The sequence below is a fragment of the Anabrus simplex genome, chromosome 3 (genome assembly GCF_040414725.1).
Source record: "Anabrus simplex isolate iqAnaSimp1 chromosome 3, ASM4041472v1, whole genome shotgun sequence".
NCBI classification, from domain to species: Eukaryota; Metazoa; Arthropoda; class Insecta; order Orthoptera; family Tettigoniidae; genus Anabrus; species Anabrus simplex.
Window position 1 is genome coordinate 223394525 of NC_090267.1, and position 998928 is coordinate 224393452.

Below are 998928 nucleotides of genomic sequence, written 5' to 3' on the forward strand. Positions count from 1 at the left end.
ATCCATGGCAGCTCTGGAGTTCTCCATCTCCTTTGCTGATAAGGTTGCAAAAGTGCGGATCATGCCAGAGTCTCTTGTACAGAACATCAGTACAGATAATGCATTGAAAAATCAGTCACCAACAACAACTCACATGTAATGAAACTGATGATTAAAGGAATGTAGCAAAAAAATCGAGGATATCAAAATGTGCGTTATTGCAGACGTTACCTGGGAAGGACCCTTCCCATGAACGTTCAGCTGGGAAGTCCTCCCTCGCCAGGGTGGGAGGAATGACTTCCCCTAATAGGGCTGGAAATCCAACTTTTCTACCAAAGCCCAGACCAGCCAGGAGGAGAAGGGGAAGCCCCAGAGCTGCCCTAAGAAATAGGAGAAGCAGCACTCTCCAACCCAGTCAGGGGTCAAAGGATCCCCAAAGAAGACCGGCAAGCCATCTGCCGGTTCTCCTCCAAAGAAGACTGAAACGGTGGGCAAGGGCGAGAGGCCCCAATGGCCTCTTGCTCGATCACTTTCAGGAGAACCCAGTTCTCCCAAGAAGGTTCACTGTTCCATATCGGCTAGATCACCATCTGCGGAGTGCTCGCTCGCAGTGTCTTCTTCTGCTGAGGGGATGGAGACTGAACCACTAATTGTTGTGGATGATAATGACAAAAAGGACAACAAGGAAGGCGGAAATTCGCAGGTAGTTGATCAAAAGGGGCAAATAATTGTCCTAATTGTAACACTACCAGTCCACACGATGGCACTATTGCAGTGGAACTCGTTTGAGACCTGGATACGACACGGCTATGAGAGGATATAGTCTTTATTCTAAAGACAGAGTAGCTGTAGATGGCGCTGCGACTGGGGACGTTTATACCCTAGTTCGCTCCGACATCTTCAGCGACGAAGTACCGCTCTGTACTCAGCTAGATGCAGTTGCAGTTCGCACTCTGTTGTCAGTAATGACAGTAGTGTGCAATGTGTATATACCACCGGACTACAATCTTCAAATGCATGCACTACAAGATTTGATCGCTCAGTTCCCTCCTTTTCTCATACTGGGAGACGTGAACACCCGTCTTCCTGTACTAGGGCGAGGATGCTTGAGCGGTTGATCAACCAGTTCAATCTTAGCGTTCTAAACACAGGGGAACCGAAATATTTCAGCAGCGCACATTCTCACACCTGAAAGTTACTTTGTGCAACCGTGCGCTAGTTCCCGCACTATTCACCACTTCCCGATAATTCTATCTCTCTTGAATCAAAAATAGTCCGAAGTACCCAAGCGCTGGTTACTTCGGCAGGCAAATTGGCCAGAATTTTCCAAACGTCCTGTGATGGCCAATGGCATGCTGGAGTGTGTTGACTACCACGTTTCTTCCATTACTACTGGAATTCTGGCTGTTGCCGAGGAAACAATTCCTTCCTCATCCGGCATACCTCGCCAGAAAGAGGTCCCATGGTGGACCAACAAAATTGCAGCAGCTATACGTGATCGCCGGAATCCTATGATGGCCAATAAGCTACGTGTGAAAAGTACGTGCCCTCCATAACAGCACATACTTCGTCATCACAAGTGTGGTCAAAACTCTGCCGTATTGTCGGAGTACAGAATGTGCCCAAGGTCAGCAGAATCACCATTAATGGAGACATAGTTACGATTCCATTAGTCATTGCAGACCACATCGCATCACATTTTGAAGATACGTCCAGCTCTGGGAGAAGACTCTACATTTCTACCAATTAAGCGCGAAGCATGAGCTGACCATTTCTCTTTCACCTCTAGTGCTTTGCATCCCTATAACGTGTCTTTCACGGAGTGTTAGTTGTGGAGTGCACTCGCGCTATCCAGAGATTTGGCTCCTGAACAGGACAAAATCCACAATCAAATGCTTAAGCGCTTGGGTGACAGAGGTCTCGGGGATATCCTCACCCTATTCAACAGGATATGGAGTGAGGGTGTGTTTCCATCTCAATGGCGTGAGGGAATTGTGACACCAATTCCCAAGCCAGGTAATGATCCAAAACTTCTGGAGAGCTATAGGCCAATTAGCCCTGCTTTTTCAAGTCTGAGTAGGGAATGCATTTTCTCAATATTACGTTCAGGAAAATGGAGTACCTCAGGGATCGGTACAGTGTCACGCCATTCGCAATCGCCAGAAACGGCATAGTTGCCGCTGCTGGGCCCGCAGTCATTCCATCGCTGCATGTAGACTATTTAGCTCTACAATACAGCTCTGGAAGGATTGCGTTTACTGAGAGACAGCTGCAGCAAGCTATTAACCGAGACGAAAGAAGGACCCTGCAACATGGTTTTCAATTTTTAGTGGCGAAAACCTCAGTTGTACACTTCTGTTGAAGTCGGCTTGTGCATCATGAACCAGAGCTCTGCTTGTGAAACAGTGTCTTACCAGTGGTAGACACCTTCAGATTCCTGGGTCTACATTTTGATAAGACTAACGTGGCAGCCCCGCATCCGTCTGTTGAAGGTTTCCTGCATGAAGAGACATAACACGCTTAAGTTTCTCAGCGGCACTTCGTGGGGGGTTGACTGTGCGGTGCTGCTATGTTTTAACACGGCAACGGTCCTCCCCCAAATTGACTATGGAAGCGCAGCTTACGGCTCAGCAACAAAATCCACGCTGAGCCTTTTAGACAGTACTCACGATAGTGGAGTTAGGCTGTCAATGGCAGCTTTCCGTACTAGTCTCATTCCCAGCCTACTCGCCGAAGGGGGAGTATCACATTTATGGATAAGGAGGCAGCAGTTACTCCTCACGCTGCGAAAATTCATGAAATGCCGCTACATCCAAACTATCAATGCATCTTTAATACCCAGTACCACCAAAGGTACCAAGACAGGCCAAATGTCACACGGCCAGTTGGGTTTCGAATTGATAGCTTGTGACGTGATTTAAATAGATATTGGTGGTTGTCTTGAACAAACTTTTAGCGAGGTACCTCTGTGGTTAGTTCCGCGACCAGAAATACGTTTAGATCTATTCCATGGACACAAGGTGAACACGGATTCCTCCGTTTACTGGAGTTATTTCCATGACTGTTCACCAATATTCAGCTGTGAGACGTATCTTCACGGATGGTTCTACAATTGGAGAAAATGCCAGTTGCCTTTTCGTCACTGATGATATGAGCACGAAGATCTCGCTTCCTAGTATATGTAGCGTGTATACTGCACAGCTTTATGCCACCTTAGAAACTCTGCAATTTGCACTGGGTAACGAAAGAAACCACTTTCTTATGTGCACCGACCCATTAAGTTCTCTACAGTCTATTAAAACCTGTTTCTCGCAACACCCACTGGTGCAGCAGATTCATGACCTTCTAGCCAGGTTAAGTGATGCTGGCACCAGAATCACTTTCGCATGGCTTCCAACCTACGTTGGGATTGCGGAAAACAAACTTGCGGATAAAGCTGCAAAGGAAGTGGTACTTTAACCACCAAGACTTGTTAATGTACCTGCTAAAGATATTTATTCTCAGCTACATCGAACCCTCTTGGCGTCCTGGGAATCTGAGTGGCTAGATATCCGAACTACCAACAAGCTGAGAGCAATTAGGAAGACCCGTGAGGCGGTCCTCTTTCCGGCCTTCACGGAGAGAGGCCATAGTATTGTGTAGGCAGAGGATAGGTCATGGACGATCTACGACTCTTATCTCCTAAAGAGGAAGACCTCCTAGTGTGTTCTTGTGGTGCCGATTTCACTATGGCCCACATCCCCACAGAGTGCACCGATCTCTCTGACCTAAGACGGAGCCTCGGCCTGCAGGAAACACTCGAACGCATACTAGCCGATGACGTGACTAATGCTGATCTCATCCGCTTTATGTGCAACAGTGGACTAATCAAGGTATGTAAATTACAAGTGTCCTGTTACTCAGGGAACATATGTTCCCTTTCATTTGTTAGTAATTTTTCGGCCTAATTCAATAATTTTTGTTTTGTGTTTTTTCCAAATTCCTTCATTGAATAAATTATTTTATTTTAAAGTTCTTTTCCACTAATTTGTACAGAGAGGGTGATTACCTAGTTGCATTTCCTCTCAAAAAATCACCACCACCAGCAGAAATATGGTCCAATTGTAACCCCAGTTGAGAGTTGAGTTTCTAAAGACATTAGATTTGATAAAATGGCTCATTTTATGGTATCACAAGAAAAGAGAACAAGATGTACAGTGTGGAAATTGCACACGACCCGAAAATGCATGAAATATCACGTGGCTAAGCACGAGAAGCGTTTTCTTAATTTCCACTCACAGAAATAAGTTCTATGATATTTACTATATGATTTAAATATATTGCATTGCAGCTCAGACATAAGAACCTTTGTGTAAAGTGTGAATATTTATATATTGTTCGGTGTAACCTTTCTGACCTGTATCAGTAAATATACCAACTATGTACTTATTATGCCCAATGGTGCATTTGTCCACCATAATGTATTTTCAAGATGACAACTGGGATGCATGAAATTTGGATTATTTACTTTATATTTCGTCTACAGGAACATTTAAGTTTCAACCGTTTTGTTAACAAAAAAAAGTTCTGGGCATTATTGGGATAAGCCAGTGTACTGCTGTCCACGATTGTAAAACGGGAATAATTCCACCTGATATGTAGTGCTTATTGAAAGTACAATGTATTTATGCATAAAAATGAACTATTTGCAATACTGGTTTCGATCTGTATCGATCATTCTCAACTGCATTATAAAGAAGAGATAACAACATGTACAAATCATTGAACAATACTTAGTTTAAGAATGTCATTAAAAAGCCTCTAGGGGAGTGCAACTGTGAGGTTGCATCCGGGAGATAGTGGGTTCGAGCCCCACTGTCGGCAGCCCTGAAGATGGTTTTCCGTGGTTTCCCATTTTCACAGCAGGCTGTACCTTAATTAAGGCCATGGCCACTTCCTTCCCACTCCTAGCCCTTTCCTCTCCCATCGTTGCCATAAGACCTATCTGTGTCGGTGCAATGTAAAACCTATAGCAAAAAAGCCTGGTGAACATATTAATGACAAGTTAAAATCAATAAAATTTGAATTGTATCCATAGGTCCCTTATAGCGCCCATTATACCTGTTGTAGTTCTATCTTCTTCACAAGGTGCACTTAAAAGTCCTCGTGTATTGCTATTTGAACACTTTGTATCTGATGTGACACTTATTCCGGTGAGGTGTAGGCTTGTCAAATATGGTGGTGAGGTATGTTGCTTTTTGTGCTGGCAGGGCTGTCTTAAAGTCAAAATGAGTTAAGCTGGCAATGACTAATCTTCAAATTTGCTTGTGGAGATTAATGTCAATGTTCTTTCAGTAAAAGTTTTCTTGTTGTTTATTGTACATTTGGAGTAGGTGAAATCATCTATGGGATAGTAGTTGTAGATTCAGTTGGAAAGGCTAGAATGCTGTTGCCCTGCTTGAAGCAAACTGTCACAGCCGCTACTGCAAACAGTGTATTTTTAACCATAAATACATTGTACTTTTAATAAGCAGTATTGATTAGGTGGAATTATTCCCCATTTTACAATTTTGAACTTTATCGACACGGACAAGAAAATAATAAAACTATTACTGCTGTTCCACAATAAGCATTTAAAGACTCTCTAAACACAATATTTCAGAATGGTTCACAGTACTTATACAGTGCATGCATCGTGTAACATAATATTTCAGAATGGTTCACAGTACTTATACAGAGCATGCATCGTGCAACAGCACCGGAATTTGAAGTGGAACGTAGGACATAGCCACTGTTCAAGTTAAGCTACTTTCTCTTTGGTCAGCTGTACATATGCAACAGCCCCTTCAGTAACCTTAACAATGTTATCTCCGTACAAGCCATGATGGCCTTTGGATGGGTGGAAGGTAAAGGCTTCCACTACCCATAACGTTGGCACATGGTGAGGTAGAGTGGTTAGCTCTATGCCTTTGTCCCCAGGAATTAACCGGGTACTCATTTTTGGTGTAGGCTGAGTGAACCTCAGGGCCATGTGCACCTCAGAAGTGGAAATCTTACGTCTTAATTTTTTATACTTCCTCATCGGGAATCAAACCTACATCCTTCTGGGTGAACCAAGCGCACCTTTACTGCCTCTGACAGAGAGCCCCTTTCAGTAACCTTAGCTATCTGAATATAGAGCTGCTCTGTTCTCGATTCATTGCACATTTATGTATTTGCAATGGTATTTTAAAGATAAAAATTTCATAATGTTCAGTATCGAACTGTATCACAAACTGAACAAAGAAATTAAAAACTCAAATCTTAGGGTACCATATACTTTAAGGCCACTACGTTCGGGCCCTGACCTAACTTTAGGCTAAGAATTATTTTGGCTGATGATGCTTACGACAGATAAGCGAAACATGTCCCAACTAACAACACCCGTTGTAATGTTTATATCCTAAATATAAGTACTGGAAAAGTAGTGTAAAATTATTATTTCTTTAATGTTTATAATTTGATGTCCAATACGGTCTACACTGAGATTTATTATATTACGTGTAATATCCTCCTCTGCGAACCATGTGACCTTGCCGCGGTGGGGAGGCTTGCGTGTCCCAATGATGCAGATAGCCGAGCCGCAGGTGCAACCATATCGGATGGGTATCTGTTGAGAGACCAGACTAACGAATGGTTCATCGAAAGGGGGGTAGCACCCTTTTGGTAGTTGCAAGGGCGACAGCCTAGATGATTGACTGATACGGCCTTGTAATAATACTCAACATGGCTTAGCTGTGTTGATACTGCTAGATGGCTGAAAGCAACGGGAAACTACAGCAGTAACTACCTTCCGAGGACATGCAGCTCTCTCTGTATGAATGATGTACTGATGATGGCTTCCTCCCGGGTAAAATATTCCGGAGGTAAACTAGTCCCCCATTCGGATCTCCGGGTGGGGACTACACGAGAGGGGGCGATCATCAGGAAGATGGATACTGACATTCTGCGAGTCGGAGCGTGGAATGTTAGAAGTTTGAATCGTTGTGGTAGGTTAGAGAATCTGAAAAGGGAGATGGATAGGCTAAAGTTAGATGTAGTTGGTATAAGTGAAGTACGTTGGCAGGAAGAACAGGATTTTTGGTCAGGAGACTACAGAATTATCAACACGAAATCAAACAGGGGAAATGCAGGAGTTGGTTTAATAATGAATAAGAAAATAGGGCAGCGGGTAAGCTACTACGACCAGCATAGTGAAAGAATTATTGTCGTCAAGATAGACACCAAACCAATGCCCACCACAATAGTGCAGGTCTATATGCCTACTAGTTCAGCAGATGATGAAGAAATTGAAAGAACATATGAGGAGATAGAAGATTTAATACAATATGTAAAAGGTGATGAGAATCTAATTGTGATGGGAGACTGGAATGCAGTGGTAGGCCAAGGAAGAGAAGGTCGTACGGTAGGAGAATTTGGATTGGGACAAAGGAACGAAAGAGGAAGTCGGCTGGTTGAATTCTGCACTGATCATAAATTAGTCCTTGCCAATACTTGGTTCAAACACCACAAACGACGGCTGTATACGTGGACGAGACCTGGAGACACTGGAAGGTATCAAATAGACTTCATTATGATTAGGCAGAGATTCAGAAACCAGGTGTTGGATTGCAAAACTTTCCCAGGAGCAGACGTGGACTCTGACCACAACTTGTTGGTCATGAAATGCCATCTGAAGTTGAAGAAATTGAAGAAAGGAAAGAATGCAAAAAGATGGGATCTAGACAAGTTGAAAGAAAAGAGTGTGAGGGATTGTTTCAAAGAACATGTTGCTAAAGGACTAAATAAAAAGGCTGAAGGAAACACTATAGAGGAAGAGTGGAGAGTCATGAAAAATGAAGTCAGTAGGGCTGCTGAAGAAATGTTAGGAAGGAAGAAAAGATCAACTAAGAATCAGTGGATAACTCAGGAGATACTACACCTGATTGATGAATGACGAAAATACAAGAACGCTAGAAATGAAGAGGGCAGAAAAGTATACAGGCGATTAAAGAATCAAGTGGATAGAAAGTGCAAGGTAGCTAAGGAAGAATGGCTGAAGGAGAAGTGCAAGGATGTCGAAGGCTGTATGGTCCTTGGAAAGGTAGATGCTGTATACAGGAAAATCAAGGAAACCTTTGGAGAAAGGAAATCTAGGTGCATGAATATTAAAGAGCTCAGATGGAAAGCCACCTCTAGGGAAAGAAGACAAAGCAGAAAGATGGCAGGAGCATATCCAACAGTTGTATCAAGGTAAAGATGTAGATAATTTGGTTCTGGAACATGAAGAGGCTGTTGATGCTGATGAAATGGGAGACCCAATTTTGAGGTCAGAGTTTGACAGAGCTGTGAGTGACCTAAATAGGAACAAGGCACCTGGAATTGATGATATTCCCTCTGAATTACTGACTGCCTTAGGAGAAACCAGCATGGCAAGGTTATTTCATTTAGTGTGCAAGATGTACGAGACAGGAGAAGTCCCATCCGATTTTCGGCAGAATGTTGTTATACCTATTCCCAAGAAAGCCGGTGCTGACAGGTGTGAAAACTACCGCACCATTAGTTTAGTATCTCATGCCTGCAAAATTTTAACACGTATTATTTACAGAAGAATGGAAAACAAGTTGAAGCTGAGTTGGGAGAAGATCAATTTGGCTTCAGAAGAAATGTAGGAACATGTGAAGCAATCCTGACTTTACGTCTGATCTTAGAGGATCGAATCAAGAAGGACAAACCCACGTACATGGTATTCGTAGATCTAGAAAAGACATTCGATAATGTTGATTGGACCAAGCTATTTATGATTCTGAAGATGATAGGGATCAGACACCGAGAACGAAGAATTATCTACAATCTGTATAAAAATCAGTCTGCAGTGATAAGAATCGAGGGCTTTGAAAAAGAAGCAGCAATCCAGAAAGGAGTGAGGCAAGGCTGCAGTTTGTCCCCTCTCCTTTTCAATGTTTACATAGAACAGGCAGTAAAGGAAATCAAAGAGAAATTTGGAAAGGGAATCACAGTCCAAGGAGAGGAAATCAAAACCTTGAGATTTTCCGATGATATTGTTATTTTATCTGAGACTGCAGAAGATCTCGAGAAGTTGCTGAATGGTATGGATGAAATCTTGGGTAAGGAGTACAAGATGAAAATAAATAAGTCCAAAACAAAAGTAATGGAGTGCAGTCGAACGAAGGCAGGTGATGTAGGAAATATTAGATTAGGAAATGAAGTCTTAAAGGAAGTAGATGAATATTGTTACTTGGGTAGTAAAATAACTAACGATGGCAGAAGTAAGGAGGACATGAAATGCAGACTAGCACAAGCAAGGAAGAGCTTTCTTAAGAAAAGAAATTTGCTCACTTCAAACATTGATATCGGAATTAGAAAGATGTTTTTGAAGACTTTCGTGTGGAGCGTGGCATTGTATGGAAGTGAAACATGGACGATAACTAGCTCAGAAAGAAAGAGAATACAAACTTTTGAAATGTGGTGTTACAGAAGAATGCTGAAGGTGAGATGGATAGATCGAATCACGAATGAAGAGATACTGAATCGAATTGGTGAGAGGAGATTGATTTGTCTAAATTTGACGAGAAGAAGAGATAGAATGATAGGACACCCAGGACTTGTTCAGTTTGTTTTTGAAGGAAGTGTAGGTGGTAAGAACGGTAGGGGTAGACCAAGGTATGAATATGACAAGCAGATTAGAGCAGATGTAGGATGCAATAGTTACGTAGAAATGAAAAGGTTAGCACAGGATAGGGTGGCATGGAGAGCTGCATCAAACCAGTCTATGGACTGATGACTCAAACAACAACACGTGTAATATAATGGACATGCTTCACGTAAACAAAAAATCAGAAGACTGTGGAGTAAAATCAGGGAAAATTTGAGAGTAACAGTTTTCTCCACAAAGTATTCCTCACGGACACTCTGAAGGCTTGCCTTCTTGTTATAAGCAAGGCCAATTAAAAATCACTCAAAATAATTTAGAATGTAAAAATAGAATGACGTGTACAATGAAACACACAAAAATTGGCTGGCAAAAAATACAACCTGTGACTAAGTTTGGTGAATGAAGTCAGAACAGGCGATCCGGCAACACTGGCGACACACAACGCTGTACCTGCGTAGCAGAAGGTTACGACCACCTGCTCCCAACGTTGTTTAGTTGAGCATCGTGTGTGTGCCGTGTAAGACCTGCTTGACACAGTGCATGTTTAATGCGTTGGTTCTGAACTGCGAACTGGAACATGAACGACCAAAAGATTAATGTACAGTTTTGTTTTAAGCTTGGCAAGACACCGAAAGAAACGCATGCTATGCTGGTACATGTTTATGAAGATCAAGCACTGTCCTTGAAGTGTGTGTACGAGTGATTCACCCCTTTTTAAGGCCGGGAAAGTGTTTGACAACTCCCGTAGTGTCAGTGACAAAAACACTGAGAAGGTGAGGACATTAATCACGAACGATCAGCGATTAACTGTGCGCATGATAATAGATGAACTGCAGATTAACCGTGATCCGTGCGACAAATCGTTACCCAGAAGTTAGGGAAGAGGAAAACGTGTTCTCGTCTTGTGCCACATCACTTGACTGACGATTAGAAGCAGGCACGTTTAGAGGCTTCACAGGATTTTGTCGAAACGGCGGATGCGACACCAAATTTCTTGAACTGTATTGTCACTGAGGATGAAATCTGGTTTCTCAGGTACAACACTGAACCAAAACGGCAAAGCATGGAATGGCGTTCTCCGGGATCCCCTTGTTGGAAAAAGGTCAGAGCCAAAAATTCACGCATCAAAACAATGCTCATCACCTTTTCCAAATAGTCAAGGCATTATCTACAAGGAATTTCTACCCAAGGGAACGACGTTGAATGCTACACGGTACAATGAAATTTTTCCGTTTCATGAAATGTCTACGCAGGGTACGACCCCAGTACGCACAACAAGGTTCAGGGTTTTTTTTTTTTTTGTCCATGACAACGCTCGCCCACACAGCCAATATCGTCAAACAGTTCATGCAAAAAAAAAAAAAAAAGGGTGGTGCAACTTGAACATCCCCCATACTGACCAGATCTCAATCCTCCAGATTTCTTCCTATTCCAACTCAAACTCGCTTTGAAAGGAAAGAGATTTGAAGATATTCCTGACATCCAACAAAACGTGACGAGGCTTTTGAACACCATCCCAAAGGAAGCATTCTTGCAAAGTTTGCAGGACATGCATTGCCGATCTCAGCAGTGTACAGTTATGGGAGGGGACTATTTCAAAGGACAGTAAGGTCACTGTCGTGCATTTTTCATCTATGTTGATAGTACAGGACTATTCACTGAACTTTATTGTCACAGGTTGTATTTTTATACATTCTTGAAATGCAGGAATATTCGTAAATTGTGGACAGCCGGTGGCCGAAGAGAAGATACTTTGAATCCTACCACCTGCACAATACGTTCATCCCACATCAAACAAGAGTACCAATTTTAAGACTGTCATCTTCTGTGGCAGCTGATTTTTGTGTGGTCGAGTGTAAATTCAAGGAAATAATTACAAGATATTCCAACTTATTCAAAAAAGAATCTTCAAGAGTATCACTAAAATGATCACCTTGAAGTAAATTGTTATTCATATCTATCATGAGAGAGTAAAATGTTGGAAGTGGAATAATTGAGAGGGAAAGAGGGAACTGCAGCACAGTTAATGAAAGAATTCAACTGTTTAAACCAAATTATCTCCCATGTGACTGCATTTGCTTCATTTCATATTTCTACTGCTTGAGAGAAGTAACTGTGTCAGATTTTGCCTAAATTGGAAAACTGCTGATATGTTTCCTTAGTTCAATTAACCCTCCTGAGCAGAGAGCATTTATAAATCCAGCCTTCATTTAATGTGGGAGGAGCTTTCAATGGGCATTTAAAGGCTAGTATACCTGTGCACCAAACCGTTTTATAATACCATATGTCTGTTAATTTCCAACCTATTTTGATTCTATTACATATAGTGTGTTAAGTCTCATCGTTGAAGTGAGGTAATTTGCATATGGATTAAAGTTTGTCTAAAGATATGAAAAAAAGGGGCGTGACAATGGTACAATTTTTCGAGAAGGAAGAACTAAAATTTAGTTTCTGTACCATTTCCATCAACATGAAGAGGACTAAGGTAATATATATCTCATTTTCATTGACTGGAATCACTTCCCTTACCCAGGATCAAAATAACATTCCTTGGGACTTCATGTAACGCTAAGTGTAGTGATTTATTTCCGTTACACTCAGCTGGATGAGTTCATGTGAAAAAGAAATATTTGGAAGACTTTACTGGTTGCATGATATTTAGAGCTAAACCTTGGTGTGAAAAGACCTTACAAAATGTTTATTTCTTACGTATTTATCTATGTCGACCCTGTAAAAAATACACTAACACATCTAGCACGAACAGTGTCAGGAACAACAGTCTCTTCTGTATCATTTCAGCCTCATCATGGTCTAATTCGGCATTAACAACAGCGTTGTCATCAGAATTATCACTATAGTCCTCATAATCATTAAAACAATAGTTTAACATGCCTTGTACAACATCGCCACAAAAATTATCATTGTTTACCGACGCCATTGTGAGAAAAGTACGGAGCAAATAGTCGATCGATAGATACATGAAACAAAAAAATGAAGCTCTATCTAGATTGCTGTGAAAAGACCTCCGACATAGTTCAAAAGTAACTCACAAGATGGAACGATAATATAGATGCAGTGCAATGTGTGTCTGACACATCACTCCATAGCAGCAGGCTGGTACTGCATGACGTGTACTACATGTCGCTCCTCACTGTCGGGTTAAGAGTTGTCTAAATTCTCATCACTTTGAGGATCTAAAGAGTTCTTTCTTGTTTTAGTTACAAGTTCTACAATCACTGGATTAAAATTTGAAGAAACAATTAACTAATCAGGTCAGGAAGCATCATGTAAAAAAAAAAAATACTGGGAGAATTTGCAGGTATATTTTTAGATAAACCATCACTAAAATGATCAGCTTGAAGTAAATTGTTATTCATATCTATCATGAGAGAGTACAATGTTGGAAGTGGAATAATTGAGAGAGAAGGAGGGAACTGCAGCCTTCATAGTATCTTAGGCAGTTATCAGGGAATTAATAACAAAGCCATCTAATTACTGCTCAATGGACTTTGGCAATGCATTAGAATAAAACAGGGGATCACTGACCACAGTATACACTTACAACTTAAAATAATTGCATTCAAACTACAGTAAACATACAAAATTCTAAATATGATCTAGAGAAAAACATAGGTACACAGTAGGCAGTCTGCCTGGAAGTAGTCGATGCAGTGAACTTAACTATACACCGAGTACAACAAAGTAACCAGCATATGTGTTAGTTCTATCCCAGCCCATTTACCTTAAGTTTTACGATTTTAGCAATCTATCAACCTTTTACCACATTTTTTTTACATATAAAATTATTTCCAACCTTCCACTACCCAAGAACATGCTCAAATTTTATGGCTGTCAAAGTATTTATATCGCACTCTACGAGTTTGAAGATCTGCATCATACCTACCCACCACTGACTCAGATAACCAAGAAGTAGAGGAATTCTATGCGAGCCTAAGACAACATGGCAGTCCTCAAAGCCCAAAGGAATCATGATGTTTCCAGGGGACTTCAATTAGAAGGTTGGGAGCACTGTAACAAGACCACTTGTCAAACACAATGGGGTGCAACAGGTTCAGAACACGCAACGAGCAAGGCAACAGACAAATTCAGTTTGCGATTGACAATAACAAATCCATAATGAGTACAAGTTCAAACATCACCTCTATACCAATGACATCCTTGTCGACAAAAAACAGAGAACCTCCTGCCCGCAACACCAAAACCAGACCAGGTGCTGAATGCTGAACTTATCAGACTTCTCTGCTCTTACTTCAAAATGAAGCTGAGTAAACCAGCTACCACAGTAAAAACCACGAGGATTGTTTCTCTAGAACCAACTGTCTTCCAAAAGCTCTTCTAGAAAGTGTCCTACCACACCCCAAGAGAACTGAGAAAGTTTGGAAAAGAGTGGAAAACTGGACTGTGTAAATAGCTAATAATATTTCAAAACCGAACAGTACAGTGGAACGACAACACAGGATGACGTAAGATCTTGGCGACTCAACATCTGACTTTTGGTCACAGACACTGAGCAACAAGAATGGATAATGCTAGAAGCAAACAGGTACATCAAACTTGCTTGTAGAAGTGACAAGAACAAACACATCAACAGGCTGTGTGCAGAGCTGGAGAGGAATACAAGTGAAAATCACTCCAAAGTGAAATATCTGACTTGAGAGTTCAATGCGCCAAAACACAGGTCATGAGGGCCAAACAAGGTAATGTCATCATGGACACGAAAGACAGTGGGAGTACTGCATAAGGTTTTTCCATGAAAATCCATGCAAGGAGACCAGGTTGAAGACCAAAAATCACCAATCCTCGAAGAAGTGGAACATGCAGTGAACTTAAATCAGAAAGCACCAGGCTTTGATGGAATTACCAACTGAAGTACTGGGCACTGAAATCCTCCACAACCTGTTTCTGAACATCTGGAAACTGGCCAGAGCAGTGGTGTCACTCAATCTTCAGGCCACTGTTCAAGTAGGGCTCCCCATTTAACTGCAAAAAGAACTATCGCACAACAGCCCTCATCTCCCATGCCAGCAGTCATGCTCATGGTACTGAACAAGAGGCTTGACCTTCCTTCTCCCACAAATACCAGACAAATATATGGGATTCGCATGTGAGCAGATCCTTAATGTTAGGAAGAATGTGGCAAGTTAAAAGAGGGACATCGAATACGAATCTTCCAGTCTTCAATGTACGAAATGAATCCATCAGTCGAATATATAATTCTAACTTCCTTAAAAGATGAAATACACTTGCATCAATGTCAATGATTTAATAATAGTTGTATTTTTAAGTATAATTGTACGATTTTACCTCAAAGAGAAACAAAAACATCTTAATGAAACTCGAAACATATTTCTTTCACTTTATGGGTAAAAAATTGCGAACACTGCTGATACTAAGAATTTTTCCACATACGTAATAAGTCTTTGGGCTCATCTGATGAGCCCAACATAGCACACTGCGGCGAAAAGCTGGCAACCAGGAATGAGTTAACTGGAAAATTTATAATGTCCAATAACGGACCAACTATATTGGTATTACAAATTTACTCATTCGGAACAAATATTCCAGGTTCCCTATGGGAATCAACATCTGTATCATCACAAGTGGAATGTTCCAAGCTGTCAGTGGAGTGATGGCGTGGAATGACTTCAGCAGACTAATAAGTTTGAGTGGTGTCTTTAAAAGTAGGAAAGCTCACAATATGAAGATTAAGTTAGAATTCAAGAGGAGAAATTGGGACAAATATTTGTTTATAGCAGAGGTGCACACGCTGGGCATTCCGTCCCCCTGGTGCCCAGTACTGTAAGTGGGCGGGCTGGCAGATGAGCCCAACATATGCTATCCAACCACAGCGAATTGTGGCTATGTCACAGGCCGTGACATTTGGGTGACGTTCTGCCAGTCACTCTCCATCACTGCTGTGATACCCGACATTGAAATGGAGGCAGAAAATCATGAAAGACGGCAGAAATCCATGTAATTTTCAATTTATGTTGTAAGAAATAAGTAGGTTCATTGCAGTTAATGTATATTGACCGGATACAATAGAGAGTTAGGGCTACGACCTCATATTTTCATAATGTACGCAATGAATTACAATGTTTACTATTACATTTTAAGAGGTGCTTCGGAAACAGTTCTAATACGGAATTAAGGTGAATAAGCTGTGGTTTGTGGTTGTTTGGGTTTAAATTATCTGATAAACTCACCAGCTTACTGGGAATAAAATCAATGGGGTTATTTATTTGAAGGCATACTTGTACATCTATCCAGCAGATACATTTACGTTGTTGTATACTTTAATCTTGAATAGTAAACATCGCTGTCCTCACTCATGATGAAATTTCCTCTTGCCATTTAGAGGCTAGCCATTATCACCGGACGCTTCATTAAATTTTAAATACTATTTTCAGAAATTCAGTGAATAGAGAAAGTCGGCACAACACCGTGCAAAATCAGTGCTGCATTAATTATATTACTTGTTTTTTAATGAATAACAGGAATTTTAAATCGTAGCTTGCACACTAAATCCCGTACCTTTTTAGATTATAACACAAAATTTATAACTTGTCAGTTTTCATTTAATGAATAAATATAAGAAAATAAAACTGACTTTTTATATTGAGAGCAGTATAAACCAAACCAGAATAACTTTAAAAGGTCAGTTTTTGTTGCAATTGTAGTTTTATTTTAAATAATGTTTCTCAATCAGCACTTAGCTGAGTAGTGGAGGAGAGCTTCATAATCACAATCGAACATCAATGCTCCCTCACTTTCTTGCTGTGTGTGTTCGCTCACTTGCTTCACTGCGAAGTATGCTTGCTACATAAACTGCCCGCATTTAGCCCGGCCGCACTGGGCTGGCCTCAACAGGCTCCCAGCTGAGTACCTCTGGTTTATAGGAAGGGGAGTTAGGGATTGGAATAACTTGCCAAAGGAGATGTTCAATAAATTTCTAATTTCTTTGCAATGATTTAGGAAAAGGCTAGGAAAACATAAGGAATCTGCCAGCTGGGTGGCTGCCCTAAATGCAGATCAGTAGTGATTGATAGCAGTTGTTTTTCCAAGGAATTTTGACTTAATGTCTTCTCATTGTCATACTTGGGAAAGGATAACCAAGGAACCTCTATAAATTACCTATGCAGTGACCAGATAGTGAACAATGTGGAGCAGAGGAAAATACATTGTCTATTAGAAAATAAGAATTGTACAGAGGATTTTTTGTTGATATCTGAGAACTCCAAATATATTAATGAAATCAAGACGCCTGCCCAATCCTCTGCAGTTGGGAGTAGGTTTACAACTTCAACTACCTATCTTGTTGAGGGTATCGACATTATTTTCCTATTTATATTCCAATTATTTTGTTACTTATTTGTAATTTTAGGAATATGAACTATTCTCCAGGCCACCTTTTGAGCAGACTAAAGCGGAAGCGAGTGTATAGACCAGGGGATGGCGCGGGTGACAGGGGCAGCGCCTACGGTGTTGTCACACGGTAGGCGAGGGGGCAAGGGACGGGTGCGCTACTCAGCGAATTTTGGCAATGGTGCAGTCAGTGCGGAGCTGCCATACTTACTCAGTGGATGTCCTGAACACGTGGGTGCAGTTCCAATCATAGTCTATGTAAAACAGCAGTGAGAGAATTTTATCAGTGTGCTTCACTTTTACAAAAACAGTGTATGTGCCTATTGTGTGATAATTCATAATTCTTGTAGTCTCTTGTACGTTTGTAGGTTTCTTCTTACTCGTTATTGGATATTATTGTGGAATGGATACGAACAAAAATTCACCAGACTGTTATCAGTTGAAAAAGAAACTCAAGAGTTTTACGTCCAGGGAGAGAAATATGATTCTGTTTATAAGCATTTCCGAGCGAATAGTATTGACAGCGGGATTTGTTTAACTCGTGTGCTGACCCCGGCTTTGATTCCGACTTGGGTGTGCAGCCACTCGATAGTGACACAGATTAATTACTAAGGCACAAGGTAAGCTGACGGTGAAACCTCCTGCATAATAATAATAATAATAATATATAATAATATTTTATAAAAATATATTTGTAATAATTAATTTATTGAAATTCTGCTGGACAAAGCGGAGGTGGGACTGGTTTTCGCCTGGATCCCCAACTTCATCTGTCAGTTTCAAGTTAATTCCAGTACGAGTATACAATCCTAACTTCTCTCGCTTATTCATAAATCACCCGTGGGTAGCAGCTCATTTCAATCAGGAATCAGGCCATATATTCAGATAATAATATGAATAATGAAATATTATATATATATATATATATATATATATATATATATATTGATAATAATAATAATTTAATGACTAATGCTTACTGTATATGTCGAAAGAATTGGTTCACAATGCTTTAAGCGCGAAATTGTAGTTAGTACATTAAAATTGTGAAAGCCTCCGTGGCTAAGGTGGCAGCACGTTGGCCTCTCAACGCTGGGTTCCGTGGTTCAAATCCCGGTCACTCCATGTGAGATTTGTGCTGGACAAAGTGGAGGCAGGACAGGTTTTTCTCCGGGTACTCCAGTTTTTCCTGTCATCTTTCATTCTAGCATCTCTCCAGTATCATTTAATTTCATCTGTCAGTCATTAATCAATACCCCAGAGGAGTGAGACAGGCTTCTGCAGCCGGCTCAATTCCTATCCTCATCGCAAGATGGGGCTTCATTTATTCCATCCCTGATCCGGTCATTGACTGGAAAAAAAGATTGTAGGTTTTCACATTTAAAATGTAATTTTTTGGCCTCCCCCGGTATGCACTAGCCAGCGTCTTGGTAGGTGTGCTAGGTACCAACTGATGAGTCCAGCCTAGCACACGAGGGTGAAACGCTGGCAACCAGGAATGAGTTAGCTGGAAAATTTATAATGTCCAATAACGGACCATTTATATTGGTATTATAAATTTACTCATTCGGAACAAATATTTCAGATTCCCTATGGGAATCAACATCTATATCAATTGAAAATGTAAGCCGTTAAAAAACTATGGGATTCTAACACGCATACGTTAATGTGTTCATTATTTTAAATTCATTCGAGGTTCAATCTGTGAGCTGTGCTGTATTATAGTGGTGGAGTACAACTTTGAATCACGCGCTGGCTCATTTGGCAACCACGGCGAGAGTGACGAGACAGTGACGTCACTTCCACTTTAGTCTGCTCAAAAGGTGGTCCGGAGAATAGGGATGGTATCTTGTAATGAAGTTGTCAGACCAGGCCAATCATCTACCGAATTGAAAGTAGGTTTGTAATTAGTTTTATCTATAATCTACTTATTCTGTTGGGGTTAAGGTGGTTATTTTGGAGTTTACATTCTGATTATTATATTACTGATCAGTAATATGATTGACATTTGTGATTCTCAGGAGCATGAACCAGAGGTAGAATCTTGCATTTTAAATAGGGGATGCTTTTCGTCAAGGAACAGACCAAACAGTTTATACTAGCAACAATGACTTTTTTGACCCCCCATTTGCAGAGCCAAAGGTAAGTATTTTCCATATTTAGACATATTCTAAACTACATGACAAGTGATCTGTGAAAAGTATATGCACCTCACATTCACAACATTTATGTTTTAGTTCAATCATTTCATGAATTAATTTGTATTTAGACTAATAAATATGAAACATTTTGCATCCATCATAATATTAGGTCTATCTTTTGTCAGTTGTGTTTCTAGGCATATGAACCACATCTTGATGCGATTTTAGATGGTGATAATATTCATGTAGAAGGAAATGATAGTTCAAAGGACATAGCTGCAGGTCGTTGCAAAAATGAAGCTGTGAAACCTTCCTATCTATCTATCTATCTATCTATCTAAGAGTTTTATCTGTACACTGACTGAGCGAATGTCATGGGATAGTGGAGCAATGATGCGCAGGTGTGTTGTCTGCGCACCACACGCCCCCTGTGCCAGCGACAGTTGTATACGAGACCTTGTGAGCAGTGGTTGTGCATGTGACAGGTGTAACATGGAACGTCGTCGTGAGCTGACACCGAACGGGATATGGTGGTCGGTGGCCTACGGATGGGAAGTGCGATTTCAGAAGTGGTGCGGGAATTCAGATTCACACGATCAACCCTGTCCAGGGTGTATCGTGAATGGTTGAATGCGGGTGTCACCGTCCACAACAGACGAACGACCGGCCGTCCAGCCACCCTCGATGACCATGACATCCGAGACGGATTGTCAATAGTGACAGACGGGCAACCGTGCAACAAATCACGGCTCAATTCAACACAGGCCGTGCTAGACACGTCTACCAGTGGACAATCCGTAGGAACATGGGTTCTATGGGGTATGGGAGCCGGCACCACACACGGTTGCCACTGTTAACCCAACGACATTAGGCACAACGATGCGTATTTTTCGCTGGTCACCAAGGATGGACACTGGAACAATGGCGTAATGTGATAGGCTCGGACAAATCAAGATTTCAACTGCACCATGCCGATGGCAGGCACTGTGTGACGCAGACCACATGAAGCGATGGATCCCGCCTGCCTCGAAGGTGTGGTCCAGGGCGCTGGTGTCTGTTATGGTCTGGGGTGCATTTTCCTAGTATGGAATTGGTCCCTAGTTGTTCTGGAAGACACTTTGAATGGTACGCGGTATGTTGAGCTGCTCGGAGACCATCTCCACCCGTTTTTGGCCTTCCATGGCCACCCAGGAGCCCTGATATGAACCCTATGTATCATGAGAAAACAGCTGAAGATAATTTAATGAAAATCAGTATGTAAAGTCCAGTAGTAAGTCGCTACAATCTAGGCCATAAATAATATTATTCACGCCAAGAGAAATGGTAGTTTAGGGGAAGGCCTAAAATTTAATTCTGAAATATGTATGTTATTAGTCCTATCTTAATGAAAATTGGAATGCAAAAAATCTTACGCTGAAAGAAATGGTAGTTTAGGAGAAAGCCTAAAATTGAATTCTCAAACATGTATGTTATCAGTGGTCCTATCTTAATGAAAATCAGTACGAAAAGTCAGGGAATAAGTTGCTATAATCTAGGCCATAAATAATTTTATTCACGCTGAGTGAATTAGTAGCGTAGGGGAAGGCCTAAAATTTTATTCTCAAATATTTGTGTTATTAGTGGTCCTATATATATGTTATATAGTATTAAATTTCCGATCATTTATGTCTTATACAATTTTACCGTACCAGCTATGATAAGAGGTATTCATTAATTTTGATTTGTGTTGCTAAGTCCATATCAGTGACGAGTCACGAGAAAATGGGTAAACAGAATTTAATGAAAATTGGTATACAAAGTCAGGAAATAAGGAATTACAGTCTACGCTATAAATAATTTCATAAGACGCCCTAATATCACAGAGTCAAAAGAAAACTAAACGTGAAGGCCTACAATACAGAAAGCTCCTAACACTGATCAATAATATTACACTGACCGTTGTTTGTTGTGATGTGCTTTGCGCGTCTGTTACAAGTCATCTTCGATAGATGGGATTACTGCTGTATACCGAGTTTTTTTATTTGCCATACGTCACACTGACACAGATAGGTCTTATGGCGACGATGGGATAGGAAAAGGGCTAGAAGTGGAAAAGAAGTGGCCCCAGCTTTATGGTACAGCCCCAGCATTTGCCTGGTATGAAAATGTGAGACCACGGAAAACCATCTTCAGGGCTGTCGACAGTGGGGTTCGAACCACTACCTCCCAGATGCAAGCTCACAGCTGCGCGCCCCTAACTGCACAGCCAACTGACCTGGTCGAGCTGAGTGTAACAGCCTGCCTGAATATTGGCGGGAAGTGGATGAGTTGAACAACTTTCTTCTTTAGCATGCCATTCCCCTGGTTCATAAATTTTCTGATACTACTGGTACGTAACACACTAGTTCATCATAGCATTCGAGCTATTGAATTCCTACTCGGGCACTGACTGGAATGAACAGTGTGCATATTTAACGGAATAATGGCAGAGGAGTGTTCACGGCTGTCTGCGGTCTGGTCATTCCAGCGCTGGAACTTTGGACGGCTAGATCGGCACCGTAGTACTGTTCATTGAAAGTGAGAAAATGTGCAGTTTTTCATTTGATCAAGTATTTTATATAACATTACTTTTAATTACTACATTCCTACTGACGTTTTTGTAATGGCCTAAGTTAAGTTGACTTCAGTTAGGAAAACGACGAAGAAAGTCTTTCTGAGGATTCCGTAGCGAAGCCTGGGTACATCAGCTAGTACAGAGCTAATATTTGATATTTTTGACAGCTGGTGTACCAATACAAGAGTGGTATATCATGTAAAACTAATGGTGTTACCACAAAATGTTGGGTAAACTTTACAACATTCAGAAATAATGTTGGTTATCTATTTTAATGTACTGTTAATCTGTACAGGCCTAATAAAATAGGTATTTTATTAGTGTAACTTTTAAGTCTTAAAAAAGACAATTCAACACAACAATGCCGGTTTTATGGAAAGTGTCAACTTAATAAACCAACTATTGTTTTACAGGTATACATCCCTTCGACATGTAGAGAAGACCGTCATAATGATGAGCCAGACAGGTTTAATGACAAACAGCCCACTTTCATTTTTGATGGCAATGATGAAAATATAGACAAAGATAAAAATAACCAAACTCCCTCTACTAGTATTACCTGTGAAGAGACAGATGATGTTCAGAAATTTCCCGAAGGTTAGCAACACAGGGGACCAGAAAGTAGTTTTAAGAGTTGTTTTATAGTTTACAACATATTTTATAATTTTGAAATATGTGTTATTTTACACAAAATTAATGTTATGAAATAATTTTGTTTAGGACATTCTTCTTGGAAAAGGAAAAGGCCTGAAAAGTGGGGGAAAATGTTAGGAAGGTCAAGAGAAATAGAGGACATAAGTACACTGGAGTTCCAGGGAAAGTTCAGACAGAAAGAAAATGAAGCTGTCATGCATGGACAAATGTTGCCTCCAGTGCAGCACAAAAATACCTCAAAGAGAATGAGAAAATTTCATTAACAATTTTTGGAAGACTGGGGATATTACGCGCAAGCGCAACTGTGTATGTATACACTAGCTGGGATAAAGAAAACGAGCTGGAAAATGTCTCTCCTGACAAAAGAGGCACGCGCGCACACGCTCTCTATTGAAAGTCACTACTTGCGGTCTCAAACCACCAGGCAATATCTAGATGAATCACTGAGCATTGCCAAAATGTACAGGTTGTATAAAAGTAAGTGCTTATCAGAAAACCACCCATACACCAAAAGTATTTAATAAATACTGATCTAGGATTCTTCACTCCAAAGAAAGACATGTGTAGAGTGCAAAGTGTATAAAAATAAGAGAAAGAAAAGGCATCAGAAATGTATGAAACCCATTTGAGACAAATCTATCTAGAGGAGAAAAAAGTAGATGTAGGAAAAGCCCTGCAAGGTATTTCCAGTAACTTTCTGCTACTAACAATAATGACGAGCAAACCTAACATTCTGATTAAAACTGTATAGTAAAAGTGTAACCCAATAATTTAATTACCAGTAAATAATATTATAAGCACCTATGTTACAGCCTGTAAGGAAACAATATGAGAAAAAATTATGTTGGTAATCATGTAAGTACTACGGTCGTCTCATGAGAAATCTCGTGGTTACGGTGTAAGGGTTGCGAGGGGTAAGCATGGCTGCCGCGCAAGTTTCAAGGCCTGAAAATAAACATCTGTTCCGTCCAAGATAATTCTTGCAAAACGAGGTCCTGTTCTGAAGCTTTACATTGATAGTACTTTAGTTACACATTTACTGTAAGTACTGCACATGAACAAGTTAATAGTGAACATGCATCTCTATCAGAGAGTTCTCATTGTCAGTCACAATGAATGTTTGTAGCTTAGAGTGTAGGATCTGTTACTCCTGCCGTACTACAACCTGCTGAGATTTCTCGCGAGACGCAGGCAATAGTATGGCTGTGAGGAATGTATACGTTCTAAACTGTTGTAAGTCCTAAAAAATTATTGTAATGCTTTTAGAAAATGCATTAAATATTAAATCTGAACAGTAAAAAAAGCCAAAATGCATTCATTTAAAAATCTCAAGTTCATAGTTTAAAAATTGAATTTTATACAGAAACATCAAAACCTTTGTTCCTGAAAAATCAACCATTTGGAGTTACTACACTTTTAGAATTCGGGGTGCAATAAGCATGTTAACAGCATCTGGTGAGGATTCCTGTAATTCTTTCAACATCTTGAAACCTCTTACGACTTATTTACTCAACTCTCTGATACTTAGAAATACGATATTGTGTGGCACAGTGCAGTCTGAATGAAAGTGAATTATTAGATCAGACATTAACAGCACCACACCAGACTGAACTGGGGAAAGTGAGAGTGCACGCATAACATATGGAACGGGAGTCCGCAAGACAAAGTAACAGATGATGAAACATTCGAAAATACACAACCTCTTTCTCTTAACTAATCGCCCTGCGATTTGTGCTAAATGCATTTTTGTACTACTGTTTCCAGTTCTTCCACTCAAAGTTCCCCAGGCAACGATCACCCTAGTTTTCACTGCATTGTGAAACAACCCATGCAAATACCAGAACGTTACTTTCACGGTATATCAAATATGGCCAGGTCCCTTTTCCATTAGTAAACATGAGGTGAATATAAATTCAATGAATGTAAACCACACTTTTGAGACTACCATACACATTTGAAAATAATCTGAGCTAAACTGTTGTAACAGTGAATTTTTTTAAATATCTCTGCATTTTCTTAGGGCTCCCACTGGATCACCTCCAACCACTGGGTAAAGCGGCACTCATGAGAGGTTACGGAATTCTTATTTGCACAAACTGAAGAAAAAGTGAGAAACCAGCAAGCAAGCCGACTATGTTCAAGTTCCAAAGGTGTTCTCCCAACTTCTTTCCCTTCTGCACTTTTTAAATTTCTAGCAACAATTCTAGAACTTTGGCAACAGCAATGCTCTTTCCATTATGGCGTGGCTAAAACAGTACTGAATAAATATAGTTGAGGACAAAACATGACGACCTCAGTTCCTAGAAGCGAGCTGGAAGCCAGCTGTAAATCCCACCCTGCACCCTGCTGAGTTAATGAGCTCTAAGTGATCCTTGTTTGTTTTGGAGAGGCTGCCAAACCACTTTCTTCCTCACTCTTTGTAGCATTTACCCTTTCTTCGTGTAGAGTGCAGTAGCCGATTTGGCATCTATGGCTACAGCAGAGGTAGTAAATCCTATTAGTCGCTAATAGACACCGAGCTGCCGCTGGAAAGTAGTGGTGTGAGGCGAGGTCCTTATGATTTGTCCCCAACTATAATTAAATTGAAGCTCACACCACCATGTAATACGTCCAAAATACTGTAGTGTTCACATTGCAAACACCTGTAACCAAAGAAAAGGCAGGCAAACACGCCACTTTCCAGCTTGGCCACGGCTCGTCATCAATGATCACAATAATAGAACTTATTAAAGCCACACTGACCACAACAAAAATACTAAGCAACAACAAGGAGAAAGGCAATCAATAAGAACGAGACTTCCAGCTATACGGCAGCTAATATTGAGCAGTGGTACCACACTAATGTAAACACTATTTTATTCGTAATAGTAACTGATCAGAAATTTTCATTCACTGAGAACTTCTAGTTATACACATACTTGCCAATTTTAAAAAATTTCTTTGGCATAATAAAATCTTGAATGAACACACTATGCCATATCGTGAAAATAACTAGTATGATAAATTAAACCAACTCTTACACAAAACATACCACTGTCTGGCTCAATCACATAAATACACACTTAACAATAAAAGTGCTTTAACAAATGATCACAATAATTGAACTTATTCAAGCCACACCAACCACAACAAACATACTATGCAACAAAAGGGAGAAAGGCCACCAACAAGAACGAGACTTCCAGCCTCACAGCAGCTAGTAAGAAACACATTCAGCCATTGAAGCAACATCCTAAAATGGCACGAGTTTCAAAATGTAAAATCAAGAGGAATAATTAAATCATCAAGTAACAAGGAATCACGAGTCTCACAGGTCTTGATGACACAAATATGAATAAAAGTCCCACTCAGCATTCAGAAACTAGACAATTAATACGTTCACATGGGGATTGAGATCAATTTGAATACACTTACTGTATTGAATACGATCCCCAGTTATATGCCGTAGGCTATTTAAGTATCGTATTGAATCCGCCAGGCAACATCGATGTATACAAACGATGCAGAATAGTAGTAAAATCATTATCACCTCTTAGAATTTAAAAACAAATGCAGTAGAAACCCAGAAGATAACTTTCAGTTTTGAAAGTATATGTGGTATTCTAAACGTAATTGGTGCAATAGATGGAACGCACATTCCAATTTTACCCCCAACAGAAGGTTATTACGATTTTGTTAATCGCAAGGACTGGCCGTCTCATGATATGATTGCAGTTGCTGATCATTTATGCAAGTAAATATATTTACTGGCTTATTATATTTGTTATTTTGACAGAACTTTGATGATGATTTCATCAGAACAAACATGGAGTGTGTGCGCAGTAGTTTTCAATACGATCTCAGTACGATCCGTGTTTACATGTAACTCAATTCAAACCGAGTACGATACGATCCCGGATTTTACCGTATTGACCTTGAGACTCAATCCGAACCGAGTCCCTGTTTACATGACGTTTTCAATACGGGAAGTGTACTCAGATTGATCTGAATCCTGCATGTAAACGTACTAAATGAACATAACTGTACTACTTCCCGAGTACATATACACACATATCAACAGGTTTTTTATTTCTTTTGAAAACACCACAGGTAAAGCAGGCTATCACAAACAACAGCTGAAGCTCGACAAATTCCTCTCTCCTCTTAACTAATACTACTTAGGAATATACAAAAATTAAACTCAAGAAAATATGAACTGGGCATATCAGCAACAATCCCAGAGATAAAGTACACAATTCTTACCTCATATTACATGTAGGAGTAACAGTGCAGGAGATATAGTACAGAATTATAACTCATACCTCATATTACATGTAGGAGAGAGAGATTTTCAATGTCATGCTGGGGACCCATCAATCCTGGCCCCTAAATAGTATCTTTACTTTTATAGTAAAACACCAAGAACACTGAAGAAATTTTACCCAAGTCCCCTGCTGAAGGAATTGCTGCTATTTGCTGAAATTATTCTATGCAGCATCACTCCCATAATTAAATACAGATACTTACCTAAATATATACAATTATCAACAACAGCACAATAAGAAAAAATGGTGATGACCTAATCCCTTTGTTGTAAATAAACCATCAGTAGAAAAATATATTCACTCCCCTTTGACACTTTGATCCACACATCCTCACTTAAGGATTTCTTTCAGCAGTTGGTAGCACAGTCTTCCGTGCTGGTCAAGGACAATTAAGTTGCACTGTGAACTGTTAACGCAGTATGTTTCTGAAGGAGAAATGTTCTCCCTGCTTTGTACCAATGATATTTATTCACTCGAAAAACAAAATCTGCATGCAACATTTAAAAACAGCCCCTTCCCTCCCCCCACCACAAGCTATCAAAACAAAACATTTCTAAATACAATGTCATGCTTGTAGAAACACCTAACAATTACAATGTGAGGTTTGACACAAAAAGTTGTAAATACTAACATTTCTTGAATACCAATTTAATTTCCAAAGCACAACTCTGCTGACAAGACAGTTATAATATTAAAATAACATTTCACTAACATACTTCATGGCAAATTTTATGGATATATTTGTAACGAGTTCATAACCACTTTACAGTTCTATTCCTTAATTTGCATAGTAAGCAAAAACTTTGCTTTTATAAAGAATAACCAAGCAGTTTCATTATCTTAGCATATTAGAAGAAAAGCTAACAGAATATAAAATGACACTGAACAAATTCCACGAGTATACTGAATGAAACCATCAGTTACTTCAACTAATTTAAGCTAGTATATATATATAATATATATATATTTATTGCTGAAATTTATTTATTAAAAGAAAATGGCACTTGAACATGCTATACTATTACAAATCTAACTTGACAACCTTGGCCTGGATGGACGAAAACACTCACATTCATAAACTCTACGTTTAAAACCTAGTCAGCATTTAGTGATTCTCAACTAATTTCTGAATGATGGTTACAAGAAAACTGCAGATCTTACAAGGGTATGTATACAACATTCAAGTAAAGCACTACAACCTCCTTTAATCTCTAAACGGCTTATCTGCTTAATTACTTTGTTCAAACAATAATCTTCAATTCTGCTAAAGTAAATATCATAAGTCACGTGAATATAATTATAAAATACCCCAAACTGAAATATATTCAAAAGAAAGAGACATGAATGTCATGTAGAAACTACCTGTAGAACATTCAAATAGCACAAACAATCACACTTAACTGGCGTAACTTAACTTCGTCAAGAGCACTATACCAATTATATCAGTCCATCTTTAGTAGAACAAGTTTTACCTACGTTAACTTTACAAGAACTGAGTTTATTGAAAGCATGATTGAAACTGCGTTATTGGTAGCTACCTAATATTCAACATTTTATCCACAACAAAGCCTGAACTTTTTAAACCATGTAGTGCTTTGAATACACTACAAATGAAGAACCAGTTTGGTTGATCATCCACTCCTGTTTCATTAGCACAACTACACTTTAAATATTCTGGAATGTCCTGTGCTAGCTGTACAATAATGAATTCAACTATTACATTTATTCAGTTCAGCAGCAGTTTGTTTATATAACGAAGCAACAAACTGAAACTGTATATCAAATAAGTGCTCGAAGTAAGCAAACACCACACTCGGCACAATAGAAGCAATTTACCCTTACAGCAAAGCGTTAATTATAAACATTGCATAAAGGTGCATCATTCAGAAATATAGCAAATATAACCTATAACTAATATCATAGATCATGACACATTAGAGGGCTTCTTTACTTAGCCAAGCTACAACTGAAGTGCTGGTATAAAACAAAGTCAGTTCTAGAATAGAAACCAGCAAATGTGTAAAATAAATCCTATAATGTAATGTACACATACATGTTTAGTCTTATTACCAAAGTTCACCATCCTTCTCCTTTGCAGGGACTTCTATGATGCGAGGTTTGTCGATTATCCGTGCAGTGCGATTTCCCTTTTCTACAATACCAATAATCCATGCCTGATATCCTTCCTGCTTCTCTATATCCTTGCAATAAGCTGCAGCCTGCTCTCTAGGTAAGCAAATAAGCAAGCCACCAGACGTTTCGGGAGAATGTCCCTGAAGTAACTGGAACATATTACCACAAGCTTTAGCGACAGCTGCCATTTTAGCAATGACAGGCAAATTGTGAATCACAAATGATACTTCATTTTTCTGATGTCGAGCCAAATTTTGAGCATGTCCCAATAAACCAAAACCTGTAACATCAGTAGCCCCATGAGCATTATACTTGTGCATTAAGCGTGCAGCTATTCTGTTCAACCTTGCCATGGAATCCATCGACCGCTGATATGCCTTTCGAACATCATCTTCAGACACAACCAATTTAATTCTATTCCAGCGCTCAGGTTGTTCAAGCCACTGGTGAGCATTGACAGCGACCTGAGTACCCAATGGTTTAGTAAGAACCAAGACATCACCCACTACAGCATTATCGGGCACAATGTATTCATTAGGTTGGCAAACTGTTGAAGCAACACCTCCAATGGTACACCAAGGATTAACCACAGTTTGCCCTCCTGTCACCGTGGTACCAGCCTCCCACGCTGAATCTTTGAATCCTCTCATAATCAGTGGCACAACTACATCCCTCTCTTTCTCTGTCATCTTCGTAGAAACACCCAAAAGCATTAACATGTTATCACATTCTGTAACACCCATAGCATACAAGTCACTTAGCACATTTGCACAAGCTATTTTACCCATCATGTAAGGGTCATCCACGATAGGATAAAAGAAGTCGGTAGTTTGAACTAAACAAAGACCGCCATGCCGCAGTGGTGTCACGGAGGAATCCATTCCGATACCAATTCGAGGAATATGCATATGCATGAAATGAGCATGTTCATCCTGTGCATTGTTATCATCTTGCTGAAGTCCCTCAAGGAGTTTCCAGAGAACCTCCTGAGGGGCTTTACACCCTCATCCTTTTAAGTCAGCAAAACGCGTGAGTCGGAAAGTAGCGTCCAACTCATGTGCTACAGGATCGAACGGCCTTCTCAACGCAAATGCATTTGGATTACCTCCTAACTCCAGCTGGGCAACAGACAAAGCCTCTTGTGAAACTGTTGTTGCTTGAAGCTCAGCCATGGTGAATTGATACGAAGAAAAATTCGTCAAAATGATAAAGACACTTCCAAACTAACACAGACGCTCAATGCTTCCAACCTCTCAGCAGCACACAAAATGGCGATCTATTGTTCCAAGCGCTTGTTCGGCGGGATTATAAGGGAGTGTTCTATTTCGCTTGCTGGCAACGAACGATCCCAGCAGTACAAGGCGGCTATAATCAAGGAAGCTGTGAGTAGCTTCCTTTCTTGTCTTTCCTTACAAGTAATTGCACTAGAACAAAAGGAAACGATGTATTAATTTACTTAAATAACTAAATATTAATTTTGTTTGAATAATTTCAATTTATATTACACTATTTCTGCCCATATTTGCAATAAAGTAATTCAATTCTATCACGGTCCCCTGTATAATTTCTGATTAAAGGCAAGTACAGTACTGCACGCCACAAAATCTTTGGATGCATGAAATACTACGTATAGGAATAACAGCAAACGTCAGGAAAATTATCATTGAGTAGATTCCGAAGGGAAATGGTTAAGGATATTCCGATCCTATAATGAATTAGTTTCATTTTACAGTTATTGAAAACACTGCGAGGAAAAGGAATTGGAACTTAAGCGTATGCTGATAATGTTAAAGATATTCTACTGACGGAAAAATAACATTCCACGGGGTAAATGCATTTTTACATGGTAAGGAATGATAGATTTTATTTGCAGTATTTATATGAAAACTAATGTTTGAAGTATATTCAGTTGTAACGAATTTAAATTTAAAGTTGATGAAGTTCCCAGGTCCTCTTCAGTGTTTTAGTCTTATTTTAAAAAGTTTTCCGAAGAGTAGCTCCAGAATTATATCCTCGATGGATCAGGAACTACGGTCACGGACTGAGACATTCACTTGGAATTTAAAAGAAATCAAATGTGAATTGTAAAAATTGTGGAGTAAACTGTAAGAACTATAGAATGGGATGCCTAGAATTATTATTATTATTATTATTATTATTATTATTATTATTATTATTATTATTATTATTATTATTATTATTATTATTATTATTATTTCAACAAGAATTGGAGGAGAGGCCTACAGCATAAATTTTTGCAAGAAGAAAGAAATAGGGTATAACTTATAGTCTACCATGAGAGCTTGCCTACAAAATCAAGGCACTTTTTCTATCTGCTTGCTGAGCAGAGCGGCTCTGACAGTACAGCGCTGCCTTTTAAGTACCTGTTAGCGGGTTCGATCCTGGGTCAGCCCTGTGGTATATGAAGCTGCTAGAATACGTCGGCGTTGAGTCGATAGATTTTACTAGCATGGAAAAGAATTTCTCAAAGAAAAAATTTTGGCAACCCGGCGTCTCTGAAAACCTTAAAAGTAATTGATAGACCGTAAAACATACATAGACCTACATAAGGACGTACCCGGGATCTGTATGGGGGAGAGGGGGAATTTTTTGAAAATATATTTTTATTAGCCATCATGAGAAAATATTAAATATTGAGAGGGCTAATTGTAAACTCACATGGTTATGTGAAAAGTATACTGAAAGCCAAAAATGAGACAAATGGAGGATCAAGAGGTATTTATTCATAAACTTCTAAGATCCATGGAATCTATGCAATCTACTATAGATCATATGTAGCAATACCGGTATACCGGTATGGAAACTTTACTTACAGAAAAATTCAAGAAATAATAGCGTTAGAAATGGACAAAATCACCCGCCCCTCAGGACAAACAGACATTGCCAATTACCTACAAGAAATTGGATGCCCCGAGAATACAGGAAAACCATAAGCAGATGCCGAGAAGAATATTGTCAGAGCCACCAGCTGCAACTACCCGTAGGAGTTCCTTAACTATCAGCAATCCGGGATAACCTCAAATGCTGACACAATCGCACCACAAACTTTGGTGACAGAAACAGAAGATACAGGTATCCAATCTGTTGAAAGGGATGCTCAGCAGCCCACAGCTATGGGACTTAAGCGTAGACAAAACAGTCAATATCCAGAACAAGAATTGCAATAAAAAGTCAGAAGTTCACCAGACTTCCAAAGAGTTACTGCGGCAGTCGGCGTAGTAAGAGAGGAGGATATAGAAGAGGTAGTTGTACAACCCGGTGAAGGGGTAGCCCATTGGGACAAAGTCATATACGCACATATGGACAATACAATCAACATACAGTCCATCAGTTGCAATCAAGACTCAGAAGACCACCAGATGCCCAAAAAGGTACTGCAACAGTTGGAGCACTGAGAGCAGCAAAAAGGAAATGTATGGTTATATGTGGGTCACCTTAGCAGCGAAACAACTGTGGCTGACATCAATATCTAAAGGAGAATGGTATTGATGAAGTCACCGAATATACCATGTTGACCACCCAAGGATCAAACAAAGCCTTTAAGATAGGAATTCCCATCAGGTTTAAGGAGAGAATATTCAGCCCTTATTTTTGGCCAGAAGATGTGACTTTTCGCTCCTTTCGTATCCAAGATAACAATTAAGTAAAAGGTTCCACCTGATCGATACTTTTTTATTATTTAGCCTTTGGCTAAATTTTATGTCATAAAAAACTTACAGCACATGTTTCGATTGCTTAGCAATCATCATCAGCTGTTTCGCTTAAAGCTTAGGTGAAAAAGCATAAAACATTTCAAAATTAAAATGTGTTAGTAAGGGACGCTTTCGAATCCAACAGCAGTGAAATTACATGCCTCCTGTGGAACATCAAAGGCCTTAAGTCACTTATGCGCACTCCTGAGATATCCGTATTAGTTCAAGATTTAATCCTTATGACTGAAATTTTCCTCCTGAAACCAGCCAACATTAAGGGCTATTATTCGGTTCACTCAATGTCAATGATAGGACATCAAGGCAGACTGTCAGGAGGAGTATCCTGCTTCTACAAGCTGTCTATGGGTCAAATAGGAAGTGAATACACAAATTTCAACATCGTGATTGTCACTTTTAAACACTTTGCTGTAATTGGAATGTATATAAGACCCAATGTTTCTGCAGAAGTTGTCATAGAAACCATTTTTCATGCTTTACAAAAAGTGAGTAACAACATGCCAATACTACTAACAGGTGAATTTATTGCCATCTGGACAAACCCGACAGTAAGGCTCTAGCTGTTTTTGAAGCCCTTGATGAAGAAGGATTTTCCCTGGTCAACCGAGAACAACTCCCAACATACGTAGCTTACTTAATAGCTTACTTAATATTATACAGAGGCAATGAATTTCATATACTACAACAGAAACACATTTGGTTAGTGATCAGAAAGCACATTCCAATACATACTAGTTTCAAAATAGATGACTTGGAAATCATTGACATTAAGCAACAATGGGCCCCACGACACATCAACACAGTATTATTGGAAGAGTCACTAGACAAAAATGCAATAACCTCATATCTATCTAGAGGGAATATAGATAGGGCCTTAGACCTACTAGAAAATACCTTACTTAACTCAGCTGGAAGGATGCGTCCGAAAAGAATAAGCAAGCCCTGGTTTGACAAGGATTGTTACACCCGAAGGAAAGTAGCCTTGGAGAAACTCTACAGATGGAGAGAACACAAACAGAAATAACACTGGAAGAATATTGAGAAGAAAGGAGGAAATACAAGGAAATAATCAGAAAGAAGCAACAAGACTTCATTGTAAAGCAAGAGCTGGAGACAATAGCAGTCACAGAATCAAAACCGTATAGAATACTTGAACCCTAGAACGAAAGTGATTCCCACTATACCGATGAAAATATGGGAGGAGCATTTTCAAGTATATATCAAAGGACCCAAATGACCGACATACAGACTTGAACCACATATCAGGATCCACTCGTGCCAATCACAGTGGAAGAAGTATGGAATGCATTTCAAAGATGTAAACAAGGAAAAGCACCAGGTCCAGACAACCTCACAAATGAGCTTCTAAAAGAATCTATTTCTCTAACTGTAGTTATATGGACAGCAATATTCAATGAATGCATCGTACAGAGGTAAATCCCCAGGAGGTGGAGGGAACCTACTATCCAGGTGCTATATAAAGGAAAAGGGCCAAAGGACTCGCCAGATTCTTATCGTGGGATAGCCCTCTACCACAAGCCATGATGTACATATCAGAAGAACAATATGGACTTACTGCCGGTAGATCAACAATCCAAGCAATTGAGAGGGTACTTGGCATCATATGGGATGCTACAAGCGTAACTGGTGGCTTCGTTTATGCAGTCTACGTGGATTATACTAAAACGTCCGATGGAGTTAACAGAACAATTCTAATTAGGAAACTATCTGATATCTTAGGACCTGGGAATCCACTATTGCAATTATTGGAAGATATACTAAGTTTTAACTGGCTTACGGTTAGCGATAAAGTAGGCCAGTCTGGACTTATAACCCAAACTAATGGCGTAGTCCAAGGGGACCCTCTCAGCCCAATGCTTTTTAATCTGTTGACCCATGATGTCATCAGTGAGGTGTCCGACTCGTTGGCTGAACGGTCAGCGTACTGGCCTTCGGTTCAGAGAGTCCCGGGTTCGATTCCTGGCCGGGTCGGGGATTTTAACCTTAATTGGTTAATTCCAATGGCACGGGGGATGGGTGTATGTGATGTCTTCATCATCATTTCATCCTCATCACGACGCGCAGGTCGCCTACAGGTGTCAAATAGAAAGACCTGCACCTGGCGAGCCAAACCCGTCCTGGGATATCCCGGCACTAAAAGCCATACGACATTTCATTTTTTCATCAGTGAGGTGGTCTCAGAAGATATTGCAATGTTCCTGTACACTGATGACATGATATTGCTATCAAAAAACAGAAAATCCCTGCAGCAAGGACTCAATAAGCTACACGAATGGTCTCTGAGAAACGATCTAGTGATAAATACCAGCAAAACAAAAGTTATGAAATTTAGGTGAGGAGGAAATATATCCACAGAAGATGTCTTCAAATGCGGCAATAACAAACTAGAGCTGGTAAACTCGTATCGTTATTTAGGCTTATCCTTGCAAGTAACCGGGAAGATATTTATTAATCACATAGAGGAACGATGGACTACAGCGATCAAATCCATATTTGATATAAAGACCATTGAGAAACTATCAGTAAGGACAGCCCTCATTCTCTTCAACATTAAGATAGCACCAATAGCTTGCTATGCTATCAGCAAAATATGGATGCACCTCACTATGGCCAACCTTAGGAGACTGGAAGCTGTGAAAGCTACCTACTTGAAAAGAGCATTACGGCTACACAGAACAGTTCGGACACGGTTAGTGTATAAACTGGTAGACACGGACTTTTTCATTAGGGTGATAATGATAAGTAATAATCTAGAATCCACTCCAGCATATGAGGCCCATATCAAACAAAGACAGCAAAAGCTTGCAGCAATAGATCCAGAATTCTACAAAACACCTGCAATGAACACAGATGAATGGAAAGAGCCCAACTTTGAACTCCGACATGTCTTCGCGCGAACTGCAGCGCAAGGCTTTCACCACAGAATCTGTCACCAACAAGGTTACCATCATGCTTCAACCCAGTGTTCCTGTACGCTCTGCAGCTTGCATTGTCCACAGTACCACTTGATTGATTGCAAGGAGAGGATATATTCCCTGAACTTCTAAGCAAATGATAAAAACTTTCAAGGGACCTTGTAATCATTCTTAGTTAAAAGTACACAGTGTGTTTAATAAATCTATATTAGCAATTATTATTATTTTTTTATTTTTTTCCCCTCACAATGTTTTACACAACTGAGGAGCATGCTTGAAATTATTTAGCTGATGATTTTGCTTTCTTCTCTTCCCAAAATCTCTTCTCACTGAAATTCTTCTCACGTTCTTCTGTCCAAGTTTCATTAGTTCTAGCTTTTGGCTCTGTGAAACAATGATTAATAACCAGTGTTCTGAAAGCAGATTGATTCTTCACAGTTTCCTGATTGATGTTGATTTCCTGAAGATCTGGTTCTATTTCATTTAGCCAGTTGTTCTTGACTTTCAGCACAAGGGCAAGATTTAGAATTCTTTTGGTCAGTCTATCATTGTTCATTCTGAGAATGTGATTATTATTATTCTTTCTTTCTTTCTTTCTTTCTTTCTTTCTTTCTTTCTTTCTTTCTTTCTTTCTTTCTTTCTTTCTTCGTTATGCCCATTCAAAGAGCGCATTTGAACTTGTTCATTAGCCTGATGGTTTTTGCCTTCTTATCCTCCCAAAATCTCTTCATAAATGCACTGTGTTGCATCTTGCATTCGGTGAACCACTTCCTACCAATTTTCTTTTTAGATTTATCCATGAATTTGTGCTTGGCTACTATTATGCTAAAAGCTCCATGATGATCTGTGATGTCGCCCATGATGTTCATTTCTTGGAGGTCGGCGTTAGTTTCTTCTAGCCAGTTTATTTTCACCTTCTTTGAGTTCATTACTTTAAATAATCTTTTGGTGAGTCTGTTGCTGTCCATTCTACAGATATGGCCATAGAATTTCAGGCATCTCTTGCATACGGCATCAGTGAACCTGTCAGTAAATGAGTAGAGTCCGCTGTTCTCCTCTTAATCCACATTCCATTTTCTCTCATGGGACCAAAAATTTTCCAGAGAATTTTCTTATCTTGTTTTTCAATTTCTATAATTTTAGAGTGACCTTCAAGGGATACAGTTTCTGAGGGTATAAAGCTTTCGGCAAAACAACTGTTTTTGTAATGTTATAATTTTGCATTATGCAATATGACTCTCTTGTTGTAGTAATTCCACATTAGTCTGTACACCTTGGCTCTTTCTATGTTTGCCCTACTGTCTAGACCCAATGGTAGTATGATTTCTCCAAGGTATTTGAAGGAAGACACCTGTGAAATTGCATCGTTTTTTATCTCTAGAGGAGTTTCTTTGCTATGTTGATATAGATTTTCCATGAACTGGGTTTTTTCGTACAATATCTGGAGGCCTGCCTTTGATGCTATATTGTGTAATCTCTGTACAGAATATCTGGTTTAATCTGTGGTCTTAGTAATGATTGCTAGGTCATCAGCAAAGGCTAAACATTTCACCTTGACTTTGCTTCCCAAGTTTCCGATGCTCACACCTTTGACATCCCTTTCCCATTCTCTAATAACTTTGTCTACAACTTAAACAGAATAGGGGAGATGCAGTCACCTTGATGAACACCCATACATATTTCTAAAGGCTCAGAAATTTCCCCAAGGAATTTCACTCCAGAAGTCGTATTCATGAAAGTTTGCTGGATTAGTTCTCTGGTCCTCCTGTCCACTCTGAGTTTTCTTGTTTTTCAATTTCTATAATTTTAGAGTGACCTTCAAGGGATACAGTTTCTGAGGGTATAAAGCTTTCGGCAAAACAACTGTTTTTGTAATGTTATAATTTTGCATTATGCAATATGACTCTCTTGTTGTAGTAATTCCACATTAGTCTGTACACCTTGGCTCTTTCTATGTTTGCCCTACTGTCTAGACCCGTCTAGGCCTAGAACCATGGGAAATTGTTGATAAAACTGAGGTAATTGAAGGAATAGGTGACCATAAGGCTGTAATAATGGATGTAGGACTGGTACCAAAAAGGCTTAATAAGAGGGTCACACAAGACAAGAAATTATACAGAAAAACTAAAGTTGATGAATTTGGGACTTACCTTAAATCACAATTCAGTTGTTGGATAAGTGAAGGGAGTAATGTGGATACACTTTGGGCTAAATTTAAAGGAATCATTTAGGAAGGAGAGAAGAGATTTGTACCTATTAAGAAGGGTAAAATGACCTCAGACCCTGTTTATTACACAAGGGAAATAAGAAAATTAAAAAGAAAATGTAGAATAGTAAACAGGAAAATCAAAGAGGATAGGGAGAATAGAGAAACTAAAAAACAGCTAATGAGGGAACTGAATACAGTGAAAAAGGAAGCAAAAGAGAATTATATGAATGGCATTCTTCAAGAGGGTAATGACCACAAAGGGAAATGGAAAAAGCTGTATTCATATATCAGGAATCAAAAAGGACAAGGAATCCAAATTCCTACAATGGTGGGAGAAGGGGGTGAACACTATTTAACAGATACTGTGAAAGCAAACCTCTTCAGTAGGGAATTCAGAGATTCAGTAGAAGATTGTCAGGACTTGGAAACCATAACAGAAGATAGAGAGGGAGAGACACACAGGGAAACAAGAAGCTTCTCATTCACAAATGAAGATATTTGCAGAGAAATCCAACTGCTTCAGCAAGGAAAAGCAGCAGGAAGTGATCAAATTACTTGGGGAGGTATTAAAGACAATGGGGTGGTATATAGTGCCTTATTATTTAAAATTTCTCTTTGACTATGTCATAAATAATAGTGTAATACCAAAGGAATGGAAGGAATCTATAATAATACCAATTTATAAAGGAAAGGGTGATAAAAGGAAACCAGAGAACTACAGACCAATCAGCCTGACCAGTATAGTTTGTAAAATACTGGAGAGTTTAATATCAAAGTACATCAGAGGGATATGTGATGATAAAAATTAGTTCATGAGGAGCCAGTATGGATTTAGAAAGAAATTTTCTTGTGAGGCACAACTGGTGGGATTTCAGCAGGACATATCAGATCAGTTGGATTCAGGAGGCCAGTTAGTTTGCATAGCCATAGATCTTTCCAAAGCCTTTGATAGAGTGGAACATGGAATATTATTAAAGAAATTGGAGGGAATAGGATTGGACGTAAGGATTATACGTTGGATAAGAACATTTCTAAATTCAAGGGTTCAGAAAGTCAAAGTAGGAAATAATATATCACTGGAAGAGAAAGTTTGGAAGGGAATTGCACAGGGTAGGATAATCGGTCCGTTATTTTTCTTAATATACGCAAATGATTTAGGGAACAATATAACATCGAAAATAAGATTGTATGCAGATGACATAATTGTTTATAGGGAAATAAATAACATTGAGGATTGCTCAGAATTACAAAGGGACCTTGAGAGTATCCAAGAATGGGTTGAAGAAAATAATATGAAGATTAATGGAGGCAAATCAACTGTTACAACATTTACAAACAGGAGCTTTAAAACTGAATTTGAATATACTTTGGATGAGGTAGTTATCCCTAAAGATGGCAAGTGCAAATACTTAGGTGTGAGATTTGAAAGTAATTTGCACTGGAAGGGTCATGTTGATGACATTGTTGGGAAAGCATACAGATCGTTACATGTCATAATGAGGCTACTTAAAGGATGCAACAAAGAATTAAAAGAAAAAAGTTACTTAAGTATGGTTCGTCCATTATTGGAATATGCAAACAGTGTTTGGGATCCTCACCAAGAATACCTAATAAAAGAACTAGATGGTGTGCAGAGGAAAGCAGCAAGGTTTGTAACAGGGGATTTCAGGAGAAAGAGTAGTGTATCAGAAATGTTAAAGGAACTTGGTTGGGAAACTTTAAGTAAGAGAAGGGAGAAAACTAGACTTATAGGATTATATAGAGCCTATACAGGAGAAGAAGCATGGAGAGATATCCGTGAAAGGCTTCAGTTGGAAAATAATTATATTGGTAGAACTGACCACAAGTACAAAATTAGAAGGAATTTTAGCAGAAGCGATTGGGGTAAATTTTCATTCATTGGGAAGGGCGTGAAGGAGAGGAACAGTTTACCAGGGGTAGTGTTTGATCCTTTTCCAAAATCTGTACAGATATTCAAGAAGAGAATAAACAACAACAGAGAAAATAAATGAAATGTTAGAGGGCATTCGACCAGTGCAGGATATTGTAAATAAAAAATGTGTGTGATTAAATTAATTCCATCCCCTTGTCTATGGAGTTTGGACAGCCCAAGTAGGGGACTGCCTGGAGGGGTGAAGTACAGTGGGGACTTCGAGGGCCCTGGGACTGCTATGGTAGCTGTGAAGGCCCTTCAGAAACTCTGAAAAGTGGTGGCAAAAGGGGCTCTGGTTAAGACGCAGCAGGTCGTTATGCTACTTAGGTTCCAAAATGATAAAATATAAATATGTAAATAAATTCAATGTTAATTTTAATCTTATACCAGTTGTATATTATTATTAGAAGTAATTTCACATACTGTATATGAGTTGTCTATGTTTGTAAGATATTATATAAGTAGAATTTTGTAAACAATATAAATTTATTAAGGATGATTATTAGCGTAAATTGTATAATATTGTATTCTAGGAAAATTTTCTTCATCTCTTGTTAATTTAAAATTTAGTGCTTGTCAATAATGTATTTTAGTGTACCATTTGCCACCGAGGTAGACACCTCATTTGCAAATAAAGAGATTTTGATTTTGATTTGATTTGGTAGTATGATTTCTCCAAGGTATTTGAAGGAGGACACCTGTGAAATTGTGCTATTTTTGATCTCTAGAGGAGTTTCTTTGCTATGTTGATATAGATTTTCCATGAACTGGGTTTTCTCGTTCAATATCTGAAGGCCTGCCTTTGATGCTATATTGTGTAATCTCTGTACGGAATATCTGGTTTAATCTGTGGTCTTAGTAATGATTGCTAGGTCATCAGCAAAGGCTAAACATTTCACCTTGAATTTGATTCCCAAGTTTCCGATGCTCACACCTTTGACATCCCTTTCCCATTCTCTAATAACTTTGTCTAGAACTTAAACAGAATAGGGGAGATGCAGTCACCTTGATGAACACCCATACATATTTCTAAAGGCTCAGAAATTTCCCCAAGGAATTTCACTCTAGAAGTCGTATCCATGAGAGTTTGCTGGATTAGTTCTCTGGTCCTCCTGTCCACTCTGAGTTCTTCTAGAGTATCAAAAAATGGTCTGTTGATCCACAGAATCATACACCTTCTTAAAGTCCACAAAAGTAACGATTATGCTGGTAGTTTGACGGATCCTTAATATAGTCTTCAAATTCCATATTTGTTCAGCACATGATCGACCTTTCCTGAAACCCATTTGGTACTCACCGATCAGGTGATCTGTCTGTTTTTCTAAACGGTTTAAGAGAGCTTTAGAAAGAATTTTGTATGTGAACGGTAGTAAGGATATGCCTCTGTAGTTGTTTGGATCTTCCTTGTCGCCTTTTTTGTGCAATGGGTGTATTGATGTGCACTTCCAATCCTGCGGGATCGTTTCATTTTCCCAGATTTCTACTAGGATTGCATGAATTCTACTAGGATTGCATGAATTCTACTTACGAGGTCATCTCCTACTTTCCACATCTCCACGGTGATGCCGTCCTCTCCAGGGGCTTTATTATTTTTAAGCGATCGGATGATCTCTGCTGTTTCCTGCATTGTCGGGGGTTATGAATCAGGGTTCAGCATGGGCTTTTCGAAGTTCACTTTTTCATTTGGGGGATCACAGTTGAAGAGGTCTCGGGAATAGTCAGCTAGAATTGCGCAGTTCTCTTTGGTGCTCATTTCTAATGTTCCATCTGCTCAGTGGTTGATAACTGGATAAATTCTCATGGAAGGTTTTCTAGAAATTTCTAGGGTTGTTTTTGAGGAATTCTTGCTCGATTTCTATGAGTCTGTTTTTTGTCATACGCTCGTTTCTCCTGGCGGATTATTTTTGAGGTAATTTTCTGCACCGTTAAGAAGGCCTCACATTTTTCAGTTGTTTGATGTGCATTCCACTGATTCCACGCTTTCATCCGATCATCAATGGCTTTATCACAGGTCGTGTTCCACCATCTATGTTTTCGTTTCCTCGGAGGCCATCCTAACTTCAGGTCTGATGTTTGAAGTGTTTTACATAGGTCTGGCCACCTTTGGGATCTTGCTCTCGCATGTCTTGTAAGAAAGTGCTGATGTTCTGTTTAAGGCGTTCTGGGTCAACTCTTTGAGATCTATTGTGTTTAGGTCTCTATCGGTTGGGTTGGAATCTCACTTTGATTTGTGTTAGATGGTGGTCTGAGTCTACAACTCTCCTCCATACTCTGACATTTTGGATCTCGTACAGATTTTTTCTGGAGATTTCAACCTGATCAATCTAGAATTCCCCTAATGAAATCAATATCATCTATAACCCACAGGAAAGTAACTCGCCATGTTTTATGTTCGATCTAGAAAATATCCTAAATAGTAGTTCAGGACATACTTCAATAAAACTTGAAAATACAAATATAGACTTACTCTCAACATTCAGAAACTGAACTTTGTATGACAATTTAATAACAAATTATGGCTATATAACATGTAATAATAAATACCCAGCTAGAGTATAGAAAACAACCTCCACATTAATTGATCACATACTGGTCACAAACAGTAGTCAAAAATGTAATGTATTCAATATAACAAATAACTTAAGTGATCACTACTTACTGGTATGTGAAATTTCTAGTGAAAAATCAGTTTCAGAAGTATCAATAATCAAAGATAGTAGCAAGCAATTTGTAAATTATAACAAAATAAATCAGCATATCCTACAAAATAAATTTAACTGTGAGGAAATGGACATAAACACCTATTATAATAAATTTATTGAGTATATTAGCAAGGGAATAGAAACCAGCTTAATTTCAATAAAAAGAAAGAATCCCAAAGACATTCCCTTAAAATCTTTGGTTACCCAAGAATTACTAACACTTATTCACATCAGAAACTCACTATTTTCAATAACTAAAGTAAAACTTCCCTCTGCAAACACCTGACCTTGAAAAGACGTTAGTTTTGTTTACTGAATTGGAGTTATGTTCCATTTCCACATCCCTATTATTGGTTCAAAAGGAAATCTTAGTATTATGTTTCTTGAAGATGTTAGTAATGATGTAGACGTCTTCATTGAAAGTGAAGGTGGAATACATGGCAGGCCTTAGATTTTGCTTGAAAATGGGAAACCACGGAAAACCATCTTCAGGGCTGCCAACAGTGGGGCTCGAACTCACTATCTACCGATTACTTGATACTAGCCGCACTTAAGCGACTGCAGCTATCGAGCTCGGTACATGAATTGTATCAGTGTGTGTATATTGTTGTATTTTTTTTTTTTTTTTTTGTCCCCTTGCTCAGTTTATGTGATAGGCTGATGATGACACTAAAAAATGTGTCAAAACCGGTACCACAATAAACATGTTCTAACATAATCCTGTGCAACAGAATTGTATTGTATTGAAGGTGGAACCCTTAAGTTCAATTTACCTTTGTGATTCTCAGTTCAATACGGAACACCTATGAAATTTTAACTTTGAAATGTAAGAGGTAAAGTGATGAGTGTTATCCAGGACCTCATGCAAAGATCACTTAACCTTGTAGAGAACTGGTGTTGGGAAGAACAACTCACAGTCAACCCGAGCAAGATAACACTGGTCCCTTTCACAAGAAGGAAGAAATTAGAGGGTATGAGAACACTGAAGCTCTTTGAGGAAGAAATCTATATGGAAGAACAGGTGTTACACTTAGGTGTAATATTAGACAAGAAGTTAACCTGGAATCCACATGTAGAAAGAAACATACCAAGCTCGATAGCTGCAGTCGCTTAAATGCGGCCAGTATCCAGTATTCGGGAGATAGTAGGTTCGAACCCCACTGTCGGCAGCCCTGAAAATGGTTTTCCGTGGTTTCCCATTTTCACACCAGGCAAATGTTGGGGCTGTACCTTAATTAAGGCCACGGCCGCTTCCTTCCCTTTCCTAGCCCTTTCCCATCCCATCATCGCCATAAGACCTATCTGTGTCGGTGCGACGTAAAGCAACTAGCAAAAAAAAAAGAAAGAAACATAACCCAGGCTAAGAACCTATTGTATGCATGCAAGAGGGCAGTCGTGACAACATGGGGTCTAAAGCCGGCAGTGGTAATGTGGATATATACAATGATTATTAGACCACTGATGACCTATGCAGCAATCATTTGGTGGATGAAAGCAAGTCAAGGAAAGTCAGTAGCAGACTAAATAGCCTTCAGAGACTGGCATGCATAGCCATAACTGGGGCAATGAAAACTATGCTGACAGAAGCCTTGAACACTCTACTAGATCTCCCTCCATTAAGTAATTTTATAGAGGGACAGGCTAGAATGAGCTCATATCGGTTGGAGCAAAATGGATGCTGGAAGGCTCAAAGGCCCAATCTTGGTCACTGTAAAATTAACAGAGTAATAACAAGGGAAGTTTTACACATGCCAACTGATTATATGATTCCAAAGTACAAGTATCTTTGAGAAACCATTTGAGACCCAGATAACTAAGGACGACTGGGACATTAACAAATGGAAAACTGATAGGGAAGATATTGTGTGGTGGACAGATGGCTCAAGGACTGAGGAAGGAACAGGAGGAGGGATCCACGGGGAAAGACCTGAGAGATCAATCCAAATGAGCATAGGCAGACACACTACAGTATTCCAAAGCTGAGGTGTTAGCCATCATTACATGCCTTGAAGAAAACTTGAAAATGAACTACAGAGATAAGAACATTTTCATATTTACAGATAGCCAAGCAGCCATTAAGGCACTTGAAGCTCTCTGGGTGACATCCAAAATTGTTTGGTATTGTCATACACTTCTCCTGAAGCTCTCAGAGTACAATGTTGTTAAAATAATATTGGTACCTGGGCATGCAGGCATAGAAGGTAATGAAAAAGCAGATAAACTGGCAAGAAAATAGTCAGAAACACAAGTTGTGCGCCCAGAACCTGTATGTGGGATCCTTTATAGAGAAGCCCGTCTCTACATAAGCAAATGGGTACAAAAGAAACAAAAGGAAAATTGGAAAAATGCTCCAGTATGCAGGCTTGCAAAAGAACTAATAAAAAGCCCAAACAAGAAGCATACTAAGGAACTGTTGGCACTCAGCAGAGAAAATATAAGATGGGTAGTAGGAGTGCTGAATGGACACTGCCATCTTAAAGGGCAACTACATAGAATTGGAGTAATAAGACACAATAGCATGTAGGAAATGCAACGATGCAGAAGAATCAGCTGAACACATACTCTTTGAATGTGAGGCACTGGGAAGAATTAGAATCTCCACACTGGGATTACCTGGTGAAGAGAGAAGAAACATCCCGGAAGACCCAATAAGGTGGACCTGCAACTTTTTGAAGGGAGCAGGTATAACTAGATGGGGATGAAGGAAAACACATGGTAGCAAAAGATCTTTGAGGTCAATGCTCAAAGGAACTTTGTAAAGAGACCCTGTGAATAAAGAAAAAGAAGAAGAAGAAGAATAGGAAGAAGAAGAAGAAGAAGAAGAGGAAGAGGAAGAAGAAGAAGAAGAAGAAGAAGAAGAAGAAGAAGAAGAAGAAGAAGAAGAAGAAGAAGAAGAAGAAGAAGAAGAAGAAGAAGAAGAAGAAGAAAAATTATACCTATGCCAATGACTTGGTCTTAATGGCAGACTGTGCTGAAAGCCTGCAATCAAATATCTTGGAGCTTGAAAGTAGGTGGAGTAAAAGTGTAAATTAGCCTTTCCAAGACTAAAGTGATGTCAGTAGGGAAAAAACCTAAGAGAATTGAATACTTGTCCAACCCTTGTCCCGTTTCCCTACGGGGTCGGGTATGAGGTGAGATGAATTTGTCGTGGCGGTTTTTTATGACCGGATGCCCTTCCTGTTGTCAACCTCATCAGAGGAGTTAATGAGAGATGAAATGAATGACGTGATATATGATAGTAGGGAGAGGGTGAAACCCGGTGCCGGCACATAGCCTACTCCTGTCGAATAGCACCAAGGGGTCTGCTCAAGGCTTAACGTCCCCATCCGACGGACGAATCACCATCAACAGCGTCATATGCCCTCACTCCATATGAGCACTGCGGAGAGGTTTGGAATTTAATCCAGGCTTTTGGCACGCAATCTAGTGATTAGAAATTGTATACCACCACCTCCCCTACCCTGCCGGCCAACATTCTGATGGTGAAATTTTTTCGACCAACGGGACTCGAACCGGCTAACCTCGGTGTTAGACCGTTTTAGACTTCAGCGCCTTAACGATCATGGCCACCAGGCGGGCTAGAATTGAATGTCAGGTTGAAAATACAAAATTGGAACAGGTACTCTAGATTATTTCAAGAATTTATGATATGTATTCTCTCAGGTTGGCTGTATAGTAAGCAAAATTGAATCAAGGTACAACAAAGCTAGAACAGTGAGCTCGCAGTTGTGATTAACAGTATTTTGTAAGAAAGAAGTCAGCCCCTGGATGAAACTATCTTTACACCGGTCTGTTTTCAGACCTAATTTACTGTAAGAGAGTGAAAGTTGGGTGGGATCAGGATAACTTATTCATAAGTAGGAAGTAACAGACATAAAAGTAGCAAGAATTATTGCTGGTACAAACAGGTGGGAACAATGGCAGCAGGGTACTTGGAATAAGTAGATATATGCTTAAGTCAGGAATGAACTTGATGGATGAAGTGCTATGCATAAACTGGCTTTGGTGTCAGGGTCATGTGAGGAAAATGGAGGTTGGACTCTGTCATGGAGGGTAAAAGAAGTAGAGGGAGCCCAAGATGATGATGGTTACTGTATGCTCAGTTTCTATTAATTTAAAGATAAGAGGTATGGAGCCAAATGAGGCCACAGAGCTGGTTACAAACAGAGGATTATGGAGGCATTTAGTAAATTCACAGAGCCTTGCAGACTGGATGCTGAAAGGCATAATGGTCTATAATGAGGATGTTTGTATGTGTAAATGTGATTTAATTACTATTAATGAGACTATGGAGCAGATATGTGGAAAACTGGGAGTGAGATTTGTAGATTTTAATGGTTGAGTAGGTGTAGGGATCTGTGTTCTGATGGCCTTCACTTGAACCACATGGGTATGTAAGTTACAAGTTTGGGAGCTTGTTTAGAAGGGTTATAGGGAGGAACATTTAGAAAAACAGAGTTGACCGGGGAGCAGTGATGAGAGGATGACATAAAGTTAAAACTGTCATGGCATAGAAGTAAAGAAATTAATAGATATAAGTAATTTACCACATATTGTATGAAGAGTTGAATGATGACTGATAAGTGATATTATCGATGTGGAAAATTTCTCCCGGAACTGAAGTGTTTCTTTAAAAAAAAGAATCTTAAGAAGAATATACACAGTTCAAAAAAATTAGGGGAACATGTTTTTGAATGTATTTCATGCTCCACAAAACAATACCTCACACCCAGGTATATTACCAACTAAACCTTTATTCTTTACCATTGAAGTATACAAAAGATCATCAATGGATTCGCGTTCATTTCCAGAACACAAACGGAAATGTCCAAATAAGGGCAAAAAACAAAGTGATAACAGTCCTCCAGGGTGGATTTTTATCACAGTTGGAGAGCTTCAGTGTAGTGTATGTTCTCCATAAGCATTTATCACAGCTTGGCACCTACGTTATAAGTCGACGGAGGTCACGTTGCCCACGAACACTTCTGCCAAGCCTTTCTCACACATGCTCGGGGGAATTAAGGTTGGGACTCACTGCTGGCCATTCCATCTCTTGAATGTCCAGTTCTCGCAAGATAGCTCTGGTGATGTGTGCTACATGAGCCCTGGCATTGTTGTGCATGAGTACGAATTCAGGGCCAACACTCTATGCAGCAACCAACACATGCTGTAGCAGTATCTGCTTGATGTACCCTGCAGTGGTAAGATTACCATGGATGATGACAAGATCCGTACGGTCATCAGTACTGATGCTACCCCACACTATCACAGAACCTTGTCCGAATCGGTCGCCTTCCTGGACAACACTTGGAATGTACTGCTCACCACAGCGTCTCTATACAGGTTGACATCCTCATGCTGTGTCAGGGGAAATCTGGACTCGTCTGTGAACAACACAGGTCTCCATTGGCGAAGTTGCCAATTGACGTGGGTAAGGGCAAACAGAAAGCGAGGTGCGCGATGTTGCTGCATTAAGCAGGGCACTACAAGAGGACATCTGGGTCGTAAGGACCTCTTAACCTGTTCCTTACTGTCTGGTCAGCCACCGTGACTGCAGTGACCCTCCTGAGGTCTTGTTGCAGTTCTCTGGCAGTTGCTGAACAATGCCGCAATGCACAGATGGTCAGATATCAGTCATCCTGTGGCGTTGTCATGCATCCACGACCTTGTCCAACCCTCCTTGTGAACTGGCCTGTCTTATTGTAGCGATTCCACAAGCATTGAATAACTGATGGAGAAATATTGAGATCCACAGCAACATGACGAAAAGTCCATCCTTCCTGAATCAAAGTGACGGCCCTTGCGACTTGAACCTCTTTAAGATGTCTCATGGGATGTGCTGGTTTACGTACAACATGCTCAGATGGCTGCAGTAGTCTGTGTACCTCACAACGACAAACAGACGCACTGCTATTCACTTTGTTTTGAGGGGTCACCTGACAGTTTAATGCATGGCTACGCTTACAGATGGAGTATAACTTTGATTTGAAATACCCTGAGTAGCTAAGGTCTCAAGGTATGCTGTACGACCATTGAAACCCCATCTACCAAATTAACGTTCACATACCAGACGTTACAAAACATGTTCCCCTAATTTTTTTGAACTGTGTATTTGTATTGGTCTATCTTTTCAATACAATGTTGTTACAAGCCACGTAAAACTAAATGGTATGTACACTCATAAAACTAGTTGAACTGGGATTTTTTAACCCTTTATGGGTCATCTTCAGCTAATATGCATGAAAGAAAGACATCTTAAAATTCCGAAGTGAAATTGGGGATAAAGAAACATGATTGACGGAATAGTTTAGTGTTGAAACATTAACTCTTTTCTGTTCCTAATGCTCCAGAGTGATGGAATTTTATGACTCACCTGCTTTGCTGAACACTGAAAAGCACTCATTACACATGCGGTCATTAGAAGTGTGTTGACAGAAGTATTGAAGGGTCTTGTAAAACCACACTGCATTGCCATGACTCAGCAAGCTCTCAGCATCTTATTGTGAGTATTTCACCAGCAGACCTAGTTTATAAACACCATAATCCGGTTAGGGATTATTCATGTTCGAACTCATGCCATGTCTTCTAATGGTGGAGTAGTGTTGAAAGTTTTGAAAGAATGCAGAATTGTTGATGTGTTAGAAATTAGTGGAGATAGTGAACTTTCTAGTAGAGATTCAGATATTGTGATGAATGTAGTAGTGATAACGATTCTGAGAATCATTAAAATCGTGAAAAAATATTGTGTGAAGAACAAGAGGCAGGGCTACAGGGAAGTGTTACTAGTGATATCTGGAGTCACGATAATCATTCTGAGGACTGAAAATGCGGAAAAACACTACTGGTCCTAATCATAATTTTACCTTCCAGAAGTTCAGAAAAATATTTTTTCAATTATTTTTATGGGATGGGAATTTTATGAGTTTGTAGTAAAGGAGATAAATATTCATACTGAATATTCCCAAAGTAAACTGGCATTGTTGATACTACCTGGCATATGGTAGGAGTTCTAATCTATATGGGTTTAATTGCTTTACCTAAAATTGACGATTACTTTCTAGGAGACTTTAACGTGTGTCCGTTTGTAAGGCAGGCAATGACACTGAAATGGTTTAGGAAACTTGGGCAATATTTAGATTCAAAGTTAGGGTGAGAACAAATATTTATGCACTGATGATCTTGAAACAAAATGCAAAAGACATTGCATTTACATCTTTATTCGTTTGACTTCTATATTGTTTACTTTAAAGGGTGGCATTTATGCTGCAGTGACTATTGGGATTTATCACATCTACATGTCCAAATATTTTTGTGTGTGATTTGATAGAATGTGACGATGTTCTTTCAAGAATGAAACATGTCATTCTATTTTAATTAAGGTTGTTTTTTCAAGTATAATTCTGTTACCATGTGTTTTCTTTTTCAGGTAGTTTATAAATTAATATATTCAAAATTAGTTTCAGCAGACTGAAGAGCCTAGAAGTTATAAATTAAACTTCTGTTATGTTACAAAGAGACACCAAAGTTGAAAGCTAAGAAGACAGCTGCAATTTATAAGATTTCTGAGGTTGTATTAAAGGCAATGGGTTGGTATATAGTCGATATCTGAAGTACTTATCTGATTACTGTTTGCGTGAAGGAGCTATACGAAATGAATGTAGAGTTGCAGTGGCGTGTGAGGCTATTTGTAGGTAAATGGGGAACAGGTCATTTCTTGTAAGTGCCATAAAACATATTATTATTATTATTATTATTATTATTATTATTATTATTATTATTATTATTATTATTATTATAATAGATTTGGGTTCTGGAATAGGGACCAGATTTCTTTTCACCCCATGGGATCCCAACACTGTAGTCTTGAACCCCATTGACATTCAATTTCTTCTAGGGCTTATTATTATTATTAGTGAAACATGATCATTCCAGATGTTATTTTTCTTCTTTTGGAGAAATGTCGCTTTAGTAGAATAAAACACAACATGGTAAATTTTTAAATAAAAATGAATGTGTGCATAAAAATTACATCATTGTGTGCTAGTTAATTAACTTACACAATTGTAGTAGCTCTTCTAGATTTCTTGCCGTATACAATATATCCACTATAGTGTACTGTCATGAGCCCCTGTTCATGTTCACTGATCACTTCACTTTTCTCCTCCAATCTATGCATTTTATGTTTCCAAATCTCTATTATTGTATGTCGTTTCTAACATAAACATTCTAACAAAAACATTTAGAAAGCACTACACTGATTCACATTTATTCACCTTACTCCAAGTCCGGCATCAACACAAGCACAACTGAGTGACTCAGAAACATTGCATATTGCGAGAGGTTTGAAACAATACCTGCTAGTTTACAATGCAGTGGGGTCAGTAACATTTCTCCCTTTACAAACACTGAAGTGGAAGAATTTCGGGATGTCTATGTGTTTTGATTGGTTAACAGATGGTTTGGGTTAGTGGCTCTTATGGTAGAAACTTTCATTTTACCAAAAATAATGCCTTCTTTTGCTGTCAGGATGCAGCAAATTGTACTGAAAATTAATGTGTGAATTAAATTGCAGTCACATTGATATAACAATTAATTTTATGCAAATATTAATTTCATTATGGATGATATTCATGTAAATGGTAGCTAAAAATATTCTATAGGGAATAGCTTGGTTCCAAAAATGATTTTCTATTTTAGACATAGGACTGTAACCGTAATAGTTCTAATTATAATAATTATTACTGTTAGCTAAAAGAAATTTTTTTTATCAAACATACCCAACAGTTCTCTCCTGCTCTATTCTCCTTTCCTGTTTTAAAAACTTTTATGTTACCTTGCTTTAAAAACGAACTTCTTTCTGAAGATGCATCAGCAATTTTTTTTTCAATGGAAATGATGGCTAAATTTGACACACATTCCTTCTTTTGAGTGTTTCTTGTGTAGGTCTCTTTATTCTTTTCAATATAGAAAAAGATTGTTCCATAGATGCACTAGAAGCAGGAATCACAGAAATCAAACAGTTAAGTTTATATAATTGAGGAAAACCATCTTCCTCAAGGTCTGTTTGTTTCAGAAATGAAAGTTTCCAATGAACCACCTGGTATTAGAGTACATGTCCTTAATATAGAAACTATGAATTGTATTATCTTTAGTTAATTTAACATCTGTGGTCCTTTTACAAAAGTTAATTGTATTATGAAGTCTTGTCATAGAGTTAAATTTAAAGTGCCTTTATAGAAATCTTTGTATACATTTTTCTGTCTTATATGTTGGGCTATTTTGGAAATTCACTATAGATCTGATGGCATATTTCTCTTGTGAATTTTTGGTAATGCTTGTAAAACAGGTAGACCTGGGTTCATATTTATTGAACAGTTGGTATCTTTAGGGTCAAGTAAAAAGCTTAAGCTATTAAACGTTTTTTTAAAGTTTATTCTGTATTATATTGGTTGGATCTTCATGACCAATCTGAAAGTACCATTAGCTAGAAATTCAATTCTTTTTTGGCAATGTACTCTTGCTTATCCATTAAAACTATAGTGTTACATTTATTTGCCTTTGCCACAATTATATTATTTTTTATTTTTTCATTAAGCTTTTTGATGTTACTATTTATTAATAAAGCTTTCTTATAATTATACTCTAGGGGCCGATGACCTTCGATGTTAGGCCCCTTAAAACAACAAACATCATCATCACCATAATTATACTCTATTATTTTAGAAAGTTTTCTTACAAGCTTCATGTCTTTCTGTGTCTTGTTCAGCTACTGCTATTTGTAAATAACTTGTTCTCTCTCAGCTGTTAATTTAACAATTTATTTCTTGTGGTTACTTACTTTAGGCCTCCTCTCTCTAGAATATCTGTTTGTTTCTAATTAAACGTTACATTATTAAAATTTTTAACGCGAGGGTAAAACATGAGTCCAACTTTAATATGTTCTTTAAATTGCCTCTTATTATCAATATTAATATTGTCATTAATAAGGGACTCGAATCAAACTTTCTATCTAAGGTTTCTTGTTTTTTTCTTTAAAATAAAGAACATTGAATGATGTACATGTACAAAACATATATGATTAAATGATGTATATTAAATAGTTTTTTTAATAGAATTGACTAGGCAGAGTGGACTCATTATCTCTTGTTTCTTCAATGCAGTAAGATTGTCAGAGGAGGTAGCAGGTAGGGACCCTTTTCGGAGGCAGTCCTACCCAGGGAGTGGCGCCCGTGCCTACATGTGTCCCAGAGCACACTGACCCGGTGTGTAACATCTGGTAAGGGTCCCAGCTCAGAGTTACGAGTGAAGAACTCAACGACTTTTACAGTGGAGAAGGCGAAGTTCGGTACGGTGGAGATGGCGGAAGAGGCAGTCCTGTATTCAGGGATTAGCATGAGTACAACCTGCTGCCTTGTAGGTTGAGGTGACTGGACACCAAAGGCTAAGGGAGAAAACCCTGAAAGAAAATCTCCATCTGTGTTAGGCTCAGCAGGTCAACAGAGGGATTACTGAAGAAGGTGTTTTCAAGAATAATACGAGCCTCGGATGAAGGAATTCACGACAATGATATCAGTTTGGTGCAAATGATGGTTTACAGCCCGAAGTTACACCAGCTACCCAAACCAAACGAAGACAAAGTATCAGAGTAGGAACATTAAATATCCTGACATTGACAAACAAAACTGAAGAGGTGGTTGACCTCATGGAAAGGAGGAAACTTCTGATCATGGGCCTGAGTGAAACAAAGTGGAAGAAAACTGGGAAAATGAATATCAGATTGGACTATAGTCTTTACTGGTTGGATTTTTAATACATAAAGGCATAGATGCTTGTAGTGAAGTTGAGTTTATTAGTGAAAAGATAATTAAGTTATCTGTGAACTTAGGAGGGAAAAAGTACAATGTGATACAAGTCTATGCTCTACAGGAAGGATGCTCAAAAGAGGAAAAGGCCAACTTCCTTAATAACTTGGAAGAACACACTGAGTATGACAATTTAATTGTAATGGGTGATTTTAATTCACAAGTTGGCTCACAATGAACAGGATATGAATCCACATTGGGCCCTCATGGAATGGGAAACAGAAATGAAGAGGGAGAATATATGCTGGATCTGTGCATGAGAAACAACATGATAGTGAGTAACACTTGGATTTAAGAAAAGGGACTCCCATAAAATCACAAGAAATAGTTGGGATGATAAAATAGGCCAGTAATAGATTATATTCTGATAGATCAAAATGTATGGGGAAATGTTAATGATGTCAAGGTCATTCCAAGTGAAGACCTTGGTGAAGACCATAGGCTGTTGGTTGCTGTTATTGCAGAGAAAAGACCTCCCACAGTCTGTAACAAAAGAGTCCCAATAATAAAAACTTGCCGACTAACCGAGCCAAGTGTAAAGGAAGAATTCAGGGAAGGTGTCTGCAGGTTGTTGCTGAGAGAAGAACTAAAATTGGTAGATGAAGAATAGGATACTGTAAAGAAGGTTGTGGTTGGTACAGCAGAGAAAGTATGTGGACGACCGAGCCAAATAAGAAAACCTAAAGAAACTGCCTGGTGGAATGATGATATTAAAAAGGCTATCAATGACAGAAACCATGCAAGAAGATCCTTATATCAAGCAAGAACATGGGGAGATCAACATGAAATAGAGGAGAAGCTGTCACTTTACAGAAAGAAAAAAAATTACAGGTCAAACAGTTGGTTGTAGCTGAAAAGCAGAAATGCAAGGAAGATCTGGCTACCAAAATAATGCAGGATGGAAATAAAAAACTGTTATAAAGTATTGTTAAGAATAGAAGAACTCAATTTGAGTCTACCCAATCTGTAGAACTTCCTAATAGTGAGATGACTAGGGATAAGACCAAAATATTACAGGAGTTCCAGAGGCACTTTGAAAATTTGTTGAACTGTTATGAAACTGTCACTCCATTAGCTGACAAACCTTATGATTTTGGCAGCACAAATACCACTAGTCTGACATGGTTGGAAGTAGAGACAGCAATATCTAAGCTGAAAAACAACACGTCAACTGGATCAGATGAATTAAGTGTTGAGATGATTAAAGCACTAGGAGAGGTTGGACAACAGTGGATGTACAGGGAACTAAATAGAATCTGGAAAGAGAATGTAATACCCAATGACTGGAAGCAAGGAGTCATCATCCCATTGTTGAAAAAAGGCGATAGAAAGAAATGTACCAACTACAGAGGTATAACTCTGCTATCACATGGCCTCAAAATCTACGAATCCATCCTTGAGAGCAGGATTAGAAAATATGTTGAACCTACACTTTTTTAAAGACTGGAATGTACTGTCAGGGAAACTACTCTTATTCTCAGTCTGTTTATTGATTTTAAGAAGCTCAAGAAATTTAAGTTTTCCCAAGTGCTGAAATCCTTCTGCAAGTTGGTGTGCAACGTTGTCTATTACTTCATTGTATAAGCGCCGATAGCTTGCTTTTGCATCCAGAACATCTTTTTTTCTTCTTTTTAATACATTAAAATTATCACTAGCTGTTCCCAAAAGGTGTCAAACTTAAGCCTCAGTTTGAATTAATCTACTTTGTACAATCAGTACTTAATATCCATTGACTTCTTTTGTCATCATCATCATCATCCTAAACCATCTCCAGTTTCCCGGGTGTGGTATATGAGCCTCCTCCATCTCATCCTGTCCTTGTACCATTCTTCCTCCACCAACTTGTCCCAATCATGACCTCTCAATAGTACATCGGTCTTAACTAAATCTATCCATTTCCTTCGTGGCCTTCCCATGGGTCGTCTTCCTTCTACCTTTCTGTCAAATTCCTTCCTTGCAGTTCTGTTTACTGGCATCCTCTTCATGTGACCAAACCACTTCAGTCTTGATATCTGAATCTTATTTAGGAGAGAATTGTCTATTCCTACTTCTCTAATTTTCTCATTCCTAATCTTGTCTTTCCTGGTTTTCTGTATCATAGTGCGTAGGAATTTTATTTCAGCTGCTGAAGTTTGGAATTATCTCTATTGGTCAGTGTTGTGGTTTCGAGACTGTATGTAAGAATTGGTGTATAATAGGACTTGTACAATGTCATTTTTGTTTTCATCGGTATTTGCTCATCCCACAGCAGGTGTCTTATCTGGTGGTAAAATTGTGTTGCCTTATTGATTCGATTGTTCACCTCATGTTTTGCTAGGTTGTCATTTGATATAACACTACCCAAGTATTTGAAAACTGGAACGCTGTCCAGTTGGGCTTCATTTAACATGACTATTGGTTCTGCTCCTTCCCCATTCACTTTCATCACCACCGTCTTGGTCTTGCTGATGTTTAAACCATATTTCTTAAACTCCACATTCCAGCTTTGTATTCTCTCTCCCAATTCCTCTTCTGAGTCACTCCAGATCACAACATCATCTGCAAATGTGAAGGCTTTGATATCTCCATGTTCTTTCCTTTTAATAGATTTCATTACTACATCCATTACAATAATAAATAGTACCCCAAATAAAGCATTGGTGATATATCAAATCTTGTTAAAAATTGTTAGCAGAAATCTGAAATTAAAATCTTGAAGCATAGCTAGATATCCTCGAGTTGTGATGAATGATCCACAATGGTTTGAAACAAACTCTCTAAATTCTCTCGATATTTGTAAACTCTTTGTACTGTCCAAGAATTATGGTTCCATCTAGTGGGAGAAACTTTTGGCATTTTTTTTGGTTAATTTTGTGAAACAGGAGTGCTGCTCTCTAGGGCTGCTGTATTTGAACATATATTATTATTCACTTTATGCTATGGGTTCTTATTTTCATGAGGAGTCAAATTTATATCATATCATTTTCTCCTTCTTACAGATAAGGATTGATCTACATTATCTTTGGCAGACTTAGTCATTTCACTACCATCGTTAACTAATAGAAATTGGACATGCTTTTTCAATCATCATTGCAAGCAAAGTAAGGGCACATTATTCTTCCTTTTAATACTCCATCGACAAGGACTTGGAAGTGCATTAAGACACAAGTGATGTGGTAGTTATAAAGCTGAAGGTGAATGCAATTTTAACACATCACATACACACACGTATACTGACCAACAGTGCACTAATTCACATGTGATTTTTAGATTTGAAATTTTAATTGGAAGATTTTAGACACGCTATGGATGTTAAATTGTATTTAGAATCCTAATGTTATAGTTTTTAGATAATTTTGTGTAGATAGAAATGATGTTATCTTAATAGGTTCTGAATTGCTAAGTGATCTTAAATTATGAGCTGAAGAAGAGAATGTATGTTCTCAAAACATGCACTCATGTGTTAATATAGACAATAAGTAAATATTGTACTTGCTAATTACTGACAAGGGAGATCCAAAGAAAAAAGCTCTCCTGTTTGGTAACAGTCAATATGGACCAAGAGTGAATAATATGGTCAAAATTATAGATTCTGTTCATTCTATGTGCACAATGATGCACAAAGAAAGTGTGTGAGTATTTTTCTAGTACTCTGGTTTGCAATACGCTTATTTCTCCTGGCATTACTGAAGCACAGTCATATGTATGTACCACAAGTTTGTTTGGACCTACGTCATATTCAGCAAGATATTTAAAAACATGCTCCGACAATGCTGCAACCATTTAATTTTCACTGACATTAGCAAATCCTAAGAATCACTTTTCGATGTTCCCATTTTCTGTCACATATCTCAGCATTGTTGAAATCTGTGATTTATTTGCAGTGTCTGTTGTTTCATCAAGTAGAATAGCATCAAAAGGTGTATTGGGAATTTCACGCCTTAATTCATCGAACATTACTTTTGCAACAGAATTAATTAGGTCATTCTGATTTCTGTTGGACATTCCAATGAAAGTAGTTGTGGTTTACAAATGATTTGCACATCTCACATCATATACAGAAATCAAATAGAGTAGCTTGATGTAATTTCTTTGGTTCAAAGAACTCTTGCTTTCATCTTGCCCTCTGAATGCTAATTCCTGCTTTGCTAACAAAAAAAACAAAAACAAAAAAAAGTGGCGTTAATCAGATGCTCCAGTATTCGTCTATTCTTTTTCACATTTTTCTGAAAAAAGAAACCCAGCTTTTTTTATTGTAAACCTATTCTTCATGGTGAATCTGTTCATCTAGCTCAGTATTCATTTTTGAAAGACCAAGTGTCTTTAAAGCTGTGATAACATGAAGATGACTTGAATTTTTTCATGACGTCCACTAAGCTTTACGGAAATTATTTTTATCACTGAAACCTGAGCCATTCTAAACTCCTTTTTCTGTAAGAAACAATAAACATGACCAGCAACCAATTTATCACTTAATAAACACCCCTTTAGCCATATCACAGAATTATTGTAATAACTAGTTTGAAAATGTCTAGTGTAGGATTTTGTTTTAGTTCTTAGGTCTGTAAGCTGAGGAAAAGGTTTACAATCTAAAAAAAGTACTGTGTTATTGTCAAAAAAATCAAGCTAACTGAACGCTCTTGACTTCAGCTGACCTATAACACAACATTCGCCTTGGTTCACCTCATAGTGCTAGAGATTGGAAGATGAGGAAGAGGCAAGACCAACCTGTTCCACCGCCAGTATTTCAACAGGTCTAATAAAAAATAATAATAACCGTATGGCTTCAGCTACCATGTGCAGACATTTCAATTTGACGCCATCTGGCTGTCTCCTCATCAATTTCGATGTTCCGTCTAGATGCCAGACTGAGTAAACCGAAACTATCTTGGGTGTACATGTCGACATCGTACGACATGGAGTGTCGAATGGACTTTTCTCCGCCCTTCAAAAATCCGACTACCTCTGCGGGGTTTGAACCTACTATCTTGGGATCCAGAGGCCGACACTCTACCACTGATCCACAGAGGCAGGTCTAATTAAGTCCATGAAAGTGAAAATCTTTTGTATTTTTAAAGATCTTTGAGAACTTAAAAAAAAAACCACCTGCTGAGCTCAATTACTTTCCAAATTACCACAACATAAGTAAATAAGCATAAGGAAACAACATACACTACACTTCCAATACTCTGGGGGATGGAACAGGCAACCTCTACAGCTTCCAGCATTTGAGTAACCACATGTCCACTTGGGCTGACTGACTCCTTCCAGACTCACTCCACATGCCTCAAGCATTGCCAGACGGCAGGAACCCAAAGGCAAAGACATAATTCAATTTTATACTGCAATGAGTCTGCAAATTATAGCTTATTTTGTTTTCGAATACTGCAGAATAAAATATATTGTCAGTTGGAAGCAAAGCAGGGAACAGCCTATTCCCTCTCTTCCATAGAGGAACTGCCACTTGAGAGTTGCTACAGTAGCACCAATATACAAGGTAAAGGGTGATAAATATAAGCAGATAATTACAGGCCAGTCAGCTTGACTTATGTTGCCTGTAAGCTCTGGGAAAGCATTCTTTCTATTATATTCGACACATTTGCAAAATTACTAACTGGTTTGATAGAAGGCAGTTCAGTTTAGGAAAAGTTATTCTAGTAAGGCTCAAGTAGCAGGATTCCAGAAAGATATAGCAGATATTTTAAATTCAGGAGGTCAAATGGGCTATATAGTTCAAGGCTATTCAAGGCTTATGGTACGGTAGATCATGAGGGGCTCCTGATGAAAATGAGGGCTGTTGGACTAGACAAAAAGAGTACTTGAATGGGTGGCTGAATTTCTAGAGGCCAGAACTCAGAGAATTAGAGTAGGTGAAGCATGATTTGATCCTGTGATGATTAAGAGAGGGGTTCCACAAGGCAGTATTCTTCGACATGTTTTATATAAGTGATATGGAAGGATTTTTGCATATGATGTTGTACTATATAGAGTAATAAATAAGTTACATGATTGTGAGCGACCGCATAAAGATGGACTGCAGACAATAGTATGATGATAAACAGGGTGAAAAATCAGGTTGTTTCACCAAGAGGAAAAGCCTTCTCAATTTCAATTACTGTGTTGATGGAGTAAAAGTGCCTTATGAGGATAACTGTAAGTACCTATGTATGTGTTTCTCAACCACAGTGGAGTTTGAACCCCCAATCTCCTGAATGCAAGCTGACAGCTGCATGACCCAAACCATGCAGCCACTCACTCCGTCTGAGGTATTATTATTACTATTATTCTGCACGAATGGGTCACTTAGGATCACGCGGGATGAACATTTGTTGAGCTATCCTCCTTGCCCAGTAATTCTTCCCATCTTCCTCTAATCCCCTTGTGTAAACAATTTTCCTGATTACATTTCTATCCTGCAGATTTGGTGATCCTAATTCACTGAGGTCTTTCTTTCTATACCATTTTGATCTTGTATGTTTAATTTACAAAAATTTGTGTATTCGATAAGTAAGTCTGGTGTTATTCATTCTTTCCAAATGGCTTAAAAACTGAATTTGTTGCAGTCTCATTGTATCAGTAAGTTTAGATATTTTTAAATATATTTCTAAGTTGGGTTTGGGATAATGTATTCCATTTTTAATTCTTAGCTCTAAGATTTTCTCATGATTTTCCTTTCTTTAATCTCTAATTGTTCTTTAAATTTTTATGATGTAAATTGAGTGTTTCTGAAGCATAAAGAGCTTCAGGGGTGATCACCATTAAGTAATGACAAATTTTACTGTTCCAGGATAAGCAATTTTTGTCATAAACTTTCTTTGTGTGTTGAAGAGCAATTTCCATTTTCTGAATTCTTGAAGCAACTGATTTATTTTCATTTCCATTTTTAGTGATCCATTCACCTAAGTACTTAAATTCCTGTACTCTTGCAATTTTATTCATATCAATTGTAAGTAGAGGTGGAGCATTTTTGATATTTGTCATAAATTTAGTTTTTTCATATGAGATTTTAAGTCTTATTTTTGCTGCTTGCTCTTCCAGTATAGCAATCAGTTTCTGCGCATCAGAGATGTCTTTGGCAATTGGTGCCATATCATCAGCAAACGCTAGACAGTCTATGTCAATACCCTTAATTTTTCTTCCTAGTTAGTGACATGGTGCACTCGCTTTTCCCCACACTCTGACAACATTTTCAAAACCACAATTAAACAGTAAAGGAGAGAGCCCATCGCTTTAATGTACACTTGTATTTATTTCAAACTTATCACTACGTCCACCCATAAAGTTTACTATAGCTTTCGTTTCAGTCAGTGTATCATAATATTTCTTGTTTTTTGGTCAAGTCGAAATTCTGTTAAAACATTAAGTATGAGATGCAATAATAATAATAATAATAATAATAATAATAATAATAATAATAATAATAATAATAATAATAATAATAATAATATGTTGTTGTTCGCAGCTACAACTGGAACACAAAACAGAGATAGTTCTTCTGACCAGGAAAAGGATCGAAACTCTTGTACCAATGACTGTTGGAGAGTTAGTGATTGAAACATCTGCAAGCACAAAATATCTAGCAGTGACACTTGACTCCAAGCTCACATTCTGGAATCATATTCAGAGAGCGACAGACAAGGCAGTAAAATACATGACTGCACTTAGCAGACTAATGGGAAATGTTAAAGGTCCGAAATCCAGTAAACGACGTCTTTTCATGTCGACGGTTCAGTCAGTTCTCCTATATGGCTCTGAAATCTGGGCTGAATCCTTGAGATTTGCTTGGTATCGGAGAAGGATAACTGCCGTACAACGGAGAGAGGCTTTACGTACTGCATGTGCATACCGCACGGTTTCCGTACCTGCAATCCTCACGGTGGCAGCAATAGCCCCAATAGACCTACTTGCATTGGAGCAACATGAAATCTGACGTATACCCAAGGAGAGCTGGGAAAGAAATGTGCAAAGAAGCGTGCCTTCAGTCAACGGATGAGGCGATGGCAACTCAGATGGGAAAGTGACCCTCGAGGCAAATGGACCAAGCGACTGATACCACGCTTGGATATCTGGGTTGAAAGGGCCCATGGTGAATTAAATTACTATCTCACGCAGCTTCTAACAGGACATGGATATTTCCGGAAATTCCTGCATAAAGTGGGCAGAGCGAGTGACGCAGCATGCATATACTGTGATTGTATGCGACCATTGGACGATTCAGAGAAGATGTGTGGAAACTGAACTAGGAGAATTGACAACAGATAATATTATTTCAGTGATGCTGCGAAACCACGAATCCTGGGATCGCATGGCAGTGCATGTGGAGGACGTCCTTCGTCAGAAGAAGAAGGATTTGGAAGCATACGAACGTTCTTTAAGGAGAAATGAAGAAAGAAGGTGTCTGAAAGACAAAGCACGATATCACCCTGAAGTAATGCAAGAGCGGTTCCGGGGTGATGACACACATCGTGGGAAAAGGATGTGTGGTTTTTAGTGGGTAAGAATCCCATACACTTGTGGAGTGTGGATCCTTCACAAGTGTCTTTTGAAGATTTTCTACAATCCCTCGTTAAAAAAATTATTATTATTATTATTATTATTATTATTATTATTATTATTATTATTATTATTATTATTATTATTATTATTATTATTATGGAACTGTGTAAATAGGATTTTATTAATTTTAATTTTGGAAAAGGTTGTTCCATTACAAAACTGTTACAGGCAAAGTCGAAAATAACAATATCTGTGTACACCGCGGGAATGCTAGAAACCAAAGTATAGATTTCTATGGCTTGTAGATTTGCTAGTTCTCTGATTGTTGATTTCAGATTTATCTGCTTCTGAACAGCAAATCTGAAACTTTGAATTTCATGAACAAAATTTTCTGTCGAATCTTCTTCACAGTTTGAAAATAAATGACCTGCTTTCCTATGAAAATCTTTGTCTAATGCAGACGACAGATACTGAAGTGTAAGTAAAATAAACAGTTCACTTAGTTTTTCCATTGCTTTGAACCTAACTTGGATCTGGATAATAATGATGTCTAGGGTGTTACTGAATACACCTACCTGATAATGTCTTTCTGGGTCTGTTAGACATTCATCTAGCACCTACTCATCAAACTGACTTTTTACTTTCCAAAGTGTAACTTAAACGATTTTCAGTTTGTCGAATACTAATTACAACACCTTTAACACTACAACATACCTGTTAAAATTTACACTGTTAAACAAAGAATTATTTTTTCATTCTTGAAAAAACATAATCAGATTCTATCAAATCACACATTTTTTCCCTTTTAATTGATGAAATTTTTTTAGAAATGTAAAAATTTTTTGTTTAAATTCAATAATATTTGAAATTTTGAACTTATCTTAATTAAGTGCTCCAGTAGTAATGCCCTTTTTTTTTGCTAATCCAAATAAGAGTGCGAGGTGGTGTAAGGTTCTGTCATTGGCGTGTGGTCAGCTGGCTAGTTTGGCGGTAACTTTCTGTTATATCATGGTCCAGTAACGTCACCACCTACTTTGAATTCTACTTTTATCATCATCATCATCATCATCATCATCATCATGTATTTTAATTGCTTTGGGAATAATATACGGGTTGTTTATTCAGTATTTAATAGGCTGGCTACTTTACCAGTAATTTTCCATTAGATCATTTTTCGGTGCCATAACGCCATTCGTGGAAGTGTACTTGTTATTATTATATATAATTCACAATTTTACAATTGGGTTTATGAGCTGCTTCGGTACAGTGTACATGGAAAATGTACTATTTAGTACATATGCACATATGCTTCATACATACTGTATATACAGGGTCTTTTTTATGGCTTGTTCCGTGTGTCAGAGGAACACGCACGGAAGGTGATAGCGAGGCCAGGTGACTCATTTGCCGAGAGATATATTGCTTCATGACCGGCTAAGGTGATCTACTGCAGTACGTTAGCGATAACCATTGCTTCACAGCAATAGTTCAGTTCATCTGCAGTATTGGTAGCATGTTCAATGTGTTCACTTTAAAATAGCATAGTTTCTGTAGGAATACTAATCGTGTGTTTAACGAGTGATGTATACATTAGAACAGCGTGTATTCATTGTGTTGTGCTATGCGAAGCATTTTTCTTATACAGAATGCAACTTTCGATTCATTCACAAATTTCCTGGCATCCTCCCTCCCCATAGGAGTACGGTATGTAAATTAACAAAGAAGTTCCGCACCACCGGGTCCATTCTTAACAAGAAATCATGCAGGAGACGAAACGTTTTAACAGAGAAAAAGTTTGATGAAAAAGGAGCTCTCTTGGAAAGAACTCCAAAAAATCCCTGTCGCGTTTCGCCGTACAAGCTAATGTGTCATTATCTTCTGCCCACAAAGAAACAAAACTGTTAAAAGTGAAATAAAGAAAATGCGACAGCACATACTGCTAATCGGTCTATGGAGTTTCGAAGATTGTGTGGTTAATTATCCCCCTAGATCTCCTGATTTAAATCCCTGTGATTATTACTTGTGGGGGATGCTGAAGGGAAAAGTGTATGTGAACAACCCTCACACAAGAGAAGAACTACAAGAGAACATTACACAAGGAATTTTGAACATCAAACAGACTGAGATTCGCCGAGTGTCTGCAAACATATTTACAAGGTATCAGGCATGTATGACAGCTGAAGGACAATATTTTGAACATCAAATGTAATGCAGGTAGGTTTTAGACTAATAGTTTCACTAGAAATGGATTTCTATAAGTGTGAATTGCCATGAGTAGTGGGGAGGAAAAGTGCGCATTATACCAGCTGGCGACCGAGTGTCATTGCGCTAGCCACGCCATGCTCTGAGTGGTGCTGTGGAACCGGCTAAGAAAAAGACCCTGTACTGACATTATTGACAAATAAATTTGACAGATATTTATAGGATATTTACTTTACATAAATAGTAAAAATTATTAGTGGATGATTTTCATTAGTCCTCTGTATATGGTGGATGGTTCATGCCAATAAATTTCCTTTTTATACGGCAAGTGGCCAGGATTGCTGCCTTTTGTAATTCTCTGTAAGTGAGAGGGTGGAAAGTAAGTGATTCAATGCTCCTGTGTAGTGCCTTTGGTATAATACCATTACATCCAATTACTACTGTAATGATGATAACATTGTTGAGTTTCCACATAGTTTTTATTTCTGCGGCCAGATCTGTGTACTTGGAAATCTTCTCTGTATGTACTGATTGGAGGTTGTGAGGATTAGGGCAGATTATGTCAATTATGAAGCATATTTTCTTGTTTTTATCTACAAAAGTTATATCTGATCTATTGCAGGTAATAGTTTTATCAGTGATGATACTTCTGTCCCAGTAAAGCTTGTAATTTTCACTTTCCAAGACTGATTGGGGTTTGTACTTCCAATACGCTGTAGTGCAATGGATTAGGTTATTTTGTCAAGCTAATTTCTGGTGAATGATTTTTGCAATTTGGACATGTCTGTACTTGTAGTCTGTATTTGCCATTAATCAACAACCTGAAGTTATGTGCTGGATGGTTTCTGGTGATGTATTACATAATCGGCACTGATCTGAATAGACAGACAGATCATGCAGTACATGCTTTCTGAAGTTCCAATTGGCTGATCTAACTCATTTGGGTACCGTCCATGAAGAGGTTTCTTTTTCCATAGAACAATCTTTTCCTCATTTGTGGAGACTGAAATTGTAAGTGAAGCCGGGGTGCTTAAATTGAGGGGTGTAAAACCGTTATCTGCTACAACCATTACACTATGTAAGGCAGAGGTTTCTGATTTATGTTTGAAGTAGCACTTTAGTTATGAAATTTGATCACTATGTAATTTCTCAAGGTCCATCAGTCTGTGACCACCATCAGAGCTAGGCACAGTGAGTCTTTCTGAAGCTGATTTTGGATGATGCACGTGGTGTTTTGTCAGTAACACATTCACCTTTGTTTGAAGATCCTTCAACTCAGTTGTAGTCCACTTTTTGACTTCAAATGAGTATGTGAGAACAGATGTAGCAAACATGTTGATGGCCTTAACGATGCTTTTTCCTGTGAGCTTAGAACGCATGATTCGTCTTACTCGTTCAATATGTTGTTGTTGCTGCTGTTGTTGTTGTTGTTGTTTATTTAGGGAGTAAATGTAAGTTAATGGTTTGATGAAATAAAAGTATGAAACAATTAAAGAGCATCTTGTAAGACATTATTTTTAGTGATAATTCATAAATAATAACTTACTAAACAATCCAGAGTGCCTAAGTCGCTTTGTAATACTACAGAAAAGAATATTCTAACCCATGTTCCTGACATTTAATTCAGACTAACATCCTGAGGGATAAGTGCTAATGCAAAAAGTGTGAAACAGTTCTATAAAGTGTGTTCCAGATGGGTCCCTCGCCTTTTGACGGAAAATCAGAAGTTGAGACCTTTGGAGGTCTGTCAGAGGCTTACAGCAAGGTTTACGAAAGAAGGTGATGCATTTTTTAGTCAGATCGTCACCTGCGATGAAACGTGTGTCCACCACTACACTCCCGAATCCAAACAAGCCAGTAAGGAGTGGCAGAGAAAAGGGGAGACAGCCCCAGTGAAAGCCAAGACTCGACGTCAGCTGGCAAGGTTCTATCAACCGTTTTTTTCGACTGGCAAGGCATTTTTCTCATTGATTTTTTGCATGAGCGATACACAATCAATGCTGCTTACTACTGCGAGCTGTTGAACAAGGTGAGGGATGTATATCACCGCAGAAGACGAGACCAACCGATTCAACAGGTGATCCTCCTCCATGACAATGCCAAGCCCCATACTGCAGCTCTAACGGTCTCCAAACAATAGGAAATGCACTGGACTCAACTTGATGGTCCTCCTTACAGACCGGACCTATCACCTATGATTTCCATTTGTTTGGACCACTTAAAGAAGCTCTAGGAGGGCAACAGTTTGAAGATGACGAGGGCGTGGAAGAATTCGTGAGCAATTGGTTCCTGATGCAACCAGCTTCATTTTACGATGCTGCGATAAAAAAACCTTCCTTCTCCCTGGGAAAAATGAATTTATAAAGTGGGAAAATATATGGAAAAATTAATTGTAATTGGCTTTTGTTTTTCATTAAATGAAATTAAAAACAAACCCTGTTTATATTTATAATACCAATAAATTGGTCCGTTATTCAGTAGCCATGCATCTTGGTAGGTGTGCTATTTACCAACTGATGAGCCCAACTTAGCACACTGGGCGAAATGCTGGCAACCAGGAATGAGTTAGCTGGAAAATTTATAATGTCCAATAACGGACCAATTATATTGGTACATACCACTTAGAAATTAACAAACAATGTTAGGTTTTGGTCCACCCAATTAATACACATCACTTTGCAAGTGGAAACTATTTAATACCAAAACATATTAAATATATATTGGGACATATTTAGTCTTTATTTGAGACTTCATCAGCCATAAAATCAAGTGGCAGATTATAAAACTTATTGTTTAGAAAGTGAAAAAAAAAAATGGAGAACCTAATGCCCTTTTAAGGACTATTTGAGATACGCCAAAAAAAATATATATATATACATTATTTACACAAAATTGTCCTCACTTCTTCCAAAAACTTTTGTTTTCTTCAATGTAAAAATTGAAATATAACCTGAAATATGACATGCCAGCCATAGCGTCCCGTACGGAATACAGTGTCTATTGTTGCTATCTGTTGTCCCAAAATATATATAATATGTTTTTATATGAAATAATTTTCACTTGTAAAGTGATGTGTATTGATTGGGTGGACCAACATTGTTTGTTGACCTAACATTTTCTTAGTTTTAACTGTATCTATACGGATCTATACAATGAAGTTCGTAAATTGTACTACATACCACTTAATCGAGCAGTGGAATAACCTTTCCTAAACCCAAACTGCCTTCTATTGAACCAGTTATTAATTTTGCAAACATGTCTAATATAATCAGAAAGAATGCCTTCCTAAGGCTTACATGCAATGCATGTCAAACTTACTAACCTGTAATTTTCAGCTTTATCTCTATCACCCTTTTCTTTATACTCAGGGGCTATTATAGCAATTCTACATTCATTTGGTATAGCTCCTTCATGCAAAATATAATCAAATAAATACTTCAGATATGGTACTATATCCCAACCTATTGTCTTTGGTATATTCCCAGAAATCTTATCAATTCCACCTGCTTTTCTAGTTTTCAACTTCTGTATCTTATTGTAATTGTCAATGTTATCATATGTCATTTTTAATACTTCTTTAGCATTAGTCACCGCCTCTACCTGGACATTATCGTTGCAACCAACAATCTTTACATACTGCTGACTGAATACTTCTGCTTTTTGAAGATCCTCGCATACACACTCCCCTTGTTCATTAATGATTCCTGGAATGTCCTTCTTGGAACCTGTTTCTGCCTTAAAGTACCTATACATACTCTTCCATTTTTCACTAAAATTTGTATGACTGCCAATTATGCTTCCCATCATGTTATCCTTAGCTGACTTCTTTGCTAGATTCAATTTCTTAGTTAGTTCCTTTAATTTCTCCTTACTTCCACAGCCATTTCTAACTCTATTTCTTTCCAGTCTGCATCTCTTTCTTAGTCTCTTTATTTCTCTATTATAATTAGGTGGGTCTTCACCATTCCTTACCTACCTATTTTCACATTCCTCAACAATTGCTTAAAACCCATCCCAGAGTCTGTTTACACTTTTATTTACCATTTTCCACCGATAATATTTACTTTTTAAAAACTCCCTCATGCCTGCTTTATCAGCCATATGGTACTGCCTAATAGTCCTACTTTTAGGACCGTCGTTTCTATCACATTTATTTTTAACTACTACAAAAACAGCTTCATGATCGCTAATACCATCTATTACTTCGGTTTCTTTGTAGAGCTCATCTGGTTTTACCAGCACTATGTCCAGGATATTTTTCCCTCTAGTTAGTTCCATCACTTTCTGAATCAGCTGTCCTTTCTGTATTAGCTTATTTGCCATTTGTTGGTCATGCTTCCTGTCGTTCGCATTATCTTTCCAATTATATTTGGTAAGTTCAGATCTCCTGCTACAATCACATTCTTTTCCATGTCATTTCCCACATAGCTGATTATTTTATCAAATAATTCTGAATCAGCGTCAGTGCTACCCTTTCCCGGTCTGTACACTCCAAAGACATCAAGTTGCCTATTATCTTTAGAAATGAGCCTTACACCTAGAATTTCATGTTTGTCATCTTTAATTTTTTTGTAGCTTACAAATTCCTCTTTCACCAGAATGAATACTCCTCCTCGCACCATTCCTATCCTATCTCTACGATACACACTTCAGCTCTGTGAGAAAATTTCTGCATCCATTATATCATTTCTCAGCCATGATTCAACTCCTATTACAATATCTGGTAAGTATATATCTATTAAGTTACTTAATCCTATTCCTTTCTTCACAATACTTCTACAGTTTGACACTAACATTTTTATGTCATACCTGCTTGACTTCCAGATCCCTGTACCCTTATCACCGCTCCCTAGGCCACCCCATTTCCCTGAATGTACCGACCTCTTACCCTTCCACACAAATTTCCTAACTAATACATACCACTGCGGTTTAAGTGAATACAATTCTGAAGTGAATGCAGTGAATACAGGACTAAATACAATGATACACAGAGAAATCTCCATACCAATGAGCACAATAGATTTCAATGAAGAAATACAAATAATAAAGCAATTCACAAAAGAAAACAACCACTCTCCTGACACAGTAGATAAACTATTAAATACAAAGTGTGTTTTTTAAGTAAGGTCCATTTTGTTGTAGACACTAGTAGTTTGCGCGCATACACAACGAGCATGTGCGTCGTGTACTGGCATGCCTCGGGAACAACTGTGCTCAGTTTCAGCTCTGTAGCTAACCTGTATGGTTCTGTTCTGTGCTTTCAAAATGTTTAAGACTATCAACTCGCCCGCCGCGTGTGAGGTTCGGTCAGTGATACGGTTTTTGTCAGCAAGGAACCTGTCTGCTGCAGAAATTCATCGACAGATTTGTGAAGTGTACGTGATACTGTTATGAGTGAAAGCAAAGTGCATAAGTGGGTACGACAATTCAAAGCTGGCCGTGACAACGTCCATGATGAGGACCGCTCTGGTCGCCCTTCTTTGGTTACAGACGATTTGGTGGCTTCAGTTGAAGCGAAGATTCGTGAGAACAGACGCTTCACAATAACAGGTCTCTCAAATGAGTTTCCTGACGTGTTGAGATCAGTGCTTTACAACATTGTTTCTGAACACCTAAAGTTTAGGAAATTGTGCTCCCATTGGGTTCCGAAACTCCTAACAGAGGACCACAAAAACCAAAGATTTGAGTGTGCGATGAAGTTCTTGACTCGTTATGATGAAGAAGGTGACGGCTTCTTGAGTCAGATCGTAACTGGAGACGAAACATTGGTTTCGCATATCACGCCCGAATCAAAGCAACAGAGCATGGAATGGAGACTCACACGCTCGCCTGTAAAGGTGAAGGCCAAACAGACTCTGTCCCAGCTCAAAATCATGGCATCGGTGTTTTGGGATAGGCATGGTGTTTTGTTGGTCGACTTCATGCAACGAGGAACCACTATCAATGCAGAAGCATACTGCCAAACCCTGAGAAAGCTACGCAGAGTGATTCAAAACAAAAGACGCGGCATGCTGACAAAGGGAATTGTCCTTCTCCATGACAATGCAAGACCTCATACTGCAGGTCAGACCCGCGATTTATTTGACAGTTTTGGCTGGGAAGTTTTAGACCACCCACCCTACAGTCCTGATCTTGCGCCGAGTGATTACCATCTGTTCCTCCACCTCAAACATCACCTCAGTGGCAACCATTACAATGATGACGACGACGTAAAAACGGCAGTGAACTCTTGATTATCGGAGCAGGCGGCAAGTTTCTATGAAGAGGGTATTTTAAAATTGGTTAAGAGGTATGATAAGTGTTTGAACAAACTTGGCAACTATGTCAAAAAATAGAGTGAAGTATGTACTTTCTGAAAATAAATTTACTTTTTTGAAATAACCTTTCGTTGTGTACTTATTTTCAAATAGACCTTACTTAAAAAACACGCCTTGTAACAAGCCAAACAAAATGTAATTTCCACACCAGATACAAAGAACACAAAAATGCATTTAGAAACAATTGACATTCAGCCTTTGGAGAGCACGTATGCAACAACTTGTACCATTTCACAGACATCATCAGAGGTTTAAAAATTTTACAAACAAAATAAAAGCTATATATTGAGCGTTACGGAAGCTATCAAATTTACATCACTAGAAAAGCTAACCACGCTAACAACAACAACAGCAACAAGCAATAACAACAACAACATGCATTTAAAGTATCCCTTCCCCCCCCCCACACACAATATTCGCACTACTTAATTCATTTATGACCAACGTTTTACATTCGTGCTTAATGAATTCCACAGGAGGTTACTGTGACTTAAGTGTCTGGAATATGGGTTAGGACACTCTTATCCGTAGTTAATTCTCTGAATTTAAGCAACATCTTAGCCACTCTAGATATTTTAGTAGGTTATTATTTATTACTAAAAAAGTAATGTCTTACAATTATTCATTTTGACTTTCCTCAGCTGGAAATTGTCCCTGAGGACAAAGTATACAGAAAACAAGATACATTTTAAAAGTAATTATGAGGACTTGATTACATGATTGTTTGATTAGTACATGTGACATATGTTGTATCATTAAAAAGTTTTGGAGATATGGTTCTTCAGAACCTGGATTGAGTATTTCATGGAAATCAATGCAACTTCTCTTATTGATGCCTGATCAAGGTTAAAGGGTTTGCAGAACTTGACGAAAGAAAGAGGAGTGGTTCCTCTAATGTCATCCATTAATCCAATGACTTTGATATTATCGAACTGCTATTCTTGTTGACAGAATGGGACGGTTGGTTCATATGTGGTTTTTTCCCCTCATGAACCTCATTGGGTTGTTTCAGACATTTCAAGCCTTATCATAGGATTTATTAAAAAGCCCTTCAGTGGTCTTTGAAGACTATCATGCCAATTTGATGGGTGCTGCCTTTAACAGAGAGACCATGAACTTCCTCAAAGACTGTAAAGCCTAAGTCCCTTAACGCTTGAGCAATGACCGATCATATTTTATGAAGCCTTGGATTTCGTAGAGCTTCTACATGCGAGCAGTAACTGAGGACGTGAGCAATCGTTTCAACCTCGTTGTGGCAGCGCCAACTACTGTTAAGTGTCTGTAACATTCCCCCAAAAGTCTACATGCTACTTCATTTACCTTTGTCGTCAACTTCTGCATCGCTGCCATACTACCAATACCTCACACTGCTGCCTGTCATATTACTGAATGCTGCATGCTTCTGCCTTTTCACTCACCGCGTCATCATCACATCATGGATATGTCATCTTCTGCCAACTCTCTCGTATATTTTCGTATGTCTCCAGAACCTTCACATGCCCTATATATACTGAGACTTTACGTCCTTTCCTCAGTTCAGTCTTGACTGTGGTCTGTGTGGAGAGCTCAACATCTTGTCATGCCACGTGCTGGTCACGCCTTATTATCATCCTGTACCCAGGACTTTTTATTTGGAGACACTTGGTGAGTGAAGACATTTTATTATTTGCTGGGACTAGTTTTCTATAACCCTTCAGGATTTGGTGCTTCTCGCGTCTATTCAAGCCACCACATTCTCATAAATTTGTGCATTTGGTGCGAGTTGCTAAGCTAGATTAGTGCATATAGCTAGTTTTGGAATGAAATCATTATGTTGTCTGACTGTTGGAACATTTTGTGCAACATTCCCCATCAGTGCATTACAGACTCTTTCATTATGTGGTGATAGTTTTCTAAATATTCTTCCTTTTTACTTTGCTTGGCCAGATCCCATTTCCCATCCCTGCCTGTGATCTCCCTTACCTTCCCCGGTATAGGGTTCTTCTCCTTTTTAGGTGCTTTATATTGTGTAATTGTACTCAGGTATCTCATTTTATCTGAAATGTGTTTATTGTAATCAAAGTTTTGTGGCCAGTTCAAGTTACTGATATTTCATACCTTTCTCAAGTCTTATGGAGATGACTGTTAAAGACTCAAGGTCGGGTGTTTTGTTGCAACAGGTTCCTCATTGAGTTCTACCAAAATATGATCCATTGCAAGATTGTATAATGCTAGAGATAAAAGGTGATCCCTGCAAAATGCCTCTTCTATGTGGCAATTTCATACTTTTATTTCATCAGAATCATTAACTTACATTTACTCTGTAAATAATAATAATAATAATAATAATAATAATAATAATAATAATAATAATAATAATAATAATAACAACAACAACACAGTGAATAGAAATGAGAGAAGTGAGAGCACTTCGACTCACTTCCCATTACGGCAATTAAAATACTAGTGGCTATGATGCGGAGAGTTGCCACTGCAGAGCATCAATCTCTTTGGATGCATAGGTGGAGTTGTTTATACCGTATACAGGCATATTTACTTGTTGTCATGTGAGCGATTATTGAGTATATTAACTATATTTGAGAATTTTTTTTTTTTGCTATTTGCTTTACGTCGCACCGACACAGATATGTCTTATGGCGACGAATATTTGAGAATATCATGAGTGTGAAATTGCCATTGTGCTTTGTGCTGGAATGTCGATCTGGTTACAGGTCAGGTAAAGGTAAACATTTCTTCTCACCACGTGAAAATGAGGAGCATTTCTCTAAGTGGACTAGAGTAATCTCAAGAAAAGACATGCTGCTTACCCATGTCTAGGATTTGTGAGTGTCTCTTTTTGGAAGATCTCATTATAAATGTAGACTTGTTTAATGTTAATGGGGAATAGTTGAAATTCTGAGAATAAGGTGGATGTTAAAGCCAGGATCTGTCCCACACATTTTTCCAAACTTGCCGTCCTATTAAAGGAAGTCCATGAAAATTTGAAAACTTCCACTGGGACGAGAGTTATTTGAAGAACACGTTGGCAATAACAATATTAACAGCAATAGCTTAGAATGTAATTAACTCAGGATTTCAAGAAAGTTTCCATGCTCTTTATCTCTAGGGTGGTTTAAAAAATTGTGTGAATCTGCATACCCTAGAACAGGGATGGCGAACCTTTTCCAACTAGTGTGCCACTTTAAGTCTGGTTTATTATTCTCAAATGTTGACTGTGCCACTTGTTATTTTCCTTTATAGAATGGCTACAACCCACAACCCCCCACCCCCGCGCGACTTCCTTTCCAAATTCCCAATTATGTTTCATAATATGTTATTTATTTATTTATTTATTTATTTATTTATTTATTTATTTATTTATTTATTTATTTATTTATTTATTTATTAGATATATATCTTGTAAATACATTTGATGGCATGTTCCATGGTCGTATTTTGCAAATATTGCAAAAAATACTTTTTTTAAATATGTAAGTTTTGAGAATACATATTATTATTTGCAAATAAATAAATAATAAGCTCCCATTGTAACACACTTCATCATTAAATATTATTGCCGGGCGAGTTGGCCGACCAGTTAGGAGCACGCAGCTGTGAGCTTGCAACTGGGGGATAGTGGGTTCGAGCCCCACTGTCGGCAGCCCTGAAGATGGTTTTCCGTGGTTTCCTCTTTTCACACCAGGCAAATGCTGGGGCTGTATCTCAGTTAAGGCAATGGTGGTTTCCTTCTCACTCGTAAGCCTTTTCTCTCCCATCGGCGCCATAAGACCTATCTGTGCCGGTGCGACGTAAAACAAATTGTAGAAAGATAATTATTATTAGATATAAAAATAAAAAATACTAATATTGCCAATGGACTTCACTTCCTCCATTATCTTTCCATGTTGTAGTTCGTATGCTCAACAATTTACTACCTCATCACATTTCCGCAAGGAAATCAGAAGAAAGCTATCCTTGCTTGTAAGGTCACATCCATGCTTTCATCAAAACATACTGCATACATCCTGAGAGTTATCCAAATTAGCTTTCAGTAATTGTTCCCAAACTTCTTCACTCATTCTTATTATTCTATCATTGACAGCAGTTCTTCAGCTGGCTGGCATTCCTTTCATTCTGTTAATTATTTGTTGTTTGTTAGGAAAGTTTTCAAATAATGTGTCGGACATCAATAAGGAAGTTTATTTCAAGAACTCACCGTCAGAAAGTGGTTCCCCATGCATGCTGTACTATGCAGTGAGACAGATGGAAACAGCCGTACTTATTTCCCTGACTGAAAAGATGATACAAAAGAACTAGTTTGTTTTGTGTAATGTTCAATATTTTGTGACACGAACCCTCTTCTTTTATCATTTGGCACGGAACAAACATTTGAATGATTAGTCTTGAAATGGTGCTTTACATTAAATGTGAGGGGTACAATTGTTTTCAAACATAGGCAACACATCTTTCTGTCAGTGTGAATTCCCTTGTCCACTGCTTTTGAAAAATCCAGTCATTACCTTTGTTAAGTTTCTGTTCTTTTCGGCACCAAAAACATGTTTGCGAGGTCCGTATACAAAACCACCAGAAAACGACATTGTTATCTCACTTGACTTTCGGAACTATCAGTGTAGCAGTGTTGCCATATTCCACGTCCGGATGGAACTAGTATTTAGATTTTTGATATTTATTTCTTACACGTGAAACACTGTACGATATGTATTTTCTGTAGTACAATATATATATATATAAAACTTTATTATGTTCATGTGGCGTGCCACCGAAATCGTGTTCGCGTGTCACCTAGTGACACGCGTGGCATAGGTTTGCCATCCCTGCCCTAGAAGAACTGAAACAAAATACTCACCATGAATAATAATAATAATAATAATAATAATAATAATAATAATAATAATAATAATAATAATAATAATAATAATAATAATAATAATAATAATAATAATAATAAATTTATTATTTATAATTTATTATTATTATTATTTGTTTAATAGTGTGATTTTAAATAGATAAGTTATTGTGTTATAATTAGTGTTTGACAGTCTGAAAACATTAACTGATTTGTCACTGAATAGTATTGTTTCCTTCTTAACAAACTTTTCAAACACACTTGCCCTCAAATTTTATTACAGAATCAGAACCCCACTGTTTTGCAAGTGTGGTGGCAAACAAAATTTTGTCTTGCAAATTATTTCTGTAATTTGAAAGTGTATCAGTATCAGTATCATTACAAAGATGAGTAGATGACTGGGAATGATGAAATAATACAACTCAACATTGTGTAATGACTAGAGCCCGGATGTTTAGGCTGTAATAGGTTAGAATGCAAACATACTAATGCAAATAACAAGTACACTCTATCCAGACAACACAGTTCTGCTATGACATTTGCATAAATATTAGGGACCCGGCTTATCAGAATCCCTATTATTCTTGTTACTCTCGCTACGGTACAAGAAAGCGGGTAGACGACACTTCCTACCAGATGAGTTAGTTTGCATTCTAATCTATTGTCGCCTAAACATTCAGGCTCTAGTAATGACAATGTGTTGTTGTAATACTCTCAGTGTATCATACAAATTGTTTATGTAAGTTTGTGTTCTTAATTAATGTTTGTGGAATAATTTATACTGAAATGTGGATGTAAACACATATTTAAAATTTTAGTAGTAAATTTCAGAGGAATAAACCTCAACATTTTTCAAGCTCGCCAAATCGGTAGACACCTCTGCACTTTACCAACCTCAAAGTGGGGTGGGTTCCTCACTAGTTTAGTTTGGTTTTATTCTTTTGTATTTCAAAGATATCTTTTAATTTACTGGTAGAATTTTTGCTTGCATCATGCTATTTCAACAGTCAAATAAACAGTCTATCATTCAGGACACTATAGGTTTATGTAATAATTCAAAACAGGTAAGTTTCTGCATTTTTATTTTGATTGCTTGAATACTGTTGATGTTACATAAAAGCTCTGTACATTGAGAAAGATACATAAATACAATGAAAAATAAATATCTAAGGATACACATGATAACATCAGATGTGGGAAATGCAGTAGCAGAAGAAGAAGATACACATGACAACACACAAAACTTTTAACAACAAACAGATGATTTAATACATCACCCATTACGAATTATGGTGGTAGAGTAAAATATTGAGAAAATAAAGTACATTGAAGCCTTAAGGAGTGTCAAGGACTTAACCATTTTTTTTAGAAAATGTTTTGAAGGAGAAATATGTTAGTTATTAAATGTTTGTACAATTGGTTTCCGTTATCTAGTCTAATTTGCTAACAAATATTATGTGTAATAAAGATTGTGATATAATTAGTTAACTGAACACAATATTGATCTTAAAATGGGATTATTCTACTTTCTGAAGATACCAACATCAATACACCTTTCTCTGAACTAGAACAAAAATAACATGAATTGTCACATTGAAAAGGAGAAATAGTGTCACACAAAAACACAGGTGCCTGAAGCAAGGGAGAATGCCTCTTTTATAATTCTCTTCTACATATTTATCCATTATGACATCAGAGGTGAAGTTTTTAACAATAAGCATTCTTTTAATAGAGGAAGCGATGGAAAGGAACAAATGAGTGACAAATGTAGAGATAGGAACATGAATGGGAACTCATAATATTTAAACACAATTACAGGTCAGTACAAGGAGCATAGAAAGAGAAGACAAGGAAAAACATGAAAACACGGAAGGACAAGGACAATCTCCATATCTTCGTGTTCTGCTGTCTTGAAGTAGATTGTATTTCTCCACATCAAACCCAGTTCTTCTACATTAATTTCTTCTCAGGAGCTGGCAAACTCATTTCTGCTTTTCAGCTTCATCAGGGATAGGAAACAAGAGTGTATGTCTCAAGAAGCCCAGAAATTTCTCAAAGTCTTCTTGATGAGACACGTCTCGTGTGACTCTCAAGAATACCAAGTACGCTTCTGACGTCATGTGTTACAATGAGAGTGGTAACACGTTGTGACATTGCAGTCAACCAAACTATTCAGGAGGCAGTTTGTCCTTCTGTTTATAACAAACACGAATGTAATATTTATCGCAGGCACTAATGGCTATCAAAAGAAAATAATTAGTCTTGGAGTATTTCACAGAAGTACCAGAAAATAAAGTGCATTACAATATGTATTTGTTTCCAATGTATTAATTTCAATTTGCCCACGCCACATGAAGAGCCAAGGCAATCAAGCTTCTGTTAGTACCTTAAACTATGGTATGTTTCATTATTCCTTATTATTCCTTTTTTTTGTTTAATAAGTAGTTATAACTGTACAGTTAAAAATAAAGTTGTCTTTAAAGAAGGAGAAAGCATAATATAAAGGAATAACACCACTCAAATTCTGTTTAATCAAGAATAATATTTTGTCTCCAAATGGAGACTGGGTTTTGTTTATTTCTTTTTGCTAATAATAATAATAATAATAATAATAATAATAATAATAATAATAATAATAATAATAATAATAATAATAATAATAATAATAATGTTATTGGCTTTCTGTCCCACTAGCTACAGTACATTTACATTTTCGGAGATGCAGAGGTGCCAGAATTTTGCCCCACATGAGTTCTTTCAAGTGCCAGTAAATCTACCGACATGAGGCTGACGTATTTGAGCACCTTGAAAAACCACCAGACTGAGTCAGAATCAAATCTACCAAATCAGGGTCAGTGCCACTCAGCCCAGCTCTTTTTGTAAATAAACAGTTATGTTAAAGAAGATCAAATATACAGTCCTCTGGTGGCAAAAATTCTAAAAGGGTGTTGTGAATGAGTTATGATAGTTGAAACAAAAACATGATTCTTCTTCTTACTTTCTTGGACTTTGCACAGCGCTACACCCTGTCACTATTTTGTTCTTTGAATACATATCTTGTATTTGTATTACTGGTAGATGGAAGTCGACTCATAACTGCTTTTTGAAATGGGAAGTTACTCACTTTGACTCGAGAGACATTATGACATTCTCAAGATTTTGGTAGCTGGCCTCAAGAATCTCGAGCGATATGAATTCCCATCCCTAAACATCAACACTCATTGAGAAACCATCTTGACAGATCTTCAGACTTGATGTAGGAAGTGAAGGATTAGAACATTATATACACTGAGCTCGATACCTGCAGTCACTTAAGTGCGACCAGTATCCAGTATTCGGGAGATAGTGGGTTCGAACCCCACTGTCGGCAGCCTGAAGATGGTTTTCTGTGGTTTCCCATTTTCAAACCAAGTAAATACTAGGGCTGTCCCTTAATTAAGGCCACAGATGCTTCTTTCCCACTCCTAGCCCTTTCCTGTCCATCATCGCCATAAGACCTATATGTGTCAGTGCGACGTAAAGCACCTTGCAAAAAAGAGGAAGGAAAAAAAGAACATTTTTTATATATATATGTTTTATTTGATTTGTCACTTGTGTTTTCTTTTTCATTACTTTGGGGTTCCTCTTCTACCAATCTATTTGTCCTATATTCCTAGTCTTTTACCATTCTTTATCATTTTGCCCCTTCTCTTTTCCTGTGTTTATCCAGCTTTCTTCTAAACTTACATTTCCCCACATCAGGACTGAGGATTTGTCAAGATGGTGCCTCAATGATTATTGATGAAGCCAGGAGGCAGATATGACACTGTTGAGATCTGAGAAGAAATGGATGTAGAACTGGGATTGATTAGAAGAGAAACTGTCTACTTCCAGATGGCAGTATATGATAATGTGGAGATTGTTCTTGTCTTTTCATGTTTCTGTGCTTGTCCTTGTCTCTCCTTTGTGTGTTCCCTCTTTCCTCATTGACCTGTCATTGAGATTATCATTTTCACAATCCTTTCTATATTTTTATGATGGAAGCTGATTTAACACTCAGCCTATAACATACCATACTTGTGCTGAAGATCACTGTATGAAATTCTGTTGTCAGCACAATTTACCTTGAGGTTATAGCCCGCCTAGTGGCTGTGATCATTAAGGCATCAAGTCTTTAAGCTTCTGACACCATGGCTAGCAGTTTGAGTCCCACTGTTGGAAAAAAATCACCATGAGAATGTTAGCCTGCAGGGTAGAAGAGGTGGTGATATACAATTTTTCATCACTAGATTGTGTGCCTAAAGCGTGGGTTCTGCAATGTTTATATGGAGTGAAAGCATATGATGCTGTTGATGGTAATTCACCCACTGGATGGGGACATTAAGCCTTGAGCAGACCCCTTGGTGTTCTTCGACAGGAGTAGGCTATGTGCCAGCAGCAGGTTCCATCCTCTCCCTACCTCATCATCACTCTACCTCCAGATGCAGAGATTGCCCAGAAGCGTTAAATAGAAAGACCTGCACCAGGCCTCTTCAGAGGCCACCTGCAATCAATTATCAACCTGGAGGTTTGGAGTACAGTTACTCCTGACAATGAAAGGGAAACATTCTTTTCCAACTATATCAGATACATAAAAATGATGACAAGTGACATCTATTTTCCTTTAATGATCATCTCCATCTTTGAGAAGATGTGATAACATTTTATGCTTATCCTCTTTTATTTATGACAGCATAATATTATGGCATGTACTATTTGTACCTCTGTTCCTCACCTCACAATGCTGAAAATCTTATCTTTATTTTAAATTATGTTGACATTAAATGTTGTTAAAGAGAACTTTCCATTTTGAAATTTATGCAGATCATCTAACTGAATCTGCTAATCTATATTATTCTGGTTAGACCAGTGCTTCTATAAATCCATATAAAGAATGAGCAAAACAAGCCTTTCCAAGAAATAGACTGTTAAGATATTTTGTACACACATTTCTGAAGAGCTGTTATAGAGCTTTGAAAAAATTGTAGCTAGTTTATTAGATACATCCTTAAAACTCATCATTGTCTCCCAAAGGCAATGATCCTACTATCTTGAACTTACCAGTGGAGTGAGTTCCTCAAGGTTCTCAGCTTGCTCCCTTACTTTTTACTCTCTACATAAATGATATCAAAAAAATACTATCAGCAACTGCTGCAAAAAAAGCTGTATTTAACTGGAAGAATAATCTACCTTCAGCCACCAATGACAGGGTCCAGGAACATGAGGTCGGAATGATTCAAATTTTTTCACATACAGTATATCCCTTACAGACAACAGACGAATTAATGACAATTCTCAGTAAAAAGGGAGGAGTTAATACACTGGATCAGTAGAGGGAAAAATTATTCTGTTTAAAGGAGAATGATGAGATGGCTGTTAGCCATTTTCTTTGCACTACTGGATATTGCTTCTGGGAATGTGCAGTACATAAGAATTCAGAATTGGTTTTGTTTGTGGACAATGGAATTTTTTAATTGAAGTTAATTGTCCACCTGATTGTTTAAAACTCCAGAAGGATTTACATCATCTGTAAAAGTACTGTACACAAAATGGGTCAAAATTTAAACAATGACAAATATAAAATAATATTTTTTTAAAACAAAAAGAACATATTCAGTTATCATCTCTCATTTAATGAACATATTGGACATGATTGATGATTGATTGTATAGCCTTAGTACAGTCATTACATCTGCACAACACTGTGAATTTATGGATAAACTTTCAATTTTTTAATTGTTCCACTCCTTAATGAACTGCTCATAACTTCCTAGAAAAAATAAACTTCCACATTCCAGACAGGCACACAATATTTAATCATACACTGTCCACAAACTGGCACAGAACTAAGTATGTATTCATGAGCCAATTTAAAAAATGCCAAGTAGCACAGTGGATGGTGTATTTACCTGCTAATTGTGAAATTTAAGAAATCACTTACACAATCTCTGTTCTTGATTTACTCTTTCCTGTGCTTGCTTGTACTATAACCCATATGATATTTGCTAATTTTACCTTGTGGTTTTTTGTTAATTAATTAATTAATTAATTAAATAAATAAATAAATAAATAAATAAATAAATAAATAAATAAATAAATAAATAAATAAATAAATAAATAAATAAAGAAACAAACAAACAAACAAACAAACAAACGAATGAATGAATGAATGAATGAATGAATGAATGAATACATACATAAATACATACATAAATAAATACATAAATAAATAAATAAATAATCAGGCATTAGGTACAGTAAACATATAGAATAATAAAAGTGAATCTCACTTTCCTATATTCCTAAATTTTTGGTGTTATACTAGGGTTTATTTCACTCTATTTTGATGCCTTATTGAACTAGTCTTGTTAGATAGTAACTCTAAATTAATTTTGGAACCTTCTGTTAAAATATCACACAATTGATTTTTCTATGTCTTAACGATTGTAAAATAAGAAACAAATAAACATCAATATCCAACTCAGTTCAGTAATTACCTGCAAGCATTAATGAGAAATATTGATGGGCTTTATATCAGAACTTACTTAAATCAACATGTGAGAAATTGTAAACAAAACTGTCCAAATAATGTTAAACTGGCTGGTACTTGAATAAATCCATTTATAATATAAGTAATGTGAATGTTTATGGCAAAGGCTTGAATAACAGCATCCAGGGGAAATTAATTGTTCTAATAAGCTCCATTTATTAATCATTTTTCAAATTAAAGAGTCAAGGTGTTTCATTGAGAACACTTAACACTGCAACAGCCACATATATTTATTAGAGCATGCAGCATTCCACATTACAGAACCAATAACCAATTTTGTTCCCCCTTTTTAAATAACTGTTAGGTTCTTCAGTCTGGAAAAAGTAATTTTGAATAAATACATTTATAAACTATCTGAAAAAGAAAACATATATGGTAACTACTTAACACATAAGGACATGTTTCATTCTTGAAAGAACATCATCTGGTTTTATCAAATCACACTCAAAGATATTTAGAAATGTATAAACATTTATGTTCATTCCTATTTAAATCCATAAAACCTTGAATTTTGGAACTTATCTTAATGAAGTTCTTACCTACTGCCCTCCACTCTAGCATGGAATGCAAATTGTAATACTATTATTCTGTCATTGGCATGGTTCCAGCTGGCTACTCAGTCCATTGACCTTCTACCAGGTTTAAATAACTCTGTTATTATATGTTTTCTTTTTAGATAGTTAATAAATTTATTTATTCAAGATTAGTTGTGGCAAAGTGTAGAACCTTACAGTTATAAATTAACTGAGTCAGAACTGAAAAGAAATGGCTTTAAATATCACAAACTATTTGTTACATTAACTACATCTATATAAGTTATGAAAGTTTTTTGAGAAAACAGGTTATGTAGTATATGCTATTTCTATAAGCACTGCTCCATAGCAAGCCAATTTAAACTTAATAGACATAATGGATTAAAAATCTGTATTCTTTTGTTACCAATTATTTACTAGGCAATCAATCATACAATAAGAGAACATCAAATATCAGTTCTGAAGAAAGGAGAATAAACACACTTTTGAATCACCTTGTTCAATGCCAAAAAGTTTTGGTGTTATATATAATGAGACGGAAAACACTTTAGACGGAAAAGTATTATTGATCCCTTAATAGGCAAATTTTCTTATGAATGTATACAAAAATAAAATAAAATAAAATAAAAAGATGGTACTATCTTAGATATATGTCAAGATTTCATGAAAATAACTAAAATTAAACAAGTTCAAAAGCATATAATTCCAAATGTTATTTCATTAAACTTATCTGATAAACATTGCTATTGATAAATACTGTATTAATATATGATAGGATGCAACATATCTGGCTCCTTGGCTGAATGATCTGCATTCTTCTTTCTTGTCTTTTTCTGATTTGATGAGGATCAGCACTTGATATGGATTTGGCTCAATTTGACAGCCTTTCTGACATCAACCCTATCTTTAGGGAGCATTCCCTATTATATGTTTCTGTGGTGGTTGGTAGTGTAGTGTTGTATACAGATGAAGAGAAGTGTATTAAAATCTTGGTGGCAATAGCATAGATATTTGAATGGGACTCCAACAATCAAAGCCCTATAATTGTACCATATGAACATATCTTAACATTAGTATTATATTAGAATAAGGCATTCTTGTTTAATTAGTTTTTAGTAATGTTTCATTATGTACAATCACTATTAAGCAGGTTCACCAACAGCTGATGATGACTTATTTACAGGTCGAAACCGGTACTGTTTTAATGTATATAATTCTAAAAATTTTGTAAAATAAAGTATTGATTAGGTGGAAAACTCATCATTCATACTTGTGTCCGTATCATTACTCTGAGTTATTTATTTCATTTACATCATAGGCCATTAAATTTGTTCTTCATAGCTATTCTAAATCAGTTGTAAATTTGGGGGTAAATTTTCAGGTGTTGCGGTCTTCAGTAGAAATATATTTAATCAAATAATCTTTAATTACTCTGTCTTTATTTTAATTTTTGTGTTTCTTATTTTTATTTAACAAGTTTCTGGATCACTGTATCTTCTAAATTAATTTACTCAGTTTGCTAGATTATGGGATCTTGTAGGCTGAGTAAGGAATTTCAGCAGCAGCGGCAATTGGGGGGGTAGGGGGCGAGGGGGGCAATCTACTTTATGGAGAAAGCATTACATATTTATTCCATTTTAGCTGACTGAAACTAGGAATTAGAGGAATTATTAAAACAAGCAATTTGTACAAGCACTGTTGTCTTGTAACCTAATTCTTTCCTTTATTTTCTTTAGTTGAACTGATTTGTGTAGCGCCACACCAAGTAGTGGAGACTTTGCATGTGCTGTGAGGAAGTGTAGCAGGTTGGTTTTTTTTTTTTTGCCAAGGTCATGGGCACTTAGGTAGGATTCACCCGCTTGCCATGCACATTTATCAGTCAGTCAGTCAGTCAGTCAGTCTATTTATTGTGTTACCATTTTGTAGGGTTTTTTTTTTTCAGTTTTGATGTATATATATATCCCCTTCTCCTGCAAACACCTCTCCCCTCTGCTTTATCCCAAAAACCCAGGTACTTTTTGTTGCCTGTACATTTTTTGCCCCCCACTTCTTATTCCCAATCGGCGGTACTGGTATCAAGCCTTGTCATATCTGTCTTTCTATATTCTTATAAATGTGTAAATATGGTAATATCATTTGTATTTGTCCCAGGTACCTTGGGAAGGCAAGAGAATTTAGACTTAGGACCTAAGGTGCTGAAGGTTTATTGCTCTCCTGGGAGCATGATACTGGTCCTTAGGGCAGTCTCGTGCTTATAGTTGTTTGCTGGAGGATAGGTAAGTATGGCAATCGTGGTGTGTCATGCTGTGATCTGATATTTCCTGGTATGAAGGTGTTATTTATGCCTTTTTATTTTCTGTATCAGTAGGTCAGATTTTAGCTTTGTGCCTTTTTATTTTCTGTATCAGTAGGTCAGATTTTAGCTTGTGCACTTTAGTACTAATACATATATAAATACGTAAATATGTTTCTTGGTAAATGAATTACGTTCTTTAAATTACAGGTGATGTGAAGTTTGCTATTGTTTTCTTTAATATATATGGATTTTCATTTGGATATGCTACTTGACAGTTAATTCAATATGATCTTCTGGTTGGTATTCAGGCTTAAATTGGACTTTCTTGTTTATGGTGATAACACCATTACATAATGTGACTTTTATCAGTACTAAATTTTTAAGGTAATGTACATGGTGACATGAAGTGGATAGTGACTTACTAACATCCATTTTGCGCCTATTGTCCTTCGACTAGTCATGCGAGCAATGTTGCAAGCTAACGTAATAAAGTGTAACTGTGACCCTAGTTTAGACTTGCTTGCAACATTCAAACTTTAACCTTCCATTTATTGTTAATTTTTTCTGGAAATTAAGAATGCACCTAAGGTTGGTAACTTCAAGTTTGTTAATAATATTTAACGGGGATATGGTCTAGTTTAGTAATTTTCCCTAAAATTGTAAGTTTTCATATGTGTAATACTTCAGTTGGTAACAAAGGTCTAGTTAGGGTAATCTGATTTATCTGGAGGATGTTTTCTGCTGACCTGTCATACCTGTTATGTTTGAATGGTTTGGAAGTAAACTGCGTGTAAATGTACTTTTGTGAATTGTAATGTGTTTGTATGATATCCCCATGGGTAACTATGTTTCTTAGTAAATGAATTACTTTCTTTAAATTACAGGTGATGTGAAGTTTGCTATTGTTTTCTTTAATATTGAGGTACATTTTAAGATGGGTATTGTAAAATTGTAATATGGATCAATGGGTAAACTTTGGATCTCTTTTCTTAATTTTGGTCTTCTTTCCTTTCTAAATTTTACTTACCCCAGGGATTGCTGGATTCCTCAGTGAGAAAAGTTCTCTGGAGCTAGATGCCAGTAAAGTTTAACTCTTCTTGGACATGTATATAAACTAGTTACTACAAGTTCTAAATATTAAGTTTTTAAGATGAACACTACAGTTATATTTTAGTAGAAAGTATTAACAATTGACCTCTCTTCAAGCCTCATTATTCCTAACACCGTTTCTTCGTCTTCTAAACTTTTCATGTAGTAGTTTTGTCTTGTGTGGAGATTTTCTTCTGTTGCTTGTGTATTATGTTCTAGCTTGCTGCAGTTACTACGCCATCCTGGACGATACATCACTGTCTCAGTTTCCAGTCAGTTCACTAGATGGGTGAGCTGGGTTCAAAATTACTAGACTGCCATGGTTGGACTGTAAGGCAGTTCTATGTGGTGTTGACAGTGAGTGGTGTCAACGGCTGTGCATCAGTGTCAGCAAAACCAGAGGTCAAGATGGAATACTTTGATGCACAAAGGACGTTTCAGTCGAGAACGGCATCAAATCCTCAGTGTTATGTCGTGTGTTTATTCCATGCGACATTAAAAAAAATTGAGCTCTGGCTTAATTTGAAGTTTGGGAGAGTGCGGCATGTGCTGCAAGTGTTTCTATGTTTGAACTACTTCAAATAAATTCTGGATCATTTAAAATTGTATTCAATTTTATCATCAGAATTTGTGGGAAACACTGTACTACACACGTAAATTTTTCTGGGACTTGCACAAGAGATAAGCTTCGAAAATTGTCCACGGATAAGATAATCAATGTCAAATTTGAATTCCATTGACTTAAATAAAATCAAAAAGTAACTCCTGTGCGGTCATTGGTCATTAACTTTGCTGTGCTGTTTCCTATTTAACAACCTAGTGTGGGCTACCTTAGGGAAACGCATTGCAGGGTAGATTCATTCTGTCTTCAGGATCATGTAGAGTGGACGTGTTGTCTGCGAGCTCTGACTTGCTTGGGGTAAGCAAATCTTAAATTTCCTAAGGTTATTTAATTTAACTTGATTTTAGATCGTAATTTGTCAGAGGAGTTTACCCGTCGATTTTACTAACATGAATCAAAACAAATTCATGTTGGTGTAAAGGTGTTTTACATCCATCCTCACGTTTGCATGAGGCAAGCTTTCTAACAGTTTTTGTACCTTAAAATTAAATTGCTCACGAAGCTTGACCTCAGTAAATATGTTTCATTTTAAATTGTTTTCCTAAAACTGTATTTTTATTCAGTGAGGTGGTCGCTTCATAATTTCAACTTGTAATTTCCTTTGAATATCAACCCACTCTGCGCAAAGGACCTATTTGCTTTCACATTGTAACTTCTGTTTTATTTGATGTTTACAGTAATTCAAAAGGAATTTTCTTTCCGGCAAGATAATTGTAAGACTGCAACTTAATTACACCAGGGTTTGTATTTCTGTTTTGCGTTCATGCTAGTGTTCTTTAATTCCTTTTCTTTGGTATCTTTTCTATAATAAATAAGTATTAACTAAGTTATTCTTTATTCAAAGTTTCGGGCACAAAAGTCCTATGATCCATAACCTTATGTTTCCACATCACTGGCCTTAGTTGTGATGTATTTTATGTGCTTTATTTTGAATTTATAATATGGTTTTAATTATTGTAAATTTGTTTTTATGTTTCAAATGGAAATGCAAGCAAAAAGCGCTCTACAAAAACTAAGAAATATAGCTGAAATGGGAGGATATATGAAGAAGGACACCAAAGACAACATTCTGAACGCAGTGGGTACTATAACAGAATATATAAAAGCATTAGAGGAAAAAGTGAAGCCAGGAAATAGTGTGGACATTTTCGAAGCAAACACAACAGTAGAGGTTAGAAAACATCGCATTGACTTGGAAGAAGAAGAAGGGGACGAAAGCTGCAGCGTGAGACAGGTGGTGCCATCTATAGATGCAACAACAGAAACACGAGGGGAAGACAACCAGGCAAAGGTGCCAACTACTGGAGAGAGCAGCAATCCGGATGGTATAGATATAGAGGGTATAGATCGTTCCCAGAAAACATTCAGGGAAACAAATAACATGAGGACATCTCTCGACCGCATAAATGAAAGTGTAACTGAGAATCAGAATAGTACACCATCTGCCGATGACGAGGAAAACCACCAAGGAAGAATACAACATGCAGCAAATCCCACATTCCCAATAACACAAGGCAAGAAACATAATAACGCTATAGTCAAGCAGACGACAATAAATGTCGAGACAGTAAATGAGAAATTAGAAAACATAATGGAATTCCTGGAAAACAAGCTAGATCAAATAATTGAGCAAAAAATTAACCAAAGACTAAAAAGCAAAACTACAACAGAAATAAACCACATGGTCAGGACAGCACAAAATGCATTTGATGAAACAAGCACCAGTACATGCGAAGAAAAGAATCAAAATCGCCAGAGAGACACAATAAGGGAAACGAGAAATGAATGGAATAACATATCACCCATAACCAATCAAAGACAAAAGGATGACGGTGAACTAGAAGCGGCAGAAAAAATGGCTGTACGTAGGTCGGCTTAAACAGAGCACCACTGCAACAAATATAAGAAAATTCTTGGAAAGGAATGGCATTATAGGACACATAGAGTGTGAAGAACTTCATACACTGGGAGACAGAAAAGCTTTTAAGGTCGGTTTCCTATACATCTATCTGGAAGATGCACAGAGCGTGAATTTCTGGCCATAGGGAATAAAAGTCAGAAGATTTTGCTTTCGGAGATATGATAGGAGACCGGAGGAAGAACGAGGGGTGGAACTTCAGTAAACATCTCACCCAATTGCCAAAGAAGAAGGAATCTCAGTCAAGCACGGAAATAAGTGTATTATTATGGAATATAGAGGGAATAAGAAATGCAATACCCCACATATCACAGAAGACAATAGACGACACAGATGTTATGATACTGACAGAGATATTCCTCACGGAACCTATGGACTTGCAAGGCTACTTATGGTATACACACGCTAGCGACCCCGACGGAAGGAAGACCAGCAGGAGGAGTCACAATCTTCATAAAAGGGAAACTGGGAGATATCAAGTGAATCATCACGGAGGAAAACATGGTCACAATAATCACATCAGAAATTACGATAATAGGAATTTACATTCAGCCAAATACACCTATAGAAAACATAATGGATAAAATATCTATAGCCATAGAACAAACGAAAACAGAAAGGAACGTAATAATTGCCGGAGATTTTAACTGCAGGATAGACAAAGAAAATACCAAAACTTGCATCCTTCTTGAGACACTGGAAGAAGAAGGCTTCAGAATAGCAAACAAAAAAGAAACACCAACCTACTTTGCACAGAACGGTCATAGCACCATCGACCTATTGTTTTTTAGAGGAGTACAACTACCATTATGTAACCAAGAAGGCCTATGGAACTCATCGGCAGCACCAATAAGGAAACACATACCTATAATGACACGCCTACGTATGGAAATCCAACAAAAGAGGAAGGAAGCAAAAACGCCAAGTATATATACCAGAAACATCCAGTGGGAAACGATAGAAGAAAGCAAGGAAAACATTGGGAAAGCAAGAAACCTAATAGAAGAAGAAAGACTAGAAGAAGCCCTAGAAACAGCTACCGAAGTAATAACAAAAGCTATAACAGTAAAGGAAAGAAGACATGCACAAGCTTGGTTTGACCAAGAGTGTTACAAGGAAAGAAAAGCAACTCTAAAGGCCCTGAATGCAGCAAAATTATACAGATGCCCAGACGACCTAACAGCATATGCAGAGAAAAGGAAAAAATATAAAGAAGTAATAAAAAAGAAAAAAGAAGAATATACAGAGAAACAAGGAAGGAAACAAGCCGAGGAAACAAAATCAGAACCCATACATAGCGCTGAAAAAGAAGACGTCAATCGCAACAGGAGAAATTCATGTGGAGAAGTGGGAACATCATTTTTCGAACATACTGAATAAGGAAGGGCTGAAGGAAGCATATGACATAGAAACAGCAGAACCCACACATGCTCTGGAGCCAATGACAACGTATGAAATTAGGAAAGCAATACAAGGAGGGAGAAAAAATAATCCGCAGGACCAGACAAAATTTACATGGAACACTTAAAAGACTCACTTGACGAGATGGAAGAACTGTGGAAAGACCTAATGAACAAATGTATACAGACTGGGAAAATACCAGAGGGATGGAACACAGCGACTCTAAAGATACTGTTCAAAGGAAAAGGGAGCAGAACATCACTAGACTCATTTAGAGGAGTACCACTAGAAAATGCATCCTTTAAAGTTTTCACAAAGATATTAAAGGAAAGATTACTAGAAGTCTTCAGTGGGTACATTCCAGAAAATCAATTCGGGAACATAATCCGAATAAACAACAACGTAGAAATTTCTGAAGACATAATACAGACGAACGGAGTTATTCAAGGGGATCCCATGAGTCCCACACTTTTCAACATTTATACAGCAGATGTGAACCGCATAGTAGACGAAGGATCAAAAGCAGAGCTGATCCTATACGCAGATGACATGCTGATCGGAGCTAAAGAAAAGGAGGAGGTGCAAAGGGTAGTCCACAGACTAGAAACCTTGGGGGAGGAAAACAGCCTACAGATAAATGAAGAAAAGACAGTACAAATGACCTTCAGAAAAAGTGGGAAATCATCGCCCAAAGACAACATAACATTACACCAAAAGCCACTACAAAAGGTACGAAATTGCAAATATTTGGAAATAACATTACAGACAATGGTGGCGTCCTTTGGTATACATATTCAAGAAAGAACGGCAGCAGCAATCAGAGCCTCATACAGCATCCAAAACATTTCAAACCTATCAATCAGCACGGCGATGAGACTTTTCAAGACGACAGTAGCGCCAGTGATAACATATGGAATTGAGATCGTGTGGGAAAAGCTGAAGATCGGAGACCTGATGAGAATAGAAAGAATAAAAGCAATGTTCATGAAGAGGATTACCCGAGTTGGAAAGACAGCGCCATCCCGGATGGTATACGAAATGATGCGGGAGACATATTTAATAGAATATATTTATTTATCACCTACAGGATGTCCCAATTACAGATGATGTAATAGAAAAATTAAATAAAAAATTAAATTAAATAAAAAATAAATTAAATAATATACACACAAATTTCATAGAAGACATACGATCACAATTCTACCTACAATCAACGGAAGCAAGCAGGGCACTAGTGAACATCAGGGAAAGGAAGAAAAGTGAAATTGACCTAGACTTCTACACCTCACCAGCGATGACGGACGATAGATGGACTAGAGAGTGCAACACACAGCGCCACGTGATAACACGACTCTTCATACATGGGTTTCACCACAAGATATGCGTAAACCAGAAGTTCCATGAGCCAGACGAAGATTGTAAGTGCACTCTGTGTGGGCAGAAGTGTAGAAGATACCACATCATAACTTGCACGAAAAGAACCAGGACAATTACAGACTATAGCAAAGACTGAAATGTGAAATTTATTTAATGCTCAAACTTGAGTATACATTTCTCTATTAAATTAAATTAAAATTTTCTTTCTTTTATAATTTTTATGTTAATGCACTCAATAGCAGTTACAATTTCCTCTACTGTAATACTGTTTTAGAGTGCCATTGACCGTAAGTGTTGAGGAAGTTTTTATTTACATATGCATTATCAAATATCTCTGATCCATAATAAGTTAACAATAAGCAATGTTAATGTCTAGTAATGCCCATTAGTCCAACTCGTTGGCTGAATGGTCAGCTGGCCTTCGGTTCAGAGGGCCCCTGGTTCGATTCCTGGCTGGGTCGGGGATTTTTAATCGCTTCTGATTAATTCTTCTGGCTTGGGGACTGGGTGTTTGTGTCCATCCCAATACTCACCTCTTCATATTCAGACAACATACCACACTACCAACCATCACAGAAACACACAATAGTAATTACATCCCTCCATATAGGGTTGGCGCCAGGAAGAGCAACCGGCCGTAAAACAGGGCCAGATCCACATATGCGACGCAGTTCGCACCTGCGACCTCACCGGTGTGGAAAAAGCGGTAGGAAAAGAAAGAAGAAGAAGAATAAGAATGTCCAGTAATGGCCATTATTTACTCTAGCAATTTCCTCTTTTCTGATGGTTCATGCATAACACATAAAAGAAAGAATTTGAAAATATTAACTTTTTTGCCTCATAATTGCATTAATTGTATTAATTAATTGCACAGCATAAGGGTTAAATCACAAAGTGTATTATGGCTTAGTGTATGTTTACTACTACTAATGTGTTAACTCAGGATTTCAAGAAAGTTTCCATGCTCTTTATATCTAGGATGGTTTAAAAAATTGTGTATGGAAGATGAATCTACACACCCTATAAGAAGTGAAACAAAATACTCACCATGAATAATAATAATAATAATAATAATAATAATAAAACTACGTAGCGAATAGAAATGAGAGAAGTGAGAGCACTTCGACTCGCTTTCCATTACAGCAATGGAGAAACTAGTGGCTACAATACAGAGAGTTGCCACTGCAGCGCAACAATCTCTTTAGATGCATAGGTGGCATTATTTATTCTGGATGCGGGCCTATTTATTGTTGTCACACGAGCGATCATAGAGTATATTAACTATATTTGGGAATATCATGAGCGTGCAATTGCCATTGTGCTTTGTGCTGGAATGTCAATCTGGTTACAGGTCAGTTAACCCTTTCAGACCGTGTACGCACAATTGTGCGGGTTTGTATTTTATTTATGTCTGAGCTTATTCTTGGCGCTAGACCGGACTGCAGTGCTTGTGCGGGACACGTAGCATGTACTTCAGCTGTTTTTATTTAGTATTTGACTACCAGGGGGAAGGAAGAAGAGTTTAAAAATACAGTTCATTAGCAATATGGCGGGAAGCAGTAATGCCTAAAGTAAGTATTTATTTATTGCATGCATATTAATCTAGAAGCTTTACTGAATATCAGAATATAATCTATGAAGTGGGTAGATTGTGTAGAAAACGTAAATTGTGAACTTTCAACATCGTACGTAATACCATGAGGTTTTGAATGTTGATACGCACATATGTGCGGGCTAGGTTTCCTTATAGCCAATGCATGCAGGAGTGCTGGGTGCTGTCGCAAAAAGGACTGAGAAAGAAATCTCGTACTCTACATGAGAAATGTAATGTATAAGATTTTAACTGTTTAAAATCATTCCACACAGTAAAATAAAACATTTGATCATGTACATGTGCATATTCACATGTACTGAGTTGAATTTTTTAATTTTTAATTTTTTGCAAGTAGTGAATGAAGTCCTGACACGCACAATTGTGTGGGTTCTGTTTTTCAGCCGATAGTTCTTATTTTGTAAAATAAACTGTAAAAACATGTATTTGAGAGCATTTTAGTAAGTCTGTGACGTTTTGACACCTCCAGATTTCTTTCAGGTCTGACGACAAGCTGCTGCTGCCAAAAGGGCAGTAATAGCAAAACTCCTCCTCAATGTAGAAAATGTAATGTTTACTTGTGTTTGAACGAAGATTTAATTGTTTTAAATTATTCCCCACTGCAAAATAGAACATTTGATCACGTACATATGTATATTCACATGCTTTGGGGTAATTTTTATTTTTTGTAAGTAGTGAAGTAAGTCCTGACACGCACAATTGTGCGGGTGCTTTTTTTCAGAGCATTTAAGAGCATTTAAGAGCATTTTAGTCAGTTTTTGACGTACAAACAAAAATTCACACCGCCAGTTTTCTTTTAGGTCTGAAAGGGTTAAGGGTAAACATTTCTTCTCACCACCTGAAAATGAGGAGAATTTCTCTAAGTGAACTGGAGTAATCTCAAGAAAAGACACGCTGCTTACCCATTTCTAGGATTTGCAAGTGTCCCTTTTTGGAAGATCTCATTATATAGGAAGACTCATTTATTTTAATGGGGAATAGTTGAAATTCTGAGAATAAGGTGTGTGTCAAAGCCAGGATCTGTCCCGCACATTTTTCCAAACTTGCTGTACTATTTAAGCAAGTCCCTGAAAATTTGAAAACTCCCATTGGAATGAGAGTTATTCGAAGAACATGTTGGTAATGACAATATTAACAGCAATAGCTTAGAATGTAATTAACTCAATTTGCCATCTACATCTAAAATACTTAGTAGGGACAATAATGTAGAAATAAAAGAACCTGATCTCAGTTTGCCATGTACATCTGGAGTAGATGATAGTGACATCTTTGCTTCTAGAATTATTCAAAATTTGAAAAAAAAATTATAAACTTTGGAAAAAAAAAAAAAAAAAAAAAAAGCTCCATGCAGAGCTATATTTAAGCAGATTGACACTAAGGTCAATGTCTTAAGGAGTAAGCCAGCTGCAAGAGAAGTGAGGGTACTCTCTATCCACCAATCTCAACCCTTTAATGAGCAATAAGGTCCAACCACAACAAAAAGAAGAATCTTGAGAAGTCCCTTCGTCTGGCTTACACAACAGCAGGCAGCCCTATTTGACTTAATTTTAATCACCACAAGGCAATGAAAAAAAAAAAAAAAAATCAGACAACTGACCATTTCAACAGCATCTCATGAAACTACAGTAGAATTTTTATCCGAAAATGAACATTACAAAAAGTGACAATCAAGTTAATGAAGTTTTTCTAGGTTACACAACATGTTGGACATTATAGACTGAGCAATTAATGCTAGCCCAATTTCCTTATAAGTAACATTGGATTGAACTAGTATATAATTTAAACTTTTTAAAGTGTGACAATTATGTCAAAAATGTTTTTACAAGATGTACAGTACGTGTAAGCACAACTTTTTAGACAGAGCAATTCATGTTAGCCTAACTACAGTATTTTAAGTATTCCTATTGTAAATAAAGCCTAGGATCCTAGCAAACAATTTTGATCTTAGATATTAGGAACAGTTGCGAAACATGTCCTGCTTAAGACATAGTAATGATGTAACATTATTTATGTAAATAAATAAAAAGTATGGAGCCTCCGTGGGTCAGGCAGCAGCGTGCCAGCCTCTCACCGCTGGGTTCCGGGGTTCAAATCCCAGTCACTCCATGTGAGATTTGTGCTGGACAAAGTGGAGGCGGGACAGGTTTTTCTTTGGGTACTCCAGTTTTCCCTGTCATATTTCATTCCAGCAACACTCTCCAATATCATTTCATTTCATCTGTCATTCATTAATCATTGCCCAGAGGAGTGCGACAGGCTTCAGCACCTGGCACAATTCCCATCCTCGCTGCTAGATGGGGGCTTCATTCATTCCATTCCTGACCCAGTTGAATGACTGGAAACAGGCTGTGGATTTTCAATATAAAGTATAAAATGTATTTAAAAGGTGGACACTCAAGAAACATTCTTTCAGAAAGGTATATGTTGTTCAATATGGAGCCAACAATGAGATTTATAACTTGTAATAGTTAGACCATGTGAAGTTGGGGTGGGCAGCTAGTAATAAAAATAATTTTTAATAAATACTGTATTAAAATTATTAATAGAAAGGCAGTTGTTGATGCTAATAATAATGAAATTAAACCTTGAGTGCTATCGTTATGTGAATTTACTGTGGTTCTGAGTAGACCTACATTATTCGAGATATTACATTTGTGCTCAGTTATTTGGAGATCCATTTATTGTATGGAATAGGACAGTGTAGCTGCAAATCCAACAGATTAATTATATGATTTGAGTACATTTATGATATTCTGATGCAAGAGTTTGTACACTCAGTACATTATTTATGATGGTTAATTTTGACAAGCACTCAGGCAGATAACTGCTGTATAAAGGTGGGCATAATCAACCTTATGATCCTGACTGGATAGGCAGAAGAAGTGGTAAACTTTATGGAGAAAGAGGTTATAGAGATGATGGGGTTGAGTGAAGTTAAACAGAAGGGAAAAGGAAAGAATACAGTGAGGAAAAGATATACACTATACTGGAGTGGTGGCCAAGAGGCAAGAGGAGTGGGCCTGATAATTTTAAAACAGCTGGAGGAGTATGTGGATATGGTAGAGTACATCAGTGACAGGGTAATGAAAATTAGACTGAAAATGAGGAAAAAAAAGTGAAGGACTTCATACAAGTGTATGACCACAGATGGGGAACAAAGATGAGAATACTGAGGAATTCCTGGAGAAACTAGAAAAGGAAACAACTGATGTGGAAGTGATTATAATGGAAGCCTAAAATGCACAGGTGGGAAAAGAAACACAAGGAAAGGAAGAAGTAACTGGACCATATGGATATGGGAAAAGGAATGAAGAAGGGGGGAAACTAGTTGAGTTATATTAGAGGAATGGAATGATTGTGAGCAACACATGATTTCAGAAGAAAAACATCAGGAACATTACCAGATATGGTTGGGGTGACAGAAGAATAAAATCAGTAATTTATTACTTTCTGGTGGAAAGGACAAATTGCCGACAATTGATGGATGTAACAGCTTTACTAGGAGAAGCATTCGATGGAGATCATAGAGTTGTGACAGTAAAAATAAGATAGGAGAAAATGGAAAAATTAAAAGAGATAACAGATAGTAAAATAAAAGTGTGGAAATTAAAATATAAAATGTCGGAAGAGTTTCTGAAGAAACTGAAATGACAAATTCCAGTTACTGAAGTAGAAAATGTGGAAGGTGAATGGTTCAACCTCAAAAGAGCAGAGAGGGCCTGTGGTACAATATTCGATGAGAGTGAATGAAAAGGAGACACCGTGGTGGAATGAGAAGATGAGAGAAACAGAGAAGGGAAAGAAGAAAGCCTGGCAAGAATGGAACAGATAAAAAAGAAGAAAGCAAAAGTAAGTATCTTGATAATAAAAGGAAATGTAAGAAATTGATGATGGAAAAAAAAAGAAAAATAGGGAAGGATTTACACAAAAGATGGAAACAGATGAGCTGGCATAAAAGATTACTGTATGGAGTTATATGAAGTGATAACACAGAAAGAGTTTACACAAATCTGATGTAAGGGGAATGTGGAAAGTTGATAACACATCCAGAAGAAATGAAAAGGAAACTGGGCCTAGACAGGGGTTATGGACAAAATTGTAAAGGAGACAAAGGAAGCATATGGGAATAGGGAATTAAGGTTATTACTACTTGCAGATGATACTGCGGTCTGGGGAATGGACAGCAAAGAAGTACAAGAACAAATTGATGCAAACAATAGCATTAAACTTGATGCAATAAACAAGAAGAGGACATATAAGTCTCTGGTAAGACCCAAACTAGAGTATGGTTCCAGTGTATGGGATCCTCATCAGGATTATTTGATTCAAGAACTGGAAGAAATCCAAAGAAAAGCAGCTCAATTTGTTCTGGGTGATTTCTGACAAAAGATTACCTAGTGTTACAAAAATGTTGCGGGCTGGGAAGACTTGGGAGAAAGGAGATGAGCTGCTCGACTAAGTGGTATTTCATTGTTTTAACTTTTGACAATTTAGCTTTCAACATTAATCCTTGTATTTTCTGCCATGTGTTTTATATTTCAACTAGTCATAGTTTAACATTTGTCTTGTAGGTGCTATCATGTGTTATATATTGCTATTCGATAAGTTGCATTTTGCTCAATTGATTTGTTGGCTGATGATGACGCGCAATGAGCGTCGAAACTAGTACCAACCTTCTCTAGATGTTATGTGATATATATTCACATCAATAAACATTCATGGTATTGAAAAGGTGGACCTTTAACATTTTCATTTTACTGTAAGTGGTATGTGATATAGATGTTGATTCCCATAGGGAACCTGAAATATTTGTCCTGAATGAGTAAATTTATAATACCAATATAACTGGTTCGTTATTGGACATTATAAATTTTCCAGCTAACACATTCCTGGTTGCCAGCATTTCACCCAAGTGTGCTAAGTTGGGCTCATCAGTTGGTAAATAGCATACCCACGAAGACGTATGGCTAGTGCATACCGTGGAGGCCACTGCATAGACTACTTGGAGCCACCGGCAGTGCCAATGCACTATGAGAGACTTTGTCTCATTACCAAAAATTGATGCCTGCCTGGCCATCACATAATATAGATGTTGATTCCCACAGGGAACCTGAAATATTTGTCCCAAATGAGTAAATTTATAATATCAATATAAATGGTCCGTTATTGGACATTATAAATTTTCTAGCTAACTCATTCCCGGTTGCCAGCATTTTGCCCCAGTGTGCTAAGATGAGCTCATAAGTTGGTAAATAGCACACCTACCAAGACGCATTGCTAGTGCATACCGTGGAGGCCAACTGATGAGCCCAACTTAGCACACTAGGGCGAAATGCTGGCAACCGGGAATGAGTTAGCTGGATAATTTATAATGTCCAATAATGGACCATTTATATTGGTATTATTCCATTGTGTCCATTTAAAGGAGTCTGATATCTACACATCTTGAAGAGGATGGTCTATTGTTGATAGATCTGGGATGAACACACTGTAATACTGCAAGTTGGTTTTCCTAGAAACAGTGGTAATTCTTAATGCACCCTTGGCTTCAGAGCATCCTGAATAGCCTCTATATGCTTATCAAATTTATGCATGCCTTGGATATCTATCTTGTAACCTAGACATTCTATGGAAGGTGACATGAAAACACGTTTCTTTCAATTTCGAAAAAGACCATGATGTTCCACCTGGTTCAGTTGCTTGAAGAGCAGAATGTAGTTCTTCAAACCCATGTTAATTGAAATTATAATGTAATTGTAGAAATTGAAGGGTTGGATGCAAGAACCAGGCAGCTCCATTTCTGCTAACATTTCAGGAGCAACAAAAAAACTGTATAAAATAATTATGAATGATGGTATAAATAATTATTTCTGTCAGTACATTAATTATGACCTCCTTGATACATTTAGTCTGTATTGTAGCAGAATTTTCCATTTTCTTGTCTTTTATACCAATAAATTAATTTTTGAGTCACCTGGTTCTTGCATAGAAAATGTTTAATTCAATGACTGTGTTTTTACTTACCAAAAACTGTATTTTTGCAAGATAAATGACAGTATTTCAATAGGCATAGAATCTCAAGGATAATATAAAATAGTATTTCAATATGCAAACACTTCATAACATGTCACAGAAATTTTAAGAACCTTGAATATTAAATGTATCCACTATTACAGTATGACAGATGAGGTGTTCACATTATTTTCTCTTGATTGGCTGGTTACCGAGTTCGATAGCTGCAGTCGCTTAAGTGCGGCCAGTATCCAGTAATCGGGAGATAATGGGTTTAAATCCCACTGTCGGCAGCTCTGAAGATGGTTTTCCGTGGTTTCCCATTTTCACACCAGGCAAATGCTGGGGCTGTACCTTAATTAAGGCCATGGCCGCTTCCTTCCCATTCCTAGGCCTTTCCTATCCCATCATCGCCATAAGACCTATCTGTGTCAGTGCGACGTAAAGCAAAATAGCAGTGATTGGCTGGTTATATTGTCAGTGGGAGGTACATAGCGTTCGGCCAGTGCCATTACATTCCGAAATTTTGCTTCCTTGATACAGTTTCTGACTTGCGTGAGGAAACCTTCGGGTACTGTTCTTTTTCAAGAGAGGAAACTCTTGTAGAGAAAAACCTGATGCATTCATTGAACATTTAACAGTTCCACGAAATTCTTCACTATGAATAAACAACCGATATTTTGAAATGGAGAACTTCTCTTTACCTACACCACTAACATTATTCTTGAAGGATTCTTCAAAAGTACCTTTATAGTCTAGTAAGCTGTCTCTCTCAATTTGTTTGACAACAAATTTTGAGCTTGACTCTCTTATGAGGCTCACATAGTCATTAGGAGCATACAGTCTTTCTCTCTTCCGTTTTTCTTTTTCCTACTATTCCGAAGCTTCGGTCACATGGAAGAAAGCTGTGACCAGGCTCTGGAAAGCGTTGTATTATTGTAGTTAAGCCTAAATGTCCATGATACACTAGTGTACAGCAGAACTGAATGAATATCTGATTCTTGTTTTGGGCACTGCAATTATCGCAAAAGAGATAAAGTGTTTTCACACCAGGAGTAAGAGTGCTCTTCAAGAAATCATGAAAACAGGATACAACTTTGATAGGTGCCTTCCTTCCAAACAATTTCGTCAAATAGGTAAAAATAACTTTTTCCCTTTTTTTGCAGAATGTATACAGAATGAATATAGCCATAGCTGCCATTTGTAAAATACATCTTGGGAAGGTATCATAGGTAGTGGGAAATGTTGTTGAAAATCAAAAGCCGAAGTATCTACAGTTTTGGAAAGCTGTGTTGTTTCCTTCAAATCACTGTAGAAGGAGTCTGCTGTAGCCTTATGTAATTCACTCTGCCTTATCAAGTCCCTTTTTCCTTCTTTACAGGATGCTACTTTCAATAAATTCTCTATTATTTCATCACATCTCTGGCAGGTGTCTGTTCTAGGACGTCCAAAATTCACATACAATTTTTCAAGAAAATCTTCCTGTAGCTGTCATATGATACTACTGATTTTAAGGAACACTCTTCAGCATTCCTGCTGGTTGAAAGATTAGGTTCCACTGTGCCATTTGAATGGTTTTGATCCTTATCAATAAACAAGCGGTACATCTTGCTGATACTCAATTCTGAAGAGAGGTAGTATCTATTTTGATTATCATTTCGGCCATAATGTGATGAACGACGTGGAAAGCTCATTATGTGCTTCTTTATGCTTTCAATACACTCTTCTGACAAATTAGCTCTACTGTCATGGCGACCTCTATTGTCTTTTGGCACGGTAACATTGTCAGTCAAGAATTTACAAATTCTTTCCACTCTACTGCAGGTAATACCATGCAAAGATACAAATGAACTTTTGCAGACCCTGTTTTCATTTGCTCCATCCCTGATTTGATATAGGTGCTTATGTGACCTCGGAATTCCACCACCAGATTTTACACGGCGTCGCTGCACATCCTTTATGGATATGAGGCCACTAAGGTAACAGTCTTGCTTTTCTTTATCGCCCAGTTCGTTGATGTGATAGATAAGTCTTGATTTTTCTTCTGTATTAAATTTATTGAAGCATTTATGAATACACTTACACAGTTGACCTGTTACTCTAGTTGCTACTGTCTTGTTTGATGTATTTACGTAAGTTTCCCCTTTCGCACTTTTTTAATTTGTTGATATTTCGCTTCCAGTTCTCAGGTCGGCGAATTTTACATTTACCTTTGGTCATACCTATACCAACGTGCGATGGAATATCACTAGATTCATTTGGAACAAACACTGGAATGTTGTCATCACCATGCATAACCTCACTTCTAGAATTGTCTATCTGAATATAAGTCATCACTGTCAGAAACATATTCATCACTTGAACTTTCACACGGTGACGATATATCACTCATGTTTGTATTGTTAGAACACTATAATACTGTTAAAAAAATATACACAGAACAATAGCAGTAATAACTAACGAAGAGGTGAATTCCTCAAGGCAGTATTATTGGACCTTTATGTTTCCTTATATATATAAATGAGTTGAGTAAGGGAGTGGAATCAGAGGTAAGGCTTTTTGCAGATGATGTTATTCTCTACAGAGTAATAAATAAGTTACAAAATTGTGAGCAACTGCAAAATGACCTCGATAATGTTGTGAGATGGACAGTAGGCAATGGTATGACGATAAACGGGGTTAAAAGTCAGGTTGTGAGTTTCACAAATAGGAAAAGTCCTCTCAGTTTTAATTACTACGTTGATGGGGTGAAAGTTCCTTTTGGGGATCATTGTAAGTAGGTATCTGGGTGTTAATATAAGGAAAGATCTTCATTGGGGTAATCACATAAATAGGATTGTAAATAAAGGATACAGATCTCTGCACATGCTTATGAGGGTGTTTAGGGGTTGTAGTAAGGATGTAAAGAAGAGGGCTTATAAGTCTCTGGTAAGACCCCAACTAGAGTATGGTTCCAGTGTATGGGACCCTCACCAGGATTACTTGATTCAAGAACTGGAAAAAATCCAAAGAAAAGCAGCTCGATTTGTTCTGGGTGATTTCTGACAAAAGAGTAGCATTACAAAAATGTTGCAAAGTTTGGGCTGGGAAGAAATGGGAGAAAGGAGACGAGCTGCTTGACTGAGTGGTATGTTTATGAACATTAAAATAAGAATAATAGTTAACACCACCTTTCCAATACTTAACTTTCCTTATATTTAGGAAATAAACATTACAACAGGCGTTGTAAGATGGGACATGTTTCGCTTAACTGTCGTAAGCATCATCAGCCGAAAATAAATCTTAGCCTAAAGTTAGGTCAGGGCCCCGAACCTAGTGTCCTTAAAATATATAGTACCCTAAGAAACAACATTTACATTTAGAAAATAAAATAGGCTTAAAACTAGTGTGAAAAAAACATAAATAGTACAACATGGCTAAGAGAAAAACACACATCGTGTTGAAACAGAGGATAAAAACAGAAAGTAAAATACAGAGCTGGTAAAACATAAGGTACAACACAGAGCTGGCAGTGTAATAATCAAACTCTTAGCTGCCAGTCAGTTAATAAGAATGTTCATCATGACAAAAAAATGATAATTATATTCTTTTGAATGAAGAAATAATTAAATCACACTCTTGTATAGATACATGAGATGGGCAAGAGAAATCACATATTGTAGCAGACATGGAGTAGTAACATTTCAAACAGGAATTGATCACGCCTGAAGCTGCTTCATTTTTACTGGGAGTTCAAGATCGAAATGGAAAAAATAAGATGCCAAGTATGTGAACTGAAATCTGAAAAATGGAAAATGGGAAAAGATGTACTCGGGCCTTGAAAATAGGGTGTTCAAAATGGGAGTCTAAGATAGCTTACCTCTTATGTTGGATGAGCGTTGATCAGAGACATTAGCCGTTCGAGGGGGTCTGTTAAACGTATGCCCGTTGCTGCATGTGTTGTATCTGTGTGCTTGCTGAGGCGGAGAGTAAGTTGGGATAGGAAGGGTAGGCGCAACAATGAGAGTGCTGGAAGCTGGCGGCGGAGTTGTATTATGGGGAAGGGATAAGGTAGAATCTGTTATGATGACCGGAGGGGTATTTAAAGGTTTATAATTGAAGATTTTTGTGAAATTGTTATGATTTATATTAAAATTAGTGAGTAACTTGGGGACTTGTTCAATTAATGGGCTGTTGTTCTCTGGGACATCATTCAAATTATTATTATTATTAAAATGTTGATCCAAGAAAATGTATGTATTTTCCAATCCAGTCATTAAGCTGCTTTTATTTACATATTTTATAATGTGGAGGTCCTGATCAATTGTAGAACAATTGTGGCCGGAATCCCTCATGTGGTTGCTCATGGCAGAGTACTTTTATGCTTCAAGGCATTATAATGTTCCAAGTATCTAGTTCTAAAACTGTGGCCAGTTTGTCCGATATAAGAAAATTCACACTGGGGGCATTTGGGTCTGTAAATACCAGAGTTTGAAAATTTGTCCTGAGAAGTATTTACCAAGTTGGAATTAAAGAATATATTCCGATTAGTGTTGTGGGTTCGGTAGGCAATTCTGATGTTATGCTTCTTAAAAGGGTTAGTAATGCTGTATATGGCGGGGTTATTGAAGGTGAAGGTGGCAATGTTTCTTCTTTTGGGCTTATCTGGAATTAAATTTGTAGTATTTTTTTATTTTATTTTACCAACTAGCAAGATACCCGTGCTTCGCTACGGTATTATATTGAAATTTATAATTGAATGTTTATTGTTTTATATATAATCCACCGAAATTCGCGATCTGACTGGTTATCTGAGAGAATCCGCCAAAATTCACGATCTGACTCGTTTTCTAATAGATTACGGCAAGTTTCCTCCCATTTTTCAATCTTTCTTTCCAGCAATCGATTTCGTACTTCCCGGGCTAGGTCCAGGTATTCCACCCGGTCAGTTGGGTCCCTAAATCTTTGCCATCTTTTCCTATAAGAATTTTTAATATGGATCAAATCCTTGAGGAGATCCGGCGTGGTGTCCTCTTGGGTGCCTTGGCGGTACTGAACCCGCGGCTGGACTGCATTCTTAGTCATTACCCGTCCAGGACCCGTTTCCAGCGTGGTGTGCACATTTGACGACGGTCTAGAACATTATTATTACTATTATTATTATTATTATTATTATTATAGATGTTCTGGACCCCATAGCAAGATGCAAGACCGCTACTTGGCAATAAATTACTGTACATCTGCTGCCACTGTAATTTTTAACAATGTGACCAGCACCATTGTCGCGCGTAGCCAAGTGTGCAGGATTTCTGGTGATACGAATGACATATTCCGTGGATTGTTAACCTTATTATAGAGGTGAACAATTGGACGGTCAATCTCATTCCTATCATTTATTTCAAAGGTGTTTAAATTTTTATTTATATGCCAAGAGAATGTACTGTAATCTAAGAACGTTCTCCGAAGAGAAAGATGGCTCTTGAAAACGAACCCAGGAAAGATAAAAAATGATCAGTTTATGATCAGAATAAGTACATCGGAAATCTACAGCCTGTTTCCAGTCATTCGACAGGGTCAGGAATGGAATGAATAAAGCCCCCATCTGGTGGCGGCAATAGGAATTGTGCCGGCTGCCGAAGCCTGTCGCACTCATCTGCGGCAATGGATAATGAATGACAAATGAAATGAAATGATATTGGACAGTGTTGCTGGAATGAATGATGACAGGGAAAACCGGAGTATCCGGAGAAAACCCTGTCCCGCCTCCGTTTTGTCCAACACGAATGTCTCATGCAGTGACCGGGATTTGAACCACATAACCCAGCTGTGAGAGGCAGGCGCGCTGCCACCTGAGCAACGGAGGCTCCTTATAGGTACATTATGAACAGTAAAATCAACTATTCTCATCTCCTTTTACACCCCACCGCCGTTAAGTTTATTTACCCCCCCCCCCACTCACACACACACACACACAAAAAAAAAAAATAACAGAAAGGCATGTTTCTTTATGTTTAAAGGAGATTCCAAACACCAATGTTCACGTCTATTACCTTCAGCTTTGAGATATAAGTATCCCCATAAAAATAATTCACTTTTTTCACTTCCTTTCACACTCCCCCCCCCCCAATTGAATTTTCCGGAAAAAACCTTGTTTCTTTAATAGTAAAGGATCTTCTAAATACCAATTATCACGACTCTAACTTCCTCAGTTTTTGATTTGTGTGACCTCATGAAAGGAATTCAACTCCTTTTCAATCCCGCCCCCCCAAGAAGATTTCACCCCCCCCCTCCCAAATGCTTTTTCTTTGTTTCTAAAGGAGATCCAAATACCAATTTTCACGTCTGTAACAACTTTAGTTTTTATTAGACGTAAGTATTCTCATACAATTAAGTCAATTCATTTTTCAATTCTTTAACCCCCCCCCCCCTTCATTGGATTTTTCGAGAATACGTGTTTCTTTACTTTAAAGCAGAATCCAAATATCAAATTTCACGTCTGTAACATCTTCATTTTTGAGATATCAGTAGCTTAATTAAAATAATGGCATTCTACCCATTATTCACAAAAAATACATATTTCTTTATTTTTAAAGGATGTTTTAAATACCAATTTTTACATCTGTAAACTTTTCAAGTTTTAAGATGTAGATACACTCATTTTAAAAATTCACCCTCCTTTTCACCCCCATATTTGGATTTTCCAAAAACAAAAAAATACCCTGTTTCTTTATTTTTAAAGTAGATCCCAAATACCAATTTTCAGGTCTGTAATATCTTCAGGTTCTGAAATAAAAGTAGCCTCATTAAAAGCATTCAACCCATTTTTCACCCTTTTCCACCCTTATTACTGTATAAGGATTTTCCGAAAACAAAAAGGTACGTGTATCTTTATTTCTGAGGGAGATTCTAAATACCAGTTTTTACATCTATAATCTTTAAAAGTTTTGAGATATAGATACACTCATTTTAAAAATTCACCCCTTTCCCCCCCCCCCATTAATTGGATTTTCCAAAAACAAAAATATACGTGTTTCTTTATTTTTAAAGGAGATCCCAAACACCAATTTTCAGGTCTGTAATATCTTCAGTTTCTGAGATATAAGTATCCTCTTGAAAGGCATTCAACCCGTTTTTCCCCCGTTTTCAACCCTCCTAATGGGATTTTTCGAAAACAAAAAAATACGTGTTCCTTTATTTTTAATGAAGATTCTAAACACCAATTTTTACATCTGTAAACTTTCAAAGTTTTGAGATATAGATACACTCATTTTAAAAATTCACCCCCCTTTTCACCCTCCCATTAATTGGATTTTCCAAAAATAAAAAATCTGTGTTTCTTTATTTTTAGAAGAGATCAAAAGTACAAATTTTCAGGTCTGTAATATGTTCATTCTCTGAGATATAAGTACCGGTATCATGATTAAAGGCATTCAACCCCTTTATCACCCTTTTTCAGCCCTCCTATTGGAATTTTCTGAAAACAAAAAAATACGTGTTTCCTTATTTTTAAAGACGATTCTAAATACTAATTTTTACATCTGTAAACTATTAAAGTTTTGAGATACAGATACAATCATTTTAAAATTTCACCCCCCTTTTCACCCCCTTAGCGATGGAATATCCAAAAATCCTCTCTTAGCGAGTACCTACATCTTAATATGAATGTATCTCCAAAATTTCATTTCAGTATGTTCAGTAGTTTTGGCTCGGCGATGATGAATCAGTCAGTCAGTCAGTCAGTCAGGACAAGTTATTTTATATGTATAGATAATCTTATTTATCAGGTTAGGTTTATAGCCATTAAGTTTCCAATAATGAATCAATTACATAAAATTAGAATTATGAATTTACTCATTCGGGACAAATATTTCAAGTTCTCTATGGGAATCAAAATCTGTATCATAAGTGGTATGTTCCAAGCTGTCAGTGGAGAGATACATAGAATGACATTAGTAGATCAATAAGATGAATAAAATTGGAATTCAAAAGGGCACATTGGGGAAAATATTCATTTATAAGAACGGGAGTTAGGCATTGGATTAATTTGTAAGGGAAATGTTCGATAAATTTTGAAGTTATTTGAAATCATTTACGAAAAAAATAGATAAACAATTGATAGGAAGTCTGCCACCTGGATGACAGCCCTAAAAGCAGATCAGTTATGTATGAATATGGAATGGGTTCAATCCACTGGTCCTTCTAAAACTGTGATTGACTGGCAACAGCTAAATTTCACTGCTTGGATACATTCTTCAAACCTCGATGGACTCCATGAAAGCCCCCAACAATGGAATATTCCAGCCGCATAATGTAACATGTTATCATGTGAATGTTTTGACCACCTTGTTTGATAAGCATATATAGAATGTGGTGCGAGGTCCATTCATGCTTGGATATCCAGCACTTAGAAATATTTGGGAACTGAGAGCAGTTATGCAGACAGCGTACGTCAACATTTCTCCAAATGTCTTCCATCCATTTGTAGAATCAATGCATCATAAATGCTGAATAACACTAAGCTGTGAGTATCTATCCACTTTTGGCACTGGAGAGTATTCAGAGACAATGAAAAATATGATTTTTATAGCAAGATATATTGTATTGCATATTTTATTAACATATACGGTAGTCCATTTAAGTTTTCAACACGATTTGTGATACTGAATTTCTTGTAAATGATATACAGGAATGGTTGTGGCTATTAACATACTAATCATTCAAAAAGAAAATATATATATTGAGCTTTGACACAGGTCAAAAAGGAAAAGAAATTCAACACAATATACTGTAATTTTAGGCTAATAGAAAGCACTGCTCATGTCTGGTCAGTCATACAATTGTTATAAAGGAACTCTGTACAAAAAAAAATACGGTACATAAATAAATATGCAAGACTAGTATATACTTTAAGCTGCATTTACACTAGCGAAACTCCCTCGCGAAAGTCGCTTGGGCAAAACTTACTTGCTTCGAATGAAATTTCGCACTACCCAAAACAGAGCGCAATTCAAGGCGAAAAATAGCGCGAGTGGGGCGAGCCGCCTTCGACGAGCCTGAAAGCTTCAGTTCTGGTTTTGCAGCCAACATGGAAACTTGTTTTGTCTCCCCAGCCGCTACAATATTTCATCATCTTATAGTAGATTAGTGTCATAAAAGTGCCATAAAGTTGAAATAAATTTCAGTTTTTGTAAGAAATTGAAGTGTTGCGTTTTTCGTGTCGGTCAGTGTTTCTTTACAATGACCCAAGAATGCTTCAAAATAGGTACCGGTAGGTTCAAAAAAGTAATGAAATGACACGATTTTGCATTATAAACCAACAGTAATTGCTTACCTGATCCAGTGACTCTGTTCTTATTTTTTTTCAATCTTTCGCTTCGATATGATCCCAGTAGCGCTTTCATCTTCCCTTTCACTGTAAAATAGGAAAGTTTAGTTTAGAACTAATTTCCTTCCATGCATCTTCTCTTATTGCGATTGAAATATTTTTTGTTTTTCGGATTCCATATAAAATCTCGATTTTTCTAGAGCTCGATGAGCTGCAAGCAGTGTTTTTTATTTATCCCTCGCGCAACTATGGGGACCACGTTTACACTGACCAAAATTTGATGAGCGAAACCGTTTGATGTGCGGACAAAAACGGACTGAGCTCCGGCTCGCAGCGAGACCCCTCACTCTGCAATTACTCAGGGGTGAGGGAGCGTCTACACTAGGCTCAATTCCCTCACAAAATAATTTCGCGAGGGAATTGCGCTTAGTGTAAGCGCATCTTAAGACTTCCAATCTGTAATGTAGTTAGTAAGCTACTAAAGGAACTATAGCTATATGGAAATTTCTGAGATTGTTGATGTGTTTTGGACCAATAAATTAAGTAAAATGAAAGAGAATGCAACCATCTCATATATGTAAATCACTGGCAGAATTTTAAAATACATATATTTCAAAATGCACTTACTGTGATTTATAGTACTATTGCAGATATAGAATATTTTCAAATTCATATTTCAGGTGCAAAAGTCCTTTTCAATAATTGCAATATATTTATAAATATATTGGAGCATTGGAGCATAATATGTGCATTCCATGTGTACTAATGTTTTAGAAATTTCAAAGATGAAAAGGTATACTGCAGTCTTTACCTTACAATAATTCTTGCTTACAACTTACTCTTCATATAGGTTTGAAATTCTCTTGGGGATGGAATATTTGATAACTGTTCATTATTAAGCTTTTGCGTATGAAAAAAAATGCTCAAAGTGGTTCTTAGTTATGACTATTTTTAACTAATTTTAAAAGCTCTAGAAAATGTTCAACTCAAATTACTTTCTCAATCTGAGTTTAGAAATTACTTTGTAACTGACATTTTGAACAGTAAATTACAGTTAGTTTTATGAGTCTATTATAATGTTTTCTACAATACAGTTTCGCATTCAAGTATTCTTCTTCTCTTAGCATGTATCCCGCAATGGTACAAAGTCTGTTTATCTGGTTGCTGATTGCCACTTCTTCCTGTTGAGGGCATCTTTGGAGTCTAGGCCTGTCACTTGTATGTCCTCCCTGGTTCTGTCCAGATACGTTTTCCTTGGGTGGCCATGAGGTCAATTTCCCCCCTCTAGAACACAGTGGAGAGCTATTTTTTAAATCATATTTTTTTTGCTTTTAGTGAAATGTCCACATCACCTGAGCTATGTTTTATGCATTTTATCTTTAATTGCTACCACTTTGATATGCTTTCTTAGATGATAATTCTTGATATGGTCAAGCCTTGCAACACCCAAGGGCCAACATAGCATTTTCATCTCCATTAGATTGCGGACTTGCTCATGCTTTGTTGTGGCTTGCTAGCACTCTGAGCCATACAGAGCCACTGGGCAAATCATAGAGTTGTAAACTTTCCCTTCCAGATGGTTAGGTACTTTCTTGTCACACAGCACTTGATGCCATTTTAGCAGCATAACTCTTACTCAAGCATCCATGAGCAGCTCACCATCCGAAGTTTTAATTAACCAAGGTATTTAAATTGTATAGTTTTTGCAAGGTTATGCCTTCTATGTTGATGGTATCATCGGTCCTTGCAGAGCATTGCAAATGCTCCAATTTTTGGTGTTCAGTCAGAGGCCATTCACGCTTAAACGATCTTTCCAGCCCACAGTCTGGTTCTTTATAGTCTGAAGTTTTTGATCAACAAGAAATACATCATCAACTTAATTGGAAAAGTAGGCGAAGTTCCAACTGAACAATGCACCACACTTGCGATGTTGTAGTAGAGGAACTAAATATATCACACATAGGCTTCTGGGCAGATGAGTACGTACGGTACCCTGTCGAACATTTTTCCTAGGTCCAGGTGTATGGATTGATTCTTTTCCCTATGTTTTTCTACAAGTAGATTGGCTGTGTGAAATTGCATCTATTGTGCATGTCTTTTGACAATTCTGCACTGATTAGGGGACATTTGGATGATGATGTATCTACTGTACTGTAAAAAATCTTAAACATATGAAATTATGGCAGATAACCTTTATTCATAATTATAATTCTTTGATGCCCTTCGATCTGTTGCCTACCATTCCAAAATTATCTATCACTATTATTTATTAACACATTATCCATTCTTAATTTGATGCTTGGTAAGTTGGTTTAAATTAATTTGGGTTCCAATTTATGATGGATATCCAATCACAAAAACCAAAATTTTCTCTAATTCTAATGTAATTGAAATTTTTTTAAATGCAATTGACAGGACAAAAGAATTCTTACTGTGTAAAAGTCAAGAAATGAAACAATATTCAGCTTATGATCCAACTTGAATCTCTATTGCCATAGCATCAATTTCTGTACCAAACCCAGAGATTAGATAAACAAACTTAAAAGGTAAAGAAGTAAGAAAAGACAGAAGAATCTAAAATGCTGTAATTTAACAAAAGGTTTAAATTATTTTTATATCTTGGTTTGTAGTATTAGTTAAAGTCTAAACTTAATTAGTTTAATATTCCATACAAGTATACAAGGTGTTAACCAGAATCCAAGAAGTTGTGCTCCCTCGACTCTACAATATCATATCCAAATAACAGAAACTTTCACTTATTGGCCACTGAAAAAGAATCTTTAAGAATCATAACATCATATTGAATACACAAGTTATTTATCAAGTTTTTCAAGCAAAAGCAGAGCATCTGCTCACGTTAATCATGATGGCAATCAAATAATAATAATGATGATGATGATGATAACAATTGTATGGTCTCAGTAACTGCATGTAGCCAATTTCATTTGATGCCATTTAGGCTGCCTGCATGCTAATTTTGATGTTCCATTAAACCACATCTCTGTTGGGTAATATATGGCTGAGGTTTTATTTATTCTGTCATGCCAACACCACATGTATCACCAGAGATCTTTTACATGCTGACATCGTATGTCATGGAGTGTTAATGGACTTCCTCTCACCCTTCAAAAATCTAACAATCTCTGTTGGACTTGAATCCACCTATGGCAATCAAATGTCAAATGTGAAGTCTATATCACCTTCAAGTTGAAAGTTGTGACTAGTCAACATAATACTGCAGAAATATTATGTTGTATGAACAAACCTGCATATTGAACTACGGTACCCCTGATAATTACATTCTTATCTTCATTCAATAAAAAAAGAAGAGAAACTCTTCACAGTAAGTACATGGCTCTAACTATTTAAAATTAAATGATAAATACACCTGACATCTATCAGGAAACAAGGAATAGTATTTCAAATATAAAATGACTATCAGAAAGGAGAAGAGTGATAATAGAATCTACTTAAATTGTGGAAGTCTCACTTAGAAGGTAGTTTTATTCTAAATTGGGATTTCCAGGAAATGATAACTGCTTGGGTGAAATATACACTTAAGAGTGGCAAATGCTACAAAACAACAATGCATGGCAGAGGACTATGATGAAAACAACCAATCAGAAAGCATCTAAGAAGTTGGTGGATACAATGACCTTATGTTTCATACTGTCATAATTTTTAAGATGAGAGCATCTTTTGATGTTATGAACTGTAACAGAATCATGAAATACCGGTACCGATAAAGAAATATTTCAAATATAATTAGTAGCATGTAAAAATATTGTCATCAAAAGATTTTCTTTTGTATGCTTGAGTATAATAAGCTCTTTATGTGATTAGAAGATGGGATATTTGCCAAGTGAGAATCTATGAAAGTTGAAAATACTCATTTGTCAGCAGTTTTTCATGCATACCTTATCACTTCATTACCATCACATGTAACAGTTATACTTACACAGCTATATTTGAAACAACTACAGCATAATCTACTAATCTTTTCAGCACTGTATTACTGAGACAACTGTTAAAGTAAATACCTACAAATTTCCAGTTATCTAAAATATATACTATCAATAATATTCTTCTATAAAAAAAATAACAATTTGATAAAACAGGCTGATAAAACACTAGCCCAGGCAAAGTCTTAAAGCCAACACACATAATGACACCAATGTTTCAGATATATTACATTGAGAACACAAGGCAAAATCACAAGTTTTAAAATCTGAACAAACATCACACAGAAGAGCCAGACTGGGAGAGAATACTCACTACACTCATACACAAAACTGTATTGCTTTGAGGTGAAAAGGAATGTCACGCAGGAATCACACTGTAGTTTCCTTAAAAATCCGCACTGGAGAGTCCGAATGCTTGATATGAATGTAGCGTGTAATCGTGGTAGTATCCAGCATATCTTGAGCAGTGATAAGAGCGGAAGAAAAGTCATTTCTACTCCATGTTTCTGAGCACGAACCTGGGACAATCATTTATATAAGGAAAACATGTTCAAGACAACATTTAGTACTACAATGTTAGACATTAAGAAAGGTTGGATTTACATATCAAATCTTTCAGTTATTCTGGTCAGAAATAATTTGAATGTCAACTCTGCAAAAATATGTAATACAATTTCTAATCTTTTGAGAATATTAATCAGTATAAAATTATGTAAAATCCTTCAAAATCTTACGACTCTCTTGTAGCTGATCTTGAAAGAATTTTCTAAATTCAGAAAAAGTAGATTGTGTCATGAAACTGTCATTAAGATTAATAAAGAAAACCTTTTATGAAACAGACACTTGATATGTACCTTAACAAACAAAATCAAAGAAAGTCAATGGCTGAAAACGAGTACAAGATCGATAATGACAAGAGGAAACTTAATGTTCAACATTTTAAGATTCCTGTGATGCACCTGAGGCATATTTAGTTAAAGATGACATGAAACTTACAGGTAGCTCTTTGCCGACTACAAGCAGAATTCTGATGAAATGTGAATGACATAAATCTCATAGAATTTATTACATTGAAAGGATACATCAGAAGTGTAACAATATACACTGCCTCGAAAAAATAAATTGAAGCACCCAGAAGGGGAGGAGGAAACAAAATGAAACTTCACGTGTTGAGAGGGTATGTGATGTTATTTCTGTGATAACAAAATCTAGTCAAATTTACAAAGAACTTGGCAGTATGAGCCCACTTATCAGTATGACACACCACCTCTGGCCTGGATGCACGCACTGATTCAGTTGGGAAGGATGTCATAAAGTTGTTATATCCTTTCCTGAGGCAAGACGGGCTACAAAACTGGTCCTTGATATCCTGGATACTGGCGCTGGGACCAAGTTGACATCCAAGCTGGCCCTATACATGTTCTATCGGGGACAGATCAGGAGATCTTGCTGGCCATGGGAGTACCTTGACATCATGCAGACAATTCATAGAGACATGCCATGTATGGACAAGCATAGTCCTGTTGAGAACACCATGATACTGTAGCATTAGAGGTAACACATGAGAACTTTAGGATGTCCGTGACATACCGTTGTGCAGTCAGAGTGCCCTCAATCACTACCAGCCATGATCTGAAGTCATACCCGATGGCTCCCCACACCATGACACCAGGAGTAACACCGCTGTGCCTCTCCAAAACATTGGAAGTGTGGGACCTCTCCCCAGGCTGCCACCATACTTGCAGACGATGGTCATCTGGGGTGGTGCAGAACCGTGATTCATCACTGAGCACAATGTGATGCCATTCATCAGCAATCGATGCTCTCTGGTCATGGCACCACTCAAAAAGCAGCCATTTGTGTTGTGGTGTTAATGGCAGCCTATGGCAGGGAGTCCTTTACTTGTTCTCAGATGCGAAGGGGTTACGATGTGCTTGGTACACAACACAGCGTTGTTTTTTTTTTTGCTTTACATCGCAATGACACAGATAGGTCTTATGAAGATGATGGGACAGGAAAGGCCTAGGAATGGGAAGGAAGCGGCCGTGGCCTTATTTAAGGTACCAGTCCCAGCATTTGCCTGGTGTGAAAATGGGAAACCATTGAAAACCATTTTCAGGGCTGCCGACAGTGGGGTTCGAACCCACTATCTCCTGGATGCAACCTCACAGCTGTGCACTCCTAACCACACGGCCCACTCGCCCGGTCAACACAGCACTCCTCCCTTGTGGAGGTCAGACGTTGTCGACCGGAACCTTGACGACGAGTATCCCTGCCCTAACTTTCCCATGCAGTCCAACATTGGGCCACTGTCACATCTGAATGCCTTGAAAATCTGGATATTACACGATTCACCCAGACAGCCAAATGGAGATCCACAATGAGGTCCCTTCCAAACTCTGTCAGATGCTGATAATGCTGTCTCACATGAGTACACAGCATTTCCATGTCCTTCAGAATGATCACTCAACATCTGACGCCATTCACGCTTCTTATATACCCTACCACGCAATCACTAACACTAATGCAATCTGGTGGCTGTTCTAGCTGTCAGAGAGAATTGCAACTCTAATCATTTACATACCTGCTGATGGTGTGTATGTGTACGAGGTTACATTGACATCCAACCATTTCTTCAGGGTGCTTCAGTATTTTTGTCAGGCAGTGTAGGCTATCTAAACTAGGAGCTAGGATCGGGAATAGGAATGGAAGCTAAAAGTGACTCAGTAAAGGCCTAGCAAGTTGTCACAAGTATCTGGAGCGATGCTGCCTGCAGTGCATTCCACAGATCCGGGAAGATGTGTGGCAAGGGATCTCTTGAGAGAACACAGTGATTGAGTTAGTCCCATAGTAGCTCAATTGCGATCTAGCCCAGGATATTAGGGAGCCTGGGAAGTACTTGGAAGTCTTCCAATCAAAGTCCAACATTTCTAGCCATTTGACATGTCACATCACCTTTACTAGAAGATCTCATCTGCCATGGGGAAGATAATTGCATTTATGCATGAATGTGATCTGTAAGAATAGTTTCATAATCAAATTGGTTGATAGATCCTTACATTGATGAGTGGTCCCAGAGAATGCCACAAAAAGAATCCCTAGACCTCAATGCTGCCACCACCTGCCTGTGCTTTTCCAGCGTGAAGAGGCATGAACAGCGTCAGATGTTGAGTAATCACTCTTAAGGACACGGAAATGCTGTGTACTCGTGTGAGTCAGCATGATTAGCATCTGACAGAGTTTGGAAGGGACTTCTTTGTGGGTCCCCATTTGCTGGAGAAAGTTCTTTGTGAGAATCATTGCAAGTACCTAGGTGTCAATATAAGGAAAGATCTTCATTGGGGTAATCACATTAATATGATTATAAATATAGAGTACAGATCTCTGCACGTGGTTATGAGGGTGTTTAAGGGCTGTAGTAAGAATGTAAAGGAGAGGGCATATAAGTCTCTGGTAAGACCCCAACTAGAGTATGGTTCCAGTGTATGGGACCCTCACCAGGATTACTTGATTCGAGAACTGGAAAAAATCCAAAGAAAAGCAACTTGATTTGTTCTTGGAGATTTCTGACAAAAGAGTAGTGTTATAAAAATGTTGCAAAGTTTGGGCTGGAAAGACTTGGGAGAAAGGAGATGAGCTACTCGACTAAGCAGTATGTGATGATTGGTATTATTGGTATTATAAGCGGTATGTTCTGAGCTGTCAGTGGAGAGATGGCATGGAACTATGTTAGTAGACGAATAAGTTTGAGTGGTGTCTTTAAAAGTAGGAAAAGTCACAATATGAAGATAATGTTGGAATTCAAGAGGACAAATTGAGGCAAATATTAGTTGATAGGAAGGGAAGTTAGGGATTGGATTAACTTCTTCTTCTCATTATTATTATTATTATTATTATTATTATTATTATTATTATTCTTTCCTAGCATTTATCTCATCATTTAAGGTCCATTGTTTTACTTTGTCTCCTCCATCTGACTTTTATCTTCAAGGTCCTCAGGACAGACAACATGCTGCATCCTTGACCTTTCACACGGTTGACAATCTTCTGGATTGAGCTGAAGAGCTGTTTTAGTCATCAAATAGTTGTTGCTGCTCATAACATGGCCATAGTTCAAACTCCCCCATTTTTTTCTTTTTCAAAATTAATGCTACATCAGGTTTTGACACACAGACTTCCTTGTCACATGGTCACAGAAGGTCACTCCATGTGTCCACCGAAGTATCTTCATCTCCATAATATGGGAGACCTGCTCATGTTTCCTCATTATCAGGCAACAATCAGTTCCATAGAGGGTTACTAACAGCACCACAGTATTACAAAAGTTTCACCTGAAGATACTCAGGCTTCTAATCATTGAGGACATCGGTGACCTGTCTTCACTCCCGTCCGAGCATGAGATATGGCATCATTATTTGATATGACCAGTGACCCAAGTGATCCTTTTCAAACCCCGACTATTCTGGGTTCGAGGGCCATACTGCAAATTTTGAATGCTGAGCTGCACTCTGTACTCGGTAAGTATGTCTTTCCAATTTTGCACCTGGTGCTTGCATGCAAGGTGGGTGTGTTGATAAAATACCATTTCATAGAAAATTAAGAGCATCCATGAAAACATTGATTATACATCAGTTATAGATGTATTCATGCAGAGGATAGACAGGAGGAGCAAAAGAGTTGAATTCAGATGAATGCTGACAGTGATTTTAAAAGGTGGTGGGTGATTGTTGTGTGCCATACTGGAGTGATACATTTTATGTCATGATAAATATGTTCACGAATTAGTAACTTAGTGTTATATATTCAAAATGTTTGCATATAACATCCTAATATATAACCTTCTTTCACATCTCAGTATATTTAACTCAAAAATAAGCTGATGCTCAATATTTTCAGTGTACCTCACCAAATTCAAACCTAAGCAGGTTGTCAGAGCAGAAAGAGAAAAATGGTTGAATGAATGGAGTGATAAACTAAATGAAAATGTAGATGGCAACAGAAAAATGTTGTTTGCAATGATGAAGAATAGGAGGAGGGACAAAGAACAAACTAATTATCTGACTAGTGATAGTGGGTATCTCATTACAGATGACGGAGAGATCAAAGAAGAATGGAATAATTATTTTGATAAGCTGTTAAATGTGAATGATATCACAAACATTCCATTAGATAGATTAGTTAATGATGGAAGGATGGAAGGCACTATAACAGATCTGACATGGACTGATATAGAATACGCATGGAAATACATCAAAACAGGAAAATCTCCAGGCATTGATGAAGTGTGTGGTGAAATGATCAGGTCTATGGGTGATGTAGGAAAGCAGATGTATAGGCTTTATCACAAGATATGGAAGGATGGGCAGGTACCAGCAGATTGTAAAAAAGGTATCATCATTCTACTCTTTAAGAAAGGTTCCAATTACAGAGGAATTTCTTTAACTTCCCAAGTGAGAAAGCTGTATGAAAGGTTTTTGGGAAGGAAAATAAGACCATTGATAGAATTAAAGTTATCAGAGGAACAATACAGATTCCGGAAAGGCAGATCAACAGTTGATCTAATATTTGGACTGCATCAGCTAATGAAGAAGTATTATGAACATAATAAGGTCCTTTGGCTGGCCTTCCTGGATATCAAAAAGGCCTTTGATGCTGTAAGCAGGGACAAAGTCTGGGAAGTGCTGAGAAACAGTGGAATCAATAATAAAACGAACTGAGAATTTATATGAAGACATCAGTAGTCATGTCAAAACACCATCAGGAATGACAGAACCCTTTATAATAACTACGCGCCTACGACAAGGTGGAGTTCTGTCACCTCTTCTCTTCATTACTGTGATGAATGAGATTCAACAAGAAGTATGCCAAAATGTTGATGACAACAAAATGAAAGTCATGCTATTTGCTGATGACATCTGTATATGGGGAGATTCCAAGGACGAACTTCAGGATCAGATCAATGCATGGACAGTAACAGCTAAAGGGTATGGCCTAAGATTCAGGAATAAAGTAAAGTGTTGGTTATGCCGAGAAATGGTCAACCCGAAGGTTACATTGAAATAGAGGGTAAACAACTCAAGATGTCCAACAAATTCAAATATCTAGGAAGCATGATATCAGCAACAGGCTCCACTGAAGAGGAACTTACCAGCAGGATTCAAGCTGGAGGAACATTCTATAGAGTTGTCCGAGACCTAATATGGAACCCAAACGTACCATTGAAATGCAAGTGAGCAATTTATCTGACTTGTTACGTGCCAATTTTGACATATGGGAGTGAGACTTGGACCATGAGGAAAAAGGATGAAGCAAGGATTCAGGCAGCTGAAATGAGATTCATCCGAGTGATGGTTGGCAAAAAAAAACAAGATAAAATTCGTAATGAGAACATCAGGAACATGGCCCAGGTTAGCAGAATGCAGGATAACATAACTCTGCGTAGACTCAAATGGTATGGACACATGCGAAGGATGGATCCTGATCGCATACCCAGAAAAATATATGATCTGCAATTAAAATATTCAAGACCAAGAGGACGGTCAAGAATGTGATACACAGACATGGTGAAAAACAACATTCAGCAACAAGGAGGGCACTGGGACAACAATGAAGAAGGAGAAAAGTGCAAAGACAGAAGTTGGTGGAGAGGCTTCATTCGCCGACCCATCGTATAGATGGAACGATGTGGGATATGTATGTACCTCACAAAACTCCAAGGTGTTAACTACTAACAGCCTGTTAGCTGAAAATAATGTTTTTGGTTTGAGAACATTGCTGCTGATTCATCATAGATATAAACTGTTCTGTTTTTATGTCCAACAATATGGCTGATGATTTAGGACGAGCTAAAATGTTAAGTTTTAATGTACACCAGTTACATAGGGGTTGGTGATCCCATTGCCTGACTCTCTAGGGCAGGGCCACTTAAACCTTCTTGTATGCAGGGTCAAATTTATGAAAAGGGTAGTTCATGGGCCACAGACTAGTATATCTTCTTCTTCTTCTTCTTCATCATCATCATCATCATCATTATTATCTTCTTCTTCTTCTTCTTCTTCTTCTTCTTCTTCTTCTTCTTCTTCTCGCTATTAGTAAACATGTGAAAACTTTGTTTCTTTTAGTCCTAGCGATTAGTGATGTGATAACTAATCCAATTTTCTAAATTAAGTAAATATATGCATGCAGTAAATACCAAGTGAGAAGTATGGAACTGGTTTTTTGAAGATAACAAAGTACTGATGTCCGATTTATGTTCAGTGGTGCTGACTAGTAACACATCTTGGAGAATGTTTGCTCACATATGTAAGTTGAAGAAAACGTGGCGATCAAACGCTAGGTTTTGTTCTTCAGAGGTGGATACTTTTCTTCTGGCAACAACTTATAGAACTTAAGAAGATCCTTAGGATCAAAGACCCCCTTCACTGTGTCATCACATTTCAAGTTGAGTACTTCTAACTGTAATTCATCCGGTGCTTTGTCAGCTTCAAAGGTAAATGGTGAAGAAAACAAAGAACTTTCTGTATCCATTTGTACAAAATCAGCAAATTAGGATGCAAACTGGTTTTCAATGCCCTGAATTGCTACTATGAAAGAACCATTCTTGAAAGGTATGTCAGGATATTGGTTTTGTACGTCATTCACTGTTAGAAAATGTATCCAGTTTCTGGAAAAATTTTGTCTCCTGAATAATCTCAATTGAAATGATTTTACTGCACTGTAGGCAACATTGATTAGCTTATCTTTCCCCTGCAACACAGTATTCAAGGTGTTAAAATGTTTTGTCATATCGGTAAGGGATGCTAGGCAGGATAGCTAATTGGGTTCACTTTACGAATCACACGGCTTTCCTTTCTCTTCAAGAAATTGCCGGATTTCCTGTTGAAGTGCAAAAAATCATGCCAATATGTATCTGCGGCACAGCCATCTTACTTTAACGTGATTAATTATGTCACCATATTAACCACTGATTTCATCCAAGAACGTTTTAAAACTTTGGTGTGTCAAGACACTACTTTGAATGACATTGATTAATTTTCTGACAGTCTGCATAACTCCAGTGAGATTGAATACCTTTGAGCAAAATACTTCTTGGTGTATAGTGCAATGAAGTTTATGTACCAATACCTTCATTTTTTGAAGTGTCGGATGGTTGTCTAGTTGTATTTCCTCTTAAATCAATAATTAACACCACCCCTGTGCCCCCCAAAGGTGCTACTTTTTCCTTTATTAGTTCTGCCATTCCTGAATGAATTCCTGACATACATGGTGCACCGTCTGTAGTTACACTGCAGAGTTTACCACTCAAGTCCAACACAATGAACACATTTTACTACCTCCTCAAACAAGTCAGTCCCTTTTGCGGTACTCCTATAAGCTCTTCAGCTATAGTGAAATCAATATTTACACCTCTAACAAATATCAAAAGTTGAGCAGTGTAGCTTATTTCAGCACTCTTCATCACACGCAATGGAAAAATATTCAAACTCCTTGCCTTTTTTAACAGGCTGCTGCAGAACACTTGATGCTAATTTTATCACGTGTCTAACAACAGTATATCTCGAGAGAGAAATTGAATTAAAATGTCTGTTTTATTAGGACACAATAATTCTCTAACTACTACCAACATTTCTTAACAAATTTGCCCTCCGCAAAAGCTTTTCAGTGCTCTGAAATTAGTTTTGAAATATCCTAACTTACTTTAGCACATGGTTTTATTTCACACCTCCAGCTTCTACTAAAGTTTGCTGTTGTTTTTTGATTTTAGCAGATAATTCTTTAGCTTCAGTAATACGTTCATGGTCAATAAGTTTATCAAAATCGTGAGAATGTTTCATTTAATAATGTTGTTTAATATTGTACTCTTTCATAACTGCTATGACCACTGTATATCACACAAATCATTTTACTTCCATGTCCTTTAAGAAAATAGTTTACTGAACTCGATAGCTGCAGTCACTTAAGTGCAGCCAGTATCCAGTATTCGGGAGAAATTGGGTTCGAACCCCACTGTCGGCAGCCCTGAAGATGGTTTACCGTGGTTTCCCATTTTCACACCAGGCAAATGCTGGGGATGTACCTCAATTAAGGCCATGGCTGCTTCCTTCCCACTCCTAGCCCTTTCCTGTCCCAACGTTGTCATATGACCTTTTTGTGTCGGTGCGACGTAAAGCAACTTGTAAAAAAAAAAATAATATATCCCAACCAAGATTCATTAAACCTCCTACACTTGCTATCAACTATGTGCCATTTCAAAAGCATTTTACACTTTTAGGAAAAATTACGCAGTGCATATTACCAGATTTCAAAGAAAACAGATCGACAAAGATCTGAGAAAGCAGGGTGAAAAACCGAAGGATATAGGCATGAGTAACATAACAGTACTGAGAGGAGAATGGCCTGAGTGCTACAGTATTTCTTAAAATATGTGCTTGGGCAGAGACAGGGTGTTCTAACAATAAAGTTTCCTCACCGCTTACCTCCACTATCGTACGTTCCTCGAAGCAGAGTTTCATAAACAATAATATTGTAACTATTAAAAGTTTTTACCCAAAACCAAGTAAATAGTTGCAGCTCCTATGTGCTGTCTGTATGAACAATATTACCAGATATTGAACTACAAAATACTATAAATGTATGATAGTATTTTTGGTTTTAAACCCTAAATACTTCCGAGGGCCACTTAAAAGCCCTCAGTAAGCCAGATGTGGCCCAAGGGCTGTAGTTTGGCTGGTCCTGTTCTAGGGGTGTCTCCAACAGCCATTTTCTTTCTCTCTGACTGGAAAAGTCTAGCAAGGGATTCCCAGGATAAGGAGTCACCCCCATCAAGTACCAATGGCCTCATACGAGGATGAATGAGTGGCTTGGGGGAGAGGGAAGAGAAATCTCCCTTAAAAGCAGATGAACTGAATAATGATGCAGAAGGCAAAGGGAAATCACTGCATTACAGATCCACTGGGTATCCCAAATAACAGCAGTTATAACAACAGCAGAACAATGAAAAAGCATGCTCTAGCAAATCAATCCAGATGTAAAATGGTCCCCCATTCAGATCTCCAGGTAGGGACTGTTCAAGATTTTGCCCCGAGAGAAAGCCCACCAAACAAAGGAGGAGTATCAGAACATGGAATGTCCATATGCTGCAACAGTGTGGTAAGCTCGAAAACCTTAAACTGGAAATGACCAAAATGAGACTGGACATACTTGGTATATGTGAAACTACATGGCCTGCCATTGGCGACTTCTGGAGTGAAGACTACTGGATTATCCACAATGGAACTATGGAGGGCAAGCCTAGCCATGGGGAGTTGGAGTGGTGCTGAACAAGGAGATGGAATAGAGAGTGAAGGAGTACGTGCAGTATAGTGCAGAAACAACACTAGTTAAGCTAGGTATCAAATCTAATGAAACTGTGATTGTAAAAACATATATGCCAAAATAAAACTAGGAGAACAAGGAGGTGAAAGCGATGTACGCTGAGCTAGACGAGGCCATAAAAGAAATCAAAGGTGATGTGAACTTATTTATCTTGAAGGAATGGAATGCTGTCATAAGAGAGAGAGCTGATGGGAATGTGGTGGGCCCTTTCGAGCATGGAGACCTTTATCTGGTGTGTTAATGTGTACGTTATCACTTTTGATATTTCAGCACATAACTAAATGGCAGTTTTCATTTCTATTAGAGCATAGTAGGATAAAATAATAATAATAATAATAATAATAATAATAATAATAATAATAATAATAATAATAATAATAATAATCTGTCTATGCATTTAGCTTTGTTGTGTAATCCTTAAGTAGTTCTTCTGAATTTCAAATTTTAATTGGAATTTTCATTTCTATTTGCAGGTAGTAGTAATCTATTGTAATTAGGATACATCTGAATGCAGTTTAAAATTATTGCAGAATAAGTGTGTAGCAGGAGAAATACCTATCTATCGAGAAACTTAGCTCTTACTAGAATTCTATTATTGTAATTAGGGTAGGCTTAACTGCAGTTTGGAATTGTGTAATTCTTGTGTATTTCTTTTGATATTCAGTAATTAATTGCAGTTTTATTCTGTCAGACATTATAGGATAAATATAAAATAAAAAATATAATAATATAATAGGCCTACACCTAATGAAATAAGAAAATCACATTCACGTGGGGTTTTGAGGATGATGAGAGAAAGACTAACTGAAATGTATGGTCAATGAAAACACACCCATTCACTACGTATGAAGGAATACTAGGCTAAAAGAAAAAGCCAAAAATGTTGATTCTGCGTGGTCCTAAGAGACCCATTCGCGATAAAGAAGAATACACCTAAGTAGTATTGTAGTATAGTTAGTATATTAATTAGGAGCTGCCTGACTGAGGTGGTAGAGGCACACTCAGTTTACGCAGAAGGATTGGGTTCCATTCCCCATCAGAAAATTGAGAAATTTAAGAAACAAGATTTTTACTTCCGGAGATGCACATGGCTCTGAGGTTCACTCAGCCTACCCAACCAAGTGCTGAGGTTACAGATAGTGGAATCCTTTACTTTCCACCCCTCCAGGGGCCTTCATGGCCTGTATGGAAATGATTGACTAGTATACTAATTACCTTATTGTTGTGTGATCATTGTTTAATATCCTCCTAGACAATATTTCTTTCCTTTGATTATTTCTTTGCACAGAATAAGTTTGCTGAATTTTCATTACATGTAAAGAAGAGTAAAGAATGGCTAAAGAATGCAGGTGTAGGAACTATGAGTGTGACCAGGCATGAAGGAGTATGAGGGAGGAGTTGGAAAGATTAAGGGAGATAATTGGGATTCTCTCGGAGGACAGGAAAGAAGGTATTTATTTATTAATTATAGCCTTGTTTTGTATGGCATGGCTCAGGCTATAGAGCCTGCTATTATGCCCAACCATAATACACTGTTTAATTTGTGTTGAATTCTACGACATACTAAAGTTAAAGACTTATCAACTAAACGGGAAAGCTTATCATCTAGTTCCTACGGTTAATATTTACATGAAGAAAGTAACTTAAATTATCTTGGATATGTTCTATAGATTATGTTCTTATATGTAAGTGATGTTTGTAACACCTTCTTTTGAACAGCTGAGTACTAGGAATGTCTGTAATTTCTAATTTATCATAGCCATAAGACCCACCTGTGTCGGTGTGACGTAAAGCCACTAGCAAAAAAAAAATTCAGCCGGCAGGGAATTCCACAGGTGGATAGTAGTGGGGATGAATGGATCACTGTAACTAGTAGTGTGATGGGTAGGGAAACTTAGCGGGGAGTTAGTTAATGACCTTGTTTGGTGACTATTTCTGGATGATAGGTACTGAAGTTCATCTCTCAAGTAAACCGGTGTTTCGCTCCGTAGAACACTATGAATAATTGACACAGAGTGCAGCTTTCATCTCTCCTCTAAATATAGCCAAGATAACTGATTGAGGTAGGGGGAAATATGGCAATGTCTCAGTTTATTGAAGATAAAGCAGATGTATGCATTGTATGCATGCTGTAATTTGGTACTGAATGTGCTGTTTAACCTTCTTTGATTCAAACCCAAAAAGCACAATACCCTGCTTTAAAAATACCAAAGAAACCTGAAAATGCTACATATCTCAGCTGAAGATGCCCTTAACAGAGATTGCTTCTGCAAGAAAATATTGACGAACGGGCTAAACTGAGATGAGCAACCGAAGAGAAGACACATGCCCATTGGACAGAGGAGCGTAAGCAGGCCCATTCACAAACAATGAAGGAAATTTGGGCTCTAAAGAAGGCCAAGTTCAGTGTCAAATGCAACAAGACTTAACGTGGTCCTTGATGATTTCATAATTCGGGCACCTATCAGCTGCTACATGTGGATTGCAACACCACTTACGTGGGTCAGACCGGGAGAAATTTCATCACGATACCAAGAACATTTGAAGGCCAAGAAATATAATAGATATTCAGCAATGAGTGACCACATAACAAATTTCGGTCATGCATTTACAAACATAAATACTGACCTCAGCATCATGAAAACTTTAAATACAGTTTATTTGTTGAATGTGTACAAAGAAATATTCATATATCTGGATCAGAGGAATAATCCCACGGGGAACATAAATGAATTATCAGATAAAATTAACATCTTATACGAAGAACTAATCAAGGTTAAACATAAAAATGAACACCAACCATAGCGCGATGTTTACTCAGATTTCCTAGCTTGTTTTCTCTGCCTTTGACATGCCCTCCCACCTCCTCTCTTTCAATACCCTAACAGACACAGTTCAAACTCAATTATTTCCGAGTTCACATTTTTCGTCAAGCCCAACAACAGAGGAAGTAAGTACTTTAATCTCATCCACTATGTAGTTTGTTCAATATTTTTGGACCTCTCAAACTTACACCTAGTTTTTCTCATTGCCTTACAGACACTGTCGAATGAAGGGCCTACGGCCAATTTTATTATCAATTCATTTTGACTTCAAATCAAGAAATAACTCACCCTTTAAACATATTAAAAATCTTATGGAGTGTTTTCCCAACAATAATTTTAAGAAGCTATTTATATGGGCATTCAACATGTTAAACACAGAAGAAATTTAATCAACAATATGGCTATTCTCACCACTAATGTAAACCTCACATCACACTTAGTAGGCCCTACCTTAATGCAATCAACAGACTTCAAGTCCTGAATCAAGAGTTTTATGGATTCACAAATATTAATTATTTTTAATGAAAAACTAACATATTTCAACTACAAGAGGATTAGAACTTCTACTTTAATGTTCATAATTTATGATCCAGTTTTAAATTTTATATTTTTATCTCATGACTAGCAAATGTACTTGTGTTTTGCTAAGGTATTCCACATTGTATATGGATTTCTCAGTAAATTACTGTAAAGGCAGTGAGTAAGATAAAAATTAAATTGCATGCCTCTTCGTGCCATCCTAGAAACAAAACTGGAAGGTCAGAATACGTTGTTTCTGATAAAAGGTAGGCATTGAGGAAGTTTTGAGGATTATGGAAGGCAAGCATAATTGGGAGTCATAGAAACTTTAGTGAAAAATGGAAGAGTATGTATAGGTACTTTAAGGCAGAAACAGATTCCAAGAAGGACATTCCATGAATCATTAATGAACATGAGGAGTGTGTATGCGAGGATCTTCAAAAGGCAGAAGTATTCAGTCACTAGTATGTAAAGATTGTTGGTTACAAGGATAATGTCCAGATAGAGAAAGTGACTAATACTAAAGAAGTATTAAAATTTACCTACGATAACAGCGACACGTACAGTAAGATACAAATGTTGGAAACTAGAAAAGCAGCTGGAATTGATAAGATTTCTAGGGATATTCTAAAGACAATGGGTTGGGATATAAAACCACATCTGAAATATTATTTGATTATTGTTTGCATGAATGAGCTATACCAAATGAATGTAGAGTTGCTATAGTAGCCCCTGTGTATAAAGAAAAGGGTGATAGACATTAAGCTGACAATTACAGGCCGGTCAGTTTGACATGCATTGTATGTAAGCTTTGGGAAAGCATTCCTTCTGATTATATTAGACATGTTTGCAAAATTAATAACTGGTTTGATAGAAGGCAGTTTGTGTTTAGGAAAGGTTATTCCACTCAAGCTCAACTTGTAGGATTCCAGCAAGTTATAACAGATATCCTGGATTCAGGAGGTCAAATGGACTGTATAGCGATTGACCTATCTAAGGCATTTGATAGGGTAGATCATGGGAGACTACTGGCAAAAATTAGTGCAATTGGACTAGACAAAAGAATGACTGAATGGGAGGATATATTTCTAGAGAAAAGGAACTCAGAGAATTAGAGTAGGCAAAGCCTTATCTGTCCCTGTAATAATTAAGTGGTGAATTCCTCAAGGCAGTATTATTGAATCTTTAGGTTTTCTTATATATATCAATGATATGTGTAAAGAAGTGGAATCAGAGATAAGGCCTTTTGCAGATGATGTTATTCTGTACAGAGAAATAAATAAGTTACAAGATTGTGAGCAACTGCAAAATGTCCTCGATAAGGTTGTGAGATGGACAGTAGTGAGGTAGTGAGTTTCACAAATAAGAAAATTCCTCTCAGTTTTAATTACTGCATTGATGGGGTGAAAGTTCCTTTTGGGGATCATTGTAATTACCTGGTTTTAACTGTGTTAATATAAGGAAAGGTTTTCATTGTGGTAATCACATAAATATGTTTGTAAATAAAGTGTACAGATCTCTGCACATGGTTATGAGGGTATTTAGGGGTTGTAGTAAGGATGTAAATGAGAGGGCATATAAGTCTCTGGTAAGAATCCAACTAGAGTATGGTTCCAGCGTATTGGACCCTCACAAGGATTACTTGATTCAAGAAATGGAAAAAAATTCAAAGAAAAGGAGCTCGATTTGTTCTGGGTGATTTCCAACAAAAGAGTAGCATTAAGAAAATGTTGCAATGTTTGGGCTGGGAAGACTTGGGAGAAAGGAGAATAGCTGATCGACTAAGTGATTTGTGTGAAAGATGTTGATTCCCATACAGAATCTGAAATTTACTCATTCGGAACAAATATTTCAGGTTCCCTACGGAAATCAACACTAGCCATGCGTCTTGGTGGGTGTGCTATTTACCAACTGATGAGCCCGACTTAGCACACTGGAGTGAAACTCTGGCAACCAGGAATGAGTTAGCTGGAAAACTTATAATGTCCAGTAACGATCCAACTATATTGGTATTATAAGTGGTATGTTCCGAGCTGTCAGTGGAGAGATGGTGTGGAATGACATCAGTAGACGAATAAGTTTGAGTGGTGTCTTTAAAAGTAGGAAAGATCACAATATGAAGATAAAGCTAGAATTCAATATGACAAATTGGGGTAAATATTTGTTTATGGGAAGGGGAGTTAGGGATTGGAATAACTTACCAAGTGAGATGTTCAATAAATTTCCAATTTTTTGAAATCATTTAAGAAAGGGCTAGGAAAACAACAGATAGGGAATCTGCCACCTGGGCAACTGCCCTAAATGCAGATCAGTAGTGAATGACTGATAGATTGATTGATAGAATTTTACCTCCAAATTGTCCCCATGAACTTAAGATTTATATTACTTAACATTATATAGCAGAACTTTGAAGCAAAAACAGGTCAGACAATTGATAATAATTAACAATAATTGGCAAATTATAAATTCAGACATATTTAGTGACAAACATTTGTACTAATAGGCATGTTGATCTATACTACATACAACTGCAAGCTTATGTACTGTATTTAATGGATATATAATGGACAAATACAAACATGGATTTATTTTCATTCATTTTAAGTTTTCTTTCACAATACATAGATTAAAAACATGCTTATTCTCATTATTTAACCTACATACAGAAACACAAGAATCTCTCACAACATCAATGTAAGACAAGCCATGCACAGGTTCCAAAATACAAATACCTACAGGTATGTGTTTATTTTGCCAGATTTACGATACTGCTATTCATAACTAAGTTCAAAGGATCCGCACATGACAATTTTACATTACAGAAAAATGACTTTTAACAGTACGAATTTCAATGAAAGGATACGGTATCAACAGGATTAGAGTGGAGAGAAATCTCCAATGAACATAAGTTGCAGCATGTGACTGTTTGAAATCTTTTAAGGCACGTCTTTACTTAGTTAAAATAAAGTGTGTTATCTAAACCTGGACATTGGCAACCTAGTCAGTGCCCCCAACTAGGACAGAGGCCACTGATCAGGCATCCAGAGGTTACTTATGATAGAATAATCACTTCCTTTCTGCTTCTCCTGCAGCCAACAGCACGTTGTAAGTGCTGACCATGCCCAAAATTCAGAAATATCATGGAATCCAGTGTTTCAACAAGACTGTACCATTGGCCTTCATTTAGTTATATAATACTTGAATTAAAAATAAACTTGTCACACTTCTCGATACCAATATATTTTTTCTGTACACTTATATAAAATGCATAAAATACATTTAATGAGGAGCACAAATGATTTACATGAAATTATTATTGTATGATAACAATTTATAAATACAGAGACCAAATTTACATAATATTCCTGAAAAATACAATAACAAAATATCCAATGCAAGTTTTATTTGCACAGAAAATATCTCCTAAATTAAAAAGATGTTATGCTATATTTAAATAAATGAAAAGTAGATTAATTAAACACAAACTATACACACTTCAGAAAGAACATTTACAGTGCCAAATCACCAAAAATATTTCAGTCAAGTAAAACATGGACTTAATTGTATATTGATATCTTCAAGTAAGAACTGTTTAGATAAACATGATGAAGTAAGAAAATACACATCATCATTCTTAATGTAGTCTGAGAGATATTACTGTCCATAAGACCCATGTGTAAATGAATTTTGCCTAAGATCATTTTATCAGTTATTTCCTAAACACATGTTGGAAAATTATGGCACCATTTTAACCCTATGCGGGCATAAGCGTTTTACATCTGTGCGCAGACTGAAAATATGGCAAATTAAAACTTATCCAGAATTATCAAACACTAGCTATAAACATACAGTACATATGTATGTAATATTAATTACTTACCGGGTACCTTGAATTTTGGATGTATTCAATCGCAGAGGTCCACAGGATATTATCGATTTTTTTGCGGCACCATGTTAACGCAAAAAAGGCATAAGGGTCATTCCGCAAATAAGTTATTATGCCAATCAAAGTGCTTAGTGTTGAAGATGATCAGTCTTTGATTCTACACCTTTTAATTTGAGGTGTTGCCTGTTGTTTTTATTTCTTTCACTGAATTATCCGTAGGATATTATCGATTTTTTTTGCGTCAGCATGTTAACACAAAAAAAAAAAAAAAAAAAGCATAAGGGTCATTCCACAAATAAGTTATTATGCCAATCAAAGTGCTTAGTGTTGAAGATGATCAGTCTTTGATTCTACATCTTCTAATTGGAGGTGTTACCTGTTGTTTCTATTTGTTTTCCTGAATTACTGTTTCCTGGTGAATTATGTCAAAATTTTGGTATTTAAAAAAAATTGTGATATGTACTGTGTAGGCTCAGTTGTCATGTCAAAATATGAATGTAAAATTGGTCCTTGATTAATATTATATATAAAAATGGTACTTGTAGGTCCTGGGTCCAAGTTACTCACGTCAGTCTTTTCGTCAGCTTTTTTGTTCTCCGCGGCACTTGAGTCACTCTTGCACTGAGAAAACTCACTACTTGAATTTCTGTCATCACACTCTTCAAATGAAAAGTCGCTTTCATCTACATCCGTAGTGTCCAAAACCAAAGCACTCTCTTCCTCACTGACTCTCTTCTTACTAACCATGTTGCAAAATAGCTATATAGATCACAAAAAGTCAGTCCCAAAACTCGCAATTCACGCCTGACTGTATATGATAGCCTCTCACAGCTTGTAAAATGCTAGCAGAGAGAGAACACAACTCTATTTGAGGATTCCCTTTCAGCCTACCTGTAAGTGTTTACTATGTGCACCAGTGACGCTGGATCTCTGAGCATTTAATACATTAAATTCTGCTCGTGGGCAACCTGTTACAGGATTTAATATATGAAATTTTGCCCTCTAACAGTTAAGAGAAGATGGATGAAGCTGGGCATATAAACTGGCCTTGGTGGTGCGGTCATGCGGGTTGAATGGAGGAGGATAGGTTACCTAGGAGATTAACAGACTCTGCCATGGAGGATAAGGGAAGTGGAAGGAGATGAAGACGGCAATGGTTAGACTCAGTTTTTAATGATTTCATGATAAGAGGTGTTAATCTAAGAGAGGCCACAAGAGCTAGTTGCAAATGAAGGATTGTGAAGGCACTTTAGTCAATTCCCAGAGACTTGCAGACTGAATGTTAAAACATGTAACAGTCTGTAATGAAGATGTATGATGAGCATGTCTTTCATGATTCTCATTTTTTTCATACATCTACAGTAATTACAGTAAAGTAATTTATATAATAAAAAAAGGACATCATTTTAATCAGATTCCACTTGAAATAATCATAGTATTCAATGGGGATTGTTAAACAATTTTCAAGATATTGTTCCATATTTCATTAGACAGATGTTGTCAAATCACCATCAGTATTGTGAAAGCAACACATCCTAGTCAAGGGCTCAGAAAGTCAGGACTATATAGTCTGAGCCACACAGGTCAGTTGCTGTTTTGATTTATTTTAAGGAATAGGACACACTTGATCAATAACTCTGTTAATATACTGTATAAGGTAAATAAACGTCTAGATAAAGGGATTTAAAGAGATGCAAAACAGATTGTGTGAGCAGTGTGTGTTCAGTTTGTCAGGGAGCAATGGTCAGAGATCTGGCCAAATATTCAAATCTCCAGCAGTTACCCCCAATGTAATATGCTAAGGAAAAAATATAAGGGAGACCCCAGGAACAACTATCATAGATAATACCACACCATTGCTGTTCAATAAAGATGAGGAAGATGCAGAACATTTGCAGGTAATGAAAGTAAGAAGAGTTGAGGAAGTAGTTGAGGTGAGTGCTACCACTAGGGAAGGATGCCCAGGAGAGCAACATCAAGTGAAAGGGATTAATGTGATTCTACCTCAGTCATCAGAGACAGCAATATGAGAAAGCACAGAGTATTCAGGAATAGCTCATGAAGAAACCAATGAGCTCGTCGGTAGGAGTCACTTGGATGAACGAGGAGAGGAATTACTGGAGAAGCTGAATGTTGGAGCACTATCAGGATGAACTGAAGGAGGGCAAGCTAAACAACTACAAATAAGAATGTCAGGTAGGATAAGGAAATGACCAGTATTACTAGAGCAGGATTTTTAAGGTAAAAGGTAACAATAGTAATGATCTAAAGGGAGAGCTAAATTTGTTCCACCAGAATGTTCAATCTTTAAGAAATAATATTCCAAGTATGGAGGTTCTGTTGGCAGATAATCTACAAGGTTATGATGTTTTATGTTTAACTGAGCATTGGTTGGTAGAAGATGAGATTTCAAACTTTGTATTAGAAAGTTATGGTCTTGCAGGTAAGTTTTGTAGAAGGAAAATGAAGTGTGGACGTTCATGTATATATGTAAATAATAATCTCAAATGTACGCAGTTGGATAAATTTGACTAACTGAATGCAGAGGAGCATTTCGAGGCTAGCTTTGCTGAAGTCGTGGATTATAAGTTAATACTTATATGCATTTATAGAAATCCTTCTAGTAATGTTGAAACTTTTTATAATAATATTGTATGTATGTTGGGTATTCAGCCCAAAGGCTGGTTTGATCCTCCACAGTTCTGCCAACAGCTGTCATGGATAACCTAGGCGTCACTGAAGAAGCATACTAGGGAAAAGAGGAGTAAAATTATTTTAGATGAGCTACAGAATAAGAACAAGAATGTAATAATCATGTGCGACTTTAATGTAGATTTTTTAGTGAATAATTCTGGGCAAGATAAGCAAAGGCTAGAAATATTGCTTTCCTTGTATGGTCAAAAGGCAGTTGTAAATCAACCAACTAGAATAGTAGGTCAAGTTGTACTGAATGAGAAAAAGTGGAATTATGAAATAGAAGTTTATTACTTTACAAATAAAAAGTCTAATATAATCCTCCTTTTCAATACAAAACAACCATCTATATTAGATGGGGCGATATCTATACATGTTTCAGCCTATCTAAAGACCATCCTCAGTAGAAGCTCAAGTATTACATTTTTTGCACACAAATAAAAACACTGATGAAGTGTGTGGAATTAAAATACAATGATCATGATTGACATATTAAAAACATGTTGAGGTAAAAAAATCCTCTTTTCTAAAAACTTGTTTGGTTGACATAAAACTTGCTAATCCTTTTAAAAAATGGAACACTGTGTTGTGCAGCGTAGTGAGACCATCAATAAAGGGAGTAATAAGTGTGCACGTATCAACAGTGACATGAGACCGACAAGGTCATACCATTTGAGACAACAGCCTTTTAGCGAACGATGCACACTTATTATTCCCTTTATTGACGGTCTCACTACGCTGCACAAAACAGTGTTCCATTTTTTAAAAGGATTAGCAAGTTTTATGTCAACCAAACAAGTTTTTAGCCGAGAGGATTTTTCTACCTCAACATGTTTTTAATATGTCCATCATGATCATTGTATTTTAATTCCACACACTTCATCAGTGTTTTAATTTGTTTGCAAACATGTAATATTTGAGCTTCTACTGAGGATGGCCTTTAGAAAGGCTGAAGCAAGTATAGATATTGTCCCATCTAATATAGATGGTTGTTTTGTACTGAAAAGGAGGATTGTATAAGACTTTTTATTTGTAAAGTGATAACCATCAATATGGAATGAGATTTATAACATGCAATAGAAGTTTATGTTACAGGTTTTTCAGATCATTTTGCTCAAATTGTGCATGTAAATTTTAGGGTAATACAAAACCATAATTTAAAATAACAATGCCATTTATAGGGAAACTAGAATGAGTAACAAGGAAAATATTTCATATTTTAACCAGTCATTGGCCAAGGAAACTTGGGAAAGTGTATTTAGAAATAAATCAACTAATGAAGCCTTCAGTGAGGTTTTTGGTTTATTCAGCTACTATCATGAAGTGGCAATATCAGTCAAAAGAATAATGGTAAAGAATTACAGGAATGGGTGGATTACAACAGGAATTAGACATTCAAGTAGACATTTACGATTTTTAAGCAAATGTGTGAAAGGGAGTAATACTTCATCTGAATTGAAGGATTCTTCTTCTTCTTCTTCTTCTTCGTTTAGGCATACGATGGACCATGTGGTTCTTAACTCTGGTGAGCTCTTTCTTCCTCTTAGCCCAGTATTCCTTCATTCTAGCGCTATGGATGTCTTTTCTTTCTTGAGTCCATTTCACTCCTACTCCTGGATGCAGTGATTTAGTTGTTAGTGACTGGAGAGAGTCAGATGTCTTGACTAACTTTCTGAATTTATCTCGGTTGTAAATGTCAATGTGATCAATGTTTAGGTATTGTAGGCTTACAACCTTGATAGTTAAACACTACGTTACCTTTGGGTAACCCCACTAAACATTTTCATAACTCTGGAAACATGGAGCAAACGACTAATTGGAACTGAAGGATTATTATAAGAAATATAAGAACATATATTGAGAAGTTTTGAAGGCTGCCAAAAGATTGAGATTGCATAATGAGAATGAGCTAAAAAGTTCTAAAAACAGGTCTAAATGTATGTGGAACATTATAAAAAGGAGGGAAAAGTACTCTAGTTCAAAAAAAAAATTACTCGTACAAATTGGGGAAGGAAGTCAGTGATCCAGACAAAGTGGATCTGAAAAGCATATCCTTACTGAATGACATGAAAGGGTGGGTGGGTTGGTTGGTTGGGGAGTGGGGGGCGGGGGAGTCATCAAGGAGTCGAAATGCCCATGGTCATCACTAGTGGTTCTGGTGAAGATGAATAGCGACGAGCTTCGCTTCTGTGTTGATTACCGCACATGGAATGATGTCACCAAGTACTGCTACCCATTACCCCCAGACAGACGATATCCTGGACATGTTATCTGGAGCCAAGTGGTTTTCAACCTTGGACCTCAAGTCAGGATACTGGCCAATGCACTAAATTCGGAAGACAAGAAGACAGCATTCTCTACCGGCTAACGGTTGTACCAGGTTACGGTATGCCCTTTGGCCTCTGTAACATTCCGACAATCTTCAAGCGGTTAATGGAGTCAAGTCTGATAGAGCTAATGTATGATGCCTGCCCCGTGTATCTGGAAAACATCATCATGTGAAGTGGAGCGCACCCTCAGGTAGCACATCGAAAACCTCTGGACAAATTTCCGAGACTTTGAGGGCGCTCACCTGAAGCTGAATCCTAGAAAATGTCAGGTATTCCGAAAAGAGGAGCGCTACCTGAGCCACATCATGTTGTCGGAAGGAGTAGCCACAGATCCCGAGAAGTTAAAAGCTGTCAGGGACTGGTCGGTACCAAGAGATAAATGGTAACTCAGGAGCTTCTTTGGCCTTTGCACCTACTCTCGTTGGTTTATAGCCAGCTATGCCAGCATCTGAAAGCCACTCACATGATTCACCAAGGAGAGAAGGCTGTTCCAACAATGGTTGTCAGAGGTAAAGACTGCCTTCTATACACTGAAGGAGTCTCTGTGCACAGCACTCATCCTGGGATATCCAGCCTGGAGAAGTTCATTGTGGACATCGATGCCAGTGACATGGGGATTGGTAGGATGCTGTCGCAGGTGCAGGACATCCAGGAGAAGCTGATTGCATAATGCAGTAAAACGCTGTCCAAAGGCAAACGGAACTACTGTGTGACGCATTGGGAACTACTAGTCATCGTGAAGACCTTGAAGTATTTCCACAAGTATCTGTAGGAGCAGCCATTCCATCTGCACGATATTCTGTTTTGACATGGCTTCTGAGCTTCTGTTTTAGCACCACTGCTATTCAATTTGTACATTCATGATTTACCAACCACAACATCCACTAAGTTCATATATCCTGATGACATCGCGCTGGTAGCACAGAGTAATAACTTTGAAGATGGTGAACAAATTCTTATGGAGGACTTCCAGAAGATGTCAACTTTCTTTAAGACCTGGAGATTGATCCCCAGCACAACAAAAACTGAAGTCTCTTGTTTCCATCTAGCGAATCGTGCTGCAAACTACAAACTAAGAGTTCTGCTCAATGGACGAAAGCTGAGGTACAATCCTTTTCCAAAATATCTTGGAGTCACTTTAGATAGAACTCTGAACTTCAAAGACCACATCACTAAGCTTTCTCATAAAGTCGCCGCAAGAAACAACATACTGCATAAGCTCTGTGGTACCTCCTGGGGAGCCTCTGCTGATTGTCTACGTTTAACTGGCATCAGCCTTGTCTACTTGGCTCCTGAGTACTGTCTGGTTGGAAAGTGTACATGTGAAGAAGGTAGACACAAAATTGAACGATGCAATGCGTTGCATCAGGGGCAAAAGATTCACATGGGTCGACGCCCCAAACAAATAGCATTTAAAAAAAATATGCATTGCATTACTGGTACTATCAAATCAACTCCATGTCACTGGTTACCTGTGCTGAGTCACATGCCTCCACTTCACTTAAGGCGGAAGCAAGTTCTACTAAGGGAAGCTAAGAAAATCTTTGCACCACCATCTTTGCCACTGCACTAAGAATTCTGTCATCTGTCACTGCAGCAACTGCAATCAGGAAGACCAGCAAGTGTCACTGCAGGGCAACTCATTGCAGATGGATTTGACTTAAATTAAAGCTGGAAGCATGAGTGGTCAACAAAAACATTGGGGACAAGTGTCCACCATCTTGATCCCACAAAGAAGCCAAACGGTTTTGACCTACCGAGGAACCTCTGGTGCCGTATGAACAGGTTAAGGACTGGACATGGTAGTTGCAATTATTTCAGGTACAAGAGGGGTTGGATCAGTTCACCAATGTGTGATTGTAACCTGGAAGAACAGACGATTGAGCACCTGGTCCAACGCTGTCCTCTTCATTCATACCCTGACACTCCTGACGATTTGTTCGCTCTCATACCCGGTTTAACTGAATGGCTGAGAAGGATGGACTTTAAAGTTTGATTTTGTCTTGTATATATATTGTATAAAATCACCATATGATTAAATAAATAAATGAGCTTCTGTATCCTAGAAGGGCAGACAGTCCGCTGGACACAACACCTCCAAGAAAACGACTTTGCCGAACACTGTCAAGGAAGGAGACACTGCAATGCCGATGCTCTGTCCAAAAGGCCGTGCTCCGAGAACTGTGCACACTACCAGAAGGTGGAGAGACAGGCAAGTTCCATGGACGTCCAGGCAGTGAGGTCTGCTGCCCCTGAAGGCTGGGATTGAGCCGCCCTAAGGAGGGAACAGCTGAAGGATAATGACATTGGGCAGGTTCTATGGGAAGTCGAATCAGGACAGCAACCGAAATGGAAGGACATCACCAAATGCAGCCAACCTACAAGCCATACTGGGCCCAGTGGACATCTCTGAAGGAAAGTGATAGGGTGCTAACACACGTGCAGAAGTCGACTGATGGCAAAAAGAGGATTGCGCAGCCAGAATCCCCAGAAGCACGAGGAAAGAAATGTGCTTGGTGCCGTAAAAGATAGTGTAACCATGCAGTGCAGGTGAGAAGTGGAGTGAGGGCATGCTTTATCCAGTTTTATTTGTCTGATTATACTGATATCCTCTTTTGATAACGAAGAATGTCCCTTCAAAGCCTTTATTCTCATCTATGGGAGTTTCGGGGGAGAGGGGTCAAGGCTTAATGGCAGATTATAATTAATCTGACCAACTGGAAAGACAACATAAGTTGGTGAATAAGCAGGTGAAATTTAATTAATAATAATAATAATAATAATAATAATAATAATAATAATAATAATAATACCGGAGGTACGCCTTCTCTGTGCATTTGAAGTGAGCACCTTGTAGAAGGCTATCTGTGTTATCAATCTGAAACTATGTATTAGAAGAAGTTGGGCCTTTAATCTTCAGATTCTCTACTATCGACTTATGTGCCCCCTCTGGTGAGAGGACAGACGATTACTTTTCAAGGAAAAATTCTATCCTATTTATTTATTAACTTAATATCTGCAGAACTGTTCCGAATTTCAATGGATAAAGCCAGAATAGCCATGTTGATCGCCAATGTCCAAGGCGGACAGGCACGCTAAGAAGAAGAGTTTGTAGATTGGTTTTTCTTTTGTGCTGAAGTTGTCAGCACCACTACGGTTTCCTCCTTCCTTAAATTATTAGCCAATCAGAAATTTTTGTATATATTTTTGTAGCCAATTAAAATTGGGGGTATGTACAGGCATTCTGCCTAGAGATTCTGGAACTTTCCCCTTTGCTATAAAATCTGGGAGCTTTTGGGCCACGTTTTCTTCTTCATCGCTCCAGTCCAGAGTGCATACAGTGTTCGTGGAGGCAGGGGCATTCTTGCCCGTCGTCGGAAGGCCCACCAGCTCAAGGTAATGGCAGACATCATTTAAATATGTGATAGCTCCAGAAAGTTAACTTGAGGGGAAGGTTTCAAAATTCCTTCTTAATGTAAATTTCTAACGTTTAATATAACTGTTTAAATGTAAATTTTCAGGCTAATCTAAGGACTCTATTCAAATCCCTGCTGGGAAAGATGTAACTTAGGGAATAAAGAGTGTTCACCCTCTATTAATTCTCATTCAACTTGGTATGGGGGTGACTATGGTTGTCTAAAACTCTAAATTTTTCACCCTGTTTTGGAACTTTATATTTTTCCATCTAGTCACCCTCTGTTGCATAGGCTTAGCCTCTGCAATTTAGTGACATAAGCCCATTTATGATTTTAAGTGTTTTTCAAAGTGTGTTTCAAAAGGAGTGCAAGTGTTTTGCCTCCTAGCATTTTGTTCATGGCCGATCATCTTAAACCTTTTCTTTTGTACATTTAGGACATTTAGAATAGGCACTCATTGCCCTGGTTTAAATTGTTGTTATTCATAGATAAGTGTGGATCAGACTGTCGAGAAGAAATTACAGTAAATACTGCTTTTGAAGTTAAATAGTGTCAGATTTGGATAAGAAACATGTGCCTTTGAGAGGCTGGACTGTTGTAAATTGTGGAGCTCAGTCTCCTAGTGTGTAACTGAGTGGAGCAACAACGCTCTTTGAAATGATGTACCTTTAGAGCTACCATGCTCAGTCATTTGTAAACTCTTGAATCGTGAACCTTCTCCATTTTTTGACTTTAAGTCATTGTTGTGGTCAGAGCTGATGAGCTCATCGTTCTTCCATTATACTCTTATTTGTTGTTGTTCATTCAGATCATTTGCCAAATTTCAAAGTAAAAAAAAAAAAAAAAGGAAAGAAATGAAATTTCAAATTTTAGTGTTTTAAATTATACTTTGATCTTTTCTCCGTCCACCCATTCATACCCGCACCTTCTTACACCTCTGCAATTCACGATATTCCTGTAATAATAAAATAAAAAAGAACTTTCACTGTATCCTTTTGAAAAGGTCTCATGGTCAGAGGAAGGGAGAAACATTTCAAATGTCCAAATATTGTAAGACATTATTTCAACACCTTTCAAGCTCTCAAAGTTCAGTTACCATTCTGAGCAAATACCTATATGAAAAATAAATGTTCCTGTGTGTCCTCTACAGTATTTATAACTCAAATTTTTTTTTTCCAATATTGAAAGTTACTCTTTGTTGTGAGGTAATTAGTAATTAAGGGAATACTACATAATAAATAATCTAATTAAAGGACAACAGGATACCAAAATAGGGAGCAATAGTTGTCATTCATTTGTTCATTTCCATTACTTATATTCACCTGTTGTGCTCATTTTCTCCTGAATTTATCCTGTTTTCTTAGCTTTTTATCATCTGTACTCCCTCAATGGGTGTTGAAGCCCGCCCTCAAGATGAAGCTGGGAGGCAGAAATTAGCTCCTTGTGAACTGAGAATATATGGATATAGAACAACTGGGATTGATAAGGAGAGATGAGAGATCCCATCTTTGTGAAGAAGGCAGTTTATGAAAATGTGGAGACTGTACATGTCCTTTTGCATTTTCATGTTTTCCTTATGTCCCCTTTCTACACTGACCTGCCATTGTGTTCATCCTGTCATGTGTTCTTTTTCTTGTTCCCATTTCTCTGTATATGACTTGATTAGTTAATTGTTTGTTCCTTTCCATAACTTATACTGACCCAATGGGATCCTGTTCTCTTTGTGTGTTTGTCCTGTGTTTCTAGTCTTTTCTCATCTGTGTTCACCTGTATCTTTTGTCTCTTCCCTTTCCTGTTTTTATCCAAATTTTTAATCTGCACTTTCCACATCAAAACACTATCATTGGTCCTCAATGAGTATTGATGCTCAAGCTCCTGATGAAGCTGGGAAATAGATACAAACAAACTTACTAGTAGTAGAGAAGATATGGATAGAGACAAGGCCATACCAGGATTTCATTTTGGTAGATTAGGATTTTTTGGGGGCTTCCTAAAAACAAAAACTATAGGAGCAAATAAAAACATTATATTTTAAGTTATAAAATACGTTTTATCCAATGAAAAAGTTTTCAAACATTTTACAACTCAATGGTAAGGTCAATTAATTCATAGCTGTATAGTGGGTGCTATACCGCATGCGTAAAATGAAATTCAAAAAGTTCTGTCATATGTTTGAATATGGTAACCAAAATTCACTTTCATGATAATTATTAAAAATGTTCACAGGTTTGATACATTTCAGAAAAAAATCTTTCAGCGGCTTGACAACATGAAAATATTTCTATATGTTCACTAAAAATGGATTATTTAAATTAACAAAAGATCATCTGAGTATTATACTTTTTATTTAATAGTCACCCCTGTTTACATATTAGAGTTCTATGTGGATTTCATTACTTTACAAATTACATCTATAAAGTTATGAATTAAAAAACACTCCATATAATTCCATTTGTTTATCACTTTTAGAATATTCTGAATTTTGCTAAGTTAAGCCTGCTTTACAAAGGTGAAAAATGAGAGTATCCTCCTAATTCAATACATTATATATTCCATCATTAGACAGAGTAAACAAATTCAAACATGTTTCGGCTCGTTTGAGCCATCTTCAGTGAAAAATGAGGGGGGGTTGAAATAATTTACATAATATAAGTTAAAACATGCCAAAAAAACATAATGAAGGAGCAAATGAAAAAACAAACAAAAGAGAGCCTAGATGGAAACAAAATTAGCACAAATATACAATATTTACATTAATATGCGGAGCAAAAAACAACTCACTGCGACAAAATTCAGTGAAACAGGTGTTAATTTAAAATAATAATTGAAACTAAAAACTGTGTTAACCTAAGAAACAAAGGAATGAAAAACAAATGACACAGATGGAAATGAACAATAGTAGCACATGGTGAGGTTGTGGACTTCATAGTTTACAAAATATTGGTTTTGTACCAATAACAAAACAGGTTGAAATCACTGTCGAAAATTTCACTGAAGATGTTACAAAACCAATATTTTGTAAACTATGAGGTCCACAACCTCACCATGTGCTATTATTTTTCATTTCCATCTGTATCATTTGTTTTTCATTCCTTTGTTTCTTAGGTTAATACAGTTTTCAATTATTATTTTAAATTAACACCTGTTTCACTGAATTTTGTCGCTGTGAGTTGTTTTTTGCTACGCATATTGATGTAAATATTGTATATTTGTGCTAATTTTGTTTCCGTCTAGGCTCTCTTTTGTTTGTTTTTTCAGTTGCTCCTTCATTATGTTTTTTGGCATTTTTTTAACTTATATTATGAAAATTATTTCAACCCCCCCTCATTTTTCACTGAAGATGGCTCAAACAAACCGAAACATGTTTGAATTTGTTTACTCCGTCTAATGATGAAATATATGATGTATTGAATTAGGAGGATACTCTCATTTTTCACCTTTGTAAAGTGAAAACCGTCAATACGGAATGATTCTAATATCTTGTAATGTAAAAGTCAAGCCTAAGTATCTTTCAATGATTAAGTCTATTATCATTTATTTATTTGTATTTTGATATTATTAATGATATAGGGGACCAATTCACGTTTATATCATTATCACTTCATTCTTCAAGTCTGTCCACACAAAGTAATTTTATAAAGATGTAGATGAAGATTTTTAATTTTTTGCTGTAAGTACCTACCTAATGTTGCTTTTTGACATAGTTTTGTAAGGGATATATTCATACCTTCCTTTGAAATGTTAATATAAATAAATACATACATTTCAAATGGGAAAGAACTATACTTTTACTCCTATAGATAAAACAACAGTAAGATAGGGTTAATGTTTCATATACATTTAAAAAAAGTATTTTACAGCATTTCAGACCAAAGACCTGAGAACTTACACAAGATGTGTGATCGTGATGAGTATTTAACATCCAAATCTTTACTTGTCTTGCCCTGAATATCAACAACACATGCCTGCTTCATAAATTTTATCTATAATTCATGTCTTGCCTTAACTTAGTAGATTTTGACTGATGATGGTCTCTAGCAAGACTGAAACTAGTTTCATCAAATATATGTAACCTTTTTAAGGTTACAACAAATAGTATTGAATAGGTCGAAACCTTTAGCTCTCGATTTACATCATCATCACAAGTCGTTCCACCCTTTACTGAGCATCATGATCCCACTAACTATGCTTCTCCATCCTGGACAGTTTTCAGCTCTTCTTAAGGTATGCTGAAGAGGAAAACCAATGTGCTTCTTAGTTTGGTCAATCCATCTGCACACTGTCCTTCCGCATGGTTTTATAACTTCCACCTTCCCTTGCATGATGCACTTCTCAATATATTCTCCAGCTGTTCTCGTGATGCGTCTGAAATGATCTTCTGATTGACACAGGAAGAAATATTTAAAAAAACAACAACAATAATTCCAATGGCGAGCGTCAAACTCACTCACGACCAACGGTGTGACACACTTGAGTGCAACCAACAACAGGTTGATATGCTTTCCCATGATGTAACATACATCTTTATATGTAGTGGACTCTACAGGCTCACCTTTAATGAGGGTGTCAATGGTTTGAAATAGCATTTTTAATATCTCACCCTGATGGTGGTCGGGTGTTTTTACACAAAAGTGAGAATGCGCTATTCCTGATATTGATAATATCTAACTGCTTTCTCTTATTGGTAAAAAAAAAAAAAAAAAAAAAAGATGGCATCTAATATAGACTCCAAACAGTAATACCAGTAGCGGTAATTTATTTTGTTGTAATGTGGGGGTTACACATCCCTTCAATTGTTTTAGATTTTAAGAGATGCCAGGGTGTCAGAATTGAATCCTGCAGGAGATCTTTAATGTACTGGAAGCTGATGACACAGAGTTATTACATTTAAGGATGCTGGGACGTGAGTATGGCACACAACACCTTTGAGTATATTCATTGCAAAATTATATTTCATGTACTTCTGTTTGCCAGAGGGGTATGAAAATCACAAATTAATAATAATAATAATAATAATAATAATAATGTTTTTTTTACAGGTTTTGGTACACTTTTCTCAGAAAATACTTAGAGGTCTGATTTTTTTTTTAGTTTGGTGGTGAAAACCATGTTGTTTTATAAAATAAATTTAGACAAAGTATTTATCAAAACCTTGATTTTAATATTTCCAAACAGCAAAGGCTTTGTACTTTCTCTTCTTCTTCTTCTTCTTCTTCTTCTTCTTTCCACTCTTTTTCCCAATTACCTGGGGTTGGCACTATGTATGGATGCAGATCAGTTTTATGGCTGGATGCCTTTCCTAATGCCAACCCTGTATGGAGGGATGTAACTACTGCATGTTCCTGTAGTGGTTTGTGGTGTAATGGGTTGTATGTAAACGAAGACGTGTACTAAGACAAACACAGTCAGTCAGTCCATGAGCCAGAGAAGTTCATTAACAAATTTTAAATTTTCAGCCCAACTGGGAATCTAACATGGGGCCCTCTGAAGCAAAGGTCACTATGTTGACTATTCAGCCACGGAGTTGGACAAAACACTTAGCACTTTATGAAGCAAGGAAAAAAAGTTTGTTGATATTTTAGCAGCTAAGTCACTTATTATCAGAATAGTAACACACTCATTTTGTCAAATTGCGTGTTTTTGACACATTAGGAAAAAAAAAAAAAAAAAAATGGAGGGTCTTTGAACAAAACTAAGTAATGTACATGGACCTAACTTGCAAAATATATAAGTTACTTAAAATGAGTTAATTTTCAAACACTCTGTACAAAATTAGGTACCATTACCTTAGATTTCTCATTATTATTTTGCTTAGAAGGAATTACTCATTGTATGTTGTAATTTTGATAATCCTCAGGCAAATGGAAGTACATGAAATATAATTTTGAAATATATGTAGTAACAATGTAAAATATGCCATGCTCAGGTCCCACTATCCTTCAACATCCTAAAATGTCATCAAGCTTAACTGTGATTGAATCCATGATCGTGATAACAGTGGATAATAACAAGCATTCACTGTATAGGTCCGTAATTCTAGAAAATTGATACTTACGCCTCATCTGAGTGAAATAAAAAAACCATTCCAACAACTTCAATTGCAAGGGAGAAGGCCTGTACTTAAACAAAACCTAGCTCGAAGTACTTAAAGAAATAGGAAGTAGCCCAACTAAAAGATTACACAATGGTCATTTGAATGTAATTCTCCAAGCTGAAGCCTGGATAGCTACAAATGGGAATATCCTTGAATGCAGTCAATCTGTCAGTTAGTCAGTCTAGAACCAGCATGAAATCATGATCACTGTTTCTGTGGCAGTCATAACAAGCATGTTCTTGATGCTCTTCTTCCAATTCAATTTATTTTGGGCTGCTTTTTTCGGTTGTTCCATCGTTGACCTCAGACACGTGGCCTTTGCTTCTACTCGGGTGATCCACATGTTCTTCGGAGTACTGCATAGAATAGTTTTGAAAATCGGGTTTCCTCATCCTCCAGATGTGTCCAAACCAACGAAGTTGCAACTCTCTAATTTTATACTTGATGTATGGTTGATTAGAACATGCCTATCTAATCACAGAGTTCCACCAACAGTCTATAAGCAAGCTGCATATAATTCTATGTAAACATCTATTGTGATGATGAAAATGTTTTCTGTCCAGCCATATCATCATCATTATAATACTGATGAAGTTCACACTAACATTTCTTATTGTTTCTTTATACTTATATACAAATGATCACAGACAGGAAGCTAGGAAGGGGAACAGAAACATATCCAGAGGAAAAATTTGTCTCCAAGCAAGTGCAAGTGAAGGTAGCAACAAAACGAAGACAAGGACTAACCTGTGTTTTTTTTCATTTTTCATCATGGTTCCACAATTTTCTTGTAAGGAATACTTGTAACAAAAAATTTAAAATAACAATATGATTGCACAAATCATACAGAACTAAAGTAGACTTAACTGAATACATTGGAGACAATACAGGACACTTCGCAAGATATTGAGGGACAGTAATGTGAGCACTACCTAACAGTATGGCTGGAACATGAGCATTAGTTGACAAAGTCTGTATTATTATTTATTCATATGGAGTAAGTTATTAAGAGTGTGAGTCATTTATATTTCCTCTTGACACAACTGGGAAGATATGTGCAGTGTTTGGCTGCAAAATTAGGGAGTGTAGAAGAAATTGCAGTCTATTTTCTTTTCCCTTTGTAAGAAAAAATGTGTTAAGTAGAGATTGTGTTTATATACATATTCTTCCAACAATAGAGATATTTTCATAATACTTCTGAGGTATATGACTCAATATTTTAACTGCCTTAATATATATAATGCTTATTTTGTAGTACAATAGTTAAAATTCAATACTGATGTGTTATAGGTATGAATAATGAGTTTTGAAATGTCAGAGAATTGACCTGAAGTGTACAAGAAAGAAGGGGAATTATATTTAAATAATATCTATAAAACCTTAAAATCTTTCAGATTATTTGCAAGTTGTTGACTAAGAAATCCCAGACTGTACAGTCAAAGGTAGCAGTGTGTAGGGAAATTCTCACTCAATTTTGTGTAAATGCTCCCTAACACATACTGTAACTAATTATAATATTTTCATGCTTTTTCTTCTTTTATTCCACCTTTCTGAGACTAAATTTATATATATTCTTTCTAAATGTAGGCTTCAAGTTTAAAGGAAAATAGCCCAGGTCATAAATGTTAATTCACTGAACTATGTGTGTAAGAAATATGCCATGCAGTTTATTGATAAGTGCCTTAATGTGATCATACATTTTTTTAAATGAGTAAAAGAAGGGTGACCCACACATGTTCAGACACAAATAATACTAAGGCAAGAAATGTAATGCATGATTAATGATCAAGCCTTTTCACAGTAGTGCTTTTCATCTCCTGAATATATCATCACTGCTGGGACAAAACCTCGTTTGTGAAATATTTTAGCTTAGAACTTTGGCCAGTAAGGTTCTGTCATCTAATGTGCAAAATTTTGTGAATATTGTCAAGGCATTCTTGCTCTTCATAATGTATGTGCTGTGGGTCAGTTATGTCTCCAAAAATATTATCACATAGGAGGTTTTGTCCCGGCAACGACGATATGTTTTATTTCAGATTTTAAATAATTCTCCTTTCTTCCTAGCATCTGTCCCATTACACATAGCGCACATCATCCCTAATATTATCCATCCACCTCTTTAGTGGTCTACCACAGTGTCGACATATTCTACGATCAAGTTGGAGTGCTATTTTTGACTACAGAATCGTCGTCTCTCTGATAACATGACTGTACCACCATAGTTGGGCATCTCTTGCTTTCTCCACAAATGGGGCTACATCAAGCTTTTGACTTACGCTGTCATCTGTTGCATAGTCACAGCGAGTCAGTCCAAGGGACCATCACAGCACTTCCATCGCCATCAAGTGAAGAACCTGTCCCTGTTCTCTCATCAAAGGTTAGTATTCCATCCCATAGAGAGCTAGTGAGTGCACCATGGTTTTATAAATGTTTGCCTCCAGATATTCAGGCATCTTCATGTCTTCACTTGAGCCATGCTGAACTGACTCTCATCCAGGTGTCCAGGATGGAACAGGTCAAGGATATTAGAGATTCAAGGTATTTGAACTTTAAGGTTGTCTTCAAATCATGGTTGTTGATGTTGATGATGTTAAAGTAAGTGTTTATTTTAATATTATTTAATTACTAGCATGTACCTGCAGCGTGCCCAAGTTAATTTACCTAACTGTTACATATTTTTAAACAATTTATTTTAAAGCAATATATATATTTTTTAACACACATCATTTTTACATACAGTAAATTGCATGAAATACATAATTTTATTTTAAATATAATATTGTTACTTTCAATACTTAAGATACCAGGTTGGTGGATTGTACAAATAATATTAAAACAATATAAAAGACCATATTATATACTTAAAAAACCTAAGTTTTCCTTATAGAGGTTCAAGATAAACTATACAGTTGAATCTGACTTATATGTATATCAACGGAAAGAGAAAAAACTACTTGTAACTCAGAATTACTTAGAAATCAGACTTACACAACACATCACATATTTACTGAAAAACCAATGGAATAGACCTACATGTGTAAATCCTTGCAAATAATAAAAACATTAAGACAGAAAATACTATTTTGAACTTTGTCCAGCCTTAAAGAAATCAGATAGTTTGGCTTGTTTCACTTTTCTTGCATTAGGAGTATAAACCTCCTTTTGCAAACTTAGTGATGAATTCAAAGCATTTTTACTATAACTTTTCACACTGATGTAATGCCTACACACATCGATTGCACTTAACACTTCACTCAGTTCAGGTGTTTCAAGATTCAAGTTGTTATCTCCATCTCCATCACTGTCACTATCGCTTGTAACTGGTCCATCATCACCGCGTTGTTGGCATACATTAGCAATAATCTCTTCATCCGGTAGTTCTCCACATACAGCCAGATTATCATCGAAATGCACAACAGTATCGAATTCTCCACTCACTGGTAGCGTTACCTCATTGCCAGACAAAACTTCGTCCCCATAATCATCATTAGAGGCAGCCTCTTCTAGTAGGACACCAGCTTTGTGGAAACAGTTGCTGATTGTGGAGGATGACACCTGCTTCTAGGCAGCCGAAATAAAATCCATGGCTTGTAGCAAATTAATGGACAGAGGTTCATTTCCTGCATCACTCAGTGTTATTAAAAGTTGAACCAGCATTTTTCCATAATGCACTTTGAAATTTGCAATGATGCCCAAATCAAGCAGTTGTAGAACACTGGTACAGTTAGGAGGGAAAAATTCCACTCGGACATTCTCCAGAATGATTTGAGGTGGATGTGCTGCACATCGATCCATATGATAAAGGATCTTCTTCTGTTTCTTTTCATTATAATGTCCAGTTTTTCAACCACTGTTCCATTAGAAGCATAATCATCCAATAATTTCTGTTGGATTCATATTCCGTAGGTTTTGTTTTTGCACCCTTAAAACACCTCGGATTCTTCGATTTTCCTATCACAAGTGGAGGAAGTTTGTCAGATCCATCTACATTGGTGGCAAGAAGTACTGTTACATAAATTTTACTTTTCATCTCTTTGTGGCATGAGTCACCTTTTTCGGCTTATGTTTTACTAGGAAGGAGATTGTAGAATAGGCCGGTCTCATCACAATTGTAGATGTTTGTAGGCTGATAATCGTTTACGATACCCGGCAGAACCTCTTCTTTCCAGTGTTGCACCACAACGTCGTCCACAGCTTTTGAGTCACCGCAAATTGTTCTGTGATTCCATAACGATCTTTAAATCCTTGCAACCATCCTGATGAAGCCTTGAAATCAGCAGTGATACTCATCATTTTAACTAAATCTGTTGCCTTTGCCTTCAGCACGTCGCCACTAATTGGTAGAGCTGCAGCCCGCTTTTGCTGGAACCATGTGAAAAGTGCTTTCTCCAAATCTACGTACCTTCCTTCTTGCTGACAGCTGTGCTTTGCTAATTTTGTACCCAGTTTTAAGAACTCATCCAAAATAGCATTTCTTCTACTGATGACTGTACATAGCGTGGTATAAAGAATCCCTAAGTCTGAAGCAATTTCAGTTTTTGTTTTTTGTTTTGTGTGGATTAGCGACCACTTCTCGTATAAATTTTACTTTTTCATCTAGGGTATAACTTTTCCTTTTTCCGTTCTCCATGGCTAATCAAAAGCAACTGAATGACAAAACTACTGTTCAACAGTAAACACCAGATACCGGCACCATGGACATTTTATTTCTCCATTGTTCCCACGAAAAAATTCTCATGTTCAAACAAATTTACTGTATTTTCTTTTGTTTCCGCACCAAAACCACTCACTTTGCTTGTAATGTATCTTAATCTTTGGTGGCATTGTGAAGGTAAAAAACGACGAAGGTAGAGGATGAGGAGCGAGAGAGAGAGAGAGAGAGAGTGAAGGGGTCTCGCTCGGTTGGCCTTTGTTAAGCCGCCAGTAAGTAAGGGTCAACAATGTCACTCGGCGAAACTTTGTGTCCTGTTTCAGCATCGAAACCCGACCGCTCTACTTCTGCCTACGCCAACAAAGAGGAAACTCCATAAATACAGTAGTTTCTTTGAAAAAAGCACGTGTTCATTACAATTATGCGAAACTCAGTTATATTTCACTGACAATACGTATAACAGCGAATTACATATACAAAAATTACATATAAATAAGGTTTAATTAACACGCTTTTAAATTACATTTTGCTGGGACCTAAAGAAAATTATGTACAAATGTGAATTACGCAGAATAGAGTTACATATAAAGCAGGTTCAACTGTATTACGTGTTCTTCCATTTGGAGTTAAGATGTATAGAATGTTTGCCTTTCCAACTCTCAAACAACCCATGCTGGCAATGGGAGAAGCACCGTTTCCGAAGATGGAGTCCTGCAACTTTCAGCTATTGTCTTTGTGCCTTGTTGATGTATATAGGAATACTCAAATGAACGGGGAACTGCACTGACATCTAAATATCCGAAGAGATGATTTGAACTTAAGGAATGAATACTACTTCACCCCTGGAATGTCTAGTCATGACAATGGCTTCAATAATATTCGGCACCAGTTTCTTGACTGACAGTCATATTCCTTTCCAGAGGGAAGGAGGATTCATTTTCCTGAGAAGGATAATCGGCGCCACTATCGTCCACTCCAAGATATTCAAGGGTACTCCATTTGACTCAAAATTGCTCAAAAGCTCTGTCGTGTAGTTGATAGCCTCATCTATTTTACACGTCATGTTGATAGACTTGTAAATTTGTAGAACACAGGGTTATTCTTGTAAATATTGCTTGTTGATGATGGTGACAGCTTCATTTCTTGGAGCAAGAATTGCTCTTTGACACAGCCATGAGTGATCGGTGAAATGCTGTCTCCACGTATGTTAAAAATTTCAGATCCCTGTGTGCCATAGATTTGGCTAAGCATTGTACTCATATGGTGTACACACCCGGATATCACGGACTGAACGAATATGGCTTCCTATGCCATGGACTTAAAAATGACACCTTGACTGATGTATAAATTACTATTCCCTGTTTATTATTGTTAACTAAATTATGTACTATATGTTCTCTCTAAATAAAATATTAGATTGAGTTATTTGAAAAGTCCGACTCGTTCGCTGAATGGTCAGCGCACTGGCCTTCGGTTCAGAGGATCCTGAGTTTGATTCCTGACTGGGTAGGGGATTTTAATCGCTTCTGATTAATTCTTCTGGCTTGGGGACCGGGTATATTTGTCTGTCCCAACACTATCCTCATATTCAGACAACATACCACACTACCAACCACCACAGAAACACGCAATAGTGATTACATCCCTCCATATAGGGTTGGCATCAGCAAGGGCACCCGGCCGTAAAGCAGGGCCAAATCCACATGTGCGACACAGTTCGCACCCGCAACCCCACAGGTGTGGGACAAAGTGGTAGCAAAAGAAGAATTGAGTTATTTGAAAGAAAATACAGTTCATTTTAAGGGAATGAAATGAATATTGGGTAAATATGAAATAAAGAAATACATAAAGAAAGAGATTAACAGTAATATATGCAATCAATGAAAGCAGGTCTTTACCTGTAAAAAGATTCATCTAAGATTATGCCTACATTAAATATTTCAGATCTCTACATGCTGCAGATTTGGCTGGGCATCACACACATACAAACAGACAACCGCTTTCAGATATTATGAACTGAATGTGACTCCTCATGTTGGGGACTGCAAATGGCTTCCTAAACCATGGACTTAAAATGGCTCCCTAAGCCATGGACTTAAAATGGCTCCTCGACTTTTATTACTCATCTTATATACGTTGCCCACTGACAGTCAATCTATGCATTTAATCCTGGAGATGTCCGGCTCCATGGCTAAATGGTTAGCATGGTGGCCTTTGGTCACAGGGGTCCCGGATTCGATTCCTGGCAGATTCAGGAATTTTAACCATCATTGGTTAATTTCTCTGGCAAGGGGGCTAGGTGTATGTGTTGTCTTCATCATCATTTCATCCTCGTCACGATGCGCAGGTCGCCTACGGGAGTCAAATAGAAAGACCTGCACCTGGGGAGCCAAACATGTCCTCCGACACTCCTGGCACTAAAAGCCATACTCCATTTCATTTCATCCTAGAGACAGTACATTGGATTATCATATCCCAACATAAATATGCAGCTGGCTTTTCATTCATAATTCCCCAACAAACGCGAAAATTAACAATCTGTCTTTAAGGTGCATATGAACCCACTTCCATCTACCTATGCTAAAAATTTCAGATCTCTGCATGCTGTAGATTTGGCTTGGCAAAATAAAAAAAAATAAAACACACACACATTATTATAGATTCACTGAAATAGGCTTTCATTGCTTTTGTACTTTGATATCTGTTATTGTCTAATTACATCATGGCTGACTGATGGATGTAGAAAGAGTTTTGCTTTTCCTTTTTATGTACTTAAGCTTCAAATAAAAAGTTTAAATACTTTTAATAATTCAATAGGTGTTGGGTCAAGTAACACTAGACCTCTAAACATGGTTAACTTCAATTCTTTATTATTGGAGATTTTAGAAGAAGAAGAAGAAGTAACACTAGACCTCTAAACATGGTTAACTTCAATTCTTTATTATTGAAGAAGAAGAAGAAGAAGAAGAAGAAGAAGAAGAAGAAGAAGAAGAAGAAGAAGAAGAAGAAGAAGAAGAAGAAGAAGAAGAAGAAGAAGGTGATGATGATTTAAGTGCTGGCTTTCTGACCCCCAACTTGGCAGGTTTGATCCTGGCTCAGTCCGGTGGTATTTGAAGGTGCTCAAATACATCAGCCTTGTGTAGGTACTAGCACGTAAAAGAACTCTTGTGGGACTAAATTCTGGCACCTCAGCATCTCCAAAAACCATAAAAGCAGTTAGTGGGATGTAAACAAATACCTTTATTATTGTTGTTAAGGGTGAGTTGACAAAACCTGATAAGTTACCAGAAACGAAAACTATGGAGCAAGTAAGTGAATACAATAAACAGAACTATTCACAAATGGCAATTCTAAAGCACTATTAATACTTCCCCAGTATTTGCCTGGTGTGAAAATGGGAAACCATAGAAAACCATCTTCAGGGCTGCCGACAGTGGAGTTCGAACCCACTATCTCCCGGATGCAAGCTCACAGCTGTGCACCTCTAACCACATGGCCAACTCGCCTAGTATTATTAATACTAACTACAAATATGATGGAGGAAACCTTGACATAAGTAATGAAGTTCATGTCAGCCCGAGATGTTTAGCTTGAACTACGTAGAATATACAAAGGTGTAACAGAAGATAAAATATTCAATCTAGGCATGCAATTCTTTACATATAAATTCAATGTTAATGATGACATTGCAAATCATTTGTCCAAACTAAAGAACATTTTGAATAACCTGAACTTAGAGACGACAGAAGGTGATAAAATTTAAAAAAATTGACCATTTTTACTGATAATTCAAAATCATTACTGGATATTGTTCTTATCAGTAAACAATTGGACACTTTACAACAGGAACACTTTTCATTCTAGTCAAGTTGGCTGTAAATGTCAAAAAGTGAGCGAACTATAGACAATTTGACAGGTCAGCTGTGTGCTCATGAGAGAGCTCTGGTAGGTAAAGCTTCTTCTATCAGCAAGTCATTAGATTCACAAGAGGCACTAATATCTAAAGGTGAAAATAGGCCTATATTTGCCTGTCATTACTATCACAACCAAGGGCACGTAATTAGAAATGGTTTGAAGTGGAAGAAAGATGGTCAGCCACCAAGGTAAAGTCTGGAAAAAAAAAAAAAAAAAAAATCTACTAATAATTTGATTTTATTTGCTACTAATAAGGACGTATTTTCAGGGGAGTGCAATATCTAAATTTGGTTCATGGAAAACGGCACCAAAAATCACATTTGTAACAACAAATGTCTCTTTATGCAAGTGAATGAGATTTTAGGACTGCACAAAGTTATGACGGCAAATGAAGACTTTTTTTTTGCTATTTCTTTAACGTTGCACTAACACATTGAAGGTTTTCGGCGACGGAAGGGTGGGAGATTGGGAAGGTAGTGGCCGTGGCCTTCATTAAGGTACAGCCCCAGCATTTGCCTGGTGTGAAAATGGGAAACCATGGAAAACCATTTTCATGGCTGCCGACAGTGGGGTTCGAACCCACTATCTCCCGAATGCAAGCTCACAGATACGCGACCCTAACCGCACAGCCACTTGCTCGGTCAAATGAAGACAGTGTTCCTGCTGTGGGATATGGTAACGTAAAGTTTAAGGTACACTATGATGATGACGATGATGATAATGATGATAGAGATATAGCCAAGAAGACAGGTTCGAGAATCTCCATAGAAAAAACAAAATTTATTACAAACAACAAGAATGCTCCAAAATGTTTGGCAATGGATATTGGTCCAGTGGAAAAAGTAACGAAATTCAAATACCTGGGAGAAATAATTCAAGAAAATGGCTCAGACAAATCTGCAGCAGAAGAAAGGGTACACCAGATGGAAAGAGCAGATGGTATCACAAAGAATGTTTATAACACAAAGTGTCTATCTATAAATCTTAAAATAAAACACTACACTACAGTGGTGAAACTGGAATGCCTAGATGCAAGTGAATGCCTGGTACTAAACTATAGATTAGATAAACTTGAGGTACTAGAAAGGAGAAGTATGGAAATTAAGATCTAATGATGAAATATACAGGAACATAGAAAACATAACAGAAACCATAAGAAAAAGGAGATTGCATATTTTCGGACATATTTACAGAATGGATGATTCCGGATTAACAAATAGGATTTTCAAGTACCTTTGGGACTAAAAGGCAACAACTAGATGGATTCAAGAAGTAAAGAAAGATTTAGAAAGAAATAATACAAGGGACGAAGAAACTTTGGACAAAGAGAATTTTAGAAAGAGGGTAGCGAGTATGCAAGGACTCCCAAGAAGATTTAATAAGAAACCTGGTGCGAAGTAGTCCGAGGACAGAAAGAAACAAAATAATGAAAGGAAGAAAGAATATTGGAAGGAATGGAAGAGAAAACAACAAAGTATGAAGAACTGAACTGAAATTGGCACGTGGTCCTTATATGTGGTGTGCCTGGTATGCATAAGAATTTATTTTCAGTATTTTCTCAGGAAAAGAATCAAACCAGTAAGTTTATTTCAATTACGGAAAGATGCAAATTTTTAATTGATGGTCAAACAATAGCTACCGGCAAGCATTTCCATCATAGTGGTTTATGTAAGTTGAATGTTATATATAACTTAATTGATAAAAACGAGTCTGTTAATGCAGTGCATGATAGCAGTAGTACTATGCAACTTTTTCATGAGACACTTGCTCACCAAAACAAGCATCATGTTAAATAACTTATCAAATGTGAAATGGGTATTTAAGTTCTGATAGATTTGGAGTTACGCAAAGGTTGTATTTACAGCAAATCATATAAATTAAAATATGGAACTAGAGAAAGTGCAACTGTTTCTGGACACCTCGTTCCAGCGGATGTCGTTTGTCCATTTGAGTGTTCACTGTCATGATTCCACTATTATGTTCTTTTTAAAGGCGACTTTACTCGCTATAGATACATTTACTTCATTAAAAAAACTTGTGAAGTGCATGATAAGTTTGTTCCAATTTGTTGGATTGTAGATGAGCAGATCATACAGTTAAAAGCATTCCATTTCGACAACACACAAGAGAAAAATACTGTATGTTAGATAGACTTTTAACTATGCCTTACTGTAGCAAATTAAATGGCTTCATAGAAAAAGACAATAGAACAGTTGTTGAAACTGCTAGACGATGTTACACACACATGGTAGTCTTCCACAACGGTATTTACGGCCAGAGATAATAATACTGCTGTGTATATTTCCAAATAGATCAGGAAAATCAGGTACTCCCGATAAAACTCCATTCAAGATGTGGTTTGATAGAAAAGCTAGTATTATACACTAACGATTATAGGTAGCAAATGCCATGTTCACATTCCTAAGCAAGGAAGGACAAAGATGGATAAAAAGTCTGTCACTGGGCGAGTTGGCCATGCGGTTAGGAGCACGCAGCTATGAGCTCACATCCGAGAGATAGTGGGATTGAACCCCACTGTCGGCAGCCCTGAAGATGGTTTTCCGTAGTTTCCCATTTTCACACCAGGCAAATGCTGGGGCTGTACCTTAATTAAGGCAACGGCCATGGCCACTTCCTTCCTATTCCTACGCCTTTCCTGTCCCATCATCGCCATAAGACTTATCTGTGTCGGTGCGAAGTAAAGCAACTAGCAAAAAAAAAAAAAAAAAAAAAAAAAAAAAGTCTGTCAAGGGAATATTGGTTGGCTATGAGCATTCGATTCGACCTCCAGAACACTATGAGGGGTATGTATCATTTGTAATACCAAAGATGCCGGGACTCCTGAAAGCTATGATGAAGCTACAAGCTCAAAGCTCTCCAGAGAATGGAAAAATGCTATAGATGCAGAGATGAAAGCATTAAGAGAAAACAAGACTTGAAGCCTTGGGTGTTTACCTAAAGGAATGAAGACGTTGCCATGTAAGTGGGTGTACAGGATAAAACAAAATCCTTATGGTTCGATTGCATATTACAAAGCACGTCTTGTAGTGAAACATTTTTCTCAAGAAAAGCATGATAATTATGATGTCTTTAGAACCCCTGCTATGAAAGGAACCATTTGTACTTTACCCAACATTGGCAACAAGTGAGAAAATGTTATTGGCATAATTCTTAAATGGAGATCTCCGTGAGATAGACAAAATTTATATGCGACAACGCGAGGGCTATGATGACGGAAGTGGTCAAGTAAGCAGATTGAAAAATCTTTGTATGGTTTAATCAATGGTGTCATATAGCTCATATGTGTGCTTCTACAATTGTAGGGGGATAACCTCGGTTACCCTCTTCAATTGAAGATCCTCTGCGTGGTGAGCGGGACTGATAGCTCCTTTCTTGCGATGCCGAATGAAGCCCTTTTGGGTAACCATTCGGTATACAAGGAGGAGGAAGCTAAAGCACCACCCAACCCTAAGGTGTAACGCGACCCATGCTGATGGGGTGCATGGCACATGGGAGATGTGTCTTGAACGGAGCCTTCGAGATACTTGGCGCCCTCTCGAAGTAAGTAGCCTTACCCGGGTATGTGGGGCTCTGCCTGGGTGGACATTATATTTCCCTAGCTACTTGTAGGACCTACATGAGTACTGTAGCCACCCAAGAACCGGAGAGCTCCTCTGGGGCCTCCGAGAGAAACACTAGTTCAACAATAACCGATGGGGACCCTTCGGAGATACCCTTGGATAGTACGACCTCGACAGTAAGAGAGCTCACTCTGGAGGTGGGCAATCTTCTGGTCCAGAAGAAGAAGAAAAAACAGCGTTCCGGCGCTGAGAAGAGGAGGTATAAGAAGGCTTTAAAGGCCTGGGAGCAGGCCAAAGAAGGCTTAACTTCTGGAGCTGACAGGCCTTCTACTGCCACGACAGCGACAACAGTGGGGGGGATCCGATGGGCACAAAAGGCGGGACCCTGAAAAGGGCTCTGCTTCTAGGGCACAGAGGACTCCACCCACCAACATGCCAGTAGGAAAATGATTTCTGTCGGGGACAACCCCAGAAGAAGATCGGCAGGCCCACAAAAAACCCAAGGTGGAGTATGCCAGGATAGCTAAAGCTGGGATCAGGATGGCCATAGTGCCAGTAGGATATCCTGACCAGCAGCTAACTGAGAAACAGGTGGAATCTGTGGAGGAGGCTATCACCAGTCTGATAGATGAGCTTCTGGAGCAGGGGACCATTAAGCCTCAGTTCCTGGATTGCTATCTGTCGAGAGGTGTGGCCATCATTATCGCAGAGAACAACGAGACTGTAGCATGGCTTTCTAGCCTTGTTACAGACATGCAACCGTGGGAAGGAGCCAGGCTCACAATTGTGGGCAAGGATAAACTCCTTTCCTATAAGAGAGTCATGGTCTGGATACCAGGACAACCAAAGGACAACAATGTCCTTTTGGGAAGAATGGCACGCCAGAACCATGGCTTAAATCCCAACAGCTGGAGAGTGTACGACCACAAGGTGGAGAAGAGAGGTGTCCGAATTGTGGTCAGCATGGACTCCAGAGATGTGGAAAAAGTGGTGGGGAAGAAGATCTTCTGCTTGGTGCATGTTGCTACCTTCACCCTGGTGGAGGGCAAACGTGACAAGGAGGGGACCAATCCCACCACAGACAACACTGAGACCAACAAGGGTGAAGAGCGGGAGCCTGGGCAGGAGCCGGGGCCAGCCAAGCCTCAGGATTCATCGCGGGAGACAGAGCTGCACGTTCCGGAGACCGCATAAGGTAAAGTATTGCATGAAAGTAAGGAATGATTACTTTCATACAAGCAAACATACAACATTGTATAGCGGCCTCTAGGGTACTTATAAGAAGTATTCAGAAAGGCAGGTTTTCGGTCGCCCTGATACAAGAACCCTGGCTTAGACAGGGGCATATCATGGGACTAAAATGTGCAGGCTTCACTCTATTCAGTGGCGTGGCAGAGAAGCAGCCTAGAGCATGCATACTAGTTAAGGATCATAACGCTTGGGCTATACCGGGCTTCATTACTGGAGACCTTGTAGCATTTCTAGTGAGATATGAAGAGGGCGGACAGCCAAGAGATCTGGTTGTCTGTTCGGCATATTTCCCAGGAGACTCTGAATCTCCACCCCTGCCGGAGGAGTTCAAGAGACTGGTGATATACTTTAGGAGACAAGGACTTAACCTCATAGTAGGTTGTGACGCCAATGCTCATCATAGTATTTGGGGAAGTAAATACACAAACCGAAGAGGAGAGCATTTCATAGAATATCTATGTACAACTGATGTTGAGATAATGAACATAGGTGATACCCCTACCTTCATCAATAATAGGAGTGAGGGGATCGTAGATCTTACCCTGGGTTCCATGGGAATCATACAGGAATTTAAAGACTGGAAAGTTTCGTTGGAGCCTTCCTTGTCAGATCATAGACACATTGTGTTTCATATAGAGGGCTCCTTTGAGATCCCATCTTACAGAAACCCTAGACGAACCAATTGGATGTCTTTTAGGGAGGACGTGAGGAGGGGACTGGAAGGAGGACCCTCAATATAATTAAGAACAAAGAGGAGCTGGAGCTCAGTGTGAGCTTTCTCACACAGACACTAGCTACCTCTTATGAATTAAACTGCCCAGTCATTAAGGCAAAAAGAGTAACAGGAAGCTTCAAGTGGAACAGTTATCTTGAACACCTGAGGAGAAACACACGAAGGCTCTGGAATAAATACAGGGAACTTCAGGATCAAGAAAGTCTAGATTCTTCTAAAGAATCACAAAGAAAGTACAAGTCAGAAGTCAAAAAGGCTTCTAAGAAATCTTGGAGAGAGTTTTGTGACTCCATCAAGAGTCAACATGAAGCGGCAAGGCTTCATAGAATTCTAACCTTGGATGGAAGGGCAAGGCTGGGCTCATTGGAGTCACCTTCGGGTGGATATACGTCCAAAAACGGGGAGACCCTGAGCTTATTGCTTGATGCCCACTTTCCAGGTTCAGTAGTCACAAATAGTGAAGTAGAATCGAGCGGATCCTTCAGACCCGATAGAAGTGGCTGGAAGGAAGCTGCAGAGATTGTTCCCCCAAGAAGGGTGAAGTGGGCATTAGAATCTTTTGCCCCTCATAAAAGCCCAGGAATGGATGGGATCTTCCCAGCACTTCTCCAGGAAGCGGGCGCGGTCCTTATACCATACCTGGTCAGAATTTTTAGAGCCTGTCTCACTATGGGGTACGTGTACTCCTTGTGGCTTCAGGTGAAGGTAGTGTATATACCTAAACCTGGAAGGTCTTCATATACTAGACCTAACGATTATAGACCCATTAGTCTAACGTCTTTTCTTCTTAAGACTTTGGAAAGACTGGTGGATAGACATATCCTCATCAACATGCATACCAACCCGGGAAGTCGGTTGAGACGGCACTACACCAGCTAGTTTCTAGGCTGGAGAATGCCTTGGATCAGCAACAACTTGCTATGGTGGTTTTCTTAGATATAGAAGGGGCCTTTAATTACACATCTTTGGGCTCCATAGAACTTAGTCTAGAGAGAAGAGGAGTGAGCAGGATGCTCATAAAATGGATTATGGCCTTACTGCAGGGCTGTCAAGTTCTGTTTACCCTCAACGCAGTAATGTTGAGAGTTAATATAGACAGGGGGTGTCCACAGGGAGGAGTATTATCACCAACATTATGGTGTCTGGTAGTGGATGAACTACTTACCAGGTTAAATGTTGGAGGAATTTACGCCCAAGGCTATGCAGATGACATTACCCTGATGGCAGTGGGAAATTTCCCCAGTACGGTTTCGGAGCTCGTACAGAGCTCCCTACGTAGGGTGGACAGATGGTGCCATGACACGGACTTGTCGGTTGATCCCGACAAGACGGAGCTCGTGGTATTTACCAGGAGGAGGAGGCTAGACGGACTGTCAGACCCTTTCCTATTTGGGAAAAAATTAGTTAAGACAACCTCAGTTAAGTACCTAGGGGTAATCCTTGAGGCAAGACTGAGTTGGAAGAAACATATAGACCATAAGGTGGATAAGGCTCGCAAGATTATGTGGGCCTGTCGCAGGGCCGTCGGAAAGACTTGGGGCCTAGGACCTAAGGTGGTCCAGTGGCTCTATATTTCTATTGTACGGCCCACGATCACCTTCGCATCTTTAGTCTGGTGGCCAGGTTCGGAAAGTAAAACTGTGACCACCAAGTTAAACAGTGTCCAAAGACTTGTGTGTCTAGGAATAACAGGGGCACTGGATACTAAAACATTATGTGCAATGGAGACCATCCTAGGTCTTCCCCCCTTACATTTATATGTTAAGGAAATAGTGGGAATGAGTGCTTACCGCCACTGGTCACTCGGAGGATGGTCCTTCAAGAATCCGAATAGAGGACATGCCTCTATTCTTACAAGGCTTCAACAGACCTGCCCTACGACAATGATGATCGGGGACCTGATGAAGCCTAGTTTTAATCTGAATTATAAGTTCACAGTGGTGATACCCACAAGGGAGGAGTGGGCTGCGGATGCTGGAGCCCGTCTTAGGTCTGGGGGCTGTACATGGTACACAGATGGCTCACGGACAGAGACGGGTACAGGCGCCGGGGTCTGGGGGCCTAAGACAAGGCTCTCCCTTCCCATGGGTAAATATGCTACTGTTTTCCAGGCCGAAGTATATGCAATATTGACCTGTGCTGTATATATATGGAACATGCCTGGACATAGAAGATGCATCACCATTTGCAGTGATAGCCAGGCAGCGTTAAAAGCACTATGCACAGTTAGAACAATATCAAAAATGGTATGGGAATGCCAAAGGATGTTAGATCAGCTGTGTGAACTTAGCTCAGTTACCCTATTATGGGTTCCTGGGCACACAGGTATCAGTGGAAATGAAGAAGCTGACAAACTAGCGAAACAAGGCTCAAAAGGTCCTTTCATGTCCCAATGGACAAACCAGTCTCATTTAGACATTTGGAAGAGGTTAACCATAGCAAGGCAGGCATGTGAACTTATCAAAGGGCCTAGTCAAAGTTATAAAAAGGTCCTGATAAATTTGAATAGGACCAGAATGCGAATGGTAGTTGGACTGTTGACAGGCCACAATACCTTACAGAGACACCTACACATCATGAAAATCAGTCAGGATCCGATGTGTAGAAAATGCGGTAGGGAGGAAGAGACCTCCGCGCATGTGTTGTGTCAGTGCGAGGCTCTTGCAAGCACTAGACATCAATATCTTGGCTCACATTTCGTGAGCCTGGAAGACATCAGGAATGCCAACATCCGGACACTGATATCCTTTATAGGAGCACAAGGGCTGGACTAGGCAAATCCGTTTAAGGGACACAAAGGATCTTCACAGACCTACGTGTGGAGCCCTGCAAAGGCAGGGCTCACCCATTCTTTATCTATAGCTCATGAGATTAAATCATGTGGAACCCTATTAAAGACTTTCTCTAGGTCCAAGAATCCCATACGTAGAGTCTTTCCCTTTTCTCTGTGTTTCTCCAACGTCAAATGTGTGGTGTGGATTGCATCTGTGCCACAGCCCTTGATAAACCTGCATTGGCAAGGAGATATAGAAACTATTGCCTAAGCCAAATATCCAGCATCTGTTCAAAGATTTTCATGGTGTGACTAAGGAGATGTATTGGTCTGTAGCTGTTGCATTCAGCGACATCTCCTTTTACCTTCCAGAGCACAGCTGTGCTGGAGGTTCATACATTTGGAGGCTTATTGATGGTTACCATTCTGTTGAACAGGGTAACAAGAAATTCTGCTCAATCTCGTAGTATTTTCCAAATTTCTGTGGGCACATCACCTGGGACCAGTTGCTTTTGCTTTTCCATTCTTCATCATGTTGACGGCCACCATCACTTCTTCTGATGTTATCTGTGGCACTAGCCTATGGGTGGGCTGAAGGCTTAATAGTAACGGAGTGGGAATTCTTGGTTGCAGATGCTATCATATGACTAAGACTTGCCAGGTAATTAATTATTCTTTCATGTATCCATAATTACTTCAGCAGCTCTGAAGTTAATATCTTAGTAACACTTTCAACTTGCTTTACGTTGCACTGACACAGATAGGTCTTATGACGACGATGGGACAGGGAAGGGCAGGAGGGGGACGGAAGCGACTATGGCCTTAATTAAGATACAGTCTCACCATTTACCTCTTGTGAAAATGGGAATAATCTTTTGGACAAAACCTGGCTCATTTGAGTAGTTATGTTAACATTCAGAATAGGTGACAATGGAGTTCAGAAATAAAAATAAAAGTGTCTCACTGCATGACTTAAAAGTGGGTGTTTGGTGAGCAGTCAGAGCTTTAAGAAGTGCTGGGCCAATTTTATTTCATAAAACTGCTACTTTTCTAATGTATGCTGACTATATTCTTGCATCCCTAAAGGCACTTACTGAAGAAGAAGAAACACATGGTCAACAGCTCACACTGCTTGCACTGAATTATAAGTAATTGCATTTGGAGCCCCACTAGTGCGTCTGGATGTTGTGAAAGGTGTTATTCATAGGGCCAGCCATGCTGCAATAGCACAGTCTGGCCCAGTGAGGAAAGCAATGATGAATCACCTCACTCCTCATCTTGCCTCATATGCCTCATTTTGGTGCCACCATTGGTTTTTGCAGTTTCCCTATAACCGCTTAACTTTTAGTGGTGCTATTTGGGGAGCCAAAAAGCCTCTGGGCTGATGATCTATGCACTTGGGAGTCAGGTTTTCGACTCTCAGATATACGGAACAATTTAGGTTTTTGCAAACACCTGAAGAAACCCTGTTATAAATTACTGTACAGGCTCATAGTACATTAAATATTTTTTTAGTATGAATCAAATATACATAGAAAAAGGTAAAAAATTACCAAATAAATCCATTTCATGGTTAATAATGTTTCTTGTGCCATATTCCTCAAAAATCTGGTGCTGGGCACAGCATTTTATTACAGCTTTTGCACTGATAAATGGTCCTCCTGGTTAATTTTTGGGCTGATTTTTTGGTGTCTGTTACCCTGAGGTTGCAAACTATTATCATTGAAATGAAGGAACTGTAGGACTGCTTTATAGTGATTACAAAATTTGAGGCAAGAAAATATAGGAGTGTGGATCAGTAGACCACTATTCTTATTCATCTATAGTATGTTTGTTTACATGACCCATTAGCATACCAATTCCTGAAAAGAAAGTTTTGTTCTCAAGCTGAGGAAGGAATTGCTGGATAATTATTTCCACGAACTGAACGTGACACATGACACATTTTTTTCACATCTTTGCAGAGGGTGGTTGTAATTTTTGGTCACTATCCTTTGTTCCTTCACCCTTGATTACAACAATTTTGGGAAGGAAGTCATCAACTTCTTCATCCATATAGGCAAAAGCAGAACCCTCACTTTCATCATTCTTGAACATCTTGAACACTTCCTCACCATTTGGTACTACCAATATAAATGGTCCGTTATTGGACATTATAAATTTTCCATCTAACTCATTCCTGGTTGCCAGCGTTTCGCTCTTGTGTGCTAGGTACCAACTGATGAGCCCAACCTAGCACATGAGGGCGAAACGCTGGCAACCAGGAATGAGTTAGCTGGAAAATTTATAATGTCCAATAACGGACCATTTATATTGGTATTATAAATTTACTCATTCAGGACAAATATTTTGGATTCCCTATGGGAATCAACATCTATATCATCTAGCCATGTTCATCAGCTAACAGTTGATTCCCGATAACAGTAGACATTATTCACAAATAGAAACCAAGTTAAGAGCAATCACTGTGAGGATATGAAGAAGCACAACTGTAATGTGGCCAATACATGGCATACTGAATCAGTGCTTAAATAAGCAAAGATATGACACTTGTAAGTTCGACACGCAGTATATTGCGTTGTAACCAAAGAGCCACTTACTGCGAGATAAAACATACTATGCAGTGACTCTCATTACACAGATGCCTTTAATGAGGTATTCCATGGCCATACAATCAGCTGCTGTTTGTTGTCCAACAGATCACCAATGTGACATATCTTTGGTGGTATAGGAAAGGTATATGAAGGATATTTTTGTGAGTTGGAAGAACTTGAAAAACAAAATCCACTAAGTGACAATGTTCATTAGGAGAGATGAAATGTGGGGTATGTTTCAAAACTTGATTTAAAATGTCAAATCTTCGCAAAGGGAAGAGGGCGAACACTACCAGCATCTTTTATACAGTACGCTAATGAACTACATAATATTTACATCATTTACATTTTCACTGACATTTACATAATACATAATTATTGTAAGTAATTATTGCCAATTACTGTGCAGCTGTTGGACAAACTTTGCAGCAAGTTACTATCTGCAGCACACTGTGTTTCCTCACAAATGTCCAGTATATATCATGTCTCTCTTTTCATTAGCTCCTTCTGTCCACACTATTCTGTCACTATGTTTAAATTTGTGCATTATGTTCCTATCCTTCTTTCTAGCCTGATGGATGAATATGCTTGAATGTACCATTTCAATGCTCAATGCTATATGAACTTAATATAACACACTGTACTAATACCATCAACATTATTACTGTAATGTGTTGGAGAGTTAATGTGAAAAACAAGGAAGAAAAAAGAAGTGATGTAATTGTACAAAATTTCAACTCCAAGTCAAGTCAGTTTTTGTATTTATGTCCATATTAACGGCAAGTTATAGGTTAGGTATTCGTTTTGTATTGTCAGTATCACGTATTACATTGTAGGAATACTGTGTGTATTTGTTGATATATGGGAGTCATTGTTTGGATGTTGTAAGAACTCTGTATTAAACTGGTGGCATTCTGTATCTGAAAGCAGGCAATCTTGGTAAAACAAGGAAACTAAATAACGAGAGAGAGTGCAAGATGTTGTTTTGCCCAAAAATGACGTGTGTCTCCTGACAGTTTCAATGCGTCAGTGCACCAGACTTGTGTGTCACAATTTAAAACGGCTTGCCACATGTGATAAATATGGAAGATTGGGATTAGCTAGTACAGAGAAAATCATGCGACTTGTAGAAGTCTATTTTATGGCTGGTTTGTTGGAAGAGAGGTCTTGTTGGGGTTGAGTTGTGGAAGTATTGAGAACGGGTTGTCCTGCTTGAAGCGTGCGTTGTTCAGCCATATTGTATGCCGGTGTCTGACCGTTGGAGATTGATCTCGTCTATGGATGTCCGGTAGGGACGCACTGCAGGGTTAGAGATCATTATATGATATCTACACTAAATGTTATATGGTACCCTATGAAGTGCTATGCCAATGCACTTGGCGTAACACAAAGCGAGTATGATTTCAATATAAAACACGGAACCAAGAAACTGTCACCTAAGTTATTGGAGAGTATGGCCGAGGTATGGTGGCATTTAATATCAACCTCCAACTACAATCAATCAACCACTACAGATCAATTCAATATGGTGTAGCGAGTTATACTGCATAGGTTTGTGATCCCATTATTCAGACTAGCCAGATTACATACAAATTCCAGATAAAGTTTTGTGTATATATGTACTGTGTTTTTTTTTTCAAGTTGCTTTACGTCGCACTGACACAGATAGGTCTTACGGCGGCGATGGACAGGAAAGGGCTAGGAGTGGGAAGGAAGCGGCTGTGGCCTTAATTAAGGTACAGCCCCAGCATTTTCCTGGTGTGAAAATGGGAAACCATAGAAAACCATTGACAGGGCTGCCGACAGTGGGATTCGAACCCACTATCTCCCGAATACTGGATACTGGCCGCAATTAAGCGACTGCAGCTATCGAGCTCGGTACTACTGTGAGTTCGGTGTGTGACCAAGGACGGAGAAAGTCCGAATATAGTGTTGATAGAAATGGTTGTCGTATAAGCTCGTTTATTACGCTTGATATTATGACATGTAAATTCTGTGTGGGTTGAGAATAAGAAGAGATAAACAGTGTATGTCACATGTTGAAATTTATGTTATGCGATATTGAGGTGGTATGCCATATGTTGTATTAATATGGTCAGATTTTTCATGTTTATTTCCTGCATTGTCATTTGATATCTGTTGTAAAGAATAGTGAGGTGGTTAAGATGTACATATATTTATATATTTTAATGGACAGTGTGTCATTTTAAAAGAATATAACCTAGTCAGTACATCCTAATGCCTTTACTTTTGAGTTCAACAAATCATTAGGTTAGATCAGCAAGTTGGGATATCATCAGCCTATGACCCCACCCTGAATATAATTTATTCTCATGCTTATTTTATATTGTGTATCACCAAGTACACTGACGCCCAATCAGTTTTCTTTTTGATATTTTGCTTTACGTCGCACCGACACAGATAGGTCTTATGGCGACAATAGGATAGGCCTAGGAGTGGGAAGGAAGCGGCCGTAGCCTTAATTAAGGTACAGCCCCAACATTTGCCTGGCGTGAAAATGGGAAACCACGGAAAACCACCTTCAGGGCTGCCGACAGTGGGGTTCGAACCCACTATCTCCCGGTTGCAAGCTCACAGCTGCGCGACCCTAACTGCACAGCCAACTCACCCGGTCAGTTTTCTTTTGATAGTTGTGTTCCAGAACAGTGAAGTCCAGTGGGGAGTCCAGAAAGTAGTAGATGCTACTTGGGTGCTACAGCAGTTTAGTTTATATAATGATGATAATCATAATAAAAAATAATGGATGTATGAGCATTACCCTGTGTAGTGCAAGTTTTAAGTGGATGTTTTAAGTTTGAGTCCTAGTTAGCTTGTGATCATGCTGTGGAGCTTGTGTTTGGTTGGTACAAGTACAGTGATATGCACACACATAAGCAAAAGCTTGAAATGGTCAAGAATCAAACATTATCTGTATTCATACTAAATTCATAATGTTTTCATACCCGAACAGCAGTAACAAACTGTCAAAAGGAAAACAAGATGTGAGTAACATATTTTCCACAATGTAGTGTTGCCACATCATCACTGGAGTTTCAAAAACTTTTTTACTCCATTTTTGTGGCTCAAGCGGCAGCACGCCAGCCTTTCACTGCTGGGTTCCGTGGTTCAAATCCCGGTCACTCCATGTGAGATTTTTGCTGGACAAAGTGGAGGCGGGACAGATTTTTCTCTGGGTACTCCAGTTTTCCCTGTCATCTTTCATTCCAGCAACACTCTCCAATATCATTTCCTTTCATCTGACATTCATTAATCATTGCCCCAGAGAAGTGCGACAGGCTTCGGCAGCTGGCACAATTCCTATCCTCACCACTAGATGGGGGCTTCATTCATTCCATTCCTGACCCGGTCGAATGACTGGAAACAGGCTGTTGATTTTAATTTTCATTCATAACGTATACATCTCGAGCAGGAAATATAAGTTTAATTACTTGGCTGTCTTTATAAGGTATTCAATAAATGCAGCACTCAGGACCATCAACACGTCTACTATCATGGAACTACCATATAGAACATTACATTTATTAATTTAAAAAATCAGTTTTTTCACACTCAACCATTCACACTCAACCATAAAATGCAACCATTATTTTGATTCACAGGACCTCTAAGTAGAAAATATACAATGTTACTTACAACCAATCTTATCAACAATATGGATGTAGCCAATATAAAGATTATTGGTCAAAATCTTACCAAATGGTATTCAAGACTTTAATATTCGAAATTTCAGTTAATCATTATTTCTTTACTCTCAAAGTAGCATAAAGCTTTGAGTAAGATAATTTGTAATTAATCAATCATTTCTATATTTGCGGGTTTATGAATGTTAAAATGAAATTTTATCCTCATTCTCCTTTTTATTTTACAAAGCCTGTCTGGTTCCGATTTGTAAATAACTGAGCATTTGCAAAGAATTTCATATTTAACTAAAGAGTTCAATCCCTCCTCTTACACGATCCTTCATCACAAATACACAGAGATGAACATGGTGGAAAAAAGAAGGTTAATGTTATTGTTTTTTTATGTCCCTCTAACTACTTTGAATGGTTTTTGGATAAGCTGAGGTGTTGGAATTTTGTCCCTCACGAGTTATTTTACTTGCCAGTAAATCTATCGACATGAGGCTGACGTATTGAAGCACCTTCAAATACCTATGGATTGAGCGAGGATCGAACCTGCAAACTTGGGTCAGAAGACCAGCGCCTCAACCGTCTGAGCCATTCAGCATCGCTGAATAATAAAGAAGAATTCTTACAAACTTGATGTTAAATGAAACTTGTTTACACCAGTCACTACGTAAAATATATATATATATATATATCAACTTGAATCAAATTATATTTATAATTTAAAAAATTCTACACAATCACTAAAACAGAACTGCTCTTTACTCAAAATATATTACAACATAGCATTATAACCTAGTCTTGTGCAGACATACAAAGCTGCACCTTGATGATTCCAACTATGTTCATAATATTACTGTTTTTACAAATCAAAGGTCTATGGTACTTACAAAAGAGCTATGAAAATGCCATTCTTCACTCAAAATGTGGAACACTGCAACTTCCATACCATAAAGTCACGTCAAACTATAGCACTGTTTCAAACAATGCAATTTTTACTAATATTTACCTACAAACACTTTTTTTGTACTTATTGACAGTACAAACAATGCAATTTTTACTAATATTTACCTACAAGCACTTTTTTTGTACTCACTGACAGTTAGTCATACGAGGAGATTTTATCCTCCATTAACATACATTGCCTGACAAAAAAACTGAAGCATCCAGAAGGAATGGTTGGATGTCAATGTAACCTCATACGCATAAACACAATTGGAGGGTATGTAAATGATTAAGAATTGTAATTCTCTGTGACAGGTAGAACGGCCACCAGAGCGCATTAATATTGTTTGTGTTTAGTGTTGTTACCAGGCCTATTAAGGTATATAATAGTGTCAGATGTTGAGTGTTCACTGTAAAGGGCATGGAAGTACTGCGTACTTGTGTGAGACACCATCATCAGCACCTGCCAAGAGTTTGGAAGGGGTCTCATTGTGGATCTTCATTTGACTGGCTGGTCGATTTGTGCAATATCAACATTTGTGGGGCATTCGGATGTGACAGTGGCCCGATGTTGGACTGCATGGGAACGAGAGGGCAGGCATACTTGTCAAGGTTCTGGTCGACCACGTCTGACCACCATAAGGGAGGATCGTCGTATTGTGCACCAAACACATCGTAAGCCATTCACAACTGCGCCTGCCATCTGAGAACAAGTAACGGGCTCCCTGCAGCATTTTGTGTCATCCCACACTATTGCTCGGAGACTAGCAGTAGCTGGACTAGGGAATTACCATCCCGTGCGTAGGTTGCCGTTAACACCACAACACAAACTGCTGCGTTTGCAGTGGTGCCATGACCGGGAAGCATGGACTGTTGATGAACAGTGTTGAATTGTGTTCAGTGATGAATCGTGGTTCTGCACTACCCTGGATGACCATCTTCTGAGAGTATGGCGGCAAATTTTTCCAATGTTTCGGGGAGGGAGAGCAATGTTACTCTTGGCGGCATGGTGTATGACTTCAGGTCATGGCTGGTAGTGATTGAGGAAACTCTGATCGTACAACATTATGTCAAGAACATCCTGATTCTGTGTCCTCATGTGTTACCTCTCATGTGACAGTGTCTCTTTGAACTACATGTAAGAGAAAAAAATGATACTGTTCCACATTTCAACACACTTTTACAAACAACTTTACATTATTGATACATAACAGAAAGAAATTTATTTTACCAGAAAATGTTTCAGTTCTCTTGAACTATCTTCAGCTGGCTGATACTTAAATTGACAAAAGACATTCTAAAAATTACTAGAAAAATGATACATAAATGGATGATGTGTTATGAAAAATAAAAAAGTACATTAAACAGCAGCGTGATGATTTAAAAAATCCACTTATGTGTCTAAGTATTAAATACAAATTTCATTATTATTATAAAATATTTTTATGATGCAACAATTATAAATCCTCTTGTTGTGACTCTTGTTTTTAATACACACTGTGTTGTTACTTGAATAAAAGTGGAGTTATCTTATTACAGTCTTATTATATTAAAAAGGATTGTTAATGCTCAGTTGTTAAGGTGGACTGACATGTAATTGATGTTGTGGAAACTCCTCTTGTTATTGCTGGTATTTAACATAGGACAGAGCTTACATGGATAATCAAATACAGAACAATCTCTTGTCAGCTTGAATTCTGTTGTTCCATTGCACATCGGTCCACTTTAACAACAGAGCATCAACAATCCTTTTTAATATAATAAGACTGTAGCAAGATAACCCAACTTTTATTCGAGTATCAACACAGTGTGTATTAAAAACATGAATCACAACAAGATGATTTATCTTAAAAACAATATTTTATAACAATGAAATGTGTATTTAATACTTAGACACATAAGTGGATTTTTAAATTATCAAGCCGTTTTTAAATGTACTTTTAATTTTTCATAACTAATCATCCGTTTATGTATCATTTTTCTAGTCATTTTTAGAATGTCTTTTGTCAATTTAACTATCAGCCAGCCAGATGGTTCAAGAGGACTGAAGCATATCGTGGCAAAATAAATGTATGTCCATTATGTATCAATAAGGTAAATTTGTTTGTAAAATTGTACTGAAAATTGGAATATCATCATTTTTTCTCTTATGAGTATTTGTAAGTCAATGTGGAAAAATCATCATGAGGTTTATTGTCTCTATGAACTGTCTGTGTGATGCTGAGGTGCTCCCATGGCCAGCAAGATCTACAGATCTGATCCTGATAAAACATGTGTAGGACCAGCTTGAATGTCAACTCAGTCCCAGTATCCAGGACGTAAGGACCATTTACAAGAGTTGTGGCCCAACTTGCCTCAGGAGAAGATACAATGGCTTTATGACACCCTTCCCAATCGAATCAGTGCAACATCATTAATGGGCTCATACTGCCAAGTTCTTTGTAAATTTGACTTGATTTTGTAATCAGTAAAATACCAACACACATCCTCTCAACATGTGAAGTTTCATTTTGTTTCCTCCTCTCCTTTTGAGTGTTTCAATTTTTTTTTTTTTGTCAGGCAGTGTATATAATAACCAAAAGAAAAATGGGGCATTGATACAACCCACAGACATTCATTCATCTATTTCCCTACATTTTCAACATTACTTTTAAAAACTTGTAGTAAAAATATAGAAATATTTGTGGTAACCATCTAGCACCATTAACAACAAAACAACTTTATTTTCCAACACAGTCTCACAATATTCAGTTCTCTTTCTAAACTAGTATGAACAATAAATTCCTTTATGAACAGTGAAAACATTAAGTACAAGGATATTAATATCTTTTATCACACATCTCTTGAATCATAAAGAGAAAATGTTAACGACTTTTGTATGGTTGTAATTCTAGAAATTACAAAATTATTTCTATAAATGACTTCAATAATGATCTGTCCACATATTACTATAGTTCAGTGAGCAGTCCCAGCTAAACTAACCTATGACCAATTAAACCTATATCAGAAGTGATATTAAAATTCTGAGATAAGTTGAATGAATAATTTGTCATATAAAGAGCCCCAGCTTTGTTATTTATACCGGTAATGGACAAGATTATGAAGAAAGCAAAAATACACCTATGAAGGAAAGAAAATGAATGTAATGCTGTTTACTGCTGATATTATGATCTGGGGAAAGGATGAGTCTGAGGTACAGGAACAGTCAGATGTAATAACTGGAAAGACCCGACAACGGGGAATGAAAATCAGTGCAAAGAACCATGATAATAACAAGAGGAAAGAGAGAAGTAAGGAGTGGAATAAAAATTGGAGGCAGAGGTCTAGAAGTAGTAGAGCACATAGGGAGTGAACTAATGGTACATGGTAGACTGAATGTGGATATCAGCAAAATACAGAGTGCACACTAAGTCCGTATAGCCCTACTCATTATTTTTTATTTCTATTGTCAGATATCCAATGTTATCGATTTTGACTGTTGACAGCAGTTGTTCCACAATATTGAAAGAATAGCTGATACAAGTGATTATACGATTGAGGAATGTTTGCTGGCCGCTGTGTGGATTCATGAGCGTAAAATTAGTGGCAAATCAATTAAAAATGTGAGGGACAATTTTGTTGCGTGGTTTGTGAAAGCAGTACCAACAAAGAAGACGTTGTTAGCGTGGGGAAAAGAAAGCCTTTTTAAAAGGCAGTGTTTGCAACACTCCGAGAAGTGGAAGATCATCCACGAGACTTGAACTTTGTGCCGATGTGAAGAAAATCTATCAAACATTTTCCAGTCAAATCCATACGGAAATGTGCATCAGAGTTGGGAATACTGGAATCAACCACGAGGAAACACACCAAAGTGAATTTGAAAAAAGAGGTGTTGGCGTCCCGTGAGTGTCAATGAATTATTAGATAATGATTTGGAGAGACGTATTAAAGCTTGTGGTCGGATGCTGCAACAATTCCAAACAATGGCTCAGAAGGCAAAAGTCATGTTCACTGATGTATGTGCAATTTATTGCAGCTTCTGCAGTTGCAAGGTTTAATTTTGGGGAAAAGAACATCCACATTTTTTTCAAGAAATTTAGCAAAATTCACCTCACGTCATGAACTGGGCCGGAATGACACAAAAGCATCTGTTTGGCCCATACTTTTTTGATCGTTCTGTTAATCAGAACGGTTAGTTCCAGATGATTAATGACTGGCATATCCTGCAACTGCAAAATGCAGGAATCTTAGACGTTGATTGGTTTCAACACGATGGGGCACTGGCTCACTTCGCAGTGGCTGTTCGACAATGTCTGAACGCAGTATTTGGGAATCGCTGGATCGGTTGAGGATCCGACAATGATCCAGCTTCTCTTCTATGGCTACCAAGGAGCCCTGACATAACAACACCCGATAACACACTCTGGGGTTACATTAAGGAACAGGTGAGGAGGTATGTTGGAATTGATTATCTGAAAAATGCGGTGCATGAAGCTTTCCAGACAGTGACCCCAAGGATGTTGCTTAATATGAGTATCAGAACGTGGCAGCATATTCAGCTGTGCAGAGACCGTGGAGGGACACATACGGATGTTTCAGATTTCTAAGATGCAAGATGTAAGTAGAAAAATATAAATAAATAATGAGTATATGTACTTTTCTATCATGCAGTTTGAGTTGAATTTAATTTAATATACGGGTATACAGACTTTGTGCACACCCTGTACAAATGGGAAGTGCTCTCTACCACACTGCAAGAAACCTGTAGTGGAATGAAGATATACCCATCAAGGCTAAGGAAATAATGTACATTTCATCCCTGAATCAATGTACTGGGCAGAGACTTTGCCCTATGGCAGAAAGATATGAAAACTGAAATGAAGTTTCTGAGGTGCATGGTTCATAAGACAAAAAGGGTCATCGTTTAAAATGAGGACATGAGGAACGCAATTAACGTAGATAACTTGAATGATAACCCCAACAACCTGGACCCAGTTTTGGGAAGCAAGGCTCTGCCTGTCACAAGTCAGGACAAAGGACAAGAGATAGAGGAGTAATGCCTTTAAAAAACCTTGATCCAGTTGGCCCGGCTGGTAGCACCTTGTAAGGGCCCCTTGCCAGGGATACAGGTGAAATCTGGTCAACAGACTTGAAGGCAGAAGAGGAATCTCACTCCCAATGGCTGAGAGTGTGGAAGAACCTAGTGGAGTAAACCATGAAAAACAATCCTTGTAGCATCTGTTTGTTAGGGGTGGCTACAGGGAGCGTCTGTTCCCAACGTCAAGGGCAACCTCAGTTATGTGCAGAAGGCAACATGAAACCACTGCACTACTTAAACCCAAGTTAAGCAACCATGATGATGTCACAGCAAGATATATCGTTTACTGATCATGAGGCACAGAACCCAAGATCCGGCAGGGGAAGGATCAAGGCTTTCAGGTTGTCGTTAAGCAAAATCCTCACATAAACGAGTCAATGAAAATTGGAACATTGAATGTGAGAATGCTGCTGGAAGCAGGAAAAATGGAAGAAGCTAAAATTGTCATGAATGAAAGAGAAGTAGATATTCTGGGTCTGTGTGAAACAAGATGGCCAGGAAATGGTGATTTCTACAGCAATGACTTTAGAATGATCTACAGTGGTAGTACAAGTGGAGGCAGTAATGGAGTAGGACTGCTAACTAGATGTAACTGGGCAGGAAATGTGATGAACACCTATCACGTTAATGAGAGGGTTCTAATTACAACAATCAAAACACATTCCAGGAATCTGGTTATTGTTCAAGTGTATTTTCCAACATCAAATAGCTCAAATGAAGAAATAGAAGAAATATATGAGAACATTGATGAAATATGGAATCTAACAAAGGAATCAGATAATATCATAATTATGGGAGATTTAAATGCTATTCTTGGAATGCAACCAGACCGAGAAGGAATTGGGAAGTTTGGTCTAGGTGTCAGGAACAAACGAGGAGAGAGGTTACTAGATCTCTGCGGTCAGAACAATATGATTGTGACAAACACGTTACTTGATGTTCCATTATGCAGGAGATACACTTGGAAAGCCGCAGGTAACATTACCTGTTATCAAAATGACTATATCCTAGTAAAGAGAAGATATTGCAATCAAGTCAAAACAAGTCACAGCTATCCTGAGGCAGAGATTGACAAAGACCATTGCCAAGTCATGGCCAAATGCAGAATCCAAATGAAAAGAGTCAATCACCAAAAAGCGAAACCTTTAGATTTAGCCAAATTAAAAGATCATCAAACTATTTATGTTTATGTAAAAAAAAAAAATTGTAAATGAAGAATTGAAATGGGATACTATAAAAGAAGGTTTGCCAGGTGTAGCTCATGAAACACTGGCAACAAGAAGATTGGAACCAAAAAATCCATGGATTACCAGAGAAATATTGGATCTAATAGTGAAGAGAAATCAGTACAGGAGAGGGAACATGACAGAAAGTCAAGAATAATACAGGAAAGTCAAAAATCAAATTACAACTGTGTGCAGAAGAGCAAAAGAAGCGTGGATTGTTGAGGTAATGGAGAATACCAGAATAGATATAGTTGAAGGAAGGACGGACAGAGTATATAGAAGTATTAAACCGGAAACCTAAAGTGAAAAGCTCTGTAGTAAGGGATAAAAATGGGAAAATATTAATAGATAACGATGAAATCATTAAATGGTGGAAGGAATATCTTGAACAACTGCATGAAAGAGGATTTGTGCTGAATGATCTAAGGTGTATTAAACCAGAACATGAAGTAGAGGAAGATGATAAAGGTCCTACAATAACAAGGAGGGAGTTTGAATCAGCACTTCAGCGATTACATGAAAATAAAGCCTACCAGTCCAGTTAACATACCTGGAGAACTGGTTAAAAATATGGGAGACAAATTGAAATAACTTCTATTTGCCATGATATGCAGATGCTATGATGAAGGTGAAATTCCAGAAGACTTCATCAAAAGCAAAACAGTTATGATACCAAAGAAGGAAAGTAGTGCAGAATGTTCCGATCACAGAACCATAACTCTGCTCTCTCATACATTCAAAATACTACTATCAATAATAAAAAACAGGAAAAATAACCAATTTACAAATCGATCAGGACCAGTTTGGCTTTAGGACAGGGATTGGAACAAGAGAAGCCATCTTAGCTCTCTGAACAATATTAGAAAGGAGGTTGGAGATGAATAGAACACCTTTCAAGCGTTTATAGATATTGAAAAGGCTTTTGATAACGTGAGCTGGGAGAAACTGGTCAAAATTCTTAAAGCTATGGGTTCAGACTGGAAAGACAGGAGGCTGATATTGCGACTCTATGAAGGACAGATCATGATGGTAGATCATTTGTAAAGATATCGGAGGAAGTATCCAGACAGCAAAAATCAGGAAAGGTGTACGGCAGGGCTGCTCTCTGCCACCATACCTTTTTAATGTATTCATTGAAGAAGCCATAAATAAGTTTAAGGCAAATACCAAAGGAGTAAACGTAAATGGGCATCATATCCAATGCATTTGATTTGCAGATGACATAGCAATTGTAGCAGACTCAGAGAGAGAGAGTTGTCTAAGATGTTCAATGTACTGTCATCAGCATTGTCAGATTCACGCTTAAACATTAGTGTCAAGAAGACCAAGATATTAGTTGTGAGTAAACATCCTGAACGAATTCACACCAACATTGAACTGAATGACAAGATAGTGGAAGAAGTCACCACTTTCCCTTATCCAGGAAGCCTGATCACAAATGAAAACAGGTCCAGCAAAGAGATCAAAAGGTGAAGAGCACTTGCCAAACAGGTGTTTAGTAATAAGAGAAGTCTTTTATCTAAGATGAAATTCCAAAAAATTCAAATATATTAGATCCACCTATTCAATACACTTCTGCCATTTATTAAATGGTCTTTTTATAAGTTACATAGTTGTTTAAAATACCTTGGACATGTTTCGACCTAGCTTAGAGGTCATCATCAGAAAAATAACAAAGAAAAAAGAATACAAAAAAAACAGTGATACATAAAAATCTGATATAAAATACAGTCAAGAAATGCAATGGGAGTTTATGTTAAAATGTAAACAGCTTCAATATTAAAAATATATTCAACAAGTACAATGGAAACTGTTAAAAACGTACATGGATTCAAACTTGGACAAAGTAAGTTGTGAGTGTGGGTCCAACCGTATTTAGTACAGTATTAGTTGGCTGGAGGAAATATTTAAAGAATAGTGAAGACAGATGTTGTTCTAATCTGTCATGTTTCTGGAAAACAGAGTGAAGTTTTTAAAAGCTCTGTTGTATTGCATCACAGTGAACAAAATTATAGCCAGGATCTGAAAATGGAAATAAAAAGCCGAGTATGAGAACGAAAAATTAGGTAAAGGTTAAAGATAGTATAAGGAGTCGCAAAATATTACTCAAGTCCTCTTTCCTCCAACCCTATGTTTGTGTAAATCAGGTAGGGTCAGTGTTAACCTCCACACTGACTGGCATGGCAACCGTTCCGATGTTGCGTTGGGTGGGAGAAACAGTGGGTGAGGGAAGGGAGAGTGAGTTGAGATTATAGATGGGATTTAATCTTTTTGGTTATATATAGGATATTTAGATCTTTATCTATGGTGGAGAATGAGTGATTGTGATCTTTCATGTGTTCACTCATAGTGGAAAATCTTTTGTATTTAGCTGCATTAACATGTTCTTTGTAGCGGATATGAAAGTTTCTCCCAGTTTGTCCGATATATTGCACTAGTTACAAGTCAATTTGTAGACTCCTGATTGCAAATGTTTGTCAGATTTGTTAAGTGTGTTTGTGTTATAGAAAAGTTTAGAAGTAGTGTTGTTGTTTCTAAAGGCGACATTGAGGTTCTGTTTTTTAAACATGTTTGACGTTTCGTATATGTTATTGCTGTTGAAAGTGAAGGTGACAAAATCAGTATCCTCTTTCTTTTGTTTTTTAAGTGTGGTGGCTTTATTTTTTTATCTTATTGAGAATTCTGTCAACGAAATTGCTGTTAAACCCTCTAAGGTGTGTTAAAGTATGGATGGTGTTAATTTCTTTCTTATGAGCTTTCTTGGACATGGGAATGTTCAAGGCTCTATTTATCATGCTATAAAAAGAGGCCTTTTTGTGGGAGTCAGGGTGCAGTGAATCTTGTCTGATCATGTTGGCTGTCTTGGGTGGGTTTTCTGAAGATTTCAAATTTTGGATGGTTGTCGCTTCTTCTAATTTTAAGATGTAGAAAATTTAAGGATCTATCTGTTTCAAATTCAACTGTGAATTTTATGTAGGGGTCACAAGTATTTAGCTTATTGAGGAGGGTAGTACTGTCAGTGATACGTTGATCAATAATGTTGAAAATGTCACCTACGTATCTCGACCAATATACCTGGTAAATTAATGAGTATCTTGGTTTTTTCAGATTGTCTATATAAATTTCTGCCAAAATTCCAGAAACAGGGGATTCCATAGGGAGTCCTTTCTGCAGATAAATTGTGTTATTAAATGTAAAATAATGATTCTGTCTGTTAGGTCATCAGCCCAGAGGCTGGTTGGATCCTCAAATAACACCACCAAAGGCTATACAGTTATAGGAAAACAGCAAAAACCAATGGCAGGGCCCAAATGAGGTGTACTAGGCCAGATGAGGAGTGAGGTAGTTTGCCATTGCTTTCCTCACTGGACCAGAATGTGCCACTGCAGCACGACTGATCCTATGAGCAACACCTTTCATAACACTCAGACACTATTTGTGCTCCAAATGTCATTACTCAGCACCACCCATACCCCAGCAGCTTCCATATGGTCACAGCCATGGATCAGACTGGGACTTCAGTGGAAGCTACACTTCGCTCTGGCTTGTGCCAAGAGACGGATACAAAAATAATGATTATTAACAATGAACTTCAGAATATGTAAAAATTATATTTCAAGTTTACTTAAAAGTTTATGTTTGTTTAAGTTGTCTTTAACTATTACTCTAATATTGTAATATAAGTTTGAACAGAACAATTTAGAGTTTTAACACCAATAAAATTTGAATGCATATAGTCAGTACATTTGACCTTGAAGATCAATACTATTGAACTGACACACAATGTGTTAAAAGAATAATTTAAGCTATACCAAGTTTAACAAGACACAAGATTGAACCCAGTATGTGAAGATGATAAATTCTGAACGCATACAAACCTCATTTCCTTCTTTAGGTTGTTTTTAATTGTGATATTGACCCAAGTTAGTGAACTTGTAGAAATATGATATATTTTTTATAAATATATATTTTAACATATAGTCTTTAGAGGCTAGTGCTAAAAATGTTGATGTATTTTGTATTTTAATTGTCAGTTTTTCATGAATTTCATGCAGCTGATGATGGCGCCAAAGTAACGCCAAAACTAGTCCTGCTTAATAAATTTAATATGTTGTAGTAAATTCAGACAACATTGTTTCGTATTGAATAGGTGGAACCCCTAAAAACTTTGTAAGTTTTTGTGTGCAGCGATACTCACGAACTTTCACCACCCTTTGCAAAGAGATCAAATCAAAATGACCAGTACAGCTCACCCGCGGGATAATTCTGGTCCACGACCGTGCAAGGAATACAACAAATACAGTCAAGGAGCTTCTGCAGACATTCAAATGGGAGGTCCTCAGTCACCCTCGATACAGTCCGGACCTGTCTCCCTGTGATTATGCCATTTTTGTTGAGCTAAAAAGGGCTCCGAGAGGCAAACGATTCATCTTAGATAACTATATCAAGCAGTACGTTTGGAACTGGTTCACTATGCAGCCCCAGGACTTTTACAAGACGGCCATTTATCGCCTTGTATCACCGTGGGACAAGTGCCTTGACAGTGCTGGGCAATCTTTTTAAAATAACGGTAAAAGTTTTCATTTAATAGCCTCCGGCTTATTTCTTTTTGAATGGCCCTCATATATTTTTATTTGATGTAAATACTATTATTTCATGTAAAAATCCCAAGATATATTGTCAATTTCTGAGTCTTTAATCTTGAATGAGAAAAACTGCCTTTAGTATCCAACTAAAGTGAAACTATAAGAAAAGATACAACAGAGAAAACATTTGGTACATAAACTGACCAACAAAATGCTGTGTATCCTGTTTTTACAAGAATCAAGAAACAAAAATGTCACGTAGGGATGTTACAATTTATGCAGGGTTGACGTATACACAACAACATATGAGAGAGTTAAGAGATGCCTATTTTTGTACATATAGTTTATTACTAATTTTTTTATTAAGCTCCCTCTTCCTACTATTTGTCACTATGTTAATCCTTTCTGCAAGTTCCTATTCTCACTCCTAGGCATCTATCTTTATCTTATATTTGTACATCTCTTTGTTCTTTTACATCACATTAAATGTAGATATTGATAAGCAATATATGTATAATAATGATTTTTTCATTTTGTAATTTCCGAAGCCATCTCTTTTCAGTTTTGACTCAGTTAATTTCTATTATGTTCTTCAGTCTGCCGAAACTAATTTTGATTACTAAATTTATAAACTACCTGAAAAAGAAAACATATGGTAACAGTATCATACTTGAAAAAGAAACTAACCTCATGGCACTACAGCCCTTGAAGGGTCTTGGCCTACCAAGCTACCGCTGCTCAGCGCTAAGGCCTGCAGATTTTGAGGTCAGCACGACGAATCCTCTCGGCCATTATTCTAGGCTTTTTAGAACGGGACCGCTATTTCACCGCCAGGCAGCTCCTCAATTCTAATCACGTAGGCTGAGTGGACCTCGAACCAGCCCTCAGATCCAGGTAAAAATCCCTGACCTGGCCGGGAATCGAAGCCGGGGCCTCCAGGTAAGAGGCAGGCATGCTACCACTACACCATGGGGCCGCCTTGAAAAAGAAACAAGTTAATTAAAGTTCACAGTTAAATTAATTAAGTTGTTTCTTTTTAAAGTATAATACTGTTACCAAATGTTTTCTTTTTCAGATAGTTTATACATTTATTTATTGATCAAAATTCGTTTTGGCACACTAAAGAATCTGACAGTTATAATTTCTTTTTTTCCATCAATCTGTTCCAATGGATCCATATAGCATTTGATTTTCTTTTATGTACTTCAAAATTATATGTTCTGAAAGCTTTCACCTGCACCATTCGACTATGGTGTCACGAAATATTAATAATACTATGTGACTAACACTTCATTACCTCTTGATGATTTTAGGAGACTCCACAGTGCCAGAATTTTATTCTGTGATGATGGACACAGGAGGCTGGTACGTAACCAGTTACATCACATCATCTACAAAGGAGATATGTAGTTGGAAAAATTCAAATCAAGAGACAACAATGATTCATTCTGCCACTGACTATAGATTTCTTTTCCTTTGAATAATTCTTTTTTATACGAGGAAGATCTATATCTCTACCTGCTTTCGTTTCCTGTTTACTGCATACATCATCATGCAATGCTGTCGATGATGGAACTTTTTCAGATAAAGAAAAATCCAAATTGTTTGTTTTCGATATTCCCTTCATATATAGGCAACATGGATTTTTATTGAATGAATCTGGCATGCTTTGAATATGAGATATATGATCACAAAGTGCTTGAGCTAAGTTATCCTTTTCACTGGACAGATGTGGTGTTAATGATATATTTTCTGAACTAGCAATGGTTTTACCTTCTTCACTTTCAGCATCATTTACTGTTAATACAGTCAGTACATGATAGCTGGAATTATCATTGGAGGCAAGAGGTAATTGTTTTCCAAGGATTTTATCAGAACATGTCATGACAGTAGGAGCAAAACTAAGATTTGTTGAAATGGCAGTAGATGGCACCACAGTACTATTTTGTTGACATATGGTAAAAGTATTATCAGTTGAATCATTAATTACAGACATATTATTACTATGAACATCACTGTTTGAACAGTTCTTTTGAACATAATTTTCAACTTCCTCAAACCAGTCTTCATCTGATGAACTATGATGGCTTTGTAAACGAGGTGACATCTCCAATCCGCAGCTGGAGACAAGACGTACTCGGCTATGAGAATTAAGGTTCCGCAGTGCAGATGATGGCACAGTTTTCCGTCTCCACGAGTCACTAAAACATCTACATGTTCGTACACCAGGATCTGTAGATTCACTTGCAGATACCACATTAGAAACTGGAAATGTTTGCATTAGTGAAGGAGATGGGACCTTCCTTGCAGAATCTTCCAGGAGCTGGCAACTCGAAGAGTGCTTTGCTTTCACTAGCGAATGACACACTTCCTCGCCTTGTGGGAATATGAAAGGATTAGATTTTGTCCTTCTGTTCTTACTATATGCATCATGCTCATAGTTTATAAATGCACGATCATCCTCAACAAGTTGTACTTCAGCTATAGATGGATGATTAAAAACAGAATCAACAATTTCCTGATTTGATGTTAAAAACTCCAAAATATTCACAACAGGAGATGTTTCATTTGCTTCATTTTCAACAGCAGTCAGTAACTTTTCTATCCTAACATCTTTTACAGAATCCCGTCTGCATTTGTCTAATTCAATTTCTCCAAAGTCACGCTGAACTCTTGCTGGGGTGGGAGATGAGGAAGGGGTCTCCATGCTTTCTGGAGTGTATGGTTCATGCAACAAAGAAGCATGAGGAGGTGCTAGGAAATAATCAGAAGTACTGTTGGTACAGCTTTCCAAAAGGTTTGTGTTCAAAGATAAGGTTAGTGGTGGAGATTCTGTTACAAATACACTAGCCACAGTTGTTTTCAAGCTCTTGCAAGACCAGCAGGGAGGTATACGTGCAGCACAAACATGTCCAAAGCACAGTGGAGAGTCATCACTACCATATGCACAACATGAAACTGTACCTGCATCAGCAATCAATTCCATCTTTAGGTAAACTGGCTGCAACAGAACACACAAATCTTTAATATCAGGTGATACTCTATAAAACGTGATTATTTTTCCTTTTGTTTTCAAATCTACAACATAAAAAAAAAGGAAGTTCATACTAATATCAAATATTCTCTATCAATTCACATCTCTAACACAATATCAAAATAAATGATCACAATTTAACATATTGTATTACATATACAATATAAGTCATTAAGACTCTGCAGGTTTTCAGAAAACAGCAGGATGGTAACCAATAATAATAATAATAATAATAATAATAATAATAATAATAATAATAATAATAATAATAATAATAATAATAATAATAATGATGATGATGATGATGATGATGATACTCTTCAACTGTGTTCTTGAAAAAATCATCAGAACCTGGCGGGTGAGATTACAGGAAACCAACTACAGTCCATTGAGAATAGGAACCAAATCCAAGGGGATTGCAACAGACTGCTTAACATTTGCCAATGATATTGCTGTTCTCTCAAATGACATAGTACCGCTAGAGCTCAAGTTGAAATTTTGAAGGAAATTGCCGAACAAACTGGTTTGCAGATATTGTTTGAGAAAACATAAGTAATGACGAACATCAAAGAGGCTCCACCAAAACTCCATACAAAATACGCGGACATCACTCGAGCAGACAAATTCAAATACCTGGGTGAGATCATCATGAAAAATGGACTGGACAAAGAAGTACTTCAGGAGCGAGTACGCAAACTGGAAATAGCCTACCAAACATCCCGCACAATCTACAACAAAAATGCCTTTCCCAAAACACCAAGATACGTCACTATGAAACAGTTCTGAAGCCCGTAGTTCTATATGCAGCCGAAACCCTGTCTCTAAATGCCAACAAAGGACTCCTTGAAGAACTGGAGAAAAGAGAACGCAAAATTGTAAGAGGAATCTTGGGATCAAAGTACAGAAATGGAATCCCTCAAAAGAGATCCAACAAGGAAGTCTACAGCAAAATAGAGAAAATTACCGACACAATCAGAAAAAGACGGGCATGATTTTACGGTCATCTGAAAAGAATGGACAGAAGAAAGTTAACTAAAGAAATCTTTCAATTTTTTGATTCAAACCCCAAAACCACAATTCCCTGGTTTAGAAATACCAAAGAAGACCTGCAAATGCAACATATCTCAGCTGAAGACGCCCTTAACAGAGATCTCTTCCGGAAGAAAATATTGACGAACGGGCTAAACCGAGACGAGCAACCGAAGAGAAGACACGGTACCCCTTGGACAGAGGAGCGTAAGCAGGCCCACTCACAAAGAATGAGGGAAATTTGGGCTCTAAAGAAGGCCAAGTTCAGTGTCAAATGCAACAAGACTTAACGTGGTCCTTGATGGCCCCAGCGAATTATATATAATAATAATAATAATAATAATAATAATAATAATAATAATAATAATAATAATAATAATTATTATTTGCTTTACGTCGCACCGACACAGATAGGTCTTATGGTGACAATAGGACAGGAAGGGCCTGGGAATGGGAAGGAAGCGGCCATGCCCTTAATTAAGGTACAGCCCCAGCACTTGCCTGGTGTGAAAATGGGAAACCACGGAAAACCATCTTCAGGGCTGCCAACAGTGGGGTTCGAACCCACTATCTCCCGGATGCGAGATCACAGCTGCACCCCCGCTTAAATGCACGCCCAACTTGCCCGGTCCACTAAATACTTTTATGGTATTTGGAGATGCTGAGGTGCCGGAATTTAGTCCCGCAGGAGTTTTTTATGTGCCAGTAAATCTATTGACACGAGACTGACGTATCTGAGCACCTTCAAATACCACCAGACTGAACCAGGATCGAACCTGCCAAGTTGGGGTCAGAAGGCCAGTGCCTCAACCGTCTGAGCCACTCAGCTCAGCAACAATGGGTTTGATGATAAGTGTTCAGTGAGGAAGCAACGTTCCAGGTTTCCGGTGTTGTCAATCAGCACAACAAGCATATTTGAGGCTTAGAAAATCCACACGTAAGAGTGGACCATGTTCGTTACTCTCCAAAAGTCACCGTGTTTCGTGCAGTTAAGTCCAGTAAAGTGCTTGGAACTTCTTTCTTTGGTGAGAAAATTGTAAATGGTAGGTAATAACCTACTTGGACAGGTTGGAAAGTTAGTTAATGCCACCACAACTGCAGGAAGATGATGCGGAGAGTGATTTACAAGATATTAGAATCATTCTATATTGAATGTTTTAACTTCACAAAGGAAAAATTAAGTGTATCCTCCTAATTCAATACATCATATAATTCCATCATTAGAAGGAATAATCAAATTCAAACATGTTTTGACTAGTTTGAACCATCTTCAGTGAAAAGGGGGGAGGGGGGGTTAAAGTAATTTACATAATACAAGCTAAAAATGTGCCAAAAAATATAATGAAGGAACAAATGAAAAAACAAAAGAGAGACATGACGGAAATAAAAACAGCACAATATAATATTTACATCATTCAAAATCTTCACGAAAAATCTTAACAATCAGGCTTGGAGAAGAAATAGACTCCCAGATACCAGAAAATCAATTCGGATTCCGAAAGGGAAGAAGTACACTACATGCCGTAAAATACCTAATAGAACAAGTCCAAGATACATTGAGGCATCCAGGAAAGAAATATTTTGTAGTCTTCGTAGACTATCGTAAGGCTTTTGACCTTGTTGATAGAGCAACACTCGTTTGAAACTCAATTAACTAATAGGGGTTAAACATCCGATAGCAATCATAATCTCGAATATCCTCATATAACTATGTCCAAATATCAGACAACATAACCCTATCCAAAAACGTAACCCAAACAAATAGAGTCCTACAAGGTGACCCAATCAGCCCAATTTTATTCAACATCATGACAGCAGACATCACAGAAATAATCACAGATACCTCAGCATTGCTTATACTTTACGCAGATGATATGGCAATAGGCTCAGAAAACGGAAGAGTGGAAGCAAGCAAAATACGAGCTACGGCACGTAATTACACGTTACGCCACTCATGGATTTCACCACAGATTCTGCCAAACAAAAAACTTCCACCACCCGAATGAAGACTGTATATGTAACCTGTGCAATGACCGTTGTGAAAGATACCATGCACAAAACTGCAAAATGAGGACAATCTCAATAATAAGAATGGCATTAGCATAGTTGACCATCTGTACAAAAACTGTTTTTGCACATTGTGCGCTTTTCATTTAATAATAATAATAATAATATTTACATCATCATATGGAGCAATAAACAACTCGCTGCAATAAAATTCAGTGAAAACAGGGTTGTTTTCTTTTTTTTTGCTAGTTGCTTTACGTCGCACCGACACAGATAGGTCTTATGAGGACGATGGGACAGGGAAGGGCTAGGAGTGGGAAGTAAGCATCCGTGGCCTTAATTATGGTACAGCCCCAGCATTTGCCTGGTGTGAAAATGGGAAACCATGGAAAACCATTTTCAGGGCTGCCGACAGTGGGATTCGAACCTACTATCTCCCGAATACTGGATACTGGCCGCACTTAAGCGACTGCAGCTACCGAGCTCGGTAAAACAGGGGTTAATACAAAACATAACTGAATCTACAAACTGTGTTAACCTAAGAGGGTAAGAAATGAAAACAAATCATACAGATGAAAACGAACAATAAGTGCACATAGCGAGGTTGCGGATCTCTTAGTCTAAAAATTTTTTTGGTGTTATAACAATTCAAAACAGGGTGAAATCACTGTGTCAAAAAATTCAGGCCGAAAGTCTGCCTTTGTAGAAACACCATCACATCAAATGGCTAGGAGGGGAGCGGGATCAAAAAAGTTTGAGAAACCAATCCTGAGATAACGTGCAGGTGAATTGCATGTGACAAGTGATGGAAAAATGCCAATGAAATTTGAAAGTTTAGAAGAGCAGCATTCTCAATTTCTTCTCAGTCTAGTGACCCCGTTCTCGATTATTGTTTCACAATGTTGGCTGGTTTGTTTGTGTTATTCTAAAAGGTTGGGAGGGCCGCGACAAAAGCTGAGAAGTTGTGTTAGAGAAGATGGCAGATGCATGGTAAACTCTAAGTGATCATAGTGGAAACCGTCAATGAAGTTCCAATCTGTAATGGAAAAAATGAGGTTGTGTGAGAAACTTGGGCTGATAAGTAAAACTGTAAAATGGGTGTGAAGAAAGCTTTCAACTTACGGTGTTTAAAAGGTGGTTTTCCTCTCGAAACGGTCTAGCCTTCTCAAAGTTAACGGTCCCGTTTGTACGATCAAGACTATTGTTGGCTCAGCTGTGTTTGCAAGGATAGAAGGAGCGGAGCAGGAAGGAGTGGTGCATGGCTGGTGGGGTCACTAACAAACTTAATCTTACTTTGTTAAAGAAACAAAACACACTTGACAAAAAAATGGAATTCTGTTTCAAAAACAACACTTAGCAAACATAACACCTCAAACAACATAAAGCCAAATGATTTTCACCAACCTGTAATAAACATAAGTAAAATCAATCTTAATCCGATGATCTTGATGTGATGAGCAAGGGACCTAAACATAATTGGGGTAATCCTTCTAACCCTGATAATTTAATTTCCACCATAGCTGAATCGGTATTGGCCATTAATAAATTTCCCATAAACATACAAGAAGAGGTCCAATAAGAAGTCATACGCAAGCTATCTTTTATCCTAAATAAACAACAAACCATTAAAGCCAATACAGAACACATAGCTAAAGTAAACAAACTAAAGAAAAAAGTCAAACACAATGACTTAATAATAACAAAAGCTGACAAAGGGAACGCTACCGTTATCATGGACAAAAGTGACTGTATTAATAAAGCACATACGTTTTTTGCAGAGACCAACTTCATAACCTCTAAAAAAGATCCAACTAATAAAATACAAAGAGACCTCACAACCATCATTAAGGACGATTCGTTTTTTTAATGACCTTGAAAATCCAAAATGATTATTATGAATCCGAAGCTTCCCACAGCAAAAGCGCTACCCAAGAAAACATAAAGCTGACATCCCCATAAGACCCAGTATCAATTTCAGAAATAGTCTCACCTATGAGGTATCTGGTTCATTCACAAATTCCTCAAGTCACACTATCATTTTCAAGCCAATACATCAGTAAAGAATTCTATAGAGTTTTGCAATAAAATTAAACACTTTAATTTATCCAAACACCACACTCTTCACTCATTTGATATTACTAACACGTATGCTACTGTACCTGTTAATAATAATAATAATGGCGTATGGCCTCCGGAGAGGCCTGGTGCAGGTCTTTTCCTAGTAGACGGCCTATTAGGCGACCTGCATGTCTGTGAAAATGAGGGCCCTACCTAGGATGATTTCTAATGTTGAATATGCCACACACGCCCAGCCCCCGAGCCATTGGAATTAACCAATTAAGGTTAAAATCCCCGACCCGGCCAGGAATGAACTTGGGACCCTCTAAACCAAAGGCCAGTATGCTGACCATTCAGCCAACGAGTCGGACAATGTACCCGTTAACAGCACCATACAATTGATCAAGAACAATCCTTCCAAGTTTAGCAATTTAAGTACAGGTGAAATAGATTAATTTATTTGGATTCTGAAGTTAACATTGAATAACAACTTTCAATAATGTTATTTACCAACAGACAGGTCTTCCCATGGGGTCACCAGCTTCAGGAATCCTTGCGGATATTTACACCGATCATTTAGAACATTCTCACATCATTGGTAATATTAATGGTATTCAATACTGGACTTGTTTTGTAGATGTCACGTTTGTTATTTTAAGACTCCTACATTACTAACAGCAACACAGTACTTGAATTACTCAACTTCACTGACCCACATATAAAATTCACCATAGAGTCAGAAAACAATAATGTCCTTAATTACCTGCACTTACTCATTATGCGCAACAGCAACACCACCACCACCACCACCACCACTTTATCCTTTAATATATACAGGAAACCCACCCACACCATCAATACCATCCAACAAACCTCTGTGCACCCAGACATACATAAGAAAGAAGCTTACAGTAGGATGGTCCTCAGAGCATTAACTGTTCCATTATCTCACAAGAATTACAAAAAGAAAGAAATTAGTACTATTCATAATATTGCAGAACACAACGGTTTCAATAGAACCTTCATCAACAGAATCATTAATAGATATAAGAGCAGGCCCATGACTACCCTAGAAAAATATTCCACTCCTAAAGAAAAGTTTTCCAAATTCACTTTCAAAAATAGTAGCATTTACCAAATTTCTAATATTTAAAAAAACACAAAATCAAAATAGCATTTAGAACCTCCCACACCAACTCCTAACTCATTTTCAATCCACACACTGTCAACAATAACAATAATAACATTAATAATAGATATTTGAACTCCAGAGTTTATAAATTATAATGCCAATCCTATGATTCTCGCTATATAGGTCAAACAGGCCGCAATTTTGTCATAAGATACGCCGAACATTGCAACGCTCTCAAATATAATCCTTTTTCAGCTATGAGTGAACATCATAAAGCATCCAGCCACGAATACACTTCAACAGATAAAGATCTTAAGATCTTGTATTATGAGCAAAAAGGCACTTTGCTCAATGTTCTCGAGCATCCAAATCGATTTAGATCAGTTTTTGAACCCCTTTCTCAGTTTAAATGAAATCAACGAAAACAAGAACTTTCTACTTGACACATTCATCCCATATATTTGTCAGAACTTCCATAACATAAACAAACCCTGCCTCCATCTCTCCAACTCACCACCACACTCCACCAGCCCTGCATCACCCCTTCCCCCTCCACTCCTTCCATCCTCACAAACACAGCTGAGCCAACAATAGTCTCGATTGTATGAATGCGACCGTTAACTTTGAGAAGGCCAGGCCATTTTGAGAGGAAAACCACCTTTTAAACACCGTAAGTTGAAAGCTTTCTTCACACCCATTTTACACTTTTTACTTATCAGCCCAAGTTTCTCACACAACTTTAATTTTTCCATTACAGATTGGAACTTCATTGACAGTTTCAACTATGGTCACTTACAGTTTACCATGCATCTGTTTTCTTCTCTAACACAGCTTCTCAGTTTTCGTTGCGGCCCTCCTGACCTTTTAAAATAATGCAAATAAACCAGCCAACATTGTGAAACAATAATCGAGAACGGAGCTGCTAGACTGAGAAGAAATTGAGAATGCTGCTGTTCTAAACTTTTATATTTCATCGGCGTTTTTCCATCACTTGTCACATGCATTTCACCTGCATGTTATCTCAGGATTGGTTTCTCAAACTTTTTTGATCCCGCTCCCCTCCTAGCCATTCGATGTGATGGTGTTTCTACAAAAGCAGACTTTCGGCCTGAAATTTTGACACAGTGATTTCATCCTGTTTTGAATTGTTATAAAACCAAAGAAAATTTTTAGACTAAGAGATCTGCAACCTTGCTATGTGCGCTTATTGTTGGTTTTCATCTGTATGATTTGTTTTAATTTCTTTTCTTCTTAGGTTAAAACAGTCTTTAGATTCAAGTATGAATTGTATTAACCCCTGTTTTTAACTGAATTTTAACACAGCAAGTTGTTTATTGTTCCATATTGTCCCCGTTAAAATTGGCGATATTGTGAATATTTTCAACAAGTGGAAAGTAAAAGTTTTATTGTCTGCTTGGAACTGCAGTGTGTCATTTGGGGAGTAGTGGCGAGCTAAGAACGAGTTTTCTTCGTCGTTCAGAGGGGTGATACATGGCCAGGACTGTGCCAAGGTCAGAGTAAACCACGTGACTACCGCCGCACGCGCGCAACTCACATTCTGGATCTGGAATAGTCTGAGCCAATTAAATGAGACCATCAGCCAATTACCGTTCTCGTTGAAGATCACACCTCCCAGGCCAATAAGATAAAAAGGCCTTGTTTCGAGTAAATCGCTCTCTCTGAATATCCTTCGCTGTGAATATTCTTCGCTGTGCTGCTGTGTGGGACACTACGTTATCGGACCACGTGGAGAAATAATTTCCAGTTCAAGTCGACGCCCGTTCGGCCAGAATTTAGCGAGATAATTAGTGAATTCTTATGGAATAAAACACGCCTTAAGAACCAAGTTAAGTGTGACTGTGTAGACGAGCTATTAATATTCGACGTGTGCTTGTGCAAATACTTAATCTTGTCATCTCAGTTACAGCTTGTGACCGGAATTCTACGGAAGTCGTCTTAGAAGTTGAACACCTCAAGATGGATAATTCCACAACCACCGACAACAGAACTTCATCGAGGGACACCTACTACAGAGCCTCCATGGAGCTGTAAAATGTGAGGCATATCTGGTAATTGGAAGGAGGCTGACTGGAGGAAAATGCTGGAATAATTGACTGTCGACGGGAATCGAACTCCATCTAAAACTTGAGTACCTTTTTAATTTAATTTATCTGTCTTACCTTTTGTACAACTAGAGGTCTTTCTTCTTTAAGTCGTAGATCTATTAGTTGTAGTTAGAAATATTTCATTTTTCCACTTCTTAAGGTGTCGTGGTAGACTAGGTACGTGTGAATGAAATTTTGAATCTATTAGAGTAGACATGTAGGTTGTCTTTGAATGATTTCCCATGCTTAGGAGCTTTATACTTAATAATCACTGACCACACGATAAATCTACTTTCCTTGTAATGTTGAAAGTTACTGGACTGAAATTTGTGTGTACATTTTGAGTGAATAGGGTCGAACCTAGCGTCTTTCAAGATCACTTGTTGTATTATGATGAAGTCATCTAATCTTACGATATTCCACGAGGATCAGTAGATGTAATAATCACTTAAATAATAATAATATTGACTAAAGATCGGGTAAAACAGAATTAAACGCTCGTGAGCCATAAATTTACAGTAGAGTCCTTATATGTGAGATTGAATGTGCTCTGTTCATGAAGGGTCTGGAATATGACCAATCCTGAGGGATATTTGTTGTATAATTGAGCAATTGATGATTTAATGATGATATCTGACTTATTCTTGTGTATTGGGAGCGCAAGATAGATTATCATTATTAGAGCACGTGTTGCAAGTGTATTTCACAGGTAGGGAATAAAAATAATACGATTAAGGCTCACGCTCGTGATAGTTTCAACCTGTAGCCCAAACGATGGTAGTGCTTATGGATTTTACTAGAATCTTCCATTATAATTTCAAGAGTTAGATGAACTTACATTGATATGTGAAATGTGTTTCTACCAAGTGATACCCATGACTTCGATCACTAGTCACCATTAATGAAGGATAATTTCAGTACACAGATTAATTTTGCTAGATATTACGCGACCTGACCAATCGTAAAAATCATGAATAAACTTGCCAAAACAGGATTCGATGTAAATAATGTACATAAAAGACGTGTTTCCTAGTGTGAATGTGTGTGTGTATGTAAATATGTATATTTCTCTTGTATCATGTTGGTTCCATTTAATTTGATCTGGTCGTGCACTTGCTGCGACGCAGATTACACTCATCGTTGTGTGTTGCCTTAAGAAGTAATTTTCATGCCCTTAAGGGAAAGTTTGGTCAACTTAAGTCGAGGAAGACTAGAAAAGGATTTATTTTCTTCATTAGCGAGATTTAAAAGGAAAGATCATCTCGTTATCTTACGAAGGCACTCGATTTGTAAATAAAATTTATTTAACTAGCTCACACGTGGGTAACGTAAATTTCTGACACATTTATAGTTGAACTTGAAATATTTTAAGATTAATTTGAATGGAAATGCAATACAAAGATCAGAAGTAGAAGTCCGTTAGCCACATGATTACTTTGAGTTATGGTGAAACCAAGTCATTAATAATTAATTGAAAATAATTATTCTGGAATGCTAATGACGATCATTAGGTAAATGATGCAGTGGAAAATTAATAAGAACACGATCGTGTGACAGTGAAACATAGGTTAATTAAATGATGAGAAATTAATAATAATAATAATAATCAGAATAATAATTAATTAATTTTGAGAATTTTGGAAATCAATTTTCATTTTCTACTGAAGCTCATGTTGGTGTCATTGACTAATATTAAATACTGTAAATGATAAATTCAGTTGAGTACATCTTAAAACCACGTGTTGAGACTACTCTGAATTGGTAAAGCTTTGAACACATTTATTGTAAAACCCTCGTTAGCAAGACAGTTGTTAATGATTTTATGAACCTCTGTGTTAATTTATTTAAATTCTTTCAATCAAATATTTTGATTTGGAAAGGCAAGAGGCCTAATTTTTCTTTGGTTTTCATTACAGCACAGTAAGGCTGGAGATTAAGAGCACGTGTCACTCTAAATAAGGAGGAAGAAAATCAATATTATGGAAGTTCTATGTAAAAACAAAAAAAATATCAGTAAGAATATTTTCATTTATTGTTTGCTTATGTGAATAAATGTCAGAGTGTTGTTTTAACATTTCTTTTTATCCTGCTTGGTCATCAATCCTTGACATCCCTTAAATGCCTCTAGAAAGTGATAGCCAACGATCGAACGGTCCACCTCGGGATCACTCGCTCGCTGGCTGGGCTTAGCTCGGGAAAAATGGGGGCAATATGATGATGTAAATATTATATTGTGCTGTTTTTATTTCCGTCATGTGTCTCGTTTGTTTTTTCATTTGTTCTGCATTATATTTTATGGCACATTTTTAGCTTGTATTATGTAAATTACTTTAACCCCCCCCCCCCCCTCCTTTTCACTGAAGGTAGCTCAAATGAGTAGAAACATGTTTGAATTTGAATGTGATGTACTGAATTAGGAGGATACACTTAATTTTTCCTTTGTAAACTGGATAGTGATGTCATTTTCCAACAAGATGGAGCACTGCTGTGTGTGTATCTTAATGATACTGCACCTAATTGTTGTATCAGATGCACTTCAAATGAAGACTTAAGTCTCATGTTATGGCACCCAACATCACCTGGTATGACTCCATGTAACTTCTTCCTGTGAGGTTTTGTTACAGATCATGTCTATGTCCCCCTTGGTCACATGACTTACCAGCGCTTTGACAAAGGATAATTACAACAGTGGTGACCTCAATATGTTACAGCGTGTGTGGCAGGAATTTGGTTGTATGACTGAAACCTCTCCACAGTATTCATGATATTTATTACATGTAATGACTGATATCTGTCGAGTTACCAATGATGCACATATCAAACATTTGTGAGATAAGGTAAAGAGTCTTATAGTTCCTCTGTGTGTTGACGTAGTTTCACTCCTTACCACTGTTATGGTTTTTTGTTCTTCTGAACTGCAAAACTCCAGAGGGACTTAATTTACCCTGTAATTAGTAATTTAGTTACTTAACAGTATTTCTGATACAATGAGATTTTAGGCAGAATGAAGAAAGGAGGAAGTACTGGCCATTGTGAAAACAAGAAAGCTCCAATAGTTTGTTCACATTATAAGGAACTAAAACAGATACCGCTACTGCAGTCCATTGTGCAAGGAAAGGTAACAGGAAAGAGAAGAGTTCGGAGGAGAAGGATCTCTTGCTAAAAAATAAGAGAACCTGGAAATCAAAAACAACCACACAGCTATTCTGAGCAGCAGTCCACAGGAAATACTTATCTTTGATGGTTGCCAACATCCAGAATGGATATCGAACAGAAGGGATAGAAGAAATTCTACTTGTACTAGATATATAGTTACAAAACAGGAAGTATTGGACTATTTTACACATGGGGCAGAAAGGAAATGAACTGTAGCTAGTCCAATGAATGTAAATGTAACAATAGGCCTAGACATTATTTCAAAAACCTTAAAGATAATCCATGTTAAAATAGCCCATTTTCACAACTGACTTATGTGTAAAATATAAAATCTAAGTTGGTGTTTAAGCACTTTTAATGTGATTCACATGTTGGTTTTTGAGCGTTCTGTTCTGAAATTAAATAATTAATTTTTTAAAAATGTCTCTTCAACTGATATTGTAACCAATTCCATTATTTATCCGACAATTCAGGGTTCAGTCATGTGTAAGAAAAATATATGTCCAAGTTAATTTGAGTACTGTGACGTGTCATCTTCCTGTCCTTATTATTCCAAGAATATACATGCAATACCTGGTAGTTGATTACACCACATGTAGACAGCAATTGCTACTTGCATTCTATCAATATCTGCCAACTTCATGCAGTCAAATCTTGTTTCTGGCTATATCTGATTTTTTTATGGGTCAATAAAAAGCTCTATCATTTTTCTGACACAGGGTGAAGAGATGGTCTGGTGTCAGAAATGTTTCCTGTTCTTTAAGCTGTTGTAAGCCAGAGTTACAGTGTTATCACAAACATCCTAAAATGAGATTGAATCCACCATCTTTGGAACAGAAGGACGACTAACTGATTATGTCACTGAGGTCCACTTTAGCATAGATAGCATACATAGGAAATGTTAAGGGAGTCAAATAGAAAGACCTGCACCTGGCGAGCCGAACCCATTCTGGGATATCCCGGCACTAAAAGCGATACGACATTTCATTTCATACGAAATGTCTTAGTTCTAAATTCATTACCATCTCAAGCAGCTGACTAGTTTAGCACATATCTACAGCCACTCATTGCCGATATCATTACTTACACAAATAGGTATTAAACACAATCTGAGGAATTTATACGTTATTATGTAACTGCCCGCCTGGCGGCCATGATCGTTACGGCATCAAGTCTGTATGGTCTGATACTGTATTTAGCCGGTTCGAATCCCTTTGGTCAAACAAATTTCACCATCAGAATGTTGGCCAGCTGAGTAGGAGAGGTGGTGGTATACAATTTGTAATCATTAGATTGTGTGCCAAAAGCTCGGATTCAGTTCCAAACCTCTCCACAGTATTCATATATAGAGTGAGGTGATTTGTCTGTCAGATGAGGACGTTAAGCCTTGAACAGACCTCACGGTACTATTTGCCAGTAAGAGGCTATGTAGTGGCACCAGGTTTCACCTGTTCCCTTCCTACTACCACATATCATGTCATTCATTTCATCTCTTTAACTCCTCTGATGAGGTTGATGTATGGAATGGCATTCGGTCATTAAAAACTCACTACAGAGATTTATCTCACTTCATATCTGACCCCGTAGAGAAACGGAATAAGGGCTGGACCTCCGTCCGTCCATCCATCCATCCATCCATACATACATACATTACATTCTGTACCCATATATTTTGGCATTAAATACAAGAGCGTAGAGTCAGCGTGGGAATATAATATTTACTCTACGCTAGTGGAATGAAATGGGCTGTTTGAGGAAGGTCAGGTACTTGCAACCTTGAATTAGTCAGCCAGCATTGGAGTTCTGAGCAAGAGAAGTGCTGGAGACTAAATAGTGGTTCCAATTCGTGATGAGCTATCACATGAGGGCGTGGTTGGTGACATGCCAGCTCAAGGCTAACAAGACCGATGGATGTTTCCAACTGTGATAGATTTTACTTAATTTATTTAGGAATGAATTGAGGGTTGTTTTATTTTTTTCAGTCCGTCATTATCGCTGATATCAGGTGTATGTGCAGGAGAAGTGTGTATAAATTATATCGAACCATGTGGTGTGAAGTCATGAGTGTTGGAATAAAATTTGAGACACTTAAAGCAATTTTTCTCCATATCAAGAAATGCTCAATTTTGTCATTTTGTGATCTTCAAATGTTGTGTTCATTTAAATAAATATTGAGCATTTGATTTCTTTGTGTCATTTGGCACTTTTTCTTCCAAAGCCACCAACTTAAAAATGCCTCCAATTTCATTTGTTGCTGCTCATGAACATACCCACCCCTGGACTGGGTAGCGGGTTATTCGAAAGCAATACATACACACACATTGATATGTAACTTACCCCCATACTTAATAAAGTGAAAGTACAGTTTGTAGGTTCGATTAATTTAAATATTTCGGTAGGCTTGGCACACTAATATACAACAGCACCTTCTGGCCTGATGGAAAAGCAACACAAAGCTATATGGCTCCTTATTTCCCTGGTACACCTCTTCAGTGATGCCTCAGCTTTCTGTGATTACCTGATGGAGGAACTCTTGGGGATCCAATCGCCTTCGCAATGAGGGCTCTAGATGTGCTACATAGCCATTAATGACCGGACACCCCCTAAACAGAAAGTAGATTTCTTTTTTACAATATGCTTTGTGTCGCACCGACACAGATAGGTCTTTTGGTAACAATGGGACAGGAAAAGGATAGGAGTGGGAAAGAAGTGGCCATGGCCTTAATTAAGGTGCAACCCCAGCATTTGCCTGGTGTTAAAACGGGAAACCCCGGAAAGCCATCTTCAGGGCTGCTGACAGTGGAGTTCGAACCCATTATCCCCTGAATACTGAATACTGGTTGCACTTAAGCGACTGCAGCTATCAAGTTTGGTGGAAAGTAGACTGATCCCATTTGTTACTCAAGCATTTTGTGAACCTATACATGGCCAGGAGTACTTGGTAGAAATGTTTATTAGCTACAACAGTCAAAATGGATGTACAATGAAAACTCAGTAAAAATGAAAGGAGGCATGATTATTGGTGTCCACCAATTTGCTCATTCCATCTGTGAGATATCTGGAAAGTTTCAGGAATCACGTTTAACAGTGAGTGGTGTAGTGGTAAAATGGAAATACCAGGGAGTTGTAAAACCCCAACTTCAAGCAGGGAACCCGAAACAATTAACAGATAGTGAACAATGATATATGGTGACGTTAAAATATCAAACTTTGTCAGAAGCCATGGCCAGAGACTTCAACTGGCATCAGGAAGAGATGCCAGTACTTGTATCAATTGTTGGCAGGTAAATGCACTCGGATTATCTGGACAGCTGCAACACACAAGTCAACGATCACTAAATCAAACGCTCGCCGCCAATTATAGTGGTACAAAATACGTCGCCTGTAGACTCAAGAACAATGCAAAAGCATCATATGGTATGATGAAACACACCATACATGTTGGCAGTCTGATGGATGTGTATGGACCTGGTGAATGCTAGACGAGCAATACTTACCAGAGTCCATTGTTTTCACTATGAAATATGACAGACAAGGCATTATGGTATGGGCCTCTTTTATGTGGTCTGATTTTGGTCCACTGGTTTTCGTTAATCAAATCATGAATCAACTTCTTCTTCTTCATGTGCCATGTCCTAGCAGAACAGTGGAGATTAGTAACATGATCTGTTGTTTGTTCATAGCTGTTCTGAATAGAGTAAGCTTTGTCACCCCAAACAATTGACTCAAGTTGCCGAGCCACAATGTCCTACTTTGCCCTGGACCACATTTTCCATTGATTTCCTCTTCAATTATTATTTATAGAAGGTGGTATTTATGTAAGCCGGCCCCGTGGTGTAGGGGTAGCGTGCCTGCCTCCTACCCGGAGGCCCCGGGTTCGATTCCCGGCCAGGCCAGGGATTTTTACCTGGACCTGAGGGCTGGTTCGAGGTCCACCCAGCCTATGTGATTAGAATTGAGGAGCTCGTCGCCATAAGACCTATCTATTTGTGTCGGTGCAACATAAAGCCACTAACAAAAAAGAATTGAGGAGCTAACTGAAGGTGAGATAGCGGCCCCGGTCTAGAAAGCCAAGAATAATGGCCGAGAGGATTCGTTGCACTGACCACACAACACCTCGTAATCTGTAGGCCTTCGGGCTGAGCAGTGGTCACTTGGTAGGCCAAGGCCCTTCAAGGGCTGTGGTGCCATGGGGTTTGGTTTGATTTTGGTATTTACAGTTCCACATCATATGACCAAGATATCCTAGCTTCTTTGTCTTGATGGTATTGAGAATTTCTGGTTTTTTGTTAATACGGTGCAGAACTTCTATATTGGTCATTTTAGCTGTCCAAAATATCTTCAGCATCCTTCGGTACGTTCACATTTCAAATGCTTGCAATCTCTTGCACATGGTCTTAGTTAGTGCCCATGCCTCACAGCCGTACAGTACGATGCTGAAATTGTAGCACCGGAATAGTAGTGTCTGTAGTGTAATGAATACCAAAGCCTACTGGCAGTATTGGACAATTCTATGCTATACACTCTGTGGCAACAATTTGGAATGGGCCCTTTTCATTTTCAACATGACAACGCACCCATTCACAATGCAAAAGCTATAATCGACTGGTTTACAAAAAAGGTTATGAACCTCTGTAGCTTACCAGGCAAAACAGAAAGCCTTTCAATATTCAGGCCTAAAGTTAAAGATAGCCAAATTACGCAAAGAAGTCGATTTCCTAAAACAATGTATATCACTTAACTTGACACCTAATTTTCTAAAAAGCAATAAAAGGAATCATCGGATTTCACCCCAAACCATCAAAACTCAAAACAAAACAACAAAATTTGGTTGAGAGACGAAATTAAATTCTTGTATAGGAAGAAATCTTTTTTTGAATCAGAAATTATATGACGCTCACCTTGCAGCGACTAAACTACTTTCAAACCCACAATGGACACTTTTCTATCACCAAGTAGAAAATAAATTATTCCACGAACCAGCCAAGAAACAATCAAATTTGGAGAAAAAACTCAACAGGCTAAAAAACTCCCAACTACATAACAATCAAACTAGGAACTCCAACAGAAACACGTTCGATTGTAAGCAGTTTCATCCACCTGTCGTAAATCTATCAAATACACCCTTAAGCGAAACTGAACACTAAACTTTAGCCAAAGGATCGAAACACAACTGGCCCAATTTGAACAACCTCAACATAGCCACCACTATGATAACAGAATCAGAATCAGAACTAGCCATAAGCAAAAAGCCGGAAGATACGCAAAATGAAGTTAGAACCGATGTTGAAAGGAAACTGATCAACATCTTCTCCAATTTAACCAACCCCATGAATGATCTCAATAATAAAGAAAAAATAGCTGAACGAAAGCACATACACGCCCTCAAAAATAAAATCAAAGACAACGAACTCATCGTAACCAAAGCTGACAAAGGCAATGCTACAGTAATCATGGACAAAAAAGAATACATTAATAAAACAAAAAACGTTTTCACAGACAGGTCCTTTTCTATAATCAAAAAAGGCCCCATCCAAAAATTTCAAAGACTACTTAAACAAACTCTTAAAAACACTTCATTTTTATTCAATGAACAGGAAAAATCCAAACTCATACGTATGAACCCAGGTCTCCCCACTGCTAAAGCTCTTCCCAAATTACACAAAGCTGGCGTTCCCATTCACCCAATTATCAACTATAGAGCAAGCCCCTTATACAAAATATCACAATTCATCCAAAGTTTCTTAAGAAAAAATTATCAACTTTTATCCAAAAAGTCTATTAAAAACACATCAGAGCTAGTAGAAAAACTAAACAAGTTCAGTATGCAACCTGATTACTCGATCCACTCTTTCGATATTGTAAATATGTACCCTAGCATACAAGTATCAAAATTAATTCTGATAATTAAAAACAATTTAAACAAAAACAGCTACTTAAGCAAAATAGAGATACAAGATTTTATCACAGTATTAAAACTAATTGTCAACAATAACTTTTTCACTTTCGACAATGTCATATACCAACAGGATGGTTTGGCAATGGGATCACCGGCCTCAGGCATCTTGGCAGAAATATACCTAGATTTCCTCGAATACACCAAAATTGACAATGAATTTGAAAACATTCACTTCTGGGCCAGACATGTTGACGATGTTTTCGCAATCATAGACGAAAAATCAATTAACGCTTCCACCACCCTCCTAAGACTCAACAATATTGATCCTCATATCAAATTCACACTAGAATCTGAATCAAATCAAAAAATTAACTTTCTAGATTTAACTATCACTTTCAGTTATAAAATATTCAGAAAACCTACTCAAACAGCCTCCACCATTTGCCAAGATTCAGTACACCCCCAATCCCACAAACGAGCTACATACAATAACCTAGTTCATGAGCTTTTAGCATACCGATGTCCAAGAAAGATCTAAAGAATGAACTTAACACTATCCGCGGTATTGCAAAATTCAACGGCTTCATCAATAATTTTATAGAAAGGATAATCAATAAACACAAACATAGCCCTAAAACTACCCTCAAAAAAGAAATAACTAAACCTCCAACATTTTCCACCTTCACGTTCAACAATGACATTTACAAGTTAACCAATATCTTAAAGAAACAAGGCATTAAAATAGCTTTCAAAACCAACAGTAAAATCATGAACGTTTTACAGAATACTTCACATATCAACAAGACCAGCAGTTTTTTAAAATCAGGAGTTTATAGAATCAAATGCAATACCTGTGAAAAATCCTACATCGGGCAAACTGGAAGAAACTTCAATATAAGATACCATGAGCACACTAATGCAATAAAATACAATAAGTTTTCAGCTATCGGCCAACACATGCAAGATTATAACCATAATTTTTTACCCATATCGAACAGGACATGGACATCCTTGAATTAGCAAATAAGGGTCCTTTACTCAACATAATGCAAAATTACTACATACACCTGGACCAATATTTTAACGCCAATTACAATCTTAATGAAATCTCAGAGAGACCCAACATACTTTACGATTTATTTATCACTTTTCTCAGAAACAATAATTCAGCCAACCAGAACTCTATCCTAAGTTTAATTAAAGGTACTTTTCCCGAAACAATTACCCTTTCTCCTGCACCCTTCAGCTTCGCCTTAAATCCCCCCTTCAGAACTCCTCACCCCCCACCCCATCCCCTCTCAAGCCACCTCCAATCTATACCCAAACTGCATGCGCTTGACCTCCTCCCCGCCCATATTTCCCCTTCCGCCATCAGTCGCACACTATCAGCTAAGCTACACACACTACAGCACGAGGTAAGTGTCCATTCACTTTGTAGTACTCTTTTCCTTTTCTGCGCACTTTGCTTTTTACTGGCTTTTCTCAATTTTAATAGGTCCAATTTGTTTTCCGCTATAAACTGAGAATTCCACCAATTAATATCACCACACGCAGTGTCTACTTTCTTCTCAACAAGAATTCTGCTTCACATTCTGCACAACAATCAACCATGCAACCCATCAACACAGCTTGGTTACTCAATACACCGACTGCCAAATTCTCCGCTTAAGCTGATACAGTGTTTAGTCGACTCTTCTTCCAGAGAGTACCAACTACACATTTCATTACTCAGACACTGTACATACCTGTATATTTTTATATACGAGGCGTTCAGAAGCCAAGCCGACTAACTCCAAAATTTTGACAAGTGCAAGTAATAACATGGTTGGGTAGCATCACTGAATATTTGTCTGTGGCAAAAACAACTAACTCCACAGTTAAATGTTTCGCCACCAGAATGCGCTATCTGCTTTGGCAACGGAACATTTTACCAGTGGTTTCAGTGGCCAAAGTGATTACTCCACAGCAGGCGAACACATCCAGACCGATCTCCATGACAAAAAAGAAGGATGTAATAGACCTCTTGAAGTTTATACCTCCTATTCATCACCACTACTACAAAAACTTGAAGACTGCAAGAGATGAAACTGTCAGTGATGACGACTGCATCACATATGCAGAATAGAGGCAATGAATAACGTATTTGTATTTTAGGCACTTTTTATGTGTATTTTAAGTACTACTTAATGACTTACTATAATACTAGTGCATTGTTCATGTAAAAGAGTTTTGTTTGTGAATATTTGTTTAATAAAATGACTTATATACAAACCACTCAGAATACTGTGTCAAAACTTTCAGTTGGCAATGTAACTAACTCCATAGAAAGTAGTTTTTTTAGGGGAGACAGAGACATTGAAATGTTTTTATATATTTATAAAGTGCTGAATACATAATCTTAATTGCAAGAATATAAATGAGTGTATTGTAAATATGCTGAAAAATAAATTGAGTTTTTTACAGATCAATAACTTCAACTGTTTGTACTGAACATTTGCATTTGATGAAGTTAGTCGGCTTGGCTTCTAAACGCCTCATATATGTGTCTGTTTACTTTGTGTTCGTTCTTATTGCCATAGCACACAGTCCACAACCGTTATGTATCACCAGGACCTACTGAATTCCATGATTTTAACAACACAGAGCACCTTATTTGTAGCTGCCTCTGTGGATCAGCGGTAGAGTGTCGGCCTCCAGATCCCTAGATAGCGGGTTCAAACCCAGCAGAGGTAGTCGGATTTTTGAAGGGCGGAAAAAAGTCCATTCAACACTCTGTGTCATACGATATTGGCATATAAAAGATCTCTGGTGACACATTTGGTGTTTACCCAACAAAATTCATTAAATCTCAGCCATAGACGCCCAAGAGAGTTTTGGTTTATTCGGTTTGCCATCTAGTGGGGGCCTAACGTAAAACGGAACGTCGAAATTGATGAGCAGACAACCAGATGGCGTCAAATTGAAATGTCTGTATACAGTAGCTGAGGCCATATGATTATTATTATTATTATTATTATTATTATTATTATTATTATTATTATTATTACCTTATTTGTACTTTTGTTCCAGAATTCTTAGCATGTATAATGTACTTGTATGAATTACTACTCACCTACATCACACGTAATATTTAATTTTCATTTGCAACATTTCAACCACACTTCATATTGTAAAATTATATTTTTCATAAGACTCTTACTGCTAGAAAACATGTTTTAGGGTTTCGCCATATATTTTGTGTATGTTTTAATATTGCTGATGATGACCCCGAGTAGGGCTGAAACTAGCCCCATGTAATATAAATATTGTAAATACAACTTAGTATGAATAGGTGGAAAACTCTACTGTGCATTATTTATATGGTTTTCAAAAATGAGAGTGAACGAAAATGAATGGCTGGCCTAAAACCCTGATTTAAACTCAACTGAGCATGTCTGAGATGAGTTACCATTACCACCAGACCAGACTGTCCCGAAACTGCAACAGAAATGTTTGCCATGTTGGAAGCGGAATGGAAGAAAGTACTTGCAGACATTTACCGAAACTTAGTGGAAAGCTTTCTTAGAAGGGTAAAGTCTGTGATAACACCAAGGGGCAAACCCAACATCACAGGAGCTTGAGATAAGCCAATACCTACGGGTGTCCGGTCATTAATAGTAATGTGTTTACATACATACATACATACATACATGTGACCGATGGAATTTATTGTGCAACTAGCATATGTACCCATTCTTTGCACGGGAATTGGTAATCGATTTCATGATTCATTCATGAATTTATGTGAAGTTACACGTCTGTACTCAAATGTTTAAGACGGCATGTTAAACTGATTATTTATTTATTTAGCGTATGATGAATACAATATTATTTACAATATATACATCTACCATCTCAAGCTCGTAACTAAAGTTCCATGTCAAAATTTAATAGCCAGAGAAGAGCTTCGTTTGAGACACAGTTTAAGTCCTCAATAGAGCCTCTGTAACTACGCAAAGGACACTCAAATGCAAGGTGTTCCACTGTCTGTTCCCCTTGTCCGCAGTCACATTGCGGTGATGTCTTCCATCCCCATTTGAAGAGAGTGGCTCCACATCTACCTTGGCCGGTCCTAATTCGATTTAGCATCCTCCACTGCCGTCTGGGAAGAGAAAAACCATCTGGGCACTTGCATGGGTTCTCAATGATGTGGTGATGTGGTAATGCGGATTGCTGTTGCCATTGTTCTTTCCAGGCGTCCGATACATTAAAGGAGGTGTCCTGTAAATTCATTGCAGTACGCCAAGAAGGGTGTCTGGATTTCAGTCGTTTAGCTGGGGAAGCTGCTATGTCAGAATGAATAGGAAGGTGAGGATTGTTTTCAATTTTCTTCCACAAGTTAAGCAGTGACTGTGATCTTCTTAGGGATGGAGGTGGTATGTGGCTTAGGGTGGGAAGCCAGTGTGTGTTAGTTGGTCGGATGCATCCTGTAATGATACGCATTGCTTGGTTCAGCTGGGTGTCTACTAATCCAGTGTGAGCACTGTTAAGCCAGGTAGAGCAGCAATATTCAGCGACGGAATAAGAGAGTGCAAGAGCAGTGGATCTCAGGACTTGGGCATTAGCACCCCAGGATGTACCTGCCAGCTTTTGGAGGATGTTGTTAAACTGATATTCTTATATGAAAGTACATGGCAGTAACGTGAAGTACGATAAAGCTGAACAAAGTGGAGGCAGAATGAGGACGATCACAGAGTTAAGTGAACGGTACAGTTCCTGGTCCGAAGTTGAGCATAAATCTCCCTATTTCTTGGTTACATATTGTTGTTAATCTGAAACCGGGAGTGACGCTGTGGCTGAAGACTCATGAAATCAATCGTTGACGATAACCTCTCTTATTACCTGTTCTATCGAAAAGAGTAAAATGGCTCTTTAATTAAATGCTTTAACCCAACTTCAAATGACATAACAGCCTGTAAAACAGTCCATCACTTGTTATCCTCCTATCAAAAAGGTGCACATAAGAAATAAGTTTTTAGAAATTGATTTCCATTAAGGCCGGTAGTTTCCCATTAAGGTTGGTCATGCATGTTTGTGGTAGGGTAAAATCACTGTTTCACTTTCTTATAAACCCCCAAATCAATCCAGGATTTAGAAATAATATTGGCCCTAAAACCTACCCACAGGCAGGGCAGGTGGATTCTAAATATAAAGTTTGGTAGATATATATCCAATATTATCCCAGTTATAAGAACTCAACAAACGGACAACAGACAAACACACCAAGGATAAAAAATATGCAATGTTCATTATTACACCTGAAACGGATAACTGTAAACAAATTTCACCAAAATATTTAATGTACAGACACACAATCGTTACGATTTAATTTATATAGAAGATAAGGAATCTGCTCCACATACAACACCTTTTGGACTATGTCCACTGGACTTGGCCTGTAAAACCATCCATTAATGATATCTCCTTTATTCCTATCAAAAAGGTGCATGTGAGAAAAAGTTTTAGAAATGGATTTCCATCAAGGTCAGTCGATTCCCATCCAGGTTGATCTGGTATATTTTGTGGGAGAGTAAAATCACTGTTTTGGTTTCCTATACACCCCCAGTTCACTCTGGGAAATTGAAATGCTATGGACCATAAAACCTACCTTTGGACAGGGATGCTAAATATGAAGTTTGGTTAAAATATTTCCAGTAGTTTTGCAGTTACAAGAAATATGCTTTACACACACCCGCTTTTAAGCTAAGTCCGCTCGAACTTACACTGAAAAATGGTCTGTTAATGATATCTCCCTTATTAATCTTCGTATCAAAATGATGCACAAGAGAAAAATTTGTTAACAACGAAGCCATCCTTTCAGTGTCAACTTAGTCAAATGAGACAAAAAGCTTTCCAGTCTGTCAAAAACACAACAATTTCAATATAAATTATAACACTGTAAACATACCTGCAAAACATACACACAGAAAGTTTTTGTCTTACTAGAAAGATGTTTTAGAAATTGATTTCCATTAAGGCAAGTAGATTTCCAGTAAGTTTGGTTGTGTATGTTTTGTGGGAGTACAAAATCATGGTTTCGTATAAACCCCTCAGTAATTCAGGGATTTAAAAACAATATTGGCCCTAAAACCTGCCCAAGGACAGGTGGATTCTAAATATGAAGTTTGGTACAAATATATTCAGTAGTTTTCAAATTATAAGAACTCAGACAAACTGACACCAAGGCTAAAAAATATGCAACAGTCATTATTACACTGAAACGGATAACTGAACAAAAATTGCCAAAATAGTCAATGTACAGACACACGGTCATTATGATTTTATTTATATAGATAAGGAATCTGCTCCACATACAACACCTTTCGGGCTATGTCCACTGGACTTGGCCTGTAAAACCGTCCGTTAATGATACCTCCTTATTCCCATCAAAAAGGTGCACGTGAGAAAAAATTTTAGAAATGGATTTTATCAAGATCAGTCGATTCCCATCCAGGCTGATTTGGTACATTTTGTGGGAGAGTAAAATCACTGTTTCAGTTTCCTATAAACCCTAAGCCCACTCCAGGAATTTTAAATACTATGGACCTTAAAACCTACCTTTGGACAGGGGGATGCTGAATAGTAGTTTTGCAGTTATTAGAAATATGCTTTACATGCATTCGCTTTTAGAATAAGTTTGCTAAAACTTACTCAAAAAAGTGCCGTCAGAGATGATATCTGCCTTATTAATCCTCATATCGAAATGATGCCCTTAAAAAAAGTTTAATAATTGATTTCCATTAAGGCAGGTAGATTTTCATTAAGTTTGGATGTATATATTTTGTGGGAGTGCAAAATCACTGTTTCATATAAAGCCCCAGTCGATTCATGGATTTAAAAACAATATTGACCCTAAAACCTACCCAAGTTATAAGAACTCAGACAGACAGACAGACAGACAGACAGACAGACAGACAGACAGACAGACAGACAGACAGACAGACAGACAGACAGACAGACAGACACCAAAGCTAAAAAATATGTAGATGGTCATTATTATACCTGAAATGGATAACGGAAAGAAAATTTTGCCAAAACAGTCAATGTACAGACACATGGTTGTTATGATTTTATTTATATAGATGAAATACCCCAATGGGATATGGTTTAATTAAAGAATTCGCAATGAGTAATTAATAAAGAAATACTTGATACAAGTATGAGGGGGGTGAAAAAAAGCCCTATTTGTCTACCAATGTTGTCAAAAGAAGCAAGGATATATGATAAAGAACAAAATGTTGGTTTCTACTGAGACTAAAATAATATCACAAACCTTCTGTTCTCATTTCAATATCCAGAAATTATTCGCCACAATTTGTTGAGAAAAGCAAAACTATTGCACTTAGCCAGGCTCAGTGGCTCAGACGATTGAGGCGCTGGCCTTCTGACCCCAATTTGGCAGTTTCGATCCTGGCCCAGTCCGGTGGTATTTGAAGGTGATCAAATACGTCAGCCTCGTGTTGGTACATTTACTGATACATAAAAGAACTCCTGCGGGACTAACTTATGGCACCTCTGCGTCTCCAAAAACTGTAAAAGTAGTTAGTGGGACGTAAAGCAAATAACATTAAAAACTATTGCACCAAATTCCACAGTAATAACAGAAATGAATGCATGGTCTAAGTTACTCAATTAAGATGTCAGAGAGTAATGAGAATTACATTTTACTAAAGGGTCAAATAATTGGAATCAAATAAAAAGAACAAATAAAGGGTTCAACAAAAACACTCAGCCTTTTCAAATTTTATTTTTTACCTTACAAAACTGCCTTCGAACAAAGGTAGTTCCATAGGATTCAGTATACTCACTAACAGAAATTTTATAAGAGCTATAGAAAATTGTACTCAAATATTTGGACTGAGATGGTGATTTCTGATTTGGAAGAATTTTTTCAGCCTTGTCACCAAAGTCTCATCACTAAGACAGGATAGTAAGCCGGATCTCGGCCAAAAAAACAAAAACAAATCCCTTGTATGGCACCTCAATCTCCTAGTCAAAGACCATAAAACACAACAGATTCCAAGCGATATTCAACTTTGTAGAAATTTATTTTGGGTTCATACTCTTCTTTTCTCGGTGCACCTCTGTATCCTGTTCATTTCCCAACTCAAATCTTATTGTGGGATCTACAAATAATTACACATTGCTTTGTATTAGGAGGATAGAATATCATGTCAATCCTCTGAGTTGATCCATTCACAGCAAGGCAGGAAATTTCCTCATCTACTATCCAGCCCTTTTCCTCAGGGCATCAGCTATCTTTGACCTTACAATGTGAGACGTGAGTTCTGAAGGAGCCATGTCTGCACCGGGTACTGTCTAAGGACCGACCAGGAATGGCTCAAATTGCAGCAACATTTGCATTCATCTTTTAACATGTCACTTACTCTGAAATAGATAACCCATTCTTGTTAGATATCCACTTGCACTTGTTAGTCTTGCACACCATGCTGTACATTGCTACTCCCTTACTTTTTTCAGACATAGATTTCTAAGTATGAAACCCACAGTTACGCAGTCCTTCCTGGAATTTGATGACAGATGACTGTCATTTCTAATGGTGGAGGAAAGATAAGGCGATAACATGAAGTTTTTAATTCATCTTTCAATACTGTAACTGCATTTATGCGCGCATTATCAGCTATCATTAAATTAAATTTAGCCCTACGACTTTTCTCCCTGAATATAAATATGCTGTTGGGAATTTCAACTGGTAAGAGGAGCATCTCTTCAACAGAACTTTGAATACTCTTGTCTATATCCTTTAAAAAAGCTGTGGTAACTGGTGCAACAAAGCAATTTGTAAGGGGTATATTAGTTTCGGCTGTACTGGTTAACGACTAGTTTCTGATCCGGATGTAGCATTGGTATTGATGTCAGGTTTTCAAGGTTTTCCCAAAGTGTTGATATAATCCTTTCTAGGACAAAATGACTTCATCGTTAAATATTACTCCCAAATACAGTTGAACCTGACTTATACGTATATCAAGGGGAAGAGAAAAAACTACTTGTAACTCAGAATTACTTAGAAATCAGACTTAAGCAATACATCACATACTTACTGAAAAACCAATGGAATAGACCTACATGTGTAAATCCTTGCAAATAATAAATACATTAAGACAGAAAATATTATTTTGAACTTGGCCCGGCCTTAAAGAAATCAGATAGTTTGGCTTGTTTCACTTTTCTTGCATTAAGAATATAAACCTACTTTAGCAAACTTGGTAATGCATTCAAAGCATTTTCACTTCAACTTTTCGCACTGATGGAATGCCTACACACTTCGATTGCACTTTAACATTTCACTCAGTTCAGGTGTTTCAAGATTCAAGTCGTTATCTCCATCTCCAATGTCACTATCGCTTGTAGCTGGTCCATCACCGCCGCGTTGATGGCATACATCAGCAATAATCTCTTCATCCTGTAGTTCTCCACATACAGCCAGATTGTCATCGAAATGCACAAAAGTATCGAATTCTATTTTTTTACACCCACCGTTAGCTCATTACCAGACAAAACTCCGTCCCCATAATCACATCATAATTAGAGGCAGCCTCTTCTCGTAAGACACCAGTTTTGCAGGAACGGTTGCTGATTGTGGAGGATGACACCTGCTTCCAGGCAGCCGAAATAAAGTTCATGGCTTGTAGCAAATTAATGGAGAGAGGTTCATTTCCTGCATCACTCAGTGTTATTAAAAGTTGAACCAGCATTTTTCTATAATGTACTTTGAAATTTGCAATGATGCCCAAATCAAGCAGTTGTGGAACGCTGGTACAGTTAGGAGGGAAAAATTCCATTCGGATATTCTCCAGAACGATTTGAGGTGGATGTACTGCACATCGATCCATAAAATGAAGAATCTTCTTCTGTTTCTTTTTCATTATAATGTCCAGTTTTTCAACCACTGTTCCATTGGATTCAATTTCCTTAGGTTTTATTATCGCACCCTTAAAACACCTCGGATTCTTCGATTTTCTTATCACAAGTGGAGGAAGTTTGTCAGATCAACCTGCATTGGTGGCGAGAAGTACTGTTACATGAATTTTATTTTTCTTCCCTCCGTGGCATGAGTCACCTTTTTCAGCTAATGTCTTATTAGGAAGGAGATTGTAGAATAGGCCGGTCTCATCACAGTTGTAGATGTTTGGTGGCTGATAATCGCTTACGATACCCGGCAGAACCTCCTCCTTCCAGTGTTGCACCGTGACGTCTGCAGATTTTGAATCACCGCAAATTGTTCACCCTGTAATTCCATGACGATCTTTAAATCCTTGCAACCATCCCGATGAAGCCTTGAAAACAGCAGTGATACTCATCATTTTAGCTAAATCTATCGCCTTTGCCTTCAGCATGTCTGCACTAATTGGTAGAGCTGCAGCCTGCTTTTGCTGGAACCATGTGAAAAGTGCTTTCTCCAAATCTACGTACCATCCTTCTTGCTGACGGCTGCGCTTTGCTGATTTTGAACCCAGTTTTAAGAACTCATCCAAAATAGCGTTTCTTTTACTGATGACTGTACAGAGCGTGGTATAAGCAATGCCTAAGCCTGAAGCGATTTCAGTTTTCGTTTTGTGTGGATTAGCGTCCACTTCTCGTATAACTTTTCCCTTTTCTGTTCTCCATGGCTAAACAAAAGCAACTACCGTTCAACAGTAAACATCAGTACCAGCATCATGGACATTTTATTCTCCATTGTTCCCACGAAAGAAATTATCCTATTCAAACAAATTTACTGTATTTTCTTTTGTTTACGCACCGAAACCACCCATTTTGCTTACAATGTACCTTAATCTTTGGTGGCGTGTTAAAAACGACAAAGGTAGAGGAGGAGCGAAGGGGGCTCGTCTTTGTTAAGCCGCCTGTAAGTAAGGGTCAACAATGTCACTCGGCGAAACTCTCTGTTCTGATTCAGCACCGAAACCCGATCGCTCTATTTCCACCTACGCCGACAAAGAGGGAACTTCGTAAATACAGTAGTTTCTTTTTAAAAAGCACATTCTCATTACAATTATGCAAAACTCAGTTATATTTCACTGGCACTTAATATGTATAACAGCGAATTACGTATAAACGGATTACGTATAAATAAGATTTAATTAACACGCTTTTAAATTATATTTTGCCGGGACCTAAAGGAAATTACGTACAAATACGAATTACGTAGAACAGAGTTACATATAAAGCAGGTTTAACTGTATTTAACAGTATCTTCAGTTCCCTTTGCCTTTATACAAAACTAGCTGAGGTATCTGTGTTTCACTGTGGAATTCTACATTGTATGCAGATGAAGTAGTGTACACGTTGTACAGTGGCATGTTCTAAACCCCATCTACCCCGGCACTGCTGGGGTAAAGAACTTTCTATTAATATTTTCTAATTATCCCTTAGAACGCTTGTTATAATATAATTATTAAATTCATGTAGTAATGGTCCACCTTTCAATACTATAATATGTAATATTCTAAATTACATTAATTAATTAGGGACTAGTTTCACCCGGGGCTGGCCATCTTCAGCCTTAATGTAAAACATCTAATAACTACACAAATGTACATGCACAAAATTGACATTAAAAAATGAAACAAATATACACAAATTGACATTAAAAAACTGGGATGAAATTACGATTAAATTTTAAAATAAACTAGGTTCTAACTTCTTGAGTATGCTCATCATTGAGAATATTTCAATTATTCATTTACCTGTATATAGACAGAACATATAATCATTAATAATTCAATAGTAAATGGGAACTGGTAAAAGTTGATCTCTTAGTTCATCACCAAATCTATTTGAGTGGTGTTAGTCATATGCAAGCCATTGGACACCGCTGTAAATAACCATTAGTTGAGAGAGAACTGTTAGATGATGTTTCATCATCAATCAAGGTAATAAAATGAGATGCTCTCGTGGTGCTTGTTAAATCATGCTGAAATGTTGTTGGACATTGTCAGGACGGCACATGAAGATGTGGTTAATACAGATACATTGTGTCTGGTATAAAATTTGCAATTCATTGCAGTGCCCATGAAGTTAACCTGAATAAATTAGATAAAATTAAATTAATGAATTGAATGAGAGAATGTGTTAGATGGCATAGGTTATATGACACTTACCTCTCAATACAGCTTGAGGTGTGTGGCCTATTGTTGTGTGTGCTTCAGACTAACTATTGTGAAATTCAAATGAAAAGGTTGGAGAGGGGAGAGGGAAGGTCCGAAGGAGAGGGGGGAGGGGAAGGGGGAATTAAGGTGGGGCTGTTGAGGAAAGGTGCTGTGAATATTATGAAAAACTGAATTATGACTTGTTGGTTTGACGTTACTGAAAATGGGCCAGTTTTTCATAATATTCACAGCACCTTTCCACAACAGCCATCCTTTTTCCCACATCCTTCAGCCCCGTCTTAATTCCCCCTTCCCCCTACCCCACCCCTTCCCCTACCCCCTCTCCTTCAGGACCTTCCCCCTCCCCTCTCCATCCTTTTCATTTGAATTTCACAATAGTTAGTCTGAAGCACACACAACAATAGGCCACACACCTCAAGCTGTATTGAGAGGTAAGTGTCATATAACCTATGCCATCTAACACATTCTCTCATTCAATTCATTAATTTAATTTTATCTAATTTATTCAGGTTAACTTCATGGGCACTGCAATGAATTGCAAATTTTATACCAGACACAATGTATCTGTATTAACCACATCTTCATGTGCTGTCCTGACAATGTCCAACAACATTTCAGCATGATTTAACAAGCACCACGAGAGCATCTCATTTTATTACCTTGATTGATGATGAAACATCATCTAACAGTTCTCTCTCAACTAATGGTTATTTACAGCGGTGTCCAATGGCTGGCATATGACTAATACCACTCAAATAGATTTGGTGATGAACTAAGAGATCAACTTTTACCAATTCCCATTTACTATTGAATTATTAATGATTAGATGTTCTGTGTATATACAGGTAAATGAATAATTGAAATATTCTCAATGATGAGCATACTCAAGAAGTTAGAACCTAATTTATTTTTAAAATTTAATCATAATTTCATCTCAGTTTTTTAATGTCAATTTGTATATATTTGTTTCATTTGTTTTATGTCAATTGTGTGCATGTACATTTGTTTAGTTATTAGATGTTTTACATTAAGGCTGAAGATGGCCAGCCCCGGACGAAACTAGTCCCTAATTAATTAATGTAATTTAGAATATTACATATTATAGTATTGAAAGGTGGACCATTACTACATTAATTTAATAATTATATTGTACTTTCAATTCAATACGGATCAGAACCATGAAGTTTATAACCTACGCTTTTTATAATGTTTAAAAAATTGCGAACGTCTAAGCCAAGCCAAGTACAGCTGTCTCGACAATCCACTCGCACTACTGCAGTTCAGCTTCTCCAGCAAGCTGGGCTTCCTTGCTGCCGCAAAAGAGAGTTACCCCAGCAAAATTTAAGGTCGCTTGGGTGACGCATACACTCGAAGCTTCCTTGTCCTGGGAGAGAGGTGGAGCTGTAGGCCCTTCCCCGACGGCAATTTACGGTGACAGGCCAGCTAGCTTACAGTAGGTAAGGTAATGTTAATTTTAATACTTGACACTCGAAGTCTTCAGTGCCACACACTAGAGACTGCAAGAAAAATATCAACATCTTAACAGTATAGCCACTTGCACATCGTCTTGCTAATGAAAATAGAGCCAGTATATGAAATCAATTGCAATACAGAAGAATATATTTTAGTCTTGGGTTTCGGCATCTATACAGTTTTTTTGAGCAATTCATTGATGGCACGTGTAGAGTATGTGTTGCGATAGCCGCAGAAAAATATTTAGGTTGCCCAGCATGAACAGAGAGTTAAACGTGAAGTGAAAGAATTTTGTATTTGGTTGTCTGTGATGGTGGTATATAGTGAATTTTTGTAGTGTTCCTCTTGGGTTATAGGGGAAAGTTTCACGAGTTCTGTGGCATTATTCATGAATGTAACGTGTGTAATACATAATGGCAAATATTTTCCCTTGTTTGTCGTTGATGCACGTACACTCAGTATGCGAGTGAAACTATAAAACTTCAGCGATGGTAAAATACCAGTTAAATTTTGCTGATTAGTTTAGATTAGGCTTTTTAAGTAAAAAAACAAACAGCCCTAGTGTATTTTTGTAAAAACCATGACTGTGCTATCACGAAGCGTCACAGGATAAAACTGTAAGTACACTGTCTAAAATCTGCTATAGATTAAGTTATGATGATGTTGTCACTGCCATGGCTATCAATTTGGAAGTATGTGCGACATGTGGTTGAAAAGATTCTTGAAAGATCTTTCTCAGGTAGACCTTTCCATGAAAAACGCAGCCTTATAAAATGGTAATGTTGACTTTAGAGAGTGTAGTGGGACTACGATCGTTTATATTTTTTTTTTTTAAATTTGCAGCTGGGGTACTGAATATGTTCACAGCATGCCACTGACGTTGTAAGATTTTATTTAATTGCATATCTCTTAGCATTACCTGAGAAACATGAGAGGGAAATTGCCATACATCATTTCTCATATCAAGATCAGTTTGGGAAATGTTAATTGTAATGGCAGACCCACTTGCCTACTGCCAGTCATAATGGAGTTGGGCAGTTTTCGTTATAAGACAGACATTCACTCTCTACCTGCCTTTTTATATCCTAAGAATGTGGTTTTTCAAAATTTTTAAAGGATCTGCCAATGGACAGAAAACCAATATGACAGCAAAATTAATGCAATAAAGCAGTTTTTTTATTACTTGTTACCTGTGCTTTCACAGCTCATAATTGTATACATGATACAGGCTTTTTGGGCTTATGTCTGAAGACATGGAGCAAAGTTCTCTGCAAAACATAAGAATTTCACCTATTTTCTCGACACAGAATGAGCCCACAGAGCCTATATATCATTTCTTTTTAATACCTGTCTAAGGACAACATAGAAGGAAAAATTATTAAAGATTAATATTAATGTTTTATTATTGGAATAAATATGGGATAATTGGCCCATGTATACAGTGTAAAACTAGTCATGGGCTGTCTGAGACGAGGTCTCGACCTCGAGACTAGCACAGGCACTATTTCTCGCGAGAAATTTCGAGAGATCTCGAAAGCGTTGTTCCCGCATTGTGCGACGAGCAACGTGTCGTAGGCCTACAGATAGTCGGAGCTGAATGTTGTTTGTGCCAAGTATGCGAATAGCCAACCACGGGCCTTCTCCATTTCGTAAATACATGTCAACAAGCGAATAGGGCGCTCATTTCTACCGAGGTCTATTTTGACGCAGTATAACGTCATTATAAAGGACACGCATTTTGGCACTTGATTCACTGGTAGGTACACGAATGAGTGGTTTAAGTACAGAAACTGACGGCTACTGTAGGTACACGTATCTGGATACTAGAGGTGTGCATTATTCGAACTCGAGAAGAGGCAAGATGCGCCTTGCTGCATATGTAACCACCATTACGCATAAGTGGAGTGTGTAATCTAAAATGCTTCAGTTTGCTCTAGTTCTTTCGATAGGTCGGTCTACATCGTTATCAGACCCCACATGCAATAACATATGACCACTGCTTGTGTTTACCGATATTTTGGTGGGGAAGGAAATAATTCCTAACAATGTTATAGTGTGTTCGCGCCATAATTAGGTACTTCGATATATGACGGTGTAATGCGAAACTGTGTCTAATTGTACGCGACAACGTGAAGACGATGTACGAAACGTAACGTAAGTCGTGCATGTCTGTTATTTTGAAGAGATGTCACATAGCACAGCCTGCTGTGTTTCTTGTTCAAAAGAAGTAAAATGCGTCGGCAGAAATACTTCTGGGATGATCCGGCACTTACAAACGCATAATATCAATGAAGAGGAATCATCACACAACATCTCCGGGCCGGTCTGAATCACAAGAAGCTGCCCTGCCGACAACGATTGTGAGGCATCCAAATAGGTTTGCATCCTAATAACAGTTGTTAACAAATTATACGGGTTATTCACCTGAAGTAACTCTTGAACAGTTTAAGATACTGGCATTCTGTCTTCACTTTCGTTAATGGTATTAAGAAGCTCATAGTTCAACATGCAGTGTTTATCTAGGCTTTTGACAAAATTTATCGTCACACACGTTTCTATATGAGAACTGCTGATGATAACTATCAAGCTTACACTCGTAGTTACTGGGACGTCGCACAGCTCGCAGCACACGAGAATCGGTCTCGAGAGCGTCGCCCATCGCCCCTGCTGAAAGAATTGGATCAAATTTGGGCATTTTAGATTACATGTTCCACTCATGTGTAATGGGGGTTGCATATGTCATAGGTTATGTACCAAAACACATCTTCCCCGTCTCAAGTTTGAATAATGCACGCCTCTAGTATCCAGTACGTACGTGTACATCCTATCTACAGTTATTCACAAATTATGCAGGGTTATTTAGCTAAGATGTCCAACCCAAATATGTCGTAAACAGTTTAAGATACTGACATTCTGTTTTCACTTTTGTTAAGAGTATTAAGGGGTTCATAGTTGAACATGCAGTACTTTTCCAGGCTTTTGACAAAATGTATTGGCTCACACGTTTTCATATGAGAACGTTATTTCACGCAATAACTGCCAATGATATACTATAAAGTTTACAGTCGTAGTTACTGGTACGTCGCACAGCTTGCACTATAGGAGGATCAGTCTCGAGACTCTCGCGAGAGTCTCGAGCGAGGGCGTTGCCCATCACTATGTAAAACAGTTACCTAAAGTACAATATGTTTCTGAGACATATCACTAAGATTTGTCATAACAACTTGGAGAAGGTTAAGAATGGCTGCAGCTGAGGAGAGTTAAAATGATGTCTGTTATATTAGAGCAGTATCTTAGAGTGAATCTCTATGCTGTGACAGCTGGCTGAGTGCGCTTTTGTTTTTGTTTCGTCATTTGCTTAATCTATTAAAGTTTCTTGCCAATCAAAGGCAATCAAAATAACATAGACTCACATGCAACGCTAGAGTACTGTTCTCAAATTGAAGTGGAGTCAGTTGTATAAGGTTTGTACTTGGTTACTGCAGAAAGTGCAGAAAAGATGAGAGACTGAATGGGTGCTTTGAATCACATATGAATGTGTGTAACAGTTCTTGAATTAAATGGTACAGCTCCCACCATTTTGTGGTTTATTTTATTCATTCAAAGTAAGGGCAACACAGTCCAACCCTCGAAAGTATGCACCAAAACAGAAACATTATTTTATCGGAAATTATTAGTTATGAAGAAAATTCAAATAAACATTTTTCTGGCAAACTGAATTTTAAATACACACGCTCTGCTCCAATGTTTAATAGGACTAACTATTCAGGTGGCTTATTCACTTTTAAGGGTCCCAGACGTACATTTTTCTCTGACCTGCTTAACATTTTCTTTCGGTATATGGCCCGCTTAAGAGACAGTATGATAGTAAAACAGAGTAAAGCATATTTTTCTGAAATACTGTTAGAATTACAAAGGAAGTGCTTAGAAACTTTTTTCTTTGAAACAGAATTTTAAGTACACGTGCTGACTCCATTACTTAATAATAGGACTAACAATTTAATCAGGGTGGACATTTTTCTATGACTTGCTTTACATTTTATTTCCCTGCAGGGCCCCCTTAAGATACACTGTAATGGTAAGTAGCCTGTATGTTCCAGTCATATGCTTGCCAAATTTGAGCTCCATCAGTCAAGTTTTTACGCATAGAAACACAGACAGGCAAACATACAAACTTGGAGATTTATTACTCCTGCCATTTTTACCATAAATCATAGTTCTCGTGGGAACCCTCTGATATTCCAGGATGATACATAGCCTATGTTACCCAGAATTATATTATCTTTCAAAGAGTGAATAAAGTTTACAATTGGTTTGGTAGTTTATGAGATCAGCTGTTACACATAAACTCTCACTCTCCTGGTGCTACAGCCTATGAAGGACCCCAGGCTCTCCAATAGCAGTAGCCCACTCCTTTGGGTCCAGAGCTCTCTTTCTCCAGCCCTGGATCCCTAAAATCTCCAGATCTATCGAGACGTCCAGCCGCATTTTCCTTGGTCTCCCCCAACTTCGTTGCATGACAGGACGTTGGTTGAGGAACTTCTTTGTTGCTCGGTTCTGGTCCATCCTTACGATGTGCCCGAGATACCATAGTCTCCTTTTTTTGGGGCCTCTACGACTATCTTCAGGTCACCGTACAGGGCGTAGGCTTCTTTGTTGGTCCTGATGTGTCATTCTCCTCTATCGTGAACTGTGCCGAAGATCTCCCTCAAGATTTTTCTCTCCCACGTCTCGCATGCATACAGCACCACTGGACAGATAACAACCCAGTATACAGTGAGTTTCAATCTTCTGGAGAGCACTGCAGTCTTCAGTAACTTCTGCAAGGCAAAGTAACACCTGTTCTCAGCTCCCACCCTTGCCTTTATCTTCTCGCTGACCTTGCAGTCCTCAGTCATGGCAGCTCGCAGGTACTTAAACTGCGCCATTCTCTCGTAGGTGTCACCTGCATATTCCAGGCCTCTCATGCCATGAAATCTTGCTGTCTCGAATATTCCCCATGTAATTGATTTTGTCCTGGCTGATCTGCAAGCCCAGATGTTGATCACTTGATCATGCGCTGCAGAGCTTTTGTCAGGCAGTTTGCATTTCTCCCAAGCAGGATTACCGGATATGTTTTATTTGGGTTAGTAATGAGAAAATATTCACCTGCCTATTGCATTAAATTTTTGAGACCTTCATTCATTTTTAAAAATTGCAATATGGAAGTTTTAAACTGGGGAATGATAATACATTTCGACAATTCGAGAATGTCAGCATACAGATGACATATGGAAAAATTTAAGTTGTTTTAGATGTGATTTAAATATAAACTAAAATAACTGGGGCTAGGATACTGCCTTGTGGGATTCGTTTTTTTAACACTCCAGTGAGATTTACACTCGTTAAAAATGACAACACGTTGCCTGCGGTTTCTGAGATAAGAAGAACTGGAGGACCATCTGGTTAAAAGGCATGGCTTGTCGTTTTGTCAAAAGAATACCTAAATTTATCGTATCGAAAGCACTACTGAAGTCAACAAGGATAAAGATCGTAAATTGTCTTCGATCCATGGCTTATCCTATGTCATCTGTAATCTTCAGTAAGGCTTTTCCGTATTATGTCTTATTAAAACCAAACTGAAGGAGAACAAGAACGTTATGTTTGCTCAAGTATCCCACCAGCTGTTGGTGAATCCATTTTTTGAGGACTTTAGACAATGTTGCAATAACTGAAACAGATTGGTAGTTAGATGGGTGTGCATGCAGTAACTAAAAATGTGTGCAATGATTTAGAGTATTGCATCTATGAAATGATTTACGTGAGAAATATCATCACTGCCTCTGGTATCTGAACTGATCAAAGATGTGGATTTCTTTACTTCATGCTGGGTAATAGTATGAAATGTGAAAAGTAGACGATGTGGTATTTTTTGTTTTAGTATTTCAGTGACTGAGTTGTGTTTTTTTTCTTTTTTTTTTTTTTTCTAGGGGCTTTACGTCGCACCAACTCAGATAGGTCTTATGGCGACGATGGGATGGGAAAGGCCTAGGAGTTGGAAGGAAGCGGCCGTGGCCTTAATTAAGGTACAGCCCCAGCATTTGCCTGGTGTGAAAATGGGAAACCACGGAAAACCATCTTCAGGGCTGCCGATAGTGGGATTCGAACCTACTATCTCCCGGATGCAAGCTCACAGCCGCGCGCCTCTACGCGCACGGCCAACTCGCCCGGTGAGTTGTGTTTTGTTATGGGATCTGGGTGTACTCTATCAGTAAAGAAAAACAAATTTAGCTCATCTGATGAAATGTTTGGTTCAGAGGGTTTGTTGTTCAATTTTCCAATGCCAACTGAATGCAATAGATGCCAGATGAATTCAAATTGCCTGCAAGCTGTTGAAAGTAAGCCAATTTTTTTAGCTTGATTCATTTTATTTCTTTGGACATGGCACTATTCAGAATTGTCTGATGAGGTGTTATGTCAGTGTTGCTGACACGATGCTTCTTGAAGAGCCATCGTTGATCTAATTACATCAGTTAAATAAGATGCTGGTTTATCAAGTACTTTAGCTTTGCGTACTGGGGTGTGCTTTTTGCAAAGTCTGTGTAAAGGGAAGTTAAGTTGTTTGACTGAAGAGTCAAGGTCATTTATAAATACAATTCCATGCCACGGGATGGCATAGGCATCTTGTAGGAGGAATTGCCTTCTCCAGTTGAATAGCATCAAGTGGTCTCTCAAGACTTAACGTCCCTATCCTCAGGATTAATCACCACCAACAATGCCGTATGTCCTCAATCCATCTGAGCACTACACGTAGAGGTTTGGAATTGAATCCAAGCTTTTGCCATACAATCTAGTGATTAAAAATTTTATACCACCACCTCTTCTACTTTGTCAGCCAAAATTCTGAAGGTTTTTTTTTTTTCCGACCAACAGGACTTGAACCGGCTAATTATGTTGTCAGACCATACAGACTTGATGCCTTAATGGTCATGGCTACCAGGCAGGCAATATAATGCCTTTTCTGACTCATCCTTATAGTTGAGCAATTGTGATCCTATCGCTTAGTTACATCTCCTGACTATACCCCTTCATTTCAGCCAATCTTCTGCTTCTCTGATAGAGGTCTGTAGAGGTATTCTGGTAAAACATTTAATCTAGTCCAACCATCTAATTGCTGTTCTACCTCTGGTCTGCTTTCAGTCATCTTTCCTTGGACAACTAGTTTCTCAAGACCAGTTCCATTACAGTGAATCACATGCCTAAATTATTGTAAAATGCAACACGGGCAATTTGTGAATAGCCTGTGCTGAATATCTAGTTAAAAATTAGAGATGATAGCTCTCTGGCTGTCCAAGTAATATGTAACATTTGGCGTCAGCTCCACATTTCAAAGGCATCTATCTGATTTATATCTGATGGCTTCATTGTCCACGATTCAACACCGTGCAGAAAAATGCCGAACACTAGTATTTCCATAAGTTGTTTGAGTGTTTCGTAATCTGTTTATCAGACCATATCTTCACAAGGCTTACCACTGTGTTTTGGGCAATTGCTATATACCATCTACTAGTAATAAAATTAAATAATATTTAGCTATTTAAATTTTTCAAAAAGGTCAGCTGAATCAGTCAGAGCTGAAAAGAATTGAGTCAGTTTTCACAACTTTACAGGAGAGAGAGAAAAAATTTCCCTACTCGAAGAGAACTTAATAAACACTATATGTTAATGCTTATATTGTGAAGCAGCTACTCATGTTATATTTTTGCTAATGGAAGGTCAAAGTTAATTTAATAAACCATTTTTAAAATAAATTTTGAAAAAGTGACAAAATGCCTTTCAGTTCCATAGTAAGTTTAATATGGTGTAATCCATAATGACTATGTTACATGATATTTTGTCTAAAAATGTATTTATAATAAAAAACACCTATATCCTGTACCAAAAAATTTACACCACAATTCATGGCATGGAAGATTGTAAGAATTCCCTTCCATATGCCGTATCTGGCCACTTCAAAATACTCCCATAGAGATCTAGTCCGTCAGGTTGAATATATTGTAGGATTTTTCCAGTGTCCTGAAACTTATTGAAGTTTATGGATACTTATCCTGATACGCATTGTACGGTTGATTATGGTTTTCCCAGGAAGAATGTTTGCGTGACTGGGGAGTCTATGTAGATAGATGCTGTCAATATGGATCATAATAAATTTTTTATTGTATGATAATCTGTCAACTGTTTTAATTTTATTCTTGAATACACCAAAATTTATGTTACAAGGTAAATATAAATGCCCACATTCAGAAAACCTGTGAGGGATTGGTTGAAACTGTCGATGCCAGTCAAACTTATACACACTCTGACGATGCGTGTTTTTTATTTTGGCAAGGGCACCCGACCGAAAATTAGTTTAGATGTTTCACAATTTGTGGAACATAGCATGTTATGTAGTGGTTTAAAACGGAACACATCACATTAGCACCATTTTGCATGTTGCCCTCATGATAAAGATATACTACAGGGTGTCTGGTTTTCAGATCATGTACGTTAAATAAATTAACCCACAACTGATGCAGGTAAAATATTTCCTGTACTGGAATGCTGGGCAAAGGCAGATTCTTCGTAAAATCAAATGCTATGGTAGCCATGTTCTCATTATTTTGGCAGATTCCTGTAAACATCTATAAAATTTGTGGCTCCTATGGCCAACATTAAGTAAAGAATAGGGCGCTGAAAGGCAGCAAGTCAGAGATTTAATGCTTTCCCCCTCCGATTGTACAACACACAGCAGTGATTTCTAGTATAAAGAGAAGACTCTCTTCATTCTTTCTTATGCCATTTGAAGGTCCTTGGTTCAAAACTTCAGAATACTGAATGTTTAAACAATGTGCTATTTTTGTTCTAGCCTATTCAATTAACTTATCTGTGCATGACCAATTTATTTTGACAATTTTAATTAATTACATTCATTCAGTTACTTACTTATTTTTTATTAATTCCATAAAGGACACCTGAGCCATGGTTCATACAGGTGCAATACGTGTCAGATATATAAGTACAGTTCTTACAATCTGCTTTACGTCACACCAACACAAATAGGTCTTATGGCAACGATGGGATAGGAGAGGGCTAGGAGTGCGAAGGAAGCGGCCATGGACTTAAGGTACAGACCCAGCTTTTGCCTGGTGTGAAAATGGGGAAAAAAAGTATGGTAGCAGAATTAACAGGTGTCGGAGCATCTTAAGTACACTGATGTTTTACAAGAGAATAAAACAGAAAGTTAGTTTTACTCATTATAGAGAAGCAATACCTTTACTGCATACAAGTTGTAGCATTTTGAGAACATTGTCCCTTGATGGCCAAAAGGGCCATTTTGTTAATTTTCCAGAAGAAGCAAAAGAACATGTCTTAAAATGTTGTTTTATCTTCAGGTAAATAATGATAGCTTGTATAAAGCATACAACTCTTCTGTTTATGTTGATACTCATTTTTTTATCATTACTGGTTGTAACAAAAACAATTCTAAAATATATATTAAAACTGCGACGTTCGCCCTTTTGCCAGTAAGCCCCCATATCGGAATTAATATTTTGGCCCTTTATTGGGAAACATTAGAGCCTCCGTGACTCAGGCAGCAGCACGCCGGCCTCTCACCGCTGGGTTCCGTAGTTCAAATCCCGGTCACTCCATGTGAGATTTGTGCTGGACAAAGTGGAGGCGGGACAGGTTTTTCTCCAGGCACTCCAGTTTTCCCTGTCATATTTCATTCCAGCAACACTCTCCAATGCCATTTCTTTCATCTGTCATTCATTAATCACTGCCCCACAGGAGTGCGACAGGCTTCAGCAGCTGGCACAATTCCTGTCCTTGCCGCTAGACGGGGCTTCATTCATTCCATTCCTGACCCGGTCGAATGACTGGAAACAGGTTGTGGATTTTCAATTGGGAAACATTACTTGACGTTGGCCCTTTTGGCAGTAATTATTTGGATGTAAATTTTGCTGTGTTGAATCTCAATCTCAAGTAATTATTATTGAAATAAATAAAATTATGCACAAATAACATGGAAATTGGGTATCATATCACATCAACATTGTTATAATATTTAATCGGCAAAAAGTAATCTTACAGAAAAGCAGAAAAATACAAACAATACTACTTCAAAACATAATGCCAGAATGCGCATTTCATAGTCCTAATTATGAGTCTTCCAATAACTCAACTTTGCAAAAAATGTAACATTGGCTCGTTTGGTTATCCTCCATTTACTTTTGTGAATAGCACGTTTACATTTCTGTACACAAAAGAAACAACAATTTCCAATCAGAATTCCCCTTCATCTGTTTCTCACAGTGTATCTGGTACATTAGGCATAGGTTTTACTGAGGCACTGCATTATGGCAAGGTGGAATAACAGCAAATGTTCACAAGTTATGCAAATCCTTGTACTTCGCTGGAAATATTGGAAGTTACTTAGGAGATCTTAGAAAATGAAATCTGCCTTACATCCCTGAACAATTTCTTAGTTCCATCTGGTCTTATCAAGCTAAATTGATCATTTTGTGGTCCTGATAACAATTTCTCCAATTCTGTCAGTAGGCGCTTCCTCCACTGTTCAAGACCAGATATACAGGATCAACAATATTCCACTATCTACAAATGGCTGATGTTGTGGTTCTACAGACATACTCTTCTTAATGCTATACTTAAGGGCTCGGACATGATTTATTCACAGCCTGCACAAGGTTTAAAATCACTGCTTGCAAGTTTTCTGTTATTTTAAAATCAAGAAAAAGACTTTAGCGAACTTCCATGCAGACTTACTCATAATATAAAATAATTATTGAGAAACTAAAGAAAGCCTATCTCTTCAAATATGACTAAGCCTAAATAGAATTTACAAAGTAATATAACTTCAAACTGTACATAACTGTACACAGTAACATCTAAAACATACAAATAAAAAATGAAAATAACTTAACCTCACAAGGTTCTTAGATAGCTTGGCCTGAAAGCAAGGCACATATAATCGTCGAAGAGAAATCCCAGCTTGAGATTGTGTTATTAACAGTTGTTACAAACATGAATATTACAAACAAAACATGGTAAACTCTACCTCCATCTGATGCGGAAGCATAATAAGAGTACATACATGATGTTACATTGTAAAGGACATTATCTGTACGCCTAATTGTAACAACAGTCCAAATAAGGATATAATGTACTGTATTTTTGTTCATAAAACAGACTAAATGTATGGTCAAGATAAGATGTTGGTCCTTATGATGGTAATGTCTGGAAAACATTTGCCCTTGACTCAGACTTTAATTTTGTATTTGTTGGCTTACTGTGTGACTGAAACATCTGTCTTTTTGTCAGAATGCACATTTCATAGTGCTAAATACGAGTCTCCCAATCTCAACTTTGCAGAAAATGTTACGTTGGCCCTTTTGGTTATCAAGGAACAATATATTCACAACATTTAATGTAAATGTTTTATAAGTTTGTGTTTAAAAACAGGAAATGAAGCAGCCTGTCAGATACATTATTTTAATTTGGGTAAACTTTAAAGTCTTAAGTAACACTTGTTCTGATCCTGTTGATCTTATTGTAACAATAAGTGATTGCCTAACTTTTTAGACAAATAAAAGTCTAAATCAAACAATCAACACCTCATTAGTTGGTACCACTGTTTTTCAAATTTGTAAAACCAAGTATTATGTAATTATGCATAATTGTTTATGCATGGTTAAATCTAATTTATTATATAATGAGTATGTAAATTAGATTTGAAACTCCATAATTCACATTTAACAATTGTAGTAAGGGGCCCCATTTGGATCTCCTGCACTGTGGCTTCTGAGAACCTAGCTATGCCACTGGCAGGAGGTAATATTATTGTTCTATTAGTGGTTTCTTTCGTATTTATATTCAGTATCGAAGGTTTTTTTTTTTTTTTTGCTAGTGGCTTTACGTCGCACCAATACAGATAGGTCTTATGGCAACAATAGGATAGGAAAGGCCTAAGAGTTGGAAGGAAGCGACCATGGCCTTATTTAAGGTACAGCCCCAGCATTTGCCTGGTGTAAAAATGGGAAACCACAGAAAAACATTTTCAGGGCTGCCGACAGAGGGATTCGAACCCACTATCTCCTGGATGCAAGCTCAAGGCCGCACGCCACTAATCGCACGGCCAACTTGCCTGGTGTATCAAAGTTTTTTTTTTTTTTTTTTGCTAGGGGCTTTACGTCGCACCGACACAGATAGGTCTTATGGCGACGATGGGATAGGAAAGGTCTAGGAGTTGGAAGGAAGCGGCCGTGGCCTTAATTAAGGTACAGCCCCAGCATTTGCCTGGTGTGAAAATGGAAAACCACGGAAAACCATTTTCAGGGCTGCCGATAGCGGGATTCGAACCTACTATCTCCCGGATGCAAGCTCACAGCCGCGCGCCTCTACGCGCACGGCCTATCAAAGTTTTATGACATAGACTTCCTATAGTAAGCTAGCAGCTTACCGTTTCTATTATTGGTACGATGAAAATAAAAGGAAGCAGATAAAAGGAAGAAACACAAATACAATATGATTATCTGACACCTGTCTGAAGTAGTTTCTTTTTAATGTGATTACTCATTAACAGCTAAACTAGGAATATTTCAGAGAAAAGAAAATAACTCACACATTGCCAAATTTATCAATCAATCACTACTGATGTGCATTTAAGGCAGTCACCTAGGACACAGATTCCTTATCTGTTGTTTTCCTAGCCTTTTCTTAAATGATTTCAAAGAAATTGGACATTTATTGAACATCTCCCTTGGTAAGTTGATCCAATCCCTACCTCCCCTTTCTGAAAATGATTATTTGTCCCAATTTGACCTCTTGAATTCAAATTTTATCTTCATATTGTGATCTTTCCTACTTTTAAAGACACCGCTCAAACTTACTTGTCTACTAATGTCATTCCACGCCATCTCTCCACTGACAGCTTGAAACATACCACTTATAAAAATTAAAAGTTTAGTATAATAGTTCCATCTTTTTAATACAAAATTTATGTTACATTACAAATGAAACATTTATTTGGAACTAGTTTCGACCTAAGGTCAAGGTCATCATCAGCCAACAACACAAATTGCACAACATACTGAATAGTCCATAAACAATGTACATATATTGCAGAAACATTGTGGTTTGATGCTGTAAAGTTGAAGATGAAACAGTCACAATGGAGATAAAAGTTTTAAATTATGCATAAATTGCATTAAAGTAAGGCACTTAGCTGCCGTTGAAGGATGATTCAATTTGATCAATCTGGATGCCGAAGATTCATGAAAATTTGTGTATCCTTCGCTACAAAGTTCTGACAGCTGTAAGTTATCATATGGTAGCAGTGGCATTTAAAAAAAAATTTATGAACATTTGTAATGCGACCCATATTACATAAATTTTGTATTGAAAAGGTGGAACTATTAAACTAAACTTTTAATTTTATATGTAATCACAGTTCAATACGGATAATTCTGCATGAAGTTTATTTTCTTTAAACATCCTGCTTAGTCGAGCTGCTTGCCTCCTTTCTCCCAAGTCTTCCCAGCCAAACTTTGCAACATTTTGTAATGCTACTCTTGTCGTAAATCACCCAGAACAAATTGAGCTGCTTTTCATTAGATTTTTTCCAGTTCTCGAATCAAGTAATCCTGGTGATGGTCCCATACACTAGAACCATACTCTAATTGGGGTCTTCCCAGAGACTTATATGCCCTCTTCTTTACATCCTTACTACAACCCCTAAACACCCTCATAACCATGTGCAGAGGACTTCCCCTTTATTTACAATCCCATTTTTGTGATTACCCCTATAAAGATTTTTCCTTACATTAACACCTAGGTAATTACAATGATCCCCAAAAGGAACTTTTACCCCATCAACGCAGTGATTAAAACTGAGAGGACTTTTCCTGTTTGTGAAACTCGCAACCTGACTTTTAACCCTGTTTATCATCATACCATTGCGTACTGCCCATCTCACAACATTATTGATGTCATTTTGCAGTTGCTCCCAATCTTGTAACTTAGTTATTGCTAAAGACCGGATTATATGCATTTGCATGTTGCACATGCATTTGCATATTAAGCCCCTTTCCACTGGTTATTGCATATTTTAACTAAAAACTGGCGATGGTGCATATTTTAGGGCTATACACTCGAGCCTCAGATTTTGCTCGTTTTGGAAGTTTTCATGTATCAAACAGACATAAAATCATGTCTGCTATATCATACTGTATACTTTGGAACAAGAAAACACTCAAGTTGAACAGTTCTGACACACAATAAGTTCTTATTTATAGACCAAATCATCCTGTCTTCAGCTCTATTGTTAGAACTGATCTCCAAATCATTATATATAAGATAAAAATAAAATAAATTTTATGTAAATATTTCACGAAATGTAATCCCTATATCCATGCTGTCATTTACATCATGCTGGAAGGCGTGCTTACGTGCAAGAATCCTAAAAAACACTTGTCAGGGAAATAAAACTGCCTAGAAATAATTTCTATCAAGAATATACCTGCATAATTTACACGCCAACACTGACACTTCCAGAAATATTCTACTTTTTCTTCATTCTGACACTGAAGAGGATTCTGTAATAAACATTTTGAAAATCTACTATATGTGATAGAGAATTTTAAAAGTAACACAAACAAACAGCTCTAAAGGGAAATAGAAAATAACTGAAGTTTACAATATGTCTGCTCAGAGAAGTACAAAATAGCTAAATGAAAGATCACTAAGGAACTTTTCATTAAGTACACAATGATACCAATGAAGATGAAGAGAGGATTAAATGTAAATTATGCAAGTAACTAGGCTTTTTGCACAGCCTGAAAAATACTGAGAAAGATCAAGAAGTTCAGGAGAGAAGTACCTTGTTCCGTGAACCATATGAAATGCCAGGTACACAGGCTGCATGTTAAAGTGAAGAAAGAACAGTACATGAAGGACAAATTTCTGCAATTGAATTTTGGAATAAAAACAATTGAATAGGAACATGATCTATTTTCTTCCATGTTACAATAAATGACATATTACGTGATGAGTAGTTTTTACTTGATATATTCATTGAAAAAATACAACCACACAAGCATATTAGAATATCTAATTATACATATTATGCACATGTAGATCCCTTTTATAAACATCTTCAAAAACCTACAGGATATAGAAAGATGTCAGATTCTTCCTTCTGATAATATTTTGTACAAATAATGTATCCTTCAATTACTGTAAATTAAAGATTCTTGAGATACTTTAAAGGAGCATGAACTTATCTAAAAACTATAAAGGAGCATGCTATTATTGTAAAAAAGAAAGCAATCTTATTATCCTTTCTCATAGTATACAACATCGCAGTTCGTTTCATGGTTGTGTCATTTCTTTAAGGTGGCAAATTATGGAGTTGTGGCTCTGGATTGACATCTCCCAAACCTCACCTTGTCAAATGGATGACATAACTGTGAAAGGTACTATATAAGAGCGTTGTCTTATTTATAAAACAATTTTTGATACAGAATAAACATTTTTCTTTTTTTAACTTATGGACTGTAGGTATTATGCTATACAGTAAATGTTCTGACATGACTTAATTCGCATTTTCATTTATAAAAAACATCCAGCACACACGTGTATTTAAATCTGCTCATAAGAATTTCCTAACATCTTAAGAGTGCATCATTGGCCAAGTGTCCGGCTCCATGGATAAATGGTTAGTGTGTTGGCCTTTAGTCACAGGGGTCCCGGGTTCGATTCCCGGCAGGGTTGGGAATTTTAACCATCATTGGTTAATTTCCCTGGCACGGAGGCTGGATGTATGTGTTGTCTTCATCATAATTTTATCCTCATCACGACACGCAGGTTGCCTACAGGCATTAAATCAAAAGACCTGCACCTGGTGAGCCAAACCCGTCTTGGGATCTCCCAGCACTAAAAGCTATATGCCATTTTTTTATTGGCCAAGTACTCCCCAATGTTCTATCCACTTCTCGTTCTAAGCTCCCATTTCATAACAATTTCTTCTTCTATAAGAAGTCTCAAATTCTTCACTCTATACTATTTCTATCAGTCAAATTTCTTCACACTGGGTAGTCAGAATATCATCGGGGTATTCCAGCTAACCCTAAGAAGGGTTAGTCTTGCATTTAAGGAAACAATGAATGGAAAAGTACATGTATACCTGTAAGAAAATATTAAAAAAAGATTTTTTTGAATTCTGCACCACACTGCAATACTCATGAAAGTTCAATGGTAGCTGACTTAAAATGTCTCAGACAGCTGTACCTACAGCAAATGTGCAATTTCAGCTCCTTTAATGTTTCACAAAGTCACATGTTGAAAGATCCTGTCTGTAAGCAGAGTACTACAGGGTTTCCTTGCTTGAATTCTGCTAGAGTTTCCACGGTTATTTTAGCTGTATGGTACTTATGATTACCTGCTATAACAATGTGTAACAGTGCAATACATTGCAATACACTGTACTGAATGGGTGGAAGTCAAAGTTTTATTGTTTTCTCCTTTTAACAGACTTTCAATACGGAAAAAAATTAGGATAGTGTCTTGCAACAATGCTTATTGTCGCCTACTTGGAACAAATGTCAACACACTGCACAATTAAGTTGACTGTCTGACCATCATCATCATCATCATTTTACAGTTCCAGTTTCATAGGTACAGTCAGTGAGCTTCTTACAGTGTCTTAGTGAGATACGTTCTGTTGTTAAAGATGTCCGTCAGTGTCCTTCCCTGGTCTGCAACGTCCATCTTTACGATGTCCATCCAGTGGGATCATCTTTCCACCATCTATTTCTCTGCCACATGTCTCTTCAAGTTAACATAAGCTGTCCTTGTTGGCTCCATCCTCATTACATGGCCAAACCACCTCAATCTGGACATCTGACCTAATTTAACAATGATGTCTCAACAGCTTCCCTTCTAACCATGTCATTCCTTAACTTGTCCAATTTTGCTTTTTGAATTGTGGACCTACCTTGACGAGTCCTACGTTTCAATACCATAGGTTAAGACTAGTATGAAGTATCGATTCAACATCATCACCTTTGATTTTGTTGGTACTTTGGGATCCCAGAGGAGTGTTCGTACTTGCTGGTAAAAATGAGAGGTCTTCTGCATTTTAATTGCCACCTCCTTTGAGGGTAGTGTATCTCAAGATGTTACACTGTTGAGGTATGGAAAGTTTTCCACACTTTCCACTGGATGGTTTCCTAGGATGACGTTTGCTGGCCGTCTCTCCCTGTTTATTGCCACCAGTACTGTTTTCGGTTCGTTTATCTTGAGACTGAACTCCTGGAACTTAACATACCATTCATTGAGTCTCAACTGTACTTGTTCCTCAGTTTCTTCCCATATCATAACGTCATCAGCAAAAGCCATTGCTTTTACAGTTTACCAGAGGTTTTCTTGATGTTCTTTATTATGTCATTCATGATGGTGATAAACAATTATGGGGATAGTGCACTGCCTTGCTGGACTGCACTTTCAGTCTGGAACCAGGCTGAATGTCCATCACCCAATCATGACCAGCTAGTACAGTGCTTGTACAGCATCTGAACTTCCCTCACCAGTCCCTTCGGCACATTACTTTTTCTAAGGCATTCCTGTATATTCTCTCTTGCAATGTTGTCATATGCCTTCTCAATATCAAGGCAGATCTTTGCCTTTTTCCCAATATTTCTCCATGTTCAGTGAAAACAATGAGTATATGTTCTAGGATGTTGAAAAGTAACACTAGCTTCCCTACAGAAATAGTGTTCTTGGCCCATTTTGGGAGAAGATACCCCAGGCATTTACATAATCCCTGATTCATAATAATGGCATTAGGTTTTACCGGTAGCAATGATGCATAACAAAAAATACATTGTATCTCCCATATGATAATGCAATGAATGAGTGAATCCAGTCTCTACCCTTATGTTTCACTGCCACATTCAGAACCTTGAGAACCTATGTGCATAAAATGTGAGATTCATGAGTTTGTGAATAATAGTCTGGACTAAAATTCACATCTGAGGCCACATCATGAGGCATGATCTTGTTGGATCTTAGCAGCTGTTTTTGGTATTATTATGGGATACCATGGTCCAGGACTCGAATCATCTCTGCATTTCTAGCCCATTTTTCCAGCAAATTAATGTATTACCACATATTAGAGACATATGGCAATATATTTTGTGCTGTCACACTTTCAGCAGTCAAAAACCTCACAATACTATCAAATTTCTCATTTGGAGTCTTCACTATGAACTGGACTAGTACGTAACACATACCAACTCTGAAGCCATTGTGACTTTGTGTTGCAAAAATGTACAGAGCACAAGAACAGGAGTTATTGCACCATTCACACAGACTGCCATATCTCTGAATAGAAGGCATTAGATTCGGGGGAAGGTGAGCTCACTTCCATTTCACTTGTCCTTATATACAGCTCACAAAAAAAATATCAAACTTTTGGTCAGCTGTAACGCTTTGTATGCCTTTATTTTGCAGATGTAGATTATTCAGGACCAAAACATATTTATTTATTTCTACAGAAACCAAAAATTACATTCACGTTTATTCTTGATTGTCCCAGACAGACATAGTGGTCCAAAACCAAAAGTCACTGCACTTGAATGCAACTAAAAACAAACTGAAACTTACCCTTAACACTTTTCAGTACTCTGTGTTCCCACCTCTGGCTTGTAACACAGAAGCACACCAGTGTGGCATGCTTCTGATAAGCCTCCAGATTGCATTCTGGGGGATGGTTCCCTATTCTTCCAATAATGCTGCTGTCAGCTCCTGGATGGTGCAGTGTTGCTGTTGGTGATTCTAGATATGCCTACCAAGTTGTTCCCACAGATGCTCGATACAATTGAGGTCAGGGCTACATGCGGGCCTGTCCATTACTTGAATACCAGCAGCTGCAAGGATGACTCTGCTGGCCTTAGCAGAATGTGCAGTGGCTCCATGATGCACTATTGAGAAATGTTGCCCAATATTAACTGCAATCAGTAGTACATGGTTCTCCCAAATCTCCTCAATGTAGGGCACAGCTGTCAATCACCCCTGAATGACTACGAGGTCACTTTTATGGTTCAAAGAAATTCCTCCCCAAACCATCACTGATCTGCCACTGTAAGCGACTGTTTGTTGCACGTTGCAAGCCAAATTTCGTTCTCCTTACGTCGCCAGACTCGAATATGACCATGTGACCCAGAAATCTAGAATCGGTAAAGAATACTGGAGTCCAGTGTTGTGGCTGCCAGTTGACATGCTGTTGTGCAAACTGCAGACGGCATCTTCAGTGATGAGGGGTCAACCGGCGTACTTTAAGTGGTCTGCGGGAATTAAACTGACCTTCCCCTAGTCTATTGCAGACTGTCTGTGTACTAACGACCGTCCCATGTGCATTAACCACTCAATGTGGAGTGCCGTACACTGCACGCAGACTCCGCAACGCTCTCTGTCGTGGAATGACATACATTGCATGCATAGAGCAGCTTCTGCTTTGTGCTTCTATCCAGCGAATAGTTCTTGAACTATTACAAATGTAATAAGATATATCTATAGACGAAACATCGATCTTTCATTTGATGCCTGTACCTATTGAGTTCTTATCGATTACATATGATATATCGCATCTGAAATTCCAACAAGTTCTGTTATTGACATCATGGCAGCTAAACAGTTTCTTGTGATCACGAATTAGAAAATTAAGGATGTTTTACCGAATGATGATATAGAAAGTTTAGTTTCATTAAAAAAGGACTAGGATATAGAATTTGAGAGTGAAAGTAGTGATCGTGACATTGATGTTGCTTTTGATACACAGCGAAATGTCTGCCGTAATGTTATTGATGGTGTGTTTGTGTGAGAAAACATGGATAATTACACAGAACAAAGGGAAATGTTTACGGCAGATTATGGGTCTCAGAATGCTTCAAAGAACTGCTTATATCCTGTGTGAAAATTTTCAGTTGTTTTCTACAGTCTATTTCGTAAAGATTATAGTAGAATAGGCAGTTGTTTATGCTCAACATTACATGTGGTCACACAGTATGTTATTTCCGTTCTGATTGAGGGTAAATGAATGTGTACCGGTTACTGTGAAGGAAATGTATGTAGTTTATGCATCGTGTATGTTAATGAGCATAGTATAGAAACCTGTACTGAGATCTTATTACTAAAATAAACTTAAAAAAAGGGTTCTAGCTACTTGGTTCAGCCATTACTCTTATTCGATTTGAAAGCATCAGAAGATTCCTCCACTTCACTGACCTTAGGTAATTCCAGCAAATTATGCTGTTTGTGTGTTTATGCATTAATAAAACTGAACATTTTTGAAAAATTCATTGAACCACTTGCCATTTACGCCCGATTAACTGAAAGCCTGCACTCATAGTACGCTTGAAGCTACAGTCCTCCCGCAGCACAGGGTAGCCAGGTAGCAAAAGTCGTCCCATGCTGAGAGGTTAATTAGCTCACTTCGAAGGTTCCTGGCTGTACTGCGGCAATTTTGGAGGGCCTGTAAACAAAGAAATTGGTCCTCAGCTGGCATTGTTTTCCGTTTTCTCCCTGACTCAGGTCGCCATTTGACATTGTGTAGCTCTTGATATCGCTGCCACAACCTGCAGAAGACTGGTTGAGACACTCCGAGCCGCTGTGCCCCGTAACTCTGAATGCATTCTTCCTGTACGAGGGTTACTGCATGCATAACCTGTTCTGATAGTAAATGCCTTTCCATGTCTTGTGTTCTATCCTGCATGTGCCTGCTTACTAATACGACAGCTCACACAGCACTGACAGACCATGCAGTACATCATGAACCACTCCTGTTTGCGGTGTGGTCACAAAGATAACTGCTATGACTGGAGGGTTATGTACTTGACTTCGATATTCCACCACATTAATGTCACCAAGTGATAAACAAAACAACGCCGCAGAACACCATGAATGCGAAACAGGATGTGTGTACGCTAGTTCATACCAAAGTTGTGATACATATTTTTTGTGAGCAGTGTACAAAGAAGAGCCAGAAAATAAATATTTATTCACAGAGTTTTATTACGAGGTGCAATAAGTTGAGATCTTGCATCTTTTATACTACAACCTCAAATTTTTATTGTACAAGCTACCACCAGCCATCCCGTTACCTACATCTTGGCGAATGTTCCTCTGTGATGATCTTCAAACCATTTCTAGTTGAAACCACCCTGAAAAAACATAATTTGAAAAAAAAAAAAAAAAGTTAAGAGCATAATGAATTCTAGCACAATGTTTATTGTTCCCAACTAATTCTTCTAATCTAATAGTCGTAACAGCTAACACTTCCTATTTATTTCATTGATTGTTACGTGATCCAGTGATAAAATATCTATCTTCAGTCTCAAGAATGCAGGTTCAAATCCACGAGAGGAAAGGGTATTTTTGAAGGGTATAAATAGGCCATTTGGCACACCATGTCTCACAAATCAGCATGTAAAAGAATCTACTGACAGATTCAGTATTTATCCAATAAAAGTAACTAAACTTGGCAGTATGTTACCTAACAGAGGTCCAGTTTCCTTGCAATCTGGTGGAGTAAATCATAATGTGGAAAATGACCTGCAGGAAGCCTAATTGACATCAAACCTAGAAGCCTGCACATGGTAGCTGAAGCCATACTACTACTACTAGTGCTACTACTACTACTACTACTACTATAATAATAATAATAATAATAATAATAATAATAATAATAATGAGTTGCATGCACTGTGATATTCTTTCATTCTCACTTCTAACATTCATTACATAGTGATTTATTTTTAGTGTATGTCAAAATGCGCATTAGAAAGCTACAATAAAACTGATTAACATCAATTTTATATTATTAACAATCTCATATCTAGTGAGTTTATTATTTGCTGTTGGTGTCATTAACAAAAAGTCTAATCAGTCTCCTGATACATCCTGACACTATGTAACAATGACTGATACAGTTTGAACAGTAGTACAAAAATCACAATGGGGAGAAAGTATTTTACCGCATTTGAATAAAGTTCCAGTGCAAGTTCCATGGTTGGATCCAATTCTCTTCTTTGGGAGCTTTTGCCTAACATATTCAGGAATGACCAAAGTTCATGTTGAATCTGCAGTCCTCCAAGGAAGAGAAGCATTTGCCATTGAGGAAATTTTACAAGGAATTTTGGTTGTAATAGTACTAATAATAGTCAGAAGGGGCAATGCTCGGAAATAGGGTGGATGGGGTAACATATCCCAGTCGAAATTCCACAACGTCTAATGGGTCTCAACTAATGTATGTGGTTTAGCGTTGTCGTAATGGACGATGACTCCTTCAATGTTAACCGACTCAGGTCTTTTCTCTTATACGCCAACTGAGTCGCTCTAACTGTGAACAATATTTTTTCGAAATTGATGGTCTCATCAGTGGAAAGAAATTCAGAGTGCAAAATTATTTTCCAGTTCCACCAAATGCACAGTAAATGGAAACATGCTGCACCAAATTATGGTCACCCAGTTCATGTAAAACTCATATACAGTACCACACAGATTTAGGTAACCAAGCTTTTATACATGCCTGGCTACTCCAGCACAAGATACGTTCAGTGCCAATGCCATCTCCCACATTATCATCCAGAAATTTCTAGCAATTAACTCCTTTATTCTTTCTATGTGTAACAACACAGGCCAAACTGTGCGTGGTTTGCCTTTTACGGAGAAATTCCAAGGAGAACTGGTCATCTTGCGCATTGGGCAGTACGTATCTCAGCTTTTCAATTTGAAGCTTGTCACATTCGTGGCACCAAATACGTTGTTGCTGATAGTCTCAGTAGGATGTTTTACCCTGGCAGTCCTGATCAGAACCTGCTGATCCCTCTCCTGAACAAGTTTCGGCCTTTGCTAATGTGGTTCTCACTAATTCCCCTTTCCTTTTCAGAGATATTGCTAAACATCAAGAAGAGGATGCTGAATTAAAGGCTATTATTGACAGGATTAAGTCTGGTGAACATGTCAAACCTTATGTCCTTAAGAATGGTGTTCTGTGTTGTCCTGCTCGTAGTCGCAGAGACCCCAAAATTGTTGTTCCGACTAATTTGGTTCCTGCTCTTTTTAAATATTTCCATGAATCCCCTGTCGGTGGACATCTCGGTGTGTTCAAAACTAAGAGAGAAAATCTGTAAACATTTCATTTGGAAATCCATGGATGGTGAAATCCGCACCTTGGTCAAATCTTGTAAAACCTGTAATATTAGTAAACCTGCTCCTAATACCTGCCTAGGTCTGCTGTCATCTGAGCAAGTTTGTCACCCGATGGAGAGATTGTTTATAGATTTCATTGCTCCTTTTCCGAGATTACGGACTGGCCATCGTTTCATACTTGTGTGTGTTGATGCTTTCTTGCGTTTTACGTGGCTGTTCCCGCCTTGTATGGCTAATGCTAATACTACTATTTCTTGCTTGAAACAGATCTTTGCTTCATTTGTACCCTCTCAATTTTTGGTGAGTGACAACGCCAAAGCGTTTACCTCTGAACGATTCTGCAATTTCTGTTTCGATCTTTCAATTTCCCATGTAACTACTACTCCTTATTACCCAAGGCCTAATTATGCTGAAAGAGTCAACTGAAATCTTAGATCTGCTCTTATTGCTTACCATTCTGCGGACCACTCTAAGTGGGATTCCTCACTTAATTGGTTACACTAGCCAACATGATTTTGCGGTAAAATAGAAAATATGTAATTCTTATGGAAATCGCTCCCCTGATTCCGAAAATGATGCTATTTTTTTCCTATCACGTCTAGTTTTGATGCAATTCGGTGTTTTAGTATCTGCATGAATTTGTAAGATGTAATGTTGAGAGATGTTCTCGCGCAACATTTTTTAGAATACAGTTATGTGATTTGATTTGTTATTGCTTGCAATTTATTATAGATTTATTGCTGTCTAAATTTTAATTTTGTAGTTGGGGTTTCCTGGTAAATTTTATACGGATGTTTCAAATCTTCTATGTCAATTGGGAGAGAAAGAGTATGATCCTAGTAACTGGCATATTTTTATTGACTCTTCCAAAAGAAGTTTAAAGGCTGTTTTGCTTCATAATACAAATGTTCTGGCATCCGTACCATTTGCACACTCCACAAAAATGTCTGAAACATACGAGAGCTTAAAGTTGGTGCTTGAAAAAATTAAATATCACGAGCATGGGTGGCAAATTTGCGGTGATTTGAAGATCATTGGATTGTTGCTGGGAAAACAAAGAGGATATACAAAATTTCCCTGTTTCCTACACGAATGGGATAGCAGGGCACGGGATAAACATTGGGATACAGTGAATTGGCCAGAAAGGAAACAACTACAACCAGGATCCAAAAATGTCTTCAATGCAAGTCTTATTGACCGTGAAAAAGTTCTACTTCCACCCTTGTACATCAAATTAGGATTGATTGATTGATGAAACAGTATGTCAAGGCATTAGATAAAAGTAGCCTATGCTTCCAATATTTATCCACTAAATTTCCCTCATTATCAGATGCAAAAATCAAAGAAGGCGTATTTGATGGATCACAGATTCGTAAACTGATGAAGGATAAAAATTTCACAGACACGATGACCAAAATTGAGAAAGTGGCATGGAACGCATTCAAAGATGTAGTGATTAAATTCCTTGGCAACATTAAGGACCCTCAATACAAAGAAATTGTAAGGAAAATGTTGGTAAAGTTTAAAGGAACTCTGTTGTAATATGAGCCTTAAGCTTCATTTCTTAGCTTCGCATCTGGATTATTACCCTCCAAATTTAGGAGCTGTCAGTGAAGAACAAGGCAAAAGGTTTCACCAGGATCTCAAAGATGCAGAACGACACTATCAGGGACTTTGGGGTGTGAATATGATGGCCGATTACTGTTGGTTGATTGCACGAGACGACCCTTCTAGAGGTCATTCAAGAACTTCAAAAACCCGGAAATTCCACGGAAAACGGAAAAAGACGGAGGTGTGAATCTAACCAGCACATAATGTAAGTAACAAAACTATGTATGTTTAACCATGTAATTTTTATTCAAGGTACGATTATATTAATTTAAAAGCAACTGTACGGCCGAAACTAAATAGGTGCTTTATGGTTCAGTTTCACGAATTTCAATATACATTAAAAATATAATACAAACCATCTACTTGCTTACAAAGCAGAATTTATGTGTATTTAATGCATGTAAAATATGATTATGTTTTGAAAGCTAAAATTTACATTAATATATCAAATTTAATCAATACTAAGTATCAACAATTTTACGTAAGAACAAAATAACATTTTGTAAAATTGCCACTAAACCAGATGTGATATGCCAAAACTAATTTTTTTCTCGAATTCTGCATTAAGAAATTCATAAAACCCACCTATTTTCGTTATTACCGCACAAGAAAAGATTTTTCTTGCAGGCTAGCATTATCATTTGCTTTCAATACTGCCGTTCATGAAAGTCATAAGAAAACTCCTGCTTCATTGATGCTAGCGTTCACCCCCAATTCTCCACTCTCTAATCTGTGGTCCATTAATGATCTTCTACCTGATGTCGCAAATCCAGAAACGATCTGTGATGCTTGGCACCGTGCACGTAAAAATTTGAAAGTTTATTATGCTAAAGTTCAACGTAATTATAATCATGGGCGAAGACCTCACAATCTGTCTGTGGGTGACCAGGTTTATGTAAAGACTCATACTATGAGCAGTGCTGCAGACCATGTCATTAGTAAGTTGGCCCACAAATTTCGAGGTCCCTGCACAATTTTGAAATTTTTAACCCCTGTGTTATTGTTAGTCAGCGATCCTGAAAAGATGATGATCAGTCGAGTCCATTTGTTGCAAGTTAAGATCCCCTAGTTATGAGATAATACTTTAGAAACCATTCAGTTACTTTACGGAAACTTAGTTATAAGCAAATTTTGGGGTAAATATCCGGTCGGATACATTGACAATTTTATAGGTTATTTCAGATTTTAATTGTAATAAAGAGGGTCATTTGAGACCATGTTAGGTATAATTTAGTATCTCTTTTAGGTAAGGTTAGGATTTTCATTCATTTTCATAACAAGGGATCACTTGTAAAATTTTCTGCTATCAAGGTAAACTCCTGTAAACTTCTTTTATTTTATTTAGTTTCCTATATTTGGTAAATTCTTAAACATGCTTGCCGGGGGGGGTCTTGCAGTTCCCAAAGATATTTGGTGCGAGTTTATCCTCCTCGCACAGAATTTTAACAGTTCCTCTTATTTAGTAATAAGTTGGCAAGAAAAACAGAAAACCCACCCTTCAGCCTACGTTTCTCTAAAGACTCTTCTGCATAGCAGAGCTATGGTTTTTCCTGTATAACTTCCTTTTCTGCTGCAGATTGATCTTTGTTCCAGTGATCACTATAACCTGGTCCATCCAGGGAACCTGCCATGCCTGTTGCAAGGGGCACTATGAATTCCTGACCAGTTTGCATCCAACCTGGGAGTGAAGTGACCCGAAGTTCCTGGTGGTGGCAGTTACCCAGTATTGTGCCATGCCTTACTGCTTGTTCAATATGAGTTCACTACATGAGTGAACTAAATGAAGCTTCATTGGAGACCCTGGTGGGACTAAAAAGAGATAGCGTGTTGGCAGGTGGCCGATGTCAGTAATCCTGTGGACAGCAATACCTGTGGTCAAGCTTAGGAAATTCTGCTTCAAAAGATATTCTTAGTAAGAGTAGCATCTAGATGTGGGTGATATGTGTTGGTAACAGTGTGTTTTCACAGATTTCGGACCTCCAGTTAAAACCTCCATTTGATTTAACATGTTTATTGTGTTTTTTTGTTGTGAAATTCATTTATGTAGAAATATTAATTTTCAGGACTCACAAGAAAGACAATTATATTTATTTAGTCATTATGAGTGTTGGAAGAAAGACATTGATTTTGGTATTGGAGATCTCCAGTAGTGTGCTTGTTGTAACTAACCTTTTGTATCACCCTGTATTTACTACGTGGAGGCTTCGACCACGAAATTGCTGCGTTTCGTTATCAAAACCTCTAGAATGTGTTGCTCATGTACCCATATAAGGTAATGTATTTTTATTGGTTGGAATAACAACAATTTTCATTGACGAAAATTTCGGGTCGAAGTGTACGAAGCTTCCCTGATTGGCTGTTTGCGTGTTTCTCTATTTCCAAACTTTGGCTTCTTGGTAGGAGCAGGGCTCTTATCGCGTCTTTGGTTTTTGTACGTCCTCACGGTCGGACGCACCTTGAGGGTGGTCCAGTCAGCGGCTCCAGTCTCCTCAGGGTAAGCGTGCTTCCTTTTCTTGAAATTTTAATTAACGTGTACATTTATTTGCTTTAGAGTTTACCTTAGACTCGGTTTTCGCTGTTTTGTTTTGTAATGCCTTAGCTTGTCAGCTGGGCATATCCCTTCTTTTGGAGGCAATTCCCTTTTATTAACATTTTCAATTGTGTAATGTAAAATTTAATTTTCCATCTGGGTTGCCTCCCATAGTCCAGTATCAAATTAGTGTACGCCTGTTGAGCTATGCGTCTCTCGCTGATGCGTATTAGGAGAGGACAGCAACTCTAAAGGCCTCTGCATTAAATTTTAAATTCCGTTGTCATTTTCTTTGTAAACCATTGGTAATAATCTGTAAAGCTCTTTTTCTATTTGCCTTGTAAGATTGTTGTAATTATGTTTATATACCCTGTTAAATTTTCCTTGTGAATTTCATTGCCGAAGTTATGCTCACCTTAAATGTAATCATAATATTTTATATCAATTTTGATTTTCTGAAGAATCATCGATAGGAACCTTGCGGTTCGATCCATCTTGTTTCTTTATTGATCATGTTTATTTTATAATATATTGCTGTTATCCAACTATGTTTCAATTTCTTGTTTTGTTAGTAAATATAAATTGAAGGGTAAACGTTGTCATGTCTTTTTCCCTACGTCACGTAAAATCAAGTCTTTCTTAGGGTTCCTGGCCCGCTTCCTATATCCTTTCTCTAGTTGTCATGTTGGTAATCCTGCATATCTTTGTTTCTAGCCATGTGTATGTTTTTGAAATTTGAGATGTTTTTATTGGTGTGTTATCGGCTGACGTATGTCCCCTCAAGTTTGTTATTTTGATTATTACATTGTCTTGTATGTGCTAAATTATGTGACCAGCTCCTAAGGGGCGGGGTAATTAAGAGAGTAAGGGTAGGAGTAAACACTGTGAAGAAATTTCAAAATAAATGACTCCTTTTAGAGTTATGGAACAAAAACAAAGAGGAATGCACAACCACTGTAAATTCTATTCAGACATATTTCTCTCGCCTGAAAGTTTCAATTTCATGTAAGAAAAATCCTACGATGATCATCTGTGGAATTGAGGATAGTTTTCTCAAGAGTGAGTTAACAGATCAACCATGGAACAAAATCGAGCTGTTAAATGAGATGGGTGAGAAGAAATTAAGATTTGTTTCATGCAGAAGTTACAGTGTGCCATAGCTGAAATCAGCCCTGCCATTTTCCAGTCCTTGAAAAACTCTGAAAAGCTTTTCATATGATACTACAGATGCAGCTTCAAAGAATATGTACAGGTAATAATATTATACTGAGGCCTGTATTGATGGATATGACTTCTTTTACAAAAATAAAAGTTTTAATCCCCCTTAATCACTACATTAATTTGAGGTAATTAGTATTAACTCATTCAAAAATTATTTTGGACTAGTTTTGATCATCTTCAGCAAACCAAATAAGATAAAAAGCACAATAAAGATTTAAACATAGCTATCTAAAAGCATAACAGTGAAAAGTCCAATTAAAAAAGTCAAATCAGACTGTAAAAGTCCTATAAGACAAGAATACAATGAGTAAGAGAATATGTACAAACAATGGGTTAATGATTCTAAAAGTTACGTATATACCTAGTCCATAATATTATATGCTGGCTAAAAATCTTGATGTCTAACTAAAATAAAGTGACAGCCACACTTTGACTTAAAACAGTCCACTGAACATCTGGACTGTTGTTTTCTGATTAACTTTCAAGATGGCACAGTTCGGTGTCAGTAGTAAAATAGTCGATAGTAAAATATGCCTAACGGTCTGGTTCGTTTGTGCCGATGTGATTACAGTACTCTTAAGTTTGACAGTGTGCGAGATACAGTTTGGGAAAGAGTCCTAGTGATTGATAAATGCAGTTTATCTGGCTCTCAACAGCTCAAGGTACTTGGTGGCGCCACACTGAAGTGAAAGGTGCACCCACGCATAAGGGAGGCCAGCTCGTCTGCAGGTATCTAGCCAAGTACTAGCCGTCCTAAAGTTAGCACACTCTGGAGATGTCTAACACGCTCTGGAGATGTACAACTGAACCCAGGACCTAACCAAAGCAATCAAGGTATGACATTTTTCTATCAAAATGTGAGGAGTATGCGTAATTCGCTTGCTGACTTAAATGTTGGTCTAAGTGAAGGGAACTATGACTGTATTTATATCAGCAAAAGTTGGCTTAACAAAACAGTAGCTGATACTGAAATATTAACGGACAGTTACATTGTATTTCATACGAACAGAAATTCCATGCACACTTCATAACTGGATGGGGGGTGTTTTACTGGCTGTGAAGCCTGACCTTGGACCAGTGTCGAAGCCTGAGCTTGCTGGGAATTGGGAGTGTCAAGTAGTGAAAGTCAACCCTCAACCCGGTCGTGCTGTCTTCATTGTGTGCTGCTACCTACCTCCAGATGAAGTGAACGACCAGCTTAAGAACCTACATCAAACATTGGGAAACATTACATCTGTTCTCAAATCACGGGACACTGTCATTGTGTGTGGTGATTTCAACTTGAGCCAATTAGCTTGGAAAACTGATGAATCATCAAAAGTACAACATTATCAAACAGAGAAGCGAGGAGGTAATCTTATTTCTAGAAATTATTAATGAATTCAATCTCAGTCAGATTTGTGATTTCCCTACTAGGAATGATAAGTTTCTAGACTTAATTTTAGTCCCAAACAAATTACTGGGGAGTGGAGAGTGTGTCAAAACTGAAAATGTAATTCACTCTGATCACCAAGCCATTGAGAAATCTTCCTGCCTATGCAAAGGACATTTTGCTTTAAACTGCAAAACAAAGTCATATTTGCATGGAAGAAAACTGATTTTTCTTTAATGAGGGACCTTTTATCCCTGTGCTCCTGGGATATCATAAAAGAATCCCACTCTGTAGATGAAGCTATGAGCACTTTTTATGACTTACTATATGCAGTCATAAAAGACAGCGTACCATTTCGAAAAATGAACGTCAGAAAATATACATCTTGGTACGACTCAGAACTAATCCAGAAACTGAAGGAAAAAGAAAGGGCAAGAAGGAAATACAAAAGATCAGGCCAAGAGTGCAACTATGTGCAGTTTTTCATATTACAAGGTGAATGTAAAAAACTGCAGCGTGTTAAGTACAGGGACTATGTTAGGTCAGTAGAAGATGATGTCATCACACGCCCTAAGCACTTTTGGAATTTCATTAATAATAAAACAAAAATCTTCACATCTGCCTCCCACTATGCTAATAAACGGAACAGAAATCCATAAGAATGATAAAATTCTAAACACATTTGAGCAAACTTACGTGAAGTACCATTCTCCTTCTGAGCCCTGGAATGCAACGTTTTCTCCCCCATTTTCAATACATCCAGTGTCTGTTCAAACTTCTGTGACAGAAGTGACAGGGATCCTGTCGTCAGTAGATATCAACAAATCATGTGGGCCTGACGAGATACCTGGCATCGTCCTCCGTGAATGTGCTTCCCAACCGGCAATTCCACTATGTGAAATTATAAATGAATCATTTAAGTGTAGGGGTTTTCCAGCCGAGTGGAAAAAGTGTTACGTGTAAGGTCAGGTGTAATTCGATAATTATAGACCAGTAGAGCACTTTTATCAAAGGTGACTGAGAAAGTCATATATAATCATCTGTATCACTCTTTGAGTCAGTATATAGACCCATTACAGCAAGGATCTGTTTAAGGCAGATCGACTGTTACCAATATGGCAGTTTATTTATCTTCAATTTCAGATGCATTGGACAAAGGTAAACAGGTTGATGTGATATATGCTAATTTCTCCAAATTTATAAAAATTCTTGGAATGAATACGCTGGCAACGAACAAAAATGTGCGGACGCGATGCAACTAAATGCTTGAAGAGTGAAGTGGACTGTCTGGCTATACTGGGGTCAATTCCACTTCTTGTTCCAAGCAGGCGAACAAGGCAGAAATGCACATTCCACCTGTCCAAATGTAGGACGGTTGCACATGAAAATTCTTGGTTCATGCAAGCCCTTAGGACCATAAATCAGCAGGAAGGGTCACTCAGGTGGCAAACATTTTTATCTTGGCTAAAAGAAAAGCAATGTCCAAGAAAAAATATAAAACAATACAAGCACACTTCTATAATTGAAAAGTTGTACTTAAAATTGGAAATGAAGTCACTGCCAAATATGTCAAATTATAATCATCATAAAATATCCTTCAGACATACTGTACTTGCCTATTGCCAGTACTACAAAAGATTTTAAAGACATTACTAACTGATTAAGTTTTGTACCATCTATGCAGCCATGGACACTTAAACCAAGAGCAAAATGTTCTACACCTCGGAAGCCAACTGAAGATGCTGTTCTTGAAGTAGTTGGATAGATTCAACAAATTTCCTCAATGAAAATGTAGCTATATTAATATCCTGTCCAACAGCTTATAAACATATTCAGCCAGCTTTTCTAATGTTTATTTCATCTTAGACACACCTAAGTGGAATTACGTGTTTTAAATAATTTTTAATAACTGACGATGGAACTTAGAGTCTGAAAACTATTTCTGAACCAAAAATTGTGTGTTGATACAACTGTCAAATGTTTAAATAATAAAACCAAATGTGTCATCAAGGGTTGTCCTCAGGGTTCAAGCTACAGTCCTGGAGTTTTGAACATCTATGATGATCTCCTGAAATTGCCTCTGCTGATTGGATGTGATGCAACTGCTTACGCTGATTATGCCGTTCTTTTAATCGAAGCTGACAAACTACTGGAACCCAATGCATGAGAAAACTCAACCCTGGATATATTCTATAACTGGGGTTATAACAACAAAGTTCAATTTAACACAACTAAAACCAAAGCTACATTTGTGACGAGAAGCAAGAAAGTGAAAAATCCAAAAAATAATGATGAATGGTCAAAGATAGGGTTCAGAAGTTGATGAAATGTCATCTTTTTTTCTGAGACAACACAGAGAATGCTGATATGATAAAAATTAGTTTCGCCTCAAGGTGCATTAAAATAGCTTACTTTTATTTTTCATTTTTTACAAAGAGGGAGAGAGAGGAAGTACGGCTGTGGTGGCTACAGCTCATACAAACAGGGAGGTCTGATCTAAAGATCCAAAGCATTTTATTGTCTATTGGTCATTTTTGAGGAAATTTTCATTCTTTTGTAGCATTTATTTCCTCTTTATCTGTCAGAATGGATTTTGCCAACGTTGTAGAAAAACCGATGCTGTAATTCCTCAGCTATGTGGTGATGTTACCTCTTCATTGCTTCATCCTGACCTTGATCCAATTACACAAGCCACTGCAGGATTTCCCATTGCTTCAATCCAACTGTGCTATCATTGCGTAGTGAATGGCAGTTGGTACTCTGTTTCTGATGAGCGAAGAAATGTAAAAATGCCGAAAGTCAAAGTAAAGGAAGTTTTCTGCGACAATTGGTGTCTCAATTTGGAGACAATGTACTTTCCACTGATGGAAGTATATTATTTTGTAAGTTGTGCGATATTAAAGTATTGATTAGGTGGAAATCTCATTCTTCATACTTGCATTAAAATAAGTGCAGAAGAATGTTTTACTGTGCAGCAGCATATCAGAAATGATAAACACACAAAGGCTCCTATATGAGCAGAAGATTGGAAGACATTCCAATTACTTCTTAGTCGAAGTACTGGAGTGTCTTCCAAAGAGTCATAATTTTATGCAGATCTTTGTTAAGCTTTAGTTAGTGCTAATATCACACTAGCAAAAATCAATAATCCTGCATTGTGTAATTTTTTGCAACAGTATACAGGGCAGAATATTCCAAATGAAACTACTTTTTCAAACTCTTACTAAAATTCTGTTGTTGTAATTAGGATAGGCTTAATTGCAGTTTGGAACTGTGTAGTTCTTGTGTATTACTTTCGATATTCAGTAATTAACAGCAGTTTTTATCCTGTTAGGGGTTGTAGGATAAAAAATAGAGTACGACTAAGTAGTATTGCAGTGTAGTCGTATATTAATTACCTTATTGTTGTGTGATCTTTGAGTACTATCCCAGACAATATATCCCTCCGTTCATTTAATTTTTGCAAATCTTTTATTTTTATTTTTATTTTTTCCATAAAGAATGGCTAAGGAGCGCGAGTGTACGAACTGTGGGGTGTGGCGAGGCATTAAGGGGTATGAGGGAGGAGTTGGAGAGTTTGAGGGAGATAATTAGGATTCTCACAGAAGACAGGAAGGAAGATAGGACTCCCTCAAACCATGTACAGGTTACAGTAGGTGTACAAGAGGGAGGGGAAGGAAAGGGGGGAGTTGTAGAAGACAGGTGGTCTAATGTTCTAAGGGGAAGGAGATTGCAGGCTAAGGGCTCTATTCAGGATCAGAATTCAGGACAGGTGTCTGTGCGAAATCAGTACAAGTCACTCCAGGTAGAACAACAGAGGGAAGATGAGGGACAGGGAACTGTTGCTGAGATATGTGGAAGTAGGAGGAAGGGAAAAGGTAGGAAAGGGAAATGTAGAGTAGAGGATAGGAAAAGACAGGTGGAACAGGGTCATGGGAAGGAGAAAAGGGAGGAGGAAGTAGCTTCTGCAGCTATCAGGAAAGATAGGGCTGACCAGGAGGGGAGGGGATCAAATGAGGTGGGTAGGGTTGAGGCTCCGGTCATGGGGGATTCCATTGTTGGACACGTGGAGGAAAGGGAACCAGAGTAGAATGTTATCCAGGAATTAGGTTGAGGCAAATGTTGAGGAAAGTAGAAGAGAGGGAGGAGGGGAAGGAGAAGGTGGTAGTGTTTCACGTTGGTACGAACAATGTAAGGCAACCTGATATAAGTACCAACATAGTTGGAGATGTGTGGGATCTGGTAAATGGACCACGGGTGAAGTTTAAGAAAGCGGAGATTGTTATTAGTGGAATACTGTGTAGGAGGGATACTGACTGTGTTACGAGCTCAACTTCGCCTACCTTATGGCTGCTTCTCCGTCTTGATTTAGTGCACACTATATTGCGCTGCTCTATGAACCTTCTGCTTGCTATGCTGTCTCACCACTGCTTCATCTGCTACACCGCCACGCGCAATCTCCGTGACGTCACCTAGTTCTAGTGTGTTCTCGAGCTCGCTTCACTCCGTGTATATATACTCGCCGCTTTCTCCTGTCCGGCGATCAGGTGTGACTTGGTGTTGTAATCGGCAGTGGGAGCTCAAGCCCTGCACCGGCTGGTCCGAGTGCATTTGGACTTTACTTGGTTCTCCGTTACGTGTTGGGTGAGCAGACTTTTACTGTAATTATTTACCATTCATTTTAATTTCGCCCTCTCATTCATCATATGGGCTTGAATAACGCTTCGATATTGAACTATCGTCCCTTCAGGACACAGCGAAGTTTCACAGTGCCAAATTATTGACTTTGACTTTATGATGGAAATATGAAGGAGGAAGCGTGCTGGGCTTCAAGTTTTGAACAGTTGTACTGGAACCTTTTCTCTCGTTTGGAGCGGACATCGTACCCTGGTCAATCCCCTTTCCCTGCTTGAATCTCTTTCCCGATTTTTCCTTCTTTTCGTCTACCTTTCGTACCTCTAGTAACATATTAATAAATTTGTAGCTTGGTGCTCTGCTAAAATTTTTACACTTCATCTGGCGTGTGCCTTTCGATTATTCTGGTGTCTACTTGCTTTAAAAAGAAAAAAGGTGTGCCTTAGTTTTAGGGGGATAGCCTGTTCTTTTATTACGTGCCTTTGTGAGCACTGGAAAAATTCCTTTTAACTAATGTTAATTTTCTTGTTCCTGTTTCCATAATTCCTTGCTACTTTTGTGGCATTCGCGTGAACATTGGTATAAAATTTTATTCTGGTTTCGTGCTTGGCCCCCCCCCCCAAGCTCTATTGTGGTTTGGTGATTACCCCTTTAAGATATGTACACTAAACAAAAAAAAAAACAAAAAAAAAAGGAGAGAAAACCTGTTGATAATTTGTACAATTTCCCACTTTAATGGTGTATCAAATGGTCGAAGTTCTCATTCTTATAGTGTAAACAATTGTTATTTCTTGGAGTTGTTTTAATAGATGTGTTCATTTTTTGAAACCTGTGCTTGTGGGAGTTTTCTTGGGTGTTCTCCTTCCCCCCCCCCCCTTTTCCATGTGTCCCTTCCGCGATAGTTCCTCTGGGGAAAGGCCCCATAATTGAAATCACCACTTGATTTGGGATGTGATCACTGCTATCTGGTTATTCTAGACACGACATTTAAATATTGGTGTTACCTCACTTTACGCCCTTCCCTGCGCATTGCTCTGGTGAGTCCTCTTCCCCCCCGCACCGGCAAGTATTTCTTGAGTCCCTTTGCTTACTTTACGTCAAACTTGGTCGGTTTATGCTTAGTGATTGCTGCAAGCACTTGAAAGTATATATCTGTTTAAATGTGTCAACGCTCACCGTAACAAAATGGTAGCAGAGTACTTCCTATTTTGACTGCTTCATTCCTTTGTGTGCTTTCATTCATGACTTGTTTTTCCGATAATTTCCCTTTAGGGGATGACTCTTCCGTACTATCTTCTCCGCTAACACCAAATTTATCATTACCTAACCCTCCTGTACCGAATCTAATTTCTTTTTCGTCTACCCCATCTTCTCCTTCCCTATATCCGTCTTCCTCAACCCATACACCTCATTTGCAATCCGATGATACTAAACCTTCCGTTTTACTACATCACATGGCCCCGTCGCCCCCTCCTTATTCTCAACCCCCAGTACCTACTACCCCCTCTGTTGATAATGCACTTAATGTACAAATCATTACGCAATCGTTATTACAAGTTCCCCAATTATCCGCAACAGATCCCCGAAATCTTACCATTTGGCTGTTTTCAGTTCGTAAGTTCTTAAATATAAAAGTTGCCTCCTTTCCCCAATTAATTGGTCTCTTATCCACCAAAACTACGGGTTTTTTCTCCACCTTTTGGTTGGATAATATGTCGAATTTTTCAAATTGGTATGAATTGAGACATGCGATACACAATTATTTCTTGCCCCTAGAAGTCCGTTACAAACTAAGTACAGAGTTCATCAGACGCCACCAGCTACCCAATGAACCTGCGCACGACTATTTGGACTCTATCATCACTTACAGTGACGTTTTGAATGTTTCATATAATACTTCCGAACTGATATCTATTATTCAGTTTTATGCCGCTCCATCATTCCGCATGCTTTTTAATGTTCTTACCCCCCCGTTTCCCTTTTTCAACTCTACAATCTTGCTCAACAACATATGATACATTCTCTAGGGGATCGTTCCTACTATGCTTCCGTCTCTCCCCCACCGATCCCTGCTCCTCCTTTACGTTCTTCTTTGTCTGCCGTACCTACCCTTAGTGTCCGTCCTCCTATAACCTGTTATCGTTGTAAATTACCGGGCCATATTGCCCATCAATGTACTAATTTGCCTTCGGGAAACGCCTTCCACCCGCGTCCTTAGGCAGTAGGCGTTCACATAGGGAAATCTGCCTCATTCCTCCCAGCTTACCTCCATATCCCCATCTTCCCAATCCCTTCATAATTCTATTTCTCTCTCACCCCCGAGTTGTCATGTTATGCTCACAGTTAATAACCTTCCTTCTGTTGCGCTCCTAGATTCTGGGGCGACAGTGTCACTCATTAGTTCCCGATTTTATAGCGATTTACTTCACAATAATCCTCATCTGCAATATCTTCCATCTCCCCTTCGATGTCTTTCAGTCTCTAATCAACCCTTAAAAATTTTGGGTAGTATCTTGTTACATATTAAACTCCAGCACCTTTCTTGGCCTTTCACTTTTCAGATTGTGGAGGACTTGTCCTTCCCGGTTATCTTAGGTTATGATTTCTTTTCACATACTGGTCTTCTTCTTGACTCTGCCCAGTCCAAAGTTTCTTTTTCCTTTTCACACAAGTCTGTTCCGTTGATTAATATCTCTGATTTTCCCTCTCGTTCACATTCTCTACTTCCTGCTATTAACTCTATTCATTCTAACCAGGTTCAAGCTTTGCTCACTGAGTTCTCTGACGTTATTACCCCTAATTTGGGCACGGTTAAGAATTTTTTTGCACATATTGATCTAGTGGATTCTACTTCTGTCCGTTCTTCTCCCTATTTTCTTAGCCCTCCTCGGATGAACACTTTAAATCAATTGATTCAAACAATGCTTAAAGATAATACTATTATTCCATCATCTTCCGATTATGCTTCACCTGCCTTTGTGGTCGCCAAGCCTGATGGTTCTGCGAGATTTATTGTAGATTATAGGAAGCTTAATGAGAAAATCGTCTATGACGCCTATCCGATGCCTAAATTAAATTCGGCATTCCAACATTTTTCCGGTTCCAAATTTTTTTCAATTTTCGACCTCAATTCTGCTTACAATCAACTTCCCTTAGATGACCTCAGTTCTCGGTATACGGCATTCATTACTCCTACTGGGCTCTATCAATTTAAAAAAGTTCCCTTTGGCCTTAATCTTGGCTCCCAAATAATGCAGCGCTTTGTTGACTCCCTTTTTGCTGACATTAAGTATAAGTATCTTTTTCCTTTTGTTGATGATATCTTAGTTTTTTCTCCGGATTTTGACTCACATTTGTCTCATGTACGCGAAGTCCTTACTCGTCTTCGCAATGTCGGCCTCACCGTTAATCCTTCTAAAGTTTTGATCGCCCAAACTTCGATTAAATTTCTTGGCCACATATTGAGTTCTGATGGCATTGCTGTTGATCCTGATCGTGTCTCTGCCATTAATAAGATACCCCCTCCTACGAACTTGAAACATTTACGTTTCTTTTTGGGAATGGTTGGCTTCTATGCCAAATACATCCCTAATTTTTCATCTATTGCTGATCCATTGAATAAACTCAAAAGAAAAGGGGTCAAATTTCACTGGTCCCCTCAGCAACAAATGGCCTTTGATCTTCTTAAATCGAAACTATCTCATGCTCCCCTCTTACAAATTCCTGATTTTAATTTTACCTTTGAATTATCTACCGATGCCTCAGACATTGCCATTGGTGCTGTCCTTCAACAAACTATTAATGACCGTACGCTCCCCGCAGCCTACTTTAGTCGCCTGTTATCCCCTGCTGAACAAAAGTATTCTACTTACGAAAAGGAAGCCCTGGCTCTTATTCTCTCAATAGAACACTTTTCTGAATATCTCGACCATCGCGAGTTTATTGTCCGCACTGATAACCAGGCCCTTTCTTGGCTCTTACATAATGCCCCCAAAATTGGTCGTACTGGTCGGTGGTTACTCCGCCTGTCTCGTTTCAAGTTCTCTTTAAAATTCGTTTCCGGTTATAATAACTCTGTCGCTGATGCTCTTTCTCGTCTCTTTGATGACCACCAGCTTCAACCTTCCGAACTTGATTCCCTTCCTATTAACTCTGTTATTTCCGTCTCTTCCTTAACTAACTTTCCCCTCTCTTTTCAATCTTGCTTGCACCATCAACAGCATGACCCTTACTGTCAACAAATCTCCCAAGAAATTACTTCTCCTGATTATTCTGGCCCTTTTCGGGTCCACCACCAACTCCTCCTTTTTAAACCTACTCCTAAGGCTACTCCTCGTCTGGTTCTTCCTTCCACTCTCCGGTCTATGGTATTTCAATATTTTCATGATTCGCCTATCGGCGGCCACTTTGGGAGAGCTAAGACCTACGCTCGCCTTGCATCCCAATTTTTTTGGCCGCAGATGCGTAAAGACATTTTTTCGTGGGTTCGATCTTGCCCTTCTTGTCAGAAACATAAACTGTTAAATCACCTTCCTTACGGCTCCTATGCCGCTTCTCCCGCCACTTACTCGTCTGAAAAGTATTACATTGACATTGTTGGGCCTATTGTTAAATCCTCTAAGTCCAATTCATACATCTTTACTCTGTTAGATGGGTTTTCTAAATTTCTTATTGTTCGTCCTTTGAGAAATATCTCTTCACAAATTGTTATTAATCTTTTGTTCAATTACATTTTTCCTATCACTGGCCTCCCTAAAGTTCTCATTTCTGATAATGCTTCGATTTTTACCTCTAGACAGTTCTATAATTTTTGTTTTTCTCTTGGCATAAAAAAGGTTTGTACTTCCCCCTATCATCCTCAGGCAAATACCGTCGAACGCTACCACCGTAACCTTAAAACATTTCTATCTATTTTTCACTCCCATAACCAGAAATCATGGGATACCGAACTCCCTTCTTTTGTGCTCGTCCTCAACTCTACCATCAATTCTTCTACTGGTTGTACACCGGCTAAATTCTTTCTTGGCCGTGAGTTGAATACCCCCCTTGCCCTTACGTGGGATCTCCCCTCGCTTTTGGATACACCCTCCGATTGTCTTAATCACTCCCAATTGTATTCCGCTTATCAAAAGCTCCTTCAGGCCAGTAAAGTTCATAAAAATCTGTGTAATTCTCGTGCCTTACCTTCTAAATTTAAATTGTTTGATTTAGTTCTTCTTAAAAATCATCCATTTAGCTCTGCACCTCAGAATATTTCGGCTAAACTCTCCCCTCGTTGGCTGGGTCCCTTTCGTATTCTTTCTTTTCCCTCGCCCAATACTGTTCAGCTTCAGTCTGTGGAATCCCCTACTGATCTCTGAAAGGCTCATTTTTCTCGACTAAAGCCCTTCCATACCTAATCCCTACGTTCCCCTTTTTTTTCTGTGGGGCGGGAGAGGGGTATTGATCGGTTCTTTTATTCCTTTTGTATTTTCTTGGTTTTACGATATTAATTTGCTGTCCATTACTCTCCTTCCTTCATATTTCTTAATAAAATTTTTTTTTTTTTTTTTTTCCCCTTGTCTCTGCTCACCCAGCTCTTCTCCCACTGCCGAAAATTTCATGCCTGATCCTCCCCCTCTTTTAACTAAGTTTTGTCTTGTTATCCCTTTGGGGTATATTATTGATAAATATTGGAACATTTTTTTTTACTGTCATACTGTTATGCAGAGCACTAGATAATTTGGTTTGATCATTTAAATCATCCTGTTTGTTTTCTTGCTCTCTCCTTTCCCCCCGTCCTTTTCCCCCTTATTCTCCTCTTATTTTCTTTGGTGACTTATTCTCTTTATTTCTTCTTTCCTATGATGCTGCATCTTCCTGTCTGGCCCTGAGACCGCGCTTCCTTCAGACTTCGTGGGACCTGGTGCTTCTACTGTCTTCATGTTTTCGTCGGTTCTGCCTTTTTGCCTGTCATCGTTTTCGCCGCAGTTGGACCTCCGCCACTCTTCATCTTCGTCCGTATTGCTTTGGACCACCGGTACTGCTTTCACCATCTTCTGCTCTCATTTGCCGTCTCGTCAACTTTGGACACCAATCCTTCGGATTTCTCCTGGTGGTGGGAGTATGTTACGAGCTCAACTTCGCCTACCTTATGGCTGCTTCTCCGTCTTGATTTAGTGCACACTATATTGCGCTGCTCTATGAACCTTCTGCTTGCTATGCTGTCTCACCACTGCTTCATCTGCTACACCGCCACGCGCAATCTCCGTGACGTCACCTAGTTCTAGTGTGTTCTCGAACTCGCTTCGCTCCGTGTATATATACTCGCCGCTTTCTCCTGTCCGGCGATCAAGTGTGACTTGGTGTTGTAATCGGCAGTGGGAGCTCAAGCCCTGCACCGGCTGGTCCGAGTGCATTTGGACTTTACTTGGTTCTCCGTTACGTGTTGGGTGAGCAGACTTTTACTGTAATTATTTACCATTCATTTTAATTTCGCCCTCTCATTCATCATATGGGCTTGAATAACGCTTCGATATTGAACTATCGTCCCTTCAGGACACAGCGAAGTTTCACGGTGCCAAATTATTGACTTTGACTTTATGATGGAAATATGAAGGAGGAAGCGTGCTGGGCTTCAATTTTTGAACAGTTGTACTGGAACCTTTTCTCTCGTTTGGAGCGGACATCGTACCCTGGTCAATCCCCTTTCCCTGCTTGAATCTCTTTCCCGATTTTTCCTTCTTTTCGTCTACCTTTCGTACCTCTAGTAACATATTAATAAATTTGTAGCTTGGTGCTCTGCTAAAATTTTTACACTTCATCTGGCGTGTGCCTTTCGATTATTCTGGTGTCTACTTGCTTTAAAAAGAAAAAAGGTGTGCCTTAGTTTTAGGGGGATAGCCTGTTCTTTTATTACGTGCCTTTGTGAGCACTGGAAAAATTCCTTTTAACTAATGTTAATTTTCTTGTTCCTGTTTCCATAATTCCTTGCTACTTTTGTGGCATTCGCGTGAACATTGGTATAAAATTTTATTCTGGTTTCGTGCTTGCCCCCCCCCCCCCCCCCCCAAAGCTCTATTGTGGTTTCGTGATTACCCCTTTAAGATACGTACACTAAACAAAAAAAAAACAAAAAAAAAAAAAAGGAGAGAAAACCTGTTGATAATTTGTACAATTTCCCACTTTAATGGTGTATCAAATGGTCGAAGTTCTCATTCTTATAGTGTAAACAATTGTTATTTCTTGGAGTTGTTTTAATAGATGTGTTCATTTTTTGAAACCTGTGCTTGTGGGAGTTTTCTTGGGTGTTCTCCTTCCCCCCCCCCCCCCTTTTCCATGTGTCCCTTCCGCGATAGTTCCTCTGGGGAAAGGCCCCATAATTGAAATCACCACTTGATTTGGGATGTGATCACTGCTATCTGGTTATTCTAGACAAGACATTTAAATATTGGTGTTACCTCACTTTACGCCCTTCCCTGCGCATTGCTCTGCTGAGTCCTCTTCCCCCCCGCACCGGCAAGTATTTCTTGAGTCCCTTTGCTTACTTTACGTCGAACTTGGTCGGTTTATGCTTAGTGATTGCTGCAAGCACTTGAAAGTACATATCTGTTTAAATGTGTCAACGCTCACCGTAACAACTGGAAGGTGATTGGGGATTTAAATGAGTGGAGTGGGTATGTGGGAAACTGGGAGTGAAATTTCTAGATCCAAATGGGTGGGTAGGAGATAGGGATCTGCACTCAGATGGCCTTCACTTAAACGCAGCAAATTTGTTTGGAAGGGTAATAGGGAAGTACATTCAGGGAAACGGGGTGACCTAGGGAGCGGTGATAAGGGAACAGGGAACTGGAAATCAAGTAGGGATGACATAAAATTGTTAGTGTTGAACTGTAGAAGTATTGTAAAGAAAGGAATAGAATTAAGTAATTTAATAGATATATATTTACCAGATATTGTAATAGGAGTTGAATCATGGCTGAGAAATGATATAATGGATGCAGAAATATTCTCACGGCACTGGAGTGTGTTACAAGTCATTAATCTCATATTTGGTCCGTATTGACGACAGTGATTACATATAATTTTTAAAAAAATTTGTTTAATGTGAACCTAGTCAATACTTATGGAGAGTGTATCGTAGAGATAGAATAGGAATGGTGGGAGGGGAGTGTTCATTCTGGTGAAAGAAGAATTTGTAAGCTATGAAAAATTTAAAGATGAGACACATGAAATTCTAGGTGTAAGGCTCATTTCTAAAGATAATAGGCAACTTGATATATTTGGAGTGTACAGACCAGGAAAGGGTAGCACTGACACGGATTCAGAATTATTTGATAGGATAGTCGGCTATGTGGGATACGACATGGAAAGAAATGTGATTGTAGCGGGAGATCTGAATTTGCCAGATGTCAATTGGGAAGGAAATGCGAACGACAGGAAGCATGACCAACAAATGGCAAATAAGATAATATGGGAAGGACAGCTGATTCAGAAAGTGATGGAACCAACCAGAGGGAAAAATATCCTGGATGTGGTGCTGATAAAACCAGATGAGCTCTATAGGGAAACTGAAGTAATAGATGGCGTTAGTGATCATGAAGCTGTTTTCGTCGTTGTTAAAAATAAATGTGATAGAAAGGAAGGTCTTAAAAGTAGGACTATTAGGCAGTACCATATGGCAGATAAAGTAGGCATGAGGCAGTTTCTAAAAAGTAACTATGATCGGTGGAAAACAGGTTTGTACCTTTAAGGGTGGTAAGGAATGGTAAAGACCCACCTTATTATAATAGAGAAATAAAGAGACTAACAAGGAGCTGCAGACTGGAAAGAAATAGAGTTAGAAATGACTGTGGAAGTAAGGAGAAATTGAAGGAAATTACTAGAAAATTGAATCTAGCAAAGAAGGCAGCTAAGGATAACATGATGGCAAGCATAATTGGCAGTCATACAAATTTGAGTGAAAAATGGAACGGTATGTATAGGTATTTTAAGGTAGGAACAGGTTCCAAGAAGGACATTCCAGGAATAATTAACGGGCTGACATGGGAAAGCACATAAGTCCAAATCAGCAGTTTTACAGGAGAAGCACAAAACTGTTTCAAAGGTCTTGTTCGAATGATTTATTCAAAAAACTGTTTCAAAGTCCTTGTTCGAATGATTTATTCATTATAACAATAATACAAAAACCATTGTTAAGTTTGAGAACTCACCAAAACCATTGTAAAGTTCAGAAACATGAAAAAAATACAACAGATTCCATAAACAATTTGAATTATAAGCAAATGTTGTGATAAAATTCGTTGTACTATTCATCTAAGTAATCCACCTTTGAAAGAAAGTCCTTCTTGGCCTCATTGATTGTTGGAGTACTCTGGATTGGTGGAAGATCTCGAAGATTAGTAACATCATTACGGGATGAAATTGCAACTTCGGAAATTCTTTCTTGAAAACCCTGCTGAAAAATCTGTAACTCATTTGACATTCAGGATGCTTTATTTGATCATCCCTATAGATCCTGTGGACATTAAGGTCTGGGCTCAAGTAAAGCTGAGACGATTGATGCCTAGAATAATGGTCCTCTTCCGCTGGAAAAGACTGAACATGGGCTTTGATGAGATTCCTATCTTCATCAGTATATTTGAATTTACGGGCATTTGAGCGTGGATTTCGCCCACTTGTGGCCTTCCAGACTAACTGCCCTTATTTTTTCTTACTTATTAGACGACCCAGGTGATTGTCTGATATCCCCAAGACACCACAGAATACCTTCCTGCAAACTTTAACATGACCTGCAAAGGTTGGTAATCTATAAGCCACAGTTACCTGACGATCGCGAGTAGTTGGTGAGTTACCCTCTTGTTCAGTTGTTGAAACCCTATCTCTACTTCTCTGAGTAGGGATTAAACTCATCAGTCCCATGAGAAAGTTAGTGCGCGCTGAGTAATCCTCTTTCCAGAAATTGTTATGCTATGTTTTAGCTCCTTGAAGCAGGTCCTCATTCGGTGTACACTTGTTGCCAGGCCTTTTGCAATTGGGCTGAAAAGACTGAAAACACTGCTATAGACTATCACACCAGTTGAAACGATAAAACATGTAAACATAACCTTCAAAACTCATCGAGTACTTACCTTTTGAAATGGATGAGGCTGATACGACGGGTTTGGTTGCATTTTCAGTTGGGTATTTATCACAAGAAACCCTCCACTACTATTAAAAAACCCACAAATTTGGCACTGTTAGCTAATAAACAACTCTGCAACGCCATACATTATTATAACACAAAGCGATGAAAACCACTCCCGCCTAAGACAGACAAGGATCAATGGACATATGTGCTTCTCTATGCCAAGGCGTCTGGACTTACAACTGATACCATCTAGCGACCTTCAGAGGAGCTGAACTAAACGAGGGACGGTATTCCGGGTTTCTCCATGCCATCAGCATTGCTTCGTACTTGCATATCCGCGGAAAAGAAAAAAAAGTGATTTTTGGACTTAAGTGCTTTCCCTTGTCAGCCCCTCAAATAATGAACAAGGGGAGTGTGTATGTGAGGATCTTCAAAAGGCAGAAGTATTCAGTCAGCAGTATGTAAAGATTGTTGGTTACAAGGATAATGTCGAGATAGAGGAGGAGACTAAGGCCAAAGAAGTATTAAAATTTACATATGATAACAATGACATTTACAATAAGATACAAAATTTGAAAACTAGAAAAGTGGCTGGAATTGATCAGATTTGTGGGGATATACTAAAGACAATGGGTTGGGATATAGTACCATATCTGAAGTACTTATTTGATTATTGTTTGGTCGGAGGAGCTATACCAGATGAATGAAGAGTTGCTATTGTAGCCCCTGTGTATAAAGGACAGGGTGATAGACATAAAGCTGAAAATTACAGGCCAGTCAGTTTGACATGCATTGAATGTAAGCTTTGGGAAGGCATTCTTTCTGATTATATTAGACGTGTTTGTGAAATTAATAACAGGTTCGATAGAAGGCAGTTCGGTTTTAGGAAAGGTTATTCCACTGAAGCTCAACTTGTAGGATTCCAGCAAGATATAGCAGATATCTTGGATTCTGGAGGTCAAATGGACTGTATTGCGATTGACCTGTCTAAAGCATTTGATAGGGTGGATCATGGGAGACTACTGGCAAAAATGAGTGCAATTGGACTAGACAAAAGAGTGACTGAATGGGTTGTGATATTTCTAGAAAATAGATCTCAGAGAATTAGAGTAGGTGAAGCTTTATCTGACCCTGTAATAATTAAGAGGGGAATTCCTCAAGGCAGTATTATCGGACCTTTATGTTTTCTTATATATATATATAAATTACATGAGTAAAGGAGTGGAAACGGAGGTAAGGCTTTTTGCGGAGGATGTTATTCTCTATAGAGTGATAAATAAGTTACAAGATTGCGAGCAACTGCACCGTGACCTCGAAAATGTTGTGAGATGGACGGCAGGCAATGGTATGATGATAAACGGGGTTAAAAGTCAGGTTGTGAGTTTCCCAAATAGGAAAAGTCCTCTCAGTTTTAATTACTGCGTTGATGGGGTGAAAGTTCCTTTTGGGGATCATTGTAAGTATCTAGGTGTTAATATAAGGAAAGATCTTCATTGGGGTAATCACATAAATGGGATTGTAAATAAAGGGTACAGATCTCTGCACATGGTTATGAGGGTGTTTAGGGGTTGTAGTAAGGATGTAAAGGAGAGGGCATATAAGTCTCTGGTAAGACCCCAACTAGAGTATGGTTCCAGTGTATGGGACCCTCACCAGGATTACCTGATTCAGGAACTGGAAAAAATCCAAAGAAAAGCAGCTTGATTTGTTCTGGGTGATTTCCGACAAAAGAGTAGCGTTACAAAGATGTTGCGAAGTTTGGGCTGCGAAGAATTGAGAGAAAGAAGACCCACTCGGCTAAGTGGTATGTTCCGAGCTAGCGGAGAGATGGCGTGGAGTGACATTAGTAGACGAATAAGTTTGAGTGGCATTTATAAAAGTAGGAAAGATCAGAATATGAAGATAAAGTTGGTATTCAAGAGGACAAACTGGGGCAAATATTCATTTATAGTAAGGGGAGTTAGGGATTGGAATTACTTACCAAGGGAGATGTTCAATAAATTTCCAATTTCTCTGAAATCATTTAGGAAAATGCTAGAAAAACAAAAGATAGGGAATCTGCCACCTGGGCGACTGCCCTAAATGCAGATCAGTATTGATTGATTGATTGAACTGTTAAGTTGGAAGACTGTTGCAAAAATACAATAGAAAGAATTTGTAACTCTGGGGGGAATAGAAATATTTTCATTTCTATAAATGAGACGAGTGATCAAGAGGGACATTCTACTGCAAATGTTCTTATAGGTACACCGGAAACGGATAAGACTTCTAAAATATTTCTTCTTATAACAGAAGTGCTTGAGAACGTGAACCATCAGTCCATATGCAAACTGTCTGATTAAAACATGTTTATTTTATGGCCACAGGGCATAAAATTTGACAATATTTTACTATTCCTAACCGATACTGTGCCATATATAGTGAAGGCAGGTACAGCGATTAAATTCATTTTACTCAGAAATGGTTCATATAACATGCCTGACCACGCCCTTCATAAAGTGTATGAACTAGTGCGTTGCACAATTTCTAAAAGTTGAAAACTCATGTGAAATATTAAAAAAGGGTTTTTGAAATCTCCTTTCGTGATAAGGACTTTTTGTGAAAGTGCACTTGACAGCCACCAGAGCCTACATTAACGCACTAGGGTACTTAGCAATGCATGTACCTATTATTCTAACAATTTTGATGTAGTGAAATCAGCGACCGACATTTCAGCCAGGGAAATTGCTACGACTTGCTGGTTAATTCTGACTTGAAGGGAAGTTTGGCACACATAAATGCTTGACAAACATCTGACTTTTATGGCCCATTTTAACAGACTGAAACCAAAGCAAGCAAATTTTACAAGGTTTGCTCGTAGGACATAGTGGGGACTCAATTCAGAGGTTCTTCGAGCAATCTATTATGGAGTCTTAATACCATTGATTTTATAGTGTGCCTCTTCATTCTGCTCCACACTGGAAAAGAAATGAGCTCAAGATAAATTAAAGCTACTTCAAAGAGGATTTGCTCTTCGAATTTCTCGTGCCTACCGCACTACATCCAGCAACACTGCACTTGTTATTGCAGGAAATGAACAGTTATTTTTAACTGCAATTGATAAGGCAGAGCTGGCAATATTCAAGAGAAATAGAATATCGCCAGTGCCAATTTTCAAGATCACTATGAAGAAAAAGTGCAATTTTCTTCAATCTGGACTTCCTAACATCTTTAAGAAACCTGTCAGCCATAGCTGCTAATGCTCTCATGACACCATCATCTATACAGATGGCTCTTGCATATGTGGTAATGATGAATGACCATGTCGGATGTTCCTTTATTGTATATGGTAACAACACTAAAATATTTTCAGCACAGTACAAGCTCTCCTCATTCTGTTAAGTTTTGCATGCTGAACTTTGCACCAATAGAGTGGTGTAAAGATAACAACAAAAATGTAAAGTTATACAGTGATTCACAGGCAGCGCTGAACTCAATAAGTAATAAATACAATGTGATAGTACATATATCACACCCTCGCACTGTATGTAGAAGTTAGAGATATTATTGTCAGTATTCGATTTTATTATTATTATTATTATTATTATTATTATTATTATTATTATTATTATTATTATCATCATCATCAGTATTTCATTTGTATATTTTGCCATTAATCTTTGTAAGCTGGAAGGTAACCATATATGTAGTATGAGTAATTTGTTTTGCATGAGTGGGAAAACATTGCTATCTTGAACTCTGGTAATTCGTATGACTCATGCGGGCATCCCAGTGTCTGATGAGATGCGTTTGTTGATGTTGTTGTACTAGGAAAGTTCTATGAGTCACGTATATATCTCAGTCTGATGAGAGGAGCTTATTATTGTACTAGGAAAGTCCTATGACTCATGTGATATACCCCAGCGTTTGTTTATGTCTTGGGAGCATGAAGAAGTTCAGGGCATGGTCTTGACTAGAGGATCACTCATGATTGGCTGGCAAGGACCAATCCAGACGTATTATGTGAGAGGAAGGGCAATGGTGATGCCTATCAAGGTTGATCAAACGGCAGGAACCTCACACGGTACGGACAAGAAGGAGTACTGACACACTGTACGAGAAGGAAGTAGTACGGACAGACTCTACGAGAAGGAAGTAGTGCTGATATACGGTATTCGAGGGACACGGCTACAATGGACTGGACTTCAAACGTTCGTGGAACGTTGTCTTGTTATGTTCGTGGAAAGTGGCTGATCAACAAATTGCGGAGGGCGTACGCATTACATGTTGTAGTACTTGTGGAGGTCTGGCATTATATGTTGAGGATCAACAGGCGTGTGTTGCTCAAATGTATATATCTTTACAACAAGTGTTAAAATATGTGAATACAGTATTGCAAGGTACAGTATATGTGTGATGTGATAATCGGCAAGTAGTATTGATACAGAGACAGTGAAGGGTACTTATCTACATATACGTATATTGTTCATCGGACTATCTACAAATGGTAGTTTAGTTCTCCCTTTCGTTTTCCCACTTTTTCATTGTTGTTGTTGTAAATATGGAGTCTTCCAGCAATATTTTATGTGTGTATTATATGTATAATGTTGTGTGTTGATGAGGTGCTGATGCACGGATTTTGTTAAGAATACAGTTAGCTGTTTTAGAATCAGTGGAGTTATTGATGAACCTAAGTGCAGTTCCCACCTATTTAGTCGTTTTCAGGAGGTTAGGTAAGGCCTGCAGCAGATGTACCAGTACGCAGCATTATGTACACGCCCTGGGATATAAAGTTTATCATGCTCTATCAAAATTTGAGGGATCCATTCTGGTGAACTCTGGCGCCCATACTACGGACGTTTCGATCAAATTTTAGTAAGTTTTTATATATTTTTATTTATATTTTATGATATTCAAGAAATTATTTATTGGTAGTCATCGACCATTACAACAATATGAACCCAATAGTTGCTGACATGAGATCAAAACAAGTCAGCAAGGCTTCCACGCATATCTACTGGGTTCGTGGACACTCAGGGACAACTATAAACAGAAAAGCAGACTTGCTAGCAAAAGAAGCTGCAAAATCTACAATGGAAGTCGCATACAAGAGAGCTCCAATATGATACCTGAAGAGAAAGATTAAGGAACACACAAATCTTCCGTTAAATAACATCTGAACCGCAACATTGGAAGGATCCGCTACGAGAGAAATATTCTTTCTCAAGATCCAGCATCAACTTCAGTGCAAATTACTAGTATCGAACTTTGTGCTTACTTAATTCTTATCTGGCCATGGTATATTTAAGTCATATTTCAAGTTATTTAAGATTGATGTTCCAGATGATTATTCATACTTTTGTGTATCCCCTTGATCTGTACATCTGCTGCCTTTTTATTGTCCTGTATTTAGAAGAGCAAGACATACTTTAGATTGACACCTGAACTATTGTGACAATGAACTGGGAAAACCTCCATATCATATATTCAAAAAACCAAATTGCTATTCTTATTTTCTAACACTCATTCACCACATTTTTAATCTTTCACTACTATGTTTTATCTCTGATGAATCTTACCTAATTATTTTTTTTACAATTTGCTTTACATCACACTGATAAATATAGATCATAAAGTGACGATGGAATAGGAGTCGGAAGAAAGTGGCCATGGTCTTCATTAAGGTACAGCCCCATGTTTTGCCTGGTATAAAAATGGGAAACCATCTTCAGGGCTGCCAACAGTAGGTTTCGAATCCACTATCTCCTGAATGCAAGCTCATAGCTGCATGAGCCTAACTACATGGCCAACATGCTCGATCTTTCTTACCTAATTGTTAACTACAACCCAAAAGCAGGTTTTTTCTTGTATGGAAATTCAACAACAACAACAACAACAACAACAACAACAACAATGACGACGACGACAACAACGACAACAACAACAACAATAATAATAATAATAATAAATCATGAAAATGAAAATCCACAGCCGGTTTCCAGTCATTCGACTGGTTCAGGATCGGGATTAATGAAACCCCCATCTAGCGGCGAGGACAGGAATTGTGCCAACTGCCGAAGCCTGACGCACTCCTCTGGGGCAATGATAAATGACTGACAGATGAAATGAAATTACATTGGAGAGTGTTGCTGGAATGAAAGATGACAGGGAAAACTGGAGTACCCGGAGAAAAACCTGTCCCGCCTCCACTTTGTCCAGCACAAATCTCACATGGAGTGACCGGGATTTTAACCATGGAACCCAGCGGTGAGAGGCCGGCGCACTGCCGCCCAAGCCATGGAGGCCCTAATAATAATAATAATAATAATAATAATAATAATAATAATAATAATAATAATAATAATAATAATAATAATAATAATAATAATAATAATTGGCATATATGATTTTTACAATTCTTGCCTGTTTCCTATCATGGAGAGCCAAGCCTGATGAAAATATTGACATATAACAGAACATTACAAATAATTTTTCAACAGGCCTAAAATAAATAAACATTAATATCTGGGGGGTATTTTTCATAGAGAGAAATTGCAAAAATAACATGCATTTTTAGTACTCTGTGTACTCTGTGTTTCTGTTCTGTAGCTGCAATTTGTTCTGTTCTGAGTATTGTATAGCAAAATAGTTTTTATGGCTTTGATAGGGGCAAATATATCAATATTTTTCTATAAATTAAATTATTCTTAATGGCCTTATTCTGCTATACAACATAGCTGTATTATTTCATTTTAGTTTTAAATTCAAGCTAATATCTTAATTCTACGAGGATATTTCATTTGCCAAAGTAATGACAAATTTTGCAAAAATGAAATGTGAGAGAAAGTCCCTTATAGATGCGGTATATCCCCCTGTGGGCGGGGGCGGTAGAATAACACCCACGGTACCCCTGCCTGTTGTAGAAAGAGGCAACTAACAGGGGCTCCTGAGGCTCTGAACTTTGGAGCGGGGGTTGGCGACTACGGGGCTTTTAGCTAAGTCCTTACCGAGCTCGATAGCTGCAGTCGCTTAAGTGCGGCCAGTATCCAGTATTCGGGAGATAGTAGGTTCGAACCCCACTGTCGGCAGCCCTGAAAATGGTTTTCCGTGGTTTCCCATTTTCACACCAGGCAAATGCTGGGGCTGTACCTTAATTAAGGCCACGGCCGCTTCCTTCCCACTCCTAGCCCTTTCCTGTCCCATCGTCGCCGTAAGACCTATCTGTGTCCGTGCGACGTAAAAAAAAAAAAAAAAAAAGCCAAGTCCTTGCATTGTTTCCACTTACTTGTGCCAGGCTCCTCACTTTTATCTATCCTATCTGACCTCCCTTGGTCAACTCTTGTTCTTTTCTGAACCCGACCGTATTACAGCACTCAAGATATAGGGAGTCTTTCATGTTGACGCCCTTCGTGGCCCTTGTCGTTCTTTGGCCGATACCTTCGTCTTTCGAAGTGTTAGATCCTTTCCATTTTTCCTCCCTGATTAGTGTTATATAGAAGATGGTTGCCTAGTTGAACTTCCTCTTAAAATAATAATCACCACCACCAGATGAGGTGCATACTGAGAGTAAAGTAACTTACTTTTCCACTCCTAAAAAACTCCTGCCGCATAGGAGACACCAAATTTTTGGGAATGTAGGTCAATGTGCTTCCTCCTGGCTTGTAAGTATCTCAGACATTTTTGCTGTGGAGTAGACTGTTTCAAAGCCAGACAGGTCCTTCTTACCTGTGGAACCTATGCTGGACACTGTCTACTTGCCAGGATTCATTCCAGCCTTCAACAGGACGTCCAGTTCTGTTGTAGGCTACTGCCAATGTTAAAATGGCAAATAATCTTCATTACTCTAAGCTGTAGGGTTTTGTGTCTTAAGCACACATCCTTTGGGAAACATTATCAAATCAAGCCGTTGAATGATACACTGGAATTCTGTGTTTTCCTATGTAAACTATGACAGGTTTTGTAGAGAAATAAAAGAGAAAAGTATGTTGTATTTGGACCATTTTGAAGAGAAAGAGAAAATGTGTTGCATTTGGACACGTAACTCAGGCTAAATTGTAAAGGATTATCATTATTGTTTGGGGATATTTTGGAACATTGTGAACACGTCGTGACTTGGACTTTCGGAACAGGGGGTGCCTGCCCTTGTCGATTCTAGAAGCATATTCATAGTTTCGTAGGATGGAAAGTCCTCGATAAATATTTTGGTTGGAGAAAATAACAGGGGTTTTGACTGGTGGATCTGGGTGGCAAGAGGTAAGCTTCTGTGGCCTGATTCGTTACTTGGAGATCAGACCAAAGTCAGCTTCTGCCTTCTTAAGAGCGCGAGGCAAGATTTCATGGTCTTTTTTGTTTCTCGTCAGTCCAAGGATCAGACGCACTTCGGTGATCCTCCCACCCAGGATGGCCTGTCTTGGGGTAAGCGCTGTTGGTTTCATTTACATTTTAATTTATATGTAATATTTGCTTGTATTTTCACATAGGAGTTTACCCCTACCACCCTGACTCGCCCCTCTATTATTAAGATGCCTTAGCTTCTGTTATGTATAATTTTAATATCACATGGTTCCTATTACCTTTGATTGTTGCATTTTATATGTTACATTTGTTAAAGTATCTTTTGGTTAGCCTCTTTGACTTAAGGGAATAGCCCTTGGTAAATTGCTCCTGAACTTGTATGTTTGGCCTATGTTAGCTTGAATTTTGAATTGATAAATTTTGTTTGTAATGTCTATTTTGAGAAAAATATTAACAGATTAAGGAATCACCGTTTTCTTGAAATCCTTGACCTACATATCCTCATGGCCCTAGGTAAGGTTCTCGCGCCTGCTCCACATCCTTTCTTATAGTCGTCACGTTGTCCAAACTGATGTTCGTTTGTTTATTTTTTGATGCAGTTTATCTGGTGTTTTGGCTTGACTTAAAGGTGTCCAAATCTCGTGTAATTTAAGAGTTTTTCAATTATTATTATTATTATTATTATTATTATTATTATTATTATTATTCGCCATGTGTTATGTAACCTGAAGCCCCGGTTACATAAACATTTTGCCAAAAGTAGCCCACCAAGCTAATTTCTGAGTATGAGAAATAGACCTATCAAACACATCACATGCTTTGAATGAAAGAAGATTGAGATACCGAATAAGAAATGTCAAGGTGTGAAAGTAACAGCTATAGAAAAATTTGCTCACCAATCATTTAAATGAATATGTATAAACTAAACAAGAAAATATTTATAAACTATATATTTTTGGAAACTAGATAAAGTACATTTGAATATTGATCAATACAAAAATGTAAACATTTCTATAAAAGACTGTAATGGATGGTTCATGGTGTGGGTTACTGTAGTCACGTCCTAGTTCGTAAACCATGGGCAACGGCTGAGAGGTCTAGTAAGTGGTCCTGAGAGTCGGGATACCAGTTGCTACGGAATAGGAGTGGGCATCTCGGACATATTCTGAATCATGGCACTCATTGTGCTCAGGCGGCTAGGACTATGCAATCCATCATGGTCCCCAACCTGTTAGAAGAGAGATCCTCACTTGGACGACGTATGTGTAAGTAAGGGTAGCATCCTGCTTCATGAGTACTGAATTCCCACTACCATTTAACAGGCGAAGGACTCCTTGGAAACAACGGGCAAACGAAATGGGATTCGATAGGGAGCTATAAAAACTAATGGGGTTTATGGAAGAAAGAAAGTAGAACTGGCTGAATCAGTAAAGAGGATGCACCTGGATGTGTTAGCAGTTAATGATCTTCGGCTAAGAGGAGATAACAAGAAAGAAATTATAAAGTGTAACTGACGGGCATTAAAAAGGGAACGGCAGAGTGTGGGGTAGGACTGTTCATCAGGAATACTACTGCACGCAACATCCTTTCTGTTAGGCACATAAATGAGTGAATGATGTGGGTAGATTTAGCTGTTGGGAGGAATTAGGACGAGAATTGTCTCAGTGTATTCACCATGTGAGGGTGCAGATGAGGATGAAGTTGACAAGTTTTATGAAGCATTGAGTGACATTGTAATCAGGGTCAACAGCAAGGACAGAATAGTGTTAAAGGGCAATTTCAATGTGAGAGTTGGAAATCGAACTGAAGGATACGAAAGGGTGATTGGTAAATGTGTGAAGATTAGAAGCTAATAGAACTGGGAAGGGTTTGCTGGACTTCTGTGCTAGTGTGGGATTAGCAGTTACAAATATATTCTTCAAGCATAAGGCTATTCACCGCTACTCATGGGCACCAGATCCACAATAGACTATATCATAACCGATTTTGAATTCAGGAAATCTGTCAGGAATGTGAGGGTATTCCGGGGATTTTTTGATGATACAAACCACTATCTGATATGCAGTGAACTAAGTATCTCTAGGCCTGGGATGGAGAAAGTGAAATGTGTTCGTAGACTGATAAGGGTAGAAAGTCTCCAGAAGGAGGAAATTAGACAAAAGTACATGGATATGATTAGTGAAAAGTTCCAAACAGAGGACAGTAAGCAGGTTCAGGATATAGAAAGAGAATAGGTGGCATACAGGGATAATATAGTAGAAACAGCAATGGAATGTCTAGAAACAACTGTGTGTAAAGATGGGAAAAAGCAAACATCTTGGTGGAATGATAAAGTGAGAGCAGCTTGTAAACGTAAAAAGAAGGCATATCAGAAATGGCTCCAAACATGGACTAATGCTGACAGAGAATTGTATGTAGAGGAAAGAAACAGTGTGAAACAAATAGTTATTGAATCCAAGAGGAATTTGTGGGAAGATTTTGGTAATAAGTTGGAAAGGCTAGGTCAAGCAGCAAGGAAACCTTTCTGGACAGTAATAATCTTAGGAAGGGAGGGGTACATCAGACAAACTCATAATAAATCCCAGGGAATCACTTGAGAGGTGGAAGGAATATTCTGAAAATCTTCAACATAAAACGGTATCTTCCTTGTGAGGTCACCAACAACTGAGCTCATGGGGAGGAGGACAATAATGTTGCTAAGATTACACTTGAAGAAGAGGAAAGGACGGTAAATAAAATCCACTGTCATAAAGCAGCAGGAATATATTAAATTAGACCTCAAATGGTGAAGTATAGTGGAAAGCCAGGGATAAAACGGCTCCATAGAGTAATAAGATTAGCATGGAATGTTAGTAAGGTACAGTCGGATTGGACAAAAGCAGTACTTGCACCTATCTATAAGCAAGGGAACAGGAAGGATTGCAACAACTATCGAGGTATCTCATTGATTAGCATACCAGGCAAAGTATTTACTGGCATCTTGGAAGGGAGGGTGCGATCAGTCGTTGAGAGGAAGTTGGATGAAAACCAGTGTGGTTTCAGACCACAGAGAGGCTGTCAGGATCAGATTTTCAGTATGCGCCAGGTAACTGAAAAATGCTACGAGATGAATAGGCAGTTGTGTTTATGTTTTGTAGATCTAGAGAAAGCATATGACAGGGTACCGAGGGAAAAGTTGTTCGCCATACTGGGGAACTATGGAATTAAAGGTAGATTATTAAAATCAATCAGAGGCATTTATGTTGACAATTGGGCTGCAGTGAGTATTGACAACAGAATGAGTTCTTGGTTCAATGATGATATAGATGTTGATTCCCATAGGGAACCTGAAATATTTGTCCGAATGAGTAAATGATGAGCCCAACTTAGCACACTGGGGTGAAACGTTGGCAACCAGGAATGAGTTAGCTGGAAAATTTATAATGTCCAATAACTGACCATTTATATTGGTATTCTTGGTTCAAGGTATTTACATGGGTTAGACAAGGTTGTAATCTTTCACCTTTACTGTTCATAGTTCACATGGATCATCTGCTGAGAGGTATTTAGTGGCAGAGAAGGATTCAGTTAGGTGAAAATGTAGTAAGCAGTCTGGCCTATGGTGGCGAATTGGTCTTATGGCAGATTGTGCCAAAAGCCTCACATACTCACTCACACACTCCGTAGGCTTCTGAGGGACGTGAAGTTCCCGTGCCGGTCTCACAATCCTCTTCCATCCTTTTCGATTTTGAGCCTGCTCTTCCCAGTTATCAATTCAGAGGGTCCGGCATACCTTGTTGATCTTCTTCTTCCAGGTGCTTTGGGGTCTTCTTGAAGGTCTTTTCCCATTAAGAGATCCCCTGTATAGATCTATTGGTGCTCTGTTATCCTGCATCCTCAGTACATGTCCAGCCCAGTGCAGTCTGTTGGATTCTATCACACCCATTATAGTGTGTTGTTGAGAGAGGGTGTAAATCTGATAATCAGATCTTTTCTGCCAGCTTTGAGAGATAGGATCGAACCATGTGCCGAAAGCCAGCAGTCTAATATCTTGGAGCTTGAAAATAGGTGCAATGAGTATGGCATGAAAATTAACCTTTCTAAGACTAAACTGATGTCAGTAGGTAAGAAATCCAACAGAATTGAATATCAGATTGGGAACAGGTAGCTGGAACAGGTAGAAAATTTCAAGTATTCAGGATGTGTGTTCTTCCAGAATGGTAGTATAGTAAGTGAGATGATTCAAGGTGCAGTAAAGCTAATGCAGTGAGCTCACAGTTGCGATCAACAGTATTCTGTAAGAACGAAGTCAGCTCCCAGACTAACCTTTATTTACATTGGTGTGTTTTCAGATCAACTTTGCTTTAGGGGAGTGAAAGCTGGGTGGACTTAGGATATCTTATTCATAAGCTAGAAGTAACAGACATGAAAGTAGCAAGAAAGATTGCTGCACAAACAGGTGAGAACAATGACAGGAGGGTGCTCGAAATGAGGAAATAAAGGCTAAGTTAGGAATGAACTTGAAGGATGAAGCTGTACGCATAAACCGGCTTCGGTGGTGGGGTCATGTGAGCCGAATGGAGGAGGATAGGTTACCTAGGAAAATAATGGACTCTGTTATGGAGAGTGTAGAGGGAGACCAAGACAATGATAGTTAGACTCGGTTTCGAACGATTTAATGATAAGAGGTATAGAACTAACACAGGCCATAGAACCAGTTTCAAACAGAGAATTGTGGTGGCAATTAGCAAATTACAGAAGTTTGCAGACTGAAAGGCATTACAGTCTATAATGAAGATGTATGTATGTATGTATGTATGTATGTATGTATGTATGTATGTATGTATGTATGTATGTATGTATGTATGTATGTATGCATGTATGTATGTATGTATGTATGTATGTATAACTGTAATGGAGAGGCAGTGCATCTGTTAAATTCTGGAAGTTGTAAAATGAACTTTGATCTTGTTGGCCATGCTTGCAAGACCCAGTGATTTTTTGAAAGGTTCAGATAAGGCTCTAAATCTGGCTCTTCCCTCTTCTCTTCTTAATGCTTTCACATTATGTATTGGATACTGTATTTTTGACACCCAAGCTATATGACTGGTGTCTACTGGCATGAAACGCCATTCAGAGGCTCATGTGTTTGGACTGTTGTCAATCATGCATGCCTCATGGTTTGCGAGCTAATCTGTTTTCCCTGTCTAGTTAGTGTAATATCCTGCTTCTTTCCTAACAGGAATTCACACTGTTGTTTATGCCATATTTCCCATTTTGGGTCCTTGGGCCCCATTTTTGGATGTTACCTCTCTGTTTTTGTTAATTCTATAGTTATTATGCCACTTGTAATTTATTGTGCTGGCCGTTTCCCATTTTATGCCTGTTATGTAATTAATTTGTTAAGACTGTGTGAAAATATTAATATGATATTTGTGATGCTCTCCAGGAAACCATACCTTAAGTCAGAAAAACTCACTTTTTGGTTTATATATTTATTTTGGTAGTAGGTAAATTTGTGGTAATTTTTGTGAAAACCAGAAGTCTCTAGCTTAAGAACTGGTCACTTTATGTAACTATGAAGTTGTAATACAGAATTTATTGAATTTAGAGAAAATCAGTTGGAAAATGGGGTATAGTATTCTGAAAATACTTTTAAAGATTTATGAAAATGCATAAAATGGATGTAGTTCAGCATAAAACTTAACACCTTTTATCCTGGATAAAGAAATATCAGCTTTGCATTTTAAAATAATTTTCAGTAATATTTAGGAGTTTAATTCTCTAGAAATGAAATATGTGAATATGTTTAAAATTTGAAAAAAAAAAAAAATTAAAAAAAAAAAGTGACATGGGAAGTGTTAGTCTTGCAACACTTATATACACAAACTTTCAGTCTTAAAATGTACAAAGAAGATTAGTATACAATAATTATGATAATAGTAGTAATGTTAATAATAATAATAATAATAATAATAATAATAATAATAATAATAATAATAATAATAATAATAATAATAATAATAATACCCGTGTGGGGATTTACCGGTTACCTCCATCGGGCGCGTCCCATTGGAATTGGGGAAGCTCGCTGGCTCTGCCGCCAGCAGAGTCAGAGGGTAGTACGGAAATAAAATACCACCGTGAAAAAAAAACTGGTCCCTTGCCAGGGTTACGGCGAAGACTGGTAAATGACCAGAAGCCAGAAAAGAATCTTGAGGCAACCTCTAGGGCTAACAACCCTAGTTGTAAAAGGATGGGTACCCGTCCAAAGCAAAGTCAAGTCAAAAAGCATGATGGCACAACATTTCAAGAAACATACCCCAGGGGGTAAATCTTTGGATAAATCCCTCGTCGTGAACACCACGGCGCACGAGTCTCGTTCGGATTCTGGGGGAGACTCGACATCATGCAAGAGACAACACAATAGAGAATTGGGAAAAATTATCCACCTTTTCAATACAATGCATTACGTGAGGGTTTTACATTTAAAATATCTCGGTGCACCCCGAAGAGTCAAAAACTCAGGCCAAAATCTAAAACCTTTCTAGCAACTTTCAACATAAATTCACTTACACAAACTGGCAAGCTGAAAACCCTTACCAACGCTCTTCACGAAAATCAGATATCCATAATGGCCCTACAGGAAGCAAGGTACCCAGATGAAGAGATTTTTGAATCCGAAGGCTACCGATTTTTCAAGAGCAAAGCGCAAAGAGGAATCCTCAATGGAGCTGTGATGCTTGGAACCGCGTTTGCTGTTAGAACCATGATCCTTAAATCGGTTGCAAATTTCGAACCTGTGAATGACAGATTGTCTATACTCACAATTAAATGCGCAAACAAAACCTACGCCCTAGTTAACGCACATGCTCCTACAAACGATAAGAACAAGACTGATCCAGACGAAGTTGATAATTTCTGGGACCTACTGGATGAAAAATTAAACAAAATCCCCAAACACCATATCAAGCTTCTTTTGGGTGACTTCAATGCTCAACTAGGTCGTGAACAGAAGTACAAGGAAGTTATAGGAAATTACCCTGCTCACAAAAGAACCAATCCCAATGGCAAAAGACTGGTGTCCATTTGCGAAAATCACAACCTGCAGGTCATGTCGACCCACTTTCGCCATCTACCCAGAAAGCAAATGACTTGGCGTTCTCCCGTCCAAGCTCTTGGAGAGTTCCAAATTGATCATGTTGCAATCTCCAGGAGAAACAGCCCTGAGATTATGAATGTCAAGGTAAAGAAAGGCATCAATGTGGCCTCAGATCATTATATGTCTCTTATCAAATTCAAACCAATTCCCGCAAACACAAGGAAGACAAACAAACAGATCACACGCTTCGACAACGATAAACTTCGGCAAAGGGTCGAGGAGTTCCAGGAGAAGGCTACACCAAATGACTGTGACTTTAACAATGCCAAAAGACTCCTTGTTGAGGCCGCCAAAGACGTTGCAGAAATCAAGAGAAGCAAAAAGCATGCCTGGTGGAATGGTACCTGCGAATCAGTCCTCCAAGAAAGACTCAATGCGTGGAAACAGTACTACTCTACGAAATCAGAAAATGATTGGGAAACCTACAAAACCCAACGTGCCCAAGCAGCTAGGGTGTTCAGAACTGAGAAACGTAAATACGAAAAATCTCTCATTGAAAAGATAGAACAAAACTTTAGGAAGGATGAAAACAGAGAGTACTACAGAGCCTTCAAACGCAAACTCACTGGCTATAAACCACCATCTCTATGCTTTGAGCGAAAGGACGGCACACTGGCGACGTCAAATGAAGAAAATTGCAGCAGTCTGGCAGATTACTTCGAGAATTTACTTAATTGCTCTAAACCGCAAAGCGCCATTGAGACCAAGGAACCCTTACTCAGGTACCCAGATTCCAGACCACCCGACAGAGATGAGATCAAGAGCCATATTGCCCGTCTCAAAAATAACAAAGCGCCGGGGGAAGACTCAGTAGTAGCAGAACTATGGAAATATGCCCCAGAGGAATCACTTGATATCTTGCAAAAGCAAATGGAAGAAATTTGGAGGAGACCCTACCCGAAGATTGGAAAATAGCTTTGATCCATCCATTACACAAAAAAGGCAACATGAAGAACATCAACAACTACAGAGGAATATCTTTGCTACCCGTAACTTACAAAATTCTATCACTTGCCATCCTGGAGCGTTTCGAAGCACAAGTCGAACATCAAATAGGTGAATACCAAGGAGGGTTCAGAAAAGGTCGCTCAACAGCTGAACAGATCCAAAATCTCAAAACGATCATCAGATATTGTACACTAAGGTCCAAGCAGTATGTGTCTGTCTTTGTGGACTTTAAGAAAGCGTACGACTCCATTGACCGGGAAGTCCTGCTAAACATCTTAAATGAATTTGGAGTTGATTTGAAACTGCTGGCATTAATTAGAGCCACCCTGACCGATACAAAATCCAAGGTGAAGTTCCACGGATGTCTCTCGCATTCCTTTGACATCAAAACAGGAGTCCGACAAGGTGATGGGCTATCCCCGATACTCTTCAACTGTGTTCTTGAAAAGATCATCAGAACCTGGCGGGTGAGATTACAGGAAACCAACTACAGTCCATTGAGAATAGGAACAAAATCCAAGGGGATCGCAACAGACTGCTTAGCATTTGCCGATGATATTGCTGTTCTCTCAAACGACATAGAAACCGCTAGAGCTCAAGTTGAAATTTTAAAGGAAGTTGCCGAACAAACTGGTTTGCAGATATCGTTTGAGAAAACAGAAGCAATGACTAACATCAAAGAGGCTCCACCAAAACTCCATACAAAATACGGGGACATCACCCGAGTAGACAAATTCAAATACCTGGGTGAGATCATCATGAAAAATGGACTGGACAAAGAAGCACTTCAGGAGCGAGTACGCAAACTGGAAATAGCCTACCAAACATCCCGCACAATCTACAACAAAAAATGCCTTTCCCAAAACACCCAGATACATCACTATGAAACAGTTCTGAAGCCAGTAGTTCTATATGCAGCCGAAACCCTGTCTCTAAATGCCAACAAAGGACTCCTTGAAGAACTGGAGAAAAGAGAACGCAAAATTGTGAGAGGAATCTTGGGATCCATCAAGAGATCCAACAAGGAAGTCTACAGCAAAATAGAGAAAATTACCAACACAATCAGAAAAAGACGGGCACGATTTTACGGTCATCTGAAAAGAATGGATGGAAGAAAGTTAACTAAAGAAATCTTTCACTTTTTTGATTCAAACCCCAAAACTACAATTCCCTGGTTTAGAAATACCAAAGAAGACCTGCAAATGCTACATATCTCAGCTGAAGACGCCCTTAACAGAGATCTCTTCCGCAAGAAAATATTGACGAACGGGCTAAACCGAGATGAGCAACCGAAGAGAAGACACGGTGCCCCTTGAACAGAGGAGTGTAAGCAGGCCCACTCACAAAGAATGAGGGAAATTTGGGCTCTAAAAAAGGCCAAGTTCAGTGTCAAATGTAACAAGACTTAACGTGGTCCTTGATGGCCCCAGCGAATTATATATATATATATATAATAATAATAATAATGATGATGAATACTTCAAAAGATCATTCTGAAACTATACACAGTCATTATCCAATTAAGGATTCACATTACTAATCTGTCTGAATTATTGCTTCATTTTTCTGGAATGTTCTTAATTACGTATGTCTTTGCCTTTTGCACACACAATCCATCTCGCTACTTGGCCCAGGTTCAATGGCAATGATGTCGCCCGGCTGTGGGCACTACATATCCAGTGTTTCTCCAGAGCAGTTCTCTTGAATGTTGTTGAATCGATATTTTGTCCTTTCTGCAGTCATGCCTTTTACTTCCAACTCTCAGGTAGGTTCTGAGGGAGATTATCTGCCTCACAAATCTTCACAACTACAGCTGGACATTCCAAATTTTGCTGAGAAATAATGACCCGGGGCATATCCTTTTTTCACAGTAAATTGACTGAGACATGTGAGCTGAGAAACATTTTTCCTATCATGAGCAGTGAACTATGTTGCTGGTCATACATATTTACTAACAGCTCACCAGTTTCTTTTCCGATGATGGCAGCATTGTTAAGTTTTGAGTGCTATATTCAATGAACGAAACATCTTTCAGAGAAGAAGTACATGTCATGTGGTACTTTCTTTTCATACGACCAAAAGTCCAATTACAAGAAAATTGACCCACTGGGAGAATTTTTAAAATTTGTAACAACTGGCTTTACGTCACACCAAAACAGACAAGTCTTATGGTGATAATGGGATGAGAAAGGGCTAGGAGTAGGAAGGAAGCAGCCGTGGCCTCAATTAAGTTACAGCCCCAGCATTTGCCTGGTATGAAAATAGGAAATCACGGGAAACTATCTTCAGGGCCGCCGACAGTGGGGTTCGAACCCACTATCTTCCAAATACAAGCTCAGAGCTGTGCGCCCATAACTTTGTGGCCAACTCTCTAGGTGAAATTATTATTTGTTCATGTAAACCTAACATAACTCGCCATCTGATAATGTTATTTTTATTTTGTGTGATGCAGTTACCATCCTGAAGAAACAAATCACAGCACTATGACGGGGCCCCTGTGCAGGCAATCCACCTTAGTTGAAATTATCTGTTATAAAATATGCAGCCCAGTAAATTGAGGCTATAATTGTAACACATTTTGGTACAAGAAGACAATATAGGAACCTCATTGAAGAAACCATACCTTAAGTCGCCAATGTTAAATTCCCATTACAACTTAAGGTATGATGGTTTTGTTAGAAAGCATAGGATGTTTCCAAGGTTATTATGAAGAGTTTTCCGTATGGTGACATCACTGTCATCGCTTTCACCACGTAGTTCAAGGATCAAGATAACAGGCGGTGTTCAAATCTGAAAATCAATATTTCTTGCCCTTTCCACCTTTTTCTTTCGTAGCATAAAATTTTGCTCAGTGACTTAAGGTATGGTTTCCTATTTGTCATTTCTTGCTTCCTGCAATTGAATACACAGGTGTTGGTAAATTAGTGCTGGAACTGTTTAGTGCTATCCAAGTTGTCGTCCCGCTTGCCTTTACCTCCCTGCTTGTACGCCTGCCAGCTCAATGTTCCCCTGGGCCCATTTGCTCTCTCACCAAGTGGTTTGTGAACCTCTGCCACCTAGCTTGCACAGCAGCGAGCCACAAATCTGCCGGTCTTGGGTTAAACCGTGCTAACCTACGCTTCTTAGATCACCAAATTACACTATGCTGCGAAGGGCAGTTATGCTGGATACTAACAGGTGGTCATAACAATATGAATTGACTATGTATAGTTTATTGATAACTTACAATCATCGGGCGCCCTCATTTCTCATAAGAAACTGCAACAAACATACATACATATTTGGTCTTGTACTGGTCCTGAAGCACAGTCCCTTCTAGGACTGCAGCAAAAGTTCCTTCATCTTAGTACCGTTCAGGTTCAAGACTCGAGTGATGTTAAGTCTTGATATACTGGGTGGTCCACCAACCCCTTGTGATCTAGTTTTATGCATCCTGCTACTTTTACTACAATTCTGAAATACATCAGTCCCTCTCCCTAAACTGGGGTAATATAACGAGATGTCTGGTTAAAGGGTAGAAAACAGCAGGAATAATGAGTGTCACTATTAATTAATTATGGGTACCTTACAATAGATGGTGCACACACATACCATAGGCTGAGAACTGCCTGGAGCATTTCAAGCTCCACACTACCTCACAAGGCAAGGGTGCGGTGAGAGATGTAACAGCAGAGAGTGCTCGGAGGTTCAAATCCCACGCGAGTATTTTTTTGGGGATGTGGTAAGGTTGTATACTTGATAGTTTCCACAGACTGATTTGTCTATTTGGCCCTGTGAAGGGCCGTATGTATCGTGGCACAGGTATGGAGATGTGTTGGACAAGGGCGAGTCTGTGGTTAGTACAGAGGCAACCAATTAGCTATGTCGTACATATTCCAACCTTCATAGACCACAGGTAGAGCAAAATGTGCCTGATTGGAATGATAAAAACATCCGAAGGCAGGTTATGTAGCTACATGAATTCCCCTCCTTTGAGGCAAGTCACAACACGACACAAAGCTTATTCACTGCCTCGTGATGTATTCCAGCAATGGCTATGTGGATTTCATCTATGGAGAAGTTACATAGAAAGCATACTGGGCACAACGTCTGTATCAAGAATGCTATACAGATAGACGACAACTGACAGGCATGACATTTGGGAGTGCGGAAAGATGTCTGTGGGCTACTGCAACCCCGGGAAGGGCATGGCCTGTTCGAGATCATCCCATGACGTCTACTCACAATGAAGAGTTTGTCTTGGACGCTATCTGGCATAATCCTCACACTAGTACACGGGCCATTGCACAGGAAATGAACATCAGCCGGGCATCTGTTATGCAGATATTGTATACGCAGTGGTTTCACCCCTAGCATCTGCAGTTACAGCAGGAGCTCCATGGTCATGATTTCAAAGCCCTTGTTGCCTTCTGTCAATAGACCTTACAGCATGAGGACACTGATCATTCCTTTATTTACAGACGAAACGCAGTTCCACAATAATGGAACGGTTAATCACCATAATATGCATTACTGGAGCGTGGATAATCCCCATTGGGTACAAAAGGAAGCTTTTCATATACAGTGGGGCGTGAACGTACGGTGAGCTATCATGGGTAATCATCGCACTGGTCCCCAATTTCTTTGAACCTTGTCCAAGATGAACTGCCACCATTCTTGGAACATGTGCCACTCCTTGACCACTGCAGAATGTGGTTTCAACATGACGTAATTTTGCCATATGTGACAGTGTTCATTTGAGACCATCTCCATGTGACATACTGTGATAAATGAATAGGAAGAGGAGGACCTGCCCCTGGCCTGTCAGACTGCCCGATCTTATACCGCTGGATTTTTTTACGTGGGGCCATTTAAAACAACTGGTGTATGCATAGAAGCTGGCCAATCTTGGTCACCTTAGAAAGCTCTTCACCAAGGCATGCCAATCCGTTACGCCGCAATGTGCCAGATGGTCCTTATAACATCGCGCACAGCTCTGTATCAACCATGGAGGTCATCAATTCGAGCTGGTGCTGCGTTAAATGACGTAGGTAACTGAAATCCTGTCATATGTTTCCAAGCCTCTTCCAACCCAGCTGTATATTGAACGTTATAAATTTCATGCTCTATACTATATGCCACCATACCAATGACCTTTCTCAGGGCCAAATAAATCTGCCTGTGAGAACTATTAAGTATGCAACCTTGCTACATCCCAGGCAACTGCCTATATTGAAAAAGTACTTGCGTGGGATTTGAAAATCCTAATCCTTGAACACTGTTAGTTTTCAGATCTCCGACTATGCCCCTGCCAAGTGAGCTATTGCGAGGCTTTAAATACACCGGCCAGTTCCCAGCTTGTACAATATCTGTTCTTGGTCTCTGTGTGTGTGTGCATCTCCTGTTTTAAGGTACATGTTCTTATCTGTGCTAGTTTTATGGATTCATTCGGGGTACTCGTAATGAATCAATAGTGGTGTTTGATGCAAGTGCGATAACAGGTATAACTTGAAATCAATATTCTCTCACGCATGGGTAACTAATGCAGATATCAAGCTTGAATAATTATTATTATTTAACGATTATTATAATTATTATTATTACTGTTAAGTGAGTTGTTGTTTAGTAGAGTTATGGTGTAGCAAGTATATATCCAGGGCTGACATGCAATATTTGCAGTCTCCATATTGAAATACACAGTCATCTGTTTTCAACTGTGTTTCAAAGTTGTAACCTCCATATTGAAGTTCTGGCAGTTGTTTTTAATAATGGCAGCTTTGTTGATATTCTCAAAGTGAAGTGTTTTGATACTGTAATTAAGGTTATGTGTGTGTTAATTTGTGAACAGATGTGAATAAAATTAATTGTACCAACTGACAGCATCTCGTGTGCATCTGTGTGGATACGTAATGCTCACAACTGCTGCTGTTTTCTAGCCTGTAACCACACACCTCGTTATATTACCCTGGTTTAGGGAGAGGGACCGAGGCATTGCAGAATTGAGATAACATGTCAGGTTGCATAAAACTAGATTGCAAGGGGTGGGTAAACCACCCAGTATACTGTAAATTACTAATTACATAAAATATATGGCAAAATCAGAGAAAGTGAAGAATTTCTATAGATCAAGTTCTTGGCCATTTGTTTTTCCATTACAGAATAAGAGACACTCAGATTATCAAATATTACCTTGTGATCACCCATGCAAGTGCTTTTTCCCATAATGCCATATTCCACACTGCTTGGTTCACCAATCTGAAATCACAAGAATAACAACAAATAATATGTTAAAACATAAATTGCAGCTAAAAGAAAAACAAGGGTACAGGTGTGATACTATGGGTCACAAACATAGTAACAAGTAAAGGTACTTGCAGACTTTTTGTACCACTGATTATTATTTTTGAGCAGGCCTATTTGACAGGTTCTTTCAAGTAATTAGACATTTTTCCCTTTGAAAGCTATTACTGCAGTAAAATTTTCTTGCGGGAACCAAAAATATAATGCTAGATTAGGAGAAAACTATAGTTTTTCACTGAAAAAATCTGAAAAGAATTTAACAAAATACTGTACAGGTAGTACAAATGCTAGCAGATACAAAGCCCATTTCTCATGATACTTCTTTGAAATAGTCAGAGCCAATATACATAACGACCTTAGTGACATATATACATACATACTGTAACAGTCATCCTGGTCCAAGCTAAAGTCCTCGCACTTCAAACATGAATTCTGTGCTGTGCGCTGGCTCAACAGCATGCTGTTTGTATGTGATATGGAGCGAGTGACGTCACAGCTAACCTTCCTTGTGGCTGAGAGATTGCATCAGCCAGAGAACATTTGAAATTTTCTACGCTCAATAACTTTTTTCAGACAAAGAATTCGATTATGGGAATAACATCACCATGTTGCCCGATTTCTTATCTCCAATTCTACCAAGTTGGATGTGCATCCAACGTAAATCCAGGGAGATATTCAATGTAATACAATTGCTGTTCTCTTCAAGGTTTGAGGATAAAAGGAGGACCATTTCTCAAGGCAGAACACAGTGTCTTCTGTACCACGGTCGAACCTGGTTGGTCGGTTTGTGGAAATCGCGATGTCATGCTATGTGATAGTCTTATTTCGTCGAGTTCCGGACTATAACTCTGTAGTGTCGAGTGCGGACTTATAAAATTTTCCTCATCTTGTGAGTGATAGAATTCTGCTCCAACTACGAGCGATATAAACTGTGCTTCATCAAACTCTAATATTTTTCAAGTGATTGTTTATTCTGAATGAATGTCTAGGACTCGTGATTATTCTTTCCAAGTGCTCATAATTCAAAGTTAACGTTGTGAAAAGTAATAGGATTTTGAACACTGTTTACCCCTTACTGAGTGATTGAATATTTTGAGAAATTTAATTTATATAACCGTGCAATAAAACTTACAATTTCTCGAGTGGCAAACATTTACAAGTAATTGAATACAGAATTAACTTATACTTTGTGAGTACGTCACCTAACTTACAGTTTCCGTGTATAGATGATTCTTGAAAACTGTGTAAATATTCTTGTAGATGATAGACTGTAGACTGTGTATTTGAACTGTGCATTTTCAACTCTACGAACATTCGAACTAAGGACTGTTGATAAATGGTCAATTTCATTTTATTTTTTCATTAACATGCATGAACAAGATTGACTTCACGAGTGAAAGATTCTTATTTCATTTCAATCCAAGTACAGTAGAATTCCATTAGTCCGGCATCCAACAGTCCGGCACCATTCCAGGATTTTTTAAATGTTATTATCTCTTAATAATGATCTCTCGTGAACAACTTGATGCATTATTTGTCGAAACCAATTTATTATTATTTTATTATTTCAAAGTTAATAGTGCAAATGTATCTGATACAATCCATTTGTTATGCATTGACTTACTTAAATATCTCTACAGTATCTCTGTAAATATTCAGCCTAGAAGGCTGTATGCTATACTGAGTACTGGAAAGCCAACCATATGATAAAAAAAAAAGGATTTCAAAAATTGAATGTATGGGCCACGTTCAAAAACGGATGGGAACATGCCTTCAAAAATTGAAGCGGACAGAAGGAAAAGAGAAGTTGTAGATGGAAAGACTCTAAATGTTAAAGGAAGACTTACAGATAAAAACATCGATGAACTCCAGCATTATTATGAAATGGCAAAAAGAAACAAACATTTGAAAAGAGGAATGTTATTAAACTAATGATTCTGCTGACCAACATTTTACTGCTAAACGCCGTGTTCCAGCTGTTTTCGCTGTACGTCTTAACCCATATCGTAGTAAGAGGTACCGCCTGATAGTCCGACATTTTCGGTTATCCGGCACCGGGCCGGTCCCGAATGTGCCAGACTATCGGACTTCTACTGTAATTACATTTAAACTTTGTTAAGACTTAGAAACATTTCATGTGGAATAACTTCAGATTATGCCACGTATCATAAACTATAAGTGGCTATTTATTAAGTTGACTTTATTGACATTCGACGACACAAGTTTCAAGTGGCTATATATACATTTCATGAGTTTAATTTCATTAACATTCAACTCAGCTTGTTTAATTTCCAAGTGTTAAAAGTAATGTGCGTGTTCGATTTTATTGACATTCGGCCGCATAAAATTCATTTCAAGTGATTAATGATAGAACATGGGATAGATTTCAGTGACATTCTACCGTGTGATAATTCTTCAATTATACAGTTCTTATGTGTTATAAACCTTGTTATAAAACATTACTATATCTTTTTCTCGTCTGTGCAGATGCCGCCTTCCACATTAATACATCCAAGGCTTAACTGTGTGTGTTCACGTTTATCATTTACAGGACCTGTTTCGACACCCTTACTTCTACACTGCCTAGATCTTCTAGACCGGGCGAGTTGGCCGTGCGCGTAGAGGCGCGCGGCTGTGAGCTTGCATCCGGGAGATAGTAGGTTCGAATCCCACTATCGGCAGCCCTGAAAATGGTTTTCCGTGGTTTCCCATTTTCACACCAGGCAAATGCTGGGGCTGTACCTTAATTAAGGCCACGGCCGCTTCCTTCCACCTCCTAGGCCTTTCCTGTCCCATCGTCGCCATAAGACCTATCTGTGTCGGTGCGACGTAAAGCCCGTAGCAAAAAAAAAAAAAAAAAAAAAAAAAAAAAAAAAAAAAAAAAAGATCTTCTAGACATCGTATGGATCTTCTAGAAATTCTAGATCTTCAAGAAGTTCCATCGAGGGAGGAATCGTGGCTCCATGGTGCAGAGAGGAGAGGAGCAGCCAGATTTCAAGGACATCACCAACCCTAGGACGAGGAAAGAACACTTCCCAGTATTTCTTCTGTACAGAGGTGATATGAAATTTGAACATTTATTAATAAATTCAGTCTTTTTGAATCGAACTTTATTTCAATAACCTTCTCTCCCTCTGTAAGCACTCCAGTTCAGTACTATACACACCCTGCGTTGAACCTTATGCTCTGCTAGCCCAAGTACAGCATTTACTCTTACAATACATTAGACTGATCAAACAAAGTTAAGCATATACCAGATCCTGCTTTGCTGAGGAAGCACTGATAATGCATTATTTAATGTGATACTCAGAATAGTAAGTACAATGAAAATGTACACTTCTCGGTAACTTTGGATCCAGGATGAAAAGAAAAACACTCAGTATGTGACTAAACCTAACAAATTAAGGAACCTTCTCAGGTAGAACATCATAAATTAAGGACAATTTTCAATTCAGTCCAGATCCCAAGATTGCAGATTCAAACCCGGCAGAGATAGTTGGATCACTAAAGGGTTGGAAAAACCCACCAGACACTCCATGTCATACAATGTTGGTTATGTAAAAGATTTCTGGTGACACATTTGGATTTTACCCGACAAAATTAATTAAATCTTGGCCGTAGATGCCAAAGAGAAAAACATCGAAAATTGGCGAGCAGAAGGCCAAATGGCATCAAATTAAAATGTCTGCACACTTTAACCGAGGCCATTTGATTATTATTATTTGTCAGTAACGAGTAAGTCCTCCATGAACCCTGAGACACTCTTGAATGTGATGGGGCATGCTCGGTACCAAACCATTCAGCATTTCTCGAGGCAAACAGTCCCACTCCTTGAAGGCCTGATAGTTGGGAATCGCTCTTTTAAGATAGGTCCACAAATTCTATGCAGTTCATGTCCGGAGAAGACACCGGTCCCTCCATTATGTGGGTCTCATGCCCCTCCAGGTATTCATTCACAGCTGATGCACAATGTGGATGAGAGTTCTTTCTTCCCCTAGGATCTAACGTCACACGAGTGCATAGATGGATTTTAGCAATGGAACGATAAGAAAGGGTTAGGACTGGGAAGGTACTGGCCATGGCCTTAATTAAGGTACATTCCCAGCATTTGCCTAGTGCAGGAATGGTAAAAATGCCTTGCGCCAGATGACGTTACCGCCATCTAACTTTCTACGACAACATTCTAGCATGTTCTTTATGTTTTGTGTGCACCCATGTGTTTTTACTTCTCCTTTCTTCCCCTCTCTCCTACAAGATATAAATTCAGCTGCTTTAGCATACTCCTTGAGACGGACTATAGACCTGTTGGAGAAAGGGAGACCAAGCTCAATAGCTGCAGTCACTTATGTGCGGCCAGTAGCCAGTACATGTCCAATTCTCATTTTGGTCCATATTGAAATGTATGTTAAGACAAAGAATGTTACAAGTGTTTATTAATTTCCACCTATTCAATACAAAGCGAGTTCTTGTGATTAGGAATTATATCTTGTCATATTAATTGCGGGGACATGTTTTGCCCATTATATGGGCATCATCGGCCTTAATCTCATACCTGTAGGATAAAAATCAGCATCCTAATGGTTCTTAATCAAAGTTTTGAAGAGAAAAGTACATATCATAAATTTGAGGATATTTCTTGTAGGTACTTCTTTAACATTTATGTACTAAAATACATCTAAAATATGAAAGAGTAGGATGACTGTTGTTACAACACTCTTACAATAAAATATTTTTTTTTAACTTTACAATCAGTCCTTATTTATAACTTTTAAGAATGTCCATGGCTAAAACTGTTATATCAAGTTGCATGTTATAAGTTATATATGAACACTTTTTTGGTGTGTTGAATGGAACCTGTTTAAAGCCGCCCCATACTGGTTGAGGGTGTAAAATGTTAATTAAAACAAGAACAGCTTAATCTTTAGATAATGAAGTAGAAATGTGTTTTAAATCATTCCTAGTGGACGTTAAGTTAAGAGTGTAAAGCTGTTGGGCTGTTGAAGTTGTTAAGGTTGTTAATCCAACATCTCGTATGATAAGATAAATCAACAGTCTTCTAAATGTTTGTTGTAGAAGTGAGGAAGGGTTCTCGACTGTGTGTAGCCATATTTATCTTAGCTTGAAGATGTGACTGCGGCTTCTTATATTGATAGTCGAAAGTGAACGCTCAGGTCTGATGTAGATTAGAGCTTGGATGTTGACTTTTACTATTGAGGAATGTGTGGTGTATTGTCTGTAATGAGAGGGGAGTAAAATACTTAGGAATAAAATTAAAGAAAGGAAGAGTTTAAAGAAAAACATTGTGTGTATATTCACTTACCCCTTTGACTATTATCATGTTGATCAGTTGTGTGTATATTCACTTAACCCTTTGACTGTTATGATGTTGATCAGTTGCTATGCTAGTGTTGGAATGACTGACACTTGCACTTCTAGTGTTGTATTGATGTGAGATTGGGGGACGGGGGTGTGGTGGATGGGAGGGGATAAGCGGGGTGTTATGTTTATGTGCCGTTGGTTGCGGGAGGCTTGTGGGGGCGGACAAGGAGGGAGTCATGTTTATTAAAGTAGTAGGGGTCCTTGACGATGATGATTTAAGATTGTTAAGAATGTTGTTTTGTTTTAAATTTAGCGTTTGCAATAATTTGGGTAAAATCTCGTACAAGGGATTTTTGACTTCAATTATTTCATTGAAGTTTAGATGTTTGTTGTAGTATTGGTCTAGTTCTAGTTCATTCATCAATTTCCCTTTACCTACTCTTTTAATTATTGTAAGATTCTGTTCTTTAGTTGTGAACTGATGTCCTGTCTCCTTCATATGGGAACTCATAGCTGAAAATTTGTTGTGCCTGTTGACATTATAGTGCTCCAAGTACCCTGTGTAAAAATTCCAGCCTGTTTGCCCGATATATGAGACGTCACACTGTGTGCATTTGACCCTGCATATGCATGAGCCTGAGTAAATGTTACTGTTTGAATTGACTGTTATGATTGAAAAATAATTTCTGGTTAGTGTTTGTTGTCCTAAATGCTATACTAGTGTTTTTATGGGGTTAGAGACCTGGTAAATACCTGGATTGTTACATTACAGGGTGACTTGAAGGTTAGAAAGAAAATGTAGTTTTGTACTTCTGAGCTTGTGCCTCAGCAGAGGAGATGGAGCTCAAAGGCTAGAGCAGTGCAGACCCCTCAGGGAAAGAGAAGGAGTCCACCAGCCTGAGCTTCACAGGCCCCTCAGCATGGAAAACGGATCTCGTCAGCCAGAACTTTAAACGAGCTAGGGACTCCAACATGAGGAAAAGTCGCAGGAACAGAGACTAACAGAACAGCCACGAGTAGATCATTTAATTCCTAGAGATAATGAACAGTTGTATGCTATCTGTGCGGAGGGAGATAGAGGAAGATAAACTAACGTACACTAATCTGCTACAGCATAGAATTGTAACGAGAGAGAATCAAACACTAATTAACGTAGGCCATATCAAATACCTGAAGCACTAAAAGGGGAGGTACAGAGACAGGTAGATAAAATGCTAGAAGATGAGATAATCACACCTAGTCCCAGACCTTGGGGTGCCCCTTTATTAATCATTCCAAATAATACGGACGCTTCTGGAAAGCAGAAATACAGGATTTGTATCGACTATAGGAAAATAAATTACTTAACGATAGTATCAGTCTATCCTATACCATTAATAACAGAATTATTGGACGCCCTCAGGAAAAGCATGCTACTTTTCCACTATGGATTTAGCGTCAGGGTATCACCAGGTTCTAGTGAGACCGGAAGACCGTGAGAAGATGACATTTTCACCATTAGGTCGACACACTGAGTATATACGAATGCCTATGGGTTTAAAAGATGTGCCCAGCACTTTCGTGAGATTAATGAACACAGCTATGTCAGGCTTAATAGGTGTGAAATGCCTTATTTATCTTAATGATCTTTTAATTTTCTCAAATTCGGTGTAACACCACAACCAGAAGCTCAGGGAGGTGTTTCAAAGACGCAGGGAACATAATCTGAAATTACAGCCAGATAAGTGTGAATTTCTGTACACAGAAGTAGCAATCCTAGGTCATGTTGTGACCACAGATGGTGTGAAACCAGATGAACGAGAAGTGGAGGCAGTAAAGAATTTTCCAAGACCTACCACTACCAAACAACTCAAAGGACTTTTGGGATAAAGTGGGTATTACCATAGATTCATACCTGAATATATAAGATTGTGAAGCCCTTGTATGAGTTCTTGAAAAGTAATATTCCATATCTATGGACAGAAAAACAAGAGACGGCTTTCTGTGCATTAAAACAGAAACTGGCGGAACAGCCCTTATTACAATACCCAGATTTCACAAAACTGTTCGTCCTAAGCACGGATGCAAGCGGTGAGGCTCTTCAAACAGTGCTCTCACAGGGAGAGTTATGGAAAGACTTGACCATAGCATACACAAGTAGGATGTTAAATAAAGTGGAGAAGAATTACCTGTAACAGAAATGGAGCTCTTAGCTACTGATGTGTAGCACAATAGCGCTTACACATAATAATAATAATAATAATAATAATAATAATAATAATAATAACAGAAATACACAGAATAAAAACAAAATTAACACCATATTCGAGGTGCAAAAACTTTAAGTTACAGGTCTACCAAACGACAACTACGGAAGGACATGGAAGGCGAAGGAACCCTACTAGGCCATGAGATCGTGTCTCGTTGTGGGGAGAGAAAGGATCTTGACAATCATTCTCAACTAATCTATTAATTATTTACAAAATCAAATAAAACAAAACAAACAAATGCCAGAGTAAACAACAATTAAAAACACTTAAATAAATAATCCTATAAAGCAAAAACCACAAACTGATCAAGCTCTTCAGATAATAGGAGATAACACTTTAACAAAGAATTGGACACAGAAAGAAGGGAGGCAACTTCAGTGGAAATAACAAAATTTTCATGTGACGTACAATATCGCTATTCAAGAAAGAAAGCTACATTTACATTTAGTTACAAAATACTGAGGCTGAAATGAGAATTGCCTCTGAAAACAAAGATGCTATGACTGTCTGTCGAGGCACAGTCATTCAGAAAACCAAAATTGGTGAATGTGAATGTATAGGGGGAAACGCCGATTCCCAAAACAAAAATTTACTTTAGCACGGGAAGTTACATTAAATGAGAAAAGGCTGAAACACAAGAAAGAATTTATATTAAATCAAACACAAGAATATAGCGCTTATCGTGAGGTTGGTATGTCCACATGGCGGAATGGACCTCAGGCACGTCTGCTCGCTAAATGTATTACAAAACTATTTAAAATAGTCTTATTTGAATTTGTCTATACACTTATTAATGAAAGAAAACGATTTATTCATCCATATATGTTTTGAACTAACCACTGATGAAGAGAATGGTTGACTTCCCGAAACATGTATGGTTAAATAAATAGTTTTCTTTCATTATTCAAATAAGACTATTTTAAATAGTTCTGTAATACATTCAGACTAGTCATTATGGATCAAACAACCATATTAACCTACCATGGTTTATCTGCTCGCTAAGTTGCTCAAAGGTGAAAGACCCACAAGCAAGGAATGCTCTCATGGATGAGCCCAAAAACCGGAAATCGTGCGATCACGAGTGATCAATGAGGACATGGAATTTCCCGGTACCTTCACATTCACCAATTAAAAGATTTAATACACCGACCAATGGGTATACACTTCCTTACATCAGCAAAGTTCTAGAGAGTTTGATTGCGACATATAGAAATTTCCTAACTAAAAATCCACACGTGGCAGTACAAGCTGCCTCTAAAGTTTATGTCTTTCAAGCATTTAAGTACATGATTACACAATTGTCCATACGTATTTGTTTTCTACAATAAATCCAAAATCATATTTTAAGCAGGATAGTAAACATTAACTCCATGGTCAATCTTATACACATAATTTCTTCAAGTTACATAAATAATTTATAGAGTTCACATTCCCAAATCAAATAACACTGTCCTTGACATCTTGATATACAGAAAATAAAATGATAATAATAATAATAATAATAATAATAATAATAATAATTTTATCTTCCACCAAACAAATTCCGAAATTTCTTTTAGTCCTCATCCAAAACGATAATTTTAAATATTTCACTCAATTTTTCAAGGCAAAACAAAATAAACAGATTTTACAAAACCAAATGAAGACGATGACTTGTCCTTTTCTGTTTAAACTTCTGTAACAGTTTGGGGAGTGAAATATTTCAGACCATACTTATTTGGTAGACACTTTACAGTCAGCATGGATCAAAAACCACTAAAGTGGGTATTTAATGTCCAAGATCCATCTTCGAGATTAATAAGATTCAAACTGAAATTGGCAGCATAGGATTTCACTATTGTGTATAAGACAGACAAGACTAAATAAGAACGCAGATGCGTTGAGCAGAATCTCCATGGTGCCTGTGAAGGCAGTGAGGGTAGTACATTCTGAAGGGCAGGAGGCCTCAACTACAGGTGAACGGGAAAGAAATTCTAGCCAGAATGACCTCGAGGATGCATAAGCAGAGAGGTTATTAAGTGCGAACCGAACTCAGGACCCCAACTCCATAAATGCTGAGTCACAGGAAGCTGAGGGCGAGGAACAGGAAAGTTCCCGTAGTAGTACCTTGACCCCAACTTGAAAGGTTACCTCATGTTGTGTGTTCTATCATACCTTTCCTTTTCTTTATTACCTATGAGGGTTTTCCGAGCTATCTCGGAGCAAGGTCAGGACCTCACTGAGGCAAAAAAACTGACCATTTTACAGAAAGCACATTTTTCTCAGAGCATGACCAGGACGTTAAGCCCATCTTGTCGGAAGAACAAAATAGTAGGCCCAGCTGTTAAAGCCCCCAGGGTCATTAGAGATAATCCGAGTACGGCATTCAAGAAAGTAGCGATGAACGGTTTGACCTCTAGCGGTAACCGATAATTCCAACTGTTTCATATTCACATTTCAGAATCAGCTATCTAAGTATCTGATAGCCAGCCCAATACCTGATCAAGAGGCAGATATTATAGCCAAGACATTTTTGATGAACGTAATCAGAATTTTTTGTATACCCAGTAATATATTAACTGATATGGGCAGTAATTTTATGAGTCAATCTTTCAAGAAGCTGTGTGGGATTTTAAGAATAGAGAAAGTGCATACTTGCAATCCAATGGAAGTATAGAGCGAGCACACCGTACATTGGTAGAGTATCTCCGGCACTATATATATGCAGACCAAAATGATTGGGACGAGTATCTCCCTACCGCCACGTTTGTGTACAACACCACCCGACATAGTAACACCGGATTTATACCTTATGAGCTAATTTTTTAGACGTAAGGCAAATATCCCTGGTATATTACAGCGAAAACCAGAGATGACCTACAATTACCAGAGTGTAGTCGAAAATTTAATACAAAGACTACAAGAGAACCACAAGATAGCTCAGAAAACCTTCATAAGTGATAAAGAGGAAGAAAAAGAAAGGTATGATAGAACACAACATAAGGTAACCTTTCAAGTTGAGGACAGGGTACTACTAAGGGATTTTTATTTAATCGTGTCAGAAATATGCATTATACTTACAATTATACAGGACAATAATAAATCTGGTACTATAATCATTAATCATTTCTGATGATGGCAGGTAATGATGTGATTTATGCTCTATATAAATACAAAATTAATTAAATGTGGTGTGACCAATAAGCGGCTAATTTACATGCTACCTTGGTAGCGTCGATCACATTCTGGAGAGAGCAAGTAGTTGGACACAAGTCACAAACAAGAAGATGGCTCATAGTCTGTTCTTGACCACATTCACATAGAGTGGAGTCACAAACAAAACCCCACTTTCTCATGTTGGTCTTTGTTCTTCCAACTCCTGAACGCAACCTGTTGAGCGTCTTCCATACTGACCAGCTTTCCTCGTGGCCTGGAGGAAGTCTTTCGGAAGGCGTCATCCATCCTGCAAGGTGTCTGGATCTGGAACACCATGAATTCACTCTGAAGTTTGATGGTGATTCTGTGAGGCTTTCAGTTGTATGGAGAAAGCCTTTTCTTGATTTGAGCCATTGGGTTGCTGGATGGTACCCATATAAAGTATGGGATGTCAGGTTCAGTGCTTTAGATTTCTCCAGTCTGGATGCACACTCACGGCGAATATCTGGAGGTGGGATACCTGCTAGACAATAAACTTTATCAAGTGGTGTAGATCTCAAACATCCTGTAATGAGTCTGCAGGTTTCATTTAAGGAGACATCCACTTGATTAGTATGACTAGATCTACACCAGACAGGGCAGGCATATTCTGCTGCTGAATAACAGAGGGCTATTGCTGATGTTCTTAAAAGCAGAGGATGCGTTCCCCAGGTTGAACCCGATAATTTCCTGATAATGTTGTTCCTTGCAAATACCTTCCTTTTGGTATTCAGACAGTGCGTTCTATAGGTTAGTGCTCGGTCAAGAGTTACTCCTAGATATTTGGGAGTGAAGCAATGTTCTAATATTTGATCTTCCCAAATCACTTGCAATTTTCTCGCTGTCTGTCGATTTTTTAGGTGAAAGGCAGAGACTTGTGTTTTTGATGGGTTTGGTTTTAGTTGGTTCTCTTCTCTTAGAATTTGTAGAGCATGGGAGAGCTTCTCTTCAGCTAGTTCAAACGTTTCCTCTTGAGCTGCCAGAGCGACATCGTCTGCATAAATAAAGCTCTTTGTCCCTTGTGGGCGAGGCTGATCATTGGTGTAGATGTTGAAAAGTATAGGTGCTAGCACACTCTCTTGTGGAAGGCCATTCTTTAAGTTCCTCCATCTACTCCTCTGGCCTTGGAATTCAACAAAAAACCTTCTGTTCTATAGAAAGCACTCAATCATTTGGGTGAGTTTATAGTCCTTAGTTATACTGTGCACTTAACGAAGGAGTATATGGTGATTAAATGTATCGTAGGCTGATGTCAAGTCAACAAAAACTACTCCAGTGACTTTGTTGTTTTCATAGCCGTCTTCTATATGTTGTGCGAGGTGCAGTACAACTTTTCCCTGGTCGAAAGCCAGCTTGTTCTGGTATGAGTAATGGGTCTATCACTTCAGATAGTCTGTCCAGAATCATTCTTTCTAAGATTTTGTGTAAATGGCACAACAAAGAGATTGGTCGGTAGTTCTTCGGACTGCTATAACTCTTGCTTTTCTCCACAGTTTAGGAATTTTGCAATATTTGGTGCAGTTGTTGAATAAGTCCAAGAGCCATTGCTTACTGACAGGACCAAATCTTTTGAGTTGCTCAATGCAAATGTCATCAAGGCCTGCCGTCTTGCCATTTTTGCATTTATTCAACGCTCTATGTAGATCTTCCATAGCAAACCGGCTAGAGAGAATGCTGTTTTCCTGATTAGTCAGCTTTTCTTCTTTTTTGTTTTGATCCTCTCCCAGCTTTATTTGATTTGCCGCTCTCTACGAGCTGACTAGCTACTTGATTTTCAGAAACGTTGCTATGTACTTAGGTCTTAGTTGTATCATTACTGAGGTGCCTAGGCAACCTCCAAGCATTGTACCTGTTTCTTCCCATATCCAGCTCTTCCATTAATTTAATCCATTGGTTAGGTTTGGATTCTGAAATGGCGGAAATAACATGCTGTCTGCTGCAGATAGTTTCGTCACTGAAAGGATCTTTTTTGAAGAGGTCTTGATATTCTTTCAGGAAAGTGGATGTTTCAGAGGTAAGACCTCGAATGTAACTGGTCCTACATCGTCTAGGAATAGCTTTTCTGGAGCAATACTGGACAACTTCCAAGAACTCTTCATATGCCTCTGGAATGGGATCAATTGTTGTAATCCTCTCATCAAGTATTGTGATGAATTTTTGCCAGTCTGCCTTCTTGAAACTGTACCTTCACCTGAAGTGCACGGTGTGTGGCCGGATTGCTGGTACCAACTGACACATAATTGGGCGGTGTTGTGTGTTAGGAATCGGTGTACAAATTGATTTTATGCTTTGATTAGCTAATTTCTCGCTCACAAAAATAAGATCAGGGTTGTATTCACGTTGCCATCAACCACTATTAAAAGATGGAGGAAGTTTATTTTCATGGATCAAGGACAGTCGACGCAGTTCTGCCCACTCTAGTATGGCATTTCCATTTGAATCATCTTGAGAGTAGCCCCAAACAGTGCTATGACTATTGAAATCACCAACAATAACAGATGGTTTCCGACTGCTGAAATTAGCAGGAGGATGAAACCCTGAGACTTGGAAGATCTAAGAAACTTGAAACACCCTACAGAGATCCTTCCAAGACAGAGCAAGTTGACAGTGTAAACTGTATGTAAAGAGTTAATAAAAAGGATAAGATAATTAAGGTACATAAAAACCGGCTAAAACTGTATGTAAGCTAGACCGCATAGCTGTGAACGAATGGTTCTTGTTTAAACCATGGTAGAACAGCACCCCCATCTACCCCAATGGTTTTCTCGAAGAAGCGATGACTGCTGGTAGAGTTACTATGAAATACTTAGCCAAGCCATATACTAAATTTAGGGGTGTAAAGAAATTGACCCAGTATTAAAAGAGCCTAGCGAAATCGGTATGCAGAGCGCAGATGCCACGACTGGACGGTACCCGTCAATAAAGGTCATGAGAGGTGAGGGCATGACCTAGTTGTACTCTTGCAATCAAGGGGTCATTGCAAACCCCTAACGCAGAGAGCACTAACGCTAGCCAACAATTCCATATTAAGACAAATATAGTGAGACCGTACGTTACAATACATACTTAAAGGCAATCTTAGGCACAATGTAGTAGAAGACATAACTACCCCGTAATAGACACTATAATTCTGTAACAGCATGTAAGATATATTTACAAGGAAGAGTACAGACATTCCGAATGAATGAACGACCTTTCCGGATAACAATGAATAAAGGATAAGGTAGACAACAGCTGTGTTTGTAAACAAACCTTGAATGAGATAAGACAGTGAAGGGTAACATATTATATGAGCGTACCAGAGTGTGTGACTAAACCCGTTAGCTTTCCATGTCTCAGTTGATGAGATGAGTATTTTCACTCTAATGGGCAAAGCCCAGTAAGAAAAGGAATTCTGCCACTACCATACCGGTCCGACCTGTGAAACACTTGTCATTAGTATCACAGGCAGTGGAACATATTGTTGCCAACCTTTGAAGTTTAGAATTTATGTACTGAACCCGCGGCCGGACTACATTCGTAGTCATTACCCGGCCAGGACCCGTTTCCAGCACGGTCCGCACATTTGGACGACGGTCCGCAATATTATTATTATTATTATTATTATTATTATTATTATTATTATTATTATAGATGTTCTGGACCCCACAGCAAGATGCAAGACTGCTACTTGGCGGTAAATTACATATCTGCTGCCACTGTCATTGTTGACAATGCGACCAGCACCATTGTCGCGCGTAGGCAAGTGTGCGGGATTTCTGGCAATACGAATGACATACTTCCGTGCATTATTGACCTTATTATAGAGGTGAACAATTTGACGGGCAATCTCATTCCTATCGTTTATTTCAAATGCGTATAAATTTTTATTTATATGCCAGGAGAATCTACTGTAATCTAAGAACGTTCTTCGAAGGAAAAGATGGCTCTTGAAAACGAACCCAGGAAAGATTAAAAATGACCAGTTTATGATCAGAATAATCTACAGCCTGTTTCCAGTCATTCGACAGGGTCAGGAATGGAATGAATAAAGACCCCATCTAGCGGCGACAATAGGAACTGTGCCAGCTGCCGAAACACTCCTCTGGGGTGATGATCAATGAATGACAAATGAAATGAAATATTGGACAGTGTTGCTGGAATGAATGATGACAGCGAAAACCGGAGTATCCGGAGAAAAACCTGTTCCGCCTCCGTTTTGTGCAGCACGAATGTCACATGAAGTGACCGGGATTTGAACCATGGAACCCAGCTGTGAGAGGCCGGCGCGCTGCCGCCTGATCAACGGAGGCTCCTTATAAGTACATTATGAACAGTAAAATCAATTCGTTTCACGTCCTTTTACACCCCACTACCGTTAAGTTTATTTACCCCCCTCCCAAAACAAAAAGTTAAAAGAAGGCGTGTTTCTTTATGTTTAAAGGAGATTCCAAACACCAATGTTCACATCTATTACCTTCAATTTTGAGATATAAGTATCCCCATAAAATAATTCACTTTTTTCACTTCCTTTCACACTCCCCCTCCCCCACTAAATTTTCCGGCAAAATGTACTTGTTCCTTTAATAGTATAGGATCTTCTAAATACCAATTATCACGACTCTAACTTCTTCTGTTTTTGATGTATGTGTCCTCATGAAAGGAATTCAACTCCTTTTCACTCCCGCCCCCCAAGATGGTTTCCCCCCAAAAACGCATTTTTCTTTGTTTTTAAAGGAGATACAAATACCAATTTTCACGTCTGTAACAACTTGAGTTTTTATTAGATGTATGTATTCTCATACAATTAAGTTAATTAATTTTTCAATTCTTTTAGAACCCCCCCCCACCCTTCATTGGATTTTCCGAAAATACATGTTTCTTTACTTTTAAAGCAGATTCCAAATATCAAATTTCACGTCTGTAACATCTTCATTTTTGAGATATCAGTAACCTAATTAAAAGAATTCAACACCATTTTCAGTCACTTTTACCCCTCCACCCAAGTGGTATTTCCGAAAACTAAAAATACATGTTTCTTCATTTTTAATAGAGATTTAAAAAAGGCCATTTTTCACTTCTGTAACATGAGATATACTGTAGAAATTCTCATTTTAAAATTGCACCCCTTTTTTAGTTCCCCTTAAGTGGAGTTTCAAAAAACAAATCACCTATGTTTCTTTACATTTACAGGAGATTCCAAATACCCACTTTTTACATCTGTAACATTTTACGTTTCTCAGATATTCTGTAGATATAGTCTTTCAAAAAATTCACCCCAATGTGTCCCTCCTGTTTAACCGCCATTAATTGGATTTTCCAAAAACAAAAAAATACATGTTTCTTTATTTTTAAAGGAGATCCCATATACAAATTTTCAGTTCTGTAATATCTTCAGTTTCTGAGATATAATTATGTATCCTCATTAAAGGCATTCAACCAATTATTCACCCTTTTACACCCCTCTTATTGGGATTTAGAGAAAACAAAAAAATACGTGTTCCTTTATTCCTAAAGGAGATTCTAAATACCAATTTTTACATCTGTAAACTTTTAAAGTTTTAAGATGTAGACACACTCATTTTAAAAATTCACCCCCCCCCCCTTTATTTGGATTTTATAAAAATGAAAAAAATAACTGTTTCTTTATTTTTAAAGTAGATCCCAAATACCGATTTTCAAGTCTGTAATATCTTCAATTTCTGAGATATAAGTACCGCTATCCTGAATAAAGCCATTCAACCCCTTTTTCACCCCTCCTGTTGGGATTTTCTGAAAACAAAAAAATACGTGTTTCCTTATTTTTAAAAAAGATTCTATATACCAATTTTTACATCTGTAAACGTTTTAAGTTCTGAGATATAGATACACTCATTTTAAAATTTCACCCCCCTTTTCACCCCCTTAGCGACGGAATATACAAAAATCCTCTCTTAGGAAGCACCTACATCTTAATATGAATATATCTCCAAAATTTCATGTCTTTATGTCCAGTAGTTTTGGCTTGGCGATGATGAATCAGTCAGTCAGTCAGGACAAGTTATTTTATATATATAGATAAAAGTAAAGATAGGTGCTTGTATATAGGACTCTATTGGACAAGAGGTTTGTCTTATAGAGTTTTGGTATCAATCAATTACTACTGATCTGCATGATTGATTGGTACCAAAACTCCAATGCATATTAAAAAAAAAAAGTTTACTGAAATGATTTCTTTTAAATGCAACAACTAATGATGGGAATTATGGGTGATTGGAATGTCTCAGTGCATGATCCACACCTGAAGATATGGATTCTTCAGCCCATATTATTTTAAGTCCCAAGGGCTCTTAACTTGGTTGCGTAGGTTGGCGACCACAGGGCCCTCAGTGAGTCCTGGCATTTCTTACACTTACTTGTGGCAGCTCCTCACTTCCATCTATCCCATATGACCTCCCTTGGTCAACTCTTGTTCTTTTCTGACCCCGACGGTATTAGAACACTTCAGATGTAGGGAGTCTTTCATTTTCATGCCCTTTGTGGCCCCTGTCTTTCTTTGGCCGATACCTTCATTTTTCGAAGTGTCGGATCCCTTCCATATTTTCCTCTCTGATCAGTGTTATGAAGAGAATGATTATCTAGTTGTACTTCCTCTTAAAACAATAATCAGCACCACTCATATTATTTTAAAATTTTCTTTTATTATATAGATGTTGACTCAGTTAGGAGTACTAATGTTACATTCTGATGATGATGATGATGATGATGATGATGATAATGATGATTGTTGTTTAAAGGGGCCTAACATAGAGGTCATTGGCCCCTAATGGTACGAAATGAGACGAAATGGAATGACAAATTAAAAGTCTAAAATTCTCCACTGACCAGAATTCAAAGCATGAGAACGAAGAATGAATGGATGGATATGAATTTAAAACAATCAGTGGATGCGAGCCACAATGCCTTACATTCACATAAACTGACGTGACACAATAGTATTACTGACCAAGGGACTACTGCTATAGCATAACAATGAAACGATGATGCTTGCAGTCTAAAGGGGGTTCAAAATCCAGGTTATCGGCCCCTCATAACAGTACTGATCGCTAGGATACTAGAACCATGGTATTTGTCATGTTGCGGTACTAATCAAAAGTAGCAGAGACTCGCGGTATTCCACACATTATGGTACTACTCACAGGTTATGAAATTCGACATATAATGTTTATCTCACTTTGCGGCGCCATTTACAGGCAACGCAAACCTATGGGGTTCATCACATAAGAGTACTAACCACAGAGACCTTCCACTATCCCGTGGTGTTCCTCATATAGTGGGTACTAATCATAGACAAGGCAGAACCATGGTAGCTATCATCCCAGGGTCCTGCTCATATGGTGGTACTAATCACAGGTACTGCAAAAGCCGACTGCACGGTGCACCTGTATGCTACTAATCACAAACCTATTTGGTACCTAATATAGTGGTACTATGCGCAAGTAAAAGCGACCCATGATGTTCTCCGCGTGGTGGTACTAATCATAAGTAGTTTCATGGGTCCAAGACAATCATCCCTTGGTCGCCCCTTTTAGTCACCTCTTACGACAGGCAGGGGGTACCTGGGTGTTCTCTTCATCTGCGTCCCCCACCCACAGGGGGTAGTGTGTTTGGTCCGCGAGAGGTATTTTATTTCCCTCAAGTCCGCCGGCAAGCCGGTTAGGACCCCCCTATTCGCCACCTGGGACGTGCCACGTGGGAGTATCACCTCTCCCCCTGCTACGCCAGCATAGTAGGTTCGTGGAATGTTACATTCTAACCACTTGATCGTTTGTTATTTTTCGAAATCCGATACTACATGAAACTGTATGCTTAAATCCATTCTGAAAAAATTTAGTATCACTCCTCTGTGACAAACGTTCCAGTTTTCTTCTTCAAACAGCGTCACCTAACCGTATATGTATCATAAAAAAGTATTTCAAGCGCTCGTAGAGATGGGAACAGCCTTTCCGAAATTTAAGTGAACGCAAGAAAATATAAACTATCCTCTGAATCTGTGATGTACTCTGCCATTATCTTGGGTGTATCCCATTCTTAATTAATTTCAGTATATAACATTAAAAAATAAGCAATATTTTATTTCAGCCTTTATCTCTAAGAAGTTAACAACTGCTATCGGCCATGTTATTTACGCATTTATTATGAAAACATATTATCCTCTTTCATTTCAATTTTTTTTTTTTTTTTTTTTAGAGAACAGCAGTCGATGGGCATTACTAATCGACTCTGACAACGCCTTCGAATAATACCAATATAATGGTCCGTTATTGCACATTATAAATTTTCCAGCTAACTCATTCTTGGTTGCCAGCGTTTCACCCCAGTGTGTTAAGTTGGGCTCATCAGTTGGTAAATAGCACACCTACTAAGAAGCATGGCTAGTGCACATCACAGAGGCCACTGCATTGGCTACTTGGAACCACCGGCAGTGCCAATGCACTATGAGAGACTTTGTCTCATTTCCAAAAATTGATGCCTGCCTAACAATCAACTTAGCACACTGGGGCGAAACGCTGGCAACCAAGAATGAGTTAACTGGAAAATTTATAATGTCCAATAATGGGCTATTATATTGGTATTATAAACTATATCATTGCCTTCGAATGTCGACGAGAGAGCTTGGAAGTGTACATAGCGATTTTGTGGCAAACGTTTCAGTTTTCTTATTCAAACAGCGTCACTTAACCTAACTTAACCGTACTATATGCATCATGAAAATAATATTTTCAGCCATGAGTTTGCATATGAAAGAAACAGGACATCATTTCACTACTATAGATCAAGACCTCACAATTATTAAAAAAGTAGGTGAAGGGAAATCAATGAATGAATTAGAGAACATCTATATATTTTTAGACCAATATTATAACAAAAATCTAAACCTCAATGATATAACTGAAGTAAAAAAAACCATTATATGAAATATTGCCAAAATTATCGCAATCACTAAATTTAAAACAAAACAACATTCTAAATAATCTTAAATCATCATCTTTCAGGATCCCTACTACTTTAAAAATCACAACTTCTACCCTGTCCGCCCCCACAAACACACCGCAACCAATAACACATAAACTTAATGCTCCGCCTAACCCCCCCCCCCCCCCTCTTCCACCACACCTGCCACCCCTAATCTCACATCGATATAACACCAGAAGCGAAAGTGCCAGTTATTTCAATGCTACCATAGCAAATGATCACAGTCGAAAAGATAAATGGAATTACATACATTTTTCTTTAACTCACCTTTACTTTAACCAATTAACATCACAATTGACAAAGGGGTAAGTGAATTTACACACATCGTTTTTTCTTTGAACTGACCTTTCCTTCAATTTCATTCCTTAATACTTGACTCTCCTCTTGTTACAGACATTAAACCACATTTCCCTTTCGACTCTCTATATAAGAAGCCACAGTCGTACCTTCTAGCCAATATAAATACAGCTACTTACCATCGAGCACTCTTCTTCGCCCCTACAACATACTTTAAGAAGACTGCAGACTTATCTCAACACACAAGATTAACAACAAACTAGCAACTTTAAAATTTATTTAAACTCTACTTGGAGTAATCAATAACACTTTTCTTCATTATTATTCTAAACATTAAGCTGTTTAAGATCAAAGCTTTTTTCTTATGCCCTCAACCAAAACAGGGCACCTTTTAACAAGTTTCAATTCAACACAGCAATAATTGTGTTCTTATAGAACTACTAATATGCAACTTGTTACCACATTTTTAGACAAGGGCATTCATAAAAGTATATATATTAGGACTGTTTGTAAGTCTTTATAAAGGCTTGATTATAAGAATATTTTAACTACTGTCATCCCACTCGCTCATTTTTTGACGCATGTACCTACATCATCATCCTCACATTTATTATTTGTAATTTTCCTTAAAAAACTACAATTAAGAGCAATCAGGATCCGGATTTATTATCTTTCAGGTTTGAGATTAAGGCTGAAGATGCCCTTTAAAAAAAAAAAAAGCGTAACATGTCCCTATAATTTACTTAATAAGTTTTAATTCTTAATTAAAATTACTCTTCATGTATTGAATAGGTGGAATTTAATAAACATTAATATTTCTTTGACTTTAATTGACTTCGAATGTCGATGAGAGCGCTCGCTAGTGGACATGGCGAGGAAACGATACCGAAGATGATCGATCGCATGCAATATAATCGCTGGGTGAATAAATGTCGGTAACAGAAAAAAATTGCGCACGATTAATTGTTCGTAATAACGGATGTGTCAGTGATAGGGCTCTCGCTGTAATCGAAGGATAATACACAGTTCAATATAGGAATTTTGAAGGGATAGACAAAAACTGTCATTATAACGGCGTTCTCATTATATACCGTAATCGTTATAGCGGACTTCTACTGTATTTCCTTTCATACACCTAGATTTGACCCTGGAAAATTATACAGCCAAACATACTTGAAATGGTCTATTTAATGGAATTTGGTCTATGGCCTTCAAACCTCAGATGTTCCTTCACTATCAACAACAAAATTTATCTTTGAAAAGGTGATCTTTATACCATACTTTTGGACTTCCCTGTGTTTCAACTTATTCTCACCTTGACCCTTTCAAGATTTTCCAGTAAATGAAATATTTACAACTTTAACTGAAATCTGCATACTTGTACAGGGTGGCAATGCAGATTCTGTGTTGTCTGAAAGCTCTACTGTTTCAATACCAGTCAGTGTTTATTCTGTGCTCCTTTTCATATTCCTATTATTCCTATGTTTCAGTATATACTTACTTTTGTATTGAGATGATGTTCAGAATACTGATGATTTCTGTCCTTTTAATATGTTCTTTCTAGTATGATTTTCAGCATGTTGAATATTTCAGCAAGAGGTAAGTTTGTGAGTAGCTTAGTTATGCCAAATCTGTGCTCAATGTGTGGGAATTCAATCCCTTTAATTTTCTATACTATGTCCTTTATGTTCTTTATGCGTGTCTTCGTGTTAAATTCATATTTTGGCTGTTTTCTCTGCCCATAACTTGGCTACTTTACGCTAGGCAGAGGAATATGTGTGCAGTTGATGACTGGACATATTGGTTTGTCTTGTATAAGTAATTAGGCTTGGGCAATTAGAGTAGAGGAGCAAGAAAAAGTTCGTTTAGATTTCAGGTGTTCAGTAGTGCTCTGATACAGTTCATATGGATAAGATTTCAGTTCTTTGATATAATTCTTTGAAATGTACTACCCTAATTTTATCATTGTGTCAGTGCAGTGGAAGAAAGTATGGACCTTTGCATGTAAATTCTAGGAATGAAGGACAAAACCATAATTAATCTACAATAATTAACTACACATAGTTAAAATCCAAAGACCCAGCTGGGTATTGGTCCTGGAATCATGTGGACTTAAGACTGGAATGCTGACCATTCAGCCAATGATTCAGACTTCATGGGTACCTAAGTGTTTTATTGTTTCCATGATATATAGTATTTTGTGGTGTTCTTGATATATGATAGAACACATGTTCAAGAACAAGTATTTAACACATTGGAGACCGAGCACAAGTATGTATCGGGGTGGGGTAACAGCACAGACTGACCATGCTCTAGGCTAACTCGGGCCCGTGTATTTATTACATTGTCAACACAGCCAGAATGAGAATTGGATGGAAACCACTTAGTAGAACTTTTATAACAGCTATACCGTGTGCTCGTGTCCTCTGTCGTTGTTTTCTTGAACTTATAGAAGCTTATTTTTGCATGCGTTCGCTTCTACACTCCATGCTTCTAGCTGCTCAAGGTGCGTGCTTTCCGAGTTTTGTTTACATCCTGCGAAGTGTTTAGACTGTGATTTGTTTCTGCTATCATGAGTAGATAATTGAATGAGAGTAGAATTGTAGAGATGTTAGAAGAGATTTTTGATGACAGTGGTACAGAAGAAGAGGTAGATGATTCAGACCTAGACCCTGATTTCAAACGTCATGTTAGTGATGAAGATATTTATAACCTGTTTTATCATATTCTACCCAAGTTCGATTTTGCACTTTCTAGTTTCTTTTGCTAATGTTTCATGACCTTCATATGACTGGAGATTTATTCAGAAATAAATTAGAAATGTAGTTTTCTTTATTTTAGAAAGAAGTGATGCAAGCAATGATAGTTCAAAGGCAGGGAATAATTCACATTCGTCGGGTACTTCTGGTGATTTGGACGCACTTGCAAAGTCTGTGCAGATGAAGGAAAAGCAGAAAATGGGAAAGTAACGAGAAAAGAGACATGCTGGTGGTGTCCAATGTGTTCTTTAGCACTCTGTATCCCTGAACATTTCAAAGTATTCCACACTCAAGCTCATATGTGTAAGACTTTTGTCAGACTTTTTGTTGTTGTTGCAAAAGGCACACCATTGGAAATTGTGTAATGTGAAAAGTATTCAATAGATCTTAATACAACTTTTTAATCTGTAGAATAGACACTTAATTTTTTGATGATATAAATGTGTTACAATTGCAACTAATCTACTATTTTCTACAATTTTGTAAAAACCTTCAAAATATGGTGGTCTGCCTGCCCATATGCAACCTTACGACATGGTCTCTAATGTGTTAACTATGGTACTTTTCTAGTATTTATATTGATGCTTTCATGGCTCATAGTGATGGACATGAAAATCTTTTGGGATTTTGGTGTCTTTTCTTTCACATAGTAAAATCCCATCAAAAGGTTATGAAGTCTACTTATCATCAATAGTCATAGAAATGAACCAGTCAGGGTGAATTAAAATCTTCAATATCGAAATTCACAAAGTTTTGATGATTACAAATACAAGGAATCATATCGAATTCACTACCGTACCATCTTTTAAGGATGAATGAATTACCATACTGGTGTTCATTCAGTCATTTCAACCATCTCCATTGTACATCATTACCTTCAGCCTCCTAGAACACTTTAAAAGTTATCCAAGAAAGGTAATTCATTCACTGTTAGAAGATAGCAGAGATATCAATATCATTTCCTTGTATTAGTTATCACTAGGGCTTGGAAATTGAGGAAAAGCCTTTTTTTTTTTTTTTTGTGTCCAAAGATGAGTCCCACCTTATTATACATTCACTCTGGGTCATTGTAAGCCAGAATATGGTGGGTTTTATTTGTTATTGTTTTTCATTTATCAGCATTTTTTGTCTTATACACCCTTTTTTAGATCTTAACGGCTTTGTTTATAACTTCACCTTCTTTCAACTTTATTTGTAGTGTCCATTCTCAATTCGATTCATCATTAGTTCATTCATCATCTCTTAAACATCCTTCCTGTAGTAAGAGAGAAAATGAAATGAAACAAGTAACTAACGCTTGAAAAAACCAGGGTATCAATTTATGTGCAAGATAAGTGAAATATTGAAAGGAGAAAATTTCTATGTGAATGTTTTTGAAGAGGAAGATCTCACTTGCTTCAAGCATGAACCCTTAACAGCCATTAACGTTGATTAAAGTTTCTCGGTGTTCCGCAATGTGCTGTCTGAAAACTGGCGATCCTTTAAACCTAAGGCTGCTATTAGTCGTGGGCGACTAGCGGCGCAACTGGTTGCTCTGGCGAGTCATGAACCATTGGATCAAATGGGACATACTAGATGCAGGCGACTAGTGGCACAACTGAGCAATTAGTCGCCGATCATCATCTGAGCCGGCAACTGCTCTGGCAACTCGTAGTTGTTCTAATGCATGACAGGGCATTGCAGTAAATGTAACCTATTAGGTGTGGGCGACTAGTAGCGCAACTAGTCGCGCTAGTAGTTCATCAAGAAATGCTTTAAATCAAGAGTGCTATTCACAAGAACATTATCAAGAGTTTAATGGACAATTCAAATATTTTTTATTGATCATATGACTTATAATTTTAACAAAATTTGCTAAGATTGTATTTTAAATGTCGTACTATATATCAATGTTTTTTTAATGGGTCTTGCCAATTTTAATAATATCTATTTTGTATTATGATATATTAATGTTAATTTATTATAGCTGATTATGTCCCTTAGGGGACGAAACATGTAGTAATATAATAAATTATAAATTGTATTGAATAGGCGGACCACTTGTTTATAATATTGAAGTTTACCTTAAATATTCACTATTCGCTGTACCTGCGCGCACATATGGAACATCACTCGAGCTTGCGTTCTCCACCCACATATTTCATTAGCTTGTTGGTGGAAGAATGAATATTTTACTTGTTCATGTGCATTGCCATATTGTGATAGTTCTTTTAATGGAGATGGAAACATCAAATAAACTAGCACAACAAATGAAGGAGACGACAAAAGACTATTTGAAAGTCGAATAATGATCGAGTAAGTGGCTGTGTGGTTTGGATCACGTAACTATCTGCTTGCATTCGGGAGACAGTGGGTTCGACCCCACTGTCGGCAGCCCCGAAGATGGTTTTCCGTGGTTTCAGATTTTCACACCAGGCAAATGCTGGGGCTGTACCTTAATTAAGGTCACAGTTGCTACCTTCCCACGCCTAGCCTTTTCCTATACTATCATTGCCATAAGACCTATCTGTGCCGGTGCGACGTAAAGCAGACTATATAGATGTTGTTTCTCATCGGGAACCTGAAATATTTGTCCCGAATGAGTAAACTTATAATACCAATATAAATGGTCTGTTATTGGACATGCAGATTGTTAAGTACTGAAGAATTAATTTTTGAGGTTGAAAGAAAACTGGCCATTTGAGATTCCAGCATTGAAACTTATGCAGACAAATTCTTTGAAGAGCATTTGAAAGAACTTCATTCATTCGAAGAAAAACCCCTGGGCAAGAAGAGTGTTCTAGGTCATTTTTATACTACTTGTACTATTCAATGTAGAAATATGTACCAATAAAAATTCTATATCATTTAAATTTGCACCATTGTTTCTTTGTCTTGCTATATTAGCGATTTATAGCTGAATTATAGCTCAGATGGATTGGGTAAATTGAAGAGCAAATAACGTTTTGTATGGCAAACTACCTCACTCCTCATCTTGCCTAGTACGCCTCATTTTAGTGCTGCCATTGGTTTTTGAGGTTTCCTCATAACCGCATAACCTTTGGTGGTGCTATTTGAGGATCCAACCAGCCTCTGGGCTGATGACCTAACAGACATACCTTAAATATTATTGACACAAGGTTATTTCAGTATTTTATAAGAGAGAATACTTAACTTTAATTAAAGTTCTTTAATAAACGTAAGTTGCCTGTTTTTACCTGCTTTATTTACTACTAGTTGCTAGTATTACTAGTTACTGAAATTATTTTCATCGCAAAGTAAATACATATATATATATAGAAATAATTTTATATTAATTCATGTTTCTAATGAATTTGGATCACATTTTTACATGCTTTTTTCCCAGATTTAAGTCCTTTTTTAGGCAATTTATAGGTCTTCAACTTCCAAGCCCTACCTTTTGCTATGTAATGGATGTCAACAATGAAGAATGGAAGTTGTAAGTACAAACATACAAACACATGACACATTTTTTTCCATTACACTATTGGGAGGAAAGGTTGAGGTCGGGAATCCAACCTGGATCTTCTAGTTTACACAGCTATTCTAAGCTAATACACTAGCTTCCATTCTTCATTTCTTTACTGGCGTTGGTACTTCATTGCAACTCACATTTTGGCAAAAAGTGCTCCATCATGCTATGAGACTATTTTGCAAGTTGAATTTATTTTGGCAGTGAAATTGTTCACACGTTATAGTCTGAACATGTACATACAGAAGCTCAGAAGTATGGAAGTGGTTGACCCCACCAAGCTCAGAGGTTCTACATTCATGCTGACTGATCTAAGTGATTGTGCCTTCTTTCTCCACTACTGCTGTTGGCTTAGGTACTTCTGTGCAACAAGCAAAGGTACAATGAATTCCCATAATGGCCACAAACTGCTGTTTTGTTGTTGTTGTTGTTGTTTAGAGTCATCACTCCATAGACTGGTTTGATACAACACTCCATGCCACCCTATCCTGTGCTAGCTAACTTTTCATTTCTATGTTAAATATTACATCTTACATCTACTCTAATCTGTTTGTCACATTCATGCTTTAGGCTATTCCTACTGTTCTTACCACCTACCTACACTTGCCTCAAAAACTAAATGAACAAGTTCTGGGTGTTTCAAGATGTGTCCTATCACCGTATCTCTTCTTCTTGTCAAATTACGCCAAACCATTCTCCTCTCACTAAATCGATTCAGTATTTCTTCATTTGTGATCTGAACTACCCATCTCACCTTCAGCAGTCTTCTGTAACATGCCATTTCAAAAGCTTCTATTCTCCTTTCTGCACTAGCCATTGTCAGTGTTTCAATTCCAAACAATGCCATGCTTTACACAAACATTTTCAAAAATATCTTTCTAATACAAATATCTCTGCTTGATGTGAGCAGTACAGTGTACAGTTAAGTGACTCACAAACTAAATTATAGCAAGGGAAATTGAACAGACAAGTGTGTATGAATATAAATCACGCATGGAAGATATTAAGCTTGGGAGAAAGAACACACAACAGGAGAAACACAATGACAGATTAGTGTGGTTGGAGGGAGCAACAAAATATAAGACAAGAATAAGAAAACTAACTCCAAACAAACTGAAGGAACTAGGATTGATGACACAGCAGTCAATCTACAAAAGTGACAGTGTTTGAATAAGTGGAGTTCATCCTATCCTCTATCCTAGCTTCCAATCTCTGATGATTTAAATTCATAAAATTAGTTTAGTTAACCAGAATTCCCAGTTGTCAACAATGCTTGTTCAAATAAAATATAAAACAAAGAGAGAACTTATAGCCACAAAACTGAAATATATACTGAAATGATTGCATTTTGTTTTGTTTAATTGAGTTCTTATTTATTAATGACATGAGTACAATACTTACATTACTGACTAGAGATTTTGCAGTACTGCTGAGGACAACACGATCACACCATGAGGGGCATCGTGTTTTCATGTAGCGGTCCGCTCCCTTCTCATTTTCCTCATATGGGTAACTCGGAGGGAAAGTTATTGAAAATTCAAACAGTCGACCATCAAATGGCTCCAGTTCCCGGTCATACTCCTTCAACTGTAAGCAGACTCTCAATCAAAGATGAATTCATGTTAAAAATTACACTCACATGACGAGTTTCACAACTGCATAATGACTAGATATTACAGAGCAGATTAATTACAAGAAAACAGTGCACCATAATTTATGCGTTAAAGACACTACAGATATTCCTTAATGTAAATAATGCTTATGGTCAATAAATATTTTTCCTATATTTTTATGCACATTAAAATGGCCACATGAAAAGATTATTAGTAATGGATTTACTCTAAGAATGGAATACAAATATATTGCTTCCTCCAACAGTCAACAATGAAGAATTAATACAAAAATTAGGAATGAGTTTCAGACTACATAATATTTGTACGAAGGTAATCCCAAAAATAAGGTCTCCTATTATTTTATAAACACAGAACTCTGTTTGTGTGGCTGTTGGTCACAATATTGTGAAGAGTGTTTCCCACGCTCGCATATAAACATGTGCACGCCGCACTGAGGCACTCTGTCTTGGCTTGACAGCCGTTGAGAATGGAGCTCACGTTGGATGTTACCGCCAAGTGTGAAGTGCGCGCAGTTATTTGGTTTTTGAATGCAAAAGGTACTGAACAGATTGAAATCCATCACCAATTGATGGAAGTGTATGGTGAGTCGTGCATGAATGTAAAAAAAATGTTCGTAAGTGGTGGAGAGAGTTTGCAGCCAGTCGGACTGAAATTCACGACGAACAAAGGAGTGGGAGACTGTCAATTTCTGTCGAGACAGTCGTGAAGGTTGAGCAAATCATTGTGAAGATCGGCAAATCACTCCGGATGACCTCTGCACTTTGGTTCCTGAGGTTTCCCGAAGCATTGCTCACAGAATTTTAAAGGAAAAGTTGAAATACCAGAAGATGTGCACAAGATGGGTGCCACGCATGCTGACTACAGACTATATGCGGCAACGAGTTGATTCTTCCTGCGCATTTCTTCAACGCTTTGCAGCCGAACAGGACAACTGTTTGGACTCAATTGTCATGGGTGACAAAACCTGGTCATTTCACTTTACACCTGAGACCAAGCGACAATCATCTCAGTGGCGTCATCCCTCTTCGCCAAAGCCGCGGAAATTCAAGCAAACACAGTCTGCCGGTAAAGTAATGACAACTGTGTTTTGGGATCGAAAAGGTAGGTATTATTGGTCGACTTTATGCCCGCTAGGACCATTAATGCTGACAGGTACTGTGAGAAAAAACTCAGACGGGCAATTCAGAACCAGAGAAGAGGAATGTTGAGCAAGGGCGTAAACATTCTCCATGACAACGCACGCCTGCACGTCGCCCGGCAAACCCTTGCTTTCCTGCAACAGTTTCAGTGGAACATCACCACCCACCCACCCTATAGTCCCCCCGACTTGGCGCCCAGTGACAATCACTTGTTCCCTAAGTTGAGAGAACATTTGGCTCGAAAGCGATTCAGCACCTACGACGAGGTGAAAGATGAGGTTCACAACTTCCTGAACAGCATGGCGGCAAGCTGGTATGACATGGGCATAGAAAAACTGTCACAGCATCTATAAAAATGGATCAACCAACCTGTAGAAAAATAGCTAAATGTTCAAGCTATGAAATGATGAAAACCATTGTAGAAATAAACAGGTCTATGTATTTATAAAATAATAGGAGACATTTATTTTTGGAATTACCTTCGAATGCACTGAAACCTACATCCAAATGAAGAATCCAGATGTTGCCTAAAACAGTTAATTTTGATATCCAAGAACTAACTGCATCTTTCTCTTGTGTTGCCTTTCCTATTGGAACTGATTAATGCTCCTGGCCAGAGTGGAGGATTTGGATTTAAATTCCAAGGCAGTGACATATTCAGCTCTATCTTCTTATTAGGGAGTTAAGTGCAAGTCATGATCACAATTGCATTCAAGCTGCAAATAAAGTGGACGGCATCGACATTCAGATTACAAACGTGCACACAATATGTGCCATCATAAATTATATTGCTGCCAGTTATATAGGGTGTAACAATAAGATATGGCCGAACTTTCAGGACACTTTCCTTACATGTAGAGAAGAAAATACGTTATATGGACAATTGTCTGGAAACTCTTTACTTCTATGTCAGAATTCCTTTTCTGCAACTCTACATAATATATTAATTACAGGAAACACAGGAAGAGAATGTACCAGCATACATATGAAACTACTCCTTGCATGAAATGTTCAAATATTTCTAACATGGAAATAAAGCGTTTCCGGGTCAATGTCCACATAAGAAATTTTCTTCTTCTGCGTGAGAGTAATGTATCCTGAAAATTTGGCTGTACCTATTATTCCACGTTATCACATGTTCACATTGAGTTTGAAAGATTTGTTTTAGCTGCTCTTGGTAAAAGATTACGAGGCAGCACATGTACAAGAAGTATACAATCCAAGATAAAGACAGATCAGAGTAGGATGACTTCATAAATACTTGCTGCATGCAATCTTCCCAATCACACTGCTTTTCAATGTCAAATATCCACTCAGGTGGTGTCTGAAACCTCTCTAATCTGACAAAGTCATATCCAGCTAATGTCCAGGGATATTTAACAAAGTACATGAAGTACAGGATTGTGTATTATACACATCAGGAAGGTTTGGATGTTAAAGAAAAGTTATATTTCTTTTCTGAGCTCATTTTACCTGAAATCTGAAAAATAAGTGTGAATTATGGGTCTCTGATCCAATGTAACATGTTGGATGCCAAGTGCGGTCATATGGGGTCATGTTGGTCTTCAAATCTGAGATGGCAGGCGTGATACCAAATGGCTGCACAGCAGAATTTTGTGCGATATGCTGTTGAAGATCAGGTGTGACATCTACGCGCATTACTTTCGTACTACGTGAAGAGCAAAGTAAATGGTCCATTCCAGCTATGTCTTTCACAGTGTTCCTTCAAAACCAATGAATGGCCAGTGGTCATTCTCACAAGTGTAAGTGAACCAAACACTTTTTTTGAAAAAATATCTCAAGCCATCTCTTTTCAGTTTTAACTCCGTCCATTTATAACTGTTAGGTTCTTCACCCTTCTGAAACTAATTCTGAATAAATAAATTTATGAAATACTTGTAAAAAAAACTTAATTCAGCAGACTGAAGAACGTAACAGTTATCAAATAAAAAAAAAACCACACAGTTTATTTCTTGTTTATGTGCAAATTTTATCATTCTATTTGTATAGTTGTGCAAAACTATAAAGAAAAGTAATATTCTCAGTGGAAATGGTAAGTGACTTGTCAAGAAGAGAATTAGTGATGTGGATATTCATGAATTACTAATGGATTCTGATGGAGAGGAAGATTTATGTGTTGATGACAGTGAACATAATGCTAGTGATTCCAGTAGAGTATGGTGGATGGATCGAGTGAAGCAGATGACTAAGGTAGCACTGAAAAAAGTGATGTTATAGGTGGTGCAAATTGTGTAGACAATCATGTGGACAATAATGACTAGGGTCCTTGTGTAGGGGCACATAAAGATATTCCAGTTACAAGCCACGAGCTTATAATCCTTCAAATTAAGATATCTTCAGCTACAACACATGGATTTTACTGCCTGTTCCTAAAAGATAAAGTTCTTGATTTGATGGTACTACAAACTAATCTGAATGCAACTCATACACTAGCGTCTAAGCAGATTAAGTGGTCTAGTCATCTGAAGGAGTGGTCTGATACTACAAAGCAGAAAATGAAAGTTTTTTTAGGTCTGAGATTGTGGATGGATTTCTTATGAATGCCTTCATTATCACAATACTGGAGCCAGTTTTTTGTAGAATGCAAATTGTGTAGCTGGTAAGGCAATGCCAAGAAATCATTTTTAGTTACTACTTTGATTCTAGCAGTTTGGTCCCAACGATTCTCTTGCTGGAAAGTTGCACAGGATCCAACCACACACACGCATAAGAAATTCACGAGTGTGAAAACCTCGTAGTTGATGAATCAATGATTCCCTAGTGGAGTCACTTATCATTTCAGCAATTTATGCCTTGTAAGGCCCTGAGGTATGGTGTTAAAGAATATAAACTGTATGATGACCTACAAAACAAGAGTATATGCTGGTAAAGGTACATTCAATGATAAGAATCCACTAAGCATGGCTACTCAAGTTGTAATGGAACTTATTGACGCATATCTGGACAGTGGTTGCTTTCCCTGCACCAGCAATTACTACTAATCAATTGAGTTAGCTGAGGTGCTACTGGGCTGGAAGACACATTTTATTGGTGAGGTTAGGAAAAATGAAAAAAATTCACCAAACGACATTGTACATGCAAAGCTAAAGAAAGGAGAAAGCATTGCAATCAAGAATGGAAATGGATTAATTGTGATGAAGTGGAGAGATCAGCGGGGCATGCTGATTTTGTCAACCAAATATTCTAATGATGTAGTTGCTACGGCAAGAAGAATAGAAAATACGAAGATGTGATGGAACCAAAGACAATAAAACATACAACAAAATGAAAGGAGGAAGAGATATTGCAGACACACTTTTCTCACATCACCCTGCAATGAGAAAAACCAACAGATTGTGCCACAAAGTTGCAGATGATGATCTTTTTGGTACTGTTGTTGTAAATGCACAGCTTCTGTACAATAAAACGCAGACTAATGGTCATTGAAAAACATCTCTTGCTGAACATGATGGCAAGCATAATAGGCAGTCGTAAAACTTCAGTGTAAAATGGAAGAGTATGTATAGGTACTTCAAGGCAGAAACAGTTTCCAAGGAGGATGTTCCAGGAATCATTAATGGACAAGGTGATTGTGCGTGCGAATAACTTCAGAAGGCAGAAGTATTCAGTCAGCAGTATGTAAAGATTGTTGGTTAAAGAGATAACTTCCAGACATAGGAGGTGACTAATATTGAAGTAGTAATGAAATTTACCTATGACAACATTGATATTTACAATAACATACAGAAGTCAAAAATTTTTTTTTTTTTTTTTTTTTTTTTTTTGCTAGTGGCTTTACGTTGCACCAACACAGCAAGGTCTTATGGCGACGATGGGACAGGAATGGGCTAGGAGTTGGAAGGAAATGGCCATGGCCTTAATTAAAGTACAGCTCCAGCATTTGCCTGGCGTGAAAATGGGAAACCACAGAAAACCATCTTCAAGGCTGCCAACAGTGGGATTCGAACCCACTATCTCCTGGATGCAAGCTCACAGCTACACAGTCCTAATCACATGGCCAAGTTAAAAGAAAAACCTAGAAAAGCAACTGGAATTGATAAGATTTCCGGGGATATACTAAATGGGTTGGGATATAGTACTATATCTGAAGTACTTATTTGACTATTGTTTGCATGAAGGAGCTATACCAAATGAATGGAGAATTGCTATAGTAGACCCTGTGTATAAAGGAAGGGGTGATAGACAAAGTTGAAAATTACAGGCCAGTCAGTTTGACATGCATTGTATGTGAGCTTTGGGAAAGCATTCTTTCTGATTACGTTAGATATGTTTGCAAAATTAATATCTGGTTCGATAAAAAGCAGTTTGGGTTTAGGAAAGGTTATTCCACTTAAGCTAAACTTGTACGATTCCAGCAAGATATAGCAGTATCTTGGATTCAGGAGGTCAAATGGACTGTATTGTGATTGACCTATCTAAGGCATATGATACGGTAAATTATGGGAGAATACTGGAAAAATGAGGGCTATCGAACTATACAAAGCTTTATCTGATCCTGTAATCATTAAGAGGGGAATTCCTCAAGGCAGTATTATTGGACCTTTAATGTTTTCTTTTATATATGTAAATGACATGAGTAAAGAACTGGAATCAGAGATAAGGTTTTTTGTGGATGATATTATTTTGTATAGAGTAATACATAAGTTACAAGATTGTGAGCAACTGCAAAAAGACCTCTACAATATTGTGAGATAACAGCAGGCAAAGGTAAGATGATAAACAGAGTTCAAAGTCAGGTTGTGAGTTTCACTAATAAGAAAAGTCCTCTCAGTTTTAATTGCTGCGTTGATGGGGTTTAAGTTCCTTATGGTGATCACTTCAAGTACCTAGATGTTAGTACAAGGAAAGATCTTCATTGGGTAATAACATAAATGGGATTGTAAATAACGGGTACAGATCTCCGCACATGATTATGAGGGTACTTAGGGGTTGTAGTAAGGATGTAAAGGAGAGGGCACATAAGTCTCTGGTAAAATCCCAATGTGTTACACTATGTTGAAATAGAGGGCTAGTTCTACAAAGTGATTTCTAATGGATTCAATCACAAACTTAATAAGTTGAGGACATATAATTAGAGAGGCACGTGAAAAGGTCATCAACAGAATAATAATTGTTATGATGAGTGTTTAATAATAAACAGTAAAAATCATGAAAGTTAGTAACCATGTAAATATATTTATAACAGACGTGTATTTCAGTTATGTGTTTGTGTGGGTTATATGCATTGAGTGTCATGCACATATGATGTCACATTTGCTATGTGAATATTGTTGAGGGACATCTGGACTTCATGTGTTCTGCCACGGTGGAATGCTCAGATCAGCGTCAAACCTAGGAATTTCTAATAGTGAAAAGAATATTTTTGTGCTTCATTATGATGATGTAATTTACTCAGTGCTCAAGTGATAAATTCTTAGGAAAGTAAAGCATTAGTAGAAAAGAGAATCATATTATATTCTATTGAAAGGAAAAGCCAATGAAATAAAAGAAATATGTGTAAAATTAAAAAGATTGTGAGAAACAAAACAAAACTGAGGATAGAAATTTCAGTTCACTGATGAATTGTTGTGTCAAGTTCAGTTTGTGGGGATAAGTATAATTGATAGTGTTATAATAATCAATTATTAAACTGGTAATAAACTGATAGGACAATAAAATGAAATGAGTAAGAAAAATAAAAGGACACAGAATTAGATAATAATGTTATGCTTTTATGTCCCACTAACTACTTTTTATATTTTTGGAGATGCCGAGGTGCCAGAATTTTGTCCTGCAGGAGTTCTTTTATGTACCAGTAATTCTACCGACACAAGGCTGATGTATTTGAGCACCTTCAAATACCACCCGAGTGAGCCAGAATTTGAGGATTAAAGGACAATTATTAGTCTAATAATCAGAAGATTAAATTTCAAATTAGGTAATGACTAATTAATGAAGTCAAATAAATATTAAAATTTATTTATTCCACCTATTCAATACATAAATAGAGATTTTAATTAAGAAATTAAATCTTGAATAAAATTATAGGGACATATTTCGCCCTTTAATTAAGGGCATCTTCAGCCTTAATCTCAATCTGAAAGGTAATTAATCAGGTACCTGATTGTATTTAAATTACATATGAATGTGAGGATGATGTTGGAAATGTGCTTCAAATGGTGAGCAAATGGTTAACAATAGTTATGATATTCTTAAAATGAAGCCCTAATAAAGTCTTAAATACAAACAGTCGTAAATTTATACACTTTCTTGAATGTCCTTGTTTAAAAATTGGTAACAAATTGTACACTGGTAATTTTATAAGAACGTAAATTGTTACGTTAAACCTTGTAAAGTGGCTCCCTGTGGAGGTTGAGGGCGTTACAATAATGATAAAAGAAAAAACATTTAGTTGATAATTCCAAATGGAGTATTAATATATATATAAAAGCTAGTAAAGAGACGTTACTGTTGTTCACTTCAAGTGAAGTTTACAAAACAAACAAAAAAGTTACATTGAAACAAGTAAAGTGGGGCCTTGTGATGGTTGAGGGTGTTAGATAAAATTATCGGGATTTGAACAGTTCAAGTGTCAGAATAATGATGAAGAATGTAGTTAATACCTCCGAGTGGAGTTTGAACACAATTTTAAGAAATTAGTAAAGAGACGTTTCTGCTGCTTAGATCAAGTGTTTATAATAATATAAAAATGGTTAGACTGTTGTAACTCTCGTGTGAAGAGATAAAACTGTAGTCTTCTAAAAGCACAAGTGAAGAAGAGTGCTACAATCGCTCCTTCCATCTAATATTTAACACAGCTGCTTACCATCAAGCATTCTTCTGCCATGAGCCAAAGTTCACAGGTCTCATGGTTGAGACCATGGCTGATGAATGTGAGGATTGTACGAGTTTTTAAGGACACCTTCCGAGACTTTTGTGTGTCAAAATAACAGTGCAAAACAGTAAAATAAGGCTCGTAACTCTGGATGGTTAGGTTAGGGTCTCTCCATCGAATCCTCCCCTGTTATGGTAACATTTCTTAGGCAGGATTCCAGGTTATCAGATGATGTGAATAGCCCTGGAGGTAACTCATCTAGGGGAACAAGGAGGTGACCTCAAGATAGGTTTGTGTTCATGCCCACGTCTCCCCAAATGGTGAAAGGTTCGACCCATACGGGTCCATTTTTTCGAACAATTCAGGTCTGTGTCAAAGTACACAGGATGCTGTTCGACCCTATTTAGTGACCGTTCCTTCCATCAAAATGGTAGGATGGTCATGGTACGATTTGTATTTTTATTTTTCAGGTTTTTTTGCTGTTGTTTCTGTTTATTGTCGTTGTATTTTGAAATCTATGTGAGATCATAAACATTGCACAAGTTAATAAATTGCTTCTTTGTGCATTTCAAAATGAAATAGTTCCATTACATTTTTCTTGCAGATAGTCAGTTCTGCCCATGGTAAGCAATCATATCATTTCCCCATCTTAATGTGGAGTCTTTCCCTTCAGTTGTTATGGATGAGCCCTCACCCCTATTTAAATTTGCATGACCCATTCACCCCTGTAGTATAACTTGAGCGCTATTTGATTACAGACTTTTAAAGATGAACCAAACACCCCTGATATAAATGCTAGTCTGGGACTCAGGTGTGGCCAGGTGCAGTAGGTGGGCCAGAACTTAAATAGTAATTTTCAGTGGCTACATGCCACTTGACATACAAAAGATTACACAAATTTGTTAAGGGGGTCAGAGAAAGGTAAAGTATGATTATTTTTTGTTTCTTCTTCTTCAAATATATCCACAACAAACAAACGTTTCTATAACAGGAACTTTATCATTTCCTTCACCTAAAATGCATAAATGGGCAGGGGGGAGGAGGGACTCCTGCACACAAATTCTAGAACTTAAAGAAAAGTCAAATATCAATGTCAAATAGTCCTTAGAAGCGAAATAGAATAATTTTAAATCCCAAATAATGGTTTTGTCTGTCCTTGGATATCCTTATTTTATAGAGTACACAATCAATTGCTTTCAGGCTAACAAAATTTAAAACTGTCATTGCATTTGTTTTCAATGCAACTGAGAATTCTTGTCATAAGGAGTATCATGGATTACAGACAAATTACTATTTCTATTTTAAATGTAACTCACCCAGTGGCCATCATTTCCAATAAATACTGACTGGTGGTCAGCATGGCTGAACTCTTTCTTCCCAAGAGATAGAATGATCTGAAACACCACCATAATATACTCTCATATTTTGCCTAACACAATATAACACACTCAAATGCATGCTGGTCACATTCTCTTTCGGCCCAAAATATTGATAATCATCAAACACTGCACTATAATAGACACCTCCTGGAAGGAAGAGAAACTATTAAAGAATGTGGCATTAAACATCCAAAGAATATCCCTTGAGATGATGCCTGAAACAGGTGTGAATGACCACTAATGCAAGAAAGCACTTACTGCCCAATAACTTATGCACGAGATCATGTGATTATTAACAAGAAATTTTAATTAGTCTTCTCCGCTCAGAAAAGGAAACACTTCAGGCTGAGCTTTTCAGTTACAACAACTGAATGTCCCTGCTTTAGCCTTGGAAAATAACTTTTTGGTTCAGTTGAATTGGAAATTAAGCGTTGTAAGGGGCAATCCTAAGACAAGTCATATGCTTATGTTGACAACATTCAATAATGCCCAAAATGATGTTGAAAGATCCTTGTTCCCTGTTGACCATCATGATCAAAGACTAAATCTGAAAAGACTTTGAAAGCTATTTGTGCATTTCAGTATACAAAGGGCACTAGGGAAGTTTTGCAATATGCAAAATCGGTTGGCTGGACACCCCTGTTATGGTGAGGGATGAAAAGAGGGGTGGAAACCGGTCTAGAAAATAGCAAGGCAGACCTTCACACCATTTGTTACCAAGCAGTGGGATTGAAAGCAAGATGTCAGTGTGGTCTAAAGGTGAATATCGCGCAATTATCAGCTACAATTTTACTCGTGGATTAACTATTGACCAGTACCTGGAGGAAATAACTCCTGTGCTGGGGAAAGACTGTCCACATCAGACAACAATTTTCTGCTGGTATAAAGAGTTCCAGAGGGGAAATTTTGGGGTTGAAGACGATCCTTGTTCTGGGCGACCGTCTGAATCAGTGACTGAGGAAAACATTGAAGCTGTGAGGAAAATGTTGCAGCAAGAGAGGCGGTTGACATATCGGCAGGTAGAAGAGACCCTCCACATCCCTGCACCAGCTATTCATTCAATTCCACATGACCATCTCCATGTTAGAAAGGTTTGTTCCATTTGGGTGCCCCATTTACTTTCAGAGGAACAAAGGGTACATCGAGTGGAATGGTGCCGAGAAATGCTAAAACAGTTTGAAAATAGGACTTTGCGCAATGTCAATAGCATCGTTACAGGTGACGAAACTTGGCTTTTTATTACGATGTCCCAACAAAATCCCAGAACAAGGTGTGGCTGTTTGAAGATAAGGATGATTGCAGTATCCTTCACTAAACGGGGCATCCTGACTCGGGTTGTGCTAGAAACACAAAGGACAGTTACTGCGAAGTGGTACGGTGAGACTTGTCTGCCTCAGGTCATCTAGGCTCTCAAGCAGCTTCGTCCAAGGTCACGGCTCAACACTTGGCTCTTGCACCACGACAATGCTCCAGCACATCGTGCTAATGTAACAATGGATTTTCAGGGTTGACTGTGTTTGATCACCCTCCGTACAGTCCTGATCTTGCCCCATGTGACTTCGCACTTTTCCAGACTAAATCTGGAAGTGAAGATGAAGCTGAAAGGGCGACGTTTTGTATCCGACGAGGAGCTTCTGGCAGCATGGTATCAAGAGTATGCAAATATAACCGAAGAAAAGTGGCAGAGTTGGTTCAGTGACTGGTTTCGACGTATGGACAAGTGTATTGAGTGTGGTAGAAATTATTTTGAAAAAGTCTAAAGCGTTCACTCACATTGCAAAACTTTCCTAGTGCCCTTCATATTTCAATGCTCTAACATGCAGTTTTTTCAAAACTGGCACTGTAAACTGATTATCATCATTATTGTTTTAACATATCGTTTTGGGCTCTTAGGACCATGGTTAACACCTGATCTCGATACAAAATGCAGTTCATTGCTCTTCGGACATTTTTCACTAGGTCATCTTCATTTTCCAGAAGATCCTTTAATTTATGTTCCCAGGTCCTGAATTGCCTCCTTTCTTAAAGCAGTGTCTCAAAAACACCAGCCAGATACTTCACCACAGTTGTCCATAGAGTGGTCCATTGCCAAGTCATGAGAGATCACAAATTCTTCAAGATATTCTGGCGTTGGGCATTTGAGACAAATGACCATACATAAGATGCTTCCTAGATAGAAGCTTTTCAAATTTAGAGTACAGTTTCTGCATATGACCTGAGGTGATACTCACCCTCACAATTTTGACATGGGCCCAGGATCTTTCTTAGGAATTTCCTCCCTTTCATTTGGATTTTCTCTTTCTCACTGTGGTGAGCGAGGGCCAAACATTCAGCAGCATATCAGGCTTCAGGACATACTATTATGATGTAGTGCAGTACTTGGCCTCCCATGAGATCGATCTGGACTGATGTGGATTTCAAGAGGTGAAAAACTGTTTCCGTGCATTTGGCCAAGTATTTCAGAGCTTCTTTCTCTGATGCATTAAAAGGAAAGGCTCTCTCCAAGATGCTTCAAAATGCAAAATTTGATTTTCCCATATCTGGTATCTAGAAATGAAATGAAATGAAATGAAATGAAATGAAATGGCATATGGCTTTTAGTGCCGGGAGTGTCCGAGGACATGTTCGGCTCGCCAGATGCAGGTCTTTTTATTTGACTCCCGTAGGCGACCTGCGCGTCGTGATGAAGATGAAATGATGATGAAGACGACACATACGCCCAGCCCCCGTGCCAGCGAAATTAACCAATTATGGTTAAAATTCCCGACCCTGCCGGGAATCGAACCCGGGACCCCTGTGGCCAAAGACCAGCACGCTAACCATTTAGCCATGGAGCCGGACTATCTAGAAATGATATGGTATTATGATGGTCTGACATTATTACTGCAGTTTTTTTTCAAAAGATATTTGGAAACCTACAGCTTCAGCTACGTCTTGTAATGCTTTAACCTGGAGGTAGGCAATGTTGACGTCATCTGCCATTAGGACTAAATCATCTGTGATGGAGGATCCTAAGAGCTAACAATGACAAGTGAGGTGGTCACACAGGTGCTCAAATGACTTCAAGGTTATGGAATTAGGGGCCAACGAATTACTTGAAGTCTTGGTTGTGCTCTTCAGGTCGATGTCTGACATTTCTAGTTGCATGACATGTTGCATTGTCTTACTGAAATGGCTACTAGCAGAGAAAAACTACTACATTCTGGCATTCTCTCTGACTGGATGCGCCATTTTCCAGACTTACAGGCACCTCCCTACTCGCTCTGAGCTGAACAAGCCTAGGCCTGGTCACTCATTGATTAGAGGCTTGCTTTGCCTCCTACTGCTGGCTGGAGATGTCCACTTAAATCCTGGTCCCTCCTCTTGTGAAACGAAAACAAAAAATATTCCGCCCTGAGCACTCATATAACAGAGTCCAATCATTCCTTCACCTCCATAGAGCAGGACTTAAAAATACTTTATTTTTATAACAAGGGAAATTTACTCAATGTTTTAGAAAACATCTTTATTAATATAGACCAAAAATGCAATCCTACTTACAATTTAAATGAAATTTCAGAAACTGTGAACGTAATTTTCGAGGCATTACTCAACAATTCTTATTTGGACAAGCCTTGTAACAAGCCTCCATGTAGTCACTTCCTGCCTATTGGTTCCAGCCTTCCCCTACTCTCCCCTCATACCAGCTTCCATCACACACGGCCTCCCTAGTTCACCTCCTGTCAACCATAAAACATCTATATATGCTGAGCTAGCCATTCTTGGGTAGGCAGGAACATAAGTAATCAGATGTGTCGCATTTTATTTTCATTTCATTCTTTTGTATTATAAGATGCTTCAAAACCTTGACTACTTTTAACGCTAATAATAGCCATCAATCTCGTTCTAGGGCACTCTACTGCACATTCCATGTATGAAATCACGATCAGATATTCTGCCTACTTTATTTTATCAAGAATTGTTAACATCATCACAAGATGAACTCAATACCATTTTACCGGAACCCTCACTCATGTTTAACTTACGTTTAACAATTATCTTCATTCTACTGGAAATAAACATTGTGCTCTATATCACCAAGTTTCTACCGACGAATCGGCAAACTGTATGTCAACACAGCATCATCACATTAAGAAGGACTCTATCACCAATTTTATTGAACCATCTCATGTATCAATATTTTAATTTTCACTTTTAACAGTATTCAAGAGTTGTGCTTAGAACATTCCAGCTCATTCTTCAACATTTTAACCGACACATTTGGCAGTCCGAATTATTTTTAATGTGTTTTTGTCCTTGTCCTTTGTTCTTAATCTTAAAACTTTTCAGCTGATGATGTCTACAAGATAGATGAAACATGTTCCATTATTTTTTAAATGTTATTTAAATAATTAAATAAACATTTTTTTTATAAGTATTGTAAAGGTGGAACACTTGACCATACCTTTTAAGTATACGTTGTAATATCCACTGAAGTATTTTACTTGATCGTCTGACAAGACAAGGAACCAAAGGTACATCAAACAATCTGTGACTGCTATCCAAGAGTATACCAACCAGATGTCTTGCTTCTGGATAAGCAGTGTACAGCCGACGGTTTCCATTTTGGAATACGCAGGGATAGCTTGGGTGAAGTAGCATCTGTTGCAAATTTGCAGCATAGGTCAATAGTATACGTTGGCACTTCAGATGTAAAGGCGGCACACCAGGTTCAAATAATAAATAATGTTATTGGCTTTACGTCCTACTAACTACTTTTACAGTTTTTGGAGACGCCAAAGTGCCGGAATTTAGTCCTCCAGGAGATCCTTAACATGCCAGTAAACCTACAGACATGAGGCTGGCGTATTTGAGCATCTTCAAATACCACAGGACTGAGCCAGGATCGAACCTGCCAAGTTGGGGTCAGAAGGCCAGCGCTTCAGGCTAGCAACGGGACTTACATGGAATGCTCCAGCTGACAAATTAATTCTGCTGTGATGGATGCTCTTCAATTTTGCAAGGATGCTTTGCCTTATTGATCCATATGTTGCACTGCCGTAGTCTAACCTGGATAAAATATGCGCCCTGTACAATCGTAGGACCACTGTGTGGTCTGCCTCCCAAGTAATAGTGCTAAGAGACATTTTTTTTACAATTGGCTTTACGTTGCAGCACTGACACTGATAGGTCTTATGGCGACGATGGGATAGGAAAGAGCTAGGAGTGGGAAGGAAGCAGTCATGGCCTTAATTAAGGTACAGCCCCAGCATTTGTCTGGTGTGAAAATGGGAAACCACGAAAAACCATCTTCAGGGCTGCTGACAGCGGGGTTCGAACCCATTATATCCCGGATGCAAGCTCAAGGCTGCACGCTGCTATCTGCACGGCCAACTCGCCTGCTGCTAAGAAACTTCAAAATATTCAGTTTCTTTGCACATTTGGCCTTTAAATGATGCATGTATGGCTCCCACAATAATGTACTATCGAAAAGGAGCCCAAGAAAGCGGTAAGTTGGAGGTGAAGAGTGTGCTTCTGGCAGAAGTGAACAACAGAGGACTTTGCAGTTGAAAACTGAAAGCTATATTCTAAGGTCTACTGTCCCACTCTCCTAATAGCTTGCTGTAATTGTCACTCTGTGACTGCTGTACTTTGTGAGCTATAATGCAGAGCAAAATTGTCTGCATATAGTAACTGTATTACTGCTGAACCAGCAGCAGTGACAATTACAATTACAAGAAATGAAAATCATTGCGAATCTGTATTGAAAGTAGTCTTATGATAAATGTAAGAAATTTATTTCTTTTCCACCTACTCTGTAACTTCCTACATACTTGGGGATTTTTTTCAGGCTTAAGGAGAACAATTACTATTCCCTCTCGCCACTGTGACAGAAACTCGCCCTATATCCAGATTCGGTTGAACACCCCAAGAAGATATAAGACGCTATTCTCAACGAAGTGTTTCAATATCAGGTTATGGACATTATCTGGTCCAGGTACCTGATATGGTTTGGAAGTTTTTTAATGTATTCAATTTTGTAGTAGATTTTAGATCAATTTTAACCAGGTACCTGATATGGTTTGAGGTAATGATACGGCTGATTATGCCCCATAGTAAAGGGTGAAACATGTACCAACTCTTATTTTAATGAGTATTTAACACTAACTTTAACATATTGAGCTGTATTGAATAGGTGGAAAAGAAATAAATTTCTTACATTTATCATAAAAATACCGTTGATGGCAATCGCAAACAGAGTGGCACTGAGAACCGATCCCTGTGGGACTCTATTTTCCTGACATATTGTGAATATGCCCTCCCTACTCAGACATGGAATAGACAAAGAGACAAAAAATTTGCAATAACTGGCACGTTTCCTCGGAAATTCCACTGATGCAGGACTGAAAGGATGCCATATTGCCATGTGGTGTCATAGGACATTTCTAAATCAAAGAAAAAAACCACTACCTGCTGTTTGCAGAGAAATGCATCTTGGAGAGAACTCTCCAGGAGTACCAAGTGGTCAGGGGTAGAGCGGGCAGCTCGAAAACCACATTGGTACTCAGACAAAAGTCCTCTTTTTTCCAAACTCCGCACAAGTTGATGATTCACCATCCTCTCAAATAGTTCATACAGACAGTTACTGAGGCAAATAGGTCTGTAACTTCCTACACACTTGGAATTTTTTTCAGGCTTAAGGAGAGGAACTACTATTCCCTCTCGCCATTGTGACAGAAACTCGCCCTATATCCAGATTCGGTTGAACACCCCAAGACGATATAAGACGCTATCCTCAATGAGGTGTTTCAACATCAGGTTATGGACATTATCTGGTCCACGAGCCGTGTACTTGCAAAGTGCCAAGGCGCTGCAGAGTTTCCACGCCATAAAGTTCATGTTATAATTCTCTCAGGCTTGATTGGCAAAACTCAGATGATGGTATTCTTCCCCCCACGTCAATTGCCTTGTGTACTGTGACATTTCACATTACGCCATTCTGTCATCATTTAGTTTATTTACAGTTTTCTAGTTCATTCCTTATTGTTTTGACAACCACTGCAACTTTTTTATATTTCTTACATTTAAGTGTAGTTATATACAATTTTCTATTCATAATTCTTTTCCCCAATCCATAAAATCTTAGTTACTGTTTTAGCTCCACCTTCTCCACTGGGTATATAACTGGCATTGCACTCTCTTCCTTCGTCACACATTCTCAAGAAGCTGGCCTTGCCAGCGCTTTACATCACTCGTCCTCAAGACGCTGGCTTGCCAGTGCTCTTCATTACTCATCCCTAACACACGGGCTGTGTTAGCAGCCTCTACCTGTTAACTTCAAGCTGGCTTTGAGCACTCTGCTCGCCGTCCAGCTGCACACATCCACCACGCAAATAATGGCTGAAACTTCCTCTTCTTCAAAGCCGTGTTCGGCAGCTCCCGCACATCATGTGCAGCAACTTGGTGATTAGGAAGACACCTCTACATTAAATCAGCCTGTTACCTTGTGTAACAAGTGGTTCTTAACCACCACTCTTTTTCAACTATGGCCGATTAAATTTTTATGCCGCTTTTATCTCCATCATGGGCGGATGTTTTATTTCAACCATCTACAAGATTTTTGCTGATTCACATGGACTGCTACCTGAAAATCTCAATACACTCTTCAAGATCCTGGGTGGTTTTCTTTTAATTAATTCAGCATTATGCTGTTCGCTAGAAGAAGAGAGTCAAGGTAAGTAATCAAATTCCATAACCCGGTATTTTTTAAAGTCAATTTTCTGGCATCTGAACTTCCAAATACTTTCATTTTTTAATTTTTTTTAATGCTTACAATCTGCTTCACGTTGCACCAACACAGATAGGTCTTATGGCAATGATGTGACATGAAACGGCTAGGACTGGGAAGGAAGTGGCCATGGGCTTAATTAAGGTACAGCCCCAGCATTTGCCTGGTGTGAACATGGGAAAACACTGAAAACCATCTTCAGGGCAGCCGACAGTGAGATTCGAACCCACTATCTCCCGGATGCAAGCTTACAGCTGTGCGTTTTCATTCATTACCATAACTAGCACTATAATGATTAATTCAAGAAACCTTAATGCAATACTATCTAAACAATAATCATGCTCTGCAAGATTTCTCACTTCAGGCACTACAAAGTAAAATTTTGGACTAATAAGTCTTAACTCCTTTTTTTGTGTCAATGCTTATACATTCAATCTAAATATCAATTGTGTTCTGCAAGATTTCTCACATCAAGCTGTACAAAGTAATATTTTGGATTAATGAGTCTTACAACACTTTTTCTCCATATCATTGTTTATGTATTTAAGAACTATTTAATCAATAATTGTATTTTGTAAGATTTTTCACTTCAAGTATCACAAAGTAAATTTCAGTTCAGCGAGCTTCTCTCTTCAATATAAATTTTTATATATTTTGAAACTTATCTAGTCATGAATTAATTTTCACTTGTTAAATTGTTGGCTTCTTTTTCAATTGTTAAATTTGAGAATATTTATCATAGTATGTCTTGGTAGTAGAATATATATAGGAAAATCTATTGAATTTCTTCCATTTCCATTTTCATTTTCTCCTATGTTTCCATCCTGTCTAGCTGCCAACTATTCTAACTCATGTATCAGTAAGCCTTTACCACTGCCACATCTATTCCATCTTTTGGAAACAGATAATTCCAATCTCGGACTTTATCACAGTTTTTCTCATTTATTCCCAGAAGTTTCTCTCCTTGCCCCGGAGGGAATCGAAAGTTAAAGACTTCAATGGCAGACCACCTTGGGCAGACTGTAGGAGTTTGTTTCCAGCCATGCCCAGAAACATCCTCCCCGAACGCAATCCACTCCAATCCGGGGCCTCTGTAGCTGAACCAAGCAGCCAAGGCAATACCCACCAAGCCACAGCAGATATAGTCTGATGTTGGACAATGCCCAATACGGGCTGACTGAAGCAATGAGCACTAGGACTTCCTTCCTCAAATCACTCACAATAGCATGTACCCCATAGCGTTTACAGAGTGGTAAGGATAAATAAAAAAAACAAATAGAAAACAAATAATAATAATATGTCTTTCTGACATTTGGCTATGTGGGGACCTGCGTTGTCAGGTGGCTACTACTGCATGGGTACATGCCACTCCCACTCAACTGGATTCTTGGGATACCGTTGGGCTCTAGAGCATAGTTGCACATGTAAGAGGTCCATCCCCAAGCAACACGCACATCAAGAATTTTGAATTGGTCTACAACCAAATATTTTAAAAAATAAAGAGGGGACTGATGGCCACAACATGGCCCTTTCAATTGCCTTCTATGACAGGCAGGGATTACCCATGGATGTATTCAATCTCCTCTCATCCAGAGGGGTACAATACAAGGTACAAAAGCCACAATCCAGGTCCGCGCCTAGGTTGCCCCTTTTTGTCGCCTCTTACGACAGGCAGGGGATACTGTGGGTGTATTCATCTCCCTCCCCCACGGGGGTTCTAGATTTCATTCGCCCCAGGGAAGACAATCAGTATGTATGGATAGACACCAACTGCAAGGACGGAACTACAACCAAACAAGTTGAGAGTACCTTCCTCATGGATGAGTGGTTCATGGGAATGCCATGAAAACTTTTTCCAGCCATAAAGCAACCACCATCAACTGGTGTTGTCTTCTAGTAATTGTTGCAAGGTGTTTGTTCTCTTTCTGCTCTTTTACCTACCTTACATGCCTATGTTTTCAGTATGATGAAAAAAAAAAGAAGGCAACCCTTTGCCATTCAGTGAAGGTCCAATTCTGATACTGATGTGCAAAATGTAGCCTTTTTTTGCTGACTGGCCGTCATCAATATAAGTGCTGAGACTATTTGTCTGCTTCAGAGCATAGTTTGCTGAACTGTTATTTTAAGCATACCTGTCGTAGCACCTGGTGTATCTTGACGGTGAGCTGCTCCAATAGTGCCATGTGTCCACTCATAATAAACCTTTACCATAACTGCATGTGAAAAATTCACAAACTGCACTGTTTTGAAAATACAGCAGAACCTTGTCTATCCAGACCAACTGGAACTGAATGTCTTCTGGATAAATAATAATCTAGTTGGAAATTTAGGGAATAATATTGAATGAATACAGTACTGAAATCAAAATGATATATTGTACACTTTAAACACTTACCTCTTACTTTCACATTAACAAATTATAAAAACATTTCAGGCATGCAAACACTAATAATGTACATTTCTAAAGTAAGTTTCTTCCTAGCCAAATTTTTATATGGATGTTTGTGTGCAGCACCATTGCACAGGTGTTTCTCTAACATGAGTTCAGCTGAAGTTGTTTTCATCTAGTGTTTCAAATAAACCACCACTCTGTATAGCTGAGAAGTCTCTGTATGAGACAGAATCTCTTCTGGTTCTGAGCCAGCCTCGTTTTCAGATCTATCACCACAGTCGACATTATCTGCAGATAAACAAGTGGCAACAATCCGTCATCATGCTAATGCCAGCAATAAGCAATATGACTATCAGCAAAAAAAACCTTTATTTGTTAAGAAAGAAAAGTACGGTATTACACTTTGTGCAAAATCTTCATGGAATTATAAACATCTGGGTTTTTCTTGATTTTCCCATCAGCAGATGAGGGAATTTATGTCTCCTAGGTGCCTTACTTGAAGCCATCACTGTAATCTGCCCTTTATGCCTTTTGTAGCCTTTTGTTGAGCAGTCTAATTTAAGAGCTAACATCTTATTGGCTAGCAACCACATTCACTACCCAAAGTAACCCCTGAAGTAGTCACTGTCAACCGACATATTTCATGACAAGCTTTCCATCTTTCTCGACGAGCTAGAAAAAAGACTACAGAGTGGCTAACATGGCTGCCACAGCGCTCAGGGTGGTACCAAGGTGAAATAGCAAAGCCATAGTTTAGTGCCATCCATATATTTTGTTCTGCTTACAGTCCGCTACTTTTAATAGATTAGATCTAATGAATGTCTACGGCATCCTATTGCATAAATAGTAGAGAAAACACAAAGGATATATAATATTTCAAATATGATTTTTCTTTCTACTAAAGTACACAGTTTTTAGCGATTAGCAGAATTACTTTGGCTATGTAGCTCAATCCAGCATGTGTATTGTAGGCCTACATTCATTTTCTTGTAGGAACTGACCGAACAGCCAAACACAATAAACGGTATCCTGCCTGGCTGAGGGGCTCAGACGGTAAAACCCAAGTTGGCATATTAGGTATTTGAAGATGCTCAAATACATCACCCTTGTGTCAGTAGATTTACCAGCCTGTCAAGGAACTCTGACGGGGCAAAACCCCGGCACCTAAGCTTCTCCGAAAACCGTACAAAGTAGTTGGTAGGACAAAAAAACAATATTTATTATTAAATGGTAACCTACAGAACATTGTTCCTTGGCATTTTGAAAATAAATGTATAGAGAGCAACCATTATACAAGATGCTTATTGTCCAACGTCACACCTACAATGTTTTGAATTTTCTAGTCACCTCATCCCCTCTGCTAACGATACAGTATAATATGAGGACTTTCAGTCTTACATCACTACTACTACCGAGTTGGCTAAGTGATTTGCAGCATATAGCTCTTAGCTTGCATTCAGGATATAGTGAGTTCGAATCCCACTGTTGACATCGCTGATGGCTTGTTTTATGTGGTTCCTGTTTTCACACCAGACAAATATGGGGGCTGCTGTGCCTTAATTATGGCCACTGCCACTTCCTTCGCAATCCTAGCCTTGTCCAATCCTATCGTAGTGATAAGATGTGTTTGAGCGGGTGCAACATAAGGCAAATAAAAAGATAGGTATTACAAGAATCTTCATTCAAAAATATTGGAAGCGAATTATTCAGTAAAGTATGCAATTTAAAATCATTAACACAAGAAGGACCATCCGCTTTATAAATCATTATTTTAAATTGTTTATCCTACAACTTCTTGTTCTGATTATTATTATTTATTATTATTATTTATTATTATTATTATTATTATTATTATTATTAGTTTTTTGTTCCACTAACTACTTTCTCAGATACGCTGACATGCCAGAATGTTGTCCTGCAGGAGTTCTTTTACGTGCTAGTAAATCTACTGCCATGAGGCTGACAGATTTGAGCACCTTCAAATACCACCAGACTGAGCCAGGATCAAACCTGCCAAGTTGCTTAGTGTCCGGCTCCTTGGCTGAATGATCAGCGTACTGGCCTTGGGTTCAGAGGGCCTCGGATTTGACCGGGTTGAGGATTTTAGCTGGGTAGTCAATAGCTAATTCCTCTGGTTCGAAAACTGGATAACCTCCTTCTTCTACACACACCAGAATATAACTACAAACCACCACAGACACATGCATACATCACCCCACCTTGGGTTGGCATCAGAAAGGGCACCCAGCCGTAAAATTAGGCTGAAGCCATACAAGATGCCAAATCCAGATAACTGGAAAGAGACCAAGAATTATTATTATTATTATTATTATTATTATTATTATTATTATTATTATTCACATGAATATTTTTCAATGTTATTTTGTTCAAGGTTTTATGTTCTATATTTTCATTCTCTGTAAGTAGGGTTAAATATGCTTAAAGGCAATGTATTCTGATTTCTTTTGTAATCACTGGAAATGTATTACTTTAAAAAAAATACAATATGTAAGTAGGTAGCCTGTACTGTATCTTGTATTTTTAAGCAGATATTATGCATCTTTGAGTGCTATCCTAATTAAGAAACCTGTGAAACTGTATTATTCCCACAAACTCTGTACTTGCTTCATCACCACACCCACTTGATCTGATCACTTAGAATATGGCGGACACAGCGTTCAAGTAGATTCAAACATGGCGGTCCAATGACCACTCTATAGTCCTCCTTCTAGCTCGCTGATCTTTCTAACCAACCCTGTCTAGCCATGAAATTAGGAACCCCATTAGGCAGTTTTGTGTTTAAATTACCACCTTTTGTAGTAAAACCAGGCCCAAATTTGGAATGCAGCAATGTTAACAAAATCACTGCTAGATAGAAATTGACAGGCGAGGCAAATCTGGCTCCATCCAGGTAACTTTTACAAAGTCGACACGCAATGTGCACGCATATTCAGTAGGAGATTGATCTCTGGTACATAAATTTTATAACAAAATACGACAGTATTACAATATTTTCAAACCAGATAAGCCAGAAATCCATTTCAATGAGGAACGGATAAATGAGGTTCTACTGTACTGCCAGCGTAGGTCCAAATGCCAATAATTATCTCTTTTAGAAACTTGGATCAATCTTCCTTTTATCCATGACAGGAACAAGTGTTATGTGTATAGATAGCCTACAAAACACCTTCTAAACCCAACACACCAGCTCATGACACATGATGTACTTCATGGGCTATGTGCTGCCAACATAATTTAGGAGTTGCATGCGTTGGCCGATGGCTGAAAACTTGTTGTATTTTATTGCGTTAGTGTGCTCGTGGTATCTGATATTGAAGTTTCTACCGGTTTGCCCGATGTAGGTTTTTCCATGATTATATAATTTTTACAACACTAAGCCCCCTTTTATACTTTGTTCCAAACCTCTTATGTATATTCCTTGTATATTTATTAGCTATTACTCACCTGTCCCATACTAACATCTCTTTTCATTTACCACATTCACTTGTTATTCCATAATAATCTTACTGTTAAAATTAACATGTTCTTAGGATTTCGTCAAGAGTGATCTTTGCTTTGATGTGGCTGATGATGACCCCTAGATGGGTCGAAACTAGTTCCATGTAATTTTAAAATATTTTGAATATATTTTGTATTGAATAGGTGGAAACCTTTACTGTGTTGTTACTCATATGTTATTCTCAGTTCAATACGGACCAACAACATGAAATTTATAACCCTTAATATATATTAATTGAAGAACGCAGAAATATAAAACTGTAAATAAAGCGGCGAGATAAGAAGAAAGATAGCAAGAAAGGCTTATATTGCATCTTCAAATCGGCAAGGGATAACTATTGATACAGTTGTCAAGAAGGAAATATTTAGGATATCGGAAATAGCTAAATTAACATATAAAAATAGCAATTGTAACACAAATATCTGAAACAAAGGCAGACATTTTGGTAGTCTACAAGCGTTATTAGGATTAAAGTTAAAACAATGGACTTGATATTGAAGTTACCATGTTATAAGGCTATGGAATCCGTATCATGGTGCAATTAACTTCATCTGTATTTATTTCTGTTGCATTTGCACAAGACATGGCTTTCACGATGTTCTAAGACGACGATGGCTCGATGTCCGGAGGAGACTGACCTGAGGTGACTGCGAAGGAACCTTACCTTTCCCAAAGCATCCTAATGACCAGCAAGAGGATGTAATTGCCCAAACTACAGATGTCCTGGAGCATCTAATGCAATCCTGATGGAGCGTATTGTACCAGGAAAGCCTAGGTCCTGGTCCATATCAATCGAAAGAAACGTTATTCCAGCATAAAAGATCCGACCGACGTACGAACATCTAAGTAAAGAATGTTCCAGTATGTGCAAGACTCTACGAGTGCACTAGGCGGAGTCAAGTGACGTCACCTGTCGCTTGAAGCTCACCTCCCCTAGAGATATTTCTCGAAAAGAATTTTCTTTTGCCAGCTTTTCAACGCCTCAACCAATTTCAACGGGACAAACGCTGAATCGTAGCGGACATCATAAAAGTTAATCCCTGTGAATTTCGAATTAATTCATCCCATGGTTGTTGAGTTATAATAATTTAAAGTCTAAAAGAAATTACGCACTCACGGTCACATAGCCAAGAGATACTACCCCTCCCAGCGCTGGTATATATATGTCAAGGCTAACCAGCAGAGCAGGGCAGTACAAGGACGAGTATACAGCAGATGTGTGTGAGTGAGACAGAGGAGAGACCGACCCGCATACAGTATGTTCGCGCAGTCACGGTGAAAGTACTTGCCGTCGCATTTCCGGAACACAAAGTTATATCGCCGACAGAATTATAAAAGACGTCGCACTGTATTTAGTACATCGCATCGCGACTACAGTCTAATTCTAAAGACATTTGAGAATATAATACGAGTGAACTTATTGAAGTGCAAATACCAAATATTTAACGTTCACAGAATATATCATTACGTGTAGACTTAGGTTACTTCACATGATATTGAACTTCTACAGAAACTAATGTGTAGAATCACCAGAACTCATTTCTTTTCGAGTATTGAACTGTATTTCTTTATTCACGCCATATTAGTATACGACTTACAGTAGTAATCTGGGTGAATACTAAGAACTTTTTCTGAGGTAATACGACGTTATAATAACAAGATAAGCAGAAAATAATCCTTAGTGACTTAATGACTGTGTTCAAAGACTGTGATTATAGACTATGATTTGCCTTTTCAAGTGTGAACTGTGTAATTATGGACGTTTCAGTAACGACTTTAAATAGTATTTCATACAGGAAGGACTGTGATTCTTCATTTAACGTCTTGAAGTTCAATTACGCCATAAATTGTGTTCAACAGTAAATGACAGTGTCAGTGATAACTACTCGCACTAAGTGAATTTTTCGTGTGCGAAAAATCACCTTAACAAGCTGCAATTCTACATGATCCAGTTCCAGCCGTCATCACCTCATCAGTAACGTCAACATGGTGTGTTAAGGGAACATCGCCGATCCTGATTCTCCACGGAACATTCCAGATGTCCATCCTTCGACATTTGTAGCAACAATTCTTTCAGTAAGTGAGTAGTAACAAACTGACTAAAATTTTCTCATTAATTTTGAACAGTGGAAACTTCAGTGCCGCGTGTGAACAAATATTTCAGAGTTCTCTTAATTTCTCAGAAGTGATTAATTTAATTTCAAATTTCATTTTCATATCTCATAGAAAGACTTTAGGCTTTTCAAGTGTGCTATATATCAAGGTTTACAAACTGAAAACTGAAAACTTTTAACAGAAATTTAATTTCTCATATCAATTTGCAATTACAAGTGTGTGCTCATATTTAGAAAGACTTTAGGTGGAAATTCAATACCTCATATTCTCACATATGAAAGACTTTGGAATCAGCGATATTCATTTAATTCTCATGAACAGAATTCAGGAAGATTATGTTCAAACTTTTAATTTCAATGCCAGATTTGAGTCCAATAATCATATTGCAGGGTGAAGAATTAATAAATTGTTTAAAAAAAATTTCTTAACCATCTATTATTCGCTCTGCGAGTCTATCCTACTCTGTATCGGCTCCAAAACCAAGTTCCACTCCCTGAGGTCCTACTCATGCCCTTTACCCAAAAACTTTTCCTGGTACAGTATGGAAGAAGATAAGTCTTCTTTATTAGCGCAGTAAGTTTTAAAAAAATCTTGCAGATCTCAATAATATCTTTAATTTATAGGTGAATAAATGGTGAGGCATTGTGATCGTCAAATGAGCTCAGATATGTTAGATTATCACGAATTAATGATATATTTGTGTCAAAATGCAGGGATAATAGGTAGTCATCTGTATAACAGAACCAATCCTCAGCTAGGATATGTATGAATTGAATAACATGTAAGTGCTATCGCAGTGACATTTAATCAAATGATGAGGTTATTATATATGAATTATGAGATCTATAATGATATAATAGTTAAGATAAGTGAGTAAGGGTTAATATCTTGTAATATGGAGATCGTACAGTGCCGTATAAGATCAGAATTGGATTCTATGAGGATATGAGAGTAATATGAAGTGAAACAGAGATTGATTGAGAAGAAATGGATTAAGGTAAATGATGGTTAGAGAATTCTGTGTGTCAAGTTAAGATATATATGAAAGTTATATGCAAGTGAAAGAAGAAATATGATATTAAGATGTGAAGAAAGTGATATATGAATATTGAATGAATATGAAGAAGAATAATGAATGTGATATGCATTGTTTTGTCGATAAGGATGGAAATAATTTGTTATGAAGATAAAAATAAGAAGGTTGACGCAATCCAGCATCAGTAATGTACTTGATACCATGATATGTGATAGTTAATAGGTATTCCATATCCAACATGTATGAAAACATATTATGAAGTTTATAAGGAGTTAAGCACTAGTAAATCATCGAGATAATTCATTAGAGGGAAAGTTAAGTAGGATATTGATCAGAAATGAACCCTTATCTCTACCATAAGATGATTATTTGCTGAACAAGGACATGGCATTTATTTAATCCTATGCACAAGTATGATAAGTTGACATATAGTTCCAGAAGGTAATGATTGATAGAGTCTTCATGAATAATACTCTATACCTATATTAATAAATAACAGTATGCGAAGTGTTAGAATTTAATTAACTACCTGACGATAGATTTCATCAGACACATTATATAATTAAACTAATTTGTAAGATTTATGAGATGAATGATATCAATTTGAGCTGATAAATGATAGTAGATATTAATATAGAAAATAGCGCATAATGTGGTTGACTTAATACTTATCTTTTCCCCGATGCATCCGTGAAGCAGAATACCTGAATAATACATTTTATTCTCATCCTAAATAACCAAATAACTAAAAGAAGATATAATTACAAGAAGAAAAGTAATTGATGCTGAAATGTATTATTTCCCAAGAAGATTTGTAAATAATTTTAAGAAACTTTAACTGAAGTTAGGGACATTTGCCTTCACAGATAACTAATGATACAAGGATAACGGTGTGATTTCATTTACATGAGTTGAGCCTTACAGAATCATTCCAATTTTCTATTGTACATAATTATTATTATTTCAACTTAATCAAAGATCTTTAATGCAAGGATGGAAGTTAATTAATATGAATTTTCAATGAAGATAATAATTCTTTTCAAAAATATTTCATTCTTTTTCCTTAATATTCTAGATTTTGAATAAATAGATGTAATAAAAAGATGTATAATGCGGTCAAATAGTACATGTTGTGCTGTCATTCCAGGAGTGAGTTACCGAATGTTCTATTTTACTCTAGGCATATTAGATGGAGCAGCGTAAACCAAATCTCTCTTGGGAGTCTATGGCTGAGCTTTCATGATTTTTGTCAGGTAAACACCAAATGTGTCATCAAAGAACTTTTACATGCTGATATTATACAACATGGAGTGTCGAATGGACTTATTCCACACTTAAAAAAATGACTACATATGCCGGGTTGAACCTGCAATCTTGGGATCTGGAGGCCTGATTCAGGTCTTTCGAGTTGATGCTGTACAGCGTCCTGCGTGTCTGTGATGATGAGACCCTACCTAGAATGAATTCGAATGATGAAGACGGCACGAACACCCAGCTCCCAAGCCAGAAGAATGAACTAATTAATGAAAGTTAAAATCCCTGACCTTGCCGGTAATCGAACCTGGGACTCCTTGGACCAAAGGCCAGCATGCTAATCATTTAGCCATAGCCATAGGTCTAAAATCTCGCAACATAGCATATTTCAACATTATGCATTAATAAAGAAGTATGAAACAATTAATTCTTTGGCCAAATTTTATTAGGTTAAAGCAAAAATATATCTTATTCCTAAGTTTTACCTGTTTTTAAAAATGTTATTTTCAGTGATGTTTGCAAAATAAAACCATGAAACATTCAATTGAATGGTTTACCTAAACGAAGTGAAATGAGGGGGTTTCATGATTATTTTAAAACAAAATAACACTGGCACACTAGACAGTAAAAAGAAATAACTAAGACCTTAATTGAAATGCTAGTACCTTAACTGACATGCTAGTCTGAAAAGGTTTGCCATCCATGGTATATACTGTATATGATGTTAGAAATCAATGTTTGCAAGTTACACACAACCAGTTTTCAACTGCTATGACTGAGTGGAAAATTAATAAAATATCAATGAATATTAGTACTTAATGTCATCATGTTCATCTCTGTTCCATGCAGTGGCATAGTCTGCTATGTGGCTCTAATGCCTCCATTTATTTTGGTTGTGGATCATCTCAAGGTTGTAAACTTAATCATATCATTGTGTATTGTACCAGGCTATGATTGCCTATGTCACCAATAGGGAACATGCATGATCCGGGGTTTTAATTAAAAATATGCTAATCTGATTCAAAATTGCATGCAGAATTCAAAAATGTGATCAGAATGTACAAATAATAACTCCAAACATGATAAAAATCTACGAAAATGTCACGTCACGCAAGTACGCGATCTCATTGGCCTGACGTCATCGTACAGGTTGACTGAATTAGGAGACGAAATAACACATAGTGTGCTGTGAGAAGCACGATACACTTCGCGTATTTCTACTTTACGTTAGTGTCTAGTATGGTTAAATTCGAGGTCTATACATTGGATAATAATCTGAGTGGTATATTTTAGACTTAAAATGAATCCTGCGCAGACAATGAGGCAGAAAACTTATAAATGGTGTAGAGTTCCGATGTGCAATAGCACATCGCATACCATACCAAACAAATTGTATAAACGTTCGAAAGACGCTAAAACTAGAGAGAAATGGATTTTGGCGAGCTGGAGAAATGCTGGTGATATATCGGAAAAGTCTACAGTTTATTTTTTGAAGATTTTCACGTAAGATGAATTTGTTTGAATTTTCAAATCACTTTTCCATGTCAGCTGTTCTAGTGGTAAAACTTTAAATTTTAATGTATGATGCTTTATTTAAATGCTTCAATTACATCTTGGAATATGAAAGTAATAAACACCGGGCGAGTTGGCCGTGCGTGTAGAGGCGCGCGGCTGTGAGCTTGCATCCGGGAGATAGTAGGTTCGAATCCCACTATCGGCAGCCCTGAAGATGGTTTTCCGTGGTTTCCCATTTTCACGCCAGGCAAATGCTGGGGCTGTACCTTAATTAAGGCCACGGCCGCTTCCTTCCAACTCCTAGGCCTTTCCTATCCCATCGTCGCCATAAGACCTATCTGTGTCTGTGCGACGTAAAGCCCGTAGCAAAAAAAAAAGTAATAAACAGTGCATTAAATAATGCTGATTATTAAAGTATTCTCCAAACCTAACCTATGTTTTGTGTGATCCATGTCAAGATAATAAATCAAAGGGGTTATGAACCATTTTGACAGCTCTAATTCTACCAATATATCTTGGCATGGGACAGTTATGTATGTCTTTATTGAAGAGCTTAATTGGTAAAGAAATTTAGGCTATATCTAAATAGGCTACTCTACAATGTAACAAAGAATAGGCGTGTACACCATGAAAGGAAACGACGTGAATTTAACAAATGTATAACTCTACACAAAACCAATGCTTGTCTGTTGGGGTCTTATAAGTTAACAATGCTCAATTATAATAATTATCATAATATTAATGAAATAAATAACATAATTGCACACAGGTGCAAATAGTGATGTAGGTGTTTAAAATATTATCCAACTTAGCCTAAGTTTTAGGTTATACAAGCCAAGTCAATAAACGGAAGGGTAAAAATACCGCGCGAGTTGGCCGTGCGGTTAGGAGCGCGCAGCTGTGAGCTCGCATCTGGGAGATAGTGGGTTTTGAACCCCACTGCCGGCAGCCCTGAAGATGGTTTTCCGTAGTTTCCCATTTTCACACCAGGCAAATGCTGAGGCTGTACCTAAGGCCACGGCCGCTTTGTTCCCATTCCTAGGCCTTTCCTGTCCCATCGTTGCCATAAGACCTATATGTGACGGTGTGACGTAAAGCAAACAGAAAAAAAAAGTAAAAGTCACAGCACCCAAAGTCATTCCTGTATTGAGCGACTAAAATGTCACCAGGACACTTTTCTTTCCTGATATGCTCAGCTTGTTAAAAGCCAAATGTAATTAATGTTACTGGCTTCACGCCCCGCTAACTACTTCTACGATTTTCGGAGACGCCGATGTGCAGGAATTTAGTCCTGCAGGAGTTATTTTACGTGCCAGTAAATCTACCGACACGAGGCTGACGTATTTGACCACCTTCAACTACCACCGGACTGAACCAGGATCGAACCTGCCAAGTTGGGGTCAGAAGGCCAGCACCTCAACAGTCTGAACCACTCAGCCCGACTTGTGAAAACTAGATGAAGTCATATTTATCTTTATCATGTGTAACTTTTTCCCTCCACAAAGATATTTAATTCTCTTTCATGGGCCCCGGAAGTGGGTAGGCCAGTTGTCCCAACCATAAATAGATATTTTTTTGGGAATGATAGATTATAGCCCTATAGTACTATGATCTTTCTTTCTTTCCTTCTTTCTTTCTTTCTTTTTAATCAGTTTATCCTTCAGGGTTGGTTTTCTCTCCGACTCAGCGAGGGATTTCACCTCTACCACTTCAAGGGCAGTGTCCTGGAACGTGAGACTTTGAGTATGGTGATGCAACTGGTGAGGAGGGCCATTACCTCGCCCAGGCGGCCTCACCTGTTATGCTCAACAGGGGCCTTGTTGGAGGATGGGAGGATCGGAAGGGATAGACAAGGAAGAGGGAAGGAAACGGCCGTGGCCTTAGGTGCCTGGAGGAGAAGTAGGAAAATACGAAAAACCACTTCGAGGATGGCTGAGGTGGGATTCGAAACCCTTCTACTCAGTTGACCTCCCGAGGCTGAGTAGACCCCGTTCCAGCCCTCGTACTATTTGTTTTCAACTTTCATGGCAGAGCCGGGAATCGAAACCGGGCCTCCGGGAGTGGCACACATTAACCACTACACCACAGAAGCGGACTAGTACTATAATGCTACATATATGTTTATGTTAGTGCTGAAATCCGATTTCTTACTTTACTAATGCTGAAAGCCCGAAAATGTAATGTTATTCTTTAATAGGGGAATCAGTCTAGAAGGAAATGTTGAAAGTGATGTGATATCTATCCAGGTTCGTTGTTATCCTAATACTATGGGTTACAGTACATTGCACGTATATAAAAGACGCCACTTACAAACTTGCTTGTTATCCGCGAATTTCTGCGGCCACAAAAGTCACTATTTTTCAAGAATGATGACATTTACACATGATAGATTGTCTGATTGTGCTGTTTTGAACCTTTCTTCTGTCATTTTGAAGTTATTCGCGATCATGAATAATAAACAATCGGATTTTAGCAACGGCTGATGCACAACGGCTGGTTGAGCTCCATGCGGTACTGGATCGTGACGTCACAGCGCGCCGCTTACGTCAGAGGCCGTTTCACTCGCCTTGCGGAAAGGCACTATTAAATATTTTTTTAATGGTAGAAAACAAGGCAACATACCACAATGTAATACGTTTACGTACTATTTCATTGGTGTACTTTTCAAAAAAAATATTTTTGAAAATGATGCATGTTCCCAATTGGGTCTTTTCTCCTATGACTTCCAGCATGTAGCCCATCTTTTCATTCTGTATGCTACTGCTCAAGCACACATCCAAATCACTGTAGTTGACATTTGAGCAATTTCTTCTCGAACAGCATATTGCCAAATGACTTTCTTGTACCTATGTCAGAGATAAAATAGTCAGACGTACGTAACAATATCAGAGATGCCAACTGGCAATTATTTATTTAATCTCCAAAGTGCTGTGAACTCTATTTTAGCATAAGGTATGCAACCAATATCGCACTGGAAGGGGTGGGGCAGCGCTGCAGATTTTTTTTTTTTTTTTTTTTAATCTCACTAAATTAGACATAATTGAAAAATCAACAAACAACATCCAGTTCAACCAGTTGTTACAAATTCAAAGACTGGCATATACACAGTGCATGATTCTCACCTGCTAGAGTAACAGATGATCTGCAATACGGTATATATCTAAGTGTAGGTTAAAGGGTAATGTTTTGAGTTGAGTACTGTAGCTGCCCCATTAGCAGCTTGTAGATACTGTTCAGTAAAACCACACTGGTGACATACTTTTTCTTTTGAAATCATGTGCATCCTCTGCACTAACAGAGCACTTAACAGCTGTGTGTTCATATTAGCATGAAATTCATTCTTGTTCGGTCTCACCAAACTAAAAACTCTTTCCACTGGAGAACTTCTATGAGTTACGTGATGAATAACCCTTAGTAGCTTACTTCGTGAGGGGTACTTCCTTATTCCTGAAGCATTTGTGATCTTACAAGTAATAAATCTCATTGTAGACCGTATTGGACATCAGATTATGACGGAAAGATAAGTATTGGAAAAGGTGGTGTTAACTCTTATTCTTGTTTTAATGTTCACAGCATCTGTGATCTTCAATATTTCAAACCAAATTCCGTCGGCCTTTTCATCCTTGTCAAAAGGGAATCCACCAAACTGAAAATGACTAAACTCTGTTTCTAAATATTCAATTCCTTTTGATGATAGAATTTTAGGAAACCGTCACTCATAAATTCTATAGATAAAAAAATTCTTGGATTTCGTCTGGAAAACATCAACGTCAGCATCTTCGAGAAACTTATCCCTAATTGGCCACTTGTTAACAATGTTCTGTGCTCCACAAAGGATTAGGACTCATGGTGAGCACGAGGTCTCGGGGGGTACCAGGCAGGTATGGATAAATGAGCGTGTATAATACAGGCTAGACTCAGAGAGAGAAAGTAACCGTTATAAAATAACATCCACACCCACCCATTTATTTATTTACAATAAAAACACACAAATGTGGAAAAAGAAACATTACAATTCCAGTGTACATTATTGCATTTGTAACTGTACAATTTCCTAACCCCATGTGAAGTGTTGGTTATATCTGGACAAGGTTTTATAATGATACTACTCATGACATCAGATACTAAGGCACCTTTATTGCCCATATTGGCAAGCACGCACCACTACAAAACCATTTTATTTCAACAACAGAGAGCAACTGTCTGTCCCAACAGTGAAACAATCTACGATTAAAAAAAAAAAAAAAAAAACAATAAAAACGTGGTAACAACTTCGACATAATAAAAATATAACATAACTAGTATAGTTTAATATCCTTGGAGAATTTCTGAAATTTCTCTCTTAGCAACACCATTGTAAACAGATCAGCTATATTCTCAAAAGAAGGAATATACTTAAACCTGATAATTCCTTTTCGAACAAGCACTTTACAAGTATGAAACATAATATCTATATGCTTTGACTTATCACTCACATCAGTATTAACACTTAACTTTATAGCTGAAGCATTTCCAGAACAAATTTCACATGGGGTAGCAATCATATTATCCTGCCCTAATTGAATGAAAACATCCTGAAGCCGCAGGAGTTCCCTGGTTGCTTTGCCATACTTATATATTCAGCTTCCATTGTGGATCGAGCAACACAAGATTGTTTCCTGCTATACCATGATATGGGAATTCCTGAAAGAATAACTGGATATCCACATTTCTAGCGTACTCATTTTTCGTCTGTTGTGCAACATCCAATTCTTCAATTTCATCATATCCTGGGTCTATAGTTTCCCCACAAGTGACACTGCTTAACCTTCCCAGTGCTATCGCCTCGCTACAAAACGATTCGGATCCCAGCTCAAGTGCTATCGTCTCGCAGTGAGGCGATTCGTAAAATCGATATAACAACTCATAAAATCGGTATAACAATCGATTTTACGAATATTCTCGCTGCAAAATGAAATTCTCTATCTGGTAGGCCGTGCAAGTTCGTCTTTGTTTGGGGAAGGAAAGCAGTAAGCGGCGATCTTTTCAGCTGTGAACTGGTCTTTGTTTACGTCTACTCAAACTGTCCAATTGCTTTGAGCTTTTGAAGATCGTTTGCTGGCCAATTTGTGATAATTGTGTGCCTGATTTACTCTATTTTAATTGATTTATTTTAGTTTAGTGATTACTAGCTGATGTACCCATGCTTCGCTACGGAATTCAAAATTTTTACAGAATTCTAGGTTAGGTAGTGTAAACATTGTGAGCAAGATTATATTAAGTTCCATAGCTCTTAACGTTGCCCTAGAAACACGACGGGGAAGTCACCAACGTCTTTTCTCATATGGAGACTGAGTTAAGGAATTTTCATTGTAATGGTAGGCCAGCTTGCCTACCATCAGTCACAATCAGGTTGGGGAGTTTTTATTATAATGGCAGACACTCACTCTCTGCCTGCCTTTATAGATTCTCAGAAACTCTCTTAGTGGTTTTCCCAACTGAAATGAACATGGGTCATTACATTGACGTCAGTAGGAATGGCGCGATTCAAAGCAATGCTTTCATATGAAATACTCGATCAAATGAAAAAACACACATTTTCTCACTTTTAACGAACAGTACTATGCTGCCGAACTAACAGTCCAAAGCTACAGAGCGGGAATGACCAAAACGCAGACATCCGTGATCCATGAACAATCTTAGTCCTTTTTTCGGCGGGGGGGGATTCGAATAGTGGATAGTCCCAGGGCAAAAAGTATGCTCGTTTACTTATCTGTTTCCTGGGAGTACCCGATGAGTCGGAAAATCTCAATTCACTACACTGGCGGGGGAAATGGTGGTGGTGGTGATTATTGTTTTAAGAGGAAGTACAACTAGGCAACCATCCTCTATATAACACTAATCAGAGAGAAAAATGGAAGGGAACCGATACTTCGAAAAATGAAGATATCGGATAAAGAAAGGCAGGGGCCACGAAGGGTGTGAAAATGAAAGACTCCCTAGCCCTCGCTAACCTAATAGCGTCGGGGTCGGAAAAGAACAAGAGTTGACCAAGAGAGGTCGGATAGGACAGATGAAAGTGAGGAGCCCGGCACAAGTAAGTGGAAGCAATGCCAGGACTCAGCTGAGGGCCCCGTGGTCGCCAACCCACGCTCCAAAGTTCAGAGCCCCTGGGACTGGCGGGGGAAAGAACTATCTGACGTGGAGGCAATTTTTCCTCCAAGCCAGAGAAGAAACCACATCTTCGCTGCTAATTTGGAATAAAACAAATGTAGATTTAATAAAAGTGAAGAGGAAGAAGCTTTTCTTAAGAAACGGCTCATTTCAGGGTTGAATTTTGAGTTATTTAGTGAATTGTGGTACTATAATTTGGAATAGGCCTAAATTGTAATTCTAGACCACTTCATACTACTACTGGCCGACCCCGTGGTGTAGGGGTAGCGTGCCTGCCTCTTATCCGGAGGCCCCGGGTTTGATTCCCGGCCAGGTCAGGGATCTTTACCTGAACCTAAGGGCTGGTTCGAGGTCCACTCAGCCTATGTGATTAGAACTGAGGAGCTATTTGACGAAGAACATAGGTATTTAAAAATTAAATTTTAGGTGCCTTCCTGTAAACTACCATTTCACCCAGGGTGAGTAACATTGTTTATAGCTTAAACTGTAGTTTCTTATTCCCCGACTCTATATACCGATTTTCATTAAATTCTGTTTACCCGTTTTCTCGTGGCTCGGCGTTGATATGGACTTAGCTACAAAAATCCAAATTCATGAATATCTGTGATGTTATAGCCGGTACGGTAAAAATGCATAAGACGTAAATGATCAGAAATTTAATTCTATATCACTTTAGTTATGTAGTATTTATCGATATTACCACTAATAATATAAATATTTGAGAATTGAATTTTAGGCCTTTCCCTAAACTACCATTTCACTCAGGGTGAATAAAATGATTTACAGCCTAGATTATAGCGGCTTACCCCCCGACTTTACATACCGAATTTATTACATTCTCTTCAGCTGTTTCCTCGTGATGCGTGTACAGACAGACAGACAGACAGACAGACAGACAGACAGACAGACAGACAGACAGACAGACAGACAGACAGACAGACAGACAGACAGACAGACAGACAGACAGACAGACAGAAATTATGGAAAAGTAAAAACTGCATTTTCTTGTTATTGTGGACAGGATCGATACAGAAATACCATTCTTTTCAAATTCTGAGCAATGTACAGAAAAGCTCTTATTTTATATATATAGATATAATATAAACATGAGTGAACTAAGTGGTTCAAGTGCAATTTCGTCCTATGGAAAAGTACTACATAACAAAAGTTATAGGGAATACAATTTCCGATCATTTATGTTTTATTCAGTTTTACCGTACCAACTATGATAAGAGTGGCATTTCAGAACCGGAAGACAATTAATAATGTGAAGGCCTACAATATCGAAAGCACGTAACATTGATCAACAATAACATTACACTGGCCGTTGTTTGTTGTCATGTTCATTGCCTCTCATGCTGACATTCAACTCCGATAGATGGGATTACTACTGCGTACCGAGTATAATAGCCTAACTGAATATTGGCGGGAAATTGCTGAGGAGTTAGATAACTTTCTTCTTTAGCATGCTATTCCTCTGATGCATACATTTTCTGATAATGCTGGTACGTAACACACTGGCTCATCATAGTATTCATTGAAGTATCTATTATTATATGTCATTGTGCTTGTAATGAAATTTGGCATATTTTGCATATCTTAGAATTTAATTTCAGATAATTTAGTCCTTGTGACCAACCTCAAAAATTGGAATATCTTTTGATTAGATTTTTTAAATATGACTAATCATCCATTATACTTTTACTGGATACTTGTAAGTAAAACATCCTACAATTATCTTATTCTCTAATTCTCCCTGAACAAATTGATATATAATATGCCATATATAGTTACAAATTTGTATTTATTGCAATTTTTTTTAAATGTATCTGCACGCTGCCTTAAGAATGCTCAGCACTTAAGAGTGAGACTATCAGCACTTGGAGGGTTAAGAAAGGAACATATTCTCTCTCTCCACTGCATGCCATTATTTTTAGTAAGAATAGGATAGTACTCCATCATTACACTAGCGTTGTTTCCTACGTTTCACACTTTTCTTCTCTCATTGCTTAATGTCTCTTTAACCTCACAATTCAACATTTATTGTCTCTGTACTTCTGGGCCCATAACCTGCCAGTTATATATGGACAAGGTTTTATAAGTATAATTTACTACTCATGACATCAGATATACTAAAACACCTTTATTGCCCACACTGGAAATCACACACTGCTACACAATCATTTTATTTCATTAACAGAGAGCAACTGTCTGTCCCAACAGTAAAACAATCTGCGATTTTAAAAAGCATGGTACCAACTTTGGCAAAATAAAAATATAACATAACCTAAACTTAATATACAAACCACATTATATGCACAAAATTATATTTAAAAAAAAAATCCAGATATCAACATAAAGAAGTCAATTTAAGCCAAATTAGAGGTTATATATCTATTTATATGTTATCAGCATTATTTATTTCCTTGCAAGAACACCATATGTATTTATTAATGTATTATAAGGATTATTTAGTTCATTGCAAGAACACTATGTCAAACTGATGACATTCTGTGGCACCAAAAGTTGGGAATTTTTGCTAATCAAGAGAGCTAAATATTAAAAAAAATTATGTAAGAAGTTGCTTTGTCGAACATGATACATATCATATATATATGATATAGATGTTGATTCCCATAGGGAACTTAAAATATTTGTCCTGAATGAGTAAATTTATAATACCAATATAATGGTCCGTTATTGGACATTATAAATTATAATGATACATATCACCGAACAGTTTTCAGGGCATCAGTATGCCAATGTTTAGAGTCAACATGTGACATGAATGCAATGTAGTGATTAGCTCGGACAGAGAAAAGATGTGAGAGTAGGAATGATAGCTGGTGGGAGAACAATGTGATTTGAAAAGTTTATTTAAAGGCTGGTTTGCCAGAAGTTTTCCTATTTGAATTGTGTGATTGTCTTGTCCTTTTCAATTGTGGTCTTGTCTATTTGTGTCTTCGAGAATTGTGGCTCGACTCTTGACTTTCGGCTGGGCCATCCAACTGATTTCAGCATTACTGCACATCTATGGAAGTCTGCTGTAAAGTGCTAAGCTATAATATTTAGCTTCATACTGTAAGTATGTATTAACTGTGTTCTCAGACTATGAACTAGCTTGATATGTTATTGGCAAGGCATAAGGGTATCTAAACTCAACTTCGAGTATGTAACAGCGTACAGTACTCATTAGAACAAGTTCATCCAGACATTGGGAAAAGTACGCTATCAGTGCTCTGTGCATCCTCTCAATGAGATGGTTTCAATCCTGTATGCTGTAGCAGGTTATGTGGCAGTGGTTTGTGATCCTGCATTTCTCACGAGTCAGATTGTATATAGACTCACAAGCTAAGGAGAAGGTATCTCATTGTGTAAATATGTACAGTGGAATTTAGCATGTCAAGAGAAGGAGAAAATCCTAAGGTAATATTTTCCAACAAGGTCATCGTACCAGCTAATTTAATTCATTGGGTATGTTGTGTAAAATCAGTGGTTATTTTGTATAATGAGGGAAGAGTGTGCTTCAGATGATGTTATAGGTTAGGAAGGTGGACAGTGTTGGCATGTGTTATGAATATATATGTGATCAGTGGTTATTCTGTATGTTGTCATATGTTATGAAGGTGCATGTTATTTTTATGCTAATGGCATATAGATGTGGTTAATTTGAAAGTATATTTATATACCATAATTCTCTGTGTGTCATTTGAAGAGACAGTATAACCTAGCCAGTATATCCTCATATCTTTTCAGCTCAACAAGTCACCAGGTTAGATTAGCAAGTCAGGATATCGTCAACCTATGACCCACTCTGGTCTCGTGCTATGTTTATATTGTGTACTATCAAGTACAAAGATGTTTATTCTGCGCTGTCCAGATGGCCTGTCTTTGAGCGCGATCTAGTGGAGTAACGATGTTACATAGTCTGACACTTCTTTTCCAAATAAGAACTAGAGGCAAGATGTCCTGATCAGGTGACCACCATTTTAAAACAAAGGGGTCACCAAAGAACTTTTACCAAACAGTCAACACAGCAATTTTTTTCATTATAACCTAAGAATATCATTTGTGCTTATTATCCTATGTTTTTTCATCTTAGTTTATTCTTTATACAGCTGAAGATGACCACTAAATGGTCGAAACATGTTCTGTAAGCATTAATATATATTCAATTTTGCCTGAGGCAAAAAATAAAGTATCGATTAGGTGGTTTTTTATATTAACTTCTTGATTATACTCATCGATACGGTCATGAAATGGATGACTTGTAACACGCTACTCTTTTGTCGGAAATCACCCAGATAAAATTGAGCTGCCCATGTGCAGAAATCTGTTTCCTTCATTTACAATCCCATTTATGTGATTACCCAAATTAAGAGCTTTCCTTACATTAATACCTAGGTACTTACAGTGATCCCCATAAGGAACGTTCACCCCATCAACACATTAATTAAAACTGAGAAGATTTTTCCTCTTTGTGAAACTCACAACCTGACTCTTAACCCCATTTATCATCATACCATTGCCTGCTGTCCATCTCACAACATTATCTAGGTCATTTTGCAGTTGCTCACTATCTTGTAATTTATTATTACTATATAGTATAACATCACCTGCAAAAAGCCTTCTCTGATCCCACTTCTTTATTCATATAATTTATATATATAAGAAAGCAAAGGTCCAATTGTTGTACTCATTTTGGCCAATAATCTCCCACGATCCACCCTATCAAATGCCTTAGACAGGTCAATCACTATACAGTCCATTTGACCTACTAAATCCAGGATATATGGTATTTCTTGCTTTTTTTTTTTTTTTTTTTTTTTTTTGCTAGGGGCTTAACGTCGCACCGACACAGATAGGTCTTATGGCGACGATGGGATAGGAAAGGCCTAGGAGTTGGAAGGAAGCGGCCGTGGCCTTAATTAAGGTACAGCCCCAGCATTTGCCTGGTGTGAAAATGGGAAACCACGGAAAACCATCTTCACGGCTGCCGACAGTGGGATTCGAACCTACTATCTCTCGGATGCAAGCTCACAGCCGCGCGCCTCTATGTGCATGGCCAACTCGCCCGGTCTATTTCTTGCTAGAATCCTACAAGTTGAGCTTCAGTGGAATAACCTTTCATAAACCCGAACTCCCTTCTATCAGACCAGTTATTCATTTTGCAAACATTTCTAACATAATCAGAAAGAATGCTTCCCCACAGCTTACCTGCAACACATGTCAAACTTACTGGCCTGTAATTTTCAGCTTTAAGTCTATCACCCCTTCCTTTATACACAGGGTCTACTATAGCAACTCTCCATTCATTTGGTATAGCCCCTTCATGCAAACAATAATCCAGTAAGTACTTCAGATATGGTACTATATCCCATTGTCTTTAGTATATCCCCAGAAATTGTATCAATTCCAGCCGCTTTTCTATTTTTATTTTTATTTTTTTCCTTTTGGATCTTACTGTAAATGTCATTGTTGTCATAGGTAAATTTTAATACTTCTTTAGCATTAGTCACCTCCTCTATCTGGACATTATCGTTGTAACCAACAATCGTTACATACTGCTGACTGAATACTTCTGCCTTCTGAAGATCCTCACATACACACTCTCGTTGTTCATTAATGATTCCTGGAATGTCCTTCTTGGAACCTGTCTCTGCCTTAAAGTACCTATACATAGCCTTCCATTTTTCACTAAAATTTGTATGACTGCCAGTTATGCTTGTCATCATGGTATCCTTACCTGACTTCCTTGGTATATTCAATTTCCTAGTAAATTCCTCAATTTCTCCTTACTTCCACAGCCAATTCTAACTCTATTTCTTTCCAGTCTGCACCTCCTTCTTAGTCTCTTTATTTTTCTGTTATAATAAGGTGGGACTTTATCATTCCTTACCACCTTTAAGGGTACAAACCTGTTTTCACATTCCTCAACAATTGCTTAAAACCCATCCCAGAGGCCGTTTACATTTTTACTGTTTTCCACCAATCATAGTTACTTCTGACACAGCAATGGCGCTCTTCAAATCGAAAATTGTTCCAATACTTATGTATGGGACTGAAATTATATGGACACACCTGAATGAAAAGAACTTAGCAACACTGGAAAGAGTTAAAGCAACATACATCAAAAGAGCAATCGGAGTGGCAAAAACAACAAGATCCAGATTAGTCTACCTTCTTGCGCGGGAAACTTTCCTCATAGAGGATTTAAGGACAATGTACCCCCTACTTAACACAACGGTATCAGAGAACCTACTAAGGACACTAATAAGGAAAAGAGAAGAAGTACCCACGGAATTCTATGGAACTGGGGCCATGATTGATCGTACATGGGACAGCAGCAAATTTTGAGACGAGGCACGTGTTTACAAGACTTGCCGTACATGGATTCCACCATGTCATCTGCGAAAACACAACATACCACGAACCGTCAAAGTCATGCAAGTGTACATTATGTGGACAGTTATGTGAACGATATCACTTAGAACTCTGCAACAAGAGGACTAGATCATTCAGAGACTATGCGTCCAATGGTGCAAGTGTTAAATTGTTATAACACCCTTCACTAATGTATGGCTATTTTGCTGCAATAAATGTTTTATTTATAGTTACTTTTTACTCCCTTATGCCTGCTCCTTCAGCCATATGGTACTGCCTAATAGTCCTACATTTAAGATCTTCCTTTCTATCACATTTATTTTTAACTTTGATAAAAACAGCTTCATGATCACTAATAGTATCTATTACTTTGGTTTCTCTACAGAGCTCATCTGGTTTTACCAGCACCACATTCAGGATATTCTTCCCTCTAGTTGGTTCTATCACTTTCTGAATCAGCTGTCCTTACCATATTAACTTATTTGCCATTTTAGGTCATGCTTCATGTCGTTCGCATTACCTTCCCAATTGAAATTTGGTAAATTCAGATCTACAAGTAACAACTCTCATTATTGTTCCGTATTGAAGATGACGTTAGGCATAGATATCAAGGATAATTTAATTAAAAACCACCTATTCAATACTTTCCACGTTTAATGTGGTCATTATCTACATGATTTTATATAGACTTATTTAGGTCAGGTACATGTTTCACCCATTATTTTGGGCATCTTCAGCCTGTATACAACCTTTAGGTCAAGGTTTGGGATCTTTTTAACCAATATAAACATACCAATATATACAATATATACAAACATTAATGAATTCTTAAGACGGGTAACATAAGTTAATACAGTTAAGTTTTATGGCCTTCTTATTTTTTTAGTGACACAATAATTTCGTACACCTCTTCCTTTGTGAATGGGTCAGTAACATCTTGGTATGATCCTGTTATCGCAGTCTCAGTATTGATGTCCTCATCAACATTTAGTTGGTCGTGAGAGAGGTTCAGCAACTAACCTCGGTATCAGCAAGTTGGGTACGTCACCCCTGATACCAGCTGGGCCGTCAGAGGATGCCGCAGTCTCGTCTCGACATACCGGCAGCAGAAGCAACAGACACCTCGTCAGAAGCTGTTGAATAAGTCTACAAATATCACACCTGTTGTGCATGTCACGTGCAACCCAAAGTTCTGCTAGTCCTTCCAGTATGGACACTGTACAAGAGATCCTTAACCAACTCAACTCAGAAGAAGAGATATCTCAGGCAAATCTTGATGTGATTTCCACGGCCATTCAAGCCATGTCAGACCGCTTCCGTGATTTGGAGGCCAAGATGGATTCCTTTTTAGAAGAGGATTGACAAGACGACGACGGAGGTACGGAAGAACAGGACCTTCTTCCTCAACAACAAGTCATCCCATGGAGACGCCTCCAGCCGGCCACAAACAACAAGGGCCTCCCAACTCCACCTGACGCCAAGGTCTACCAGATCACACTCGCGTTACGGGATCAACTCGCCCTCATCCCTACCGGATCTTCTCATGTATCCATTTCTATAATTCCACTGCTTTGCATTTTCCTAGGCTTTAATGCTACAAACAGGTCCTTGATGGTATCTTTCACGATTTTTATCGCTACCTTTTCCACATGTTCATTGTGTTTTAATGATAGCAGTTTTTTTGTATTCCTTCCTGATGACGACATATTGCCTTATTGTCTCAATGCTCTTTTGTTCCTTGCTGCATGCATGGCCTTAATAGTGCTCTTTCTCTTCTTATAGCAATATCTAACCATATTCGCGATCTTCTCTTCCGCTTATACACAAGTGCTGATTTGATTGTCTTCTCCAGGGATAGTGCAGCTGCATGCATGTCATTATTCTTTGTTATTTTCAAGTTCCTTCCGTTCTTTGGTTTGTTGTTTGAGTACATTTTTATTTATCTGTCTTGAGGGTTTGGCATCTGCATAATTCTCTCCCATCTCTATTCTTGGGACATTAAATTGTGTCAAGACAGGGCAGTGTTTCCTTATCATCGCCTCTTCTGTAGTGAAACACACGGAGTAATTTATTAGCTTAATGTTTTGACCTTTGAAAAATATTAAGTCTATAGTAGTACTCCCTGTATATGTAAAGTAGTTCTATCTTCAAAGTTGTTAACAAGTTTGAAGCCTTCCTCGGTCATCATTCCCAGGAGCCCTTTCACTCTATGAATGTTGTTGTCAAGTCTGCAGTTTACGTCTGTGGCAAGTATTATGTCTCTGCCCGGAGCTATTTGCGTTATGGAGGACATGATGATTGCTATTACTTCTTCACTGGGTGTTAGTGGCCCTGCGTATAATGCTAGCACGGAGATCCATTTAAAGTTTATCATCATTGTATCCTGTTCTTGGTGTGTACTTAAAATTTTACCTAGTCTTCGTTTGTAGTAGCATGAAATACCGTGCATTGGTCTCCCTCTTGGTCCCGTTGCTGGTATATGTTGCGCATAGAAGTGATTTAGTTCTATGGGTTTGGTAAATAGAGTCTCTAGTAGTATGAGAATATCATGTGATTGTAGAAGGTTATTGTTTGTCAATTCTATGGTGCACTTTAGACCTTCTACGTTCCATAGCCAGATACAAAGAAGGTTAGGCTGGGACTTTGACTCCTGTTTCTCGGGAGCGTAAAAAAGGTATCGTCTCACGACGACGCCTTTAGGCCACCTAGTACAATGAATAATTTTGGGAAAAGAGTACCGACCATACTAATTGTAGGCATAGCTGTGTATGAATGGGTGAGTGAACTAACTGCCTGAGCGACTCTTTCTGTATGTTTCTCACCAGCAAATGACAGAGTCACTTTATCTTTTTTGTCTTCTTGTTGCAGATACGTACGGGATACAAATTTAATAATTTTTCTACGTTTCAGTCTTCTTCTGATGCCTCGTAGTAGTGTTTTCTTTATAATGGCAGTTTGTTTCAAGTGGAAGGTCACCACTAGTTTATTTCATGTGTGAATTTAAATTTGTTTTTCATGTTTGTGGGTTACTGTAGTCACGTCCTAGTTCGTGAACCATGGGCAACGGCTGAGTGGCTTAGTAAGTGGTCCTGAGAGTCAGGATACCAGTTGTTATGGAATGGGAGTGTGCATCTCGGACATATTCTGAGTCGTGGCCCTCATTGTGCTCAGGCAGCTAGGACTATACAATCCACCGGTGGTCCATAACCTGTTAGAGGAGAGATCCTCACTTGGACTATGTGCAAGTAGGGTAGCATCCTGCTTCATGAATCGACCGAGCTCAGAACAGTTTAAGCAAGCCTCGGACCTATGGGAGTAATGGAGTCCCACTCCTATTTGACAGGCGAGGGACTCCTTGGAAACAACTTGGCAAACGAAATGGAATTAGATGGGGAGCTATCAATATTAATGGGGCTTATGGAAGAAAGAAAGTAGAACTGGCTGAGTCAGCAAAGAGGATGCATCTGGATGTGCTAGGAGTAAGTGATATTCGGGTAAGGGGAGATAACGAGGAAGAGATAGGAGATTATAAAGTGTACTTGACGGGTGTTAGAAAGAAAAGGGCAGAGTCTGGGGTAGGGCTCTTTATCAGGAATACCATTGCATGGAACATAGTTTCTGTTAGGCACGTAAATGAGCGAATGATGTGGGTAGATTTGTCAGTTGGAGGAATTAGGACTAGAATTGTGTCCGTGTATTCACCATGTGAGGGTGCAGATGAGGATGAAGTTGACAAGTTTTATGAAGCATTGAGTGACATCGTGCTCAGGGTCAACAGCAAGGATAGAATAGTGCTAATGGGCGATTTCAATGCGAGAGTTGGATAAGAACTGAAGGATACGAAAGGGTGATTGGTAAATGTGGGGAAGATATGGTAGCTTATGGGAATGGGAAGCGTTTGCTGGACTTCTGTGCTAGTATGGGTTTAGCAGTTACGAATACATTCTTCAAGCATAAGGCTATTCACCGCTACACATGGGAGGCTAGGGCTACCAGATCCATAATAGACTATATTTTAACAGACTTCGAATCCAGGAAATCTGTTAGGAATGTACAAGTTTTCCGGGGATTTTTCGATGATAAAGACCACTATCTGATCTGTAGTGAACTATGTATCTCCAGGCCTAAGGTAGAGAAAGTGAAATCTGTCTGCAAATGAATAAGGGTAGAAAATCACCAGGACGAGGAAATTAGACAGAAGTACATGGATATGATTAGTGAGAAGTTTGGAACAGTAGACAGTAAGCAGGTTCAGGATATAGAAAGTGAATGGGTGGCATACAGGAATGCTGTAGTAGAAACAGCAAGGGAATGCCTAGGAACAACTGTGTGTAAAGATGGGAAAAGGCGAACATCTTGGTGGAATGATGAAGTGAGAGCAGCCTGTAAACGTAAAAAGAAGGCTTATCAGAAATGGCTCCAAACAAGGGCCGAGGCAGACAGGGAGTTGTATGTAGATGAAAGAAACAGAGCGAAACAAATAGTTGTTGAATCCAAAAAGAAGTCATGGGAATATTTTGGTAACAACCTGGAAAGGTTAGGTCAAGCAGCAAGGAAACCTTTCCGGACAGTAATAAAGAATCTTAGGAAGGGAGGGAAAAAGGAAATGAACAGTGTTTTGAGTAATTCAGGTGAACTCATAATAGGTCCCAGGGAATCACTGGAGAGGTGGAGGGAATATTTTGAACATCTTCTCAATGTAAAAGGAAATCATCCTGGTGGTGTTGTGAACAGCCAAACTCATGGGGAGGAGGAAAATGATGTTGGTGAAATTATGCTTGAGGAAGTGGAAAGGATAAATAAACTCCATTGTCATAAGGCAGCACGAATAGATGAAATTAGACCTGAAATGGTGAAGTATAGTGGGAAGGCAGGGATGAAATGGCTTCATAGAGTAGTAAAATTAGCATGGAGTGTTGGTAAGGTACCTTCAGATTGTGCAAAAGCAGTAATTGCACCTATCTATAAGCAAAGGAACAGGAAGGATTGCAACAACTATCGAGGTATCTCACTAATTAGTATACCAGGCAAAGTATTCACTGGCATCTTGGAAGGGAGGGTGCAATCAGTCGTTGAGAGGAAGCTGGATGAAAACCAGTGTGGTTTCAGACCACAGAGAGGCTGTCAGGATCAGATTTTCAGTATGCGCCAGGTAACTGAAAAATGCTACGAGAGGAATAGGCAGTTGTGTTTATGTTTCGTAGATCTAGAGAACGCATATGACAGGGTACCGAGGGAAAAGATGTTCGCCATACTGGGGGACTATGGAATTACAGGCAGATTATTAAAAGCAATCAAAGGCATTTATGTTGACAATTGGGCTTCAGTGAGAATTGATGGTAGAATGAGTTCTTGGTTCAGGGTACTTACAAGGGTTAGACAAGGCTGTAATCTTTCACCTTTGCTCTTTGTAGTTTACATGGATCATCTGCTGAAAGGTATAAATTGGCAGGGAGGGATTCAGGTAGGTGGAAATGTAGTAAGCAGTCTGGCCTATGCTGACGACTTGGTCTTAATGGCAGATTGTGCCGAAAGCCTACAGTCTAATATCGTGGAACTTGAAAATAGGTGCAATGAGTATGGTATGAAAATTAGCCTCTCAAAGACTAAATTGATGTCAGTAGGTAAGAAATTCAACAGAAATGAATGTCAGATTGGTGATACAAAGCTAGAACAGGTCGATAATTTCAAGTATTTAGGTTGTGTGTTCTCCCAGGATGGTAATATAGTAAGTGAGATTGAATCAAGGTGTCGTAAAGCTAATGCAGTGAGCTCACAGCTGCGATCAACAGTATTCTGTAAGAAGGAAGTCAGCTCCCAGACGAAACTATCTTTACATCGGTCTGTTTTCAGACCAACTTTGCTTTATGGGAGCGAAAGCTGGGTGGACTCAGGATATCTTATTCATAAGTTAGAAGTAACAAACATGAAAGTAGCAAGAATGATTGCTGGTACAAACAGGTGGGAGCAATGGCAGGAGGGTACTTGGAATGAGGAGAAAAAGGCTAATTTAGGAATTAACGCTATGGATGAAGCTGTACGCATAAACCGGCTTCGGTGGTGGGGTCATGTGAGGCGAATGGAGAAGGATAGGTTACCTAGGAGAATAATGGACTCTGCTATGGAGGGTAAGAGAAGTAGAGGTAGACCAAGACGACGATGGTTAGACTCGGTTTCTAACGATTTAAAGATAAGAGATATAGAACTAAATGAGGCTACAACACTAGTTGCATATCGAGGATTCTGGCGACGTTTAGTAAATTCACAGAGGCTTGCAGACTGAACGCTGAAAGGCATAACAGTCTATAATGATAATGTATGTATGTATGTTTCATATAGAACAATTGTACAGGTTCTAGTGACCACAGAACCTACCCAGTGATCATAAATTGCGATATACCACAGAAGTGCAAGCCGTGTTACTATAATCATACACAAACTCATTCTGCTGTTTGGGGGAGTGTTAAAATTGGACACCCTCATGACGTAAAACAGTGAGTAATTAAGTACAAGTGAGTGATTACCCTACTGCGAGACATTCTAGAATGACCGACATGAGAGTATGATACCATGGTGATAGCTGCCAATCAGGAAACGTGGTGCCATGGAGAGGATATTGCCCTTACTAGGTGATCTTGAAACAAACCTGCATTAATTTCGAAGCTTATCGAATTTGTGGTGGCTTTCCACAATACTTAGAGAAAGAATACTGAGAGCTGAATGAGATTCATACATCCTACTTGCACTGAAATAATATATGTTCTAATGGACAAATGTATCCACGAAGACTTACTCATAATGCTGTCAGTTGTGTACACTACTTTATTTACAACTTATTTACACATATTCACACGCAAACTAATAAACTACCATTATAAACAAAACATTACTACGAAGCATCAGAAGCAGACTACAGCAGATACATGTCAACTACCAACCCAACAAAACCAATTCACAAACTTGACTTTGAATACTCAGCTAACATGGCTTCAACACAAATCTCATCAAAGCTACTCGACCCACCCTACAGACTGCCTCTTTATATACCCACATTGCCTGGCCAGATTTCAAGAAAGATGTGACATAACATGTTTTTCTTGTAAATTCGAGAGTCTCCAATAGCCTATTTATAATGTAAAGAATTCTCTATACAATTCTAGTTGCACCTTGTATTGTTCTGGACATATTACAGTGTAATGCACAATACTGCAGTGGACACTATACATCAAATGTAATAATAAATTATATACTATTAATTACATGTTCTCAGATTAAATAAACTCAATATATACAGCAGATGTTTAGTGACATAACCTCACAAATAATACAATTGCAAGTACAATAACAGGTATAACTTCAAAACAATATTCTCTCACCCATGGATAACTAATGCAGATATCAAGCTGCTATTACAACAACAACAACAACAACAACAACAACAACAACAACAACAACAACAACAACAACAACAACAACAACAACAACAACAATCATCATCATCATCATCATCCAAATCAATATTTTCATTATTTACTCATGTGTTAAAGAATATTGCTTGCAAGTTATATTAGTCTATTACACTTGCATCAATATCCCCCCTATAACTTGAAACATTTTCAACAGTCTATCACACGCGTCGACTTTGCCTTGGTCGTAGATTGTATCTTCTCTCTTCCTCAAAGTCGCTGGATGTGCTCTCCTCCTCTTAACCAGATTGTGCTGTGTCAGGGGTCGGTGTTGTCTCACTGCTAGCCTCTTCCTCGATGATAGTCGATGTGTTCTCATGATGACCAGATTGTGCTGTGTCATTAGCAGCCTCTACTGCAGGTGGACCAGTCGCAGTACCAGGCTTACTCTGTATATGCAGCGGTTGGTTGACTCGCCACAACTCTGATGCGTGGACCTTGACAGGAGGGTTGGTCTTTAGTAAGTAGACCCCATGACCCAGCTGCTTATCCACCTCAACGGGACCAACCCACTTAGGTGCAAGACCTGCATGAAACCTTCCAATCTTATTGCTGACTGGGTGGTTACATCACAGTACTTGGATATTTAGAAATTTCATGGTCCATATTAAAGTGGTATTACAATAATTGAAATTAATTAATAGGGGTCCTCCTATTCAATACACAGACATTTATTAATGTGAATCAATCACATGTCATTCACATGAGATACTAGTTTCGGCACTAAACTTGTGCCATCATCAGCTACCGAGTCAAATTAGGCAAACACAATAACTAGAAACAACTTTAAAACACACTGTAATACCTACTTGGATTAATATTAAATAAAATATGGTACATGATAATATTGCACTTCAGTATAAAATCCTTTTAAAATGACGATGACTCCATTGTTTTGTACATTTGGTAGTTTGTCCAGCTTGTATATGTCTTTAGTTCTTAGATCTTGTTAAAATTACGCTGCAGAGTTTAAAAGGCTATGGTCACTTCCTAACCACTCCTAGTCCTTTCCTTTCCCATTGTCGCCAGACGACTTATCTGTGTCGGTGCAATGTAAAGCAACTTGCAAAAAAGAAAAGTAACTGTTAGCATATGGTTTTCAATGACCTACCCTTTAAACAGGAGCTGTGATAAGTTAAAATGCTGTATCTGAGGTTATTAATTTAAATTCTTCCCATTGGAAAGAAAAGAAACCAAAAAGAAAAGGATTTACAAACTGTGTAGTCTGTATGCATAGTTGGCCTCCTAAAGGCATCTGAGTATTTAAATTAATCTAACGTTTGTAAATTTTACACCCGAGTGAATACTGAAGTTGAGTTGGGTTGGATTTTATCCCATTTTCCTTTTATTTATTTGATTTTTTAAATTTGTAGTTATCGTTGTGTGTCCTCGCTTGGGAGCTTCGCAACCCGCTCCCGCATGGAAGCTACTCGATGCTACGGGGTGTAGACAGCAGTGCGCTGACGTAATTGTGTGACGTCAGCCAGCGCGTATATATTGGGGCGACGTCTTCACCGCTCCAGGCATTCAGCTGTGTCCAACGATCAGACTACACCGTATGTCATGCTTGGAGGTACCCTCTTAAAAACGTGTACTGAACAGGTGGGCTAACTCTGGTCAGGAGGTTTTACCTCAGGACTCTGCGCCTCAAGATACCCGCCTCCCGTGTCACTGACATACACCTACCTAGCATTCTGCTAACACGAACTTGTTCCAAGTTGCCTTCAAGATTCTCAAACTACAGATAGCCATCTGCTATTGAGAACTTTCACTTCTTTGGACACCCTATCTCATCAATATAGATTTCGTTGTACATATAAATTAAAATTGGATATATGTATATATTTCTTTCGACAAACTGTCACTTAACTTATGTGTTATCTAGCGTGCACCACATTCCAAGAAGCAAGTCTCAATTCCTTTCATTTTGTACATACTGTAGAATAGACTACAAACTAATAAACTTTTATGTTGTGTTTTGTACATAGTGTTTCCTGTATAAAACACAACTTATGGCGACGAGGAAAAGTTCGGAACACCATCATTAACAACATATGATGACGAGAAAAATTCAGAACTTCATCATTCATGACAGTGCCACATTAGGTTCCCTCAGCTCACTAGGACGCAATTACATCGCCAACACTTCCGGCATTTGTGCCATGACATATCTTCCAGTCCTACGAATTTCATGAGTTATTCCCAGTGTGTGCACCCAGTCGACCAGATAGCTTCGGGCATCGAACATCAGGCAACATTTCACATCAAGGCCACAGCACTTGTTTTCTCCAGTGAGTTCCTTCTCTGCCCAGACACTCCTCCTGCACTCGCTGAAGGTCACGCTTACAGCTCTTTCTACTACACCCTGTTTGACAAAGTTGTGCCAATTGTGTCATATGTATTATATGCAAGCATGGCGAATACAGAACAATTAGGCGCTATACTGCAGGCTTTGCAGCAACAGCAATTTATGCAACAGCAGAAATCAGCATTGATTACAGCCCTTCAGGCTCTCTCTACATTCCCACAGAACACTGCTGTTCCTGCATTTACTGCCTTTGACCCCGAGAAAGTGGTTCGTATATTTTGCTCGCCTACAAAATCACTTCATCTGTCACACCATTACTGACGAGAAGGGCCAACGAGCTCTCTTCCTCAGTTCTGTAGGAAATGCAACCTGCGAATTACTACAGAAATTAATCCCAGAAGAACAGATATCACAAGTTCCTTTCGCTCATTTCCTAGCTCACCTTAATGAGCACTATTCTAAGGATCCCCACATTGTAGCAGATCGCTATAATTTTTTTTAGTGCCAAATGAAACCGCAGCAGACTCACACACAATGGATTGTGGAATTATGTGGTCTCGCCAAGTGCTGCAAGTTTCTCTGTTCTAAGGATGGTTGTGGCACGCCCTACACTGATTCGCTCATTCGGGACATGATCATTCTCCATATGCCACAAGACAAAGTCTGTTTTGACGGTGTCAAAAGCAGTAACCCTTCTTTAGAAGAAGTACAGCGTATTGCCACAGTCTATGAAATGACTACTATAACTCCAGCTGAGATAGTTTCCAAATATGAAGTGCTCAGGTGTCTCAAACGACCAGTCAGAATTCTGCTCCTTCGAGCCGTCAGGTCAGTTCGCTTGCTTCAAAGCGTTCCCGCCAGGTTCATTCTCGCTCTTCTCCAAAGACACGCATCCAGAAGCAAGCTCCTCAGCTCTTGCCTTATTGCAGAGGATGTTTTAAGCATCACGAATGCCGTGAGTGCCGCTTCTTCAAGTCCACCTGTGATCGCTGCCATAAAATAGGGCATATCAAGACTGTCTATCAGAGTAAGTCCCGCCCTGACCGTCCTCCTTCCACGAAGAAAACTCCTCAGAAGACACGACAGGACATGGAAGTTGAACAAATCAATCTCATTCTACCTACAATCAACACTCAAACTGAAACAGACGTTTATCCGATTCCCCGTCTTGAAGACTTATTTTGCCGTTTAGCCGGTGGACAGTTCTTCTCTAAAGCGGACCTGAAAGAAGCTTATCTCCAGCTACTCTTAGATGAAGAATCTAAACAGTGCCACACGCTGAATACCCCTCTTGGTCTGCTCCAGCTCCAGCGCCTACCTTTCAGTGTATCTTCCTCCGCTGCGAATTTCCAGCGATATTTAGAGCAACTTACAGCCTCCATTCCCGGTTGTGCTAATTACCTTGATGACATTATTGTGACACAAAAAGATCATCACGATCAACTGAATAATCTACGCCTGCTTCTCACTAAATTGAAAGAAAATGGCTTGCGTGCTAATCTTGCTAAGTGCACCTTCTTTCAATCTCAAGTTCAATACCTGCGTCATATCATTGATAAACATGGCATCCGGCCCAGCAAACAGAACGTCTCTGCCATTACCAACATGCGCGCAGCGCAGAATATCAAGCAACTACAATCCTTCATCGGAAAAGCTAACTACTATAGCAAGTTCATTCCGCGCTTTGCTTCGGTAGCAGGTCTTGAATGCCATACGCAAAAAAGGTGCTAAATTTCATTGGTCTCAGCAATGTCAGCATGCCTGGCAGACCATCAACAAGGCCCTTGTCCAAGCTGTCAAGCTTATTCATTTTCAGCCCGGTAAGCTACTCACTGTTGTATGTGTCCTCCGCGCCTACAATCTCCGCAGCCCGCCCGACACATGGATGTTTCCAGAGACCACGAGGCAGACTACATTGCACTGACGTGATCGTCGGTGACGTCAGCCAGCACTATAAAAGGAGCAATGTTTTTCGTCTCTCCAGGACTCCTACAGTGTCCAACGACCAGACTACACCCCAAGTCAGACACGGAGGTACCCTCTTAAAAATGTGTTCTGAACAGGTGGACTGATTCCTGGCCGTGAGGTTTCACCTCTGGACATTGCCTCACTCATCCTGCATCCTATGGCCACGTCGAGCACCCATCCAAGCATTCTGCTTCTCACTCAAGTCCCCTACAGTGCTCCGACTCCAATCATAGCATTCTGCTATATATGAACACTAGATGCAAGTTCCTTGCAAGTTATACGCCTCCTGTTAGCATTCTGCTAATACGAACTCTCTCTACAAGTTCCACTTGTTATTATACATGACCGATAGTTTTCGACTATCAAGAACATTCTCTCGTTTGAACAGACTGTTTCATCAAGACAAGACTGAATGTATATAAGAATCCCAATTCTTACGTATGTAAATATCCTTCAGGCCCTCAGCCTACTACCTTATATTAACATTAAACGTGTGCAACTCACCAAGCTTCAAGGTAAGTTTCATTCTATTTCATCTACATATTGTATAAATGTGTTGAAGCAATAAACCTTTATGTTGTGCCTTGTATACCGAGTTCCTTGTATACAACACAACAAAATTGGTGACGAGGATGACGTTACGCGCAGACACGCCAACAAAATTGGCGATGAGGAAAAGTTACAAGTGTGTTCCGCCAATACAACAATATTGGGGACGAGGAAAATTCACATGTAGGCACTGCCAATATCAACAAAATTGACGATGAGGCAACGTTACGCGCAGACACGCCAACAATATTGACGACAAGCACACGTTCCAAGTGGTTACGCCTTATCAACAAAATAGCTACGGGACACAAATTAGCCACGCCAACACTCTGCTCACATTTGGTATTTGCAGTGCCCTTTCTCCCAGTGTCCGCCCCGTTCGAACTGAGGACATCCGGCCAACATTTCACAGCTGGCAAGCAGCACTGGTTCTCCACTGCATTCTCGCAGCGCTCTCTCTTTCTCTCTCACTCACAGGCGATCGTTGAAGGTCAAGCTTCCACCTGGTCTCCCTACACGCTGTCTTGCAAATTGTGCTTCCTGTCTCATCAGTCAACATGGTTAATACCGAGCAATTGGCAGCTATATTACAGGCTTTACAGCAGCAACAACAGCAATTCATGCAACAGCAGCAGTCCGCATTGCTTACAGCCATACAGGCTCTCTCTTCCTCCGCACAAAACACCACCGTTCCTCCATTTTCTGCCTTCGACCCAGAGAAAGAAGAATGGTCAGTGTATTTTGCTCGACTTCAACAGCATTTTATCTGCCCCTCCATTATGAACGAGAAGCGCCAACAAGCTCTTTTTCTCAGTTCTGTAGAAAATACTACCTGCGAATTACTGCAGAAATTAAGCCCCGAAGAACAAATCTCGGAAGTTCCTTTCGCACTGCTCCTAGCTCACTTAAATGCACAATATGCAAAGGATCCTCACATCGTAGAAGCTCGCTACAAGTTCTTTCAGGGTAGAATGAAGCCGCACCAGATTCACACAGAATAGTTTGTGGAACTACGTGGTCTCGCCAAGCATCGCAAATTTACCTGTTCTAAGGATGGTTGTAGCACACCCTACTCTGATTCACTCATTCGGGACATGGTTATTCTCCATACTCCCCAAGACAAAGTTCGTTTCGATGCTGTCAAGAGTAGTAACCCTTCTTTGGAAGAAGTCCAGCGTCCTGCCACAGTCTACGAGATGACTCCCAAGACTGCAGCTGAAATAGCTACCAAACATGAATTCGCTCACGTATCTCATACGGCCCGCTCGTCGTAGTTAAAAAAGCTAATGGCAATATCCGCATTTGTGGTGATTTTCGCTCTACAATCAACTCACAGATTGAAACTGATGTTTTCCCGATTCCCCGTTCTGAAGACTTATTTCGCCGTTTAGCCAGTGGACAGTTCTTCTCTAAAGTGGATCTCAAAGAAGCTTATCTCCAGCTACTTTTAGACGAAGAATCCAAGCAGTGCCTCACACGAAATACCCCTCTTGGACTTCTCCAGCTCCAGCGCCTAACTTTCGGTGTCTCTTCCTCCGCTGCAATTTTCCAGCGCTATTTAGCACAGCTTACCGCCTCCTTTCCTGGTTGTGCTAATTACCTTGATGACATTCTTGTGACCGGCAAAGATCATCAAGAACACCTGAATAATCTGCGCCTACTCCTCACCAAATTGAAAGAAAATGGCCTACGTGCTAATCTCGCTAAGTGCACATTCTTTCAACCTCAAGTTCACTACCTAGGTCTTATCCTTGATAAGACTGGCATTCGACCTAGCGAACAGAACGTCTCTGCCATTATCAACATACCCGCACCGCAGAACATCAAACAGCTCCAATCCTTCATAGGAAAAGCGAACTATTATAACAAGTTCATTCAATGCTTCGCTTCAGTAGCAGCTCCTCTGAACATCTTACGCAAGAAAGGTGCTAAATTTCATTGGTCTCAGCAATGTCAACATGCCTGGCAGACTATAAACAGGGCTCTTGTCCATGCTGTCAAGCTTACTCATTTTCAGCCCGGTAAGCTCTTCACTCTCGCCATGGACGCATCTGATTATGGACTCGGCGCCGTTCTCTCCCAGAAGGATCGTCACGGACGGGAACGTTCTATAGCCTTCACTTCCAAGACACACAACGAGCATCAACGTCACTACTCTCAGATCGAGAAAGAAGCTTTATTACAAGTAATGGTTGGAGTCAAATAAATTCTCTTATATTATTATAAAGAAGCTTTAGCTATTATATTTGGTATTCACAGTTTCAACGAGTATCTCTATGGCAACCATTTCCTCATAATTACTGATCACAAGCCTCTTGTTCACTTATTCCATCCTGGTAATAAGATCCCTGAACATTCTCTAAGGAAACTTCAAAGATGGTCCATATTTCTTTCTGACTACGCCTATCAGATTGCCTATCGTAGCACATCCGAACATTGTAATGCTGATGCTCTCTTTCGCTTACCTGTAGGTCCTGATACTACTTTCGATTCTCAAGAATCTGAATGTCTTCAGATAGACACAGAACTTGAAAACGCAGTCTCCAGTTTTCCCATTAACGCTACTTGCATCGCCAAAGCGACTGATAAGGATAGTACACTAGCTACAGTTCGTACTTATATCCGCAACGGTTGGCCTCTTCAAACCAAGCTTCCTACCAGTCTTGCACCTTATTGTCGTCTTCAGCATCATCTCACGACTCGTGCCGTAGTTATCCTATTAGAAACAGGCACCCTATTGCGAGTGGTTATCCCACTTAGTCTCCGCAAACAAGTTCTCGGCTTGTTACATGAAGGTCATTGGGGAATATCACGCACCAAGCAACTCGCCCGTCAACACTGCTATTGGCCCGGTATTGACGCCGATATCGAGAAACTCATCCGCCACTGTGACCCGTGTCAGGTACATCAGAACGCACCGTCATCTGACCTCGCTTCATGACCTCCTGCTACTTCTCCTTGGGAAAGAATACACATAGACTTCGCTGGACCTTTTCTCAACTCTATGTGGCTCATAGTGATAGATTCTCTATCCAACTTTCCTTACGTCATAGAAATGCATTCTACTACTACAGAAGCTACCATTCGCGCATTTCAGAAGATTTTCACTACTGAAGGTTTACCTCAAGTGCTCATTTCAGACAATGGACCCCAATTTACTGCCACTAACTTCCAGAACTTCTGTACTCATAATGGCATTCGGCATATTCTGGCTCAGCCTTTTCACCCTAAATCTAATGGTGAAGCTGAATGTTTTGTACAAACTTTCAAGAAAAACATGAAGAAAGCTGTATCTTCAGGTTTAACTAAGGACCAAGCATTGTTACAACTCCTAGGAAGATATGGGACTATGCCTGGTACCGACAACCTCACTCCAGCTCACAAGCTCCATGGAAGCCCTCATCGAACTTTGCTCTCTTTGTTGCAGCCTCTTCTTGCCAAGCCGCAGCGCTCGCAACCGAAGTTCAACACCGCCGACAAAGTATATGTCCGGACTCTCAAGTCCAATCCTCCATGGATACCTGGTATCATCTGCCGTACCTTGGGCCATCGTCTCTACGACATCCAGACTGCCGAGGAACGCATCTGCCGCCACCAGGACCAGATACGCCTCCGCTGTCGTCCATCTCCTTCTGTTGATTCCCTTGCGACACCTCAAAAATCCATTGCAGACCGAGCTCTGGACTATTTAATCAACATGGGTTCTTTTCTGGATGATTCTACGCTCCTTCGCCCAGACCAGGCTCCGGACACCACAACAGACACGGCTGACTCTCCAGCCCAGCATCGCTGCCGCCGCCAGCGCCATCGCTGTGTTGTGTGTGTCCTCTGCGCCCACAATCTCCGCAGCCCGCCCGACACATGGATGTTTCCAGAGACCACGAGGCAGACTACAGTGTGCTGACGTGATCGTCGGTGACGTCAGCCAGCGCTATAAAAGGAGCAATGTTTCTCATCTCTCCACGACTCCTACAGTGTCCAACGACCAGACTACACCCCAAGTCAGACACGGAGGTACCCTCTTAAAAATGTGTTCTGAACAGGTGGACTTATTCCTGGCCGTGGGGTTTCACCTCTGGACATTGCCTCACTCATCCTGCATCCTGTGGCCACGTCGAGCACCCATCCAAGCATTCTGCTTCTCACTCAAGTCCCCTACAGTGCTCCGACTCCAATCATAGCATTCTGCTATATATGAACACTAGATGCAAGTTCCTTGCAAGTTGTACGCCTCCTGTTAGCATTCTGCTAATACGAACTCTCTCTACAAGTTCCTCTACAAGTTATTATACATGTCCGATAGTTTTCGGCTATCAAGAACATTCTCTTGTTTGAACAGACTGTCTCATCAAGACAAGATTGAATGTATATAGGAATCCCAATTCTTACGTATGTAAATATCCTTCAGGCCCTCAGCCTACTACCTTATATTAACATTAAACATGTGCAACTCAACAAGCTTCAAGGAAAGTTTCATTCTATTTCATGTACATATTGTATAAATGTGTTGAAGCAATAAACTTTTATGTTGTGCCTTGTATACCAAGTTCCTTGTATACAACACTCACTCTAGCCACAGATGCCTCTGATTATGGACTCGGCACCGTTCTCTCCCAGAAGGATCACAACGGACAAGAACGTCCTATAGCCTTTGCTTCCAACACACTCAATGAACACCAACGTCACTACTCTCAGATAGAGAAAGAAGCCTTAGCTATTATCTTTGGCATTCGCTACTTCAATGAATATCTGTATGGTAACCATTTCCCTATCATCACTGATCACAAGCCTCTTGTTCACTTATTCCATCCTGGAAGTAAGATCCCTGAACATTCTCTCCGGAAACTTCAGAGAGGGTCAATATTTCTCTCTGACTATTGCTATCAGATTGCTTATTGTAGCACATCCCAGCATTATAATGCTGATGCTCTCTCTCGCCTACCTGCTGGTCCTGACACTACTTTCGATACTCAAGTTCCTGTATGTCCTCAGTTAGACATAGAACTTGAAGACACAGTCTCCAGTTTTCCGATTGACGCCACTTGCATCGCTAAAGAATAGTACACTAGCTACCATTCGTACTTATATCCGCAATGGTTGGCCGCTTCAGCATAAAGTTCCTATCAGCCTTGCCCCTTATCATCATCTTCAGCATTGTCTCACAGTTCGTGCCAGAGTAATCCTATTAGAAACAGGCACAAAATTCCGAGTGGTCAAACCACTTAGTCTGCGCCAGCAACTTCTCAACTTGTTACATGAAGGTCATTGGGGAATATCCCACACCAAGCAACTCACCCATCAACACTGTTATTGGCCTGGTATTGATGCTGACATCGAGAAACTCATCCGCCACTATGACCCTTGTCAAGTACATCAGAACGCACTGTCGTCTGACCTCGCTCCATGGCCTCCCGCTAATTCTCCATGGGAAAGAGTGCACATAGATTTTGCAGGACCCTTTCTCAACTCTATGTGGCTCGTCGTGATAGACTCTCTATCTAATTTCCATTATGTCGTGGAAATGCATTCTACAACTACGGAAGCTACAATTCGAGCACTTCAGAAGATTTTCACTACTGAAGGTTTACCTCAAGTATTAATTTCCGATAATGGACCTCAATTTACTGCCACTAAATTCCTGGACTTTCGCACCCATAATGGTATTAGGCATATTTTGGCACCTCCTTTTCATCCACAATCCAATGGTGAAGCTGAACGTTTTGTCCAGACTTTCAAGAAAAACATGAAGAAAGCTGTACCTTCGGGTTTAACCAAGGATCAAGCATTATTACAACTCCTAGGAAGATATAGGATTATGCCTGCTACCGACAACCTCACTCCAGCTCACAAGCTCCATGGATGCCCTCATCAAACTTTGCTTTCTTTGTTGCAGCCTCTTCCTGCCCAACTGCATCGCTCACAACCAAAGTTCAACGCTGCAGAAAAAGTATATGTCCAGACTTTCAAGTCCAATCCGCCCTGGATACCTGGTGTCATCTGCCGTACCTTGGGACGTTGTCCCTACGACATCCAGATCACCAAAAAATGCATCTGCCGCCACCAGGACCAGATCCGCCTCCACTATCGTCCATCTCCCAATGTTGACTCCCTTATCTCACCTCAGAAATCCATTGCAAAAAGAGCTCTGGACTATTTAATCACAATGGTTTCTCTTCAGGACGATTCTACCCCCCACTGCCCGGATCAGACTACAGACACCACAACAAGCACGGCCGACACTTCAGCCCAGCATTGCTGCCGCCGTTTCACGCCGTACCGGCGCAATTAGTAGGGGAGGATGTTATGCGTCCTTGCCTGGGAGCTCCACAACCCGCCCCCACATGGAAGCTACTCGATGCTATGAGGTGTGGACAGCAGTGCGCTGACATAATTGTGTGATGTCAGCCAGCGTGTATATATTGGGGCGACGTCTTCCCCGCTGCAGGCATTCAGCTGTGTCCAGCGATCAGACTACACCATATGTCAGGCATGGGGTACCCTATTAAAAACGTGTATTGAACAGGTGGACTAACTCTGGTCGGGAAGTTTCACCTCAGGACTCTGTGCTTCAAGATACCCGCCTCCTGTGTCACTGACATACACCTACCTAGCATTCTGCTAACACGAACTTGTTCCAAGTTCCCTTCAAGATTCTCAAACTACAGATAGCCATCTGCTATCGAGAACTTTCACTTGTTTTTAAATGGTATTAAATTTTGGTCCTTAAGTGTGACGGTGAGTGTTATTGTAGTTGAAATGCTCTATCCTTTAACTCTTTTCACCCTCTGTTATGGTCATTGACATATTGGTTTATCCCAGATTCCATCGTTTCCCTATTCTGTGTTTGTGTTTTTATCAAGGCCTTCCCTAAGTAGATGGCGTGATTTTGCGCTGGGATTGCCTCTTTTCTCTTTGGTGGTTGTCCTAGCAATTGAAGACCTAAGTTGTGGTGTTGGGCCGCCAGTTGTTCGATTTCCCCTTTCTTCGATTGTTGGTATGCCACAGTAATACAGACATATTTTCTAGTATCACTTGCATTTTGTTCTGATACACTTACATTTGTATTCCGAAACTTATTTTCAGTTCTGTTGCCATGGTCACCAATGATGTATCCAGAAGGATGCACACAAAATGATGTCAGTTGTGTACACTATTTTATTTACAAGCTATTTACAGATACTCACACACAAACTAATAAACTGCGATTATAAACAAAATACTACCATGAAGAATCCGAAGAAGACTGCAACAGATGCATGTCAACTACCAACCCAACAAAACCAATTCACATACTTGACTTCAAATACTCGGCTAACACGACTTGAACACAAATCTCATCAAAGCAACTCGATCCACTCTCAAGACTGCCTCTTTATATACATACTAGAAGGATTTGACATAACATTTTTTCTCGTAAATTCAAGAGTCTCCAATAGCCTATTTACAATGTAAAGAATTCTCTATACAATTCTAGTTGCACAATGCATTGTTCTGGACTTATTATAGTGTAATGCACAATATTGCAGTGGATTATACATAATATATACAAGTAATAACATATACTATTAATTACGTGTTCTTACATTAAATAAACTCATAGTAATATATATAGCAGATGTTTCATGACATAACCTCACAAATAATACGATCGTGATTTATACCAAATAAGTCCGGATATAACTACGTAAATAATAATAATAATAATAATAATAATAATAATAATAATAATAATTATTATTATTATTATTATTATTATTATTATTATTATTATTATTATTATTTGCATTATTATTATTTACATTATTTACCCATGGGTTAAAAAATATTGTGTCCAAGTTATATTACACTTGAATCAACATCGGCATTGGCATTGGTTTTTGAGTGTCCAATGAAATGATTAACATTAAAATTCCTTATAAAAATAATCTACAACTTTACGTCAGCATTAGGTTAAATATCGAAAGTAATTCTACTATACTACTACATTCAATGTTGGCTGGAGTCTATGAGAAAAGTTTGATTCATAAATGCTATTCTCTTCACGAAAGAATGTAAAGTTACTCCACTGGAAATGTTCAAGTTTATTTCTAAATATGATTCATCTTTACTAAAGAATTAAAAACCACTCTATTACTTGTACACTGATTAAAGTCAAAGTTCATCAGAAGTGGAAATAATTAAACCTTGAGAAAAGTTATAACAGTTATAGCACACGAGGATGTGAGTACAAGTTTGACTCTCTATAGAAAAAGCACAAGTTTCATTAGTAAAATTTACAATTTCAAAATAAAGTTCATTCACAACAATACAAGTCCGTTGTCAACTCTTACTCGTGAAAGGTATAATTTCCAAAGTAAAATTTGTTCGTGAAAAACACAAGTTCGTCGTCACAGGTGATATTCACTGTTCACTTTGAAGTTGACGTCTTACTTCATTTGGGCAGTTTTTTGTTCTCTGACAATCGCGACGTTTCACCCAGTGAGTCAGCGTAGCCGATCTTCCGGTGATCACTGAGGTACCTATGGCTCGAGCAGCTGGCTTTTATACTTTCAATGTGCTTGAGTCATCATATGAACAAAATTTTTATTACCTGGAATATCCCTGCTAACCCTGGATGGATCTTAATAAAACTGACATGTGGAGATGTTTAAAATGCGTTATATAACGTGCCATTGTTTCCGAATTGATATCTCAATTGGTTTAGAAAACAGCAAATTTCTTGCATGGAAGTTTCCAGATCATGTGACGCAACCTGTCCTTGATCCCGTGCTGGCTATGCGATGAAGGCATTGTTGTGGCGGGGAGATGTTTAAAATGCGTTATATAACGTGCCATTGTTTCTGAATTGATATCTCAATTGGTTTAGAAAACAGCAAATTTCTTGCATGGAAGTTTCCAGATCGTGTGACGCAACCTGTCCTTGATCCCGTGCTGGCTATGCGATGAAGGCATTGTTGTGGCGGGTTGACTACTTGCTCCTGCGAGACTTTGTTATTATTAGCACTGAAAGTACATTTGCTAATAGCTTATAAATTATTCACGATGTATTTTATTTAAGAAATACTTGATGTTCAGTCAATCCCGGTACAATATATGGTTACTAATACTCAAGTTTAATGTCTATCTGTTTACTGACCTGACTAGAATCATCTCTGTATTGCAGTTTGGTGTTGTCAGAGTTCTTGTTACTCTGCACCCGCACAGGTTTCAGATCATCAGTTAATTTCTAAAACAGAAAGAAACAAAGTATTTACACAATTTCTTCCAGCAGGATGCCAGGAATATCCTTATGACATAAACCAGGTCCAAGTTGTCTTCTATATTCCTTATGTTGGTATGACATGTAAATTTATGACTAAGGCCCCATTCACAATGCAAACGTAACTGTAAATTTAACGACGTAACGTAACCGTAAAGTTAACGTAAAATTTGTGGTATTCACAATGGAGGAACGTAACATTAACATAAAGAGTACACAGCAGCCAATCAAAACACTGCCATGTTATATAGCATGGAAGTCGGGTTTTGGACTATCTCGCAGTTTTATATTTCAATACCTTGATGGAATCAAACAACATGGTAGCGGATTTCATATTACTTCAAAGATCTATTGCTTTGCTCCTGGGAAAAGGCGATCTAAACAACGGTGCAAAAAATGGGTTCACCCCTTGAATCAAAGAAGGTTACCTCAGTGCGATTTTGGTAATCTAATGTAAGAAATGACCCCCAATCAGTTCGTTTTGGACATGTGGATGAGACCTGAACTGTTTGTCTTTCTTACGATTTACTTCCTCTTTTCTAATAAAAGAGAAATGTAAAGTCTCCTTTACCGACATCTATGCCCCTATCTATCACACCCCGATGAGATGTTGGGATCTATTTGTTTGGATGATATCGTTTTCGTAAACTAGTAGTCAGTATAATGTTAAGAAATATACAGGAACACTGTTTTATTTATGACAGGGTTTGTCTCTTGTCCGTCCGCCAGCACTGCGAGCTTGTCTCCCGCCATTAACCATCAGATTTCATTGCTACAGGATATTTATTTCCATCTATAATTTTTCGGTACAGCGTCTTTGTAATTCTTTCTCCAAAGATTGTTTTGAAAGGGAATTACAAGTGTTTAGTCGAAAGTCATTATATCGTGTACAAAATACAATGTTTACCTCTGCTCTGATTGGCTGGTTCTTAAAGTTAACGTAAAATTAACCGCAAGAGCTTGGAGTTTGCAATCCCTTAATTTTACAGACTCGCAGTTAAGTTTACGTCGGCGCATTGTGAATGGTTCCATTAGATAAGATGGCTGCTAACTTCTGAGTTAACGTTAATTTTAAGTTTACGTTACATTACGTTTGCATTGTGAATGAGGCTTAAATCATAAATCTCATTCAGATAAACCAACTTCAACTCTTATATAAAATGGAGAACATAATGAAATATGAAAGTTAGCAAAATTATCACCAATCATTTTATGTATTATGTCCTCACAACATTATCTTCATGTAATATTCACTAGCTGGGCCGAGTGGCTCAGTCCGGTGGTATTTGAAGGTGCTCAAATACGTCAGCCTTGTGTCTATAGATTTACTGGCACATAAAAGAACTCTAGTGGGACTGAATTCCGGCACCTCAGCTTCTCCAAAAACTGTAAAATTAATTACCGAGTTGTAAAGCCTATAAAATTATTATTATTATTATTATTATTTATTATTATTCACTAGTACAATCTTGACTTTTTTGTGTGTGTGAAATCATGAAATTCAGTTGCTAGTAGTTGTTTAATTTTTTTTTGCTACTTGTTTTACGTCGCACCGACACAGATAGGTCTTCAAAATATGTTTTCGTACAAGAATATGATTTGTGGAGACATCCAGCTGTTTTTAATTATTCTGATTGGTGCAATGTGCTATATGTAAAACAAATGATATTACGTACAATTATTCTGTTTAAAAAGCAAGTCTGCACTTGTTGAACATTAGATAACAAATCAAATTGCTATGCTTTATGTCTTATTGGATGACATTAGTTAGTTTAAATTGTTCAGTCTTTAATGTCCAATGAGCGTGTTATTCTGGTTGATTGGGTGCGTGATCTTGGATGGCCGATTTCGTGCTCTCATTGGAATGTTCTCGAACTTGGATGTCACCTTGGGACTTAACTTTTGTAGGCGTGTTTATGAGATATTATATGATCCATTGGAGTGTTACTTGTGATGCTTAAAAATTGTGGAGTAACATGCTGTCTGTCACTATGGAGGTTCGAAGCGGGGACTTCTCAAAGTCGTTAACAACAAAATGTTGTCATCTTGTTGCTTCAATTTAATGGATGATGTTAGTTGATTGAAAGTCTGTAATGAGAAAAAATGTATGTCTTAGTTGTGGAGTATGTGTGAACTGGGGTATAAAATGGGGAATCGAGCTGGCTCTTACTCACCCCCTCGCCTCTCTTGTGGCTGGCTTGCTCTGGTGACACTTTCTGTTCGACTGGCTGTAGCTAACTCTGGGCGTCTCGTGTTGTACCTGTGTGTGGTACGCGGAGGGGGATGCATAGGGAAAGGGTGGGCGGACAATGTATTAGTTGTTCTCGGAGGAGGTTTTTTTTTCTGTGGGCTTTCATGGGTTTTTTTCTGTGGGCTTTTATGAGTAGTGAATTGTTAAAGTTTTGAAAGGTGCTTTCTTTTATTTTTAATAATTGTGGGATTTGATCATATAAAGGATGTGGTTGAAACATGTCCCGCTAAGACATTAATAATGTAAAGTTTTTTATGTAAATAAAAACCATATTGTATTGAAAAGGTGAAAACATGAAAAAATTTATTCGGAAAGGTAAATGTTGTTCAATATGGATCCAAGATGAGATGTATAACTTGTAAATCTTTCCTTGTCACCAAACTGTATCATAGGCAGATGTCAAGTCATCAAATACTGCAATGGTCATCTTCTTGTCTTGAAACCTGTTCTCAATATGGCTGGTGAGCGCCAATATTTGATCACAGTAGCTTCGTTCTGGTCGGAATCCAGCTTGTTCAATTGGTATGTGTTGGAAGGCTGTAGTTGAGATTCTGTTATAGATCATTCTTTCAATTAGCTTGTAGCAAATGCTTAAGAGTGTGATAGGACGATAATCCTCTGGACAGTTTCCACATTTCCCAGGCTTTAGAATGGCAACTATTTTAGTTCTCTTGAGCAGGCATGAAAATCTACCAGTTCATAAGATGCCATTAAAGAATTTAACCAACCAGTCTAGAGTTCTAGGACGATAATGATTTAAGAACTCTGGATATATTCCATCTAGTCCAGCTGCTTTGCCTGGTTTAATTTCTTTCAGAGCTGTTGAGATTTCTGCAATAGTGAATTCTCCCGAGAAATGGAAGGGTGTGTTAGCCAGGGATAGTCTGTTTCTTAGCTCCTTTTTGAGTTTTTTACTTTCATTTTTATTGACATTATCTGGTCTCTTACAATTCTATTGGCTACATCTCCTGGAGTTACTTCTGAACTCTTATTAATATATCTAAGAGTGCTACTTGCAAGCTTTCTCAGAAGAGTCCATACTTTTCTACTTGAATGTTTGAAATTCATACTTGTCATCATTGAATTCCATTTCTCTTTTCTGGAATAATCTAAGCAGTGCAATAGTTCGTTGGCAGTTTCAGTTCTATTGCTAACTTGGTGTGTGTTTGAGTCATCAGTCCATAGACTGGTTTGATGCAGCCCTCCATACCACCCTATCCTATGCTAACCTTTTCATTTCTACGTAACTATTGCATCCTACATCTGCTCTAATCTGTTTGTCATATTCATATCTTGGTCTACCCCTACCGTTCTTACCACCTACACTTCCTTCAAAAACCAACTGAACAAGTCCTGGGTGTCTTAAGATGTGTCCTATCATTCTATCTCTTCTTCTCGTCAAATTTAGCCAAATCGATCTCCTCTCACCAATTCGATTCAGTATCTCTTCATTCGTGATTCGATCTATCCATCTCACCTTCAGCATTCTTCTGTAACACCACATTTCAAAAGCTTCTATTCTCTTTCTTTCTGAGCTAGTTATCGTCCATGTTTCACTTCCATACAATGCCACGCTCCACACAAAAGTCTTCAAAAACATCTTTCTAATTCCGATATCAATGTTTGAAGTGAGCAAATTTCTTTTCTTCTTGGTATTCTTCATATAACTCATCACATCATCTATTCTAACGAAGGATACACTGTATTTGTGGTTCCCACGATAATTTGCTAACAAAAAGGAGACCAAGGAATCGATATGTGTTCAGTGTTGGAAAAATGATGTCCACCAAATAAAGCACAGAATGAAGAAGAATTTCTGGCAGAAGTAGATAACAGAGGTCTTGTTCATTGAGAACTGGAAGCCATGTTCTAATGTCCACTGATCCCCTCTCCTGATAGCTTGCTGTAATTGTCACTTTGTAACTGCCATATTAAGTGAGCTATAATGTAACACAAAATCATCCACGTATAGCAGCAGTATCATTGCTGAACACACAGCAGCAACAATCCGATTTACGGCAATCGCAAACAGTGAGACACTTAGAACGGAATCCCAAGAGATTCTACAGTATTTTCGTAAACATGTTATCGTGAATATGCTCTCCCTTTTCGGGCATGGAACAGATGGAAGGACAAAAATTTTGCAATAAACACTGGCAAGTTACCTCGGAATTTCCACTGAAGTAGGGTTCAAAGGATGCCATATGCTATGTGGTGTCAGAGGCTTTATTCAAATCAAAGGAAATAAACACCAAGTGCTGTTTTAGGAGAAAAGCCACCTGGATTGAATTCTTCAGGCATATCAGGTGGTCAGTTGTAGATCAAGCAGCTTGAAAGCCACACTGGTACTCTGACAATAATCCTTTTTCCTCCAGACATCATACAAGTCATCAATTCACCATTCTCTCTAACAGTTTATACACACAATTTGCAACATATCAGTATGTAGTTTCCCGCAAACTCAGGATCACTGTCAGGCTTGAGGAGAGGAATTATTATTCCCTCTCGCCACCAAGATGTAAACTCACCCTCTAACCAGATTCAGTTGAACACTGCTTGAAAACAACATAGGCTATCTTTGCTTAGGTGTTTCAACATCTAGTTTATCGATGTTATTTGGTCATGGAGTTGTGTCTTTGCAAAGTACCAAGGTCCTAGGATGATATGTAGGACTGAAGTTCCTCAGTTCAAGCGGAACGTGAAGCCTTGCCTCAACGTGCCAAGAAGAGGAGAGGAGTTGACAACTCCTAGGACCTACATGTACACTGAAATCCACCTTTCGACGTGCTAGTATAATCCCAAGCTATGAAGACTATGCCACCAATGGCACTCAGATTATTTTTCAGTGCCGCATTTCACTACAAATAAAATACCTATCAAGATTTTAAGGTGTTCATTAAGCTTTATCATACCAAAGCTCAACTTTACAGCAAGTGGCTCAACTTATGTACCAAGATAATGTAAGACTATTATGCCGCCAATGCGTAGCAATCCTCATATACTTTATATAAACTATTTTAAATATGCATTGTTATACGAATTTTACCCGTGTGTGCATATTGTTGCTATATGTGAATTCATTCTTTTGCTTGATTTTACGAAAGGTTGATGATGACATTGAAAATATGTCAAAACCGATACCTTCATAATGATAAAAATGTTGTAGTATAACTTGAGTGCAACAGTTTTATATGTACTGAAAAGGTGGAATTCCTTATATTAAAATTACTTATGTGGTTCTGAGATTTGTTTCTTGAATAGAGACCATACTCACCACAAACTGCTTAATCAGTTGGTGCAAATCAGTATCATGCCTGCCATAACCACTACAGTTCTAATGTAAGAGAGCCATAGCGTGGACTCTTGCTTGTTTCTGTTAGGTTATACGTGGCGAGCCACTTTGTAACCAGAACACTACTTCCGTCTCCATCCAAGGATGGAAGTGAATCCTCAACATCACCTCATCACCGGATGAGGTTCTGCAAGGCCTCCGAGATGCTTTCCGGTGGTGGGGCTCCTCCTACAAGGGGATCGCACTGGCTTCGGTGCAGATGCTTCACCTAGTGTTGACACATGCCCTTTGGGTGGAGGGAATGATTTCTGCTGCATAGGAGGGGTAAGGGAGTGCCTGCGAAGGCTTCCCATCTCTCTCATCTCCCGTTTTTGTTTCAGCAGTTTAGGAGAAACATTCCCAGCCCTGATTGACAATGCTGCTTTTGCCAGATTAGAAGAGCTTTAGCCAACCCCTTAGCGGAAGGAGATATTTGGCCTTCCCCCCCTGCTGTGCCAGCTTAGTTGCCTTTGCCAACACAGACTTCTTCGTGGCCAAAGGTGGAGTTGGACTGTTGGACTTTTACTCTGCAGCGTTGCTTACTGGAATCAATCAATCAATCAATCAATCAATCAATCAATCAATCAATCAATCAATCAATCAATCAATCAATCAATCAATCAATCAATCAATCAATACTGATCTGCATTTAGGGCAGTCGCCCAGGTGGCAGATTCCCTATCTGTTGCTTTCCTAGCCTTTTCCTAAATGATTTCAAAGAAATTGGAAATTTATTGAACATCTCCCTTGGTAAGTTATTCCAATCCCTAACTCCCCTTCCTATAAATGAATATTTGCCCCAGTTTGTCCTCTTGAATTCCAACTTTATCTTCATATTGTGATCTTTCCTACTTTTATAAACGCCACTCCAACTTATTCGTCTACTAATGTCATTCCACGCCATCTCTCCGCTGACAGCTCGGAACATACCACACTACCGACTGAGCCTCCTTCATAGTCCACCAATACTCATCAACAATTACCTCTCAGCGACACATCAGATAACTTCCACTTCATACAATACAACTTTCAACAACACGTCGGAACCCAGCGCACATCGGCACAAATATGGCGTGCCACTACGGCTCCTCTTCGCAGTCAGAATGAGAAGATGCCTCACCCCAGATTTAACGTTCTGACTCTGCAGTTGCCGTATACATTCTAATCTCTCCACAGCAGTTCACAATACAAGCAACTCTATTCTATCTCACCAGACCAGTAAAGAACAATAACTTCATCCCGAAGTCCGCCATACTTTATTCCACGGAGCAATATCAATTTGTCTCACCGGCATTTCACACCGATGTCTTCACATCACATTCGATGCTACAGAAGTCAACTAAAAGAATAAGCGAAAGTTTCAACCCGCAACATTTTCCTAATTAGCAATTACCCACTAATAACTGTCACCATTGTTGCCATTCAAACGCACCGAATACCCATGAATCTCCATCCACACTGACCAGTCTCCGTACCGATCTCGGCGCTGCAACTGGAAAACTTTTAGCTTGATGCCTATAAAACCTCATTTAGCTATGAAATATTTCCCTACCCCCGGTGATTTTAACTAAAATAAACTGCTCTACATATTTCTGAAATGTCAATGCTAATTCCTTCTTCCAACCTCTAAAACATCAGGACGCACTTGGTACTAAAATTTTTTTATCCTTGCACACCAGCTGCTCTTGTGTAATTAAGTATATAATTGTAAATTCTCAACTATTCAATTAGATAATGTAATTACTATATAGTTACCAACTATTGACATTAGTTTTTATTACAAACATTTACGCTGAATGTTATAATGTAAATATTTTTAAAACTTTATCTCAACTGTTCAATTGAACAATGTAAATACTGTATAGTTACCAAACTTTGGCATTAATTTTTGGTTACAAACTTTGACGCCGAACACTACACCTTTTCTCCCTTAATTGTTATAATGTAAATATTTTTAAACTTTTTATTTTCCTATGATTGCGTCAACTGTTTCTCCAGAGCACCACTGCCGAACTCTACTATGTTAATTTTAGGCATTGGTGCTGACTTTTCATCTATAAACCTATATGTTCAACCATCACTTTTGTACAACTATTTCCCATACTTAATTTTTGTAATTGTATTAATAATATGTATTAATTTGTACATGTCAACTACTAACCAGTTACCTGATTTTTTACCTTGAGGTGATATTTTGACTGATGATGCCCTCAATGAAGGGCGAAACATGTCTCAAGTGGAATCAATAATAAATTCCTCATTTATAAAATTTATATGTATTGAATAGGTGGAAAAAACAAACCTTTTAGCATCCTACATACCACTTAGTCAAGCAGCTCTTCTTCTTTCTCTCAATTCTTCCCAACCCAAACATTGCAACATTTTTGTAACGCTACTTTTTTGTCGGAAATCACCCAGAACAAATCGAGCTGCTTTTCTTTGGATTTTTTCCAGTTCTTGAATCAGGTAATCCTGGTGAGGGTCCCATACACTGGAATTATTTATCACTCTATAGAGAATAACATCATCCGCAAAAAGCCTTACCTCCGATTCCACTCCTTTACTCATATCATTTATATATATATAAGAAAACATAAAGGTCCAATAATACTGCCTTGAGGAATTCCCCTCTTAATTATTACAGGGTCAGATAAAGCTTTGCCTACTCTAATTCTCTGAGATCTATTTTCTAGAAATATAGCAATCCATTCAGTCACTCTTTTGTCTAGTCCAATTGCACTCATTTTTGCCAGTAGTCTCCCATGATCCACCCTATCAAATACTTTAGACAGGTCAATCGCGATACGGTCCATTTGACCTCCTGAATCCAAGATATCTGCTATATCTTGCTGGAATCCTACAAGTTGAGCTTCAGTGGAATAACCCTTCCTAAAACCGAATTGCCTTCTATCGAACCAGTTATTAATTTCACAAACATGTCTAATATAATCAGAAAGAATGCCTTCCCAAAGCTTACATACAATGCATGTCAAACTTACTGGCCTGTAATTTTCAGCTTTATGTCTATCACCCTTTCCTTTATACACCGGGGCTACAATAGCAACTCTCCATTCATCTGGTATAGCTCCTCCGACCAAACAAAAATCAAATAAGTACTTCAGATATGGTACTATATCCCAACCCATTGTCTTTAGTATATCCCCAGAAATCTAATCAATTCCAGCCGCTTTTCTAGTTTTCAACTTTTGTATCTTATTGTAAATGTCTTTGTTATCATACGTAAATTTTAATACTTCTTTGGCCTTAGTCTCCTCCTCTATCTCAACATCATCCTTGTAACCAACAACATACTGCTGACTGAATACTTCTGCCTTTTGAAGATCATCACATACACACTCCCCTTGTTCATTAATTATTCCTGGAATGTCCTTCTTGGAACCTGTTTCTGCCTTAAAATACCTATACATACCCTTCCATTTTTCACTAAAATTCGTATGACTGCCAATTATGCTTGCCATCATGTTATCCTTAGCTGCCTTCTTTGCTAGATTCAATTTTCTAGTAAGTTCCTTCAATTTCTCCTTACTTCCACAGCCATTTCTAACTCTATTTCTTTCCAGTCTGCACCTCCTTATTAGTCTCTTTATTTCTCTATTATAATAAGGTGGGTCTTTACCATTCCTTACCTCCCTTAAAGGTACAAACCTGTTTTCGCATTCCTCAACAATTTCTTTAAACCCATCCCAGAGTCTGTTCACATTTTTATTTACCGTTTTCCACCGATCATAGTTACTTTTTGGAAACTGCCTCATGCCTACTTTATCAGCCATATGGTACTGCCTAACAGTCCTACTTTTAAGACCTTCCTTTCTATCACATTTATTTTTAACTACCACAAAAACAGCTTCATGATCACTAATACCATCTATTACTTCAGTTTTCCTATAGAGCTCATCTGGTTTTATCAGCACCACATCCAGGATATTTTTCCCTCTGGTTGGTTCCATCACTTTCTGAATCAGCTGTCCTTCCCATATTAACTTATTTGCCATTTGTTGGTCATGCTTCCTGTCGTTCGCATTTCCTTCCCAATTGACATCTGGCAAATTCAGATCTCCCGCTACAATCACATTTCTTTCCATGTCGTTTCATACATAGCCGACTATCCTATCAAATAATTCCGAATCCGCGTCAGTGCTACCCTTTCCCGATCTGTACACTCCAAATATATCAAGTTGCCTATTATCTTTAGAAATGAGCCTTACACCTAGAATTTCATGTGTCTCATCTTTAACTTTTTCGTAGCTTACAAATTCTTCTTTCACCAGAATGAACACTCCCCCTCCCACCCTTCCTATCCTATCTCTACGATACACACTCCAGTGCCGTGAGAAAATTTCTGCATCCATTATATCATTTCTCAGCCATGATTCAACTCCTATTACAATATCTGGTAAATATATATCTATTAAATTACTTAATTCTATTCCTTTCTTTACAATACTTCTACAGTTCAACACTAACAATTTTATGTCATCCCTACTTGATTTCCAGTTCCCTGTTCCCTTATCAAAGCTCCCTAGGCCATCCCGTTTCCCTGAATGTACCTCCCTATTACCCTTCCAAACAAATTTCCTAACTCATACGTACCACTGCGGTTTAAATGAAGGCCATCTCAGCGCAGATCCCTATCTCCTACCCACCCATTAGGATCTAGAAATTTCACTCCCAGTTTCCCACATACCCACTCCATCTTGGGCACAGCGATTTTAGCACTGTTCTGCGCCTTAAACTTTATTTCCACAAGTACCACAGGTAGATTTGTTTGAACAATGAGATACTATGTATCCATACCGTTGGTATTGTATCACCGCATCAAAGATGGAATATACAGCCTCATGTTGTAATGATAGGTTGTTACCCTGACTTTGTTAACACTTACAATTTGAAGGAGATAATGAAGGCATCGGTGGCAACGTCTTGGAATACAATTAAAGAAATGACTAAGTAGTCACTGGACTAGCTCACAAAATAGCATTACATTGCATTACAATTTCAACTCTGAGTGAATGCACTCAAGACAAAACAAAGTTCGAAATGAATTACACTACAAGAACACAACCAAATAAGAAAATCAAACTTACCTTGCATTGACCCGACCAGAGAGATAATTCAATACAACGCAGAAAAGGCAGAACCCTCCAGAGAGCAAATTAAGTCTAATACCACAATGTGAAAGAATGTCAACGTGATACTGAACTAATCTACTTGAATTAAACCAACTTTACTAAATAACATCTCATTTTTATTTCCTTAGAACACATATATATATTCAATCAAGGATATGACATATTACACGGATACAGGATGCTTAGTGCACACGAGGTTGAAAACTAGAATAATTGATGTGGAATGACAGGCCTGATTAATGTATAGTTTAGGGACATTATCAATTACAGATACCAAGCTCACACCGAATGGTATTGAATATAATCTAAAATCATACTGAGTTTATACAGTAGAAGTCCATTATAGCAAGAATTCATAACAGCAAAAAATACACATACAAATTGGTATGAAACGACAATCAGTTTGTTCAAAACTTGCGTTTTTGCAGATGATATACACACTATGGCTTACTCGTTTGTTATTCTTCAAAATCTGATACTACATGACAGTACTGTATATGTTTAATTTCATTCTGAAAAAATTACAGTATCACTCCAGAGGCCTCTCTGGCAAACGTTTCGGCTTTCTTCTTCAAAACAGTGTCATCTAACCTAACCGTATATACATCATGAAAACATTTCAAATGCATATAGAGAAATTATGAACACCTTACTACGAATTTACATGAGAATATTCCAAAATTTAGCTAGATGCAAGAAAATATAAACTATCCTCTGAAATCATGTCATTGTTTTCCGGGCTTGTAGGCTGTGGTCCAGGAGCGAGTGAACGTCCCGACGTTTCACCGAAGACTGCGTTCGGCATTGTCAAGGGTTCCGATCGACTTCGATAGCAGCGAAGCTCTCAGTGGAATGAAGTGCTGTTGTAATTCCACCTTTTTATATAGTGCAGAATACAGTACGCTGCTTGCCTATTGGCCACCATGGTGGGGGGGTGGTCACTGATTGGCTGTTCTTCGGCCAATGGTTGAAGCATAAGGGAGCCCGGTGTGCATTGACCTGCCTTGGCGGAGACAGGCAGCTGGTCACCCATTGCTTTCTTCTGGTCTGCTACGGCTATCGTGTCCTTCAGAATTTAGAGCTTTCAAGACTGGAAACCAGGCTTTGTTTACCCGTTCAGATTCCTCCTTACGGTTGAAGCTGTTGGTGTGCTTCAGGATTTCAATGGCTTCCGTCTGTAGCCGGGCGTGGTAAGACACAGTAGTTGATAGTACTTCGGTGTTGCTGTACTGTATGTCATGGCCTGCTAGCAGCGAGTGTTCAGCAACTGATGATCTATCTGTCTGTCCCAGCCGGCTATGTCTGTTTTGCTCCTTCAGTCGTGTGGCGATGCTGCATTTGGTAGTGCCTATGTATACCTGGCCACAGCTGCATGGGATCTTGTAGACACCTGCTGTGGAGAGAGGACGGCGCTTGTCATTGGCAGACCTAAGCAGTTCCTGGATTTTCTTTGACGGCCTGTATATGGTTTTAACCCCCTGGGACTCCAGTAGCCTCCCTATTCTGTCAGTTACTTTCTCGATATATAGCAGAAAGGCTTTAGCTGCCATCTCTGCCAAGGCAGGTCAATGTACACCGGGCTCCCTAACGCTTCGATGATGATGATGATGATTGTTGTTTAAAGGGGCCTAACATCTAGGTCATCGGCCCCTAATGGTACGAAATGAGACGAAATGGAATGACATATTAAAAATCTAAAATTCTCCACTGACCAGAATTCAAAAACATGAGAACGAAGAATGAATGGATGGACATGAATTTAAAACAATCAGTGGTTGCGACCCGCAATGTCTCACATTCACATAAACAGACGTGACAATATCGTATTACTGACCAAGGGTCTACTGCTATAGCATAATACGGAATTGATTATGCCTGCAGTCAAAAGGGGGTCCTAAATCGCAGTTATCTGCCCCTCATAAAGGTACTGATCGCTATCAAAATAGAACCATGGTATTTGTTCTGTTGCGGTACTAATCAAAAGTAGCAGAGACTTGCGGCATTCCACACATTATTGTACTACTCAGAGCTTATGAAATTCGACATAATACAGACCTATGCTTTTCTCACTTTGCGGCGCCATTTACAGGCAACGCAAACCTATGGTGTTCATCACATAAGAGTACTAACCACAGGGACCTCTCCCTATCCCGTGGTGTTCCTCATATAGTGAGTACTAATCATAGGCAAGGCAGAACCATGGTAGCTATCATCCCATGGTCCTGTTCATATGGTGGTACTAATCACAGGTACTGCAAAAGCCGACCGCGCGGTGCTCCTGTGTGCTACTGATCACAAACCAATTTCGTACCTAATGTAGTGGTACTACGCACAAGTAAAAGCAACCCTTGGTGTTCTCCGCGTGGTGGTACTAATCACAAGTAATTTCATGGTTCTAAGACAATCAACCCTTGGTCGCCCCTTTTAGTCGCCTCTCACGACAGGCAGGGGATACCGTGGGTGTATTATTCGTCAGCCTTCCCCACCCACAGGGGGTGTGTGTTTGGTCCGCGAGAGGTATTTTATTTCCCTCAAGTCCGCCGGCAAGCCGGTTAGGACCCCCCTATCCGCCATCTGGGACGCGCCACGTGGGAGTATCACCTCTCCCCCTGCTACGCCTGCGTAGCAGGTTCGTGGCCCTAACGCTTCAACCATTGGCCGAAGAACAGCCAATCAGCGACCGCCCCCCCACCATGGCGGCCAAAAGGCGAGCAGCGTACCGTATCCTGCACTATATAAAGAGGTTGAATTACAACAGCACTTCATTCCACTGAGAACTTCACTGCTATCGAAGTCAGTCGGAAGTCAGTCAAATAAGCCCCAGTATCAATATCTTCCTCTCTCAAGACTTATGATAAGAAGATCCATTTTAGTTTTGAACATACTTTAAGTTAAATAGAACAGAACTGCCAAGTTAAAACACAGTTAATTTAAATGTATATTTTCAATCTTGACCAGCCTACAATTAACAATTAGTTCAAAAATCTCTACTTGTTGTTAACAACACATCCTGACATCAGTTACGGTACGTCAAGAACATGATATGATATAGGGGTCAAATGAACCTCGGTAGGAAATATCCTCTTTATCCAAGACTTATGATAGAGAAAGATGATCCATTTTAGTTTTGGACATATTTTCAAATTATATAGAATAGGACTGACAAAATATTTTTAATGTGTTAAAACACCATTAACTTATGTTACCCACAGTTATGTTTAGTTCACATTTTTAAAATTACTATTCTGGCATGTTAGTCTTAAGAGATCATTAATGTTTGTATATATTGTATATATTGGTTAAAACAAGGTCCCAAACCTTGGCGTAAAGGTTGTCTACAGGCTGAAGATGCCCAAAATAATGGATGAAACATGCACCTGACCTAATAAGTCTACATAAATTCATGTAGAATCAAACCACATTAAACGTGGAAAGTACTGAATAGGTGTTTTTTTATTAAATTATCCTTGAAATCTTATCCCTAACCCTTGACAATGCCGAATGCAGTCTTTGGTGAAATGTCGGGACATTCACTCGCACCTGGACCACGGCTACAAGCCCGGAAAACGCTGACATTATTTGTAACGCCGGCCGTGAAAGCCTCAATTGCTATATACTCTGAAATCAATGATGTACTCTGTCATATCTTGAGATGAATCACGTTCTTACTTAATCTATATATATATGGTAGATGTTGATTCGCATAGGGAATGTCCAATAATGGACCATTTATATTGGTACTATATATATATATATATATATATATCCTGACTGACTGATTCATCACCCATTCAAAGTAATAAACTTCATGGTTAGGTTCCGTATTGAGTTAAGACTATACTTAAAATAAATACAAAGTTTTAATGTTCCACCTTCTCAATACTAAAAATCATTTGATGTTAACAAACACATTACAATGATATTAATAGGCACTAGTTTCGGTCTACTGTGGACCATCATCAGCCTAGCCAAAGTATAAAAGAAAAAGACATAGTCATAAAATAATGTGGAGAAATGAGAGAAGATCTAGAAGGATGGGATGGTGGTGGAATGACATACAAAAGTGAAAACCGTATACACGAATTATGATAAAAGTAACAAAGATGCGTTAACATTGACAAATAAAATCCTCGTGAGGTCACATAAAATCTCCTGATGAGAAAGTCTTTGGATCTTACCATCACTAGACAACAGGAATCTTCAACCTACAAAATTTACAGAAAACCTACCCAATCGGCCGTCACAATCCGACAAGATTCAGCTCATCCCCTCCCTCACAAAAAAGCAACCTATAACAGTCTTGTACATAGAGCATTCAACGTACCCATGAATAAGAAAGATTTTCATACCGAATTGAATACTATCCACCACATTGCCAGATTCAATGGCTTCAATAGCCATTTTATAGAAAATATCATCAACAAACATAAATTTCGCCCCAAGACCACACTTAAAAAAGAACCATCTAAACATGACTCTTTTTCCACTTTAACTTACGTCAATGGAATTCACAAGATCACCAATGTTTTAAAGAAAAAAAGTATGAAAATAGCCTTTAAAACCAACAACAACAACACATACATCTTACATAACACATCAGATAATAATAAAATAAATAGGTACACAAAATCAGGTGTCTAGAGGCTTAAATGTAACACACGTTCTAATATTTCTTATGTGGAGCAGACCGGTAGGAGCTTTAACACTAGATTTTTGGAACATTTCAATGCAGTCAGATATAACAAATTCTCAGCCATCGGCCAACACATGGTCGACTATAACCACATATTCACGAATATCGAAACCAGACATGGACATTCTCGAAATAGCTAAGAAAGGACCTCTACTCAATGTAATTGAGAATTTTTACATTCATTTGGATCAATACTTTAATGCCAACTACAATCTTAACGAAATAATGGAGAAACCCAATATTTTATTAGACCTTTTCATTACTTATTACAGGAAAAACAAATCGGTTGTTCAAAACTCTTTCTTTAAGTCAATTAAGGGTCCCCTGCCAACACAAACACCATCACTTCCCCTCTCGCCCACCCCGCCTTGAACCATTTCCCATCCCTCCCACCTTCCACCACTTACGTCACTCTTCCCCTCCGTATTTCCCCTCTCCTCTCTCTTGCTGATCGACTCCGCGCGACGCTCACTCCGCCAGTTGCATTCAATACAGCAAGTTTGTTCTACATAGCGCAAGGCGAGTCATCGTTAGTTTGTTTCTTTCCCTTGCTCGTTCTCTATTTGATTTCTCGCGTTAATTCTAACTTCTTTTCCCCAGGTTCATTGGGTTCCGATTGAATTGAGACTACTTCTGTTTAACACAGCAAGTTTTTCATTCCACCACTGAACATGTCCAACTCTGTCAACTTTTAATATTATGCTGGTCTCAACGGACAATTTTCCCTCTACGATATTGTGGAACTCACATCTAGAACTTTCCAGAAACATAGGACTTCGCATATACCAGATATAACTTTAATTGTGCCAACACAGGAGTAACCATCAACCAAAGACTTTCTCATCAGGAGATTTTATGTGACCTCACAAGGATTTCATTTGTCAATGTTAACGCATCTTTGTTACTTTTATCATAATTTGTGTATACGGTTTACACTTTTGTATGTCATTCCACCACCATCCCATCCTTCTAGATCCTCTCTCATTTCTCCACATTACTTTATTTTATGACTATGTCTTTTGCTTTTATACTTTGGCTAGGCTGATGATGGTCCACAGTGGACCGAAACTAGTACCTATTAATATCATTGTAATGTTTTTGTAAACATCAAATGATTTTTAGTACTGAGAAGGTGGAACATTAAAACTTTGTATTTATTTTAAGATTCATCACCGCCGAGCCAAAACTACTGGACATAACGAAATGAAATTTTGGGGACACATTTATATTACAATGTAGGTGCTCGCTAAGGGAGGATTTTTGGATATTCCGTCACTAAGGGGGCGATAAGGAGGGTGAATTTTTAAAATCTCAAAACTTTAAAAGTTTACAGACGTAAAAATTAGTATTTAGAATCTCCTTTAAAAATAAAGCAACACATATCTTTTTGTTTTTGGAAAATCCCACTAGGAGGGGTGAAAAAGGGTGAAAAAAGGGTTGAATGCCTTTAATGAGGATACTTATATCTCAGAAACTGAAGATATTAAAGTCCTGATAATTGGTATTTGGAATCTCCTTTAAAAATAAAAAATAAAATATTTTTTTGTTTTCGGAAAATCCAATTAATGGGGTTAAACAGGAGTGACAAATGGGGTGAATTTTTTGACAGATTATATCTACAGTATATCTCAGAAACGTAAAATGTTACAAAGGTAAAAATTGCTATTTGGAATCTCCCGTAAAAGTAAAGAAACACAGGTGATTTGTTTCCGGAAACTCCACTTATGGGTAACTAAAATGGGGGTGAAATTTTAAAACGAGCATGTCTACAGTATATTTCAAAAACTGAACATGTTGCAGAATTGAAAAATGGTATATTTTAAAAATCTCTTAAAATAAAGAAACAATTTTTTTGTTTCCAGAAAAAACACTTGGGTGGGGGTAACACTGACTGAAAATGCAGTTGCATTCTTTTTATTAGAATACTAATATCTCAGTAACTGAAGATGTTACAGACGTGAAATTTGGTATATGGAATCTCTTTTAAAAATAAAGAAATACGTTTTTGTTTTTGTTTTTGGAAATCCACTTGAAGGGGGTGGGGGGTAGAATTGAAAAATTATTTGAATTATTTGTATGAAGTTACTATTATCTCAAAAACAAAAGATGTTTCAGATGTGAAAATTGGTATTAGGAATCTGCTTTAAAAGTAAAGAAACACGTATTCCTTTGATTTGGGAAAATCCAATGAAGAGGGTGGGGGGTTGAAGGATTTGAAAAATGAATTGAATTGTATGAGGATACTTACATCTAATACAAACTAAAGTTGTTACAGACGTGAAAAATGGTATTTGGATCTCCTTTAAAAACAAAGAAAAACACATTTTTGGGGGAAAGTCCTCTCGGGGGACGGGGGTGTAAAGGAGTTGAATTCCTTTTATGAGGACACACAACTCAAAAAATGAAGATGTTACAGTCGTGATTTTTGGTATTTAGAAGATCCTTTACTAATAAAGAAACAAGTACTTTTCTGGAAAGAGGATAACACATTTTTGTAATAAATGCGTAAATGACATGGCCGAGAAACGGTTGTTAACTCGTTGGAAATAAAGGCTGAAGCATATGATCACCTAATTTTAATGTTACATACTGAAACTAGCATGATAACCGTGCTTCGCTACGGTATTATACTGAAATTTATAATTCAGTGTTTAACATTTTATATATAATCCACCAAAATTCGCGATCTGACAGGAAAGTTCCTCCAATTTTTCAATCTTTCTTTCCCGCAATCGATTTCATACTTCCCGGGCTAGCTCCAGGTATTCCACCCGGTCAGTTTGGTCCTCAAGTCTTTGCCATCATTTCCTATAAGCATTTTAAATATGGATCAAATCCTTGAGGAGATCTGGCGTGGTGTCGTCTTAACTGCATATGTACCATGAAAACATATATCAAGTGCCAGTAGAAAAGTGATAACCTTCTCCCTATAAATTTACATGATAATAGCCTTTCCAAAATTTAACCTGACGTGAGAAAATATAAACTAACCTCTAAAATCAACTATTCACTCTGCCATATCTTTAGGTGTATCCCATTCTTATTTAACTGCAGTATTCAGCATTAAAATTAAGTGATTGTTTACTTCAGCCTTTCTTAACGAGTTAACTACTGCTAACGGACGTGTTATTTATGCACTTATTACGAAAACATATTCTCCTATTTGATTTCCATTTTTCTTTATGGAACAGTAGTCGACAGGTATCACTAATCAACTCCGACATCGCCTTCGAATACCAATATAAATGGTCTGTTACTGGACATTATAATTTTCCAGCTAACTCATTCCTGGTTGCCAGCGTTTCGCCCCAGTATGCTAAGTTGGACTCATCAGTTGGTACATAGCACACTCACAAAGATGCATGGCTAGTGCATACCGTGGAGGCCACTGTGTGGGTGATTTGGAGCCACCGGCAGTGCCAATGTACTATGCACTATGAAAGACTTTGTCTCATTACCAAAAATTCTGGGCATGAGATGAATGTTGATGAGAGCGCTTGCTAGTGGACATAGTGAGAAATGATACCGAAGATGATCCATCGCATTTAATATAACGGCTTGGTGCATAAATATTGGTAAAAATTGCTCATAATAACGGATGAGTCAGTTATAAGGCTCTTGCTGCAACAAAGGATAATATACAGTTTAATATAGGAATTCTGAAGAAAAAAAGAATGTGAGATTACAAAGTTATGATTCAAATTAGCATACCAGTGCTCCAGGAAATTAAAAACCATTAATATTAAAATAATAACCTAAGGTAAGTAGTTGCAGATAAATCCAATTCGTAAGCATAGTGAGTTTCATTATGAGCAATAAGTATGAGAAAGGAAATCTCATCAAACAGGAAATCGCCCACTGAAATTAAAGAAAGAAAATAAAATAACTAAAATCTGCAGCAAAGGATTAATAAGGAAATAAAAATAAATGTAATCAAAATATGATCAATATCAACAGAAAGACGCAAATAGTTTAGATACAGTAATTACATTCAACTCCGATAATAAAACAACATAGTTCGGAATTACTCGGTGAGGGATGGAATAGACAAAAATTCAATTAAGGAATGCTTAGCCAAGTACAACTTCTCAAATGGTATCAAACTTGCTATTGTATTCAATCAGGATCCCAATAAGCAAAGGAGGCATTACCCTCCGCCATGTTAGGTTTTAAAGATAAAATCATCAGAAAGGCAGAACTGACCATGGAAAACCACATGTACTGAATATGGTAGTCATACCAAGCATATCTCATATTAAAGTAGAACTTACAATTTTCAAGATTAGAAGAATTCACCAGAAATAAGTTACCACATAATTGTTTCGTAGACGTTGACCCACAGGAGTAAAATCCATATAAAAAATAATTGCTAAAACCTAAATACTGCTGCCATTATAAAAAATCGAAGATCTGTAACAGCTCACTTATCCAGGATCAGGAATGACCCAACATTCTTCCCATGGACCAAGACTAGGATCAAGAAGCATTGTCACTTTGAAATACATCCTGCTTGTATCACGAGCAATAAGCATCTGAATATTGGCAATTATCGCAGTCAACGGCAAGAATCAAATCACGTGACCGCAAAAGCACCTAGTTCACCGAATGGCTAAAGAGTGCATTACCATACAATAAAAGAAATACACTATATTATGGAAGAGCTATCAGTCTAGAAAAGTAGAAGTAACTTAAGACTCACAAGGAGCGGAAATTACAATATCATAGCAGAAGCTACAGAATGCAATTAGGCAAATAATTAATTAATTAATTAATTAATTAATTAATGGTGATACAAATTTCAAATTACGTCTAAAGCAACCAAAACAATAATAAATAAGATGGGAGTGTAATGAGACTAGGCTTAGTCACGTTATACTGTAGTCTTCGCTGCTGAATTTTGTGCATAGTGTGCTTGATGCATGTCATGCCACAGTTCTTCACATCCTCCACCATTTGATAGTCAATGTTCAAAATCATGGCGTGGTGAAAGATCACTTTGCGAACCAGATTTAGAGATCTTGCGCTCTTCCACTTTGATGGGAAGATTGTCAAAGTGGTTGCACTTGCACAACCACTTAGCTAGAGCTGTGATAAGTATCAACAACAAACTACCACAAACTACCACTGTGCATCTTCTTAATGTCTTCAAGTTCGAAGCCTTCCCCATCAGTCCTGGTAACAACCAGAAACCTAGCGAAGCTGGATTCCAAACTTTCAAGCTGTGCTTGTGCCCAGGGGTTTGTTCCAGGAAGGAATCAAATGCTAAAGACTTAGTTGGTAGACCACCCTCAACAGGCTTAGTACGTTTGGCATCATTTCCAAAAAATATCCTCCCCAAATGCCACCCACTCCAATCATGGGCAGCCTCGGTAGCACCCACGGCAATACCTGCCTAGCTTTGAAGGTATTGACCAGGGTCCAATGTTTAATGATGCATATATAGTCATGTACCACATAGCGTATATAGAGAGGTTCCTGCTCAGACATTCAGCTGTGCGGGGACTTGTGTTTCCATGTGAACACTATTGCTGAGGTATATGATGGTCCCAACCAACTGGTTGTGGATACTATGTAGGCTTTTGGGAGTAGGGGTCACACATGGAAGAGGTCCTTCCCCAAGCAGCATGCACATTCAATTTTTAATCGGTCTATAACAAACCCTTCAGAGGCGATCGATGGCCACAGGACCCTTTTAGTTGCCTTCTCCGATAGACAGGGATTACCTGTGAATGTATTCACAACCTTCACCCCACAGGGTGTACAATTCAAATCCAACTGCACGATTTTGTGCCGCGCCTAGGTTGCCTTGTACGACAGGCAGGGGATACCGTGGGCGTATTCTTTACCCTTCCCCACATGGAATTGGCAAGGTTTAAGCATCTCTCTCTCTCTCTCTCTCTCTTATGGTCATATACCGTATTGCCTGTTCATGTGGGAAAGTTTATATCAGTATCACCAAACATAGCACTAACATCATGCTGAAAGAATGTAAGCATCATACTTGTGTCATCCAACCAGAAGTATGAGGGCGAATCAAAAAGTAAGTTATGGCCATTTATGAAACCACCTACATATAGGCAACATGGCTATGACAACACACAATGTAAGTTCACTTTTCCACTTAGTCCCCAAGGGACTGTAAATATTTCTCGGAACGGTCAATCAACTTTTCGATTCTGGATGTGTAGAAATCACCTTGGCGCTATGTAACCATCTGGAGACAGCTGCTTTCACCTCCTCATCGTTTTGGAATCGTCGTCCACCGAGATCTCTTTTTCAACTTACCGAACACATGATAATCGCATGGTGCTAAGTCTGGACTGTATGGAGAATGTTACCATACCTCCCACTTGAATTCGCTGCACCAGTTCGGACGTTTGGCGGGCCGTGTGAGGTATTCCATTATCGTGCAACAAAATCACACCGGCGCTCAACTTTCCCTACCGCTTTTCTTTAATTGCCTTATACAAATGATTCAACGTTTGACAATACGAAGCCGAGTTGATTGTCGTGCCTTTCGGCATAAATTCCACGTGCACCACACTCTCCATGTCAAAGAACACTGTCGCCATTACCTTTTCCTGCTGAAGGTTGGTTGGCCTTCTTTTGTGGTGTGATGTGGTGTGCACCTATTTCATCGATGTTATCTTTGTTTCAGGGTGGACCCAAGTTTCATCCCTGGGATGATTCGTTGCCCTCCACAGAATACCATTGGAAAAATGCCAGTGACAATTGGAAATGTTGTCCCTTGTGAACATCGGCGAGCAGATATGGGACCTATCTTTGACACAGTTTATGAAATCCAAGGTGCCGGTGAACAATGGAGAACACACTGCCATATGACATGTTCAGCATGCTGGCAATTTCCTGCAGTGTTATGCGCCGTTGCTCTCTAATGATCCCATCCACATGGTCAACATTTGCAATGTACTGGATGTTGCAGGCCTGCCTTTGCGATATTCGTCCGTGAGATCCTTGCGTCGAGCGTCAAATTGCCTACACCACTTTATAATACCTGGGCTAGAAATTGCACACTCACCATATACAGCAGTGATTTCACGATGAATGTTCGTTTAGCCCACAGAAATCTGATCATTGCACGCACATCCAATTTGGAGTGAACATCCAATTGACCCTAGCCCGCTCTGCAAACACAACACGACGGGATACTACACCAAGCTTCCTATCGGACATGTCAGCAGTTACTGTAGCTTGCTCTGCATTGGCCAAAGTCACGACACGCAGCGTGCTCTTGCGGCGAGATAGTGTAGCATATTTTTTTGATTCGCCCTCATATCTGCAGTGGCAAAGCAGGCTCTTTCTTTGCTCAATCATGAAGTGAAATTTGAGGAAACCACGGTTCTGGCTACCACTTGTCAGTATCATGTTCATCTCTACCGAGAAGTGTGGATGTGGAGATGAGCATGACAACAGTTAGAGAAGGAAAGAAGAGGGTGGCCTACAGTTTAGCAGAGTTTGATGAGCACTGCTTGCTAACCGATAATAGAAGAATGAAAGCACTGGGTTACACAATGCTGGTCTTGGAAACAGCAATCTGAGAGAAAAAATTTGATGGTGATCCCACCAACTAGCCTTCTCACATCAATGTGGTCTTACAATCCTGAATCAAAGCTTGTCAGTTGACATCAATCATGAAAGCCTGCACCAGTATAGTGTTGCTTGAATTTCTATGGCGGGTTCACTGCCTTCCGTGTCAAACAGCTCCTCAGTTGAAGCCACAAGGCTGACTGAATTTTGTTCCAGCACTCACTTAGGGATTACAATCCTTGGACAGGCCAAGAATTGAATTTAGTACCTCCAGGTAAGAGGCAAACAGGTTACCCCTATATAACGAGGCTGGTCTAATACAGTACTGTAGTTTATACATTTTGAATGGCAATATTTTCATAAAACCCCATATATGGTATTCAGATGCTGGCAATCTACTGTATAATCTGTGAAACTCAGAAGTAACACCTCATTAAATGCTAAAAATACAGGCTGATCATTGGATATCATCAGAACTTTTTGCATAACCTCAGAGAAGTGAAGTCAAAATATAATATTTTCAATTAATGTTTACATTTACATATCACATTTACAAAGGAAACATATAGGCCTAGAGGGGATATGAAACTGTTTGTGGATGACATAGTGATCTGGGGAGTCAACAATACAGAAGTGCAAATTCAACTAGATGCTTTAAATGACAATAGTAAAAAAATATGGTATGAAAAATCAGAGTGGAGAAGAGTAAAACGGTGGTGATGACAAGGGAAGAAAGAGAAGAAAGTATCAGGGGACAAAACCTTGAGGTTTTGCTTCAAATATTTGGGGAAATAAAATAATACAAGATACAAGGTTGGATAAGGAGATCAGCAGAAGGGTACAAGTGGGAAATACGTTCTACCAGAATGTAAGGAACTTGGTGTAGAACAAAGAAGTTCCTATGAAATATAAAGAGATACTGTACAAGATGTACTATACACCTACATACACATATGCATCAGAAACTTGGAAATTGCCAGTATGAGATGAGAGTAAAATTCAGGCCAGTAAGATGAAATTCCTGAGGAATATGGTAGGGAAGACAGGGAGAGGCAGAGTAGGAAATGTTGTGGTCAGGAAAGAAATAAGGGTATAAAAACTGAGTGATAGGATGGAGAAGAATAAATTGAGATGATTTGGACATGTTATGAGGATGAAGGAGAGAAGGATACCAAAACAAGTGTTGGAGGCTAAGATAGAGAGAAAGAGGGCAAGAGGGATGCCCTGCAAGATGGATAGACTCTTGTCAAGAACAGTATATGAAAAAGATGACTGGAATGGAATACAATTACTGAAGGGGAGTGGTGGAATGAGAGGCAACGGTGCAGAAGTACCACCAACACCACGACCTGGCAGATGCTGGACAAGGGGAAATAACGATGATGATGATGATGATGATGATGATGATTCACGTTGTTGCGAGGATCTCCTGGTTAAAAAATCTGAGAACCCAGACATCAAAAGCAACCACAGAGCAATGAGAAACTTTCAACAGGAAAAACACAGCTACAAGGCTTGTCAACAACCAAAGAAGAAGAAGAAGAAGAAGAAGAAGAAGAAGAAGAAGAAGAAGAAGAAGAAGAAGAAGAAGAAGAAGAAGAAGAAGCATTACATTAGTATCTGTTTAGGTTAACTGATTGTTCCTTTCCAATACCTGAATCAGCTAATAAATTAGGTACCTTACACATTACAACATAAAAATAAAATATAGCCATAGTTGCATAACAATTACCAACATTGAAAGCCTTCATTCCATCCATGCAGTAAAGTTTCTTTACTTTTATAACAAAGTATACTAACTTTGATCACTCCTTGAGTGTCGGTTCGAAAATTGAAGTCTCCAAAGACGAAGAATGGAACAGGTCCATATTCATCATTATGAAATCTGAAATGTTAGAAATAAAGGATTAGAGATGATGTAACGTGCTTATCAGATTAAAAGCTGTAACGATAAGATTACAAAAAAATAAATACTGATAACTGATTAATTTTGAACGAAAATAACCCCTTTATATCTATATATGGTAAATCAAATTTAATTTTGTCTGTACAATTTAAATTTTTGCATCATGGATTAGGTATACAAAAAAGAACATATATGCTGTTCAATTTTTATCTATCTGTTTGTTTGTTTGTTTGTTTGTTTGTTTTGATATCACAGGAAAATGGCTGAACACAATTTCTCGAAACTCTGTATTTAGGTTTAGGGATAGACAGGTAGTGCATCAGGCTGTATCTTATTTAATTAATATACAGTGGCGTAAGGGGGCCAAAACAGCGGGAATTATCGAATTTCTCCGCTTGTATCACCTGTATCAAAAAAATGTACCTGCCAATAGCTTGACAGAATTTGAGATTGCTTTTAAGGCAAAATTTTGGAACAGTGAGATTCAAGGGAGGGCTAAAGATAGAATCAATTTTGGTCAAAATAAAGCTCAGGCAAGTGAGGGACTGTTCGGTATTTCTTCGAAAATGTATTGCTTATTCAGAACTTAGATCATAACCTGTCTGAATGGGACCTACTAAGAATAATGTTACAACATTTTTCGGAGGAAGATAGATTGGCTGCATGTATGCAAAAAGTGGAGACCATTAAGCAAATGGAACAATTGTTAGAATGGTTTGATTCCTTGGGTTCTGTAGGAATGAATGACAGTCACGACAAAATTGCCAGAATGGAGGACAAACAGCCACAAAATCAGGAAAAATGGGGAAAACAGAACTGAAAATAAGCCTTTTTTCTGTTCTCTGAAGATAACTGTGCCCTCCTTTTTGATTCGTAGACGACATACTGAGATACAACTTGTCATGAAGACATCCTTCCAAACAAAACAATCAAACTGCTTCAGATTTCTACAGGTACCACGGGCACAATTCAACCATTAAATAAATTCTCCTTCTGGAAGTGGAAAGTTTTTTACCGCCAATTAACAGAAATTTATAATGTGAAATTCTAACTTCTCGTAAGAACCTCCATGCTCAGGGAGCAGAGCACTGGCTTCTCACCACCGGATTCCATGGTTCAAACTCCGGTCACTCCATGTGGAGTGGGACAGGTTTTTCTCTGAGTAGTCCGGCTTTCCTTGTCATCTTTCATTCAAACAACACTCTCCAATATCATTTCATTTCGTCTGTCAGTCATTAATCACTGCACCAATGGAATGCGACAGGCTTTGGCAGCCTGCACGATTTCTATCCTTGCCGCTAGATGGGAGCTTCATTCATTCCATTCCTGACCCAGTGAAGGACTGAATACAGGCTGAAGATTTTCATTTTCTTGCTTGCTTGTTCTTTTAAGGGGCCTAAAATCTGTTACGGAGTATTGTGGATGTGCAGAGGTGAAAGAAGGTGCTGGGGCGAACAGGTCTCAAAATACGAAATTAAAATTAAGATAAAATTTAACAAGGTTATATTTTCTTTTCAAGATCAATAAATAACAATTATAACAGGTACTCAGTAGCCTAGCAAGAGTTCGAGAGAGTACAATTACAGTGTTACAGGATTTGGGCTCCAAGAGCCAGACACACAATTCTTGAGCTATAAGCCCAACCTTACGATATACAAGATTCAACAAAGAGGCAGAAGACCCCAATCATGCCCAGGAGCTCTTGCTCCCAATTACACAGTAAAGCCTCCTCGAGGCACGCAGAAACAAATTTTAAGAAAGAGCGACCCGCTCTTAAGTTCAAGCCTATCAAAGGCCACACCAAACTCCACTTTCAAGTTGACCTCCAAACACAAATAACACAGGGGTAAAAATACCCAACCTACCGAGGCCTATTCAGTGAAGAAACAGGACAATTACGTGGCCTCCAAACTACCAACTTGAGAGGAGGCGAAACAGCACTCCTATTATACTTTACTAAAACCTACTTGGCACTAGGCCGCTAATGCAAGGGCTAATCCCATACTAAAGAGGTGACTTATATAAGAAAACGATTTACATTACATTAGAAGGAAAGAAACGGTTGTGAAAATAAGTTCACCTCAAAGCAATATGAGTGGGAGCTCGAGAGGGTTAAGCACTCTCTATCCCAAATTGTAGTTTAAAAAGATAGAATTGATACCAAGTGTCTTTACATTTTAGAGGAAAGTTACATGGTCAAAGGCTTCGGACCTGCCCCGAGAGTTAAACTGCTGAGCTAGCAAGAAAAGAAGTTATTAAAAGGCCATTACCTGGTGGTTGAACTGCTGCCCGAAGAACGAGGCGCTTCCCGCCCCCTGCTACATAATTTACACAATGATAGATGTTACTGAAGTGGCGCGGAGACCCGAAAATCAGCAGTTCATATACCCTCGTGGAAAGTTTGAGGCGTTTCAGGAATGAGAACACCCGCCCATAAGCCTTTTATTGGATAATGGCAAAAACTACTACACTAAACAAAGAAGAAACACCTTATTGGTGGAAAATTAATTACTGAAATTCCTTATTGGTCAAATTCAAAACTGGCAGAAAGAAAGGGTTAATATTGCCAACTTAAACAATGACTGAAAGAAATTTAACAAAGAACAAACTTATGAACCCAAAATTTCTCCAAAAACACAGTTCTTTCACTTCGCACTAGGGTGCACAATTGTAGTTCTTCAGTAGTGTCCTCTAGAAGAGAATGTTCACACTTCTTACTACAGGCAAAACAAAAATACATCGAAAACGACCCAGTTCAGAAAATTCAAAATTTACAAGTAGGGACATCTTCTGAGAAACTTGAGAATTAACACTGTAGATAAAGTTCAGGCTTCCTCCAGTAGAGGAGTTTCAACTGGCGCAAAGTTTGAATTAGCGGCGTGGAGGTGTACCACCCGGTACAGACCTCCCCCCCCCAAAAGTCCCTCCAAGGGGTAACACAGAAGAACATAACCTTTTGTTTTAAAACAAGGTCCAAGTTATGCTGTAGAAATAGAAATTAATTGCAAAAGGATTCACAAACAAGTTTTCTTAAAATGATTGGATCCAGTTTCAAAATTTCTTTGTAGTAACTTTTGAAGGAATGTATTTATGCTTGTAGAACTTGAATTCAGAAGGAAAAACTTTTAATACTTGAAAGTGAAGGAAAATTTTCTAAGTCCACCAAGTATTGCAGTAAAATCCAAAAAATGTAATAATTGTTGATATGAAATGTCCATGTAGCTGATTAAGTATATCAGTTGCAGATGACTTTGACGGCCAGACCAGCCGCCACTGCTTGAGTCCGGAGGAGGCCGCTCGGACCCCTCAAGTACCCTGAGATACTGCTTGCCCGCACTATGAGAGGAGTACTGGAGTTGAAGCACAACGCGCCCGCGGCGAACATACAGGTCGCGGGCAAGTTGCAGGTTGTGCGCCGCACATCAGCCTTGGCCGGGAGGACTCCGGCTCGCCGTACCCTGGTTGGCCTCACTGGAGAGGGGCGGGCCCATACCCCACCTCGGTGGTGGTACGGCGCCGCGCTGCTGCGGGGGCACTGAATCATTAAAGCTCGGCGGCAGAATTTTGTTGGACCATAATTATTTTAGGGTACAGTCTTTGTGGCGAGGTTGAGGGGCCAGCGGCGTGGAGATATTTATTTCAATCCAATAAGCCAGAGTTTTATGTTAGCAGGAGACGGGAGCATGGTAATGGCCATGGCAAGGACAGGATGGCAGTTTAACGGTTCGGGGAAGGTTTTACAAAAATGATTACATACAAGGAAACAGATTCCAAGGGCAGAAGGCCTTAAAAGTGAAAACCCCTCAAAAAAAAAAAAAAAATTCATATTTCTTTCAAAATTATATGAAGCAAGTTAGCACAGAAATTACACCGGTTTCACCTATGGCAGGTGAACCCTAAAGATCCTCTCGGTGGCTGGATTGCTTAGCAACAAGGTAACGGGTGTAAGGAAATCGAGAATAATACACGGCCCATGAAATCTGGGGGCAAGCTTGCCCGCGGGAACAAAATTTTTGACCATCACTTGGTCACCTACCTTCAAATTGGTTGGTCTCCATCCACGATCATATCTTTCCCTAACCTTTTCATGAGACACTTTAAGATTGGCTTTAGCCTTCTTCCAAAGATCTTTAATATTATCTGGATCTATTGTCTCGGGTAGAATGTCACTCAGAGACCAGAGGTTAGAGAGCGGCGTGTTGGGAACAAACTTGAACATCAAAGAAGCTGGAGTAAACTTATGAGATTCATGAACCGCCGAATTCAAAGCAAAAGCTAACCAATGCAGGGACGTGTCCCACCTAGAATGATCTTCATGATGATAGGCAATAAGGGCCGACCTGAGATTACGACTGACTCTTTCGGCAAGAGATGGTTGGGGATAATAAGCAGAAGTAGTCACATGACATATGGACAGATCGAAACAGAATTTACGAAATAGATTAGATGTGAAAGCCTTGGCATTGTCAGACACAATATATTGACACGGACCAAAAGAAGCAAAGATTGAATTTAAACAAGTAATGGTGGACTGAGCGGTAGCCAGCTTAGTCGGGAATAACCAGGAAAATCTTGTAAAAGCATCCACACATACAAAGATGAATTTGTTGGCATTTCCCTTTGACTGGGGGAAGGGTCCTACATAATCAATATACAGGCGTTCCATTGGGCGCGACGCTTGATGAGAAGACAAAAGGCCTACCTTGGTGGACATGGTTGGTTTACTAAGCAAACAAGATTTACAAGCCTTTACTAGTTCACGGATTTCACCGTCCATACCTTTCCAAATAAACATTTCACGAATCTTTTCACGGGTTTTAAAGATGCCTAAATGCCCCCCGAGTGGGGTCTCATGATAGTACTTGAAGATCATTGGTACAAGAACAGCTGGAGCTACAACTTTCATCATCTTATCATGCCTCGAAGGGCAACATAAAACACCATTCCTCAGTACATAAGGGACAACATGTTCCCCAGAAGAAAGGATTTCCATGATCGGAGCCAGCGTTGGATCTTCACGTTGATATTTCTCAAGGTCCCTAAAGAGCATGGGGGCATCTGTTAAGATGGCATTAACCTCAGATAGCATGGACTCGGGAGGTGATGAACTGTCGACCGTTTCATGGGTCTCAACGTCGTTGGAAAACATACGGCTGAGTCCATCTGCGACAACATTATCAGTGCCTCTGATATGCCTAACGTCAAATTGGAATGCCGAAATTCGGATAGCCCAACGGGCTATACGACCAGTACGACGCGGCCTACCTAAGACCCAGCTTAAGGCTTGATTATCCGTCTCCAGGTCGAATTTGACATGTTCCAGATAGAGACGGAACTTTTCTAAGGCAAATAAGACTGCCAAACCTTCAAGCTCATAGATGGAATACTTGGCTTCTTGAGCCGATAGAGTCCTAGATGCATAGGCGATGGGTCGCCTCCCTAGTTCAGTCTCTTGAAGAAGGACTGCAGCTACCGCCGACGACGACGCGTCGGTTTGGACGATGAATTTCTTCGAGAAATCTGGCATAGCAAGGACAGGGGCATTACAGAGAGCTAATTTCAGGTCTTCAAAAACGGCTTGTTGCGAAGGTCCCCACTCGAATTTTATGCCTTTCCTACGAAGAAGGTTCAAGGGCGCCGCTCTATTAGCGAAGTTAGGAATACATTTCCTGAAGAAATTCACCATACCAATGAACCTGGCGATACCTTTGATGTCCTTGGGAGGTTTAAAATCACGGATGGCCTGTGTTCTAGAATGATCGACTGCAACACCATCAGGCGACACAATATGCGCTAGGAATGACATGGAGGGCTTAGCGAAGGCAACCTTGGACAACTTCACAATTAACCCAGCCTTACGAAGGCGATTGAGAACTTCTCACAGATGATCTAGATGTTCTTCGAAAGTCTCCGAAAATGTAGGATGTTAAAAGGTTTTTTTTTTTTCACCTATTCAATACATATAAATTTTATAAATTAGGAATTTATTGTAGATTCCACTTGAGACATGTTTCGCCCTTCATTGAGGGCATCATCAGTCAAAATATCACCTCAAGGTAAAAAATCAGGTAACTGGTTAGTAGTAGACATGTACAAATTATTACATATTATTAACAACATATAAAAATTAAGTATGGGAAAAAATTTGCACAAAAGTGATGGTTGAACATGTAGGTTTAGATGAAAAGTCAGCACCAATGCCTAAAAATAACAAAGTAGAGTTCTGCAGTGGTGCTCTGGAGAAACAGTTGACGCAATCATATGAAAATAAAAAGTTTAAAAAATATTTACAATAAAACAATTAAGGGAGAAAAGGTGTAGTGTTTGGCATCAATGTTAGTAACCAAAAATTGATGTCAAAGGTTGGTAACTATACAGTATTTACATAGTTCAATTGAACAGTTGAGATAAAGTTTTTTAAAAATATTTACATTTAACATTCAGCGTAAATGTTTGTAATAAAAACTAATGTTAATGATTGGTAACTATATAGTAATTACATTATCTAATTGAAAGTTGGGAATTTACAATTATATACATATTTACACAAGAGCAGCTGGTGCGCAAGGATAAAAAATTTTAGTACCAAGTGCGTCCTGATGTTTTAGAGGTTGGAAGAAAGAATTAGCATTGACATTTCAGAAATATGTAGAGCAGATTATTTTAGTTAAAAATCACCGGGGGTAGGGGAAATTTTTATAGCCAAATGAGGTTTTATAGGCATCAAGCTGAAAGTTTTCCAGTTGAAGCGCCGAGATCGGGACGGAGACTGGTCAGTGTGGCTGGAGATTCATGGGTAATCCGTGCGTTTGAACGACAACAATGGTGACAGTTAAAGTGGGTAATTGCTAATTAGGAAAAATGTTGTGGGTTGAAACTTCTGCTTATTCTTTTAGTTGACTTCTGTAGCATCGATTGTGATGTGGAGACATCGGTGTGAAATGCCGGTGAGACAAAATGATATTGTTCCGTGGAATAAAATAAGGCGGACTACGGGATGAAGTTGTTGGTCTTTACTGGTCTGGTGAGATAGAATAGAGTTGCTTGTGTTGTGGACTGCTGTGGAGAGATTAGAAAGTATACGGCAACTGCAGAGTCAGAGCGTTAAAGCTGAGGTGAGGTATCTTCATATTCTGACTGCGAAGAGGAGCCAAGGGAACCAAACCAAGCACATCACACCACAATAAGAACAATGATACTACATCCATTATTTCAAACAACACCCCTACTACCATCAATTTGTCTGACACCACCTTCTCTGACATAGGAATGAACCTCCTAAACAGAGGCCTTAAACACAATTGGCCTAACCCCAATACTATCGATGACCTAACCACCACTATTGCAGAAGTAGAATCCAACATTAGTAAACAGATCACCACAGAGAAACAAAATGACATCAGACACGAAATAAAAAAGAAACTGCCCTCCCTAGTTAATGAGTTAAAAACCAACAAAAACAGTACCCTCTCAAAACAAATCCATGCCTTAAAGACCAAAATAAACACCAATAACGTTATAGTAACAAAAGCCGACAAAGGTAACACAACTGTACTCATGAACAAACAGGACTACATAAAAAAAACTGAAGAATTCTTCTCCGACACAACCTACACCACCATCAACAAGGATCCTATACCAAAAGTACAACGCAACTTGAAAACCCTTCTCAAAAATTCAACTTTCCTCTTAAATGACCATGAAATCTTTAAACTAGTCAACATGAATCCAACTTTACCCACAGCCAAGTCCTTACCCAAAACCCACAAAAAAGACATCCCCATCCGACCAATTATCAACAGTAGAGGCAGTCCAACATACAAAACTTCAAGATTTCTACACTACTTTCTCAAAAAACACTACAAATTCAACAACAAATACCCCATTAAGAACTCAATTGACCTATGTCAAACCCTGAATAAATTTACACTGCAACCAAACCACATTCTATGTTCCTTTGACATCACTAACATGTATCCGAACATCCCAGTTCTCGAAACCATCAACATCATAAAAAACAACCTCTCCAAACACAGTGGACTAAGCAAAATAGAAATTGATGAGTTCATTAAAATATTAACCTTTGTATTGAACAATAATTACTTCACGTTCAACAACAAGATTTACCATCAAAATGGCTTAGCTATGGGAGACCCTATTTCTGGCATTCTAGCGAACATCTATATGGACAACTTAGAACACAATAAAATTATAAACTCCATCGATGGTATTCATCTTTGGCTCCGCTATGTCGACGACACACTAGTAATCATCGATAAACAGTGCAACAACAGCGACAACATCCTCACATTCCTAAACACTTTAGACAACAACATAAAATTCACAAAAGAAGATGAGGACAATGGCTCCATCAATTTTTTAGACATCAACATCACACGAATGGACAACGCTTTTGAGTTTCAAATACACAGAAAACCCTCCTTCACCCCACTAACAATAAACAATAATTCCTTACACCCAAACTCCCATAAACAAGCCCCTTACTACAGTTTAATATACAGAGCTTTAAAAATCCCCCTTTCACCTACCAATCTGAAAAAAGAACTTGATTACATAACAGATATTGCCAAGTTCAATGGCTTCAACACCAACATGATCAACAAAATCATCAACAAAGTAAAACTAAAATTAACAACAAATCTTTCCCCAATAAAACCCAATAAACACAAATACGCAACTTTCACATACACTAATCCAGTTATCCACCAGATAGCCAACCCCCTAAAAAAGCACGAAGTCAACATTGCTTTCAAAACGCAGAACACGAACCAGAACATATTTTTCAACCAGAACTCTATCAACCCAAGAAGAAACCTCTACGCGGGCTCAGGTATTTACAGACTCACCTGTTCACAATGCAACTCCTCGTACATCGGACAAACTGGCCGAAGCTTCCAAACCCGTTATTTAGAACACTACAATGCCCAAAAACATAATAAATTTTCCGCAATGAGCACCCACATGAGGGACACTGGCCACCACTTCACCACAATAGAACAAGACTTAACAATCCTAAAAAAAGTCGAGAAGGGCAAACTAATGACTGAGTTTGAGAACCTATACATCTATCTAGACCAACACTTCAACAAGGATAAAAACCTCAACGAGATAATAGATTTAAAAAACCCCCTTTATGAACAAATTCCCACCTTACTACAAAAAATAAATTTTCAAGGCAACAACTTGTCTAAAATCTTCAATACCACATTAACTAACTCACCCAGCACGTCGACAATTACCCCCCTACCCCCCACCTCCCCCTTTCCGACCAATTCCCCCACACACAACGACAGCAAGCCCACACGTCCTCCCACCCAAGCACCCCCCCCTCCACCACGACCCCACCGATACAACACGAGAAATAAGAACCACTCGACCTTCAAAAACAATACAACACCCAACACAAGCAAATAACATTCATCACATTAACTAAAGGCATCAATATTATCCGCATAACTTTCGGTTCCTTATCCCCCCCCCTCTTTTTATAAACCAACACTACATCAACCTGCACTCCCAATACACAACTAGCTCGCCCCTCCACTCTACCTTCCTCCATTCTGACAGCTCACCTTTGCGCATGACTCCGCCCATGCCCCTCCCCCCCAAAGCTATCCACTCCTCCCGCCGCCATTGCTAACCGCATGTGCGTATTACCGACTGAGCCGCCTCCTTAGTTCACCAAACTCATCAACAATCACCTCTCAGCGACACATCAGGTACGTAACATAACATTCACTCTTCATTACTTACCATAAACCTTTCTTACACACAAACTAATACTATTAACGTCTCAATTACAGATAACTTCCACTTCTTACAATACAACTTTCAACAACTCGCCGGAACCCAGTGCACATCGGCACAAATATGGTGGGCCACTACGGCTCCTCTTCGCAGTCAGAATATGAAGATACCTCACCTCAGCTTTAACGCTCTGACTCTGCAGTTGCCGTATACTTTCTAATCTCTCCACAGCAGTCCACAACACAAGCAACTCTATTCTATCTCACCAGACCAGTAAAGACCAACAACTTCATCCCGTAGTCCGCCTTATTTTATTCCACGGAACAATATCATTTTGTCTCACCGGCATTTCACACCGATGTCTCCACATCACAATCGATGCTACAGAAGTCAACTAAAAGAATAAGCAGAAGTTTCAACCCACAACATTTTTCCTAATTAGCAATTACCCACTTTAACTGTCACCATTATTGTCGTTCAAACGCACGGATTACCCATGAATCTCCAGCCACACTGACCAGTCTCCGTCCCGATCTCGGCGCTTCAACTGGAAAACTTTCAGCTTGATGCCTATAAAACCTCATTTGGCTATAAAAATTTCCCCTACCCCCGGTGATTTTTAACTAAAATAATCTGCTCTACATATTTCTGAAATGTCAATGCTAATTCTTTCTTCCAACCTCTAAAACATCAGGACGCACTTGGTACTAAAATTTTTTATCCTTGCGCACCAGCTGCTCTTGTGTAAATATGTATATAATTGTAAATTCCCAACTTTCAATTAGATAATGTAATTACTATATAGTTACCAATCATTAACATTAGTTTTTATTACAAACATTTACGCTGAATGTTAAATGTAAATATTTTTAAAAAACTTTATCTCAACTGTTCAATTGAACTATGTAAATACTGTATAGTTACCAACCTTTGACATCAATTTTTGGTTACTAACATTGATGCCAAACACTACACCTTTTCTCCCTTAATTGTTTTATTGTAAATATTTTTTAAACTTTTTATTTTCATATGATTGCGTCAACTGTTTCTCCAGAGCACCACTGCAGAACTCTACTTTGTTATTTTTAGGCATTGGTGCTGACTTTTCATCTAAACCTACATGTTCAACCATCACTTTTGTGCAAATTTTTTCCCATACTTAATTTTTATATGTTGTTAATAATATGTAATAATTTGTACATGTCTACTACTAACCAGTTACCTGATTTTTTACCTTGAGGTGATATTTTGACTGATGATGCCCTCAATGAAGGGCGAAACATGTCCTCAAGTGGAATCTACAATAAATTCCTAATTTATAAAATTTATATGTATTGAATAGGTGAAAAAAACAAACCTTTTAACATCCTACATTCAGTATCTTCAATACGGATAACAATGATTTTTATCACTTGCAGTCTCCGAAAATACGACATCATCAAGATAGTGGTTCAAGTACTCAAATTTGATGTCGGAGAAGACCCTATCTAGTAGCCTCGTAAGCACAGCTGCTCCGGTGGGGAGCACGAAAGGCACGCGGTTGTATACATACAGATTCCAATCCGTGGCAAACGCTGTAAGATGTTTAGACTCTTCAGCTAGAGGAATTTGATTATAGGCTTGATTCAGGTCCAAGATGGTGAAGAACTTAGCTTTGCGAAACCATGAAAAACAAGAATGAAGGTCAGGAAGGGGCACAGATTGTAACACCACCTTCCGATTGAGAGCCCTATAATCAATGACAGGCCTGAAGCCACCTTGGGGTCTCGGGACTAGAAAAATAGGTGAAGAATACGCTGACTTAGAGGGCCGAATAATACCATCCTTTAACATTTGATCAATGATTTCTTTCAGAGCCTTCATTTTAGGTGGAGATAGCTTATAAGGTGGAAAACGGACAGGAATCGAATCCGTGACCTCAATTTTGTATTCGATCAGGTCAGTAACACCAAGAGTATCATAGAACACCTCTGGAAACGACTGACACAGCTTACAAAAACTATCAGCCTGCTCCTCAGGTAGATGTCTAAGGTCTAACAACATCTCATCCTGGGTAGGCGAAATAGATGAACATGATGCAGAATTACATTTCAATACGGGGATTTTATAATTAGACGCAAATTTGAAAGTGCACGACCTACTCTGAAGATCGAGCACAAGACCAGTGTGAGAAATGAAGTCAGCTCCCAATATGATGGGGCAAGACAAGTGCTTGGCCACAAACAATTTAACTTTCCAAGTAAATTTTAAAATATGAATTTTACCATATAAGGAACCTAAAATTTCTAATGGAGAAGAATTAGCCAAAACATATTGAACAGAAGATGAGCAATAGTCAGGAAGTTTACAAATAGATTTCAATTTCGAATACCATTCAGCCGAAATGATAGAACAAACACTGCCAGAGTCTAATAGACCTGTTACAGGCTCATTATTTAATTCAATTTTGAGGAAGGGCACAGGTGCGGGGGGATCCGCCGCAATCCTAAGACATTCTCTGGGGCATTCAAAAGATAAATTTGAAGACTGAGTCTTCCCTGAATTTTTGACCTGTTTACCAGGGGCTGAGCCTCGGAAAGATGGATTAGTCGACTCAGCCGAAGCCACTAGTCACTTTTGATTGTTGTTGGAAGGTGCACCAGAAGTTGAGCAGGAGGGGGTGCTATTCAAATTTGGGCAATACTTGGCGATATGTGAGAAAGCGCCACATTTAAAACAGCCTCGAGATGACCCTGCTCCATTTCTTGTCCCACTAGACTTGATTGATGGGCACTTGTTCCGAAGATGGTCAGGCGACCCACAAGCGTAACATTTACGGAGTGTGGTGGGTCGGAGAGGTGGAGGCCGAAAACTACTAGAGGTTGGAGGGGGTTCTTTCACGACACGCAAGGTATCGGCGTATCTAACTCCTTCCGCTGAGACGGCCATAGCCTCAAGCTCGGCGAAGGTTTGCGGACGTGACGTAAAACACAAGTATGATCTGTAAGGTGGTGAAATACCTTCTACAATAGCCTGAACAATTTGATCTCCAGGAAAATGAAGAGCAAACACCCTGGTATAGAACTTAATATCTTGGATGAAATCTGCCAAGTTTTCATCCAACCGCCGTACACGATAATAGTATTTCTGAGTAAGTGAGGACCTTGCCCTAGCCGGAATGAAGTTAGCTAGCAAGTGGGCGTGGAAGTCTTCAATAGATGATTGTTCGGCAATGGCTCTTACTATTTTGTCTGAGAGAACACCAATTGCATAGGGATAAATTATCTGCAAAATTTGACACGGTGAAAGAGAAAACACAAGAGGATGGTCCTGAAACTCAACTAAAAACTGTAAAAATGCAATTACGTCACTGGTAGAGTTAACCGAAAACTTAGAGATACCTCTAAGCAACATTGCTAATGGATGCGGCAAACTACTGAATCCTGGTGACATAGTAGGTAGAGGTTTAAGTGGTGAAGAAGCTAATTCAGAACGTGCATTGTTCAACGAGGTACGACGCTCAGATTCGTTGTCTAATGGGGCAGAGATTTGTTGAGCTCCAACAGTTTTCCTAGGGACTTCTCCCTTAGGAGACTCTTCCTCGCTACCTACATTCGCCGTAGAGGGTTGATCAGTTTTGGGAGGAACTTCCCCAGTTAACAATTGGGTCACCTTACTAGACAATTCGGAAAGATAATCAAGAATAACACTAGCTTCCTTCCTTTGAATGTCATTCAACTTCAGAGACAATAGATCGTTAACTCTATTAGAAAAATGAAATAACCTTGCTTGCACACGTTTAATTTGATTAGGAGAAGGGTCATTTTCTTCAAAACAACTAACTACAGATGCTAGCTCAGTAGTATTATCATTGATCGTGGAGAGAGCGTCGTCAATTTCTTTCTCTCCCAAAGTCGGGATTGTAATAGGCAAATCAAGGGAATCTTTTAGTTTATTGGAGCCGACTGCAACCGTGCCTCCAGATTGAACGTTTCTAAGAGATAGTTCATAGATTAATTCCTCTTTACGCAAATAGAAAGGATGAAGAACCTCGCGAGGGCCGGACATGATGACAGAACAATTTTGAAAAAGGAAAAATCAAAAAATTCCAGCAACTGAGAAAATTGTTCGAGTTCAAAAGCAAAGCAATGTTTAGCCGTCAAAAGGGGATAAATTGAGACCCATTCAACCACGCTGTGCTACCACTTGTTATGGAGTATTGTGGATGTGCAGAGGTGATAGAAGGTGCTGGGGCGAACAGGTCTCAAAATACGAAATTAAAATTAAGATAAAATTTAACAAGGTTATATTTTCTTTTCAAGATCAATAAATAACAATTATAACAGGTACTCAGTAGCCTAGCAAGAGTTCGAGAGAGTACAATTACAGTGTTACAGGATTTGGGCTCCAAGAGCCAGACACACAATTCTTGAGCTATAAGCCCAACCTTACGATATACAAGATTCAACAAAGAGGCAGAAGACCCCAATCATGCCCAGGAGCTCTTGCTCCCAATTACACAGTAAAGCCTCCTCGAGGCACGCAGAAACAAATTTTAAGAAAGAGCGACCCGCTCTTAAGTTCAAGCCTATCAAAGGCCACACCAAACTCCACTTTCAAGTTGACCTCCAAACACAAATAACACAGGGGTAGAAATACCCAAACTACCGAGGCCTATTCAGTGAAGAAACAGGACAATTACGTGGCCTCCAAAATACCAACTTGAGAGGAGGCGAAACAGCACTCCTATTATACTTTACTAAAACCTACTTGGCACTAGGCCGCTAATGCAAGGGCTAATCCCATACTAAAGAGGTGACTTATATAAGAAAACGATTTACATTACATTAGAAGGGAAGAAACGGTTGTGAAAATAAGTTCACCTCAAAGCAATATGAGTGGGAGCTCGAGAGGGTTAAGCACTCTCTATCCCAAATTGTAGTTTAAAAAGATAGAATTGATACCAAGTGTCTTTACATTTTAGAGGAAAGTTACATGGTCAAAGGCTTCGGACCTGCCCCGAGAGTTAAACTGCTGAGCTAGCAAGAAAAGAAGTTATTAAGGCCATTACCTGGTGGTTGAACTGCTGCCCGAAGAACGAGGCGCTTCCCGCCCCCTGCTACATAATTTACACAATGATAGATGTTACTGAAGTGGCGTGGAGACCCGAAAATCAGCAGTTTATATACCCTCGTGGAAAGTTCGAGGCGTTTCAGGAATGAGAACACCCGCCCACAAGCCTTTTATTGGATAATGGCAAAAACTACTACACTAAACGAAGAAGAAACACCTTATTGGTGGAAAATTAATTACAGAAATTCCTTATTGGTCAAATTCAAAACTGGCAGAAAGAAAGGGTTAATATTGCCAACTTAAACAATGACTGAAAGAAATTTAACAAAGAACAAACTTATGAACCCAAAATTTCTCCAAAAACACAGTTCTTTCACTTCGCACTAGGGTGCACAATTGTAGTTCTTCAGTAGTGTCCTCTAGAAGAGAATGTTCACACTTCTTACTACAGGCAAAACAAAAATACATCGAAAACAACCCAGTTCAGAAACTTCAAAATTTACAAGTAGGGACATCTTCTGAGAAACTTGAGAATTAACACTGTAGATAAAGTTCAGGCTTCCTCCAGTAGAGGAGTTTCAACTGGCGCAAAGTTTGAATTAGCGGCGTGGAGGTGTACCACCCGGTACAACATCGAATGTCATCGGCTCCGATTTTCATTTTCTAACTTCTCATAATGATGTTAAAGTTGAGGTTTACCACAGAAACACAATCACTGGGTGAGTTGGCCGTACGGTTAGGAGCGCACAGCTGTGAGCTTGCATCTGGGAGATGGTGGGTTCGAGCCCCACTGTTGGCAGCCCTGAAGATAGTTTCCGTGGTTTTCCATTTTCACACCAGGCATATGCTGGGGCTCTACCTTAATTAAGGCCATGGCAGCTTCCTTCCCACTCCTAGCCCTTTCCTATCCCATCATCGCCATAAGACCTATCTGAGTCGGTGCGATGTAAAACCAATAGCAAAAAGAGAAAAGAAACACAATCCTTAAATTGAAGTCCTTCATACTTTTTCAGTTTTCATTTCCATGATTTCGGGATATGATAAAATATTCATGGTTTGCAATGAATTACACAAGAGAGTGACTTCCCAAGGTCATAGTGCGTACTAAATATTGTTTGGAGAAGAAGAAAGAAACGTGTGAAAAACAGTGCAACAATGAAGTTCCAATTTGTTGTGCTATGTGTACAAAAAACTTGTATTAACATCATGTAATTTATATCAGTCATTTCTGCTATACTTTTGTAACTGAGGAGTGAGCGAAACAATACAGCTTCAGAGCGGGTCGAGAGACTGGATGCATATACGTCGTCCTCCCACATCACAACTCCAAGCAGGCTCAGGGATATCCAGCTGCACCACCAGTCATGCCTGCATACCAGAATTTGAGGTTTTTGGAGCTTTGCAGGTAAATCAGGAGGCCAATCCTCCACAAGCTATCCTCTTACAGTACAATTGCATTTAAAAAATTCAAGGTAGGTTTCAACCTGTCTTACCGGATACTTCCCTCGTAAGTCATAACTACTAACACTAGTCTAATTAACAAACGTCTTGACAAACTAGATAAAGTACACAACCAAATCATAAATCTGGATACAAATTCCTGGAATACTTTTAAACCAAATGCAAGCTAGTACATTAGTGATTTATTTTTCAAATTTCCATTTTAATATTGTTAATTTAATTACCAAAAAATTGTGTCATAATATATGATCTCACGATGTGTAACTCTGTCTCCTGCAAATGTGTGTTATAGTGCTTTATGCAGGTAGAGTAAAGATGATCGTCAGATTGATAGTGAATAACCGAGCCCGATAGCTGCAGTCGCTTAAGTGCGGCCAGTATCCAGTATTCAGAAGATAGTGGGTTCGAGCCCCACTGTCGGCAGCCCTGAAGATGGTTTTCCGTGGTTTCCCATTTTCCCACCAGTTAAAAGCTGGGGCTGTACCTTAAAGAAGGCCACGGCCGCTTCCTTCCTGCTTCTAGCCCTTTCCTGTCCCATTGCCGCCATAAGACCTGTGTTGGTATGGCGTAAAGCAACTTGCAAAAAAAAAGTGAATAACTATAATATGTAATCATTTTTCCTCACTGTACAAAGAAATCTGTAATTTTGTTCATCCATGATGATGAAAGTCAGTTAATTTTCGATGTATGTCAGATTTATTTTAGTACATTTCAAGTATTAAGACTATGAATCACATTGTTGAATCCGTATTGACGGTTGAACTTCTTACAAAATTGTACAAAACTATTTTGATCCCCCTAGTCAATACTATATATTCTTACGTCCAATTAAGATGAAAGTTCCCACATAAATAGACATGTTTCGACCCGGCATTGGTTCATCCTCACTAAAACATGTATGATGCATTAAAAACATTGTAAAAAGGCAAAATGAAATGTTAGTTAAAATGTTTTTTTAAAGCATGATGAAAGTTAGAAAACTGAAATATTGATTGTTAAAACAGTCTTGAGCCGGAAGTCTATCTGTTTCAATGTTTTTTGTTGTCCTTTGGTGTGCTTCAACTGGTATCTGTATACTGTTGGCTTAGTTTTTGTGTTCCGACCTGGGCTGATGTACATAAGCATTACTGAAGTTGAACTGTCTGATTTTAGTCTGTAAAAAGGATAAAACAAATCAAATTAAGGTTGAAAAGTGACGAATAACAGGAACAACATTTAGATTAAATTATGAAGAACAAAAATTAACTTACGTTACGTGGCCCGCTTGTATAGCAGCGTTAACGAAGAAATGTGATGAGGTTGGTGGGAGTAGTTAATACAAATGGTGAAGTGGCTGTTAAGAAGAATCCTTGGACGGGCTGCTCTCCAACATGAAGAACTACTGACTTTGGTGTACGAGTGTGAAACAGTAGTGAACTCAGGACCACTGACATATGTATCAGAAGATCCTGGAGACTTACAACCATTAACCCCAGCGATGTTCCTTCGAGAAACTTCCGCGGTGGGGGTTCCTGATCCTTAACAAGTTACACGTTTGTATACTGCATTAAAACGTTATATTGAAACTTGTATACTTATTAAAATCTTGCTAAAACACATGTATAAAGTTTTCTTTTTATGGGGTCATTAGACACAATGGTTGTTGTATAATAAATAAATTCTATTTATAAAAATAAAGTAGGATGTTATGTATCTTTATATGTATGAAATTTATTATGTACGGTACTTGCTCTTTTAGTGATTTAGGCTGATGATGACATTTGTATATGTTGAAACCAGTCCCTTAAATAAATAAATGTTGTAGATAACATCTTGTACAACTTACATTTGTATTGAAAAGATGGAACTTTACTGGAATCTTAACTTGTGATCTCAGTGCAATACAGAACCAAAATGAAGTTTATATCTTTGAATAACGAAGCTTACCAAGCAAAATCCAAAGCCCTTTGTTACAGGAGCCTACAAATGAAAATTGCAAAATTGGGCAAGGACATTAATTTTTTGAAACAGTGTGTAATACATAATTTAACACCTAACTTTCTTAAAGAAAATTTTAAAAAACCTCACCAGAATTCAATTCAGCATTCAAGAATTCAAATTAAAGTTAGTAGAGAATCTGGATCAGGAATGAAATTAAATTCTTGTACAAGAAAAAAAAATCTTTCCTAAATAACCAACTTTATGAGGCACACCTTGAGGCAGCGCACCTACTCACAAAAGCCCAATGGGACATTTTCCTTGACCAAGTCAGCAATAAATTATTTGAAGTATTAGCCCAGAAACAGCTTACACTTGATAATAAGCTCGACATATTTGAAAATAATGCGGAGGTTAACAGGGCCACTATAGAAACAACTGACAATCACAACCAATTAGACAGCCTAATTGAACACTTTCACCCTCCGGTCATAAATTTTTCAAAAACAATGTTAACAGAATTACGTATATCATAGAATTTTCTGCCGGCCTATGTAATTGGCGCTGGCAACTTCCGACTGGATATTTAAAGGCCGACCTGATAGGCTTTGGCAATTTAAAGGGCTGTTCTTCACACTGCCACGTGGCTCCAAGAGGGTTGAAAGAAATGAAGGTAATAAGGAATAAAATCATCATCACATAAAATTTATTAAATGTAAAGGGAACCAACCACACAATCAAACATCACAGAAGAGGAAAATCAGCTTTAAAAAACACGTCATTTTTATTCACAGAGCACGAAAAAACAAAATTAACCAGTATGAACCCTGGTCTGCCCATTGCAAAAGCTTTGCCCAAGATCCACAAGGTCGGCGTCCCCATACGCCCCATCATTAATTATAGACCTAGTCTACTTTATAAATTAATGCAATTTATCCAGAAATTTCTCAGAAAGAATTATAATTTCCTGTCTAATAAATAGGTAAAAATACCATCGAACTGACCAAAAAACTAGATAGTTTTGAAACACAACATTTACATTCTTTTCATTCGTTCAATATAACATGTGTATCCTAGTATCACACAAAAAACTTTTTCCTATCATTCAAAACAACCTAAATACATATAGTAGTCTCAGCAAGATTGAGATCCAAGATTTTATGGTAATTTTAAAATTGGTAGTCAACAATAACTTTCTCCTTTAATAATTGTATATACCAATAAGATGGTTTGGCTATGGTGTCACCGGCCTCCGGGATATTGGCTGAAATATATATTAATTTTTTGGAGTACATGACAATCTATAACAATATTATTTTCATGAACATAAAATTCTGGGCTAGGTATGTATATGATACCCTTGTTATCCTTGATAAAAGAATTACTGACGCAGTTACCACGCTTAATAATTTAAATAACATTGATTCTCAGATCAAATTCACTTTAGAATCTGAATCTAATAAAATTATAAATTTTCTGTATATCATGATAAATGGACTCCCTTCCTCAATAGAATATAAAATTTATAGAAAGCAAACACAGACAGCCACTACCATTAGGAAAGATTCTTCACATCCCAAAGCACTTAAATGTGCCACCTGTAATAGCATGGTAGATCGAGCATTCAGAATACCGTTAACTAAAGAAAATTTAAATAAGGAATTGAACACTATTTGTTCCGTTGCTAAATACAATGGATACGATAAAGCATTCATAGAGTTAATCATTAATAAACACAAATACTGTTTAAATTCAACGTTAACTAAAGAAAGAACAAACCCTACTAATTATCCAACCCTCACTTTTAGTGAAGATGATGTTTATAGTACTGAAAACATTCTTAGCAAACACAATACCAAAATCGCACACCGAACCGAAAACAGAAACATGGAAATCGTATATAACACCAGTTCAGTAAATAAAACTGATGTCTGTTTGACATCGGGCGTCTACCGATTCCAATGTAATAACTGTGATTCCTTGTACATTGGGCAGGCCGGGAGGAACTTTAAAATCAGATATTTGGAGCATGTAAACGCCATCAAATATAATAGACATTCGGCGGTTGGACAGCATATTCAAGACTCAAAACACAGCTTCAGCAACATAAACCAAGACATAGAAATTCTCAAGAACATAAACAAAAGCTCCGTTCTCGATGTTACAGAAAACAGCTTCATCCACTTGGACCAGTTCTCTAATCCTAATTTAAATCTCAACGAAATCTCAGGAAAAAACATCCTCTTTGACTTTTTAATTAACGTCTTTACGTGTGTCAATCTTTCAAATAGACGTTCAGTTTTCCACACTATACATAACACCCTATCACGATACAAGCCCCCATTACAACGCCTTCCAGACCCACCGTAAGCACTGCCCCTTCCATCCCACTATCCTTCCCCATTCCCCTCCTCTCCTGCTCAACTGCTTTAATACGGCCCACACTTCAGTCCGCACCTCCTCTCTACAGGATAAACTTCACAGCATGCTGATCAAGGTGAGCCTTATACATCACAATCACACCTGTCGCTAGCTCGTCTAAGCCCATTATACTCGCATATTAATTAATTTTTTTCTTGTTTCTCTCCAGACTTCAAATAAACTTCCTTACTAGACTGAGAAATCTTAGCCTACAGACACCACACCACCTAATTACGTCCAAGAAAAGAACAGAAGAATTTACTTATTATACAACAACCATCGTTTTTTATGACACCACACAAAGGAAACTTTATACATGTGTTTTATCAAGTTTTTAATAAGTATACCAGTTCCAAGAAAACATTTTAATGCAGTATACAAATGTGTAACTTATTAAGGATCATCACATGATCAACGTGTTGGAAATTACAGTACATTCCTCGATTTAATTGTGTGGCATAGGACCAATAGGTGTTTTAAAGAACACGAAAAAATATTTTACTAAAGTTATCAACTATAATTGTGAAAATGACACAAGGTGTTATGTGTCCTTGTATATAAAGCACGATAGGTTTAACATATACTTGCTCTGTGCACATTATTTTAATTCAACATTCAATATGTGAAACTTCTCAAGACTTTCACACAATCAACGAGTTACAAACTACATCACAAGATTTGATTGCACGGCATAGGACTATTGTGTGTTTCAAAACACGCCAAATTCATAATTTGAATGAAACTGTTAATTCTATTTTTGTAAATGAAGCATGATATTATGTATCGTTATATGTATGAAATTTATTATGTACTTGCTGTTTTAGTGATTTAGACTGGTGATGACATTTGTGTATGTCTAAACCGGTCCCAAAAATAAATAAATGTTGTAGATAACATCTTGTACAAATTATATTTGTATTGAAAAGGTAGAACTTTACTGGAATCTTAACTTGTGATCTCAGTTCAATACAGAACCATGATGAAGTTTATATCTTTAAACAATTCCATCTTATAAATTTACTCGTGTCATAGTCTCTTGTGCTTCTTCCAGATGACGTAAATGTAGTGTTGATTGTTGTACTTGGTGATTTCGACTGATTTCATTCTGTTTTGAATTGTTATAAAACCAAAATTTTGTAGACTAAGAGGTCTGCAACTTAGCCATATGCATTTATCATTCGTTTCCATCTGTATCATTAGTTTTCATTTCTTTTCTTCTTAGGTTAACACAGTTTTAGATTCAATTATGTTTTGTACTAATCCATGTTTTCACTTAATTTTATCGCAGCGAGTTATTTATTGCTCCATATGACGATGTAAATATTGCATATTGTGCTGTTTTAATTTCTCTCATGTCTTTCTTTTGTTTTTTTATTTGTTCCTTCATTATGTTTTTTGGCACATTTTTAGCTTGTATTATGTAAATTACTTCAACCCCCTTTTTTCCCTGAAGATGGCTCACACGTGTCTAAACATGTTTGAATACAGATACTAAAAATGAAATTTTTGACACTAGATGTTTGAATTTGACTACTCCATCTAATTATGAATTTATGTAAAGTATTGAAAGCAGAATACACTTTATTTTACCTTTGTAAAGTAACATTTTGATTATTGAAATTGTGCAGAAATTCTGTATGTTGTAGTGTCTAATTGTGTGTCTTAATGCTTGAAGGACATGAACTTTTGAGGCAGTTTGTACTGCCACATGTAGATTTTAGTAAGGAAATGTCTATGTTTCGCAATCGAAACATCGAGAACCTTGCTGATGTAATGAGATGCATACTGATTGGTCAGTATATTAACTTTTTTAATTGGTTAATATGGCGGTCTGGGGAAATTCAATGTCCTCATTGATCTCCTGTGATCGCATTATTTCCAGTTTTGGGCTCCTCGTGAGAGCGAGGCAACATTCTGCGTCTTTGAATACTTGACCGACCTAGCGAGCAGACGTGCTCGGAGTCTGCCCCGTCTGGGGTTACCGGCCTCTCACGGTAAGCGCTATATTCTTGTGGTTGATCTAATATAAATTCCTCCTTCTGTGTTGGCCTTTGTTTGATTTAAGTAACTTCCGTGGTAATGTAACTTTTAATTTTGCGTATCAGAGTTTCTCTGTACACTTCCATATTCACCAATTTTGGTTTTCTGAGTGACTGTGCCTTGACAGGCAGTTATAGCATCTTTGTTTTCGGAGGCAATTACTGTATAACCCTTGTCCAGTATTCTGTCACTAATGTAGATTTTTCTTTCCTTTTCCTGTTTTAAGTGTTATTTAATCTCTGTGCCTTTACATATATTCATCTACTAGATTTCTTGTTTTTTATTTTATTCATCTGGTTTGTATTTTACTTTTCTTTTGTTAATACATTTGAGCTCGAGGGTAAGCGTGTGGTGCCTTTCTTTCCCCACAACAAGACATGATCTCATGGCCTAGTAGGGTTCCTTCCACGTTCCACATCCATCCGTAGTTGTCGTTTTGTAGACCTGTAAGTTAAAGTTTTCCCATCTCGAACAAGGTGTTAATTTTGTTTTTATTCCGTGTTATTTCTGTTTTCATTTATTTCCTTATTATCATACTATGTTCGCACAGAAGTGCTACAATATTGAGAAAGAAAGTGCAAAAATGTTTTCCTTTTCCTGAAAATAAACATAATCGAGAACTATAATATCAACAATAAACCATTTTTAATACTTTATATCACCCTTATCAGTTGTTTATTCTATGTAGTCAACATGCAGAAAATTTCTTGCCGTTATTTGCCATACAGCAATAGATATACGCAAATTTTAAAATGCATGCATTTCCATTAAAAATGGCCTGGCACTTTACAGTAGTACAGTGGAGGTAGAGCACTGGCCCTCTTCCAGCTGATGGCCAAAAGCTGATCAGATTGGCTCCTGGCTCTAAGAGGGTTAAATGTAGCTTAATGTTTTCTTTATTTTGAATTTAATCTATTCAAGGATTATTAATCTCTCTTCTGGTTTCACTCTGTCAAAAGAAACTGACATTGGTACGATCACATGTTAACCCTTTCAGACCGTGTACGCACAACTGTGCGGGTTCGTATTTTATTTATGTCTGAGCTTATTTGACCTTTTCTTGGTGCTAGACTGGCCTGCAGTGCTTGTGCAGAACATGTAGCATGTACTTCAGCCATTTTTATTTAGTGCTTGACCATCAGGGAGCAGGAAGAAGAGTTTAAAAATACAGTTCATCGGCAAGATGGCGGGAAGCAGTAATGCCTAAAGTAAGTATTTATTTATTTATTTATTTATTTATTTATTTATTTATTTATTTATTTATTTATTTATTTATTTATTTATTTATTTATTTATTTATTTATTGCATTCGTATTAATCTAGAAGCTTTACTGAATATCAGAATATAATCAATGAAGTGTGTAAATTGTTCAGCGAACGTAAATTGTGAACTTACAACATCGTACGTAATACCATGAGGTTTTGAATGTTGATACGCACAATTGTGCGGGCTAGGTTTCCCTACAGGCAATGCATGCAGGAGGCTGGGTGCTGCCACCAAAAAGACTGTGAAAGCAGAACTCGTACCCTACGTGAGAAATGTAATGTGTAACATTTTAATTGTTTAAAAAAATGTTACTTTTTTATTTTTTGTAAGTAGTGAATTAAGTCCTGACACACACAATTGTTCGGGTGGGGGTTTTTTTTTTTTTCAGAGGTTAATTTTTATTTTGTAGAATAAACTAAAGATATAATTATGTATTTAAGAGCATTTTAGTTAGTTTTTGACATACAAACAAAAATTCACACCGCCAGTTTTCTTTCAGGTCTGAAAGGGTTAAACTGTATAAAAGAAACTTGTATACACCGGATTTCTCGTCCAAAGTAATTATTTTATAGAATTATATTTGGAAATACATGACATATCATATCTGCAGTGTGCTCGCGATCAGTAAGAAGTAAGAAGATCTCATTCCCTCTGGGCAAATATAATGAGGCCTGGGAGTATCTGTGGAGGTTATGGACAATCATAAACAGCCATTTTTCAACCTGTCCTATGCATGCTCATTGCGGTTCATGTCCGATGCATTAGCTGACCAATTCATACGGTTAACACCAGCCCCTCTCATCAAATGACATATTTGGCTTGTTCACAAACCATGTTTACTATAGTAACAAGCGTCACAAAACAATTAAATATAAGATAATATATGTCTTTCATTACCAGAAAGGTTTATGTATTTATTTATTTATTTATTCATTCATTAATGTCTTTCTGTACATGGTGGGGGTCAGGCTATGAAGCCTGCTATTGTGCCAAACCATATAATTGTACACCTGTGTAAACAGAACATTATAACTACTTAAAATTAAAAATAAGTTTAATATCATTTAAAATGAACTTGAAATGTAATTTAACTGAAATGTTAAGTATCATCATTTGTTTTTAACATTTAAAAATGAATTTATAATATTTACTGTACCGGGTGGTACACCTCCACGCCGCTAATTTAAATGCGCGCCAGTTAAAACTCCTCTGCTGGAGGAAGTCTGAACTTTATTGACGTTATTAATTTTCTACCTTCTCAGAAGATGTCACTACCTGTAAATTTTGGAGTTTTAGAACTGTGTCACTTTTGATGTGTTTTTGTTTCGCTTGAAGTAAGAAGTGTGAACTTTCTCTTCTAGAGGACACTACTGAAGATCTACAATAGTGCAACCTAGTGCGGAGTCAAAGAACTATTTTTTTGGAGAAAATTTAATTTCAAGAGTTTGTTCTTTGTTAAATTTCTTTCTGTCATTGTTTAAGTTGGCAATATTTACCCCTTTCTTCCCCTTGTTATGAATGTATCCAATCCCGAATTTCTTCTATTAATTTCTGACCAATCTGGTGTATCTTCCCCCAACTTGAATCTGTTGCGGGGTCCTACCCAATAAAGAGTTTGTGGGAGGGTGTTTTCTTTCCCCTAACGCCTAGAACCTTCCGCGAGAGGATATAAACTGCTGATTTTCGGGTCTCCGGGCCACTTGTGTTCCATCTTTCAGTGTGTTAAGTACATAGCAGGGGGCGGGAAGCGCCTCTTTCTTCGGCAGCGGTCAACAACAAGGTAATGGCCGATTAATAACTTCTTTCTTTGCTAGCTCAGCAGTTTAACTTTCGGGGCGGGTTCTAAGCGTTCAACCATGTAACCTTTTCCTAAAATGTAACTACTCTTTTCATATATTCTCTTTTAAAACGACATATCGGGATAGAGAGTGCTTAACCCTCTCGAGCTCCCACTCACATTGTCTTGAGGTGAACTTATTTTTCTCAACCAATTCTTCCGTAATGTAATGTAAATTGCTATCAAGTCACCTCTGTAGTATGGGATTAGCCCTTGTATTAACGGCCTAGTGCCAAGTAGGTCTTAAGCAAAGTGTATTAGGAGTGCAAGTTCGCCTCCTCTCAAATTGTATTTTAGAGGTCATGTATTAATCTTCTTGTTATTTAACAGACCTCAGTAGGTTGGGTATTTTGCCCCTGTGTATATGTCCTTTGAGGACGGCTTAAAGGTGGAGTTCGGAGTGGCCTATGATAGGCTTGTATTTTAGGGGGAAGTTGCCCTTTTTGAAAATTGTGTTTCTGCCTCAAGGAGGCTTTTGGATGTAATCGGAAGCAGATGTTTCTGGCATGTTTGGGGGTTTTCGGCCCCTTTGTTGTATTTGTAAGGTTGGGCTCATTGCTCAAGAATTATGTGTCTGACTTTTGAAGCCCCAAATGGGGTACCTATGTAAATGTATTTGTCAATCGTGTTTCGGCTACTAAGTACCTGTTCTATTTGTTGTTACCTAATTTTGAAACGAAAATATAACCTTGTTAAATTTTAAAATTAATTTCACTTTAGTAGCTTGAGACCCATTCACCACCCAGCACCTTCTTTCATGCATAACTACCACCAAAACACGGTAACAAGTGGTAGCAGAGCGTGGTTGAATGGGTCTCAATTTAGCCCCTTTTGACGGCTAAATATTGTTTGTTCCGAACTCTAACCATTTTCTCAGTTGCTGGAATTTTTTGACCTTTTCAAAATTGGTCTGTCATCATGCCCGGCCCTCGCGATGTTCTCCTTCTTAACTATTTGCGCAAGGAGGAGTTGATCTATGAATTAACTATCAGAAATGTGCAATCTGGAGGCACGGTTGCAATAGACACTAACAAGCTTAGAGAGTCCCTGGATTTGCCCATTTCCATCCCCAATTTGGGAGAGAAAGAAATTGACGATTCTCTTTCCACGATCACGGAGAATGTTACTGGGCTAGCTTCTGTCGTTAGTTTTTTTGATGAAAATGATCCGTCTCCGAATCAAATTAAGCGTGTGCAAGGCAGGCTATATCATTTTTCGAATAGGGTTAACGATCTGTTGTCTCTAAAACTGAATGATGTTCAGAGGAAGGAAGCTAGTACGCTCCTGGAAAATATTTCCGAATTATCTAGTAAGGTCACTCAATTGTTAACTGGGGAAGTTCCTCCCAAATCTGATCAGCCCACCATAGTGAATGTAGGTAGCGAGGAAGAACCTGCTAAGGGAGAAGTAAATAGGAAAACCATCGCTGCTCAAACTATCTCTGCCCCATTGGACAACGAGTCTGAACGCCGTGCATCGCTGAGTAACATCCGTTCTGAATTAACTTCCTTACCATTGAAACCTTTACCTACTATGTCACCCGGGTTTAGCAGCTTGCCTCATCCATTGGCAATGTTGCTCAGAGGTATCTCTAAGTTTTCCGTTAATACCACCAGTGATGTAATTTCATTTTTAAGATTTCTAGTGGAATTTCAGGATCATGCCCTTGTTTTTTCTCTTTCTCCATGTCAAATCTTGCAAATTATCTATCCGTATGCTATTGGTATTCTCTCTGATAAAATCGTAAGAGCCATTGCCGAGCAATCATCTATTGAGGATTTCCATGCCCACTTGCTAGCTAACTTCATCCCGGCTAGGGCCAGGTCCTCCCTTATTCAGAAGTACTATTATCGTGTACAGCGCTTGGATGAAAACTTGGCTGATTTCATACAGGACATTAAGTTTTATACTAGGGTGTTTGCCCTTCATTTTCCTGAAGATCAGATTGTACAGGCTATTGTAGAGGGAATTTCACCCCCCTATAGGTCATATTTGTGTTTCGCGGCGTGCCCGCAAACCTTCTCTGAACTTGAAGCATTGGCCGTCTCAGCGGAAGGAGTTAGATACGCCGATTCTTTGCGTGTCGCGAAAGAACCCCCGCCTTCCTTTAGTAACACTCGGCCTCCACCTCGCCGACCAGTCAATCCCCGTAAATGTTATGCTTGCGGGTCGCCTGACCATCTGCGCAACAAGTGTCCGCTGATCAAGTCAAGTGGGACAAGGAATGGAGCCGGGTCATCACAAGGCTGTTTTAAATGTGGGGCTTTCTCACATATTGCCAAGAATTGTCCCAACTCAAATAGCACCCCCTCCTGCTCAACTTCTGGTGCAAATTCCACCTATGCCAATAATAAAAAGTGACTAGTGGCTCCGGCTGAGTCGACTAATCCATCTTCCCGAGACTCAGCCCCTAGTAAACAGGTTGTAAATGCAGAGAACGATCAGCCTTCAAATTCATCTTTTGAATGCCCTAAAGAATGTCTTAGGATTGCGGCGGATACCCCCGCACCTGTTCCTTTTCTTAAGATTGAGTTAAATAACGAGCCTATAACAGCTCTCTTAGATTCAGGGAGTGTTTGTTCGATTATTTCGGCCGAATGGTATTCTAAATTAAAATCGGTTTGTAAACTTCCTGACTATGTCTCTTCTCCTGTTCAATACATTTCGGCTAATTCATCTCCATTAGAAATTCTAGGTTCCTTACTGGTCAAGATTCGTATTTTTAAGTTTACATGGAAAATTAAATTGTTTGTGGCCAAGCAATTGTCTTGCCCCATTATATTGGGAGCTGACTTTATTTCTCACACTGGTCTTGTGCTCGATCTCCAGTCTAGGTCGTGCACATTCAAATTTGCTTCTAGTTGTAAAATACCACTATTAAAGTGTAATTCTGTGTCATGTTCTTCTATTTCGCCTACCCAGGATGAGATGTTGTTAGACCTTAGACATCTACCTGAGGAGCAGGCTGATAGTATTCGCAAACTGTGTCAGTCGTTTCCCGAGGTGTTCTCTGATACTCTTGGTGTTACTGACCTTATTGAATACAAAATTGAGGTCACGGATTCGATTCCTGTTCGGTTTCCACCGTATAGGCTATCTCCACCTAAAATGAAGGCTCTGAAAGAAATTATCGATCAGATGTTGAAGGATGGTATTATTAGGCCCTCTAAGTCGGCGTATTCATCGCCTATTTTTCTAGTCCCGAAACCCCAAGGAGGCTTCAGGCCTGTCATTGATTACAGGGCTCTCAATCGGAAGGTGGTGTTGCAATCTGTGCCCCTTCCGGACCTTCATTCTTGTTTTTCATGGTTTCGTAAGGCCAAGTTCTTCACCATCTTGGACTTAAATCAGGCCTATAATCAAATTCCCCTTGCCGAAGAGTCTAAACACCTTACAGCGTTTGCCACGGACTGGAATTTATATGAATACAACCGCGTGCCTTTCGGGCTCCCTACGGGAGCAGCTGTGCTCACTAGGCTACTAGATAGGGTCTTCTCCGACATCAAATTCGAATACTTATATCACTACTTAGATGATGTCGTCGTATTTTCAGAGACTTTTGAAGAACATCTAGATCATCTGCGAGAAGTTCTCGATCGCCTTCGTAAGGCTAGGTTAACCGTTAAGTTGTCCAAGGTCGCCTTTGCTAAGCCCTCTATGTCATTCCTAGGGCATATTGTGTCACCCGATGGTGTAGCAGTCGATCATTCTAGAACACAGGCCATCCGTGATTTTAAACCTCCCAAGGACATCAAAGGTATCGCCAGGTTCATTGGTATGGTGAATTTCTTCAGAAAGTTCATTCCTAACTTTGCTAATAGAGCGGCGCCCTTAAACCTTCTTCGTAGGAAAGGCATCAAATTCGAGTGGGGACCTTCTCAACAAGCCGCTTTTGAAGATCTGAAATTAGCTCTCTGTAATGCCCCTGTCCTTGCTATGCCTGATTTCTCAAAGAAATTCATCGTCCAAACGGACGCGTCATCGTCAGCTGTAGCTGCAGTCCTTCTTCAAGAGACTGAACTAGGGAGGCGACCCATCGCCTATGCATCTAGGACTCTATCGGCTCAAGAAGCCAAGTATTCCATCTATGAGCTCGAAGGGTTGGCAGTCTTATTTGCCTTAGAAAAGTTCCGTCTCTATCTGGAACATGTCAAATTCGACCTGGAAACAGATAATCAAGCCCTAAGATGGGTCTTAGGTAGGCCGCGTCGTACTGGTCGTATAGCCCGCTGGGCTATTCGTATTTCCGCCTTCCAGTTTGATGTTAGACATATCAGAGGTACCGAAAATGTTGTTGCTGATGGACTCAGCCGTATGTTTCATAACGACGTCGAGACCCACGAACCGGTCGATAGTTCATCACCTTCCGAGTCCATACTATCTGGTGTTAATGCCATCTTAACAGATGCTCCCATGCTTTTTAGGGATATTGAGAAATACCAACGTGAAGATCCGACGCTGGCTCCGATAATGGAAACCCTTTCTTCTGGGGAACATGCTGTCCCTTATGTTCTGAGGAATGGTGTTCTATGTTGCCCTTCGAGGCATGATAAGTTGATGAAAGTTGTTGTTCCAGCGGTTCTTGTACCTATGATCTTCAAGTATTATCATGAGACCCCATTAGGAGGGCATCTTGGAATCTTTAAAACCCGTGAAAAGATTCGTGAAATGTTCATCTGGAAAGGTATGGACGGCGAAATTCGTGAACTTGTAAAAGCTTGTAAATCTTGCTTGCTCAGTAAACCAACCATGTCCACCAAGGTAGGCCTCTTGTCTTCGCATCAAGCATCGCGCCCCATGGAACGCCTGTATATTGATTATGTAGGACCCTTCCCCCAGTCGAAGGGAAATGCCAACAAATTCATCTTTGTATGTGTAGATGGTTTTACAAGATTTTCGTGGTTATTTCCGACTAAGCTGGCTACCGCTCAGTCTACAATTACTTGCTTAAATTCTATTTTTGCTTCTTTTGGTCCGTGCCAATATATTGTATCTGATAATGCTAAGGCTTTTACATCTAATCTTTTTCGTAAATTCTGTTTTGACTTGTCCATCTCTCATGTAACGACTTCTGCTTATTACCCTCAACCATCCCTGGCTGAACGGGTTAACCGTAATCTCAGGTCCGCACTTATTGCCTATCATCATGAAGATCATTCCAGGTGGGACACGTCCCTGCATTGGATAGCTTTTGCTTTGAATTCGGCGGTTCATGAATCTCACAAGTTTACTCCAGCTTCTTTGATGTTTAAGTTTGTTCCCAACACGCCGCTCTCTAACCTCTGGTCTCTGAATGACATTCTACCCGAGACAATAGATCCGGATAACATTAAAGATCTTTGGAAGAAGGCTAAAGCTAATCTTAAAGTATCTCATGAAAAGGTTAGGGAAAGGTATGATCGTGGACGGAGACCCACCCCTTTAAAGGTAGGTGACCAAGTAATGGTCAAAAATTTTGTTCCCGCGGGCAAGCTTGCCCCCAGATTTCATGGGCCTTGTATAATTCTCGATTTCCTCACCCCGGTTACGTTGTTATTAAGCAATCCAGCCACCGAGAGGATATTTAGGGTTCACCTGTCACAGGTGAAACCAGTGTAAATTTTGTGTCAACTTGCTTCATATAATTTGAAAGGAATATGAAGGTTATATTTTTTTTTGAGTTCAACTTTTAAGGCTTTCTGCCCCTTCTATAATATTTTGTCTTATATGTAAGCCTCTTGTAAAACCTTCCCCGATCCGTTAAACTGCCATTCTGTCCTTGCCTCGGCCATTACCACGCTCCCGTCTCCTGCTCCACCTTACACTGTGGCTTAACTTATGCCATGGATATTTGCACGCCGCTGGCCCCTCAACCTCTCCACAAGCCTGTACCCTCAAAGAAGATGATAGTCCAACACAATTCTGCCGCCAAGCTTTAATGTTTCAGTGCCCCCGCAGCCGCGCGTCGCCGTGCAGCTATTGGAGCAGAGGACGGGCCCCCTCGGCCCCAGCGAGGACGACGTGTGCACGGCGAGCCGGAGCTCTCCTCCCGGCCAAGGCTGATGTGCGGCGCACGACCTGCTACTTGCCCGCAGCCTGTATATGTTCACCGCGGGCGCGGCGTGCTTCAACACCTCTGCTCCCCTCATAGTGCGGGCGAGCGGTATCTCAGGGTACTTGAGGGGTCCGAGCGGCCTCCTTTGGACGCAAGCTGCAACGGCCGGTCTGGCCATCCAACTTAGCCTACATCAACTACATGGACAGTCACTATAAGAGATGACTACACTTGGGAATTCAACAACAAATTTGGTGGACATTGCAAAATTTTTCATCACCTTTTAAAAGATTATCTTCAGAAATTCGCCTTCTACAAACATAAATACCTTACGTTACCAATTACAACAAAAATTTTGGAACTGAATTAAGAAATTTCTCAAATACTTCTGCAATTTATTTTAATATCAACATCAAAACTTGGACCTTATTTTCAAACAAAAGTTTATGTTCTTCTGTGTTACCCCTTGGAGGAACTTTTGGGGGGGGAGGTCTGTACCGGGTGGTACACCTCCACGCCGCTAATTTAAATGCGCGCCAGTTAAAACTCCTCTGCTGGAGGAAGTCTGAACTTTATTGACGTTATTAATTTTCTACCTTCTCAGAAGATGTCACTACCTGTAAATTTTGGAGTTTTAGAACTGTGTCACTTTTGATGTGTTTTTGTTTCGCTTGAAGTAAGAAGTGTGAACTTTCTCTTCTAGAGGACACTACTGAAGATCTACAATAGTGCAACCTAGTGCGGAGTCAAAGAACTATTTTTTTGGAGAAAATTTAATTTCAAGAGTTTGTTCTTTGTTAAATTTCTTTCTGTCATTGTTTAAGTTGGCAATATTTACCCCTTTCTTCCCCTTGTTATGAATGTATCCAATCCCGAATTTCTTCTATTAATTTCTGACCAATCTGGTGTATCTTCCCCCAACTTGAATCTGTTGCGGGGTCCTACCCAATAAAGAGTTTGTGGGAGGGTGTTTTCTTTCCCCTAACGCCTAGAACCTTCCGCCAGAGGATATAAACTGCTGATTTTCGGGTCTCCGGGCCACTTGTGTTCCATCTTTCAGTGTGTTAAGTACATAGCAGGGGGCGGGAAGCGCCTCTTTCTTCGGCAGCGGTCAACAACAAGGTAATGGCCGATTAATAACTTCTTTCTTTGCTAGCTCAGCAGTTTAACTTTCGGGGCGGGTTCTAAGCGTTCAACAATGTAACCTTTTCCTAAAATGTAACTACTCTTTTCATATATTCTCTTTTAAAACGACATATCGGGATAGAGAGTGCTTAACCCTCTCGAGCTCCCACTCACATTGTCTTGAGGTGAACTTATTTTTCTCAACCAATTCTTCCGTAATGTAATGTAAATTGCTATCAAGTCACCTCTGTAGTATGGGATTAGCCCTTGTATTAACGGCCTAGTGCCAAGTAGGTCTTAAGCAAAGTGTATTAGGAGTGCAAGTTCGCCTCCTCTCAAATTGTATTTTAGAGGTCATGTATTAATCTTCTTGTTATTTAACAGACCTCAGTAGGTTGGGTATTTTGCCCCTGTGTATATGTCCTTTGAGGACGGCTTAAAGGTGGAGTTCGGAGTGGCCTATGATAGGCTTGTATTTTAGGGGGAAGTTGCCCTTTTTGAAAATTGTGTTTCTGCCTCAAGGAGGCTTTTGGATGTAATCGGAAGCAGATGTTTCTGGCATGTTTGGGGGTTTTCGGCCCCTTTGTTGTATTTGTAAGGTTGGGCTCATTGCTCAAGAATTATGTGTCTGACTTCTGAAGCCCCAAATGGGGTACCTATGTAAATGTATTTGTCAATCGTGTTTCGGCTACTAAGTACCTGTTCTATTTGTTGTTACCTAATTTTGAAAAGAAAATATAACCTTGTTAAATTTTAAAATTAATTTCACTTTAGTAGCTTGAGACCCATTCACCACCCAGCACCTTCTTTCATGCATAACTACCACCAAAACACGGTAACATTTACTATTATTAAAACTGTTCCGAGGTATCTGTGGAACAGCAGAGGTGAAAGAAGGTGCTGGTGGGAAGAGGTCTCAACTTACGAAATTAAAGTTAATTTAAAACTTTAACAAAGGTTATATTTTCTTTTCAAGATAAATAAATAACAGAATATAACAGGTACCAAGTAGCAGATCAACAAATTAAGAAAGTACAATTACAGTTGTTACTGGATTTGGGCTTCGAGCCCCAGACTCACAATCCTTGAGCTATAAGCCCAACTTTACCTATATACAAGGTTCAACAAAGGGGCAGAAAACCTCCAAAATGCCAAGGAGCACTTGCTCCCAATTACCCAGTAAAGCCTCCTCGAGGCACACAGAAAATCCACTTTTAAGAAAGAGCAAACCCGCTCTCAAAGATCAAGCCTATACAAAGGCCACACCAAACTCCACCTTCAATCTGCCCTCCAGGCACACAAGAACAGGGGTAATAATACCCAATCTACTGAGGCCTATTCAGTAAAGAAACAGGTCAATTACATGGCCCAAAATTCTGAGTTGAATGGAGGCGTAACTTGCACTCCTAATACCTTTTTAAAACCTATTTGGCACTAGGCCGCTAATGCAAGGGCTAATCCCATACTACGGAGGTGACACGATTAGAAAACTTATTTACATTACGAAGGGAGACAACAAAGGAAATGAAAACGTTGTCACCTCAGAACAATATGAGTGGGAGCTTGAGAGGGTTAGGCACTCTCTATCCCAATTTATAGTTAAAAAGCAAAAATTTTACCAAATGTCTATTGCATTTTAAGGATAGGTTACATGAGAAAAGTTTCGAACCTGCCCCGAGGGTTAAACTGCTGAGCTAGCAAGAAATGAAGTTATTAAACGGCCATTACCTTGTGGATGAACTGCTGCCCGAAGAAAGAGGCGCTTCCCGCCCCCTGCTACATAATCACACTAGGAGAGATGTTACTGAAGTGGCCCCGAGACCTAAAAATCAGCAGTTTATATACCCTCGTGGAAAATTCGAGACGTTTCATGAATGATAACAACCCGTCCACAAAATTTTATTGGGTAACAGCAAAAACTAATACACCAGACGAAGAAGAAACACCTTATTGGTGGAAAATTAATTACAGAAATTCTTCATTGGTCCAATTCAAAACTGGCGGAAAGAGAAGGGTTATGCTGCCAACCCAAACAATGACTGAAAGAAATTTAACAAAGAACAAACTTATGAATAGCAAATTTCTTCAAAGAAAAGTTCCTTCACTTCGCACTAGGGTGCACAATTGTAATTCTTAAGTAGTGCCATCTAGAAGAGAATGTTCACACTTCTTACTACAGAGAAAACAAAAACAAATCGAAACCGACATAGTTCAGAGCACTTCAAAATTTACAGTAAAGACATCTTCTGAGAAACCTTACAATTAATGTGGTTGTTAAAGTTCAGGCTTTCTCCATTAGAGGAGTTTCAACTGGCACAATGTTTGAATTAGCGGCGTGGTGGTGTACCGCCCGGTACAAAAACTATACCTCGAAAATTGTCAATTTTACTAATCTTACATTTACATGTTATTCATTTGACTTAATGTAACATTTGGGGGTACTTCTTAGCGAAAATTATTCTGAATGTAGGTAAAATTTCCAGCACATTCTTCTGAATACCTTTAGGTTGCTTATGTCTCTAATTTCAGCCGGGAGGGAATTCTAGGAACGTATGGTCCTCGGTACAAATGAGTTGTTATACATACTACTGTGGTGAGTGGGGATGGACAACAGGGATCGTACTGATGACCTTGCGGGTGTTTTACCTGAGGGAGAGAGGTAGCTGAAATCTATTCTCAGGTAGTCTGGTTTACCTGTTCACAGTATTTTGTGCAGAAGAGAAACAGCATGGTACCTACATCTATCACATAATCTTAACCAGGACGGCTGATGGAGGAATGGGCTGATGTGGGAATGGAGCGGAACATTTAGAATGATCACATTCAATTTTACAAAGTATACATTTATTATTCACCTATTCAATACCTACAATACCACGTTTTGTGGTTACATAATCATAAAAGATTAAAAAGTTGTGGACATGTTTTGCCCTTCTTATTGGGCATCATCAGCACTTTAGTTAATCTTAAAATGAACAATTTTTTTAAGAATGATTACATTATTGATTATGAAAAATTGAGATGAGATATGTTGTGATATTAATTTTTTTTCTTTCAATCAGTAGTTAAGAAATTTGACATGGGAAGTGCGAGCACATGATAAAATTATTGTAGTATATTTTACAATATTGTCTAAAAAATTATTTGTAATAAGAAGTTTTTAAGATCGGCATGTGTCTGGAACTGAAATGGATCCTTTTCTTGGTAAAAGTCAGTAATATTTGCCACGGAAGCTGCTAAGTAGATCAGAGGATGAATTTTGTTTTAAATAATACGTTCCAACTGTTGAATTTAGGTTAAGAAGAAACGAATGGTGTTTCTTCGTTGAGTTGATTTAAGATACACTCTGGCATAATCATTGAAATGGAGTATAAGTTGAAGATTTATCTGTGTTTGAAAGTTGTGTTGATTTTCACATATAACTGTAGTCTTCCAGATGTTGTAGGAATCTTGACGGAATAGAATGTTGTTAAATCAAATGCGGTGTGAGTATCTATCTTGTTTTGTTAGCAGCGTTTTACAAAGTATACATTTATTATTCACCTATTCAATACCTACAATACCACGTTTTGTGGTTACATAATCATAAAAGATTAAAAAGTTGTGGACATGTTTCGTCCTCCTTATTGGGCATCATCGGAACTTTAGTTAATCTTAAAATAAACAACATTTCAAATAAGAAGGGCGAAACATGTCCACAACTTTTTAATCTTTTATGATTATGTAACCACAAAACGTGGTATTGTAGGTATTGAATAGGTGAATAATAAATGTATACTTTGTAAAATTGAATGTGATCACTGTTGTCAATATGGACCAAAAAATGAGATTAATGACTTGTAACATTTAGAATGAATTGAATGCAGGCACTATGCGCCCGTTAAAGTTTAAAACCAAGTGAATAACTTATGTTATTATAGACTACATCACCATAATCAAATATTGGTAGTATTAGTCCTTGAATGAGCGGTTTCCTGGTTTTGACAGGAAGAAAGTCCCTCAGTTTGTGCAGTTAGTGTAATGAACCGAATACATGTTGACAAATTTTTGTTACGTGCTCTGACCAACTTAAATACTTATCGAAAATTATTCCACGGTTCTTAACGGAGTCTTTCAGTTTATAGGTGTTTCACTGATCTTGATAACCGGTATATTGATACTTCTAACTTGGCATGTGCTTTTTTAGATCCTATTATGATGGCTTGCGATTTTAATGGGTTTACCTCAGGCAGTGGCTACTAGTCCATTCGTTAATGTTAAATAGATCTTCGTTTAATTTCATGGTTGCTTCTTGTATGTCATTGGTATGAATATACAATTGGATGTCGTCTGCGTATAAGTGATATTTACAGTTCATCAGTTGTTCTGATAGGTCATTCATGTATAGGGAGAACAGAAGCTGTGATAACACCCCACCCTGTGCTACCCCCATCTCAGTATTTAGCCATCTAGACATATTGTTTCCCACTGACACACATATTTACGTCCACTGAGATAGGAACGTACCCAGCATAATACATTATTAGAAAATTTCATCATTTCTAATTTGGCTACTAAAATGTCTTTGTCTACGCAGTCAAATGCCTTTTTAAGGTCAAGAAGACTTAGAATTGTCATTTGTCTGTTATCCATTGCTAGCTGAATGTCGTTAGTTACTTTTACTAATGCTGTGTTGGTACTGTAATTCGATCTAAACCCTGATTGATATCTGTTGAGTAAGTTATGATGTAAGAGATAGTCTGTCATTTGTTTGTGTACTAGTTTTTGTAGTACTTTTCCTACTATAGGGAGGATACTAACAGGCCGGTAATCGTCAAGGGTTATAGGGGTACTATTTTTTGGCAAGGGTCTGATGATGGCATTTTTTCAGTTCTCAGGAAAGATTCCCGTCATAAGAGAGGTTATAATAATGTGCGTTATTGTAGGAAGGGACAGGTTTATTCCGTTGTGTCCAGTAGACACTGATTTTATGTCACTGAGGGCGTTCTTTACATCACCTGGAGTCACATGAGAGAAGTAGAATGTTTCTCCACCATGAAGATATTCTGTCAATAGTGGCTCTCTTGGTACTTCCGTTCGTCTGGACGTTTCTTGAGCTAAAATAATTATTCAGATCGTCCAAAGGTACATTACAGTTACTATCCTTTGTCTTTGTTTTATTTAGACCCATATTACAGAGAGTTTTCCATACAACAGCAGAGTCATGTGTATTTAAAACTTCGTACGAGTAGCGTATTTTAGCGTTTCTTATCATCTGCGTTGTTTTATTTCAAAGTCTTTTATAATTCTCAAAATTTTCCTGTGCTGGATATTTCACATAGTAGCTATAGGCTACGTCTCTGTCTTTCATTTGATCACGAATTTCTTGACTGAGCCAAGGGTTAGAGGGTCGCTTTACTCAAGCAGTATGTAATGGGGCATGTCTGTCGTATGAAGTTAAGAGAAGTTTGTTAAAATGAGATACTTTGTCGTCAATGTCCTTTATATACTGAACTGTGTGCCATGGTGTGCTCAGAGCATCCTCAATGAGAGCTTCTTCATTCAAATTTTTTAAATCTCTGTATGTGATTATCTTAGGCTTGTATTTTGGACACTTCAAAGAGTACGCAGCGTAAATCATATCATGGCGGGAAAGACCTGGCACAGGAATCTGTCCATGTGACAATATACAGTCTTTATTGTTTACAACGATTAGGTCAAGGAGTGTGTGCGAGGTTGCAACATGGTGTGTGGGCTGTAAGGGCAGAATTGTCATATTAATGGATTCAAACATGCAAGTTAGTCGCCTAGTTTCAGTAGTTGAATTTGTCAGGTCAGTGTTAAAATCTCCCATTAAAACCATGTTTCATACCTGGATATTAAATCCTGTAGGGCTTCCTCTAGATCCGTTGTGTTTCCGGTCTTCAGTGGGCGATACACTACACCGACTAAACACTTCGTACCACGAATTTCAATTTCTACGAACAAGAACTCTGGTCTGTGAGAGTATTCACTTGGCGATTTGAATATTACCTTGTATTTCAAATCGTCACATATGAATATTCCAACTCTGCCTCCAGGCTTTCCTTCTCTATCGCTCCTAATTGACATGTATCCACTCGTTTTTACCAGTGCTGAAGGGATAGACTGACGCAGCCATGACTCTGAAATCATTATAGCATGCAGATTACAAGTTGAAAATATTTTGGAGAATTCTGAGAAATATGGGACAATTCTCTGTGTATTGACATGTGCTATTTGTAGGGAAGTAGGGTAGGGAGCAAGAATGTCTGAGACAGTTAACGGTATTCTTCGAGGGGGTTGGCATGATGGGGTAATGCCCTGCCTGGGACAGTGGTGAAAGGAGGCTGAAATTAGAGACATTTGTTTTCTGGTTGTTTAATGCTGCCAACTTCAACGTTAAATTATGACAACTGATAGTAAGAAGTACCTACTACAACTATAAGATTAGCACCTAAATCAACACTACAATAATGTGGAAAATTAACTTAAGTGAACTAAAATAACTATGGCGGTCCTTATATTGCAGAGTGTCTGCTCATGGCTAGTGAATACTGTTCAAATCTGAACGATTAGTAATGGCTATTTTTCGGTTCCCATGTTTTACATATATGATCCCATCTCTAGACCAAACGTTCTGGATGGTTAATTTTGTGACTGCATCCTGAAGAAGTCGGAGTCTTGCTGGAGTAAGGTCCTCGCGGATGGTTTTATTCGAGCTCTAAGTTTCTTTTTGTTGGTGAACATAGCGTTTTTCTTACGGTAGGATACAAACTTGACAACTATAGGTCGCGGATGCCCATTCTGGTTTTTCCCAACCCTGTGACAATGTCATCCACGGAAAGACTGACCCCAATTTCTTTTGCAATGTCTAGAACTAAGTTGTCAGTGTTCTCGGCCGCAGTTTCCAGTGAACACACGTAGGCACTGCCTTCTTTGATATTGTTCCAAGCAATCAGTTTTATCCTGCAGTTCAGTTTTTAGATCACTGATTGTTTTGTTCCGCTCCTCCAGAGCCCTCCTAAGTTCTTTAATTACACTCGTATTAAAATTAATAGTCTCCTTTCTGTGAGCTTGCATCCGGGAGATAGTAGGTTCGAATCCTACTGTCGGCAGCCCTGAAGATGGTTTTCCGTGGTTTCCCATTTTCACACCAGGCAAATGCTGGGGCTGTACCATAATTAAGGCCACGGCCGCTTCCTTCCAACTCCTAGGCCTATCCTATCCCATCGTCGCAATAAGACCTATCTGTGTCGGTGCGACGTAAAGCCCGTAGCAAAAAAAAATAGTCTCCTTTAATTGATCAACAACTGACTTTGTTACCTGGTCCTGGATAAGGTTGGCAAGCGTACCAAGTGTCTCCTTGCTGCTCAGCGCTTTTTGTACGGCCTGCTTAACTATGGCTTCCATTGGCACTTGCTTCACCTTGCGTGGCATTATTAATTTATTGAATTTTTGCCTTACGCTTTCACCAATCACTTCACTAACACTCACTCGGAACTACTGCACTGGTAGAGATAGTGTGATACACTCTGAGCTGCCACACTATGAAAATTCACCTGATAAATTCACGTTTGCCACGAGCCTCGTATTTTGCATCAATGCACTGTCCGCCATGTTACTTTAGGTTCAGGTACTTTAGGTTGATGGACTTTATTCCGTTTATCACCGGAATTTGTTTTACTAAAAACAGTGTTGAATACTACTGAATAGCTGACTTGTAATACAATAAAACAGGGACATCTTCCAATTTGAATTGTCATATGAATAGCCAAAGTTGTATGAGAGAACTCTAATAAAAATGTAGGTAGTTTTTACATATGAGAGAGAGAGAGTGGAGGGTGGGGGTAGGTAGGTTTAGGATGCAATGAAATAAAATTACAAAATGTTTATTGTACCACAGAGAAACAAAACCTGGAAATGTAAACTTTTACAAACTCAAATGGTTCTCTTCCAATATCTAATGCAAATAAAGAGAAATAAATGAAAAGGTTTTTAAGTGAAGGTTGTCCCTTCTCCACTTTGCCTTAGTAACATGTATGGCTTCCTCTGGCACTGCTCAGGTCTCCAAGATCTGCGGCGTGCTTGCGATTAGTAAGAAGGAAGAAGGTCCCATTCCCTCTGGGCAAATTTAATGAGGCCTGGGAGTGTCTGAGGAGGTTATGGACAATCATAAACAACCGTTTTTCAACCTGTCCCGTGTATGCCCAATGCAGTTCATGTCCGGTGCATTAGCTGGCTAATTCATACGGTTAACACAACCGCCTCTCATCAAATTCCTCACTGATGTACCTCAATAAGGAGAGCATTGTCGTCAATGAAAATGAACCCAGCACACATTCATCCCTAAAGGGTTGTACAAATGCTTGAAGAATTTCATTGTATACTGCTGGACAGTTAACATTCCTCAAATTAGTACCAAAGGTGTATGACAGTCATGCATAAGCCCAGCCCAAAATATTACACCACCACCTCCAAATGCATGAAACTCTTGAAGATTCTGAAACTTCCCACACCACAGCATTTATGTCTCTACAGCCTTTATTGTTGTGTATCTGGTCTAAGTGATATCTAAAGTGATATCTGTGTTTCATCAGCAAACATAACATTACATCATTCATCATTCATTAATATGCTGGCCGGCCCTTCTCCTTTCATCATGACGACGATGATTCTATGCTGGAACATGTTGAATATGTCAAAATGACTATGCAGCCCATTGCATATACTGTAGTTTGTGCAAATACAAGGAACCCACTTGTCCTCAAGAAGTCATCACAATTGTTAATAATAATGTGTAGTTATTGATGATGTTTATAGAAAACCAATAATAGGAAAGGGGTGATGTCACTGATCTCTATACATGGATCGCTGATGGCAGATCTCCGCTGCAGGAGAAAGTACGCCAAGTTGACCGCGCGGTTCGCCATGTTGGCGTACCCAACCTAGAACTCTCCTTATGGGGAAGCAATGATAATATAGTCAATTTTAAGTCGCAATTAATGGCGCATTGGAATAATTAAAAATATAGAGACATGTTCACTCAAAGCCTAAGGACATTGGGATCACTGACACGTCATTCCGAGGTCACTATATCTCCGAGATAGCAATAAACATGAGTGTATAATAACGGCCGACAAATATTAACTTAGATGCTGAATACATGCAATTAGCGATCGGTAACGCAATACGAGTGAAAACCAGTTTCTGGAAGCATTGCTGTAAATTGTATACATGTATGCCACGAAATTATGCATTCTTAAAATAATGTACCTATAAACGTAGCTCACTATACAGGCCTAGATTCGACATATCGTAATCGGTGCTTGATAATGAATTTCTGTTTCCTGTTTCCATGAAATAACGCGCATATTATCAAATTAAGATATCATTGAAGCAAATGTACACATTTATAAAACCAGCAAATATTCAAAACTTGTCAATATATCACATTACCTGCAGCTTAATTTACTATTACAGACCTCTTTAATTAAATTCAGCTAGCAAAGCGATATTGATAGTCATCATCAGAAATATGTAACACCAGTTAAAAGAGTCCCAAATACCACGAATAGTATAATGGGATAGCCCCAAACACCCACCACACTTCCCTTCTCCCACCACTCCAGTGTCTGAAACCCATAATTATTACTTATATAAATAAGGTCTAGAATTCCTCCAGACTTCATTTTCTAAAATTGTTATAAGGTCACGTCAATTATTTCATCGAAACTGTCAGTTTAATTATGAGATATTAAAAAAATATAAGTAAATCTTTACTTGCAGTTAACGTTCAGTAAAACTGAAAACAGTTGGCTGTACATCACTTCTAAGGTGTACAGTTTGTCCATGTCTAATAATAATAATAATAATAATAATAATAATAATAATAATAATAATAATAATAATAATGTTATTTGTTTTACGTCCCACTAACTACTTTTTAAGGTCTTCGGAGACGCCGAGGTGCCGGAATTTAGTCCCGCAGGAGTTCTTTTACGTGCCAGTAAATCTACCGACACGGGGCTGTCGTATTTGAGCACCTTCAAATACCACCGGACTGAGCCAGGATCGAACCTGCCAAGTTGGGGTTAGAAGGCCAGCGCCTTAACCGTCTGAGCCACTCAGCCCGGCTTGTCCATTTCTATCAAAACAGTCTTCCTTTAAGTGATCCGAGCAGAGAACAGCTGTTTTAGAAGGCTCCCAGTTCTCCCGCCTGATACTCCTAATCGATGATCTTAGATGTTCGGGTCTCGAGAAAGGAAACCTACAAAAATTAATTGCCATTTTTCTCCCGGAATATGCGAAATAAGATTCAACAAACCTAAAACTCAAAACACTACCCTAGGAAGATTCTTATGTACAGTATAAAACTCCCCGATGAAATGATTTCTCCTTCTGCTGATCGGTTCTGTTTGTACATCCATAAGCTGAACACTGCGGTATGTTAATACCCCGTAGAATGTTTCTTCATTCATATTTCAGATAAACACATACATATTTCAATTGAATCTTGTAATCCACAAGTATACTACGAAGCAACGAACCTAGATTCGTAAAATACACTACTATTTACTTTGCAATAACACAGCACAGAACACTCGTGGAACTACAATCAAGAGGCCTGGCGTCACTGAACTAAGCATAAACAAAGCAAGCGCGCTCCTCGTGGTCTATTGCACCCTGCGCTCGCTGCCATCTTAGTACGCCAGTCATCTTCTATTCGGCTTACTGCTACCCAAGCTACCAGCCATCCAGGTATAGAGATCAGTGGGTGATGTACTTATGTGTTTAATTAACACTCAAAGTATCGTGGCAACGAACATATAACAACATGAATAATTATCAGAGAGATAACATTAGAAGTCTTCAAAACATAAACAAAGTTCAAGGAGTTTATATATATATTAATGCTAGAGTCCGCCACAAATATTATTGGATTTAACGTCCCAATAACTACTCTTATGGTTTTCAAGAGACGCCAAGGTGCCAAAATTTAGTCTCGCGGGGGTTCTTTTACATGCCAGTAAATCTACTGACACGAGGCTGATGTATTTGAACACCTTCAAATACCACCGGACTGAGTCAGGAGCTAACCTGCCAAGTTGGGGTCAGAAGGCCAACGCCTCAACCGTTTGAGCCACTCAGCCTGACTCGTAATTGTTGAGCAGACATAGTTGGTTTACTCATTAAAAACTATTTAAAATAGCATTCTGGTTAGATTTGCCTTGTCAATACACTTTCTGTAAATGAACTTTATTTAAACATCATACATGTTTTTAGAACAAAAACTTTCTCTTCATCAGCGATCACACAAACTTATTTCAACTGTTAAAGCCTAACTTTAAACATAGTAGATTTTATATAATTGCAACTTCAATGAATAAAAACAATGTAATAAATCTTTATTTGTTTAGCCTAAATTTAAAGAACTATTATATCACAATTTATAATATCAATGAATACATGGTTATTAATGGTGCATTAAGAAACTACTATAATATTCCATAATGGATTTTCATCTGTACTTTTTTCATTTAAACTTGAATCAAAATTATCTTTCTGTGCAAGATACATTTCTAAATTTTCCAAAATGTTCATGAATTGACCATTTTGTACCGAATGTATTAATTCAATTCACTATTAATGTTTGTGAATTTAATTTTTTTTTACTGTATGTTCTCCCATTGCTGAATATCGCTTATGTTTAACAGCATTAACATGTTCCTTATATAGCCAAACTTCTTCCTGATTTTCAAAAGTACTGTTGCTTACATGTTTGACATGTCAATTTGTAAATACCTGACTTATTATAAATACTTTTATTCTCAATTTTATTTGAATCAAAGAAAGGCTGAGAACAAAATATTAATAATGAAGGCCGAAAAACTCTCAAGCACTCCAACATTCCAGAACAAAGAAAAACCTAACAAGGAATAAGGTCCATTGACGCAGTGGATAAGCCATACTACTCTGTGACTAAGGAAAAATAAATTTAAAGACTGAAAGAAAGGTTGATGAATTTAGAAAGTAGGAAAACTTAATTACTCAGAGACAAAATAGAAAAGGGAAATGAGGGTACACACTCGTGCATCCTTATATTCTACAAAATCCCTGATAGGGGTGATCATATTTAAGTCGTAAGACTGCCTAGAAAACCTACTTTTTATGTTTAAGTCAAAGGAGAGAGCCCTACATTAAAGTTAAAGTAACAGCAGGTCGACCTAACCTTTATATTCTAAGGGGGAATGCTAGAACTTCAAAATAACAAATAAACAATTGATTAGGTCACCAAACCTCCAAACACAAACATTCTCAATAATTAGTTACAGTACCCAACACAAGGTAGCACTAGAAAATTTCTGCTAGGGATATCTGGTCCCTAACTTCTAGGTTTTAGCAAGTTTGATCTGTTTCTGGTAACCACACGGAATAGTGGGAATTCAAACTCAAAATCAGCTTAACACTTGTCACAGATATTATAAATTGTGATATAATAGTTCTTTAAATTTAGGCTAAACAAATGAAGAATGGTACATTGTTTTTATTAACTGATGATGTAATTACATAGAATCTCTGTTTTAAGTTCGACTTTACAGTTGAAATACGTTTGTATTATTGCTGAGGAAAAGAATGTTTATTATTTTCGAAACATGTATAATGGATAAATAAGGTTCATTAACAGAAAGTATACTCACAAGGCAGATTTAACCAGATTATTTCAAATAGTTTTTAATGAGTTCATGCAAATCAACACAGGAATAAACAACACCTATTATGGTTAAATTCATTAACATCTACTCTGTGCTGTTATGCGGTATACCGATCTTGATGTGGTGTTGTTACCTTCAGTCGATCATCCCTCAGACTGCCAGTCACATCATTGGCCTTGAGCCCTTATTAAAGTACTCATTTTATTGCTGTACTATCATTTATTGAGAGTATAGTGAACATTCATTTTATTAAGTCTCGGTAACTTGGAGTGATCAGAGCGTACGTTTCACAATTCGATAGGAAGTATGGCGCTAGTGGTCTATTGTCTGCAAGCTAAATTAAGGAAGAAGGGTTGCTACCTGAAACGTGCAAGACCTTCATGTACATGCTTCAGAACAAGGGAACGATGGAAGACAATTGCATAGGCCAAAGGACTACATTTCGGAAGCCAAACACGAGGCTAAAATGTCATACAAGATGAGTTTAAAGTAAACATAGGTGATGCAATGATTTGAACCAATGGAAAGGTAGCATCATTTCAATGTTGGCAAGACACTGACTAAAACGAGAGACGTGCCCTGAACAAGCATAAGCAACGGCTGTGGGGGCAAATTAATAAAAGTGACCAGCGTGTGGGTTAGCTGTCAATTTTTACGAGAGTCTTCGAGGAGTGTTGTCTATTTGCACGGAAAGGAAGAAGAGAGATACATTTATCCGTTTACCGTGTGTGCGCGGAGAGTTAAAATATGGTATTAGAAAATTATGCCATGTGCTAGGACAACTTAAGATTCAACTCAAATGCTCAGACTTTGATACTTAAATACTTCAGTGTAAATGAGCTCTGTATCAGTTCTCATAGGCATGGGGAAATATAAGGACAACATCAGCACATATAGATTGTTCCATGGGCACTAATGGTTCAGGCGGAGATGAACTTGTAGCAAATTTTAACAGTTAGACAGAGCATAAAGTTAAGTGGGACAGACTGCATTATAAATTAACATTTGACCTGCTTAGCCTATTCAAATTTCATAGCTGGGTGAGACTGCTTTACTTTCAAGGGATACAAACATAGCAAAGTAGAAGTATTTCCCGTCCAGTTGTAGGACTAAATGTTGTCTGTAGAGTTACCAGATAACAATGGTGCAGCATAGAGTGAGAGGGGAAGAAAAACAGTTTCCAATGTCAGATAAACAGTGAGGTGTGTCGCGCTGATGAATAAAAGCAGGTTTCTTGGTCATAGGTAACCATGGGCAGGAGTATTCAATTGTAAAATTCCCTGACCCAGTTTTTTTTTTTTTTTTTTTTTTTTTTGCTAGCTGCTTTATATCGCACCGACACGGTTAGGTCTTGTGGTGACGATGGGACAGGGAAGGGCTAGGAGTGGGAAGGAGGCGGACGTGGCCTTAATTAAGGTACAGCCCCAGCATTTGCCTGGTGTGAAAATGGGAAACCACGGAAAACCATTTTCAGGGCTGCCGACAGTGGGGTTTGAACCTACTATCTCCCGAATACTGGATACTGGCCGCACTTAAGCGACTGCAGCTATCGAGCTCGGTGATGACCCAGTACTAATCAGCAAATGGATGGTGTGTCGTAGCAACATTCCACAGGCAAAACATAAGCAGAAGGTTTTCTTCACCAAGGAGGGAGATGTATGGTGTGTTCCTGTTCATTTCTGAAGACATCATGGTGACAATGGATCATCACTAAAAAGAATGGGAGACGGCTGGTCGATGGCGCTCATGGCAGAACCTTTGAAATAAGATGAGTAACAGCTTTTCTATGAAATAATGAGTGTGAACACATGTTTTAATGTAGCCCAGGGGATAGGTTAGGTTTTGTTATGTAAATTTATTAGGCTTAGCGTATTTTGTTCTATCAGACTATGTCCTAAGTTTCAGAAAGATATAGGATAGATTTGAAATTTATATGTAAATATTGTGAAGTACATGTTTGACTATATGCATGAAGTCACAGTTTGCCACTTTTATTATAATTGCATAACTGAGTGGTTAGCATTATTTACGAGAATTTTTTTCTTTCTGTTTAATCAGTGTTTCGTACTTTCTTTTCCTGAAGTAGAGATGCAAGGAATGTCTTGGGTTAACTGTAACTTTAAAAGGATTAAAATTCAATTCAATAAAGGATAGGTTTATTTAGATGACAGGTTTTCAAAGGGTATCTCTACATGCAATCACACTTTCCAGGTAATTTGCTGAAGTATAAGAGTGTGTGAATGCTGGTAGTATTGTGACCCACGCTTCTGTTTAGTGTCATCTTTATGTTTGTTTGTGTGTAAATAAATGAATTATTTTTGTGGTGTCAAGTGCACATTGTCATAAGTGTTGGAAATGTATTGGTGGGTTATTCGTTCTGCCACTGCGATCTCAAATTCCAAGTTCAAATTGTCAAATTGTAGGAGTTTGGGTATCTTTAAAATTTCATTACTATTATTATTATTATTATTATTATTATTATTATTATTATGGTGTTTTCCTCGAGTTGGAAGTATAAGTTATTTCATTAACTTTGGTTTTCATGAACGAAGCATGTCAAATTTGAAAAAAATGTCAGCTTCTACCCGTGTATCACAACAGAGTAGGGCATTTTGTTTAAAGTTAAATTTAACGAACGCGGGTGCGTTTCTGTTTATAACCAGCGCTGCATGGTTTTAAAACTTGAAATACAGGATGGTGTCATCTATTTTACATCTTGTTTAGCTAACTTTTGGACATGGGATTATTGTGGGATGTAGATAAAGGGGACATGTTTTCCTCATTTAAAGCCTGAATCTTGTCATTGTTGTGTAACATGCCTTGGGTAGATTTGTGAGCAGCAGATGATTAAGGGTTTGATCCCGCATTTGGATTTTGCTACATTATTATTCTTTTTGGGATCCTGAGTCTCCATTTTTATGTTATTGCACCGTGTGATAGGCGAGGATGATTGTGTGTGTACTTATTGAGAAGGGGTGTGAGGCGGCCTATCATTTATTGTGATCTTTGTTCCATGTTATCACGGTATTTTGTTGCAGACAGGTTTGATATTGCAATGTGTATACTTTTGAGTAGTCCCTTATGCTATGACAGTGCTGTGGATATGTGTGCCAGATATTTCTTTTGTTTTAGAGACTGATGTTGAATTTTAGTTCAAGTGAAAGTCCACTCTACATTTTTAAAAATTGTGCGTCTTGTAATTTATTCCAACAACCCTCGTTGAATTATGTTTGAGCTCTAAGGACCACTATGGTGCTATCTGTGTCAATCATTCTATTCCAGGAACCAACGTTGCATAGGTGATGCACTGGTTTTTTAAGTGTAAATTAACTATTCTGATACCTTTCCATTGAGATTGCAGGAGGGAGATCTGCTTGAATGTGGCATGCTTTTGTCATGGGGATGGAAAATATGACAACTGTATATTTGTTGCGTTTACTGTGATTTATGGCGTGTGGCCCGATCCACAGTTGAGATTGCTGTCTTGTTTGTTGCTTGTTCTCAAGTTGTAAATTGGTAGGATATGTTACCACTCAGTGTATATTTTTGTGTACAGCTGGACTAAGTTATTTTCTCCCCAGTCACATTAGAACATGTATAAGGTTAGGGACACCACTGTGATGGTAGTGTGCAGGTAAGGGAATACTCATCTGAAGTGGAAAGAAAAAGCAAACCAACCACGCACGTGGTGCGGGCGCGCTAGCCAAATCGTCTCTTAAGAAATGTTGAAGTTCACAAACTGTTGCTTGCGTAAATGTTAAGTACATGTGTCGGTGTACGATTGCTTATCTGTAAATGTATATTTCCTCAAGATTAACTCTATGAAAGATTGAGACAACCTTTGAATCATGTAAATTTTTGTCACACTTTGATTTTGAGTGGTCTATTTTCATTTTCCTTCTTTATTTTAATAAACATGTTTTCCTCAAAATTGGTGTCATGCCTCGACTTGTATCATTTATAGCTATTAGTTGATCTCGTCTTGTCCATATTAGATGTAAAACAAAACAAAACAAAACAAAACAAAACAAAATAAAATAAAATAAAATAAAATAAAATAAAAATCTCTTCATTTGCAAATGAGGTGTCTACCTCGGTGGCAAATGGTACACTAAAATACATTATTGTCAAGCACTAAATATTAAATTAACAAGAGAAGAAAATTTTCCTATAATACAATTTACGCTAACAATTTTTTCTATTAAACACACAGCTCACCCTTAATAAATTTATATTGTTTACAAAATTCTACTTATAATATATCCTGTACTACTTACAAATATAGTCAACTGATACACAGTATGTGGAATTACTTCAAATGATACTGTACAACTGGTATAAGATTAAAATTTACATTGCAATTATTTACTTTTTTTCTTTTTTCTTTACCCATTCTGGAACCTAAGTAGCATAACGACCTGCTGCGTCTTAACCAGAGCCCCTTTTGCCACCACTTTTCAAAGTTCCTGAAGGGCCTTCACAACTACCACAGCGGTCCCAGGGCCCTCGAAGTCCCCACTGTACTTCACCCCTACAGGCAGTCCCCTACTTCGGCTGTCCAAACTCCATAGACCAGGGGATGGAATTAATTTATTCACACACATTTTTTATTTACAATAACCTCACTGTTAGAATGCCCTCTAACATTTCATTTATTTTCTTGTTTATTCTCTTCTTGAATATCTGTACAGATTTTGGAAAAGGATCAAACACTACCCCTGGTAAACTGTTCCACTCCTTCACACCCTTCCCAATATATGAAAATTTACCCCAATCGCTTCTGCTAAAATTCTTTCTAATTTTGTATTTGTGGTCAGTCCTGCCGATATAATTATTTTCCAACTGAAGCCTCTCAGGGATATCTCCCCATGCTGCTTCTCCTGTATAGGCTCTATATAATCCTATAAGTCTAGTTTTCTCCCTTCTCTTACTTAAAGTTTCCCACCTTAGTTCCTTTAACATTTCTGATACACTACTCTTTCTCCTGTAATCCCCTGTTACAAATCTTGCTGCTTTCATCTGCACACTATTTCTTTTATTACGTATTCTTGGTGAGGATCCCGAACACTGTTTGCATATTTCAATAATGGACGAACCATACTTAGGTAACTTTTCTCTTTTAATTCTTTGTTTCATCCTTTAAGTAGCCTCATTATGACATGTAACGATCTGTATGCTTTCCCAACAATGTCATCAACATGACCCTTCCAGTGCAAATTACTTTCAAATCTTACACCTAAGTATTTGCACTTGCCATCTTTTGGGATAACTACCCCATCCAAAGTATATTCAAATTCAGTTTTAAAACTCCAGTTCGCAAATGTTGTAACAGTTGATTTGCCTCCATTAACCTTCATGTTATTCTCTTCAACCCATTGTTGGATACTCTGAAGGTCCCTTTGTAATTCTGAACAATCTTCAATGGTATTTATTTCCCTATAAACAATTATGTCATCTGCATACAATCTTATTTTTTATGTTATATTATTCCCTAAATCATTTACGTATATTAAGAAAAGTAACGGACAGATTATACTTCCCTGTGCAATTCCCTTCCAAACTTTCTCTTCCTGCGATACATTATTTCCTACTTTGACTTTCTGAACCCTTGAATTTAGAAATGTTTTTATCCAACGTGTAACCCTTACGTCCAATCCTATTCCCTCCAATTTCTTTAATAATATTCCATGTTCCACTCTATCAAAGGCTTTGGAAAGATCTATGGCTATGCAATCTAACTGGCCTCCTGAATCCAATTGGTCTGATATGTCCTGCTGAAATCCCACCAGTTGTGCCTCACAAGAAAATTTCTTTCTAAATCCATACTGGCTCCTCATGAACCAATTTTTATCATCACATATCCCTCTGATGTACTTTGATATTAAACTCTCCAGTATTTTACAAACTATACTGGTCAGGCTGATTGGTCTGTAGTTCTCTGGTGTCCTTTTATCACCCTTTCCTTTATAAATTGGTATTATTATAGATTCCTTCCATTCCTTTGGTATTACACTATTATTTATGACATAGTCAAAGAGAAATTTTAAATAAGGCACTATGTACCACCCCATTGCCTTTAACACCTCCCCAGTAATTTGATCACTTCTTGCTGCTTCTCCTTGCTGGAGCAGTTGGATTTCTCTGGAAATATCTTCATTTGTGAATGAGAAGCTTCTTGTTTCCCTCTGTGTCTCTCCCTCTCTATCTTCTGTTTTGGTTTCCAACTCCTGACAATCATCTACTGAATCTCTGAATTCCCTACTAAAGAGGTTTGCTTTCTCAGTATCTGTTAAGTAGTGTTCACCCCCTTCTCCCACCATTGTAGGAATTTGGATTCCTTTTCCTTTTTGATTCCTGATATATGAATACAGCTTTTTCCATTTCCCTTTGTGGTCATTAAGCTCTTGAAGAATGCCATTCATATAATTCTCTTTTGCTTCCTTTTTCACTCTATTCAGTTCCCTCATTAGCTGTTTTCTACTTTCTCTACTCTCCCTACCTTCTTTGATTTTCCTGTTTACTATTCTACATTTTCTTTTTAATTTTCTTATTTCCCTTGTATAATAAACAGGGTCTGAGGTCATTTTACCCTTCTTAACAGGTACAAATCTCTTCTCTCCTTCCCAAATGATTCCTTTGAATTTAGCCCAAAGTGTATCCACATTACTCCTTCACTTATCCAACAACTGAATTGTGATTTAAGGTAAGTCCCAAATTCATCAACTTTAGTTTTTCTGTACAATTTCTTGTCTTCTGTGACCCTCTTATTAAGCCTTTTTGGTACCAGTCCCACATCCATTATTACAGCCTTATGGTCATCTATTGCTTCAATTACCTCAGTTTTATCAACAATTTCCCATGGTTTAACCAAGAATACATCTAGTAAGTTATTGAGACGAGTTGGTTCTTGTACTACTTGTGTAAATCCTCCCTTCCAAATTAACTTATTTGCCAGTTTCTGTTCATGGGCTTCACTTGTAGCTCCATTCCATTCAACTTATGGCAAGTTTAGATCTCCCCCAATTATTACCACATCATTATTATTGTTTTTATGAGTATAATCTATTATTTTCTCAAATATTTCCATGACTCTTTCCTTTCTTCCAGGCCTGTATGTTCCTATAATTCCCACCTCCTTCATATTATCACAAATTAATTTTATCCCTAATATTTCACCCCTTTCATCGGTAAACCATTCATGTGAACAATAAGTTTCCTTCACCAGAATAAACACCCCCCTCCCTTTTTATCTTCTCGGTCTCTACGATAGACTGTGTACCCTTCTGGAAATACTTCTCTATTACCCACCCCTTCTCTCAACCACGATTCCACTCCTATCGCCACATCAGTCTCATAAGATTTCATCAATGTACCGAATTTTAATTGTTTATTTACTACATTTTGACAGTTTACCAAGAGCAATCTCAGACCCCCTTCCTCCCTAAAACTTGACTGTTGCAATTGGGTAACTGGAAATTCCTTACTTTCCTGAGTTTCATTTTCTAGTTGGCTGAGGCAGTTTGAAGTACAGCTGGTTCTTTCTACTAGTTTTCCTGGTCAGTATTATAACTCAAGGGAGTTGCCTTTTTTACAGTACATATCCTAAGATTAATAAAATCTAGAACAATATTTGCTATCTTTCGTTTACCTGAATTGTTTAGATGAAGGCCATGCTTTGTCTAACAGTGTCTCTCGAAACTGCTACTATCAATTACCTGTGTATTACGAAAATGTTTACAAATTTTAACCATATCTGTATTAACTTTGTCCACTTCAATGTTCACACACGAGTCTCTAATCAAATCATGCCTGTGGGGCACGTTCACTACAAAGATGTAAAGATGTATGTTCCCCATCAAATCCAGGGTGTAATTTTAACTTATTTTCATAGTTTGAGTTGTTCGAAGTGAGCACACCTGGGAGCAGCTGATTAGTCTGGGGCAGATTACCTTGATGGTAGAAAAAGGGGACAGTCTCACAGTTGCTTATCCACATTTTTGGTTTTTGATACTGCACTTTGGGTAACCCCTGCTGCTTATGTATGACCACCCAGAATCAGTAAAATTGAGAAATATGCATTGCACATGAAACAAACACTAGCTGAAGTCTGTATTGCACTGTATACACTACAACCAGTCTTGAAATGATATAGTTCACCCCAGGTTCAACACAGAACATAGGCAGTGACATCTGCTGTGTGGTAAACAAGCAACTGAACTACTTGTGTGTATACAGTGCTCTCTACCACTTACAACAGGACTACATATACCTTACCATATAACGTGCTTAATCCCACAGTATTCCAAATATTTTTCAAGGTGTATACATCTCCAAAGGGTAAGATAGAAATTATTACATACATGTAATACTGTTTAAGTATTAATATTACAAGTAAAATTTGGTTATAATAACAAGGGTACTTGCCTTTCCAATGTGTGTTCCAGAGCACGCCGTCTGTTCTTACAGTAAACTGAGGGGAACTGTAACGAAGAATCAACAAGAAAAAGTGTCAGAAGCAACACTAAATCAAGATTTTAAAAAGTAACTGAAAGGAACATTACTCTACTTTTCTATAAATGATAATCACATTTGACGATTAGAACATTAAGTCTTCAAGTACACATAAAAAATATTTCCAAGTATAAAAAATTGGACATTATTATAATTATAAGGTGCAAGAACTTTGATGTATTCGAATAATGCAAATATTATGATGTACACTCAACTGCACAAAATTTGGCTGGTAGCTGGAGTAGATAAATGTGCCACATTACAGATGCACCAATCAAGGTAAACCTGTATAGTACTAACAATCAAAATGAAGCATTCATAGTATCTGGTTTGTAGACAAATACGAGATCTATGCCGCCGGGCTGTGGTGACCCCATCACCCAGTGGGAAACCACTGTAATCAGCCACCCGAGTATTGGCAGGAAAACCATACCGATTTGAGGTAGGAGGAAATGCCTGCCCTCAACTCTGAACACCTAGGGAGATGCTGACAGCAGCACTAAAATGCTTGGCGACAGGCTATGTGACAAGCCGGCCATATAAACCATCTCATGGAATGATGCCTTTCGGATTAGTACAAAGGCTAGGGCGTTCCCTCTAGGCGACGCATGTTGGCCAGGCCGGGTCAGCATGAGAAGTATGCAAGGGTTACCGTCGCACAGGCAGCAATGGCTAAACAAGCTAGCACATACAACCAGTCTTGCTTCACAAAACGTCGGCACTAAATCTAGGCAGTACAGCGAACTGTCAAAGGCTCTCGAAAGGAGACAGATCGATGCCTGTGTGGTGCAGGAAATGCAATGGGGTGAACAGAAGTCGTACGACATCTGATCCAGGTACAAGCCGATATAAAATTGCACCTGTGGAACAACCAGTGGCGTTGGTACTGTTGGGTCAGCAAAATTTGACAGCTGTATCTCTGATGTGCAGCAGTATGATGACCATCTGATGAAGATTATGTACACTGCAGATGGAGGAAAAGTACACTTTTTCAGCAAAAACGCCCTACTGACATGTTTGCCTGGAGCAACAAAGTATGCCTTTTGGGAGATGCTTGAAGAGATGACAGCCAAAGTACCCCTAGAAGACTACCTCATTATCATTGGTGATCTGAACAGACATGTCGGTCACAGCCCACGTTGGACATGGTTTCGGGGAAAAGAATGATGATGCCCAACAAATCCTCGATTATGCAGAAGCCCATGACCCAGTCATCACAAACACCTGCTTCAAAAAGCATAATTCACATTTAATTACATATTACAGCGGCACAAGGGCAACACAGATCGATGCCTGTGCGGTGCAGGAAATGGAATGGAGTGAACAGAAGTCGTACGACATCTGATGCGGGTACACGCTGATATACAATTGCATCTGTGGAACACCAGTGGCGTTGGTACTGTTGGGTCAGCAAAGTTTGACAGCTGTATCTCCTTGTAAGGTGCCAAGACCTAAGACATGTTCAAAACAAAGGTTTTACCATATGACACTGTCACGACGCAACAATGACCGGTCATCTGCAAGTTGCGTATCAAATCGCCGAATCCCAAACACACTTTTTATACAGGACCAGTGAGAATCAAATGGTGGCGCTTCAAGGAAAAAGATGCCGATGTCGTCACACGAATAACATTACCACCGATTACTATAGTCGAAGAGAGTTGGATCAAACTAAAGGAGGCTGCTCATGACACCGCATGTACTGTTCTTGGATCAACAAAACCAGGACAGCAAAATATTGACAAAAATACATGGCTCTGGAGTTATGTCGGAAATGCAGTATGAGAGTAGAAACGGCTTTACCATGAGTTTCTTGCCGACAAGACACCGTCTCGTTGGAATGCCTACAAGATAGCATGTAGTGATGTGAAGAAGATCATAGCTACAGCAAAAACAGCACATTGTCCAAATCTTTATGGAAAACTAGACATGCGTGCAGGCAAGCAGGAATTGTACTGACTCACCAATGCGAGGCATCGCAAACACAAGACATCCAAAGCTTCTATGGCATCAATGATGAAACAGGAAACTTATTGGTTGATTGGAAACAGGCAAGAGAGCGCTGGCATAGCTACTTTAAGAAGATCTCAACTGAGGAATTTCCCCATCCATTAATCCCAGTCACTGCTGCTGTGGAAGGACCTGTCAGAGATATTTGTGACCTGTGTTAGAACAGTCATCAAGAAAGGATGGAGAAATTAGTGTTCTAAAATTTATTGTAGTATACTTTTTATTTAATTCGGAAACATCAAGAGAGGACGGAGAAATTTATTTGTGTTCTAAACTTTATTGTAATATTATTATGAAGAAGTTTTGATCTAGGAAGAATGTAAAATTTTACTTGGACTTGTGTTTGTTTGATGTTTGAACAAATTGTGTATTTTGTAATATGGTGAAACCATGTGCAGTACCTAAATTTTGTGACAAAGTGTAGGACACGTGGAATTTCTAGGAGTATTTTTCTTGTCGTTTCCTGTCCTTTGCTGGCTCATCAGAAGGATGTTTCTCCAACAGCTTTCTGATAGATCAGAATAGCGACCTCTCCTATTCGTGAAAATTATGTCTGAATTGTAGCGAGCTTTCCTGAATGGCTTTTTGGGTGTTTCTCAATTTCCGACCTTTGGCTCCTTGGTGGGAACAGGATTCTTGTCTGCGTCTTTGGTTTTTGAATGGCCTAGGAGCCAGACGAACTCGGGTGTCGTCCCATCAGCGGGCTCCAGCCACCTAGGGGTAAGCATGTTTCCTCTTCTCGAACTTTAAATTGAAATTGATATTTCTTTTTGGCCGTGAGTTTACCTTAAACCTTGGCATATGCCACCTTTTTGTAATTCATTAGCTCTACAGCTAGGCATATCCTTTTGATTCTGGAGGCAATTCCCTTTTCTTTTAATTAACATATTTGGTTGTTTACATGTAAAACTAATTTTCCTCCGATACTGCCTCCCGTAAATCTGTTCCAATTTCATGCATGCAAGTTGGAGCTATACATCTTTCACTGAAGTATTTTAGGAAAGGCAGCAACTCCAAAGGCCTCTGCATTAAGTTTTAAATTCTCGTTTTTTTCATTTTCCTTGTAAATCAAATTGAAAAGTGTTTTCATTATCTTTAATGTAACCTTAAAAGATTACCGTCTGTAATTAGGATACTGCCGGTTACGTTTCATCATGCACTTGTGTGAAGAGTTTTGTGTTTTCAGGTTAAATACGCCTTTGAAGAAAAGAAAGGTAGAAATGTTTTTTAGTAATTGATGTGCAGCAGCACAGATTCCCGTAATGTTCAATTTGTGTTTCCTGAAAAGTCATGGATATGAACCTCATAGTTCATTTACATTATTCTTTGTTACATCTCTATTGCCCATGTTACCTTTGTTTTAATTCACTGTTCTGTTTTCATGTTACGCCTTCTTTTAATTTGTCAGTAAATGTGGACTGAAGGGTAACTGCATTCATGTTTCTTTCCCTGCAACGTCAAGTAATACTCCATCTTCTTAGTTATCATGTTGGTAATTATGTTTGTTTTATATCTAGCAACGTGTGTTTCCGAAACTTTGATGGTTATAACTGTTGTCTCGCCATTTGATACATTTCCCTTTATCCTTATCATTATTGATTTAAATGTGTTCTTTTGATTAATGTTGCCTCTCTTGGGGCGATATTCTGGTAGCAGAGCGTGGCTGTATAAGCAAGAGACGGCGACGGCGGTAACCCTTAACTAACCTAAATATTTGTACAGTTCCTTACTGTCAACATGTCTTGTGTTGTTCCTAATCCTTTTCATTTGAGAAAGGAAGAATTAATTTAGGAACTCTGAATTCGTAAATTAAATTCTGCAGGAAATGTGAGGGATGACACGAACTTATTAAAACAATCTCTTAATTTGCCAATAATTGTTCCTGTGCTAACTATAGATGAATTGTGCGCATCTTTAGCGGTGGTTAGAGATAAATTATCAAAATTTAATGCAATTCTCGTGTCCTTTAGTTCTTCTGAACCATCACATGGTCAATTAACACTTGTGAAAGTCCAAGTGAAAGTCCAACTACAACATTATATGGATGGAATTTGGGATTTGTTGTCTCTCAGTTTACCAGTAGATGAGCGACAGGAGTGTGAATACTGAACACGATTTTCTGGCATATTTGATAAAATTGTAGGCTTGCCTGAAGGTAATGAGTTGCTTAATTCAAGTTCTGATCCCTTCCGAATCACGTGAAAGTGTTACTCCAATTGCCATATCTACTGCTTCTCAAACTTGCACTGTGGTCGCTTGTGATAATGTTGTCCTGGAACCTAATGTGGGTAATGTTCCCCAGGGATCTTCTTCTGCTCCCTTTTCAAGTGCTTTGGTGCCTGTAAGTAATTCATGTCATGGGTCTCCTACACATGTTGGTATGTCTTCTAGTTTTTTTATGGCACATGGTAACCTACTGTGCCTCAGTGTCAGCCTACTGTTGCAACACAATCTGTTTCTCATGCGATGATACAAAAATATCCCCCAGTCCAAGTGCCACCTGTACCAAGTGTTCTTTTAGGTTGTGTAACCCCTAAACAAGTGCTCAATGCTCCAGTAGTTTCTCAAATTTGTGAGAATGTCTTGCAATTGAGAATATCTGCGCCTGTTTCAATGCAGTCTAACGCTAATCTTAACCTCACTTTCAGAACTCCATTCTTTTCTCAAGGGTGTTTGAATCAAGGTAACTATACTGCTGTAATTACTTCTCAGGACCACTCTAGTCCTTCCCAGGTACCTCCTACACCTGCCTTCTCCCAGATATTTTCAAATTTATCTCACCCATTGACTGCTGTATTTAAGGGAGTGTCAAAGTTTACTGCCAAGTCTCTAGATGAGCTTATTCTTTTCCTTCGATTTTTAATTGAATTTAAGGATCAGGCTATTGTACAATTTAAGTAGCGATCACTTTTTCCAAGTCTTATATCCGCTTGTATCTGGAAGCTCTTTCTGAGCATATCGTTAGAGCCATTTCTGAAAGATGGACAGTGGATTAGTTTCATGCACATGTACTTGAATTCTTTATTCCTTTTCATGCCTTGTCTTTGTTGGTGCAGAAACATTATTTCAGTGCAGCATTTGAAAGAATCGTTGTCTGAGTATATTCAGGATTTTAAGTTCTATGCTAGAATTTTTATTCGAGGTTATAAATTTCATTATTGGTTTCATACTGAATTAAGATTACATATAATATACAAAGTTTATTCCACCTACTCAATTGAGAATTGAGAATTTTTATGCTCAACTAATCCGAGTCTCAAATGCTTGTCAGCATTGTTGAGGGTCTTGCCCCTAATTACACTAGCCAACATGATTTTGCGTTAAAATAGAAAATATGTAATTCTTATGGAATTCGCTGCCCTGATTCCGAAAATGATGCTCTTTTTTTTCTATCACGTCTAGTTTTGATGCAATTCAGTGTTTTAGTATCTGCATGAATTCGTAAGATGTAACGTTGAGAGATGTTCTCGCGGAACATTTTTTTTTTTTTTAGAATACAATTATGTGATTTGATTTGTTATTGTTTGCATTTTATTATAGGTTTATTGCTGTCTAAATTTTCATTTTGTAGTTGCCTCGTAAATTCATAACAAACTCCCCCAGATACGCAATAGACCGCGAGGTATGTAGGATTAAAGATAAGACAGTTGAGCATTTGTCTTTCATCTTAGACCACTTGAATAAACAGACGTGCAATGTTTATGATGGACTGATAAAACAGTTTCCTTGCAAAGATAACAGTCCAAAAGTATTATACTCATGAAGATGAACAAGTATTTTGTACGGATGTTTCAAATCTTCTACGTCAATTGGGAGAGAGGAGTATGATCTTAGTAACTGGCATGTTTTTATTGACTCTTCCAAAAGAAGTTTAAAGGCTGTTTAGCTTCATAATACAAATGTTCTGGCATCCGTACTACTTGCACACTCCACAAAAATGTCTGAAACATACGAGACCTTAAAGTTGGTGCTTGAGAAAATTAAATATCACGAGCATGGGTGGCAAATTTGCAGTGATTTGAAGATCATTGGATTGTTGCTGGGACAACAAAAAGGCTATTCAAAATTTCCCTCTTTCCTATGCGAATGGGATAAACATTGGGATACAGTGAATTGGCCAGAAAGGAAACAACTACAACCAGGATCCAAAAATGTCTTGAATGTAAGTCTTAATGACCGTGAAAAAAATTCTACTTCCACCCTTGCACATCAAATTAGGATTGATGAAACAGTATGTCAAGGCATTAGATAAAAGTAGTCTATGCTTCCAATATTTATCCACTAAATTTCCCTCATTATCAGATGCAAAAATCAAGGAAGGCATATCTGATGGACCACAGATTCGTAAACTGATGAAGGAAAAAAAATTCACGAACACGGTGACCAAAATTGAGAAAGAGGCATGGAACACATTCAAAGATGTAGTGACTAAATTCTTTGGCAACATTAAGGACCCTCAATACAAAGAAATTGTAAGGAAAATGTAGGTTAAGTTTAAGGAACTCAGTTGTAATATGAGCCTTAAGCTTCATTTCTTAGCTTCGCATCTGGATTATTTCCCTCCAAATTTAGGAGCTCTCAGTGAAGAACAAGGTGAAAGGTTTCACCAGGATAAAGATGCAGAACGTCGCTATCAGGGACGTTGGGATGTGAATCTGATGGCCGATTACTGTTGGTCGACTGAACGAGACGACCCTTCTAGAGATCATTCAGGAAATTCCAAAGAAAAGGGGAAAAGACGGAGGTGTGAATCTAACCTGCACATAATGCAAGTAAAAAAATGATGTATGTTTAACCATGTAATTTTTATTCAATGTACGGTTATATTAATTTAAAAGCAACTGTACAGCCAAAACTAAATAGACGCTTTATGCTTCAGTTTCATGAATTTCAATATACATTAAAAATATAATACAAACCATCTACTTGCTTACAAAGCAGCATTTAGGTGTATTTAATGCATGCAAAATATGATTACGTTTTGCAAGCTGAAATTTACATTAATACATCAAATTTAATCAATACTAAGTATCAACAATTTTACGTAAGAACAAAATAACATTTAGTAAAATTGCCACTAAACCAGATGTGATATGCCAAAACTAACTTTTTTCTCGAATTCTGTGTTAAGAAATTAATAAAACCCACCTATTTTCATTTTTACCGCACAAAGAGGTTTTTTTTGCAGGCTAGTGTTATCGGTCGTATCTTGCTTTCACCACGACCAGCAACCTTTGCTCAATTGGAAGCTATCACTATTTCTGCCGAAGGTATTAGATGTAGGATGCTAAAAGGTTAGTTTTTTCCACCTATTCAATACATATAAATTTTATAAATTAGGAATTTATTGTTGATTCCACTTGAGACATGTTTCGCCCTTCATTGAGGGCATCATCAGTCAAAATATCACCTCAAGGTAAAAAATCAGGTAACTGGTTAGTAGTTGACATGTACAAATTAATACATATTATTAATACAATTACAAAAATTTAGTATGGGAAATAGATGCACAAAAGTGATGGTTGAACATATAGGTTTATAGATGAAAAGTCAGCACCAATGCCTAAAATTAACATAGTAGAGTCCGGCAGTGGTGCTCTGGAGAAACAGTTGACGCAATCATAGGAAAATAAAAAGTTTAAAAATATTTACATTATAACAATTAAGGGAGAAAAGGTGTAGTGTTCGGCGTCAATGTTTGTAACCAAAAATTGTCAAAGGTTGGTAACTATACAGTATTTACATTGTTCAATTGAACAGTTGAGATAAAGTTTTAAAAATATTTACATTATAACATTCAGCGTAAATGTTTGTAATAAAAACTAATGTCAATAGTTGGTAACTATATAGTAATTACATTATCTAATTGAATAGTTGAGAATTTACAATTATATACATAATTACACAAGAGCAGCTGGTGTGCAAGGATAAAAATTTATTTCAGTACCAAGTGCGTCCTGATGTTTTAGAGGTTGGAAGAAGGAATTAGTATTGACATTTCAGAAATATGTAGAGCAGTTTATTTTAGTTAAAATCACCGGGGGTAGGGAAATATTTCATAGCCAAATGAGGTTTTATAGGCATCAAGCTGGAAGTTTTTCAGTTGCAGCGCCGAGGTCGGTACGGAGACTGGTCAGTGTGGATGGAGATTCATGGGTATTCCGTGCGTTTGAACGGCAACAATGGTGACAGTTATTAGTGGGTAATTGCTAGTTATATGGGTAATTGCTAATTAGGAAAATGTTGCGGGTTGAAACTTTCGCTTATTATTTCAGTTGACTTCTGTAGCATCGAATGTGATGTGAAGACATCGGTGTGAAATGCCGGTGAGACAATTTGATATTGTTCCGTGGAATAAAGTATGGCGGACTTCGGGATGAAGTTATTGTTCTTTTCTGGTTTGGTGAGATAGAATAGAGTTGCTTGTGTTGTGAACTGCTGTGGAGAGATTAGAATGTATACGGCAACTGTAGAGTCAGAGCGTTAAAGTTGGGGTGAGGCATCTTCTCATTCTGACTGCGAAGAGGAGCCGTAGTGGCACGCCATATTTGTGCCGATGTGCGCTGGGTTCCAGCGTGTTGTTGAAAGTTGTATTGTATGAAGTGGAAGTTATCTGTAATTGAGATGTTAATAGTATTAGTTAGTGTGTAAGAAAGGTTTATGGTAAGTAATGAAGAGTGAATGTTATGTTACATACCTCATGTGTCGCTGAGAGGCAATTGAAGGTGAGTATTGGTGGACTAAGGAGGAGGCTCAGTCGGTAATATGCACATGCGGTTACATGACTACATCAAAAAAACTGAAGAATTCTTTTCCGACACAACCTACACCACCATCAACAAGGATCCTATACCAAAAGTACAACGCAACTTGAAAACCCTTCTCAAAAATTCAACTTTCCTCTTAAATGACCATGAAATCTTTAAACTAGTCAACATGAATCTAACTTTACCCACAGCCAAGTCCTTACCCAAAACCCACAAAAAAGACATCCCCATCCGACCAATCATCAACAGTAGAGGCAGTCCAACATACAAAACTTCAAGATTTCTACACTACTTTCTCAAAAAACACTACAAATTCAACAACAAAAACCCCATTAAGAACTCAATTGACCTATGTCAAACCCTGAATAAATTTACACTGCAACCAAACCACATTCTATGTTCCTTTGACATCACCAACATGTATCCGAACATCCCAGTTCTCAAAACCATCAACATCATAAAAAACAACCTCTCCAAACACAGTGGACTAAGCAAAATAGAAATTGATGAGTTCATTAAAATATTAACTTTTATTTTGAACAATAATTACTTCACGTTCAACAACAAGATTTACCATCAAAAGGGCTTAGCTATGGGAGACCCTATTTCTGGCATTCTAGCGAACATCTATATGGACAACTTAGAACACAATAAAATTATAAATTCCATCAATGGTATTCATCTTTGGCTCCGCTATGTCGACGACACACTAGTAATCATCGATAAACAGTGCAACAACAGCGACAACATCCTCACATTCCTAAACACTTTAGACAACAACATAAAATTCACAAAAGAAGATGAGGACAACGGCTCCATCAATTTTTTAGACATCAACATCACACGAATGGACAACGCATTTGAGTTTTGAATACACAGAAAACCCTCCTTCACTCCACTAACAATAAACAATAATTCCTTACACCCAAACTCCCATAAACAAGCCCCTTACTACAGTTTAATATACAGAGCTTTAAAAATTCCCCTTTCACCTACCAATCTGAAAAAAGAACTGGATTACATAACAGATATTGCCAAGTTCAATGGCTTCAACACCAACATGATCAACAAGATCATCAACAAAGTAAAACTAAAATTAACAACTAATCTTTCCCCAACAAAACCCAATAAACACAAATACGCAACTTTCACATACAATAATCCAGTCATCCACCAGATAGCCAACCCCCTAAAAAAGCACGAAGTCAACATTGCTTTGAAAACGTAGAACACGAACCAGAACATATTTTTCAACCAGAACTCTGTCAACCCAAGAAGAAACCACTACGCGGGCTCAGGTATTTACAGACTCACCTGTTCACAATGCAACTCCTCGTACATCGGACAAACTGGCCGAAGCTTCCAAACCTGTTATTTAGAACACTACAATGCCCAAAAACATAATAAATTTTCCGCAATGAGCACCCACATGAGGGACACTGGCCACCACTTCACCACAATAGAACAAGACTTAACAATCCTAAAAAAAGTCGAGAAAGGCAAACTAATGACTGAGTTTGAGAACCTATACATCTATCTAGACCAACACTTCAACAAAGATAAAAACCTCAACGAGATAATAGATTTAAAACACCCCCTTTATGAACAAATTCCCACCTTACTACAAAAAATAAATTTTCAAGGCAACAACTTGTCTAAAATCTCCAATACCACATTAACTAACTCACCCAGCACGTCGACAATTACCCCCCTACCCCCCACCTCCCCCTTTCCGACCAATTCCCCCACACACAACGACAGCAAGCCCACACATCCTCCCACCCAAGCACCTCCCCCTCCACCACGACCCCACCGATACAACACGAGAAATAATAACCACTCGACCTTCAAAAACAATACAACACCCAACACAAGCAAATAACATTCATCACATTAACAAATGGGCATCAATATTATCTGCGTAACTTTCGGTTCCTTATCCCCTCCCCCCCCCCTCTTTTTATAAACCAACACTACATCAACCTGCACTCCCAATACACAACAAGCTCGCCCCTCCACTCTACCTTCCTCTATTCTGACAGCTCACCTTTGCGCATGACTCCGCCCATGCCCCTCCCCCCCAAAGCTCTCCACCCCTCCCGCCGCCATTGCTAACCGCATGTGTGTATTACCGACTGAGCCTCCTTCTTAGTCCACCAATACTCATCTTCAATTGCCTCTCAGCGACACAGCAGGTATGTAACATAACATTCACTCTTCATTACTTACCATAAACCTTTCTTACACACTAACTAATACTATTAACATCTCAATTACAGATAACTTCCACTTCATACAATACAACTTTCAACAACACGCCGGAACCCAGTGCACATCGGCACAAATATGGCGTGCCACTACGGCTCCTCTTCGCAGTCAGAATGAGAAGATGCCTCACCCCAACTTTAACGCTCTGACTCTACAGTTGCCGTATACATTCTAATCTCTCCACAGCAGTTCACAACACAAGCAACTCTATTCTATCTCACCAAACCAGAAAAGAACAATAACTTCATCCCGAAGTCCGCCATACTTTATTCCACGGAACAATATCAATTTGTCTCACCGGCATTTCACACCGATGTCTTCACATCACATTCGATGCTACAGAAGTCAACTGAAATAATAAGCGAAAGTTTCAACCCGCAACATTTTCCTAATTAGCAATTACCCATATAACTAGCAATTACCCACTAATAACTGTCACCATTGTCGCCGTTCAAACGCACGGAATACCCATGAATCTCCATCCACACTGACCAGTCTCCGTACCGACCTCGGCGCTGCAACTGAAAAACTTCCAGCTTGATGCCTATAAAACCTCATTTGGCTATGAAATATTTCCCTACCCCCGGTGATTTTAACTAAAATAAACTGCTCTACATATTTCTGAAATGTCAATACTAATTCCTTCTTCCAACCTCTAAAACATCAGGACGCACTTGGTACTGAAATAAATTTTTATCCTTGCACACCAGCTGCTCTTGTGTAATTATGTATATAATTGTAAATTCTCAACTATTCAATTAGATAATGTAATTACTATATAGTTACCAACTATTGACATTAGTTTTTATTACAAACATTTACGCTGAATGTTATAATGTAAATATTTTTAAAACTTTATCTCAACTGTTCAATTGAACAATGTAAATACTGTATAGTTACCAACCTTTGACAATTTTTGGTTACAAACATTGACGCCGAACACTACACCTTTTCTCCCTTAATTGTTATAATGTAAATATTTTTAAACTTTTTATTTTCCTATGATTGCGTCAACTGTTTCTCCAGAGCACCACTGCCGGACTCTACTATGTTAATTTTAGGCATTGGTGCTGACTTTTCATCTATAAACCTATATGTTCAACCATCACTTTTGTACATCTATTTCCCATACTAAATTTTTGTAATTGTATTAATAATATGTATTAATTTGTACATGTCAATTACTAACCAGTTACCTGATTTTTTACCTTGAGGTGATATTTTGACTGATGATGCCCTCAATGAAGGGCGAAACATGTCTCAAGTGGAATCAACAATAAATTCCTAATTTATAAAATTTATATGTATTGAATAGGTGGAAAAAACTAACCTTTTAGCATCCTACATTCAGTATCTTCAATACGGTATTAGATGTGCCGACCAGCTACGCATTGTGTTAGCTCCCTCTCGTATGAGCATGTCTTTTCCACAGGTTACTAAAACCGCACCTTCTCTTTCTTCAAAGCCATGTAATTCTCGTGCATGTTTTAGCTGTGGCTCCACTGAACATTTCCAGCGGAATCGTCCTCAGATTATGCCCTTAGGCAATTCAAAACCTGACGTGGGTTGTTCCACTGAATATATCCAGAGGAATTGTCCTAAGATTGAGCCCTTAACCAATTCAAAACCTGATGTGTGTAGAGTCTCTTCCACCAATAATTCTTGTTGATTCTGTGGGTCAAATAAGCACTTCTCTAGACAGTGCCCTCACAATTTTTCCAGGTCTGGGCATTCTGTCAATGGTAATTCTAGATGACTAACCACCGATTCTTGTGGTAAACCTCAAACTGTAACTTCATGTTTTGTCTGTTGTAACTGCATACTAAAGGATGATTCACCAAATTCTGTGGCTGATAGTAGGTCCCAGTCTGAACCTAGTGTCAATTTCCTACAATCTTGCAGCATTTCTGCTATCCCTCCTTGTAAATTACCGTACATATGCTTAGAGGTAAATAATGAAACTGTCTCTGGATTGATAGATTCAGGAAGTAGCGTCACGATGAGGGAGATCTGGTATAACTCAATGAAAACTATTTGCAAGTTCCTTCCATTGAAATTTGTATCTTTAACCTGCCATACTGCTAATTCTAACTCTTTAAGTATAATAGGATCTCTAGATGTCAAGATCAGAATCCGTGATTTCACGTGGAAAATGGCAGTGCTACTTGGGAAAATTAATCTTCTTCTGTCATTTTGGGTGCAAATTTCATTGCCAAAACTGGTTAGATTTTAGACCTTCAGTTCTGAGACCTGAGCAGAGTCCATTTTTAATGAATGTTTACTGTATGATGTGGAATGTTGTGGTAGAATATTTTATTCATATTCCATTTACCTACCTAGCCTGTATGGTGTAGATGATTATTGTGGAATGTTTTGTTTGTATTCCCTTTGTCTACTTAATTAACTACTACAGTAGAAGTCCGTTATAGCGAGAATTCATAACAGCGAAAAATTTACTCGCTATAATGGATTGTCGTTATATCCGATTTTTGTATAAAAGTCGAGAAACCCTTCATGCACTTTAAAGTCAGTATGAAACGGCAATCAGTTTGTTCAAAACTTGCGTTTCCGCAGATGATATCCACACTACAACTTACTTGTTTTCTATTTTTCATAATCCGATACTATGTGAAAGTGTATGTTTAATTTCATTCTGAAAAAAATATAGTTCCGTATTCCTCCGAATCCAAGATTAACCCCACTTTTTCCTTCAAAAAATTTAAATCACGCTCAAAAAGAAGTTTGTAAAATCATAGAAGCCTACGCATTTTTAGACGCCGGACATTGACTTCGTCACGCCCAATTTCTCTTTTTTTTTTTTTTTTTTTGCGGCTGCAGAATTATTCTTTATTTCCGCGGGTTTAAGGACCATTAACTTAACATGGGCATAATACCGAAGAGAACTCGTTGAAAATTTTCCGGCAATACCTATTCCATGCGTCTCTACAATACAACGAACCATCAGGAAATTATTCTTGCTGTCTATAAAACTGTTACTTTTATGCAGCGTCAGATATAACCGGCTACCGCTACACGCACGTCTCGATTGTCGGGTGCGACCAAATTAAACGGCTAGCGATGTATAGGCCTAATCGCGAACGTTGAAAGTCAACGAACGAGTTTATTGCTCCACGGTATGGCCAACCACCCTTGCGTTTTTCGTGCACATACCTCACAATTTCATCATCGACTTCTTTAAAGCGTCCTTGTTGCAGACCACTGAATGCATTTTTTGTACAGTACCGGTACGTATTTTTTTTTCATTTTTTTGTCTTCAGGCTAACGCCAAATATTGGCTTTAGTTAGGCCTATGCCGTATTTTCTTGCGGTTGCACAATTATTCTACATTTCCGAGCGTTTAATAAACATAAACTTGGCATCATAATATCGACTAGAACCTGTTGAAAATTTGCCGGCAATACCTTTTCCACGTATCTTTACAATACGACTATCCATCACGAAAATATTCCTGCTGTCTATAAACCTTAATTTTACTAAGCGTCAAGTGCAAATAGACGCGTTATGACTCTGTCACTGAGTAGCCATGGCGTTTCTAAGAATTCGAAGGGTCGCATGTTTTGATGCCATTCTGCAGATTTGAGAAACACACAGGCACTGTAGACTGTACACTGTACAACCGGTAGCGATGTGTAGTAAAGAGGCGGTTGTTTATTGTCAATAAGTACTGTGCACGTGTGAAAAGAAGCAGCGTGGTTACCGCGGTAGTTGCCAGTGGTATCCATTAACTTACTGTTAGGCCGCGAATGCAACAACTCTTGAGTTTTCGCATGAGATTCTGAGAAAAAAAAGTCTTGGAGTCGGAGAAATACGGTATCACTGCAGAGATTTCTGTGGCAAACACCTGAGCTTTTTTCTTCAAACAGCGTCACCTAACCTAACCGTATATGTAGCCTATCATGAAAACATATTTGAAACGCATGTAGAGAAATAATCTCCTGTACATGTAAATAGCCGTAACTAGACGCGAGAAGATATGGAATCAGTGCCCCCATTCACAATGCAAACGTAACGTAACGTAACGTAAACTTAAAATTAACGTTAACTTAGAAGTTAGCGGCCATCTTATCTAATGGATCCATTCACAATGCGCCGACGTAAACTTAACTGCGAGTCCGTAAAATTAAGGGATTGCAAACTCCAAGCTCTTGCGGTTAATTTTACGTTAACTTTAAGAACCAGCCAATCAGAGCAGAGGTAAACATTGTGTGTTGTGCACGATATAATGACTTCTTTCGACGGAACAGTTGTAATTCTCTTTCAAAATAATCTTTGTGTATAGGCTATGTATGATAGAAGGAAAAAGAATTACAAATACGCTGTACCGAAAAATAATAGGTGGAAATTAATATCCTGTAGTAATGAAATCTGACAATAAATGGCGGGAGACAAGCTCGCAGCGCTGGCAAACGGACGAGCGAATATCCCTGTCATAAATAAAACAGTGTCCCTGTATATTTCTTAACATTATGACGGACTACTAGTTTACGAAAACGATATCATCCAAACAAATAGATCCAAATATCGCATCGGGGTGTGATAGATAGGGTCATAGATGTCGGTAAAGGAGACCTTTTACATTTCTTTTCATTACAAAAGTGGAAGCAAATCGTAAGAAAGGCAAACAGTTCAGGTTTCATCCGCATGTCCAAAACGAACTGATGAGGGTCATTTCTTACAGTAGATTACCGAAATCGCCCTGAGATAACCTTCTTTGATTCAAGGGATGAACCCATTTTCTGCACTGTTGTTTAGATCGCCTTTTCAGGTACCGTAGGCCTACACAGCTCCCAGGAGCAAAGCAATAGATGTTTGAAGTAATATGGATTCCGCTACCACGTTGTTTGATTCCATCGAGTTATTGAAATATAAAACTGCGAGATAACCCAAAACCTGACTTCCGTACTAAATAACATGGCAGTGTTTTGATTGGCTGCTGTGTACTCTTTACGTTAATGTTACGTTCCTCCATTGAGAATACCAAAAATTTTACGTTAATTTTACGGTTACGTTACGTCGTTAAGTTTACGGTTACGTTTGCATTGTGAATGGGGCCTAATGTACTCTACCATATCTTGAGGTGTATGACAAAATACAGTAGAGACAATACACGACACTTACGGATTTCGCCTTGCTAAAATGGGAGACAATTCGACGGTGGCGCTCCTAGTGACTTGACCTGAACAAATCGCGCTAAATTCAAATATCAATGGAAATGTATATACGGAAGTGGATAAATAAATCACGTGTAGAAATAAAGTGGTATTGAGATATTAACTTCGAAGTTACTAAAGCAATTCTGGATAAATGAATGAAGAATTATTTAAAAGGTTATTATTCAAAGACTGAAATTAGACACATAAACAAGATATGAAATGGGCTGCTGTGAAATGGCTTGATCTTTCATTTATGCGTTACTTTTTTAGCTTTAGCATTCCTGCCTGAGCTTTTACGGTTGGATTTGTCTTTTTTTCTTATTTAAAAAACATTGTATGATCACATTAAGACACTTGTCAATAAAAATATCGGCACATTCCTTACATGCATGATGCAATGAATTAACATTTAAAAGCTGGAGAATTTTCCTCCTAACATAAAGCCTACTAACAGAAAGAAAAACTATAAAATTCCGGCTTTAATCTGAGAAGATGGATTAAAGAAAGAAATGTATGAAAATGTTGTCGATAGTGATGCTTTGAGTAATATTTACGTACAATCAGAGTAATAATGTAACATACCCTTGGCTGTATAGTCGAGGATTTTTAAAGTCGCTGGCCTGGAAATGATCTGAACAGATCTTATAATTCTTATATAAGCGTAACGTCCTTTCTTTCTTGTACATCTTATCCAAATAACTTCTGTGAATTTCAAAACCCAGAGATCACACCTACAACACATCGGTATTGAAGGTTAACTGCTGCACTATACAATAAAATATGCGTATTACATTTTATGCCAGTTAAAATATGGGTCGAGCAGGTCAGATAATTATGAAGTACTATAAAAATCTCTGTCACTGGAAGAATATATATGCAAACACAATATTACTTACATGTTCTTGTCACGAGGGAACCTGAAGAACGACCGCGCATTTTTCTATACTTCGTAATTACTGCAGCTAAACACAGCACATACCGTTCCCCTCATGTTGAGAGGAGATATCAAGGAATGACACACGCTACTATTTAATTATGTCAGCTCACTGAAAACGCATAAATAACACCAAAAACTTCACACAAAAATACACGTGCTCTTATGAGAGTATCAGTACCGTTCAGGTCTATCCGCTAGAGTGAGATATCTCGCTCAGTGTCGCGTATTGTCTCGACTGTATTTGGTATGACGTTCTTACGTCATTTCCGTATATAGCGTTAAAATTACGATATCGTTTATTCTGTCTTTAATTTTACGAGTTAACAACTGCTATCGGCCACGTTATTTACGCATTTATTACGAAAACGTGTTTTTCTCTTTCATTTCGAATTTTATTTAGAGAACAGCAGTCGATGGGTATTACTAATCAACTCCAACATCGCCTTTGAATGTCAACGAGAGAGCTCGCAAATGCACAAAGTGAGAAAACTATACCGTACCGAAGATAATCGATCGCATTTTGTTGCAAACGTTTCAGTTTTCTTATTCAAACAGCATTACGTATCCTAACTTAACCGTACTAAACGTATGATGAAAACACATTTCAAGCGCCGGTAGAAAAATTATACCTTTTCTCGCTATAAATTTTCATAATAGCCTTTCCGTAATTTAACCAGACGCGACAAAATACAAACTAACGTATGAAATCAATTAAGCACTCTGCCATATCTCGAGGTGAATCCCATTCTTACTTAATTGCAGTATTTAGCCTCAAAATTAAGCGGTCGTTTAGTCAGCCTTAATTTTTAACGAGTTAACAACCGTTATCGGACACGTTATTTATGCATTTATTACGAAAATATGTTCTCTTTTATTTCGAATTTTCTTTACGGGACAGCTGTCGATGGACATTACTAATCGACTCCGACATCGCCTTCGAGTGCCGACGAGAGAAATCGCTAGTGCACATAGCGAGGAAACGATGCCGAAGGTAATCGATCGCATGCAATATCATCGCTGGGGTGCATAAATATCGGTAACGGAAAAAATCGGGTGCGCGTAATCGCTCGTATTAACGGATGCGCCAGTGATAGGGTTCTCGCTGTAACCGAAGGACGATACACAGTTTAATATAGGAATTTTGAAGGGACAGAAAAACGTCGTCGCTATAACGGAGTTCTCGTTATATGACGTACTCGCTATAGCGGACATCTACTGTAGATTGTAAATTATTGTTCTGTGATATCGGTGACATTCCAGAAAGGTTGTGACGCAGACTTTTGGAACAGGGTGTGTTGTCCCCTGTCGATTCTAGAAGCATATCCTTTCTAATTCTGGAAGATGGAAATTTTACAATTAGTGTCTGCCTATGTTCTACCTTTCTTTCCACATTCATTATGCCTAAGCAATAATGAGGTCAATTAATACATAATCGGGATCCCGATGTGTCAAGCTCTTGAGGGTGAGCTAATGGCTGATGCCGAATATATAGGACAAAACTTGTACCAATTACGAGAATAATAACGCATGAGTTCTAAGCTTAAGATATAACATATCTATTGAGTAGGTGGACTATTTTAAAATAAACTGAATATTTTAATATTATATTGAACTTCAGTATGGATCAATAATGAAATTTATTACTTGTAAGTGGTATATTCCGAGCTGTCAGTGGAGAGATATCGTAGAACAACATTAGTAGACAAGTAAGTTTGAGTGGTGTCCTTGAAAGTAGGGAAGATCACAATATAAAGTTAGGCTTAAAGAGGACAAATTGGGGCAAATATTTGTTTATATTGTAGGAAGGGGAGTTAGGGATTGGAATAACTTATCAGGGGAGATGTTCAATAAATTTCCAATTTCTTCACAATCATTCAAGAAAAAGCTAGGAAAACAACAGATAAGGGATCTGCCACCTGGACGACTGCCTTAAATGCAGATCATGATTGATTGATTGATTGATTGATTGATTTTGATTCGTCTGTTAGAGTGCTGTTTCTGATTCATTTGCAAATTTCCTGGCACCCTCCGACCTCATCGGAATACAGTACATAATCTAGTGAAAAACTTATACACCACCGGGTCCATTCTTAAAAAGAAAACATGCAGGAGACGAACTGTTTTAACAGAGGAAAAGCTTGATGATATAGGAGCTCTATTGGAATAAACTCCAACAAAATCTCTGTTGCATCTCACTGTACAAGCCAATGTGTCATAATATTCTGCCCACAAAGCAACAATACTGTTTGAAGCCTAACCGTACAAAACCACTACTGCCCAACATTTAAGAGGATCTGAAAGTTTCCCTAATGTGCAGTACTGTAACTGGTTGCTTTACTGGAGTGCAGAAAAACTCCACCAGCTGTATGTCCGTCCACTTCATAATGGAAAAATAGGAGTTTGGTGCACAATAACTGCTTGCAGAATTATATGGCCTATATTTATCCATGAAGCAATAAATGCTGTCCGATATATAGACCTCATTTTCAGGTCATTCTTTCAAGAGCAGACTGAAGACAAAAGAAGTAATGGTTACTTCATGCAAGGTAATGCGACAGCACACACTGCTGATTGGTCTATTGAGATAATACAGGAAGTTTTCGAAGATTGTGTGGTTAATTGTGCAACGGTTCAAATCCCGTTACAAGGTTATATTTGTATTATTATTATTATTATTATTATTATTATTATTATTTTATCTGTGACATTATTATTGGCAATGGTTGGCTAAAGTTGTGTGTGAATGGTGCTCCGGTAAATGCGAGTTATTTTATAAAGAGAATGTAAGTTCAGTGACTAGAACCTGGACCCACAGATTCTGTAAGGCTTCGGCCACAGTGCAGGCGGCGAGCGGAGCGTTGCGTTGTGTGGCGGCAAAGATGAGACTCAAACCTGCGTTAGCAAATGCATGTGGCCATAGTGCCAGCGGCGCGTCATTTTGGAGGGGAAGTTGGCTCAAGGACAACGCTGCCTGCCGCCAGCCGCTCACTCCTGTTTGAGATTTCAGCGGCGCCGCTCGCAATGACTGTTCGTGAGTTAACAGGAGAGGAGATGAAAGTGTTAATTTCTGAAGTTCAAACCTGAACTTTCCTATGGAACGACAGAGAGAACAACTTCGAAAACCTAACAGCGACAAGGGAAGCCTGGAAAGAGATTGGAACGATCTTAAATGTACGAGATAAATTCAGTTAAAAATCAATCACGGTTATGGACATAAACAATATTGCCTTTAACGCATCATATAATAATAATAATAATAATAATAATAATAATAATAATAATAATAATAATAATAATAATATTATTTTACGTCCTATTGTTATTGTTTAATTAATATTATTATTATTTGTGATATATTGCCAATATGGAAACTTCTGTTCGTCATTACATCTGACTTTTATGGGTCTCTGAAAGTTGGTGAATTGCTTCTGCAGTTGCGCTTTACGTTTTAGAAAGAAGTCAAAAGTTTGAATGGACATAGAAGTATATTTGAAAAATCTTAGCAGGAAATCAATTCAGTTCTCTATATAAATGATAAAATTCCGCATGCATTTCACATTATTTTTTTTACCTACTAGATGATTACGAAATTCTCTCCTAGTCCTGCGTCGAATTCTTCAGTTCAGATTTTAAAAATTCTAAAAGCAGAGACAAACGAGAAACCTTTGAAACTGCCATTATCTAATCACCTCGTGCAGGGGAGACACCGCGCCGCTTACTGACTCTCGCTAGATGTCCACACAGGCGCTCTCTCCTCCCCACTCTTCAACTTTTCGACAGCGGCAACGCTCCGCTCGCCGCCTGCACTGTGGCCGAAGCCTAAGTGTTATGGATGCTATGGAACTATAAATATTGGAACTAATCCTCTCTAAGAGTTACAAATGTGATCATTATTGTAAGGGTTAAGGCCAAGTGTATGGAAACAAAAGCATCAAGGTAGTTTAATGTGCTTTTGAAGGGTCGCGACACTTTTATATATTGTCTTTGGTTTCGATTCAATATATAGAGTCAAGGTAACTTGAACGTGTGGTACCAGGGTCAAAACACACTACTCACATCACATCACTTGCCTATCGGTTAATATTACATTAAGGAATAGATATTAGTACCTGTGCGAAGTGTGGGAAAGCAGTACCTAGGCAGGACATAGCATCTAAAATTGAGTGTAACACCTACAGGTGTGAACCTTAATGATCAACTAAAATTGAGTGTAACACCTACAGGTGTGAACCTTAATGATCAAGATGGAATATTTGTGTAACACCTACAGGTGTGAACCTTAATGATCAACTAAAATTGAGTGTAACACCTACAGGTGTGAACCTTAATGATCAAGATGGAATATTTGAAGTCCCAGGATCAGACATGGAGGTGTGACCAGTGCAACTCACAGCAGCGTAGGAGCATGCAAGAAGAAGCACAGTCACTTGCGTCGGCACCATCAGTTGGGGACAATTATAAAATGCTGTGAATTTTAACCGAAGAAAACAGCTAGTGAAATAGAAAAACAGTTAGGCAAGTCCACTGATGTGTGTCATGAAAGGCTGGACGAGCATAAACAAATTCTAGAAAATCAGCAGGCAATAATTGAAGGGTTGGTTGGAAGAAGGGCGTAACTCAAATTACGGCCCTTATCCATAAAATGACTCTATATGCACTCTGGTGGTGTCTGCAGGAACCAGTGAAAGCGGCTTTACGCTAGCTCCCATAGATGGCAGTGGAGAGTCATTTCTCATACATTGCTGAGTTGCGGCTGTCTTCCAGATCGCGGCTGTCTTGGGCAAGACGGGTGTAGGTAATCACAATGGCTGCTGTGTCACTACACGCAAGTTCCGATGAAAGTGAATGCAACTGTTCTGCCGAAGGAAATAGTAGTGAAAATTATTTATATGATAAGAAAACGAAGAACAAGGGTAGAAAACGAAAACGTTTTAAGAAATTGTGAAAGAAAGAGATCATTAAGCACCGACAAAATTCTGGGAGAGCATATACAAGTACTTCAGGAAAAATGGTGAGTATAATAGCCTACCTGTTAATATTGCACTGGCGAATGAATTGAGGGTACTACTAATGCAGGCTTATACTGTAATATACCGTACATTAGATCTAGGTAGGCACTTAAATACTATGTCTAACTAATATTTTCCTGCAGGTTAACAAGAAAACATTTAAACCTGTTGAACAATGCTGCATGAAGAGATGCTATGAGATGTCTGCTGAAGACCTGGAAGTCCTTCATGGAGGTTTTGGGGAAGTGGAAGCAAAGAACAACAGGATACACTTCTTATGGGATACATGGAGAAGAGGAACATCAAGCAATGTCGAACGAGTGTAACAACAAAGAATCGAGATTCTTGGGCAGGTGGTGGTGGTGATTATTGTTTTAAGAGGAAGTACAACTGGGCAACCATCCTCTATATAACACTAATCAGAGGGAAAATATGGAAGGGGTCCGACACTTTGAAAAATGAAGATATCGGCCATAGGAAGACAAGGGCCACGAAGGGCATGAAAATGAAAGACTCCCTAGCCCTTGCAAACCTAATAGCGTTGGGGTCTGAAAAGAAGAAGAGTTGACCAAGGGAGGTCGGATAGGATAGATGAAAGTGAGGAGCCTGGCACAAGTAAGTGGAAGCAATGCCAGGACTCAGCTGAGGGCCCCGTGGTTGCCAACCCACGCTCCAAATTTGAGAGCCCCTGAGGACCTGTTCTTGGGCATACAGTATCAAAACTAATAAGGGTATTAATCTTGTAAGTCCTTTATTCCATCACTGTTTTTCATATCTGATAAACATCTCAGAACTGTGCAAGGTAAAATGAAGGTGGGGGGTATCATAATGAAAGACATGAGGGGTACACATGCCAACAGGCCTCACAAGATTCCAGATAATGTATATGATATGATATTGGAACACCTAAACCTCATACCTAGTATTACTTCACATTATACAGGTTCTTAGAGGAAATATTTTGATAATCCGTATCTAACTGTAAAATTGCTTTTCCAGTCATTTCAGCAATATTATTTTGAAAAAACTAAGACTTTTGTGCTGAATGCAAAATTTAGATAAGGACCAAAATGACCCATGTAAGAATGACTTCACAAAAAGAGATTTGAGACCTATAAATGCATCAAAACTACAATAATGAATGAATGTAAAACAGGTCCATCATTATTAGTGTGTGAATTTGATTATGCACAAAATTTGCCTCTGCCTAAACTAACTGTAACATCACAGTCTTACAAGCGTTTGATTTGGATGTACATATTTAACATTCATTGTCATAATGACTCCAATAGTGCTTTTTACTGGTTTATTGAACACACTTCAAAGAAAGATCCCAACACAGTTGCATCATTTGTTTATCACTTTCTGGCTAGCTACATGGAAAACCAAAGTATAACGAAGTTGGTATTCTTTCCAGATTCATGCGGTAGGCAAAATAAAAATAAGACATTTGTAAAATTTTGCTCCTGGCTTGCATGTAAGTCCCAGGTAGAGGTTGAACATATATTTCCTGTGCGGGGTCAATGTGACAGAAATTTTGGACTTTATGGTTCACTCCTTAAATGTGTTGAAGAAATACATACGGTAGTGCAGATGGCTATGTAATAGATGGTTCAGACATAATACAAGATTGGGATTCCTACCTAACACCTCTCACATTTCCCATGCCAAAAGCAAAAGGCTTCAGTTTTTCTATCCAAAAATATTGTATTATTATGTTTTATGCGAATGGAAACATCACAGCTTCAACAACATACAATAAAATAGGTAGCTCTGATTTCATTCTTTTAAAATCCACGGTATTGGTTATCAAGAGTGAACCAGTTCTTCGAAGGGTAAAGATAGTGGGTATAAAACCTGCGAAAGTTCAAGATGTGCAAGAGCTCCTGAAATACGTGAATGATAATGCAAAATGTTGGTTTCATAACATTTTTAAGGAATTCGACACCCATAGTATGGTATCTACAAATGATTCAGCAGACAGTGATGAGTGACTGCTGACCTAGAATGTTGTTGTAGGCAGGTTTAACAAATATATCTGCCACGAATATTTCATGTTTGTGAATATTTAATCTATTTCTTGCATTGCAGGTTTCTAGTAAACATAATGTACATATGTTTTATAAAAATGCTTGTCATCTTAGTAAGTATTATGAAGTATTGTACCTCCATAAGAAATACTGTACATACAGTCAATTTGCAAATTTGGTTTTTTTCAACGACCTTCTATGGAAGAAGGACGTAATTAAAAAAATCTTAAGGCTCTGGTCTTGTGAGTTATTGAAACATTGCCCATAAAACTCACTGTAATCATATGAGGAAGTGTATCTCTAAGACATGCGTGAATATTGTTACATTCCAGTAACAGATAAAAGGTATAGGTAGTTTTCGTTGATTATCTCAAAACTAAGATTTTTTAATTACGCCCTTCTTCCACCCAACCATTCAATTAACAGACAGCAAAATGTTATTGATAACTTATTATCTGAAAACAATCGGCTTGCAAAAGCATTCAGTGAACTTAAAATCAAGTGCGATGACGAGCAATATTCTAGGATTAACACACTTGAGATATACAGTGTTCCGGAAGTACCGAATGAAAATGTCTGTCAGACTGTCTTCAGTGTCGCCAAGGCGCTAGATGTAGAAATAAAAGACGATATGATTGATGCATGTCATAGGCTGAAAAAAGTTAATAATCGTCCAACTCATGGCATTATTGTAAAATTTGTTAGAGCTGTTACAAGGAACAGATCTTACAATCTTAGAAAAACGTAAGATCAAAAGGAATTTGTCCACAACTCATCTTGGTCTTTCCGTCCCGAGTCCCATATATATTAATCAGTCTTTAGCTCTTAATAGGTGAATTTTATTTGCTAAAGCTAAACAATTGCAACGTGATAGGGAATATAAGTATCTGTGGGTGAACAGGTGTGGCAAAATTTTGATGAGAAAGACTGATGGAAGTCAAGTGTATGCTATTCGTTGTGAGGGAGATTTGGATAAATTGTAATTTTTTCATCGTAATGTTGTTAACTTTGATTTTTCATGAGCCATGATACTGAGTTTTTCATTTATTATAAAAATGAAAGAAGACTTACAACTAAGGTTGATATATTTATCCAAAATCTCCTCTGCTTTTCATAAGATATTGTACTGACTGAGACTTCCTTCTATCAAATAGCATATATCAGGGCCTCTCAGGGTGCATGCACTGCGCACGGTGCAAAAGAAGACTTCTCTTGGTTGCCCAGAGTGCAGACCCCCACTCCTCGATTTGGAGCAATAGCACTGTCTCTCTCTTTCCCCACACCTGTCTCGCTCGCTCCCCCGTCTCGCTCTTCCTCACTTGCTACGTAGCGCTCCAAATCCGAGCTGAGTTAAGCCTAGCTTAGCCGAGTAGCCCAGAGACAAAGCGTTGGTCCGAGCCGAGTGGAACCGATGCACAGTGCACAGAGCTCTTGCGCCTCGATTTGCACATGCGAGATTTTGGGCGTTTGAGAGGCCCTGGCATATACGATAATGAATTATTTGACAGTAGATACACTGCCGAGCAAAAAAAAAACAAACTCAACTCTTCAGAATTTTCAAAGATAGTGATTTATTTTATTAAAATCAATAACTAACTTGTGTGGATTGCTGTTATCTTTATCACTATCATTTAACACACTACTAATGAAATATCCAGAGCAATTTTCATTGAGAGAAATGAGATTTTACAGCAAATTATTCACAAGGATGCAGAAACTGCTAAAATCACCCTTGTGTGTATCAAAATTTAATAGTGTTCAAGGACAGTCAATTTTAATTTCCTTTCACTCAAAAGTTACGGTTATTATTGCACTGCATTTCTGCACTATAACATACGCTTTCAGAAAGGTGTGTTGCCACCTCTGGTGCGAATCACAGCTTCCATCCTTTGAGGCATACTCCTGATGAGTGCCGCAATGTCCCCTTGAGGAATGAGCTCCCATTCTTCTTGAAGGACTTCCTGCAGCTCCTGCATAGTCTCTGGACAATGACTACGTACCTCTCTTCCCAAAACGTCCCATAGATGCTCATTCGGGTTGAGATCCAGACTGCGTGCAGGCCATTGCATCTGTTGGATCCCTACTTCCTCAAGGTACTGAAGGACACATCTTGCAACATGAGGGCGCGCATTGTCCTGCATCAGCACAAAATTGTCACCAATGAAAGGTGCAAAAGGCACAACATGTTCTTCAAGGATTTCTTCAATGTAGCGACAGGCCATAAGTGACCTGCTTTTCACGACGATGAGTTCTGTTTGAGCAGCCAAGGATATGCCTCCCCACACCATTACAGAACCACCATTGAAAGGTATCTATGAAAAGAAGTTGCATTGAGAATACCGTTCTCCTCGTCTCCTCCACACACTTTCTTGTCCATGTGGGAATCTGAGGCAAAACCGAGATTCATCCACGAAGAGAACTGTCCCACACTGTTCATCAACCCAATCTCGATGATCTCTCACGAAACGTAAGCGATTCTGTTGATGCTGACGTGTAAGATCTGGGCCATTACCAGGTCTTCTGGAGTAGAGTTGAGCATCACGTAACCTCCTCCTCACTGTCTACTCACTGACATTCACACCTCATACCTGTTCAAGCCTACTTCTGGCTTGAACCGTAGTACTATGCCAGTCACGCAGAATTTGTAGCCGCAAGAACTGGTCATCCCTCGCAGAAGTTGACCTTCTCCTACCATATCCTGGCCTGCGAGTGTATGAAACCATTTCCCGATACCTCTGAATAGTACGTGAAATGGTTGATGGAGCGCAGTGTAACAACGCAGCCATGTAACGCAAGCTGCGTCCATCCTCTACTAACACTACTGCCCTGGCGGCATCTTCTGAGCTCAGCGGCATCTTCACCCAGTAGCGCTCTGCTGTAAGTAGCGTTAGTGCTGTCTAATAGTGATTAGAAAGTCAGAGAATTTACTCCAACACACTTGGAGGTAGCAATGAAGGTATGGAATAAAAGATGTGCATTCTTGTGATAGGCGGTAACTTTCACCTGCAGAGCACTGTACCTTTGGGATGGTCTATTGTTCGCTATTATTGCCTATTGTTGGGTTAATTCCATTCAACAATCTTTGATAACATTTCCTAAGATCCAGTACATAGTAAAAAGTTTCATAGGAGTGTACGAGGAATGTTAGAATTTATATTTTATCACAGTTTCTCAAATATCTTGAGGTGTTGCATGTTTTTTGCTCGGCAGTGTATTTAGTGCTCAGATATGACAGAGATCCTTTAGTAACCGGTAAGGAGCGAGGTGGGGGAGTTTTGATTGCCATCAAAAATAGTTTTAAGGCGAAACTATTATCCAAGTACTCTAAACAGCATTGTAAATCACTTACTATTTGCATCTCTGTAGTGACCAAGTCCTTGCCTTAACATCATATCTGGAGATTGGTTTTGAGAAGAAATTTTAAAATGTTTCTGTCTTCCTTGATCTGTCAGCGGCCTATGATACTGTCTGGAGAGAGGGTCTCCTCCTGAAGCTCATCAAGATTGTACCTTGTCTTTAGGTGATTACTCTCATTGATAATGTATTGAGGAATCGATTATTCCAGGTATTCTCTGAAAATTCCAGGAGTAGATTTCACAAATTGAATAATGGCTTACCGCAGGGTTCAGTCTTAGCCCCTATACTGTTCAATTTGTACATCCATGATATCCCAGAAACTACAGCTCGGAAATTCATTTATGCCGACAATATAAACCTAACAGTACAGAGATCTACTTTCAAGGAGGCTGAGGATATACTGTCTGAAGATCTATGGGTGATGGATGAATACTTCAGGAAGTGGAGACTTCAGCCAAGTCCTTCGAAGACGGAAGTAGCCGCGTTCCATCTCAACAACTTAGAGGCTCCTTATCAACCTAGGATACGTTTTTTTGTTGTTTTTTTTTTGCTAGGGGCTTTACGTCGCACCGACACCGATAGGTCTTATGGCGATAGGATACGGTTCAGGAATCAACTTTTGAAATACAATAGTACACCAAAATACCTAGGTGTAACATTAGACAGACCACTGACATACAGAAGTCACATAGAAAAAACAGTCGCCAAACTTAAGACTCGGAATAACCTGCTGAGCAAGTTTGCTGGAACTTCATGGGGAGCTGACGCCAATACTTTGCGAACTACCGCCTTGGCCATGGTGTATTCTACAGCTGAGTATTGTGCCGGAATATGGTTAAATAGCTCTCACTGCAATCTAATTGATATCCAACTTCGCCAGGCTATGCGTATTGTATCCGGCACGCTGTACTCAACTCCAGTGCAATGGTTACCTGTCCTTTGCAACATCTCTCCCCCTCATATAAAGAGACAACAAGCACTTAATAGCTTATGGTGCAGAATAGTGAAGAATGAGGCCCTTCCTATACACCAGGATATAAAGCAGCACACTACAACTAGGCTGAAATCAAGAAAACCAGCGTGGAAGACAGCTTTGGACCTCTCATGTCTTCAAATCAAATCAAAATCTCTTTATTTGCAAATGAGGTGTCTACCTCGGTGGCAAATGGTACACTAAAATACATTGTCAAGCACTAAATATTAAATTAACAAGAGAAGAAAATTTTTCCTATAATACAATATTATACAATTTACGCTAACAATGTTTTCTATTAAACACACAGCTCATCCTTAATAAATTTATATTGTTTACAAAATTCTACTTATAATATCTCCTGTACTACTTCGGTTCAATCCCAGGAATGCCTGGAGAGAAGAGTGGAGGATGTCATCACCCAGTGGCTTATGTGATATCTCCGACCCCAGCATGAAACTGGCTGGCTTTAGTCTGCCCCGTGCTGTTTGGTCAACCCTGAACAGGATCCGATGTTGTGTCGGTAGGACTAGCGCAGCCTTACATCTGTGGGGATGGGTAGATTGTCCCTGCTGTGACTGTGGTGCTCGAGTGCAGTCTATCAAGCACATAGTTCAAGAGTGCCCCCTACGTGCATTTCCTGGCTCTGTGGAGGAATTTTTTGAAGTAACACCAGAAGTGATTACATGGATAAAAAATTTGGACATTAAAATATAAAAGTGAAGTCCTGATGCTGTCACCAACTTGTATATTTGTATATTTTGTATTATATTCATATATTTTGATTGTCATGTACACATCATATGCTAATAATAATAATAATAATAATAATAATAATAATAATAATAATAATAATAATAATAGGAAGTTATTTATAAAAGTTGTTAACATTACTCCAGCATTATCTTTAATAGTTTATCAGGACTACTTTGGTTATTTAGAAAGTACTGACAATCTTATGATATCTGACTGCGTTATCGTGGGTGATTTCAATCTTCCTGAAATTAATGGTACTGGTTATTAATTTACAGAAGGAACTGTGACTGGAAAAAGATTGGGTCAACTGATATCATATTTAGGTTAAACGACGTACAATAATATTCTTAATTACAATTCTAGGACACTGGATCTTGTACTGGCCAATTTCATAGTTGACGTGAAACATGAGGAATTTGCTCTTGAGTCTGAAGATTTACATCATCCACCCCACTCTGTTTATCATTACCTCCAGTAAAGAGGGGTTCATTACGAAAAAATACAAATTGAGAATACTATGATTTCAAGAAAGCAAATTTTCTACAACTGGATTACGAGTTAAGAGATATTGATTGGAACCCGTTGTATATGTATCAGAATGAGAATGAGGCTGTAGATTTCCTTTACTTGTCAATACACAGATGCTTCGATAATTGCATACCTAAGGGCCAAGTCATTAAAAAATAAAAATTTTCAGTCTGGTTTAATCACAATATCGTTCAGATAATCAAAAAGAAAAAGAAGTGTGCCAAAACGAAGAAATTCTCCAGGTACTATGACAAACGATTCAAACAGCTCAGATCTGAATTGAAAGTAAAAATAAATTCCGCATATCGAGATTATATCATTAAATTAGAGGTTACTTTAAAATGTCATATTACACACTTCTGGAGGCACATTAAAAATAAGCGACTCGCGAGATCAAGAGGAACTTCGTTTGAGTATAATGGTGAGAGCTATGAGGGCGGTAATGTTGTTCATGGCTTTGCTCAATATTTTTCATCAGTTTATGTCAGATCAGACTTTAATTATATATTGGATAATTTGGCTTTGGATAACATTCCTGTATTTCCCCTCTGTTGATATATTACATTTCAGTAAGATATCTGATGAAGAGGTGAAAAAGGCTATCAATGGTAAACTAAAGCCTAAAAGATCGAGTGGTCCTGTTAGCATACCTCCATATATAATTAGGGCTTGTGCTAATTTATTGGCTAATCAATTAACTTTCATTTCTAATCTTTCTATTCACACTTCATCCTTTCCTGAGAAATGGAAAGTCGCTAAATTCACACCCATTTTTAAGACAGACACTTTTGTAACGATATCTAATTATCGTCCAGTATGCATTATCAACGCTGTAGCTAAACATATATTGCACCATAAGATTTATAACCATGTTAAGATTGCTCCATCTGAATTTCAACATGGATTTGTACCCAACAGGTAAGTTATCACCAATCTTTTGGGCTATACTCAAAATCTGTATGGTCCATTAATATCAATGGAAAGTCTGATGTTGTTTATATGGATTTCAAAAAAGCATTTGATAAAGTTGACCATAGAATTTTAATTATAAAAATGTATTTAGTTTTTGTAAACAGTTGTTGCAGTTAATGTGTTCATATTTAAAAAATCGACAGCAGTTTGTTTAACAATGGAATTTCAAATAATTTTATCAATCCTTCTGGTGTTCTGCAAGGTTCAAATCTTGGACTTCTCTTGTTTATAATTCTAATTAATGATTTACCAGACAATATTTGCCACTCTAACTGTTTACTTTTTGCTGATGATTTGAAACTTTAGAAATACATTAGTGACCACCAAGACCGGGACGAGTTGCAAAAGGATATTAATAATGTCATTTCTTGGTGTGATATTAATAATTTGTCTTTGAATGTTAGTAAACGAAAATACACGACATTTACCAGGAGGAAGGAATTTGAAGTCTCAGCCTATCATATACAGGGGGAAAAATTGGATGGGGTTTTAACGTTTAAGGACCTTGGAATAATTTTTGACGGTAAGCTAACATTCAACAGTCATATCAATACAATCACAAAGAATACTAACCGAATGCTAGGATTTTTTATAAGAACTTTGAGACCATTTACCCAGCACTCTGTACTGAATAAATTATATATTACCTTAGTACGGAGCATACTGGAATATTCTGTAATAATTTGGAGCCTGTATACAAAGCAACAGGTGAATGCTATTGAAATTGTACAAAACAAGTTCCTACGTTATCTTTATTTCAAAACTTTTAATACCTTTTGCCCTTTCGACACATCAACCCAGTTATTAAGGAATATATTTCAATTTCCTTCACTGAAAAACAGACGGTCCCTAATTTCTATACAAATACTAAGAAAAATTGTAATAGGACGATTTGATTCCTTGGACCTGTTAAAACGCATTTCATTCCATGTTCCGCAGACAAGATCACGTCAGCATCAATTATTTCACGTTCAAAGGTCAGAAACATTGCATCATTCAAATTCACCTTTCGGAAAAAAGGCAACGCTTTATAACACTGTAACAAAAGAGGTCTATGTATTCATCGAATTGGATAATGAATTAAATAAGAAACTAGAAGCCTGCCTTTACAATTAGTAAATTTTTGATAATTCCTTCTTTCTGGTATTCATCATATTTCCCAGTGTACTCATTCGAATTTTAAGTTTCTTTGTTTTTTGTATTGTCTTTTGCTTTGTATTACCATGCAATTTCTTAGTGAATTTTTCATTTCTTTCAAATTGTAAATGACATCACATATAATGTTAATTTTGTTCTATTTTGTTTTATTTTAACTTTGTTTTTGTTAAACCTTAACTACATACATACATACAGACTGTAACTGAATGTCAAGAAGGTACTTAATTGGGTGTAAAATCTGTGTACTTTCAAACAAACAAACAAACAAACAAACAAACAAACAAATAAATTATTGTATCTGTATTATTATTATTATTATTATTATTATTATTATTATTATTATTATTATTATTATTATTATTATTATTATTATTATTATTATTATTATTATTATTTAATTCAATTCTGTAATCTGATTTTGCTATGTATGTGTATATATGTATGTGTAGATTAACATTAAATGCATTAAATGTAAGAGTTGCTGCATAATATCAGATACAGATGTATTGTGTGAAATAACTGCGGACATTGCAACATTGTGCAATACTGCTACCGTAACTGTCGAGTCATCGCTCTGTCATTGAGTGCATTTAGCGATGAGCTCATTTTTAGGATATACCTACAGCCACCTTAGGCGTTTTCACAACAACCTGAAACAGGTTGAGTTGGGTGGGCGTGAAATCATTACTATTTTTGGAGAATGCGTAAGTGTGTCAACTAATGGCTATATAAGCTAGCTGTATATTATAGCGTCAGTCATATGGATGGAGAGACTTGCCAAGGAGTGTTGTGGTGAGATGGTAGTGAGGAGTCATTTGGATGAAGGAGTTGAATGGAGAGACTTGTCATGAAGTCAGTGGAAGACCGAGCCTTGCCATACAGAGTACTACTGAGATGGTAGTAGTCAGTCAGGGAGATGGATAAGCAACAGTCACATGGGTACTTAGTAGTCAGTCACCATATGGATTAAATGTTCAGAGTGTGTCTCATATATCTGATCGGTCGAGTTTTTGTGTCGGTGCGGTGACTGCTAAATATTGAGTTGTCGCAATTCAGAGTAACAGTTATCAGTGAATTACTTGTAAAGTTGATTGTGAAGTGTGAATCTAATTTCAAGCCATGCTATATCTTGTCAGTGAAACAAAAAGACGACATCACCAAATTAGGCTTGAGATACCTACAGGATAACAATTCAAAGGAAAACGTCGTAATACCACTCAAAGTGTTGAAGGTACTGTTCGTGAACTAGCGAGGGATAAATTTCTTGTACAATTTTTAAATGTCCGGTCAATAGGATTTCAAATTTAATGCCTAGTTTCTTTCAGTTGTAATGTCATTTTATATTCTCATCTGTTATATCAGAGCAAGTCTTACTATTTTTTGACACACCGTAATTTAAATAATAAATTTTGTTCTATATCAAATTAATTTATTGTTTTATTTCAATGGTAGAATTAGATAACCTCAAATTTAATGGGGAAACCGAACGCCAATATCCTTTTCCCAGAACCTGTATCGTATGTTGTCTAAGTAAGCTTATTACGCCACATCCTAGAGATATTCAAGACTCTCATTCTATTATTGTTGCACTGAGTTGTAGCTGGCGCCCATCAAATATTATATGTGTACGTAATCAGGTAAAGACTAAGTGTGAGTACATCGTCCGATGATTATTTTATTTAATTAATATTTCATGAATAATATTTTAATTTTTTTCATTATAATTCAGATTTATATTTTATACAAGTGAGGGGTAGTTGCAAAGTTCCTGCTAGATCTCCTGATTTAAATCCCTATGATTATTACCTGTGGGGGATACTGAAGGGAAAAGTGTATGTGAATAACCCTCACACAAGAAAAACCAAAAAGAGAACACTGTACAAGTTATTTCGAACATCACACGAGCCAAGATTCGTTGATTATCTGCAAACCTGTTTACAAGGTGTCAGGCATGTTCAACAGCTGAGGGACAACATTTTGAGAATCAAATATAATGCAAGGTTTTAGACAAATAGTTTTACTAGAAATAGCTTTCTATAAATGTGCATAGCCACGATGTAGTGGAGAGGAAAGATGCACGGTTATACTAGCTAGCGACTGAGTGTCACTGCGTCAGTCATAACGTACTCCGAGTGGTGCTGCGACCAAAGATAGAAAAAAGACCTGATATAAATACATATATTAGTACATGTTTTGGTCTAGGTGACAGTGGAGGATTACTAAAATCATAATTTATCTCACTTGTTAATAATATCAAATCACAACTCAGTGACAAGTTTACACAATGTAAGCAATTTGTGCATATGTGCGCATGATTTAAAGTGATTTGACAGAATCACAGGATATTCTTGTAGAACAAAACATATCATTCTTTGTTATTAGTGTGTGTTATTTTATAGGTATAGTGTAAATATGTGTTATAAATTAGTATTTCCACCAAAAGCTTTAATGTTACATTAACTGAGCAGGTGAAAAGTATGGCTTCCTTCTTAACAAATGATAAAGTAGAAGGCATTACACACACAACAAGGATTGCTGAAATTTAGTTCAAGTATGCAGGATTATCAATGGGCAACCAGTAGAATAATAGCTCAGTCTGTAAAACAGATGAATAGTGTCAGATACTGTACTTGTATTTGAGGTTTGAATCCCAGTCTTTATCATGTTTGTGTGTTCAATGTTGTTGTTATGTTTGGCATTATTAGCCGTTGTAAGATGCCATAAAACAGTCCGCCAACTGACACCTAACAGAATAAGAATATCTCACTGTAGTGCATTAACGACTGCTGATAATATTTTTACAGCAGCTGAAACATATATTTTCACGAGGAAACCGAACCACCCAGCAAGTTCGTGTGGTAACTCGTATAAAGGCCTTTTGTTTCGCTTGCTGCTTGAAGTCTGCAAGGTGGTGGTGGTGACTTTTGTTTTAAAAGGAAGTACAACGGGGTAATCATCCTCTCTGAACAAATTAATGGAAAAGAAATTGAAAATGTAAAACAAAATTATTTATTCAACAAAGGAATTTGGAAACACAGTACAAAATAAAACAAAAAACTATTATAGAATTAGGCCGAAAAGGTTACTAACAAATCAAAAGGGAAAGTACGTTTCCTGAGTAACAGTACACTTGTAATTTATATACCCTTGATAAGTCAGCTGTCGCATATAAAGCGGATGAGGAGATCAGCAGCAGTCGCGTCATCGGCTAGTATGCATTCGAGTGTTTCCTGCAGGCCGAGGCTCCGTCTTAGGCCAGAGAGATCGGCGCACTCTGTGAGGATATGGGCCAAGGTGAAGTTGGCACCACAAGAACACACTGGGGGGTATTCCCTCTTTAGGAGATAAGAGTGCGTAGATCGTAAATGACCTATCCTCAGCCTGCACAATGCTATGGCCAATCTCCGTGAAAGTTGGAAAGAGGACCACCACACGGTAGTTGTCTTCTTAATTGCTCTCAGCTTGTTGGGAGTTCGGATATCTAGCCATTCCGATTCCCAGGACGCCAAGATGGTTCGACGTAGCTGAGAACAAATATCCTTAGCAGGTACATTGACTGGTCTTGGAGGTAAAAGTACAGCTTCCTTTGCAGCTTCATCTGCAAGTTCGTTTCCCGCAATCCCAACATGGCTTGGAAGCCACGCGAAAGTGATTCTGGAGCCGGCATCCCTTAACCTGGCTAGAAGGTCATGTATCTGCTGTACCAGTGGGTGTTGCGAGAAACAGATTTCAATAGACCACAAAGAGCTTAACGAATTGGTCCACATAAGAAAGTGGCTTCTTTCGTCACGCAGTGCAAACTGCAGAGCCTCTAAGATGGCGTAAAGCTCTGCAGTATACACGCTACATACTTTAGGAAGCAAGATCTTCGTGCTTATATCATCAATGACGAAAGAGCAAACAACATTATCTCCGATTTTAGAACCATCTGTGAAGATATGTCTCGCAACCGGATATTGGTGAACGAAGTCCTAGAAATACCTCCGATAAACGGAGGAATCCGTGTTCACCCTGGGTCCACGGAGCAGATATAGACATATATCCGGTCGCGAAAGCAACCACGGAGGTACCTCACTAAGAGTTTGTTCAAGACAACCACTGATATCAATATTCAAATCATGACACAAGCTATCAAACCGAAACCCAACCGGCCGTGTGGCATTCGGCCGGTCTTGGCACCGCTGGTGGTATTCAGTATGATAGATGCATTGATAGCTTGGATGTAGTGGCATTTCACGAATTTTTGCAGCGTACGTGAGGAGTAACTGGTGCCTCCTTATCCGTAAAGGTGGAACTCCCGCTTCAGCGAGTAGGCTGGGAATGGGGCTAGTCTGGAAAGCACCCATTGCCAGCCTTACTCCACTATGGTGAATACTGTCTAAAAGGCTCAGCGTAGATTTTGATGCTGAGCCATAAGCCGCACTTCCATAGTCAATTCGGGAGAGGACCGTCGCCATGTAAAATCGTAGCAGTACCACTCGTTCAGCCCCCCACGAAGTGCCGCTGAGAAACTTAAGCATGTTAAGTCTCTTCATGCAGGCAACCTTTAACTGACGGATGTAGGGCTGCCACATTAGTCTCTTATCAAAATGGAGACCCAGGAATCTGCAGGTGTCAACCACTGGTAAGACACTGTTTCGCAAGTGGAGCTCTGGTTCGGAATACACGGCCGACGTCGACAGAAGTGTACAACTAAGGTTTTCCCTGCTGAAAATCGAAAACCATGTTGCAGGGCCCATCTGTCGACTCGGTTAATAGCTTGCTGTAGCTGTCTCTCAGCAAACGCCACCCTTCTGGAGCTGTAATGTAGAGCTAAGTCGTCTACATACAGCGATGGAATGACTGCGGGCCCAGCAGCAGCAACTATGCCATTGATGGCGATTGCGAACAGCGTGACACTCAGTACAGATCCCTGAGGTACTCCATTTTCCTGAACATAATATTGAGAAAATGCATTCCCTACTCGGACTTGAAAGAGACGGAGGGACATGAAGTTCTCAATAAACGTTGGCAAATTTCCCCGAAATCCCCACTGGTGTAGAGTGGAGAGAATACCATATTGCCAGATAGTGTCGTAAGCTTTCTCCAGGTCAAAAAATACGGCGAATAGGTGTTCCTTCAGGAGAAAGGCCTCCTGAATGGCGCTCTCCAGTCTGACCAGATGATCAGAGACAGACCGATGAGAGCGAAAACCACACTGGTAGTTAGACAAGAGACCCTCCTTTTCCACGGCCCACACAAGACGCCAGTTAACCATCCTTTCAAATAGCTTACAGAGGCCATTTGTAAGGCATATTGGCCTACAGTATAACTATCCAGAAATTTTGGATCTTTACCTGGCTTGGGAATTGGTATCACAATTCCCTCGCGCTAGTGAGATGGAAACACTCCCTCACTCCATATTCTGTTGAATAGGGTGAGGATATCCTTGAGACATCTGTCACTCAAATGCTTAAGCATTTGATTATGGATTTTGTCCGGTCCAGGAAACGTATCTCTGCATAGCGCGAGTGCACTCCGCAACGGGCACATTGTAAGGATGCGAACACTAGAGGCAAAAGAGCAATGGTGTGCCTCAGCTTCACGCTTAATTGGAAGAAATTCAGAGTCGTATCTCCTAGAGCTGGACGTATCTGCAAAATGTGATGCGATGTGGTCGGCAATGACTGAAGGAATCGTAACTATCTCCATTAATGGAGATTCCGGGTATTGGGAGCACATTCTGTACTCCGACAATACGGCAGAGTTTTGTCCACACTTGTGATGACGGAGTATGTGCCGTGATGGATGACACATACTTTTCCCACGTAGCTTTCTTACTTTCTCAAATCAAAAAAACGGGCCCTCGCGCACAGATGCTCAAATGTGATATGAATGGCCATAGTAGGATTCTGAAGATAATGCTTAAAAGCCCATCGGCGATCACGTATGGCTGCTGCAATTTCATCCGTCCACCATGGGACCTGTTTCTGGCGACGAATACCGGACGAGGAAGAAATTGTTTCCTCTGCAGCAGCCAAAATTCCAGTAGTAATGGAAGAAATGTGCTTGTCAACAGACTCCAGCATATCATCGGCCATCACTGTGCATTTCAAAAATTCTGGCCAACTTGCCCGCCGAAGTAACCAGTGCTTGGGTTTTTCGGGCTGTCTTTGATTCAAGAGAGATAAAATTATTAGGAAGTGGTCACTATCACAGAGGTCGTTGTGTACTTGCCACTGTAGCAGGAGAACTAGCGCACGGCTGTACAAAGGGACATCCAGGTGTGAGAATGTGTGCTGCTGAAATATGTCAGTTCCCCTGTATTATGTGCTATAGATGTTGATTCCCATAGGGAACCTGCAATATTTGTCCCGAATGAGTAAATTTATAATACCAATATAAATTGTGCGTTATAGGACATTATAAATTTTCCAGCTAACTCATTCCTGGTTGCCAGCGTTTCACCCCCATGTGCTAAGCTGGGCTCATCAGTTAGTACTTAGCACACCCACCAAGACGCATGGCTAGTGCAAACCGTGGAGGCCACTGTGTAGGGTACTTGGAGCAGCCAGCAGTGCCAATGCACTATGAGAGACTGTCTCCTTACCAAAAATTGATGCCTGCTTGGCCATCGGATGCTATAGATGTTGATTCCCATATGGAACATGAAATATTTGTCCCGAATGAGTAAATTGATAATACCAGTATAAATGGTCCATTATTGAACACGGTAGGTACTAGCCTTGCGGCTTGGTGGGTGTGCTATTTACCAACTGATGAGCCAGCTTAGCACATGGGGGCGAAACGCTGGCAACCAGAAATGAGTTAGCTGGAAAATTTATATTCTCCAATAATGGACCATTTATATTGGTATCCGCTGTATTAAGCATGCAAAGATCAAACAGGTTTATCAATCGCTCGAGCATCCTCCCCCTAGCACAGGAAGACGGAGAAGCCTAGAGTGTATTACGGGCATTCATGTCTCCCAGCATGAGGAACGGAGGAGGTAACTGAGTGGTTAAATCGTGTATATCATGGATTTCAAGATCGTAGTCCGGTGGAAAGTACACATTGCACACTGTTGTCATTACTGGCAATGGAGCACAAACTGCAACTACATCTAGCTGAGTACGGAGCGGAACTTCATTGCTGAAGATGTCGGAGCGAACTAAGGTACAAATGCCCTCAGTCGCCACGCCATCCACAGCTACTCAGTCTTTAGAATAAAGACAATATCCTCTCATAGTCGTGTCATGTCCACGTCTCAAACGAGATTCCTGTAGACAGACTATGGAGGCTGCAGGGACGGTTATAAGTTGACGTATGTCAGCTAGTCGACTGTGAGAACTATTACAGTTCCACTGCAATAATGCTATTGTGTGGATTGGTAGCGTAACAAAATTTGGACAACTACTTGTCCTTCTTTCCGTAAACTACCTGCCATTTTCTGCCTCTTTTGTAGTTTTATAATTTTTCATCGTCACCATCCACGACAATGAGTGCTTCGGTCTCCACTGTCTCCTCAGCTGAGGGTGTCTTAGAGACTGAACACTCCATAGATGGTGAACTCTCAGATTTGGAGCGGTGAGCCATCCTTCTGGGAGAACTGAGTTCCCCAGAAAGGGATCGGAGCAGGGGCCAACCGGGCCTCTCACTGTTGCCCATTGTTTCCTTAATCTTCGAAGGAGAGCCAGCAGATGTATTGCCGCTCTTCTTATGGGAACCTGTGACCCCCAGTGGGGTTGGTGAAGAAGCCTTCTCCTACTCTTTTGGGGGAGTGCTGGCACTTCCCCCCCCTATTTGGGGAAGTCTTTTCCCCCGCCGTGGTAGGGGAGGACTTCCCAGCAGAATGTTGGCAATGACACTCTTGGTTTCCCAGAAGGTAAGAGAACTTCTTGGGAGCATCTGTACTTGTCGTGGCAACACTTTTTCTTGGCTCGTTGATGGAGCTTGTCTTTCTAAACTAGCTATTGCAGGATTGAAGCTTTGTGGTGTGATCTGTACATTTGCAACCTTTTCAGCAAAGGAGAAAGAGAGCTCTGGAGCAACCATAGTTTTAAACTTTCTCCGGGCATCTGGATTTTTGTCTTCTGGATCTTCTTCTCCTCCCTGAACGTTGGGCATTCTTTGGATATTGGAGCATCTTCTAATGACAGAGGCATATATCTTTTCCTTTTCGCACTTTACTAGATGCAGTTTTTTGGAGGGTGCCACCCTCTTTTGAATTAGAAAAATCAAAATCGAAACCCATGCATTCTCCCAAGAGTACCCGGGATATAAAAGGTCGACCTACTGCAGAGCCCTGATGTACCAAAGGCAAGGCTATATACTCCAGAGGGGGTCCCAGTAGCCATGCATCACGTTGCCACGACCCGAAACTTGTGACTGGGGGAGGATAAAATCTCCATACTAACCTATTCTACCCAAGGCAGAGGGGGTGGCTTGACAGGAAGAGGAATAAAATTTAAGAAGGTGAGAATAGAAGGGTACAAATATTTACAAAAACTAAAGAGCACAGACACCTCTCAGGCAACTCGGGGAGACACCTTGTTAGTCTGGCCCTATACCGAGGCCAATCCAGCAGGGTAACCCTGAACTGGCACAGCCCTCGGGATCAACAAGCAAACAAGCCCCAACACCGACATCAAGGTCATGGTGTCCCTAGAGGGGGTGCCACATGAGAGTGAGGGTTTCAGTAACCAGCGACACTTCCGCCCACCCACTCAACAAGGTAAGTGGAAATAATCATCGATTCAACTAATGTACCACAGTTGCCCGTGCTCAAAAATTGTGACTTCTAGCAGATCCTACAGACTTGGATGGGCATTTGGTATTAGTCTGCTATCCTACTCTTTGGCCAAATAGCTGAATTACACAAATGGTAACATTTGAACAAATAATTGCCGGTCTCAACATTTAAATCAGAATTCTTACTGCTTAGACCATGTAGCTTCTCAACTGGTTGATTAATTTCAAATCAAACATTCTACCACAGGAAAAAAAAAGAAAAGAAAAAATGCCTAGGCAGAACTGGAAAAAAAAAGTAACCTTTTTGATAGAATCCATTTCTATACTAACGTTAAGTTCCATTAACTATTACTATAGAACATTAATAAACCTGATAAAATACAAACCGATTCCATGGCAATGAAGTTAGAAGCATCATGAAAAAGATGAATGTTGATAAGGTCAAAAACAGTTCCACTGAGACTCCATCTTGTACGAAGAAACCCCTTCCGAGACCATTTGCACTGCAGAGAAAAGATTTATCACACTTACAATTCTTATTATCCTATCCCTTTAAAACTACCCAAATTTTACACCAAAAATTACACTAACAGATCACAAAGGAAACTATAGTGGAAGTAACTGAGATTCAAAAAACTTGGCATAACAAGAAAAACAACACAATTTTCTTTTTTTTTTTTTTTTTTGCTAGGGGCTTTACGTCGCGCCGACACAGATAGGTCTTATGGCGACGATGGGATTGGAAAGGCCTAGGAGTTGGAAGGAAGCGGCCGTGGCCTTAATTAAGGTACAGCCCCAGCATTTGCCTGGTGTGAAAATGGGAAACCACGGAAAACCATTTTCAGGGCTGCCGATAGTGGGATTCGAACCTACTATCTCCCGGATGCGAGCTCACAGCCGCGCGCCTCTACGCGCACGGCCAACTCGCCCGGTAAACAACACAATAGTTGCATGTTTAAGTATAATTAAAGTCACAGACGACAGCACATAAAAATTAAGTAAAATATGAGAGCAAGTTTTCAGTTCATGACACATAAAAATTGGACAATATGTGGATATACAAGCTTGAAAAGAAACAAAACTGTTAGTGAATAAATCTAAGCTAATTTAAAAAAAATCTATGTTATGAAAACTAAATCCAAAAAAATGTCAGTCCTAAATTATCTTCATTGCAATCACCCACTCTCCTTAATTCATTATAGAAAGATTTTAAGATCCTTGTACTAGAAATGCTGTTGACATACAAAAATATAGAATATAATGGAAAGAAGCAATCATGTGGTGAAACAAGTCATGTACATCAAGATAGGAATATGAACCTTGATTCTTCTTTCTGTTGTTCTTGCTTCCCACAATGACCTGTCCTTATATTTATCCTATTAGTGTGTTCCTGTCATGTTCTAACATATCAAATATGGAATATTATGTACTAAGACAACAATATTCTCAAATTTACATTCTACTGCACAAAATAATTCTGTAATTTACATTTTTTACTTAAGAAAAGAGCAATTAATGAAAACAAGCATTGTTTTTTTTAAATTTACTAACAAAAACCTACACTAATGCAAATATGACATTAACAATACCACATTCAACACCAGAAGCTGACTAATAGTAATTAAACTATTATCAAGATTATTATACAGTTACCTTCCAATTAAAGTTAATAAATCTGTTAATTGTACTCCTAATGAAACCTACCTCAGGAAAGAAATCTTGAGGAAACTTTGATTTCTCCTTTGTACTGACAGCTTCTATATTTCCAGAATGAACTTCTTTCCCTTTGACAGGAATGAAGCTTAGAGCTGGAAAAACAGAAAAGCCTTCACTAGTCACATATTTGTGAATATTTCTGAAATATGAAATACAGTTTATGAATTTTTATAATTAAAGAAAAGAAACTGGAATATACTTACCACCAAAATCCCATATCAGAACATCTGATACAGATTCATGAATGAAGTAAAAATTGCCCAGTGCCTGAAAACAACATCATTATATTAGAGAAATTCATGATGAAATGGAACACAGAAATAACATGCCATCTGCCAAGAGCCAGATTTATAGTGCTGCCACCTCTAAAGTCCCAGAAGTGCCATCACATTATTTTCTCAATGTTTATGTTGAGGTAGAGTTAACAAAACATTCACATGTCAATCCAGTCACCATTTACTAGGCATCTTAGGTTCTTAGATGGACATCTTCAAAATAATAACATCCTACAATATCCAAAATATTTACATTAAGAAAAGTCATTGCTACCTAGTGAAATTCAAGCTTGCATACCCTAAAATGTGGTCCTTGCCTAAGTATTCAATGAATCAGAAAGTTCACCCACTGGGTACATCAGGGAATGGATGGCAATCTTTGGGTAACATATGGTAGATAAAAACTTAATTTAGAAAATGAATTAATACTCAATTTTAATGGCATGTAACTCACAAATGCTTAAATGTGTTCTTTCCAAAACTGATACAAAGGTATGATCTGAAATCTGGTTTTGCATTTAGGTAGAGAAAATATTACTTTCGAGTGACTGACTGGTCCATCAACCACTCAATGACCTCTATTGAGTTTCAAGGAAGTTGCATTAGAATGAGGGTAAGAGAAGATATCAAGTCCTTTTCTGCAATCTTAAAAATGCTCTATGAACTATTATAACCTTTTGCCATCCATTCCCTGATGTCAGACATTGACACAGTGGGCATCATATAACAGGAAATTAGCTGAAATATTAATGTATTCTAAAAGAAAAGGCATTGTGATGATAATTTATTTGACATCTGGCAATGTAAGACTTTGTGACACGAAAGAACATTTTTCTATTAACACAGCGACTGACGCCGCAATCTTAAACTGTGATTTGACTTATTTCCTTTTACTCTTTTGCAGAGCATAGGGCTTCGACAAAGCAGCGCCAGCGTATCCTGAGCCAGAGTCTTGAGTTCTCCAAAGGTCTTCCCTTCTTGTTTTTTTCATGTCCTGTTTCAAGCCAAATGTCATCGTCTTAGGATCCGTCTGGCTGCTTTTCTTAGCTTCTTTAATAAGTTTTAAGCGACTGCGAGTTATTAGCCCACAATCACCGAGTGACAGGTGGGACTGCCACCTTTAAGCCTTGACACTTGCTCCCATCTCAGATGTTACAGGTGGAAAGGCTGCCATTTACTGCATCCTTAATTGTGATATGGTTATTCCGCCATATATTCAGTCACCAGAGCCTCGTCTGTGATAACAGGGAGCACCATGGGAACGTGAGATTGACTTTTGCAATTAGAGAGGTTATTTTTTGCGCATCCAACTTCCTTTCACCCCATTCTTAAACTGTACAAGTTGTAATTTAACTCACGGATGGTTAGATGATGTCATCAGAATATAATCTGGAGAGACCTAAGTTATTTAATCAAAGGGTAAAAGTCAGAAGAACTTTGGACTGATTTAAATTGTATTAAATGCCAAATGACGTATGGGTAATTCTCAGAACATCAGACTAATGTGAGAGGAACAGGTATGTGAGGCAATACTGCAAGAGGATACCTTAACAATACATCTTTGGACCACAGCTCTCTTATTATGTCTGCTTTTAGTTGAGTGAAGTCGTGTTTGTTCACTGACTACTATCAATGCTTATTGATGCGGCAGATTGCTATTGTTGGAGAGGCCATCGTAGCAAGAATTAGATGACTGTGTGTCCATGGACTATTGAAAGGAAATGGCTACTAGTACACGTTATGTAAATTGTACTCTCATCAAGTAAGTTAATGTGATTTCTACACGTATCTAAGTTTTTCTGCAAGTGATTGTGGTAATATTATTAAAGCATGTGAAGTGTTCATATTCTTTAGAACAATGATACATTTATTGATATCAATACAATGCATATGTTTCGTGCTATTGAGTTACATGAAGAAGTGTGCACATTATTAACTCTATTTTCTCTGAGATTTCAGGTTCAGCATAGACAATGGAGAATAATAAAACTGTAGAAGCCATGATGTGTATAATACAAGGTTAAAGAGCCTGGTTGGGGCAACGATGAGAGCAACTTGATATGGAAATTATAATGTAATATACCCAATTCCACTCAGACGAGGAGGGAGCAGACAATGATAAGTGGATATTTTCCCCTAACTGCTATTTATTAATACATGTACTGACCCAGTATACACCTTTTCTTTTTAATTTTATTATTTCTGTAATTCATTAAAGTAAGGCTAGGATTTGTTTATGTGTATAAGACGAGTAGCTTGAGGGAATAAATAGAGTCTTCAACTAAGGATCATATTACATGTAGCACATATCATATCTGTCAATTTTTTCTGTATGTGTGTTATGCTGAAATGATTTGAGTAATGTCCTCAGAGCCAAGTATAATAATGTCAAGGATATTTAAATTTTAGACCAGCTGTTGCAATGATATCGAGTTTGGATTTATGAGGGTTAAATTTCTTCTCATGACTACAGATATTGGTTTGCATATACTAAACTAGATGAACATACATGAGTGAATCTGTGAGAGTCTTCAAAATAAACAGAATGCAGACAGTGTCAGAATTGAAGTCTTCTTGATGTGTAACTTGAATACATGCTGGTAAATTATTAGCTAGACTGGCTTATTAGAAAGTGGAATGTAGAACGCAGCCCTCGCAATGTAACTTACAGATGTGGGAAGCAACAGATATACGTTCATGAAATATGATGGATAATAAAGTCTTTAAATGAGTAAATAATTGTACTGTAAGTCATGGAGTCAAAATTATACTAAGATATAATTGGATATGAATAATGAATATGAGGATAATTATATAGGAAAGACCATTAAGTGAATCTGTATTGGGAATTTTAGAGGGATTAATGATATTCTTCGTGAGTGGTATCCCAGGTTGTGTGTAAACTGTGTGTGTGTATAAATATATGCAACATACTTGAAATGAATCATGCGGATAGTTTGCCAGGATACGTTTATACGTCCTCGAAAGGGATTTGTTTTTTTCAAGGTATGAGATAGTGAAGATCATCTAAATGAGATCCAATTATAATGTATGGATGTTGTTAAGTGATGTCTTCTGAATTATGAGAGACCGTGAATCCCTTGAGACTGATTTCTGTAAGGCAAGAGCACAATTCACCTGTTAATTTAATGACCTGTAGTATGCACACTCAAGGAGTATAATCAGAGTTTTACTTTTCTTGTTGATGCAGTGGGATTTCCAAGTAGTTATTTGTAGTCCATCTTGTTCTCTTTCCAGGTGTATACCTGATATGTGTCCAAGTTTGTTTGGGACTTATTTTATTGTAGTATTTCAGGGGTGACAATAGAGCAGAGCACATCTTGGATTATTCTTTTATTTGAGTCATTTGATATGTTTTTTTGTTCACAGGATCTGCAAAGTTGCAATTTTCATGTGGAGTAGAATTATTTGTGTTTCATAAAGGTCACGTAATTATAACGGATCCCTGAAGTCTTTGCCATGATGTTATCATTTTTAAACTGGCCTACTGTCGAGGTAACAATGTATAGCACATCTGATTCATTGTTTGAATATCCCAGTGTCACGTCATGTATTAACGATCACCCTCACTGTAATTGACAATATTTTGACAGTTTATTATTGAAAATCAACAACCTGTTTCCAGTCATTCAACCATGTCAGGAACGGAATGAATGAAACCCCAATCTAATGGTAAGGATGAAAACTGTGCCAGCTGCTGAAGCCTAATGGTTTATTATTATTTTGGTAAAATAAATCTTTCCATATATGTCAGTGGGGAGTTGTCATTCGACTTGTAGCTAGTAGCTTATCCTTTTCTATACATGCCATCCCATCATGTAAGTGAAGATGCACCTAGTCATCCAGATGAACTATCATCCCTTTGAAATGACCATCAGGTACCCTACCCTTAAGCAAGTTGGCACGATATGAAAAATATCTTCATACAGGTGAACTATAACTTGCCATGTAAAAAGGGGAAGTACCGAAAGCAAACATTTTACAGGTACTTCTTGCTTTGAGGCTAGAGGCTACTCGGTCGCAGAAGAATGGCCCGTCTCATTCTCTTATGAGCACAGAAATTATTGTGTTTTTTTTTACGAATGCTTTACGTCGTACCGACACAGGCAGGTCTTATGGCGATGATGGGACAGGAAAGGGCTAGGAGTGGGAAGGAAAAAGCCATGGCCTTAAGGTACAGCCCCAGCATCTGCCTGGTGTAAAAATGGAAAACCACCTTCAGGGCTGCCGACAGTGGGGTTCGAACCCACTATCTCCCGAATACTGGATACTGGCCGCACTTAAACGACTGCAGCTATTGAGCTTGGTAATTATTGGTTTAATAGATGACAGCAGTGAAAGTGTTGTATCAGGAAGCAATATTTTCAGGAGCGATTTGGACAGTGACTATGCAAAAGTGGCAGGCAGTGCAGATAAAGAAGAAACTGCTTCAGCTGTAATAATTTTGTCCACTGTTCAATGGTTGTGGCGAGAGGTAGATTTTGTCATTAGCACACACAAAATATACCCTTCACAGATGTGCCAGGTACCAAAAAGCATTTTAAGTCTGTATTAGATACTTCTCTGCTGCTTTTTGATGACAGTCTAATTGTTCAAGAGACAAATAGATATGCAGCAGAATAAATACTTGGCAACCCCTTGCAACGAAGGCTGCATGGAAGGAATTGGGAGCCCATGATAGTGGAGGAAATGTGTATCGTTCGGGCTTCTAATGTTGATAGGGATAATGCAAAAACCCACAAGAGCTATTTCACCAAGCATGGATTTTTAGAAACCCCTATACTGTATTTCCTCAAACCATAGCAAGGGACAGGTTTGAACTCATTTTCCGATATTTCCTTTTTTTTTTTTTTTTTTTTCAAGTTTTACATGGAATACATATACGGGGTCTAAAAAGCTTTTTAAAATTCAGGCTTTTCTGGAAATTACACATGAAAATTTTCAAACTGCCTATATCCCCAAAGACAATATTTCTGTGGATGAGGACCGCTTACACTGTGGAAAGGCAGACTACTTTAATAATAATAATAATAATAATAATAATAATAATAATAATAATAATAATAATAATCAAAGGATACTCAGGACGATCATAAACAAGAAACTTCAGGTGGATGGACAGTGGAGATTGTTGCCGATTGAGATTATCTATCGGGAAAGTAAGTCCATCACAGACACGATGAGAAAAAGAAGAATTGCCTTTTTTTGTCATATATTTCGACTAAGTGATAACAAGTTTTAAAACAATTATTTAATTACTTTTGGAATAGTAAATCAAAAAACAATTGGTTTAAAGGAGTTAAAAGTGATTTGGAGAAGTTGAATATTACCATGCAAACCATAGAAAACAGAGGCGAGAAAAGTATTTTGAAGAATAAATGCATCAGGCTTCCTCTGACCACTGTACAGAGGAAACAATATGTTATAACGGATGCGGAGAGGGCAGCCAGGTCAACCAGACTCAAGACTTTTTGGGAGAAGAAAAGGAAGACAAATTTGTTGTAGTCTGATTTAAGTGCTCCAATGTGGGCGTAAACTCTGTAAATAATAAATAATAAATAATAATAATAATAATAATAATAATAATAATAATAATAATAATAATAATAATAATAATAATAATAATAATAATAATAATAATAATATTCACTCAAGATGGCGGCTGGAGGAGACACGCACAAGCTTAGTGCTGCTGCAGTTTGTGTTGTTTGTGTGGTAATAATCAGAGTTGTTGCGCTTTACGGTTCTCTGCACGGGTCTATTCGAGTTAAGGAATCGGTGTGTGCAAGTGAAAAAGTGAGTCCTCCTTTTGCATGGCTACTAGCAGAGAGGAACTACTACATTCCGGCGTTCTCTCTGACTGGATGCGCCATTTTCCAGACGTATAGGCGCCTCCCTACTAGCTCGGAGCCGAACAAGCCTAGGCCTGGTCGCTCAGCGATTAGGGGCTTGCTTTGCCTCCTACTACTGGCTGGAGATGTCCACTTAAACCCCGGTCCCACCACTTGTGAAATGAAAACAGACATAAACATCTATTGTCAGAATGTGCAAAGACTAAACAATAAGTTGTCTGATTGTGAACTATCCCTGCCAGACTTAAGAGAAGTTGACGTGATTGGACTTACTGAAACATGGCTCTCTTGGGCTAGTGACAGTGAACTACCACTCAGTGCTAATTACAGCATATTCCGTCGTGATCGTGCTACTCTAGGTGGTGGAGTGTTGCTAGCAGTGAACAGTGCTTTACCATGTAAACGAAGGACAGATCTCGAACGGAACTGTGAGTTAGTGTGGGTGGAGCTACTCTTTCCTCGACGCCCTGTACTTGTGGGATGTTACTACAGACCACCAAATAGCCAATTCAGTGACCTTGAGCAGTGCCTGGACTCAGTCATTGCAGCTCTCTCTCATGGTGAAGTAATTTTAATGGGCGACTTTAACTTGTCTATAAAATGGCCTTCTCCAACTACCGGACTGTCAGCTAACAACTGTGACACATACTTTATAGACAGTTTTATTAATGGCCTCGGACTGAAACAGTTTAATATGTACCCAACCCGTGGACCCAACACCCTGGACTTCATACTCTCCTCCTTAGAACTTAAGACAATAACCCCAGGCAGAAACCTTTTCCTGTGCGACCACCAGTCCCTCGATGCTACATTCCTCCTTCCACACCCCTCCTCAAAGCCTCACAGCAGGACATCCTACCGCCCTACCTACATCTGGCGCCGTGCCGACTGGCCTGCAATGTGTCGTGCCCTGGAATGCCTTCCCTGGAGTCTGCTCGAAATAGCTGATATCGAATCGGCTCTTGACCTGCTGTACGACTGGCTGAAAGCTACAATTAAAGACTTCGTACCTGCACAACGGGATACTACTAGCAAACATCAACACTGGATATCACAAGAGACCAGACTGATATTATTTAATAAGAAGAGAGCTTGGCGCCTGCGGAAAGACTTCCCTAACCCACACACTCACAATACCTTCGTTAAAATCCGCCGCCACGCGAGGTTTATGGTCAGAAGAGACTACAAAACACACGTAGACACTGTCACTGAAAACGTCCGCAGCAATCCCAAGCGCTACTGGAGTCTCATCAACACACGGAGAAGGACGGAGCGGATTCCTGTCAGCGTGAACCACGATACAACAGCAGATGGCGCCGATCGCAATGAACTGTTCAACAGGTATTTCTTCTCCAACTTCTCCCCTCCCTTACAAAACCAACCGCTCCCTCCCGTTGGTACAGCTTCAAACAGAACACTATCAAGCATAACTACCACACCAAGTGAAGTTCATAACCTTCTTCAAACTCTTCGTACCAACAAAGCTACCGGTGCCGACACTATAGGTCCTCTTTTCCTAAAAAATACTGCCAGCACTCTTTGCGTCCCTCTCTCTAAATTATTTAACAGATGTTTTGCCGCGGGCTATTTTCCTATTACCTGGAAACAGGCAAATATTGTTCCACTTCTCAAATCAGGCAACAAATTTAATGTTTCATCTTACCGACCAATCTCTATTCTCCCCACACTATCCTTTATCTTTGAAAAAATTATACACCAGCGTCTCCTCGCATTCACTTTGCCGTATATCTCAACCAAGCAGCATGGTTTTCTACCAGGTGGCTCTTGTCTAACAAACCTGGCCACTCTGCATAGCTTTGCATCACACGCCATTGCAGCTAAATCATAACTGGATATCTGCTACGTAGACATTTCGAAAGCTTTCGATTCTGTTGACCATATTCTGTTGCTCCATAAACTCTCCGAACGATTTAATGTCCATTGCAGTCTACTGACCCTTCTTGCTGGCTTCCTACATAACCGTTGGCAGAGAGTGGTAATATCAGGCACTTCATCCTCATGGTTACCAGTCACCTCCGGTGTCCCACAAGGCAGTACTCTTGGCCCCTTGCTGTTTTCTTTGTTTATGGACGATCTGCCGTCCGAACTCAACGAAACAGCGAATACCCTACTCTTTGCTGATGACTGCAAGATATTTAGGGAGATCAGGAATCCAGCAGATGCAGCTCTGCTACAGTCATCGCTTAATGCCCTCTCGAACTGGTGCCGTACTTGGAAACTTATCCCCAATCCACAAAAATGCAGCCACATGACCATAACACTGCGTAAATCTCCTCTACCGACATCATATTACCTACTCGACAAGCCCATCACCGTGGTTACGCAACAGCGTGACCTAGGTGTAATATTCGATACAAAATTACAATTTAAGACCCATATAGAAACACATACAAGCAAGGCTATGAAATTACTAGGCATTCTCTATCGCTTCACAGAAATTTCTGACCCCGTTGCTCTTCGCCACTTCTTCCTCACGATCGTTCAACCTCTCTTAAACCACTGCTCTCCGATTTGGACAACAGTCACCCCCTCCAATACCAAGCAGTTAGACAGAGCAGTGTCCTTCTTTGCTGCAATTGTAAGGAACAGAAACCCCAAGCTCAGAAATCTGTCTACGCAGCAGATATTAATGGCAATTAATGTGTCACCGCTGCAGATCAGGCGACAGGTAGCTGACCTGAGTTTCCTCCACGAGATCTTAAATGGACATTTCCGCTCTGAACATCTTGTTTCTCTCTTCTCTCTCCGCGTTCCTTCCCACTCTACTAGAACCAAAGACCTTCTCCACATTCCCCACACTCAGCACTCAATACTTCAACGATCTTTCCTAATCCGCCTCCCAACACTCTTTAACAATATTAATAGGAGACAAGAGCTTGATATAGCATCAAATAAAAGTGTATTCGAGAGGTGTGTAAATAGTATCTTAAAGATAAGTTGATGTGAAGGGATTATACCGCCATCTTGACCCATGACGACTTGGCTGTGAACATGGACATTCTCATGGTTTTCGATTTGGACAGTTATTAGTAGGATGTGTACCTGATCTTGTTATATTTTGTTATGTTTGTTATATTTTATTATGAAAGTTTACGTTTGTTAAATAGTCTGTTGACAGTGCAAGTGAAATTTGCTCAGTGTAGCTGTATCTTGTGTTAGCAATAATGAAGAGAATAGCGACTGTGGTGCTACGGAGACTAATATTAATACTAATTATAATAATAACCTAAACAAAATTAAACGTGAGGAATCCAGTAGAGGTATGGGAAACAAATTTAATCACAGTGAAATAACTTTAAGTATTTTTCACCTAAATATCTGTACCTTAAGAAAAAAATATCTAGAACTAAATGCATTCTTAAGGGATTATAATTTTCATATACTCTGTAATAATGAACATTGGTTGGATAAGAGAGCAGTGGAATTTATTCAGCTTAATGGTTTTATTCTAGCTGATGCCTTTTGTCAAACCAATCGGGCTGGACGTTGTGCTGTATTTCTATCCTTTGACTTGGTATATGAAGTTAATGGTGTGTTGAATCTCACTGTGAACCAGTAGCTATTTTGCTTGCTGAATTTAACCTAGTCCTGGTAGCCTTTTACCATTCTCCTTCCGGCAATATAAATATCTTTCTTGAAAATATGGAAGCATTACTTGATGAGATATTAAAATCTGGCCTAAAATATAAGTAATAATCTGTGGGGACCTTAATGTAGATATTTTTCTTATACAGAAAGTCGCATGGTTTGTAATCTTCTAAAATGTTATGGATTATATAATACTGTCAATGAACCAACATGTGGCCAGTCTTGCTTAGACAATATCTTCACTGATTTTAGCCCTCAATGTTTTCAAGTAAGAGTTGTTAATCCTTGTCTATCTGATCATGCTGGGATAATATTTAATGTACTTCAACCTGATAAAACAAAGGAAAATTCAAACTTGCTAATCTTGATCAATATTACAAAAATTACAACAGAATATCGAAGTAAACTTAAGAGTTATTCAGTGTATGTGTTTTCAGAAAACTGGTCTTAAGAACAATATTCAGTTCTAGAATATTGTAATATGTTTTTCACTGTCATTATTGAAGCGCTTAACTATTATCGCACCCTTATATGAACTAAGAAATCTACTGATCATCAGAAAACTAAACATCAGATAAAATGGTATACTGCTGAACAAGAAGTTATGCTATTCTACACTGTACCAGAAACTGTTTTAGCCAGGAACATTATTTTAAAGTTGCCGGAATATTTAGAAAAGGACGGTAGTAATATGTGTTCATGTGCTTGATATCATATGTGAGCTTGATACAAAGTTCCTCGTGGCAAGCAGGACACGTCAGGAGCGATGAACCTGCGGGTGACGTCAGTGCCACATATTGTATGCCTTTCTCTCGAATGTACTAGAATAAAAATTAGTAACTTTTTAACTGATGAAGATACAGGAATGAGACATACCTCATCATGTAGCTAGTGTTCTGAAGGCAAACATATGTTAATCTCAACAAATTCTATCAAGGCGTTCAAGAGATATCAAGTGACAAAGAAACCACATTTCTTCTCGTGACGTGGCGAGTAACCTTGGCCTTACGGAATAAAAGACATGGTCCAGGCCGAAGCAAACCAGTTCAAATTCTTTGCTCACAGCTGGCTCGTCAGTCATGCTGCTTGCGACAAATGAAGTCGAACACAGTGTTTATTCTAAGAGAACGTCGTGATACTTGTATAATTTTCGACAGAAAGTTGACACTTAGTTTATGTGAACACCAGTGAGTAATCAGTAGACTTTCTTGAGAAACTGTTGGACTTTCAATTCGTCAGGGACATTTGAACTTAGGAAATTAATGTGTTTATTTTTATTTTTTTGCTATTGGCTTTACGTCGCACCGACACAGATAGGTCTTATGGTGACAATGGGACAGGAAAGGGATAGGACTGGAAAGGAAGCAACCATGGCCTTAATTAAGGTACAGCCCCAGCATTTTCCTGGTGTGAAAATGGGAAACCACAGAAAACCATCTTCAGGGCTGCCGACAGTGGGGTTCGAACCCACTATCTCCCGAATACTGGATACTGGCCGCACTTAAGCGAATTAATGTGTTTATAACATTGAAGTTACAAGACTTGTACTATTTCGCCAGTATTTGAACTTATAAAATATCTCAATTTCCGTGTGAATAACTTTGACAAACTTGAAGCTAGCACGACTACTTTAAATTTAATGGTCATGAAATGTTTCAACTTAGAACATCATGAGTGTAGGTTCGCAACACGTTAACTATTTTGAATATTATCAAAGTCTAAAACCACTTTACCTTGTGCATAAAGACTGTTTCCTAATTTTTGTAACAGACTGTACCATCTGAAAACAATTTGTGAGAATAGTCTAAAAGTCTAAAACCACTTTACCTTGTGCATAAAGACTGTTTCCTAATTTTTGTAACAGACTGTACCATCTGAAAACAATTTGTGTGAATAGACTGTCTAACGAACTGTAAATATACCGTAATACATTACGCATACTTTGTAATTCAGTGACATAGGATTCGTACACGAATACATGAGGAACTGTGATAGTGAGAAGGAACATTACGATATATTACGAGAGAGAGCTATTTATTTATTTATTTATTTACTCTGAAAGTGAGTCATGATAAACTGTGCTTTGAATGAGAGCTATTTCTGTCAATACGAACGGTGTGCAGCGAGTGTAAAGATGAACTATGCATAGAAATGTGTTTTTCATTTTCCAATTATTTTGACTTACGAAAAGAAACAGTGCTTCGACATATTTCTCGTCTAGTGAATGGTGATTATTTCTGAAGCAGTTATAATCAGTTCTAACACCACATATCAAATTGTGCTTCTTTCAACATAGGACACTATCAGCGGCCTAGTCAGATGGACTTTCTTGTGTTAAAGCCACTCTTTACAATGTGCGAAAAATGAAAGTATCCTCCAAATCAATACATCATATATTCCGTCATTAGACGGAGTAAACAAGATCAATTTCATTAATCAAGCATTTTTTCAAAAAACGTAAGTCTTGCCCTAATTTGGCGACCTTTATTTTGAGATTGCAATAAAGGTTAGCTTTCTTCTTTGCCTGGATGGCATTTCCATTACAAGATATTAGAATCATTCCGTATTGACGGTTTTCACTTTACAATGTGCGAAAAATGAAAGTATCCTCCAAATCAATACATCATATATTCCGTCATTAGACGGAGTAAACAAGATCAACGGAATATATGATGTATTGATTTGGAGGATACTTTCATTTTTCGCACATTGTAAAGTGAAAACCGTCAATACGGAATGATTCTAATATCTTGTAATTAAAGCCACTCTTTTATTAACACGAGAAATCCTGACCCAAGACAACGCAGATCGACGGAGAACGACGTAGATCGACGGAGACTGATGCAGATAAACGCAAAGCGTGGACTTGGTACTGCGAGGGACAGTTCCAGGGATGTGGTACTATAGAACATAGTGGTGTTTGCTGTTAGCTGAGTTCCAGATTGCTGCTTGCAGTGCAGTATTCAACAGTTCAAGCTTAACAAGACTTAATTTAGGTGATATAAGTGTCTTTTCATTCAGAAACATAATTCTGCTTTCAACAGAACTCTTATAGACAATGTCATCGCTGACAAAGAACTTTAATTCAATTCAAAAGCTCACTTACTTGATATTTTGATGAACAATTATTAGCAGATTGCGAACTTTAAAAATTAACATTTTACAATACTTAAAAATCCAGACAGACTTTTGGAAGACAGTGTGCTCTCGTAATATCGTATGCTTTCACTTGTTGGAACTTTAGAATTTCAATTCAGTGCTTTATTTATAGTGAAGGCGTACAATAAACTCTTAATTTGCAATACTTATATAAAGTGTATAATAAGTTACGTAAAATACGACAATACTTAGAACTTTCTACCGAAAGATCAAATTTAATTTCAAGAGTTTTATATATGAGAATTTTATGAGAAGATATTATAAAATTTACTTTGTTTAATTTACATTGAAAACATACTCTGAAATCACAAATGATAATAGAAAGGACTTTAGGGTTTCGTTAAAGTGGATAACTTACTTTCAACATGCTTTGTTGTTTTACATTAAGAAAATCATGATGGGCATAACGGGTTGAAAAGAACATTATTCATTTGGATTTTTACATGACCAACGTAATTTTAAAAAAAATATTTTGTTGTAGGAATTGGAACATATTCTCCAATGAATATCTTTGATCATTACAATTCAGCGATATAATAGGGTAACTTTCCATAGATTGAATAAATGGAAGAAAGTTATGATATCTATTATTTTGCCTTGTGATCCTCCCTGTCTGTACCCTCTCCTAAGGACTAGGCACCCCTTAGAAAGATCTCATGCTCCTTGAAATCAATTTTTCCTGGTACAATACACTACATAAAATCCAGAACACGTTAAATACAAAAAAGGCATATGTGTGCATACATAAAAAACATAAAGTGGCACTTAAATAATCTAAAATTTCTGCAAATCTTAATTTTATACAGAATTCTAAGAATTTGTGTAAAGCAGCTTGGACAGTAATTAAGGGTGTCACATCATCTAACGCAAAACCTGTGGCTATAAATGACCCTAATTTGTTTAATAACTACTTCATCCATTCAGCTGAAGATATCTGTTCTAAATTTCAACAATCAAATAGTATGGCTACTGAAAATCTGACAACTTCAATTTTTTTTTTGCTAGTTGCTTTACGTCGCACCAACACAGATTGGTCTTATGGCGACAATGGGATAGGAAAGGCTTAGGAGTTGGAAGGAAGCGGCCATGGTCTTAAGGTAAAGCCCCAGCATTTGCCTGGTGTGCAAATGGGAAACCATGGAAAACCACCTTCAGGGCTGCCGACAGTGGGATTTGAACCTACTATCTCCCGGGTGCAAGCTCACAGCCGGGCGCCCCTAACCGTACGGCCAACTCGCCCGGTAACTTTAATTTCAAAATGACCACATGTAACTTACATTTTAAATAGAGAATCGTTAAGTGTGAAGAAGTGTAAAAAGTTGTTAATAATATGAAATATTCAAACAGCAAGGATCACTACAGTTTTACCACTAATATTTTTAAATCACTCATTTTTATCTCTATTCCTCTGACAACATGAATGAATGTCTTCAAACTGGTTACTTTCCAGAGCAACTAAAAATTTCTAGAGTAGTTCCAGTGTACAAAAAAGGTGATAGGTCAGAATGTAGCAACTATCCTTCAGTGTCTGTTGTTCCTATTCTCTAGTATTTGCTAGTACAAATTTATGAATACTTTGTTTCTAATAAATATTTGTCAAAATCTCAGTGTGGCTTTATACCAGGAAAATACACAATAAATGCACTGGACGATATTATTAGTTATATACTGCAATGAGTAATTTTGAGGAAGGAAATTATGTTAAGGTTTTCCTATGTGACATTTGAGGGCCTTTGATTGTGTACCACATGATATTCTACTTGGCATTTCTGGAAAAGAACTTTGGTCCCTTTCTCTTTCTGATCATGATGAAATAAAATGGCGTATGGCTTTTAGTGCCAGAAGTGTCCGAGGACATGTTCAGCTCACCAGGTGCAGGTCTTTTGAATTGACATCCATAGGCGACCTGCGCATTGTGATGAGGATGAAATGATGATGAAGATAACACATACACCCAGCCCCCGTGCCAGTAAAATTAACCAAAGATGGTTCCCGACCCTGCCAGGAATCGAACCCAGGATCCCTGTGACCAAAGGCCAGCACATTAACCATTTAGCCATGGACCCAGACTCTGATCATGATAAATGACTTAGATGAGAATGAACAAACAAAATACTGTCGTATATGCAGATGACTCTAATTTTCTGAGATCATGTAAAAATCTCGATGAACTATTGTTATTGTCTGAACTCACATTTGAGGAAGCTAAATCATAGTTTAAAATAGATGGTTTTCTCCTTAATGAAGGGAAAACTCAGAACCTAATTTTTAAGACAGAAAATTAAGAGAATGAATTAAAGTATGTTAAAGTTCTTGGATTACATCTTGACACAAAGATGACATGGGAATACCACATTAACCATACTTGTGTTAGGCTATCCCGAGCAGTATACTGTAACGAGCTCTTACCTGTTTGACTTTGTACGGCCAGCCGTTGCCCCGCACACCGCCTGACTCACTCAACATACTGCTACATCCTGAACTGCTATTTGTTATTACTCATGGCTTAAGTCACTTGCCATGTCACTGTGTGTATTGTTTCTCAAAGTTTATCGTGCTTCAAGAACCTTCCTTTGCCCTATAAATTCTTCACCCCGACTGCTCGGTCTTCAGTCCAGCACCAACACTGAGTGAGGTTGGCGGGTCATCTTACCCGCTTCCAGTTTCGTCACTGAGAAATTCTGCAACTGCTTCAACAATATTGGGTGAGCAACAGAGTATTATGATTTTGTCACTTTGCCCTGCGGACTTTATTATTCCGCACAGCTCTACACTATGTTCCTTTTCTTTTACAAGAATGTGCAGCTCATATGTACAAGTATTTAACTTCAGTACTTCTCTTGACTAGTTAAATAAACTAAGAAAATGTGTCTCCAGTTGAGGCTTGAGTTATGAAAAGTGGGCCTGGACTTCAGTTTAAATGAACCATTTGGCAAATGAGCTTTTGAAAACAGTGGCACTTCATCTAGTTATTTACGAAAAATTCCCGGTGTTGTGATTCCGGCCCTTCCTTCTCCGACCTTCCCTGTTGCAGACCTACTCACCTAATTCTTCTGAAACTATGTTTCCCTTTTTTTGTAGGCTAAGTCTTGGAAAGTCACACGATCTTTGATTATTGTTATTGTAAAAACCATTTAAAGCGGTCTAGGACTCTGTATATGATATCTTGTTGTAACTACGCCTTTTCTCTCTAAGTTTATCCATCGCAATGATGTCATTTCTGTTTACATCTTGTTGTACCTTAGTGTAGAAATTTGTAAGATACTAAGTTCAGTTTTGGTAGGGTTTCAAGTAGAAAGAATACACACATTTTGTTAAAAATTACACCTATTGTTTCTTGTACTAACCACGGATACCTTACTGTTCCCAGCCTGCTTCCAATTCCATTGTCGTTTGTCATCCCTTTGGTTGTTTGCAGTCGGCTACATGTAAAACACGTTATTTATGAAAACGTTACAAATTAGTATACGAGTGACGCACACCAATTTCACTGTGTAAATGTGACAATACTTACTCCGTCATCTGAAGCATGTAGTGACTAAAGCATGTGTGTGTTCTGCATATTTTGCATTCTTTTCAGAGTAGGCCTATTTTTGGTATGGTGCTATTTTTTTCAGCAGCGAAGTACTGTTCGTTAAAAGTGAAAAAATGTGTGGTTTTTCATTTGATTGAATATTTCATGTGAAATCATTTATTTTACTCGTGCCATTACGACTGAAGTCATTGTAATGACCTATGTTCATTTCAGTTGGGAAAACCACTAAGACAGTCTTTCTGTGGATGTAAAACGGCAGGTGGAGAGTGAGTGTCTGTCATTATAATACAATTCCCCAACTTGATTGTGACTGATGGTAGGCATAAGCTACAATTCTGTATACAATGTAGAATTCCATAGCGAAGCATGGGTACATCAGCTAGTATGACTATAAATACCTGGAACTTGGGTTTGCTGTGCTGAATGTTGGATATAATGAGAAGCCCAAGTGCGTCTCATGTGGTAACGTTCTATCTAACAAGTGTATGATGTAGTGATTTAAAGAAGGGAAGAAAATGTGATTTGGACTCGCAAGACTGTGGGGAATTTTATATAAGTCATGTATTAATTTGGTATGATCATGTATTTATTTATTTATTGGTTTGTTTGTTTGTTTGTTTATATTTTCTATGTAGGAATATTTGGAATTGTTTATGACACTGCTTCAAGATTGTTTGCTTGTTGTAAAAAATTAATCTTAAAAAAACGTTTAGAGATATTTGAGATATTTGTGGGACATACTGTAGTACACATGCTAGATTGGGTTAGATGCTTCCAGGAGTTTCCGGTTGCATCATATTGCATCAATTTCAAAATTTCTGGATGCTACTCGATGTTCCTTATCAGCACTTATTGCTGGGCCCTGGTTGGTCATAATAAACTAGTTATGAATGGCGGATGAAGGAAAATAACGGATGCTCATTGGTTATTTTACGATTTCCTAAATTCCGGAGAGGAGCTCTTCGCTAGAGCCAAGCTCTTCCGAGGCGTCTTTTAATTTTGACCACTGAAGGGAGAGGTTGCCTTCTCGAGGTGATGGGTCTACTTGGCCCCTCCAACAGGCAAGCACTGTGCTGTTTCATCTTTCTGGTAGTTACCTCCAAATGTAATGTTCCGTTTTATTTCTTTTTGCCGGAGCTTACCCGTTTTTCCTTCAGTCGCCAAATTTTCTTAATATGGCTTAGCCTTTACGGCAATTCATGTCATATTTATTAAGAGACAGTTCCCATTTCTTTTTCTTTCGTAAATTGTGTGTTCTACACCTCTCGATGTAATTATAAACTGTAAATTTCCCTTTTGGGGCTGTCTCATAGTTCTGAATCATCTTGGAGTATTCACATTTAGGACAGGCACACTTTCTCAGAAATGTTTTTGAGGGGGCTGCCTCCTAAAGGTGCTCTGCGCTAAGATTATCATTTTAAAAGTTGTATTTTCTTCCTGAAAAGAGCCGTTTCTTAAAAAGAGCTTCTTTCTCCTCACTTTTATTAAATTCTACATTCATTTTATTCCAAATTATCAATGAAGAGCGGGGGGAGTTCTCCTCTGGCTTGGAGGAAAAAAATGCCTCCAAGTCAGATAGATTTTTCCGCCGCAAGTGTAGTGAATTGAGATTTTTGACTCATCGGGTACTCCTAGGAAATAGATTAGTAAAAGGTCATACATTTTGCCCTGGGATTCTCCACTGTTCGACCTCCTCCCCCACTTCCGAAAAGACAGAGTGTTCACGGATCACGGCTACTTGGCCCCTCCAACAGGTAAGCACTTTGCTTTTTCATCTTTCTGGTAGTTACCTTCAAATGTAGTGTTCCGTTTTATTTCTTTTTGCCAGAGCTTACCCGTTTTTCCTTCAGTCGCCAAATTTTCTTAATATGGCTTAGCCTTTACGGCAATTCAGCGACAGTGCGCACATAGGAGATATTTTAAAGTTGCAAAAGAAAGCTATTCACACAATTGCCGGCATTCCCCTTTACACTCACTGTAAACCATTATTTATTGAGCTGCCTGTCTTCACAGCAATTATCAATTTATATGTATATAATCTTCTGATATATACGAAGAGTAAGCCCAGTGATGATTTACCGATCTAACAGTCCAAAGTTCCAGAGCTGGACGTAATATACACAGATTTTTCCAAAGCCTGTCCTTGATTATTCAAAACGGCATACGCATATTGTATAAATTTTAATAGATTAGTCGTAGTTGATCTACCTGGCATAAAACCATGCTGATTGATATGTATACCGGCCCTCACATGATTAAATAAACGCGTGTGCATTATTTGCTCAAATACTTTAGTCGGTGCACACGAAATACAAACAGGGCGATAGTTTTCAATATTTTTACTGTCCCCACATTTAAAAACTGGACACACTTTCGCTATCTTCCATACTTTTGGAAAGGTTTGCGTTTTTACCACAATGTTATATAAAGCTCGTAAGGGGAAATCCAACACATTCGAACATGCTTTCAGTACGTACGGCGGTATTCCATCAACACCACATGACCTTTTAGGTTTTAATTTTTTAAAAGCTAACATATATTCCTTTTCGTCCACTAATTCTAAAGATAACGAAAAATTAACATATACTTCAGATGAATCAGGAATATCATAGGTTGGTGGATGTTTCGAATATACCGATCTAAAAAAGGTTGCAAAGCCACCAGCTATACTTTTATTATTATTATTATTATTATTATTATTATTATTATTATTATTATTATTATTATTATTATTAAGTAAGTAAGATATTGTTAAATTTCATGCCCTGTTGCAGGCCCTCCTTGGTATTTCTTTTGCATTTCATATAGCTCCAGAACTGATTAATATCACTTTTGATATTCTCTTCAAGTCTAGAAATATAATTCTTATACGCTTTACTGATCATATGTTTCATTTCTCTCCTTAACTGGTTAAACATTACCCTACTATACTCTGAATGTTTCCTTCACTTTCTGTGGATTTCCTTCAGTTTCACGTTATTTATTATGTCTTTAGTAAACTATGGAGGATATTTTTTCTTTGTGTGAAACTTCTTCATTGGTACCGTTTCACAAAATACAGAGTGTACCTGAGCATAAAAATACTCAACAGCCTGGTCAGCATCTGTAAATTCTACAATCCTAGACCAATCCATTCGCTCGAACATTTTATACATTTGAAAGAAATTAGCCCTTCTAAAGTCAAATAACTCTTTAGGTTGTTCAGGTTGTTGTGAAACATGGCTACGCTCTCTGTTTTATAGTAGCGTGACTGCAATTGCAGGATGATAACTATCCTCCTTAATTAAGGGGCACTCATCTCTATATACTGTTAATGTGTTAACATTCGTAATAATAAGATCAAGTGTATTTCCATTAGCATTAAGAATATTATTGATCAAGTGCAACTGATAAGTGACAAACTCAGCTAAGGATCTATATGCAGGTCCAAGATTTACAAGATTACTTTGCTCACCAGAAATGGCAAATTAAAGTCACCAGCTATAATAAGATCTAAATTGGAAAGGTTCTTATTAACTTGAAGTCCAAATATGCTTCCAATTTGGTTGCAGGTGTAAAATACACTGACATTATTACATAACTGTGACCATTAACTATAATTTTTACACAAACTGCTTCAGTATCATCAAAATCTAACATTATTTGTCTTGATACTATAGAACCTTAAACAGCTATTAACGCACCTCCTCCTTTCTTTGTACCTCCACAATCTTTTCTATACACATTAAAATCCCTACTAAACAGTTCGCTGTTAGCAACATGAGATTATAACCATGTTTCCGTAATCAACAGAATATCATATTCTGATTCACTATTGTTAACATAACACTCCAAAATTTTAGTGTTTAACCCTCTTACATTCTGGTAGTAAATATTAATTGCATTAAAAATCATTTTTCTCAAAACACATAAGTTACACAGTCTCATTTAATCCATTCACATCGTCCAGGGTTTTTAGATTAAACACCTGCCAATCACCCTCTCTTTTTCGGAGTTTAATGTTACCTCCATGATCTACCCACAGAACATAATTTCTCTCCTTAATTTTTCGAGCTTGGCTAAAGACCTTTCTTCATAGGGATGTCAAACTGTGGTTTATACACACCGTCTCATACTCAGAAAATCTGAAATGAGACGCATTTAAATGCCTTTTAACCTTGCATTCTTTAATGAGTTCATTCTTGACACTACGGTGTACAAACTTCACTACAATGGCACCTGAAGCTTGATGCAATTGTCTCTTCAACCTATGACATGCATCAATCGATTCATTCTTGATCTCCACATTTAATACTTGACCTACATGCTTAACAATTTCATAAACATCCTCATTAACTCGTTCAGGTATGCCTAAAATTTCAACCGTGTTACGACGACCATACTGATCAAGTTCATCTAACTGTATTTGTGTGTCTTTTAGTTGCTTCTTAAGATTTAAATTTTCTTCTTCTCTCAATTTTTCCATTTTCTCCATGCACGGATTTATTACTTCCGACTGTTTTTTTAATGAATGTTGCATTCTCATCCAATTTTTATGTGAGCTAACTCCAAACTTTTGCCTAACTCTCGCTCAGCCTCTATACTTGATTTCTTAACCTCTGCAATTTCTTTCTACAACTAAAGTAAGAGCTGATAGATGTCACCAATAGATGGTGCTGTTGCTAGTTCCAAGCCATGTACACTATTTCATCTTTCCTTTTCACAACGAGCACACCTCCAAACTTGATTTTCAGATTTTAAGAAATTTAATTCAACGTCTCCTATATTAACACATTTGCAATGGAACCAACCTTGACAGTTACTGCACTGAATCTTAGAATTTATATCTTGCCTAGAAACAACCTTCTGACATGCTACACAAGAGCTCATGGTGGCGAAGAATGGTATCACGATTGATATAAAAATTGATTGTGTAAGTTGACGGTAACTGCTCTTCACTACTCTTTGGAAATATGTTCAAGGTGGTAGCACTTCACCTCAATGTTTACATTAACAGATTCTTCCTCAAATAACTTAAACTTGACTCGTAATACATCACTAATTAAGATCTAATAAAAATGTAATACGTACATCAATTCTTCAAACCTTAGTAATCCAGAGGCACACGGTTTCACTTCATTATTCAAACTACGTACAACCAAAATCACAAGATATTCAGGAGCACTACTGTCACACATCCACTACTCAGCCATTACGGACACATGTTTATTATTATTATTATTATTATTATTATTATTATTATTATTATTATTATTATTATTATTATTAATTATTATTATCATGTCTCATTACATAATTTGTGTTTGTGTGTAACGAGGTTACATAAAGGTAGCAGGTATTATTATTATTATTATTATTATTATTGCTTGTAGACGTATTATTCCGACTACAGCTACATATGAAACCATCAAAATCAAAACAACATCTCCTTATGATCATAAGCGATGATTTTCATACTGATCCATATTGAAATACAAATTACAAATAGGAAAGCAAAAAGCTAAAAATGGTTCCACCTATTCAATACTTCTATTAATATTAATATAAGGACTATTTTAAGTTGAAACTAGTTTCAGTCTTCCCATGAGATCATCTTCAGCCAAAAGTTATTAAGTACACTTGACAAGTCATGACATAGAAACAATGAACGTTAAAAATAGGTTGTACACAAAATTAAAATTAACAGTCATAGTTGGTATACATTGTCAGATTAAATTATGCAGTTATCACATACAGTCCTGCTGAAACATGAAGTGACACTTCCTGAAATTGTAGTGCAGATTCACAGGAAAATTTGCATTGTAATACATGGCTAGCTCATTTTAAAATGGAATCAAATTTACGTCACAGTTCTAGTAAAACATTACATGAAGTTACATTTCCTTAGGCTTGTGGTTTTAAATACTATAACACAGAGGCATTCGGGTGATTCATCATAAAAACATAGCTTATGGAATTAGGTTGTGCTTAATTATGCGGGTAAGTCAAATATAAACAAGCCTTTTTGATTTTGGCGCCTGTTTGGTGTGCATGTTGTTTGAGGCCATTAAGAGCACGCAAGCAGGGGTCTCTGGGAGGGGCGTCATAGCTCGGAATGTTTCGTCCATACTGTATTCAGTCACGATGAATGAGAGAGATGTACACCCACGTGTCACGCAATGCATCATCATCAAATTTCTTGTCCGAAAAAAAAGTTAAAGCTGCTGAAATTCGTCGCCGGTTACAAGCACAGTTTGGGGACAGAACCCTCTCATGGGTCCAGGTGAAGTACTGGTGTAATGAGTTCCAGGATGGACATGAGAGAGTTAAAAACATGCCACATCCACACCACCCACGCACCAGCATCACAGTGCAGAATACTGCGGCTGTTCGAGAGCTTACTGAAGATGATAGGTGAACAACTCTGCTTCAGATCAGCCATGGGAGTGTTCCAACAATCATCCGGAAGAACCAGGAATTCCAAAAGGTGTCCGCTTGTTGGGTCCCGAGGCTGCTGACTAAAGAGCAGATGGCTGCACAGCTTGCAATAACTCGTGAGCTTCTGACAAGGCATGAGGCGGAAGGTGACACCTTTCTGAGATGAATCGTCGTTTGTGATGAGACCTAGGTCTACCATTACACTCCCACGTCAAAGAGGACCTGTATGGAGTGGTGAAGGCATGGTGAGAGACCACCGGTGAAAGCCAAGACGCAGTTCTTTGCAGGCAAGGACTTGGCCACGGTCTTCTGGGAGTGCCGGTACAGCTGGATGATTTTCTCGAGGAACATCGGACCAATCTTCTTCGCTAGGTTTGTGTTGCCTACAGGTTAAAAAGGTGCAGCATCTCAATCAGATTTGTACTGCTCCTTCATGTCAACGTCAGACTCCACACTGCAAGACTAACCCAGCAAACAAATGCACTGGACTGTCCTGCCACACCCACCCTATAGTCCAGACTTGTCACCGTGTGATTTCCACGTTTGGGTTGCTGAAGGGTGCCGCTCTGGCATGTTAGGATATTTTAAGTTGTATATAGTTTTATCACTGTAGTAAGCTCGTTTAGTTTAAATGGAGCATAATCACAACCAACCAACGGGGAGGTGAAAGTCTGTGCGCAATTGGCTTTAGACACGGTCGGCTACCTTCTTTGAAAATGGGATGAAGAAACTGCCATCCAGTGGCAAAAGTGTATAGATAAGACAGGGACTTACGTCAAAAAGTATGAACAATATGAAATGTATGTAATTTTAATAAATAAAATTGTTACAACAAAAGGGTTATTTATATTTGACTTGCCCACCACGGTTTCCATCATGGCACTGGCACCACACCATGGGCTTCACAACTATGGATAAATCCATAACTTTGATCCAAATTGGAAAACAAACTTCACTTGAATTTTCTACACAACAAGTCAACCCTAATGGAACGCTATATAGTTCCATTCTACTCTTAATTAAGCCAGTCTAATCCCATAAGCTTTGTTTTTATGATGAATCATCTGTGTGCCTCTGTATTATAGTATTTAAAACCACAAGCCTAAGGAATTGTGGCCTTATTTAATTTTTTACAAGAACTGTCATGTAAATTTGATTCCATTTTTAAATGAGCTAGCCATGTTTTAGGATGCAAATTTTCCTGTGAATCTGCACAAGTTCAGGAAGTGTCATTTCACGTTTCAGCAGGACTGTTATGCAATTTTAATCCGACTATGTACACTAAGACTGTTAATTTTAATTTCATGTACAACCTATTTTTAACATTCACTGTTTCTATGTCATGACTTGTCAAGTGTACATTATAACTTTTGGCTGGCAAGTGTACATAATACCTTTTGGCTGAAGATGATCGCATGGGAAGATTGAAACTTGTCTCAACTTAATGTAGTCCTTATTATATTAATACAAGTATTGAATAGGTGGAACTATTTTTAGCTTTTTGCTTTCCTATTTGTAATCTCCTTACCACACAAGGCAGTGAAGCTGACAAACTGACTTCTACTTCTGCAATGCACTCTCTGAACTTCACGTATCGAAGAAAATACTCACGGAGTGTTTTGGGAGACAAGAGAAATTTAGTTTTAGCACCATATCAAGTATTCCTATAAACTGTAAAACATGGCTGACCACATACTATTGGAGAGCAGCAAAACTGATGGTAAATACTGCACTTGGTGAAAAGTACTCAAAACAAATGTGAAGCACTAGCATCTCACAACATGCCCCAAGTCCTGGATGATAAGATGAAAGAAGCAGTCACAGTTATTGATTTAATCAAATCCAGGCCTCTAAATTCCAGATTATTTAATAACGAGATGGTTCCGAGAGTGTTAGAAAAATCTGAGAGAGGTGGATATTATGGAGGATAAAACCAATGACAGGGTTAGTTGCAGAAGGATGGTGAAAAGCTATCAGGGTTTCATGGTGGAGACAGAATCCAGAAGACAGAGAGGCCCTTTACTAGAAGAGCAGAAGAAAACACTGATCGATGGGCTCAAGAGGTGTTGGCAGGATGTCAAAGCTGGCAGACAAACAAAACACCGATATTGAAAATGAGATTGGTTAACATGCAGTCCACAGAGGCTCAATTCGAAAAACAAGAAACAAAAATAATGTTATTAGCTTTATGTCCCCACTAACTACTTTTATGGTTTTCAAAGACGCCAAGGTACCAGAATTTAGTCTCGCAGAAGTTTTTTTACATGCCAGTAAATCTACCAACACAAGGCTGACGTATTTGAGCCCCTTCAAATATCACCGGACTGAGCCAGGATCGAATCTGCCAAGTTGGTATCAGAATCAAAATCAAAATCTCTTTATTTGCAAATGAGGTGTCTACCTCGGTGGCAAATGGTACACTAAAATACATTATTGTCAAGCACTAAATATTAAATTAAGAGAAGAAAATTCTCCTATAATACACTATTATACAATTTACGCTAACAATTTTTTCTATTAAACACACAGCTCATCCTTAATAAATTTATATTGCTTACAAAATTCTACTTATAATATCTCCTGTACTACTTAAGAATATAGTCAACTGATATACAGTATGTGGAATTACTTCAAATGATACTATACAACTGGTATAAGATTAAACTTTACATTGGATTTATTTACTTTTTTTTTTTTTTTAACCCATTCTGGAACCTAAGTAGCATAACGACCTGCTGCGTCTGAATATTGGTGGCAAAAGGGGCTCTGGTTAAGAGTTCCTGAAGGGCCTTCACAGCTACCATAGCGGTCCCAGGGCCCTCGAAGTCCCCATTGTACTTCACCCCTACAGGCAGTCCCCTACTTTGGCTGTCCAACTCCTTAGACCAGGGGATGGAATTAATTTATTCACACACATTTTTTATTTATATTAACCTGCACTGGTCGAATGCCCTCTAACATTTAATTTATTTTTTCTGTTGCTGTTTATTCTCTTCTTGAATATCTGTACAGATTTTGGAAAAGGATCAAACACTACCCCTGGTAAACTGTTCCACTCCTTCACACCCTTCCCAATGAATGAAAATTTACCCCAATCGCTTCTGCTAAAATTCCTTCTAATTTTATATTTGTGGTCAGTCCTGCCGATATAATTATTTTCCAACTGAAGCCTCTCACGGATATCTCCCCATGCTTCTTCTCTTGTATAGGCTCTATATAATCCTATAAGTCTAGTTTTCTCCCTTCTCTTAAAGTTTCTCACCTTAGTTCCTTTAACATTTCTGATACACTACTCTTTCTCCTGAAATCGCCTGTTACAAATCTTGCTGCTTTCCTCTGCACACTATCTAGTTCTTTTATTAGGTATTCTTGGTGAGGATCCCAAACACTGTTTGCATATTCCAATAATGGACAAACCATACTTAAGTAACTTTTATCTTTTAATTCTTTACTGCATCCTTTAAGTAGCCTCATTATGACGTGTAACGATCTGTATGCTTTCCCAACAATGTCATCAACAAGACCCTTCCAGTGCAAATTACTTTCAAATCTCACACCTAAGTACTTGCACTTGCCATCTTTTGGGATAACTACCTCATCCAAAGTATATTCAAATTCAGTTTTAAAGCTCCTGTTTGTAAAAGTTGTAACAGTTGATTTGCCTCCATTAACCTTCATATTATTTTCTTCAGCCCATTGTTGGATACTTTCAAGGTCCCTTTGTAATTCTGAACAATCCTCAATGTAATTTATTTCCCTATAAACAATTATGTCATCTGCATACAATCTTATTTTTGATGTTATATTGTTCCCTAAATCATTTGCGTATATTAAGAAAAGTAACTGACTACCCTGTGCAATTCCCTTCCAAACTTTCTCTTCCTGCGATACATTATTTCCTACTTTGACTTTCTGAACCCTTGAATTTAGAAATGTTTTTATCCAACATGGACCTGATACAAATAGGTGGGAACAATGGTAGAAGGGTAATCAAAATGAGAAGATAAAGGCTAAGTTAGGAATGAACTATATGGACGAAGCTGTACGAATAAACCAGCTTCAGTAGTGGGGTCATGTGAAACGAATGGTTGTAATGGTAGTGATGGTGGTGGTGATTTTTGTTTTATGAGGAAGTACAACTAGGTAATCATCCTCTCTGAACAAATTTTTGGAAAAAGAATTTAAAATAAAACAAAATTATTTATTTAACTAAGGAATTTCAAAGCAAAGTACAAAATAAAACAAAACAAAAGTACTGAATTAAACTGAGAGGATCACTAACGAATCAACAGAGAATATAAGTATCCTGAGTAACAGAACACTTGCAATTTTCATACCCTTGATTAATCCACTGTCGCACATAAAGTGGATGACGCGATCAGCACTATTCAAGTCATCTGCTAAAATACGTTTGAGTGTTTCCTGCAGGCTGAGGCTCCATCTTGGGCCAGAGAGATCGCCACACTCTGTGAGGATGTGGGCCACAGTGAAGTCAGCACCACAAGAGCAATGGTTGGTGGGGGGGGCTTCCCTCTTCAGTAGATAAGAGTGCATAGATCCTCAGCCTACACAATACTATGGCCTCTCTCCGTGAAGGCCGGAAAGAGGACCGCGACACGGTAGTTGTTTTCTTACTTACTCTAAGCTTGTTGGGAGTTTGGATAGTAAGCCACTCCGATTCCCAGGACGCCAAGATGGTTTGACGTAGATGAGAACAAATATCTTGGGAACACGGAAGGAGCCTCCCCAAAGAGTGCCAGATAAGGCATTGGGGCGTTCCCTGGGCAACGGTGGTACACTGGCTGATTCTTCCACGAAGGCGCTACTACACAGCAACAAGCAGATGATAGCAAGTATTATGTCCATTAACAGTCCTTTTCAGGACCAACCAGTACACATGTCGATCAGACTTGGTAATCTCCGGATTTGTCACTTAAATATCGAAGCAATATCACCACCAAAGAGTCAGTATCTATCTCATCTTATGCTGGAGAACAACATGGATTTGATAGCACTACAGGAAACTTGCACACCAGTGACAGTGAAGATCTCTTCAGAAGAGGAAAAATAGGTGGTTACAATCTTGCTGGGGCAATCAATGAAGAATGTTATGGGATTGCAATTTACATCAGATCCCAGTTAACTGTTTTTAAAGTTATTTATGAAGACAGCTCAACAGATATCTTTGTCCTGGCAGTGGAAATCTCGGGCATTATTGTTGTGAATGTCTATAAACCATCAGAAGTCAGTTGGTCGAGCCGTTCATTAAGAATTTTTGATCACCCTGTTTTGTATAGCGATGATTTCAATAGTCACAGCCCAGCATGGGGACACAAATTCAAAGATGACGATGGGTCTAACCTAAATAGCTGGAATGAAGCAAACTCCCTACAACTTGTCCACAATGCTAAACATCCTGGAACATTCCATTCTGGCAGATGGCAAAAGGATTATTCTCCTGGCCTGTGCATAGTGTCACAGTCAACTCCTGAGAATCAACACATGGTACAAGAAAAGGTCATCAGATTCTTTCCTCACAGTCAACACGGACCAGTTATTATTCACTATCTATGGCACTGAGATCCCCTATTTGCTATTTGCTTTATGTCGCACCGACACAGATAGGTCTTACGGCGGCAATGGGATAGGAAAGGTTCAGGAATGGGAAGGAAGCGGCCGTGGCCTTAATTAAAGTACAGCCCCAGCATTTGCCTGGTGTGAAAATGGGAAACCACGGAAAACCATCTTCAGGGCTGCCGACAGTGGGGTTCAAACCCACTACCTCCTGATTACTGGATAATGACCGCACTTAAGCGACTGCAGCTATCGAGCTCGGTACTGAGATCACCTTGTGTCTTCAGTACCATAACCTCATTGGAATTTTCGACTAGCAAAGTGGGATAAATTTGCAAAAGGGCTTGATAACACTGTACAGTGGATACCACCAGTTCCTGAAAATTACAGTAGATGTGTCAACTCCATAAAAGCTAATGCTACGAAGTTCATTCCCCGAGAATATCGTAAGACGTATATACCAAGATGGTCAGAAGAATGTAATCATCTCTACACCAAATATCAGAACTCTCCTAATAAAATGACGGTTGATGAGTTGCTAAGGGCTCTAAATAAATCTAAGAGAGATAAGTGGCACAGAACTACAGCAGAGATGGACTTCACACACTCAAGTCGTAAAGCCTGGAACCTCATAAGAAAGCTTGGTAGTGACCCTAACATGAAACGCAGAAGTGTGCCAATAACCCCAAACACCATTGCCTCCAGACTGACACAAATCTCTAGATCAAAGATGGATAAGGTACGCGCAAGGAGTGTGAAGCAACTAAGAACGAGACGATCACAGTTGACATCCCATCCAGAACATTCCTGTGACTTCAGTACTGAAGAACTGGACAAGGCTCTATCCAAGATAAAGATAAATAAAGCTGCTGGTCTGGATGAAATCCATCCTGATTCTGAAGGCCATAGGCCCTGATACAAAACATTGGCTAGTCAATTTCTTCAATGAAATTCTACGAACTGGTAAATTACCTAAGTTGTTAAAACAAGCCAAAGTAATTGCAATCTTGAAACCAGGAAAGAAAGGAACTGATGCTTCACATTATCAACCAATTTCACTCCTTAGCGTAATCTACAAAATACTCGAAAGAATGATACTTAACCGTGTCCAGGAAGCAATAGAAAGAGTCATCCCAGTTGAGCAAGGAGGTTTCAGAAAGAATCACAGTTGTTGTGATCAAGTGTTAACACTGACAACACAGATTGAAGCAGGATTCCAGAAAAGACTGAAGGCTGCTGCAGCTTTTGTCGACCTTACATCAGCCTAAGACACGGTCTGGAGAGAGGGACTGTTCTTAAAGTTTGTTCAAGTCATCCCTTGTCAGAAGCTAGCATGCTTACTAAACAACATGTTATCCAACTGTCGACTTGCTGTATTTCTGAACGGTGAAAGAAGCAGGTGGAGATCTCTATACAAAGATTTACCTCAAGGGTCAGTATTATCTCCCATTCTATTCAATCTTTACACCCATGGCTAAATGGTTAGCGTGCTGGCCTTTGGTCCCAGGGGTCCTGGGTTCGATTCCCAGCAGGGTTGGGAATTTTAACCTTAATTGGTTAATTTCACTGGCACGGAAGCAGGGTGTATGTGTCATCTTCATCATCATTTCATCCTCATCCGGATACGCAGGTTGCCTACGGGAGTCATATCAGAAGACCTGCATCTGCCGAGCCGAACTTGTCCTCGGACACTCCCGGCACTAAAAGCCATACGCCATTTCATTTTATCCATGGCCTGCCAAGAACAACATCAAAGAAGATACAGTTTGCAGACGATCTAGCTTTAATTACTCAGAGTACGGATTTGGCACACTGTGAAGATGTACTTACAGAGGACCTAGCTACCATGTGTGACTATTTTCACAAATGGAGACTCCAGCCAAATCCTAGTAAAACGGAAGTAACAGCATTCCACTTGCATAACATGGAGGCTAATTGGAAGCTACATGTGGTTTTTAACGGAACAAAAGTCTCCCACAACTTCTTCCCAAATTATCTGGGTGTCACACTGGACTGATCCTTGTCGTTCAAGCAGCATTGCGTAAATCTGTCAAAGAAGCTGAGTACAAGAGTAAATCTGCTGCATAAACTAGTAGGCAGAATTGGGGTGCAGATGCAAACACTCTTCGCACTGCTTCACTTTCCCTAGCATACTCGGCTGGTGAGTACTGTGCTCCTGTGTGGGAAAACAGCGTACATTCGAGCAAGACTGACGCACAACTCAATGAAACCATGGGAGTTGTTACTGGTACAGTGAGGTCCACACCTACTGCCTGTTTTAGCAAACATTGCTCCTCCAGATCTGAAGTGAAAAGCAGCGAAAGTACAGTTGCTCAAGAAGACCTTAGCAAATAGGGACTCGCTCTTTTTCAATGCCTTACAAGAACCACCTGTGATGAGGTTAAAATCCTGGAACCCACTCTGGGACTGATCTACACTTCCATGAAAAATTCAGTGTAACAGCAGAATGGAGACTGTGATGGGAACAATGTCCACCCACCAACGCCTTCTGATTAAAGACCCAACAAAGATCTTCCTCGACATGAGTGGTCAAAACTCAACCACTTGAGAACAGGCCACGGCAGATGCCGATATATGATGAAAAAGTGGGGATATTGTGAAAGTGCTGCGTGTGAGTGTGGTGCTGAGAAGCAGACATTACTTAATGTTGTTGAGAGCTGTCCACTGTCAGCATTTAAGGAGGGTTTACAGGCTCTGCATGAAATGACACCAAGTGCAGTGGACTGGTTGTCGATGTTGGACATTCTAGTTTCTTCTATATTTTAATTTATATGTTCATTGTATATTTTTACACATTATGCCTGTAAATGCTTTACAGTAATAATAATAATAATAATAATAATAAAAAATATCTTAATCAGGTACATTCATAGGTCTTGAGGTAAAAGTACCACTTCCTTTGCAGCTTCAAATGCAAGTTGATTTCCTGTAGTCCCAACATGGCTTGGAAGCCATGCGCAAGTGATTCTGGTGCCAGAATAACATAACTTGGCTAGAAGATCTTGAATTTGCTGCACCAGTGGGTGTTGCAAGAACCTGGTTTTAATACACTGCAGAGAACTTAACGAGTCAGTACACATGAGAAAATGGTTTCTTTCATCACCCAGTGCAAACTGCAGAGATGACGTAAAGCTCCATAGTATACACACTACATATACTAGGAAGCGAGATCTTCATGCTTATATCATTGGCGATGAAAGAGCAACCAACATTTTCTCCGATCTTAGAACCATCCATGAAGATATGTCTCGCCGCTGGATACTGGCGAACAAAGTTCTGGAAATACCTCCGATAAACGGAGGAATGAGTGTTCACCTTAGGTCCACGAAGTTGATCTAGCTGAATTTCCGGTCGCGGAAATAACCACAGAGGTGCCTCACAAAACTTCCGCTCAAGCTATCAATTCAAATCCCGGCTGGCTGTGTGGCATTCGGCCGGTCTTGGTAGTACCTCTAGTGGTATTGCTTGGGTAGTAAGGATACATTTATTGCCTGGATGTAGCGGTGTTTCATGAATTTTGGCAGTGTACATGAGGAGTAACTGCTGCCTTCGTATTCGTAAAGATGGAACTTCTGCTTCAGGCAGTAGACTGGGAATGGGGCTAGGACAGAAAGCTCACATTGCCAAACTGACTCCACTATTGTGAACACTGTCTAAAAGGCTGAGCATAGATATTGATGCTGAACCATACGCCACACTATAGACCATTTGGGAGAGGACTGTTGACATGCAGAAACATACCACCACTGCACGGTCAGCCCTCATGAAGTGCCGCTGAGAAACTTAAGCACGTTAAGTCTCTTCATGCAGGCAACCTTCAGCTGATGGATGTGGGGCTGCCACATTAGTCTCTTATCAAAATGGATACCACTGGTAAGACAATGTTCCGCAAGCGAAGCTCTGGTTGAGGATGCACAAGCTGACATCAAAAGAAGTGAATAACTGAAGTTTTCGTCGCTGAAAACCAAAAACCATTTTGCAGGGCCCATTTGTCGAATCTGTTAATAGCTTGCTTTCCATCCTTCCTCCCATCGCTGGGACCAATCCCCCATCACTTGGACCAATCCCAGATTTTTTGAGCAGTGTCAGTAATTTTCGAATTATTATAAAATTATGCGCCTTTCCGCATTCTATCAATAAATCAATGACTAGGTATGGCTGGTTGATAATAGTTCTAAAAACCACTACCGGAAGGCAGTATGTGGCACGGTAGTCGACCAAGGTCTACATACAGTAGACCTTTTGGCTGATGAGGAAGCGTTACATTCTCTACTGGTAGAAATTGATAGTCGTAGTCACAAGCAAGTAACCTTAACCTCAAAAGTGGCACACCAGTGAATCTACGCGGGACAGGACCTGGGTAGCTGTCCCACAGCAAACACCACACTTCCGAAGCTGTAACATAGAGCTTAATCGTCTACATACAGCAATGAAACAACTGTGGGCCCAACAGCGGCAACTATGCCATCGAAGGTGATTACAAACAGTGTGACACTCAGTACAGATCCCTGTGGTACTCCATTTACTTGAACGAAATACTGAGAACGTGCATGCCCTACTCAAACTCGAAAGAGCTGGTGGGACATGAATTTCTCAATAAACATTGGCAAATTTCCCCGAAATCCCCACTACTTTAGTGTGAAGGGAATAATGGACTCTTATCGAGGGTAAGAGAAGTAGAGGGAGACCAAAACGATGATGGTTAGAACTAAACGAAACCACAGAACTAGTTACAAACTAAGTCACTGTCTTGAGGATATAACGTAACGCTTGAAAATTCTTATTATCTGTTGACACACACTCTCTCTCTCTCTCTCTCTCTCTCTCTCAACCGTTATGCCTTTCAGCGTTCAGTCTGCAAGCCCCTGTGAATTTACTAAACTTTATCACAATCTTCTATTTGCAATTAGCACTGTGGCTCATTCTATACCTCTTATCTTTAAATCATTAGATACTGAGTCTAACCATAGTCTCCCACTTTATACCTTTCAACAGATGATCCATGTAAACTACGAACAGCAAAGGTGAAAGATTACAGCCCTTTCTAACCCCTGTCAGTATCCTGAACAAAGAATTCATTCTACCATCAATTCTCACTGCAGCCCAATTGTCAACATAAATGACTTTGATTGATTTTAATAATCAACCCTTAATCCCATAGTCGCCTAGCACGGCAAACACCTTTCCCTCGGAACCCAGTTATATGTTTTCTCCAGATCTAAGAAACATAAGCATAACTGTCTATTCCTCCTGTTGCATTTTTCAATTACCTGGCGCATACTGAAAATCTGATTCTGACAGCCCGTCTGTGGTCTGAAACCACACTGGTTTTAATCCAACTTCCTCTCAACCACTGCGCACCCTTCCTTGAATACTTTGCCTAGTATAATAATCAATGAGATACCTCGATAGTTGTTGCACTCTTTCCTGTTCCCTTGCTTATAGATAGGTGCAATTACTGCTTTTGTCCCATCTGAAGGTATCTTACCAACACTCCATGCAAACTTCATTACTCTATAAAGTCACTTCATCCATGCCTTCCAACTATACCTCACCATTTCAGGTCTAATTTCATCTATTCCTGCTGTTTTATGACAATGGAGTTTATTTACCACCTTTTCCACTTCCTCGAGCGTAATTTCACCAACATAATTTTCTTCCTCCCCATGAGCTTGGTTGTTCGCGACACCACCAGGATGATTTCCTTTTACATTAAGATGTTTAAAATATTCCCTCCACCTCTCCAGTGATTCCCTGGGATCTATTATGAGTTCACATGAATTACCCAAAACACTGTTCATTTCCCTTTTTCCTCCCTTCCTAAGATTCTTTATTACTGTCCAGAAAGATTTCCCTGCCCCTGCTGCTTGACCTAGCCTTTCCAGGTTATTACCAAAATCCTCCCACGACTTCTTTTTGGATTCAGCAACGGTTTGTTTCACTCTGTTTCTTTCATCTACATACAATTCCCTGTCTGCATCAGCCCTTGTTTGGAGCCATTTCCGATAAGCCTTCTTTTTACGTTTACAAGCTGCTCTCACTTCATCATTCCACCAAGATGTTCACTTTTTCCAGTCTTTACACACAGTTGTTCCTATGCATTCCCTTGCTGTTTCTACTACAGCATCCCTGTATGCCACCCATTCATTCTCTTTCTACATCCTGAACCTGCTTACTGTCCACTGTTCAGAACTTCTCACTTATCCTATCCACGTACTTCCGTCTAATTTCCTCGACCTGGAGATTTTCTATCCTAGAGATACTTAGTTCACTACAGATCAGATAGTGGTCTGTATCATTGAAAAATCCTTGTACAACCCATACATTCCTGAGAGATTTCCTGAATTTGAAGTTGGTTAAGATATAGTCTATTATGGATCTGGTACCCCCTACCCTCCCATATGTAGCGGTGAATAGCCTTATGCTTGAAGAATGTATTCGTAACTGCTAAACCCATACTAGCACAGAAGTCCAGCAAACACTTCCCATTCCTATTAGCTCCCATATCTTCCCCACATTTACCAATTACCCTTTCCTATCCTTCAGTTCTATTTCCAACTCTCGCATTGAAACTGCCCATTAGCACTATCTTATCATTACTGTTGACCCTGACAGCGTCACTCAATGCTTCATAAAACTTGTCAACTTCATATCTCTTCCTCATTATCTTCCCTTATCCGAATAGCATTTACTCCTAGCCCCATTAATATTGATAGCTCCCCATCGAATTCCATTTCGTTCGCCAAGTTGCTTCCAAGGAGTCCGTCGCCTGTCAAATGGGAGTGGGACTCCGTTACTCCCATAGGTCTAAGGGTTGCTTAAAATGTTCTGAGCTTGGTAAATTCGTGAATCAGAATGCTACCCTACTTACACATAGTTCAAGTGAGGATCTCTCCTCTAACGGGCAGGGATCACCAGTGGATTGTATTGCCTTAGCCGCCTAAGCATAAGGAGGGCCATGACTGAGAATATGTCCAAGATTTCCATTCCCATTCCGCAGCAACTGGTATCCCAAATCTCAGGACCACTTACTAGGCCACTCAGCCATTGCCCATGATTCACGAACTAGGAGGTGACTACAGTAACCCACACCATGAAAATATTGCAATAAATATAAAACACTGTCTTGAAGATCTATAAATGACTTGTTCAATAAATATCAGATCAGAACTATTTTCAAGTATTTTTGTTACAAGTATGGCCAATTAGTTTTTTAAGTGTTTTAAAATCTTATGGCTGATGATGGCCTAAAATCAATATGCTGAAACTAGTAACACGATTAAAATAAATTTGAGTACTAATTTTATATTGTACTGATTAGGTGGATTACTTCATCTGTCTACAATAACTGTATACATTTTGCAAAACAAAGGCCCTGCATGGTCAGCACAATTTACAATCATGTTATGTTCTATGATAAGTGGCGTAAATAAAGCCTCGGCATTTGTCGCTGGATTTACTTCTTTATTTTTACATGAAAAGTTCAGTTTCTGGTTCTGTTCTACACACTGGACACTCTTCTTAAGTTTTTTCGTTTGCACATGTTTGGAGTATATCACACTTCTTGCCATGCGCCACTCAAAATCACCCCTACGGATAGTATAAAACGTGAAAGTTGGCCCCTTCCTCAACTCACTCAAACATGGAAAATTCTTCCTTATAAACACTTTTAAACACTACATCATATTTTTGTGACATTTTGGTCAAAAAATAAATAGGACATACAACCAAGAAGCTTTACTATGTGACGTTGACTCTCAACACTAGCACTTACCCAGGTCTTGCCCCGCGTAGATTCTATGGTTTGCCCCCTTTGAGGTTAAGGTTACTTGCTTGTGACGACGACTATCAATTTCTACTAGTAGAGAATGTAACGCTTCCTCATCAGCCAAAAGGTCTACTGTATACAGACCTTGGTCGACTACCCTGCCCCATACTGCCTTCCAGTAGTGGTTTTTAGTACTATTATCAACCAGCCATACCTAGTCATTGATTTATTGATAAAATGCGAAAAGGCGCGTAATTTTATAATAATTCAAAAATTACTGACACTGCTCAAAAAATCGGGGACGGGTCCCAACGATGGGAGGAAGGATGAAAAATTGGGAGTGCCCTGCTTAAGTCGGGAGAGTTGGCACATCTGGTACTGTCTGTAGATGACTATGACACCTGCATGGAACTAGCAAATCAGATGCTGTCAAGAAACACCCATCTTGTTGCCACACTAAGGAAGAACCAAAGAAAAAAAAAATAATAATTTTAAAGCCCCTTGTAGGGGTCGATTACAACACAGCCAAAATTGGAGGTGTTTCAGACCAGATCCTACTGCACTGCCATCAGAAAACCAGTCAGGTGGTATCACAAAGTTGTTGAGGAACTGCTTCTGGGAACAGCTGTTTTTAATTCTTGGCTTGCTTACAAAAGTAACGCAGGAGCAAACAGCAATCGACCTAAGCTATGGAATGTCCATAACCACATTCAAAGAAAGCCTTGCTCACGCTCACGCACTCATGAGGCTTCGGGACGAAGTCATCATGCCTATAAAAGTGACTTAATCCTATCTGAATCAGACACCTTTAAGGGAGAAAGAAAGAATAAAACAAGACTCTGGAGGTCTGCAAAGTTTACTATAAAAGTGTTATGGAAACAGAAGGTCGTAAAAAGGCAAAGAATTTTAAGGAGGTGGCAACATTCTGTGAACAGTATCCCAATAAGCACTTCTTAGGTAAATAAGTTTCAAAACATTTGATAGGTAATTTGTAGAAGATCTTTCAAAGATCTCTCTTATAGTCTAGATTATTTTCTTTCTTGTATGTGCATTATTCATATTCTTTATGATTTCCCATAATAATTGTTTCCGAAGAACTTTTTTTGGAATAAATATGCGGTATAACATTCTGCTTCACTATTAACACATTCATGCCCGTATCCAAGTTATTGCCTATAGCGCGTGTCCATGCTCTGGACCATATCTGACTTAGTCCGGATAAGCACAACCTTTAATTGTAGCTGCTCCTATGCAGCTGTGGTTTATTTTTGTCACAAATATGTGTGACAGAGATTAGGGTAATACCCTTATGAATACTTCTACCTGCTTCTCTCACCAGAAACCGCATGGTCTTGGGGATTTTCCCTTCCAATGCATTTCTTATTCCGATTCTGAACGAAGGCTAGTGCTTGCCATGCTAGCTGCGTAGTTGGTTTGTGATTGCACGGGCGTGTATATAGTCATGTTCTGAAGTGTAACTAAGGCGCTTAGGGATAATGAAAGAGTTGACAAAATTGCCAGCATCCTATTCAATGAAGACTCAGGTGATGAACTAGTTCCTGAACCAAGCGAAAATGAGTGATGACAGTGAAGAAGATCCTCCTGGACACGTGACAGAAAGCACAGTATCTGAAGGTGTACCATTAGCTAGCACATCTTCCAGAGATACTAGAGGACTTCTTTAAGATATGAGCAAAATTATGTTTCCATATCTTGTTCAGTCTAGAAATTGTGAAAATTATTCGTTTTTGTTTGCTGTGCCACTAACAGCTGGAATAGCTGGACCAGCCATTTAAATAGCCCGCTCAGATAATGGGCGTGAATCTGTTAAGTCCATTAGGTATATACAGTAAATATTTATAATTGTGTAAATAGAAAGGTCATTAGCTATCACAAATACAAAAATCTGAAGACTTTTGTAATTTTCCACCCATAAATTATGCATATTATTTTCTTCTATTTCAGGCCATAAAAATGAATACATTTTATATTATATTGTGTAGGTTTGAAATAAAATATCTTGCACTGTCCTGTATTTTATTTGATTTGTCAGATATTACTTTGGTTATTGCTATATAAAATAGTATGGCCAACCCGACTGGACTGGCACATGTACATTCATATGATGTAATTCTAGAAGTGTTGTGCAATATCATGCCAACTCCATAGGGCGATTGTATTGAGTCAATGACATGGTTCAAAGTATCTCTTGCTGTCATTGCCCAACTGGACCAGCAGAAATCTTTACAATTGCCGACGGTGTCAGTCCAGTCAGACCCCCTTGGCAACTGACATGTTAAAAGGGCACTGCCACCTTCACAATGATATTCTTACTGTGGGTTAGGGTTTCAACATCCCAATATCTGGATTTTCTTAAGGTTTCGTAAGTATGGAATGAATATCTCTGAAGATTTTCAAAGATCTCTTTTGCAGTCTAGATTCCTTTCATTCTTTTATGTGTCTTAAAGTAAATTACTTAGTGGGACATAAAACCAATAACATAATAACTATACAGCCAAATTTAATTCATTTGAACATTTTTAATTCAAAATTGTGAATAATTTAAACTCTAATTGCAGTACCTTGATATTCCTACACAACGCAACATTAAAAATTCTTCCGTAATTAAACTATTTTTTGGATAATTTGGAGTAATATCCAATGACATTGGGCAGTGAAATTATGAAATTCAGCTCATGATACCAGTATATTTTGGGTTAGAGTGCTGAGATAAGAAAGGTTTCAAAAGAATTTAGGTTAGTGAAGCTTGTTTGTTAAATTCTTTTCCTGTCCCAGGCACTTATTTTCATTGTGCCCTGTACTTCAGTCCCTATAGTCTACCTACAGCCACAGATGAAGTTACCGTAGAAGTTTTAAAAGGGTGCCTATTTTGTACAGTGCTGTAAGAAATTACAGTGGGTACAGTACATCACAGGCATCAATGATCTTTATTACTTTCTTTCTTCTTCTTTATTCGTGTCAGAAGTATCAACTTATAGATATTTAACAAAAAGCAACATCTACATTTCTACTATACAAATATACAAGTCTATTATACAATCACAGATAGAGCAACAATATTCAAGAGCTAGATGATGCTTGCCCAGTATTGGGCGACGTCAATAGCGTTGGGGGAGGCTGCAATCAAGTCTTTCATTACTGAACTGTGTCAACAATGTACTGTATTTGTCTAAACTGACTCAAGTACAATACAAACAACTGACTGTTGCTGAGAAAGTGACAGCAATCTGCAAGATGGAAAAGGAATTTTAAAAAGTGTGAAATAGCAAGAGACTTCAGAATCCCGCAGAATATGCTGCCTACTGTACTGAAAAATAAACAAATCTTGAACAGTGGAACTAAGAATATAAATGCCTGTTTTAATGAAAATGCTTTTAAAAATGTCAAACTTGTCTGATTGGAAATATTTCATAATTTTATTTATTTTTGTTAGTCCCTTCAGTTTCAAATTAGGCCTAATCAATTTTGACTGTATAATTAAGGCTACTTGGCTTCCCAAGATACACTACTGCTCTCTTTATAAAAGATACTCAAAACACTGGAGGCACCAATTCAATATACTTGCGTTAGATCCTGAGGTACAACATATCATCTGAAATCTTAATTTCTTGCAACTTCTTATATACCTGGTACAATTAATATTTCCAGCCATTAGGAGGATAATCTCCAGAATAATGTATACAAAGGTAGCATGCAGTCCATACCTTTACAGATTGTGTTACTGCAGCCTCCCCTTCAGAAGAATTACCAATCTGAGGATGGTTTAGTTTTCTCTATTCATGATCATCATCATCATTTCCCATTATCCAGCTGTAGCCGGGTAGGTGCAAATATGGTTCCTCTTCACTTTCTTCGGTCTTTCCACCACTCCTCCTCCAACAATGTGTCCTAGTCCAAGTTTCTTTCTCTAATACTGCGTTGGATTGTGTCCTTCCATTTCAATTGTGGTTGTCTGCGGCCTCTCCTTCCTTGCATTTGCATTTCCATCACTTTTTATGCCACTCTTTCATCACTCATTCGCTTTATGTGCCCAAACCATCATAATCGGCTCTTCTCTATTCTATCATTCATTTTTTCCACTCCAATTACTTCCTGGATTTTCTCATTTGTTATTTTGTCTCTTCTACTCTTCTGTATCATACTTCTCAAGAACTGCATTTCAGCTGCCTGTATTTGACTCTCATCCTACTTTGTCATTGTCCAAGTTTCTGCTCCGTAAGTTATGGGTACGTAATACATCTTGCACATAGTTTCCTTTGCTTCCATTCGCACATCTTTGTCCCATAAGATGTTTCTTACACTATGATAGAAACAACTTCCAGCTTGAATCCTCTTACTAATTTCTGCATCCAGTTGAGCATTCTCCATTAATTCACTCCCCAGGTATTTGAACATCTCCACTATTTCCACCTTCCCCTTCTTTTTCCCCCTCTCGTCATAACAAGAGTTTAACTCTTTTCTACACTTATTTTCACTCCACATTCAAACTTCCCATTCACCACATCCAACTGTTCTTGAACATTCATGTCGTCTTCTCCCCAGATCACAATATCATCTGCAAACAACAACATGTTCATTTCTCTTTTTCCATACGCCGCTTTTGCTGTTTTCATGATGTCATACATTACTATTGTAAACAGGATTGGTGATACAACACTTCCCTGTCTCAGCCCCCTAGTAATGTTGAACCAACTTGTCCTGCCAACTTGTGTATGCATGCAACTACAACATTCCTTGTACAATGCCATGATCATTTTTATTAATCCCTGTCCAATTCCTTTTTGCATCAGATTGTCCCAAACTTTAGTCTTGGGGATACTGTCATATGCCTGTTCAATGTCAATGAATGTCATCACCATACCATTCCCATACTCCCATTGCTTTTCCATTAGTTTAGTTTTCTCTACTGACAGTAAAAAATATGACATACAGAATTTCAGTATTGTATTTACAGTATAGAGAAATTAGTAAATAGCTATTTTCTTTATAATTACACAACTTCTAAGCGTATGAGTTAATGCAGTACTTACAGTAAAATTCTCTGCAGAAGAATAATCTTCATCAAGAAATACCCGTATTTTATCAAATAATCGCAGCTCCTCACTTGACATCAACAGTCTGGAACAAATAACATTTAGTGCCAAAAGGATGCATAATTTATATTGAAAAACATATTGAATGTCAAATAGGAGAGTACACTAGAGTCCTGTTGATCCGAACCCCGTTAACCTGAAAGTCCGGTTAATCCGAACTGAAAAATTTAATATATTTTTTAAAATTCTCCTTATTGAAATGAATGAAGATTTACTTGCATTTTATTAGTCATATTTTACTAAAATAATTTAATGTAAACATAATTACACACCATAAACCATCAATCACTGGTTGTTTACCTTTACAAAGTCTGTTAGTTTCTTTTGCCATAGTGATTGGAACCTACTTGAAGATGCAGTGTTAAACCATACTGAACTAGTCGCTGTCGGATAGGCGAGAACAGCGCTCTACTGTACATTCCACATTACGTTATCACGTTCAAATATTCCACCTAACTTCTCAACAAGAAATGTCAACATACCAATAAGACGGCTTTAACATCCGCTCGCTGGATTTCTTACACATTGTTGTTGTCCTACTGGAATGAACATTGCAATTCATCATCAAGCCTTCACGACATAACAGAATATTATATGTTCACACAGCACAAAAAAAGGAAGAATTTTAACGCAAAGCTTTTACTGAATCATCCCATGTGGACAATTTAATGTCAATGGTATTCTCAAGTGCTGTACTCAGAAAAGTTCTGAATTCTTCATCATTTTAAATGACATATTCGGTCCTCCGAATTATTTTAATGTGTTACTTTGTCCTTGACATTGTAGCTTTTTCTCAAAGGTTTTTATGGCTGATGATGTCTACAAGTTAGACGAAACATGTCCCGATATATTTAAAAATTTATGTAAATAATTAGTTAATAAAGAATCTTGGTATTGTAAAGGTGGAACATTTGACTCAACCTTCCAACGTGGCACAATAGGTTGTGTACATCCATATACATCCCTCAGCTCCGTTATGAAGAAGACCGACCTTGATAAACTGCTAGTCTATGACCGAGCAGAGTGGAGAAGAATAACCCACATCAGCGGCCCTGCATCCTTAATTACGAGTACGTAGTTAATCTTGCTTACTTTCTTATTTGCTCTATGGCACTAGAGCCCTCTGAGGGCTTCGGCCTCCAAGATTACAGATTTACAGTTGATCTTCAGTACGTCTCTGCCATCTCCTCACTCCAATAGCTCTCAAGTTTGCATACACATTATGTAGCCATGTCACATGTGGCGGGCCTCTCATTCATCTACCACCATAATGCCCCATTAGAGCATTGTTTGGATATGTTTCTCCTTCCATCCATTGCATATGCCCTTTTTCCAATGTCAGGTTCTTCGTAGAAGCCCCTTATTTCTTCATCAGTTATAATCCTCTTAGTCTCTCCTTTCACTGGGACAAATATCTTCAACACTTTCCTTTTCCAGATAGTCAGTTTCTTCTCTGTAGCCTCAGTCAGTACCATTGCCCCACTGCTACATTAGGACTGATATCATTGTTTTATGGAGAGTCTGTTTTAATTTCTTGCTTAGATTTTTTTACTTCTGAGGAGAGAGTACAATTCTCTGCATGATCCATTGGTAGTTTTAATGCCACTTGTTATATCTGCCACCACTTTGTTGTCTGATGTTACAACCGAGCAAAGACATATGAAGCTGTCTACAGCTTCAGAGGTATACTCTCCAACATGGAGACTCTCCGTTTCTTCTTGTCCTTTCAGTTACCATGCACTTAAGATTTTGGATTGATCTCTACACCAAAGACTCTGACAGCTGTTTCAAACTCACTGAAGGTTAATTTAAAGGCTTCTATACTTCTGGCAGTAATCATAACATCATCTGCATAGGCCAGGATTTGTACAAGTCTACTGTATATATTGCCTCCTGATTTATGGTTATCACTCTTACTGCTCTCTCCAGCAATGCTAAGTTAAATAGATGATGATAATGTTTGTTGTTTAAAGGGGCCTAACATCTAGGTCATCAGTCCCTAATGCCACAAAATGAGACAAAATGTAAGGACAATTAAGCATCCTTAATCCTCCACTGACCAGAATTCAAAATGTGAGGACGAAGAATGAATGGATGGATATGAAGTTGAAACAATCAATGGATCCAACCCGCAATGCCCCACATTCCCAGAAACTAGCGTTAAACAATAGTATTACTGACCAAGGGACTGCTTCTAAAGCATAATATTGAATTGATGATGCTTGTAGTCTAAACGGGTCCAAAATCCAGGGCATCGGCCCCTCACAATGGTACTTATCGCTAAGAAAGTAGAACTACGGTATTTGTCATGTTGCGGTACTAATCAAAAGTAGCGTAGACTCACGGTATTCCACAAATTATGGTACTACTCACAGGTAATGTAATGCACACATGTAACACAGACATATGGTATTCCACAAATTATGGTACTACTCACAGGTAATGTAATGCGCACATGTAACACAGACATATGGTGTTTCGCACATTGTGTCGCTATTTACAGGCAATGCAAACCTATGGTGTTCTTCACGTAAGTGGACTAACCACAGGGACCTGCACTATCCCGTGGTGTTCCTCACATAGTGGGTACTAATCAAAGGCAAGGCAGACCCACGATGTCGCTCATATAGTGGTACGAATCACAGGTACTGTAAAATGCATCCTGCGAACACACTGTCGCTATGAATCACAAACCTATTGTGTACCTAACATAGTACTACGTGCAAGTAAAAGCGACTCATGGTGTTCCCTGCATGGTGGTACTAATTACAAGTAGTATCATGGTTCTAATTTGATCATCCCTTGGTCGCCCCTTTTAGTCACCTCTTATGACAGGCAGGGGATACCGTGGATGTATTCTTCATCTGCGTCCCCCCACCCACAGGGGGTCAAGTTTAAATAAAGCTGGAGATAATGAGTTCCTTTACTTTAGACCTTCCTCCATTGAAAATGACCTAGACAGAAATCCTTACACCTTGATTGACTTCTGCTATTCTCCTGGGTCATTTTAGTTCCTTTTAATAGCTTCTGTGAGAAATCATAACTCTGAACTGTTTCCCAGAATGCTGATCTCTTTATTCTCTCATAGGCCTACAATCCCCTAGGACTCTTTCTGCCCTTCTACTTACTCTCTTAGTTATAGCAATAGAGAGTATTTTGTACACAACTCAGCAGAGATATGCCTCAGTAGTTTTTGCATTGTACATGTTACTCCTCCTTATGTATGGGGCATATGGTAGCTAGTGTACAATTTTCCTTGGTTTCCCAAACCACTCTAATGATCTCATGTATCCTCCTTGCTAGTATTTCACATCCATCCTTTATCATTTCTGCCATCATATGGCCCTTAACAAGAGCTTTATTATTCTTAAGTTGTTTGATTATTTCTTTTATTTCATTAATTGAAGGTAACAGTGTATCTTCTGCATCGTCTTCTCCTACCAGATCCTGTTGTCAATCTTCTGCTCTAGCTGCTTCACTACTCCTTTATTTATTAACTGCTTGCAGACAGCAAACCTTCAAATTGTTGCACCCATGTTTCTAGGATTTTCTCCTTTCCTATAACCATAACTGTCTCTCTCATCTTTCAGCATATCCACTTTTGGTTGGTAACTATTTTTGTTTGCCCTACACTATGGGAGAATTTTCACTCCTCTTTGCTTTCAAAGTCATTCTGAAGTTAATCAACTCTTTTCCTTTCTTCTACCACTTTCTAAATTTCTTACCAAGGTTTCTGCTATTCTTCTCTTTTCTTGTGGTTCCTGGTGTCGGTTACTGTATTCAAATTCTAGCGAACCAAATGCAATGGCTAAGTGGCCTACTAAGTGGTCCTGAGAGTCAGCATACTAGAAACTATGGAATAGGAGTCAGCATCTCTGACATATTCTGAGCAGGCGTTTAGGACTACACAATCCACCGTGGTCCCTAACCCATCAGAGGAGAGATTCTCACTGGATCTATGTGTAAGTAGGGTAGTGTCCTACTTCACAGAATTTTCACCAGAGGCGGCTTTTCAGGTGAAGTACGTGAAGTGCCACTTCACCATTTATTTTTACCAGAATGATTTTTTTTTTAAATTATTTTTCTTATGACATTTGTTGGTTTTACGTTACACAGCGCTCCGGTCTGTATACATGTTTGGTCACGTGCTGGACCCTCCGCCAGTCACAGGTATGACCTACAAGTACAAAACAACCAAAAACAACACGTAGTTCCTAAATCTGTCGCTCGAAACCGAACGGGTTATAGCTCTTCACCATACTTTACAGCCACTAGCCGCCATTGATTTTCAGCGAGCAGACTCAGAATGTTTTTAGCAAGCCTCAGACCTATGGCAGTAACGGAGTCCCACTTCCATTTGACAGGCGACGGACTCCTTGAAAACAACTCTGAAAACGAAAGGAATTCGGTGGCCGGTTATTAATGACAATGGAGCTTATGGAGGAAAGAAAGTAGAACTGGCTGAGCCAGCAAAGAGGATGTGTCTGGATGTGTTAGGAGTTAACGATATTTGGATAAGGGTAGATAACAAGGAAGGGATAGGAGATTATAAAGTATTCTTAACAGGTGCTAAAAAGAGAAGGGCACAGTGTGAGGTAGGACTGTTTATCAGGAATACTACTGCACACAACATGTTTCTGTTAGGAACATAAATAAGCGAATGATGTGGGTGGATTTGGCAGGTGCAGGAATTAGGACAAGAACTGTCTCAGTGTATTCACCATGTGAGGGTACAGACGAGGATGAAGTTGTCAAGTTTAATGATGCACTGAGTGGCATCGTAGTCAGGATCAAAAGCATGGATAGGATAGTTCTAATGGGCGATTTCAATGCGAGAGTCAGAAACAGAACTGAAGGTTATGAAAAGGTGATGGGTAAATGTAGGGAAGATATAGAAGCTAATAGGAATGGGAAGCATTTGCTGGACTTCTGTGCTAGTATGGGATTAACAGTTATGTATACACTCTCCAAGCATAAGGCTATTCACTACTACATATGGGAGGATAGGGGCACCACATCCATAATAGATTATATATCAAGTGACTTTGAATTCAGGAAATCTGTTAGGAATGTACAGATATTCCAGGGATTTCTTTATGATACAGACCACTATCTGATCTGTAGTAACTAAGTATCTCTAAGCCTAGAATACAGAAAGTGAGATCTGTCTGCAGATGAATAAGGGTAGAAAATTTCCAGGAAGAGGAAATTGGACAGAAGTATATGGAAATAATTAATGAAAAGTTCTAAACAATAGACAGTAAGAAGGCTCAGGATATGGAAAGAGAATGGGTGACATACAGGGATGCTGTAGTCTAAATGGCAATGGAATGCCCGGGAACAACTGTGTGTAAAGAGAGGAAAAAGCAAACATCTTGGTGGAATATGAAGTGAGGGCAGCTTGTAAATGTAAAAAGAGGGTGTATCAGAAATGGCCCCCAACAAGAACTGATGCAGACAGGGAGTTGTCCATAGATGAAAGAAACAGAGTGAAACAAATAATTGTTGAATCCAAGAAGAAGTCGTGGGAAAATATCGGTCATAACCAGGAAAGGCTACGTCAAATGGCTGGGAAATCTTTTTGGATAGAAATGAAGTATCTTAGAAAGGGAGGGGGGAAAAGAAATGAATAGTGTTTTGAGTAAATCAGGTGAACTCATATAAGCCCAGGGAATCACTGGACAGGTGGAAGGAATATTTTGAAAATCTTCAATACAGTAGAAAATTTTCTGGTGACATTGCAAATAACTGATCTGTGAACAACTGCAAGCTTGCTGCATTAGCTTTGCAGCACCTTGATTCAATCTCACTTTTACTACCATCCTGGGAGAATACACATCCTAAAACTTGAAACGATCTACCTGTTCCAACCTTGTATTCCCAACCTGACATTCAATTCTCTTGGGTTTCATACCTACTTACATCACTTTAGACTGGAGAAGGCTGATTTTCATATCATAATCATTGCACCTATTTTCAAGTACCAAGATATTAGACTGCAATTTGACCTTAAGATGGAACACTGCCCAGGGAGATTAAATACACTAGCAGATGTCTTAAGCAGGAATCCCAATCCGGAGGAAGTAACCATTAACCTTGGCTTCACCTACATACGAACAAGAAAGTGGACACTTAGGATGATTACCCATGCTTTTGATATAGCTCGCACCAACAGCTGGTTGGAATATAAAAGGGATGCCGAAGTACTTGGTGTACCAGGAAAGAACATTCTGGACCTAGTTCACTTCAGGCAACACATTGGTGAATCTTTGATCCTCTCACAAAAAGTGCAGCCTAAAGAAAAGATGGATATTTGAAATGATTTACTCTTAATGTGCCTACACAAGTGCCAATGAAGAACGTGATGTACCAGAAGTGAAGAGACACAAGCAAGCTGAGCAGCATCCAATCAACAAAGTACGTTTGGATCAAATTAACCACGTGCCAGGGTTTAATGACAAAAAATTTGCATCAAGATGCAAGGCTTCAGAATGCAACAACAGAACGCAATTCTTGTGCCTAAAATGTCAAGTCACCTTTGGATAAAGAGAGAACGCAATTGCTTCCAGAGTTATCATACTCCATACATCTTGTCACGTTGGTGACGAGTTTTAGCTCTCCCTAACCATATTTTGAATCTGCATTCATGCAATAGAAATTAGTGTCATTCAGAAATTATTTCCGCCTTGTATTCTACTAGTACTTTCTACGTGGTCTTGCCCACTTTATTTATTTGATACCATCTTCGTCATTGTCACCATGGGATTATATTACTTTAATGTTTACTCTTGGTCTGGTAAAATTACGTGCCCTAAGTTGTAGTGGCTTCTTGTGGGCGAGTCTATGACTCTCTCTTTCCGTGTGGTGGGGCCATGCTGCTTGTTGGCGTGAGTCACCATGCTTAAGTAAACACTGGAGTATGATGGAGGCAAGACGTGTTTCGTCCTCACTTCACTTTCCGATCTACCACATGGATACTGGATAATAGTGTTTCTGCATAAGGATTTAGTCCTTAGTGCTCCTTAATCAGACTCAGGGAACGTCTTTCTTTTAATTATGAATGTAGTCATTTCAAGTATATTTCTTTTACGTGAGTAATGGATACTAGCATACTTCTGCAAACTCCAACAATGCAAGAAAGTCTCTTCTCATTTCTGTCTTGGATCTGGTTCTTGCTACGTGAAGAAGTATGAGTTGAAAATCCTTCGTCTTGAGTATCGTCGTGGGTCTCGGATTTATTATGTCGTCCTGTTTTATTTCGTTACCTTAGGTTTTTCTAAGTTGGGTTTCCAAAATGTACCTAGTTATACATCCAAACCGTTTGGTAAAAAGAAAGTGTGCTTAATTAGAAGCAATTTATTAATTTTATTGAGTAACTATGAAACCTCTCTGTGTATTATTTTAAAACTACGTGAGATTTCACTTGGGTGCCAGTCCCTTGATTCGTTTTAATTTCTTGTTCACCTCTGTTTCTGCTTATTTTATTTTGTCCGTGTATTTGTGATTCTTCCTTTTAACCTACATATTTTTCTTATTGGAGCCGTGTTGTTTTGGTCTTTGTTTCACGGTTGCCAAGGTCTCTTGGCGTGTTTACTTCTCCATGGTAACTGGTGCCGGTTGTGATAGTGACTGTTTGATGTTGTTTGGTGAAGTTGAGATTCTTTTAAGGATGTGTGTGGATATTGTTCCGCTTCTTGGGGATTTTTAATTTAGTTATACTTGCTTAAATGTAATTTTATTTATCCCCCCCCCCCCCACCTTTTAATACTTATATTTTTCTGGCCTTCTGCCGGGTTATGTCTGCTATTTTCTCATCCGAGGCAAGTACTGGGGCTGTGTGAAATCTCCGTGGTAATCAACCGAGGTGTTTTCTGAGTAATGAAAATGTTTATAAGTTAAAGGAATATTGTGAAAAGAAATATTTCTGGAAGACACGATGCATGAAACATGTTAAAAATTTCACACGAAGTTTGGTTGTTTTGAAGTTATGCAAAAGTATCATTTAAATTTATTATTCTGTCCGGACGGTACATTAAGGTTTTATCACTACATTTTATTTTGTAACCCAGTTCGGGTGGTTTTAATTTTGGACATTTTCCCTGATAATGATGGCTTAAATTTCTTTTATTTTTAAATAATAAATACGTAAGTTATGTTCATAATTAAAATTTGTTCTCTTTATTGTAGACTAGAAATTTACTGCCGTACCAATACTTAATTTGGTTCATGGTCTCTGGGTAATTGATTGTTGTAACTAAGGTAGCGGTAAGTGTTTGATGGTGTTTTTTTCCTGTCACCTTAATTTCTTGCCAATGTTTAACTTCTGCTGCTGACAGTCGGTAAGGCGGTAGAATCTGTAGAGGAAGAAAGTTTCTCATTCTTCAGGCACTGTTTCTCCAGATAACCAGAAGGCAATCCTAGGCCGTTTTTCAGAAATTTTCTTTTGTGATAGATTTTTAGTAATATTATTTTGGTATATTCTTATTCAGAATCTTTAGTATATTGTTTTGGAACTTATTTTATGACTAATTTACATACTATTTACTTGGATAGATTGAATAAAGCTGTATAAATAATATTAACTGAGCCTTGTACTCTGCAACCTTCGAGTCATAACATACATTACAATGCACATTAAAAATCTCAAAAACTGCTCGACCTAGGTGTTCCAAGCTCAGATATACGGTAATTAATCACAAGGTTTCATTTAGCAAGTGTAACAAATTTTAGAATTTTTAAATGATTAGATAAAGAGCGTGACTGAAACAGTTAAAGTAAACACTCTGTGGTCTGACTGCAGCTAATATCTGGCACATTATGGGACGATGTTGTGTGTTAGGAATAGGAAGGCAGACAGATTTAACACACTGATGGGCAATCCGCTCACTCACAAAAATTAAGTCTGGATTATATCCACATTTTCACCTTCCACTGTTGAAAGATAAAGGAAGTTTTTTTTAATCATGAATGCGGGACAGTTGGTGTGATTCTGCCTGATACGTAACAGCTTCTCCATTCTCATTATCATTTGGATAACCTCATATAATGCTGTGGCTGTTGAAATCACCCACGAAGATGGATACTTTCTGCAAATTCAGATTATCAGGTTGTCTGAATGAAAAGCTTACCTTTGGGGGTTTATAAATGGAAAAAATTATAAAAAGAGTACCTACTCAATTCTATCGCAATAATTTCTATGTCATTTCCATATGTGATGGAGGTTGCAATAATCCTGATATCTGGTTTAGTGAAGATGGCACTTCCATATTAGCCACGAGGACGTTCGACTGCCAATCTCATTCCAGGGATTTTAGGACATCGTTGAGTAACATCCCTATGAGTTTCTTGTATACATAAAACATCACAATTATCTTTTAGGCATATTTCATGTAAAAGATCTTCTTTACAAGAAGACAGTCCTTCAATGTTAAGAGAAATAATTGTTAAATTGGACTCTGATAAGAGCATCTCCTTACTAGAATGAATCATTTCAGATCGTACTTTAATGATGCTTCTTGATATCTGTACTTACAGGCCGAGAGTCAATCAGTCAGTGTTGGGCTCCATGGTGGAGCCAGTGTTGGTACTGGACTCAGGGTCAGAGTTGGACTCCGTGGTGAAGTCAGTGAGTGAGTGAGTTACTGAGTGAGTGAGTGAGTCAGAGCCCAATTTAACAATTATTTCTCTTAACAATGAAGGACTGTCTTCTTGTAAAGATCTTTTACATGAAATATGCCTAAAACATAACTGTGATGTTCATGTCATCACTAAACTCTCTATAATTGACAAGTTTACACAACGTAAACAATACCGTACATATATAAGCATGTTTTAAGTGATTTGATAGATCTGAGGATGTTCTTGTAGAACGAAATATGTCATTCTTTGTATAATAGTGTGTATTTTTACGTGTATGTTTATAGCACTATAATTTATATTGTAATTGCACTGTATTTGACAGACTGAAAAAGTTTGTTACATTTAACTAAGTTGACACTGAAAAGTATGGCTTCATTTTCAACAAATTACACCAAAATAAAATTGCATCAAGAATAATAGACTAATAGATGAGTCCTTGGCACTTGAGCACAAGGAGGGCTACAAAGATCAGAACTGCTTACAAGGTTATTTAATCATTGCTCATGGCCCACAAAATGTAGAACATGTATCAGGAACTATCGTTTTAAGAAAAGGATAAGACAAAGCAGCATATTACTATCACTTACCGAACAAAGTATTCTACATGCTTCATGCTTTTCTCATAATTTTTTCCACCAACTTCTTGACAATGTAAAGCCACAAATTTTGGTTCGAGTCTGGTCACGGTCTGGAAAATTATAAGATCAGAAACTATTAATTTCAGAATGTAGGCCTAAAACTTTAAAATATACACAGCAGTGTAATAATATACTGAAAAATTATATTAATAAGAAATAAATTTTTACAAGATATAACACTAAAGTGATATGTTCAACTGGCTACAAAGACATGGAAAAGAGTGTAATGTTAATATCAGGAAAGACATTCTGTAAATCTTAACACCTTCCAACAAACCAATTAAAAATGTACAATAGATGTATTATGTAAATTGTTTTGATGGCCCGTATTGTAGAGATTATAATCTTTTGGGTTTTTGCTGTGTCAAAGTACACAAAGAGGAATTCTTTACATTCGTTGTTAGAGAAGTCTTCCTCCTGGACAGACGTGATTTCTCTTTTGAAGACAAGAATCAAAGTCTTTGTTAAATGTAAAGAATTTCTCCTCGTTTCCTCTGACACAGCAAAAACCTATATCAAGTCTATCAATACATGTATTGGTTGCTGAAAAAGGATATGCAATTCTTTGTCTCTGCCTCTAGAACTATCACCTCAACCGCATAGAACAAGCCTAGTTAAAAATTAAAAGGTTATGACAGGGGACGAGTTGTTGTAACAATTTCAAGTTTATCCTCAGAGATCATCATATACAACTGGGAATGTTACTGCAGGTAAGTGGAGGAAATTGACAAGGAATACTAGAGAAAAGATGGAATCATGGAAGATGCAGTTAATGAGATGATTGTCAATATGAAAGATCCAATCCTGAAAGAGATTCGGTCTTGATAACTATTGTAACAATGCTAGGGAAAGAAGTTACCATTATTTTTCCAGACACGAACATTCATAATGATAATGCCTGCTTTAATTGCTTCCTGATGGAAATTTTTCTCAGTTTATATTCTGTTCCCATTGCTAGTTACAGATGTAAAACTCTTAAGTGAAATTTTTGTTCTACAGTAGATAGCATTGCCTGAAGCATGCCAAACTTTGTTTACTCTTCCTGCACCAATTCACTCAGCTTTTACAGCTAGCAACAAAATGTGTGCATTGTAGATATAATGTACCTTTAAAATTCAGGTTATGAACATAACATTCAGTGATTCATGCTAATGATCTTGTTCCATGATCACTTCACTATTACAATTGTTGCAAGTGTAATGGATTAGTATAACTTGGTAACAATTCTCTAAACTCATGGGTAAATAGTTAAAATATCGAGCTTGGTTAGTAGGTATAATAATAATAATAATAATAATAATAATAATAATAATAATAATAATAATAATAATAATAATAATAATAATAATAATAATAATAATAATGTTATGAAGTGTGGCTATGAATTTGTTTACTTCTATTATTATTATTATTACTATTATTATTATTATTATTATTATTATTATTATTTTTATTTGTGTGTTGTTGTACGATCTTTCTTGTGCAATAAAACATGTGAGGTTATGTCACAACACATCTGCTGTATGTATATTAATATGACTTTATTTAATGTAAGAACATGTAATAGGGAACATGCATCATTTTCAAATTTTTTTTTTTTTTTAAAGTACACCAATGAAATAGTACATAAACGTATTACAGTGAGGTAAGTTGCCTTGTTTCCTACCATTAAAAAAAGTTCAAAAGTGCTTTTCCGCAAGGCGAGTGAAACGGCCTCTGACGTAAGCGGCGCGCTGTGACGTCACGATCCAGTACCGCATGCAGCTCTACCAGCCATTGTGCATCAGCCTTTACTAAAAGCCGATTGTTTATCATTCGTAATCGCGAATAACTACAATATGACAGAAGAAAGGTTCAAAAGAGCACAGTCAGACAATCTATCATGTGTAGATGTCATCATTCTTGAAAAATAGTGACTTTTGTGGCCGCAGAAATTCGCGGATAAAAAGCAAGTTTGTAAGTGGCATCTTTTATATACGTGCAATGTATTGTAACTCATAGTATTAGGATAACAACGAACCTGGATAGAAATCACATCACTTTCAACATTTCCTTCTAGACCGATTCCCATATTAAAGAATAACATTACATTTTCGGGCTTTCAACATTAGTAAAGTAAGAAATCGGATTTCAGCACTAACATAAACATATAGGCAGCATTATAGTACTAGTCCGCCTCTGTGGTGTAGTGGTTAATGTGATTAGCTGCCACCCCGGAGGCCCGGTTTCGATTCCCGGCTCTGCCATATTAGTTGAAAACAAATAGTACGAGGGATGGATCGGTGTCTACTCAGCCTCGGGAGGTCAACTGAGTAGAGGGGTTTCGAATCCCACCTCAGCCATCCTTGAAGTGGTTTCTCGTATTTTCCCACTTTTCCTCCAGGCACCTAAGGCCACGGCCGTTTCCTTCCCTCTTCCTTGTCTATCCCTTCCGATCTTCCCATCCTCCAACAAGGCCCCTGTTGAGCATAGCAGGTGAGGTCGCCTGGGCGAGGTAATGACCCTCCTCACCAGTTGTATCATCATACCCTAAGTCTCACACTCCAGGACACTGCCCTTGAAGTGGTAGAGGTGAAATCCCTCGCTGAGTGCGAGGGAAAAACCAAACCTGAAGGATAAACAGATTAAGAAAGAAAGAAAGATCATAGTACTATAGGTCTATAATCTATCATTCGCGAAAAAATATATATTTATGGTTGGGGCAACTGGTCTACCCACTTCCAGGGCCCATGAAAGAGAAACATTAAATATCTTGGTGGAGGGAAAAAGTTAAACATGATAAAGATAAAGATAAATATGACTTCATCTAGTTTTCACAAGTTGGGCTGAGTGGTTCAGACGGTTGAGGTGCTGGCCTTCTGACTCCAACTTGGCAGGTTCGATCCTGGTTCAGTCCGGTGGTAGTTGAAGGTGCTCAAATATGTCAGCCTCATGTCTGTAGATTTACTGGCACGTAAAAGAACTCCTGCAGGACTAAATTCCAGCACATCGGCGTCTCCGAAAACGTAGAAGTAGTTAGCGGGCGTAATGCCAATAACATTAATTACATTTGGCTTTTCACAAGCTAAGCATATCACGCAAGAAAAGTGTTTTGGTGACATTTTAGTCATTCAATACAGGAATGTCTTTGGGTACTGTGACTTTTACCTTTTTTTTTTTTTTTTCTTTTTGCATTGCACAGTCACATATAGGTCTTATGGTGATGATGGGACAGGAAAGGCCTAGGAATGGGAAGGAAGTGACCGTGGCCTTAATTAAGGTACAGCCCCAGCATTTGCCTGGTGTGAAAATGGAAAACTACGGACAACCATCTTCAGGGCTTCGAACCCACTATCTCCCGGATGCGAGCTCACAGCTGCGTGCTCCTAACCGCATGGCCAACTCGCCCGGTATTTTTATCCTTCGGTTTATTGACTTGGCTTGTATACCCTAAAACTTAGGCTAAGTTGGATAATATTTTAAACACCAACATCACTATTTTCACCTGTGTGCAATTATGTTATTTATTTCAGTAATATTATGATGATTATTATAATTGAGCAATGTTAACTTATAAGACCCCAACAGACAAGCATTGGTTTTGTGTAGATATATATATTTGTAAATTCACGTTGTTTTCTTTCATGACGTACACACCAATTTTTTGTTATTATAGAGTATTTAGCAATAGCCTAAATTTCTTTACAAATGTGAGCTCCTCAATAAAGACATAAATAACTGTCGCATGCCAAAATAAATTGGTATAATTAGAGCTGTCAATATGGTTCATAACCCCTTTGGTTAATTACCTAGACATGGATCACCCAAAACATAGGTTAGGTTTGGAGAATACTTTAATAGTCAGCATTAATTAATGCACTGTTGATTACTTTCATATTCCAAGATGTAAATGAAGCATTTAACTAAAGCATCATACATTAAAATTCAAAGTGTTACTACTAGAACAGCTGACATGGAAAAGTGATTGAAAATTCAAACAAATTCAACTTACGTTAAAATGATCTTTAAAAAAATAAACTGTAGAGTTTTCCGATATATCACCAGCATTTCTCCGGCTCGCCAAAATCCATTTCTCCCTAGTTTTAGCATCTTTGGAACATTTATAAACAATTTGTTTGGGATGGTATGCGATGTGCTATTGCTCATCGGAACTAGACACCATTTATAAGTTTTCTGCCTCACTGTCTGTGAAGGATTCATTTTAAGTCTAAAATATACCACTCAGATTATTACCCAATGTATAGACTTTGAATTTAACCAAACCAGACACTAATAAAAAGTAGAAATACGCAAAGTGTATCCTGCTTCTCACAGCACACTATGTGTTATTTCGTCTGCTAATTCAGTCAACCTGTACGATGATGTCAGACCAATGAGATTGCGTACTTGCGTGATGTGACATTTTCGTTCTTTAATTTAGATTTTTGATGATGATGATGATGATGATGATGATGCTTGTTGTTTTAATGGGCCTAACATCGAAGGTCATCGGCCCCAATTTAGATTTTAATCATGTTTGGAGTTATTATTTATACATTCTCATCACATTTTTTTAATTCTGCATGAAATTTTGAATCAGATCAGCATATTTTTAATTAAAACCCTGGATCATGCATGTTCCCTATTAATAGTATATAATTTTCATATTACCTGCAAATATGATGTATAAATCTAATGTAATGTTGTGCAACACAGGGTAATAGTCTAGAACAACACATCTTTGTCACAAGATTTATACAGAACATTCTATTCATTTGTACATAGGTTAGTGGAGACTCGAGAAGATTCGAGGTAAACATGTTGGGTCATACTTTTCTAGAAGCCTGGCCAGGCAGGGTATATAAAGAGACAGTCATACGTAGTGGAGTTGAGTTGTTAGAGAGAGTTGCTAGTGAAAGTCGTCAGTAGGTGTGTGAACTTATGTTGTGAATTTATTGTGTTGGTAATTGGTTGACATGCAAATGTGGCAGTCTTCTTCTTTTTCTTCTTCTTCATCTTCTTCTTGGCGTCAGTTCATGAGGCAGTTTATTAGTGTGTGTGTATAATGTGTGTATAATTTTTAAATAAAATAGTGTACACAATTGACAGCATCCCGTGTGTATGTCTTTGTGAATATGATAACTGACAATTGTGTGTGACAGGACGTGAGAATTTTCGGTAGTGAATAAGAGTGTGAGTGGAAATCAGAACAAAATGCAAGTGATACTGGAAAATGTATCTGTAAAACAACTTCAAGACAAACTCACAAAAAGAAATTTTCCGACAAACAGCAATAAGAAATCATTGAAGACACGGCTACGAGAAGACCTCATGTTTATGTTTATAAAGACCTATGTTTATAAGCAATGATGGGTTCATTGCTTATAAACATATTATCAATCGACGCAAATCTATGATTAACAGAACGACAACTACAAGAAGAAAGCACACGCAAGATACGGACAATTAAACTCGCCAAGTCATGGACTCCATTATATCATATCATCATTCACGAACACTAGCACTAACTGATATACTTCATAGTCACAAGATTATACCAAGAAAGAAGAAGATATATGCAAGTCATAAACATTTACATATGTTTTTAGTGCATTTTAATGTGTTTGTATAACCGATTAGCTCTTAAGTTTAGGTTAAGTTTTTATACTTATTTATTATTTATTCCTGACTTACATTTGTGGCGAAAAAACTTAAACCTCAATATCACCGGACTGAGCCAGGATCGAACCTGCCAAGTTGGGGTCAGAAGGCCAGCGCCTCAACCGTCTGAGCCACTCAGCCCGACAACATAATAATACTACCTAAAAGGAAACCAATGGGAGAATTCCATCATCTGCACAATGATTTGGACAAAGACCCCCAGAAGTTCTTTAATTATTATCAGATGCGTCCAGAAACGTTTCACTATATTTTGAATGCAATAGAGCCCAAAACAGCCAAAACGTCAAACTTCAGAGAGGAAATAACACCTCAGGAACGTTTAACTGTGACTCTAAGGTAAGTGACATGAATAGTTATTAAAAAATGTTGATATTTATTTTTTATTTTATACTTATATTTGTTTTTTAAATTTATATTTATTAAAGAATCGAAGATTGAATTAAGTATGAAATTTAATTTATCAGTGTAACTTACAAAAATGCCTTTGCTGGCGGGACCTAGTGTTTACAGTGCACTAAGTCTTCTGGTATGGGCTAGAGCAATATTGTTACTTTCATTGGTCTGTCTCAGCTTTAGCCTTGGCTTTGACAATATGAAAGTGACTGAGGTATGAGTGATGCTAGTAATGCCATTCCTTATGCAGCCAGTCCCTGCTATGAATGGTGTAAAAATGTTGCTCATAGGTTCAACTGGTGCATACATTTCAGTGGGCTTGACAGACTGATATGTAATAGCAACTTCTGGCTCAGTTAGGAAAGCAACGGAAAACTACCTAGCTCCTCATTTCCCTAGTATGCCTCTTCAGTGATGCCTAGGCCATCTATGACAGCTGATGGCAGAGGTTTTGAAGATTCAACCAGTCTCCGGGCTGATGACTAAACATACAACATAAAAAACGGAAAGAAAAAAGAAAAAAAGTAAAAAGGGTTAAACAGAAATATAAAACCTTTACATCAAATTTGAAAAGTCTCTAACTGTTGTTTTCAACTATACCCTCTTTTTGGTTTTTTGTAACTTCGCAATACATATCACTTTAAACACTAACACAAAGTCTGTTATGATGCACCGGAAAAGTTGTCAAACAATTGTCGTAAGCCCACATCTACGGAGCCGGATCTGGATCCCACTTGGAGAGTGTCATTGGGTGAGCTTGTTTCAGGTGTTGGTTCAATGAATGTAGTGAAAGCAGACTGCTATTCAGCCGGTGTCATCGGATTATTGTTACCATTATTCATCTAAAAGTATCGTGGTACTGGAGTGAAAACTCGACCAATTGGGAGGGAAAAGAGATGGCGGCACAGCCCTACCAGAGCAAAATGTCACGAACTGCCACAGCTTGAAATACCACAGGACCGACCTTGATAGCTGCAGTAGCTTAAGTGCGGCCAGTATCCAGTATTCGGGATATAGTGGGTTCGAACCCCACTGTCGGCAACCCTGAAGATGGTTTTCCATGGTTTCCCATTTTCACACCAGGCTGTACCTTAATTAAGGCTATGGCTGCTTCCTTTCCACTCCTAGCCCATTCCTGTCCCATCATCGCAATAAGACCTATCTGTGTTGCTGCAACATAAAGCAACTTGCAAAACAAAAAACAAAACACAGGAATGAGCAAGGATCAAATCTGTCAAGTTGGACTGAGAAGGCCAGCGCTCTATAGTCTGAGCTACACAGTCCAGCAAAATAAATAAATAAATAAATGAATAAATAAATAAATAAATAAATAAATAAATAAATAAATAAATAAATAAATAAATAAATAAATAAATAAATAAATAAATAAATAAATAAATAAATAAATAAATAAATAAATAAATAAATAAATAAATAAATAAATAAATAAATAAATAAATAAGAAAGAAAGAAAGAAAGAAAGAAAGAAAGAAAGAAAGAAAGAAAGAAAGAAAGAAACAGACAGACAGACAGACAGACAGACAGACAGACAGACAGATAGATAGTACTTTCCATTATCAACACCCACTTCCTCTGCAACATTCGACCATAGTTTGAGTTGTATACCTCGAGAATGATAGCGTTTATCATTCATATTCCATAGTGGTGTTCTTTCACAAACCGCACTTATCAACTTTTCACTATCTACATCCCTGACAAATGTAGTAATGATAAAAATAATGTTGCATATGACGACGACAGAAAACTGGATGCATGCACATACCATGGAGTACAGGCGACTACACGCGGCAAATCCCACTCGAAAGGGATGCATCGCTTGTCACTTGTTATCGCCTATAAATGCGTGAGTCGGCCGCTCGAGATCGCTTGCAGTGGACGCGGTTCCACTACAATCTTTGTTTTGGTATCAGTCGCTAGCACGCACACAGTCGCCTGATTTCATAATCGCGCGTAGTCGCTTCCATTGGACGAGCAGCCTAAGTGTGACTACTTCAAACTGTGGAGATTTCGAACTGTGATGTGTGTTTCAAAATCATAAATGTTTCAGACTGTGCTTTAATTCATTTGAAAGCCGTAATTATATCTAAGTGTGATCATTGTATTGAAGTTACGCAATAAGACTGTGATTCAAAGTGCACGTAACAGACAGTGATTCAAAGTTCATGTAATAGACTGTGGTACAAAATGCAATTCTGAGTACTGTTTACCAGTGACTTGCTAGTTTTCACTTGACCAGAAAGTACTATTTTTTAACACTCACAATCATGGTATGTGGTACGAAGTGGGAGATGGTACATGGATCGACGTGGAAAATGGAACGTGGTACAACGTGGGATATGGTACGTGGTACAACGTAGTGCTGACAACATCGATCGAGTTCCAGATGCTATTCATAGAACCGCATTCACCATTTCCAGCGTCAATCAATCAATACTGATCTGCATTTAGGGCAGTCGCCCAGGTGGCAGATTCCCTATCTGTTGTTTTCCTAGATTTTTCCTAAATGATTTCAAAGAAATTGGAAATTTATTGAACATCTGCCTTGGTAAGTTATTCCAATCCCTAACTTCCCATCCTATAAATGAATATTTGCCCCAATTTTTCCTCTTGAATTCCAACTTTATCTTCATATTGTGATCTTTCCTACTTTTATAAACACCACTCAAACTTATTCGTCTACTAATGTCATTCCATGCCATCTCTCCGCTGACAGCTCGGAACATACCACTTAATCGAGCAGCTCTTCTTTCTCTCAATTCTTCCCAGTCCAAACTTTGCAACATATTCGTAACGCTACTCTTTTGTCGGAAATCACCTAGAACAAATCGAGCTGCTTTTCTTTGGATTTTTTCCAGTTCTTGAATCAGGTAATCCTGGTAAGGGTCCCATACACTAGAACCATACTCAAGTTGGGGTCCTACCAGAGACTTACATGCCCTCTCCTTTACATCCTTACTACAACCCCTGAACACCCTCATAACCATGTGCAGAGAGATCTGTACCCTTTATTTACAATCCCATTTATTTGATTACCCCAATGAAGATCTTTCCTTATATAAACACCTAGATACTTACAATGATCCCCAAAAGGAATTTTCACCCCATCAACACAGTAATTAAAACTGAGAGGACTTTTCCTATTTGTGAAACTCACAACCTGACTTTTAACCCTGTTTATCAACATACCATTGCCTGCTGTCCATCTTACAACATTTTCGAGGTCACGTTGCAGTTGCTCACAATCTTGTAACTAATTTATTACTCTGTACAGGATAACATCATCTGCAAGCAGCCTTATCTCTGATTCCACTTATTTACACGTATCATTGATATCTATAAGAAATCATAAAGCTCCAATAATACTGCCCTGAGGAATTCCCCTCTTAATTATTACAGGGTCAGATAAAGCTTCGCCTGCTCTAATTCTCTCAGTTCTATTTTCTAGAAATATAGCAACCCATTCAGTCACTCTTTTGTCTAGTCCAATTGCACTCATTTTTGCCAGTAGTCTCCCATGATCCTCCCTATCAAATGCTTTAGACAGGTCAATCGTGATACAGTCCATTTGACCTCCTGAATCCAAGATATCTGCTATATCTTGCTGGAATCCTACAAGTTGAGCTTCAGTGGAGTAACCTTTCCTAAAACCGAACTGCCTTCTATCGAACCAGTTATTAATTTCACAAACATGTCTAATATAATCAAAAAGAATGCCTTCCCAAAGCATACAATGCATGGCAAACTTACTGGCCTGTAATTTTCAGCTTTATGTCTATCACCCTTTCATTTATACACAGGGGCTACTCTAGCAACTCTCCATTCATCAGGTATAGCTCCTCCAACCAAACAATAATCAAATAAGTACTTCAGATATGGTACTATATCCCAACCCATTGTCTTTAGTATATCCCCAGAAATCTTATCAATTCCAGCTGCTTTTCTTGTTTTCAAATTTTGTATCTTATTGTAAACTAGCTGATGTACCCGTGCTTCGCTACAGGATTCTCAGAAAGACTGACTTTGTGGCTTTCGTAACTGAAGTCAACAAAGGTCATTACAAAAACATCTAGGATATTAGCGACTAAAATCAAGCAAATTTTAAAAAATACTACTCGGTACGCAGCAGTAATCCTATCTATCGGAGATAAGTGGCAACAGAAGACACAAAGTACATTACAACAAGCAATGGTCAATGTAATGTTATTGTTGATCAATTTTATGAGCTTTCTATATTGTTAGCCTTCGCATTTAGTTTTCTTTCAACTCTGTGATATTAGGGTGTCTTATAAAATTATGTATAGCGTAGACTGCAGTTCCTTATTCTCAGAATTTTCATACCGATTTTCATTCAATTCTGTTTACCCATTTTCTCTTGATTCGGCACCGACATGGATTTAGTAACAAAAAAAAAAATTCATGAATATCTCTGTGATCATAGCCTGTACGGTAACAATATATGACATACATGATTGGAAATTTAATACTATATAACTTTAGTTATGTAGTATTTATCGATACAACCGCTAATAACATAAATATTTGAGAATTAAATTTTAGCCCATCCCCTAAACTACCATTTCCCTCACCGTGAATAAAAAAATTTTGGCCTAGATTATAGCGAATTATTCCCCGAATTCGCATAACAATTTTTATTAAGATATGACCACTAATTAACATAAATATTTGAGAATTATTATTTTAGGCCTTCCCCTAAACTACCATTTTTCTCAGCGTAAATACAATTATTTATAGCCTAGATTATAGCTAATTATTCCTGACATTGCCTACTGATTGTCATTAAAATATGACCATTAACACCTAAATATTTGATAATTAGATTTTAGGCATTCCCCTAAACTACCATTTCACTCAGTGTGAATAAAATTATTTATAGCCTAGATTGTAGCGAGCTATTTCCCGAATTTGCATACCGATTTTCACTAAATTCTCTTCAGCCATTTTCTCGTGATGCGTGTACAGACAGACAGACAGACAGACAGACAGACAGACAGACAGACAGACAGAAATAATGGAAAAAAATAAAGTACAGTTCCTTGTTACTGTGGACACGACTGATACAGAAATACCATCCTTTTTAAATTCTGAGCAATGTACAGACAAAACTCTTATTTTATATATATAGATGTCATTGTTATCATATGAAAATTTTAATACTTCTTTACCCTTAGTCTCCTCCTCTATCTGGATATTATCCTTGTAACCAACAATCTTTACATACTGCTGACTGAATACTTCTGCCTTTTTGAGATCCTCACATACACACTCCGCTTGTTCATTAATTATTCCTGGAATGTCCTTCTTGGAACCTGTTTCTACCTTAAAATACCTATATACATACCCTTCCATTTTTCACTAAAATTTGTATGACTGCCAATTATGCTTGCCATCATATTATCCTTAGCTGCCTTCTTTGCTAGATTCAATTTTCTAGTAAGTTCCTTCAATTTCTCCTTACTTCCACAGCCATTTCTAACTCTATTTCTTTCCAGTCTGCACCTCCTTCTTAGTCTCTTTATTTCTCTATTATAATAAGGTGGGTCTTTACCATTCCTTACCACCCTTAAACGTACAAACCTGTTTTCGCATTCCTCAACAATTTCTTTAAACCCATCCCAGAGTCTGTTTACATTTTTATTTACTGTTTTCCACCGATCATACTTTTTAGAAACTGCCTCATGCCTCCTGCTTTATCAGCCATATGGTACTGCCTAATAGTCCTACTTTTAAGACCTTCCTTTCTATCACATTTATTTTTAACTACCACAAAAACAGCTTCATGATCATTAATACCATCTATTACTTCAGTTTCTCTATAGAGCTCATCTGATTTTATCAGCACCACATCCAGGATATTTTTCCCTCTGGTTGGTTCCATCACTTTCTGAATCAGCTGTCCTTCCCACATTAACTTATTTGCCATTTGCTGGTCATGCTTCCTGTCATTCGCATTTCCTTCCCAATTGACATCTGGTAAATTCAGATCTCCTGCTACAATCACATTTGTTTCCTACATAGCTGATTATCTTATCAAATAATTCTGAATCCGTGTCAGTGCTACCCTTTCCCGGTCTGTACGCTCCAAATATATCAAGCTGCCTATTATCTTTAGAAATGAGCCTTACACCTAGAATTTCATGTGTCTCATCTTTAACTTTTTCGTAGCTTACAAATTCTTCTTTCACCAGAATGAATATCCCCCCTCCCACCATTCCTATCCTATCTCTACGATGCACACTCCAGTTCCATGAGAAAATTTCTGCATCCATTATATCATTTCTCGGCCATGATTCAACTCCTATTACAATATCTGGTAAATATATATCTATTAAATTACTAATATCTATTGCTTTCTTTACAATACTTCTACAGTTGAACACTAACAATTTTATGTCATCCCTACTTGATTTCCAGTTCCCTGTTCCCTTATCACCGCTCCCTAGGCCACCCCGTTTCCCTGAATGTACCTCCCTATTACCCTTCCAAACAAATTTCTTAACTTATACGTACCACTGCGGTTTAAGTGAAGGCCATCTGAGCGCAGATCCCTATCTCTTACCACCCATCTGTACATTGCTCAGAATTTGAAAAAAATGGCATTTCTGTATCGTTCATGTCCACAGTCACAAGGAAACGCACTTTTTTCTTTTCCGTCATTTCTGTCTGTCTGTCTGTCTGTCTGTCTGTCTGTCTGTCTGTACACGCATCACTTGAAAAAGGCTGAAGAGAATTTAATGAAAATCGGTATGTAAAGTCGGGGGATAAGCCACTACAATCTAGGCTATAATTCATTTTATTCACGCTGAGTGAAATGGTAGTTAAGGGGAAGGCCTAAAATTCAATTCTCAAATATTTATATTTTAAGTGGTCCTGTCGATAAATACTACATAACTAAAGTTACATAGAATTAAATTTCCGATCATTTATGTCTTATACAATTTTACCATACCGGGCGTGATAACACTGATATTCATGAATTTCGATTTTTGTTGCTAAGTCACATCAACGCCGAGCCACGAGAAAATGGGTGAACAGAATTTAGTGAAAATCGGTATATAGAGTCGGGCAAGAAAGAACTGTAGTCTAAGCTATAAACAATTTTACTGAACCTGGGTGAAATGGTAGTTTAGGGGTGGGCACCTAAAATTTAATTTTTAAATACCTTTGTTATTTTTCCTATAGAAAAGTACTACATAACAAAAGTTATAGAGAATACAATTTCCGATCATTTATGTTTTATTCAGTTTTACCATACCGACTGTGATGAGAGCAGTATTTCAGAGGCGGAAGAAAACTAAATGCGAAGGCCTACAATATGGAAAGCGCATAACACTGATCAACAATAACATTACATTGACCATTGTTTGTTGTGATGTTCTTTGCCTCTTATCGTGCTCTCAACTCTGATAGATGGGATTACTGTTGTGTACCGAGTATAACAGCCTGACTCAATATTGGCGGGAAAGAGCTGGGGAGTTGAAAAACTGTTTTCTTTACCATACATTGTCTGATACTGCTGGTACGTAACAGACTGGTTCATCAGTATTCCAGCTATTCACTCCCTAATCTGACGCGCTGTTTTGAATGAGCAGTGTGCAGATTTGGCAGAGGCTCGCTTAGTAATAGTAGTACAACCTGGTCTAGAATTACAATTTAAGCCTATTCCAAATTACAGCACTACAATTCATTAATAATTCAAAATTCAACCCTGAAAAGAGATGTTACTTAAGAAAAGCGTCTTCCTCTTCACTTTTATTAAATTCTACATTCATTTTGTTTGAAATTAGCAGTGAAGAGGGGTTTTCTCCTCTGGCTTGGAGGAAAAATTTGCCTCTAAGTCAGATAGATTTTTCTGCCACCAGTGTAGTGAAATGAGATTTTCCGACTCATTGGGCACTCCTAGGAAAGAGATTAGTAAAAGGGCATGGATTTGTCCTCCTGGGATACCCTGCTATTCGACCCCCCCCCTCCCCCGTACGAAAAAAGACGAAGAGTGTTCACGGATCAAGGCTGTGAGGCTTGGCCATTCTAGCTCTGGAACTTTGGACTGTTAAATCGGCAGCGTAGTACTGTTCGTTAAAAGTGAGAAAATGTGTTGTTTTTCATTTGATCAAGTATTTCATATTGTTTTTAATCGTGCCATTCATACTGACGTCATTGTAATGACCTATGTTCATTTCACTTGGGAAAACCACTAAGGCAGTCTTTCTGAGAATGTAAAAAGCAGGTGGAGAGTGAGTGTCTGCCAGTATAATGAAAAATCCCCAACCTGATTATGACAGAGTAGGCAAGCAGAACTACCATCACAATGAAAATTCTCTAACCCAGTCTTCATATGAGAAAAGACGTTTGGCGACTTCACCATCGGGTTTCTAGGGTAACGTTGCTATGCAATATAATACAATCTTTCTCACAAGGTGTACACTACTTAACATAGAATTCTGTATACAATATAGAATTCCATAGCAAAGCACGGGTACATCAGCTAGTTAGGATCTAGAAATTTCACTCCCAGTTTCCCGCATACCCACTCCATAGTCTAATTTAAATCCCCAATCACCCTCCAGTCAGTATCCCTCCTACACCGTATTCCACTAATAACAATCTCCGCTTTCTTAAACTTCATCCGTGCTGCATTTACCTGATCCCACACATCTCCAACTATGTTGGTACTTATATCAGCTTGCCTTACGTTGTTGGTACCAACGTGAAACACTACCACCTTCTCCTTCCCCTACTCCCTCTCTTCTACTTTCCTCAACATCTGCCTCAACCTAATTCCTGGATAATATTCTACCCTGGTTCCCTTTCCTCCACACACTTTCCCCACGCGTCTAACGAAGGAATCCCCCATGACCAGAGCCTCAACCCTACCCACTTCATTTGATCCCTTCCCCTCCTGGTCAGCCCTATCTTTCCTGATAGCTGCAGAAGCTACTTCCTCCTCCCTTTTCTCCTTCCCATGACCCTGTTCCACCTGTCTATTCCTACCATCTAGTCTACATTTCCCTTTCCTACCTTTTCCCTTCCTCCTACTTCCACACATCTCAGCAACAGTTCCCTGTCCCTCATCATCGCTTTGTTGTTCTACCGGGAGTGACTCGTACCGATTTCGCATAGACACCTGTCCTGAATTCTGATCCTGAATAGAGCCCTTAGCCTGCAATCTCCTTCCCCTTTAGAACATTAGACCACCTGCCTTCTACAACTCCCTCCTTTCCTTCCCCTCCCTTTTGTACACCTACTGTAACTTGTACATTGTTTGAGGGAGTCATAAACATTCAGGTGATATGAGTGCATTTAGCATTAAACTTTCAAACTATTAAAAGCAGTGATTATTTTGAAACCATTTATAGCACTAGAACTTACTGAAGAGGCACTTCATTATTTTCAAGTCATTCTTTTCAAGTGCTACTTTAACTACAAGTGTTAATCTAATTACAGGTGCTGATTTACTTTCAAGTGACAATTAATTTCAAGTGATAATTCATTTAATGTGATAATTTAAACAGACTGTAGGTGCTTTAAAGTAATTTCACCTTAGAGTTATTCAAATAATATTGTGATCTGCATAACTTAGAAAAGACTGTAGGCATTATCAGTGGATGATTTAAAAGGACTGTTGGTCTTACATGAGAATAATCTATCAAGACTATAAGTGCTTATTCCAGAAAATTATAGAGACTCATGAAACAAAATTTCATTTATTGCAAGAATTTTCAGAACTCAAATTTAGATTGAAGTATTCAAGAATAAACTTGACAGAAGATATTTCCAATTAATTTCTCAGTTTCAATGAGAGATAATAAGGAAGTTATTTATGTGCTTAGTCATTTGAATAAATTTTAATTTTGCAAAATAACATCTATTATTTCGCTCTGCAAATTCCTTTCTCTGTACCGACTCCTAAGAATCGATCACTACCTGAGACCTTTCTCATGATCCTTATCCCAACAACTTTTTTGGTACAATACCTAGGGCCACTAGAATACGAGACACTGTTTTATCACTTGACTCTTGGGAAACAAATGTAGACTGGTTCTTGTCACTGTCATAATCAGATGCAATATGTTCCACATTGTCTTCACTTTCATTTTCTTCACCTGGAGAATAAAATTTTTTTGACTCATGCTGATTCAGGGTGTTCAAGAGGTAGTGATGTACAATCTATAACCTCTCCCACCCAAATGGCAACCTTTCCTTCACGTGGTGAACTTGTCCACAGACAAGGCTCTGGCGACCAAGTCACGATGGGATAACCGTTACATTGAGTACAGAGGAAATTCTGTACTACAGCCAGTCCATGGGCTGAGAAATAGCATCCCCGTCAATGGTCATACTTCCTTCAGGCTAGCAAGCCGTCGGAAGGACATTTCGTTGCTTTCAAGTTTTGCAAGAGAAAGAAAAACTGGACGGACTATAAAGATGACGAACCTGGCAAAGAAAAGGACAAAGATTGGAAGAAGAAAAATATTTTTAGATGTGCTACCTAGAGTGTACAAGGTATGTCACATAAAGGTGACCAACTGGATGACATTATCGGAAAAATTCTCCGTTCACCCATTCTTATCATATCAGTGAGGTCAGGTGATAAACAAATACGACCAGTGATCTTTGACCTACTATGGGAGTGAACTGGATTCTGTTGGCTGTGACGTGTTATTGCGTCCAAGGTCGGTTCCCGCCATCAGGGCTAGCTGGTACGGACGTATTTTTGTAACAAACCGTTTTGATTGTTTAACGACAGGCAATTCTAATTACTGCTAGATTCTGTTTATGTTACAGAAAAATTAGCCCATTTAAATAATTCAATAATATATCCTATTGAGTAGTAATCAACCATATCATGAGATATCCCTTTGCAAATGGGAACCCCCAATTCTAGAGAAAATTCCCTTTGCGAGTGTGAAATCCCATGTGGTGTTGTTTGGGTCGTCAGTCCATACGCTGGTGTGATACAGCTCTCGATGCCACCCTATCCTGTGCTAACAATGCCGGCTGGCGCATAAGGTCACAGGGTCACGTGGCTTCCCTTCTGGTTCTATAATGATCTGCAGAAGATAGTCAATAAAATTACAAACAAGGTATGCTACTATTACTGGGAGACTTCAATGGTAGAGTTGGTATTGAGAAAATTCAGAATAACATAGGAATTCATGGAGAAACAACCCATAATGGAAAAATTTCACCGTGTTCAACCAGTTAAAGATCATAACACAATGTTCCCCACAAGGACAGCCACAAGTACACGTGGTCTGCATAAAATAAGAAATCAATTATTGATTATAGAATTTGTAATGGTAAATTGGTAGATTTAGTCATGGATACAAGAAACTATTGAGGCCCTGAATTGGAAACTGACTACTATCTATTACTAGCACTTATTCATCTGAGGCCTAGAAGGTATAAAAGAAAGAAAGAAAGAAACAAACAACACAAGAAATCAAAACAAGGTTAACCTATTAAGAGACCCCAGTATAAAATGGCTGTACCAGAACAGACTTAATAATCTTACAGAGATGACACCAGTTAGTGACAAAGTGGAAATGGAGTGGTCTAATTTGTGTTCAATTTTAAAGCAGTGTGCTTTTAGAGCTTGGGGGAGAGTAGAGAAAAAATGGTGGAGAAAAAAGGGTTTAAGAATCTGGGATGAAGAAATTGAAAAGGTTATTTCAGACAAAGGAAGCCTCCATTGCTCAGGCGGCAGCACACTGGCCTCTTGCCACTGGGTTCCGTGGTTAAAATCCCAGACACTCCATGTGAGATTTGTGCTGGACTAAGTGCAGGCGGGACCTGTTTTTCTCCGGGTACTCCAGTTTCCTCTGTCATCTTTCATTCCAGCAACATTCTCCAATATCATTTCATCTGTTATTCATTAATCATTGCCCCAGAGAAGCGTGACAGAATTCGGCAACCGGCACAATTCCTATCTTCACCACTGGATGGGGGCTTCATTCATACCATTCCTGACCCGGTCAAATGACTGGAAACAGCCTGGGGATTTTTGTCAACTAGTAAATTAGAAGATAATGTAGAGTATCACCACAAGAGAGCAACAACAAAAATGGAAGTGCGGAAAAAGCACAGAAAGAGTTGGGAAAATTTTGTTTCACACCTGGAGACTGATATAACAAGACCACAGCCACAGACCTATAAAATACTCAAGAAAATGAATAATGATGCAAAAGAAAACACACACATTAATGCAATACCTCTAACATGGTGGCTCATTTATTTTTGGAACATTTGGAGGGTTTCAAATATTGTACCATTTCTTCTGCCAACATCACTTAACAAGTCTTTGGAAACCATTACACTCAAAGAACTGGAGCTAGTACTCAAAAAACTTAGAAATGGAAAAGCGTCTGGGGAAGACTCAATAAATGCAGAATTATTCAAGTACTCCAGTGACATCTTCAAGCAAAGATTTCTCAGTTTCATCAATTTGAATTGGCATTTCAGACTACCAGTGAATTGGCAAAAAGCTATAGTTATTCCTCTTCATAAGAAGGGCAGTGTGAAAGATTGTGGAAATTAAAGAGGGATAAGTATACTCAACTCAGGTTACAAAATTTACTCTAATATTGTCAAAGAAAAATTATTCAGGCATTATGAAAATGTGATTGGAAATGAACAAAATGCATTTCAAAAGGGACGCTCATGTGCTGATTCTTATTTTACCTTGAAAATGTTAGTAGAAAAATGCAGGGAATTGAACTTGGAAACTCACATAGCATTTGTTGATTTTACGTAAGCCTTTGACCTAGTTAACAGGAACAGACTTCTTAATATCGTAGCAGAAGATAATGTCCCACAACAGTTAATAGATAACACATACACGTACAGTGACAACCTTATCGCAGTAAAGTTAGGAAATCATCAGACGGAGTGGGAACTAATCAGCAGAGGTTGACTTTCTCCTTTGTTGTTCATAATCTATACGAACAACATAATGCAGGAATGGAGGCATGAAAAGCATGGATCAATCCCAGTCAGCAGATATATCTCACATCTAGACGTCATTCTCTTTGCTGATGATGTTGCACTGCTAGCATCATCAGAAGATGATCTTCAGTGGTCAGTATTTAATTTCCAGAAAGTCTCTTCAAAATTTGACATGATAATTTCACCAGAAAAGAGCAAAATAATGGCCTTTAGGGGGAAGGACCCTATCCCCAGTAAGATGTTTAGATAACATTTTGGAAAGAGTAAATATATTCAATTATCTGGGATACAATTTATTTTATCAAGGGGAAATTGATATCTCTGCAAAAATAACCAAGTTTACCAGAACAACAGAAATTATAAATCACATTATGAAGCCATCTCTTGTCCAAAAACACACTTGCTTACATCTTGAAAACACTTTAGCCAGACCAACCCTCTGCTACGGCACTGAGGCATGTACAATACAAACTCAAGACATTTCCAGAATTACAGCACGAGAAGTGATGTTCATGCGCAGAACAGCAAGCTATACAAAATGGGACCGTAAAAGAAATGAAGATGTGCTTAAGGGACTGAATGTGAAACCAGTAATCAATTACACCCATGATTATCAAAAAACTGGAAACGTCACGTTCAAACGATGGAATCTAGAAGACTGCCAAAGGAGATCCTACGCTACCAACCAAGAGGACAAAGAACTATAGGATGTCCAGTGAAGCGATGGAAAGAAAATGCAAGACCGTAATGGGCCACATGGCCCAATACTTGGAAGGATGATGATGATGATAATGATGATGATGTAGATTCACTGTATACACATCAAATAATGAACAATGTGTAAACAAACTATTTTTTCTGTAAAACTAGCTGATGTACCCGTGCTCCGCTACAGGATTCTCAGAAAGAATGACTTTGTGCATTTCCTAACTAAAGTTATGGTGTACCCACAATTTGTGATGTTAATGATATAGATGTTGATTCCCATACTGAACCTGAAATATTTGTCCCGAATGAGTAAATTATGTGACGAGCGGGATCACTTTTTTTCAACATAAATACATACCTGAGCATATACTTCTCCATAAGCAATATCCCATGGGTGCCAGCCTTCATACGTATGGCTTGAAGACGACAGTTGATAATAATAATAATAATAATAATAATAATAATAATAATAATAATAATAATAATAATAATAATAACTTTAATAGGTAATGAGACTCTAAATACTCCCAGAGGTGGGGTGATGGAACACTAACCATTAAGTACACACTAACTTGGAAATTAAGGATCGTTAATAAGAATTTCTAAAATAACCAATTAAATACCATTTATTAGTGTTACCGGGGATTCGTGGATCACAGAGGTGAAAAAAGGTGTGGGCTTGAATGGGTCTATCTATGATATAAAAATTCATATTAAACTTTAAAATAAAGGTTATATTTCTTTTCAGAAAATCAAACTTAACAATATTCTTCACTTAGTGAAAACAACAGTGTATCATGTACAATGACAATGTTGATATAAGAACAGAAAACCCCAGAATAGGGAACTGAACACCTTTGGGCTTCAAGCCCCTAATTTACAAATTTACAATGACGCCAATGTAGCGCTTACTTCGACACAAGGTTCCAGAGCACTTTGCTCCAACCGTTACAATTTACAGCCTTCCAGAGGCACCCCTCAATATTACAGTAATATTAGCAATCTCAGAAAAGAGCTTACATGCTCTATAACTTGAACCAAGGAGGCTGAGCTTCCAATTTCTTACAGCCTACTCGAGGCAACATTACACATAAAATCTTACAATTTCTGGCCTCTCTAGGCCCAAACTAAAATTTACTATTTTTGTACAAAGCGGTATCTATGACCCAAACTAGTGAGCCTTCGTGGAAAAGACGAACAGGTTAAATTACTGGCCCAATCACAAAATGTATGGAGGCTTTACACTTGCACTCCTACAAAACTAGGTATAAAACCCTAATTGGGCTCGCGGCCCGATGATACAAAGGCTAATCCCAAGCTACTGAGGTGACTAGAATGAAAGGTTAATTTAATGCATTACAGGAAAAGAAACAGTAACAAAATCGTAGTCACCTCAAGATGAATTGAAGGGGCACTCGAGAGGGTAACGCACTCTCGATGCCAGATTTACAGTTTAAGACTTTATGAAATGTTACATGAAAAGGAAGAAGTTTACATTTTAGAAATCAAACGGTTCCATAGTTAAACCTTAGAACCTTCCCCTCGAGCAAGTTGCGGAGATAGCTACAGAGATATAAAACCAGTGGTCATTACCAGGGCTGATGTTCAGCCTGCCGAAGAATTAGGCACCCCGCCTCCTGTCCTAACACACACACTCAGTACCTCGATGACGAATAAGACAAAGTAGATCGGAAAAGCCGCAACTAATATACCTGAGGGGACGGTTCGAGAAGGCTCTGGACTAAATCCAGATACACCCTCTAATTTTTATCGGATAGTTTAAAAGTTACAAGAAGCCTATTACTGCCAGCAAAATAATTACAGAAAATCAATCAATCAATCAATCAATATTGATCTGCATTTAGAGCAGTCCCCCAGGTGGCAGATTCCCTATCTGTTGCTTTCCCAGCCTTATCCTAAATGATTTCAAAGAAATTGGAAATTTATTGAACGTCTCCCTTGGTAAGTTATTCCAATCAATAACTCCCCTTCCTATAAATGAATATTTGCCCCAGTTTGTCCTCTTGAATTCCAACTTTATCTTCATATTGTGATCTTTCCTACTTTTATAAACACCACTCAAACTTATTCGTCTACTAATGTCATTCTATGCCATCTCTCCGCTGACAGCTCGAAACATACCATGTAGTCAAGCAGCTTTTCTTCTTTCTCTCAATTCTTCCCAACCCAAACTTTGCAACATTTTTGTAAAGCTACTCTTTTGTCGGAAATCACCCAGAACAAATTGAGCTGCTTTTCTTTGGATTTTTCCCAGTTCTTGAATCAGGTAATGCTGGTGAGAGTCCCATACACTGGAACCATACTCTAGTTGGGGTCTTACCAGAGACTTATATGCACTCTCCTTTACATCCTTACTACAACCCCTAAACACCCTCATAACCATGTGCAGAGATGTACCCTTTATTTACAATCCCATTTATGTGATTACCCCAATGAAGATCTTTCCTTATATTAACACCTAGATACTTACAATGATCCCCGAAAGGAACCTTCACCCATCAATGCAGTAATTAAAACTGAGAGGACTTTTCCTATTTGTGAAACTCACAACCTGACTTTTAACCCCGTTTATCAACATACCATTGCCTGCTGTCCATCTCACAACATTTTCGAGGTCACGTTGCAGTTGCTCACAATCTTGTAACTTATTTATCACTCTATAGAGAATAACATCATCTGCAAAAAGCCTTACCGCCGATTCCACACCTTTACTCATATCATTTATTTATATAAGGAAACACAAAGGTCCGATAATACTGCCATGAGGAATTCCCCTCTTAATTATTACAGGGTCAGATAAAGCTTCACCTACTCTAATTCTCTGAGATCTATTTTCTAGAAATATAGCAACCCATTCTGTCACTCTTTTGTCTAGACCAATTGCACTCAATTTTGCCAGTAGTCTCCCATGATCCACCCTATCAAATGCTTTAGACAGGTCAATCGCGATACAGTCCATTTGACCTCCAGAATCCAAGATATCTGCTATATCTTGCTGAAATCCTACAGGTTGAGCTTCAGTGGAATAAACTTTCCTAAAACCGAATTGCCTTCTATCGAACCAATTACTAATTTCACAAACATGTTTAACATAATCAGAAAGAATGCCTTCCCAAAGCTTACATACAATGCACATCAAACTTACTGGCCTGTAATTTTCAGCTTTATGTCCATCACCCTTTCCTTTATACACAGGGGCTACTATAGCAACTCTCCATTCATCTGGTATAGCTCCTCTGACCAAACAATAATCGAATAAGTACTTCAGATATGGTATTATATCCCAACCCATTGTCTTTAGTATATCTCCAGAAATCTGATCAATTCCAGCTGCTTTTCTAGTCTTAAACTTTCGTATCTTATTGTAAAAGTCATTTTTATCATATGTAAATAATATTACTTCTTTGGCCTTAGTCTCCTCCTCTATCTCAACATTATCCTTGTAACCATCAATCTTTACATACTGCTGACTGAATACTTCTACCTTTTGAAGATCCTCATAAACACACTCCCCTTGTTCATTAATTATTCCTGGAATGTCCTTCTTGGAACCTGTTTCTGCCTTAAAATACCTATGCAAACCCTTCCTTTTTTTCACTAAAATTTGTATGACTCCCAATTATGCTTGCCATCATATTATCCTTAGCTGCCTTCAATTTCTCCTTACTTCCACAGCCATTCTATTTCTTTCCAGTCTGCACCTCCTTCTTAGTCTCTTTATTTCTCTATTATAATAAGGTGGGTCTTTACCATTCCTTACCACCCTTAAAGGTAAAAACTTGTTTTTGCATTCCTCAACAATTTCTTTAAACCCATCCCAGAGTCTGTTTACATTTTTATTTACCGTTTTCCACCGATCATATTTACTATTTAGAAACTGCCTCATGCCTGCTTTATCAGCCATATGGTACTGCCTAATAGTCCTACTTTTAAGACCTTCCTTTCCATCACATTTATTTTTAACTACCACAAAAACAGCTTCACGATCACTAATACCATCTATTACTTCAGTTTCCCTATAGAGCTCATCTGGTTTTATCAGCACCACATCCAGGATATTTTTCCCTCGGGTTGGTTCCATCACTTTCTGAATCAGCTGTACTTCCCATATTAACTTATTTGCCATTTGTTGGTCATGCTTCCTGTCGTTCGCATTTCCTTCCCAATTGACATCTGGCAAATTCAGATCTCCTGCTACAATCACATTTCTTTCCATGTCGTTTCCCACATAGCTAACTATCCTATCAAATAATTTCAAATCCGCGTCAGTGCTACCCTTTCCCGATCTGTACACTCCAAATATATCAAGTTGCCTATTATCTTTAGAAATGAACCTTACACCTAGAATTTCACGTGTCTCATCTTTAACTTTTTCGTAGCTTACAAATTCTTCTTTCACGAGAATGAACACTGCCCCTCCCACCATTCCTATCCTATCTCTACGATACACACTCCAGTGCCGTGAGAAAATTTCTGCATCCATTATATCAATTCTCAGCCATGATTCAACTCCTATTACAATATCTGGTAAATATATATCTATTAAATTACTTAATTCTGTTCTTTTCTTTACAATACCTCTACAGTTCAACACTAACAATTTTATGTCATCCCTACTTGATTTCCAGTTCCCTGTTCCCTTACCACCGCTCCCTAGGCCATCCCGTTGCCCTGAATGTACCTCCCTATTACCCCTCCAAACAAATATCCTAACTTATACGTACCACTGCGATTTAAATGAATGCCATCTGAGCGCAGATCCCTATCTCCTACCCACCCATTAGGATCTAGAAATTTCACTCCCAGTTTCCCACATACCCACCCCATAGTCTCATTTAAATCCCCAATCACCCTCCAGTCAGTATCCCTCCTACACAGTATTCCACTAATAACAATCTCCGCTTTCTTAAACTTCACCTGTGCTGCATTTACCTGATCCCACACATCTCCAACTATGTTGGTACTTATATCAGCTTGCCTTACGTTGTTGGTACCAACGTGAAACACTACCACCTTCTCTTTCCCCTCCTCCCTCTCTTCTACTTTCCTCAACATCTGCCTCAACCTAATTCCTGGATAACATTCTACCCTGGTTCCCTTTCCTCCACACACTTCCCCCACGTGTCTAACGATGGAATCCCCCATGACCAGAGCCTCAACCCTCCCCACCTCATTTGATCCCCTCCCCTCCTGGTCAGCCCTATCTTTCCTGATAGCTGCAGAAGCTACTTTCTCCTCCCTTTTCTCCTTCCCATGGTCCTGTTCCACCTGTCTTTTCCTATCCTCTACTCTACATTTCCCTTTCCTACCTTTTCCCTTCCTCTTACTTCCACACATCTCTCCAACAGTTCCCTGTCCCTCATCTTCCCTCTGTTGTTCTACCTGGAGTGACTCGTACCGATTTCTCACAGACACCTGTCCTGAATTCTGATCCTGAATAGAGCCCTTAGCCTGCAATCTCCTTCCCCTTAGAACATTAGACCACTTGTCTTCTACAACTCACCCCTTTCCTTCCCCTCCCTCTTTTACACCTGCTGTAACCTGTACATTTTTTGAGGGAGTCCTATCTTCCTTCCTGTCTTCTGTGAGAATCCTAATTATCTCCCTCAAACTTTCCAACTCCTCCCTCATACCTGTCAATGCCTCATCACACCCACAGTTCGTACACTTGCGCTCCTTAGCCATTCTTTACGGGGAAAAAATTAAATTAAAAATAAAATAACTTACTTGCAAAAAATAAATGAAGGGAGGGATATACTGTCTGGGATAGTACTCAAAGATCACACTACAATTAGGTAATTAATATACGACTACACTACAATACTACTTAGTCATGCTCTATTTTTTATCCTACAACCCCTAACAGGATAAAAACTGTGTTAATTACTGAATATCGAAAGTAATACACAAGAACTACACAATTCCAAACTGCAATTAAGCCTATGCTAAATTACAACAACAGTATTTTAGTTTCTATGGATACTTCTACTACACCAGTACTACACAAATATTTTACAATAATAAAATAAGCACACTAAATTCTAATAGGATATTACTTGTATACTACTGTACAGTACACTACAGTAATTTTTAAACTACTTTCAGACGTGTCCTAATTATGATATCGGTACCGTATGTCACTACTAAGCACAACAGAAATGAAATTTGCAAGAACTACTGTACTCAAAGATTACCAACGAAGCTAAATGCTTAGACAAATTATTATTAGTATTACGGTCTAATAGATACACACGAAAGATAACACACAAATATAGCAGGCAAGGTACGGCACTATCTAAATGTACTGTATCTATACTACAATGTATCTACACTACACTGCGTTTGGTAAAATGCTTAAGTATCAAAAGGATTGCCGTACATGAAGAAAAACACGAATATAACTGGCAAGATACTATCTAATATATTATACCTTATCTTCACTACAATTTTACTGAAATGTGGTTATGTGATTATTACAGCTGGTGGATTACTATTATTTTCCCTACTCCACGGGACGGAGAATAAAAGTGTCCTTAATTAGGCCTAATGAAGAATACGAGGTTTCTCTACAAGAATAATTTCTCAAATATTTCTATCAAAACTATTCCTACTACTCCAGGGACTTGAACTGCAATTACTGGGATATATGAACTTTATTACCAACAAAGTTAAACACGTATACAGACTAATATTAGTACTAATTTGTCCTACTATGCTATAATAGAAATACACACAAATTTATCAGGCAAGATACTATCTAATATACTGTATCTGAAATACGGTTATGTGATCTTTACAGATGGTGGATTACTAATATTTTCCCTACTCCGCGGGATGGAGAATAAAAGTGTCCTTAAATGTTGAAAAATATGAGGTGGTTTACAATAATTTCTCAAAAGTATTTCTGTCTAAACTACGCAGTTATTGGAATGTAGGAACTTGATTATTACTAACCGCTCATAAATACTGAAATGTCGAGGGTGTGAAATATAAATTACGGATACTTTAACTACCTACTCAGAACTACAAATGATGGGAATACAATTTTTTTTTTTTTTCTAGTTGCTTTACGTCGCACCGACTCACATAGGTCTTAGGGCGACGATGGGACAAGGAATGGCTAGGAGTGGGAAGGAATCGGCCGTGGCCTTAATTAAGGTACAGTCCCAGCATTTGCCTGGTGTGAAAATGGGAAACTACGGAAAACCATTTTCAGGGCTGCCGATAGTGGGGTTCGAACCTACTATATCCCGAACACTGGACACTGGCCGCAATTAAGTGACTGCAGCTATCGAGCTCGGTATGGGAATACAAGAATCAGCTGATTTTTATTTATATTTCCTTGATACACTATACCCTTTGTTCACACTGTAGACAACAATGCCAATATTTGAATAAGAAGAGCGACAATAATCAATAACAATTACGACTGTTAACTATTTCGCCAGTGAAATACTGTCTATTCTGTTGAAATCCTTTCTTTAAACAAAATTTAAAACAGTATTGCGTTATTAAAATAAGTTATTACCTTCGTGATAGATGTGACCGTTGAACTGCTATTTGAAACACCCTGTCAAATGCCTACACTAATAGATCATCAATCAATACTGATCTGCATTTAGGGCAGTCGCCCAGGTGGCAGATTCCCTATCTGTTGCTTTCCTAGCCTTTTCCGAAATGATTTCAAAGAAATTGGAAATTTATTGAACATCTCCCTTGGTAAGTTATTCCAATCCCTAACTCCCCTTCCTATAAATGAATATTTGCCCCAGTTTGTCTTCTTGAATTCCAACTTTATCTTCATATTGTGATCTTTCCTACTTTTATAAACGCCTTTCAAACTTATTCGTCTACTAATGTCATTCCACGCCATCTCTCCGCTGACAGCTCGGAACATACCACTTATTGAAATAATAACATTAAGTTATTTATTAGACCACCTAATCAATACAAAATCGTCTTGGATGATTTACATAAATTTGTTAGCTAATAGTGGGACATGTTTCGCCTTCTCTGAAGGCATCATCAGCCATAGTCTTAACCTTAAATTAAAAATAAGCGTCTAAATAACATGTAGTGATGAAATGAATTTTAAAATCTTGAAGAGATTTGAAGTAAAATAACATTAAAAATAACAATGATGGTTTGAAAATACAATGTGATGAGATACAATAGTGGAAGTATTAACAAAATTAACCTTAGAAGGCTGCTAAAATAAGTACAATGGAATAAAACAACAGATTGTTATACAACAAGTAGTAAGATTGCATAAAAGTAAAGTTGATAGTAATGGCGGTTATAATTAGACGATGGCGAAAAATCTTATGTAATCAAAGTAAAGAGGAGAGAGTAAAAGTCAAAGTTAGTCGAGAGATCCGAAGTTCATTATGATCTCTCGACTAACTTTGACTTTTACTCTCTCCTCTTTACTTTGATTACATAAGATTTTTCGCCATCGTCTAATTATAACCGCCATTACTATCAACTTTACTTTTATGCAATCTTACTACTTGTTGTATAACAATCTGTTGTTTTATTCCATTGTACTTATTTTAGCAGCCTTCTAAGGTTAATTTTGTTAATACTTCCACTATTGTATCTCATCACATTGTATTTTCAAACCATCATTGTTATTTTTAATGTTATTTTACTTCAAATCTCTTCAAGATTTTAAAATTCATTTCATCACTACATGTTATTTAGACGCTTATTTTTAATTTAAGGTTAAGACTATGGCTGATGATGCCTTCAGAGAAGGCGAAACATGTCCCACTATTAGCTAACAAATTTATGTAAATCATCCAAGACGATTTTGTATTGATTAGGTGGTCTAATAAATAACTTAATGTTATTATTTCAATCTACATCATCAATACGGACCAAAAATGATATTTATTACATGTAACATACCACTTAGTCGAGCAGCTCTTCTTCTTTCTCTCAATTCTTCCCAACCCAAACATTGCAACATTTTTGTAATGCTACTCTTTTGTCGGAAATAACTCAGAACAAATCGAGCTGCTTTTCTTTGGATTTTTTCCAGTTCTTGAATCAGGTAATCCTGGTGAGGGTCCCATACACCGGAACCATACTCTAGTTGGGGTATTACCAGAGACTTATATGCCCTCTCCTTTACATCCTTACTACAACCCCTAAACACCCTCATAACCATGTGCAGAGATCGGTACCCTTTATTTACAATTCCATGTGATTACCCCAATGAAGATCTTTCCTTATATTAACACCTAGATACTTACAATGATCCCCAAAAGGAACATTCACCCCATCAACGCAGTAATTAAAACTGAGAGGACTTTTCCTATTTGTGAAACTCACAACCTGACTTTTAACCCCGTTTCTCAACATACCATTGCCTGCTGTCCATCTCACAACATTTCCGAGATCACGTTGCAGTTGCTCACAATCTTGTAACTTATTTATCACTCTATAGAGCATAACATCATCCGCAAAAAGCCTTACCTCCGATTCCACTCCTTTACTCATATCATTTATATATATAAGAAAACATAAAGGTCCGATAACACTGCCCTGAGGAACTCCCCTCTCAACTATTACAGGGTCAGACAAAACTTCGCCTACTCTAACTCTCTGAGATCTATTTTCTAGAAATATAGCAACCCATTCGGTCACTCTTTTGTCTAGTCCAATTGCACTCATTTTTGCCAGTAGTCTCCCATGATCCACCCTATCAAATGCTTTAGACAGGTCAATCGCGATACAGTCCATTTGACCTCCAGAATCCAAGATATCTGCTATATCTTGCTGGAATCCTACAAGTTGAGCTTCAGTGGAATAATCTTTCCTAAAACCGAATTGCCTTCTATCGAACCAGTTATTAATTTCACAAACATGTCTAATATAATCAGAAAGAATGCCTTCCCAAAGCTTACATACAATGCATGTCAAACTTACTGGCCTGTAATTTTCAGCTTTATGTTTATCACGCTTTCCTTTATACACAGGGGCTACTATAGCAACTCTCCATTCATCTGGTATAGCTCCTCCGACCAAATAATAATCAAATAAGTACTTCAGATATGGTACTATATCCCAACCCATTGTCTTTAGTATATCCCCAGAAATCTGATCAATTCCAGCCGCTTTTCTAGTTTTCAACTTTTGTATCTTATTGTAAATATCATTTTTATCATATGTAAATTTTATTACTTCTTTGGCCTTAGTCTCCTCCTCTATCTCGACATTATCCTTGAAACCAACAATCTTTACATACTGCTGACTGAATACTTCTGCCTTTTGAAGATCTTCACATACACACTCCCCTTGTTCATTAATTATTCTGGAATGTCCTTCGTGGAACCTGTTTCTGCCTTAAAATACCTATACATACCCTCCCATTTTTCACTAAAATTTGTATGACTGCCAATTATGCTTGCCATCATGTTATCCTTAGCTGCCTTCTTTGCTTGATTCAATTTTCTAGTAAGTTCCTTCAATTTCTCCTTACTTCCACAGCCATTTCTAACTCTATTTCTTTCCAGTCTGCACCTCCTTCTTAGTCTCTTTATTTCTCTATTATAATAAGGTGGGTCCTTACCATTCCTTACCACCCTTAAAGGTACAAACCTGTTTTCGCATTCCTCAACAATTTCTTTAAACCCATCCCAGAGTCTGTTTACATTTTTATTTACTGTTTCCCACCGATCATAGTTACTTTCTAGAAACTGCCTCATGCCTGCTTTATCAGCCATATGGTACTGCCTAACAGTCCTACTTTTAAGACCTTCCTTTCTATCACATTTATTTTTAACTACCACAAAAACAGCTTCATGATCACTAATACCATCTATTACCTCAGTTTCCCTATAGAGCTCATCTGGTTTTATCAACACCACATCCAGGATATTTGTCCCTCGGGTTGGTTTCATCACTTTCTGAATCAGCTGTCCTTCCCATATTAACTTATTTGCCATTTGTTGGTCATGCTTCCTGTCGTTCGCATTTCCTTCCCAATTGACATCTGGTAAATTCAGATCTCCCGCTACAATCACATTTCTTTCCATATCGTTTCCCACATAGCTGACTATCCTATCAAATAATTCCGAATCCGCGTCAGTGCTACCCTTTCCCGATCTGTACACTCCAAATATATCAAGTTGCCTATTATCTTTAGAAATGAGCCTTACACCTAGAATTTCATGTGTCTCATCTTTAACTTTTTCGTAGCTTACAAATTCTTCTTTCACCAGAATGAACACTCCCCCTCCCACCATTCCTATCCTATCTCTACGATACACACTCCAGTGCCGTGAGAAAATTTCTGCATCCATTATATCATTTCTCAGCCATGATTCAACTCCTATTACAATATCTGGTAAATATATATCTATTAAATTACTTAATTCTATTTCTTTCTTTACAATACTTCTACAGTTCAACACTAACAATTTTATGTCATCCCTACTTGATTTCTAGTTCCCTGTTCCCTTATCACCGCTCCCTAGGCCACCCCGTTTCCCTGAATGTACCTCCCTATGACCCTTCCAAACAAATTTCCTAACTTACATGTACCACTGTGGTTTAAATGAAGGCCATCTGAGCGCAGATCCCTATCTCCTACCCACCCATTAGGATCTAGAAATTTCACTCCCAGTTTCCCACATACCCACTCCATAGTCTCATTTAAATCCCCAATCACCCTCCAGTCAGTATCCCTCCTACACAGTATTCCACTAATAACAATCTCCGCTTTCTTAAACTTCACCCGTGCTGCATTTACCAGATCCCACGCATCTCCAACTATGTTGGTACTTATATCAGCTTGCCTTACGTTGTTGGTACCAACGTGAAACACTACCACCTTCTCTTTCCCCTCCTCGCTCTCTTCTACTTTCCTCAACATCTGCCTCAACCTAATTCCTGGATAACATTCTACCCTGGTTCCTTTTCCTCCACACACTTTCCCCACGTGTCTAACGATGGAATCCCCCACGACCAGAGCCTCAACCCTCCCCACCTCATCTGATCCCCTCCCCTCCTGGTCAGCCCTATCTTCTCTCACTGCTGCAGAAGCTACTTCCTCCTCCCTTTTGTCCTTCCTATGACCCTGTTCCACCTGTCTTTTCCTATCCTCTACTCTACATTTCCCTTTCCTACCTTTTCCCTTCCTCCTACTTCCACGCATCTCAGCAACAGTTCCCTGTCCCTCATCTTCCCTCTGTTGTTCTACCTGGAGTGACTCGTATCGATTTCGCACAGACACCTGTCCTGAATTCTGATCCTAAATAGAGCCCTTAGCCTGCAATCTCCTTCCCCTTATAACATTAGACCACCTGTCTTCTACAACTCCTCCCTTTCCTTCTCCTCCCTCTTGTACACCTACTGTAACCTGTACATTGTTTGAGGGAGTTCTATCTTCCTTCCTGTCTTCTGTGAGAATCCTAATTATCTCCCTCAAACTTTCTAACTCCTCCCGCTGCCGAAGTTACGACTCTTTTTAATATCCCATCTTTGTAAGTACCGTATTTTTTATCAACAAACCTATTGATATTTTAATAATACTATTAAAAAGAATACTTATTTCACGCAGACCTAAATTACCGGTTGTAATCCAACGAACGCCTACGGAACTACTCAGTGTGAAAACTGTAAAAAAATGCCACTAATCGCAGATTACTACAAATAAACACTAAACACAATTATTTGTGGAGCTAAATGTATCACACACACACACAAAATTTGGTTAATTTCTACAATTATTAACTACTTTATCACTGAGATAACACAGAGCTCTTGGAACAGACAACCACTTGCTAGCGCATCCAACAATTTCCCACTGGCCAGAGTCAAAGCTGGCGGGACGAGAAGGAAGTGTTGCAAACCTTGAAATATCAAAATAAATGAAAGATAATTTAGTTGAGAAAACATATTTTTTTTAAACAGTTTTGTAAGGACATCTGTGGAGAAAAGTTCAAACTTCTTGCTGTACACCAAAACAAAAACAAAACAAAACAAAACAAAACAAAACAAAGAAAACCAGTCAGTTTAGGAAACTCTAAAATAACAAATTTCTCAGTTATTCAGTAGCGACCTCTCCTGAACAACGTCTCAACTTCATGCACTAGCTGTTTCAAGATTTGAATGAGAGATAGCGTTCCTTAAGGCGCTTCTTTTAAATGTGCGGAGTTGAGGTGTACCTTCTGGTACAATTAGGATGAAAAACGTGATGGCGCATATACGAGCTCTGAACTTACGGAGCAAAAGAAAAACTGAATGAAATAAAATTTAATAAACTGAACTGTTGCACGGAGACTTGCAGTAATTTATGCCATTAGCTCACCATTTGTAGACTCTGTTATCTGGACACGATCTATGAAGCAGCTGATGTTTGATGGACCTCTCGTGCTGGCATCGTCATCTCTCATTGTAGGTACCAGTCCTATTTCTGATTCGTGCATAGCTCACTAATTGAACAATGACCGGGCGAGTTAGCCATGTGGTCAGGGGCACGTGCCTGTGAGCTTGAATCCGGGAGATAGTGGGTTCGAATCCCACTGTCGGCAACCCTGAAGATGGTTTTCCGCGGTTTCCCATTTTCACACCAGGCAAATGCTGGGGCTGTACCTTAATTAAGGTCACGTCTGCTTCCTTCCAACTCCTAGCCCCTTTCTATCCCATCATCGCCATGAGACCTATCTGTGTCGGTGCGACGTAAAGCACTAGGAAAAAAAATTGAACAATGACTTTCCTGACTTTAACACTTCCTACAGTACTCCTTACATAAAATTTTAATGAGCCTTTAATAGTAAAACCACCTTGGGTTTCATTCATAGAGAGAATACACTTGTATTCTCTTGTATTACAGAATTGTAGCGTAACTAAATACATGACAAAATTTCTCCTGTCCTATACCAGTCAAAACCGGTCTTCGTTGACTTTAACTTTCGTCATTGAGATAGCCAGGTCACAATGAGAGTAATTTTGAGTAGTGCTCTACCCAGATGTGAAGTGAACTCAGTTAAAATCTTCAGCAGGTAAGACCTACTCCGATGTAAAGACGTTCTCCGTTGTAATGATATAATAGATTAGAGTTGCTCGATAGAATTGCCCTCTCCAGCTCTTGTCGTTAATGTATATAGGGTTCAAAATCTCCTTCCATATACCATATCACATGGTCCAGTAAGATCTGATGTACTATCCCTTCTCCTATCCATCTTGTATATCCATCATCTTGTTCCATAACGTCCATTCACATAGCTTGAACTTTCCTGGGCAATCAAAGTGTCATGTAGTGAACTTCGAGAAGTAGGCGTTAACAAGGCTTTAACTGTCTTTTCAGAGTATGGAAGGGGTAAGGACTCTAGCAAGCTTGATGATGTCTTTTTCCTGGTAAAGGGCTAAAATTAGCATGGTGAGTCCAGGCCCCTGACCTTGGCTACTGGAAATTTACTCCAAGCTATTAATACGAGTAATGTTGTAATACGTTACTCAAGAAGCCGTTTGTTCAGAATACATTATAGCCGTGATACAAAGAAATGAAATAATGATGTGAAAAGGATGACTAAAAACCCTACATATAAACATAATAATTAAAAATGACTCACCACTAACTAAATATATACATTTTTCCAATTAATTACACAGTTCGATAATTTTGTACATGCTGTGATGTTCCAAACATCACAAAGTCAACAATGGTCATTACTAATTCATCAGTAGGAATGTAGCAATTAAAAGCATTGCTATCATATAAAATGCTCGATCAAATGAAAAACCGCATATTTTCCCACTTTTAACAAACAGTACTTGGTTAATTATTAAGGGTTATGAACTTCATATTGTTGGTCCATATTGAACTGAGATAACATATAAATAACGCACAGTAGAGTTTTCCACCTATTCAATACTAAGTTGTATTTACAGTATTTACATTACATACGACCAGTTTCAACCCCATTCGGGGTCATCATCAGCCATATTAAAACATACACAAAATAAATGGTGAAATCCTAAAACATGTTTTCTAGCAGTAAGAGTCTTATGAAAAATATAATGCTACAATATGAAGTGTGGTTGAAATGTTGCAAATGAAAATGAAATATTACGTGTGATGTAGGTGAGTAATAATTAATACAAGTACATTATACATGCTAAGAATTCTGGAACAAAAGTACAAATAAGGTGCTCCTGTGTTGTTAAAATTTATAGACTGTGGAATTCAGTAGGTCCTGGTGATACATAACAGTTGTGGAACGAGCGGTATGGCAATAATAATGAATACAAAGTAAACTGACACATATATAAGAATACACAGGTATGTACAATGTCTGAGTAACAAAATGTGTAGTTGATACTCTCTGGAAGAAGAGTCGACTAAACACTGTATCAGCTTAAGCGGATAATTTGGCAGTTGGTGTACTGAGTACCGTAACCAATCCGTATTGATGGGCTGCATGGTTGATTGTTGTGCAGAATGTGAAGTCTTTGAATTCTTGTTGAAAAGAAAGTAGACACTGCGCGTGATGATATTAATTGGTGGAATTCTCAGTTCATAGCGGAAAACAAATAGGATCTATTAAAATTGAGAAAAGCCAGTAAAAAGCAAAGTGCATAACACAAAGTGACTGGACACATACCTCACGCTGTGGTATGCATAGCTTAGCTGGCTTCAGAAATCATTTTACAGAAAGGATAATCAATATACACAAACATAGCCCTAAAACTACCCTCAAAAAAGAAATAACTAAACCTCTAACACTTTCCACCTTCATGTTCAACAATGATATTTACAAGTTAACCAATATCTTCAAGAAACAAGGTGTTAAAATAGCTTTCAAAACCAACAATCAAAATATGAACGTTTTACACAATACTTCGCATATCAACAAGACCAGCAGTTTTTTAAAATCAGGAGTTTACAGGATCAAATGCAATACCTGTGAAAAATCCTACATCAGGCAAACCAGAAGAGACTTCAATATAAGATACCATGAGCACACTAACACAATAAAATACAATAAGTTTTCAGCTATCGGCCAACATATGCTGCAAGATTATAACCATAATTTTACACATATCGAAGAGGACATGGACATCCTTGAATTAGCAAATAAGGGTCCTTTACTCAACATAATGGAAAATTACTACATACACCTAGACCAATATTTGAACGCCAATAACAATCTTAATGAAATCTCAGAGAAACCCAACATACTTTACGATTTATTTATTACTTTTCTCAGAAACAATAATTCAGTCAACCAGAACTCTATCCTAAGTTTAATTAAAGGTACTTTTCTGAAACAATTACCCTTTCTCCTGCACCCTTCAGTTTCGCCTTAAATCCTCCATTCCAACACCCTCCCCCCACCCCATCCCCTCCCAAACCACCACCACTCTACCCAACCCAGATGCACCTGCTCCCCTGCCCGCCCATATTTCCCCTTCCGCCATCAGTCGCACACTATCAGCTAAGCTACTATCAGTTAAGCTACACACAAACCACAGCGCGAGGTAAGTGTCCATTCATTTTGTGGTAATCTTTTCCTTTGCCGCGCACTTTGCTTTTTACTAGCTTTTCTCAATTTTAATAGGTCCAATTTGTTTTCTGCTATGAACTGAGAATTCCTCCAATTAATATCAACACGTGCAGTATCTACTTTCTTCTCAACAAGAATTCGAAAAACTTCACATTCTGCACAATCAACCATGCAGCCATCAACATGGCTTGGTTACTCAATACACCAACTGCCAAATTATCCGCTTAAGCTGATACAGTGTTTAGTCGACTCTTCTTCCAAAGAGTACCAACTACACATTTCATTACTCAGACATTGTACATACCTGTATATTTTTATATATGCGTCAGTTTATTTTGCGTTCATTCTTATTGCCATAGCTCTCAGTCCATAACCGTTATGTATCACCAGGACCTTCTGAATTCTACGAGTCTATAAATTTTAACAACACAGAGCACCTTATTTGTACTTTTGTTCCAGAATTCTTAGCATGTATAATGTACTTGTATTATTACTCACCTACATCACATGCAATATTTCATTTTCATTTGCAACATTTCAACCGCACTTCATATTGTAAAATTATATTTTTCATAAGACTCTTACTGCTAGACAACACGTTTTAGGATCTCACTATTTATTTTGTGTATGTTTTAATATGGCTGATGATGACCCCGAATAGGGTTGAAACTAGTCCCATGTAATGTAAATACTGTAAATACAACTTAGTATTGAATAGGTGGAAAACTCTACTGTGCAGTACTAAGGTGTCGATCTAACAGTCCAAAGTTCCAGAGTTGGAAAGATCAAGCTGCAGATTGCCATGAACACTCCTCTGCTATAATTCCATTAAATATGCACACTGCTCATTCCAATCAGTGCCTCAGAGTAGGCATTGAATAGCTCGAATGCTATTATGAACCGTGTGTTACGTACCAGTAGTATCAGAAAATTGATGAAGCAGAGGAATGGCATGCTAAAGAAGAAAGTTATCTAACTCCCCACCTACTTCCCATCAATATTCAGGCAGGCTGTTTCACTCTGTATGAATGGGTGAGTTGGTTAGGGGCACGCAGCTGTGAGCTTGGATCTGGGAGATGGTGGATTCGAACCCTACTGTCGGCAGTCCTGGAGATGGTATTCCTTGGTTTTCCATTTTCACACCAGGCAAGTGCTGCACCTTATTTAAGACCAACGCTGCTTCCTTCACACTCCTAGCCTTTTTCGATCACATCATCGCCATAAGACCTGTGTCGGTGCGATGTAAAGCAAATAAAAAAATACACGGTATACAGCAGTAGTTCTATCTATCGGAGATGAATGGCAACAGAAGACACAAAGCACATCACAATAAACAATGGTCAATGTAATGTTATTGTTGATCAATTTTATGAGCTTTCTATATTGTAGGCCTTCACATTTAGTTTTCTTTCGACTTTGTGATATTAGGGCATCTTATAAAATTATTTATAGCGTAGACTGTAGTTCCTCGTTCTCTGACTTTGCATACCAATTTTCATTAAATTCTGCTTACCTATTTTCTCATGACTTGGCGCTGATATGGACTTAGTAACAAAAATCCAAATTCATGAATATCTCTGTGATCATAGCTGGTACAGTAACAATGTTTAAGACATAAATGATCGAAAATTTAATACTGTACAACTTTAGTTATGTAGTATTTATCGATACGACCACTAATAACAAACATCTGAGAATTAAATTTAAGGTCTTCCCCTAAACTAGCATTTCACTCAGCATGAATGAAGTTATTTATGGCCTAGATTATTGCGACTCATTCCCCAACTTTGAATATCGATTTTCATTAAGATAGAACCACTAATAACATAAATATTTGACAATTAAATTTTAGGCCTTCCCCTAAACTACCATTTTTCTCAGCATGAATTCAATTATTTATAGCCTAGATTGTAGCAACTTTGCATACCGATTTTTATTAAGTTACGACCACTAATAACAAATATTTGAGGATTAAATTTTAGGCCTTCCCCTAAACTACCATTTCACTCAGCGTGAATACAATTATTTATGGCCTAGATTATATCGACTTATTACCCCGACTTTGCATACCGATGTTCATTTAGATACGACCACTAATAACAAATATTTGAGAATGAAATTATTGGTCTTCCCCTAAACTACTATTTCACTCAGCGTGATAAAATTATTTATGACCTAGATTGTAGTGATTTACTGCCTGGCTTTGTTTGCTGATTTTCATTAAATTCTCTTCAGCCATTTTCTCGTGATGAGTGTACATACACATATACAGATAGACAGAAATTATGGAGAATTAAAAAGTGCATTTCCTTGTTACTGTGGTCACGACTGATACAGAAATACCACCCTTTTTAAATTCTGAGCAACGGACAAAACTCATAATTTATATATATATACTAGCTGATGTACCCGTGCTTCGCAACGGGATTGGATTTTCAGAGAGACTGACCTTGTGGTTTTCCTAACTGAAGTCAACATCGGTAGGAAAGTAGCGATTAAAAGCAATGCTACCATATAAAATACTCGATCAAATGAAAAACCGCACATTTTCTCACTTTTAACGAACAGGACTACGCTGCCGATCTAACAGTCCAAAGTTCCAGAGCTGGAATGATCAAAGCCGCAGATAGGCGTGATCCGTGAACACCCTTCATCTTTTTTCGGCAGGGAGGGGGTCGAATAGTGGAGACTCACACGGCATAAACTATGCCCTTCTACTGATCTTTTTCCTAGGATTGCCCGATGAGTCGAAAAATATTAATTCACTACACTGGCGGCGGAAAAATCTGACTTGGAGACAAATTTTTTCTCCAAGCAAGAGAAGAAACCCACTCTTCACTGCTAATTTGGAATAAAATGAATGTAGAATTTAATAAAAGTAAAGAGGAAGAAGTTTTAAGAAACGGCTCTTTTCAGGGTCGATGAGTTATTTAGTGAATTGTGGTGCAATTTGGAATAGGCCTAAATTGTTATTCTATACCATACTACTACTACTACTACTACTACTACTAAGTGAGCCTCTGCCTTAAGTATGCACGCTGCTCATTCAAAACAGCGCATCAGATTAGGGATCGCATAGCTGGAATACTATGATGAACCTGTGTGTTACGTACCAGTTGTATCAGAAAGTGTATGAACCAGAGGAATGGCATGCTAAAGAAGAAAGTTTTCTATCTCCCCAGCTATTTTCCGCTAATATTCAGTCAGGCTGTTATACTCGGTACGCAGCAGTAATCCCATCTATTGGAGTTGAGAGGCAGCATAAGAGACAAAGAACATCACATCAAACAATGGTCAATGTAATGTCACTGTTGATCAATGCTATGCGCTTTTGATATTGTAGGTCTTCACATTTAGTTTTCTTCCAACTCTGAAATACCACTCTTACCATAGTTGGTACAGTAAAACTGATTAAAACATAAATGATCGGAAATTATATTCAATATAACTTCTGTTATGTAATACTTTTCGATAGCACCAATAACATAGGTATTTAAAAATTACATTTTAGGCACCTTCCCCTAAACTGCAATTCCATCCAGGGTGAATAAATTTGTTTATAGCTTAGACTGTTGTTTCTCATTCCCCGACTTTATATAACGATTTTCATTAAATTCTGTTAACCCATTTTCTCGTGGCTCGGCGTCGATATGGACTTAGCAACAAAATTACAATTTCATGAATATCTGTTTTATCACAGTCGGTACGGTAAAAATGTATAAGACATAAATGGTCGGAAATTTAATATTTATCGATACGACCACTAATAATTTAAATATTTGAGAATTAAATTTTAGGCCTTCCCCTAAACTACCATTTCATTCAGTGTGAATAGAATTATTCATAACCTAGATTATAATGGCTCATTCTCCGACTACGCATGCCAATTTTCATTGAGATAGGACCACTCATGATGTAAATATTCAAGAATTAAATTTTTTGTTCTTCCCCTAAACTACCATTTCACTCAGCGTGAATAAAATTATTTATAGTCTAGATTGTAGTGACTCATTCCTCTGCTTTGAATACCAATTTTCATTACAATAGGACCGCTAATAACATAAATATTTGAAAATTAAATTTTAGACCTTCCCCTAAACTACCATTTCTGTCAGCGTAAATAAAATTATTTATGGCCTAGATTGTAGCGACTTATTCCCCGACTTTGCATACCGATTTTCATTAAGTTCTCTTTAGCCGTTTTCTAGTGATACATGTACATACATACATACATACATACATACATACATACATACATACATACATACATACATACAGACAGACAGACAGACAGACAGACAGAAATTACGGAAAAGTAAAAAGTGCATTTCCTTGTTACTGTGGACATGACTGATACAGAAATACCATTCTTTTCAAATTCTGAGCAATATACAGATAAAACTCTTATTATATATATATAAATAGATTACAAGCACAGTCAAAGCGCTAAAATATAACCAGTCTCCTTGCTTCAACAATCTGATTGTTATCTTTAATGATTTCATTTCCACTGTTGTGCATTATTTCCATTATCTGTCCAACATGTTGAAAGCCTTTGTAAAAACTATGAAGACTGTATAGTGTTTATGCCGCCCAGAATGTCTTCTTGTAGACATTTTATAGGGGCCTAGCCTGTAAGGTTGATAGTTTCCTTCTAAATCCGAAATGAGGCTCTGGTATCTGATGGTCAGTAAGGTTCGTTAGTCTTTTTGTTATTATACTGGACAAGACTTTGAATATATTATTCTCTAAAGCAATCCCTCAGTATGAATTTGGGTCGCCGGCTTCTGCTCTTCCTTTATATAACGTCTTTATTCTGGATATCCTCCAGTCCTCAGGGATTGTTCTGCTTTCTAGACATTTGTTGAACATTAAGGTCCATATATTTGCAAGGTGTTGTGCTGCTTCTTTCAGTACTTCCTTACTTATTCCGTCAGGTCCAGTTGCTTTTCTGTCTTTCCTGCTTAAAATTTTTGCTTTTACTTCTTCTACACTGATGGGCGTGAATGCAAGGTTGTATTTATATCTTTCTTAGTCGAATGCTATTTCTATGTTATCTTTGTTCAGTAGTTGATTGAAGTGTCTTTCTCAAACTTGTATGTGAAACTGTCCTGGAGAATTAGTCAAAATCCTTCTTAGAGCAACGAAAGGGTCTTTCAGAGCTTCCCTTGATTTCCTTGATTGCTTTATTTTCCAGGTATTTTGCTTTTTTTCACCAAGTCCTTGTATTTCTTTCCTTGTTTGGCGCAGTAGTTTAGGGTATCTTCTGAGTTTGAGATTTTTGCTTCGTGAAGTGCATTTAGAGAAGTTTTTCTGAGTTGAAAACATTCACCGTCAAACCATGGTTTTGCTTTTCTTTGTCTGGGTTGGATACTTGCATCATGAATAACTGTTGTAATCAATTTTAAAGCTGAATCTATATTGTTTTCAGTTATTAAAAATTTTGAGTGTTGCACTGTCTGAGTGTTATTTTCTATAATTTCTCGATCCAATTTTCTTGCCACCCCTGCTTCTGCTCTATTGCGTTTAATCTGTAAAGTTTCCCATAATTGGAACTTTGTTTGAATGGGGATGTGTTTACGTAGCAGTGAATTGGTGCTCCAATTGATGATTTGGTTTCTGACGTAAAGACTATTTCCTCTATAGAAGACTAGGTGTATTGCTCTTAAGCCATTGTAAAAGAGATATGTTTTATCTTTCTTTCTGTTAACTAGATGAAAGCCTTCTGCTTGAATGAGTTCTAATATAACTTTAGTTTTGTTAGATTGTTGGTCAACTCTGCAATTTAAGTCTCCTGCCTGGATTACATTTTCTTTTTCTTTGACTATAGGCAGTGCATTTATTAGCTGTTCTGCTGCTGCATCTAGTGTAATGAATGGCTTCAAATATAAGCCAACAATATTGTCATGCTGTTTCCTATCACTATTGTAGTATTTTCTTCTTTCAATGTATTTTTTACTTTCCCGAAACTGTGTTTAAAGAAGCACAACCCACCTCCTTCTAGTCTCCTTCTTTATCTGTGGCATAATAGTGAGCTGCATAGAACAATGGGATGTCTATTGGTACTGTGAGAAAAGTCTCAGTGGCTATTATGATGTCTTGACCTAACCAGAGATCTTCTGGTGCCAAGTTCATCAGGTTTTTGAAGCCTTTCACCTTCCATAACATTTCGAAGTCATTTTAGTCTTAATTGCTTGTCTTGTACATGTTATTAATCTAGGCTGTGAATTGTACTACGATGTTGTGTGGCCTCAGAAAACTATACAATCTCACAAGAACTGCTTTGGGCCAGACGTTAGGTTGACTTATTGTTTCTAGTTACATGTAAGGCACACCTATCCTATAAGCTTTATTCTCTCCTTTCGTGGATAATTGTTCACAACTGATTTTGCCTAGGATTCCGCTGTCTTTTAGGTAACACACTAATTCTTGCACCCTCCTTTGTGGGTGTAGTCTTCCTACATACATCCATGCCAGGTGGTGTCCCGTCTTTAGTTGGTCATTTTCAATCTTTGTTCCAATGATCTTTGGTGTGGTTGACGGAGCATGCTTTTGCCTACATCATTCAATGTGTTTTCTCTGCTTGTTTTGTTATATTCCATTTCTTGGCTTGGAAGCGCTGATTCGGTCAACTCTAGTTGTTCTTGTGTTTTTGAAGTTCCCTGATTTTCATTGTATTCTTCTCTAATGCTATTAATATTGGTTTTCCCGCAAGAGGTGCTATCTTTTCTGTTGCTCATTTCTCGGTTGTTCTCTACATCATTCTGGGGACAGTATTTTTTTTTTTTTTTCAGAACTGTGTGGTGTCCTTGGTTTGGTTACTTTTGATTGTACCACATTTGTATCCTCAGTGATTACAGTAGGCTGTAAATGTAGCTTTGTTATTTCAGATGAAATGCAGGTTTTTATTTTGTCCTCTAGGTTAACCATGCCATTGATATTTTGCAAAAGGAATTCCAAAATTGTATAGACTTTCTTCGATATCTCCTCTATCTTGTCTGAATAACAGTCATTGTTTTTCAGGGCCATAATTTTACATCTGTCACATAGCCATGTTAATTTGCATGATTTCCTTTTCAAAGTATCAAATTCTACTTGCGTGAGGCCAATGCACTCTTTATGAGACCCTGTATAAAGAAAGTAGAGAGGTTCCACCTTTTCAATAGTCCGGCTCCATGGCCAAATGATTAGCGTACCGGGCTTTGGTCACAGGGGTCCCGGGGTTGATTCCCGGCAGGGTCGAGAATTTTAACCATCGTTGGTTAATTTCCCTGGCACGGGGGCTGGGTGTATGTGTTGTCTTCATCACAATTTCATCCACATCACGACACGCACCTGGCAAGCCAAACCTGTCCTGGGATCTCCCGGCAATTAAAAAAATATAAAAAAGCCATACACCATTTCATTTCATTACCTTTTCAATACACTGTTATTAAGTTGTACCAATATTAAGTTACAACATGTTAACTTTGAGATCGGTGTTGACACATTTGAAGTGTCATCATCAGCCGATAAAGAGAACAGGGCAAAAGGACTAAATCATGAACAATTATAAACACACATAACAAATATAAGACATTATTCACTGTCAAAAGGGTGTATGTAGAAATATCAACACTTTTTATGAAGAAGTAAATTCAGATGAAGTTCATTTGTAACGTGACAGTCTTGTATATTCTTGCTGTGCTGTAATCACATAAAAAGATGTTGAATTGATGGCAAATAACGAGTTTAAAAGCTTGATCCAACATAAAATCTTGAGAGATGACTCGTTAAAAGATTGATCTTGAGAGATGCAGCTTGTGTACAGTTGTTGCTAAGCAAGGTCTTATAGGTATTTGTTTTATCAGCACGTTGAAGAGTGGAAAGCGACATACATGAAGTCCTAGGATACAGTGTAGGACTTAAGTTCCTCAGTTCGATGCGGATATATGAAGCCTAAAGAAAAGGAGACTTAAAAAGAAATGAAACAAGCAGTAAGAAATATAGAACAAGTTAAATTATGAGGCTCACCTTTATTAGCGTGCCGTGATGATTGACATGTGTAGAGGAGGCAAAATGTGAAGCAAATAAGGAAGTAAGGAATAAGTAGAGGTAGGGGAGGGATAAAGGAGAGTTTGTGACGGGATGGCAGGAAGGGAGTTGTCTAAGGTGGATGATATTTCTGAAAAGCCAAACACCCTTTTCAACTTCCTCAACTCAATTTTGAATAACCTCAAGTTAACAAGTAGTCGATCGATCTTTCATGCCTTACACAACACTTTTTCATGCTACTTGCGCCTTCCGAAAAGCTCCCCTGATCCACCTTAGAACCCCCCACACAGATTTTTTTTTTTCCTTTTTATACTGATCAGTTGAAGCCTCAGATTATACTTCTCAAGTATTTCCAGGTAATTAGCAGGCAGGAATCGCAGTCGTTTCATTTCTCTGTTATTCTAGTTCGTTGCGCAGTGCAGTATTATTTCAGCCTATCCTAAAAAACTTCTATGGATTTCAAGATGGCTGATCATTTATACCAAAGAATTAGACTTGGTTTTATGTTTGTAATTTAGTTGATACTGTTCAATACTTTCAATAAAACACTATCACATGTTCCCCATCTTCATATAACATGAGTGATGAATTATACTGATAAGCTTTACAAATTAACCCTGCAAAAATTCACATATTCAACACATGGCACAGAAGCCACAAACTCCAAAGCTCATTAGAATGGTTTAACTAGGCAGTTTTGTTATCTAGTAAGCTGTGATTTCAAACTAAAACCATCACTATCGATTATTCACCCTGTTCACATGAACACTGACTCACAATGGCACATGGACCAAGCAACACTACTATGCAACACTACTGAGAAGCTAGAGTCCATGACAGAAAACAAGGCAATTGTAAACCTCATAAGAAACCTCCTATCACAAAACGAAGTAGAGATAAACGACGGGATAAGTACAACAAAAGGAATCCTTCAAACAAAAGGAGTACTCTAAGATGACCCAATCAGTCCTCTTCTGTTTAACATTGCCACATATGACACAGTAAAATCCAGCGAAAATATGAAATCGGTTTCACTTTATATGTACGCTGATGACATGGTCCTAGGTTCGCAGACCAATGCTGACCTTCAAGAAGCCTTAAACAAACTTAACATTTGGGATGAAAACAATAAATTCTTCATAAACCAGGAAATTGTGCTGAAATGCTGTTGGACATTGTCAGGAGGGCACATGGAGATATGGTTAAAACTGACACATTCTTATTTTGTGGCTGGTATAAATTTGCAATTCATTGCGGTGTCCATGAAGTTAACCTGAATATATGATGGATAAAAATAGATAAAATTCTATTAATTTTATCTACAGAATCAACATTTACCAGTTCCTGTTTTGCAATTGAAATTGTAATGATTAGCAGTGATGGAACTAACAATTCAATGAATATCAATATGAGAAAGAGTCTGGATGATGAGCATACTCCAGTTGCTAAGAATTTAGAGCCTAATTTATTTTTCATATTTTACACTTAGTTCATCCCAGATTCTAATGTTAACTGTGTGTTTGGACATTAGTTTTCATGTCAATTGTGTGTTTTTACATTTGTTTAGTTATTAGATGTATTACATTAAGACTGAAGATGGTCAGCCAAGGCCGAAACTAGTCCCTAGTTTAGTAAAATAATTCAATAATATTGCATAATATAGTACTGAAAAAGGTGGACAATACGACATTAATAATTATTATTGTGATCACAATTCAATACGGATCAAAACCTATGATGGATGATATACGCAAATCACCAATATATTACACAAATTTATATTCAACTAGTTTAATATAAAATGCATTTCCCGATAACTCTTCAAAAAGGTTCAAATCATTTACACTTCCAATTCATGAAGAATTATTACACAATAGGTTTTTTTTTTCTTTTTATATCCTCTGTCCACTTTCTACTTTTAAAACAACGGTGACACACTTTTCTTACTATTGTCGCTAAAATACTCAACCATGTCAAAAGTATACATATACAGGGTGGCGCACAGTAAGTCACTTGATTTTTTCATGAATAACACATTTGTTGTTGACAAGATTTGTAATTTATTGATGTAGAAGTAAAGTATACAGCTTGGAAATACAACCTCATGAATCAAATGTTCAATATGACGGCCATTTTGTTTTACAACTTCTTCAAGTCGCACATGTGCATTTGTGACGACTCTCCGACACAAATCTTCTGGAATGGCGCGGCATAACTCCACAATTATGGCCCCAAGTTGCACTGCAATTTCGGGTTTTCTGTGGTACATCTCCTCTTTAAGGAAACCCCAAAGGAAGAAGTCACATGGGTTAATGTCCGGGCTGTGAGGCGACCACATTCCCCCTCCTTCATAACGTTCTGGAATTCTGTTTGACAATACCCTAAGGCCAAGTCCCCCATGTAGGAAATCAAGCACAACGTTGGCAGTATGGGGGCGTGCTCCATCCTGCATTAACCATTGTGCCTACAATGGAAGACCTGTGGCCATGAGTTGAGGAAAGAACTGGTTTCGCAGCATGTCTAAATAGCGTTCACCGGTTACTGTAGGATTGAAGAAAAACGGACCAATGATTCCATGGCTTGATATCACGAGAGAGAGAGAGAGAGAGACACACTCTCTCTCTCTCTCTCTCTCTCTCTCTCTCTCTCTCTCTCTCTCTCTTCACAACACCGTTCACGTAAAAATAAGCCTCATCCGAAAACCATGTGTTGTGTAGCACTGCCTCTTGGTTTTGCTCGATTGCCCACCTTGCAAACTATAGTCTCCGCTCCTTATCTCTCACAGTAAGCTTATGCGCCACAGTCTTGTATGGATACAAGCGAAGCACGGATTGAATAATTCTTTGCACCGATAGGCGTGAAATTTCCAACTCGGCACTAGCTCTTCTTGTTGATTTACTCGGACTATGAGTCAAAGCCACTCGAACTGCTTCAATGTTTTGCGGCGAACGTACAGTACATGCATGTGGCCGCTTACACTCCAAAACAGATCCAGTACCTGCAAATTTGCGATGTAATCTGCATTTTGTCTGTGGGCTGGGAGCCCACCGTGTACCAAAATGAGCACGAAACCTTCTCTGTGTCAATGTGACACTGTTAGTCGCCGCGAACAATAACACAATCTTCGTCTTTTGTGCGACGGCCAACTGTCCTTTGCCCGCCATCGCGGCAAACTGAAATGGCGGACTCAAAACGGAAGAGATGAACTCGTAATGATATCTGGGGTAATTTTCATGAACTGCATGACGTTAAGCGCACAGTTTGAAAGCTATTTCCCCAATAGTATACTTGTGGGATCAAAATTCAATCGGGTGACTTATCGTGTGCCACCCTGTATATATATAGTCCACGGTTATACAAATACCATACAATCACAGTAGAACATGAACACATGTACATTTACAAAACTTAAGATCCAAAATAAAAACAATATACACTAGTGTCCAAAAGTTAAGCATAAGTTAAAAGTAAGCAGGTCAATAGGAAACAGACCGCAAATCGCACAACATATGCACTTACCAACCTCACATGTTCGCTCTGCATAGGAAAAGAGTGTTCCCTGCTTTGACTAGCGGCGTAACTACAAGGTAAACTCAGCCATTGCCTGCACTCCATATTCCCTCAGTCATGTTTGCCCTGTTATAGTGTGTTGAGTGTAGCCTTGTGGTGAAAGTGACATCATTATGGCATAACGACGCCATTTGGACCCCGTTTTGCAAGGTAGAATACTCAGCCGCCTGGAAGCAGGCCAGACACACAGACCAAAGTCGCCGTATCCTTAAATGTGCCTCTAAGTGTCATTTCCAGGCTTTGGACACAATTTTGAGACACAGGAGATGTTAGTCGCAGGCCAGTACCAGGTCGACCAAGGGTAACCACTCCACAGCAGGACCGATATCTGGCCTTAACCGCCCGACAAAATCGGAGTGCACTTGCAAGACAATTGTTGGCGGAGCTTGCAGCCTTCTCACGGGTTGCCGTTTCCCAGCAAACTGCATACCGGAGGCTCAGAACAGCAGGGCTGTTTGCCCAATGTCCAGCGGTGTGCATCCCGCTCACTCCAGCACCGAGATGGGCCCGTTTACTGTAGAGCCATCAACATCGAAACTGGACCATGAATGAATGGAGGCGTGTGCTCTTCACAGAAGAATCCCGCTTCAGTTTGCAAACGATTCCCGTCGCACATTAATCTGGAGAGAGCCGGGTAGCGGATACAACCACACGAACATCGTGGAACAGGACCAGTATGGTGGTGGCGGCGTCATAATGTGGAGCGGCATCATGTTGAATGGCCGTACGGACCTGCACATCTTGTCTAAGGAACACTGTTAACCCTCGGAGATACAGGGATGAGGTAATGAGACCACATGTTCGACTCTTCATGGTCCAGACTTCCTCTTAATGGACGATAATACCCGACCGCATCACGCTTCTCTGGTGGATGAATTTCTGGCTGGGGAAGACATTCATCGCATGGACTGGCCAGCAAGGTCTGCGGATCTGAATCCTATAGAACATGACTGGGATGGAATAGGTAGGCGAATTGCATCCCGTCTGCCTCCACCAAGGACCTCCAAGACCTTCACATTGCCCTTTCGGAGGAATGGGATTGACTGCCACAAGAACTCTTGGACTATCTGATAGAGAGCGTGCCATGTGGCTGCAAAGGATGTGTGGCCGTTAGAGGTAACCATACACCCTAATAACAGCATATTTTGTTGTGGAAGACACTGTCAAATTTTTTAGTTGTTGTCAAAGGTGTACCTTAGCTATCAGAACCTTTTTGACACTGTTTTTTTGGACACGTTGTGTGACATATGGTGTGTGAGTCAGCTTCCGCTTGTTCAGCAGTCCGCTTGACATTCCTATCAGGTGGTATGGCCTTGTTTAGTAATTATGTTTAATTTTTGGACACTAGTGTATATACACATATAATTGAAAGCCCCTTTTTTTTATTTTTATTAGTGGCTCAATTCCTGTACTGTTACACATTTTAGATTGTCGGCACATTATGTTAAGACTCCTTAATGGCCAAATTCATGTCGAATCATACAATCAACTTTGCAGAAAAAAAATACAACATGATAATGCATAAGCTCATAGAATTTTATGCACTATGCATATTTTTATAAGGACATGGAATGCAATCTACCAACAGCATAATGATGAAATTAAAGTCTGCAGTTTTTCTGTAATTTTCAACTTAACAGATAAATTCATACAACCTGTGACAATAAATTTCGGTGAATGAAGTCAGAATGGTCGATCCGGCAACACTGGCAACATGCAACGCTGCACCTGCATAACAGCAGGTTCTGACCACCTGCTTCCAACGTTGTTCAGTTGAGCATCATGTGTAAGCCGTGTAAGACCTGTTTGACACAGTGCGTGTTTAGTGTGTTGGTTCTGAACTGCTAACAGGAACATGAACGACCAAAAGATCAATGTACAGTTTTGTTTTAAGCTTAGCAAGACACCGAAAGAAACGCATGCGATGCTAGTACGTGTTTATAAAGATCAAGCACTGTCCTTGAAGTGTGTGTACGAGTAGTTTACCCATTTTCGAGGAGGCCGGGAAAGTGTTTCTGACAATCCCCCCGCAGCGGAATACCGGCGACCGCCGTCAATGATGAAAACACTGAGAAGGTGAGGACATTAATCATGAACGATCGACAATTAACTGTGCGCATGATAGCAAATAAAGTGCAGTTTAACCGTGAATTGTTACCCAGAAGTTAGGAAAGAGGAAAACATGTTCTCGAGGTCTTGCGCCACATCACTTGACTGACGATCAGAAGCAGGCACGTTTAGAGGCTTCACAGGATTTTGTCGAAATGGCAGATGCGACACCAAATTTCTTGAACTGTATTGTCACTGAGGATGAAACCTGGTGTCTCAAGTACGACCCTGAAACGAAACGGCAAAGCATAGAATGGCGTTCTCCGGAATCCCCTCTTCGGAAATAGGTTAGAGCCGAAAAGTTTTGCATCAAAACTATGCTCATCACCTTTTTTGATAGTCAAGGTATTATCCACAAGGAATTTCTGCCTGAGGGAACGACGTTGAATGTTGCACGGTACATTGAAATTTTAACCCGTTTCATGAAATGTCTACGCAGGTTACGACCCCCGTACGCACAACAAGGTTCATGGTTTTTTGTCCATGACAATGCTCGCCCACACACAGCCAATATCATCAAACAGTTCATGGCAAAAAAGGGGGTGGTGCAACTTGAACATCCCCCATACTTGCCAGATCTCAATCCTTCAGACTTCTTCCTATTCCCACGACTAGAACTTGCTTTGAAAGGAAAGAGATTTGACGATATTCCTAACATCCAACAAAACGTGACGAGGCTTTTGAACACCATCCCAAAGAAAGCCTTCTTGCAAAGTTTCCAGGACATGTATCGCCGATCTTAGCAGTGCATAGTTATGAGAGGGGACTATTTCGAAGGACAGTAAGGTCACTGCCGTGCATTGTTCACCTATGTTGATAGTACAGGACTATTCACCGAACTTTATTGTCACAGGCTGTAATATGTACAGAAATGCACTGAACTTAGAAAAGGAAGTGTGAACTGGTTAAATACTTCATCTAATTTGTATCTCTATATGACATGAATGGGAGGAGTAGATCTGTGGTTATTCATGACTATATAACTATCTACAATTAAGTTTAGAAGTAATGTTGAAAATATCTATTAGATGTTAGTGGTGGTGACTACAATCACAACAATAAACATTACTATAGTTTTCATCATCATCATAGAACTATATGGCTCCAAAACTTCACTCAACAAGGTAGAGATCACACTTACTGATAAAAATTCTTCTGTCCAGATCTTAAGCATCACAGAAGGCTGAAAAAAAAATTAAAGATTTTAAGTACAAAATGTTCTTGTGGTACAATAAATACAAAGATATAGTTCTCTCATGATAGATATTTTTCACACAATATTGTTAAGTACATATGGAGGGACTGCCAACAAAATTACCTCTAAAATCTCATTCACATATAAATGGACTATGCTGTAACTTTGGCTTTCACTGAAAATTGCTCAGATTATATTATAATGCACCAAAAAAAATTTGCATATTCTGGTCAAGTGCACTTTTTAATTTGCTATGTGTAGGTATGTATGTACATAAAAATGGGTATATACAAAGAGAAATAACATGTAGTTAGCTATGCATACGAAACAGAAAACAAAAGCACAAAGTTGGTACTGTGGGATTTTGAATACAAAATGATCGAACATTACGAGATAGATCAATATCATATATAGCTCTCAGGCTCCGAGACATGCTTAAACATATTCAGGGATACTCAGCACCAAAGAATTCAACTTGTTTTGGAGTACTTTATCCCACTCTTGCATAGCAGCATCAGTCAGTTGCTGAATGTTAGCAGGACAATTGGGACGGTGGGCAATTGCTCTCATTGCTGTATTAAGTGCTCTCTTAGGTTGTATAAGCGCTACACACATGGGTAATGCGCCAATGGTATCTCAAATTTGTGATAATGTTTTGCAGATGAGAATATCTGCACCCGTCACACTGCAGTCTAACGGAAGTCTTAACCTCACTTTCAGTACTCCACCCTTTTCGCAAGGGTGCTCGAATCTAGGTTACTGTGCCGCTGTATCTCCTCAGGACCACTCTAGTCCTTCCCAGGTACCTCCTGCACCTGCTTTCCCCCAGATTTTCTCCAATCTACCTCACATGTTGACTACTGTATTTAAGGGAGTCTCTAAATTTACGCTAACTCTATTGACAAGGTTATTTCTTTCCTTCAGTTTTTAATTGAGTTTAAGAATCAGGCTATAGTGTACAATCTCAGTAACGATCACGTGTTTCAAATTTTATATCCACATGCATTGGAGCTCTTTCTAAGCATATCTTTAGAGCCATTTCGGAAAGATGGGCGGTAGATCAATTTCATGCACATATACTTGAATTTTTCATTCTTTCACATGCCTTGTCAGAGTGCAGCATTTGAACAAGTTATTATCTGAGTATATTCAGGACATTAAGCTCTATGCTAGAACTTTATGCTCAACTATTCTGAATATCAAATGGTTGCCAACATTGTTGAAGGTCTTGCCCCTAATTATCAGTCATATCTCGCTCTTTCACCGTGACAAGCAACTTTCGCTCAGTTGGAAGCTATCACTGTTTCTGCCGAAGGTATTCGATATGCCAACCAGCTACGTGTTGTGTTAGCTCCCCCACCTACGAGCATGTCTTCTCCTCGGGTTACTAAAACCGCCCCTTCACCCTCTTCAAGGCCACGTAATTCTCGTGCATGCTTTCATTGTGGTTCCACTGAACATTTCCAGAGGAATTGTCCTAAGATCGGGCTCTTAGGCAATTCAAAATCGGATGTGGGTAGAGCCTCTTTGACCAATAATTCTTGTCAAAACTGTGGGTCGAATAGGCATTTCTCTAGACAGTGCCCATGTAATACTTCAGGGTCTGGATGTTCAGCCCATAGTAATCCTAGATGACTAACTGCCAATTCTGGTGGAAAACCACAAAGTGTGGCTTCATGTTTTGTCTGGCCTAGCTGTACATTAAAGGATGATTTATCTAATTCTGAGACTGATGATTGGTCCCAGTCTGAACCTAGTGTCAATTTCCTGCAATCTTGTGGCATTTCTGCTATCCCTCCTTGTAAATTACCTTACTTATGCTTAGAGATACATAATGAACCTGTCTGTACATTGGTAGATTCAGGAAGTAGCACCACTGTGAAGAATTATCTAATTGACAGTACCTGTTCGCTACACAGCTAAGGAATTTGAGCCTCAATGGCCGTTAACATACTCTTTGCTATCTGCTTGATATGGATTCCATGAAAGTAATAGTATAGTAGTCATGGTGATGTTTTGATGATGTTGTAGCAGATGATTATTTTGTAAGAATAAATCATCAACCTAAGACATTTCAGTGTTCTTATGAAGTAAAACATTACATAATGGTACCGAAACCCGTTTGTGGAACGATCAGCGGCAAGAAAGACGCGGACGGACAACAGTAGGCAGCATCACGCAACATCGCTGTATCAACTTTTCTTTCTTTTTTTTTGCTAGTTGCTTTACGTCGCACCGACACAGATAGGTCTTATGGTGATGATGGGACGGGAAAGGGCTAGGAGTGGGAAGGAAGCGGCCGTGGCCTTAATTAAGGTACAGCCCCAGCATTTGCCTGGTGTGAAAATAGGAAACCACGGAAAAGCATTTTGAGGATTGCCGACAGTGGGGTTCGAACCTACTATCTCCCGAATACTAGATACTGGCCGCACTTAAGCGACTGCAGCTATCAAGCTCGGTCGCCGTATCAACAAGAAACCAGCTAACGCAACTAAGATCTCTACTTACATTCAATTTCTTAAGCAACGGATATACATTTGAAGGAATATACGTAATTATGTACATTACAAACAGACTCACTTGAAGTGTTACGAAACATCAGTGTACGTTTCAAAGTGCGTCGCAAAAACAGTGAATATTACAAGATCGCACTTCAGAAGCTGAAGGAACGCTTCGACAACATTAAATTACAGCAACGGGAACGTATCGATTTCTTCCGTACCTTGAGAAAAAATTCAGATCCAACTACTACCGAGTTGAGAAGCATATATAACAGTTGCCAGATGAATATTGCAGCTCTTAAAGGACTTGGGTTTGATGCCTGCATGCTTGGTTCCTTTTTATCTGCAGATATCTTACGCGCCTTTCCAGATGAAACAAAATTCGCCTGGTACACTACACAGGGCGATGATGGTAGATGCCCTGATGAATTTCCTGGACAAATGGGTACTCAGCAAAGAAAAATCAGAGAATTTGAACGAGTTCAGTGACAGTTTAGGAGAAGAGTTCTCTACAACAATGAATCTACACACCAGTCAATACAAGAAAGAATACCTATTGAGGAGATTCTGGGAGCTAGAGAGCATCAGAATCAGGGATGACAAAACTCAAAAATTCACAGCCAAGGAACAGAAGACCTTGACAACAACCAATGAACAATTTGCGATAACTGAAAGACGGTGCACAGTATTCCTACCTTGGAAAAAGGATGAACCTAATCTACATGACAACAGGAACATTGCATTAAAGCATTTCGATAGTTTGAAACGATCTGCAAGAGATAAGAAATATGAAGAGCGCTATGTACAAGAAATCCAGAAACACAATGAGAACGAACAAGTTGAATTCTTTAGTGAGGAATCACAAAGAGGCAAAACATTCTTCATGCCACATCATGCAGTAATTCGAGATGATCATGAAACAACCAAAGTCAGGATCGTATTTGACACTTCTTCACATGAGAAAGGCAAATTGTCTTTGAACAGCAACTTACAATCTGGCCCCAAACTGAATCCAGATTCAACAGCAACCTTACTTCGGTTACGAACGTCCAACAAATACATTGCAGCAGACGAGAATCAGAGCTTTTTACAGTTGATTCTGAATGAGAAAGACAGAGATTCCACTCGTTTTTTCTGGTTTAAAATGATTCATTCAGAAGAAGGGTGGCTGAGAACCAACGAGACCACAATATACAGTTTCTGTCGACTCCCATTTGGGCTGACATGCAGCCCGTGTCTGCTGGCAGCAACTTTAAGACAACTAGCAATGGTGATGAAAGACAAATATCCAAACGCATTAACAATTCTAGAAGACAATGTGTATGTTGATGATCTAGCAGCAGGCGGACACACAAATGAAGAATTGATAGACATTTATAAACAAATGAAAAATTATTTCAACGAGATCAGCATTCCACTTTCCAAATGGTTATCAAACTCAATAACAATGAACCAGATGTGGCGAGAAATGAAAGAAGTGGTCCGCCAAAAAATACATCTATTTTTAGGCATTCCAACTGATACGAATACAGATGAATTCTACTTCTCTTTCAAGAATACTGTAAGTACAGCAGCACTCATGCCCTGTACTAAAAGAGTTGTCCTGAAGACTTCAGCAAGAATTTACGATCCATTAGGCCTCCTATCACCAGCAACTATTACAGGAAAGATTATTTTCCAAGAAACTTGGATGAGAAACCTCGACTGGGATGAGCTTTTGCCACACAATTTAATTAAGAAGTGGAACCACTGGCTAGAAGGTTTAAAAAGCCTACATATAGTTAAAATTCCACGATGGATAGGATCTTGGATCAAGCAAGACCAGACCAGAGAATTGCACATTTTCAGTGATGCCAGCGAATGAATATATGGCGCAGCAGTTTACAACAAGACGACCATAAACGAAGATGTCAGGATCGAATTAATCACAGCCAAAAATAGACTTGCACCCGTTCAGAAAATATCCTTACCACGACTAGAACTCATGGGAGCTATCATAGCAGTTCGTCTTTCGGAGTATGTCAAACGTGAACTACACTTGGAATTACACCACATCCAATTTTGGTCCGATTCAACCATTGTATTACACTGGATAAGAGGAAACGCGTCGGAATGGAAGGTGTTCATCTCGAACAGAATACATGAAATGCATCGAAAGTCACACCCAACACAGTGGCATCATTGCCCTGGCAAGGAAAACCCTGCAGATGATACAACAAGAGGGCTAACAGCAAATCAACTGTGTGAAAGTAACTCATGGTGGCATGGTCCAGACTGGCTTGTAAAACCAGAAGAGTATTGGCCGAAATCAGTTGAAACATCAAAAACAGAACTTGATAAAACAGGAACAGAACGAAAGAAAACAGTTTCCCATGCTACCGCACCTAAACAGACAGAAGCGATTTTCGATATTACAAGATATAGTAGATTAACCAAAGTTCTCAGGATCACAGCATGGATTTGGCGATTTACACGAAATACACGCTATCAAGAAAAAACGTTACACCCACTCCAATTAGACGAAATCCAAACTGCAAAGCTGTTTTGGATTAAACATTCACAGAGAGAATCGTTCTCAGAAGAAATAGAAGCACGACAGAAAAAGATCAGACTACTCAAGCAGTCCAAAATTAGAAAGTTTTCTCCATTCATCAAACGTGGCATCCTAAGAGTTGGTGGACATTTACAATTTACCAGTTTAGATGAAAACGAACAACATCCCATTATTTTAAATGGTGACCACCATTTCACAAAACTGTTAGTAGAAGAAGAACATAAAACCCAATTTCATGTAGGAACTCTAATTTTGTTGAGTATTTTAAGGACAGACTTTTGGATACTTCGAGGATGACAGATCATCAAGAAAATCATTAGACAGTGCTTACCGTGCAAAAAACTGAAAGCAAAGGCAGATTCGGAAGTTGAACCCCCTCTTCCGGCAGAACGCGTAATTCCTAGCAGACCATTTGAGACCACTGGTGTGGACTTCGCAGGTCCGTTATATTCCAAGAATGGAGGCATATTACGGAAAAGATACATTGCATTGTTCACATGCACTGTCACATGTGCTGTACACTTGGAGCTTGTGACAGATATGAGTACGGAGAAATTCATTCACGCCTTACAGCGATTTATTGGGCGAAGAGGTTTATTTAAATCTAAGAATTTCATTTTTTGTCCGTATTGAACTGAGAATGGAAGGTTTATGTCGAACAATTTGGTCCGATATCGCACAAACATTTAAGAAAGCTGAAAGAGACCTTAGCACATTATGGGAAAATCAGAAAACAGAAGAGATTGTGCATTTTTTGAATGGTAAAAATATTCATTGGCAATTGGCTGCTTGGTGGGGAGGATTCTGGGAGAGAATGGTACAAACAGTGAAAAGCTGTTTGAAGAAAGCCTTAGGAAGCAGGCGGTTCGATGATGAAGAAATGTACACAGTTCTCGTCGGAATTGAAGCAGCAATCAACAGTAGACCCTTGACGTATGTGGAAAATGATCCTCAGCATCGTGCGCTGACATCAGCACATTTTCTTATTGGTGATAACACAACAAGGCTACCAGACAGAAAGACCAATGTTGAGGATAGTAACAAAACAAAAGAAGAAATGAATCAGATGTGGATAGAAAAACAGTCTGCATTGAACACATTTTGGAAGCAGTGGAGGAACGAGTATCTATTGGATCTAAATTGTTTCCATGAAGTTCAGCAACGGAACCAGAATTGTCCACTTCTTCAACAAGGAGAAAGTAGCAAGAATGATTGCTGGTACAAACAGGTGGGAACAATGGCAGGAGGGTACTCAGACCGAAGAGATAAAGGCTAATTTAGGAATGAACTCGATGGATGAAGCTGTACGCATAAACTGGCTTCGATAGTGGGGCCATGTGAGGCGAATGGAGGAGGAAAGGTTACCTAGGAGAATAATGGACTCTGTTATAGAGGGTAAGAGAAGTAGAGGTAGACCAAGACGACGATGGTTAGAATCAGTTTCTAACAATGTAAAGATAAGAGGTATAGAACTAAATGAGATCACAACACTAGTTGCAAATCATGGATTGTGGCGACGTTTAGTAAATTCACAGAGGCTTGCAGACTGAACACTGAAAGGCATGACAGTCTATAATGATAATGTATGTATGTATGTATGTATGCTAATGCCAAAATTTTTACTACCTTTGACCTGAATCAGGCATATTATTAAATACCTCTTGCTGAGGAATCCAAGCACCTCACTGCTTTTGCTACTGATTGGAACTTCTATGAATTTGGATGCATCCCATTTGTATTAAGCACAGGCGCTGCTGTCCTTACTCGGTTACTGGATAATGATTTTTCAGACATTAAATTCAAGTTTGTGTACAATTACCTGGACAATTTGGTAATTTTCAGTGAAACATTCGAAGAACACCTTGTCCATCTCAATGAGGTCCTTGAAAGACTGTGTAAAGCAAGTCTAACCCTTAAGGCTAGTAAAGTTACTTTCGCACAACCCCAGATGTCCTCCTTAGGGCATATTGTGTCGGGAAAGGGTGTGTCTATTGATCAATCTCGTACTGCCGCCATCCAAAATTTTCCCACGCCTAGAGATGTCAAAGCGGTATCCAGATTTATTGGCATGGTTAATTTCTTCCGTAAATTCATCCCCAATTTTGCTGAAAGGGCAACTCCATTAAATACCCTGAGAAGAAAGGATGCTAAATTTGTGTGGGGTGATACCCAACATAAAGCCTTTTGTGACTTGAAATCTGCTTTATGTAACGCTCCTGCACTGGCTATGCCAGGCTTTTCTAAACGTTTCATCCTTCAAACTGATGCCTCTTCCACAGGTATATCTGGTGTTCTCCTTCAGGAATTTGAAGAGGGGAGTTGTCCTATTTCTAATGCTTCTCTTGCTCTGAATCCTGCTGAACGAAACTATTCCATTTATGAATTGGAAGCCTTAGCTGTTGTCTTTTTCTTAGAACGGTTCAGAATGTACCTTGAACAACTGCCTTTCGATCTTGAAACTGATAATCACGCGTTGAGTTGGGTACTGGCCAAGCCAAGAAAGAACGGTCATCTTGCGCGTTGGGCAGTATGCATCTGAACCTTCCAATTTGAAGCCGTCACATTCATGGCACTGAAAATGTTGTGGCTGATGGCCTCAGTAGGATGTTCTATCCAGGCAGTTCTGATTCTCAATCAGAGCCTGCAGATCATTCTCCTGAACAAGTTTCGACCTTTTTGAATGTCGTACTCACTAACTCTCCTTTCCTTTTCAAAGACATCACTAAATATCAGGAGGATGATGCTGAATTAAAAGCTATTATTGACAGGATTAAATCTGATGAACATGTTAAGCCTTATGTCCTTAAGAATGGTGTCTTGTGTTGTCCTGCTCACGGTCGCAGGGACCCCAGCTAACCTAGTTCCGGCTCTCTTCTAGTATTTTCATGAATCCCCAGTGGGGGATCATCTTGGCGTTTTCAAAACTAGAGAGAAAATTCGTAAACACTTCATTCGTAAATCCATGGACAGTGAAATTCGTACCCTTGTTAAATCTTGTAAGACTTGCAACATCAGAAAACAACCTCTTAAAACTCACCTAGGTCTGTTGTCATCCAAGCAAGCTTCTCGTCCTATGGAGAGATTGTTCATAGATTTCATTGGTCCTTTCCCAAAGTCACGGACTGGCCATCGTTTCATACTCGTGTGTGTGTTGACGTATTTTTGAGATTTACGTGGCTGTTCCCAATTCGTATGGCTAATGCTAACACTACCATCTGTTGCTTGAAACAGATCTTGGCTTCATTTGGACCCTGTCAATTTCTGGTGAGTGATAATGCAAGAGCTTTTACCTCTGTGCAGTCCCGTAATTTCTGTTCTGATCTATCCATCCTTCATGTAACCACTACCCCGTATTATCTGAAGCCAAATTATACTGAAAGAGCGAATCGTAATTTTCGATCTGTTCTCATTGCTTATCACTCTGGTGACCACTCTAAGTGGGATTCATCACTAAATTGGTTGTCATTTGCTTCCAACACTGCCGCCCATGAGAATCATAAGCAAACTCCTGCTTCATTAATGCTAGCCTTTACTCCAAATTTTCCACTTTCTAATCTGTGGTCCATTAACGATCTTCTGCCTGACGACGCCCGTCCAGAAAAAATCCGCGCTAATTGGCACCGTGCACGAAGAAACGTGAAAGTTTATTATGCTAAAGTTAGCATAATTACAATCACGGGCGAAGACCGCACAATATGTCTGTGGGTGACCAGGTGTTTGTTAAAACGCATCCCGTCAGTAGTGCTGCGGACCATGTTATCAGTAAGATGGCCCCCAGATTTCAAGGTCCCTGCACCATAATAAAGTTCCCTACCCCGGTGTCATTAATGAGTGATCCCGAAAGGAAAAAGATCAGCAGAGTATATCTCTCACAGGTAAAGGTACGGAAAGTTGTATAGGGATGGGTAAATTCCATTTTTCGTGACCATGTAGATTTAGTTGTAAGGTATTTATAAGATTTTAGATGCTGGCCAGTGCATGCTAGTTATCTCTGTACCTAATCATAAGTTATTTGAGTAATTTAGTAATAGGAATTGTAATTGTTATGTATAAATATATTAGGGGTATCCTACTTACGCATTTGTCTCCTTTAGTGTAATGGGTCTAGTATGATAAGTAAGGTAGGTTTTAGTTTAGGGTCACTGATTGTAATTTATTCCCCTAATACTTCTGGCACCGGGTAAACTTTCTGTAGTTTTATTTTTCTTTCACCCACCTTTTGTCTTGTCTGAAATGTATGAATAGTGCCTGCCCCGGGGGCTGGGTGCCCTAAGTCCCTGGTGTGGGAGGGGGGTCTCTACACGAAATTCGTTGAGCCACCGGATGGGTCAATCAATCAATCAATCAATCAATCAATCAATCAATCACTACTGATCTGCATTTAGGGCAGTCGCCCAGGTGGCAGATTCCCTATCTTTTGTTTTCCTGGCCTTTTCATAAATGATTGAAAAGAAATTGGAAATTTATTTAACATTTCCTTTGGTAAGTTATTCCAATCCCTAACTCCCCTTCCTACAAATGAATATTTGCCTCAATTTGTCCTCTTGAATTCCAACTTTATCTTCATATTGTGATCTTTCCTACTTTTATAGACACCACACAAACTTATTTGTCTACTGATGTCATTCCACACCATCTCTCCACTGACAGCTCGGAAAATGAAGCAGCCAACCAGGCAAAGTCGGTAGCCTATCATTACTTGGGCTTAAAAATCAAAATTGGGAAAATAGGCAAGGATATAGCATTTATCAAACAGTGCATTACACAGAATTTAACCCCTAATTTTTTGAAAAGCGTAACGAAACAACGTTTTGTTCCTCCCCATCAACATGATGTTCAGGTTAGGACAAACAAACTTTGGTTAGAAAATGAACTAAAATTTCTCTATAAGAAAAAGTCGTTTTTAAATCATCGCTTATATGAAACTCACTTAGAGGCAGCCACCTTATTCTCAAGTGCTCAGTGGAATCTTTTTCAAGACGAAGTCCAAATCAAGTTGTTCAATATTTTGTCCAAAAAACAGATAACACTAGAGAAAAAACTTGAAGCACTTAAAAATAAGGTAAAACACAGCAACTCCCCTCCAAAACCTAACAGCAAGCCTAAACTCGCTAATGACACTCTACAACAATTCCACCCACCAGTAATTAATCTTTCCACCACCAACTTAGATGAGGACGATATAAGAATTCTTTCGAAAGGTCCAAAGCACAACTGGCCCTGTTTCAACTCGGCCCTTACAGCCTCCAAACTCGTAGTTGAATCAGAAGTTGCTATCAGCAAAATGCCATATGAACTACAAGACAAACTCAGAATGGACGTAAAAAAACAATTAAACAAAAGTTTTTTCTCAAAAAATCGCACTGCGACCCCTATCACCAGAATCAACAAAGATTCCCTTACTGAAAGAAAACAAATTCTCAATCTTAAAAAGAAAGTCAAAGACAACCAACTCATCATTACAAAGGCCGACAAAGGCAACACAACAGTCATTATGGATAAAACAGATTACATTCAAAAAACCAAAAATTTCTTAGATAATGACTCCTTTTCGATAGTTAAGAAGGACCCAACACAATCAATTCAAAGGCAATTGAAACAAATTTTAAAGAGCACATCTTTTCTCCTCACTGAGCAAGAAAAACAAAAGTTAATTACTATGAACCCAGGCCTACCAACAGCTAAAGCACTACCCAAAATCCACAAAACCGGTGTCCCTATTCGACCCATAATAAACTACAGACCAAGCCCCTTATATAAATTATCTCAATTTATCCAACAATTTCTTAATAAACATTATAAATTCTCATCAAATAAATCCATCAGGAACACTGTAGAATTAGTGAACAAACTAAACAGTTTCAAGCTTCAACCATATCATTCAATGCACTCCTTTGATATAGTCAACATGTATCCCAGTATAAAAACAAACTCATTATTCCCGATCATCGAAAAGAACTTACTTGCTAACAATCAACTAAGTAAACTAGAAGTTCAAGACTTTATGACCATATTAAGATTACTAATTAACAATAACTATTTCACATTCGATAAGATCATTTACAAACAAGATGGTTTGGCTATGGGTTCACCAGCCTCAGGAATTTTAGCAGAGATCTACCTTGATTTCCTAGAGCACACCGCCATCGACAATAACATCAAATTTGCTAATATCCAATTCTGGGCTAGGTACGTAGATGACACATTTATAATCCTAGATGAACGCTCCATAGACGCGCCATCCACCCTCAAAAACCTTAATAACATTGATCATGACATTAAATTTACCTTGGAATCAGAGATAAACAACTCCATCAACTTCCTAGACCTAACAATCAATAGGCACCCCTCTTCGTTCACATATAGTATCTATAGAAAGCCCACTCAAACAGCCACTACTATAAGAAATGACTCACTACACCCCCAAACACACAAAGCGGCTACATATAATAGCTTAGTAGACTGAGCATTCAAAATTCCGATGTCAAGAAAAAACTTAAAGAATTGAACACCATTCGCTCTATAGCAAAATTGAATGGATATAATGAATCCTTTATTGAAAGAATAATCAATAAATTCAGACACAGCCCAAAAACCACCCTAATAAAAGACAATACTAACACTGCCACGTTTTCCACATTTACCTTCAATAAAGAAATTTACAATGTCACTAACGTTCTTAAAAAACACAACGTTAAAATAGCCTTTCGTACTAACAATAGAAGCACAGAGATCCTACACAACTCTTCATCAATAAATAAAAGTAGTCCTTTTTCTAAATCAGGTGTATATAGGTTTTCTTGCCAAGACTGCAAAAGTTCTTACCTAGGGCAAACAGGACGCAGCTTTAAAATCAGATATACAGAACATGTCAATGCCATAAAACACAACCGTTTTTCTGCGGTCGGCCTACATATAAAAGAATTTAAGCACAACTTTACTGAAATAAATCAAGATCTTGAGGTATTAGATATTCTAAACAAAGGTTCTTTCCTAGACGTCACTGAAAACCTCTATATTCACTTAGACCAATATTTCAATCCCAACCTAAACTTAAATGATATCTCAGAGAAACCAAAGATCCTATTCGACTTTCTCATTGAATTTTTCAAAAACATGAATATCCCGAAAAACAGATCTGTCTTTCACATTATGCATAATACTTTGTCACGCCACACACTTTCACCACATCACCCTCCATATTTCCCCTCCTTCCACTCCTCCTCCCCTACCGCTCCTTCCCTCTCCCCTCCTAATCCAACAATGGCCGCTCCCCAGACCTAAACTATCCAACACGCTCTGTTCCTCTTCATCTCGCGCCATAGCTTTACCGCCTTATGTCCCGCAATAAACATCATAGAAACCTGCCCCCACCCTACACGTAACGCTGCAACAATACACCACAAATACTGGCACAGTCAACCTCCATACTCTCAGAAAACGTATTCCTTAATACCAATTTTATATTCTTGTCGAGCTGAATACCGGACCTGTGAAGATTACAAGATTATTTTGTGCATCTACAGAATGGTGGTGTTAATGAAGCTATGTAATATAGAGAGAGACTTTCAAAGGTGGTTAAATGAACAAGTTATATCATGTTCAAGATCATGCTTTCACGTCTCTGCACAATATTTAAAATGCAATTTACCGTTGGTCTTTATAGCTATTGTTGAGAGTGAAGGAGAATTTCCTGTTGTGTATGTTTATCAGGAACTCAAGGGAGACTTCATTAGTTAGTCAAAAAATAGAAAAAATGATGAACTCTTCTCAGAAGAACTCTTAAGGTTTCACTTTACTTTTTCCTGCCTGCTGGCTCATCAGAAATGTGTGCGCGTGCGTTTTGTATTCAGGAAGCATTCAAGGCGAATATTTTCGCACTGCAAGATGTGTGGTTAAGGTTATTTTTAATATGTATAACTTTTGCTTTCTCAACGATTCATTTGTTTCTATATTCGTCCCTGTTTTTATCTCCTCGTAAGATGTGTATTGTTTAATGTAACGCCTTGTGTAATATAAATGTCTACATGCTAGCCTATTTCCCACATTTTGGCTGAAGATGACGCCAAACAGCGCGAAACTAGTTCCAAGTGTACATTTTTGTATTGAAAAGGTGGACCCTTTTAAGTTTCCTATCTTCCATTCTCAGTTCAATACGGACAAAAATGAAATTCTTAGATTTAAATAAATAAATTTTAAAAAAAATACCACTTACACGGTATAATTCTGATATTTTGGTTCGTATTGAATTGTACATTATAGTCAACGAAATATTAATGTTTATTTAATTCCACCTATTCAATACATAAAGAGTGGTTTTAATTAAGAATGAAATCTTATGAAGTAAATTATAGGGACTTGTTCTGCCCTATTTTTAAGGGCATCTTCAGCCTTAATCTCAAACCTGAAAGATAATAAAATCAGGATCCTGATTGCTCTTAACTGTAGTTTTTTTTAAAGATAAATTACAAATTATAAAAGTGAGGATGATTTAGGTGCATGTGTCAAAAAATGAGCGAGAGGGATGACAGTAGTTAAGATATTCTTATAAAAAAGCCTTACAAACAGTCTTAATTTATATACTTTTATGAATGTCCTTGTCTAAAAATGTAGTAACAAGTTGCATATTGCTGATTCGGCGCAGCAATAATTGTGTGCTTGTAGATCGATTGTCGGAAGGGGTTCTTTTGTTGCACGACAATGCACATCGATTCGGCTCCGATCAACAGGTGAAGGAAGCGGCGCATTCGTGGCTTGCTACATAACCAAAAACTTTTTTTTTTTTGCAGAGGGTATCAGAACGTTGTGAAACGGTGGACCATGTGCATTGAAAAGAGGAGTGACTATGTTGAAAAATGATATCAATAAAAAGTGTGTACTAATAAATTTTAAAAATTGATTGCAGATACTTATTGTCTTGCCCTCATTTCGACTGAAATACTGGTTGGCTGTAGACCTTGAAACTAAATACTTCTTGAATGGATTCATGTTCTTGGGAAAAGATGAAGAGAGTAACAGAAGTACTCAACTTGGCGAGCATGTGATTCTGAAGCTCGTGAAGCCGTTCAATATGTTATATTTTGCTAAAATAACTTTGAAATGTTAAAAAAAAAAAAAAAAAAAAAAACTTTGAAATGTTAAAAAAACAAAACAAGAAATTTTGCTATTTTTTTAAATGACTTGTAGCATATATACTACATCAGGACTCAAGAGTTGATTTTTCTACCATTATTAATCTCTTCCTTATATTTTATTGTATTATTGCAAGTAATTAAAATGACATGTAGAGTATATGCTACATAGGACTGAGGAGGATAAGGGGAGAAACTGTCACTACTGACAATTTATTTACATCACAGAAGCTTGTAGACTGCCTTCTGACCAAAGGCACATCTATCGTTGGTACCATGCAACCAAATCACTGAAAAATTCCACCAATTTGTAAAGATAGATGTCATGTTTACACTATGAGTGTTTGGCTGTTGTTATGGTGATCTTTGAAAAAAAAAAAAAAAAAAAAACAACAACAAGTATGGCGGACGGACTGTAATGTGTGAAATTGTATTTTCGTAATATAGTGTTTATTTTAAAGCAGGTGTGAGTGTTTATTATGTGATCAACTGGTTATACCTATACCAGGTAGGCGTAGGTCCCTAACAAATTGTGGCGACCCTGCCAGGATACGTATTAATTTACACACTTGTAGATTGTGTTGAAATGGAGAAGTTAACGAAAGCTCGGAGGCCGGTTAAAGCAACTTTTACGAAAACGTACGATTTGCTCTTGCAAAATTTAAGTCAAGAAATACAAGACGGCATTCATGAAGACACGTTGCAATCCTTGATAAATAAATTGGAAAGGTTAGGAAAGGAACTGGCACCGTTGGACGAAAAAGTGTTAGATTTGTTGCTGGAAAGAGAAGGAGACGACGAGTATGACCGTGAGTACAAATCTATAGACAGTTTTAGAGACAAATTAGATGATGCAAGACAAAAATATGCCCTGTGGTTACAAGTTAATAATGCCAATGTGTTGGAAGTAGTGTCAGGTAGATCAACTGTATCAGCTGAGAGTAAAAACAAAAGGCAATTGAAATTACCAAAGATAGAACTCGTGAAATTCGATGGAGAGGTTAGGAATTGGTTGGAATTTTGGGGACAATTTCGGCACATCCATGAGGACTCTGAAATTGAGGATGAAGATAAATTTCAATACCTAATCCAGTCCACGAAGGTTGATAGCCGAGCTAGAGATTTAGTTACCAGTTCCCCCCCCATTGCTGAAAATTACTCTAAGACTGTAGAATCCCTTAAGGGTAGGTTTGGAAGAGAAGATTTATTGACAGAATTCTATGTCAGGGAGCTCATAAGTCTTGTAGTAAAAAATGTTTCTCAGACAAGGGAGAAGCCTATGCTTGCTAGCTTATACGACAAGTTAGAAGCACAGCTGAGAGCTTTAGAATCAATAGGCGTTACTCGAGATAAGTACGGCTCAATGCTCTTTCCGTTAGCAGAATCTTGCTTGCCTGAGGAAGTATTATATGTCTGGATGAGGAGTTCATCAACGACTAAAACGGATCAGGATAATAGACATGCTGACAAACTGACCGCGTTACTTGGTTTTCTGAAGGGTGAAGTAGAGAGTGAAGAGAGAATTACATTCGCTCAAGCTGGTTTTGGACTAGCTAATAAATCGAGGAGTGCTAAGATTAAAGAACGGGAGTGGGAGGAGCAAGGTTTAGCTACTGCTAGTGTACTTTTCGCTGGAAAAGGAAACAGTTTGGAGTGTGTCTTCTGTAATAAATCGCATGACAGCAAAGGGCTCAAGAACTGAACTTAAGGGATAAACATAAAAGGTTGTCAGAGAATAAAGCTTGTTTTTCATGTCTGAAGGTGGGACATAGGGCTGCTAACTGCATTACGAAACTAAAATGTCTCATGTGCAGTGATAAACATGAGGCTATTATGTGTCCCAAATTAGATGTAAATAAAGGGGGTTATAAGGGTGATGAGAAGAACCAAGAATGGAGTTCAAAGTTGTCAAGTGGCCCAACTGTAGCCCTTAACACCCAAACCAGTAATGTTTCTGAAGTACTGTTACAAACTCTTGTAGTTAGGTTAAATATCAAGGGAAAGAAAGAACTGTGCGGGCATTGCTGGATACAGGCTCGCAGAGATCCTATCTATTGGAGAAAACTGCCGTGGAAATGGGGTATATTCCATCAAAGACTGAAAAAATTGAACACAAGCTTTATGGGGGTGCTTCAATCGGTGCAAACGATCATAACCTGTATGAGATAGCTATTGTCAACCTACATCATTCAATTTCTCAAAACATTAAGGTGCTGGGACAAAAGGTAATTTGTGGTACAATCCCACATTTAAAAGGGGGTCCTTGGATGGATGAGATCAGAGAAAAGAAAATTTGGCTCTCTGATTATGGCCCAGAGCCATCGGAGATTGAGTTACTCATTGGTGCAGACATCATGGGAAGTTTACTGACCGGGGAAACAATCAAGTTGAGGTCTGGTTTGGTTGCTGTTAGGACCACATTTGGTTGGCCAGTGATGGGACAGCTTTGGAAGACAACTGAGAACTCTAACACAGTGTCTATGGTGAACTCTCTGTTTGTGAGAACGGCTTCTTTGGGTGAACTATGGAACTTGGAAAGCATAGGAATTTGTGATACGACCGAGACGTTGTCGAAGAAGGAGACTGAAATGGCAACATTGAAACATTTCCAAGAAAATGTTAGGATAGATGAGGAAGGACGATATGAAGTCGCGCTTCCATGGAAAGAAGATCAGCAGCTATTGTCAGACAACAAGGATGTTGCATTAAAAAGACTGGTTTCTGCAACACACCGCTTAATCAAGGAAGAAAATTTTGAGAAGTACCAGCAGGTGCTCCATGACTGGCAGGATGAAGGGATAATTGAAGAAGTTGGCCAAGAAAGCTCTCAGGATGCTGGGTACTTTTTACCACACCAAGGAGTTTTTAAGGAAGGATCGACTACAGCAGTGAGGCCGGTGTTTGATGCTTCATGTAAATCGAAAGGAGGACTTTCACTCAACGACTGTCTGGAGAAGGGACCTAATCTATTAGAAGTAATTCCATCTATTTTGAACCGGTTCCATTTAAACAGGATTGGCGTGATCTCAGACATAAAGAAGGCCTTTCTTCAAATCGCAGTCGCTGAAAGGGATCGAAACTTTTTGAAATTCCTGTGGTGGGAGAATTTTGCTGAGGGAACTCTTAAAATATACCGCCACAAACGGGTTGTTTTTGGAGTTAACTGCAGTCCGTTTCTACTTGGAGCGGTATTGGATCTTCATTTAAAGAACAATTCGTGCTTCCGTGAAACCGCAGATAAACTGAGAACATGTCTGTATGTGGACAACTGCGTCACTTCCGTGAACACAGAAGAAGAACTTAAACAATTTGTGGATGAGTCGAGGGAGCTACTGTTGCAAGGAAAATTTGACCTAAGAGGGTGGGAGTACACCAGGTTGACTCTGGAGGATGAAGTACCTAAAGTGACACCTGTTTTGGGTTTGTTGTGGGACCCCGTAGCTGATGTTTTGTCATGTAAAATGGTGAAGTTGAATGACTCTGATGTTCTCACAAGGACGACAGTTTTGTCAATGACTCAAAGTATTTTTGACCCAATTGGTTTTACGTGTCCGGTTTCCATTGTATTTAAGGTTTTACTACAGGAAAGTTGGAGAGAGAAAGTAAGTTGGGATAGTCCGTTAAGTGAAGACACCCAAATCAAATTCAATAAGTGGTTGAAGGAGTTGTCCTCTGTTGCTGAAATTAAAGTGCCTAGCAGATTTTCTAGTTGTGAGGACAAATCGTCATGGAGTATGCATGTATTTTGTGATGCCAGTCAAGTGGCTTATGCAGCCATTATTTTTTTAAGATCTTTCAATGGAAAAGAGTTTGAAGTGCGACTGGTCGCAGCAAAATCAAGGGTAGCCCCCTTAAAGAAAATAACGATACCAAGACTGGAGTTATTAGCCTGCACTATAGGCTCACGTCTCGCTTTTTCTATGAAAGAAAGTTTGAATCTGACGGACATCCCGGAGTACTATTGGAGTGACTCTTCTTCTGTGCTATGTTGGATAAGAAGAGAGGAAGCCTGGGGAGTGTTCGTCACTAACAGAGTGAAAGAAATTAGATTATTATCTAATCCTAAGTGTTGGTTTCATCTACCAGGCACAGACAAACCAGCAAACCTACCTTCGAGAGGTTGCTCTACTTCGCAGCTGATTTCTTCTCGTTATTGGGAGGGACCCGCTTGGTTAAAGTTGGAAGAGAACGGTTGGCCATCGCGCGTTGTAGAAATTAATGAAGAGGAGGTCAATGCAGAAAGAAAAAAAAAGGCCTTGTTACGACTACTATGCTTGTCTCCCAGGGAAAGCAGTGGTATTTACGATTCTTTTCTCAGTATTCAAGAATCGTCAGAATGGTGGCCTGGATGCTGCGGTTCATCAACAAAGCGAGAAAGGATGTAGAGCAGAACAGAATGTTGCTTCTGAATTGGAAATTTCAATGGCGGAGAGACGACTGTTAAAAATTGTTAAAAAGAAGAGAACTTTACTGAAAGGGACAACCAACAAATATTGTGCCTTTTCAAAGACCAGCTGGGCCTCGTCAGGGTTAAGACAAAAATCACCAACAGGAAGGATGAATACGATTTCCGTACACCTGTTTTATTGCCATCAAACCCTCTGACTGAGGTGATAATCAGAGAACACCATTTGAGAGCTTCTCATGCTGGTGTTCAGATTCTACTCGCCATACTGCGGGAGCACTACTGGATACCAAAGGGAAGAAGAACAATTTGCAAAGTCATCAGGAAATGTATACAATGTAGAAGATTTGAAATGAAAAAATCAGTTCCTGAAACGCCAGCCCTTCCAGAAGATCGTGTGAGAGATGCAGGTGTATTTGAAGTGGTATGAGTCGATCTTGCTGGACCACTATTTCTAAAATCCAAAGACAAGGCTTGGGTTGTGGTATTTACATGTGCAGTTGTTAGAGCAGTCCATTTTGAACTAGTAATGACTTTGTCGACTACAGGGTTTTTACTTGCCCTTAGGCACTTCATAGCCTGACGAGGCAGGCCTCGTGTGATTTATAGTGACAATGGGACAAACTTTGCTGGGGCTAACAAATTGTTCGGCAACACTGATTGGAAAAAAATAGGTGCGGAAACATCGGTTACTAGAATCGAGTGGAAGTTTAGTCCTCCTTCAGCCCCTTGGTGGGGTGGATTCTGGGAGCGCATTGTGCAAATGGTCAAGAAACTATTAAGGCGTGTTTTAGGCAAGGCTATCTTGACATATGAGGAACTGTTGACTGTTATTGCTGATTGTGAATCCATAATTAACTCCAGACCCCTCACCTACATTTCAGAAAGTCGTGATGAATTTGTACCTCTAATTCCGTCAATGTTTCTTCAGGTCATTCCCATGGTTGGTACTCCAGATTTAGACAAACTTGATCAGGTCAGTCTCTCAAGAAGATTTCAGTACCTTCAACAGCTGAGGAATGAACTGAGGAGAAGATTCCGACTGGAATATCTGGGTAGCCTTCTGTGCTGTCCATCGGGCAAGGAGCCTGATCAGCATTGGAAGGTAGGAGATGTGGTCATCATTGGTAGTGATGACAAGAGAAGAATCGACTGGCCCCTGGGGAGAGTGACAGCTATATTTCCAGGTAAAGACAAAGTGATCAGGATAGTTCGGGTGAAGACATCCTCAGGAGAACTCACCCGTCCTACGAGGCACCTTTATCCATTGGAGGTTGAAGGTGGGAGTGAGGAGATGGCCTTACCCAGTGATACGGTTCCTGAGACATTAAGTCTCGGCAGCCGCAACTTCACCAGGAGTGGAAGAAAAGTTAAAATACCTTCTTGCCTCTGTCTGTAAACATTGTGTTTTGATTGGTATCAAAAGGTGGGAGTATGTCATGTTTGCACTATGAGTGTTTGGCCGTTGTTATGATGATCTTTGGAGGAAAAAAAAAAAAAAAAAAAAAAAAAAAAAAAAAGTATGGCGGACGGACTGTAATGTGTGAAATTGTATTTTCGTAATATAGTGTTTATTTTATAGCAGTTGTGAGTGTTTATTATGTGATCAACTGGTTATACCTATACCGGGTAGGCATAGGTCCCTAACAACAGAAGTGGGAACGCTTTTTGTCAAGAATATTGGTTTTTTTTTAAACTCTTACTGTTTACTGATGCAATCCAAGAAGAAATGTTTGTATCCTGAGTACCATGCACAAGCAGGTTGAAATATCTGACAATGACATAAAGCATCCAGTAACTGTGATATTTTACAACTCTATAATGTGTGGAGTGGATGTTCTTGTCCAAATGAGCTGCTTGTACACTATTCAGTTAGTATCAAAACAATGACCTGTTTACATCTTCTATTATGTACTGGATTTCGCAGCTATAAATGCCTGGATTTTATTTTGTGCATGCAATTCTTCGGAAATTTCTCGAAGTTGCTTTATTTTGAACCTCGTGAATAAAATAAATTAAGATCACCACACTATTCGACCAAAAAGCGATCGACAACCCTTCCTTGCGGTACAGAGACCACCAGTAAAAAAATGTCGCCAGTGCTCATTCTCCCATAACAAAACACCAGATTTCTGTGCATCATGTGACAGCCCACCTGTGGAAAATGGCAAGAATGCTGCATCAAGAAGATTTATTACAAGAAATGTGTCACTGGTAAATTAAACAGTAACTGATGTGCTTGTGAAAAGTGTATGATTGATAATCATAAACAATAACAGACGTCAAACAAAGTTCTTGCCCTGAAACACAAATAAATCATGTCAATGTAGCTGTAAAGTGTTCTAAAATGATGTATAAACTGTAAAATGCAACTGGTAATATGTAGTAGTGCCTAAAGGAACTGAAATAATACTGAAAATATCATTAAACCTATGTAATAAACACTGTAAACATGTTTGTGCTCTGTACAACAAGTATTGTACTTCCATATTTACAAAATGTGTAGCTGTCAAGTATTGTAAAATATGTTGTGTATGTGTAGGCCTATGTTGTAAAAATCAACTGGAAGAATTTATTAAAACAACTGAAATAACAGTTTAAAAATATGATTAAACCTAATACATACTGTAAACAAGTAGTTTTGGTTCTGTGTGATGTGTAGTGTACCTTTCCTTACTGCGGTCAAAATGACCACTGCCCTCGTTCTACGTAGTTAAAAACAGCCGTCGTTCTAGTGTTAAGAGCACCTAGGGCCTATTTAAATTGCCTCTTTCGACAGGCAGGGGATGTTATTCTACCACCCCCACCCAGACAGCAGGATTCGAAATGGGTACTCTTGCTATTTTTATCTCAGTCCAACACTTCCTGTCTAAACACCAACTATCTTACAAGAGAAGTTGTTAAACTGACCAACATGATAAATGCTTCCTAACAAAGAAATATCAAACCCAATCTGGGCGTAGCATCACTACGGTATTTGCGTCAGACATTGACTTACAGTCCATACTGTAAACATGTTTGAGGTACCATCACATACAGGCTATCATGTTAAACCATAATATGCAAAATGTTTTTGAGCACTGTATTATAACCATCTACTTGGCGAAGAATCTTAGCCAGTGTTTTACTGCAAATACAATGCCAGAACAAAATTTGTAACACCATAAAAAGGGGTGAGTATATTAGTTGCAAGCTATAGCCATGCCTCAAGGTTGCTATGTGCCCCTGTAATGCAATTAGTCATTTAAGAGGGGTCACATTGTAGGAATTCACAAGGAGGAATGGACATATCGACAGATTGCTGTATGTGTCAGTCATGACACATCTGTTGTGTGACGATTTTAATAATGTTGATCAGTTAAACAGGCCGGCATCTTCATACCAGGTTTAAGACAGCTGAGTATTACAGATGTACATCAAAATCAGCATATTGTTTGAGCATCATTGGCAGATAGTAACACATCTGCAGCAAATATCCCGGTGAATGTGGCACTAGGGACGAGCAGACGTACACCTGGGTACAGTCTATTTGCAGCACGACTAAGAGCATGTGTGCCTTTGCCCGATTTCCTCTTCTGTCACAATATCATCGTGCACGTCCCCTGTGGTGTCTAGCACAGATTGCCTGGAAAATTGAATGGCACTCTACATATCATCGTCTGACATGTTTTTCAATCAAGCTTGCAAATAGAGTTGTGGAGAAAGACTGATTGGTGAGTGCGTCAGTTTTCGCTATCCGTCTTGCTTGCGACTTATGTGTGCGCATGCGAATCATTAGTAAGACATAACGTGTGTGCCCCAGAACTTCTAACTTATAAAATTATTTTGAATTAGAACCATTAAAACCTCGAATATGATACCTCTTTATATCGTGAAAAGTTCTCGAATTTAGTGGTCAGGAAGATAAATAAGGAGAGAATTGCTTGATAAGACACTGCCTAATAAATAGACTGAAATCGAATGACTGCTATATTGTAGAGAGATCAGTTTATACTGGGAATTATTTATTCCTAATACCAGAAATTGGCGAGCTTGCCAAAGAAATCAACAGAGGAAATAAAATACAGCCTAGCAATAAATCATATGTAAAAACTAAGCAAGCTTCTGAAGAAGGAATGCACTCATAACATAGGTAAACAACTGTGATTTCATATAGACATTTCAAATTCAACAACACGGCCTTATAACCTCTACAAAGTTCCAACATCTATTTTATATCAAGTACCGGTACTCTCCTAAACACAATTAAATTATACTTGAAAGAAATACAATTACCCTTGAAAACTAATCCAATAATTTATTTCGATCGAATATTTTAGAGGAATATATACGTACATCTTCAAAAATCGATCCAACGTTTGCTGTCACCAGCATAACAGGAGTTGCTTTCCTTGCCATTTTCCGTCCAAATATTATAAGAAGCAGACTTTACATTAACATCTCAGGTTATTCAAGATGCCATTCATAGAATCCTGCACAACTTGATAACAACATCGTCCTCAGTGCAACACAACATTTTTATGATTTTCTTAAATTCACGCATTTCCGTGGTCCGTGGTCTCTGTTGTTACTGGTTACTACAATACACTATTCTAAACCACGCCTACTTTTACAGACGTCAATGTGAACCTCGAAAACCTGAACAAGCGTAAATATACAACGCAAACGCAAACGGAAGTGGCTGTTGCAAGATATTGATTAGATTATACAACATGAATATTGCTAAGATGCTATGGAGGGGTTTTTCTTAGGTATATATATATACATATATTAATATTATATATGAAGTAGGAACCGATGTGGTTTAGTATATCATAGTGACGGGCGAGGGTTTCTTCGCACCGCCCACTTCCCTGAAACGTAACCCACAAAACTACTACCAAACCTGCGAAGCGAATAACCTGTTTAAGAACCTTGGCGAATAACTGCAGCTGCAGAGCTGTCTCATGTGCAGTTATGTCAGTAATAACGATAAGATTTTTAACACCATTTTTGCTTTGCGCATCACACCAAGATTGCTTAAAGATTTGACAAAAAAATATCTGGAAGAAAACTAGATCAGCCAATGCTATATAACAGCGGCTATATTATAACCCAAAGAAAATTCCGCCTTTCCGCGCATGAAATACATTCGGAGCTATTCGGAACATTTGTGCGAGCAAGTCTTGATATAATGATGAATTAAACACACTGTGTACTTGATATAAGAGGTCCAAAACAAAAGGCATACGAGGGTATAAAGCTGGGCTAATGCCAGAAAAGGATTCCTTTGGGAAGATGCGCCACGGTGCCACGGCAGAAGTTGCGATGCGTTCGGCCGTTTGTTATTGATCAGCTGATAGAGACTACCAGTGTACCTGTACATGCGGTACGCCGCTCAACTCTTTGTGCGGGACTGTACAGACTAGATAAGCAAATTTTATCACATTCAAAATGCTTCCAACAATCGGAGTATTGTTGTTATTTTTAAGCTTCGTACACAGTGAAAATGTGCACATGACGAAAGTATTCATACTTCCTATTGAACCGGGAATGTTTAATTGGACATTGCAAGGTAATTTGTGTTGTTCATTTATGCGTAAAACAGACTACGCCGGGTCAGTTATAAAATAAAAGTATATGCATCATTTCAAGAGAAATTACGTCAATTCGGACAGTGTGCTCGCTCCCTTGCCTCTTGCTATAGGAGGTATGCTAAAGAGAGAAATCGCTTAACCTTCTTACGAAGATGAATTTTCGTAAAGAATTGAATCGCTTTTCTAACAAAATGTTTCGATTTTTCGTAATTTTAGAGGATCTTAGATAGTTATAGATTGTGTTGTGTTGTTGTTTGAGTTATCAGCCCATTGACTGGGTTGATACAGTACTCCAAACCACCCTATCCTATACTAACCTTTTCATTTCTACATACTGGTAACTGCTGCATCCTACATCTGCTCTAATCTACTTATCGTATTCATATTTGGTCTAGCCCTACCATTCTTACCACCTACACTTTCCTCAAAAGGCAACTGAACAAGTCCTGGGTGTCTTAAGATGTGCCTTATCATTATATCTCTTCTTCTGGTCAAATTTAGCCAAATTGATCTCTTCTCACCAATTTGATTCAGTATCTCTTCATTCGTGATTCAATCTATCCATCTCACCTTCAGCATTCTTCTGTAACACCACATTTCAAAAGCTTATATTCTCTTTCTTTCTGAGCTGGTTCTTGTCCATGTTTCACTTCCATACAATACCACACTTGAGGCGAAAGTCTTCTAAAACATCCTTTTGATTCCTATATCAATGTTCGAAGTGAGCAAATTTCTTCTCTTAAGAAAGTTCCTCCTTGTTTGTGCTAGTGTAAATTGTATATCCTTCTGTCATCGTTAGATATTTTACTACCCGAGTAACAATATTCATCTACTTCCTTTAAGACTTCATTTCCTAATCTAATATTTCCTACAGCACATGACTTTGTTCGACTGCACTCCATTACTTTTGTTTTAGACTTATTCATTTTCATCTTGTACTCCTTCTCCAAGACTCCGTCCATACCATTCAGCAATTTCTCCAGATCTTCTGCAGTCTCAGATAAAATATCATCAGCAAATCTCAGGGTTTTGATTTCCTCTCCTTTGATTGTGATTCCCTTCCCAAATTCCTTTTTGATATCTATAACTGCCTGTTCTATATAAACACTGAAAAGGAGGGGAGACAGACTGCTACTTTGCCTCTCTCCTTTATGGATTGCTGCTTCTTTTTCAAAGCTCTCAATTCCTATCACTGAAGATTGATATTTTTATACAGATTGTAGATAATTCTTTGTTCTCGGTATCTGATCCCGATCACCTTCAGAATCTCAAATGGCTTGGTTCAGTCAACATTATCGAATGCCTTTTCTAGATCTACAAGCACTATGTATGTGGGCTTGTCCTTATTAATTCGATCCTCGTTGATCAGACGTAAATTCAGGATTGCTTTGCGTGTTCCTACATTTCGTCTGATGCCAAATTGATCTTCTCCCAACTCGGTTTCAACTTGTCTTTCCATTTTTCTGAAAATAATACACGTTAAAATTTTGCACGCGCGAGATACTAAACTAATGGTGTGGTAGTTTTCACACTTGTCAGCACTGACTTTCTTCGGTACAGCTTCAGTATTTGCCTGGTGTGGAAATGGGAAGCCACGGAAAACCATCTTCAGGACTGCCGACAGTGGGATTCGAACCCACTATCTTCTGGATTCAGGACTGCCGACAGTGGGATTCGAACCCACTATCTTCTGGATGCAAGCTAACAGCCGTGCGCCCCTAACTGCACGGCCAACTCGCCCGGTATACCTTAATTAAGGCCACGGCCGCTTCCTGTCCATTCCTAGCTCCTTTTTTATCCCATCGTCACCATAAAACCTATCTGTGTAAGCGCGACATAAAGCAAGTAGTAAAATCCTTCTACTTCTTCAGCCATTCTTAGCTGTCGTGCACTTTCTATCCACTTATTTCTTTAATTGCCTGTATTCTATTCTACCCCCTTCATTTTTTTTTTTGCATTCTTGTATTTCTGTCATTCATCAATCAGTTCTAGTATCTCCTGAGTTATCCTTTGATTCTTAGTTGATCTTGCCTTTCTTATTAATCTTTCATCAGCAGTCTTACTGACCTCATTGTCCGCCTCCATAGCGTAACGGTTAGTGTTATTAGCTGCCGTCCTCAGGGGTCCGGGTTCGATTCCCGGTGCTGCCAGAAATTTAAGAATGGCAGGAGGGCTGGTATGTGGTTGAAATGATACATGCAGCTCACCTCCAATGGGGGTGTGCCTGAAAAGAGCTGGACCACCTCGGGATGAGGACACGAGTTTTGCATACTGACCTCGTTCTTCATGAATATCCATTCTTCCTCTATTATGTTTCCTCCAGATGTTTCATTTAGTCCTTGTGCAGCATGTTCCTTGTAACAATCCCACACACTGTTTTCTTTCAACTTGTCTAGATCCGATTTCCTTGCATTTCTTCCTTTCTTCAATTTCTTCAACTTCAGAAGGCATTTCATGACCAGCAAGTTGTCATAGTATATAAACTTCATGATTCTGATCCGTATTGAATTGTAATCACATATAATTATTAAATTAATGTCGTAATGGTCCACCTTTCAATACTATAATATGCAGTATTCTAAAATACATTAACTAGGGACTAGTTTCGGCCGGGGCTGGCCATCTTCAGCCTTAATGTAAAACATCTAATAACTAAACAAATGTACATGCACACAATTGACATAAAACGAATTAAACAAATATACACAAATTGAAATTTAAAAACTGGGATGAAATTATGAGTAAATTAGAAATAAGTAGGTTCCAAATTCTTGCATCTTGAGTATGCTCATCATCGAGACTCTTTCATATTTTAATATTCACAGAACTGTTAGTTTTAACACTGTTAATCATTACTAATTCAATTGTAAACGGGAACTGGTAAATGTTGTTCCCGTAGTCAATCACCAAATCTACTTGAGTGGTGTTAGCCGTATGCAAGTCATTGCAAGTCATTGGACGCCACTGTGAATAACCACCAACTGACGCAGAACTGTTAGATGGTGTTTCAACATCAATCAACGTAATAAAATGAGATGCTTTCTTGGTGCTTGTTAAATCATGCTGAAATGTTGTTGAACATTGGCAGGACGGCACATGAAGATGTGGTTAAAACAGATACATTCTGTCTGGTATAAAATTTGCAGATCATTGTGGTGCCCATGAAGTTAACCTCTTACACAACAATAGGACACACACCACATGCCGGCTTTCTGCTTCATTGTGACGTGCAAGCCTGCCCACTGTGGCAAGGTCACATAGTTCACAGGGGATGCATTATAGATTATCTGTATAATTTTTCAGGAGGGCAGTATAGCAGTTGGGGTACACTTTATTATTGGTCAATCAATCAATCAATCAATCAATCAATCAATCAATCAATCAATCAATCAATCAGTCAATCAATCAATCAATCAAACATTCAATCAGTCACTACTGATCTGCATTTAGGGCAGTCGCCCATGTGGCAGATTCCCTACCTGTTGTTTTCCTAGCCTTTTCTTAAATGATTGCAAAGAAATTGGAAATATATTGAACATCTCCCTTGGTAGGTTATTTCAATCCCTAACTGCCCTCCCTATAAATGAATATTTGCCCCAATTTGTCCTCTTGAATTCCAACTTTATCTTCATATTGTGATCTTTCCTACTTTTAAAGACACCATTGAAACTTATTTGTCTACGGTACTAATGTCATTCCACGCCATCTCTTCACTGACAGCTCAAAACATACCACTTAGTCGAGCAGCTCGTCTTCTTTCTCTTAGTTCTTCCCAGCCCAAACTTTGCAACATTTTTGTAACGCTACTCTTTTGTCGGAAATCACCCAGAGACTTATATGCCCTCTCCTTTACATCCTTAATACAACCCCTAAACACCCTCATAACCATGTGCAGAGATCTGTACCTTTTTTTTTTTTTTTTTTACAATCCCATTTATGTTATTACCCCAATGAAAATCTTTCCTTATATTAACACCTAGATACTTAGAATGATCCCCAAAAGGAACTTTCACCCCATCAACGCAGTAATTAAAACTGAGAGGACTTTTCCTATTTGTGAAACTCACAACCTGACTTTTAATCCTGTTTGTCAACATACCATTGCCTGCTGTCTATCTCACAACATTATTGAGGTCACGTTGCAGTTGCTCACAATCTTGTAACTTATTTATTACTCTATACAGAATAACATCATCCGCAAAAAGCCTTGCCCCAGATTCCACTTGTTTACTCATATCATTTATATATAAAAGAAAAAATAAAGGTCCAATAATACTGCCTTGAGGATTTCCCCCCTTCATTATTACAGGGTCAGATACAGCTTCGCCTACTCTAATTCTGTGAGATCTATTTTCTAGAAATATAGCAACCCATTCAGTCACTCTTTTGTCTAGTCCATTTGCACTCATTTTTGCCCATAGTCTCCCATGATCCACCCTATGAAATGCTTTAGACAGGTCAATCGCGATACAGTCCATTTGACCTCCTGAATCCAAGATATCTCTTACATCTTGCTGGAATCCTACAAGTTGAGCTTCAGTGGAATAATCTTTCCTAAAACCGAACTGCCTTCTATCGAACCAGTTATTAATTTTGCAAACATATCTAATATAATCAGAAAGAATGTCTTCCCAAAGCTTCCATGCAATGCATGTCAAACTTACTATCCTATAATTTTCGGCTTTATGTCTATCATCCTTTCCTTTATACACAGGGGCTACTATAGCAACTCTCCATTCATTTGGTATAGCTCCTTCAACCAAACAATAATCAAATAAGTACTTCAGATATGGTAATATATCCCAACCCATTGTCTTTAATATATCCCCAGAAATCTTATCAATTCCAGCCGCTTTTCTAGTTTTCAAGTTTTGTACAACAAACAATGTTTTATTAAGAACCACCTATTCAGTAGGCCTACATCAAAATGTTATTACATTTAGAGTTTCCTCATTAATATGAAGTTATATGCGGGACATGTTTCACTCCTTTCTAGAACATCATCAGCCAATCTAGAATCTCAACGGTTGGTTTATGTTCATAACTAATGACTTAAAAACTCTTTGTACATTTTTCAATCTTAAACTTATTTTACTAAAATATCATAGAAGGCAGAATCATTGGTAGTGTGCCCTATTAACAAGTACTTAATTGTATAAAAGTTAACAAAAATACGTTCATTTAAAATTATGGTGGAATAAGTTTGCTACAATTCATGAAAAAATTTATCTATACGTGGATGACATGGTAATTGTATCACCATATCGAGATGAACTTCAGAAAGCAGTTGCCAATCTGACAAATTGGTCAAAAGAAAACAATTTAGAAATTAATGATCAGAAGACAGTACTCATGGTTTTTAGAAGAGAAGGAAGACAAGCAGCATCAGATATAATAAGCTATGAAAGTTCACCTTTAAGAATGGTCAGTATATTCAAGTATCTCGGAATGACTTTTCGGACAACTGGAACCACATTTACAGCTCACATAAAGGAAAGGACTCTGGCTGCAATAATAGGAATAAACGACATAGATCACCTTAGTCAACTGTCAATAAAACAGCCTTGAAACTCTTCCGCCTTAAAGTTATCCCATTTGTCACCTACGGCATTGAAACAGTTTGGACCTTCCTGAAAAAGAAAAACCTAAAAAAGATAGAAAGAGTGAAAACAACTTTCCTTAAAAGCCCTATGTGTATCTAAACACACACCTTCTAGACTTGTGTATGAACTGACCCGAGAACCTTTCTTCATTAAGGACCTGCCAATATACAATGATTCTACAATCAACAAAGGCATATCAAGAGCTCTTACATGAATTGAAATTAAAGAAGACAAAAAATTTCAGTGACTTTCATATAACAGATGAAATGACAACAGACAATTAGTGTCCAAGTTGCTTTGACCTCAGACATACAGTGACTCATGCAGCTGTCCATGGCTTCCATCATAAGGTATGTGTTGTACCCAGATTTCATAATCCGAACCATGACTGTGTGTGTCGATGGTGTGAGAAGTTCTGTGGTCATTACCATGCACTGGAGTGTCCGAAGAGACCGTATTCTCTGACAAAACTTTTTAGCGATTAAATTTATACCCCAACACATTGTGCGCTTTTCTGTATAAATAAATAAGTTTGCTCGGAAATATTTTCAAACAATTAGTATGTCTAAAATCTTTAAGAATGACTTGTGATTCAATCTTAAGTACTTTTTTTTTTTGCTAGGGGCTTTACGTCGCACCGACACAGATAGGTCTTGTGGCGACGATGGGATAGGAAAGGTCTAGGAGTTGGAAGGAAGCGGCCGTGGCCTTAATTAAGGTACAGCCCCAGCATTTGCCTGGTGTGAAAATGGGAAACCACGGAAAACCATTTTCAGGGCTGCCGATAGTGGGATTCGAACCTACTATCTCCCGGATGCAAGCTCACAGCCGCGCGCCTCTACGCGCACGGCCAACTCGCCCGGTAATCTTAAGTACTAATAATTAGGTTATAGAAATTTGAAATTTGAAAATGAGATCGGGCTAAAAGTGTATGTTATCCTTTGAGGATAAGGGTCTATAAAATTCTAAGATCTTGTCATCTTGATAATTGAAACATAAGACAGGTTAAACCTTAGTCTTCACGAAGTTTAAACTCATGTTGTCATTTGACACCGGCAATGTTGTTGAATAAGTATATACTTGTTCACATCAATGATCAAAGATTTGAAGCAACGAATTAATATGAAGCGCGGTTGAAAGAGACGTAATTCGATGAACTGTGTAGCTAACAGTTGTTGAATAGGCTGTCGCTTGTTGGCATGTCCCTCCAATTACTCCTTGTCTGTCTGGTGTTGTCTAAAGTTGCATAGTACTATGCATAGCAGTAATTGGAGGGACATGCCAAAAAGCGATACCCTATTCAACAACTTTTAGCTACACAGTTCGTCGAATTCTGTCCCTTTCAACCACGCTTCATTTTAATTCATTGCTTCAAATCTTTGGTCATTCAGTAAGTACAGTATATACTTATTCAACAACATTGCCAGTGTCAAATGACAAAAGAGTTTAAACTTTGTGAAGACTAAGGTTTAACCTGTCACATGTTTCAATTATCAAGATGAAAAGATCTTAGAATTTTATAGACTCTTATCCTCAAAGGATAACATAAACTTTTAGCCCGATCTCATTTTCAAATTTCAAATGACTATAGCCTAGTTATTAGTTCTTAAGATTGAATTACAAGTCATTCTTCAAGATTTTAGACATACTAATTGTTTGAAAATATTTGAGAGCAAACTTATTCTACCATAATTTTAAATGAATGTATTTTTATTAACTTTTCCACTATTAAGTCTTTGTTAATAATATACACTACCAATGATTCTGCCTTCTATGGTATTTTAGTAAAATAAGTTTTTGTAAAAGCTGTCTCTTCACTGACAGCTTGAAACCTACTACATAGCTTTTAAGTCATTAGTTACGAACATAAACCAACCCTTAAGATTCTAGATTGGCTGATGATGCTCTACAAAGGAGCAAAACATGTCCCACATATGACTTCACATTAATGAGGAAACTCTAAATGTAATAACATTTTGATGTATTGAATATGTGGTTTATAATAAAACATTGTTTGTTGTAATTAAACATACCACTTAGTCGAGCAGCTCGTCTCCTTTCTCCCAAGTCTTCCCAGCACAAACTTTGCAACATTTTTGTAATGCTACTCCTTTGTCAGAAATCACCTAGAACAAATTGAGTTGCTTTTCTGTGGTTTTTTTCCAGTTCTTGAATCAAGTAATCCTGGTGAGGGTCCCATACACTAGAACCATACTCAAGTTGGTGTCTTACCAGAGACTTATATGTCCTCTCCTTTATATCCTTACTACAATCCCTAAATACCCTCATAACCATATGCAGAGATCTGTACCCTTTATTTACAATCATATTTATGTGATTATCCCAATTAAGATCTTTCCTTATACCTAGGCTAGGTAATTACAATGATCCCCAAAAGGAATTTTCACCCCAGTAATGCAGTAATTAAAGTTGAGAGGACTTTTCCTATTTGTGAAACTCACAACCTGACTTTTAACCCCGTTTATCATCATACCATTGCCTACTGTCCATCTCACAACATTTTCAAGGTCATTTTGCAGTTGCTCACAATCTTGTAACTTATTTATTACTCTGTACAGAATAATTATTCAATCAGACACCACTGATCTGCATTTCTGGCAGTTGCCAAGGTGACAGATTCCCTCTCTGCTGTTTACCTAGTCTTTTCTTAAATAATTGCAAATAATTTGAAATATTACTGAACAATACCTTGGTAAATTATTCCAATCCTTAACTCCTCTTGCTATAAACAAATGTGTGCCCCAATATGTCCTCTTGAATTCCAACTTTATCTTCATATTGTGATCTTTCAATCAATACTGATCTGCATTTAGGGCAGTCACCCAGGTGGCAGATTCCCTATCTGTTGCTTTCCTAGCCTTTTCCGAAATGATTTCAAAGAAATTGGAAATTTATTGAACATCTCCCTTGGTAAGTTATTCCAATCCCTAACTCCCCTTCCTATAAATGAATATTTGCCCCAGTTTGTCCTCTTGAATTCCAACTTTATCTTCATATTGTGATCTTTCCTACTTTTATAGACGCCATTCAAATCTATTCGTCTACTAATGTCATTCCACGCCATCTCTCCGCTGACAGCTCGGAACATACCACTTACATGTCATAAACCTCATTTTAGGTCCGTATTGAAAATTTTTTAACAGTTCAACAATAATAAAGGTGTTTCAATTTATTCCACCTATTCAATACTTATATTTTCACTTATGGTTGTTACATAATTAAATTCTTAGTTACATGGGACATGTTTTGCCCTCAATTAAGGGCATCTTCAGCCTAAATACAATAATCAAAAATACAACTAAATTAAAAGTGGAAGTTAAATACAATCATCAAAAATACAACTAAAATAAAAAGTGGAAGTTAAAAGTTTAGTCTGTTATTAAAATTCGGAACAATAAAAATGTAAAAAAGGATAAAATAAAAAGATGCTAATGGAAAACTGTCTTATGATTAAACTATAATCTTGTCGGAGACTAAAACTTCTATTAAAATTCTAATTAAAACAGTTCATATAAAAATATGAACTGTTTTAATTAGAATTTTAATAGAAGTTTTAGTCTCCAACAAGATTATAGTTTAATCATAAGGCAGTTTTCCATTAGCATCTTTTTATTTTATCCTTTTTTACATTTTTATTGTTCCGAATTTTAATAACAGACTAAACTTTTAACTTCCACTTTTTATTTTAGTTGTATTTTTGATGATTGTATTTAACTTCCACTTTTAATTTAGTTGTATTTTTGATTATTGTATTTAGGCTGAAGATGCCCTTAATTGAGGGCGAAACATGTCCCATGTAACTAAGAATTTAATTATGTAACAACCATAAGTGAAAATATAAGTATTGAATAGGTGGAATAAATTGAAACACCTTTATTATTGTTGAACTGTTACATACCACTTAGTCGAGCAGCTCTTCTTCTTTCTCTCAGTTCTTCCCAACCCAAACATTGCAACATTTTTGTAATGCTACTCTTTTGTCGGAAATCACCCAGAACAAATCGAGCTGCTTTTCTTTGGATTTTTTCCAGTTCTTGAATCAGGTAATCCTGGTGAGGGTCCCATACACTGGAACCATACTCTAGTTGGGGTCTTACCAGAGACTTATATGCACTCTCCTTTACATCCTTACTACAACCTCTAAACACCCTCATAACCATGTGCAGAGATCGGTACCCTTTATTTACAATCCCATTTATGTGATTACCCCAGTGAAGATCTTTCCTTATATTAACACCTAGATACTTACAATGCTGCCTGCTGTCATTTCTTGATGGATACAGTACTTTTGCATCCATCTCTTGGCACAGGCCAGAGTAAAGTGTAGCTTCCACCAAAGTCCCAGTCAACATCCATGGCTGTGACAATATGGAAGTTGCTGGGGTATGGGTAGTGCTGAGTAATGACTAATGACATTCAGAGCATGACTAGTGCATCTGAGTGTTATGAAAGGTGCTGCTCATAGAGTCAGTCGTGCTGCAATAGTACTTTCTGACCCAGTGAGGAAAGCAATGGCAAACTACCTCACTCCTCATCTTGCCTAGTACGCCTCATTTTGGTGCTGCCGTTGGTTTTTGGGGTTTCCTTATAACCGCATAACCTTTGGTGGTGATATTTGAGGATCCAACCAGCCTCTGGGCTGATGACCTAACAGACAGACAGACTTACAATGATCCCCAAAAGGAACTTTCACCCCATCAACGCAGTAATTAAAACTGAGAGGACTTTTCCTATTTGTGAAACTCACAACCTGACTTTTAGCCTCGTTTATCAACATACCATTGCCTGCTGTCCATCTCACAATATTTTCGAGGTCACGTTGCAGTTGCTCACAATCTTGTAACTTATTTATCACTCTATAGAGAATAACATCATCCGCAAAAAGCCTTACCTCCGATTCCACTCCTTTACTCATATTTATATATATAAGAAAACATAAAGGTCCGATAACACTGCCCTGAGGAACTCCCCTCTCAACTATTACAGGGTCAGACAAAGCTTCACCTACTCTAACTCTCTGAGATCTATTTTCTAGAAATATAGCAACCCATTCAGTCACTCTTTTGTCTAGTCCAATTGCACTCATCTTTCCTCCTTTTGAAAACACCACTCGAACTTATTTGTCATTCCGCGCCATCTCTCCACTGACAGCTTGGAACATACCACGTAGTTGAGTAGCTCGTCTTCTTTCTCCCACGTCTTCCCAGCTCAAACTTTGCAATATTTTCGTAACACTACTCTTTTGTCAGAAATTTCCCAGAACAAATCAAGCCACTTTTCTTTTGATTTTTTCCAGTTCTCGAATCAAGTATAACCACCTGTGTGTGGGGGACACAGAGAATACATCCACAGTATCTCCTACCTGTCATAAGAGGCAACTAAAGGGGCAAGTAAGGGATGATGGAATTAGAACCATGAGATTACTTGCGACTAGTACCATTAATTGAGGAACACCATGGGTTGACATTACTTGCAATTAGTACCATTATGTGACTAACACCATCGGTGTGGGCATTGCCTCTGATTAGTACGATCATGTGCATTCCACCGAGGTGGGGGAGCGGGCATGCAGCATCACGGACAGGCATCTGTGGGGGAAGAGCTGCCATGTACCGCGCTGTATTGCATTGGTTCCCCTATATTCAGAACTGGTCTGCGTTACCTATGGGTAGTACAACTGTATGAGGAGCACCATGGGTCTGCATTGCCTGTGATTAGTACCACTATATGTGGACCACCATTGGTCTGCGTTGTTTGTGAGTCGTGCCTTTATGTGAGAAACTTCATGGGTCTACGTTACCTGTAGATGGTACCATAATGTATGATATGCCATGGGTCTACATTTCCTATGATAGTACCACTATTGTGAGCAACACCATGAGTACACTTGGCCTGTAATTAGTTCCACTACATGAGGAACACCACGGGAATACTGGCGTCTGTAATTAGTCCCACTAAGTGAAGAACACCACGGGTGTGCATTGCTCATGAGTAGTACCCTCATGTGAGGAATGCCATGGGTCTGTGTTACCTGTGAGTGGTGCCACTATGTGCGACATACCATGGGTCAACATTACTGTTGATTAACACCACCATGCGAGGAACACCATGAGTCTTTGTTACCTTTCATTAGTACCACTATAGGAGGAACACCATGGTTCTGCTTTACCAGTGATTAGTACAATTATGAGGCGCCAGTGGCCTGGATTTTTGACCCCTTTGGACAACAAGCATCATCACAGAATATGAATTGGATCCACAGATTCTTTGGATTCATTGTCATTTTCTTTCATCATCATTCATTTTAGATTATAGTCAACGGATATATTTTGAAGTTTTAGTTATCCTTCCATTTTGTTGTGCCTCAGACCATTAGGGTCCAATGACCTAGCTAAAAGAACGGCGTATGGCTTTTAGTGCCGGAAGTGTCCGAGGACAAGTTCGGCTCGCCAGATGCAGGTCTTTTGATTTGACACCCGTAGACGACTTGCATGTCATAATGAGGATGAAATGATGATGAAGACGACACATACACCCAGCCACCATGCCAGCGAAATTAACCAATTATGGTTAAAATTCCCGACCCTGCCGGGAATCGAACCCGGGACCCCTGTGACCAAAGGCCAGCATGCTAATCATTTAGCCATGGAGCCTAGCTGGTAGGCCCCTTTAACAACAAACATCATTATCATCATCATCATCATCATCATCATCATCGAATCAAGAAAACCTGGTGAGAGTGCCATACACTGAAGACATGCTGTAGTTTGGGTCTTACCAGAGTGTTATATGCCCTCTCTGTTACATCCTCACTACAACCCCTAAATACCCTCTACTCTCTTGAGAAATTCCCCTCTTAATGATTACCCTAATTCTCTGAGAAATATAGTCATCCTTTCAGTCACTGGTCCAATTGCTCTCATTTTTTGGCATTAGTCTCCCATGATCTACCCTATCAAATGCCTTAGATAGGTCAATCGTTATATAGTTCATTTGACTTCCTGAATCTAAGATATCACCGAGCTCGATAGCTGCAGTCGCTCAGGTGCGGCCAGTATCCAGTATTCGGGAGATAGTGGGTTCGAACCCCACTGTCGACAGCCCTGAAGATGGTTTTCTGTGGTTTCCCATTTTCACACCAGGCAAGTGCTGGGGCTGTACCTTAATTAAGGCCATGGCCGCTTCCTTCCCAGTCCTAGCCCTTTCCTGTCCCATCATCGCCATAAGACCTATCTGTGTCGGTGCAACGTAAAGCCAATAGCAAAAACAAAAACAAAAATCTAAGATATCTGATATATCTTGCTGGAATCCAACAAGTTGAGCTTCAGAGGAATAACTTTCCTAAACCCAAACTGCCTTCTATCAGACCAGTTATTAATTTGGTAAACACCGAGCTCGATAGCTGCTGTTGCTTAAATGTGGCCATTATCCAGTATTCAGGAGGTAGTGGGTTCAAATCTCACTGTCAGCAAACCTGAAGATGGTTTTCCATTTTCACACCAGGCAAATGCTGCCGCTGTACCTTCATTAAGGTGGCCACGGCTGATTCCTTCCCACCCCTAGCCCTTTCCTGACCCACTGTCGCCATACGACCTAAGCGTGTCAGTGTGATGTAAAAGCAACTTGTTAAAAGAAAAAATTGTAAACATGTCTAATATAGACACATGGGCTTATGCCATGTCAAGAAAATAAGGTGAAATTCTTTACGTTTTGCAGAGAACTTTGCTCAGTGTCATCAGAAGAAAATCTCGACTGTCCATGAGAAAGGCTTTTTAAACAATGAGCTTTGAATTTGGACGTTATAATAGAAGTGGATATGGTACGTTCGTCATGTGACGAACGAACGGACTATTTCCACTTCTATTATTTAAGAGGAAAGCAATGGGAAACTACCTCACTCCTCATTTCCCTAGTATGCCTCTTCAGTGACGCCTGGGCCATTTATGTCAGCTGTTGGCGGAACTGTGGAGGATCAAACCAGCCTTCGGGCTGAATACCCAACATACAACATTATTGTTTAAGAAGCCTTTCTCGTGGACAGTTGAGATTTTCTTCTGATGACGCAGAGCAAAGTTCTTTGCGGAATGTAAAGAATTTCACCTTATTTTCTTAACACGGCATAAGCTCAAACGCCTTTATCATGTCTATAAGTATGGGCCATGAACGCATCAATGGCAACATGTCTAATATACTCAGAAAGAATGTTTTCCCAAAGCTTACATGCAACACAGGTCAAACTGACTGGCCTGTAATTTTCGACTTTATGTTTATCACCCTTTCTTTTACACACAGGGGCTACTATAGCAGCTCTCTATTCATTTGGTATAGTTCCTTCATGTGAACAGTACATACATACATACATACATACATACATACATACATACATACATACATACATACATACATTATAGACTGTTATGACTTTCAGCGTTCAGTCTACAAGCCTCTGTGAATTTACTAAACGTCTCCACAATCTTCTATTTGCAACTATTGCTGTGGCCTCATTTAGATCTATACCTCCTATATTTAAATCATTAGAAACTGAGTCTAACGATCGTAGTCTTGGTCTTCCTCTACTCTCCTTACCCTCTATAACAGAGTCCATTATTCTCCTAGGTCCATTATCCTCCTCCATCGTCTCACATGACCCCACCACCAAAACTGGTTTATGCGTACAGCTTCATCCATCGAGTTCATTCCTAACTTAGACTTTATCTCCCCGTTCTGAGTACCCTCCTGTCATTGTTCCCACCTGTTTATACCAGCAATCATTTTTGCTACTTTCATGTCTTTTACTTCTAACTTATGAATAAGATGTCCTGATTTCACCCAGCTTTTGCTTAAAGCAAAGTTGGTCTGAAAACAGACCAATGTAAAGATAGTATCGTCCAGGAGTTGACTTACTTCTTACAGAACACTATTGATCGCAACTGCGAGCTCACTGCATTAGTTTTACTACACCTTGATTTATTCTCACTTACCATCCTGGGAGAACACACAACCTAAATACTTAAAATTATCTACCTCTTACAAATTTGTATCGCCAATCTGACATTCACTTCTGTTGAATTCCTTACCTATTGACATCAATTTAGTCTTCGAGAGGCTAATTTTCATACCACACTCAGTGCACCTATTTTCAAGTTCCAAGGTATTAGACTGCAGGCTTTTGGCACAATCTGCCATTAAGACCAATTCATCAGCATAGGCTACACTGCTTAGTACATTTCCACCTAACTGAATCCCTCCCTGCCACTTTATACCTTTCAACAGATGAACCTTTTAAACTACGAACAACAAAGGTGAAAGATTACAGCCTTGTCTAATCCCTGTAAGTACCCTGAACCAAGAACTCATTCTATCATCAATTCTCACTGCAGCCCAATTGTCAAAATAAATGCCTTTGATTGATTTTAATAATCTACCCTTAATTTCATAGTCCTCCAGTATGGCGAACATCTTTTCCCTCGGTACCCTGTCATATATTTTCTCTAGTACTACGAAACATAAACACAACTTCTTCAAGCGTAAGTCTACCAACATCATTTTCTTCCTCCCCATGAGCTTGGTTGTTCGCAGCACCACCAGGAAGATTTTCTTTTACATTGAGATGATTTCCAAAATATTCTCTCCACCTGTTGAGTGATTCCCTGGGATCTATTATGAGTTCACCTGAATTACCCAAAACACTATTCATTTCCTTTTTCCCTCCCTTCCTAAGTTTCTTTATTACTGCCCAGAAAGTTTTCTCCTCTGCTTGTTTCGCTCTGTTTCTTTCATCTACATACAATTCCCTATTTGCATAGGTCCTTGTTTGGAGCCATTTCTGATAAGCCTTCTTTTTACATTTACAAGCTGCTCTCACTTCATCATTCCACCAAGATGTTTGCTTTTTCCCATATTTACATACAGTTGTTCCTAGGCATTCCCTTGCCATTTTTACTACAGCATCCCTGTAAGCCACCCATTCTCTTTCTATGTCCTGAACCTGCTTACTGTCCACTGTTCGAAACTTCTCACTAATCCTGTCCATGTACTTCTGTCTAATTTCCTCGTCCTGGGGATTTTCTACCTTTATTCATTTCCAGACAGATGTCACGTTCTCTCTCCCGGGCTTAGAGATACTTCGTTCACTACAGATCAGATAGTGGTCTGTATCATAAAAGAATCCCCGAAAAACCTGTACATTCCTAACAAACTTCCTGAATTCGAAGTCGGTTAAGATATAGTCTATTATGGATCTGGTTCCCCTAGCCTCCCATGTGTAGTGGTGAATAGCCTTATGCTTGAAGAATGTAAACTGCTAAACCCATACTAGCACAAAAGTCCAGCAAACGCTTCCCATTCCCATTAGCTTCCATATCTTCCCCACATTTACCAATCACCCTTTCGTATCCTTCAAATCTATTTCCAACTCTCGCATTGAAATCACCCATTAACACTATTCTATCCTTGCTGTTGACCCTGGCTACGATGTCACTCAGTGCTTTATAAAACTTGTCAACTTCAGCCTCATCTGCACCCTCACATGGTGAACACACTGAGACAGTTTTCGTCCTAATTCCTCCAACTGTCAAATCTACCCATATCATTGGCTCATTTACATGCCTAACAGAAACTATGTTGCGTGCAATAGTATTCCTGATGAACAGCCCTACCCCACACTCTGCCTTTCCCTTTTTAACACCGGTCAAGTACACTTTATAATCTCCTATCTCTTCCTCATTATCTCCCCTTACCCAAATAGCATTTACTCCTAGCACATCCAGATGCATCCTCTTTGCTGTCTCAGCCAGTTCTACTTGCTTTCTTCTACAAGGCTCATTAATATTGATAGCTCCCCATCGAATTCCATTTCGTTCGCCGAGTCGTTTCCAAGGAGTCCCTCGCCTGTCCATTGAGTGTGGTACTCCGTTACTCCCATAGGTACCGACCTCGATAGCTGCAGTCGCTTAAGTGCGGCCAGTATCCAGTATTTGGGAGATAGTAGGTTCGAACCCCACTGTCGGCAGCCCTGAAAATGGTTTTCCGTGGTATCCCATTTTCACACCGGGCAAATGCCTTAATTAAGGCCACGGCTGCTTCCTTCCCACTCCTAGCCCTTTGAGCTCGATAAATTCATGAAGCAGGATGCTACCCTACTTACACATAGTCCAAGTGAGGATCTCTCCTCTAACAGGTTAATGACCACCGGCGGATTGTATAGTCCTAGCCGCTTGAGCACGAGGGGGGGCCGTGACTCAGAATATGTCCAAGATGCTCACCCCCATTCCATAGCAACTGGTATCCCAACTCTCAGGACCACTTACTAGGCCACTCAGCCATTGCATACAGTAATTCAACAAATACTTCAGATATGGTACTATATCCCAACCCATTGTCTTTAGTATATCCCATGAAATCTTATCAATTCCAGCTACTTTTTTATTTTTAACTGTTGTATCTTTTTGTAGGTGACTTTGTTATAGTAGGAAAATTTCAGTACATCATTAGTATCAGTCACTTCCTCTATCTGGACATTATCCTTGTAACCAACAATCTTTACATACTGTTGACTGAATACTTCTGCCTTCTGTAGATCCCCACATGCACACCTCCCTTGTTCATTAATAGTTCCTGGAATGTCCTTCTTGGAACCTCTTTCTGCCTTAAAGTACCTGTACATACCCTTGCATTTTTCATTAAAATTTGTATGACTGCCAGTTATGCTTGCAATCATAACCCTTTATATTCCCTAATCTGTTAGTTTGTAGCAAATCTAGAACATGATGCATTCCCTCACTCAAACTAGCTTCAGGTTCATTTTGTGATTGTTGTTATGCACATTATCTACAACTGGTGATCAGATCATCAGTGATTATCGTTTGTGAAAGACAAGTTAAATTACAATATAAATTAAATATTAAATTACAATATACAGTATACACTAGTGGGCTAAAATAAAAAAATAAAAATTTTAAAGCAGCAATTCAGATTTTACAAAGAAAGTGATTTACTTTTTTTAAATCAATGACTAACGTGTATGTTGTTATCTGTTAACTCATCACTAACGAGATATCCAGAACAGTTTTCATTTTCATTGGGGGAAGTGAGGGTTTACAGCAAATTATTCACATGGAAAAACAAACTTGCTAAATTCACCCTTGTTTGTATCAAAATTTAACATTTTTTTTAGTACAGTTCATTTTTATTTCATTTCACTCACATGTTACGGTTTTTATTGCACTGCATTTTTGCACTATCACGTATACTTCCAGAAACATGTGTTACCATCTATCTCATGAATCACACCTTCACGCTTTTGAGGCATACTCCTGGTGAGTGTCGCAATATCATATTAAGGAATGAGCTCCCGTTCTTCTTGAAGGAATTCTCACAGCTCCTGCTTGGCCTCTGTACTATGACTATGCACTATACTTCCCAAAATGGCTCTTAGGTGATCAAGTAAGTTGAGATTCGGACTGTGTGCAGGCTATTGCATCAGTTGGATCCCTACTTCATCGAGGTACTGAAGGACACTTCTTGCCATATGAGGGTGTGCATTGTCCTGCATTAGCAGGAAATCTTCGTCAATGAATGGTGCAAATGGAAGAACATGCTCTTGCAGTTCCCACCACACAAATGCTGGAGCTGTACCTTAATTTTTGCTATGGGCTTTACGTCGCACCGACACAGATAGGTCTTATGGCGACGATGGGATAGGAAAGGCCTAGGAGTTGGAAGGAAGCGGCCGTGGCCTTAATTAAGGTACAGCCCCAGCATTTGCCTGGTGTGAAAATGGGAAACCACGGAAAACCATTTTCAGGGCTGCCGATAGTGGGATTCGAACCTACTATCTCCCGGATGCAAGCTCACAGCCGCGCGCCTCTACGCGCACGGCCAACTCGCCCGGTGTACCTTAATTAAGGCCATGGTCGCTATCTTCCAATTCCTACCCCTTTCCTATTCTTGCATTGCTGAAAACCTTTGATGTGTTAGTTTGATGTTAAACCACTAGCAAAAAAATACAAAAAGTTCTTCCAGGATTTTTTCAATGTAGCAATGGGCCGTAAGTGACCCACCTTCCACATAGAGGGCCACATGTGTGAGTCAAACATGCCCCTAAGGGGGCGAAGAAGGCAGTATGTTAATGAGTTTGAACGAGGTCTTCCACAAGATGAGCTCTGTTCGGGTAGTCGAGGAGATGCCTGCCCAAACCGTTATAGAACTGCCATTGAAAGCTATCTGTGAAGAAAAGTTGCATGGAGATTACCTTTCTCCATGTCTCCTCCACACCCTTTCTTGTCCATCTGGGGATCTGAGGCTAAACCGAAATTCAAACGTAATGAGAACTGTTCCCAACTGTTAATCAACCCAGTCCCAATGATCTCTCAAATCATATGCGACTCTGTCGATATTGACACGACAGATCCGGGCCAGTAGCGGGTCTTCAGGAGTAGAATTCGCCATCATTTAGCTATCATTTAGCCTACTGAGTTCATTCCATTTGACAAATCTTTGAGAACATTTCCTAAGATTCAGTACATAGTAAAAGGTTTCGTAGAAGACAAGAGCAATGTTTAAATTTATATTCTCAAATATCTTGATTAGTTTAGAGGAATGCAATTTGTCCTAAGCAATTGTCTAGATAACATATTTATTTGATTAAATATTCCGGGTCACAGGTTCAAGTATGCATGAGAAGACATGTGACATGGTGGTATGTTAATAACCCCTGTAGCCACCACAATTTTGAATGCAAGCATGCAAACTGCATGCATTGTGTCGTACACGTTCCATATGTCATTTGTGGGATGGAGTTCCATGGCCATTCAAATAAGCATCAGTTAATGTTGGTAGTGCATTACGCTGGATTTGTCATCCCATAATGTCCCATACATTCTCAATGGGCAAATGGTCTGTTGATCTTGCACGCCAATGCAACTGGTTGACACTCTACAGAGCACATTGGCTGACAGCAGTGGTATGAGTGGTGGTGGTGGTGGTGGCGATTATTGTTTTAAGAGGAGGTACAAATTGGCAACAATCCTCTATATACAGTAACGCTAATCAGAGAAAGAATGGAAGGAATCCGACACTTCAAAAAATGAAGGTATCGGCCAAAGAAAGACAAGGGGCACGAAGGCCGTGAAGATGAAAGACTCCCTAGGCTTCAAGCACTCTAATACCATCGGGGTCAGAAAAGAACAAGAGTTGACCAAGGGAGGTCAGATAGGATAGATGGAAATGAGGAGCCTGGCACAAGTAAGTGGAAGCAATGCCAGGACTCAGCTGTGGACCCTGTGGCCGACAACCCATGCTCTCAAGTTCAGAGCCCCTGGGGCATCTTTTAGTAGCCTCTTACTACAGGCAGGGTATACCATGGGTGTTATTCTACTGCCCTTACCCACAGGGGGAGCAGCGATATGAGGACGAGTGTTATCCTGTTGGAAAACACCCCCTTAAATACTGCAAATGAATGGCAGCACAACCGGTTCAATCACCATCTAACGTATTCTTTTTTTTCTTTCATTTTACAGTTTGCTTAATGTTGCATTGACACAAATAGTTCTTATGGCAATGATGGGATAGGAAAGTGGGGAAAGAAGCAACCGTGGTTTTAATTAAGGTACAGCCCTGGCATTTGCCTGGTGTGAAAATAGGAAACTATAGAAAACCATCTTTAGGGCTGCCGACAGTGTGGTTCAGACCTACCATCTCCTGAATGCAGCCAATAGTTACATGACCCAAGCATCACAGCCATTCGCTCGGTGCGTGGCGTACAAACCCACTGTCAAGGTTCTTGGGATAATAACAAGAGTGCTCCTGCTGTCAAAGGAAATCACTCCCCGGACCAAAATTCATGGTGTAAGTTCAGTGTGTTGATGCCGCAGACAACTTGGTTCAAAAGCACTCACCTGGCCTTCTCCTTACCAACCTATGGCCATCACTGTCACCAACACAGAAACAGCTCTCATCTGAGAACACAAGACATCTCCACTCCACCCTCCATTGAGCTCTAGCTCGAACCACTGAAATCACAAATGGCTTTGATTCAGAGTTAGTGGCATGAATGCTACAGAATGTCTGGGTCAAAGCTGACCCTCAAGTAATCGACTTATTACAGTTCGCTGTGTCACTCTCATGCCAAGTGAAGTTGTAAAGGCTGCTGCAGATGCAGTGAAATCCACCAGTGCCATGCGGTGAATACTGCCGTCTTCCCTCTCTATATTGACCCTGTCAGGCTGAGTGGCTCAGACGGTTGAGGCGCTGGCCTTCTGACCCCACCTTGGCAGATTAGATCCTAGCTCAGACCAGTGATATTTGAAGGTGCTCAAACACGTCAGCCTTGTGTCGGTAGATTTACTGGCACGTAAAAGAACTCCTGCGGGACTAAATTCCGGCACCTCGATGTCTCCGAAAACCGTAAAAGTAGTTGGTGGGATGTAAAGCCAATGGCATGATTATTAACTATATTGGCCCTGTGCAGGCAGACCCTGGTCTTCTTGAGACAGTGCATTCCTGTGACCATTGTTGCCGACACACTTCCCAAGTATGCATCAAGTATGCCTACCCACATCCATCCCTCCCAAGTCTTTCTGCAATATCAACACCAGACGATGAAGCTCATGAAGTGTACAGCGCATATTTAACCTTCTGATGAGTGCATTCGGCATATGCCGTGCAATAATGACGGCCACATCCAAGTATGTATTTGACCGGTAAACAACCTCTGGGGAGTAAGAATTTAAAAAAAAATAAATACAATAAACGTATTTATTACAATTTGGAGAGACTTTGAGAGACATGAAAACACATTTTGGATCGAGAAAACACTGTCATTTCAAAACTTTTTAAATATATGATACTGTTCAAAGCAAGGATGTATGCAGAGAGCAACCTCACAAGTAGAACACTCGAAGCTCATTTCTTTCCTCTTCTGTCCAGATTGGGTAGTGTGTTTGCACACGTAGCATTGCCTGAGAAGTTTGCGCATCTTTGATTCACTTCGTGAGAGTGGCCTCATAAAATGGCGACCTTCGAGGCGTAACGGATCCTGTGTCCCACCTCCAGTCGGGCGTGCAACATTCCTTCCATTGTTTTTATCAGTAAAGTGTTTCTCAAGCAGTTGTCGATTAGGTTTCGTCTGAAATCCATGATGTGCAATTTTACAGTAGTGTTAGATTTCTTTTGATATTCTTTGTACATGAAAAAAGGTTCAAAACACACATGTCTAGTAAATGAAAAATAAGTTTTGTGTACCACTTCATAGTTTTTCTTGTCAAATCATTGAATGAGACCATCATATCACATTTTCCTCCTGGTCCCATATTTGCATTATAATTTGTTACTGATTTTGGCTTTAGCTTATTTTCAAATGACCTGGTGTTGATAGGTCAACAGTAGACAACATTGTCACTGGCCTTTTATCACACCATCTTACTACTGGCATTTTATCATTGTGCCGAGCTACAACTTCCCCTTTTTTAAATTTTGTTTTTTGGGAGTCATGGTACATTTTTTCTTCCGGCCAAAAGAACAAATCTGTGCTTGAATACCAATTATCCATAAATAGTATGTGATTTCTATCCAGGTATGGTTGCATTAGAACTCTAATTACCTTTGATGAAAGGCCACTCTGAATACTTTGGTCATTGTCAACAATTCTGCATTTCCCGTTGTATACAATAAAATCTAGTACCATTCCTGTTTGACAGTCACAAAGAACATATTATTTTATTCCAAATTGTTTCCTTTTATTGGGAAGTATTGCCGAAAAGACAACTTTCATCTGTAACTAAATTTTGAAAAGGATTTAGTACAGAGAGGAACTTTATTCTCGATGTTTCGATACAGTCCGTATTTTATAAAGCTTGTCACCACCCCCTTATAAGAGTTGTCATTAAAATGAAGCATTCTTCATCAATTTAGATCCGTCCTAGGAAAATGTTTTAGAAAAAATAAGAGTTTCTATGAGTAGGGGTGGTGACAAGCTTTATAAAATACGGACTGTATCGAAACATCGAGAATAAAGTTCCTCTCTGTACTAAATCCTTTTCAAAATTTAGTTACAGATGAAAGTTGTCTTTTCGGCAATACTTCCCAATAAAATTGCTTCAGACTATTTTTTTTTTTTTTTATGTGAGTCATAAGCAGTGAAGTTGCAAAAAAACAAAACATCTCATCAGCAGTTGTGTCAACCCATTGATTTAGTTTTGAAAACTGAGTATGTATATCATTAGCAGTTTCCTTGTAGTACTTATTTGTTTCTGTAGCAGTATGATTTACCAAGTCATTATCTAAAAAATTATAAAAGGCATCAACCTCATTCCATTCATTGCTCACAGTCTCATCTGTGATAATAATGCCTGATTTTGAAGAGTCAAAAGGTAAATTACGGGGCTGAAAATTACCATTATGTTCCCATTTACATAGATGGCATTGATGTGAGTCAACAGTTTGTAACGGGTTGGCAGGAAGGCTATCCTAATCTTGTTCATTGTTTTCATTGTTAGGTGGTCTTACTGTACTTACATCAGAAGGTGAAAAGTCATCAAAAATCTCTCTAAGATCATTTTCATTATCACCATCCATAGATTCTTCATCGGAACCTAAGATATCACCTTCACTAATATCTCTGTTTAGTTCATCTCTAATATCATCACTTGTGTCCAGAAACTCCATAGCATCACTTGTAATTTACAGAAGAAAAAATATTCACAGTTATATTTACAAAAAACAAAAATATTTACAGCTACGAAGAGCACAAACAACTATCCACATCGGCGGCAATCTTAACACTAGGCTGAAACCTATAGGCTAACAGTGCGCCAAACTCTTACACTGTAGTAAGTATACGCAGTACCGTCAGAGACCACAACTATACAGAACTAGGATTTTAGAACAACACTACGTGAATAACTAAAAAAGTTCCAAAAAACGCCGCCAGATGTCGTATTATGTCATTAAGCGCTTAAGTTCTCAGTACTAGCATAAAACGACAAATGCCGTGCTCCCTCATGTGGGAGCAAACGGCAAATGCCGTGCTCACTCTATTGACTTTCCTTTGGTGCTCTCGTCAACAGGTTGAAGCAAACTTGGTTTGCAAGTTCAATTGGCGCTACTAGCACCACTCTTCGTCAACGGGCACACAAATGTCTTTCAGACGTGCAAACACACTTCCTGAATTTTGTTTTTGTAGCACAGCGTCTCCTTGTGTTGGGATTTCATTTTCCACCACTCCCTTATTCTTCCCTATGTTTATACCTCATCAGTAAACCTAAACAGATCTTTTTATAATCAGAGGTTCACTCCTAATTAATATTAAAATTTCATCTGTAGAATTTAATACCTTTTCCTTCTTCTTTAAACAAAATTTTCTTGCTGTGTTTCTAGGATGTCTAGATATTGCTGACAACATCTTTTCAGCTCATTCTGATGGTATTCAAAATATGTTCAAAACAAACTAATATGCTAATATACTATTAGAGTCCCATGCTATACAATCAGCAGCTCTGCATTTTTCATCAAGTTTATTCCTGTCCATACCATTAGAGAACTAGTCTGAAAAGTGGTTCTAGAAGACCAGGTGGTGGGAAATATTCACAACTTTTGCTCCAAACTTTCTCTCACTTGCTGATAATCTTGTTGCCCCTGAAACACATTCAGGGAAATGGAGTGAACTTGGGAGAGGTAGTGAAAGTACAGACAGATGGAAGTTAAACAAGGATGGCATGAAATTGTTAATGTTGAACTGTAGAAGTATTGTAAGGAAAGAAATGGAATTAATTCAGTAGGAAGTTATTTACTATACATTTAATAGGAGTGGAATCATAGCTTAGAAATGATATTATGGATGTGGACATTTTCTCTCAGAAATGGAGACAGGATAGATTCTATAGGAGGGGGAGGGGTGTTCATCCTGATGAAAGAAGACTTTTGTAAGCCATGAAAAAGTTAAGGATGAGAAACATGAAATTCTAGGTGTGAAGCTTATCTCTAATGAAAATGTTTGATTTTTTAAGGATATTATTTACTTGAGTCAGAAACTGTAACATACAATGCAGTAAAATAATGTTACTGTTATAAGTTGAAAAATAAATTCATAAAATGTATCAGATTAGATAATCTTCACCCACAAATTGGCCACTTTCACAGCACTCTCACAGCCTACCAATAACGCTTGTGTTGTGCAAGTGTATGGACACAGTTCACATGTAACTATATCATTGTCTGTCTCTCCCCACACTTGTAGAGATCTGAGCCCTGTAGGTATCCCTATTTGTATAGATTAACTCTACATCTCCCCACACCACTCTGAAGTCTGTTGAGGGATCGCCAGGTTTCCCAGTTGGCGTGGCCCGCAGGAAGACTTTCTTTGGCCTTAATCCACTTCAGTGGTATAGTGGATTGCCATAGCTGTGTTCTGACTACCTCAGGTTTTGCAGTGAGCATTTGTGTTACCTGCACAAAGCATTTCCTTGATTTGAGCCATCTCCTTGGAGGTTGGTGGCCAAAGAGTGGGTAATGATGATGATGATGATGATGATGATGATGATGATGATGATGATGATGATGATGATAATAATAATAATAATAATAATAATAATAATAATAATAATAATAATAATAATAATAATAATAATAATCATCGTATGCCCTCAGCTATGGTGTGCAGACATTGTAATTTGTTGCCATCTGGCTGTCTGCTCATCAGTTTCAACGTTCAGTTTTACTTTAGGCCTACTAGATGGCAGGCTGAGCAAAACCAAATCTCTCTTGGGCGTCTATGGCTGAGCTTTAATTAATTTTGTCAGGTGAACACCAAATGTGTCACTAGAGATCTTTTACATGCCGACATCGTATGACATGGAGTGTCGAATGTTTTTTTTTTTGCCCTTCAAAAATCTGACTACCTATGCGGGATCTGGAGGCTGACATTCTTACCACTGATCCACAGAGGCAGCTTAAAGATTGGGTGAGCTGGGTCCTCTACTGACTTTGTTCATTCAGTTTGTGCTATGATCTCATGACAAACCCCATGTGGATCTGTGCCTGCCAGATAGTATAGTTTATAAACAGATGTAGATTTTAGGCAGCCAGAAATTATTCTGCTTGACACATTGAGAGCAGTATCCACTTGTTTCACATGAGCTCAATGATACATACAAGGCTAGCATACTCGGCAGGGGAATAACAAAGTGCACATGCAGTTGTACATAGTGTCTAAACATGGACGCCCTAATTTATCACTATCAGTTTACAATGTACGTTGCTTCTCGTAGAAACTTTTCGTTTGGTTTTAATACAATGTATCTTATAAGATAGGGTGTGATCCAAAGTTGTCCATAGGTATTTTGGGGAGTCCAGCTCCATGGCTGAATTGTTGGCATGCTGGCCTTTGGTCCCGGGTTCGATTCCCGGCAGGGTCAGGATTTTTAATCATAATTGGTTAATTTCGCTGGCATGGGGGCTGGGTGTATGTGTCGTCCTCATCATCATTTCATCCTCATCACAACGTGCAGGTCGCCTATGGGCATGCATCTGGCAAGCCGAACTTACACTCCCGGCACTAAAAGCCATATGCCATTTAATTTTATTTGGGGTAAAACAATGTTCCAGGCGATCTCCTTCACTGCTGATGCTGAACTTCCTTGCTGCTTCCCCGTTTCCAAGGTGGAATGAACAAACCTGCATCTTGGATGGTTTTCATTTGAGTTGATTTGTCTTGTAGTAAGCCGAAATGTCTTCAAAAAAAAAAAATTGCACCGGAGAGCAACTGCTCCACTTCTTCAAATCTTTCACTTTGTGCTGTCAGATAAAGATCATTAGCATAGGTAATTTTTTTTTGGTATATGGAGATGTAGGTTGATCATTAGTGAACACATTAAACAGCAAAGGTGAGAGAAATCTACTCTGTGGTAGACCATTTTGTTGAGGTTTCCAGCGACTGCATGTTCCTTGAAACTCTATGAAGAACCTCCTGTTCTGGAGAAGACAAGCAACCATTTCTGTGAGTCCAAAATCTTTGGTCTGTTTTTAGGGTGTACAGACCTGAAAGGGGTGATGCTGATGCAGAATGAATCATCTTTGTGGTGAACAAAACAGAAAAGAACATGATTGTAGGAGGTGATCTCAATTTTTCAAATGTTTTCTGGAATGGTAATGTGAATGATGGAAAGCATGATCAACAAATGGTAAATACGTTCATTTGGGAAGGACACCCAATGGAACCAACTGAAGGGATGAATATTCTAGATGTGGTGCTTACAAAATATGGAGAAATATCTAGGGGGAAGTAATAATGTGCGAAGTGTAGAAGAATACAACTTACGTTACATTCATTCAATCCTTGATTGTCCTCAGTGGGCATGACATTCATTAAGAGCATATATAACTGGGAAGAATCTAAGAATCCCCAAACTGTTGTGTCTCTCTCTCTCTCTCTCTCTCTCTCTCTCTCTCTCTCTCTCTCTCTCTCTCTCTCACACACACACACACACACACAGAGTATATTTCCTTATGTCTTGTGCTTCACTTAAGTAGACTGGTAATCTGTTTCAAGAACTTAACTATAACAAGCCAGTTGTGATAAATTAATATGCTCATATACCTGAACAAGTCTAACCCCTTATACCTCCAAGCAAAATCTCCATCGTTTTGATGATGTGTTACTCACCATTTGTCACTATACTGAATGGCACCTACTTTTCATGAGTTTTGCCCCTGATGTTTCCCAGTAAGTACATCTGGCATCTTTGGAGTAAGTTATCCAGTCTTTCTGAACAGATAACCATGTAGTGATAATACAAAATTATATTTATCACTGTTCTTGGTTCATCTAGAATTTTCTCCCAAAATGTATAAATTCAATGCTGCTAGCACTCATTGTTCATTCAGAATCATTCATTCTGACTGAATTAGTTACTCCAAAGATGAGATGTCACTCTTGCTGGAAAATTGTCTGTGATCTTTAGAGTCCATTAGGTACTGAATTTCTTAAACTTACTGGAGTCAGTATGGATTTGAAATGCTACTAAGATTTTTATTTTATTTACAATTTGCTTTACATCGCACTGACACAGATAGGTCATATGGCAACAATGGGGTAGGAAAGGACTAGAAGTGGGAAGGAAGCAACTGTGGCCTTAATAAAGGTACAGTCCCAGCATTTGCCTGGTATGAAAATGGGAGGCCACAGTAAACCATCTTCAAGGCTGCCAACAGTGGGGTTCGAACCCAAGTTGATCGCTACATCACCCAAACTGCACAGCCACTTGCTTGATCTAAGAACTTGTAACTGTAGATGATTTCCCTTAGTAGTTGTTCCTTTTCCATGTAAGATCAACATCATTCAGATTTATACTCTTACTGCAGCAGCATTAGATGACAAAATTGTTAAATTTTGCAACTGTCCTTATGATACTGTCAGAAGGACCCTACAAGGGAAATCTTGTTCAGTTAAGGAAATTTTAACACATTCACTCCCATATTCAACCATGGTCGGATTAGGTTTCACATGTATAAATTACTGTATCACACCTTAGTTAAATTTGAATTTGTGCCAACCTTTTACATTCAGATGTACATTAGATGACACAGTATATCATTTTGCCAGTAGATAATGGGCAGGAGCACATTTTAACTACAGCTTGGGGTAATTTCCCGCATTGTGGAATGTGTGATCTAAATAAACACATGCCAATCCTGAAGTCTCTGAATTGCGCGGTTTGAATTCAAGTGGCGCTGAGTGATGTAACGAATAGCCTTGGCAATTTTAAAAAATTGAACTAGATCATCTTGTGAATGTATGTACTAATTTTCAGATTTTTAGGGTTTATAATGTAGGAGTGATACTAAGTTAAAGCTATGTGTTAAATGTGACCTAGTGAGTCAGGGTGGTATCTAAAATTGCCAAACTGCATGATTAAATACGCGGGGAAGAATCTGGGATGAATGTGTTGATGTGAAGATAAGAGAGACTGTTGAAGATAATCACATGAGGCCTGTGGTTGGATGTTACAGTTTGGGTGTGAGAAACAAATGTGGGTAATGTTTACTAGAATTCTGTGTGAACAATAACCTATTGGTAATAACCTCTCCAACATCATCTACGGTGTCATTACATGTGGATTTCTCCTGGTGACAGAACTAGAAATCAAATTGTTTTACCCCCTATGGGTGGGGGAAGCAGACAATGATTACATGCAATCCCCTGCCTGTTGTAAGAAGCCACTTAAAGGGTAACACCCCCAGCGGGTGGGGGACGTAGATGTAGAATACATCCCCGGTATCCGCTTCATGTCGTAAGAGTCGGCTAAAAGGGGCGACCTTGGCCCAGACATGGATTGCGGTTTAGTATCATGATACCAATATAGTTGGTTCGTTATTGGACATTATAAATTTTCCAGCTAACTCATTCCTGGTTGCCAGCATTTCGCCCCAGTTTGCTACGTTGGGGTTATCAGTTGGTAAATAACACACCTACCAAGACGCATGGCTAGTGCATACTGTGGAGGCCACTGAGTAGGCTACTTGGAGCCACTGGCAATGACAATGCACTATGAGAGACTTTGTCTCATTTTCAAAAATTGATAGCCATCAGATGATACAGATCCTCAACTTCTTTACATCCTCAAGTTTGCCGTATACACATTCGATGTGTAGACCAATTCAAAATTCTTGATGTGCGTGCTACTCGGAGATGTGCCTTTTACATGTGTGATTACGCTCGAAAGCCCGCTGGTGACCCCAGAAACCCTTCGGTTGGGATCGCTATGTACCCGTGCAGTAGTATCCGCCTGACAATACAGGTCTCTACACAGCCGAATGCCAGATGGACATATTATTATTAATTTTTTTTTTTTCTCTATATTTATTACTCTGTACACGCTATGAGGTACATGCTATTGTGGGTGATTGGAGGAAGGGAGTCCTAGTGCTCATTGCCTCAGTCATCGTGCATTAGGCATCGTCCAACATCGGACCTCGGGCAGTACCTGCTACGACCAGGTGAGTATTGCCTTGGCTGCTTGGTTCGGCTCCTGATCGGAGTGGGTGGCTTTCGGGAAGGATTATTTCGGTCATGACGTCGAAACAACTTCTGCCTGCCACGGGTAGTTCCCTACCCAAGACCTTAACATTTAATTCCCTAAGGGGGGCAACCCCCTGGGAGCAAGCGCAGAGAATTAGTTTTGGTTCAAGCTTCCCTAGATTCCTGGTTGCTACCATAACCGATAGTCTAAGATTTCAAGCTGGTTAAATTGATTCTTTTCAGTCGACACATTGAATGTGTATATGGCAAACTTGAGAATGTAAAGAAAATGCGCAATTGTGATTTGCTTCTTAAGATGAGCACTGTGCTCCAAACAGACAGGCTGCATAAGTGCGACCACTTTTGTGAAATATCCGTCAAAGTGGAAGAGCACAAAACCTTGAATCTGGTTCATGGGGTTATCTTCTACCGTGATCTCGTTCTGAACACTGATGATGAATTGATGGAAGGCATGAAGCACCGTGCCATGACACACTTCTGGTGCATCACGCGCAAAGTCAGTGGTGAAGACGTTGCCACGGGTGCGTTCATAGTCTCCTTCAAATTGTCAGTGTTGCCAGAGAAAGTCAAGGTTACAAACTATCGTTGCGATGTGAGGCCGTACATCCTACCTCCTATGTGGTGCTATCAATGCCAAAGATTCAGACACATGGTGTCTTGTTTTTTTGAATCCATCTATGTATGGTACATCTGAAGAGAAACTCATGGCGCGGAAGACTGCACAAATACGTATAGGTGCACTGACTGCCCTGGTCTTCACTCTCCTCAAGATCGGAACTGTCTGGTATTCCTGAATGAGAAAAGATCCAGGAGATCAAGACCTTGGTTGGTTTTTTCTACTAGGAAGTGTGTTGTAAGTTCAATTCTCTGAATGCCCTAGCAAAGACACTAGAGTTCAGTATGATAGCACAGTCTCTCCCAGGTTCGTCCTTCACAACTGCAACATCATCCCAGAAGATCGCTGCGCCCAAGGTGGCAGTTGCTCCATTGAGCAAAACCACAAAGAGAAAAGGCTCGAAGGCAGGTTCAACGAATCCTTCGACCACAAACAAGTTTGTGCCAGCTAAGACACTTATGCTGGCACTACAGGGGAAGAAGACAATGTTTCCTTTCCTCAAGAGGTCAGCGAAAGCTGCACCTAAGTCGCGGAGGCGACATCCTCGACCAGGGCTGGGAATTTACTTCCCAGCCTGTCTAAACAAGAATCAGTGTCAGGAAAGAAGAACGCCCCTACAAGGAGTCTTCCACCTCTCCTACGAAAAAAGTCTTACGCCCTCCACCCGGAGGGTCTGAGTCTGTGCCAGCAGAAAACCTGCGCGCTCCCCGTGTAGGAAGAAACCCCGTCCCCGGATTACATCGAAGAATTTCAAGGCATGCATCACCGCACATGGAACATTTATTTCCATCTTCGAATGGAGATGTGAGTGTAGGTTAAGTAGCATGTTACTGCTTCTAATGTAAAGCTCAGAAGTCCACACTATGGCACTGTTACAGTGAAATTGTAGCGGTTATGACAGACGTCTTACTGAGCTGTGCCAGTTAATTAGTTTGTGCCGAGTATAGTCTGTATTCAAGAAACCAATCTGAGACCAGGTCATCGTACAGTCTTGAGAAATTTTTTACTATACTCGACAAAACAACATTATGCCCACTGGGTTTCCGGTAGAGTTGATATTTTTGTTCGCTCTGACACCTACAGCGTAGATGTTCGCCTAAGAACCTCACTGGAAGCAGTTACGGTACGAGTACAGTTGCCTGTCATAGCAACAGTGTGTAATTGTATTTTCCACCAGGTGAGCCGCTTCACGTCAATGACGTAATTGATCTTATAGATCAGCGCCCACTCCATTCCTCTTATTGGGTGATTTTAATGCCCACAATCTGTTATGGGGCTCCACAATGCCTTGCCCCAGAGGATGGGAGTTAGAGAGATTGATACTTGAGCTGGATTTATGCATTTTGAATACAGAGGAAGCAACGTATTTCAGCGCAGCATATGGCACTTATTCGCGCATTGACGTTAGTCTCTGCAGTCGAGCGCTCGTTCCCCCGATTCAATGGAATACTCATGATGATCTGTGTGACAGTGACCATTTCCCTATTATTCTTACTTTGTTGAAACAGAAATCCCTCGAGGTTCCTCCCTGATGGATTCTTAAAACATGATGATTGGCCAAAGTTTACATCATTAGCTGTATTTAATGATGCGAATAACTGGAGCATAGAAGACAATATAACTTATATAACACAAGTTATTCTTCCTGCTGCTGAGGAGTCCATTCCATTCTTTTCAGGAACTCATCGACAGAATCTCATTCCTTGGTTGAATGAAGAAATTGCAGCTGCTATAAGAGAACAACATCGTGCTCATAAATGGTACCATAGGCAGCCTACTATGGCCAACTTGGAAACATTTAAAAATTTCGCTCTAAGGCGTGAGTTCTTATTTGACAGAGTAAGAAAATATCCTGGACAAGGTATGTGTCGCCTGTGACATCACACACACTGTCATCTCAAGTGTGGACTGAACTTCAACATATTTCTGGAGTACAAGGACCATCCTCAGTACCGGAAATTTCTATTGCAGGCTGCATCGTGACAGATGCACCCTCAGTTTCTAACAATCTTGCAAGCCATTTTGCAGATGCATCCGATTCCAGGAATTACCATCATGATTTCTTACCTCTGAAGCACAAGGCAGAACGCCATCATCTTAGTTTTTCCACTCAAGCTACAGAGGACAATAATATGCCCTTTACGGATTGGGAACTCCGCAGCACTTTAGTGCTTTGTAGGGACACGTCTCCCGGAGCAGATAATGTCCATAACCAGCTTGGAAACATTTAAAAATTTCGCTCTAAGGCGTGAGTTCTTATTTGACAGAGTAAGAAAATATCCTGGACAAGGTATGTGTCGCCTATGACATCACACACACTGTCATCTCAAGTGTGGACTGAACTTCAACATATTTCTGGAGTACAAGGACCATCCTCAGTACCGGTAATTTCTATTGCAGGCTGCATCGTGACAGATGCACCCTCAGTTTCTAACAATCTTGCAAGCCATTTTGCAGATGCATCCGATACCAGGAATTACCATCATGATTTCTTACCTCTGAAGCACAAGGCAGAACGCCATCATCTTAGTTTTTCCACTCAAGCTACAGAGGACAATAATATGCCCTTTACGGATTGGGAACTCCGCAGCACTTTAGTGCTTTGTAGGGACACGTCTCCCGGAGCAGATAATGTCCATAACCAGATGTTGAAACACCTCAGTGAGAATAGTCTTTTCTATCTCCTTGGGGTGATCAACCAAATCTGGATAGACGGTGAGTTTCTGTCATAGTGGCGAGAGGGTATAGAAATTCCTCTCCTCAAGCCTGACAAAGATCCTAAATATGCAGGAAGTTACAGACCTATTTGCCTATCTAATTGTCTGTGTAAGTTGTTTGAGAAGATGGTAAACCGCCGACTTGTGTGGTGCCCGGAGAAAAGGGGACTTTTGTCCAAGTACCAATGTGGTTTTCGAGCCACTCACTCGACTACCGACCACTTGGTACGCCTGGAGAGTTCAATCCAGGATGCTTTTCTCCAAAAACAGCATTTAGTGGGTGTTTTCTTTGACTTAGAAAAGGCCTACGAGACCACATGGCAATATGGCATCCTATCAGTCCTGCATCAATGGAATTTCCGAAGTAACTTGCCAGTATTTATTGTGAATTTTTTATCCCTTCGTCCTTTCCATGTCTGAAAGAAAAACGGATACACAGGGAATATTCGCAATACCACATTCAAGAAAATGGATTCTGTTGTATTCACAAAGACGCATTAACGATATGCTGTCAATTGTGTACATTGTTTTTATTTTCAAATTACACACACACATGCACGCACTAATAACTGCCCTCTAGAACAAAACACTGCTACAAAGAAGAAGAGGAAGAAGATTGCAACACTTGCATATCAACCAACTACCAACCCAACAAAATCACAACATGAGTTCACACACTCAGCTAACGACTTGCACTACAAGTCTCACTAAACAACTCAACTCCCAAGACTGCCTCTTTATATACATTGCCTGGCCAGTCTTCTAGAAGAATATGACACAACATGTTTTCTTGTAATATCAAGAGCCTATTTACAATGAAAGAAATTTTCTATACAATTCTAGTGACAAGATGCGTTGTTCTGGACTATTATTGTGTGTTGCACTACATGGCATTGGATTTATACATCATATATACAGGTAATAATAAATTATATAACTATTATTTACCTGTTCTTACATTAAATAAACTCTTATTAATATACATTCAGAAGATATGACGTAACATAACCTTACATACAACACACGAATAATAAGACCACGATTTATACCGAATAAAGTCTGTACGTAACTCCGTAACTAATAGACGTAAACAACTTCATAGCCACACCGCACAAGTCCTAATAATAATAATAATAATAATAATAATAATAATAATAATCAAGCTTGATATATTCATTATTTACCCATGGGTTAGAGAATTGTTTCCAAGTTATACTAGTCCATTACACTTGCATCAAGTCCCACAGGGATCGGTTCTCAGTGTCATTATGTTTGCAATTGCCATAAACGGTATTGTCGCTGCTGCTGGTTCAGCAGTAATACCACATCGCTATATGTAGACGATTTTTCGCTGCATTATAGCTCGCAAAATATGGCCGTCGCCGAGTGACAATTATAGTAACCAATTAGGAGAGTGGAACAGTGGACCTTAGAACATGGCTTTTGTTTTTCAACCGCAAAGACCTCTGTTATGCACTATTGCCGGAAGTGCACTCTTCACTCTCATCCTGAGCCTTAGGGTATGTTGCTCTTCCCGTAGTTGACACTTAGCGATTTCTTGGGCTTCTTTTCGATAGCATATTATCATAGGAGCTACACCTGCGGCAGTTAAAAGCAAAATGCGCTAAGAAGCTTGATATCTTGAAGTTTCTTAGTGCACTACTTGGGAGGGGGGGCAGACCACACGGTGCTCCTACGATTTTATAGGACACATATTTTATCCAGATTAGACTACGGCAGTGCAGCGTATTGATCAATAAGGCAAAGCATCCTAGCCAAACTGAATAGCATTCACCACAGGGGAGTTAGGTTGGCAATGGAAGCTTTTTGTACAAGCCCCATTGCTAGCCTGCTCGCTGAATCTGGTGTGCCATCTTTACACCTGTGGCACCAACAAATGCTGTTGTCCTATGCTGCAAATTTGTGACAGATGCCACTTCACCCAAGCTGCCCTTGTGTATTCCACAATGGAAACCGTCAGCTGTACGCTGCTTACCCGCGAGCAACGCAGCCGGTTGGAATATGCTTGAATAACAGTCACAGATTATTTGATGTACCGTCCATTCCTTGTCTTGTCAGACGACCAAGTAGGATACCTCCTTGGATAATACAATGACCTGAAATCATTCTAGATTTGTACATTGGCCCAAAGGAAGACACGGACCCCTCCATTTATCGGAGACTCTTCCTATCATTGTTGGCCGGTACCCTGATTCAGTCGTTGTATTCGCGGATGGTTTGAGGGCAGAAGCAGGAGTAGGCTGTGTGTTCGTTGTTGACAATAACAGGTTTCTTTTTCCTCTACTGAAAATCTGTAGTGTGTACACAGCAGAGCTCTATGACTTTTGTGAAGCTCTGCAGTACGCACAGTTCGATGAGCGCCGGCAATTTATGCTGTGTACCGACTCCTTGAGCTCGCTACAATCTATAGATACATGTTTCCCTCAGCACCCTCTAGTGCAGCGGATCCAGGACCTGCTGGCTGGGTGTTCGGATGCTGGCACCGGAATTACGTTTATGTGGCTCCCAAGTCACATGGGTGTAGAGGGAAATGAGTTAACTGATAAGGCTGTGAAGGAGGCTGTTAATTTGTCCTCGTTCCTTTACAGAGTTTCAGCCAGTGATATTTGCTCTCATCAGAGACATTTGGTTATGTCCCATTGGGAGATGGAATGGCAGGCCACCCCTCTCCCAAATAAGCTGAGAGTGATAAAAGGAACTACAAAGGTCTGGAAAACTTTGCTTCGGGCTTGTCAGAGAGAAGCAGTGATATTATGTCGTCTTCGGATTGACCATGGCATAGTAACGCACTCCTACCTACTGAAGGTTGAACGCCCCCTCCCCCCCCCGGCGTGTACTTGTGGCGATCACCTAACCGTGGTACACATCCTTACAGAGTGCGTGGACCTGGCCGATCTGCGCCTTAGTCTACAATTCCTGAGTGCCAATTCCCTCCTGTGAGATGATGAGCAGTCAGAAGACATCGTCATTCGTTTTATGAGGATAGTGGTCTTTTTTATCATGTGTAATAATGTCCTTTGTATTAATGTGTTTTTGTTAACTATGCTTTTATTATCCCATTGACTCTATTTTAGTTTGTGTTTGCACATTTTATTGTGTTATTTTTACTTCTAACTTGAAGAATTTATATCTCTGTACTTCAAAGCAATGCCTTATTCCATTGCAACCTACATTTTCTATAATCTTATTAGAAAATAAGGCATTGCAAATTAGATCCACTGATTGTTTTAATCTCATAGTCATTTTTCATCATAATTTATTTTAAATTCTAGTCAGTGGATATATTTAAAAATGTTAATTATCATGTCCTTTTGTTCCATCTTGTACCATTAGTGACCTAGTACCAGTGACCTAGCTGTTAGGCCCCTTTAAATAACAAACTTCATCATCATCAACATCAAATTGATTTATTTTTTGTGAGACAGTGTTGGCAGTCTTCAGTCTTGGATTACAGAACATTTCCTTTGGCAGATTGTGGCAGTGACCACATTACGGTATGTATAAAAATGCAGATCAAATTGAAATTGATCAAGAAGGTGGGAGTTAGACAGGTTTGCATTACTGATGGAGATCTTCTGGAGTTCAGAGAAAGAATAGGATTATAACTCCAGTAATTAAATGTTGAGGAGGAAGGAACCTCCCAAATATCAGACAAAGACAGTCAGGTTGATCATTAACTCATCTCTCCCTCAACCAGTGACCGAGTTCCCCTCAAACAATGCATCTCTGGATATGGAATGCCAAACTACTACTGATGAAGGAAGGTGCAAGTTGAAAAAACATGGTATACTGAGGACACAAGATAAAGAAAAAAACAAAGAACTTTGCCATAAATACAGCAAAACTGTAGAAATAATGGTACATCATATCTTACCAATATTTGTGATGAAACCTTAAAGAAATTAAACACATTACTTGTGAGTTCAAGTCACACGCATGGGTGATGGAAAATGAAAATGGCAACCTCATTATTGACCCAAAAAAAAACAAGAAGAGGCAATAAAGGATGTAGAAACAGTGCTGTCAAATGTAAAGTCTGATATTGAACCTCATATTCTACATAGTGAAATCAAGGATGCCACAAAACAGTTGTAAAAATAACAGCAGAGCCCCAGGTACTGATACTATTTCGAGAGAAATGTGAAAGTGATGAAAGAAGAGGACATGTATGTGTTACTTTCAATATATAATAAGGTTAGGAAAACTGGTGAACAGGCTAAAGCCTGTACAACAACTGTATTGTTACGACAAAAAACACTGACTTTTATTGATCTAATTTAATCAAGGATGATCAGTTAGTACACACACACAATTATATAGACAGCTGTCTCACAGCAGATCTTTGGCTGGCAATCTTTACGTGGAACAGCGATCTCGGTAATCTTGACTGACAGGTTTCAACTTTCACTTCGCTTCACACACACTACAGTCACCTTACACAGCCATTCAATATAGTCACATGTTAATCCACATCTGTTGGCTATCAGAATGTACAATGACTGTTCACTTGGCTTGACGCCAGACAAGACCAATAACTTGCACAATCAATTCACGTGACCTCTCCACATACGGAACTCACATCGCTCAATAGGACAAAACATAACTACTGCTATTCAAGGCGAGCTTGCTTTTATGTACTGGTGATGAAGATTTAGTATCTTCAGAAAATTCACAGAGTTACCAGACTTAACAGGCAGTGGAAACTGAGGCCATCACAGGCCACAGGTTAGCCAGTAGCTCCCCGTTCTGATTAACTCATCCCTTCCAGGCGACTTCAAGAGTGCTGACAGTTGTATTACCATGTAACATTATTAATCCCTCTTCATAAGAAAGGGTCAGTTACGGATTGCTCCAATTGTTGAACAGTAGCAGTAATGGCAGCAATGGTGGCAAAGTCCTGTTGCACATAATGAATTAACATCTAAAGCCATTCTTGCAACCTCATATATCTGCAGAACAATCAGAATTTGCCACTGGCAGAGGAACTCGAGAGCCAGACCTGAATGCAAAACAGTTAATTGAAAGAGTATGTTAATTTTTGTCTTGGCCTTTATCTGTTTCCTTGATTATGACCAGCCTTTTGATTGCTCATGTGAGAAAAGTTGAAGCTATACTGTTGAAGATGACTCTCACACATTTTCTTATTTACTGGGGTGATGCCAATGTTTCTGGAACAAGAAGAGACTGTTGATTTTGATAAAATGGGAGACCCAGTTTTGAGGTAAGAATTCAACAGAGCTTTGAGACACCTAAATAGGAACAAGGCACCAAGAATTGATGATATTCTCTCTGAATTACTGACTGCTTTAGGAGAAATCAGCATGGTGAGGTTATTCCATTTAGTGTGTAAGATGTATGATACATGAGAAGTGCCATCCGATTTTTGGCAGAATGTTCTTATACCTATTCTCAAGAAAGCCAGTGCTAACAAGTGTGAAAACTACCACACCATTAGTTTAGTATCTCATGCCTGCAAAATTTTAACGCATTATTTTCAGAAACTCCTCCATAGCCGGTCTCAAGCCCGGTTGAGGAAGGTGGAGGATGAATGGTTGGTTGTGGGTCTTGGTGGGGGCACCAATGTCGAGTAAGTGTCACTAATAAATACCAGGAAGTACTCTAGTGTGGGGCTTGTCCTTCTATGCAACCAGCAAATCCCACTCCCATTAATTGCTTGGGGGGAGGGATGAGGGCGAATAACTGGCGCCTTAAAACCAGAACGCCTCAGTTAAGGTATGGTAACCCTGACAGAAGAGTCCCTGGTCCTTCAGGTTGGAGGTTGGTGCGTGGTGCTAACAATTCCAACCACCACAAAACTACATATTACCGATCTCGATAGCTGCAGTCGCTTAAGTGCGGCCCAGTATCCAGTATTCGGGAGATAGTAGGTTCGAACCCCACTGTCGGCAGCCTTGAAGATGGTTTTCCGTGGTTTCCCATTTTCACACCAGGCAAATGCTGGGGCTTTACCTTAATTAAGGCCACGGCCGCTTTCTTTCCAGTCCTAGCCCTTTCCTGTCCCATCGTCGCCATAAGACATATCTGTGTCGATGCGACGTAAAGCCAATAGCAAAAAAAAAAAAAAAAAAAAAAAAAACTACATATTGTTCAGAAACCAAATCAGGATAACCCAATTGTCCCAAACTTACGATGACTAAAGCACGCTAACTGGCAACGATACAGATATATTGGAACATGGAATGTGAGAAGTATCTTTCAGGCTGGGGCTAGTAGAAAATTGGAGGTGGAATTACTTATATATCAGATAGGTGTGGCATCATTACAGGAGATAAGATGGAAGACAATCGAGGTGGCAGATTTACAGCACTACATTTTGTTCAGTAGTGGGGAGGAAGAAAATATAATAGGAACAGGGTTTATGGTCAAGAAATCAGTCAGTCATAATATGATTGAATATGAAGTAACAAAGCCCCAGACTATGCCGGTTAAGATTGAAAGGGAGATTTGCCAACATATCACTAATTAGTGTCCGTGCCCCAACAGGGATGCCGAAGAGGAAGAAAAAGAACAGTTCTGCGAAAAAATGGAGCAAGTTTATGCAAAGTTGCCCTAGTATGATGTTAAAGTTGTCCTAGGGGATTACAATGCCAAAGTAGGCAAAGAGAAAGAAAACCACCCAGTTGCAGGATATCTCAGTAAACACCAAGAATCCAATGAGAACGGATGGAAATTGATTGATTTTGCCTTTAGCAAGGAGCTGGTGATAAAGAGCACATGTTTTCCCCATAAGGAGATCCATAAAGATACATGGATATCACCGGATGGTCTGACAAAGAACCAGATAGACCATGTGCGACATGCCTCCAATATAATCGATGTGAGAAGTATGCGTGTTCCAGGCAGTGATTCAGATCACATACTGGTGAGGATCAAGTTCCAAGAAAGACTGGCAATTAAACCCAGGGACAGCTGAGCAGAGCAAGGTCTATAATATAGAACTGTTAAGTGATGAGAACAAGGAGGAAGAGTATAGAGACCAGCTGCAAAGATGGGCAGAACAGAGATGTGGACATCAATACAGTGTGGGAAGAAACCAAGCTAGCAATAAATACAACAGTGCAAGAAGTACTTGAAAATAAAAGGAAACAGAATAGAAATAAATGGTATGACGAAGAAGTGGGTAAGGTTTTGGAAGAGAGAAATCTGGCCCGACAAAGAATGCTACAGAGATCCACTCAGAATAATATGGCAGTTTTTAAAGAGAAACGGAGAATAGCAAAGACATTGATAAAGAACAAGAAAAGAATAGAAGAAAGAAAGAGAGTAGAATTTTGAAAACAAACAAGGTAGAAAATTTTTCCATGGGGTTGAACAAGTAAAGAAGGGATATCAACCTAGAGTGAAGATGCTTAAGGATGAGACTGATAGACTTATTGTTAGGAAACAACGAATTTTGGAAAAATGGGCAAAACATTTTGAAACATTACTTTCTGTCAGACCAATAAATGAAATAAATAAATGAAGTATGGAAACTTCAGAGAGAGATGAAGAGGGGGAATGTAGAGATAAGTGTGAGGGGTAAGAGAGGAATGATGAGAATGGATGTGAGGATGAAGATGATATGGGTTCTCTATCGATTGACAAAATAAGAGAAATGATAAAACAATTGAACAGTAAAGCCCCAGGGAATGACCTCAAAATGGCAGAAATGGTAAAACATGGAGGAGAAGTGTTGGTGAGGAGAATACATGCGATAATTAAAAAGGTATGGGAAACAGGTAAAATGCTGGAGGACTGGACACTAGCAGATCTATGCCCTATACATAAGAAGGGGTCACACTTGCAATGCAAGAATTATTGAGGTATATCCTTACTGAGTATAGTGTACCAAATCATCTCTACAGTCATAACAAAGAGAGATAGTAGTAGAGCAGAAAGAATTATAGGGGAGTACCAAGCTGATTTCATACCTGGAAGATCGATGCCAGACCATATTTTTACCATGAGAATGACTCTGGAAAAGACATACAAATACAATGTTCGAATAGGACATATTTTTAGAGATTTTAAACAAGCCTATGGCAAAGTAAAGAGATCAGCATTATGGGAAACAATAAAGGATTTTAAATTCCCACAGAAGTAAATAAATTGACTAAGATGACCCTGGAGAACAGCAGAAGTCAGGTAAAAGTGCAGGGAAGTCTCTCAAGATCTTTCAGAACCAAAGAAGGCCTAAGGCAAGGAGATCCCATATCACCAGTGTTATTTAATTTAGTGCTAGAGATAGCTGTAAGATGAATAACTACTAATCCAGGTGGTAATATTTACAATAGATTTATGCAGATGATGTGGTGATAACTGCTGGAAGTAACAAGGCACTTACAACTGCCTTGAGGGAGCTGAAAGATGCGGCTGGGTCTTTGGGTTTGGAGATTAATGAGGCTAAATCTAAAGATATGGTAATGGAGAGAAGTGGCAGGAATACAGAAAAACTCCAGGTGGATGATTACACCCTTGAAGCAGTAGATACCACATATCTTCACATATCTTGGCTCAGTAATAACATCAGAAAACAAAGTTGAGACAGATATTTTAAATCGTATTAAGACTGCCAACAGATCCTACAGAGCACTGCACCCCATTGTGAGAAGTAAAAACTTAAGCAGGAAATTAAAATTGACTCTCTAAAAAACAATAATTAAACCAGTACTTATGTATGGGAGTGAGGCATGGATATTGACTGAGGCCACAGAAAGGAGATTAAATGTGTGGGAAAGGAAAGTACTGAGGAAAATATTTGGACCGGTGATGGAGGGAGATTTATGGAGAATCAGAACAAATGAAGAAATAGGATCATTGTATAAGGAGCCGGACTTGGTGACCTCAGTCAAAATGAGACTAATTGGATGGCTAGGGCATGTGCAACGGATGGAAGAGGGAAGACTTCCAAGGAGGGCACTGACAGGGCACCCTGGGGGCAGGAGAGGGAGGGGTCGGCCCCGGATGAGATGGCTAGAGGATGTGGAGACTGATCTGAGGACCGTTGGAGTCAGAAGGTGGCATAGGCGTGCTGAAGCCCGGGACGACTGGAGAACTGTGGTCGTAGAGCCATGGAGTAAGTAAGTAAGTAAGTAAGTAAGTAAGTAAGTAAGTAAGGAATTATTTTTAGAAAAATGGAAAGACAAGTTGAAGGTGAGTTGGGAGAAGATCAGTTTAGCTTCAGCATAAATGTAGGAACACATGAAGCAATCTTGATTTTACGTCTGATCTTAGAGGACCGAATTAAGAACAAGTCCACTTACACGGTGTGAAAAGACATTCGATAATGTTGATTGGACCAAGCTATTTGAGATTCTGAAGGTGATCTGGATCAGATATCGAGAACAAAGAATTACCTACAATCTGTATAAAATTCAGTCTGCAATGATAAGAATCGAGGTCTTTGAAAAAGACGCAGCAATCCAGAAAGAAATGAGGCAAGACTGCAGTTTGTCCCCCCTCCTGTTCAGTGTTTATATAGAACAGGCAATAAAGGAAATGAAAGACGAATTTGGAAAGGAAATCACAATCCAAGGAGAGGAAATCAAAACCTTGAGATTTGCTGATGTTATTCTTATTTTGTCTGAGACTGCAGAAGATCTGGAAAAATTGCTGAATGGTATGGGCAATAAGTCCACAGCAAAAGTAATGGAGTACAGTCAGATGATGAAGGAAGTAGTATTAGATTAGGAAATGAAGTCTTAAAGGACGTAGATGAATATTGTACTTGGGTACTAAAATAACTAATGATGGCAGAAGTAAGGATGACCGGTAGAACAGTTGGGATAGACCAAGGTATAAATATGACAAGCATATTAGAGCAGGTATAGGATGTAGTGGTTACGTAGAAATGAATAGCGCAGGATAGGGTGGTATGGAGAACTGCACCAAACCAGTCTATGGACTTATAACTCAGGCAACAACAACAACATACTTATTGCATATGTATGATTTTTTTTTTTTTTCAAACATATTGCAAAGGTAAGTTGTTTTCGGCACGGCCCTGGTGGATCTGCGTAGACCTGTGTTGGCTCTGGAACCTCTAGTTCTGCAGGTCCTAGAATAGGAGGTCTTTTTGTTGTAGGTTCTTGAGGGACAATTTCGATTGGCTGATAATTATGTTCTTGACATTTGACTAAATCACGAAGTGTGACTTTTAAACATCCTCCCTCTCAATCCATTTCTTCTGATGTGGTCGACGAGGGCTATGCTGGTTTCCTCAATTGGTTATCCGTGTGGTGCAGTTGACCTATGTATTGTTTAAAGATATACCTATTACCCAGTTTGATAACATATTGAAGTTGTCCAATTTTTTAAGCAATAGTGCCCAACTTCTGTTGCTGCTGATTGTTAGCATAGTAACATTCATGTACATACGCTCCCATGCTTAAATGATAGCTTATCTGTAGGCGTTATGATTGGTTTGAGAATGTGGAATTGGATATGGATTTGTTGATGAAAGTATGATGCAAATGTAATGGACTAGTATAACTTGGAAACAATTTTCTAACCCATGGGTAAATAATGAAAACATTGAGCTCTAATATTATTATTATTATTATTATTATTATTATTATTATTATTATTATTATTATTATTATTATCATTATTATTATTATTATTATCATTATCATCATCATCATCATCAATTTTGGCCAGCTGTGGACCACGTAAATAACTCATGATTTAAGTTTTCTTTGGCGCCAGTACTCCTTCATCCTCCTGCTTGCTGCTTCTTTCCTTTCAGCCGTCCATTGTTGTTTCTTCTTGGTCACTGTTTCTGGCTCTAGGAAACCCTTAAATGTGTGTAACTTTTTTCTGAAGGTGATTCTGTTGTGGATGTCTTGATGTGCGATGTTCATTTCTTGCAAATCCTTCTTCGTGTTAACAAACCATTTTTCATAAGAACTGCCTTTCATTGGGCTTATTGAAGTGGTTAAAGATTTTCTTAGCAAGTCTGTCATCAGGCATTCTTGAAATATGTCCAAAAAATTTAACTCTTCGCTTTTGAATGGTATCTGAAATCCTACTGCTTGTTTTATATATTTCTTTGTTACTGTGTAATCAATATGTGTCAGTACATAGGGTTTTTCTTAAAATCTTTCTTTCCTCCTTCTCAATATCTTCAGTGTCTTTCCTGGTTGTTAATCCCAGCCATTCTGAAGCATACAAGCACTCTGGTTAAATTACTGCCTGATAGTGGCTTAGTTTTGTCCTAATAGAGATTGCTTTCTTGTTGTATGTGTTTTTTGTAAGGTGGAATGCAAGCTCCATTTTTCTGGCTTTCTCACAGTTTGCTACTTTATCAAGCTCATTAGGTTGTATTATCTCACCAAGTTATTTGAATTTAACAGCTTTATTCATCTTATCATTGTTTGTTACCATGTATCTTGGGGCTTCTTTAATGTTGGTCATGAAATGTGTCTTTTCAAATGATATCTGCAGGCTGGTTTTCATTGCTACCTCTTTTAAAGTGTTAAGCTGTATTATCGTTGATTCAATATTTTCTGATAACAGTACAAGATCGTAAGCAAATGCTAAGCAGTTGATAGAGATGTTCTCTTTCTTGTATCCTATCCTTATATGGTCTTTAATGCCTTTTTCTGCGAGTTATTTTTCCCATTCTTTGAAGACCTTATCCAGGACACAATTGAACAGCAGTGGGGATAGGGAATCTCCTTGCCTTATGTCTGTCTTGATTTCATAGGGTTCAGATATCTCTCCCATAAACTTAACCTTTGAGTACGTGTTTGTTAAAGTCTCCTTTATTAGCTGTAATGTCTTGTTATCTGTACCTATTTCTCTAAGGATGTTAAACAATGTGCTCCTATCAACTGAATCATATGCTTTTCAAAAGTCAACAAAAACTGCTACATACTTCTTGCCCCTGGAAACTCTGTCCTTCAGTATTGTCTTGAGGTTCCAAATTTGTTCCACACACGATCGTCCCTTCCGAAAGCCTCCCTGGTATTCGTCGATTTTGTGTTCAACTTGTTGTTCTAATCATGATAGCAGTGCCATAGATAGTATCTTGTATGTCTCTTGAAGGAGTGAGAGGCCTCTGTAATTGCTGACATCTGTTCTGTCCCCTTTCTTGTGTAGTGGGTTTATTAAGGCTAATTTCCAATCATCGGGAACCTTACAAGTGTTCCAGATTTCTTGCATTAAGTGGCATAGGTTCTTGATCATTTGGGGGCTCTCATATTTCCATAGTTCACTCGTTATTGAGTCTTCACCAGCGGCTTTGTTGTTCTTAAGCTTCTTGATTAGATTTGTGATTTCTGTTTCATTCGGCGGTGTTGAGTCTGGGTTCTGTTGCATATGTTCTGTGGCGAGCTTCTCTTCTGGCACTGGGCAGTTAAGTACCTGTTTAAAGTATTCTGCTAACAGTTGGCAATTTTCTTCATTGTTTGTTGCGATGGTGTCATCCTCTTTCTTGAAACACAAGCTGGGTGGTTGGTATTTATAAAGGCTCCTCTTAAATGTCTTGTAAAAGTCCCCCGTGTTATTCTTTTGGAAGTTTTGTTCTATTGCAGCCAGTTGTTCTTTATCAAATTTTCTTTTTTCTCCTCTTATGATTTTTGCGGTTGATTTCCTTTGTTCTTTGAAAGTGTTCTAATCTTCCTCTTTCTTTGATGAGTACCATTTTTTCCATCTTTGTAGTCTGAGTGATATTGCCTGTTCACATCTTACATTCCACCATGAATGTTTTCATGATTTCTTGAATAATACTGTTTCTTTGGCTGCTTCTATTATGGTCTGCTGCATTTGCTTCAATTCAGTTGTTTCAATGTTCGTTAGTTCTTGGTACTTGTTGCTGTTCTGTTTCAGCTTTTGAGTGTCGAATCTTAGTAATCTGTTGTTTGTGCATTTCTTCTTGCTGCTGGGAATAAATTTTATCTTGATGATTGTTAAATAGTGATCTGTTTCTATGTTGGCTCCTTTCTTAACTTTAACATTCATGATTTCTTTTTGACTTCAATGGGAGATTGCAACGTGATCAATTTGATATTCTCCTAATAGTATGTTTGGTGATGCCCACGTCGTTTGTTTCCTAGGAAGCTTCTTGAAATGAGTGGACATAAGTTTCAAATTAAAGTTCCTACAGAACTCTGTAAGTCTTTGCCCACTTCTGTTGGTTCTTCTTTGAGCTGGGAAATCCCCCACTATTCTCTTGTAGACTTTTTCCCGTCCTACCTGTGCGTTGAAATCCCCAAGTAGTATTTTCACATGATTATCAGGAATTTTTGATGTCACCAATTCTAATTCTTCCCAAAAGTCATCAAGCTTTTGTGGGTTAGTTTGATAGTCATTAATCGGCGCATGAGCATTAACGAGGGTGTATATTTTCTTTGTACACTTAATGGTTTGTAGTGAGAGCCTTCCATTTGGAGACTGGAAGTCTATAACCAAATTTAGAATCTTTTTATTGATAACAAATGCTGTTCCTAAGTGTGGCATGTTCTTCATGATCCTTATGCCAATCTTGCCTTTCAGGATTCTATAGTTGCTTGATTCCATCGCGATGTCATCCGTGAATCTTGTTTCTTGAAGTGCCATGATCAGTATATTTTGCTGGTCTATTATGTCTGTAAGTTGTTTTAAGTTTTCCTGTTTTTAGGAGTGAATTTATGATCAGCATGCCAAAAAAAGTGTTTCTGTATAGGTCTTAATTTTAGTGTATTCAGTTTGGATGCATGTGATGGCAATGGGTTTCCTAGATGTTTAGACTCATCTATGCATGGTGGTTTGGGCTCTCCAGAATCCAATGGCCCAAGCGCACTGCTTGTAGCAGTGGTGGATTTCCTCTTGAGGCTGCCACCTTGAGTAGTTTTCGTAAGAAATGTTTCCATCATGTGATTTAATGGGAGTTGTTGAGGGAGCCAACCGGGATCAGCTCAAGATACCACTAAAGTTGTAAGCCTTAGGGTTGCTCCTTTCCAGTAGGTGTAGCTGGATTGTAGCTCAACTGTCAGGGATAGATGGTTCTTCACCTTCAACGCCATTGAGGTTATGTATTCTGTTTCTCTGAAAGCTGTTGGTTGCCTTCTTGGTGTGTAACCCAAATAGGAGCCCTTACAGGGTGCTATCATCCGGAGCCAGATGAGCCCTCTCTTTTTTTTTTTTTTTTTTTTTTTTTTATTTTTTTTTTTTTTTTTTTTTAAACGAGGTGTTATTCCTCCCCCTCCTCCTTCCTCATCACTTGCGAGATGAGGCCCCAGGCTTGGGACCAGCACTGGCACGATACAGGCACTCAATGGCAAGATCTCCAAAAGTAATTCCACCTTAAGAGAACAAATTTTGAAAGTAAATGACAAAATCTCAGACGTTAATTCACAAGTGAATTCCACTTTAACAGAACAGATTCCGAAGGTAGATGACAAGATTTCTGAATCTAATACAGTTTTAACTAGACAAACATCTCAAGTGTACATGCAGGTTTACAAAGTAGAACAGTGCCTAGAATAAAAAATTTCAACCGTAGATGATAACATTTCAAAACTGGGACAGATTGAGCAGATCGATAGTAGGGTAAGCCAACTGGATGGGGACCTCTCGAACCTCAAGGAGGAGGTAAAAATCCAGGTTTCTGGCATCAAACAACAGGTTGAGGGGAAAATTTCTACCACCGAGGGAAATTTTGCGAGCCATATTTCTGCCGTTGAAGGAAGGTTAGAAAACCAGATTTCGACCATCAAGGGAGATGTGCAGAATACCAGAGAGCATCCTTCATGCAGTAGAAGGTAGAGTAACTTGAACAGGACCTATCACCACACCTTCAACCCCCTCAAACCTAACCGGCAACACAGGACACCTAGACCAGAAGGTGATTATAGAGAGCCTTCCAGAATTCCACGGGCGACTGGAAGAGAACCCGACTAGCTTCATCGAGGGATCAGTCAATCTACTAGGAAGGACCAATCTATCGGAGGACATCTTTGTTCATCTCATCGCACCATAGTTAAAGGGGCAAGTTGCTACTTGGTGGAATAACTTCAAGGGATTAAATTTAAACTGGACTGACTTCAAGAGGAAATCAAAATCAAATCAAAAAATCAAAATCTCTTTATTTGCAAATGAGGTGTCTACCTCGGTGGCAAATGGTACACTAAAATACATTATTGTCAAGCACTAAATATTAAATTAACAAGAGAAGAAAATTTTCCTATAATACAATATCATACAATTTACACTAACAATGTTTTCTATTCAACACACAGCTCATCCTTAATACATTTATATTGTTTACAAAATTCTACTTATAATATCTCCTGTACTACTTACAAATATAGTCAACTGATATACAGTATGTGGAATTACTTCAAATGATACTATACAACTGGTATAAGATTAATATTTACATTGCATTTATTTATTTATTTTATTTTATTTATTTATTTATTTTTTTTTTTTTTTACCCGTTCTGGAACCTAAGTAGCATAACAACCTTGCTAGGTTTAATTCCGAAGGAGTGAAGAGCTCTGTGAAAAGGAAGCTACTGACTGATGCACAACCCACTTGCATTAGAGCTAGCGCATCCGTCTTCCAGAAGAACCAGCTCTTCAAGCGGCTGCACCCTGAAGGAAGCGAAAACGAGATGTTACCAGACACCGTAGAGCTACAGCATGATAAGATTAGACCCCTAGTGTTGGTATCGCAACCAACTTCCTTTGATGATCTGTGTAGAATCATCACCCAGTTGGAAGAAGAACACAAGAGTAAAGCTACAGAAGAGACCAGCTCGGTTAGAAAGTGCTACCAGTCTGGGAGAATGCAGGACACCTGAAGTACAAATGTCCCACTCTGACATCGGAGAAACTAGGTCCGGCCCATTCTGGATTAAGGGTGGATAGAACCGGGAACAGGAAGGTGCCTCAAGACCCGACAGACAAGCAGCCCTGGACAAGTAGGAGAGGAATTGGTCAGATTATGAGCAGAACAGACCAACCTCGCCCAGCTATCATCTTGAGGATAGGCAATGAGAAATTTTCAGCCATACTCGACAGCCAAGCGAGCCACTCATTCATGAATAGGACTGTTGCCAGATTACTACCACCCATGAAGCCTCACCATTTCGGAAGGGTAGTGGGAGCAGCAGACGGGGTAACCTATTTCATCCAAGGACAGACTAACCTAACCGCTAAATGCATGGACCTGCCTATTGTAATTAACGTTGCAGTAATTCAGAACCTTAATACCTGACATCATATTAGGTCATGACCTTTTGGCAGAATACAAGGTGATCCTGGACTGTGCAGCTCATGAAGTATTTTTGGGAAAAGACAGATGTTTGAGGGTCACCTGGCATGATGGAAATCTCCGGACTTGCAAGGATATGGAAGTCGACGTAGACCTGGGAGATATCCAGTTAATGAATCTTGAAGGTAAGGTATCTTCCAGGCACCCGGCGATGGAACCTGAAGCTGGGAGCACCATTGTCAAGAGGGAGTTTCCACAGAAACACCAGAGCAAACCCAATGAACCTGTTCTTACGATCATCAAGAAAGAACTTGATCTGGGAGTAATCAAGCAATGGCAAGAACACGACAAGCCCTGTAGGACCATGACGCAGTGGATTAGGAGACAAAACACCAATAGTCGACTCGTCCCGAAGGAATTCAAGATGTGCTACAAGAAGTTCCGCATTGATGGAGGACTCTTAATGTACAGATCTCACCTCTCCAAAACACCTACTGTAGTGGTGATTCCTAGACAGCACACAATGGACATCATCGAGAAGTTCCACGACAGCACTGGAGCCGGATATCCAGGAGGTGAAGAGACATATCAGTCTATCCGACGAAGATTCTTGTGGGCCAACATGTGGAAAGACATCCTGGACTATGTGAAGGGGTGCTACATCTGTGCCTCCACCAAGTCAAGCAATAGGAAGGCAGATTCTAGTCAGCGAGGAATACAGCTGCAACGACCTTGGAAGGTCATAGCTCTGGACCTGATGGGTCCTTAGAACACCAAGGGGTAACACAGGACTCCTAGTAACCTCTTCACAAGATGGATTGAAGCCTTTCCTATACCAGAAGCCACGACAGGATGCATTACCAGCCTTGTACAGGATGAGGTATCCAGCCACTATGGTTATCCACAGTGCATTATGTCAGACAAGGGGAGTCGGTTCACATCAAGGAAGTGGCAGTAAATGATGACTGAATGGGGTGTGGTGCACTGGACCACCCCAATCTACAACCCAAGGGCCAATCCAATGGAACGACGGAACCAGGAGCTAAAAAGGATGCTGCGGGTTGACCTAATAGACAACGAATATCGACTGTGGGACCGTCAGATACCGCCGTCACACTTTGCCCTGTGATGACGCATCAACTGTATCACTGGCTATTCCCCAGTGGAGCTGTTCCATGGTTGACAGCTATATGGCACGGAGATTGGAAGATTCATCCACCACCCACTTCTGGTCAAGATGATGCAGCTGTTTCCCTAGTAGAGTGGCAGCATAAGCAACAGCAGGACATCAAGGAAAAACAAGCTTCGGCTGAGAATAGATCCCTTACCCCGGCCAACGCTCAAGATGTCGAAGAGATTCAGATCTTCCTACCAGGCCAACAAGTACTGCGACATAACCACCCAGTCAGTAATAAGATTAGAGGGTTTCACGCAGGTCTCACACCTAAGTGGGCTGGTCCCGTCAAAGTTGATAAGCAGCTGGACTATGGTGTCTACTTACTAACGCCCAACCCTCCTGTCAAAGTCCACGCATTGGAGTTGACACTGAAGATCACATTTGGACATCCTCATCTCGCAATGAATCAACACAGAGCCTAGGTAAATGCAGATGTGCCAACTCTCCCGATTTAAGCGGCAGACTCCCGATATTTTATCGTTCTTCCCGATCTCCCGATCGCGGAACCAATCCCCCGATTTTCAGAGCAGTTTCAGTAATTTTCATATTATTTTAAACTCCCGTGCATTTCCTCATTCTATCGATATATGGCTGAGTGTGGCTGGTCAATAGTAGTTCTAATAATCACAACCGGATGCCAGTATGGGACACAGTGGCCAGCCATGTGCTCCTCTTTGGTCTATAATACAGTCAAATACTCAAATAGCTTAATAATAGGAACTGGAATTTGCAAGCGAGTAACCTAACCTCAGAGGTAGCACGCCATAGACGTCTACCCGGGGCAGGACCTGCAAAAGTGATTGTGTTGCAACACATAGTAGTGCTTCTTGGTTATATGTCTTAATATTTGTTTTGTCCAAAATGTCAAAAAAAGAAATATGATGCAGTGTTTAAAAGTGCCTATAGGGAACAGTTTCCGTGTTTCAGGTGAATCCAAGAAGGGACCAACGTTCAGATTCTGTACTGTATGTAGGTGTGATTTTTCAGTTGCGCATGGTGGGAAGTGCGATATACTCAAACGCGTGCAAACGAAAAAAGATAAGGAGAGTGTTCACTGTGTAGAAAGAAACCAGAAACTGAACTTTTCCTGTAAAAACCAAGATGTAAATCCTGTGACGAATGCCGAGGCTTTATTTACATCATCTATCGTGGAACATAACCTGCCTGTAAATTGTGTCGACCACGCTGGACCTTTGTTTTTCAAAATGTTCCCTGATTTGGAAACCACTAAACGATATGGGTGTGCTAGAACAAAACCAGCGGATATCATTACAGAAAGGTGCATGGAAGAAAGGGCGAAAATTGTATCACATTTGCAGGTGAATGCATTTTCTGCTGCTACTGATGGTAGCAATAAAAGTGACTTGAAAATATATCCTATTGTTGTAACATTTTTTATGCCAGACCTCAATGAAATTCAGAGTTGTCTACTCTGTGCCTAATTTAGAAGGGGATGCTACTGAAGATAACATGAAGTGGGAAAATAGTAACATAATCATCGTAGGCTGCTCTTGTCACCCATATTCACACCAGATCAGAAAATCAACGTCAATGTTGATGACAATGGAAGATCAATTCAAGATGAAATATGCATTGTTCCTGATGACTGCTCAGATTTATTATGCCGATTTGAATTGACTTTCTTTCTCATTGCAATTATGGATTTGGATTAATCGCCTAAAGGTCGACCTGAACAAGATCAATCAGTGTCAAACTACACCACCTCCTTTACAGTCTATGAAAAATATCAACATAAACAACAGACTTTCAAGATGTTTTAAGGAATGGGTCAGTTGCATTCCGCATTTCAAGGTGTCACGGATCCTGAAGGTCAACACTACAGTCATCATTTTCACCCAAAGAATGAAAATACTGACAACACTAAGAGCCATGCTTTGTCACGTGAAGAAGGACTGTTCATGTTCCTTTCATCAAATTTACATGAATCTTTTTGCGTTTTTCTCTCAAGTATCTTTGAAAATCCAAACGTAGCTCTTCAGTCAAGTATGTCACACATCCACTTATTGAAGTCAGTTTTGGAGGAACTATTGAAGAATGTGATGGCAAGGTTTGTGAAACCACACATTATTAAAAGCAGCTCCTCTCTCCTTGACGTAGATTATCATACTCCAGCAAATCAAAAGGATGATTGTGATCTGACAATAGGGAACTCTGAGTTTGTTTTGGTGAACACTTTGAAGTCTGAGGGAAGGTGCATATTCTTTCTGTTAGAAAGTGTTTCTCTTCATCATGTGACTACATGGTACACAAATTTCCATTTGAAGATGTTTTAATTAATCCAGAAGTTGTATATATTTCTGCTATAAGTAAGGCATTGCACCCGTCATGCCGGGCTCAGCTCGGCCGGTGAGCGAGGATCTCCAGGGGGTAGATCGTTCGCTTATCGGCTGTGCGAAAATTTTAAAGTGCAGGGATAGATGATGAACTAGTGGCAAATAAGAGAAAGCTAAATAGGTTTTACACATTTATTACAACTACTGCTCTTCTCAAACTCTACAATAATTTACAAAATCTAGGAAATTTTTATCTGACTTGTCTTCTTTTATGGCGTTATCAACATGGACACTCCATCGATAAACGAAACAGCAAATGCCTGAATCTGTAAATATAATATTTATATTTTTAGTTGGAAATTAATTAAGTGATTAATAATAATTAATTTGAGATTATCTCTCCCATTAATAATTAAATAATCTGAAAATAAAATTTCCTTCTTTAACACTAGAACGGCCGAACTTTCCTCATACCTATAAAGGCCACAGGCGGTCATTTTGGCCGCTGCCACTTACTGACATATATCTAGCATCCAGGATCTGGGAAACATGCGAATGTTCAATTATTAATTTTAAAGCAACATAGTTAACAATTGGGATGTATTGTATCCATTGTTAAGTATTAATAATTGTTCATATTCTCTCACTTCTAATAGGTAACAATGAAATATTTTGACGGACTTGCTATTGAATTACTTTATGAAAAATGATAACAATAAGAGTCTCAATTTCTTTACAAGCCTATTTAGGCACTTGACAAGCAATTTATGCAAGTTATATAAGGGACAATATCGGTGTTCCCTTATCAACTACGGATGTAATTTTTGGCGTAAATGTACATAACCCTAAAAGATTAAAAGTCACAAAAGCACAACTTCGTGCATTAAAAAGTACGAGCGTGGAAATACCTTGAAATTCGCTAACGGTCAAAATGACCGCTCTGGCCGTTCTAGTGTTAATGGATTCAACTTAGATCGAGTTTGAAAATGATCATTTTCACTCCTTTTTGAAAATTAAATAAAAAAATTTCTCCCATGAATTTATGGTTAAATCGTCTTTCTTGACCTTTAAATTAGTTAATAAACTCTCTTTTATAATTATTTAGTAATTGATTTTCACATCATAACTCGGAACTTGACATCATGTCAACCCACATTTATCCATTGATTGAAAATAATTAGTTATACTACTCTTACAATTTTGATTTTGTGAGTTCAATCCACTGACATGGCCTATACTTATTTATGTGTATTCGTTAGTTAAGACCCTATTCTTCCTTAAAAACGAATAAAATTCACTAAAGGTTTAAATTCAGTCAAATAATGAACCACTAAAGTTGGCATAAAATAGGCCAAAAAATCCACGAAACAACGAAGAGCATCATCACAAATATGGATTGAAAAATTACAAGAAGCAAAATACAGACAAATCACACACACTACACTCACACAGAGATACACGGAAATATTATATACATATTTACACGAACGCTAGCCCTTGATTATTATTTTCACATTTAGTCAAAGTCAGGAAAAAAATATTCTCATGATGACAATATCGTGGGTACCTCCTCTCATCAACTTGAGATGTGATAGAGCAATGATTATCACTTTATTGAAGAACTCAGTTATACGACGATGTATAGGGAAAATTTACGAACAAAAATCATCCAAAAATCATCGACAAAATAGCTTAAACACAGGTCAGAATTAACATTCCGCGCACGCGGTTCATGAGCTGCGATATTTCTTTTTACTTCTCCACCATAATTGTGGCTCTCAATTAACCTGCGTTCACAACGAATATATTACGTCAAGTAACATATTTCTTCTTAAATTGACCCAATAATGGATACACAACTTATCTGCTAAATTCAATAATATCCATCTACCAGTCAAATAACTATAATAGCACAGCGCAAATATATATGTGTATCGGTCAGATACTGCCATTTCCCAGGCCTAAATTAATATAAATGAGCGCACATCAACCTTATTCAATAATAATTATTATTATGCTCATGACCTTAGGTGTTCTTTTACGCGATAATTAGGTTAATTTATTTTTATCATTATTATTATTATCATCCCTGGCCGCGCAAGATCATACATGCGGAAGCTACTGCACAACAATATCACAGATGACTCTATCGCACTCGAAATCCAACCATACGTCGTATAATCGAGGAATGAACTCTGATATAATGGAATCCACGAAATTACTGTCCCATTTGATCTCAATTCAAGTATAAAAAATCATTCAAATAGTCCTAGTTTAGCGTTGAGGTCGTATTACTTTTATTTCTCCTGCCACAATGAACTCGGGACAGTTGAAACACTTCTCGATGACATTCACTCAAGCAAGCTAATAGGTCCAAATACACACTCATTCCCAAACTACCTTCACCAAGAAAGAAGAGGTGGAAATATTCTAACTAATAGAAATTTTTCTAAGCAAATAAGTAGAGGCTATATCATTACATTTACATTTATAAATAGAAAGAAAGAGCAACAATGTTTAAATATTACTTGGTGGTGACTGTCGATCGTAGGACTCGGGCTGATGACCTAGTGCATTACTACGTTACGCACCATCGATCCTGGTCACGCCCGTCTGGACTGCTTTACATTTTACTCGTACATCGAGGACATGCTGGCGCGCTGGAAATCACACCATTCACCTCGTAAGAAGATCGGCATCCTGACTTGCACTCGAACCAACGATCTCTTCTGTGGAAGTTCTTGTGAAAGCTGAAACTGAAAATTACGTCTGAGACAAGTCCAAAACACACACCACTGTTTGATGAGATGGAAAAGTAACTTATCTTTTAATATCTGGTGAATTGTAGGTAGAATCCGTAAATATCTGAACTGCTGTTTGCGACAAGTTGTAGGCTCTAAATAAGACGAAGTTCCCCAGCAAGCAAAATGCGTCTTCTCACGTCCGTAGTCGAAGTCAGAGTAATTCTCCACACGTCGCGTTCAGAGGTAGAAATTTTAGAGAAAGTTTCCTTAGGAAAATCCATAATTCACCGTCTTAAGACAGGGGTGCGTCCTTTCATTATAAGCGATTGGTTAATTCATTAACATCACACCAAATTAATCACTTGATTGGCTGCCATAGTCAGACGTCATATACCTTCATTAATATCGATCGAGCACTTGACACACATTTCGCCTGGTCACGTGGCACTCACGGCTGATTTGAAGGTTACTTGACTAGCAGTATCTGCTCTCTCCCCCTTGCTCGTCCTTGGCTGGGATTTCCGTACACCTGGTGACTGGTTCAGCCGACTCGACGTGCTAAAACTCCCTTCCTGGTTCACGAAATAATGTTCCAACACACAGTAGAAATAAAATATTCTCCCGTAAATGATTTTTACCACTTTTGAAGGGGACAGCATCATTTTCTAGCCTTAGATTTTTCATTAACAAGTTTCCGAACATTCTGACTACTGAAACGAAACATTTAGATAAAGAAACTGATATTCTGCACTCCCAGTTCTGTAACTTTCAGCTCGAAGAAACAGACCTGGCAAAAGGAAGAATGGATGTTCAGTGGGCATTAGTAGGTCAGATGAAATCAGCTGAAGGTGTACTTAAATATGACAGACTTTCTAAGGTAATGTTTGCTATTTTATCAATTCCACATAGCAATGCAGAATGAGAAAGGATTTTTAGTAGAGTCACTAAGACAAAAACACATTTCAGGTCCTTGCTGTCTGAAGAAACTTTGGAGAAACTTTTAACCTTAAAATCAGTTCATCAAGGCAAGTGCTTTGAACAAAAATTTAGTTCCGAGTTTCTGAAGAGGACTAAGTCAGGTACGGGTGTGTTGAACAACAATTAGTCGTAATGTATTCAGCATGTTGAAGGATGAGAAGTCACATGTTCCTAAAGTTCAGGTATGTCCAGTATTTAGTATTCACATATAAATAATGAAAAATATATATATGTAGGCCAGTAGAGCTGTTAATGTATTGAACTACCGGTATAATAAATGAGTACATGTTCTGCCATCAGTGATATGTCGCGATTTGCTGCCAAATTTCACCTGATTTTTTTTTTTTTACTTTTGAAAGTTGGCATATCTGTAAATGCATCTGTTGACAATCCTTCTGCCATCTTCATGTGTACAGCTCGGTATACAGAACAACTGAAGAGCGTAATCCAGATTTTTTGTCCATTCCGTAAACTCAATGGCCCGGCCATATCCATTCGAATGATTTGGAAAACTAATGAATATTAAGTACGCTGTATTGATAGAGGGGGAGACTCCGTCCAACAGTATTTGGGCTCCGATATGGTTGTTATTCTTGTGCAAGTCATGTGCGAATTTGATAGCAATTGGACTGTCATGAGACAAAACTGCCGGAAATAAAAAAAACTTGTCATGTCGGTTAGTTACCGTGATCTGAAGTTGAATCATACTGAGAGAATGACAACACGATGAACTCTACAGCATGAAGATCCTGCAGTGACAGACTTCCTTTCCGTCGACCAGTTGTACTTCAATGGTTGTTCCAAAACCTGATCATCCATCCCATCAAGCGGACAGTCCTTTAAAAACTTTCAAAAATGTGTACAACCAATCATGTCCCAGTTCCTGAATGTTGTTAATCATCACCTCTTCAACCTCTCTTCTTAGATTTCTGATTTCTGATAATTCACATCACTAAGAGGTCATTGATACTTGTTAGATATGTGCCCTGTATTGCATGTATCCTCAAATAAATATAAGAAGTCTGTAGGGGAGAGGCAGTCAAAGTGAAATAGTCAAATTTAGATTTAAAATATTTGTCATTTGGCGGGCTTTCCATTTGCTAGAGACAACGAATGGCAATAGCAAAGCATCATTCTCTAATGGTTCTGATAATAGGTAGCCATGCCGCAGTTGAAATTATCTGGGTGGGGCTAAATTGGCTCCCTTTTACATCTTAGGACACCATTTTAAGTTCTTTGTTGCTTTCTCTTAGGAACCTTTGATTTCTCTGTTGTCTCGGGTGATTAAGAAAGGCAAGGATCCTTTTGAAACGTGTCAAGAGTGTTTATATAGTTCATCACATGGCATAAACCCAAAATATACATCATGAATAGTTACACGGGCCGTGAAAGTCTAAATGATCATATTAGAAACCTCTATGGGGAGGATATTTTTCGATCAATGTCTAAATTTAGTAGATTACGGTGCAAAAAGGTGTGTCTTATTTCCTCTCTCACCTTTCTCCTGAGATGTTGAGACCATGATATACTACCAGATTTTGTTATGTTGAAGCATACCTTCAGAACACCAAAAGCTATGAGAATCTATCGTCGTACAAGCAAGGCATTATTTATAGAGAGGATACAGCAGACTCGTAAGGAGTTGAATCTCATCTCAAGGGAGTTGCTACAGCTGCATCTACGCCTCTCGAACGTATATAAGGAATTATGGAAGGTCTTTGATCGTATTAGTGCAGTGCAAGCCAACAGCATACTAGATCAGGTAAAGGGCAGGCATATTTCCAAATATGAAAGGTTATGCCAGATGCAGAAACCACATGCTATGAGACTTGATGTGAACAAAGTTGTCGTAAATTTGTCCAGTATGCCTCTGAATGAAATCCAACATGCAGTTCTCGCCACAGGTCTCAACTTTGCTGTAGCGCCTAGAAGAATTCCAATTGAGGAACTTACTGCATCTATAGAATCCTCGGTACATAACCTCACACCTGAAGAGGCTGAAGAAGTTAGACAAGAATGTTTCAGAGTTCTCAAGAACGCTAAGCTACATTAGTCCAACTTAAAACAAGGCAAAATCTGGGTGCTAAAAGGTCTAAGGGACAATTCTGATATAATAATTCTTCCCGCTGACAAGGGTAACGCGACAGTGGTGATGGATAAGGATGATTATGACAACAAGATCTTGTTTTTGTTAGCTGATCCTATATACAGGATTAATAGTTGTGATCCTACAACTCGCTACTCTAGTGCGACTGTCAAATTGGTCAAGCAATCTTCTATTCCAGAAGATACAGCGAAGACTCTCCTTCCAGGAGATGCTATTCCTCCAAGACTGTATGGGCTTCTTAAAATACATAAGGAAGGTGTTCCTCTTAGGCCTATTGTTAGTACGACTGTTTCCCCAACATATGCCCTTTCCAAATATTTAGGTAGTCTACTTCAACCACTCCTGGGTAAAACACCCCTTCCTATATTAAGGATTCCACACACTTCATTGAGAAGTTAAAATTTATATCACTTCAGCCAGGTGATATCTAGGTGAGTTTTGATGTGGTGTCGTCTCTCTTTACGAGAGTACCTATTAATGGTGTTATGTCCCTCATCAATGATATTTTTTACTGAAGACATTGCAAGGCTTTTCTATCACTGCATGACCTCCTCCTACTTTCTATGGAATGGGAAATATTATGACCACACAGATGGTATAGCCATGGGAAGTCCCCTCTCTCTTGTTTCTTCATGGAAATCTTCAAAGAGAAAGCTTTGTCATTGCCACCTTGCAAACTGAAGATCTGGTGGCGATATGTGGATGATTATGTTCGTCATTTGGATGGAAGGCGAAGACAATCTGGGTCATTTCCTGGATTACCTTAATCGCCAACACCCTTCCATTTGTTTCACCATGGAAATGGAATCTGAGGGCAAAATACCATTTTTAGATGTTCTCGTCACCAAGAAAGAGGATGGATCTTTAGGACACAGCATTTATTGTAAGCCTACACACACCAACAGATATCTCCACGCAGATTCTCACCATCACCCTGCCCAGAAATATGGTATCCTTACAACTCTAACTACCAGGGCCAGGAGGATTTGTGAAGTGTCAGCTCTACAAGAGGAAATTAACACCTTGAGAACCACTTTTGAGAGCAACGGTTACAGCGAAGCTTTGATCTCTACGGTTCTGAAATCGACACATAATCGGACGTCCGTTAAGTAAAAAGATGTAAAAGGAACTGCTTACCTACCTTACATGCATAACACGGCAGATCGTAGTGTTAAAATCTTACATAGGTACCATGTACGAACTGTTTTTGGATCATCAATTAAGATTAGGCAACTTCTACAACCAACTAAGGACAGTTTGCCTAAATTGCAATGACTTAGTATCTACAGAGTTCCCTGTACTTGTGGCAGGGTTTATATTGGGCAGACTTCGAGAACATACGCACTCGCATCAAAGAACATACCAAGTGTATCAGACTCAACCAATCTGATAAATCGGCTGTTGCTGATCATACCTTAACACCTGGTCATGATGTAATGTTCCAAGAAGTGGATGTTCTTGCCCGTATAAAACAATATCACCCAAGAATCATCAGGGAGGCGGTTGAAATTCGTAAACACCCAGATAATTTCAACCGCAATACAGGGTACAACCTCAGGGAATCATGGCTACCTATTATCAGAACCATTAGATAATGATGCTTTGCTGTTGCCATTCATTGTCTCTAGCATGAGGTTAAAATGGTGTCCCTTTTACATCTTAGTACACCATTGTAAGTTCCTTGTCACTTTCTCCTAGCAACCTTTAATGCGTCATGTTTTATTTCTCTGTTGTCTCCTGATGAAGAAAGGCAAGGTTCATTTTGAAACACATTGAGAGTGTTTATATGGTTCATTACATGGCATAAACTCAAAATATATATTATGAATAGTGACAAATCATTTGCCTAGAAATGAGAATCAAGATGAGCCACCATCAACCTCAACTTCGTCAATGAAGATACCTCAAATGCAATACGTGTTGTACGTACCTCACGCCATTCTACCTGTTCCTCACATGAATGAGATAAATGATGCTGGTCTTCACAGTAGGCGCAAAGAGTTGTGGCATTACAACAACTGCAGCCACAAGCATACCTTTTATTGAAGAAATTAAAAGGAAGAAGGCAGAAAAAGGAAATAAAATGAAAGCAAAAAAGGTCAGGAAACAACTCTTCCTTTCAGACAGTGAAAGTGACATGAGCCTTAGGCTGGATGGCAGTGACTCTGAAGGTGCTGAGTCACTTTCTTCAGATGAAAATGAAGAAGACAGAAACATCATCATCATACCAGCCATGTTTAGTGAAGGAAGCTGGATTTCTGTTAAATATGAAGGACATCTTCACTCAGGTTTAGTTGTGAAGAAATCCATTGAGAGGGTAGTCGTTAAAGGCTTGGAAAAGACTCAGAAGTATTTCTGATGGCCCTTGAAGGGGAGGACCTTTTCTCATATTCCTGTAGTGATATACACATGATTATTGATCAGCCAAGAATGGTGCAAAGACGGGTTTTTTTGCATCCCTAAACTTTGTCATTTTGTCAATATATAGACTTCAGTTAAGAGCTTATGACATGTGTGAAACTTACACCAAGCAAAGTAGTAAATTTCTTTTTATTTAATATTTATTGCATCCCAATATTTCACTTTGCCTGCATAAGGTTGGGTAAATTGTAATATTGTCTCCAGGCAGAAATATAAGGATTCCGATTACCTGTGATAAGTTGCATCTGCCATTCCTTTTCAGTCTTAAACTCGTATCATTAATATACACATCAAATAAGCTTGAGTTGGGTTTCTTTGGAGCACATACCACAACGTGAGAGCGTTAAGTATGTCACACTGGTCATCCTTCCTCTGCACAATTATGTAACTGTAATTACCCCTGAAATGAAATCATGTGAATACTATCTCCCTTCTGTTGCTTAAATAATATTTTATTTGAAATTGTCTGTGATATTTACACTATGAAATTTTATGAAATATTTACCACTATTTTCTATTTAATTACAGGTAATAGAGATCAGTTCTCATATCGCCCATCATTATTAAATGCTCCTGATCTCCCAACATGGATGCATTACATCTACAGCAAAGTCCATCATACAGGATTTTTATATGGTGTGCCACCTGTGAACCAACCTGATTTAGAAGTAAGTATTTGTCTTTTCTTATCATTTGGTATATTCAAGGCCATTAAAACAACCAGACGTAGGGACTAGTAATTTATTATTTGATTTATTCAAGGCCATTGATGTAATTTCTATTATGAAGTGTTCAATACTTCACTGCTGTTAACAGACACCCACACTTAGTTTAGGAGCCATGGTAAGTAGGTGTATTATACATACATACATACATACATACATACATACATACATACATACATACATACATACATTCATACATCTGCGGCGGCTGCAACTCATATCCGAGTAAACATATTTTTCAGCAGTTAACATTTTCACACTCACAATGCTTTGTGAATATGTTTCATATGACTTAGTAGCCCAATCTTGGCATGAAACATACGTCCACACAGATCACATGGAATAGCTGGGGAGGGCGGGGCTGAGCTTGATGGAGCTCCCATGCTTGTCATTTATCCTCTTCACGTCATCGCCGTTCCTCTTCAAAACACCGTAACTGATGCGGAAACAGTGTGGCACCAAGTGTGCGATTCTCAGCAAGCATGGATTGAGTGTTAATTCCAGCTCTTTTCATAATGCCACTGCTACCATATGATGACTTACAGCTGTCAAAATTTTGTAGCGAAGGATACACAAATTTTTGTGAATCTTCGGCATCCAGATTGATCGATCAAATTGAATCATCCTTCAACAGCAGCTAAGTGCCTTACTTTAATGCAATTTATGCATAATTTAAAACCATTATCTCCATTGTGACTGTTTCATCTTCAACTTTATAGCGTCAAACCACAATGTTTCTGCGTTATATGTGCATTGTTTATGGACTATTCAATATTCAACAGCAGTTCGTGCTGTTGGCTGATGACAACCATGACCTTAGGTCGAAACCAGTTCTAAATAAATGTTTCATTGATAATGTGAACCGCATTACAAAAATTTTGTATTGAAAAGGTGAAACTATTAAACTAAACTTTTAATTTTATAAGCTCTTTTCATAGTAAGCTTTAGTTGAACCTTGAAACGCCTCAAAAGAGCTCCATGAAGTCTTGTGCCAGGACAGAGTTCACCATACAGGAGTTGACAAAGTCTGGTTTTACTCACTGAGACAGTGGCCAATGATGGTAGCCTCAATGCTTATAAGCATGCGCTTTTTCAAGAAATGCAAGGTTGGTGATGTCAGTCGTCCCATTTGATGTTCAGATGGATCTAAGTTCTTGCAGATGGGAACATTCTAGCTTTTTGATATACATATACATACATGTTTGTTGTTTGAGTCATCAGTCCATAGACTGGTTTGATGCAGCCCTCCGTGCCACCCTATCCTGTGCTAACTTTTTCATTTCTACATAACTATTGCATCCTACATCTGCTCTAATCTGCTTGTCATATTCATATCTTGGTCTACCCCTACCGTTCCTACCCCCTACACTTCCTTCAAAAACCAACTGAACAAGTCCTGGGTGTCTTAAGATGTGTCCTATCATTCTATCTCTTCTTCTCGTCAAATTTAGCCAAATCGATCTCCTCTCACCAATTCGATTCAGTATCTCTTCATTCGTGATTCGATCTATCCATCTCACCTTCAGCATTCTTCTGTAACACCACATTTCAAAAGCTTCTATTCTCTTTCTTTCTGAGCCAGTTATCGTCCATGTTTCACTTCCATACAATGCCACGCTCCACACAAAAGTCTTCAAAAACATCTTTCTAATTCCGATATCAATGTTTGAAGTGAGCAAATTACTTTTCTTAAGAAAGCTCTTCCTTGCTTGTGCTAGTCTGCATTTTATGTCCTCCTTACTTCTGCCATCGTTAGTTATTTTACTACCCAGGTAACAATATTCATCTACTTCCTTTAAGACTTCATTTCCTAATCTAATATTTCCTGCATCACCTGCCTTCGTTCGACTGCACTCCATTACTTTTGTTTTGGACTTATTTATTTTCATCTTGTACTCCTTACCCAAGACTTCATCCATACCATTCAGCAACTTCTCGAGATCTTCTGCAGTCTCAGATAAAATAACAATATCATCGGCAAATCTCAAGGTTTTGATTTCCTCTCCTTGGACTGTGATTCCCTTTCCAAATTTCTCTTTGATTTCCTTTACTGCCTGTTCTATGTAAACATTGAAAAGGAGAGGGGACAAACTGCAGCCTTGCCTTACTCCTTTCTGGATTGCTGCTTCTTTTTCAAAGCCCTCGATTCTTATCACTGCAGACTGATTTTTATACAGATTGTAGATAATTCTTCGTTCTCGGTATCTGATCCCTATCATTTTCAGAATCATAAATAGCTTGGTCCAATCAACATTATCGAATGCCTTTTCTAGATCTACGAATGCCATGTACGTGGGCTTGTCCTTCTTGATTCGATCCTCGAAGATCAGACGTAAAGTCAGGATAGCTTCACGTGTTCCTACATTTCTTCTGAAGCCAAATTGATCTTCTCCCAACTCAGCTTCAACTTGTTTTTCCATTCTTCTGTAAATAATACGTGTTAAAATTTTGCAGGCATGAGATACTAAACTAATGCTGCGGTAGTTTTCACACCTGTCAGCACCGGCTTTCTTGGGAATAGGTATAACAACATTCTGCTGAAAATCGGATGGGACTTCTCCTGTCTCATACATCTTGCAGACTAAATGAAATAACCTTGCCATGCTGGTTTTTCCTAAGGCAGTCAGTAATTCAGAGGGAATGTCATCAATTCCAGGTGCCTTGTTCCTATTGAGGTCACTCACAGCTCTGTCAAACTCTGACCTCAAAATTGGGTCTCCCTTTTCATCAGCATCAACAGCCTCTTCGTGTTCCAGAACCAAATTATCTACATCTTTACCTTGATACAACTGTTGGATATGTTCCTGCCATCTTTCTGCTTTGTCTTCTTTCCCTAGAAGTGGTTTTCCATCTGAGCTCTTAATATTCATACACCTAGATTTCCTTTCTCCAAAGGTTTCCTTGATTTTCCTGTTTGCAGCATCTACCTTTCCCAGGACCATACAGCCTTCGACATCCTTGCATTTCTCCTTCAGCCATTCTTCCTTAGCTGCCTTGCACTTTCTATCCACTTCATTCTTTAATCACCTGTATTCTTTTCTGCCCTCTTCATTTCTAGCACTCTTGTATTTTCGTCGTTCATCAATCAGGTCTAATATCTCCTGAGTTATCCACTGATTCTTAGTTGATCTTTTCTTCCTTCCTAACATTTCTTCAGCAGCCCTACGGACTTCATTTTTCATGACTCTCCACTCTTCCTCTATAGTGTTTCCTTCAGCCTTTTCATTTAGTCCTTGTGCAACATGTTCCTTGAAACAATCCCTCACACTCTTTTCTTTCAACTTGTCTAGATCCCATCTTTTTGCATTCTTTCCTTTCTTCAATTTCTTCAACTTCAGATGGCATTTCATGACCAACAAGTTGTGGTCAGAGTCCACGTCTGCTCCTGGGAAAGTTTTGCAATCCAACACCTGGTTTCTGAATCTCTGCCTAATCATAATGAAGTCTATTTGATACCTTCCAGTGTCTCCAGGTCTCGTCCACGTATACAGCCGTCGTTTGTGGTGTTTGAACCAAGTATTGGCAAGGACTAAATTATGATCAGTGCAGAATTCAACCAGACGACTTCCTCTTTCGTTCCTTCGTCCCAATCCAAATTCTCCTACTGTACTACCTTCTCTTCCTTGGCCTTCCACTGCATTCCAGTCTCCCATCACAATTAGATTCTCGTCACCTTTTACATATTGTATTAAATCTTCTATCTCCTCATATATTCTTTCGATTTCTTCATCATCTGCTGAACTAGTAGGCATATAGACCTGCACTATTGTGGTGGGCATTGGTTTGGTGTCTATCTTGACGACAATAATTCTTTCACTATGCTGGTCGTAGTAGCTTACCCGCTGCCCTATTTTCTTATTCATTATTAAACCAACTCCTGCATTTCCTCTGTTTGATTTTGTGTTGATAATTCGGTAGTCGCCTGACCAAAAATCTTGTTCTTCCTGCCAACGTACTTCACTTATGCCAACTACATCTAACTTTAGCCTATCCATCTCCCTTTTCAGATTCTCTAACCTACCACAACGATTCAAACTTCTAACATTCCACGCTCCGACTCGCAGAATGTCAGTATCCATCTTCCTGATGATCGCCCCCTCTCGTGTAGTCCCCACCTGGAGATCCGAATGGGGGACTAGTTTACCTCCAGAATATTTTACCCGGGAGGAAGCCATCATCAGTACATCATTCATACAGAGAGAGCTGCATGTCCTCGGGAGTTAGTTACGGCTGTAGTTTCCCGTTGCTTTCAGCCGTGTAGCAGTATCAACACAGCTAAGCCATGTTGAGTATTATTACAAGGCCGTATCAGTCAATCATCCAGACTGCCGCCCTTGCAACTACCGAAAGGCTGCTACCGCCCTTTCGATGAACCATTCGTTAGTCTGGTCTCTCAACAGATACCCATCCGATATGGTTGCACCTGCAGCTCGACTATCTGCATCATTGGGACACGCAGGCCTCCCCACCGCGGCAAGGTCACATAGTTCGCAGCAGAGATGAAAAAAGTACAAAAAGTAATAAATGGGCTAAGTACAGTTACCCAAGAAATATTTTACTCAATTACAATTACAAATTATTTTATGAGTACTAAGTAAAATTTGTATTATAATTACTTCACAGAACATCAGTCTTAAGAAAATCACTGATTTTTTTACTTTTTTTTCCTTCTTCAACTAATAATAATAATAATAATAATAATAATAATAATAATAATAATAATAATAATAATAATTACAACTACTACTACTGCTGCTACTACTACTACTACTACTACTACTACTACTACTACTACTACTACTACTACTACTACTTTACGTTCCACTGACTACCTTTACAGTTTACGGAGACGCCGAGGTGCCGGAATTTTGCCCCGCATGAATTATTTTAAGTGCCAGTAAATCTACCGACATGAAGCTGACGTATTTGAGCACCTTCACATACCACTGGACTGAGCCAGGATCTAACCTGCCAAGTTGGGGTCAGAAGGCCAGCGCCTCAACCGTCAAATCAAATCAAATCAAATCAAATCAAATCAAATCAAATCAAATCAAATCAAATCAAATAAATCAAATCAAAATCTCTTTATTTGCAAATGAGGTGTGTACCACAGTGGCAAATGGTACACTAAAATACATTATTGTCAAGCACTAAATTTTAAATTAACAAGAGAAGAAGAAAATTTTCCTAGAATACAATATTATACAATTTACGCTAAAAATTTGTTCTATTAAACACACAGCTCATCCTTAATAAATGTATATTGTTTACAAAATTCTACTTATAATATCTCCTGTACTTACTAACATAGTCAACTCATATACAGTATGTGGAATTACTTCAAATAATACTATACAACTGGTATAAGATTAAAATTTACATTGCATTTATTAACTTCTCCCCCCCCCCCCCCCAATTTGGAACCAAAGTAGCATAATGACCTGCTGCGTCTTAACCAGAGCCCCTTTTGCCACCACTTTTCAGAGTTCCTGAAGGGCCTTCACAGCTACCACAGCGGTCCCAGGGCCCTCGAAGTCCCCACTGTACTTCACTCCTACAGGCAGTCCCCTACTTCGGCTGTCCAAACTCCATAGACCAGGGGATGGAATTAATTTATTCACACACATTTTTTATTTACAATAACCTCACTGTTAGAATGCCCTCTAACATTTCATTTATTTTCTCGTTTATTCTCTTCTTGAATATCTGTACAGATTTTGGAAAAGGATCAAACACTACCCCTGGTAAACTGTTCCACTCCTTCACACCCTTCCCAATATATGAAAATTTTACCCCAATCGCTTCTGCTAAAATTCCTTCTAATTTTATTCTTGTGGTCAGTTCTGCCGATATAATTATTTTCCAACTGAAGCCTCTCACGGATTTCTCCCCATGCTTCTTCTCCTGTATAGGCTCTATATAATCCTGTAAGTCTAGTTTTCTCCCTTCTCTTACTTAAAGTTTCCCACCCAAGTTCCTCTAACATTTCTGATACACTACTTTTTCTCCTGAAATCCCCTGTTACAAATCTTGCTGCTTTCCTCAGAACACTATCTATTTCTTTTATTAGGTATTCTTCGTGAGGATCCCAAACACTGTTTGCATATTCCAATAATGGATGAACCATACTTAAGTAACTTTTTCTTTTAATTCTTTGCTGCATCCTTTAAGTAGCCTCATTATGACATATAACGATCTGTATGCTTTCCCAACAATGTCATCAACATGACCCTTCCAGTGCAAATTACTTTCAAATCTCACACCTAAGTATTTGCACTTGCCATCTACCTCATCCAAAGTATATTCAAATTCAGTTTTAAAGCTCCTGTTTGTAAATGTTGTAACAGTTGATTTGTCTCCATTAACCTTCATATTATTTTCTTGAACCCATTGTTGGATACTTTCAAGGTCCTTTTGTAATTCTGAACAATCCTCAATGTTATTTAATTCCCTATAAACAATTATGTCATCTGGATAAATCTTATTTTTGATGTTATATTATTCCTTAAATCATTTGCATATATTAAGAAAAGTAACGGGCCGATTATACTACCCTGTGCAATTCCCTTCCAAACTTTCTCTTCCTGTGATATATTATTTCCTGCTTTGACTTTCTGAACCCTTAAATTTAGAAATGTTCTTATCCAACGTAAAACCCTTACGTCCAATCCTGTTCCCTCCATTTTCTTTAATAATATTCCATGTTGATGTTCCACTCTATCAAAGGCTTTGGAAAGATTTGTGGCTCTAACTGGCCTCCTGAATCCAACTGATCTGATATGTCCTGCTGAAATCCCACCAGTTGTGCCTCCCAAGAAAATTTCTTTGTAAATCCATACTGGCTCCTCATAAGCCAATTTTTATCATCACATATCCCTCTGATGTACTTTGCTATTAAAATCTTCAGTATTTTACAAACTTTACTGGTCAGGCTGATTGGTCTGTAGTTCTCTGGTTTCTTTTTATCACACTTTCCTTTATAAATTAGTATTATTATAGATTCCTTCCATTCCTTTGGCATTACACTATTATTTATGATATAGTCAAAGAGAAATTTTAAATAATAAGGCACTATGTACCACCCCAATGTCTTTAATACCTCCCCAAGTAATTTGATCACTTCCTGCTGCTTTTCCTTGCTGAAGCAGTTGGATTTCTCTGAAAATATCTTCATTTGTGAATGAGAAGCTTCTTGTTTCCCTATGTGTCTCTCTCTCTCCATCTTCTGTTACGGTTTCCAAGTCCTGACAATCTTCTACTGAATCTCTGAATTCCCTACTAAATAGATTTGCTTTCTCAGTATCTGTTAAATAGTGTTCACCCCCTTCTCCCACCATTGTAGGAATTTGGATTCCTTTTCCTTTTTGATTCCTATTATATGAATACAGGTTTTTTCATTTCCCTTTGTGGTCATTACCCTCTTGAAGTATGCCATTCATATAATTCTCTTTTGCTTCCTTTTTCAATCTATTCAGTTCCCTCATTAGCTGTTTTCTAGTTTCTCTATTCTCCCTACACTTTTTGATTTTCCTGTCTACTATTCTACATTTTCTTTTTAATTTTCTTATTTCCCTTATATAATAAACAGGGTCTGAGGTCAGTTTACCCTTCTTAACAGGTACAAATCTCTTCTCTCCTTTCCAAATGATTCCTTTAAATTTAGCCCAAAGTGTATCCACATTACTCCCTTCACTTATCCAACAACTGAATTGTGATTTAAGGTAAGTCCCAAATTCAACTTTAGTTTTTCTGTATATTCTCTTGTCTTGTGTGACCCTCTTATTAAGAATTTTTTGTACGAGTCCTACATCGTCGTCTGTGCCACTCAGCCTGGCTTTTTTTCTTCACATAGGGAATGATAACAAAGTTTTACTAGGAAAGAGATACTTTAGCCTTCATATTTTTTGCATAGAGGCATAAAGAGCTATCATCAATAAGACTAAATTTTTATCTTAGTTTGTGGCATATTTTCTTTCAAATAATTTGCTATTTGCTTTACAAAATAACTTATTCATAAAATTCTCATCACCAAGCCTTGACCTCTTGAGGAAAAGTACATCTTTGCATTTACTGAAAAATACACTCTACATGGGCACTTGAGGGAATACCTGCATATAATTTTAAGAACATCCCCAACAGTGTTGGATATTGTAGGATCCCATTTTCACACCAGGCAAATGCTGGGGCTGTACCTTAATTAAGGCCACAGCCACTTCCTTCCAACTCCTAGGCCTTTCCTATCCCATCACCTCCATAAGACCTATCTGTGTTGGTGCGACGTAAAGCCACTAGCAAAAAAATATTGTAGGATAATTTTGGTGTCTTTGGAAGTACTGGAGAGGTAACACTGGTGAGACTACTGGTTTTTTGTAATAGAACTGAGAAAGTTATCTTCATTGTCACCCTAGGTATCTGTATGTGCACCTATTTCCGAAGAGATAGGTGGTGTGTGAGGTACCGATACCGGTGCGCTCCTGGCGCTCCTCTGTCGGTCGTGTATGTGTGTTTTCTTAATTTAGATGTTTTAAGTTTTTGTTTTTAGCTCGTTTGTGTATTTTGTTTCAGTTTGATGTGTAATAAATCGTGTGTTAATTGGCTCTTGTGTGAAGTGTGTCTGGGTAGCTTGACATTCTGTGACATGACTAGCACAGCGATTTTAGTGTGTGCGATATGGTATGGTTAACCACGCCTTATGTTGCGTATGTGAGTTAGCAACGGCTGCATCGCGAAAAATTGCGTCTCATTATTCAATTAAATGTGGAATTTAAATACAAATAAATTTGACGGATGTAATTTCTATGCATCGTTAATGGCAGCTTGTTTGTTTATAAATCACCCGCCTCGGTTACCGAGTGTTCCAGTGCTTTTATTAGAGCTTTAGGGAGTGAGGTGCTTTTAATGCAGTTTAGGAAGTGAGGGCATGTTCTTTTGTTGTCTGGGCGGGGGTGGGGGGTGGGTTGCTTGGTGACTTTAGGATATTATGAGTTGTCTGCTTGGCATGAAGGGTGGGGGGTTCTGGTTTTGGGTCGATAGGAGGTTCAGTAGAAGTAAATTTAGGATGGTGGTGGTGTCTTGGCTGAGCTGGTTACTGGGCTGGTAGGTGCGGGGTCTGGGGTTCGAGTGAGGTTGGATGCTGAGGCTTGGATGTGCAGGGGGTTTAGGGTTTGATTGTAAGTGTTTTGCATGTCTGTAGTGGTACTTCACTGCCTTTTTAATGAAGGGGCAACCAGGGAATGAGGCAGCATGACTGCCTTGGCAGTTTGCACACCTCGGCTGGTCCCGCGGTACCGTGCAATCAGTGTGACGGTGCGAACCGCCACATCTGTTACACCGAGTAGCTGCAGAGTGATGTAGTAAAAGGCAGTTGAAGCATTGTGTGACAAGGGAGGGGCGGGGTGGGTCGTGGGTTTGAGTCGCTGTTGTGTTGGTTTTGTGTGTTGGCAGTCTGGCAGTCCTGGGAGCAGGTTTTTTATGTCTGCTCCTAGTCTGCGTGTACTTGTTTACTGTGTCCGTGCCCGGTTGTGAGGCTAATGAGGTCTCAGTCCCGGGTTCGGTTTCTGGTAGGGGGGAAAGGGGGGAAGTGTGAGGTGCATCAGTTACTGTGTCGTCTGTTTGTGTTGTTTTGTGTGGGTTGTCTGGGCTGGTTTGAGAGAACTTGGTGAATGTTAGTAGTGTAGGGTTTGTCTGAGCTGCTGAGTGTTGTATGTCAGGTTCTGTTTGAGTAGCAGCATCAGCGTCTTCAAGATTGTCTACACAAACTGCATAACGGACGTTGTGAAGTTTTAGTTGTTTATCAATTGCTTCACAGCTAATTTCAGAGTTCAAAGAAAAAATTAATGCATATCCGTTAGGCAGTTCCTGCAGAAGTTGAATGTGGTGTTTAACTGGATTAATGGCTGTGTATAAGTGCTGGCGGCGTTCGTGTACTTCTCTCGCACGCTGGTGTGAATTAAGGTAACGGTCACAGCATAGGGCAATGGAAAAGGGGTAGTAACTGGCAAAGCGTGCTCTGGAATGGATTTCAAGTGGTTTGTGGAAGGGGGAATTTGGATCACTGAAGGCTGAGGACATGTTTAGGAGTGTCGGTGTCCAGGTTACTCAATCCACCTGGGTGGTCCCGACAGGGAGCGGGGTTTGAGGCGGGGGAGTCTTGGGTGCTATGTAAAACACTGGAATGGTCAAACTCTTGCGAGAACCGACGTGCTGTAAGGTGCTCACTCAGTGGGCACGGTCGGAACAAGTGTAGTTTTACCGTGTCGCAACGGGACGAGTTCCGAACCAGTGACAACACTGAGGGCTCTGACAAATTGCTCAAGTGCCTGCGTAGATTTTGTAGCAGGCTTGCTTGGTTCTGCCTATTCTTGGTTGGCAGTTACTGATTGTTGGTTTGAACAAGGCTGTGTGGCAGGTGGCCTGTTCTCAGTGAGCTAGGGGCTCTCTGGTGGCTGGGCTTCGTTGCTTGGTTGGTATGGAGTACCGTGGTTATCGCAGGAGGCAGCAGTAGGCTAGCGTTCAGGGTGTTAGACTCCCAGATGCGGGAGCTTGGTGCTGGCAGGTCTGCTCAGTACGAGCGCTGGGCTGCGAATGTTGTGTTGCCACTTTTTTTTTTTTTTTTTTCCTATTACTGCTTCAAAACATGTTGCCTCAACAAACCTGGCCACTTCATAAGTGGAAAATGCTTCCTTTTTCAGAAGGGAAATGGATTCTTCCTTCTTGTTTCCTAAGCATGAAAAATTTAATGTAGGAATCAAACCGCTGCTATAATTGGGTAATTTTCTCTCTGTTCTGGCTGATGCAAACCTCTTTTGCACACCTTCCACTAAAACCTTAACCCTTGCTGGACCAAGCCAATATCTAACAAATATCTAATGGGTAAGTACCATATTTACTCGTGTATTAGACACCCCTGGCTTTTCGAGACAAAGGAAATGGAAAAAAATCTTGCATACAAGAACCCCCAATGTAATTCAGTCAGAGAAGAACACATTCCACATTGAAGTGGGTACAAGCCTTAATGGCAGCTCCGATGAAATCAAACAAATTTGCTCGATAGTGTTGAAAAAGTATGTAGACAGAATGAACCATGAAAGAGGCGTTTTCACAAAGACAACAAAGATGAGAGTGAAATGTTATCTTCAGAAGAGGAGGAAGACAATGCCAACAATTGACATAGAAGAGAGTGAACATGACACAGACATTGAAGTTTTGGCTGATACTGAAGAAGAAGAAGAAGAAGAAGAAGAAGAAGAAGAAGAAGAAGAAGAAGAAGAAGAAGAAGAAGAAGAAGAAGAAGATGGAACTGACAATAACTGTGGCAGACTTGAACTCCCTTCTTGCCCACCTCAGTATACTGGAAGAGAGTTGCAATCTAAGTGGAACATACACTGCAGCGCTTATTGAGGCCAAGTGAGGAGACACAACATCGTTACACACATCCCTGGCCCAAAAGGTATGGCTCGAGATGTTGCATCTCCTGTAGAAGCATGGAAATTTTTTCCTGACAATATGTTGGATAAAACTGTAAATTATACAAATATTTGGATAGAAAAACAACAGGGAAATTACATCAGACCACATAATGCTTCAAGCACAAATATCATTGAAGTCAAAGCTGTGATTGGTTTACTATATTTAGCTGGGGTACTGAAGTCATCCCATTAGAACTTGAGAGATTTATGGGCGCAAGACGGGAGTGGGGTTGAGCTTTTCCAGACCACTATGGGCATAATAGATTTCAGTCTTTACTCCGAGCTTACGGTTTGACTGTATTAGTGTTAGAAGACTCGCAGCTATCAGGGAAATATTCCAGAATTTTGTGTACAGTTGCAAAACGAACTATTCTTTGAGTGAATATGTAATGTTCAATGAAATGTTGGATGTGTTCTGTGGTAAATATCACTTCCGACAATACATAGCTAATAAGCCTGCAAAATATGGACTAAAAATATTCGCCCCAACACTCCAGAACATTCTACACGCAGAATAAGGAAATATATGCCAGGAAACAACAAGAAGTTCCCTATAAAGTGAGCAATAGTGGCAAGGAAGTGGTTGAAAGGCTTATTCAGCCAATTTCTGGATCCAGTCGAAACGTAACTGTAGATAATTGGTATATGTCTGTACCGTTAGCCCATAGTATGCCGGCTAACGAAAGGTTAACTATGGTAGGAACTCAAAAAGAAAAAAAGGGAAATTCCTCCCCTCTTTGTACAAGCCAAAGACAGGCAACCTCAAAGCAGTTTGTTTGGTTTTGGAAACATAACAACTGTGCTATCATATGTGCCCAGGAAGAACAAGGTGGTTTTGGTGTTGTCAGCTATGCATAACAGTGATGAGATTGACGAAGAATCTGGTAATGCTCGTAAAGCAGAAACGCTTTTCTAATACCACAAAGGGAGGAATGGACATGGTTGATAAGCTAAAAAGTGCATACTCTGTTTCACGCGTAAGTCGCCGATGGCAAAGTGTGATATGAGTAGAGATACATTTCTGAAAACCCTTTTAACTAAACTGTGCAACAAATATTTACAGTATTGCCTCAATCCAGACTGTATCCCCCAGGGAATAAAGCAGAGACTTCAGTACTTACCTTGACTGCAACTGATTCAGAAGTGACATGAAGAAAGGCCCCAATACCCTAGAAGATGTAACTTTTGTGACAGGACCAGTTACAAAATGCAAATATCCTGTATATTGTAACAAATACTCCTGTTCATAATAGTAATGGACAAGGTCATCAAATCTATCAAGAAAATGGACAGTGAACCAAACGCCCTGGTATTTGCTGATGATGTGCCTTTATGGGGAGAGACAGAAGCTGAAGTTCAGAAGAAAATGAATGGAACAACACATTCAAAAATTTTGGACTGAAGATGAGCAAAACAAAGACAATGGAAATGACCATCAACAGGGAAAGAACAGGCTCAAATATATTTCTGGAAGGAGAAAAAATCGAATCAGCCTCCCACTTCATGTACCTCGGAAGCACAAAATTGAAAGACAACACTGTTAGGCAGGAAATACTCAGCAGGACACAGAAAGCATTAAACTTCTACAGTCAAGTCAGAAATCTCCTATGGGACTGCAAAATACCACAGAAAGCTAAAACAATCATGTACCACACTTACTTTGTACCAATCCTCACGTACGGTTTAGAGACATGTACCCTACTAAACAAAGACTTCAGTAGAATCCAAGCAACTGAAATGAGATTCATTAGAACCATGAACCAAACGACCAGAAAGGACAAGATCAGAAATGAAGTGAATAGGAAAGTAGCTGGTATTGAGGTTCCTATTATCAGTGTCATAAAGAAACGCAGACTTCAGTGGTATGGGCACATAATGAGAATGAACAGGGAAAGACCTGCCAGAAAATATTTCGACCTTAATCTTGTAGGAAGAAGACCACAGGGAAGACCAAGAAAACGTTGGATAGAGACTGTAAGATCAGATGTGGAGGGGAGAGGATACAAATGGGAGGATGTACTGGATCAGAAGATAATAATAATAATAATCGTATGGCCTCAGCTACCGTTTGCAGACATTTCGATTTGATGCCATCTGGCTGTCTGCTCGTCAATTTCGACGTTCCGGTTTACTCTGTCCGCCATCTAGCGGACCTAGAGTAAACCGGATCTCTCTTGGGCGGCTATGGCTGAGATTTAATTAATTTTGTCGGGTAAATACCAAATGTATCACCAGAGATCTTTTACATGCCGACATCGTACGACATGGAGTGTTGAATGGACTTTTTTCCGCCCTTCAAAAATCCGACTACCTCTGCCGGGTTTGAACCCGCTATCTTGGAATCCGGAGGCCGACACTCTACCACGGATCCACAGAGGCAGACGATCAGAAGATGTTGAAGACAGAAGGAGATGGCGAGCGCTTGTACACCACACCCAGGAAACTGGAGTTGGGGAATGATGATGATGATGATGATGATGATGATGATGATGATGATGACCAAGAACTGGAAAACGAGACTACTTGTGTAACTTGTTCACACTTTATTTGCTAGGAACATGCTGTCTTCATTTGTAAAGAATACAGTTTGGGAAGAGAAGAAAATGATGATGATGATGATGATGATGGTGGTGGTGGTGGTGATGATGAAGATGGTGATGATTTATAATTAGCATGAACCAAGAAGCTGTCATTGCTATGAAACAGATTTGAAGTGATTATAAAGTGTATAAATAGGGAGTATTTGTTACAATATACAGGATATTTGCATTTTGTAACAAGAAATTGAATAGACCACCAGGATATATTTGTATAAGATTTACTGTACATATCTACTTTTAGTATGTAATTTTGTGAGTTTTATGGAATTACACCACCTGTATCAATGCTGTCTTCAGTGAAAAAGAATATACTGTATATGACTTTAACTACAGATATGATAACTTTTGTGACATTAGTGTTTCATTGGTGATTAATTATATGTAAATGAATGCCTATGTACTTTACTTCCAAGAAAATAAATGTAGAAACAAAAAATGAAACATTAATAAGATTAAAAGAAGTGCTACAATAATAATACTGCAAAATGTAAATTGCAGTCCTTCCCACCATGTGCGTGTACTTATATCTACCCCACGCGTGTTCTGGAGGGTTAAGAATGTCCGCAAGCGTTATGATTAGCACAATTAGCTGCCGTTCTTGGGGGCCTGAGTTTGATTCCCAGTACCATACTGCCAATTGCAGGAAGGTTGATATGCAGTAAAAATGTTACATGCAACTCTCCTCCATTGGGGGAGTACCCAAAAAGAGCTGCTCAGGATAAAAAGACAAGTTTACTTTCGTTAAGAAATATTTGCAGTTGTTGCTATAATATAAGAGGCGAGATCATTAACAAAGTGATCATTTAATATCTCGTAACTTGAACCAATATAGGTAGGTTTAAATCATGATAAAAATAATCCTATCATAAGGATTGTTTTACTCACCAATGTACCTAACAAATAATAATATCAATTTTACGTCCCTGCTAAATACATTTACGATTTTTGGAGACACCAAACAAAACATACTGTGCGTTAATTTAAAAAATAGTGACAACGAATGTATGAAATTAAACATTATGATGATAAAATGCATTACCGACACACCTCTAGATATCCACAATGCGGCAAGTTTCCTATTATTTTTATTCCTACCATCGTAGAACTTCTGGCAGTATCCGGGCACTTGATAGCATACTTAACCTAAACAATGTGGTCTCTCTTATCTCAATTACAGCTGTCTTATCTTAATTACAGATGTTTAGGTAAATCCTAATGTGATAAATGTAGAGAACAAGCATGAAACATACTTAAAAATAAAGGTCTGGCTTTCAACAGCAGCAGTTATTCAAAGTACAACTCAAAACATATGCTAGTTATCAGCTGGTGAGTTGGCACGCTTTCTACAGCACAGCCTTATTCGTAAGGGGTGGCTTCTGCTACACATACACCAACTGGGAATAATAAAGCGTAGAGACCATCTTCAGAAACCATTTGCGAATAGATTTTCACTATTTGGACTTTATAGTTGGAAACAAACTATTTTTCAAAGTTTTAAAAAGACATGATCTTGAATGCTCTTGATGGCAGTGAAGATGACATCATTTGGAATGACGACACGCTGGTAGCAGGGAAGTTGGCGGCACAAGGCAACAATAATTCAAATTAAATCAGTGATTAGGTTTACTGTGTGGTAGGCCTACTGCTCAACTGACAGACACAAATGACTGGCCATTCTTTTGGATTAATATTGCATAATATGATACTACGATACCCTTATCCCTTTTCTCTACGGGGTCAAATATGAAGCGAGATGGATCTTCATAGAGAGTTTTTATGACTGGATGCCCTTCCTGACGGCATCCTCATCAGAGGAGTTAATGAGATGAAATGAATGACTTGATATAAGATTAACTAAAACTGACTATATTTACATTATATGTAGGCCTAAAAGTCTTGTGTTCACCATTTATTTTACACTGACTGACAGAGCAAATGCAACACCAAGAAGGAGTGGTGAGAAATTTATGCCAATTGCAGGGTAGACTGACGTCACTGAGGTATGCTCATGATGTGAAATGCGCCGCTGTGCTGCGCACGTAGCGAACGATAAATGAGACACGGCGTCGGCGAATGGCCCACTTCGTACCGTGATTTCTCAGCCGACAGTCATTGTAGAACGTGTTGTCGTGTGCCACAGGACACATGTATAGCTAAGAATGCCAGGCCGCCGTCAACGGAGGCATTTCCAGCAGACAGACGACTTTACGAGGGGTATGGTGATCGGGCTGAGAAGGGCAGGTTGGTCGCTTCGTCAAATCGCAGCCGATACCCATAGGGATGTGTCCACGGTGCAGCGCCTGTGGCGAAGATGGTTGGCGCAGGGACATGTGGCACGTGCGAGGGGTCCAGGCGCAGCCTGAGTGACGTCAGCACGCGAGGATCGGCGCATCCGCCGCCAAGCGGTGGCAGCCCCGCACGCCACGTCAACCGCCATTCTTCAGCATGTGCAAGACACCCTGGCTGTTCCAATATCGACCAGAACAATTTCCCGTCGATTGGTTGAAGGAGGCCTGCACTCCCGGCGTCCGCTCAGAAGACTACCATTGACTCCACAGCATAGACGTGCACGCCTGGCATGGTGCCGGGCTAGAGCGACTTGGATGAGGGAATGGCGGAACGTCGTGTTCTCCGATGAGTCACGCTTCTGTTCTGTCAGTGATAGTCACCGCAGACGAGTGTGGCGTCGGCGTGGAGAAAGGTCAAATCCGGCAGTAACTGTGGAGCGCCCTACCGCTAGACAACGCGGCATCATGGTTTGGGGCGCTATTGCGTATGATTCCACGTCACCTCTAGTGCGTATTCAAGGCACGTTAAATGCCCACCGCTACGTGCAGCATGTGCTGCGGCCGGTGGCACTCCTGTACCTTCAGGGGCTGCCCAATGCTCTGTTTCAGCAGGATAATGCCCGCCCACACACTGCTCGCATCTCCCAACAGGCTCTACGAGGTGTACAGATGCTTCCGTGGCCAGCGTACTCTCCGGATCTCTCACCAATCGAACACGTGTGGGATCTCATTGGACGCCGTTTGCAAATTCTGCAAACTCTGCCCCAGCCTCGTACGGACGACCAACTGTGGCAAATGGTTGACAGAGAATGGAGAACCATCCCTCAGGACACCATCCGCACTCTTATTGACTCTGTACCTCGACGTGTTTCTGCGTGCATCGCTGCTCGCAGTGGTCCTACATCCTACTGAGTCGATGCCGTGCGCATTGTGTAACCTGCATATCGGTTTGAAATAAACATCAATTATTCGTCCGTGCCGTCTCTGTTTTTTCCCCAACTTTCATCCCTTTCGAACCACTCCTTCTTGGTGTTGCATTTGCTCTGTCAGTCAGTGTATTTTTAAATTAAGAAACACTGCCTTCCAACAAAAACATAAGTTTGTTAAAGAATAGTGTAGAATGTTTACATGTTCAATTTATAGCCTAGAAATCATGTGTTCACTGCACAAAATGTGAGATTGGACCCCCCTTACTTTTTTTTGACGTAAAAGTGGGGAAAAGTGGGGGGGGGTGTGTGTCTAATACACGAGTATTCAAGGGTGAAACCTACACAATAATACACAGTACAGTGAGAAGTTGTCTGACAAAAAATGCAGTAAATATGATGCTTGTGTCTCATTTTTTTAGTCACAAATCTGAATCATTTTCACATCTGAAGCACATATAACTTTTTTGACTATGTTTTACACAGAGATATTTGTCACAGTTGCAGCAAACAATTGTCGTATTTGGCAGTTCATTTTTTCACTCTTTGAATGGGTGTCTTCACAGCATATGTAACACCTGCCTTTTTCCTTCTTTGCTTTAGCCTGATGTGTAGGATTTTCTGAAATTTTGTGTCCTACAATACTTTCCATTGCTACAGTAATGGGTTTCTGTAGCCCAGTGATATCTTTGGCATGTTCTACAATCTGAGGTTTAATGAGTTCCAGTCCTATCTCCTTCAAAGAACATATTCCAGCAGTTTGATTTACTTTCATTCCATTCAAGGAAAGACAGTATGTACAGTGTGAATGCATTTATGCACCCAATATCAATTAGAGTAAAAAAAACAGACATGGGTCATCATCTTGTGCCTCTCTTGAGTAGTTGCACCCTATCTGGTCTATCGTATCAACACCCTGTTTGGTGGAATTGTAGAACAGATTGATATGAGACTTCTTCTTCTTCTTCCCTGTGTTGGAAACATAACAATCAGAATGCTGTGCAGACAGCATAATTAGAATCTTTTTAGGTTTCTGCTTCACCTTGTACCAGCATAACTAGTAGTTTTCTTGAACTCAACTCAGTAAATGTGAAAAGACTTGAATGTAAATTTCTGTCTTTCGTAGATTTCAGTTCTTTTGGGATATGTTTTTGATTACTTTGCAGCATTTCTACTAGGTTAAGATTAAAATCGCTGTATAATTGCTCTGCTACATCTATGGATGTGTAGTAATGATCAGTGGTTACATTCTGCCCTGAATTTCTAATAGGAGTGACAAGTCATCAGTCAGTCAGTCAGTCAGTCAGTCAGTCAGTCAGTCAGTCAGTCAGTCAGTCAGTCAGTCAGTCAGTCACCACTGATCCACAATTAGGACAGTTGCCCAGATGGCAGATTCCCTATCTGTTGTTTACATAATCTTTTCTTAAATAATTGCAAAGAATTTGGAAATTTATTGAACATCTCCCTTGGTAAATTATTCCAATCCCTAACTCTGCTTCCTGTAAATGAATATTTGCCTCAATTTGTCCTCTTGAATTCCAACTTTATCTTCATGTCATGATCTGTAGGCCTACCTAACAAAGTAGTTGTACCTCTCAATTTTCCAGCATACAGTCCGTGGTCAGAACAGATCACTTCTCACTAACAGACAAAAGACAAATAAGCATTCCATATTTTCCAGGCTTTTCCTTCATAAACACCTTGAATGGACATCTACCATGGAAAAGTGAAAGCATTTCCTCAATGACTGTTCGGGGTAGTAGTGTAAAACTCTGGAAATTTACTGTTCATAAGTTGAAATACTTTGCGAAAAGGAGCAAATTTGTCTTCCATTCTTCATTCTGCCTGTGTACCCTTGTCATCGAACATAATAATAGTAATAATAGTGCTAACTCTATCCTACTCGTGGCTGTGCTGTATATACTGGTCTGCATAATTCACTGGACAACAGGTCATGATAGCCTAAACGGTGTCATGTTGACATTGTATTTTGTCGTTCTGCCTCTTTATTAGTGTGTTCAATCAGTCATCAATGATCTGCATTTAGGGCTGTCACCCAGGTGGCAGATTCCCTATCAGATGTTTACCTAGGTTTCTCTTAAACATTTTCAAAGCAATTGGAAATTTATTGAACATTTCCCAACTTGTGAAAATTTACATTTATAATTCAACCTTTACAATACTGTATACAATGCAGTACAATACAATACAATACATTATTTGAAAAGGACTTTTCATGTCAGTGGTACATCTTAATTAAAAGAACTGCTCACTTCAGCAGCTCTCCTTTTCCAAAATTAGTATTGTCGTTTGATTTAATTTGGTGAAAATGGGTCTCTTGAATTTTTGTTTGTTAAGGGATCCTCTGAAGTTGATTGCAGTTTTATTGATGTTATGAAAAAGCTTCCTCAAAGTCTTGTTATTTAGTCAACCTACTGTGTCCTTGGAGGGGTCTAGTGGCAGCCTATGAAGCTTTCCGTCTAGTGAAATTAAATCAAATGACAATACTCACTTCGTAAAAGAAGACCAGCTGAAGGGAACAGTTTTTTAATTATGTAAGATGTACCATCAACTTGAAAAAGTCCTTTTAAAATACTTTTTTAATAATGAACAACTAAGAAAATCATACACATCACGTATGAACAAAAGTGCTTAACAACCTTGTTAATATGATTACCCCAATGAAGATCATTCCTTATATTAACACTTAGGCACTTACAGTGATCCCCATGAGGTACTATCATCCCATCAAAACAATAATTAAAACTGAGAGGACTTTTCATCTTGGTGAAACTTACAACTTGACTTTTTATCCCATTTACATTCATACCAAAAATCAAATCAAATCAAATCAAATCAAAATCTCTTTATTTGCAAATGAGGTGTCTACCTCGGTGGCAAATGGTACACTAAAATACATTATTGTCAAACACTAAATATTAAATTAACAAGAGAAGAAAATTTTTCCTATAATACAATATTATACAATTTACGCTAACAATGTTTTCTATTAAACACACAGCTCATCCTTAATAAATTTATATTGTTTACAAAATTCTAATTATAATATCTCCTGTACTACTTACAAATATAGTCAACTGATATACAGTATGTGGAATTGCTTCAAATGATACTATAAAACTGGTATAACATTAATATTTACATTGCATTTCTTTATTTACTTTTTTTTTTTTTTTTTTTTTTTTTACCCGTTCTGGATCCTAAGTAGCATAACGACCTGCTGCGTCTTAACCAGAGCCCCTTTTGCCACCACTTTTCAGAGTTCCTGAAGGGCCTTCACAGCTACCGTAGCGGTCCCAGGGCCCTCGAAGTCCCCACTGTACTTCACCCCTACAGGCAGTCCCCTACTTTGGCTGTCCAAACTCCTTAGACCATTGTCTAATATCCATCTGTTTAAGTCCCTCTGCAGTCGCTCACAATCCTGCAACTCATTTACTACTCTCTACAGTATAACATCATCCGCAATTAGCCTTATTTGTGATTCCAGTTCTTTAGTCATATAATATACGGGAAGTCATGGAAAGACACTGAATGTGATGTTAATAACAAGTTGCTCCTCCGTGAGCCCTCAAAACGGCAGCAATACGGCGAGGCATTGACTCTACAAGGTGTTGGAATCGTTCTGGAGGGATCTGGACCTATGAGTCTTACACTGCTACCCACAGTTGGTCTTGTGTAGTTGGTGAAGGGTTCGTGGAGTGTACACCAGCATCGACAGCATCATATAAATGCTCGATTGGATTAAGATCAGAGGATTTGGAGGGCCAATCCATGGTCGCAACTTCACTGGAGTTTTCCTCCAACCACCTGTGTGCCACTACAGAGCGGTGATATGGCGTATTTTCCTGTTGAAACATGGCATCTCCCTCAGGGAACTCTAGGGCCAGAAAGGGATGCAGATGGTCTGAAAGAATGTCCACATTATGTGCACCTGTCAGCACTCCCTGCAACCAGACAGTGGGAAAATGGGGCCTAATTGCGACAATGAGAACGCCACCCAGGCCAGAACTGAGCCACCTCCCCCCCTGGACACAACCTTGTTGACACGCAGGATCCATAGCTTCATGAGGCATGCGCCACATTCTCACGCGTCCATCAGCTTTCTAGCTTTCAGCTTTTGCATCTTTTTATAAATGTCTTTATTATCATTATCGGTTCCATGGCTAAATGGTTAGCGTGCTGGCCTTTGGTCACAGGTGTCCCGGGTTCGATTCCCGGCAGGGTCAGGAATTTCAAGTATCATTGGTTAATTTCCTGGGCATGGGGGCTGGGTGTATGTGTTGTCTTCATCATCATTTCACCCCCTTATCACGACGCAGAGGTCGCCTACGGGCGTCAAATCAAAAGACCTGCACCTGGCGAGCTGAACATGTCCTCGAACACTCCTGGCACTAAAAGCTATACGCCATTTCATTTCATTTTTTCATCATAAGTAAATCTCCGTATTTTGCCAGTATTAGTTGCCTCCTCTTTAGGGCATTATGTTTATATCCAACTACCTTTACATATTGTTGATTGACTTCTTTATATCCAACTGAAATAAAATGAAAATCCACAGCCTGTTTCCAGCCATTCGACCGGGTCAGGAAGGGAATGAATGAAGCCCCATCTAGCTGTGAGAATAAGAACTGTTGATATAGATGTTGATTCCCATAGGGAATCTGAAATATTTGTCCCAAATGAGTACATTTATAATACCTATATAAATGTTCCATTATTGGACATTATAAAATTTCCGGCTAACTCATTCCTGGTTGCCAGCGTTTCACCCCCGTGTGCTAGGTTGGGCTCATCATTTGGTACCTAGCACACCTACCAATACGCATGACCAGTGCATACCGTGGAGGCCACTGCTTAGGCTACTTGGAGCCACCGGCAGTGTCAATGCGCTACGAGAGACTTTGTCTCATTACCAAAAATTGATGCCTGTTTGGCCATCAGATGATATAGATGTTGATTTCCATAGGGAATCTGAAATATTTGTCCCAAATGAGTAAATTTATAATACCAATATAAATGGTCCGTTATTGGACATTATAAATTTTCCAGCTAACTCATTCCTGGTTGCCAGTGTTTCATCCCCGTGTGCTAGGTTGGGCTCATCAGTTAGTACCTAGCACACCTACCAAGACGCATGGCCAGTGCATAACGTGGAGGCCACTGCGTAGGCTGCTTGGAGCCACTGGCAGTGCCAATGCACTATGAGAGATTTTGTCTCATTATCAAAAATTGATGCCTGCTTGGCCATCACATGATATGGATGTTGATTCCCATAGGAAATCTGAAATATTTGTCCTGAATGAGTAAATTTATAATACCAATATAAATATAAATGGTCTGTTATTGAACATTATAAATTTTCCAACTAACTCATTCCTGGATGATGCACAGCAATCTGCAGAATCAGCTTGAGCATTTGTAGATGAGGTAAACAACCTTATCCCATCGTTTAATACGGAAATTGTTTTCATCACCGACCAATCGATATTTGACAAGGAAATTCATATGAATTTATAATGTCCAATAACGGACCACTGTGGTCACTGTGGTGCATCATTTTTCATTTGGTGCTCATAGTGCAAATTAAAGGTTTGTTTTGGCAGTTAGAGGTACCAAGAGAGTTACACACGGGCAACAAACGTGAATGCCGTAACTCATATGTAAACAATTATGTCTATTGTTAGTCCGGATGGCAAATTAGCTGGGAAGTTATTCATTGTGTTGCGAGAAGTTGGAGGTTGTCTGCCTGCAATGATTCTATCACATGTCATGGACCTAGCAAGGGCATTAGTTTATGTTTACGTCACAGCAAGCAAGAGTGAGAAAATGGGCTTAGCAGAATTACAGATATGGTATGAACACTGCTTTTGGCTCAGAGCTGTTGCTTGACTCCTGGTCTGACTGTAAAAATCATATTGTGTTAGAGATAACCATCCCTCCTGGAAGATGTGAAATGACATTACAGTTCATACCACCTGCAATCATGGGACAAATTCAACCTCTGGATGTCTGTTTTTTCTTTTTTTTCTTTTTTCGTGCCTACAAAACATACTATTGCATCATTTGCAGCTACGCCATAAGGGATAGGCAGTTTCACAATAAACTGCACAACAGACTGGTTTGCATTCGGTTCCATACCATCACTTTCCATCAGTTCTCGTCACCACGTTATATCAACATGATTATCTATGCATTCTGTAAGAGTGGACACCTAACTGATTGCCCTAAACGATTTATAACTCCCTAGGTGTTCGCCTTTGATCTTCCTAGCGTTAACTTTTGTGGTCACTGTGGTGCATCATTTTTCATTTGGTGCTCATAGTGCAAATTAAAGGTTTGTTTTGAACATTTTGTGAACGTCGATGAAGTCCATTTTGTGAAGTGTAACACATACACTCCTTAGAAGTTTGATCTCTGCACCGCTCGGGCACTCATTTGCTGTGCCCTCTTATGCACATAGGGCGTCATTAACAGCTAATATGGTTTCCTGTCTCAACTGTTATTACAGCACTTTCAAATACCCCATACTAGACACCACACCTGCAATCTCGCACTCATGAGGGTTCCTTGTGAAACAATTCTTGTCCTAATTCCTCCAACTGCCAAATGTGCCCACATCATTCGTTCATTTACGTGCCTAACAGAAACTATGTTGCATGCAATAGTATTCCTGATTAATAGCCCTACTCCACACTCTGCCCTTCCCATCAAGTACACTTTATAATAATTTCTTGTCTCTTCCTCGTTATCTTCCCTTCGAATATCATTTACTCCTAGCACATCGGACAGAAACTATGTTGCATGCAATAGTATTCCTGATTAATAGCCCTACCCCACACTCTGCCCTTCCCTTATTAACACCCATCAAGTACACTTTATAATAATTCCTTGTCTCTTCCTCGTTATCTTCCCTTCGAATATCATTTACTCCTAGCACATACGGATGCATCCTCTTTGCTGACTCAGCAACTCTATTACTCACATAGATCCGTGGCTTGCTTAAAATGTTCTGAAAATTCTGTGAAGAAGGATGCTTACACATAGTCCAAGTAAGGATCACTCCTCTAATGGATTAGGGACCACCAGTGGATTGTATATTCCTAGCCTCCTGAGCACAAAGAGGGCCATGACTTAGAATATGCCCAAAATGCCCACTCCCATTCCATAGCAACTGGTATCCTGACTCTCAGAACCACTTAGTAGGCCACTCAGACATTGCCCATGGTTCACGAACTAGAACATGACTACAATAACCCACACCATGAAAAACCATCCTATACAAGTAAAAACCAAGAAAAATGTATTTGTGCACAGAGACTTGAAATCTTGTTTACATGTGTTTGTATGAGTGGATGGAGTGAAGAAGTCCTTGGAACCTGCTTATGAAGGCCCATTCCCTACGATTGATCATACTGGTAAATTATTCTCTGTGTCCATCAAGTCAAAAAACTGTAATATTTCTGTGGACAGATTAAAACCAGTATATTTGTTAGTGGACTAGGACCAGGTTGACCCGGATTACCTTGAAAATATTCCACCTCAACAAGGAAACCACTCATCATCAACACCAATATGGACAGCCAGGACAACACTTCTCAGTAAAAAAGAAATTGTTCCAAAAAGCGCAGTGAAAGCATGAGTTGGTAGAACAGTCCATTTTCCAAAACAGTTTCTTGAGCATGCTGTTCTTATGTAATTTGTAACCATTACTTTTTTTTAAAATTATTAATATTATTTTAGTTCTCAATTATTTTTAAATTTAGTTTGTGACCTTGTCGCTGGAGGGGGAGTGATGTAGTGGCACAGTGAAGTTGACAGTCAAAAAAAGAGAGATGACAGTGTATTTTTCTTGCGGTGCCTTTGCCTGCGAGACCTAGTGTTTACAATGCACTATGTCTTCTGGTATGGGCTAGAGCAATTTTGTTGCTTTCATTGACCTGTCTCAGTCTTATCCCTGGGTTTAACAATATGAAAGTGACTGAGGTATGAGCAATGCTAGTGATGCTATTCCTTATGCAACCAGCCCCTACTATGACCAGTGTGAAAATGTTTCTCATAGTGTCGGTTGGTGCATGCATTTCAGTGGACTTGGCAGACTGATATATAGTAGCAACTTATAGCTCAGTGAGGAAAGCAATGGGAAACTACCTCACTCCTCATTTCCCTAGCTCTTTGAGCAGTGAGGTTTTCAGTTGCTACTGACCTGCCCATAGTGAGTTTTTTTGATGGAATTTAAAATGTGGATAAAACTATATTATCTTGTACATCATTTCCATGAATACACTTTCACTTCCAAGCTCGTCCTCAGACTCTGCATTCGTCAATATATTTGATATCTCCTTTATGTTAAGACTCCTTCCATGACTAGTAGATGCCATTTTCATGGGCTACTTGTGAAGAAAGTAAACGACTATCATTGCTAGGAAACAACTCAGAATAAAAATATACCAACTCTGTTGCAAGGCCACTCATTATCTAAAGGAAAGAAGCCAAGAAAACATAAGAATAACTATATCCAAATTCCTTTTTGTCGCGCGCAATTTGCCTGTACAGATTGTCCTAAGATGTACTTTAGGTGCTTGACAGATAGTAGTAGAAGCTTAGAAAAAGGAGACTAGCACTTGTTCAAAGCAAAAATAAATAGAGAACAAAGTTCCACCATGTGGCCAATAGATGCCAGCACATTTGGAGTTAATTTCAAAACTGAACGTCACTTTACGTCAGTACTGCTGTGGTACAAAGTTAAAAAAGTACATGTACATCCGTACTACACTGGGCCAGGTCAACAGATGACATAAATGTACGTCCGTACTGTTCAATGGGCTAGTGCGCCTCTTCAGTATTGCCTAGGCCATCTATGACAGCTGATGGTGGAGCTGTTGAGGATCCAACCAGCCTTCAGGCTGAGGACTGAATGTACACACACATGAACACATAAAAAAAAAAAGAGGTGTAACCGATATACTTTTTCTGGGGTTGGGGGAGGGGGGTGTTTATATGATTAAAGCGGAGTCAGTTCTCAAATGATTGTGGTCTAAAATTTATAAAAGGTACAATAACAAAGCAATCGGGGAATAGAGATTAGTACAATTTACGAACTTCATCGTATAGATCCGTATTTAATGTGTCTTTTAATTAAATAGTTTTTCACTTGTAAAGTGATGTGTATTGATTGGGTGGACCAAAACCTAACATTGTTTCTTAGTTTTAGAATAGAGATTAGCCGGTCTGAGTGGCTCAGATGGTTGAGGCACTCGCCTTCTGACCCCAACATGGCAGGTACACTCCGGGCTCAGTCCGGTGGTATTTGAAGGTGCTCAAATACGTCAGCCTTGTGTTGGTAGATTTGCTGGCTTGTAAAAGAACTGCGAGACAAAATTCCGGCATATCGGCGTCTCCGAAAACCACAAAAGTATTTAGTGGGATGTAAAGCAAATAACATTATTATTATTATTATTATTATTATTATTATTATTATTATTATTATTATTATTATTATTATTATTATTATTATTATTATTATTGACTTGTGAGGAAACAACACTAGAGCGCAGTTATACACCTAGTGCTAATGTGGGTCGTTCACGTAATGTTCTGGTGATAAATGGAAACATCTGCTAACACAATCACGCGTGATCAAAATCAAATGGTTACTCCGAGCATCGAATCATCGAATAAACTGAAAGAATCAAACGATATCTCACGAGATACCAACCTAGTTATCCTATCTACAGCTGTACAACAAGGTGAGGGAGAGGGGGAAGATGACCCAAACATGGTCGAGACGGCAGAAGCACAAAACAAAGAGCTTATATTTGTAACATTAGTCAATGAGATTAAAGAATGCGACAAAGTAAAATGGTGTAGATATTGATTCACATAGGGAACCTAAAATATTTGTCCCGAATGAGGAAATTTATAATACCAATATAATGGTCCGTTATTGGACATTATAAATTTTCCAACTAACTCATTCTTGGTTGCCTGCGTTTCACCCTCGTGTGCTAAGTTAGGCTCGTCAGTTGGGACGTAGCACACCACCCAAGACACAAGGCTAGTGCATACCATGGAGGCCACTGCATAGGCTACTTGAAGCCACCAGCAGTGCCAATGCACTATGAGAGCTATGTCTCATTTTCAAAAATTGATGCCTGCCTGGCCATCAAATGATGTAGATATTGATTCACATCATTTGATGGAAAATTTATAATGTCCAATAACGGACCATTATATTGGTATTATAAAGTAAAATGGATCAAAAGATTGCAGCAGATGATTGATGCACAGTTTAGCAGGATGCCCCGAGGATGGTGGCCGAAAATAACCAAAGAGTTTCAACAACGCTTTGACCAAGGAGCTCGTCAAATTGATGTCAGGAATTTATACAATCGATTCAGGCACAAGAGTCGGAATATTAATGCATGTGAAATGGATAACCTCAAAGAAAATAATGCAATACAAATGCCATCTATGGTGAAGAACACAGACTTGTTCCTCAAAGTGAAACGAATGTTATTGACAAATATTGATGAATACTCTAAGAAGAAAGAGGCAAAAGCAAGAACTAAGAAAATATTTAGGCAGGAAATAAATCAAGAAATACTCGAAATGATGAATGTAATCATAAAATCGGAACGAGTAGAACAGCAAATAACCACGATCGCCGAAATTAATGATGTGTTGTATTCATGCCAACAGACGTACGAGATGGTGACAGCTAAAGAAAAGAAGGTATCTGGCTGGAAAAGCTCTATCGAAGCCAAGATCAACAAATTGAATAGAAAATTGGAAATAATTGATGCCCACCGCCCAAATGAAAGAGCAAGTAAAGAGTTGATTAGAATGTGTAGAGAAAATCAAATTCATTCAAACAAGAGTAGTGATATTCAGAAGATGCGTGATATGATTCTTGAGAAAATAGCTATTTACAAGAAGAAGATAGTGATAGCTGAAAATCGTATAACATCTAGGAACACAAACCGAAAGTTTGAGTTTAATAGAAAGACCTTCTATCGTGACCTTGAAGGCAACAGATTTACAGTAAGTGAAGATATTAATCTTGAAGAAACCAAACGCTTTTGGACTACAATTTGGCAGTATGATGAAAGACAAGATTATGAACAACTGATGCAAGAACTAAGTCCAGCGGAAGTGGAGGTAGACATGGATAGAGATAAGATAAAAGAGGTCATATCCAGGTGTATAAAGTACCTTGCGAACTGGAAAGCAACAGGACCTGATTTTGTATATAATTACTTTATTAAGAGGATGTATGCACTACATGATAGGTTAGAACAACTAATCCACGAAATAATCCAAAACCCAGACTTGATCAATGAAGAGCTTTATGCTGGGATAACATATTTGATTCCAAAAGTCCCGAATGCAAACATACCGCAGCTCCTGAGGCCAATTACATGCCTTTCAAATTTATTCAAATTAATCAGTAAAGTGTTCGCGGTAAGAGTCAATGATCTCTGTGACGTGAAAAATATTATCTCAAGTAATCAAATGGGAACACGCAACCGATGTCAAGGCGCTAAGGAACAAGCACTTATAAGCAAAACCATAAACGAAAAGTACAATAATAAATTGTGTACTGCTTGGGTGGACATTCAGAAAGCATATGATTTGTTGTCACATGAATACCTAATTGAATGCCTACGGAAGATACATATGCCAGAAAACATCATTAAATTTGTCAATAGAACACTTGACAAACAGAGAACAACATTAATATGTGGAAATAAAGTGGTCAGTGACGTGAAAATAAATAGAGGAATATTACAAGGAGATGCTCTATCACCCAAGTTGTTCGTAATTACTATGGAATCGTTAAGCAGAATTTTAAATAAGAACTGCGAGAAGATCCAAGCAGATGAACATGGAAGAATTGAGTGCAACCACCTCATTTTCATTGATGACATTAAATTGTTCGCCAAAGATGTGCAGACACTGAACGAGCTGAGCCAGTGGACGAATCAATGTCTCAACAACATGGGTTTTACAATCATTCAGCAAAAGTCAGCGAACAATATCAATTCGAACCATATCTTTCGAGAGAAGGTAAATGACGTGAAAGGATACAAATACCTAGGAATATTAGAAGACTCGAGAAATGTAATTAAACCCGAGAATAAAGTTATCATAGCAAACAAGATCGAATCACGGGTAACAAATGTATGCCAAACAAAGTTGAACGCGAGAAACCTGTTTGAAGAATTTAACAACATTGATCTGAAGGTGAGAGGAATCTTGAGAGAGCATAATATCGTCAGAACAGCAGGTAATATGGAACGACTGTACCTGAAAAGACATGAGTTAGGAAGAGGACTACAAAATATTTCTGAGAAGGCCGAATTTATTTTACTAGAACTATGTAAATATTTGGCAACAAACACAAGAACGAAGTTTATCGCAGAAAGTGAAAGAAGAAATGCAACCCATCTTGGACTGATTGAAGAACATTTGAAACGGAAGTACCTAATTGAGGAAGGAAACGATGTCACAGTAAAAGTAGTTAAGCAGAAACAAAAACAGATGCGAATGGATCGAATCATGGCTAAGTCAATGCATTCCACATTGTTCCGTGAACAACAGGAGAAATTTGTTGACGTAAAACAGTCATCGTTATGGCTAATGAGGGGGAATATATCTCCACAGGAAGAAGGAATGTTCTGTAAGATACAAGACAGAAACATCTTCTTTAGTCATGGGAGTATATTCCAGAGGTGCCCACACTGCAACCAGGGCAATAAGACACTAGATCACCTGGCAACACAATGTGGACGAATGCTTAATTTGGACTACAAGAAACGCCACAGTGATGTTGTCAGATGCTTGCATTTCATGTTCACCAAAAAGTATGGGCTGAATAATTCTAAGAAAATAAAGAACTATAAAGTTGAAAATGTCATATCCAATCAGCGGATTAGAATAAAGTCAGACGTCATCATACAGACTGAGCTTCGCATTGAACACAATAAACCGGATCTGATGATACGTGACCTTGTAAAGAATGAAATCCTATTAATTGAAGTTGGAATCACAAACAAAAATATCTTAAAACAGACTGAAACCACTAAAGGAAGAAAGTACGAGATGCTAGCCAACGAACTCTCACTTATGTACAATGGGGCCAAGGTGACGATGGTCCCTGTGGTAATAACGTGGGACGGGCTAGTTACCAACTTGTTCAACAAGCACATGGACAAATTGGAAGTGAGCAAACAGCTACAGGCCTACCTACAGACCATTGTACTAAAAAGAAAATGTGAGAGTATGCTAATCGACTTCAGACGAGGCAACTTGGATAACGAGCTGTGGACGGAGGACTTGCAAACAATGATGGACCAGATGGAGGCGGTCCTGGTACCGTAAATGGTGTGCAAGAAGTGTGTATACAAATGCGTAGAATCATTGGATGTAACATGGACTTAAAAACTAATTGAATAAATTTATTATTATTATTATTATTATTATTATTATTATTATTATTATTATTATTATTATTATTATTATTATTATTATTATTATTATTATTATTATTATTGAATATGCATTATTTCCTACAATCCAAATTCTTCACAAGGGTTCATCATATAACCTACCATAATGGACCTCAAAAAATTATCTCTTGTTTCTTTCTTTTTTTTTTTTTCTTTCTTTCATTGATTATTCAGTTTCTATAAAGAATGGATTCATGCCTAACCAAAATGTGTATGCTACTCTTTGTCTTTTTGGCAGCCTCCAGATGCTGTAGGTTAGAATTTAAAATTTACAATCATAATATATGTGCATGTGCTGATGACCGTATCTTGTAAGATTCTGTAAATGACCTAAGGTTTGAGGTGTATTGTTTGTGTCTGAGTTCATTCAGTACACAAGTGTCTTCTAATGCCTGTGGTATACCACTAGGCAGCACAAACACTGAAGGACATGATGAAGATCATTTGCCTCTAACAATAAAAGTAGGTATTTCTTCAAGAATGAATTTCCTATGTAGATCAGAACCAAAGATCATGGGGAAAAAGGGTATAGTGGGAAGCAAATAGATGTTTGTATTTCCAAAAGTACATGAAAATATAGAAACTGGACACATTTTTGATAAGAAATTTCATATTTTAATCAATCCATAGCCTAAAGAGTAAGATAGATGATTGCCAATGTGTCTAGTTTCTCACTACTATGACTGTAGTTTGCACCTTAGTTAAGATATCTTCAATTAAATTTAGTGAGTCAAATCCATGTAAAACTGTAATTCCATGTCTTATAATTGTTAGATTCGGAGTCATGTAAATCTTTAAGCTAGCTGACGGTTGGCAATTCTGGTAAGTTCAAAGTTCATATGCCTCTTGTATCTGGTAGTTTGGTCATACGACATCATTTATATCCGTTCAGTTTCATACTTCATTTAGGAAAGCATTTGTTTATATTCAGGCAATTTAGAAGGTATATTTTTCTATATTATTGTTCCAAAATAAAGATATACAGCTCTCTATAACTAGTTCATCTGTTCCTATGTAGCATATTACACATTGACCAGTGCAACTGAACAGTGATATAATTAAATGTTAAAATCCTTGTGAAAACCATGAAGAAAAGTAATTATCATCCAATCTAGTTTAGTAAATTATCTTTTTTATTTCAGCTGGAGATAGTCGGTCTTAACCGGAGGAACTATGAGACAAGGCGAAGAGTCGTAAATATGAACATCCAGCCAAAAGAAGGTTTAGTAGTATTTTCATAGTTTTATTTTTAATGTGCTCAGTCAATAATACTGTGCATCTAATATGCCTTATCAGTGGCTGGAGAGTATATACTCACACTTATACAAAGGAAAATGTTATGTAGAATAAAGACTATCAGTAAAAACAGCCATCCGAAACCTGAAATATTTGCAAGATGAACATCCTCTCTTTTAGTTTGTTTTTAGAGCCCTTTAAATACCTGCATGACTGAAAAATCAGTAACACCAGTGAAACATAATGCACAAAATGTTCATTTGATGTGTCAAATTTGCTCTTGGCAGAAACATGCATGGGCATCGAAACATTGTAACCCAGTGTTCTCTGACCAGAACCAAACATATAAACTTCATTAACCAAAATATATCTATCCATTTATCATACATATGAGGGTTCTTCGCTAAGCCATGGCTATCACATTTTGTGATGCATATTACTTCCATAATTTTAGTTTTGTGCCTCACTGCATTGGCATTGTCTTTCAGAATACAGAAGCATTGGCCATGCTGTGAAGCTTTCAGTTTGAGGATCAAGTCATAATCGTAAGGTGTAAGACCTAGTGTGGGTACTCTAAATGCTAGAGTACTTCTGACCCTGAGCATCATAAATAGCCCTCGAGAGCATTTCTTGTATAGGCTATAGCATTATTGTGCAGGTTAATGGCATTGTGAAGTAATTCAGCTATTTCTAGCATTCTCTTCTGTTTCTGCTGTGAAACACTGCTACTTTTTACATGAAAACACTATTCCAGCCAACTTAAATCTCTGTCCTCGCCCCTTGATATTTTTGTCAGTGAATATAACACACACTTTTGTAGTAACTTTATGCATATTAGATATTGCACCTGTTAGAACATCAGTCGTAGAGAATTGAGACACCTCAGGGGTGCTCAGTAAGTATTGTCATATTAAAAAAAAAATACGTGTGATGTGGCATAAGAGAGAAAAAACTGAATAAGTTTAAATAATGACATGATTTATTAAATAAAATATGTTTGTCATCCTTGCTATCTGTAATTATGGAAAATGATCACTAATGTAAAAATTAACTCTTGCTCTTGAAGTAAAAAAGAAAATATAAATCAAGATGGGGTGGCACTTAAATTTTGCCCTATTTACCCTAACAAATCAATCAATACATTTGCCTCTTACAATTTACGTTAGCAATTTGATTTAATTTAATTGTGAAAGATCTGGGTTTCTTCGATCAGATCTGGAAAATACAAAAAAATAAAAATTGGTAAGAAAATCATACCGTATCAAAATTTACTTTGCTGAGATATTAATTGACTAATTGTTAAATTAATGAACATAATTGGTGTGATAATTCATTCTAGAACTGAATCAATGCAAAATAAATAAGTATCTCTTTATGACTATCATCACTTCTAGTCCAATTAAATCGAAAAATATAAAGTCAAGTTGTGAAATATTAATTCAAATGATCTATCATAAATTAAAGAAAAACCTCAGCTCTCATAACAAAACAGCAAATAATCTGCAATGCTGAAATGTGAAACGACATTGACTATCTCTTAAATAACACATACGAAATGACTGGAACAATCGCTGAAATCAAAAATCCATCAGTCTCCCAAAACCAAAGTTCTAATTCTACAGAATATCTACATTAATCTACAATATTTACACAGTCATATCAACATGCGAATCAAACGCCCAACTAACACAATTCCACATCAGCTGATTTAAGGAAGAACGTCAGCCTCTTCTAACTTGGATGTATTATCTCAGTAAGAAAGTGATCGAAGGTTGGAGAACAATCTCAAAGAACATTCCGAACTGTCATGAATAAGTAACGAAGTAATGACGGGTTTGGATAACTCTTGAAAGAAAATTATACTGGACATTAAAGAATCGAATATACCGGGCGAGTTGGCCGTGCGCGTAGAGGCGCGCGGCTGTGAGCTTGCATCCGGGAGATAGTAGGTTTGAATCCCACTATCGGCAGCCCTGAAAATGGTTTTCCGTGGTTTCCCATTTTCACACCAGGCAAATGCTGGGGCTGTACCTTAATTAAGGCCACGGCCGCTTCCTTCCAACTCCTAGGCCTTTCCTATCCCATCGTCGCCATAAGACCTATCTGTGTCGGCGCGACGTAAAGCCCCTAGCAAAAAAAAAAAAAGAATCGAATATACGATCAAATACACTCACACGTAGTTTAAGAACATTTTAATATCATTTGAGGATCTCTAAATATCTCCACAATCATCTATTCTAGAGTATGTGACTATTTCCCAATTATCAAAGCGTAAATCTCATATTGAATGTCTCTCCGATACATCTATAAAAAAATGTAACACATTTATATCGCAAAGATGCCTATACTAACAATTTACCAATCATGGCCTCCTTAATATCAGGCCCATTGAAATATCTAAACACATTCATGATCCACCCCGGATGTCACTAAATTCCTATTTAACATCACGTAAAATATCTTTCATGCACACACACACACACACGCACGCACGCACACACACACACACATATGCACACGCTTCCCCCCAGAAGTCGTAGTAGAGCTCATGTCCTGATTTAATATTGTGCTAAATTCATATGATGAGTGCCATTTTAATACAAGTATTGATGATAACAAAATGCACTATAATTTATTATTTGCAGAATGACCTCCTTATTGCCTCATAATTGCAGTATTTATTTATCACACAATTCGCTTGCTGGACTTGACATAGACGGTGTTAATATATGGCTTTCAATACTCTCAAAACTTTGACCGCAACTTTTCATTTTCTTTTTCCAAACTGGATCTTACTTATTGATGCCGCCGATACAAGTCTAGAATCTCGCGGCAGACCTTGAGAAAATAAAACAAAATATGACAACTTGCCCAACGAGGTTAACATATGCGCAAAGCCACCTAACGTAAAGATGTAACACTGTCTGTCCAAAGCACTCCATCAGACATTATCGAAACTGTCACAATATAGATCTTTGCCTGAAGTCTTGTGCACAGTTACCTCCCTCCCCCCCACCCCACCCTCTCTCTCTCTCTCTCTCTCTCTCTCTCTCTCTCTCTCTCTCTCTCTCTCATGCTTGAAGCACCGGGCAATCATGACATGAGGAACATCGGTTCAAACAATCCCAGGGCATCCTAATAAGGTACATTGGTACATTACTTTTCCTTTTCAAAATGCTGCTACCCTCCTTGTGATCATTCTAAATGGGAGAGCAAGATCTCCTAACAGTTCCATGGCTTCAGCATGACTTTCCCTTGTATTTCTGGTATGGAACACTGCTCTTTCTATTTACAAACATTGTTGCAGTAGACTAACATATCCAACAAAGGTTGCAAATATGCTGAATGTCAATGCTTCTGTCAGTGTTCATAAACATATATCATAAACATATATTGGCATAGAGATTTACCAGGCATTACACTGTCTCACCTACGTCTCTTAAAATTCCAGCAAGTTCTTGAGATTCAGTAGAATACAAATGTTGCCATGACTTAGTAAGTGACCCTGGTATGTATATATATACATACATGTACAAGGCATGATCCAAAAGTTCAAAAACTTGGTGTGTAGCTCCTTAAAATGAGTACTTTAAAACATCTTTGTACACTCCCTTTCAAAATAATCTTCTTGGAGAAATTATACACTTTAGCCAGCATTGGTAAAGCTTCTAGAAGCACTACAGAAGCCATCTTTTGCAACCTTCTATAACATCTCGTGTGATGACACTTCTTTTTTTTTTTTCTTTTCTTTACAACTTGTTTTACGTCGCGACACAGATAGGTCTTGTGGCGATGATGGGATAGGAAAGGGCTAGGAGTAGGAAAGAAGTGGCCGTGGCCTTAATTAAGGTACAGCCCCAGCATTTGCCTGGTGTGAAAATGGAAAACCATCTTCAGGGCTGCCGACAGTGGGGTTCGAACCCACTATCTCCCAATAACTGATTACTTGCCGCACTTAAGCGACTGCAGCTATCGAGCTCGGTGACTCTTCATTTGATAAATGATGTCCCTTCAGACGTTTTTCATCCTTGGGAGGAGGTAAAAGTTGCATGATGCTAAATTGAATGAATAGGCAGGATGGTACACAAGAGTAGCTGAATGTAGTTCATTCCTTTTGTCTAGTTGTAGCCAAGATAGTTGTTTGTAGTAGTGAGAAACTCAACCATAATATCATAAATCTGTAGCATATATCATTGTCGTCATCGTCATAATCATCTTCATCATTTTCCAATTCCACTTTCCTGGGTGTGGTGTACAAGCGCTTGCCATCTCTTCCTGTCTGCATACATCTTCTGTTCCAGGACATCTTCCCATTTGAGACCTCTCTCCTCCACATCTGATTTCACTGTCTCTATCCAGAATTTCCTTGGCCTTCCCCTTGGTCTCTTTCCTTGGATAGTAAGGTCCAAGTATTGTCTGGCAGGTATCTTGCTCTTCATTCTCATAATGTGCCCATACCACTGAATACACTTCTTTATTACATTGGTAGTAGGGACCTCAATGCTTGCTACCTTCTTGTTTATTTCATTCCTGACTTTCTTTTTTTGTCCTTTTGAGTAGTTTGATTTAGTTCTAACTAGCTGATGAATATTGTATACATAATTCTAGGTCAGGTAGTGTACACATGTGCAGGATGGTATTAAATTGCATACCTCTTAACGTTACCCTAGAAATGCGACGGGAAAGCCACAAAACGTCTTTTCTCATATGAAGACTGGGTTAAAGAATTTTTATTGTAATGGTAGGTCCGCTTGCATACCATCATTAAGAAATATGGGCAAGTGGTTCCACTTATTCAATACTACAAAATATGGTCTGCTGCCTGTCCTCTTTCACTTTACTTTCGTCAACTTGGTCCTCGAGGTGAGTTTCTATTTACAAGAAGAATTCTCTTTGTTCTGCTTCCGTCACACTAATACGCAATATAGTTTCTTCTTTTAGGTCCGTCTTGGTTCAAGATCTTTCTAGATCCACCAAAATCCTTTCAAACATATTGTTTTTTCAAGAAATCTCATCCATCAGTCTACAATTCTCAATTCTATGCTTATTTATGGATACAACAATCAAAATATAAGATCAAAATTATGTAACACATATACTAATATAATTTAACTTACTGTGTCCACACAAGATATTAGTCACTAAACTCTAGATACTATCAAGGCAAACTCGAACATAGTTCATTAACATATATTCTATGAGGAACTGTTTTACCAAAAAATTGATTGCTGCAATCTGACTGTCTCCACATGTACAGGGTGTTTACAAATGAATATCGGAGTTTTAATGCCTTATAATATTGAATACGTTAAACTTACAGTTATACATTATATGTCAAATGAAAGAGCAACTCAAACAGTTTTGTTTGTTGGCACCAGTGTGCATGTACGTGCAATGGTTTCGCCGCAATCCACTAGACAGCGGTAGTAGCAAAGATGACGACTAGTAAACAGAAAGCTTTTTGTGTTTTGCAGTTTGCAAAGACAGAATCTGTAGTTACTGTGCAACGTGCGTTCCGCATTAAGTTCGGTTGTGATCCTCCAAGTGATAATAACATTCGCAGATGGTATCATACGTTTGAAGACACCGGTTGCCTTTGTAAAGGTAAGAGCAAGGGACGACCAAGATTAAGTGAAGAGACTGTTGAGCGAGTGAGAGAGTCATTCACTCGTAGCCGAAAGAAATCAGTCCGGAAGGCTAGTCGTGAATTACAACTTCCTGCGTCGACCGTTTGGAAAGTTGTAAGAAAACGCTTACAGCTACGTCCTTACCGTTTACAGTTATTACAGGCTCTAAAGCCGGCAGACCACAGATTACGTGCCAACTTCGCAAACAACATGTTGTTACATGATTATGAGTTTATGAATCGTGTTGTTTTCAGTGATGAATCGGTCTTTCACCTTAGTGGACATGTAAACACTCATAATGTGCGCATCTGGGGCTCAGAAAATCCTCACGAGTTGGTACAAATGTAACGAGATTCCCCTAAACTGAATGTTTTTTGTGCCGTATCCCGGCGAAAGGTTTATGGGCCTTTCTTTTATGGTGAACGTACTGTAACTGGTATTTCTTACCTCGATACACTAGAGCAATGGCTCTTCCCTCAGTTGGAAGAAAATGAGCCAGAGAACTTCATTTTCCAACAAGATGGTGCGCCACCTCACTGGCATTACAACGTACGCGATTGGTTGAACGTCACTGTACCCGAGCGCTGGATAGGCCACAAGGGCCCCAATGAAAGGACTTGCTTGGCATGGCCTCCACGTTCTCCCGACCTAACGCCATGCGATTTTTTTCCTTTGGGGCTTCATCAAGGATCATGTGTACGTGCCTCCGCTACCAGCTGACCTTCCTGAATTAAGAAACCGGATTGAAGCAGCTGTTACTGAGATTACTGAAGACACACTTAATAACGTTTGGGAAGAACTCGACTATAGACTTGATGTATGCCATGTAGCAAATGGTAGTCACATTGAACATTTGTAAAGTTCGTAATAAAACTGTTTGAGTTGCTCCTTCAGTTGACATTTAACTTATAACTGTAAGTTGAATTTATTCAATATTATAAGGCATTAAAACTCCAATATTCATTTGTAAACACCCTGTATAATGAATTTTAATATTCTAAATGAAATCAGCCAATTTTACTGTATGTTTAATTTTAAAATGTTTATAATTCGATAGGGCCAATTGAATACCCTTAATGTCCAATCAAGTTATATTTTATGAAAATGTTTTTTACAAAAACTCAATGCTGTAATCAACCTTTTATAACATCTACAAGCAATTTGACAACATAATTTACTATTTTTATACTCAAAAGATTGTATAATATTTATGCCTTGTGTTGTATCTCATAAGAATTATTCTAGTCTTTGTATTTTAATATCCAAGTTTTATGGTGTACACCCAATACGAAAACTCAGTGTAAGACAATGGTTCAAGTTGTACATAAATTTTTAAAAAAAATTATGTAAGCATAGTTTTCTAAATGCCTTGTATCAATTTTCTTAGGCTGATGATGGCAAGTATAGTTGCCGAAACCGGTCCCAATAATGATATCAAATAAATATGTGACGTACCCATATTTCTTAATGTAAATCTTGATTCAATACGGACCAAAAATGAAGTTTTTGACATTAAATGCATACCATCAGACACAATCAGGTTTGGGGAATTTTCATTATAATGACAGGCACTCATTCTCCATCTTCCCTTTTACATCCTCAGAAAGACTGTCATAGTGGTTTTCCAAACTGAAATTAACATAGGTCATTACAGTGATGTCAGTAGGAATGGCGTGATTAAAAGCAATGCTTTCATATGAAATACACGATGAAATGAAAAACCACACATTTTCTCACTGTTAATGAACGGTATTACGCTGCCGATCTAACAGTCCAAAGGAGCTGGCCAGACCAAGCCGCAGACAGCCGTGATCTGTGAACACTCTAAGTCTTTTTTCGGCGGGGAGAGGGGGTTGATTTGTGGAGAGTCCCAGAGCAAAAACTATGCCCTCTTACTAATCTTTTTCCTAGGAGTACCCGATGAGTCGGAAAATCTCAGTTCACTACACTGGCGGCGGAAAAATCTTATCTGACTTGAAGGCAAATTTTTCCTCCAAACCAGAGGAGAAATCCCTCTTCACTGCTAATTTGGAATAAAATGAATGTAGAGTTTAATAAAAGTGAATATGAAGAAGCCTTTGTTAAGAAACGCCTCTTTATAGGGTTGAATTTTGAGTTATTTAGTAAATTGTGGTACTATAATTTGGAATAGGCCTAAGTTGTAAATCTAGACCAGGTCATACTACTACTACTACTACTACTACTACTACTAAGTGAACCTCTACCTTAAGTGTGCACATTGCTCATTCAAAACAGTGTGTCAGAGTAGGGATCGAATAGCTGGATACTATGATGAACTAGTGTGTTCCGTATCAGCAGTATCAGAAAATGTATCAACCAGGGGAATGTCATGCTAAACAAGAAAGTTTTCTAACTCCCCAGCTAATTCCCACCAATATTCAGTCAGGCTGTTATACTCGGTACGCAGCAGTAATCCCATCTATCGGAGTTGAGTGGCAGCATAAGAGACAAAGAACATCACAACAAACAATGGTCAATGTGATGTTATTGTTGATCAATGTTATGCGCTTTCGATTTTGTATCCCTTCACATTTAGTTTCCTTCCGACTCTGAAATACCACTCTCATCATAGCACGGTAAAACTGAATAAAAGATAAATTATTGGAAATTGTATTCGCTATAACTTTTGTTATGTAGTACTTTTCAATAGGACCAATAACATAGGTGTTTAAAAATTAAATTTTAGGCACCTTCCCCTAAACTGCAGTTTCATCCAGGGTGAATAAAATTGTTTGTAGCTTAGACTGTAGTTTCTTATTCTCCGACTCTATATACCGATTTTCATTAAATTCTGTTAACCCATTTTCTGGTGGCTCGGCATTGATATGGACTTAGCAACAAAAATATAAAGCCATGAATATCTGTATTATCACAGCCGGTATGGTAAAAATGTATAATACATAAATGATTGGAAATTTAATTCTATATAACTTTTTTTATCTAGTATTTATCGATAGGACCACTAATAATATAAATATGTGAGAATAAAATTTTAGGCCTTCCCCTAAAGTACCATTTCACTCAGCATGAATAAAATGATTTTTAGCCTAGATTATAGTGGCTCATTCCCCGACTTTACATACATACATACATACATACATACATACATACATACATACATACATACATACATACATACAGACAGACAGACAGACAGACAGACAGACATACAGAAATTGCGGAAAAGTATTAAGTGCATTTCCTTGTTACTGTGGACATGACCGATACAGAAATACCATTCTTTTCAAATTCTGAGCAATGAACAGACAAAACTCTTATTTTATATATATAGATGAACTAGCTGATGTACCCGTGCTTCGCTACGGGATTCTCAGAAAGTCTGTCTTTGTGGTTTTCCTAACTGAAGTCAACATAGGTCATTACAAAAACGTCAGTAGGAATGTAGCGATTAAAAGCAATGTTATCTTATAAAATACTAGATCAAATGAAAACTGAAAATTGATGTAACCAACGAGGTTAACATATGCGCAAAGCCACCTAACATAAAGATGTAACACTCTGTCTGTCCAAAGCACTCCATCAGACATTATCGAAACTGTCACAATATAGATCTTTGCCTGAAGTCTTGTGCACAGTTACCTGTGTGTGTGTGTGTGTTTTTTTTTTTGCAAGAAGTGAGGTAATTTTGTGTAAATAATGTATATCTTTTGCGTTTCTCAAATAATCCTTAAAAAGGCATTGGGTTCTTCGATTTGTTTCATTTTCTGAACAATGAGTTTTGTAATCCACCACGTGATTTTTATCGCTGATGAAGTCTCAAATAGAGACAGAACATGTTCCTAATATTTAATGTGGTTTTTAATTAAATAGTTGTTCACTTGTAAAGTTATGTGTATTGATTGGGTGGACCAAAACCTAACATTGTTTCTTAGTTGCATGGCATGTCGAAGTTTACAAGTTACAAATTTCATGTCTGGTCCGTATTGAAATGTACATCGGTTTAAAATTATGGGTTGATCCTAATAAAATTTTAGTAATATTTTTAAACTGATGTCGAATTTTATCGGGGTTTGATCAGCATTGCCAATTTGAGATAAAAGGTCATTGTTTTTCTCCCACATCGCTATCACATGGCGATGAAAATCTATGATTTTGTCTCTGAAATTGCTTGGCATTCTCTGGCAGATAGATGTTCGCCTTCGCAGACACAATCCCTTTTGTGTCATGAATCTATGGATCCAACCCGGGTAACTTTCAGATCCAAACAGCTGATTCCTCCTTTAATCGCTAGTTTGCGCACTTTGAAGTGCAGCATCTCGTGTAAGATACTAAAGCCATCATTTCGCTACTCTGTAACGTAATGAAGCAACTCGTCTTCCAGCTCAGGAATCTTACCAGCTTTTGGCCCTCTGAATGCCTTACCTGTTCGGTTGGTGGTACACCAGTAGTGAACATTAAACTCAGTCACGCTGAATTCTCGACTGGCAGCTCTGTTACTATGTTCTTCAGCATATTTTATCACTTTGAGTTTAAACCCAGCAGTATAACTCCCATGTTTCTCCATAACTTAAAGATCGACCTACAAAGGAAAACTTAACTGAGAAACAACAACGAAACGCGAAGACAGAATACTGGTACGTGTCAACAATACAACAAATGGATGATACCTAATACCGTGATCACTTGACTGCCTGGACAGAGAAGCACTCCCAGTTCACATGGTCAGCTTTGCCAGAAAGGTGGCGATAAGCTTATTGACAAAGACAGAAGAGTGAGAGGGATGTCTGAGTGTGACTGGCTGGCTAGGAATGTGGCCTTGGGGGTGGGGGTTTGCAAGTTAGGTATTTTTGTTACAACAGCTACCCTCAACCGTTCTGCATGTAGGAAGAAAAGCAGTTTCTTCTTGTACTGTCAAGTACAAAGTACCGTAACAGCAATTGGTACAGTCCCGATATTTAATGTAGGCATGTCCACGGAATACCCAAACTTTAGTTCGCGTATGTGCCGTATTTCTTTATGACAACATCAGAAATTAATGCGAGTTTTGTATGGGGATTTTTTTCCTGCAATTCCAAATGTTAAAAATGGGATGTGAGATATACGCGGGTTATATGCGAGTTATATGTGAGGAAATAAGGTAGTCTACAATAGGTCCCTGTGTTATGAAGATATTCAGGTGGAGGAAATGAGTGTTTCCAGTGAACAAACTATTAAATATTTGGGGATAAATTTTCTGGACGTAAAGCTAATCCTAATTCTATTATCCAGATTGTAGTAGGCAAACTTCTTGTTTTATCATAGAATTATTTACTCAAACCTGAACAGAAATTAACAGATTTTATCAGCTACATGTGCCCAATACTGGGGTATCCATTCCAGAACATTTCACTGGATCATCTTCCCTTGAAATTCTTACAAGATACTGATAATCTAATCACAAGTACTCTCAATGAAATTTCGTACCTGCCTGGTGTCACACAGCTAATGCTGTACTGTACCACAACAAGAAATTACAGAAGTCTTGACCTGTTGTGGTCAAGATGGAAAGTCTGCTTGCAACATTAATACGAGTAATTGCTAGACTGAAGTTAAGACAGAAAATCCTCATGGAATTTCCACTAAATCCCTCACTAAGGAGATATCCAATTGTCAATTTTAAAACCAGATTTCTTCAGGCCATTTAGCTATTACCTTCCACAGTGCAGGGGTAGCATGCCTGCCTCTTAGCCAAGGGTCTCAGGTTCGATTCCCAGCCAGGTCAGGAATTTTACCCGAATCTGAGGACTGGTTCAAGGTCTACTCAGCCTACATGATTGCAATTGAGGAGCTATCTGACGGTGAGGTAGAAGCCCCAGTCTAGAAAGCCAAGAATAATGGCCAAAAGGATTTGCCATGCCGTCTACAGGATACCTTATAATCTGCAGGCCTTCGGACTAAGCAGTGGTCGCTTGGTAGGCCATGGTCCTTCATGGCTGGTGCGCCATGGTGTTTTGTTTTGGTTTTTCCAAACTGAATGATTATATTCTTTAGAAGTTCTCTGCTATGGAAGTATTGCAGACCCTTTAATAATATTACTACTGATGGATGTAGCCAAATAGTATAAGGTCAAATGTCTTGTGAAGAACTGAGAAGTCATGAATACAAGAAATGGTGTAGACTTCCTGAAAGAGGGAAAAAGACTAGTATAATATCAAGAAGATACTCCTGACAATTGGTGACCATTTGACAAAAAAGCCTTCAACTTGTGAGTGGAGAGAGAGAGAGCAAATATTGTACCTGTATGATTTTTTTCTGGAAGATCTCAGGATGGATCCTATTGCAGACACGGCAACAAGTTTGAAACCCTTTCTCATGTTCTGTGATATTTTCATTGTGGAGAACTTCTAAGGAATATCATTCAGATTGACCTGAAAAAGTCTGGTTTTGAAGTTCATGAAGAAGTTCACTGTCTTGCTGCAGGAATGGAGTACTTTACCTAGATATAATTGCAATTGACAGAAGAAAGGGATGTGGGGATAGTGTTTGACCCAACTGATAAGTCTGGGGAGGATCTTGAACAACCACATAGAATGAATTTAAAGGAGAAGAACATGTATTAACCCACATTTCCTTATTTCAAAAGAAAGTACAGCATTGGTGGAAATATTGAGGCAGACCCTTTAAAAATATTACTACTGACCAATGAACCTAAATACCTTAAAGCCCAAATATCTTGTGAAGAACTGAGAAGTCATGGAGGCAAGGGAAGTGATTCCAAAATTTTTGATAGACACTTTTGTTGTTAAATGCTGCTACCATACTTCATTTTGCAACCTCTGATGAGAATTTGAATAACAATTTCTTCCTTAACTGGAAAATAGTAATTTTAAAAGGAGACTTTTTGAAACTATTGCCGCAATTATATTGCAGACATGCCAAGTCTCCTGATTTGGGCGGGAGACTCCCGATTTTTCATCGTTTCTCCCGATCTCCCGATTTTCAGAGCAATATCCGTAATTTTCGTATTATTTTAAACTCCTGCGGATTTCCTGGTTCTATCGATATATGGCTGAGTATGGCTGGTCGATAGTAGTTGTAATAATGATACCATATGGCGGCACGGGGCGCAGTGGCCAGTCATGTGCTCCTCTTTGGTCTATAATACAGTCATTCTCTTTGCAAGCGAGTCAAGCGAGTAACATTCTCTTTGGAGTAACTTAACCTCAGAAGTAGCACACCATAGTCGTTCTACCCGGGACAAGACTTGCAGAAGTGCTCGTGTTGTGCCTTAATATTTGTTTGGGCCAAAATCTCAAAAGAGAAATATGATGCAGTGTTTAAAAGTGCTTATAGGGAAGAGTTTCCGTGTTTGAGTGAACCGAGAAAGGGACCAACGTTCACATTCTGTACTATATGTATATGTGATTTTTCAGTTGCACATGGCGGGAAATGCGATATACTCAAGCATATGCAAACAAAAAAACATAAGGAGAGTGTCCAGTGTGTAGAAAGAAACCAGAAACTGAACTTTTCATGTAAAAACCAAGATGTAAATCCTGTGACGAATGCCGAGGTGTTATTTACGTCATTTATAGTAGAACATAACCTGTCTGTAAATTGTGCCGATCACGCAGGGCCTTTGTTTCACAAAATGTTTCCTGATTCGAAAATCGCTAAATGATATGGGTGTGCTAGATCGAAAACAGCGGCTATCATTACAGAAACGTGCATGGAAGAACGGGCGAAAATTGTATCACATTTGCAGGTGAATGCATTTTCTCTTGCTACTGATGGTAGCAATAAAAGCGACTTGAAAATATATCCCATTGTTGTAACATTTTTTAGGCTTTAACTCAATGAAATTCAGAGTTGTCTACTCGCTGTGCCTAATTTAGAAGGGGATGCTACTGGAGCTGACATTGCCAATCTTTTGCTCTCAACTTTTCGGGAATTCTGCATTCCATTAAAAAACTGCCTAGCTCTTGGTGCTGATAATGCTCCAGTAATGGTAGTATTAAAGAATGTTGTGGCAGGATGTTTGAAGCGGGAAAATAGTAACATAATCATCATAGGCTGCTCTTGTCACCTAATTAATCTTCCTGCCAAGAAGGGTGCGGCGTGCTTGCCCGTAAATGTAGATGAAAGTATAATTGATATAGTTTATTATCTGGAAAGGAGAGCAAAGAGGAAAGAAAAGTTCAGAGAATTTCAGACTTTACACAACACAGAGATCAGGAAAATTCTCAAGCATGTGCCTACTCGATGGTTATCACTAAGAAGGTGTTTAGATAGGATTTTGTTTCAGTGGGATCTGTTGGTTACTTTATTCAGGAGCAAAATTGTGAGTAAGGATACTCAGATGGGAACTTTGAAGACTTACAAAATTCCTTAGCACAGTTTAAGTGCAGATGTGTCTTGTTTGTCTGAAAAGTTTAAGGATTGTCATAACATTTTACCTCACTCTTCAGTTAAAAGGAAATCCCAGTCATCAGTTTCACTAAAAAAAGATGAAACTACTGATGACACTAAGAGCCATTGCATTGTCACGTGAAGAACGACTTTTCATGTTCCTTTCATCAAATTTGCATACATCCTTTTCGTTTTTCTCTCAAGTTTTATGACTATCTTTGTGAATCCAAACGTAGCCCTTCAGTCAAGTATGCCACATATCCACTTATTGAGGTCAGTTTTGGAGGAACTAATGAAGAATGTGATCGCAAGGTTTGTGAAACCACAGGTTATTAAAAGATTCACCTCTCTCCTTGATGTAGATTATCATACTCCAGCAAATCAAAAGGATGATTGTGATCTGATTCTGCGTTTGTTTTAGTGAACACCTTGAAGTCTGAGGAAAAGTGCATATTCTTTCTTTAAGTCTGTTAGAAAGTGTTTCTCTTCATCGTGTGACTACATGGTACCCAAATTTCCATTTAAAGATGAAGTTTTGATTAATGCAGAAGTTGCAGATATTTCTGCTATAAGTAAGGCATCATTTTCTAGCCTTAGATTTTTCATTAACAAGTGTCCAAACATTTTGACTAGTGAAATGTAACGTTTGGATAAAGAAATTGATATCCTGGACTCCCAGTTCTGTAACTTTCAGCTCGAAGAAACAGACCTGGCAAAAGGAAGAATTGATGTTCATTGGGCATTGGTAGGTCAGATGAAATCAGCTGATGGCGTACAGACAGACTCTCTAAGGTGTTGCTTGCTATTTTATCAATTCCACATAGCAATGCAGAATGTGAAATTTTTTTTAGCAAAGTCACAAAGACAAAAACACAGTTCAGATCCTTGCTGTCTGAACAAACTCTGGAGAAACTTTTAACCTTAAAATCAGTTCAGCAAGGCAAGTGCTTTGGGCAAAAATTTAGTTTCGTATTTCTGAAGAGAGCTAAGTCAGCTACTGGTGTGTTCAACAACAATTAGTTGTAATGTGATCACCATGTTGAAGGATGAGAAGTCGCATGTTCCTACTGTTCACGAATGTCCAGTATTTAGTATTCTCATGTAAATGATTATATATATATCTAGGCCAAATAGAATTGTTAATGTATTGAATTATAATGAATTTGTACATGTTCTGCCATGAGTGATGTGTCATAATACATCGCGATTAACTGCCCAATTTCTCCTGATTTTTCACTTTTGAAAGTTGGCATGTCTGATATTGTATTTCTGTGACTAAAGAATGTCATTCTAGATTTTTTCAGCATTTAATTTCTGAAATTTTCATTTTATGTCAATTCACAAAATTATTCATCTTCTGCTTCCATCACCCTTATCCAGGGAGTTCCTGGGTCGGGTTGTGGATCACTGATCTTTGTCCACTTCTTTCACCTCCCTGGAGAGACAAAAAAAAATTGTGTGTCACTTCTGAGGTACTTATAAGATCTTAGTTCTGATCTACTTTGATGCTTATTATATATAGACTATTATTATGGTGGGTTCACCACACCCAAAGGCATTTTATACTTAACTGCTTTTCAATGAGGCTGTCCCTAACCTGGAGAACAGACACCTTTTGCAGCCACCCATGACCTGGAGAACAGATGCTACCTGCTGAGTTTCAGTGGCATTTCCTTCACTAGGAGACCAGCACCCAACTAAAGGATCTTCTCTGTCAGAATCCATTGGCCCTTTTAGAGAATCAGGTTGTTTATCACTGCCCAACACTTGGCATTGAGTCACTAGCTATATGGTCTATTCCATCCCATAACAGGTAACCTTGGAAAGGCAATGACACAATTACCTATATTTCCTCTATATACAAACATTTCTCATATTACAAGAAATTTCCATTTTGTTAATAACTTTGCCATTATTGAGGTACTGTGGACTTTCTTGGTGGTGGAATTCATTTGTTTTTATGAAATGGAATTCCACAGCAGTAACTAGAGTGAAGTAAATAAAGTTTAATTTTGTGCCTGGGCACAATAAAGAATTGTGCAAGCACTTTAAATGTTACTTATTATTTCCTTTGAAGTTTCTTCTAGAAGGTTGATGTGTAAATTTATATGTAAACAAATGTAAATGGGTTACATATTTCGTGATTGTATCTTACGTATATTACTATTTTATATGTTATACAGACCCTGCCAGATACGAAGTTCAGTTGAAGATTGACAATCTGAATGTAGAAGATATGTTTGATTCCTATCGTCTAAATCGATTGCTCGATGTATTCAGAAGAAAACTTTGGCAGGAGAGTGAAGATGATCTTTATGTGACATTCCTGGCATCAGCTGTTCAACTCGGAGCTCGATTACCACTGAAACCAAATGAAGGCGAAGGGTTTGTTTTCACAGTATTAATTAGAGACTGGATTTTTAAGGTAGAAGAGGGCAGTGAAAAAAAAAAAGAGGCGCTTTAAATATGTAATGTAGAAAGTTAAAGAAGACATATTTTAAATTGCAATGTTATTTGCAAATAAATATAACAAAAATGCCAGACTCACCTTTTTAACACTGGTTTATTATTTGTTGCACTTAACAACAGGATGTTTCCTTAGATTATAAATTAGGAGAGTTAAAGAATGTTCATTGTCCACTGAGGTAAGTGGAGCATACTTGAAACAATGACAAACAGGAGAATCTCGCCAACACTTTTTCTTTTTTCCTAGATCTGGATTAGTAGGCCTTACTCTGTTGAATTTATAACTTTGAAACAATGACAAACAGGAGAATCTTGCCAACACCTTTTCTTTTTCTAGGTCTGGATTAGGAGGCCTTACTCTGTTGAATTTATCACTTACTGTACTCCCTATCTTACCTGGAACTGCCTGTATCAAGTCACTGTCTCTCCCAAAATCTTCAAAGAATACAGTATAACCAAAGGCCTCTTTCTTCAAGACTTGTAATAATTACAGGAATCTTTACATGATGAGCAAATGGAGCTAAGGTCGTTTTTAATTTCCACTTCACTAAGAATAATTTTGGCATCACAAACAGAAAAAGCATCGTCTTCAGAAAATGAATTGATGACTTAGCCCCAATCCATGTCGAAGCACTTGCGCATGGAATACCATGGATTGAACAACAACTGTCTCTTATGGTATGGTATTTTGTAAAGGTTTTACTACTTACTTCCAGTTAAGTGTTCACTGCTGATATGGAGAAGTCCACTGTTGTCACCATTGTGTAAAAAAGGCGATCGAAGCATCTGTGGCAATTACCGTGGCATATTCCTACTCTCCATAGCTGGTAAACTCTTTGCTAGAATTCTGTTGAATCCTCTCCAGTCCCTAAGAAGGTACTTCCTGAATCTCAATGTAGGTTTCATCCCTCCAGTTGCACTATTGATATGATCTTCTGTGTGAGACAACTACAGGAGACGTGCAGAGAACAACAAGAAATTCTGTTTTTAGTGTTCTGTGATCTGGAAAAGGCCTCTGATACAGTGCCCAGAAAAGCAGTATGGATTATTTTAAGATCATTTGGCTGTCTTGAACACTTCATTGGCCTGTTCCAAGCATTCTGTGATGATGTGTTTGGACAGGTGCTGTACCAGAATGAAACATCAGAAGAATTCCCCATCCCAAATGGGCTTAAATAAGATTGTATGTCTGTACCATTCTTCCTTGTCCTGTACCTGGCAGCCATGCTGCACAAAACATTGTCTGCGAACAACACAAGTGTGGAACTGAAGTATAGATTTGATGGTGGGCTATTTAATCAAAGCAGACTCTGATCAGAAAGACTTTTAAATCTCTCCTGTGTAACTGAACTGTAATATCCCTTTCAGACCTGAAAGAAAACTGGCGGTGTGAATTTTTGTTTATACGTCAAAAACTGACTAAAATGCTCTTAAATACGAATATTTTTAGTTTATTCTACAAAATGAAAATTAACATCTGAGAAAAAGCCCCCACAGAATTGTGCGTGTCAGGACTTAATTCACTACTTACAAAAAAGAAAAAATTACCTCAGTGCATGTGAATATACATATGTACATGATCAGATGTTCTATTTTATAGTGTGGAACAATTAAAATCTTTGTTCAAACATAAGTATACATTATATTTTCTACACTGAGAATGAGTTTTGCTTTTACAGCCCTTTTGGTGGCAGCACCTTTTGTCAGACCTGTAAGAAAACTGGAGGTGTGACTTTATGTTTTTACATAAAAAAATTACTAAAATGCTCTCAAATACACGTGTTTACAGTTTATTTTACAAAATAGGAACTATCGTCTGAAAAACAGCACCCACACAATTGTGCGTGTTAGGACTTAACTTACTACTCACAAAAAAGAAAAAATTCAGCTCAGCACATGTGAATATACACATGTACATGATCAGATGTTCTCTTTTACAGTGCGGAATGATTTAAAACAATTACAATCATATACATTACATTTCTCACGTAGAATACGAATTCTGCTTTCACAGTGCTTTTTGTGGCAGCACACAGCACTCCCGTATGCATTGCCTGTAAGAAAACCTAGCCGACACAATTGTGCATATCAACATTCAAAACCTCATGATATTACGTACGATATTAAAAGTTCACAATTTTACGTTTACTGAACAATTTACACACTTCATAGATTACATTCTGATATTCAGTGAAGCTTCTAGATTAATATGAATGCAGTAAATAAATATTTACTTTAGGCTTTACTGTTTTCTGCCATCTTGCCAATGAACTGCATTTTTAAACTCTTCTTCCTGCCCCCTGGTGGCCATGCGCTAAATAAAAACAACTGAAGTATGTGCTACGTGTCCCGCACAATCACTACAGTCCGATCTAGTGCCAAGAAAAGGTCAAATAAGCTCAGACATAAATAAAATACAAACCCGCACAATTGTGCGTACACGGTCTGAAAGGGATATGCAGATGACAGTGCTTCTCCAGTAATTAAAAATTGACTCCTAAGAGAAAATTATATTTTTCCACCTTTCAGTACACTGTTAGGAAAGACTTTACACTATTAATAAATAATGAAAAGACATGTTTCAGTTGCCATTGGACCATCATCAGCTGGATAACAAATAAATTACCAAAAGACATTCTCAAACATTACTAGAACAATATGATACATGAAAAAGATGGTGTGTTGTTTTGTAATAGTGCAGTGTATATTTAACCTGAAGACTTACAATGAGTGGACTTTTTAAAATCATTGCAATATATTTTAATGAACTTTTTCACAACACATCAAATATACCCCAAACTGATGGTGTATCGAGCAGTTGTTATCACCACCTTGCTCTATGGTTGTCAAACCTGGACTCTATTTCACCATAATATCAAGAAACTGGAATTCTTCCACCAACAGAAGCTCAGATCCATTATGGACATCAAATGTGATGTCTACATATTAAACACAGCAGTTCTTGAGAGGACAAATGTGAACTGTCCAGAGGCTACCATTGTTAGTCACCAACTCGGATTGGGCTTGTCTAGCGTATGAGGGACAACGGACTTCCGTGACAAAGTGAACTTAGTACAGGTAGGATACCTTGTTTATGGTGCCCCTCTGAAATGCTACAAGCAGCAACTCAAAAACACCTTGAAGAGCACAAACATTGATCTGTGTACTTGGTGTGCCATTGCAGAAGATCGTACTCGCTGGCGCACAATCAGTTCAGGTTCTGTTGCACAATTTGAACGTGAACATCGAAGACAGATAGAAGAGAAATGTCAGAGACATAAATTATGCCAAGCCCAGCCACATTCTCCAACTTCCATTAAGTGTAATCAATGTGGCTACATGCTTCATGCCAGGATTGCTCTGCTAAGCCATCAACGACATCTGCATAGAGCGTACAGATAATGAAAGATTTGCAAGAGAGAAATGAATATTTGGATACAAGTATCAGCCATTGTTGACAGTTAGGTGACAAATACTGTACTTCAAGCCATAGTTGTTTACCGTACAGTCCCGAATACCACCCACCACCAAATAAGACATGTACACCTGAATTTACTAACAACAGCATTTTTGGAAAAAATAAATCACATTGTATTCACCAATTTTTTTCTGCAAATGTGCCACAAATTTGCTAATTAAAAAAAACACTTTACAAGAAATATAAACACTAAAAACACCACAGTGAGAAATAAAACTAGTTCAATGTACAAATCAGTCACGATTCTACATCATCAGAACTTTGATCACTGTCACCTTCCCATATATAGCTGTCCTCACTACCATCCATAGAATTTGAAATTCCACATTTCTTGAAACATTTCCTCACCAAGTCATTGAAGATGTGATCCCATGCAGGCTTGATCTAATTGCATAGAAGTTCCACTTTGGATCGTTTCACTCGTTGAGTTGGTGTCAGTGCATGATCGCTGGCAGGCGCCATCCACTTGGTGTAGCGCTCTTTCAGTGTAGTTTTGAAAGGCCAGTTTACACAAACATCCAATGGCTGTAGCATAGAGGTCAGACCTCCTGGAATTATGGCCAGATCAGTTTTTCTGTTACTTATCAATTCCTTTACGGCGTCTGTAGTATGCCCGCTATAACTGTTGAGCGCAAGCAGGCTCTTCTTCTGCAATAAAGCTCCTGGGCGACCTTGCCAAATACACTTCACCCAGTCCTCAATTAGCTTACTGTCCATCCAGCCGGATTCTTGAGTACGAACGAAAATACCAGGTGGCAAATATCTTTTCGGAAGTGTTTTTCTTTTTAGAACCACATACAAAGGAAGTTTGGCTCCGTCAGCTAATATGCGTAACTTTATCGTGCAGCACTGCTTTTCATTACCACCTGTCGTGGTAGTAATGCTTTTAGAGACCTTCATGTGAACCATATTGTCTAGTGGTATTTCAAAATAAGCGGGAATCTGTTCTGCATTCCTTATTTGAGAAAGCAAATAGAATTTTGCTTCTGCAAATGAATAACGTGGCGATGAAAGGCCATCAAATTTTCTTCGTAGGCAAAGGGAGACGAAGTGAAATAGATACACATCTTTGCATACACAATCAGTTTCTTTGATAAAAGTTCCTTATCCACCCAGGGCTTGCAGTAAAACCCTCCTTTTTAAGATCATTTTCGATAGCTAATGATTTTAGTTGACACATTTCAGTCAATACACCATAACCTAGTTCACATCTTTCAGTCACCTATTTATAAAGCTGTTCTTCGGTTTCAGGAAACTGTCCACTTTGCCAGCTAGTCCTGTTTCTGTACTGCGTGTAGTGACTACTGACAATTTGTCTTAGTTATTTCTATTTTCCTTCTCTTGTCCTTTGAGTTATCCATATATTTATCAGTTTTTTCTTCAGTGATTCTCTAAGCATGTGTCATGGTTCCCAGGGGTGCCGCCAAACTCTGGCAAGGATGTTGCACGGATGATAGTGTTGTGTGTGTACTCAGTGGTCAGAAATGATAAAGTAATGACATCCACATAGGCTTAACATCCTTTAGTGCATAAGTGAGTTTCTAAAGGATCGTGTTAATTCTGTTGTCATTTATCATCTTATATTTCCCATCAGGGAGTCTAGTAGCCTAAACTAGTGTTAATGATTTTCTTTTGCTACATTAAATCATATTTATATCTTTGTTACTGAACTTCATATCTCTACCTAAAGTAGGTCATGATTTACTTCTGGTTTCCACAGGAAGAGTTGAAGATTCCTTCTTATCCACCTTCTCAAGATCAGCACGAAATTGAAGCCATGGCTGTCAAATGTTTGAGAACCACTCCTGCAGTTGTTCACTTTATTTCTAGTTTTATGTTGCCCACTCATATCCCTGACATCTGTAACTGTATATAACTTATAGCCTAGCCTTGGTGATGCATTCAATTAGTAGTTGTTCTTCTGTTTCCAAGATTTCTGGGTCAATCCTGACTGAGATTGGTGTTACTTTGGATTGTTTAAATGTGTCTAGTCTGTCTCATTGGCTTCTGGCACATTAACACGTTGAGTGCCAAGCGACCCCATATGGGTACGTGAGAGTAGTCAAGTTTTTGAACTTCACGTCCCCATATGGGGTCGTATGTTCGTTCTAAATCGAGCTGTATAAAGACTCTTCCTGCCATCTACTGGTCATCTGTTTAGGTACATGCATAGTCCACCTTCCATTCCTCAATTCCTGTTTTGGCGTAACCCTATAAGGGTACGTCAAGAATGCTTTGTAGGGTGACAAAGTCATTGTCTATCTCGCGCACGGATTGTTTATGTAAGTGTGCAGTGCTGCGAGTTTCTTTTCCGTTTTTAAGTCGTTACGAGTAAATCGAGCAGTAAAAGACTTGGTGCAGATAGTCTGGACGATATATCGAACAAGTCGGACAATGATAATGTAGACGAAGTATATAGTTACAGTGATTTTGACCCCAGTACAGAGCAAATAGCGATCTCGCACGTTCATCCACATTGATGAATTACAGTCTTCAGCATTCACACATCCCCACTGTACTCCGGGTTTCCAAGCCAGGTGTTGCAACAATTATGACCGTCTTCAACGATATAGTCACTGGTTTCCCATGTTGCAAGATCATCGCTGCTAGGTTCTCTTACTCAAATTAAAAGTTATACAAACAAAATTATATACTTGTCCAGTATTCCGTAACTACTAATTCTTCTTATAATATTATTCTCTTACATCCTAATTTACCAAATTCACATGATTTTCACTACTTTATATAACTACTTTCTGTACAAAAATTTCCTAACCTAAAATCGGGGATCGTACATTTTTACGGCTCCAGTATGAACAAGCTAACACATCTCTCATAATCAGCAGCATATAACGCGTCCCTGTAAAGGAAAAGGTAAATTTGACCGAGCGTTGGGACAGTAACTAATGTATAAGTGCGACCCCATATGGGGGCGCATGTACGTGTACAATTCGTAACGACCAATATGACCCCATATGGGGTCGCAATATTTTATCTAATATACATAATAAGTTAACCTAAATTATCATAAATACATCCTCATTTCAGCGATCAGTTGCTTGGTTAAGCCTGTGAACATTTTGGCACCAGGGAGTAACTATGTTATTAGCTCACGGCACTAGACGGCAATCCTATGAAAATCGGTCTGGCACTCAACATGTTAAAGAACTACTCTCTGATGCACTGGCATTTCTTAATGTCTATAACAATTAAAGAGATGTTAAAAATATGTGTAACTTTTGTTCATTTTATTCCTTTTAACTTTTCTCTTTACCTTTTCTTCTTTCAAAGTGCTTTAATTGAAATATTTTATATATCATATTTACGCGAATAATCCCCACACCCTAACTTTAGGAAGGCTGATTTTGAAAAAAAATGCCAACATTGACGCAAAAAGCCTGTATCCCAATTTTGTGCTTCAATTTTTTTTTATATGTGTGAATATTATTTGCGTAAATATCCGTATTTACGTGAATAATCCCGCACCCTCACTTTAGGAAGGCTGATTTTGAAAAAGAAATGCCAACATTGACGCAAATAAAACCCGCAAACCAATTTCGTGCCTCAAATGTTTTAATAATATGTGCGGGCATTATTTACGTAAATACAGAATGTTTTTATACTGACCTGTAGTTTAGCTTCGATCTTCGATGGCAATACTCTCTTTGTATATTTTAAATCAGCTTTAATTCAGAAATAGTGATATATACAAAATCAAAATGTTTTGTTATGTAATGTTATTGAAATGTACAACGCTAGTTCATTTTTATTTTTCCAGGGTTGTCTTGAGACTCGGTAGTAGATTTGAGTTCTCTTCTTCCCTTGTGGAGCTGCAGGAAGAAGTTAAGCCCTTGTGGAAACTGGGTTCATGCCCTCGTGATTTTAAGCGTACATCAGTTGACCGATTATTCCGAGAAGAAGGTTTTGCCCTGGATTGGTGTGCCTTTAGACTACTAACTGTTAAGGTTATTATCTTTTTCTCTTTATATTCTTTTTCATTAAAAATATTCTTTTAATGATCTCCCTCTGTGTGCAATGACAACATTTTGGAATGTAGAATAACTAAAAAGAATTATTCATATAAGTTATATAATATAGATTTCATTTTGGAAGAATTCTTTCACATTAGTAACCATTGCCATATACGATGCTATAAGTCATCAAAGATGAAGATATGCAAATTTGAGTTCATGACAGGAGAGTGATTTAGTGAAGAGACATATTGGTAGGACACATCTTGAGGTAACCACAACTTATTCAATTACGAAGGTAATCCCAAAAATAAGGTCTCCTATTTTTTTATAAATAAATAGATCTATTTATTTCTACAATGGTTTATATCATTACAGGTTGAACATTTAGCTATGTTTCTACATAATCACCATTTGGGTCAATGCATTTTTGTAGACAATGTGGAAGTTTTTGTATGCCCATGTCATACCAGCTCGCCACCATACTGTTCAGGAAGTTGTAAACCTCATCTTTCACCTCGTCGTCGGTGCTGAATCGCTTTCCAGCAAAACGTTCTTTCAACTTAGGAAACAAGTCATAGTCAATGGGCGCCAAGTTGGGACTATAGGGTGGGTGGGTGATGATGTTCCATTGAAACTGTTGAAGGAGAGCAACGGTTTGCCGGGAGATGTGCGGGCGAGCGTTGTCACGGAGAATGTTTACGCCCTTGCTCAACATTCCTCTTCTCCAGTTCAGAATTGCCCGTCTGAGTTTTTTCAGGGTCTTGCAGTACCTGTCAGTGTTAATTGTGGTCCCAGCGGGCATAAAGTCGACCAACATTACCCCTCTTAAATCCCAAAACACAGTTGTCATGAATTTACCGGCAGACTGTGTTTGCTTGAATTTCCGTGGCTTTGGCGAAGAGGGATGCCGCCACTCACGTGATTGTTGCTTGGTCTCAGGTTTCGTCACCTGTGACAATTGAATGCAAAAATTTGTTCTGTTCCTTCCTTCCTTCTTTCCTTTCTTCCTTTTGCTTTGCTTTGCTTTTACTTTTGCTTTTGCTTTGAACAGTTTAATTATGACTACTGATATCAATATTGATCATTTCAACTATATATGCTGTATACTATCATATGAAACACACAATGGGATTTTTATCATGGGTAACTCCTAACATATATAACTTTATTTCATGAATTTATTTATTTATTTATTTATTTATTCACGAAGCACAAGATACAGCTACACTGAGCAAATTTCACTTGCACTGTCAACAGACTATTTAACAAACGTAAACTTTCATAATAAAATATAACAAACATAACAAAATATAACAAGATCAGGTACACATCCTACTAATAACTGTCCAAATCGAAAACCATGAGAATGTCCATGTTCATAGCCAAGTCGTTGTGGGTCAAGATGGCAGTATAATCCCTTCACATCAACTTATCTTTAAGGTACTATTTACACACCTCTCGAATACACTTTTATTTGATGCTATATCAAGCTCTTGTCTCCTATTAATATTGTTAAAGAGTGTTGGGAGGCGGATTAGGAAAGATCGTTGAAGTATTGAGTGCTGAGTGTGGGGAATGTGGAGAAGGTCTTTGGTTCTGGTGGAGCGGGAAGGAACGCGGAGAGAGAAGAGAGAAACAAGATTTTCCGAGCGGTAATGTCCATTTAAGATCTCGTGGAGGAAACTCAGGTCAGCTACCTGTCGCCTGATGTGCAGCGGTGACACATTAATTGCCATTAATGTCTGCTGCGTAGACAGATTTCTGAGCTTGGGGTTTTTGTTCCTTACAATTGTGGCAAAGAAGGACACTGCTCTGTCTAACTGCTTGGTATTGGAGGGGGCGGCTGTTGTCCAAATCGGAGAGCAGTAGTTTAAGAGAGGTTGAACGATCGTGAGGAAGAAGTGGCGAAGAGCAACGGGGTCAGAAATTTCTGTGAAGCGATAGAGAATGCCTAGTAATTTCATAGCCTTGCTTGTATATGTTTCTATATGGGTCTTAAATTGTAATTTTGTATCGAATATTACACCTAGGTCACGCTGTTGCGTAACCACGGTGATGGGCTTGTCGAGTAGGTAATATGATGTCGGTAGAGGAGATTTACGCAGTGTTATGGTCATGTGGCTGCATTTTTGTGGATTGGGGATAAGTTTCCAAGTACGGCACCAGTTCGAGAGGGCATTAAGCGATGACTGTAGCAGAGCTGCATCTGCTGGATTCCTGATCTCCCTAAATATCTTGCAGTCATCAGCAAAGAGTAGGGTATTCGCTGTTTCATTGAGTTCGGACGGCAGATCGTCCATAAACAAAGAAAACAGCAAGGGGCCAAGAGTACTGCCTTGTGGGACACCGGAGGTGACTGGTAACCATGAGGATGAAGTGCCTGATATTACCACTCTCTGCCAACGGTTATGTAGGAAGCCAGCAAGAAGGGTCAGTAGACTGCCATGTATATTAAATCGTTCGGAGAGTTTATGGAGCAACAGAGTATGGTCAACAGAATCGAAAGCTTTCGAAATGTCTACGTAGCAGATATCCAGCTGTGATTTAGCTGCAATGGCGTGTGATGCAAAGCTATGCAGAGTGGCCAGGTTTGTTAGACAAGAGCCACCTGGTAGAAAACCATGCTGCTTGGTTGAGATATACGGCAAAGTGAATGCGAGGAGACGCTGGTGTATAATTTTTTCAAAGATAAAGGATATTGTGGGGAGAATAGAGATTGGTCGGTAAGATGAAACATTAAATTTGTTGCCTGATTTGAGAAGTGGAACAATATTTGCCTGTTTCCAGGTAATAGGAAAATAGCCCGCGGCAAAACATCTGTTAAATAATTTAGAGAGAGGGACACAAAGAGTGCTGGCAGTATTTTTTAGGAAAAAAGGACCTATAGTGTCGGCACCGGTAGCTTTGTTGGTACGAAGAGTTTGAAGAAGGTTATGAACTTCACTTGGTGTGGTAGTTATGCTTGATAGGGTTCTGTTTGAAGCTGTATCAACGGGAGGGAACGGTTGGTTTTGTAAGGGAGGGGAGAAGTTGGAGAAGAAATACCTGTTGAACAGTTCATTGCGATCGGCGCCATCTGCTGTTGTATTGTTGTGGTTCACGCTGACAGGAATATGGTTATAATAAGATCTACTTGGCTTTACATTCACTAATCTTGGTTAGATATGTCAACATTATACTTCTTTGCTCCCTTGATGAGATTTCTTTTCATCTCAGTACCTCCTGCACAAGATCCAGTCTTAAGCTACACATATTTTGCATTAATTCTATCTCTTCTCTGCCTTCCTCACATCAGTTCTCTTCGACGATTATTCATTTCCTTCATTACAACACGTAGCTCACTCATTTCAACCATAATACTTTCTAAAAGTTATGAAAGTTAACAGTCAATATATTTCCATTAAATGTGAACAAGAGTAGAATGTCACATTAGAACTTTATAACATGGACGGCTTGATCACTCCTTTGCACTGTTATATAAATAATATTAACTATGATTAATCCTAAAATAGCATCCACTCAGAGCTCTGACTTGGAGATAGAATTAATGGCTGATGATGCCTGCACTGCCAGGCGAAACATGTACCATACTCAAACTTAATGTAATGACATTGGTATAGTCATAAAGACTCAACCAGTATTGAATAGGTGGTTTTAATAAATTAATGTTTAACATTTAACATTTTCCCTCGGTGTTATTTCTTGATCCGTAGTCTGCACCTCGGCTGAATTACTGGATACCCCTTGAAGTTTTGTACCCTTTGGAGTTGACTGCGTATTAGCCGTGTCTAGTCGTCTTAATATAGCATCCAAATGTTCAAGTGTTTGGATGTTTGCTGCCACTAATATTTCCTGTACATGGGACGGAAATTGAAGTGTCATTATTTGAATAAGTTCTGGGACCTGTAGTGGAGGATCCAGATATTGCATCTTCTTCAGTTGCATCAAACAATAATCTGAGTATCTAGATGTATTGACTGATGTATTATATTTCCACAAATACAACTGCATTTTCACAAGATGCTGTGTCTCTGTGTCCCAAAAACGATTTAATAATGCCTTTTAAAAATCATCGTAGGTCTTGAAATTGTTCTGAAAGGCTATGAACCAAGATAATGGCCTGCCTTCCAGTAATTTAGATACTGTGCGTAATTGCCTATCTTGTCCTATGCGATTTTCTTGAAAGAAATCCTCAACATTTTGAAGAAATTCCCTAGCAGTATACTCATCTCGACCCAAAAATTTAGTTGGTTTGTCATCTTGAATTTTAATGAGTGTCGTGGTGTTAACTAACTCTCTAGATGTACCTGGGCTGAGATAAATGATGAGTTTTCTCTTAACTTAATCGAAGAGACCTCTTCAGCAAGGTGTCTACTTTTATCTGAAATGTGTTATCAAGAGTTTTAATTTCAGATTGTAAATCAGTTTTCAAAGCTTGAACATCTTTACAGAAGGCAGCGAGTTGTGTGTATGTGTGCTATCCATTTGACTCGTGAAACGCTTGTCCATTTCGGCTTGTGTGGATTTCATAAGTCCTACTTCAGCGTTGAGTTTGCTTGTGTCCGATTTGAATGAGTCCCTAAGGCTCTCCTGGATTTGTGCCATTTTTATTTGAGCCTGTGAAATATGTCCATAAGACTCTTAGAATTCGGCTCGAAGTGCTTTTAACTCCTCAGAAAGGGATTGAACACTTTTGAGATCTTGACCAAATGATTGAATAAATTGACCTTTAATTTCTTCCTTCAATGTTTCAAGATTCTCTACTAATTGAGTTTTTATTTCTCCTAACTTGGATTCGACTTTGTCACTGGAATCTTTGAGCCACTTTTCTAAATTAGCATTGGCCTCACGAAATCTTTGTTCGAGATTAGCAGTTGAATCAGCAAATCGATTATTAAAGGATTTATCTGACTCTGCAAATCTTTTTTCTAAAGAAGCTTGTGCTTCATCGAACCTTGAGTTAAGGTTATTGGCTAACTCTTGCATTTTATTGTGAGTGGTTTTTATCTGTTGACTTAATTGCTTGTTAGCCTGATCAGCCCTAGCATTTGATTCCTGAATTTGGGTGCGAAGAGCGTCAATTGCTGCTACTATATTATCCATGGTAACAAATGTTTATAATGGACTTGAAAATTAATTATGTATTCTGAGGATTAAAAAAAAATGCAGTCGACTGTGCGTAATCTGACAATGCTTGCGTCTTTTCAAAATATGTTGTTACGCTACAGTTTATCGTGTAAAGCTTAAGTATAACTTTATTCAATATCCTATTATTTTTCGTGCTATAATATCCAGCACAGTTCCTTTCGAAATCCCTAAGTTGGCCTTCATTTATTATTACACACGGGGCGTCGCTACGCATTTGTTACTAGCGTGGTATATCTCCTTTTGAGGCCCCTTAAGTTGGGCGCCATTAATACCTCTTTCGCGACCCCTTAAGTTGGGCTCCATTTAGTACTCCTTTCGCGGACCCTTAAGATGGGCGCCATTAATACCTTCTCTCCTCTCTGTACCAGGAAAAGTTGATTTTCAAGAGCATGAGGTCTTTCTAAGGGGTGCCTAGTCCTTAGGAGAAGGTACAGAGAGGGGGGATCGCAAGGCGAAATAATAGATATTATATCTTTCTTTCCTTTATTCAATCTCTGGAAGGCCACCCTATTATATTGCCGAATCATAGATATTTATTAGAAAATAAATCCCAATTTCAACAACAGAATATCAAAAAATCAAGTTGATCAAGTAAAATTCAACTGAACAATGTCTTTCTCAATCAGTCATGTCCATCATAACTTTCATGGAATAAATTATGAATAAAGCAAGTTGTAAGTAAATAAGAAATCCTAAAGTCTTTTCTATTGGCACTTGCGATTTCTGATTACGCTTTCTACATAAATTAAATAAAGTAAAATCTGCAATTCCTTCTTGTAAACACATAAAACTCAAAAATGAAACACTTCAAATTAAATCTGATCTTCTTGTATAAAGTTCTGAGTATTGTCCTATATATATATATATATTTTTTTTTTTGTAATTTATTATGCACTTGACATAAATATCGTAAACTAAGAGTTTATGATACACTTTGACTTTGAATGAGAAGCACACAGTTGAAATCCTAACATTCCGATAAGTGAAAAAATATGACATTATGAGAGCACACTGTTATTTGAAAGTCTGTCTTTACTTTTGAGTGTCGTAAAGCATTCATTTTCCAAGTTTATGAAATATTAAGTAAGTGAGCTTTGGATGTTCTTTGTCAGTAATGACACTGTTTATAAAAGTTCTGTTCAAAGTTAGAATTATGTTTTGAATGGAAAAAAAAAGCACTGATATCACCTGACATACGCCTTCTTGTTGAGCTCGAACAGTTGAATACTGCTCTGCAAGCAGCAATTTGGAACTGCTAACAGCAAACGCCACTATGTTCCATAGTACCACATCCCTGGAACTGTCACTCGTAGTACCAAGTCCACATTGATCTGCATCAAATCTCCGTCGATCTACGTCGTTCTCCGTCTGTCTCCGCCGTTCTCCGTCGATCTCCGTCGCCTTGAGTCAGGATTTCTCATGTTACTAAAAGAGTGGCTTTAACACGAGAAAGTCCAACTGACTAGGTTGAAAATGTGCACCATTTGATTTTGCACTGTTAGAACTGATTATCACTATTTCATAAACAATCACCATTCACTGGATGAGAAATACGTCGGAGCACTGTCTATTATCGTAAATTACGATAATGAGGAAATACACTTCCTTGCACAGTTCATCTTGACACTTACTGCACACTGTTCGTATTGTTAAAAATAACTTTCATTGGAAGCACAGTTTATCAAGGCTCACTTTCACAACAAAGACATAAATAGCCCTCTCTCGTAATATCTCATACTGTTCCTTCTCACTATCAAAGTTCTACAAGTATTCGTGCATGAATTTTATACTTCACAATATCACTGAATTATGAAGTTCATTATACAGTCTTTCCACACGGGCTGTTTCAAATGGTACAATCTGTTACGATGATACGCGAACAGTCTTTTTACACAAATAAAAGTGTTCTAGGCTCTGATAATACTCAAAAATAGTCAACGTGTTGCGACCTATACTCGCAATAAACAGTTCAAGATCATTACAATTTAAAGTAGCCGTGCTAACTTCAAGTTTGTTCAAGTTATTCACACGAAAATTGAGATATTTGTCAATTCCAAATATTGGCAAAATGTTACAAGTCTTGTGACTTTGATGTTATACACACGTTAATCTCCTAAGTTTGAACGTCTGACGAATTGCAAGTCCAACAATTTATAAGTTACTCACTGGTATTCACAGAAACTAAGTGTCATCTTACAGTCGAAATTGTATAAGTACGACGATGTTCCAGCCGGATGAATACTGAGTTCGACTCATCGCGTGCAGCATGGCAGGCGAGTCAGCTGTGAAGAATGCAAACTGAATTGCTACGGTCTGGTCTGCTGCTTATATTCCGTACGACCCGAGGTTGCTTGCCACGTCACTGAGGGAAGTGTGATTCCTTTCTCACTTATATCTCTTGAATGCCGTGATGGATTTTATTGAAATTAGCATATGTTTACATTCAGAACATGAGCTACACGTTGATGTATGTCTCATTTCTGTGTCTTTATCGGCTGAAAAGTTAGAAATTTTTCTTGCAGTACATTCGAGAGAAAGGCGTGCAACATGTGGCAGTGACGTCACCCGCAGGTTCCTTGCTCTTGACATGTCCAGCTCGCCACAAGCTTCGTATAGCGCTCTCCCAAGATGTCGGGCATACGAACATATATTATCGCCGTCCCTTTCCAAATATTCCGGCAATTTTAAAATAAAGTACTGGCTGGAATAGTTCCTGGTATACAAAGGGTGTTGCAGTAGCTTATATTTGCATCGCAAATTTTATATATCTTTATGTCAAGTCTGGCCCTCTTACTGCAGTTACATTGCACATACAGCAGGCTACCATGAAATTTCATGAGGGATTCATATGAGGCAATGTTTTCTGACAGTTCAAACAACAAAGAAGAGGTGTCCGAGAAGTGCACAATTATAGGCCTAATTTTCCTCAGTTTCTCACTAGCATTACCTGAAACGTCTTCTGTGAAGTGTAGGAAACGAGAAATGAGGAGAAATCTTTCACTGCTCATTGTTTCTGAAAAGATAGGAGTTTTAATACGCCTATCTTTACTCCAGTATAATGGATATGCGGTTTCCGAATGTGGGACATCAAGATACATAAAGCAAAGTACGCCTTCATGTCATCCTCCATTGTAAACATTAAAATAAGAACAATAATAAACACTGCCTTTCCAATACTTATCAGTACTTATATTTAGGATACAAACATTACGACTGGTGTTGTAAGTTGGGACATGTTTCGCTTAACTGTCGTAAGCATCCTCAACCAAAATAAACCTTAGCCTAAAGTTTGGTCAGGGCCCCGAACTTAGTGACCTTCAAGTATATGGTTCCCTAAGTTCCAACGATTACATGAGAGACAATCACTAACCTTAAAACTAGCGTGAAAACTTCTAACAATGTTCGACATAGCTAAGAGTAAAAGCACTACTATCGTATTGATGGAGGTTAAAACATAAAACACAACAAACACAACATAGAGCTGATAGTGAAGTAAATAAAATCATACAGGGTATCATATTGCTATCAATAAATCAATAAGAATGTTTATAGATAAAAATGATTACTTTATATTCGTTGGAATGAACAAGGTAATTAGAATAGTCACTAGTTAAATCTCTTTCCATTGCATAAAAATGAGAGTCAGGTGAAGAAATCATGTATAGCAGTTTACTAATGGAGTAGTAACACATCACAGGATTGATCACGCCTGAAACTGTGTATATGTAGAGGTAAATATCCAGAGGTTAAAGCTGAAAACAGGTGTCCTCGAATTTCTACTGGGAGTTCAACAAAGTCATAGATGGAGAAAATAAGACGCAATTAGCGTGAATTGAAGTCTGAGAAAATGAAAGAGATAAGATGTACTTAGTGTCTTGAAAATAAGTGTGTCCAAAAAAATAGAGTCTAAGTCCGCTTTCCCCTTACGTTGGAAGAGCAGTGACTGGTCACTTTAGCCGCTCAAGGAGGTCTGGTAATCATCTGCCCGTTGCCACATGTGTTGTATCGGTGTGCTTGCTTGGGCAGAGAGCAGGTCAGGAGGGGAGGGTTAGGTGCAACAATGAGAGTGCTAGAAGTTGACGGCGGAGTTATGGCATGCAGAGGGGATAAGGTGGAAGCTGTTATTACGACCGGAGGGATATTCAAAGGTTTATAATAGAAAATTTTTATGAAATTATTATGATTTATATCAAAATCTGCAAGTAACTTGGAGACTTGTTCTATTATTGGGATGTTGTTCTCGGAGACATCCTTCAAATTATTATTATTATTATTATTATTATTAAAGTGTTGATCCAAAAAATGTATTTTCAAATCCGGTCATTAAGCTGCTTTTATTTACATATTTAATGATGTGAAAATCCTGGTCAGTTGAATAATTGTGGCCAGAATACCTCATATGGTTGCTCATAGCTGAGTGTGTTTTTTATGCTCTAAGGCATTATAATGTTCCAAGTATCTAGTTCTAAAATTACAGCCAGTTTTCCCAATGTAAGAAAATTCCCACTGGGGACATTTTTAAAATTTTTTAAATCGATAAATAGGGTTCCAGAAAGCAAGAGCTCTGTCAAGAGGAACAATACATAGATAATCACAACAATAGCGGATTAATGTGTAAGGTCTAAAAGTTAAAGAGTAATAATAGTGGTTTTACACATGCTTTGAATATCACCAGTTACCTAATGGAGAGGATTATATTAAGTAATTGGATTATTATCAAAGTAACAATACAGGAGGAACAACTTTTTGACTTTTAAGGTGTCTTTAGAAATAAAAAATATAAGAGAAATAACTGTTACACATTTATAGTGCCTAACAGGTACTTCTTAAGCTTATTACGAAATGGCACAGTTTTAGAGATGATTGCTATATTGTCAGGAACACTGTTATATTCAGATATTAGTAAGCGTTGCACTCCCTTAGTGCCAAACCTTGTAGTATAATTTTGATAAACATGGAATTTATTTTTTTGCCTTGTCTTATATGTATGAATGTCAGTGACTTTAGGAAATTCAGAGTTGGTGAACATTTTATTATGCAAGACTTTATGAATAAGAAGTGTGTTATGCAAGACTTCATGAATAAGAAGTGATGCATTTAACGAGATTAATTTCTTAAGAGGTAATATATTTGTTTCAGAGTACATTTTATTTCGAGGATATAGTTGATGGTATCCATACATAAATCTAATAACCCTGTTTTGTAAGACCTCCAAAGTATTTAAGTTATTTTGGGTTGCTTTGCCCCAAATGAAACACAAGTAAGAAAGTCGAGATTGTGAAATAAATTAGAAGAAGAGTGTCAATTGTTAGCAGGTACTTAATCTTGCCAATGATACCAACCAAGACAGAGATTTTATTTTTTACGTTTAATATATGAGGTGTCCAGGAGAGAGCACTATCAATTATTAGTCCAAGATATTTAAATTCTTTAACCCATTGTAACTTCACCGTGCCAAATAGTATATTTGTAGTTGCATTTAGGTCATTTTGTGATTTATGGAACTTCATACAGACAGTTTTTTAGTAATTGGCTGTTAGGAGATTTTTTTCTCAGCCATCCATCTAAGATATGACAGTCATGCTGGATATCTGCAACTATTTCATCTTCAGAATTTGATGAATAGAACAGTGAAGTATCATCTGCCAGAAGTGATATTTTACCCTTAAAAGAACACAGGGCTATGTCATTAAGATATATGAGAAACAAAATTGGACCCAATATAGGACCTTATGGTACACCAAAGGAGATCTTTTGTAGTTCACTTTTATTCACACCAATCTGAACATATTGTTGTTGATTTGATAAGAAATCTTTAAACCAGAGCAGTGAGGTACCTCTCACACAGCCGTTTCCAGTTTGTATATCATAAGTTCATGGCTAACAGTATCAAAAGCCTTTTTTAAATCGATAAACAACCCAGCAGTCTTGTAACCTTTATCAGTATAATTTTGAAGCTTAATTATAATGTCCATTAAGGCAGGATTCACCCCAGCCTTTTCTCTGAAGCCATATTGAAGTCTGGAAAAATTGAATTTTTTCAAGGTAACTAATAAGCCTAACTTTGACAACAGTTTCTAAGATATTAAATATTTCAGGTGGTACTGAGATGGGTCAGTAATTTCCTGGGTCAGATCTATCATTCTGTTTGTGTATAGGAACCGTTGTAGAGATCTTTAATGAATCAGGGACAATGCCTTTTGCCAAAGAGCAGTTGATAAATTCAGATATTGGATCAGAGAGTGCTCGATTACAGATTTCGAGAAGTTTACCATCACTAGCAACTGAGCGAGCATGTTTGAGAGAATTGATAATTGCAGACACTTCTTCTGGAGAACAGGGTTCTAAGAAAAGGGAATTAGGATGATTGTTGATTGTAGCAGTACGTTCAGGATGTAAAACAATATTTGAAGATAGTGTGGCAGGGACTGAGATAAAATGATTATTCAGGGCATTGCAAATGTCACTCTTATATTCAAAACATTCATTCCCTAGCTTGATACGAGCAATATTGATTGTTGATTTTGAAGGTTTACCAAGAGCTTCATTTATGAGTTGCCAGGTGTGTTTAGTGTTGGGTAGATTGTTTTGAATTGATTATCATAGTACGACTTCTTGAGAGTCCTTTTCAAGGTTGTAACTCTATTGCAGTAACTTTTATATTCTTCTTTAATTATACCGTTGTGTGGGTGTTTTCTCAATTTACTGTACAGAAGTGCTTTATGCCTGCAGAGTGATGCAAGTTCTGGTGTGCACCATGCATTCAGAGTGGTGTTTGTATTTTGATGATGAAATTTTCTAACTGTTGATGCATAGTCAAGACCACTTTGAATGTATCTGGTTAAAGCAGCATATGATGCATTTATGTCCCCACCATCTACCCACTGGAATTGGTGTTGCTCAAAATATGATCTAGCCCTTTCATAATCTATATGCTTATATGAGTGTAGTTTTGGCTCACTGGGAGTATAAATAGATATCTTTGAAATATCTAAACTAAAGAGCAAGAGATTATGGTCACTCATATCATCAATTATGTTATCTACAGATCAGTTATTATGTTTTATGCTGCATAGAAAGTGGTTGATTAATGAATTGTTCGAACTCAGTCTGGTAGGGTATATTGTGTTACAGTTTTTAAGGCCGTAGCTCTGCATGAACATTTTATATTCATTAGTTAATACTGGATTTTTAGAGTAAATTTATATTAAAGTCACCAACAACAATCATATTTCTATGATTTATTTTGTTTAGTATTATTTCTATGTCAGCACATAGCTGTGTCTAGTTTGAAGTGAATGGATTATAAACAGCCATAATAATATAACTGCATCTTGACTTAGAAATCTCCAAAACCAGAATATTATGATGCTTTTGGACATTATAGATGATATTACATTGCCACGATTTATTTTTAGCGTAAATGGATACTCCCCCACCCGTAAGTGATTTTTCAAAAGGAATTCTAAATTAATGAAATGCTTCATAACCTGTGATATTGTAGAAGTTAGACTCATCACCGTTTACAGACAACCATGTTTATCCTGAGAAGCATTTACCGAGTTGGAATTAAAAAACATGTTTTGATTAGTGTTGCAAGTTCAGTAGGCTATTCTGATCATGCTTCTTTAACGGGTTAGTAATGCTTTATATAGCCGAGTTAGTGAAGGTGGCAGTATTTGTTCTTTTGGGCTTATCAGAACTTCAATTTGAGGCATTTTTTGATTTTATTTTACCAATAATCTTATTGATCAGGTTAGGTTTATAGCCATTATATTTTGCAAGTTCTTTTATGTAATCAATATTTATTTTTTTCCGGTTAGAAGGAGATAGTGGAACATTTAATGGTTGATAAACAAAACTGTAGAAATTTGCATGTTTTTGACATTGAGGATGTAAGGACTCATTCTTTATTGTCAAAGGAGCAGTGGAGGGCTTTCTGTAACTTTGTAAAATAAAATTATCATTGGCACTGGTCAAGTTTAGGTCTGAGAAGTTTAAGGACTTGTTGATTTTGTCCTCCTCAGTGAACCTAATATTGCAGTCAAGGTCATTAAGGGTCATTAATATGTTATCACTATTATTATGGTTTGTTTCGATGATAGCAAATGTGTCATCGATGTATCTTAGCCAAAGCTGTAAACCGTTCATTTTATTGATTATCTTATTAGTCTCCAGGTGATCCATAAAAATGTTCGCAAGAATTCCAGATATCGGGTTGCCCATCGCTAGTCCCTTCTGTTGGTATATTTTGTTATTAAATGTAAAGAAGTTGTTGTTTACGACAAATTTTAGCAATTTGATCAATTCATCCATTTCACATTTACTTATAGTGTTCTGTTTCAAGAGGCTAGTTTCTGTTATACTAATGGTTTCAATTACTGGTATACTTGTATACATATTGGTGACATCATACGAAACCATAACATGATAGTCATGTAACTTAAATTTAGAAAGTTTATTACAAAAATCAACTGAATTCTTAACGTAGGCTTCATTATTGAATTTATAATGGCTATTTAAAAAGCAGTGTAGAAATTTAGAAACCTTGTAGGTGTGACTATTTCAACAGTTTATAATAGGGCGCATTAGTAACTCTTTTCTATGTATATTCGGTAGGGCTTTGGCCGTAGGTAACCTGGAATTCATAATAGTGATTTTTTGTTGTTCATGCTCATGGAAGAGAAAAGCCGAATTTTTCAGCAAGTTCTTTAAACCACATTGGATCTTTAAAGGGGGATCCTTGTTGATTAGTTTGTAAGTATTGGCAGAAAAGAAGTCTTCAGTTTTTTAAATATATTCATCTCTGCTCAATAATACAGTTGTGGAGCCTTTGTCTGCTTTTGTGACTATTACATTATTGTTTCTGATTTTGTTCTTTACTTCAATTATTTGCTTGTTAAGACTTAAAGAAGGCTTGGAAGTTATTTCATTAGTTAAGAATGGGAGCTTCTTTTTTATATCTTATTTAACATTGTTTTGGTGTTCAATAGGAAGTTTTGAAATATTGGATTCAATTTCTGCAATGTTGATAACCAGATCATCAATTTTATTGTGGAGTTGGGCCAGTTGAACTTAAAACCTTTGTTCAAAAGGTCCATTTCGCTGTTTGAAAAGTTAGTGTTGGACAAATTCACAGTGTTTTGAGGAACATTGAATTGGGGAGATGGTGTTCTAGTAGTTTCAAAAGATTTGACAAATTTTATTTTTGACTCTTTAAGAAAAGTCAATTTTTTATCTAAATCTTCTTGTTTTTTATTTATTGCAACTGACACCTTATCGTTAGCAAATTTAGAAAAAAAAGTCCAATTCTAAAGGGGGCGAAGTTTTTAGATGAACTTTGTAAAGCTGCAAATTCAGGAGTGATTTCTTCCTGTAGAGTGTTTTTTGTAATTTTTCAGCCAAATTGTATTAATTTTCTTTTGGGTGTTATGTAGATTAGGGGATAAAATGTTCTTTCTTTGTAAATGTTGCAAGAACTTGGGAACCAACTGAGATTGCTCTTGGTAAACTGTCAGAGTGTAGTAAATAAACAATTAAAATTCGGTACATTGATGGAATCTTATGAGACGGATGTGGTGATAGGAGTGGAATCGTGGTTGAGAGAAGGGGTGGGTAATACAGAAGTATTTCCAGAAGGGTATACAGTCTATCGTAGAGACCGAGGAGATAAAAAGGGAGGAGGGGTATTTATTCTGGTGAAGGAAACTTATTGTTCGCATGAATGGTTTACTGATGAAAGGGATGAAATATTAGGGATAAAAGTAGTTTGTGATAATATGAAGGAGGTGGGAATTATAGGAACATATAGGCCTGGAAGAGAGGAAAGAGACATGGAAATATTTGAGAAAATAATAGATTGTTGTTGTTGTTGAGTCATCAGTCCATAGACTGGTTTGATGCAGCTCTCCATGCCACCCTATCCTGTGCTAACCTTTTCATTTCTACGTAACTATTGCATCCTACATCTGCTCTAATCTGTTTGTCATATTCATACCTTGGTCTACCCCTACCGTTCTTGCCACCTACACTTCCTTCAAAAACCAACTGAACAAGTCCTGGGTGTCTTAAGATGTGTCCTATCATTCTATCTCTTCTTCTCATCAAATGTAGCCAAATCGATCTCCTCTCACCAATTCGATTCAGTATCTCTTCATTCGTGATTCGATCTATCCATCTCACCTTCAGCATTCTTCTGTAACACCACATTTCAAAAGCTTCTATTCTCTTTCTTTCTGAGCTAGTTATCATCCATGTTTCACTTCCATACAATGCCACGCTCCACACAAAAGTCTTCAAAAACATCTTTCTAATTCCGATATCAATGTTTGAAATGAGCAAATTTCTTTTCTTAAGAAAGCTCTTCCTTGCTTGTGCTAGTCTGCATTTTATGTCCTCCTTACTTCTGCCATCGTTGGTTATTTTACTACCCAAGTAACAATATTCATCTACTTCCTTTAAGACTTCGTTTCCTAATCTAATATTTCCTACATCACCTGCCTTCGTTCGACTGCACTCCATTACTTTTGTTTTGGACTTATTTATTTTCATCTTGTAATCCTTACCTAAGACTTCATCCGTACCATTCAGCAACTTCTCGAGATCTTCTGCAGTCTCAGATAAAATAACAATATCATCGGCAAATCTCAAGGTTTTGATTTCCTCTCCTTGGACTGTGATTCCCTTTCCAAATTTCTCTTTGATTTCCTTTACTGCCTGTTCTATGTAAACACTGAAAAGGAGAGGGCACAAACTGCAGCCTTGCCTCACTCCTTTCTGGATTGCAGCTTCTTTTTCAAAGCCCTCGATTCTTATCACTGCAGACTGATTTTTATACAGGTTGTAGATAATTCTTCGTTCTCGGTATCTGATCCCTATCATCTTCAGAATCATAAATAGCCTGGTCCAATCAACATTATCGAATGCCTTTTCTAGATCTACGAATGCCATGTACGTGGGCTTGTCCTTCTTGACTCGATCCCCTAAGATCAGACGTAAAGTCAGGATTGCTTCACGTGTTCCTACATTTCTTCTGAAGCCAAATTGATCTTCCCCCAACTCAGCTTCAACTTGTTTTTCCATTCTTCTGTAAATAATATGTGTTAAAATTTTGCAGGCATGAGATACTAAACTAATAGTGCGGTAGTTTTCACACCTGTCAGCACCGGCTTTCTTGGGAATAGGTATAACAACATTCTGCCGAAAATCGGATGGGACTTCTCCTGTCTCATACATCTTGCACACTAAATGAAATAACCTTACCATGCTGGTTTCTCCTAAGGCAGTCAGTAATTCAGAGGGAATATCATCAATTCCAGGTGCCTTGTTCCTATTTAGGTCACTCACAGCTCTGTCAAACTCTGACCTCAAAATTGGGTCTCCCATTTCATCAGCATCAACAGCCTCTTCATGTTCCAGAACCAAATTATCTACATCGTTACCTTGATACAACTGTTGGATATGCTCCTGCCATCTTTCTGCTTTGTCTTCTTTCCCTAGAAGTGGCTTTCCATCTGAGCTCTTAATATTCATGCACCTAGATTTCCTTTCTCCAAAGGTTTCCTTGATTTTCCTGTATGCAGCATCTACCTTTCCCAGGACCATACAGCCTTCGACATCCTTGCACTTCTCCTTCAGCCATTCTTCCTTAGCTACCCTGCACTTTCTATCCACCTCATTCTTTAATCGCCTGTATTCTTTTCTGCCCTCTTCATTTCTAGCATTCTTGTATTTTCGTCGTTCATCAATCAGGTCTAGTATCTCCTGAGTTATCCACTGATTCTTAGTTGATCTTTTCTTCCTTCCTAACATTTCTTCAGCAGCCCTACTGACTTCATTTTTCATGACTCTCCACTCTTCCTCTACTGTGTTTCCTTCGGCCTTTTCATTTAGTCCTTGTGCAACATGTTCCTTGAAACAATCCATCACACTCTTTTCTTTCAACTTGTCTAGATCCCATCTTTTTGCATTTTTTTCCTTTCTTCAATTTCTTCAACTTCAGATGGCATTTCATGACCAACAAGTTGTGGTCAGAGTCCACGTCTGCTCCTGGGAAAGATTATACTAGATTATACTCATAAAAACAATAATGATACGGTAATAATTGGGGGAGATCTAAACTTGCCTGAAGTTGAATGGAATGGAGCTGCAAGTGAAGCCCATGAACAGAAACTGGCAAATAAGTTAATTTGGGAGGGAGGATTTACACAAGTAGTACAAGAACCAATTTGTCTCAATAATTTGCTAGATGTATTCTTGGTTAAACCATGGGAAATTGTTGATAAAACTGAGGTAATTGAAGGAATAGGTGATCATAAGGCTGTAATAATGGATGTAGGGCTTGTACCAAAAATGCTTAATAAGAGGGTCACAAAAGACAAGAAATTATACAGAAAAACTAAAGTTGATGAATTTGGGACTTACCTTAAATCACAATTCAGTTGTTGGATCAGTGAAGGGAATAATGTGGATACACTTTGGGCTAAATTTAAAGGAATCATTTGGGAAGGAGAGAAGAGATTTGTACCTGTTAAGAAGGGTAAAATGACCTCAGACCCTGTTTATTACACAAGGGAAATAAGAAAATTAAAAAGAAAATGTAGAATAGTAAACAGGAAAATCAAAGAAGCTAGGGAGAGTAGAGAAAGTAGAAAACAGCTAATGAGGGAACTGAATAGAGTAAAAAAGGAAGCAAAAGAGAATTATATGAATGGCATTCTTCAAGAGGGTAATGACCACAAAGGGAAATGGAAAAAGCTGTATTCATATATTAGGAATCAAAAAGGAAAAGGAATGCAAATTCCTACAATGGTGGGAGAAGGGGGTGAACACTATTTAACAGATACTGAGAAAGCAAACCTCTTTAGTAGGGAATTCCGAGATTCAGTAGAAGATTGTCAGGACTTGGAAACCGTAACAGAAGATAGAGAGGGAGAGACACAGAGGGAAACAAGAAGCTTCTCATTCACAAATGAAGATATTTTTAGAGAAATCCAACTGCTTCAGCAAGGAAAAGCAGCAGGAAGTGATCAAATTACTGGGGAGGTATTAAAGACAATGGGGTGGTATATAGTGCCTTATTTAAAATTTCTCTTTGACTATGTCATAAATAATAGTGTGATACCAAAGGAATGGAAGGAATCTATAATAATACCAATTTATAAAGGAAAGGGTGATAAAAGGAAACCAGAGAACTACAGACCAATCAGCCTGACCAGTATAGTTTGTAAAATACTGGAGAGTTTAATAACAAAGTACATCAGAGGGATATGTGATGATAAAAGTTGGTTCATGAGGAGCCAGTATGGATTTAGAAAGAAATTTTCTTGCGAGGCACAACTGGTGGGATTTCAGCAGGACATATCAGATCAGTTGGATTCAGGAGGTCAGTTAGATTGCATAGCCATAGATCTTTCCAAAGCCTTTGATAGAGTGGAACATGGAATATTATTAAAGAAATTGGGGGGAATAGGGTTGGATGTAAGGGTTATACGTTGGATAAGAACATTTCTAAATTCAAGGGTTCAGAAAGTCAAAGTAGGAAATAATATATCACAGGAAGAGAAAGTCTGGAAAGGAATTGCACAGGGTAGTATAATCGGTCCGTTACTTTTCTTAATATACGCAAATGATTTAGGGAACAATATAACTTCGAAAATAAGATTGTATGCAGATGACATAATTGTTTATAGGGAAATAAATAACATTGAGGATTGTTCAGAATTACAAAGGGACCTTGACAGTATCCAAGAATGGGTTGAAGAAAATAATATGAAGATTAATGGAGGCAAATCAACTGTTACAACATTTACAAACAGGAGCTTTAAAACTGAATTTGAATATACTTTGGATGAGGTAGTTATCCCAAAAGATGGCAAGTGCAAATACTTAGGTGTGAGATTTGAAAGTAATTTGCACTGGAAGGGTCATGTTGATGACATTGTTGGGAAAGCATACAGATCGTTACATGTCATAATGAGACTACTTAAAGGATGCAACAAAGAATTAAAAGAAAAAAGTTACTTAAGTATGGTTCGTCCATTATTGGAATATGCAAACAGTGTTTGGGATCCTCACCAAGAATACCTAATAAGAGAACTAGATGGTATGCAGAGGAAAGCAGCAAGGTTTGTAACAGGGGATTTCAGGAGAAAGAGTAGTGTATCAGAAATGTTAAAGGAACTTGGGTGGGAAACTTTAAGTAAGAGAAGGGAGAAAACTAGACTTATAGGATTATATAGAGCCTATACAGGAGAAGAAGCATGGGGAGATATCCGTGAGAGGCTTCGGTTGGAAAATAATTATATTGGTAGAACTGACCACAAGTACAAAATTAGAAGGAATTTTAGCAGAAGCGATTGGGGTAAATTTTCTTTCATTGGGAAGGGCGTGAAGGAGTGGAACAGTTTACCAGGGGTAGTGTTTGATCCTTTTCCAAAATCTGTACAGATATTCAAGAAGAGAATAAACAACAACAGAGATAATAAATTAAATGTTAAAGGGCATTCGACCAGTGTAGGATATTGTAAATAATAAATGTGTGTGATTAAATTAATTCCATCCCCTGGTCTAAGGAGTTTGGACAGCCCAAGTAGGGGACTGCCTGTAGGGGTGAAGTACATTGGGGACTTCGAGGGCCCTGGGACCGCTACGGTAGCTGTGAAGGCCCTTCAGGAACTCTGAAAAGTGGTGGCAAAAGGGGCTCTGGTTAAGACGCAGCAGGTCGTTATGCTACTTAGGTTCCAAAATGGGTAAAATATAAATATGTAAATAAATTCAGTGTTAATTTTAATCTTATACCAGTTGTATAGTATTATTAGAAGTAATTTCACATACCGTACTGTATATGAGTTGACTATGTTTGTAAAATATTATAAGTAGAATTTTGTAAACAATATAAATTTATTAAGGATGATGTGTGTGTTTAATAGAAAAAATTATTAGCGTAAATTGTATAATATTGTATTCTAGGAAAATTTTCTTCGTCTCCTGTTAATTTAAAATTTAGTGCTTGACAATAATGTATTTTAGTGTACCATTTGCCACCGAGGTAGACACCTCATTTGCAAATAAAGAGATTTTGATTTGATTTGATTTGATTTGATTTGATTTAAGCACTCCTTGAAAAATGTAATGTCCCTGGATATTCTGTTGACCTTAACTTTTAGGTTAAGATATTCGTTCTCTTCATTTGCCTGGTTGGCTGTTAGTATGGGACTCTTTTTCTAAATTTGCTAACGATAACGTGTCAGTCGTGATAAATAAAAAACGAGACGTTTTAATAACAAATTGACTTTTCTTAAAGTGTCAAAAATAAAATGTGTCACATCTTCCAAAACCACTAGAACACCATCTCCCCAAACACTGTGAATTTGTCGAACACGAACTTTCCGAGTCACTCAGCTGTAGAAGCATTGTAAACAAAGGAATCAAATTAAGTAATTTAATAGATATATACTTACCAGATATTGTAATAGGGGTTGAATCATGGCTGAGAAATGATATAATGGATGCAGAGATATTCTCACGGAACTGGAGTGTATATCGTAGAGAGAGGATAGGAATGGTAGGAGGGGGAGTATTCATTCTTGTGAAAGAAGAATTTGTAAGCTACGAAAAAGTTAAGGATGAAAAACATGAAATTCTAGGTGTAAGGCTCTTCTCTAAAGATAATAGGCAACTTGATGTCTTTGGAGTGTACAGACCGGGAAAGGGTAGCGCTGACGCTGATTCAGAATTATTTGATAAGATAATCAGCTATGTTGGAAATGATATGGAAAGGAATGTGATATAGCAGGTGATCTCAATTTACCAAATGTCAATTGGGAAGGTAATGCAAACAACAGGAAGCATGACCAACAAATGGCAAATAAGTTAATATGGGAAGGGTACCTGATTCAGAAAGTGATGGAACCAACTAGAGAGAAGAATATTCTGGATGTGGTGCTGATAAAACCTAATCAGCTGTATAGAGAAACCAAAGTAATAGATGGTATTAGTGATCACGAAGCTGTTTTTATCATAGTTAAAAATAAATGTGAAAGAAAGGAAGGTATTAAAATTAGGACTATTAGGCAGTACCATAAAGCTGATAAAACAGGCATGAGGGAGATTTTAAAAAGTAACTATGATCGCTGGAAAATGGTACAGTAAATAAAAATGTAAACAGACTCTAGGATGGGTTTAAAGCAATTGTTGAGGAATGTGAAAATAGGTTTGTTCCTTTAAAGGTGGTAAGGAATGGTAAGGATCCACTATATTATAACAGAGAAGTAAAGAGACTAAGAAGGAGATGCAGACTGGAAAGAAATAGTTGGTTATGGAAATAAGGAGAAATTGAAGGAACTTACTAAGAAATTGAATCTAGCAAAGAAGTCAGCTAAGGATAACATGATGGCCAGCATAATTGGTGGTCATACAAATTTTAGTGAAAAATGGAAGAGTATGTATAGGTACTTTAAGGCAGAAACAGGTTCAAAGTAGGACATTCCAGGAATCATTAATGAACAAGGGGAGTGTGTATGCGAGGATCTTCAAAAGGCAGAAGTATTCAGTCAGCAGTATGTAAAGATTTTTGGTTACAAGGATAATGTCCAGATAGGGGATGTGAGTAACACTAAAGAAGTATTAAAATTTACCCATGATAACAATGACATTTACAGTAAGATACAAAAGTTCAAAACTAGAAAAGCAGCTGGAATTGATAAGATTTCTGGGGATATACTTAAGGCAATGGGTTGGGTTATAGTACCATATCTGAAATATTTGATTATTGCTTGGTTGAAGGAGCTATACCAAATGAATGGAGAGTTGCTATAGCAGCCCGTGTGTATAAAGGAAAGGGTGATAGACATAAAGCTGAAAATTACAGGCCAGTCAGTTTGACATGCATTGTATGTAAGCTTTGGGTAAGCATTCTTTCTGATTATATAAAACATGTTTGTGAAATTGATAACTGGTTTGACAGAAGGCAGTTTGGGTTTAGGAAATATTATTCAACTGAAGCTCAGCTGGTAGGATTTCAGTAAGATATAGCAGGTATCCTGGATTCAGGAAGCCAAATGGACTGTATTGCGATTGACCTATCTAAGGAATTTGATACGGTAGATCATGGAAGACTACTGGCAAAAATGAGTGCAATTGGACTAGAAAAAAGAGTGACTGAATGGGTGGCTATATTTCTAGAAAATAGAACTCAGAGAATTAGAGTAGGCGAAGCTTTATCTGACCCTGTAATAATTAAGAGGGGAATTCTTCAAGGCAGTATTATTGGACCTTTATGTTTTCTTATATATATCAATGATATGTGTAAAGAAGTGGAATCAGAAATAAGGCTTTTTGCAGATGATGTTACTCTGTACAGAGTAATAAATAAGTTACAAGATTGTGAGCGGCTGCAGGGTGACCTCGATAGTGTTGTGAGATAGACGGTGGACAATGGTATGATGGTAAACGGGGTTAAAAGTCAGGTTGTGAGTTTCACAAATAGGAAAAGTCCTCTCAGTTCTAATTACTACGTTGATGGGATGAAAGTTCCTTTTGGGGATCATTGTAAGTACCTAGGTGTTAATATAAGAAAAGACCTTCATTGGGGTAATCACATAAATTTGATTGTTAATAAAGGGTACAGAACTCTGGACATGGTTATGAGGGTATTTAGGGGTTGTAGTAAGGATGTAAAGGGGAGGGCATATAAGTCTCTGGTAAGACCCCAACTAGAGTATGGTTCCAGTGTATGGGACCCTCACCAGGATTACTTGATTCAAGAACTGGAAAAAATCCAAAGAAAAGCAGCTCGATTTGTTCTGGGTGATTTCCGACAAAAGAGTAGCGTTACAAAAATGTTGCAAAGTTTGGGCTGGGAAGATTTGGAAGAAAGGAGACAAGCTGCTCGATTAAATGGTATGTTCCGAGCTGTCAGAGGAGAGATGGCGTGGGAGGTCATCAGTAGACGAATAAGTTTGAGTGGTGTCTTTTTTTTTTTTTTTTTTTGCTAGTTGCTTTACGTCGCACCGACACAGATAGGTCTTATGGCGACGAAGGGATGGGAAAGGCCTAGGAGTTGGAAGGAAGCGGCCGTGGCCTTAATTAAGGTACAGCCCCAGCATTTGCCTGGTGTGAAAATGGGAAACCACGGAAAACCATTTTCAGGGCTGCCGACAGTGGGGCTCGAACCCACGATCTCCCGGATGCAAGCTCACAGCCGCGCGCCTCTACGCGCACGGCCAACTCGCCCGGTTGTGTGGTGTCTTTAAAAGTAGGAAAGATCACAATATGAAGATAAAGTTGGAATTCAAGAGGACAAATTGGGGCAAATATTCGTTTATAGGAAGGGGAATTAGGGATTGGAATAACTTACCAAGGGAAATGTTCGATAATTTTCCAATTTCTTTGTGATCATTTAAGAAAAGGCTAGGAAAACAACAGATAGGGATTCTGCCACCTGGGCGACTGACCTAAATGCAGATCAGTAGTCATTGATTGATTGATTGATTGATTGATTGATTGATTGATTGATTGATTGACCCTATACACATGGTGTGAAGGTCAAAGAAGGGGAAACCTTGACATACCCTTGCCTCAACTTTCTAGTATATGAATGATATCCAATACGGTCTACAATGACGTTTCTTACATGTAATCCTCTGTTGTGTTAAACCACTTCTTGTTACCTTTTTGCCTTTTCCTATTCTCATCTGTAAGTTGCTTCTGAGCATAATTATTTGTCTCTGTAGCAATTACAGAAAATAATGGGTCCATATAGTCTAAAAGGATGGAGAGCTCTGATGGAGCTGTGGCTGCATATTTCTAACATAAAAACTAAAAAACACCACTGTGTGCAGTGAAGGGGTGAATGACATGATTATTATCTCCACTTATCCACACCCAGTCATCCTGTTTCGCATGTTTTGGTTGTGGAGGCCTGGTGCGAAGGTTTTGCTCATCATCACTCTCTGAGTCACTAGTGATATATACATCCTGACTCATTTACACTGTTTACACTCAACACTTCCTCATACAAATTATGATCTTCTAATTCCTAGAGATCTTTACTTACACTACTGTCGAAATCGCTATCTAAAACACAATTCATTAACTTCACTAACTCCTCGTGTTCAGAAACGTGTGCACTGCTAGTTGCCATATTGTCTACTGGTTTGAAAGGAATTTGAAATACTGTATTTCCGAGTCACCCTATACACATGGTATGAAAGTCAAAGAAGTGGAAACTGTGACATACTCTTGCCTTGACCTTCTAGTATATGAAAATCTTAACGCAAGAGCCATATCTTACAAACTGGGTGGCCTATAGGAAGATATCTGAGCATTGGCAATGTGCGGGTCCACCTCATCATCCAAGTTGTAGGCCATGTGCTCGCAAGCGGGTGTGCCTTGTCATCCAAGCTCATTGGGTTAAGAAAAGTCAATGTGATTGGACTGACTGAAACATGGCTCTCATGGCCTTATGACAGTGAACTGCCACTCAGTGCTATTTACAGCATATTTCACTGAGATTGTGCTACTCTGGTGGTGGAGTGATGCTAGTAATGAACAGTGGGTTACCATGTAAATGAAGGGCAGATCTCGAATGGAACTGTGAGTTAGTATGGGTGGAGTTACCCTTTCCTTGACGCCCTACACTTGTGGGACTATACTACAGGCTATCAAACAGCCCACTCTGTGACATTGAACAAAGCCCGGACTCAGTCATCACAGCTCTCCCTCACGGTGAAGTAATTTTTAATGGCCAACTTTAACTTGGCTATAAAGTGGTCTTCTCCATATACAGGACTGTCAGCTAACTACTGTCCTGGTCCATAATGTCCAAGACCTTCTCCATATTCCCCACACTCAGCACTCAATACTTCAACCTTTTCTAATCCATCTCCCAACTCTCTTTAACACTATTAATAGGAAACAAGAGCTTGATATAGGATCATGTAAAAGTACATTCCAGAGGGATGTAAATAATCTCTTAAAGATAAGTTGATTTGAAGTGGTTATACTGCCATCTTGACCCACGACAACTTGGCTGTGAACATGGACATTCTCATGGTTTTCGTTTGGACAGTTGTTATTAGTAGGCTGTGTACCTGATCTTGTTATCTTTCATTTTTATTATGAAAATTTGCATTTGTTAATTAGTCTGTTGACAATACAAGTGAAATGCACTCAATGGAGCTGTATCTTGTGCTTCGTGAATAAATAAACATAAGGGTGACAGTAATCGTATTGTCCAAACTCATGTGCATTGTGCTTCAACAACCTGTTTTCTTTTCAAGTTTGTAAAATTCTTTGAAATCTTTTATCATTATCTTTGATTTTAGGAAGCAGACCGATCTTCTTCTTTACAGCACTCAGCACGCTATGATGCTGATCTCCTAGATCATCACCACCATTCGCTCGGATTTGGACGAGAGGAACGATGGTCCAGACCTTCTAAATCTCAAGTTCCACAGCGAAGCTATATTAGCGAGTTTGCTTTCACCATTCTGGTACCTATGTTTGTTATGATCATCCTGGTGATCATTTTATCACTGATTCTGTGCTTCCATCATGAAGGCATGTAAGTATTACTTAGAACCTTTCCATATCCATAATAAGTATATATTGTACCTATCTTTGATTTTCTGCTTCAGTTGAGCTTAGCAGCAGTGATGCTACCCACTCAGGGTCGTCACAAGTAATCGAATGGGTTGGAGGGTGCATCTGTGGACACCAAGTAGGGCACACTCTGCTACTGAATATATAACCAAACCAGTGGATTGTGTGGAAAGATACCCAGAAAAATTAAATAAAGTAAATAGAATCAACAGGATACCAGTAAATAAATGTCTGACATGGGTAGAGATTACAACACAAGGGTTTAAAAAAAAAATCCAGTTCAGAAACTGGGGGATAGGAGTATTTTATTCTATTCTAGTCTGTTTTATTCTATTCTTATTAACCTTTCACCAAAAAATAGTGCCTATCTATCCTCGAATTCCATGCCTAAGCTCGTTAATTACAATTATCTTTCATGAGATCTATAAACCAATATTAATTAACCAGACTTACCGTCAGGTAACTGCATTCAAATTTCAATTAAACATTTTCAAATAACTGCCATCATGGAATTCTCTTTGTAACACCATGTGTTCTGACTTTCTTACAAATGGTATCCCTTTACTATCCTTTCAGATATGATACCTGTCCTCGCAAAATTGCAACATCATCTCAAATTATAACAATTATCCCTAAAAAATCTATCTAGACTTGAGAGGAGATCGCCAAGCAATACACATATAAAATGCTAGCATAAGTCCTGTAAGAGAAAAACTATAACACAACGTGGAAACGATAAATATCTCCGAAGTTGACTCCTGGTTCACAATGATGAAATAATAAACAATAACATCAAATACATGTAACATAATGAACATTATAACACATCATGCTGCAAAGCGTAACATCTTTTAGAAGATGGTGCCTGAAATAAAAAATACAAAAGATATACTGTACAGTGGATCAACGGGATGTTTAAAGCTTTATTTTATTCCCCTTTACGTTTTTTAATGAATTATTATTATTAGTGTTTCGTTTCGGCCAACTAAGGACGACGTCATTTCAACTGTTTCCTTTGAGCTTTAAGGTTGGTCCAGTGTTCCTTCATTCGTAGACGGTATTGCTCCTTTCGCTCTTTCGTCCATGCCTGTCCAGTTTTCAGCTTCAGCTTTGGTTGGAAACTCTGATGTTCTTGGAGTTTTATCTTAAGTGGCTCACGCTCCTGGATATCTTCAGATGAGATCCCAATCTCCTGCAGGTTGTTCTGTACCTCACTTTACCATGCCCCCTTTGCCTTTTTCTCTTCGAGGAAAATGAACATGCGGTTTGCTAACCGTGTTGACTTCATTCGGGCCATGTGTCCATAAAAAGTAATGCTCCTTTTCCGCATCACGTCGGTTATTCTCTCCACATGCGAGTACAACTCATGGTTGTGCCGTCCCCTAAACTCACCATTGTCTTTGACTGGACCCAAGATTTTCCTCAAAATTTTCCTTTCCTTAGCCTCCAATTTCTCCATCATGCCTTTTTTTGTTCATGGCGAGACATTCCACTGCATATAGAGCCTCTGACTGGATGACAGTGCAATAGTGTTTGATTTTTGCATTCAGATATATAGATCTTTTGTTATACACTTTTTTTAACAATTTGTTTAACGTCGCACCAACACAGATAAGTCTCATGGCGACAATGGGATAGGAAAGGGCTGGGAAATAGAAGGAAGCGGCCATAGCCTTAATTAAGGTATAGCTCCAGCATTTGCCTGGTGTGAAAATGGGAAACCACAGAAAACCATCTTCGAGGCTGCCGACAGTGGGAATCGAACCCACTCTCTCCCAGATGCAAGCTCACAGCTGTGTGCCCCTAACCGCACGGACAACTCACCCGGTGTAGACATTTTTAGTCAGATAGTAAGCCATTTCAATTTTATTCATGCATGATGCAAAGGCTTCTTTTTTTGGACATGTTTGGTTCTATCCATTCACCAAGATGCTTAAATTTTCAACCAGCTTTACTCTTCCGTGAGTCCCTTCTAGCTCACTTGGCGTCAGTTTGATGTTTGTAATGAATTTTGTTTTCTCAAAGGAGATCTGGAGGTCCATCTTTGAAGCTTGTGTTTGAAGCTGGTTGATCTGCTTCGTGGCCACATCCAAGGAATCAGTGAAAACTGCAGATCGTCTGCAAATGCTAGACAGTCAATTGAAAAGCTTTTATTCTTGTGTCCTAGTCTGACTCCGCATTCAACTTCTTCATAACCCATTTCTCTATGTCATTCACGGATCACTTTCTCAAGAACGCAGTTGAGCAACAGAGGTGAGAGACCATCTCCCTGCCTAACTCCTGTCTGTATTTCAAAGGCATCTGAAGTCTCTCCTCTGAACTTCACTTTTGAGATGGTGTTGGTGAGAGTCTGTTGGATGATTGCTCGTGTTTTACCGTCCATGCCAAATTCCTTTAAGATCTGATTTAAGGTAGTTCTGTCAGTTGAATCATAGGCCTTCTTAAAGTCAATGAACGTTACTACGAAAGGCTTTCTCCTTAATTTAAGATATGAAAGGACAGATTTCAGATTAACAGTATGCTCCACACATGACCGTCCTTTCCTCATACCTTATTGGTAATCACCCAGCTCTGGATCTAGCTGTTCTTCTGCCCTAATGTTAAGAGCTTTTGAGAGAATTTTGTAGTAAAGTCAAAGAAATATTAATGTTTATTTATTCTACCTATTCAATACATAAAAAGTGATTTTAAATTATAGGGACATGTTTCGCCCTTTATTTAAGGGCATCTTCAGCCTAAATCTCAATGTATTGAATAGGTGGAATAAATAAACATTAATATTTCTTTGACTTTATTGTAAAATTCAATACAGACTAAAATATGAGAATTATAACATGTAATGGAATTTTGTGGGTTATGAGTAGGAGGGAGATGCCACGATAGTTGTTAACATCCGACTTGTCACCTTTCTTATGAAGTGGGTGGATTAGTGCAGATGTCCAATCGCTTGGAAGTCTTTTGGTATTCCAGATTTCATGTACGATGTTCTTTAATTTCTTCACTGCATTGTCACTAGCAAACTTCCACAATTCAGTCAGTTATTATTGAATCTTCACGCGGCACTTTATTGTTCTGCAAGAATTGGATAATCTGTCTGATTTCCTCTTTCATGGGTGGAGCTGAATCTGGGTGGACTTGTGTTTTATCTTCAAATGTGAATCTGAATTTTGGGACCTCGCAGTTAAGAAGGGATTCAAAGTATTTTGCAAGGACCCAACCGTTTTCCTTGTCGTTATGGGCTAGTTTTCCATTGGAATCTCTGAACTGTAGGCTCGGTGGGTTGTATTTCCTCAAGTTGCTTTTGAATGTTTTATAAAAGTCATGTGTATTGTTCTTCTTGAAATCTTGCTCAATTTGAACCAGCTGGTGTTTATTCAAAGCACGTTTCATGCTGCGGATGGTTTTTGCTGCACACTTTCTCTCATTCAAGAAGTTTGTCCAGTTGACTTGGTTCTTTAGTGAGTTCCATTTCTGCCAGGCAAACTACCTTTGCCTTAGCCTTATCACTGCATCGCATTCATTGTTCCACCAAGCATGCTTCCTGGGTTTAGTAAGCTGAACTGTCTCTTTAGCTGTTTTGACCAGGGCCTCACGCAGTTGTTCCTAGTTCTCAGCATCCACGGATTGTAGTTTCTGTGTGAACTCATGGTTAGATCCTAGTTTTTCTCTATCATATTTTTCAATCTTTTTGGCTCAAACTCTCCTTGTGTTTCTCGGGACCAGTTTGATTTTTATATTGGATAGATAGTGATCTGAGTTCAGTTTTGTATTATGTAGAACTTTCACATTCTTTCTCTTTGAGACTTCTGTGCGATCGCGACATGATCTATCTGAAATTCACCAAGGTGGGGATTTGGGGATTTCCAGGTCTTCTGTTTCGTGGGCAGGTGTTTAAAACCAGTAGTCTTCATTACGAGGTTAAATGCCTTACACACCTCTATTAGCCTTTCTCCATTACACTTTGTTCTCTGGTGAGCAGGATAGTTTCCATTGATGTTTTGGAACTTTATTTCTTTGCCTACCTGGGCACTGAAATCCCCAAGCAGGATGATGGCATGTTTGTCTGGAATCTTGGATAAAATATCCTCAAGTTCTTCCCAAAATCTATAAGTTCCCTCCGGGTCTCTCTTGTTCGCTTGGTTGATCGGCGCATGAACGTTCACAATAGTATACTTCAAAAGGACACAAACCAAGCTCGATAGCTGCAGTCGCTTAAGTGCGGCCAGTATCCAGTATTCGGGAGATAGTGGGTTCAAACCCCACTGTCGACAGCGCTGAAAATGGTTTTCCGTGGTTTCCCATTTTCAGACCAGGCAAATGCTGGGGCTGTACCTCAATAAGGCCACGGCCACTTCCTTCCCACTCCTAGCCCTTTCCTGTCCCATCATCGCCATAGGACCTATCTGTGTCGGTGCGACGTAAAGCCAATAGCAAAAAAAAAAAGGACAGAGTCGAGACTCTGCTATTCACAGAGGTGAAATTTATGATTGAGTCCAGAATCTTTATGTTGACTGCAAATCCTGTGCCAAGGTGGGGGACAGTTTGTATGACACGTTTACCAGGTTTACGCTTGAAGATCCTGTAACCTTCAGATTCAAAGGCCTGCTCATCTGTAAATCTTGATTCCTGAATTGCTGCAATCAAAATTTGCAGTTCAGATAGGATATCTTTGAGTTGTTTCAGTTTTCCAACCTTCTGGAGAGAATTGGCGTTAAAGGTAGCAAAGAAATTCTTGGCTCTATGTCTGATCTTTCGTGGAGTCTCCGATACCTCCAAGCATGTCGGTGCAGGGGTTATTGTAGTCATGTCCTAGTACGTGAACAATGGGCAGCGGCTAAGTGGCCTAGTAAATGGTCCTGAGAGTTGGTATACCAGTTGCTATGGAATGGTGGGCATCTCGGACATATTCTGAGTCATGGCCATCATTTTGCTCAGGCAGCTAGAACTATACAATCCACCGTGGTCCCAAACCCGTTAGAGGAGAGATTCTCACTTGGAGTATGTGTAAGTATGGGTAGCATCCTGCTTCACAGAATTTTCATTGAACATGCTTAGGGGGCCAATGACCTCGATGTTAGGCCCCTTTAAACAACAAGCAGCAACAGAACAGGCTTAGAACATTTTAAGCGAGCCTCGGATCTATGGGAGTAACAGAGTCTCACTCCCATTTGAGAGGTGAGGGACTCCTTGGAAACAATGCTGCAAATGAAATGGAATTTGATGGGGAGCTATCAATGTTAATGGGGCTTATGGAATGAAGAAAGTAGAACTGGCTGATTCAGCAAAGAGGAAGCATCTGGATGTGCTAGGAGTAAATTATATTCAGGTAAGGGGAGATAAGAAGGAAGAGATACAAGATTATTATAAAGTGTACTTGATGGGTGTTAAAAAGGGAAGGACAGAGTGTGCGGTAGGGCTGTCCATCAGGAACACTATTGCACGCAGCATAGTTTCTGTTAAGCATGTAAGTGAACTAATGATGTGGGTAGATTTGGTTGTTCTAGGAATTAGAACAAGAACTGTCTCAGTGTATTCACCATGTGAGGGTGCAGATGAGGATGAAGTTGACAAGTCTTATGAAGCATTGAGTGACATCATAGTCAGAGTCAACAGCACGGATGGAATAGTCCTAATGGGTGATTTCAGTGTGAGAGTTGGAAATAGAAATGAAGGAGACGTAAAGCCCCTAGCAAAAAAAAAAAAGAAATGAAGGATACAAAAAGGGTGGTTGGTAAACATGGGAAAGATATGGAAGCTAACAGGAATGGGAAGCATTTGCTGGACTTCAGTGCTAGTAATGGTTAAGCAGTTACGAACACATTCTTCAAGCTTAAGGCTATTCACCGCTACACATGGGAGGGTTGGGGCACCAGATCCATAATAGACTATATCTTAACCATTTTTGAATTCAGGAAATCTGTTAGGAGTGTGCTGGTTTTCCAGGGATTATTCGTTGAAACAGGCCACTGTCTGATCTGTAGTGAACTAAGTATCTCTAGGCCTAGGATAGTGAAATCTTTCTGCAGCCAAATAAGGGTAGAAAATCTCCAGGACAAGGAAATTAGTCAGAAATACATGGATATAATTAGTGAAAAGTTCCAAATAATGGACAGTAAGCATGTTCAGGATATAGAAAGGGAATGGGTGGCATACAGGGATGCTATAGTATAAACAGCAAGGGAATGCCTAGAAACAACTGTGTTTTAAGATGAGAAAAAACCAACATCTTAGTTGAAAAATGGTCAGACCAGTTTGTAGACGTAAAGAGAAGATTGATTGTTTGTTTGTTTGTTTGTTTGTTTGTTTGTTTGTATATTTGTTTATTTATTTATTTATTTATTTATTTGTTTATTTATTTATTTATTTATTTGTTTGTATATTTGTTTGTTTATTTATTTATTTATTTACTTATTTATTTGTTTGTTTGTTTGTTTGTTTGTTAGTTTATTTATTTATTTGTTTGTTTATTTGTTTATTTATTTATTTGTTTGTTTATTTATTTATTTATTTATTTATTTATCTATCTATCTATCTATCTATCTATCTATCTATCTATCTATCTATCTATCTATCTATCTATCTATCTATTTATTTATTTATTTATTTATTTTATGAAGCCTGCTATTCTTTGGCTCTAAATTACATTTGATGCATATAGGGAACAAATCACTGTAGGATCCAAGAAATCATGAGAACATATCAGTTATGGCCTGGAGAGGCTTGGTCGGGTGGTAGGGAAAACATTTTGGACAGAAATAATCTTCGAAAGTGAGGGAGAAAGGAAATGAATAGTGTTTTCTGTACATCAGGTGAACTCCTAATAGAACCCAGGGCATAATTAGACAAATGGAAGGTATATTTTGTGAAATTATGCTTCATGAAATGGATATGATGGTAAATAAACTCCAGTGTCATAAAGCAGCAGGAATAGATGAAATTAGACTTAAAATGGTGAAATATAGTGGGAAGGCAAGGATGAAATGGCTTCATAGGGTAATAAGCTTAGCATGGAGTGTTAGTAAGGTACCTTCTGATTGGATAAAAGCAGTAATTGCACCACCAGTGTGGTTTCAGACCACAGAGGGTAAATCAGGATCAGATTTTCAGTATACGCCAGGTAATTGAAACATGCTTCAAGAGGAATGGACAGTTATGGTTATGTGCCATAGATCTAATTAATTAATTAATTAATTAATGTTATTTGCTTTACATCCCACTAACTACTCTTTTACGGTTTTCGGAGATGCCGAGGTGCCAGAATTGAGTCCCGCAGGAGTTCTTTTACGTGCCCATAAATCTATTGACATGAGGCTGACATATTTGAGCACCTTCAAATACCACCAGACTGAGCCAGGATCGAACCTGCCAAGTTGAGGTCAGAAGGCCAGTGCCTCAACTGTCTGAGCCACTCAGCCCGGCGTGTCGTAGATCTAGAGAAGGCGTATGACACAGTAACTAGGGAAAGGATGTTTGCTGTACTGGAGCTAAGGAATAAGTGTAGATTGTTAAAATCAATCAGAGGCATTTATGTTCACAATTAGACTGAAGTGAGAATTAATGGTAGAATGAATTCTTGGTTCAAGGTACTTATAGGGGTTAGACAAGGCTGTAGTCTTTCACCTTTGTTGTTCACAGTTTACATGAATGATCTGCTTTAGGGTATCAAGTGGCAGGGTGGGATTCAGTTAGGTAGAAATGTAGTAAACAGTCTGGCTTATGATGACGACTTGGTCTTAATGGCATATTGTGCCAAAAGTCTGCAGTTTAATATCTTTGAACTTGAAAACAGGTGTGGTATGGTATAAAAATTAGCTCTTTCAAGACAAAATTGATGGCAATAGGTGAGGAATCCGAGAGAATTGAATGTCAGATTGGGGATACAAAGCTGGAACTGGTAGATCATTTAGAGTATTTAGGATTGTGTTCTCCCAGCATGGTAGTATAGTAAGATTGAATCAGGGTGTAGTAAAGCTAATGCAGTGAGCTCGCATTTGCAACCAACAGTACTCTGTAAGAAGGAGACAGAACTATCTTTACATCGGTCTGTTTTCAGACCAACTATGCTTTACGGGAGTGAAAGCTGGGTGGATATATTGTTCATAATTTAGAAGTAATAGGCATGAAAGTAGCAAGAATGATTGCTGGTACAAACAGGTGAGAACAATGGCAGGAGGCTACTCAGAATGAGGGGATAAAAGCTAAGTTAGGAGTGAACTTGATGGATGAAGCTGTATGCATAACCTGACTTTGGTGGTGGGAGGGATGTAAGGCGAATGGAGGATGATAGATTACCGAGGAGAATAATGGACTCTGTTATGGAGGGTAAGAGAAGTAGAAGGAGATCAAGATGATGATGATTACACTCAATTTCTGACGATTTAAAGATAAGAGATAAAGAACTAAATGTGGTCACAGAACTAGTTACAAATAGAGGATTGTGGCAGCCTTTAGTAAATTTGCAGAGGCTTGCAGACTGAACACTGAAAGTCATAATGGTCAATTGTCAATTGATCTTGTTCAGGCCCTCCATGATGGCATGACCGGACAGGTTTGCCATCAGAATAGGATCTTGGATGAATTTTCTTATTACTCATGGACTGAAACAGGGGTGTGTGCTTGCTCCAACACTGTTTGATTATATTTGGCTGCTATGCTACATGAATCTCTATGTACAACCCAGGTGTGGAGGTTAGGTTTTGTTTTGATCGTGGACTTTTCAACCTAGCAAGACTTTGCTTCTAGAGGCTCACCTGGCCGAGCATGCAGCATACAGATAATGCTGCATCACCTGCACTCACACCATAGGAATTGCAACAGTCACTTAACTGCTATAAGAGTGCATGTGATTGTTTTGGTCTCACCATGAATGTCCAAAAGACCAAGGCCCTGGCACAACCTTCTCCAGGCACAACCCTTACATTTCAACGTCTCCATCTCAGAGACTCCACTGGAGCAGATAGACTACTTTTCGTACTTGGGTAGTATCATATCTGTGTGCTGTAACTGTGAGCAAGATATGGAGAAAAGAATTGGCGCTGGCCATGCGGCATTTGGATGACTATCACACCGGATTTTCATGAAAAAGACCTGACCGTGAAGACAAAACTCATGGTGTACCATGCTGTTGTCATCACAACATTGCTGTATGGTTGTGAAACTTGGACCCTTTACTGACGTGACTTGAAAAAGTTTGAGCGCTTTCACCAAAGAAAACTTTGATCTATGCTTAGGATAAAAGGAGAAGACCATGTCAGCAACATTGCTGTTCTTGTGAAAGCACATGCCAAGAGCATAGAGTCATCCATCATTCGTCATCAATCAATCAATCAATCAATCAATCAATCAATCAGTCATTACTGATCTGCATTTAGGACAGTCGCCCAGGTGGCAGATTCCCTATCTGTTGTTTTCCTTATCTTTTCTGAAATGATTTCAAAGAACAGCTCCCTTGGTAAGTTATTCCAATTCCTAACTCCCCTTCCTATAAATGAATATTTGCCCCAATTTGTCCTCTTGAATTCCAACTTTATCTTCATATTGTAATCTTTTCTACTTTTGAAGACACCACTCAAACTTATTCGTCTTCTAATGTCATTCCATGCCATTATTAATGTATTCAGCTGAAGCTCTCTATAAAGATGATAAAGGTCTATAAATAAGATGTATAGATGTATGTTATTATCAATACAACCTCCTCTACATGACATACAGAAAACCTGAATACAATGTAAATGAACATACCTCAAATGCATATGTATGACGTGGCTAGATTTCACTTAGATTAGTCGTAACTTGCACATATTCTCACTCCAAGCCTAGCTGTAAGTAAATCTTAAAAGGAAGACTCCCATTCTCAAATCCAATTCAATCAATAAATTACTTCTTAAGGTGTTGCTTTCACAATAAAATAATTAACACACTTCTGCTGGGGTAGACTGAAATAGCATGGATGTGTACAAAAATAATAATGGATTCACACACAACATAATAAAGGATACATAAATAAAATTGTCTCATTATGAAACATTTTGTGGAATTTAGGCATGAAGAACTCACTTATGGCCATCATATAAGAAGATAATCCCTATATTATCTTTTAAATATTGCAGCTATTCAAACATTCCTGTGCTGTTATCATCCATATTCATATTCATATTCATATGTATCATCAAAAACTCTTATCGTCATTTCACATATTTAACTACATATATTCATTCCATCATACATCAACACAGCATCAAAATTTTGCAATCACACTTAAGTAAATTATAATGAAGAAATTGGGTCCTACCCATGTTCTAACATCCTCCTCCTATTCATAATTCAAGCCTACCATAGCTTCACTGGGAAGACATTAAAGTATTATGAAAAATGTCTTATGCAAATATTCTCTTATTATCTTTCTCAGAAGATCCCTTACAGCGTACTATCATGGCCGACTTTACAGAAGGCCGCGGCGAGCGAAAATTGGCAACCCCGCAGTGAATGGCTAGTCTGCTCTGTGTAGCCTACTGAGTTACTTGGGAGATGTGTCTCGCGCTCGTGTTCTCTTCAAAAATACTGTAACTAAATTAAATGATACTGTTACTTATCTGTCTAAAGTGGTTGGTTACAATGTCAAAGACTTGTGTTGTGCTGAATTGTAAGTCTAATTATCGTTCATCGATAAAAACCGAAGGATTTGTGACAGTGTTTGGGTTTCCTAAAAATCCACAATTGAAAGTCGTATGGGAACGTGCCATTCTTCGAGCCAGTCATATTTGTTCATATGTATTAAACACTTTCTCCCTAAAGATGTAAGCTACATTGAAAAATAGAAGGATGGTGATGGGAACAATCGGGAATTCACATGGAAGAAGCCTGTATTGTCACCTCGTGCGGTTCCAAAGGTATTTCCAAACTAACCATCGTACTTCAGTAAGTGCTCCTCCAAGAAATCCCCAGGTGAAAGTAGGGAAGAAGAAGGAAAACGGACAAAGTCTGCAGAGGAATGTAAGAAGACCCTAGCTGAGGAAGCGAACAAAATTAAGACTTTTGAGTCCTTTGTTTCTAATATACAAACACTGCGGCGGAGCATAAAATTGAGTGGTCTGTTGACTGTAACCCTGATTTTAAAGAGGTAACTCAAGCATCATTCAGTGACATAAGAGAGATCTATAAATAGGAGTCCGATTTACTGATTAAGTCTGTACCAAAGTTAACATTTAAAAGTGTTTATCCAAATTCACTTGAACGCCAAAGGGTTTCTTTGGTTACAAACGTGTTTGACGATTCTGCAGTTTCTGCCATAAACAAGTATTATTGTAAAGGTACTGGATTTTTTGTTAGAATAATCCTAATGTGGTGGTCCTCTGTTAATATTAAGCGGCCTCTCGCCCATGTTGCGTAAAGTCTTCAAACGCCTTTCAAAAATCCCGAAGAAAAAAAGTTGGCTTTTCTAAAGGTATTCCTCCAGTGGTTGTCCACATGGAAAAAGAGTGACGAAAATGTCTCCTCAAAAAATAATTGTTTAACCAGTGAAACAATACATTATACGTAACAAGCTACGTATTATGTGGGATTATTATTTATGCTCTCCATACTGTGAACCCCACTTATGTGCTAACTGGCAAATTACAGAGTGACCAATTAGAATCCAGGTTTTGCCAATACTGCCAGTTAACAGGGGGAGACTATATTATATATATATGTTACTCAGGTAATGGAGGCCGAATTGAAAATAAGGTTAAAAACCGTACTTGGCCTTCATTCACCTAGGTATGGGGCAGTTACTTTTTCGAAAGAAATGATAATGTCCTCTTCCAATACAAATTTAAGAAAAAGTACAAGCAGCCTTTCGTCAATTTTTTTAAGATTCGTCAATTACTGTTGACGATACCTTTTACAGTATTTTAGAAGACAAGTATACCGAAAACATACATTTTGATGAGTCAGTTTTTATTTATACCTGTGGTTACATTTCGTTCGTGCAATGCTCAAAAATAAAATGTGAAGAATGCTTGGCTTTGCTGAGAAATAAAGAGCAAATAAATGACAGCTACTTGAATCAAATAAATAGGAGTGGACTTCCAGTTCCTGCAGTGTGTAAACATGTTGTTGTAATTACGAAGGCACTAATTTCGGATAAGTTTGAGGAACAATTTTTAAAATGTAAATGTAACAATCAACGGCAAGTAATTCAGCATCTTAGTTTATTTGGCATTTTATCAGATATTGAATTGTCAGAAATTGCCAAGAAAACTTGTGCCTGTGGATGTAATGTTATGACAATAGTTACAAGTATTGTCTTAACAATGAGTAACATTTTGTTAAACAATTACAGGAAGTTGAGGACTGAACGGGTAACTTCTCATACTAATCTAAAACTTGCTATTCTTTATTAGAGTAGGCCTACCTGTGGTATTATGTTTCTGTAAAAATGTCCAATAAAAATTGAGAGGAAATTGGTTTTATTACTCCAGTTGCTCACTCCTGAGTATCGTTTCACTTGAATGCTGATAATAACAAATACTTTATTTCCTTATTTCAATTCCTTTCGTAGCGAAGCAAACGCGTGCCATGAGCTGGCAGTGGCCATCCCAGGTTAGAGAAGTGCGGGGTTGCAAGGTCGAACGCCGCGGCCTTGTGTAAAGTCAGCCATGGTACAATTTTATGTGGAAGCACTACATATGCATCGCATATTCCTTACTTGGTTTATTAGGTACCGGTCCTTTTATTTTTGAGTACATGCTTAGAGCCGTGCCCAGGTGTGGATATCCGTGGATTTATCTGCAGATATCCGCTAAGTTAGTGTCTTGGCAGATGTAAACTATATAGCAGTATGGATAATTTTGCTTATAATTTATAAATAATGAAGTTTATTGATTTTTCACCCAAATATTCTCTTATTTTTGCTTGTGGTCAGGCGACCCATGACACTGGTATGGGAGAATTTGCCCTATCAGCTGACTGTTTAAAACCAGACATGGATCCTTTCCTCATTTTGAACTTCTGCCTTCATGAATGACATGAACTTAGTAAGCCATTGTTCTGCATTAGCTATCATCATCATCATCATCATCTCCCCTTATCCAGCTCCTGCCAGGTTGGGGTATTTATGGCACTTCTCCATATTCCTCTTTCCTTTCACCATTCCTCTTCCACGATCTTGTCCCACTCCAAATTTCTCCTTCTTATGCCGCTCTTCACCAATTCAATCCACCTTGTTCTAGGTCTTCCTCTTGCTCTCTTGCCCTCACACTTTGCCTCCAACATCTGTCTTGAAATTCTGTGCTCCTCCATCCTCTTTACATGTCCAAACCACCTTAGTTTATTCTTTTCACTTCTCTCATTGAGCTTTTCCTTCCTAACATCTTCATTTCTCACTGTCTTTCCTTGTCTTTCTTATCATACTTCTTAGGAATTTCATCTCACTGACTTGAATTTTACTCTCTTGCCTGCTAGTCAAAGTCCGAGTCTCAGCTGCATAAGTCAGTATGGGTATATAGTACATTTTGTACATTATCTCTTTACTTTTCCTTGATACATTTTTGCTCCAAACAAGTTTTCTTACACTCTGGTAGAATGCATTGCCCTGCTCTACTCTCCTGCTAATCCCCATGTCCAGCCTAGCATTTTTCATTAATTCACTTCCTAGGTATTTAAAGCTGTTCACAATTTCCAGACTCTGACCTCCAGTTTTCACAGTGACCTTTCCTTGCCTTTCCCCTCTCGACGTCACCATAGCCTTGCTTTTCTCTGTACTGATTTTCATGCCATACTTCTCAATTTTTTCGTTCAGTGCCTCTAGTTGTTGTTGCACTTCTTTGCTGTTCTTTCCCCAGATCACATCATCATCTGCAAATAGCAGTATCTTCATTTCTTTATCTCAATAGGCTTCCTAGTTTCCTTTACAATTTTGTCCATGATCATAATAAACAAGTGACAGCACACTCACCTGTGTTAGCCCAATCTTATTCCTAAACCATTCTGTCTTTCTAACTGGGGTCAGTACTCTGCTAACACAGTTGTTGTACATTGCTGCACCATTTCTAACATTTCTCTTCCAAGTCTCTTTTTAACCATGGTTTCCCAAACCTTCTCTCTGGGGACACCATCATATGCCTTTTCTATATCTATGAAAGTCATGACTAGATCCTTTTTATATTCCCAGTTCTTTTCCATCAGCTGTCTCGTGCTAAAGATTGGTCCACTGTAGATCTTCCACTCCTGAAGCCATATTGTTCCTCTTGTAACTCTCCTTCAGTCTTTCTTCTCATTCTTCTTTCTAATATCCTCTCCAGTATTTTAACTACCTGCGTTATAAGTGTGATTCCTCTATAGTTACCACAAACTTTCTTGTCCCCTTTCTTAAACACTGGTATTATTATCCCTTTTTTCCAGTCTTCTGGTACACATTTCTGTTTCCGCATACACTTTAGTAGTCGGTACAACCATTGCATACCAACAGGTCCAGCAGCCTTTATCTTCTCCACACTGATTTCATCCATGCCTGTTGCTTTTCCCATCTTCATCTTTTGTACCGCCAACTCCACCTCTAGCATTGTTATATCATCCTCTGTTGTTGAGTCCTCACACAGTATTGCTTCTATTTCCCCTGGACAGTTGTTCACATTCAATAGCTTATCAAAATACTCCTTCCATCGTCCCTTTATCTCTTCTGGGTGTGTTAACAATTCCCCGTATTCCTTTTTCAGTAGCTTTGTGATATCTCTTTCTGTCCTCTTACTTCTTATAAGTTCATACAGCATCCTTTTACTGCCATTTTCATCCACTTCCGTTTTTTGTGTAAATACTTCCCAACTCTTTTTCTTTTGTTCTACTACCTTCTTACATCTCCATTTGCTGTTGAGATACTTCCTTTTGCTTTCTTCTGTTTGATCTCGGCTCCATTCTTGCCAAGCTGTCTTCTTTTCTTTCACCACGTTCCTCACTTTTTTATTCCACCACGGTCTCTCCTTTCTTTTACTCATGTAGATGTCCTGCCGTAAGCACTCTCTGCTGCACTAAAAAATGCCTTTCTAAAATTGGCCCACTTCTCTTCTACATTTTCCACTTCAGTAACTGGGATTTGTTGCTTCAATCTCTCCTGAAAATCTTCCTGTACATTTTTGTCCTGCTTTAGCTATATCGCTGTATAATGGACTTCACTGCCATACACTTAAAAAGTCTTCCACCATGCGTGATTCTAATAAAGGACAAAGGATAGCTGCACATTTCCCAGTTGTAAAATGAAATGTAATGGCATATGGCTTTTAGTGCTGCGAGTGTCCGAGGACATGTTCAGCTCGCCATGTGCAGGTCTTTTGATTTGACGCCCGTAGGCGACCTGCATGTCATGATGAAGATGAAATGATGATGACGACAACACATCTACCTGCCCCCATGCCAGCGAAATTAACCAATGATGGTAAAAATTCCCGACCCTACCAGGAATTGAACCCGGGACCGCTGTGACCAAAGGCCAGCACGCTTACCGTGACACCAAGATATTCAAGTGCCCTTTGAATGACACTCCAGCTTATCATACATCTTCATGAGGGAACAGCATGATTTACTAATAGGAAGGGTCAAACTGAGAAGATCCCTAATGTACAGTATACTTCAATTAGACGATCCTCCCTACCAAAACGTTCTTGAAGTGCCTCAATCACTAACATGTAATTATCATCTGTAGGTGGAAAAATGTCTACAGCAGACCTAGCTCTGGAATTTGGTTAAGTAGCTTGCATCAGATAGTAAACTTTATCTACTGATACAGTCTCTATATTATCGTGACTACACTGGAACTAGTTCCAAAATGGCAGCCAAGCTCAAAGTTCTCCTGCGTACTAATGTATCCACAAAGACGCACACAAAATGCTGTCAGTTGGTACAGTTATTTATTCACATCTATTTACAAATTAAACACACACATAACCTTAATCACTGCTGTCACAAACAAAACACTCACATCACAAACCGCCATTTTGACAATTGCCTATCACTGCACATGGAGATTGCACCCTTAAAACACAGTTGAAACAGATGATTGCTTAAAAGCATGTCACAACACGTGGTCACAAGTATAACCTGTTTACTCATAACTCTACTGAACAATAACTCGCCGTTACCATCAAGACAACCTCCTTATATATGTGCCTGGCCAGGCTTCTAGAAGGATACATTACCAAAATATCTTCTCGTAAATTCTTGAGTGTCTAACAACATGGTTATGTGTTCAGAATATTCTACCATGATCTAGTGCCATTCTGCAAGTTACAGTGTGTTTCACAATTTTGTAGTGGATTACAAATTATATATACAGGTAAGAATAAATTATATACAGGTTCTTACATTGATTGAACTGATGTAAATGTCTATATAGTGTGGCATGTTTCATGACATAACCTCACAAATAACGCGATCATATTGTATGTACATATGATGTAATAATAATAATGCAAATATTAACTGGATGTAACACTTCATAGGCATACATTACAAGTAATAATAAAAATCATCACAATCGTAAAATAATAATAATTCAAGCTCAACACTTGCAATATTTACCCATAGGTGAGAGAATATTGTTTTCAAGTTATATCTGTTTATCACACTTGCGTCAATAAAGTAATAACAACAATAATAATAATAATAATAATCATAATCATAAAATAATAATAATTTGAGCTCAACACTTGCAATATTCACCCATGGGTGAGAGAATATTGTTTTCAAGTTATATCTGTATATCACACTTGCGTCAGTATCCCCCTAATAACTTGAAACAATTTCCACACTTTGTCACACTCGTCGACTTTGCCTTGGACATAGATTGTGTCTTCCTTCTCCCTCGATGTCGCTGGATGTGCTCTCCTCCTCTTGACCAGCTTGTGCCGTGTCGGGGGTTGGGGTTGCCTCGCTGCCAGCCTCTTCTTCAATGATAGTCGATGCATTCTCCTAACGATCACCAGATGGTGCTGTGTCATTAGTAGCCTCTTCTCCAGGCTTACTCTGTATGTGCAGTGGTTGGGTGACTCGCCGCAACTCCGATGCATGGACCTTGACAGGAGGTTTGGTCTTTAGTAAGTAGACCCCATGGCCCAGCTGTTTATCCAGCTCAATGGGACCAGCACACTTAGGTGCGAGACCTGCGTGAAACCCTCCAATTTTATTACTGACTGGGTGGTTATGGAGATTGCACCCTTAAAACACAGTTGAAACAGATGATTGCTTAAAAGCATGTCACAACACGTGGTCACAAGTATAACCTGTTTACTCATAACTCTACTGAACAATAACTCGCCGTTACCATCAAGACAACCTCCTTATATACGTGCCTGGCCAGGCTTCTAGAAGGATACATTACCAAAATACCGCAGTACTTGTTGGCCTGGTAGGAAGATCTGGGTCTCTTTGACATCTTGAGCCTTGGCCTGGGTAAGGGATCTCTTCTCGGCCAAAGCTTGCTTCTCCTTGATGTTCTGCTGCTGCTACCACTCTGCGAGGGAAATAGCTGCAACATATTGACCCAAAGTGGATGGTGGACGAATCTCCCAATCCCCGGTGCTGTATAGCTGTCAACCAAGGAACAGCTCTGCTGGGGAATAGCCGGTGACACGGCTGATACGTCGTCGCAGGGCAAAGGGTGACTGTGGTATCTGATGGTCCCACAGTTGATGTTCTTTGTCTATCAGGTGGACCTGTAGCATCCTTTTCAGCTCCTGGTTTCGTCGTTCTGTTGGATTGGCCCTTGGGTTGTAGATATGGGTGGTCCAGTACTCCATACCCCATTCTGTCATCATTTGCTGCCACTTCCTCGACGTGAATTGACACCCGTTGTCTAACAGAATGCACCATGGATAACTGTTGCGGCTGTAGCAGCTGGTGATGCGTCCCATCGTGGCTTTAGGTATCGGAAAGGCCTCAATCCATCTTGTGAAGAGGTCGATGATTACTGGGAATCCTTTTTTACCCCATGGTGTTCTAGGGTAAGGACCCATCAAGTCCAGGGTTATAACCTCCCACGAGCATTGTGGCTGTCTTCCTCGTTGGCTGGAATCTCCCTTCCTGTTGCTCGCCTTGGTGCAGGCACACCTTCACGTAGTCCAGGATGTCTTTCCGCATGTTGACCCTGAAGAATCATTGTCGGATAGACTGATATGTCTCTTTGCCTCCTGAATGTCCGACTACTGTGCTGTTGTGGAACTTCTCGAGGATGTCTGTCATGTGCTGTCTGGGGACCACCACTACTGCAGGCATGTCGGAGAGGTGCGACCTGTACATCAAGTATTATTATTTATAAGCTTCATTTTCCGTATTGATTGGATTCAATTTATAGACAAGAAAAGTGTTCCACCAATCAATACTTATTTACTGTGAATGAATTATTACACTAGTACCGGTTTCAGCCTGTCATGGCCATCATCAGCTAGTACTGTAACTTCCAAAAAATTATAAAAAATATATATTAATTAACGGTGAGTGAAATAAGTATAAATAGCAAGACAATGGGTGCCACCTGTAAAACAATTACAGGAATATATAACTATGTAGAGCAATGAGTAACTCCCTCTCCCAAGGCGACGGTCATCAGGCTGACGAAGCTCCAGACTTACTTTATAACCTTACCTGTTTACCCCTGAAATTAGATGTAGGTAGCATGCCAGGTTCATCCTCACTCCACTGATAAAAAGATTTACTGCAAGTTTGATACCAGGACTTTACTCCCAAAATAATAAACAAAAATATAATAAATACCACAATAATCATCACTTAAAGAGACCCCCTCCTGATTGCCGTCCACAAAGGCAGCGTACAAACAACTACGACCAACATTAATCATTACTTCACGAGACCTACTCGTTTGTCGTTTACAAAGGCAAATATACACACTACTAACAACAACCAAATCATTACTTGACGAGCCCTACTCGTTTGTCATTTACAAAGGCAAATATACACACCACTAACAACAACCAAATCATTACTTGACGAGACCGCCGGGCTGAGTGGCTCAGACGGTTAAGGCGCTGGCCTTCTAACCCCAACTTGGCAGGTTCGATCCTGGCTCAGTCCGGTGGTATTTGAAGGTGCTCAAATACGACAGCCCCGTGTCGGTAGATTTACTGGCACGTAAAAGAACTCCTGCGGGACTAAATTCCGGCACCTCGGCGTCTCCGAAGACCTTAAAAAGTAGTTAGTGGGACGTAAAACAAATAACATTATTATTATTATTACTTGACGAGACCTACTCGTTTGTCGTTTACAAAGGCAAATATACACACCACTAACAACAACCAAATCATTACTTGACGAGACCTACTCGTTTGTCGTTTACAAAGGCAAATATACACACTACTACCAATAACAAAATCATTACTTGACGGGATATACATTTCTTAACATACCTCCAGGTAAGAGTCCCACTACACTCACTGCTGTTACAGAACAAAAATCGTATTCTGGTAGAGAAAAGTACGACGACTTTCTCTACGTACGGATGCAACCTTCTTTACGAAGAGCATCCCTAACCTTATTTACACACTTCATTGACGTCTTGAGTCCTTCTCGAGTGCCGCACAGGTTAGTGTGGTGCCTCACGTTTCTCCAACTGTAACTGGATACTCGGCCGACGATCTTCTTTATCCAGAATTAGCTCTGTGCACAACCACACATCCACTATCGAATGTAGATTCGGTATGCTTTGGTGCCACCAGAAACTTGTAGCATCAGCGATATTTAGCATGCTCACTCCGTAGGTAAAATATACTTAAGACCAATAGAGCATCGCCTAGGAATCTGCTCAAAGTAGCTCCCGCGCGCCGGTCTGAGTGAGAAACACAGAATCAAGAACACAAACTCAACCAGAACAGAATCAGAGTCCGAATCAGAATGACTTGCCGCACACGCGTACATGCTTATATAGGCTTGCTGGACGTGGTTATAGCGTCCTGGAAAGTTTACTGGTAGCAACGCTCTCACAGGCACTTCTTCACGCGTCACTCAGTCAACCCAACCTCGCTTAAAACAAAGCCCTCGTATTGGCTATTGAGCGTCTAATGTGACATGAACGTCCACTCACGTATATCCACATTGATCCATTCCAATTCTTCAGCCTATACTACCTGCCGTACCCTGTGTTTCCAAGCCACTTTGTTGCAACACATTCAACAGACTTCAACCGTCCTTCCCGATATAGTCGCAGTTTTCCCGGTTGCACAATCCTTACGGATAGGCCATATTTACAGACTCTTACCCAAACAGAAATTTATACAAAATATAATGATGCACATATGCAATATTCCCTAACTACACATTCTTCTTATAATATTACCTTTTTTACATTCTCAATAAACAAAATTACATGATTTTAACATTACAAACTATATACGAAAATTTCCTAACCTAAAAATTCGGGGATCGTACATACGTACGGTTACAGTACATAACATTTATAGTCATTGGACAAAATTACAAAGATGTTACGTTAGATCATCTGGATGTCTAATGAAGAATGGAAGTAAAATATATTGCAGTATTGTTATGTTAAAATATTTGTGATTAAAGGTGGTGGTGATGGTTACAATAAACTAAAACCTATTTAGTGTATATGAATATGAGTACATTTCTATGGCTGATATACTTTATATTGATGTGTTGTAAGAACTCTTGTCATTAAATTTTTTTTTATTAAATTCTTTTAATTTAAAAAAAAATGTGTCATTAATTTTTTTTAATTTTCTCGACACTCTTGACAATCACCTAATACAACTAAATTAGCACAACCACAAGAATATTGAAGAATAAGTGCTACACAACATGAACCCAAATTTTAATATACTTTTTTAAATATATACTATGTTTTAATGTGTTACAATTTTTCAAGTGTTTTATACTGTGGCCTATATGTTTTAATGTGTTTAATGTACTCATATCCATATACACTAGATAGGTTTTAGTTTATTGTAACCATCACCACCACCTTTTAATCACAAATATTTTAACATAACAATACTGCAATATATTTTACTTCCATTCTTCATTAGACATCCGGATGATCTAACATAACATCTTTGTAATTTTGTCTAATGACTATAAATGTTATGTACTAGCTGATGATGGCCATGACAGGCCGAAACCGGTACTAGTGTAATAATTCATTCACAATAAATAAGTATTGACCAGTGGAACACTTTTCTTGTCTATAAACTGTACATCAAGTGTCCTCCGTCAACCCGAAAGTTCTTGTAGCACATCTTGAATTCCCTTGGGATGAGTCAACTATCGGTGTTCTGTCTCCTAATTCACTGTTTCATGGTCCTACAGGGGCTTTTCTTGTTCCTGCAACTGTTTGATTACTCCCAGATCAAGTTCGTTCTTGATGGTCATAAGGACAGGTTCCTTAGGCTCACTCTGGTGTTCACTTTACACTGGTGTTTTCATTGGAAATCTCTCTCGACAATGGTTTTATTCAGGTTCCATCGCTGGGTGCGTAGATAAGCTGTCCGCTCCTAAGTTTGTCGGTTCTGGGATGTGACACACATCGAAATCAAATTCTGCAATTAATAGCGCTCATCGCACCAATTTAGATTTTGAGCCAGAGACCGAGTTCAACCATTTGAGAGCGGCGTTAACGGTGTAGAGCTGGAACTTCCTTCCCTCCAAGTAGTCTCTGAAATTGCCCATGGCCCACACCACAGCTAAGGCTTCCTTCTCGGCAGTGCAGTCATGTTGTTCGGTGGAAGATAGCTTCCTGTTAGCATACTCGAAGTGTCCCTTCTGCCGTCACTCCTCTCCTGGAATAACACTGCTCCTAAGCCAGAGTTGCTGGCGTCCATCTGCAGGCACATCTTCCGTTGAGGGTCAGTATGGGCTAGACCAGGACCATTGCATAGTGCATCCTTAATGCCTTGGAATGCTGCCTCTTCCTTGCTGGTCCATCGGATCGGGCAGTTGTTATGGAGTAGATTGGTGAGTGGTATTGCAATCTCTTCCAAGTGTGGCACAAACCTGCTATACCATCCACTTGTACTTGTCGCTTGGTCCGCGGGCATTCAGCTTCTTCGATAGCTCAATTCTTCTCCGGTTGCCTTTCTAAGCCTTCAGATGTTAGGACATGGCCAAAATATTCTATGAGGGACTGGGCGAAGTGGCACTTCTCCAGTTGGCAAGTCAGTCCATGAATCTTCAGTCGTTTCAGCACTTTCCTCAGATGTACAAGGTGTTCTTGAAAATTCTTGCTGTGAATTAAAAAGTCATCGAGATATGCTTGGAAAAAATACCCAACATATCCTGATAATACTTTATCTATCAGTCAAATGAAGGTGGCAGGAGCATTCTTCAATCCAAAGGCCATTACTGCAAACTAGTACAGTCCTCTCGGTGTCATGAAGGCGCTCAGTGGTCTAGAACTTTCCTCAACTTGCCAGTATCTGGAGTTGAGACCCAGCATGCTGAAAATCCTAGACCCACTTACTTGTTTCAGTGAGTCTTTCAGGTCAGGCATGGGGTAGGCATCACTAACGGTCTTCTCGTTCAACCTGCGGAAGTCCACACACAGCCATTACTCCCCATTCTTCTTCTTCATTAGGATGATAGGTGAAGCCCAACAGGTTGTAGAGGGTTTGATGAGACCTTGTCTTACCATCTCTTGAATCTTCTGGATGATGAAGTTACGCTTATCCGGGCTGACTGGATTTGGACGTTGCTTGATGGGTGAGGAAGCGCTGCATTCAATGACGTGTGTTACCGCGGTAGTCCGTCCTGTTTTATTGGTGATGACTTCTGGAAAGTCTTATAAGGTGTGTCTCAGCTCCTCATCTTCACTCGGTCGAAGATGTGTTAACTGGATATCTCCAAGGTCTACGTTGACTTCCATATCCTTGTGAGCCTGGAGATTTACATCGTGCCAGGTGATCCTCAGACGTCTGTCTTTTCCCAAAAAGACTTAATGAGCTGCAGAGTCTAGGATCACCTTGTATTCCGCCAGGAAGTCATGACCTAATATGATGTCAGGTGTCAGGTTCTGAATCACTGCAACATCAATTACAATAGGCATATTCATGCATTTGTTGGTTAGGTTTGTCTGTCCTTGAATGGAATAGGTTACGCCGTCTGCTGCTCCCACTACCCTTCCGAGATGGTCAAACTTCATAGGCGTTAGTAATCTGGCGACAGTCCCGTGGACAAATTAATGGCTTGCTTGGCTGTCGAGTATGGCTGAAAAATTCTCGTTGCCAGTCCTTAAGATGATAGCTATGCGGGGTTGGCCTATTCTACTCACTATCTGACCAATCCCTCTCCTACTTGACCAGAGTTGCTTATTTGTCTGGTCTTGAGGCGCATTCCTGTTCCCGGTCCCATCCCTCTTCAATCCAGAATGGGCCGGACCTAGTTTTCTGGCGTCAAGGCTGGGCACTTGTTCTTCAGGTGTCCCGCTCTTCCAAACTGGTAGCACTTCCTAACTGCGCTGGTCTCTTTGTAGCTTTGCTCTTATGTTTCTCCTCCTTGGAAGCTGGGCGATGATTCTGTGTAGATCATCAAAGGATCTGGGTTGTGATACTTAACTAGAGGTCGAATCTTATCATGGAGTAGCTCTGTGATATCTGGTGAGATCCCATTTTTGCTTCCTTCCGGGTGCAGATGCTTGAAGAGTTGGTACTTCTGTAGGAAGAAGGCTCTAGCTCTCATGCCAGTGGGTTGTGCTTCAGTCAGTCATGGAGCTCTTCACCCCTTCGGAATTAAACCTAGTGAGAAATTCCCTCTTCAAGTCCGTCCAGTTTAGATACAAACCCTTCAAGTTGTTGCACCAAGTAGTGGCTTGCCCCTTTAATCAAAGTACGATGAATTGCATGAAGATGTCCTCTGGTAAATTAGTCATTCCTAATAGGCTGACCAATTCCTCAATGAAGCTAGTCGGGTTCTCCTTCAGTCGCCCGTGGTATTCTGGAAAGCTCTCTATAATCACCTTCGGGTCTAGGTGTGCTGTATTGCTGGTTAGGTTTGAGGGGGTTAGAGTGTGGTGATACGTCCTGTTTGCGTTAATCTATCTTCTGCTGCATGAAGGATGTTTTCCCTTATATTCTGCATGTCTCTCTTGATGGGCGAAAACCGATTTTCTAACCTTCCTTCAACAGCAGAAATACGACTCCCAATATTTCCCTCGACGGCAGAGATATGGCTTCCAAAATTTCCCTCGATGTTAGAAATCTTCCCCTCAACTTGTTGTTTTATGCTGGAAACCTGGATTTCCACCCCCTCCTTGAGGTCCAAGATATCCCCTTCCAACTGGCTTACTCTACTACCGATCTGGTCAACCTGTCCCAGTTTTGACATGATGTCCAATATCTGCTGCGTTAATTAATCGGTGAAGTTGCGATGATATTTTGTTGAGTGCCTAACAACATGGTTATAATGTTCAGAATATTCTACCTTGATCTAGTGCCATCTGGAAGTTACAGTGTGTTTCACAATTTTGTAGTGGATTACAAATTATATATACAAGTTCTTACGTTAATTGAACTGATATAAATGTCTATATACAGTGCATATTTCATGACATAACCTCGCAAACAGCACAATCGTATTGTATGTACGTATGATGTAATCATATTTTTTTTATTCTAGGCCCTGTTCTACATTGTAAACCTGTGTGTACACTTGTGCTATCTGTCCAGTTAAAACTGAGTTAGCTTGAGAAATTTCGCCTGAAAGTTTGTCATTTACGTCTGAACTTTTGTCATTTAGTTGCTGCATTATGGTTACTAAGTTAGAACACATTTAAGGGATATTTACCTCTTCTTCTGTCTCGAAATCTTCATCAACTTCGATGGAAATCTTTTCGGGATCTTCTCCTTTTCCCACGAGATCTTCCCATAACCGTGGCTGTAGCGATTTCTTCTTCCCGTTCATCAGGAGATTCCTCTTGGTAAGTTTGTGTTTGAGCTGTTTCAGCAACATATTCTCTAGTATTACTTGCATTTTGATCTACTGCACACGTATTCACTTGTAAATTTTTACCTCCTGTCTCACAGTCGCCAGTTAATGTATCCACAAAATGCACACGAAATGCTGTCAGTTGGTACAGTTATTTATTCACATCTATTTACAAATTAAACACCTACATAACCTTAATCACTGCTGTCACAAACAAAACACTCACATCACAAACCGCCATTTTGACAATTGCCTATTGCTGGACATGGAGATTGCAACCTTAAAACACAGTTAAACAGATTATAACCTGTTAACTCATAATTCTACTGAACAATAACTCGTCGTTACCATCGAGACCACCTCCTTATACGTGCCTGGCCAGGCTTCTAGAAAGATACATTACCAAAATACCTTCTCGTAAATTCTCGAGTGCGCAACAACATGGTTATAATGTTCAGAATATTCTACCGTGATCTAGTGTAATTCTGGAAGTTACAGTGTGTTTCACAATTTTGTTGCAGATTACAAATTATATATACAGGTAAGAATAAATTATATACAGGTTCTTAAATTAATTGAACTGATATAAATGTCTATATACAGTGCATGTTTCGTAAATTCTGGCTTCACAAGTGGGGAAAATCTGAAGACCCATTCTGCGACTGTGATAATGTGCCTCAGACCATCCATCACGTTGTTATGGACTGCCCAAAAAGAAGATTGAATGGATCTGTTCATGAATTACATAGTGCCTCTACAGAAGCAGTGGGCTGGCTGAAAAGTCTGGACAATAAGTTTTGAATGTTGGCCTGTAAATTACATACTTATTTATGAAATATGTATTTATATGTATTTATAATGTATCCTTGTTTTGCCATACGAAATAATAATAATAATAATAACCTCACAAACAGCACAATCTTATTTTATGTACATATGATGTAATAATAATAATAATACAAATACTAACTGGATGTAACACTTCATAGCCATACATTACAAGTAATAATAATAATAATAATCATCATAATCATAAATTAATAATAATTCAAACTTGACCCATGGGTGAGAGAATATTGTTTTGAAGTATATTTGTTTATCACATTTGCATCAGTACTTACAAAATTATATGGTTAAGAGCTTGATTTTCGTATTTACTTGAGCAACATTTGCTGAATCTTCACTTGCGATAGACTGTTGGTCTAGCGAATCGATTTTTAAGTACTGTACTTTCAACGGTTCTTACTTACTGCAGTACTTGTTGGCCGATAGCGCCTCTTGACTCTAATTCGTCCTTACTAGCACTATTATCAACATCCATTCCTTAACCTCTTCATTCTGAGTATTGATATTCTCGAAATATTGTTGCAAAGAAGCAAGTGCTGCGCGAGCTTCTTCATATTTCTTCTCTTCAAGAAAATGATTAAGAGCAACGAAATGTCGGGTAAACAATGCTCTGTCGATTTTCCTTCTTCGTTTAATCTTCTCCATTGTGAAAATAATCACAAATCACTTAAAAGAACAGAGATTTAGTTATGCAATAGTGCATATGTCACCAATTTTACTTAACTGACAACACACAGCCTCCTAGATCTTAAAGGCTGCCAAACTTAAAAGTAAACAAAATCATCTTGCTTAGTGTTCCCAACAATACCAATGATAGTGAATTTTTCAGTTCCAATTTGTACATTTACAGAAACAAATTCTATTTTTATTTCTACACTAGTCTGTTTTACATGTTGTCTTCTTACAAAGAAAAGACCCATCATTTCTACAATATATAGCAACACCTCCACTCCTGTGAATATCTCTACAGTAGCTGTGAACTAACATGTAATTTTGGAACCTGTAAAATGTCGGTTCCTCTGTCCTAAGACCGTGCTCTGTTACAGTGAATATATCAGGCCTGTTTACTTGTAGGAACTCCACTATAACCTCTGTTTTATTACTGAGATATTGCACATTTTAATGAACTATTCTTAATGTACCATTTGCTATTTGTCTTGAAACATCACTTGAACTGTTATTGGTATTGCTAAAACCATTTAACCTATGATTAACATTTAAAGTGCTATTTGTTGAACTATGGAAGTTGCTGACTGCTTTTACATTACTATTAAAGGTAATATTGTCACTGTGGCTACTTTTATTTTCCCTAAAAAAACTACTGTCAGAAGAATTGTCCCCATATCTTATCACTCATTTATCGAGCAATGTGGCTGAGGTATCTTTTTTAACTAGTGGCTTATTAAATCCCTTAATTAAATTTTCTGTTTGACTGCATACTTGAAGTTTATCCTGTTTGTTCCATGTCAAGTAAACTGGAATCTGTATAATCTCTCAGGTTCAAGTTAATATCTACTCTTTCCCTCTTGGCAGTTCTTGATGCATTTTCAGTTCTCATAATGTGGTTATTAGCTCTCTTGATTAGATCATTAAACTCTAACAAATCATATCTGTACAACAGAGAGTGAAAAATTACATTAGTTTTGTGTGTTAAAGATAAAAGCTTATTGTAACTAAGGCATAATCTATTTCTTTAAAAACGGTTTCACTAGACTGCCATATATCATTTGTTCCACTCATAACAACTAATATATCATTTGTATCTAACTTGTCAGTGCTAGTTTCAATGTCTTTCACCACCTTCCTCATTGGAACATTTGGTTTGATAAGTCTCTGAATTTTGTTACCTGGGGGAGTCTGGATTGTAGAATTTCATTATACATCCTTCCATGATTATCAGCGATGACCGGAATGTTCCTGTCTGTTGTTGCAGTGGAATTCTTCTTTATTTGCTTTTCCTACAGTAATGTGCATTTCTTCTTTGCAGAGGATTATTCTTCTTCTAATTCTGGATTCTCACTTTCTAACTCACACATTGTTAGACAATTCAGTAGAATGAACTTTTAAGTTTTTAAAAGTAGATTTTGTAGGTAGCAGTCCTAGGCCTAATCTCTGCCTGATTTTGAAGCTCAGTAACTGTCTATTTAAGCTGGTCACTGTGGAATTTAAGTCTATTACTTTCACACAACGAGAATTGCCTCCATTTATTCAGAGTATGAAGAAGCCGATGAAGATGGTAGAACTAAACAAATTGACTACACGAGTATGAGTTGTGTAATTATAAGCTTACATTCATAAGACAGTGAATTCAAATCCCGCCATTGGCAGTTAGCAGCTCTGTTGTACCGTATTTGAGAATATAGCTGCTACCTTCCCTTTCCTATACCATCTACCTGTGTTAGTGCAGCACTAAATATCCTTCGTATAAGAAAAAGAAGAGCAGGAAATCAGTCTTCATGAAGCACGAAGCGATGTAACGTAGTGCTGTATTGAAAGTTGAGAGAAACATATTTTAGTGCTAGTGGACGAATCCAATAAAGGGATTATATTGAAAACAGAACATTTAATTTGTGGAATAGATGGGCATGTGTTATGAATACCATCAGTGAAAGCTAATAGGCATTCTAGACTGATGCCACTCTTAATTGTACTTACATGATAGCATGAGAATAGCTGCTGAAAATTAATTTCTCAAACCTTAGGTGATGCATGCTAAGGTCTTAGCATGCCAAGTTGACTGCTGCCCGACTAGATATCCTGCACATGGTTAGCATTCCAACAAATGCTGGGGCTGTACTTTAATTAAGGCCACGGCCGCTTCCTTCCCACCTCCAGCCCTTTCATATCCCATTGTCGCCATAAGCCATATCTGTGTCAGTGTGACGTAAAGCCAATAGCAAGCGTTCCAACGTCCTCAGCCATATTGCTTGACTTTCTTAACCTAGATCCGCTGCCTCTCATACCAGAAAGCTCCTAAGTTGAACTAATGAGGCTGCAGTCCTCAGGCTAGGATTAAAACTTTTGGACCAAACCTAGGACCTCCAGCTAAGAGGCAGACATACGACACCACTGGGAATACCAAATCATCACCCAAATATGCCCTAAGAAACTTTCAATTTAAAAATCTTGAATGATGTATGGAAATTATTTTTAAATTATACTGGCGAACGAAATGGAATTCGATGGGGAGCTATCAATATTAATGGGGCTTATGGAAGAAACAATTTAGAACTGGCTGAGCAGCAAAGAGGATGCATCTGGATGTGCTAAGAGTAAGTGATATTCGGGTAAGGGGAGATAATGAGGAACAGATAGGAGATTATAAAGTGTACTTGACGGGTGTTAGAAAGGGAAGGGCAAAGTCTGGGGTAGGGCTCTTTATCAGGAATACCATTGCACGCAACATAGTTTCTGTTAGGCATGTAAATGAGCGAATTAAGTGGGTAGATTTGTCAGTTGGAGGAATTAGGACAAGAATTGTGTTTGTGTATTCACCCTTTGAGGGTGCAGATGGGGACGAAGTTCACAAGTTTTATGAAGCATTGAGTGATCGTGGTCAGGGTCAACAGCAAGGATAGAATAGTGCTAATGGGCGAGTTCAATGCAAGAGTTGGGAATAGAACTGAAGGATACAAAAGGGTGATTGGTAAATGTGGGGAAGATATGGAAGCTAATGGGAATGGGAAGCATTTGCTGGACTTCTGTGCTAATATGGGTTTAGCTGTTACATATACATTCTTCAAGCATAAGGCTATTCACTGCTACACATGGGAGGCTAGGGGTACCAGATCCATAATAGACTATATCTTAACAGACTTTGAATTCAGGAAATCTGTTAGGAATGCACGAGTTTTTCGTGGATTTTTCGATGATACAGACCACTATCTGATCTGTAGTGAACTAAGTATCTCTAGGCCTAGGGTAGAGAAAGTAAAATCTGTGTGCAAACGAATAAAGGTAGAAAATCTCCAGGATGAGGAAATTAAACAGAAGTACATGGATATGATTAGTGAGAAGTTTCGAACAGTAGACAGTAAGCAGGTTCAGGATATAGAAAGTGAATGGGTGGCATACAGGGATGCTGTAGTATAAACAGCAAGGAAATGCCTAGGAACAACTGTGTGTAAAGATGGGAAAAGGCGAACATCTTGGTGGAATGATGAAGTGAGAGCAGCTTGTAAACGTAAAAAGAAGGCTTATCAGAAATGTCTCTAAACAAGGGCCGAGGCAGACAGAGATTTGTACATAGATGAAAGAAACAGAGCGAAACAAATAGTTGTTGAATCCAAAAAGAAGTCATGGGGAGATTTTGGTAATAACCTGGAAAGGCTAGGTCAAGCAGCAGGGAAACCTTTCTGGACAGTAATAAAGAATCTTAGGAAAGGAGGGAAAAAGGAAATGAAGAGTGTAATTCAGGTGAACTTTTAATAGATTCCAGGGAATCACTGGAGAGGTGAAGGGAATATTTTGAACATCATCTTATGTAAAAGGAAATCATCCTGGTGGTGTTGCAAACAGCCAAGCTCATGGGGAGGAGGAAAATGATGTTGGTGAAATTATGCTTGAGGAAGTGGAAAGGATGGTAAATAAACTCCATTGTCATAAGGCAGCAGGAATAGATGAAATTAGACCTGAAATGGTGAAGTATAGTGGGAAGGCAGGGATGAAATGGCTTCATAGAGTAGTAAAATTGTCGTGGAGTGTTGGTAAGGTACCTTCAGATTGGACAAAAGCAGTAATTGCACCTATCTATAAGCAAGGAACAGGAAGGATTGCAACAACTATCAAGGTATCTCATTGATTAGTATACCAGGCAAAGTATTCACTGGCATCTTGGAAGGGAGGGTGCGATCAGTCGTTGAGAGGAAGTTGGATGAAAACCAGTGTGGTTTCAGGCCACAGAGAGGTTATCAGGATCAGATTTTCGGTATGCGCCAGGTAATTGAAAAATGCTACGAGAGGAATAGGCAGTTGTGTTTATGTTTCGTAGATCTAGAGAAAGCATTTGACAGGGTACGGAGGGAAAAGATGTTCACTATGGAATTAAAGGTAGATTATTAAAATCAGTCAAAGGCATTTATGTTGACAATTGGGCTTCAATGAGAATTGATGGTAGAATGAGTTCTTGGTCAGGGTACTTACAGGGGTTAGACAAGGCTGTAATCTGTCACCTTTGCTGTTCGTAGTTTACATGGATCATATGCTGAAAGGTATAAAATGGCAGGGAGGGATTCAGTTAGGTGGAATTGTAGTAAGCAGTTTAGCCTATGCTGATGACTTGGTCTTAATGGCAGACTGTGCCGAAAGCCTGCAGTCTAATATCTTGGAACTTGAAAATAGGTGCAATGAGTATGGTATGAAAATTAGCCTCTCGAAGACTAAATTGATGGCAGTAGGTAAGAAATTCAACAGAATTGAATGCCAGATTGGTGATACAAAGCTAGAACAGGTTGATAATTTCAAGTATTTAGGTTGTGTGTTCTCGCAGGATGGTAATATAGTAAGTGAGATTGAATCAAGGTATAGTAAAGCTAATGCAGTGAGCTCACAGTTGCGATCAGCAGTATTCTGTAAGAAGGAAGTCAGCTCCCAGACGAAACTATCTTTACATTGGTCTGTTTCCAGACCAACTTTGCTTTATGGGAGCAAAAGCTGGGTGGACTTAGGATATCTTATTCATAATTTAGAAGTAACAGACATGAAAGTAGCAAGAATGATTGGTAGTACAAACAGGTGGGAACAATGGCAGGAGGGTACTCGGAATGAGGAGATAAAGGCTAATTTAGGAATGAACTCGATGGATGAAGCTGTATGCATAAACCAGCTTCGGTGGTGGGGTCATGTGAGGTGAATGGAGGAGAATAGGTTACCTAGGAGAATAATGGACTCTGCTATGGAGGGTAAGAAAAGTAGAGGAAGACCAAGACGATGATGGTTAGACTCGGTTTCTAATGATTTAAAGATAAGAGGTATAGAACTAAATGGGGCCACAACTCTAGTTGCAAATCGAGGATTGTGACTACGTTTAGTAAATTCACAGAGGCTTGCAGACTGAACGCTGAAGGGCATAACAGTCTATAATGATGATGGATGGATGGATGGATGGATGGATGGATGGATGGATGGATGGATGGATGGATGGATGGATGGATGGATGGATGGATGGATGGATGGATGGATGGATGGATGGATGGATGGATGGATGGATGGATGGATGGATGGATGGATGGATGGATGGATGGATGGATGGATGGATGGATGGATGGATGGATGGATGGATGGATGGATGGATGGATGGATGGATGGATGGATGGATGGATGGATGGATGGATGGATGGATGGATGGATGGATGGATGGATGGATGGATGGATGGATGGATGGATGGATGGATGGATGGATGGATGGATGGATGGATGGATGGATGGATGGATGGATGGATGGATGGATGGATGGATGGATGGATGGATGGATGGATGGATGGATGGATGGATGGATGGATGGATGGATGGATGGATGGATGGATGGATGGATGGATGGATGGATGGATGGATGGATGGATGGATGGATGGATGGATGGATGGATGGATGGATGGATGGATGGATGGATGGATGGATGGATGGATGGATGGATGGATGGATGGATGGATGGATGGATGGATGGATGGATGGATGGATGGATGGATGGATGGATGGATGGATGGATGGATGGATGGATGGATGGATGGATGGATGGATGGATGGATGGATGGATGGATGGATGGATGGATGGATGGATGGATGGATGGATGGATGGATGGATGGATGGATGGATGGATGGATGGATGGATGGATGGATGGATGGATGGATGGATGGATGGATGGATGGATGGATGGATGGATGGATGGATGGATGGATGGATGGATGGATGGATGGATGGATGGATGGATGGATGGATGGATGGATGGATGGATGGATGGATGGATGGATGGATGGATGGATGGATGGATGGATGGATGGATGGATGGATGGATGGATGGATGGATGGATGGATGGATGGATGGATGGATGGATGGATGGATGGATGGATGGATGGATGGATGGATGGATGGATGGATGGATGGATGGATGGATGGATGGATGGATGGATGGATGGATGGATGGATGGATGGATGGATGGATGGATGGATGGATGGATGGATGGATGGATGGATGGATGGATGGATGGATGGATGGATGGATGGATGGATGGATGGATGGATGGATGGATGGATGGATGGATGGATGGATGGATGGATGGATGGATGGATGGATGGATGGATGGATGGATGGATGGATGGATGGATGGATGGATGGATGGATGGATGGATGGATGGATGGATGGATGGATGGATGGATGGATGGATGGATGGATGGATGGATGGATGGATGGATGGATGGATGGATGGATGGATGGATGGATGGATGGATGGATGGATGGATGGATGGATGGATGGATGGATGGATGGATGGATGGATGGATGGATGGATGGATGGATGGATGGATGGATGGATGGATGGATGGATGGATGGATGGATGGATGGATGGATGGATGGATGGATGGATGGATGGATGGATGGATGGATGGATGGATGGATGGATGGATGGATGGATGGATGGATGGATGGATGGATGGATGGATGGATGGATGGATGGATGGATGGATGGATGGATGGATGGATGGATGGATGGATGGATGGATGGATGGATGGATGGATGGATGGATGGATGGATGGATGGATGGATGGATGGATGGATGGATGGATGGATGGATGGATGGATGGATGGATGGATGGATGGATGGATGGATGGATGGATGGATGGATGGATGGATGGATGGATGGATGGATGGATGGATGGATGGATGGATGGATGGATGGATGGATGGATGGATGGATGGATGGATGGATGGATGGATGGATGGATGGATGGATGGATGGATGGATGGATGGATGGATGGATGGATGGATGGATGGATGGATGGATGGATGGATGGATGGATGGATGGATGGATGGATGGATGGATGGATGGATGGATGGATGGATGGATGGATGGATGGATGGATGGATGGATGGATGGATGGATGGATGGATGGATGGATGGATGGATGGATGGATGGATGGATGGATGGATGGATGGATGGATGGATGGATGGATGGATGGATGGATGGATGGATGGATGGATGGATGGATGGATGGATGGATGGATGGATGGATGGATGGATGGATGGATGGATGGATGGATGGATGGATGGATGGATGGATGGATGGATGGATGGATGGATGGATGGATGGATGGATGGATGGATGGATGGATGGATGGATGGATGGATGGATGGATGGATGGATGGATGGATGGATGGATGGATGGATGGATGGATGGATGGATGGATGGATGGATGGATGGATGGATGGATGGATGGATGGATGGATGGATGGATGGATGGATGGATGGATGGATGGATGGATGGATGGATGGATGGATGGATGGATGGATGGATGGATGGATGGATGGATGGATGGATGGATGGATGGATGGATGGATGGATGGATGGATGGATGGATGGATGGATGGATGGATGGATGGATGGATGGATGGATGGATGGATGGATGGATGGATGGATGGATGGATGGATGGATGGATGGATGGATGGATGGATGGATGGATGGATGGATGGATGGATGGATGGATGGATGGATGGATGGATGGATGGATGGATGGATGGATGGATGGATGGATGGATGGATGGATGGATGGATGGATGGATGGATGGATGGATGGATGGATGGATGGATGGATGGATGGATGGATGGATGGATGGATGGATGGATGGATGGATGGATGGATGGATGGATGGATGGATGGATGGATGGATGGATGGATGGATGGATGGATGGATGGATGGATGGATGGATGGATGGATGGATGGATGGATGGATGGATGGATGGATGGATGGATGGATGGATGGATGGATGGATGGATGGATGGATGGATGGATGGATGGATGGATGGATGGATGGATGGATGGATGGATGGATGGATGGATGGATGGATGGATGGATGGATGGATGGATGGATGGATGGATGGATGGATGGATGGATGGATGGATGGATGGATGGATGGATGGATGGATGGATGGATGGATGGATGGATGGATGGATGGATGGATGGATGGATGGATGGATGGATGGATGGATGGATGGATGGATGGATGGATGGATGGATGGATGGATGGATGGATGGATGGATGGATGGATGGATGGATGGATGGATGGATGGATGGATGGATGGATGGATGGATGGATGGATGGATGGATGGATGGATGGATGGATGGATGGATGGATGGATGGATGGATGGATGGATGGATGGATGGATGGATGGATGGATGGATGGATGGATGGATGGATGGATGGATGGATGGATGGATGGATGGATGGATGGATGGATGGATGGATGGATGGATGGATGGATGGATGGATGGATGGATGGATGGATGGATGGATGGATGGATGGATGGATGGATGGATGGATGGATGGATGGATGGATGGATGGATGGATGGATGGATGGATGGATGGATGGATGGATGGATGGATGGATGGATGGATGGATGGATGGATGGATGGATGGATGGATGGATGGATGGATGGATGGATGGATGGATGGATGGATGGATGGATGGATGGATGGATGGATGGATGGATGGATGGATGGATGGATGGATGGATGGATGGATGGATGGATGGATGGATGGATGGATGGATGGATGGATGGATGGATGGATGGATGGATGGATGGATGGATGGATGGATGGATGGATGGATGGATGGATGGATGGATGGATGGATGGATGGATGGATGGATGGATGGATGGATGGATGGATGGATGGATGGATGGATGGATGGATGGATGGATGGATGGATGGATGGATGGATGGATGGATGGATGGATGGATGGATGGATGGATGGATGGATGGATGGATGGATGGATGGATGGATGGATGGATGGATGGATGGATGGATGGATGGATGGATGGATGGATGGATGGATGGATGGATGGATGGATGGATGGATGGATGGATGGATGGATGGATGGATGGATGGATGGATGGATGGATGGATGGATGGATGGATGGATGGATGGATGGATGGATGGATGGATGGATGGATGGATGGATGGATGGATGGATGGATGGATGGATGGATGGATGGATGGATGGATGGATGGATGGATGGATGGATGGATGGATGGATGGATGGATGGATGGATGGATGGATGGATGGATGGATGGATGGATGGATGGATGGATGGATGGATGGATGGATGGATGGATGGATGGATGGATGGATGGATGGATGGATGGATGGATGGATGGATGGATGGATGGATGGATGGATGGATGGATGGATGGATGGATGGATGGATGGATGGATGGATGGATGGATGGATGGATGGATGGATGGATGGATGGATGGATGGATGGATGGATGGATGGATGGATGGATGGATGGATGGATGGATGGATGGATGGATGGATGGATGGATGGATGGATGGATGGATGGATGGATGGATGGATGGATGGATGGATGGATGGATGGATGGATGGATGGATGGATGGATGGATGGATGGATGGATGGATGGATGGATGGATGGATGGATGGATGGATGGATGGATGGATGGATGGATGGATGGATGGATGGATGGATGGATGGATGGATGGATGGATGGATGGATGGATGGATGGATGGATGGATGGATGGATGGATGGATGGATGGATGGATGGATGGATGGATGGATGGATGGATGGATGGATGGATGGATGGATGGATGGATGGATGGATGGATGGATGGATGGATGGATGGATGGATGGATGGATGGATGGATGGATGGATGGATGGATGGATGGATGGATGGATGGATGGATGGATGGATGGATGGATGGATGGATGGATGGATGGATGGATGGATGGATGGATGGATGGATGGATGGATGGATGGATGGATGGATGGATGGATGGATGGATGGATGGATGGATGGATGGATGGATGGATGGATGGATGGATGGATGGATGGATGGATGGATGGATGGATGGATGGATGGATGGATGGATGGATGGATGGATGGATGGATGGATGGATGGATGGATGGATGGATGGATGGATGGATGGATGGATGGATGGATGGATGGATGGATGGATGGATGGATGGATGGATGGATGGATGGATGGATGGATGGATGGATGGATGGATGGATGGATGGATGGATGGATGGATGGATGGATGGATGGATGGATGGATGGATGGATGGATGGATGGATGGATGGATGGATGGATGGATGGATGGATGGATGGATGGATGGATGGATGGATGGATGGATGGATGGATGGATGGATGGATGGATGGATGGATGGATGGATGGATGGATGGATGGATGGATGGATGGATGGATGGATGGATGGATGGATGGATGGATGGATGGATGGATGGATGGATGGATGGATGGATGGATGGATGGATGGATGGATGGATGGATGGATGGATGGATGGATGGATGGATGGATGGATGGATGGATGGATGGATGGATGGATGGATGGATGGATGGATGGATGGATGGATGGATGGATGGATGGATGGATGGATGGATGGATGGATGGATGGATGGATGGATGGATGGATGGATGGATGGATGGATGGATGGATGGATGGATGGATGGATGGATGGATGGATGGATGGATGGATGGATGGATGGATGGATGGATGGATGGATGGATGGATGGATGGATGGATGGATGGATGGATGGATGGATGGATGGATGGATGGATGGATGGATGGATGGATGGATGGATGGATGGATGGATGGATGGATGGATGGATGGATGGATGGATGGATGGATGGATGGATGGATGGATGGATGGATGGATGGATGGATGGATGGATGGATGGATGGATGGATGGATGGATGGATGGATGGATGGATGGATGGATGGATGGATGGATGGATGGATGGATGGATGGATGGATGGATGGATGGATGGATGGATGGATGGATGGATGGATGGATGGATGGATGGATGGATGGATGGATGGATGGATGGATGGATGGATGGATGGATGGATGGATGGATGGATGGATGGATGGATGGATGGATGGATGGATGGATGGATGGATGGATGGATGGATGGATGGATGGATGGATGGATGGATGGATGGATGGATGGATGGATGGATGGATGGATGGATGGATGGATGGATGGATGGATGGATGGATGGATGGATGGATGGATGGATGGATGGATGGATGGATGGATGGATGGATGGATGGATGGATGGATGGATGGATGGATGGATGGATGGATGGATGGATGGATGGATGGATGGATGGATGGATGGATGGATGGATGGATGGATGGATGGATGGATGGATGGATGGATGGATGGATGGATGGATGGATGGATGGATGGTGCAAAGAGAATACTGAAATATAATGGTTTTCATGAAGGATTCAGTACTAAAACGAGCCAAGTGTGTCTTGGTGCAACATGATAGGTAACGAAAAAACATACTTCTTGGTAAATTTCATAAACAGGGCAAAAAGTAAAGGAAAATCTTCCCTGTACAGGCCACAAATGTCCTTGGAGAAGTAGCAGGTAAGTCTTTCACTTTCTGTAACTTCAGCAGTAAATGGGTTTGAGTGATTAACTCCCAGTTATTAAGCTGGGGGTCTACGTTGCTTCACGTCCGTAGGTTTAACCACTACACTGCCCTACACGTGTCCACCGGGTGGTGCTAAGAAAGCAGCAGTGATAAGATGAGACCGAACTGTCGGAAACGACCTCTCGGTCAAAGAGCGAACAAGAAGGAGATGTGTGGTCCTTTTCAGGACCTTCAAGTTCGTAGAATTGGACCATCGCTGCGCATTTGTCAATTGAATATTGAAGGGATTAGTCGAGCGAAATGCGAGTATCTTTCCAGGATTGCACTGAAATATGCAGTTGATATCATCGTGCTTCAAGAAACACACACAGCAGACGAACTACAGTTACAGAGTAGGGGGAAAATTCCAGGCTTTAAATTGGTAGTGTCTAACTATCATCAAAATTATGGCCTTGCAACTTATGTCAGGAATGATATAACAATTTACCAATTACTATCAGTAAATTCTGAAAATGGCATTTTTACTACTACAGTTGACATTGAAAACTTGACAATAGTTAATGTGTACAACCATACCTGCCAACTTTCCCGATTTAGGCGGGAGACTCCCGATTTTCGACAGTTTTTCCCGCCTCCCGATTATTCTATCATTTCTCCCGATTTTAGCTTATTTTTTGGTGAACTTCAAACATTTATTTTCAAATCCCGCAGTTTCAGCTTTTTTTACGCCAGTGGACGGAAATCCTTCACTCATTGGCCGCTTTCAAACGAAACATCGACGTTTATGAATGCGAGAAATGTTCGCGAATGTACGAAGTTTATTGAAACCTTTATATCGCGACGCGTGTATCGATTGTCAATCTCTCGTTCTGGCGTTCTATGTTGGTGTTCGTTCACATCAGTTTAGTCGATTCCATTCTCTTTGGTCGATTCTAGAGACTCGTCGCTAGATATTGAGTGTTTCTTAGTAATTTAGTGACAGAATTTCAATGATAACTACTATAACTACTAGTGACTTTTCTAGAGATTTTACGAGCCATTTGGAGACAATTCAGACTAATTTTTATTTATCTCGATATAAATAAAACAAGAGTTTTGTCCGTACATTGCTCACAATTTAAAAAGAATGATATTTGCGTACCGGTCGCGACCATCCATAGTAACAGGGGATATGCACGTTTTAATTTTCCGTCATTTCTGTCTGTACGTACGTGCGTACGCACGCTCATCACGAGAAAACGGCTGAAGAGAATTTAATGAAAATCGGTATATAACGTCGGGGAATAAGTCGCTACAATCTAGGCCATAAATAATTTTATTCACGCTGAGTGAAATGGTAGTTTAGGGGAAGGCCTAAAATTTAATTCTCAAATATTTATGTTATTATTGGCCCTATCGATATATACTACATAACTAAAGTTATATATTATAAAATTTCCTATCATTTACGTCTTATACATTTTTACCGTACCGGCTATGTTGATAGAGATATTCATGGACTCGGATTTTTTTGCTAAGTCCATATCAGCGCCGGGGTACGTGAAAATTGGTGAACAGAATTTTATGTAAAGTCGCGGAATAAGGAACTACAGTCTACGCTATAAATAATTTTATTCACTCTGTTCAAAATGGTAGTTCAGGGGAAGGTGCCAAAAATGTAATTTTTAATTACCTATCTTACTGGTCATATTGAAAAGTACTACATAACAAAAGTTACAGAGAATACAATTTCCGATTATTTATGTGTTATTAAGTTTTACCGTACCGACTACAATAATATTGGTGGTGATGGTGATTAAATTGTGAAGATAATTTTAAGAATGAGAAAAAAGTCATGAAGGAACAATTGTTTAAATAACACAATAGATTGTCATGAAAGAAAGGAGGATTCACTTGACATTGGATGCTCTAAATCACAGATTTGGAAGAAAACTGAGTGTGAAGGCCTCCGATATAGAAAGCTCATAAAATTGATCAGCAATAACATTACATTGACCATTGTTTGTTGTGATGTGCTTTGTGTATTCTGCTGCCATTTATCTCCGATAGATAGGATTACTGCTGCATATTGAGTATAACAGCCTGCCTTAATATTGGCGGGAAGTAGCTGGGGAGTAGGGTGAGCATGCCATTCCTCTGGTTCATAAATGTTATGATACTACTGTTACGTAACACACTGGATCAGCATAGTATTCCAGCTATTCAATCCCTACTCTGAGGCAGTGATTGGAATGAGCAGTGTGCACACTTAAACGGAATAATTACACAGGAGTATTCGCGGCTGTCTGCAGCCTGGTCATTCTAGTTCTGAAACTTTTGAACTGTTAGATCGACACCGTAGTACATTTCGCTAAAAGTGAGAAAATGTGCTGTTTTCATTTTATCGAATATTTAATATGACAACATTGCTTTTTATCGCAACATTCATACTGGCGTCATTGTAATGACCTATGTTGACTTTTGTTGGGAAAACTATAAGGACAGTCTTTCTGGCAATTCCGTAGCGAAGCACGGGTTCATCAGCTAGTTATTTGATCCAAATAGCATTGCGCTTTGCATTATCGCACGGGCACTTGGTGCAGTATATTAATCTATGCATTTGCTAAGTAGCCTGATGGCATCTAAGTGCATGACTGATTCTCACATGCGTTCATACTATTTTCAGCAGGCTTATCAGGGACCGATCATCTCACTCACATACTTTCTGTGAGGGAATAGAGATGTGTAATTTTTATCCTTGTAGTCTCGTATAGCTACAATCGGGCTTCGAGACAATAAGTATTATAAATATATTGTAGTACTGTATTGTGCAAGACATGTAGAATAAGCAGTTTTGATCAATTGTATCTCCTGATTTTTCCTGATTTTCATATCAAAATCTCCTGATTTTTGGTTTTGTAAAGTTGGCAGGTATGGTACAACCCACCGGATATTACTTGGCCTAATCCTCCTATACCTTCTCTGCAGTATCCTACTATATATCTTGGTGATTTCAATAGTCATCATCATTTTTGGGGATATAACAAGGATGACTCTAATGGTGAAGTTCTTGTGGACTGGATGGAAACTGAAAATTTGAATCTGATTTTTTATGCTAAGGATCTGCCTACCTTTCAATCAGCTCGCTGGTCTTGAGTCTACACCCCAGATCTTTGTTTCACAAATCGGCTTCATAATTCACACAGTCAAGTTCGATGTACAGTGCTCAACGGTTTCCCACATAGTCAACACAGGCCTGTTCTCTTGGAGGTTGGGATGTCTTTACCTGTTGTTCGTTCACATCCTAAACCAAGATGGAACTTCAAGAAAGCCAATTGGACTGAATTTGCAAAGCAAACAGACTCCAATATAAGATGGATCAAACCAACATACAACAACTACAGCAGATTTGTAGGGATTATAAAAGGTGCAGCGAGACGATTCATCCCTAGAGGATATCGTAAGGAGTATATCCCTGGCTGGAGTTCAGAGAGTGAGGAATTACTACAAGAATATGAAGAACATCCTAATTCCGACAATGCAGCTGGTCTCCTCCAATCCTTGGATGAGAGTCGAAGAAGGATCTAGCATGAAACAGTGGAATCCCTAGATTACACCCATTCTAGCAGAAAGGCCTGGTCTATAATTAGGAAACTGGATTCTTCAAACCCTGCAACTAAGAGATCAAAAACAGCCATCAATCTGAATGATTTTGCTAATCATCTAATATCAGTTTCTAAAAACACAAAAGACAAGCGAACCAAAAAGGATATGAAATTAAAGTTGAACATCAAGAAAAGGGCAGCACCGCAGTTTTCTGAATTCTCTACTCCATTCAAAGAAGGGCAAACTGAAGCCGCAATAAAAAGTATGAAACTTGGAAAAGCTGCAGGATTTGATGGAATTTATCCTGAATTTTTGGCTCATTGACGACCAGCCATAATAAAATGGTTAACCAACTTCTTCACTAATATTCTGCAATCTGGAAACATATCACCTTTGATGAAGAAAATAAAGATAATAGCCATACTGAAACCAAATAAAGATCCATCTAAAGTGGAAAGCTACCGTCCAATAGCACTTCTAAGTGTTACATATAAACTCCTTGAGCAACTGATCTACAATAGAATTTATGAAACAATCAACAGCTACATTCCTATAGAGCAAGCAGGATTTAGACCTGGAAGAAGTTGTAATGATCAAGTACTGTCTCTCACCACGTATATCGAAAATGGATATGAGAGGAAATCAGTAAGCGTGGCTGCCTTTTTGGATCTATCAGCTGCCTATGATACTGTCTGGCGAGAAGGACTCCTTCTAAAATTTTTGAGTGTGATCCCATGTTGTAAATTTACGGCCTTACTTAGCAATATGCTCAGTAATAGGTACTTCCAGATCTATGCTGATAATGACAGAAGTAGAGTGTTTAAATTAAACGATGGTTTACCTCAAGGATCAGCCCTTTTCCCCCTTCTTTTCAGTCTGTACATATATGACCTCCCAGACACATCATCAAGAAAATTCATTTATGCTGATGACATTTGTTTGGTGACTCAGTGCTCCAACTTTTATGATGCTGAAACTACTTTAGCCACTGATGTGGAAGCCTTGGATGTATACTTCAAGAAATGGTGCCTTCTCCTAAATCCTAAAAAAACAGTTATATCTACATTCCACTTACACAACAGACAGTCTACTTACAAACCAATAGTCAGATTCCGAGGTGAAGTGTTGCCGTTCTGCAGTACACCAAAATACTTGGGAATAACACTTGATAGAACTTTGACTTTCAAGCAACATCTTTCAAATGTAGCTGCTAAAGTAAAAACTAGAAATAATATTCTTCAGAAACTTGCTGGTACATCATGGGGAGCCAATACTCATGTTCTAAGATCAACAGCATTAGCCTTATCATATTCTGTTTCTGAATACTGCTGCCCCTCTTGGATCAATAGTGTTCACACAAGGAAGATCGATGTACAACTCAATCAGGCAATGCGCATAATCTCGGGTTGCATTCGGAGCACGAACACACTATGGTTTCCTGTTCTCAGCAATATTGGACCTCCAGCCCTAAGACGATCAGAAGCTCTCCTAAAGGTTTGGAAGAACATTCAGCAGAACCCCCAACTACCCATCCATCAAGATATTATGCACACTGAACACCAACGACTGAAATCAAGGAAACCACCCTGGTGTACAGCAATGGATCTTGAAAGAACCTCTTTTCATGTTAACAGTTCATGGAAAGCCCAGTGGGATCAGTCTTCGGTAGTGAACAAACATCTGGTTGAGAATCCTTCTAAACGAGTACAAGGTTTTGATCTTCCAAGACGACAGTGGAGAATCATCAATCGGATAAGAACTGGACAAGGCAGATGTGGTTATCTGTTGTGCAAATGGGGTTGGACTATGTCTGCAGATTGTGACTGTGGTGCATCTTCTCAGTCAATCCACCACATTGTTGCTGACTGCCCAATTCGAGCTTTCAAAGGAACGCTGATGGACATTCACTGTACATCAGATGACTACGCACATTTACCCTGAACTATATGCATGTGTGTACATAGATTCATCATACGATAAATAAATAAGTTATTAAGCTGTTACTCTTTCCTAATGTAGGTGGAGTGAACTCCAGTTTCATGTGCCTCTCCACAAGTGGAAGTCTCATTTCTAAATTTTGTTGATTGCCTGAAGGGGAACCAAACCTCAAGCCCTTCCAGGTGAATCAATTGCTCCTTTACTGTGTCATCAAGGCAGCTCCCTTGTGACCTGGACAGCATGTAAAGAGGAGACATACTGAAAATAATTTCAAGCGAGAAATGCTTTCAGGAGAGTGCATCACATACAGGAAATAATTATATTCAAAAAAACACATAAACAAATTCTGGTACAAATGGAAAGAACTTCATGCAAACGTTAAGTCAGGTAGTAGGAGAGCAATGAAGAGTCTTTAGAAATGAGAGGAAGGTGAACAACATTTAATGTAAATCTGATGAAATCATTGGTTATTGATTCTAGAGAAATGCTGGATGGAAGAAACTTGATTGATGTACTAGAACAGTGTTAGATAAATTTGTCATAAAGCAGCAGAAGTGGATCAAATCAGACCAGAGAAGAAGTATAATGACTAGACAGATGTAAATATGCTTCATAGATTAATAGGGTTCACATGGTACTTTGGTGAGGTACTTATTTATCGGATGAAAGCAGTAATTCTGCCAGTCTACAAGCAAGGGAGCATGGAGGTTTGCAGCGTCTGTCAAGGCAATTCTTCTATTGGAGGAGCTAAAGGCAACAAAATGTTCTGATTAACCTAAACCCAAGAGATAACATTACAACAAAAGAAATTTATGAAGCGCTTGTTAAGACAGCTGACTGAGTCAATCATTAGCTGCTTGGAACATGGCAGACAGTGCTAAATCTCTGCCACTAGAAAGCATTGATTCTCTGTCATCCCTGTTGGGAAACAAATGTCTTATTCATTAAGTAACTATACCACCGTAGTAGTAGTTATAAAGTTGTTGTTTGTACTCTTTTCTTGTTACTTCTGAATAGCATTGGCTTGCTTTTGTCATATTTTCATTATATAACTTCTTTAAACCTTTTTTTGTTTATTTTTGTTTTGATTGTACGAAGTTACTTTATTACCTAGGTTTTTCTTGTATTTGTGTATGTTATTATTATATTTTGTTGCATTTATTTTTCTCTTAATTTGTAGCTGCTAATGTCATCTGCACTTTTCTGTGTCAATCATGAATATGGATTTTTCCAGGGATGATGATTCAAGTACTTACTTTGAATCAGTTTTTGATATCTTTGAAGATTATTTCCGGTAAGGTAGGAAGAGTGGTGTGGGAGTGTGATTAGATTATATTTGACATTTGAGATTGCATCTTAAGCTTATTTTTGCATGACTTGTTCTATACTGCTTGGAATATGTAACATTTTTCAAAAATTATCTTGAAATGTTCAACTTAAATTTTGTCACAAATGGTGGTATGACATGCAGTTTTGTGGTGCCTGTAAGATATTAGTCTTTTTTCTTTTTTTCCCTTCTTGGCTGAGGAAGTTAAATATTTACCTCTTTGTTGCCTAATGAAACACCTTTGACCACTGATTGGGTGGTTAAAGAACTTGCATTACATGGGAGTTGTTTGATACTTTTACATAGACTTACAATTATTATAATAATAATAATACGTTTATTGCAGCCAATGGCCATAGATAAACTCAAATACATTAAAAACATAAAATTTACAATTAGACAGTTGTCAGTTAGTAATCTGTATTCTCGTTCAAGCAGAATTTCTTGAGCGACATAGGGCGGTTCTCACAGATGGGCATGTGGTATCAATTGCATGACCTTCCACACAAGGAGCATATACAACTTCACATGGTTCTTGGAATCAGTCAGTACAACGGACTTTGAAGTGAAAGCCGTGAATCATGGACCTTGTCACGAGGTGCCTCAGCTCATAGTTTGCTTCCTTCCAGTCATTTGTCAATATTATATCTGTACTATAGAATTTCAGATAGTAGGTAGGGACCCTTTTCAGAGGCAGCCCTACCCAGGGAGTGGCGCCCCTCCCTATGTGAGTCCCAGATCACACTGACATGGTGTGTAACATCGGTTAAGGGTCCCAGCTCAGGGTTACGAGTGAAGACCTCAACGTCTTCTACAGTGGAGTAGGTGGACTTCGGTACAATGGAGATGGTGGAAGAGGCAGCCCTATATTCAGGGATTAATATGAGTACAACCTGCTGCCTTGTAGGTTGAGGTGACCGGACACCAAAGGCTAAGGGAGAAATCCCTGAAAGAAAATCTCCGTCTGTGTTAGGCTCGGCAGGTCAACAGAGGGATTACTGAAGAAGTTGCTTTCAAGAATAATACGAGCCTCAGATGTAGGAATTCACGACAACGATATCAGTTTGGTGTGAATGGCGGTTTGCAGCCCGATGTTACGCCAGCTACCCAAACCAAACGAAGACAAAGTATCAGTGGGAACATTAACCCAATCGCATCATTTGACGACCCTAGCTCGTCATAGTTATTCGTGGCATATGAATCAAATGACGAGCTCTGCTCGCGGCGATGCACAGCTGTACATCAATCCATGTAGTTCAGTTACTAACCCACAGACGCCATTTGTATGCATTCTGAGCTGAAGTTTACACATGTAGCTTCGGTTTTTTCCCTTTCACCAGGTTCTCGCACACTCCGGAACAAGAGATAAGAGAATCTTTTTTCACATAATTTTGCTCTTGTCGGTTGCCATCATGGCATCAAGCAGATATGCTGGTGTTGATGAAGAAGGAATACGGAAGCTAATAGATAGTGTTTTAGAGAGTGATATTGAAGGCAGTGATGTTTGTGACAACGAAATAGACCTTGAAGTCCTTAGTTCGAGTACTAGCGATGCGTATAATAGTTCTGATGACACAGAAATTGAAGCAAATAACGACGTTGTGCCGAGTCTTTCGAAACAAGCTCGTACCTCGGCACAGACTAATTTGACTGACTGGAACTGGACAAAAAGTGACAATAAACCTGTTGTACATAAGTTTAGTGAATACAGCTGGGTTAGTGAAAATTTATTGAAAAAGTTTGATACGCAGCCACTATCTGAACTCTCAGTTTTTGTGAATACATGAACCTTTTGTTTGACAAAATATCAGTCAAGACAAATTCATATGCAGCAAAACAGTTGAGCAATCCTGACAGATAAAAGTTGAAAGACGATGACAAATGGTTTGAGACTACACCCGACGAAATTAGGGCATATTTTGCGTTAGTTATACTAATGTCACAAGTGCGAAAGTCAAGAATACAGTTATACTGGAGTAAAAACAGGTGTATAAACACTCCTATTTTTTGTGAAACCATGAGCAGGGGAAGATTTCTTATAATTTCACAATTTTTACATTTTGTTGACGATGAACAAGTCGATAGTAGTGACAAACTAAGAAAGATTAGGCCTATAATACAACATTTCTGCTCCAAATTTTCAGAATTATATTTACCTTCACAAGACATTGCTCTAGATGAAAGTCTAATGAAATTCAGAGGCCGCCTTTCATATGTCCAGTGTAATAGGTCTAAACGTTCTAGGTTTGGAATAAAAAGTTACAAAATTTGTGAATCAAGTTCTGGCTACTGTCTGTCTTTCAAAATTTATGTAGGTGATGATGTAATGGATCCAAGTCTGCCAGCAAGTACAAACGTTGTGCTCAACATGTGTGAACCCTTGTTAGGCCAAGGACATACATTGTTTTTAGATAACTGGTATTCTTCCCCAGATTTATTCAAAAGGCTACACAACAAGCAGATGAATGTAATTGGAACTGTTAGACAGAACCGAAAAGACATGCCTCGTGATATCAGTAAGAAGAAACTAAAACGTGGAGAGTATGAGACGTGGGCTGCCAACAGTATGTTGTGTGTGAAGTGGAAAGATAACAAGGATGTTTGCTTTCTCACCACTAAACACAAATCAGCTGTCATGACAGGGACAGGCAAACTCAGACGAAAGAGAGGACAAACCCCGAGGGAAGAAGTGATAAAGCCCAAGTGTGGCCTTGAATACCAGAAGGGGATGGGTGGTGTTGACCTTCAGGATCAGGTTACAGCTCTGTTCCCCGTCATGCAACACACAGTGAAAGGAGAAAGGATATAGGGAAATATTCTTTTACCTCCTAGATATGTGTATTTTCAATTCCTTCACTGTGTATCACAAGATCGCTGCGAACAGAAAGACGAGCTACACGGACTTCCGAACTAGCATTGCACAGCAGCTACTAGAGACTGTTCAGTTGCCGGAGTACTCGGTTCGAGGTCGACCTTCAGCGAGCACTACCCCAATCAGATTACAAGCTAAATCATGGGCCCACTTTCCCATGCGTATCCCCCTACAGAGAAGAAATCAAAAGTCACAAGAAGGTGTGTTGTGTGCTACAGCCGGGGTAAAAGAAGCTAAAGTTGCTGGCAGTGGAAAAAGTGTGGCGTAGCTCTTCACTTAGAAGAATGTTTTGAGGTGTACCACACCCAGCAGACGTACTAAACTAGTGGTATTGGTAAGTTTATTATTTCTTTATCATGCATGCAAATTTTCAGAAAGGAATATTTACTGGTTGATTTTGTATGATTTTCTAAATAATAGTGTGATGAGCGGTATTTAAATGTGATTTTTTAGTGAACTTCTATGGTATTTAAATGTGAGGTGAATGGGTTAAATATCCTGACATTGACTAACAAAACTGAAGAGCTGGTCGACCTCATGGAAAGGAGGAAACTTCTGATCATGGGCCTAAGTGAAACAAAGTGGAAGAAAACTAGGAAAATGAATATCAGATAGGATTATAGTCTCTACTGGTATGGAAATGAAGTAGAGTCTAAGAATGGAGTGGGATTTTTAACACATAAAGACATAGATGATTGTAGCGATGTTGAGTTTGTTAGTAAAAGGATAATTAAGTTATCTGTGAACTTAGGAGGAAAAAAGTACAATGTGATTCAAGTCTATGTTCCACACGTAGGATGCTCAAAAGAGAAAAAGGCCAACGGAAGAACACACTGAGTATGACAATCTTATTGTAATGGACGATTTTAATTCACAAGTTGGCTTACAACAAACAGGATATGAATCCACACTGGCCCCTCATGGAATGGGAAACAGAAATGAAGAGGGAAAATATATGCTAGATCTATGCTTGAGAAACAACCTGATAGTGAGTAACACTTGGTTCAAGAAAAGGGACTCCCATAAAATCGCAAGATATAGCTGGGATGGTAAAATAAGTATAGTAATAGATTATATTTTGATAGATCAAAATGTATGGAAAAATGTTAATGATGTCAAGGTCATTCCAAGTGAAGACCTTGTTGGAGAGCATAGACTGTTGGTTGCAGTTATTGCAGAGAAAATACCTCCCAAAGTCTGTAACAAAAGAGTCCCAAAAATAAAAACTTGGCAACGAACCAAGCCAAGTGTAAAGGAAGAATTCAAGGAAGATGTCCACAGGTTGTTGCCAAGAGAAGAACTGAAATTAGTAGATGAAGAATAGGATACTCTAAAGAAGGTTGTGGTTGGTACAGCAGAAAAAGTATGTGGACGACAGAGTCAAATAAGAAAATCTAAAGAAACTGCATGGTGGAATGATGATATTACAAACGCTATCAGTGACAGAAGCCATGCAAGAAGATCCTTATATCAAGCAAGAACACGGGGAGATCAACAGGAAATAAAGGAGAAGCTGTCACTTTACAGAAAGAACAGTTGGTTGTAGCTGAAAAGCAGAAATGCAAGAAAGATCTGGCTACCAAAATAATGCAGGATGGAAAAAAAAAAAAAAAAAAAAAAAAAAAAAACTGTTATACAGAATAGAAGAATTCAAAATGAATGAATCCAATCAGTAGAACTTCCTAATAGTGAGGTGACTAGGGATAAGACCAAAATATTACAGGAATTCCAAAGGCACTTTGAAACTTTGCTGAACTGTTATGAAAATGTCACTCCATTAGACTACAAACCTTATGATTTTGGCAGCACAAATACCACTAGTCTGACATGGTTGGAAGTAGAGACAGCAATATCTAAGCTGAAAAACAACACATCAACTGGATCAAACGAATTAAGTGTTGAGATGATCAAAGCACTAGGAGAGGTTGGACAACAGTGGACGTACAGGGTATTAAATAGAATCTGGAAGGAGAATGTAATACCCAATGACCGGAAGCAAGGAGTCATCATCCCATTGTTGAAAAAAGGTGATAGAAAGAAATGTACCAACTACAGAGGTATAACTCTACTGTCACATGGCCTCAAAATCTACGAATTCATCCCTTAAGAGCAGGATTAGAAAATATGTTGAACCTACACTTGAGGAGGAACAGCATGGATTTAGACCTCATATATCAACTATAGACCTCATTTTTGCCACCAGAATGCTCTATGAGGAGTATTGGGAGAAAGGTAAAACACTTATAACTGTTTTTCTGGACATCGAGAATGCATATGATCATGTACCACACAGGCATATATGGGAATGGTCGAGACATAAGAAAGTGCCCGATGACATCATAACACGAGTACAACGATTATATGATGAAACCAAGTGTTGTGTCCAGGTTCAGGATAGAAGGTCAGGTTGGTTCGAAACGAAGAGTGGAGTCCAGCAAGGAAGTTGTCTTTCACCACTTCTCTTCATAATCAGGATGAAGTTTTAAAAGCGGTTAAAAGAAAGGATCCAACAACTAATGCCCTGGTTTTTGCTGATGATGTAATGGTATGGGGTGAGACAGAAGTGGAAGTACAAACTAGACTAGATCTCTGGCATGAAGCTTTTACAACCTTAGGTCTCAAGCAGGGGGGGCTTTTCAGGTGAAGTAGGTGAAGTGTCACTTCACCACTTATTTTTACCATAATGAATTACTTAAATTTATTTTTCTTATGACATTTGTTGGTTTTACGGAAAGAAAATGTTTTATTGTACGGCGTTTGGAGCACCTCATCACCTGATGAGAACCAGGGGAACTCAAGAAAGCGCCGGCTGTCGGCCACAGTACGGCGCGTGAGACTGAGTGAAGACGAGAGATTCCGCAGCTGCCTCTACCTCCCAAGTGCTCCCTCCTAGCGGAATGTGCTAGTGAAGTTATCGGAAGATTGGAATGTATCGTCTTCCCTGCGTCATCCTGTGTGAAGTACGAGTACTTACACATCGTGGTTCATTCGTAGTGTTGTGCTGTTTTATTTAAATATGTATCCTATTTATTTATGATAGTGTGCATTTTATTATAAACACCATTTTCATGTTGGAGAAACGAAGATTAGAATGAAGTTCTACGTTTTGATTGCCCTACTGAATCACTGCAAATTTGTGCTACAAAAGAAGTGAAACATTCCAGTAAATCTTACAATCTTAGTTTCAAACGATCGTGGTTTAAGGAATTTCCATGGTTGTGCTCCTCTCCAGCTCTACAGAAGTTGTTTTATTGGGCCTGCTTGCCTTTTATCAATAAAAATAACGTTTGGAATAAAGAAGGATTTTCAGCCCTTTTGAACATAACACGTTCTTTCCATAAGCACTCAGACTCTCCAGAACGTAAAATACGGCAGCTAGATTTCAAGACATTGGAAACAAACCAAAATACGATCTCTGATGTCCTGAAGGAAAATGCCAGACAGTATATTGTAATTGTACAGTTCCGTGAAAATGTACATTTAAATAGGCTTTTTCTTCAGTTGGTAATTGATGCAGGGCTCTATTTAAGTCATGACGAAACATTAAATTCAATAAATCGTGGTCACGTGCTGGACCCTCCGCCAGTCATAGGTATGAGGTACGAGTACAAAACAACCAAAAACAACACGTAGTTCCTAAATCTTGTCCTCCTCTGTGGTGTAGTGGTTAGTGTGATTAGCTGCCACCCCGGAGCCCCGGGTTCGATTCCCGGCTCTGCCACGAAATTTGAAACGTGGTACGAGGGCTGGAACGGGGTCCACTCAGCCTCAGGAGATCAACTGAGTAGAGGTGGGCTCGATTCCCACCTCAGCCATCCTGGAAGTGGTTTTCTGTGGTTTCCCATTTCTCCTCCAGACAAATGCCGGGATGGTACCTAACTTAAGGCCACGGCCGCTTCCTTCCCTCTTCCTTGTCTATCCCTTCCAATCTTCCCATCCCCCACCAAGGCCCCTGTTCAGCATAGCAGGTGAGGCCGCCTGGGCGAGGTACTGGTCATCCTCCCCAGTTGTATCTCCGACCCAAAGTCTGAAGCTCCAGGACACTGTCCTTGAGGCGGTAGAGGTGGAATCCCTCGCTGAGTCCGAGGGAAAAACCAACTCTCGAGGGTAAGCAGATTAAGAAAGAAAGAAAGAAGTTCCTAAATCTCTCGCTCAAAACCGAACGGATAGTAGCTCTTCACGATACATTACAGCCACGAGCCGCCACTGGTCTCAAAATCAGTAAAACGAAGACAGTTGGCTTGGTGATGAGTAGAAACTCTCCAACTGTTCATCTAAGAATTGGAGATGAGGAGATGGATATTGTAGACAACTTCCAGTATTTAGGTAGTGTTCTGTCATCAGACAGTACCATACATCAAGAGATTAGCAACAGAACACAGAAAGCTTTGAAATTCTATCACGCTATACGTCAGATACTTTGGGATGAAATATTTCTGTTAGTTTCCAAGATTAGGTTGTACAAAATATATCCAATACCTATATTGACGTATGGCTTAGAAGCAGCAACACTTACTGGACCAACAAAGAGTCGTCTTTAGGCAACAGAAATGAAGTTCCTCCGTTCTTGTCTACAAAAAATAAAAATGGATAAAATAAGGAATGTGGATATCCGGCAAGAGATTGGATTGGAAAGAAGATTGCTGGAGACTGTAGAAGTGAAGAGATTGCAATGGTATGGTCACATGAAAAGAATGGACCCTCACAGGACTCCTCAAACATACTTTGACCACAATGTTCCTGGGAAGAGACCAAGAGGAAGACCTCGTGATGTTTAGGAAAAACAGGTATTGAAGGGCCTTGAGATTAGAGATGTGAACTGGCGTTGCATATATGAGCAGCATCTGTGGATGTATAGGACAAACTGGAGGAGGCTCGTACACAACCATACCTGACTTTCTGGAGCGAAGAAATGGTGATGCTGATGATGACTATAAAATTCAATCCATATGTTTTCCTTTTTCTTCTGGTGTTTGGAAACTACTGTATTTCTTCACAGGCTGACGTGGATGGTAGTCCAGGTTGTAGAAGAAGATCTTCCATAAGCATTGTTTCGCCGAACAACTCGTAGCTCAATCTGTATGTGGAGAATTTGGAGACGCCGAGGACTCACTTCATGTATGTGGCCTTTTTATTTTCGATGTCCTTCAAGTTTGATTTCATGAGGCATTCCCAAATTAACTGTAACCCATATGTAGCTACGGGTAATGACCTTGGATTGAAATAATTTCATCGTTGTTCGAAGCAAAACCTTTCTGATAAGTCTTATATAATTTATTGCAATCAGAGCTGTAGCCATTCTTTCTCTGACATGTGCAGAAAATGTTCTTCCTTGTTTCTGAAGAGTAATTCCCAAGTATTTAAATCTGCTTACATTGCTTAGTAGTTGTTGACCTAAGTATATAATGTCCTCTGCTGCTTGTCTTCTTCCTGTCTTGAAGGTCATTTTCACCGTCTTGAGCCTGTTGAGTTGGAGATCATTGCCATGGGCCCAGTTTAGCAGGTGATCAAATGTTTTTTGTAAAGAAGCGATCACTGTTGAAGCTAAAGCCGTATCATCCACGTATAGGTCTATCTTTATGTACTCTGTCTTCGTTGCGTGTACCACGTCGTATGTATCAGTGTTAAATACAAGGGGGCTTAGCGGGCCCCCTTGTCGGATACCTGTCGTCTGGTCGATCACATTGATGTCAGTGAGAGTATTGTTAACCTCGATACAGTTTCTCGATAGTATATTTTTCACTAGTTGTGTAGAGGAGTTCTCCTCTCCTACAGATTGTTCGAGTTTCATTATTAGTTTCGTTCTGTTCATTGTGTCGAATGCTTTGGTACAGTCAATGAAGATAATGTGTAGCTTCCCTCTTGGATGTCGAAGACCTTCATGTGTGTCATTTTGTAGACATTCTACTGCTTGGATTGTTAATCAACATTTCCTAAAACCGAACTGTTCTTCTAGGATAAACTTGTCCACTAAGGCTGTCAGTTTTTGGGTCAGGAGTTTCATCAGAGTTTTTAAGTAATATACATTCCAACGCTATGCCTCTGTAGAAGTCAGGATTACTCGGATCCCCTTTTCCCTTATACAGCGCTTTAACTCTCAAAATCCTCCACTTGTCTAGAATTTTACCCTGCTGGAGATTTTCATTGAACATTTCAGTCCATACCTTTGCTAATTTTTGAGCTGAACTCTGTAGAAATTTGTTGAAGAACAAATGATGTCCAAAGGCTTTATTGGGTTTCAGTGTTGCAGTTAATTCTGGTATCTCTTCTTGAGTGAATGACTCAGTGATTGCCAGGCTGAGTGGCTCAGACAGTCGAGGCACTGGCCTTCTGGTATCAACTTGGCAGGTTCGATTCTGGCTCAGGCTGGTAGTATTTGATGGTGCTCAAATGCATCAGCCTCGTGTCAGTAGATTTACGGGCACATAGAAGAACTCCTGTGGGGCTAAATTCCGGCACCTCAGCATCTCTGAAAACTGAAAAAGTAGTTAGTGGGACATAAAGCCAATAACATCATCGTTATTATTATTATTATTATTATTATTATTATTATTATTATTATTATTATTATTATTATTATTATTATTTATATTATTGTTGCTTGTGGTGGGACGTTAATGATGAAGAAGTTTCAGTCTATAAAGATGTGACCAACGTTGAACAGCCATGTGCAGTGATCAGTGAAGCCACTGAAATCCTTGTCATGCAATGTTATTTAATTTTGGCCTTGTCATCATTTTAAAATTTTATGTAAAACAGCTGTTTGTGAAAACAAAAGGAACAGTTAGACTGAAGAGCTTATGCAAAAAAAAAAAAAGGTTTTGTTTTGTTTTGTTTTGTTTTGTTTTGTTTTGTTTTGTTTTGTTTTGTTTTGTTTTGTTTTGTTTTGTTTTGTTTTGTTTGGTTTTGTTTGGTTTTGTTTTGAGAATTTATGTCAATTAGAAAATGTTAATTAGAATAAGGTTTTTAGGACTCTTGACAAAGACATTACTGAAGAATATATTGAAAGTTATTTTTTTTATTATTGTAACTGATGGGTATTGTCAGAATAATGACCTTTTCAATCGGCAAATACGGAGATCTGGGGAAATTCCGTGTTTTCATTGTTTACCTTGTGATTACACAATTTCTGATCTTGGGCTCCTAGTGTGTGCGATGCGTGTGTTCTGTGTCTCTTCCATCTGACCGTCCTAGAGAATGCACGTGCTCAGGGTCTACCCCGTCTGGAGGTCCCTGGTCTCTTACGGTAAGAGCTATGTTATTGCTTTTCACTTAATTTAAATTCATTCTTGTGTTTCGGCCTTTTCTTATTCAGTGTATCTTTCGGTGGTAATATCATTTGTTTTGTGTATCAGAATTTCCTCTAGTCCACATTCACCAGTTTTTCATTTTTGAATGACCGTGCCTCGATGGACAGGCATTTGTGTGTTTTCGGAGGCAACTCTTGTTTTGTTCTCAATTTGTAGCCTACATAAATTTAACCCTATTTGAGTTCGTCTCCATTAATCCTGAGATAATCTCTGTGTTAAAGTTTGTATAACCCACTATCTGAAGGGCTGTAATATTCAGTTGTCCGTTAGTGTGTGTTAAGTTTTATTTTTTTATTTGGTACCTTATTTGCTGGCCTGATTTTCTATTTAGTGTTGTCCTTTAGTTTGTCAATAGATTTGAAGGGTAATTGCCGCGTGTTTCATTTTCTCCACAACAAGATACGATCTCATGGCCTAGTAGGGTTCCTTCCATGTTCCACATCCTTCCGTAGTTGTCGTTTGTTAGACCTGTACGTTAAGGTTTTCGCAATACAAACATGACGTAAATTTTATTTTAATTTAGGATATTTTTAATTTCCTTATTATTATTTTATTTATTTAAATAATTTACGCCCACATTGGAGCACTGAAATCAATACATTTGAGTTAATTTCTTCTTTTTCTTCTCCCAGAACTTTCTCATCCTCTCCTACCTGGAAGCCCTTTGTGTGTCCGATATAGTGTTTCCTTATTATTATAGTGCCGACTCGTTGGCTGAACGGTCAGCGTACTGGCCTTCGGTTCAGAGGGTCCCGGGTTCGATTCTCGGCCGGGTCGGGGATTTTAACCCTAATTGGTTAATTCCAATGGCACGGGGGCTGGGTGTATGTGTTGTCTTCATCATCATTTCATCCTCATCATGACACGCAGGTCGCCTACGGGTGTCAAATAGAAAGACCTGCACCTGGCGAGCTGAACCCGTCCTGGGATATCCCGGCACTAAAAGCCATACGACATTTCATTTTCATTATTATAATAATTATTTTATTATTATTAAGATGTAGACGCTCAACAGGTGCAGCAATATTATTATTATTATTATTATTATTGTTATTGTTGTTGTTGTTGTTGTTGTTGTTGCTGTTGTTGTTGTTGTTGTTGTCGTCGTCGTCGTCGTCGTCGTCGTCGTCGTCGTCGTCATCACATTTCCTTGGCTGACAGATGTGTTGTAGGGTCTAGTATCTTGTAACACTTTACCGAAATGATCATGCCAGATCTCTATAGGAATGTCTCTCGTGAAAGTTGGATTTTTCTTGGCTTTTAAACTTTGAAGGAGTTGGTCTTAGCTTCTTCCATCAGCTTGGCTGCTGTTTATTCAACATACTTTTTTTTTTTTGTTTCTCTGATCAGCGCTTTGTAACTTTGTCTTTTCCTGGAATATTCATACAGGCAGGCCTCATAAGGCGACAATAACGCAGTGTGCAGTGATTGAATTGATATTTGCCTGGACTGGTAGCAGGCTGCATTAAACCAGGGCTTGGCTTTTAGCACTGATTACAATGTCTACAAATTCATGTAGAGTGGCATCAGTGTATCAACTTGAGACATTTGAACGTATTAAGATATTGTCCCATCCCTCTGTACCACTGCAGTGTGCTCCAGAAAATCTGTCCTGGAAAATCACTTAGCATTTTAGGAAGCAATGATTGCACATGACATCTGTGGTAGAAACTGGTATGAACACCATAGCATGACCCATTTCCAGTAGATTTTCTCTTTACTTTATTCCAGACCGTAGAAAGCAGATATGTGAATGGCAATACTTTGCTACATATAGTAGACATGGATAGGAACATAGTATCATAGTAAAAAAGGAAGACATACCATTCCTAGGAATCAACTCTTTGCTATTGTAAGCCCACTGCTAGACTGGGGCAAAATGGTAGCAATTTCCATTATTGAAAAAAAAAACCAAAGAGCTGGAATACTTTCAGTTTTGTTGTTATATTCTCAATCAGTGAAATTATTGTGGTTCCCTACTTAATTTATTATGATAAATGAAAATCCACAGCCACTTTCCAGTTATTTGACCGGGTCAGGAATGGAATGAATGAAGCCCCCATCTAGCGGCAAGGACAGGAATTGTGCTGGCTGCCAAAGGCTGTCTCACTCCTCTGGGGCAATGATTAATGAATTATGGATGAAATGATATTGGAGAGTGTTGCTGGAATGTAATACGACAGGGAAAACTAAAGTACTCGGAGAAAAACCTGTCACGCCTCCTCTTTGTGCAGCACAAATCTCACATGGAGTGACTGGGATTTGAACCACAGAACCCAGGCCGGTGTGCTGCCACCTGAGCCACGGAGGCTCTCAGTTATTATATCAAAGCACCGTCACTATCTAATTTAATTGTATAAAGTCCACCTGTTCAATACAAGTTTGCCATTTGATAAATGGTCTGCATCAAACCAGTCTATGGACTGATGACTCAAACAACAACAATGTCTAAAATATTACATAGGACATGTTTCGACGTAGCCTAGAGGTCATTAGCTAAAATAACACAACGATGAAAGACATATACAAAAACAGTGATACATTAAAAAAAATTTAAGATAAAATACAATCAACAAATGCAATAGCAATTTATGTTTAAAATGTTCATAGCTTCAATCTTGGATGAATCTAGTTGTAACAGGTGTGGGTCCAACCGTATTTATCACAACTATTGGTTGGCTGGAGGAATAATTTAAAATTGTAAAGACAGTCAAATGTTATCTATTTGTCATGCTTCTGGAAATGGAGTGAAGTTTTAAAATCCATAAAATTTCTTCATGGAGAATACAAGTATGGCCAGGATCTAAAAGTGAAACCAAAAAGCCAAGTGTGGAAACGAAAAAATGAAATTAAAGTTAATGTGAAGAGTCGTAAAATATGTAAAGTCAGTACGGAACCAGAATGAAGTTCATTACTTGATCTGTCACTAGGTGAGATGAAGGATCCTGTGATCCTCTTCCACTTTCCATTTCATTCCACATGTACATAAAACCATTATTTTCATTAAATGAATATATTCCAAAGTTGCACACATACAGATTCCTGTTATAGTATGCTACCGATGTGGAGAGTTTTGGAAATGGGAGTGCCTTCTGTAGATCAAACGTCAGTACATAATATTCATCTGAAAGATTAGTTGCATGTAATTTTAAATTTTTCCTAGCCTGAGCAGCACTTATTACAGTAAGTGCACTTCTCTTTCCTACTTCATGGACAACAATTTAGCTTCATTCTGTACAACTGAAATCTTTAATGTCATCATAGAAACTGCATGTGTCTTTTGATATTAGCTTGAAATGGGGATTAAATTTGGTCACAAAAACATTGTAATAGAATTTCTTTTCCACTGGTGTTTTCTATTCTTCTTTACATTCCTACACATACATATTGTACATTTTGCAGATAGATCTAGATTTTTTTTTTTTTTTTTTTTTTTTCAGAATTTTTGTTTCTGGTGTAGTAACTCTGATAGGCAGGAAATGATTTTATATGATTAATAACATCAGTTTTAAAACTTACCTTCATTTTCTTCCGAACACTCTTCTCTGTCCAGAGTAATGATTAGCTGGTGTTATAGCAATAAAACATCAAAAAACAACATGGAGTGTGGACTTGCTTCACTTGTATTCTGAAATAGTAAACAGCTGCTTCATTGGTCATGTTAAGTGCTGCCACCTGGAGACAAACAGCTCTACTATGGATTTTGTTCACTAGTGCTCTGAAAAAAACCCATACTGGAGAGTATAATATGCCTTTGTTCTAAATAAAACAATAAATTTTGGACGTACACCACTTGTATTCTGAGCAGCTCAACCAAACCAAACCAAACCAAACCAAACCAAACCAAACCAAACCAAACCAAACCAAACCAAACCAAACCAAACCAAACCAAACCAAACCCCATGGCACTACAGCCCTTGGAGGACCCTGGCCTACTAAGCGACTGCTGCTCAGCCCGAAGGCCTGCAGATTACGACATGTCGTGTGTTTATCACAACAAATCCTCTTGGCCGTTATTCTTGGCTTTCCAGACTGAGACCGCTATCTCACCATCAGATAGCTCCTCAATTCTAATCACGTAGGCTGAGTGGACCTCGAACCAGCCCTCAGGTCCAGGTAAAAATCCCTGACCTGGCCAGGAATTGAACCCAGGGCCTCTGGGTAAGATGCAGACACGCTACCCCTACATCACGGGGTCGGCCTCTGAGCACCTCAGTTTTGTAAAAAAGGGAAAAGTCAGCATCCTTAAATTGATGATACTTAATTGTAATGTTATATGTTTATACCATGAAGTTCTTGTGTGATTAATTATGCATCTACTTGTAACATTATAAATTAACTGCCCTATACTATAGATGCTCCTTAAAGGATTTCTCAGGAGATGAACTATAACAAGTGTGCTCTTGTGTGTGGCATGTTTTGTGATATATGAGACACTCAAATGTTCATTACTATAATTCAGTACCATATCTAATGAATATCATAAACCCAATGAACTAGGCTTTATTTGGGTGTGGATAGGTGAACAACAGTCATAAATAGCCAGTTGTGTAGCACCCCTGTAATTTTTAGAGCCTGTGGTATATACGGTAATATTTTCCAATCAAATAGTATATTTTATTTTTTTTATTTCGACTTTCCCAAACTGGAGATTTCTCCTGAGGACAAAGTATACAGAAAGACAATATGAATATTAAAAGTAATTGTGAGTTGGTTAGCACTTTTGACATACTGTATGTTGTTGCATTAAAAAGCTTTGGAGATATGGTTCTTCAGAATTTGGACGGAATATTTCAAGGCGGTCACTGCAATTTCTTTTATTAATGCCTCATTGAGATTAAATGATTTGTAGAACTGGACAAAAGAGAGGAATGGTTCCTCCAGTGCCAGCCATTAATCCTATGACGTCCATATCATCCAAATGATATTGCTATTGATAGAACAGGATGGTTGGTTCATATGTTGTTTTCTTTTCCTCATGTACCTCATTGAGTTGTGTTTCGGATGTCTTGAATCTGATCGTTGGATCTATTATAAAGCCTTTCGGGAACAAAAGCATAAATAAAATTCAAGGTTTCATTCTCAGAATATATTTTCAATGGTAGTTAAGTTGCTGTTTGATGTATAAGACATAGAATTAATAGTTAATAATAGTTAATAATTAATATTAACTATAATAAGAATAGTTTAGAATATAATCAGAATGGTTTAGAATATAATAAAAATAGTTTAATTATATTATGAATAAGATTATAAGGAAAGAATTATAAATATACTCAGTGTTTCACTGTTCCTTGGAAACTCAGAAATTACTATACAATTATATTAGGTATTGTACATTATTTGTTACTTGTTATACACATCTTACATCAAACTTGCTATTCTCTTCATATTCAGGTGTCACTAACTGTATACTGGGTGGTCCACCAGCCCCATGTGATCCAGTTTTATGCATCCCTTTACATTTATTACAATTCCGAAAGACATCGATCCCTCTCCCTAAACCGGGGTAATATAATGAGATGTGTGTTTACGGGCTAAAAGACAGCAGGAATCATGTGCGCCACTATTAATTCATTATGGGTACCTCGAATGAACCTGTAAAACGAGTACAGATATGTGGAACACGTACTTTAACAGGAGGTGAACACACAGACTGGGAGCAACAGGAGGTGAACACACAGACTGGGAGCACGGTACTATATAGTTTGGGAAGTGGGCGCCGTAGGTCAAGTGTTGCAGTAGCTCACATGACTAGCACGTGGAACGATGTGTGATAGTTGACAGTGCTTGAGCGTTAGAAGGTTCAAGTCCCATGCAAGTAATTTATTTAAAACCAGTTGCCTGAGAGTGGCAAAGTGGTATTTTTCACAGACTGATTTCTTTATTTGGCCCTGAAAAGGGCCGTTGGTATGGAGCTGGGTTGATAGAGGCTAGGCAACATGACTGGACTTCAGTTATCCACGTCATTTAACGCAGCACCTGCTCGACCTCCGTGGACAATACAGTGCTGCGTGCGATGTTGTAAGGACCGTCTGGCCTGTTGCAACATCTCTGGCAAAACAGATTGGCATGCCTTGGTGATGAGCTCTCTGAGGTGACAAGGACTGGCCAGCTCCTGTGCATAAACCAGTTGTTTTACATGGGCCCTGAGAAAAAAAAAATCCTAGCATGTAAGATCAGGTGATCTGGTGGGCCCGCGGATAGATCCTCCCCTCCCTATCCATTTATCAGGATATGTCGCGTGGAGATGGTTCCTACGACCACCTCCATATGCAGTGGAGCTCCATCATGTTGAAACCACATCCTGCAGCGGTCAAGGAGTGGCACATGTTGCAAAAATGGTGGTAGTTCATCTTGGAGAAACCGCAGATAGCATTGGCTGGTCAGATGGCCCTCAAAGAAATGGGGACCGATGAGGTTATCACCCATAATTTCACACCATACATTCACGCCCCACTGTACCTGAAAAACTATCTGTCGCACCCAGTGGGGATTATCCACACTCCAGTAATGCATATTATGGCGAATAACGGTTCCAGTTTTGTGGAATCATGCTTCGTCCGTAAATAAGAGAGTCGCTAGAAAAGCAGGATCATTGTCCACATTCTGTAGGATCCATTGACAGAATGACCATGGAGCTCGTGGTGTGAGTGCAGATGGTACGGGTGAAACCGGTGGGTATGCAATATCCACATAACAGACGCTTGGCTGATGTTCATCTCCTATGAAGTGGCCCTTGTGCTAGTATGAGGGTTACGCCAGATAGCGTCAAACGTGACCTCTTCATTGTCAGCAGACGTCACAGGATGATCTCGAACAGGCCGTGTCCTTCCCAGGGATGCAGTATCCCTCAGGCATCTTTCCACGCTCCTAAATGCCATGCTCGTCGGTTGTCGTCTATCCGGATAGCGTTCCTGGTACAGGCGTTGTGCCTGGTATGCATTCTGTCTGACTTCTCTATAGATAAGTAACATATCTACATATTCGTCGTTGGAATACATCTCGAGGCAGTGCCATTTGTGACTTTCTCAGTGTAACTAAACTGTCATTGACCTGAAGCATCATTCAGTATGTCCGCGAAAGAAGCTATTCGTTGTGTAGCGTCTATTGAAGATGTTATGAAGGACTTCCAAGGCCGCCTGGAACACGTCGCAAGCTGCACCTGCCGCGCGGATGAGCTGCAGCGGCTAAAGGCTGAGTTCTCTCAGTTCCAAGAAAAGGTGTCTAGTGAGCTGCAAGACATAACAAAAAAACTGGAATTTACTGAACAGCACCTCGAACAACAGGCCGAACTGCTTGATGAAGCTGAACAGTACAGCCGGCGGAACTGCTTAGTGCTGCATGGTATTCCAGAGGAGCCGGCAGAGAACGTTTACGACAAAGTTATCAACACGATGAAGGGAAAGTTAAATGTAGATATAACTATGTCTGATATAGATCGTTGCCATCGTTTAGGAGTGCTAAAACGAACCACAGCTCAGGTTGTTGCTACGGGTAAGCGCCCTATAATTATAAAGTTCGTGCGTTACCATGACCGGGACAGAGTTTGGAGGGCCAAGCGGCTGTTAAAAGGAACTGGCCTTCTACTGACTGAATCCCTGACAGGTATCAGAAAAACTATTCTAAACAGGGCACGTGATCACTTCGGACTCCGACGGGTGTGGACACAGGACGGCCGCATTGTTGTTTTGAAAGACAATGGACAGAAAATGTTTGTTAGCAGCATGGCACAATTAATAAGCCTTATGTGAGCGACGAGATTGACTAGGAAAAACAATGAGTGATATAATAGCATATAATGTTTGTGTATGTGAATGTGATAGTGTGTGTGAGAGTGATTGTGTAAATATTTCTGGAGGTGCTTATGAAACAACTAGGGTGAGTAGTTTGAATTTTTCTGTTGACAATGGCTAACGTAAATGAGTCAATTATTTATACCGAACAGCATGTCCGTGATGTCATTGACCCTATCCCTCTTCATTGTCGTCCGCCTTCACCCTTACCTTCCCCTTCACCAGCTGTGGCAGGAGACATTCTTAAGGAAATGTTAGCTCCCCACCAACAATATTTTCAGTGTTGTCATATCAATGCACAATCGCTTCTTTGTCACTTTGACGAAATACAGGCTCTATTTAGTAACAGTAACTTGCATTGTATTTGTGTAACAGAGACATGGTTACAGCAGTCACTCAAATCTGATCTCGTAAAGCTGAATAACATGACGTTACATCACCTAGATCGTTTAAATCGTGTAGGGGGCGGTTGCGCTATATATTGCCGTAGCGACTTAAAAAGTAAAATAATTATGACCTCAGATCCTAAGACTCCATTTCGACCTGAATTCATGTTTGTTGAACTCTTGGTTAATAATCAAAAACTACTGATCGGAGTGGTATACAAGGCACCGGACATACAACATATATCTGACCTAGAAGTGGCATTATCGAAGTTAACTCCGCTGTACGAAAACATAATCATTCTTGGTGACTTCAATACTAATCTCCTAGTTACAAGTAACGAATCTACATACTTACAAAACCTATTCCATGGCATGGATTACAATATACTAACACTAGACGCGACTAACCATGTTCACAGAATAAACCACACGTCTCACACACTGATTGACCTTATTATAACAAACAATCCGCAGAAAGTGGTAAAACATGGACAGCTTGCTGTACCAGGTATTTCGACCCACGATCTCATATACTTATGTTACTCTCTCAAGGCACCAAAGTACAAAACCAGGTACATAATGCGAAGAGACTTCAAGCATTTTAATACTGAGATAATACGAAATGAAGCATATCAATTGCCGTGGAATGACATTCTACTGACTAATGACATTGATGATAAGGTTGACAGACTGAACTCTTTAATATTAGGACTGTATGACAAACACGCTCCGAAGAAGCAAATTCGAGTTTCTCACCCTTCGTCTCCTTGGCTAACAAATGAAATTAAGTCGGTCATGGCAAATCGTGATGCTTGGTATAGGCGATTTAGGCGAACTGAAAGCACTAGTGATTTCGAAAATTACCGTATTCTCCGAAATCAAGTTAAGAAATTAATTCGTAACAGCAAGTATAAATATATTCAAGAGATAACAAACAGACGAAATTCAGCACTAATATGGAAACATTTGCATCAGATGGGTATAGGTCGCAGCCTGACCATGCAGACACCCAGTATACCACTTGATGATCTAAATTCTCATTTTACGAAAGCAGCATACACTAATAATGATATTACTGACAATAATGACTATGATGCTAATTATCCTAATAATGATAATAATAATAATAATAATAATAATAATCATCATCATCATCATCATCAACCAGTTGATGACCTAACTGATGATGATATTAACGCCATGAATGCTCATTCCCGAGTAAATCAAGTAAAATTCACTTTCAAAATAGTTGGGGCGAACGATGTGAAGTGTGTAATTTACTCCCTCAAGTCTGATGCTCCGGGTAATGACGACATACCATTATCTTTCATAAAAAATATTATTGGTGCCATATTACCTATTCTGACGCATATATTTAATCATTGCCTTGTACAGGGAGTGTTCCCAACTGTGTGGAAGCACGGTATCGTCATTCCTATTCCTAAGAAGAATTCTCCTAGTTTACCATCAGATTATCGCTCTATATCCATTCTCCCACCCCTTTCCAAAGTACTAGAACGCTTGGTACACGAACAAGTCCTCACTTACTTGACTAACTTCTCACTGCTTGACCCTTACCAATCTGGTTTCAAGAAAGGACACAGCACAACGACTGCCCTACTGAAAGTAACTGATGATATCCGACAGGCAATGGACACTCGACAAGTGACTGTACTGGTTCTACTTGATTTTTCTAGTGCTTTTGATACTGTTGTTCCTCAACTGCTACTTTCAAAATTGGATTCATTAAATTTCAGCAAGACGGCAATAAACTTTTTCAGTTCGTACCTCAAAAATCGCCGTCAGTGTGTCAAAGTAAATAATAGCAGATCTGAGTGGCTTAACAAACACCTCGGTGTCCCCCAAGGGTCTGTACTTGGACCATTGCTGTTTGCAATTTACTTACACGATGTTGCCAAATCGATTACACATTGCAAGTATCATCTTTATGCTGATGATCTGCAGATCTACTACCACTCAAGAACTGATAAAATTCAGAGTGCTGTAGAAAAAGTTAATGCTGATTTAAGTCTCATAAGTAATTTTGCATTGAGTAACAATCTCAAAATTAATCCTCTTAAAACGCAAGCAATAATCATTGGTACTTCAAAAAACTTACACGTCTTAAAACAATACGAAATTCCTCCTGTAGCACTAAACAATACCATTATTCCATTTTGTGAAACAGTTATGAATCTTGGTGTGGCTATAAGCGAAACATTGAACTGGTCGCAACATGTGATGAAAGTGTGCCAAAAGGTATATCAAAGCCTGCATCCTCTGAAGCGGTTTAAAAATATATTTCCTCGGTCCTTGAAAATAAAGCTCATTCAATCACTCTTGTTTCCAATTCTCGAATACTGTGATACAGTTTTTATTGATATCAATAACGAGCAAAGCATGAGACTGCAACGTGCCCAAAATGCATGCATCAGGTATGCATTCGACATACAACCATACGCCCATGTATCCCCATTCTATACACAATTATCTTGGTTACGACTGAATGACAGACGTAGACTCCACGCAACTACTTTGGTGTATCAAGTGCTTTCTGAAAACACTCCTCCTTACCTATCCACCAGATTTCGCTACCTTAGTTCCCTGCACCTGTTCAATACCCGGTCAGGCTGTACGCTAGAAATTCCTGTGCATCGAACCGCAACCTACAACAGATCGTTCACAATCTCCGCCACGAGCTGGTGGAATGAACTCCCCAATGACATCAGGGAAGCTAAATCTAAGACAAAATTTAAAATCCTTTGCCAGCGTCATCTTTTAAGCACTTCCAGTCTTTCTTGAGTGTGAATGGGATGCATGAATGAGAGTGAATATGGTTGTTTATTGCAATGTGTTCCTGTATATAATTTAGTTATACTTTACTCACCTTAGTTTAGTTAGTGATACTTTAGTTGCTTTAGTTATACTTTAGGTTGTAAAGATTTCATATGTTTAAATTTTATGTAAAATATACATTGTATATACATGAAGTGGTTAAGTGTAAGAAAGGGCCAGGAGCCCTAACTTCGCCACAATAAAGACGCTTTAATAATAATAATAATAATAATAAATAAATTTTCTGTTGTGAATTGCTTCGAAGGAGGGGAGTACGCGCAGCTACATACTTACCTGCTGTCGCATGTTGTTATCGTTCCAGTGGGGCATACTTTGCCCTACCTGTGGTCTACGAAGCTTGGAACATGTACAACCTAGCTAACTGGCCATAGACCATCATCTCCTCATCCTCGTCCAACGCAGCACCATACCCAATGCATTGATACATACGGTCTTTTACAGGGTCAAATAAACAAATCAGTCCTTGGAAGCTGGCAAGTATGCAACCATAACACATCCCAGCCAACTGGCTGTTAAAAAAATTTCTTATGTGGAATTCGAATCTCGTACCTCGAGCACTGTCCATTATCACATGACCCGCTTGCCATATGTGTTACCGCGACACTTGACCTACGGCACTCATACAGTACCGTGCTCCTGGTCTGTTTGTCCAACTCCTGTTTTAAACTATGTGTTCTGCATATCTGTACTCGTTTTGTAGGTTCATTCAAGGTATTCATAATGAATTTATAGTGGTGCTCACGATTCCTGCTGTCTTCTAGCTCCTAAACACACATTTTGTTATATTAACCCGGTTTAGGGAGGGGAACCGATGTCTTTCAGAATTGTAGTAAATGTGAAGGGATACATAAAACTGGATCACAAGGGGCTGGTGGACCACCCAGTATAAGTTTCCCTGTGTTCCAATATTATGTTCCAACTTCAAAACCACTGACTCAATTGTAAAGAAAATTTATACAAGTAGATAATTAAATTCACTTTACAAGATGCAAGGGTTAAAATTCTGATGAAAATATCTCTCACTGTTACCTACATTATAAATTAATGACATTGTAAGCCTTAAAAGTAAGCCTATTAAAGTATGAAATTTCAAATTAGGCACACAAAGAGAAGAATGCACACATTATAACACAACAAAATTTCTTGGTCTAGTGTTTCAGGTTACTCTTCAGTTGTAATTTTTTTTCCAAAAATATCTCAATTACCTTTGCTGGCAAGACCTAGTGTTTATGGTGCACTGTGTCTTCTGGTGTGGGCTGAAACAAATTTGTTACTTTCAGTGACCTGTGTCAGTCTCATCCTTAGCTTTGACAATATGAAAGTGACCAAGGTATGAGTGATGCTAGTAATGCCACTCCTTTTGCAGCTAGTCCCTGTTATGAATGGTGTAAAAATGTTACACATAGGGTCAGTTGGTGCAGGCATTTCGTTGGGCTTGGCAGACCGAGATGTAATAGCAACATTTGGCTCAGCGAGGAAAGCAACGGGAAACTACCTCGCCCCTCATTTCCCCAGTACGCATCTTCAGTGATGCCTGGGCCACCTATGACGGCTGATGGTGGAGCTGTTGAAGTCCAAACTAGCCTCCGGACTGAGCACTCAACATACACATACATCACAATTTTTAAAAATTCTAAGATTTTCTTCTCAGGTTCTATCAACAGTAGGCCTACCACAATTATTGTTCATCAGATTAATGCACAACTTGTAAACAAAATATAATGATTCCAAATTGATTAATGCTGTGGATATTGAGATAATGTACCTCATTCTTATGTAATTGAAAGTAGTGGGAAATGGCCATCAAAAAAAAGTCTGTAATAATTTAATGATTCTGATATATTTCATGAATTTCTAGCAAAATTAAATTATTACAAATTAACCCTTAACCCACAAGATATCAAATTTTGGACATGCACCACAAGGTCCAGTCTCTCGGACATTCAGATCTATTTTTCATTAAAAATAATGTACCGTAACTAAATACTTAGATTGATGCTTTCAAGCTCGTATTAAGACATAATAATATACCTTTTGGGCTTTTACAGTGTCAAAAACATAAGGAAAAATTCTTTACATTTTGCAGAAATTTTGCTCTGCATCGTCATTTATCTACGGGGAAGACTTCTCTTATAATAGCCAGGCTGAGTGGCTCAGACGATTGAGGCGCTGGCCTTCTGACCCCAACTTAGCAGGTTCGATCCTGGCTCAGTCTGGTGGTATTTGAAGGTTCTAGAATACATCAGCCTGATATTGGTAGATTTACTAGCACGTAAAAAACTGCTGTAGGACAAAATTCCAGCACTTTGGCATCTCCAAAAACTGTCAAAAATGTAGCTAGTGGTACATAAAACAATAACATTATTATATCTTATAATGATGGTTTGAATTTGAGAACACTTTACCACTGGTCTTTTGCAAGAGGTATTCTCATTTGTCACCAGATGGCTCACTGTGTGTTAGCCTTCCAAATGGGAAGTGACAATGCCATCTTAGCTCCAGTTAGGGTGCTCCCTTTTCAGTGTGTATGTACATTGCAAAATAAACTAGAGAGAGACTCCCTCTCTCTGTGTGTGTGTGCATGCGTGTGTGCGCGCGCACGTGTGTGTGAGAGAGAGAGAGAGAGAAAATCAGGCAGAGAGGTAAAGGGGAGTCGGGGTAGAAGCACATACTACAACAAAAGTTGAAGACACGAGAGTGAAAAGAAGGGAGAATAATACCGTAAGTGGTGGTGGTGATTATTGCTTTAAGAGAAAGTACATCTAGGCAACCGTCCTCTATATAACACTAATCGAATAGAAAAAGTTGATGGGATCCAACACTTCGAGAAATAAAGATATTGGCCAAAGGAGTACTAGTGCCACAAAGGGCATGAAAATGAAAGACTCCCTAGGCCTCGTAACTACCCACCGTCGGGGTCAGAAAGAACAAGAGTTGACCAAGGGAGTTCGAATAGGATAGATGAAAGTTAGGAGCCTGGTACAAGTAAGTGGAATCAATGCCAGGACTCAGCTAAGGGCCCTGTGGTTGCCAACCCACATTCCCCAAGTTGAGAGCCCCTGGGGCACCTTTTAGTCACTTGTTATGACAGGATACCGTGGGTGTTATTCTACCGCCCCCACCCACAGGGAGAAATAATACAGTAACAGGTGTACACAGGTTATGAAAGTATGACATGTAGCGTAGAGTAAATCATTTAGTGATGTGGAGAGTGCGAATTTGGAAAAATGAAAGGAAAAAAAACAGTAATGAGGGACAGGGAAGAACTACCTATGTAAATCTTTCAAGGTTGGCAACGATGTATTACTTAACTGATAGCCAGGTCCCTTTTGAAGTGATTAGGATTCTGACATCTTTTCACTCCTTCTCCTATAACCCTTTCAGACAGTGTATGCACAATTGTGCGGGACATATAGCACATACTTCAGTTGTTTTTATTTAACGCATGGCCACCAGGGAGCAGGAAGAAGAGTTTAAAAATGCAGTTCATTGGCAAGGTAGCGGAAAGCAGTAAAGCCTAAAGTAAATATTTATTTATTGCATTCATATTAATCTATAAGCTTCACCCGAATATCAGAATGTAATCTTTAAAGTGTGTAAATTGTTTAGTAAACGTAAAATTGTGAACTTTTAACATCGTACGTAATATCATGAGGTTTTGAATGTTGATATGCACAATTGTGTCAGCTAGGTTTTCTTACAGGCAATGCATGCGGGAGTGCTGTGTGCTGCCACAAAAAGCACTGTGAAAGCAGAATTCGTATTCTACGTGAGAAATGTAATGTATAAGATTGTAATTGTTTTAAATCGTTCTGCACTGTAAAATAGAACATCTGATCATGTACATGTGTATATTCACATGTGCTGAGCTGAATGTTTTCTTTTTTCTTCTTTGTGAGTAGTAAATTAAGTCCTAACACATTGTGTGGGTGCTGTTTTTCAGACGATAGTTCCTATTTTGTAAAATAAACTGTAAACACGTGTATTTGAGAGCATTTTAGTAAATTTTTAATGTAAAAACATAAATTCACACCTCCAGTTTTCTTTCAGGTCTGACGAAAAGGTGCTGCCACCATAAGGGCTGTAAAAGCAAAACTCATTCTCAGTGTAAAAAATATAATGTATACTTGTGTTTGAACAAAGATTTTAATTGTTCCACACTATAAAATAGAACATCTGATCATGTACATATGTACATTCATATGCACTGAGGTAATTTTTTCTTTTTTGTAAGTAGTGAATTAAGTCCTGATATGCACAATTGTGTGGGTGCTTTTCTCAGATGTTAATTTTGCAGAATAAACTAAAAATATATGTATTTAAGAGCATTTTAGTCAGTTTTTGATGTATAAACAAGAATTCACACCGCCAGTTTTCTTTCAGGTCTGAAAGGGATAATCCTAGATCTGTAGTGTTTTATGTGGATAAGAGTTCGAATATCTTGGAACATGACATCATGATATGAGGATAGAGCATGGCTCAGCTATTGCTGACTTGTGTGGCTGGTTGAGACGGATAGTTTTTTGGTGTTCCTTAATGCGAGTTCCAATGGACCAGTATGTTTAGCCAATGTATACCTTGCTGCAAGTACAGGGAATTTTGTACACCCCTGGGTGTAATAGTGGGGACAATTTGTCCTTGCTCGTACGTAAACTGTGAGCAATTTTTGGATAGTGCTAAACACGTTTTTTTTATATTGTGCTTGTGGAGGATGTTGACAACAGTGTTCTCCCCAGAAAATTTTGTCAACCGGGTGGCAGGAATGAGCAGCCAGGTGGGGAATACTACGTAAAACTTCAATATGAAAAAAATGTCAACTTGTTCCCCTCAGAGCATTAACAGTAATATCAGACAGATAAATATTAACTGCAAAATTGAACTACTTTAGTGTTTTTATCACGAACAAAACATAACAATGTTTGTTCAACTTCTAGTGTTCTATTGCTCGTTCCAGAACATGTATCAGTGGACTTAGGCCTACCATTCGGTTGGTGAAGACATGTGGACTGCCATACAGGTTTGTGAAATGATGCGGAACAGTTTTGCACTATTCCTATGTTAATTTGGAGCACCCTGTAAAAAGGGGAGGGTGGTACGCCCATTAAATAGGTTCTAGGGAGAAGTTGTTAGTCATAGCCTTTCAGCTAAATGAACTTCTAGTGAGTTATGATGTGGAATCTTTTGTTCACCAAAGGTTCGATTGATTTAGTTATGTCTCTCATTGATCAGCTGTTCCCTGAAGACATTACTAAGCTATTTCACTGCTGCATGACTTCCATCTATTTCTAGTGGGATGGACAATTTTAAGAACACACAGATCGTGTGGCTATGGGAAGTCAACATTCGCCAGTAGTAGCTACATTCTTTATGGAGCATTTCGAGGAAGAGGTTATTTCTTCGCGTTTTTAACACATTTACGCCCGTATCCAAGTTATTGCCTATAGCGCGTGACCATGCTGTGGACCATATCCGAGTTAGCCTGGATAAGCGCAACCTTGAACTGGAGCCGTTCCCACGCAGCTGGGATCTATTTTGGTCACAAATATGTGCGAGAAAGATGAAGGTAATACCCTTATGAATGCTTGTACTCACCAGAAACCACATGGCCACGGTGATTTTCCCTCCCAATGCACTTCTTTTGTTTCGTTTCTGAAGGTAGCCTAGCGCTGACCCAACTAGCTGCGTAGTTGGTTTGTTATTGCACAAGCGTGTGTATAATCACGTTCTGAATTGTAACCATAGCGTGTAGGAACAATGTAAATGAAGAGAATTTACAAAGCACAGTTTTTCAGCTGCTTGAAAATTATCTTGGCCAGGGGTATACAAGTCTATATGGACAATTATTACAGTAGCGTTGAACTCACGAAACATTACAGGAACAGAACACTGCCATATGTGTAACAATACGGTCAAATAGGGGTGTACCAAAAGATCTAAAGGAACATAAGGGAATTCTCAAACTGGGGGAAAAGTGAACCCGACATACAAGTACAGTCACCTCTCTCGGACATCTCAGCTCCATCTACTTCATCATCTCCAAGTCAACGTCCCGCGATTTTGTCGCCAAAAAAAGCACCGGCCAAGGATCACCATTTAGGTTAGATGGAAAGAGAAAAGAGCATATTCTCTTGAAGTCTCCACCATCAAATAAAGTCAAGTTCCCCTCAAGAAGGCGCTAAGTGTGCTTCAAAAATAAAATTATTAGTGAAACACGTTATTTTTTGGAAAGTGTGGTGTTCCATTCACCCAGGAAAGTGTGACATTACCTGCAACACCCTACAGAGATATTAGAGGCCTTTATTAAGGTATGTGGAAAATTTTGTTTCTATATCTTGTTTAGTTTAGAATTTATTGTGAAAAGAATTCGTTGTTGTTTGCTCTGCCACTAACAGGTGGAATAGCTGGGCCAGCTCTTTAAATAGCCTGCTCAGATGATGGTCGTGAATGTGTTAAAACCAATAATTTGGTAGAGGTATGTTGACGATACATTTGTGGTCTGGACAGAAAGTACTGAGAAACTTCACCATTTTTTAAACGATCTAAATCAGCAGCATCTTTCAATTAAATTCACTATGGAGATGGAGTCCGACGGATGCCTTCCTTTCTGGAATGTTATAGTAAGAAAGAAACCAGACGCCTATCGTCTATCATAAGCCTACCCACAAAAATTGCTATCTTCATGAAAATTCTCACCACCATCCACCTCAAAAACAGGGTATTTTCTCAACACTCAGCACAAGGGTGAAACAAATTTGTGAACCATCAACTATCTAGGAGGAAATGGACACACCTAGTCATGTTGAAGTGGTATGGTTACAACGATGTACAGATTTATAGAGCCTTGAATCACAGAGGGATGACTAAGCAAAGCTCACAGGATGAAGAAGTGAAGGAAACTGCCTACCTTGCTTTTATCCACAATACCACAGACCGAACTGCCAAGATCCTCCGCAAACTAAATATAAAAGCTGTTTATAGCACCATCCAAAAATCGCTCACAATTTAGGTAAATGCAAGGAAAAAATTACTCTCTGCTATTGCACCCTGAGGTGGACAAAATTCCCGATAATTTTGGCAAGGTATACATTGGCCAAACATGCCAGTCCATTGGTACTCGTATCAAGGAACACCAAAGAAATGTCCGTCTCACCTAGCCAAACGAGTTAGCAATAGCTGAGCACACCCTATCCTCGGGTCATGATGTCGTGTTCCAAGATGTTAAAGCTCTTACCACACAGTACACTACAGTTCTAGGATTATACGAAAATCTGTGGAAATATGCCAAAATCATAATAATTTCAACAGAGACACTGGCTATCAGTTAATTAAAACATAGTTGCCAGCATTTAAAAATGTACGTAGGAAGTCCTCTTCCCTGTCCTCCGCTATTGTTATTTTTCCAAATTTATACTCTTCTCATCACTAGATGGTTTACTCTTAGGCTATGTGTCCTACTTTCATAAGCTGTGTATACCTGTTACTGTATTATTATTACTTCTATTCTCTCTCTCTCTTCTTCAAGTTCATTGTAGTACATCCTCCTCCTTGCACCCGCCTTACTCACACACACATATTCCCCTCTTTACTCTCTTTCTTTTTTCCTTTTACCCACTTTTCTTTCCATTTTTCAGCTCTATTCCATTCTTCTATCCTTGTCAGTATTTTGTTGCACTTTAGCTTATTTTGCAATGCACATATGTACTGAATAGGGAATATCTTAATTGGAGCTGAGATGACATCGTCACTTCCCCTTTGGATGGCTAGCACACAGTAAATCATCTGGTTGTGAATGAGAGTAACACTTAAAATAGACCAATACTAAAGTATTCTCAAATTCAAATCATCATTATTGGAGAAATCTTCCTTGTGGGGAGCCGAGTTTTTCTTCTAAAGATGCAGAGCAAAGTCTCCGAGAAGCATAAAGAACTTTCCCTTGGTTTCTTGACACGGCAAAAGCCCCGAAGTATATTGTCATACCTAATTAAATACTGATTATTATTCTTATCTTAAATGATGATGATATATATGTATTGAAGGAAATGTTCATAGTTTTGTGGTTCTGAAAAGTATACTGTATTTTAACATGAACAGTTTTATAACACACAGAGGTTATGTAAGACATTGGGATTTGAGGGCACATCTGCTATAGGATCAAGTAAAAGTTAATTAAGTTAATTCTTATGCTAGTTTATTGGTTGAAGTTTATTTATTTATTTATTTATTTATTTATTTATTTATTTATTTATTTATTTATTTATTTATTTATTTATTTATTTATTTATTTATTTATTTATTTATTTATTTATTTATTTATTTAATTGTGAGAGAAACATACATTATATCTTACAATATCAGGACAATAACAAATCTGGTACTATAACCATTAATTATTTCTGATGATGGCAGGTAACGATGTGATTAAGCTCTACATAAATACAAATTTAATTAAATGTGGTGAGACCGATATGCAGCTAATTCACATGCTTCCTTGGTAGCGTCAATCACATTCTGGAGAGAACAAGTAGTTGGACACAAGTTACAAACAAGAAGATGGCTCATTGTCTGTTCTTCACCGCATTCACATAGAGTGAGTCACAAACAAAACCCCACTTTCTTATGTTGGTCTTTGTTCTTCCAACTCCTGAACGCAGCCTGTTGAGCGTCTTCCATGTTGACCAGCTCTGCTCGTGGCCTGAAGGAAGTCTTCCGGAAGGCGTCATCCATTCTGCAAGGTGGCTGGATTTGGAACGTCATGAATTCACTCTGAAGTTTAATGGTAGTTCAGTGAGGCTTTCAGTTGTATGGAGAAAGCTTTTCCTTGACTTGGGCCGTTGGGTTGCTGGTTGGTACCCATATAAAGTATGGGTCATCAGGTTCAGTGCTTTAGATTTCTCCAGTCTGGATGCACATTCACGGCGAATATCTGGAAGTGGGATACCTGCTAGACAATAAACTTTATCAACAATTAGTTGAAGTGTATTATATATATAACCAATATGACTTGCTTTCATTTCAGATTTAGAATACTGCTTCACACAACTTTTTATGTTTTCATTTCTACAAAATGCACTATTTATAAATATCAATGTGCATATAAAAACATAAATCCTGCTAATCACAAAATTTAATAATGTTCTAAATTCCAATAAGGGGATTGTTTTCACTTTATTGTTAACCGTGAAATAGCAAAAACAAAGTAATGAGACACAAACAATTGTAACTTACATCGTAACCCAGGGCCCTCTGAACCAATGGTCAGTATGCTGACCATTTAACCAGGGTGTTGTACTTGCAGTGACTCACAATCCTGTAACTTATTTACTACTCTACGCAGGACAGCATCATCTGTAAAAATCGTTAACTGTTCTTTACCCATATCATTATATACATAAAATATAAAGGTTCAATAATACTGCCCTATGGGAACCTCCTTTTAATCCCTAAAGGATCATATAATGCTTCACCTACTCTAATTCTCTAAGTTCTATTTTCTAGAATCGTAGCCATTTATTCAACCACGTTTTTGCCTAGTCCAGTAGCCCTCATTTTTGTCAGCAGTCTCCCATGATCTTCCCTATCAAAAGCCTTGAACAGGTCAATAGTGATATAATCCATTTGACCTCCTCAATCTAAATTATCTGTTATATCTTGCTGGAGTCTTACAAGCTGAGCCTCACAGGAATAACCTTTCCTAAACTTGAACTGCCTTGTATCAAACCAGTTAGTAATTTTACAAACATGTCTAATATAATCAGAAAGAATTCTTTCCCAGAGCTCAAATGCAACACATGTCAAGCTGACTGGCCTGTAATTATGAAATAGGAGACAAAATAGAAGCTGAAGGTAGGTAATTATAACTTTTTATTACTTATCAGATTAAGAAAAACCGTGTGTGATACTTGATTCAAATTTAATGAAGTTAATAAATAACATTGTAAACAATTATTATAACAATCATATAGGCGTGTATAATGTAATAGTATTATTTAAAATTGTTATTCTGAAAATTTGATACATTAGCATTCAAGAAGGTCTTTGGCCAGTAACAACATGACGTTATTGATAGCTTGCATACATTTTTTTTGCCACGGTACTGAATCAGATTCTGAGCAGAAATGTTCTTTTAACTTATCCCTTATTATAAAAGCCTCTGTGATCAAATTCCCTCCACAAGGGGGAAGTTTTGGAGTTGTGGATTGTAAATTCTTGGTTTGTGGAATCATTTCTTTCATTTACAAGCGTGAATGCCTAATCGTCATACTTTCTAATGAAATTGTGTAGCATACAAGTCGCTGGTATTATGTTATCCGTGTTTTCTGGCTTTGATTGTATTCAACTGTTGTATATTCACAATTTGTGGGTTAGAATGCTGAAAGTGTTTTCAACTACTCTCCGAGCACAGCGCTTTGTTCTGTCCAATTGTTGACTTGGAGACGGTCTCATAATATATCACTAAAGAGAATGCTTCGTCGCCCACTACTACATGTGGTACTTCAACAGACGAACATGGCAGTTGTGTATATCCTGGTACTGATGAGGCACCTTTTTCAAAAGCGTTGCCAATGTACGTATGAGTCAGAAAAGAACAAGAGTTGACCCAGGGAGATCAGATAGGATAGATGAAAGTGAGGAGCCTGCCACAAGTAAGTGGAAGCAATGCCGGGACTCAGCCAAGAGCCCCGTATTCGCCAACTCACGCTTCCATGTTCAGAGCCACTGGGGCCCTTTTTAGTCACCTCTTACGACATACAGGGGATACCTTAGGTATTATTCCACTGCCCCCACCCACAAGGGGATAACTATGATAAGAGAATTCACGATTTTAGATTAATTTAGACTTTTGTTGCTTAGTCCATATCAGTGCCGAGTATTGCTGACATGGAAATATTGTTCAGTCGTATTAACTGACGATGGGTTTTGTGATGATTGTCTTAAGGTGTAAAAGCGCATGGTCATCGGTCCATATCGATGAGGAAAATTGTGAAGATGATTATAAAAATGTGAACAAATCATAAAGGAGCAATCACTTGAAGAACAAAACAAGAGGGGTCATGAAAGAAAGGACGACTCCCTTTACAATAGATGTCCTAATATCATAGAGTAGGAAGAAAAGTAAATGTGAAGGCCTGCAATATTGAAAGAACAATAACAATACATTGACCATTGTTTGTTGTGATGTGCTTTGTTTCTTTTGCTGCCACTCGTCTCCGATTGGTGGGATAATAGCCTGCTTGAATATTGGCAGGAAGTAGCTGGGAGTTTAAATAAGTTTCTTCTTTAGCATGCTGTTCCTGTGGTTCATAAATTTCCAATACTACTGGTATGTAACACACTGGTCTATCATAGTAATCCAGCTATTCGATCCCTACTCTGAAGCGCTGATTGGAATGAGCAGTGTGCACACTTAACGGAATAATGGCAGAGGAGTGCTTACGACTGTCTGTGGCGTGGTCATTCCAGTTCTGGAACTTTGGACTGTTAGATCGGCAGCGTAGTACTGTTCGTTAAAAGTGAGAAAATGTTTGGTTTTTCATTTGATTGAGTATTTCATATGATAGCATTGCTTTTAATCACAACCTTTCTACTGATGTCATTGTAATGACTTATGTTGATTTCAGTTGAGAAAACCACAAAGACAGTCTGAGGATATAAAGAGGCAGGTGGAGAATGAGTGTCTGCCATTATAATGAAAACTGCCTGACATGATTGTGACTGGCAGTAGGCAAGTGGGCCTGCCATCATAATGTAAACTCCTCAACTTGGCTGTGATTGATGGTAGGCAAAAGGACCTGGTCCTACAGAGTGGATCTTGGTTACACAGGGGTAAAAGAGAATTTGGAAAGATATTTCAGGGCATCTCTCCAGATTTATTCCATTCTGTGAAAAATTCTTCCTGTAAAGTAACTTATAAGAAAAAATTAATACATTCACACTGAAACAATTAATATTTTTGTTTTTAAGTTTAAGTAATGGAAAGGAACAACCAAGTGACAAATCAAGTCATACATGAACATATATGAACATGAAATGGAACACACTTCAGGATAAACACAATGATGAGTGAGTATGGGAGACGAAGGTCTAACATGAAAACAGTGAAGGACAAGTCCTCACATCTTCATACACTGCCATCTTCAAATTAAAACTTTATAATAACATAGTGCATTACTAAGAATTCGGAGGTATTCTAAAATGAATTTTCTGTTAACCAATCGTATAATTTCCTTTTAAAATTGCTAAAAGGAGTGGACTGTGCAGAATGTGGTAATTTGTTAAGCAATCTTAAAAGACTTATCAATTTAAGACTTAAAGTCTGTCAAGAGTACCCATGAATGAGTGTTGATGCTCATCCTCATAAAGAAGCAAAGAAGCTGGAAAACAGAAAAAAATCTGGTTCGGGGCTGAAAAGAAATTGATACCAAAGAAATCAAGAATCTTTATTTGCCATTGACCATATACAATAAAATAGGCTTCGTCATTGCCTTTGCTGGCAAGATGTAGTGTTTACAGTGCACTATGTCTTCTGGTATGGGCTGGAATAAATTTGTTACTTTCATTGACCCATCTCTGTCTTATCCTTGGCTTTGACAATATGAAAGTGACTGAGGTATGCATGATGCTAGTAATGCCATTCCTTATGCAGCCAGTCCCTGCTATGAAATTTGTGAAAATGTCGCTCATAGGGTCATTGGTGCACGCATTTTAGTGGGCTTGACAGACTGATATGCAATAGCAACTTTTGGCTCAGTGAGGAAAGCTACGGGAAAGTACCTCACTCCTCATTTCCCTAGCACGCCTCTTCAGTGATACCTAGGCCATCTAGGACAGCTAATGGTGGACCTGATGAGGATCCAACCAGCCTTCGGGCTGAATACCCAACATATACAGGCTTCATCAATTGATAATAGAAAATTCTAAATTTCCATGGAGGGAATTAGATATTTTTCACCAATAGAGCATGTCAAAACATATCAGATGTAAGGCTTTTCAGGCATTTGCTCTATTAACCAGCGTTTCGTCTTAGGTCTGACACTAGACTCGTCAAAGTGGGATGTGTCAGACCCTACCCACTGACACTGGGTGTATGCAGGTGAGCATCATCATCATCAAAGCGGTTGTTTCATTCCCGTTCCTCAGACGAGGAAGGGCGGGCCATCAGCTCAACTAAGGAGCTCTTCGGCCATAGAGAGAAAGAATAACAGAGAAAAAATGGAAAAGCAGTGGGTATGTGTCGTACATACTATAAAAGAAATTGTGTAGTAAACTGGCGTAAGAAGACCGGGCCAACAAGTCGGACCCCGGGGGAGACCCGCAAGGGACCCCACACAAGCAAACCCCCGTGAACACTAGAGGGAAAGGGTTGAGAACTTTATTTATTATTGGAGCAAAGCATCTCGGGCGCGCATTTCGCAAAAGACAATTTTACATAGCGTGACAGACAGTTACATTACACATACTGAGCTGGAGAAATAAGAGGGTGCGGGAAGTAGTTGGAGGCAGGAGGAGGGGAGTGTTGTGAGAGAAGGTGGTACAGGGTGATGGTCATGTTGGTGACGGAAGTGGCGAGTAAACTGAGAAGTTCCAAGATCGGGAGGGGTGGTAGAAAAATTATGGGTGGGTGGCGGGACCGGTGGTGGGCGAGGAGATGTGTGGGGCGAAGAAGAACGGACATGGCGTGGCGGGGAGCGGGAAGGTTCCACTCGATAAGTTCTTCCGCGGAGACGGACGCCGGTGGTGATCAGCTGGTCAACGTCAGCCGGAGATGAAAGCTGAAGACGGACCATGAACGTAGGGCCTTGGTCGTTGAAGATCCAAAAGGCGCGACGGGTCACAACACCAGCCAGTTGAAGTTCGGTCTGGATATCCTGTTCCGGGATGGCCGGGTCGATGCCAGGGACTATGCAGCTCAGAGATGGGTGGAGAGGCGGTGCTGCCACGTCGGGCGTGGATCTACGTCGTGTAGCTGGAGCCTCATAAATAGGCTTCTGATAAGCTCACCTGCATACACCCAGTGTCAGTGGGTAGGGTCTGACACATCCCACTCTGACGAGTCTAGTGTCAGACCTAAGACAAAATACTGGTTAATAGAGCAAACGCCTGAAAAGCCTTACATCTGATATGTAATTGATAATAATTTATTACTGGTAAATGTACAAACATGTTTTATTAAAACTTAATATTAACATTATGCGTTTCTAAGAATTCAGAGGCATTCTAAAATGGATTTTCGGTTAATCAATCTTATAATTTCCTTTTAAAATTGCTTAAAGGAGTGGACTGTGCAGAATGTGGTAATTTATTAAACAATCTTAAAAAAGTGATTTTATGTGACTGAGCAGTTTTTGACAGCCTATGAATTGGGATGTCAATGTCTGCTTTTCTCCGAGTATCATGAAGGTGAATGATTTCCCTAGTATTGAATTCATTTATGGTGTTTTTAATGCTTGTCAGAGAGACAAAAATATCAAATTTATCATTGTTTGTATTTTAAGGTTAATGAAGAGGGATCGACAATAGTCAACTGCACCAGCCCTACACAATGTACGGACAACCTTTTCCTGTATTCGAATATTACATACGTAAGAAGAATATCCACGTAATTACAGCCCATAAGAAATGTGTGACTGGAAGAGACCAAAATATACCGTTCTTACCTCTCAATTTCCATACCGTATCAAATAGGTCACTCACAATATTTTTTTACAAACATGATCAGTATGTGCTTCCCAGTTCAGTTTGGCATCAATACGAAAACCCAAAAGTTTGACTGACCGACTTTCAATATCTTTGGACAAACCTAGTGTGAGAAATCAAGTTTTATCCTGATGGCACAACAGCTTATTGGATGAAAACCAATGCACAGCAGCTTCCTGCGACATCTGATGCAAACTTGAGATGCTCTGGTGTCTTGTAATTAAAGTTGTATCATCTGCATAGGATATAAGAGCATGAACTGTGACTTTTGCAATGAAACATTAATTGCCAGAATGAATGAAAATGGACCGAGGACAAAGCTCTGTGGTGCACCAGTTGTTACTTTCTTCAAGGTAGAATACCTTTTTAATTGAGACAAACTGGTATCTGATTTTTAAGTATGACTTACAGTAATTACATGCAGTGAGGGATACTCTGACACCATATCTCAACCTTTGCTGGTAAAATTTCATAATTAATACAATCAAAAGCTTTACTTAGATCACATAATACCATAGAGATAGCCTGCTTGTTTTCAAAAGCTGTTAATATCTGATTAACAATTTCAAGAACAGCAGTAGTATACATTTACCTTTCTAAAACCCAAAATGACTGTCGGATATGAGACTGAATTTCAAAATAGTTGCCAAGTTGATTATACGAAAGTGATTCAATTATTTTAGTAATTATTGGAACAGTTGTGACTGTGTGATATTTCTGAGGACATTGTTTGTTTTATTACAAGATATTAGAATCATTCCGTATTGACGGTTTTCACTTTACAATGGCAAAAAATGAGAGTATCCCCCTATTCAATACATCATATATTCCGTCATTAGACGGAACAAACAAATTCAAACATGTTTCGGCTCGCTTGAGCCATCTTCAGTGAAAAAATTAGGGGGGTTGGAATAATTTACATGATATAAGTTGAAAAAATGCTAAAAAACATAATGAAAGAGCAAATGAAAAAACAAACAAAAGAGAGCCTAGACGGAAACAAAATTAGCACAAATATACAATATTTACATCAATATGCAGAGCAAAAAACAACTTATTGTGACAAAATTCAGTAAAACAGGTGTTAATTTAAAATAATAATTGAAACTAAAAACTGCATTAACCTAAGAAACAAGGGAATGAGAAAACAAATGATGCAGATGGAAGTGAATAATAGTAGCACATGGTGAGGTTGTGAAACTCATAGTTTACAAATTATTGGTTTAGTAAAAATGACAAAACAGTTTGAAATTGCTGTCAAAATCATCCTAGTGGAAACCCATCACATCAAATTGGTCAGGAGGAGAGCGGGAGCAAACATTTTTGAGAAACCAAGCCTGATATAACCTGCAGGCGAAAAGCCTGTGACAAGGAGGGGAAAAAAAAAAAAAACAACGAAATTTAAGGCTTTAGAAATAGCAGCATTCTCAATATCTTCTCAATCTAGCGGTCCCTTTCTTCATTGTTGTTTCATAATGTTGGCTGGTGTCTTGCCTTATTATAGAGGGGTCGGAAGGGCCGCATATAAAAATTGAGAAGCTGTGTTAGGTAGAAGACAGATGCATAGTAAACTGTCTTGGTTATGAAGAATGTCACTCCCAGATGTACCTATTACCTTAATTTGATTTCCGATTTCTTTTACAGAGTTTAAGAAATAATTATTCAGTTCTTCAGGATTGGGGAATGTGTCTTGAGTGTGAGTACGAATGTTTTCTTGTACTACAACATCCCGTGCTGCCTTGCATTTGTTGGGTGCATTCTCAATATATTTTTCACAAGCAAAAGTTTCGGCATGGACTAGCTTTCTTTTATATAACTTTTTATAATTAAGATCAATTTTAACATCCTATTCTGCTTGGTTTTCCCTTGACAAGAGTTTTCATAAATTCTGTACAGCAAAAGCATTCTTTCTCTACATTGACTCAGTTTATCAGTATACCAGTTCAACTTCTTGCTTTTAAGTTTATCATTATAACTCATTTTTACCAGTGGTGAACATAAAAAGTTTCCAAATACAGTTTCAATATGATTTTCTCCCATTTGAAATTCAAAAACAAAGCCCCAATTAATTTGTTTCATATTTAACTAGGACTGATAAGGAGTTAACCCATCTGTTTGTGAATGGTAGTGTATGAAGATGTGGGAGACTGTCCTTGTCTTTCAGTATTTTCATGTTTATCCTTGTCTGTTTATCCTGTTATGTGTTCGTGTTATGTTCCTTTCTTTCTATATTTGACTTCATTTGTAAGTTTGTGTATCCTGTAATGTGTTCCATCGTTAGACATGTGGGGAAAGATTGTGGAGGAAGGGGAACCAGGTTAGAGTGTTATCCAGGAATTAGGTTGAGGCAGATGATGAGGAAAGTAGAAGAGAGCGAGGAGGGGAAGGAGAAGGTGGTAGTGTTTCACATTGGTACCAACAACGGAAGGCAAGCTGATATAAGTACCAACATAGTTGGAGATGTGTGGGATCTGGTAAATGCAGCACGGGTGAAATTTAAGGAAGTGGAGATTGTTATCATTGGAATACTGTGTAGGATGGATACTGACTAGAGGGTAATTGGGGATTTAAATGAGACTATGGAGTGGGTATTTGGGAAATTGGGAGTGAAATTTCTATATCGTAATGGGTGGGTAGGAGATAGGGATCTGTGCTCAGATGGCCTTCACTTAAACTGCAGTGGTACAGTGGTACGTTAGGAAATACATTTGGAAGGGTAATAGGGAGGTACATTCAGGGAAATGGGGCAGCCTAGGGAGCAGTGATAAGGGAACAGGGAACTGGAAATCAAGTAGGGATGACATAAAAATGTTAGTGTTGAACTGTAGAAGTATTGTAAAGAAAGGAATAGAATTAAGTAATTTAATAGATATATATTTACCAGATACTGCAATAGGAGTTGAATCGTGGCTGAGAAATGATATAATGGATGCAGAAACTTTCTCATGGAACTGGAGCGTGTATCATAGAGGTAGGATAGGAATGGTGGGATGGGGAGTATTCATTCTGGTGAAAGAAGAATTTGTAAGCTATGAAAAAGTTAAAGATGATGCACATGAAATTCTAGGTGTAAGGCTCATTTCTAAAGATAATAGGCAACTTGATGTCTTTGAAGTGTATAGACCGCGAAAGGGTACCATTGACGCTGATTCAGAATTATTTGATACAATAATAAGCTATGTGGGAAACGACATGGAAAGGAGATCTGAATTTACCAAATGTCAAATAAGTTAATATGGGAAGGACAGCTGATTCAGAAAGTGATGGAACCAAATAGAGAGAAAAATATCCTGGACGTGGTGCTTGTAAAACCAGATGAGCTCTATAGAAAAACTGAAGTAATAGATGGTATTAGTGATCATGAAGCTGTTTTTTGTAGTAGTTAAGAATAAATGTGAGACAAAGGAAGGTCTTAAAATTAGGACTATTAGGCAGTACCATATGGCTGATAAAGCAGACGTGAGGCAGTTTCTAAAAAGTAACTATGATCGGTGGAAAACAGAAAATAAAAATGTAAACAGACTCTGGGACGGGATTAAAGGAATTGTTGAGGAATGTGAAAACAGGTTTGTACCTTTAAAGGTGGTAAGGAATGGTAAAGACCCACCTTATTATAATATAGAAATAAAGAGACTAAGAAGGAGATGCAGACTGGAAAGAAATAGATTTAGAAATGGCTGGGAAGTAAGGAGAAATTGAAGGAACTTACTAGGAAATTGAATCTAGCAAAGATGGCAGCTAAGGATAACATTAACATGATGGCAAGCATAATTGGCAGTCATACAAATTTTAATGAAAAATGGAAGGGTATGTATAGGTACTTTAAGGCAGAAACAGGTTCCAAGAAGGACATTCCAGGAATGATTAATGAACAAGGGGAGTGTGTATGTGAGGATCTTCAAAAGGCAGAAGTATTCAGTCAGCAGTATGTGAAGATTGTTGGTTACAAGGTTAATGTCCAGATAGAGGAGGATACTAATGCTAAAGAAGTATTAAAATTTACATATGACAATGACATTTACAATAAGATACAAAAGTTGAAAACTAGAAAATCGGCTGGAATTGATAAGATTTCTGGGGATATACTAAAGACAATGGGTTGGGTTAAAGTACCATATCTGATGTACTTATTTGATTATTGTTTGGTCGAAGGAGCTATACCAAATGAATGGAGAGTTGCTATAGTAGTCCCTGTGTATAAAGGAAAGGGTGATGGACATTAAGCTGAAAATTGCAGGCCAGTAAGTTTGACCTGCGTTGTACAAAGGGCATTAGGAAAGTTTTGCAATACGCAAAAACGGTTGGATGAACACTCCTGTTATGGTGAGGGATGAAAAGAGGGGTGAAGACTGGTCTAGAAGACAGCAAGGTGCGACATTCGCACCAGTTGTTACCAAGCAGTGGGATTGAAAGCAAGTTAATATATCAGTGTGGTCTAAAGGTGAATATCACGCAATTATCCGCTGCAATTTTGCCCGTGGATTAACTGTTGACCAGTGCCTGGGGGAAATGATTCCTGTGCTGGGGAAGGACTGTCCACATCGGACAACAATTTTGGGCTGGTACAAAGAGTTCCAGAGGGGAAATTTTGGGATTGAAGACGATCCTCGTTCTGGGCGACCGTCTGAATCAGTGACTGAGGAAAACATTGAAGCTGTGAGGAAAATGTTGCAGCAAGAGAGGCGGTTGACACATCGGCAGGTAGAAGAGACCCTCCACATCCCTGCACCAGCTATTCATTCAATTCTACATGACGATCTCCATGTTAGAAAGATTTGTTCCCTTTGGGTGCCCCATTCATTTTAGAGGATCAAAGAGAAAATAAAGTGAAATGGTGCCGAAAAATGCTAAAACAGTTTGAAAATAGGACTTCGCATAATGTCAATAGCATTGTTACACGTGATGAAACTTGGCTTTATTATTACGATGTCGCAACAAAATCCCAGAACAAGGTGTGGCTGTTTGAAGATGAGGGTACTTACGTGACTGTCCAAAAGTAAAGATCAGTGAAAGAAAGGATGACTGCAGTATTCTTCACTAAACGGAGCATCCTGACTTGGGTTGTGCTAGAAACACAAAGGGCAGTTCCTGCGAAGTGGTACAGTGAGACTTGTCTGCCTCAGGTCATCCAGGGTCTCAAGCAGCTCCGTCCAAGGTCATGGCTCAGCACTTGGCTCTTGCATCGAGACAATGCTCCAGCACATCTTGCTAATGTAACAATGGATTTTCTTGCCAGATCAGGGGTGACTGTGCTTGATCACACTCCATATAGTTCTGATCTTTCCCAATGTGACTTCGCACTCTTCTCAGAAGTGAAGATGAAGCTGAAAGGGCGGCGTTTTGCATCCGACAAGGAGCTTCTGGCAGTATGGGATCAAAAGTGTGAAAATGTAACCGAAGAAATGTGGCAGAGTTTGTTCAGTGACTGGTTTCGACGTATGGAGAAGTGTAATGCGTGTGGTGGAAATTATTTTGAAAAAGTCTAAAGCATTCACTCACATTGCAAAACTTTCCTAGTGCCCTTTGTATAAAAGCTTTGGGAAGGCATTCTTTCTGATTATATTAGACATGTTTGAGAATTTAATAACAGGTTCGATAGAAGGCAGTTCATTTTTTTTTTTAGGAAAGGTTATTCCACTGAAGCTCAACGTGTAGGATTCCAGCAAGATATATCAGATATCTTAGATTCAGGAGGTCAAATGGACTGTATCGTGATTGACCTGTCTAAAGCATTTGATAGGGTGGATCATGGGAGACTACTTAGAAAAATGAGTGCAATTGACTAGACAAAAGAGTGACTGAATGGGTTGCTATATTTCTAGAAAATAGATCTCGGAGAATTAGTGTAGGCGAAGCTTTATCTGACCCTATAATAATTAAGAGGGGAATTCCTCAAGGCAGTATTATTGGACCTTTATGTTTTCTTATATATATATATATATATATAAATGATATGAGTAAAGAAGTGGAATTAGAGGTAAGGCTTTTTGCAGATGATGTTATTCTGTATAGAGTAATAAATAAATTACAAGTTTGTGAGCAACTGCAACGTGACCTCGATAATGTTGTGAGATGAACAGCAGGCAATGATATGTTGATAAACAGGGTTAAAAATCAGGTTGTGAGTTTCACAGATAGGAAAAGTCCTGTCATTTTTAATTACTGCATCGATGGGGTGAAAGTTCCTTTTGGAAATCATTAAAGTATTTAGGTGTTAATATAAGGAAGGGTCTTCATTGGGGTAATCACATAAATGGGATTATAAATAAAGGATACAGATCTCTGCACATGGTTATGAGGATGTTAAGGGGTTGTAGTAAGGACGTAAAGGAGAAGGCATATAAATCTCTGGTAAGACCCCAACTCGAGTATGGTTCCAGTGTATGGGACCCTCACCAGGATTACCTGATTCAAGAACTGGAAAAAATCCAAAGAAAACCAGCTCGATTTGTTCTGGATGATTTCTGATGAAAGAGTAGCGTTACAAAAATGTTGCAAAGTTTGGGCTGGGAAGAACTGGGAGAAAAAAGATGAGCTGCTTGAGAAAGTGGTACGTTGCAGGTTATAAATTTCATTTTTTTTTTTTTTTTTTTTGTCCGTATTACAGTTCTACTTGTGATACAAATTCTTATAATTTTGTTAAATACCACCTATTCAATACAATAAAAATGTAATAAAAACTTACATATTTATTAAATTGTTGATATGGTACATGTTTCGCTCTTTTTTCGTGAGCATCATCAGGCAATCAACATTTACTTAAGGTTATATAAGATTATGAATCTATTCTATAGGATTAAATTATGGTTGTAAACCTGATTGACAAATCTTATAATTTTTTGTTTTTTACAAGTCATACAACAATAAAATTATGTCTTTAAGTTAAAACATATTTGTCTAAAATCTCATCTGGTGAACACCCTTTAAAATTATTTTTAAAAACCTTTTGAGATCTGGCTAATTGTATTGTTAATATAGTTAACGAAGTTTCAACGACAATCATACAAGTCAAGCAACATTGAATCAAAACAATTAGCCAGATCTCAAAAGGTCTTTTAAAATAATTTTAAAAGATGTTAACCAGATGAGTTTCGTCAACAAAATGTTAGACTTAGATAGATTTTAGACAAATATGTTTTAACTTAAAGACATAATTTTATTGTTATATGACTTGTAAAATATTATAAGATTTGTCAATCAGGTTTACAACCATAATTTAATCCAATAGAATAGATTCATGATGTTATATAACCTTAAGTAAATGATAATTGGCTGATGATGCTCACGAAAAAGAAGCGAAACATGTACCATATCAACAACTTAATAAATATATAAGTTTTTATTACCCTTTTATTGTATTGAATAGGTAGTATTTAACAAAATTATAAGAATTTGTAACATAAGTGGTATGTTCCGAGCTGTCAGCGGAGAGATGGCAAGGAATGACATTAGTAGACGAATAAGTTTGAGTGGCGTATTTAAAGGTAGGAGAGATCACAATATGAAGATAAAGTTGGAATTCAAGAGGACAAACTGGGGCAAATATTCATTTATAGGAAGGGGAGTTAGGGATTGGAATAATTTACCAAGGGAGATGTTCAATAAATTTCCAATTTCTTTGAAATCATTTAAGAAAAGTGTAGGAAAACAGATAGGGAAACTGCCACATGGGTGACTGACCTAAATGCAGATCAGTATTTATTTATTTATTTATTTATTTATTTATTTATTTATTTATTTATTTATTTATTTATTTATTTATTTATTTATTTATTTATTTATTTATTCATTCATTCATTCATTCATTCATTCATTCATTCATTCATTTTATTTATTTATTTATTTATTTAAAATAGTAAATTGCACTTTTTAACAAATAAAATAACACTCTAATGAAGAAACATCAGGACAGTACAAAATAGGACATACAGTTGGGTTTCAGGCAGATATGTGAATTATCATAATTTTGTTAAGTTTGTGGACTGCACTTGTTATGTTCAATTATGTTGACTTTGAATTGACCACTTCAATCCTGCACTTGTTATAGTATGACACACTGCTCCAACTGCTTGTGCGATGATCTGGGAAATCAGCAGGTGTCCCCTGCTGCCCCATGAGAAAGCTTGCAGAGCCAGAAGTTGACAAGTGGAGGAATTTCTGACTCTAAGACATGTTTATAGAGATCATTTTCCATAAATGGACTTTGAGAATGAAGTGCATGATTGGATTGGTGAATTGTGGACCATCTGGACTGTTGAGATCTAGCTGTGAAGTGGCATTTGGAGTAATGGACATGGGAGGCCATGCACAAAGATGACCAGGCACTGGACAGCTCCAATAGACCACCAAGAGAGAGAACTGTTCTGTCTGCCAACAAGCACGAGCCATGCCCAGAGTGTTGTTGTCCACTTTCTAGAAAAAATGTGACACCTTCCTTACAGACCCGTCCCTGCCTAGAGGATTTCCTGACACTTATTGGAAGGAAATCTGGTGTCATGGTGCTCATTACATTTACTACCATGGATAACCAGTCTCTGTTTCCATTGTTTGCAGTCATGTCATGAACAAGAAATCTGGAATGCTTTGGATTAGATGTGCATCATCTGAAGCAATGAACCCAGTTTCTTTTCTGGGGTCTGGGCGAGTTGGTCGTGCGGTCAGGGGCGCGCGGCTGTGAGCTTGCATCCGGGAGATAGCGGGTTCGAATCCCACTGTCGGCAGCCCTGAAGATGGTTTTTCGTGGTTTCCCATTTTCACACCAGGCAAATGCTGGGGCTGTACCTTAAATAAGGCCACAGCTGCTTCTTTCCAACTCCTAGGCCTTTCCTATCCCATCGTCACCGTAAGACCTGTCTGTGTTGGTGCGACGTAAAGCCTCTAGCTTCTCTGGGGGAGGAAACAGTGGTTATGTTCAATTATGTTGACTTTGAATTTACCACTTCAATCCTGCACTTGTTATAGTATGACACACTGCTCCAACTGCTTGTGCGATGATCTGGGGAATCAGCACATGCAACTGTCAGTATCCCCTAGTTGTGATTCGAGGAACACTTGCAGCTCAACGGTGAATGCAAGACATCATGCCGCCACAAGGTAACTAGAATATAAGGTAGGCTACTCCGGCGGTTGAAGCTTTCATTGGCTGGAGCGCTCTCTCGTCACGCGGTATGAACGATAGCGAGTAAGGTACACAGTCGCAGTACAGCAAGCCTGTGAGTTCTCGTGCCTGTGAAACATCTCAATCTTTCATCAAATAATAGTTTGGTTTAGTCCGATTCGATAAGTAACGGCACTTCCAATAGATTTATAAACGTGAAAATGCGTTAAATTTCGTCACATGCTGAGCAGGTAGAACATCAACTATCAAATACATGACATATAATACGATAAGAAATAAAATATTGCCATGCAACTCAAAATAATTAATTTATTTCCTGATGAAGTAAATATTTAGATCAAATGGCATAGGAAAATATGCATCATATCAACATCTTTATGGAATTATATTAAATTATTAAAACGTATGTGTCAGGAGACTTAATGACTTGATGAACCAGCCCAAAGCTTAGCCTTCTTATTGGTATATTTTCTCAGTGCTTGCTCCTTACTCTTTGCATTAAAATGCCATATCCTAATAAATGTCCTGGTCCTTACGTAGAGACAAATTATTTTGTCATGGAATACTGGAAATTTTGACTTAATAATAGAAATAAGAGTTTTCACGTTTTTGCATCTGGATACAGTCTTACCGTGAAACACACCAAATGAAATTTCGAACTGGGCTATATTTTTTAACCACTCATGACTGGGATGTATGAGGCCCCCTTTTGAAATAACCAAGATCCAGTAACAGGTCTCTTCTCGCATGACATTTTTGTCTCTTTCTTCGTATTTACTGTATATCAGATCACGGATACTGTATTATTTCACGAGCTTCGAAATATATTCAGAAAAATAAGTTATTAGCACATACAGTAATAATGTTAATGTTATTGGATTTTACGCCCCACTAACTATGTTTTTGAGCACCTTCACCACCGGACTGAGACAGGATCGAACCTGCCAAGTTGGGCTAAGAAGGCCAGCGATCTACCATTTGAGTTGCTACTCAGCCTGGCTATTAGCACATAACAATAATTATAGAAAATATGATTTTCATTCAGTCATTTATATCTGACACCCTTTTACCGTATGGGCTGTAATAATGGAGATATTCAAGAATTTACAAAGTGTTTCAATAACCAAGCATTGCTGACGAGGAAGTATTGTTATGCCATCACAGTAGCAAACTAACTGGCTATGATGGTTGTTGTCGTTATTGTCTTTATAATATGCGAAATAATAATAATGTTATTTGTGTTACGTCTCACTAACATTTATGGTTTTCTGAGACTCGAGGTGCCGTAATTTTGTCCCACGGGAGTTCTTTTACGTGCCGACAATTTATAGTGCCACACACGTTTCCATAATATGTTGATTGCATTTTAATGAGTACAGTGGTTCTACTTCAGATACTGACAACACGAACACTGTTCACATAGTGAACCACTATAAAATTATTATGTATCCGTGATCTGATATACAGTAAATACGTAGAAAGAGACAAAAATGTCGGTTGGTCGGTCACTTGCTTTCTTGGCTTACGCTGCGTGAACCATCAACGATAGACCCCAAGTGTAAGCATACGAAATGTAGAGCATAGAATCCTGTACAAAAAAGTCCGCAATGGCACATACCTATTTCCAACCGGCTGCCCTCTAGAAGCAATTTTATGCTACAGTCCGCGGTAAAAAATATAACTCCTTAAAATTAAATAAATATTTCGATATTATCCTCAAGCTCCTCATCAAAATAAATTGTTTGACATCCTCCACTATTTTATAAGGATTACAATAACCTTGTCAGGACATTATTTGCATGAATGGTTCAGAACTTATGACCATTTTAGACTGTAGTGGTAATACGTGTCAGCAGGATGGGAGAGTGCTGTCTCATATCACATGACATCACGCAGAAGGTGTTAAAACGCCCGGGTTCTTGTTACTCTTTGTAATTTTCAAACCTTATTGGCATCGTTGTTCAAACATCGTCCTTTGTACACTTGTTTCATGTGCTGTTTTCATATTTACGTTTTGCACGTCTGACCGGGAAGTTAAGGGGAACGCGCTAACTATACGCTGCCTGGCTGCTGGCGCAGCTCGTTACAGCCTGGTTGGTTCACGTCCGCTGTATCGCTCCTCCCTACCTCTCCACCACACCCCGATACTCCCGTGGCACTTCTAATTTTAAGACTATTTATTTGTTCAATTTTGGCATTTAAACTTGAGCTGGGCACATGCAGTTTTCACTTTAGCATTCTACTGCCTCCCACGAATATTCCTACAAATTTCAACCGAATCCGAGTGTAACACATGTATGTGTTCCCTCGTTAGTCTTTGTTCACAAACACAGTCTCACTCCTCAATTACACTAGTTAGCTCTCTCACCATTCTCAGTGTTCATTCACACTAATTTACACTTAGTCTTTGTTCACAAACACAGTCTCACTCCTCAGTTACACTAGTTAGCTCTTTCACCATTCTCAGTGTTAAGTCACACTAATTTACACTTAGTCTTTGTTCACAAACACAGTCTCACTCCTCAATTACAAGCTCTCTCACCGTTCTCAGTGTTCATTCACACTAATTTACACTTAGTCTTTGTTCACAAACACAGTCTCACTCCTCAGTTACACTAGTTAGCTCTTTCACCATTCTCAGTGTTAAGTCACACTAATTTACACTTAGTCTTTGTTCACAAACACAGTCTCACTCCTCAGTTACATTAGTTGGCTCTCTTACCATTCTCAGTGTTCAATCACAGTAATTTACACTTAGTCTTTGTTCACAAACACAGCCTCACTCCTCAATTACACTAGTTAGCTCTCTCGCCATTCTCAGTGTTCAGTCACACTAATTTACACTTAGTCTTTGTTCACAAACACAGTCTCACTCCTCAATTACACTAGTTAGCTCTCTCGCCATTCTCAGTGTTCAGTCACACTAATTCACACTTAGTCTTTGTTCACAAACACAGCCTCACTCCTCAATTACACTAGTTAGCTCTCTCGCCATTCTCAGTGTTCAGTCACACTAATTTACACTTAGTCTTTGTTCACAAACACAGCCTCACTCCTCAATTACACTAGTTAGCTCTCTCGCCATTCTCAGTGTTCAGTCACACTAATTCACACTTAGTCTTTGTTCACAAACACAGTCTCACTCAGACCCACAGTTACTCTCATTGCCGCATCAGTTCACAGCTCGCACATGACAGTCTCACAGTTTTCGCTCCTTATAGTTGATTTTGTTCACTGTCCCATGCCGATACCCAGTCGATCTCTCTCACACTGCTCCAGAACACAACGTTCCCTCACAGCAGCTAGCCCAAGGGTCAACTCCATGATGACAGACAAACAGAACAAACACTCAGTTTCATGAACAGAATATTTCACAGACTGTCTCCTCAACCTCAGGCTGTCAACGTCCAGCAGCGACACTCACCTACACTCAGGTTTGCTCACTGACAGAGCACAACTGGACCTCTCCACTCCAAGTGAACTCATACACTGGACCGAACCAAATCCTTGCTGACAAGTCTCACGTGTCTTATATAGCTAGACAACCCTTCAAGAGACTTCGGACACCAGAAGCCCATGGAAGCCTCTGGAGATGGAAGGCTCTCATTTCATGGTTCTCATTGTTTTTGGTCATCGCTAGTGGCTATAGATATACAGTGGAAGAAGATCGGTACATTCCGCTACAAGCTCCTCCTTCCTTAGTGAGCACATTGGTGGCAGCCAATAGCCCAGCTGAGACATTACTGCTGGTGGGTGGAGCCAGAGCAGCTCGCTGCACCCAGCTCAGAATTGACATGGCGGACTCATGTCACAGTATGTTCATCATCGGCTCAGACTGCTTGGATCCCCTACCGCTCCACCATCAGTTGTCGCTGATAGCTAGGTGTTGCTGAGGAAATATTAGGAAAGTGATGAGTAGGTAGTTTCCCATTGATTTCCTCTGTGAATCAGATGTTGCTTTTACATACCAGTCTGCCACACCCACTTACTTATTTATTCATATCAGAAGCAATACATCATGTATTATTAGTTAAGAATGAGAACAATGATAACAATGATAACTGGTAAAAACACACTAGAGGTACATTTAAAGTAACAGTTATGTCATATGCCAACGGCTGTAGCCGTGTTGAAACACCGGATCCCATGAGATCTCCAAAGTTAAGCAACATTGGGCGTGGTCAGGAGTTGGATGGTTTACCACGCGCTGTTGGTGGGGGATAAGGGAATGGAGGAGCGGAAAGGAACTGGTCACCCTACCGCACGTAAACTCCGGCTCAGGAACACCTCTGTGGAGGTTCGGACCTGCCTTCGGGCAGAATAACCCTTACCTTACTTTATGTCATATCATAATCATATCGGACCAGAATTTGGCAAAATCTCAACCATTTGGTGTGGCCTGTACTAAATCTTGCATAGTGCAAATGAGAGGGCAGGAGTTGCAATGAAGGAGGTGCGCCATGGTTTGTTTTTCTCCGCAGGCACAGAAGGTTGACTCATCAGATAGACCCCGCTTCTTCATGTTGATCTTAGATCGACTGACTCCAGACAGCAGCCTGTTCAGACTCTTCCATGTAGACCATGACTCTTCATAACTGGCTGGAAGAGTTTCAGATGGATCCATCCTTCCAATGAGATGAAGGTTTCTGGATCTCCAGGAAGTTAGTCTTGATGATTGAGGTGAATCTGAAAGGCACTCAGTAGAATGTAGAAAACTTCTCCTGGATTTCAATCATTGTTGAGCAGGTTGGTAATCATGTAATGGACGTGTTTGGGAAACATATACTTTAGATTTTTCATGTTTAGCAGATACTTCATGTCTAATATCTGGGGGAGCAATGCCAGTCAAGCTATACGTTATCACAAGGTGTAGATTTTAGGCAACCAGTTATAAGCCAGCAAGTTTCATTTAAAACAATATCTACCGATTTGGCTTGACATGATCTATACCAAACAGGGCATGCATATTCTGCTGCAGAGTAGCTCAGTGCTAAAGCAGTAGTTCTCATGCCACGCCCACTGAAAGGCACACACCGACCAATCCTATGAGCAACACTTTCACACTATTCATGACAGGTTCTGGTTGTATAAGGAATGGCATTACTAGCAATGCTCATCTCTCAGTCACTTTTATATTGTTAAAGCCAAAGTTTACACATACAGACCAATTGACATTTGTTCTGGTCATACTGTTAGTGATGGCATATCTTGTCATTTCTTATTTTGTTCCTACTTGCTTCCGGAATCAAAGTTCTTAAGAACTTCATTTCCACTGTTTGTAGTTTGTTATATTTCTCTTGGTTTGGATAAGGGTTTCTAGACTATATCAAGAAGATACATTAGACTGTAAACATGTCTTACAGGAAAAGAGTCTGGGCTTATGCTAATGATAGTACTAAATTATTTCTTATGAAGTCAACTTTTGCAGTTATCACTTTTTTCTTCTATCTTGAATGATTGTAATGTCTAATGTATTTATTAACTCTGAAAATTAAAATACATTTTCATAAAGTAGTGATTATTATGGATTGTTTGGTTCATTTACAGAAGTAAGCGCAACAAAGAAATGCCAGCAGTACAAATGGTTCAGTATTCAGCTGTTCATCGTGCCACCCACACATTACGTTCATTGTCAAGTCAACGTGATGTTTCAAATTCACCATCGGAAGCTTGCTCAACAACTGTATCGCACTCTCGTACAGCTAGCCCCAATAGTTCCTTACCACGCACCAGCACTCCCAGGTATGTTTTGCTCTAATAGAGTTAATAATTCAATAATGCATACCAGTAATCAGTATTAGAAGTAGATTCTGAAGAATCTGCTTTTCTATTATTTGTTACTATTAGCAGTTACTTACATCTCTTTAAATCAGTGTGATTTTTTTATAAAAGGAAACTTATCTATAAAAAATGATTTAGATAATGTTACCATATTTTATTACCATCATCTTGAACCAGCAACAGTTTCCTGGGTACAGTGAATGAGCACTCTCCACTTATTTCTATCCATGTATGTGTCTTTCCATAACCTGCTGCTAATCCAGATCTCGCTCAGCTAGATCATTCCTAATTTGATCGATCCATCTATTCCTTGGCCGACTTCTTGAACTTTTGCCTTCGAGTTCCTTTTCAAACCACACTCTAGCTGTTCTTTGTGGGTCCACTCTTTTGAGATGACCAAACCATTTCAGCCTGGCTTTGACATAGGTATCACTAAGGAGTTGTTTCACTTGGACAAGATGGCGTATCTCGTTTCTTACTTTGTTCCTCCTTGTTTACTGAATCATAGTTCTTAAAACTGAATTTCCACTGCTTGTAGTTTGCTGATATTTCTGTTGGTTTGAATGCAGGTTTCTAGACTGTATGTGGGGTATGAAATTGAAAACATTCACTTCTGGGCCAGATATGTTGACGATGTACATTGATGGAATCTCATGAGACTGATGTGGTGATAGGAGTAGAATCATGGTTGAGAGAAGGGGTGGGTAATAGAGAAGTATTTCCAGAAGGGTATACAGTCTATCGTAGAGACCAAGGAGATAAAATGGGAGGGGGGTGTTTATTCTGGTGAAGGAAACTTATTGTTCACATGAATGGTTTACTGATGAAAGGGATGAAATATTTGGGATAAAATTAGTTTGTGATAATATGAAGGAGGTGGGAATTATAGGGACATATAGGCCTGGAAGAGAGGAAATATTTGAGAAAATAATAGATTATACTCATAAAAACAATAATAATGATATGGTAATAATTCGGGAGGGGAGGGGGGATCTAAACTTGCTCGAAGTTGAATGGAATGGAGCTGCAAGTGAAGCCCATGAGCAGAAACTGGCAAATAAGTTACTTTGGCAGGGAGGATTTACACAAGTAGTACAAGAACCAACTCATCTCAATAACTTGCTAAATGTATTCTTGGTTAAACCATGGAAAATTGTTGATAAAACTGAGGTAATTGAAGGAATAGGTGACCATAAGGCTGTAATAATGGATGTAGGACTCATACCAAAAATGCTTAATAAGAGGGTCACACAAGACAAGAAATTATACAGAAAAACTAAAGTTGATGAATTTGGGACTTACCTTAAATCACAATTCAGTTGTTGGATAAGTGAAGGGAGTAATATGGATACACTTTGGGCTAAATTTAAAGGAATCATTTGGGAAGGAGATAAGAGATTTGTACCTGTTAAGAAGGGTAAAATGACCTCAGACCCTGTTTATTATACAAGGGAAATAAGAAAATTAAAAAGAAAATGTAGAATAGTAAAAAGGAAATCAAAGAGGGTAGGGAGAATACAGAAACTAGAAAACAGCTAATGAGGGAACTGAATAGAGTAAAAAAGGAAACAAAAGAGAATTATATGAATGGCATACTTCAAGAGGGTAATGACCACAAAGGGAAATGGAAAAAGCTGTATTCATATATTAGGAATCAAAAAGGAAAAGGAATCACAATTCCTATAATGGTGGGAGAAGGGGGTGAACATTATTCAACAGATACTGAGAAAGCAAATCTATTTAGTAGGGAATTCAGAGATTCAGTAGAAGATTATCAGGAGTTGGAAACCGAAACAGAAGATAAAGAGGGAGAGACACATAGGGAAACAAGAAGCTTCTCATTCACATGTGAAGATATCTTTAGAGAAATCTTACTGCTTCAGTAAGGAAAAGTAGCAGGAAGTGATCAAATTACTGGGGAGGTATTAAAGACAATGGGGTGGTACGTAGTGCCTTATTTAAAATTTCTCTTTGACTATGTCATAAATAATAGTCTAATACCAAAGGAATGGAAGGAATCTATAATAATACCAATTTATAAAGGAAAGGATGATAAAAAGAAACCAGAGAACTACAGACCAATCAGCCTGACCAGTATAGTTTGTAAAATACTGGAGAGTTTAATAGCAAAGTACATCAGAGGGATATGTGATGATAAAAATTGGTTCATGAGGAGCCAGTATGGATTTAGAAAGAAATTTTCTTGTGAGGCATAACTGGTGGAATTTCAGCAGGACATATCAGATCAGTTGGATTCAGGAGGCCAGTTAGATTGCATAGCCATAGATCTTTCCAAAGCCTTTTGATAGAGTGGAACATGGAATATTATTAAAGAAATTGGAGGGAATAGGATTGGACATATGGGTTACACATTGGATAAGAACATTTCTAAATTCAAGGGTTCAGAAAGTCAAAGTAGGAAATAATATATCACAGGAAGAGAAAGTTAGGAAAGGAATTGCATAGGGTAGTATAATCAGTCTGTTACTTTTCTTAATATACGCAAATGATTTAGGGAACAATATAACATCAAAAATAAGATTGTATGCAGATGACATAATTGTTTATAGGGAAATAAATAACATTGAGGATTGTTCAGAATTACAAAGGGACCTTGAGAGTATCCAACAATGGGTTGAAGAAAATAATATGAGGGTTAATGGAGGCAGATCAACTGTTACAACTTTTACAAACAGGAGCTTTAAAACTGAATTTGAATATACTTTGGATGAGGTAGTTATCCCAAAAGATGGCAAGTGCAAATACTTAGGTGTGAGATTTGAAAGTAATTTGCACTTGAAGGGTCATATTGATGACATTGTTGGGAAAGCATACAGATCATTACATGTCATAATGAGGCTACTTAAAGGATGCAACAAAGAATTAAAAGAAAAAAAGTTACTTAAGTATGGTTCATCCATTATTGGAATATGCAAACAGTGTTTGGGATCCTCACGAAGAATACCTAATAAAATAAATAGATAGTGTGCAGAGGAAAGCAGCAAGATTTGTAACAGGCGATTTCAGGAGAAAAAGTAGTGTATCAGGAATATTAGAGGAACTTGGGTGGGAAACTTTAAGTAAGAGAAGGGAGAAAACAAGACTTATAGGATTATATAAAACCTATACAAGAGAAGAAGCATGGGGAGATATCCATGAGAGGCTTCAGTTGGAAAATAATTATATCGGCAGAACTGACCACAAGTATAAAATTAGAAGGAATTTTAGCAGAAGTGATTGGGGTAAATATTCATTCATTGGGAAGGGCGTGAAAGAGTGGAACAGTTTACCAGGGGTAGTGTTTGATCCTTTTCCAAAATCTGTACAGATATTCAGGAAGAGAATAAACAGCTACAGAGAAAATAAATGGAATGTTAGAGGGCATTCGACCAGTGCAGCTTACTGTAAATAAAAATGTGTGTGAATAAATTAATTCCATCCCCTGGTCTATGGAGTTTGGACAGCCGAAGTAGGGGACTGCCTGTAGGATTGAAGTACAGTGGGGACTTCGAGGGCCCTGGGACCGCTACAGTAGCTGTGTAGGCCCTTCATGAACTCTGGAATGTGGTGGCAAAAGGGGCTCTGGTTAAGACGCAGCAGGTCGTTATGCTACTTAGGTTCCAAAATGGGTAAAAAATAAAAAAAGTAAATAAATGCAATGTAAATTTTAATCTTATACCAGTTGTATAGTATTATTTGAAGTAATTCCACATACTGTATATGAGTTGACTATGTTTGTAAGTTCAGGAGATATTATAAGTAGAATTTTGTAAACAATATAAATTTATTAAGGATGAGCTGTGTGTTTAATAGAGAAAATTGTTAGCGTAAATTGTATAATATTGTATTCTAGGAAAATTTTCTTCTTCTCTTGTTAATTTAAAATTTAGTGCTTAAGAATAATGTATTTTAGTGTACCATTTGCCACTGAGGTAGACACCTCATTTGCAAATAAAAAGATTTTGATTTGATTTTGATGTTTTTGTAATCATGGACGAAAAATCAACTAACGCTTCCACCACCCTCCTAAGACTGAACAATATTGATCGTCATATCAAATTCACACTAGAATCCGAATCAAATCAAAAAATTAACTTTCTAGATTTAACTATCACTAGAAACACAGATTCTTTCAGTTATAAAATATTCAGAAAACCTACTCAAACAGCCTCCTCCATTCGCCAAGATTCAATACACCCCCAATCCCACAAACGTGCTACATACAATAACCTAGTTCATCAAGCTTTTAGCATACCTATGTCCAAGAAAGATCTAAATAATGAACTTAACACTATCCGCGGTATTGCAAAATTCAACGGCTTCAGCAATAATTTTATAGAGAGGATAATCAATAAACACAAACATCGCCCTAAAACTACTCTCACAGAAGAAACAACTAAACCTCTAACATTTTCTGCCTTCACGTTCAACAATTATTTTACAAGTTAACCAATATCGTCAAGAAACAAGGCGTTAAAATAGCTTTCAAAGCCAACAATAAGAACATGAACGTTTTACACAATACTTCATATATCAGCAAGACCAGCAGTTTTTTAAAATCAGGCGTTTATAGGGTCAAATGCAATACCTGTGAAAAATCCTACATCGGGCAAACTGGAAGAAACTTCAATATAAGATACCATGAGCACACTAAGGCAATAAAATACAATAAGTGTTCAGCTATCAGCCAACACATTCAAGATTATAACCATAATTTTACCTATATTGAACAGGACATGGACATCCTTGAATTAGCAAATAAGGGTCCTTTACTCAACATAATGGAAAATTACTACATACACCTAGACCAATATTTGAACGCCAATTACAATCTTAATGAAATCTCAGAGAAACCCAACATACTTTACGATTTATTTATCACTTTTCTCAGAAGCAATAATTCAGCCAACCAGAACTTAATCCCAAGTTTAATTAAAGGTACTTTTCCGAAACAATTACCCTTTCTCCCACACCCCTCAGCTCCACCTTAAATCCTCCTTCCAAACTCCACCCCCCACCCCATCCCCTGCATGCGCCTGCCCTCCTCTCTGCCCATATTTCTCCTTCCGCCATCAGTCGCACACTATCAGCTAAACTACACACACCACAGCGTGAGGTAAGTGTCCATTCACTTTGTGTTAATCTTTTCCTTTTCCACGCACTTTGCTTTTTACTGGCTCTTCTCAATTTTAATAGGTCCAATTTGTTTTCCGCTATGAACTGAGAATTCCACCAATTAATATCACCATGCGCAGTATCTACTTTCTTCTCAACAAGAATTCAAAAACATCACATTCTGCACAACAATCAACCATGCAGCCCATCAACACGGCTTGGTTACTCAATACACCAACTGCCAAATTATCCGCCTAAGCTGATACAGTGTTTAGTCGACTCTTCTTCCAGAGAGTATCAACCACAAATTTTGTGACTCAGACATTGTACATACCTGTACATTTTTATATATGTGTCAGTTTACTTTGTGTTCATTCTCATTGCTATAGCACCCGTTATGTATCACCAGGATCTACTGAATTCCATGAGTCTGTAAATTTTAACAACACAGAGCACCTTATTTGTACTATTGTTCCAGAATTCTTAGCATGTATAATGTACTTGTATTAATTATTACTCACCTACATCACACGTAATATTTCATTTTCATTTGCAACATTTCAACCTCACTTCATATTGTAAAATTATATTTTCCATAAGACTCTTACTGCTAGAAAACATGTTTTAGGATCTCGCATTTATTTTGTGCATGTTTTAATATGGCTGATGATGACCCCGAGTAGGGTTGAAACTAGTTCCATGTAATGTAAATACTGTAAATACAACTTAGTATTGAATAAGTGGAAAACTCTACTGGGCATTGTTTATAAAGTGAAATGGTCAAGGCTCTGGGCTATACTCATTGAGATGGGGACGTTGAGACATTTAGTGTACCTGATTCAACAATTGCACTCTTCAAACACTGCAACAGTGAGAGTTAATAGCAACTTCTCCGACATCTTTTCTACTACTGCTGAGGTGTGACAAGGTTGCATCCTCTCCCCCCTCCTATTTAATGTAAACGGTGAGAACATTATGAGGGAGATTTTCGAGGATTGGAGTGACGACTTTACAATTGGTGGCAGGAAAATTAACAATCTCAGATATGCGGATGACACTGTGATAATTGCAACAGATGATCATGAACTAGAAACCATCATTCGAAGGTTAGACGAGCAAAGCAGAGAATATGGTCTTGAAATCAACAATAAAAAGACCAAAGTGATGATTGTAGATCGTTTTAATAACAACAGACCGGCCATAACAAGAATTGCTATTATGAGGTTGTCAGTCGCTTTGAGTGTCTGGGATCTATTGTCATATATACCGGAGACTGTGAACCTGAGATCCGTAAATGCATTGCGATGCGAGAAATTCAACAGCAAAACTTACTCGCATCTGGAAGGACACCTCCATCACTTCGAAGACAAAGCCGACCCTCATTCAAACTCTGATCTTCCCTATCGCGACCTATGCAGCAGAAATTTTGACGATGAAGCTGGCAGATTGACGCAGGATTGATACTCTAGAAATGTGGTGCTATAGGAGATTACTGCTAATACCATGGGTAGCACGCCATACTAATGAATCACTCCTGCAACAGCTCGGCATCAGAACAAGATTGTCGACCTTTATCAATCAAAAACAACTTGGATATTTTGCTCATAATGCCAGAAGACAGGAGGCAATGGAAATACTTATCATAGAGGGAAAAGTCGACGGCCGAAGACCTAGAGGATGTGCACCATTGCAATGGACGGACCAGATCAAGAGCTTGACCAGGATGATCTTACAGCAAGCAAGTTACCATACCCAAAGCAGAGACTCCTGGAGGCAGATCACCAGAAGGCTTGCCGTGTGATGCCACTACACCCTTACAAAGGGTTGGACTCAAAGAGAGAGAGAGAGTAGTAATGTTAATAATAATAATAATAATAATAATGATATTTTAAAAGATAATTCTGAAACTACACACAGTTGATATCCTACAGTAAAATGACTGAAAGATGTGATCTAAGGAACTCTTCTCCAACCATATTGCCAGTCATACATATTTATTAATAGCTTGCCAATTTCTTTTCCAATGATGACAGCTTTGTTTAGTTTTTACTCAGCGGTGCTATCTTAAATTACCGAGACAATACGTGTCACATTATATCTTCATGTAAACCTGACATAACTCTTCACATGGTAATGTTATTTTTATTTTGTGCAGGCACCCTAGTTAAAATTACCAGTTATAAAATATGCAGCCAAGTAAATATCTACAATTTTAATTATACATTATATTGATGCACAGGATGGTTATTTCATATTTTGGTACAAAAAGACAATGCAGGAACTTCATTTTAGAAACCATACCTTAAGTCGCCAATGTTAAATTCCCATTGCGACTTAGGGAATGGTTTTGTTAGACAGCATAACTTGTTTCCAAGGTTATTTTTAAGACTTTTCCATATGGTCACATCACTGTCACTCCTTTAATCACGTAGTTCAAGGATTAAACTAACAGATGGCGCTCAAATCTAAAATATCAACATTTCTCGCCCTTCCCGCTTTTTTCCTTCATAGTGTAGAATGTTGTCGTGCGACTTGAGGTATTCCTGGAGAGTGTCACATATCACCTTGCTAAATTTGTTGCAATCAACCTATATCCTTTGGTAAGCCACATAGAACACCATATCCATGATTCTTCGTGTCTGGTAGATACAAATCATAATAATTTCGAGCTCCAGTTTCTTGGATGTGGTAGGAGGCTTGTTTTGGTTTTGAAAGCAATGAACTCATCACCTCTCTTCAGCTGGCTTGCTAGGCCTAACACAGTAGAGGATTTTCTATCGAGGTAATCTGCCTTAGCCTTTGGCAGTCCCCTGCCACGCCCTGAAAGCAGCAGCATTTTGGTGAATTATTGTGTCATTTCATACCCAAGAGCTTCACCAAGCCTCCTAAGGGAAAACTCCTCCACCCTTAGCTGTTAATCCTCCTTATTTTGTCGGGTTTAGTGCTGGCCGCCCAACCCTCGGCTAGACAGTCGCAGGTAGTACCGTCCACTGTCGCATGTGGTAGAAGGGTGCTCGTGACCTGACCTGAGAATATGATATGATTAAGGACCGGAAATTACAAGAAAGTGACCTATTAATTAGTTTTGGCATCCAGTCACTTTTCATGAAGATTTCTAGGAATGAATGCATTGACAGCTTCAAAGGGCTCCATAATCCAGATGATTTGCTTGCAGTGCCAGAATTCTATATCAAAAACACCTATTTCAGTTATGAGGGCAAAATCTACAAGTAACTTGAAGGAGCTCCAATGGGGTCACCTCTTCACCTGCAGTGGTTGATATTTTCATAGAGCAATTTTAGAAAAAATCCATGTCATCAGGTCTGTTGAAACCTACAAATTGGTACTGTTACATTGATGACATCCTGTTTATCTTGACCCATGGGTTTGAGTAGCTGGATTGTTTGCTCCATCGCATGAATTCAGTTCACACGAACATTCTGTCCACCATGGAAATTGAAGAAAATATCCATTTGGCTGATGGTAGCCTAAACCTTCCTAGAGAATGACTACTCTCGGACAGATTTTTCGGGCATTTCCTCCAAGAAGAAACTCTGGTATTGGAACAAAAGGACAAACTGTTGCTACTGCAGTATTGCCATAAGTAAAAGGCATCTTGAACAGCATTGCACGCATACTGAAAAGAAGGAACATTAACACCCAGTTCTGCCCTCCCAAGAAAATAGGACAATTGATGAGCAATGTCAAAGATCCAATCTTCACCACAGATCAACCTAGAGTTTATGGTGTTCATGTTATCGTTGTGGCAGAATCTCTATATCGGTCAAACTGACAGGCCTGCATAAACTAGGCTTATGGGATATGCTAGAAACATCCAAAATGATTAACAGAGCATGCCATCTGCATGGGTCACAACACAAACTTTGAGCATGCTGAGGTTGTTAAAATCGAATATGATTGTTGATCAAGGTGCATGATGGAAGCAATAGTAATCCACTGCAATCTTTCAGCATAAACAGAGTTGATGGGTATCAGCTGAGCAACATTTGGCATCCCCTTGTAATACCAGGGGAATGGAAACGCTCAAGACAGCGCAATTCGCGTACCATCTTGTAAAATTGCAAGCAACCAACAGAAAGAATTAAACAGTGCTAGTGACCACCATGCTGATGTTACAAGGCCAAGGAGAAGCCACAACTAGCAACATCTGAACATCTTCCTTATCTGAAGGTGCAGTTACGAAGCCATGAAAATAGTCACCAACCAAAACTTACCACAAAGGTAAGATTTATTGTTTTTGTTTTTGTTTTGTTTTGTTTTTGTTATTTTGCATTATGCAGTGGTGAACCAAAAGGTTTAGTAAACATGAACTCTATCTCCACAAAAGTATTCATAATATTTTAACTAGCACTTTTTGGGGGAGGTGGGCTGGGGGTAGGGGTACACATATCCCTTTAACATTTGGAAACTACATAGGAAAAAAGTACATTTTCACTGTTTTGAAATCGCTGCCAGACAAATTACTAAGACTGGAAGACGTTACACATTGTTATACAAAATCAGAAATTTTAGTGTTGTATAGTGGCTATACTGTTAATATAATTCCTAAGAGACAAATCCTAAGATGTTTCAAGAATAGGCTTCCGTACAGAGAAGAAATGTCCATCATCTATACTGTCCCTTTTTAAAACCATGGGCAACATCCCAGTTTCAACAAGCGAGTGTGAAGGAAGCTTCTCACAATTGAATTGGATCATGACTCCAACAAGAGCATCACTGCATTTAAACAAAATTACAGACCTTTCATTTATCAAGTTGATTAGCCCTCCTCTAATCCTTTTAAAACCCAAGGATTGTCTGAATTCATGGTTTCTGAAAGGACAGTATCTGGCGATTGACACCAAAAGCAAGGGAAAAATAGTAGTGATCTTGCTCCACTGCCAGTTTGAAACGTGTTATAAGCACATCAGCAATAACAGACATTACCAGTACTTATTTATAATTGCTTGTATGTTCTTTTTATGTAAATTGTAGATGGTGATGTTTTTTCGAGTTCAAACAGCGAGTGCCCCATAAATTTCTTTTAGAAAAGAAGCACTGATTTTAACCATCATTAGGTTTGAAAGTGCTACCTTAATTAAAGCCATGGCCACTAACTTTCCAACTCTAGCACTTTCCCATCCTTTCATCACCAAAAAACCTTCTATGTATTAGTGTGATATGAAACTGCTGGTAGGAGAAGAAAAGAAAAAGATGACAACACAGTAAATATTCCATATATTGGGAAGTGTAGGTGTTCTGTTTGCTTAATTTATAATTCACCCTTTGATACACTTGCAGTTTCAGTTTATACCTTTCAAATAAGTTCCCATTCTAATTCAATAGTAGGATGAGGTAAAATAATTTTTGAATCATAATTTGTTCTGAAAATACAAAAAAGGAGACAGAAATTCAAGAGAGATAAATAGGACTATGGAAGTTTAAAAAGGAGAAAACTAGGGAGGAGTATCTGAAAGTAGTAAAGGAAAACATACCAAAAATTGGAGAGGGAAAATGGAGAACATATTACAGGTGATAAATATCATTCTTGATCCGTATTGATGATATTTGATTGGAATAATAACAATAAGTTAATTTTTTTATTTCACCACCTAATCAATACAATAAGTCTTGTCTTAGTTGATTTACTTTGGCATGTACCTTATTGTTATTATTCCAATCAAATGGAGAACATTCAGAAACACACTAAATGAAGCAGCAGAAGTTGTATGTGGAAGGATTAGTACATAGAAAAGATGGAAGGAAACCATGTGGTGGAATGATAGAAAGATGATATCATCGGTGGTTTTGTGAATATATTTCATATGACTTAGTATCCCAATCTTGGCATGAAACATACGTCCACACAGATCACATGAAATGGGTCGGTGAGGGCGGAACTGATCTTGATGGAGCTTCCATGCTTGTTGTTTATCCTCTTTTCATTGCCATCGTTCCTCTTCAAACACCGAAAGTGATGTAGAAACAGTGTGGCGGCCAAAGTGTACAATTCTCAGCAAGCGTATCCCAGAATTGAGTGTTAATTCAAGCTCTTTTCATAGTATGCTTTAGCTGATGCTTGAAATGCCTCAAAGGGGCTCCATGAGGTCTTGTGCCAGAACAGAGTTCACCATACAGAAATTGACGAGGAAGCCTGGTTTCACTCATGCGATGGACGTGCCCTATCCATCTGAGACAGTGGCCAATGATGGTAGCATGTGCTTTCTCAAGAACTGCAAGGTTGGTGAACCGGTTCTCCCATTTGTTGTTCAAGATGGATCTAAGTCTTTACAGATGGAAGCGCTCTAGCTTTTTGATATCCTGACGGTAGAGGGTCCACGTTTCACAACCGTAAAGCAGTGTTGATATGACAACAGCATGGTAAACTATGATCTTGGTATGCATTGTAAGGTCCTTATTCATGAAGACACTATGGGATAAGTGTCCAGATGCTGAGTGGGTAGCACCTGTTCTCACCTTGTGAGCAGTTAGCATTTGTTGGGTGGATACTTCCTAGATATAAAAAGTGGTCGACCTGCTCCAGTGGAGTATCCACAATGGAGATATTAAAAGATGGTTTTCTGAACGGTAATGGAGAGACCAAAATGAATGCAAGCACTCTTACAATAACTGACTGACTGTTGCAGATCTCAGGTGTGAGAGCAGGTGCAGCAGCATCATCTGCATACTGCAATTCTGTAATGGAGGAAATCGTAGTAAGCTTTTGGGAGCAAAGTCTAGCCGGATTGAATAGTCCCCCATCGAAGTGATATCTGACCTTTACACCTTGGTTGTCTGCACATGTTCTATATACCATGGCAGCTAGATAAAAAGCGAAGAGTGTTGGAGCAAGCACACATCCTTGTTTCAATCCATGAAATGCTACAAAATGCTGTGGACAGCCAAAGTGTTTCAGTACTGTCCACATAGCTGGTCTCGGGACTGAGTCGAAAGCCTTTTCCAGATCATAGAACACTAGGTGTAAAGGAGTCTATTGCTCTTTGCATTTTTCCTGGATTTGCCTTGCACAGAAGATCATATCTGTTGTACTTCTGGACGTTCGAAAACCACACTGCGACTTGGGTGGGATCCTCTCGGAAATAATCTGCAGGCAATTGAGCAAAGTTCTAGCAAGAACCTGCTATAGATAGTAATGATACTAATGATATACCGCGATAGTTGCCACTAACACTACGATCACCTTTTTAAAAAAGAGTAATGATAGAATCATTTTTACGGTCACCAGGTTCTTCGCAGGTTTCCCATATTAAGAGGATAAGAGTATGAAGTCTGGTCTTTAGAGGTAGGCATCCACTTTGAATCAGTTCCAGAGGAATGTTAATTGGGCCAGGAGCCTTGCCAGGTTTCAGTTTACTGAGAGCAGCATTGAATTCCTTGAATGTTGGTGGAAAAACCATACATGGTTGTTGGGGGTGTAGAGGCACATTATCGAGAAAGTCTTCAGCAGCATTTGAACTCCTATTGAGAAGAGTGGAGAAATGTTCTTTCCAGCGTTCTAGGATTTCTTGACTATCAGTAATAGTGGTAGCATTATCAGCAGCTTTCATTGTCCGGAGGAGGAGCGAGTTGGGCCATATAACACCTTTATTCCTGCATAGCAGTTACGCAGACATATTTTGCAGTCCCTGAGCTTTCTGCTGCCACCAGTTGTTCTTTTTCTCTGTTATTTGCCCCTGACATTTACACTTGAGTTTGAGAAAGTGCGCTTTCTCTGCATCTGAAGGTGGATCTTGAAGAAGGGATAGATGGGCTTCTCGTTTAGCATTGATGACACACAAAATCTCTTTGTTGTTGTCATCAAACCAGTCGTGTCTTACATTTTTCTTAAAACCAATGGTTTTCTCAGCTGATTCTGTGATTACCTTCTGCAGTATAGCCCATTCCTGCTCTACCTTCTTTGTGTTGACTGGAGCACTTGCCAGCATATTGTGGAAATTCATGGCAGTGGGTCCATTTCGAACTTCCACCTGGATGGGGTTTAAAAATGCCTGGGTGGTTTACACAAAGACTGATTCTAAGACGAGAGAATAGCAACTTGTGATTTGTCCAGCAATCGTCAACATTTCTTGCTGTCCTGGTGATAAGGACATCCTTTCCATCACATTGTCGAGCGATGCTGTAATCAAGGATGTGCCAGTGCTTAGAGCGAGGGTGTATCCATGTGGTCTTGAGCGATTAGGTAGGTGAAACTGTGTGTTAGTTATGAAAAGTTCATGTTCGCTACATAGACTGAGAAGCAGCAATTCATTGGCATTGCAACTACCGAGTCCTTACATTTTCCCATAGCAGATTATCCTTCCCAACTCTAGCATTGCAGTCACATAGTAGGGAGAGTTCGTCCATTAGAGATGGTTGTGGAATGCAAGTTATAGAACTGGTTTTTAGCATCTTCATCAGCATCTAATGCAGGAGCATAAGCAGAGTTGAGAGTCATGTAACTATCTCTGGAGAGTATACAGAGAGTCATAAGTCTTTCACTAACTGCAGTTGGAACAAGTTGGTGATTAGCAATGATATTTGTCTTCGTGGCAAATCCAACACCATGAATACGATTCTCTCCATCCTCCTTACCCTTCCAAAAGTTGATATATCCTGAGCTGGATTCACTAACTTGGCCTTCACTGGATAATCTTGTTTCAGTCAAGGCAGCTACATCAATATTCAATCTAGAAAGCTCACGGGCAACAAGAGCTGTTCTTTCAGGGCTCTCTGAACAAGGTGATTTTCGTCTTGGCATTGGACGTGTCCAAACCATTTCAGCTGTTCTTTGTCCATTTTATCAGTTATCGCAGAGGCTCCCATCAGTCTACAAATGTGAGCTCTTTTCTTAATCTTCCCATGACATACCCATTGACCAACAAAGCATTCTCATTTTGGCAACGTGCAGTTTCTGATTATGCTTGGCCTGCCTGGTCCACATCTTTTCACTGTATGTCATTGCTGATCTGATCATAGTGTTATAAACCATGCCTTCGTTTTTTTCAAGCATTCTTTTATCACACATCCCGCCCATTACCGATTGCCACTTTAGCCAACCAACATTGATTTGGTGTCAAACATCAGCATCCGCTGTTTTTACCTGGCCGTTGATGATAGATCCAAGGTACCGGAATTCATCTACTAACTTTAAAACATTGGAGACATCGCCCATAGAAAATAAGGGCGCATTATTTCATTGCTGCTGACAGAACTCGGAGAATCTACGGACGCATGATTTCACTGTAGCTAGAAATAGTAGCCACCGTTTCAGTGAGCTGTGACCTCACCAAATACTGTTGGATGCTTCTATAAGTACAAAATCTACTAGTTATGAACAGAAGTCAAGAGTTCTTCTTTCAAGGCGTTTATAACACAGTCATGTTCCTCCATAACCTGAGGCTGTGTCATTGTTCACTTTCAACTGTGAAATGAGCAGGAAAGTATGTGCACACAGACAGGAAGAGAGTATGTTCAAGAGGCAGGCTTGTTTGTGTCATTCTTGTGAATACCTTAGCATGTCTAATTCAAGTGTGTGAAGTTTAGACAGTTGGATGTTCTTATGGAAGACCCGGGTTTTGAAATTGAGGACAAAGATAACAATTACATACCAAGTGAACATGATGATTCTGACGTTTCAGGCATGTAAACTTAGATAATGAGCTAATTTCAAATTGGTGTGAAGTGGGTTTTGTAGTATAATTTTATATCGTTCCCTAAAAATTTAGGTTCTTTCCCGTGTACAGATGACAACCTGCAGCAACTCAATGAAAGCCAGTCATCAAGTGACAAACGCCAGGAAAGAAAATTACTGGTTGGAAACAAGGATACCTGTGCTAATAGATCAATTAGATTAGAATCTGTATTAGTGTGTTTTAGTAGATGTGTCCTCAGTATTTGTCAAATTTCAAAATATTAACCTAACTGCCATTCATAACTGCATCAGAAATGTTTTCATTTGTAGAACTGATTTTCTTCATAAATTTATTTTTAAAAATTGCTGCACTATTATGATAATTAAAACTCATTTTTTTGTATAGAGGAAAGTGTGATCTTTCTAAATAATCCAAAAGTTATTACAATCATTGCTTTCCCTAGTATTTAAAACTTTTCAAAAACCATTCAAAATCCTGCGATTTCTGGAGGGTAGCACAATCAAATATGGCCATCTCCAGTGTGTTAAGGGCATATCATCCAGGAAAACTATATGATGTGGGCCAATATGATTTGGATTGGAAAAATTGTTGATATGTATATACTTGATCTTCGTCCCACTATCAGTCTGTGGCTCTCCAGTACTGGCCTTCATCTCTCAAGAACCTCTTCAACCTGCTCTCTTGTTTCACCAATCAAGACTGGATTGTCCACATACAAAATGCTCCATGGTAACTCATGCACAAGATGTTCGTTGAGGTAGTGTGTGACCAAATAAAACAACAATGGACTAAGCATAAACCCTCGTAAAAGCCAGCACTCACAGGGAAACTATCAGACTCCCTAACTCTGCTCTTGATCTTAGTGAGTGGCATTTCATAGGTCTTTTGCACTGCATTTGCCAGCCGCTGTGGCGCATTTTGGCTTCGTAAGGCGTTGCAAACCAATTCTCTGCGAACTTGGTCATATGCTTTTTCTATATCAACAAACACTGCATGAGAATCTTCTTTAAGTTCCCTCTTCTTTTTTGTTATAATTCAAACTGCCTGGATCACATCAGTAGTTGACCTTCCTTGAACAAATCCATACTGGTCACTGTGAATTTCGACTAGTTTTTGAATCCAGTTCATCAATGTACATTCCCAGATCTTAAGTGTGTTAATTTAATTCCTCGATAGTTCCCACATAATCACCCTTGTTACCGATCAAGTTGGCTGTGCGGTTAAGGTCGTGCAGCTGTGAGCTTGCATTTGGGAGATAGTGGGTTCGAATCCCACTGTCGGCAGCCCTGAAGATGGTTTTCCGTGCTTTCACATTTTCACACCAGGCAAATGCTGCGGCTGTACCGTAATTAAAGCCACAGCCACTACCTTTCCAGTCCTATCCCTTTCCTATCCTTCTGTTTTCAGAAACCTTTGATGTGTTAGTGTGACGTTAAACAAGTAGCCAAAAAAGAAAATCGCCCTTATTCTTGATAATTGGTACCACGAAACTTTCCCAGAGTTGAAATGGAAGAGAGTCGCCAACTTTCAGCTTGCTGAACATTCGTGGCAGCCACAAATATCTATCTTCACACAGATTTTCTGAGGGTATGTCGTCAGAGCCAACAGCACATCCCTGTTTCATCGTCATCACCACTTCTTCCACCCTTGTTTTAGTTACCTGCTGAACTGGTCCTTCTGTGGGGTCGGATTCCTCTTCTTCTTGATGGGGGAAATTCCTCATTGTAAAGCACTTCAAACTATTCTTTCCATCAGTTGTTAATATGGGCTTCTTTTGTCAGTAACGTGCCTTGTTTGTTGTTAATGCATATCTGGAAGGCACAGCTTGCAACTGTTTACACCACTGGAATGCCATCTTGTACATTTCGCTTGCACTATTCAACTCTTTCAACCCTTTGTACAGTCTACCCTAGATACAAGTGTAATAGACTGATATAACTTGAAAACAGTATTCTTTAACAGATGGGTAAATAATGCCAATATCAAGTTTGAATTATTATTATTATTATTATTATTATTATTATTATTATTATTATTATTATTATTATTATTATTACTTGTGAGGTATGGCTATGAAGTGTTAACATCCATTTAGTATTATTATTATTTATGGACGATCTTATTATTTATGAGGTTATGTTATGAAACATGTGCTGTGTATATTTATATTAATATGAGTTTAGGTAATGTAAGAACTCGTAATTAATAGTATATAATTTATTATTACCTGTATATATGATGTATAATCCACTACAGTATTGTGCAACACACTGTAATATCCAGAATGGCATATCTTTGACACTAGATGGTTGTAGAAAGTTCTTTACATTATAACTAGGCTGTTAGGCACTCTAGAATTTACAAGAAGATATGTTGTGACATATCTTTCTTGAAGCCTGGCCAGGCAACATATATAAGAAGGCGGTCTTGATGGTGTAGTGGAGTTATTGTTTAACAGGAGTTGTTTTGATGAGACTTGTGTAGAAGTTGTGCGAGCAAGTGTTTGAAGTATGTGAATTGATTTTGTTGAGTTCTTAGTTGACATGCCTCTGGTGCAGTCGTCTTCGTATTCTTTGTGATAGGCAGTTGTTCAGTATGGTGGTTTATTGATGTGTGACAAACGTATAACAGTTTGTAAATAAATTACTGTACACAACTGACAGCATTTTGTGTTCGTCTTTGTGGATACATCACCCTGTGCGTGACATTTCGCTACTGCCGCTGCTTCTTCTGCCTCTGTTTGTGCCTTGGTGTATTGCACTCTGAATATGACTCCATCTGGGTTACTCTGTTTTTTTCCACCATGCTTTGATTGCCACTTTCTTGTCCTTCAGCTTTGATTGAATAGCATCTTCCCACCACCAGGTTTCTTTTTCTACCTGTAATATTCTTCTTCATACCCCTTGATGCTGCTTCCTCTTACCAACACAGAATCTTTGAAGTGGCATCCACATTTCTTGCCCATTCAACTCGGCACTAATAGCAAAAAAAAATTCTGAAAATGGCTTTCACATCTTCAGTAAATGTGTGGGTCCTCTCCTCATCTTTTAGCATAAACCATTTGAACTTTACCCATGGTATAACTTGCTTCTTATGAAGGGGTTTCTGCAGCCTCATTTCAGCTAATAAAAGGTGATGTGATATGAGAGACTCACTTGGAATCACTTTACAATCCACAAAATATCAAAGTAACTCCTTGAGGCACAAGACATAGGCTAGCCGTGTCTATGCAATAGCATTTCAGGATTGTGATTTGTAAGTGACAAGGTGTTTATCCATTTTCTGGAAGTTTGTGTTGACAGTGGCCAAATCATATGCCAGAACAAGGTGTAAAGGCTCCTGTCCTTGATCATGTTTTGAACCATAGCCAAAGCTACCATGACACTCTTTATAGTGAGGTACGGTTCTGCCAACATATCAATTGAAGTCCTCACTGATAGCATTTCACTCGTATGGTGAGAACTTTTGCAAAAGTTGCTTAGACTATTCCCAGAAGGTCTGCTTGGTAACTGCATCCTGTCCAGACTGCAGTGCATATGCAGAGATTATGTTCCATGTACTGTCTTTCTTCCACCACCAATTTTATTGACTTCAGTTGATTACACACTCGATTTTCTCCATTTGGTCCATTTTTTATAACCATTGTAGAAAACTTTTTCCATCTAATGTTTCTGGCTTAGCTCCCATCCATTTCTACTCTTGATTACAAGCAGTGTCAACACATCTCTGTTCCAGCACTTCTGCTAGTTCAGCTGTCTTTCCTGTCAAGACCAATGTTCCATATTATGGTGCTTATTTTCTGCTGCTGCAGCTCTTTTCTTGTCTCGCTGATGTAATGAGACTTCCAGCCAAAGAATGGTGTGCTGGTATGGGGCACACTTTTTATGGATAGGCAACCTATTTTGAACCTCACTTTTGCAGGGAGGCAACCTATTCTGTTCACCATTTATTTTGAATACTCTCTTCATATTAGATCACAATTTGGCTAGGGATTTTTATAGCCGGTTGCCACCTGATGGCAACCCAGAATAATCCTCCGACTAGGCCTGACCCTTCACCACTCCTCTTGCTAATACTGGGGGATTAGCAGAAACTTGTTGGTAGCAACTCCGCTGGAGTTCAGACGCTACCTGAAGGATCTTAGTGGCATTTCCTCCATTGAGAGGCCTTCACCCTCCTAAAGAAGCTCATCCGTCCCAAGCCGTTGGCTCCTTCAGGTTGTCAGGTTATTTCCTCCTGCCTAACACTTGGTGTTGAGAAGCCGACTGCATGGTGTACTCCATTACCATAGCAGGATATTTCGTATAAAATAAGGACTAATTACCAAAAGATAATTTTAAAAATACCTTATAATCCTGATTACTACCCATACATTTTTTACAGAAATATTACTCCTTAAATTCATGTCGTCTCCTTGTTGTCTATGAAGAAACGTTGACATCCTTTCATCGCCACATTATTTCTTTGTGGAGGCAAATTTCCAATTTGCTTTCTCAAATTGGGAATGCTGATCAGATGGTCATTTATTTTGAAATGCCACTAGATAATACGGTTCACATTAAGGGCACTAAAAGCGTTACTTTCAGGACAGGTGGTAACAAAAAGCAATGCTGCACGGTAATGTTATGCATGTGAGTTGACGGAAGCAAACTTCCTCCATGTGTGGTTCTGAAAAGAAAAATACTTCCAAAAGGAAATTTGCCGTCTAGTATTTTTGTTTGAACGCAAGAATCCAGCTGGTTGGACAGTGACCTAATTAAGGACTGGGTGAAGTTTGTTTGGCAACGTCGCCCAGGTGCTTTATTGCAGAAAAAGAGCCTGCTAGTGCTCGACAGTTATCGCAGGTACACTACAGACGCCATAAAGGAATTGATTAGTAAAGGAAAAACTGATCAGGCAATAATTACAGGAGGGCCGATCTCTATGCTACAGCCATTGGATATTTGTATGAATAGGCCTTTCAAAGCTGCATTGAAACAACTTTACACCAAGTGGATGGCCTCTGCCGACGATCATGAACTGTCACCAACTGGATATGCATATGGATAAAAACTTCATGGGATTGCATCTCCAACGACTTGGTGAGGAAAAATTTCAAGAAATGTGGAATTTCAAATTCTGTGGATGGAAGTGAGGACAACTATGTGTGGGAAGGTGACAGTGATCAAAGTTCCGATTGTGGTAGTTCTGACAATGTTGAATCGTGACTGATTTTTACTTGGAACTAGTTTTATTTCTCATTGTGGTGTTTTTAATGTTTTTATTACTTGTAAAGTGTTTTAAATTAGCAATTTTGTGACACATTTACAGAAATTTAAAAATTGGTAAGTAAACATGTGCTTTTTTCCCTTTTTTAAATTTTTGTTGTTAAAAATTCAGCTCTTCGGGTCTTATTCAGTGGTGGTATTTGAGATTATACGGTATGCAAACATATTTTAAAATTTATCCAAAGTCGCAATATCCCCATACATAATATTTAGATTAGATTAATATTAAAGATGGTATTTATGATTTCTTTGCTCTCTTTGTGCTCGGACTTGCCTTTCAACCCCGTTTCCTTTAACTCGAATCCCAAAATGAGTTGTTAAGATCTTAATGCTCTACCATTAACTTAAATACTAAGGCAGAACAGACCTAGCAGGGCTTAATCCGTAAAAATTATGGTGATAACATAATTACTTTACCTTCACTACACTGTATGGAAGATGAACTAATTATCTCACCACAACACTTTCTACCATCAATACAGTCATCCTTGGTAGAGTCACAGAGCACGTAAACCATGTTCGACAAGCAACTGTAGAAAATACTCCATTGACTAATTTGTTCATCTTCAAAAAGTGCAGTGATATTGCATTAGTTGTATATTTTATCATAATTATTGAAATTTCAAGAATTCAGTTCCATTATGTTAATTTTATAATTATCTGCCATAATTATAAAAATTAATTTATTTGATTCTTATCATGTCCATTCTGAAATGTAAAGTCATAAATTGTATTAAGCAAGTTGATTAGCTACATGTTCAAGTTCCCCAATATTCAAACTGGAACTGCATGATTTTATCTGGAGATAGAATACATCAGTATTGTAATGTTTGTTTCAACATTTTATCTTTTTCTATGGCTGTTTCTTCTCTTCTCCTCCTTCTTGCTCATTCTTAGGAAAGTACCAGCATCATAGTCTTTCAGCTTTTATATTCTCTTAGTAGCTGTAAATTTTCTCTTCTGAACTACTGTAGCATACAAAAGTTAAGCATAACTAAATATGCAGAAGTATTTTAATGAATGAACTGTCAGAATTGTACAAACATGGTGGAAATTAATGACAAGATTTTCTGATAATCATTAAAAATTACAGTGACCTAACAATATTTCCCTATTTCAGAGACACACAACCTATATAAGCATCCTTCTTCAACAAACAGAAAAGAAGTTAATATTGGGTGTGACCACCCGTAACGGCCATACGCACCTCATAACAATGTGGCATACTCTCTTATGAGATGGTTCAAAAGCTCTTCTGGCATTTGGTTCTATTCTTCACAAAGAGCAGTGTGGAGCTCTGGAAGTGTCCTTGAGGGAGGCGGGTGAACTGCAACTCATCTCCCTACTCGCTGCTTGATGTTAGGCAATGATGAAACAAACCAATGGATCTCTATTGGTGCTTTTACCCTGGAGCCCAGCTGCCTATGCTGCCACATCGATAGTCTCAAACACATTTGTTTTCGGAGCCAGGTACATCTCCGGCTATCCTGTAACCTAGACTGTGATTGGTTCTTCCAAGGTCTCCAGCTCTTCCTTTCTCTGCACTCCATGCAGATGTTCTGTGATCAGTGATTAAAAAAAAATGCTATTTGTTCGGGGCGGTGTATAGGTCTTTTGCCCCTACTTGCACCATATGATATGAACCTGCGTGTAATTGGAATTGTGGAAGTGTAGAGTGTTGAATATGAGGAAAGGACCGTTAAGGAAGACACAAACACCCAGTCCCCAGGCCAGGGATATTAATCAATTACAATTAAAAACCCCTGACCCGGCTGGGAGTCAAACCCGGGGCCGCCGGGTGACAGGTGAATGTGTTGCCTCCTACACCGCGGGGCCGGACGTGATCAGTGATTACTAGCTTTCTGAACCTGATGTGGTCTTGTGTTGTGGTGTTTCGTTTCTGTTATGAGTGACAATTTTTAAACAAATTCTGATATCAGCTGTCTTCAAACGAAATGTTATTAAGAACCTGCGGCAAATGGATCATCATAACAGGTTCAAAATGGATAAACTATGGAATAACGAGCAGCCAGTAGACGTCGTCATCCAATTTATGAGGGATAGTGAGTGGCCTGCTTTATCATGTTTTAAAGTGAAGTTTGTTTACTTTTAACTCTTACTTTATTATTAACTATGCTTTCATTGTATTGACTATATTTTTATCAATCTTTGTGTATTTTAAATATGCTTTTTATCTTTTAATTTGAATTAAACATATGATTTTAAAGGGTTCAGAGGGTGAACTCCGTATTTCACTCTCTTCCTTTTTGTAACGTACCGCTGATGAATTGGAACTATCACTCTCAGAGATGAGAACATTTTCTCAGGATGAATTTTCCACTACAACTGAGAGCTGCCAGCAACATGAGTGCAGGAATACTGCAGGGTAAAAGCTTCATGGTGGGCAGCCTGACTGTAGTCAGTAGCGAGGTGCTAGGGTGAGCATCCATGTGCCAACAGCGAAGCTGTAGCATAAATGTACCTTAATGCATCCCAGGTATGGTCCATAGGGTAAAAGTTTAGAGATCTTGGTGGCCAGTCCTTGCAAAGGATATCTTCACCTTCAAGAAAATCATCAAGCAGTTTGGCTCTATGCGGATGTGCATTGTCTTTCATGAAGATGAAGTCTGAGCCGACTGTGACTCTGAAAATTCCTACATTTTGTTTGTGTATCCCACTCTGTAGTTCTGGCCATTAACCACACCCCCAGTGAAGATGTGGAGCTCCGTACATGCATTGAGCATGATACCTGCCTACACCAGTATCCCACCACCAAACTGATACTTTTTTTTCGTAAGAAGAAAGATGGTGGTACTCACCCAAACTTCTTCATAAACTGAATCTCACACTTTGTTCATATCACCAGATGTACCATCCTCTTCTATTCCAAAGGTACTGATTTTACTACTGCCCCATTCTGAAGAAATTTTCACTTTCATCTGTTTTCCTGGCCCTAAACTCGTAAACTCATAGCACACCGTACAACCTAGCATTTTATTTTGCACATAAAGCCACTCATTTCTCTGGAAGAAGTCGTTTTTCTGAGTTAAAGTCCAACAGTCTGGCCCATTATGGTCAGAATAAAATTATTTCCCTCTTGAACTGCAGTAAATCTGTTGGTACTTGCAATGTTTTCTTCACATTCACTTGATTCACTGTTCACATGTTCAGGAGATTCTTCTAAAGAATCATCATGCTTTCTATTACTGCGCACGGGACAAATAAGTAGTTCTATTATTCATTTTACTTCTCTAATTTGTGAACGATGTGCACGCCTTGCTCCTACTAAATATCTATGAACTCGCTTGCCTCAGCAGCACAAAAGAAGTGTTTATACTTTTCAGACTATTTAAACACAATAAACGCAGTTAAATTTAAATATACATTAACCCCAGATTAACTATGACGGTTAGCTGTTCACTAGTTGTTTGCTGCTTCGTTGGTATTAAAGGCACTTGATGCAATTCAGATACTGTTAGATTTTACTTGACAAGAGCAGTTCGTTTGAAGAGGAGTGGGAAAAACCAACCCTCTACTCTATTGTATTCCATTGACACTGAGAAGGCGGTGACATGGCTAAGCCGGGAGACAAACTTGAACCTTTTTATTTTGATGTTTTATATGGTTTATATTTCATTTTCATTATTCCTGGATTATTTATATGATTACAATTGGAAATTTTAATTTTTTTTTTTGCTAGGGGCTTTACGTCGCACCGACACAGATAGGTCTTATGGCGACGATGGGATAGGAAAGGCCTAGGAGTTGGAAGGAAGCGGCCGTGGCCTTAATTAAGGTACAGCCCCAGCATTTGCCTGGTGTGAAAATGGGAAACCACGGAAAACCATCTTCAGGGCTGCCGATAGTGGGATTCAAACCTACTATCTCCCGGATGCAAGCTCACAGCCGCGCACCTCTACGCGCAGGAAATACTCTTAGGGAAAGTTTCATATAAAAAAAAAAAAAAACGACAAATAATATCTCGTTACTCACTCCGTAGCAATCATATAAACAAATATCGTAAGCACCATCATATCATTAACAAACACAATTATTTTCGATCAGTTTTTGGCGTTCATTCATTGTTATTAAATTAAAATTCGAAGATTTTTTTTTGTGGGGGGTCTTTTTTCTAATGTGTGACTTTATAGAGAAGTGTTAATAGCATTTTATAGTAACAAATCTTAAGGTTAGGGAATGCGCATTGTCTGCACGCCTGGTGGTTGTAATACACAGTCTACATTTAGTGTTGTATTAATCTCAGTTTAATCGCACAGACTTGGTAGTTGATAAATTATAAGAACATAAGCTGATAAGGAAAATCAAATTAACAAATCACAAAGCTTGTTAACATCATCGTATTACATTTTATGACATGGAGACGGAATTTGTGAAGGCCAGTAATGAAGCAGCAGATTCTTCAAGTGTTGTAGATCATATTGCAAGCTTCCAAAATAATTTTTGAATGGAAAACCATGATTACCCTGTCCCCACTGCGACAAACACTACATGAAACTCAATACGCACATAGGTCGATCTCATCCTGATATCCATCGCAAAATAATAGTACAGAGACAGCCTACCATAAACCACTGTGCCACTTCACAAGGTGATAAAACATACAACAACGAAGAATTTCACTCTCAAAATGAGAGTAGAAAATGGTGGGAGCAATAGATGAATATAAAAAGAGCTTGAACCTGTGGAATTTTATTGAACCTGTGGAATTTTAAGTTTTCTTATGGAATGGGCACAGATCAGTTCGACAAGTCTGTCGACGAATTTGCTGTTTTTAGCCGAAGCCATAGATCTTCTACCAAATCCTAAACACCTGGCAAAAAAAAAAAAAAAAAAAAAAAAAAAAAAAACTTTGAGGCAAGAAAAATTAAGAGAGATGCAAAGCTACAGAGAACTTACAAGCAACACTCAAATCTGCAGAGGGCAACAAATAGACATAAAGAAAAGAGATGTAATAAGTACCGATATCAAAAAATGCAGTATTTCTATTACAGTCAGTGAAGAAAATCCATCAGAAACACTCTGAACGACCAAACGACTCACTGTATGGCTGATATCGAGGATATTGAGAATCATTTTTCATCTATTTTTGCCACACCTAACAACTGTAAACGCAAACATTACTACGACCTGCTGACTGAAAGGAAACGTGCTGTACAAGACCAGACCTTCGATGTAACGGTGCACAAGAACGAGGTAATCCTGGCTATGACACGAATGGCTGTGGACACGTCTGCCGGACCCGACAGAGTTCTAGTCAGAGCTGTCAAAGATGATATGGCATCAACTATCATAGCTAAAATATCTACGATAATGTTACAGACAGGGCATGTTCCATTACTGTTCACAAAGGTGCGCACCATTTTGTTACCTAAAAATGGAGATCCAACAGAACTGTCAGACTGGAGGCCAATCACTATATGTTCAGTCCTTCGTCGTGTCATCGAGAAGGTCTTTGACGCAAGATCATGGAGTTACGTCCAATTTAGCGAACATCAAAGAGGATTCGTCAAATCACCTGGCACCATCATAAACACTGCTTTACTCAGATCTGTGTTAAACTCAGCAAAACACAACAAACAAGATGTTACTCTGGTCTTCCTAGACACAAGCAAGGCTTTCGACAATGTGGGCCATTTATACTTAAGGAAAACGTTAGCTATGTCAGCTGCGCCAAGCAAGCTGAGCAATAAATTTACAAGCTGCAGGAGAATAATACAACTCAGATCCAGGCCAATTTCAATAAAACAAATCCCATTAAATTACGCCGTGGTGTAATGCAAGGATCCCCATTGTCACCAGTTTTATATAATCTCACAACAGATCACATTTTTCGAGATATCGGTGAAAAAGAACTATGTGACATGCATGGTTATTCTCTTGCCAACAGACTGCAACCTGCAAGGATAAGGTTATTGGAGGAAAAAACCGAGACTCTGCAGGAGAACTGACGAAATTAGCTTTACAAAGGTTTTGTGAACTTGGTCTAATAATAAACCCTGAAAAATCTAAAGTTATTAATATCAGTAATACTTTATTAATGGTAATACCATTTTACATAACAGTAGAGAAGGATAAACAAAACAAAACACACTAAAAAGAAAGTTCAATGGAGTATAAGTAGAAAAAATATGTACAGATATATACACAGGTTATATTACAAGTAATCACAGGAAAGTAATAGCCAAATTTGGAGATTATGTAAGTGATTTCTCAATTTTGACAATGAGCAGTTAAATATATCAATATCCAGTTTGTTTAGAGATCTTGACATTCGTTCAATTGGCCCATTGAATGCGTAGTTAGTTCTATGCCAGACAGTGTATTCTTGAACCTTGTGCGTCTGTCTGGTACATGTACGTTAATTTTTGCAAGGAGTTGTGAACAATTCACCAAGGAATGAAGCAATTTAAAAACGAAGAGTGTATCCAATAATTCACGGCGTTGTGACAGGCTATGATTATTTAAGGACTGTTGAAAGGATGTATAATCAACATTATCATATGAGAATCCTGCTCTACATGAATATAAACGAAGAAATTTATGTTGTACTGAATCTAATCTATGGATAGAGGTCTGATGAGAAGGGTTCCAAACAGGTGTACAATATTCTAGTATAGGGCGTACCATAGACACATACAGCAATCGATAGGTAGCTAAGTTTGAAAATTCTCTAGAATATCTAGTAATGCGACCCAATCTTTGAAATGCTTTCTTACAAATATTTTCAATATGTTCATTAAACGATAGGTTATAACTGAGTAAAACACCAAGGTCATTAACTTGTGAAACAGGAGTTAGAATGTTGTTATTACTAAATTTGTACTGAAATGATATTTTCTTCATGTTTTTAAAAAACGATTTTATTTTACATTTCTCATGATTAAGTTTCAACCTGTTTTGAATGCAATACTTTTCCATATGATGTAAATCTTCTTGAAGTTTTAAACAATCAAGTGGACAATTAATTTGCATAAAAATTTTTGCATCGTCAGCAAACAAAAGCAATTCAGAATTCTTAAGTATATTTTTAATGTCATTTATGTAGAGAGTAAAAAGTAAGGGCACAAGGTGAGACCCTTGAGGAACTCCACTGGTAACAATAATAGGTGCAGAAAAATTATTCCTTATTTTAACAATCTGCAGGCGATTTTTAAGATACGATTCAAACCAAGAGAGGAGAGGCCCATTAATTCCGTAGCCTGTTAATTTTTGCAGCAAGATATCGTGATCGACAGTGTCAAAAGCTTTTGAGAAGTCTGTATAAATGCAGTCCACTTGGGAATGGTTCTCTATTGCATCCAAGAGGAACTGATAGAATAAAAGAAGATTGCTACAGGTTGACCGTCCTGAAAAGAATCCATGTTGCTCATCAATGATGATGTTTCTAAAGAGAGGTGTGATTTTGTCAAGAATTATTGAGTCAAAAATTTTGGAAATATGAGAAGAAATTATAACTGGTCTATATTGTTTTATGTCAGTTTTATCACCATTTTTGAAAACTGGACTAACAAATCCTTTCTTCCATTCCACTGGAAAAATGCCTTGGTTTAATGATAAGTTGAACAGATAAAAGAGTGCTTCACATAAAATAAATGAGCGGTACTTGAGCAGGTATGTTGAAACACCATCAGGTCCGACAGTTTTCTTTAATTCCAGAGATATCAGTTTGTTGTAAATTTCTGCCTTACTAATGTTTATAACTGATAGATTGACAGAGAAAGGATGATCATATGACATACTACTACTATTCTGATAAGAAGAATAAACGGATGAGAGGTGGTTAGCAAAAAGACTGACAATATTTTCTCCAGTATCAGCTGTAACTTCATTAAGATGCATTGTTGAAGGAATATTATTACATGACCTTTTAGAACTTAGATATAGCCAGAATTTCTGTGGATTGGAAATAATACTTCGTTCACAGTTGGAGACATACATTGTATAGCAAGATTTAGATTCAGACTTGCATTCATTTCTTAATTTCGAGAAATGCTGATAATCGCTATTGAGACCTGATATTTTGTATCGCTTGTGTGCTTTCTTCTTTTCAATAATCAGGGACTTTAATTTATGATTAAACCACTTTGGGAATTTGGGAGTCTTAAAATTCCGTATAGGAATGTAAAGTTCCATGCCATAATGTAGTACTGAATAGAAGATTTCTACTGCTTTATCAATTGATACAGTTTGAAACATCTCCTCCCAGCTGAACTGTGACAGATAATAATTTAGTCCATTATAGTCACCATTTAAAACGAAGGGCTCATGACAGTCGAAGAAGGTATGGATATTAAATGTATTTTGAAGAACGAATATCTCAAATACTTAGGGGTAAATTATGCAGATACTATGTTATATAAGTCCAAGAAATCAGTGACACTCGTTCAGCAGAAACTCACCTCATTATCATCCTGTCCCTGGCTGAATCCGGATCAGAAATTTTCAATTCTAAATTTTTCAGTTTGCCCTACGTTGACTTATCAGTTTCTCTGTGTTGCTGCAGGTAAAATACCACGGCGATTTTTGGAAGATGCTGATAAACTTGTTAAGAGTACACTAAAGGAGATCTTATCCCTTCCTACTGATACTCCGGATTCTATGATTTACTCAGATAAACGGTACAAAGGGTTAGGTGTTTTTAGGGCAAGCTGGGAAGCCTTGATTCAGAATATAAACAGCTGCAACATTCTGAAACGGGAGGGGAACCAATATATTGAAGCCACTAGAAACCTAGATGAAGAAATTAACAGATGCTTAACTGAGATTAAACGTAAATGATAAAACTGAGGGTGTGAAGAACAGGCACCATGAGTATGACACCAAGAAACTCAGAAATAAATTACGAGATTCTGAATTTGAGAAATGGTGCCTGTTGAGAAGTAAAGATCAGGGAGTGTGTCTGTACAAGGAGTTCCCTCCTGCAAACCGCTGGGTTAGAAACCACAATGACCTTTCTAGCACGGAGTGGAGAGATGCGCTGAAAATGGCATGTAACGTTGCACCTGTAAGAGCTGTACCAGGAAGGTCCCTTGATGGTAACCTCTGCAGAAGATGTAGTGAGACTGAAATATTACCTCACATCTTTGGTTCCTGTGCCTTCGGTGAAGCTCTTCGAAACACCAGACATCACAACATCAGGTCATCCATAGCACAGATGCTCTGTGAGAAAGGATTTCAAGTGCATGAGGAAGTCTATGGCATTGGAGTAAATGGCAGCACGAGAAGGATAGATATGATCACAATTAAAGGGAAGAAAGGATATATATTAGACCCCACAGTAAGATTTGAAACACACTCCAACCAACCAGACGAAGTGGACTGACAAAAGAAGTCTATCTACCTGCCTACAGTGCCATATTATAAGAATAAATATGAACTGGACAACATAGGAGTGAGGAGTCTCATGATAGCTGTGAGAGGGACAGTCCCTAAGAAGATGATAGAACTGATGAAGACCTTTAACATCAGTACCAAGGAGTTCATTGACTGGGTGCTGAAAGCGCTCAAGGGTTCTCTTTTGTTACTCAGACACCACGCATGTTCGCCAGACTGAGATGTAATTTACTTATTTTTTTATTTTTATTTTTGAATGAAATTGTTTGTGTATTCTTTGTCTTTGTGGGCCTCCGAGTGGAGGAAGATTTTGAAAATGAAAAATAAATGTGGAAGGATAAGAAACAGCAAGAAGAAGATTATCTCTTTCATTTTATTTTGCTGTGTACTAACAAAACAAAATGGTTAATAGGACAAGAATGATATTTTTAGAACATCACTTTACAGAAACCTCAATCATGTGCTCTTACGCATTATATCTATAGAAACGTAACAAAAGCGGACAAACAAGCTTGGTTTTAATCCATAAGCCAACTGTTCATAGGAAATGTGATAGGAATATTCTGAATAATATCAAATTAATTTTTGGGGGTTTTTTTTAGAGAGAAAGGTGCCGATACAGCATACCATTGCACAAAACAAAAAAATTGCACTGCATTTCCATTATATTCCTGGGATCAAATCATACTCCATGTTCTGCCCAGATGAATACACATTGAGAATCATTATCTAAACTGAATCTGGACTTAATCTGTGAAGAACAAATTCATCCATTCATTCAGGGTCCAGTTGTAAAGCCCACAGTAATCAGGCCCTTCTGCAGTTTAAAGTAAGCAGGGCACACACTACTACCAGACACCTGGGAAAAACCAGCCCTTCTGAGTTTCTGGTACACAGTCTGCTGAGAAACACGAACTCCTGAAGCAGTTGCAAGGTCTGCAGAGAGTTAACTTGCAGGCATCATCTGGTTTCACCGTGCAGTTAATGACAGATGTTGTTCCTGGTGTGGAGTTGTAACTCTTGGACAGCCCTGTACTGGCCTATGATTAACATCTCCTTCTCTTCTTCTTTTCTTCATGGGGCCTCTAAATATTAGTTCCTAATTAGCATCGACCTCTAAGGTCTTTTGCTACCATGTTTTTCCTTCATTCCCACCTAGATATACCTGCTCTGTTCACAAAGCTGCAGGTTGTTCTTATTGGGTCTTCTTGGATTTTTTCTCTCTCTTCACCTGGTAGTCCTAGAGTGCAGAGTCTGACTCTACCCAGCACCTCACATTTGAAAAGTATGTGTTCAGCTGATTCCTCTGCTTCATTGCATTTCCTACATCTATTGTCTCTTATTACTCCAATTCTATGTAGGTGTTTTTTCAGATGGCAGTGTCCTGTCAACAGTCCTACTAACCATCTTATATTTTCTCTGCTGAGTTTCAACAGTTCGTTAGTATGCTTCTTGTACCAGACAATTCTGGATATTATCTGGACTGCTTCTAGTGCCTTAATGAAATTGGCTGTTCGTAAAAATGAAAATGTTCTTATTCCTATAGCTTTTCCGCTTGAAAGACTGTAGTGTGTTTGCCCAGGCTCATCTGGATTGATCTCTCAGGTCTTCCTCCATTGATCCCTCCTCCTGTGCCGTCCCCAGTCTCTGGGCCATCAGTCCACTGCACTATATCTTCTTTTTCAGTATTCCATTTGTTAATATACCAGTATTTTTTTATTATCTGGGTCCCAAACGGTTTTTCAAAGTTGTACTTTGGTATCATATGATCAGATGGCATATGTAGGACTTCCTCTGTTATTACTCTGTTAATTTTACAGTGTCCTAGATTGGGTCTTTGTGCATTCCAGCACTCTGATTGTGTCAATGTATATGAACTCATTCTAGCCTGTTCTTGTATGAAATTGCATAGTGATGGGAGGTCTTGTAAAGTAATCAAGGCTTCTGTCAGCATAGTTCTCATAGCCCCAGTTATGGCTAAGCATGCCATTCTCTGTAGGCTATCCAATCTACTACTGACTTTTCCTTGTCTTACTTTCTGCCACCAGATCATTGCAGCATAGGCCATCAATGGTCTAATGATCATTGTATATATCCACATTACCATTGATGGTCTTAGGTCCCATGTCTTCCCGACGGCTCTTTTACCTGCATACAGCATGTTCTTGGCCCGGGTTATGTTCCTGTCTATATGTGGATTCCAGGTTAGATTTTTATCTAAAACTACACCTAGGTGCAGTGCTTGTTCTTCCATATATATATATCTTGCCCAAAGAGCTTCAGTGATCTCTTTCCTTCTAATTTTCCCCTCCTTGTAAAAGGGACCATAGTTATCTTCTTCGGGTTGACTGATAGTTGTTCTTCCCAACACCAGTTCTTTCACAAGGTTAAGTGATCTTTGCATGAGGTCTTGGATAACACTAATAATCTTACCTCGTATCACAATCACTAGGTCATCTGTGTATCCTTGTGTATAAAAACCTTGTTCGTTGAGCATAGCTTTGATTTTGTTCACCACGAGGTTCCACAGCAGAGGAGAAAGAACTCCTCCCTGAGCACAGCCTCGGGTGGCCCTAACTGTCAGCGTTTCTTCAAACAGGGTTTCTTTTATCTTCCTTCCATCTAACATGGATTTAATCCATTTGACGATGGTTTTACTCACCTTGCTCTTTTCCAATGCTTTGATCATAGAGTCATAGATTGTTTTGCTGAAGGCTCCTTCTATATCTAGAAATGCCGCCAGTGCAATTTCTTTATATTGTAGGCTTTCCTGTAGTTTACAAACCAACTGGTGGAGTGCTACTTCAGTGGATCTGTCAGGTCTATATGCAAACTGATTTTCATGTAATGTTGAGTTCAGTTGCACTGTTCTGATATATTTATCCAGAATTTTCTTCATTGCTTTCAGCATGAAGGAGGTTAAGTATAATGGTCTGTATGCTTTGGCTTGGGCATAATTTTCCCTCCCAGGCTTAGGTATGAATACTGCTTTAGCTTCAGACCATGATTTCGGCATGTATCCTAAAGCTAGACTAGGTCTGAAAAGGTCCATCAGGGCATTGACGAGTATCTCCCATCCTTCCAGTAGGAGTATCAGAAGTATCTCATCTGGCCCCGGAACTATTTTACATGGTTCCAGTCTGCTCTTTGAGCTCCGGTCTCTGTTCCAACCGTTTCTTCTTCTGTTATCTCCTCAGCCTCAGAAAAGTGGCACACCATTAGTATCTCCAGTGTGTCCCTCCCCGCCCAAGTAAATTATCATCTGGTTTCTCCAGTGTCCCCGCTTGATTTATATGGGTTGCTTTCAGAACCTTCTGGAGCCTTACTGTTTCAGTGTGTGATTCCACTTTCTCAAAGAACAGTCTCCACAATTTTCTCTTTGCTTTCTGTATATCTAGGTTATACTCAGTGATTTTCCTATGATATACCATTTCTAGATGATATTCTATACAACATCCTAACCTCTTTTTTCATTTTGGCTAGTTTGTTGTTTCCCCACCTTACTTTTCTGGTGTTTTTCTTTTCTTTGAGAGGGCAGTCTTCATGGAATGAGTCTATAATGGCCTCTTCTAATAGTTCCACTGCCTCATCCAATTCTTTCTGTCCTCTCACGTTAGTTGGAATTTTTTGTACAGCCTTCCCTAGAACTTCTCTGTATCTGTCCCAGTTAGTTAATTTAGGGTCTCTGTATATCTCAATCCCACATAGTCTCGCATCTATTGCAAATTGGATGTGCTGGTGGTCTGCCAATGATTGTTCCTTCAGCATCTTCCAGTCTTTAACAAAGTTTGCAATATGCGTAGTGCTTAGTGTAATGTCTATTACTGTAACCTCACTTTGTTACACACAATAACGTTTGATACATGGAAATTATAATAGTAATAATGAGGCAGACTAAAAGTGTTTAGACGCGATCAAAACATACGCATGTTTAGCACAAGAAAACAAACAGTAACGATCAGGTTGAGCAACGTGACAACTAAGGAAAGGAAGTGAGAAGCGGTAGGTCCATACGCAGGTGGTGAAAAGGTATTGGCAGTGCTGATGATACGAAAGCAATGCTGATTCAATTTAAATACAGTTTACTGAATTAATCACTGAGGTAGAAATAACAATTTGCAGAAGTAACCAAAATAACATTACACAAGGAACTCGCAAAATAATAATAATAAAATATCACACTGATCGTAAAAATATCATAATTTGCAGAAGTCACCAAAATAACATTACACGAGGGACTCGCAAAATAATAATAATAATAATAATAATAATAATAATAATAATAATAATAATAATAATAATAATAATAATAAAAGATTACACTTAACGTACAAATTTCCATGATGCTAATTTACACTATTTCAAGAAGGAACATCACATTTAACATGTAAATTTCGTGCGCAGATATTAAGTAATTTACGTTGCAAGAAAGAATATACACACACAAGGAAGGAAGGGAAACTTCCTCTTAACAAACATGATATGACTCGCCGCAAGCGCTAAGTCGTGAATTAAATCTGGCGACTGACAGAAAAGCGGGTAAGCTCCGCCGATAAAGAGAAATAAAACTGAACACTACACTTGAAGATTACTACCCGAAAAATGAAAAAGCCAAGTGCTTACCTATAGGGGGGCCAAGAGAACCGTCACCTGGAGAAGGCAATCTCTCCCGTCGGTGGTCAAATGATCAAGATGGCTTGGATGTGCTTGGCTCTCGCCAAGAGCTCCTCTAGGCATTGATATCAAGGATAATTTAATAAAAAACCACCTATTCAATACTTTCCACGTTTAATGTGGTTATTATCTACATGTAAGCCTAACGGCATCTTCAATACGGAACAATAATGAGAGTTGTTACTTGTAAGAGGTCCTCTACCGGAAATTGTGAAATCGTGAAACAACCAATGAGCGCCCCTCATTTCTCAGGTTTGCCAATCACAAATAGCCTTATTATGGCCAATGAGGGCCCAGAAAAGCATATAGCTTCGAGAAATTTCCCAAACTGATGCAACCGGAAACTCCTCGAAGCATACTACCAGATCTGGCACGTGCGCCACCGTATGTCCCACAAGTTTTTCATCTTACCTTTAAACGTTCCTAAGACCTAATAAAATTTTTCACAATAATTAAATAATTTTGTAGTAGTTTCATAACCAAATAATTCTAGATATCTTTACACACAAAAGACATAAAAAACAAACCAATAAATTAACTAAATAAACACATGAACATACAAAATTCCCCACAGGTTTTCCAAGTTCAAATAAATATTGTACAATCACTACAATTACCTTCCTCCAATTTTTATTTGTAAATGTAGGCTTGTTTTCTAGGTTTAGTATCATCTACTTAGTTCCAATAATAAACTGTAGTAAAGACTCTCTTGCATTGCAGTTCATGCTGCCCCATGTTGTGTGGTGTGAATTTGAATCTGCTCCAAAGACTAAGTGTTTGCCTTTCCTCTTTGCATTACAAATTAGGTTCTCAACTTCTTCTGATGGGGGTAGATCAGTTGAGTCATATGGGAGGTATACAGAGCCTATGGTTATTTCTCTGGGTCCCTCCCAATTTCCAAGTTTAATCTTGGCAGCGGTTAAGTCCAGTGAACAGTGTTCCTGCAACATAAGACATTGTAATTTCCTGTTCACAAGAAGACGTTCTGGGTATTTCTGATGTTGTATCGTTCATCTGCTTACCTCCAGATTCCGCCAGTCCTGCTACTCTGCCCTAGAGTACCCATGACTCTTGAATAAGGGCCACGTCAATAGCCTCGGACGTGAATTTCCTGGCGAAATTGGCCACAGGTGCTTTTTTATGCTGAAGATTGGCTGGAAGGACCTTCAGCTCCATCTTTATCAACATTGGGTTTTGTTTTTCCCTTGATGACTTGAAACTTGATCTGCCGAAGTCCGAGGTTAGCCTTAAGGCTTCTCTTTTTGAGCTCTTCGAAGTCTCTTTCACCAAGGGCTAAAACAACTGTCCTTCCTGTCTTATCGATTGAAGTGGCATTCAGCACTCTCCACTCTTGTGTTAGAAGTTTGGTATTGTGCTGATTGATTCTGACAGCAGTCTGCTCTACTGGAGCTTCTGTTGCCCTTTCTTGTTTTGAATCGGCAACAGCCTGTCCAATTGGGACTTCTGTCTCCATTTTTTCATCTTGGGCTTACTCCCGGATCTGCTCTACTGGAGCTTCCTTGGCTTCCCTTGAAGTCAAAATTTTTGAAATTGGTTCTTTATAAGCATCCATATTTCAATCAATCATGGGGTTTTTGCCCCTTTTAGGGTCCTGAGCATTGTTCTCACCATCCATGGTGAGGCATACAGCCAGACATTGCCCTCCCGCAACTCAGGCTCTCCATAGCAGAGACCATGCCTCTCAGTTGTCCATCCAGTGGACCGCCCGTGGCCTGGACCTAGCCAGGTTTGTTCCCCCTTCAGTAGGCCTACTCACGTGGTCTCTACTTGGCATTATCATGACTGAGTTTACAGCCATGACTTTTCCCCTAGGTTGGGATCGCCCCTTTCCCAACCCACGGCTCATCCAAAGTGATGTGTTGGTTCCAGCACCCCACAGTGAGCCTTCACATCAATCACCAGCCCCACTTCACCTGAACCACCGTATCACCCATGTGGAGGAACCATGTATGGGCGAGGCCTCCACTTCCAAGCCTTGACTTGGGCTAGTAACAATCACAATGCCTCAAGCCGTTTTCTGGCAATACCTGTTTTTGGTCCGCGAGAGGGTATTTTATTTCTCTCAGACCCTCCAGACAAGTCCGGAGGGCCCCCCTATCCGCCACCGGTGATGCGCCTGATAGGGGAACAAGTAAGAAAACCCCCACGGGAATATCTCCTTTGTTTTGGAACTGTTGCCAAAGCCTGGAAATAACACTTTGAGCACATTCAAGGCTGCTGAAACTTCAGTCTCGGCCGAACCTACTTTCAGGCATCTGATGATTTGTCCCTTTAATATCGGCTCCAACTGACGTCTTTGTTCCATATTCTCAAAACACAGTACAAACCGTACTTTCTGAATGCATTGAGAGGCAAATACAGAATTAGACACTCTTGGTCAAATGTACTGTGGTTTGTTTACTGTCCATTCAAGAGCCTATGTGACGTTGACAGCACACTTGCATATGCAAGGAAGGTGAGTTATAGCTGCCTCAAATCAGTTCGGGACTTGACAGAAAAATCAAAGCCTGCTAGCTGACCTATCTCATGTTGATTGACAGCTGGTATACTAGTGGAAGGCGGAAGTGGAGTGGAAAAGGAAGGGGCTGCTTCTTGTGACAGACTTGACTGGGAAGTACAGTTAGTAGCTTAAAGCAAATCAGTTCATTGTCAGAGTCAATTCTTACCTGTGTGTGTCAAGTGAGTTATGCTGCTTGTCAATTCTAAACTGAAGTTTATGACAAAAAGAGGACAAATGCAAGAGATTGTTCTCAATGTTTATGGTTTTGTGAAAAAAGAAGCTGAGGAGAATAAAAATAAAATGCAAGAACAGTATAGAAAAGAATTGTGGAAAGTATAACGGAAAGTAGCAGATTTAACAAAAATGTTGTTGAGGATGGCCAAGAGAATTTTAGTAGAACAGAGACAACATGAGACCGAAGGAACTTCGTTTGGTATGCCAGGAAGAACATGAAATGAAAGGAAGTGTGTAGAGGACATTGACAATTTTGATAAGTGTTATTCAATGCACAATCCATGAATTTTACGTTCATCAGAAAATAACTCCATCAATATCTAAATTATGGCCTGTGTTAGAAGATGGTTCCCAAGGAGGTTGCACCAGTTTGGGAAGTACTGTAAAAGAGTTAAGCTTCAAGTGGAAGAAGACTAGATATAATAGAAGGGTTTTAATTGAGAAACAGGACATAAAAATCATTCAAATATCTTACCTTACAGCCATGAAGAAGTACAAGAAATAATGCCATTCCCATCATGTCTGAAGATGAAACCTACATACATAGTAGCCATTCTATGCCTAATGATAGCACTTCAGGAGTGTACCCCCCCTGTTTCGAAAGGAGATCGACTGGTTATTCTGCATGCTGATGGTAGGAGAGGCTTTGTTCCCAATGCTCTGCTTATTTACCAGTCCCGCCGAGAAAAGTGAAGACTCTACAAAGATATGAATAGTGAATATTATATTTGTTGGTTAAAAGAAAAGGTGATCCCTAATCTGGAGCCCAATTCATTGATTGTTATATACCACACAGAAAGACAAGGTCAAATATCAAATTTTAATATGTGGATACTATGAAAACCTGGCTGCAGGTTAAAAATATTCCCTCTTTGATTCCATGCTGAACTTTGAACTATATGAACTTAAACTTCATAACCCATGACACAAAACATATGTAATTGATGAAATAGTGGCTACTAGTGGACATGTGGTATTAAGACTGCTTCCACACCATGCAGATCTACTTCCCATGGAACTCCTCTTGTCCAATATAGAATAGTGGGATGGTGCTAATAAAATCACCTTTAAAATTGATAATGTTAAATGCCTTTGCAGAAAGAGATTTTCAGAACTGTGGGAAAGTGACTGTATTAGCATTTGTGATGAGATGAAAAAAATGAATATGAGTACTGTGAGCAGGAGGGACTAGTGGAGGAGAGAACAGAATCCATCATAATAACTAATGACAACAATGCCAGCAGCAGTGACAGTGAACTTGTCAAAATTATTGCAAAATATCTGGAATTGGATCCGTTGATGTTGATTAGCTACTGCACAGTGATTACCTTTTAAGTGAAGATTTGAATTTATTATTTGCTGGGCTAATTAATTGATTAATAATGATTAATACATTATTACTAGACTGTCTTGTCAGAATATTTATGTTATTGTTCCTTTATTATATATTTATTAGTGTTGCTGTATATATTTTATTTATCCCTAGTAGTTAACAAGTTAAATAAATTATGGTACAGTAGAAGTTCGCTATAGCGAGTACGGCATATAATGAGAACCTGTTTTAACGACAATTTTGTGTGCCCCTTCAAAATTCCTATATTAAACTGTATTATTCTTCGGTTACAGCGAGAGCCCTATCACTGAAGCATCTGTTATCGTGAGCAATTAAGCACGCACGAGTTTTCCGTTACCGATATTTATGCACCTCAGCGATTATGTTACGTGCGATCAATCACTTTCGGAATTATTTCCTCGCTATGTCCACTCGTCAACAATCAAAGGCGATGTCGAAATCGATTAGTAATACCCGTCGACTGCTGTTCCGTAAAGAAAATTCAAAATGAAAGAGAACATGTTTTCGTAATGAGCATGTAAATAACGTATCCGATAACAGTTAACTCGTTAAATATAAAAGCTGAATAAACGATCTCTTAATTTTAATGTTAAATACTGCAATTAAGTAAGAATGGGATACACGTCAAGATATGGCAGAGTGCATCATTGATTTCAGAGGTTAGTTTATATTTACTCGCGTCCGGTTAAGTTACCAAAAGGCTATTATCAAGTAAATTTATAGCGAGAAGGTTATCATTTCTCTACTAGCACCTGAAGTTTGTTTTCATCATACTTACAGTACGCTTACGTTAGGATAGCTGACGCTGTTTGAATAAGAAAACTGAATCGTTTGCCACAAAATGCGATCATTAATCTTCGGTGCCGTATAGTTTCCTCCCTATGTGCATTTGCGAGCTCTTTCGTCGACATTCGAAGGCAGTGTTACAGTCTGTTAGTATAAGAATGTGATACACCTCAAGATACAGCAGAGTACATCATTGATTTCAGAGGTTAGTTTATATTTTATCGCATCGGGTTAAATTTCGAAAGGTTATTCCCATGTAAATTTTTAGTGAGTAGGTTATCATTTCTCTACATGCGTTTGAAATGTTTTCATGATACATATACGGTTAGGTTAGCTGATGCCATTTGAAGAAGAAGCATGAAATGTTTGCCACAGAAGCCTCTGGAGTAATACCGTATTTCTCTGAATCCAAGATGACATTTTGTCCTCAGAATCTCATGTGAAATATCAAGGGTCGTCTTGCATTCAGGACCTAACAGTAATGAACACCACTGGCAACTACCACGGTAACCACGCTGCTTCTTTTCACCCCCGCGCGAACGCACAAAAAACTCATTGACAATAAACGACTGCCTCTTTATTACACATCCCTAGCCGCGGCAACCGATTATAACAGTACCTCTGTGAAACGTCACTGGATATCAGGAAATAGTTACGAGAGAATGGCGTTCTATTAGCCTCTACAAAAACGTTTTTCAAATCTGCAGAATGGCATCAAAACATGCAAACCTTCGAAATCGTAGAAAGGCCACAGCTCAATGGCGGAGTTATAATGCATCTGCTGTACCTGACTTTTAGTAAAATTAAATTTTATAGACAGCAGGAATATTTTTGTGATGGATCATCGTAATGTGAAGATACCTACCTGGAACAGGTATTGCCGGCAAATTTTCAACGGGTTCTCGTCAATATTATGATGCCAATTTGTAGTTAATGGTTATTAAACACTCGGAAGTGTAGAATAATTGTACAGCCGCAAGAAAATATGGCATAGGCCTAACTAAAGCCAATATTCGCCTTTAGCCGGAAGACAAAGAGAGCTAAAAATGCGTACAATAAAAAAAAAGCATTCAGTGGCCCACAACAAGGACGCTTTAAAGGAGTTGAAGATGAAATTGTGAGGTATCTGCACGAAAAACGCAAAGGGCGGAACGGCCATGCCACGGCTCAGTAAACTCGTTTGTTGACTTTCACCGTCCGTGATTAGGCCTATACATCGCTAGCCTCTGAAGTTAGCCGAACCTGGCAAGCGAGACGCGCGTGTAGTGGTCAGTTGTAGCTGACGCTGAGTAAGAGTAACAGTTTTATACACAGCAAGAATATTTTCCTGATGGATCGTCGTATTGTCGGTATTATGATGCCAATTTTAAGTTAATGGTTATTAAACCCACAGAAATGAATAATTGTGCAGCCAAAAGAAGGCACAACTAAAGCCAATGTTTGGCGTTGGCATGAAGACAAAGATAGTCTAAAAATGTGTACTGTACAAGAAACACATTCATATGATTTTACAAAGTAGTTTTTAAGCATGATTTATATTTTTGAAGGAAAAAGAGGGGGGTTGTATTTAGTGGTGGCTCGTGCATTTAACATTAGGGGGGTTGCATGTATAATTACTGAATTTTACCTTATTTATAGATGAGCTGCATGCGGCGAGACTCGTAGGTTGAAAATACATATATTGATAACCTTCTCATTGAAATTTGGTATATTTCTCATCAAAGTAGTTTCCATTGACAGCATTGCCAGAGCTATCAGACTTTCTTCACCCATAGTGCTGCAAAGGTACATTTTTATCCTCTTCATGGCTGAGAAACACCTTTCTGGTTCACTCGTGGTAGTTGGCAGAGTCGTTGCAATGTGAAGAAGTTTCACTACTTCTGAAAGTGATGACTGAAGATGACGAACTGAAGCAGCTGGATAGCACCAGACAGTGGTCTGAATTCTTCTCTGGAGTATAAAGCAGATAGTTCAGTTTGTAGTTTTTCTTCGTGAAAAGTAGGGAAAAGTTGTACACAGTCATTTAGCTCTTTCTCAGGAAAAGCTGATTTGAAGGAAGAAAAATTTGATGGCATCACCAGAGTTGACACTTGGAGATGATTTGTAAATTGAAACTGGCTATTTGCCTGGGTTATGATGACATCACAGACTTCTATGGCCACAGACACTCTTGTCACAGTTTCCTGAACATGGTGCCGTTTGTTTACATTTCTGGTTTCAGAATTTTCATTGGAGTCCAGTATTGTATTTCTCACATCATTAACAGTTTTAACAAAGTTTGAATCATGGCAACGAATTTTTGCTACATCTCCCTGCCGATTTTGAAGTTGATTGTATAAAATATCAACATGAGGCATGATATGATGAAAGAATTTCAGCCAGAAGTTGAACTCTTCATCCTGAAGGTACTTGTACAAAGTAGATGCTTCTCTGATTGTGATGTCACTTGAAGACTCAGATTCCATCAGTAGTTCAAAACAATCTATTAAAGCATCTTTTTTTCTCGAGTACAGTATTGACTACAACAAAATTAAATTCTTTTCAAGGTCCACCTATTCAATACAATGACGTTTTATTGTGATTTAATCACATGTCAAATAGTCAAATGGTACCAGTTTCGGCATCTATGTGCCATCATCAGCCTTGGGTACAAATTAAAACAAGATATACATTCCTAAAACATCTAAAACACATTTTAACACATTATAAAATAACATACAATTAATGTGGTGATACATGAAATACGATAAAATTATGATACAATTGGTATGATATAAAATTCTTAAAATTCCGGCTGTTCGTTACATAATTCAGTCTGTGTGCATCCGGGTGAATTTTTACAGTTGTATGCTGTCTATGTGAATGACATTTGTTCCTTTAGATATTAGGTGGTTCCAGGGAAGTTTACTTTGATCATGTAAGATCGCGATGTATTTAGAGATGACTTCCCACTTCAATTTGAACCTGAAGAAGAAATTAGCTAAGTTAGATGTTGGAAGCAATGTATGGAAGTTACTGGAAACATTAGAATCGTTAAATGATGATTGACTCACCTTGAGCAGCATGTGAACGTGTTGTTACACAGACGGAGCCAGACGAAGTGTGTGAGCAACGGTAAAGGAGGCTAGGGGAAGGCGAGGGGAAGGAAGGAGGCGGAGCGCTTGCGGGGGAATGGAACTAAGGCGGGGCGGAAGGATGGGGTAGTGGGGGTAATTGACGGGAGTGTGTATTCCGGATTACTTGGAAAATCGAACTGTTTTTCGATAGTTTGGTATTTTTAAGCCAATCGATTAAAAGATCAAAAAGAATATTGGGTTTCTCGTAAATCTCATTTAAATTATAATTGGGGTTAAAATATTGGTCGCAGTTGATGTAACAACTTTCAATGATATTCATTGTGGGTCCCTTGTTTACTGTTTGAAGAACTTCCATATCTTGTTCAATGTCGGTAAATTTGTGATTAGTGTCGTGCATATGTACACCCATGGCGGAGAACTTATTGTGTCTCATCGCGTTGACGTGTTCCGAATATCTAATCATAAAATTGCGTCCTGTTTGACCTATGTAGGAGCTGCTGCATTCATTGCATTTTAGTCTATATATTCCAGATTTGGAGTAGATACTGGGGGTATTGATTGATGCAGAGTTGTGTAAAATTTCGGAAGTTCTATTGTTAGTTTTGAATAAAATTCTTACGTTATGTTTTCTGAAAAGGTTGGTGATTTTGTGGACGTCATTATTATAAGTGAAGGTGGTTGAAATATGAGTTTTTTCTTTTTCTTTTATGAGTTTAGTTTTCGGCCGGTACCTATATGTCTTCAGGTTCAAATTGAAGTGGGAAGTCATCTCTAAATACATCGCGATCTTACATGATCAAAGTAAACTTCCCTGGAACCACCTAATATCTAAAGGAACAAATGTCATTCACATAGACAGCATACAACTGTAAAAATTCACCCGGATGCACACAGACTGAATTATGTAACGAACAGCCGGAATTTTAAGAATTTTATATCATACCAATTGTATCATAATTTTATCGTATTTCATGTATCACCACATTAATTGTATGTTATTTTATAATGTGTTAAAATGTGTTTTAGATGTTTTAGGAATGTATATCTTGTTTTAATTTGTACCCAAGGCTGATGATGGCACATAGATGCCGAAACTGGTACCATTTGACTATTTGACATGTGATTAAATCACAATAAAACGTCATTGTATTGAATAGGTGGACCTTGAAAAGAATTTAATTTTGTTGTAATCCCACTTCAATACGGAACCAATGAAATTCATAACTATAAGTACAGTATTGACTGTTCTCGATTTAAAATTCCATCTTGTGGCTCCAGCAGCAGGTATCTGTTTAGCCACACAGACACTCTTTGGGATGATCAGAAAAAGAATGCCGGTATTGAAGACAAATTTGCAAAAAATATTCTTTCGTGTTTTGCCTAGTAACTCTCTCCGTTATCAAATTAAGTTGGTGTGCAAAGCAATGTATAAAATGGGCATTAGGGTACACTTCCTTAATGCTCGTCTGCATGCCAGTGACGGCACCACTCATAACAGATGCACCATCGTACGTCTGGGCAATGAGTTTATTCTTCTTTATCTTTCAGAATAACGCCAAGCTGGGAAAGAATTCATTCTGAAATGGCCTCTGCATTTTGACCAGAAGGATTAAAAAATCCCCAAAACTGCTCTGCAGCATTACCTTGCGAATCACAGTACCTTAGCACAAGAACAAGCTGAAATCCATCTGACACATCCGCCGTCTCGTCAGCCATGATTGGTGAAAATTCAGACTCGATTATCTCTTCCAAAATAGCCTCGCTGCATACCTCCAGCATACACTGCAACAATTCTTCCTGGATCATTTTCGATGTTCCTTTGAAACACGAAGCACTCTCTAGATGTCACTTAAAAACAGAGTCTAGTTCATTCATGTATTTAATTAAATTCAGAAATATACCACGATTCTTGGAGTCTGGCCTCTCGTCATGTCCTCTCAACGCCAGTTCGTTTGACCCACAAAACTTGATACAGTTTATTATTCTGGATTGTACTTGCCGATTTTTTGCTTACTTCATTGTTATGACGCTGTACAGATTCCTCATAGGCCTTACTTACACCCTGGCGCACATCTACGGAAACTAGCACACTGTTCACATGTTTTTCTGATTTTTCATGTTTCTTTATTTTATCACTCTCTTCAGATCACGAACTCCTACATCAACCCACGCACTGTTTGCTCCTTCACTGGCACTTCCAAAAATAAGGCACAGGAAACAAGGAAGTGCATTTTGAACTTCACACCCACACAACCATTCATGTTTACTATATACATCTGGATTGAAAATTCTTGTGTACTCTTTGTCATGGCTCTTACCAGTCTGGGAGATTTTCAGTTCTGGGGTAGGTCTTCCTCGAGCTTTAATATCACACTTTTCATTTAGGGTTAAACTGTTTAGTTTGATAGTTTTTAAAAACTGCACTGAGTTAACAATACTCATGTTGTTAGAACTTCTACTGTCATGATTGGTGGACAGCAAATAAGACACACTGGTCTGCAATGCGTGCAGACCGCTAGATCGGGCTTGGTGGGTGCCTTACAGCACACGCAGAGGGGGTAGCGGATTCAAAGCCTTATGGCCAGATAACAGAGCCATGTCTTGGCAGTCCCAAGAGAGGGAAGTGGAATCATCCGACATTATCATGTGAAGAGAAGCATTCAATTATTGCGCTATTCCGGAGTTGAAAATCAAGTGTTAAAGGAACTCGCAGAATGGATTGGCAATATTTCCCTATTGAATATGTAATGTTGCTTCGTGTAAATTACGTGTGAAGAACCAGGGGTGCTGCAGTCCTGCAGACCACCCACTAAATCCGCCACTGGTCGTATTGCATTCAGGGTCATCTTGGATAAAATTAAACATACACTTCCACGTAGTATTGGATTTTGAAAAATAACAAACAAGAGAGCCATAGTGTGGATATCATCCGTGAAAACGCAAGATTTGAACAAACTGATTGCCGTTTCATACCGATTTTAATGTGTATGGGGGTTTTCCCGACTTTTACAAAAATTGGATATAACGACAATCAATCCGTTATAGCGAGTACTTTGTTTGCTGTTACGAATTCTCGCTATAGTGGACTTCTACTGTACATAGTGGTTATCTTGTGAATAAATTTGTGAGTGAGAGTTGCTGCCGACACTGAGTGTACTTCTGACGGCTGACATCCAACAAGGAGTTAGCAGGCGACACAGGACAGCATGCTAATGTAAGTAAGGAGACTCTCTCTTCAGCTTCTTATCAGACTTGCTCAAAGACCAATTAGTTTTGAGCCAATAATACACTCCATGCTACATACCGGTAGTTCCGGCAATCATGTAAAGCTTCCGCTTCCATTGTTCCAGTTTCCATATTATGCTTAACTTTTGGACACTAGTACTGTATAATACTTGTTCACTCATTTCTCTTCTTGGAGAATTTCCTGTCTGAACATTCATCTTGTCTTCTGTGGTTGAAATATTATTATTCAGTGCAACTCACTCTCATAATTTAATAATTATAATGCAGTCACAAACTGAGGTATTGACTTTAACTTCATAGGGTGTCCATGGAACGCAACTCCTACTATCGGCCCAATCCTCCTCCTTACTCTGGCTCGAGCTGCAGGTGTGTATATGTCTGCATTGCTGTATGTCACTGTTCGTTCTGTGTTGCAAGCTTGGCTGATATCAGCCCACTTTGCTTAAATATCGTGTACAATATTAAAATATCCAGCTCAGATATCATTTCTTTTGTTTCAGTGGTGGTAATCGTGCCGATTTCTGACTGTTGGAGGAGCCCAAGACCTGGTATTGCTGAAAATCTTGGTTTAAATAGGCTGGCCAGTTAAAGCCAATTATAGAAACATACGATTTGAAAATTACAGATATTTATTCAGTGCAGTAAGAATCCTCTATGCTCTTAAAAATAGTAAAAATAAAAATAAAGGAAAAGAATTCTACCTTTCTGCAAATGATTGAAATATGTTATATTTCACTGTTGATTTGGTATATGCAAGTGGTCGAATTGACACAGCTTATTCAAATTTCTTGCCCTCTGCATGAACCTACTTCTGTTCTTGGTTGCAAATAGTGTTGGTGAGTGCAAATTTATGTGAAATACTGATGTTTACAGCATGTAACATCACGCAGATTTTACAAGCAATAATATTCTGTACTAGGAAGACTAGAATTTCAAACATAAAAGGCAAGACCTGTTCATAAAATTGGCCTAGATTTTTGCTATTAGCTTACATTCCAAATCTAAAAATTCATGCCTAAGCAGAAGCCAGTTTTAAGACAACATAAGTTTTCAAATATGTGATAGCTATTGGATGCAAAGGCAACAAAAGGGGAAAATATATATCAATAATAATTTTAACATTATTATTATTATTATTATTATTATTATTATTATTATTATTATTATTATTATTATTATTTTGTGTGGCTATTTAAGCTTGGTGCAGCCCTTGTAAGGCAGAATCTCTGTCAAGGGTGCAAATCCACTGCTGTAATCAAAATAACGAACCAGAAGGGAGAAAACTTTGCACATTTGTGTTTCGAGAATTCAAAGTATGCAGTACATAATAATCCGACTCCTTGGCTGAATCAGGAATTTTAATCACCTGCGAATAATTCTTCTGCCTCGGGGACTGTTGTCTGCATTAGTCCCAACACTCTTCTCTTCATATTCAAATAAAACACCATACTACCAACCAACACAGAAACATGCAGTAGTGATTACATCCCTCCACAGAGGGTTGACATCAGCAAAGACTTCCAGCCATTAAACAGGGCCAAATCTACATGTGCAACATAGTTTGCACCTGCGACCCCATAGGGTGTGAGAAAAGTGGTAGTGGTAGAAGAAGAAAAAGAGTATGCAGTAATAATTCACTTTTTTAAAATTCCTTTTCCACTCAGTACCTTGTAAATGGACTGATTACATTAGTGTCATTAACCTCCCATATTTGTACACAAAAGTTTTGGATGAAAACACATCTACATAAATTTAGGTCAGTTACGTTGCAAGTTATAAGGTAACTAGATATGGCTGGGGTGGAATTTCTAAAACAGTTATTGGTTATGTAATAATGTATAAACTACAGTAAAACCACTATTTAACATTTTTTTACAGGGACCTGAACTTTTTTGCCTTAAATGGGGTTTACCTTAAATTGAGGTTTCAGTAGAAAGCACACACACCTTTTCCAGAAATCTTCGCCTGTACTCATTCGATTACTCATCTGATGATAGATGTGATAGTTATTGGCCTCCAATTTGTAGGTAGAGAAGAATCTCCTCCTTTTTGAATAAGGAAGGTTCCAGCGAGTTGAAATACAGGTGGTACAATCACAGACCTCGGCATTCAGGTAGCTATTGTTGCAATAATTTCAGATGCTGTACTTCTTGATCATTCTCATCAATACATGATCTGGACCACTAGCCATGTCAACTGAGATACCGCTCATCACTTCCTGAACTTTATCTTTGGAGATCTTGGGATTGAATGTCTATTCCAGTTCTACTAACTCACCATCATGAAATCTGGAGAAGTATGATTGAAGAATGTTATCGAGTGTACAAAAAGGTAGATCATTATTAAAGAAGTTACCATTGATGCTTTCACGGTGCGCAATTGTAGACATGACATAGGTTTCTGGAGACGTTCTCTGCGAACCTTATTTTCATGACACGACATAAACTCAAAAAGCCTATATCCTGTTTATAATAATTAAGGATGTTACAGATTAATAAACTGCCAGAAAAAATAACCTGAAACCAAAAAGCAACTCTCTATTTACACTACATAACCCATTGTTGCTATGTAATTCATGAACAACTTCAGTAACAGTAAATTGAAAATGTTAAGGATCCACCTTTTCAATACATTGAATACATACAATACTTTCAATATATTGAAAAGGTGGATCCTTAATACTTTCAATTTACCGTAATCCCAGTTCAATACAGAACATAATGAAGTTTCTAACTTTTAACAACTTCAGTAATGTGATTTTGCATTAAAAGAAGTATAAAATAGACTAATGTGATATGAATGGTCATAAAAAGACACATAAAGAGAACCATAACAAATTTAATAACACTGGAGGAAGAAGGAAATTCACAAAAATTACAAAGAATAAGGGACAAAATGTTACACTCAATCTCACCAAGTCACTGCCCTCTAGAATCAGTACTCGTAGTGCAAAACTGGAAAATTGTTCATCCAGGGTGCACTGACACTGCTGTCTGTCTACTTTCTCCCAGTGTGAGAATCCCAGCTTTGAATGATGGTTTCAGGTGAAGTGCATTGTACCAATCTAATCAGATCCAATGAGATGCTATAGCTGTCATCATCGAACATAATTATGCCGAACAAACTTAAAATACTACATTTTTATCAGTGGAAGGACAAATGGTGCATAAACTACACCTTGTGATGTTTATGGCCTTGAGAGCTCATTAGAGCTCATTAGAGCTTGGATGGGAGTCTACATCCATGGAAAACTGCACCGAACAAGGACTGCTATATACTCCTGACAGCCTAGAGCAGGGGTGCTCACCTTAATTTGCAGGTGGGCCGAATGTTAGATTCCAAAACGAAGTGCGGGCCATGTCACTCACCACCCCCCCACACCCCGTTCTTCCCTAACACACAAATACCAACCAATTAACCAACCAACCAACCTCTCACACTGCTTTTCAACAATACGAATAATAACTTGTCACACAATACAAAACACATTGAGTAAAGTGAACAGTACTCTGTAACTTTGGATAAACTTAGCATTTTTTTTTTTTTTTGCTTTACGTCGCACCAACACAGATATGTCTTATGGCGACGATGGGATAGGAAAGGTCTAGGAAGCGGCCGTGGCCTTAATTAAGGTACAGCCCCGGCATTTGCCTGGTGTGAAAATGGGAAACCACGGAGACTTAGCAATTAATGAGAGATCTGGAGCCTTTGCTTGAAGGGACAGGTATTGAAATGTCTGGAGATAGATTTGACACAGGCACCCTCAGAATGGAATGTAGATGTTCATCACTGATCCTGGAACATGATTTTGGTTTTATAAACTTCATTTCTGAACATGTTGACTCATAAATGTCAGTACTCGCAAATGTGCCTAAGTATTTTCTGGCAAATTTTAAGAAAGCCAAAAAATTTTCAATACTAACCGCTCAGTAAAAGTTAATAAGATTTCCCTCCGTGAACTTGTCCCTAAATTGGGAACATAATTGAAATTCAATTAATTCAACCTGTAGTTACACAGGTGCATCACTGACTTCAACTTCAAATGGATTTTCGAACAAATGAATTTTCTCCTCATTAACAGAAAGGTCTTTAAATCTTTTTCAAACCCATTCTTCAGTACATCAACTTAAAAAATTGATCATATGCCACTGAACTGTTTGAGTTCGCTTCTTGAAACTCAGTAAATCATGAAATTGCTGTTGAAATAATTTCAAATTATTTTGGAACACATAACTATACACTTCATTTAAAAACATGCCTTTCCCTTGTAATCCCTTATTCAGAATGTTTAAATGTTGCATTAAATATGTGAGTATTGCAAAATCCCACATCCAGTTTTCATCGCCAAATTCTACCAATTTTTTCTGTGTCATGTTCATAAATGTTATTTCTTCACGAAGATGAAAGAAGTGTTTCAAAATATTACCACCGACTAGGGCAGTGTACCTTATTATGATAGATTTCATCGCTGTAATCAGAGTCATTTTCAGCCAGAATTGACTAGAACTGCTGATGATTGAGTCCATGTGATCGAATATAATTAATTGTAGATGTCACTGTGTTCATCACATGTTCCACATAGCACTTGTTGATAAATACTGCAGTGTAATTTAAGAGGCATATCAGTATTTCTGTTGGTAAATTCAGTTCTTATTCTTCCAATGAATCCAGTTTTTGTACCACTTATATTCCTTGCTCTATCTGTTGTTATAGCTGCCAGTCCATCCCATCCTAAATTGAGATCCTTCAATGTTTTTCTCAGTTGAAGATACACCTCCTTGCCTGTTGTAGTTCCATGGATGCTTCTTAAAAATGCCAGCTCTTAAGTTACTTCACACGCTTTGTCACTGCCACGAATATAAGATAAAAGTTGTGCTGTATCACAGATGCCATTACTTTCATCCAAAGCCAACGAAAAGCACTCAAATGATTTTGGTTTCTCACACAGTTGTGAATACAAATTTGCCCTGAGTTCTTCTGTTCTTCTCATCATTGTGCTCCACAAATAAGCTGACCAAATTTATCAGAAAGTATAGAGCTCTTCACAAACTCTCCATTAGAAAATGGTTTCCCTTTCATGGCTAATAAATGTACAACTCTATAACTAGCATAGACTGCAGCTATATTTTCTTCAATCTATTTCATGAACATTTGTTTTTGAGCAGTGAGACCTTTCATTAAATTTGAAATGTTTCCCTTCAGTAATATTACATTGTATTTTATACACATCTGTGGTTAGAATCATAATGCCACCTGATGTTGTATTCTTTAAAAACTGAAATATTTTCCTTGCGTTTCAAATACATTACATTTCCGTTGTTCTCTATACAAAAATAGTCATCAGTCCATTTTTCTTCAAAAACACGGCACTCACTATCCACTTTTCTACATTTGGAAAGGAACATTTGCATTCACTAATCAATGATTAAAACAACTTTAAATATCAATAATTCATGGGAACGTTAGGTCACAATAAAGTAGTAAACCACAATGAACCTCCTGAAGCAATTTCCGGTGTAAACTGGCCATTTCCTGTGGATGTCCCAAGATAATTGTACTTATATAATCCCCCATGGATTTCAGCAGGTCTTTCACTTTCCGGGGAAGTCTGCAGCTGTAATTCCAAGAAAGGAATGGAAAAAGTCTAATCCTTATCTGCTTTTTAGGTGGGAATAATTATACATCTTAGAACTTCCCTACAGCCCAGTAAAAGAAATATCATGGCAGGAAGAAAACTATGAATAATTCAGAGATTTTTCGTACGATCTCCTTTCTCTGTAAATTACAACAATGTTTGTTTATCTATGAAAAACACAAACTGAAACTTAAGCACATTATAAAAACTCAGCCAGGGGGCCACATAAAATGCCTTTCCGGGCCAAGTCTAGCCTATGGGCTGTATATTGAGCACCTCTGGCCTGGAGGAACAGATGCCAGACAGCGAGTAACATTGTGCAATAAGTTCAAAAGGACACAGAGACATGCAGTTTACTGTTGCCAGATAACATACTGCATTCGATCAAATACTTACAATAAAACCTTGGATTGTGAGCAACTTGGTCTGCAAGCATCTTACAAGACGAGCAAAAAAATGAAATGAATTCTAACTTGATAAACGAGCGAGGTTCCGTACTACGAGTAGTACTGATCTGTTTTTTTAGAAGCCTAACTTTACTACAGCAGGAAGTATGAAAAAAAGGTGTACATGTGCCCAATATCATGAGATTTCACACAAAGTCTACAATAAGTAATTGCATAATATTGAAGAAGAAAGAACAACTAAACAATCTGGATGTAGCAAAAAGGAGTCATGAGAGTATCAAGGCAATGTTCATGTGTTCTAAAACATGTAGGAAAGTTGCTTCTCATGTGAATAATTTTATTTCGATACAAATTTTTGGGCCTTGAAACGAATCACCTGAGTTTCAAATATTTCTTATGGGAAAATTTGCTTTGATATAAGAGTGCTTTGGATTACAAGATGAATTATGCTCGCAATCCAAGGCTTCACTGTATAATCTAAAAAGTTCTTTTTATTTCCGTAAAAGCCTTAATAAGCTATTTTTACAAGCAGAATATCATGCAATATCATTTAATTTTTTTGAAAGAATTGAAACAAATGGCACTGAATGATAACTTTTAAATTTCTGACTTATCACCTTTTGTACACAAACTATCCTAGAAATTTTCAACTGTTCTGGAAAGTAACTTGTTAGTGAAATTAAGATGGAACAAATCAGAGATTTTAAAATGTTAAAGCGATAGTGATCTTTACTATTTGAAGGTTTCATATTATCAACACTTTTTACAACTTGACACTGGTATCTTGTTTAAAATGTGATGACTTGTGTTCAATTGGATATTGTCCGGCTCCATGGCTAAATGATTAGCATGCTGACCTTTGGTCACAGGGGTCCCGGGTTCAATTCCTAGCAGAGTTTGTAATTTTAACCATCATTGGTTAATTTCGCTGGCAGGGCGGCTGGGTGTATGTGTTGTCTTCATCAGACGATCAGGAATGCCAGAAGGAAAAGGTGGAATGAGAGGCTGGAAGAAGCTGATCATGCGTTTAAGAAAAACAAATCATGATCCTTCTTTAAGGAGATGAAGAGCAGGATAAAGGGTTATGAGGCGAGAGAACCTTTTGTGAAAGAACAAGATGGCGAGTTGAAAATAGGAGAAAAAGATGTATGCGAGGAAATGGCAAGATATTTCAAAGATCTACTGAACACAGAAGCACCCACAGGGAGCATTACTCTACAGTATAGCAGAAACATCAACCAAGGACGAGCACCCACCAAAACAGAAATTGTGAAGGCAATCAAGGATCTCAAGAACAACAAAGCGGCAGGTAATGATGGTATATGCGCCGAGGAGATCAAATGGGGTGGTCCTGCAATGGAAGAAAGCATGTACAGAATAATAATGGACATCTGGATAAATAAGAAGATACCTAGCGACTGGAAAGAAGCCATAATTATACCAGTACATAAGAAAGGAGACAAAAGAATACTGGATAACTACAGAGGTATCTCACTGCTAAATATTGGGTACAAGATACTCTCGAGATTATTGCTGAACAGAGTGGAAGCACAGCTTGAATCGACCATAGGAGAATACCAGGGTGGTTTCCGGAAAGGGAGAAACTGCGTAGAACAGATCTTTGGACTAAAGAGAATCATAGAACACAGACACAGGAAAGGAAAAGACACAATAGTTACATTTGTAGACTTCGCAAAAGCCTACGATTCAATAGACAGGAACACACTACTGAACATCCTACGCGACAGAGGATTGGATTCTACGACACATGGATTGGTGGGGGAAACATTGCAGGATACAACTGCTAGAGTAAGATACCGGAGTATGTTGTCAGACAGCTTTGAAATTAAGACAGGAGTCCGACAAGGGGATGGGCTGTCGCCAATATTATTTAACCTAGTTTTGGATGAAGTGGTGAAGCAGTGGAGACAGTTGAATAGAACCATGGGAATTGAAGGTGTACATATTGGATATAAGATCAAAAACAATGTCATAGTGGATTGCCTTGCCTTCGCAGATGATATGGTGTTGTTACATGAGAAGGAAGAAGAAGCAAAGTTGGCACTAGCAAATCTAGCAGAAACTGCAGCAAAGGTTGGTCTGAAAATAGCCTACAACAAGACGAAGGTACTGAATACGAAGACCGATTGGAATGTAAAAGGCCAAGTGGTAGAGAGAGTCGACAGCTTCCGGTACCTAGGTGAGAACATCACGGGTAAAGTACAAAGCAACAAAAGTACCACAGACAGAGCTCAACTGCTGCTGAAACTACGATATGCAGCCATGACTACATATGGAAAGAAGAACCTCTCGAGGAACGCCAAACTGCGACACTACATGATAACCATCAGGAATGCTGCATTATATGCAACTGAAACGCTGACATTAGGCAAGAGAGCTTGCATACAATTGGAGAAGGAGGAAAGAAGAATCTTGAGACATATATGGGGCACCAAAAAGCAAGGTGAAATTTGGGTACACAGATCAAGGCAGGAACTACATGCGAGTATAGAACCAATCTCGAGTGTGATAAGAAAGAGAAGGTTAGGATTTGTTGGACATCTCATGAGGATGGATGACAGTAGGCTGACGAAGAAGATATGGAATGCAACCTGCTTAACTGGAAATAAGTGGATGAAGGAAGTCAGAGAAGATTGGGAGACTATTGGCATAAAGGAAAAATATCCACTGATGACAGTACAGGATAGGTCCAAATACAAAAAGCTCGTGGAAGGTCACAGATGGACAGACACCAGGATCCAGATTCAGATCACGGAAGCCGAGAGAAAGAGGAGGAGTGAGAGAATGAAGAGGTATTGGGAAGAAAGAAGACATACCGAACAAGTCACTCGTGATCCTCAGGGGTCGTAACGAACCTAATAATAATAATATAATAGGCATCCAAGAATTGCTGATTTTGTAACCTTTCTCTAAATTCATATTGTTGGGGTGCTTTCTTAACATGTGAGAGGTCGTGCACATGGCAGTTTGCCCCACTTTTTTATATTTGTTAATAATTTTGTTGCTAGCAGCAGTAGGGTTTAGGGTGCCTGTTTCATCCCCCCCCCCCCCTCTCTCTCTCTCTCTCTCTCTCTGTCTCTCTCTCTCTGTCCAATAATAAGAAATATGTATATTTCTAAGAAAATTGTTTCTGTTTTTTATATTCCTGAGATTCTTGTAGCCTAAAATATTAAAAAATCGAGTGATATGTTTTATTACTTCTTATATGATTTATGTTTTAACTTTATTGGAATTGGTATCTGTATTTTAATTTTAAGTTTAATGTTTAATTTGATATTTTAATATTATAAAATGTAGTTAGTATATTCATAAACTTGTATTGTGTTATAAGTAGACGCTACATAAAGGGGCTTTTCAGCCTCAGTGGCATGTATATCATCATTATCAATAAATTCAATTCAATTCAATTCAATTCAATTCAATTCTCTCTCTCGTACCTGACCTTGACTATCATCAGTGTATTGCCTGCTGCATTCTGGAGCAGTTTAAGTTTCATTCAACTCGGGCATCTGCCGCAGCAAATTGCCTTTGTGCGACCCCTCGCTTAGTGCATTTTTACATGACTCCGCATTTCTGAGAGAGTTTCATTAAGTAATGTTCATGAGGTTTTTGATGGTTTTTAGTGAAGTAATGTTGTAGTTTTATCTATAACAACAAATTCTGAAGAGGAACAGAGGGAAATTAGACAGTTGTTGGAATCTGTTCCCTTTTTTTTTTTTTTTTTTTTTACCCCTATATGCTTTACGTCGCACCAACACGGATAGGTCTTATGGCGATGATGGGATAGGAAAGGCCTAGGAATGGGAAGGAAGTGGCCGTGGCCTTAATTAAGGTCCAACCCCAGCATTTGCCTGGTGTGAAAATAGGAAACCACGGAAGACCATTTTCAGGACTGCCGACAGTGGGGTTCGAACCCACTACCACCTGGATGCAAGCTCACAGCTGCGCGCGCCCCTAACCGCATGGCCCACTCACCCAGTGGAATCTGTTCCTGAGCAGGTTTCAAGTGACAACAGTGACATAGATGAAAGTGAAATTGTAAATAATTTTGAGAGTGATAGTGCTTCAGAAGAAAGTTTAAATGAAGAGGATGAACACAGTTTTGATGGAGAAGAACTTGAAGGAGAGCCAGAACAAGGTGAGGTTCTTGCTAACCCTATCTATAGCAGCAGGCTCATCCTGAATCCTACAATTTGGTCAGATAGGCCACAAAAAAGATATAATCGCAGTTGAAGGCGTAATATTGTTACTCAACTTCCAGGGCCAGTTAAGAATGGAAGACTTACTGAAACTGAATTAGAATGCTGGACGCTATATTTCCCAGATCACATATTATAAAAAAATTATCTTGTAACTTATACAAACCAAAAAATAAATGAGGTAAAAATGAATTACGAACGTGATAGAGGCACAAAGGAAACAGACATTATGGAAATAAAAGAATTAATAGGTCTGCTATACTTAACTAGTGTAGTGCATTCTGGACATCAAAACAATTTTGATTTTTGGCAGGATGATGACTGTATGAGTTTCAGTAGATTTAAATTTTTGCTGAGAAATCTAAGACATTGAAAGTCATCAAGAAAGAAAATCAGAGGATAAGTTTTACTACATGAGAGAATTATTATTATTTGATGAGTTTGTCAGTTTGCATAAGAAGATCTATAGCCATAGCTAATTTGTCACTGTAGATGGAATGTTGCCTAATTTTTTAGAGAAATGTACCTTTAGAATCTACATGCCAAGAAAGCCTGGTAAGTTTGGCATAAAAGTGTGGGCATGTCAGATTCAAGGACTTTCTACACTTCCAACATGAAGGTATTCATTTTTAAGCAAGGAAGAGGACCTTATGAACAAAACAACTCTGCTAGGGTTGTTATTAACAGGCTCACATCATCTTTCTCAAACACAGGACGAAATGTCACTTGTGACAATTATTTTATCCCCCTTCCCATGGCATAAGACTTGCTGGAAAAAAAATAATCTGACTCTCATAGGGACCATCAGAAGAAATAAAAAATAAATTCCTAAAGAGCTGACATTAGAACCACAAGGAAGCAAACAACCAATCAACAGTTCATTGTTTTTGTTTACACACAACAAAGTATTAGTTTCTTACAAGCCCAACAAAAACAAATTTGTTCTCTTGCTTTCAGACTGCATGAGACAGATGAGATTGATGAGAACTCAGAAGAAGACTTTAAGCCCAGTATGGTGACCTTTCACAACCAGTATAAATGTGGAGTTGATGTTGGTGATGCTATGCAGAAACAATACAGTGTGGCAAGAATATCAAACCAGTGGCCAATGATGATGTTTTTCTTCATGCTGCATGTTGGGGAAATAAATGGTTATGTAATTTACAAAGCAAACAGCCAGACATTTGAACACAAAAAGGTTCTCCCTCACTGATCATTTATGACCGATTTAGGGCGGCAACTTCTTCTTGATCAAGCTTGAAAAACATCAAGTCCATGATACAATATTGCACGACAAATGAAAATAAGAATAACTGAAGTATTCAAACTGGAACCTATCCAAGAAAAATCTGAAGAAACTGTAGAATATGTCCTTGAAGAAATATAGGAAGACAACTGTAACATTCAGTTCCTGCCTAATACCAATTTGTAAAGAACACACCAAAGCAACCTGTACAAGATGTGCGGATGAAGTCATGGATACTGACTAGAATTGTTAACCAGCATCAAACAGAATTATTCAACAAAATTTAGTTTTTATAATTTTGTACTTAATTTTAAGAATATATTTTGTACTTGAATTGTGACCAAATCACTCATTGAAATGCCCAAGGGCATACTTTGAGGCAATTTGCTCATGCATGACCATGTTTTCCAATTATTTTTTTTTACATTGAGAAAATATTTTTACTGGGCAATTATATTGGTACTAGTTGAAAGGCAGTTAAACAGGGTACATACTTATATTTTTATCAGCAAGTATGAATAAAAGTAACAGTAAATACATAGTACACAGTGGCTGCACCAAACACTAGGAGCAATATGGAAAGAGAGTAAAATACTAGGTGATTGGAAGAAAGGTCCGATTATACCATTATTATTTAAGAAAGGAAGTTGGAAGAAGTTTACCAACTATAGAAGGATAACCCTGCTATAATAATAAGCGTCAATTAAGAAGAGGCGGCTATTATTTTACGGCCATCTCTTGAGGATGACTGATGATCGACTAACAAAAAGAATATGGAATTTTATTCAATCTAAGGCAACAAGGCCGAGATGGTTCCAGGAATGCAAAAAATGATATGAGGCAGACTGGTATTTCAGACCAAGAAATTCATGACAGGAACGCATTCAGAAGATTGGTGAACAACTGTCAAGGTTTCAACATGGCATCAACTTCCAGAGGACGGAAAGGACCTTTGTCTGAAGAGCATAAACAGGCACTCGTCGCTGGGCTCAGAAGATACTGGCAGGAAGTCAAAGCTGGAACAAGAACAAGACCTAGACACTAAAATTAAGTTGGTTGTTACCACACAGTCCATAGAGGCTAAACTCGATGCATTAAAAAAAAAAAAAAAAAAAAAAAAAAAAAGAGAGATGAGAGCCCTATCTAGGATGATTTCTAATGTTGAATACGCCACACACACCCAGCCCCCAATTAACCAATTAACCCGTCCCGGGCGGGAATCGAACCCGGGACTCTCTGAACCAAAGGCCAGTACGCTGACCATTCAGCCAAGGAGTCGGACATAACCCTGCTGTCACACTACCTTAAGACAATGGAAGAGATCATAGAGAAGAGACTAAGAGCAATAACAGAATATCAATTTGAAGAAGAACAACATGGTTTCAGATGCAACAGAGGGCTATTAGATCTTGTCTTTGTCATTAGACAGATAATAGAAAAGTACTGGGAAAGAGGAAAATATCTAATTTTTGTGTTTTTGGACTTAGAAAAAGCTTCTGGTAGCATATCAAGAAATAAAATATGTGAGAACCTAGACGAACTAAAGGATTCAAAATCTCTTACTTGGAAGATTCAAACATTGTATGAAAATTATGAGAGCAGTGTGTGCCACTGAGAAATGGCTGATCGGAATGGTTTGCTCTTTCAGTGAATACTCTGATAAAATCGATCTGCTCCGGATTACTTCCATCCGTTCATCAATTTCAGGGCCGAAATAAGAGAGTAGTATAGCAAGGTAGTTGTCCCCACTACTCTTCACAGAACAGGAGTAACAGAGGATGTTGACTTGTTGGAGCAGCATGTTTAGAGAATATAAGTTAACTGTGAGCAAGAAAAAGAAAATGAGTAGAATATCCACTTAGTGTAACCTCACGCTTCATGGAAAAGATAATTGAATGTGTGAAAAACTTCAGCTATCTTGGAAGTGTTGTCCCCAGTAATGGAAATGTTGAACCAAAAGTTCAAACTAATGTGTCCAAAGGATCCAACTTCTTCTACCAAGTGTTTAATCTATTCTGGGACAAGGCAGTTCCTTTAGAAATGTAACAGACGACGTTCAAATATACCTTCCGCCAAACATGACGTAAATTACAAGCATGTGGAATAAAGTTTCTATTAGCTCTGCTGAAGATGAGAAGGAACAGAATCAGGATTACCTCAGAATGGATATGCAGGTGAACTCAACATAGGAGGGAAACCTGAGAGCTGCACAGCTGAAATGGTTTGGCCATGTAAAGCAAATGCAGGTGCAGATTTGTAGGAATAACTTTGAAAGAATGGTGCCCGGAAAAAGACCCATTTGACATCCCAGAAGGAGATGGTTGGACTAAATTAAAGAAGATTTAATTTAAAAGGGAGAGCCACTGGAAGACATAATTGGAGAAGTAATTTACAAAAACAGAAACAGAAGTAGGCATATTGTTCACACAAATCCTATCCAGTCTGCAAGCACTTGTAATTACCTTACAAGTGAAGATTTCTTGAATTTCAACCATACTTTTCTTTTAGTAGATAATTCATGAGAATGATCTCTGTCATCATCATTTCATTGGTTAAAATATCCTGAAATAAATCTGGTTTCATTTTATTATTGTCTAATGAAATAATCATAAAGTTTTGTCTAGTCCAGTGGCTGAGTCGTCAGTGTCTTCACCTTCGGTCTTAGGTGCCCTGGGTTTGATTCCCAGTCGAGGAGGGTTTTAATATAAAATGGGTAATTCACTTGGCTCAGGCATTGGGTATTTGTTTTGTCCCCAACATTACTGCAACTCACATACCAACACAGCTCTATCCTCCAGCGCACTAGCACAGTTACCCATACATGGCAGACACCACTCACCTCCATCAGAGAGTCTACTTTATAAGGGCTGCACCAGGTTAGCAATGGTCATACATAATAATAATAATAATAATAATAATAATAATAATAATAATAATAATAATAATAATAATAATAATAATAATTTGTTATTTATATAAAAAGCATGAATTCAAGCTATCAAATAAAAAGGAGAGAGTATGTACTGAGTAGAATGTAGTCATAATAACAATTACAAAAGACCCAAAAGTTGCTAACTTAGTTACCTTTATTTCAATAAAACAGTTGCTGTGTCATTTTGAGCTACTTGGCATTTTGTTATTTTCATTAAAGCCATTGTGATTTCTTTTTTGAACTACAAGTAAATATAACATATCTTCTAAATTGTTTTGAAAATTGGCTTAAATTGGCTTTAAGCAAATTACCTCTAAAATAAAGCTATACCAAAATTGGGCACCAATTAATACTCAGATTTTACCTTCTCTCAATTACTGTATGCTCTGTTTTGAGCTGTTCAATGTTAGTCACAATTATATTCAAAGTTATATTTTATTAATGGATTGTTATTATTTATATTTTTGAGCATTTTGCAAGCCATTTTCAAATAAATTATCTGAATGAAATACCAAGATTTTAATTTGCTAACAAAAACAAATTATTTTGTTTAGTCAGATTCAAATACAAGGTTGGTTTAGTTTATTAATAGAACTACAAGTATGCAGTACATTACAATGAGAAGTACACTGCAGGTACAGATTTACAAATTAGTCCTACCGGCACAATATTGACAAAGTTCTGCCAATTCTTGCTAGGTTCCATTTGCACGAAACTTCAGTTAATGAAGTGCCTTTGTTTACCCACTTCGAAAACATTTTTGAACATGCTAAAGAGCTACCTGTATAACTGATATCAATAGGCATTTGATATAAATGATCCTGTTGATAACGATGGATACTGTTGTAATTTCAGATCTTTTTCTCCCAATTATTTTTCTTCCTCCTTTTCTTATGTACACAATGTAAACTTTGTCAATTGGGCAGCCAAGTTGATGAAGAAAAAATGCTTTACTGTAAGTATTTATTTATCAAATAGTTCTACACATGCATAAACAGTCAAACTTACACTTAAAACAATAATCACCACCTCCGCCATCTTCTGAAAACCTGGTGAGCTCATTTCTACTTCCCAGCTTCATTAGGTCAAACATTAACACCCACTGGTGGCCCCCTTGACAGATATTCAATCTTAGTGTGGGAAATGATATTTATCCATCCACATCCCACATCAAGGCTGATTATCTGTCAAGTGACCCCTTAACGACCTTCAGTCTCTGTCTGATGAAACTGGAAAAGAGAACTGAGATCAAGGTTGGTGGTGGTGGCAATTATTCTTTTAAGAGGAAGTACAACCAGGCAACCATCTGCCATTAACACTAATCAGAGGGAAAAATAGAAGGGATCCAACACTTCAAACAATGAAGAAGTCGGCCATAGGAAGACAAGAGCCTCGAACGCTCAAGAGTTTACCAAGGGAGGTCAGATCAGATAGATGAAATTGAAGAGCACGATACACGTAAGTGGAAGAAATGTTAGGACTCAGCTAAGGCCCCATGGTCGCAAACACATGCTCCCAAAGAATTGAGATCATCAGGGGCTGAAAATAAATTAATGTATAAGAACCAGAGTTGATGAAGCGAAAGCCCATCTGTGTGAAGATGGCAGTGTATGAATATATGAAGATTGTCATCATGTTTTCATGTAAGTCCTTGCACAACTGACTTGATGCATCGCTCTAGCTAATTGCTTTACTGGCCTTGACAATCAAATTTAAACCCTAGCATGAAGCTGTAATTGGAAAGTTTCTCCACAATGCTCCTGGAGCACTGGCTACCCATGATACTGACAGGAAGCTTTGTACTGTAATGTATTTCCCATTTCACATGTATTGGTTTATTGTTGCCAGTGTTGCTAATGGGTTCATAATAAGAAGTTGTTTTTTTATTAAGAGTTGTTAGTTATTGGATATAAGGCTTTTCAGATGTTTGCTCTATAAAACCAGCATTTTGTCTTTGACCTGACACTAGACTCATCAGAGTGGGATGGGTCAGGATGTACCCACTGACTCTGAGATGTACACTACTACTACTACTACTACTACTACTACTACTACTACTACTACTACTATTACTAAAATGTTTTCATTCTTCCCCCCAAGGGGGAGGCGGGCCTCTTAGTCGGTAACGCCATCTCTCAGGACGGGAGATTTGTTACGGTGAAGGAGATGCTCGGAGAAGGTGAGGGGGTTGGCGGCCATGGCCTATACTAGGAACTATCCCAGCATTCGCCTTAGTGCAAGAGAATGGAAAATTATGGAAAACCATTCTCAGGACAGCCGACAGTGGGGACCAGCCAAGAGGTCCAGCTCTTTTCCGTCTCCCGAATACACAGGTGTAGAGCCATGGTAGAGCCGTAACCACCCCTCCTCTGCTTGGTTGGCCAGTCAGAGTGCAGAGCTGTTGGACCACGAACCAGCCATGGTCACTAGTGGGCCGAGATCCACTGTGCATCTACCAACAGTGTACAGTATATCTGAAGCAGATTAGTAGAGGTACAATCTGATAACTGCATAAGAGAGATAAATTTTCACAATGGAATTATTGCCTGCCTAGTAATTTCTAATGGCAAGTTCATAAGTTCGCAATGAGGGAATTAGATTTTTCACACGATAGTGTCAACATGGCCCTCATTCTTCTGATAGTAAAATTATATTAAATTTCATATGATATTTAATATTGTAACATATAAAATTGATGTAATAGCATGTTAGTATTTGAAAAATAATTGTATTCATTTGCAAGGACTTACAATTGTAACATACAGTTTGAACTAAAATTATTAAAGAGTCTTTTCTTTTTAACACTCAAGATAATGATGTGGGAAATTATATTTCTCGAGTTTTTGACAGATTGCTTAGTAACTTAAGTAGAATAATTCCTCAGTTGTTATTACTATTTCAGATCTGTAGTTTTAATATTGTTTCCTACTACTTCCATAGTTAACCATAGTCATTTAGAAATGTATGCAGTGTGATATGTCTATTCCTTAATACTGATCAATATTAGACCTAGACCTCATGAGGTACAAAGCCAATTCATCCATTTGTAGTTGATTCAGCACGAATACCAGCCCTACTCATAAGAAAACTCAGCTGACTTGTGCATCATGAGAAAGGTTCATACTTTGCATATAGCAGCAGAAGCCAAAAACTAAACATAGATGAGATGTTGACATGTACTGACAATGATCATTTGATATATGGAGGGTCTGATGCCAGAATGAACCAAGTTCAGTTTGTTATTCATATGCCAGGATGAACCAAATGGATTTGTACACATAGAGGTAGGAAACTGGAAATTTTGTTATGCCACACAGCAGAATTGTGATTTGTGCAGTTGGCATAATGAATTGAGTACAAGAAAAAATGGTGCCTGTACCTAACACCTGTAGTGGAGTCTTGAGTGAAAATTGTGAAATTTGTTATGATAGTGATGATTTGTTAGGTATGTGTAGTGCATCAAGTGATGAATATGATTCAGAGACAGAAACTGAAAGCAGTGAAGGCAAAATCTTTTGTTATAATATTGCTTTTAAATGTTTAAGTTGGTTCAGTTGGAAGTTTGCAGTGCTATTTACTCTGCATACCAAAGTGAACCAGATGAGTACCGGTAGCATCAAATTGCAGAAGACTCTGGGGATGCAGAATGTAACTAACATACAGTATACTTATCCCACTTACCTTTAGGGTGCACCATGCAGCACTTCTGAAGCCTAAGAGTAGGAGAATAAATTTTAAAAGCTGGTTCACTTTGGCATACAGAACAATAATACCAATATAAATGGTCCGTTACTGGACATTATAAATTTTCCAGCTAGCTCATTCTTGGTTGCCAGCGTTTCGCCCTCGTGTGCTAGGGTGGGCTCATCAGTTGGTACCTAGCACACCTACCAATACGCTGGCAAGTGCATACCGTGGAGGCCACTGCGTAGGCTAACTGGAGCCACCGGCAGTGCCAATGCACTAAGAGACTTTGTCTCATCACTAAAAATTGATGCCTGCTTGGCCATCAGATGATATAGATGTTGATTCCCATAGGGAATCTGAAATATTTGTCCTGAATGAGCAAATTTATAATACCAATATAAATGGTCCGTTATTGGACATTATAAATTTTCCAGCTAGCTCATTCTTGGTTGCCAGCGTTTCGCCCTCGTGTGCTAGGGTGGGCTCATCAGTTGGTACCTAGCACACCTACCAATACGCTGGCAAGTGCATACCGTGGAGGCCACTGCGTAGGCTAACTGGAGCCACCGGCAGTGCCAATGCACTAAGAGACTTTGTCTCATCACTAAAAATTGATGCCTGCTTGGCCATCAGATGATATAGATGTTGATTCCCATAGGGAATCTGAAATATTTGTCCTGAATGAGCAAATTTATAATACCAATATAAATGGTCCGTTACTGGACATTATAAATTTTCCAGCTAGCTCATTCTTGGTTGCCAGCGTTTCGCCCTCGTGTGCTAGGGTGGGCTCATCAGTTGGTACCTAGCACACCTACCAATACGCTGGCAAGTGCATACCGTGGAGGCCACTGCGTAGGCTAACTGGAGCCACCGGCAGTGCCAATGCACTAAGAGACTTTGTCTCATCACTAAAAATTGATGCCTGCTTGGCCATCAGATGATATAGATGTTGATTCCCATAGGGAATCTGAAATATTTGTCCTGAATGAGCAAATTTATAATACCAATATAAATGGTCCGTTACTGGACATTATAAATTTTCCAGCTAGCTCATTCTTGGTTGCCAGCGTTTCGCCCTCGTGTGCTAGGGTGGGCTCATCAGTTGGTACCTAGCACACCTACCAATACGCTGGCAAGTGCATACCGTGGAGGCCACTGCGTAGGCTAACTGGAGCCACCGGCAGTGCCAATGCACTAAGAGACTTTGTCTCATCACTAAAAATTGATGCCTGCTTGGCCATCAGATGATATAGATGTTGATTCCCATAGGGAATCTGAAATATTTGTCCTGAATGAGCAAATTTATAATACCAATATAAATGGTCCGTTACTGGACATTATAAATTTTCCAGCTAGCTCATTCTTGGTTGCCAGCGTTTCGCCCTCGTGTGCTAGGGTGGGCTCATCACTGCCGGTGGCTCCAGTTAGCCTACGCAGTGGCCTCCACGGTATGCACTTGCCAGCGTATTGGTAGGTGTGCTAGGTACCAACTGATGAGCCCACCCTAGCACACGAGGGCGAAACGCTGGCAACCAAGAATGAGCTAGCTGGAAAATTTATAATGTCCAGTAACGGACCATTTATATTGGTATTATAAATTTGCTCATTCAGGACAAATATTTCAGATTCCCTATGGGAATCAACATCTATATCATCTGATGGCCAAGCAGGCATCAATTTTTAGTGATGAGACAAAGTCTCTTAGTGCATTGGCACTGCCGGTGGCTCCAGTTAGCCTACGCAGTGGCCTCCACGGTATGCACTTGCCAGCGTATTGGTAGGTGTGCTAGGTACCAACTGATGAGCCCACCCTAGCACACGAGGGCGAAACGCTGGCAACCAAGAATGAGCTAGCTGGAAAATTTATAATGTCCAGTAACGGACCATTTATATTGGTATTATAAATTTGCTCATTCAGGACAAATATTTCAGATTCCCTATGGGAATCAACATCTATATCATCTGATGGCCAAGCAGGCATCAATTTTTAGTGATGAGACAAAGTCTCTTAGTGCATTGGCACTGCCGGTGGCTCCAGTTAGCCTACGCAGTGGCCTCCACGGTATGCACTTGCCAGCGTATTGGTAGGTGTGCTAGGTACCAACTGATGAGCCCACCCTAGCACACGAGGGCGAAACGCTGGCAACCAAGAATGAGCTAGCTGGAAAATTTATAATGTCCAGTAACGGACCATTTATATTGGTATTATAAATTTGCTCATTCAGGACAAATATTTCAGATTCCCTATGGGAATCAACATCTATATCATCTGATGGCCAAGCAGGCATCAATTTTTAGTGATGAGACAAAGTCTCTTAGTGCATTGGCACTGCCGGTGGCTCCAGTTAGCCTACGCAGTGGCCTCCACGGTATGCACTTGCCAGCGTATTGGTAGGTGTGCTAGGTACCAACTGATGAGCCCACCCTAGCACACGAGGGCGAAACGCTGGCAACCAAGAATGAGCTAGCTGGAAAATTTATAATGTCCAGTAACGGACCATTTATATTGGTATTATAAATTTGCTCATTCAGGACAAATATTTCAGATTCCCTATGGGAATCAACATCTATATCATACAGAACAATGCTCATGAAACACTAGTTCAGTGGCAAAAGAATAATTGTGAATTGAAAGTATTGTGAACCAAGTAGTTTTGAATATAACCAAATCAATATATAGGGCCTGTTGAGGTAGTTTTTAGAATGGTTGCTTCTGCAACTGCTGGTGTCGTTCCAGGTTCTCATCTTGATCAGGAATTTCAAAATTGTTCAGCATAGGTTTGTGGAATATTTTGCATATAAGATTGATAAGGACCCTGGATATTCAGTAAACAAAACTTTCAATAACTGTAAAAATAGCAATACAGAGCAGTGTTTTAAGCAGTAAGTAACTTTTCCTTACAGTGTTACAATGCATAACAATAATCAGACTGTATTAAATAATCTGAATAAATAAAATTATAATTTTGTCTGTCCACTTCAAAGTTTTTGCCTCATATTTCATTTTTTTTAAACCCGATTAAGTATACACGAGTTGAAAGTAGGTCCAGTTCAGTTTTTGTCTGTTTGTGGAGATCATCATCATCATCCTAAACCATCTCCAGTGTCCCGGGTGTGGTATATGAGTCTCCTCCATCTCATCCTGTCCTTGTACCATTCTTCCTCCACCAACTTGTCCCAATCATGACCTCTCAGCATTGCATTGCTCTTAACTAAATCTATCCATTTCCTTCGTGGCCTTCCCACGGGTCGTCTTCCTTCTACCTTTCTGTCAAATTCCATCCTTGCAGTTCTGTTTACTGGCATCCTCTTCATGTGACCAAACCACTTCAGTCTTGATATCTGAATCTTATTTAGGAGAGAATTGTCTATTCCTACTTCTTCTCTAATTTTCTCATTCCTAATCTTGTCTTTCCTGGTTTTCTGGATCATAGCGCGTAGGAATTTCATTTCAGCTGCCTGAAGTTTGGAATTATCTCTATTGGTCAGTGTTGTGGTTTCGAGACTGTATGTAAGAATTGGTGTATAATAGGACTTGTACAATGTCATTTTTGTTTTCATGGGTATTTGCTCATCCCACAGCAGGTGTCTTACCTGGTGGTAAAATTGTGCTGCCTTATTGATTCGATTGTTCACCTCATGTTTTGCTAGGTTGTCATTTGATATAACGCTACCCAAGTATTTGAAAACTGGAACACTGTCCAGTTGAGCTTCATTTAACATGACTATTGGTTCTGCTCCTTCCCCATACACTTTCATCACCACCGTCTTGGTCTTGCTGATGTTTAAACCATATTTCTTAAACTCCTCATTCCAGCTTTGTATTCTCTCTCCCAATTCATCTTCTGAGTCACTCCAGATCGCAACATCATCTACAAATGTGAAGGCTTTGATATCTCCATATTCTTTCCTTTTAATAGATTTCATTACTACATCCATTACAATAATAAATAGAAGTGGTGACAATGAGCTGCCCTGCTGCACTCCTCTCTTTGTTTCAAACCAGTCCGACAAACCACATCCTACTTGAATACAGCTTCTGTTCCCACTATACAACATTTTCACTTTGTCTATGAGGCTATCTCGCACTTGAAGTTCTTTCATGCATTGCCAAATTCTTTCCCTTGGTACACTATCGTATGCTTTCTCAATGTCCAAAAATATTAGGAATAAAGGCTTATTCTTCTCCCAGTATTTTTCCATTAGCATCCTAATTGCAAATATAAGGTCTGTAGTTGACCTTCCTGGTCTGAAACCATACTGCTCTTCTTCCAAAATTGGTTCAACAATATTTCTGATTCTGGTCACTATTATTTTTTCCAATATTTTCAGGACATGAGACAGTAGTGTGATACCACGGTAATTAGTACATTTTCGTCGGCTTCCTTTCTTGAACAGAGGTACAATGATGCCTATCTTCCAGTCCTCAGGAATAGTATTTTCCTCCCATATCTTGTTGAGCAGTCTATAGAGCCATTGGATTCCTGGAACTCCCGCTGCTTTCAGCATATCTGCACTTAGTTCATCTACGCCCACTGCCTTTCCTTTCTTCATGCTCTTGAGCGCATTTTCAACCTCAAGCCATGTAATTGGTGGTTCAGTTGTGGTTCCTCGACTTGGCTCTCCTCTATCCGTTGTTATGTTTTCTGTATCTCCATTCCGCAGCTTTTCAAAATAGATCTTGAGTTCTTGTTTAATTTCTCCCTCTTCTTGTGCCAGAGTTCCATCGTCACGTTCTATTGCTTTTATGGTCTCTTGACCCCTTCGCTTGTTTTTCACTACTCTGTATAGCAATTTCATATTTCCTCTACTGTCCTCTTCCAGTTTGTCTGCAAACTCATTCCATTTCTTCTCTTTTTCTTCCCTTACAATGTTCTTTACAGCAAGTTTCTTGTTCCTGTATACTCCTTGAAGTCTTTGTATTTCTTGTTCATTTCGTTCTTCTCCCTGTTTTTGTTTCTCCTTGTCCAGTGCCTTCTTTATTTGGTTTCTTTCTTTCACCGCTGTTTTCACTCTATCATTCCACCATGGTGTCTCCTTTTTTCTTTTGATAGAACTTGTAACTCCACATAGGTTTTTGGCTTCTCCCACAAAGGTGTCTTTGAAGGCCTTCCATTCTTCATTAACACTGGTTACTTCACACTTCGGCAAACTCTGTTGAATCCTTAGTTTGTATTCTTCCTTTATTTGGACTTCTTGCAACTTCCAAGTTTTAATCCTTGGTTTTTTCGTAATAAGTTTCTGCGTTTCATTTGTCTTATGTTTGAAGTCTACTACCAACAATCTGTGGTCACTGTCCATGCTTTCACTAGGGATGACCTTTACATCTGTGATGTACCTGCCACTATCTTTATTTGTGATTACGTAGTCAATCAATGTTCTATACTGGCCATCCCAACTGTACCTTGTTATTCTGTGACTGTCTCTTTTTTTGAAGAATGTATTTTTGATTATAAGATCACTTCTTCTGCACAGATCTAATAGTTGTTCTCCTTCTGGGTTCCTTTGTCCAAAGCCATGTGGACCAATGATGTTCTCGTACCCAAGTCTGTCTACCCCAACTTGCGCATTTAGATCTCCAATAATAATAACATTTTCCTCATTAACAGTATCTTCCAGGTCTTGCCGAAATTTCTCTTTGTCTTCCTCACTGCAGCCTGTCTGCGGGGCATACACTTGTATGATGGTGTACTTAGTGTTCTCCAGTTTCATGGACATTTTAATGATTCTATCACTTTTGCAGATAACTTCAGCTGTAGCATCAGTTTTTCGTTAATTAAGAATCCAACACCATTTTTCGCTACCTTCTCCTGTCCTCTCCAGTATAATTTATAACCTCCACGAAGTGTCTTACATCCAATCCCTTTCCATTTGGTCTCACTTAATCCCAATATTGATATTTTTCTTCTATCCATCATGTCTAGGAGTTCTTCTAACTTTCCAGTTAATGATAGAATGTTCATAGTTCCAATTCGGTATTTGGGTCTTTTTTTTATTTGGGGTTTCCTTTCAGAACATTGTATATCATCAGCCTTACGGTCATCATACTTTACAATTGTCTGAGAGGACGTGTCAGTCCGGTCTATAATATTCTTTCCGAGGCTCTTTTTCTTATTGAAAGCAACTATACTCAATACTTTCCTGCTGACTTGCTAGGCCTAACGCATAAGAGGATTTTCTTTCAGGGTTTACTCCCTTGGCCTTTGAGGATGCCTTCCTCGTCCTACAAGGCAGTAGGTTCCATCTGTACACCCCAGAAGGATGGGTTGCCTCTTCCGCCATCTCCGCCGTACCGAAGTCCATCCTCTCCACCGTAGATGCCGTTGAGGTCTTCACCCTTAACCCAGGGCAAGGGCCCTCCATATTTATGACCCCTGGAGAGAGGGTGTCCCAGTATTTTAAAACCCCCAGGAATTGGGCTACCTGTTGGTCCGCGGGTTGTATTGGTTATTTCAACCAGCCCTACATACTGTAGCAGCCCCCTATCCGCCACCTGGGGACGCGCTCTGTAGGGGTCAGGTTCCCCTGGTTACTTATTGGAAGTTAACCCCACCCACAAGGAGTAAGGTTATTTGCAGAGGTTTGTGGAGATATTATAGGAAAATGGCTTAACAGACTATGTGGAAACTCTGTACTCATGTTCGAGAATAGCCAAGATGTGCACAAGGCTGTATATTATTTGATTAGTTTACAGTAATGTAGCAGTATTAAGGGGACCAAACAGAAAAACTCAGATTTTTCCCTGAATATTAGCTATATAGAAAAACTGTACATATACATGTGTACAATATAATTTCCCATCTTTCAGTTTTCTTGCTTTCACCGTGCAAGAAATAATGACAGAGATCATCATCATCGTCTACCACCACTGTTAGGGCTGTTGCCCAGGTGGTAGATTCATTAATTTTGTTTACATTGTAACATTCAGACATTTTCACAAATTTCCTTATATGACCAGAAATATTAGTTCCACATAAAAAATGTATACAACAAAAACTGCTTTTCCTATCAAATATGTCTCTCATAATTGTACTGTTTGGGCTATGAAATATTAATGAATTTAAAATTTTAGTGTCAAGTCCATCAACACAGATCATCATTGACATGGAAATATTGCTTAGTTGTTATGATAATGTGGTAATTGGTTATGATAGTAGTTATCATGATTGTTTTAATAAGGTGCAAAATCACATGGTCACTGCCATATTGATCAGGAAAATGAAATGAGAAGGAATTTGTGAATAAGAAGATTAAGAGAAAAGGAAGTCCTGAAGGCAAGGAGATTTTGAAGACTCTCTTCATATTGGATGTCTTAATATTGCAGAGCCAGAAGAAAACTAAATGTAATGGCCTACAGTTTCCTAAGCCCATAAAACTTAACAACAATAACATTACACTGACTGTTGTTGTTAGTTGAGGTGCTCTCTCTTTTCTGCTGCCACTCATCTTCACTATATGGTATTACTGCTGCAATTATAAGAATTTGCCGTTTGAAGATGCATATGCAAACGCAGTTTTTGTCTGGCTTCTTGGCTGAATGGTCATTGTAGTGACCTTTGACTCCAATGGCTCTCGATTTGATTCTCAGCTGAGTCTGGGATTTTAACCATATTTGGCTAATTTCTGTAGTTTGCGGGCTGGATGTTTGTGATCTTAATAAATATCTTCATTTACACATGTCACACAACCAGCCATCACAGAAACACACAGTAGTGAATATATCCCTCCACTGAAGGTTGGCATCAGGAAGGGCATGTGGACATAAAAGTAGGTTTAATCTCCATTAGTGCCAACTCCCAGAAGACAGGGAAAAGGGCCAAGAAAGAAGAGAGCCATATGAGTAATTTAAAGGAATAAACCCAGGGTCCCTTGTAAATGATGAATGAATGAAATTGTACCCTTACACACAATAAATTAACAATACATTCATTGTTTTCAATACCGTATGGGAAATTGAACAGATGATGAAAGGATGTGGAAATAAACTGGACCAGGTCCTAGGTTCGTAGCCTGTACAAACAAGAATGCAGTTTATTAGAAAATGAATTTATTAACAAATCATAAACTCAAATAACAAAACACAAGTATTTTGTAATATCTGAAGCCATTTCTTTTCAGTTTCAACTCACATTATTTTATAACTGTTAGGTTCTTCAGTCAGCTGAAACTAATTTTGACTAATAAATTTATAAACTACCCACAACTACCATAATTATGGTAACAGTATTAAACCTGAAAAAGAAACAACAAATTAAATAGAATGAAATCTTTTGTTTTTAAAAGATTCTATCAAATCACACTCAAATATTTAGAAAGTATTAACATTTGTATTTACGTCAGTTTAGACATGTTTATGACCTTCTTAATGCATATTTTCAATTACAGGTGTCACACAACCAACCATCACAGATACACACATACATTTCTAAACTGAAACTTAAAATTACACAATCTGTGGAAAAGTTATTTCCTTAATTTTACACTTTTTGAAATATCATAAATTAATTTCTCTAATTTTTGTCACTTATGAGAATAACATAAATGATAACAAGAATTTAATTAAGAATGAAAGACAAGTGGATGGAAGAACTTTTCAGTAGTGCACACCAAATCAAACTTGAGTTCGAAACTCACTGAAACAATGGTAAATCATACCGTAAAGTGGGGTAACTTTGGCCACTTTCTCGTATATTTTAAAAATTAAAATGTGAAATATTCCCTGTAATTTTCTGCAAAATATAATATACTTTCTTCCATATTTGTTCATTTTAAAATATGAACATAATTCTAATTATTAGTTAGTATTGAATTATGATTATCGAAAGAGTGGCTGGGATTACCCCATGTTTTGGGGTAACTTCGGCCGCCATAAGAATAATTCAAGGAACGAAGTTTTCTTCGATGTAGTGTTACTTCGGCCATGGTGAATGTTTTATTAAAAAGCTGCAGAATGCCCAGTATCAACAATCACAAACAAATTGAAAAGATTTGTGGTGAAACAGCTGTATAGTGATCAAATTCACATTTTCCCCAAAGAAGAAACTATTTTATTTAGCCTAAGCATACAAGCATTGTATAATGTTACAAATTACATGTTGCATTGCATAAATATTTGTAATGGTACAAAAGATAATAAATAAAAGGTATGAAAATCATAAAGCCCAATTGTATGGAGAGAGGAAGAGGTCGGAAAAGAAGCAATCTTGTAGACTGTCCTCATAATACACTGTCTTCTAAATTAGAAAATATCTGGGCTGTCAATCAAGTTCTTAAATGTGTATTGTCCATGTCAACTGATATCTGTCTATTTATCATTGGAAATGGGAACAGTCTTTCCCCTTCCTGTCGCGATAAACTTCCCCGTTTATAGTTATTGTGCCTTTATTGATCTCTTCTAAAGTGTTCTTGAAGTAAACAGGATTGTAATTACACCGCCCGCAGCCGCGTAATGTTTTCCTGTATGTTCTTGGCATGGCCAAAGTTACCTCTTTTATCACAAAACTATTCCCTGAAAAACCTACTTGAATAAAATGAATCAAATTGTGTTGATCGGTTACCAGACGGACTTACGTTTTGAACCCATAAAGCACTGGAATAGAGAATTGAATGCTGGGGCTAGAGAACAGTTCATTTTCTGCTGTTACCAGAGAAGTCAATAGTCGGGGTAGCGAAAAAAATTGATTAACTCAACAATGAGCCCACCAATGTTTCTTGGACTACCGAGTGTTGAAAGAGCATTCTATTGTATGTGCATTTTAGTTGTTGCAAGTGATTCATCTTTTTCAGTATAGGAGGCAAGAGAAAATAAATGTTGCTATTTGTCAGTGGCCGAAGTTACCCCACTTTACAGTACTGAACAGAATAATCAAAGGGTTTTGGGCAACTGGCCCTAGAAACATCAAATTAGGAAACATAGCAAAAGTATAGATTTTCAGGCTCAGTCCGGTGGTATTGGAAGGTGCTCAAATACGTCAATCTTGTGTTGGTAGATTAACTGGCACGTTAAAAACTGCAGGACTAAATTTTGGCACCTTGGAATCTCTGAAAACCATAAAAGTAGTTAGTGGGATGTAAAGTAATTATTATTATTATTATTATTATTATTATTATTATTATTATTATTATTATTATTATTATTATTATTATTATTATTATTATTAGATTTACAGGCAGTTAACTCCCACATGGGGAGTTAAAATTACAATATAAATAATTTTTAAAGAACAGCTTTGCCTTAAAAATGTATGTAAGCGACTATTTACTTTGAAATTACCAACCGAGTAAATTGGCTGTGCGGTTAGGGGAGCGCAGGTAATGGGTTTGAACCCCACTATTGGGAGCCCTGAAAATGGTTTTCCGTGGTTTCCCATTTTCATACCAGGCAAATGTACGTTAAGTATGGGCATGGCTGCTTCCTTCTCACTCCTAGCCCTTTCCTATCCCATCATTGCCATAAGACCTATCTGTGTCGTGGTGGTGGTGATTATTGTTTTAAGAGGAAGTACAACACGGCAACCATCCTCTATATAACACTGATCAGAGAGAAAAAATAGAAGTGGTACGACACGTTCGACGTAAAGCAGATTGTAAAAGAACTATTATTGATTTTACAAAAAATTGCTAGTAAAAGAAATGAACTGGAAATTTGCAGTACGATAGCTAAATAAACCAACGTCGAAAAGTGAAATGACTTATCATCAAGATGGCAGTGACTTACATGATGTTCGCGTGTATAATATTGTCGCTTGGAACTATTGAATAATCGGTCATTCTAAACTAATATTTACCGTCTGAAGCTGCTAAGTATGTACTTTTGAGTGAGTGTGCTTTTAAATCTGCATTGTAGAGATTAGTGTTCATTAAAGGATAAATCTCATAACTATAACCTTATCCTCGCCTCTGTTGATGGAGGTCGGCAAGATTTTTCTAACTCACTGCCGGAGGCCGGTATTATAATGAAGGTTTAAGCTGGAGATTGAGTTAAGCTGTAACTTGAGTTTAAACCGATGTTGAGTCTTATAATGGCTGGTCTAAGTTAAACTGAGGTGAAGAAGGAAATATACGATCTTGGTAGCAGTGACTTGCGAGAAAAGATGACTATCGATAATGTTTTGTTAACTTCTTGTAGGTAAAATGGCGGATAAAAGCAATAAACGTTGTCCTAATTTTACTTGTAAGGAAATAGAATTGCAGTACACAAATATTTATATAGTCCGTGAAACAGTGGCCTTAGGAATTCCTCCGAAAACTCCCATTTTAATAAACATACTACTGGAGGCATAAATTCGGAATGCTCTTAGTAACTGACTGAGGGGTTCTACAGCATGCTTTCTGAAATAGAATGAAGTTATTTTATTTTCTAAAATTTACTCTTTTGACATTCAAACAGTTCAAAAAGTCATTTGTACATTTTTACCTTTTCGTTGCATGTTTTATTCTAGCACCATTTTGCTGAAATGCTGTTATGACAGTCTGTTTTGTAAGCCTAAAACTATGTAAAAACTCTGTTTCGTTCCATATATGAAAGTGACATCCCCTTGCTCGGAAAACTCGTAGTGCCCGTGGTCGTTCAATAATTTGAACCATTTCTTCGTCATCGCTTAGTATTTCTTCAAACACCTCAAAAATATCTTCGAGATTCATTCGTTCTGCCATGTTGTAAGGTTATGTATTCTTAAACTTCAGTTTAAACGGTAGATGAGCGGCAGTAAAATTAATCTCTAGTTAAACTTAAGATTAAGTTTTATAATACACGACTAACAGATAAACCAAAGTTTAAACTGAACCAACAGTTTAAACCTGTAATATAATACCGGCCAACCTGAATCTAAACAATGAAAATCGGCAAGTCTCGAGTAACTTCATGAATCGACAGGATATTCTACAAGACCAACTACAATATTGTAGATTATTGTAGATGGTCTTGTATTCAATCTTTCTTTCTTTCTTGATACTTATGGGCTCTTTTACTGTTGCCCAGCCACTATGCGAATAATAAAATAAATCACACGCAAGATAGAGTCTAGAAAGCATAAGATAAATGAAATTTTCACATATTAATGGAGAGGGTTAAAACTGATGTCCCTGAAATCAGTCGAGGTATTCACAGTTCACACACAAAAAAATCTTGCACTTAGTTCAAAATGGAAGCTGGAACGTAGTGTCCGAAGGTAGATAAGAGAAGTATGAAGAGGACAAAATCTTCATCGCCTGTAAATATGAGCGAGCTGTGAACGTGTCACGCAAATTCCCGTGTGGAACGAAAATTTTTGAAGTTGGTGTGACAGGTGTAGAGGGGATCGCTCATGAGACTGTTGAATGAGTGCAACTATGTGGTAAGGAGGGTGGCCTAGACCCTCTAAGAGATGGGGAGAAAGCCAATAAGCAAAAGGTAGAGAGACATAGCAGAAAGCACAGGGACACAAAGGTGCTAATCTTCACGCCGAAGTTACCCATCTTGGCCTCTTTTTACTATTCGAACACGGCCGGGTATACAATTGGGATGAACAAACATGAAGGAAAGAACTATGAGGGGTTAAAAAACCTAATAGGAGAATGAGTACTTAAGGATTGGGAAGGAAAAATGAGATGAAATCCGGAGTGTGTAGTGTAAAGATAAACGTACTCACCTAAAACCATAACACGCTATGTTTGTTCTAGTTGACAAAAGATGGACGCACCAGAAATACGTATGATAATGTTTGAAGCACGAGTATTGGGAGTGACAACAGACAGTAGCTATGTTCAGTAGCGAGAAGGACAGTGGAAGCAGGAGTAAAGTATAACGGAAAGCAGAAGAAAACTAAAACCAAAACAAAATGAGTGAATAAACTTACACGGCAGTGAAATAGGTCAGTAAACAAGTCTTGAACGAAGAATGGTTAGAGAATCAACTGAGCATCATCAAGAAATTGATTAATAACTTTAATGATATCAGGTGAAAGATCAGATAACAGACAAGAAAGACTAGTAGGAAAGGGGATTTTCATTCGTGTCAGATTAGTGAGTAACTTACGACGGGAGGCAAAATAGACAGGACATTGAAACAATAAATCACCACGCACGCAAGTAGGCTAGTTAACTAAATGAAAACGAAACTTGTATTGCGGGGTAAGGGCATGGTTGAATCGTAAGCGAATTATGTTAGTAATATGCCGACGTGTATATGTGCCTTTGGAAAACCAAGGTGTTGTTGGAATGTATGGTTGAAGCTGATGATGATAATAATAAGTGCCTCTATAACGTGCAGATTGATTCCACTCGTCTTGCCAGGACCGGTAGGCATTGTCTGTAAGACTAGGATAGAAAATCGACAGGATAAAGAAAGCATCATTCCCACCCGTGCCGGTAAACCAGGTAACCTTCTTCTTCTTCTTCTTCTTCTTCTTTATTTTGATAGGTTTGTTTGGGTTTGAGTCGTACTGTTACCCAGTCACTAAACGCACTTTTTTCTTCTCTTAAACAAGAAATGAGACTTGATATACACACGCATCCAAATTCAAAGGTTTTTATTCACACGTAAATTCGTAAAATTATTGGTAAAGTCAAGGTATCTCACCATTCTATTCAACACCAAGAGATTGTATTGTATTGTATTGTATTTTATTTCGTCCAACTGATCATACAGTGATATGGGACACGTCAATAATCATATTTACAGTAACAAAGGATAAAACAGTAATATACATGCCATGATAAATAAAGAGAAATATACAATGTGGTAAAGAGGCACAGATTTAAAAAAAATAAAACAAAAGTGATACATAAGTTAATTTTCAAGAGCTAAGTATTCTTCAATAGAATAAAAACAATGGTTAGAAACAAATTTGAATAATTCTTTCTTAAATTTTGAACATGGTTTTATCTGCTTAATGCAGTCTGGTAATTTATTAAATAAATATACTCCTGCATAACTCAAACTTGATTCATATAGCTTAGTTTTGTGTGGTTCTATGTGCAGACTGTGTTTATTTCTAGTATTATACCTATGTACATCAGAATTTATGGTGTAGCTGTTTACATTCTCCTTCATATATACAAGTGTATGGAAGATATAAAGGCTAGGCAATGGTAAAATAAAATAAAGTTTAAAGTATTTCTTGCAGCTTGTCCTCCTGCCGACACCGGCCATTCCTCTAATTATTTTCTTTTGTAACTTAAAGATGACTTTGCTATATCGTGAATTCCCCCAGTAAATGATTCCATAGGTTAGTATGGGATGGACATATGCAAAATACATAATTTGGCAAGCCTTTAAATTAAAACTATTTTTCAAAGACATTATCATGAAATAAATTCTACTAAGCTTTTTCCCTATAAACTCTGTATGTTTATCCCAGGTTAATGATTCATCCATCCACAAGCCAAGAAACTTTGTTGATGATGAGTACTCAATTATGGTCTCTCCAAATGATATTGGACTAACTTCCATATTTAAATTAATCTTATGGTGAAATCTAATCACAGAAGTTTTCTGTTTACTTAAAATTAATTTATTATCCTCAAGCCAGCTCAGGATATTACTCACTATATTGCCTGCCTTCAATTCTAACCCTTCAGAACTTTCATCAGCTACAAAGACAGTAATATCATCTGCAAACAAAGTTAATTGCACTCCTTGAATATCATCAACAATTTGGACGATATCATTAATAAATACTAAAAATAATAATGGTCCTAAAACTGACCCCTGTGGAACACCATGATCTATGTTTCTGGCACAGGAATACACATTCTTAATTACATTTTTGCTCAAATCAGTACCGGTATATGATATTTCAACAATCTGCCTTCTATCCCCTAAAAATGATTTGAACCAGTCATAGGCCATTCCCCGAACTCCATACATGTATAACTTTTCTAAAAGCAAGCTGTGGTCAATTATATCAAAAGCTTTTGTTAAGTCCAAGAAAATACCTAAACATGCACCCTTCCCATCTAGTGTGTCATATATCCGTTCAATAAAGTTAATGAATGCTGTGGTAGTTGATCTATTTTTACGAAAGCCATTCTGGCAACCAGCTAATATATTATGCTTCTCTAAGAATGATAACAGTCTATCGTACATAATTCTTTCCAGTATTTTGGAGAATACAGAGGGGAGGCAGACAGGCCTATAGTTACCAGCATCTTCTTCACTACCCTTTTTATGTATTGGAACAACTTTGGTTACCTTGAATTTGTCTGGAAATTTACCAGTGGTTAGTGACAAATTTATCAAGTAACAGAGAGGCTTGATTATGTATTGGTAACAGCATTGAATAAGGTAGTTTGAATAACCATCTAAACCAGAAGACTTCTTTTTACCCATCTGTTTTATTATCTTATCTATCTCTTGCTCAGTCACAGGAGTAAGAAACATGGATGATACATTCCTGTGAACTGTATTCAAGTTTGTTCTTGTCACTGATGTTTGAAAATTTTCCGTTAACCTCAAAACTGCTTCTATAAAATAGTTACTAAATATTTCTGCAACTTCTTCTGGATCACTGATTTCTTTCCCTGCATTTGTAAGAGTAATATTATTTTTTAATGGAACTAGAGTACCTTTTTCCCTTTTTATAATGTTCCACATACATTTAGACCTGTTTTTAGAATTTTTTAGCTCATTCTCATTATGCAATCTTTTGGCAGCCTTCAAAACTTCTTGATATATGTTCTTGTACTTCTTATAATAATCCTTCAATTCAGATGAGGTGTTACTCCCTTTCACACATTTGCTTAAAAACCTTAATCGTCTACTTGAATTTCTAATTCCTGTTGTAATCCACCCATTCCTATAATTCTTTACAATTATCCTTTTGACTGGTATTGCCACTTGATAATAATAATCGAACAAACCCAAAAACTCACTGAAGGCCTCATTAGTTGAGTTATTTCTATATACACTCTCCCAAGTTTCCTTGGCCAATAACTGGTTAAAATATGAAATATTTTCCTTGTTGCACATTCTAGTTTCCCTGTAAATTACATTGTTATTTTTTAAATTATGGTTTCCTATTACCCTAAAATTTAGATGCACAATTTGAGCAGAATGATCTGAAAAACCTGTATCATAAACTTCTATTTCATAGTTCCACATTTCCTCATTCAATACGACTTGATCTACTGCTGACTTTGTATCCCCAGATATTCTAGTTGGTTGATTTACAACTGCCTTTAGACCGTACAAGGAAAACAACATTTCTAGCCTTTGCTTATCTCGCCCACCATTATTCCCTAAAAAATCTACATTGAAGTCACCCATGATTATTACATTTTTGTTATGATTCTGTAGGTCATCTAAAATAATTTCAATATTATTATAAAAAGTTTCAACATTACTAGAAGGATTTCTATAAATGCATATAAGTATTAACTTATAATCCACTAGTTCAACAAAGCTAGCCTCGAAATGCTCCTCTACATTCAGATATTCAAATTTATCCAACTGCTTACATTTGATATTATTATTCACATATATACATGAACCTCCACACTTCATTTTCTTTCTACAAAACTTACTTGCAAGAGCATAACCTTCTAATACAAAATTTGAAATCTCATCCTCCATCAACCAATGTTCAGTTAAGCATAAAACATCATACCCTTGTAGGTTATCTGCCAACAGAACCTCCATACTTAGAATTTTATTTCTTAAAGATTGAACATTCTGGTGGAACAAATTTAGCTCTCCCTTTAGATTATAACTATTGCTACCGGTACCTTTTACCATAAAAAATCCTGCTCTAGTAATACTGGTCGTTTCCTTGTCCTACTTGACGTTCTTATTTCTGGTTGTTTAGCTTGCCCTCCTTCAGTTCGTCCTGATGGTGCTCCAACATCCAACTTCTCCAGTAACTCCTCTCCTCGTTCATCCAACTGACTGCTACTGATGATCTCAATGGTTTCCTCACAAGTTTTCCCTGAGCACTCAGTGCTTTCTGGTATTGCTGTCTCTGATGATTGTGGTAGAATCACATTAATCCCTTTCAGCTGATGTTCTTCTCCTAGGCATCCTTCTTTAGTGGTAGCACTCACCTCAACTACTTCCTCAACTCTTCTTACTTTCATTACCTGCAAATGTTCTGCAACTTCCTCATCTTTATCGAACAGCAGTGGTATGGCATTGGTTGTGATAGTAGTTCCTGAAGTCTGTTGTATTTTCTTTCTTATCATATTACATAGCTGCTTTTTCCCTCTTCTGCTAAGATGCATGCCATGATTTGTGAAATATCCTCGATCCATATTGCTCATATCAATTATTTCTGTATTTCGAAAGCATTTGACAATTTTCTGTAGCCGCCTGTTTGTATCATCAACTAACTTATTTACACAAGACCATTCAATTAAATCATGTCGATGTGGAATATTACATAATATTACATTGGTGGTCTTTAATTTGCAAAGTGCTTTCTTCACCCCAGAAATCACATTTGATGCTTCATTTCTGGCAATATCATTCGTCCCTGCCATAATAACCACGTAGTCATTCTCATTAAGTGTTCCCATCTCTTCCATATCTGACTGAAGAACCTCTTTGAACAGAGCACCTGGCTTGACAAAACCTACAACTTCAGTCTCCGGTAGCATATCACCAAGTTCGACAGCAATACCCCGACCATGGCTATCCCCGTACACAACTACCTTACATTTTTTCTTCTTCAACCCCAGTGCAGGCTTCCTTGTAATGGCTGGAATGTTATTAATCTTTACACATTCTTCTTCACTAGCGGTAATTGATTCAAGGACCTGGAACTTATTCCTTAATTCAATACCTAGGCCTACGCCCCGATCATGATTAGTTTTAGGCCTACTGTTACAACACCTCGTACTTACTTCCGACCATGTCTCAGTTTGCACTTCAGTCACACCATTTAAACTAAGTCTATTACGTTTAATACTTTCAATGTCTTCCCTTAACATTCGAATAATTTCATCCCTTGAGGCCAATTCGGATAATAAAGTAACACAGTCAACACACTTTCCCGCTTCCGCATGCACGATGCGTGCGTCACATACACAAACACTTCGCGAATTATTTTTCCTTTGGCCTATGACCTGATCCACACTTCCACTGGTATTTGGCACCTTCTTCTTCCCGTCGTTAAATTCTATGCACTCACTACTTTCCATTAAACTATTACATTTCTGAAAATTCTCAACAGCTTGAGGAGCAACACGACCGGCAGGCGCCATTTTACTCATTATGTAGGTATAAAATGTCGCGTTATAAAAAATGCAGAAGTGCAATCCCCATGCAATAACCAGGTAACCTCGTGACAACCTCTATTGTGTATTTGGGCTCGTTACTTCACCCAGACATAATACTTAATTATAATTGTACTAGTTCTACACTCGCACACAATTCCGATAAAGTAGGATACCAATGCTGTTCGCAACAGAACAGAAGAATGGCGCCTGCCGGTCGTGTTGCTCCTCAAGCTGTTGAAAATTTTCAGAAATGTAATAGTTTAATGGAAAGTAGTGAGTGCATAGAATTAACGACGGGAAGAAGAAGGTGTCAAATACCAGTGGAAGTGTGGATCAGGTCATAGGCCAAAGGAAAAATAATTCGCGAAGTGTTTGTGTATGTGACGCATGTATCGTGCATGCGGAAGCGGGAAAGTGTGTTGACTGTGTTACTTTATTATCCGAATTGGCCTCAAGGGATGAAATTATTCGAATGTTAAGGGAAGACATTGAAAGTATTAAACGTAATAGACGTGGTTTAAATGGTGTGACTGAAGTGCAAACTGAGACATGGTCGGAAGTAAGTACGAGGTGTTGTAACGCCTAAAACTAATCATGACCGGGGTGTAGGCCTAGGTATTGAATTAAGGAATAAGTTCCAGCTCCTTGAATCAATTACCTCTAGTGAAGAAGAATGTGTAAATATTAATAACATTCCAGCCATTACAAGGAAGCCTGCACTGGGGTTGAAGAAGAAAGAATGTAAGGTAGTTGTGTACGGGGATAGCCATGGTCGGGGTATTGCTGTCGAACTTGGTGATATGCTACCGGAGACTGAAGTTGTAGGTTTTGTCAAGCCAGGTGCTCTGTTCAAAGAGGTTCTTCAGTCAGATATGGAAGAGATGGGAACACTTAATGAGACTGACTACGTGGTTATTATGGCAGGAACGAAAGATATTGCCAGAAATGAAGCATCAAATGTGATTTCTGGGGTGAAGAAAGCACTTTGCAAATTAAAGACCACCAATGTAATATTATGTAATATTCCACATCGACATGATTTAATTGAATGGTCTTGTGTAAATAAGTTGGTTGATGATACAAACAGGCGGCTACAGAAAATTGTCAAATGCTTTCAAAATACAGAAATAATTGATATGAGCAATATAGATCGAGGATATTTCACAAATCATGGCATGCATCTTAGCAGAAGAGGGAAAAAGCAGCTACCGTATGTAATATGATAAGAAAGAAAATACAACAGACTCCAGGAACAACTATCAGGAATAATGCCATACCACTGCTGTTCGATAAAGATGAGGAAGTTGCAGAACATTTGCAGGTAATGAAAGTAAGAAGAGTTGAGGAAGTAGTTGAGGTGAGTGCTACCACTAAAGAAGGATGCCTAGGAGAAGAAAATCAGCTGAAAGGGATTAATGTGATTCTACCACAATCATCAGTGACACCAATACCAGAAAGCACCGAGTACTCAGGGAAAACTTGTGAGGAAACCATTGAGATCGTCGGTAGCAGTCAGTTGGATGAACGAGGAGAGGAGTTACTGGAGAAGTTGGATGTTGGAGCACCATCAGGACGAACTGAAGGAGGGCAAGCTAAACAACCAGAAATAAGAACGTCAAGTAGGACAAGGAAACGACCAGTATTACTAGAGCAGGATTTTTTACGGTAAAAGGTAGCAATAGTTATAATATAAAGGGAGAGCTAAATTTGTTCCACCAGAATGTTCAATCTTTAAGAAATAAAATTCTAAGTATGGAGGTTCTGTTGGCAGATAACCTACAAGGGTATGATGTTTTATGCTTAACTGAACATTGGTTGATAGAGGATGAGATTTCAAATTTTGTATTAGAAGGTTATGCTCTTGCAAGTAAGTTTTGTAGAAAGAAAATGAAGTGTGGAGGTTCATGTATATATGTGAATAATAATATGAAATGTAAGCAGTTGGATAAATTTGAATATCTGAATGTAGAGGAGCATTTCGAGGCTAGCATTGTTGAACTAGTGGATTATAAGTTAATACTTATATGCATTTATATAAATCCTTCTAGTAATGTTGAAACTGTTTATAATAATATTGAAATTATTTTAGATGACCTACAGAATCATAACAAAAATGTAATAATCATGGGTGACTTCAATGTAGATTTTTTAGGGAATAATGGTGGGCGAGATAAGCAAAGGCTAGAAATGTTGTTTTCCTTGTACGGTCTAAAGGCAGTTGTAAATCAACCAACTAGAATATCTGGGGATACCAAGTCAGCAGTAGATCAAGTTGTATTGAACGAGGAAATGCGGAACTATGAAATAGAAGTTTATGATACAGGTTTTTCAGATCATTTTGCTCAAATTGTGCATCTAAATTTTAGGGTAATGGGAAACCATAATTTAAAAAATAACAATGTAATTTACAGGGAAACTAGAATGTGCAACAAGGAAAATATTTCATATTTTAACCAGTTATTGGCCAAGGAAACTTGGGAGAGTGTATATAGAAATAACTCAACTAATGAGGCCTTCAGTGAGTTTTTGGGTTTGTTCGATTGTTATTATCAAGTGGCAATACCAGTCAAAAGAATTATAGGAATGGGTGGATTACAACAGGAATTAGAAATTCAAGTAGACGATTAAGGTTTTTAAGCAAATGTGTGAAAGGGAGTAACACCTCATCTGAATTGAAGGATTATTATAAGAAATATAAGAACATATATCAAGAAGTTTTGAAGGCTGCCAAAAGATTGCATAATGAGAATGAGCTAAAAAAATTCTTAAAAACAGGTCTAAATGTATGTGGAACATTATAAAAAGGGAGAAAGGTACTCTAGTTCCATTAAAAAATAATATTACTCTTACAAATGCAGGAAAGGTAATCAGTGATCCAGAAGAAGTTGCAGAAATATTTAGTAACTATTTTATAGAAGCAGTTTTGAGGTTAACGGAAAATTTTCAAACATCAGTGACAAGAACAGGCTTGAATACAGTTCACAGGAATGTATCATCCATGTTTCTTACTCCTGTGACTGAGCAAGAGATAGATAAGATAATAAAACAGATGGGTAAAAACAAGTCTTCTGGTTTAGATGGTTATTCAAACTACCTTATTAAATGCTGTTACCAATACATAATCAAGCCTCTCTGTTACTTGATAAACTTGTCACTAACCACTGGTAAATTTCCAGACAAATTCAAGGTAAGCAAAGTTGTTTCGATACATAAAAATGGTAGTGAAGAAGATGCTGGTAACTATAGGCCTGTCTGCCTCCCCTCTGTATTCTTCAAAATACTGGAAAGAATTATGTACGATAGACTGTTATCATTCTTAGAGAAGCATAATATATTAGCTGGTTGCCAGAATGGCTTTCGTAAAAATAGATCAACTACCACAGCATTCATTAACTTTATTGAACGGATATATGACACACTAGATGGGAAGGGTGCATGTTTAGGTATTTTCTTAGACTTAACAAAAGCTTTTGATATAATTGACCACAGCTTGCTTTTAGACAAGTTATACATGTATGGAGTTCGGGGAATGGCCTATGACTGGTTCAAATCATTTTTAGGGGATAGAAGACAGATTGTTGAAATATCATATACCGGTACTGATTTGAGCAAAAATGTATTTAAGAATGTGCATTCCTGTGCCAGAAACATAGATCATGGTGTTCCACAGAGGTCAGTTTTGGGACCATTATTATTTTTAGTATTTATTAATGATATCGTCCAAATTGTCGATGATATTCAAGGAGTGCAATTAACTTTGTTTGCAGATGATATTACTGTTTTTGTAGCTGATGAGAGTTCTGAAGTGTTAGAATTGAAGGCAGGCAATATAGTGAGTAATATCCTGAGCTGGCTTGAAGATAATAAATGAATTTTAAGTAAACAGAAAACCTCTGTGATTAGATTTCACCATAAGATTAATGTAAATATGGAAGTTAGTCCAATATCTTTTGGAGAGACCATAATTGAGTACTCATCATCAACAAAGTTTCTTGGCTTGTGGATGGATGAATCATTAACCTGGGAAAAACATACAGAGTTTATAGGGAAAAAGCTTAGTAGAATTTATTTCATGATAATATCTTTGAAAAATAGTTTTAATTTAAAGGCTTGCCAAATTATGTATTTTACATATGTCCATCCCATACTAACCTATGGAATCACTTACTGGGGGAATTCACGATATAGCGAAGTCATCTTTAAGTTACAAAAGAAAATAATTAGAGGAATGGCCGGTGTCGGCAGGAGGACAAGCTGCAAGAAATACTTTAAACTTTATTTTATTTTACCATTGCCTAGCCTTTATATCTTCCATACACTTGTATATATGAAAGAGAATGTAAACAGCTACACCATAAACTCTGATGTACATAGGTATAATACTAGAAATAAACACAGTCTGCACATAGAACCACACAAAACTAAGCTATATGAATCAAGTTTGAGTTATGCAGGAGTACATTTATTTAATAAATTACCAGACTACATTAAGCAGATAAAACCATGTTCAAAATTTAAGAAATAATTATTCAAATTTGTTTCTAACCATTGTTTTTATTCTATTGAAGGATACTTAGCTCTTGAAAATTAACTTATGTATCACTTTTTTTAAATCTGTGCCTCTTTACCACATTGCATATTTCTCTTTATTTATCATGGCATGTATATTACTGTTTTATCCTTTGTTACTGTAAATATGATTATTGACGTGTCCCATATCACTGTATGATCAGTTGGACGAAATAAAATACTATACAATACAATACAATTTTCTCTGATTGATAAGTACTTGAAGATTGAGTGAAGTAGATCTTGCAGTTGACTCACAAAATGGTTTCAAAGCACTTGAAATAGTTCATTAGAAGACATAGCACCTAGACAACTGAGACAGATTAAATTATGTATACAATACTAGGAGATATAGGAAAATCACAGGGACACAAGGTATACTAATCTTCACGCTAGAGTGACCCATCTCAGCGACTGCTACATAACAAATAACACCGGGTCGACATATAGGGGATAAGTAGGAGAGGGCGGTGGAACTACTGAGGGACGAATACATGTGAGAGTGAGGGACGTTGGACAGAGGGAAATTAATATATAATCAACGTATATGGGGGCTTAGAGAGCAGAAAGCGTTATTGAGATCGTAAACAAAAAACCAAGGGGCGTGACAGTGTGATGATATGATGGCAATGAAAGTGTACACGCGATCGGTGGAGGGGGACAGATGACAATATACGGTAGCTATGTGGCTTAGTTTAAAAGCAGGCGATAGGGAGGACGTGAGTCAAATGAGAGTATTATGAAATATTATGAAATAAGTTAGTGATGTCAATGTATGTTGGTAATGAGGGATTAGAGTTGTTAATTAGAGTGATCTAAGAACTGATTTAATATATTTATTATTGTGTGAGAGGGCTTATATACCAGAAATGCAATTGACGTGGGGAGAGAAACATTGAAATGTATTAAGCTTGAGTACAGCCAGCGTCGAAAGGAGTTATACAATGGACATTGAAAAAAGAGATGATTGTATCGGCATCTACGGATCCACAATGGCATAGGGGATGCTGTTGTAAACGAAATCGAAGTTTATATAGTTGTGTAAGAGCATGATTAAAGCGAAGGCTTAAGATATTGATGATATTCCGACAAGTGTAGGTTGCGTGCTGATACCAGAAAGTAGTAGGTAATAGTGGTTGTAGACTATTATAGAAATTGTCCTTCTCACGTCCAGATGCTGTCCATATGAGTTGCCATAATTGTTTTTGTTGTGATTTTAACAGAGATATGAAATCTGTGGCTGGAACAGGAAATGTAGCTGGGTTTGTATATAATAGTGAAGTCTCTTTCGCTAATCGATCAGCCTTTTCATTACCTGGTATGTTTTTATGTGCCGGTATCCAAATGAGTGTAACTTGGACACCTAATTTGTTTAAAGTAAATAGGATGTGCTTTACGTTACATACATAGCAATTCAGCGTAAACCTGTTAGATTTTAGTGTTTGGAGTACGGAGAGAGAGTCAGTAAATATATTAGCAGATTGTAAGGATGAATTTTGTATGTACAGTAACGTTTGTCGTATGACAAAGAGTTCTGCAGAAAAAAATAGAAAAATGTGACTATAAATGAAACAATTCAGCATACTGAGTTTGTTCGTAGTAAAAAGCAGCTCCAACACCACAAGAAGTTTTCGATCCATCAGTATAAAAGTTGGGACATGCATTAGTGGATGAAATAGGAACTTTTTAGGATATAGAGGAAAATATGAAAGCCGGTAAGGGAGCATAGCAAAGGATGATTCTTTAGAATAAATAATAGTAGGAGCATATTGAATCACGTCATATGACACAGAATAATATGGCAACACGTGATTACGAATAATATTATGTTTGAATGGGGAGACAGACTCTAATGCCCAAATTAAGGTAGGGGCTTGGCAATTTTGTGTGAGAGGTGATGGGAATGATTGAGCGAGTAGTTGTATTTTGGGTATAAGGTTATTGGAGATCACTAGAAGTCGTTTGAGAAGATACTTAGATGCTATAAATCTGCGCCGAAGCAGAAGAGGAGGGTTACCAGTTTTTACTAATAATGCATTTGTAGGAGTGGTATATAATGCAGCAAAACAAAGTCGTAGCGCTTGATTTTGTGTCGTATTAAAGGATGGAAGGGAGGATGTGGATGCAAGATCAATGATATGAGCACAGTAGTCGAAACGAGCACGGATGGTGGAGCAGTATACTAATTTTGCTGTAACAGGATCAGGTCCCCCAGGAACGACGTTTAATAGCTTTTAGTAGGTTAATATATATGAGAGTACTGTTTAGTAGGTGTTGTATATGTTGGGAGAAGTGTAATTTACGATCAAGTATAATGCCAAGATATTTATGGTGCGATCGTATGGGAATTTCATATGTATCGAGCAGTAAAGGCTCTGAATTATAAACACGCTTGGTAGTAAAAATTACCGCAGAGCATTTATCAGGAGATAAGGATAACCCATGAGTTTGTAACCAAGACTGGACTTTAAGCAGGAGCTGTGTTCTGCATTTCCGGGCAACATCTAGATGTTTATGGGGAAAAATAGATAACTATGTCGCCAGCATACATAAGAATTCTGGCAGATTGGAGGGCAAGTTACTCAAGTTCGGATAAATATAAAGCAAAGAGTATTCCACTGAATATATCACCTTGAGGGATGCCGACAGTAGTTTGACGAGGGGATTATGTAGTGAGGGGAGGTTTGAAGATAAGAGTGCGATATATTAATAGACGGCGTAGGAGAGTTATGAAAATGGTCGGGATTCCTTTCTGTAATAACACATCCCATAACATATGCAGGGGGACTGAATCAAAGGCGCCTCGAATGTCTAAGAAGACAGCAATAGTGTGCTGTTTCCTAGATTTAGCTAATAATATGTCAATAAAAGGCATATTGATCGCATCCTGAGCATTTCTACCTTTACAGTAAGCATACTGATACTTTGGAAGAAGGGAATAATACTATAAGTACCACAGAAACCTTTAGAGCATGATTTTGAGAAATAGTTTGCGTAGACAAGATGGCAAGATTATTCTCCTTATACTGTGAGGGGTGGTCACTGGACGACGAGGCTTTGGAACCTGGACTAGGTAAAAAGAGTTCCATTCCGGAGGAGGAGTCGTAGTGGTTAACACAAAATTAAAGTACTGAACAAGCACTTGAAGGGCTTTGATCGGCAATTGTTGTAACATAGCATAAGAGATATAATCAGGACCTGGAGTGGACGATTTGCAGGTGTTAAGAATGGACGTGAGCTCTGGGAGAGTGATGGGACGAGAAAGGACTGAAGACCGATTAGTGTAAGCAGACATAGCTGGGGTATAAGGTGGAAGTACATAATCTGGAGTGAGGGATGCTAGAACATCATTCAGAATATTCAACGTGATTTGAGGGCGTGGGACATGAGTGGAAGCCCGAGTGAGAGCACGAATAGCATGCCATAACTGAGATGCAGAAATATGGGTATGGAAGGAGGATATAGAAGTTTTCCAGGCTTGTCGTCGTTTTTGATTGAATACACGTCTGATATGAGCAATATGATGTTTGAGGTGAAAGTAGTGTGAAGGGGTTAAAGTTTTACGATATATTTTGAAAAGTCTCTTGCGTTTGAGGATTAATTGATGGCATTCCGTGTCCCACCACTTTAATTTAGAGGTACCAGTTGTTATAGAGTTTGATGGTGTTTTAAAATTATGGTATAGGTCCAGATACTGTGATATTATTTTGAGAATTGATTGATATGATAATTCTGTTACAGGGGATTTCTCTAATTGGGTTACCGTGAATGACTTAAAGCACCGAGCATTGAAATGTTTCATGGAACGAATTTGACCGGTATAATGGTGGTTAAGAGGGTGTTTAGCAATATACCCATGTCCATAAGTAATTATGATAGGAAAGTGATCACTTGTATGAGTGTCACTTAGTACCCGCCACGTGGTTATAGAGGCAAGAGTGTTGCGACAAAGTGATAAATCGACTGCGCTATGCAACGAACCAGGAGGAGTGAGCCCGGTAGGGGAACCATCATTAAGAATCAGGAGATTATGTTGATGTACAGCATGTAAGAACTGTGTGCCTTTAGAGGTGTCGAGCGGGGCTCCCCACTGAGTATGATGTATATTGACATCTCCCTAAAAAGTAGTTTGGTATCAGATGGAAATTGATTAAAAAATTTGAACCATTGTGCGAATGAGATGTAATTATCGGGAGGATTATATAAGTGTATAACATATGTGTTATGATATATAACGCCCAGGGAATAGGTGTTTGGTATTATGTACTGCAGATGTAATGGAGTGTACGATAACGAATTATGTATCATAAGTGCGACACCTTCAAATCCTGGTCCGTCATGGCGTTCAATAGAATAATCTGGAAAATGTCCGACTCGTTGGCTGAACGGTCAGCGTACTGGTCTTCGGTTCAGAGGGTCCCGGGTTCGATTCCCGGCCGGGTCGAGGATTTTAACCTGAATTGGTTAATTCCAATAGCACGGGGGGCTGGGTGTATGTGTTGTCTTCATCATCATTATTTCATCCTCATCACGACGCGCAGGTCGCCTACAGGTGTCAAATAGAAAGACCTGAACCTGGCGAGCCGAACCCGTCCTGCGATATCCCGGCACTAAAAGCCATACGACGTTTCGTTTCATCTGGAAAATAAAAGTTAGTTTTATGAGAAAACCAAATTTCTTGCAGAGCGACTATATGAGGAGATGTTTTGTGCATTAGAATTTTTAATTCGTCTTGTTTATTTTGTAGGCTCCTAGCATTCCATTGAAGAATGCTTACTACCATTATTAAAGATAAGGTGTAAACTTTCTCGAAGTTGACTAATAACTGGTAAAATATTGGGGTGATCTCCAATTAGTTGTGTAAGCTGCATTAGAAGGTTGAGAACACACTGTTGAACATGTTCTCGCTGTGGTAGTGAAGTACCTGTTTGTTATTGATGCTGTGCGGGTTGCATACGGATTGACGGGCTCGATGTTGATGGAGTTGGCTGACAGGGTTGAATGGGGTACTGATAACACAGAGATTGAAAGGAGCAAGAGGATGTAGTGGGTTGCACTATCTGGAGATATCCAGCTCTATCATAGCCGGGAGGAGGCTTAGATGGCAAATCCTTGACGATCACTTGCGTGAATTTGCGTTTGCGCGGCATTTCTGCTATTGGAGAAGAATGTTGAGAGGGCAGGAGAGGAAATTGTTGAATGTTATTGTAATCAGAATAAGTAGGTGGGAATAGTCGAGCAGAAGCTTCTGAAAAGGAGATGTTATCAGTGCACATGAGTTTTTGATCTCCACTTGCTTCTGATGAACAGCACAATTAGATGAGCCCGTTCCATGCTCCCGATTGCAATGTAAACATAATTTGACATTAGCAAGGCAGTCTGAGGTAACATGATTCAAACCACAGTTGCAACATCGAAAGTTAGTGGACTGGCAATTGCGTATGGTGTAATCATAACGCTAGCATGAGCAAATAATGGGGTAGAATATAAAGGGATTGACTTCCAATATTACGTGATAGATTGAAACATATATGGGCAAAGTTTTGGAGCGAAAAACAATCTTTACTGAGCCGGTAGGTAGATATACTACCTGACCATCTTGGAGGGTTTTACGACGTAGACGATGAACAGAGTGAACTTCGACGTCACTCTTAAGTAAGTAAGAATATCTGATTCAGTTAAATCTTTCTCAACACCGCGTATAAGGCATGTAACTTGTGTGTATCAACTTATTCTGCAAAAAGTCATTAGCATGATTAGGAGAGTGAAAGTTTACCTGAATCCGATTACGCCTTTATACTGGATGGATTTAACAGGAAAGTTTCTTTCATGGAGTAAACGCCAAATAGCCATAGGGTGCAGGTTGCCAATGTTATTACCATTTTTGGATGGGTGGTTTAATGGGTATAAATTACATGCAATATTATTAGGAGATTGAGCAGGAAGGGGAGAGTTATTATTGCATTGGGTCGAAGTGTGCATCGAAGGGTATTAGGAGAACTATCAGTCACGTTTGTATCCATTTTCACCTCTTCTTCCCATTCAATATTGCTATTTGATGCGGGATGAAAGTCCCTAGTACCTCCACTGTCAGAACTCATGTCACCATTTCACAAATCACACGCAAGCTATCACTCGAATTCAGGAGTAAGTTCTAGAAACTTCAAGACACGGAACACGAAACCTCGAACACTACCAACCGTACAGTACGATGTCGCGATCGAGACTTGACAACCTCTATTACTGTTCCTAACACACTTATAATCAATCTCATGACAATCCAAGATTCTTCTTCTTCTTCTTCTTCTTCTACTTAGGATTTTCTTGGGCTTTGCTGAAAATCCATTACCCAGTCACAACAATTATTGTTACAAATCTTCAAGAGAAACAGACTGAGTTCTACTTAAGATGGATAGAGTTGTTCAACACTTGTAGACACACTAGGGTTACATGTCGAGAACGTGACGTCATCATAGGTTACAGCAAAGAGATTGGGTTGCAGTTATGTAGAGGAGGATGCACGTTAAGAAGCTCATAAGACTCACTAGTCAAAAGAATTTAGAGTTTAATGTTACAATTATCCAAAAATTCTTGAATAGCAATAACAAGTGAAGGTGTAGGCTGTTGTATGAGTCGAGCGACTGTTGTGGGTACTTGTATTTTTGCGAGCGTAGAGTGTGGAAAAAACGTTTTCTATGTAGGGTGAAATGGGAACATTGAAAGAATATGTGATTAATGTCGGCCATACTATTATTACATGAACACATGGGTGAATCCGCTAACTTTAATTTGACTTTATAAGCAGGAGTCAGAGCGTGATTAAAGCGTAATCTGATAATTGTTGTAATATGTCTGCGTGAACATTTTGTTGTTGAAAACCATGGGTGACTAGCAATATTTGGTTGCAGCTGATAGAAATATTTTCCTTTGAGTTTCGCCGATTGTGTCCAGTTGTGCTGCCATTTTTGTTGAATAGCAATTTTAATAATCGGTGTGAAATCTGTGTAGGGAAGGGCTATGGAAGCATTGATTCCTGTTCCGGATGCAGCTTGTTTTGCCGCTTTATCAGCCTGATCATTACCTGCGTTGTTCGAATGTCCTTTTATCCATGTTAAATTTATATCAGCGCCATTTTCATCGAGTTCAAATAAAAGGCGTCGAATATTGCAGATATACCAATTTGTGGCATTAAACTTTGAGCACACTTAAGGAATCTGTAAAAATGATCGCTTTGGAGACGTGGTTATGTTTTAGGTATAGCAAAGCTTGTCGTATAGCGAAAGATTCAACAGTAAATATTGTGGCATAGTTTGGAAGTGTGTATCGCTCACATACGTGTAACTGCGGAATGAAACGCAGCCCCCGTTCCTACATTTTGTTTGAATCCATCTGTATATATTATGAGAGTAAGATTGAGATCATTTATCGCCATTTTAAGTGTTAGTTTAGGTATTTCAGAAAGTTGCATTGTGCTGTTATTAACACGTTCCCTGCGGCAGTGAATTTCGATGACTTAATGTTACGTCGTATCGGCCCACCGGTGACCCGATGCTGCCTTTAGTTATTATCGGTTCGGGTCACCGGTGACCTGACGAATTTGACTTTGTTTACTCCCTAGTATGACATCCTAAACCATGCATGTGCACTTGTTGTGTGCGTTATTGTTGAGGAGACATTCCAGCGTATTTACCTGTGCGACAGTGTTCCGATTCAACAATTGCGTGAAACAGAAATGACCCCGGAAATAATTGGGTCACCGGTGGGCCGATCAAAACTAGCAGTATGCCTCGATCCTTTACTTCAATTGGAACACTATGTTGCCATTAGTTAACAGAAATTCGTAACTAGGACGTAGTTACTTACTTCGCAATTCTGGGAAGTTCGCACCGACGGATAAGAGTAACATGTTTCGGGGCACATGGTGACCCGAACCGCACGGAACGTATTAAAGGAAATGTGCTGAGACACTACAATATTAGGTTTGTAGTGCATAATATTGTATGGCATTGTATTATATGGAAGCGAAATATTTTGTTGAATGCTAGTATGATATTTTCGCGTCAAGTTGAACCCGTCTAACAGAGCAGAAGTTCGTGATTGCTGTTGAGAACGTTGCCGATATTTCTCCAGTAATTGTAGTTTGGGTAGGATAGGATGTCTAGCTAGCGCCATTCGGGGCAACAAAAATTTAGAAGCTAAATACAAACGGCGATAGTGGAGAGGCATGTCACATGTTTCAACAAGTAACGCATTAGTTGGGGAAGAGGGTAAAGCGCCTATACATAATCGGAGTGCTCAATGTTGAATTATGTTGAGCTTATGAATAAGAGTGGAGGAAGCAATATCAAAATAAAAAGATCCATAATCTAAATGCGAGCGTATTGTACGCCGATAAAGTAATAAAGCCGTTACGGGATCAGCAGCCCAGCTCTGTCGAATTGTTAATTTCAATATATTGGTAAATTTTTGAGTCTTTTTCGAACGGTATTCAAAATGGATTTTCCGGGACAGTTTATTATCTAAATATATACCAAGATACTTGTGCACCCGGACTGTCGGAATTGTAATATTTGCAATTCTGAATGAGTCTGTATTATACTTGCGTTTATGCGTGAAAATCATGGCAACATTTTTAGTAGAGGAAAGTTCCAAACCATGCTCATTTAACCATGCTTTAGCAGTAGTGAATGCTCGAGTGATATTAGTTCTGCAGACTTCCAGACTTTCGTGAGAATAATAAATGACTATATCATCCGCATAAAGTAATATTCGTGCATCGCGTATTACGATACCTCCTAAAACCTGTAAGTTTAGAGCAAATAATAGGCCACTTAAAATGTCGCCCTGAGGCAACCCATTAGACGCGTATCGTACATTAGACGTAGAGGTTTGGCATGTGATTTCCATTCGCCGAAAATATAAACGATGTTTGAGCATTTTGATAAAATTAGCAGGGAGGTGTAAGTTATGAAGTTTCGACAGTAACATGTGTATGGGCACGTTGTCATAGGCAGCTTTGATATCAAGGAAAGCAGCAATTATTCCATGTTTGCGTTGTTTTGCTAGCAGCAAATCTGTTAATAATATGTTAATGGGATCCGCTGTGCTTCTCCCATTATAATAATAATTTCGTGTGGCTATTTCTAGCCGAGTGCAGCCCTTGTAAGGCAGACCCTCCGATGAGGGTGGGCGGCATCGGCCATTTGTAGGTAACTGCGTGTTATTGTGGTGGAGGATAGTGTTATATGTGGTGTGTGAGTCAGGGATGTTGGGGACAGCACAAACACCCAGCCCCCGGGCCATTGGAATCAACCAGTTAAGGTTAAAATCCCCGATCCGGCCGGGAATCGAACCCGGGACCCTCTGAACCGAAGGCCAGTACGCTGACCGTTCAGCCAACGAGTCGGACCTCCCTTTTATAAAGGCATATTGATAGACGGGTAGCGAATTGTGATAAACGAGACACCATAAAAGCCTTTCCAACAATTCTGGGTAAAATATAGGTTGGGAGAGTGTGAGAAATTTATCTGGAAGAGGCACTGTAATATACTGCTGAAATTCTTGAACCACAGAATCCGGAGTTAATATGTCGTAAAATTGGGAGATGCTTTCGAAGTGTGGTTGGATGAGTTTCTTTCATCCAGTATGAGCTAGATTTTTTATAGCAGCCCAAATATCCTTAATACATGTGTTTCTATTGAGGGAGTTAATAAAACATTTCCAAGATTCTCTTCGTCTTTCGTTGAATACTTTTCTCAGGTGGGCAGTGTGCTGTTTATATTGCAAATAATTGGCAGGCGTGTAAATTTTGATTTAAACGTCTGAGCAGGCTGCGTCTTCGTTTCACTATAGCGGCGCATTGCTTATTCCACCAGTGAACGTTAAGTCGTCTAGTAGTATAGCTATATTTGCGATAATGAAAAGGGTGATATATATATCTAGGTAGTTTTGAATATGCTGATAAAAGGAAGTATAGGCAGAAGATGTTTGTGATGCAAATTTAATGTGATTTAAAATATAATCATGAAAGAGGTCAAAATCAAAATCTTGCAGATTCCGTGTTCTACGCTCAATTTTTAAAACTATGTTCTGCGGATGAAGTTGCGTTAAAAGGTCAATAATCATAGGAAAATGATCACTTAGATGAGTGTCTTTGTGCGTGTACCACATTGATTTATGGACGATATTTTCGGAACAAATTGATAGATCTACTGCACTATTAGGGTGCCCTGGTGGAGATAACCGCGTAGGGGAGCTTTAATTTAAAATAAACAAGTAGTTATTTAAGACTGCATTAAGGATATGACGTCCTTTTTTGTGGTATCACCATATCCCCAGTTAGTGTGATGTCCGTTGAGATCACCTGCTATTATTAAACTGTCTTGGGATGAAAACTGTGAAAAATAGTGATGGCATTGAAAGGCGTTGCCTTGTATGGAAGGTGGGCGGTATAGGTTCACGATAAGGAAATGTTGTACTCTCACAGCCAAGAAGTATGTGTTAGGAATCATGTAAGGTAGCAAGATGTTAGTATATGTTATTTGCGATGCAATTAAAGTGAGTACCCCACAGTATCCACAATAATCGAGTCGTTTAACATTATAACCCTGGACGGAAAACGTGGAGTCAGGTTTGAACTATGACTCTTGTAATATAATAATTTCGGGATGATATTCTTGGATGAGAAGTATTAATTCATGCTTTTTGAGTAATACTCCTACTCTTCCATTGCAGTATGCGCATCCTCCTCTACGACAAACTGACTAATCTTGTTAAGGAGGATTTTTTATAAATGAGCCCATTGAGGTTGTTCACACAGAACGTCTCCTAAGCGCTTGAAGTCTTGCAGTATTTCTGCTTGAACATTCTTTGTTAATCGCGGGAGTGTAGGGCGATCAGATGAAGTCTGAGGACATTCTGAAGGGGAAGTTGTGCTAGTTGACTGTTCCACTTGCACCTTTGGCTGTTGTGTTTGTGAAATAGATACCCGTGGTGCATGCTCCAAGATATGATTGCATAAGATCGCGTGATAGCCTGCTCTATTAAAGCCTGGCAAGGGAGCTAGTCGAATTGGGCTTTGAATCACTTCAGTGAATTTCCGTTTACGAGGAGTCTCACGTGGAGACGTCGAATTGCTTGTACTAAGCTATGTTAATAGATGTGGGACGCTAAGGGGGGGGGGAATCCTGTCGGATGTAGTTTTTCTTGTGCTTCCTGGAATGAAATATTGTCCACACACATCATGCGCTGGATTGCGGTTTGTTGCAGATGAACTTCTCATCTATCGGATCCTGTACTATGATTCAGCCCACAATGTAGGCATTTACGCATTAAATCAGAACATGTATGAATTTCATGAGTCTTAGAGCAGTTACCGCATCTCAGGTGTTTTGTTATATTTTGTTCTGCAGTTTTTCGCTGTATGCCATATCGTTGACACTTCCCACAGATAATAGGGCGAAAATGAATGCCTGAACCTCTAGTAATACGTGAAAAATTGTAACAAATTCTGGTAAAGTTTGGCATTTGCAGGTTAATTTTATCGTTCCCGTAGGAACAAAGTTAGCTTGCCCATCAACTGACACACGTCGGTTGAGCCGTTGGGCTTTAACTATTTGAACGGGGGATTCAATGTACTTGATAATGTCCTCCTCAGTTAACTTCTTATCGACTCCCCGAATTAATCCAATGTGATACAAGCTGGATTCCGGAATGAAAGCTTATGAGAAGTCAAAATAGGGTGTTTGAGAAAAATTTCGGCATTGTCAGCTGAGTCAAATAGAATTTGAATGCGCTTTGCACCTTTCGGTTTGATAGTTATTATACCTACAATTTTAATATCGTAGAAGAGCCTACCAAGCGCCATGGGATGAATATTTCCAGTGTTTTTCTCTTCAGCTGACTCAACATAGATTACGTACGGACCGTGGTGTCCTGAATAGTAGTAAATCGGATTAGTTATAACAAACTTGTCAGATTGTATATTGGATGAAGAGTTTTCACCACCAAGAGCTGGTGTGATGTCACTATTATTGGTTGACCGCACTGTTTCTTCATGATCAATATTACTAGAAATGTCCATGTCCGGTGAACGGTTAGTACAGCCACCTCCACTATCGAAGAGAGCCATACATATACCGTAATGCTTGCACTATGGAATACTGCACTTGTCGCACACGACACAATTAGGAAAGTAGAACCGCACACTACCACTGTTCGAAGCGAACTGAATCCAAGGTTTAGTTATGCCTATTGCTCACGGTAAAATGTTTCGTAAAATTTGTTGTACAATTAATTTTATAAAAATTTGGTGTAAACAAGATGTGTTGCTCACGGTAAAGTTATTTTATAAAATTCATGGAAGCGTCAGGATGGCCATCTATCAACTCACTTCTGAACTAAGATGTGTCTGTGTGCTGCCATCTGTCGATAAACTTTTAAACCAATAATCAGCTGTTCAACTTACAGTGTGTTTGAGAGTATGGCTCGATCAAACAAAGCAAAACTTGCTGATTTAGCTGGAATTATATGTTGTACAGTGGTAAAAATGAAGAAAAGAAATGCCAGAAAATGCTGGACTCGGGATTGGATCAAAAGAAGAGAAGAAGGTAGAGGATCGCTATCCTTGGTCGAAAATTAGTTGAGGCTAGAAGACCACCATGCATATAGGAATTCGGCGATTGGGTTTTCTGCCTCTCTTCTTGCGTTTCTATTGTGGTAAAGTGGCGTTTTAACTTCGTACAAACAAGGATATTTCTGGTATTCGTCAGTAAAACAGTAACAGCTTCCTTAGTCCACCCGGATCCTGCCATTTTAGAAAGAAGTGTTCGTTTACATTCGAGCTTCACAATCTTCTCACGACGTAGCGCCAGCGTCATCGTGATGTCAGCTTCGCTGAGTGGTTCGTTTCGTAAAACTAGTTTTACGGAATAGAACATTTCCTATTTTATGAAAAGTTTTATCAAAGGTTTTATAAAACTTGAATTTGCCCGTGAGCAACAGAAATTTTATAAAATTAATTTATTGTACGATAACTTTGACAGAAAATTTTACCGTGAGCAACAGGCATTACTCTGCAGCAATGCAATCCTGTCCTACCAAAGATCAAGTTATAGGGATATATCACGCAGAACTTGTCCGCTAGGCGGCGTAATGGTAATACCCGGTGTGCGCTTTCCGCTGCTCGATTGTTTTACATGAGACTTATAAGTAGCGTATACGAGTCCAACACTCGGCCACCTGGATTCCTCGCTGCAAACCCTCTTTAATGCACAACTTGTAAGCAAAGAGAATGTTTGTAAGGAGTGCTAAGGATTCAGGTATAGCCGTATGAGCGATAATGGTGTGTTTTGTATGTGCCATCTGTCAGTATTCAACTAAACTATTGGAATGGCGATAATAGCCGGCGATTTGAATTTCTTTCGCGTGCTACTCCCTAGCGAATTTGGATTTTTACCGCGTTCTACTTCCTAGCATTTGGCGGCAAGGGTCGATGATTTGAATTTTTAGATGGACGTACTTCGTAGAGTTGCGCAATAACCTGCCACTTTGTTTCGCTTTCTGTGCGTCCGATGTGTTTCCGGTGGCGTATACTGAGGGTTGCCAAGGCTATCAGTGAAGCTCAAACCTCAATTGGGAATGATGGAAGTTTAAAGCACATTATAATCCAAGCATCTGACACATTGTACCATTTACAAAACTTAAAAGCTATGAGAAAAACGTCGCACGTATTTCTGAGAGCAGGACATCGGAGACTAAAACTGCAGCCCAGACTCTCGTCTCTGTCCTCTCGACTCACCTCACACGGCTTGTTGCTGTATATCGGATAGGAGCAAGGACCGGGGTGATAAGTGTGCTATGCTTCGGTACATCAGATCGTCACAGTTAACTATCAACCATGCGTTACTCATCGTAGGCCTATATAATTCCTCACCTCATACTTCTGATTTAATTATATAGATAACAGGGTGCTGGTATTTCAATCCCGTTTACTTCTACATCCTTGTAGGAAGACACTGCAGGGCTGCTGTTATAGGAGTAATACAGTTTACTTTTTATAGGTAGATCTGTTAAAATGAAAGGCAATCTTTCAGATTCAGTGTGTTGTTTTATTGGTTGTAATCTAACCAGTGATCATGGGTCAGACACCACCACTGATCTCCCGAGGAAGCTAATTAACCAGTGAACGATGGGTACGACCGCAGTAAAATTCAAAATTGTATTTAATAATAATAATAATAATAATAATAATAATAATAATAATAATAATAATAATAATAATAATAATAATAATAAGGCATTTATTTATGAACAACACAGGCGATTAGCCCCAATACATGTTCACAATAGAGCATAATACTAACTAACTACTACTACTGCCCGGCCATGTCATCACCCTTGGTGAGAGAAAGGCCACCCTCCCGTCGATGACATGGCCGTCCCTCTCCCTGGGGTCTAACTATGGACCCCCATAATCCTCACAGATGACAATGTGATTCCCTCTCACCAATCCAATGCGGCCCATCCACTTAACTGGCGCCGCTCCCTTCTCCTATTCCTCTATTCCCATCTTATCTTCTTAACTCTAATCTGCGTGGGCCCCTCCCACCCCTTCTTCATTTGGAATGGGCCCACCCCCACTCCGTCTTTATACATGACTAGGGAGAGAAAACCACATGCCATCCTGCACTCCTTTGGGTGCGCCATGGAGTCCACCGGATGCTCCGGAAACGTGCCTTCAAATATAGGTCACCACGGCAACCATCCTTTTTTCCCCATGGCACGTCCATGCAATAGGCCTATAAAGGTTCAATTGTTTTCAACGTTGATGGCGGATATTGTGTTAGCAAATGCGGGAAATGTCCAGAGGGATAAAATATGGATAAAGAGAGACGTGGGAAGTGACGCGATCAGAAATGAGAGGCTACTCAGAAAACACAAGATATTGGCTGTAAAACAGGGGCTGAGGGCAACTATCAGAGGTCAAAATCTAGTGGTGTCAGACAGAAACTGGAAGAGAATCTGGTCTGTGGATAGATTGATGGATTTAGAATCGAAGTTAAAACAAGAGGGGGAAAAGGAGAGTAGTGCAATAAACTGTAGGCAAGTGAGGCTAAATACAAATAACAGTGTGCTGAGGATGGACTTAGAGATGAAGTCAAAGCGGGCTGAAGAAAAAGGGAGTAGTGCTGCGAGTAGTGGAGAGGATAGGCAAAATACAAGAAGTAACAGTGTACCGTGTGAAGAGAGGCAGGGAGAAGTGTCAAGTGATAAAGTGACCAATAGCAGTGTTCAGAGTGAAGAAGTGCTGGTAGAGAGGCCAAGTGAGAATGTGACTATTTGCAGGGAAGAGAGAAGCAAGGGAAGTGTATGCAGTGAAGTAAGGGAAGAGCAGGGTAAAAAGGTAACGGCAAGTTTAAACTTGAGGTGTCTCGACCAGAGTTTGGCCGGATTCAGGAACAGAGATCTGACAGAAATGTGGGGTACAAGTGGACATGAGAGGGGGGTAGTTACTAGAAGTAAAAAACAGTAGTAAGTGGTTCAGTTACTGAAAGTAGAGTTGAGAAGCGAGAATGGTATTTATTTGTGGAGGCTGAAATGTTGCGATGGAGAAGTGGTATATAAGTTATGATATGTTATAGGGTTGAAATGTGGTGTTGGAGAAGGGGTGGTATATGATGGTGGATGGCAGAAGGTGAGTGTTATGGTAGAAGAAGTTGAGGTGGTATATGAGGTAGAGTTGGTGTTGTATTGCTGAAATGTGTTGTTGGAAAATATTGAGGGCTTGATATTTTTGATTATGTGTTATGATTAATTTAGGAGGTGTTATATCGTTGGAATGTGGTGTGGGAGAAGTGGTGATATAAGTAGAGGTGGTATATGATGTGGAGTTGGTGTTGTATTGCTGAAATGTGGTGTTGGAAGTATTGAAGGCTTAGTATTTATGATTATGTATTATGATTAATTTATGAGGTGTTATATCGTCGGAATGTGGTGTGGGAGAAGTGGTGATATAAGATAGTGGAAGGCAGAAGGTGAGTGCAATTGTAGGAGAAGTAGAAGTGGTATATATAGAAATGAGGTGTTGGAAATGTGGATATGAGGTGATGTATGGTTTGGTATTGAGATGGTTTATTACGGCTGAATTCGTGGGAGTTGGGAGGTGGTATTATTGTATTGGTGTCTGGTATGGGTATAGAATTTTTGGAGTTGGAGAGAGGTGATTTTATTATCATTTTGTAAATTTTGGTTTGTTTGTATGGTGAGGACGAAGAAATGTGATGTTGGAGAGGTGTTGGAATATGCGTGATTGGTATTTGTTATTCATTGCCGAAATTTTTGGAGATGGAGAGGTAATTATATTATGGAGTGTTATGGCGGAATGAAATGAAATGAAGCAATGTTAACGCGGATTGGTAAAAGTTGCGGTATGGCGGATTGGAATGCAATGACGGAATAAAATGTGGAGAGGGAGAAATGATGGTAGAGGTATGTCTTTTAATTATAGTGTATTTCAGAGAAGTAGTGCATAGGGGCCTATAAGTATATGTGAGAGTGGAATAGGTATTATGGGGTATTCATTGTTAAAATGTTGAGAGAGTAGAAGTATGTCTGTTAATTAGATTGTAATTAGAGAAGTAGTGCATAAGGGTCTATGTGTATGTGTGAGAGTAAGCAAATTGTGGTTTTGCGGTCCTGAAGTGGATCAAGCATGGTTAAGCAAGAATAAGTTGCGACAGGTGAGGTATAAGGTAAACAGAGGCATGGTTTTCCCTGAGCACATCAAAGCAGAGTAGGTCAAGCAGAAAAACAATGGCGGTGTTGGAATGTGCTGAGTAAACAAGGACAGTTGTTTGCCCCGGGATCGCATATGTGATATTCTAAGTTTATTATTTAAGTAAGGCAAACGGTTCCTAGAGGGAATCTACCGTTGTCCAGTTGATTATTAATATTATTATTATTATTACTTTATTATTATGATTATTACCATTATTTTATTATTATATTATTATTATTATTATTATTACGATTGACATCACTATTATTATTTTATATGTGGGTAGAGGGTATTTTATATTTATTTATTTATTTATTTATTTATTCATCTAATTATTTATTTGACGTGATAGTGTAGGGTGGCTTAGGAATTGAGTGTTTTTAATAATAATAATAATAATAATAATAATAATAATAATAATAATAATAATAATAATAATAATAATAATAATAAACAGTACCGGAAAACATGGCGCCTGCCGGTCGTATTGCTCCTCAAGCTGTTGAGAATTTTCAGAAATGTAATAGTTTAATGGAAAGTAGTGAGTGCATAGAATTTAACGACGGGAAGAAGAAGGTGTCAAATACCAGTGGAAGTGTGGATCAGGTCATAGGCCAAAGGGAAAATAATTCGCGAAATGTTTGTGTATGTGACGCACGCATCGTGCATGCCGAAGCGGGAAAGTGTGTTGACTGTGTTAATTTATTATCCGAATTGGCCTCAAGGGATGAAATTATTCGAATGTTAAGGGAAGACATTGAAAGTATTAAACGTAATAGACGTGGTTTAAATGGTGTGACTGAAGTGCAAACTGAGACATGGTCGGAAGTAAGTGCGAGGAGTTGCAACAGTAGGCCTAAAATTAATCATGATCGGGGCATACGCCTAGGTATTGAATTAAGGAATAAGTTCCAGGTCCTCGAATCAATTACCTCTAGTGAAGAAGAATGTGTAAAGATTAATAACATTCCAGCCATTACAAGGAAGCCTGCACTGGGGTTGAAGAAGAAAGAATGTAAGGTAATTGTGTACGGGGATAGCCATGGTCGGGGTATTGCTGTCGAACTTGGTGATATGCTACCGGAGACTGAAGTTGTAGGTTTTGTCAAGCCAGGTGCTCTGTTCAAAGAGGTTCTTCAGTCAGATATGGAAGAGATGGGAACACTTAATGAGAATGACTACGTGGTTATTATGGCAGGGACGAATGGTATTGCTAGAAATGAAGCATCAAATGTGATTTCTGGGGTGAAGAAAGCACTTTGCAAATTAAAGACCACCAATGTAATATTATGTAATATTCCACATCGACATGATTTAATTGAATGGTCTTGTGTAAATAAGTTAGTTGATGATACAAACAGGCGGCTACAGAAAATTGTCAAATGCTTTCAAAATAGAGAAATAATTTATATGAGCAATATGACCGAGGATATTTCACAAATCATTGCATGCATCTTAGCAGAAGAGGGAAAAAGCAGCTACCGTATGTAATATGATAAGAAAGAAAATACAACAGACTCCAGGAACAACTATCAGGAATAATGCCATACCACTGCTGTTCGATAAAGATGAGGAAGTTGCAGAACATTTGCAGGTAATGAAAGTAAGAAGAGTTGAGGAAGTAGTTGAAGTGAGTGCTACCACTAAAGAAGGATGCCTAGAAGAAGAAAATCAGCTGAAAGGGATTAATGTGATTCTACCACAATCATCTGTGACACTAATACCAGAAAGCATCGAGTACTCAGGGAAAACATGTGAGTAAACCATTAAGATCGTCAGTACCAGTCAGTTGGATGAACGAGGAGAGGGGTTACTGGAGAAGTTGGATGTTGGAGCACCATCAGGACGAACTGAAGGAGGGCAAGCTAAACAACCAGAAATAAGAACGTCAAGTAGGACAAGGAAACGACCAGTATTACTAGAGCAGGATTTTTTACGGTAAAAGGTAGCAATAGTTATAATATAAAGGGAGAGCTAAATTTGTTCCACCAGAATGTTCAATCTTTAAGAAATAAAATTCTAAGTATGGAGGTTCTGTTGGCAGATAACCTACAAGGGTATGATGTTTTATGCTTAACTGAACATTGGTTGATAGAGGATGAGATTTCAAATTTTGTATTAGAAGGTTATGCTCTTGCAAGTAAGTTTTGTAGAAAGAAAATGAAGTGTGGAGGTTCATGTATATATGTGAATAATAATATCAAATGTAAGCAGTTGGATAAATTTGAATATCTGAATGTAGAGGAGCATTTCGAGGCTAGCATTGTTGAACTAGTGGATTATAAGTTAATACTTATATGCATTTATATAAATCCTTCTAGTAATGTTGAAACTTTTTATAATAATATTTAAATTATTTTATATGACCTACAGAATAAGAACAGAAATGTAATAATCATGGGCGACTTCAATGTAGATTTTTAGGGAACAATGGTGGGCGAGATAAGCAAAGGCTAGAAATGTTGTTTTTCTTGTACGGTCTAAAGGCAGTTGTAAATCAACCAACTAGAATATCTGGGGATACAAAGTCAGCAGTAGATCAAGTTGCATTGAATGAGGAAATGTGGTACTATGAAATAGAAATTTATGATACAGGTTTTTCAGAACATTTTGCTCAAATTGTTCATTTAAATTTTAGGGTAATAGGAAACCATGATTTAAAAAATAACAATGTAATTTACAGGGAATCTAGAATGTGTAAGAAGGAAAATATTTCATATTTTAACCAGTTATTGGCCAAGGAAACTTGGGAGAGTGTATATAGAAATAACTCAACTAATGAGGCCTTCAGTGAGTTTTTGGGTTTGTTCGATTATTATTATCAAGTGGCACTACCAGTCAAAAGAATTATAGGAATGGGTGGATTACAACAGGAATTAGAAATTCAAGTAGACGATTAAGGTTTTTAAGCAAATGTGTGAAAGGGAGTAACACCTCATCTGAATTGAAGGATTACTAGAAGAAATATATAAACATATATCAAGAGGTTTTGAAGGCTGCCAAAAGATTGCATAATGAGAATGAGCTAAAAAATTCTAGAAACAGGTCTAAATGTATGTGGAACATTATAAAAAGGGAGAAAGGTACTCTAGTTCCAATAAAAAAATAATATTACTCTTACAAATGCAGGGAAAGAAGTCAGTGATCCAGAAGAAGCTGCAGAAATATTTAGTAACTATTTTCTAGAAGCAGTTTTGAAGTTAACGGAAAATTTTCAAACATCGGTGACAAGAACAAACTTGAATACAGTTCGCAGGAATGTATCATCCATGTTTCTTACTCCTGTGACTGAGCAAGAGATAGATAAGATAATAAAACAGATGGGTAAAAAGAAGTCTTCTGGTTTAGATGGTTATTCAAACTACCTCATTAAATGCTGTTACCAATACATAATCAAGCCTCTCTGTTATTTGATAAATGTGTCACTAACCACTGGTAAATTTCCAGACAAATTCAAGGTAAGCAAAGTTGTTCCGATACATAAAAAGGGTAGTGAAGAAGATGCTGGTAACTATAGGCCTGTCTGCCTCCCCTCTGTATTCTTCCAAATACTGGAAAGAATTATGTACGATAGACTGTTATCATTCTTAGAGAAGCATAATATATTAGCTGGTTGCCAGAATGGCTTTCGTAAAAATAGATCAACTACCACAGCATTCATTAACTTTATTGAACGGATATATGACACACTAGATGGGAAGGGTGCATGTTTAGGTATTTTCTTAGACTTAACAAAAGCTTTTGATATAATTGACCACAGCTTGCTTTTAGACAAGTTATACATGTATGGAGTTCGGGGAATGGCCTATGACTGGTTCAAATCATTTTTAGGGGATAGAAGACAGATTGTTGAAATATCATATACCGGTAGTGATTTGAGCAAAAATGTAATTAAGATTGTGTATTCCTGTGCCAGAAGCATAGATCCTGGTGTTCCACAGGGGTCAGTTTTAGGACCATTATTATTTTTAGTATTTATTAACGATATCGTCCAAATTGTCGATGATATTCAAGGAGTGCAATTAACTTTGTTTTCAGATGATATTACTGTTTTTGTAGCTGATGAGAGTTCTGAAGTGTTAGAATTGAAGGCAGGCAATATAGTGAGTAATATCCTGAGCTGGCTTGAAGATAATAAATGAATTTTAAGTAAACAGAAAACCTCTGTGATTAGATTTCACCATAAGATTAATTTAAATATGGAAATTAGTCCAATATCATTTGGAGAGACCATAATTGAGTACTCATCATCAACAAAATTTCTTGGCTTGGGGATGGATGAATCATTAACCTGGGAAAACATACAGAGTTTATAGGGAAAAAGCTTAGTAGAATTTATTTCATGATAATATCTTTGAAAAATAGTTTTAATTTAAAGGCTTGCCAAATTATGTATTTTGCATATGTCCATCCCATACTAACATATGGAATAGTTTACTGGGGAAATTCACGATATAGCGAAGTCATCTTTAAGTTACAAAAGAAAATAATTAGAGGAATGGCCGGTGTCGGCAGGAGGACAAGCTGCAGGAAATACTTTAAACTTTATTTTATTTTACCATTGCCTAGCCTTTATATCTTCCATACACTTGTATATATGAAGGAGAATGTAAAATTCTACACCATAAACTCTAATGTACATAGGTATAATACTAGAAACAGGCACAGTCTGCACATAGAACCACACAAAACTAAGCTATATGAATCAAGTTTGAGTTATGCAGGAGTACATTTATTTAATAAATTACCAGACTTCATTAAGCAGATAAAACCATGTTCAAAATTTAAGAAATAATTATTCAAATTTGTTTCTAACCATTGTTTTTATTCTATTGAAGAATACTTAGCTCTTGAAAATTAACTTATGTATCACTTTTTTTTAAATCTGTGCCTCTTTACCACATTGTATATTTCTCTTTATTTATCATAGCATGTATATTACTGTTTTATCCTTTGTTACTGTAAATATGATTATCGGGCCTCTGTAGCCGAACCAAGTCACCAAGGCAATACCCACGTGGTTGTAGCAGGTATTGCCCGGGGTCCAATGTTGAACAGGCTGACTGAGGATATGAGCAAAAGGACTCCCTTCCTCGAATCACTTGCAATAGCATGTACCCCATAGCGTATACAGAGTGATAAGTATAGATTTAAAAATGTAACAAGTCCTTCTGGCATTAGGCTGTGCAGGGACCTGCATTGCAAGGCGGATACTACTGATGAGTACATGGCGCTTCTACCCAACTGGACTCTTGGGATACCATCTGGGGGTTCGAGCATTATCACACACGTAAGAAGCCCTTCTCCAAGCTGCACAAACACTTCTTTCTTAAATTTAAGAAGAAGGCGTTAAGTGCCGTGGGGTTTGGGATTTAATAGGTGTTAAATAGGGAACGGCAGAGTGTGGTTTAAGACTTTTCCTCAGAAATAGCATTGCATGCATCATAGTTTCTGTTAGGCATGTAAATGAGCAACTGATGTGGGTAGATTTAGCAGTTGGAGAAATTAGTAGGCATGAGAACTATCTCACTATATTTACCATGTGAGGATGCAGATGAGGATGAAGTTGACATGTCTCATGAATCGGTGAGTGACATCATAGTCTGGATCAACTACAAGGATAAGATAGTGCTAATAGGCGATTTTGTTGCGAGAGATAGAAATAAAACTGAAGGATATGACAAGGTGATGGGTAAATATGAGAAAGATGTGTTACAGGAAGCTAATAGCAATGTAAAACCATTACTGGACTTCAGTAGTAATATTCAAGCATAAGGCTATTCACTGCTACACTTAGGGGGTAGGAGCAACAGTTCATAACCGGCCATCTATTCAGGAAATCTGTTAGGATATTTAGCTATTCCAAGGATTTTTGATGATACAGACCATTATCTGATCTGCAGTGAACTAAATATCGCTAGTCCTAGGATAGAGAAAGTAAAATATGTCTTCAGACGAATAAGGTAGAAAATCTGCAGGACGAGGCAATTAGACAGAAGTACATGAATATGATTACTAAAAAAGTTCAAAACAAAAGACAGTAAGTAAATTCAGGATATAGAAAGAAAATGGGTGGTGTACAGGGGTGCTGTAGTAGAAACAGCAACGGAATATCTAGGAATAACTGTGTGTAAAGATGGGAAAAAGAAAACATCTTGGTGGAATGATAAAGTGAGAGCAGCTTGTAAAAGTAAAAAGAAGGTGTATCAGAAATGGATATTAGGATGTGTGTCACGCCACAGTGCTTCATGTCTTCCATCAACTCATTGTCGTTCAAGATAAGATGACAGTGGTAGATAACTCCACAAATCAGGTTTGAGGTTTTTTGCCCTTTCCCTTTGATGGGGATTTTGCCAAATTGGTCGCACTTGAACAACTGATCAGCTTGAAGTGGAAAGCGAGTCTTGATTAGCAAACCACCATTGTGCATTTTCTTTAAGTCTTCCATTTCGCCTTAGACACCTTCAGTGTAACTACAGAACAAAACAGACTTCACCACCTTGAAATCTTGCCCATCAGTTCTGGTTGCACGCAGGAAACCAGGGAAGCTGGATCCCATGCTTTAATACTGCGCCTGTTCCCAAGGGGTTGCCCTCCTCAGGAAATCGCAAGTTAAAGGCTTGAGTGACGGACGAATCTGGGAAGACCTGAGATATTTTGAAACCATGCAGAGAAACATCCTCCCCAAATGCCACCGACTTCTGTATGATCAGTTGGACGAAATAAAATACAATACAATACAATAATAATAATAATAATAATAATAATAATAATAATAATAATAATAATAATAATGGTGCATGGCATCTGTATAGGCTTGGCGGTGACGTAGTGAGGACAAAATGAATGGCGAAATGTCAAAAACACCCAGTCCCCTATTCAGGTGAATTATGAGTACGACGGGGTTGATTCTGAGAATTGAACGGGGACTGTCGGACCAAAGACAAGCATTCCATCCATTTAGCCACAAGGTGATTGGGAATTTAAATGAGACTCTGGAGTGGGTAGGTGGGGAACTGGGAGTTAGGTTTCTATATCTTAATGGGTGGGTATGAGATAGGGATCTGCGCTCAGATAGCCTTCACCTAAAGTGCAGTGGTACATATAAGTTAGGAAATTTCTTTAGAAGGGTTATAGGGAGGTACATTCAGGGAAACAAGGTCGCCTATGGAACGGTGATGAGGGAACAGGGTACTGGAAGTCAAGTAGGGATGACATAAAATGTTAGTGCTGAACTGTAGAAGTATTGTAAGGAAAGGAATAGAATTGAATAATTTAATAGATATATACTTACCAGATATTGTAATAGGAGTTGATTCATGGCGTAGAAATGATGTAATGGATGCAGAAATTTTCTCACAGAACTGGAGTGTGTTACATGTAATCATTCTCATTGTTGACCTATATTCAATTTTACGTTAAGTCCAAATAGCGTGTGTATTTATTAAAAACACATATTCAGTACAATGTAAAGTTCTTATAATTATATCTTGTCACAATCACATTATTGGAACATGTTTCACCCTCTAGCTGAGCATCATCAGCCTTATCCCGTACCTCTTAATCACTAATCAGGATCCTGATTTTGTACAAAATGTTACATAGATACTATATTATACAGTTAAAGAAGTCCATATTACATATTCTTAAATAATAGTCTGAGAATTTGTGTAATAAATATTTCTAAGAAATCACATTAGCTGAAATGATTAGTTACTGTTAAAGAGATCGTACAAATATAAATTAAAATTTATTGACTGTCTTGTCGATTTTTCAAGCTTAGTCTGAATGTCTATGGCTAAAATACTATTCCTATGTTGATTTTTTTTAAAATACAAGAGAACATTTGTTTTTGTTTAGGACACTGAATAAAATCTGGTTAAAACCTTTTCAAACTAGTTGTGGTCGTAATAAAACTGTTGCCTTATCGAAACGTTTTGCAATCCTGCGTACAAATCATTAATGCTAAACTGTCTCTTGTGGCTGCCCTATGAATGAGTATTTCTTTTAAAATATAAGTTTGTTTAAAATTTAGAAGACGATATGTTGACAGAATTATAATTATTAAAGCACATATTTTTCGAATCCGGCTTTCTTCTTAATTTCCGTTGTAAAAGTGAAGAACGGATATTCAACAGAGCAAAAGTATTTGTATCCTTTAATTGAAATTATGGTTGCTGCCTCTTGTTATGCTACTGGTCGAAAACTGACACTCAGTCTTGACATTAGTTGATGCATGAATGTTGATTCTAATTTGTGTGAAACCGTGTTGATAATGTCCCCTCGCCTATTGTGAAGAAGACTAGTTGTTCTGACAGAGCAGATTCGAGTGACTTTTATTGTAGAGATAGGATAGGTATGGAAGGAGGAGAAGTATTCGTTCTTGTGAAAGAAGAAATTGTAAGCTACGAAAAATTTGAAGATGACAAACATGAAATTCTAGGTGTAAGGCTCATCTCTAAAGATAATAGGCAACTTGATATCTTTGGTGTGTACAGACTGGGAAAGGGTAGCGCTGACGCAGATTCAGAAATCGGCTATCTGGGAAACGATATGAAAAGGAACGTAATTGTAGTGGGAGATCTCAATTTACGAAATGATAATTTGGATGGTAATGCACACGACAGAAAGGATGACCAACAAATGGCAAATAAGTTAATATGGGAAGGGCATCTGATTCAGAAAGTGATGGAACCAACTAGAGGGACGAACATTCTGGATGTGGTGCTGGTAAAACCTGATGAGCTCTATAGAAAAACCGAAGTAATAGATGGCATTAGTGATCACGAAGCCGTTTTTGTGGTAGATAAAAATAAATAAATGTGAAAGAAAGGGAGGTATTAAAAGTAGGAATATTAGGAAAGGACAATAAGTTACTATAGTTTTAAGAACAAAAGTGCTTCTGCTTTGTTAGGTATAAAACATTTTTGTCTCTCTGCCTGCTTTTTTAAATTTACGACAATATCTGACTTCTATAAGTTAAAACTTGGTTTTCTTCCGCACGTTGCAACTTTAGGCTAATCTCTATTCATAAATGGTTGTTCTCTTTTCAGGGCTTGAAGTCAACATGTTTCCCTGCTCGCAGTGCGATGTAACTTTTACAAGACGAGATGCCCTTACACGTCATTTAAAAACAAAACATAGTAAGGCATCTACTACGTTCTCCTGCGAGCAGTGTGATGCGACGTTTACGAGAGTAGATGCTCTTACGCGTCATGTTAAATCAAAACACCCTAGCATAACATCCGCTTTATGTGATGTTTGCGGGCTCTACTTCGCTAATATAGAACAATACCAGGCTCACTTAGCAGAGGTACATCAAATATCTACTTGCCCTCAGGTAGTAGGGAAAAAGCGTGCAGCTACTGATGTACCTTTAGAAAGTACTAGTAGTAAAAAACCTAGGAAAAATGATCGTCATACTATTTACTGCGAACACTGTAACACTAATGTACCATCTTCACATTTTCAGGGTCACTTTCGGCGTAATGCGCATAAAAATAAGGCTAGTAGAAGTGGCTGTAATGCACATCGAGGAAATTAATACTGCATTTAAAAGCAGGATTTTTAGTTGTAGAATTCGTGCCAGTCAAAAGTTTCATAGCACTTCAAACTTTTTAAATTGTGTTCAACCGGATGTACAACAGCTTCTCGCTAAAACTTTGTCGAATCAAAATTTATTTAAAGTTAATTTTGAACTTTTCGCCTTGTACATTAAAAGCACGGATGAATCCGAAATAACGGACATTAAATCATTTAATACGAAAAATTTCGTCATAAGTCAGTCAACTAATTTTGGTGATGTACCTAGGGATGTCTCGAACATTATTTCAACTAAGAGCGAGGAATTTCAGGAAAAGGAATCAGGGTGGCTTTAGTTGAAATAATGTATCTAGAAGTTAACATCAATAAGTACAATCCCATGCGAGGTTCATCGTACATCGAGCTGCCGACATGGATTCAGCGAAAAGAAGCTGTTGTAAACATCCAAAACAATGACGAGGCATGTTCTTCATGGGCGGTGATGTCGGCTTTAAATCCTGCGAAATCAGACGTAGCTAAGAGAACATCATCGTATCCACACTATTCAACGCAACTAAATTCCGATAGTATAGAATTTCCTGTGCAGTTAAAAGATATTAAGCGCTTTGAGGAACTAAATAACATTAGCATTAATGTGTATAGTGTAGAGAAAAAGTCTGTAGTAGGCCCTCTGTGTTATACATGTCATAAGAAGAGTACTCATGTTAACTTACTCTATATCGAAAACAGTGAGAATAGCCACTTTTGCTGGATTAAAAATCTGAGTAGACTTGTTGGTAGTCAGTTGTCAAACAGGTGTAACAAAAAGTGGCTATGTGATGGATGCTTGCAGTATTTTAGAACTGAAGATCAGTGAACGAAGCATTCCAAGAATGACTGCAATCATGTACGTACAGAGATACCTACTACAGGCAATGATGTTTTAAAATTTACAAAGTTTCACAAGCAGATGTGGGTACCTTTTGTGATTTATGCAGACTTTGAAGCCATCCTCACGCCATGCAGCGCATTGTCACCTAATCCTGACAACTCTTTCACTAATACTACGCACATGCATGCACCGTATAGCTTCGCGTATTACATCAAGTGTAGTTATGATAGTACGCTTAACAATTTAGAGCTATATCGAGGACCTGATGCTGCTAAAGTAGTTTTAGAAAGACTTGAAAGTGATGCAGTACGTCTTGGTCGTATTCTACATAGTAATATTCCTATAAAACCACTCATCGAAATTCAGTTAAATGATCATGAACGTGCTACAAAGTGTAGCATTTGTGATGGGGAATTTTCCGAAAATGACCCTAAAGTTTTTGACCATGACCATTTAACTGGTTTCTACAGATGGGCCGCTCATTATAGCTGTAATCTTAAGTACAGAGTTCCAAAATTTAGCCCTGTAATTTTTCATAACTTATCTGGTTACGACTCACATTTCATCATTTCACAATTTGGAGCTTCAGATGAAAAAGTAGATATAATCCCTCAGAATAAAGAGCGGTACATTGCGCTTACAAAGTCTGTAAAAGTAGATGCGGAGCATTCTATAAAACTGAGATTCCTTGATTCGTTTCGCTTTATGGCGAGTAGCCTCGATAAACTTTCTAGTCATTTACAGCCAGAACAATTTACGAAAATTCGACGCGTTTTCCTGAAGAAGCGCAGTTTAATTTACTTCGGCGTAAGGGTGTTTTTTGTTATGAATATCTTGACTGCTTAGAACGCCTCGAAGAACGTGCCTTACCATCGAAACAATCCTTTTACAGCTCGCTGAATTCAGCATATATCAGTTATGATGACTATTTACATGCACAACGTATCTGGGACCAGTTCCACATTCAAACGCTCGGTGAATACTCAGACTTATATTTAAAGACGGATGTACTTTTGTTAGCTGATGTTTTTGAAAATTTTCGCTGTGTTTGCGAGAAAACCTGCAGCCTTGACCCATGTCAGTATTTTACAGTGCCTGGGTTAAGTTGGGATGCGTTGTTAAAATACACGCAGGTGAATTTGGAACTGCTAACTGATATTGATATGGTGCACTTTATAAACTCGTCTATCGAGGCGGTCTAAGTCAGTGCAGCGGGTGGTATTCTAAGGCAAATAATAAGTACATGCCGAGTTTCGATTCTAGTCAAGAATATCAGTATATTGTTTATCTCGATGCTAACAATCAGTATGTGTGGGCAATGAATCAGCATCTACCGGTGAGTGGTTTCCGCTGGCTAACGTAGTGCGGAATTGATGCTTAATAGCTGCACGCCCTAGGCGATGAAGCTGATAAAGGCTATTTCCTCTAAGTTGACTTACAATATACTAAAGAGTTACACACTTCTCATAATGACTTACCGTTCTGCCCTGAAAATAAGAAGCCCCCGTACATCGCATCAACAACGAAAATGCTAATTGCCAATTTGTGTGACAAATCTAAGTATATCATTCATTACCGAAATTTAAAACAGTGTTTGTAGCATGATTTGAATTTATCCAAAATTCATCGCGTACTAGAATTTAATCAGTCACCGTGGCTAGAGCTATATATCGATCTGAACAATAATTTAAGAACGAATGCGGTTAACGAGTTTGAAAAATATTTCTACAAGCTACATGAGAATTTAGTTATTTAGTTATTATACAGATGAATCGTGTTAAGGTTAAGTATGACAAACCTACCTACGTCGGCTTTGCAGTACTTGAATTGGCTAAAACACTCATGTATGAATTCCATTACGATTATATGATGAAGTACGCGCGTAATGCGCATTTGCTCTACACAGATACCGATTCGTTTATTTATCAAATCAAAACTGATTACTATTACAATGATATAAAACCAGACTTTGGTAGGTTTGATACAAGTAACTATCCTGCAAATAATCAATATCATCTACCGCTAGTGAACAAAAAGGTTCTAGGTAAAATGAAAGATGAATGTGCTGGGGATATTATCGATTCATTTGTAGGTACTAAATCCAAGTCGTATTGCGTAAAACTCTTAAATGAACTAGAAATAAAGAGATTGAAGGGGGTTAAAAAGAATGTCGTTCAGAATCAGCTAAGTTTTGATAACTATAACAATTGCATTAAAAGTAATCCAACTGTTTTGCATAAACAAATATCTGTCATTAGAAGCAAGAAGCACCAGTTGTACACTCATTTAATTAGTAAGGTAGCCCTTAATAATGATGATTACAAACGGTTTGCCATTCCAAATTCGACCAACACCCTAGCCTGGGGGCATAGTAGTATTGATAGGTACTACTTTACATAAAGCAGATGTGTGTAAACATTATGCTAGAGGTGTGTAGTTTGTAATATATACGTTAAGCTGTCTTACATCACAATTCACTGTACATATTGTATAAAGATAAGGAGAAGTACGCTGAGAGCGTAGTACAGCAAGTTTAAACTTGTACATTCAAGAATTGCGTCGAGGATAGGAGAAGTACGCAAACATCACTACGGTAAAATGATTCGAGATAAAACTTATTTGCAAGATAGAGTTTCGTTTATTACTCAAAGAAGAAAAGCAAGAAAAAAGGTGTTGAGCAGATTCGTAAGTATGTTATTGTCTAGCTCATGTTGAGAAGAGAATTATTTTTCTTTTCTAAACAGTGTTTGACCCCAAACACATCAATCAATGTTCTGATCATATGTTGTATCGAGTACAGTGTTCGATTATACTCTTAATCACTTCTTTTGTAATATAATCTTCAAGTATTCGATAAAGCTATACCTTAACAGAGCAGGGAAAAGGAGGTTATAACAATCGCTATCTTACGCAAGCCGTTCAGAACTGTAGTCTTATTATTTTTTCTTTCAGAACAAAGGTATTCCTTGACATGTTCTTTTAAATTGTCCACCACGAAGAATACGTCACGGTACTCTCAGATGGCGCACGTGGAATTCGCCACCACCACAAAGATGTTCATTAACGAAATTGCCCCGCATGAGGGCAGCACGGTGCTCTGTTCATTAAAGATGGCGGATGACAGCTAACGAAATTGCCCCGCATGAGGGCAGCACGGTGCTCTGTTCATTAAAGATGGCGGATGACAGCTAACGAAATTGCCCGCATGATAGCAGCATAGTGCTCTGTTGGTTAAAGATGGCGGATGACAGCTGTCAAAAAAGCATGTGGCTTTGTTTCCAAACAAGAGCACGTGGAATTTGCCACCACCACATTTCAAAGGTATCTAGCTAAAGAGGGCAGCACTGTACTCTGTTGCTTAAAGATGGCGGATGATGGCTGTCAAAAAAGTGCGTGGGTTTGTTTCCAAACAAGAGCATACAGAATTTTTCAAATTGCCGCCACCACATATAGGGCAGCACGGTGCTCAAAGATGGCTGTTGTCACGTAGAATTGCCTGCCACCGCAGGTATATAGCTAAAGAGGGCAGCACTGTGTTCTATAGATTAAAGATGGCGGATGACAGCTGCCCGTGGATTTGTTTATCTCGCGCTAGTGAGGTTAAGTTGGTAGCACTAAGGTTTAGACCCGCCAAGATGGCAGCACTGCCGATGACAGGTGACGAATTTGCAGCTACTGCGATAAAGAGGGCAGCACGGTGCTCTGTAGTTTAAAGATGGCGGATGACTACTTTCAGTAACGGACTTTATAAGGTAATCTAGTTAACTCTTAGCCTTTCGCCAATATGCTTTGAAAATGCGATATCTTATTTCATTAGATGACTCGCGTCAACTTTCGGTTTAAGTTTCGGTCACCGAGCAACTATTTATTCTTCTCCTTTCTCATATTTTCCTCCTTATCAGCCTTGATATTACGTTGGATATGGGTGTAATCCTTTTCTTTAAAGTTATTTGATGAACTAATTCTTCAGCTCCTGCTCCGTAGAAAACTTCTTTCCTCTTTACGTGACGATTTTTCTTATATTGCGTGAAAAATCTCGTTTCGATGCTCAGCGTAGTATTTTTATTATTCCGATGCTATTTTAACAATCTAAAACATTCTGTTTTTTCACGGCAGCATGGATTCTACAGGTCTGTACTTTTTTTTTAGTGACCATGGCTTATTTGATTCGCCAAATTAGCATTCTTTTCGGCATATTCACGGTTTCTTAGATTTTATGTGTCCGTAATTTTATTATTACGAAATCACGAACTATTTAACTCGATTTGTCTGTACATTCTTCAGATATTGCTCAACTATAGAATCTCTGTCATCTTACTACGGTGCATGGCAAATATAGATGTTGTAATATCTCGTTTTATTCATGATCAGGTAAATGAAACGGTACACAAGGTTATATTAATTTGCATCATCCCATAATAGCAACCCCCCTCCAACTTATAGGCGGCCTCCCAAAGTTAAATGGTGGTTCGAGGAATGCCATTTATTGATACAAACTCGTAAAGTTTTGTTCCACCAATATAGGCAACAATCCACACCTCACAATTATTTCCGGCTCAAACATCATATAGCATACACTCGAAAAGTTTTGCACAATAAACGTCGTTTAGCTTGGTGAGAGTTCTTCTCTTCCCTTACTCGTCAAGTTTCTATCACAACTTTGTGGAATGCTATCCGGGCGTTAACAAGAGATACGCAACATTCCCTTTCCATGACAATTCCACGACAGGTGTTATCAGATTTTCTTGTCCGTGACACTCCAGATTATGTAGTATCTCGTTATGTCCTCTTACAAGACACACATGATGCACGTTTTTCCGTATTATTACAGTCGTTCTACCACCAGGAATTAGAAGCGGTTTTTCAATCTTGTTCGAATTAATCTCCCGGTCCTAATAATGTATCGTATCAGATGCTTAAATTATTACTGCTTAAAGCTCGGAAATTATTATTAGAGATGTATAATGACATCTTTCGAACTTTTATTACGCCTCCTACGTGGAATGAATTTTTCTTATTCTTATTCTTAAAAATAGGCAATTACCCTCTGAACCGAACAATTACCGCGGTATAGTGTTAGGTTCTTGTATCCGCAAAGTCTTTTTAAAGATTTTACTTCGGAGGATTATATGGGCATTAGAGTAATATAGTTTAACGCCGCAAGATCAATATGCCTTTTTCAAGGGACGAAGTTCATATGATGCGTTTAATATGTTCGTCATTGACTTGTTACTAGCTCGTCACAGGAAACAAAGCACGATTGCGGTTTTTCTAGATATCCAACGGGCCTATGACTCTGTACCACCGAATATCCTATGGGATAAACTTGCATCTCTTAAAATACCTGTGGGGATTGTTACCATTTTTAGACACATACTTACATATCGAACATTGTACTTTAAAACATCGCAATATGAAATACCGCCACGTCAGGTGAGTACCCTTTTGCCTCAGGGAGATATCCTGAGCGGCATTATTTTTGCTATATTTATGAAGGATTTTGAAACAGTCATCCTCCGTTATGCTCGTATACAGGCGTTCGCAGATGACTTTTCGGTTTATTATACGCACGAGAATTTACAGGTTTGTAGACAACATATCATATACACGCTTAGAGAGGCCATGGCGTGGTTGGATGCTCATGGACCTCATCTTTCCATCTCCAAATGTCGAGCGATGATCTTCACGCACCATCGTACCTACGATCGCTCACCTATTTCTTTTGATGCGTATGAAATCCCCATCGTTAGTCAACATATATATCTGGGAGTATTTATAGATCATATGCTTGCATGGAAGCAGCATTTTCTCTACTTACGCTCGAAAAGTGATCATTATATACAGATACTAAAATCTGTCACTCGTAGACACTGGGGTGCTGACCCGTGTGTGGCAATATCACTGTTCAAGTCCACTGTAAGATCGATCCTGGACTATGGAGCACATATCTTTGACTGGGCAGCGAGTACGAATTTGGAAACTCTTAATATATGTCAACGATCCTTTATCTCTCCAATCATAGATATATACACAAATGGTGCCAAGAATACCACTTGAGTTGGAGCCGCTTTCTGTATATCTTCAATAAATGTCAGCAAACAATACAGTTTACCTAGTGATTATTCGATCTTTACCGCGGAATTATTCGCTATCCAACAAGCTTTACTCTTTATTCAGCTGCATGACTATAAACGAGTTACGACATATACGGATGCGCTGGGCGCGTTACATTCCCTGACCTCCTATGCTCTATCTTATAACTGGTATGTATATAACGTTAAAATTCTTCTTTATATGCTTGATAATTCCTGTATTTTTACAACATTAGACTGGTTGCCCGGACATATGTGTATTTTGGGTAATGAACAAGCGGATTTCCTCGCAATACAAGCTTCTCGCCTCCCTGTTCCGATTTCTAATAATATAGCTCCTTCGTCAGATTACGTAGCTGTAATTAAACACTCTGCGCGTAATGAATGGCAAGATGAATGGCGGCAGACTGCACAAGTCAAAGGTACCTTTTAGTATCAAGTACAAACATCTATCCTGGGAAAACCATGGCATATGAGAGTGTCGTATTCCAGAAGACATATTACTAACATCATTAGGTTGCGTTTTAATCATGCCGTTACGCCCCAATATAAATTTCCGTTCCATTTGACGCAGGAGCGAAACTGTTCGTGTGGTGCTGGTGATGGAGATGCCAATCATCTACAATTTTCAGTGTCCTCTATATGTCAGTTGTAGGTTGAGGGCTCGCTTGCACGCCGTGAGACACGACGGTCGTGTGCTAGTGACGTCGTGAGCGGCGTGTCAGTTGCTGGTGTTCTCTAGTGGTGTATAGTGAGTGCAAAATGAAGGATGGCCGCCTCCAGCGGGGGGCATCGGCCCCTTACAGGTGATCTGTTAATTGTCAGTAAAGAGGTTGAAGTGCATATGGACGATGAATCTATGGATAGTTCTCCTTCAGAATCTTCTAATCAGACGCAAACCCAATTACCACCGAGCGATCAACACGGGCAAACTCCGCAGAATAAGGAAATTTCAGCTGATCAAAAAAGTACTCATCTTAGTGCTGTAACCCAGTCTACAAATGTGCCGGAGTACTATAATAAGTTCCATTACGGTCCCTTTATAGTGTTTGTGGAATCATCCACTGACAAAAGTATAGGTCAGGTACACCCCATGGCCTTAGGACGCCGTTTCTATGAGAACGATTTAAATGTAAAATCCCTGCAACGCAAGGGGCGAAATCGTATTCAAGTGACCTTTCAAACGGCAGCACAAGCAAATGCCTTCCTACGAAATTCGATGCTTGAGACTCTTAAAGTTAAAACCTATATTCCCTCCCCTAACGTCCTACGTGTAGGACTCATACGAGGTGTTGATAAGAACTTACCGGATGACGAAATACTCCACTAACTTGAATCATCAGTACCTATTAAAGCCATTCAACGCCTAAATCGAAAACTCGTTCAAAATGACAAAACCGAATATTTACCCACAGGATACATTAAAGTCATTTTCGAGCGCAGAATTTACCTCAACAAGTGTCATTGTATGAAGTTTATTTAGATTTTGAGCCATTTATCTTTGCACCTATTAGGTGCCGAAAATGCCATAGGTACGGCCATAACGGAAAACACTGTAAAGCACAAGCTTTTATATGTGGCAAATGTTCCCAACAGCACGCTACCAATCAATGCACTGAACTTTTCACAAAATGTGTTTATTGTAAACGTGATCATTTGACGGGCTCTCCAGAATGTCCGGAGCACAAATACCAGTTACAATTGAAAAATATCATGAGCACTGAATATATCTCCTTTGAAGAAGCGAAATGCAAAGTATCACTCCCGATATATTATCCGCATCAAAACCCTCAACATTTCTCCCCATTATCCCAGGATCATACTCCTCCTGTTCCTGGAAATGCCAGAAAAAGGAAATGTATGCAAGTTATTATGCAATCTCCTCCTCCTCTCCCTGCCCTAGGATATGATAGAAGGGGGTATATATTCATAATCCGAAATGAACGTATTCCTTTTGAACGACCCGCTTACCAACCAACTACGGCATCAAACTGCTCAACAGTTCAACCTTCAACATCTACCTTGCAAAATGTGTACAATAGAGATAAGTCGGCCCCACAGGCCCACCTTCAAAAATAAATTCAACAAATATAATTATTATTAATACACACACTAGGAAATGAGCCCGAAATCAGTCAGGTCGTTTATAAATTACGAGATACATAGGAAGCATTCTAGACGTGTATGATAAACATCCTACAATGGAATGCTAGGAGTGTAATTCCAAAAAAATGTGAACTACAATTACTTATTAATGAAACTTTGGCTCATATTCTTATGATTCAAGAAACATGGTTTACTCCACAGTCCCACTTTTCTCTCCCGGGATATAATATTGTACGACAAGATGGCCCCGGCTCTGCTGGCTTAGCGATATGTATACTCAAATCCTTTTCCTATCTGCCTTTTCAAATCCACAATCAGATCCCCCAAACTTATGTTGTTGGCATCACTCGTAATGATGTATATTTAGTCAATATACACTGACTGACAGAGCAAATGCAACACCAAGATGGAGTGGTCAGAACTTTATGCCAATTGCAGGGTAGACTGACGTCACTGAGGTATGCTCATGATGTGAAATGCGCCGCTGTGCTGCGCACGTAGCGAACGATAAATGGGACACGGCGTTGGCGAATGGCCCACTTCGTACCGTGATTTCTCAGCCGACAGTCATTGTAGAACGTGTTGTCGTGTGCAACAGGACACGTGTATAGCTAAGAATGCCAGGCCGCCGTCAACGGAGGCATTTCCAGCAGACAGACGACTTTACGAGGGGTATGGTGATCGGGCTGAGAAGGGCAGGTTGGTCGCTTCGTCAAATCGCAGCCGATATCCATAGGGATGTGTCCATGGTGCAGCACCTGTGGCGAAGATGGTTGGCGCAGGGACATGTGGCACGTGCGAGGGGTCCAGGCGCAGCCCGAGTGACGTCAGCACGCGAGGATCGGCGCATCCGCCGCCAAGCGGTGGCAGCCCCGCACGCCACGTCAACCGCCATTCTTCAGCATGTGCAAGACACCCTGGCTGTTCCAATATCGACCAGAACAATTTCCCGTCGATTGGTTGAAGGAGGCCTGCACTCCCGGCGTCCGCTCAGAAGACTACCATTGACTCCACAGCATAGACGTGCACGCCTGGCATGGTGCCGGGCTAGAGCCACTTGGATGAGGGAATGGCGGAACGTCGTGTTCTACGATGAGTCACGCTTCTGTTCTGTCAGTGATAGTCACTGCAGACGGGTGTGGCGTCGGCGTGGAGAAAGGTCAAATCCGGCAGTAACCGTGGAGCTAGACAACGCGGCATCATGGTTTGGGGCGCTATTGCGTATGATTCCACGTCACCTCTAGTGGGTATTCAAGGCATGTTAAATGCCCACCGCTACGTGCAGCATGTGCTGCGGCCGGTGGCACTCCCGTACCTTCAGGGGCTGCCCAATGCTCTGTTTCAGCAGGATAATGCCCGCCCACACACTGCTCGCATCTCCCAACAGGCTCTACGAGGTGTACAGATGCTTCCGTGGCCAGCGTACTCTCCGGATCTCTCGCCAATCGAACACGTGTGGGATCTCATTGGACGCCGTTTTCAAACTCTGCCCCAGCCTCGTACGGACGACCAACTGTGGCAAATGGTTGACAGAGAATGGAGAACCATCCCTCAGGACACCATCCGCACTCTTATTGACTCTGTACCTTGACGTGTTTCTGAGTGCATCGCCGCTCGCGGTGGTCCTACATCCTACTGAGTCGATGCCGTGCGCATTGTGTAACGTGCATATCGGTTTGAAATAAACATCAATTATTCGTCCGTGCCGTCTCTGTTTTTTCCCCAACTTTCATCCCTTTCGAACCACTCCTTCTTGGTGTTGCATTTGCTCTGTCAGTCAGTGTATACTGTCCCCCTGATAGTTATATCTCGACAGCACAATGGTCCCATTTTTTTCGCAGTTCGATTCTTCATCACATGTCATTGTGTTGGTGACCTCAATTCCCATCATACAGAATGTGGAAGTATATATTATACACCAAACTTTTCACATCTCCTTTTTGCATCTCAACAGCATAATTTTACGATCCTTAATGACGGTTCTCCCACGCGAATCTCCCCTCCCGGATCACCCCTCAGCGCCGTAGACTTAATTTTATGTCGTACATCTTTGGTCCCAAAGATTACTTGGCACACATTAGCAGATACTCATACGAGCGACCATTTCCCAATTATCATTACTTATGGTATTGGTAAACCACGAATCTCGATGAGATTAGAAGAACAAGCCAGTAACATACGATCCTTTAGAAATGTTAATAACGATACATACATTGCGTACCTAAATAATTCATTTACAAATGAGCACGGTCATAATCTTCCATTTTCAACTCTTCTCATAATCCTTAATAGTTATCTAAATACTTGTCATCCATTTAAACCAATACTTTTGTCTTCCCCCAACCATTTCAAATTATACATTGATTGGATAAAGAGTGTCATGAACACATTAAACAACGTAAGGTTTTATTTAAAACTTATCGTCAATCACTAACGCAAGCAAATTATTTAAATATAAAGCGCCATATCGCTAAAACTATACTTACATTTAATACTAAAAGGAGAGGTGCCTGGAGAGCATTCATATCATCATTAACTTCTCATGTACCGGCGACCCATTTGTGGAATGCTATACGAATGATTACAAGAGCCTCTCATCATCAATCACAACTACCTATACTGCGAGACATATTTTGTTCCTTTCTCAATTCCCTCACGCCAGATTATGCGGTACCTCAACTCCCGTCCCCCTCCTACACGACGCAAGCTCATTTTTCTACTTTAATACAATCTATACAATTAAATGAACTACGAGCTGTGTCGTTAACTGCAAACAGTTCTTCCCCCGGTCCGGATTCCATAACTTACACCATGCTTCGACTACTTCCACCCCAGGCAATACTTCTACTCCTTAATTATTATAATGATATTTTACACAATGTACGCATTCCCACTCAATGGAAACGATTTTCATTTAAAACCCATACTGAAACCACATAAACTTCCCGATACCCCCGAGAATTTCCGCGGAATAGTACGGTGTTCTTGCATACGCAAAAACTTTTGTAAAATCATACTACGGCGACTAGTATGGTCGTTAGACTATTACAATCTTTTCCCCAAACTTCAATATGCCTTCATAAAAGGTCGTAATACCCAAGATCCGATTAATATATTTCTTCTTGATATTTTGCTAGCCCGCTGGAGAAAACATAGCACTTATGCTATATTTCTCGATATAAAAGGTGCCTATGATTCGGTACCGTTACACCTCCTATGGGAAAACTGACTGCGAAGGGATTTCCATTCAAATGTTTATTGGATGCCGTTATGTATCAGTAGACTAGGCGCCATTTGACGAAATTGAGATTTTAGCGCCATCTTGTAGAGGAAGGCTTGAACTATTTATAAAAGATTCCCCACTGCATTAAAAGAGGCCGTTAGTTGATAGTGAATAGAAAACCTATGCGACAATGCGGGAATCAGTAAAAATGTAAATTGCATCAGTAGAGGTCAGGTACACCCCATGGCCTTAGATCGCCGTTTCTATGAGAACGATTTAAATGTAAAATCCCTGCAACGCAAGGGGCGAAATCGTATTCAAGTGATGCGACTTCCCAGTTTGCATCATTAGACCAAGCGCCACATTCTTCACATTGCGCGCGGATGACAGCGAGGGAACCCGCGTTTTCGATAGTTGTGACATTTTTACGTGGTGATACCTATATTAGACTGTGGTGATACATTGAGTGGTTTGTCAAGTGACGAAGTTCATCGATGTATCAAGTACTTCCAAAAGTAAGGAGAAGTACAATGCTACTAATGCAGCTTGGTAAGAAGGTTGCGTCTGAGAATCATTCTCTAGAATTTGATGGTGAATCTCAGAAAGTAAATCTAAATAAGTCAAGACCGGGACGACCACGGGAAAGTGGAGTTCCCTTTCACCAGGCATTAATACTTCTGTGGCCAAAAGGAAGACCTATCTCTGAAGCCAAACGAAGAGACTTTGTTTCGCTGATGCACCTAATACCTGCAGATGCCAAACAATTTTATTAGAATCTTCAAGCAGATTCTGACATCGTGGATGACGTAGATGTATTTAATGGAGATCCTGATTTCGAGATTGAATGAACTGAGAGCAACAATCTTATTACCTGTCCAGTGATTTGTGTGAATTTATGGTAGAAAATATCTATAGTCACATTTTCTGTCTCAAGAAGAACAAAACTTACCCATAGGCTTAAAAATATCACGCCAATACTGTACTCTCAGAATATAATAGGCCTATCGTGAAGGAAAATCCATTCAAAAATTGTATAGACTAAAATAGCTCATGTCTTACCATTTGTATTTGACTCAGATAAGTTGAAATTGCTCAAATCAGTAAGTCGTTATAGCAACGACTTTAGAGAATAGCTTCCCTTATAGAATTTCTCCATTTAAAACTTGAATAATGTACCGGAGGTGTGGGGCAGGTTGTCGTAGGACAGGTATCCTAATTAGGATAAAACCTTCAATACTCGTATTTTGAAGTTTTATGATGAGCCGAAAGTATTATGTTATTATATTTATGTTTCGTGTCCATGGACGTATAACGTGCGGACGTACGGACACACAGACTTCCAATATGGCGTCAGGGAACAGCACCATTAGATCTCTGATGTAAAACATGTATAAATTCTATGTAGATTGTTTTAGAGAGCGATTGTTCGTTTTTGTATTCTGAGAGAGGCACAGATTGTTTTCTTCATCTGACAGGATAAGTTCGTAGCGATAATAAAGTTTTTTTCAGAAATACGTAAAAGTGTTCTCGTGTGAGATTTTTATGGCGTAAAATAGAAAATCGCATATAGAGAACGACAAGGTTGGTGGTGGATCAAGCACTTAGCGGGCCTTTTCAGACAGTGGCGGATTCAGTTTTTAATGATGACTGCCGCCACGTTATATGTTTTGAAGTTTTACTCAGTAGATATTCAACGGTTGGGGGTTATTGGTGTAGCATCGTGATACATTATTCGCACTTGAGAAAAACCTTGAATTGCATAAGTAGACTAAGCGCCATTTCTTCAAGAAAATCTATGTAGTGTGAGTATAAAAATGTTGAAATTTGGTGAGAAGGTACAATCTATTATCCTACAACACCAGTAATACCATATTTAGCAAAATTATGTTCGCTCGAATTTAAACGCGATTATCTCGCAACCAACTTTTTGCGCTTGGTCTAGAGATGCACAACGGCATCCAATTTATGCTGCATCAATTATTTTCGTATCGCACATTAACGATTAAATCACCACACTACCATATACCGAGTCGACAGATATCGCATGGTTTGCCTCAATGTGCAATATTAAGTGGCATATTATTTGCCCTGTATATGAGTGACTTACAACAGATCATAACGCCATTTGCTAGAGTTTTAACTTTTGCAGACGACTTTGTCATCTATGTTACACATACAAACATCGATGAATGCAGACAAGCAATAGCAACTGTCATGAGCAAAATATTAACTTGGTTCAACACACATGGCCTACAACTTGCTATTTCAAAGTGCACTGCATTGGTATTCACACACAAACGCTCATTTGATAATAGTCCTATTTCCTTCGATGGCTTCAGTATTCTTTTCACCACCCATCATACCTATTTAGGAATACTTCTCGATCGTAATCTAAGTTGGAAACAAGACATTCAGACCTTACGACGAAAAGCAGATAGTTATCTCAAAATTCTAAAAAGTGTTACGAGACGTCAGTGGGGAGCAGTACCCTTAATTGCGTTAACGCTCTATCGCACAACTATACGCTCATATTTGGACTACAGCGCTCATATTATTGATACAGCGTCGGAAACCACTTTATATCAACTCAATGTAATCCAACATCAAGCCTTAAGACGTTGCATCGGGGCCCTAAAAACCACTCCCACTAATGCGCTACTTGTCGAAACAAGTGAATGTCCCCTTGTTATTAGACGTGTAATGCTTGCAAAAAATATATAACATGAAAAACCTCGCCTTATCCCGTTCCACCCTCCTACCAAAGTTGCAACTTCTCCACGAGTAATATCGCCAACGCCCTCCTAAAAACGGAAGAAATCGTGCTTTATATCAGGCTTATGTTGGGATGAAATTTCTTCGTTTCTCATTACCACGCTCTCCTCAGTTACCAATGCATTATTTTCCCATGGGGCTGACCCGATGTGACCACATAAGGAACACGGACGTCCGGCAAAGGTTTGGTGTCGCGCCCATCATAGACAAAGTGAGGGAAGCCCGTCTCCGCTGGTACGGCCACGTCATGAGAAAACAGGACGACTCAGTTGCCAAAACAGCGCTCCACATCAACCCAGAGGGAACAAGACCACGAGGAAGACCGGCAAAGAGATGGACTGACAACATCAGGGCAGACATGCACAGTGTTGGCTTAACACCAGAAGATGTCAACGACAGACAGAAATGGAGGAGATGTAGCAAAGCAGCAGACCCTGCAAGTCGGGATTAATGCTAAGAAAGAGAGAGAGTTTAAAATTTATTCCCCATATTATCATTACTTCCCCATCCATTACCCCAAATCGCTCAATATGTATCTCATTATTTACTTCGTCGAATAAGAAGCTCAAAATCTCGTCTATCGGATGTGACGTTAACATCGATACAGATGGATCGAAATCCCAGCGAGGGGTAGGCGCGGCCTTTTTTGACTCCAATATGTTTACATGCGTTCAGTATCATCTCCCGAATAATGTCTCTATCTTTACAGCTGAACTCTTTGCAATTACGTAAGCATTATTATATGTCCTACAACATTCCTTCAAGAAAAGGAAACATTTTTACTGACTCCCAAAGCTTGCTACAAGCTCTAAGTATCAATATACAGTCGTATAAATGGATATTTATATAATGTTTTTTGCTAGGGGCTTTACGTCGCACCGACACAGATAGGTCTTATGGCGACGATGGGATAGGAAAGGCCTAGGAGTTGGAAGGAAGCAGCCGTGGCCTTAATTAAGGTACAGCCCCAGCATTTGCCTGTTGTGAAAATGGGAAACAACGAAAAACCATCTTCAGGGCTGCCGATAGTGGGATTCGAACCTACTATCTCCCGGATGCAAGCTCACAGCCGCGCGCCTCTACGCGCACGGCCAACTCGCCCGGTTATATAATGTTAAACACCTTCAATATCAAGTAGATAGTTCGGGTATCTATCTTACTTTAACATGGATAAAAGGACATTCAGCACACCCAAGTAACGACAAAGCTGATCTTGCCGCGAAAGAAGCTAGTAACTACCATTCGGAACCTTTTAAGTTAGAGACTCCTCTTACTGATTATTTTCCTATTTTAAAACGTGACGCTTTACAAACTTGGCAGAATATGTGCAACATTCCTCACGTACGAAAGGACAATTCTATTATCAGTTACAACCAAATATTCCACTAAAATGTTGGTATCTAAAATGCTCATACACACGACGACATATTATTAACATTATACGTTTACGTTTTAATCATGCACTCACCCCATTATATAAATATCGTTTTAACATCTCTAACCTCCCTTACCGTATATGTGGAAACCCCGAAGGCGATAGTAATCATCTGTTTTTCCAATGTCCTCAGTATTCTTCCTCCCAACGTATCTTATTCAAGCAATTAGTACAATTACACATACCTTTGCCAACAAGTGTTTCTTGTTTATTATTCGAACCTTCTTCCGATATACTTAAACTTATAAACCAGTTTCTTGATAACGCTAAATTAATTTTGAAAACAAACGATCTTATTTTGTTTTTTCCCAAAGGCCTTACACTCCTGCGTTCTTTTGTCATTAACATTCTGACAACTGTTTACGATTAGGCGCATAGCTTGCAGACATAAGCATGTGTATACATGAGTGATGTGGGTAAATAAATGAGACGTTTATTATTGAGTGTGTTTTGTGTGGAAACGTTTCAAACAAAAACAGAATAATTATATCCCTGATTTTTGACTGGGTAACATTCAAAAAACCCAGCCCTCATCAGCATGATGAAGAAGAAGGATTCCTCTATATGTCAATCCGCTTAGGAAGCTTATTAGTAGTCTCATGCAACTTAAGCAGGTTTTTCCAACCTGTGTTTCTTGTATGCGATGTAATCCTTCTGCTGAGATCATCAAAGTTCTAAATACGTTTTTGAATGATGCAAATATTGCGTTATAAGTCTCTATGTGGTGTATGGTGGATCGTATTCAGATACTACTGATTCCATTGGGGTGGTTCATCATATTTTTGGAGTATTCAGTGATAGTGATTTAGTGGAATATAGTGGTGTGCGTCCCTTCAAATGACAACTTGTTACGGACTAAAGTGTTCGCATTTATTAGTGTTATTCAGCAAGGAAGGGATTGTAGAATGGGTGAAATTACCTCGGTAAAAGCCCACAACTCATCACCAACCAACCAACCAACCAACCAACCAACCAACCAACCAACCAACCAACCAACCAACCAACCAACCAACCAACCAACCAACCAACCAACCAACAACATTACAAGTGATGATGTTGAACTGATGGACAAGACAATTGCCTATCAGGCAATTATCAAATCTGATCAGGGGTTAGAGTTTCAGTTTATCTGATATATTGGCCTATAGCAGGGGCGAAGCGTCAGGGGAGCCAGGGTATACAGCCTGTACCCTTAACATTTTGTGAAAGAAATATTGTCTAGTTAATGCAATTAGTTTTTAGAACATTAATTATTTCCACATTCGTGACGTTATTGTATTCCCCGCTTTACTTATTTTCTTCTCACTTCGGCAATGCTAAGGCTCGCGTCAGTTACACGAAGCACGTGGGCGAAAGTAGACACTGTCCATTCTGTGTATTTTTCCTTTGATTTTCAAAGCTTTCAGAGAGAGCAACACTAACGCTATCTGTAGTCACTGACTGTGGAACTATGACTTTCCTATAGCAAGATGTCTCCGCCCAGTAGACAGACTTACCAGCGTCTCTTCTTGCTCTCATTGGCTAGTATTTGGATCTCTCTTGTAAAGGTGCTCTTATATGCTACCATCTGAGACATGCATTTAATGTAATTAATTTGAATTTACTTTATTATAAGACACGTCTAAAAATAAATTAATAATATTCAAATACAAAGTATAGTAAACTAACACCTAATTAATGAATGACAGCATCAAAACCCTTCAAGTACGTGCATTTTCTTGCCCGCCAATGTTAGTTGCGGTATTATAACCCCAACGAGTATTGGCTTCCAGTCTTAATACGGTATTCTAGAGTACACATACGGAAAAAATTGCTTAACTTGATGCTGTATATTCCGTTAAAGTCAGTTTCTATTGAAAGCGCAATGAGTGCCTTCCAACGAATTAAAACGTATTTAAGGAATTGGATGATCAACCAGAGACTGTCTAACTTGGGAACTCTAGCTATAGAGAAGGAATTTCTGTGTAATCTTTGCAAGACGCCCGAGTTCAAGACGAAAGTAATAGATATATTTGCCGAAATGAAGGACAGGCGGATTAAACTCATTACAAGAATATTATTTAAGGTGACTTGTACGAACAACTATTTATTTCTTATTTCTCTTATTAAATCTACATAACAATGAAATATATTGCTATTTTTTATTTTTAAAATAAGTTGTTATTTGACAACTCCCGCGGCACATTTCGTCTATATTTAAAAATAAATCAAGTGCACGTAGGGTTATAGGTTGTTATAGTGTTTGTCTTATTTTCAGTCATTAATATACTACTGAATACAGATGTATGCGTCGAAAACAAAATTCCTTATGATAATAATATGCTTGAAACAGTTTAAATAAAATAAATCTCTGTCTACCCCCTTACTTAGTTCACGCTTCGCCACTGGCCTATAGTACATACAGTAAATACGTCCGAGGTATCATGACATATACCATGTTAAAACAATGTAAAACCATTTTGAGCCAAGTACAAAAATTCCTTCATCTATAGTTCTTTTCGGTACATTTATTTCAGTGCGATACAGATAATCATGAACAAGTCCTACTAGTGTGCTGGGTGTGGAGACCTGAATTTCAATCGGTCATCATTAATTTGCATTTAGGGCAGTTTCTATGTGGAGTGAGGGCATATGATTATGCTTGTGGTGTGATGATTTATCCGTTGGATGGGGACGTCAGGCTCTCACAGACAGTAAGATAAGTGCCGACACCGGGTTTCATCCTCTCCCTACCATCGTCATACGCAGATGTCACCCATGAGCATAATCTAGAACGTCTTACCTGCTTCTGACATCTCCAGAGACCACGTAACCTCATGTAATGGATTAGAATTGTTTCCAATTTCATCCCCAGTGAAAGCATGGTGATTTTATTACAATATACCGTACTAATAAATTATGACGGTTTGCTCCCTACTACTTACCCTAGTTAATTGCAAAATTCAAACCACTTATGCAGAAGTCATCAGACTGATGTACATAATTGTAACATAATATTCATAATTTCACATTTTATAGCTGTGTACCGGTTCTGTTTATTGTAGGGACTAAGGACATGCTGCTCATTTTGAGCAGTGCCTGTTGCCTCAGGTATGACATAACAGTTTTTCACTGACATTTGCAGCCTCCATTCAAATATTGAGCCAGTTTCATGCAAGGTTTTCAATGAAACTTTAGCTTTATAATCTTAAAATCATGAGATTTAGAGTCTTGTGAAATTTTTACATTTTCTTTTTCGATCAATATGCATTTTAATGTAATGTATTAAGGAGAAAGAGAGTCAGTCAGCTTGTGTTCTTACAACTGACACATTTGTCTGCATTTATGTATTAATATTAATAATAAAGCGATGCAGTTTTATTCGGTACACCAATCTGGTAATTAAAAAAAGTACTGCTAGTTTTACATACAGAATGTCACAGAGACAATCAATGTCCAAGCAAGATTAATTTTCAGAAAGAGGAAGATATTTGCTTGCTCATATACAGATATTCATATTGCAAAATTGTTCCACGACAGGTGTTAGTTGGACCGTGAACTTATTTGATAATAAATTGTGAATTACAACAGTGGTAAAATGGCTGGAACCTATTAAACGAAGGTTATCAAATTTAAGGGCACCCGGAATGGGTTATGTCTGCCATGTTAAAATGGGCGTTTTAAGGAAAATTTTCTCATAAAGTCATGAACCAAGGAAAGTCATTTTATATAAATATTTATTCGACCTTCGCACATAGATAGAAGACATCATATTTTAATATCTTCTGTTTTTTGAAAATACACATTTTTAAGTGAACATCAAAATGTTAGGTTTTAAAATGAGACATTTTGCTCTATAATTCAGGAATTGTACCTTTGATTTTCAAAGTCTCCTGTTAAAATACGTAGAACGATTAGTTACATACACCTTTAAATGTGGTTAATGTACGTTCAATGGCATCCGAGTGAATGTTGCTTAGATACACAAAAACTACTTTTCATGAAACGAGCCTCAAAGTTTCTTAATGCATTTCACCTCCATACAGTGGATCATCTGGGTTCTCTTGCATCTCATCTTGTAATCTTCAATTTACACTTCTTTTCTTCTGGCTTCCAAGCTTCACCAGTTCCCTTTCTGCTGCTTCTGCTTTCCGTTTTCATTTTTAATAACATTTTATTATCGTACGTAATTTGGACCAATTTTGTTGTATAAATTAAGGAAATATGTGATTACACGTCTTTTTCAGAGTGAGTTTCATACGTATGCGGCTAGAAATCAGCTGTTAAAGGACACCCCCTTTCCGCCATTACACAGCAGAAGACAAGAAATGTTCACCACAAGATGTCACATAGATCGCAACCGTTCTGTCCACACTGCTTCGTGTGTGTCAAAATGTCTTCTTCTTAAAAATTCCTTCATCACTGCTGGATAGCCATTACCCAGTCACTAACTTGTTATCGCTTATCATTGAGTTTGAGTTTCACTCGCGATGATTTGATTTGTTCAACACTTGTATTAACACTAGTGTTGCGTGACGGGAATTTGACGATGTCTATCGTACAATTATGTAGAGGAGGATGCGAGTTGAATGAGCGCATAATACTCACTAGTCAAACGAATTTTGAGGTTAATATTACAGTTATCCAAGAATTCTTGAATAAAAAGAACAATTGATGGTGTATGGTGTTGAATGTGATTAGCTACTCTCGTTGTCACTAGGACTTTTTGATTATAGATTGCGGAAAAAACGTTTTCTATGTAGGGCGAAATGGGAACATTGAAAGAAAATATGATTGACGTCGGCTATGCTATTATTACATGAACACATGGGTGAATTCGTCAGTTTCAATTTGAATTTATAAGCCGGCGTCAAAGTGTGATTAAATCATAATCTGATAAATGTAGTAGTATGTCTGCGTAAATATATTTTGTGAAAAACAAGGTTGACTAGCAATGCTCGGTTGAATTTGATAATAATACTTTCCCTTCAGTTTCGCCGATTGTGTCCAGTTGAGCTGCCATTTGTGTTGAATAGCAAGTTTGAATATCGGGGTGTAATCTGTGAAAGGGAGGGCATTGGAAGCGTTGATGTCCGTTCCATATGCAGCATTCTTTACCATTTTATGAGCCTTGTTGTTCGAATGTCCCTGTGTCCATACTAAATATATATCATAGCCAATTTTATTGAGTTCAAATAATAGTCGTTGAATGTTGCAGATGTACCAATTTTTATAGGATTTGCGTGGCATTAAGCTTTGGAGGGCACTTAATGAACTGTAAAAATTATAGCTTTTGTGATGTGATGTCGTTTTAGGCAGAGCAGTGCTTGTTGGATCGCGAAAGCCCCAGCAGTAAATATTGAGTCATTTTTGGAAGAATATATTGCTCACTGACTTTGCGCTGCGGAATGTAATATGCGGCACACGTGCCGTCATTCTGTTTGGATGCATCTGTTTATATTATGAGATTAAAGTTGAGATTATTTATCGCCATTTTAACTGTTGGGTGGGGTATATCAGATATTTGCATTGTGCTGTTATTAAAGGAAATTTGATGAGTCGCTATGATATTAGGTTTGTAGTGCATAGCATTATATGGCATTGTATGGTGTGGAACAGAAATATATTGTTCAATGCTTTTTTGATATTGTCGCGTCAAATGGAAAGCTTCTAACAAAGCAAGATTTCGTGACTGCTGGTGAGAATGTGGCATATATTCCGCCAATAATTTTATTTTTGTATTATAGGATGTCGATCTAGTGCCATTCTTTGCAGTAAAAACTGAGAAGCTAAATACAATCTGCGATAATTTAGAGGCATTTCACATGTTTCAACAAGTAGGGCGTTAGTCGGGGTATAGGTTAAAGCGCCTTTACATAATCTGAATGCTCGATGTTGAATTACGATGAGCTTTTCAATAAGAGTGGGGGAAGCAAAAAAAAATAAAAGAATCCATAATCTAAAAGCGAGCGTATTGTATGCATGTAAAGTAATAAAGCCGTTACTGGATCAGCACCCCACTTACTTCCAACTGTATTTTTAATATATTTGTAAATTTTTGCGTCTTCTTCGTAAGGTATTTCAAAGGGAGTCTCCAAGACAGTGTATTATCTACATAGATGGCTAAATATTTGTGTATTCTTACGATCGGAAATTTTAATATTAGCGATTCTGAAAGCGTCTTTATTATAGTTGCGTTTATGCGTGAAAAACTTGGCCACGTTCTTGTAGAGGATAAATCCAAGCCGTGGTCATTTAACCATGCCTCATCATTGGTTAAATTTCTAGTGATATTATTTCTGCATTCTTCCAGATTTTCATCAGAAGAATAAATTACAATATCATCTGTATAAATTAATATTCTTGCGTCTCGTATTATATCTTCTAAGTCTTTCAAGTACAGAGCGAATAATAGCCCACTTAATATATCGCCTTGGGGCAACGCATGTGATGCACATCGTACATTAGCAGTATAGGTCTGTGATGTTATTTCCATGCGCCTAAAACATAAGAGATGTTGTGAAATTTGGATAAAGATATGAGGGAGGTGTAATTTATTGAGTTGTGTCAATAACATTTGTATGGAAACGTTGTCGTATGCAGATCTTATATCAAGAAACGGAGCAATTGGTCCGTATTTGCGTTATTTTATAGTAACATCCAATAATAATATATTGATGGGGTCCGTTGTCCTAGTCCCATTTACAAAGGTTATTGATATGTGGTCAGCAAATTATAATAAGCGAGGCACCATAGAAGACGTTCGAAAATAATACTGAAGAATACTTCTCGTAAACGTGGCCCTAAACAGATTCTTCTATTAAATTTGTGGCCGAGAGTTTTGGTTTCGGTATATGTACTAGGGTAAAGGTATTCCATTCAGAAGGAGGGAGAGAGGAGTGTAATATTTGATTGTAATAGGCTATGATGATCGTGTGGGCATGGTAAGGAAGATGGGTGAGCATTTTACAGGTTGTATAGTCTGGACAATGTGCAGAAGTAGTTTTCTTTTGGAGTATATTGAAGAATTCTGGACACGAAATAGGTCGGGAAAGTGTAATAAATGTATCAGAGATAGTTACTGTAATATGCGGCCTTTATCCTTGGACAACAAAATCAGGTGTTAAGATGTGATAAAATTGGGAGATTCTTTCGAAATACGTATGTGCTGTAGTGTTCTCCCCGTATGGGCTAGTTTTTCGATGGCGTCCCATACATCCTTTATACTGGTGGTTATGTTGAGGGAGTTAAGAAAACAGTTCCAAGATTCTCGTCTTCTATCATTGAAATATTTCTTAGGTGAGCAGAGTACCTTTAATATTGCACATACTTGCCAAATGTAACATTTTGATTTAAATTTTTGAGTAGGCTTCTTCTTCTTTTCACCATAGCCGTGCATTGCTGATTCCACCAGTGAATGTTAAGATGTTTTTGAGCGTTGTTATATGTTCGTTGTGAATGTGATGGTATAATGTATTATATGCGGAAGATGTCTGTGATGAGAATTTAATGCGGGCTAAAATATACTCATGGATTAAGTTGAAATCAAAATCTCGCAGATTCCTAATCCGACGCTGGGATTTTAAAGCCATGTTCTGCGTATTAATTTACGTATTAATGTCTATAAGTATAGGAAAATGATCACTTTGATTAGTGTCTTTGTGCGTATACCATATGGATTTACAGACGATATTTCCAGAAGAAATTGATGGGTCGACTGCACTGTTAGGGTCTCCTGATGGAATTAGTCTCGTAGGTGAACCATCATTTAAAATAAATAGTTGGTTATTTAAGACCGCATTAATATTATTACGACCCTTTGTTGTAGTATCTACACATCCCCTGTCAATATGATGGCCGTTGACATCTCATGGTATTATTAAACCTTCGTGGGGTGAAAACTGAGAAAAATATTGATGCCATTGAAGGGTGTTGTTGGTTTACTCTCACAGTCAATGAGTATGTTCTAGGAAGCATATAGGATGGGAATGTGGATGTATGTGGTATATTAGATGCAATTAAAGTGAGCACACCTCAATATCCACAATCGTCCGGAATGTCCGCGTCGCAGGGTAGTGCATTTGTTTTCAAGCACACCCCTGATGGAAATGAGCTGGATGCACCGTTTTAACCACATACAGTTTCTGGCAGTGTCAGGTTCAAGCCCGGGCCCCAGAAGAAGGTCGCTAGTAGCGCCAACCGTTATATTACAGAGGTGGATTTGATTATACTATAAATACAGACACACAATATAAATAATCACTTATTGGCAACTTTGAGTGATTCTGAACTTTTCATCCCATGCATAACTGTTTATAGTGTACATGCGGTTTCGATATCAAGAATTTCAATAGGTCCAACATCAACCCGGAGCCTTTTTATCAGGAAAACTATATTCTACTCTCTTTCCTCTGTTGTAGTTCTCTTTCTCTACGTTTGAGATGCGAGATCAGACCATTCACACGGTCGATCATTACGCGGGTGACATGTTCTGAGCAAAACGCATAAACAACAGCTAAAATATGGTAACATTTCGTGAAAATAATTATTCGCCTTCATGAAATAATAACGATTGTTACTAAGGCCCTGCTTAGAAAACATGGTTATGTTTAAAATTAATTGAATTTTAATTTAAAATTAATCGCCTCTCTAGCAGTATTAACCTACGCTAACATGATATCGTATTAGAAATCGACCAAGGATATTTTCTGAAGACAGCATTGTTGAATGTATATATGGACACTACACACGATATCACCACTTGTGTTACCAGTACATCAATTACTACTTTGTCTCTATCGTAAAATGGTAGGATATCTAGTGAACCAATGTTTCTTTCTGAACACATTTGCAGTTATTGCTCTGTTGCTATTTCCTGCGAACTGTTTCTTTTGTACATTTTTTGCATGACAACTTTCTGCAAGTTTGGAATAATGTGGCCAATTCTTGCTGCATGATACACTCTGAAGTCTCACTGTTATTTTTTAGTCGGCCAAGGGAGCAGGCGGTGTGTCGACAGCGGATATATGCGCGGTGAAACGCATTAACTTACAACGTTCGCCACTCGCAGCGCAGTGGTGCATTTCTCCCGTATTAGAAAGGCACGGAGCCTATAGTGGATTTGGTACTTCTCATTTTTAATACCTATGGTTCAATCAAATACAGTAGAGACAATACGCGACACTCTGCGAGATATCGAGGGACTGACTAGCGGAGTGACCTGGAGTTACTGATTCTGTCATAAGACCACGTGTATTTGTTTGTGAAGATTTCTGGCGTTATTTATGCGTATGCATTAAGTTGACATAAGTAAATAGTAGCGTGTGTCATTCTTTTATATCTCTTGTCATTATGCGTGGAAAGATATGAGCTGCGTTTGGCTGCAATAATTATGAAATGCAGAATGATTCGCGGTCTTTCTTCCGCTTCACTCCTTACAAGAAAATATAAGTAAATACTGTGTTTGCATATATATTCTTTCATTTACAAAGACATTTATAGTACTTCCTTAACTTACGACCTGCGTTACCCATATTTTAACTGGCTTAAAATATAATACGCTTATTTTATTGTATTACCGGTAGTGCAGCTGTTAACCTTCAATACCGATGTGTTGTTGTAGGTGTGATCTGTGGGTTTTGATTTAATTTAGAAAAATGCATGTGCATATGTGTGTGGCTTGTTGTGTTCCAAATTACCTCATTTGGAATGCCATAATGTGTTGTCAACCACTGACGGAAATATGGGTGATTTAAGAAATGTACATATTTTTTTGAAACAGTATGATGATGCAAATTTGCTTTACCCTAATGTAATGGCAAGTATTGCTTATAGGGAAATTTTGAATGTTTTATGGCTAAATTTATAGACCTTCTTTCTCTTAGTAAGTTTCAAGTTAAAAGGGAAATTATCCATCTTTAAATGAAAATGCATTGAATCATAAGTGTAAGGAACGTGCCATTATTTTTATTGACAATTTTCCTAATGTGGTGGAACAATGCTTTTAAATGAGAAAAAGACAAATCTAGCAGTGAAAGCTCAGGCAGGTATGCTAAAGCAAATACAGTACAGACAATACCCGACACTTACGGATTTAGCCTTGCTAAAATGGGAGACAATTCGACGGTGGCGCTCCTAGTGACTTGACCGGAAATGTCGCGCTAAATTCAAATACCAATGGAAATGCATATACGAAAATAGATAAATAAATTTTGTCTAGAAATAAAGTATTATTGAAATATTAACTTCGACGCTGCTAAAGCAATTCTGGATGAATGAATGAAGAATTATTTAAAAGGTTATTATTTAAAGACTGAAATTAGACAAATAATTAAGATGTGAAATAGACTGCTGTGAAATGGCTTGGTGTTTCGTTTATGTATTACTTTCTTTGCTTTAGCATTCCTATCTGAACTTTTACGGTTAGATTTGTCCTTTTTCTCATTTAAAAACATTGTATCATCACATTAAGACAATTGTCAATAAAAATATCGGCACATTCCTTACACACATGATGCTATGAATTAACATTCAAAACCTGGACAATTTTCCTCTTAACATGAAGCCTACTAACAGAAAAATATCTACAAAATCCCGGCTTTAATCTGAGAAGAGGGATAAAAGAAAGAAAAGTATGAAAATGTTGTCGATAGTGATGCTTTGAGAAATATTTTCGTACAATTAGAGTAAAAGTGTAACATACCCTTGGCCGTATAGTCGAGGATTTCTAAAGTCGCTGGCCTGGAAGTGATCTGAACAGATCTTATAATTCTTATATAAGCATAACGTCCCTTCTTTGTTGTACACCTTATCGAAATCGCTT

General features: G+C 38.6%; 3 protein-coding genes across 10 annotated transcripts; 1 reads left to right on the forward strand and 2 right to left on the reverse strand.

The window, feature by feature from the left end:
- Positions 1-27362: 27362 nt before the first annotated feature.
- LOC136866163 (inactive selenide, water dikinase-like protein) lies at positions 27363-30159 on the reverse strand. The gene has a single exon (XM_067142886.2). It carries the CDS (start codon positions 30033-30035, stop codon positions 28797-28799), a length of 1239 nt encoding a protein of 412 aa, XP_066998987.1. The 5' UTR covers positions 30036-30159; the 3' UTR covers positions 27363-28796.
- Positions 30125-619200, reverse strand: 5PtaseI (inositol polyphosphate-5-phosphatase A). 6 transcript variants are annotated; one of them, XM_067142884.2, is made up of 16 exons: positions 618402-619198; positions 595422-595463; positions 544233-544333; positions 533944-534031; positions 492865-492928; positions 492650-492753; positions 491332-491448; positions 450190-450245; positions 396025-396109; positions 371129-371218; positions 317502-317579; positions 307979-308164; positions 280203-280268; positions 227865-227902; positions 181852-181888; positions 112153-112288 (listed from the first exon to the last, which is right to left on the reverse strand). In XM_067142884.2, exons 1-15 carry the CDS (start codon positions 618462-618464, stop codon positions 181876-181878), a joined length of 1191 nt encoding a protein of 396 aa, XP_066998985.1. In that variant the 5' UTR covers positions 618465-619198; the 3' UTR covers positions 112153-112288; positions 181852-181875. The 6 variants fall into 6 exon arrangements, with proteins under 6 accessions (XP_066998981.1, XP_066998983.1, XP_066998980.1 ...); XM_067142880.2 differs by lacking the exons at positions 181852-181888; positions 227865-227902 and adding an exon at positions 30125-30287 and having other exon boundaries at positions 112084-112288; positions 618402-619200; XM_067142882.2 differs by lacking the exons at positions 181852-181888; positions 227865-227902 and adding an exon at positions 76155-79598 and having other exon boundaries at positions 112084-112288; positions 618402-619199.
- A 143-nt stretch (positions 619201-619343) lies between these two features.
- Scgalpha (sarcoglycan alpha) lies at positions 619344-905401 on the forward strand. 3 transcript variants are annotated; one of them, XM_067144290.2, is made up of 11 exons: positions 619344-619620; positions 681104-681243; positions 713254-713332; positions 729528-729729; positions 737067-737253; positions 762738-762976; positions 808231-808290; positions 853199-853330; positions 858903-859097; positions 904718-904783; positions 904918-905401. In XM_067144290.2, exons 1-11 carry the CDS (start codon positions 619500-619502, stop codon positions 904940-904942), a joined length of 1446 nt encoding a protein of 481 aa, XP_067000391.1. In that variant the 5' UTR covers positions 619344-619499; the 3' UTR covers positions 904943-905401. The 3 variants fall into 3 exon arrangements, with proteins under 3 accessions (XP_067000391.1, XP_067000392.1, XP_067000393.1); XM_067144291.2 differs by lacking the exon at positions 853199-853330 and having other exon boundaries at positions 904918-905399; XM_067144292.2 differs by lacking the exons at positions 808231-808290; positions 853199-853330 and having other exon boundaries at positions 904918-905393.
- The last annotated feature ends 93527 nt before the right edge of the window (positions 905402-998928 follow it).

Excerpts from the sequence above, each read along its gene's own strand:
- Scgalpha (XM_067144290.2), top strand. The coding sequence starts at position 619,500 with ATGCTTCCAACAATCGGAGTATTGTTGTTATTTTTAAGCTTCGTACAC. Across the intron at positions 853,331-858,902 it reads AGACATCATGCCGCCACAAG|AAGTAAGCGCAACAAAGAAA; the intron begins GTAACTAGAATA and ends GTTCATTTACAG. Across the intron at positions 859,098-904,717 it reads CCACGCACCAGCACTCCCAG|GGTGTCCATGGAACGCAACT; the intron begins GTATGTTTTGCT and ends TTAACTTCATAG.
- 5PtaseI (XM_067142879.2), bottom strand. The coding sequence starts at position 618,464 with ATGGCAAGGAAAGCAACTCCTGTTATGCTGGTGACAGCAAACGTTGGA. Across the intron at positions 396,110-450,189 it reads CTGGAACACACATTGGAAAG|ATTTCATAATGATGAATATG; the intron begins GCAAGTACCCTT and ends CTAACATTTCAG. Across the intron at positions 371,219-396,024 it reads ACACTCAAGGAGTGATCAAA|AAATTAACTGATGATCTGAA; the intron begins GTTAGTATACTT and ends TTTCTGTTTTAG.